The sequence below is a fragment of the Homo sapiens genome, chromosome 11 (genome assembly GCF_000001405.40).
Source record: "Homo sapiens chromosome 11, GRCh38.p14 Primary Assembly".
Classification (NCBI taxonomy): domain Eukaryota; kingdom Metazoa; phylum Chordata; class Mammalia; order Primates; family Hominidae; genus Homo; species Homo sapiens.
Window position 1 is genome coordinate 111,343,633 of NC_000011.10, and position 1,137,839 is coordinate 112,481,471.

General features: G+C 42.0%; 23 protein-coding genes, 11 long non-coding RNA genes, 3 other non-coding genes and 14 pseudogenes across 175 annotated transcripts, besides 80 other annotated features; 32 read left to right on the forward strand and 19 right to left on the reverse strand.

Moving 5' to 3' along the window:
- Positions 3,326 to 3,445: an enhancer, noted in NCBI's record as "active region_5505". NCBI's record gives its function as "activates an Ori minimal core promoter by ATAC-STARR-seq in GM12878 lymphoblastoid cells {active_cell/tissue: GM12878}" and the evidence as "EXISTENCE:reporter gene assay evidence [ECO:0000049][PMID:35858748]".
- MIR4491 (microRNA 4491) lies at positions 4,125 to 4,192 on the forward strand. Its single transcript, NR_039712.1, has one exon. It is a non-coding gene; the product is annotated as a microRNA 4491 (primary transcript).
- A 4,430-nt stretch (positions 4,193 to 8,622) lies between these two features.
- Positions 8,623 to 35,643, reverse strand: POU2AF1 (POU class 2 homeobox associating factor 1). Of its 6 annotated transcripts, none has more exons than XM_005271593.3 (7): positions 35,530 to 35,643; positions 20,201 to 20,357; positions 19,547 to 19,802; positions 15,156 to 15,286; positions 14,163 to 14,205; positions 13,813 to 14,078; positions 8,623 to 10,943 (listed from the first exon to the last, which is right to left on the reverse strand). In XM_005271593.3, the coding sequence occupies exons 3-7, from the start codon at positions 19,701 to 19,703 to the stop codon at positions 10,629 to 10,631; spliced, it is 912 nt and encodes a 303-aa protein (XP_005271650.1). In that variant the 5' UTR covers positions 19,704 to 19,802; positions 20,201 to 20,357; positions 35,530 to 35,643; the 3' UTR covers positions 8,623 to 10,628. The 6 variants fall into 6 exon arrangements, with proteins under 6 accessions (XP_005271650.1, XP_006718923.1, XP_006718922.1 ...); XM_006718860.5 differs by having other exon boundaries at positions 8,623 to 12,801; XM_006718859.2 differs by lacking the exons at positions 19,547 to 19,802; positions 20,201 to 20,357 and adding an exon at positions 34,142 to 34,220.
- Positions 9,568 to 9,617: an enhancer, noted in NCBI's record as "active region_5506". NCBI's record gives its function as "activates an Ori minimal core promoter by ATAC-STARR-seq in GM12878 lymphoblastoid cells {active_cell/tissue: GM12878}" and the evidence as "EXISTENCE:reporter gene assay evidence [ECO:0000049][PMID:35858748]".
- Positions 14,045 to 14,891: an enhancer, noted in NCBI's record as "H3K4me1 hESC enhancer chr11:111228402-111229248 (GRCh37/hg19 assembly coordinates)". NCBI's record gives its function as "activates a minimal SCP1, AML or CMV promoter by ChIP-STARR-seq in primed H9 embryonic stem cells {active_cell/tissue: H9 hESC(primed)}" and the evidence as "EXISTENCE:reporter gene assay evidence [ECO:0000049][PMID:30033119]".
- Positions 15,652 to 15,946: an enhancer, noted in NCBI's record as "tiled region #2637; HepG2 Activating DNase matched - State 5:Enh". NCBI's record gives its function as "activates a minimal TATA promoter and a strong SV40 promoter by Sharpr-MPRA in HepG2 cells {active_cell/tissue: HepG2}" and the evidence as "EXISTENCE:reporter gene assay evidence [ECO:0000049][PMID:27701403]".
- Positions 24,084 to 24,243: an enhancer, noted in NCBI's record as "active region_5507". NCBI's record gives its function as "activates an Ori minimal core promoter by ATAC-STARR-seq in GM12878 lymphoblastoid cells {active_cell/tissue: GM12878}" and the evidence as "EXISTENCE:reporter gene assay evidence [ECO:0000049][PMID:35858748]".
- Positions 35,570 to 35,619: an enhancer, noted in NCBI's record as "active region_5508". NCBI's record gives its function as "activates an Ori minimal core promoter by ATAC-STARR-seq in GM12878 lymphoblastoid cells {active_cell/tissue: GM12878}" and the evidence as "EXISTENCE:reporter gene assay evidence [ECO:0000049][PMID:35858748]".
- Positions 36,270 to 36,359: an enhancer, noted in NCBI's record as "active region_5509". NCBI's record gives its function as "activates an Ori minimal core promoter by ATAC-STARR-seq in GM12878 lymphoblastoid cells {active_cell/tissue: GM12878}" and the evidence as "EXISTENCE:reporter gene assay evidence [ECO:0000049][PMID:35858748]".
- Positions 36,580 to 36,799: an enhancer, noted in NCBI's record as "active region_5510". NCBI's record gives its function as "activates an Ori minimal core promoter by ATAC-STARR-seq in GM12878 lymphoblastoid cells {active_cell/tissue: GM12878}" and the evidence as "EXISTENCE:reporter gene assay evidence [ECO:0000049][PMID:35858748]".
- Positions 39,460 to 39,587, forward strand: RNU2-60P (RNA, U2 small nuclear 60, pseudogene; annotated as a pseudogene).
- BTG4 (BTG anti-proliferation factor 4) lies at positions 40,194 to 171,093 on the reverse strand. 21 transcript variants are annotated; one of them, XR_947835.3, is made up of 12 exons: positions 168,549 to 168,754; positions 154,972 to 155,170; positions 154,366 to 154,503; positions 153,579 to 153,777; positions 151,531 to 151,682; positions 60,989 to 61,090; positions 57,353 to 57,412; positions 55,466 to 55,610; positions 53,948 to 54,074; positions 53,219 to 53,411; positions 42,622 to 42,660; positions 42,482 to 42,498 (listed from the first exon to the last, which is right to left on the reverse strand). XR_947835.3 is itself a non-coding variant. In XM_024448588.2 (9 exons), exons 3-9 carry the CDS (start codon positions 155,142 to 155,144, stop codon positions 42,420 to 42,422), a joined length of 882 nt encoding a protein of 293 aa, XP_024304356.1. In that variant the 5' UTR covers positions 155,145 to 155,170; positions 164,203 to 164,286; positions 168,549 to 168,754; the 3' UTR covers positions 41,102 to 42,419. The 21 variants fall into 21 exon arrangements, 13 of the variants coding, with proteins under 13 accessions (XP_011541178.1, XP_024304356.1, XP_024304358.1 ...); XR_947834.3 differs by having other exon boundaries at positions 53,948 to 54,139; XR_947852.3 differs by lacking the exons at positions 55,466 to 55,610; positions 57,353 to 57,412 and having other exon boundaries at positions 42,483 to 42,498; positions 60,985 to 61,090.
- Positions 55,983 to 56,202: an enhancer, noted in NCBI's record as "active region_5511". NCBI's record gives its function as "activates an Ori minimal core promoter by ATAC-STARR-seq in GM12878 lymphoblastoid cells {active_cell/tissue: GM12878}" and the evidence as "EXISTENCE:reporter gene assay evidence [ECO:0000049][PMID:35858748]".
- Positions 66,285 to 66,344: an enhancer, noted in NCBI's record as "active region_5512". NCBI's record gives its function as "activates an Ori minimal core promoter by ATAC-STARR-seq in GM12878 lymphoblastoid cells {active_cell/tissue: GM12878}" and the evidence as "EXISTENCE:reporter gene assay evidence [ECO:0000049][PMID:35858748]".
- Positions 70,610 to 74,554, reverse strand: LOC100132078 (uncharacterized). The gene is made up of 4 exons (NR_046085.1): positions 72,733 to 74,554; positions 72,287 to 72,408; positions 71,206 to 71,349; positions 70,610 to 71,108 (listed from the first exon to the last, which is right to left on the reverse strand). It is a non-coding gene; the product is annotated as an uncharacterized LOC100132078 (long non-coding RNA).
- Positions 70,640 to 70,979: an enhancer, noted in NCBI's record as "active region_5513". NCBI's record gives its function as "activates an Ori minimal core promoter by ATAC-STARR-seq in GM12878 lymphoblastoid cells {active_cell/tissue: GM12878}" and the evidence as "EXISTENCE:reporter gene assay evidence [ECO:0000049][PMID:35858748]".
- Positions 72,910 to 72,959: a silencer, noted in NCBI's record as "silent region_3895". NCBI's record gives its function as "represses an Ori minimal core promoter by ATAC-STARR-seq in GM12878 lymphoblastoid cells {active_cell/tissue: GM12878}" and the evidence as "EXISTENCE:reporter gene assay evidence [ECO:0000049][PMID:35858748]".
- Positions 73,180 to 73,249: an enhancer, noted in NCBI's record as "active region_5514". NCBI's record gives its function as "activates an Ori minimal core promoter by ATAC-STARR-seq in GM12878 lymphoblastoid cells {active_cell/tissue: GM12878}" and the evidence as "EXISTENCE:reporter gene assay evidence [ECO:0000049][PMID:35858748]".
- Positions 74,300 to 74,409: an enhancer, noted in NCBI's record as "active region_5515". NCBI's record gives its function as "activates an Ori minimal core promoter by ATAC-STARR-seq in GM12878 lymphoblastoid cells {active_cell/tissue: GM12878}" and the evidence as "EXISTENCE:reporter gene assay evidence [ECO:0000049][PMID:35858748]".
- Positions 95,618 to 95,667: a silencer, noted in NCBI's record as "silent region_3896". NCBI's record gives its function as "represses an Ori minimal core promoter by ATAC-STARR-seq in GM12878 lymphoblastoid cells {active_cell/tissue: GM12878}" and the evidence as "EXISTENCE:reporter gene assay evidence [ECO:0000049][PMID:35858748]".
- Positions 95,666 to 96,252: an enhancer, noted in NCBI's record as "H3K4me1 hESC enhancer chr11:111310023-111310609 (GRCh37/hg19 assembly coordinates)". NCBI's record gives its function as "activates a minimal SCP1, AML or CMV promoter by ChIP-STARR-seq in primed H9 embryonic stem cells {active_cell/tissue: H9 hESC(primed)}" and the evidence as "EXISTENCE:reporter gene assay evidence [ECO:0000049][PMID:30033119]".
- Positions 95,688 to 95,757: a silencer, noted in NCBI's record as "silent region_3897". NCBI's record gives its function as "represses an Ori minimal core promoter by ATAC-STARR-seq in GM12878 lymphoblastoid cells {active_cell/tissue: GM12878}" and the evidence as "EXISTENCE:reporter gene assay evidence [ECO:0000049][PMID:35858748]".
- Positions 97,089 to 98,288: an enhancer, noted in NCBI's record as "BRD4-independent group 4 enhancer chr11:111311446-111312645 (GRCh37/hg19 assembly coordinates)". NCBI's record gives its function as "activates an origin of replication core promoter dependent on BRD2, P300/CBP, MED14 and CDK7 cofactors, and independent of BRD4, by STARR-seq in HCT116 cells {active_cell/tissue: HCT116}" and the evidence as "EXISTENCE:reporter gene assay evidence [ECO:0000049][PMID:35650434]".
- On the forward strand, positions 102,232 to 105,012 carry LOC107984386 (uncharacterized). The gene is made up of 3 exons (XR_001748382.2): positions 102,232 to 102,335; positions 104,502 to 104,595; positions 104,921 to 105,012. It is a non-coding gene; the product is annotated as an uncharacterized LOC107984386 (long non-coding RNA).
- Positions 103,020 to 103,199: an enhancer, noted in NCBI's record as "active region_5516". NCBI's record gives its function as "activates an Ori minimal core promoter by ATAC-STARR-seq in GM12878 lymphoblastoid cells {active_cell/tissue: GM12878}" and the evidence as "EXISTENCE:reporter gene assay evidence [ECO:0000049][PMID:35858748]".
- Positions 105,706 to 109,913, forward strand: LOC644277 (uncharacterized). Of its 2 annotated transcripts, XR_001748381.1 has the most exons (4): positions 105,706 to 105,861; positions 106,708 to 106,813; positions 107,615 to 107,777; positions 109,777 to 109,913. It is a non-coding gene; the product is annotated as an uncharacterized LOC644277 (long non-coding RNA). The 2 variants fall into 2 exon arrangements; XR_001748380.1 differs by lacking the exon at positions 109,777 to 109,913 and having other exon boundaries at positions 107,615 to 107,833.
- Positions 166,410 to 167,609: an enhancer, noted in NCBI's record as "MED14-independent group 3 enhancer chr11:111380767-111381966 (GRCh37/hg19 assembly coordinates)". NCBI's record gives its function as "activates an origin of replication core promoter dependent on BRD2, BRD4, P300/CBP and CDK7 cofactors, and independent of MED14, by STARR-seq in HCT116 cells {active_cell/tissue: HCT116}" and the evidence as "EXISTENCE:reporter gene assay evidence [ECO:0000049][PMID:35650434]".
- MIR34BHG (MIR34B and MIR34C host gene) lies at positions 166,970 to 170,256 on the forward strand. Its single transcript, NR_147706.1, has 2 exons — positions 166,970 to 167,240; positions 169,386 to 170,256. It is a non-coding gene; the product is annotated as an MIR34B and MIR34C host gene (long non-coding RNA).
- MIR34B (microRNA 34b) lies at positions 169,306 to 169,389 on the forward strand. The gene has a single exon (NR_029839.1). It is a non-coding gene; the product is annotated as a microRNA 34b (primary transcript).
- Positions 169,807 to 169,883, forward strand: MIR34C (microRNA 34c). Its single transcript, NR_029840.1, has one exon. It is a non-coding gene; the product is annotated as a microRNA 34c (primary transcript).
- A 52-nt stretch (positions 171,094 to 171,145) lies between the features above and the next one.
- Positions 171,146 to 193,411, forward strand: HOATZ (HOATZ cilia and flagella associated protein). 2 transcript variants are annotated; one of them, NM_207430.2, is made up of 7 exons: positions 171,153 to 171,378; positions 171,879 to 171,920; positions 172,408 to 172,478; positions 181,251 to 181,331; positions 190,114 to 190,173; positions 190,780 to 190,832; positions 193,138 to 193,399. In NM_207430.2, the coding sequence occupies exons 1-7, from the start codon at positions 171,153 to 171,155 to the stop codon at positions 193,193 to 193,195; spliced, it is 591 nt and encodes a 196-aa protein (NP_997313.2). In that variant the 3' UTR covers positions 193,196 to 193,399. The 2 variants fall into 2 exon arrangements, with proteins under 2 accessions (NP_001093858.1, NP_997313.2); NM_001100388.2 differs by lacking the exon at positions 181,251 to 181,331 and having other exon boundaries at positions 171,146 to 171,378; positions 193,138 to 193,411.
- Positions 196,191 to 196,870: an enhancer, noted in NCBI's record as "H3K4me1 hESC enhancer chr11:111410548-111411227 (GRCh37/hg19 assembly coordinates)". NCBI's record gives its function as "activates a minimal SCP1, AML or CMV promoter by ChIP-STARR-seq in naive H9 embryonic stem cells {active_cell/tissue: H9 hESC(naive)}" and the evidence as "EXISTENCE:reporter gene assay evidence [ECO:0000049][PMID:30033119]".
- Positions 196,648 to 218,113, forward strand: LAYN (layilin). Of its 5 annotated transcripts, NM_001258390.2 has the most exons (8): positions 197,088 to 197,296; positions 197,930 to 197,953; positions 200,291 to 200,588; positions 205,986 to 206,143; positions 210,929 to 210,961; positions 211,575 to 211,658; positions 213,909 to 214,011; positions 216,463 to 218,113. In NM_001258390.2, exons 1-8 carry the CDS (start codon positions 197,212 to 197,214, stop codon positions 216,824 to 216,826), a joined length of 1,149 nt encoding a protein of 382 aa, NP_001245319.1. In that variant the 5' UTR covers positions 197,088 to 197,211; the 3' UTR covers positions 216,827 to 218,113. The 5 variants fall into 5 exon arrangements, with proteins under 5 accessions (NP_001305728.1, NP_001245319.1, NP_849156.1 ...); NM_001318799.1 differs by lacking the exons at positions 197,088 to 197,296; positions 197,930 to 197,953 and adding an exon at positions 196,648 to 196,702; NM_178834.5 differs by lacking the exon at positions 197,930 to 197,953.
- Positions 210,581 to 211,780: an enhancer, noted in NCBI's record as "MED14-independent group 3 enhancer chr11:111424938-111426137 (GRCh37/hg19 assembly coordinates)". NCBI's record gives its function as "activates an origin of replication core promoter dependent on BRD2, BRD4, P300/CBP and CDK7 cofactors, and independent of MED14, by STARR-seq in HCT116 cells {active_cell/tissue: HCT116}" and the evidence as "EXISTENCE:reporter gene assay evidence [ECO:0000049][PMID:35650434]".
- Positions 218,372 to 218,666: a silencer, noted in NCBI's record as "tiled region #3081; K562 Repressive non-DNase unmatched - State 22:ReprW". NCBI's record gives its function as "represses a minimal TATA promoter and a strong SV40 promoter by Sharpr-MPRA in K562 cells {active_cell/tissue: K562}" and the evidence as "EXISTENCE:reporter gene assay evidence [ECO:0000049][PMID:27701403]".
- Positions 221,330 to 221,833: an enhancer, noted in NCBI's record as "H3K27ac hESC enhancer chr11:111435687-111436190 (GRCh37/hg19 assembly coordinates)". NCBI's record gives its function as "activates a minimal SCP1, AML or CMV promoter by ChIP-STARR-seq in primed H9 embryonic stem cells {active_cell/tissue: H9 hESC(primed)}" and the evidence as "EXISTENCE:reporter gene assay evidence [ECO:0000049][PMID:30033119]".
- Positions 258,203 to 258,342: an enhancer, noted in NCBI's record as "active region_5517". NCBI's record gives its function as "activates an Ori minimal core promoter by ATAC-STARR-seq in GM12878 lymphoblastoid cells {active_cell/tissue: GM12878}" and the evidence as "EXISTENCE:reporter gene assay evidence [ECO:0000049][PMID:35858748]".
- Positions 258,433 to 258,872: a silencer, noted in NCBI's record as "silent region_3898". NCBI's record gives its function as "represses an Ori minimal core promoter by ATAC-STARR-seq in GM12878 lymphoblastoid cells {active_cell/tissue: GM12878}" and the evidence as "EXISTENCE:reporter gene assay evidence [ECO:0000049][PMID:35858748]".
- SIK2 (salt inducible kinase 2) lies at positions 258,817 to 387,223 on the forward strand. Of its 2 annotated transcripts, none has more exons than NM_015191.3 (15): positions 258,817 to 259,066; positions 272,611 to 272,727; positions 276,707 to 276,770; positions 344,369 to 344,530; positions 357,254 to 357,378; positions 357,820 to 357,943; positions 359,571 to 359,791; positions 361,355 to 361,507; positions 368,579 to 368,743; positions 376,143 to 376,371; positions 376,846 to 377,130; positions 377,267 to 377,430; positions 378,198 to 378,308; positions 379,033 to 379,124; positions 379,864 to 387,223. In NM_015191.3, exons 1-15 carry the CDS (start codon positions 258,932 to 258,934, stop codon positions 380,495 to 380,497), a joined length of 2,781 nt encoding a protein of 926 aa, NP_056006.1. In that variant the 5' UTR covers positions 258,817 to 258,931; the 3' UTR covers positions 380,498 to 387,223. The 2 variants fall into 2 exon arrangements, with proteins under 2 accessions (NP_056006.1, XP_016872906.1); XM_017017417.2 differs by lacking the exon at positions 258,817 to 259,066 and adding an exon at positions 262,705 to 263,113.
- Positions 259,423 to 259,582: a silencer, noted in NCBI's record as "silent region_3899". NCBI's record gives its function as "represses an Ori minimal core promoter by ATAC-STARR-seq in GM12878 lymphoblastoid cells {active_cell/tissue: GM12878}" and the evidence as "EXISTENCE:reporter gene assay evidence [ECO:0000049][PMID:35858748]".
- Positions 339,479 to 339,792, forward strand: RN7SKP273 (RN7SK pseudogene 273; annotated as a pseudogene).
- Positions 344,368 to 422,757, reverse strand: PPP2R1B (protein phosphatase 2 scaffold subunit Abeta). Of its 15 annotated transcripts, XM_047427192.1 has the most exons (19): positions 422,616 to 422,757; positions 421,662 to 421,752; positions 421,173 to 421,273; positions 417,187 to 417,419; positions 416,172 to 416,319; positions 411,663 to 411,818; positions 411,348 to 411,462; positions 410,867 to 410,937; positions 409,811 to 409,945; positions 408,527 to 408,700; positions 404,322 to 404,382; positions 399,744 to 399,898; positions 398,891 to 399,033; positions 398,421 to 398,512; positions 393,816 to 393,937; positions 355,113 to 355,248; positions 353,270 to 353,335; positions 351,381 to 351,584; positions 344,368 to 350,347 (listed from the first exon to the last, which is right to left on the reverse strand). In XM_047427192.1, the coding sequence occupies exons 1-16, from the start codon at positions 422,727 to 422,729 to the stop codon at positions 355,174 to 355,176; spliced, it is 1,986 nt and encodes a 661-aa protein (XP_047283148.1). In that variant the 5' UTR covers positions 422,730 to 422,757; the 3' UTR covers positions 344,368 to 350,347; positions 351,381 to 351,584; positions 353,270 to 353,335; positions 355,113 to 355,173. The 15 variants fall into 15 exon arrangements, with proteins under 15 accessions (XP_047283148.1, XP_047283147.1, XP_047283146.1 ...); XM_047427191.1 differs by having other exon boundaries at positions 344,368 to 351,527; XM_047427190.1 differs by having other exon boundaries at positions 344,368 to 351,581.
- Positions 348,990 to 349,503: an enhancer, noted in NCBI's record as "H3K4me1 hESC enhancer chr11:111563346-111563859 (GRCh37/hg19 assembly coordinates)". NCBI's record gives its function as "activates a minimal SCP1, AML or CMV promoter by ChIP-STARR-seq in primed H9 embryonic stem cells {active_cell/tissue: H9 hESC(primed)}" and the evidence as "EXISTENCE:reporter gene assay evidence [ECO:0000049][PMID:30033119]".
- Positions 379,675 to 380,210: an enhancer, noted in NCBI's record as "H3K4me1 hESC enhancer chr11:111594031-111594566 (GRCh37/hg19 assembly coordinates)". NCBI's record gives its function as "activates a minimal SCP1, AML or CMV promoter by ChIP-STARR-seq in naive H9 embryonic stem cells {active_cell/tissue: H9 hESC(naive)}" and the evidence as "EXISTENCE:reporter gene assay evidence [ECO:0000049][PMID:30033119]".
- Positions 389,015 to 389,831: an enhancer, noted in NCBI's record as "H3K4me1 hESC enhancer chr11:111603371-111604187 (GRCh37/hg19 assembly coordinates)". NCBI's record gives its function as "activates a minimal SCP1, AML or CMV promoter by ChIP-STARR-seq in primed H9 embryonic stem cells {active_cell/tissue: H9 hESC(primed)}" and the evidence as "EXISTENCE:reporter gene assay evidence [ECO:0000049][PMID:30033119]".
- Positions 391,412 to 392,048: an enhancer, noted in NCBI's record as "H3K27ac-H3K4me1 hESC enhancer chr11:111605768-111606404 (GRCh37/hg19 assembly coordinates)". NCBI's record gives its function as "activates a minimal SCP1, AML or CMV promoter by ChIP-STARR-seq in primed H9 embryonic stem cells {active_cell/tissue: H9 hESC(primed)}" and the evidence as "EXISTENCE:reporter gene assay evidence [ECO:0000049][PMID:30033119]".
- Positions 421,783 to 422,686: an enhancer, noted in NCBI's record as "OCT4-NANOG-H3K27ac hESC enhancer chr11:111636139-111637042 (GRCh37/hg19 assembly coordinates)". NCBI's record gives its function as "activates a minimal SCP1, AML or CMV promoter by ChIP-STARR-seq in naive H9 embryonic stem cells {active_cell/tissue: H9 hESC(naive)}" and the evidence as "EXISTENCE:reporter gene assay evidence [ECO:0000049][PMID:30033119]".
- Positions 421,783 to 422,752: a biological region, named in NCBI's record as "OCT4-NANOG-H3K27ac hESC enhancer GRCh37_chr11:111636139-111637042".
- Positions 422,573 to 422,752: an enhancer, noted in NCBI's record as "active region_5518". NCBI's record gives its function as "activates an Ori minimal core promoter by ATAC-STARR-seq in GM12878 lymphoblastoid cells {active_cell/tissue: GM12878}" and the evidence as "EXISTENCE:reporter gene assay evidence [ECO:0000049][PMID:35858748]".
- Positions 422,773 to 422,822: an enhancer, noted in NCBI's record as "active region_5519". NCBI's record gives its function as "activates an Ori minimal core promoter by ATAC-STARR-seq in GM12878 lymphoblastoid cells {active_cell/tissue: GM12878}" and the evidence as "EXISTENCE:reporter gene assay evidence [ECO:0000049][PMID:35858748]".
- Positions 424,393 to 527,949, reverse strand: ALG9 (ALG9 alpha-1,2-mannosyltransferase). 31 transcript variants are annotated; one of them, XR_001747968.3, is made up of 21 exons: positions 527,720 to 527,949; positions 526,600 to 526,738; positions 524,970 to 525,104; positions 521,549 to 521,619; positions 516,915 to 517,003; positions 513,970 to 514,105; positions 510,017 to 510,104; positions 509,748 to 509,853; positions 500,969 to 501,091; positions 497,023 to 497,177; positions 494,617 to 494,746; positions 493,836 to 493,983; positions 492,533 to 492,662; positions 466,011 to 466,141; positions 442,770 to 442,888; positions 442,157 to 442,462; positions 434,993 to 435,078; positions 434,544 to 434,738; positions 432,464 to 432,528; positions 431,355 to 431,481; positions 424,393 to 425,507 (listed from the first exon to the last, which is right to left on the reverse strand). XR_001747968.3 is itself a non-coding variant. In NM_001352417.1 (16 exons), exons 1-16 carry the CDS (start codon positions 527,848 to 527,850, stop codon positions 442,425 to 442,427), a joined length of 1,869 nt encoding a protein of 622 aa, NP_001339346.1. In that variant the 5' UTR covers positions 527,851 to 527,949; the 3' UTR covers positions 438,563 to 442,424. The 31 variants fall into 31 exon arrangements, 24 of the variants coding, with proteins under 24 accessions (NP_001339346.1, NP_001428134.1, NP_001428132.1 ...); XR_001747967.3 differs by lacking the exons at positions 424,393 to 425,507; positions 431,355 to 431,481; positions 432,464 to 432,528 and adding an exon at positions 425,727 to 427,760 and having other exon boundaries at positions 494,617 to 494,767; XR_007062504.1 differs by lacking the exons at positions 424,393 to 425,507; positions 431,355 to 431,481; positions 432,464 to 432,528; positions 434,544 to 434,738; positions 527,720 to 527,949 and adding an exon at positions 527,309 to 527,669 and having other exon boundaries at positions 434,845 to 435,078; positions 494,617 to 494,767.
- Positions 433,754 to 433,913: a silencer, noted in NCBI's record as "silent region_3900". NCBI's record gives its function as "represses an Ori minimal core promoter by ATAC-STARR-seq in GM12878 lymphoblastoid cells {active_cell/tissue: GM12878}" and the evidence as "EXISTENCE:reporter gene assay evidence [ECO:0000049][PMID:35858748]".
- LOC124902756 (uncharacterized) lies at positions 450,676 to 459,053 on the forward strand. The gene is made up of 2 exons (XR_007062891.1): positions 450,676 to 452,442; positions 453,145 to 459,053. It is a non-coding gene; the product is annotated as an uncharacterized LOC124902756 (long non-coding RNA).
- Positions 453,577 to 453,656: a silencer, noted in NCBI's record as "silent region_3901". NCBI's record gives its function as "represses an Ori minimal core promoter by ATAC-STARR-seq in GM12878 lymphoblastoid cells {active_cell/tissue: GM12878}" and the evidence as "EXISTENCE:reporter gene assay evidence [ECO:0000049][PMID:35858748]".
- Positions 471,035 to 472,234: an enhancer, noted in NCBI's record as "CDK7 strongly-dependent group 2 enhancer chr11:111685391-111686590 (GRCh37/hg19 assembly coordinates)". NCBI's record gives its function as "activates an origin of replication core promoter dependent on BRD2, BRD4, P300/CBP, MED14 and CDK7 cofactors, with strong dependence on CDK7, by STARR-seq in HCT116 cells {active_cell/tissue: HCT116}" and the evidence as "EXISTENCE:reporter gene assay evidence [ECO:0000049][PMID:35650434]".
- Positions 485,632 to 485,751: an enhancer, noted in NCBI's record as "active region_5520". NCBI's record gives its function as "activates an Ori minimal core promoter by ATAC-STARR-seq in GM12878 lymphoblastoid cells {active_cell/tissue: GM12878}" and the evidence as "EXISTENCE:reporter gene assay evidence [ECO:0000049][PMID:35858748]".
- Positions 486,070 to 486,209: an enhancer, noted in NCBI's record as "active region_5521". NCBI's record gives its function as "activates an Ori minimal core promoter by ATAC-STARR-seq in GM12878 lymphoblastoid cells {active_cell/tissue: GM12878}" and the evidence as "EXISTENCE:reporter gene assay evidence [ECO:0000049][PMID:35858748]".
- Positions 495,370 to 495,871: an enhancer, noted in NCBI's record as "H3K4me1 hESC enhancer chr11:111709725-111710226 (GRCh37/hg19 assembly coordinates)". NCBI's record gives its function as "activates a minimal SCP1, AML or CMV promoter by ChIP-STARR-seq in naive H9 embryonic stem cells {active_cell/tissue: H9 hESC(naive)}" and the evidence as "EXISTENCE:reporter gene assay evidence [ECO:0000049][PMID:30033119]".
- On the forward strand, positions 520,561 to 521,066 carry GNG5P3 (G protein subunit gamma 5 pseudogene 3; annotated as a pseudogene).
- Positions 527,585 to 527,894: a silencer, noted in NCBI's record as "silent region_3902". NCBI's record gives its function as "represses an Ori minimal core promoter by ATAC-STARR-seq in GM12878 lymphoblastoid cells {active_cell/tissue: GM12878}" and the evidence as "EXISTENCE:reporter gene assay evidence [ECO:0000049][PMID:35858748]".
- On the reverse strand, positions 530,424 to 535,533 carry FDXACB1 (ferredoxin-fold anticodon binding domain containing 1). Of its 2 annotated transcripts, NM_138378.3 has the most exons (5): positions 535,329 to 535,533; positions 534,924 to 535,080; positions 533,176 to 533,379; positions 532,849 to 533,007; positions 530,424 to 532,472 (listed from the first exon to the last, which is right to left on the reverse strand). In NM_138378.3, exons 1-5 carry the CDS (start codon positions 535,498 to 535,500, stop codon positions 531,290 to 531,292), a joined length of 1,875 nt encoding a protein of 624 aa, NP_612387.1. In that variant the 5' UTR covers positions 535,501 to 535,533; the 3' UTR covers positions 530,424 to 531,289. The 2 variants fall into 2 exon arrangements, 1 of the variants encoding a protein (NP_612387.1); NR_038364.2 differs by lacking the exon at positions 534,924 to 535,080.
- Positions 535,201 to 535,820: an enhancer, noted in NCBI's record as "H3K27ac hESC enhancer chr11:111749557-111750176 (GRCh37/hg19 assembly coordinates)". NCBI's record gives its function as "activates a minimal SCP1, AML or CMV promoter by ChIP-STARR-seq in primed H9 embryonic stem cells {active_cell/tissue: H9 hESC(primed)}" and the evidence as "EXISTENCE:reporter gene assay evidence [ECO:0000049][PMID:30033119]".
- Positions 535,317 to 535,786: an enhancer, noted in NCBI's record as "active region_5522". NCBI's record gives its function as "activates an Ori minimal core promoter by ATAC-STARR-seq in GM12878 lymphoblastoid cells {active_cell/tissue: GM12878}" and the evidence as "EXISTENCE:reporter gene assay evidence [ECO:0000049][PMID:35858748]".
- CFAP68 (cilia and flagella associated protein 68) lies at positions 535,909 to 542,343 on the forward strand. 3 transcript variants are annotated; one of them, XM_011542957.4, is made up of 5 exons: positions 535,909 to 535,973; positions 537,853 to 537,983; positions 538,736 to 538,966; positions 539,504 to 539,570; positions 540,139 to 542,343. In XM_011542957.4, exons 2-5 carry the CDS (start codon positions 537,891 to 537,893, stop codon positions 540,246 to 540,248), a joined length of 501 nt encoding a protein of 166 aa, XP_011541259.1. In that variant the 5' UTR covers positions 535,909 to 535,973; positions 537,853 to 537,890; the 3' UTR covers positions 540,249 to 542,343. The 3 variants fall into 3 exon arrangements, with proteins under 3 accessions (XP_011541259.1, NP_073598.1, NP_001317300.1); NM_022761.3 differs by lacking the exon at positions 537,853 to 537,983; NM_001330371.2 differs by lacking the exons at positions 537,853 to 537,983; positions 539,504 to 539,570.
- On the reverse strand, positions 545,504 to 546,190 carry RPL37AP8 (ribosomal protein L37a pseudogene 8; annotated as a pseudogene).
- Positions 564,932 to 580,108, reverse strand: CRYAB (crystallin alpha B). 6 transcript variants are annotated; one of them, NM_001368245.1, is made up of 4 exons: positions 580,071 to 580,108; positions 567,892 to 568,290; positions 566,695 to 566,817; positions 564,932 to 565,335 (listed from the first exon to the last, which is right to left on the reverse strand). In NM_001368245.1, the coding sequence occupies exons 2-4, from the start codon at positions 568,090 to 568,092 to the stop codon at positions 565,132 to 565,134; spliced, it is 528 nt and encodes a 175-aa protein (NP_001355174.1). In that variant the 5' UTR covers positions 568,093 to 568,290; positions 580,071 to 580,108; the 3' UTR covers positions 564,932 to 565,131. The 6 variants fall into 6 exon arrangements, with proteins under 6 accessions (NP_001355174.1, NP_001876.1, NP_001276737.1 ...); NM_001885.3 differs by lacking the exon at positions 580,071 to 580,108 and adding an exon at positions 569,473 to 569,529; NM_001289807.1 differs by lacking the exon at positions 580,071 to 580,108 and adding an exon at positions 569,507 to 569,581 and having other exon boundaries at positions 564,988 to 565,335.
- Positions 569,102 to 570,461, forward strand: HSPB2 (heat shock protein family B (small) member 2). Its single transcript, NM_001541.4, has 2 exons — positions 569,102 to 569,291; positions 569,809 to 570,461. The coding sequence occupies exons 1-2, from the start codon at positions 569,198 to 569,200 to the stop codon at positions 570,261 to 570,263; spliced, it is 549 nt and encodes a 182-aa protein (NP_001532.1). The 5' UTR covers positions 569,102 to 569,197; the 3' UTR covers positions 570,264 to 570,461.
- HSPB2-C11orf52 (HSPB2-C11orf52 readthrough (NMD candidate)) lies at positions 569,104 to 583,239 on the forward strand. Its single transcript, NR_037651.1, has 5 exons — positions 569,104 to 569,291; positions 575,046 to 575,372; positions 580,694 to 580,731; positions 582,021 to 582,082; positions 582,328 to 583,239. It is a non-coding gene; the product is annotated as an HSPB2-C11orf52 readthrough (NMD candidate) (long non-coding RNA).
- Positions 569,853 to 570,506: an enhancer, noted in NCBI's record as "H3K4me1 hESC enhancer chr11:111784209-111784862 (GRCh37/hg19 assembly coordinates)". NCBI's record gives its function as "activates a minimal SCP1, AML or CMV promoter by ChIP-STARR-seq in primed H9 embryonic stem cells {active_cell/tissue: H9 hESC(primed)}" and the evidence as "EXISTENCE:reporter gene assay evidence [ECO:0000049][PMID:30033119]".
- Positions 575,113 to 575,407: an enhancer, noted in NCBI's record as "tiled region #8432; HepG2 Activating DNase unmatched - State 1:Tss, and K562 Activating non-DNase unmatched - State 2:TssF". NCBI's record gives its function as "activates a minimal TATA promoter and a strong SV40 promoter by Sharpr-MPRA in HepG2 and K562 cells {active_cell/tissue: HepG2 | K562}" and the evidence as "EXISTENCE:reporter gene assay evidence [ECO:0000049][PMID:27701403]".
- On the forward strand, positions 575,281 to 583,239 carry C11orf52 (chromosome 11 open reading frame 52). Its single transcript, NM_080659.3, has 4 exons — positions 575,281 to 575,372; positions 580,694 to 580,731; positions 582,021 to 582,082; positions 582,328 to 583,239. The coding sequence occupies exons 1-4, from the start codon at positions 575,341 to 575,343 to the stop codon at positions 582,565 to 582,567; spliced, it is 372 nt and encodes a 123-aa protein (NP_542390.2). The 5' UTR covers positions 575,281 to 575,340; the 3' UTR covers positions 582,568 to 583,239.
- Positions 583,466 to 583,705: a silencer, noted in NCBI's record as "silent region_3903". NCBI's record gives its function as "represses an Ori minimal core promoter by ATAC-STARR-seq in GM12878 lymphoblastoid cells {active_cell/tissue: GM12878}" and the evidence as "EXISTENCE:reporter gene assay evidence [ECO:0000049][PMID:35858748]".
- DIXDC1 (DIX domain containing 1) lies at positions 583,683 to 679,021 on the forward strand. Of its 8 annotated transcripts, none has more exons than XM_017018466.3 (21): positions 583,683 to 583,755; positions 586,186 to 586,278; positions 620,917 to 621,046; positions 624,881 to 625,006; positions 630,391 to 630,622; positions 631,244 to 631,351; positions 637,105 to 637,217; positions 638,707 to 638,855; positions 641,600 to 641,689; positions 643,239 to 643,292; positions 645,373 to 645,423; positions 648,783 to 648,887; positions 649,319 to 649,372; positions 649,864 to 649,956; positions 650,037 to 650,108; positions 651,387 to 651,476; positions 651,771 to 651,932; positions 652,448 to 652,514; positions 673,059 to 673,164; positions 674,145 to 674,253; positions 675,324 to 679,021. In XM_017018466.3, the coding sequence occupies exons 2-21, from the start codon at positions 586,222 to 586,224 to the stop codon at positions 675,402 to 675,404; spliced, it is 2,049 nt and encodes a 682-aa protein (XP_016873955.1). In that variant the 5' UTR covers positions 583,683 to 583,755; positions 586,186 to 586,221; the 3' UTR covers positions 675,405 to 679,021. The 8 variants fall into 8 exon arrangements, with proteins under 8 accessions (XP_016873955.1, XP_016873956.1, XP_024304511.1 ...); XM_017018467.2 differs by having other exon boundaries at positions 586,210 to 586,278; XM_024448743.2 differs by lacking the exon at positions 631,244 to 631,351.
- On the forward strand, positions 584,768 to 584,876 carry RNA5SP351 (RNA, 5S ribosomal pseudogene 351; annotated as a pseudogene).
- Positions 593,488 to 593,587: a silencer, noted in NCBI's record as "silent region_3904". NCBI's record gives its function as "represses an Ori minimal core promoter by ATAC-STARR-seq in GM12878 lymphoblastoid cells {active_cell/tissue: GM12878}" and the evidence as "EXISTENCE:reporter gene assay evidence [ECO:0000049][PMID:35858748]".
- Positions 628,914 to 628,973: an enhancer, noted in NCBI's record as "active region_5523". NCBI's record gives its function as "activates an Ori minimal core promoter by ATAC-STARR-seq in GM12878 lymphoblastoid cells {active_cell/tissue: GM12878}" and the evidence as "EXISTENCE:reporter gene assay evidence [ECO:0000049][PMID:35858748]".
- Positions 633,603 to 633,902: a silencer, noted in NCBI's record as "silent region_3905". NCBI's record gives its function as "represses an Ori minimal core promoter by ATAC-STARR-seq in GM12878 lymphoblastoid cells {active_cell/tissue: GM12878}" and the evidence as "EXISTENCE:reporter gene assay evidence [ECO:0000049][PMID:35858748]".
- Positions 633,863 to 634,493: an enhancer, noted in NCBI's record as "H3K4me1 hESC enhancer chr11:111848219-111848850 (GRCh37/hg19 assembly coordinates)". NCBI's record gives its function as "activates a minimal SCP1, AML or CMV promoter by ChIP-STARR-seq in primed H9 embryonic stem cells {active_cell/tissue: H9 hESC(primed)}" and the evidence as "EXISTENCE:reporter gene assay evidence [ECO:0000049][PMID:30033119]".
- Positions 672,576 to 672,765: an enhancer, noted in NCBI's record as "active region_5524". NCBI's record gives its function as "activates an Ori minimal core promoter by ATAC-STARR-seq in GM12878 lymphoblastoid cells {active_cell/tissue: GM12878}" and the evidence as "EXISTENCE:reporter gene assay evidence [ECO:0000049][PMID:35858748]".
- Positions 673,216 to 673,265: an enhancer, noted in NCBI's record as "active region_5525". NCBI's record gives its function as "activates an Ori minimal core promoter by ATAC-STARR-seq in GM12878 lymphoblastoid cells {active_cell/tissue: GM12878}" and the evidence as "EXISTENCE:reporter gene assay evidence [ECO:0000049][PMID:35858748]".
- Positions 673,286 to 673,335: an enhancer, noted in NCBI's record as "active region_5526". NCBI's record gives its function as "activates an Ori minimal core promoter by ATAC-STARR-seq in GM12878 lymphoblastoid cells {active_cell/tissue: GM12878}" and the evidence as "EXISTENCE:reporter gene assay evidence [ECO:0000049][PMID:35858748]".
- Positions 680,738 to 680,927: an enhancer, noted in NCBI's record as "active region_5527". NCBI's record gives its function as "activates an Ori minimal core promoter by ATAC-STARR-seq in GM12878 lymphoblastoid cells {active_cell/tissue: GM12878}" and the evidence as "EXISTENCE:reporter gene assay evidence [ECO:0000049][PMID:35858748]".
- Positions 681,578 to 681,777: an enhancer, noted in NCBI's record as "active region_5528". NCBI's record gives its function as "activates an Ori minimal core promoter by ATAC-STARR-seq in GM12878 lymphoblastoid cells {active_cell/tissue: GM12878}" and the evidence as "EXISTENCE:reporter gene assay evidence [ECO:0000049][PMID:35858748]".
- DLAT (dihydrolipoamide S-acetyltransferase) lies at positions 681,776 to 720,772 on the forward strand. Of its 14 annotated transcripts, none has more exons than NM_001372042.1 (14): positions 681,776 to 682,119; positions 682,566 to 682,667; positions 684,883 to 685,011; positions 685,160 to 685,313; positions 689,772 to 689,898; positions 693,641 to 693,828; positions 695,612 to 695,765; positions 699,834 to 699,901; positions 701,506 to 701,598; positions 702,231 to 702,338; positions 707,602 to 707,717; positions 716,271 to 716,433; positions 717,406 to 717,542; positions 718,774 to 720,772. In NM_001372042.1, the coding sequence occupies exons 3-14, from the start codon at positions 684,968 to 684,970 to the stop codon at positions 718,901 to 718,903; spliced, it is 1,482 nt and encodes a 493-aa protein (NP_001358971.1). In that variant the 5' UTR covers positions 681,776 to 682,119; positions 682,566 to 682,667; positions 684,883 to 684,967; the 3' UTR covers positions 718,904 to 720,772. The 14 variants fall into 14 exon arrangements, 13 of the variants coding, with proteins under 13 accessions (NP_001358971.1, NP_001358960.1, NP_001922.2 ...); NM_001372031.1 differs by having other exon boundaries at positions 684,883 to 685,007; positions 707,584 to 707,717; NM_001931.5 differs by having other exon boundaries at positions 684,883 to 685,007.
- Positions 686,030 to 686,759, reverse strand: PPIHP1 (peptidylprolyl isomerase H pseudogene 1; annotated as a pseudogene).
- On the reverse strand, positions 688,867 to 688,966 carry RNU6-893P (RNA, U6 small nuclear 893, pseudogene; annotated as a pseudogene).
- PIH1D2 (PIH1 domain containing 2) lies at positions 708,853 to 730,385 on the reverse strand. 13 transcript variants are annotated; one of them, XR_007062450.1, is made up of 7 exons: positions 730,348 to 730,385; positions 729,366 to 729,573; positions 728,003 to 728,126; positions 727,406 to 727,651; positions 726,804 to 727,069; positions 711,992 to 712,148; positions 708,853 to 709,055 (listed from the first exon to the last, which is right to left on the reverse strand). XR_007062450.1 is itself a non-coding variant. In NM_001439210.1 (6 exons), exons 2-6 carry the CDS (start codon positions 729,540 to 729,542, stop codon positions 709,023 to 709,025), a joined length of 846 nt encoding a protein of 281 aa, NP_001426139.1. In that variant the 5' UTR covers positions 729,543 to 729,573; positions 730,348 to 730,385; the 3' UTR covers positions 708,853 to 709,022. The 13 variants fall into 13 exon arrangements, 11 of the variants coding, with proteins under 11 accessions (NP_001426139.1, XP_047282324.1, XP_016872693.1 ...); XR_007062449.1 differs by lacking the exons at positions 708,853 to 709,055; positions 711,992 to 712,148 and adding exons at positions 720,391 to 720,589; positions 724,163 to 724,373; NM_001439210.1 differs by lacking the exon at positions 711,992 to 712,148.
- Positions 730,470 to 730,519: an enhancer, noted in NCBI's record as "active region_5529". NCBI's record gives its function as "activates an Ori minimal core promoter by ATAC-STARR-seq in GM12878 lymphoblastoid cells {active_cell/tissue: GM12878}" and the evidence as "EXISTENCE:reporter gene assay evidence [ECO:0000049][PMID:35858748]".
- NKAPD1 (NKAP domain containing 1) lies at positions 730,667 to 741,518 on the forward strand. Of its 9 annotated transcripts, none has more exons than XM_047427197.1 (7): positions 730,667 to 730,726; positions 731,255 to 731,284; positions 731,935 to 732,011; positions 734,583 to 734,683; positions 736,777 to 736,926; positions 738,350 to 738,403; positions 738,833 to 741,518. In XM_047427197.1, the coding sequence occupies exons 3-7, from the start codon at positions 731,943 to 731,945 to the stop codon at positions 739,338 to 739,340; spliced, it is 882 nt and encodes a 293-aa protein (XP_047283153.1). In that variant the 5' UTR covers positions 730,667 to 730,726; positions 731,255 to 731,284; positions 731,935 to 731,942; the 3' UTR covers positions 739,341 to 741,518. The 9 variants fall into 9 exon arrangements, 8 of the variants coding, with proteins under 8 accessions (XP_047283153.1, XP_047283154.1, NP_060665.3 ...); XM_047427198.1 differs by having other exon boundaries at positions 738,836 to 741,518; NR_103469.2 differs by having other exon boundaries at positions 730,667 to 731,284; positions 731,935 to 732,052.
- Positions 730,930 to 731,049: an enhancer, noted in NCBI's record as "active region_5530". NCBI's record gives its function as "activates an Ori minimal core promoter by ATAC-STARR-seq in GM12878 lymphoblastoid cells {active_cell/tissue: GM12878}" and the evidence as "EXISTENCE:reporter gene assay evidence [ECO:0000049][PMID:35858748]".
- Positions 731,110 to 731,159: an enhancer, noted in NCBI's record as "active region_5531". NCBI's record gives its function as "activates an Ori minimal core promoter by ATAC-STARR-seq in GM12878 lymphoblastoid cells {active_cell/tissue: GM12878}" and the evidence as "EXISTENCE:reporter gene assay evidence [ECO:0000049][PMID:35858748]".
- Positions 741,168 to 743,124, reverse strand: TIMM8B (translocase of inner mitochondrial membrane 8 homolog B). 3 transcript variants are annotated; one of them, NR_028383.2, is made up of 3 exons: positions 743,008 to 743,124; positions 742,346 to 742,678; positions 741,197 to 741,830 (listed from the first exon to the last, which is right to left on the reverse strand). NR_028383.2 is itself a non-coding variant. In NM_012459.4 (2 exons), the coding sequence occupies exons 1-2, from the start codon at positions 743,089 to 743,091 to the stop codon at positions 741,663 to 741,665; spliced, it is 252 nt and encodes an 83-aa protein (NP_036591.3). In that variant the 5' UTR covers positions 743,092 to 743,124; the 3' UTR covers positions 741,168 to 741,662. The 3 variants fall into 3 exon arrangements, 1 of the variants encoding a protein (NP_036591.3); NR_160400.1 differs by having other exon boundaries at positions 742,335 to 742,678; NM_012459.4 differs by lacking the exon at positions 742,346 to 742,678 and having other exon boundaries at positions 741,168 to 741,830.
- Positions 742,679 to 743,878: an enhancer, noted in NCBI's record as "BRD4-independent group 4 enhancer chr11:111957035-111958234 (GRCh37/hg19 assembly coordinates)". NCBI's record gives its function as "activates an origin of replication core promoter dependent on BRD2, P300/CBP, MED14 and CDK7 cofactors, and independent of BRD4, by STARR-seq in HCT116 cells {active_cell/tissue: HCT116}" and the evidence as "EXISTENCE:reporter gene assay evidence [ECO:0000049][PMID:35650434]".
- Positions 743,241 to 752,162, forward strand: SDHD (succinate dehydrogenase complex subunit D). 5 transcript variants are annotated; one of them, NR_077060.2, is made up of 5 exons: positions 743,241 to 743,327; positions 744,225 to 744,341; positions 745,235 to 745,379; positions 747,447 to 747,500; positions 751,173 to 752,162. NR_077060.2 is itself a non-coding variant. In NM_001276506.2 (5 exons), the coding sequence occupies exons 1-4, from the start codon at positions 743,276 to 743,278 to the stop codon at positions 749,563 to 749,565; spliced, it is 432 nt and encodes a 143-aa protein (NP_001263435.1). In that variant the 5' UTR covers positions 743,241 to 743,275; the 3' UTR covers positions 749,566 to 749,577; positions 751,173 to 752,162. The 5 variants fall into 5 exon arrangements, 4 of the variants coding, with proteins under 4 accessions (NP_001263435.1, NP_002993.1, NP_001263432.1 ...); NM_001276506.2 differs by lacking the exon at positions 747,447 to 747,500 and adding an exon at positions 749,448 to 749,577; NM_003002.4 differs by lacking the exon at positions 747,447 to 747,500.
- Positions 743,242 to 743,511: an enhancer, noted in NCBI's record as "active region_5532". NCBI's record gives its function as "activates an Ori minimal core promoter by ATAC-STARR-seq in GM12878 lymphoblastoid cells {active_cell/tissue: GM12878}" and the evidence as "EXISTENCE:reporter gene assay evidence [ECO:0000049][PMID:35858748]".
- Positions 744,205 to 744,738: an enhancer, noted in NCBI's record as "H3K4me1 hESC enhancer chr11:111958561-111959094 (GRCh37/hg19 assembly coordinates)". NCBI's record gives its function as "activates a minimal SCP1, AML or CMV promoter by ChIP-STARR-seq in primed H9 embryonic stem cells {active_cell/tissue: H9 hESC(primed)}" and the evidence as "EXISTENCE:reporter gene assay evidence [ECO:0000049][PMID:30033119]".
- Positions 756,139 to 756,347: a silencer, noted in NCBI's record as "fragment chr11:111970495-111970703 (GRCh37/hg19 assembly coordinates)". NCBI's record gives its function as "represses an EF-1alpha promoter that drives an FKBP-Casp9 reporter gene in an ReSE screen in HepG2 liver carcinoma cells {active_cell/tissue: HepG2}" and the evidence as "EXISTENCE:reporter gene assay evidence [ECO:0000049][PMID:32094911]".
- On the reverse strand, positions 799,628 to 820,462 carry IL18 (interleukin 18). Of its 5 annotated transcripts, none has more exons than NM_001562.4 (6): positions 820,274 to 820,462; positions 811,343 to 811,429; positions 809,960 to 809,971; positions 806,440 to 806,574; positions 804,971 to 805,104; positions 799,628 to 800,185 (listed from the first exon to the last, which is right to left on the reverse strand). In NM_001562.4, the coding sequence occupies exons 2-6, from the start codon at positions 811,419 to 811,421 to the stop codon at positions 799,964 to 799,966; spliced, it is 582 nt and encodes a 193-aa protein (NP_001553.1). In that variant the 5' UTR covers positions 811,422 to 811,429; positions 820,274 to 820,462; the 3' UTR covers positions 799,628 to 799,963. The 5 variants fall into 5 exon arrangements, with proteins under 5 accessions (NP_001553.1, NP_001373349.1, NP_001230140.1 ...); NM_001386420.1 differs by having other exon boundaries at positions 811,343 to 811,450; NM_001243211.2 differs by lacking the exon at positions 809,960 to 809,971.
- Positions 799,696 to 799,865: an enhancer, noted in NCBI's record as "experimental_18793 CRE fragment used in MPRA reporter constructs". NCBI's record gives its function as "activates a minimal promoter by MPRAs in K562 erythroleukemia cells, with activity observed for the non-introgressed 11:112014136 variant allele {active_cell/tissue: K562}" and the evidence as "EXISTENCE:reporter gene assay evidence [ECO:0000049][PMID:34662402]".
- Positions 802,431 to 802,600: an enhancer, noted in NCBI's record as "experimental_18795 CRE fragment used in MPRA reporter constructs". NCBI's record gives its function as "activates a minimal promoter by MPRAs in K562 erythroleukemia cells, with activity observed for both the introgressed and non-introgressed 11:112016871 variant alleles {active_cell/tissue: K562}" and the evidence as "EXISTENCE:reporter gene assay evidence [ECO:0000049][PMID:34662402]".
- Positions 807,327 to 807,496: an enhancer, noted in NCBI's record as "experimental_18799 CRE fragment used in MPRA reporter constructs". NCBI's record gives its function as "activates a minimal promoter by MPRAs in K562 erythroleukemia cells, with activity observed for both the introgressed and non-introgressed 11:112021767 or rs5744258 variant alleles {active_cell/tissue: K562}" and the evidence as "EXISTENCE:reporter gene assay evidence [ECO:0000049][PMID:34662402]".
- Position 807,412: a transcriptional cis regulatory region, noted in NCBI's record as "Neanderthal adaptively introgressed variant 11:112021767 (GRCh37/hg19 assembly coordinates) or rs5744258 in the experimental_18799 CRE". NCBI's record gives its function as "modulates activity of the experimental_18799 enhancer by MPRAs in K562 erythroleukemia cells {active_cell/tissue: K562}" and the evidence as "EXISTENCE:reporter gene assay evidence [ECO:0000049][PMID:34662402]".
- Positions 813,634 to 813,928: a silencer, noted in NCBI's record as "tiled region #14451; K562 Repressive non-DNase unmatched - State 23:Low". NCBI's record gives its function as "represses a minimal TATA promoter and a strong SV40 promoter by Sharpr-MPRA in K562 cells {active_cell/tissue: K562}" and the evidence as "EXISTENCE:reporter gene assay evidence [ECO:0000049][PMID:27701403]".
- On the reverse strand, positions 821,730 to 823,511 carry TEX12-AS1 (TEX12 antisense RNA 1). Its single transcript, XR_001748384.2, has 3 exons — positions 823,431 to 823,511; positions 822,444 to 822,544; positions 821,730 to 821,887 (listed from the first exon to the last, which is right to left on the reverse strand). It is a non-coding gene; the product is annotated as a TEX12 antisense RNA 1 (long non-coding RNA).
- Positions 823,740 to 828,924, forward strand: TEX12 (testis expressed 12). Its single transcript, NM_031275.4, has 5 exons — positions 823,740 to 823,855; positions 825,621 to 825,699; positions 826,787 to 826,898; positions 826,991 to 827,042; positions 828,140 to 828,924. Exons 2-5 carry the CDS (start codon positions 825,637 to 825,639, stop codon positions 828,282 to 828,284), a joined length of 372 nt encoding a protein of 123 aa, NP_112565.1. The 5' UTR covers positions 823,740 to 823,855; positions 825,621 to 825,636; the 3' UTR covers positions 828,285 to 828,924.
- Positions 828,925 to 831,879: 2,955 nt separating this feature from the next.
- On the forward strand, positions 831,880 to 875,314 carry BCO2 (beta-carotene oxygenase 2). 5 transcript variants are annotated; one of them, NM_031938.7, is made up of 12 exons: positions 831,880 to 832,057; positions 835,646 to 835,850; positions 849,842 to 850,065; positions 850,247 to 850,362; positions 851,021 to 851,123; positions 856,067 to 856,195; positions 856,981 to 857,141; positions 858,391 to 858,558; positions 870,092 to 870,229; positions 871,130 to 871,312; positions 872,588 to 872,698; positions 874,129 to 875,314. In NM_031938.7, the coding sequence occupies exons 1-12, from the start codon at positions 831,970 to 831,972 to the stop codon at positions 874,240 to 874,242; spliced, it is 1,740 nt and encodes a 579-aa protein (NP_114144.5). In that variant the 5' UTR covers positions 831,880 to 831,969; the 3' UTR covers positions 874,243 to 875,314. The 5 variants fall into 5 exon arrangements, with proteins under 5 accessions (NP_114144.5, NP_001243327.2, NP_001032367.3 ...); NM_001037290.4 differs by lacking the exon at positions 831,880 to 832,057 and adding an exon at positions 832,734 to 832,826; NM_001256397.3 differs by lacking the exon at positions 831,880 to 832,057 and adding an exon at positions 832,734 to 832,826 and having other exon boundaries at positions 871,130 to 871,294.
- Positions 834,241 to 834,407: a silencer, noted in NCBI's record as "fragment chr11:112048596-112048762 (GRCh37/hg19 assembly coordinates)". NCBI's record gives its function as "represses an EF-1alpha promoter that drives an FKBP-Casp9 reporter gene in an ReSE screen in K562 erythroleukemia cells {active_cell/tissue: K562}" and the evidence as "EXISTENCE:reporter gene assay evidence [ECO:0000049][PMID:32094911]".
- On the forward strand, positions 836,955 to 838,295 carry KCTD9P4 (potassium channel tetramerization domain containing 9 pseudogene 4; annotated as a pseudogene).
- MRPS36P4 (mitochondrial ribosomal protein S36 pseudogene 4) lies at positions 864,943 to 865,407 on the forward strand (annotated as a pseudogene).
- On the forward strand, positions 874,612 to 875,110 carry RPS12P21 (ribosomal protein S12 pseudogene 21; annotated as a pseudogene).
- Positions 876,421 to 876,628: a silencer, noted in NCBI's record as "fragment chr11:112090776-112090983 (GRCh37/hg19 assembly coordinates)". NCBI's record gives its function as "represses an EF-1alpha promoter that drives an FKBP-Casp9 reporter gene in an ReSE screen in HepG2 liver carcinoma cells {active_cell/tissue: HepG2}" and the evidence as "EXISTENCE:reporter gene assay evidence [ECO:0000049][PMID:32094911]".
- Positions 882,667 to 883,076: a silencer, noted in NCBI's record as "silent region_3906". NCBI's record gives its function as "represses an Ori minimal core promoter by ATAC-STARR-seq in GM12878 lymphoblastoid cells {active_cell/tissue: GM12878}" and the evidence as "EXISTENCE:reporter gene assay evidence [ECO:0000049][PMID:35858748]".
- PTS (6-pyruvoyltetrahydropterin synthase) lies at positions 882,796 to 890,341 on the forward strand. The gene is made up of 6 exons (NM_000317.3): positions 882,796 to 882,894; positions 884,962 to 885,041; positions 886,576 to 886,598; positions 886,994 to 887,050; positions 889,531 to 889,601; positions 889,800 to 890,341. The coding sequence occupies exons 1-6, from the start codon at positions 882,812 to 882,814 to the stop codon at positions 889,921 to 889,923; spliced, it is 438 nt and encodes a 145-aa protein (NP_000308.1). The 5' UTR covers positions 882,796 to 882,811; the 3' UTR covers positions 889,924 to 890,341.
- Positions 883,434 to 883,728: a silencer, noted in NCBI's record as "tiled region #3969; K562 Repressive DNase matched - State 1:Tss". NCBI's record gives its function as "represses a minimal TATA promoter and a strong SV40 promoter by Sharpr-MPRA in K562 cells {active_cell/tissue: K562}" and the evidence as "EXISTENCE:reporter gene assay evidence [ECO:0000049][PMID:27701403]".
- RPS6P16 (ribosomal protein S6 pseudogene 16) lies at positions 891,732 to 892,411 on the reverse strand (annotated as a pseudogene).
- PLET1 (placenta expressed transcript 1) lies at positions 904,521 to 917,228 on the reverse strand. The gene is made up of 4 exons (NM_001145024.1): positions 916,774 to 917,228; positions 911,756 to 911,957; positions 908,716 to 908,777; positions 904,521 to 905,342 (listed from the first exon to the last, which is right to left on the reverse strand). The coding sequence occupies exons 1-4, from the start codon at positions 916,955 to 916,957 to the stop codon at positions 905,167 to 905,169; spliced, it is 624 nt and encodes a 207-aa protein (NP_001138496.1). The 5' UTR covers positions 916,958 to 917,228; the 3' UTR covers positions 904,521 to 905,166.
- On the forward strand, positions 916,633 to 917,764 carry LOC100132686 (uncharacterized). The gene has a single exon (NR_133566.1). It is a non-coding gene; the product is annotated as an uncharacterized LOC100132686 (long non-coding RNA).
- Positions 917,765 to 923,471: 5,707 nt separating this feature from the next.
- ST13P10 (ST13, Hsp70 interacting protein pseudogene 10) lies at positions 923,472 to 924,825 on the reverse strand (annotated as a pseudogene).
- Positions 927,117 to 1,018,902, forward strand: LINC02762 (long intergenic non-protein coding RNA 2762). The gene is made up of 4 exons (NR_126004.1): positions 927,117 to 927,151; positions 950,095 to 950,297; positions 1,014,471 to 1,014,515; positions 1,016,437 to 1,018,902. It is a non-coding gene; the product is annotated as a long intergenic non-protein coding RNA 2762 (long non-coding RNA).
- Positions 936,710 to 936,799: an enhancer, noted in NCBI's record as "active region_5533". NCBI's record gives its function as "activates an Ori minimal core promoter by ATAC-STARR-seq in GM12878 lymphoblastoid cells {active_cell/tissue: GM12878}" and the evidence as "EXISTENCE:reporter gene assay evidence [ECO:0000049][PMID:35858748]".
- Positions 946,438 to 946,747: a silencer, noted in NCBI's record as "silent region_3907". NCBI's record gives its function as "represses an Ori minimal core promoter by ATAC-STARR-seq in GM12878 lymphoblastoid cells {active_cell/tissue: GM12878}" and the evidence as "EXISTENCE:reporter gene assay evidence [ECO:0000049][PMID:35858748]".
- Positions 946,438 to 947,292: a biological region, named in NCBI's record as "NANOG-H3K4me1 hESC enhancer GRCh37_chr11:112160899-112161647".
- Positions 946,544 to 947,292: an enhancer, noted in NCBI's record as "NANOG-H3K4me1 hESC enhancer chr11:112160899-112161647 (GRCh37/hg19 assembly coordinates)". NCBI's record gives its function as "activates a minimal SCP1, AML or CMV promoter by ChIP-STARR-seq in primed H9 embryonic stem cells {active_cell/tissue: H9 hESC(primed)}" and the evidence as "EXISTENCE:reporter gene assay evidence [ECO:0000049][PMID:30033119]".
- Positions 963,982 to 964,483: an enhancer, noted in NCBI's record as "NANOG hESC enhancer chr11:112178337-112178838 (GRCh37/hg19 assembly coordinates)". NCBI's record gives its function as "activates a minimal SCP1, AML or CMV promoter by ChIP-STARR-seq in naive H9 embryonic stem cells {active_cell/tissue: H9 hESC(naive)}" and the evidence as "EXISTENCE:reporter gene assay evidence [ECO:0000049][PMID:30033119]".
- Positions 993,652 to 999,902, forward strand: LOC107984388 (uncharacterized). The gene is made up of 2 exons (XR_001748386.1): positions 993,652 to 995,185; positions 999,669 to 999,902. It is a non-coding gene; the product is annotated as an uncharacterized LOC107984388 (long non-coding RNA).
- On the reverse strand, positions 1,008,925 to 1,009,030 carry RNU6-44P (RNA, U6 small nuclear 44, pseudogene; annotated as a pseudogene).
- Positions 1,021,861 to 1,023,060: an enhancer, noted in NCBI's record as "BRD4-independent group 4 enhancer chr11:112236216-112237415 (GRCh37/hg19 assembly coordinates)". NCBI's record gives its function as "activates an origin of replication core promoter dependent on BRD2, P300/CBP, MED14 and CDK7 cofactors, and independent of BRD4, by STARR-seq in HCT116 cells {active_cell/tissue: HCT116}" and the evidence as "EXISTENCE:reporter gene assay evidence [ECO:0000049][PMID:35650434]".
- Positions 1,068,720 to 1,069,272: an enhancer, noted in NCBI's record as "NANOG hESC enhancer chr11:112283075-112283627 (GRCh37/hg19 assembly coordinates)". NCBI's record gives its function as "activates a minimal SCP1, AML or CMV promoter by ChIP-STARR-seq in naive H9 embryonic stem cells {active_cell/tissue: H9 hESC(naive)}" and the evidence as "EXISTENCE:reporter gene assay evidence [ECO:0000049][PMID:30033119]".
- RPL23AP62 (ribosomal protein L23a pseudogene 62) lies at positions 1,117,851 to 1,118,288 on the reverse strand (annotated as a pseudogene).
- Positions 1,118,206 to 1,118,404: a silencer, noted in NCBI's record as "fragment chr11:112332561-112332759 (GRCh37/hg19 assembly coordinates)". NCBI's record gives its function as "represses an EF-1alpha promoter that drives an FKBP-Casp9 reporter gene in an ReSE screen in K562 erythroleukemia cells {active_cell/tissue: K562}" and the evidence as "EXISTENCE:reporter gene assay evidence [ECO:0000049][PMID:32094911]".
- Positions 1,121,320 to 1,130,875, forward strand: LOC107984389 (uncharacterized). Its single transcript, XR_001748387.1, has 3 exons — positions 1,121,320 to 1,122,655; positions 1,129,646 to 1,129,704; positions 1,130,602 to 1,130,875. It is a non-coding gene; the product is annotated as an uncharacterized LOC107984389 (long non-coding RNA).
- The last annotated feature ends 6,964 nt before the right edge of the window (positions 1,130,876 to 1,137,839 follow it).

The window sequence follows — 1,137,839 nt, forward strand, 5'->3', positions numbered from 1 at the left end:
GTTTCTATCATACCTGTGAGCTGTTTTTATTTATTTATTTATTTATTTATTTATTTATTTATTTATTTATTTTCAGACGGAGTCTCGCTCTGTTGTCCAGGCTGGAGTGCAGTGGTGCAATCTCGGCTCACTGCAACCGCCTCCTCACGGGTTCAAGAGATTCTCCTGCCTCAGCCTCCTGAATAGCTGGGACTATAGGTGCCTGCCACCACACCTGGATTGCCTGGCAAATTTTTTTTTTTTTTTGTATATTTAGTAGAGATGGGGTTTCATCATGTTGGCCAGGCTGGTCTTGAACTTGTGTCCTCAGGTGATCCACCCACCTCGGCCTCCCAAAGTGCTGAGATTACAGGCATGAGCCACTGTGCCTGGCCAACTGTTTTTAAATTTTAAAAGTTTAAGATTCAAGGCCTAATCTTCTGCTTATGATATGTCATCAGTGGACATTTCATGTATATAACCATGTAATAATGGAACACAGCAGTGAACGGATGCATAGCAGTCTGAACTCTTCCCTGTGTATTAGCGCTGAGTCACTGCTGGGATCTGGCAGGGCTCCTCAAAATCCCTGAGCCTCACTAGGATCTCCGGCCTGCCTCTTGGTCTTCAAGTACACAGACCAGAAAGTCACTGTTCCTGAGAGGTGAATAGGGCCAAATGATGCAACCCTGAAAAAGCTTTCCTCTAACTTACTTTCCCAAGGCAGAGAGAATTTCTCTAGAAATCAGGTCAGCCATGTTATTTAGGCATTTTTATTGCATCTTTTCCCCAAGGCCCTGGGACTCTGTGTTGGTATATACACAAAGGATTACACTATTTTTGTTTAGTAAGATGGCTTGCTGATTTCAGTTTACAAGGTGAGAACATGGATATGTAAGTCTGAGTCATTTGGAAAAACAAAAGACAATCACTTTTAGAATAAAGAGAAATACCTATTTAGAATTTTCTCTGTAAAAACATCACATTGATCACATCTTTCCATCTTCTGAAAGGCATTTTAAACCAAATCTACAGATTAGAAAATTTTGATAGATAACTTATCAGAACTATATTTTGTGTTGAAACTGACCAAAATGCTTAATACATTTACTTTTAGTCTTTTAAATATTCTGACTTGTGTTAAATATGTCAGGAAACAAAGAAGTAAGGCAACACTCTCTTGACTTGTGAAGTGTCCAAGCTCTGGGCTGGACGTAGTAGTTCCTCACTAAGCATTTGTTGAATCGGTGAATAATATATCCCCAAACAAGGCCTAAAAAAGGAGCATAATGAAAATAAAGCTGCCACAATTGGGCCCCTTGATTTCGTAAAGCACCCAGGCATCATCTTGCATCAAGTACTTTTGCAGACACAATCTCAAAATGTCTCATTCTAAGAAATGGGCAAATGATACTCTCTTTGATTGATGGAGAAAAAGAATCTGAGCCCAAGATGGCATAGCAAACTCAGAATTCTAATTGCAACTTGCAAGATCAGAACACCCAAAAAAAAGCCCCTGCACACAGCCATGCTGCTGCCTCTGCTGACCTATACATTGGTTATAAGTCAACTGAGGGACAAAGTTCAAAAGAGACCACAAAAGTACCAGAAGGTAAGAATTCTGGCTATAATCTGTCTGTATCCATTAAATATGTCTATTTATGTAGATTCATATTTATTCCTCTATCTACTGAGTGTGTATACTGTGGGTTCAAAACAAAATTACTTCATTTGGTAGCAAAAACCATGAGGTTTGGAAATTGATACATAGGCAATCAGCACAGTAAGATGAAAGTTTAGCATGCCATTAGGTTACTAGAGCCTATATATGATTTTGAAGAGAGGCACCACTAACCATCCAGATTCTAGATCACAGGGGCACAGAGCAACCAACACGCTGGCAGAAAATATTGCCCTTCTCTCTGCATATCCACTCTGAATTCAGAACTGGCTAGATGTCCCAAAGCACACACATGAAACTTTCACATCCACTTCTCTCTGTCTCCTCCTCTTGGAGTGAATTCTCCCATTATATAGACCGCTGAGTTACTATGATCTGAGGCACTCCAGCTGGGAACATTCCAACCATCCAGTCTTCTTCATCCATAGTGTCTGCCATGACAGAAAGACACTCAACAAACACTTGATGTATTGATGTGAGCTAAGGCTTGATAAAATAAAAATAGTAGTCATCCAAATGGCCACCAATAATGTCAGTAGCTATGTGGCTACAGGATTAAAAGAACGAACATTGAACATGCTGGATTTGAACACCAGCACTGCCATTTACTGACTATGTAAACTTGGACAAGTGACTTAACCTCTTTAAGTCTGTTTCTTCTTCCTATACTTGGGAATTAAAGTAGTGCATCCCTTATTTGCTTTCTGAGAGGCTTAAGTGAGATCGTGGTAACATCTCCTTAGCAAATGTGAGATGTAAAGCATCTGTGTTTATATCTACCACTCTACTTGTTTTACTATGTTATAACCTTCCATTTGCCCCAATAACTCTGAGTTTCTTGTGATCAAGGATGCACCTGACTTTTCTTTGAATTCCTTAGCAGGTAGCACAGTATGCAGCACATGAATGCTATAGCACATTGTAAAGGAAGCAAGAGTCTCCATTCTCATCTACCAGAAGTTGGTGACAATCTTCTTTAGGCTCCTGAGCCTCAAGTCCTCCAGCTCTTCCAGCTACTGCAGACACCAAAACCTTTCTCCACTGAAATAGGCAGAATCGAAAATAGGAAATAAGGACACTAGTTGTGGAACACTAGTTCTTATAATTAGGAAAAGCAGATTTATCAGTCCTATATGGCTCGTTCTTTAAATTTTGGTTTGGCTTGAATGTCATAAAGCCCTTTGCCCAGGGAGGCGATGAGTAGACTTCAAATAAAGTCTTAAATTTGGGGTTCTACCATAGTTGCTGTCTCCATTATCTTTTCACCTGACCCAGCTTGCCCCATATTTGAATATGTCAATCCACTACTGAGGTTTAAAAGTACACAGGTGAGACAAGGGGCAGATGCCTCCGACATCTTGCTATTTTCTTTATGTTTCATTCTTGTATTTGCTTATGGGTCTACACACATGAAAAGCAAGTCGTCAAGCTGTCAGATAAAAGACATTTACAATCACTTTAGCTGATACCTCCTTGCTGAGTCAGTCTACTCTAAAGACCTCCTATAGTGACTGCTAAGACCACTGGGCTTTCACTCTCTAATGAAGAGAGTAAGAATTACCATAACCCTGCCTGGTTTAGTAAGGGGGAAAAAAAACTTCTAATTGAATAGGACAGCATCCATGCTACATGCCACACACAAGTTGCCTCTGAGAACTCTTTCTTAGCATTCAGACTCAACCACAGTCCCACCCACCACTGGAGGGGAAAGGTAGATGTGTGGTGGTTCTCAGCTTTCACCGCACATTGGAGTCACCTGGAAGAGCTTTAAAAATTCCTGATGCCTGCATCCACTCCCAGCAAGTCCATTTTAATCAGCCAAAGGCACAGTCTGGACACAGGGATTTTTCAAATTCCCAAGTGATTCTAATGTGCAGCCAAGTTTGAGAACTGCTGTTACAGATTTCCACCTAATGGGCGTGGGCGGGGAAAGACAACATCTGGATCTTATGAAAAGTGTGTTTTCTTCCTCTTAAGGTTTTCCCAGATGAGTTAACACTATCATATTAATATGAGTGTCACCTTAGGATAGTTTGGATAAAGAAAACTTTTAATGAGAAGCGGATTTTAGTTGTAGGAGAGCATATAAAGATGGTGTATCTCATGCTACTGCCTGACAAACACCAGGATGGCCCCCTGGCAGAACCATTGATGCCCCTGGACCCAGTCCCATCTTAGAACAAATAATGTCAGGGTTCCTCAGGCCAGAGCCAACTTCTCTCCTGTGGTCTCCAGACGGGATTTGAGTGAGGAATCTATTAAGCAAGAATTGCTTTTATAAGCTCCAAAGAGACCAAAGTAGGACACATGTGTCTTAGGGACCACATGAGGCAATCCATTGGAATGCGAAAAGAAACTTCTAATTTATTTTAAAAAAGAAAAAGAAGTAAAAGAAAAAATAAGCAAAGAAAAAGGAAATTAAGATTTATTTGTATTTGAAAATACATATAAATAATAAACCTGGACATTTGGTCACACCAGTCCACATTAACGTGGACCAGACAATATTAATGTGGACTGGTGTGACCAAAAGTCCAGGCTTGCCCCAGACTGAAGGATATATTAGAACAGGACTTTCAATGTTAAAGCCAAGAAATTCCCAGGCAAACCAAGATGAGTTGGTCACCGTAGTGCTGGTGCTCCCCACGCTTTAGTTATGTGTGACTCATGGTTCTGAGAGTGTCCTGAGGGACAAGAGGAAGTTATGCATGGAAATGGGGGGTAACAGTGATGCCCTCAGTGAATTCACTTCCATCATATTGCAACATATTGAGATTTAAGGATGATATCAGTGTGGTTAATTTTATGGACCCAACATCTCTAAATGTACAGTCTTTATAATGATATGAGACCCTTTTGTGCCATAAAAAGAATCACTGATTATCTCTTGACTAAAGACACCCAACGAACTGTGAAACCTAAAAATGAATCACATATAGATAATTAAATCAATGAATTATAGATAATTAAATTAAGCATATATAATTAAAGCAATGACATATATAATTAAATTAATCGTATATAATTAAAGCAATGAATTATATATAATTAAATTAATCATATAATTAAATTAATGAGTTATATCATTAAATTAAATTAATTATAATTTAGATATTAAATATCTATTTACTTAATACAAATACAAGCACACTAAATTTGCTGATCTTTTTTGGTTGATAAGTTGGTTGTCCAAAATACGTTACCTGCAGATTTTTTTAAGTAGTAAACACAATTTGTACTTAATCCAGCCCATCAAGATCAAGATAACATTAATGCTTTTTGAAATTCATGCAATGAGGGGAACATTTAGCAAGTGAAAATTTAGTAGATGGTTAGGAATGTTTCCATCATGTGATATTGTTGCTAACAACAATATAGGTGTGTGTTACCCATAAAAACTTCCATATCTTCAGCCTTTTTAAAAAATATGTAGAAGCAGAATTTTTTAGGTTGCTGAAAATTTTTCCAAATAAAGAGTTTGAGTGGTTTTAACTCAATGGGTTAAAAAGGCAACTCCTTCAATAAGTGTGTAAGACCAGTTGACATCAGCTAAGGTGGAAATTTGCTGACCAAATTTTAAAATAACACCTTTGCATGACTGATGGAAGACATTTTAAAATAACTTTTGTAATTTATTTAGCATAATCAATGATATACTATTTTTATTTGGATCTAAACATCTTTGTATGGTATCTTTTTCAGCTATGACAAAACACCGAAATCAATTGAAGTTAAACCCAGATCTTCAAATCAGTATGTCACAAAGATGCTCCTTCTAGATGTTATTTACAGTTAATGAGGTCAAATGAATTTTTGTAGTCAATAAATAAAATAGTTAAAATATTTATTTTTATATTTACCTCATCTTTTTAAATTCCTATTATTGTGAATGTTTTATAATACATACAATTAGCTATATGTTTGTGGGATATACAATTTATAAATAACTAAATATACATATATAAGAATGGACACTCATACTGAAAAGAAATCACTGAGCTAGAAAACTATTTCAAAGCAGACATCTATAATAATCCAAGATGCCTGCCTAGCCCAGAGTTGGCACTCAATAAATATGTGTTGATGGCTAACACATTTATGAAAAACATGTTCAACATCACTAATCATTAGAGAAATGCAAATTAAAACCGCAATGAGATATCATTTCACACCTGTCAGAATGGCTATTATCAAAAAGACAAAAGATAGCAAGTGTTGGCAAGGATGTAGAGAAAAGGAAACCCTTGTACACTGTTGGTGGGAATGTAAATTAGTACAGCCATTATGGAAAACTGTACGGATGTTCCTTGAAAAGCTTAAACTAGAATTACCATATGATCCAGCAATCTCACTTCTGGGTACTTACCCAAAAGATTTTAAATCAGTGTGTCAAAAACACATCTGCACTCCAATGTTCATCACAGCACTATTCACAATAATCAAGTTATGAAATCAACCTAAGTGCCCCTCAAGCAATGAATGGATAGAGAAAATGTGGCATATATACATAATGGAATACTATTCAGCCTTTAAAACTAAGGGACTTCTATCACTGGCAACAACATGGATGAATGGTGAACATTATGCTGAGTGAAACAAGCCAGACACAGAAAGACAGATACTGCATGTTTTCCCTTATATGTGGAATCTAAAACAATCAAACACGTAGAAGCAGAGAGTAGAATGGTAGTTATAGAGGCTGGGGTATGGGGGAATGGAGAGATGTTCAAAAGGTACAAAGTCTTAGTTAGAAAGGAGGAATAAGTTTTTTTTTTGAGATCTATTGCACAGCATGTTGAATATAATTAATAATAATGTATTGTACATTTCAAAATTTCTAAGAGAGTAAACTGCAAATGTTCTCTCCACAAAAAATAAGTATTGGAGATAATGTATATGTTAGCTTGATTTAAGTATTTCATATTGTATTCATAAATTATAACATCAATCTGTAAATTGTATCCCATAATATATTGTATTATATTCATACCCCACAAACATATTTAAATTGTCAACTTTCAATAAAATAATTTTTTTTTAAATCTGTGTTGAATGAATGAATGAAACACCTTCCACAGCAGCCACAGCTGTAGAAGAACTGACAAACAGATTAACATCACCAGCTTATGAATATTTCTACTCAAGCTTTCAGAAAAAACATCTGCCAGGCATCATGTCTCTGTCCATCCAATAAAGGAGACTTCATTATAATCAACTTGCAATCATCTATATCAATATTTAGAAGCAGTGGACAGAGAATCCCCCCGGTTAATTCAATTCAACAAGAAATTATTGAGAGAGTCTCATATTTGACACTCAAATGAAGTAAATTAATGCAAAATAAGTTATCTATGGTTTCTGATTTCAAGAAATTTGTGTTTAGCTTTAGAACATGTCTTCAGATTTCCACTTAGAGATGAGTGCAACCTGATGTTCAGAGAATTTGAGCCACTTGGTCATGTGATTTTGTTCTTTTCCAGATGTCTATCTTCTTCATCTCAGCCACATACTTGTCTCCTTGCTAGCCTGTTTTATGCTGGAATTGGACAGCCTCATGGATCAGAATCTTGTAAAGCACTAATCTACATCACACTGGCCATGCTCTTCTTCAAGTTGCAGATCAAGTTTTTCATGCCTCTACCTCAAAAGAGAGTAAGGCAAATGCATTTTTAATAGATCTTCCCTTTCACTTGAGCCTCACTAAAGCTGAAGATAAAACCTCAAACCCTTTCCTTCCATGTCATTTTTCTAGGTTCTGGTTTTCAGGGAGAGTAAGCCAAAAAGACAATGGTGCTGGTAATCTAAAGAAGGCTAAATAACTGGATGTACTCTCTCCTCCAAAATCTGGAAATAAGGCTCATAGCAGAATAGTGTAGATAATTTTAAAACAATTACTCCAACGAAGATTAACAATGTAGGCAGTGAGCTCAGAGGCCTTTAGAAACTCAGAAAATCACCAGGAAAGGGAGACCCCTTCCAAACTGTAACTCACTCCATTGACTGATCTTGGAGGGGACTAATTGGCTTCTGGAATTTCCATTCCGTGGTGATGTCTGGCCCTATGAGATGGCTTCCTTAGGTCATGGTTCCTGCCTGATGTCACATGCTCCTGGATCCTGATTGATGGATTTTCAGAGCCTGCTATGGAAATGCCCGTGGTAGAACTTATCCCTGAACACTCAGCGTCATGAGAAGTTACTCATGATGGCGTGAATAACAGGAAGAGCAATCAAGTTAAAAGATTTCCCTCTCTCCTCAGCTCCCCACTCTCCTGGACAACAAGCCCCCTAGCCACGCGCATGTCCTGCTTGGGAGAACTGGACTGCAGGCACGGTGGGGACTGGTTTTATCTTCTTCTGCAACAGATCAATTTGCAAAGTCAACAAGACTAGTGTTAAGTTCCTTCCTCTAATCACACTGTCTAACATGGGACTGAAAGCTTAGGGGGATCAACTTGATAAGAAATGAAACACTTTGGCACAGAAAAGTCTCTACAAATCTTTATGAAAATGTTTCCATCTTAGCAGAGTAACTCGGGAAGAAACCCAGATGGACTACTACCAAGACATTTGACCTCAAGATAAGAGAAAAAATAGACCATTTATCTTAGCAAACACGTAAAGTACTATATTTCTTTGCTAGTTTTTGCCAACTTTAACTCCTTTACGGAGGTTGCTTCTGCACCCTCTCAAATGGTACGCTGAAAAATCTTGCATAGTGTCTTTTTTTATGGAAAACCAGGGCTTTTAATCAAATAGGACTGAGAGCCCTGCCCACCTACTTACCATCAGTACCGACAAAGATGTAAATGCATCTTCTCAAATGCTGTCTTGAACTTTTAAATCTAAAAAATATCTGAATAAAAACAATTCAAGATTTGTGTACTGGGATTTAAGGCAGGCACAGAGAAATCTGGGTCAAAATTAATCTTAAGCAGAAAAAGAAAATCCAAAACAGACAACTTTCTCCAGAGTTTTTATTTAAAGTGGGCAAAGAAAATATGTCAAAGAAACTGTCATTTCCCAGAAAAGTCATTTCCCAGAAAAGTCCATGACTTCTACATGGATTCTACCAACTGAAATGTCTGCTTAATAGTGACGATGGTGCTATTAGCAGGTGGGTGAGCCAGTTCCCAAGGTACACGTTCACTATCAAGAGCTAAGCACACCTGCTAACAACTCAGTCTCCTACAAACCTGATGTTTCTCCAGCAAAACAAATTAAAATTAAACCTAATGGTACTTCTGGCTGAGGCTCCAGAGGTCCCCAGGAGGGAGGGTGTTTGCGTGGAGGGGGCCTTGGTTCCACAGAATGGTGGCTTATGGACGCTTTTAAGACACTAAAGAAACCCACATGGTAAAAGGCTGGGTGCGGTGGCTCACGCCTGTGATCCCAGCACTCTGAGAGGCTGAGGCGGGCGGATCACAAGGTCAGGAGTTCGAGACCAGCCTGGCCAACATGGTGAAACCCCGTCTCTACTAAAAATACAAAAATTAGCCAGGCATGGTGGCATGCACCTGTAATCCCAGCTACTCGGGAGGCTCAGGCAGGAGAATCACTTGAACTTGGGAGACAGAGGTGCAGTGAGCCAAGATCGCACCATTGTACTCCAGCCTGGGCAATGGAGTGAGACTCCGTCCCAAAAAAAACCAAAAAAAAGAAAGAAAGAGAGAGGAAGGAAGGAAGGAAGGAAGGAAGGAAAGAAGGAAGGAAGGAAGGAAGGAAGGAAGGAAGGAAGGAAGGAAGGAAGGAAGGAAGGAAGGAAAGAAACAAAACCCACATGGTAGCACTAAGCCTAGGCGAGGACCCATCACCTTTAGGCTTAATGGGGTCTTGGCCTCCACAGCACCAGCAGAGGGCCTAGAGGTGAGACAGAAATGGCCGACCAAACACACCCTTCACCCTGTTTACAACAGCCCAACTTCCCTTGCACGTATCCTCAAGGAGAGCAGCAAAACCATCTCTTCAAGCAATGCTTTCCTTTAGTTTATTGTTCTTCTTAATAACCAAGTAATCTGGAGCCAAGTCATTCCTCAGCCTTCCTCCTCCCTGCATCAAACTCAAGCTTCCTCCCACACCCCTCTCTCCAACTAAGATGCACAGCCTGTTCCCATCCCTCCTCTGTCCCTCTCTTCGTCACTGGCCTGTCCCCACCCACCCTGATGTTCTTTTCTCCCTGCCACCCACTTCCCACCCCTTACTACTCTGAGCCCCAGGCCTTGAGATTTTGCTGCCTGGACTGTAAATCTGGCCGAGGCTGAGAAGAGCAAACAAAGGAGCAACTGTGGGAACTGACAGCTCAAGGACTCTGGCATCAGGGTAGGCCCTTGGCTGACTTTCTCAGGAGGTGCTGTCGGGGCTGGTCTTCCCGCCGGCCACCACATACATCTTAAAATTACAGAGGGTGTGAGTGACCCTAAGATGGTTCAGCAGGCACTGGAGGAAGGAGGCCTTTTCCAAGAAATGAAATGTGACAGAAATGAAAGCCCATGGACCACAGACTTGGCAACATTTGACATAAAATGTTATTGCTAAAATCCCTATAATTACCTCCCAAAATGGAACAGAATTGAAAAAAGAAGTAAGAAAGAGAGAAGAAGCGAGGGAGGGAGGGAGGTAAAGAAGGAAAGGGAGAAGGGAAGGAGGGAAGGAAGGGAGGGAGGAAAAGGAAGGAAGGGGTTGGAAAGGGAGAAGGGAAGGAGGGAAGGAAGGGAGGGAGGAAAAGGAAGGAAGGGGTTGGAAAGGAAGAAGGGAGGGAGGGGAAGAATGGAAGGATGGGGGAGAGGGAGGAAGTGAGGGAGGGAGGGGAAGGAAGAAGGGAAGGAAGGTTTACAGGTCTACAATTCTAGCTGTGCGTAGAAAGTGTAGTCATGAAATGACTACTCCAAACAAGCATGAACCTGGGGCTCAATTCCAGGCTCATTTTAAAATCCCAGTTTCAGGGAACAGGACTCAGGTGGGAGCCACGCCTAAAAGCCTTCCACAGAGAGAGTGTGGTTAAGCGCATAGGCGTCGCTATCCTCTTCCTCCAAAAGCAGCTTGTCGATGGTCAACGAGCTGGCGGCTCTTCTGGGGTCTTCCATGTCCTGAAGGACTGGCTCTGGGATAGAGATGGGGAGCTGGACAAACTGGGGCCCAGGTAGGGCTGGGGCCGGAGGCTGGTACTGCAGGGTGGAGGTGGGTAGTGTGGAAAGGGGCTGAGGCCACGGGAAATAGGTGAGGGGTGCCTGGTGCTCTGGGCCCTCCAGCGGGGGCCCCACTGCGGGCGTGGCGGAGCTTCTTGTCTGTGACAGGAAAACACGTGACAGAGGGTTAGCAGCCCCAGGAGACCCATCCACCCATCCTTGCCCTTAGAGGGGTCTCCATCTCCCCCTTCAATTCTGCCCTTTCCTGGTTTCTCACTTCATGGGGCTCCACCTCCTCCTGCTCAAAGTCTTCCCCAAGGGAGGAGCCAGGCTGACTTCAACCGCAGCCCCAATCCTGACCCTTCCTAGCTATATGTCTTTGCTCAGGCCACTTCCTGCTCAGAAGGCTCATTTTTCTCATCTACGAAATAGAATACAAACAGTAATGAACTCATTGGGTTAGGCCAATTAGAGAGGATTTTCCAGGTTTCGTTGAATACAAAATTCATTTCTATTTCAGAGATCTTAAAACATTAAAAATATATGCATCTTAAAATCTGTGAAAATATATGTTAAACCACAGCCTGGAAGCTGTATCTGGAAGGTGGCCACTGTCCTGCCCAGACACAAAGACAGTCCGGGCTCCACACAACAGCTTTGGAGGTCCCCTTGGGCCAACACAGCTCCATCACCTCCCACCCCTCTAGTGGTGGCCAGCATGGGGAGGCCTGGCCATCCCCAGATGGGGGAAGCACTGCTTTGTCAGCAAACTTGGCCTTCCTTCCTGCTGCTGCCTGGTGCCTTCCACATCCTCATCGTCCTCTGTCTCTGAGCTGATCTCCATGGCCATCCCACTTATGGGCACCCCCCATGACCCTCCAAGTGTTAGAGTCCTTCTCCTGAATGCTCTGCGAGTCATACCTCTCACCTGCACGGCGACTGCCCTCACAAACCTCAGATCAGGCCTGCAACAGGGGCGGGACCTGGATTCTTACTTTTCTTTCACACTTGAGGAAAGCAGATAGAAGAGGATGCTCTCTGCATGGATTCATGAGAGGGAGGCCAAAATCTCCCCCTACCATCCCTGTCTCCCCTGTCATATATCCCTCCTACTGTCACTGTGTCTTGACAGCAAACTGTTAGAATCATTTAGGGCAGGGCTTTTCTCAACCTCCTGGGGATCTTGTTAGAACGCAGCTTCTGGCACAGGAAGTCTAGAGTGGGGCCTGGGATTTTGCATGTCTAATCAGATCTCAGGGGGACTCCAATGTGGCCAGTCCAGGGACAAGAGTTTGAGTAGCAAGGCTTTAGGGTGTTTTTGCACAGAATGATAGAGCTGGAAATGGTCTCAGAGGCCTTCCAGCCTCCTGAAATCCGGGCTGAGGTGTACACCCCACCACAGCATAATCACTTCCTCTCCTTTGACTTAAGCCAGTGGTCCCCATCCCAGTGTCCTGAAACCAGACAGAATCCGGGAAAGCCTCATGATTCCCAGCTTTTCAAAAATCCAGATGGAAATTCTACATTTCCCAGTCATAAACCTGTAACTATAGGTTTCTTTGCTCGGGAATACAATTACTTCCACTCAGCACACAGCAGGTCTTATCTCTGCTGATCAGGAGTGTGGACTTACAGCTCTAGCCAGCTTTGATGACTTAATTTACAAAATGGCAAAACAAATAAATCAATTCTTAATGAATACTGTTTGTTTGATATACAGAACCTTTCAAAGCAGAAGGTGGGAATGATGAAAGGGGATAAATAATGAAAGGAATCCTTGGTAATGAAATGGGTGGGAGCCGTGAGTCCTCCACCCACCACCCTCACCCCAGGCCTCTGACATGGAAATGAGTTGCCTGGGAGAGGTGTTGGATTAACTCCTTCTTATCTATCATCATCCAGGCTCCAAAATTGGTTTGCTGGGTAGGCAGGTGGACCTGGGAGGGAAGGGCTTCTGCAGGCCTTTCATAGAAGGTGCTTGGAGGCAGGGGCAGGTGCATCAGGATGACACTGGACCCTGGAGGGAAATGGAAGAGACAAGGTGGACCAAAGCAAGCACCACCATCGAAGGTGGGCTCTGGGACTGCTCAAGGCCCAGCTCTACTTCCCACGGTTTCCCTGGACTGGAGCTGGATACAGCTGTAACCACAGGTCTTTTTGCCCTTGAATACTTGCAAAATTCCCAGTCCTTTAGTCGAACAGGAATCATTAACATAAATCTATTTCCCTTCCTTCCTTCATTCCCGGGGGAAGAGGCTCTTCCTTTCCCATCAAGCCCTTGGTTAATGTTAGCAGATTTTGATATGATGATAACTAACATATATTAGTGGTTTCTGTATGCCAGACACTGTGCTAAGCCCTCCACACTCATTATTTCATTTGATCCTGACAACGACCCTTTTCTTGGTATTCCCATTTTACAGATGAGGACACTGAGGCTCAGAGAGTTTTAAGTCACTAAACCCAGAGTCACATAGCTAGTAAGTGAAGGGACAGGGATTTGAACAAGGCAATCTGACAGTAGAGACAGAACTTTAAAAAATTACCCCACACGTGGGTCTGACACCATCAAAAATATCACCTGTTGTTCAGCCTAGAAATCTTCTGTTAAACCCCATTATTAAGTGAACAATCACTCCCTAAGTTATCTGAATAGAAATGAAAGGCTAGTTCCAACACAAGACCCCATGTAGATCTCGCCTGGTGCCACATTCACTAAAAACTTCAACTCAGAACCAAGACTCACTGCTTGCAGGGAAGCTGGGGAGATTTAGAACAGGGAATCAGAGAAGACCTCCCCAGTCCTGAGGAGCAGAAAGTATGACGAGAGAGGCTGCGAGACATCTTTGTGGAAGTTATCTCAGGAAATGAGAATCAGAGCAGGCCTCCATGGAGACCAAGGCGAGCTCTGATGACCTGATTATCTTGAGAATCAATAGCAAGGAAGATCAGGATCGAGAAGTCAGCTCTGGTTATAAAAGGGTGCACTCAGCATGGGCGGGTGCAGTCCTGCCTTTGTGTGACATACCGTGACATTGGTGATGAGTGGCGGAGAGGCATAGGTCAACACTGAGGAGGGCCCCACCACCGTGTAGCTGGGGCACACGGGCTGCACATACATGTCAGCTGAGTAGGGGCAGCTGACAGCTTCATGGGGCACATACTCGGTGTAAGGTGTCCATGGGGCCAGGGGCTGCAGGGTGGCCGGGGTGGGCTGGGAGAGCCAGCCGGCACACAGGGCAGCCTCCTCTGTCACTGCAGACACAGAACCTTCCATGTCCAGGCAGGAAGGACCTGTGGGAAGAAGGAAATTACAGAACTTCAGATGCCACCCAGATGAGAGGCCTGGGGGCCACCAGGGCTACGGGGCACTCTTACCCACTGTGGTGTAGGTCGCCAGGGGCTGATGGGGCAGCACCACCTAGAGGGGAGAGGAGAAGACCAGGGTCAATGTTTAGCCCTCGTCAACCGGCCCTGTGCAGAGAACTTGCCCAGAGGGCCTCAGGGCAGGAGAATAGAAGATAGGAATCTCTCTGGTTAGAACAAAACATCCCACCCCGTATCCCAACCATCACCACCTACACTTGAGAGATTTGCGTTTCTATTTAGCAGGAAGTCTGTGCGCTCAGGGAGCTGGTGTCTTCTTCTTCTCAGGGGGGGCCCCCAACTCACACCAGGGTATGCAAGTCATTCGCTCACTCAGGCCTTGACAGTAGCTGTGTTCGGTGGGCCAGCTGAGCCGGCCCTGATCCCTCATCCCAGTTGCTCCACCCTAGCTCTATCCCTGGCAGCCTCCACCAAGGGACCTGCGCTCCTTCCTGCCTGATCCTTTTGGTCACCTCCCAAGCCATCTGCCTGCGCGCACACACATTCTCACACAAACACACACACTCTCTCACACACGTACTCTCTCACACACTCTCACACTCTCACACTCACACTCTCACACACTCACACACTCTCTCACACACACTCCCTCACACACATACTCTCTCACACACACGCTCACACTCTCACACTCACTCTCACACACACACACTCTCTCACACACATACATTCTCACACACTGACACATACACATTCTCTCTCACACTATCACACACTCACACACGCCATCACACACAAACACATACACACTCACATGCATACACTCACACACTCACACTCCCTCACACACACATACACTCTCACACACTGACGCAGATACACATTCTCTCTCACACTATCACACTCTCACACACTCTATCACACACAAACACATACACACACGCATACACATACTCACACACACATACACTCTCACACTATCCCTGACACACACATTCTCTTTCACACACACACACTCACACTCTCACACACACAAACTCTCACCGCCGTAGGTGCAGGTGCTGCCCCACTGCTGGCGTGGCCTCGCTTCCTCCTCAGCAGTTCCTTCACTGGCTCCTTCACACGGACGCCCTGGTATGGCCGGGCCGGGGCTGGGGCTTGCTCCGGAGCTGTGGCTGTGAAAAGCAATGTCCCTGGAGCCCATGGTCCTTCTCAGACGAGCCCCCACCCCAAAGTGCTCATTTCCTCATGGATCTGCCTGCTCCCCTAAGTCGTGCTTGAACACGGAGAACCACGTGACACTTCCTAGAATGCCTCTCCAGTATTGTCACTCCTCCTACTCCCAAACCTTCTGTGGGTCCCCTGCACCCAGACAACGAAGGCCCAGCTCCTTGTCCTAGAATTGGACAGTCTTCAGAATGAGATCCGAACCCATTTTTCTCACCACTTTGCACACTCCCTACTACACAAACCCTGTCTCCAACCAGAAGGTCTGTCTGTGTTCTCTACGTGTTCCTGCGTGTCTCACCTCCTCATCTGTGGTTGAGGTTTTCCGTGGTCAGAATTCCCTCTCACTTCTTCCAACCTCTTGATTCTTGCTGACACAAGACAAATGCAACCCTCCTGCCTGACCCCTGCAGCCTGAGTAATTTCCACATTCTACAGCTTCTCAAACATTTCCAGATCTGATTAGTATTCATCATAGGTGGCAGTAGAGGACAGCCATAAGAGCAGGGACTCTGAGCCAGATAGCACAGGCCTCAAATCCTGCCCCTGCCACCACCTTCCTGTGTGATCCTGGGCAAGTTACTAAACCTCTCTGTGCCTCTTAATCTTCAGTTTCTTTATCAAAGGAATATTGAGAGAAGTCACTTGATGTGGGAAATTGGTAGAACAGTATATGCCTCAAATAAATTCAGGTACAGGGTAGGCATTCAAAAAAATTCAGTCTATTATGTAATAGTTATTCTTTTTGATGGAAGTGTCTTATACCCACAACTAGATTATAAACGTCTCAAGGTGAGTTATTGTACCTTATTTCTCTATGTCTTCCCAGTGGCATGCCCATGCGTTTTAAGCTCAGTTGATACTTATTGATTAATCGATTGGGTGATTCTTTAAGACATGCTGCCATTTGTCTTCCCTTCACCTCTCCTACACCTTTAGGATTGAGGCAAGTGGCTCCCAGGTTCTCAGTGACTTTCAGGGCATGGGACAATTACCCAAGGGTGATCCTTGTACCCTGGGGCCAGACAGTGTCCACCTGCTGCTGAGGGAAGGTTTCCTTCCCCTCTTGCCATCAAAGCCAGGAAACCAAAGCATTGACCCAAATAAGAGCCAGTGCATAGGGCCCTTCCTGGCCTGGGAGAGCAACTGAAAAGCAGCCGTGGCTGGGAAGCAACAAGCTGCCCACCTAGACAGCCTGTGGCCTAGGGATCCTGGGCTCTCAGAGAGCAGGCCTGGGTCAGCCAAGAAACACTAGACCTTAGGACTTCCACAGGGAGCCCATTATTATCCACCGATAAGGGCCCCAGGGACCTGGGCTCTGAATCAAAGTCCCGGAAGCCTAGGTATCTGTTAAACCCGGATCTGCAGCACTGCCCTGGTTGAACTTTGCTCAGTAAATACCCAGCTGATAAGGTCCCATGCCTGACTCGGCACCAGACCTCCCTCCAGGCTCCAGCCACGAGCAAGGCCTGGCCTTGAAGCCCAGAAGGCAGAGAGAAGCTTGGGCAGAGGCAACAGGAAGTGGGAAATGAGTCCCAGGGGCAGATGTTGGGGGTCAGGAATCCCAGTATCTCAGGTGGACTTTAGACCCATCCTCCAAGGTCCCTCAGCTGGCCAGGTAGCAAATCAACCAGGAAATGATGCAATATACAGGTACAGGTCCTGCTCCAGGAAAGTCTGATTCTAGGGGGCTGATATAGGCCTAGGAATCTGTATGTATAAAAATCTCTCTTGGGAGGCTGAGGTGAGTGGATCACAAGGTCAGGAGATTAAGACCATCCTGACCAACATGGTGAAAGCCCATATTTACTGAAATACAAAAAATTAGCCAGATGTGGTGGCAGGCACCTGTAATCCCAGTTACTTGGGAGGCTGACTCAGGGGAATGGCTTGAACCTGGGAGGTGGAGGTTGCAGTGAGCTGAGATCACACCATTGCACTCCAGCCTGGCAACAGAGAGAGACTCTGTCTCAAAAAAAAAAAAAAAAAATCTGTCCAGTATTTCTGAAAATATACTGGGATTACAACTGCTGATAATCCATTCCTAATTTAACATAAGAATCTCCCGATAACATCCCAATAGGAGATTCATTATCCTTATTTTAACTTCCCCTGTCTGAACAAGAGATCTCTACTGGTATTCATTCATTTTTTCAAATATTTCTAGTGCCTAGGAGTACAGCACTGCACAGGACCCATGGAGCCCCCGCCCACGTGGATCTTGCAGTCTAACGGGGAAGACAAGCAACAAAAGTTACCAGCAGATGAATGTGTCACAACTTGTGAAATTCAGGCTGCTATAGGAGTGTCTAGCAGGGGAACCAGCCTGGTTCTGTGCCCCGGGGCCACCTGTGCGCCTCCACCTTTGCTCTGAACACCAATGACAGTAGACTTGAGAACCACACATACCTGTATTCAAATCTGGGCTGTCACTTACTGGTGGAAAGTTCTTAGATTTATTTAATGTCTCTGGGCTTCAATTTCCTCATTTGTAAAACGGGAATAATAATTCTTCTCTCACACAGTGGTTGTGAGGATTAACCAAAATAATACATGGGGAGCTCCAAAGGCCATGTCTGGCATAGGGTAGATGCTCAATACATGTGGTTTTAATTATCTTCCTTCTGGCCATTTCCACCTTCCTTTCGGGGGGATATTATCATGTCAGACAGCTCTTCCTCCTACTGAGGCTAACTTATGGTAACACATGCCATATTTCCCTCCATTACCTTCTAATGAAACTCACATTTCTTAGTCCATTTACAGCTGTCTCATCTATAAAGTGAAGATCATAATGGTATGTATGTTGTAGGGTAATTTAAGATTTGCATGTGAAGTGCTTGGAATAGAGTTTGGCACAGAGCATTTAATACATGTGAGCTCCGATTATCATGAGTATTAGTAGTAATATTCCCTTCCGAAATCTGAGGACAGATACCAGGTGTCCCCCTAGGTCTGAAGGGACTTCTCATTCCTTCAGCTATTTCTAAATGACATGGTTTTAGTCTCCCCACCTTCCTTCTGGGTGAGTCACTCTTGCACAAGTTCCATTTGCCACTTTCCCTACTGCTGGGTGGTGCCCAGCGATGACCACAGGCCCCAGGTACAATCTGACGTGTCAGCGAACAGGGCACCTGCCCTGCCACACTCAACTCACTCTTTCTCAGGGTCACCCCATGGCCACGTCAGCATTTTTGGTTTTAATCTTTATGAGTACATAGTCAGTGTATATATTTATGGGGTACACAAGATATTTGGATACGGGCATGCAATGCACACTCATCACATCAGGGTAAATAAAGCACCCATCCCCTCAAGCATTTGTCACCTCTTTGTGTTATAAACAATCCAATTATACTTTTAGTTATTTTTAAGTGTACCATAAATTATTGTTGACTATAGTCACCCTGTTGTGCTGTCAAATACTGGATCATATTCATTCTATCTAACTATATTTTTGTACCCATAAGTCATCCCCACTCCCACTCCCCCTGCTGCCCTTCCCAGCTTCTGGTAGCCATCATTCTACTCTCTATCTCCATGAATTCAATTGTGTGAATTTGTAGTTCCCACATACAAGTGAGAACATGAGAATTGTGTCTTTCTGTGCCTGGCTTATTCCCTTCACATAACGTCCTCCAGTTCCATCCATGCTGTTGCACACGTCAGTTCTGTTCACAACCATATCCTGCAGTTCACACTTGTCTTCAGTTGGGTTCTCAGCTATTCCTTAGGCATAAAGTACAGTCTGAGGCATTGTGTACTCAAGAGAAATTTGGGAAATGGGGTTACTTGGGGGGGTCTGAGCACTGTGGTCACCCTCTTAATTCAGCTGAGGAACAAGAAGGGCTCAATCCCATATGCACATATCTCAGACCATCTCAGAGACAGGTGTATGGCTCAGCCCCCTCTTGTTTGCATGTACACTTCTGAGGAAGGGCTCAGAGGCCTCCTGGTCCCAGTCCCTCCCAGGAAGTGGACACACCACACACTTGGCTGGAAAGGGACCAGCTGGCCACTTCCAGGATCTTGTCAAGAGAGGGCTTCCCGCCTCCTACTGTTTCTAAGTCGATGAACAAAGAGCGCTTGGTGGAGGTGCTGTGGACAGAGAGTATCACCCTCTAATGTCTGGACTTCCTTGGAACTCAGTGTCAACAGGTGTGCCCTGGCACAACAGACCATATGTGGGGCAATCTCTAAGTCCCCACCTCTTCCTATTGACGTTGCAGGACTCCCACAGCTCCCACGGGTCTCCTGACTGCCCGGCACGTGTCCACAGCCAGCTGCCAAGGAATTCTGTAACTGACTCCAGCTGAGCAGGTAAGAAGGAGGGTGCTTCTCATAGTGACTTTGCAAAGTGCTCATGAAATATCAGAATCTGAAGCTTCAAGACGATTCCAAAGGAGCCCAACGGCCAAGTGTTTTTGCAAGTTGAAACTTGCAGTTGGTACCTTTCACACCAACCTATGTGCAGCAACAATAAACATTTTTAATTCCACAGTAAACACTGAGCTCCCTACTGCCACCAGCATGAGAACTGAGCCCACAAATACAAATTTGGGAGAGGAAAAAAGTTTGTCTAAAATCACGGTTGCCTCACCTTGGGGATCCCGGATCCCTGAATTAACTTCAAAACAACTAAACTGGAATACGTAAAAGAAATATTTTTAACTTTTTAAATAATTTCTTAAAATCATAATAAAAAATCCAAAGAAAATAAACCAGGAGATTGAAATAATAAGATATCAGCAGAGAAGATAGAAGCCCAATTTCCCACAGTAGAGTTCTCCAGAGATTTTAATAAGCTCCCGATTAACTTGTAACTCCAAGTAGTTCACCCTCAAAGCCTGAAGCTTTCTCACCATTAATCCTGTGGTCTGAGGGCCTTTTAAGTCTCCCGTAGGTATCCAAGAGTCCATCACGGAGGAAAATCTTTCCACCTTAGCATGAGCCTCTCGGCCCTGATTGGAGATCTCCTTTTTCGGGCTGAGAAGTTCACCATATTGCCTTTCTATACCACTGGAAGTCAAGCCAATGGAGTTTGAGGGGGAAAAAAAATCATTTACAGAAAAACCATTAATTTGGCCCCTATAAGGGCTTCCCTTTTCCAAAATGAGCAATGAAACAAAATCTGTAGGTACAAAAAGTCAGCAGAGACTATTTCAGTTCCCCCTGCCACACACCCAGACATGCTCCACATCACAAAAATAAGAGTCCTGCAGCTGCTGTTCCACTGGAGAGTGCAGAGTATGAAAACTCAAGCAAACTGGTCACCTCAGTCAGCACCCTGGCTGCATGTGGACATTTGTGCCTGCTTTGCACCAAGCTAGGAACATATGGAGTGTACTGATTTAAATAAATATGGTGCTCCAGTTCCTTGATGAAAGTATAATAAAATATCACCCAGGAAACATGCAAAATTGTCAGCACTTGTTTATTTAATGGCACCTTGCAAACCACGTTCACACCACAGTGCAGGAGCTGCTCATCTAAGGAGCTAAGACCCTCCTGATGGCTCTGAGCTAAGCAAACACCTAGGGCCTGGTCAATGGTAACTTCTCTTCTGGGGCAACTTTAAGAAAGCCCATGTCAGAAGCCATTCATTCCCTAAAACAGCCTCCAAGGCACCCTTGAGAGAAGGTCCTTCTCCCAGCCATTGTCCTCTTGTGACGTCCCATGAGCTGCCAGGGCCAGGCACCAGGGTGGATAACAGTTAAGAGAGTTGCTCTAATGGCGAGGTGGGCTGCAGGATAAGCATGCATTTCCGTCCCACCATCTCACCTACTGAGAGTACTCTCCATTCACAACTGACTGGTTGAACCTCAAATCAGCAAGGCAGCACCACAGTGAGGGATGGAGCAGAGGAGAGGAATGTACCTTTCCTTATTTGATCAAGGCTTGAATCTGGAATTGCCCATCTGATCTAGCATAGGAATAACATGGGAATGATCTGTAGTTAGGCAGCTGGAGGAGGCAAATGGATATCCAGTTGTTTGTTCCTTGATTTAAGCAATATCTAATTTTGGCTTTTCAAGACCAAAGACAGCCTTATGAAAAACAGAACTTTTCCTGAGACCATCATGTAAGGACCACTTTCTTGGAGGATGGACTCTTCAGACCCCAGCATTAGTTTTGTATTTGGGGTCAGACCCAACTGCCCAAGTTCCAAGGCTCATGGTGGCCTGGGGTGCAGCCTATGTGAGTGAGGGTAGCCCTAACAATGGATTCATGAGAGACATCACGGCCGGTCAAGAGGAGCTTTCTGGATAATGCTCAGCTTTGCTAACAAATGGCCCTCATGATGCAAGGGATTCCTTTATGAAGGACATTGGAGAAAGGGAGTGGTTGTTAGTATCAAGCCTGAGAAAGAAGTCACTTGGTCAATTTTTTAGGAACTTACCTAAACAACAGGTAAACCTTGTAGCCGTACAAGGCCATTTTGCAAGATAAAAGCCCCTAGCCCAGAAGGACATGTGACACACCGTTAATAGTGACACACTGTTGATCACTCTAAGTAATCAATGGAAATATCTTCTGCTGTTGAATCTTCAAGGAAAAAAAACCCCACTGAGAAGAAATACGATTTTCTCTTTATTTGTAGCAAAACTAATCAAACAATAGGAATTCAAGACTATGGCCAACAAACTTGCCCTGGCTTCTAACTGAAAATGAAGTCACAATAGTCGTTGTCACCTTTCACTTTCGTATAAAGAATTCTTTACATTTTCATAGAAGAATTAGCTGGGTGCGGTGGCAGGAGCCTGTAATCTCAGCTACTCAGGAGGCTGAGGCAGGAGAATCACCTGAACCCAGGAGGCAGAGGTTGCAGTGAGCCAAGATCGCACCATTGCACTCCAGCCTGGGCGACAGGAGCGAAACTCCATCTCAAAAAAAAAAAAAAAAGAATTGTTTACATTTTCATGCAAAGAATTTTGTTTGTACTTGTGGCCCAAGGACTTCTAGAGAACATTAACTCCAGTTGGCTAAAGGATTATTCACATCTTTAACTGGAACACTAATGTGGGTGCTTTTCTTACAGTTACGGTCTGAGTCAAAGTTTTCAAATTTGTTCTTTCCATTCATGGACAATGGCTGATTTTTTTTCCAAACAGGAAGAAAGAAGTTGGGTTTTGGCCAAAGGTTGGACTTGACACACTACAGAAAGGCTTTCCCGCTCATTTACACTATATTTTAGTTGACCTTTGTTGTTGGTGTTTAATGTAGGCCAACAAAGAAATCCCATATGCATGTAAACGCAGACTTTCCATTCACTAACATTTGAACTGAGAGGATCCTGCAGCCAGGAATTATAAACACATCACTCATATATCCTGCAATCTGGATGATACCCAGGACAGAGGAGAAAAAGACAGCAGGGGGAGAAAACTGACGTTAAAGGTGGTTGGAAGACATGAGAGAAAGGGGAACCATGATTGATGTACAATTTGATGTTGCCTGCAAGGCTGCTGGACAGCTGAAGAATAAGTTGTAATATCTTGCTTGGTAGGCTGGGATGTCTGTATCAGATCACAAAGATGGTGGCTGACCTCACGTTCTCTGGTCTGGGTGGAGAAGATAAAGGGACAGTGACATGTGCCCTCCCTGTGTCCTCATTCTAAAAGACTATTCCTTCCCATCAGCCCTGAAGATCTCACTCATCAACCATAGGCAGGTCCCCTGGGAAAGGCTGAACCAGGGTCCACGGTCACTGAGAATTTCCCCAGACCTAGGCAAGCCACCAGGACCTAGAAAGAAGAGCCCTGACAACGAGACCCAGGGGACACTCTTAAAGTATGTTGGAGGTGACAGCAGAGGGTTTTTCAGTCTTAGAGCCACAGAGCCCCAGACAAAAGTGGTCTAGGGGCCAAGTGATTCCTACTTAACAGAGGTCATAGCCAACAGGAAATGGACCCCCAGGGCAGTCACAGGGATCCCTCTAGGTTGTATTAGGCTGAAGTCAAGATCCCACTGACCCACAGAAGACCACCCTTCTCCACCAAGCTCAGACCTGAGCATTTACACCCTAAGGCCTCAGGATTACTTGGATTGTCCCTAAACTTCTGGGTGTCCCGCCCCACAACCGCAGGTAGGGGCAGCCAAAGGCCTTGAGTGCGAGAGGTTTCCACGTGGCAGTGGCCCTCTAACCCTTCCCTCACAGGCAAGACTCCCAGGGATCCTTTCCCCGGCACTCTCCGCACCTTCCACACCACACCTCCCTTCCTCTGAGCCTCCTGCAGATCAGGTCAAGCACAGAAGGCTGTTTGTACCCATTCTCTGCTCCCAGGGACTCAGGTCTGTTGAATGAATGGGTGGTAAAGGTCCATGTGTTTCCTGGTCACATTCTTAACTCTTGGGAGCTCTGAAATCACCACACTCCTATTTGCATGATGTTCCATAGAGATTTTGACACTAATGATTGCAGATAGAGGCTCAGTACAACGTATTCCTCTTCCGCTCCCTTCCTTTACCGAGAAGGAAATTGATGCTCAGAGATATTCAGTGACTTGCCAAACGACTATACTTGTAAGTAACAGTGTCCTCAACCAAGCCCAGGACCTGTGATTCCAAGTACACTCCACTTCTGCCTCACTGCCTGCCTTGTCTCTGCCCGAGCAAGTCCCATTTTTTTCTCTGAGCGACACTGCAGGTTAATCATCAAATGATTCCTGGCCCCATCCTAACCCTCCTTGCTCCAGTTAAAGTCTGGGCTTGGACTACCCTGATCCAGTCTCCCTCAATTGCCAATTTCCCCAAGAAATGGTGTTGCCCAGCCAAGAGAGGAGAGATCTGTCCACGAGAACCTTGTCAGCAGCCTTCTCACATGAGGAGTGACGAGAACTGAGAGACCCAAACAATTCCCCGCAAGGTTTTATTTTTGGTATTTTTCGACTGAAATGACAGCGGACAGGTCCACCTGAGAAAGCAGCTGCATCTGCCTGCCTTTTACAGAAACTGGGGTCACCGGAGCAGAAAGGGTTCGCAGATACACTGTGTCCCAGGGTAGGGGACAAGACCAAGAGACCCCTGGCAGAGCATTCACTGAACAAGTACTTGCTGAGCAGAACAGATGAGGTTCTTGCCCTCTTGGAGCTTACAGTCTAGTCTAGTGGGGTACACAGACTTTAATCAAATAATTGCACAAACAAATTTAGAATTACAAACTGTGACAGAGCTGCATCTGCCTCAGAACTGAAGTGGTTCTGGTTTGTTTGGTTGGTTTCCACCTACACCTGGTTTAGTAAGGCTTGAACAAGCAGCAAACTGGGGCCCCAAGTCTGTAGAGACTGTATAGAGGTGAGTGCAAGAGATATGACTGTTGGATCTCCAGTGCAGAGGGGCTGGTCTGGGGCCAGAGACTCAGGCCTCACCATGAGCAGACCCTTGTCCCAGACACTCTAAGTGGCAGGTCCTGAGTGAATCCTAAGGGTGTGTCACTAGCTGGTCCTATCCTATCTTGGCTGATTGGCCCACCAAGAGAAGAGGAGTCCAGGGAACTCAGATTCTAAGATGGAAATCAGTAGGTTTCAGAGCTTCCATACTGAGTCTCGAGCGTGACTTGCTAAGATCCAAATCTGCAGAGGCTTTTGTGCCAGGCTAGAGCTACCCTTGATGAAGTCATAACCTGCCTCCATCTAAGCGAGGGCCCTCTTCAACTGGGAGAGGAAGAAGGACCCAGTGCAACACTAAAATCCTTGTCATTGAGAAGCAGTGTGGTACAGTTTGGGACTAGACCTAGTTTAGAAAGCCTGTTATGTTGCTTATCACCTGTGTGACTCTTGGCAAATCACTTAACCATTGTGTGCCTCAGTTTCCCCATCTGCAAAATGAAAGTAATAATATCCATCTCAAAGGGTAATCATGAGAACTGTATGAGATTAACACAATGAAACACCTGGTGCATAATGAGCTCCCAACAAATAGCCCTTTCTCCTTGATCTCAGCCAACAATCCATGGCCCATCTGTCATCGGAGAAGTAGCCTTGGTACAGTGACCCTAACTTGCCTCCATTCAGCTACATCCTGATACTGAATGTCTCTGTCTTCAGCATACCCAGGGCCTTCTGTTGCCTGCCAGGCCTGTCTCTACCTGCCTTCATTATGCTCCTGGAATTAATCCCTCAGGTACCTGGAATCCCCAGGCAGCAAGATACCCCTACTTAGGAGACAGGGAAGCCAATGATGCTGCAGAGGGGCTGGTAAAAGACTTCGCTTTCGTACAGCAATCCTAGACAGGAGACGCCAAACCCTGGAAATGGCCTTTTATAAAGATACGATGAGCTGAGCAGAAGACTTCTTTCTTTAGAAGTCACCAGAGGATTAGGTTTGCAGCAGATGTGAGTTTTTAAAGTATGACTTCAGAAATGAAAAACCTTGGATATTTTTGAATGGCAGCGATTAGGTTGCAGACAGAGTATGATGGCATTCCCTTGTCCTGACCTCAGATGCAGCCCCTTAAGGAACCTATATGTATCTCCTAAAGGCCAGGGACACAGCCATGGCTGAGGCTATGTTGTAGATACTCCCTCAAGGGGGCTAGAAACCTAGGAGCACATATCGCATATGGAATAGAAATGTGGCAATGGGCAAGGGAGGGCTCTTCAGTGCCCATAGATGGGAGTTTTATCACCTTGTAGAGCAAAGCAGATTCCTGGATTACATATTTGGCATTGCCTCAAATTTGCTGAGAGTGGGGCATCAGGAAAGAGAAAGGGCCTAAACAGAGCTCCAGACCTACCGTCCCAGACCAGAAGGTGAATGAGGAGAGTCCACCTACCCCAGTGGCCACCCCAATTCTATAGCAAGGCAGTACCATAGTGAGGGATGGAGCAGAGGAAAGGGCTGTCTCTTTCCTTATTAGATCAAGGCTTGAATCTAGAATTGCCCATCTGAGCTAGGATGGGAATAACCTGTGGTTAGGCAGCTGGAGGAGGCAGATGGATATCCGATTTTTTGTTCCTTGATTCAAGCAATATCTAATTTTGGCTTTTCAAGACTAAAGAGCTTTATTGAAAAAACTTAACTTTTCCTGAGACCATCATGTAAGGACCACTTTCTTGGAGAATGGACTCTTCAGATCCCAGCATTAGTTTTGTATTTGGGGTCAGACCCAACTGCCCAAGTTCCAAGGCTCATGGTGGCCTGGGGTGTAGCCTTCGCAAGTGAGAGTAGCCCTAACAATGGATTCATGAGAAACATCACAGCTGGTCAAGAGGAGCTTTCTGGATAATGTTCAGCTTTGCTAACCAATGGCCCTCATGATGCAAGGGATTCCTTTATGAAAGACATTGGAGAAGGGGAGTGGTTGTTAGTATCAAGCCTGAGAAAGAAGTCACTTGGTCAGTTTTTTAGGAATTTACCTCCTCTTTATTCACAAGAGACCCACAAAGACCGAACACATAGTCTTCACAGCTTCAGAGCTTGATGAAGACCAATGCAATATGTTTCACAGCCACTCACTGCCACTCTCTGTGACCAGCTAGCAGGGATCTTGCTAAAAAGAGGGGTAGATTGGCCAGGTCAGGGGGATCCAGCTGTGACCTGAAGAACCCTGGAATATAGTTATGGTGCCTGCAGGTGCCAACAGAGTGAGAATGGCAGGGAAATGTGGGGGAACATGAGCAATCAGAGCTCCAGATAGCCCCCCAAAACCGCACGATTTTTATTCTTATACTGAAGTTCTACAGTAGATTTGGTTTGAATAAGGGAGTTTGTAGCAAAAATGTTATAGACATCAGCCTAAAATCCTTGGATTTTCTTCCCAGTGCTAATATTTTATGTCCTAAGATGCATCTGCACACCCCAGGATCTAAGCAAGAAGTCTGATTACCATCTATTCTTCAGGATCCAAACCCAATGCTATATGTTCCATGACACCTTCCCTGATTCCATCATCCCCACCTTCTGCTGAAGATAATTTATTTCATTGGTTGGTTTCTCTAGCTGGAAATAATTCCATTATTGGATGGATGCTTAGAGGGATGCATACCTGCATGGGATGATGAATAGATGGTTGATTTTCCTTCTATACCTTTCCTTCCTGAATTGGTGTACCTTTCATCCAACATTAAGACTTGCTTCTATTGTCAACTCTCTTGCCTCTCTTCTTTTCTTTCCTTTCTGTCACCTCAGCGTTTCCTAGTCCTGGAAAGTTTTAACAATGTCCTGTATGCTTGCTGTCTTCCAATGAAATGTATGGCTCTTTCTAGTGCATTAAAAAGTAATTCAGTTTAAGACTGGTCAAATCCTTTTTTGTCCCAGCACCTGGTCTGAGAATGATTCTGGTTTATAATCTTTTGGTGACCAGCTCTTCCCAGAAAGTGGTACTAATGAAACTGTTACTAAGAAAAGGAGGCCACACATTGTTGTTTCAGTTTTCGGTATCTATTTCTTGCATATTTCAAGTGTCATTCTGCTCACAACTAGATTACAAACACTCAGTCCAATCTTGTGAATTAAAAAAACAAACACGAGTTTGCCAGTCAGTACAAGTCTTGCCGCCACCCTACCTTACAAGGTCGGTAGGAAAATTGTGACGCGAGTTCCAAGTTTGATCACAGAATGGTCAGATTAATCATCAGAAGTAACCATGATCACTAACCCACCACAAGTTACAAGACTGGAGATGTGTGCCCTGCCATTTCACAAGAAATTCAGAACTCAGAGGACATACAAATTGTAATCTAAAATTAGCCGGCATAACCTTTGTCTTCAGAGGTAGATTGTGACAGAATGGGAAAATAATAATAGCAACTAATATTTATTGAGTGTTTACTTAATGCCAAGCACAGCAGAAAACCCCTACCACAATCCCATAAGGTAAGAGTCACACCTCTGGTGCATGCCTATAAAGAAATGGTGGCAGAAGGAGGAAAAAGGACTTACCAGTGTCACACAACCAGTAAGGCATAAACCTAGGACTCAAACTCAGATCTGCCTGCCCCAGAAGCTAAGCTTTAACTACTAAAGGCAAAGAAAGAACAGAAGTGTCACTCTCTAACTCAAAGTTAAACCCTACTCTCTACATCTTACTCTCCACACCCCACCTAAACACACACAAATACACACACACACACACACACACACACACACACACACACACAGAGAGAGAGAGAGAGAGAGATGAAGGAGCAGCCTGACTTTTCCAAAGTCTAGAAAGTTCAGAATCAAGGAAGTGCCACGGAGGCAGAAGCCTTGGCTCCCAGCAAAGGCTGCCTGCTACATCGGGCTCTCTACTAAAACTGCCCAGAAAAGAGTAGGGCTGGGTTATTTGGGGGCAAACTCTAGATCCTTCTCTGAGCCTTTTATTATAGCTAAAATATCTTCAAACTGTCCCGCAGAAGAGGCCCAGCAGCAAGCAGAGACCTTGTTTTCTTCAACAGGTAAGCTGAAGTAAATGTTAAACAAAATGGGTTCTCATGGTATGAACTACCATCTGCAGGGCTTTTTTTTGCCATTGGTCCCTTATCTGACATGGAAGGCCTGTGCTTTTACCAAGAATACTTCCTAAGCAATGTGAGAGAGACAGGCACTGTGGCAGGGAGACAGGACAGCTTAGCAGGCCAACACTTGAGGTCTGTTCACATGAATTTTGCTTTGTAGGAGAGTTACTAACTTAATCTTCATGATTCAGTTTCCTCATCTATAAAATGAACCTTACAACAGAATCTGCTTCATGGAGTTTTTATGAGGATTAAATGAGATAATGCACTCAAAGCATAGTGAAGACTGGCAGTTGTTACACTCAACATCCACCTTCCCTTCCTTTCTAACAGCCCCTGCATTATGGAGGGTGGCAATGTGCCCAGCTAAACAATTATGCTATTCTCCCTTGTAGATAGAAATGGCATCAGATGTCAGCAGAAGTTGTGTGTTGGGAGGGAGAAGGGGCAGCGATCAGGAGGCATGATCTTTTGCTATTCCTTTTTCTTCTTCTTGCTTGTCCGAAGATGTGATGCTCACAGATGTAATGGCTGGAGTTACAATGGCAACTATGAAAAAAATCTTGAGGACAAGAGCCACATGCCAAGGATGGCAGATTAGAAAGGAAAAAGGAGCCTGGGATGATGTTGGCACTGTGAGACTCCATAAGATCCTGAACACCCTACTGTGGACTTCTTTTATGTGAGAGAAAGGACACCACTGTCTTACTTAAATCTACGTTATTTCAGGTCTCTTCACCAGCAATCAAATGTAATCCAAACTGATCCAACAGAACATTTTGTATACTGCATAGCACCAAATAAGTTCTCCATTCCCCAGAGATGTTTGTTTATCACTGTTAAAAGGATTGAGCATTCTTCTGCTCTTAGCAATGCCCAAAGGTTTATTAGAAGCCATCCATTTCAACCTCCAGGTCAGCAGTTCTCAGCCTTCTCACCTGGGAGCCATTTGCAGCTCTCCTTCAATGCCCAAGACAATTTAATCAGAAGCTCTAGGTTGAGATCCAGGCATCTGTGTTTCTTAAATCTCCTCAGAGCATTCCAGTGTGTAGCCAAGGTATAAAAACACTGCCCTAAGCAGATAGAAGAATCCCATCTATTAAATTAAGGACTTCTGATTTTAAACTTTAATTTATTTTTTGTATAAACACTCAGGAAAACTCAGCAATTAGAGCTGGCAAAGAACCTCAATCAAGTTCAATCTCCAGGAAAATTAGCCAGGAAAAGGCAAGTTCCATTCCAGCACTAGAACATTTGAGACCCAAAGTGGTTAGGTGGCTTGCTTAAGGTCTCTCATCTAATTATCTGTAGAATGGAAAGTAAAACCCCTGGCTCCTGCCTACAAGTGCTTGTCCCCAGTATCACACAAGCGGGACAAGAGGGTTTCAGAGAAGGCCTCCCCATCCCAGGTAGGCTCACTTAGTTGTCAAGCAGTTCTACAAAAATGAGAAAACTAGAGTGTTATTAAGCATTTCATAAAGGTGAGAATTATGTTAATGTTCATAATCAATTAGCCAACTTTGGTTTGGTTGGCTCAGAATAAGAAATAGGTGGACATCTTCATTAAGTGGGAAGATAAACTACTTTAGAAAGATGTCAAAGGGGGAAAAAACACTTTGTAATGGGAAAGTTAAAAGCAAATATTTATAAGACTTCTTTATGAATTAAATGTCCACATATTTAATGAACAGCTGTAGGCAAACTTGATTTTTTTTTTTTTTTTTTTTGGTTCCTCATGAAAGAACAGAATCCCAAGTGTGAATTGGGAGAGAGCTTTCAAAACTTCTGAGTCAGTAACTTTGGGGACAAATCTGGCATTTTCTTTAGTAAATAAATATAAGGGGCAGGAAGTAAAATATCCATCAAGAACATCATCTGCTTTTTTACCAATTAAATCTGTGTATTTGGTTGATGTTTGTCCTTTATTTCACCTCCAGACAGTGCACGTGAATTTGTGTCTCTCTTTTGGATTCTACTTGCCCTTAACAGCAAGAACTGCTTAATTGGCCAGGCGTGGTGGTTCACACCTGTAATCCCAGCACTTTGGGAGGCCAAGGCAGGTGGATCACTCGAGGTCAGGAGTTCGAGACCAGCCTGGCCAACATAGTGAAACTCCATCTCCAATGAAAATGCAAAATTAGCTGGGCATTGTGGCATGTGCCTATAATCTCAGCTACACAGGAGGCTGAGGCAGGAGAATCACTTGAATTTGGAGGCAGAGGTTGCAGTGAGCTGATCTTGCACCACTACATTGCAGCCTGGGTGACAGAGCAAGACTCTATCTCAAAAAAAGAACTGCTGAATCAATGGAATCAACTTGGTAAGAAGTAAAGGTGCTCACTAGGCTTATTAAATAAGCAAAGGTTGTAACATAGAATAGAAATATTAGAGGTTGTCCAGAAACCTAAATTACCTCTCATTGTAAGTTGTGCTTAAATTTATGTAGGAGATAGGCTTCCAAAAATTATATGCATAGTACACATTTTACTTATCTTTAACTGCCTCCCAAACAATATTGGCTCTTTAGTGGAACCCTAGAGTACATCTGAAGAGCAGAGTTCTATGTTGATGAGAATTTTAAGTCCTTAATTTTTCTGTTTGCTAAATCTCTGCTCTGTTCAAGTTGTCTGAAAGCAAAGGCATATCCATGACATAATAATCTGATACGAATTATTTCCTGTTCCAAGGCCAAGTCCACAGGACACCAAGACAATCAGCCAGTCCAAAGAAAATCAGTCAAGCCTGCCTTTCATTAGCATGTAGATTGTTCCCTAATACAAACAACAACAATAAAAAGCAACTGTCCAATTTGTTCACTTTCTAACAAATGGAGTTCAGTTTATTATACACAGTTCTATCACTTTTAAGGAAGAAATTCAATCAAATCAGTTTGGGGCATTGTACAAATTATTTAATGAATTGGCTGCAAGTTTTATTTCCCATTGGTGTTGGCAATGTACAACCCCAGGATACTGAGTATCTTTTTTTTTTTTTTTTTTTTTTTTGAGGCGGAGTCTCGCTCTGTACCCCAGGCTGGAGTGCAGTGGCACGATCTCGGCTCACTGTAAGCTCCGCCTCCCGGGTTCATGCCATTCTCCTGCCTCAGCCTCCCGAGTAGCTGGGACTACAGGGGCCTGCCACCACAACCCCAGCTAATTTTTTTGTATTTTTAGTAGAGACGGGGTTTCACCATGTTAGCCAGGATGGTCTCGATCTCCTGACCTCGTGATCTGCCCGCCTTGGCCTCCCAAAGTGCTGGGATTACAGGCGCCCGCCACCGCACCCGGCCTGATACTGAGTATCTTAAGGAAATGAATGCCTGAAGAACCAAGCAAATCATCTCAGACCAGAGGTTGGCAATGTTTTTCTATTATAAGCCAGAGAGAAAATATTTTAGGCTTTGTATGCTGCACAGTCTCTGTCACAACTACTCAACTCTGCAAAAGCAGCCCTAGACAATATTCAAATGATAGACAGAGCTGTGTTCCAATAAAACTTTATTTACAAATGGAGTGGCAGGCCTGATTTGGCACAGAGGCCATAGTTTGCAGACCACTATTTTAGACCCTTGGAAAATTTTGCAATATCCTATCACCCAAGAATATTTAGACTGTGGCTTTTTAACTATTCTAATCAAAGTGTGGAAAAGAATATATGAATTTAACATAACACTGATCATTCAAGATGGGCCCACAGGTGGTTTCCAGGACGGAAGGTACTAACTCATCCCTACCACTACTTATCAGGAAACTTGCTATCATTTTACCTACATTCTCTACTTTAATTCTCACAAAAACCTTGGGAGGCAGACATTAGAATCCCCACTTCCCAGATAAGGAAATGAATGGAAATTTCCTTCTCACAAAGAAAGAACTAAGTTGCACAGGCAACTTTCAGACCTGTCTCCCTCCAAGGTTCCTGCTATTTCCACTACACTGTTACTAGCTGGGGAGGGATGGTAATTCTTCACATGTGCACCTGACCAGCAGGTCCAAGTCCAGAACCCAGGGAGAGAATCTACAGATGGAGTGACTTCTTCATCCAATTGGCCCATCAAGCAAATCTCAAATCCATTGGTTGGGGCTTGAAGATTTCTACTTCTCTGTGCCAGCAGTTCTGGGCTTTGTCACTTTATGCTCTAATCTTAACCAAAAGCCAGGGTTCACATTTAGTCCACAAACTAGGGTCATGGGCTAGGTAGGGAGGAGGTAACATTCACAAAGTGAATGTTTTCTTAACCCTTTCCAGAACCCCATAGTACAGTCATTTCAGCTCATGCCTCGAGGGTGTTTTCTGAAAAAAGAAAGTGCCCTTTCAGCACTCTTGGTGTCTGATTTCAAACCCTGCCCTTCCATCGGGTGACTCTAAGTGGGCTGACATGCTGCCCTGTTTTTACTGATTTTCCCACACGGTTTAGTCACCCAGGTGCCCTCTATACCACATACTTGGGTTCAGGCTAAGGGGGTGGGTCCAGAGCCCAGGGTCTCTCCTACTTTTCCTTTAAGGCTTAAAGGACAATTCAAGATAATTTTGATTTGTGTTCATCTGAACATGTGGAAACATTCACCCCAGTTATTCCATTGATGAGCTTACAATGTGGTCTCCCTTACAATGGAGTTTTGATCTATCTGACTGGTCTCCAGGGTGTGAGCAGGAAGCATGCCCTCCAGCATCCCCTTTAAAAAATTTGGGGGACAGGTGCAGTGACTCACACCTGTTTGGGAGGTCAAAGCGGGTGGATCACTTGAGTCCAGGAGTTCGAGACCAGGCTGAACAACATAGTAAAACACCATCTCTACTAAAAATACAAAAAAAAAAAAAACAGCTGGGTGTGGTGGCGGGCACCTGTAGTCCCAGCTACTAGGGAGGGTGAGGCGAGAGAATCACTTGAACCCAGGAGGCAGAGGTTGCAGTGAGCCGAGATCGCGCCACTGCACTCCAGCCTGGGCAACAGAGCAACACTCTGTCTCAAAAAACAAACAAACAAACAAAAAAAGTCTGTTCATCTCTTAGAAGGAATTAGAAATGAAAAAATGTACTACAGAACCAAGAGGGGAGAATATGGCAGATGGTGAATGCAGGGAAGCAACTCATATCTCAGAGGCTGATGCAGACAGAGCAATGAACATGACTTCGGTGGCACCTCACTTACTAAGGATAGATCCTCAGTGTGGATATGATTTTTACCCCCACTTAACATACAAAAAACCTAAGGATTGAGAAAAAGGAAAGTGGCTTGCTCATAGAAGGTAGGAGCTGAGGCAAAACTCCTTCCAGGGGCTCACACAAAAATCAAATGATTCAGCCCTGAGTGAAAGGGCACACAGATGCTTAGGGGCCCCCAGTAAAAAGATGAATGCCCACCTGCTCTCATCCACACAGCACTCACAACAGGGTCAGCTGCCATTGTCCCAGAAAGGATAGGCTGCCGCTGCTCCATCGCCTGTTGGGAAGAGTGGCGTGCCAACAATTCTTGAATATTCCTAGTTATCTTGGAAGGAGTCCATAACTCTCAAACCCAAATTAAAGCTCATTTCTCTTTATTTTTTTAAAAAATTGACCTTTTGATATCAAACAATGGTGGGTCTTCACAACCTGAGAAATTTTGAAATCACTCTTCTGTGTTACTGGTTAATCAGCTTAATTCCAGAGAAATTTACATAAGACATAAAGCAAACAATAAATTGGTGATGACAGTGTCACATTTTAATCAATGAAGTTATATTTTCCGAACTTTAGTGGATCCAATCAAGTATCTTTCCATAAAATAAAAACATTCCCTAATATATCTTCTTCTGTAAATCTAGATTCTCTTATATTAAGCTTGCTTGAGGCACAGCATACTAAAATTAATTAAAACGAATTTTAAGGAACCAAGAATCTTTAAGAGAAAGACAGAGCAATTTTTGGTCATTCTTCTTGCTTGAGGAAGTATAGAACTAGCCCCAATAAGGTTCAACTCTCAGAAGCTGATGAGTTGACGCTGTTTACCTCGTGAAAAGAATGTTGTAAATAATCTGTATTATTTCAGTTATTAGTAAGGTAAGTCGCTGTTTGGTCCACATAAAGGAAAATAAAGTTCACAATTGTTTCATCCAACTCCGGGGATAAAAATCAAGGCCAAAGATAAACCCACTGCATCCTTTGCAGTGGGATGGACAAGCCTTGTCACAGAAGGGGAAAAAGAATGACGAAAGGCAAGACAGTGGAGCAAGTGAGGACACGCTTCACCGAGCCAGATCTCCACTCCTCCCAGGGTATCCACAGGGACAAGTCACACCTGGCAGAAAGCTAAGTCACTCAGCTAGAAACAGGCCCAGGGAATTCAACAGAAGGCTGAAGAGCCACTGCTTATGGAAATAAAGCCCCTCCTGTAAAGAACTGCATGGCTTTTCCCTCCCAACCCCAAACCCATCCCACATCTGGCTTTTGTTGTGTGAATCATAAACTGCCCTTTCTTCACCACAGTGATTCATGCACAGAAGCGGAGGTACCCTGAGCCGTCCCACCTTGGAACACTAGTTCGTTCCCCTCCAGCCTGGAAAATCAGCATCACCTCTGACAGGCTGGTTTCTCCACCAGGCTCCATCCCGCCCACCTCCCCCCTCCCTGCTCCGGGGCTTGGAACCCAGACCCCCTCCCCCCGTGGCCCCATCACCTCCACCACCAGCTCCCCAATTCCAGACCAAGCTGTGATCGCCCTGCCCCGCTGGCACTCGCTTGGGTCTGACAGCCACAGCCAAACCACTTACGTTTTTGCCAGAGCATGGCCTGTGACAGGATGTTGCCTTTTCTCTTTGAAGCCGACAGTTTGGCTTCTTTAATGTGAGACCGGGGTGTGTTTTCCTCCAGTGGAGCCACCGCTTGAGCTGAGGCTGTTTCCTGGGCTTTTTAAAGGCCTGGGTTCCCGCTGCGTGGGCCGCGTCATCACATCCTCCCACCTCAGGCACCGGTGCAACGTTTCTGCAGCCAGGCCGCCTGTCACCCCACTGTGCGCGCCCCAGCGGCCCCGGCCCAGAGCGCTCCACACTCGGAGCTAGCCAGCTGGGACAGAGCAACAGCGCAGCGCGGGCAGCCACAGCCTGCACCGGCCCCGCGGGGACCTGCTGTGTGTGGGTGTGAAGGTGGTGTGGGGCAAGCTGTGGGAACCCCGTGTCAAGCCCTCCCCAGGCCAGTGATGAGCCCAAAAGCTCCTCTGGAAAACGTTGATCTTTGCACGGCGCCCATGCAGGCTTCCAGGCCACCAGGGCATGGGCAGGACTCAGCCCGCCATGGGCGCCTGCTCAGCGGGAAATGCGATTCCCAGGGGTCACTGGTTCTCAACTGGGAGGAAACACCTGTCATCTCTTCAAGCCTCAGTAAACAACCTCCTCATTCTTTCAATATTGCTTTTCTGTTTATTCCATTTTGAAACACAGTAGCCCCTCCCCTCGCCCCCAGCCACCCCCAAAATGGCAAGGCTTAATCATGCTGAAATATGGGGGCGCTGGCTCTGATGTCGGCTATGCCCACGGAAAAAGAGGCCAACCCTCAAGGAAGGAAGGAGAACATGCCCGTGCTCTTTGACTGGATCTGGGCTTGTAGGCACAAGATGAACAGAGCCTCTTTGCGAGTGCCCACCCACTGATAACAGGAAGCTTCTTTAAGTAAGTCATGGGCTCACCATCTGGAAGTGTAGATGGTGTTGGCTACCGGTTCCTTCACAGTTTGGAAGCCTTCTGCCACTGCATATCTGAGGTCCACATGCTCAGGCTCCAGGGACTCAGTCAGTTTGGGGTCAAGACCCCTTGGCACACCCCCTAGAGCAGGTGTGGGGCCTTGCTGCTCTGCCATCCATACTGCCTCAGAGCCATCTTGCACCACCTAGACCTGATCATGCTATCCCCTAGCCTACAAAGCATTCACCTTCTCCCTTCAGCCACAGAGCTGGAGGCCTAGAAGGCCTCCCACAATCGAGCCGTTGCCTTCCTTTCCAGCCTCACCACCAACTGCCCTCCTACCACTGGTCCCAGTGCCCTCTAAGCACCACCAAACACCCATGCAATTCCCTGCCTTTGACCTTGCCGTCCTCTCTTGCCGGAAGGACAAACCCCCAGCCCAGAGAATACTTGTTCGTCTTCTCAGATCTTAGAGCACTTTGTTCATTATGTGATGGTGAATTGTCACATGACTCTGACAGTTTCTCAAGGAGGTTTCATCTTTGCCTCTCCAGTGCCCCACACAAGACCTGGAGCATAGTGACCCCCAATAAAAATTCATCTGATAAAGTTATGAATTACTGTCTCTAATCGGTTGCTGATTTGAGGGCAGGTCTTGAGGAGAAATGCTGTCAACATTTTATAAATGATTCACTTAAAAGCCAGAGAAGGCTGTCTCCTGGCTGCCTATAAGCCCTCCCCGCAAAGCCTCTGAAGTTCAGGACAGTGGAGGCCCCCATGCTGTGGTGGCTGGCAGCCCACACCCTGGCCTGGCAGGGGGCAGCATCTCAAGGCCTTGGGCTGCGCCAAGGAGTTTCCATGAGAAACAGAGGCACATCCCTCAGGCCTGCCTCAGTCACAGGAGACGTGGGTTCCCATGAAGGCTCTGACACTCACTCACTGTGTCCCCTTCAACAAGTCACATAACTCTTCTAGCCTCAGTTTCCTCATCTATAAAATGAAGAACCAGTTCTGTGAGTGTCTCACAGGTTCGTAGGAGGATATGTGGCCTCGCTGGTCCTCTCTCCCACGGGTCTGTCTTTTGTCTCTTTTGGTCATGTCTTATTCTCTCCAAGTCCGTGAAATTCAGAACTTTTTCTTATTCATCTCAGTTTCTCCCCACAGGCCTAGCATGATGATTTCCACAAAGTAATAATATAACCACTTACTGTGCAAGAGGCTCCATGTTAAGCCTTAAATACATTACCTAATCTAGTCACCACAACAACGCTGCAAGGAAACGTCTACCTGTATTGTTCAGAGAAACAAACAAATGCTTAGGGAATTTCATCTGTCCAATGTCACCAAGCTATCAGGTTATAGGCTGGTGCCAGACCCAAGTTCATCTGACTAGAGCCAGAGCTCTAAATCATTAAAATAAAAGATATTTATTAAGTTGAAAGCAGTAAATGCCAAGTGTCAGCCATGTTTGTTAGTAGTAATATAGGATCATTATTATTAAAACCTGAAGCAGATCAACAGAAGCTATATCCCCCGGAATAAATTTCTGTCCTCTGGAAAGAGGGAAGGAAAAGGTGAGACCCAGAGCTACTCTGACAAATCAGATCTTGTACAGTGGCAGAAAAACAAAATGTCAGTGGGCAAGCCCACCATCATGGCCAGCGATAAACCCATCACCTCTTATGGCCTCACAGCTCATGAGGCAGATTCCAGCTCATTTCTTCCAGCAAATACCCTGCATATCAGTGACCACATACAGGCAGATGCTTTGGAATCAAGACTTGATCGAAACAGCAAATATTTTCCAGGAAAACATTTTCTGTGACTTAGAATCAAAAGTCAAACTGCATGGCATAGTTCAAAAGAGGCGACTATGTTTATGCAATGTCTCAAGAAGTGGAAGAAAAGAAGAAAAAATCTGTGAACATGGTCCAGATGACTCCAAATACAGGTGTGCTCACATTTTTAAAGAATCTGATATACAAACATCAAAACTTCTAAAATAATTTATTAAAGCGCACTGATTCATATTGTGAAATAAATTTTAGCTTTGCAAAAAGATTCACCATCGACTTCATTTCTTCCATCATTTAATAAATATTTACAGAGTGCTTATTACATGTCATTACCTCTGCCAAGTCTTAATCTTTTCTTTTCATTTAGCCTTTAATCATCTTCATTCTCATCATTTTTGATTTATGAAAAGCCCCTATCTTATTTTGCTCAGTAATTTATTTATTCATTCATCTACTTTCCCCCTCATTTTCCATGTCTATTCTTTTTCCTGTCCCCTCATACCCCCATCACCCACCCACCATTCCAATCAGGGCAACTCTTTTCAGTGGTTGATGCTGAAGCTTTTATTTGTAGACATTTGTGCCTGTTCTTATAAGATCTGTATTGTTTGGCATGTATAGATTTTTAATTTATGTAGGTGATGTTATATTACACATTTCACGCTGTTTCTTATTTTTTAATTCAGCACAGTGTTGTAAGATCTATCCACATTGATGTAGACATTCTGTGCACCACTTTTAACACCTGCAAAGTATTCTATGGTGTGTGAGCGCTGCATTTCACTTAAGCAGATTGTCTCCAACTTCCTCTTCCACAAACAAAGCATTGATGAACATTCTTATATGCATCTTTTTTCAGAGGCATGTGAAAATTTCATTGAGGTTATATGCCCAGAGGTGGAATTACTGGGCCAAAGAATAGGTGTATATTTAATCTGACTGAATACTAATCTGTCCAAGACTTCCACCAGCAGTTCATTTTTCCACCAGCTTCTCATATTTCCACTTTACCACCAAACCTGACATTATCCAAGGTCTAAATGTTGCCAGTGTGGTACATGTAGTGATAGCAACAGTGTAGTGTGTGTGTGTGTGTGTGTGTGTGTGTTTTAGTGTAATAGTGTAGTGATAGTGTAGTGGTTTATTTTACATTATAATACTAATAAATGGAAGCATGTCTTCATATGCATGTTAACCCTATGGAGTTTCTCTTCAAAATACCTCTTCAATCACCTCTTGGCCTTTTGGCTAAGATCAAGTGTAGTATTTGTTCTTGCCAGTTTAAAATGTCTGTTCATTCCTTTGCCAATTTCTGTACCAGGATTGCCCTTTTTCTTGTTGATCAGCAGAAATTCTTTGCACATCTGTGTTCTAGATGTACAATTCTAGATATTTTCAGTTTTACTCAACACAAATTTCTTCACTCTTGTCATCTGCTAACTTTATTCATAGTGTGCTTTTTTTGAATAGAAATACATACTTTAGGTACATGGACCTATTTTATTTTACTGGTCTCGTTGTTCTTGTACCTTAGTTTTTATTGTTATTTATTATAGTACAGCTTAAATTTTTCAGATAAGTCTATCAAGTTCCTCAAAAAATTCCAGCCAGCATGGTGGCTCATGCCTGTAATTCTAGCACTTTGGGAGGCCGAGGCAGATGGATCACCTGAGGTCAGGAGTTTGAGACCAGCCTGGCCAACATGGCGAAACCCTGTCTCCACTAAAAATACAAAAATCAGCTGGGCATGATGGTGGGCACCTGTAATCCCAGCTACATAGAAGGCTGAGGTGGGAGAATAGCTTGAACTCAGGAGATGGAGGTTGCAGTGAGCCGAGATCGCACCACTGCACTCCAGCCTGGGTGACAGAGAGAGACTCCCCAGCACCCCCCCCAAAAAAAACACTGAAATTTTTATTGGTTTTCATTGAATTTGTAGATTACTTCAAGCAAGAGTAATATCATTATAAAATTAATTTGGTCCAGCTGAGCATGGGACAGCTCTCCATCTCTTCAGATCATATTCCATGTTTTTTATTATTACAGTTTTTAAATTTTCTCCGCAGAAGTACAGTATATTCTTAAATAAGCTAATTCTCAATTATGTTATAGTTTCTGTTGATATTGTGAATGGCATCTTGTTTTTTATATAATTTTCTAGTTGGTTAGTGATGCTATAGAAAAATTCTAATATTTGAGAGTTTATCTTATTTCTAGAAACCTTGCTGAACTGTTTTATTTATTCTAATAGTTTGTTGGTTATCATAGTCTTTCTAGGTAGAAGACAATCTCTTCTGAAAGTAACGGCAGTTTTATTTTTTCCCTTCCGATTCTTCCATCTCTTGTTTTTTTCCTTTCCTATGGTGTTGGCCAGTACTATGACAAGTAATAATGCTAATAGTGGTTATTCTTGCCCTGTCCTTGTCTTACAGAAATGACAAATTCCTAAAATTAAAAAAAAAAGATGAAAAATCTTTGAAAGGCCTCATGGACAACAATAGAGATAAGGTAAAACAAACACTTGGATACGTTATAATGAAACTTTAAAACAACTAATACAAACAGGACATTCTAAAAGCTTACTAAGAAAAAGAATATATTTATAGCTAAGGAACAAGAATCAAAATGACAGTATACTTTTCCACAGCAAAACTAGATGCAAGCGGATAATGAAGAAATATTTTTAAAGTATTTAAGAAAATGAACACTGAACCTATAATTTTAAATCTAGCCAAATTGTCATTCAAATATTGTAGCTAATGAAGATGTCTTCAGACCTACAAGACTCCCATTAAAATTGCTCTTAGAGAAAGCATTCAAATGAAAAGAGTGACTCAGGAGGATGTTGCAAGAACTATGAGAGCAAAAGGTAATCAAATACTGGGTAAAGTTTATTATAGGAATTTTCTTAAAGCTGGGAAAAGGAGAAAATTCATCCATAACAACACAAAACAAAATATCTTTAAAATAACATGATTACACAAGTCCAGAGAACACCATTTATATTATATTTAATTTTCCAAAATGTGGCCCTTAAGGAGATCAAAGAGAAATCAAAATGCACTAATGCTTTCGTTTTCTAAGGAGAAAATATAGCTATCAATAAATTTAAGAAATCAATAGGGACAAATAAACATAAAAGTGGATCTGAAGGACAAATAAACATAAAAGTGGATCTGAAGTAGGAGGCAACTGCCACTTTTGTTCTTATTACAAAAAAAAATTTTTTTATAACAAAAAATAAAACAAAAGTTAAACTTTTAAACATTCTGTTTAACTTTTTCATAAATGATGTGTTAAACATTCTGTTTAACTTTTAATGTTTCAAAGTTTAGCTTTTAAATTTTAAACATTTAACTTTTGAGCATTCTGAGAGAAACTGAATCTTTCTGTGAAAAACAGGAAGGATGTATTTAAAAATTACAATGAATGGAAAACAGGAATAAGTTGGCAGGATAGGTTCAACTAGCTCAGTAATGATAATGAATTTAAGAAGATTAAACTCACCAATTAAAAGACAGATTTCTGCATTTAATTTAAATTACTTTAAAGAGCCAATCATGTAAACTTGATTCTAAAACTAAATAAGGTCAATATAAGAAAAGAAAATTATAGGCCATCTAATTTGTGAACATCGATTCAAAAATCCTGAACAAAATATTTGCTTGCTGAATTCAATAGTATATTAAGGACTAATACATCATGATATAATAATAATATATTATAATATGTAAGATTTATCCCAGGAATGCAAGGATGGTTTATTCTTAGAAAACCTATCAATATAATTCACCACATTGATAAACTTTAGGAGAAAAATTATTAAAGTATCTCAATCAAATATCTAAACATTTGATAAAGTCCAACATCTATTTGTAATTTAAGAAAAATAACTCTTAGAAACTTAGGACTAGAAGGAAACTTCCTTAACTTGATAAAGTTTATATGCCAAAAATCTAGAGTGATGTTATACATAATAGGGAAATTGTAAACAAATTCCCTTTAAGAACGAGTTGCTGGCCCAGTGTATTGGCTTACACCTGCAATCCCAGCACTTTGGGAGGCCAAGGTGGGAGGATCGCTTGAGCCCAAAAGTTCAAGACCAGCCTAGACAACATAGTGAGACCCCATTTCCACAAAAAAATTTAAAAATTAGCCAGGCATGGTGGCATGTGCCTGTAGTCCCAGCTACTTGAAGGTGGAGGTTGGAGGATTGCTGGAGCCCAGGAGGTCAAGGTGAGCTGTAATCGTGCCACTGCATTCCAGCCTGAGCAACAAAGAACAAGTTGTCCTATTGCATTTTCATAATTAATTTCCAAACATTTTTTACACACAATTTTACACATAATTTTTTGTATATAGGACACAAAAAATAAAACATATAACTTACATCATGTAATTGTGCCAAGTTCTATTCCAGGCTTTAGGGCTATAACAATGAAAAAAACAGAAATGTTTAGTATCATATAGCTAGACACCTGGTGTTAGATAGAAAGAAAATTCATACGACCTTTCAATAAATGATTTGTCATCAACTCAGACATGGACTAGTGCATAGAAAAATTGATGGCCTAGAGGCTCAACAACCTCTAAACTATGAAGATTTTCTATGGCCCAGAAATTCAGGGCAGTTTGTAAAGTCAGACTTATAGAGGATTTCTTGACCCTACAGATGGGAGCAGAAGAGAGGACCAGGGTGATTTTAAAGGAGGGCCATGAATCCTGTGTGTATATACATATTTTCCTTGGAAGACAGTTCATAGCGTTCATGAGAGTCTCAAGGTTAAGAACCACTGTTTATTATAGAGAAATACTATGATATCAAATTTTAAATATATAAAAGATAAGTTGCTTTAGGTCCAGTTAGGACAGTAATGGGCTCCGAGGTAAAAAGGGTAATCCACAGGTAAAATACCGAAGCCCATTGTTGCCTTCAGGCAATTTCCCACATATTCTTTACATAGTGAGCCAGCTAAGCCCATTTCTCATTTCTCTGGCACATGTATATCATTTCATTCTTATGCATAATTTCCCTCTGGGTTAGGCAGCAGGATATAGTGAAGAGATTATGTAATTTAGAGTCAGAGAGCCTGGTTTGGAATCTGGCTGCAGTGCTAGCAGTGTGGCCTTGGTCACATTGTTTAAACTCTCCTAGCTTTAATTTCCTCCTCTTCCAAGTTGAAATAATAATAGTAACTGTTGCATTGATAGGCTAGTATAGAGTTTTCTACATACGCTAATTTTATTGTACCATTCAGATCAAGAGAATATATCACTGAATTCTCTTTCATATCTTTGCTCTCAAAATTCATGCACACTAGTGAGCCCTTCAAACTTTACCAATTTCTAGTTTTCCAAGAAAAGATCATGCCCTGCTACCCTTATCTGAAGAAGCAGTAAGATTCAAACCACCTCTCATCTTCTCAAGTTCCCAGACATCATCTGCAAATATGGTTGACAGCTGGATGGCAGGTTCTTATCTAGGAAGAGGCCTAATCATTGGAATTTTAGTTTTATTGTGCCTTCAATAATTAGACATTGTGACTAGGCACAATGAAAAGGAAATCATATTCATGTGATCAAATAGAGATTGCATCAACCCAAGTGGCGCCTGGACGAGTGCCAGTGTTCAGAAGCCAGGGCTTTACTGTGTGTGACAGCCTGGCCTCCACAGCAGGCTGGAAGGTGCCCAACTCTCTTTATGACCATTTCTGAACTCCTTCTGGTACTAGACAGATGGCCTCTAGCCACTCTGACAAACTTGCATTAATACAGGCAGCTGGCAAGTGTCCATGCCCCATTTTGCAGATGAGAAAACCAAGGACCAGGTAGCTTTAATTATTATCTATGGCCTGAGACTGCCATAAATGATCTTGGAAGATAATCAAGAAAGCCTGATAGTTATTACTTTTGGTGCTATTATGTCATGGAGCTTGGGGGAAAAATAGTCTTTGCAAAAAGAATATGTTTCTGGGCTATTCTACTCACCATGTGGTCTGTCCAAGGCACAGAGACCTTTTTTTTTTCTTCTTTGCCATTACTGAGCACCACACACTGAACAATGGGCTTTATTTGACAGTTTTGCCTCCATATTACCAACATTATTTTTCCCCACTTCCCACACAGTCAGTGGCCACCTTTAAGAAATATTTTCCATGATACTTCTAAAAATACTTATTGAGCACAAACTTTGTGCTGGAAATAATGTTAGGGATAACAAGGTAAGAAAGTCCCTATGCTCAAGCAAGTTATTGCTGGTATGAAAAACCTGATATATTTTTCTTATAACTGAAAGTCCCACAAGAATTCCTAGAGAATTTCCATCTAAATTACATGGGATACTTACTATAAAGAGATATTCTTTGGGCCCCACTTGTAGAGAACCTGACTCAGTAGATCTGGAGTGGCCATGACTCAGTTGGTTGGTTGGTTGGTTGGTTGGTTGGTTGGTTGGTTGGTTTGGAGGTGTGTGTTTTTTTTTTTTTAATTTCATGTGACATTGCTTTGGGATTTTGGAAGCACAACCCTAGACAACCAAACACTAGTCCTTCCTTTTTTCTCATGATCTCCTTTTCTATCTATCCCCTTTCAAGTTTTCTTCATTGGAATGCCCCTAGAATGCCCTGATTACCAAGAAAAACAAAAGCCTCCAGCTTAAGTGTAGCATGGAACATCCTTTGTCTAGCTAAACACATAACCATCATTTCCCACAAACAGGAGGGATCTTGGCTTCACGCACGCCCCACACCCAGAAACAATCGCATTCCTGTGGTTCTCCCAAGGAATAGTGATCCAGTGACCCTATGACCTGGCACACACTCTGCCTGTCCAGGACTCAAAGCTCTCAGCCTCACTTCTTCTCTGTGCAGCATTTAAAAGCCCACAAGGGGCCAGAGCCCCCCAGAATTCATATATCGGGGATGCTGGTGGTTTGATCAATTACTGACCAATGCCCTGTTCCCCTTGAGCTAAAGGCTCAAAGGAGTAAAGTGAAAGGAGTTTGTCCAGTGATGGAGGTAATACTTGCCAATCATCCTTCTTTCTGAAGATGCCACACAGGAACCTCCTCCTCTTCCTCTTCCTGAAACTTTAAGCCCTCCAGTGACTCAGGAGTTTCACCAGGTGTATTTCATGATTTGTGCCAAAACACCATGAAAATAGGAATTACAATAAAGCCAAAGTCCATTTCCTTATGAATCAAAGGTGTAGTTTCCTATAAAAAGGAAAAGGATCCAACATGCGAAGGCAAGTCTATTTGCATGCATGCCATGCTCCTGGGCAACTTTCTGTCATGGGTGGAGCTATAGGGCTGGCAGCTGCACTGCTGTTTTTCAACTACCACTTCTGTAATTTGGTGGGAAAGTAACTTGAATAAATGAATGAATGAAGAGACAGAGAAAATGAAAACGAGATATAAATAGAAATGTCAGTGTAGGAAGAAAAAAGAGGAAAGAGTGAGAAAGAGATAACGACAACTCAAAATTTTAGACACCTTGAAGGTCCAAAAGAAAAAAAGAAATCTGCTTCCAAAGATAGAGCAGTCAATTCAATTAAGGATTAACTCTACCTGAGGCATTTGTTGGCCATAGTAACACTAGAGTGAGACTAATGAACAAAGTAAGCTAAGCCTGGCCTCAGTGAACCCAGAGACAAAGTCTGACATTCAGTCAATACCTGGGTATCCATGATCCGTGGTCCACCAAAGTGCACAATGCCCAGAATATAGAAAAGACTCTATAAATGGTAGCTAGTTCTGTTATTACTACTTTTTCATTAATAATGAATGTGACAGATTTTGACTTGAACCCAGTGTTGCTATCACTATCTGTGGGAGAAAATACTAATTTTCTTTTAGAAAAAGGTATAATAAATGTAACAGGTGCACAATAAATATAAACTGATCGGCATGAGTACGTTTTTCTTTTAAAAAAACTCTCTTAATTAATGTGTCCCACAACTAGACACAATCACACCATAAAAAAACAAAAGTGGAGGGAGGCAGAAGGAGATAAAACAACTCCAGGAGTTCCATGTGTGCCTTCCAGCTCACAAAGCCAACGAAAGCTAAGACTTCTGGAGCACTGATCATATAGCGAGGAACTGTTCTAAATACTTTACACATATTAGTTCATTTAATCTGCATAACAATGCTTTGAAGTATTAGCCTCATTTTACATATGAGGAAACACAGTGAGGTTAAGAAACTTGGCTAAAATGCACAGTTTATAAGTAGAAGAGCCAGGATTATAATCTGGGCAATCTGACTCCATAGCTTATAATCACCACATCACATTATTCCCCACAACATGCACACACACAAGAAAGTTAAGTCCCAAACAGCTGATCATTCATCCATCCATCCATTCATTCATTCATGCACTCATTCATTCAGCAAATATTTGCTGAATGTCATCCCACTGTCATCCAGTCTGTATTTGGCATTAAGGATGGAACAGTGAACAAGGAAAGTAAGTCTCCTGACTTCTTAGAGCTTACATTCCAGTGGAAGTGGGGAGAGGTAGAGGAGAGGCAGCCAGAACAAATATCTTCCCATCAGAACAAAGAAAGCAGTGGGTCATAAAGTATCTTTCAAAATCAACATCTTGGGCACATTCAGAAAAGCATTTCTAAAAACCCAGCTAAGGGATAAAGATAAAAACTATCAATGGCATCCAACCTAGATATTCTACATGCAACAAATTCAAGAAATATCAGTTGAACACCAGCCAATGCCCTCACAATAACAAAGTAAGAACTGAGCTCAGGGAGCCCTAAGCTCAGTCACACCACAGGAAGTGGGCACTAAGGCTCTGGTGGGCTTTCCACTCTGCGACAGAGACAGAAGGTTTTTTAAGAGTCCAACAGGACTCTGAGCATCTTGACTCTCCCTCTTTCTTCGAAGCCTTCCAGTCCCACTTGAACATCTCATGATGCAACTCAGACCATTTATCTTCCCAAAACAAGGCAACCATTTTGCACCAGTTGAGGCAGACTTCACAGGCAGATGCACAGACTCCAAAGCAAAGTTCCAGGCAGATTGCTAAGCTGACTCAGACCCACCTCCGATGGAGTTTGGATGGCCCAATTTATTAAATGATGCCAAGCCCTGGATTGCAGAAAATTTGGCAGACTTCTGGTGCAAGGAAGCACCTTAGGTTTCTTTCGTAACCAGCAAATTTGGCATAAAAACAGTAATAGAGTATGTGCTCGATAAAGTCTCATTGATTAATTGATAACAGTTCCTTTACTCTTTTTCAGGGGTAGACAACCATATAGACATCAGTGGCTGCATCTGAAGTTGGAGAGCAAGTTCTCCAGCCCAACTATGTTAACGGCAGTCATCAAGCCCCAGGGACCCTATTCAGGATGCTGGTTTTTGAAGACAATGGCCCCAGTTGCTGCGACAAACTCCAAACTCATACTGTTCAGAGTCTTGAGTCTTGAGCCAACACACCCATTTTCTGTCGCTCCAAATTTTTTGTAGGTTTTGAAATACAGGCAGGAATTTAGCCAGGTTTATCTAGGAGAAATGTCACGTGAGGCTCAAGGAAGTGTAGAGTTTTGCCAAATGTTACATGAGAATCCTAGTCTTTTCTTTTTTTAGCCACTGGACTCAGGTTACGCAGAACCTAGAACCTCTGCTGGCCGGGACTTCTTCCTCCTCGCCATCCTACAGGCCTGGGCGGCACAGGCGGAGTTATGCCTGAGGCCTCTCACATTTCCAAGGATCACAAGCAGCTTGGAATTGTGTTCCATCTCTCTGGTCCTTGGAACTGTGTTCCAAGCTGCTTGTGATCCTTGGAAATGTGTTTCCAATTGTGTTCCATTTGTGTTCCTTTGGGAAAGTATGGGCAATAGGGAGCCATGGAAGGTTTTTCACTGAGGAGTGACGGGGTCATAGTCACGCTTCTTTTAAAAGTGGCTTTGGCAACAGTGTGAAGATAAATTAGAGTTAGGAGAAAGGGTGGGAGGTTAGAGAGAGTCTTTCTAACAATTGTTTCAGCAAGAATTAACTACGGTTGAAACTGGAGTGGTAACCACAGATGATCCCAAGCCACCTGGCTCTCATTGCGTTCCATTCTGAAAGCTTCGTGTCTCTGCATTCTCGGAATCAGTCACACAGTAAGCACTCAATAAATGTTTGCTGGATTAATGAAAAGTGAATAAATCTAGAGTGAGCCCTTCATTTTTAAAATGAGGAAATAGGACCAGAGAGATGAAATTACCTGCCTATGGTTACCTAGCTAGGCAAGGGCAAAGATAGACCTAGAACCTAGCCTCCAGCTTCCCTTTTCCTGTGATTTTCTTTTTTTTTTTTTTTTTTTTTTTTTTGAGACGGAGTCTTGCTCTGTCACCCAGGCTAGAGTGCAGCGGCACGATCTCGGCTCACTGCAAGCTCTGCCTCCCGGGTTCATGCCATTCTCCTGCCTCAGCCTCCCAAGTAGCTGGGACTACAGGCACCCACCACCATGCCCAGCTAATTTTTTGCATTCTTAGTAGAGATGGGGTTTCACCGTATTAGCCAGGATGGTCTTGATCTCCTGACCTTGTGATCAGCCCGCCTCGGCCTCCCAAAATGCTAGGATTACAGGCATGAGCCACCGTGGCTGGCCTCTAGTGATTTTCAAACTTTGTCATGCATCCAAATCACCATTCCCAGGGTTTCTGATTTGGTAGGTCCAGGACAGGGCCAGAGGACTTGCATTTCTAACAAATTCCGAGGTGATGCTGAGGCTGCCGGTCCAGGGATCACATGTGAGAACCACAGCCTTATCTAGTTCTCTTCTATAACACCTAGCTATCTTGCTCAGAAAGCAGGGCCTCACCTGGCTCCTTCATCCCTCACTGCTTGGCTCTGAGTTTTTGGGAGAATAGACATTCCAGCCTGCACAGTGGTAACATAGTTTGCTAGCTAAGAGCCCAGACCTGCGAGTCAAGTGCCTGGGTTTGATCCTGCCGCCACCAACCTTGTCTCCTCTGGGTATGTACATTATAGAATTCTTGTGAGGGTTAGATTATTGGATGTGTGTAAAACAGTACAACAGTGCCTGGCAAATAGTAAGCACCCAAAAGGGATAGCCATTCTTGCAATCACGGATAGGCTTGAGCCTGGGCCCTGAGGGGAGTCTTATGGTACTGCCTGAACTACAGAGAGGAGTGAGAATATGCCACAGAGTGATGACAGATTATACCATATCGTCACCTAGATTCATGAACATACAATACACATCAACAATGAGTGCAAAGATTGCTAGGAGGGATAGCACTGTGGGCTGATGCTATCTGGATCTCCCCCAAGTTTCCTCCAAATCCACTGTTATCATGGATCTCTTATTACTCTGAGTCAAGGAACCGGATTACTAAATCACAGTTTGTAAATTACGATGAGTCACTTTATCTAATCTAGACGGTCATATGCACTCACCTCTCAGAGGCTGTGATGTCAGCTTGGACAGATTAGAGCATCCAAAGCAAAGGGCAGCATTGAAACACCTGTTCCTTGCAGCCCTCCACACCCTCAGGCAGCAGCAGCAGCACCTGACTATGGTGCACAGAACCCACGGGTGCCTGAGAAGGACACACTGAAGACCGGTGGTAGCTGAGTTCAGGTCTCCAGGATGCTGGTTGCCCAAAGAACTGTATACTTTGAAATCTACTACTCTAGTCCCAAATACAGGATGCACCATCATGATTTCCTCTTTAGCCACTCTCAGGGTTGGGAACAGCTGGGAAGAGGTTGCAGAGAAAAGCCAGGAGGAAAAACTCCCCAGTTACTAAAGCAAAACCAGAGTGTTGAAGGTCTAGCATGAGGAGGAGAGGGAGATGCTCTAGGAGGGAAGGATGACTGACCAAGTGACATGACCTGTCCCCAAGCTCCACTTTATGCTGATTGAACTCTGGGAGCTCCACTACCCTTTGAAAAGCTTCATGCAAATGTGAACTTGAACTCTGCTCTTAGAAATACTCAGCACAGTTAAGACAAACTGGTACTGTCTAAAAAACTCCATAGCAAACAGCAATGAAGAATTTTATCTCTGGAATCAAATAGATCTGGGTTCAAATCTCAGGTCTACCTCTTAAAACTGTTACCTTGAGCAAAAGCACTTAATGCTCTGTGTCTTGATTTCATCACCTGTACGATACAGATACAAGAGTTCCTCACCAGGCTGTTACAAGGATCAACTCAGATACTGCATGAAAAGGCACATCATGAAGCCTCACAATAGTAGAGGACCAAGAAATGGCCATTGTATTACTAAGCACTGAACAAGAGAGAGCACACTAGGAATGACCCAGGGAACATTAGGCATGGGGAAGAAGTCAAGTTGATGAGTCCAGCTTTCTGAACTTGCGGTAGCCAGCCCATTCCTGTGGCTTGAAGTTCCTGCCCTTTCCATACTGATATGGTTTGGCTGTGTCTCCACCCAAATCTCATCTTGAATTGTAGCTCCCATAATTCCCACATGTTGTGGGAGGGACCCCATGGGAGGTAATTGAGTCATAGGGGCAGTTCCCCCCATACTGTTCTTGTGGCCGTGAATAAGTCTCACAAGATCTGACGGTTTTATAAGGGGAAACCCCTTTTGCTTAGTTCTCATTCTCTCTTGTCTGCCGTCATGTAAGACATGCCTTTGCCTTCTGCCATGATTGTGAGACCCCCCCACCAGCCACATGGAACTGTGAGTCCATTAAACCTCTTTTTCTTTATAAGATACCCAGTCTTGGGTATAGCTTCATCAGCAGCATGAAAACAGACTAATACACATACCCAGTGTGAAAATTAATGTCTGGTCCACCTCCACAGCCTCCTCATTTCTACTGTTTATCTCTATATGGGCCCACCTTGGCCTCCTCTTTAGACACTTGTGCCCAGCCCTGTGCCTGGTTTGAGAGACAGACCTCGTCTTTAAGTAACTGACACCAGGAAATCATCATCTGGTGATAAAAACGACTGCCACTTACCAAGATATGGTCCTATCTTTGTTGGCTTAATAGTCTCAGTAGAGTGGAAAAGCCTGAGATGCTCATAAAATCATTCATTCCACATATATAGATGGAGAATCTATGAGGTGTCATATCCATGAGTCCTCTCCCCCTCAGAAGCCATTTTATTAGAACGTATTCCCTCCAGCTCAGGGAATCTGGCTCCTGGATAGTGAGTCCATGAGGTGACTAAGGAAGAAGGCCAAATGGCCTGAAAATAGTGGAGAATTTTTTCCTGGAGCAGAGAGGGCAGTCCTCATCCACAACCAGGAAGTAGGGAAGAAATTGGCCCAGGCCAGGTGGGCTTGGCCATCCAGCAACAGCTCCTCCATCCTGAAGGCACCCAGGGGCTCTGCTGCAGGTGCGGTCAGGAGCTGTGCCAGGAGAGACCGGCCTGAGGTCCCATGTGGCTTCCTGCCTGGACAAACACGCCTCCACAGCCCCGGTGGACTGTCACCTCCGCAGGCCCCCTCAGGCAGCACTCACACTAGCCCATTGTTCTTCCTCCTGCTGGCAGTTCACTGGCTCCTGCTCCCATCCCTGCTCCCGGCAACCCCAGCAGAGCCTTGCATCCCAGCACTCCAGCAGAGTATGTACACACTGAGCAGGTCCTGGGATCAGCACCGTCACCCCTGTGGGTGTCCGAGAGTCAGGGACCTCCCCTATTTTAGGGACATGCCTTCAAGCCTGGTAGCAGGGACCAAAAGAGTATGTTATGAAAAGGCTGTTCAAATGACAAAGATTTTCAACTGGTTTCTACCAGCAGCATCCTTTTCTTTTTCAAATAAATTATTAAGCAGTTCTCCAAAATATAAAGCTGATACAAAAGCCCCAAATTCAGTGAAGAGGGAGCAGGTGGGGCCCACAGGCTGTCTTTGGGGTCTTCCCACTCCTTTGGCTTCCCTAGCCCTCAGTCCAGGCAGCCCCACAAGCATCTCCAGAGAACACACAGAGTTGGAGATGCGCTGCCCTAGGCAATGCCCCCTTTGAACTTACCCTGCAGACAAATGTCTTCCAGCCAAACTTAGAGGCACGCCTCCTGCATCACCTTGATCACTTTGCACAGCCCCTCAACCTGGTCCACCAGCCGGTGCAGCTATCTCGCAGAAGCCGCCCCGGAGGCATGCCTGCCTTCTCCAAGCCCAGCCCAGACCTGACGCTGCTGTTGCAGGACAGTTTCAGTCCCTGTGCCCCTCAACCTTCTCCTCAGCCCCTGCCCAGGATGGTGGCAGGTGGCCATCAAGTAGCAAATGATACTTGAGACTTGAGAGCAATTCAGAGCCAATGTCCCCTTCAGAGCAGTTGAACTCCTACATAAGAACAGATTTTCTCCATGCTAAGGGGCAAATAGTTGGCGCTTTGGGGATACAGATTTTAGAATGGTCCCTCCTGTTATATGTAACTTGTAAACTGCCTTGGCACTAGGTAACGTTCTGAAAACAAGTCACCGTGATTTCCAGGGTGACCAGCCAGGGTTATGGAAGGCCCACAGCACTCCCTGTCCCCTCTGCCCTTTCCAGGCCTCTCCCAAGTCAGCCCCATTTCCCTTCCCAACCAAGTCTACCCACATGCCCCCATTCTGCTGCAGTTCCAGCAGGTGCAGCAGAAAAGTGACCACTAATTACGATGGGAACATTCACTACCCCCTTGTTTTTTGTCAAAAGCTAGTGTGCTTTTCTGTTATGTCTGAGGGTCAGTCGACCTTCCCTGAAAATCAAGATAAATGTAACCACGAATGTGGATGCAACTACAAGGCCTAAGCTCATGCTATTCCCGCCCTCAATGTGTTCTCAGGCATGTGGGCCTGCCCACCTCCCAGCATCCTTCAAAGACTTGCCCAATACGTATACTTCCCTGAAATCATTTCTAACCCTCCTTTTACAGTGTTTATGATTCAATTCCTCACTTTTTGATAATTAATCGCATGTTGCTTGAATCTTCAATGAACAGTTAAGAGTTAAGAGTTTCTGTTTATTTTCATTATTCGATTGTTAGTTTCTTACAGGCAAGGACCAAGCCTTTCTGGAATCCTCCATGGTGCCCAGGAGTGTTTCATACTGTGGTTTGCCCACAGCTAATTTTCAATTAGTATAGGTTGATTTATTCATTGCCACTGGCTAGGAACAGTGTCGAGAACATATAAACTCTGAAGAGAGCTCTCATAGAGCTGTTTCATTCAAAGAAATGAAACTAGGGCTGAAAAAGAACATAAGATGAAGCACACATTTTAATCTTCTAATTTCTTAGTTCGTTTCCTATTTTCCCTAAGCAAACATTTGTAAATTTAATCCGTATGACACCCATCTCCTGACTGTCTCCAAATACCCACAATTCCTCCCCCAATCCACTTTCCAAATGCAGCCAAGAGATTTATGTTTTATGCAAATCTCTCATCTTCTTCCATGGCTTTAAATCCTTCAATTGCCCTTCCAATTGCCCTTAGGCCCCAGTCTAAATCCTTCATCTAACTTCCTAGGCCCTCTGGGAGCTGGGATGGCTGCCTTTCTAACCTCATTTCCTAACATATTCCCCCACACTTTCTAGGATCCAGCATATTCAGCTTGCAGTTCTTAAAATTTCCACACCAGGGTTTCTCTCTACTCCAGGCCTTCACACCAGCGCTTCTCTCTGTCTAGAATGTTCTTCTCCCCACCTTTTCCTTTACTTTCCTTCATCCCTTTGCCTGACTGATTCCTGTTCAATTTTCAGTTTTCAGATTAAACATCACTTACCCAGAGAGGACTTATCTGAGCCCCAGGTGTCAGCCAACTGGTAGGTGTTCACAGGGCATCTGTGTCTCCTCTTTAAGCGGGGGTAAGGGGCAGTATCTTCTCGCTGATTTGTTTTCCTTCTTACATCCTGAGGTTATAGACAGTGTCTCTTGTTCATTGATGTATCCCAATACTAAGAATAGTGCTTATTGACTAGAATTGAAATATCACCACATTTCAGCAGAACGTTCAGGAAATCTTTCTTATTTACGGTGTTTTCAGGCCATAAAGACACTACACTTCAAGTGATGCTTTGGGATCACTGTTTTTAAGATAAATGTACAGTTAAAGAAATACTGTGTGCAAGAGTTCCATGATCTCTAATTCAGTGTAATTTCTCTTAAATAAAATCATTAACTTCCCCTACCACAACCTTATCCTCTGCTTCTGCCCTGTCTACCACTCTCACTTGTAGTCTGTGGCTTGTGGGGCATGAGTGGAAAGAAGAGGGTAGTCACGACCACCATCACCACTACTAATTAGCCACTGTGTTGCTGCCGCTTTAGGTCAATCATCACTGTCTTTCCTACCGAAAGAAAAGGCTCCAACACTGCTGATCATCTGCAAGTCTGAGATAGCTTCAGTAGATTGACAAGCAATCAGAGATAGCTCTATATGTTCACAGAGCGGCCAACCATTGACCAAGTGTAGTTTCAGAGGACACCCCTGCCTTCCAACCACATTACTCCAAATCTTAACTAAAATGCCCCAGTAAGACCTTGGTCCTTTAGCCTAAAGCAGTTGTTTTCAAACTTTGGCATGCATCAGATTGCTAGGCCTCACCTCCAGAGTTTCTGATTCAGGAGGTCTCGTTCAGGCTGAAAATTTGCATTTCTTTTTTTTGTTTTTTTTTGAGACAGAGTCTCGCTCTGTTGCTCAGGCTGGAGTGCAGTGGCTCAATCTCGGCTCACTGCATGCTCTGCCTCCTGGGTTCACGCCATTCTCCTGCCTCAGCCTCCCGAGTAGCTGGGACTACAGGCACCCACCACCATGCCCGGCTAATTTTTTTGTATTTTCAGTAGAGACGGGGTGAAAATTTGCATTTCTATGTTCCAGGTGATGGTGCTGCTGCTGGTCTGGGAATCACACAGTGACACCTTCCCACTTAAACTAGGAATGGCTGTCAGGCCTGGTGGTGAGTGAGATTCACCTGTGGAGTTTTGTTTTTGTTTTTTTTTTTAACATTATAGAGTTTGAATGGGGCCCAGTCTTCTACATTTCATAAACGTATCATAAGTGATATTGCTGCAAGGCCAAGGTTGAGAACCATGTTTATCCCTATTTAAAAGCAATGATTCCTGTAAAGGTCTAATATTTTGACGTGGAGCTGGTGATTTACATGCTAGCATAAAAGAGTTATTGAGCTTTCCTGAGAGAGCTTAATGGTGGGAAAAGGCATGAATACTGAAGATCCTAGACCAAGAGGGATATGTGGATGAGGCACAACCCCAGAGGGAAACTGAGGCACCCAAACCTCACCTTTACTCACGTCACCACGTGGGTTGCCCAATCTGTGGAAGCCCCATGCAGGAGGTGCCCTTGAAGCCACAATTGTAGCCACTTCCTTGGAGGCTTTCATTACCTTTGGCTCTGCTTCCTGTAGGATCCCCAGCTGCGGCCAAGACTGTCCAAATGGGCAATGTGAAAAATCCAGCCAGTCAGATATTTTGACTGAACCCCTGGATACCACTTAGCCTCTGGCATGAGAAAGCTCTTCCCCGACCTCCTGTAAACTTCATCATCCAGGGAGACACTGGAAAGCATCCCCATATGAATTTGATCTTTGGACTCCTTTTGAACATAGGAGCCCAATGAGACTTTAAGCTTCATTCATTTCATGGGGAGAAATGACATATCTCCTGAGCAGAGCAAATTCAGCCAGATATTTACCCCTTCACTTTCTAGCCCCAGGGGAAGTGGGTGGTAGGGGGAAGGGGGCAATGTTTTTCCTGTTTCACCTCCCAAATGCAACCTGTGAGTCATATTGCCTCTTGAGAAGGTAAGACCTACTTGCTTAGTCCCTCCACAGTTTTAAGCGGGCTTGGTCTTCTAAGGGAATTGATCTCCTTGTTCCCGGGACAGCAGTCTCTGAGAGTGAACTCCAAATTTACTAGAGAACTTCCACTTTTAAACCACAGCATCTCCATCCTATAGCAGAGCCTGGCTAGAAGAGGTGTGGGACTTGCAGACCACAGCTGAGGTTGGTGGGATGGGATGCAGGGAAGTGACTGAAGACTGAGAGGTCCTTCTGCCCTCAGGGTGGCGGGTGTGAGCTGAGTGGGACTGAGGTGTGAGGGTATTTGCGATCCTGCATCATCCTAAGTATGGCCTGGATAGAGGCCTTATTCCTGATCTACAGAGAGAAATGGGAGGCCCTGGAGAAAGCCGGGATGGGTGAGGGTGGGGTGAGGGTGGAGTGAGGGGAGACAGTGTAAATCCCCTCTGTTACTGGGGAGGTCAGACAGGAATTTACAGCAAAAGAACCCTGAGAAGCAGGAGGCCCAGCCTCCCACTGACTGGCTGGGCAACCTCGGAAAAGTCATGCCGCCTCTCTGTGCCTCAGTTTCCTCATCTGTAAAGGGAGGATACCAGAGCAAATGATTGTGCCAAGACCTAGTGTTCTATGATTCTACAGTTATGTGAATTGAACTACTATTGAGTCTCTTATCTTAAAATACAATAGGCAGTTGCTAAAACTGCTTTCAACTGAGGAAAGCGTATTGCATCTGTAGTACTGGAGTTAATTTACAAATAACAAGAACTTTAGAACCCGCCAATGAAAATCCATCTCTCTCCTTCCCTCCCTCTCTCTGTATTGTACAGGCTCATGTTAAATGATGAAGAATGTTCTAAACAAAGTGCAGTACAAACATATTAAATGTCTGAACTTTAATATAGCATAACTTTAACATCACTTCAAAGGAAAATAATCTTATGATTCTTAAGCCCTTATTCCCAAAAACAAGACACATAAGTGAGGAAAACTCAAGAAGAAAGAAGCCTTCCTCTAGGAGATAGAGGTTAATCTCTCCCACTCCCATGTGAGCTGGTTAATGACTAGCTTCTAACAAAGAATATGTGAAGGGGAAGAAATAACCTCACCATGGAGAGACCTAGCAGACACCACCTTAACCAAGTGACCAATGTTAATGTCATCTGTGACCAGTCATGTTCATATCACATAGCCTTGACAGGATGTAGTGAGAAGCCTGCTTCACCTCTGTAGTAGTCTTTCTAAAAACCCATAGCCCCAGAATAACCATAAGACAACACCAAACAAACCCAAACTGAGGGACATTCTATAAAATACCTTACCAGTACTCTTCAAAACTGTCAAGGTCATAAAAACAAGACTGAGAAACTCACAGAGCAGAGGACACTAAAGAGAGATAATGAATGATTTCATAGGCTGTTCCTGACTGGAACCTGGAGCATAAAAAAAAAAAAAAAAAAAAAAAAAAAACAGGAAAATTGGTGAATCCAAATAAAGTTTGTAAGTTAGTTCATGGTATTACATAAATGCCAATTTCTTAGTTTTGATAAATGTACCATAGTTGCATAAGTTGATAATATTAAAGAAAGCTGGGGCCAGGCGCAGTGGCTCACGCCTGTAATCCCAGCACTTTGGGAGGCCAAGGCGGGCGGATCACGAGGTCAGGAGATCGAGACCATCCTGTGAATGGTGAAAACCCGTCTCTACTAAAAATACAAAAAATTAGCCGGGCGTGGTGGAGGCGCCTGTAGTCCCAGCTACTCAGGGGGCTGAGGCAGGAGAATGGCGTGAACCCAGGAGACAGAGCTTGCAGTGAGCCGAGATTGAGACACTGCACTCCAGCCTGGGAGACAGAGCGAGACTCCGTCTCAAAAAAAAAAAAGAAAAGAAAAGAAAGCTGGGAGCAGGGAGCATAGGAATCTTCTGTGCTTTATTTTTGCATCCCTTCTGCAAAGCTAAACATATTTCAAAATAAAAAGATTTTTAAAAACCAGATTGTACATAGGGTGGGCAATGTCATTCATGCAAAAAAAATTTGTCAACTAGCAATGAATATAGCATGACTCTTTGGATGTAAGATTTAAGATTTGTGCATCATAAACTTAAATTAAACGTCAACAAATATCATGGCCTCACTGTCTTTGTTTTCATATTTACTAAATTAGACTATAATCTCTGTGAGGGGTTTTCTGCCCATCACTGTATCCCCATCACCTAACTCAGAGTAGGCTCTCAGAAAGTATGTGTTGAGTGAATGAATGAATGAATGAATGGTATTATTCTGGGCTTGTACAAAGATAATTGGATGAATTCAACCCCTGCCTTCTTGGAACACACAATCTAAGAATGTATAATTATATATTTTTATTCATATATTATTTATATGTGATAGCTTTGGCTCTGTGTCTCCACCCAACTCTCACCTTGAATTGTAATAATCCCCACATGTCATGGGAGGGACCTGATGGGAAGTAATGGAATCACAGAGGCAGGTTTTTCCCATGCTGTCCTCGTGATAGTGAATAAGTCTCATGAGATCTGATGGTTTTGTCAAGGGGAGTTCCCCTGCACGTGCCCTCTTGCCTGATGCCATGTAAGATGTGATTTTCTCCTCATTCACCTTCTGCCATGATTGTGAGGCCTCCCCAGCCATGTGGAACTGTGAGTCAATTAAACATCTTTCCTTTATAAATTACCCAGTCTCGGGTATGTCTTTATTAGCAGTGTGATTAATACAATATGTCAATATATTTAAATTTTATTACATGTTATTTTGTATCAATCTAAGATTTACATATAAAATCTAAGATACATCTACATAATGCACACACACATACAGTCAGAGAGAACAAAATACCAATATTCAACCAACCTGAGGAAAAGTGAATTCTATGTCAGGAGGGATTGTTGCCTATTTTGGCTCACTGCTGTATCCTTGGCACCTAGAATAGGTTTGGCACTAGCAGACGCTCAACAAATATTTGTTCGATGGATGAATGGAACAAGCCTCCTGTACCAGCCAAGGGGATGTGCCTTCCAGATCCTCTCAGGGTTAGTGTGTAGGAAGAGTGGGGGTGCTACAGAGAAAGCTTTAGCCTTCCCAGCCTCAAGGCAAGCTGGCATGTGCTGTATTTGTGCTGACTGTTCCCCTGAGATGTCTTAAAGATTCTCCCAACCGGCCTTCAATGGCCTTTCAGAATCCACATTCTGCACAAAGGTCTAACTGTGTTTTCAGCCAAGACCAAATTAATAATAATAATAATAATAATAATACATCAGAAATGTCTCCACACACTCATTTCCACATTGAAATTTGTGTTGACTTGGTGAAGAATTTCAATGGAACTGATCACCGCTTTGCAGAGTGGAACATTAAATGGGAGCCCCAAAGCAAAAATTTCAGAATAAGTCCCTTTAGCCTTCTGAATTACCAAATCAATCTCACTCCATAGAAAGACTTCTCTTATGTGGGCCCCAAGAGTCACAGGGCTGCTCCAGTGGTATTTATGCCCATCATCCTGTGAGCTCTTAACTCGAGCATGACTCTGGACAGAGCATGGGTGATTTCTCTACTTGAGAAACCCTCAAAGTAGAGCCTCAGGTTACAAAGATGAAACACAATTGTGTACATAGAAATCTGCCTGTGAAGCCAAAAGTAATTAACCTGTGCTTTTTATGCTTCAGAATCCCAACCTCAAACACTTCTGTTGTTTTCCTCCGGGCACTGCGTTAGGTAGGACTGAAATTAAAATGAAGTCCTCCCTTCACCATGACACTGTAATTAATGGAGAAAGGGGAAATGTTGTTCATGGGCTAAGGTCTCCTTTACCTGCATTGTGGGACAAGGGAGAAAACCCAGTGAAGCAGTTTATTTCTGGGCCAGAACTGACAGATGCAGAGGATGGGATCTGGGAAGCATCCAAAAGTCCATTCAACCAAAACTAACTTCCTTTCTCTTCCACTATGGGGCCTACAATTGTCAGCATTAATTTTCAGCAAGTCACTCCCTTGCCCCCTGCAAACTTGAATAAAGATATTCCTGAGTGGGTGACAAATTAAGCCACTCTCACTCAAACAGAGCTTGGCATTTATCAGATTAACCAACAAGTCATTTGAATAGGTCCTAAGGAAATGGCACATGGGATGTACTGGTTAGATGATGATGGTGATGACAGTATTGATGATATTGGTGATATTGATGGTAATGATGGTGGTGATGATAATGGTGGTAGCAATGTGAGGATATTAGCAGTAGAACTAATAACAAAAATATCATTTTAGAAAAATGTATTATGTACCAGTCAGGATGGTAAAGACTCTGTATTGATTATTTCAGCTTGTCCTCACATACACTTTCATATATCCATTGATATGGTTTGGCTGTGTCCCCACCCAAATCTCATCCTGAATTCCCATGTCTTGTGGGAGGGGACCCAGTGGGAGGTAATTGAATCATGGGAGCAGGTCTTTCCTATGCTGTTCTCATGAGAGTGAATAAGTCTCATGAAATCTGATGGTTTTATACAGGGGAGTTTCCCTACACAAGTTCTCTTTTCTTGCCTGCCACCATGTAAGACATGCCTTTCACCTTCTGCCATGATTGTGAGGCCTCCCCAGCCACATGGAACTGTGAGTCCATTAAACCTCTTTCTTTGTAAATTGCCCAGCCTCGGGTATGTCTTTATCAGCAGCATGAAAATGGACTAATACATCCATTTTATAGATGAAGAAAACTAAAATTCAAAAGAGAGTAAGCAACTTACCCAATGTCATCCAGCTAGAGGAGAAAGGGCTGCGGCCCATCAAAGAATTAAGATGATGCCTTACCTGAAGCAACCTAAGCATCTGTGGTTAGGAAGCATTTTCTAGGTCCCTAGAGAGGTGAAGCACACCATGAAACAGGGGGCAGGGAATCATCTGACATAACAACTTGACCCAAGTGCCCTCTGCTCTCCTCACTTTTTCAGTTATTACTCAAAGGGTAACAGACCCCACATTGACTTACCTACCATCTCTGATGAAGAAATACATAGGAAAATACAAAAACACATCTCAGTGAATATGGCAGGAGCTGCTGGGTGAAGAATGTCCTTTTTCTTGGAATTGTTTCCCTAGGAAGAAAGGACAGGTCATTCATGCTAGGAGACATGAAAACTTGGAGCTTTGATATAAAGACCAGGAACTGAATGGTATACAATTAGCAGCATGTTCCCTTTATCTCTCATGGTCTAATTGTCAATATTGAACAATTTCAAGCATCACATTTTCACTTCATGTTATCTTGTTATCTTATTCTGTGGTTTCATCTGTTGGATCTTCCCAACTGGACTGCTAACTCTTTGTAGATACAGACCATAATCCTGCTTCTTATACATCATCCCCCACATCCCAGCACTATGCTGGTCATAGTGTGGGTGCCTAATGCATGTTTGTAGTCTGATTTCTGGAGTCACCTCCATTGCAGTCAGATTCAGCTACTGAGGACTCTGCTGGACATTAAGATGTCAGAACCGGCCAGGCGCGGTGGCTCATGCCTGTAATCCCAGCACTTTGGGAGGCCGAGGCGGGTGGATCAGGAAGTCAGGAGTTCGAGGCCAGCCTGGCCAACATAGCGAAACCCCATCTGTACTAAAAATACAAAAATTAGCCAGGCCTGGTGGTGGGCACCTATAATCCCAACTACTTGGGAGGCTGAGGCAGGAGAATCACTTGAACCTGGGAGGCGGAGGGTGTGGTGACCCAAGATTACGCCATTGCACTCCAGCCTGGGCAACAAGAGCAAGACTCCGTCTCAAAAAAAAAAAAAAAAAAAAAAAAAAAAAAAGATGTCAGGACCATGAGAACCCAGAGAGTTTGCAGAGTTACCTGGCCTCGCACTGAGAACAAAACTGACCCTCTTTATCGTTTTCTGGGACACCAGGCAAGCTTTGGCAAGATTTGGTATCTGTAGCAGACTCCAGATACTTTTTCAGGGGTGGATTGATCTCAGTATGAACAATAACCCAATGTTGCCACTGCCAGAGTTCAGGGAGTGGGGAGGGAGGGCTACCTGAAATTATGCTTATAAAATGTACATGCTCACATTCTTCATAAAGAGGAAGTATAGCGTGGCAGTTAGCACAAACTCAAAGCCTGATTTCAAATGTCGACTATGCTACTTGCTAGCTGTGTGACTTTGGACAATCTACTGAACCTCTCTGTGCCTTAGTTTTTTCACTTGTAAAATAAATGATAGTACTTATCCTATAAGATTGTTGTGAGGATTAAATATGTGTAAAACACTTAGAAGAGTTTCTGGCATATAGCAAGTGCTGTATAGAGATTAGATATTATTATTACTAACATCCTTACTTAATAATAATTATTACAGCATTCTGCAGATATAACATATCTTTACTGCTCTTTGCAATGTATATGCTTTATTTTCTCCCAACAAATCTGTGTAACAGGTTTTATTACTGCCCTTACTTCAGAGAAGATGCAATTTAAGATTAGAAGACATAAGTGACTTGCTAAAAATCAACAATCATATGCCCATTTCAATACACACTAATGTTCTTTTGTTTTTATTTTAGAGACAGAGTCTCTAAACTGGGCTCAAGTGATCATTCTCCCATGTCAGCCTCTTGAGTAGCTGAGACTACAGGCACACGCCACTGTGCTGGCTACACACTAATGTGTTTTGATGATGATGACCTTCAGGTGACTGTCAGCTTCTGCATGCCTGGAGTCGGGGATGAGTGGATGGCTCAGCAGGGCCCTGCTGGCCCACTGGATAGGATACAGAGCACCATCTCTCTTTGCTGGCTGACCACCACATAGCTGAGTTCATGCTTGTGCCCAGTGTCTTGCCTCTGCTCACTTTTCAAGAAGAATCCCTTGGAAAATGAGACCCAATTTTTCTTACTTTAATCATCTTTGTCATCATTTTTTCCCATCACAGTATGACTTGTACACTATAGGCACTATTCCCTGGGGGAAAAAACATCTCCTGACTGCTGCCAGTTTCAGATATAGCCCATTTAGTTGGACCAGAAATGAGCAGGAGGCCAGGGTTTTGGGAAGTAGGCACTGGGAAGCTGGCATCCTCCCTCCTGGGGCTATTAGCCACTGAAGAGCTAGTACATTCTGCTGATGGCATCTCCTTTGTACAGGCATTCCACAAATATCTGCAGACCTGAAGCAAGGCGTTGGTGGGATTACAAGGATGAATCAGACCCAGGCAGTGCACCTCATAAAACTCACAGCCCAGGGGTGGGTAGCAAAGCCCATGTACAACAATCTGTAATGCTGGAGCCTGCCTACCTCATTTCACATCCTACTCTTGCTCTTACTACAGATCACTAGGCAAGTTACCTACTTTCTCTGTGCCTTAGTTGCTTATCTAGAAAATTTGGATAACAATCACACTTACCTTGAAAGGATTAAGTGAATTAATGCATATAAAGCTCATAAAACAGTGTCTGGCACATGGTAAGCATTTAATAAAAGTTATTCCTATTATTATCATATACTATATATTATTATATACTATCAATTATATAGTATATGCTATAATACTATGTAGTATATATACTATAGTTATACATATAAGTATATAGTATATATATATAATATATACCATGTATGTGTCATATAACATATCTAACATATATTATATATACTATTATGAAAATGATTAGATATTAATACAAAGTTCTGTAATAACACCATAGAAAGGGAATTATTTCTGACAAGGCAGGTTAGAGAAAGATGTAGTTATAAAAATAGCATAATGGGCCGGGTGCGGTGGTTCCCGCCTATAATCCCAGCACTTTGGGAGGCCAAGGCAGGTGGATCACCTGAGGTCAGGAGTTCAAGACCAGCCTGACCAACATGGTGAAACCCCGTCTCTACTAAAAGTACAAAAAATTAGCCAGACATGGTGGCGGGCACCTGTAATCCCACCTACTTGGGAGGCTGAGGCAGGAGAATTGCTAGAACCCGGGAGGTGAGGTTGCAGTGAGCTGAGATCGCACCATCGCACTCCAGCGTGGGGGACAGAGCGAGACTCCATCAAAAAAATAAAAGCATAATAGTCACTATTTGTCAAAAGCTCAAAAGCCAGCTCATAAGCATTATTTAATACAGTCCTCCCAAAACACTACGAGCAGATACTTGCCACCTTTTGACTGCAAAAGCTCATCCTCAGAGAGGGTAAGTAACTTGCAGGGCAGTTCCATGGTGGAGCCCATTTGCACCCAGGTGGGGCTGTCTCCAGAGTCCAAGTTCCTAACCACTGTACCTTATTCCTCAGGATATGTGACTTCCAATGAGAATCAGAAGGGCAGGAAAAGTGTGGAGTGTCAGGGTTAGGATGGAGAGGGCACAGAGGCCTCCATGGCCACAGCCCAGTGCCAGGGCAAAGGGGCTCCATCAGTGCAAGTGAAAGAACACTAAGACCCCTCCACTCTGCACAGGCTTACCTCAGCCAGGCCCTTGGAACATGTAGCCTTCCCTGTCCTAAGCCTCCAAGCCCATGTCATAGATGCAAGTCCCAGAGGACAGGTGGAGATGGTTGTGCTGAGTCACTGGAGCTGAGGCCACACTTGATGGGGCAGGAGAAGCAGGAAGCCATCCCCTCTCCTTCTCATTTATTTCCCTTACGTCCTCCCACTTCCTTTTGTCTCCTGTTTGGTGAGATCCCCATTACTACAACCTGCTTAGAGCCCCCTGGGCCTGGCTTACTGCTCCTGGGGAAGAGATGCAGGGGACCTCAAGAAAGGTTCCCAGAAGCAGGTGAGGCTGCTCGGGAATGAGTGGACGAGCAGACTCACTGCGGGGAAAACCAAGAGCTTATAGCTATATGGCTATTGGCCCAGGACCACCTGCCTCCTCCAGCAGCCATCCCTGACATCAGTGTCCTCACCTGCACCATTCAAGAGAGGGTTTCAGACAAACAGGGGACCAGGTGTACAGCTGGAGCAAAGTAGTCAAAACAGAGCACCTTTGCTTTCATTCATTTCTACCTGAAGGTGAGAGGTGCAAAGAGAGATCCTGGATGACCTGAAGACTCTTCTCTCACCAGGAAATTCAGACCCATGAGAGATGGCAACATAAGCTAATGAAGTCATCTTCAGGGCAACCCAAGTGAGCATCGTGCACCTATTCACCTATACAAAGACATTTGTCAAGAACATACTGTGTGCCAGGCACCAGGTAGGTGGGATGACAAATAGAATCCCTACCTTCTAATGAGGGAGGCTTTTGAGTAAGCAAATATTATAAGACAATGGGATTCGTGCTGTGATCAAGGAGACACAAGGTGCTGTGGGAGGAAACAAGATGGCAGCCAATCTGCTAATGGGAGGGTGGATGTGGGCAGGATGCAGTGGACTCTGAGTCGAGTTGAAAAGAAGAAGTGGGAATTGCAGTTAGCCAAGGGAAAAAGTGGGATAACGCCATTTCAGAAGGAGGAAGAGATGGGAATGGGTGTTTATGCAGATGTTTGTGGTTACAGAAAATCAAAGAAGCTCCCATCTGACTGCATATATTTCCTCTGAGAGGGATAGAAGAGGTGGTAGAGGAGAAAAATTTAAAAGTCACCCCTTTAGGAGATGATAGGAGCTGGAAAAGGAGCTGGCTAGGTGCTGTGGTTTAGATATAATTTGACTCCACTGAAACACATGTTGAAATTTCATCCCCACTGTGGTGGTGTTGAAGGCAGGGCCTAATAGGAGCTGGTGAGTCATAGGGGGATCGCTTGTGGTGGGATGGCTTGGTGCCATTCTCAAGGCAATGGGTGAGTTCTTGCTCTTGAGAAATGGATTGGTTCTTGGGAAAATGGATTAGTTCCCATGAGAGTGGGTTCTTATAAAGCCAGGATGTCCCTCAGGTTTGGTCTGTCTTCCCATGTGCCCACTTCCTCTTTGACCTTCTCTGCCTGTCTTGATGCAGCACTAAAGCCCTCACCAGAAGCCAAGCAGACGCCAGCACCATGCTTCTTTTACAGCCTGCAGAACCATGAGCCAAAGAAAATTCTTGTCTTTATAAACTACCTAATCTCAAGGTATTCCTTTATAGCAACACAAACAGACTAAGACACTAGGGATATAAGTCATGCGCACAGGACTCTCCCATGTCAGTATCCTCTTCCTAATGAAGGGTTCAATTGGGATTTCCTATCTTTTGGATGGTTTTGGCATATGAAATGCTGTGTGCTATAGTAGGAAAAAAAGCAATTTCCTGAAACATTTTATGTAAGTTATCTCATTTGATTAACTCTGCTTTACAAATGAATAAGCTAATGTATTGGAGTGATAAGTAACTTGCATAGTGTCACATACTTGGGGAAGTGAAAACCTAAAGAAGGTGAAGGACTCATTCTTCCTGCTTTAGGTGCACGGAAATGATGGAAGTTGAAGACAGATCTCCCTACTCCAAGTCCTAAGTTTTGCACTGTTAAGTCAGAAGACATAGTTCCAGTCTCAGGTCTGTTACTAACCTGCAATAGGCTCTTGAATTAGTCATTTAACTGCTCTAAGCCTCAACTTCCTCATTTGTAAAATGAGTCTATGGGCCTTTCTGAAACTCTTTTTTTTTTTATACAGGGTTTTGGCTCTGTCACCTCAGACTCCCAAGTAGCTTGGACTACAGGTGCACAGCATCACACCCAGCTAATTTTTTAATTTTTTGTAGAGACAGGGATCTTACAATGTTGCCCATGCTGGTCTCAAATTACTGGGCTCAAGCAATCCTCCTGATATAACTAGAGATTCAAGAATGGCCCCTAGAATCCAACCCATGAGCCCTCTAGCCTAGGAATGAGGCTTTGGCAGGAAATATCAAAGATGGGTTTTCTTTCATTTCCACAACCCTATAAGGTTTGGGAATTCCAAATAAACAAATTTACCTTAATAATTTGTTGACCTAATTTGTTGCTGTCTCTCCATGCACGGAGAGATAGCATGCAATGAGTACAAAAGACCAAAAGTAAGCACTATGACCAACTCATTGTGTGCCCTTGGTCAAGGCCACCTCACCTCACTCAGACTCAGTTTATTCAGCTGTGAGATGAAGTAGAAGATCCTTAAAGTCCATCCTACTTTAAATGTCTCCCACAAACCTTAACTCATATAAGCAAATGCATCCTCAACCTGTCTACTGATTTTCCAGTAAGCATTTCTAACTTAACATGTCTAAAACAAAATCCACAATTTTCCCCATCAAATCAGCTCCTCTTGCAAATGGCAATCATATCTAAGTTTCTCGGACAAAAAACTTGGGGTCGTCCTTGGCTTCCCTCCTTTTTTCATCCTCTGCACCCAGCCTGTCAGAAAATCCTATTAATTTTACCTTCAAAATATGTCTAATATACAACTACTTCTCAGCATCTCCGCCGACATTACCACACTAGCCTAAGCTATCATCATTTCTACCCTAGATTAACGTGATCCTTCTCTACCTGGTCTTGTTGCCTCTAATTTTGTTCTTCCACAGTAACAGCAGCCAGAGTGATCCTTTTAAGGCATAACTATGCCCCTGCTTTGTTTTAAACCCTCCAATGGTTTCCCATCCCACTTGGGCGGAGTCTCAAGTTCTCATTCTGACCCACACCCTAATGATCTGGCATCCTCCTGCTCCTTTCTCCTTCTACTCTCCTCCTGTTCATCCTGCTCCTGTCTCCTTCTACTCTCCTCCTGTTCACTCTGCTCCAGGCACACTGACCCCCTTGCCGCTCCTTGAACAGGCCAACCATGGTCCTGCTTAGAGGATTTTGCACTCACTGTCTCCTCTGCTGGGAAAAGATTTACCTGGCATGCTCCTCCTTTCTTCGGGTCACTGAGCAGATGTTGTCTTACCAAGGCAGCCTTCCCTGGCCATCCTATTGGAAATAGCACTCATGCACATTCCACCCCACCTCCACTTTCTAATCCCTTAACGTGCTTTCTTTTCCTTCATATCATGGACACACTATCTTGTACAAGCAGCATGTCTCAAATTGTAATGTGCACACAAATCAACCAAGGATCTTGTTACCTGCAGATTCTGACTGTATAGGGTTGGGTTCTGCACTTGTAACAAGCTTTCAGATGATACCGTTGCTGCTGGCCCATGGATCACACTTTAAGAATATAGAGTATACAGCATTTATTGATTTGTTTATGTCTGTCTCCTCCAACAAAAAAAGTAAGCTCCATGGTAGCCAAAATTTTGTCTGATTTTTGTTGGTCTTTTTTTATTTCTATATTCCTTAGCCTTTATATCAGTGTTTGGCACAGAATAGACATAAAATAAATTCATTGAGGGAATCATGAAGGTATGAGGCAGATACATGAGAACCCCAGAAGGTCATCCAGTAAAGTCCTAGGAGCTAGAGCAAAATCCAGTGGAATGGTGTCCTGAAGCAGACAGAAATATGATAAGTCAGAGAAGGCAACGGTGTCAAATCAGGTCAGCTGAATCCAGTGATTAGGTTTAAGAAATTAATTGGACCAGAAATGAGAGACAAGGCCCAAGAGTCCAGGGCTACAATAGACCAGAAAGCTAGAACAGGGTAGAAAAGAAGTGAGCAGGTTCAAAAGAATTGTTTCAATCAAGACTACAATGCTCAAAGCCCACTTTGTGATGTGGAGATGTTATGGCCTATCAGTAGGCTGCTGTGGTTCAAAGGCACAGAGGTGGGTAGGACAAATTCTATTTCATTTCAATCCATCTTGGAACTACTTGATTTTAGGATACAAGAAACGAGTTTCTTAAAGTTTACTATCTGTATTTGATTTAATTTGTCCTAAGTTTCTTTCTTTCTAGCTTAAAAGATGTCCCATAACTTATGTATTTCAGGGTAATACAATAATTTCATGGTGTATTGCATACCACTTTGATGCTGACACGGCTTTTCTGATGATGATGATACCATTTTCACTTTCAAAAGGGTTTGAGGCAGTTTATAGAATAATAACAACAACAGTGAATAACATTCATGTGGTGCTTACTATGTGTCAAAAACTGTTCTAAGGACTTTACAGATATTCACTCATCTAATCCTTCCAACAGTCTTACGAGGTTGGTACCTTCATTATCCCCACTTTATAGGAAAGAAAACAGAATCCCAAAGAGGTTAAGTGACTTGACCAAGATCACTCAGCTAGCAAATAGCAACACCTACAATAAGACAAAAAAATAAAATCTGTAAGAACCAAGTCATAACGGAAGAATGGCGAGTGGGAAGAAACTAATTTTATCATAAAACTTGGGGAGAGAATGTTATAACTCAACACAAAACTTCATTGTAAGCTTCCTGGAAGCCCAGGGGAGAAGGAAAATGGGTTGGGCTTTATCCAAAGGTTACCTCAGGCAAATTTTAAGAGAGTCTTGTGACACTAGACCAGAAGCATTAAAGACGGGTGGTCGGTGTGAGCAATGCCACTCTAGAAGGCAGAGTCGGAGAGAAGTGCAGAGTCAGAGGCCACTGGGGTAAGTAGATTGAGGTGCCAAAAAGGCCAGCAACAGAGGTGGAGTGAGATAGAGACTAGAAGGAGGTGGAAAAGGTTCCAAACACAGAGAAGGCAAGAGTCAGCGTAAACCATCAATGCAGGGGAGGGTCAGCACTCGAGTGAGTCATGGAAATGCAGAATTCCGATCACAAAGTCCTTTTATACCTTGCTACTTAAAGTGTGGTCCTTGAACCAGCTCAGGAACTTACTAGAAATATAGAATTTCAGGCCCCATCCAGTTCCACTGAATCAGAATCCACATGTTTCACAAGCTCCTCAGGTGATCGGAATGCACACGCCGGTTTGAGAAGCACTGCTTTGGCATGGGCCTTGGTGAATGCCCACATAGCAGTAGACTCTGAACACACACCCAGTGCTGTGATAGGTGCCCTCACATTCATTATCTCCTGGGATCCTCATAACAATCATACAATAAAGATATCCTTTTTGTACTCATTTTACAGATGAGGAAATTGAGGCTTACAGTCATACCTAGTGAGAAACAGAGCTGAGACTTGCCCAAACCAATTACCTTCCATTCCATTCAATTCATTTCTATTGGCATTTCAGTTAGAATTTATCCTGGCCAAGGCAATAGCAGACAAGCTGCTGCTGGCATCATTCTGAAGGGTAGAAGCAGGGGACCTATATCAGAGTGTGTTACAGCAAGCAATGGAGGAAGGCTCAGCAGTAGGTTCTGATCGAAGAGAAGGGGACAGATGAGAGCAGGTAGGATGGATGTCTTCCAAGAAGGTACAACCAGAGCCTTCCGGGAACATGGCAAATTTGGCCCTGAATCCATCCAGAAAACAAGTCCTTCATATTACAACTGGCGTAGCTCCAGCCAGGCCACGCTGCCCTATCTAAGACCCTCCCCTTCCCGCCCCCACCTCAGCTAGCTGCAGTGGTGTGTTACCCTTCTGACTGTTCCGTTCATTCAGCGAAATGTCAGTGTAGGAGCAAACTGAGAGTGAATGTGTCTTTCATTTGCCAATTAGTCATGTACCACCTAACTGCTCATGTGTGTGATTTGAGCACGTGTGTTACATGTTACTTAATTTTTCCTTTATTGGTGATTGGTTTAATGAAGTTGCACATGGGCCAGGATGGTCTTGTATCTAATTGGCTTCCACAGAGTACAAGGTGGACACAGAGTGCATGTTTAATAGATTTTTAATGATGGATCACCTCTTCTAGAGAACAAAACCAGAGCCCTCAGTCCCTCAATGCCCCACCAGGGAGAGCGGTCCAGGTGGAGGAGATGAGTCCTGAGAGCTGAGTGGGTCCACCTACATGGGTTGGCCTGATGGTCCCTTCCTCGCCCAGTTGAACCCTCCTATCAGGGCTCAGGGAATCCCTGACACGCCTCTCCCCTCCTCTTTCATCTTCATGGGAAACAGAAACCACCAAATGTGGGTGTGTTGTGTGAAGACACTAGATGGTGTTCTCGTCCGGGCAGCTGTTTTGCTGTGTTGTTTTCCTGCCCCTTCCTGAGAAGATAAGATCTGGACAGGCTTATGATTCTCTCCCACAGACCCTCAAAGGCAACAAGCAAGCCAAGTTCATTTCTCAGGCACCTTCTCAGAAGCACACCCCACATCAGTATGTTTAATGAGATCCGGGTCACTTGAAAGCAGCAGCGAAAGCAGCTTCCCTAAAACACAGGGCAAGATCAGTGCCTCCTCTGAGCTTCCCTTTCTTCTCCCAAGATCCCCAGGCAAAACTGATTTGCATGGGCAGCCAACTTGTACCTCCTAGAAGGAAACTTGAAGCCTGAAGTCGCTGGAGATACCAACACCTTCCCCAGCTGTAGGGGGGTCGGGGGAGATGAGCACTTAACAGAAAACAAAATTTGCAGGTCTTTGGGGAGGCTGGGGAGAGGGAAGAAGACTGCTCTGGAAAACACAGAAGGAGAATAAAAGACAGAAACAGTTAAAAAGAATAAATGACTATGAGCACAAACTCTGCTACCTGGCTTCAAAATGGGATTGCAGTTGCAAGATGGCCCCAAGATATGAACTAACTCCTCTGGGACCCAGATCGAAGCCCAGGTGGCAACTGCACCTGCCTCACCCAGTGCAGAACACAGAATTAGTCCTGCTCTGCAAAGCCCTGTTATTGGCTTACTGTTACCAGTGACCCCCGCCTCCCCTGCAACCCAAAAGGACGGAAACCTAATTTTGATCACTTTTCCCTCCTCCAAAGCTGCTTCTCCTTCATTCCTCTACAGACCCCCTTATATTGTAAACTGGCAGCTGATAATACCATTCACTTTCAAACCAATGTTTACTGAGAAGTCAGAGGAAGTGAATATAAAAGATAGGGCTTGCAAAGACAGAGGGCAAAAGAATTGGAGATTTCTTCTTCTATTTGAAAGCATCATGCCCTCCTGACCTAGGTCCCAGAGACCAGGCTAGAGAGAGAAAGAGAGACACTGAGGTTCCTGGTGTATCTCCTGATGTGCAAAATGGCAGGAGGAGGAGGCTGGTATTGCTTATGGCCCCACGTGACCTAAGGATGGCCTTTCCCAATGGTGAGCCCAACAGCCTCCCAGAGAATCAGGCCTCCAGAGCAGAGCTGGGAGGGGAAGACATGGCAGCCCTGGAGGCTGGGCCTACGGGGTGGGGGAAAATTAGAGGAGCCAGAGACCCACAGTTTAGAAATACAGTGGAGGTCAGGTGCAGTGGCTCATGCCTGTAATCTCAACACTTTGCAAGCCTGAGACAGGAGGATCCTTTGAGCTCAGGAGTCTGCCATCAGACTGGACAATATAGCAAGACTGTCTCTACTAAAAATCAAGAAAAAAAAATAGCTGGGTGCAGTGGCACACACCTATAGTCCCAGGTACTCGGGAGGCTGAGGCAGGAGGATCACTCGAGCCTAGGAGGTCGAGGCTGCAGGGAGCCAAGATCACACCACTGCACTCCAGCCTGGGCAACAGAGTGAGACCTTGTCTGAAAAAAGAAAAGAAAAGAAATACAGTGGAACATGGCAGCTCCTTTGTTGTTAAGTTCCAGGATATTTTTCATTCTGGGCAGCCTAAGGTGTCTTTAGCTGTTAAGGAGAAAGAGCTTGGAGGATGTGGGGAAGGGAAAGCTGGGGTACTACTGAGGGTTGAGCCTGATAGGGGGATGGAGTTGCCTGGACTGAATTTTCAGGGCCTTCATCAGTTCCTTTTCTGTCCCCTGGAAAACAAACTGGGCCTCTCTTCCTCTCTCTCCCTCTCTTTCTCTCTCTCTCCCTCTCTCGTTTTCTCACTCTGGCTCACACACACACACCTTTTCTTGATTAGATCGTTACATTCAATCCTAGGTAGGTGTGCCTCTAATTTCGGGTCCCCAAGCATACACACCCCAGACCTCAGGGGACTTTGGCTTCCTGAGGTCAGGTCGGAGCACAAACAGATCTGAAACGCCGTTAGTCACATCATGGAAGGGAGTGAGTTGGGTGCTTCAGGTAGATCCAGAGTACACCTTGGCTCTCACTCGTTATTATTTCTTAACAGTGTGAAACCCCCAGGACATCCCGACAGCGTCTGTCCTGGGTGGGCCAATGTGAGCAGAGAGCACGGGCTTTGAGGCTGGAGCCCCTGCATTTGTATTCTGGCTCCACCGCCTACCCTGTCACCGTGAGAAAGCGGTTTGACTTCTCTCAATCTCCTTTTCCCCTAGGTAGGAAAGGGACAGTAATGGTCCTTAGTAGGACTGAATGAGATACTGTGTAGGCCCAGCACGGTGCCTGAGCAGATGAAAAACTCAATAACTCATAGTCATTCTTACTTTTAACAGCACTTCCATTATCATTGTTATCCTCCAGGTCAGGAGCCACGCTGGGCCTGCGGTGAATTTTCTTAGAGTAGATTTTTAAGGGAGCCGGTCCCCAGCTCTTTCCAGAATCCCCAGAAGCTATTAAGGTTGTCTGTGTACATCCAGTTTGCCATGTTTAGTTAAACTTTGAGGGACTCACGCCCCAGTGCAGCCCACGGGGTTTTTGCAGAGCTGATGACTAATATTTTGTAGAGAGTCTGATGACTCCAATACACCTGCCTTATGTCCCTGGGTCTGAAACAGCTTTCTTAATAGACTGAGAGATTCACTACAAGGACTCTCCTTTGTCAACATTTTACCAGCCCTGATGAAGGATTAAAAATTATGTTAACCAGCAGTTCTGACTTGGCTTCTGTCAGTCACAGCTTCGCATGGCTGCACTTGCTTCTCTCTTCCTCTTCCTCTTCCTGTCCCCTCTTTGCTGATCTGGACTCAGCCTGGTATTCTTGTCACAAGGTCATCGCCTAGGTGAGCTCAGCTCAGCGTGAAACAAAACAGCTCATCTGAAGGCACCACACAGTCCGTACTGGGAGGAGGGGACCCTCCTCAATCCCCTGCCTTCTCACAAGTGGGCTCTTTTGGTTCCATCTTGCAAAAGCTGGGCAGAAAGAATTTTAATCTGAGCTCTCGGAGCCCTTGGACACAGGGACAGCATGAACTGCCCCTAATTCCTTGGGTGCTGGGTGGTCTGCAATCACTCCCTCATAGCACTGTCTGAGGGCTGACCACTCAGCTTGCAAAGATATCTAGGCACAATTTGTTTTCAAAAGGCTTGCATGTTTGTTATTTTTTGAACTTTGGCTTTAGATCAGTTTGGGTGTTCTCCAGAGAACAGCCACTCTGCTTCGGCATTGAAGCGTTCTCTCACTCACGCTCTCCTCCCTACTCCCAAGTGTCTTGAATCACTGCTGCATTGCAGGTTCATGCATCTGGACTGTTTTCATGTTCTTGGGGCATGGCGTCTATTTTATAAACACACGGTCAGTTTACACTGCCTGGGAACTTAGGGGATTTCCTCTCTGTGGGAAACAGCTGTGAGGAGCTTGACCAAACTTGGCTTTGTGGAGAGTAAGACGTCGCCTCTGATCATCCACGTGGGGCAGCTGCACTGGCTGTGTTCCTGTTGTTATGCCTGAGGATTCTCCTAGAAATCTAAGCTAAGAAGGGAAGCTCATTATGCTCTCCTCCCTGGTTTCCAGTTTAGTTGTTCATGAGTGATTTTGCATATCATAAAACCCCATGTCTGTTCACCTTCACGCCGTCTGCCAGCAGCACCTTAAGCCATCTGACTGCTGTGGGACCTCTGAGGCCACAGAATTATGGCATCATGAAGCTGGAAGGGACTTTAAGAGAGCCATTCGCCCAACACATTAGATGAGCACTTATTATGTGCAAAGTGCTGTGCTAGATGCCATGGGTGAAGGAAGGTGAGAAAGACCCAGCCTCTGTCCTCAAAGAACTGACAGACTTTAGGCTTGGCCATCATCATCACAAAGCATTCTGTGACCTTCTTCTTCAGGTGGGCTCAAGGTGTCCTCCTTAGTTCATGCCCCCTGCTGAGCACTATCACAGCACCTCCTATGCTGCAGTGAAGTGATCCTCATGTCTGTCTTCCGCATAGAATGTGAGCTTCCAGAGGGCGGGACCAACGATGCTGGGTGACATGGAGATTCTGCAGCGCCTATCATAAGGTTTTCATAAAGGGGAAATAAGATTAAGAGTAGAAACACTCTATTTACTAGCTACTTAGGCTAACCACCAAAACCAGAGGAGGTTGGTAGCTCCCTGAAGCAGAAAGAACTAGAGAAGCCAAAGGGATACCACCAACCTTGAGAGTCCATGAAGAAGCTGGGAAAACCGGAAGCATCTAAGCCACCGTTCTCTTGGCCCTTCTGCAAACCCTCTCTGCCACGTCTGCAGGAGTTTGTTTTAGTTCACTAGGGCTGCCAAAACAAAGTACTGACTGGATGGCTTAAAGAACAGAAATTTACTTCCTCACCATTGTGGAGACTGCAAGTCCAAGGTCAAGGTGTCAGCGGGGTTGTTTCTTCTGGGAGCTCCTCTCCTTGGCTTCCAGATGGCCGCCTTCTCTCTTTGTCTTCATATGGTCTTCCCTCTATACCTATCTGTGTCCTAATCTCTTCTCATAAGGACACCAGTCATATTGGATTAGGGCCTACTCATATGACCTCATTTTACCTAAATAACCTCCTTAAAGACCTTATCTCCAAATAGAGTCATATCCTGAGGTACTGGGGATTAGGAAGTCAACCTATAAACTTGGAGGAGAAGAAGGAGGCTGCACAATTCAGCCCATGACAGAAGTTAACACTGATGCTCAGAGAAGTGCCAGTGAGTCCCTGATAAAAGCTACAGCCAATCAGTTCAGGAACCAAGAATTAGGCCTGTAACTGCCTTCCTTCTTGGCTGACTGACAACCCTAGAGATACAAAGCTTCATCCAGCACTGGTAACCGAACTTAACTCTATTTTGCCACCACCACTTCCTGTACGTGCCCCTCGCCCCTTGGCCTCCCCACAGCACTGGTGCTACCTGAGGTGTCTGTATTTGAGCCAAAGGCAAGAGAAGGTGTCAATACGGAAGAGAGAAAGAAACATGTCTCCCTTGGGACTAGGGTGGGAAATGACAAGGATGGAGGCAACTTCCAAGGAGAACCACTGGCTCGCTTCCCAAGCTCATAAGCAGAACATAGAAAAAAGGTCCAAATGCCCTGGCTAGATGGAAGAGAGCCAAGCCACCAGCAAGTACCAGCAGCGGGTCTCTGACTGCCAGCCAAGGCCATGGCGCTGCCAGACAGGAACTGACATGGAGCAGAGAGAGAGGCCTGGCAGCGGGATGGCTTCACCCTCCACACAGCTTTTGCTGTTGGCTTCTGCAGGGTCATGAGTCCTCAGCAGCCTCAGTTCCCAGAGTCACTCTTCACTATTGGGTGCCAGTTGGCTAAGTGCCATATTGGAAAAAGAGTACGGGATGTGAGCTTCTAGATGAACCAACCCATTATAATCAGACTTGGCTTAGTTTGGCCACACATTGCCAAGACAGGAGGGAGGTGTTGCTGACTCAGCACCAGGCACCCAAGGACAGGCAGGTCCAGAAGTGGCTTGAGGTAAAGGAATCTACAATGGACAACTGTAGTGTCCTAGAGATGCCTAGGGTCCAGCCATTAAGCTGTAGTCCAGTTCTCTCGGCAAAGGAAAGTTCACAGTCTATCTTCTCAGCTGCCCCTGAATCCAAGTCTCAAGGTGCAAAGTCCTGGAGGACTTGCAGACACCAGCTGCTGGCTTGTCCAGGAGATATTAAAGTTTCCTTTAAAATCATCCCAGCAGTCCAGATGACCTGCTCTTCAACCTCATCCTGAAATTGCATCCACAGCAGGGTAGACCAATCTGAGCAGCCAGCTCTGGAAGTGAAACTGAGGAGATCATAGCCAACAATCCTCCTTGGACCAGGTGGCATTCTGGGCTTTGCCTGGAGAAAGCCACATTTTTTACACAAAGACCAAAAGACCAAGGATCAGGAGGAAGAAGGCAGTGGGCATGGTAGGGTGTGGACTCTGCCTTAGCAGAGACTCTGGGGGAGATAAAACAGGGGGAGATGAGACCATGATCATCTCACAAGAGTTAAGCCTCAAAAGTCACAGGAGCTGTATGTAGAGCTACTTTGCCCACCTGTGGTTCTCCCCTGTAATGGGTAAGAACAAGAAACAGCATTCAACAGTTTGAGACACAGTTTGTCTAGTAGAATGCCAGAGGGATTGCAGTAGCAACCTGGTGACCCCGTTCATTCATGCATTCATTCAACACATTTTTATTGAGCACCTAATTTGTGCCAAGCATTATGCTGAGTGGTTGACAGGATAAAAAAATAAACTAACAGGCCTTACCCTCATGAAGCTTACATTCTAGCAGAGAAAAATGAATCAATTATACAATTCAAAACACTAATAATTGTAATAAGTGCTACCAAGGACTTTGAGAGTACATGATGGAACACAATCTTGGAGGTCCCAGAAGGCTCCTTTGGGAAAGGGACACCTAGGCTAGTCCCTAAAAGGTGAGAGTAAATTACCTAGAAAAAAGGATGGGATAGGGATGGGAAAGAACATGCCAGGAAAAAGGAGTAACTTATGCAAAGGCCTTAAGGCTGGAGAGAGCGTGACAGAATCAAGGAACCAAGGTCCCAAGTGGCTGGAGTCCAGAGATTGGTGTGCAATGGATCTCAAGAGCCTAGCTCTCAGAGAGGGCACCTCATATAGGGCCTCGTAGACTATCTAAAGGGTTTTTATCTCTAAGAGCAGCCAGAGCCATAGAAGGGCTTGGGGGAGGATGAGATGGCATAATTAGCTATGCTGACCTGAGCATTCAGCCCTCCCCTTTACCTAATGTTGCCTCCATACAAAGGAGGAGACCTGGCTTTGTGTCTGAGTTCATCATGATCTGAAAAACTCCAAACTGGATAATTCATGAGAGCTACTTTGCTTCTAGCAAGCACAGCTAGTCAACCGATTTGCAAAGACAAAATTTAGGTTTGCACGTGTGTTTCCCGAAGGGCAGGATGTCCCTGTGGGCTCCCATCTGGCTACCAATTAACTGATGTCTGCACCTTAGAGGCATAGACCTGCCCAGCTTGCAGGAAAGAGAAAATGGGGCTAACTTCCCCAGCAACACTATAAACTAAGGCTTACAAAAAGTAGAAGGCGGCTGGGCGTGGTGGCTCACACCTGTAATCCCAGCACTTTGGGAGGCTGAGGCAGGTAGATCACAAGGTCAGGAGTTCAAGACCAGCCTGGTCAAGAGGGTGAAACCCCATCTCTACTAAAAATACAAAAATTAGCCAGGCATGGTGACAGGGGCCTGCAATCCCAGCTACTCAGGAGGCTGAGGCAAGAGAATCGCTTGAACCAGGGCAGCAGAGGTTGCAGTGAGCCAAGATCATGCCACTGCACTCCAGCCTGGGCAACAGAGTGAGACTCCATCAGACAAAAAAAAAGGCAGAAGGCATGGCAGGTCACAGCAATTTTTCGTGATACCATTGAGACCAAGCTCACGGGAATCAAAAGGGCCCAGAAGTTGCTGGAGAGCAAGTCAACCTCTCCCTATCTCTGAAACTCAGGAAAACAGTCCCTTCTCTATGCACCAAGAGAGAATCTCTAATCTATCATTCCAATAGGATTCTCCTAAACTGCTTCAAGCCAGTCTGTTTTTTTATCCCAAAACAAAAGGATGCAGGGGAGGGTCTTCTGGTCTCAGCGACCTTCACAAGGGAGCCCCAGCAAATCGTTCCTCCAGCTCTGAGCCAACCGTGCACCAAGCTCAATCTCAACCTAAATATTCAAGGCACAAAAATTGATCATAGAGGTCCCCAGTAAGGGCAGAGTGGTTCTGAAAAAGACCACACTGACACACTTCTGCTGGACTTCCTCTCATGCTCATGAGAAATGGCTGCTGTACGTGGCCTCTGAGACCACCCAGGTGCCCTCCTGCTGGACACTCAAGATGGACATTCACAGTGCTCACCCCACCCTGCCACCCCAAGAGTCCTGGAAATGCATGTGCACACAGGCCTTCATCGCCCTAATGCTCACATGGCCACCAAGCGCAGGCTGGAATAGAAGGATGTGTCCTTTGACCTTTTTGTCCTCTCTTCCCAGACCGAGCCTGGGCATCAAGTGCACAGGAAGACAGTTAACCTGAATCACCACGTGGAAACACTCCTATATAGAACCTTTGTGCCTCAGGTGCAGAGGATCAGCCAGGGACAGGACAGGGTGACTCCCGAGGCCAGAAACAGGACAAGGTCCCTCCCCTGCTCAATAAGAATGGACACGAGACACCCATAGGACACACTCAGGAACTCCAAGTTCTGTCTTGGCCTCCCCCATCCCCAGCTGGCAGCCAATCCCCAAAAGCAGCTGTGGGTGGAGAGGGAGGGCAGTTTTGGATTCTATAGACTATAAAGCAGGTGCTGTGGCAGCTTTGGTCTTAGTAAGGCTGCACACCTCTCTGTTTTCCCCCACCTTAGTGAGACTCCCTGTGTCAGGACATTGGTGCATTTTCTCCCCCATGCACTGGACACAGTGCATTTCCATTTCTTTTCCAGGTGGGGACCCTGTAGCCAGTGACTCCTGACCTGGCTGCTCCTCAGCAGACACCTCAGGTTCCTCCTGCAGAAGAGACCCCTGTTGGCCACTCCTAAGCCTTCCTCAGGTGCCTAGATAGCCCCTCCACCCCGAGTCAGCAAGAAGGGCCACCGCAGTGACAGAGCTCCCCCTACTGAGAGCTCGCTGTGGTGGCGGGCCCGGGAGACCGAATGAGGCACTCTCTCCCCTAGAAATTAGATTCTGGGAACATCTTCCAACTCTCCCCCAATCCACTGCTCCCAAATAAGGGCAGCATTATCTGGAAGATCCTAAGAATCAAATCCTTTTACATCAGTGCCATATCTCCATTGTCAAAACTTGAAATAACTCCCAGGACAGGCCCTTAGCCCAGCCTGGGCCAGACTAATGGCATGTGTTCCAAGGTCCCCACTGCACCGATCTCAAAGCATCATGTGCACCAAACCATTCAGTTAAGCATTCCTACTAACTACCTCCCAGAGAGCTGGCCTACCCCTCCCCAAAGGAATTCTTAGACACCTTGCCCACCCTTACACCACAGGCAGCTGAGCCCAAGCTGACAACTTCCAAAGGACCTGTCGATATCAATGACAATAAATAATAATATAACATGCTTGGTTCTCAAAGTATATGACATTCATTTAATACACAAAAACAATGCCACCACCCTCAAAAAATAGATATCACCATCAGATGAGGAAATTAAGGCATAGAAAGATGAGAGACATGCCAGGATGAAAACTCAGCTCCTTACACATAAAGACCACTTTCTGGAGGAGCTGTGAGCTGAGGACTGTTAAGACGAAAGGACATTGGAACCAGGAAATCTCCGAGGCCTGAGCTCCTTTCAGGGCCCTGCCAGAAGAGGAGGCCGAGAAAGCCAGACCTCTCCCTCCCCAGGTGCTAAGTCACCACAGAGACCCTCCCCAGGTCACCACAGCCTTAGAACCACCACCACCAGTGGTGACAGAAGCCTCATGGAGGAGCAAAATAGGTGAAGGGAAATGAGCACAGGCTCAGAGGCTTGACCAGCCTCTCCCATCCTGCCCATCGCAAGAAACATGTTCTTCAGAGAGCTCTTAGCTAGAGAAACACTAAAGGCCCTCACAGGTTCATCTTTAGGGCATCTCCCATCCACAGCCCAAGTCGATACAATCCAGTGCCCCAGGATACTGAGAGTGACACGGATAGATGATGCTCAATTTGGGAAGCAGCAAGGGCAAGGAAAGCAAGGAAACTAGCCTGGGCTCTAGAGCTGGATGACTTACAAAATGTTGGTGTCACTATCTAAAAACAAAGGAGTCAAGAGGAACACCATGGGGTGAGAAAGGAGATGATGAGTTAACGCGAAAATGCTGGGCGTCCTGCCCCACAACTTGGCATGGAATTCACCTCAATATAATTTTTGCTGTAAGATGACAGTGCTAATTTGTTCACATTTATTACAGTTGGTTAATCCACCCAAATAATTCATTTATTTGAGGCCAATAAACTGAATGCTAACTGGCCTCAAAGTCATTCATCATCATTAAGTGGTAAGGTTATGTGGTTATTAATAAACCAAGCCTGCAGATAAAAGATTTACGGTCACTTAAGCATTTGTTTATTAATTCAATAAAATTAGGCCAGATGTAGTGGCTGACGCCTGTAATCCCAACACTTTGAGAGCCCGAGGTGGGTAGATCACCTGAGGTCAAGAGTTCGAGACCAGCCTGACCAATATGGTGAAACCCCGTCTCTACTGAAAATACAAAAATTAGCCAGGCGTGGTGGCAGGTGCCTGTAATCCCAGCTTACTCAAGAGGCTGATGCAGGAGAATCACTGCAACCTGGGAGATAGAGATTGCAGTGAGCCAGGCTGTATTAGGTACTTTAAAAGATTAATAAAAACAAGCCCGGTCCCCAAGTAGCTCAAACCTTACTAGAGAAGAGATGTGATGTCAAGGGCCATGAGAGGGGACAAACTGCCATGGCAGTTTAGAAAGCGGATGAGCAGGTCCTTCTGTACAATCATAGAGGGCTACATGAAGGAAGGCGCCATTTGGGCTGGACCTGGGAAAATGGGTAGGTGTGGAACAAACTTTTATCATGGGGCATGCATTCCAGGCAGAACGTGTGCAAAGGAGGAGGTAGGAAAAATGAAGGGTATTTTTTAGAAGCAGTAAGGATTCCTGGAAGACAGTGGCAGCATTTCTGGGTAGGGGGTTCACAGGTGTTGTTGAGGCCCTGCTGCATGCCAGGCACTCTGTACCATAGGCAGGCTCCATGCTGATCATGGAGATAAACACATACACAAAAGACACAGGAGCCCTGGCCTCATGGAGCTCATAGTCCCTCCAAGGATACAGTCGAAAAAGAAGACTGGAGAGCCCCCAGTGCTGACCATTTAAGGAGCCTGGGGACTTGGGGGTTAGCAATGGAGAGTTAATGACAGTTTTTAATGCTGCAAGGTTATGATCAGCGCCTTTTAGAAGATTTATCTGGCCCGATAGTAGAAGAAAAACTTAAGAAGAAAGACGGGAAATATTGAAATTTCAGTTAAGAAACTACTGTAGTAACCCAGATGAGAGATAATTACCAAAATCAGAGCAGTAGGTAGGAAGAAAAATAGGGTATGAATGCAAGAGATACTAACCAAGCAGACTACACTCAATCTGGGAACTAGCAAGGGCAAGAAAAGCATCGAAATGGATCTGAGGGCGGGCACAGTGGCTGACGCCTATAATCGCAGCTCTTTGGGAGGCCAAGGTGGGAAGATCGCTTGAGCTCAACAGTTTGAGACTAGCCTGGGTAACATAGTGACACCCCATCTCTACAAAAAATTTAAAAATAGCTGGGCATGGTGGCACACACCTGCAGTCCCAGCTACTCGGGAGGCTGAGGTGGGAGGATCACGTGAGCCCTGGAAGTTGAGGATTCAGTGAGCCGAGATTGCGCCACTGCACTGCAGCCTGGATGACAGAGCCAGACCTCGTCTCAAAGAAAGAAAAAAAAGGAGAAACTGACCTGGGCTCTAGTGCCTAGGTGATTTACAGAATGTTGGCATCATTATCCAAAAACCAGGGTGTCAAGAGGAGCACAGCGGGACAAGGAGGAGGGTGATGAGTTCATGTGGGGTATGCTCAGTGTCTTCCCACAATGAGAAAGTGGGTGGTCCAGCCAGAGAGAGGTGAGAATTGCCAAGAAACCATGAAAGCAGTGACAGAGGAAGGGAAGGGAAATGAAAAAAAAATGGAAAGGAGGACTGGATTGAGAGTGGTTGTATCTACACATTGTATAGATCCTCCTGGCAGAAGACTCTAGCACCCATGGTTCTCTCTCCGTGTCTCCAAAGCTCTTTGGAAAGACACTTTCTTTGGCAAAAGAAAAGGAGAACACACAATAGAGAGAATGTACTGCAGAAATATGCATGGCAAATATGGCAGGGATAGGGAAAGGGGTTTGCATTGTAGCGGTGGTGGGTGGACAAGGTGTTTCAATCTGTAGTGTTCCCTTATAGTTCTAGCACACCTTGGGCTCTCCTCTCACAGTGACTCTCCCTCCATGCTCCAGAGATCCTGACTCCTCAGTTTTCCCATTGCTACCAGAGCCCAGGCCGGCCTGAATTCCAGATGATGACCACCACTAGATGAGAAAGACCAGATCAGAAGTCACCCTCTTCACCAGCACCCAAGGCTTCTTCACCTACACTCCCCTTACCACGCCCCTGTATCACACTGCATCAGAGGCAGGCAGGCCCGGGCAGGTTTGGCACAGCCAGCTCCCAGGCCGGTGTGGGAAAGTTAATATCACCCCGGAGTTTACTCAAAGTGTATGTGCCTTAGCAGAGCATGTTTTCTGGAGCTTCCCTGGGAGCTCACCAGCGCCATCAGAACATTTCTCAGTCTTTGCAAACACAATTGATTTACAATCCCACCACTGAAGTCACAAAGACAGAATGAAAATCAACTCCCCACAAGGATATTATTTCCTTGAAGAGACCTAGAATGATCTCAGTGACAGAGTTTCTTCATAAGTGGGTAAGAAAAAGTCCCTGCCTGCCTCCATTTTCTATTGGAACATCTCTTTTCTCTCATAATGCTGTTAAATATACCCCAGCAAAGTGGAGCTACTAAATTGAAATCATTAAGAAAGGATCAGTTCTCTACCCATCTCAGCTCTAGAGACTAGAGGAAAGGTGAGATCCATTCACAATAAGATGCTCTTCTTTCTGGAAAAAGGCAGCCACATCACAGACCTCTCTGAGCTGTGAAATTGAGCAGGACCCTTTGGTAGAGGCCTAGAGAGAGGGGCCCATGGCGGTCAAGAATAATCATGGCCGCTCACCCAGCACTGCCGAACACCCAGACATGGGACCTCTGCTCACAGCTCTCAAAGGACCGCTCTGATCTCACCCAGGCAATATGTGGCCAACTCCATATAAAACAACAGAAGAATAAAAAGAGATTTTTTTTCCTAATAAATATTCTTCTGCCGCTAATCCACCCTTTATAACTGTCAGGCTTCATGGGGCTGGCAGAAAGCCCATCAGATAACAAGGCAGCTGTGACCTGAGAAACGTGAGAAGAGGAGCAGATTAATAAAGATGAAAAACATGTTTGGTAACTGTGTCTGAGGGGAGGTCTCAGGGGAGTCTTTAGAGGGATACTCTGGCAGCTCGGGGACCCCAAAACCAATGCCACCCAGAAGCTGCAGCTACCCCAAGGGGAGGGGTCAGTCAAATGTGGTCCCTGAAAGCAAGCAGCTGACTTCCCTGACTTTCTGCACAGGCATTTGCTACCTGAGCCTTCCTGGGTTGACTTCATAGAATATGACAATAGAGTGACAGAGGCGTCACATCACAAGGCACAGGCTTTTGGTTCCCCCCACCCCGAACATTAGACTGAGGACACATACAGCTCTGTGGGGAGGCAGCCCAAGGCGGTGGCATTCTCCCTTCCTGCTTGCCGACAAGCCCCCGGCAAGCAGCTGTGACAAAGCAAGGATGAAGTTATAGGGAGGAGGATTTGACTAATGGCCGTATTTTCCTCGCCAAGAGCTAGGATAAATGGTCCAAAAAGTGCATAGGTAAGTATGGAGACGTCAGGACAGAAAATTTCTGAGTTAGGCCTGTCCTGAAATATCTGGGATTTGGTAGAGTATAGAATGGAAATACTGGTCTTCTAGACTGTGAGATGACAAGGATTATCACAAAGATGGAAGGGGAAGAGGAAGAAGATGAAGGAACTGAGTTCCCTTTTAAGACCCTACACCCTTCTCTATGATGACGTCACAAAGAAAAGTCCCCCAATTCAGTCCCTCCAGATTTCTTCAAACCCCACTGTATTGTTTCTGCTGCTTTTCCTTGCATCTCTGTCCTGCAATCCTCAGCAAGCCCTGCTGACCTACAGAGTTGTGCAGAGCCTCCAGTCAGGGACCTCTTCCTTTTGCCAATGCCTGGGGACTATGGCATTGGGCCACACAGTCATCTCCCCAGGGGAGCAGACTGACAGCGGACCTGGGGAGAAAAACAATCAGGTATCAACAGGTTCTTCCTGATCCAAATTAAATTCTAGCCCAGGGGACCTGAGCCCTAGGACACAAAGCTCAATGTTAGGTCCTATCTCTGAACTTCTCTACGCAGAGTTACTCAGCCCCTGACTATCTGCTGTTTGGAGCCATTCAGGGGAAGTGGGGGTGCAGGCATTCATTCCACTCCCACTCCTGGAACAGGCTACCAGGGTCTACCAGTGTGAGAGGCAGGAATTTCTGCAAGGCTCTTCAGCTTCATGGCTGCCTCAGGTTCGTGGTAACCAGGAATACAGTGTGAGGGTCTCATTAGCTCCAGGAAAAGGAAGGCCAGTGATAGACCGCTAGCTAAATAATTAAGCGAATGTGCAATCACCCGTAATATTTACAGACCACTCACTATGTATGTTCCAAACATCGTTCTGAGCTCTCCCCATTCACGAATTTGTCCCATCCTCACAACTTACTTTTCTTAAATTGAGGTAAAAATCTATATGACTTAAAATTTGCCATTTTAGCCATTTTAAAGTGTACAAGTGAGTGACTTCCAGGATAGTTCCAATGTTGTGCAACCATCACCACTATCTAATTCCGGGACATTTCAAAATACCCAGTACCCAAGAAACAGTTACTCACAAAAACCTACTTTTGAGGGAGGCGCCCCCTACTGACAAAGCTTAACATCACGCTCTCTCGGTAGAAAGGAGACATCTTGAGAGACCAGTCAGTATTGCAGGGCAGGTCCCAAAAGATGAACTCGGAACTGAGAGGCAATAAATGGGTAACTGGCACGTTACTCAAATTTTACACATGAGGAAATGGAACAAGGGAGGTTAAGCAGCCTGCTCAAGGTCACGTAGCAACTGATGAAATCAGGCTGATTCCAAAATGAGACAGACATTTGTACCTAGAAGGTAAAGGTAAAAGCCAAGAAGAAAGATGCTTTGTATCTTCTCAGGCATAAACAGGGGTTTATAATTGGTAAACAGATAAGGTATCCCTGGACTTGTTGAGCAGATCTAAAACTAATAGGAAAAGGGACATTTCTGGAGCTTTGAATCAGATAGTTTTAGGAAATTCAGTGAAGAATACAAAAAGGTAGTAAACTCCCAAAACTCATTAGCTATAAGAGAAACGGGGCCACACAATTAGGCCAAGAAGTTCTGTAGCAACTGCTAAGCATTTGTTGAGCAAAGCACACTCCTAGACAAAATGGAGAACGTAAAGGGGCAACTCCCCCACTTCAATTCTTCTGCTGCTGATCCCACCTGCTTTCTCATATCTTCCAAGGTTATACACTTTCTTCAAGTCCTGCTGTACATCCCACCATCCTTAACACTCCAGAGGCTTTCCTGAGTCTGTGTTATTGTTGTTGGTGTTTTTTGTTTTGTTTTTCCCTTGTCTTAGTGTACTTAAATCCTATCTCTTCTGATTAGTACAGGCCTCAGTGAGCTCTTTCTGCTGAACACAGCAAGCACATCATAATAGTAAACGCTTATGGTGCATTGTCATGTGTTGTTAACCCAAAATATCGGAGATAGGTCACAGTCAATTCAGAAAGTTTATTTTGCCAAGGTTAAGAAACAACCATGATACAGCCTCAGGAAGTCCTGACGACACGTGCCCAAGGTTGCCAGGGTACAGCTTGCTTTTATACATTTTAGAGAGACATGAGACATCAATTGATATATGTAAGCTGTACATTGGTTTGGTCCAGTAAGGTGGGACAACTCAAAAGTGGAGCCTACCAGGTTAGAAGTAGATAAAAGACAAAAGGTTGCATTCTTTTGAATCCTTGACTAGCCTTCCACTGAATACACAATTTAGTTTGGCTTAGTGAATCTGCATTTTTATGTAAACACTAGGGCAGAGGAAGTAATCAGATATGCATTTGTCTCAGGCAAGCCTCAGAGGGATGACTGAATTCTGTCTGTCCTTTGTCCACAAGCAATTTCCTTGTAGGCAAATTGTAAGGAGGGTAAGTATCTTCTTACCTTTTAGCTACCTTATTTAGGAATAAAATGGGAGGTAGGTTAGCCTGACCACACGGACACCATTACCATCTTGACTTTTCCCTTGGCTTAGGGATTTGGGGGGTCCCAAGATTTATTTTCCTGTGTCAAACAATTGTTAGCATATGACTTCATTTTGTCCTCACCAAAAGAACCCAGATGAGGAAACTGAGACCCAGAAAGGTTGAATAACTTCCTCAAAGTCACACAGCCACTAAATGGCAGAATCAACATTAGAATCTTGGTTGTTTTGATGCCAAAACCTCTTAACCCCAGATTAAAGTGCCTCTCAATTGAGTTTTCACATCACAATGCAACCCTTCACATACGGAGCTAATATTGCCTCTAATTCATTTATACATACCAGCCTTTTCTTTTTACCAGATTAAAAGAAGGCAGTCACCACGTATACAAAAGCAGCTCAGCATGGTCTCACATACAGTGACTAATTTTGTTCTCTTCTATGCCCCCATAGTGCCTCAGTCAGTGACGAAAGGGTTTGATATTCAAAAGCAGAAATTAAAGGACTTATCTGAAGGCAGAACATATTTGTGTACCTTAACCCAGGCAGTAAAGGAGGGCTATATTGTTCAGTATTGTATTGAGAGGTGAATTGAAGGATGGGGGTTCAGGTCAACACATTGCTTTGTGGCTGGTCTAGAACCCCAGGCTCAGTATTAATATTAGCCTAATAAACATAATGATAACTCCCTTTTTTGGAGCCCTTGATGTGTCAGGCACTGTTCTAAGCACTGAATTTACAGTATCTCATGAATCTTCATAGCAAGCCTATGATGTAGGCACTGCCATTATTACCGCTTCATAGATCAGGGAATTGAGACTCAGAGAAGTAACTTTCCTAAAGGGGCATAGCCAGTAAATGATAGAATTGGAATTTGAACACAGAGCATTTTGATTCCAACCAAGAGGCCCCTCCAAAACCTACTTAGGGAATAATACCTCCCACCTAAGTTCAATATTCAAGCTTTTCATATTCTCAAATATTCACTGTTTAATCAACAGAAGTTAACTGATTCACATAATATACGGCCCATCCTGTGCAGAGGCTTAGCATCTAGACAAGAGGAGGGATGGAGGACAACCCCCGGGGCTGGACCACAGTGAAATGGGCTGTCCTGTGTAGGAAATGACCAGAGTGGAGGACAAGCATGGGAAGTTTAGCTAAGGGATCTAATTAGATGACCTCTACGTTTTCTTCCAGCACCCAATCAGAGATGTAAGAACTGAACTCTAGCAACTTGCAGAGCTGGGGACACATACTTGACAGCCTCCAGAATGAAAGTAGTAGATGCTGTCACGATGCTTGGTTGGGATTCCCAGTGGAGGATACAGACATGGAATCAGGGTAGAAGCCAGAGAACTAAATATCAGGAAACAAAGCTAGAGCCAAAGAGACTGTCAGGAAGGTCAGAATTACAAAAAAATAGTTAGAGCACACCAGCACATCAGTGCAAATCAGTAAGCACTTATGAGTACCTACTATTGATTCCTTTGACATTTGATTCATTCAACAAACATTTACTGAGTCTTAATGTGTGTTCCTGGAGCTAGAGAGAAAGGAGAAAGCACAGCTAGAGCCCTGCCCTCAGGTAGCTGACACTCTCAGAGAATGCTGATAGGCAGGGTATTTCGCTGTGGAGCCACGTGAAGGAGTTGGATCCTGGTCCCTGCCTCCCGGATCACTTAAACATGGGCTATGGGTACCAAACAAACACACAGCAAGCAGAATTACAATCCAACAATTAAGTAATATTTAAAGAAAATAACAGGCCAAGCACAGTGTCTCATGCCTGTAATCCCAACACTTTGGGAAGTCGAGGTGGGTAGATCACCTGAGGTCAGGAGTTCGAGACCAGCCTGGCCAGCATGGTGAAACCCCATCTCTACTAAAAATACAAAAGTTAGCTGGGCATGGTGGTGGGTGCCTGTAATCCCAGCTACTTGGGAGGCTGAGGCAGGAGAATCTGTAGAACCCAGGAGGCAGAGGTTGCAGTGAGCTGAGACCACGCTGTTGCACTCCAGCCTGGGCAACAGAGCAAAGCTCCATCTCAAAAAAATAAAGAAAGAAAATAACAGACATGAGAGAAACTAGCAGGTCAAATAAAGTTTTGTTCTGCCAGATAGAAGGGAAACAAATATGTTTGGTGGCACAGAACAGAGCTAATGAAATATTTTGAATTGCTTTACACTGTGTGAAAAAATTAAACCTTCATCTTCCTCAGAAACCAGATCTTACTATTTCTACTTCTTAAGTAATATATCTTTTTTTTTTCTTTTTTGTAGAGACAAGGTCTCAGTATGTTGCCCAGGCTGGTCTCAAACTCCTGAGCTCAAGCAATCCTTCCACCTCCACCTCCCAAAGTGCTGGTATTACAGGCATAAGCCACCATGCCTGGCCTCAAGTAATATATCTGTCTCCCCTGGAAGTAGTTGTAGAAGCCCTTGTCATCTTAACTGGGCCAAGCCAGGCAGACTCTGACTTGGAGGTAAGACAAGAAGGAGATAGTGGCCAGAATTCATTAGTAAACCAGCATCTATTGTTTGCAATGGGCGCAATATAAAATACACTAAACAGTCATAAAATGTACAACAAAGATGGAAGAGACCTTAAAGATCATCCAATCTGATTTTCTGATCTTACAAATGAAGCAACTGTGGTGTGGGGGCATGAAATAGTTTGTCCAAACCTGACAAAAACAAGCAACAGGGAAAGGATTCCCTATTTAATAAATGGTGCTGGGAAAACTGGCTAGCCATATGTAGAAAGCTGAAACTGGATCCCTTCCTTACACCTTACAAAAAAATTAACTCAAGATGGATTAAAGACTTAAATGTAAGACTTAAAACCATAAAAACCCTAGAAGAAAACCTAGGCAACACCATTCAGGACATAGGCATAGGCAAAGACTTCATGACTAAAACACCAAAAGCAATGACAACAAAAGCCAAAATAGACAAATGGGATCTAATTAAACTAAAGAGCTTCTTCACAGCAAAAGAAACTATCATTAGAGTGAACAGGCAACCTACAGAATGGGAGAAAATTTTTGCAATCTATCCATCTGACAAAAGGACTAATATCCAGAATTTACAAAGAACTTAAACAAATTTACAAGAAAAAAACAACCCCATCAAAAAGTGGGCAAAGGATATGAACAGACATGTCTCAAAAGAAGACATTTATGTAGCCAACAGGCATATGAAAAAAATGCTCATCACTGGTCATCAGAGAAATGCAAATCAAAACCACAGGGAGATACCATCCCATGCCAGTTAGAATGGTGATCATTAAAAAGTCAGGAAACAACAGATGCTGGAGAGGATGTGGAAAAATAGGAATGCTTTCACACTGTTGGTGGGAGTGTAAATTAGTTCAACCATTGTGGAAGACAATGTAGCGATTCCTCAGGGATCTAGAACTAGAAATACCATTTGACCCAGCCATCCCATTACTGGGTATATACCCAAAGGATTATAAATCATGCTACTATAAAGACACATGCACACGTATGTTTATTGTGTCACTATTCACAATAGCAAAGACTTGGAACCAACCCAAATGTCCATCAATGATAGACTGGATAAAGAAAATGTGGCACATATACACCATTGAATACTATGCAGCCATAAAAAAAGGATGAACTCATGCCCTTTGCAGGGACATGGATGAAGCTGGAAATCATCATTCTCAGCAAACTGTCACAAGGACAGAAAACCAAACATCACATGTTCTCACTCATAAGTGGGAGTTGAACAATAAGAACACATGGACACAGGGAGGGGAACATCCCACACTGGGGCCTGTTGTGGGAGGGCTCGGGGAGGGATAGCGTTGGGAGAAATACTTAATGTAAATGATGAGTTGATGGGTGCAGCAAACCAACATGGCACATGTATACCTATGTAACAAACCTGCACGTTGTGCACATGTACCCTAGAACTTAAAGTATAATAATAATTTTAAAAATAATAATAAATTTTAAAAAAAATAAAAGCCACTATACTTTAAAAAAAAAGAGTTGGTGTGATAAATAAGTGAGATAATACATATCAAGTACTCCATGTAAATATACCCATCTATGGTAAACAATAAATAGTATAATAATTGTTTAAAAAAAAAAAAAAGTTTGTCCGTAGTGAATTAGTAGCATTGGCAGACTCAAATCCAAGTTTCCTGGCAATCCCTCTTCCTATAGATAGAAAGAGGACCACCCATCCAGGAAGAAATAAGGAGGGCAGGGAATCTCAGAGGTCCTTCCCAGCCCAAGCCCTGAACAATGCCTTCATTGACACCTCTCACCTTTCACTCATCCTGCCTGACCCTTATTCCATCAGCCATCCCAGCGCTGGCTGCAGAATAAGATCTCACCTGACAAGCCTCTAAAGTTCAGACCTCACCTGGCCCTGGGACTCTCCAGCAAGACACAACTCGGAAGGGCCGGCCCAGCACTGGTGCAGGCTTCCCCAGGGCTGCCCGGTTCTGGCCAGAACTCTGAAGTGTAGCAGTACGTGCCCTGGAGGATCTAAAATCCATCTCAAGTTCTCAAAGCAAACAGAAGATGTGTTTGGTGGTTCTGTTGGCCAGAGTACACTAGCACCAGCTGGAACTGAGACAGACACCCAGCAACCCTGTCCCGTTCTCCACTGGGCCAAGGGAAGCCACAAGCCCTGCCCCACTCTCAAGGGCTCAGACCTGGATATGGAAAGCACTCGGGGGTAGTGAGAGAGAATCCAAGGTCTCTTGAGGGTAAGTGGGGACACCACCGCCACCACCGCCACGGGTGGGAAGGAGAAAGAAGGGCTGCTGTTTCCCCAGGAGGCTGCACCCTGCCCTGGGGAGGAGGCAGCTCCCCAGAGATGACACTTGAGGACTTGGCTTGGCACCACGAAAGCATACCGCTCAGGGTTTTGTTTCCCCTTTATAAATGGAGGCAGGCGAGGAAAGGAATTCTTTGGCTGAGTAACATAATACTTCTGGGTCCAGCCCACCAGGCTTGGCCCTGGGAAGAGCAAACAAGCTGCCTACCCTGTCCCAACAGGTTTGTGGACACTCGTGCCCACTGCCACTCACTGTGGATTCTGGGGAAAGGGGGAAACGTAGATCCCCAAGGGGAGCAGAGATGTTGGGGAAGATCTATAGCCCAGCCCTCAACCCCCCAGGGTGAGGCCACAGCCAGATATTTAGTGTTACCATGCAATCAAACACAACTCCACCCCACCCGCCCTAAGCCATCTCAGCTCCCACTTTCCTCACTGACCTGGGCCTCAGAGCCCAGCTGTAAGTCCAAGGTTTATGCTCACAAGCCCCACAAGCTGCACGATTTCCCAAATGCTCTTCACCCAGGCTGAGGACCTCCCCCGCAGAAGAGTTCTGCATGTCACAAAGCCAGAAGCAAATACCCAGAGCCACAAAGAAAATGTTAATAACCACCAGATATATTTTTGCAAAGTACTTTTGAAAGATATTATTTCCATTCTCATAACAACTTCCCAGGTTAGCCATTATTATCACCCCATTTTAAACATAAGGAAGCAAGGGGCTCACAGAAGTGTCTACAGAAATGGCTAAGTCAGGTCTTGAGCCCAATCCGTCTTACTCTTCATTTCACCCTCGATCAGTAGCTGCAAATCCAGCACCCTGATTATCTGAATTTGGTGATCAATAGAACTGGTGACGACCACCTCCAGCTTTGTAACTCCTGGCTTTTTAGACCTGGCAACTGGATAAATGGGGGACTTTTGGACAGGCACAGTGGCTCACGCCTGTAATCCCAGCACTCCCAGCACTTTGGGAAGCTGAGATGGGTGGATCACCTGAGGTCAGGAGTTCAAGACTAGCCTGGCAAACATGGCAAAACCCCATCTCTACTAAAAATACAAAAATTAGCTGGGCGTGGTAGTGGGCGCCTGTAATTCCAGCTACTCAGGGGGCTGAGGCAGAGAGAATCGCTTGAATCTGGGAGACGGAGATGGCAGTGAGCCGAGATCTCACCATTGCACTCCAGCCTGGGCAACGAGAGCAAAACTCCGTCTCAAAAAAAGAAAAAAAAAAAACAAAAGAAGGGCTTTCACCTAACAGGCCTGAGGGGTCCAGGCAGACATGGGTGCAGACCGTACCTGACCTTGCTGGCCCAGGGGCAGGCGGCTAGCCCAGCCCCTCCCCCGGCAGGTGCCCCTTCACCTTCCCGCGCCTGCCCCTCCAGTCCACACACCCAGGCAAGGCGCCCTCGAGCGAGCGCCGTTTGTTTTGCTGAGAGTTTCCGTTGGCTCGCGTGTGGGTGTTTGTTGTATTTCTCCGGCAGATGGCAGACAGCATGCCCTCCCCACCATCACCCCGCCCCACCATCACCCTGCCCTGGGGCTGTGTGGCAAGCAGACGCTGCAGGGCAGAACAAAAGCCTAGCAGGTGAACAGCCCTGTCTGCGGAGACTTTTATCCAACCCAAGTCGCAGACAATATCTTTATAAAATTCCTTTCAACTCCCTCATCATCTGGAACTCTTCCTGCCTGGCTCCCAACCTGCTGCAGCCCCCAGCAGCCCCCACCCTCAGAAGAACATCTGCTCCTCTGACAGGGCACAGGACACGGTGTTCCAAAGAGCAATTTTTTCTTTGGCTTCCATCCACTACACCCCCTCAGAGCCCAGAGACCCCCTGCTCCCAGAAGCTTCCTGCAAAACGGGAGGAGTGTATTGATCTGTGGAATGGAGGAGATCATTCTCCTCCTCCAGTGCTCAGAACTCCTCAGCAAAAATGACCCTCAGTTTTTACCACCCCTGAAAAACCCCAGATGAGTCCAGGGACTCCTGCCAGGAACTGGGTTGGGGGATGAGGGGGATGCTGGAAAGGGATGGAGTTTCTCAATTTCTAAAGCTATTGTTTCTCATTCCCAAATCACCATGCTCCAATCTGGGCCCAAGAGCTGTGCTCAACTTGAGGACTGGTGTGGCTCCCTCTGCAAGAAGGTTAGGCCAATGCCAGTGAACCAGCCACTGAAGGCTGGAGGGGCCGGAGAGCCTCTGAGCATCCTCACCGCCTTGCCTGAGGCTAGAGCTACAACAGCGAGTGCCTAGACCCCCACCTGTATCCCCATTGCATCCCCACCACTACCCAGCAGCTCAGGAGCAGGCTCTTCCCTCCACTCCTAGGCGACACTCTGCAGTTTCCATCCTGGGGTCTCTTACTTGCTTCTGCTACTCTGCCCAGTTTCTCGTGTTGATAGCTTAGCTACTCAGCCTTCCTGGGTTTTCTTTTCAGCCCTGGTCATATCTTTAATGATCTCTATCCTCAACATGTCTAATAGCCCAAGGACCAAGCTCATTCCACTCTCATCCTCAACCCAGATCTGCAGGACCCCAGCCAGGCCCATAGCCCCCCAAGCAGAGGGGAACTGACAGCTATGACTCTGACTATACTAGACAACATTCTACACCCACCAGGAAGTAGAGCCTTGGAGATGTCCAAGCTGACCCTGTTATTAAGGGCTGAGAAGCAGTTGTAGATGCTGCTTAAAGGAAGAGGGGAAGGGGGCTGCCAGGGCAGCCACAGAGGCATCAACAGACGGGACACAGAGGTCTCTGGTGTCACCCTGATGGCAGTTCTGCAAGTGCTGACACGGGGTCCCAGAGTCCCTAGACCTAACTTTGTGGGTTAGACATCTGACTCCAATTTGTGTGGGCCAAATTCTAGCCTGGAACTTGGGCCCCAATATGCACAATCTGTCTTCCCCACAGCCCCTGAGACACCATGTGAGCCAGGGCACACAGCCAGCCTGCACCCTGCCCTTCTCAACAGGAATTCCTTGGCTCATGCAGCCTCCACCTCTGGCCTGACTCTGTTCTTTCTCTGTGAAACCTTCCTCGACCCCTTCAGTTAGCCTCTGTCCAAAGCCAGGCACTCTCATGGGCCATTTCCCCCAGCGCTTACCAAATGTTGCCAGGTATTTTAGTTATCTGGGTAAACATCTTCTCTGTAAACTCCTCAACAACAGAGACATTTTATTCATCTCCATTCTCACCCACCACCGCCAGCACCTAGCTCTGCACCTTGCCAAGAGTAAACATTAAACATTTTCTGGATCAATAAACTCAGGATAATCCTCCCAAGTCCTTATTCTGAATGGCCACAGGAAAACCAAAACATTTCCTCATCTCCTTGGTGACCCCATACATTACCCTAAGCTTCAAAAGAGAGGATGCTAAAGAAGGCGTGATGTGGTCAGGGGGTCCCTGGATATGTGAACCTCCCCCGTCCTAACTGGACACTGTCTTAGGTTTCCATTTATACCTTCCCGGTGGCACCTCTGTCCCTGCTGTCCTATCCATCCACCAGAAATCTCTGGCCAACACATTAAACATATTTTCAAATCCCCAATTCCCTGAACTTAAGGGAAAGCAGGCTGCCCCGGCCTGGGTACTGGGTGTTACCTGACTAGCACGTGGGCTGCCCCCTGTCCCGCACACCCACCCGCTGGGCAGCTAAGCCTCTGCGGTTGGGACCCCAGGGAGGCTTCCTGGTGATTTGCATATAATCACACAATGCCAGGCACAACAAAGCCACTCAAACAGCAGAGCCTTCTCAGCTGAGTTTAAAGTTTAATCTCCTTAATACAAAAGTTTCTGCTTTGCTTTTGATGGGTTCTGGAACTCTTGCTGATGATGCTAAACAAATAGTCACCCTTTCTCCCCCTCTGGAGGCTTTGCCCAGCGCATTGTGGCAGCACAGGCCCCAGTTGTTGTGGTTTACGGGCCAGACCTGCACCTGCACTGTTTGTGTGAGCTCATCTGGATGCCCAGAAGGGCTCTTTAAAGAGAGCCCAGCACAGCCGCAGATGGAGCAGGAGAAGACACCAGCCCAAGGACTGCTACAACCCTTGGCCAGACACCAGCTCAAGGCTGCCTGTACTCTCGGTGCCCCCCACCGCCCTCTACTTCCCTTACAGAAACATTCATCCCCAAGTCCTCCTCCCAGAACCCAGCTCCCTCCTATGTGTCTCTCAGGACCTTCCTCTTCCAGATGCCGTCCAGCCCCCTCGTACTTCCCCTCCCAGACTCACACCCCCTCTCAGTTTCTGCACACTTTGCCTCATCATCTGGAGGCCATTCCTAGGTCAGTTTTCCTATTTACTTCAGCACTTCACCTATAGGAGTCATAGAGCCATCCCAAGCAAAGAGCCTCTAGAAGACCCTTTCAAAGACATGCTCAGCACTTTACGTTTTGGCTCCAGCTCCTCCGCCCGGTCATTTTGAGAATGAGCCATGATCCTCCATCTCTCATATTGATGCGGGAATTGGAAGTTGGTCATTGAACTGGTGGCCTGAATAGGGGTGCCCCAGCCATCTTGGTTATCTGTTTTTGTGTAGCAAACAATCTCAAAACTTAGCAGCCTAAGACAACGGTTGTTTTATTTTATCTCACAGTGCTGTAGTTCAGAAACCTGTTCAGGGCTCAGCTGGGTAAGTCTGCTCTGTTGGCATTGGCTGGGGTTACTCTGTGATCTGGGATCTAAGATGGTTTCATTTTCATGGCTGGTGACTTAGTGAGTATGGCTAAAAGGCTTGGCTCAGCTGGGACTGTTGAGCAAAGGGCCTGCACATGGCCTCTCCAGCCTAGCAGATCAAGGCTCCCAGAGAGAGTGTCCCAAAAGAACTCTGCAGAAGCTTCAAGCCTTCACATGACCTAGGCTCTAAAATCCCAGAATCTCACTTCTGCTACATTCTATTAGTCAAGCAGATTCAAAAGAAAAGAAATTGCAACATCTTTAATCTGTCACACCAGCTAAAGAGGTCTTTTCAGAAGCCACCAGCCCCTGTAACTAGTTCAGAGACAGAGTTTCCTGGTCCCAATGTCTAAATAACCTATCCTTGCAAATAGAACATCACAGTTACCAGCCTGCATGTACTAGGAGCTGACATCCTTTCCATTCTTTCCCCAGAGACTCAAACCAACATCCTACCCCTGGGCGGTGTCCCCATTTGACCCCGTTTGGCCTGCCTCTTACCTACCTTGGCTGTTGGCAGGAACTTTGGTTTTTCTCAGTTGCTGCCAGACCTAGATCTGCCCTTTTCAGATTTTTGTTCACAGATAGCTTTAGATGGGAGATAAGGAAGCTTGAGTCAGGTCAGTGCTGAGGCGAAGATGCTGCCCCAAGACAGGGGGAATGCCCCAGACTTGTCCCATCCAGCCCTTGCAGAATGGCACCAGCAACAAGCACCTGCTGTAGAGAAGGGTTGTCACTATGTTGCAGCTCTGAGACTCTACAGAAGTCAGAGGTGGGTCATGGAGATGAGGGGACAAGGAGAGTGAGGAGGGGATAGGTGACTATCTGCCACACCACTTAGGTACTGAGTCACATCAACATGTATGCAATACCTGGTCAGACAGGCACCCGCAGACCCATCTGGCCCAGACCAGCTGCACTTTCCCAGGCTTAGGCTGGGAGTGGCAGTCATCTGGCAGAGTCTTGGTTCCTGGAGTGAGGGCACAAGGTCACACAGGCCAGGGCCAGAGACCGCTCTCTTTTCTTTTTTTTTTTTTTCACAAATACATTTCAAATGTTATTATGAAATATGCAAGCCATACAAAAAGGAATGAAGAATACAATAATAAACACCCATGTACCCACAACCTAACTTAAGAAATAAAATATTAGCAAAGAAAATCTCATAATGTAATATCTCAGGGCTCTGGGGAGTAGGGGAGAGAACAGGGTCTGCTCATGTTCCCACAGGAAGGAAGGAGTATTGAGAAGGAAGAGAGAAGCAAACTAGAGCATCAGCAGCGGCTCCTCCGAGAGAGAGATGGCTCCTTGAGCACCAGAGTCAAGGGAGATTTTATGGGCTTGGGAACAGACCACAGAGAATACACCACCCTTCTTCTTTCAACTCTCAGCTCAGAGACTTCCCAGATCCCACAGTCTGAATTAGTCATGAGTTCCTTAGAGATGCCTTACGGATTGACTTCTCTGTCCTTGTCTGCTCTTGGGCTGTTTATAATATATCCATGCCTCTCCCACGCCTGACTATAAACTCCGTGACTGTGCCTCGCTTTTGATCTCATGAAGTTCTTGTACAGGGTAAGAACTCCTTGTTATTGACTTGAATGTGTGACTAATCCTGGGAAACCCCCATGGTTGACGGGCAGGGGACAGAAGCATTAACAGAAAGGGAAAAGCAAAGCGAGTTGGGCCGGGCATGGTGGCTCACGCCTGTAATCCCAGCACCTTGAGAGGCTGAGGCAGGCAGATCACTTGAGGTAAGGAGTTCAAGACTAGTCTGGCCAACATGGTGAAACCCCATCTCTACTAAAAATACAAAAATTAGCCAGGCATGGTGGTGCATGCCTATAATCCCAGCTACTCAGGAGGCTGAAGCATGAGAATCACTTGAACCCGGGAGGAGGAGGTTGCAGTGAGCCGAGATCGCACCAGTGTACTCCAGCCTGGGTGACAGAGCAAGACTCCATCTCAAAAAACAAAAAAAGAAAGAAAAGTGAGTTGAACATAAGAGACCAGAGCATAGCTAACACCCAGACTTTGGTTTCTAATAACATTCTCCAATAAAAAGGAACCAGAACTCCTTGGGGATATGGCCAATTCTAGGACGGGGACAGGAAATATACGAGATGAGATCAGGTGCGGTGGCTCACGTCTGTAATCCCAGCAATTTGGGAGGTCGAGGCAGGTGGATCACTTGAGGTCAGGAGTTTGAGACCAGCCTGGCCAACATGGTGAAACCCCATTTCTATAAAAATACAAAAAATTAGCCAGGCATGGTGGTGCACAGCTGTAGTCCCAGCTACTCAGGAGGTCGAGGCAAGAGAATCACTTGAGCCAGGGAGGTGGAGGTTGCAGTGAGCCAAGATCGAGTCACTGCACTCCAGCCTGCATGACAGAGTAAGATTGTTTCAAAAAAAATGTATACACACACACACACACACACACACACACACACACCAGATGAGCCTGGGGCATCTTATAGTGCCAAAAATATAAGGAAGTACTCGAAAAACAACAACAACAACAACAACAACCCACAATCATGAGGTATGTCCAAAGGACCCCGTAGCCCACTGGCAGAGCTCACAACAACCAGCACTGGATCATTTTGAAAGACAGGGAAAAAAAAAAACTCTCTATCTAAATCTAAAGTATGAAATGAATACCTATAAGTCCATATTGATATAAATAAATGTTCACGTGAATAAATAAAAATGAAGAAGCAACAAATCTCACATGCAGAAGAATCTCAAATAACTTGCATTCGATTAACTTACGTTAATTTCAAATAACTTAATTCCACCCTCGGGGAGGGATAAGGCAACTGCCCACTCCTTAAGTGTGGGCTGTACATAGTGATTTTCTTCCAATGAGCATAGTGTGGAAAGGGAAAAAGAGTAACCTCTACAGTGGAGGAAACCTGGCCAACGCTACCTCAGCCAGGTGATCAAGGTCAACACCAACAGTGATACATCATGTTGATTGCATGTACCCTTCATACAACGTGATGAAAATGGCACCTTGCCTCTGTGGTCTTCCTCTCAAAAACCCACACCTCCAGTCCAAGCGTTAGAAAAACATCAGATAAATCCTAACTGAGGAACATTCTACAAAATATCTGACCAACATTCCTCAAAACTGTCAAGGTCATCAAAAACAAGGAAAATTTGAGAAATTCTCTCAACTGAGAGTAGGCAAAGCAGACATGATGACTGGATGTCATATGTGGTCCTGGAACAGAAAAAGACAATAGGTAAAACTAAGGAAATCAGAACAAAGTATGGGTTTCAGTTAATAATAATGTATTGGTTCATTAATTATAACAAATGTACCATATTAATGTAAGCAGTTAATAAGAGAAGAAGCTGGGTGTGAGGTATATGAGAACACTGTACTATCTTTTGAAATTTTTCTGTAAATCTAAAACTGTTCTTAAAAAATAAAGTTTTTCAAAAAAATATCAGCACATTCTAGGAAAAACTTACATAACTTAAAAACAGAGGGAAAAAAAAGAGAGACAAAAGGGACTTTGGGATCATGGAAATTAAGTCGTCCCCCACCTGTCAGACCAGTGGAAAGTCAGGTAAAATCAGAACTGAAAGTGACATCCCGGGGGCACTGCCAGGGTCCTGAGAGAAGGCAGTTTGGGGATACAGTGAAAGTCAGACAGCTGGGGGCAACAGGACGAGGACCTGGGTGCAACAAGTGTAGGGCAGCAATCAGAAAGCGTGGTCTTTAGGTATGGGCATAGATGAAGCAGGAAGCCTCACTTAGAAGCCTCCAGCTCGAGGACGCTTAGCAACACAGGTGAGTATTTAAAACAGTGCAGAGTGGGGAGTAAGAAACCAGGGTGAGACAGCACAACCACCTCTGCAAGCATTTAAAACGGACATGTGCCTAAACGATGCCTGCTTTGCAGGAACTCACAGACACACATTTGGTTTAACAGAATTATTTTTTATGGGGAGATGGAAATAAGAATAAATGGAGAAAAATAAATGAACAAAATAGGAGAAGTTTCCTGCCCAAACCACACCAGCAATGACAATGTTCCATGAACTGAGTGTAATTAATTCAAACCACTACCCTGAGGGGTGTGTGTGTGTGTGTGTGTGTGTGTGTAGAGACAGTGTGTGTATGTATGTGTGACTGAGAGACAGAGAGAGAGGAGAGGAGAGGGAGGGAAGAGGAGAGAAGGGGAGGGGAAGGCAGGGGAGGGGAGGGGAGAGAAGACATAGGAGAGAAAGGAAAAGAAACAGGAGAGTCCTAAGAGGCAATGTCTCACTTATTTGTGGAATCTAAAGATCAAAACAATTGAATTCATGGACATAGAGAGTAGAAGGATGGTTACCCGATGCTGGGAAGAGTAGTGGGGGGCTGGGAGGGAAGGTGGGGATGGTTAATGGGTACCAAAACAAATAGAAAGAATGAATAAGACCTACTATTTGATAGCACAACAGGGTGACTATAGTCGATAATAACTTCATTGCACATTTTAAACTAACTTAAAGATTGTTATTGAATTGTTGGTAACTCAAAGGATATGTTTTTTGACACATGAGATGTTTTAATACATAATACCCCATAAATATATACACCTACTATGTACCTACAAAAATTTAAAAAATAAAAATTAAAAAGTAGAAGAAGAGGTAAGGGAATCAAATGAGATTTTTTTCAGAACTGGATGAAAGGCAACAGAAAAAGGAATGGTGGAAAGAGGGTGGCTGAAGACGTTAGGAAAGAAAGGCAGGAGAGCGCAGCAGTAAAAGCTGGCGTGGGGGATTCCTCTGTGAGAGGCAGGGGAGTGGTCAGGCTCTCTCCAAGGCAACGGTCAACCAAGAAAGTTTGTTTTTGAAAACCATAACCTTCTCTGTCAAACGGGACAAATAGGACATAAGCCTTAGAGGACAAAGACAATAGATATTGGTGAGGGGATAGAAGAAGCAGTGGCGAAGAAGAGAGATGGGGAGCCCAACGGCTACCCTCATGGTACCGTGCTAAGGTTAAGGTTGCCCTCGTGGTACAGTACTGTGAGGAAATTACTGATGGGTATTGGGGACTTGCCCTCATTCTGCCATCAACCAGTTATGTGACCTTGTGAAAATCCCAAACCTCTCTGAGCCTCAGTTTCCTCATCTTTAAAATGAGATGTTGGAATGAACACGCTCCCTTCCCTAATCCAGCAGTTAATGCAGTCTGGGAGTTCATGCAGGAAGGAAGACTAGTGGCATTACCTCCTTGAGGCTGGATTCACAGCAAAGCCTCCAGCATCTATACCTCCACTCCTATTGTGTATCGTGCCAACAGGGTCCGGGGATCCTCTGAGCCTTTTCAGCCTGTGTGGGCTGTCACACAGCTCAGTTCCACATCTTTCATCGTGCCCTCCTTTGTTATATACGTGGCCCTATAAGGGCAGTCCTCTGTATTCCCACAGGACTGAGCCTAGGAAAGAGGTTCATTAAGTATTTTGCCACATTCTAGGCCCAACATATCCCCAATTGCTAAAGGCTCTGAGGCAGGACATTTCAAAGCAGAGAACAATTGTTCTCTAATTAGGATCTGATTTTTAATTTAAACTTCAACCTGAAAAGCAACCTGAACTCTATTTTAGTCTTTTCCGGTTTGCCATTCCTAGAAATCCTGTCCAGTGACCTGACCTTGTGGGAATTTTCCATCTTGTCTTGTGTTGACTCAGGACAAGACACTTCCTCCCTCTGGGTCTGAGTTTCTTCATCCACAAAATAAAAGAGCTGAAGGACACAGCCCCTAGGATCCCTTCCAGCTCTACTACTCTCGCCAGTTGGAGTAATCTGAACCTACTTAGGCCCCCAGGACCTTTCACCAGCCAAGTACAACCTCCTTGTCCCACTCACCAGGTAAGAAGTTACCTTTGAGATGGATTTCACAGAAGGGAGGAGAAGTGCAGAGAGCTAATGGCCATGATTATAATAGAAACAGGATAGAGAGACCACAAGGTTACAGAACATCCCTTAAGACCTCAGAGCAGTAGGAAGCTTTCCCACCTACCTACCCAGAGCAGAAGGAAGGTTGACAACGTGAACCTACTTTCTACTACCTGGGAAATGTATGTGATTGGTATGGAGCGAACAGGCTTCAGAGCAAGAATACCTGGGCTCTACCCTGGCCTCACCTCCTATTACTGGTATGATCTTAGGCAAGTGATTTCATCTTTTTGTTTCTCCATTTCTTAACACAATAAGTGGGGTTCATTACAATGTCAATCTCACAAGGTAGTTGTGAGTACCAAAAAGCGTGGTGCATATCAAAGTTCCTCGCAAAACTTTGATACTGAAAGCATGGTCCAATGAGGTCAGCCTTCACTGAGAGCTTCTTAGAAAGGCAGAATCTTGGGCCCCACCCCAGATCACCCATACTGTTGAATCAGAATCTCTGTCTTTAAAAGATCCTCAGGTGATTGGCAGGGACAGGAACGTTTTGGAATTGTTGCAAAACATTACACAGATGCTAATCTTACTTCCTATAAAAAATAATTAAGATCATGACACCAATAAACACACACACACACACACACACACACACACATCCTCCCCTGCAACAGCATTTCCTCTTCTCCTTCCACTGGACTCCTCCACGCCCTGCTCACCACTTCCTGCAAGCTCACAGTGCCACCATCTGGACAAACAAAGGCAAAGCAGATGACTGAGATGTGCAGGGAAGGACACTCAAGGGCCTGGAACACCCAGAAGAGAAGTGGCTTTGTGGGAGGAAGTCAGCCTGTGCTGAACATTATGGTAACCACCAGCCACCTATGGCTACTGAGCACTTGAAATGGGGCTACTACAAGCTGAGATATGCTGCATATCCAAATGCACTCTGGATTTGAAAGACTTACTACAAAAAAAGAATGTAGCTCCTGGAAGCTAAGTCTTAGTCCTAATTACTGCGTGGCTGTCCCCCCACAGGTAGTCTCTGTCACAACTCACCACCTGCTCCCTGTGCCCCGGGAACTTTCCTCTCTGGAGCAGGACCCTACAACGCCTCCTTCTGCCACCTCTGCCCTTTTGAAAAGTAATTAATGACAAGGCCAGGACCTGAGCCTTTCTCTCCACCACCTGCTGAATGCTTTATCCGATACATCATGTGGTTATCCAAGGATTCACTGGCAGTTTTACAGTTTCCAGTTTTTCTGGGTATGCATATTCTTTAAGAGCACTTGACTGGTTGCCTGAATTTTCAGTCTTTCTGGACCGCAGTCTTCTTTATAAACTGGGAGAAGAGAACTAAATAATCTCCAACATCCTTTCTAAAGCTAAAACCATATGGGTCTCTGAAACCTGGCTGTACACGCACCAAAGGCAGAAGCCTCGGGTTTTATTTCCTTTGCATCTCTCCTGCAGCATTTCACACACGGAGAGTACTTAAAGGAATCTGGCTGGCTTTGCCTTGCAGAAGAAGGGAACTGAGATGTCCCTTGCCCTCACTAAGCCCAGTTATGCACACGCATGCACACACACCCCACCAGCTTCTCTAGGAAGGAAAAGGAGATAGGAGATAGAGAAGAACCGTGGAGAGCAGAGGCGGCAGATGGAGGCATTCCTCCGGAGAGGAAGGTTCCCGGAAGACAGGGAGGTAGGAAAAAGAGAGTGGAGACACTTAAGTTGTCTGGGCCAAAGCTGCTCAGAGGATCCATATCTTAGATTTCATCCTCATGAAATATTCAGTGAGTGCATCCCGGAGCTCCCATGGGTGGCAGAGGCTGCCCTTCCTGGGCATTTCTCTCTGAGTTGGGATCCTGGGTCCACTTGTCCCTGTGCCTCTCCTGTACCGCCACCCTCATCTTGTTTTCTCATAGTGTTGCTGGCACTGGGCCTCTGTGCTTTGCTGCCTTCTAACTCTCCATCTGCCTCCCCAGCGGTCTTTCTCAGCATCTGTCCACCCTCTTACTTCTATGCCTACCTCTCTCTCTGCCACTGTCACCCCACCCAAGGGTGAGGATGCTCCCCTTTGAGGGCACCCCAGTGACATGGGCTTCCATAGCTGTCTTCTGCCATGCCCTCCAGAGTGCCACATGCCTGAGCACAGAGAACCCTCAGGACTGCGGGAATGAGACGCCTCGTGCAAAAGAAGAGCGAGACCCACCAGGATGCAGAGAGGGTAGGAGCTGGGGGTATAGTTGAGGAGTGGGGAACAGAAAAACAGCTCTGGGGGAAGATGCTGGCTTTATGAGACACCTGGGCTGGGCTAGGGCTCAGAAGCCCCCTAATGGGAGAAGAGCACTGTCAGGGGTCCACTTGTGCCCCTGTGGGATCGTGGGTGACCCACCGCTCCTGGAAGCTAAGTCTTAGTCCTAATTACTGCATGGCTGTCCCCCTACAGGTAGTCTCTGTCCTAACTCACCACCTGCTCCCTGTCCCCCGGGAACTTTCCTGTCCGGAGCAGGACCCCACAATGCCTCCTTCTGCCACCTCTGCCCTCCCAGGTTCTTCAACCCCTGGCCCGGCCAGGATGCCTGTTTCCCCTGTGGCTCAGAGGCCACCCAGCCAGAGAAGGGCAAGGACACGTGTGTCTGCCGGGGGCCTGGGCGAGTGTTCCAAGTATGTCCTCTGGCAGGGGGGCCCAAGGACAGGCTGCGTTTCCAGGACTGTTTTGGTCTCAAGTCAAACTCGGCTCAGGTGTAACTTGACCAGGGTTGGCTCAGGTTTCCAAGTGACTTGGGGATAGGGTTGCCAGATAAAATACAGGGTACCCAGTTAAACTTGAATTTCAGATAAATAACAAACTTTTTTTTAGTCTTGCATGGGACATAGTTATACCCAAAAAAAAAATTGTCTAAAATTCAAATTTAACTGGGTGACCTGTGTTTTCATTTGCTAAATCTGGCTCGCCTTCTCCAAGAAAATGACAGACTTTATGTTGCTTTTTGCCACGATCACTTCCAAAACACATCCTAGCCCAAGCCCTTCCAACTTGAACGTTCTCTGCAAGCCAACAAATGTGCATGTGAATTCTTCCTTTGCTGAATGTCTCAAGTCTCTTTTTTTATTGAAATGATAGCACCAGCCAGACCCTTACCAGAACAGGCTGGTCTCCCCCTGACTCCTCCCCTGCCCTGTTTATTGCTCATTTCCCCGCCCCTGCCCTTGTCTTCTGGCCCATTTCCAAAAGGGTCACAGCCAAAAACCTGGGCATGGTTCACCACAACGAAGTATTAACCAACCAACATGAACCAGCACTCCTCCCTCCCCCTCCCCGCCCCCAGCCCAGTGACAGTCGGTACCCCTGCCTCCCGGGCCACCGAGACTTTGGAGAGCCAATGGGCTGTGTCCAGTGGGAACACAGGAGCTGCAAGGACGGAGCCACTGGAATCAGGAGGGGCTATGTTTGACCAAGGCTCAGTGGAATGACCACTGTGCCCACGAGGTAGGAGAATGCCCATCTATTATGTCCTTGGCCTTCCTGCCCCTCCACCCTCCCATTCAAATGTCCACCATTCCAGCCACTGGGCTCATTCCATTGCCCCTCTCTGGAAATATAGAGGTCAGTACTTTGCACTCTCAGGCAGTTCCTAGAAGCAGCTGGAGAGAATGAGGAAGAGCTTCCCCAGGGAGGTGTCCCCAAGAAGTTTGAGTCTTTGTGCAGGTGTGTGCCACACCAGGAGATGCCCATGGACATGACCCAAGCCCTGGGGCTCTGCCTGTGCTGGGGACAACAGTCAAGCAGAATGTGCAGCCCTCTGTGCCCAGAGAGACAGAGACACATCTTGCAGCTCAGCTGCCCTGATGGCATCCCACAGATTTCTGTCACTGAAGGCATGGGGAGTCAGGTACAGTACTCTGAGGTCCTACCTCATGCAGAGCCAGGGCCTGTGACTTCTGCCTCCAAAGAGGGAGCATGCAGGACATGCCTATGTGCAGGGTCCAGAGGCTGCTGCTGCCTGGCCCACATCACTGGCACCTCACCAACATCAGAGGCTCAGAACCAGAGCAAGGCCCCTTTGTTGATTTTATTTCATCCTACAAAACTCCTTGAATAAGAGGTCATTGTGTTCATGAAAGAAGAGGGACACTGTCCAAGAGGTCATGACTCCAGGCTGCCCCTGCCCCATGGAGTTCTTGGAACTATTCCCACCCCCACCTCCCTTGTGTCCTTTCAGGACACTCAGACACAGCTCAGGGAAGGGGCTGTGTTCGCCCTCCCTTCCTACTGGGCAAGTGTGTGACTCCGTGTCTTGAGGGAAGATCTGACACTGCCTCTTTTCGTTTCCAGGATTTTTACCTTCTGGACCAGCCTTCCCCACCACGTGCTGTGGGCCATCCCTGCAACTTGGACTTAGGGCAGAAGTCTGTCCCCCTCTATGTGGTCAAGATGGATGGTAAGAGAGCTGGACAGATGGAGGCCACAGGGAGGCCTGTGGCTCGGGACCACACACATGCAAGCCTTGTCCTTACCAGGGCGTGTGCTCTGTCCCATGACCAGAAGCTGAGGTTTGACAGGGCAACCACTCCCCTAGGGAGGGCTCCCTGAGAACTGCATGCAAATTCTGACCCCCCTCAATGTTTCAGAAAGTTGAAGCTACCACGTGCAAACCAGGCTGAACAGCTGCTGATTATATACATGCTCTTGGGAAAACTCTTACCCCGGTCCCTGCAGGGTCAGAGGGAATCCCTGCTTGTTCTAGCGCTTGGCTTCCTGGGCCTGACCTGACCAGATGGTGAGCTACTACACTCCCTAGGCCTTCCCCTCGGGGATCCCAGGTGTCCAGACCAGGATCCAGGTGGGCATCGCAGCTCACCTGTTGCCCCTCCTATCCCTCCCCTACCCTTCCCAGGTCCCAGCACAAACCCATCTGAAGAGTGGCAGCTCTCCCTCATTCTCTGAATCTTACCTAGGAAAGTCTAGGGAAGGACATCTGGACTCTTCTTGGTCACTGAGCCTCAACTCCACACATCTTGGGGATCTGCTGCCCCCAGAGCCAGGCATCCGAAACCCCACAGTCTGCCTCCAAGTCAATGATACCCTGGCCTTCCTGGTGACTCATGAGCATTACCCAGAGTATGACCTGTGAGTGTCCAGAGACCACAGCCCCATCATCATGGAGGCCCTAGAGAGGAAATGCCCCTGCATCAGCCACCACTCCCAAAGGCAACGTATTCCCTCCTTTCTCTCTCCTCAGGGGCCACTTCTATAACACACTGGAGCAATATGACTGGCGGCGCTTCCGGGCCCTGGCTGAGGAGTCCCAGCTCTATGAGCAAAGCCTCAGCCTCTTTCTGCAGCAGTTCCAAAAGCCGGGCATTTATGTCTTTCGTCTGAGCAGCAACCGACATCGGAAGATGGTTTGTCTACGATAATTTGCCTCATTTAAGACATTATCCCATTATTTCCCCTCTCTTTAAAAAATACTGCTGCAGGCCAGGTGTGGTGGCTCACACCTGTAATCCCAGCACTTTGGGAGGCCAAGGAGGGCAGATCACCTGGGTCGGAAGTTCGAGACCAGCCTGACCAACATGGAGAAACCCTGTCTCTACTAAAAATACAAAATTAGCTGGGCATGGTGGTGCATGCCTGTAATTCCAGCTACTTGGGAGGCTGAGGCAGGAGAATCGCTTGAACCCGGGAGGTGGAGATTGCAGTGAGCCGAGATCGTGCCACTGCACTCCAGCCTGGGCAACAAGAGTGAAACTCTGTCTCAAAAAAAAAATAAATACTGCCTCATAACCAGCTCAGACAGATCTGCAGGGAAGGAGATGCCCTGATGTCCCTATCAGTTTCAGGGTCCCACAATGCTAACAGATGGTCCTGGGATGCCAAAGTTCATTTCACAGCAACCCAGCATGTGCTGTGCAAGGAGGGGAAGGTTGAGAGGATGGGAACACAAGTATGTATTCAGGGACATCAATGGCATTGAGCGGCTTAGGACCTCTGGCTATCTCTCCCAATCCTCCACTTTGTCTCCCCCCGACCCCCATCTGCCAAGCCCACCTATGCATGGTTTTATCTGTGTGACCTGCACATTGCACCACCACACTGATCCAGGTGTGCTGTTAGTGCCACACACAGCATTTAGTATCTCCCTGTCAGCACAACATCCAAGAGGTTTTACTGGCTTAGTCCCAGAACATGCACACAGCTCCCTCATACAGATAGTCATCTGATTTGAGTCATCTGATGTGAACAAGTTTCCCAGGAAAACTCTGATTCTGCCTCCCAGTCCCCAGGTTTACACAGTCATCCAACTATTTGGTCGGTGTTGGCCGGCGTGGGTCCCACTCTGTCTTGTGGCCAGTCTCTGGCAGACAGTGGGACAAAGACTGAACAGACTTCTTTCCATCCATTATGTCCGGGCCCTCCCGCCAGGGGGCCAGTGCTGTGGGGAAGGGCCCTTTGCCTCCACAACTCCCAGGTATCTCATCCAGACTGGCATCGCCAGGATCCCCCAGGCCCTGAAGAGGTCTGGCTGGCCAGGACTCCTGGGGGAGATTGTGCTGCTCCTGGGGCTTTGAGTAAAGCCAGACAAGCGACATCTTAACCACTCCACAAGACCACCTCTCCAATCCCCTATAAGTGGGTCTTCCATTCCTGTTTATGATAAGCATTCTAATAGTTGCTAAGATGCAAAGGTGACAAAGGTGCAGTTTCAAGCCTCCAGGGCTTGAAACAAATACATGTCAGCAAATATAATGGAGCTAGCTAAAGCATGTCCAGGGTGCACACCAAGGCAGGAGTTGACTGTTCTCCCTGGAGAGGGTGGAGGTCAGGACAGACTTTCCGGAAGAGTTGATGCCTGAATGAGGTTTGAAACAGGAGAATTATTAATATAATGTGGTCCCTGTACTACCAGAGGGTTGGTAAGTTGAGGAGGGGGTACGCAGTGGGGAGGAGGAACAGAGATGAGAAGGGGAGTATTGTGAGCACAGCAAGCACATAGGCATGAAACAACACACATCTCCTCTGGTGACCAAACGGGGTTTCCCATGACTGGAGCTGAGGTGTGAGGACAAGGATAAGGCTGGAACTGGGAGGGAGACTAAAATGGGATGGCCTCCAGGCCCTGCTAAGAAGTTTGGACTCTAACCCCTAGGCAAGGGATAAGAACTTTCAGCAAGTGAGAAAACCTGGTCCAACTTTTATTTGTACTCTAGCAGTAGGGTGGAGGACAGAGATGGATCAGAGGGGGAAAAACGACAGAGACCTAAACAATTAGTCCAAGCAAGAGAGGATGAGGTGCTCCCTAACCACGGTGAAGTGCGACCTGTTTCCTTTCAGAGTCTTCAGGAAGGATGCTGCTCCCTCAGCTCGCCCTTCCCTTCCCACTCCCCATTATGTACTCTGTAGATGCAGTGTCACAGCCTGAGCTGGGCTCGGAAGGCTGCTCCCCACCCCACCTTCAGGAGACATCAGCAAGAATGCAACCTCGATGCCTACACTTCCCCAAGAACTGGGATAATGTCAATAAGGAGAGGCCGATCTCACCAAGACTCTGACGCCCCCAGGGTTGAGGGGGGTCCTGGTGAGTGACAGGTGGGCTAGAATCCCAGAGGCACCCCCAAATCCAACTAGCCAGCTCCTGCTTCTTTTTTCCATCTTCCAAGATTGCTCAATTCTCAATTCCTCTTCATTCATCCACTGATTTGCTCAAAAAATCTTTTCTGAGTGGTACTGTATGTCATAACACTGCCGGGCACTAGGCATAGGCAATATAGAGCAGGAAAGAGACATCTAAACACACTTTCCAAAAGAAACATAGTATAACCGTGTACAAAGCAGCCAAGTTACACAGTGACCAGTACTATCTAGAGGAGCAAGTTGCAGAAGGTATTTATTGTATGTCACACTGAAGGGTTCCCCTTCTATCCTTGCTACTCACAGCATGGTCCTCAGACAGCCACACTGGGATTTGTTTGTGCTCCTAGAACTTTAATGTAGATATGAATTTCCTGGGGATCTTCTGCTTCAGTAGGTCTTGGATGAGGCCTGAGATTCTGCATTTCTAACAAATTCCTCAGTAGCACTGATGCTCCTTACCCAAGAACTACACTTTCAGTAGCAAGACTGTGCCTGGACTGTTGAGGCTCTATAGGAAGAAGATGCATGGAAGATCTGTAGGGAAGCTCATATTTGCATTTCAGGAGGATAATCCTTCTTCCCTCCGACCCCCACAGGTGGGAGCTGGGAGGCTGAGGAGCAGGTAGATCTGGAGTGGTTTGACACAGAGGCCTTCTTTGGAGACTGCCTCAGGCAGTCTCTGTCAGTGACAGCCAAACTCAGCCACACGAAGGAAGAGGTAACTGGCAGCTCCAGGCAACACTTCTACCCAAGACTGGAGGAACATGTGGGGCTAGAAAGAGTCTCCTCTTCAGGAGAGTTGGTTATAGGACATAGAGTCCAAAGAATATGGAACATAGAGTCCTAAAGGAATCAGAATAAAGGAGAGTATATGGGAAGGGGAGATAGAGGATTTCAGATTAAAATTAGAACTGATTTCATGAAACCTAGGGCTTCGGACCAGTAATAGGGATTCTACCAAGGCCACCATTGGAGTTCCTTCTCAGATCTCCATCCCTAGTCCTCGGTAGCCCAACTAGGTGAGCAAATTTATGCCAGTAGATGGCAGGCATTAGAAGCAAAAAGAATACATTAGAAGTCCAAGTACCAAAACTGGGCCAGGGCTTCCCCAGCAGAATGTGCATGCTGAGACTGGCTGGGACGAGCCAGTGTCTGTCCTCATTCACTCTTTCCAAGTGTCTGGGTTGGGGGTTGGGGGTTGGGGGGTGGGGTTCTGGAGTCTCTCCAGCTGTTGGCAGCAGGGGGCGCTGCAATCACAACAGTGAGAGGCTGGGTGGCTCCGGGAACAGAGTTCACACACACTCAATCCACCCTCTCTCACAGCTCAAACTCCTCTACCTTAAACTTCTGGGTGAAGCCCGTTCTCTCCAGCAGCTGTGGGGAACAAGGCGCTGCCTCCCAGCCTCCGCTAACCGGCTTCTGAGGAGCGTGCAGAGGGAGCAGCAGCAGGTGGGCTTGGTTCACGCCTTCCTCTCTGGTCTCTGTGCCCAAACACAACTCCCTCCCCTCACTGAGGTCCAGGCTCCCTCCCTTAGCACCTCCCCAACCTGTTCCATCTCCCTGGCCCTAAAGCTCTTACCTACAGTTCCCACCATCTCTGGGAATTTCTCATCCCCTTTGCCGCTGCTGCCATGCCTGTCCAGAATAACTCTGGAGTTCCCAAGGTGAGTGGGGTGTCCCCGAGCTTGCTGTCCCTGGTGGCTGTAGCGCCTGCAGGTGAGCAGGCAGGGTTGTCTCTGACCCAGGCTGCTGAGGCAGCTGCCTGGGCTGCAGAAGAGAAGGCCAGCCGGAGGAGGCACCTGGCAGGCGAGTACGCAGCCAGCCTTCGTCACCAACTCAAGCTCCTTCGCCAAAACCTCCTCGGGAGGCAGGAGCAGTGGGCCTCTTTCTGCTCGACGCTGAGGGAGGTTCAGCAGCAGTTGAAAGCACAGATGGGCTCCAGGTCAGAGAAATCCTCTCCGGCTGGGCAGAACCCAGAAAAGTGTGGATCTGGCCAACCTGGATCAGACTTAGGGAGACATGAAATGGGGAGGAGAGAATGTGGCTGCAGGGGGTCCCGGAACTGGCCAAAACAAAACGTCCTTTTCCCACCCCTGATTGCTCCTGTGCCCCTGCAGGGCAGTTCCCCAGCTGGACACGGTGCTGGGCCACCTGTCCCAGGTCGTGCTGCAGGAGGGCCACCGCCTGAAGGCCTGGGGCATTCTGGGCACCGGCACTGGGGCGGAGCTACTGAGGCCAGGTGAGCTTTGCTTGGGCCTCAGCCAGGGCCCCCCAGGAAACCTGGCCCTGAATCAGGGCAACTAGCCCTGTAGAAACTCCAGTTCCACCCCCAGACACCCAGCAGGGGAGGAGAGGTAGAAGAGGGCAAAACAGAGCGGACACCCCAAGGTCGGGAGGGGCTTCCCATGCAATGCCTGCCCAAAAGAAGAAGGAGCCTCGAAAGTGGGAAGAACCAAGGAAGAAACAAAGCCATGGCAAGTCATAGCTTTATAGATCCGGAGGCACTTCCTGAAAATAAAAGCCTGGCAGATGAAGGCAAACGGCCAAGTTTGGTAAATGATGAACCTGTCTTGGGGTCTCGCAGGCCTGCTGAGTCCTGGGAATCCCGTAGCCCCCCTGTAGGCTGTTGCCACCATTTCCCGAGGCTTTTCCAGTCTCTGCCGGCCTGCGCAATGATATCACAATGGCACGTGGAATACTGCTCTGGAGTTAGCAAAGATGAGACCCCTGCCCCCTCAGGAGCACAATGTCTGTGGAGGCTGGGGAGGAGTTCTCACCAGCTCCTTCCAGTCACCAGCCAAGGGAGTCCCCGCATGTTCCCTCTCCCACCGGCCCCCAGCCCAGGGCTGAGCAGGCAATGATTGCTTTCCTGCAGCCCCAGCAGGCCCTCCTGGTGCTGATGACATCAGTGTGAACCCCGTCACCAAGTTGATGGTCCCTGGCCCCAACTCCTTGATGCTTCCAGCCAGCGGCCACGCAGGCTCCATACCCCCTGGCTACTTCATCCACCCTGACACTGGGAGGGTGCTGCCCGAGGCTGGACACCTGGGATATGATCTGCTGAGAGCTACCCTGGTGCCCACTATGGACACCAATGCCGGTGAGCCCCTGGCCCACTGACTATCCCCAACTCAGCTCTGGGCTTCAGAGATGAGGCAGGGCTTGCTGGGACTCTCAGGAATGAGCTCCCAGGGAGCACAGCACAGGACGCAGGGCTCTCTCCTTGGACAGTGGGGCTTGGTGACCAGCAGAGTAGTAAATACTTCCTTCCCCTCCTCATCTTGACATTCTTGCTGGATCCAGAAGGTGCCATGAGCTGCATGGTAAAAGGAGGCAGGTCCCAAGGCCCCTCTGTCCTGCTCTGCAGGGCTGAAGGAGGCTGGTGCATTAAAGGGTACCAACAGCTCCCTGTATCCCTGTCCAGGTGGTGTCCGAACATCAGAAGCTGCCATCCTGCCCTATGTGCCCTACCCAACCAGTCCCACCACAGGTTCCCCTCCAGCCACGCACCTGCCCATCCTGCAGCCAAGAAGGACGTCCCCGCTGGGGGCTCTCATGACAGACCCCGTCACAGGCATCAAGGTGCCCGTGCTGGCTGTGAATCTGCACCCCCAAACAAGGCAGTGGCTCACTCTTGGGAGGACATACTGCAATCCTCTCACCAAGACCTTGGCCCCTCTGGAGATGGGGGGCCCATGGAGGATCCAGTCACAGGAGGCATCTCGCCCATCCTGGGAGTCGGGTTGGATGAAAACACAGGTCTCCCGGCAGCCCTCAGCATTGTCCTCCCTCGCCCTCCTCCATGCCTGGCCTGGCCTCCCAGTCCCCTTCCTCTCAGCCCCCTACACCCTCCATGTTCTGATCTGAGCCACAAACTCCACCCACGACCCTCTTTCCACCCTTCATCCTCTCAGCCTCTTACCCCCAACCTTCCCTCTCCCCTTCCCCATCTCTACTCCAGTGCCCCTGGGGAGGGGAAGAGAAGCAAGGTACTTCTATAAAGTTAATGGACACTTTTCAACCAAAAAGGACCATTTCTCCACCTGTCACCACCATGCTCTACCCCCTGCCCCCTCCCTCTCCCCCTCCTCCTTCCCTCCCACAGCTCACTTCCACCCTTGTGCCCTAGTTCCCCTTATGCCACACCTGCCTACATCCCTGCTGGTTCCCTCTCCCACCTTGCCCCCTTGGTTTCTTTCTTCCAGCTCAGCTACTTGTACTGGGAGGGCTGCGAGATGCTTCGGGGAACCTCTTGCTGCCTGGTGACAGCTTTGTGGAGCCACTGAGCAGGAAGACAGTCCGGCTCCAGGGGGCTTCCTGACGAGAGGGCCAGACATTGCCCCATATGGGAGGGCCACAGGCCCTGCTGGACACCAATGTGCTAGTGGCCCAGAGGCAAGTGATTGCAGTGCTTCAGCCGTGCCAGGAGAGTCCAGAGTCGGGTGTACAGGAAACTCTGGAGGCTGCCATTAAGGACATGAGACAGCCACTGGCCTTGACTCTGCACCATGTCCTGCAGCAGGCTCAGAGGCTGGAGAGGCAGCTGGTGACAGCAGATGACATTGAAGCCAGTGGTGGCAGGATAGGTATGGATGAATCTGGGCCAGAGGCTCTCAGGCCCCGATATCTCGGGCCCAGAATGACCTGGTGCTTTGATGCTCCTAGGCCCATAAGCTCAGGGACAGGGCTGCAGCCCTACTGGCCATGCACATGCGTGACCAAGGGAAGAGAGAAGGAACTCCATGACTTCATACCCCGACCCCATGAGTGCTTGACTGCCTCCCTGTCTTAATTTCTTGCCAATGCCATTGAGTTATGTTATGGAGCATACATTCTCTTGTTACTTCATGGCTCATGAAACACCACCAACAGGTGCTATGATACCCATTTTAGAGTGGGAAACCTGACATTCAGAGAGTTAAATGAGTTGCCCAGCTGGGGTCCTCTAGCTGCAAAGCCTGAATCTCCTGAGTCCTCAATCCCTTCTCACCTTCATTCTGCAGCAGTCTTCCACTTCCCACGAATAAACGCAAGAAAGGAGTTCATCCCAAAACTCCACCTCCCACCGACAGCCCTGATACAAGGAAAGGCAAGGAGAAGTAGGAGTGGCATCTTCCTGGAGTTAATCTCACTCATTCTAGAAATTACCCTCTTCCCACAAATAACAACAAAACAAAAAGAACCAGGTCAGAATTGACTTGAGTTTGAAGACCTGCCCCACAATTTATTAACTCTTTGACCTTGGGCAAGTTATTAAAACTAACCCCTCCCTGCCACTGTTTTACCATCTTTTAAAAGGAAGAGTAAAATCGTGCATACTGGCCGGGCACGGTGGCTCACGCCTGTAATCCCAGCACTTTGGGAGGTCGAGGCAGGTGGATTGCTTGAGGTCAGGAGTTCGAGACCAGCTTGATCAATATGGTGAAACCCCGTCTCTACTAAAAATACAAAAAATAGCCAGACATAGTGGTGGGAGCCTGTAATCTCAGCTACTTGGGAGGCTGAGGCGGGAGAATCGCTTGAATCCAGGAGGTGGAGGTTGCAATGAGCTGAGATCACATCATTGTACTCCAGTCTGGGTGACGGTGAGATTCCGTCTCAAAAAAAAAAAAATTGTGCATACTTTATAGCTTGGGTTGTAGGACTGAGTGAAATATAACTTCTACAGAGTCCTGAGTTCAGATTCTGAGGAATGGCAGGTGCTCAAGAACACAAGCCCCCTTCTTTTAGAAGTTGTTCTCAGCTTCTCAAAAGGTCTGATGCCACTCAATTCCCACTTGCTTCTTCCAAAACAGGCCATTAGGGCATTGTCCTTTCTTCCTTTCTGAATTCAGAATGCTAAGTTGAGCCTAAAGAAAACAAATGTAGTGTTTGCAGGGAAGCCTCTCTGGTCAGGGACGTAGTACTTTGAACCTGGAAAGACTTCAGGGTGATGCTTAACCCGCAACTCCTCCTCTTCACTCCCTCTCCCCCTGGTGTTGGGAATGATGCGCTATCCTGGGACAGAGCTGTGGGCCCCAGCCCTGTATGGAATGGAGATCCCAGATCCTGAGGGCTCGGGGCTCATGGTGCCTATCCTGGGCATGGAGCATGATGAGAATTCTGGCGATGCCACACCGCTGGCAGGCTCAATGGAAGACGCTGATGGCAAAGGTAGGAGAGAACTTTGGACCTCTGAGAGCTCAGGAATGTGACTTAGCTCTGGGAGAGAAAACCCCCTAAAGCTCAGGAGGGGTACCCATGTGCCAAGGGAAGGGGTCATTCTGGTCTTCTGCTAGGGCTGCTGAGACCCAAAATTAAAGGTGCCCAAAGATTCCAAAACCCCAGGACCATAAATCATGTATGTCTCCCCTAGATTATTGGGTCCTTTCAAAGACCAGCACTTCAGAAACTCACCACCCACCCCCACGCCAGGGCTGTGGCCACCAGGAGCCCTATAATCCAGCTTAGAGCCCTTTGAAGGGCAAAAGGAGGTCAGGGGCTCTTCTGGCTTCCTTTTTGCCAGAAAAAGGACCTGCCTTCCTTCCCCATCTCTGGTTTCTAAAGCCAGTGGTGGGCTTGGCATCCCACAGGTCTAATCCCAATCTCGATTGGGGCTCAAGCCATAGACCCCTGGACTAGAAAGCCTGGTCCTGTCATTGGAGCTCAAACGGATCTCTCTGCCAGAGTGGTGGTGCCCGTTGTCCAGGTGCTGGAGGCTTTACCTCGGGGAGTGAGAGACCCTGGTCTGGTATGTAGGGGGGTTTATTGTATTCATTTATTCATTCATTCATTCACTCAGCAACTACATATTGAGAGCTGTGTTCCAGGCAACATGTTAGGCATTGAGATACAAGGACAACTAGATAGGGCTCCCAAGGAACTGGCTGGCCATGGGTCCCAAACAGTGGGTGGTTCACAAGGGTGTTAAGAAAGCTCAGGGGAGGGCATCTCAACACACACAGGAGAGCTCAAGGCTTCCCAAATGAGGTAATGCACGCAGCAGAGAGACAGCAGAGAAAGTCACTCCAGCCTCGGGGAAAGCAAATGCAAAGGCAGCAAGTATGAGAAATGTATCTTCTATCATGAAAGCCACGGGGAGCTGCTGAAGGGTTCTCAGACATGGGATATAATCAAATATAAATGCAAGACTTTAAATTTTTGAAAATATGAAACAATACAAAACATAAGTTACTCATACAATTTTAAAGTATGTCAATGAAGAAGCAAAAGCTTTCCTGCCCATTCCTCTCCCTCCACCCACAGTCAACACCCCCATGGCATCCCCATCCAGGCACTCTTTACCTCTCCCCCTGTCTCTCCCACCAAACCCAGCCACTTCACAAGTTGGCACACCTCCTCCCATTTATTTTTATGTTTATGTATGTGTAGGTACAGTCAGCGTTCTAGAAAGCTCTCCCTGGCAGCTGTGCGGAGGATGGATGGGAGTGGGGCCAGACTAGCAGAGGAAGCCCCGTCAGGAGGTTATTGCGGTAATTCAGCCATTGGCAGATCTCCACCACAATGAAAATGATTTAGGGCCCCCATACATTCTCAGTCTGGTTACGTTTCAGAAACTGTGATAAAAGGTATGTGATAAATAAAAGGTTCTTGTTAGAAGCCAAGAAATTTCAATTCTAGCCCTGACACCACTGTTTCACAGGTCAGTATGTCTTCACGATATGAGGAGGGTGAGAACAATTTCCTGCCGCCACGTGCCTGTCTCCTCTGGACTTCCCAAGAGAGGAGTGGGGGCAGGAGGCATGGGGGACTCTGGAGCAGGTGTCACCAGGAGGGAGGGAGGAACCAGGGAGCTTGAAGAAAATGTATGGTTATTTTTCTAGCTAAAACCACGTTGTTGGAAGGCAGAGGTGGGAGGATCACCTGAGGTCAGGAGGTCAAGACCAGCCTGGCCAACACGGTGAAACCCCGTCTCTACAAAAATATTAGCCGGGTGTGGTGGCAGTCACCTTTAATCCCAGCTACTTGGGGGGCTGAGTCAGGAGAATTGCTTGAACCTGGGAGGCAGAGGTTGCAGTGAGCCGAGATTGCGCCATTGCCCTCCAGCCTCAGCAACAACATGAGACTCCGTCTCAAAAATAAATAAATTAATTAATTAAATAAAACCAAGTTGATGGCCTCACCAAGTTTAGTCATAGATACCCAAGGTCAGGGAGGGCCATTACCCTGTGAAACTTTGGGGATCTACGGCTGGACCACGTGGGGCCATGAGCAGAAAAAGCCAGTAAGCCCTAAACAGGCTGGATATTGTAGCTGGACATCCTGGAGCAGGAGTTGAGAGCCCAGGAGCAGTACTGGTGCCACCAGGAACAGGAGGAGGAGCAGCTACTGGAACAGCTGGGGCACCTGAGCCAGGAGCTCCACTCCACGGCAGAAAGTGGCGCTGAGCAGCAGGTGAGGCCCAGAGGCACCACCTCACAGTCCCCACCCATCTGCCAAGATTGCACAGTTTTCTCTTTGAAAGTTTGGAGTCCTTTTCTCCCTCAACCATGGGAATGAAATCCATCTCAGAAAAGACACAGTCCCAAGATTCCCCAGCCCCAGGCCCAAGATTTCAGTCACCCCTAAGTATCTAAGCAGGACAGAGGTAGGGGAGGAAAAGCAAACAGGAGCCCCACCCAGAGCTCCTGCCTTCCCCTCCGAGGCCCATTCCTTTGTCCCTTCTGTCCTACATAGCTGAAGGCTGAAGAGGAGGCCTGCCAGGCCCTTGAGTCCCGCTGCCTGCAGGAGATGGAGAGAAGAGCCAGGGCTCTGAGCACACACAGCAGCCCAGAGCGGGGCCTGCTCTCTCAAGGTGGGAAAGCATCTCCTAGGCTCAGATCCCCACAGCAGAAATCTCCAGGGAGTGCATCACCACAGATAGCTGCCCCGTGGGGAGCCCCTCCTGCCCTCTGAATGTGCTCAGCTCTCCCAGGCTCAGCCAGGCCCTGGCTCTTACCTGCAGGTTCCCCTGACTCCGATAATCTATTGTCTTTTCTTCTCCTCCCTACCCCTGGTGGTGGTCGCTGCCATGTGGCCTTTTCTCTGCCATTTGCAGCAGAGAGGAGTGGGAACAGGAGGCACAGGTGGTGCTAGGTATGCAGAAGGTCCTGCAGTTTAGGGCAGGCAGCAGAAAAGCTTAGGCAAGCAGCTGGCCGGCTGCAGGGCCAGGAGGAGGAGATGCGGCTGCAGCAAAGCAGGAATCAGAGCCCACAGGTCTGGAACCGCCCCAGGAAGGTGACGCTCTGAGGCTGACAAGGGTCCCCACATGTGATGAGCACATCCTCCCACATCATCAGATGTGGCTCTTCAGGGCAATGTAATATTCAGGGGTAGGTGGGCTCAAGGAACCTTGGATGTGCCAGAAGGGGAGTGAGAAGAAAGAAGGCTCATCTTAACTTGGCCATTACGTTCCCTGTGTTGTAGGTGGTTCAGCGTCCCTCTGATGAGTTTCAGTGGGTGGTGAGGGAGAGACAGAACTTCCTGGCTAAGGCCCTGGGTCAGCTGCAGTACCGACGGGAGTGGAGCTGCCTCCAGCTGTTGCACACCCAGGTGCTGATCCCTGGACTGGACTTGGCTGAGGAGATCTGTATTTCCATCTTTGATAGGGGGCCTCAGAAAGAGACTCCCAAGGCAACCACGTGGGACAGGTGGGGACCAAGCATGGAACTCTGTGCTATTTCATCCTAGATGATTGCCTCAAGAACCCCTGTGTGTTTGGAGAATTACCCTGGAGACATATTCTATGGAACAGTCACCACTTCTCTCAGGGACCGGGCTGCTACCTGCCCCCTGTTGATCCCATTCCTGAAGCAGCTCACTGCAGCGCTAGTAGGAGCTCCAGGGCTGGAGGATCAGAGGCCAGAAACAGGTCAGGCTGGTCCCTATTCCAGCGTTGTCTTCTGCAGCCAATCCTGGCCATTTCAATAGGTCCTAATGCTACACTTAGAATTCCCAGCACCATAGGCGTGTGTCCCCAGTAGGTTCTTTAGGAAGAACATTAGAGGAACCAAATGCATTAGTTATTGATTGCCATGTAAGAAATGACCCTAAAATCTGATGGCTTAAAATGACATTTATTTTCTCACAGTTTCTTTGGGCCAAGGATCTGGGTGCAGCTTAGCTGGGTACCTCTGGCCCAGGGTCTCCACAAGCTACACTCAAGGTGTGGGCCAGGACTGCAGTCATCTCAAGGCTTGACTGCTGGAGGATTCACTTCCAAGCTCACTCTTATGGCTATTGGCAGACCTCAAGTCCTTGCCTGCTGTTGGCCAGAGACAACAATTCCTGCCATGGACTTCATGGGCAGCTCACAACATGGCAGCTGGCTTCTCTCAGAGGAAGGAGGCCAGAGAGTGAGAGAGGGCGAGCAAAGTGGAAGCCAACGTCTTTTTTTGAGATGGAGTCTCTCTCTGTTGCCCAGGCTGTAGTGCAGTGGTGCAATCTCCACTCACTGCAACCTCTGCCTCCCAGGTTCAAGTGATTCTCCTGCCTCAGCCTCCCGAGTAGCTGGGATTACAGGTGTGCGCCACCATGCCCAGCTAATTTTTTTGTATTTTTAGTAGAGACAGGGTTTCCCCATGTTGGCCAAGCTGGTCTTGAACTCCTGACCTCAAGTGATCAGCCCGCCTCAGCCTCCCAAAATGCTGGCATTACAGGCATGAGCCACTGTTCCCAGCCCCACAGTCTTTTTGACTCAATCTCAGAAATGACAACCCATCACTTTTGCCATGTTCTATTCATTTGGATGAACGACTAGATCCAACCCACATGCAAGGGGAGGGAATCACACAAGGGCATGGATACACATTAGGGGGTCACTGGGGCCATCTTAGAGGCTGCCTGTCACATCCAATGCTACAGCTGGCTCCTTTTGGCTTTGGCCACAACCCTAGGCCCTCACCTCAATAACTATTTTATTCCCCTCTGTTCGGATACAGATAAAGCTGACATCATCTGGACTTCACCATTCTTCTCCATCCTGAAGAAAACAGACATCTGGTCCCAAGCCCACAAGGAAGAAGCTGAATTGCAAAAATAAGTGTATCACAAACCAGGTAACCTTTTCCCTTGTAGCTCCTGTTTGGGATTCTCATGGGGGGCACTGAAGGTATGTGATGGGGTAACCCCTGGGATCTAGGAATGTTAGAATCCTGCCTTGCCAAACATCTCTTTCTCTCTACCCCCACACTAAAGTTCCCCAAGTGATTTTCCCATATAAGGAATAACAAATAGGAATCAAAGTACCCTTATAACTATAACTGAGCAAATTTCCAAAAGGGAATTTCCAAAGGCCCCCTGCCTTCCCCATCAAACATGAATCTAAATCTTGGGACTTCACCCCATACCAGCCAGCCACATGTTAGAAGGAGCTAATGTAAAGGTGTGAGGCAGGAAAGGGAAAAAATGAAAAGGGAAAAAAACAGAAGAAATGAACGAAGAGAAGACCTTGCTCCCCAAAGGGACCCCAGATCACTTTACCAATACCACTCCTTGGAATTGGAAGTCAAGAGAGCACGTGGCTTTCCTAACCTGAAGAGCCAGGTCCGTTTCAACTCACACACATCCCAAGTGGAAGAGAAGTAACAGAAAATGCATGTGTGCCTTTCAGTAGACCACAGTGCAGGGCTCCAGGTAAGCACAGCACCATGAACACCCCTGAACTTGAGCAGGGAAGTGCAAACTATGGCCCACTCCATACCTCCAACTCCAACCTGCTACCTGTTTTTGCATGGCCCACAAGCTAAGAAAGATTTTACATTTTAAAATGATTAGAGAAAAAATGACAAAAGAAGAATAAAAATTTTATGGAGTGCTTTATAATATGCCACATACTATTCTAACTCTTTAGATGTATTAACTCATTTACTTTTTACAACAACCCAGTAAACTATGTACTATTACTCATCTTATAGATGAGGGAACTGAAGCTCCTGGATAGGTCAAGAAAGTATTCAAAGATCATATTGCTAGTGAGTAGTTCAGCTGGAATTCAATCCCCAAGAGTCTTTCCCCAGACCCTGTGCTCCTCACGTGCTTCCTCAAATGAAAAGTTGTTCAACACTATGAAGGCAGTGCCAAAAGAAGATGCAGGTAACACATTTTGGTGAGTTCCCAGGAGGGCAGATCACTTGCTTTTCTGGACCAGAGAAGCAAGAGAAGGCTTTGTAGGAGAATGAGGCCATGCTTCTACCGTGAGGAAAGGGAACACTAACTTTGAACCCTAATTTTGGCTTTTGGCTAACAAAGCCTAAAATACTTACTATCTGGCCCTTTCCAGAAAAAAAAAGTTTACTGACTCCAGAGAACTTGACCAATCTCATTATTAATTCCTCCTTTCTTTGGGTGAAACTAGGAAGGGAATGGCAGAGAAATGAGCTCTCCTTTAAGGGTTCCCAGCCCCACTTCAACCTTCGTCTTGCCATTATACTGGCCTTGTAATTTTGAGAGTAATTTTATATACATTATCTTGTTTATATCTTCTAGTTCTAGAAGATAGTAGAAGGTTATTAATTACTTTTTAATAGATGAGAACTGATGCTCAAAGAAGTTCAGTGACTTTCTTGGGGTCTTATAGAACCTGGGCCAGAACACAGGTCTTCTGACTGCTACTTCAGCAGTCTTCCCTAAACTTTGCTACCAATCCATTCTTTATTGTTCTCTCAAAAACAATTAAAAAAATAGAAATTTTAAATACTCAAGGCCATTACAGACATTCCGTACAGATATTGTAGGGAAGTAAGATTCTTAAATATATTTAACATTTGCTGAATGCTTTCTATGTACTAGACACTGTTCTGAGTATATTACATTTAATGCTCCAAGCAACTCAAGGAAATAGAAGAAGAAAATCTGTTGCCATCTTCTGTGGACCCTCATTCTGTCCTAGCCCCTCTGTTCCTATTGACTGAAAATCATTTTTTCCATAAAGGTGGACAGAAGACCATGTAGCATGATGCATATATAGCACAGGAGGATGGATGGGTGGGTGGATGGATGGATGGATGGATGATAGATGGTTGCAATAAACCTTTTCCTAAATTGAGTTGTGTTGTTAACATATCATTATTGTACAGAAAAGTTAGTGAAATTATTACTGGTTTCTCCTGATCTCTGTAGACCCAAAGAGCTCTCTGCAGGATCTTCTAAAACCTCAGACACTGCAGAAGGAAGAGTTGATAACTGTGCAACCCACTGACCTTTCTGCCAGGGAGTTTGTGGTTTACCAGTATGGCCTCTCCATCCTGCACCTCCTTATCCCCCAGCTTCATGTAAGTCTTGTTTCTGGCCTCTCTATGGAGCAGTTACTCATGGAGCCTAGAAGGTCAGGGTAGCCAGGAAGAAGCCTTTGAGATGGCAGATATTCCCTAGGATTAAGCACCTGGAACAGCAAACTTTCTAGTCTCTCCTTTAAGGGGATTTATGGGAGTTATTTTACCAATCCAAAGTCTAATCTCTCGAATGATATTAATCACAGGTAGAATGAATTAGTCACTTTCTACATGCCAGAAAATATTCTAATAACTTCCATTAATTAACTCATGTAATCCTCAAAAAACCCTATGAGACAGATACTATTATTTTTCCTATTTTAAAATTGAGCAGAACAGACACAGTGGTTACATAAACTTACCCAAGATCACACAGCCAAAAAGGCAGAGCCAAGGTTAAAATCTAGGCATCATGGCTCAAATCTCTCTAGTCTAGTCAAGTTCTATTTAGAAAAGTAGTAAATTGATTGTCATATTTAGCATAAATATTAAATATGCAGTTACTCTTTCCATTTTCCTGTATACTAAGCCTACTTACCCTGTTGCAATTTAAATTAATGCCCCAATGCATTTACTTCTCATCAATTTGGCTGATGCCACGTAGCTGAGATGCATGAGAATTTTTTAGCAAAAGGATAGGTTTGGTTTTGTTTTTTATTCTTTTCAGGCTCCAGAAATCACCCTGAAGATTTCTTCTCATCTTCCTGCCATGGAAGCCCAAGGCAGTGCCTTCCAAGGTGCCTTCTTCTACCAGGTGCTGCAAATTCATTCCCAGATGTGGGTTATAAAATTCTGGGGTCCAGTATAGATAAATGAAAGCAAAAAGAACAAATTTTATAATTTTTTCCTAAAATCCTGACATATTTTATTCCCTCCTGGAAATAAGTCATTTAGCTAAGGCATAATAAATGTCACAGTGTAAGAGCTTTCTCTAATCAGTAAAATGAATATGTTCTGGCTTGTGCCCAGAGAAGCATAATAGCTTGGTGCCCTTTAATAGATCTCTGTCATTATCAAAGCCAGAGGTTCCAGGCTGGTATTTCCTATAAGAGTCATGGTTCCAGCTTCAGAAAATCCTGGACAATCAGCATCTTTCTACAGAAAAGGATCTAAATTGTTCCTGTCCTGGCAGTTCTTCAGATATGTAGATTGGAAGTGCCTTGCTGGTAACTGCCTTAAACACTGATGACAGTCTATTGCTAAACAATTCTGAGAGGAGAAACTGCTCATCGATACTGGAGGGTTAGAAAAAGGTTTATACTTGACTAGTAGGTTGTTGGGGGGTTTAATAAAACCAGAAACTACTCACATATGGTACTCTCCACACATTTCACTTGATCCTCAAAGCAACTCGATGAAATAGACGAGAATTTAATCCCATTTTATGGATGGGTAAACGAACTCAGGTTGTGGTGCAAGTGCCGTGTGCCAGGAACTCAGCCAGGTGCCTTACAGGCATGGTCTCATTTACGACTCACAACACTATGGGGTACTTTTGTTATCTTTGTTTTAGAAATTAGGAAATTGAAGCCCAGAGAGGCTAAGTAACTTCCCCAAGATCACAGAGTTAGCAAGAGTTAAAACTCGAGCCCAGGTGTGTTTGACACCAAAAACTCATAACCATGAGTCTATGCAGCTGCCACTCACAGCTGAGTCAAAGGATAGATCTCAGATTGTCTGATTCCAAACTACCTGAAGTTTTTTCATGCCAACCTACTGTCTCTTAAGAGAATGAACAAGAGAGTTACTTCAAATCAACAGGCAAGAGAGGCGATTTGAAAACTTGATTACAATAAAGGCATGGAAGATGAAGAAAGCCTTGAGAGCCCTCTAAGGCAGTGATTCTCAAACTGTGATCCTTAGACCTCCTGAACCAACCACTTGGGGAACCTGGGAAAAATGGAAGCACATAGACCCCACAGATCCAGGAATTTGGGGATGGGTCTCGAGAACAGAATCACCCCCTTGTGATTCTTATTACACAAAAGTTTGAAAACCACTGCTTAAGGAAACAGTGATTGGAGGATATTGACAAAAGAGATACACAAGTAACTCTGAATTTCTAAGTTTGTTTTCTGTAAGATGGAGGCAGTAGGAAAACTTGGGAGACAGTGGAGCAAATGACTTATTCAGAGAGTTGAACTCAAACAATTTTTCCCCGGTCATCTGAATCTTCCCTTCAGCAAATTTCCATTAGGGCCAGAGAGTATTGTTTTAGACCATGTGCCATAAACCCTGAGAAAGAAACGGGCGGTGGGAATGTTCCCAGGGGCGGACATCTCTGTGTTTGGGTGTTTTCTCCTCTCACAGTGCTGAAAACACACTGTTCATTGGGAGAGAATGTTTGGCCTCTGTGGGAAGCTTTGTTCTGCTGCTGATCCGCTGCCTGGCCCACATCACTGCTGGGGAACCCCACCAGGACTCCAGCCCTGCCTTTCTGGGGTCATTTTACAAGGTATTTATAACATGTACAGGGCATTTTGCTTCTCTTTCTCTGTGACTCAGACCCCGTTCCCCAGGAGAATAAATGCTTTAGGCTTTGCAACATTTCAAATCTACTTGAGTCCCCTTGTGGCCTTTGGTTCCTCCTGCCTGGCCAGGAAGAGGATTTTCCTAATCAGATTTCCCGTGGCAGCATATGACAAAATGCACGTACCACTGCTTCACAGAAGTGGTTTTCCTATGAGCACAGCATCTCAGCTTTCTGTGGCTGTTTAACAGTTCACACATAAACTGCACCAGAACTGCTAAAGACAATGATAACCCATGGTGAGGGCAAGTAAAGATGAGAACTCTCAAGCCCCATTTTTCTTTCAACTATTATTTTAAAGCTTTAACAGCAATTGTATAGAAGCCCTACTGATCTGTCCCCCTTGCCTTCTCTTCCCTTGACCAAGGGCCTGGAGGCCTATTTCAGGGAAGCATTCCCTATCACACTGAGAATGGCAGCAGTTTCCAGGGACAGTAAACTTGACCAAAGCATAAGTGCTATCCTGCTGGAAGAGCAGCCCATCTCTGACAGAGAAAGGGATCTTCTGTCTAAACTCATTGAAATGAAGCATGTATCTCCCTTGGAGCCAGAATCACTAGAAGAGGTAACTAACTTTATCATGTGTATCACATGGTCTTGACTAAAATGGACTTCTTCACAGAGTAAATGCCTCAGTGTATTCAGATATTTCTGACCTCAAGCCACATATGACAATATTTTTTGTTTTGTTTTTGAGACAGGATCTCGCTCCGCTGCCCAGGCTGGAGTGCAGTGATGCCATTACAGCTGACTGCAGCCTTGACCTGCTGAGCTTAAGCGATCCTCCCATCTCACCCTTCCAAACAGGTGCACACCACCATCCCGGCAAATTTTCATAATTTTTTGTAGAGACAGGGTTTTGTCAGGTTGCCCAGGCTGGTCTTGAATGCTTGGGCTCAAGCATTCCACCTGCCTCAGTGTTCCCAAAGTTCTGGGATTACAGGCATGAACCATGGCACCTGGCCTCATGACAATAAAAATCCTATTCTACAGGGCAGACAGTAGTTACATGACTGAGTCATGAGGAGTACAAATGTGGGCTAACTTCATGTCTCACTAATGTATTATCAATAATTAAGCAGAATCCCATCTGTAAAACTGTGACTCATACTAACTTTAGATGCCCAAGTGGCAGCATGTTTACCCAAACTTATGGTGTGCTGTTTTCTGTGCAAGCTTGATAATGATATTCTTAATATCTTGTTAAAGCACTTTTGCCAGGTGCAGTAGTTTACACCTGTAATCTCTGCACTTTGGGAGGCCGAGGCAGAAAGATCACTTGAGCCCAGGAGTCTGAGACCAGCCTGGGCAACACAGTGAGACCCCATCTCTACAAAAATAAAATAAAAATAAATTAGCCGGGCATGGTGGCACATACCTGTAGTCCCAGCTATTCAGGAGGCTGAGGCAGAAGGATCCATTGAGCCCAGGAGTTTGAAGCTGAGGCTGCAGTGAGCTATGATCACACCACTGCACTCTAGCCTGGGCAACAGAGTGAGATCCTATCTCAAAAAATACAATAAAACACTTTTTTGAAAGTATCTCAGCATTTTAACTATTAAAAATAAAAATCATAAAATTTAAGTCTATGATAAGAAAAATATCATCCTGCACTAAAGGTTAATTCATTCTTATGAACAAGAACATATCATGTTTCAATATTTATATCAAACTATAATTTTCAAAGCCACTTTTATATATAGTGTCACTCGATCCACCCAACAAGCCTGCAAAGTAGGTAGTGTCTATACTTTTAGCCACATTATTGAAAAAGAAGATAAGGAATTTGCCCAAAGTTATAAAGCTATTTGTAGTGGTGGATCTGAGACTAGATTCTAGATTTCCTGAATCCTGCTAAGTAATTGTCCCGTACACATATCTCCATCATTGAATCTCTATTAGTTACTAAGGCAGATTTATTTTGTGGGTTTGATAATGATGTCGGTAATCCAGACCACAGAATTCTGTTGGACCCCAATTCCCACAAATCACAGAGAACAGTCCATTTTCTGTGCTCATCCATCAGCAGCATTTGACATATCTGACCATATTCTCCTCCTTGACATATTTTTTTCATTTGGCTCCCAAGACACTGGCCTCCTCTGGTTTTCCTCCTTCTCTGATTGTTCCTTCTCAGTCTTCTTTGCTGATCCCTGCTCTTTTCTCCGGCCTCTTAATGTTGGAGGGCCAGGACTCAGTCCCGTCCCCTTCTCCAGTCTATATTTTCTGCCCTTGAAGGTCTCTTCTAGTCTTCCAGCTTTAAATCTCATCTATATGTCAATGACCCTCAAATTTCTATCTTCAACCCCAATTCTCTAACCCATACCTCCAACTGTTTATTGGCCATCTCCACCTGACTGTTTCAAACTCAACATGTCCAAAACGCAATTTTTAATTTCTTTCCAAACCTGCTCCACTCAAAACCTTCCCCCATCTCAACTGATAGAAACTGTTCTTCAGGTTTTTCAGGCCAAAGCATCCCTTGAAACTCATCTGTTACACACACCCACAACCAATCCATCAGGAAATCCTGTTGTTCTACTTTCAAAGCATATCTAGAATCCAACCACTGCTCATCAACTACAATACCACCCTTGTGAAAAGGCCACCATTGCCTCTTGCCCGGATTACTATAATCCTTACTAATGGCTTCCTCAAGTCCACCCTTGTTTCTCTTCAGCCTACTTGCAACACAGCAAAGTGATCCTTTCAAAATGGAAATTGGATCTGCTCAAAATCTGCTGTGTCTCCCCAATTTACTCAGAGCAAAAGCCAAATAATATTGTCATGAGGCCTTATATCTCACTCTCTTACCTACTACCCTTCCCCTCATTCACTCAACTCCAACCACACTTTCCTCCTCACTGTTCTTCAAGCACTAGGGACACTTCTCTCGAGGGTTCCCTGTGCCTGGAATACTCTTTCCCCTAGGGCAGTGTTTCTCACCCAGGAGGAATTTTTGTCCCCCAGGGGATATTTGGCAATACCTGGAGATGTTTTTGATTGGCATGACTCAGGAGAAGGGGTTGCCACTGACAACTAGTGGGTAGAGGCCAGGGATGCTGCTAAACAGCCTACAGTGCATGGGACAGCTCCCAGAGCAAAGAGTTACTCATCCCAAAATAGTGCCAATCCTGGTCTACCCCTGACTCCCTTACCTCCTTCTTATCTTGGTTCAAATATCACCTTCTCAATGAGGCCTTCCCTGACTATCCAATCTTAATTTGCAACTCTTTTCCCCCTACTCAGCAGCTTTCTCTTAAGTTTTCCTATATCCTTTCCTAACACACTACATAATTTACTTACACTTGTTATTACTTTCCTTCCTCAGCTGGAATGTAAGCTCCATGAGGGCAGAGAGATTTGTTTCATTTCCTGATGTAGGCCATGTGCCAGGCTCACAGTAGGCTTGAGATGTATTTACTGTGTTAATGAACAAGTAGATTTATATGGGCCCTGATGCAATATACTGAAACCACAATCTACCTGAGCTAACTATAAGACAGATAATAGCAAACATTTATTACCTTGCCATGTGCTACATGCCATGTTATGATTGAGAGTTTTACATACATCATCTCACTTAATCTTCTCATGCTCTTATAAGGTGGAAGCCACTCTTATTCCTAACTTATGGATGAGGAAACCGAGGCCTAGAAGTGAAAAAAAAAAAAACACCAAACTTGCCTAAGACATAGCAATAGTTGTGGAGCTGGAATGTTAGTCCTCTGCTAACCACCCCCTATGAAGAGATATTGCTTTAATTTAAAAGCAAAATTGTACATAGTACTCTCAGGTCCACATTCTGGCTAACAAGATCCAAGGGCACTTAAAATAAATGGTAACAAGAGTATTAACTCTGTCTTCCACATTCTCTACAGTATATTCATAAAAACAAAGATCTTCTGCTCTTCACCAGTATGGAACATTTCCTAAAAAGCATCCTCGCTGCAGAACAACAAATCCTAAGAAAACCAAGAAATCAATTTGGGAGTGAAGATAAGGTGAGATACCCTTATGATCAATAGCATTAAGATAACAATTAGCTATATGCCAACTATTATTTATTATTGTGTTTGGACCATATTTATAATTGAACATGTCCACAGAATAAAAGGTTGGAAATGAGTGATGGTATGAATAAGTGGCATCACTTCCTTTAAGAGCTTCTCCTACAACAACAGAGGGTGGATCTTATATTTCAGAAAGGATCCAAGAGAGCATAGAGCATTGGTCATCAGGGAAATTTAAAACTACATTGAGATACCACACACCAGAAAAATGAAAATAGTAAAAAAGTTGTAGTTTAAAGCATAGTTTATCCCTTTCCCTTTAGGCAGGTAACATATTAATCCTAGAGAGAAGGAACTGAGGATTAGACTTGCCCCCATTCATCAAGCTGGAGGAGAACAAAAAGTAGCTAGAACATGGGTCCACTGTCTTCTCATTCAGGGTTTCTTCCACTACACCACAAAGATACCAACTGCTGTTTTACAAAAGTTTATTTTTAATCCTAAGCATTTAAAATGTTGTATCTTTAAAAATCACACGTTTTGGTTCCAAATCATCACTAATATTTTGTAAGGTCAATGGAAAATATTAGCAAAGAGAGAACCCCAAAGTCTTCATCTTCCCCATGCACAGTAGAGACCTATCATGTCAAGATCAAGATCAGAAACTAGCAACCTAGAGAAATAACCAGGCACTGACTCCTCCTGGGCCCCAATCCACTTTATTTAAAGTTATTGCCAGTGTCTGGGATGAAAACTTTTAAACCTTTATTAAAATAACAGCTTTAAAAGTGAACAGATAATAAATTTATACCTCAACGAGTTGTCCAATGTGAATACTCCCATATAACCAGCCCCAGATCAAGAAATAGAACATCACCAGTTCTTTAGAAGCAGCTTATGCCTCCTTCTAGTCACATGTTCCAAGATAGAGTAACCACCATCCTGACTTCAAACATCATCAATAGTTTTCGCTTATTCATGAACTTCATATAAATGGAACCATAAGATATGAGTTACTTTATTGCTTATTTTGCTCCACTTTCTGAGATTCATTCACATTGTGGGAGGTAGTTGTAGTTTGTTCATTCTCTTTGCTATAAACTATCCCACTGTGTAGATACATTACTACTTACTCATTCAACTGTTGATGCATATGTGGGTATTTTCCAGTTTGGGATTATTACAAAACAGCCTTGCACACCTTCTGGTGATGATACATAACTATATTTAGCCAGGTACATACTTAGGACTAGAAATCTTGGGTCTTAGGACATGGATATGTTCAGTGTTAGTAGATACTACCAACTAGAGTTCCAAACTATTTACTGCCAACAGTGAAGGTTCTGGTTGCTTTCCATTTCTATCAGCACTTAGTATTTTACATCTTTTTTACTGTTTTCATTTTTCTGGTGTGTGGTATCTCAATGTAGTTTTAAATTTCCCAGATGACCAATGAAACTGAGTGTTTTTCATGTTGATATACCATTTAGATACCTTCTCTTGTAAAGTGCCTAATCCAGTCTTTTGCCCATTTTCCATTAGATTGTGCCTATTTTTTTTCTTGCTGATTTGTAGGAATTATTTATTCTGCAACTATTTCCCCCATTTTGTGGACTGTCTTTATAAAACAACTATATAATGTTTATTTTTTCCATTTTATTTTTAGATCTAGAAAGAAAATGGTAATCTCATTTCAGTCTGCATTATTAAAAGGTCTTAAATACATCACTACAACATCTGATGAAGCTGATAAGAATTATTGGAAAATCTATAATATTCATGGTAAAACACATAAATGTGTATCATAGTTTTAAGTGTATATATAATAGGGGCTAATATTTGCCACAGAGGTTGAGGACCCCTGCTCACTGTGACTAAAATTTTCAGTGTGACTAAAAGATCATTAGATCACGTATCTTATTAAAATATGTATTAAAGATATTGACTAAAACTTTCTGGGAATGTAAAACTTGTATATGTCATTATTCAATCAGGCTAAGGTTGTCTATTACTGAATCACAAAGTAGATGGATATATATATATAATATTTGGTGATCTAGAATGTGTACTTAAAATATAGGCCATGTCACACAAAATTCACTTTGGAGGCCCTGGTTGAAACACCACAAAGAGATAAGCAGTCATCTGAAAGTGAAGTTTTGGAGTGCTGATCAGGAGATACAACACCATCACATGAATTTAGGTTAAAAAAAATCCAGATACAAACTTCAACTCAAAAGCTGCTCAGATTACAAAGCCAATGCTTGAAATTCAAACTGCTTCTCACATGGATAATTCTGTATCATGCCCTGTATTTATCTGTTCTCATGCTGCTAATAAAGACATGCTTCAGACTGGGTAATTTATAAAGGAAAGAGGTTTAATTGACTCACAGTCCCACATGGCTGGGGAGACCTCACAACCATGGCTGAAGGCAAATGAGGAGCAAAGTCACATCTTACATGGCAGCAGGCAAGAGAGCTTGTGCAGCGGAACTCCCATTTATAAAACCATCAGATCTTGTGAGACTTATTCACCACCACAAGAACAGTATGGGGGAAACCACCCCCCATGATTCAATCACCTCCACTCGACCCCAAGGAAGGATCTCTTAACACATAGGGATTACTACAATTCAAGGTGAGATTTGGGTGGGGACACAGCCAAACCATATCATGCACCAAGAGAAGTACCAGAATAGATACACACACACACACACACACACACAATAAAATATTTGTTAACAAGTCTCCTAAGCAATGCAAGGAAGATAGACGATAGACTACTAAAGAATTAAAGCTTTCTTTTTAAAAATATTATTTGGGTAGATAATGAAAGATGACTAATTTATGAATTCAGTGTCCATCTGGTATTCAACATTTTTAGCTCTGTAGGTCTTTTGTCATAATTAAGAGACATCCATACATGGCTGAGGATTTAGCTGTCAATCCAACTGATGAAAATACTAATGGTAGATTACTTTCAAGAAAATAAAATAAAAACAGTGAAATAACATGAAAAGAAGATTTACAATTAAGTTAAACAAGGATTTTTAAATCAAGCTATCAGGAACTTCTGCTCAGAATCAAGTCACTACATCTAACTCCTCTATTTTGAGTTTTTTGTTGTTAGAATTGGCTACTTAGTCATCTTAATTCAGCTCACATAGTTAGATTAGTCATCAGGTAAGTACCAAATTAGACAGCCTTAAAAATACCTCATTAGTTACCATTTTGATTGAAATCGTGCTTTCATGGCACAGATACTAATAAAATGGTAAAATAGTCATTGCCCATAAGACGGGCTATGAGGGAGCTGTCCTCCCATTTATTCCATTAACAGGGAATTCTTAAACAGAGCACGCCCTCAAACCAATGCATAACTTTATAAGATTAAAGACTCTCTAGTATTTTAAGAAGAAGGCAAGTCTTAGTTTGATTTAATATTGGGTATGTGTCTTCAAGAACTTTATTTAGCTACCCACATAAATTATGAAATGTATTTCCCAGAAAGCAGAGTGAAGATTAATTAAGCCAGACACACAAGACTATTTAGGATAGTTAAGCCACGAGTCCAGGGCCCCTGGGAGAGGTGGCAAAGAAAAAGTAGTACAGAACTTAAAGACCTTTTTTCTATATTCCTCATTCTTGGCTGATCAAGGCATCTACCAGGACATGATCCTATTAATTTCCTGGCTGACTTCTTGGGCTCTGTGTCTTATTTCCATTAATACACTAACAGCTGCAGGCTTTTAGTAAGCACATGCTTTTTAATGGAAATGCCACAGATTACAAGACAGGGATCATGTTCTCCTTACTGCTGCATTATGCGTTTTTATTGCTGAATCAAATCAATAGCAAGTTCTTTTTTAAAATCGACATTCTAGTTATCTGTAAGGAACAAGCTTGTGTACACACACACACAGCCCACTGACTAGAAAACAGATAAGAAAACCTCAATAAATGTAGAAGCCATATTTACCAACTATTATCAAAAAAGACCCTTTTCCAAAAATATATTCAATTGTCTTAAGATTTATTATTTCAAAAGTGATACATAGAATTCTATCTTTGAGGAAGATGGGATAGGTGTTTTTTCTGTACTCCTCCCACTAAGAACAACTAAAATCCCTGGGCAATACACATAAAAGAAAGAAGATAAGACTCTGAAAGGTGTAGAGAAGAAGGCAGACTGGCTAGGGAACCTCAGATTCCAAGGGAAGATATGGAGGTGAGTTCTAAAGATTTTCTTTCCCCATCGTATATTCCAGACTTGGAAATAAAGAAGCCAGCAACCCATAAATACCAATGGTAACCAACCAAAAGAGACCACAAAAGCCTGCTCTTTAGCGAAAGGACCAGGAAAGGGACAGCGCAGCAAAAAAGAAAACTTTAACAATAAATCCTATAAACTAACAAAACAACAAGAAAAAACTGGCCCTACCCACACCAGCATAAGTTGAATGGGGAGTCTAGAGCTCCATCTTTGCCAGTATGGATCAAGTCATCCCAGCCTCCTGCTAGGTTGGTATCAGAGACGACCGAGCAGAGAACTGGGAATTTTCATCCCCACAGGGTAGTTCAAACCCTCCTCCACCTCATGGTATCAGTAGAAACCACATAGAAAGTCTAGACATCCCCACACCTGGCAGTAATAACCTCTCCCCTCCCTGCAGCTGCCATCACCACCACCACCTCCCTGCTGTAGTGGAATCAGAGGAGGACAAGTAGAGAGTTAGGGCTTATGCCATTGTCCAGTGATAATGAGGCCACCCTGGCCTCAGTGTTAGTGGAAGCCACATAAGGAGCTAGAACTCCTATACCTGCCCAGCAGTAATGAGAGACCCTTTCTTGGGTATTAATGGAGGCCAAGAGGGAAACCCGGACTTTTACTTCCACTAGGAAGTAGCAAAGCAGCACTCCCTTCTCTCCCCCACTGGAATAGGGTCAAAGGAAACCAGTTGAAACAAAGTTTAAATAAAATCCCAAGTCTCATGGTATCAAAAGCATCCAGGTTTGGCAAAAATCATTCATCACACTAAAAACCAGAAAGATAAACAAAGAGTGAGGAGAAAACCTAATCAACAGATTACAACACCAAGATGACAAAGATGTTAGAATTATGACAAAGATTTTAAAGGAGCATCAGAAAAGTGCTTCAACAAGCGATTATGAACATGCTTGAAACAAATGAGATAAGTCTCAGCAACGAATGGTAAAGTCACAGCAAAAAAATCGAAGACAGAACTAAATGAACGTTTTAGAAATGAAAAATGTAAAAACTAAAATATAAAGCTTCGTGAATAGGCTCAACAGTAAAACGGAAGAGATAGAGGAAAAATCATCAATGTTTTTAGATAGAACAATCAAAAATTATTTAATCTGAATGAAAGAGAAAAAAAGACTGAGGAAATGAATGCATAGAGCACCAGGGGCATATGGTACTATAGCAAAAGATGGAGCATTCAAGTAATCAAAGACTCAGAAAGAGAAAAGAAAGGGGTAGGCTGAAAAAAAATACTCAGAGAATAGCTGAAAACTTTCCAAATTTGGAAAGAGATATAACCCCACAGATTTAAAAAGCTGAATGAATCCCAAACAGGAAAACCCAAAGAACTCCACACCACCACATCATAATTAAATTTCTGAAAACAAAAAGCAAAGAAAAAATCTTGAAAGCAGCCAGAGAAAAATGACACCCTACCACTAGAGGAAAAACAACTGGAATGACAGCAACCTTCTCATCAGAAACCAGGAAGCCAGGAAGAAGTGGCACAATATTTTTCTAATGCTGAATGAAAAGAGCTGTCAACCCAAAATTCTATACAAAGGGAAATATTCTTTAAGAATGAGAAGGAGAAACAATACATTCTCAGATGAATCAAAGCTAAGAATAAGCCGGGTGCAGTGACTCATGCCTGTAATCCCAACACTTCTGGAGGCCAAGGTGGGAGGATCATTTGAGCCTAGGAGTATAAGACGAGCCTGGACAACAGAGTGAGACCCTGTTCTCTATTTTTAAAAAAGAGCTAAGAATATATCAAGCATAACTCACCTAAAAGAATGGCTAAATGAAGTTCTCTAAATAGAAGGGAAACAAAAGAAAGAACTTGTAACATCAGGAAGGAAGAACACAGGAAGTGAAATTATGGATAAATATGATAGACTTTCCTTCTCTTGAGTTTCTAAATTATGTTTAACAGTTGAAGTGAAAACTATAACATGGTCTATTATAGCTCTAAATATATGTAGAGGAAATATTTAATGCAAGTATATTATAAATGGGGGAAGATAACAAGACAAAGGGAAGTAAGGTTTTTATATTTTACTTGAACTTATAAAATAACACTGGTAGACTGTGGCAAGTTACATACATATAATGCAATACCTAGAGCAACCACTAAAAAAGCTATACAAAGAAATATGCTCAAAAACACTAAAGATATGCCAAAATGAAATTCTAAAAAGTGTTCAAGTAACCCACAAGAAGGTAAGGAACAGAAAATTGAGAAATGAAAAAGAACAGAAAACAAAAACTAAGTGGTAAACTCGAGGCCTAACATATTTATAATTGCAATAAATGCAAATAGTCTAGAAACACCAGTTAAGAGACAGAAATTGGTAGAGTGAACTAAAAATAAGACACAATATGCCATCTACAAGAAACTCACCTCGAATATAATAAAATAAGCATATTGAAAATAAAAAGATCAAAAATAGATACTATGCAAACATTAATCAAAAGAAAGCAGGAATGGCTATATTAATATCAGATAAAGCCGACATCACAGCAAAGTAGATTACCAGAAACAGGAACATTACATAATGATGAAAGGGTCAATCTACCAAGAATACATAGCAGTCCTAAATGCTTATATACACAACAGAACTGCAACACATGTGAAACACAGAGAAACGGACAAATCACAATTATAGTTGGAGACTTCAATACCTCCTCTCAGCAATTTATAGAACTAGACAGAAAATCAGCAAGGATATAAAAGAACTCGACACCATCAATCAACATTATCTAATTAACATTTATGGGACATTCCCCCCAACAACAACAGGATGTACATTCTTTTCAAGTGCCCACAGGATATGCATCAAAAATCATATCCTGGGGCATAAACAAACCTCAACAAATTTTTTTAAATTGAAAACATGCAGAGTGTATTGTCCAACCAGAACAGAACCAAATTAGAAATAAATAACAAAAACCGGTAAATCTCCAAACACTTAGAAACTAAACAAAATACTTCTAAATAATCCAATGGTTAAAGAAGTCTTAGGGAAATAAAAGATACATTGAAATGAATATCAAAGAAAATACAACATATCAAAATTTACAACACACAGCTAAAGCAGTGCTGAGAGGCAAATTTATAATACTAAGTATATACATTAGAAAAGAGGGAAAGTGTCAATTCAATAATCTTAGCTTCTACCCCAAAAATCTAGAAAAAGAGTAAAATAAACCCAAAGCAAGCAGAAGAAAGGAAGTAATAGCAAAAATAAATGAAACTAAACACAAAACAATAGAAAAAAACACAGTAAAGCAAAGAGCTATTTCTTTGGAAAGGTCAATAAAATTGACAACCCTCTAGAATTAAACCCTCTGACAATTAAAAAGAAAGTGAAGACACAAATTACCAATATCAAGAATGAATGTAGGGATACCACTGCAGACCTGCAGACACCAAAAGGATAATAAGGAAACACTATAAACAACTCCACATGCATAAATTTCAGAGATAAAATAGGCTAATTTGTTAAGAAACACAAAGTATTACAACTCACCCAATATGACACATATTATTTAAATAATCCTAAAACTATTAAGGAAATTGAATTTATAATTTTTTGATTTCCAAGGAAGAAGTCTCCAGGCCCAGATAGCTTCATAATATAATTCTACCAAACATTTAAAAATAGGATTAACATCAACTCTATGCAATTTCTTCTATAAAATAGAAGAGCATTACATTCTGATCTACTTTATGAAGTGTTTACAGTATGTATATAATAAATTACATATTGTACTATATATTTATAGTATTACTCTGATAACAAAACCAAAGATAGTACAAAAAATTAGAACTGTAGACCAATATATTTCATGAATATAAATGTAAAAACCCTTGAAATATTAGCAAATAAATTTCAGCAATATATAAAATGAATTATATGCCATGATCAAGTTGGGTTTATTTCATGGATGCAAAGCTGGTTCAGTATATTTTTTAAAAAAATCATAGTAATCCACATGTCAATAGGCTAAAGAAGAAAAATTATATGATTATATAAATGGATGCAGAAAAAGCATTTCACAAAATCCAACATCCATTTATGATTAAAACCCTCAAAAAATGGGACTAGAAGGGAACTTCCTCAATTTGATTTTTTTAAAAGGTAGTATCTACAAAATTGATGAGTATCTACTTAATGGTGAAGGATTGCTTTCTCCCAAAAAAAGGAACAAGTCAAGGATATCTGTTCTTAGCACTCCTATTCAACATAGAGCCAAAAGTTACACCCATGAAAAGCACAAAAAAAAGAAATAAAATGCATCCATATTGGGAAAGAAATAAATAAAACTATCCCTATGCAGATGACATGATTGTCAATACAGAAAATCCCAAGCAATCTACACAGAGATAAAAAAAATTCCTGGAATAACTAAGTTCAGCAACATCTAGAAAGGACAAAAGGAAAACACACAAAAATCACCTGTATTTCTATATATTACCAATGAACATATGGATACTGAAACTAAAAATATAACACCATTTATAATTGATCAAAAAATGAAATTCTTAGATATAAATCTAAAAATCATGTACAAGAGTTGTATAACACACACACACGAAGAAATTGATCTAAATAAATGGAGAAACATATTGTGTTCATAAATTGAAATACTCAACATAGTAGAGACATCCTTTCTCTCCAGATTGATATATAGGGTGAATACAATTCCTTTCAAAATCTCAGCAAGATTTTTCATAGATATAGACAAGATCATTCCAAAATGTACATGGAAAGGGAAAGAAACTGGAATAGCTAAAGTAATTTTTAGAAAGAATAAAGTGGGAAGAATCTATCCAGTTTCAAGATTTACACAGCTACAGTAATCAAAACTGTGTGGTGTTGGCAGAAGAATAAACACACAGGCCAAGAACACAGAACACAGAAATACACCCACAGTGATATACTCAACTGAATTTTCACAAAGATGCAAGAACAATTTGATGGAGGAAAGATAGTCTTTTCATTTTAACAAATGGTGCTGGAGTAAGTGGATATTCATAGAGGAGAAAAAAGCACTTTAATCTAAGTCTGGTATCTCATACAAAAAATTAACTCAAAATAGATGGCAAACTAAATGTAAAACATAAAACTTTAGAAAAAAAAAAACTTCAGGATCTAGAGCTAGGCAAAAAGCTCTAAAACTTGACACCAAATCATGATCTATAAGAGAAAAATGAATGAATTCGACTTCATCAAAATTAAAAGATTTTGATCTGTGAAAGACGTCATTAAGAGGATAAAACACAACGTAGAAGTCTGAGCAAGATGGCCTAATAGAACCCTCTAGCAAGCATCCCCCTACAGGAACACCAAATTGAACAACTACCCATGCAAGAAAGCACCTTCGCAAGAACCAAAATAACCCAGCCCACCAAGGCAGTTCCTCAAGGAGCCAGCAGAAATTGCAGCATTCCTGTGCTTAGGGTACACCCCAGTGCTGATACACCTGCAGTGACCACAAGCTTAGATCACAACACTCAATCCCCTTTTAATATGTGGAAAGCCTTCTCAAGAAGGGCAGGTACAAATAAATCCAGATTACAAAGATTGGAATACTTAATTCTTCAATGCCCAAACATTGATGAGTGGCCACAAGCATCAACAACATCCAAGAAAACATGACTTCACTAAATAAACTAAATTAGACACCAGTGACCAATCCCACAGTGATGAAGATATCATCTTTCAAACAGGGAATCAGAATCACCACCTTGAGGAAGCTCAGCAACATAGATAAAAAGATAACAGAGAAGGAATTGAGAATTCTTTCAGAAAATTCAACAAAAAGATTGAAATAATTTGTTTTAAATCAAGCAAAAATTCTGGAGCTAAAAAATTCAACTGATAAACTGAAAAATGCATCAGAATCAACAGCAAATTGACCAAGCTGAAGAAAGAATCAGTGAGTTTGAGTCAGGCTACATGAAAACAGACAGTCAGAGAAGAGAAAAGAATAAAAAAGAAGCACACCTACAAGATCTAGAAAATAGCCTCAAAACAGCAAATCTAAGAGTTATTACCCTTAAAGAGGACAGACAAAGAGAGACAGAGAGAAATATCAGGGTAGAAAGTTCATTCAAAGAAATGACAGAAATTTCCAAGCCTGGAGACATGAATATCCAAGTACAAGAAGGTCATAGGACACCAAAAAGATTCAACCTAAATAAGACTATCTCAAGGTATACAATAATGAAACCCTTAAAGAACAAGGATAAAGAATCCTAAAAGTAGTAAGAGAAAATAAGCAAATAACATAGAAAGGATCTCTGGTATATCTGGCAGCAGACATCTTCATGGAAATCTCACAGGCCAAGAGAGTGGAATGACATTCAAAGTGCCAAAGAAAAAAGAAAGTCTAACCTAGAATATCATATCTAGCAGAATTATTCTTCAAACATGAAGGAGAAATACTTTCATAGAAAAACAAAAGCTGAGGGATTTCACCAACACCAGACCCACCTTACAAGAAATCTAAAGAAAGCTATTCAATCTGAAAAAAAGGGATGTTAATGAAAAAGAAGTAATTTGAAGATATAAAAATTACTCGTAAAAGTACACAGAAAAATAAATACACTAACACTGTAGTTGCTCTAACAGTATAGTTGCACTAACAGTGTCATATAAACCACTTGTATCTTTCATAGGAAGACTAAAAGACAAATCTATCAAAAATAATTACAACTACATTTTAATAGATACACAGTATAAAAAGATAAATAAAGAGATCAAAAAGTGAAAGCAGGGGGTAGGGAGGAGATGGAGTTCAAGTGTAGTGTTTTAATTTTATCTTTGCTTTGCTTTTCTTTGTAATCACAGTTGTCACCATTGTCACCATTTTTAAATTGGTTAATAAATGCTATTTGCAAGCTTCACGGTAATGGCAAAGCAAAAACCTGTAAGAGATACACACACAAAAAAAAAGGAAATTAAGACATACTGTCAGAGGGAATCACTTTTACACAAAGAAAGACAGGAAGGAAAGAGGACCAACAAAACAACCAGAAAACAAACAAAATGGCAGTAGTAAGTTCTTACCTATCAATAACAACACTGAAATTTAAATGGACTGAATTCTCCAATCAAAAGACATACAGTGGCTGAATGGAGTTTTTAAAACACCCAACTACATGCTGCCTGCAAGAAACTCATATCACCTATAAAGGCACACATAGACTGAAAAAGATATTCTATGCAAATGGAAACCAAAAAAGCAGGAGAAGCTACAGTTATCAGATAAAATAGATTTCAAGACAAAAACTGTAAAAGAGACAAAGGAGGTCATTATACAATGATAAGGGGGTCAATTCAACAAAAGCATATAACAATTATAAATATATATGTACCCAACACTGGAGCACCCGGATTTATAAAGAAAATATTACTGGAGCCAAAGAGAGATGGACCTCAATACAATATCTGGGAATTTCAACACGCCACTTTCAGTATTGGACAGATGACCCCAATAGAAAATCAAAGAAACACTGGACTTAATCTGTACTGCACACCAAAAGGACCTAACAGACATTTACAGAACATTTTATCCAACTGCTGCAGAATACCCATTCTTCTCCTCAGCATATGGAACATTCTCAAGGACAGACCATATGTTAGGCCACAAAACAAGTCTCAAAAATTTTTTAAAAAATGAAATCATATCAACTACTTTTTCCAACCACAGTGGAATAAAACTAGAAATCAATAACAAAGGAAACTTTGGAAACTGTACAAACACATGGAAATTTTAAAATATGCTCCTAACCGACCATGAGGTCAATGAAGAAATTAAGAGAATATAAAAATGTATTGAAACAAATGAAATACAACATTCCAAAACCAATGGAATACAGCAAAAGCAGTACTAGGAGTGCTAGTTTATAGCAATAAATGCCTCCGTCAAAAAATAAGAAAAACTTCAAATAAACAATCTAACAATGCATCCTTGAAGAACTAGAAAAGCAAGAGCAAACCAAACTCAAAAACCAGTAGAAGAAGTGAAAGATCAGAGCAGAAGTGAATGAAATTGAGACTTTAAAAAAATACAAAAGAACAAAATGAAAAGTTGGTTTTTTGAAAAGATAAACAAAATTGACAAACCTTTAGCCAGATTAAGAAAAAAGATCTTTCCTGTAGGAGTAGCTAAAAAGGAAAAAAGAGAGAAGAACCAAACAAATAAAACCAGAGATGAAAAGGGAGGCATTACAACTGATACCACAGGACAACTATGCATCAATAAATTGGAAAACCTAGAAGAAATGGATAAATTCTTAGACATACAACCTGTCAAGATTGAAACCTGAAGAGATCCAAAACCTGAATAGACCAATAACAAGTAATGAGATAGAAAGCTTTTTACTACTGCTTCTATCAAAGAAAAGCCCAGGACCTAAAGGCTTCACTGCTGAATTCTACCAAACATTTAAAGAACTATGATGCCTGTAATCCCAGCACTTTGGAAGGCCAAGGTGGGTAGATCACTTGAGCCCAGGAGTTCAAGAACCAGCCTGGGCAACATGGTGAAACCCCATCTCTACAAAAACTCAAAAATTAATCAGACACGGTGGTGTGCACCTGTAGTCATAGCACCCAGGAAGCTGAGGCAGGAGGATTGCTTGAGCCTGGGAGGCAGAGGTTGCAGATCACACCAAGATCACACCCCTGCACTCCAGCCTAGGTGATAGAGTAAGACCCTGCCTCCAAATAAATAAATAAATACACACATACATACTATTCATACTATTCTAAAAAATTGGGCTAAAAAATTGAGCAGAAGGTAATACTTCCAAACCCATACTATGAGGCCAGTATTACTTGGATATCAAACCCAGACAAAGATACAACAGAAAAAAGAAAACTACAGGCCAGTATCTCTGATGAATATAGATGCAAAAATCCTCAGTGAAATACCAGCAAACTGAATTCAATAGCACATTAAAAAAGTATTCATCATGATCATGATCATGTGGGATTCATCCCAGGGATGCAAGGATAGTTAAACATATGCAAAAAATAATGTGATATATCACATTAAGAGAATCAAAGACAAAACCACATGCTTTTAATTGATTTTTTTAAATATTTAATTTTATTTCAAGTTTGGTGATACATGTGCAGGACGTGCAGGTTTGTTATATAGGTAAACATGTGCCATGGTGGTTTGCTGCACCTATCAACCCATTACCTAGGTATTAAGCCCCCCATGCATTAGCATTTTATCCTGATGCTCTCCCTCCCCCCGCCTCCTCCCTGACAGGCCCCAGTGTATGTTGTTCCCCTCCCTGTGTCCACGTGTTCTCATTGTTCAGCTCCAACTTATGAGTGAGAACATGCAGTGCTTGACATTCTGTTTCTGTGTTAGTTTGCTAAGGATAATGGCTTCCAGCTCTATCCATGTCCCTGGAAAAAACATGATCTTTCCTTTTTATGGCTGTGTAGTATTCCATGGTGCATATGTACCACATTTTCTTTATCCAGACTATCATTGATGGGCATTTAGGTTGGCTCCATGTCTTTGCCATTGTGAATAGTGCTGCAATAAACATACACGTGAATGTATCTTTATAATAGAATGATTTATATTCCTTTGGGTATATACCCAGTAATGAAATTCCTGGGTCAAATGGTCATATGATAATTTTGATCGATGCTGAAAAAGCACTCAAAATTCAACATCCCTTCATTTTTAAAATACTCAACAAATTGGGTATAGAAGGAACATACCTCAAAATCATAAAGCCACATATGACAAACCCACAGCTAGGATCATACTGAATGGGAAAACTGAAAGCCTTTTCTCTAAGATCTGGAACAAGACAACGATGCCCACTTTCACCATTTTTATTCAACATGGTGCTGGAAGCCCTACCCAGAACAACTAGATGAGAGAAAGAAATAAAGGGTATCCAAATTGGAAAGAAAGAAGTCAAATTATCATTCCTTGCAGACGATATAGTCTTATATTTAGAAAAACCTAAAGACTCCACACCAAAAATCTATTGAAACTGAAAAATAAATTCAGTAAAGTTGCAGGATATAAAAATCAACATACAAAAATCAGTATCATTTCTATATGCTAACAGTAAACAATCTGAAAAAGAAACCAAGAAGCTACTCCCATTTACAATAGCTACAAATAAAATACCTAGGAATAAACTTAACCAAAAAAGTGAATGATGTCCACAATGAAAACTATAAAATATTAATGAAAGAAATTGAAGAGCACACAAAAAATGGAGACGTTCCATGTTCATGGACTGGAAGAATCAATAGTGTTAAAATGTCCATGGTACCCAAAGCAGTCTACAGATTCAATGCAATCCCTATCAAAATACCAATGACATTCTTCACAGAAATAAAAAAAAATTCTAAAATGTATATGGAATCACAAATGACCCAGAACAGCCAATGCCATCCTAAGCAAAAAAGAGCAAAACTGAAGGAATTATGTAACCTGACTTCAAATTATACTACAGAGCTATAGTAACCAAAACAGCATGGTACTGGCATAAGAACATACACATTGACCAACGGAACAGAATAGAAAACCCAGAAATAAGTCCATGCATTTATAGTCAACTCATTTTCAACAAAGGTGCAAAGAACATACACTAGGGACAGTCTCATCAATAAATAGTGTGGGGAAAACTGGATATCCATACACGAAAGAATGAAACTAGACCACTATCTCTTGCCATATGTAGAAATCCAGTAAAGATGGATTAAGAACTTAAATATAAGATCTGAAACTATGAAACTACTAGAAGAAAACATTGGGAACATGTTCTAGAACATTGGTCTGGGCAAAGGTTTCTTGGGAAGACCTCAAAATCAGGCAACCGAAACAAAAATGGACAAATGAGATCACATCTCGCTAAAAAGCTTTGCACAGCAAAGGAAATAATCAACAAAGTGAAGAGACAACTCACAGAATAGGAGAAGATATTTACAAACTACCCATCTGACAGGTATTAACTGCTAGAATAGATAAGAAGCTCAAACAACTCAATAGGGAAAAAAATTCAATTTTTTTGGACAAAAAATCCAAACAGGCATTTCTTTTGTTCTCTTTGTTTTTATTTGGCTCAGAAGGTACTGAATAGAGATTTCTTAAAAGAAAACAAACAAGGCCGGCCACGGTGGCTCAAGACTGTAATCCCAGCACTTTGGGAGGCTGAGGTGGGCAGATCACCTGAGGTTGGGAGTTCAAGACCAGCTTGACCAACACGGAAAAACCCCATCTCTACTAAAAATACAAAATTAGCCAGGCATGGTGGTGCATGCCTGTAATTCCAGCTACTCGGGAGGCTGAAGCAGGAAATCACTTGAACCCAGAAGCAGACGTTGTGGCGAACTGAGGTCATGCCATTGCACTCCAGCCTGGGCAACAAGAGTGAAACTCCATCTCAAAAAAAAAAAAGACAAATGGCCAACAGGTATGTGAAAAAAATATTCAGCATCACTAATCAGAGAAACACAAATTAAAACTACAATGAGATATCATCTCACCCCATCAAAATGGCTTGCATCAAAAAGACAAGTAATAACTGTTGCTGGTGAGGATGTGTAGAAAGGGGAACCCTCATACACCATTGGTGGGAATGCAAACTCCTACAGCCACTATGGAGAACAGTATGGAGGTTCCTCAAAAAACTACAAATAGAACTACCATATGATCCAGCAATCCCACCGCTAGATACATATCCAAAAGACAGGAAAACAGTATATCGAAGAGATATCTGCACTCCCATGTTTATTGCAACCCTATTGACAACAGCTAACATATGGAATCAACCTAAGTATCCATCAACAGATGAATGGATAAAGAAAATGTGGTACATATACACAATGGAACATTATTCAATCATGAAAAAGAATAAAATCTTTCATAAAAAAGAATAAAATCCTATCATTTACGAAGAATAAAATCCTTCATAAAAAATAATAAAATCCTGTCATTTGCAACAACATGGATGGAACTAGAGGACATTAAGTGAAATAAGCCAGGCACAGAAAGACAAATATTATATGTTCTCATTCACACTTGGGAGTGAAAAAAAAAAATTGAACCCATGGAAATAGAGTAGAATGGTTGGTTACTAGAAGCCGGGAAGGGTAGCAGGGAGGGGTTGGGTGAGTGGGGATTGTTAGTGGGTACAAAAATACAGTTAGAATAATTAAGATCTGGTACTTAGTAATACAATAGGATGACCATAGTCGATAAGTTACTGTACATTTTTAAATAACTGAAAGTGGCCGGGTGCAGTGGCTCATGCCTGTAATCCCAGCACTTTGGGAGGTCAAAGTGGGTGGATCACATGAGGCCAGGAGTTTGAGACCAGCCTGGCCAACATGGTGAAATCCTATCTCTACTAAAAATACAAAAAAAAAAAAAAATTAGCTGGGTGTGGTGGCGGGCACGTGCTACTCGGGAGGCTGAGGCAGGAGAATCGCTTGATACTGGAAGGTAGAGGTTGCAGGGAGCTGAGATCGTGCCATTGCACTCCAGCCTGGGCAACGAGAGCAAAACTCCATCTCAAAAATAAAAAAAATAAATAAAAAACTGAAAGTGAAATTGAGATGTTCCTAACACAAAGAAATGATCAACGCTTGAGGTGATGAATACCCCAATTACCATGATTTATAACACAACATGTGCCTCTATCAAAACATCACATGTACTCCACATATATAACTATTATGTACCCATAATAATTAAAAATAAAGAACTTTTTAAAATACAAGGTACAAACTGGAAGAAAATAGTTTCAGGCCACACATCTGACAAAGCACCAGTGTCTAGAATATATCAAATATTCTCAAAACTCAGTGGAAAAATAAACAACGCACTCAATTAGAAAATGGCCAGAAGACTTACACAGATATTTCATCAAACAAGATATTCAGATGCCAAATGAGCACAAGATGTTCAACATCACTAGCCATGAGGGTCATGTAAATTAAAACCATACTAAGATACCCTACACACCCATCAGAATGGCTGAAATAAAAAATTATGACAATACCAAAGACTGGTAAGTGTGTGGAAAAGCTGAATCACTCATACATTGCTGATGGGAACATAAAATGGCAGTTTCTTTAAAAACTAAGCATGCAACTACTATATGACCCATTAATTGCACTCATATGTTTTTATTTCTCTGGAATAAATGCCTATGTTCACACATTGTCTACACAAATGTTTGTAGCAGTTTTATTCCTAATAACCAGAAACAATCGGTTGTTCTTTGACAGGTAAATGGCTAAACTGTGATGTATCCATACCACGGAATACTGCTCAGCAACAATAAGGAATAAACTACCAATACATGCAGCAACCTGGATGAATCTCCAAAGAACTATGCTTAGTGAAAAGAGCCAATTCCAAAAGGTTACCTACAGTATGATTAATTTATAACATTTTTGAGATGACAAAATTAAAAGAACAGGGGGAAGATTAGTGGTTGCCAAGGGGTTAAGAAAGGGATGGGAGTCGGAGGAAGTGTGTGCAACTATAGAAGGGCAACAAGAGGAATTCTTGTGGTGATGGAAGTGTTCTGTATCTTGACTGTAGCAATGTCAATATCTGGTTGTGATACTGTACTAAAGTTTTGCAAAATGTTACCAAGGGGGAAAACTAGGTAAAAGAATGCATGCAATCTATGTTATTTCTTACAACTGCATGTGAATTTATAATTACCTCAAGATAAAAATTTTTTTAAAAAGAGAAGGCCAGGCATGGTGGCTCATGCCTGTAATCCCTGCACTTTGGGAAGCCGAAGCGGGAGGATCCCTTGAGCTCAGGAGTTCAAGGCCAGCCTGGGCAACATAGCGAGACCTCGTTCTCTACTAAAAATCAAAAATTAGCCAGGTGCCTGTAGTCCCAGCTACTCAGGAGGCTGAGGCAAGAGGATGACTCAAGCCAGGGAGTCAAGGCTGCAGTGAGCTATGATTGCACCACTGCTCTCCAACCTAGGTGACAGAGTGAGACCTGATCTCAAAAAAAAAAAAAAAAGAAAGAAAGAAAGAAAAGAAAAGAAAAATAAGTGGTACATACTCATCATAGAAAATTTTCAAAATGTAGATTAGGAAGATCTAATTTGGTTATTATACAAATAGACTAATAGATATGACATTAATATATTTAGGGGCTTTTCAAGTATATTGACTACTTTTTATCACAATAAAAATATATAGTTGATTATATTTTTTCCCCTACACATTTGCTCAGAGCCTCCTGAGAGGCTCTAAAGGATTACACAGGGATCATATGCTCATGGATGGCTGCCTCTGAGCCAAACCCTAGCACATTGTGGAATTGGTTTCTTCCTGAGTACCAATTTGGAACAATTAATTATAATGGTCATCTCAAGTACTGTGCTACAAGAATTATGAGGCAATCTCTGAACCCAAATCAGAACACTGTGATTGACTAGCAGTGTCCATCAGCAGCATGGGGTTCAGGGGTACAGTGTCACCTCTGCTGGCTGGAAGAAATGTTTTTAAACCAACCTTGCAAACTGCAAGGGACACTATTAATAAAACCCTCTGTGTAAAGGTTCTTGAAAAATCACTCAGTCTTCTGTCATATCCAAATATTATGTTGCATTTTTTATCTAGCAACTATTATATATGGTTGATTTTTCTTTTTTTAGTCCACTAAATTGTACATGTAAAGACCAAACAGCTTCAGATTTTTACAGCGATTAGTTCTCCATGCCCAGCCTAGAACACAATACTTCTTACTCTGCTGAGAGAATGATCAACCAACAAGCATTATTTAATGCCGTGTATCAGATTATATATTAGGCAAGCATTTAATCGCCAATAAAGTCATTCAGTCTATAAATCTGAACACTGCTATATGCCAACATTAAATGGGAATATGAGGTATCTGTACTCTGAAAACTCAGTCTATTGGGAGGATACTGATAACTATGAAACAATTATAATAGATAAGTGCTCTTCTAGGGGCAGACAGAATGCTGTAAGGAACCCCTAACATATGACTGTAAACTGGACTTGGGGATCAGGAAGTCTTCCTGGAAGAGGTAGCATCTCAAGTGATACCCAAAGATCAAGAGGGAAGGGAGAACAATGAGGCAAGGTGAGAAGTATCCCAATCAAGAAGTCTCAAATACCAGAGTCCCCGGTAATCCCAGCACTTTGGGAGGCCAAGGTGGGCAGATTACTTGAGGCCAGGAGTTTGAGACCAGCGTGGCCAACATGGTGAAATGCCGTCTGTACTAAAAATACAAAAATTACCCGGGCATGGGGGCGCACGCTTGTAGTCCCAGCTACTCTGGAGGCTGAGGCACGAGAATCACTTGAACCTGGGAGGCGGAGGTTGCAGTGAGCCAAGATCTCGCCACTGCACTCCAGCCTGGGCAACAAAGTGAGACTCTGTCTCAAAGGAAACAAACAAACAAACAAACAGAGTCCAAAAGAGTCGAGGTTAGGCTGAAAAGATATGCAAGAACTCAAGTCATTAAGACCAGAAGTCATATTCTAGAATTTGAATAATTTCCTGATTGAAACATTTTAAACTGGAGAGTAAAGATTACCTTAGGATAGGGAACAAGATGAGAAACAGTTACTGTTGTTAGTAGACTGTTGCAATAATCAGGTAACTAATGACAATTGCCTGCACAAGGGCAGAAGGTAGGGAGGCAGAGAAAATGAAATGTTACCAGAAATTCTAACTTGATGGTTAAGGATTAAACTAAAGTACATTCACATACATGCCAGCATCCTAAAGCCTAATACTTACACCCATTGCTGGTAGTCTTGTTTCTGCCCCATTATCTGGAGACCAGAATTCACCCACACACGTATGGAGGCTGGCAAACATCACAACCACCTCCAGGAGATGGTTTGCTGAGGGGCCAGTAAACTAGTGTTGTGGTTGCCTTGAGAGAAATCTAGGGAGGTTCACAACAACTCCCACACTATAGTAGAAAGCTCTTCAAGAGAGGACAAACTCACTTTTCAGCAGAGAAACTTGACCTCATATGCCATTAAGGGTAGGTGAGTTTGTCCCACAAAATAATGCTGCTATGTGCCCTAATGAACCATCGTTTCTAGAAAAAAAAGAAAAAATGATTACTAAGAGCTGCACCCAAAGTAATGAGGCTAGAATCAAGCTCCCTCCCCCTTCATCAGCACTAGCATGACTGCTGGCATGTCGTACCCAAGTTGGGACTCAAGGTCACAACTTTTTGTATCCACTCAGAGCCACTGGCCCAAAGCACAAGTCTACTCACAAGAGAACCAAGCTGTGACTGCTCCAATGCTACCAGCTTCCTGGATCCAGAATCACCTAACAGCAGAAACTCAGCAAGAAAACCAAGATGTAGGGAGAAGATACAAGCGGCTGGAGAAGAGCAAAGCCTTAAAATGGAGATGAGAGAGGAGAAGGGAGGGATAAAGTTTTGAAGTAGGAGAAAACAAAAAGAACAAGTCCCCTGCTGAGAGCACAGGAGGGTGGAGTAAAAAGAGATTGAGAAGACAGCTACTAAATGGCTTAAGTGGAGATTAACAGGATCTGCCAAACAACAGCAAGGACCTGGCTGAGAACAAACAGCATGAGTAGGAATGGGTCCAGTCAACAAGGTTGTGGGAATTTTCTAACAACTAGAGACACAGAATTTAGAAGAGTCAAACTATTTTTGGCTAATAAAGTGAAGCTGGATTGTAGAATCTCCCTTCCTAATTTTAAAATCTATAAAATCTAACAAAGATAAAATTCACCAGCAGCAGCCTAATGGGCATTTCCTCATACCATAAACATTGAAAAGTAGCAGCCAAAACAATTCTCACTGCTATCAAATTTGTAGAGACATGGACTGCAGAGTCATCAACTTTCCCTCTAGCAAGTGGTAGAGGGTGAGGGGAGAAAGAATGAATGGTGGCCGGGCACGGTGGCTCACGCCTGAATCCCAACACTTTGGGAGGCCGAGACAGGAGGATTGCTTGAGCTCAGGAGTTTGTGACCAGCCTTTACAAAGATAGGGAGACCCCTTCTTTACAAAAAATAAACTTTTAAAAGTTTGTTTCTTGCAACAAACTGAACTAAGAAGTATTAAAAACACTGTACGTTTATTTAAACCATTACTTTTCATAATTCATTGAGTCTTATTAGAGGTCAACATCTTCATTCTGTTACCTTACTGGGTACATTCACTGATGTTACATAAAACTTCATGTAAAATTAAATAAGAATTAAAAGTACAGCTAAGAACAGTGATGATCTGTATGAGAGGATTTACCATTGTGTACCCTAGTCCCTAATATGGTCATTTTTTGTTTCATGGGCCTCTCAACCTTAAATTCATTTTTATTTTAGAGAGAATAAAGGCACTCCTCTGAGCTCTTGCCCACCACGTGCCCAGTCGCTGCGTCATCGGTGTGTGTTGACCCAGTGGTACCTGTCCAGCCGGTGCATAGCAGGCCTGTAACACTTAGGATGCTTCTGCGAGCCATGGTAAGTGTTTCCCAGGAGGCCAACACGGCCGTCCACCACATTCTTTTTGCGGGGGATTTGTAACCAAGATTGAAAGGGCTGTTTCAAGTTTTCAACCTGGAAAAAAAAAGTATAAAGATCTCTAATAAGCTAGCTGTAAGGACTAAATATGAACCCATAATTCAAAAGTCAGGCACTTCAAAAGCATAGGGAGCACAAATGAATAGAATTGAAAGTGCATAACCATCTTTGAAAAAAATTTCTAGCACTTGGCGGGAACATAAATCACTTTATACTGTACCTTTTTAAAAAGTTAATTAATTCAACTAAAAACTTTTTAATATGCTTATTCAAGTTTATGTTTATTCTTGAATTGTCCCTCTTCCATCCCTACCTCACCACTGCCAACCCAATCCAAAACTGCATGTTCATGATCTCTGGGGCCACAGCCTAGAAATCTTCATTTTAAACACCTAAGATGATGGATACAGATGTTTTACAGATCACACTTTGAAAAGACATTGCTGTAAAAGAATATAGCTGATTACAGGTCTGATCCCCAAATGGAAGAAGACCTTTCTAAAAATAAAAATAGAATTAAGGGCAAATACTGTAAATCCTCACTCAACAACCTCGATAGGTTATTGGAAACTAATTTTAAGCTAAATGACATATAGCAGGTCTTTGAATAACATAGTTTGGTTATAAGACTGAGGAAAAAAATGGCTTTGTCATACATCATTTTACTTAAAGTCACTGTTTCCAAGAAACTATCAATGACACACATAGTTTAAAAAACTAGGGACAAAACATTTGCCAGAAATATGTCAAGGGGTTAAAATCGTTCTGGCATATAAAGAACCTACAATAATACATTAGAACTTCAAATAATGAATGGCTGAATAAGAGAAAATTTGTAGGGCAGTAGGTGCTAAAACATTTGGGCACATGGAAAGTTTTAATGTTTAATTTCACTAATACTGTATTATATATGCATATCATGTTAATCAAATTATCTGTTTTTTAAATGAGAATAGCCAATTCTAGAAAAAAATGGCAAAGTTGGCACTTTTACATACAGCTGGTGAGACTACAAATAAATACAACTTTCTACATGGTGTTTCGGCTGCATATTAAAAACCAGTAAAATGTTCATACTCTGCGACCCAGTAGTTCTGTGCTTGAGAATCAAATCTCAAGAAACAACCTAAAATTCAGGCATCACTATACGAGTTACCAGCTTTTAAAAAAATATTACAACCATGTGGAAACAGCCTAGAATATCTGCCAATAATAAGTTACAAAGGAGGCAAATGAATATTAAAATTTTAATTGCTTTAACATTTAATACATAGGTGATTAAGAGAACATACAAACAAATATATACATATAGTGTTAACAAATTCTCTCTAGATCAGTGTTTTTCAAATTGTGGGTCATGAAATCAATTTAGATACTTGAAATCAAATGAATTTAATTGGAAGTATTGGGAGCATTGGGAGCATTGCTCCTAGTAAAGATAAGCACTGTTTCATGAAACTTTTTAAATGTAAATATACATATTTTGAATGGGTTATGGTTTAAAAAGAAGAAAAAAATAGCTGAGAAAAACTGCTCTAGTGGCAGAATTTATAGGCCTTTGACCTTTCCTATATCCAAATTTTCTATAAATGCCGTGGTATTTTCAATTGACAGAAAAAAAAATCCCACTAATCTTAATCTTTGATTCTGTAGGAATTTAAGTGGAAGGAAACCTGTGTATCTTCAAATACTGTATGAAGAAATAGGACAATAAAAGATTATGTGGATCCTAAAAGCTCAGCCAAGTGTAGGGAATACATTGTGCAGTGAAGGAGACAGAAAAAGTTTTGCCAAAATATTAAGAGTCTGGCTTTTAAAAATCTACAGTTTTGTTCTTTCCATGTTTTTTTGCTTCTTTGTTTTCATAATGAGTGCATTCTTTTTAGAATTAGATAGAAAAAAAGTATAGAAAAGAACTGGAACACTCTTGACCTGATAAATACTCTTCGGATTGCTGACTTTAGGAATGACACGAGGTTCCTTGCTACAACTTTCTTCATCGCAGGAAGTGCCAGAGGAAACGTCTGATGAGGCTCTACTAACGGCATAACTGATTTGTTGATATAGTTCCCATTCCTCCCATCTGCCTTTAAAAGAAGCAACTGTAAATGGATGGTTTTTCTCACCATACCTAAGTAGGAAAAGAAATTTAAGTGCTAATTAGCGATTCAACTTTCTACAAGATCTCCAATCTTTCCTGGAGACAATATGCTAACTTATTTTAAAAGAAATTGCCTTAAAAAATTGAAGGACATTATGACCTTCACCTACTACACTGTTATAAATTAGGATATTCTATAAGAGCTATTTTGGTTAATTGTTCAGAAAAAAACAAAGACTAGTTTCTTTTGATTCAGTTAATGAACTGAATTGTCCCATGGTAGATAACTCTCCTTCCTTTCTGATGTTGCCTATAACACTTATCTGTTATCAACCTACAGTTTGTAATAGATACTGTTACCAATCTATAGTTTGTAATAAGGTGCAGTGATTAAAGCCACATTTCAAATATTTTGCAAAATCATTGTGCTTTCCACCTCACCCACTTTGAATAGAAGTCTGCATTGTCTAACAGAAGTTTGCATCTAAAATCTTAACCAAGAAGTATCCCTGCTGCCAACTCAAGGCTTTGGGGCATCATCTTTCATGAAGGTATGTAAAGTTGTCTAACTTAAGGTTTCCAGGTATCACACAGCACACAAACTATGAGATTACTCACCTACAGCATACTTCAAAGGGATCTACCCATATGGTCATCTCCTTCGGAAGTCCCAGGTGAGAAAAATCTACATTACTTTCCACACATGCCCTTTCTAGAATGGGATCTTTATTCTGATTGTTGTTTATCCTGATGCACCTTTTTAAAAAGCGAAGGGAAACGAAGACATGATGACAGACACTTTAGCAGGAGAATCACATTATGCACATACTGTTCCAATACACATAGCTCCCACCTCATCCCCTCAGCCTCCTTCCCCTCAGCCTCCTCCACCCTCCACTCTTACAAGTAAGACATCATCAACTTTTGATACAGTGGCTCAGAATGTATGTTGCATCACTAAGTCACAAAATTAGTTATCTTTCATGGCAAAGACAAGTTAGAAATTGTTTAATCTACCTCACATAAGGGGCTTTGCTCTGTTGTTTCCAGCCACAGTGTCATCTACTATGTCTCCTCCTTTCAATTCCACGTTCAAACAAATAAACTCGAGCCCATAAAACTTTTGTTACTTATATGCAGAAAACAAGATCACTCCATTTTCCTAGGAGCTGGCTGGTTGCTTGGTGATTGCTTCCCTTTGCCATCCCACATACTAGCTCTCACCTGAAGGCTTGCCCTTTAGAAGGGCAATCAGAGTGCCAGTGACTTCTGTATGTTTCAAACAAGATCGTCATCAGCTTTTCTGCAAAGTCTTCTATTTGCTGTTTACTTAGTTTATCATGTTTTTTCACCAATCTTGTGACAAAGAAAACTGTTGTTGCAATTTCATCTCTCATGATTCAAGAAAAATAGATAAGGAGGTCTGAATCATTAAAAGGAAGCAAGAAGAAATAGAAAGAAATGGTTTAACTTATTATCAATATTTAACTGCCATTTGGAAATTTTACATACCTTAAAGTTAAAACTGAGAAAATCTGCTAGAAAGAAGTCCTTAGTAAACTAGGTAAGTACATGAACACTATCAATCAACATAACAGCCAAGAACAGCAATTCCTCAAATAGCCCAGTTTTAAAGGTTTTCAAAGGAAAAAAAAAAGTCTTTTTAAAATTTTAAAGCACTTAAGTAATAAATGAAACATCACTACAACTTAAAAAAGATCCTGATATGGGACAGTAATTACCTCAAGCATCACTTTTTAAAGATATATTAACAAAGAGCAAAATATTTCAGGAGAGAGTAATTCCAAAATGTGGCTCCAAGTTGCATGCTTTAGGAATAATCAAACACATTATACTTGCCAACAAAAGCTCTTTAGCCCCTAAGAAAAGTGGGCGAGACTTAGAAGACCAACCGCACTATCCCTTATGTTTCCAACTCTCACCCACACCTGTTCGTGAGTTCGAGGCTGAAGTTTATATAAGCCTGGGCCCTAAAGGCTGATGGATGTTTCACCTTACACAGGTGCTGCCTATTGAAATGATCATACAGCTTTTTCATATGCCAATCTGGTCTCCATCCGATTGCTCCTTGGCATAAGTGGAGTGGGTTCTCTATTTGAAGTGTTTAAAATTTTCAAACTGGATCTATATTTTCTATTTTGCTATTATAATCTTATCTTTTATAACACAGAGTGAGAATCAAGTGTTCTCCTTCCATATCCTAATATCGTACATTCCAATGATGTCATCTCTAACTTAGCTGACAACATATTAAGGAATTTTGCCTTAGATTTCTTACAAAATTTGTTACGACAACTTTGAGCAGTCATTATGTTGACTACACATTTTTTACTAAAGTGTTTATTTGTAGGATAAGTGGAAGAGATCTGAGTTTATCTAACCTCACCAGTTCTCAAAGGGCGGGTCAGTGACCATGTGATCTGGACTCACTGTGTTTCTTGTTAAAAATTCAGATTCTTGGCCAGGCGCGGTGGCTCATGCCTATAATCCCAACACTTTGGAAGGCCGAGGCAGGTGGATCACCTGAGGTCAGGAGTTCGAGATCAGCCTGGCCAACATGGTGAAACCCCGTCTCTACTAAAAATACAAAAATTATCCAGGCATGGTGGCATGTACCTGTAGTCCCAGCTACTCAGGAGGCTGAGGCAGGACAATCACTTGAACCCAGGAGGTGGAGGATGCAGTGAGCCAAGATCACACCACTGCACTCCAGACTGGGTGACAGAGCAAGACTCCGTCTCAAAAAATAAAAATAAAAATAAATTTAAAAATTCAGATTCTTGGACCTTATTTCAGATCTGCTGAAGCAACTCTTCTCAAGGTAAGGCCTGGCAATCAGTAGTTATCAAGTTCCCCCAGGTGATTCTAATACCCATTAAGCGTTAAGAAGCCACACCTGACATACGTTAAGTCTTTAACGCTCAGGATTAGTGATCATTCAGTTTCTTCATTAGTGAAAAGGAATTCACTGTCTTACAAGGAAGTCCATTTCATTTCTAAAAAGCTCCAAATAACAGCCAGACCTTCCTTTCTGTGTGGAGCCAAATCTACCTCTGATTTTCCTATATGTGCAGCCTAGTTTTTCCTTCTGGAACTACACCAATCGTGTCTAATGTTCCACCACATGATGACATTTCAAATACTAGCTACTCAGCCTCCCTCAGCTTTCTCTTTGTGGAGCCTAAATAGTCTCAGCTTTTTAAGAGTTTTTCCTACAGACACAGCTCACCATGCTGGGTACTCACATCACAATGAGTGTCAGGTGTGTGAGTAATCCTCTTTTTTTTTTCCAGCTTGCACACAATGCTCCAGGTGTGCTCCACCCCTAAAGACTAGCATGGGACTGTTGCTTCCCTCCCTCTGAATACTGTATTCCAGAACACAACCTCAGGTGGCTTTTACCTTGTTGGCAGTGGCATCACACCACAGACTCACATTGAATTTGCAAGTACTCTTTTTCATTAATGCTATCATTTTGTCATATCTTTCCATTCCTGCACAATACAAAGTTTAAAAATATGGGCATTAAGATCGGATAGACCTGAGTGTGAATTGCAACTTTAAGACTCACCATCTGTGTAACCTTGGGCAACTTAATTTTCTGCCTGTGAAATGGGAGGTACAATAGTGAACTCATAAGGTTGTAATTAAGATTATACTAGATAACAGTAAAGCACTTGTTCTTGAGCTGGGCAGATGGCCTCATGCCTGAAATGCAAACACTTTGGTCCCAGGCGAAAGGATCACTTGAGGTCAGGAGTTTGAGGCCGGCCTGGGCAACTCAGTAAGACCCCTGTCTCTACAAAAATTTTAAAAGTCAGCTTGATGTGGCATGTACCTGTAGCCCTAGCTACTCGAAAGGCTGAGGTGGGAAGATCACTTGAGCCCAGAAGTTTGAGGCTGCAGTAAGCTATGAGCTATGATTGTGTCACTGCACTCCAGCCTGGGCAACAGAGCAAAGACCCTCTCTCAAAAAAATAAAAAAAACCTTTCACTAGTGAAGAACTGAGATGAAATACATATATTAGGTAGTGTGCTGGCTATTGTAATGTCTTTGATGCTTGAGAGGTATAAGAAATGTAAGTATAAGGATTATCAAAGTTGGTTAAGGATACAAAAATAGATAGAAGAAATTAGTTATAGTATTCCAGTACAGCAGAGAAAAGGATACAAAAATAGATAGAAGCAATTAGTTCTAGTTATTCTAGTACAGTAGACAAATTATAGGTAACAATTGTTGTATATTTCAAAATAGCTAGAAGATTTGTAATGTTCTCAACACAAAGAAAAGATAAATGTTTGAGGTAATGGATATCCCAATTACCTTATTTGGTCATTATATATTGTACACAAGTATTAAAATATTACATGTACCCCCAAAGTACATACAACTATTATATATCAATTTTTAAAAATTGTTTAAAAGGACTATGAAATGGGTGGCTGAGCATCTTGATATCTAAGAATATGATTTAAGATTTAATTAAGATTAATTTAATTCAATTTAGTAAATATTTAAACATCTACTATGTACCCAGAACATATTAAAATAAACAAACGTGAAAGTAGGACCTTAATAATCTTCCAAATCCATAGTATCTTGTTTGTTTCAGCTGTCCATGATGTAGTTGTCATTCCTCTTCCTCAGTGGCTGGGGTACCTAAACTGTTGCACTTTGGAATCACCTGAAGATCTTTTAAAAATACCAATGTCTGCCTCCTATCCCTTACCCCAGACATTTTTTTTTTTTCAACAGAGATGGAGTCTCCCTATGTTGCCCAGGTTGGTCTTGAACTCCTGGGCTCAAGGAACCTTCCTGCCTTGGCCTCTCAAAGTGCTAGGATTACAGGTGTGAACCACCACGCCCGGCCAAGACATTCTGACTTAATTGGTATAGAGTGCAACCTGCACATCAGGATTTTTAAAAGTTCCCCAAGCGATTCTAACGTGCAGCAAAAGTGGAAATCATTAAGATAGATACCGCCTTAGCTGTGAAGAAGATTTTAAGCTTATTTTACACTTTTGATTGCTTAATAATGCCTTAAGTTTAACAGATTATTAGGACAAATTTGCATCATTTATTCTCGTATTTTCTAGCCATTTGCTAGGGTAACTTTTGCAAAGATTATTTTTTAAAATTTATGTTACAAGGGACAAAGCTGAAAATTAGGGTAACTCCTTGTATACTGCTGAAATTTTGCTTCTGAACTAAAGGCAACAGATGCATTAACAAACACAAAATTTTTTTTCTTTTCAAATGGTCAGTTTGCATTTACAATAATAGAATGGTGCCAGGTGTTTTTATAATTCTTTCATTACTTCATCTTCCTGATGACAAACTGTTCCCTTGCACTTTGAGTTGGTGAAGTACATTAATGAGGTTTTGAACCCTCTCCTAGCATTATTTTCTGCAACAGGCCCAGGCAGGCCTTGAAAGTTATGAATAGAACAGTAGAATAACAATGTACTTAGATTTCAGGAAAGAACAATCAAATAAAAAGTAAACATCATGCAAGGTTTCCTTCCGTTACTTGTTTATGACTTGAAACACCTTATTTAAATCACCTCCTTTACATTAATGACAACTACACCTTCTGTTTTAATTAACACTCACTTAGTGACTATTTACTGACCACCTACTTCACAGACACTAAGTATTAGTGGGGCTGGGGGTAAAAACAAAATTCAACTTTCCTTTCAAGAGGCTTATCATCTAGAGAGGGAAACCAAATACATACACAAGTGACTACTTGGATGTAAAGTTTGGGAAATGAAATACTCAAAATTTACCCCAAGTTTCAAACACTTGTAACCAACAGATTAATGTTATCATTGAAAGAATGAAGTTCAGTGGAAGAGTCGGTATAAAACAAATGGTGATTCATTCAGATTGAGGTATACTGAGCTTTCAATGGCAATTAAATACCCAAGTAGTAATGTCCACTGACAAGATGTCAGAATTTAGCAGAAAGACCAACCTGGTCTGGCCTAAGCCAATCCCAGAGCTAAGTAGAAGAGAAAATTACTGCTGAAATTTGAACAACTCTCCCACTATCCTTGTGTCATGTCTAAAATTCTCATTATAAGACATTTGTTCCCTTGCTTAAAACCTTGTCTTTCAAGGATATCTTTTTGAAAATGTCCAGTGAACTATCCATAGTAGAGCAACAGGATGGTGTTCTGTTTGGGTGAGGGGATTATGTCTGGGCGAAGAACCACAGAAAACAAGAAATAAGAGGTTCTGGCCATTTGGAGTGAGGATGAAGAACAGAAAGGCAGTGAAGCAACATACACATATTTTATTTCCTATTATGCCTGTAACAGAGAATCAAATGGTATAAAACATGAATATGACTGACATGACCTTGTACAAGTAATAGTTTCTAGAATTGCATTCTTCATTTTAAAATTAGGAAATTCAACTTGATGGCTAAGGAATAGTCAAGCCCCAAAGTTCATCGATGAAGGTAAAACTCGAAAATCTGGTTCTACATTTGTCTTCTTGGTTTTTGCTAAACTTCACTTATAAAATGAAAATAGTTATGCTTATAAAAGTTTTAAAATAGACAAAGTAATTTTAAAATATCATCTGAATTGAATGTTAAATTTGCTGGACTTGTGATGTAATAACCAGTCTTATCATAACCCCATTTCATTTCTTTAGCTTCCCTCCCTAAACTACAAGTTATATCCGTAGTCTCACCCCTCCATTCACAAATACATGTTATTGCTAAAGAGGGGAAAGGTATAGATGTTTTAGCAAAAGTCCACTTCTGACAGAAAGTATTTTTTTAACAACAGCAAGCAAGTAGCACTATTTTATAAAATAATGAACTGATTCTGTAACCCACACATAAACTCAGTTCCATTATGGTCAAGCCACATAAAAGGAAGTTACATTAATTGCTGAAACAAAATTGCATTTCCCAAAACATTATCTAATAAAATTCTACAGCCATACAATGTTGATTTGAACTCAAAAGAAATTAATTTTAGTGCAGCCTAATCAAAATAAAATTCCTTTACCAATAATACTAAGCAAGTGTTTTATCCGCCACAAGCTTCTTCCTAATTTGTATTTTCTATCTGCATTACTGAGCATTCACAATGTAAGTGGCATTGTTTGAAAGACCACAAAAAATACATACATTTATATAACGTTTCAAGTTAGAAACCAAGATAACTCCTATTCAACATAGTACTGGAAGTCCTGGCCAGAGCTATCAGGCAAGAGAAAAAAATAAAAGGCATCTGAATTGGAAAAGTAGAAGTCAAATTATCTCTGTTCACTGACAATATGATTGTATACCTAGAAAACCCTAAAGACTCCTCTAGAAGACTCCTTGGCCTGATTAACAACTTCAGTAAAGTCTCAGGATACAAAATCAATGTACAAAAATCAGTAGCATTTCTATAAACAGTAACATTGAAGCTGAGAACCAAATTAAGAATCCAATCCCACTTAGGATAGCCACGAAAAAGACCAAAATACTTCAGAACACATTTAACCAAGGAGGTGAAAGATCTCTACAAGGAGAACTACAAAACACTGATGAAAGAAATTGTAGATGACACAAATAAATGGAAAAACATTCCATGCTATGAATTGGAAGAATTAATATGGTTAAAATAACCATATTACCCAAGCAATCTACAGATTCAATGCAATCCCTATCCAATTACCAGCCTTGTTTTTCACAGAATTAGGAAAAACAGTCCTAAAGTTCATAGGGAACCAAAAAAAGCCCAAATAGCCAAGGAACTCCCAAGCAAAAAGAACAGAGTCAGAGGCATTATATTGCCTGACTTCAAATTATACTACAAGGCTATAGTAACTAAAATCGCATGGTACTAGTACAAAAATAAACCCAGAGATTAATGGTACAGTATGGGGTTCTCTAACCTAGAAATAAAGCTACATATATACAACCAATTGATCTTCGATTAAAGTCAACAGAAATAAACAATGGGAAATAGACACCCTATTCAATAAATGATGCTGGAAAAACTGGCTAGCCATATGCAGAAGACTGAAACTAATTCCCCATCTCTTAACATATACAAAATTAACTATAGATGGATTAAAGACCTAAATGTAAAACTATCAAAACTGAAACTATAAAAATCCTAAAAGAAAACCTAGGAAAACTCCTTATGGACATCGGCTTAGGCAAATAATTTATGATGAAGATTCCAAACACAAACGCAATAAAAAACGAAGATAGAGAAATAGGACATAAACTAAAAGTTTCTGCACAGCAAAACAAATAATCAATAGGATAAAAAGACAACTCACAGAATGGGAGAAAATATTTACAAATTATACCTCCAACAAAGAATTAGTATTCAGAATCTACAAGAAATTCAAACAACTCAACAAACATAAAACAAACCAATTGAAAATGGGGCAAAGAACATGAACAGACATTTCTCAGAAGAAGAAATACAAACAGCTAACAAACATATGAAAAAATGCTCAACATCACTAATCATCAGAGAAATGCAAATTAAAACCACATTGAGATACCATCTCACTCCAGTCAGAATGGCTTTTATTAAAAAGTCAAAAAACAACAGATATTGGTGTGTATGCAGAGAAAAGGGAATACTCACACACTGTTGGTGGGAATGTAAATTAATTCAACCTCTATGGAAAACGGTATAGCGATATCTCAAATAACTAAAAATAGAACTATCATTCGACCCAGCAATCCCACTACTGGGTATCTACCCAAAGGAAAAGAAATCATTATATCAAAAAGATACTTGTACTTGTGTGTTTATTGCAGCACCATTTACAATTAGAGCAAAGTCATGGAATCCACCTACATGTCTGCCAACTGTTGACTGGATAAAGAAAATATGGTGTATATATACACAATGGAATACTACACAATCATAAAAGAAGAATGAAATCATGTCCTTTGCAGCAACATGGATGGAGCTGGAGGCCATTACCCAAAGTCAACTAACCCAGAAGCAGAAAATAAAATATTACGTATTCTCACTTGTAAGTGGGAGCTAAAGAAATGGTACATGTGGAAATGAAAATAGAGAAAATAGACTCTGGGGACTCCAAAGGTGGGTGGGGAGGGTTGAAAAATTACCTACTGGATACAATGCCTAATACTGGGGTGATAAGTACAGCAGAAGCCCAACACGCAACATTATGCATGTAATACCCATGTAACAAACAAGAATATGTACCCCTTAAAAAAAGAAACCAAGATAACTCACTAAAATTAATTCAGAGTGTAAGAAAATGTTCCTATGTGCAACACTCTATACTAATATAAATATGTGTATATGTATCAGCACTCTATACCATTATAATAAAATGCTGAATTCAAAATACAATTAGAATATAGAATAATACTCTCTTATTAATGGAACATACTAATTTTAGAGTGACTATATTAAGTGTCAAAGTGATTAGAGAAGAGAAAGGATCAGGAAGAACTAAAGGTACTAGGGAAGATTTTACCCAGGAAGTAGAATTTGAGCTTGAGATTTCAAGAAACTATAGAGGAGCTAAGAGCAGAAAGGACAATGTGAACTTTACTAAATGTAAGCATGATGAAATCCTTGAGATATATTCTATGAATATAGAGGAAATAAAGATAACAAATGAGGATTATGTAAATTTTTTAACTAAATATAAGTTTCCCACTTTAAAAAAAAAAAGCTTAAGTGCCAAATGAGGACTGTGGAAATAAAAACAAGAATAAGCAGACACAGAGTGATGTTTAAGAGGATGGCATAAAGTATTTTCATTCTTGTAAATCAATTAATTAGCAGGATAATCAGTCTGTTTTCTCCTTTTGGCTTAATAGAGTTACAGAATACACCCTAGAGCTCTTAAGAAGGGGAAAGTTTATTAACTTTCTTCAGCTGTGCAGACTACTAACTAGCTTATTGAAACCTTAAAATTACTTTTATAAACCTGAAAATCTGAGGGTTTTTGTTTTTTGTTTTTTTGTTTTTTATTGTTTTTCATTTTTTATTTTTTTAAGAGAGATGACAGAGGCCAATCAGTAGTAGGACAAGGCCAAGAAAGTTCATCTGTTTAGTTCTAGCCTACAGAAGATCATTGATCCTTCATTGACTCAATGAATAAAGCCCTGGACAAAAAAATCTGGTAGAGCCAGTCCAATCATCTGCTGCCTATGGCTAATTCTTTACTGACCAAACCTTGGTGATGTGGTGGTGCCAATGCAGCAGATTCTCTTGAATTCGTAAGCGTATGAATTTTAAAATAGCTTGGTTTTTGTGAGAGTCCTCTCTTCTGCTTCCTGTGGGCTAACCCTTCCCAAGATCTACTTCCTCCTGTCAGCCCCTAAAGAGGAGAGGGATCCTCTCAGATTTGATCCTGAGCCTTCTGTTTTCCTCATTCTATTTTCTATTCGAGATTAATACATTACCGTCATCACCTACTCTAGTGTCCTTGATAGCAGGGACTGGTAGGTCAATGAAGAATCAGCCAGCAGACCTTTCTTGGAGAACTCCTCGTGACTTCAACTATCAAGAGGATAAAAGAGCTTCAATCTCTTTTCAGTTCTGGCCTCCTACCAGAGTTCTAACTCCACATATCTAACTCCACCACAATATTCTTCCATGACCTAAAACTAAACATGCCTATACCTAAAATCACAATTATTCTCTGACTAGATTTTCCCCCTCAACACCTCTACTTTTCGTCGAAGTCTGGAAGTTAATCTTATTCCGTTTGTTCACTTGAACCAGTTATCAACCAAGTCATGCAAAGTTTCCTTCACAAAGTTTCTCTCTTCATCCCATATTTTCTACATCACCTCGTACTGAAATTTACTAATCTCCTAAATGGTCTTTCAGTCTCCTCTGTCTCTCCCTCTTCTAATCTATGCTACTTTATGAATCCTTATAAAACAACACATTGTATACATCTGGGGCTCCTTGAGCAGAATAATGAAATTGAAACTCCCTGGGCTTTTTTTTTTTTGGTGAACTTCACAGAAACGTATGAGCAGGCAGGTAAGTAGGATCATGGAGGACTTTAAATGTTAAAGTCCTCTTTAATCTTATTTCCCCAATGGGAACACACTCATTGCTCTTCCAATTGGCCTTATACATTACAATCTCCATAAATTTGCTTGTGTTTTTCCTTCACAAATTGCTCCTGCTACCAAAACATTCCCTCTTCATCTCTAGTATTTTTGCTTCTAGGCTCATCTTTTCCATATAGCCTTCTCTGTGTCCTAACCTTTGATAATTTTCCTTTTCCTTTTTCCTAAATGTTGGCAATAATGAAGTTTGTATTAGTCATCAGGATTCCTGAAGCACTTTTTCATATAACCATCTTGATATTAAATAATTATATATAATATAAATAGAATATATAACACAAACATGAATTCTTAATCTATTACTATAAGTTATATTAAGATATATTCATATTACATACTAATATAATTAACATATTAATTATCTATATATACACACATTGTCCATCTCACCAACTAGACCACATAAATCCTTAGAGATTGTTCTCTAAAGATGGAAAATATGCAACCTGTTTGCTCCTACTGAAGCCATACCTAAGAGCTCCGGCAACTTTAATTATAGAGACTATTTTGTTAGACTGCTTATGATTTACCTGAAAGATAAATTAACATTTTATACTGAAAGCAACAGTATTGATTAATCAATAAATATAAACAAGAAGCTAATTAAGAATCTGGTGCACTCTTACTAATGAGAGTACAATGAAATGAAACTAGAAATATGGAATTATAAAAACCGCTGGCAGTTCATTTTAGCTCAAAAGAAAATCTTCTCCCATAAATAGATTCAATTATTTTTAGTTCTTCAAAGGCACTGAATTGACTTCAATTTAGTCTTGCTTCAACATATAAACTAGTTTCTAGGTATACTATCAAGAAGTTTAATAATCTGACATTTATTGATCTATAAACCAAGATATGGTTTTATATTTCCTATGAGTAAATATGCATTTAAAAAAACAGGTTTAGGCCAGGTGCAGTGGCTCACTCCTGTAATGCTAGCACTGTGAGAGGCCAAGGGGGGTGCGGTGGATCGCCTGAGGTCAGGAGTTCGAGACCAGCCTGGCCAACATAGTGAAACCCCATCTCTACTAAAAATACAAAAAATTAGCCAGGCATGGTGGTGGGCGCCTGTAATCCCAGCTACTCAGGAGTATGAGGCAAAAGAATCGCTTGAACCTAGGAGACAGAGGTTGCAGTGAGCCAAGATCACGTCACTGCACTCCAGCTTGGGCAATAAGAGCAAAACTCCATCTCAAAAAAAAACAAAAACAAAAACAAAAACAAAAACAAAACAGGTTTATAAAGAAGCTGCTAAAATCCAGTAATTTCTAATTAGTCTAATTCTTCATTTCTTCCTCTTCCAACAACATCCTTCAAAAGCTGTGGGAGATGGTGAGTTTGTATGTATTGAAGGGAGGGATATGTTGTCTCCAATTGTCTCCATCTTTTTTTTTCTTTTTTCTTTTTTCTTTTTTTTTTTTTTTTTTGAGATGGAGTCTTGCTCTGTCACCCAGGCTGGAGTGCAGTGGCACGATCTCGGCTCACTGCAACCTCTGCCTCCCGGGTTCAAGCTATTCTCCCACCTCAGCCTTCCAAGTAGCTGGAACTACAGGCGCGCACCACCACGCCCAGCTGATTTTTGTATTTTTAGTAGAGACAGGGTTTCACCATGTTGGCCAGGATGGTCTCTATCTCTTGACCTCGTGATCCGCCCGCCTTGACCTCCCAAAGTGCTGGGATTACAGGTGTGAGCCACAACCCCCGGCCTGTCTCCACCTTTTCTAATTCCCAATTCCCATCAATCTAGTCTTGTATCTAGAAGTGGTAAATTAAGTCAATATAAATGTGCCAAAGCTAAAGCAGAAGGTATTTGTTTTCTACACTCTTCTTGGCTTCCTCCTAGTCATCAACCTTGTCTCTCCTGATAGCTCCTTTTCCATCTCCCTAATCACCAAAAGCCCAGAAATTAAAACAGTAAACAATTCCCCTGAAAGGTGCCTTCCTTGTACTGTCTAAAACAAATGCAATCCTCTGTGTGGGCATTTAAAACACCACAAGCATTCTTACTTAGATTAAATCATGGGTCTCCCTGGTCTCCAGGCATGCCTAGACATGAACCATAAAGGGAATGAGATCCTTGGAGTTTCTCTAGTAACTGCAGGCCAAATCAACAGCAACCCTAAGAACAAGCATTCTTTTTTTTTTTTCAACAGAACTAGGCCACACATATTTTTTGTCGTTATTTAAATTTTTAGTTGTACTACATAGAAAATAAACTCATTTTAAAAAGTTATTTCAGTAGGCAATGCATCTTCATGACTTTTACATATGAGTTTTATTTTTTATTACTTTTGAAGAAAAGTCTGTAGAAACCTACTTTTCAAGGCATCTGACCCAACCATTGCCTTGGATGGCAGCAATCCAGCTCAGGTAAGATATTTAAGATGCAACTAATAATCATAAAACATCAGTTGGGAAGAAGTGTTCGATATAGTATTGGGTAAAAGTGACTAACAATTTGGTAGAAGAGAATCATTTTTATAACTATCTCCTAACCAAGATTTCTCTAAGTCTGCATATTGTTAATGGAATGAAGACTATTTTGCTCCTAGTTTCATGTATGTATATTTAGGTGAATGTGAGTCATTTATGTAATGTGTGCTAAAACACCGTGCCCCTCACAAAGATAAGATGAATACAAAATACAGTTATTGTAGATGGCTTGTCTTTCACAATTTAATTCTACGAGTTAATTTTTACAATTAACATTTTCTGTGCTACATATTTTGTATTTTGGTTTCTTTCCCTTCACTATGGGGTGTACAGAACAAAGTATGCATTTGGAAAAAAAGTGCTGTCTTTCATATGCAAAGAAAATGCTATAACTTATTCAAACATCCTTGGGCAGTTCTTTAGTTGTTTTAATAGTGTGAGTTTGTAGTTTGTATTGAATGATCCAGATGACCTGCCCCTGTTCATGTTACTTGTGGCATCTATGAGACCATTTGCTGGTTTTAGGGAATCAATCTATAGGTGGGAAGTTTTCTTTTGCAGAAACTAATTTAGAACTAAGCCTTTGGTGTCAGCAATGGGTGCTCTATACTGGATGCATGAAGACCATATTTCTAGGGGAGGCTGCTTCCAGCTGAATTTCACAAGGTGAGGATAAAGAGAACATTCCTTATCCTCTCCTGATTAATTCATTAAAGGCAAAGGAGGGGAAGGAAAGTTATTAGCAGAGATCTCCCAGAAGTCCTCTGTAACTGTCCCTTTTGCCCAACTGTCACAAGATACTGTTTTTCTGGCATCCACAGCCCTAACCCTGAATATCCAAATGTACTCGTGCATCAAGGATCTACTCAAGTCTCACCTCCTCTGGGAACCTTCTTTGACCTATTACAGCTCTCATTGAGGACCTCCCTTCTATTTCTGATACAAATAGTTTCTACTATTCTAAATAGTCCCTAGTTTAGTAATTTATTATATATATACTGTCTTGAATGGTATGGCCTTGATCTCAAGAGGACCACGATTTGATGTAACTAACAAGCTGCCTGGCTCACTATTTGACTAGAAGGCCCAGGCTTCACATCACTGCATGGCCCTCTAAGAGTATAAGGCCAAGTCCCCAACAGAGCACAGAGGTGCAGATGAGACTCTCCAAGCCATCCTCCCATATGTCAGAGGCTACCCAAGCCCACCTCCATTTGGAAAATTCAAACCTATAATTTGAGGTACCTGGGAAGCCGCTTTCCCAGGGCGGAATGGTCACGGAAACTGGGTAGGCTGGGGGCCTTCTTGGGGAATGAGGGAGTGGAGGAGCTCTTTGTCCCTCCTGCTAGATCAGAAAGAGAAACGTCTCAAGAATCTGGGCCTCCATCTTCTAGGCGTCTCCCTTGGAGGCCCTTCAGGGACCGCCCACAGCGCTTTCTCTCAGCCTCCTCCCCCCCCCCATCCCCTCCCCCACCCGCCCCGTCTCGCGCCCGCCCCGCCCCTCGGCCCGCGGGGTTCCAAGGACGGTTGGTCGCCCCCGCCACAGTCACTCGGCCGCTCAGAGCGGCGGGGCGCACGGGGTCGAGAGAGCCAGCTCTAGGGTTTGGGGCTGGGAACTGAAGCCTGGCGTGAAGGAAGTGGGAGCCCGGGCCGAGGAGGCGAAGGGGAAAGGAAAAGCGAGGGGAACCTGAGCGGGAGGGCCCTGAGAGGAGCGGGAGGCTGCGGGAAGGGGAGGCCTGGCACTCCTGGGGGTCATGGGGGTCGGGGCGCGGCTCCCGGCCTGGGAGGGCGCGGGTCCTCCCCGGCAGCGCCGCCCGCTGGCCCAGCTACGCGTGTTGTGCGCTGCGAGGCCGGCGGGGGTCCCGCTGGGCCCGGGGGTGTCCTCGGGGGCCGCTTGCGCCCAGCCATGGTAGGGCGTCCCCCGGTGAAATGGGGTCCGAGGCGGGCCCCGACCCCGCGTCGGCGCTGCGGACCGTCCGGGAGCTGCAGCCGCGGGTGCCCGGTGCTCGGTTTGTAGGCAGTGTCATTAGCTGATTGTACTGTGGTGGTTACAATCACTAACTCCACTGCCATCAAAACAAGGCACAGCATCACCGCCGCCCGGCCGGGAAGAAGACGCCGGCTCGGGCAGCCCGCAGCCTTCGAGAGAAGATGCCTGAGAAGCGCGGCGTCGGCGTGGGTCCTGCGCAGCCTGCCCCGCGAGCGCCCGCTGCAAGTGCGAGGAAACCCGCGGTTTCTCCAGATACAGTTAAACTGTTAGCTCTCTCTAGGAGTCACAGAAGATGAAACAGTCTCATGCCAGGAAAGCAAAATCCCTGGAGGTGAAGCCCCTCCATCCATGTAACGGTTAATACTGTATGCTGTGATTCACTGTGTCTATTTGCCATCGTCTAGTAGAGTATTCACCAAGCTAGCAACTCAGTTGAGCTCCAACTCAACCAATGAATTGCCTGCCTGTCACAACGTGTTGGGGTACCAACTTGAGACTGCAATTTTTTCTATGAGTCTAGTTACTAGGCAGTGTAGTTAGCTGATTGCTAATAGTACCAATCACTAACCACACGGCCAGGTAAAAAGATTTGGGAATTCGTCCAAATGAGCTGCCTGTGCATCATCAATGTGCGTGGGGAAGAGGGGTGTTGGAAAATGCTGATTTCATCCATTGCCTATTAATTGCTCAGCCAAAAGAAAAAAATCAACATTTCAGCTACTAAGTTTACAATGTATGTAATGTGTATGTATGTGGGGTTTTGTTTTGTTTTTTTTTCAATATTCCTTCAGGCTCTTAACCAAAATTTTAGATATAAGGGGGAATATGATTTTTTTCTTAGCTGACTGATGTATGTTATTATATGAACATGTGATTATTAACTTCTTGAGACTATATTGTTAGTAATATTTTGAAAGTAATATTGTTAGTAATATTTCGAAAGAATAAAGTGCCATAAAGACATAAATTGTGGTTATTGCTATGTGTCCATTTCCTTTGCTAAATTGACTTTATGATGTCCATCTCAGTTCCTGCCACAGTAATCTTAACTTTTCTATCAATGAAGTGGTTAAGTTGTTCCTGCCATGACAAAAATCTCCCGGGAAAGCTACTCATACACACAGACTTGTTAATACTTTTATAAGAAATACATTAACAAAATTTTTCATACTTCTTTTTTCCATGAAGAGACTCTGTTCACTCATTAAGATGTATCCCTTCTTTTAAGTAATCATTTACAACTGTTGGAGTCTATGCAACTTTTAGTGGGAGTGATTAGTAAATGCACTTACACTTTAAATCCAGCTTGTTTCCTAAGATTTAAAGGATTCAGAATTTTAAAATCACAGAAACTGTACACATGGGCACGTATCCGCCCAGTTCAGGCCTCTAGCTCCCAAGGGCTAGGCTTTCAGGCGTGAATTCTCCAGCGCAACGTTCTCAGAACTTCCACCTAGCAGGTGCTGTCCCTGGCAATCTGGTTTGGAAGTGGGGATTGGGGCAATGGGGCTGAGGAATTTAAAGTTTATTTAGCTATCTTTCTGGGGGGAGGGGAGAGGATGTGGCAGCCCACTGAGGATATAAGAAGCTAAACTACTCCCCCACTGACTCCGACAGGACACAACCCAAAGTTGACGTTTTGACTCTCCCATATCCAAGATTTGGACTGGTCCTAAAACCTGATCACCGCAGGGGTGGGCTTCCGACGGCCCCCACGCGCGTGGCGGATCCCAACACCTACCTAGGAAACCGAGGGCAGCCGGCAGGGGCTGGTACCAACTTGGCGGTTCTCGGAGGGGCGGGGCAGGGGCGGGGCGGGGGGAGGGGAGAGGACGCTTGCAGAAGCGTCCTCAGTTGCCATGGAAACGGGACCCAGCGAAGAACCTAGCGGCCGAAAAGAGTCCCAGGAAATGTGCCCCCCGGGATTACTGGTATTTGCTGGCTCCTCGGAACAAGATGCCAACTTGGCTAAGCAGTTCTGGATCTCGGCGTCGATGTATCCCCCTAGCGAATCTCAGCTGGTGCTGCGCAGAGACAGCAGTCAGCGTCTGCCGGTGGCGCGGCCCAGGAGGAGCAGAGGGTCTGGTGAGTAGAATAGCGGCCTCCTGTCAGTCATATCTGCCTCACCGTAACTGGCCTGCAGGTACCAGAGCCCTTTCCAGGAGAAACTGCAATGGTATATACAAATAGTTATAAGTACATACAAATGCATGTATAAATATTTCCTGAACCCTTCCAGCAACCCTTCCACCCGAAAAGGATCAGTGGTATATATGTTACATCTAAAAACATATAAGTTTCCCTTAAATTATGGCATCTATTTGGTAAACAGTATAGAATAATCTGAGGAAATGCTATGTGTTGGCTGAAAGGATAGTTTACATAGTTTAATTCAAACATGAAAAGCCCTGGAGAAAGATGAAGGTGGAGTCAACATTACCAATGAACTTCCTGGACCTGTGAGCCCTTAGTGAGGCCTAGGATGTGGAAACTGTTATGCAATTGTTATAGTATAAAAAATTCAAACGCCTTTAATGTTGTTGACTTTTCCAATGATTTCTTTACTTCCCTTTTGTATTTTTTAGAAAACAGCCACTCCTCGCAGTCTTTTCACCTTGCGAGTAACAGTAAGTACCAAGTTTTATGCCTTTCAACATTCTGACTCCTAGGTTCATCAGAAAATAGACAATAAGTACAAGGGTACTACTTTACACTGTGGTATAACTTTCTGAATTGAACACCTAAGTCCCTGCTCAGGGACCACCCTGTTTATCCAGAGGACAATGCCTAAATTCCTTTAACAGTTTGAACAGGAATGTAGAAATTGGAATCTCTGATCCTGCAGATATGCTCTCTTTCGAGACTTTTTCTTGTCTCTGGACTCGAGCTTACTCATCATCTAAAGAGATTAGAGGTTCCCTGCAGCCATAGCTAATTAACTCAGTCTCCAGTTGTTTGCAAATCTGGTTTGTAAAGTTCCAATACACCACATGTATTTTTGTTTACCTTCCTACTCTATGTATTCCCTTTCAACCCATGTCCAATTTTATATCAATTTTAGTATAAAATCATAATAAAATTATTTCAGATTGAATTTGACTTTATTCCCTCTAGAAAATAGAGACATCTTTGCCGAAGCCCTAAAGATACAGGAATCTGAGGAGAAAGTAAAGTATCTCCAAAAGGTAGGCCAATATTTCAGAAGGTCATCTGATCATCATTAAATTTCTAAATAATCTTGATTTTTTAAACACATGTATATTTAAAAATCTGCTACTTCTAGTGCATCAGCTTGAGCAAATTAAGGAAACCTTTATTAGAATTTTAATTGAAAATTTAAAAATTCTATTCAACATTGGCTATTATCAATCTCAGCAAAAGTCCAAGAATGTATAGGAACAACAGAACCAGAGAGAAATAGAAAGAGGTAGAGTCACACACTTTCCATCCAGTAAGGTCCCCAACCATATACAGTGTTCTAAGAACAGAAATAGCATAAGAGGCCAGGTGCAGTAGTACACACCTACAATCCCAATGCTTTGGGAGACCTAGGCAGGAGGATCCCTTGAGGCCAGGAATTCAAGACCAGCCTGGGCTACATAGTAAGACCTCTAACTCTACAAAAAAAAAAAAAATTTTTAATTTGCCAGGCCTGCTGGTGCATACCTGTAGTCTGAGCTACTTGGGAGGCTGAGGCAGAAGGATCCTCTGAGTCCAGAAATTCAAGGCTGCAATGAGCTATGATCTCACCACTGCACTTCAGCCTGGGCAGCAGAGTGAGACACAGTCTTAAAAAAAAATCATAAGAACAGGAAAAATCAAATAGAATTAATTGTCTTAATAGGTCAAAATTAAATGATCAGAGGAATGAGTCTGTCATCTAGACCTGTTTTGACTAAAGGCTGGAATTAAACACATTGGTGTAGTCAAATCAGCTGAGCACAGTTCTCTTTCTGGCAACATCCTTTGTTTGCTTTTCATGATACAGGCATGGCCTTTAACTCAGCAATTAATACAGTGATTTATAGAAACATTTAGTTTGATTAATGTATAAATTATACTCCTGTAACTGTTCCTATACTGTAAAAGCAAAAATAGAGGATTCATTTTGGCTGAATATCTTTAATCATTGGACATATTGGCAAACTCTGACAGACTTATCGGGAATTCTACATAAATTACAAAACAATGCATTTGAGTTTGTTTATCACATTAATTCACTTTGTGGACTACTGGTGCTTCCCTCAAACAAATTAGGTAATTAGAAATAGCCAGCATTTTATTCTCTCTTTAGAATATTATGTACTGTATATTTATATCCAGACTTTTTAGGGAGGGGGAAAGCCTAATTTTCAGTGAATTAAAAATCATTAAAAGTCAACTTCAGTGCTTTCGGAATTTAATTTTCATTTTATTTCATTTTAGGAAAGGATTAGAAATAAAAGGTTAAAGACAAACTATTATAAATTTCTATCAGCTTTTGTCAAACAATAAGACAATATGATGTGAATTACCAGTGGAGGTTATGCTGATAGACTGTTAGGCTAATAATCTTAGAACTGGATTCCTTGTCTTGGCTCCTTCTATGAACTCATCTTAATTACTAAATTCCACAGATATTTATTGAGAACCTGCAAGTACTATACTAGCTGCTGGGGATCCAAAGATAAGATGTGATCCCTTATCTCAAGGAGTTTACAATCCAGTGGAGGAGACAGCCAATTAAAGTCAATAATTATTATATATTATAATATCATGATAGATATATGCACATAATACTATGAGAACACATTGAGGGACATCAAAATCAAGTGTAACAAATCAAGAAAGCTTCCCAAAGGTGCTGGGTTTTAAAGGATTTATAGTTTGTTAGACAAAGAATATGCAAAGCAATCCCTCACAATGTATTAGTTGTCTTCCTAAAATCCAAATATGATTATACTAGCCCTCCTGCTTTTTTTTTCCCCATGGCTGCCCATTTCCTTTACAAGATCAAGGCCAAACTCCTTAGCATGTTTGAATTCCTTTCCAATCCAGTCCTAACCTGTCTTCTCCTATCACTCTCCCCGCTTTCTCCTATGCTCTCTCCCCAACTCTGTATAGTTGGATCTCAACCATGCAGGCCAAGGAACACTATTTACACCTTCACATATATGCTTGCAAAGTGATGAACAGGAAAAGTATATTTTTGTTATACCTAAACATGCATAGTATCTGCCAAGTTGTTCATTAAGCCTAGTGGTCCTGCACTGCAATATAGAAGATGATTCCATTTGTTGACAGTAGAAGACAAGAGGCCTAACAAAACAGTAAGGCAGTGGGAAAGAAAGAGAAGTTACTGAAACTGTGCCTTCTTAGTATATGGGGAAACTTAGCACTATCTAGTACAATTCAATTTGAACAATGCCAAAATACAAAAGGGCAACCAAAAGAATCCTGAAATAACTGAATTGTCTTATAGATATAGTGAGATAACATAATTTAGTGTTCATAACAACCAATTATTGAATGTATATTAGGTACTGTACACTAAACTAAGCAATTGACATACATCAACTCATATACTCCTTAAAATAGCCCATTATGATTATCACCATTTGGCCAAACAAGGCCTAAAATGATTTTCCAAAGTCCCCACAACTGGTAAGTGGCAGAGCAGATTCAAAGCCTGCAATCCTAACTCCAAAGTCCATGAAATTAATCCCATAATAGATTTGTTGTATCATAATGATTGCTGACTATGGCATTGTTCAAGTATGCTGCCAAATATTCTAAAATTCAAAACTATGGTATGAATACAAATGTGAGAAGCACTATTTCCAGCTCTGGAACTATAAGCTGGTTCTCCATTCTGCAGTGCACTTTCATGTATCTGCCTGAAATGCTCTTCCCCATTTACCTTCAAGGCCTAACTCAAATGCCAGCTTCTGTGAAGCCTTCTCAGGGGTTACCCAGAGACTAGCAGAATGAATAGATCTCTTCTCTGTGCTCCCACGGCAAGCCACATATCCTTTCTCATAGTATTTGTACAGTCTCTGATGTGTATTGTAGGTAATTGTGTATGTTTCTCTCTTTCCTGCTAGATTACAGGCACCATAGTGTAGTAGATTTTGGAGACAACAAGATGGGTTTGGAAGCCTAACTCTGCCACTTACTATTTGTGTGACCTTGAGCAAGTGGTTTAACTCCTGGGATGCTCAGCTTCCTCATATATAAAAAGAGAAATGATTTTTTTTAATATCCTCCTCATAGAGTGATGTAAGGTATGTGAAGTGCCTGGCCACAGTTTACCCTCAACAAATTCACTCTATAAAGGCAGGGGTCATGTTTTATTTGCTTAACCTAGTGCCTTTTTGGTTATTAAACTCAGTAAATCTTTGTTTATTGAATAAATAAATGCATAATTAAATGAATTAAAGAGTAAATGAAGGCCCTATATATTGATATTTCAATTTTGTTTAGCTTTTCCACATAGACTCATCTGGCAAATTTTTCTAGGCTGATAATCTTTACTAGAATACTCCCAAAATCTAATCTGTTAGCACATCACCTCTCCCTAGTTCTGCTTTATCTCATGGGTTATGGATATAATGGGAGGAAACGTAACTCCCTGTAATTATTGAAACAGAATCTGGTTTTGGATACCACTTTTTTTCCTAAATCGATAATGTTGTCTCTGCATTGCTGCCACCACCATTCTAGAATTTTTAGCTTGATGTTAGAAAATAGATGAGGGGAGGGTATCTTTTTAACTAACGAAGCATTTACAATGATCTATTTAAGAGAATCTTCTACATGTTTTGAACATATACATTGATAAGTAAATTCCAGGTATAATTTTCATCTTAAATTGGAAAAAACATTACCCATAAATTCTCTTTAAGGTTTATTCTTCCACTTTCTCCTTAAAATTAATGAAAATCTAAAAATTAATTTCTCTCTGAAAGCACCTTTTTAACTCTCCTCAACGGATATTGATTTTTCAGTTGTTACAGTTTTTTGCACTTGAATATTATTCTCCATTTTGGAATATTTTCCAGGTATACATTATAACAAATGCTTTTGGTTAGTGATCAAAATGCTGTTAATCACAATTGCTATTTCTGTGATGGATATCCATGGCAGGAAATCAAAAACAATTGAGCCTGTCAAGATTAAATGGCTTGCTCTGTCCATAAAGGAAACCTCACAGCCCTACACTGGACCATCATTCCTCCTTTGAGAGTCCTAAAGTAGTCTGAAAATATTATAATAAGTGGATAGTCAGCTAATTCTTTGAAATCATAAAACTAATTTGCTTTTTAGTTTTGCCGCCTTTAAGAAAGCTCTTCAGCTGATTATCCCTTTATGAAAAGAATTATAAATAATTCATTTGCTGGGAGAAGGAAGAAGAGGTCAGAGCAGTATTTGAAGGCATATATGTAAATGACAGATTTGGAAATGATCTGTATTCAAAGTTTTAACATGAATGAATATAAATCAAAGGTTTTTACAGGGAAAATATGCAATCTGCAGAACAATATCCCAGGTATGCTCCTTATTTGGGTATGGGTTTTTAATCTGTTCTATTACACATTCTATGCAACCAGTAATGTCCATAGTATAAGTCTTCCTCAAAAGTTTGTTATATGGCACTTCCTTGAACCAGAAGCAAGTCATGCTACAATGAGAACATTACAGTAGTCCTCCTTCCATGATTTCACTTTCCTTGGTTTCAGCTACCTGCAGTCAACCATGATTCAAAAATATTAAATAAAAAATTCTTGAAATAAATAATTCACAAGTTTTAAATTGCTTGCCATTCCAAGAGTGTGATGAAATCTTGTGCCATCCCACTTGGGATATGAATCATCCCTCAGTCCAGTGGATCCATGCTGTAGACACTACATGCCTGTTAGTGACTTAGTAGCCGAGAGAGAGATCGCATTCACATAACTTTTATTACAGTATATTGTTATGTGCTCTATTTCATTATTAGTTATTGTTAATCTCTTACTGTCTCTAATTTACAAATTAAACTTTATCATAGGTAGTATATATAAGGGAAAACACAGTATATCTAGGATTCGGTAGCATCCGCAGTTGCAGGCAACCATTGAGGGTCTTGGAACCCCATCTACCAACATTGCCCTTTAAATGAAATTCATGCTGCAGCCATTTTGAACCACTTGTGGTTCCAAGAACCCAACAAGGTGTTTCATTTTTCTGTGACATTGAACCTACAGTTTCTTCTGCCTGGAAATGCCTTTCTCCCATTTCTTCCCATTTAGCTAATACCTACTTGTATTGAAATGCGGTCTGTATTCTCAGAAGAAAAAAAAACCTTAGAACTTCAAAAGGTTGTATTTTTAGACACTGAGTCATGAAAGTGGAAAACTTTTTAACATTATCAACTGTTGGATTATCACTTTCAAAGTAGTGAAAGGGATACTTTGAATCATTATAAGTCAACTTCAGAGAACCAAAGCAAAAATGTAGGGAATTTCCTCAGTGTCATTGCCAAGATGCTCAGATAAAAGAAAATCCTCTTTTGTGTCAAAATGATAGGGATTGGCTTCCGAGACAAACCTAAAATTTCCCAGTAAGTGTTACCTGGCTTTTAATTTTGCTTTCCCACCCTAATATGATATTTATGAAATTCCTTTCCTCCATAAAAGGAATACCAATAGGAAGTGGTGGATTTCCCCTTCACCAATAAAAGTTGTTTAGTCATTTAAATTCTTGTTCTTCTCTTCCTAATTTGTCAAAGCATTCAAGTGGAAGAGTCATAAAAACAGACTGTGCATTTATAGTAACAAGCAAATATTTTGATAGCAAATGATAATTAAAAGATTATATTAATATACATATGTTTTATGCTTTTATATCATCCATAAGTACCACTTTGTTTTCAAAAGTTATTCAATGTTGGGGAACATTTTCAGTTGACAGATGAGGTTCCCCTCTAAATCTTCTTTAGTAACATCTACAGTCTGTAAAATCATAATTGGGAGAGGAATGAGATTTGGGATCAAATAGCTGAATTTGGCTACTCTGGGCACACTGCCTACGGGGTAGCCCTGCTCTGCAAAGAGTAGGAAAAAAAAAATGCTGAATTCATTTGTCCCATATAGACCCAGCCTCAGAGTTCCATAGGGACATTCTCCAAATGCATCTCTTCCTCTTTTTTCCAGAGATCTGTGTATTATATCTTCTATACATTTCACCTTAAGAACAAAATGAAAACACTTTAAACGCTGAGATAATATTGGGCAAGGATCCACATTCATTATCTGCTTATAAAACATAATTAAATGAAACTATTAGATGCAAAATGAAGCAAAAAAGGATCATGTACATTTTTCCTTTTTAAAATTAATGCAGAACTATCAATTTGGTTCCAGTTACATGAATCCTTATTGTTCAAATTAGTAAACACTTTATAAGCAGCAGGGCAAATCAAATCGGGTTTATTGAAGAACTGGAATGATTCTGTGGATCAGGTAACTCAGAGAATAACCATGGCACATCTGAAATTAAAGCCATTATCCACCTTTGTACTTTGCCTCTATCTAACGCAAGATGAAAACGTTCTTAGGCAATTATATCAGAGCCAGATAATAAATGAGTGATGTATCTATATTTACTTCATTTTGTCATTTTCTGTGATAATGTATTCTAGTCACATAAAGTGTGGTCAAGAAAGCCTCAGAGCCTGACGATACAGTCATTTGTCTAGTTGACTCTTCCCAAGCCACTTGGGCAGTTCCCAAGCCACTGTATTGGCAATATAGTAGATCCTCATAATTCATGGATTCCTTATGTGCAAATTTGCCTACTAGCTATAGTTTATTTACAACCCCAAAATCAATATCCGTAGCACTTGCATGTTCATTTGCAGACATGCGGAAAGTGGTTAAAAAAAAAAAATTGAGGCTGGGCAGGCCAAGGCGGGCAGATCACCTAAGGTCGGGAATTCAAGACCAGGCTGACCAACATGGTGAAACCCCGTCTCTACTAAAAATACAAAATTAGCTGGGCGTGGTGGTGCATGCCTGTAATCCCAGCTACTCGGGAGGCTAAAATAGGAGAATCGCTTGAGCCTGGGAGGCGGAGGTTGCAGTGAGCCAACATCGCGCCATTTAGCCTGGGCAACAAGAGCGAGACTGTCTCAAAAAAAAATTGAGTTGTTCAACACACACGTTCACAGCTGAGATTGAACAAGATGATGTTTTGCCTCTGTGTTTCACTCTCATAACTCCAAACAAGAGTCTTTTTGTCATTTCATGCTAAGTGTTCACTTTTTTTTTTTTTTTTTTTTTTTGGTGACTTTGCTGTTTAAAACGGCCTTAAAGTGCTAATGTTCCTAAGTGCAAGAAGGTTGTGATGTGCCCTATGGATAAAATATATGTATTAGATAAGCTTTATTCAGGCATGAGTTAGAGTGCTATTACCATGAGTTTCATATTGATAAATCAGCAGTATATTTTAAGGTGTCTTTAAACAGAAACACACATAAAACAAGGTTATGTATTGTTCTATTGATGAAGCATTATGACCAGCGGCTGGCAGGAACCTAGGAGCAATGGTTTAGTATTCACTGATTCAGTGTTTGCGGTGACATTCTAGAACATAACTATGACAAACAATGAGAATCAACTGTACTCCTAAAACTGGTTGAATCACAGTTTAACATACCAAGACTTTCACTATCTGCCTTCTGCCATACCTCCCCAGCCTCATCTACCCACCATTACCCTTCAGTGCAATTCATATTACAGCCATTTTGAACCACTTGTAGTTCCAAGAACCCACCAAGGTGTTCTGTGACATTAAACCTACAGTTTCTTCTGCCTGAAAATGCCTTTCTCTCATTTCTTCCCATTTAGCTAATAACTACATTTAGCTGTTTACAGTCCAATAGTCATACTCAAGCCTTTTCTCACCCTCACATATCTCCTAGTCTGATATAAATGCCTCTTTCTTTAATTCTCTAGGACCCTGGGCATCCCCCTGTCATCATCCTTGAAATACAGTACTGTGGTGTCATTGCTCTGTTTCTCCTGTAGCTTCCAAGTTTCTTAAGGTGAAGGACCATGGCTTTTTTGACATTATAATCACAGAGCCTTACAAATAGGTGATCTCCTGACATACCAAATAAGTGTTATGAATGAATAAGTGGATTATCTAACTTGTCTGGACCAAATTCTGCATGATAGCCCAGTTCCTTGAGCTAGATGTCATATAAAGTATTCATTTAATAGGAAAACTTGCAAGAATAGCATTAAGACCCAGAGGCCTCAGACTCATAGGTGCTGAACAGACATGTAGTCAGTTGAGCAAGAGGATGTGGGAGCAACAGAAAAGAGTGGAAGTACATTTTGCTCTGTAGTCACAGAAGGAAGTCACAGTAGATGAGCAGAGCATTGCATGTTCTCCAAAGGAAGTGATTCCAGAAAAATTTGATAGACGTTCAAAAACATTATGCCAAGGTTTAACAGCATGTAAGAGAAACCCTGCCATGGGCATTGGAATGTAGGGTCAGGAGTGGAAAATAAAGCAGAACCCCTCTCCCAGAGAATCTGGAATGCTAGACAAGAAATTGAGACTAGGAATTGGACACAGGGGACAAGATAATATTCCGTATACTAGAACTTTGGTACCAAAGAGAGGCTTGGCCAAAAAAAGAAGGAAAGAAAGCAAAGTCCTAGAAGTATATACCCTTCCCCCAACTCCAATCACATTGCTAAATGCTTGTGTCATTCCTTACTGCCATATGTAGAAAACCCAGAAAGTTTAGAACCATCAATATAGGAGACAAATTGACCTAACTATGATTATTTTGACTTTCTTGGCCAGGTCAAAAAAATATTCAAAAATCAATTTACAAACAGTTGATTTTATTGTTGATATAAACTTTGATGAACAGCTTTTTAAAGAAAATGTGCATATTTTCTTTTTCTTTTCTTTTTTTTTAGACAAGGTCTCACTCTGTCACCCAGAATGAAGTGCAGTGGCATGATCATGGCTCACTGCAGCCTCAACTTTCTCGGATTCAGGTGATTCTCCCACCTCAGCCTCAGCCTCCAAAGTTTCTGGGACTACAGGTGCACACCATCACATCCAGCTACATTTTTTGTATTTTTTGTAGAGGCAGGGTTTTGCCATGTTGCCCAGGCTGGTCTTGAACTCTTGAGCTCAAGCGATTTGCCCACCTCGGCCTCCCAAAGTGCTGGGATTACAGGCATGAGCCACCACACAGGACAGGAAAATGTGCATATTTTCATTGTAACAGTAATTTAGCAATTTGTTTTTTTAAAAAAGAAAAACCCTATAAGTTATTTAGGATAGGGTATCTAAACTTTGAAACTTTCATTATAAAGGACACATTCTTTAGAGCACTGAATAACTAAAAATATAAAAGATTGTTCTTAACTGTGGTTATGTTTTATATACTATCTTTGCATTCTCTGGAGTTTCTGGTCATAAATGCTGCCAATAGATAAAATAGCTGGTAGTATAAGTATAGACATTAGTCTGTATGTGTGAGGTTGGATTGGACATTGTTTAGGTTTTACTCCAGACATGTGGGCGCCCTGCACTGAAATCATGGAGCCAAGCTGAACTCTACAGAATGTTGGCCAGAAGCAACTGAAAACTCTGTAGGCTTCAGAAGAAATCTAGGCAAGTTAGAGGTCAACACTGAAAAGGCAATGTCAAGTTCAGGCAAGAAGGGCCAAGCAAAGCCATAAACAGTAAGATGAATCATGGGCCCAAAAGATGGGAGAATTTTATTTGGAAGAATTGTGCAAGATTCATTCAACAAATATTTATTGAGCACTTCTATGTGCCTGGCATTGTGCTAGGAACTGGCATACAATGATGGACAATGACAACAAAACATGTTTTAACCTATTTCCCATTTAGAAAAAAGAAGTGCAGCTCACTGCCAGCACAGTGTTCTTGGGGCAAATGGGAAATGGGTCAAAGACACGAACTCTGCCCTTATATGAAATTTGGAGTCTAATCAGGGAGATAAATATTTCTGAAAGAATTACAGTGATGTTAGGATAACTTAATAGGGTGGTATTGATCCAATCAAGGGAATCAGGGAGGATTTCTACAAAGATTAACCAGACTGAGATTTGAAGGAAGAGCGGGCATTAACTAGGTCAGAAGGAGGTGGTGGAGGGAACATTGGAAGAGCATTCCAGGCAGCGAAAACAGCATGTGCAAAGACCCTCTTCTGGGAACAGGCACCGCACATGTCAAAAGCTCAATGGCCAATGTGGTAATATGGGAGGAAGGTTAGGCTCCAGTAAGAACAGTAAGAAGCTACTGAAGGGTTTAAATTGGGGAATGAGAATATCACATTTGCTTGAGAAAGATCAGCAGACTGTAATATGGAGAATGTATTGAAAGTGGCCAGAGCAGAAGTGGAAAAACCAGACTGGAGGCCATCACAAAACTTCAGTCAGGAGGTGATGCGATGTGAATTAGGATCATGCAGGTAGATGAGAAAGACCAGATAGATTGAAGGGATAGTTAGGAAGTAAAATAACTAGTATTTAGGGTTATATACTGGATATGGGAGGTGAGGTACAGCAAAGTATCAAAGATAACTCAGTTTTCTGGCCGCTTGCCTAACAGGATGGGTAGTGTCATTCTCTGAAACAGGAAACATTAGATGAAGATCAGGTTTGGGGGGTTTTGTGGGGGAGGGGCTACAAGTTTAGTTTAGACTTACCTAGTTTGAGATGCTTTTGAGAAAAGCAGGTGAACTGTCAGATAGGCCTGTGAATATATGGGCTAGAAACTCAAAGAAGAAGTATGAGCCAGAGATGAAGTTTGAGGTCATCTGTGTGGGGAATCCCTAACCTCTCCTTCTTAAGTCATTATGGGCAGAACAGGAAAGACATATCTGAAAGATGAGGTCAGTATCATTCACCCACTCATCATAGCTCATATAACCAGCAACAATGAAAATCTTCAAGACTCAGTAGTCTTTGCTAAGGAAAAGCTTTGATAATTATTGCAAACTGAATCATCAATAACATATAATTCAATCATATAGAGTTACCCTCAATATATGTATACTTTGTTGAATTTTAAAATGCAGTGCTCATTTTATGCTCATATTTTCTCAATATTAAAATACAAATCTCACTTATTACTTTTTTAAAATAAGTGCCTTTTAAAGCAATATTAAAGCAGTTTTTTAAATCACTTGTACTTCTGCTCTGCATGCATTTTGTGTGTGCATGCATGTACGTTCTTCAGGCAATTATTATTGGTAAAATATATGTAACAGATCTAAGAAAATATATGTAACAGAACCAAGAAAATACACATTTTTTTCTTCCTCACAACAGATAAATTCATACTTGATTGAAATCTGCATTTAAGAAAAATTGTATTGACTCCCTCTTATATAATGACTAATTTTTTTTCTCATTTTAGTAAGTTGTTATTTTTCAAATGAAAAGTGTATATGTCAGACCTAGGAGTTGAGCCAAGATCAAGCAATTTCCAGGAGGTATAGAAAGGTGCTTAGATCTGCATCTTTTTCCTGCAAGTCAGCATTCTTCCTTTCTCTGATTAATAATCCTGTAACATCTTCGATCCACTCCCATAGATTACTATAGTTAGGTCTATCTTTTAAAATCAGATTATACTGGGGAAAGCCTTCTCACTGATTATTCAGCCTGTCTTTTAAAGTGCATAGTAGATAATTTGAGGTCCAACAGTTCTGTATCTTATTATTAGAGTAGATATAAATTTCCTATATGGTAGTTGTAGAATCAACATAGCAGATTTCAGTTAATAGGCACAGGGAATGGTAGTAAATTCATAGAGTAAATTCATAGTTGAAGCATTCTGTTATCAAAATCAGCAAGCCAAGATGCATACTGCTTTTTGAAACCAGGCCCAAATATGAGATGTTTTAAAATGATAAATCAATAAAAACCTTAAGTCAATCATAATTCTCACCTTCCTAATGATTGCATTTGTAACATAAAAATGAAATGGAACCCACTGAGGAGTGAGATTCTTGCAGAATGTGAACTGAAATTCCCTAGTACACCTATAGACAGTTAACTCTCAATCACTGGGATAGAATTAAAAATTAAGGCTAGGTATGGTGGCTCATGCCTGCAATCCCAGCACTTCAGGAGGCTGACCAAAGTGGGAGACTGGCTTGAGCCCAGGAGTTCAAGACTAGCCTAGGCAACACAGGGAGACCTCATCTCTACCAAAAAAAAAAAAATCGTTTTTTAATTAACTAAGCGTGGTGGCATGTGCCTGTGGTCCCAACTACTTGGGAGGCTGAGGTGGGAGGATTGCTTGAGCCCAGGGGGCAGGAGGTGGAGGTGGCAGTGAGCCCTGATGGTGCCACTGCACTTCCACCTGAGTGGAGAGCAAGACCCTGTCTCAAAAAAAAGAAAATTAAATTCTGGAGGCTCAAGGAAATAAAAATCAGATAATGTTCTCAATTTCTGTTAAACCATAGAACCTTGGCTCTGCCTAGGTAATATTCTGAATTTGGAATGTAATTCCCATTTTACAATTAATTTATAATTTAAAATCCTTGCATAAATATTTCATTTACACTACGATCTTAGAAAGCTCCTCAGTTTATAAATACCACTATAATTCAACTATCTTTACCCTTTAGCCACATCTTGCAAAGAGCCACATGATACCTTCAAATAAGTAAATTAACTATGATCAAGGCTGAGCTCAAGCTGGATTAGCTCCACCTGCTGTATTCTGATAAGCATGCGTTTTCTACAAGAATAAGAATGTTTCTGTGAGAGCAGAGACTATATTTTTCTTCTTCAGCATGGTTGATGCTAACTCATTTTTAGAGTAAAGATTGAATGAAGAAACCATTCTGTCACTCTGTGTGTGTGTGTGTGCATGTGTCTGAAGTCTGTGTGTGTTTGAAGTCTGTGTGTTTGAAGTGTGGCAAAAGAAGCACAGGAAATGACATCCAACAGAACTGGAAATGAGTTTAAATCTTTGGCTCTGCCAGTTACTAGTTAGTTAAGTGACCCTGATAAAAGTTGTTCATTTTTACGTGGTTTAGTTTCTTCTACCTGTAAAGAGGTAATAATAATAATGCCCACTTCACTGTGCTATAAAGATAAAATGAGATAACCTATAAGGAACTCACACAAGGCCTGATATCTAGCAGTTACTCAGTGAAAGTTTGTTTTTATCTTCTCTGCTTCCCCCTCTTCCTTTTTTTTCCAAACCCATGATTGAAAAATAAAATTTTAGCAGGTTCAAAATAAGCATTAGCATTAAATGGAAATGCTTTGACTAAAAGGGTAACTCTCAAAGGATGATGACTAGATTACTAAAGGCATGATCACTCAAGTATCCACATCCTGATTAAAAGACAGAAGATTGGCTTGCTCATAGTGTTAAAATGAGACTCATATTATTTTCTCTTAATCTTTTTCTTTTTTTTTAAGACAGAGTCTCACTCTGTCGCCAGGCTGGAGTGCAGTGGTGCAATCTCGGCTCACTGCAACCTCCGCCTCCTGGGTTCAAGCGATTCTCCTGCCTCAGCCTCCCGAGTTGCTGGGACTGCAGGCGTGCACCACCACACCCAGCTAATTTTTGTATTTTTAGCAGAGACGGGGTTTCACCATATTGGCCAGGATGGTCTCGAACTCCTGACCTCATGATCCTCTTGCCTCAGCCTCCCAAATGCTGAGATTACAGGCATGAGCCACCGCACCCGGCCCCTCGTGTTATTTTTGATGAATGTTTCAGTCCAAAAATTTCAATCATAATCCACGAAAGAAATGCAGTTTGTATATGGGAACCAGGTCTTGAGAAGAAAGGACCTTTCTTCTAAAGTCTAGTGTTTATTAAGAGCTTTTTTTATAATTGAATATTAACTGAAAAGAAAGTTGATAACACACCAGAAAATTCGTGGTCAGAAGAATTTGCACTGCATATTTAATAACAAATCATATCTTTAACATCTCTCCTTGTTTCTCCTTTCCTCCCTCAAACTGTATTCACCAACTGACCCATAGGTCAGAGGTTGAATCGTAAGAATTCCTTCATGCCTGTAGACAAAAAGCAGACAATCTGTCCTCTTTTTTCTTACTCTTTTCAAGATTTTAAAAGCACTGAAAGAAAAATTTTCTAATAATAATAGTGTTATAATAACTACCATTTATTAAATGTTCACCATCTGTCATGCATTTCATTAAGTAATTTTTATCTCCAATTTTCACAACAACCTTCCTCACAGATTAGAAATCCACAACTGGGATTGTGGATTCTTTGGTTTACCTAAGATCACGAAGCTCTAACTTACATGTCAGTGATTACTGCATAGTTGTGGTGGGGAAAGGAGGAACCAGGCGGGAGAGTTAAGCTAGAACTTGCCATTCAACACACAGCGGAACTGGGATTCAAACCAAATGTATTTGACTCTACTAATACATATTGCCACTCAAGTCATTTGGCTCTGAAAAGCCAAAAAGAGAGAACCAGACAATTTAACTCTTGAGGTGACATTAAAATTCATTAACCATCTATAACACATTAAATGTATATGTTATATCACATCCTAATTTTCTGGAATCAGTTTTCTTTCACAATTTATTTTTTCAGGAATAGTATAAATATAAATCATAAATAAAAATATAAATATAAGTCACTAGTCAATGGTCAAAGATGTTATAAAGATAAATTCTGACCCCCTTGTATTAACAGTTAATTGAATAATTATAAAGTCTTATAAAATTCCATTAATAAGCCCAACCAAAACACTATAATTAGAAATGAAAATTTTTTGTTAATATGAAATTAAGAAGTAAGTTATGCTTCCTTACTAATAATATAAGTTATAAGGATCTTCTCTTACCAGTGAATTGTATTTAGCTTTCCTGGCAGAGATTTCCTAGAATATTCCACAATGTTTTTGTTTAGATGACACAATTGTTTACACTAGTTTTGTTATTTATTTCCAGGAAACATGTCCAGGAGGCAGAAATCAGATCATATTTGAAATATTTGTTTCTAGTGCATTATGTGATATGTGATATTTAAAGGCACCAAAGTCCTTTATAATAAAAAATAACTTGAAGTCAAGGAAAAAAATGAATGAATATATTTGTTATTCTACTATTATTTTTGAATCTTGTAACTAAATATTTGTCTTTTTATATGAGAAGCACAGGACAATATAACTGGTCCATGATTTCCCAATAGTTACACAGAAAAATTCATATAATTTTGTTCATAGGGGATTTTTAAAACTAAATTTACCCACTGTTTAATTTCATTTTCCAAAACTTTTTGTTTTTTGCTTAGGCCAATAACTGTGGATTACACAGTACAATGATTGCATTCATACATCATGACTCAATCAATTCAATTCAATTCAACAAAAATCCATTGAGTATCACATACAAAGCACTGCTAAGCTCTAAGGAAGGATAAAGAGATGAGTAAGGTTCTGAAAGAGACATGGTGGCAACTAAGAGACAAAGCAGGAACAGTAAGATCAATACCATAATAAAGGTATAAAGTGCTATGTAATCACAGTATGAGAGCAATTAATACTGATTGAATACATGTGTAATGGAAAAGTTGGAAAAGAAACTAACATTGAATACCTGCATTGAAAATATCCCAGGTCTTTAAGGACATTATTTTATTCAATCTATGCAAGTTGACAGATATTGTGAAACAGTTTTCAAATGTACTCTGAATTATTTTCTTTCAGTAACTGTGATATATGATGCCTAAAGCTCAAGTAAAACGTAGAAATCCTATCTCAAAATAAATAAAATTAAAACTTTGTAGGCTTATAAAAGGCAAGATTCATACCACTTAAACAGAACGATGCAAAGCCAAGGCACCCAGTTCACCAGCCAAGACACTGATTACAGCTGCCCAGCGTGGGCCCCTTCTCTGTGTGTCTTGATGAATCATGCCTGAGGTTTCTAGCTTCTTTAGCAGATGAGCCATCAGGACTGGGGAACCACCCTGAGAAGTACTTAGCCACCCAGCAGCTTCTGGGGCTTTGCACACGCTGTTTCCTCTGCCTTAAAAGCTTTCTTCCCCATCTTGTCTCCAACATTATCTGACAACTACCACTTTCAGGTCTAAAGCATGGACATCACCTCCCCTGGGACATCTTCTGAGTCCCCACCCCTACTCCACACACACACCTTTGTCTTAATTAAGGGTCCTTGATCTTCAGTTCGTTCATCGTACCCTATATTAACCCCACATAGCACACTTGAAACTATTGTCTTCTGCTACATAAGTCTGCAGTCACCTTACAGGCAGAAACTGTGTTATGTTCAGCCACTAACACATAATGTTACATCATAGGCGCTTATTATGGGTTGAAATACGCCCCCCCACATGCAAAAATTACATTGACGTTCTAACCAGCAGTACCTCAGAATGTGACCTTATTTGGAAACAGGGTCTTTGCAGATGAAATTAGTTAAGATGAGGCCATAGTGGAGTAGGTTGTGCACCTAATCCAGTCTGATTGGAGTCCTCCTAAGACAATTGCCACGTGAAGACAGACACACAGAGAGAATGCCATGTGACAACAAAGGCAAAGATTGGGGTTACGCAAACCAAGGAATGCCACAGCTTGTCAGCAAACCACCAGAAACTAGAAAGAAGCAAAGAAACCCTATAGGTTTCAGAGGGAGCAGGGCCCTACCAATACCTTGATTTCGGACTTCTAGTTTCCCGAACTGTGAGACAATAAATATTGTTTTAAGCCACGCAGTGTGTGGTACTTTGTTACAGCAGCCCTAGGAAGGTACTCAATAAATTTAGATAGATGACAGAATCTGCACCTGGCTATGACAAATCTGTGTCTATTCTCACTTCTTATTTCTTTCTTGCAGCTTGATCTAAAGAGAATTTATGTGATTTTATCTGGCCATTTGAAGTTACAAGTTTTATTTGTTAGATGCTAGATTATCAGGATTTCCTTTTTTTCTCAAATACACCAGATGTGATTTTCCGCCTGGCTATCTCCAAAACTTAATATAGATGAATTCTGTGAAAAAAATGGAACCTATATTTGCCTATTTTTATAGTTTATATATTGATAAATCTTCATGCCTGCACTAAGTTAGTTTTTTGCACTTAGGAAAACTTACCTGAGAATGTGCAGGTCTCAATATCTAAGCTAGAAATAGGAGAGACGAAAGAATAAGGCTTTGTTGCCCTGTGCAAGCGGCATGCTGTTTGAGCTTGCTAATCCTGCTTCTTGCCACCATTAGTGGCAATTTAGTGTGATGGTCAATAGCTTGAACTTTGTTGCTAAATGGAGCTAGGATCAAATCCGGTTCTGCCACTTAATAGCTTGGGTAAGTTATTTAACCTTACTAAGCTTCAGTTTCCTCACCTATACAGTGGAGTAATAGTAGTGTCAAACTTCTGAGTTATTATAAGAAAATAATGACATAATGTCTATAAAGCTGTTAGCATAGCTCATGTGGTAAGGTCTTAATAAATATTAGTTTTTTTTTTAAGTTAGTTTTTATTAGGTGCGGAAATAACCCCTGTATTTAGGATCAATTATGTAAAGCAGCATTTTATTATTTTACAATAAAATTTTACAGCATTTTAATATTTTACAAAAGCATTTTGTAAAGCAGCATTATCTTGAATAAAAACAGGATTTTGGCACAAACAAAAATGTATAAATATATCTTAGGAAAAAATATTTTAAAATTCTGCCAATACAAGATGAAAATGGAAGAATTCTACCTTTCGTAGGCGTAAGTCTTTATTATTGAATCGAGACACCCACTTTTTTCTTTCTTTAAACAGGCTAAAACAAGAGAAGAGATTCTCCAACTCTTAAGAAAACAAAGAGAAGAAAGGATCTCGGTGAGACCAATAGTGAGGCATTTGGATAATCTATCTGAGTGGATGAATTGTGGCAAATTTTGCAGAGGTTTTATAGATTGAACCCTTAAATCTAGCTAGCTATAGTCCAGAGCCATTGATATACCAGAGTGGGGCAAGGTATAGACATTAGATAATTTGGCAACCCTTGATCAATCAAAGCTATCTCCAGAGTTTGCAGCCCTCCTGGCATAAGAAATGAGGTATTATTGTCAGTGGAGTTTACTGTTCACATATTATAAAGCTGTAAGATATTAACATGGGCTATTTCAGTGCTAATATTTGTTTACAATGATTGAGCTTGCCTAGATCATACAAAAATAAATGTTAAATGAAGAGAAACAAACCTAATAAAAATAGTAATAGTATCATGTAAACTTGTGGATGCACAAAACAAACACTCCTGAATAAACCCCAAACTCTCTAATGTGCAACATTTCTGACCGACCCCACAGTTTCCAGATTTAAGAAGCTAGTCTTTATAAACTCTGTGATGATTTTACCTCAGCTTTTTTTCAAATGAGTAAATTCCAATCAGTGCAAGAAGTAAAATTTTACCTTTTTGATTTTTATTTTGTTTTGTTTCAGAAAGAACTGATTTCCCTTCCGTATAAACCAAAAGCCAAAGAACACAAAGCAAAGTAAGTTTACCTATGTCAAAAATATTCTCTCACCTTTCAACTTACTGTGTAGGGAAGCATTTCTTTTTTCTTACTTTGCCACTTACCCTTAAATCTTCTAGAAACCCACCCGTGTATTACAGATTTCTTGCCTTGAATAAACTTTCTTCTCCGCACAGCTATTAAAGCCTGTGTACGAACTTGTCTGTCTGTGGAATATGCAAGCATAAGTTAGTGCAAAATGGAAAGCAGCTCAGCCTTGAAGCTCTGTGCACATTCTCTGTCCCTCTCTTCTCACCCTGGGCTATATAATCACCCATCATCATGCCCTCCTGACTCCACTGTCCCCTATCCACACCTGGCCCACTTCTTTAGTGAATCAGCACGTGTTTGTGGCTCACCAGCTCTGAGTGGGCTAAGGTTGCTAAAACTAAGTTCATGTAGCAAACTCTCAATGATAAGGGAGTAGCCTTATCTCTGGAATAATGTTAGAGCAGGACTAGGAACAGTTTAACAGTCTAGAAGAGTTTAAAGGAAATAAGTAAGCAACAGTTAATCACTAACGCACCCCTAATAAGAAATCTGTCCGTTTTTGTATTATGACTAAAAACCAATGTGGCCAACTCAACATTAATATGACAAATATTTATTTTCATACCACATTCTGGGAGAAACAGAAAGTGATAGAATTTTGATTTTTCTCTCATTGGTATTGAGGCTAACTGCCTTTAATGCTGTCAAAGTAACACCCTTAAGGAAGAAAGAATATGTCTACTCTAATTTTGTAAACTTCTGGAAAAAAAAATAGAAAGATCATTTAATCACCTAGCTATATTATCTACACAATGCTCAGCAACCTAATTTCTCGCTTTTTAGCCAGACGATTTGACTTAGCTTCCACAGATGAAGCAAAACTAGCCCAATCAAGAGTGACTTAACGATACCAATAGTGGATGAAGACTGCTACTTAAATAGCATCAATAGATACGTCTGGGTGCCTTAGATTTCCGCATGTATTTTTACAGAACATTCCTGCTACTACCCATGCTGACTCACCTAATAATAAAACATTTCCCGGCTTGGACAGATAATTCTCTTAATAATTTAAATGCTTACTTAATTCCTTTTGTAAACTAACTTTGTCCTACATCCTGAAGCCTTGAATTTCATTCTATTCTGTTGTGATTATCTTCCTACTATTAACTTCTTCTAGCTACTCTTCTTTTTTTTTTTGAGACGGAGTCTCGCTCTGTCACCTAGGCTGGAGTGCAGTGGCGCGATCTCAGCTCACTGCAACCTCTGCCACCCAGGTTCAAGCAATTCTCCTGCCTCAGCCTTCCAAGTAGCTGGGATTACAGGCGCCCACCACCATGCCCAGCTAATTTTTGTAGTTTTAGTAGATACAGGGTTTCACCGTCTTGGCCAAGCTGGTCTTGAACTCCTGCTCGTGATCCACCCATCTCAGCTTCCCAAAGTGCTGGGATTACAGGCGTGAGCCACCATGCCTGGCCTCTAGTTACTCTTTGTACATTCTTTGGGCAACTAATCATGCATTACTCTGTGCCCATATTTTATAATTATTTAACTCTTATTATTGCTTTCATTATTTAACTTTTCTCATATTTTTTGTATTGTCTGTAACTATACTGTAAGCTCCATGAGGAATTGGGTCACCCAAAGTGCCAGCATACTGCTTACATGTTGGACTTCAGAAAATATTTATAACAAAAAGTTTAGTTGAAAAATATCATGTAATTCAGTGTTAGCCAATTTAGAAAGTGATGTTTGCATACTATACATTAATTTATAAACTTTAAAAACTATTCTATTAGACACAATTGTAAAATAACTCCCCTACATACACAGACTCCCCCTTACCATTCCTCCTTCAACAGGTCTTCTTAGTATAATCCAGGTCCCCTTCTGTTAGAAAGAAGGAACCGGAAAATGTGTTCATAGTAAGGTTTTAGTAGCAATATATTTATTATCCATCCCAGAATATTTGCATTTTAAAAGAAGTCTGAATAAATAAAATAATGGGTAAACCAAAGAAATCAATTACCAATGATGAAATCTCAGGAGTCTGACTCTAGAATAAACAAAACATATTTGGGGTAGGAGGGCTCCTGTACCTCCAAACCACACTTCACAATATCATAACCACTTCTCTCACATACAAGTTTATACTTGGTTGCAAAACCCAACACATAGAATCTACAACAGTGAATTTTTATTGGGAGAATTTTCAAAAGTTGTTTTCATGCTACATCATGTTCACAATGGCGGAGTTCTGTGTATTGGAACTGACTGATATTACTACCAACAGGAAAGTGGTATCAGAGTCAGATAAAGAGGACCAAGAAGAAGTCAAAACTTTGGACTAATTTGCTTGACACATGGCAGAGGATGGCTCACTTATACCTTCACTTTGGAAACAACCTTCTCTTAGATCAGGATCATTGAGATCACTGGCAACATTATAGTAGACAAAGAAATACAAGTTAAATACGCAGACTTCCAGGAATTTTACCAGTTAGTGAGTACTTGTGTTAAAATAAAGAAATAAAGGTTAAATATGCAGGCTTCTATGAATTCTACCAGCTATTGAATATTTGTGTCTATTTACTTACTGGGTACTACTGTTTGACACCACAACATACATCTCTTTCATCTTACCACATTCTCAAACTCCTATTTATCTTGTTTTCATTTGAAGGGTATTTCCAGAATTTCTATGCTAGATCTATATTATGAATATCAGGTAAGCAAGAAACAGGGGCTTTATGTGTCTTAACTTGTAGACCACCAGTAAAAACAATCAGGAAATAGGAATGAAAGGGCAGTTTTGAAAACTTCAAGTCTACTTGCTTTAATAAGAAAACCACTTAGCAAAATTTGGTTTGTTCCATTTCTGAAACATGTCTGAAGTCAGAAGTGAGTTGCTTCTACCTCTGTGAATAACTGGCTCCACGTGCCTATGTTTTACACACATACATAAACCCAGTGCCAACCCCCCTCACTTTCATTCCCTTTGCTATGTAATGGAAAAGAAAAGATTAAGGATTTGTCCCTTCTGCGCTGTCCAAATGGCAGTCCTACTCAGGGTTAGATGCTCTTCCCCATCCCTCCTTCGAGAGATCTTAGCATAATCCAGGCCCCCTTCTGTCAGAAAGAAAGAACTGGAAAGTGTGTTTATAGTAAAGCTTTAGTAGCAATATGTTTATTATCCACCCAGGAATATTTGCATTTTAAAAGAAGGCTGAATAAAGGGAACAATGGGTAATCCAAGGAAATCAGTTACCAATGATGAAATCTCAGGAGTCTGACTCTTGGGTAAGCAACATGTATTTAGGGTAAGAGGGTTACCCAGAGGTTGCAGCTCTATTTAGGACCACCATTTCCATCACTACTGGCCTCCACTTGGAACTCTTGGACATAGCTTTCATAAGACACAGCCCCCATCCACTGTGCCAACAGAAGACTGGGTGGCCCACTGGTCAGAGCGTAATCACAAGGACACATCAGGCTGCAAGGGAGGCTGGAAATTGTCTTTAGAAAATGGGGAGGGGGCTTCTGTCTAATTAAAATTCAGGGATTCTATAGCCAAAAGAAGTGGAGAATGGATATTAGGGGACAATGACAAGGTTCTGGCACAACGCTATTTGAAGAAAAATGTTCGGAACAAAAGGAAGGTAGTCAGGCCTAGGAAAGGAAAATTTTGAAAGTTATAAATTGGCAGCCCCATCCTAGCACCAGCAAGAATAAAAGGTATCCTGTCTGGTTGATGTATCTGTCTGCCTGGCAGGTAGGTCTTCGTTGTGAAGATGGACACAGCAGGCTATCAAAGCCTAAACTATTAAATCATATAACTAATTCCTTTCATTCTGATTCCATGCTGATAAATCTTTTTTGCCCAGAGGGAGAATATGTGTTCAACAGGCCAATGCAAGCATTAGTTTACCTGACAATTCTATTTCTCAATGTGTAAATATATTAGTCTCTTAGATTGGGTTTGAGCATGTTAAACTAGGAATTGGACCCTGGACCAGGGTAATTTTACCAAGAAAAATTCTACTTTGTGGACTTTCTTGGCAACCAGCCTTCCCCTAGTGATACCTCCCTACATTGCCAAGTGTAATGGTTAGCTATTGCTGCAACAATGCTGCATAACAAAGGGGTCTAAAACAACATTTATTACTGCTCACACATCTGCAGTTTTGTGTGATCTAGTTTGGCTGACCTAGGCTTAGCCAGAGAGCTCTGCTTCAAGCTACAGCACCTAGAGCAGCTCTGTCTCTTACTGCAAGTTTGTCAATTGCCTGAGGTAGCTCTGCTCCATTTGTCATCCTCTTAGGGATACACATAGACCAGTGGGATATCTAAGGTATGTTCCTCTCAGAGAGTGGCAGAGAAGAAAAAGAAATATGAGGCCTTTCTGGTCTAAGCTCAGAACTGACTCATTCTGTTAGCCAAACAAGTCAATCACATGGTCAAACACAAAGTCAAGGTGTGGGGAAATATACTCTGCCTCTTTAGAAAGAGAAACTACAAAGTCATATGGTAAAGGATATGGGTACAGGGAGGTGTGGAGAATTGGGGCCGTTATTGTAATCTACCAGGTTTGGTTGACTGTATACCCTAACAAAATCCATCTGAACCAAGGTCCAGGGTATCAAAGCGAGAAGTCGGGACACGATTTAATTATGTAACAGCTTTTTAAAGTTGTAGCAGATGTTATAATATTAGAAATAAATCCTTTTCAATTGACATTAAGTGCCTAGATATCTGAACATTTACATATATATTTGCCTTATCAAACACTCACTAAACTCTTAAGGCAACTGTTAATGTTACCAACAGTTAAGTGAAACTTAGGCAAACGGAATTGCCAAAGGCCACACAGACATTAAATGAAGAGCAGAATCTGAAACAGACCCTCAAATGCCAACTCCAGTGCTTCTTTTCACCATAACAGTTCTCTCAAGTTGTTTTGATAACCAAGAATTTCTAAGAAGAAAGTGTGTTAGATGTGACATTGACGTATTCTAACTGGGACAGAAGGAAGGTCTATAAATGATCTTGCCATAAAGGTCAGGCCTCATCCTGCCACAACCGCTGTTAGCTGTTACGTGCCGCAGCAGAGCTCCCCCATAGTCTCAGCTGATACTGAAATTCATCCCACTCCCCTCTCACCCCCAGCCTGTATTCAGGCTGTTTGTTTAGAATTGCAGTGGCTAGAGGCCTTAGAAGCATCACTGCTTTCTTGGCTGTTTTGAAAAGCAGAAAGAGTACGTAAGAAGCAGCAAGCTGGAACCAAAATCCAGAGGTCGTGGCCCAGATGGGGCTTCTGCTATGCTTCACAGCAGCATGGTGTGGCAGAAAAGGCAGAAAGTCAGATTCACCTTCTGCTACTTAGTGCCTTAATCTTTGGACAGATGGCTCACTCTATTGCTTGACTATATTTAAAAGCATTTTGTTTACGAAACCAAAGTGAAACACACCTACTTTGGGAGTTTACAAGAGGAAGCACACATTGAGGGCTAGGTTAGGAAAGCTTTTCCTGAGATAATAGTTTCATTCTTTCCTGCGGGGCGAGGGGCCAAAGCTGAACTCCCTAACTATGACCCCCACCTCCCAACCTGTTCCCTGCAAAAAACAGAATCATTTCCTTCCAGGGATCTGGGACATCTTTTGGCTTCTGGTAGAAGCCGCTTTCCTTTCAGTCGGGAGGGCTCCAACTCAGCCAAGTTCTTTGGATGCCATCCGCGCGGTGTCCCATAACTTTCCTGGCCGGTGGGCACACTGCCTGCGTGAGTGTTTGTTCTCTGCATCGACCATTCCCTGCTCAGGCGTCGCCCTTCGTGCTGGGACTGCGGCCTGCTGAGCCCCAGGTAGGAGTCCACGCATCGCCTCTCTCTCCAGGTGCACCCGCACAGCTGGCGAACTTGGCTAAGGTCAGCGGGAGAGGAGGGGTGAGATGTGGTGCTAGTTTTAGGCACACTGTGCTCGTTATCAGATTGCCTAGGGGCCCGACTGAAGTATTCCTCCGCCCAGCGCCTCGGGCAAACGCGGGATCTCCCAGGGAAGCTCGGAGGGGGACAGGGAGCTGGTTCCCCTCTGCGACTCGCCCCTCTCTGGCTGGCCGAGTGTCTGGCGCCAACCTCGCTGGAGGAGGCTGTCGGGGGCGGGCCAGCCAGCGGGGCTGCCCTCCTCGCAGTGACGTCCCAGGGGGCGGAGGGGCGACCGACTGACTCCGCGCCCTCCCCCCCGCCTCCCGTGCGGTCCGTCGGTGGCCTAGAGATGCTGCTGCCGCGGTTGCAGTTGTCGCGCACGCCTCTGCCCGCCAGCCCGCTCCACCGCCGTAGCGCCCGAGTGTCGGGGGGCGCACCCGAGTCGGGCCATGAGGCCGGGAACCGCGCTACAGGCCGTGCTGCTGGCCGTGCTGCTGGTGGGGCTGCGGGCCGCGACGGGTCGCCTGCTGAGTGGTGAGTGCGCGCGCTGGGGCGGGGGCTGGTGCCGGGGTGGGCTCACTGCACCCCAGCTGCTGCTGACCCTCTTCTGGGTCGCCACGTATGGGACTAGAAGGCCGTCCCATGCCCCACTCCCAGACGCAGCCCTTCGGAGTCTCTTGCGTTCTGGGGGCAGTCGCACGGCGTCTGAGACCCACGCCAGTTCCCGGAGCTGCGCAGTTCCCTGCGCGTCCTGGAACGCTCGAAGCCCGTTCCCAGTCCAGAGTTATGGGGGTGGGTTGGAGAATGTAGGAGAGGTGGGGCAGTGGGCAAACCTGCCCCAGTGGGTGCCCCTTCGGCCCGCTCCTTTACACGCATCGAATCAGTCCTTGGGACCACCCCCGCGGGGCAGGCTTGCCAGCTGGCCCCCGCCTACCGCCCGCTCCGGGAGGCGGCCGCAGAGACAGCGGGGTAGGGATGCTGGATCCCCGGTGCCGTGGGAACCCTGCCTGTTACTCCTCGTCTCTTCTGCGGGGTTGGATGGCTGGGTCGAGCGCCCGGTATGAGAGCGCTTAGAGATCGGGAAAGAACTCCAGTTAGTGTGGGACGAGCCCCACCTGACTCCGGGGAATGACTCTCTGCTTCCTTCCTCCTGTTGTGTCACTGCAGCCTCGGATTTGGACCTCAGAGGAGGTAAAGTGCTCTGGCTTCTGGCTTCTTTCAGTTGTTCTGCATGTCGGGGGGAGAACATCCGTGCCCTTTTCTCAGATCCTTTTTGCGGGTGCCAACAGCTTGACCAAACGGGACAGAGGAGACTGGGAACCTCCTCTACTCTGGCATCCTGGCTTGCGAAACTAATTTAAAGAATGTAAAGTTGGTTTCAGGATGGGGGCGGGGCGGCAAAAGAGGTGGGAAGCTGAATTGAGCTGCTTGGGTTAGGGCTGCGTGGGCTCTGTCCTTGGTCGCGGGGAACAGAAGGCCCTCCCACCCTTCGCCTTCCTGCAAATGAGAAGAGAAGGACACTTCCTGAAGGCAGGAGAACCAGATAGGCCCGCGGGCCTCCTTCCAGCTCTGACGGTCTCTGGCACTCACCCGCAGACTTCGGATGTGTGGCCAGGCTGGACCATACAGGAAACTCGCTTAAGGTGTTATGTTTCCCTTGACAATCCAACATGGAAAGTGGGGGTTGTCAGGAAATTCAACTCCAGCTTATGTTATGCCGGTGGCCAGGTTGGATAAGTTCCTGGGGGCTCATTTGCCCCTCCTCTGCTGCCCAATTTGGAGCCAGCTTTGAGGAATCGCAAAAGCGTGGCTGGCCCAGCCCCCTTCCCGGGGGTATCCCTGCCTCAGCCTCTCTGAATACCTTCTTGCAAGCAGGTCTGGCTTTTGAACCCTCCTAATGTGCTGCTGGACCAGTCTAATTAGAGTTTCTCTATTATCAGCAATAGCCAAATAATGACAGGAAAAGGGAGAAGATGTGGAACTCTTATAACTTGTTGCTCATTGAGAATTCCTTTATGAAAGTGATGAGAGAAGAAATAGAAAATGAAGACTCACTGGAGCTTTCTGGATAATCTGTATGTGCTCTTTCTCATTTAGCACTAATCATATAGTTCTATCTGTCTGTGGCCCCTTGCCCTATATGCTGGCCAGTGTTGGGAATTAATGAATGCTATCTGGCTCCCTGCGCAGCTGTAAAACAAGTTGGGAAAACAAGAACATTCCAGAAGTTCTGGGAGGAGGTTCCCAAACCAAAATATTTTACCCCCGGCACTGTGGCAGCAGTTCGCACCCACAGCCCACAATTTGGCTTTCTCTTTGCAGGGGGACTACTCCCCGTGTTGATACGTGGTTTTCACTTTGAACATTTGAATCCGGAAACATATGCTGTGTGCTCCTGTGGGTTAGGAAGTAGCTTTTGTTCCTGTATTCCCAGCACCTCGCACAGTGCCAGGCACAAAGTGTACACTCAATAAATGTTGATTGAATGAAAGGAGTGATGAGGCTAGTGTCTCCATTGCAGCAAGGCTTCAGTCACACAGACGCAAGCTAGAGCAGTGTGTACTGTGAGCGATTTGTTATTGGCTCCTCAGTAAAATCCCATCTGTTTGTCTGAGATGATCTTCAGCCCTTCAGGGGACAGACTGATAAGACACATTACATAGGCTCCCAGTAAAACATGAGCCTGGGGTGCAGCGGGGAGCTAGCAATTTAGTTCACTGGTACCAGCATGATTTTGTAATTAGATCTGGGCTCTAACTCCGGTGATGCTGATGATCACTGTGTGATCTTGGCCAAATTACTTAACTTCCCTGAGCTCCAGTTTTCTCATTTGTAAAATAAGCCATAAACAGTATCTGCATCAGGGGACTATTATGAGGGTTACATGAGATAAAGTATGTAAGTAAATGTTAAGCCCTTACCATAGTTTATGGCACATAGTAGGAGTTCAGTAAACCTTAACTGTTGTCTTTAGGTCAGAGGGCTGACTGTCAGTAGCAGAAAACCCCGTGGATCTGATGCTTTTAGCTTCTGCTTACACCAGAGACTGGGCAAATTCTCAGTCCTGCTGCACAGGCAGAGGGTTCCAGAATAGAGGAGCCCATGCCTGACTTCAGGAAGCCTCTCTTACCTTAAAGAACCACCAGAGACACCCCCTTTAAGCCACATTATCCCCTGAGACTCCCTAATGAAAGTGTTATTTGTGTGCCTTTCAGTGAAACCATAAATCTTCATCTACTTCTCTTCTAAAGGACAGTCAAAATAAAACATTTGCTTTTTAAGATTCTGTAATGGAACAAACAAAACATGATGTCCCTACACAATATAGGCATCAGAGTTTAAATCACTACATCTCCATGCTGGAAGGAGTATTAATTTGCTCTGAGAACCCCAACTGACATGATAACAGTCTACTGATGTGTAACCAAAATTCCTACCCAGGGATACCTTCCTTTGGATGCCTCCACGTATCCCTGCCCCGGTATACTTTTTGAGACACTGAAATAGATTGGCTTCTTTTTTCTCTAGGGCAGCCAGTCTGCCGGGGAGGGACACAGAGGCCTTGTTATAAAGTCATTTACTTCCATGATACTTCTCGAAGACTGAACTTTGAGGAAGCCAAAGAAGCCTGCAGGAGGGATGGAGGCCAGCTAGTCAGCATCGAGTCTGAAGATGAACAGAAACTGATAGAAAAGTTCATTGAAAACCTCTTGCCATCTGATGGTGACTTCTGGATTGGGCTCAGGAGGCGTGAGGAGAAACAAAGCAATAGCACAGCCTGCCAGGACCTTTATGCTTGGACTGATGGCAGCATATCACAATTTAGGTAAGTGTGTGGAACCCACAGCTGCTGACTCACTTGACATAACTCAAAAAAGAGGCAGGCTGGATCCACAGTGCCAGATCAGTGGGGAAGAGAAGACCAACCAGGCAGATCTCTGAAGGGAAAGTAGCACCAGAATAGCTGCTGACCTAAGCAGTGCAGGTGGTGAACTTAGCCTTGATTTGGGCCCAACTGATGTCCAAGGAACTCTGTTCAGGTGAGTGCAGCCCAGCAGCCTTGTTTCAACAGCATATAATGCTTGAAGCCAGTTGTTCTGGCTCTCTGGCCTTTTGGACCAGAACCTCATGGAGAGACTGAAGATCCAAAGGGCTATGACTCAGGGTAGGACTCCAGTCCACAGGGAATTGTAATAATGGGCAAGAAATCAGAGCCAAGATCTAACTCTGTGGATTGGCCAAAAGTGGGGACCTCAGGAAGCCTGCAGTGTATAGGGCCCTGCTAAACCCACAGCATCAAGACTCACTCATCCCCTACCCTGGAAACATGACATTGCCATCATCCCTCCCTAAGAAATGCAATGACATAGACAAACATTTAAAAAATATCAAAATTAAAAGACAGACATGAGACTAGGAGAATGCGTGTAACAGATCCAACAAAGAGTTAATATCTTTTTATGATAAAGAGTTTATATGTCAATAAAATACTAAGACCCCAAAATATAAAGAGACAAAAGACCTGAGCAGACCGTTTATAAAATAAAAAATCTAATGGTAAACAATCATATGGGGAAAGGTCTAAACTCATCAAAAGAATGAAGATTTTAAAATATATTCTTTAACATATACCTACTATGTACCCCCCCAAAATTTAACAAATATATATATATATATATATTTTTTACCTATTACATTTAAGGCAGCACATCAGCATCTATCTTAGTCCACCCATTACACTGATCAGGTGCACATCTTCATATAAGTTCTGGGAGTAGCTCCTCCAGGATTCTCATGAGCCTGTCTTCCTGGGAGAAACTTTAGAAAGGAGGGTTAGTAGGATGAACTACACTTCCTATCAGTGCAGCTGGTCCCAAGGCCACAGATGGTACTTATTGACTTCCCTACTCTATTAGCCAGTCCAGATTCCCTTACCGTCTGCTGGTCTCAACGGTTGACCTTGTGGCATGATCCACATCCTCATATCTGAAGAATCTGGGGTCCTAGTTGCCTTGCCCTTATCATGCTAGAGTTAGTGCACTTTTCTATTGACCATCAAAATTGGGCAAGCAAATTCCAAGAGGTACCCAAATAGATAACTCCTTGCCCATAATACATAACAGCAGGCCTATCTCCTCCCGATGGTTAGGGCCACTTTCCTCCTGCCAAAACAATGTCTTCTCTTTTTCTCTGCTGGTCCCTGGACACAAAGATTCCAGAGTGTCCAAATGACAGTGATAACTCATCGTTTAGTAAGATTCTTGTATCTTCTGACAGTCCCCTGTGGGAACCAGGACCTCTAAACTTCCAGATCCCAGTGTTGCAGAGACAAGAAGCACAAATTCCTACGTGGGTCACTGCCAGCGATTCTAAAATGAGGCTACTCCTGCTTCCACCCCTCAGCTCCCAAACCCATGTATTCTTATTCTTGGAAACACAGGACTGTATAAAGGGCACGTGAGTTATTGCCTTTTTCAGAAGTCCCATGTAATCAACTTGCCACCAAGTGCTATGTTGGTGTCCTCAAGTGTTGGTGCTGTGTCAAAGACTTAGCATTGGTTTCTGTTGCTGGAAGTTGAACATTCGGCAGTAGCAATAGCTAGATTAGCCCTAGTGAATGAGAGCCAATCTGTTGAGGCCATCCATAGCCTTCATCTCTGCCACTACCTATTAGTATCTATTGTACTAGCACTGGGGTGGCTAATAACAGGCTGGCTGGCATTACCTAGCTGAGTTATTTTGTCTCCCTGCTTGTTCAGTGCCTCTTCTAAGTAGATGTTTCCTGGTGGTCTTTAATATCTGATGAAAAGAGTTGCATATTTTATGTTCACTCTTCTATGTATAGTCACATCCCTCTATCCAAAACCTCCTAGTCCACAATCTTCCAGTCTATTTCCATTTAGACTCTTGATCAGCTGGGCATGCTATTTACCTTACCCCTAGTTCTTATATAATCTAATCTCCAATAATTTCCCTTTCCTTACAAAGTGGTTAACTAGATGTACCAACTAAAGCTCTGGCCATTGGGAAGATGTTCCCTTACTGGTCTCTTTCAAGGCCACCTCAGTGAAACTGCAGTGCAGCTGCTGTCCATTTCACTGTGTACTCCCATACTTAGCTGACCTACCCTTGAACCAGGCTCAGGCTGCCTGTATCAGCTAGTCACAAGGGATTCCTCCATGCAGTCACAGATGTGAGCTAAGGAAGAGGCTCTGGTCCAGCAGTGGCAGATGTCATGGAAGTCTGCTTTACCTGCTTATGCAGTGCTCTTTGGTCCTGGATGTACCTCTTCCATCTTACAACGGATCTATTCCAAGCTTGCCTAATCTCCGATTAGGTGTGTCTGACAGTTCCTTGCTCATGATGGGCAGGTTGTGCTTCATGGTCTCTGGTGCTCCTTGCCTAGTAGCCAGCCAGGAATTGTTTCTCAAAAGGTGACTAATTTTCAGCTACAGATGGTATGGCCTTGCTTCAAAATCCTATGGGTCTGCATGTGATTCTGTCATTGAGGCTTGTCACAAACTCTGTATGGCATAATTTTTCCCACCACTGACATCTCTAATAATAGGAGCTGCTGCATCATATGGCCCAAGTGGCAAATCTGCTTGCACACAGCCTAGATCCACTTCAGAGTTCTTTTCTGCTGTGACTCCTACTCAAAATGGCTGTATTCCATGTCACCTGGTTTATGGGCCAGAGCAATATTCCCAGGTGTGAAATATGCTGCCTCTAGAGCCCAAAGAGACCTACCATGTGCTATGCTTCATTCTTCAAATTACTGCAAGATGCAATAGTTTGTTCTTCAATTTGAAAGGGATGTTCTGGTATTCCCTAGATCACTAGACACCCACACATTTTATTGAAGTGGTAGGCTCCTGAATCTTCATAAGATTTATCTCCAACCCTCTGGAGTACATAAGTCTTACCAAGGCATCCAGTGTACTAACCACTTCTTGCTCATCTGTTCCAATTAGCATGATGTCAGCCATATAGTAGGTCAGTGTGATTTTCTGCAAGATGTCTAGGAAATCCAGATCTCTTTACACCATATTATGACAGAGGACGGTAAAAATTAATATAGCCTTGAGTCAAGACCATAAGTATATACTGTTGTCCATCCCAACAAACTGTTTCAGATTATCTTTCTGATACAGAAGGAAAAGAATGTGTTCACCGGATCTGCATACTAGGTACCCAAGGGCATGTTAACCTGCTTTAGCAAAGACACCACATATGGCACAGGCAGCCACAATCAGGCTTCCACTTGGTTGAGTTTGTGCTACTCTATTATCACCTTCAGGATCTGCCTGGTGTTTTCAGGAGTCAAGACTAGTGAATTAACTAGAGATGCAATGGGGAACACCACTCTTGGATTCTTTGGGTCTTTAAGGGTGACACTACTTCCTGCCATCTTTCCCTGGATAAGATATTGTTGTTGATTTATTATCATGGCAGGGGTGGGGAGGAGTGCAGTTTCAAAGGCTTCCCCACTTGACATTCTCCACCGTGATAGCTCTTGCCCCACAGGTAAGTAGACCAAGAGACGACGCAGCTCAACCTGCCCATCATAGGCCAAGGAACCAATGTGGAACTGTACCAACTAAAAATATGTCTGTTCAATTCATATATTTGGGGACTGGGGAATGATGACTGGCTGGGTGCCACTATGAGCTGATCCTGGGCCAGACCTCTACTTAATACCTGTCCCCAGTATGCTCCCATTCTAATGGGTAGCTTTGATGACACTTTAAGTCTGAGTATTAATGTCAACTTGCACCCTGTGTCCAACAGCCCTTGTAATATTTGGATATTCCCTCTTCCCCGCTGTATGGTTACTGGAGGAAATAGCCATGGATCCCTTTAGGGAAAAACGGGAAGTTATTACCATGTGCACCTGCCGTGGTGTTGCAAGGTCCTTCTTACTGGAAACCTGGCCTCTCTATCAGTGAGTTCTGGGTCTGAAAATTGGCTCAAGTACAGAAATTATACACCAGACATAATATTCAACCTATAAGACAAAATAATGTAAAGCCATAAGGCCAGTGGGGAGGGGAACAAGGCAAGTCAGGGTAGGAGGCCCAACAGGGCTGGAATCTGGACTGGAGATAACTAATGAGGTGCCCCCAGCTGTCCAGTCATAGTATCCAAGGAGTGTTTATTGTAAGCTAAGCTATTTTCCAGGAAATTCAATCCAGTGAGTGCAGCAAAGGATGTTCCTTTTAGTAGACAACAATACAGGACTTAAGCAGAGCCTTACTGTGGCGCTACAGGGAGAGCTGTCTCTTGCTGTCTCTTTCCTGAAGAGGGCTCTGACAAGAGCTAAGCAGAGCAGCATTGCCTGCTCTGAGCATCAGAGCAAGATCTGAGCCCTAGAAGGAAACAGCTCAGGCAACTAACCAGGGAGGTTACAAAGCCCAGCCCTGAGTCAGCACATGGGGTGGGTACTCACAGATGTAAACGCTCCATAAGATCCAAGGCTTTAACCTGGCACCCACATATCCAACTGGGTGGCAGCACCATTTAGTTTCAAGTGCCACTGGATAGTAGTGTAAGGTTGCTAATGCACCCCTCTAGGGGGCTAGGGAGACAAAGACAAGACATCTGGAGGTAGAGGCTGAGGGGCTCATCAGCCTTATCAAGTGGAAACAACTTAAAAACTGAAAAAGACCAAATGGTCCTCCTGCTTTTGTCCCCACCCTTTCACCTGTTTTGACAGCCTCTATGTTTGGAATGTCTTGCTCATGTGCTTGAATTTCTTATCTACTTCCCAGGGCTGAAAAGGCAGTTGGTGGCTGTTGAAAATCATGGAGAGATGAGAGCAGGGCAAGCTCTGGATGAGATAAGCCATGTCTCTTCTCAGTGCATCTGAGATCTAAAAAAAGACAAACAAACCCAATTAGCAAAAAGCAAGAAAGAAATAAGATCGTCCAGACTAGCCCTGCTGGCTGCTTTTTCTCATAATTACTTTACAGACATCATATGGTGGCATGTTCCTCCCTGCAAAGAGATTGTGGCAAATGTCAGATGATTGATTGTGATGTCCATATGAGAATGCGTGTGGTTCTGCTTACTGGCAGTACTTCAATTCCTACCTCTCTCTGTATCATGTTCTGAGGCAGAATCTTATGTTTATGGCTCAGTGAGACTTGACGGGAAAACAAAGGCTTTGAAGTCTCAGGGGATCCTTCTCCAGTTGCCTCTACTGCTGATCCCTTCCCTACAGGAACTGGTATGTGGATGAGCCATCCTGCGGCAGCGAGGTCTGCGTGGTCATGTACCATCAGCCATCGGCACCCGCTGGCATCGGAGGCCCCTACATGTTCCAGTGGAATGATGACCGGTGCAACATGAAGAACAATTTCATTTGCAAATATTCTGATGGTAATGAATCCTCTCCCAAGCTATGCGGCTGAATTCTCAACTTCTCTCATTTCATGAGCTGCTGCTAGTACCAAGAATTTGTCATGTGGTCTCTGAGAAAGCTTGTTGCAAATGCCAGCAACATAAAACCTTAAGAATTCTTGTAAAGGGCAATGTAATGACAATTCCTCACCGAGGAGTAATCCTAGCAAAGGAAAGGTTATCAGATGTTAAGAGAAGGGATGAGAAAAAGAAAAGGTCTAATTTATGTGTGATAAAGCAAGTCTTACAAGAACGTCAGGAAATAAGCCCTTTAAGTGGACAGCCACAAATTATTACTCTTTCCACATGTGAGGTTGGCTGTAGGGGCTTAGAATAAGCTGGCCATTGCTCCTACAAGTCTTCTAACAGCCCAGTGAGATTATTTTCTGGGGTTTTAAGGAAGCACGATACATATGTAAATGATAAAGTACACCAACTGCACTTTCACTGGGCAGAGATAGCAGGTAATTTGATGAGCAGATTTAAACTCTCAGACCACCCTGTATTTAATGCCTTGCAAATTCAACTTACGTTTGCTTCCAGATCTGTTAGGGTTTTGAACTGGCTACAAGCTTGTAGTTTTGCTATACTTGGGTTTCCCAGACTTCTCCATTATAACTGACAGATTTGAATTTGAACTGATTCTTAATCTGCCCTTGAAGTTTCTCACTTCCCTAAAGCCAACTGCTTAGCCCCAATTCTGCATTCTTTCTTGATAGGAGTAGAGTGACTTGTTAGTTATATCTAGTTTGGGACTAAGTAATCCTGTCATTTTAAAATTGTTTGAACTGGACTATGGTTTGGTGGCAATTTTTGCTGCTAAAAGATGTTTTTCTCTCTCTTTGTCCTCTCGGATGAATTCTTCTCTCCAGTGACCTGGCCCTCCCCACCATACAGCGTTGTCTCAGGCGGGGAGATTGCAAAGACCTAGACTGACTTAGCAAGTCACCTTTATGAAGCAGTGAAAGCAAGGCACTTGTTACATACTGGCTTTCCATCACTTTTGTTAATTATATTCTATTATTAATAGCTCCATGGTTTAAATTTTTGCACTTCCTTTAACAGTTTTTGAAATGTGAGGTTTTGAAATTTGCTTTAATATCCTTTTATTTTGGACTTGGCACCTTCTTAGAAAAAATCATATTCTTCATTACTTTTGTTATTGCCTATATTAGTCACACTAAGTCCTGGCAAGAAAAAGATGGCACACACAAAGGGTTTAATGAGGAAAGTGTAATAAAAGGGACATTTGCTGAGGTGTAGGCCAAGAGCAAGAGATGGTAAAATATCCAGGGACTAGCTACAATGGGGAACTGTTATGTCCAGGCCTGAAGGAATAAAAGGAGGGAATGGTTTTAGCAGAACCCGGGAAAAGCTTGGGGTCATGAAAGAGGACCCGCCCAACAGGAGCTATTACCACAAAATGCAGCTACTATCAAACCATGCTGACGTGGGATGGGGGCATGGGGAATAAATACTGAGACTTCTCTTTCCTTCTATCCTCTGACCTTCTGCCTTTGCCTCTCATTGGCTAAGTCCAATCAGAGACCAAAGAACAAGGGAACAAGGAAGCCCCATTGAAACAGTTTATAGACCTCAACCTCCCAAGGCACAGAGGACAGAGAATGGATCCAACAGAGGGAGGTGGGCACATGGAGAAAAACTAACACACTGCCTGTTTTTGGCCACCCATGCCCAGAATAGTTTACACACCTTAGCATGCCAGAAGAGGATCGGCACAACCAGACCCTTGCCGACCTGTCCAGCTCAATTCTCACCACTTTAACTCCTCTCCTCATCCTATTCCAACACCTTTGTACCAAATGGAATTTCCCAAGAGCTCTTAATTTCTGTTTCCTGTGCTTGAAACACCCCTTTCCCAGCCAACTCATTCTCACCCTTTGGCTTCAGATTAGACAACACCTTCTCTCCTAACAGCTAAGTGCAACCAGTGATCCTGGGTTGGATCCTGAACATGATGTGATGATTTCCTATAAATGGCATTATTAGGAAAATCGGTAGAATCTGAATAAGATCAGTAGATTAGAAAATAGTATTGCATCAATGTTAATTTCTTGCTTTTGATCATTGTACTGTGGTTATACATGAAAAGGCCCCTTTCCCTTTGTAAATATGGACAAAAATCTTTAGGAGTAAAGGGGCACCATGCTGGCAACTTGTTTGCAGGAAAAATGTTATGTATGTGTATGTGTGTGTGTATATATATATATATATATGCATGTATGCACACACACATAAACGTGTGTATGTGATACAAAGATAGAGGAGAGATAAGAAAGAGGGAGAATAATTAAGTAAATGAAATGTGATGAAATGATAAGGTGAAGGATATGGGATAATTCTTTGTACCATTCTTGCAAATTTTCATAAATCTGAAATATTTCAAAATAAGAAGTTAAAAAAATAACTTCCTTTGGAAAGCCTTCCAGAGCCCCTCAAAGCTAGGTTTGGTGTCTCTCCTATAAGGATCGTAGCACCTCACCCACACAGTACTTTAACTACCTATTTATAAGGCTGTCCCCTTCACTACATGATTGGCATGAAGTCTGGAAACTTACCTGTTTAACCACTTGATGGGCTGGGGAAGCTCACTCCTGTGGTTCCAGCAGGAGGGCGCATCATCCCATTATGTCAGAGTGGCAAGGAACTGGGTGAATGATAATATGTAAAACTAGATTTGAGAAAATAATCATGTAGAGTAGGCAGCATGCTAGCCATAGCTGAACACTTGCTTACTTCTGGGGTGTGCTAAAGGCACAGGCATATTCAGTGAATATCAGAAACAAATCATGAGGCAACACAGATGCACGTGCAGGGATTGATGGAAATGCTGCAATGATGTGCCGTTTTTAACTTTGCACCGTGGATTGAAGTATGGAGGGACAACAGTATGAATAGATCATGTGTTGAACAGATCATGTTATTACGTATTCCAGTGTAATATCACAAAATCAATGTTCATTAATATTTTCCTGTATTTCCAGATTTTATGGCTATCCTGTAGAATATAAGCTTCTTAGAGGGCTGAGATTCTTTCTTGTTTGCTGTTTTATCTCCGCTACCTAGCACAGTTATGTCTCCTTACTATTTTAATTTTCGTTAGAATGTGTTTGGTTGAAATTCCTTTACAGCTACTTATCAGCTGTGAGATTTGGGCAAGTTACTTAATCTCCCCGAATCTTGGTTTCCTCATGTACAAAACCAGAATAATAATAAGGCCACCTCCCATCCTGGCTAACACTGTGAAACCCCGTCTCTACTAAAAAATACAAAAAATTAACCGGGCATGGTGGTGGGCACCTGTAATCCCAGCTACTCAGGAGGCTGAGGCAGGAGAATGGCAGGAACCCAGGAGGCAGAGCTTGCAGTGAGCCGAGATCGCGCCACTGGACTCTAGCCTGGGCGACAGACTGAGACTCCATCTCAAAAATAAATAAATAAATAAATAAACAACAATAATAATAAGGCTGTTATCAGGATTAATTGAGTTTGATTTTATAAAACACTTAGAACAGCCCAGGCACAGTGGCTCACGCCTGTAATCCCAGCATTTTGGGAAGCTGAAGCTGGTGGATCACTTGAGGTCAGGAGTTTGAGACCAGCCTGACCAACGTGGTGAAACCCCATCTCTACTAAAAATAAAAGTACAAAATTAGCCAGGCATGGTGGCGCATGCCTATAATCCCAGCTACTTCGGAGGCTGAGGCAGGAGAATCGCTTGAACCCGGGAGGCGGAGGTTGCAGTGAGCCAAGATTGTGCCTCTGAACTCCAGCCTGGGTGACAGAGCAAGACTCTCTCACATAAAAAAAAAAAAAAACAACACTTAGAACAGTTTCTCTCATATAGTAGACATTGTATAACTGGGTTTTTTTAAATAAATGGATTTACATCACCTATACACACACACACACACACACACACACACACACACACACTTATGGGAAGATGACTAAAAGTTTTTGTCCTTTCTGAGTGAAACTTCAGAATGGGCTTGACATCCTGGCCTTAAGACTGTGATTTTTAAGGTCTTTCCCTTAAAGACCCTGTCCCTACGAACACCAGAGCATCTGATTGGCATAAGAGACTCATTGCCAATACAACAGGTGGACACACTCCCAGTCAAAAGCAAAAACATTTGATGTCAATTATCTGTACAACCTGATATTCTCAAGACACTTTGAAATATGTACAAAAGCTCAGAGCTCTAGATCACCAGCCTCTGCCTTGGTGCTGGCCAGTGGTCTACTGAGCCCCTAAACCACTTTCACTACTTGGAGATCAGTGTTTGTTGCCCTCTAAAACATCCCCATTATGAACTGAAAAAATGTCTTAGACTGCTTTAAAATAATCCAGGCCAGGAGTGCAGGGGAGAGGAGTAGGGATTATTGTTGAAACTAGATGAGCTGTACATTGATAGGAGTTGAAGCTGCATGACGATACACAGGGTACATTATACCAGTTTTTCTACTTTTTTGTATATTTGGAAATTATCATATTTAAACGTTTTTAAATACTTTTTTAAAAACAAAAAAGCACCAAAATAAAGCTGGGGAAGGTTAGTCTTTGTGCAAAAGCAATTATTTTGATTTACTAGCCCAGTTCCTGATATCTGATAACAACAAATAAAGTTTATCGGAGGAATGAATCAGCAAATAAATGGATGCCATGAGGCTGTGGTTGATTTCATTCAGATGCCATAAAAACTTACTACTTATTTTTGTTTTTGTTTCTTTCTACTACAGAGAAACCAGCAGTTCCTTCTAGAGAAGCTGAAGGTAAGCCTGTTACTTGAGATTTGGGTTAACTGGGGCTGTTTCATAGCCCCTCTTCACAGGTTTAAAGCCCTATGTCCTTTGGACTGGATTATTCAACAGAAAAACTAGTGGTATTAACTCAGGCATTTGGGACAGGTATACACCACACCCAGCCATGACAGCTAGTTTAGTCATCTCATTTTCTAGTGTTCTCACAGCTGAAAAGCAACAGTTACAAATTTTGTTTGGGGTGTTACTTGTCATCATTGACAATATCAAAGGAATAATTTAATCTAATGAGACCAAAAAAAATGAGCCAAACTGTTAATTTATGGTCCTAGAAGTGAGTCCTTGGCCCTTCCCCTTGACACCTTGGTATTTTATGTACCTTGATGTCAGCTGCTTCTTGATTGTTTTAGTACTGGATTCTTGACAGCAAGGGTCTCACCAAAAAGACAAAGATAATTTAAACCTCTAGTGCAGCAAATTCAACCCTTTACTTTTCTACGTTTATAGATGGTGCTGGCAAAATTTCTACAGCTTTTTTGCATCCCAATTTGAACATGGTAGGACCTCAAAGAATACCTGAATTATGCCTTTCTTCAAGTTCACAAGTCCATGTGTCTCTCTCCAGGTGAGGAAACAGAGCTGACAACACCTGTACTTCCAGAAGAAACACAGGAAGAAGATGCCAAAAAAACATTTAAAGAAAGTAGAGGTATCTACAAAACTCTCCTGGGAAAGATGAATAATCAGGCTCCCTTGATTACAAATTACCCATGGTTGAATTCCCTACTTTGTTCTTTCCCACAGCTACCTAAAAATAGAACTAGACAGGGCATGTGTGGCTTTGCAAAAGCTGTACTAAATGCTAGGTTTCATCAATGAAATATGCAGATGGAACTATCCTAAGATGACTGGGGAAATCAGACAGCAGGTGAAAAATTTGCATGAAGACAGAGCCTTGGGAGCCACTCAGAGGTCATGTGGGGTAAGGTGGAGTGAGGACTGAGAGAGAAAATGTAGAGAAATAAGAGCAGAAAGACCCAAGCTGTGATGCATAACATCTATGATTAATATTCATCTGCAAAACAAAGAGAAGAAATAGACAAAAACATTTAAAATGTTAAATCATAAAAGGTAAAAGAAAATAGGATGACACATTGGAGTGCTAATGGATTTCAAACTCACTCTTGCCCTGAAGTTCAATAAGGACATCTGAGTTTTTGTCACTGGGCAACTTTTAAAAACCACTTTACTTCTCTGTGCTTCAGTTTAATTGTTTGCATAATGGAAGTAATAATATTTTTCTTGCCTACCTGAGAGCACAACTGTGTCCATAAAATGAAATAGGATATTGCAATAGTGCAGTTCAGTTCTGACACTAAATTCCAGAGTTGGCACACACTCCAGCTCATGAGCACAACTCATACCAAGACTGCCCTCACTTCAGACATTGACTGCAAGTTTAGGGGTCCCCAGGCCACCTGCATTTCTGACCAATTGGCTACAAATCCAGGAGTGCCCATGATCCCCACCTCTTAGGTTTGATAATTCACTAGAACAACCTACAGAACTCAGGAAAATAGTATATTTATGACTAGATTGATTGTATGGGATACAAATCAGGATCAGCCAAATGAAAAGACACACAGCAGGACGTCTGGGAGGAGTTTCCTTGTCATCCCCCACCCCATGGAATCAGGATGCATTAGCATCCTGGCACATCAGTGTGTTCACCAACCAGGAAGCTCCACAGAGCTTTCGTGTCCAGAGGTTTTATTGGGGGTATCAATGCATAGCAGTCTCCAAAAGAGGTCAGGCTGCTATCACTAGGCTCAAAGCCCCAACCCTATCATCACATGGTTGGTCTTTCTGGCATGGCCAGCCCCCGTCTGAATCATCTCCTTATAAACCCTCTTATGGTCTGAGGGGCTCATGAATAACAAATTCACTCCTATTACTGGGGAGAGTCCAAGGATTTAGAGCCTCTCTCCCAGGAACCAGGGACAAAGGCCCATCAGATTCTTTATTATATAACATATATGTGAAAAAAGTACAAAGTGCTCTGCAAAGGTGGGTGGCATTTCTATTGCTCATTGTTATTATGGTGGTATTTAAAGTGGGTTTTGAGGGTTTAGGGGTTTTAGTGGTGGTCAGGTTTGCAATCTCACAGAAGAAAAGCCAACAGCCTCTGGATAGTCAGGAAGCTTGGGTCAGTGGGAGTAGGAAGAGGGTTAGCCTCCAATCCTTGATTCCTCCCAAAGCCACTTGAGGGGAACATCTTTGGTTCTAAGTCTTAAAGGACTAGAAAGTTCAGAAAAGTAAGCCTCTAAGTGCTCTTCACAGTCATGGCTCATGGACCCAACTGAATCTAATTGGTCTTAGAAATGTCAGAAAGGTTTTACACTGTAATTTACTTGCTTCCTGTGACCTCTTTCCTGGTAATGACACTGAAACTTCTGGCTTGCTTCTTTTTCCCTCTCTTTCCCCCATCCCATCGTGGGAACTCCGTGACTGTCCTTGGAGGCAAAAGCATCAACACTGCCCCAGCGGCCCCTGCTTTACTAAGGGAGGACAAGAAAAGAGAGACTCTCTTTTCTCTGAAAAAAAAAACAAAAAGCTTAATTAACAAAAGTGCCCTTCTGATATTTGGAAGACCTAAAAATTTAAACTGATTTTCATTATCACTTAGGGTAATAGGACAGGTAGAAAATGCTCATCCATCGAAACCAGAAGACTCTTTGCTAACTGGCTAGATGTGTCTTGATCACTCAGGAATGAGCTCTTTGGAATACTCTGTGTTGATTAGCCTTTTCCTTTGTTTTGTTTTTTAATTTTTTAATTTTAATAGATTTGGGGGTACAAGTGGTTTTTGACGATTATGCTTTTTTTAAGCCTGGTTTGAAGCACAGAAAAACAAAACAAAAAACAGCCAATGCTGATCATGTGCTTTCTTTCTTTTCAGAAGCTGCCTTGAATCTGGCCTACATCCTAATCCCCAGCATTCCCCTTCTCCTCCTCCTTGTGGTCACCACAGTTGTATGTTGGGTTTGGATCTGTAGAAAAAGGCAAGTAAAACCTTCATTGTGTAAACCTTTGCATCTTCTGCTCTCTTTGAGATTTGGATATTGCCTTGTTTACTTCATTAAAACCCACGGCAGCACCAAGAGTATCACCATTGCAGATTGGAGAGTGGGTTCTCTGACAGGTCAGGGCATTCAGAAGTACTAGGCATTTGTGCTTAGTTGTGATTAAGAGAGTGATCTTACTTGCTTTACTGTCTGTACGTGGAAGATTTTAAAACAACTTGAAGGGTGAAATTGCATTATTCACCTCCCGTGCACTCACACGTCACCCAGCAAAAATGCTCTCATGAATGTATGCCCTCACTCTGAAAATGTTTGTGGACTGAGTGAAGGAATGAATAGTGAGCCATATGAAAAATGACTGCTGCAAAGTATTCTGGTAAACATCTGAAACTAAACCACTTAATTCAAACTGAAAGAGCCAAATTCCTTTTAACTGACTTTTCTTTTAATTCAGTACACAAGTATAGAGTGCTATAAAATAGCTACACTAGGTGGCATCAACAATTTCTGTATATGGTCAGGATCGTGTGCCACTATTTTATTTTATTTTATTTTATTTTTAGTACTGAAAGCTCTTCTCAGTTACCTTTTTATTCTCCATCATCATGGTATATGGAGAAGATGTCTAGTATTCCCATTTACAACAGGAAAACTAAGGCCCAATTTAAGATTTGACTCCCTTTAAAGACCAATTTGAGATGAATTAGTAAGATTCCAATGTAAAATCTATTTCAGTTAATTGTAACTTCCTTGTAGGATTATTATAAGGATTAAGGCAGTTAATACTTGCAGAATAAGTATATACTAAGCACTTGAATGTTACCTATTATTGGGATTATTTTATTAGTTATTTCCTTTGAATCTTAAAGTAGAATTTAGTTCAAAAAATTACAGGCATATTTTCCAGCTGCCTACTCTGCCTACTCAGTTGGTTCTTGATTTCCTTTCCTGACTCTCTGTTTTGTACTTTAACAGGATTTGGGAATTGTGACTCTAAAGCTGGGGTGTCTGTCTATCCCAAGGGTTTTTAATCTTTTTTGTGCCCTGCAGCAGTCTGGTGAGGCCTATGGACTCCTTCCAGAACAATATTTTATTTTATTTATTATTTTATTTAAAAAAATATATATATATATATATATTTGAGACAGAGTCTTTCTCTGTCGCCCAGGCTGGAGTGCAATGGCGCAATCTCGGCTCACTGCAACCTCCGCCTCCCGGGTTCAAGTGATTCTCGTGCCTCAGCCTCCCAAGTAGCCGGGATTACAGGCACATACCACCATGCCTGGCTAATTTTGTATTTTTAGTAGAGATGGGTTTCACCATGTTGGCCAGGCTGGTCTCGAACTCCTGACCTCAGGTGATCCGCCCACCTCAGCTGCCCTAAGTGCTAGGATTACAGGCATGAGCCACCACACCCGGCCCAGTACAATATTTTAAATGCATAAAATAAAATACATTGGGTTGCAAAGGAAGCAATCATACTGTTATATAGTTTAGCAAAATATTTCCAAAAATGAATATGTGATTAGTAATACATGTACTCCTTTATTAATGCTTCTTTATTTAGTGCTGGGTATAATTATTATAATTTTGAAGTAGAGATGAGGTTAAAATATTTCAAGGCATCTATAACTGTGATATGAAAACATCTATAATTTCTAGTAGTGATCAAGTCAAAGATATTAATCCTGCTGTTTTATCTCTTACATTCATAATGGAAGGACATGCTAAATTTCACTTATGGATGAGTCGTGTTTTTTGTTGTTTTGGTTTTATTTTATTTTATTTTATTATTTTATTTTATTTTATTTTATTTTTGAGACAGGGTCTCACTCTGTCGCCCAAGCTGGAGTGCAGCGGTACCATCACAGCTCACTGCGGCCTTGACCTCCCAGGTTATCCTCCCACCTCAGCCTCCCAACTAGCTGGGACTGCAGGTGTGCACCACCATGCCTGGTTAATTTTTGTATCTTTTATAGGGACGGGGTTTTAACATGTTGCCCAGGCTGGTCTCAAACTCCTGGGCTCAAGTGATCCACCTGCCTCAGCCTCCCAAAGTGTTAGGATTACAGGCGTGGGCCACTGTGCACAGCTGAGGTGTTTTTTTGTTTTTTTGGGTTTTTTTTGTAATGTGGTATTTTTTCTCTATTCAGTTCTATCCCTGGACACTCCAGGGACTCTAGGGAACCCCAGGATAATAACCCTGCCCACACTTGGGCAGCAGTGAATGACAGATACACAATCACTTTGAACATAACATCTCCCTGTTTGGTTCCCTCCCACTCCGAAGCCCTGGCCTGTAAGTTACATAGACGAGACATGCAGCTGGGTGACTGCCCAGGGCTGCTTCCTCTCGTCTCAACAGGAAGCACAAGGGTATTCTCAATCACCTGGTCTAAAACACTCAGCCCTGGTTTTCTTTCTTCCTAGAAAACGGGAGCAGCCAGACCCTAGCACAAAGAAGCAACACACCATCTGGCCCTCTCCTCACCAGGGAAACAGCCCGGACCTAGAGGTCTACAATGTCATAAGAAAACAAAGCGAAGCTGACTTAGCTGAGACCCGGCCAGACCTGAAGAATATTTCATTCCGAGTGTGTTCGGGAGAAGCCACTCCCGATGACATGTCTTGTGACTATGACAACATGGCTGTGAACCCATCAGAAAGTGGGTTTGTGACTCTGGTGAGCGTGGAGAGTGGATTTGTGACCAATGACATTTATGAGTTCTCCCCAGACCAAATGGGGAGGAGTAAGGAGTCTGGATGGGTGGAAAATGAAATATATGGTTATTAGGACATATAAAAAACTGAAACTGACAACAATGGAAAAGAAATGATAAGCAAAATCCTCTTATTTTCTATAAGGAAAATACACAGAAGGTCTATGAACAAGCTTAGATCAGGTCCTGTGGATGAGCATGTGGTCCCCACGACCTCCTGTTGGACCCCCACGTTTTGGCTGTATCCTTTATCCCAGCCAGTCATCCAGCTCGACCTTATGAGAAGGTACCTTGCCCAGGTCTGGCACATAGTAGAGTCTCAATAAATGTCACTTGGTTGGTTGTATCTAACTTTTAAGGGACAGAGCTTTACCTGGCAGTGATAAAGATGGGCTGTGGAGCTTGGAAAACCACCTCTGTTTTCCTTGCTCTATACAGCAGCACATATTATCATACAGACAGAAAATCCAGAATCTTTTCAAAGCCCACATATGGTAGCACAGGCTGGCCTGTGCATCGGCAATTCTCATATCTGTTTTTTTCAAAGAATAATAAAATCAAATAAAGAGCAGGAAACAGAGTGTTAGTCTGTGTCTACAGCCCTTCCTCTGCATGTGGCCACAGGGGACCTTTTTTTGTTTCTCCTGACATCCAGACTTGGAAATATCTAACTACTTGCAAAACTAAAAATGAGGCCAGGCGCAGTGGCTGACGCCTGTAATCCCAGAACCTTGGGAGACCAAGATTGGAGGATAGCTTGAGTTCAGGAGTTCCAGACCTTCCTGGGCAAAATAGTGAGACTCTGACTCTACAAAAAATTTAAAAATTAGCAGGGCATGGTGGCATGCGCCTGCAGTCCCAGCTACTCAGGAGGCCGAGGTGGGGGAATTGCTTGAGCCCAGGAGGTTGAGGCTGCAGTGAGCTAGGATCACGCCACTGCTCTCCTGCGTGGGCAACAGAATGAGACCCTGTCTCTAAACAAAAATATTTTTTAAAGAAACTAAAAATGAAATTTGAGTCTCAGCTTCTAGGCTTATGTACTCCCATCCCTGATACTACACGTTGTTCTGTTTGCATGTTTGTTACTGCAGCATCAACATAACATGACTAATAATGATGACAGTTCTACCTTTTGTTGACAGACCTCATTGTTTCAATTGTGTTTGGCCTCAAATTCAGAGAAAAGTTTCTCAGCCCAGCATCAATCATATACACATTGGAGGTCTGAAAGCCATTATTTAAATCACCAGCAATTTCCCTCAATCAGCTTCATAATCTCATATTTTAACCTTTCCTCATATGTCTTATTTTTTAATAGCTCAGCAACTTTGCTTCACATATGGAGCCCCAACCTCTAGAGTTAACTAGTCTGGGTCAAAGCAGTATCGAATGTAGTGGATTGGAATCCCTGCCAAATTATCTGCCCTACTGCAGAACTGAATATACTAGGAAACAAAACTCCCTGTTTTGGGAAGTGTGTTTTGTGGTTACATTTCAAGCAAAAACTGAGCACATGGTCCTGAAGGACTGATTCACTGCTCTAAAATGCCCAAGGTTCCATTCTTGCTTCAGACAGCCTCGCTCTATCATCTGCCCTGTATCCTGCACTGTGCCCCACAACTCTGGCCCTTATTACACTGCAAGCTTCGCTAGTAGGAATCCTATCTGCCGGTCAGCATCATGGGTCCTGCAACCCATGGCAGCACCTTGCAGGGTAGGCAATCAATGTCTATTGAATGGATGAACAATGCATCTTTTCAGACTGATGTCAAATAGTTTGAATATTTCAGCTTAAAAGTTTGTTTTTCACAGTCCCCCTAGGTGGAGGAGGTAACTGAGTCATTGTAATTGGAATGCCTCCCAAGAAGGAAGCATAGTAACAAGTAAACAGATGCTGGTGAATTGTGCTAACAACTTACTTTATGTCACTCATGCTTGAACTGAGGACCCACTGTTAATCTATAAAGGGAGTAAGGTTGTAATCAGAACAGACCCTCAGCATCTTCCCTTCCCTTTTTTCATTAATGTGTTGTCTCTTCTGGGACCTAGAGATCTCTTCTGTGTTTGTACACAGCCAGTCTTACCCTGCATTTTAATTATTCACTTTCTTTTTCCTCCTCAGGTTTACTAGCCTGAGTTTACCCAACTCCATTTCTATCTCTAATAATTGCACTTCACTTATGTAACAAATATTTGCTAAATGTTAAGGGTTTGCTATGTTCCCGTTGAGCTTGAGCTTATTCATTAAGCTAGTATCATATGGAAATTTAGTAAGTTTGTTTCATAATTGCTATGATTTGAATGTTTGCCCCCTTCAAAACTCAGGTTGGCCAGGCATGTTGGCTCATGCCTGTAATCCCAGCACTTTGGGAGGCTGAGGCAGGAGGATTGCTTGAGCCCGGGAGTTCAAGACCAGGCTGGGCAACATAACGAGACCCCGTCTCTACAAAAAATAAGAAAATTAGCTGGGTGTGGTAGTGCATGCCTATAGTCCCAGCTATGCAGGAGCTGAGGTGAAAGGATTACTTGAGCCCAGAGGTCAAGGTTGCAGTGAGCTCTGATCATGCCACTGCACTCCAGCCGGAGTGACAAGTGACATCCTGTTTCAAAAACAAACCAACCAAGAAAAAAAGACAAAAAAAACCTCATGTAGAAACTTATTCCCCAATGTGGCAGTATTGACAGGTGGGGTCTTTAAGAGATGATTGGGTCATGAGGGCTTTGCCCTCATGGATTAATGGGTTTTCACAGGAGTAGGACTTGTGGCTTTATAAGAAGAGGAACAGAGACCTGAGCTAGCACCCTCAGGCCCCTCACCGTGTTACGCCCTGCGCTGCCTCAGGACTCTATAGAGAGTCTCCACCAGCAAAAAGACGCTCCCACATGCAGCCCCTCAACCTTGGACTTCTCGGCCTCCAGAACTATAAGAAATACATTTTGTTTCTTTATAAATTACCCAGTTTTAGGTATTCTGTTACAAGCAATAGGAAATGGACGAAGACAACCATTTAAAACCGTATTTCCCAACCTTTTTTTCCACTGTGACACACATGACAGATAAAATGTATGTATCAGACAACCACTTTGGTCTCTTTACTCGACAAGCATTCCTGTTTGTTTGTTTGTTTGTTTGTTTTTTGAGACGGAGTCTCGCTCTGTTCCCTAGGCTGGAGTGCAGGGTCATGCGATCTTGGCTCACTGCAGCCTCCACCTCCTGTATTTGCAACTTTTCTTAGTTTGAAATTCTTTAAGGAACAGCATCTGCAAACACAGGTACTGGAATGGTTGGTAACATATTACTTGCAGCACACCTTCCATCTAAGCTCAGCACACAGGGGTTTGCCATGATGTTGGAGTTGAGAGCATCTAAAAGCCTCTGATCCAAGATAAAAATAAATCATTAGTAAAGCTGTCAATCAGTACCCAAGCCCCAGGCTCAGGCCCAGGACCCCAAACCCCACCTTTGTCATTTCCTTGCAGGCTACAGGGAGCCATGTGAGCCACCCCACAGAAGTGAATCCGGAGATTCCTTTCCTCCACAGTTTCCCATCCCTCCCCTGTGAGAACGCAAATAGGTTGTGTGATCTAAGGTGACTTCCAGTTCTAAAATTATTCAATATGATTCTTTTTCTAATTTGTTAAGCATGTTATGCCCACATTACTTCTGAGCTTGTAGTAAGACACACCTAATGGTGGATAGCAAACTGAAGACAGAAGTGTCAAATAAGGTCTAGGAAACTGCAAGCCCAGAGATGGAGAAGCAACAAAGCCAATTATTCTGTACAGCCCCTTCCTTCTTTCTTCCAAAGAACAGTAAATGGTAACTAATGGCTAAAGAATCTTAAGTTATTCTTGAATCTTGAATTTGAACAGCAGAAAGAAATAGTGACTAGAATGAGTCTTTAGAGCCGGGGCACCAGGAGAAACTGGTTTTTAAAACAGAATAATACCATGTATAGGCTGGAGGCAGTGGCTGTAATCCCAGCACTTTGGGAGGCCAAGGCAGACAGATCACGAGGTCAGGAGATCGAGACCATCCTGGCCAACGTGGTGAAACTCCATCTCTACTAAAGATACAAAAATTAGCTGGGCATGGTGGCACGCACCTGTAGTCCCAGCTACTGGGGAGGCTGAGGCAGGAGAATCGCTTGAACCTGGGAGGCAGAGGTTGCAGTGAGCCGAGATCACACCACTGTACTCCAGCCTGGTGACAGAGCATGACTCCGTCTCAAAACACACACACACACACACACACACACACACACACACACACACACACACACACACACACAAAATAATACCATGTATGACAAGGGTCCCCAGCCACCAGGCCAATGACTGGGACCCATCCCTGGCCTGTTAGGAACCGGGCTGCATAGCAGGCAGTGAGCAAGCAATACTGCCTGAGCTCCGCCTCCTGTGAGATCAGTGGCAACATTAGATTCTCATAGGAGTGCGAACCCTATTGTGAACTGCGCATGCGAGGGATCTAGGTTGTGTGCTCCTTATGAGAATTGCTGGCTCACGCCTGTAATTCCAGCACTTTGGGATTCCAAGGTGGGCAGATCACCTGAGGTTAGGAGTTCGAGACCAGCCTGTCCAACATGGTGAAACCCCATCTCTACCAAAAATACAAAAATCAGCCGGGCATAGTGGCTCATGCCTGTAGTCTCAGCTACTTGGGAGGCTGAGGCAGGAGAATTGCTTGAACCAGGGAGCCGGAGGTTGCAGTGAGCCAAGATCGTGCCACTACACTCCAGCCTGGGGGACACAGCGAGACTCCATCTTAAAAAAAAATTGAAAAAAATAAATAAAATATATATATGTAGGATCAAGCAGAATTCACCATTGCTTGACAGCATTGGTGTATTAGGGAAAAGGCCTGTCAGCATTTTTGCCTGATGCAACTTTGCCAGGAAGTTCGAGGCTGCTTTGTTTTCACCACCAGGTGGCAGTATTAGGCTGGCATAGAAATTTTACCTAATTATAATGACCAATTTCTGGCAAGCAACTGCAAAGAGAAAGGGAGGTAAAGATATATGGAGAAATAAGAAAATACAATGCAGGTGAAAATCCTGGGTTCTGGAATCAGGTTGTTGAGTTTCTAAGTCCTATTACTGCTACTTACTGGCTGTGCAATCTTGAACAAACTACATTATTTAACCTCGGTTTCCTCATCTCTAAAATGAAGATAACATTACCTACCTGGAAATGCTGCTATAATAAAAATCACAAAATATGCATAAGGTGCTTGATGCATTTTGTGGGTTGAATTTCATCCATCACCACCACCCCCCTCAGAAAAAGTATTGAACTCCTAACCCCAAATCCCTCAAAAATGTGACCTTTTTTGGAAATAGGGTCATTTCGGATATACTTAGTTAAGATGAAGTCATTAGCATGGAACCCTGTTCCAATGACTGGTGTCCTCAAAAAAAAAAGGCAATTTGGACACAGAAATGCATACAGGGAGAGCGCCATGTGAAGACGAAGGCAAAGATCATGGTGATGCTTCTACAAGCCAAAGAATGCCAAAGATTGTTGGCAAACCACCAGAAACTAGGCAAGAGGTGCGAAACAGATTTCTCTTACCGTCCTCAGAAGGAACCAACCCTGCTGACATCTTGATCTTGGACTCGTACCCTCTAGAATGATGAGAAACCATTTCTGTTGTTTAAGCCACCCAGTTTGTGGTACTTTGTTATGGCAGCCCAAGCAAACTAATAGAACAGATAAGCCCTCATTAAATACTAGCTAGTATTAGTCCTGTACTCTTTTAATCTAATTGTACTGAGACAACAATACTGTTTTTACTGTAAATTATAGCTCACTTTCCAGCTATCATGGGTTTATATATCCTGCCCTCCCCCACAAAATCATGGCATTCTGTGGAGTGACAGAGGGCAAAACCAGGGCAGACATGAGAGTCACAGGGAGGGGGATTTCCATGACACGCAGGAGGATGCCTGCTTACAACAAACACTGTAAGACCTTCACCCCTCCAGGGGCTCACGGAGAGACCATGTGAGCCCTTGGGAGAAGGAAGGATTCCAAGCCCCCAGGTGCGAGTTTTCGCTGATCAATGTGCTACACGGAAGTGATATAGGTGCCGGCTCTTATTGCCAGAGGGCTCTTATTCCACCTGCTGGTGGAAAACAGGTTGGATGTCATAACCTTTAAAACCCCTTCATCTCATCTCAGTGCATACATTTCAGCCACTTTCTTTTGAACGTATAGAAGCTTGGAATAGAAAGTGGGCAGAGCAGGTTGGTGGTAGTTTGTTTCTTTTTCTTTGGTGGGATCTGGAATCCCTAACAGCTAGTTTTACTAAAGACTGAGATTGGCTAGGTAGGATTAAGGCTGAGGAACTGCCCCTAACCCCCTACCGCATGCCACACACCTCCTCACTATTTCATCACCACACCCCCAGCCTCCAAGGCAATGAATAAGAGTGTCGAATAAATTAGCTGGAATAGGCAGCTCTGAAAGTTACCACATTTGGCAGACAATTCATCCCAAATCTTCCCTTCCTCAGGCTCAAAAAGAGACTCAACCTTGCTGGGTAGGCTGGGTGCTGTCCACAGTTAGGGGGATTTGGAGCTGGTTCTATTGCACGTATGATAGAGAAAACAGGAGGGAATACAGTTGCCCTTCTCATTCTCAGGTTCTGCATCCAAGGATTCAACCAACCATGGATGGAAAATATTCAGAAAATACAAAGCAAAATGAATGCTAAGAAAAAGAAAAAAATTTTTAAAAAAGAGAGGAAATATTTGGAAAAAAAACCCAGAAAATGTTATGTTGTTACTGGAGTTCGGCCTAGATGGTTACATTTGTACTGAGCATATGTACAGTACAGGCTTTTTTTTTCTTGTCATTATTCCCTAAGCAATACAGTATAACAATTGTTTATGCAGCATTTACATCGTATTAGGTATTTTAAGTAATCTAGAGACGATTTAAAGTATACTGCATGTAGTGGCTCAGCCTGTAATCCTAGCACTTTGGGAGGCCAAAGCAGGAGGATTGCTTGGGCCCAGGAGTTCCAGACCAGCCTGGGCAACACAGAGAGACACCATCTCTACAAGAAAAAAAAAAAATAGCCAGGAGTTGTGGTGCACACCTGTGGTCCCAGCTACTAGAGAGGCTGAGGTGGGAGGATCAGTTGAGCCCGGGAGGTCGAGACTGCAGAGAGCTACGATTGCACCACCGCACTCCAGACTGGGTGACAGAGCAACACCTTATCTCGAAAAATAAATAAATAAAATAAAATATACAGCAAGATGTGGTTGTATGCAAATATTACACCATTTTATAACAAGGACGTGAGCATCTGTGGATTTTGGTATCCACTGGCCCTGGAACCAATATCCTGCAGATACTCACGGACAATTGTATTGCCTGCCAGGGTTGCCCCAAAAGTCCCACACCCAAGTTGATGCCACAAATTGCCTCTAGGGCAGACCCCCACTCTCAGGATGGATTGGAATTTTAACTAAAAGGAATTTTGGATATGATGGTCTTATTTGGATCCCGATTTGAACAAGCTAATCAGAAAAAGACATCTTGCGATAATTGGAAAAAATCTGAACATAAACTGAGTATTAGAGAAAATTAAAGATTTATTTTTGTTTTCATTAGGAGTGATAATGACATAGTGGTTTTATAAAAGATAAAAGGCCTTATCGGTTAAAGATGACAGTAAAATGACCCAATTTTGGCCAGGCGTGGTGGCTTATGCTTGTAATCCTAGCACTTTGGGAGGCCGAGGCAGGCAGATCATGAGGTCAGTAGTTCAAGACGAGCCTGGCCAACATGGTGAAACCTCGTCTGTACTAAAAATACAAAAATTAGCTGGGTGTGGTGGTGTGCACCTGTAATCCCAGCTACTCAGGAGGCTGAGGCAGGAGAATTGCTTGAACCTGGGAGGTGGAGGTTGCAGTTAGCAGAGATTGCGCCACTTCACTCCAGCCTGGGCAACAGGGCAAGACTCCATCTTGGGGGAAAAAAAATGACCCACTTTCTTGGGCCTGTTTTAAAATATGCTATTAGGTTGGTGCAAAAGTAATTGTGGTCTCTGCCATTACTTTCTCTTTTTTTGAAATGGAGTCTCACCCTGTTGCCCAGGCTGCAGTGCAGTGGTGCAATCTGGGCTCACTGCAACCTCCACCTCCCGGGTTCAAGCGATTCTCCTGCCTCAGCCTCCCAAGTAGCTGGGATTACAGGCGCATGGCACCATGCCTGGCTAATTTTTTTTGTATGTTTATTAGAGACAGAGTTTCACCATGTTGGCCAGGCTGGTCTTGAACTCCTAACCTCAGGTGATCTGCCCGCCTTGGCCTCCCAAAGTGCTGGGTTTTCAGGCATGGGCCACCGGGCCCAGCCTGCCATTACTTTCAATGGCAAAAAAGTGCAATTACTTATAGCAAGAAAAAAGGTAGAGAGAAATGAATGAAACAAGATCAGCAAACTGATCTTGTTTTTTAAATAAGTGAGAGGCACATGGTGGTTCATTATATTATTTTCTCTCAACATACATTTTTATGTATGTGTGAAAGTTTCCATTAGAAATTTTTTAAAATAAAAAGAATGGGAAGGGGGAAAGAATCGCAGATCTTTCTCCTGCTGAGGGAAGTTCTTCTGTTGGGGTGTGAAGGAGAAAGGCTTAGAAATTCCACTGAGTTTCGGGCTGGGCGTGGTGGCTCACGCCTGTAATCCCAGCACTTTGGGAGGCCAAGGCGGGCAGATCACGAGGTCAGGAGATCGAGACCATCCTGGCTAACATGGTGAAGCCCCGTCTCTACTAAAAATATAAAAATTAGCCCGGTGTGGTGGCACACACCTGTAGTCCCAGCTACTCAGGAGGCTGAGGCAGGGGAATCGCTTGAACCTGGGAAGTGGAGGTTGCAATGAGCCAAGATGACACCATTGCACTCCAGCCTGGGTGACAGAGCAAGACTCGGTCTCAAAAAAAAAAAAAGAAAGAAAGAAATTCCACTGAGTTTCTCCTCACAGAAAACAATAAAGTGGCTTGGAGAGAATACTACTGGAACTAGTTTATCATACATGTATCCAACTTCTACTGTCTCCCAGGGCCTGGGATATGATAAACAAGAAGAAATATTAGTTCACTGAACACCCACTCTGTGCCAAGTACTTTCAAACGTCATCTTTGTTAATCCTCATAACAATATTGCTCAGGTAGATGTGATTTGTATGAGTGAGATAGAAAGACCACCCAACCAGTAAGGGGCAGGGCAAAGAGACCTTTTGGTTTTGTTGCACATTCCACAAATCATTCCACAAATAGCCAAGCTGTGTATCCCACGGTGGAGGCAAACGGGGATGTAATTTTTTTTAATTTGTATTATTTTTTCTATTTATAAAAGCACATGTGGAAATTACTTGCGTTTTTTTCACATAAGCCCTCCCATTTTTTCACTGACATACATGTCTTAAGTACCTTCTGTGTTTCCAACACTGTGGACACAAAGATATATAAGGCCCTCCCCTCAAGCTATTTACAATTCAACTGGGGAAGCAGAGCTGGAAATAAATGTCACTGTGCGTTACTTGCTCTCACAAGGGGACATGACAGAGGCAACTAGCACGCACAAGGAGGAACCTGATGTCCTACCTCCTCCACTTTGCCCGGCCAAGAGCTTTTTGAAAGTCCCAGCAGCCCATGGAAGGTTCCCCAAGCCCCTGGACAAAACTTGCCCACTCTTGTTTTCTCCCACAGCCTGCAGCATACACTTTACCATGGGATCCTTCACAGTCGAACGCACCTTAGAATTCACTTCTTTCCTCTGGGCCACCCAAATGCAGGAACCACCTCCTATTCATTGTTGTGACCCCCAGCTCTTAGGGCAGTGGCTTGCACTTAACTGGCAATCAATAATTGCATTAAATTGAGACAAAAACCTTTCCTGGCAAGTGCCACCAGCATTAATTTTCCACCCTCCTAACTGCCTTTCGATTTCTTTTCCTTATTTTACTACTAGAAATACTCAGTCTAGAATCTCTTCACAGAAATCAGTGCTTCTTAAAAGTGTCTACAAAATAATCAGACATAAAGGAAAATGCAAAGATTGAGTCACTTTCTATCAAATATTGTTTATTTCATGAAGTCCCATACAGAGAGATCCAACATAAATATTTACATTCTATGAAGTTGCTCTGCTCTAGAAAACAACTAGCCAGCCCATGTTTTTGAAAGACTGTTCTGTTCTGTTTTGTTTTCCAGAAAGAAACTGGCCTCCCTTTTGGAAGAGATTACGTTTTCCCACCTCTTTATTTCTAGAAAGGAGCTTGCTCCAAATGGCTTTTTCAGGGTCAGTGAGCCATTGAACAACCAATAAGTTCTCAGCATCTTGGGATCAGCTCTTTTTTTCTACCAATCTGTCCTTTCTCTGTGTCCCGCCCCCGTCCCCCCGCACCCCCCAAGCCAAGCTAACTTCATAATTTCCTGCTTTTCTACTAAACGTAATGGTGAATGTTTCCTATGTTGATAGATGCCCACGAAAACAACAAATCCTTATCACCTCATAAATTTTAAGAATCTGCTCCTGGATACAAAGATGTGTCATCCATTATGTGCTGCCAAGGGAATGAGCAGAGAAACCAGGCGAAGGAGAGAGCATGAGACATGAAGCCAGCCCCATCTGCCCCTTGGATTTATAGGCAATCACTTTAGTAATAGGTACAAGGTGGCCATTTATAAGGTTATAATGCATCTCCTAAATGGACAGATGTCCCAGCATCTTCCTGCTGATCTAAAACCATCAGTGACTCCTTGCTGTCTACAGAATTCAGTTCAAACTCCTTAATCCAGCATCCAGTGGCCTCGATGATCTGGTCCAACTACCTAACCTTACTACCACTCCTGTAATGCCAGTCAAGACTCGCTCTCCCAGAAACTCAGCATGCATTTTCCCATTGCTGTCTCCGCTTGTCCTCTTTCTTCAGCCTGGAGTGTCCTTTCCTCACTTCTTTATGTGACACATCCTACCCATCTGTGAAGACTCAATTAAGTGCCACATCCTCCTTAAAGCCTCTTTCCTCTTCCAAAGTCCTTTAGATCTTGGCCTGTTCCTGCCTTTCTCGTGGTTCTCAGTATGTTTTGTTTATAGGAAGGGTATGAAACAACAGCAGAAAATACCCTAGGACCTAGAAATAAAGGGGCCATATGAGAATTTAACCATGGAAATCCATTTGTACATGGACAATGACTTGCAACTGAAAAAGTGTCTCCAAGACATCTGAGCATGACCCGCAGGTGAAGCCTGGCTTAGGTCTGTAGTTGCTGCAGAGTAAATGGTATTCATGTGTCTATTCAGTGAATCAACAAATACGTACTGAGCACCTGCTAAATGACAGTTACTGTGCTTGACAGTGGGTATGTGCAATGGTGAATAAGATACAGCTTCTACCCTCATGGCAGTTATATAGTAAAAACCCAGATTAACATCAATGACTTACATGATGATAGGGCTGTGATAGGGATATGGGCGAGCCCAGGATGCAGATACTTCCTGGAGGAGGGGATGCCCAAAGTGAGAATGTGGCACCTAAGCAGAATTTCAAACAGTTCAGCATGATTGAGCTGGGAGTGTTGGGTGGGTGAGTGGCAAAGGGTGAGGGGGAACAAGACGGAAGGGGCTACAAGGAGCTTGATAGTAAATGATTCATAAGCCTTGCTGAGGAATTTGGACTTCAGCCCAGGCTGATTATTCGTTATTTACCGTCTCTCACCAAATCCCTGCCCACATCCATTTTCTATCCTACTCTGACCTGCTCTGTGCCCTAGCAGGATGACCCCTGCAGACTGCACCACCCAGCTCCCTTGCCAGATGGTTTCCTGTACGATTTGGGCAAGAGAGGCTCCAGCAGGTCCGCTGTGGGCAGGAGGAGTGAAAGAAAGGTTATGGTATTGCTTCTGCTTTCCTTTCATATCAATAGCAGTAGTTGCACCCTCTGCAGTTCAGTCTCCACCAGTTGGCCCTTTCTCTAGCTCTCACTATAATCCAGTAACTCTACTTTTTCTTCTTGTCCCCTTCTAGGGTGGTAACAGCTTCCTACTGCTGCTAACAAACTCATCCATAGTTTGCTTCCTTAACCCTATCCATATATCTGCAAGTGGTACTTTCATTAAAGTCTCTTCTCTTCCTCTGAACCATCCGAAATGAATTCCGTTTTCTGACAAGACCCTAACTGATACAATCCTGAAAGTTATAAGGAGACATTCAAGTGTAGGGAGTCACAAAAAAACAAAAAATATGGCAATCAATGTGTACCTCCAACACTACTTAAGGGACAAGGCCCTCAAATTTTAGCCAATCTATTCCCAATGGTAGCGCCCTGTGTATTGCAGAGATGCATGCATCAGCAATCACAGACCAGGAACCTCTGAATCATGCAACTAGCCCCCAATTCTGATGCAAGATTGCAAAGGCAATGTTATAAACATAAATAAGCTTCTTGCATAGATCTAACAATACAAAAGGAAATAGGACATAGGTGCTTTGGTCTGCATGATACTTATTTCATTATAGACACCACTATGAGCCCAGGCGCAGTGACTCACGTCTGTAATCCCAGCACTTTTGGAGGCCAAGGCGGGTGGATCACCTGAGGTCAGGAGTTAGAGACCAGCCTGGCCAACATGGTGAAACCTGTCTCTACTAAAATACAAAAATTAGCTGGGCTTGGTGGTGGGTGCCTCCAATCCCAGCTACTTGGGAGGCTGAGGCAGAAGAATCACTTGAACCAGGGAGGCGGAGGTTGTAGTGAGCTGAGATTGCACTGCTACACTCCAGCCTGGGCCACAAGAGCAAAACTCCCATCTCAAAAACAAAACCAAACAAAAAAAAAACCCCACTATTATGAGTTTGGTTCCTATAACTCTATCTCCAAAGTCCAGTCCATTCTAAGACTCTGCAAAGAAACTGGATCTTCAAATAAACTGGATACAGGCTATTTTCCATCCCAGGACCCCTATGTGTATCTGCTGCTCCCTTTCTTACAGTATACCTTCTGCCCCATTCTGCTTTGTCTGAACTCTAATTTGTCTTTTACAGCTTGGCTTCAGGGTTATTTTCTCCATTAGCCCTTCTCTAACCCCTGTATTTATCTGTCTTAATTTCAAGGAGCAACATGAAGTCAGGAACTTTGTTCACCTCTGCACCCCCAGCACCTAATTCAATGCCTGGCCCACAATTTGTCTTCCTTATTGGGTTGAAAGTAAATTGAAATCACCATATTTGCCTGATTCATTTTTGTATCTTTCCAGAATGCCTAGAATAGTGCCTTGCACACAACAGGAGATCAATAAATATTTGTTAAATATATAAATGACAAAAATGTAACAAGTGTGTTCTTTCTTCCTATACTTCAAGGGAACATACAGTAAAGAATCATGATACCAGAGTTAAACAAATCCACGGGAACCTCCCAGGAAACCAAAACGTGCAAATGTGCCAGGAGGTTTTACAGATTAAGTCCATATGGGATTTTAAAAAAAAACAGAAGTGCTGTAGGACTTTATTGTGAATTGGATCTGCCAATATCAGTGCTGAAGAAGCCAACCCTGAAGCCAAATACCAGCATTTGTTTCCCAAACACTGATTAAAACAAATATTTTTCAGTTGCCATAGCTTTTGGATCTATTTTTGACATGCACGCTGAATGCAGCAAATAACATGGAAACTCTGGCTCCCTTCATTGCTGCTTAACATTGAGGACTCTAACCTCACTAGTGAGGTCAGAAAACACCAGCTACACAACCACACAAGATACCTTTCCTTGCTCCTAGGCTGCCAACTGCAGTACTATCTTTGGGATGGTTCGTCATGTCTACTAGCTGCACGTGCTTTAAAACTGAATACAGCCTCAATACAGCCTTTAAGTTTGGAAACTAGTTAAAATTAGACTAAGTCTTGTGTCTTTATAGGAAAGCACTGACAATATCTCTTTGATACATAGCATAGCCCTGATATACAATTTTAATTTTTTATTGTGGAAATTTAAGAACATATACAAAATTATAGAGAAGATTAAAAGGATCTGAAGTACCGTTCACCCAGCTTTGACAACTATCAATTGTGAAAGGAGAACTCAGACACAAAACTATTAAGAAAATAATTTTTACTTTCACTATTCTGTAAGGCAGATCATACTTCAGAACAACTGGGCTATCTAAACAAAGAACACAGCAGGCTTTTAGAGAAAAACACAAGAGGTTACCAAGTGTACAGTTAGTCTGTTCCTCACATGACTACACTATCTGCAAAGGTTATCACCTATATGTTGATATTAATATTGCAAAATCAGGAATTAATTTTTTTTTTATTTTTTTTTTGAGACAGAGTCGCTCTGTCGCCCAGGCTGGAGTGCAGTGGTGCAGTCTCGGCTCACTGCAACCTCTGCTTCCTGGGTTCACGCCATTCAATCAGGAATTAAATTGTTTGCATTAGGGTAGCAGATTACAAAAAGGGCATGGTCTTCATTTAGAGAAAAGTGTTAGGGTGTTTCTGCCTGTTTTAGTATTTTTAAGAAAGTCAAGTGTTTGGGGTTTTGCGGGGGCAGGGATGGGTTTTTTGTTTTGTGTGTGACTGCTATATAATGTGCTAAGTGAAGACAGCAGCAAGGCAAGATATCATTCATGCTTCCTTAGCCCCTCCTTCTGGCCAGGGGCTGCCAGAAGTGTAGATAATTTGACTACACGGGTTTGTTCAGAAATGTTCTGATCCATATTATTAACTTGATGGGTTTTTCTCTTTGACCAATTAAATTTATATAGTTGCTACAAAAGGTGTGGATTAACACTAGGAGATTTCTTTGCTGTATGGTTTTAAAAATTAAAGCCTTAAAATACGAAGGATTGGAGAATTAAATTCTGTCTAGAGGCTTCACAAAGCCCCTAGTCAGATTTTGATCACATCAGTTTCGCAGATGATTTTGAATTGCTGTTCTCAATCAGCTTGTCCTTTCTAGGTCTAGGAGAAAAAAGGCATCCAGTTTGCCCGGACCACGCTTTTCCTCAAGAACTACATAACTAGGACGTCCTTCCTTCTCTGAGGTCCCCAAGTCTGTCAATGTTCCTGCTATGTCAGCAAGTGGCATTCGTTACTAACTGTAAGGCTGAGATTTCACTAGCCAGAGAGCAGGTACAAGGTAAGTTTCCTGGGAGGATGTTGTGGGCATCATTTCCACATATCAAGTACAGTCCCTGTGTCTTATTTTTGGGGGGGGGGGGGGTGAGGGGGGATGGAGTTTTGCTCTTGAGGCTGGAGTGCAATGGTGCAATTTTGGCTCACTGCAACCTCTACCTCCTGGGTTCAAGCCATTCTCCTGCCTCAGCCTCTCAAAGTGCTGAGATTACATGCGTGAGCCACCGCGCCCGGCCCAGTCCCTGTTTCTTAAAGTCAGCTTGTCGTGCCTCATTAAGTCAGACTTGTTTTAAAATGTGACATTTCTTGCATGGTAACGTGACAAATTTTCTTTATCTAACCATATCCCAAGACAGAGGTGTACTGACCCTATGTAAATAATGACATGGTCATAAAAAATAAAGTGAAGCAACAAATGGCACTTCAATAATAACCACTGTTACATGCAGTTTTACAGACAAGCCAATCAATGTGTGTCACTCTTTCTCAGAATCAGTTTTCTTAGATTTTTCTCTTATTTATTCACTTATAATCTATACCCTAAGATATTTTATAGATTTTTTTTCTGAATTCTGAGACATCAGTTGTAATGAGATACCATTTAAAGAATGTTTTGTTCCACTTCGTACAGGGTTTGTTTATTAAATCGAGAATTAGTGATAGATCAAGAAGAAAGAAAAGGGGTGTTGTTCTCATTTGCCAAACAGAATATAGATTAGCCCCAAGTGAATTTTCATCTTAATTTCTTTCCATCCTGCATCATTAATTCTTGTTTTCTGAACTTGGTTTAAGTAACCCTACTATCACAAAGTCATCTGCTTTTAGACTAAATAAAAGGTCCTAGAAATGCTCAGTCACACAGTCCAACCATGGGCTTCAGGTGACAGTGTCAGCTTATACTGGAAAGCCTGTGTCCATGAATCTGTTCCATTTAGTGTCAATAGTTAAAAGAACCTATTTGAGGCCATTGCTGAGGTTATGATCCCCTTGATGTTTCTTCCAGAGACTCCATTATTAATTTATTGATTAATATCAAGGGTGTTTAGATAATTGCAAAGGAAAAGAAGAAACTACCTGTTGACGACAAGACTGAATGGCTTGGGTTAATTTACTATAATAATTAATAGTATCTACAATAAGAAAAATGAGACATAATGTACAAGTATTTTTAAAGGATTTAATCAACAATTGCTCCGAAAGTAGTAACATCCTATAGACAACAAAGGCATTGACAGATCTCCAGGACTTTTTAATTTATCCCAATGTGTATTTTTTGGTAACCAATTGACACAAGTATTTTAAAACAGAAACGTTGACTAAGTCTTGCCGACAGTTATTGTGCCAGTCTTCACACATTACCTTGAGTATGCTCTATCTGTCCTGAAAGACTACAATTGCTGAAACATGTTCATTTTAATATTAATAACATGCTTTGTATATAATTGACCAAATATTAATAACATGCTTTGTATATTTTTGTATATAATTGACCTAGGGAAGTTGGTTTGCCAACCGTTCCTATACTATGGGCTTGGCAAATGCCGTCACAAATACAGAGAATTCCAAGTATATTCAATGACTTCCGGCAACCCTCCTTTTACAAAATGAGAAAATAAACTTTGATGTTGTCTAAGAAAGAAACCTCAAAGACAGTTTGGTTGTAAAAGATATATTAACAGTTTTACTATTCAGAATATGAGAAAAGCCAGTCTAAAAAGTTGTCGGCCAGGCGCGGTGGCTCACGCCTGTAATCCCAACACTTTGGGAGGCTGAGGCGGGCAGATCACGAGGTCAGGAGTTTGAGACGAGCCTGGCCAACATGGCGAAACCCCGTCTCTACTAAAAATACAAAAATTAGCTGGGTGTGGTGGCAGGCGCCTGTAATCCCAGCTACTCAGGAGGCTGAGGCAGGAGAATCTCTTGAACCTGGGAGGCAGAGGTTGCAGTGAGCTGAGATCACGCCATTGCACTTCAGCCTGGGCAACAGAGTGAGACTCAATCTCGAGGAAAAAAAAAATTGTCAAAGGAGACAAGATGGGAGTATAAATCATAAGTGCCTAAACATGCGAAATGGTTACAATCTTTGTTATGGTGAAAATACACAGTAGTGTGTAACAATATTAGGAATTGTAGTCTTTTCAGAAGTAGAGTTTGTTTAAAAATTATTTCAGTGAATGATTTAAAAATCAGACAAAATGTTATCAGGCTTCAAATAAGTATATTTTAGTGATACCTGGAATCTCTGCTAGTTGCACACAGAAAAACTTTTTGTTATTTCTTGTGATATGGTTTGGCTCTATGTCCCCACCCAAATCTCATCTCAAATTGTAATCCTCTTGTGTTGAGGGAAGGACCTGCTGGGAGGTGATTGGATCACGGGGGTGGTTCCCCCATGCTGTTCTCGTGATAGTGAGAGAGTTCTCACCAGAGCTGATGGTTTTATAGGTGTTTGGAAGTTCCCCCTTTGCAGCACTTCTCTCCCTCCTACCACCTTGTAAAGAAGGTGCCTGCTTCCCCTTCTGCCCTGATTGTGAGTTTCCTGAGGCCTCCACGACCACATGGAACTGTTAGTCGATTAAACCTCCTTCCTTTATAAATTACCCAGTCTCAGGCATTTCCATTTCTTTTTCTTTCTTTTGTTTTTGTTTTTTGTTTTGTTTTGTTTTCCAAGACAGGGTCTCGCTCTGTCACCCAGGCTGGAGTACAGTGGCGCAATCTCAGCTCACCGCAATGTCCACCTCCCGGGTTCAAGTGATTCTCCTGGTCAGCCTCCTGAGTAGCTGGGACTACAGGCGCATGCTACCATGCCGGACTAATTTATGTATTTTTTGTAGAGATGGGGTTTCGCCATGTTGCCCAGGCTGGTCTTGAACTCCTGAGCTCAGGTGATCCACCTGCCTTGGCCTCCCAAAGTGCTGGGATTACAAGTGTGAGCCACCATGCCCAGCCTCACAGGCATTTCTTTATAACAGTGTGAAAATGGACTAATACACTTGTTAGTATTAACAAGTTGAGATCGTATACTCAAAGCTCAATGTTCTTCTGAAATACTTGGCTTTCTCCTCCTTATCACTTAAAGTTCCCTTTTCTCAATAAATTTAATATTCCACTATTTAGACATACAAAATGCAGTTAAACATACAAAAATAAATATACATCCTTAAATGGCAAACATGAGGCTTTAAATTTTAACTTCAAAATATATTGATCTTACCAGAATATTACAAGGTAATGTTTATCCACATTAAATTTACCATCTTAGTAGAAATATAATGCTGCTCTTGAAATATAAATGGGGCCAGGTGCAATGGCTCACACCAGTGATCTCAGCACTTTGGGTAGGCCAAGATGAGCAGATGGACTGAGTCCATGAGTTCGAGACCAGCCTGGGCAACATAGGCCCCATCTCTATAAAAAAAAATTTAAGAAAAATCAATAGACAAAACATATCCATTATCTTGTGTATGCATCTGTATCTCTTTGCAACAACTGTATGGCCTCAACCACCATGAATACTAGTTCCAGCTTTCAACCAAAATAATCAACATCTGCTCCCTCAAAGGCCCAGAGAAAATGGAGAGGTGAGCAACTAAGAACAGTCTATTGCACACAAGTACCTTAGCAGAAAAGCAAGGCTCAGTGAAGGCCTCCTGAGTCCCACAGGCTCTAGCACATATATATTTCACATTTTTCAAAATGGAAAGCATGAACATGTGAACTAACATACAACCCAATTTTTTTGTTTTCTTACAGCACATGGCCAGTCTCATTCCATCCAAAACCCCACCCACTACCAACTCATCCCCAGGTTATTTTGAAGCAAATCCCAAACATTATCTCATTTCATCTGTAAATATTTCAATAAGAATCTCTAAAAGATAAAGATTCTTTTTTGATCTTTAAACATGATCATAACAATTATCTAATGCAAAAATTAATTCCTTAACATCATAAAATATTCAACCAGAGTTCACATTACCCTAATTCTGAGCATTTTCAACTTCATTATTTAAATCAGGATCCAAATAAGGTTCAATACATTGCAACTGAGCAATATGTATTTTAATTCTACTTTAATTTATAGGTTTCTCTTCCATCCCCTTTTTCCTCTTGCAACTTTTTGTTGAAGATACCAGGTCAATTGGCCTGAATTTGCTATGGTGTAACTTAAAATGTTCTTTATCCCTGTTTCCTGTAAATTGTTAGTTGAATCTAAAGGCTTAATTAGATTCAGGCTCAATCTTTTTTGTTTGTTTGTTTTGCAGATGTGTAGAAAAGACTCTAATCTTGTCCAAAAAGGGGTCTGGCCTTTGCCCTGTATTTGGGGAGGTAATTTCTAAACCCTTGGAATTTCATGATAGGAGTGGTTTTGTTCGTGTGCAGGCCTTGGTTAAACTGGATAGTGTAATGGTGTGATACAGAGCGGGAGGTTTGGGTCACACATACTCGGCAATCAGCTCTGGAGGGGCTGGAGATGGAGAAGTCATGTGGGTAGCCAACCAGATAAATCTCTGGACAGGAAGGCTCAGGTGAATTTCCCTGCTTGGCAATAATTTGTGCATATTGTCATACATTGATAATGGGAAAGTAATGGTGTATACAACTCCACAGGGAGAAGATAACTGGAACATCCATATTTGGAACTTTTCTAGACTTTGCCTTATGTGATTCTTTTCCCGGACTACTTTTAATCTGTATCCTTTAGCTGTGATAAACCATACCCATTAGTATAACAACTTTTAGTGACTTCAAGTCCTTCTAGCAAATTATCAAAACTAAGTGTGGTTTTGAGAATCCCCAAACTTGCAGTTGATGCCAGAAGCAAGGGCAGCCTTGTGAACTGCTCCCAACACTCCCCACAAGACCACTGCACTGTGGTGGTGTCTAGCAGGAGGTCCATGATATCCAGTTGTTTCTTTTTCTGCTGTTCTTAGCCACTGATGATCATTGCTTCTTTGAAAGAGGTCATTACCTCTTTGAAGACTGCAAAATGGTGATATTCTACTTCTATCCTTTCTTTTTTATTAACTTGAGCCTTCCCCTTCATCAGTTGTTTGGTTATCTGATATAGGCAATATAGGAAAGACAGGAAAAAATGCTTATTTTATTTACCAGTTTTTAAAATTAAGAGGTAGTTCCTTGCATTCTTCAAAGTGACCAATGACTTTTTAAAAATCTTTATGTCATGAATTTAAGCATCAATCATTACAGATGTTCATCTTTGAACACCTGTGGCCAAGAAAAGAGTATGTAAATTAACTCCTGTCCTTTTGACATGATCCTAGTAATCTTTCATAGCTTGCTTCCTTGCTTTCTGGTATCACAAGATGTTCCAAGTTTATCTGGCATATCCTCTGCTTCAAACCTGGAATCAGCCATTTCTCTAAGAAGACCTGTCTCAAGTTGGGTTCTTCCAGGAAATTGACTCTGAGTTGAATATTTACATGCATTTAAGGGACTGCCCTTAGAATTAACACCTATGGGGGAGGGGCAAAAGTAGGACTGGGCAGAGAAAGCAGTGGAACCACAGTACAGTCACAGCCAATTCCACACAGAACACTGGAGATGGTCTAGCCCTGTAAGATGTCCTGCTTTGAGGCAAGAGAGCCTGACCTTTATAATCCACATTAACCAGTCATTAGATATGGGCTGCCTCTGGGGAGAATGGTATAACCCTGGGTGAGGTGACTCTCTTCATGTTAGGGCAGTGGTTCTCAATCAAGGCACTTTGTCCCCCAGAGACATTTGGCAATGCCTGGAGACATTTTTGGTTGTCACAGCCATGGGTAGGGTGCTACTGGTGTCTAGTGGGTAGAAGCCAGGGATTCTACTAAACATCTTCTAATGCACAGAACAGTCCCCAACAACAAAGAATTATCCAGTCCAAAATGTCAATAGTGCTGAGACTAAGAAACCTTGGTTTAAGACAATGCCCAGAGAGTGATTCAGGGACAGCCAACAGCCACCACTGTTCCCAGCATCCCAGGCCTCAGTTCTGAATGGAGAATCTGGGTGGCAAACCACAGCATCCGCTACATGTCTTGATTACTTTTAGAGAAAACTAGTAAATAGAGATCTCTGTCTGGGAGCTAGGAGTGCTTGTTGCCTGCAGTTTGATCTCTATTTCTAGGCCTATTCAGGGGAGAGAACTAGGAAATTATCTTTTTAATACACATCATTCATTATATCAATATTTCTAATTCAAAATCAGGACTCTGACATAATCCTTCTATTTAGAAGGTATAATCCTTCTATTTTGAGAAGCTTGGAACTTGTTGACCCTAAGAAGTTTCCTGAGAGCCACCTCAGTAAACCATTTTTGAATGTCATTAAGTTTGCATATTAGGGGGTTACAAAAGTAAAGGAAAACTTTGCAGGAAAATGTTCAAAATAATCCAGAATATTGGAATTAGAAGGAACCTAAGAGATCATCTAAACCAAAACTCTGATTTTACAAATGAGGAAAAGGAGGCCTAGAAAAGTTCAGCAGACTTAATCTAAGGTCCATAGCTACTTAGTGCCCTAACCAGGACCAGCATCAGGACACTAACCCCTCATATTTGTTTCTTTTTTCCTGCCTCAGCACTCTGACTCTTCTCTCTAGTATTAACTCTCCCATGCTGCAGAAGAAAATAGAGCAAAGAGGGACAGAAAAGGAGATGAAACTCACTCCTTTTTCACAGTATACCTTGGTGGAACTGAGAACTCAGATCTGTATGCAGAGAACTGAGCACAGATCTGTAGGAAGGAAGTGCTTCTTATCCACTGTTAGTGGAAACATCTGTTTGGTTGTTTTTCCAAAGCACTGTTAGATTGTGCTGTGCCTTCCACATTCTCTCCTGCACTCTTGCTAATGACCAAGCAGTTACACACCAGCAAGGCTGGCCAAGGTTGGGACATCTTAGCAAAGAAAAAGAGCTCAATTAACCAGTCCATGCAGGGATAGAATGATTGATTTGGTCTCATTAGTAGCATACACAAAAACAATCAATTAAGCTGGCAACATGGTGTAATGCCTTTTCAAATGAAGGTAACCCTCTTTTTTTTTTTTTTAGTCAGGGTCTTGCTCTGTTGCTCAGGCTGGAGTGCAGTGACTGGTGTGATCACACCTCACTGCAGCCTCAACCTCAACCTCCTGGGCTCAAAAGATCCTCCTCCCTCAGTCTCCCAAGTAGCTGGGACTACAGGCATGCATCACCACGTCCTGCTAATTTATGCATTTTTTTGTAGAGATGGGGTTTTGCCATGTTGCACAGGCTGGTTTCAAACTCTTGGGATCAAGCCCACCTCAACCTCCCAAAGTGCTGGGATTACAAATAGGTATGAGCCACTGCGCCTGGCCATTAGGAACTGTCTTCTTTCAATTCTTTCCTAGGCATACTAATCTGAACTCTTGTCCTAGTAAGTTGTTTATTATTTCTTCCAGTGCTTCCTAAACTTTTCCACTGAAGTACTGACAGAGAAGAATGAAAGCTACACAACACACACACACACACACACACATGCACACACACACGCACACACACACACACACACACCCCGGTGTGTACTCAAAGCCCTGGGAAAGTGACCCAAAGCAAAATTATTGGGAAATGCAAAATTTTTCCAAAGTCCTGTGTTTATCTTAAATATTCGTTCAAGTCCCACAACCTACTCTGTTTTTCTTAAAGAAACAGAAGTTTAAAAGGGCAATTGATATTCCAGAACATGCAGTATGTTTAACAAGGGCTTTGAGAAATCCCTTCCCCTCCCAAATCATGATATACCTCTTATAACCCCATTTAAGAAACCCAGATTGAGAAATCACTTATATAATAGATTTCTATTGCTCTGAGGTAGAATTCATACTCTTAAAAGTAGTTTGCCTTTTTAAAAGAAATCTGCATTCTATCTACTTATGAAGCATCTATTTTTTTTTTTGTTCTCATTTTAGCAAAATCACTAGTTGTTTCGGTTTTTTTTTTTAAGAGATAGTGTCTTACTTTGTCACCCATGCTGGAGTGCAGTGGTGCAATCACAGCTCACTGTAGCCTTGAACTCCTGGGCTCGAGCAATCCTCTCACCTCAGCCTCCTGAGTAGCTAGGACCACAGGTTTGTGCCACTACACCCAGCTATTTTTAAATTTTTTTGTAGAAATCGGGTCTTGCTATGTTACCCAGGCTGGTCTTGAATTCCTGGCCTCAAGCAATCCTCCCAACTCAGCCTCCCAAAGTGCTGGGATTACAGATGTGAGCCACCATGCCTGGCCCAGTTAAGTTGTAATAATCAAGATTTTCAAATAATTTGTGTTTTATCAACAGTAGTGATAAAAAAGATTAAAATTAAAATATACATCTATTCAAGCTGTATAAATTTTTATATTTTTATCAAAAGTATAATATAAATACAAAAAATTTTAATATGAAATTGTTTTTCATATATTGTTAAAAAGTTATCTTTTCTAAAATATTCAAAACCATCTATTAAAATTAAAAGGCAAAATATACATTAAAATTTGTAATTTTAAAATGGGGATACCACAGACTGCAAGCTTTTATTTTTATTTATTTATTATTATTTATTAATAATAAATGTTTATTAATATTTATTTATTTAAAAGGCTGGAGTGCAGTGGCACAATCTCGGCTCACTGCAGCCTCCGCCTCCTGGGTTCAAGCAATTCTCCTGCCTCAGCCTCCCGAGTGGCTAGGATTACAGGCACATGCTGCCATGCCCAGCTAATTTTTCCATTTTTAGTAGAGACAGGGTTTCACCATGTTGGCCAGGCTCGTCTTGAACTCCTGACCTCAGGTGATCTGACTGCCTCAGCCTCCCAAAGTGCTGGGATTGCAGGCATGAGCCACCGCACCAGGCCCAACATGCAAGTCTTTATGGCATTCAGATGCAGCCACCTGCTGTTTTGAGGACATAAGGCAAGAGATATGGAGAATGGTTTCCTGGGGCCTAACCAGTGTTAGTGGTAAGAGTGGACATTTAGGCTTATGGCCATGCTGTGTCAGTGCTGAATGCCAAACTGAGAGAGGGGTCATGTGCTCTTTAATAATGTGTGTGTGGGTGGGGGTGTTGTGGGTGGTTTGTGATATGCAGGGCCTTCTAAACCCGGGCAGTTTTCACTTGTCCCAGTCTGAGGACAGTCTGAAGTCTTCAGAATATGAATGCATCATGGAAAAGGGAAAGTGGTTTGACACCCCAGCCCCACCCCTTACCGCTCCAGAGAGCATACAGAGTTTACAAGATATTACCTGCCTACCCAGTGAAGTTAGTATATAAAGCAGATATGATTATTACTACTTTACAAATAAGGAAACTGTATTAGTCCATTTCATACTGCTATTAGAACTGCCCGAGACTAATTTACAGCAAGCGAAGGGGGAAGTGCCCTTTATAAAACCATCAGATCTCAGTCAGGTGCGGTGGCTCACACCTCTAATCCCTGCACTTTGGGAGGCTGAGGTGGGCAGATCACCTGAGGTCAGGAGTTCGAGACCAGCATGGCCAACATGGTGAAATGTAGTCCCAGCTACTCGGGAGGCTGAGGCAGGAGAATCACTTGAACCTGGGAGGTGGAGGTTGCAGTGAGCTGAGATTGCACCACTGTGCTTCAGCCCAGGGTGACAGAGCGAGACTCTATCTCATAAAACAAAACAAAACAAAACAACAACAACAACAACAACAACAAAAAACCCATCAGATCTCCTGAGAACTCACTCACTATCACAAGAACAGCATGGGGGATACCGCCCCCATCATCCAATTATCTCCACTTGGTCTCTCCCTTGACACATGGGGATGATGGAGATTATAATTTCCAAAGATAAGATTTGGGGGGGAACACAAAGCATGACCATATCAGAAACTGAGACACAAACTAAAATGAAGTGACTCTCCGCTGGTTAGCTAGCTACAACATGGTGGATCCAAGAGCAGAACTCAGGGCTCCTGGCTCCTTGCCCATAGAAGCTGGCTGCCTCGTGTCTCACTTCCTGATGCTCAAAGTTGCTACTATATTACTATAAGGATTTTGTGGTCAAGTAGTATGTGAGTTGAAAAGAATAAAAGAACCATATTGTTTAGCCCTCTTCAGTGTTTAGGGATCTGGAGGTTCAGAGGTGGAGGAAAAGGGAAGTCATTTTAATAGATGTTTTCTGAACCTGATCATTGAACTCCAACATCTGAGAATCAACATATCCTGAAATGTTTCTGGTCAAATAGTGATTATGGGCACAACAATAAAATTACTGTATTTAGTCTTCTGGTGCATGGTCAGCATCTTCTTTTATCCTTTTGATTTGGATTTCCTTGGGCTACTGAATGGGGATGTTTTCTGTTCTTACGTGGCAATTTGAGAGGGGTAGCTAAGTAGCATAATTGTTATTTACCATGTGGTATGCACTATTTGGGAGTTGGGGGCTGAACCTGACAGAAAATTAAATGTGATTTCTGCCCTCAAAAGTCCTCATTTTACTCTGATGAATAGATCTGACATGTAAACACAGGAAGGAGAGGAGAGCACTACTTTTAGGGGAAGTGGATAGAGAGATACACAATAAGACAGACCTCTGTGAGAGTACCTAATAAGTTTAATTGGATGATGAATTGAAGAAAATTAACAGATTATTTTTAATTTTTACTTTTGGGTATAAAGCAAAGGCTACAGATGCTGCCTCTAAAACTGATCTCCACACCTCCAATCTTATTCCTCCAAAGTTATGGTATAAGTTCAGTTATATGGCACCTGCCCACAAGCCAGATTTTTGGTGACATTTTATCTTCTTCACACAAAAAAAATATATATATACTCCTCTCTCTTTCCCACTGCCAACTCTCCTCTCCAGAAAGACTCAGGACACTAGAAATAAGTATCTTTGTTCACAGGGATGGATGGATGGATGGATGCCTATTTAGAAAAACATTTATGACAAAATGAGGCTGACCAGTAGAGGGGGCATGGGACTTACATTTGATGTTCTTTAAAGAACTAAGAAACAAAGGTGCTTTAGTGAGGTCACAAAGCAGAATTCATTAGGTGTGTAGCAAATTTACAACTGCTAGAAAAGTTTGTGAACGTTCTCTTTATATCTTTACATTCCTGTGTGGGCATATGGAAGAGGAACATTGTGCAGACTCCAGGAGTGAATCACTCTTGATCCAACAGTGCATGACATTTCTTACTTGAGCTCTCTTGCATTCAGATTCTTATTACTCAATGGTATATGTGTGACTTCATTTTAACACAGTTTTTTCCATTATGACACACATGTAAATTCCTCAAGTTGCTAAGGCACACTTTGTGTGGCAAAACATTCAAATGTTAGGTCAACTTTTACCTTCACATATCTAGAGATTGTTATCCTCAGCAATAATTGCTCTTAGTGGGTACCTTTGTGAGTAAAATGGTCTTAAGTGCCTGGGGGCCTAAACCTAATTGTTGAGACCCAGGACCTAGAGTCAAACAGATGAGACTTCAAATTCTTGATTCTGTCATATACTAGCTTCATGGACTTGAGCAAGTTACATTAACTCACTAAGCTTTGATCCATCTGTAAAAAGGGGATTATAGTAGTAATCAAAAATAGGATTGTTGTGTAGATTAATGATAACTAATAGTAAAAACAAAATATGGTTGGGATAGTTGATGTTTTTCTGCTCAAGTGCACAGATTATCTTTGATTCATGAAACACTGTTTTTCACTGGTACAAGCTTAGCACCCTTTTTGTTTGTTTGTTTGTTTGTTTTGAGATGTAGTCTCACTCTGTCGCCCAGGCTGGAGTGCAGTGGCGCAATCTTGGCTCACTGCAAGCTCCGCCTCCAACTTATAATTGTTGTTAGCTTATAAGCATTATAAGCTTATAAGCATGCCCGGCTAATTTTTTTGTATTTTTAGTAGAGACGGGGTTTCACCATGTTAGCCAGGATGGTCTCGATCTCCTGACCTCGTGATCCACCCGCCTCGGCCTCCCAAAGTGCTGGGATTACAGGCATGAGCCACCGTGCCTGGCCACTCTTTTGTTTTTATTTATATATACTTATGTACTTATTTATATATTTGCTTATTATGAATAAAAATATGAATACTTGTAAGCCAACCACCCAATATAAGAATTAGAATATTAACAATCATACAACCACCTATGAGCTTCCCCTCAATTCATTTCTCCACCTTCCCTTCCTTGAATCTCACATTTATGGATCTCATATTTGATTTTCAGAAGTTATTAATTTTAATATAATCAGATTCATTAATATTTTCTTTTATGGTTGGAGGCTTTTTTGTGTCCTTAATACTTCCCTAGCTCAAAGTCAGAAAGACATATATTTGCTAATAAAATTTATAAAATTTTACTTTTAACATTTAAGTATTTAATTTATGTGTTTATTTTTATATATGGTATGAGGTAGGGATCAATGTCATTTTTTCCATATAGATTTTTTTTTTGAGACTGGATCTTGCTTTGTTGCTCAGGCTGGAGAGCAGTGGTGCAATCGCAGCTCACTGCAGCCTTGACCTCCCAGGCTCAAGCAATCCTCCCACCTTAGCCTTCCAAGTAGCTGGGACCACAGGCACATGCCACCATCCCCAGCTAATTTTTTTGTAGAGATGGGGTTTCACTATGTTGCCCAGGCTAGTCTGGAATTCCTGGGCTCAAGTGATCCACCCATCTCATCCTCCCAAAGGGCTGGGATTGCAGGTGTGAGGCACTGCACCTGGCCTAGATAACCATTTTTTACAAGTCCATTTATTGAATAGTCCCTCCTTTCCCCATTGATCTGCCATACCACTTCTATCATATATCAAAATTCCATATATGGTCAGGCGCAGTGGCTCATGTCTATAATCCCAGCACTTTGGGAGGCCAAGGCTGGTAGATCACCTGAGCTCAGGAGTTTGAGACCAGCCTGGCCAACATGGCAAAACTCCATCTCTACTAAAAATACAAAAATTAGCTGGGCATGGTGGCACACACCTGTAGTCCTAGCTACTCAGGAAGCTGAGGCAGAAGAATCACTTGAACCTGGGAGGCGGAGGTTGCAGTAAGCCGAGATTGTGCAGCAGCACTCCAGCCTGGGTAATAGAGTGAGACTCCATCTCAAAAAAAAAAAAAAAAAAAAAAGAAAAAGAAAAAAAAACATATATACATGGGTCTGGTTTCTGAATTTAAAGTTTCATATATTTATTTCTGAACAAATCCCACACTATTTTTATATCCTATAGCACTATTTCCAAATATGATTTTCAAAGTAAATCCTGTTATTAGTAAAAAAAAACTAGATCAATAAACATTGTTTATTATGCTTGTTTTATATTTGTTAATTTTGTTAACCATCTGATCTAACATATTTGCTTCTGGTGGCATCTATAATCCAAGTTGTTGCTTTATTTTGAAGTAACTGTACTCCTGAGATGTCTCATTACTTTGGCCTGTGAGTATATATTTCTCTGATGGTATCAGCTATTCTGTTTGAGCATTCAAAATGGAAAAAAACAGTCTGTGTCAACATCCAGTGAGCTCAAGGAGAGAGGAAGAGACAAGCACTACGGTGGAGAGATCCAGGCACCAAGCACCAGACTATCATAATTAATTGCTTAGGCTGGGTATCACGCCACCAAGCAACTCTTCAGGTCAGGGCCCTATCTTTAGACTCACACTATCCTCTATCCCTCAAGGAGAAGCAGCCTGAAGAGACGGCATTTCTGGATTGTAATTCACCAGCCCTAGGGGATGGAGGGTGTGGTGCAGTGGGAGAATAAATGCTCAAGGTCATCCAATCCCCACCAGTTTTCTATTTCTAAACTCTGGCTTCTGTTCTGTCCTGATCATTATCCTTGTGGACACTTATATCAGCAGTCTGAGCCTCTGCTTTTAATTTCCACATAAGTCTCCTGCCCCAGGCAACAGATATACATCCAGATATACACACACATCCCCACATATACACAGTACACACATGGAAATACACAATACCAATTCAAAACAGTTCCTCCAAGATTGATCTTGGGGTATGCAGCTAATTCTTTATCTTGGCAAAAAAAAATTGGGGGTTTAGGGTTTACATACTGGACAAAATTGTGAAACGAGTATCCCCTGGGACCTTAGCTGTACTAAGACAACCCAAGATTTAAAATCTCCTTCACAATGCTTACCTATCTGAGCCTCCCATCCCTATCATGCCCCAAAGGTTACTGCTCTGTTCTTTGCTTTCTTCACGTTCCACTCATTGAAGCTTATCTCTCCCCTATGCAAATACCTAATTAACCCAATTGTTATGGTCTGAATGTATGTGTCCTCTCAAAATTCATGTGTTGAAACCTAACTCCCAAGGTGATGATATTAAGAGATGGGGCCTTTGGGAGGTGATGAGGTGGTAAGGGCGGAGCCCTCATGAATGAGGTTAGTGCCTTTATTAAAGAGGCTGTAGAGAGACCCCTCTCCTTCTTCCACCCCATGAGGATGCAGCAAGAGGCACGTCTAAGAGGCAGAGAGCAAGCCCTCACCAGACACTGAATCTGCCGACTCCTGGACCTTGGACTTAGCCTCCACAGCTGTGAGAAATAAATTTCTATTACTTATAAATTACTCAGTCTAAGGTACTGTGTTATGGCAGCCAGAACAAACTAAGACACCAACCATGAAGCTAATGGAAAAAAATCAGAATAGCAGAGACGAAGGAGAGGCTTTTTCTCCGGGTAAACTAAGTACAATTTAGTAGTGGCTTCTGGAAGACTGCCACATTTGCTTTGTTTAATCCAAAGGAATAAGGCTATGTAGAAGGGAAGTAGCAGTGTGCTGGAGGAGATATTTTAGCAAATATAATCTTTCAGCTTTCAAATCTCACTGTGTAGAATCACATCTCCATAATATTAATTCCTAGTAATGCTTATAAGCTAACAACAATTATGTCAATTTTTCCCATTTCAAGTCTCATGGGTCACAACATGCATCATGAATGAGCACATACTGGACCTCACATAATATGGTCCCCCTCCCCTTCAGCCCCATCCCTCTCCTCCCCCATCACTACCCAGCTGGAACACTTGCAGCTTTTTCTGACCTCAAGATACTCAGAAATTTTGTCCCTGGTAAGGCTCCCTCCATATCTCATCTCCTCACTGTCTCCTGCTGATTCTTCCCATCTCCCCTTAAATTTTGTTTCCTGAGGAAAACTTATTGACCCCCAACCCCAGACTAGATCAGGACTCCGAAGAAGTTCTTTTCTTTTAGAGCATTTACTACAATTATGAATATGTAAAAGAGTGAAATTGGAGTAATACACTGGAAAGTAGAAAATAATGAATTTTTGTTTTTGAACAAATACATATTGAGGACTTACTATGTACCAGGTATTGTATTAGATACTAGGAATATTGTGGAGAAAGAGGCAGACCCCTTCATCTCACTTTAATCACCCTTTCTTGAGGATATCTCCTGAGTCTTATCACCATCTAGAACAATATCTAATACAAATATGCCAGCATAGAACATCCCTTCTCAAGATCTTTCATGCCCCCTCACTCTCATCTAATTTAAGCTCCAGACTCTTTTTTTTTTTTCTTTTAGAGACAGGGTCTCACTCTGTTACCCAGGCTGTAGTATAGTGGCATAATCCTAGCTTACTATAGCCTCGAACTCCTGGGCTCAAGTGATCCTCCTGCCTCAGCTTCTTGAGCAGCTAGGACTACAGGCATGCACCAACATGCTTGGCTCACTCCAGACCTTTGAGCCTACCATCCCTCCACCCTCATCGAAAGCCTCCTATTCCTCCATCCTCACACTCCCTGCAGATATCTGCTTCCTACCTCACAGAGGAAATAGATGCCAAGGTTAAACTTCCGGCACTGTGCACTACCCACTTAACCAGCAAGCAAAGCTACCCTTGCTTCCTTCTCCCACCCATATCAGAGTAAAGGAGGGGTCTACCCCTGACTAAAGAGTCTCTTCTGTTGTAGATTCCCTTGTCCTCTGTAGGTTATCTCTAATCACCTTTATTTCAAACTTTCTGTCTTCTGGCTCTTTCCAGAAATGCTTAACTCTACCAGTTAAAACACACACACACACACACACACACACACTCACACATACACACTCACCACCAAACTTCTCTTGACTCTACATCCTCTTCTATCTTCATTCCTTCACAGACACATTTTTTGAAAGAACGATCTACACTCATTTTTCTTCATCACTTCCCACTCTAGCTTGGCTTCCGCCCCCAGTACTCTGAAACCCTCTGCAAAGATCATCAATTATCTCTTTGTCAGTAAATCCAGTGAATTCCTTTCAATCTTCATCTTGCTTGACATCTTTTCAGAGACTGAAAGTACTCCTTCCACCTTGAAATTCTCATTTAAGGTCTCTTTTCCCTAGATTTTAAGGTATTTTTCCCTCTTTATCCATTCTCCTTGTTTATCTGGTCTCTACTCTTTGGTGGGGAGGGAATGCTTCTCTTTATTTGCCCACTCCTGTGGTGCTGAATAAATACTGTAGGATTTTGCCTTCTCCTTTTTTTTAAATTTTCTTTAAGAGATGAGGTCTCGCTACGTCACCCAGACTGGAGTGCAGTAGCATGATCATAGACCATTGCTGCCTTGAACTCCTCGTCTCAAGTGACCCTCCCACCTCAGCCTCCCGAGTAGCTGGAACTACAGATATGCGCCACCAAGCCCAGACTCCTTCACTCTTTATACTCCCATTGAATGACACCACTCACATCCTTGACTTCAACTATCAGTACTACCAATCTCTCTATTTTCACCCTAGATTTCTCCTCTGAGCCCCAGAATTATGTATCCAGAGCCCATAAATGGCAATGCAAACATTTGACTCCTACCACAATTCATTTGGCTCCAGCATACAGACATAATATGTATTGATTTCTGCAAGTTATTTAACAGTCTTTTATTACATCCTTATATATATTAGGCTGTAATAATTAGAGGAATAAGGGCTAAATATCTAAATGAAATGGATTATATGCTCCCTGAGGGCTGGGACCATATTTTATCTACCTTTGTATGTTCAGTGCCCAGCACAGTGAATGGCATGTGGTAAACTCTCAGTAACTGATTGCATCTGTTCACTCCAGTCAACAACCTGGGAGCAATCTTCAACATCTCCCTCCCTTCCATTCCTCACATCTTATCACTGGCACAGTTGGAATTTATCACTTCAGCAGTTTCCTACCCAGCTGCAACTTCAGAATTTCTCTACAGAGGGGTTTAGGAGCAGCCATCTGGCTGAAGGGACAGAGAAGGCCTCCCATGACCTGGTCTCAGGTGTCTTCCTGTTTTATCTATGGACACTGTCATTACTGAGTTTAGATGTTCACAACTGATGATAGTTACCTGACATACCATGTCTCTTCCTACTTTTGGGACCATTGCTCGTTCTGTTTCTTTCTCCTCAAATGCTCATCCAATTTTTTTTCATCTGGCTCTTACTAGACCTTTATAATTCTTTTCAGCTTTCATCTTTTGGAAGCCTCCCCTGAAGACCCTTAAACTGAGCTGAGTGTGTCTCCTTTGAGCTCTCTGTCCAAATCTCTCATCTTAGCTCTCACCACATTACATTAAAATTGTTTGTGTGTCTACCTTCTTCACAACAATCCTCTGAGGTAGGCACTATTATTTAGCACTATTTAACAGCAATTCAAGCAAACAGAGGTTAAGTAATTTCCCCAAGGTCACCAGCTAGTAAGTAGCAGAGCCAAAGTTCACACTTAAGCAGTTGGATTTTACAACTCCCTCTCTAAACCAAAAAATTCTCAAGGGCAAGGACTGTGTCTGACTTATGTTTGTATGTGTCTACCACGATGGCTAGCACATGAATGCAATAAATGTCAAACTAAACAGCACTTGCTGAATTCTGCTAAAAAGTTTTGGAATTTCAAAAATTACTAAGATATGATCCTTACCCTAAAAGAAATTCATGATCTAATAGAGGTGGGAAGATTAGTAAAATACTCCAATAATAGGAATGAACTAAGGGGAAAGTAAGTGAGAGTTAAGTAGCTTACACATTGAATTATTGGTATTAGAAGGTCAAGATGCCTCTTTAAAATCTTTTTTTTTTTTTTTTTGAGACAGGGTCTTGCTAGGTCGCCCAGACTGGATTGCAGTGGTGCGATTTCAGCTTACTCCAACCTCTGCCTCCCAGGCTCAGGTGATCCTCCTGCCTCAGCCTCCAGAGTAGCTGGGGCGACAGGTGCACACCACCACACCTGGCTAATTTTTGTATTTTTAGTAGAGACACCATGTTGGCCAGGCTGCTCTCAAACTCCTGACCTCAAGTGAACCACCTGCCTCAGCCTCCCAAGGTGCTGGGATTACAGGCGTGAGCCACCACACCTGACCCCTCTTTAAAATCTTTTTCCAGAAGCATGAATATAGAATCTTCCTGTAACTCAGAGTTATATGAAAAACCAAATCAGACACAGTGGCTCATGCCTGTAGTCCCAACTACTCAGGAGGCTGAGCCAGGTGAACTACTTGAGCCTAAGAGTTTGAGACCAGCCTGGACAACATAGCAAGACCTCGTCTCAAAAAATAAAAGTAAAAACAACAACAACAACAAAAAAAAAAATCAAATGAAGGTGGACCAATAAATTATGGAAGTTAAACTGGAAGATGTTTAGTGGCCAGGTCTAGGACTGCGGCCCAGACTTTGCCCTATTTACCAGTTTACCAATCCACAGTCATGAACCTACTATGAGCCATACATTTGTACTAGGAGTGACTCCAAGTACAATGACTCCAATAAAAATATAGAAAACATGTTGGTGGAATCTGTGGACAGCTTAGAAAACTAACAATTAGGTAATATGATAGGTGGCGAGCAAAGAATCAAAATGATTATTTTATCTGGAACAAGGAGCAAAATCAACAAGATGACATTTTAACTATCAGAATTTCCATTTATATTTTTAAAAAATCAATTGCCTAAGAAAACTATAAGGGTGACTTAATACAATAATAATTGTTATTTTTAAAGACCCAAGGGTTTTAGTTCGCCTTGGTCTTAACTGTGGGATGTGGCTACTAAAACGACAACTAGCCCAATTTTTGGTTGAATTAATATGAACATGGAGTCCAGATCAAAGGAGCGACTGGTCAGTGGCCAGTATTCTGTACTGCTTAGACTACACCTGGGCTACTATGTTCAGTTTTTTGAACAGTATTTTAAGAGAGACATTGACAAACTAGTGTCTAGAGAAGCACAAAAATAAGGGTAAAAATAGTCAGCTAGACAGTGAAGTTGGGAATCTTTTGCCTGGAAAACTGAAGAAAGAATATGAGAGAATGTGTGTGAGTGTGTGTGTGTGTGTGTGTGTGTGTGTGTGTGTGTATGTAATGTCTTGCTCTAGAGAAAAGAACTAAAATCTATAGGCAGAAGTTAGAAGCAGATATGAAACCAATAATAAGGAAGTGCTTTCCATTGATGCCAACTGTCTCACAATAGATTGGGTTCCTGCATGAAGCAGTAAAGCAAGGCTTAATGTCACCCATCAAATATTTAGAAATTTATGTTTCAGATAGGAAGATGGACTCATATGATACTCTCTAAGATCCCTTTCAAACTTAAGGTCCTAAGAAAAGTTGTCATCTGGGAGAAGATACAAAAATTTTGAAATTATTTTTAAAAAATTAGAGAGTCACACATTTTTCATTTAGAGAAGATCCATCACAGATAAAACCAAACTAGGGCATGGTTAGCTAAAGACCTCCCTCTTAGTACTGGTTTTGCTGCATCCCATAAGTTCCGGCATGTTGTATTTTCATTTTCATTTGTCTCAGGATATTTTTTATTCCCCTCCCCACCTGCCTTTTTTGAGATGAGGTCTCACTATGTTGCCCAGACTGACCTTGAATTCCTGAGCTCAAGCAATCCTTCCACCTTGGCCTCCCAAGTAGCAAGGATTACAGGCACATACCACACCTGGCTCTGGTTTCCCTTTTGATTTCTTCTTTGACCCATTGATTGTTCAGAAGTGTGTTATTTAATTTCCGTGTATTTGTGAATTTTTAAATTTTCCTTCTGCTGATTTCTAGTTTCATTCCTTTGTGGTCAGAAAAAATACTTGGCATGATTTCAGTCATCCTAAAATTTTTAAGACTCGTTTTGTTACCTAACATGTGATCTATCCTAGAGAATCCTCCATGTGTGCTTGAAAAAAAATGCATATTTATATGTAACCATAAAAGACTCTGAATAGCCAAACCAATCTTGAGCAAGAAGAAAAAAGCTGGGAGCCTCACACTTCCTAATTTCAAAATATATTACAAAGCTACAGTAATTAAAACAGTATAGTACTGGCATAAAGACAGAAATACGGACCAATGAAAAGAAATAGAAAGCCCAGAAATAAACTTCCACATATATGGTCAACTGATCTTCAACAAGAGTGCCAACCATACAAAATGAAGAAGGGATAGTCTCTTGAACAAATAGTGCTGTGAAAACTGGATATTCACATGCAAAAGAATGAAACTAGACCCTTACACTATATAGAAAATCAATTCAAAATGGATTAAAGACTTAAATGGATGAAAGGCTTTAAATTATAAAACACCTAGAAAAAAATGTAGGGGAAAATCTTCTTGATATTGGTCTTGGCAATGATTTCTTGGATATGGAATCAAAAGTACAGGCAATGAAAGCCAAAATAGACAAGTGGGACCACATTAAACTAAAAAGCTTCTGCACAGCAAACAATCAACAGAGTGAAAAAGCAACTATGGAATTAGAGAAAAAGAAGTGCAAGCCATATATGTGATAAGAGCCTAATATCCAAAATATATAAAGAACTCCTACAACTCAATTGAAAAAAAAACAACAAATAACCTGATTTTAAAATGAGCAAAGGACTTGAATAGATATTTCTTCAAAGAAGATACACAATTGGCCACTAGGTATATGAAAAAGTGCTCAACATCACTAATCACCAGGGAAATGCAAATCAAAACCCAAATGAGATAGCATCTCACACCTGTTAGTGCGGCTATTATAAAAAAAAAAAGATAATGAGTGTTGGCAAGGATATAGAGAAATCAGAACTCTTGTATACTGTTAGTAGGAATGTAAATCAGTACAGCATTATGGAAATCAGTATGGAGGTTCCTCAAAAAATTAAAAATAGAACTACCATATGATCCATCAATCCCACTTCTGGGTATTTATCCAAAGGAGTTGAAATCAGGATCTTGGAGAGATATCTGCACTCCTATGTTCATTACAGCATTATTCACAATAACCAAGATATAGAAACAACCTAAATGTCTATCAATAGATGAATGGAAAGAAATATACATACACACACACACACACACACACACACACACACACACACACCAGAATATTATTCAGCCTTAAAAAAGAAGGGAATCCTGCCATATGAAACAACGTGGATGGACCTGAAAGACATTATGCTAAATAAAATAAGCCAGTCACAGAAGGACAAATACTGCATGATCCCACTCACATGAGCTACCTAAAATAGTCAAACTAATAGAAACAGAATAGAATGATGTTGCCTGGGGCTGGGGGGAAGGGAGAAATAGCAAGTTGTTTAATGGGTATAAAGCTTCAGTAATTCAAGATGAATAAGTTCTAGAGATCTGAACAACAAAGTGCCTATAGTTAATAATATTGTATCGTACACTAAAAAATTTAAGAGAGTAGATCTCAAGTGTTCTTACCAACCCCCACCCAGCCCCCCGCTCCTGGCACACAAACATGGGAGCAGTGGGGAGCTTTTGGAGGTAACGGATATATTTATTACTTTGATTGTAGTGATGGTTTGACAGGTGTATGCATATGTTCAAACTCATCAAATGGTATATATTAAATGTGTGCATCTCATTATATATTAAGTACACCTCAATAAAGCTATTTTAAAAATAAAAGTACTAAAGAAAGTTTTCTTTAAATAACTTCAATCCTCTAGTTTATTTCCATAATGGTACCTTACATGTAGTGGCATCCACATGTTGATTAACCTGACTGATTGATGTTTGTTTCATGAATAGCTGTACTTTATACTAATAAGAAGCCCTTGGAATGAGCACAGGTCAGTGATTTGGATTTTCTTGTGTACTTCTGTCTTTGTTAATATAAGAGGCAAAGTATTCATTCTAGCTTTGTAATCTACTTTTTCTAAGCAAAGTTGTCTAATAAAGATTTCATCAGTTTTTTATTTGAACTAAATCTAAATCCAGGCCTAAGCCTAGTTTTTTGTTTTGTTTTGTTTTGTTTTGTTTCGTTTTTGAGATAGAGTCTCACTCTGTAGCCCAGGCTGGAGTGCAGTGGCGCGATCTCGGCTCACTGCAAGCTCCGCCCCCTGGGTTCACACCATTCTCCCACCTCAGCCTCCCCAGTAGCTGGGAGACAAATGGTACATATCTTTTTTTCAGGTTCACAGGCTGTCTGCTTCAGCAAAATAATATACAGAATTGTGAGCCATGAAGTCTTCTTTCCTCACATTTCAGATCACTTTTTCATTACCTCTTTGCTAACTCGTCTCCTCATTCCACATATTTATTTATAATCCACTTTATTCTAAGTAGGTTATAGAATTAATTCTTAAGTCTCTCACTATCTTACTTAATTCTTTCTCTGTGTACACCTTTTTACCTTTTAAAGTGTTCTGTTAACATTTTTTAACCAACTCAATGCTAAATATCATAGACCCACAGCATCAGCTGGGAATGCTGCATCTGAAAGCTCAAGCAAAAAGGAATTTGGTGACTAGAGTGCTTTCCCTCACTGATACTAAAACCAGAGACGGAAAAGAAAGATGGGGATTGTATGAAGCTCTCTTTCTTCTCCTTTTCCCTCTTATCTTTATTCTTTTTTCCTGAGGATGGTGTGTGTGTGTGTGTGTGTGTGTGTAGGGAAAGAGAAAGAAGAGGAGAAAGAGGGAGAGAGGAAGAGAAAAGGAAAGCAGGAGTTGGATAATATTAATAATTGCTAAAATGTATACAGCTATCATTTAATTGGAAACAAAAATACATAAGAGACAGGCAGGGTTGAAATAGGACAGGGATGAGTAGGTCTTTTGGATTAAGGAAAGAGTTGAATCACAGAATCCAAGATTGCAGTATTCTAAATTAGTCCACATATATGTATTTCTTCAGGGTTTCATTTACAGCCTACCAGTAACGCTGAGTAGCACGCCCACTGCATTTCCACATGAGTAAGGCTGATTTTTGGCACAGCCCCTTCTGTCTCTTCCCTCTTTCTGGCCTCCTGTTCTCTAACTTGTAGACACCCAGCATGCTCACACTAACTCCAGCTTTCCAAAACCTTTTGGTACTCTCTGTCCTCCCTTTTTCTTCTTTCCAGCCCCAAATCAATTCTTATTCCCAGACTGTGCAAGTAGGTGTTTGGCCTGGTTATCTAATTTAAATACTCAAATGAATCCATTTCCATTCAACAGGTATACTTTAAAGGATGAGGTTGTTCACTGTAGTGGGTCTCCCTGCGTATTTTCTGGTTCTTGGTTAAGTGGCTTTTCATCAGATTCCCAAAGGAACCCACCCCCAGAACAATTAAAATACAATCATCTGGCTGGGCGCGGTGGCTCACGCCTGTAATCTCACCACTTTGGGAGGCCAAGGCGGGCAGATCACAAGGTCAGGAGATCGAAACCATCTTGGCCAACATGGTGAAACCCCGTCTGTAGTAAAATACAAAAAATTAGCCAGGCATGGTGCTACGTGCCTGTAATCCCAGCTACTTGGGAGGCTGAGGCAGGGGAATCGCTTGAACCCAGGAGGCAGAGGTTGCAGTGAGCTGAGATCATGCCACTGCACTCCAGCCTGGCGACAGAGCAAGACTCCACCTCAAAAAAAAAAAAAAATACAATCATCTAAGTGGCAAAATGCACATGGGAACTATTTTTGAACTGGTATACATATGTAGGTTCCTAGCCTAATTAGAATACCTCTCACTAGTTAGAGGACCACTCATACACCACTCCCATCAATTCAGAAATCTGATCAGCCTTACAGCTTTCCCCCATTTCTCCCCTCACTTTTGCAAACAACATACCTCATGGTAGAATAAGGTATTGCTTGGGGAGAGTGAAAAGCAGAAGCACAGGGAGCAGTGGAGGGCCCAAAAGCCATCTTGCACTAAAAAATATATATATATAAATTTTAAAATAAAATAATACACAATATATTAATTTTCATTAAAAAATTAAAACTACAGAAAAGTTGCAAGAACAGTACAACGATCTACCACATACCCTTTTACCTACCTTTTACCTATTTTATCAATTTAAAACTTTGCCACATTTGCCTTATCTATCTGTGCTAAACTACTTGACAGTAAGTTGCATATATCAAAAGGTTTTTTTTTGTTGTTTTTTGTTAGAGTCTCACTCTGTCACCCAGGCTAGAGTGCAGTGGTATGATCTTGGCTCACTGCAACCTCCGCCTCCCAGGTTCAAGCGATTCTCCCACCTCAGCCTCCAGAGTAGCTAGGATTACAGGCGCACCACCACCCAGGCTGGTCTTGAACTCCTGACCTCAAGTGATATGCCCACCTCGGCCTGCCAAAGTGTTGGGATTACAGGTGTGAGCCACCACGCCCGGCCAAAAATTTTATACCTAATTGTTTAGTGTGTATCTCCTAATAACGGATACTCTCTCTTATAATCACAGTACAATTATAAAATTCAAGAAGTTTAACACTGAAACAGTATCTTATCTAATATGTAATCCATATTCAAATTTCAGTAGTTGTTCTGAAATATTCCTTTATAGCATGTTTTTTCAAGACCACATGTTGCCTTTAGTGCCATGCCTTTTTAAATCCCTTAAATCTAGAATGGTTCCTCAGCCTTTCTTTGACTTTCATGACACTGATGTTTTTTAAGGATACAGGTCAGTTGTTGAGTAGAATGTTTCTTAGTTTGCATCTTTCTGATGTTTCTAGATCATAATATGCATTTTTGACAGGAATACTACTTAAGAGATATTGTAACCTCAGTGCCTCACATCTGGAGGCACATCATGTCATTTTATCACATAATTGGTGACATTAACTTTGATCATTTGGTTAGGGTAGTGTCGGTCAGATTTCTCCACTGTAGAGGTACCCTTGTTAACCCTTTATCATGAATAAGAAATCCAAAGACTGTGCAAATATCTTGTTCCCCAGCCAAATTTTATTCAATGATTTTAACATCTATTGATAATTGTCTGAATCCATTATTACTGTAATGGCTGCCAAATGATTTGCTAATTGTCATTTCTTCTAACATATATTAGTTGGCATTCCACCGTCATTTCACTTCTCCCCTCTTTATTTTTCTGTTTAAAAGTAAGTATGCTCTACGATTCTTTTAAAAAATTCAATGTGTTAGAATCAATTTCTATATTTATTTATTTATTTATTTATTTACTGAGACAGAGTCTCGCTCTGTCGCCCAGGCTGGAGTGCAGTGGCACGATCTCGGCTCACTGCAACCTCTGCTTCCCTGGTTCAAGCAATTCTCCCTGCCTCAGCCTCCCGAGTAGCTGGGATTATAGGCGCCCACTACCACGCCCGGCTAATTTTTGCATTTTTAGTAGAGATGGGGTTTCACACAGGCTAGTCTTGAACTCCTGACCTCAGGTGATCCACCCGCCTCAGCCTCCCAAAGTGCTGGGATTACAGGCGTAAGCCACTAAGCCCGGCCCATTATTTATTCCTGATACTCAAACTGTCTCAGATTTGGTAAGGGGGGAGCACCTTCGAGCCATCTGCTTTCTTTTGACATATCTTCCTTGACATAGCCAAGAAATCTCCTTGCTTTAAGGAGCAGGATCTTTCAAGGGCATTTTATACTTTCCCTGTCTCTGCCCTCGAATGAGCCATCTCGCCACGGAGTCTGGCTCCTTTAGGTGGAGAATGGTATTTAGAAACCAAGATATAAAGGCATATGATACATCTCAAAATAGTGAGGTGTCACTGTCCCTGTTTCCTTGAGTCACATTTGGAAGCGTGGTGTGATTTATAATCCTACCTCGACTATTGCCTGTGTGACCTAGGCAATTCCCTTTATTCCTTGAGGTCTTCTTCGTCCTTTGGGGAAAAAAATTGGATTAGAGAAATATTTCTAAACTTTTTCAGAGTCACCAACGCGTTTGGGAATCTGACAGAAGCTACGGGTCCATCTCCCCAGAGACATGCTCACATAAGCAAAAACTGGCCTGTGTTTTAGGGGGTTCCAAACTCTGAAGCTCACATGAGGCTCCAAATCTCTGGATTAAGTGATCTCCAAGATCTCTTCAGCGCTGACATTGACATTCTGTGAGTCTATAAGCGACTGCACTGCTGTCAGAATGACTCCTCGGAGACATCAAAACGTGGAGGGTTTTATTATATATAGCAACGAGAAGAGAAAAGGACACAAAGAAAGGAGCCTGTGAGCAACGCATTGCTCAGCCACAGTTCTTTGCCGGTGCCAAATTTAGGACGCGCTGTACTTGTAGGTGAGAGGTTTTGGCGGGAAGGACCCCGGGTGGGCGGAGAACGCCGGGGCGGGGAAGGAGATCGCAGGCCGCATCCAGGTCTCTGCACCCCTCCGCACGGTCCGCCAGGGCTCGCTCTTGCCCTTCGCCTGGAAGGCCGAGGAACGGAGCGGGCCGAGCAGCGACCCCGCCCCTGGCAGCGGTGAGGCGGAGGGGCGAGGGGAGGGCGTCTGAGCCCGGAAGGAGCGCGCCGGCCAGGCTCGCGCCCCTCCCCGTGCGCCGTCCCCCACTCTCCAGCAGCCGACGTCGGCGGTGCTTCGGTCGCCATGGTGACCAATCCAGGCTCGGGCCCGCCCCCGCCCCCCTGCCCCGGCCCCCTGACGTCGGCGCACGTCAGCGGCGGCGCGCGCCTGGCTGGGCCCTGGGGAGCGGGAGGGAAGGAGCGAAGGAGCGAAGGAGCAAGCGGAGCGGCCGTCGCCCAAGCCAAGCCGCGCTGCCAACCCTCCCGCCCGCCCGCGCTCCTGTCCGCCGTGTCTAGCAGCGGGGCCCAGCATGGTCATGGCGGATGGCCCGAGGCACTTGCAGCGCGGGCCGGTCCGGGTGGGGTTCTACGACATCGAGGGCACGCTGGGCAAGGGCAACTTCGCTGTGGTGAAGCTGGGGCGGCACCGGATCACCAAGACGGAGGTGCGGCCCGGGGCTCGGCGGGAGCGTCCGAGGCGAGGGTTCGGGAGAGGAGCTGCTTACCGAGAGGGGCGGCCGCAGTGGTGGGACCGGGGAGACCCGAGAGGCCGCCTCACTGGCGGAGGCGAGCGGGCCTGGGACTGTGAGGACCCAGGAGGTGCAGGGGGTCGGTGAGCAGCGAAGGGATCGGGCCCGGGCACCCGGACCCGAGTGTCGTCCGACTGGAAACGCAACCAGCCGGGGCTTTGCTTTCCCCTACGCCACCCCCGGTGGCCACCCGGAATTTCGCCCAGAGCCCCCCACCCGGGCCGTGACCTGGTCTGTGGCCTCCGCTCCGGAGCCCAAGTTCCGCGTCTTCCCTGCTTTCGGCTGGGGGTGGGGTGGGAGGGGAAGTCTCGGTGTTCCCAGGCTGCGCCGTGAGAGACGTCGCCGGCCCGAGGAGGGGACCGCCTGCGCTTGGGCTCCGCGGATGGGGGATCGTGCGGCCCCCGTGACCCCGGCGCCCCTCCCCTGCCCGACGAGGAAGGGCCCCATGGCTGGGAATACCCCCACGGCCACTGTCCATCTCCTCTCCTTCCTTTTGGCCCAGGGTGTCTCTGATTTGGTGTCTGGCTAGCTTGATCTCTTGCCTGGGGCATTTCCATTTAATGCCCCAGACAATAGAACTGGTTAAAATGGTCATCTCTGCATTTGCACGGTGGGTGGATTGGTCTTCTACTTGTCTAGGGTTGTCACTGTACCAGGTGTGCATTCTGGCTGTAATACGCATTCTTTAAACCATATCAGATTCTGCCTCTACTCATAAAGCCCTCAACTGCTTCCTGACGGTGAATCCTGCACCCTCTTCATTGCACATTCTAATGCACCGCACATACTCTCTCACAAGTCTCTGTTCTTACCTAACCCGCCCCCCTTCCTTCCACTGCCTCAAGCTGCTCTCCTCAGGGTCTCTATTTTAAGACGTGCAAATTAAATACCTTAGAAGAACGGTAGAAACAAAACCATTCTTTAGAATAAAACCTAGTGGTTTTGACGTACTCTACTCTGCCTTATTGTAGTTCCTCCTGGAGTTTCATCCTTTTCCTGTTTGTTTGCCCTCCAGTTTTGGTCCTATTCTGCTTTTTCCCTTGTTAGTACGAATGTACTGGAGTTTGAGTGTAGAATAAAGTAGGACTTCTTTTCAGAATGACTTATGTAAGGCGAAGGGCACTTGCAAACGTGAGTGATTTTTGGAGTTGCAGTTGTACTTAGAAGTTTTGCTTAATCCCGTTTCCAAAAGGAAGGGGTATATGTCATTCTGTCTTCTTTACTTTTTGCCTTCCCCTGCTGGTCCTGAACCAGTCCAAATCTGACTTATCTTTTAGAATCAGGACCAAGGTCAGATATTTTCTTCTCACAGATTTACCAGTTAGCAATTTAGATTGTTTGTAATGATAATGATAACTTGACTATAGTGATATTGTTAAATCTTAATCTGATCCCAGCATTTTTTAAAATGAAGAAATTGGTTCCATTCCTCTGAAGAGCCATGGCCTATGCCATGCCATTTCCCTTTAAGTTACATAAAAGAAGGCATTTTAAATGCATGTTTTATGAGTCCTTGCTTAATGACTTTCTAAAAACAAACAAATTGTGAGTTATAGAGAGGTTCTACAAAACTTTTGAACTGTAGTATATCGTGTGGTTGAATTCCAAATCCATCAGTTCTTAATATTTTTTTCTCATCAGCTCTTACTGGGATTAATAGCAAGATTTAATTAAGTCATCTATTATTTATCAGGTCAAATTTAGTTAATACAGTAAGAGCTGCTTAAGTGGAGTGATTGACACTTTGAGGTTGACAATTCAAATGGTGTCCGTTTTAAACTAATATATCTTAAAGAGCTAGGGGGCACTATGGAGTAATACCGTGGTTTGGCTATCAGAGTGAGATCAATGCATTCATTTGTAATTGGAACAAGCACCGGTCAGATCGTGAAAGAGGACTTAGATCCTAAATCGTGTGTGTAGTATATATGTGTAAAATGATTTACGTTAAAAGCTAAATGTTTAGTCCGCAGAACCCATTTCCCTGTGCTTTTCTAAAGAAGCTGTTATTAACATATAAAAAGAAATAGTGTGAATTTGAGATGGGTGAGGGTATCTGTGGTAATTTGGTGGGTGTGATTGGAGATATTAAGGTAGAGAGGGATAAGTGAAATGTCAAAGCAATCTTTGAACAGAAAAGTTCTCTGGATCTCTAGGTTGTAAAGTTGCTCTGAATTTTTTTTTTTTTTTTTTGAGACGGAGCCTCGCTCTTGTTGCCCAGGCTGGCTGGAGTGCAGTGGTGCGATCTCGGCTCACTGCAACCTCTGCCTCCTGGGTTCGAGCGATTCTCCTGCCTCACCCTCCCAAGTAGCTGGGATTACAGGCGCTCACCACCATGCCCGGCTAATTTGTGTGTTTTTAGTAGAGACGGGGTTTCACAGTGTTGGCCAGGCTGGTTTCGAACTCCTGACCTCAAGTGATCCACACGCCTTGGCCCCACAAAGTGCTGGGATTACAGGCGTGAGCCACCGCGCCTGGCCCAATTGTTTCTTAAAGTATTCCATGGGAGTAACAATTCCATTGTTAATGATGTTTTTTACAGCAGTTATTTATCCTTATTCGTTCATTCACTGGATAAATGTTTGTGTGTTTTTGATAAATACAACTACCTTAAAAACTATAAGATGTTTAATTAAAACTTTTGTTTTAAATTCAGTTTTCATGGCAGAACATACTACAGTAGTTATAGTGGAACAATGAATATGGTATAAAAATAATATCAGCAAAATATCACAATTATACTTATTGACGATAAAAGTTTCTTTATATACTATGCTTTAACATCGATACAAGTTTGTGTGTTTTAAAACTTAGAGGTCTTTTTTCCCAAGTTTGACTCTGAGGCAAATTTTAGGGCTTAATCATCTATGTAATGAGCAATTAGGACCCTTTTATTTTTAACTGGTTCTTCTCTGTCTCTTGTTCTATATCACTCACAAATGATGTATTTCTACAGAACTTGGGAGATTCAAGTCTGTTTCCCTTTTAGGAAAAAAATAGTGGACAAAAGAGATCTTCGTTTTGGTCGAATCTATCAAACAGTTTAACATTGTTTATGAAATATAATTACATCATCATCTGAAGTGGTATTGTGTTAGATCTCGATGTGAATTTTGCATCCAAAGGGGAAGACAGGTGGTGGTAGAATCCAGCTTCCTAATACGCTTTGCAAAGGCTTTGTAGTATTAGTTTGTGGTTTATGAATTAGAGATGCTAATTTTATAAAATTAGCATAATGGGAAAAGAATAATAGCATGTCAGCTGTTAAACTTTGAGGCAATAGTGGTTGCTTGTTTGCTATTCAGTGAGTGTCCTTGAGTAGTTTATTTTATCAATACTATACAGTATTAGGAAATAACTTTTTCCTTCTAGTTAGTGGTATAGCTAGTTTTTTGTCTCTTAAGTAAAATTCTAGAAAAGCCAATTGTATCCTTAAATGTTTTTGTATTCTATTTAAGAAACAGTTTCTTTCTTGTTGCTTTCAGGACAAAAGAAAGAAAAATAAATAAAGAAGTAGTCTCTTATTATAATATAAAAAATAAGAGTATAGTGAACAAAAAAGTATACATATAATTCCTCCACTAATGGGAATAACCCATTCTTAACATTATGGCACTAGTCTTTTTATTTAAATGCATTTTTTCCATAGATGAAAGCACATGGTACATATATATAAATTATGTTCTTTTTTCTACTTAATATTATAACCTAGGCGTTTTGTTTATTATATATAACTTTATAAAAACATTTTTGTTAGCTGCATGGTGTTCTACCTTGTGGATGAATATCGTTTTACCTAACAATTCCCTTATTAATGAATATTATGCAATTTTCAGTTTTTGTTTATAGTAAATAATACGCAGTGAATATTTTTGTGCCTATAACTGAGTGTGCATTTTACATTTTTTTTAGGGAGGAGAAATTGCTGGTAAAGTCCTAAAAGGAAATTTCCTAAGTAACAAGGTATTATTTTTACATTAAAGAGTAGTGTATTTTTATTACCAAATCTGTCGTGTTTATTATTGAGAAATTTAAAAGTATAAATAGGAGGCCAGGCTAGATGGCTGACACCTGTAATCCCAGCACAGTGGGAGGCCAATGCAGATGGGTTGCTTGAGGCCAGGAGTTGGAGACCAGCCTGGTCAATATAGCAAGACCCAGTCTCATTAAAAAGAAAAAAAAAAAAACTTATAAATAAATGAAAAGAATTCCCCATAAAATCACAACCCCAAAGATAACCATAACTAGTTATTTTCAGACCTTTTCTATAATAGATAACTTGAGTTTTCCTCAACACCATATACCTCTCATATTGCTTAGCTAAAGAGCATGTAAATGTATAGTCTGTGGAATCATAAAGATATTTCATAGAGGTTCTAAAAATGACCTTATTAAAATGGCATGTGGGTGTCAGGCTGCTTACTTACCCTTAAGAGAACTTGGAATGCAAAACTGATAACAAGGACATTTTGAAAACTGTATTTGTTTGCTAAAAAGCTTTCCATGTGCATTTTGGGGATTTTATAGTTAGGCCTAATTCTTTACCACCTTAAAATGTAAGATTTTTAAAAGGTTTTCAGAATTGTTAAGGTATTAAAATTGCATTTTTATAGCAAAGTCAGAAACAAGAGAAAGGCATATTACACCCTGATTATGATGTTTCTTGAAGAGAACTCATTTTAAAAATACATTTGAATTTTCTATTTTGCTTTAAAATTTTAAGACTCCTTTCAGTAGTCTTGGTATTAATCTTGTACTGTGAAATATTCCAGATTTCAAGAAGCAACTGTACTATGTGCAACAGAAGGACTTGTTACCAAATAACTCAATCGCTAATATTTGTATCTAGTCTTATGTATGATCTTTAATTTTGTATTGAAATAAAATTGTATTTGTCATGGAATATATATACTTTCATAGAATTTTTCTGTAGTTTTTGGCACCCCAGACAAATAGTATTTGTCAAAGTATTCTGCTAACTATTGTTCAAAATGATCTGCTCTTTTTTGGGAGTGGGAACAAACATGCAAAATAAGAGTTGTGTAAATGTTTATATTCTGTAGAAATTTTAACTTTAACAGAGTTTAATGTGTTCTGATTTTAAACCCTCTGGGAAATACTATCTCAGTACCAGTCAATTAAGAAAACAATTATTTGGAAATAACTGAAACTGGCCTATCTTCTTGGATTCACATGATGACATTTGATTTATGACCCACTGCTGATGGCAGATTCATTTCCTTGGAGGCAAATGGGTTCCAGAATTCATTAGGATATCGTTCTTTCCGCTTTAATGTACCTAGTACCTCTTCTACCTTCCACCTCCATCTTTTCGAAATAAATTATATAAAACTTTCTTTATTCAGAACATTGGTGTAGAATACTTTCCCATCCTTCACAGAGAAATAGCCTATATATCCATTTTGAGATATTAGAAGATCGAAAGATAAACTTGGAAATTCCATCAGAAACTTCATTTTAAAAAAATTTTTAAATACTTTAAACAGATTAAGAGATGAATATTGGATGAATTAAACTGAGAAACAATACTAAAATTTATTTTAAGTTCTTCTTGAAAGTAAACATAGTATTGATATGGTTTCCCCCAGTTATAGAAGTCAATGCATCTTCATTGTAAACATTGTTGAAAAGCCCAAAGAAGAAGATTAACATCCTTACTTCCACTCTCCAGACCCAGAGATAATGCCTGTTAATATTTGGTTCATCTTCTTCTAGTTATTCACATATATTTTATATGTATGTAATAAAATTGATGTCATGTATGCATATAATCTGTGTTTTTTACTTAACATGTTGTTAACATTTCCGTAAGTTTGAAAACTATGTAAAGCATAGTTAAATAGTATTTGTGCATTTGACTATCCATATTTTATTTAATCAATTTCCTATTACTGAACATTTAGTCTATTTCCATCTTCCTGTCTCTCTTTCTAAAATAATGTTTCAGAGGGCATCCCTCTACATACATCTTTGTGCATGTATCTAATTATTTCCTCAGTGTAATTGCCTAGCAATGGAATTCTTGGGTCAAGGAGTATGTACATTACCTATCTTACGGTGTAGGATGCCAAATTACCCTCCAGAAAAGGAGTACCCGTTAATTTTCACCAGGAAGAACTCATATTTTGCAGGAATATTATTTTCTAAATCTCTGCCAACTTGATAGCAGAAAATAATATTCTTCATTACTTTTAAATTTTTTTCTATTTTTATTTTTAATTAACAAATACATGTTTACATTTTGTTACTTCAATTTGCATTTCTTTAATTACTTTGTACAGTTTTATATGATGATGATTTGCATTCCTTTTATAAATTTTTTTGTCCTTTGACCCATTTAATTGCATTGTCTTTTTTGTTGATTTGTTTAAATACTTTTTAAGATAGGGGATTATTTTTAATCACTTCTTTAATCATCTTAAAAATTCTCAGTTTAATTTTTGTGAGTATATAACTATCGGACCATTTACCTTTTCCCCCAATCTGTTTTTCCTACCCACTATTATAAAAGTCAAATCAATTTTTTTTTTGGGGGGGGGACAGGGTCTCACTCTGTCACCCAGGCTGGAGTACAGTTGCGAGATTACACCTCACTGCAGCCTCCACCTCCCAGGCTCAAGTGATCTTCCCACTTCAGCCTTCCAAGTAGCTGGAACTACAGGTGCACACCACCATGCCTGGCTAATTTTTAAATTTTTTGTAAAGACAAGGTTTTGCCATGTTGCCCAAGCTGTTCTTGAACTCCTTGGCTCAAACAGCCCTCCCACCTTGGCCTCCCAAAGTGCTGGGATTACAGGCATAAGCCACCATACCCAGCCTTCAAATTAAATCCTAATGAGAATTTATTATTTGAATAATTTTAAAAGCCAAATTTACATTGGAAAAAAGTCTCCTTTTTATTTATTCTGAGAGGGTAACTAGAGAATTCTCTATTTTACTACTGACTTTTACTGCTTTCAGAAAGTCTTTCATTATAGACCACTCAATCACACTTGCTTTTCAATCAAATGATAGGCTAGTAGGTTGTAATTCCACCAATGATTTGTTGTATAAGCTGAAAGTTGTATTTATTTTTTAATTTCAAAGGTCTAATGTATGGTATGATAGAGCTAATGTTACTTGGTACTTCAGAAGGACAGTGTAGAATTAGTATATTAGTAATAGGACTGGAGTAAATATTATCTAAGACAAGAAACACATGTTAATCCCTTGTAATTTGTTATTAGAAGAATAGCTCTTATTTGTAACTTCTTTATAAAATCTCCAAAAGCTACTTTTTTTGGCTTTAATCTGTGGATTTATAGAACCCAAAAGCAACTTTTGTATATGTGGTTTCTTTAAATGAGATTAGTATTTCTTTTATGAGAAGTTAATTTGTTTTTCTAAAATCAAAGAGACAGGATAGGCCAGGCATGGTAGCTCACGCCTGTAATCCCAGCACTTTGGGGGGCCGAGGCGGGTGGATTGCTTGAGGTGACGAGTTTGAGACCAGCCTGGCCAACATGGTGAAACCCCATCTCTACTAAAAATACAGAAATTAGCCTGGCGTGGTGGTGCATGCCTGTAATCCCAGCTACTTGGGAGGCTGAGGCAGGAGAATCACTTTGAACCCTGGAGGCAGAGGTTGCACTGAGCTGAGATCGCACCACTGCACTCCAGCAGTGACAGAGCAAGACTCTGTCTAAAAAAAAAAAAAAAAAGATAACAAACAGTTTGAAAAATGAAAAAATTCCATTTATTCATCAGTTTAACACTTTTTACATTTCTGCTCTTACATTTAATTCTTTGTCCTCCTGTATAAAATTTGTATTTTACATAGTTGTTACTTTCATAGTGTTTTTTAAAATTTCACATTGTTAGAAACATTTCTGTATATATGGTCTTCTTAATATTTAAATCATAAAATAATATAGCCATTTTCTAAAGAATTTTGAAAATGAGAAAATGAAAACTAATATATCTCAGAGAATTAGTATATGATAAATAACTGTCATTGTTCTGGGTTTTTTCTTATTAGAAAAATAATACATGTTCACTGAAGAAAAATTGCACAGAAAAGTACAAAGCAGTTTTTTGTCATCTTTTTCTACTCATACCTTATGCTGAGACTGCACTGATATCTCAGTTTTCTAATACTCTATTGATTATATGTACACATAAGGCTGGGTGAGGTGGCTCACACCAGTAATCCCATACTTTTTGGAGGCCAAGGCAAGAGGATTACTTGAGCCTAGGAGTTTGAGACCAGCCTGGGCAACATGGTGAAACCCACTCTCGACCAAATGTGTGTGTGTGTGTGTGTGTGTGTGTGTGTGCACACCTGTAGTCCCAGCTTCTTGGGAGGCTGAGGTGGGAGGATCATTTGAGCCTGGGAGGCAGAGGTTGCAGTGAGCTGAGATCGCGCCAGTGCACTCCAGCCCAGGCAACAGAGTGAGACCCTGTCTCAAAAAAAAAAAAAACTACACATAAATCTTTGTCCTCATTTCAGATTATTTCCTTCAAATAACTTCTCAGAAGAGTCCTTAAGCTACATGGAATGGATGATTTTTAAGGTTCATAATAAAGACTACTAAATTGCTTCCCAGAAAAATTATAATCTATTTTATATTCCTACTAACTATCTGAAACAAACATCTCACTGAACTTTAGCTGACCAGGTTATTTATTTTTTAATCTTTATAAATATAATAAGTGAAAATGGTATTTTGTTTTTAATTCATATTTCCCTGAGTATTTTGAAGTTGAATATTCAATGTTGCTACTTTATGTGGGATTTAGTTTGATAGTAATCATTCTAGTTTGTCCTAATGTTCTTCAGTTTATACAGGAAACCTTTATTCAGTCCTTTAGTAGAAGGAGTATTCATTTTTCTGTCATATAAATTTATTGAAAGTTTTTTTAAGATAATGTATATATAATGATTAGAGAGTTGAATAGATGAACACCACCAAAAAAGGGGATCTTTCCATTCGTGGAGTTCCTTTCTTGACCTACTTTCTTGTTACCATGCAGATTTTGTCTCTTATACTATGTTGAGAACTAAATAAGAGAAGGGATATAGAGAGGAAGTTCCCAGAAATCTAAGTTCATTCTAATCCTTAAAAGGAACTATTGGAACACAACCCTTTTGCAAATTAAGGACTTTCAGTGCACCTTTGGGGAAATCCCCAAATACTTTTTTTTTTGTTGGTAAAATGTGTTCATCTTCTTCTTACATACCTATTAAATTGTTGAGGGTAGGAATCAAATCTCATTCATTTTTATATCCCAGGCATAATTCCTGGCACACAACAGATGCTGTGTAATGTATTACTACAAGACCCTTTGAAATAGTGAAAAGATTAAAGTTGGAGTTAGAAGGCCTAGGGTTTTTCTTCCTTAATTCATTAGAGCTTTAAGACCTTTGTTGATTATGTGACATTATTTGAACCTCAGTTTCAACTCATGAGTGTACTGCTTGTTTCATTTACTTCACAGAATTGGGAAATAAATGAGATAAAATATGCTGAAGTATCTTTAAAAATGCTGTGCAGTTGTGAAAGTCATCACCATTGTTAGTATTATACATATTTCTGGGAAGTACTTGATAGAGAGCTCCATTGTTAAGAAATTACTTGGATGAGTTTGGCAGACTGCTAGCTGATCATTGAAAACTCTGCTGTTTCCTCTTCTTTCTGGGCCTACAGCTGGACTGTTTCTATGCCACCCTTGCATTTAGGTGTGGTCATATGCGGAGTTCTAACTAATGGAATGAACAGAAGTAATAGGCACCACTTCCAGCCCTGGCCCATAAAATCACCCATGAAGATCCCTCAGAGTTCTTTTTTCCTTCTGTCTAGCTGGAATGGAGACCGCCTTCAGGTTAACCTTGGAAGCCACACATTAAAGATATTAAAGCCTCTTTGAATTTCAAAAGTCTGCATTCATCTAGTTCTGCTACGTGAGCAAGAAATAAACTTCTGTTGAGTTTGAATCATAAGTTTTGGGGTGTATTTGGTAAAGCAGTTAGAGTTCCCATGTTACAAGGAACATGTTAACTCATGCTCTGCTTTTTCTTTAGAGAAGCATAATCCTCTCCTGTAATAGCCTTAGAAACAAGGGATAGCAATGGGATATATATATATATATATATATATATATATATTTATGATCATAGGATCATAGATGGATAAAGTCTGTGACCCAAGATAAAATTGAAGGGAGAATTATATCATTTGAGTTATTTTGTTAAGAAATGTTAAATGAGATTTATAATTTTTATTAAAATTTAATTAGATAACATTTTAAACTTTTTAATATATGTCATATATTTTTCACTTTTTCATTGTTGAGGCCAACATTCCAAAAGGGTATAAAAAAGGAGCTTTCTCTGGGTAATACCTTGCTTTAATTGATATTTAATATCTAAACTCTTTCATCCCATTAAATATGACACTCAAGATATTTACATTATAAAATTGTCTCATGATAGGAATCATGCTGGGTTTTTAAAAACCATAATCCCTTCTTTCCATCTTCTTCTATTAGATGGTTGTGACCCATCTCATTATAAAAGCTTTTTCCTGGGGGCAGGGGGTGCTGATATATAGACTCACTCCTGAAATTGTAGGGTAAGACATTTTCTTCAAAATATGCATGTCCGTGAAACTTGATGTGATCTTCCTAAGGAATATTGAGGATATTCAATTATACACTTATCCTTTTATCTGGCAGCTGTTACCCAAAGTTACCCAAAATAATGGATAATAATGGATTGTATCATACTCTTCATTGAGGGGGGTTTCTTTAAATGTATTTAGGTTTGAGGTGGTCCAATAATATTTCTAATAGCGAGTATATAATATTAATCGTTCTACTTGCCTAGCAGTCAAAGTTTTACTTTCTAGAATATTTTCATTACGGTAATAATTAAAACACCACCAAACATAATGAAAAGAGCTATCACAGAACCTATGTACTTTACTCCCTAGAAAAGAAGCTTTTATTCTTAGGCGATAAATTTAATTTTATACATTATGTTTAGTAATCGGATTTCCCCTGGGAAGCTTGCAGAGTTCTACAATTAATTCAAATCAGGAAACAACCTGTGGACAGCAAGTTAGAAATAGAGAAAGGTGAGAAGTAAAACTTACAGTAGAGCTTTAGGACATAACAGCAAAGGATAGAGCAGCCATAAAGAAAGAAGAAAAACATTACATTTGACCCTTGAACAAGGCAGAGGTTAGGGGAACTGACCCCCCTCGGGGGTCAGTTGAAAGTATAACTTTTTGACTCTCCCCCCATTTTTTTTTTTTTTTTGACAGAGTCTCGCTCTGTCGCCCAGACTGGAGCGCAGTGGCACGATCTTGGCTCATTGCAACCTCTGCCTCCCAGGTTCAAGCGATTCTCCTGCCTCAGTCTCCCAGGTCAACCTGGGATTACAGGCACCCACCACCATGCCTAGCTAATTTTTATGTTTTTAGTAGAGACAGCGTTTCACCATGTTGGCCAGGCTGGTCTGAAACTCCTGACCTCAAATGATCAGCCTGCCTCGGCCTTCCAAAGTGTTGGGATTACAGGCATGAGCCACAGCGCCCAGCCTGACTCCCCCAAAATTTAACTAATAGCCTACTGTTCACTGGAAGCCTTACCAATAACAGAAACAGTCCATTAACACATATTTTGTATGTTACATGCATTATATACTTTATTCTTATAATAAAGTAAACTAGGGAAAAGAAAATGTTAAGAAAATAACAAGGAAAATACATTTATTACTCATTAAGTGAAGTGGATCATAAAGGTCTCCATCCTCATTATCTTCACATTGAGTGGGCTGAGGAGGAGGAGAAAGAAGAGAAGTTGGTCTTGCTGTCTTAGTGGTGGAAGAAAATTTGTGTATCAGTGAACCCACACAGTTAAATCCCATGTTGTTCAGGGTTAACTGTAATTGTATGAACAGGAGACTGTGGGAATTATGTGAAATGGCAAGCTGAGTCCTATTTTATTGGATAGCTTTTGGAAGCATTGAGCTGTCATAGCATGTGCAATTGCTGATATTAAAAGTTATCCTCGGCTGGGCACAGTGGCTCACGCCTGAAATCCCAGCACTTTGGGAGGTCGAGGTGGGCGGATCACCTGAAGTGAGGAGTTCAAGACCAGCCTGGCCAACGTGGTGAAACCCCATCTCTACCAAAAATACAAAAATTAGCCAGACGTGGTGGCACACACCTGTAATCCCAGCTACTTGGGAAGCTGAGGCAGGAGAATCACTTGAACCCAGGAGGCGGAGGTTGCAGTGAGCCAAGATCGTGCCACTGCACTGTAGCCTAGGCCACAGAGGGAGACTCTGTATCAAATAAATAAATAAATAAAAGTTTTCCTGAGGCCAGGCATGGTGGCTCACACCTGTAATCCCAGCACTTTGGGAGGCTGAAAAGGGAGGATTGCTTGAGGCCAGGAATTCAAGGCCAGCCTGGTCAACATAATGAGACCCCATCTGCATTAAAAAAAAAAAAAAAAGAAGAAAAGTTACCCTGAAACAATAACATAAGGCTAAATTATGTTTAGAATACCCTTTGATATAACTTGAAGTACATTTTAGAGTTTTTTCAAAACTGATAATTAAATTGGGGTGATTCCCAATTATCTGAAAAATTTATTTAAATCAGAATGCTTTATTTTCCAACCAAATATCTACTAATTTTAATAAATTAGTTCTTTTTAATTGCATGAAAAAAATGTGTGTAATCATTGATTTCTGCCTACCTAGTCATTCACCTTCATATGTAATCCCTTCAAATTATTAACCTTGGAATTGTTTGGGCTCCTCTCTAGTTATAACAGAATGAAGTCACAGTTTCTGAAATAAAATTCCTTTTACAAAGTTAAATTTTAGTGCAGTTACTAACATTTTAGTTTTTGCACTTCAATTTTTAAAAGAAAGTCCAATTGTATTTTCTCATGTAATGAGTTTTAATATTTTATATTCAGCTTTTTGTCTGTATTCTTTGAAACTTATCACTTGCTTTTCTAGGAAAATAGTATTTCAGTGCAACAGAAGCTATCTTCCGAACTGTCTTCTACTTTGCTGATCATTTGTTTATAGGTACTTCACAGCAGGATAACTAGTTGATATAGCTACTAATTTAATCAAATAAAGATTTTATTTTTTCAGTTTGTACAGGAGAAAAAAGACATTACCATTGTACTGAAAGAGAAACATGTTTTCAAATTATTCTTCATAGCACACTAAAGACACTGCCAAACAACATCTACTGCCTTACACATGGTATTAGTTTAAGAAATATTTGTTGAATGAATGAACATTGAATTTAAACTGCTATCATCAGTGTCAGGAACCTACAGGTGAAGTCTCATGTCATTTATTGACAGGATTCTTAACTAGAAAATGTTAACTATTGTATACTAATTGTATTTATTTGTGTTCTGGGATGCAGGTGGCAATAAAAATAATCGATAAGTCTCAGCTGGATGCAGTGAACCTTGAGAAAATCTACCGAGAAGTACAAATAATGAAAATGTTAGACCACCCTCACATAATCAAACTTTATCAGGTATGACTCAGCCTAACACTATCTCCATTCATTCCACAAGATAGTTCTCTATTTCGTATCATGATTTTTCTTCTTATATTTGTTTTTCTAATCAATGAAAGAAAATAAATGTATGCTATTTGTTACTAAGTACACCATTTTTCTATATTGTCTTTAAACTTAAAAATCAGAAATCTTAAGTCATCTCTCAGACTGCAAGTTGTTTTAAAAGTTTGCAGTGTGGGCTCACACTTGTAATCCCAACAGTTTGGGAGGCTGAGCAGGGAAGATTACTTGAGTCCAGCCTGGGCAACATGGTGAAACCCCATCTCTACCAAAAAATATATATATACAAATATTAGCCTGGTGTGGTGGTGCACATCTGTAGTCCCAGCTACTTGGGAGGTTGAGGCAGGAGGATTGCTTGAGGTTGCAGTGAGCTATATCATACCACTACACTTTAGCCTGGGTGACAAAGTGAGACACTGTCTCTTAAAAAAAAAAAGAAGTTTACAATGTATGATACGCTGCTTTTTAACTGCAGAGTTTTGGTGCTACTGCCTAATAAGGATGTGGCAGTTTTGCTCATTTAAAAAGGATACTGTATGTTTTATGAAAATACAACCACTAAACTAGTATATTATTCAGTGACATACTTTGTCATACATAGGACTGTATTTATTTAATTATTTGGCTTATTTTAGTAGATAAAATAAATTTGCTTTTTTTAAAAAATCAACTTTGTTATAATAATTTTTGTAAAATAAATTGAACTCATTTTAAGTGTAAGCCATGGGGTTTTTTGTCATTGTTTTTCATTGTTTTTTATAGCTTTAGGGGGTACAGGTGCAATTTTGTTACCTGGCTATATTGCATAGTGGTGAAGTCTGGGCTTTTAGTGCACCCACCAACCAGCCATGGTTTTTAAAAGGAGTGTTTTTCTCAAATTTTTAACGAGTAATTCATGTTTAAGAAGGATAATATAGTACAAAATATTGAAAACAATTATTTCTTAACATGTAGAATTTTTCTGTTGAAAAGCTCTTTTTAAACTGAAATGTTCCATTATCCTGGCCCATGACTTTGATCTCCAGAGTGTGATGTGTATGCCCATGGTATGCTGGACTCCGCCTGTACCGGCTCGTTGAGAGCTGGTTGTTAAACTTTCAGAAGCTTTGCAAGCCAATTAACATGATGTTAGTAGCTCAAAATCTGCATTGGTAGGAAGATTTACATCACAGAAACTGGCTTACAAATCAGGACCTTTTTATTTTTTGTCAGAAAGCTGGTTTACTGGCACACCAGTATGTGCATTCAAATAGATTAGCACAAATGTGCTTGGGAGTATAAGAAGAAAATATCAGAACCTCTAGTTATGTTTATTTTTTATATTTGTTTTGTTGTGTATATTTTATAATGTACATAATATTTATACAATGGCACATGTATGCAATGTGTGTTTATATATACGTCACCATATGTGCCATGTGTGTTTGTGTATGTGTGTGTGTGTATATATATATACACACACACACACACACATATATTTGGCAACTTTATTTTTAATGGATTCCCATAGGAATCATGTTTATTGTATTTTATTTTTTTTAGAGAGAGGGTCTCACTGTTGTTGCCCAGACTGGCCTTGAACTCCTGGGCTCAAAGGATCCTCCCGCTTCAGCTAGGACTACAAGTGCATGACAGTGTGTTTGGCTCTAAACCAGTGGTGCCCAACTTTTTTGGCACCAGGGACCAGTTTCGTGGAAGGCAATTATTCTACCTCAGCATTAGATTCTCATAAGGAGTGTGAATCCTAGATCCCTCACATGTACAGTTCACAATAGGGTTCCTACTCCTATGAGAATTTAATGCCACTGCTGATCTGATGGGAGGTGGAGCTCAGGTGGTAATGGGAGCAATGGGGAGCCGCTGTAAATACAGATGAAGCTTCACTGTGTGGCCCGTTTCCTAACAGGCCACGGACTGCACCAGTCTGTGACCCGGCGGTTAGGAACCCCTGCTTTAAACAACTTTTATTGATAGAGATTTTCAATGTAAAAAATGTGAAGACCATTGGCTTATGATATGCCTCCTGAGAATGAGAGACTATGATGTGTCACTCAAAGCATTTCCTAAAAATACTAAAACTACAGAGGCCTCTTAGATCAAATTTATATCAGATTAGCCCAGTGCAGTGACATGTAGTCCCAGCTACTGGGGAGGCTGAAGCAGGAGGGTCTCTTGAGCCAAGGAGTTCCAGGCTGTAGTACACCTTAATTGCACCTGTGAATAGCCACTGTACTTTAGCCTGGATAACACAGAGATCCCATCTCTAAAAATAAATAATTAATTAATTAATTCAGATTACTTCTCCCTTTAAACTTAAAAAAAATTATTAATTTTTTTTTAAAAGAAAACGTCTTGCTCTGTCACCCAGCGTGGGGTGCAGTGGCACAATCATAGCTCACTGCAGCTTCAAACTCATGGACTCAAGTGATCTTCCTGCCTCAACCCCTCCCCAAGTAGCTGGGACTACAAGCACATGCCACTATACCTGGCTCATTTTTTAATATTTTTTGCAGAGACAGGATCTCACTATGTTGCCCAGGCTGTTCTCAAACTTCTGGGCTCAAGTGAGCCTCCCACGTTGGCCTCTCAAAGTGCTGGGATTACAGGAATGAGCCACCCATGCCTAGCCATTGTTTTTTTAATTCCTGAAGAAGATACTTCTAAGAAACTAATTATATTCTTCAAAGTCTCTGATTAACCATAAACTAGACCGAGGATAAAACTAACATAATTTGCATATTAATTCTATCTATTTGAGGTAAATAATTGGTTACAGTTGATTTACTGATTTGTTTAGGCCCAAACTGTAGGTAGCTTTTAGTTTTCTGACCTCGTGGAGAATAGTCTTAAACCTACATCTTAGAACAAAATTAATTTTCTTCCTTTCAGTAGATAGCAGTTAAGAGTATTACAGATAAACACTCTAAAAATTGTTCATCTTGAATCTAAACACTCATTTTCTTTTTATTCTATTTGTATTTATTTTTATATATTTATTTTTTTTGAGACATAGTTTTCATCTGTCGCCCAGATACAAGCAGCTCTCCCACCTCAGCCTCCCAAGTAGCTGGGATCACAGGTGCACACCACCACACCTGGCTAATTTTTGTATTTTTTGGTAGAGACGGGGTTTTGCCATGTTGGCCAGGCTGGTGTCGAACTCCTGACCTCAAGTGATCTGCCCACCTTGACCTCCCAAAGAGCTGGGATTACAGGTGTGAGCCACCACACCCAGCCTCATTTTCTTTTTAAATAGACTTCTATTTAGTGTAGTTTGAAAAATCAGATGTATGACGATGACACACTTCATTCCGAATCTAGAAAAATGCATTTAAATAAAAGTATTTTACAGTAGAGCTATGAATATGAAACTTTTAAACAATTAGAGTACTTTGTAACAATATTAAAGTATAGTACAAGGAATATCACATTGTGCCAGATTAGCTAGGCTACCAACCAGGTAAACTAAAGTACTCTATTTTTTTATTCTTTTAATCGGAATCTACCATGATAACATAGGACTAGAAACGTCAGTGAGGAGATGTTGAAAAGTAGATCTTCAAAACTTATATTATCTATACTAGTACTTCTCAAACTTTAATGTACATAAAAATCACTTGGCAGTTTTGTTAAAATGTAAATTCCAATTCAGTATGTCTGGGATGGGGCCTGGAATTCTGCATTTCTTACAGGTGGTTGAATAGTGCTACTACTGCTGGTCCAAGGACCACACTTAGAAGAGCAAGGATCTCAATTTTTCACAAACACATTAATCAGAAGGATATTGTCAGGCTTATGAACTTAGCCATCTTCGGAATTGTTCATAACTGTGATTCTTTTATTAGTAGTTTCAATTTAGGTAACTCGATAGAATATTGTGGAAAATTCCAGTACATTTCTGTCAGACTAATATGGAATTATTTATCAATAGGTAATGGAGACCAAAAGTATGTTGTACCTTGTGACAGAATATGCCAAAAATGGAGAAATTTTTGGTAAGCTTTTTCCTTTAAATTTTCTATTAATTTGAAAAATTCACTAATCTGCATGAATGGGGTATTTTCTGTTAATTTTCTGCTTATTTAAGTGTTGGTAATATAAGTGAAAAAAAATTAAGTGTTAGAAAATATTCAGTAACCTAAAATATGAAATATAACTTATTTCCTTGTATTTATTATATTAAAGGTACTACTTCTGTCATCTCTATTAGAGACTGGAGAATCAAACATATGGAGGAACTTTTAGTCATATTGCAAAGGATATTTTCTTTCTTTTTATCTTCCTTTTTACCTTTCTTTTCTATGGAAAGATTAGTCAGCAAATATTTATTAAGCTTCTACTATGTCCCAGGCATTGTACTAGGTAATGGGGATACTCTAGTGACCTAAATAGCACAATCTCTGTTATTGTGGATCTTACAGTTTAGTAAAGTATTCACTATAGGGGTAAGACCTCAGGCAAATCACTAAACCTCTCTGGGACTTGATTCCTTTATCTCTAGTAAGAAAGTATTTGATTGGTGTTTATGATTCATTCGAACTTTAAAAAAAATTTAAATATTTTATTCTAGCTTTCACCTAAAATATCTGTTTATTTTTACTGTGTGGAACCAGAGCACTGTAGGTATCTAAATCTTTTTTGTTCTTAAAGTCCAAAATTGTTTTTTAAGCAGCTTTATTGAAGAATAATTCATATGTAGTAAATTACACGTATTTAATGCGTACAATTTAATGTTTTGATACACGTTTGTGAAACAGTCACCACAGTCAAAATATCCATCACTTCCAGAAGTTTCTTTGTGCCCTCTTTGTAACTCTTTTGCCCCATCTGACACCCAAAAAACCACTGACCTGTTTTTTGTCATTATGGATCAGTTTGTATCTTTTGGAGTTTTATATAAATGGAATTATACAGGATATACTCAAATGTAATCATACAGGATATATTCTTTTTTTGGTCTAGCTTCTTTCCTTTACTATAATTATTTTGGGATTCATCCCATTTTATTGTATATATCAACATATAATTTCTTTTTATTGCAAGTAGTATTATATTATATGAATATACCCCAGTTTGCTTATTCATTCATCTATCTATTGATAGACATTTGGGTTGGTTTCAGTTTTTGGCTATTATACATAAGTTACTATGTACATTCGTATACAAGTCTACACAGTCTACCTTCAGGTAATACTTACCACTTCGCATATAATATAAGAACCTTGGCTGGGCACAGTGGCTCACACCTGTAATCCCAGCACTTTTAGGAGGTCAAGGTGGGTGGATCACCTGAGGTCAGGAGTTCAAGACCAGCCTGGCCAACATGGTGAAACCCCTCCCTACTAAAAATACAAAAATTAGCTAGGTGTGGTAGTGCATGCCTGTAATCCCAGCTACTAGGCAGGCTGAGGCAGGAGAGTCACTTGAACTCGGAGGCGGAGGCTGCAGTGAGCCACGACCGCACCACTGTACTTTAGCCTGGGCAACAGAGTGAGATTTCATCTCAATTAAAAAAAAAAAACCTTACATCAGTGTACTTCTCTTTTGCCCCTCCTGGCCTTTATGTTCTTGTTGTCATATTTTACTTAAACGTATTTTATAAAACATAATACAGTGCTATTTTTCTTTAAACAATTATCTTTTAAAGAGATTTCCACATTTTTTGAAAATTATCTATCAGTGTAGCTACCTTTTTCTTTAAACAATTATCTTTTCAAGAGATTTCCATATTTTTTGAAAATTGCATCTATTTATCAATGCAGCTACCATTTCTGCATTCATATGTATGTATATATTTTTATCTAATGTCATTTTTCTTTTGTCTGAAGGATTTTCTTTTCTTTTTTTTTTTTTTTTTTTTTTTTTTGAGGCAGAGTCTTGCTCTGTCGCCCAGGCTGGAGTGCAGTGGCACGATCTCAGCTCACTGCAAGCTCCGCCTCCCAGGTTCACGCCATTCTCCTGCCTCAGCCTCCCAAATAACTGGTCCTACAGGCACCCACCACCACACCCGGCTAATTTTTTGTATTTTAGTAGAGACGGGGTTTCACCGTGTTAGCCAGGATGGTCTCGATCACCTGACATCGTGATCCGCCCGCCTCAGCCTCCCAAAGTGCTGGGATTACAGGCGTGAGCCACCGCACCCGGCGTCTGAAGGATTTTCTTTAGTGTTTCTTGTAGCACAGATCTGCTGGTGATGAAATATTTCAGCTTTTATATGTCTAAAGTAGTCTTTATTTTTGTCTTTGTTTTTGAAAGATATTTGTACTAGGTATAGAATTCTAAATGGACTTTTTTTCTTTCAGTACTTTAAATATGTTGCTTCACTGTCTTCCCATTTGCACTGTTTCTGACAAAAAAACCACTGTTATCTTTTTCTTTATTCCTGTGTATATAATGTGCCTTTTTTCTCTGGCTGCTTTTAAGGCTTTCTATTTACCACTGGTTTCAACAATTTCATTATGATGAGCCTTTGTGTGGTTTTCTTCATGATTCTTATGTTTGGTGTTCATTGAGCTTTTTGGATCTGTGACTATACTCTTTTCATCAAATTTGGATATTTTTCAGCCATTATTTTCTAACTAATTTTTCTCTTCCACCCCCTCTCTTCTCCTTCAGATATTCCAGTCAAATGTATATTAAACTGTTTGAAATTGCCCCACAGCTCACTGATGCTCTTTTCCATTTTTAAAAAATTCCTTTTTTTCTATTTCATGTTGAGTAGTTGCTATTTCTGTCTTTAAATTCACGAATCTTTTCTTCTGCCATTAATCCCATCCAGTGTATTTGTCATCTCAGACATTGTAGTATTCTTTTCTATAAACTTGACTAGGACTGTTTTTTAATGCCTTCCATGTCTTTACTGATCTTTCTGAACATCTAGAATCCAGTTATGATAATTTTTAATGTCCATGTCTGCTGATTTCCAGCATCTCTGTCAGTTCTAGGTTGGTTTTGATTGGTTGATGTTTCTCCTCAGTTTTGGTTACATTTTCCTATTTCATTACATGTCTGGTAGTCTTTGATTGGATGCTAGACATTGCCAATTTTACCTTGAGCACCACATATTTTTGTGTTACTTTAGGTTTTCTTGAACTTTGTTCTGGGATGCAGTTAAGCCTACTTGGAAACAGTTTGATCCATTTGGGTCTTGCCTTCATAATTGAAACAGTGCTCAGTCTGGGTCTAGTTACTTCCCACTTCTGAGTACTCTACTCAATGCCCCATGAATGCTGAGGTTTTTTGGCCTGACAAGTAGGAACAGGCACCATTCCTGGCTTTGTGTAAGCACCAGGCAGTGTTCTCTCTCAGCCTCTCAGATGGTTTTTTCTCTGGCCTCTGGTGGTTTTCCCTCACACGTGAGCCAATCAGCACTCTCCTGAGTGCTCAAGGGACGGATCCCTCTGCAGACCTTTGGACTTCTTTCTGTGTGTAGCTCACTCTTATCTGGGACTCTCAGCATTGTCTACTCAACTCAAAGACATTGCTGGGCCACACCTGGGTTTCCCCTCCCTGTGCTGTGGCGTAGAGATTCTCTCAAGGCATTAGTTGGAACATTCATGGTCTCGCCTCATTTGTCACCTGTTGCTCAGGGTTCACTTTCCTTTGCCTGATGTCCAGTGTCTTATAAACCATTCTCTCATGTATTTTGTATTTTTGTTGTTGAAGATGGGAAGGTTGTTTCAGGCTGGAGGACAAATCTATCTTAGCCAAAAGCAGAATTATTTAGTCCTTTCAAATGTGTTATTAATTTAAGGTATTTTAAAGAGAAAGAACCATATGCACTTCTATAGTTTTGAAAAATACACTATTTGCAGTAGGATTCTAAATAAATAGTTCTGACTAAACTCATTGTATTTCAGAAAAGTTGTCTGTTTCCCTCTTTTGCTTAATTTTTTCTTTTATATGCTACTACTTAATAAGCTTATTTTAATTCTTAAAATATTTGTTTTAGCTAGCAGCATCTTGACTGATGCTATAATAGGCTGTTATGGGCTTTGAAGCTAAGCAAATCTGATTTACAATGCCGGCTATACCATATTAATTGTTAACATTACTTTGGGCAGGTTTCTTTCCTTTTCTTCCCTTTTTCCTCTTTATTCATTTTATTTTTCTTGCCTTTCTTTCCTATTTCTTACATTCACTTATTCATTCATTTATTCAGTCTTTCAAGAAATCCTTATTGAAAACCAATTACTTGTCACACACTGTTATGTGGTAAGAAAACTGCAATGAAGAAAATAGACAAAAATCTCTACTCTTTTACATTCTAGTTTGGGAGAGAGAAACAAAATAGCTGAATTATGTAGTAGATTAGATAGTGATGAGTGCTATGTAAATAATAAAGCAAGGCTGGTTGGTTGGGAGGCATGGGAGTTGATTGCAAAATTAAATAGAGTGGTCAGAGGCTGGTTGGTTGGGAGGCATGGGAGTTGATTGCAACATTAAATAGAGTGGTCAGAGAAGGCCTCGCTGGCATTTGAGCACAGACTTTAAAGCACAGTCATGTCGATATGGTAGAACAGAGATTACCCAGGGAGAGGGAAGAATAAATGCAAATCCCTGAGGCAGCAGTGTGCTTGGTGTGTCCAAGGGGTAACAGGGAGGCCAGTATGGCTCAAGAGGAGCAAGCAAGAGAGAAGAGCAAGGAGGAAGAACAGTAGAAGAGGAGGTCAGAGGGTAAATGAGAGGCAGGAGTAGGGCAGATTTGGGGGCATTGTGTAGGCCATTAGAAGGATTTTGACTCTTACATGAATAAAATTAGGGAACCATTTTCGGCTGGATTTCAGCACAGAAGTGACTGCATCTAATGTATCATTTTAAAAGCATCACTCTGGCTGCTGTGTTGAGAATGGGAAAGGGTGGAGACAGGGAAACCAGGTAGGAAGCTGTTGGAGTAGTTCCAGTGAGGGGTGTTGACAGCCCAGACCGGGGAGTAGCAGTACAGGTAGTCCTAAGTGGTCAAACTCAGAATATATTTTGAAGTACAATCAGTAGGACTTCTCGACAGGTGGAGACTACCTAAGTAATAGGTATAATTATGGAAGAGGCCAAGATCTGATCCCTGAGGCATTTAAACATTAAAAGATTTAGAAAAGAGGAGAAACTAGCAGAAGAGACAGAGGAGGAAGAAAACCAAGAGAATGTGGTATCCTAGAAACCAAGTGACCAAAGTATTCTCAGAAGGATCAAGTGAACATCTGTGACAAATGATGCCGATAGATCAAAAATGATGAGGAATGACAGTTGACCATTGTATACTGCAGTTTGGTAAGAGCAGTTTTGGTGGAGTGACTGGGCCAAAAGCTAGATTGAAGGGGCTTACAGAGCAAATGAGAGAAGAAAAATGGAGAGAGCAAAATAGACAACCCTTTCAAGGAGTTCTGCTGCAAAAAGGGAAAAAAGAAATGAGGTAGTAGGTAGAGGCAATGAGTCAAGAGAAGGATTTTTAAGCCTTTGCCCATTGGAACATTTTTAAAGCTTTGGACTGTAGTTTTACAAGTAAAGTAGAAATAGCTGTTACATGTTAGGCATCATTTCTATGAAAATAGGATAGTCTAAATTGTTCTTTCTTGCTAAGATCTTTGAAACAAATTTGGATTACATTGTTTTATACACATTGAGACATAATTTGGGGATTTTTAAATGTATAAGGTTTATATTTAAAGTAAAATCTCTAGGGTAAATGGTCAATTGGAGTTCTGGAAAGAAGAATCTGATGTCCACAGAAAAGTTGGACAGTGAATGCTATTATCTTATTTTCCACTCTTGGGTACAGTTAATTTCTTGACCATTGAAGATAATGAGTAATAGAATTAATTTAAAAAGATCATGAAATCTTTGGATAGTCTTCACTAGTTTGGAAGGGAAGAAGCTGAATTTAAAGGAGATGTGGAGATCATTTAGTTCAATTTGTTTTTATTTGCCTTGACTTTGTCATACAGCTTGAAGCCCAGCAGAACTCATGATCTTTTTTTTTTTTTTACAAAACTATTTCTCTCTTTTCCCTTACTTGGCTTAAACTGGAAACCTTGATGTCAGTATTGATTCCTTTTCCTTCCTACCTGAATGAGGTTTTGAATCCTGCCTATTCTACTTCCTAAGTATTTCTCTAGGAGGTCCCCATCTCTATAACCACTGTTAATGCCTCAGGTTAGGGTCCTCACTCTTCCTTCTCTGTATGTTGTGTCATTATCTCCTAACTGATCTATTTTTCATTTTCTTCAGAATTGTCTTTCTGAATCACAAACGTAATCATGTTGCTTTTATTTATTTTCTGAGTTTTCTAGTAATGACCATTAACTACAAAAAAAAAAAAGTAATTTTGAAAACAAGGTAATGGCCTGCAAACAGTTTTCAGTAGGATTAATGCTCAGTGTACTGTACTCTGTTATCATGTACTTTATTACCATGGGCCCTTAAACATGCCTTGCTCTTAATTACTCTTTATAAGGAAGATTCCTTATACTGCTCCATGCTTCAGAGCTGTTTTAATGTTACACAGCAACCCTGTTTTAATTTTTCCATGTGGTCAGTTAAAAGAGTTGGGCATTATGCCAAGAGTTGAAGGTAGAAGAAAAAGAGATTGGTGCCCAAGAAGGGTAAGGATAAGGAATCCAACTAAGAAGGCGGGAGGCACAGGGAGCCTAGGAGAAACTAAGATGTAAATGGGCAAAAAATTGTTGCCTATATATGAAATATATAGGGAAGAAAAAGCATAGTAAACTGTAGATTCAGGTAGGCACAAGCACGGAATGGTCTGGTAGCCAGCCCGTTTCTGACATGGAGCCCATGAAGATATTAAAATAGAAATGAGAAGATTCCATCCAAATAACATTAATCAAGTAGTGAAAAATATGTACATTAGTCCCCCCTATCAGAGGGGACTTTCAGCGGTTTCACTTACCTGAGGTCAACTATGGCCTGAAAATATTAAGATATTTTGTGAGAGACCACATTCATATACCTTTTATTACAGTATATTGTTATAATTGTTCTATTTTAGTATTGTTGTTGTTAACCTCTTACTGTGCCTAATTTACAAATTAGCTTTATCATAGGTATGTTTATCCAGGAGAAAACATAGTACATATAAGGTTTGGTACTGTCTGCAGTTTCAGGCATCCACTGGAGGTCTTAGAACACAGCCCCTGCAGATAAGCGGGGACTACTGTATAAGATTTTAAGTGAATTAAGCCCAAAATGTTTTAAACCAATTGGAGACTTAGATGGAAAAAAAACCATAGATAAACAGTAGTTAACTTTGTACTTTGAACTGTATATTAAGATTTCAGGTTTATAACTTCAGAGTCAGTCTTTATTTAACTTTACAAGTATTCCTTTATTGCTTACTCTGTGCTGGGAGGGTGTTATGTTCCCAATGTTTTTTTCATTGTTAGTTTTGTATTTAGTTGGCCAGCAGATCATACTCTGTTCTTGCAAAATGACTTGAAATTAAATCCTTCTGTTTCCCCAGTCATCACCCTGCCCTAAGCTTTCAACACTTCATGTCTTAATTAGCGAATCCTTCATGTTTTACCATTCTCTCTTTCTTCTCTAGTCAAGTACATTTTATATAATTCCTGTTTAATCTTCCTAAAGTATTATTTTTATTATATTACAACTGTGTTCAGTAACTTTCACTCACCTTCCTATTGCTCATTGGATAAAATCCAAACTCCTCAGTTTGCAAATAGGGTAGCTGCCCTAAGTGAATGGATGTGTCCAACTATTCCTCGCATAGGTCTATTTATTTAATATTATCCGTAGGTATGGACAACCAAATTGCCGAGTATAGTGTCTGCTTCATTATAAACCAACCTTCCTTTCTTTCTGTTTGTGTCTCTTGGGCTTATCTATCTTCCAAGTTTTTATTTTTGCAAAAGTTAAACATTTACTAGTATTAGTTTAAGGAGTCAAATAATTGTGCAAAGTTTGTTACGGATGATACAGTCCCCATGCTCCTGCCACTCCTCCCCCATTTTCTCCTCTTTAGAGGCAACCGCTTTCATATCTTTCTTTCTTTCTTTCTTTCTTTCTTTCTTTCTTTTTTGAGACAGGATCTCACTCTGTCACCCATTCTGGAGTGCAGTGGCGCAATCACAGTTCACTGCAGCCTCGACCTCCTGGGCTCAAGCAATCCTCCTAAGTAGCTGGGACTACAAGTGTGTGCCACCATGCCAGGCTAATTTTTAAATTTTTTTGTAGAGATGGGATCTTGCCATGATGCCCAGGCTGGTCTCCAGCTCCTGGGTTCAAGTGATCCACATGCCTCAGCCTCCCAAAGCACTGGATTACAGGTGTGAGCCACTGCAACTGGCCTACTTTCATTTATTTTAGCTGACTAATTTAAACCTACCTTCATTTCCCTAAATAATGTGCTTGTACTGGTATTTCTGGATTTTTTTTTCTATTTTAGACACAATCTTTTGAATCTCTTGGATTCTTCCCCTATCCCTATATGTAAGAGGCATATTTTAGAGAGTCGTATAAAGACCAGTTGTGGGAAACCTTAAGTATTAGGAGTAGGAGAAGGGGTTAGGATCTTTATTAGAATGGCCATCTGAGAGCCAGGAAGTGATGATGCCTATAAGGGAGTTTTTTAGGAAGATAAATCCAGCAGTGGTGTGTCAGCTGAATTAGAGGAGGAGAAAAGAAGCCATTTAGGAGTACTTTAATTGTTTAGATGTGAGAGGCTGAATGTTTGGGTTAAGATGTTAGTTGTCAGAATCATGAGAAAAGGTTTTAAGCAAGAGGCATTTCTAATTCTAAAAATAACAACTACTGTTATTTATTGAGCACTATCTTTTTGTTGGGTACTGTCTAAAGTACTTGATTTATTTTTTAAAACCTTACAAAAAACTTACAAGGTAGGTACTGAAAGATTCAGTAATTTGTTCAAAGTCACACAGCAAATAAGCAACAGACTCTGGATTTGAACCAGGCAATCCTAGAGCCTGTACTGTTAGTAATTATACTTTAGCACCTGTCAAGAATTCCTGTTGAGTGTCAAGAAGCAAACACCAAGTTAGGATTTAAAGCAAACATGATTGAAGAATACTGTGGTGTGGTTGACAGTAGTGCCTAAGTCTGTTTTCAGAGTGAAAAATGACAAATTAGATTTTAAGTATGGTTTGGAGATAATATCAGGACAGTTAGTTTGCTACGGACAATTGATAGTTGAAAATATGGGAGCAAATGAAATTCAACAGATAATTAAATTCAACCATAAAAAGACAACCCAATTTAACAATGGACAAAAGACTGGAACCAGACAAAAGATATACAAATGGCCAAAAAGCACATGAAAAATTACTCAACGTTTTTAGTCATCAGAGAAATGCAAATTAAAAACCACAGGGAGATATCATTTCACATCAGTTAGACTGATTAAAATTGAAAAAACTGACAACAATAAATTTTAGGCTGTGAAGCAACTAGAACTCTCATACATTGCTGGTAGGAATGTAAAATGGTACAACCAGTTGGGAGAACTGTTTGGCAGTTTCTTATGAAGTTAAACATGCATATACCCCATCACGCAACAATTCAATTCCTAGGTATTTGCCCAAGAAAAATGAAAACAAGTGTCCATAAAACGATTTTGAGAAGAATGCAAATTTTTATAGCAGCCTTTTTTCACAGTCACGCAAAGTCGGATCAACCCAAATGTCCATCAGTGGGAAAATGTATCCAGAACAAATCGTAGTATAGTAATACAAAGGCAGATGATTCAAAAAGGAAATGAACTATTTATGCATGCAACAACATGCATACATCTTACAGACATGTGCTAAGTAAAAGAAGCTGGACACAAAAGAGTACAGATTATATATGGTTCTATTTACGTGAAATTCTATAACAGTCAACACTAATGGATAGTAATGAAAGCTGGAAAGTTGCCTCCAGGGAGAGGGGAGAACTGACTGGAGAGGGACAAGAGAGAACTATCTTGGGTGATGGAAATGGAAATGTTTTATTTTTGTTTTGAATGGTGGTTATACAGAATATACAATTACCTCATATAGTTAACCATCTAAGAGTTTGCATCTTATTGTATATAAATCATACTTCAGTAAATCCTTGTCTCTCTCAAAAAAAAAAGGAGAGTTTAGTAATAGAAGTATAGATTTGAGGATTACCTGAATAGAAGTGATCAATGAAGCTGTAATAATGAGATTTCAGAATTAAGAAGGCTAAGAAGTGAGTTGGTTATGCCTTTTATTAGAAGCAGGTGGAAGAAAGGAATTGATGGAGTAGAAGAGTGGCTTGGGAAATATGGACAGTTTCTTTCCTGATTAGCCAAAGGAGCTTGGAATGAAGTGGGGGTATTTGGTCATTAAGAGATCACCAGTCACTTCAAAGAAAGTACTTTTCAGTAAACTGGAAGCTACAACCAGATTTCAAGAGGTTAAGGATGCATGGGTGATAAAGGGAGAAAGATATTATAAAACTACCTTTTGAAGTTCTCAAGGTGGAAAGAAGGGAAGGAAAGAATTGAGGGGTAATAGGGTCTACATAGGATTCAGTATTATGTAATGGTTTTGGTTGTGGTCTTGGTGTTTGAAACAGCTAGAAAAGAAAAGAATGTAGGCAGGAAGAAAGAGATGGTGAAATAAGGTCCCAGAGTAGACAAGAGACAATGGGATTAAGGGCACAGAGGGAATGATTAGTTTAGAAGAGAGGAATTCCTCCTTCTCTGAAAAGGTGTGCATTGGTGCAGTTACAATGATAATTAGAGATTGTGCCAAGGATCTGGCCTACAAAGGCTCTTTGTGGTAGAATAGAAGGAAGATGAGTTTGTTGATTCAAGATAGAGGTATTTCATTCTGTAGTGTAGCTGATGAGACATCAGAGAAAGGCAGTACATTAGACACTGTAGTGAGAGAAAGGTTTAGAACAGCTAGCAGTGCTCATATGATTGTCAGGGGATGAATAGAAGGATCAATAATTAGCAGTGAGGGAGTTTATGGTAGACTCACATCAGCAGTGCTTTTCAATCCAAGAGGAGAAAAAGTAGACAATATGAATGAATGGCCCAGGTTGAGGATTAGAATGGTGGAAGATGAAATGCATGTAAGAGTTGCTGTGGTCAGAGAGGTCATTGTTGAAAAGGCTGATTGTGAGATCCAAGTTCAGGAGAGAGATAAGTGAAGCAACAAAAGGGCCTTATGAGCTGGAATAATAGAAGAGTGGAGAGACTGAAGAGGTTCAAGTACTTTAAGGGAACAACATTTATATATTAAAAATATTTAAAACTCTAGCCTTGAGTCTGTGCATAACTCCCAGCAGCTTGCCACTTTCAATTTCTCTTCTACTCTTAGCACAGTTGCCTTAACCGTGCCCTGCTAATTCCAGGAAGGCCTTAGGTCTTTGCACTTTTCTCTTCTACTTCTTGAATAGAGAGGCTTCCTGTGCCATCTGGTTTTCTTGCTCCATCTGACTAGGCTTACGCCAAAAGAGCAATTATGGTGGCATGCTGGGAATGCATCTACGGTGTGTGATTCATGCATTATGAGGCTCTGATGGTTATCCTTTATTTTTGTTCAGTTAATTATATTGTACCTCATTCCACAAAGAGTTGAAGTAGTTTCAAAGGAGAATAATACCCCCAAAATTCTAGAATATAAATAAGAAGAAAGAGTTGAATCAGAAAATAGATATAAAAGTAGAAAACAATTGTCAGGAGGAAAAAGGAACAGAAATATGCAGGACATAAGGGCCTAAGAACTTCACATTTGGCTTCAAGCTTTGTGGCTGTCAAAGTGAATAGAAGATGCAGGCATTTACCGAATTTTATCTAAGAGAAGGAACGGTACCTCTTCCTCGAAGAAAGCAAAACTTTTCTTAGTAGTAAATTCTAGAATAAAATTTTCCTTTGGCATTTCTAATAAGAGGTACTAAGTAAGTCATCTTGTTAAAATAAAAATTTGATCCTGTTAAAAATTTTCAGGGACTTCCCTTGCTTTTGGGGTAAAGTCCAGGATCCTTAACAAGGTCATCAAGGATCATTGCACTCTATATACCCTACCCTTAAAAATAATAGCAAGAAAGATTATCATTTCTTGAACTCTTACCATATATCAGGCATTGTGTTCAGTCCTGTACATAAACTATGTCATTTCATCCTCTCAGAAACCTTATAAGATGGATTTTACAGTTGAAGAAACTGAGGGACAGAGACCTTACACAATTTGCCCAGGGTCACAGAGCAAGTAAGCAAGTAGGTGGCATAACCAAGACTTGAAGCCATATTCTGACTTCATGTACTAACTGATTATATGCCGCCTTAGAGTTCTTTGAACTTCACAAGCTTCCGTCTGCTGATTTTGCACATTTCTGTTTCTTCTGCCCCGCCCCTCATCTCCTTAAGCATGTCATTTAATTGAATTGAATCTTGATGGATATCATTAATTTAATATATTAACAGTAAAGAATAGAAACAGGGAAAGCATTTAATGGTTTTGTCAACTACAGTGAATATAACTGTTCCTCTTAATTTAATATGTGGCTTTGGTCCTGTATTCCCTCCTTATCTATAATGGAAGTAGGAAGCGTTTGGGCTCCTGTCTTCTGTACTTTTGGAAACTGGCCAATGAACTGCTTACCAGATCTAATGACCAAATCTAATTAACTCCCACAAAACCCATAGCTAAGCTAATCTCCATATTCTCAAAATAGAACATGTAAATCTCTGATTCAAACTCTGTGCTCATGTTGATCTGGAGCCCTAAAGCCCTTTGCTCTCTGCCTATTGAAATACTGCCTATTTAAAAGTTCTAACTGAAGTTCCAGCTCTTCAGTCAAGTTTTTCTCAATTAATTCTATCCACATTGATTTCTTATTAGGAGAACACTGTAGTTCTCTTTCCTGCACAACTCATTTTAGAATTTATCTACACACTGCCTTTCACTGTTATTTAAAGTCTGCATGTGTATCTTTTATCTCTTAATAGATTGTAAGCTTCTGTTGAGGACTTTAGCACAATACAAAGTGTTTTACAAATACCTGTTGAATGAATGGTGTAATAGTCTGTTTTGGCCTTGTAGACCTTATTTACCGAGTGAAGCCAACAGGAGAACACTGCCAGGTTAAGTAGTCTGAGGTACTTCTTTGTTCAGTTTTTGAAAGGAGTTTTCTGTTGGTTTACTCTTCACGAGATAAACATGAACGAGGAAATACTAACTGAATCAAGGGAGAAAATTGGCTTCCTCCAGTATACTGAGCAGTTTTTGAGTGCTTACTGGTAGTTACCACCATACAATTACTTTTTCTTCTAACTCCCACACCTCCCTTCACATAACCTTTTCAGAATATAATGGTAAATAAGAACATATGCATTTAACCTGGGTAACTTGTTCTCCAGGACTTTTATGGCATTTGGTGCTCATCTCTGAAGGATAATATTTTCTTGGTCTGGCAGCATGGAATATGGAATGGCAAATGAATTTGCTTAAGAGTCCTTGGGTTATTTATGAGTACAATAAGGCCTTAACTACATTTTTTCCTCTGGAATCACAGGTGTGATTAATGAAAGTTATTCACTATTCCTACATTCTTTAGAACTATTTCTTATATTCATCCATGTGGTCATGTGCAGTAAATGGCACAAAGATCTTAGGGTGATCACCTCGTCAGACAATTTGGGCGCTGTTCAAACAATTAAACCGGCAGTTAGCAGATTCTGGCCTGGTAATTAAATTACCCAGGGTCTTTATTTACAGATTTCTGCTCCTTGATATGCTGTGTCTTTCTAGGCTGAGCATATGCCTGGGGTTTATTGATTCATTTCCTGTCTTTCTCTTTCAGTGGTAACATACTAGGATGCCAGCTGTGGTAATTGAAAAAGGGCTTTGTTTTAGCCAAAATACCTTTGGACACTGGTTACTTAGAGAACCTGAGGGACAGTTTTTGTGGTCTTTGGTTAATATCTTCACAGCCTGAAGGTAGTACTAGGAAAGTAGTTCGTTTGTTTTCTACTACAAGTTTAAATAAATTTTGAAGGTTTTTCGCACTTTATTTTGCCAGTATGAACCTAAGTTTTAATTCTTTTTTTTTTCCACTTATTATTAACCAGCGTCCCAGGTCAGTATTGCTTAAATCTGTCCTTACTTCTCCAACATCTTCTATCATGGCTTTAATTCAGATTGCCATCATTTCTCACTTGAATCACTTCAACACCTAAGTCCTTTTTGCCTCCAGACTTGTCCCTCTTCTAATCCATCCTCCATATTACTATCAAATTGATCTTTCTGTAATACAGATCTGATTCTTGTCATTTTTCTGCTTAAAATATTTCTGTGTCTTCCCATTGCCCTCATTATAAAATCAAGTTAGTGTGGAATTGGTATAATGATCTGCCCCGTCTTCCTTTCCAATCACATTCCGGGCACATGTTGTATGGGTTTTATTGACTGAACATGATCTGCTATGCAGATTTACAGACAAACTTTGCTTCACATGTGTGAGGATGGTAGATGTTAACATAGAAAGATATTAAATTGGTGTGTACTTCAGAAGGGTTATGCAAATGTTGAATGCATGCAGATGAAATTAGACTATCCTTGGCTGTAAGATGTAGGATCTTTCCTTTTGAATTTTTATTAGATATGTATAATAGTTATCTTTGAAGAGGTCAGATCTAATTGGATTATTTATAAATCTTTCTAGTTAACTTGTAGAGAGACTAGTAACCACATGAAAGAGCCAGCATGATTCATGATTCAGAAAATTGTTATTGTTCTCCCTCCCATCTTTGTTTAAATTGGGTCGGACATTAAAAGAAAAGTCAGGAGTAAGCTGTGTGTGGTAGTCCTAGTTCCGCCATTGACTTCTACTATAAACATCCTTGATTAAGCCACATAATGTTTCTGAACCTCAGTGTGTTCTAAAAATGAAAGGGGTATATGAGTTTAGTAAGTGATTTATGTGCTGGGGAAAAAAGAAAGAAAGAGAAAGAGAAAAGAGAAGAGAAGGGAAGGGAGGGAAGAAAGGGAGAAAGGAAGGAAGGAGGGAGGGAGGGGGGAGGAAGGAAGGAAGGGAGGGAGGGAGGGAGGGAAATGAGTAAGGAGGGAGAGAGGGCGGAGGGAGGGAGGGAGGGAAATGAGTAACTTGACCACTGCTCTAGTGGAGTTCACAGTCAACTTTCTACGCCTAAATAGTTGTCTGTAAATCGAAGGAAATAAAGTTAAGTTTTTCAACATGGATTTGAAGAATGGAATGGATCTGTCAGAGATGATTAAATAAATTGTTTTTAAACTTCATATGTTTGGAAATACAAGCATAAGAAGCCTTAATAAAATAGACAAGTTTCTGAAATGCAGTCCATTTTTCCTGGTAACCTCCATTTTAGATTTCAGCTATCTCCTGCTGATTATTGGCAGCCTGCCGTTAGTTATGGTTCAAAGCTGACATTCTGTACTGTGAGCAGTGAGCTGCTCCCATGTCTGGCAGCTGCAGTTGTAGCTAGGCTACAGTGAAGGGAGAGAGAGAAGCATCAGCTATTCTGATCTTGGCCATAACCATACCCAACTGAATTCTATTAATGTGAGGATTTTGGCAGTCTGTGTTTCATTTGTTCCCTAGTTTTCTGTTTCTTTCAGGATGAATTTCTATTAAGTGAATCATTGTATTAAGGAATTTCAGTAAGATTAAATTAATTCAGAAAAAGCTAATTCTTTGTTTGTGAAAGGGGATAACCAGAGGTAGATTTTATCTGCTAATTACGGTGATAAAAGAGGTAGATTTCCTACTTAAAATAAAATGGGAAAAACCATAGTCCACATAGGGAGGATCTTTTCTTCTCGCTTTGGTGAATGTCTTTCTGCTTTCAGAAAGAGGTCTCCAAGTGAGATAGCTGAAGACCTTTTATTTCTGTTGTATTTATTTTCTTGTATTTCTGAAAATGCCTTTGTTTTACTCTCATATGTGAATAGTCTAATTATTGCTACTGCTCCATTACCCACTTTTGTAAAAGTATTCTTTTATTTCTATCAGAGCAATACATTATTTATTGAGGGCCTGTTATGTGTCACACATGGTACTAGGTGCTAAGAAATCATAAGTTAACAAAGTCTCTGCCTTCTTTGAGTTTATACTTTAGTGAGAGTGTTTTAAGTTGTGGGATTAAAAGAAAATATGTGATGTCAGTGTTTCAAAGACAAATAAGGAAGGTAAGATGGATAGGAAGGCCAGGGGAGGGTAAAGATGTGTTCTTTTATCAAAGATGATCAGGGAAAGCCTCTCTTATACATACTTCAGCAAAAACCTGAAGAAAGGATACATAAATATTGTGAGATCTTACACGTCTTAAGATGCTGTTTCTCTACCATAATACAGAGTAGTTTGTCTGGGAATAGAATTTTAACTTGGAAATAATTTTCTTTCAGAATAATGAGGATATTGTTCCATTGTCTTGGAATTTCCAGGGTTGCTTTTGAAAAACTTAAAGCGATTCAATTCCTGATCCTTTGTTGTGAGTTACTGTTTTCTGTCTGTAAGCTTATAAGATCTTCTTTTTGTCCTCAGTGTTCTGTAATTTTCCAATGATGTGCTTTGGTGTGGGTCTATTTCAATTTGTGGTGCTAGGCTATCTGGGAAATTGCCTTGAATTATTTAGTAGATGATTTATTTCCCTACTTTTCTCTGTATTCTCTTTCAAAATGCCTTTTATTCAGATATTAGGCTTTCTGAACTGGCTTTCTAATTTTCTTTTTTTTCTTTTTTATTTTTTTGTTCTCCTATTTACCATGTCTTTGTCTTGTTGTTCTGCTTCCTGAGGGATTTCATAAACTTTATCTTTTAACCTTTGTTTTGCTACCACATTTTAATATCTATGAGTTTATTTTGTTCCCTAGTTATTTCTTTTAAAATAACACTCTTTTTTCAACTTCTTAAGCATTTTACTTTTTTTATTTTTATTTTTTTAGTCTAAAATTTATTGCCTAAAGGCTTTAAATTCTTGGATACATATGCAGGATGTGCAGATTTGTTACATAGGTAAACGTGTGCCATGGAATAACACCCTTATCTTATCTGATCATTTTGTAATATCTTTTTTTTTTTTTTTTTTTTTGAGAAGGAGTCTCCCTCGGTCACCCAGGCTGGAGTGCGGTGGCACAATCTTGGCTCATTGCAACCTCTGCCTCCCAGGTTCAAGTGATTCTCCTGCCTCAGCCTCCCCAGTAGCTGGGTTTACAGGTGCCCACCACCACGCCTGGCTGATTTTTTTGTACTTTCAGTAAAGACAGGGCTTCACCATGTTGACCAGGCTGGTCTCAAACTCCTGGTCTCAAGCAATCCACTCACCTCAGCCTCCCAAAGTGCTGGGATTACAGGCATGAGCCACTGCACCCAGCCTATAATATCTTTATTAAATCTCTCTCAGAACAACAATAATTTTGTTAAATTTTCATTTCTTTGTATACTCTTTATCTTTCATTTGTATTTCATTTCTTCGTGTAGTCTTTCTTCTCTGTGATTTGTTTTTTCCTGTTGGTGTGTTTGTTTTAGTGTATATATTACGTGTTAGAGTTTATTTAGGTGATTACTACGTATATTTGTTTGTCAATTCCTATTTAAGAGCAGGGAACCAAGAAGCTAATTGGAAACTGAGCCAGTAGAAGGGATTTTTTCACTGCTAGGGTGATCTGACTGTGTTCTTATATTGGGGATTTCCAATGTTTGTATCTTTACACTTGAGTTGATGGATTACCAAGAGAAGATTCTTTGTCTTCTACCCATAAGGTAAAGCCTGGTTGCCATAGTTTTGGCCTTATGGATGAGGAATGCTAACGCATGTCAGTATCCGGTATGCATGTTTACTTAAGCTTTCTGTTTTCAACTGCACCTAGGGTTCTTAGGTCTGGAGACCCTTCATTTTAGTCTCTCCTTGAGAGGATAAGCCTCTAGATTTCTACTGGGGTAGAAATCAGGGCACTCACCCAGTCCATAAAATGAAGGGAGGAGATTTGGGGATTGAATTATTTTTTAAACCATCTTCACCTGATCATCCTTATTTTAGCTTCATTTTACACCAACTTCCAGTTTCTTGTGCCATCAGTTCCTGAGTCTTTGGGGCATTCTACTATGTAAATTATATTGATTCAAGGCATTTTCCATTGCTGAGGCTTCAAGTTTCTCAAGTCAGTTGAGCTGGTATTTCAACAGTGAGATTTTTTTTGTTTCCAAGTTCTTTAGTTTGTTCTTTTTCCTGTTTCCTGTTCTATTCTGTAAAATATATGTGATATAGTCTCTTATCTCTGGGAAGATAGTAAACATATATATTTATCTCTAGATGTTCCTTTTTTCTTATGTTTTTCTTTAAATACTTGAACATAGTTGTAATAACTATTTTAACATCATCTTATAATTCCATAATCTATAAATTCTAGGTCTATTTCTGTTGTCCTTCTCCTGCTTATAGGTAATATTTTCCTGCTTCTTGGTATGTTTAATTTTTTGTTGTTGTTGTTTTTTTGTTTTGTTTTGTTTTGGATGCTAGTCATTGTGAGCTTTACATTGCCAAGTTTCTGGATTTTGTTATCTTCCTGAAACAGTGTTGAGCTTTAGTGGGCAGCAGTTAAGTTACTTATAGTTTGGCTTGATCTTTTCAAGTTTTGTTAGTGTTGGGGTTGCAGTAGCCCTATGCTAGTTGTGGTCCTTCTAAGGTTTCTACTGAATGCCTTGAATGATCAGTAAACAGTCTCCAGTTTGGCTGAAAGAAGTTTAAATGGTCCTCAGACCTATATGAGCTCTGGGAACCATTCAGCTCACAACACCTTGTCATTCTTTGCCAAACCTTATAGAACTTCATCCTAGGCACATATTTCTTAGTATCTAGCAAAGACTTAATAGCAGATTTCTGAGCCTTTATTATTATTTTTTTTCTGCATAGTCCCTCTTCTCCAGAAATTTGCTCCACATCTTCTGGAAACCTTAGACTTCTGGAATTCTAATTTCTGTCTCCTTTACTCAGGAAAACAGCCATGGCATGCTTGGGATGCCTGTGCCTGCTCAGAAATCCAGAATTTGCCTTCAGGCAGAAAGCCAGGAGATCATAAGCCTCACCTGATTTTATTTTTGCCAGTTTTCTGGTTGTTTTAAAAGAAGGTTAAATCCGATTCATGTTACAACATCATGGCCAGAAGCATAAGTCAAACATGCTTATTTTAAAATCCTATTCCATTTATTTGTTAACCCTTTTTCTTTAGATGTGTACCTCATTTGCTGAAGTTGTTTTCTGCCTTAAATGAGATTCACATTCCTCAAGAGTCTGCCCATCCTTTGATTGTATATGCATCTTTCTCATTGAAATTCATTGTTATACTCTCTCCTGCTTCTGTTTAGGCAGTCTGCTTGGGAAGGGGACTAAGACTTGCCATGGGAGTTTTGACTCAGGATTTTCAGTGAAAGTAGAGGAGTGTGTAGAAAGTATTTCTGGGCTGGATATCCTGGAGACTGCTCTACTAGGAATGAATGCTTCCTTTTTTTCCCCAGCCACCTTGGACACTGCCCTGTCTCTAAGATTTAAGATTAAATCTCTAATATTTAATACTCTCTTCAGGAGTTGTATACTCTCTGTTACTGCGCAGGGTGTGTGGCACAGGATGTGAACATGGATTGATCTGACTTGACTGCATCCCTTGTGGTATTCCAACTAATAAGACTGTTGACTGTCCCTCAGCCCTTTCCTGTTCCAATACTTCACCATTGGGCATGAAACACTTTGGGCATAGAACTCTCTTGCTGTTTTTTGTGTCTGTATATCTTAGCTTGTGATTTTCCTCTTTAGTTTGATCTAGTCTGTTGTAAATCACAAAATATTCCCAGTTGCTAGTCCATCAGTTCCTTTTGTTCTTGTGTGACTGTTAATTAATTTTCTTTCATTTCCAGGAATTGATGTAGGAGAGAAAACTAGCTGGTTCCCAGTCTGCTATCTTGAAACAGGCAGAATAATCTCTTTTGCCCTGCCTATGCACAATCATTTTAAGATAGATTTGCTTTTCATTAAATATTGGGGGTTCTTAAAATGTAAATATCCAGCTTTGTTCTTAAAATGTAAACATAAAATAACATTTAATGTTTAAATGTTAAACATTAAATAGTATAACATTTTCTCTTTGTTTCTTTATCCCATTATGAACCATTTATTTGGCCCTTCATTCAAGAAATAATGACTGGGTTTCCTGTCTTGGTATTTGAGGAGGAGGGTACTATCTAAGGGAGAATTAAAAACACTTAGAACTATGCTATACTATGCTATAAGTGCTACGGGAAACTATGAGAAAAGTTCTTTAGAAAGTCAGAAGAAACAGGCAATTTTTTTTTTTTTTTTTTTTTTTTTTTTTTGAGATGGAGTCTCACTTTGTAGCCCAGGCTTGAGTGCAGTGGCGCGATCTCAGCTCACTGCAAGCTCCGCCTCCCGGGTTCACGCCATTCTTCTGCCTCAGCCTTCCGAGTAGCTGGGACTACAGGCCCCCGCTACCACCCTCGGCTAATTTTTTGTATTTTTAGTAGAGACGGGGTTTCACCATGTTAGACAGGATGGTCTGCAAATATAGTATTTGTAGGCATAAAGTTACAAACTCGGTGCCAGTATAGCATCTGGTAAAGGCCTCAGTGAACTAATGGCGAAATTTACCTCCTTTTTAGTCCTCACCCTCTTTAACTTCACTGCAGCAACTTGACTCTTAGCATGCATTCTCTTTTTTTCTTGGAAATTGCCTTTTGTGACTGTTTTCTTTTCCTACTTTTAAGACCATTGTCTATCTCATTTTCCTGTCCTGTAAGAGAAGGAGTTCTATGCATTCCCTCACTGAGCTCTGTATTCCCAAGGCTTCAGGCCTCTAGGCAGATGAACCTCAAATCCATAACCTGAGCCTTTACGTTTCCCTAAATTCCAGGTCCCTACTTACTGACTTGTTGAAAAGAAAATTACAAACTGGGCACATTACCTTCTTCTCCTCCTAAATAAGCTCTTCCCATATTCAAAATTCTGTTAGCAGTTTGACCATTCATTCTTCTTCTGACCCTGAATTACCTTGGACTCATTCTTTTTTATATCTAATTAGTTGCTTAGTCTTACAGATTTTTCTTTGAAATATCTTATTTTCTGCTTTTGTTTACTTTATATTTTCTGCTTTTGTTTACTTTATATTTTCATTGCCTTAACCCTAATTTAGTCCCTCATTAATTCATTTTCAGCTCATGATTAGGATCCCAAGTGGTTTCTTGCCTCTTTATTTCCCTTATCAGTCTTTCCTGTGCACAGATTTTCACTTTATTTCTTAAAAATCTTCTGCAGTTCCTCCTTGCCTACCAACTTCTTTGGCACTTAAGACCTTTTATAGTGTAGACCTAGCTCTTTTTTCCAATTTCATTTCCTGTTATTCCCTATGTGTACCGTATGAGAGACAATGGGCTTTGGAATCACAGACTGGGATTCTTGTCCCAGCTCAGCCATTATTTAACTGTGTGCATAAGTAACTTTGGAAGAGTCGCTTACCTTTTCTGAGTCTCAGGTTCTCATTTGTAAAATAGTTGATGTATGAATAAGGTAAACTAAAATTTCTGGTACTACAGTACCAGACTTAGTAAATGTTAATCTCTTCTTTCACTTTCCTCAGGTCAGTTTGGTTGCCCTGTTCTTGGAATGCTCCATGTTTTCCTACACTTTTGCCATCACCCTTCTGAACGGTTTTTCACTCCCAGCACTTCTGACACCAAATGCGGAGGGTGGAGGGGCTCCCTCCACACCAACCAATTTTCCAGTACCAACTGAGTGTCCTAGAATTCATTTCAATTCTGATACTAACTACGCAGAGCTAGCCTCAGATGTGATAGGTTTAAGGGCTCATTCCCACAAGACTGCCCTCACATCAGAGGCCAGTTGCAAGTAGCAGGTTTCCAGGTTACCCACACCTTCCGTCCCACTTGACTACAAAGTTGGGAATTCCCATGACTCTCTACTCAGGTTCTATAATTTGCTAGCACGTCTCACAGAACCTAGGAAAACAGTTTACTTACATGCACTGGTTTATTATAAAGAATACAACTCAGAAACAGCCAAACGGAAGAAATACATAGAGCAAGGTATAGGGGGAGGGCAGAGCTTCCATGCCTCTGGGATGCCACCCTCCCAGCACCTCAGTGTGTTCAACAACTTGGAACCTCTCCAAAACCTGTCTGTGGGGTATTTATGGAGGTCTCATTACATAGGCATGATTGAGTACATCATTGGCCTTTGATGATTAACTCAATCTCCAACCCCCATCCCCTCTCTAGATTCCCAGAGGTGGAACTGAAGGTACCAACCCGCTAGTCACATGGTTGGTTCCTCTAGCAACCAGTGTCCATCCTGAAGTGTCTGGGGACTCACCACTAGTCACCTCATTAGCATAAACTCTAGTGTGGTTGAAAGGGGCTTGTTACAAGTAACAAAAGATATTCCTGTCACTTAGGAATACCATAGGTTTTAGAAGCTCTCTGTTTGGAAGTGGAGACAAAGACCAAATATATATTCTTATTGTTGCAACTCTATAATTCCCTCACCCTTATTTTCACCAGGCAAAATTTCTTCGTTTTTTTTATAGCTCAGTTCAGATTTCACTTTATTTGTGAAACCTTCTCATCTGTCCGCTAGTTAAAAGAGGCCTTTCTTTCATTCTCATGGTTTTGTCTATTGTAAAGTACTATTATTATTGGTTTATGTATCTTTCTTCAACCCACTGTGATTTTCTTGAGGGCAGGATCTATTTCTTATTCATTTACTATATCCTCAACCCCTAGTAAAGTGCTTTTGCACATCCTAGGCATTAAGTAACTAAATGATGAGTAGGATTTGTTTTGCTTTAAAAATTTATTATATTTTAGGGAAGGGAACAACACACACCAGGGCCTGTTGGAAGGTTGGGGGCGAGGGGAGGGAGAGTATCAGGACAAATAGCTAATGCATGCAGGGCTTAAAACCTAGATGATGGGTTGATAAATGCAGCAAACCACCATGGCACACGTATACCTATGTAACAAACCTGTACGTTCTGCCATTGTATCCCAGAACTTAAAAAAAAAAAAGTTAATTATATTTGAAAATGTAGAGTAGACAGGCAATCATTGCAAATGTATAGGCTGGGCACGGTGGCTCACGCCTGTAATCCCAACATTTTGGGAGGCCGAGACTGGCAGATCACCTGAGGTTAAGAGTTCAAGACCAGCCTGGCCAACATGGTGAAACCCCGTCTCTACTAAAAATACAAAAATTAGCTGGGCATGGTGGTGCGCGCCTGTACTCCCAGCTACTCAGGAGGCTGAGAGGCAGGAAAATCCCTTGGACCTGGGAGGCAGAGGTTGCAGTGAGCCAAGATCACACCATTGCACTCAAGCCTGGGTGACAAAAAAAAAAAAAAGAACTGTTCATTGGGCGTTTTAGAATTAGCTAGGCATGGTGCTGTGCAGCTGTAGCCCCAGCTACTCATGAGGCTTAGGTGGGAGGATCACTTGAGCCCAGGAGGTCGAGGCTACAGTGAGCTGTGATTGTGCCACTGCACTCCAGTTGGGGTGACAGAGTGGGACCCTATCTCAAAAAAAAGAAAGAAAGAAAAGAGGCCAGGCGTGGTGGCTAACACCTGTAATCCCAGCATTTTGGAAGGCTGAGGCGAGCGGATCACGAGGTCAGGAGTCCGAGAACAGCCTGGCCAACATAGTGAAACCCCATCTCTACTAAAAATACAAAAAAAATTAGCCGGGCATGGTGACTTGTGCCAGTAGTCCCAGCTACTTGGGAGGCTGAGGCAGGAGAATCACTTGAACCCAGGAGGCGGAGGTTGTGGTGAGCCGAGATCACGCCACTGCACTCCAGCCTGGCGACAGAGCGAGACTCCATCTCAAAAAAAAAAAAAAAAAGAAAGAAAGAAAAAAGAAAAGAAAGAGAAATCCGAAATCCTTATTTTCCTGAAAGGAGTAAAGCCAAAGGAAACTTTTTTTACATTTAAAAAAAAAGGTTTTTTTCAAATGTAAAATTTGAAAAAATTGTGGCCGTAAAATACAGCCACAGGCACGTATCTCGTTTTCTGAGTGACTGCATCCCACCTTTCAACTGCTTAAGCTTTATTATCATTACTAGTTTTGGAAAATTTAAATTTGCTTGTAATGTAACTGCTACAGTTACCTGTTAGTTTATTTCTCATCTTATATTCTAAACATACAGTATGTCTCATACTGCAAAACAAAGGAATCTGAAGAAGAGGAAAACTAAAAAGCTCAGAAACTGTTATGAAGTTTTGCTGCCACGTTGTATGAGGAATTTGATTTGCAAGTTTTTAAACTAACACACTTAAAAGCTCTTTATTCTTCACATATATATACATAGGTTTCCATAGTTGGAATCTCATATATAAGTTATTATGTATCCATTTTTTATATATAACATAAGCATTTTTTGAGTCACTGAGTAACGCAGTTGTCCTTCTGCTAAACTCCTGGCTGAAGTTACTAATGGGCTGGGATTTTCATTTATTCTTCTAGTAATTCAACAAATACTTGTTCAGAGCCTGTCGAGTGTCAAGCATTGTTTCAGTCACTGTTCATGTGCAAAGAGTAGAGCAGGGGACAAGTCAGGCCAACTCCCAGCTCTCATGGAGGTATAATAGAGACTGAGGGAAGATGTTAAACAAGTAAACATAAGCAAGAAAATTTCAGGTAGCAACAAGTGCTGTGGAGATAACACATGGATATGGATCAACAGGTACTCTTACATACTACTGGTGACATATAAATTATTAAGTAAAATGAAAAGCAAATATATCCTATGACCCTGAAGTTTTACCCTATTTCATGTACATATAAGCCAGATGCACCTAAAAGAACATTCATAGCAGTGTTATTTTCAATAGTTCAAAACTGGAAACAACAAAATGTCCATCAACAGTAGAATGGCTCAATACTTTGTAGTATAGTCATACAATACAGCAACAAAAGCCAGTGTACTACACTCAATGTGAATGACTCGTAAAAACATATTGTTGAGGGAAGGAAAGCAGACACAGAAGAATACCTTCTATGTATGTAAAATCCAAAACTAAGGTATGTAGTTTAGGACTATGTGCGTAGTAAAATTACTTTTAAAAAACAAAAAACAGGCCAGGCACAGTGGCTTATGCCTGTAATCCCAGCACTTTGGGAGGCCAAGGTGGGTGGATCACCTGAGGTTGGGAGTTCGAGACCAGCCTGACCAACGTGGAGAAACCAAATCTCTACTAAAAACATTAGCCAGGCATGGTGGCGCATGCCTGTAATCCCAGCTACTTGAGAGGCTAAGGGAGGAGAATCACTTGAACCCAGGAGGCGGAGGTTGCAATGAGCCGAGATGATGCCATTGCGCCCTAGCCTGGGCAACAAGAGCAAGAAAAAAAAAAAAGACAAAGAAGCAACTACCATAAAATCAGAATAGGACTCCCTGTGGGGGCGAGAGGGAGGAAGTTGTGATTAGAAAGGGAAGTATGGGGGAGGTGCTTCTGGAGTTCTGGTAATTTTTTATTTCTTGACCTTCATGGTGGTTATGTAGGTATTTATAATAATTCACTAAACTGCACATTTATGTTTTAGACACTTTCATTTGTGTTTTATATTTCAAACAAAAGCAGTGTGATGATAGCATTAAGTATAGTTTTAGTGCATGTGCGCGCACATGAGTGTATGTGTATATTTTACAGCTTTATTGAGGTATGATTGACATACAATAAACTATGCATTTAAAGTACTCAGCTTGGCCGGGCATGGTGGCTCATGCCTGTAATCCCAGCATTTTGGGAGGCCAAGGTGGGTGGATCTCCTCAGGTCAGGAGTTTGAGACCAGCCTGACCAATATAGTGAAACCGCATCTCTACTAAAAATACAAAATTAGCTAGGTGTGGTGGCGCATGCCTGTAATCCCAGCTACTTGGGAGGCTGAAGCAGGAGAATCGCTTGAACCCAGGAGGCAGAGGTTGCAGTGAGCTGAGATTGCACCATTGCACTCCAGCCTGGGCAACAAGAGTGAAACTCCTTTCTAAATAAATAAATAAATAAAATAAAGTATTCAACTTGAACACTTATGGCATATGTATTAACCCATGAAGCCATCACCACAATCAAGACAGTGAATGTGTCCACCACCCCTAAGTTTCCTCAATGTCCCTTTTTCATCTTTCCCTCCTGCCTGCTCCTTCTTATCCCCTCACCCCCGGGCAACCACTGATCTGTTTTCTGTCACTACAGCTGTACATAGATTAGCTTGTATATTCTAGAATTTAATAGAAATAGAATCACATAATGTATATTCTTAATTTTGTCTGGTTTCTTTCACTCAGCATAACTTTTCGAGATTCATCCATGGTGATGCTTGTATCTGTGATTCATTCCTTTTTATTGCTGAGTTGTTGTCTCTTGTGTGCATTTGCCACAATTTGTTTATCCATTCACCTGTTGATGAATATTTTGGTAGTTTTCAGTTTCTGGCTATTACAAATAAAGTTGCTGTAAATATTCACATACAAATCCATTTATAAACATATGATTTCTTTTCTCTTGGTTGAATACTTGGGAATAAAATGGCTGGATCATATGATAGATACATGTTTAACTACTTTAAAAATATAAGTATAGTTTTGTAACCCTGTATCTTCAGTTAATATGAAAATATTTTCAAGTCAATAAATACATTCCTATAAAATTATTTTTTAACTGTTATAGTAGTCCATCAATTAAACATGCCATAATGTATTTAACCAATTCTTTGTTGATGGGCATTTAGATTACTTCCAGTTTTTTCACTATTATAAACAGCATTACCATGAATATCCTTGAAACTAAATCTTTGAACATGTTCTTAATTATTTCTTTAAGATAAATTACTAGAAATGAGATTGCCTGGCCAAAGTTTTATTACAGATTTCCCTCCAGACATATGACAGATTAAATCATCAATCAGATTTTTTTATTTGAGTACTAGATTTAGATACAGTTAGCCAAAATACCCCTTTTTTCCAGACTGGGCAACATGGCGAAATCCCACATCTACAAAAAATACAAAAAATACGCCAGGCATGTTGGCATTGAGACTGCAGTGGCCATAGTCACATCACTGCACTCTAGCCTGGGTGGCAGAGGGAGACCCCCATCTCGAAAAAAAAAAAAAAAAAAAAGGCTGAACACGGTGGCTCACAGCCTGTAATCCCAGCACTTTGGGAGGCTGAGGCAGGTAGATCACGAGGTCAGGAGATCGAGACCATCCTGGCTAACACGGTGAAACCCCATCTCTACTAAAAATACAAAACATTATTAGCCGGGCGTGGTGGCAGGCACCTGTAGTCCCAGCTACTTGGGAGGCTGAGGCAGGAGAATGGCATGAACCTGGGAGGCGGAGCTTGCAGTGAGCTGAGATTGTGCCACTGCACTCCAGCCTGGGTGACAGTGCGAGACTCTGTCTCAAAAAAAAAGAAAAAGAAAAACCTCCTTTTTTGTCATGAAGATGGTTTTTTTACTTTTTTTCTATTTATAGATGAAAATAAGTCTGCAGTCTCAAAAATGGAGTATTCCATTTTTATCATATAGTAAATGAAATTTCTCTTTCTAAATCAAATGCAGCTGGAAAAAGAATTACCCTTGGAATTAGGGAATCTGTAATGTTAAAAAATAAGTTGTTTAAGGATGAGCTTGCAGTCAAAAAAAGAAAAAATAAAGAAAAAATAAAAATAAGTAATTAAGAGATTTTAAAACATAGTTGTAGAATACTATGCATGGTATGATTTCATTTGGGTTTTTAAATATATTATTACTATTTACTATTTAAAGCAGTTTATTTTAATGCCTTAGTTCTCTTGAGCTGCTATAACAAAATACCTTAAACTGGGTAACATAAGCAACAGAAATTTATTTCTCGCAGTTCTGGAGGCTTGGAAATCCTAGATCAAGGTGCCAATGGTGTCTGGTAAGGACCCACTTTCTCAGATGGCACCTTCTCACTGCATCCTCACACGGTGAGGGGACAAGTTAGCTCTCTTGGGTCTCTTTTAATGGGCACTAATCCTGAACAGTGCCCTCATGACCTAATCATCTCCCAAAGGCCACACCTCCTAATATATCACATCAGGGATTAGATTTCAACGTATTAATTTTGGGGAAACACAAACAAGACCATAGCATATAATATGGGCTCCTATTGATATATACTGTAAATATATTTATACATGAAATATATATATTTCATGTATATATATATATTTTCACAGACTGGTGAAAAAGTTTAGAAAATATGAATCAAGCTGTACAGTGGTTGTATCTATGGAGTTGGGATTATGGGGAACTTTCATTTGTACATTGTATGTTTGTTCTTGTGTTTTAAATTTTTTCACAATGAGTATACACTGCTTTTCCTACTGGAAAAAATAGGTACTGTATTTTCATCTGGAACAAAAATGAGACAGCTCTACAGTTCAACTTAGAGACATGTTAGCATGTAGATCTTTTGGAGAAGCTCCAACGAGAGAGGAAGCTAAGGCAAGTGTGTCTTATTGCTGCAGTATATGTCTCCCTACCAATTATGGTCTCCTGCTCAATGTGTTCTTGAATTGTTAGTCAGCAAAATGAATACTTTTTACTCTTTCCTAAATTCTGTCAGGCTACACATATTTTATAATTGATATGTAGCTTGTCATTCCAGTGTTCTAGTGCCCCTTATATTTCAGCATACTGTAGCTGGTTAAGATAGTGTCACATAGTTTCATTCTTTTTTCTGTGCATTTGTCTCTCCATCTGTGAGTACAGCGTTGTGTTGATCCTTGCACATATTCCATGTATCTCTCTATACTCTGACTTTGAATCTGCTAATCAAACACTGTACACTTTAGTTGGTGACCACTGTGTCCTAAAATAATATATTGTTACTGTAAATACATGATAAATTATTTTCTCTGAATCAGGTAACATCTCACTATAAATGAAGGTAACCACATGAAGGTATTTGAATATATTACTTACAGTACTTGAATATAGTATAAAGTTTTTACTTTATACTATAAAGTATAAAAGTAATACTTTTATACTTTTTTCCCTAATAAGGGAAAAGTCACTTATTAGGTACCAGGAGACTTGTGTAATTATCCAGCTCTATTATGTACTTGGGTAGTTACATTATCTACTTGGGGCTAATAATGCTTGCTGTGGTAACCTAACAAGGAATGAACATTCATTCATTTGTTCATTCATGAGGATTAAGCAAGATAATGTATGTGAGAGTATTCTATAAATGGTAACATACAATGCAGATGTAAGTCTGTACTTCTGTTATTGTGCTAATACAGAGTCTCTGTGATGGCATAGGTGGCAGTGATGTCATGATGGTGGTGGGAGTCCAGAAGGAAGATACTGCAAATACTTTTTTCAACATCACTTTCTCATAACTAACAAGATCTTTTCTCCAGAATAGCTCTATTTTTTTAAAAAAATTAATTGTGCTAGGAGCTCTCATAAGTATTTGCATATCCAGAAGTTGACCTAGGGAATAAAAAGAGGCAGAAAAATAGTTTAGTGGCTTACTAATTAACACAAATTTGAGTTATATGCAAACTCAGTAGTGTCTTCTCAGCATTAACTATAGACAGTTCATTTGTCCTGAAAGCTTTATTGTTTGATTGTGATTGTGTAGATCTTTCTCCCATAAAACATTGGATTAGTAGGTGTACATATATGCTAAACAACTAAAATACAGCTTAATATCCTTAATTTAGATACATTTTAAATCTTAACTTTAGCAATTATCTTTTCCTTTGGCTTCTCTGGGCAACTAGATTTCAACTCATGACTTGATTAAGCCATCTCCATTTTGAACTTTCTGAAAAAACGGAAGAAAATCTCTGATTTTTCATAGTAAAACATAAATTTAATTACTGGTAGGTATATATTCTACTTGCTTTTTTTGAAAGCTTTAGGGAGAATTTCAACCTCTGCATTAAAAGTCAGTAAGAAAAAGCTCTTACGACAATAACTTTCCCCTAAAAAGCACAAATGCTTCTTTGCCTGTCATTTAAAAAATATTTATTGTGCACTCAATGCAGAAATTGTAATGATATGATGCTCTAGTAGAGTTATAAAATCTTTGACGTAATTATTAGTTTGGAGAAAGTAAAGGCCTAGGTATCAATATCTAAAAATATATAAACATTTTTTTGATCTTAAACAGTCATTCTCAACCTCTTCCATTTTTTCTATTCATACCTCTTATAATTCAAACAGCAAAATATAAATCCTTTGAATTGATTATGTTGCTTGTTTTTTCCAAGTTACTCTATGTTGAAAATAGGAAAAATATATAACTTTCATAAAGTTATATAAGGTAGATGAAAGTAATAGACTTGTGAAGCAAAGTTGTATTCAATAGAGCTAAAACCAAAGTGAGCTCTACTTTAATGTTTAATCAAAGTCCTAAAAATACGGTTGGTCTTAGTAGGCATGAGTTTTCTAGAAAGAGTACTATTTTGTTGAATTTTGGCATAGAGGAAAAGTAATGTTTTATATCTTTTGATTTTATACATGAAAATAAAAATGATTTTTACCACTTTTAATGGACCTCTGTCTTTTAGGAGCACATCTGACTTCACGTTAGAGTTATATATTAAGTTTTCTCAAGCTACATATTCTTTACTGAGATGCTTAATATTTCACATATCATATAAAAGGAAGATTGTTCTTTAATTTACTAAGGTAAAATTAACCAAAAGTAATTTAAATTTCAGTTATTAGTGTAGCAATCTGTAGGAATTAGGTAGACTCTGAGTTTGAATTGGAAACTTGCTTGTATTTAGTTGTGTTTTTTTAAGGTAAAATAATGTGCTTACAAAGACATGGAATCAACCTAAATACCCATCTATGATAGACTGGATAAAGAAAATATGGTACATGGAATACTTTGCAGCCATAACAAGAATGAGATCATGTCCTTTGCAGGGACATGGGTGAAGCTGGAAGCCATTATCCTCAGCAAACTAATGCCGGAACAAAAAGCCAAACACCACATGTTCTCACTTATAAGTGGGAGCTGAACAATGAGAACACAAAGACACAGGGCGGGGAACCACACACCCTGGTGCCTGTCAGGGGAGGTGATGGGAGGGAGAACATCAGGATAAATAGCTAATGCATGCAGGGCTTAATACCTAGGTGATGAGTCGGTAGGTGTGGCAAACCACCATGGCACACGTTTACCTGTGTAACAAACCTGCACATCCTGCACGTGTATCCCAGAACTTAATAATATGCTTACACTTGATGTGTATATAGGTAGCCATTGTTTGTACATTCATTCATTCATTTAACAGATATGCATTGAACACCTACACTATGGCAAGAACTCCATTTTAATTATTTTGCTACAGCGTAAGTTGCTATTTGGCTTTGTCAGTGGCAAATACATTATTCCAGCCAGGAGGACTTTGCAAGCTCTATAGCTTTTTTCTTGGTGAGCTGATAATTTTAATGGAAGTCATTTGCTACTCCAAAAGCTTTGCATGAATGCTGCATAGGAATAATTAGAAGCTGTAACAAGGAGTCAATTCTTTGTACAAATATTTATCTCACATAACTTTATATGATTGAAGATAATACATCGGTGCTTCTAAGATCCCACCTAAACACAATTTCTTTACAAACCTGTCAAAATTATTGAGTATCCGCTGTGTAAAAATACAGAAATAAAAAAGATAAATATTACATATATACATACATATATATACACATACATATGTGAAACAATGTAATCAATCTTGAGATAACAAAAAACACATAGAACTTCAAGTCTTGTCATTAGATACACTAAATCTGTGGGAAATTGGCAATGAAAAAGTTATGACCAAAATGAATTGCTTCTGAGTTTTTAGCCATTTTTTTCAGTCAGTTGGGACATTCATATGTGAGGATTATGGAATGTAAGGAATGACAGAAATTGGTAGAGCAGCGAAATCTAGTCTCCCAGTTTGCAGTTTTGCCAAGAATTGCGGTGAGAGATTGTATGTCATTAATTTCATCTTGGGGCTTCCTTTTGATATACCACTCCAATTTTGAGCAAGTTATCATGAAAAACATGGATCACTTAGATGTGAATGAGAGTAACTTGAATAATGTAACTGGGCATCTAATTAATATAAGTTCTTGAAGAAACAAAACCAACTAGATTCAGAAGGCCTTGATTAGAAAAGGTGCTTTTGAAACTATTGTTAATAATGCTAAATACAATAACTTGACTAAAACTTTTATTAATAATTACCATGTGGCAAGTACTCTACCAATCATCTTGTATGTCTTTTCTCATTTAACCCTCACATAGGTGGATGTGTTATCATTATCTTCATATAGATGAGGAAAGGGAGACTCAAATTGATAAAATAAATTTGCTCATAGTGACACAGTTAATAATTAGAAGAAGTAGTCTTGATTAAATCAGAGGCAGGTGAGTCTTGGTTTTAAAAACCCATGTTCTTAACCATTATAATGGTGTTTCTCAAAGTATGTTTTGTAGACCACAAACATTGAAATTATATTAGGTAACTATATTAAAAGGTTCCTAGGTCCCATACCAGACCTTCTGAATCAGATTCCTTGGGTATGGGATCCAGGGCTCTGAATTTTTAACAAGCTTTTCAAGGTGATTCTTACGGACGCTAAAGTGTGAGAACCACTGCACTACCAGGGCTGAGGGTCAAGTTAGGCCAACTACCCTTCCCCTCAACCAGAAGGGCCACCCTGAGAGTAGGTCTGAGAGGAAGCCATCCAACAGTAAAGGTAATGGGAAAAGACGTTATTACTTTGATTATGAAAAGACAGTTTAGTTGGAGATTCTTTAGTCATAGTATACATTATAGAAATAACTTCAGACTCGAATTTGATTGCTGTCATTTATGGAACTGTTCTCGGAACCATAGATTGAGAAAAACAACGTTGTATCCTTTCTCCTAAGCTCAGAAATGCTCAGTAACTTGACCTTCAGCTTTGGCACCAACTTCCCTTTCCTTGCACCAGAAGAATTCTTCCAACAGAAGGCAAGAAAAGAGAAGATCCAAGAAGATGGACAGTGAGAAAGGGAATTGGCATTTTCGTAGGAAAGAGGACTACTTCAGAGAGAGGTTCCTAAAATTGAGGTGTAATGAAGGCTTGTCTTCCTCACAGGGTGGAGATCAGATTGGATACAGATATGAACGTGCATATTGCCTTGCAAAGAAGCTTTCTAAGGACATTAAACAGTGAGAAATGGTCAGTTGTGGCACCAGGACGGAGATTTATGCCAAAGAATCTTATCGGAAGTAGATTCCATCCATTTTCAGTGCCAGCACCAAAATGTTCCACCCATAATTTTAGGATTGCCCTGGGGCAAGCTGGGAGGTGTCTGTGGTGTAAATTAGCTTTTTCCCTTCTCAGATCTGTCTTCCTTTCCCTTCCATGTTATCTACATTTCATAAGTTATCTATACAGTTTAAACACCTCTTTTGTTTTACTTTGCTTTGTTCTATTTTATTGACCATTCTTTGACACTTGCCATGTGTGTTTTGAATTCCAAAGTCAATTTCAAGATGGTTTCCATTGTTAAGAATTTGAAGCAAAAGACTGTGAGGAAAGCAAATATAGAAATTTCTTAGGGAAAACATGATTGTAATAAAGTATATGTTAGTAAATATTTTTCTGCTCTATAGCAGTGGTCTTACTATTCCTTCCTAAGGGAATTTCTTTATTGTTTTTTCAATTTTTAATACAAAATAAGTGCATCTGAAGGGGAGGAAGAACTCTTAAAAGCTCCAATGATTGGGTGAATCCTTATGGAAAAATCATAAAAAGAAAAAACCCGGCTGTCAGAGTTAGAGTATCTAATTTCCTTTTCTCTGCCAGATATTTTATTTGCCTGTTGAAATCTCTGATTGTTATATTATCTCCTATGCTGTAGATTTTTAATCTTTGGAATGTAGACTACTTCAAGATCTGAGTTATTATTATTCAGTAATGACAAGAGTATTTGGCCATTGTCAGATCATTTGGCCAAAAGAGATCCTGTTTGCCTAATTCTTTTTCTTATTTCTTGACTCAGTTGTGTAATATTGTCACTTGTACCCTGTTTATAGTTCTATCTGTGTAAAAACCAAATTATGAGTTACTTAAAGGTAAGTTCTTTAATATTATGCTTTGTTTAATCAGTATAAAACAACTTTTCAAAGTGTTGTTCTACAGTTCTGAGATAAGCATCTCAAGTAGCTTTTAAATTAGTTCCCCACACCTAAATACAAGTGAGAATTGTACATTTTTCTGCTTGTCATCAACTGCCTCTTCTCCTCAGTCTTAACCATGTTTCACTAACCATGCCCATCTGTTGTGTCTTATTAAGAATCTGTACACCATCAGCTTCACACTTTTGGAGTATTGTACAAAAGCTTCATGGAGAATGTGACTATGTTTTAAATGAGGTGAAATTTTCCTCCCCAGGTAGGGACTAGTTTTGTTTCTCACTTGAAATTGAGACATTTCAGAAGATTATTATGAGTATGAAATCTGATTTCAGAATACATTACAATCATTCTCTTGACAGAAAATTTAATCAGAATATTTAAAGCATTGTTCTACAATGAAGCAATTTGTCAGTTTTATCAGTAGATTCTTCAAATAAATATATAAATTTTAAAATTTTTCAAAAAAATGTTTTTCTCTGGCTGGGCACAGTGGCTCATGCCTGTGATCCCAGCACTTTGGGAGGCCAAGGCACGCAGATCACTTGAGGTCAGGAGTTCAAGACCAGCCTGGCCAACATGGTGAAACCTCTTCTCTACTAAAAATACAAAAATTAGCCGGGCATGGTGCTGCATGCCTGTAATCCCAGCTACTCAAGAGGCTGAGAGGCGAGAGAATTGCTTGAAACCAGGAGGCGGAGGTTGCAGTGAGCCAAGATTGCGCCACTGCACTCCAGCCTGAGCAACAGAGCGAGACTCTGTCTCAAAAAAGAAAAGAAAAAATATGTTTCTCTTCCTTTGTTTGCCTTATTTACCAATAAAATCTGAAATCCCAAACTGCTTCTATAGGTCAGGCAATATCAGTAATTTTTATTTTAGTGTTTTATATTAACTGCTGCTTAAAATCTGTGGGGATAATCTGCTGTATTTTGGGGTGTTTATACAGAGGCTTTGACAATGGTAATGATGGCGGTGATAGATTTTCTTGGAAGACAGTGGCCTGAGAAGACTCTCTTGGCTTTATAGCTACCTAGGTGGAGGTCTCTTGTTATGGTCCTTCCTAGAATGGCCTGTGCATATCTCCCAGTGCTTTCTTGCTATTTTACAATTCTATAAACTATAGGTCTGTGTCATGTACTAGACTGAACTCTGTGGGGGCAAAGAATGTTTCTTATTTATATTTGTATCTCTAGTACATGGCAGAATGCATACCCCACAGCATATTGTAAATACTCTATCAATGTTTATTAAGAGATTGAGAAGACCAGGTGCAGTGGCTCACACCTGTAATCCCAGCACTTTGGGAGGCCAAGGCAGGAGGATTGCTTAAGCTTAGGAGTTCGAGACCAGCCTGGGCAACACAACCCTGTCTATACTAAAAATGCAAAAAAAAAAAAAAAAAATAGCCTGGTTTGGTGCTGCGTACCTGTGGTCCCAGCTACTCAGGAGGCTGAGGTGAGACGATCACTTGAGCCTTGGGGGCAGAGGTTGCAATGAGCCAAGATTGCGCCACTGCACTCCAGCCTGGGTGACTGAGCGATACTGTATCCAACAAAAAGAGAGAGAGATTGAGAGAATTAACACTCTGACATTGACAATTACTGTTTTGAATTATCAAAACAGTGGACCAAGATAGAGTTGGCCAAGAACATATTTATATTACTTTTAACTATTTCTCTGTTAATAATGGCTCTAGTTGTTCATTTACTAAGGAATGTGTTGTTTTTCAATTTACCAAGAAGGTTCAACATTCTAAATGTATTTATATGCACATAATTTTGTTCAGGAATATTTATGTTTTGGTTATTATATGAATTCAAGCTACTTTTTTTACCTACTCTCCCTCTGTACAACTCACCAGTTTTAACATTCCATGAGGATAACTAACATAGTAGTTGTCGCCATTTTTTAAATGTTTTTAGAGAAACTCATTAAGGTTAATGGAAAGAAACAGGGACAAGTCATTCAAAATGCAAAATTCAGTTTGTTTCTGAACTGCATTTCTTAATGTTTCTGAAATGTCTGTTCTGAAATTTTGTTTCACATTGTGCCTTATTTATTACTGGTGATTTTGGCATTTCAAATAAAATTTTAAAATTATGCTATGGAATTCTTACCTGAGTTACTCGTAAGCTAGTTGCCCAATTCTCATTTAATTTTCTGACTTAATCTTTTCTCAGACCCATTTTATGTTCTTATACTCTAGATGTTTAGCTAACTTAAATTTCCCTTGAGAGATAAATAGAAACTTTAAAAAAGGACTTTTGTATTATTTTAATCTGAAGATAGAAATGGAAAGAAACCTCAGTATGCTCTTTGTTTTCCAATAGCCTAAGAATAAATTTATGCAAATACTTATTGAGCATCTGTTACTTATAAGTCCTTATTCTTAGTGCCATGGACTACAACTTGTATAAGATGTGTTTTTTTACTTTCAATTATTTTGAATAAATGAGACATATTTACATAACAAAGCTTAAAGAGCAAGGCAGGATTTTTAAAAATGAGATGGCATTTGAATTGGAACTTGAAGGACTATTGAAAATATGTAGTCTGCCTGACTGGTATTTTTGGATAGATCTTGAATTATCACTGCCTTTGCTGATAAACTCTCATTTTGGGTGCATGTTTTTTCCGTTTTGGTAAATATTGCTGGTTTTGTAGTCTTTGAGGTGATTTTGCATATGTTTACTCTGATTCATTCATATGCAGATTTTATTAATTAGAATATACTGGGGGTCTTTTTGGGTTTTGTTTTGTTTTGTTTTTGAGACAGGGTCTCACTCTGTTGCCCAGGCTGAAGTGCAGTGGTGCAGCCATGGCTCACTGCAGCCTCAACCTCCCAGCCTCAAGCGATCCTCCCACCCCAGCCTCCAGAGTAGCTGGGACTACAGACACATGCCACCATGCCTGGCTAATTTTTTTATTTTTTGTAGAGCTGGGTCTCATTATGTTGCCCAGGCTGGCCTCGAGGTCCTGGCCTCAAGCGATCCGCCTGCCCTGGCCTCCCAAAGTGCTGGGATTACAGGCATGAGCCACCATGCCTGGCCAGAGTAGAAGTAATAGATTTTTATTTCTACAAGGATGGAAGAGAATTGGTGGGGGGAGGTGGGGAGTAAGTGTCAGATGAAAGTAACAGCATGAGCTCCAGAGTACAGAAAGTTATGAGGTTTATATGAGAACAAAGCAGTTCAGGTTGGCTAGAGCAAATGGAAGAGGAAAGGTAGATAGGAGGAGGAGATGTAATAAGAACAGAGAGTAAGGGAATAAAATGGGCTGCAACTATACGTCATGCAGGTTCAGTATTCTGACTAGGCTAAGGAGTAACATGGGCTTAATTAATTCCATAGGCGTGGAAGAGCTATTAAGAATATTTAAATAAAAAATGACCTTCTTGAAGTTCTGCTTTAGAAAGATGATTTTAATTTACTTATTTATTTTTTCATTTTTATTTTATTTATTTATTTATTTATTTATTTATTTATTTATTTATTTATTTATTTTTGAGACAGAGTCTTGCTCTGTCACCCAGGCTGGAGTGCAGTGGCGTGAGCTCGGCTCACTGCAACCTCCGCCTCCTGGGTTCAAGTGATTCTTCTGCCTCAGCCTCCCTAGTACTAGGACTACAGGTACGCACCACCACGCCCGGTTAATTTTTGTATTTTTAGTAGAGACAGGGTTTCACCATATTGGCCAGGCTGGTCTCAAACTCCTGACCTCGTGATCCACCCGTCTTGGCCTCCCACCAAAGTGCTGGGATTACAGGCATGAGCCACTGCACTGGGCCTGGAAAGATTAATTTGTATTAGAATCGAGAGATACGGCCGAGTGCAGTGGTTCACACCTATAATCCCAGCACTTTGGGAGGCCGAGGCAGGCAAATCACTTGAGCCTAGGAGTTCGAGACCAGCCTGGGCAACATGGCAAAACTCCATCTCTACAAAAAACACAAAAATTAGCCAGGCACAGTGGCATATGCCTGTAGTCCTAGCTACTCAGAGGCTGAGGTAGGAGAATCACCTGAGCCCGGTGATCAAGGATGCAGTGAGCCATGACCACACCACTGCACTCCAGCTTGGGTGACAGAGTGAGGCCTTGTCACAAAAAAAAAAGAAGAAGAAGAAGAATTAGGAGATACTAGAGCCATAGTGATTATTTTAAGAAGTACTACAGTAACCAAATGAAATGGGTCAGTACTAATATGAGGTAATAGCAACAGAACTCATTTGGGGAAGAGGTGGTAGGGGAATGAGCCAGATGGGAGAGAGATTCCAGAAAGAAAATGCAGAGCCCGGCATTCTTTTCCAAAAACATAAGAATAAATGAAAGGTTAACATGTGTCAGAGAAGGATTTGAAAATCAAATGCTTGATCCAGATACCTTTGTATTAATACTATCTATAGAACATCTTTGCCAGTTACATGATTTGCTGTCTTTTAATGGCCAGTTTGTGTGATACTGATTACATGATCATTTTTTCATTTTTATTTACTTTCATAATCTTCTTTATTAAGTTTTACTATCATTGGAGCTATTCTTTAGTCTCTTATCTGTTATTGTCGGTGCCTTTTAATTTTGCAATTTTACTGTTATTGGAGACATTTTTTGTCTCTCATCTGTTATTGTTGGCCCCTTTTAATTTGCAATATTAGTCTGATTTGACTTTTGCCTTTTCATCTACCTCCCATGTTCTAGACATGGCTTGTTAAGTAGGAGAACACACACGCAACCCAACTCTTGTGAAGGGAAATACAGTGTAAGGTTACAAAGATGTCTCATGGTAATTCAAGGATAGGAAGTGCAGCTTAGGCAGGCATCGTGGGAACCAGAAAGCTAAAAGATACCTTTTTTCTTAAAAGAGTAGTGTTGTTCTTTTTATTGGCCTCTCTGCTTCTTGAGACACATCTGTCTATGCCTCCTCACTGTCCCAGCTGGCTTCCTCCGTCGCTTATTCCTTTTACAATGGCTCAAACGCATTCTCCATTTTTTAAAGCTCTTTCAGCTCAGTTCCACACAGCTCACTGGCAGCTTCCGTCTTTGTCTCTCATTTTCCCAAGAAAGGGAATCTGATTCACCCACCTCACTTTTCAATCCAAGTCACAGAATCCTTCCTGAGCCATTAGCCTTTCAGCTAAAAGTAATAAAAACCTGATTCAAATTGGCTAAGAAATGAGGAAATGTATTATCTCCTGTAACAGGAAATCCAAAGGAGGGGCAACTTTTAGAGTTGATTGGAGACGCAACCGTGTCAAGGAGACACAGGTTCTTTGCATCTCCTCACTCTGCCAGCCTCAGCTTTATCTTTAGTAAAATGGCTACAGCAATTTCAGGTGTCACATCCAGATATTCAGAAAACCGAATGGCCATTTCTTCCTGTGGCTTTTTCTTAGGCGTGAGAAAACATTTTCCTAAAATCTGCCCTGAAAATGAACCTCATGTTTCATTGGCTGGATTTGCAGTTAGAGACCTGTTTGGATTAATAAGCTCTGTTGGTGAGAAAGAGAAACCACCAAAATATACCATTTCTATACCCATCACTGGCCAGGGGGAAGGATTGCCCTGAGACGAAATCAGGCCCATTTGTGAAGTTGGGATTGAGGTCATTTTCCTCGGTGGTTAATGAAGCCTTGTATCTGGAGGGTGGAAGGGAATGGCAGTCTACTGATGGGGTCCCAGAAAAGCCCTTAGGTCCATATGCACCGTGTATAAGCTCTTCTTCTAAAATGAAAATTACTGTGAGAATTTTACCTGAAGAAAATTGAGTTTACTGCAACTATCTTTGGGTCAGGTGTGTACCTGTGTAGTATATATTACATACTTAGTGTTTATACTATGCATGGTGTAAAACCAGGCCACTTTGTGCTATGAGTGAGGACTCCCCAAAAGGGCATGGCAGACAGGTACCCTGAAATATATCTGGTATATACCTCTTTGAGATCAGTCTTCTGAAATCTTATAGATACAGTCCTTCCTCAGATTTTCCATAATGAATTATATTGATTTCAGTTAAACACTGCTTCAATTTTGTCATAAAAAATATTTAGCAGTCAGTCACATGAAATTTTTACAAAGTTTGGAATATCTTTTAGGGAAAAGTTGCTTGGCCACAATGACTGTACCATGTGAGATTATAGTACCAGTAAAGACATACTTTCCAAAACTTGAACCTAATGGATTTAATATCCAAGCTGTGAAGTTGGCTTTTTTTTTTTTTTTTTTTTTTTTTAGTTCTTGTTTTGTTTAAGAGATGAGGTCACACTGTAGTTTCCCAGGCTGGATTTGAACTCCTGGCCTCAAGTGATTCTCCTGCCTCAACCTCTTGAGTAGCTGGGATTAAGGCACACACCACCGTACCCAGCTGAGCTGTGTTATCTAATATGACTTTCAGGATTCCTAGTAAGGAGTGTCACACTTTGCATGGTATCTTGCTGAGTTTGTGCATACCAGTCGAGATGAATCTAAAAATACTGAGTATATACTCTTTCTCTTTGCTTGGTACAGCATGCAAGCAGAAGATTCAAAATACATCATTGAAGAATAAGACTATTTATGCATCACAAGGAATATACTGCACTAGGTTAGAAGCCCAGAAAGTTCTTCTTTTTAAAGATGTATGTCAATACCCATACCAGCAGTTTGAGATTGATTGACTGATTGATTTTTTATAAGCCTTATTGCTAACAGAGAGAAGCCACAGAATGGGGAAGAGGGAAAAGAAAAGGAAGCAGGAAGAGCACTAAAGACAGCTGTCTTCTTTTCAGTTTTACCAAGAGCCCTGATGCCTACTTTTGAAAATGGTTTTAGATACTTCTATAAGCCAATATTTCCTACATGTTCTACAGAAGCCAGTCCCTGACCAGCTCCTTTAAAAAGGATTCTGTAGTCACAAATACCATAGTGGAAAATATTAAATTCTTCTTCTGGGTATTTACACTGCATGTTAGTAAATTAAAAGACTGAGACTGTGTATTAGTTGATTCTCATACTGCTATTAGGAAATACCTGAGACTGGGTAATTTATAAAGAAAAAGAGGTTTAATGGACTCACAGTTCCACATGGCCAGGGAGGCCTTACAATCATGGCAGAAGGCGAAGGAGGAGCAAAGGCACATCTTACATGGCAGCAGGCAAGAGTGCATGTGCAGAGGAACTGCCCTTTATAAAACCATCGGATCTCGTGAAACTTACTATCATGAGAACATCATGGGAAAACCCTGCCCACATGATTCAGTTTACCTCCCACCAGGTCCCTCCCATGACATGTTGGGATTATGGGAGCCACAATTCAAGATGAGATTTGGGTGGGGACACAGCCAAACCATATCAGTCTGTAATAAATAACTCAAATTTCTTTAATCCTATATTTTCCAAACTTTCTTAGTCACCAAATGTCTCTTTTCACATACATCTTTTAACATCTTGCAGGGCACACTGGGAACTGCTAAGGTCAGAGAGGAGTGTTCTTGAGCAGAGGAATGACATTATGAAAGCAGTGTTTTAGTCAAAGTAATGTATATAGGATGATTGGAGACAGAAGAGATTGGAAACGTAAGATCCTGTTTGGAAGCTATTGGAATATTTTGGGATAAAGAAGATGTCACAGATGGATAATAATAGCAAATATTCATTCGTCAATTCAGCAAATATTTATTAAGCACTAACTATATGACAAGCATTGTTCCAGATCCAGGGGATACAGAGAGAAAACAGTTCAAAATCCTTGTCCACATTCACATCCTAAGCGAGGGAAAAAAACAGTAAAACAGACACATATATAAAATGGCAAGTGGTGAAGAGTACCAAAAAGAGAAACAGAGCAGGGTAAAGGGGCCAGGTGCGGTGGCTCACACCTATAGTCCCAGCACGTTGGAAGGCTGAGGTGGGTGGATCGCTTGAGCCGAAGAGTTTGAGACCAGCCTGGGCAATGTGGCAAAATGTCATCTCTACAAAAAATTAGGCCCAGCACAGTGGCTCACGCCTGTAATCCCAGCACTTTGGGAGGCCGAAGCAGGCAGATCTCTTGAGCTCGGTAGTTTGAGACCAGCCTGGGCAACATGGCGATACCCTGTCTCTACAAAAGATACAAAATAGTAGCTGGGCATGGTGGTGTGTGCATGTAGTCCCAGTTACTTGGGGGGCTGAGGCAGGCAGATTGCTTGAGCCCAGGAGATCAAGGCTGCAGTGAGCCGTGATCATGCCATTGCACTCCAGCCTGGGAGATGGGCGAGACCTTGTCTCAAAAATACAATAAAACAAAATATTTTTAAAATAGCAAGTGGTGAAGAGTACTAAAAAGAGAAATAAGGTAAAGGGGCCAGGCACAGTGGCTCATACCTGTAATCTCAACACTTTGGGAGGCTGAGGCACGTGGATTTCTTGAGCCCAGGAGTTCAAGACCAGCCTGGGCAACATGGCAAAACCCCATCTCTACAAAAAATACAAAAAATTAGCCAGGTGTGGTGGTATGCGTCTATAGTCTCAGCTACCCAGGAGGCTGAGGTGGGAGGATCACCTGAGTCCGGTAGTCTAGGCTGCAGTGAGTCGTGATCACACCACTGCACTCCAGCCTGGGCAACAGAGTGAGACCCTATTTCAAAAAAAAAAAAAAATAGTAGGGTAAAGGTAGAGTCTCTGAGGTGGTGGTTAGAGGGAGACCTTTCTGATGAGTGGTCATTTAAGCAGAAAAGTTAGGAATTAAGTTAGGAAGAAAGCAATGTGGATATCTAAACACAGAGAACAGCCAGACGAAGGCCTTGAGGTCAGAACCCAAGACTAGAGGGTGGTAGAGGGTGGTGGGAGATGCAGGGAGGCGTGGTGAGGCATGGGAAGGGACAGGATATGGTTGAGATCACATGGGGTCTAATAGACCATGGTAGAGACTTGGAATTTTGTACTGAGTGAGACTGGAAGCCAGTGGAGCATTTTGAGCAGAGCCGTGTCATGGAAAGACTCATTTTTTCAGTGGTTACTTTGACTTCTGTGTGGAGAACAGACTGGAGTGGAGCTGGAGTAGAGAGAGGAGACTGGTTAGGAGCATTGCCACAGTCCAGGCATGAGACGATGGTGTCTTGGCCTTAGGTGGTCATGGTGCAGGTGGTAGGAAGCAAGAGCTTCGGGGTACGTTTTCAAGGTAGGAGTTGACAGAAATGGATGACACCATGCTCCAGATTTTAAGTGTTTAAGCCTAATTATTTGATCCTTATAAAAACCTTTGGGAATGGATAGAGTTATTATCACTGTTTTGCATTTGAGGAGACTAAAGCACAGAAAAGTAGCTTGCCTGAGATCATACAGCCAATAAGTGGTGGCACTGGATTTGAAGCTTCAGATCCTGTGCTCTAATCATTATGCTACACCCTCCCCCACTCCCCACTCTCCAGGGAGGAAGTAGAAGGAAACCCTGGGCCAGGGCCAAATAGCACATAATGCCTCTGCCTTCCACCTTCCAGCCAGTAAGTGCAAAATTCCTAAGAAATGAAATCAAAATTTCTCCTCTTTAATCAGCTTTTAAAGTGTTGACCTAGTTCTGCATAACCTTGTCCTTTTCTGTATTTTTCTATGGAACAATTTTTGGAAGACTTTCAGAGTTTTGGGGGGCAAATCGTGTCTTCTATTTTTCACCAAAGGGAAAGATTGGGGCAGGGTAAACTGGTAGTGGGCAGACTGGAGTGTGGGAGAGCATGAAATAAGAACCAGGTATTCGGCCAGGCACGGTGGCTCACACCTGTAATCTTTGGGAGGCCGAGGCGGGCGGACCACTTGAGGTCAGGAGTTGGTGACCAGCCTGGCCTACATAGTGAAAGCCTGTCTCTACTCAAAATACAAAAATTAGCTGGGCATGGTGGCACACGCCTGTAGTCCCAGCTACTAGGGAGGCTGAGGCAAGAGAATAGCTTGAACCTGGGAGGCGAAGGTTGCAGTGAGCCAAGATCGCGCCACTGCACTGCAGCGTGGGCGACAGAGCGAGACTCCATCTCAAAGAAAAAGAAACCAGGTATTCTTTCAGGGTTAATTCTGACAGTTTTTTGAAACATTCTATTCCCCCCATCACCACCCCCCCCACACACACACCTCTACACCCCTCCCATTAGAGAAATGGGATAGCAATCAAGGCATTGTACACTGTCTTTTGTTTCTCTGCCTAAGATGGCCTAACTACTTTGATTCTGATGGGTTTAGTTGGAACAGCGGAACTCTTAGTACTGCTGATCGTATCACCCTTTCTTTTCCTTTTCCCCTATTAGCTTGGGAGCTTGGGGACTTTAGAGCACTTTCAGGAAGGGAGAAGACAATTCTAAGAATTTACACATTTGAAGTATTTTTTTCCATTTACAGTGGCTCTAAGCTAACCAAGTAAATCAAGGTTAAATTAAATATCTCCCACAATCCTACAGTCCACTGAACTCTGCTTCTAAAATAGTGGACTTGGAGAATGGTTGAAGTAAGAAAGGAATGGATCCAGATGCTGTAGGAATTTGGTAGGATTTGGTGATGTACCAGGGATACTATGGGGCAAGTGTAGACCAGGGATGGGATGGAATGATCACAGTAAGGCCAGAGTGGGTAGGAGATATTAGAATCAACATTTAGAAATGTCAGAAGTTCAAGACCAGCCTGGGCAACATGGCGAAACCCCATGTTTACAAAAAAAAAAAATACACACACACTAGCCGGGTGTGGTGGTGTGTGCCTGCTGCAGTCCCAGCTACTGGGGTAGGAGGTGTGTGGTGGGGGTGCTTCTGAGGTTGGAGGAAAGTAGAGACAGCGAAACCCTGTCTCTACTAAACCTTGAGCTCAGGAGATCAAGGCTGCAGTGACCGTGATTGCGTCACTGCACTCCAGCCAGGGTGACAGAGCAAGACCCTGTCTCAAAAAAAGAAAAAAAAAGGAAAAGAAATATCGGGGCTGGGCGTGGTGGCTCACGCCTGTAATCCCATCACTTTGGGATGCCAAGGCGGGCAGATTGCCTGAGGTGGGGAGTTTGAGACCAGCCTGACCAACATGGAGAAACCCCATCTATACTAAAAATACAAAAAAATTAGCGGGATGTGGTGGCACATGCCTATAATCCCAGCTACTCACGAGGCTGAGGCAGGAGAATCACTTGAACCCGGGAGGCAGAGGTTGTGGTGAGGTGAGATTGTGCCATTGCACTCCAGCCTGGGCAACAAAAGCAAAACTCCATCTCAAAAAAAGAAAAAAAGAAAGAAAGAAAAAGAAAAAAAAAAAGAAAAGAAATATTGGAAAAGCACTAAACCTATGGTTCTGTTTTCCATGGACTTTGGTTCTCCATGCATTGCTCTCTAAGTTACTAGACCACCGTTAAGGGTCAGAACCTTGGAGAGTTCCAGGCAGTAGACGCTTTACAATGTGTGTGACTACTGCACTAGCATGAAATGGACAGGATGAAGCTAGTATAAATGATGCTGAAGCAGACCTCTCATGTGCTTTCTGTTGAAATCTCCAAGTTTAAAAGGCTGCCACCTCTACCTCCCCGCAACCTCAAGGAGATGTTGGTGCAGTGAAATATTTCAGTCCATCTTGTGAAAGAGGCATGAAATCAGCATAGTTACCGTAGGGTTTCTGTTAAATTTTGATGTTGTAGAGGGGTGTTGGAGTTCCTTTCAGGTTCTGTGCTTTCTCCTGAGGTCTTTTCTAAGGGTATGGTATTGCTTCTCTGTTATTTCCTGACCTGTTATAAAATTAATTGGAATCTTTGTAGGGTTGGAAGAGTGAGTTTGCCTAAATCTACCCTTGTCGTTTTCTGGTAAGTGCTTATATTTGTAACAGAAAGATTAAAAAAAGATACTGTATGTTATACAGATAGTTTGTAAAAGCTGAAGGTAAGTTTAGGCTGTTGCTAGCCATAACAGACTTTTGCAGTATAATTAAGTTAAGGCTATCTCTGCTTTTTACCACCTCTAATTTCAGTAATCTTGTTTTGTTTTGTGGCACTAAAATAAATCTAGACACTTAAATTTTCATTGTTACAATCTCTTTTTCTTCAGTTTTAGGAAAAATGATGGTTTTCACATCAGATTACTAAATTTCTGATGCTTTGATTAAAATTTCATCATACTGTTTTTAAAAATGTTTAACCATCTGCATTTATGATGTCATATCAGGCTAAAAATAGGAACTTGAGTGTAAATATTAGGAAACACCTAACTAGCAAATCCTGGGCATAATAATAGCAGAGAGCAGAAAATTATATGAAAATAGAATTTTTTGCAGATAAATAGTCATGACATATTTACACTCTGTATTACAGTTCCAAGATGTAGTCATTATCTTTTTTATTTTATTTTATTTATTTATTTATTTATTTATTTATTTATTTATTTATTGAGACAGAGTCTTTTTCTGTTGCCCAGGCTGGAGTGCAGTGACACGATCTTGGCTCATCGCAACCTCCGCCTCCCAGGTTCAAGCAATCCTCATGCCTCAGCCTCCCGAGTAGCTGGGATTACTGGCTAATTTTTGTATTTTTAGTAGAGATGGGGTTTCGACATGTTGGCCAGGCTGGTCTCAAACTGCTGTCCTCTGGTGATCCACCCATCCCGGCCTCCCAAAGTGCTGGAAGACCATGCCCGGCCGTAGTCATTATCTTTTTATACTATTTGAGAGAACAGGAGCATTACAGTAAAATTCCTAAGTAGCCAACTGATTTGCAGTGCCAGAAATGAATACCGATCCTAAAAGGTGTGTGATGAAAAGGCAGTCTCCAGCATTACATTAGCATTTCAATTAGATTTTGGAGATGATTTAGCTATGGATAACAATAATAGGGATCAGTGAGAAATATGTAAGATTTTTAAATGATACTGATCAATAGTTATTGTTGGTTATCTTTTTTTTTTTTTTTTTTTTTGAGTCAGGGTCTCACTCTGTCGCCCAGGCTGGAGTGCGGTGGCACAATCTCAGCTCACTGCAACCTCCACCTCCTGGGCTCAAGCAATTCTCCTGCCTCACCCTCCCATGTAGTTGGGATTACAGGCATGTGCCCACCACGTCCGGCTTGTTTTTGTATTTTTAGTAGAGATGAGGTTTCACCATGTTGGCCAGGCTGGTGTTGAACTCCTGACCTCAAGTGATCTGCCCATCTTGGCCTCCCAAAGTGCTGGGATTATAGATGTGAGCCACCACACCAGGCCACTGCAACACATTTCTATGTAATGTTTAAGATCACTGGGGTAAGGCCATAGTTGTATGTCAGTGGTAGATCTTGTGGCATATAAATAAATTATATTGAATTTGAGAGAAAGAGAATAGATAACAATTAATTCGAGAATGACATTTCAAGCTAATTTTTAGAATATAGAAAATGTAGATTTTTTTTCTTTATTCTATTCAGCAAACATTAAGTGCAAGTCCTACCCAGACAGGAGTCAGGAAAGGCTTTCTTAGTGAGATGATACTCTGAAATTAGTCTTGAAGGATGAGCAGGAATTCTTACAGTGAGGAGGGTGGAGATATTCAGAGGGAATGGTAAGGGCTCTATGTAGGAAGCTCTTCTCAGTATGGAATAACTAAAGTAAGGAGTGTGTGTGTGTGTGTGTGTGTGTGTTTGTGCACACGCATGCATGTCCATCCACATGCACAAGGGAAAGAGAGACACTTCCGTGTAAATGCTTAAGGATTCATCACATTTTTGCAGCTTCATAGTATTCCATATAGTATGATTATATGCCATAATTTATTTAACCATTCCTCTTTTGATAGATATTTGTTTTCTGGTTTGGGCTATTTCAAATAATGTTGCACTGAACAAACTTGCACATGTGTTCTTGCAAACTTGTGACTGTAATTCTGTGTCAAGGGTTAAGGTTTGGTTTTGGTAGTCACCATTGATAAATTTGAGTACACACCTTAGGTCTGAGCTATGACCAGTCACACTTCATTATATTTTATAATTTTTGAGTCCTCATCTATTTTGATCAAATTAAAGATGTCTTCAGTTTCCGATCATATGGGAGCTTATTGTGCCATGGTAACAACTTTGGCTTGTAGTCCGAGTGACGTGGGAAGCCATTGGAGGATTATTGGCAGAGGACTGATAGAACTGTTTCTAAAGATTGCTCTGGCTACTCTGTCAAGAATGGAAGACAGAGATGCAAAGATAAAAGGAAAACCAGTTAAGAAACTATTCTAATAGTTCAGGCAAGGGATAATCGTGACTTGCACTAGAGGAGGATTGATGCAGTTCAAGAAAAATGGTGGGATTCTGGACATGTCATAGTTAAGAGTTGAAAGGATTTGTTGATGGATTGGATGTGGAGAGAGGGCAGGGTGTGGAGATTAGCTCTAAGATTAGAGTGGCATCATAGATATCCATGTGGAGTTGGTGAATAGACAACTGATAGTTGAGGCTACACATCAGGGTGCCCAATACTTTATTAATGAATGAATAGCTGATAGATAATTCAAGAAGGAAATGTATAAAATGAAAGTTTTAAAGAGAACAAGAATTACAGTTAACTCCTTTACTATGACTCACATGGTCCTTTTCTCTATGCTTCCAAGCAGATCTCATTTTGACTAGAATACAACTAAACTGGTTAAGAGTTTGGACAGGGTGAGAGAGAGAGTGTGTGTGAGCATGCTAGAGGAAATACATTTGTATGTGTATATTTATTTCTCTCAGAATCTAAGTGTCTGTCTCTCAGAATCTAAGACTTGACGTCAGAAAAATTGTTGCTACTAATCTATGTAGAGATATTACAACTTTATGGAATTGTGTTTAATTAAAATTATTATTTTTAAAACTTCTTCATTTTAACTTCCATATAAAATTAGAAATGTTTTCCCAAAATCAGGCATGGTGGTGCATGCCTGTAGTCCCAGCTACTCTGGAGGCTAAGGCAGGAGAATCGCTTGAGCCCAGGAGTTCTAATCCAGCCTGGGCAACATAATGAGACACCCCCCCTCCCGCCCCGCCTCCATCTCTTTTAAAAAAGAAAAAAAAAGAAAGAAAGAAAGAAAAGTTTTCCCACACCAAAAAAATACTAATAGACTGAGTTGGAAAACTTGGTAAACAAGCAATTAGGTTGTTACTCCTTAGCTGTCTTCTGGCTGTGGCAATTTACCCAGTATTTAGACTTTTTGGCCTTTAGACCCTGACTTGGTTTGCCTTTCGAATGCATCATTTCCTTAACCCCCTCCCATCCTCTCTGATCTTGGCTCCCTTTCTCACTGGCCATAGTCTATCTTTCCAAACCCTGCTCCATATTTTCAGCTCCTAAAGTATCTTTTCTACCTTTTTTAATACTTTTTTAATTGATACATGATAGATGTACATACTTTCAGGGTACATGTAATAATATATTCATATAAATTGTAAAGATCACATTTGTGTAATTGGGATATCTGTCACCTTAAATATTTGTCTTTTCTTTATGCTGAAAACATCCTATTATAATTATTCTCCTCCGACTATTTTGAACTGTACATTGGATTATTGTAAATTATAGTCACCCCACTGATCTATCCAACACTAGGTCTCATTTCATCTCTCAAACGGTGGGTTTGTGCTCATTAATCAGCCTCTCTTCATCCCTCCTCCCTGCTGCCACTTTTGCGCCTTTAATCTATGTGTTATGGGGATGTCCATATTTGATAAAACTCTGTCCCATTCATGGCACAAGCTGCAACCTAACTATAGTAGTTTAAAATACTGTGAATGAAATATTTGTCATACATCTGCATGATTAAATTTTCTTCGTGAAACGTAAAGCCAGAAACTCAGTGCATGTGAGTTATAAATCCGTGGTGGTACTGATAGCTTAATCCTGCATATTTCAAAGAATCAAATCCAAAGGGATTGACAGATCACTGGGTTTTTCCAGCTTGTCTGGTTAATAGACACCCTTATTTATATAAAAGTTTAATGGTCCGCAAAATATTTGAATAGCACATGAGGTAAACTGTTGGGAATATTAGTGCGTGATGAACTTTAAATTTAAAGTAGAGAAAGTTCAGAATTTCTGCAAGGCTTGAGCTCCTCTTGGATTTATGCAGTTCTAACAGGACTAAGTATACAATCAAAATTATAAAAGAATCATAATTTTTTCCTTTTTGATGGTTGGCAGAGCTAGCTGGGGCTTTATTTTGGAAAAAAATAATTGAACTGGTTTTTAGTTGGGGGCATGGGCAAGAGTGGGTACCCCAGGCAATAAACTCCTCCAAGGGGCTGAAGGCTAGGGCTGAGCCTCAGGTGGGTTTCCTTTTCCTTATGCTCCCCTGCACAGCTGCCTCCCTGACAGGCTCTGGGACAGCCACAGAAGGGGGTAGGCAGGGAGGGGCTGCCATGGCTGTTCACTTGGACGGGACATCAGAGGACTTAGACATCAGCTTCCCATCATGGATCTTGATCTTCTTCACAATCAGGTCCCTGGAGGAGCTGGGGCAGCTGAAGGAGCCGGAACCCCCACCAGAACCAAAGCTAGAGCCCAGGCCATAGTTGAGACCAGAGCTTGTGAGACCCCTATAGGCCCAGCTCAGCCCACCTGAGTAGCCACTGGTGGTCTTCCTATGGATACTCATATTCTGCATCCCAGACTCCAGCCAGCTTTCCTTGCCCTGCAGCAGCTTGCAGTAGGTAGTGATCTCGATGTCCAGGGCTAAATTGATGTTCATGAGCTCCTGGTACTCATGCAGCTCCCACACCATGTCCTGATTGGCCCATTGCAGGGCGGCCTCCAGCTCCACCAGCTTGGCATTGGTGTGCTTAATGGCCAGCTCCCCACATACTGCTCAGCATCTGATGGCAGCCTCCAGGGAAGCCCTCGGTCTCTGAGGCCCTTTGCTGATGTTCTGGGTCATCTCTGAGATCTCTGTCTTTGTGCAATGCAAGTCATCTCAGTGCTTTCCAGATAGCTCCTGCAACTCCTCATACTTGATCTGGTACATGCTCTCAGCCTTGGCCTGGCTGTGATTGGAGATGTCCTCATACTGGGCACAGACCTTGGTGATGATGCTGTCCATGTCCAGGGAGCAGCTGTTGTCCATGGACAGAACCACAGATGTGTCCAAGATCTGGGACAGCAGCTCCTGGATCTCCTTCATACAGCTGCTTGAGGAAGTTGATCTCATCAGTCAACCCTTCCAGGTGAGACTCCAGCTCTGCTTTGTTCATGTAAGCTTCATCCACATCCTTCTTGATGAAGACAAATTCGTTTTCCTTCTCTGTATGCTTGTTGATCTCATCCTCCTACTTTTTCTTGAAGTCCTCAAGCTGCCCCTGCGTATCACCAAGCTCCACCTCCAGCTTCAGCTTCTCTGACCCAGAGTGTCCAGCTGCCACCAAAGGGTGTTGATGTGGCTCTCGAACATCTCATCCATGTTGCTCCCAGCCATCTTCTGCTGCTGCAGGAGGCTCCACTTGGTCTCAAGTGCCTTGTTCTGCTGCTCCAGGAACCACAACTTGTTGATGAAGGAGGCAAACTTCTTGTCAAGGGTCTTGATCTGCTCCTTCTCCTGGTTACACACGGCCTGGATGTTGGGGTCCACTTCCAGCTTAAAAGAGCTTAGCAGGCTCTGGTTTACCATAATGGCTGTGATGCCCCCCCATACCACTGGCCTCAGCATAGCCTCCACTCAGACCTATGCTGGCACTTAGGCCACCCAGGAAGCTGCTGCTGTTGCCCACCAGGAGAAGCTCAAGGAGCTGATGCAGGCACCAGGCCTGCTCGTGGAGGAGCAGCTGCTGAAGGCCAAGGGGCCAGAGGTGGACACCTTGTAGGACTTCTGGGTCACCCTGATGGACACAGTGGAGGCAGGAGTGGCCAAACCAGACAGAGATTTGAGGAGGATCAGAGAAGCTACTTCTAGATTATAATTTACTTTTGATTAACACGTCATAATAATTGGATAGTTCAATAGCAATTAGATTAAACATGTCTTAATTCCTAGAAAGCAAAATGAATTTACCATTAAATTATTTTTTTTTTCCTTCCACTAGAAGAGGAAGGAAGATGGTGGAAAAGATTGATTAGAAAGGTAGGTCAGAGACTGTCAAGAAGCTGCTGACTAAACACCTACAAGGTAGTCAGAAAACTCTTACTCTGAAATCTGTAGAAACAACACCTTCAAGAGGATACAAGGACTTTTAATGTCTTTCAAGTCCTAGAATGATGTTTTAACTTTGGTAGGTCCAGACCTTTGAGCAAAGGACGCAGAGTAAGACACTTTCTAAACTCTCTTGATTGGACCACTATTCGTTTAAAATCTGGCTTTAACAAAACTTAAGGGTTAGTGAGAAAGATACCAAACTGTATTTTTGAGTACTATATTTTAAACTTGCCTTTATTTTAAACTTTGTGCATCAGCATTACATGGAGTGTTTGGTTTCCCTACGAATAATGATTGGAAACCCATGCTAATCTCTTAACTGGTTAACTACACTTGTGGTTCAAGACTAACCACTTAAACCACCTGGAGACATCATTAAATGTAAATATTGAATCTGCAAACCCAACTCTATGAAGTCATGTCTTTTTGCTGAATATGAATCTTTTAAAGGCCACAGAAGAAAACCTTGCTCAAGACTACCTGTTCCTCTGTTAGTCAGAGTCATTATCACTAAGTTCTTAGAACCAGCAAGTTTTAGAACCATTGTCAGTTTCTTTTGCTGTTGTTGAAAGCAACATTTATTAAATAGCTACATGGTCACAAGGTTTGATATCCATTCTGTCATTTGATTGTATTTCTGCAACTCTGAGTACTCCTGTTTTGGCACATTACTGCTAGCTTTGTGAAATGTCAGGTCTTGTTTTCTGAAACTACCATAGGTGGAGATCCAGGCTCTCCTGCCTTGTTAGATCCCTGAATACTGCCCAAACTGGAGCTGTTTACCTTTGACTTTCCTGTGGGCCTCTTGGATTTGTTCTGTTCTGGCGTCTAGCAATCAGATATTTTCTACTTAGGATGTTGTCCTTTCAGCCTCACTGCTGAATGAGAAGCAATTTCAGAGCTGCCATTCCATACATCTAACTTCTCTCCAGTCCTAAAACAAGTGCCCTCAGAATTTTTGTACTAGAAATTATAGGGTAAGAGATTAGATAAAAATAAGCCAAAAGAATATTTGAAGTCACATTTTTATATAAAACTGATAACCTTTGAAATATTAATGTTGAATTAAAAAGCATCCTCAGAGAGGCTGGGCGTGGTGGTTCACACCTGTAATCCTAGCATTTGGGAGGCCAAGGCAGGTGGATCACCTGAGGTCAGGAGTTCGAGACAAGCCTGGCCAACATTGTGGAACCCCATCTCTACTAAAAATACAAAAATTAGCCAGGCGTGGTGGCACGCACCTGTAATCCCAGCTACTCGGGAGGCTGAGGCAGGAGAATCACTTGAACCCGCGAGACGGAGGTTGCAGTGAGCTGAGATCGCACCGCTGCACTCCAAACTGGGCGACAGAGCAAGACTCCATTAAAAAAAAAAAAGAAAAAAAGAAAAAAAAAAGCTTAGAGGTTATGTAGTTATATTTAGAAACAGGCCTACAAAGACTAAGGTGATGGCCCAGGAGCTGAGAACAGAGCCCAGTGTTTTTAACGTTAGTCCATGTTGTTGTGGAGCTATCGTCTTTCTTTTATTGCTCCCTTGATTTAGGAGTTAGCCACAACTAACCCCTCTGTCTCTTTTATCTCCCTATGTTTCTGGTATTGGATCATATGATTCTTCAGAACCATGCCTACACAGTTGTCCCCCTTTCCCAGTATTGAACTTGGAGATAGGAGGCAGTGGGTAAGTCTGGTGGGTGAACTGGCTTGGAAAAAGTGCTCAAGTGACTTCTTTCTGAGAGGAAACTTGAGACTAGTCTTTTCTACATCATCTTACTTAATGGGGCTAATAATTAATGTAGTCCGCATGAATAGTTCCCAACCAAATGTTTTTCAAAGCCAATCAGGTTGGTCTTAATATCTAAAGATGTCATCCAGATGTGTAAAAATAATGCATGTATAATAGTTAAGGAACATAAAATACCACAATCGTAAATTGTGTAGTGAAAATGTTCAAAAGATGTCTTTGTACAATTGTGAGTTTTATAGCTGAGTAAACTTGTTTCCAATATTGGAAATTGTATACCAGTCATATTTCTACTGTGATAATTTTTTTTTTTTTTTGAGACGGAGTCTCGTTCTGTCACCCAGGCTGGAATGCAGTGGTGCAGTCTCGGCTCACTGCAACCTCCACCTCCCAGGTTCAAGCGATTCTCCTGCCTCAGCCTCCCAAGTAGCTGGGATCACAGGCGCATGCCACTTCACCCAGCTAATGTTTGTATTTTTAGCTGAGATGGGTTTTCACCATGTTAGCCAGGCTGATCTTGAACTCCTGACCTCAGGTCATCATCCACCCACCTCAGCCTCCCAAAGTGCTGGGACTACAGGTGTGAGCCACCACACCCAGCCTCTACTGTGATAATGTTACATAACAAACAGCCTCTAAAATTTAGTGGCTTACATCAACAGATATTCTTTGTCTATGAGTCATTTAGGGTGACTCCATTTCAGGCTATATAATTGGGTTCAGATCTACTCCTCATGTCCCTCATTCTACATATGCTTTTCTCATGGTAGATGATAGAAACATAGGAGATGAAATCAAAGCACACACATTCTCCATGACCAAAACCAGAAGCAAGGCAGGGATATGCACCACCTATTCTACTGGGAGGCATTACAAAGTCACGTGACAAAGGGTATGGATAAATCTCTTACAGGCAGGGAGTGAAGAAATGGGAAAAGTAATGTACTACAGCAGTATTTCAACCCTGTCAATTCATCACTGAATTCACCATCCTCTGTGATTTCTAGGTGAGCAGATAGTTTTGGTTTTTGCAGCTGGCCCTTCCCTTTCACTGTTTTCTTTCTTTTCTCTGACAAGTGACTTCACGATGTCATTATTACTTACTGTGTAGGACCTCAGTAAACACATCATAGTCAAGCCACTAGCTAATAAACTAGGGCTTGACTTTTCATGAACTTGTTTTCCCAAGAACTTTGATTTACTAGTTAGCTAACTGTATTGAAAAAGCTTCATTGAAAAATTGTTCCTGCTTAGCACAGCTTAATCTGTATTCTTGGGTTCCCAGTGCCAATTTTTTTCTTTCTTCCAATTTTTATGTTAGGTTCAAGCGAGTACATGTTCAGGTTTGTTACATGGGTAAATTGTATGTTCCTGGGGTTTGGATATACAAATTATTTTGTCAGTCAGCTAGTAAGCATGTACCTGTTAGGCCATCTTTCAACCCTCACCCTCGTCCCACCCTCCACCCTCAAGTAGACCCCATTGTCTTTCTTGCCTTCTTTGTGTCCCTGTGTACTCAATGTTACTCAGTGTTTAGCTCCTACTTAGAAGTGAGAACATGCAGTTTTTGGTTTTCTGTTTCTGCTTTAATTCACTTAGGATAATGGCTTCCAGCTGCATCCATGTTGCTGCAAAGGATAGTATTTCCTCCTTTTTATGGCTGTGTAGTACTCCATCATGTGTATGTATTATGTTGTCTTTATTCAGACCACCATTTATGGGCGTCTAGGTTGATTCCACACTTCTGCTATTGTGATTAGTGTGTAATGAATATACACATGCATATGTCTTTCTGGTAGAATGATTTACATTCCTTTGGGCATATACCCAGTCATGGGATTGCTGGGCTGAACAGCAATTCTGTTTTATCTTCTTTGAGAAATCTCCAAACTGCTTCCCACCGCAGCTGAACTAGTTTTTATTCCCACCAGCAGTATATAAGCATTCCCATTTCTCCACAGCCTTGCCAGCATCTCTTCTTTATGGACTTTCTAATAACAACCACTCTGACTGTTGTGAGATGGTCTCTCATTGTGGTTTTGATTTGCATTTCTCTAAGGATTAGTGATGTTGAGCACATTTCTGAATGAACCATCCAGCTTGGCTTCATTGTTTTTTTATTGTTTCACCTGAAGAACTTAAAGAAAGAAGTAAAAGAGATATATTTGCCCTTTGATTTATGAATGAATGATGATGTCTTAGATCTCAAATATTTGCTAAAAATGTAGATACCTTTAGAGTACTTCTATACAGAAACCAAAATATTAAAATTAACAAATCTGCTTCCTTCATTAGTATCTCATTCTCCAAGTTTGACATTTGAATCCTAATTCCTAAAAATTGAATGTTTTGGTAAATCATAGTCTGTTCTTTAGACTACATTTCTTTCCTTCTTAAGAAATAATTGCATATCAATATAGCTATCTGGATGTATTTATCTGTGTAAAGAATGTGTTAGAAGTGTAACCAGATTGCATTTATAAATATTATTATAACACTACCATAAATAGAGTAAATAGCACACAATATCAGTAGTTCAGCTTAGAGTGACTCATTTGTCAGTCCAGTCATAGTCATCACTTAGAAATAATTCACAACAGACTTTGAGGTCCTGGAGCGATGATAAAAATAGGTGGGATGAAAGTACCTATTTGGGGAATTGTCTGGAATGTTTAATACCATCCAGATGACATCATCATAACCTGGTAGTATTAAATGTGACTCTGGCACTTTCCCAGGCTATTCAGTTTTTGTTTTTGTTTTTAATTATTGCCTAAAAAAACAGCTCTGGGACAGTTAATGAAATGTTACTACATATATTGAAATCAGTAAGAAAACCCAGCTATTGTTCTGGAATTATATTAAGAGAGTTCTGATGTTTCAGACAGTATCTCATCTTGTCTGTAAGCCAGTATTGCCTCATGACATCTCTTCTATTATTGTCTTGAAGTACTGATTAAAGTTGTTTTTTGTTTTTTGTTTTTTTTGGAGATGGAGTCTTACTCTGCCACCCAGGCTGGAGTGCAGTGGCATGGTCTCAGCTCACTGCAACCTCCGCCTCCCAGGTTCATGCGATTCTCCTACTTCTGCCTCCTGAGTAGCTGAGATTACAGGCGTGTGCCACAATGCCCAGCTAAAATTTTTTTTTTTTTTTTTTTTTTGGTATTTTTGGTAGAGACAGGGTTTCGCCAGGCTAGTCTCGAACCCCTGACCTCCAGTGTTCTGCCCACCTCAGCCTCCCAAAGTGCTGGGATTACAGGCTTGAGCCACCACGCCCAGCCTAAAGTTTTTATTATTTAATCTTCTTATATGTACTTGTTTGCATTGGGGACTGAATTTTATTTCCTTGTGGTTCCCACATTAGCATTTAGGACCATTGTCATAGAGGTGCTTAAATTTTTTGTTTTAATTTCTGCTTAATGGGACTGTACAGATTATTAACCTGAGTTTACAGTTTCACATTATTTTTCAGTGCTTTTTACAAATGTAAATTAGATCAAGTCTCTCATCTACTTAAAGTCCTTAAGTGGCTATCAATATTTTAAGATACAGACCCCCTTGTTAGGCCTAGAAATCCTCGCTTAGTTTGACTTTGACTTCTTCAGTTTCATCGTACGCCTTCCTCCTTCCCTGTTCTTTATGTGTTAGCCTCATTGGTCTCCTTTCAGTTTTGTGAACGTGCTGCACCTTTTTTTAGAATGCTTTTCTCCCAGTTGAAATAGTATCTTCAAAAAGAAGCCTTTCATGATCACCCTGTCTACAGTGGCCTCACCCAGATACTTTCCAGTTGATCATCCCTGTACCTCTAACATTTATTGCCCCCTGAAATTGTAATGTTTGTCTCCTTATTCATTGTCTTTTTCTCCACTCAAATAGAAGTTTCATGAGGCCAAAGTGCCAAGCATCGTGAGAGACACAAATAAGTCACTCAAATATTTGTCAAATGGAGTTTATTCTTCAAACTCAAGTAGTGTAACTTTCTTTCTTAATTTGATTCCATGAGGGAGAAAGCACTGTGCTTTGAGATTGACCTGAAAAAAAGTCAGGACAGTTGAGGGCCGTGAGTTCTGTGCTACTGTGCTCATCACTCTTATGTAACTGATTTTATTCTCATTGACTGAGATATTTAGGGTGCTTTTTAAGATCTTTACATATGTATGAAAACTGGCAAAAAAAATTATGATTTTCTGTACATGTTTATCAGCCTTGATTTGCCCTATTAAATATTTCACAGTTAGAATTATAAATTTCTTGCTAATGTACATTTTATGTTGTAAGTACTAGGCTCTTATTTGATGCTGCAGACAGCATGATATTCTTACGTGACAGGAAAAAAAAATTGCTATGTGTGGGCAGAAGCCAGTAGGATAGATGTGGAATAAAACCCCCTTTAAGGGTTCTTTGCCATGAAGTGCCAGTTCATGTGCAGAGCAATTTAAGGTATGACTCTCCCAGCAAAAACAAAATTTGGGGTTTTTTACTGACAAATCAGAGTAACCCAAGGCCTGAATAACTTGCCCAACATGACACAGCAGTGAAGAATAGAGCCTCAGTTCAAAATCAGGCTTGTCTGACTCTAGAATTTATTTCCTACTACATTTTGAAATCTTCCTAAGTAGAAAGAAATCTAGAAATGTATTTTACTTACATGTTTTATTAAAGATGTGGAAAATGTTTGAAGTCATCTGTTTGATATCTGTTACTGTCATCATATATTACAATCTAGTAGCTTCTGTGTGGGAATTATAAATAATTTTAGGAAAGTTTGACTATATTTGCCTTTAATTAAACCAGAAACTTGAACATATAGTCATGAAAGTCAATTGTAAATAACCTTGAAAACTTTCAACTATGTAACTAAAAATTCTCAGAAGACCATGGTTTGCTTCAGTAGTTGCACATAGCTTGAAGAACTGATTCAGAATCTAACAGATGCGAACAGCCTAATGTAGGGAAATTGCTGAAAGCACAATTAAATTGCCAGAGTATACACAAGCAACAATTTCCTTAATTTTTGTCGAACACACAATTTGAAATGATTATGTGCTTACAAAAACAAACAGAGAAAAGCAAAGTGTTTTACAATCTGTAGTTTTATATTCATAAATATATCTCAAGGTTAAAAGTTTAATATTATAAATAGTATTATAACCTAATATTTAAAATTAGGGTAACCCACGTTATCCTAATTAATACAGAATCAGACACCTAATCCATTTTCTGCTAGTGTTCACATGTCGGGTGGTACATATATCAGTGTGCTAAAAACAGTTCAAATTATTTCATCTAATGGGACTTCCTTTCTCAGTAATATTCCAAGATTGATTGGCAAGAACCAGCACAAGCTGAGCTGTCAAGATTGAAGTCTTGATCTACAATAAAAAGGGTTTTTTTTGGCTGGGCACGGTGGCTCACGCCTATAATCCCAGCACTTTGGGAGGCCGAGGTGGGCGGATCACAAGGTCAGGAGTTCAAGACCAGCCTGGCCAACATGGTGAAACCCCATCTCTACTAAAAATAAAAAATTAGCTGGGCATGGTAGCAGGCACCTGTAATCCCAGCTACTTGGGAGGCTGAGGTAGGAGAATCATTTGAACCCGGGAGGCGGAGGTTGCAGTGAGCCGAGATCACACCATTGCACTCCAGCCTGGGTGACAGGGCGAGACTCCATCTCAAAAAAAAAAAGCAGTGGGGGGCGTTTCATAGTAACATTTTTGTACTGATCAGAAGAAAAAACTGTTAGAGGAAAAGATGAGTATAGATTTAGATGTGAGGATTGAAAATAATAGCTCTTCAAAATATTTTAAAGAGAGCAAATTAGCCAGTTTTGATTACCTTATTGGAGCTTCATCATTCATGGTGGTCATATTCCTGAAAACACTGTTTCTCTTCAAATTTATAACTAGAATTGTGAAGTCTGCAGATTTGTGGGTTAGGACCTCTTGCCAGGATTTAATTGAGTTTTTTTTTAAAAAAGATTCTTTAAGCATAAAATATTAAATTGGCATCAACCTTTTTACTTTACTCCAAAATTACAAACCGATGAAATTACAAATTAAATCCTTTTAACATAATATTAAATATTTAATTCCATAAATTATTAATCTTTTGTGCTGTTATTCAGCTCCATCTTTGAGGAATGCTAGTAATTTCTGACTGAAGAACATGAGGCTTAAAGATAGTCATGCAAAGATTCTCACACCCCTGAGACATGAGGGAACTCAGCTGTCTGGGTTTCCTCCACTTCTTTGATAAGATGCTGGGAAGGCTGCCTCTTATCCCTGGGGGAAGAGAAGGGATACCACTAAGCAGTGACGACGATGATGATAGCAACTAACATTTATTGAGCATTTATTATGTATCAGGCACTATGCTATGAAATGTACTTATCTATAAGTGCAGACTGAAAGCATTGATTAATTATACTATATACATAACTTTAATCTGTATAATTTGAAATCTGCTTGTTGGGGCATCAGCCTTCAGGGTTGATAGAAGATGACTCTTGAATTTTTGAGGTTGACTGACTGTAAGATGATAGTTATAGTGACTTAGAAGGTGGTAATGAAGTTTATAAAAAGAAAGATGAGCTCTGTCTTGATAACATTGCAGTGGCAGAAAGAAAATCTGTATAAGTATATAATTAGGTAGCTGTTGAAATGTCAAATATCATTGGCAAATTTGGAGATTATTCTTACAAAAATTCTAAGGAATGAATGAAATCTCCCAGGGCAGAGTTTCTTAACCTGGTATTAAACCTAAGATTTTATAGACCTCCTTGAAATTATATACTAAATTGTATATGTGCATGTGTATCTATGTATCATTTTTATTAGACTTTCAGTAGGGTCTGTGAGCAGAAGGCCCAAGGCCAGACTGTTAAGGTATCTCTTGACTGGGGTAATGAAAGGCACCCTGAGACAGGCACTAAATGAGAAGATTATGAAAAAGAACCAACATCATTCAGCTAAGAATAAAGCAGATCAAAGGTTAGCCACATGAAGGTGATAGTTTATTTTTTTTAGAAATGATATTTCAATATGTTGCCTATGCTGGTCTCAGACTCCTTTGTAGTCATTTATTATGGTGCTTGAATCATGAAAGAAAGAAAAAAGAAAGCTGGGAAATAAACACACAATCTTAATGGTCATCATTGGAAGTGGCTAGCATGCCAACTCCTTACTTTGAAAATTGGTACTTAAAGAGGAAGAATTAAGCATTCATTCTTCCAACCTATTGAAGTTTTTTTCAGAATAATAACTCTAGTTGACAAGAAAAAATACTTCTCTACAGAAGAATTTCACCTAATAAATGTGGCAGGAATCAATTAAAAAATCACAATTTTGCAACCCCTAATGAAATCATTGATTCATGTAACAGCCACTAATGAATACTAAAACTGTTAGTGCTGTGGTTCTCAAAGTCAGGCCCCTGTTCCAGCATCTTAAATATCACTTGGATACTTCTTTAAGAAATATGAAAACTCAGGCTCTTTCCAAAACCAACTATGTCAGAAACTCTAAGGGTAAGTCCCAGTAAGCCGTGTGTTAACAAGCCCTCTGAGGGTTCTGACAATCACTGGAGTTTGAGAACCATGATATTAGGAGAAAGATTGCTAAGAATCTTTAATTGAAGGATCAGGCTGTCACTCCCAGTACTTACTGACCAATCTTAGCACTCCTAAAAGAAGAATCAGATGTTATATTCCTCCTAGTAGAGGCACCTGTGATGTATTATTGCCACTCCCAAAAGATATTAAGCCTGAATCTATTCAGTCCTTTATAGAAACTATAGGAGATGGAAGAATAAGTTAAACAGTAATGTGAGGAAGCAAAGGACAAATCCAGAATATAGGATGACCGACCCAGTTTCTTCATGACAGTGGCATAGGAAAAAGGGGGAGGGTGAGAGTAAGGGTACTGTTCCAGCGTAAAAGGGCTCCAGAAACAAAATAAACAAATATAAAATGTTCATCTTGGTTTGTATCCTGATTCAAACAAGCCAACTATGGAGATTTGAATTCAGATTGGGTATTAGATGATAATAAGGAATTGTTAATTATGTTAGGTTTGATAATGATATTGCACTTATGTAAGAAAATGTCATTTTTTAAGAGATACATAGAAAAGTATTTAGAGTGAAACAAATTGATGTCAAAAATTGCTTTATGTTACATGAGGAAAAAAAGGATAAATGAAACAAGTATGACAAAATGTTGATAACTCGAATTTAGGTGATTCATTATACTATTTAATATGATTTTATGTATGTACAAAACTTTCATAATAGAAAATTTTTAAAGATACCTGTGAAACAATGTATTTATTAGGACATTTCTACCTATGCTAACCTTCATCACAGTGTATTGTAATTGCCTGTTTACCTTGCCTGTGCTAGTATTTCTCAGACTATCAAACTGTCAATATTGAGTTTAAATTAGCCAGTCTGTTGCAGACCATGATTTTTGTAAAATGGCAGTAAAAAATAATGACCAGAAAAGCAAAACTGGAGGGGGTGTTGACATACAAAATATAACCTTAAAAGTTTTCATTATTAAAGTTAACAAACATAAAATTATATTTCACTTAACAATTAGAACCAAAATAAACATAGGAAACAAGAATTTTCTAAAAACTGTATTTATTCATCAAAAATACATAAGCAGATATGAGAGCTATCTGGCTGTGACATCTGTCACCCCACTGATCGCCAGGGTTGATTTGGCTGATCTGGCTGGCTAGATGGCTGTCCCCTTCCTCCCTCACCCCTCCATGTGTGTCCCTCCCAAAACTGCATGCTCGTTCGAAGAGGACAACCATCCCCAATAGAGGAGGACCAGTCTTTGGTCGAGGGTATATGAGTAGCTGCACTCCTCTGCCAGAATCTCCAAACAAGCTCTCAAGAATACACACATAAGCAGTTAGTATAGACAGTTGCTATTACATTCATAAGTTTGTTCTGTAAATAAGGTTTTTATTTTTTATTTTTATTATTTATTTAATTTATTTATTTATTTATTTTTGAGACAGAGTCTTGCTCCGTCTCCCAGGCTGGCATGCAGTGGCGTGATCTCGGCTCACTGCAACCTCCACCTCCCAGGTTCAAGCGATTCTCCTGCCTCAGCCTCCTGAGTAGCTGGGATAACAGGTGGCCGCCACCATGCCTGACTAATTTTTGTATAGTTAGTTGAGATGGGGTTTCGCCAGGTTGGCCAGGCTGGTTTCGAACTCCTGACCTCAGGTGATCCGCCCGCCTCAGCCTCCCAAAGTGCTGGGATTACAAGTGTGAGCTGCCACACCAGCCCATCAATAAGGTTTTTAATGTGAAACATAAATGTGCTTTTTGTATGTTAACTTCAAGACCATGTGCGTTAACTTGAGCTTGGATTGTGTTCCTTGAAGGGGTTGATGTATGCCTAAACAAATTTTATTTGCAGCCACATGTTTCTGGCTCACTTACTTCTATTACTGATTTCTCAGCAGATGTTACAGTTTTCAAGGATGCCTACACTGCAGAAATCATAAAGCATGGGGAAGATAATAGATACACTGGAATGCCTGCCGAGATTTTCACCTGAAGAGTGAAAGTGCCACTTCTCTAAATAGTTTGTCTCTGGAATTTAGACCATTTTTCTCACACTGTGTGTGAGATTACATTTACTGATAGGTGATGATTCTGTCTTTACATGGTAACTTTAGATTCAGATATACAATGCCTTTGTTTTTCAGACAGTGCCTTCCTGCTGCCACGTTTCAAACTTTTTCTTTCCCCTTGCCTGTGGTACTCCCAATTTGGACTGATAGCTTCAAAAAACAATAACTATAGATTCCATTGTGCTTCCTAGGACTCATTTTGTAGTCAGTAGTTTGGGGTCTCTTTCTATATATGTAAACTTCCACTCATTCACATTAAATCTGTTAGATTTCTCTGTGTTGCCAAAAATCTCAAAAATCTTTCCCACTAACCTCCATTGACTCAGCACTTTCTTCAGGGAAAAAAAAAAGTTGTCTATTTGGACAAGTCAGTCATTTGTCCATGAAAAAATGGTCTCATTTAGCGGTACAGCTTAAATAGCATTTTGTGTGGAATCTTAGGAGAGATATTATTAACTACTCAAAAGATATTCTCTTATAGAAAGCATATTGGCATTCCCCTCAGTAGGTTATATTTGCCCAAAGGTCCGTATTTATAGTGGACTTCCCAGCTCATCCAGTGTAGAAGTGAGCCTCTGGTTCGCTCTTATGCAGAGAAGGCACATTGTCTACTTGCCAGTTCTTAAACATAATCTGTCTCTGTTGGCAGTTTGGACATTTTGACTAAAAATTATGCATACTTGTTCTTAAGTGATCTGTTCTCCCTTAGAATTATGGATAGCTACTATGCAGGTTCTGCAAAGGCAAGAGGAAGATGTAATGAGCTGACCATCTCAGTTTCTGATGCCAACCCATAAAAAAGAATAAAATGCCCACTTACATTTAAAGCCTGTAATATTTAGAATATGGCTAATAGCTAAGTACTAAGAATTATACATGGGATGCTTTGTGCTTATGCTTAGTGCTAAGCATTGCAGAGTACAAAAGAGAATAATATGGTTCCTGTCTTCAGGAAGCTTAAATGAAGTTGTCTTTAATACTTCAAAACACTATGTGTTAGAGCCGCAGTCCCCAACCTTTTAAATGGCACCAGTGACCAAATAAGTGGAGGACAATTTTTCCCAGGTTGGGGAGGATGATTTGGGGATGAAACTGTTCCACCTCAGATCATCAGGCATTAGTTAGATTCTCAAAAGGAGCATTCAACTTAGATCCCTCACATGTGCAGTTCACAATAGGGTTCACATTCCTATGGCAGGGGGCCGGGTTCCTAACAGGCCATGGACCAGTGCTGGTCCGTGACCCAGGGGTTGAGGACCCCTCTTTTAAAGTAAGGGCTATGTGTATACACATGTGTGTGTACCTTGGGATATTTGTGATACACATGCAGATTATTACATACAGTGTGAGGCAGTGTATGATAAGTGACAAGGTGTTGAGAGAACAGGTTATTTCTGTTTGAAGTGAAGAGGGACTTAAGGTCAAGGTGGCATTTAATTAGAGTTTCGAAAGGATGGTTAGGGTCTGGTGTGATGGCTCACACCTGTAATCCCAGCACTTTGGGAGGCCAAGGCAGGAGGATTGCTTGAGTCCAGGAGTTTGAGCCCAGCCTGAACAACAGAGTGAGACCTCATCTCTACAAAAAATAAAATATTAATAATTAGCCAGATGTGGTGACATGCATCTGTAGTCCCAGCTGCTCAGGAGGCTGAGGTGGAAGGATTGATTGAATCCAGGAGGTTGAGGTTGAGGTGAGCTATAATTGCACACTGTACTGCACCCTGGGCAACAAAAGAGTGAGGCCCTGACTAAAAAATAAATAAACAAATAAAATAAAAGGATGGTTAGGATTTCAACAGGAGTCTAGTAAAGATGCTTAATATAATAAAAAAATTATGTCAAATATTACAGCCCCAGATTGACTGTTCAGTCACCAGTTGTACAAATTCAGCCAGATTACTTAATCCCTCTGATTGTCAGCTTTCTCATCTATAAAATGGGAATTGAGTAATAGTTATCATAGAAGGTTTTAGGAAGATGAAATGAGACACTGTGATATGAACATGCTTTGTAAAGTATAAAGTATTGTATAAATGTTAGTAAATTTTATAGTAAGTAGGCCAGGCATGGTGGCTCACACCTGTAATCCCAGCACTTTGGGAGGCCAAGGCGGGCAGATCACCTGAGGTCAGGAGTTTGACACCAGCCCGGGCAACATGGTGAAACCTCGTCTCTACTACAAATACAAAATTTAGCCAGGCGTGGTGGTGTGCACCTGTAGTCCCAGTTATTCGGGAGGCTGAGGCATGAGAATTGCTTGAACCTGGGGAGCAGAGGTTGCAGTGAGCCAAGATTACACCACTGCACTCCAGCCTAGGCGACAGACAAGACTCTGTCTCGAAAAACTAAAGAAAAAAATACATAGTAAATATTGAGAAGGACATGAGCCAAAGGCAGGGAATTTAAAAACCAGTAAGCTAGTAAACACTAGAGCAGAAAATGTGTGCAGGTGACTGGGAATATTGAGTCACTCATACAGTTCCCTAGTTAGGACAATTATGTTAAATTTAAAAGTCTTTCAAGATTTGTGTTGATCAAAAGATAATTTCAGAGGACTTTCAGGTCTTTGGGTGAAATGTTAATGAGTGGTAATGTTTAGTTTTATTGAATTGATGTACATAGTCACATAGAATTAATTTTTAGGTAAGCTTCTTTATTAAAGATTATAACATTGCATAAAGATAGTATATCTTGCAAAATATATTTGTCTTACAGTTGAGAGAATATGGTTGTCATGACAATGTTTGGTTTAGAGCACAAGTCTGCATGTTCTTGGGTAGACGAGAATTCTTTCGAACAGCACAGGGTGTGAATTATTTAAGCTACTTCCAGTTATCACCATATCTCATGTTACAGGTGGTTTGTATAATAATTGCATGAAAACAGTGTTTCAGAAAAGATGTCTTTCTGTGTGACAAGATGTCAGAGAATTCATTTATTTCCTCTGTTTTACATAAATTTTATTTTTTTAAAGTGTGAAATAATAAGCTTTTCAACAAATAGAGAGAGTACCTAGACATTAAAAAAATCATGTTGAGTTGTACTGTGAATATTATGCTGCTTGCTGCTGACTGGTCTTGGGCTGTCACCATTTATTTGGACTCCAGTGAAATATGATTAGAAATATTTCTTCAGGCTGGGCACGGTGGCTCACACCTGTAATCCCAGTACTTTGGGAGGCTGAGGCAGGAGGATCACGAGGTCAGGAGTTCGAGACCAGCCTGGCCAACGTGATGAAACCCCATCTATACTAAAAATACAAAAATTAGCTGGGCATGGTGGCAGGTACCTGCAATCCCAGCTACTCGGGAGGCTGAGGCAGAAGAATCATTTGAACCTGGGAGGTGGAGGTTACAGTGAGCTGAGATCACGCCACTACACTCCAGCCTGGGCAACAGAGCAAGACTCCATCTCAAAAAAAAAAAAAGAAAAAGAAATACTTCTTCAAAGTCAAGAAACTTGGAAAACACCATATTACTTTATCACTAATTATTGTTTTTTTTAAAAAAAAAAACTTTTTTTTTTGAGATAGAGTCTCACTCTCGTCCAGGCTGGAGGGCAGTGGTGCGATCTCGGCTCACTGCAAGCTCCACCTCCTGGGTTCACACCATTCTCCTGCCTCAGCCTCTCCAGTAGCTAGGACTACAGGCACCCGCCACCATGCCTGGCTAATTTTTTGTATTTTTAGTAGAGACGGGGTTTCACCGTGTTAGCCAGGATGGTCTCGATCTCCTGACCTCGTGATCTGCCCACCTCAGCCTCCCAAAGTGCTGGGACTACAGGCATGAGCCACTGCTCCTGGCCAGAAAAAAAACTTTTTGAGGAAAAAAATTTCCTGACTACTAATAGTGGAGTTATTTTATTTTGGTGACTAATTCTTAATCCTCTCTTCATTTACAGACTATCTTGCTAATCATGGCCGGTTAAATGAGTCTGAAGCCAGGCGAAAATTCTGGCAAATCCTGTCTGCTGTTGATTATTGTCATGGTCGGAAGATTGTGCACCGTGACCTCAAAGCTGAAAATCTCCTGCTGGATAACAACATGAATATCAAAATAGCAGGTAACTGGGACACAACTGGCTCTAATAAGATCCGAAGTGAGCCACTGCACTCAGTGTGTGGAAACAGACCTGCAGGCGCAGATTCAGCAGCATTTCTACCTGATGACATCAGGCTATCTCAAAGTCCATTTTATTCATTTCCTTAGTTCTGTGTGTAATTAAAAGTAAGGGAATGAGTTCATTATTAATATACACAGGTCAGAGCTACATCTGGGGTCTGATGTGTCCAGATTCCATTGGCAGGGTTTCGGGGTGCTCTGCTGGAAGAGGTACATTTATCTGAGTGTCAGAGTGACTGGAGAAAAGACAGGGCTGGAGGAGTAATGCTGGTTGCTGGTACTCTGGCCTGCTCTCCTAATTATGACTGATGGCTACAGCCAGAAGCAGAGAAAAGGCAAAAGAAGTGATGGAGGTAGAATGAGAAATAGTTGAGACAGAAAAGCACCTTTCCTTGATCTGATACGATAGGGTTTTGATTTATAACATGAAAATTAAGTTGGGTAGAGATTAGTTTGCCTGTTTTTCTCCTTGCCTTTTCACAGTTGTAAAATGTTTTATTTTATATTCTCAGTCTCTTTATTTACATAGTCAAAACTCTCATTCACTCAATAAATATGTATCAGGTACTGTGCTATGTTAAGTACAATATGATATGTGGAAATCATTTCACAACATATCCATATATAAAAATAGCATGTACACCTTGAATATACACAATTTTTGTCAATTACATTTTAATAAAACTGAAAAAATACAGTATGATAGTTGCAATTTTAAAAGTATATACAAACTGCATGGGAGTATAGGTGAGGGAACAAGCAGTCTACCTGAAGAGTCAGGGAAGCTTCACAAAGAAGGAATTATTTGAACTTAGACTTGAGAGAGAAGTTAGAGAAGCTTGTCAGGAAGATAAACAGAAGCAGAATGTTGCAGGCAGGTAGACAGAGATTGGAATGTTGGGGAACTGTAAATTCAAAACTGGTTACATGTAAAATCTGTAGGCATGCAGGATTGATACAGGGGGAGCAGATAAGTAAAGACCAGAATATGAAACATCTTGAATGCCATGTCAAAGATTTTATAGTTTATTCTGTAGGTAATGGGGAGTCTAGCCTACTGAAAATTATAGGGCATGGGTAGGGGTAAAGTGGAATTGGGATAACATGATTAGATTTGCATGTCAGAAATATGTCTCTGGCAGCAGAGTTAAGATAGGTGGGAGATGTGGGTGAGGTGGAAGACAGGAAGACTAATAAGGAATCTAGTGCAATAGTCCATTTAAGAAAACATGAGTCTGAACTAGAGCAGCAGCAGTAGAGGTTGAAGGTATGTAAGGGAGATTTTGTTTGACTTGGGTTTTGAAGAGAAAGAGTGTGGGTTAAAAGCTTAGCAAAGTTACACATGGTGGTGTTTTGTTCTAAGATTGTTAAAGAAGAGCAGGGAGACATCCAGATGACAGGGACTGACCAAGAAATTATTAATTGACCTGTTAGGTTGGATACTCATTGAACTTAGTAAGTTTAGGGACAAAGTAGCTTCCTCGGTTTGCTGTATATGGTGTAAAATATAAGGTAAAACCCTCATGTTTGTACATTGAACTGATTTGTTTCTGTGCCATTTCCCATTAGTTTTTGTCTTAGGCAATTAGGGGAAGGCAAATTATTTTTACTCATTTTAAATGTCAATATTACATATGTTACAGGATATGTAATGGATTTTCCATTCTATAGTCTGTGATTTTTTTTTTCTAATGGGATTGCCTGAATAAGACAAAATGTTTTTAAGTTAATTTGTTATATTCATTTGTGTGTGTGTGTATGTGTATATATATATATATATCACACATATACACGTATATATAAAGATTTATATCAATTTGTCATTTTTGTTGTGAAAATGTGATGCACAAAATTAGAATACTTTCATAGTTTATGTCTGTTCACTTCCATTTGTTTTTTTCCCTTCCTCTGCTTTTGGCCCTTCCATTTGGTGTCATTTATTTCACTCTTTTTTGCCAACCTTCTGTGAGGAACTTCACTGGGATATTTTGTTTAATGCTCCTTGAAAGCATCGGCTGCCCTAAAATTGTCTTTTTCAGAGAAGGTCTTTCTTTTTTTTTTTTTTTTTAAGTCCTTAGCTCTGTAGAAAGAAGGGGGAAAACTCCTGCTACACCTTTACATTCCCTTATTACCAAAACGAAATATTTACCAAAACAATAGCACAAAGGAGTTCTAGGAGTTGTTTTTTTTTCCAAGAGAACTATTTTATTTATTTTTTATTTTTTATTATTATTTTTTTACTTTAAGTTCTGGGATACATGTGCTGAATGTGCAGCTTTGTTACGTAGGTATACATGTGCCATGGTGGTTTGTTGCACCTATCAACTCGTCATCTAGGTTTTAAGCCCTGCATGGATTAGGTATTTGTCCTAAGGCTCTCCCTCCCCGCCTCCCCTCACCCCCAAAGAGGCCCCCATGTGTGATGTTCCCCTCCCTGTGTCCATGTATTCTCATTGTTCAACTCCCACTTATGAGTGAGAACATGTGGTGTTTGGTTTTCTATTCCTTTAGTTTGCTGAGGATGATGGTTTCCAGCTTCATCCATGTCCCTGCAAAGGACATGAACTCATTCTTTTTTTATGTCTGCGTAGTATTCCATTGTGTATATGTGCCACGTTTGCTGTATCCAGTCTATCATTGACAGGCATTTGGGTTGGTTCCAAGTCTTTGCTATTGTAAATAGTGCTACAAGAAACATACATGCACATGTGTTCTAGGAGTTTTTTTAGGCAGAGAAAGGTTATAGGTGTGTAAATCATATGCTGTAGGAATTACAAAGTGCTGTCACTAACATCTCAAAAGAAAATGTCAAAGTAAGACACCAAAGAAACTTGCAAACAAAAAACAGAATATTGCTTTGACGTTATAACCAAGTTTTGCCTGGCTATAGTATGTCTATTATAATTCTGGCATAAAATATACGTGGGTCAAATCAGTGTTTCTGATGTCATTGTGTGATATCTTAGGTTTTTGTTTTGTCTTTTTGGTTTTTATTTTTGCTTTTTAGTATCTAATCTTCAAGCCCTTCTAATTATATAGAAGTCAGATAAAAATTCAGATTGGTGAAGTTCTCTCTGGTGAAGACAGTGTGATGACTCACATTTAATTGGGCCCTCACTGTTTTCAGGTATTCTGCTAGATACTTACTTCATCTTCACAGCAATCTTGGGAGCCGCTTAGCTATTGCCAGTTACTAGATGAGAAAGCTGAGATGCAAAGAGATTAAAAAATTGGCCGAGCTGACACAGATAATAAGTAGCAGACCTGGAATTCAAACCTAGGTCTCTCTGACCACAGTATCTGTCCTTCTCCCACTACACCATTTTGTCATTTCCAAGCATTCTGTGTCACTTCTTCCTAAAGGGGTACTCACTAATTGAATTTTGGGGTCCATCATTCTATGGTTGTACATTTAGTGTCCCTGCTTCCATTCATTACAAGCAGACACACACACACATGTGTGCACAGAGTATATCTAAGCACTCAAATTTTCTTGCCCACACTTAATTCTCTATCATCTCCACTATCCTCAAAAATTTTAGTAAATGTTTATTAAGCTTCTACTCTGCTCTTGGACTAAGTCCTGGATATTCATACATTTCAAGACAAAAACAGCAGCAGTGACAAAAAGCTTAACTCTGCTCTTACCTCAAGGAGTTAATCAAATAAGAACCAGACCTTTAAGTTAATATAACACAAAAAGATCATTGTTTTCAGGGACATGAGGCTAGGAGAAAGACTAACTCTGTCTGGAAGAATCAGGGAAATTATTAGCTAACACTTGATTAACAAGAAGGTATTTGTGGCAGGATTGGGGATCGGGGAGACAGAGAAAGAAAGAGGGAGAGGCCAGGCTCGGTGGCTTATGCCTGTAATCCTAGCACTTTGGGAGGCCAAGACGGGCAGATTGCCTGAGCTCAGGAGTTCGAGACCAGCCTGGGCAACATGGTGAAACCTCGTCTCTACTAAAATACAGAAAATTAGCCAGGAATGGCAGCATGCGCCTGTAGTCCCAGCTACTCCGGAGGCTGAGGCAGGAGAATTGCTTGAACCCAGGAGGTGGAGGTTGCAGTGAGCTGAGATCCTGCCACTGCACTCCAGCCTAGGCAACAGAGCGAGACTCAGTCTCAAAAAAAAAAAAAAAAAAAAAAAAAAAAAAAAAAAAAACACAAAAAGGAGAGAGGGAGAGAGAGAGATAGAGATCGAGGCTGGGGTATCTGCCTCAAGCAGATGGATCCACACATGCAAAGGCTGAGAGGCCAGAGCGAATTGGAGTGGTAAGGAAACTGCAGGTATTAGCCAGTGAGAATGATAGGAAAAAAGCCAGGAGAGGCGGGCATGGGCCAGATCATTCACGTGCTATAAAGTGTTTAGATGGATTCCAATGTCTTTAAAGAATTTCTCTAGGATATTTATTTTTATCTGTAAATTTTATAACTTCTTGATGGCCCTGATTTTCTTTAAGGATCATCTTCTTATCTCTGAGAACTCTTAAATCTTAATGGAATCTAACACATGGGAAAAATAGGGCTCTGTGGGAAGAAATTACAAGAACCCTTACAAAGTTATTCCCTCAAATTATACTTTTTTCTGGGTTTTTTTTTTGGCTTATGAAAATCTCTTTAATTGCAAAATAAGCTGAATAAATGAACTGCTTTAGCCATCTTGTATATTGAAATTGAAGAGAAGCACAAAATTAAAATATTTTTGTGTTTATAAAACAAAATGGAATAGAAGTATCAAACATGGTTCATTTTAATAAATAACAGAAACATGGCTTTGAGATCAGTTTCCAGGTTTTGTTTTCCCCGTGGGTAAAAACTTGAGACAGGCCGGGCGCAGTGGCTCACGCCTGTAATCCCAGCACTTTGAGGGGCCAAGGTGGGCGGATCACGAGGGCAGGATTTCGAGACCATCCTGGCCAACATGGTGAAACCCCGTCTCTACTAAAAATACAAAAATTAGCTGGGCATGGTGGTGCATGCCTGTAATCCCAGCTACTCAGGAGGCTGAGGCAGGAGAGAATCGCTTGAACCAGGGAGTCAGAGGTTGCAGTGAGCCGAGATTGTGCCACTGCCCTCCAGCCTGGTGACAGAGGAGACTCCGTCTCAAAAAAAAAAAAAAAACTTGAGACACTAATGAGCCATGGATTCACCCACACCAGTGTGTACTCATTGCCTCAACCATGAGACCTGCAACCTTTGTAAAAAGTGAGTGTGAGGACATTCACAGTAGGAGGCTGAATGCAAATACTGGCTTTCAGTAGTTTTAGTAATTGCAGTACTATTTCCACCTGTTTTGGCCCTGGCTGTTCAGGCATTAAGTTGAGAATAAAATAGATGAGGAATATTTAGTTTTATTCTCCAACTTTCCCAATCTAAAATGTTTATAATAAATACTTAAATAAGGATAAAAATCTATGAATTAATCACACGTCAAACAGGGCTTCATGTAGAGTACTGAGTTGAGTAGCAGTGCTGGTGCAAATTCTGTCTGTGCCACTTAGTAGCTATAACCTTGGGCCGATTATTTACACTTTCTAGGCCTGAGTTTCCATATCTATTAAATACAAATCTGTTTTTCAGGAACAGATTATAGGGATTGGTGATAATATTGGAGACAGGGAGTCGATGTAGGGTAATAGGTCAGAGTATGGGCTGTGTAGTCAGGATACCTGAGTTTGAATCCTATCTCTGCCACTTACTAGCTTTGTGACCTTGACCACGTTTCCTGACTTCTCTCTTCTCAGTTTCCTTATCTGTAAAGGGAGAGTGATAAAAGTTCATATCTCATAGTGATTATTACTTGAGTTGATATTTGTAGGGTACTTAGAACAGTGCCCGGCACACAGTGCTAGTTAACTGTTTGTTAAATAAATTGTTAGATAAAGCTCCTGGCACCATGTAAACACTCAATACAAGGTAGCTATTATTTGTATTCAATGTATAATTGATTCCCTGTGAAAACAAAGCCTTAAAATTTTAATAGCCATATAACCCTCTCGGCATGTTTTTTTAATTAACTAAGGCTTTAAAGCCTTATTAATACAAACCTTTTAGGACCAAGGAAAGTTTTTCACATATTCTCAATTGTCTCTGGTTGATGCAACTTAATTTTTTGCTGAGAGAGACCTTAAATGTAATTAGTATTGTATAATTAGCCTGATTAATCTGACCTGTACATCACGAGTCACTTGTCTTTAGCCCAAGAGGAATGCTTCCTTTCTGATTTGAGGCAGTGGCCCATCATTGCTTCTAGCAACCTTCCTACTTACTAGATGACCTTGAGTCAAGGTTTCTGTATATATGATTTCAGATTTGTCCCCTAGAACTGAAAAAGGGTAGGAGAGGCAAAGATAGGAAAAATATTTTTTAAAAATTTTTAAGTATTTTATTTTTATTGGGAAAATATTTATTGTAAGTCTTCCATTTGTTATCCTTCTGCCACTAGCATTACGTAAAAAGTAAAAAGAGCTTTACATCAAAAAGCACAATGAAACTTTGTATCCTTAAGTCCTACTTAGCATTCCACAGTAAGCTGGGAATATGGAAGATGGCTCAAAGGGTTTGGTTTGATTTGATTTTTTTTTCCCTCTTCATTTCTCTTCCCCTTCATTTAAGCTAAGGAAGATTATTTATTTGCTTCTTAGCTCATTGAACTCTCTGACTGGACAAATAGATGTCTTACATTGGTCAGCAGGATCACATTTCATCTCAACTGTGATGATTGTTCCCTTCCCTCCTGTCAGATGGGAGAGTGACTGATGTTTGGAAATGAACTGTGCAACTGACCTTTTCGTGCTGGTGGGCAACAAAGTATGCATTGACGTCAGTGTTGGCCGATCCACATTCAGTTTGTGCAATGGGTCAGCTTCATCTCTATCACTCTCCACCTCTCATTTGTCAGCTTTCATTTCCTCATAATTGTCTTCTTCACTCCTATTATAATTACAAAGGATGTGTAACTCTTCATCGAGGCTGGGTAGCTGAATTCTGCTGGTAATTTTAGAAACAAGGATAAATTTAACCCTAAAGCCATCTGCTGCTCTGTAGGAGGATTTTTTAAATTATAAATTAGACATTATAACACACTGCTGGAGATTAAAAATTGCCTCAGTGGTGTTGATTCCTAGAAATCATTTACTTTTCCTTAGCTTGAAGATTGGTTTTCAATGTTTTGTGTGCTTTTTTCCTGTTTTAAAAAAAAGGACTTAGTTTAACCTAACGATTTTCTTATTTAATCTCCTATTTAAATAAAAAACCTAAAAGTATTTAGCAAGTGTAATCTTTTGCAACAGTAAACATTGACAAACTGTTTAAATCTTATGTATATTTTTCACCGCCTCTGTTTTATTCTGTTTTCTGGCTAGTCAAAAAGTGGTCTGGAGACCAGCAGCATGAGCATCACATCAGAGCTTGTTACAAATGCAGAATCTGAGGCCCATCCCTAAATGTACTGAGTCAGAATCTGCACTTTAGCAGTTTCCCCAGGTGATTTATATACATGTTAGTATTTGATTTATTTCATTATTTCATTCCAACAAACAGAATTCTCCATTTTGTATTTGGTTCCCATTAGACAACAATCATCAGAGTTAGCTTATTTACTCTATGCAAGACCCTCTTATTCCTAAAACATTGTGCCTTTGCTAATGATGTTTGGGCACTGATAATTTATATAATTTAGTGATGACAGTGATAATGGTTTTTGTTAGGACCATATAGGTCAGTCAGTCAACTTTCAAAATACAGAGCAGAAAACAATAGCAGCTCTAGGGCTGTGTTCAGATATATCCTTGGTCTGCTGCGGCTGGTTAATTAAGTAAGAGACAGAGGACTCAGCTTTTGAGGCCTAGTTGATTTTCATGAGAGTCGATAACTGATCTGTAATTAAAGACTCTACCCCTAATCCTCTTCTATAAATATTTCAGGCCATATAGAACCCAGGTGAGAGAATATGAATACAAATTGGAGAAGACTAAGGAATCATGAGGCTAAATGCAATGTGGAATCCCTGAACTGAAAAGGAACATGTGACAAAACTCATGAAATGTTAAGTCTGTAGTTTAATTAATAGTAGTGAATCAGTGTTTTGATAATTGAAGCTTAGTTTTGATAATTATACTGTAGGTATGTAAAATGTTAACATTAGAGGAAGCTGGGTGAAGGGTATGGGGAATTCTGAATTTACTGTTGCAACTCTTCTATAAATCTAAAAGTATTTCAAAATTAAAAGTTTAAAAAAGTCAAAATGAAGCCACGTGGCATGGCATAAATGTTTTGTTTATAATAGCAAGCAGAATGTCTGAGGAACATAGCCATAGTTTTAGGTATTAACCTGCATATCACAATTAGAGAAGACATTAAACTAGAAAGATGTTTGCTTTCTAGCAGGGCTAGGCTGGATCTGAGTCTGGTAGAGAGAGAGACGAATGCCCAAGTGATTGTTTTCATAATGTTTTCCAAAAGTCAGATGATGATGTGGAGTCTTATTATTTTGTGTTGTTGCAAGACTTCTGTGTTTGTACAGTGGTTGACATGTGTATGGAATGCTGATGTTTAATGAAGGAATGAATGAATGTGGTTAGTATGATGAAGCATGAGTATAGTCCATTTCATTTGAATAAATGGCAGTAAGAAATAAATCCTGCATTTTCACATTTCATTCCCCCCCTACTCACCTCCCACTTCACTATATGCATTTAGGCAGAAAGCTGCAGACTGGGTGAAGCAAGTTATCCAGATTCCTGTGAAGAAATTAAAAGGCTCTTATTTTTAAGTGTCTTTTGCTGCCACTTTTTAACCCTGACAATTATTAACTTCTTCAAAAATAACTATTTTTGACATGCCAGTGAGAGACATAAAGGTGGTGGTTAACAATGAAGGCTCGAAGTAGTTAAACTTGGTTTCTATTCCACTGCTGCAACTTAGTAGCTAGCTGTATAACCTCTGGCAAAATACTTAACTTTATACCCTCACTTTCTCCTAAAATAAGGATACTTCATAGAACTAAGAAGAAATTATCTTCAGAGAGTTTAAATCAGCTCCTGTCACATAGTAAAGCACTTTTAAGAGGTGGGAACAACATATTCATCTAGCAGATCTTTATCGAGCAGCTGTTGTCTGCAGATGATATGCTGAGAGCTGGGAGTACAGAATGTTGTCCCCCATTCCCTGCTCCCGAGGAACTTAGTCTGATGGGATAGACAGATAAGTAAAATAATAAATAATAATAGCAATGATAGCTTCTGTTTATTGACTACCTACTATGTTTCAATCGCAATATAATATCTATTTCTATTAATTCAACTACTTCATGAAATGTAAGTGTTGTCCCTATTTTTCAAATGAGGAAACCAAGGCTCTAAGAAGTTAAGTAATTTGTCCAAGATTGCATAGCTAATAGAAAACCCAGGATTTGATCCCCAATCTGCCTAACACCAAAGTCTTCCTTAACCCATTCTTCAGATGATTACAAATACAGTGTTTGGCAGAGGGCAGTGGCTCACACCTGTAATCCCAGCACTTTGGGTGCTGAGGCAGGAGGGTCACTTGAGCCGAGGAGTTTAAGACCAGCCTACACAACATAGTGAGACCTTGTCTCTACCCAAAAAAAGGAAAAGAAAAAAGGAAAAAAAAATTAGCCAGGCATGGTGGCGTGAGTCTATGGTCCCAGCTGCTTGGAAGGCTGAGGCAAAAAGATCACTTGAGCCTGGGAGATGAAGGCTACAATGAGCTGTGATTCACACCACTGCCCTCCAGCCTGGGCAACAGAGCAAGACCAGTCTCAAAAGAATATATAAATATAACATTTGAAGTGCTTTGACAAGGTTATAGAAGACCTCAGCACATGTAATATTGTAACAGCTTAGTGAGCCTGTCTTTCAGTGTTTCTTTTAATATCCCTATAGACCCAAGTTTCTATATTCATATTACCTACAGAAAATAGAAATAACTGCTTAGTACCACTCCTCCTGTAAGCAAACAGGAAGCTTTCTTTGTGCTAGATTTGTAAAGCAGAGGTTGAAACTGGGCTACCACGGGTCCAGAGAAGTGTTCCCAGCTCTTGTTCTCTTGCCTGTGAAGTGTACTATGAGAGCCTAAGGCAATAAAGAGGCCAGGCCACCTTCTTGACAGGCCTCTGTCCCATTCACTCCTTTGAGTTTATTTCACCAGCTGTGGGGAAGTTCAGAATGAAGTGGCTCTATAAGGGCTCCTGGAGACATTAAAACTTACCAATGGGCCAGGTGGTGGCTCACACCTGTAATCCCAGCACTTTGGGAGGCCACAGCGGGTGGATTGCGTCAGCCCAGGAGTTGGAGACCAGCCTGGGAAACATGGCAAATCCCTGTCTCTACTAAAAATACAAAAATTAGCCTGGTGTGGTGGAGCACACCTGTGCTACTCAGGAGGTTGAGGTGCGAGGACTGCAGTGAGCTGAGATCGTGCCATTGCACTCTAGCCTGGGCAACAGAGCAAGACCCTATCTCAAAAAAGAAAAGAAAGAAAGAAAAACAACCTTACCAGTGCTATTTGGAGAGTATCCTCAATTTACAGGCACTAAAACTCATCCTGTGATTATGGTTTAAAGTGCAGCAATTATTGTATGTATTTCAGGATCTCTGAACACACATCCGAGAGCTTCTTGTGCTGCTTTATCCTGTGAGTGAAATTAACATTTGAACATAGTCCTTGACTCATTTAACATCTAGTCCTTGACTCATGAGAACATCTAGTTTTCGACTCATGGGAACATCTAGTCCTTGACTCATTTGAGAGTATAGTTTTTCTAGAAAATTAGAAATATATATATCTGTATGTGTCCATATGAGATATGATGTTCTAGGAGTGGTTAGTCATAGAGGTGGTACTGTGAAGATAAGGCCTTTCTGACAGTCATTTTGGAAAGTGGACTGTGGAGCTGAGCTGAGGTTACATTGTAAAGAGAGAACTTCTCCCTGGCACCACCTTTGCCTCACACTCCTGGATACCAAAGGCAGACCACAGTGTTGTTCACCAGGTTTAGACTGTATCTGAAGCTCTTTCCCCAGATGTACCCTCTTTTCTCTCCTAAACCTTGAAGCTCCCTCTAAACTTTTTCTACCCCTCCTATCTACTTTTTTGGGACCTTTTTCTCTGAAAGGCAACAGTTGGTGGTAATGGTTTCACAGGAGGAGGAGAGCTGACCTTTCACGTCTAGTATGCTCTGGCATTTTACATTCTTATTCTCATTTAATCCTCACAGCATCCTATCTGGGTAGGTGGATTATCACTACATTTATAGATATGGAAAAAATAACTTTCCTAGAGGACTTGAAGCTTGAAAGTGATAAAACTGGTAATTAGCTGTAGTTCTCATAACTTCATAGGTTGTACTCTTCCATGAAGCTGTAATAATGGGGATTGTTACTGTTATTACTGTTACTACTGCTTGCCTCTAGTTTTTATGTTAGCAAGCTAAGAGAATGCTTTGCCTAAGGTGCACATGTATGTATGGTCTCAAGGTATGAATGGAGTGAGCTTATTTTAACACATTGGGCCTTTACAGCAACCTGCTGACTAAGTGTATTTATCATTTTCACTTTACAGATGGGGAAACTAAGGCTCACAAAGACTGATCCAAAGTCACAAATCCAGTCAATCTGTCTGGCAGTAGAGACTTGATCCAGTCTTTCTTGAGCCATCTCTTAAAGCTCACTGTGCATGCAATGCTGTGCTCCAGCTGGGTGGAGAGCCAGTTCCTGTCACTGAGACAGGCTCTTCAGTCAGGAGTATGTAGCAACATAAGACAGCATGAGTATAACTTAACAAGATAATAGGTATTTGTTTCTTCGGTAAGAATATGAGACTATAAAGGCTTAGCAAAAGGGTATGAACTTGCATTTGTAACAATACTTACTAAATTTTTTAATGCATGTTGAAGGCATCTAAGTAGTGTTTCCAGAGTGCATTCTCTGTATCAAAACTGTAGAGTCAGTATGGCTAAGATCATAAGGAGAAGGCCATTAACTGTTTTGAACTATAATGCCACTGCGATCCATAAATTAGTAAATAAGTGATGGTGATAGGTGGCTTGTGGCTGGGCTATGTGGCCATCATATGTTAATGAGCTATTCAGATGGTTATCTGCCTAAAACAGGATATGTGGACCAACACTTAGAGGGTTGTTACTTAGGAAACACTGCACTCAGTTGCCTTCAAGGGTTATATATCTGGGGTAATGGCAGCCAGTCACTCAGTTGTGTTTAGGTGAATGTCTTAGAGCTTTACTCATTTGTTTCTTTCCTTATAGACCATTTAAGATAAAGAGCTCTTTAGCAGTCATCAGGTAATTGAAATTCTAAGATTATCAAATACTAGTTGGGTTGTCCACTTTAAGGCTGATTTTCTTTCACATGATATAAAGTATTTTTCCAGTCTCTCACTTACTCGCTTTGGGAAGAAAACTTGATTCATTTACACATTCATTCAGCAACATTCCTTGAGTACTATTTGCTAGTCATTGTGCTAATGCCAGGGAAACATCACAAGATAAGATGCCATCCCAGTCCTCACAGTAAATAGTAGTGATATTGTTAATATAGCATATTAGAAAATTTATTACAGAGAAATGCAGTATAGTTTGAGAGCATAGATGAAAATAACATTTATTTCCATCCTAATAGATTTCGGTTTTGGAAATTTCTTTAAAAGTGGTGAACTGCTGGCAACATGGTGTGGCAGCCCCCCTTATGCAGCCCCAGAAGTCTTTGAAGGGCAGCAGTATGAAGGACCACAGCTGGACATCTGGGTACTGCTTTGCTTTGCTGTGTTGTTAAATGCATCTATACTGATAATACTTGGTGTTCTGGCCCATCTTAGAAGCTCCTGGTACTTAACACATAAGCAGTATTTCATATTTTCCCCATCCACTGGACTATAATTACTCAGAGCATCTTGAAATGGATCCCTAGGAAAGAATTTCTAAGGATAGGTGTTGTCATCCTAATATCAGCAGTAATTTAAAGTTAAGTAGTAATCAAAATTATCAGATTCAAATTCTTTGGTATTTATTATAAGATACTTATTGTAGTAGTCAGGGTTTTGGATTTTTTTCAAATTCTGAGAAAATAATAAATCCAGACAGGAATTTTTCAGTCCATATGATTTCAAGAGCCCTGGGGATGTTCAGGAAAACAAAGAGTGTTTGACGTTCTTGGTAGAAAAGTCTCTGCATTGTTTTCTTCCCTAGAGTATGGGAGTTGTTCTTTATGTCCTTGTCTGTGGAGCTCTGCCCTTTGATGGACCGACTCTTCCAATTTTGAGGCAGAGGGTTCTGGAAGGAAGATTCCGGATTCCGTATTTCATGTCAGAAGGTAATCAACTTTTCATCTTATTAATGGTGTTTTACAGTGTTAGTGCTCCAAGTGAAATGCCTAGGTAAAAGCTTCTTTTTTTCTAAGAGTTTGGGTGCCAAATAAAGTGACTGAGCTGTAGGTTAAAAGCTATAGAAAGAAGCAACCTCCTTTATGTAGGCGAGACAGGTTCCAGCCTTCTACTTGTAACTAAACACACAGCATTTCCCAGATTAAGAGCAGCATGTCTTCTCATTCATTCTGGGTCTATAAATGTCCCAGGTTTATTTTAGATTTAACGAAGCCCTTTGTAGATACAGATTCACAACCATTTTACTCCAATATGAAATGAACTTTATAAAATTAAAATTTTTTTAATTAAATAAAAAGCCAAACTGGCAAAACTCTGCTAAATTCAGATGATATGCCATAATCCCTGCCTGTCGTGTATTGAGCTGTTACCTAGATAGCAGTTAAGTTTACCCCTTAGTTTCATTTTGGTTATCATTCTTAACTCTGTTCTTTCTACTAAGAGTAGAAATAATAACTCTTCATAGTTAAGAGCATGGACTGTGAAGGCAGACTACCAGACTGCCTGGTTTTAATCCTGAGTCCACTGGTTACTGGCCATATGACTTTCACAAGTTTTGTCTCCTCTCTATCTGCTTCAATTTCCCCATCTATAAAATGGAAATAACAATAGCACCTACCGCACGGGTGTTGTAAGGTTTAATTAAATTAATCTGTCAGTCAGGTGCAGTGGTTTATACCTGTAAGTCCAGTGGTCTGGGAGGCTGAGGCGGGAGGATCTCTTAAGGCCAGGAGTTGGAGACCAGCCTGCACAATATTGCAAGACCCTGTCTCTACAAAAAAGTTTTTTTTCAATTAGCCGGGTGTGGTGGCATGCACCTGTAGTCCTAGCTACTCAGGAAGCTGAGGCAGAAGGATTGCTTACAGTGAGCTGTGATTGCATTACTGCACTCCATCCTGGGCAAGAGACTGAGACCCTGTCTCCAATAATAATATAATAAATAGGCATAATCTGTGTAAAGCACTTAGCACAGCGCCTGCCATATAGTGACAGGAGGTTACCTTATGTGTGAGTGAAGAGCATCATGTCAGCTCAGAGAATATGCTAGTGCTCAAAGTTGCAGCAGTGCGGTTTTCTTGGTGTAGTCAGAAGTAAGTAATATTTTATGTACACTTTTCTCAGCTACAGTGATGTGGAGGAGAGCAGCAGCCCGTTGGAGAGCTCTTTGCCTCGCTTACGTAGCCTTAGTATATCAGCATTAGATATGACTGAGGATCGATTTATTATTTGCTTGTTCTAGGAATGAGGCTTATTTCTTTCCTTTAGTGGAAACCAAAGTCTGTTTCTAGATATTTTCAGTTGTGAAATTCAGTAGAAAGTTTCCTTTAGCCCAGAATCTGATAGACCTACACCCTCCTGTTTTTCTTAGGTATTTGTTCACCATGTGAACTTGAGAAATATAAGTAGCCTGCATGTGTTCATTTATTCATTTGACCTTCTGCTTTCCAGTAGAGGATACAAAGATTAACACCCTTGTACAAAGTCACATGAGTCAAGCAAATAACCCTGAAGTGCAAGGTGATTCTTGTGACTTTTGTAACATTGTGTTTTCTATAGATTGCGAGCACCTTATCCGAAGGATGTTGGTCCTAGACCCATCCAAACGGCTAACCATAGCCCAAATCAAGGAGCATAAATGGATGCTCATAGAAGTTCCTGTCCAGAGACCTGTTCTCTATCCACAAGAGCAAGAAAATGAGCCATCCATCGGGGAGTTTAATGAGCAGGTTCTGCGACTGATGCACAGCCTTGGAATAGATCAGCAGAAAACCATTGAGGTAAAGTGATCAGAGATTTCGGGGTTCTACTGCACTTAGCTACTTGAAATTTCATGCTCACACCTGTCATCCTGGTCTTTTAGCACATGTATCTCCAGCGCCTAGGCGTACTGTTCAGTGTTCCCTATAGATGACATCAGACTCTATTTATATTTGCTTTTATTCAGCATCTTAAATTCCTTTCTTTGCCCCCATCTGCCAAAACATTCAAGAGGAGGCATTTATAAAAGACTCAGAAAAGGCAAAGATGGAAGCTTAACAAATACAAGGTAGAAAGTTTCTTCCAAGATGAAGCATGAAGTTTTACATAGGTATTTAACTAGTTTGTATGGAATGTAAATGTGCAGATAGGCAAAGGGCCAAGCAGGAAACAAGAAGGGTAGGTATCAGGTTTAAGAAAGCCAGGGGATTTAGATTGTGAACTGGAGAAACTAAGAAGGCAAAAACAGGTGGGCTCCTGATTTGGAAGTATTAGGGGTCATAGAACTGTGAAGGGTCATGAACCTGGAAAATTCCTCTTGGCTTTTATTTCTGTCCTCGAATAGTTAGCATACTTATAGGATATACGTATTTCTAATACCTTTACGATAGTAAAAAAGCAAACAGTGCTCTTCAGGAAGAAACATAACAAGAAAGAATATCAAATGCCGCCTTGTTTGCTGTGAAAGACCAAGGCTCCGGGCTGTGCTGCCTTTCCCCCGCCACGTAGCCATAAGTGAAACCAAACTGATTCTCCTGCTTTGCTCACTTTGCGCCCAGTGATGTTTTTCTGTACTTGTCCATGAAGTGCATCCTGAGCAGTAGCTGGGCGTGTGATTCCACTGACCTGTGATTTTTGCTGAGAGTGCTCTGCATCCTGGTGCCCTGCACAGCACCCATGCCGACTGTCAGGTGGAATTAGAACCCAAAGGAGCAGTTGTTTCTCTGTTCCCTCAATATCTGGGAAAGCTGGCAGGCTAGAGATGTGAACATTTGGGAAGCAACTTTATTTTCAAGGTTTTAAGAGGGTGGGACTGCAAAAACAAGAGGAAAAAATTACCTAAGAACGGAGACATAGTGTCTCTCAATTTAGCATCCAGATGCCATTCTCCAGCCCAAAATAATCAACAGAAAGTTCTCCACATACTTTAACCATTCACTTCAGAGTTTTCAGTGGTTCAGATTTGTGTTGAAGCCATGGAATTAGAGCCTCGGGCTCAGGTTGCTAACTGACCTTACACCACCGTTACAGCTATGAGATGGGGCCATATGGCAGCATTGGGGAATGTCTACATGAGACAATGATGGCATTTTCTCTGACTGGAGAAAAATAAATGGATCTTGTTAATGTTAAAGGGCTGGTAAACCCATTTAAAGGGATCATCCTTTATATAATTAATACTAGAGACTTGAAGTTTTCTGCCTTCCAGTCACATTTTTGGAGCAGCTTTCATCTTGAGACACTTTGTTTTTCACCCTATTTTTAAGAGCACACAATTTCTTTCCTCTTTTTTTTTAGGCATGTGTAGATCATTGCATTGGTCTTTACAGTTCTTTGCCTTTACCACTTGTTTTTTATTTCAGTCTTTGCAGAACAAGAGCTATAACCACTTTGCTGCCATTTATTTCTTGTTGGTGGAGCGCCTGAAATCACATCGGAGCAGTTTCCCAGTGGAGCAGAGACTTGATGGCCGCCAGCGTCGGCCTAGCACCATTGCTGAGCAAACAGTTGCCAAGGTAATGCCCCCTTAGCTGAGAGTCTTATCTGTGCATGTGCCTGTTCACATGTTTGATACATTTTTCATCTTATACACAGGGTTAGGATTTCATCCTCTACACTCCGTTTTTCTGTAAAATTTCTGCCTGCCATTCACTAGATTCTCAAATGTTTTAGCACTTCCTCATTTTTAAGGGTTAACTTTATTTCAAACAGTTTTTTAAAATTGTTTTCATCATTCACAATGTTGAGAATTACTATCACTAGCCTTTACATTCAATTCCATTTAACAAATTTTTATTACAGATTTACCACGTGCGAGCTTCTATTCTTAGGCACTGTTGGGGGTAAGATATATAAACTACAGTCACTGCCCTCAGAGACATCGCGCTATAAAAATGAAATAAGACAAGATCATAAACAACCATCATTCAAAATAGGGAAAGATGAGAGCTGTAGCAGAGCAGGGACAGGGGAGAGAGGGGCACATCTGAACAGGGGGAATGGCATGTAAGACACATCTTCACAGATGGGGAGGACTTGGTCAGTGGTGAGTTGAAGCATTATTGTGAAGAGTTTTGAATGCCAAGGTAAAGAGTTTACTTACAATTCAAGAAGCAACAAGGACCTACTGAAGGCTGCTAAGCTGAAAAATGATAAAATTCTATCGATGCTTTAAGCTAATTAATCTGGTAGCATTATGAAGGATGGGTCAGATAGAGAAAAGAAGAAATTTGGAGAGAGCAGTTAGGAGAGTGTTACAGTAGAGATGAGAAATACCGAAGGCTTAAACTCATATGGCACTGTTGGAAGTAGAAAAGAAGGGGCAAGTATAAGAACCATCTTAGAGGTAGACTCTGTATGAAGTTAGCAATGGTTCGGAGAGGCAGCTCAGTGTGGTGGTTAGAAGCAGGGACTCTGGAGCAAATCCCAATTCTGCCACTTCCTGCTATGTGACATTTTAAGTTTCTTAAGGTCTTTTTGTGCCTTGGTTTCCCAAGTGTGTAATGGGGATAATAATAGAATGCTATGACAATTAAATTAGTTAATATCTGTGAAATAGTTAATATTTGTGAAATACTATATGCCTGGCACATAGTAAGTGCTATGTAAGTACTTGTTATATAAAGTAATAAATAATTGCTGGGGAGGAAGGGACAATATGACTTAGAGATGACTCTGTTCTTGAGCCAGAGCCTGAGAAGATAGGGGTGGCATTAACTCAGTTGCTCAGGAGGAAGATGTGGATCTTGATCCAAGGAGAGAGGCTGAGGCTAGAAATTTGGGAATCATCCAGAGGTTGAGATGAATGGTTGGTTAGTATGCTCCATTGACTTTCCTGTCTACTTCTGTAACTGACTTTGTTCAAAACAAAAATAAGGGCAGGAGAGTTTTGACTTTGTATTTCTTTGGCAGTTTTACAAAATTTACAGGATTATAATAAAATTTTGCATTGGCATCTACAGAGTATGTTTTAAAAAAGGGAATTAAATCTTCTTGATTTTAGTAGATAAATGGTATATTTTGTTATACGTACTTTATATATAAAATAAGAGTATTGGCTGGGCGTGGTGGCTCACACCTGTAATCCCAGCACTTTGGGAGGCTGAGGTGGGTGGATCACAAGGTCAGTAGATCAAGATCATCCTGGCCAACATGGTGAAACCCCGTCTCTACTAAAAATACAAAAATTAGCCGAGTGTGGCAGTGAGCACTTGTAGTCCCAGCTACTTGGGAGGCTGAGGCAGGAGAATCGCTTGAACCTGGGAGGCAGAGGTTGAAGTGAGCCGAGATCCCGCCACTGCACTCCAGCCTGGGTGACAGAGCAGGACTCCGTCTCAAAAAAAAAAAAAAAAAAAAAGTATTGATACAGATGTAAGTAAAATAATGTGTCCATATAGTTCCAGACACTTGAGTTAGGGTATCTTTGAGCACTTGGAAATCTTCGAAGTTGAATGGTATTGCTTTCAAGACCGAGAAAGAAGGAGATAAAATGAAAAACATGTAAGACGTAGTGGAACTCTTTCCTTCTTGCAAATGCCACTAGACAAAAGGATAGGAAGCTGGAAAGCCCCCAGGGCCAGCAGGCTTTCCCTGCCAAGTCTCTTTATTCTTCTTAAACATTACGCAAGTGAGGGAGTGGTGAGGGGTTATATAAACAGTTGTTCCTGAGCACGTGCATGTGTTATTGTACACGATATCCTTTCATGTCTAGACTATGAGCAAATTCCCCGGCATATCTCAAATTATATTTAATTTGGCTTAGGGTTCAGATACATAAACGTGACTTCTTATGTTCGATAATTTTTTAAATTACCAAGCACTCTGTGTCCTTTTTACTTTATGCATTGACCCAAGTCTCAATGGAACCTGCTTAGTGTAACTGAAAATGCTTCTACTTCAAATGGAGTCTTCAATGCTCATTCACATGCTTGCCTGAGAGCCTTCTGGATGCTGAGCAACAGGCCCCCTCCTCTCAGAGATTTCACATTTTGAGTTTTAGTGTTGAATTTGTTAAAAAATAGACTTCTGTTTTTATGGATATAAATGTGCCTAAAGTTTTAGTAAAGGCTTCTCACTTTAATTCCTTGATGTTCTAATTTTTTTAAAAGAAGTGGCAAATCACTTGTTTCTTGATATAGTAGCAAAAAAATTGAGGAAACAACATGATCCAGTCAATACAAAGATAACGTGAGCTGTGGAATCATGCAGACCTTGGGTTCCACACACCAAGCTGAGTGACTTCGGGCAAGTCAGCGTCTCTGAGTTCCTGTGCCCTTAAATACAGAGTGGGAACAGCAATACGTACTTCATTAGATTGCTACCAAGATACAGTTAGTTAACCTGTACCGGGAGTTTAGTTAAACAAATAGAGCACTGACATGCCAGGCACAGTCCTAGCCACTGTGGCTTCAGAAGTACCCTGGAAACAGTTGCTCCCCTTAAGAAGTTCATAGCCTAGTTACAAAATACCCATTATGACAGGGCACAGTTGCTCATGCCTGTAATCCCGGCGCTTTGGGAGGCCAAGGCAGGTGGTTTGCTTGAACCCAGGAGTTTGAGACCAGCCTGGGCAACATGGTGAAATGCCATCTCTACTAAAAACAAAAAAATTAGCCGGTTATGGTAGTGCGTGCTTATAATCCCAGCTATGCGGGAGGCTGAGGCAGGAAAATCGCTTGAACCCAGGAGACAGAGGTTGCAGTGAGCCGAGATGACACCACTGCATTCCAGTCTGGGCGACACAGTGAGGTTCTGTCCCAAAAAGTAAAACATAAAAAAAAATAAATAAAGTACTCATTATTATTATTTAGACAACAGTGGGATTCCCCTCTTAGATTTGGAGTGCTTATGTTTGCTGTATAACATGCAGGAAGTATTAGATCTAATTGAGTTGAGACTATTTAGAAAAAATACGTCATATTTTTTTCTCATACATTCTAACCACTAATTTTGGTGGGGTTTTGGGGGAGGTTTTGTTTTTGAGATGGGGTCTCGCTGTGTCACCAAGGCCAGAGGACAGTGGCAATCACAGCTCACTTTAGCCTCAACCTCCTGGGCTCAGGCGATTCTCCCATCTCAGCTTCCCAAGTAGCTGGGACCACAAGTGCATGCCACCACGCCCAGCTAATTATTTTTTTATTTTTTTGTGGAGATAGGGTCTTGCAATGTTGCCTAGGCTGGTCTCAAACTCCTGGGCTCAAGTAATCCTCCTACCGTGACCTCCCAAAGTGTCGGGATTGCAGGACCTGATGAAGGTCACACAATTAGTGAGCCACCACACCTGGCCTAACCACTTGTTTTTAACAGTCCTTCCACTGCAAGTTTCCATCAGCTGGAAACAAACAAGAATGAAACAATCACCTCCAATTCTTTAATTACTGTTTAGAGGTTGCCCTTCACAACAGGTTGTGCCTGTTTGCTAGGGCTGCCGTAACGAAATACCACAGACCTAGTGGCTTAAACAACGGAAATTATTTTCTCACAGTTCGGGAGGCCGGAAATCAGGATGAGGGTGCCATGAGGGTTGCTACCTGGTGAGGCCTATCTTCTTGGCTTGTAGCTGGCTGTCTTTTCACTGGCTTTTTTCTCTGCGCAAGTGTGGAGAGAAAGATCTCTGGTGTCTCTCCCTCCTCTTATAAGGATACCCGCTGTGTGGGATCAGGGCCCCAACCTCAGGACCTCATTTAACCTTAATTACCTTCTTCAAGGCCCTGTCTCCAGATATAGCCACATTAGTGGTGAGGGGCTCAACTTGTGAATTTTGGCAGGACACAATTCAGGTCATAACAAGTATTTGCCTATTGGAATAGCAACGATTTTCCCATAGGAAAGAACGTTATTTTCATTTTAATGGTTCTGGAGAGCACAAAGTCCAAAGAAGAGATTCAAAGCACTAAACATGTGGTCTAAAGAGTGATCACAATTTGTTGGACATAATCATTGCGTATTGACACTCTTAAAGAATATCTTGATAATATCTGCTTCCTTGGGATATTGACCATCTATTTATTTAATATTTGCTAATCAACTGTGTAATGCTGAGCATGCTGTCTGTATATTTATACCCTCTCTTGTTCCAAAAAGACTCCTTTGGTCCCCTCAGTGATCACAAGACTCCTAAAACCCACCATATTTCCTAGGAAGTGATTGTCACAACAAAAAGCGTTATTCCTTGATCCTGTCTGTTATTCCTCTAACCGAGTTCACAGTCAGTTGTAGTAGTCCAGGTCGGATGTGAACACTGTCAAGGACTATGTGCTACGCTTGGTCTGGCACAGCACCGTCTGGCCATTTAAAGCGTCCGAGCTAGTGAGAGTCAGGGACGGAGCAGTGTGTCGTAGTTAGGGCATGGGCATCTCATTTCCATATAGCACCCCCAGTCATGCGTTGCCCTAATAATTCAGACTACCTTCATAGAGAAGGAGCAGTCTAATAAAGTTGGGAAGTAGAAATCAATTCTTCAGTTTTATCCTTTGATTGAAAAGCTATTGATGGGGGTAAGAAGAATGTAGCAAATATACTTTAGTGGGAAGTGTAAATTTTACATATTGACTAGATAAAAATTTTACATAGTAGCTAGATAATTTAAAAGCCTGATATTTGAAAAGAAAAAGTTGTTTAACATCAGAAGTGGCACAGAATATAAGCTTGAGGAATGACAACACAAGGAAAGCTATTTCTTTATCACACTCTGAATGGTATGCAGTTGTTTACTTGTTTGTTTATTTGTTTTGGGGCATCCATACCATTCTGACACTTTGCTAATGCTACTTTATCTTATACAGTATAGCCAGTGATATTAATATTGGAATATACCAAATATAAAGTATGTTGAAAATATATTCAGAGTATATTCAAATATAAAATATATTTCTAACATATCCCCCCATCCTTGAAAATCATCAATCCAAGATTCTAACTAGGAACCGTTAGTATTTGAGAACGAGACTGCATTCATTTTGCAAACTAATTCTTACATTCTTGTGATCATTTGAAGGCTTTAGGAAGAAGGGGAAAGGAGGAATTAATGTTACTGAGTTAAGGACATTGCATGTTACCTTTTACAGTCCTGACTTCACTGTGAAGTTGGCATTGTGCTCTCACAGTTGAAGAAGATAAGTTTCAGAGAGGTTAGGAAACCTGATTAAGGTCACACAATTTGTACGTGATGGAGCCAGGAATCAAACTCAGGTCTTGGTAGAGGAGAAGCTAGAATCTCATACCATTTTGTCCCTTTGATTTGTTTGAGTTTAAAATTCACCATCCTGTATCCCTTGAAATAACTATAGCCGGAAAAATACAGGCTGTCCTTCTGCCTTTCATAGTCTAGTATGATGATTGTTTTCTCAGATGTGGTGCAGTGCCTGTTGTATTCAAAACACATCTAATAAATTATTCTGGTAGTTTTGAAGGGATGGTGATGAAAGGATCATTCAGCAGCTTCATCTTTAAAATCAATTTTTGCCAATTGTCATAAGGAAAAATTCTCTTTTAAATGATTTTTTTTTTTTTTTGAGACGGAGTCTTGCTCTGTTGCCCAGGCTGGAGTGCAGTGGCGGGATCTTGGCTCACTGCAAGCTCCGCCTCCCGGGTTCACACCATTCTCCTGCCTCAGCCTCCCAAGTAGCTGGGACTACAGGCACCCGCCACCACACCCAGCTAATTTTTTTTTGTATTTTTAGTAGAGACGGGGTTTCACCATGTTAGCCAGGATGGTCTCGATCTCCTGATCTCATGATCCGCCTGCCTCGGCCTCCCAAAGTGCTGGGATTACAGGCATGAGCCACCGCGCCTGGCCTTAAATGATTTTTTAAAAGAAGCATTTGTAATGCTTGTTTCCCTAGAGTAGTTAACAAACGAGACGTGAGAACAGACTTCAAACCATCAGGAGCTTTCTATAGTGGGTTGACTTCAAAAACATAGCTTGCAGTAAGCGTAGCTTGCAGTAAGCTTCTCTCCTTCCACTGGGCCAGCAGGCTGAGTCCAGGCTGTGCATCTCCTTGAAGGAAGGAAGATGTTCCTGTCACCCCATGTGACTGCTGCTTCTCTTTCTTCCTCTTCGCATACACCCTTACCAATAAATATTTACCATCTCACCTACACCAAAAAGGCGGGTAGGGCAGGCAGAGACACAGCACTGACTCCAGCGTCCCTTGTGTTGTAGTTACTTGTGGGTGTGTATATATCTGTCCCTGGTTTAATTTTGAGCTCCTAAGATTTTTCTATTCTTTATCTGTCTGGGTATTATATTTAAAGAAAGAGACAAATATGTTTGTTGAATTGAACGAGGAACATTCTTGATTCCTCACAAAAGCTAGCTTTCTCGTCACCTGCGTGAAAGTCAAGCATCCCCTCATGAGGCAGAAATGAAATTCTGTACGACCTCTTTCAGAGTAACCGATTGCTGAGTCTGCTTCAGATCACTGTCTGCACCATGTATATATTTCACTAAATCTTTCTGGAGTTTCCAATAAATAAATATTCATTCTTTAATTGCCACAGGAAGAATTATTTTATTCTTAGAACTTTGTGTATTTATAGAGAAGGTATTCATGTTCCCAAACTGTCTGTTCTTGCCATATTTACAGGCACAGACTGTGGGGCTCCCAGTGACCATGCATTCACCGAACATGAGGCTGCTGCGATCTGCCCTCCTCCCCCAGGCATCCAACGTGGAGGCCTTTTCATTTCCAGCATCTGGCTGTCAGGCGGAAGCTGCATTCATGGAAGAAGAGTGTGTGGACACTCCAAAGGTACGGCTATGTTTGAGAGTCTCAGAACTGGCAGTTTGGCGAGAGATTTCAGTTTGGTCCACAAGTGTTGTACTTTGGCTTTATTGAACTTTATCATTTCGTTAAGTCACTCAGGAGTGATGCTTTTGTGGAGAAAAACCTTAGAACAGTGTCCAGGCTCAACTCTTGTCAGTGTTTATCATTATGACCAGTATGACCATTACGTAATTTGTCAGACCTCGTGGACTTCTGAAAAGTCCTCCCTGTCTTTCTCGCTCACTAATTCCTTCTCTCTTCAAGTTTCCAGATCTCTCACAAGTGTTTGGTTTGTTTGTTTGTTTGTTTTTTCCCTAACAAATTAATGCTGAAAACAAAAAAATTAACTTTCATGCCAAATTGGGCTTTATTTGATTACTATTGCTGCTCTTCTGCATAGGTACCTCAGGTACAAAATGATGGGCCGTCTTTTGTGATCAGTTATACATGTGTTTTTGTCCAATTTGGAAATGTTTAAAAGTTAATGTGCTGGGCCAGGCACAGTGGCTCAAGCCTGTAATCCCAGCACTTTGGGAGGCCGAGGCGGGCAGATTGCCTGAGCTCAGGAGTTCCAGACCACCTTGGGCAACATGGTGAAACTCCATCTCTACTAAAATACAAAAAATTAGCCAGGCGTGGTGGTACACACCTGTAATCTGAGCTACTCAGGAGGCTGAGGCACGAGAATGTCTTGAGCCCAGGGGGCCGAGGTGGCAGTGAGCCGAGATCACAGCACCACACTCCAGCCTGGGTGACAGAGTGAGACTCCATCTCAAAAAATTAATAAATTAATAAAAATAAAAGTTAGTATGTGGAATGAAGTTGGCATTTAGGATACAGAAGATGACAGCTTCTCTCATTCATAGATGTCTCTTTAACTTCCAATGTGTATTATATATACTTAGCATAAGCGATGTATAGAAGATCATAATAATGGGTAGTAGAGTGTCATAGAAAACACAGGTCTTGGAGCGTGTTCAAAATAGACCTCCTCTTAGTGTGAACTTGGGCCACGTAACAAAACTCTTTGAACCTCAGTTTTCTCTTATATAAAAGGAGAACACCAACTTTATGAGACTATTATGAGGATTAATTGAGATAATGTGTGTGAGGTTTGGGACAGATTATAGATAATAAATAATGGTTTCCTGTCTTTTTAGCCTCTTTAGATAATAAAAAGATGAGTGAGACATGAACTCTGCCTCTCCAGAGTCCACTATAGCCTAGCAGAAGAAACATTATACATACTGAAAGACAGCGCCAGGTGCTGAATAAATTGATAAAAGATAAAATATGGGCCGGGCATGGTGGCTTACGCCTGTAATCGCAGCACTTTGGGAGGCCAAGGCGGACAGATCATGACGTCAGGAGTTCAAGACCAGCGTGGCCAACATGGCGAAACTCCGTCTCTACTAAAAATACAAAAATTAGCTTGGGGAGGTTGCGGGCGCCTGTAATCCCAGCTACTCGGGAGGCTGAGGCAAGAGAATTGCTTGAACCCAGGAAGTGGAGGTTGCAGTGAGCCGAGATCGTGCCATTGCATGCCAGCCCAGGCGACAGTGCAAGACTGCATCTCAAAAAAAAAATAAATAAAATATGATCAGTCCTTTAAGGAAGTATAAATCAGAACGAGGCAGGGGAAGTTGCTTTTAGCTGTTTGATCAGGAAAGTCCGGTTTAACTGTCAGAACTGAGGATTGAAAGACGGGTAGACCCAGGACAGGTGGCTGGAAACCGGGGGTGAGGAGTGATGTCTACAGTGGAGACAAGACTGAAAAAGCAAGTACTAGGGAAGCCTAAGTCCATCTCCATAGAGAAGGGTTCAGATGGTCTGAGGAAAAGGGCACATGCAGGGAAGCTGTGTGAAATAAAGATGGAGGAGGTTAGCATTAAATGGCAAGCCAAGAAATTTAGATGTTTTCCCTAAGCGAGTGCTTTCAATATGGGGATAGGGTTTGGTATCAGTTGAAACAACTGAAGGAACAGTTGTTAGGGGAGTAGGAAACTGCTGAAGATATTTGAGCAAGGAAGCTCTGGGATCCATGTTGCACATCAGAAAGTTAGCCTGCATATCACTGTGTGTGCCCCGGTGCAGGGGAGAAACTGGTGACCAGGAAGACAGGTTAGAGCACGTGTCCAGGAGGGAGGTGATGAGGCCTGAACTAGAATAGTGGCAGATAGAGATGGTGCAGATAAAATTGATAGACTATTAAGGTCTAGGGAGAAGTCCAAACCAGTAACAAGATTTTGAGCCTAGATGGAGGGTGAGAGCCATTTTCAGAAATGGAGAACTAAAGGCAGGGCAGATTCAAGAAGGCCGACCATGAGTTCAGCCAAGCGTAGCCCACAACAGGCAGCTCAGTGCGAGGCTGCCACAAGCCAGTGTTGACCGAAAGGATTTAGTGTCTGGGCCCCTAAGGATGAGTCCACTGCCTAGGGACAGTCTTTCTTCTCTGTCTGTGGTTGCTACTACAGTCCCACTCAGAAAGTTAGACATAAATTAAGGCAGCATCATTCATTTATTTTAAAGATGTAATTCCCTCAAAAGAATTAAAATGCAGTTGACTAAAGGCTTGTCTGTGAGGGCATCAGGCCTAAAACACAGATTGGGCACTGACTGCTGTATTATATAGGGCAAGCTATTTTTAAAGCTTGTGATTGTTACTGTAACCAGAAAACAGGCAGGAAATGAATGATTTTGCAAAAGATATAGACAGGAGCTAGATGGTATATTTGCATTTGTAGGAAGAGCAGTGCCACGCTGGAGCTGGTCACCCACACTGGCAATGCCATGCTGGCACTCAGTCAGGCCATAGACATCCTCCGGGCTTCTTTGTGGACCGTTTTATTTATGTCAGCAAAAACGCTTGTCCCTCTTCCCTCCCTAAGACCTCTTTCTTGGGGCCCATAAATAAGTGCACACACACACACAGAAAAACTTATCAGAGACACAGTTCCCTTTTTATTGAGACTGCCTCATGTGCATTTACTGTAACACCCATTTGTTGTTTTCTGATTGATGCTTCATTGCTGCATGTATTGATACTTGCATTTCTCCTCTCAACTGGGGACAGGTATTGTGCATCTCAAAGAGACTTCAGCTCTCCTTCCCTCCCAGAAATCTTCAGTGCTTAAAATTGTCAGTAAAATCCCTTGGGGAGTCTGAATGGAAACTTTGGTTTGCAGTTTCAAAAAAATATTGCCTTTCTGAGATAGTTGCCCAACTCTAGATAAGAATGGTTGGATCAGGTGTTCCAAACAGGAACTGAGATCCACAGATGACATGGGGGCCATATGGGAGGGCAGATGCATAAACCTTGTAGAATAAATCTACTTCAAGTATCTCTTTTTAATAAGGAATTTTATATACATACATATACACGCACACTTGAGTCATTTTTAGCTTTTTTTTTTTTTTTTTTTTTTTTTGAGATGGAGTATCACTCTTGTCACCCAGGCTGGAGTGCAGTGACACGATCTCAGCTCATTGCAACCTCCGCCCCCCGGGTTCAAGCGATTCTCCTGCCTCAGACTCCTGAGTAGCTGGGAGTACAGGCGCCTGCCACCACACCCAGCTAAGTTCTGTACTTTTAGTAGAGATGGGGTTTTGCCATGTTGGCCAGGCTGGTCTCGAACTCCTGTCCTCAGGTGATCTGCCCGCCTTGGCCTCCCAAAGTACTGGGATTACAGGCATGAGCCACCATGCCCAGCCCATTTTTAGCATTTTTATTTGAAATGTAATAAAAGGATTTTCCGAATTACCCCCTTCATAGCTGGATAGCAGAAGGGAACTGTGAGGGTAGACCCTGAAAATGCAGACACAGTGGAGGTGTTTCGTGTCTACTTACATTTTTAATAACTTTTTTTATGACAAAGGTAGTACACACAAGGTCTGAAAAGGATATACATCTGGCCAGGTGCGGTGGCTTACACCTGTAATCCAGCACTTTGGGAGGCTGGGTGGATCACCTGAGGTCAGGAGTTCAAGAACAGCCTGGCCAACATGGCAAAACCCCAACTCTACTAAAAATACAAAAATTAGCCAGGCATGGTGGTGCGTGCCTGTAATCCCAGCTACTGAGGAGGCTGAGGCAGGAGAATTGCTTGAACCTGGGAGATGGAGGTTGCAGTGAGCCCAGATTGCACCACTGCGCTCCAGCCTGGGCGACAGAGTGAGACTCTGTCTCACCAAAAAAAGAAAAAAGAAGAAGAAAAATCAGATCAATGAAAAATCAAGTCATTGTTTTCTAGCTGTCCCAGGATAAAATCGAACTCAGCAAATATTTTGTAATAAAAGACATAATTCCTCTTGTAGTCTAGATGAGAAAATAAATGTATAAACTGACAATTTAAGTAAAACCGTAAATTCAGGGGTACTGCCGGGTATTTTGTGTGACTCAGTAAAAATATTAAGGATAAAAAAAGAACCTGCATGAAAAGAAACACTGAACAGACAACCCACAGAATGAGAGAACATTTTTGCAATCTATCCATCTGACAAAGGTCTAATATCCAGCCCATAAGGAACTTAAACAAATTTACAAGAAAAATCCCCATTAAAAAGTGGGCAAAGGACAAGAACAGACACTTCTGAAAAGAAGACCTCATACAGCCAACAAACATATGAAAAAAAGCTCAACAGCGGCCGGGTGTGGTGGCTCACGCCCGTAATCCCAGCACTTTGGGAGGCTGAGGCAGGCGGATCACGAGGTCAGGAGATCGAGACCATCCTGGCTAACATGGTGAAACCCCATCTCTACTAAAAATGCAAGAAAAATTAGCCGGGCGTGGTGATGGGCGCCTGTAGTCCCAGCTACTCGGGAGGCTGAGGCAGGAGAATGGCGTGAACCTGGGAGGCAGAGCTTGCAGTGAGCTGAGATCTCACCACTGCACTCCAGAGCCTGGGCGACAGAGCGAGACTCCGTCTCAAAAAAAAAAAAAAAAAAAAAAAAAAGCTCAACATGACTGATCATTAGAGAAATGCAAATCAAAACCACAATGAGATACTATCTCATGCCAGTCAGAATGGCAATTATTAAAAAGTCAACAACAACAGATACTGGCCTGGTTGCAGAGAGAAAGGAACACTTTTACACTGTTAGTGGGAGTGTAAATTAGTTCAACCATTGTGGAAGACAGTGTGGCAATTCCTCAAGGATCTAGAGGCAGAAATACCATTTGACCCAGCAATCCCATTACTGGGTATATACCCAAAGGAATGTAAATCATTCTATTATAAAGATACATGCATGAGTCTGCTCGTTGCAGCTCTATTCACAACAGCAAAGACATGGAATCAACCCAAATGCCCATCAGTGATAGACTGGATAAAGAAAATGTGGTACATATACACCATGGAATACCATGCATACATAGAAAGGAATGAGATCATGTCCTTTGCAGGGACATGAATGGAGCTGGAAGCCATTATCCTCAGCTGAACAGAAAACCAAACACCACATGTTCTCACGTATAAGTAGGAGTTGAATGGACACATGGAGGGGAACAACACACACTGGGGCCTGTTAGGGGGGCAATGGGAGGGAGAGCATCAGGAAGAATAGCTGATGCATGCAGGGCTTAATACCTAGGTGATAGGTTGACAGGTGCAGCAAACCACCATGACACACGTTTACCTATGTAACAAACCTGCACATCCTGCACACGTACCCTGGAACTTAAAAATTGAAGAAAAAAAAAGAACTTGCTTATATGGCTTATCCTATAAGAAATGTCTGGTAAAATTTTGACGGAGGCCGTAAGTGTAAGGATGCTCAATAGATAATTAATTAATGATCTTCTTTTCTCTGTTGGCTTATTCATTTCTAAACCATTCTTGGCTAGTTTTAGAAAATTGTATTAGTAGAGAGTTAAGGAGCTTAGAGGTATGAATGTAAGTTCTCAAACAGCCATTCTTTCTTGCAAGGAAACTATTAAGTTTAGTCAAAAAGGAAAGTTTATCTGGGGAAGGACCAAGGAGAGAGCAAGAGTTGCTGGCCAGGTTTCAGAGTTTTGCTTTCTGCTGCCATGGGGAAGATTGGCCAGTGTGGAAAGGAAGCATTTACCACTCTTCCTCTTAAATGACCGCTCATCGCTTTAAAACCCTGTAATGCATTAGCCACCTTACCCGAGTGAGGGCTATAGCCCAGAATGGATTTTATGGAATAACCTTCCCCTCCCTGCAGCAAACAAAGATCTGAGTCACCCTAGTCTCCTTCTCCAAATAAAGGGCCTCGCAGCGCCTTCAGATTGGCTGCCATAAGAGGAAAGTTTCCTGTGTGTCTGGTAAAGGGAAACCCCACACCACCTCTCACATACATGAGCTTCTCCTGCTTCCAAAGGAAACAGTAGCTCTACCCAGTGTTTTCCAGGTGAAAGTACTGCTTAGAACTCAGCGTCTTATGACTGGCTGTTCCTGAGCAGCTATTCATAGGAGAAAATGGATTGATTTCCACGGGGGAATAGTTAAGGTAATGAGGTAAATAATTACCTCCTCACAGGGGCCTTTACCAGCCAGAACTTGCAACCACAACCCCCATGCCAGTATGCTGTTCTGCCTGCCATTAGGCAGTGTGCGTGGCAACTGCATGGGAAGGGCCAATGCTTGCGGGGAGCTGTGCTGCGCTCACCCCTGTGGGATAGGAACCATCGATAACGTATATGTTGCTGGAGGAGACAAAATTCAGTGCACTGGGGCTTATTAGCCTCTGCTGGAATTTTGGGCCAGTGAGCCCTTTGTTATTCTACAATGGGAGGCTTTGGCTGTCTGCCATTTGAATTTTTTTCAATCCTTTTTGTGGTATCAGTCTGTCTATATAGAATTCTTACTTTCCATTCCCCAGGCATATAGAACCAATTAAAGACTAAATCAAATGGGCAGGTACTTAAATTTTGAACATAAAAGTCTTTCTAAAACCTTCCATTATGTTTATGGTTGAAAAAATAGAAGAATCTTGGTGACTACCCCTTTTTTTTTTTTTTTTTTTAGCAATGAGCCAAGTAGTTAAAAAAAAAAAAACAACTCATCTTCCCCCTCTTCATTTCCCTTATTTAAAAAAAAATAATAACTGGTAGTCCTCAAACTAATATACCCCTGTTCTTCTGGAAACCACTAAAAAAGTTGTTTATTGTAATAATGATGACTCAGAGAAACCTGGGCAGCAGTGCCAGTTTGGGTCATCATGGGCTTCTGTCTCAGAGTTCTGAGTCCTGCAGTTGACTTGCCTTCACTTCTAATCTATGTGTTGTCATGCATAATAAATATGTGCATGTTTAAATATTTTACTTAATTTCTAGTTCGCCACAAGTCTTGACATGTTTTCCTTTGTGGATTTTTCTGTCTCAGCAGTGCAGAAACTGAGTTTCCTCTCTCCCCTGGCGTTTAGGTCAATGGCTGTCTGCTTGACCCTGTGCCTCCTGTCCTGGTGCGGAAGGGATGCCAGTCACTGCCCAGCAACATGATGGAGACCTCCATTGACGAAGGGCTGGAGACAGAAGGAGAGGCCGAGGAAGACCCCGCTCATGCCTTTGAGGCATTTCAGTCCACACGCAGCGGGCAGAGACGGCACACTCTGTCAGAAGTGACCAATCAACTGGTCGTGATGCCTGGGGCAGGTACGGTAGAGGAGCGACACTAGCTTGAGTCTTCATGGCATCATGTCATACTCCAATTGCCAACAAGTGGTCACGATGCCAGCCAACACCTAAAATTGAGTCGATAGCTTATTCCTTTATGGATTAGATTCAGCAGGTATAGCAGACACAGCCTGGCAGCAGCTATCAAAGGTGAATTGAAATGTCTCTGAGTTGGCTCCCATAGTCCCCAGGATTCATCTGGGTGCCACGTGATTGATCAGGGACTCTGGCTCTTTTGGACTGGCTGAGATCTTACAGATGCCACTTCTGGAGTGTTTTCCCCACTAAACTTGAAGATGACTAAATTGGCCAGTAAAAGGGCTCTGAAAAGATGTTTTGATTGGAAATTAAGGACATGGTAGCTGTCAAAACTCAAGCTGGTTATGCTTTGTACCCTATGTTCCAAGGAGATGCTATTGCTGTTGGTTTTATCTGTTCTGTTTTCTCTTAAAGGGAAAATTTTCTCCATGAATGACAGCCCCTCCCTTGACAGTGTGGACTCTGAGTATGATATGGGGTCTGTTCAGAGGGACCTGAACTTTCTGGAAGACAACCCTTCCCTTAAGGACATCATGTTAGCCAATCAGCCTTCACCCCGCATGACATCTCCCTTCATAAGCCTGAGACCTACCAACCCAGCCATGCAGGCTCTGAGCTCCCAGAAACGAGAGGTCCACAACAGGTCTCCAGTGAGCTTCAGAGAGGGCCGCAGAGCATCAGATACCTCCCTCACCCAGGGTGAGCACTTCCTCCTCTGCTTTTTGAAACTCGCGTCGTAGGAGAGCAGTTTCTTGCCATGTTGGTGTGGTCACCTGTGGTCACTGAAAGGCCTTGTATTTTAGTTAAACTGTTTGGTCTTGGTGCTTTCTTTCAGGAATTGTAGCATTTAGACAACATCTTCAGAATCTGGCTAGAACCAAAGGAATTCTAGAGTTGAACAAAGTGCAGTTGTTGTATGAACAAATAGGACCGGAGGCAGACCCTAACCTGGCGCCGGCGGCTCCTCAGCTCCAGGACCTTGCTAGCAGCTGCCCTCAGGTGGGTACCTTGGGCCCTTCCCTCAATGGCTCTGTGAGGATGAGGTGTGAGTTTGTCCTGAAGATGGTCATTTTCACTTAGAGGATTTCCTCCAGTCCTGGAGCAAACAGGCTGTTTGGGAAAACCCACAGCTTCTTTGCCTTGTTGCTGCCACCTGCCACTGACGGGTTCAACCCATCCACGCTGCTTCCAAGTGATCAATACCAGATGGAGGCCTGGACACTCTCAAGCTGTTTTTGGCTCACAGGGCAGAGTACAGATGAGTGACCTCTTACAGTCGCCCTTGAACTCCCCTTCTCCTGCCACACACACACCCAAATGAAAAATACACAAATGAACTACACCCAAATGAGAAGCTTCTCACCACTACTTTTGATGTGGTATCACTTTAGTAAATACTACAAGTGGATTATTCATACTAAAAATACAATAAATACTGCTACTTACCTGATTTTATTTTGAGCCTATTTTCAGTGCATCCAAGAGGATTATAGTTCGAGGCCCACATGAAGGCCATAGCCTCCTGGTGACACCAAGAGTCTTTGCTCTAGTACTGACTAGGTAATTGTTAACTAGAGATAATACATGCATAAATGTTCTGCAGAGTAATGAGCCCTCAGCCTACTGGCTCTGTAAAAGCTTTGAGTATTAATAAGTCTCAGTGGAGTTGGTATTCCTATTGGACATTGCAAAGGTGCTTCAGCTAAGAACTGAGACGTTTTTCCCCATGGGGAATTGAAAATTGTTTCCACCCCCTTGCTCCTCAGGAAGAAGTTTCTCAGCAGCAGGAAAGCGTCTCCACTCTCCCTGCCAGCGTGCATCCCCAGCTGTCCCCACGGCAGAGCCTGGAGACCCAGTACCTGCAGCACAGACTCCAGGTGGGTCCTTCTCCTTGCGAGTCCACCTCACTCTGCTCATCCAGAATCTGTTCTTCTGCAAAGCAGAAACGTGTTTTGCCTGGCATTTATTTAGGGTAGCTGCTTGATTCCTTATAGGCAAGTAGCTTTGACTCTGTACTTGGAGTTTCTAGAAACGTGTTCAGATCTAGCTTTGTGCTGTGTGTTGGTGGTGGGAAAGGCTTTGTCCTCAAGCCCCACGAAAGGATATGCCACTGAGGGGTGGGAACGGGAGACCTGGCTTCTTTCTTTCTAATTGTATTCCTCTTAATGAGTAACAAATAAAATGAAAACCTTAAGTCTGCAGAATTTCTACATGGGCTTTCTATGTTGGTGCATAAAAATCTTAAAAAGCGATAAAGCATAGATCCCGTAAAGGATGAATCATTCATTCAGCGGGTGCTGGGGCCTTTGCTCTCAAGATCTAACTCCACCTTTCTCATTGCTTTTTAATGTCCATGAGCCTCACAGTCCTAGTGGACTTTTGGAAATGGAGTGGAAAAAGGAAGTAGGTGAGGTCAGAGATGGCCCAGGCCTGCGGGCCCGATGCTCTTTCAGGGTCTCAGGGAGTAAATGTCAGTCCCTTCACCCCGTGTGGATTCTGTAGAATGCAGTTAGATTCATCCTGCAGGCAGAAGCACATCTGATGACTGCATCCTAGGTGACAGCACATTGTCACGCTCATGTTGTTTTTCTGCTCTTCCAGAAGCCCAGCCTTCTGTCAAAGGCCCAGAACACCTGTCAGCTTTATTGCAAAGAACCACCGCGGAGCCTTGAGCAGCAGCTGCAGGAACATAGGTGAGAAGGGGACTTTGGCCAAAGAAGTTGCTTCCTTTTCTGGAAGCCTTGAGAACACTGAATGTGTTGTCCTTTTCCTCTCACATTCGCCACTACTAGGAAAATAGGTTTTCTGCGTGTGTCACAGGCCCTCTGAGCACGATTACTAAGAGGATATCTCAGTATCCATGGAGGATGGTCCTGTCAGGCACTGGCAGCCCCACAGTGTACTTTGTTTTCCTTTTCTTCTAGCGTTTCCTCTTTGGGGTATGACTAGCTCCAAGCTTTCACAGTCAGTGGCCCAAAGTATGGAGGTGGGGTAGGCGGCACAGGAGCCTTCCGTCCTCCCTTACTATCATGTGTGCCCACAGCCTCGCTAGTAGAAGCAGCTTGGCCAAGGTAGACCTACCCTAATCAATCCATCAACTGCAGACACCTGCAGAGGCCAAGGTGTGATTATCTCCCCTTCTAGCCTCTCCAGAAGGGAAATCATCCTCTCATTGTATAAAGGAAAAAACTCGGAGTCAGAGAAAATGCATTCCTGCTCACGTTAGTACTGAAGGATCATCAGAACTGGGGGGCAAAACATGAGATTAGGTTTAAGAGACCCAACACAATTGGTTCCCATTCCCACTTGTTTTTGCTGACATGAGAGAGACTTAAGTAGAAGACTGAAGCTAGTGACTGGTATTGCATTTACATTAAAATTGCCATCACTTGAGAAGATTTAAAATTCTTTCCTTTGATATTACCAATTTAGGCTCCAGCAGAAGCGACTCTTTCTTCAGAAGCAGTCTCAACTGCAGGCCTATTTTAATCAGATGCAGATAGCAGAGAGCTCCTACCCACAGCCAAGTCAGCAGCTGCCCCTTCCCCGCCAGGAGACTCCACCGCCTTCTCAGCAGGCCCCACCGTTCAGCCTGACCCAGCCCCTGAGCCCCGTCCTGGAGCCTTCCTCCGAGCAGATGCAATACAGCCCTTTCCTCAGCCAGTACCAAGAGATGCAGCTTCAGCCCCTGCCCTCCACTTCCGGTCCCCGGGCTGCTCCTCCTCTGCCCACGCAGCTACAGCAGCAGCAGCCGCCACCGCCACCACCCCCTCCACCACCACGACAGCCAGGAGCTGCCCCAGCCCCCTTACAGTTCTCCTATCAGACTTGTGAGCTGCCAAGCGCTGCTTCCCCTGCGCCAGACTATCCCACTCCCTGTCAGTATCCTGTGGATGGAGCCCAGCAGAGCGACCTAACGGGGCCAGACTGTCCCAGAAGCCCAGGACTGCAAGAGGCCCCCTCCAGCTACGACCCACTAGCCCTCTCTGAGCTACCTGGACTCTTTGATTGTGAAATGCTAGACGCTGTGGATCCACAACACAACGGGTATGTCCTGGTGAATTAGTCTCAGCACAGGAATTGAGGTGGGTCAGGTGAAGGAAGAGTGTATGTTCCTATTTTTATTCCAGCCTTTTAAATTTAAAGCTTATTTTCTTGCCCTCTCCCTAACGGGGAGAAATCGAGCCACCCAACTGGAATCAGAGGGTCTGGCTGGGGTGGATGTTGCTTCCTCCTGGTTCTGCCCCACCACAAAGTTTTCTGTGGCAAGTGCTGGAACATAGTTGTAGGCTGAGGCTCCTGCCCTTCGGTCGAGTGGAGCAAGCTCTCGAGGGCAGCACTGACAAATGTGTTCCTAAGAAGACATTCAGACCCAGGTGTTATGCAGGATTACATCCGTTTATTATCAAGGGCAACCTTGGTGAAAGCAGAAAGGGTGTGTGCTATTGCATATATATGGGGGAAAAGGCAATATATTTTTCACTGAAGCTGAGCAACCACATATTGCTACAAGGCAAATCAAGAAGACATCAGGAAATCAGATGCACAGGAAATAAAGGAAAGCTGTGCTTTGTCATTGAATCCTAAGTTCTTAGCTGCTGATGCAAGTTGTCCCCCAAGGCCATCACAAAGCAGTGGGGCATGAGCTGTGTTTCAGGGGCCACTAAATAACAGCTGGTACTGACCCCAGAAACCGCCTTCATCTCCATTCGGAAGCAGGTGACACACCCCTTCAGAAGGTGCCCTGGGTTGCCGAGTGTCAGAATATACTCAGGACTCCAGAGGTGTCACACGTGGAACTGACAGGAGACCCGCCACCGTGGAGGCAGGGGGCAAGAAACTCAAGAACGCATCAAGAGCACCAGCCCTGGGCCAGGGAAGACAGGCTCTTCCTGCAGTTTCTCGTGGACACTGCTGGCTTGCGGGCAGTCGGTCTCCAGGGTACCTGTTGTCTCTTTTCCGATGTAATAACTACTTTGACCTTACACTATATGTTGCTAGTAGTTTATTGAGCTTTGTATATTTGGACAGTTTCATATAGGGCTTAGAGATTTTAAGGACATGATAAATGAACTTTTCTGTCCCATGTGAAGTGGTAGTGCGGTGCCTTTCCCCCAGATCATGCTTTAATTCTTTCTTTTCTGTAGAAACCAACAGTTTCCATTTATGTCAATGCTAAATCCAAAGTCACTTCAGAGTTTGTTTTCCACCATGTGGGAATCAGCATTCTTAATTTCGTTAAAGTTTTGACTTGTAATGAAATGTTCAAGTATTACAGCAATATTCAAAGAAAGAACCACAGATGTGTTAACCATTTAAGCAGATCATCTGCCAAACATTATATTACTAATAAAACTTAACCAACACTTACAATTCAGTCATCAAAGTAAGTAAAAATTAGATGCTACAGCTAGCTAACTGTATCCCTAGAAATGATGAATAATTTGCCATTTGGACAGTTAACATCCAGGTGTTACAAAGTCAGTGTTAATTCTAAAGATGATCATTTCTGCCCTTTAGAATGGCTTGTCCCATCAGCAGATGAATGTGTTAAGCACAAAGCATCTTCCTTAAAGCACAAAGAGAGGGACTAACTGATGCTGCATCTAGAAAACACCTTTAAGTTGCCTTTCCTCTTTGTAGTTAGCGTTCAGGCAGGTGACGTGTGGAAAGTCTAGGGGGTTCCATTCTGGCCATGCGAGCCCAGCTCCTACCAACGTCGGTAACTTGAGCAGTCCCTGTTGCTGGCCAGAGACTGCCTGGTCGCCAGCGCTCACCATGGGTGCCAGGATGCTTCGCAGAGGCACTGTGCTCACGGTTGGACTTGGTGTCAGTGGGAAAGGGCAGTGTGGGGACTGTCATTTTTGTGATTTAATAACACACAGTGAAAATCCAGGAAGAATGAATTAAGCTTCTTCTGGGAGTTGTTTATTCCTGCTCGTGCTTAAGATTGATGATTTCGTGAAATAAAGAACATCATTTCATTTAAGAGATCATTTCATTAAGATCTCTAATCTGTTTTGAGTCTTTACAAAATAGCCAGTTATAAAATGGGGCTTGATTTGTTTAGACTGAAGGAAGACGTTTTCCCAAAATATACTACAGAAGTGCTACAATATTTGCGATATTAAAATGCCTGCAGATTGAAAATGGGGGCCACTCATTTCAGAACTGCAGGAATGGTGTAGTTACAGATCGACATAAACTCCTGCCCCCCAACAATGCCATGAGCTGCTTAGCCCAGGAGACCTGGGAGCTATGGCAGGACGGTTAGGCCAGCCGATGAGGGACTGCAGAGAGGCTACTGGAAGGTTAAGGACCCAGAGAGAAATCGAGAGGTGCCCTACAGCAGCCAGGCCTATCAGGATCCGTCACACACGGCAGCGGCGTGGACACCGGCCTGATGCAGAGCGTGACCCCTCCTGCTGGGACCTGTGTTGTAAGCTCCTATTTGCTTATCTTGTTTATTTCAAGCAGAAATCAATAAATTCCATAACCCTCTGTATTGACTGCAATGTAAGCTGCTGAGGAGACTGGTTCTGTTGGTCAGTCAGGTGTTTGCTCAGCCCTGTCTGATCACCTGTGCTGCTCTGTCCCTAACTAGTGACCCATGGAAGCTTCCAAGCAGTTTTCTCTTCATCACTACTAACAAACAAAACACTAAGAAGGCTTAGTATCGCTCTTTTTCTGCGGGGCTACTCTGAAGTACTGACTTGCTTTCCAGTCTGATTCACGTTAGCAGTGTGTACACTACTGTATCATCATCAGCTTCATCACCCTGTAAACCAGGCTCCTCTGAAGAGACTTTGGTGAGATGAACGTGAGGTAAAAATTTCGTTCGGCAAAAAGTGCAATATGTGTGGTACTTTATTTTTTATGTTCTTTTTTTAAATCTGGGGTATTAGTCTGTGCTTTGGGAGAAATGCACTAGCTCTGCAATTCCCAGCTGGGCAAGTGTGTCTCTAGTATCTCCACGCAACTGATACACTGGTCCCTGTAAGGCAAACAGCATGTTAGCCCGACAGGAAGAGGGGGCCCACTTTCACATTCCCGGTGACACTGACCGTCCCCAGCTGCCCCCTCGCCACCTCTGCCTGCACTGCCTTCTGTCACCGTGGGAAAAGGAGGCTGATGGTTCTCTACACCATCCACCTTGAGAATCCCTGCGTGGGAGAGCATCAGGGCCCACCAGGGGAGTGGGGATGGGGCTCAGGGGCTGTTCATGCCCATCTGAGCAAACCCCTTCTCTCTTCCATCCACTTTTGCCTCCTAGGAAAGAAAAAGTCAGTGGCCCTTTCTTCCTCAGATATCAAGAACTCCCAAGTGTTTAAACCGTATGCTGGAGTCAGTGGTTGGGACAGACAGGAGCCCAAGACTGAAGCCAGCCCTTGCCTCTTGTGTCCCTTCCCAACTCTGGTGCTGGAGTAATGGGGTGCTCTGCATTTTGATGGGGAGCAAGGGGGGACCCCCCCTGTAGGAGTATCGGCCTCTCCCCTGCCCCCTACCCTCTCTCGTGGACCAAAGTCTCCAGCAGAAGAGACTCATCATAAGACTGACGACTCCCCCACCTCCACCCACACACCGAGTGTCATCAGTCCTAAAGGCAGGGAAACGCTCACAGAATTCTGCCCACGGGTTAGATGTGGGGAGAAGGATATTCTCAGCTCCAGAGTGATTAGGTGATCAGCCAGAAACTAAGGCAAGGTGACAAGCAGCAGCCTGGAGTCACAGTTGGTCCCAGGCGTGTGGGCACTAAGCAGCCTCTGGAGACATGCGGGCAGTTGAGGATGCAAGGACACAGTGAGTGAGTGGCGCTCCTTTTTGGGGTCCTCCAGCCTCTAGTCAAGCCCCAGGTTCGTAAATATGTTTGTATTACATTTTAAAACCTGTATCAACAGTCACATTTAAGCTCCCTATTGGTTTAAAGAAAATTCATACTCCAGGTAACTTTTTCCCATTCGACCTCCTATAGAGACAATATGCAGTGTGTCATTTCACAGTCTCAGTCCCTGTGAACAGTGGCTGACACCGGTGCCAGGGCTGACCTGCTACACTCAAACTCCTAAACTGGGCTGCCTCTAACTGCCTCCTGGGAAGCCACCCGAGCCACTCGGTCTCTTTGTGCCTAAACATGAAAGGTGAAAATTGGAGAACAGGGAAGCTCGTAAGTTGGAGTCATTGTACAGGCAGGGATCTTTGATCATTTTGTTGCTTCTGGAATTTATTTAATTTTTTTTTTTTTTGAGACAGAGTCTCGCTCTGTCACCCAGGCTGGAATGCAGTGGCGTGATTTCAGCTCACTGCAACCTCCACCTCCTGGGTTCAAGCCATTCTCCTGCCTCAGCCTCCCAAGTAGCTGGGACTACAGGTGTGTGCTACCGCATCCAGCTAGTTTGTATATTTTTAGTAGAGATGGGGTTTCACCATGTTGTCCAGGCTGATCTTGAACTCCTGACCTCAGGTGACCCACCCACCTTGGCCTCCCAAAGTACTGGGATTACAGGTGTGAGCCACCACACCCGACCTGGAATTTTTTTATAGAACTTATCTTCAGAGCAATGTATGAAAGACAAGAGCAGTATCAGCCGGGCGCGGTGGCTCACGCCTGTAATCCCAACACTTTGGGAGGCCAAGGCAGGCGGATCACGAGGTCAGGAGATTGAGACCATCCTAACACAGTGAAACGCCGTCTCTACTAAAAATACAAAAAATTAGCCGGGCGTGGTGGTGGGCGCCTGTAGTTCCAGCTACTCGGGAGGCTGAGGCAGGAGAATGGCGTGAACCCGGGAGGTGGAGCTTGCAGTGAGCCAAGATCGTGCCACTGCACTCCAGCCTGGGCGACAGAGCAAGACTCCACCTCAAAAAAAAAAAAAAAGACAAGAGCAGTATCATCTGCCTCTGTTTCTAAACTGGACAAAGAGATTTTCTTAAAGTTTCTATCATCTCCCTTCTGACAGGTTCTACAGTGTGGTCTGAAGCACCTGTAATGTCAGAGCCCTTGTCTGGCCCTTGGTGGCAGGTGAACGAAAGCAGTGGAGCCTCTCACCTTCCAGTAGCCTCTCACATTCTTATTTTACCATTTTTGTCCTAATTAAGGTAGCCTAGCTGATTCTAGAAGACAGCCATCCTACGTGCACCCCCACCTTGTGTCCACATCTTCTCCAGGCAGGTTTCAACCTATCAGCAGACTCAGGCACACACTGGGGCACAGATAGAGAACCAGGCGGCAGCAGTGCTCGCAGACCCACCCAGGGAGAGCTGTGATGGGTTCTGCCCAGATACTCTGCTCGCCCACCCACAAGGGAGCAATAGCTTATATTTGTACATTAGTTTTACCAAGCACTTTCTCTTCTAACCCTCACAACAATTCTATGAAATTAGCTGGGGAGATACTGTCCTTATTTTTCACAGCTGAAGAAACCAAAGCTTTGGGAAGTTTGTGACTTCTCTGAGATCACAGCTGGTGATAGAAGGAGCTGGGACACGCGCTTGGGTTGACTGGCTTCTGGTTTTGGTTCTCTGGCTTCTAGTGCTGGAAGAAGCCCTCTCTTTCCCTTCTCTTTCCTCAGTAGCATCTGACTCTTTTCATAAGCAAACAGCTGTATAAACAAAGCCCCCATTTTGGTCAAGCACAGGGTGAATGTGATATTGTTCCCACAACCTTATTCTCCACTCAACAGCCGCCTGGCTTTGGGGAAGAGGCCGCCTTCAGGTGACAGTGCAGCTGTCCAGGTGGCCGTGCACTGAACCAGGCTGAGGGAGACAAAAACCCCGCAGACCCGCCTGCCTTTCAGCGTCCAGTTAACTGCAGAAGTTTAGGCTCACCTCAAAGATGTCTAGTTTTTCCAAGTTACAATACAGCAGTTTCCTACAGAACACCCCCTTCCTCAATTGCCAAGGGGCCGCATCGCACGGCATCAGGCCACCACTGCAGGCCAGCAGATTCCACCCCAGGAACGGTCATGAACTCAGCCTTTGTCTCAACGAGGGGCGTAACATTTCCTTACAGTCAAGCCCCATCAACTAGAAGTGCTTATTACTTTTAGGATTAAAAAAGTAATAACAGACTTTGACTTAATACTCTGTCTTTTCAGAGGCAAAGTGGGTGGGTAGAGGGGAGCTTTAAAAATAGAAGTACAAAACAACATCCTGGAAACATATGACCCCAGATGGAATAATGTCACATTCCCCAGTGCAGATAATGGGCTGCTGCTGGCTCTGTGGTGTCTGTCTGCAGAAGATTTGCTCAGTCAAGGAAATTCAAGTGGTGAGACCTTTCCACCATGGGTGGTAAGAGAAACCTGCCTTCACCAAAATCTCTGAAGGGGAAAGAAGTGGAGAGAAAGGTTTGCTTCACTTCGGGGACTGCAGTTTGAGAAATAAAAGGGATACAGAGATATCTGCACTTTGTAGAAAGGGCAAGATTATTTGCTTATATCTGAAGGGAGGTGGGTGGTTTTGCTGGATGTTTGGTCTGAAAGAGTTACTTTTGATAAAGTTAATCTAACTGTAGTTATATTTTCTGTGTGCTTTTTTTTAATTACTAAGAAAAAAATTGGTGAGTTCAGTAGCTTTGGTATTATGAGTGCAAATCATAATAGCTCCAATGTGAAAAAAAAAATCAAAAGTATAACTTGTCACTTAATGTTAGAAAATTGCCTAAAATGCAGTGTAATAAATAATCTCTGTACCAAATAGTAATTTAAATGGGGTAATTTTCTGCAAGGAAAATGTACTGTTTTTATGTTTCCAACCCTCTTGAATTAAAATAAAAACAACTTCTTTTCTAAGAGCCCGGGTGATGTGAATGTCAGGTTAATGCGATAGGGTTTTTGCCTCATCGGGCCTTGGGTGGAATTTTTAGAGTATGGAAGGTGGCTGTGTTCTCTGAGTTCTGGTGCTCATTTCAGGCTGCAGAAAAGGACAGTGGATAATATGTTCTCATTGACGTCAGCAGGGTAAATAATACCTTGCTCTGAATCGCCCGAGTACACGTTAGCCGCTGCAGATCGCTGACGGAAGCACTGCTAACCGCAGCCTGCACAAGGACAGGGCCCTGCTGGGCACTGCTTAATTACTGCTCCTTGATTCTCAGAGTCCCAGGGCAAAGCGCATCAGCCCAGGTAGCCTGGGCAAGGGCCTCATGCCGCGGTAGGAGGAGGGGAGGCAGATGCAGGGGTCCCCGAGGACAGGCAGCTACAGGGCAGGGGCTGGAAATGGGAGGGGAGGTGCTGCGAGCTGCCAGGCAAAAGACACTGCTACTTAGTCACGATGTCACATCTTCTCTGGGGTCTGCCAAAGGCCTCGACACTGCACGTGCGCTCACACAGTGCATTCCCTCACATGGGCGGGGCACCCTTTTGAGGCCCAGCTCCACGCCCTCAGGGTGCTGGAGGCACCATGTGCCAAGCTGCTCTCCTGCATCCTGGACCTGTTTCAGTGCCAGGCCCTGAGTGAAAGGCCACTGTTATATCCAGCTTGCTGGCAGCAGGATCTCGACTGAAATTTGGTTTCACTCAAACCATTCCAATTAAGCCCATGCTATAGAACATTGACAGTTCCCTCCCTGCGGGGTGAGCCGCTGGTCTCTGGGTAGCGGTGGGAAGGTGCAGTCGGCAGGGCCCACACTGGCAGAGGCTGGAAGGAGCGGAGCCCTCTCCACCAACGTCCACTGCTGCCTGACTCTGCTGACAATAGCTCAGTTCTGCCTTAAACTGGTGGTTACCCCTTGGCTACCCAAAATTTCAGTATTGCTGAGTTTCATTTCTTTTTTAAGGAAAGCACTAAATTTCAGTAACAATGTTTTCCCTTTCCCACCAGATTTCTCCATCATTCTTATTCTGTGTTGCCAAAAACAACTCCAATGCCCCAGGACGCAGGCAAAATAACAGACCAGTGGCCAGCTAGGCCCCAACCCCGCACTCCCCAGGACACTCTTCAGTTCTGCAGCCTTTGTGAGTCGAAGGCTCCAGCAGGGTGGGGAAGGAGAGCAGCAGGGAGGCCTGCACCCCAAACCCAGGGCCTCTGCCCAGTGGATGGAACCAGACAGCAGTGCCTGCACTTCCCAAGTTCTCCATCAAGACGCAGGACAGGTGGGAACAGGGCCCAAGGTTCTGTTCCTGGCGAGCAGCTGCTTTCTGCCCCACTAGATCTTAAATCGAGGACTCAGAGATCCCCTTGACATGCAAGCTATGGACTATTCCCAAAGAGCATGTACACAGACCCAGAACTTCGGACACAGAATTTCAGGACAGGAGTTGGTTCCTGGGCCCCCGAGGCCCCCCTCCCCACCAGGGACCAAAGTTAGGAACCCCTGACTCAGCCTCTGCTCTCTCAAAAGTTCTTGGCCAGGTGCTGTGGCTGACACCTGTAATCCCAACACCTTGGGAGGCAGAGGCAGGTGGATCATCTGAGGTCAGGAGTTCAAGACCAGCCTGGCCAACATGGTGAAACCCCATCTCCACTAAAAATACAAAAATTAGCCAGGTGTGGTGGCGGGCGCCTGTAATCCTAGCTACTCTGGAGACTGAGGCAGGAGAATCACTTGAACCTGGTAGGCAGAGGTTGCAGTGAGCTGAGATCGCACCACTGCACTCCAGCCTGAGCGACACAGCAAGACTTCATCTCAAAAAACAAATAAACAAACAAACAAAGCTCAGAGGGACCCTCCCTGCTGATGGGTTCTCATCCCTCCCTGGGTGGATCCAGGTGACAGGGAGCCTCCTGCTTGCCAGCAGCCCGTGGGCACCATGGGAGGAAGTTCTGGGCTTTGTGCACTAAATCCTGGGTGCTATGTGGCTACAAAGGAAATGTCACCTGCACAGAACATGGCTGCTCTGCCCTTCTCATTTCAGCCCCACCAGTGACTTCAAAAGCTGAGCAGCCCTTGAGCGATGGATTATCGCACAGGAATCATCCTGGACAACGTCCCTTAGGAGGCAGATGTGGGTCCTGACTGAGGCGAAGGGGCTGGGCCCTCCCTCAGACACAGGGGCCACTGGCACACCTGCCTCCCCCCAGGTATGAAGCTGTGCCCACAAATCACTCAGGCCAAACCCAAGGTCAGGCAGGGCAGAGAGCTTGCCAGGCGCCTCGGCCACTGTTCTTTCCAGCAAGCCTTCCTGCTGCTGCCTCCCTTTGTCCGTGTTTCTGGGGGGATTTCCTAGGGCAGACTGACTCAGAGCTGCTCTGAAATTGGCAAAGAGAGATTCCAAGCCCAGGGAAAGCATGAGCTGGGCTGAGCCCCCGAGCCAGCACAGTGTCTGGGAGGGTGGAGACAGGAGGGAGCCACAGCATGGGAAGCGGACTTCCCCTGGAGCCGAGCCCCCAAAAGCTGGATAAGCAGAAAAGCTCAGAAAATGTGGGCCCAGAGGAAAATGAGGCATTAGGGATTGAGCTTCTCAAAGGGAGAACTGAGTCACTCTCTCCTCAGGTCGGCTGGGACAGTTCTGGCTCCAGCTCCTCACTCCCCAAAAGTGAAATGCCCCGAGTGGGGCTGACTGACAAATCAGACCCTGAGGAGACTGTTCATTGTCACCCCAGGGCCACCCACATAGTTGGGGGTGGGACACAATGGAATGGAGGAAAAGCCCACCAAGCCCTTTCCTCCAAGCACGCCACACATAGCTCCCGGAGCGCACAGCCTTGCCTGTCTCTTCTGTCTGGGATCCGCCAGAACTGCCTTCCAGTCGCTACAGAGCCCAAATGCTTAGCAGTGCCCCTGTGCCAGCAAAGTGAGGGCTGAAGGGCAGGCAGGCAGTGGAAGGGAACCAGGGATGAGAGGGCCAGGCAAGGAGGGCTAGGCACAGAGCAAGCCTGGGAGAGCAAGGCCCGGCTCCCACCCAGCCCGGGAGCCACCACCTGGCCACCCTCCAGGCAGGGACATTCTGGGAGGCAGCAAAGAACCTCTGACAGAGGCCTCGGCCCCTGGCGCCCTCTCAGCCCTGCCACTAACCCAGGCAAATCATTGTAAAGGCTGGTGTCTCCAGTGGTAACTTGGAGCACAGGCTGGCTGGTTTCACCCCAGGGTTTACTGCGAGGGGCAAATGCAGCCTGGCCTGGCACTCCTGGAAGACCCCCACTCCCCTGGAGGGCTGTCACAGAGTCCCACTCTGCCTATCTTACTTTAACTCTTGCCTGCCCCAACACTAGGTACAGAAAATGGCTGCTTCTTGCCTGTGAGCTCTGTCTTCACTGACTTAAGGGTGGTTGTGCTGTTCTGAGCATCTGCTTCAGGCTAAGAACTGGGAACTCTGCCCCAGGATTTCTGAATTTTCGGAAATGAGTTCTAGGCATCAGACATGGGTACCACAAACATAAGAACATCCCTGAGAATCTATGTCACAGGTAGGAGGACTTTTTTATCTCCAACTGTTAGGTCAAGCTCCAGTGTGGAAAAGACTTGGAAGGCCTGGGGGAGTCTTTTTGTGCGGACAGCTCGGCCCCTAGGCCCCACAGTGGAGAGGGCACTGACAGGAGGTCAGCCTAAGGACCTGCTCCCGTGTGCCCTGTCACCAGCCTACGTCTGACTTCCCCATGGACTTCAAGGTCCAATTGCCTTAGCTGGAAGCCACTGGGGATGGGACTGAACATCCCTGGGCTTTGGTCTTTGTCATCAGTCCTCAGTTTGACTGGACTCACATCTCCTGTAGTCTTTCTGGGTTCAAGAGAACAAAATCCGCTGGCCAAGAGGTTGGCCCTTAAGGAGCTCCTCCCCTTCACACACTCCCAGCAGAGCTCCTCAGAGCTGCCCTTGAGACCCCCCAGGGCAGCGCGAAGGCCCTGCCAGCCTAACTCTGTGGGAGGAACAGGACATGCAGCTAGATGCTAGAGGCTGGCTCTAGGACAAGTGAGGTTCCTGAGCTGCAGAATGGCTCCAGCCTCAGGCCCAGAACAGCCTGGTTCACCAGCAGGTGCTGATTAAATCCAGAGAAGAGACCCGCATCGAAAGGCACAAGTCAGAGACCCTCAGGGCCCAAGGGACTCTCTGAGTTTGGGGAAAATAAGGCAGGCAGGAAAAAACCAGAAACAAGAGTAGAAGGGGCATGGAAGGCAGAAGATGGTCTTAGCTGGGACGTGGCGCAGGGGCTGGTCTCGGGTCAGTGTGTGTACAGGACAGACTGTGTGCAGAGAAAAGGAAGAGGAGGAGGGTGGGCGCAGTCAGGCAGTGTCTGTAGCCATTATTTATGGATGCTTCACTTGATTTTAGTCTCCAAACCTGGGCTCGGCATGGAGACTGAATGTCCCTCACAGCTGCTCCTTCCTGCAATAACAAGACTGACATCACTGTTGTCAGGGAAATGGTGTTTTGATTAAAATCATGTGACAGCTACTTGGTGATTCAATAAACAAATCCCCTGTTAACCCCTGCCTGACAAGGCCCGTCAGCAGCTTCAGCGGGGGCACCCTGTGTCCCGTCCAGGAGTGAGCCGCTGCCGGACCCGCGGCAGCAAGGTGTGGGAGGTGACCCTCGCTGCTCCCTGGCAGATCCTGCCTGGGTGGACACATGTGACATCCAACACAGAGGCACCTCCACAGACTTCAAGGGTGCCAAGGAGGCGCTCTTCACCAAGGGAGACTGGCTCTCGCCCTTTCCCTTTTCTCTTCAAGTGGCGGGCCCAGCCCCAGGGATGTCCAATGGCTCCCTGAGGGCCCTGAGGCTGGCTGAGAACTGACAGTTCCCAGGGCTCTCAACAGCAGCGCGCTCACGCTCACCCCATTCGGACAGATTGGCAAGTCCACTACGCACCCTAGACAGTGAGGGGTTAAGAACAATTTCTGGTTGCAATTGGATGACTTCCTGGATCACTCACTTGGCTGCTGGCCCCTGACACACAGGGCTCTGCCTGGCAACAGCCAATTCCCTTTCCATCTCACCCTCGGGTCATTTTCCTTAAGTGAAACAAATGCATGGAAGGCTCCCTGAGTCATGGGGCGGGGGATTTTTCTGAGTTAAATGAACTGAAGCCTCAGAGGCCTAGCACCACTGGGCCTCCTTTCCTGGAAAAAAGATTCCCAAATAGACATGCCAGGGGTTGGAGGAGATTCATGAGGGACCAAAAAACAATGATAGCACCTACCACCTAGGGTGGGTGAGGATGACATGAGATTTGAAGTGCCTGACAAGGTGCTGCAGTGACCAAGGCTCGAGTAACGGCAACTTATTCTCAGTAACTCCTCGGCTAGCAGAGGCAGCCCGGGCCCTGTCAGAGCTGAGCAGGTCAGCCATGGGAGGGCCGCCTCAATGATCCACACTCAGATCGGGTCATACCACGCATTCATGGCATGAGCAGCTGGCTCTGAATTTGTAGGAAGACGTAACCCCTTTCTTCCCAAAGAAGTCTGTGGTTTAGGCCTAAAAAATGTGTAACTGTCACTCCCACTCCTTCAGCCAAGCTCTCCTCCCTGAGGCCCAGTTCTGTGAAGACGACATGGACTCCAAGGGCTGGCCACCCCTGGAATCCAACTGGACAGTGGTCACCCAGCCCTTCCTCTCACTGTGCGGCCACTGCAGGAACGGCTGGAGCTGCCCACGGACAAGTGTGCAGCCCCTCAGGAAGGCAAGAATGTTCTAAGATGAGTGACTGCGATTCTGGACCTCAACAAAAGGCAAAAAACGTTTTCATGGTTTCGGTTCACATAAAATGAAAAGCCATGTGACTTAAAAGGCAGCCTTTTTGATGTTACTTCATTGAATTTTCACTAAGCGAACCTACTAGAATGGGTGTGAGAATGTCAGATTTTTCCCCATGAACTAAACGCAGTCTGGCATCCGCACGAGGCAGCCAAGCCCTGCTGCTCTCCTTTTCTGAATGTATCTGTAAGCCACAAATCGCCCTCCTAATGAATGGCCCTGGGGCAGTGGCTGGCACCCACTGACTGCTGAACTGGGGCTTTTCACACCATTTCCACACAGAGTGGCATCCAATGGGGCTTGTAGAACATCTGAGCTGTTACAGAGAAACTTGCAACTATTTTTATCTTGAATGGAAATAACTGAGAGGAATTATGGCAAGTCACTTCTATATTATGTGAGGAAAGTGGGAACAGCCCCTTTTTACAAGCAATTCTTCACCAAACCCCACTGGTGTCCTCTGTATGGGCCTCGCTGTTGGACTGGGAGGTGATAGGAGATGGGCCTCAAGCTACAAGAGTGACAGCTCTGGCCGGCGACCCACCTCTCAGAAAGCATTCCCAGAATGAAGTAAGCCAGCAACAGGCTTTAACCATCTACTCCCGGCCCTTAAAATTGGACTCTTCCCCTGGGGACAAAGTGAGAGGTGCTGCTTCTCCGCCTACCCTGTGGCAGCTCCCTGCACACCATGCCACCCTGGCTGCCCGCAGCCCTGAGGGCAGGACTTGACCCCAGGCTTCCGGGCACTTACCTTCCCCATGTCCTCTCCAGGCACTGTGGGTCTTGGGAAGTGGTTCTTGTCAGCCCGAGGGACACTGGGTTCTCCACTGTCCTTCACAGGAAATTCTAGCTTCCTCAGCCTTTGTGCCACCACTAGAGACACAGACAGTGGCGCTGTAACTGTCCCTGACCAGGGCACATCCCTCCCAAGCCCACCTGTGCTTCCCAGCCAGGATGCCCTCAGTTGTGCCAGCAGAGTTGGGTGTCCAGCAGCAGCCTACAAGTATATGGGGCACTGGGCAGAGAAAGCTGGGGCAGCCCAGGGTCGTGCTGAGGTGCCTTTCCCTCGGGGCCCTGGAAAGCGCCACCCCATCGGGCCTTTTGGTGTCCACCTGGCTGTTCCCCACATCCTGGTCACTGATGGTCTCCAGAGCCCCAACCACAGGAAAGACCTGGCTCCTTTCAGAACTCATATCAGTTTAAGAGAACAACTCTGGAGACAGAAATGGCTTGGCTTTCCGACGCAATGAGTAATTAAACTCTATTCGTCCTCCGGAAGATTTCCATCCCAACTGAACGTTATGTAATTTCCTGGAAACAGCAGGCTCGTGGAGGCAAACGGGGGACAGTGAGACTATTCTAGGTACAGAGGACTGGAGGGAGACATGCGAGGGAAGAGGAAAGAGGAGAGTAAGGAACTGGATGGAAACAGGAATACTGGAGAATCAAAGGGAAACAGTTACATCACATCAGACTGCAGTCACCTCAGCTGCTAAACCAGGAGAACACTGGGCAACAGGGCCTCTCCCTCTACAGTTTCATATCCAAGCAGTGGAGAAAAATAAGAAGCTTTACGATAAGAGTGTCACCATTTTTAAAAGTCAGAGGAATTTAAGTAAAAGGCAAGAGGACAGAACAAGCACCTGACCTGTTTGGCCACCCTGCCCTGCCATCGCCACAGGGACAGAGCCAATGTGACGTCTAAGGGCAAGCCCCAGCCTTTCAGTTTAGTGACAACACAACAGTTAACAAAGGAACAAAAGTGCACCAGGTTAACCGCCGGGTCAGGAAGGACAGGCTTGCTTCCCTGGAAGTCTACGCAAGCAACCTGAATGCCTGGACAAGCCAGCTCAAAGGTCAGGCTGCCGTCTCTGTTGAGTCAGGACAAGTTGTCTGGCAAAGACCCCTGGGGCTCTGCATCACAGTGGCTGAGCTGTGGTATTTCTGTGAGCTGAGGGCAGCCCGTTATTTCAACAAGACCTCGTTAGAAACCACATATTCACCTGCCTTCCTTCTTATGAAACAAGATGCATCCTCAGGTTCACATCTTCTTGGTAGCACAGAGAGAGAAACAAGACCTGGTCTCTTAAACCTGTGAGGGGTAAACCCCACACAAATTACAGAGAGAAACACCAAGGTGAATTCCACTGTTGCTGAGACATTTTTATTGGCATAGGTTATATGTTTGTGTGTGTGTGTGTGTGTGTGTGTGTGTGTGTGTGTGTGTGTCTGCTTCATTTTTCTAATCAAACAAACAACTGATGTAAGCTGCCAAGGATGAAAAACAACATTACATGTCTGAAGCAATCAGACAAATCCACACAGAACTGTAGTCTAAGCCAGGGGACCAGAAAAGGGCCACATAAAGCTTGTTTCCTGAAAGCAGGAAAATCTTTCTGTCAGTGGGAGAATAAGACACAGTCTGGTTCTTTTGATTATTTGTTCCATGCACACATTGGAGGATATTTTAGAAATTCATCCATTGAACACATTTTTATTGAGCACCTATTATGTGCACCAGACACTGTTCCAGGCACTGGCGATACAGTAGAAGATAAAACAGACAAAAATACCAGCCTTACAGAGCTCCTAAAGCCTATATTCCAGTGAAATCAAGATAGGAGAACTTTTCCCTTAAGTTTAAGGTAGTTAAAAAAAAAAATAGGAGAACTAATTCATGGAGAACATGGCCAAGTTATGAGCCAAAGCACAATTCCTCTGAAGAGTACCAAAACAAATTCTCTCTCTATTGCTTAAGTCAGAAGGAAACAATGAAACCCCTGAGGGGTCACCACAAAAGACAGAGGCCCCGCTGAACCCCCGACCCATGCTTGAGAAAGCCAGGGCCCACTCTCCCTCTCTCAAACAGTTTTAGGGTAGAGAAGTCAATGCTTAGGGCTCCTCACTGGGAGACACAAGGGCATTTTAAAAGTCTGTCCCCAAAACAATGGCATTTCCAACCAGAGTAAAGCAATGGTTCCAGTGCAAATCTGCTTCATGAAGACAAATGTCTCTCAAATATGAAATTCAATGAAGAAGAACATAACTTGCAGGTAACAAAAAATAAAGACTCATGAAACTAAAATTAAAATGTTTACAGAATAATAGCATAAGATATTAAAATGAGAATATAGAAAAAGATTTGTGCTTAGGAAAATACTTAATTCTTGGCCCAAAGTCATAAAATAGAAACTTACTATAAGGTAATTTGGCAGTTTAAAATGCAGACAGATAACCTCTGATTTACAATTTCTATTTTTCGAATGTAGGACAAATTTTAAAGTATTTAGTAAAACTTGGTTTTATGTAACAAATATACAAAGTCTTAGAGGAGTCTTTGGGCCTTCACTAAACAGAACAGGACTTGTTAGATTTAAAAGAGGTTGTGAACAAAATCAACAATTCAAAAACCAAAAGGGTAACAAGCAAACCTCATAGCAAGATGCACTGAGAGAAAAATAAACTATGGGAAAACCCCCTTAACCAAAAGTCATGAGACAAGGTGAGTTTGATTATGTGAAAAATAGTTGTTTTTTTTTGAGATGGACTCTCGCTCTATGGCCCAGGCTAGAGTGCAGTGGCGCGATCTCGGCTCAGTGCAACCTCTACCTCCCAGGTTCAAGCAATTCTCCTGCCTCAGCCTCCTGAGTAGCTGGGACTACAGGTGTGTGCCACCACGCCCAGCTAACTTTTTTGTATTTTTAGTAGAGATGGGGTTTCACCATGTTGGTCAGGCTGATCTCGAATTCTTGACCTCAAATGATCCCAAATAGGTGCTTTTTAAAAAGGGCTTTAATACTGTTTAAGTAGTTCAAATAGGCTTCCTCACTATTAATTTGCTTCAGTAAACTCTTCAGCTTAACTCATTATCTTAAATTTCAGAATTAATGAGGTTTTACTGTAAAAGTAGAAAAGCAAACACTTCAAATGATAAGACTCCAGTATCACCCATACTAAAAACTTAGCAATAAAACTGCAGTTTGAAAAGCTACTGTACAATGCAGCAAGGACTAGGTGTCAATACTGCTGGAAGCAGAGCCAGGTAAAGAACAGGAAATCTGCACAGTATTATCCCTGTGGTTCTTAGACTCATTCGAAATACAGAACTGCAATCTCACAATGAAACAAACATACTGCTTATTAGGAGGCACTACAGTTAAAGCTTTTTAGAAAAGAGAGAGAAGTATTTTTAAATGTAGGCACAGTGGTGAGCTGTTCAAATTCAGTTAGGCGTCAACATCACACATTAGCAGCAAGATGCAGCCACACTTCAGGTTTCTGAATGACATGAGTACAGACAAAATTGAGCAAATAAAAACCAAAACAACCACTACATTAACCCTGAGCTTCCACATTCCCCTTTCACATGAGACTAATGCAGACCATCATAATTCAGGAAAATGTGGCTTTCATTACGGTCAAATCTCAACATGTCTCCCGAAGAGTTTATAAAATAAGTTATTCTAAACATGTACATTTAGCTTTGGAATGATGGAGAGACACAGAGATATATGTAAACGTCAAGAGAATCACTCCACTCCACGTCTGGGTCCACACCCTTCCAGGCTTTGTCTGGAACATTATGTGGCTGGTGCCTGATTCCACAGTGAGGATGCAGGAGCCCAGGTGGTGATGGATAAAGCATTAGGAGACAATCAAGTGTCAGGAATTGGTCAATAAGAACGGCTTAAATAATGATTTAACAAGGAAGACGAGTAAAAAACAATCCCATTTCATCTTTAGAAAGAATTAAGTCACTAAATGATTTCTTCTAAGTTGTTGCCATTTGCTTGGATGAGATCTTGAAGGTTTTCCATTCTTTCTCCACCCAGTTAAGAACACATTGACTAGAAATTTGTGACAAGAATCTAGTAAAGGCCTTTTCCCTCCTGCTCCTCATTATGCCAATGCAAGAACTGGAAAATTCCAAACAAAATCAGGTTAGTGGTACAGAAAGTTCACGAACGATCTATGTGAATATTAAGCACAATAACAATGATCCAAACGTATCAAACTAACAACTTCTCACTGTGGTTACTGTCTTTACTCAGCCAGGCTAATCAGAAGTGAAACTTTAAAAACTGGTTAAATTCCAAACGAAAAACTATTCTTACCAGTGAGAATCGTATTTCCTACCCAGTCCTACATGTAACTAAGAAAAATAGCCTGCTCACTTATGAGAAAATGGTGGGCCAAGAGGGTTCTAATCAGAGAGACACCAGCATTCCAGGAACTTACTACCCTCCCTGTTTCCCATAATACTTATCATCCTACCCACTTAACACCTCTCACATAATAGAGATAAATCCCAGTTAACCAAGGCATAAGCTGCAAGGCAAAAGAAGGAAATACATACCACTTATAGCTTCCTGTGCAAAGTATTTGACATCCATGTCTTCATCTTGACCTAACTTCTGTAGTACTGGCTTCACTTCTCCCTGTAAAGCACTGACATTCAAAAGTATTATCTGTGAAAGACAGTCTAATGGGCCATAGAAATCCTTTTTGGTGTATATGGTTAATGGTAATTGTTAAAATTTAAAGTAAAAAAATAAAGACATTTATAAACTTGACAAATACACAAAATAATGTCTAAAGAAATTCTCAGCAAAATCAGCTTCAGACAAGGATCTACACATTTACAGAGCTTAAATATAAAAGTCATAGTGGACATCCTCAAAAATAGTTGCTAAATTATTTTCTTTAAGCAAACCCAGATCTTAAGTAAAGTGAAAATCCCTGAACTTAATTTTAGCTAATTACTCCCCACTATAAGGTAAAATTTAAAGTACACTTTTAAAACAAGACTAAACACTAAAATCTTACTTGGTATCTAGAATTGGTCCAATCTTTTGTAGAGATTTGGCCACATTGAAGCGAACATTTGCTACTTGGTCTCCTGCCATTTTTAATACGATGGGCAGCATTTGCTTAGTAGTTATTTCCTGACCACAGGCCTCAGACAGTGCCTAGAAAAATAAGTAAGATGGCACATTTAAAATACTTTAAAAAATTCCAAAATCTAATGAAACAAATTAATATTTAATAAGAAAATAATTGACCAATAGGAAAATATTTCTAGTTTGAGCAGCTGAGTGGGGGACACAAGAATCATTCAAATGATCAGAGAATTAGACCAGAATTCACAAATAAGTTGAACTTTTAAAATACTGTAGTTTTGTTCTTTGTTTTTTTTTTTTTCAGGCGGAGTTTTGCCTTGTCGCCCAAGCTGGAGTGTAGTGGCGCGATCTCAGCTCACTGCAACCTCTGCACCCTCTGCCCCCTGCCCAAGGTTCAAGGGAGTCTCCTGCCTCAGCCTCCCAAGTAGCTGGGACTACAGGCATGCACCACCATGCCCGGCTAATTTTTGTATTTTTAGTAGAGACAAGGTCTTGCCATGTTGACCAGGCTAGTCTCAAACTCCTGACCTCAGGTGATCTGCCCGCCTCAGCCTCCCAAAGTGCTGGGATTACAGGCATGAGCCACTGTGCCCAGCCAATACTGTAGATTTTAACATGAATTTTAAAATTGACATTTTCTCTCATCTCCTGTCTATTCCAATTAATCAATACAAGACATATATTCCAAATAGAAGACAGTATACTGATAATTCAGAAATAGTCATGAATAATTTTGCTTTAATGATTAAGCTTAGCAATAACAGTTATGTTATACTTACATTAATGCAGAATAAAGTGGTCATTCTATGCAAGTAATTAGGATCATTTGCCATTACTAACACTTTGGGAACAATAGTATTTTGGGCCCACTCTGTACCAAACTTCTGAACTAGTTTCATGAGGTTGTTGGTGGCAGCTTCTCGGATGGCGTATACTGCAGAAGAGGTCAAAAACATGTTCTCATATCGCTTATTGTTTTTTAAGCATAACCTAGTTTACTTACATGAAAATCAAATGTGGACCAAAAGCAAAACCCCTCTGCAATCAGACTCCACATGTAATCATGCTGCAATGACAAGCATGCTCAGCTCCAACTCAGTTTCCAAGTGTGCATATCCACAGAAAAGGGATGCAAGGAGCTCACCATATGCATCATCAATTATTTAACAAATACAAGTGCCTACTATGTGCTACAAAAAGAACACAGAAGATACTTTCCCTCACAAGAAATATGCTCTTATCAGAGAAATGAAAGCTAACACACTCCATGAAGTCACATGGTGTAAGAGCAATTAGAATGAAGTGTGGCATTGTGTAGTAAAGGCTGTGAGGGTTGTAGCAGTGCAGAGAAGAGTGAACAGGGAAGGTCTAGGAAGGCTTCGGCACAGAAAGAAGCCTTGACTGGGCAGTGAAGATTTGGGAGGATCTGTGTAAGTGGAGAGAAGCGGGGAGGAATTCCTAGAAAGGGTAAAGACATGTATCCAGGACACAAACAGAAAAAACTGAAACCTGTGAGACTTCTAAGTTAGACAATTAGGGTGGACCCAGACTGCAGAGCATTATGAAAGACTTAGATTTGATTAGGAAAAACAGTGATGGGTTTTTAAAGCAAACTTGTGACCTGATGACCAATGTGGAATTTTAGCAAGATTATTCCAGCAACATCACGGAGAAGCGACGTTGACTGAGAAAGACAACAAGGAAATGGTGTAGAGGCCACTGTGGTCATCTATACAACAGCAAATACAAACATCAGACTGACTTGCTTCCTCTCCATGAAAATGCTTAGGTTGAAACAAGATGTCAAATGTCTTTGAATCAATGTGCCTGCCTTAACATCTAATAATTCCCTATATCCTTTGATCATTTATCAAAGACATAAAGCTAGATAATAAAGGTCTCAGCTACAATCCTCTCACAATTAGTTGCTATATACAGCACTGAACAAAAACAAGCCTGGTGTCACTTCACTTTACAGATCCAGTAAGACTCAAAATTTGGGCTCAGATTAACAAATCGAGGGTGGTAGGTACTAATTCCTTATTCTACTTCTCTCCCCAGGTGGGCCCAACCTTCCTGGGATGATAGGAAGGGCAGGAATAGCTATCCAAGCCACAGTCCCAGTCCTAGGCAATTTATACAAGCCTCCAACCAAGAAATAGGCAACTTCTTCTATTCATAGATCCTTCTGGGCAATGATGTTGAGAACAAGCAAGACAGCATAGACAAGTGACCCATACAACTGATTATCAACACTTAAACTGACAGTCTACAGGAGAAGCAACCTTTCGGTAAGACTCAGATGCACTAAGGAGCAAACTCAAGTCAACTGTTTTACTGTAATACAGATTCCTTCCCTTCATATCCATAGTCTTTGTCTTTGGCCCAAACCCTTCCCTGTCCTCCCCACTAAAGAGGAGCTAGCTAGAGTATTTGTGTCTTCTCCTCTAATTTTTTTTTTTTTTTTTTTTTTGAGACAGAGCCTCACTCTGTCTCTCAGGCTGGAGTGCAGTGGCGAGATCTCGGCTCACTGCAACCTCCGCCTCCTGGGTTCAAGCAACTCTCCTGCCTCAGCCTCCTGAGTAGCTGGGATTACAGGCGCCCGCCAACACATCCAGCTAATTTTTGTGTTTTTAGTAGAGACAGGGTTTCACCATGTTGGCCAGGCTGGTCTCGAACTCCTAACTTCAAGTCATCCACCCGCCTCAGCCTCCCAAAGTGCTGGGATTACAGGCATGAGCCACCATGCTCAGCAAATTACTATTTTTTTTAACACGCTTTAGATTTTTATCATAATGCCATTACCATAGGAAGGGATCTCTACTGCCAGAAAAACCAGAGACTGGGGAACACACATGCATAGCCTTGACCAAGACCTTAACTGCACTGAACTCTACTTGGCCAGATGCCTACTATGTTCTTGGTTCCTCTGACTGTTTTCAGAAGAATGCAAACCATTCCAGAGTTCTGCCTGTTTTCTTTTGTCTATTTCTGTCTCTTTCTCTCTCCCCATCTCCTCTCAAGGCCTGGCTGACCTGCAAGGTTTCTTTGAATGTCTATCTATGCTCAATAACTGATACCTTCTCCTTTCTCCTATAATAAATAAATAAATTTCCCTTCTACATTCCTCCCTCTGATCAAAACTGTCTACTCAACCACAGGAATATAGGTGAGTGATACTTTCTTCCTTATACTTCTCTGGAATTTTCACAATGTTCTTTTAGTAGTTACCTAACTAGGGGAAAAGTTTCAAAAACTCTAACTGATCCAGTGATCATTATATAACACTTATCTGAAATGCAAAAGCAAAAAAGCTCCTGTGATTAAGTACAAAACAATTTCAGAGCTGTTATTTCATTGGTTCATGGAACTCTTGCAGTCCCCACTTCAGCATGCTGCTGCAGTGAAATAAACAAGGGTTTCTCCTGCTCCCAAACTGAAAGAGAAAATCCGAAAAGAGGAAGGAGTAATCAAGTTGCATAGAGAAGACAATCTTACAGAGAAAGGGTGCCAGGAATTTAATTCTTTGTGGAATATTAGAACTTTAAAAATTCCTCAAAATAAAACACCATCTTAATCTAAAATGCCAACTTTTAAAGAAAGCATAGAATGACTTGAGGCCAACCCAAATGCCCATCAATGACAGACTGGATAAAGAAAATGTGGCACATATACACCACGGAATACTATGCGGCCATAAAAAAGGAATGAGTTCATGTCCTTTGCAGGGACATGGATGAAGCTAGAAGCCATCATTCTCAGCAAATTAACGCGGGAACAGAAAACCAAACAGTACATGTTCTCACTAATAAGTGGGAGTTGAACAATCAGAACACATGAATACAGGGAAGGGAACATCACACACTGAGGCCTATCAGGGGGTGAGGGGCGAGGGGAGGGAGAGCATTAGAACAAATACCTAATGCATGTGGGGCTTAAAACCTAGACGACAGGTTGATAGATGCGGCAAACCACCATGGCACATGTATATCTATGTAACATAACAAACTTGCATGTTCTATGCATGTATCCTAGAACTTAAAGTAAAATAAAATTTAAAAAAGCACAGAATGATTTGCTAGGATGCACCATTCCCAGTAACGTCAAATATTTATCAGATATAACATAAACATTTTTTTTAAAAGTGGTATTTCTTTCCTATGATTTGCCAAATTTTAATTTTATTTAAAAAGAAATAAATAGGCCACAATAAGATAACTTTAGAGAAGAAAAAGAGAAAGAAGTCTACAATCCAGTTTGAAAACACTGGAAATACCCACATATATAAGCCCTTATACATTTTCACATATTTTTTCACATCCTTCCTCTTCACACTCTTAACCATATGATCCTCCATATGATGCAAACATGCCTTTAACAAAACCACCCACACGTATAAGCAGACACAAATATCCTCATTCCTCCCAAATTTCCAGGCATAAGCACCCATAGATGAACAAAGAGATACACTAAATACATATATCAAGTATATAAAAGATACTGTGGAACTGACTCAGGTTATCTATTATATCCACCAAAACATGGAAACAAAGCTCAAGGACAATGTCACATGACCCCATAGGGGCACTCACACTCATCGAAACAGGTCTAAGACAACACTGAAGCTGTCAAGTCTGGACCTGGGATCTGGCAGAGACGGTACATCTGTCACCCACTGCTGCCTGGCACACAAGGGGATACACACATATACCTCTACCTGAAGCCTCACCAGGAAGTCACTTGCTCATTCCTGCTGTCCTATCTGACCTGCCCTGAGCTCACCCTCTCCTAGCACTGTAGCAGCAGCAGTGAGAGTACAAGCAGTAAGCCTTCCTTTCACCCAAACCAGAAATCCAGGCCCTCTCTCTCCCTATGGCAAAGCTAGTGTTTCCCACACCTAAGAATCCTCTACTGTCTCACTGTAGATCTCCTCTTCTATGTCACCTCAAAAAGCCAAGTAGCCATTTCTCCCACCCAGGCCTTTCATCTGATTCCAATCTCCATACAACCTAGTGTATAGCTGCTGAAGACACCAATTACAGGATGGTCAAAAAGAGGATCTTCAGATAAGGGAGGAGTAAGTAGATATATAAAAGAGATGGTCTGAAGATAATGTAATAGATTGAGTAAGAAAATAATGCAAATAAATTGTTTAATGGAGAAAATAAAATCGAAGATACAAAAAATTGGTAGAAACGTCAAATTTATATTCAGAAGATTAAACTTTAATTAGAGCCTTTCTTCATTCCTACAATATTAAGGCAAAATATCTGGTCAGACTGAGATTCCTTTCTAAAAGGAAATGTATGAAAATCATGGATATATGGGCTTTCAATAATCTGTTTTTATCTACTCACCATGGTCCACGAGCCAAGCCATACATAAAGAATTCAGCTTTTCATCAAAGAATTCCACACCCTACAGATACAGAAGATTCCATTAACATACATTGCCAAAATTCAGAAATAAAGATGGTCTATTTACATTACACCAAGGTTACCTGAAGGCTAAAAAAACTTGTTTCCAAATAAACAAATAAGAGATAGAAACACCACAGGAATTACAAACAAACCATAAATCTATTTATTGGACGGAAATCATAAACAAAAAAAAAGCATACGTGAGCTGGCATAGGCCCTGCTAGGTAAAAGAGAACAGGGTGGCCAGAAGTCAGCCACAACACTGCAAAAGAGCAGGAAGAATGCACTGTGTATGGTCTGCCAAGCAAATCTGGATTACCTGTAAAAATGAATTACCCAGGAAAACACCTGTCAGTAATATTACTAATTCTCAATCGTCTTCCCTTTTTGGTTACTATTATGACAAATCCTTAAGGATAAAGCAACTGACCTCAAGACATAGAGATATCCCCAGTTAAAGAGAGTATTTTCGAGACAACAGGAGAAAGCCCTGGAGGGAGAATAAAGCAGGCCCAGGACTACAGGGCATATGGCCCAGGCATGGCTTGCTCTCCCAGCCCTGTTCCTCCCGACTGTCAACAGGTGGCCACTTCAGTGCAGGCTGGGGATGGGCTCCGGGAGCAGATTTACACAGTCCTCTAACCCCGGGGCTTCCACACCACATGGAGAATGCTGTGACACACTTTCCTAGTGCCTCCCTTCTGGGGTCTACACATTTACAGTCTTGCTTCTTTGAACTCTAAGAAGTTCCTGACTGGTGATTCTATATTTTAAAAAAAGAGAGGTAATATAATGTGTCAGTGCTTTGAAAATAGTGATTGAATAAGACAAAATAGCTTTTTTTTTTTGAGATGGAGTCTCACTCTATTGCCCAGGCTGGAGTACAGTGGCACAATCTCAGCTCACTGCAACCTCCACCTCCCGGGTTCAAGTGATTCTCCTGCCTCAGCCTCTCAAGTAGCTGGGATTACAGATATGCAGCACATGCCCAGCTAATTTTGTATTTTTAGTAGAGACAGGGTTTCACCATGTTGGCCAGGCTGGTCTCTTAACTCCTGACTCAGATGATCCGTCCGCCTCAGCCTCCCAAAGTGCTGGGATTACAGGCATGAGCCACCGCACCTGGCCCAAAATTGCTTTGTACTAAAAGATCATAATGAACAAATTTTGGCATACACTTAGATTACGTCAGCCAAGATTTCTTTTTCATTTCAGGTTGAGAATTTTCCTTCAGTTTTAATTAACTTTTATTTTCCAGTTTGTTGTTGTTGTTGTTGTTGTTGTCGAGACGGAATCTCTCTCTGTCGCCCAGGCTGGAGTACAGTGGTGCAATGTCAGCTCACTACAACCTCCGCCTCCTGGGTTCAAGCAATTCTCCTGCCTCAGCCTCCCAAGAAGCCTCCCAAGTAACAGGCACCCACCACCACACCCGGCTAAATTTTTTGTATAGTAGAGATGGGGTTTCACCATGTTGGTCAGGCTGGGCTCAAACTCCTGACCTCAGGTGATCCACCCACCTAGGCCTCCCAAAGTGCTGGGATTACAAGCGTGAGCCACTACGCCTGGCCTATTTTCCGGTTTTTGTAGTTTAACTTTACACTTACTTAACATCGTCCACAAGCCAGGTCATACATAAAGTCTTGAGAGAATTTTATAAAATGACTATCTGATATAAAAATATTTAGATATGAAGAGAAATTAAGGAGAATATATATACTAACAAGAAGTTAAAATTGTAAAGCAAAATGTTCATGACTGAGGCATGTCACCCCTGCCAGACAGGTGTAAGTCAGCCAAAGACACCATCTGCCTTGCTTTCACACTGCTCTCTATAGAGCTAGCAACCCTGGGAAACTTTCCAGGTCTAGAAGGAGCAGAGGTTAAAAGAAATGGTACTAAAATGCACCCTCCCTTCCAGATAGTTTTGGTCTTCAGCAAATCAGTTAATCACTGCTCCTCTCCACTCTGAAAAGTAGATCCATGACAATCACCAGTGAAGAGAAGATGACCCATAGCACTTGGGAGTGACAGACAAAAAGGATGACAAAATAACTTCACCTGATCCCATTTGCCATGCACTAATACCTCTGGTATACTTTTCAAAGAATCGGACACTTTCAATTTTATAAAACATATAATGCCACAGACATCCACAAATTGCATGTTCATAAACTAAATGTACTAAAATTAAAAATACAAATTCAGGGGTTCAAGACAAGAAAAAATAAATTCCATATGTTGTGACCTGAAAGGAATGGAAGTGGGAGTGAGGAAGGGGAAACAAACTGTAGCGATGTCAATAGTAAACTGACACATCTTTCTCAAAAAATACTCAACAATCAACAAATGTTGGCTATACACAGTGGCTCATGCCTATTATCAGCTACTCAGGAGGCCGAGGCAGGAGGATCATTTGAGGCCATGAGTTCAAGACCAGCCTGGGCAACAGCAAGACCCTGCCCCCAAAATAAAAAATGTTAAGTGCCTAATTAATGACGGGCACTATGGTAGGGACTGGAAATAAAATACAGTCCCTGCCCTAAAAGAGATCACCCATCTCTCCAACTAGACTGTAACAGACAATTACAATACTCTGTAATAAGTGCTACCAACAGAGATGAAGGTACATCAAACTTAGAACTGTCTAGGCCACCTACTCAAAAAAAGGAAAGGATGTGGCTATAAAACCCAGCTTTGAAATTTTAACTAACATGGTATTAGTTAGGGTAACACTGATCACGAAACTCAAACAGTAACAGATAATGTGATAATGTGGACTTTGACCAAAATACTAACATTACAAGCTTCAGTTTTTGTTTTTGTTTTGTTTTTTTTTTTTTGACACAAAGTTTTACTCTGTTGCCCAGGCTGCAGTGCAGTAGTGCAATCTTGGCTCACTGCAGCCTTCGCCTCCTGGGTTCAAGCGATTCTCCTGCCTCAGCCTCCCGAGTAGCTGGTATTACAGGTGTGCACCTCCGTGCCCAGCTAATTTTTGTATTTTTAGTAGAGATGGGGTTTCACCATGTTGGCCAGGCTGGTCTGGAACTCCTAGCCTCAAGTGATTCGCCTGCCTCTGGCTCCCAAAGTGCTGGGTTTACAGGTGTCAGCCACTGTGCCCGGCCTTTCAATACTTCTTTTCTATATGGTGATTCCTCAACTCCCTTTAATCAGAATGTAGGGCAAGTGGTACCTAGGGACATTTTGCTTAGAATACAAGGCAAACAGGGAAGTTTCCTTGAGCAAAAATCACAGCAGACTTACCCTAAAACCATAATCCCTTTTCTTCTCAGTTAAACATTTCTTAAGTCACAAAGGCATTAAATATTATAAAATTTACATTATATATACCAAGAAACTGATTATTCTATGGCTTTGTTTTTCGGTGGTGATGAGGTGAAATATGTTTCTGTAATACAGATTAAGCATCCCAAATCCAAAAATCCAAAATGTGAAATGCTCCAAAATCCAAAACTTTTTGAGCACTGATATGATGCTCAAAGGAAATGCTCATTGGAGCATTCTGGACTTTGCATTTTTGAATTTGGGCTGCTCAACCAGTAAATATTTATAATGCAAATATTCCAAAATCCACTTCTGGTCCCAAACATGCTGGTCCCAAGCGTATTTAGATGAGGGATACTCAACCTATACCTTTTTGTTAGAAATGTATGCACTAATAGGCCAGATGCAGTGGCTCACGCCTGGAATCCCAGCACTTTGGGAGGCTGAGGCGGGTGAATCACCTGAGGTCAGGAATTCAAGACCAGCCTGACCAACATGGTAAAACCCCATCTCTATTAAAAATACAAAATTAGCTGGGTGTGGTGGCATATTCCTGTAATCCCAGCTACTTGGGAGGCTGAGACAGGAGAATCGCTTAAACCCAGGAGGTGGAGGTTGCAGTGAGCCAAGATTGCATCATTGCACTCCAGCCTGGGCAACAACAGTGAAACTCCATCTTAAAAGAAAAGAAACGTATGCACTAACAAACATAAAAACCATCCTATAGGTAACAAGAACAAGGCCATACTTTCATGCATCTAAACAAACATAAGCATACAGGCTACTAGGCCTCCTACTTGCCATGGTAAATTGTCACTATCTGACACTACCCTGCAGTTCATGGAGCAACACATACTCACCAGCTGGCCTGCCAGCAGCGGCATATACTCAATGATGGCCAGGCGGACCCTCCATTTGGCATCTTCTGCCAGCTCCACTATGGCAGGAAGGAGAGACTGAGAGAGCTGACGGATTCCAATCACTTCATTTACACAATCCAAATTGGAGATGATATTCAAACGAACGTCAGGACACTGCAAGTACACAAGCCCCAAAAGACCACATTTAAAAATCAAGTACTCTGCCCAACAGTCTCCTGTCAGGGTAAGATAAAAGGTGAGGTAAGACTCAGGTGAAAAAAAAATGGATAATCTTGAAGAAATAATAGTGAATACATAAATAACTCAAGGAACATAAATGATCTTAATCAGAAATTTCAATTAAAAGTCCGTAATACTAAAGACTACAAGAAAAGTCCGTAAGATGGTAAAGAGCATAATCTCTGGAACTAAATCAGATGCACTCAAATTTCAGATCTGTCATTGTTGAAAGACCTTGCTCAAGTTACTTTAACCCTCTATGCCTCAGCTTTCTCATCTGTAAAATGGGATAATTGGCCGGGTGCGGTGGCTCACACCTGTAATCCCAGCACTTTGGGAGGCCGAGACGGGCAGATCACGAGGTCAGGAGATCGAGACCACAGTGAAACCCCGTCTCTACTAAAAATACAAAAAATTAGCTGGGTGCTGTGGCAGGCGCCTGTAGTCCCAGCTACTCAGGAGGCTGAGGCAAGAGAATGGCATCAACTCAGGAGGCGGAGCTTGCAGTGAGCAGAGATTGCGCCACTGCACTCCAGCCTGGGCGACAGAGCAAGACTCCGTCTCAAAAAACAAAACAAACAAACAAACAAACAAAAAGGGATAATAATAAGACCTACCTCACAGGATTGTTGTGAGAATTGCATGTAAAAATACATGCAAAGCACTAAGGCTCATGCTTGCCATGTAGTAATTACTCAGTAAATATTAGGTATCATTATAATTTTTGATACTATATTTAAACTTAAATAAATGAAACTTTTTAAACAAAGACACATTAGCTTTAAAGAAACCAGGGAGTATAAAGCAAAAATCAGGTAAAGATGATAAACAGATATTTCTAGGTTTACTCTAATGGGTACTTTTGCCCACTTTCTGAGGAACCTATAACCCCATACCCAAAATCACAGGTGTCATTGGTTTAAAATAAGTTATGATTTTTTTATCCATTTTCTTTTTGGGGGTTCTATTTTAATGAAACCCTAAACCAAAATCAAATAAAATCAAATTACTATCAAAGGCAACAGAACATAAAGCAAGACCCACCTCATCCTTTAACTGAGCTAAGAAAAGAGGTAGAAGATGTTCAATGGTATTTTCTTTGCCCAAAATAGTAGACAATCCCATAATTACAGAAGCTAGAGCCGATTTGACATGTTGATTGGTATCGGATACTAATTCCTAAAATAAAATCGAAATTAAAAGCCTTTATTACAAGACAACAGAAACTTCCATACCATTATTCTGGGAAACAGAGTCTTGCTCTGTTGCCCAGGCTGGAGTGCAGTGGCATGACCTTGGCTCACTGCAGCCTCACCCTCCCAGGCTCAAGCACTTCAGCCTCCAGAGTAGCTGGGTCTACAGACATGCACCACCAGGCCTGGCTAATTTTTTTCATTTTTTGCAGAGACAGGTTCTTACTACATTGCCAGGGCTGGTCTTGAACTCCTGGGTTCATGCAATCCTCTTACCTTGGCCTCTCAAAGCGCTGGGATTACAGGTGTGAGCCACCACGCCTGGCCTAATTTTTTTTTTTTTGAGACAGTGTCTCACCCTGTCACCTAGGCTGGAGTACAGTGGCATGATCATAGCTCACTGCCATCTCAACCTCCTGGGCTCAAGCAATCCTCCCACCTCAGACTCCCAAGTAGCTGGTACTACAGGTGCATGCCACCAGGCTCAACTAATTTTTGTATTTTTTGTAGCAATGGGGTCTCACTATGTTGCCCAGGCTGGTCTCAAACTCCTGGGCTCAAGAAATCCTCCCACCTCAGCGTCCCAAAGTGCTTGGATTACAGGCATGTACCACCATGCCTGACCCCAAGGAATTTAAAGACAGCACTATTTCAATACTGATTAGTTGATAATGTTTCCTCAGACTACTTGTTAGGTAACATAAACCTATGCACCAAAGAGCAGTTTACAATTACAATGGGCTAATAAGTGATGAATAACAATGTTGCACATTAACACATCTTCCCCATTCATTCCCTGTCAACCTTTAAACTCAAAGAGCTTTAAGGTAAACAAACAAACAAAAATAATGAGATTAAGGTTTACCTTCATATAAAAGAGAGTGAAACAAAATAAAGTCAGGTTTACCTTTATATAAGGCAGAATTTGATTCATAATTATGGTCTCTCTATCTTCAATGGGCAAGTTCTCACCAAGTTCTAAAAGATAAATAGAAAAAAAGAATGCTTTCACAGGGCCATTTACAAAGAGCCAAATGAGGACATTTAACCAGGTTTATCAATAATTTCAATTAAATTATATGTTTAAGCAAATAAGGAAAACAGCTCTTGTTCTAAATAAACTTTTTCGTGAACTCTCTATGCCATTGCATATCACACCAATCCAACCTGAAAGGCATTTTTTTTTTTACAAAAACAAGACAAAATGATTTCTTGGTTTTAAATATAAAGAGACTATCTTTAAGTGACAATGTAACATTTCCACACACTAAAAACATCCCTATGTATTTTAAAAACATATTCTAGAACAAAAAACATGCAAAATTGACTAACAAAAAAATGCACCAAAATGAATGACACATGTTCCAACATAAATTGAACTCCTTAACCTTTTACTTTGTGGGCAGCAGCTGCCCGGACTTCAGCTTCACAGTCTTTAAGTAGGTTCTGAAAGGCGGGGATGAGGTCATTTAGGGTGATTTTAGGACCCATGGCTTTCTGGAGCTATAAAAGAATTTGAACGGGTTTTAATGTATACTAACAAAAGAATTAACAAGAACAAAACAAAATTGTGCAATCTGTAAATACATATTTTTGCCACAGCACTTCCCATTGAAAAGAATTAATTCAGAAACTTTGGGTACAACAGCAAATCTATGTGTTTTCAGGTTTATTTCCTTAGTACTTAAAAATGATCACTTTACCTCTGAAAATCTGTCAGCCACCATATAGCGAACGCGCCAAGATTTATCTTCTGCTGCTTGTCGAAGTGTAGGCATCACCAAAGTCTCAAGGTCATCCTGAGACAATAACTGGGCAATACTGACACAAGCTTCCACAGCAAGGAGGCGCACTGAATCCTAAAGGAACAAAATTTCTGTAATTCAGACATTTACTGAGACCCATGGGGAACTGCTGTGGGGTGGTGCAGGTGTTTAAAAAAATTAACACCACCAAGACTGCCACACCTTATATAGTTTCACGTCTTGACATCTTTTTCTTTTTTTTTTTTTTTTTGAGGCAGGGTCTCACTCTGTCACCCAGATTGGAGTGCAGTGGCACAATCTCCGCTCATTCCAACATCCGCCTCCCAGGCTCAAGTGATTCTCCTGCCTCAGCCTCCCGAGTAGCTGGGATTACAGGCAGGAGCCACCACGCCCAGCTAATTTTTGTATTTTTAGTAGAGACAGAGTTTCACCACGTTGGCCAGCCTGGTTTCAAACTCCTGACCTCAAATGATCCACCTGCCTCGGCCTCCCAAAGTGCTGGGTGCTGGGATTACAAGCGCGAGCCACTGCGCCTGGCCGTGTATTTATATCTTGAAAGAGCTGCTCCCGGCCGGGCCCAGTGGCTCACGTCTGTAATACCAGCACTCTGGGAGGCTGAGGCAGGCGGATCACGAGGTCAGGAGAGGGAAACCATCCTAGCTAACACGGTGAAACCCCATCTCTACTAAAAATACAAAAAAAATTAGCCAGGCGTGGTGGCGGGTGCCTGTAGTCCCAGCTACTCGGGAGGCTGAGGCAGGCGAATGGCGTGAACCCAGCAGGCGGAGCTTGCAGTGAGCCGAGACTGCACCACTGCACTCCAGTCTGGGCGACAGAGTGACACTCTGTCTCAAAAAACAAAAAGGAAAAAAAAAAAAAGAAAGAGCTGCTCCCTTTGCCTGGAATGGCATGTCAAAGTCATAAAGATAGAAATGACTTTGTACTATGAGTAAACAGCAAAGTAATTACCTTGGCTAGAATGCAGAGTTTCTATAAAGGAAATGAAAATTTTAAAATTAAGTAAAAAAGAAAAAAAAAACATTTTAATGATGCCTTCAAAGCCTTACTATAACAGAAAGTTGAGGGATAAAAATGAAAACAATATTTGTACAAGTTATTTATAACAGATTAGGACAAAGGTAAGAGTAAGAGTAAAGGAAATCACTTAGAAAGCTTAGTTTTCAAAAAACTCAGATCAGGGTCGCAGTAACAGGAGTGTAGGCAGCATAAGATAATGACTTGGAAAGAAATACACAGAACAATTAAAAGTTAGAAATCAAAAACAAAAATCAGTTGGATTTAAATGTCGAAGATCAAGGACAGAATAACTTTGAGGAAGCTGTGGCTAGAAAAACACAGAAATTAGAAAAGTATGGGATTAATGAACTCAACTTTCCAAATGTAAACAGCCAATGTCAACGTGACACCTACGTCCTTTGAACAAGTGGAAAATATACAAGACAAATCAGTGAGGGGCCAGGCACAGTGGCTCATGCCTGTAATCCCAGCACTTTGGGAGGCCGAGGCAGGCGGATCACCTGAGGTCAAGAGTTCAACACCAGCCTGGCCAACATGGTGAAACCCCATCTCTACTAACAATACAAAAATTAGCCAGGCATGGTGGCACGTGCCTGTAATCCCAGCTACTCAGGTGGCTGAGGCAGCAGAATTGCTTGAACCCAGGAGGCAGAGGCTGCAGTGAGCCGAGATCGCGCCACTGCACTCCAGCCTGGGTGACAGAGCAAAACTCCAACTCAAAAAAAAAAAAACACCGAAAAAAAAGAAACATCAATGAGAAATTAGAAATTGAGACTGTAGATTTGTGTATTATACATATATAAGGTAGAATCTTAATACATGTAAACATTAGCACCCAGGAGAAATAGGTAAAAAATTTTAAGTGTGTACAATAACAGTTATGTATATACGTATACACATACTTGAGAGACATAACAGTGACTCCAACTTCCAAAATATTACAAATCTTAGAAACTGTGTATCAACAATAACTGACTATATGCCAAAGACACACACATTCCTCTGTATGCAGGTGCACAGGCTAAAAAAGACAGGACTAAGTTCTTGGTAGTGACTACACAGATATTTTTGAATTTCGAAAATGATGCTAAATCATGGGACTGCTAATCAACTACTGAAATATAAGCTAATACATATTTGTTAAAAAATTACTTCTCTGGTCTGGTGCAGTGGCTCACACCTGTAATCCCAGCACTTTGGGAGGCCAAGGCGGACAGATCACAAGGTCAGGAGTTCGAGACCAGCCTACCCAACACAGTGAAACCCCATCTGTACTGAAAATACAAAAAATTAGCCAGTCATGGTGGCAGGCGCCTGTAATTCCAGCTACTCAGGAAGCTGAGGCAGGAGAATCACTTGAACCCGGGAGGCAGGGGTTGCAGTGAGCTGGGATCATGCCATTGTACTCCAGCCTGGGCGACAGGAGTGAAACTCCATCTCAAAAAAAAAAAAAAAAAAATTACTTCTCTTCCAGAACTTCGTTTTCTCTCCTACACCTGTTCCTCTTCCCAGAATTTTCTCTATCTTAACGATGACACCATCATCCACCCAGTTGCTCAAGCAAAAAATCTAGGAGATCTTGATTCCTCTCCCACTGATCCAATCCAATAATACTAACCTATTGATCCCACTTCCAAACTGACATCCAAATCCTTTCCATCTTCACTACCACCCTATTAACAACATCATCTCATGCTGAGACTTGAAATGTGGCTGGTACACGTTATTTACACTCAAATAATAAGATTTTGGAAAATTTTGGTCGAATACAAATATTGTTAATTTCACCTATTTCTTTTTTCTTATAAAAACATGGCCAGTAGAAAACTTAAAATCAACAGGTAGCTTACATTATATTTCTGTTGTAAAGCACTGTTTTAAACTATAACATTTAGGTAATAAAAGTGCAAAGAAGGCCGGGCACGGTGGCTCACGCCTGTAATCCCAGCACTTTGGGAGGCCAAGGTGGGCGGATCACAAGGTCAAGAGATGGAGACCATCCTGGTCAACATGGTGAAACCCCGTCTCTACTAAAAATACAAAAGTTAGCTTGGCGTGGTGGCATGCGCCTGTAGTCCTAGCTTCTTGGGAGGCTGAGGCAGGAGAATTGCTTGAACCCGGGAGGCAGAGGTTGCAGAAAGCCGAGATTGCACCACTGCACTCCAGCCTGGTGACAGAGTGAGACTCCTTTTAAAAAAAGAAAAGAAAAGAAAAGAAAAAGTGCAAAGAAAACAAAGGCTGCGCTTACCATAAAAGTCAGGATAATGTTACTCTTAAGGAAATGGAGTGGCAAGTGGAGGAGGAAAGAGAGATTGTGTTTGAAAGGGAATCCATGGAGGGATTCTGGGATAGTGGCTGTCAAAGTGATGTCTCCTATCATAGGTGATCGTTAACAAGTTGGTATTACCTTCTAATAGTTCATTAAGTTATACATTCATTTTGTACATTTATTATTAGAATAAAAATTCTAATAATTTTTAAAATTATTTTCAAAGTAGGATTTAGATCTTTAGATTTAGGATCTGAAAATGAGACTCATTAATATGTGTCCTGGGGCTTGTGGTCCTGTACACATGAAGCGATCTTAGGGCAGGCAACATGCAAATTAAAAGCCCAAAAGGACTATTCTAGAGTCCAGGAACTCTGGGAGCTGATCCTATTAAGCACCATTACAGAGAAGCGGGACAGCCTAGCTGTGAAGGGCACAAATTCTGGAGCCAAACCACCTAGATTCAAATTCTGACTCCACTACTGCTAACTATGCAAACTTCAGCAAGTTACTTAAACTTTCTGTGCCTTTGTTTTCTAATGTGTAAAATGGGCTATCTCATGGGGCTGTTGTAAGGACTGAATTACTTAATACACATAACTACTTAAAGGCAGAGAAAAATTAAGTACTTCATTTGGATGTTTGCTAGTTTTATTGTTATTTCTACACCAAAGAGATCTAGATCTTCAGAATTGAATACGATTATGTGAAGTAATCCCATACACTACTATAGAAGAAGCAGAGAGTCAAATAGCTTTCCTAACACATTCTAAGCTTATTTATCTGAAAAGTCAAAAATTCCAGGAAACATTACTCCCTCATATTACAATACAGCCAGCAATTCCCAAAGGTATGTTACCCTCCATGCAGCTTTGGTCTTCCTTTCTAATTATGGCTCCCATTTCCTCTCTGACTCCCCACTCTTTTAACAGCTGCTAATGTAAGAGAGAAATCATGGTCTGGTTAAGAAAGAAACATAAGAACATTGAGATAAGCATGTTACACTTTAACCAGGCCAGAATCAGCACTAATTCTGTAAAAAGAATCCTAACAAGAAAACTAAAACTCCCCAAAGAAATTCTGAAAATTTAGAGGAAAGGAGCATATCTGTGTCCCTTAAATACTAAGAGTTAGTTTACCTGTTCATCTGAAGCTAGACTAGTGAACAGTGGAACAATTTCACTTTTCACACTGTCTAATTCCAAAACTTTTGCAAATTCACCCAATTTGGAAGCAGCAGCACGTCGTACCATTGGTGTGTCATCTGAGCACAAGGAACGGAATTGCCTGCAACATAAAACAATGAAGGTATTTCCCATCAAATAACACTGAATAAACCTGCCCCCCATACACACAGACAGACTTTTAGAGGTTTTATCTTACAATAATCAGTGACTAAGCTTCTACTTATAGAAGTAACAAAAATAAAACATATTCAACTGGATAATAAAAAATGACATCATAGGCCAGGCATGGTGCCTCACACCTGTAATCAAAGCACTTTGGGAGGCCCAGGTAGGAGGACTGCTTGAGGCCAGGAATTGAAAGCAGACTGGGCAACATAGCAAGACCCTATCTATATGCCAAAAATATTTTTGTTGTTGTTTGTCGGGGGCTCAAGTGAACTCCCACCTCAGCCTTCTGAGTAGCTAGAAATACAGGCGGGTCCCACCATGCCCAGCTAATTTTTTTCTTTTTAGTAGAGACAAGGTCTCACTATGTTGCTCAAGCTGGTCTTGAACTCCTGAGTTCAAGCAATCCTCCCACCTCAGCCTCTCAAAGTGCTGGGATTACAAGCATGAGCCACTGCATCCAGCCAGAAATTTTTTTTAAAAATTAGCCAGGCGCAGTAGTGTATGTCGGTAGTCCTAGCTACTTGGAGGCTGAGGCTGGAGGATCACTTAAGCACAAGAGTTCAAGGTTGCAGTGAGCTATGATTGTGCCACCGCACTCCAGCCTAGACAACAGAGCAAGACCTTATCTCTTAAAAAAAAAAAAGAAAGATGTCATAAATCCTACTATCCTAGTATCAGCCACTCATTGGTAACAAGGTACTATGTAAATTGTCAGCTACAAGTCCCCAGTAATCCCAAATAACTCATAGCTTACTACCTGATTTCTGCTTTAACAAGGCAAAAAAATACCATGGCTTACTGTCTGATTTCTGCTTTAACAGCATTTGATGCCCTGGGATAGCAAACGCTGAACAAACCACATGCAGATGTGCGAGAGGTGAACCAATCCCCACTTGCTAAGCGTTTCACCAGAGGTACAAAATAAGCTTCCAGAGCAACAGGAGTATGCTCCTGGGAGATCTGTCTCAGGGACTCCACAGCCTTGTCACGAACAACAGTCTCTTCCACAGTTGCCAGATTTTCCAAAGGAGGCTGAATGGATTAAAAAGGAAAACCAGAGAAGAAAACTTATTGAATCAGGTTAGAAACAGATAATCACCTTTTAAAGTGACTGAAGGGAGGTGGTACACGTAACCAGAATGTTAGCTGCATCATACCAAATGGTTACTTTCAGCTCACACAGTGATAACATATGGTGCGGCCAACCCAAAGACACGACTTCTGTAGAAAAGCCAAGATCTCGTGTCCCAGATGGCAATTCCCAGATGGTGTCTACAAATGACACAGTGTAAAAGACTTGACACAATATTAATATTACTGTGAGTTGAATCACTAGGTTTAAAAGATACATAGCCAAATTCAGACAGGATCATGTATATTTCCTCAAGAGTAAGTACAAAACTATGACCAATGTTAGGCACCACAAATACAGGATAACAGCTTGTCAGGTCACTGAGTCCACAGCCTTTTCAGTATCTTTCCACCATTCCCAGAGGTGCAAGCAACCCTTATCCACCATCTCCATCCCATCCTTTTATCCAACCTATAAAATGCTGAATGCAAAATTGCTTTTTTCAGAACACATTCAGCAACTTTCCATTAGCCATAGGGCAGAAAGGAGTTTCTGACAGAACAATCAAGTGAAAACTACAGAGACTGGCCAGGCACGGTGGCTCACACCTGTAATCCCAGCCGTCGGGAGGCCGAGGTGGGCAGATCACTTGAGGTCAGGAGCTCGAGACCAGCCTGGCCAACATGGTGGAACCCTGTCTCTACAAAAAATACAAAAATTAGCCAGACATGGTGGCACACGCCTGTAAACCCAGCTTACTCAGGAGGCTGAGGCATGAGAATCACTTGAACCCGGGAGGCAGAGGTTGCAGTGAGCCGAGATTGTGCCACTGTACTTGAGCCTGGGTGACAGAGTGAGGCTCTTGTCTCAAAAAAAAAAGGTAAAGTACAGAGATGGTAGGACACCTTGCTTACAGCTTTAGAAATAAAAGAAGCCAAATGGGGTGGATGGTCTGGATTAAGAGCAGTAACTGAATATGGCATGGCCTAGTAAAAAGTGTAAACAGGCTGGCTCTCTGAACCTCTGCCTTACTGAGTTTGCATGTAGTCCAGGTAGATTCTACACATGCCATGAGCTACAGATTTTAAAGCATAAAACCCACATATAGAACTAACCAAGAGTGAAACAGAAGCATAATGAGTTAAAGAAAAGAAGTGTGTCTAATAATATATTTTAAAAATTGTTTGATACACACAGGTAGACAGTATTCAGCTTTCCTAGAAGGTATTTCAGAAACTCATTGAAAAGATACTGTTTCTCACTTGCCAATGCATTTCATGATCTGTCCCCTGCCTACTGTAACCCCCTCTCGTGCAGTACCACTGGATAATAGCTATCATTACTACAGGATGAGGCCATGCTCCTGAGAATTGCTTATGAGTGGTCTCTTGATTTGAACTCTGCCTGGCCCTTGATGACCACTCTGCCTACCCAGCCTCAACACTTCACACTCCAGCAGTTCTTTTTTTTTTTTTTTTTTAAGAGACAGGGTCTTGCTCTGTTGCCCAGGCTGAAGTGCAGTGGCACAATCATGGCTCAGTGCGGCCTCAGACTCCTCGTCCTTCTGCCTCAGCGTCCCGAATAGCTAGGACTCAGACACATGACATCATGCCCAGCTATTTTTTTTTAAGTGTTGGGGTCTCACTATGTTGCCCAGGCTGATCTTGAACTCCTGGCCTCAAGCAATCCTCCTGCTGCTTTGGCCTCCCAAGGCAAGGATTACAGGTGTGAGCCACCACACCCAGCCACACTCCGGCAGTTTTGAACCCAGCCTGTTTCATGCTTCCAAGCCTCTGAAACTCATTTTTTCAATACATTATTATTGGTATATTCTAGCATTGAGGACACAGAAGAAACAAGGCAGACAAGGTTCCTCACTCTAGTGGCATTTACATTCTAATGGAGTAAGACAACAATCAATCAAGAAAATAAGTAGATGGTGATGAGTACTCTATAGAAAAAAGGAGTAGGATGATGTAGTAAGGGATGACTGTGAGGCTATTTTAAGTTGAGTGGTTGGGGAAAACCTCCCTGAGGAGATGCATTGAAGTTGATCCCTGAATGACAAGGAGCCAGCCACAGAAAGCTTGAAAGAGCTTTTCATTAGAGGGAAGACCTAGGGCAAAGGTCCTAAGGGAATAATGAGCTTGGTTAGTTCAAAAAACAGAAAGATGACCAATGTGAATGGAAGAGGTTATCAAGGCCTTTTGCAGTCTGTTCCCTGCCTACTGTCACCTCTTCTCATGCAGTACCACTGGGCATATGATAATCCTACAGAGGCGGGTCATAAAAAGCCTTGTAAGCTAAGGTACAGAATTTGGATTTTCTAAGAGCTATAGCAGAGAGTGAGCCATCTGCTGGGTGATGTGAACTGTAAGAGTCGGGTGAGAGGCAAGAGTGGAAAGCATTGCTAGGAAGCTACTACAGCAATCTAGAGGAAAGATGACAGTCTGGACTAGGCTGGTAATAGGAGGGATGGAAGAAAGTGGACTTATTTGAAATATACGTAGACTCTATAGGAATTACTAATGGATTAGATGTGTGGAACAAGGCACAGAGGATTCAAGAATACATTCTAGGTTTTGGCTTGTGCAAGTGGGAAGATAGTGATACCATTTACTGAAGTGGAACAACTAAATGAGAGGTGTATTTGGGGGATAAAGCTAAGTTTTGTTTTGGGTATGTTAAGTTTGAAATACCTGTTTGACATACAAGTAGAAAAAAGCATAGGCCTATATACATAGACAGAAAAAAAACTCTCTCTCTCTCTCTCTCTCTATATATATATATTCATACTTATCTATTAATCAATCTACCTCAGGAGTTCCATGGAAAAGTCAGAACTAGAGACAGAAATCACAAGAATCAGTATTACATACCCAGTATTCAAAGCTCTGACACATACACCCCTACCTTGTCCAACTGTTGAATTCCTGGTCATCCTTTAAAACCTAGTTCAGACATCATCTCCCAAGGTCTTCCCTGATCACCCGGAGTGAATCCCTTTCTCCCTTCTATTACGTGGGTATTTTGTGGGTACTTATATCTTTCCATTTACGACTGCACGGTAATTATTTGCTGACACATAAAGGCAGTGACCTCATTAGATTCATTTTGGTGGTCTTTTTTTTTTTTTAAGAGATGGGGGTCTCACTATGTTGCCCAGGCTGGATTCAAACTCCTGGGCTCAAGTGATCCTCCAGTCTCAGCCTCCTGAGTAGCTGGTACTACAGGCTTGTGCCACCAAGCCCCCTCACATTGGTCTTCTTCAACATTAACATTGTAAACTATGATGTGTCTGATAAAGTAGACTCTCAATAAATGTCAATTAAATTGAACTAAATTCATCAAACTCACAAAGTCAGAAGCAAAAGTTAAACTGACAAAGACAAAATGCTGCTAGGTGAGAATTAAAACTTCCACCATCGCGCGGGGGAACCATAAAAACAATCAAACCCTTTTTCTCCCTACATCTAAACTAATAAGTCTACAGACGCAGAAAAGGAGGACGAAGTTCTCTTATTTACAGAAAAAAAAAAAAGGAGTTGAGTGCAAAGTGCCTACAGTACTTATTCTCTCAATGACTAACATTATGACTATCTGCCCATAAAAAGATCTGCATAAAAAATGCTGCAGTGTGTCTATCACCAAACAATGTATCATTTATACTGCAAAAGTTGTAGAAGGAGGGTAGGCAGCTTATAAATACTCACCAGCAGACAGTGGGCAAAGTCAGGACCTCCCACTAGGCCAGTGAAATTTCCCAGCTGCTCAGCAAGAGCTAATAGTACCTCATCTTCATCATAAATTGTATCTGGAAGTGACAACAACAGGACTCATCAACATGGATAGCTCTCCCACAGCTGGACACTGACACAAAACTAGGAACAGATTCACTATGCGACCAGGAAGGTGACCCAGTCAAAATCCTAACAGCATTTTCTTTCTTCTCAACCGTCTTCCTGTATCTGCTTTGCACAACGAATTAGAAATTCATACTCCCGTATCAATTACTTTCAATAGCTAAATGGTTGATGTTTGAATATATCTAGCCACAACTAACAATATACTCTGTTCTGTTTCTTTTGCACAAAAAACACCTGGCTCATTTTAATGTGGGTAATAAACTCTAAAAAAGTCAGTGTTGAAAGCTACTGGAAAATGGAATGTCCCTACCTTTCTTTAAACAAAGATTCACATACCTGTAAGAAATGGCAACAATTCACTTCGGGTCCTTTCTACTCCAAGTGCTAGGGCAATTGTTGATAACTTCTTAATACTGTTGAGTCGGAGCTTCAGAAAAGAAAGTAGAAAGAAGAACAATGTAAAGAAACGGCTGAATTTAGATCAAAAGACAAAAGGTGCTAACAGGTGAAATTATGACACAGGGGTAAGAATGAAGATAACCTTTCATTTAGATTTTACTGTTAAGGAAGCTCATAAGGACTTCCAAAAAGAAGTGTAACTCGGCCTCACTAGCCGGCGGAGGATTTCCCAGGAGAAACACTCAGAAGGGACCGGAAGAGAAATGAAGGAAAGACAATACAACACCTAGGAAGTAAGATAATTTTAAAAAGAGAGCACTTTGGCAGTGGTGAAGCAGGTGAAACGGTTGAATACAACACCTGTGGTTTCAAAGAAAAGTTCCCACAGAGCGGATACACTACTCGTCCAGATTAATCGGCCATCCCACCCCCGCTTTCTACCCAACAAGCCGAGCCAGTTCCAAGCCGAGATGAAGGGATCCAGGGGCACTTCAAAGGGCTTCTGGGCATCCTGCGCCCCTCAGCCGCTCCAGCCCCGTCTCGGCCTGGCACCGCGCTTCTCCTGCTCCCTCGCCCAAGAGACGCGGCCACCTCACGGCCCGGATGGGGCGCCCAGGCGGGAAGCGGGTTCCCCGACAACCGCCCGGGAAGGGCAAGGCTCCGGGCGGACGCCTCAGGGGGTCCGAAGCAAGGTTACTAGAGAGGTACCCGGGAGGGTCGGGGCGTGTCACCACAGCCCCTCGCGGAGCATTCCCCGCCTCCCCTTCAAGTTTCTGCTACGAGTCCGACTCATTCAGTACCTCGGCCACCCCCACCGCGACGCAGGCCTTCCCCCTTCTCTACCACGCGACCAGCCGGTCTCGCCTCGGGTCCCCGGCCTCAGTCCAGTACCTGCACGTCTTCATTGCGGAGCTCGTCGATTAAAACCGCGATCGGGTATAGCGAATCATCTCCATCTCCACCCGCTGCTCCTGGGCCGGTCCCGAGCTCTGATGCGCCCGCCATGTTCTTTCTCCTCCTGCTGCTGGTCACCGCCTCCCGCCCCGCGCCCAGGCCCCGCCCCGCGCCCAGGCAGTAGGGACGAAGGCCGCCACGCTGGTTTAGCCGAAGTTGGGGAGCCGCGTTTCTGTCCCGATGATTAAGGCTCCCTTCTGACCCCCACTGCAGGAGTTGTAGGTCTGAACTCAAGAAGACGGGTGGGCTAAGAAAGCGAATGGAACCCCTGCGTCCTTTCCCCAGCCGAAAGAAACAGGGACAGGGATTCATCCAGCTCGTTGTAGTCTGAAGGAGCCAGGAACCTACCTGAATGATCTGCGCTGTGCCCTCTTAAGACTCAGGCGGACCAAAGAGAGTGCCCGAGGCCAGGAGGAAAAAGGCTTTAGCACCTCCCCTGACTTCTTCCTGGCCCTGAGCCACTGGATCTCCAGCCCTAATTTCTCCGCTCAGACTCAAACTTCCACAGAACCCCTCCACCTCTTCCCGCGGCTCTTTCTCCAGAATGGTATCTGGCTCCTGCTCCGTAAGACAAATAACGCGGGCGGTGAGAGAAAATGAACAGTGCTGTCCAAACTCCCCAGTCAATATTTTTTCCACGCAAGCTGTTAAAAACATGCTGCTCTCTTGTTTTTGTGTTTCTTTTCAGTTTGGTACTGGAATGGTGCCTTCTGTTGTATTTTCTTCCTCCCATTTTTTAGCTCTTTAGCATGCTAGAAGTACAACAATGAAGCAAAACTAGGACAAGCTTTAATCCTTCCAAATTGGGTGGGGTGGCTACTTTCTTGAGCAAGAAAACCCAAACTGGCCTCCCTAGACCTCCAAGAGTCCTCAGAGGCAGCAAGGGGAAGAGGTGGAGGTCTGGGAGCTCGTTCTTACAAACCTGAATGGAAAGTTTTCACTTACCCCTGTCAGGGTAGCACAGAATAATTAGAATGTTTTGTTTGTTTTAGACTGGAATTTAAGCAGCTTGGAGTGATAACTACATATGGTGATCACAAGCTCCGAAATGGTAATTCTATGTGCCTGATTAATAAAACTATAAATGCAGTGTAGGAGACAAACTTTTTTAAAACATGGGATTCTGAGGCCGAGGCGGGCGGATCACTTGAGGCCAGGAGTTCGAGACCAGCCTGGCCAACTTGGTGAAACCCTGTCTCCACTAAAAAATACAAAAATTAGCTGGGCTGGTGACGGGAGCCTGTAGTCCCAGCTACTCGGGAGGCTGACATGAGAATCGCTTGAGCCCGGGAGGCAGAGGTTGCAGTGAGCCAGGATCGCACCACTGTACTCCAATCTGGGCGGCAGAGTGAGACCCCGTCTCTAAAATAAATAAATAAATAAATAGCGTTCTTGGAAGTAAGCACAATAGAGCCTTTGAATGAATGAATGAAATAATGAATAAATAAATAAATAAATAAATAAATAAATAAATAAATAAATGGGGTTCTTGGAAGTAAGCACAATAGCTAGAGCCTTTGATAGTAATGAAAGTTTGGGAACCAGCAGACCTGAACAGTTTTTCTCAAATTATGTCTGCGAATGTATTCTCTAGGGTTTTAATTTTATTTTCATTTTCATATTTTTTAGATTTGTATAAGCATATTCTGAATTATTTGGGTGACCACCTTACAACCAAGTATTGCCACACAATTTCAGCACCCACATTTACATGTGTGTTTTAGTGCTGCTTTTATTGTTCTGGGATAATGAGAAAAGAACAGAGGTGGTTTTAAAATGACAATGATACTTTCATGCACAAAATGAAAGCCAAATGCATCATGAGATTGCACTATTTGGTAGTTGTAACAGAAAAATGGTGAGAAAATTAAGATATCAGGAGTCACTTGGTGGCATAGGCATGTTGAACACAAAAGAAGCTGAGCTATAGCAGGCAACACCATAGTAACAATACGACGGATGACAGTTTTAGCAAAATACATCATTTGTCACGTTAAATTACTATAATATTTTTAATTGAATAGTATTCATTTTGTGGTTTCATTTGTATTTAATTTGTAAATTTGTTGTGGTTTTTTTTTAGCTGTGTAAGAACTAGAAATAAAAGCACATTTTTCCTACTTTATATTCGTAAATTTAAATAACCACAGCATAATAAAAACAATTTAGCTAAACATGGTAACGCGTGCCTGTCTTCCCAGTTACTTGGGAGGCTGAGGTGGGAGGATCACTTGAGCCTAGGGGTTCATGACCATCCTAGACAACACAGCAAGACCCCCATCTCTAAAATAATAATAATAATGACTTAACTGAGAGTTTTCAGGATTTTAAAAAATTATTGTGTTGTGTGTGTGTGTGTGTGTGTTTAACAAACAGGGTCTTGCTGCGTTTCCCAGGCTGGAGTGCAGTGGCACAATCATAGCTCACTGTAACCTTAAACTCCTGGACTCAAGCAATCCTCCAGCCTCAGCCTCCTGAGTAGCTAGGACTATAGGCATGTGCCACCACATCCAGCTTCGTGTGTGTGTGTGCGTGTGTGTGTGTGTGTGTGTGTGTGTATGGAGACAGAGTCTCACCATGCTGCCCAGGCTAAAAATGGATTCATATATTTAATACTACCCAACTTGGAGAGACAGAGGGCTAAGAGGTTTTTTTAACTTAGTACTTTACCAGTTAGAAGATCAGAGGGGATTCCTGTAGGCATTGAGAGGAGGAATCTGTTTTCTTATACTTTATGTAAAAAGTCACCTGGGGCAGTGGTGCACATGATGGATCACTTGAGCTCACGGGTTCAAGACCAGCCATGGGCAGCATAGCAAAACCCCATCTCTAAAAAAAAAAAAAAAAAAACTTAGCAGGACGTGGTGGTGTGCACCTATAGTCCCAGCTACTCAGGAGGCTGAGGTGGGAGGATCACTTGAGCACATGAGGTTGAGGCTGCAGTGAGCTGAGGTCACACCACTGCGCTCCACCCTGGGTGAGAAAGCAAGACCCTGTCTCAAAAAAAAAAAAAAAAAAAGAGTCTTGGACAGGTGCAGTGGCTCACACCTGTAATCCCAGCACTTTGGGAGGCCGAGATAGGAGGATTGCTTAAGTCCAGGAGTTCAAGACCAGTCCTAGCAACATAGTGAGATCCCCATTCCTACAAATAAAACACAAAAATTAGCTGGGCCTGTAGTGCACGCCTAGTTTCAGCTACTCAGGAGGCTGAGGTGGGAGGATCACTTGAGCCTGGGAGGTTGAGGCTGCAGTGAGCTGTGACTGCCACTGCACTCCAGCCTAGGTGACAGAGTGAGACCCTGTCTCAAAAAAAAAAAAAATTAAAGTCTTCAGAAATAATAAAGGAAGCATGCACAGAGAGAAGCAGATTAAGTCAGTTCCACAGTACTGTTTTCGATATTAACTCAAGCTTAAGAGAGCCTTAATATGCTAACAAAAACTGGCACCTTGATGCTAAACTACTTTGTTTAAAATACAAATATGCTTTGCTTACCCAAGTACAATGAACTGGCGATTCAAGGAATAACTATGATTAAATATAAAATCACAAGCTGAGAAAATAGGCCCCAGAAAATTGCCTGGTTTGAGAGTCATCAATTTTGGACTTCAGTTCCCATCTCTGTCTCTGACTCATCATGACCTACCTCTCCCAGTGCCTCAATCCCACCTTCCACCCCCTAACACCCCATAAAATGGAGCTAACCACCTCTTGTTCCTGCTTGAGTTGCTGTGATGCTATGAGAATGAAACAGGTAATAAACATGGAGATGCTAATAAATCCTTCAATGAAGGTGATTAAAACAGACTGCAGCAGAAAAAAAGGCTAGTTCAAAACCTGAGCCAAATTCTGAGGCTGACCGTCTGAATCACTTAAGATGCCTGTTAAAAATGCAGATTTCTGGCCTCCAACCCAGACCTACTGAATTAGAGTCCTTAAGAATGGGGCCAGATGGTTTACAGTGTCCACTGGGTGATTCTAGTGTGCATTGATACTTGAAAACCATTGATTTTAAAAGTTCATCTGGAAAAGTAATTTCCATGTCAATAAACAAGCATCTGCTCAGGTAGAGTCTGAAAGTCTTTGGAGGCCACCCGTGTCCAGAAGAAATCAAATGACTTATCAATAAGCAATTCTGAATCTATAGGCTGTGGGTTTTGCCAGATTCAAAAGATGGTCCCACAGCCTGAGCAACAAAGCAAGACCCTGTCTCTACCAGAAAAAAAAAAGAAAAAGAAAGAAAATAGCAGAGTCCGCTGGCACACCTGTAGGCCCAGCTGCTTAGGAGGCTGAGGTGAGATGATCACTTGAGCCCAGGTGTTCGAGGCTACAGTGAGCTATGATCACATCACTACATTCCAGCCTGGGAATAGAGCCAGACCCTGTCTCTAAAAAATAAATAAATAAAATAAAAAGGATTGTCCCTCTTTTGCTGGACTTCTGGAATTTAGCCAAGCACTACCAATACAGTACTGTGGCACTGAGGTATTTCCATATCCTGTCTCTATTCCTCCCTCAGGTCTCCTCTCCACTTCCCACACACACCCCACAAGAAACTAATAACCAGGGAATGCCAGAGGCAACAGCTGAGATTAGGTTGAGGATTTAAGGCAGCCCTCAGGTAACAAGGTGACAGCCTCAGTACAAAAGCACTGAGTTCTGACACCCACATGCAGTTCACTCATCCAGTGTGGATCAAAGGAAGACTGAGTTAGATTTGCCCGGTTCCTATAAGACAAAGCATCAAGAATATAGGAAGTACAGGCAGATGGGATCGACGGCCATCAACTCTTGCTCACATTAACAGCTCTCAAAGTCACATCAGAAAACCATCAGTCATTGGCCGGGCGTGGTGGCTCATGCCTGTAATCCCAGCACTGTGGGAGGCCGAGGAGGGTGGATCACCTGAGGTCAGGAGTTTGAGGCCAGCCTGGCCAACATAGTGAAACCCTGTCTCTACTAAAAATGCAAAAATTAGCCAGGTGTGGTGGTGCATGCCTGTAATCCCAGATACTCAGGAGGCTGAGGCAGGAGAATCGCTTGAACCCAGGAGGCAGATGTTGTGGTGAGCCGAGATAGCGCCACTGGGAAAAAGAAAAGCATCAGTCATGAGGATCGAAGTGACATCACTGTCATCTTCTCTGGCCCCTTGCCTCAAGTTTACTAAACTTGCGTCTCCCTTACAGCCAAAGAGCTTTACAAATAGGTTCTCATTCAAATGCTGATCTGCTCCACAGTCACCCCACTGTGTGAGAAGGCCAAGTGTAGGAGACCTGTAAGTGTCTCAGGGCAGATTCAGACTGTTGTCCCCCTGAAAGGGACATCAAGGGAGTGGTGGATGACAGGGGCGGGAAACCTGAGGCACACGGAAGCATTTTCCAACTGTCTTCATTTGGCAAGATGACCCTGGTAAACTGATTCCGAGGGCTGTACTTAATTCATCGCAAAGTAGTGATTATCACCATAGCATTAATGATATTTTAAATTTGTATTTATGCAAAGTATGTCACCATTCTGTGGAACTCAAATATTTTCCCTTCAATTTCAGCTCAATATTTTAGCCTTCTTTTTCTTCTGTGTTTTCTTCATGGCAAATTTTTAATCTCATTTTTATGGGTGGGAATACCCCAACAAAGAGAAAGGGACTTTACCTGATGTCCCAATAAATCAGAAGCAGGTGCAGAACTCATAATCAGGGATTATTGCTACTCCCTCCTCCATCTCCTACCTCTGTTCTACAGCTCATCACCACATATAACAAAGGTATTGGATTTCCAAGGCAAACTTTGCTTGAATTCTTGGGAAGAGCAAATCAAAGAAATAGGACAGCCGGGCAAGGTGGTGAGGTGGCTCATGCCTGTAATCCCAGCACTTTGGGAAGTCCAGGTGGGCAGATCTCTGGAGCTCAGGAGTTTGAGACCAGCCTAGGCAACATGGTAAAACCTCATCTCTACAAAAAATACAAAAATTAGCCGGGCACAGAGGTGCCTGACTGTAGTACCAGTTATTTGGGAGGGTGAGGTGGGAGAATCGCTTGAGCCTGGGAGGCAGAGGCTGCAGTTAGCCATGATTGCACCACTGCACTCCAGCCTGGGCAATATAGCAAGAAAAAAGAAAAAGAAAGAGGACACTCAGTTACCTTTCACAATAGTACATACAATGGTTAGGAGAGTATACTCTGGAGTCAGGAAGATGTAGATTGAAATCCCACCTCTACCAATTACTAGCTGTGTGACTTTGGGCAAATAACCTATCCTCTCTGAATCTTGGTTTCTACATTTATACGGTGGGGCTGTTGAGCTTACCTCATGTGGTTGTTAAAAAGATTAAATAATTCATATAAAGTGCATAGGTAGTGCCTGGCAAGAGAAAGCACTCAAATACTATCCATTAACAGTTTTTATCTACTGAGGAAGTGGGAGCAAATAGGAAAATATTGCAATCAATTGAACTTTGGCAACAGAAAGGACCCACATGAAAGAATGAAAGAGGTACATGACTTACAGAGTCAGAATACCTGTTCCAGAAGATTTTTTTCATCGGTAAAATAGAGCTTTTACCTCTCAGACTTGTGAGGAGTGAGAGTCATGATGAAAGGTGCTTTGTTAGTGGAAAGCACCATGCAGATGTTAGAAGTTGTGTTATTTAGGCCGGGTGCGGTGGCTCACGCCTGTAATCTCAGCACTCTGGGAGGCCGAGGCAGGCGGATCACGAGGTCAGGAGATCGAGACCATCCTGGCTAACATAGTGAAACTCCCTCTCTACTTAAAAAAAAAAAAATACAGAAGTTGTATTATTTATTACAAAGGGCTCACTGAATCTGATGCCCATGCCAAACACAAGAGAGTACATCTGGAGACTATGTTCAAGGTGTACAGGCCCCAGTTCTCTAAGAACAGCAGTCAGGATTAGTATCTCCTTTAGCCACAATGGTAGATTTTTTTTTTGTTTCCTGAGACTGAGTCTTGCTTTGTTGCCCAGGCTGTAGTACAATGGGGCAATCTCAGCTCACTGCAACTTCCACCTCCCGGGTCCAAGTGATTCTTCTGCCTCAGCCTCCCAAGTAGCTGGGACTACAGGCATGTGCCACCATGCCTGGCTAATTTTTGTATTTTTAGTAGAGACGGGGTTTCACCATGTTCGCCAGGCTGCTCTCAAACTCCTGAACTCAGGTGATTCGCCTGCCTTCGCCTCCCAAAGTGCTGGGATTATGGGCGTCACAAGGGTAGATTTAAGCTACGGAAAACCTGAAGATAAACAGGCACAGTGACCTTTCTCAAAAGCCTTAGGCCTTTGAGTCCTATTAAAGGGCTCCAGTGTTCTCAGGCCAGAACCCCCATTATCTTGCCAGGGGCCTATATACCACTCGGAAAAAAATGTTTTGTTATGGTGTTAAGTGAAAAAGCATAGCTCCTAAATGGCTAATACGAAAATCATCTTTTGTTTTTGCTTTTTTTTTTTTTTGAGACAGGGTCTCATTCTGTTACCCAGTCTGGAGTGCAGTAGCATGATCACGGCTCGCTGCAGCCTCGATCTCCTGGGCTCAGGTGATCCTCCCACCTTAGCCTCCCAAGTAGTTGGGATGACAAGTGTATGTCACCATGCCTGGCTAATTTTTGTATTTTTTTTGTAGAGACAGGGTTTGGCCACATTGCCCAGGCTGGTCTTAAACTCCTGGGCTTGTCAAGCAATCAGCCCATCTCGGCCTCCCAAAGTGCTGGGATTACAGGCATGAGCCACCATACCAAGCCATATCTTATTAAAAAAAAAAAAAAAAAAAAAAAAGCAGCACGGAGGCCGGGCGCCATGGCTCATTCCAGCACTCTAGGAGGCCGAGGCAGGCAGATCACCTAAGGTCGGGAGTTTGAGACCAGCCTGACCAACATGAAGAAACCCCATCTCTACTAAAAATATGAAATTAGCCAGGCGTGGTGGCGCATGCCTGTAATCCCAGCTACTTGGGAGGCTGAGGCAGGAGAATTGCTTGAACCCAGGAGGCACAGATTGCGGTGAGCCGAGATTGCACCATTGCACTCCAGCCTGGGCAACAAGAGTGAAACTCCGTCTCCAAAAAACAAAACAAAACAAACAAAAAGGCAAGGGCCAGAATAGTGTACATAGTATCTTACCATTTGTGTAAAATAGAATGCACACACGTGCTTGTATATGTACCAAAAAACTCTAGAAGGACACATGTGATGAATAACGTTTGGTTGTTTATGGCAAGGTAACAGGGTGCCTGGGGAACAGAGATGGAAGGGAATTTTTTCAGTGTGCAGCATATCCATTTGTACTTTGTCTAAACTCCAGATTTTACTTAAATTTCACCCATTTTTCCACTAATATCCTTTTTCTATTGCAGGACTCACTCCAGAATACCACAATGCATTTAGGCTTTTTGAATTTTGAACCATGAAGATTATTACCTATTGAAACAAGCAAACCTTTTAGTTCTTGGTTTACCATACTACAGACTGTGCTCTCTGCCTGGCCCTGGCTGTCTTTCCTGTGGCATCCATAGATGTGTATGATAAGTAACTCCTGCCCAGCTATTCCCTGTGTATCTCTGCTATATCCACAGGGTAGAGTCCAGATTTCTTTATTGTCTCTCATTTTTGTAGGCCTCTTATCACCATGTCGTTTTTTAAAAGAAAAAAAATAAAGAGACAGGGTCTCACCATGTTGCCCAGGTTGGTCTTGAACTCCTGGGCTCAGGCAGTCCTCTCCACTCAGCCTCTCAAAGTGCTGGGATTACAGGCATGAGCCACCACGCCCGGCCACTTATCATCATGTCTTGTACTAGACCTGGCCAACATAAATAGTAGATTTCAGCAGCTAGGCACACTGCCCCCAGGATCCAACTAGACAGAGGTTTGATTTAGCAACAGCAGGGCCAACTTAAAATATTCCTGTTCCCCTGAAAGCTTTTGCCCTTGGTCTCCCCTGAAGATGGTATTCTTCCCCACTTCCTTTTCTGATCTACTCAGCAGAACTGGTAGGAGAAAAGTCACAGGAGTAAGAAGGGACCAGTGCCAAGATCCCCTGGACACGAAAGTCACATTTCGGCAGAAATCCAGCTGGGACTGTAATCAGAAACTGGAATTTCCACTAACTTCTAGGATTTCAGGAAATCAACTCCCTCTCTGATTTAGCTATGTGGTTAAAATTAGCTGGAGGCCCCCAGTGTTCTAGAAAAGCCCCTACAAACACTTCATGTACCAGCTGCATACTGTTCTACTAGGACACTCTCCAGGCTGTGGTTACTGGAAGTGGACTAAGAAGGTGATAAAAAACTGAAACAAGTGCCTGTAGTCCCAGCTACTCAGGAGGCTGAGGCGGGAGGATCACTTAAGCCCGGGAGTTTGAGGCCAGCCTGGGCAACATAGTGAGACCCCATCTCTAAATAAATAAATAACTTATTTTTCATAAAGTGAAACAACTTTGACTACATCCTGTTCTCATCTCTGCCTACTGACTCCGTCTAGGTTCCCCCAACATATCATCCAAAAAAGACTGTAGACTTCAAAGAGGTTATGAAATAGGGACTATAAGTCACGGTTAAAAGAGCGGCTCAGGCGTCAGACTGCTTGGGTTTGAATTGCAGGTCTACCATTTTCTACCTAGGTGATCTTGGGCAAGACACTTAATAATATCTCCAAGCATCAGTTTCCCCATCTATAAAAGGAGGTTAATAATAGTTATTGACTTCATAAGGTTGTTGTGACGACTATGTGAGAAAAAAGCAACTTAAAGCATTCCTGACGTAAGTGGGGCGTGGTGCAGACACCTGCATTTCCCAGCCATCCAGGAGCCTAGGTGGGAGGATCACTTGGCCCAGAAGTTTGAGGCTCACTGCAAAATAAATAAATAAATAACAAAAAATAAATAAAAATAAAAATCTTGACATATAGTAAAGTTTAATATGTTAGCTATTATTCATGATTCCTCCACAGAGCAAATCTGACAATCTAGAGGGTGTATTAAAAAAACAAAAACCAAGGCTGGACATAGTGGTTCACGCCTATAATCCCAGCACTTTGGGAGGCTGAGGCGGGCAGATCACCAGAGGTCAGGAGTTTGAGACCAGCCTGGCCAACATGGTGAAACACCATCTCCACTAAAAATACAAAAGTTAGCCAGGCGTGGTGGCGTACCTGTAATCCCAGCTACTCAGGAGGCTGAGGCAGGAGAATCGCTTGAACCCAGGAGGTGGAGCTTGCAGTGAGACCAGATCATGCTACCGCACTCCAACCTGGGCAACAGAGCGAGACTCTATCTCAAAAAACAAAAACAAAACAAAACAAAAACCAAACCAACAAACAAAATACCCTCCTAAACCTAAAACCAGTACAGTCCCACATATTTCTAAGATTGAGCTCAAAGGAGGGTATCAGGAGTTAACAATCATGAAGAATAGAATCCCCTTCTATATCTGGCAGAGCTGACCTTGTTCGTTCCTCAAGGCCCAAATCTGGTCTAGGTGGTTACCCTACACTTTCAAAATGCAAATTCTACTTCCTTCTGTAAATGTGTGCTTTTCAACCCATGGCCTAGGCATGGGGAGTAAAGGTATTCTAAGGCCTTTCACTTTACTGGGCTCAGGCCCTGCTAAATGCTTCTACTTTCCCTTGAGTTACTGTGCCATGGATAATGAATTAGCATCTGAAGGACAGAACCTTGGACTTTGAAAAATCTTTTGAGTTGCTTTTGGCACTATCAATAAATTACCAGAGGTAAAGTTAGGACTTTGTATGTGATGTGGTTTGCTCATATTTGGAACCCTGAAAATGGGCAGATGGCTGGTAATTGCCACTAAGAGTAGCTGCTTCCTCCTCCCAACTAAACACATTTTATGTTACCTATGAACACCATCATAGTCATGCCAAACAGAACTGAAATTAGCTGAGAATTGACTTAAGAATCCTCGACCAGTAGGGAGTCACTGCTGTGATGGACAATTCACCCCTTGGTTAGTTACGGACATAATTTTCTCCAGGAAATTTTTGCAATTATAGCAATACAAGAGTGCAATGCAGAAATACAGATTCTAAAGAAATGCAATGAAGATATTTCAACTTACACTGGAATTACATCAAAAACTGACATGAACTAAATTGCTGGAGGGAAAGGAGGGCTGAGATTTTAGTGAGAATAGGATGCCCTCTGCTGGACATTAGGGAAGACTTATGACAGCATGGCAGACAAGGTTGCCTTAAGCTGTCAGAGACAGTGATACTTGGGAGTAAAACAAAAACAAAACAAGAAAACTTTGGCAATAAATTTACACTTTGGTGCTGTTTTCTAGAATATTCCCAGTAATCACAGACTATGAGAACACAAATATAAAAAAAAAATGCAAGGAAAGGGGTGAGTTTTAAAGAATCCATAACATTCTTTCATACATGTAGCACTGAAAAAACAGCCTTCTTTTCTACATACCTCCACAAATATTTCACTGGCAAGGAAAAAATGGGAGCACATTATAGGAAATACCAGGGAGGCTTAGAGACACAGTAACAGGGAGACAAGAAAGAGGTGAGACCAACTCCTGAATGGTACATGGTATCTTGTTGTTGGTTGAGTGAACACATTTCACGTCATTTCTCCCCAAATGAGATTAACCTTTGCTCTCGTGTCTGAGGGCAGTGGCAGCAGCTCAAGAGAAGCTCTCTCTGCAAAGACCAGAAGCAGACTAACAAAGGTAAAATAGGGTCTTTACTGTGCTTCTGTCAAATAAACAGAGCTACTTATATTTTAAAGCCAAACAAAGCAGGCTTCCCCAGTGCGTTGAGTAGAAGGGCTTAATATTCACACCTTCTTTTTTTTTTACACCCATTGTTCTACTCAAGGCAGCCATAGGTCCTTACCTGAGCAGGCCAAGTAGTGTCAAGCAATAAGGTTGAATCTGAAGGCCAGGCAGTATTCCTGAAGGGCAAGTCGGCCTGCTCAAGCCTCTTCTACCACCTGATCAATCATTCAATCAAATGACACTGAATAGGTCTGCAATTGCCAAAATTATAGTCATTCATTCTTTTTTTCCAGATGAGTTGTCATTCAGTGTACTGAGATGAGAGGATCAATGGGAAGAGAACTACAGTTAATTATTAACATCCATTAGCGTACTTCAGTATCATATTAGTTAATTGTTTCCCAGAAAGCAGGGCCCAGAGGGAATGGGAGAGAGGGCAGGTAAGGTTTGATGGGCTGGAGTAGACAGAGAAATAGGTCTGTGGTGGGGAAGAGGCCTAGATGAAGGCCTGGGTAACCAGGAGTCACAATTAGAAAAGGACACCAAATATGTTGCCTGTTTAATTACCTTTGATTTTTTGGTGTGATTGTTAGTCTCTCAGTCTTTATCCAGAGCAGTGGTGTTCAACTCTAGCTACCTGTTAGCTAGATCACCTGGAGAGTTTAAAAAAAAACATAATGGATGCCTGGGCCCACCCTCGACCACAAACTCAGAATTCCTGGGTGGTCAACCAGATAGTGGCAATTTTCTTTTCTTTTCTTTTTTTTTTTTTTTGAGACAGAGTTTCGCTCTTGTTGCCCAGGCTGGAGTGCAAGGATGCTACCTTGGTTCGCCGCAACCTCCGCCTCCCAGATTCAAGCGATTCTCCTGCCTCAGCCTACTGAGTAGCTGGGATTACAGGCATGCGCCACCACGCCCGACTAATTTTGTATTTTTAGTAGAGACAGGGTTTCTCCATGTTGGTCAGGCTGGTCTCGAACTCCCGACCTCAGGTGATCCGCCCACCACAGCCTCCCAAAGTGTTGGGATTACAGGTGTGAGCCACCGCGGCCGGCCAATAGTGGCAAATTTTTTAATGATCCCCAGATTCTGTCTCGTGTAGCTCCATTGGAGAACTGCTGCTTTACAGGTCACAGCTTCTTCAGCAGTGGGTACCAGGCTGTTGAAGCAGCTAACCAATCAACCAAAAACGCACGCCCTTCTCATTTGGCAACTTGCAATTCCCGAGTTAAGATGATCAGTCAAAGGCCAAGGGCACCACTTGTCAAATACAGTTTGTGCGAGAGTGAAGGTCAAGAGAGCTCTTGTAAGGCGAGTATGCCTGAAATCCATGGCTGAAGGTCTGCAAAAAACCCTTGTCAGAGGAAGTTTGTCACAAATCACCCAATCTTTTGGCTGTTGGGACCACCAAGAAGTTGCCTCATTTATATACTTTTCTTTCTTTTAATTATATATGTATATTTTTACATATAGAGGCGGGGTGGGGTCAAGCTTTATTGCCCAGGCTGATTTCAAACTCCTGGACTCAAACGATCCTCCCACCTCAGCCTCCCAAAGTGTTGGGATTACAGGTGTGAGCCCCCTCATCCAGCCAACTTACATACTTTCATCTCTAGGCATGTAATGACAGAACAAGCCCAGAAACCAGAGGCAAAACCAAAAACAAACAAAAAGCCCTACCACCTAAAGTATTTTATGAGAATTCACTGAAAAAAAGGGAAAAAAAAGCTCATACTCAGGTAAAATGTTATTTAAACCCAATTGTTAATTTTAACAGACTATTTATTCTACCAACCTACAACTGGAAATTCCCAGTCTTTCCTTGTCACTACAATTCCATAATCTCACATCCCTAATCTAAATTTCCTACATTATATTTCTCACGTGTTGGTTATCATTTGTTTAAATGTCAGGTCTATGCTGAATCCACAGCTGAAGAGAGCCAAAACAGCTTTCAGTTTTAAAATATCCCTTGCTACTTAATATTATTCAATCTGATGTATGGCTACGGTCATCTTGCAGCCAGACTTCCTTTTCCTAGCAGGACATGTAGCTGGTAGGGCCCGATCACCTCCTCACACCTGGAGGAGAGGCTTTCTGACCCAAACTTGTTCAGAAGGCCTCCTGGGCTAGGTCCGACCCTCTAAAAGCAAGTCACAATAGGAATATTCAATAAAGGTACCCTTTCTCTCTTTTTAGAAGCTACCCTTCTAAAATGCTTTTGTAAAGAAGCACTTGTATTTCAGGAGAATTGGCGAAATATAAACATTCATATCTTCCAAATTGCCCTTTTTGAGTACTACAGGCAGGATTTATAATTTGCCGTTTTTTTTTTTGTTTTGTTTTTTGTTTTTTTTGAGACAGAGTCTTGCTCCGTCACCCAGGTTAGAGTGCAGTGGCGTGATCTTGGCTCACTGCAACCTCCACCTCCTGGGTTCAAGCGATTCTCATGTCTCAGCCTCCCAAGTAGCTGGGATTACAGGCACCCACCATCATGCCCAGCTAATTTTTGTATTTTTGTAGAGATGGGGGTTTCACCGTGTAGGCCAGGCTGGTCTCGAACTCTTGACCTCAAGTGATCTGCCCGCCTCAGCCTCCCAAAGTGTTGGAATTACAAGCATGAGCCACCATGTCCGGCCAACTTGCCATATTTTCTATGGTCTAATCCATGCCAAGTTGAGAGCAACAGTTTGTACATTAGTCCCAGGTCTCTTTTTGCTTTTCTTTCTTCATTGTCAATAAAAATATACAGTACCAAAATGTTCAGGGAACCACGCTGAGCACCGGGAATACATAGCAGTGTGATGTGGTCTTTGCCCCTCATATGCCAACAATGGCCTTGCGAGACAGGGTCGCATGGTTTATATGTTACGGTTCTATGCCATTATTAAGGACACTGGGTAATCAAGAAGGCTCAGAAAAGAATGTAATCAAAGAGTCTGAAGTCTAGAAAGCCTTCTTAGAAAAAGGAGACTCAGCCCTAAAAGTAACAGTAACAAATAGGGAGAAAGATGACATTCTAGACAAGGGAAAATAAATTAAAGTTGTGGACTTCTCCTTCCTGGAATTACACTAATAAAAGCATCCTTTCTTCAAACAATTTGGGAGAAATAAATCAAACCAAGTTAAGGGCATCTGGGGTCCTATAGGAAGAATAATAATAACCAACGGCACAACACCAGATGGCTGCTAGAAGTTATAGGGTATAAAGTCCATGGCATAACAAGGACATTAGGAATTCATTTACAAAAAAAAATTTATTCCAGCTGGGTGCAGTGGTGCATGCCTGTAGTCCTAGCTACTTAAGAGGTTGAGGCAGGAGGACTGTTTGTTGTTTAAGGCCAGCCTGAACAATGTAACACATGCCATTTCTAAAATATAAAAATTAAAAAAAATTTATTCCTTCTGACAACCCCAACAAAGGGGGAAATTACCTAAGTGTTAGATATAACTGGATTAGGATTTCTAAGAAAATTAGACTCTCACAGTCCAGTGATTCTCATTCCAAAAACTTAAGATGGATCCAGGACTTCATCTCTTTTAGGTACAATGTTCATGTATTGAGTAATTCCTTTTAATTTTTATTCATTTTTTATTATTTTTTTTTTAGATGGAGTCTCACTCTTGTTGCCCAGGCTGGAGTGGAATGGTGCAATCTTGGCTCACTGCAACCTCCACCTCCCAGGTTCAAGTGATTCTCCTGCCTCAGCCTCCCAAGTAGCTGGGATTACAGGCATGCGCCACTACGCCCAGCTATTTTGTATTTTTAGTAGAGACGTGGTTTCACCATGTTGGTCAGGCTGGTCTCGAACTCCTGACCTCAAATGATCCACCCGTCTCGGCATCCCACAGTGCTGTGATAACAGGCGTGAGCCACTACGCCTGGCCCATATATTAATTCCTACTGTGCGTGGTTTTAACATAGTTAAAATAAAACTAATCCTCACTGGGTTTCCCAAAGTCTTCTTCTAAAGTTTTCAGAATAAACATTCTGGGATATTTGGCCTGTAGAAGGCAGGTCTCCACACTGAGGAATAGGGCTGGAGTCAGGGAGAAAGGACTTGAGCTCCTTCAGTTTCCAATTTCCAAGAAAGATTTAAAAGCAAAAGAGAAAATGTCACATTAAGAAAAAGAAAATCAAACTGCTACAATTTATTTAACTCTTTCTTTCACAGGAAATATAAGTATGTAATGTAAACACCGACACGTGAAATAAAGTACAAGGATCAGGAAGACAAGTGAATTGGACAATACTCTTGCTTTAACACTTTACTGCTTCCTGATTTCATTTGCAGCATGAATCACCTGGTTATACAGACTGGCAGAAGGCAACATTCAGATTTACAGATACACCAGAAAGCCTCTGAAATCCAACGATGCCATACGGAAGTCTGATCTTTCTGTTGCAAAAAAAATTAAAGCTGGGCACATGTCCATTTATCCATTTACCCAAGGCATTTAATGTAGGAGCATAAGAATGCACTGATTAACACGTGAGCTTTAATATGCTTGTGGAGGCCAAGATTAAATTGTACCTCTTCTCCCTCTTCAGAGAAAATAAAATTAACCAAATTAAAAGCAGAGCTGCCTGATACTAGCCAGAAGACTACATAATCACAGTGAATTCTTATTTCAATAAATCCCAGGAAATGCAAAACACAATAAATGATTGCCACTGGAGCTTTGCCCAAATGGTCACCGTAGACCTCATGCTGCAGAATCATATCAGGTTTTCAAGGTTCTTTCCTAGAACTCCAAAGTTGGAAAAATGACCCAGATAAATGATTGGGATAAAGACCCATCATGATTTAAAACAAAGGGTCTATTTCCAAACTTGAATTCGGTAATAAAGAGTATGGGCTGCAATTTTCTGTGATTATCTCAAAAAATTAAAATAACCTGTCTTCTTTCTTATCAGATGACACCTACCAGGTAGGAGGTAAATTTTGGTAGCAGATGCCTACCGTGCAGACTGGTTCAGTAATGGTACTCAGCATCACAAGATTTGGGGATTCAGATAAGGCTGCTTTAGAGCTAGAAATCAGAGAACCATGCATTTGCCAAGTATACCTACTCCCTCACTCACCCCATGATCAAAGGCTATTAAAAATTATCTGGGCCGGGTGCGGTGGCTCATGCCTGTAATCCTAGCACTTTAGGAGGCCGAGGCGGGATGATTACAAGGTCAGGAGTTTAAGACCAGCCTGGCCAACATGGTAAAACCCCACCTCTACTAAAAATACAAAAATTAGCTGAGTGCGGTGGTGGTGTGTGCCTGTAATCCCAGCTACTCAGGAGGCTGAAGCAGGAGAATTGCTTGAACCCGGGAGACAGAGGTTGCAGTGAGCTGAGGTCGTGCCATTGTGTTCCAACCTGGGCGACAGAGCAAGACTCTGTCTCGGGGAAAAAAAATAATAATCTGTAGTCCCACATCCCTCTATACTCCACAATCTATGGAGAAATAAGTATCTTGCATGCTTCCTCCTTTTGGCAAGCAGAACAGTCAGTGCAGGCTGAACACTGCTTTTTTGAGGGAGAACTGCTACTCTGAGCAGGTGTGTTGAAACTGTTTTTCCCAGGCAAAGCTATCCTTCCTATACTAAAAAGTGATGGAGATTTTTTAAAATGTGTTTATAAAATATCACATGAAAACACCTTCACAACAAAAAACATTCATTTCTATATTCCTTACCTATAACATTTGGCACAGCGTTCTGCCATGTATTGTGCTCTCACTAAAGACATACATAGAACAGAGAGATCCAAAATCAGGTTTTAAAAGTGATAGGAACTGATATTTCCAAGGAATCCCTGCATCAGTCCTGGCCTTTCTTTGCGCTATATTATAATTAAGGTTTTGTTTTTTTAAAAAAAAAAAAAAACAAGATGACAAAACAGATAAAACAGCATTATACTACTTTGATTAGAAAAAAGCCATTCATCACAGATGGACCTCCATTCCTGGATTCTTATTTACCTCTGGGAAACATAGAGGGCCTTAGCTACTGTGAAGAACAGCACATTATTACTGCAAGTAAGGCAAATGTTTCACTTAAAATTCTCTGTCCTGTAGTCAGATCATATGTGCTAGTTTTACACTGGAAAATAGTAATCAAGAATTGAGAATTAAATGCCAGAGATCTTTCAAGCAAGGGGGAGCCCAGTCTATCCTCACACACTCCCCAGTTATTGTTCTGTACTGTCTAGACCTATTACCTCTCCAGCGCTTCAACTCCGTCTCTGATATTCCTGCAGAGGAGATCTCAAAGAGGAGCTTTTTAATATTGTAACTAGCCATTTCTTCTGTTATCACTTCTTTTCTTCTCTCTTGGCACCAGTTCCTATTAGAATGCCCTTCTCTTTGAAAATGAAAGATGGGGCTGGGTGCGGTGGCTCACGCCTGTAATACCAGCACTTTGGGAGGCTGAGGCGGGTGGATGACCTGAGGTCAGGAGTCCAAGACCAGCCTGGCCAACATGGTGAAACTCCAACTCTACTAAAAATACATAAATTAGCTGGGCATGATGGCGCATGCCTGTAATCCCAGCTACTCGGGTGGCTGAGGCATGAGAATTGCTTCAACCTGGGAGGCAGAGGTTGCAGCGAGCCGAGATCGCGCCACTGCACTCCAGCATGGGCGACAGAATGAGACTCTGTCTCAAAAAAAAAAAGAAAAATGAAAGATGGAACTTCTGAAAAATAGATTCATCCTATTTGCAGATATTCAGATCAGTTACCCTTAGGGAAATAAGGCACCTATAATGTGACCCCAGATTGACTACAGGAATAGTACTGATATTTGGATCCTGTGTGGCTGCAAAAGAACATGACTTCCAAACAGAAGCACTACTTTCCTGCCACAGGTCAGGCTGCATCACACAGCACTGCTGTGCTGGTCTAACACACAGGCAGACTGGAGGCTCCAAAGAACTCAAATACAGACACAATTCTTCCTTAAAATAGAAAGTTACAATATCAGTTAGGTCTCTGGTTAACCTCATCAGTCCTTTCAAGTAATGTTTTCATGGTTGAGTGAGGAATATGGAGGAGCAATAGATGAGAGTAAGGAAACCTGGGTTCCAGTCCCAGCTCTATTACTTACTGGCTGTGTGACCTTAGGCAACTAACTATCTTTACCTCCCCTCACTCCCCACCCGCAGCCTGTTTCCTTATCTGTAAAATGGGGATAAAAATCACCTGCCTTGTCTACCACATGTTGTGACTGTGAGGATCAAACGAGATGCTGTGAAAGTGCCTTGTAAACTGAAGTACTGACTGTAAAGGCTTTTAAAGTAATAGTATACACTTATCACATTTTAATTAGGTCCTTATCATTGCCTATTTGACTAGAAGTGCCCCATGCAGGATGTGCCTCACAACAGACAGAACTAAAAAATAGGTGCTATAAATATACACTGATCCTTTTCACTGGGGGTGGTTAAAAAAAAAGGAAAATTCTTAATTTCCTCAGCAATGGCCTCAGATTACATTACTTAAAAATGTGATGTCATCCAAATGTATCAATTGATAGAATTTTCTCCAAATATGTCCTATACAGTTGTAGTTTTGTCTGTTGATATCTTCACATGGAGGAGTCTAGAATTCAAAAAATAGCATGCTAAAACTGAACAAAAAAGCAATACAACCTTATAGTTACAGTTGGTTGTAAAGGAAATGAAAATTAGAGGCATCATTATAATAAAATTAGGTCACAGTTCCTCAAATGGTCACCTTTTTCCTGAGATAGCTCCAGGACAGGGTCCTAGTCCTGTGAAGTGCTTTAAAGAAGCTTAGTCTTGCTGGAGGTGAAAAGGACATGTGGGTTGGCAACTAGGCTGTGTTCATTTTCAGCATGAGGATTTCAATAAGAAGGTCTGCTAGGAGCTGCCAAACAGCTTTGGTGGAGAAGCCCATATGGCCTAAGAGAGGCTTGCTAGTTCTCAGATGCCAGGCCAGAGTGTGGAGAACAGCTTATCACAGCCATCCAGTACCAGGATTTTCAATTCTTCCTGTAAGTTGGTTCTGCTCTTCTCCGGTCTAGTAAATAATTGAACAGAGGAAAAACAATGAGATGTGGAGCAATATATCTATCTGTGCTTTAGGGCCTTTCTCTGCCTAGCTGCAAAAAGTTTACATGCAGAACAGAGACACACACAGGGAGCAAATGTGACTTTGATTAGACTTTGAAATAGACTTTGACTAGCCCAGAGCACCCAGATTCCAGTATTCATGTCAGAAGACCTTTATTACAAATGTTACAGGCGATGACTTGCAGGGAGTCAGGTCACTGGAATCAATAGTTAACAAGATGGTTGTCCTTTGGGGCCACAGGTGTGTTGCTAACCTCCACTTTTCTTCCTGATTTGCTTTGCTTTCCGGGGTTTGAGGATGGTGTAGTTTACGTACACTGTATACTGATCTGACAGGAAGGGGACATAGAATGCCCGCAGCAGCTTTGAAGATCTGAAAAACAAGGGATAAAAAAAAGAATTTTATCACTTGGGAGAATTTACTAATGGTACTAAATGTGATTAAAATAAATAAACTAATCTGTAGTAAGGATTATATTTTATTCAAGTGGCACAGAAAAGCCTATTATTTCGGTACTAGATCACGATAAAAGACTTAATCAAGGCCGAGTACCTTGTCACCTAAACGAAAATTTATTATTGTCCCTAATAAGCCACAGTATATCCTTCAGAATAGCTCTAGGTCTTCATTTTGCATTAGAATGTGCCATAGAAAAATTCCAGGTCAATCAAAGGACTTCTATTGCTGAAATGAATTCTTAACACCAAAATGGTTTCTGCATCTAAGAAACTGTAGAGATGCCAAGTACTCAAATGACCTGGACTCCAGCTCTAAGTTTTCCTGGAAAGGGCAAGAAAACTACATCCTGGGTACCTGTGCATAGTGTTCCAGTATTGTCTAAGTCAAGGAAAGAGTCTACACACAAGTTCATGTTGTGACAACATGTCCCTAGTAAATTATAATATATCTACTTATTACTGAAATATAAGAACTGAAAACCTAAATTTCTCATGAATTTCTGAAGAATGTGAAAAGTGCTTATACTTTTAAATATATTATCGGCCGGGTGCACTGGCTCACGCCTGTAATTCCAGCACTTTTGGAGGCCGAGGCAGGCAGATCATTTGAGGTCAGGAGTTCGAGACCAGCCAGACCAACATGGTGAAACTCTGTCTCTATTAAAAATACAAAAAAATTAGCCAGGCATGGTGGTGCATGCCTGTAATCCCAGCTACTTGGGAGGCTGAGACAGGAGAATTGCTTGAACCCGGGAGGTGGAAGTTGCAGTGAACCAAGATCATGCCTCTGCACTCCAGCATGGGTGACAGAGCGAGACCCTATCTCAATAAAAATAAATTTTTTAAAAATTATTTTATTTCTTTTTTTGAGACGGAGTCTTGCTCTGTCACCCAGGCTGGAGTGCCGTGGTGCGATCTCAGCTCACTGCAAGCTCTGCCTCCCGGGTTCACGCCATTCTCCTGCCTCAGCCTCCTGAGTAGCTGGGATTACAGGCACCCACCACCACGACCGGCTAATTTTTTTGTATTTTTTAGTAGAGACGGGGTTTCACCGTGTTAGCCAGGGTGGTCTTGATCTCCTGACCTCGTGATCCGCCTGCCTCAGCCTCCCAAAGTGTTGGGATTACAGGCGTGAGCCACCGCACCTGGCAAAAAATAAATTAAAAAAATAAAAAATAAAAATAAATATATGATTTAATCCATTTGATAATCCTGTGAGGAAGTGGCATTATTATCCCTATTTTATAAAAGGGAAATTAAGGCTTCAACTTGCTCAGGGTTACACAGTAAGTGACAGAGGCCTCATTCAAATCCAGGTTTGATTCCAGAGTCTGTACTCTTAACCATTATGGTTTATCATGCATCCCAGGAATAGACTAACAGGATTTATCATTTCCTAGAAAAAGTTGTAGTGATAGTTTTAAATTCTGTATGGAGTATTACTTCCTGACTCTGATTTCTGAGTCTGAAAATCAAAAGTTGGCCTAGTTACTGCCATCCTGAATGAGGTAGCTGAAGGTGCTCCACTGGCAGTCCTTTTCCAAATTCTAAACTTGTAAATGTCATGTCAACGTGGCATTTGTACTGGCAGCCTAACCTTGGGTTTGGCAGACTCCTACAATGCCTGCACACAATGACACTGTGCTTGGCATGCACACCTCTTAGAGATTCTTCCCAACTAGGACGCTGGCAGTGCCCTGTGCTCTGTAAGATTCACTTCACTTCAACAGTGAACTCTATCAAGGGCTTTGATAGAGAAAGGAGGTTTGGAGAAGAGACATGAGACAAAGCAGGGCTCCTATAAATAAAATGAACAGGAAGAGGAAGCACCTACCCCAGTCAAGGAGAAGTTAATGGCCAGGCACGGTGGCTCAGGCCTGTAATCCCAATATTTTGAGAGGCTGAGGTGGGAGGATTGCTTGAGCCCAGGAGTTTGAGCCCAGCCTGGGCAACAAATTGAGACCTGTGTTTACAAAAAATGTTTAAAAATTAGCCTGGCAGGGTGGCACACACCCGCAGTCCCAGCTATTCTGAAGTCTGAGCTGGTAGTATGGCATGAGACCATAAGCCCAGGAGGTTGAGGCTGCAGTGAGCTGTGATCATGCCACTACACTCCAGCCTGGGTGACAGAGTGAGACATTGTCCCAAAAAAAAAAAAGTTACTCTTTTCATCTACACTGCACAAATAAGGTGAAGGGTAAAGGGTAGAACAGAAAGATGCAAAATAGAGCAAACTCCTATAAGCTTTAGTAAAGAAAGTATAAAACTAACAAGTGTAATTTCCATTCTAGTTGACTCTACAATAAAAGCTTCATTAATATAGTCATTGTATATTTCTGGTCAACTCAGTCCTTAGTATAACCTCAGGGTCCAGTGGACCCAATTTTAGTTTTCAACTTTCTTTTTTTTTTTTCCCCCAAGAGACAGGGTCTCACTATTTTGCCCAGGCTGGCCTTGAACTCCTGGGCTCAAGCAATCCTCCTGCCTCGGTCTCCCAAACTGTTGGGATTACAGGCGCAAGCGACCTCGCCTGTCCCAGGTTTTTACTTTCTTTTTGTAGCAATTCCTTACTATTTGGGAGGATTGGTAGTTCATAATTTTATTCTTTTTAGAGTCTTCCAAAGAACAAAGATAAATTATACTTATTTTTATTTATTTATTTTGAGACAGGGTCTCGCTCTGTTGCCCATGCTAGAGTGCAGTGGCATGATCATAGTTCACTGCAGCCTTCACCTCCTGAGCTCAAGCAATCCTCCCACCTCAGCTTCCTGAGTAGCTGGGCTACAGGTGTGCCTGGCTAATTTTTTATCTTTTGTAGAGATGGGGTTTCATTATGTTGTCCAGGCTGGCCTTGAACTCCTGGGCTCGAGCAATCCACCTGCCTCAGCCTCCCAAAGTGTCAGGATTACAGGCATGAGCCACCGTACCCAGCCTATAAAATAACTTAAAAATAGGTTGGACGCGGTGGCTCATGCCTGTAATCCCAGCACTTTGGGAGGCTGAGGCCACCGAGGTCAGGAGTTCAAGACCAGCCTGGCCAAGATGGTGAAACCCCGTCTCTACTAAAAGTACAAAAATAACAGCGCGCCTGTAATCCCAGCTACTCGGGACGCTGAGGTAGGAGAATTGCTTGAACCTGGGGGGTAGAAGTTGCAGTGAGCTGAGACTGTGCCACTGCACTCCAGCCTAGGTGACAGAGGGAGACTCTGTCTCAAAAAAAAAAAAACTTAAAAATATAGAAAACAGAGGGTCAATTGGACTGAGATAGTAAGTGGTGATGACTATTTTCCTGGTAGGCTGATAGATCATGTTCAAAAAAATTTTCTGGTAATTTCAGAAAATGATCTTATTCTGATTCCACTCAGGAGTTGGAAAAAAAAATTTCCTGATCACTAGGTGTGAATAAAAGAGAAAAAAAAAGAATAATAATAAAAAAACTATCTTGGTCTGCACTGGGGATATATTATCATCAAAAACACTAACTAGCAGCCGGGCGCGGTGGCTCACTTGAGGTCAGGAGCTCAAGACCAGCCTGGCCAACATGGTGAAACCCTGTCTCTACTAAAAATACAAAAATTAGCTGGGCATGGTGGCGGGTGCCTTTAATCTCAGCTACTCAGGTGGCTGAGGCAGGAGAATTGAACTTGGAGATGGAGCTTGTAGTAAACCAAGATTGCGCCACTGCACTCCAGCCTGGGTGATGAGGCAAGACTCTGTCTCAAAAACAAAGCAAAACAAAATAAAACACAGACTAGGCAGGTGTTGTGGTATGTTCCTGTAATCCTGGGTACATGAAAGAATTGCTTGGGCCCAGGAGTTCAAGGGCAACCTGGGCAAACACAGCAAAACCGCATTTCTGAAAAATAAAAAAATTTAAAAAATAAGTGGCTGGACTGAAATAGAAGAAGGACTACTATGCATTATTGTTGAGTTCAAAAGGCAAGCTAAAACAAAGGTAAAAAATAAAAGAGATTGGGAGAAAATGCAATATATGTACCAGAAGATTTGCATCTAGACTATATAAACTGTTCCTGCGATCAGTAAGACAATTCCACAGGAAAAAATGACAAAAGATATGATTACAGAAGAGAAATGCAAATGGTTGATAAACATGAAATAATGATCAATCTTACCAGGAATCAGGGAAATGCAAGACTAGACACAATTTTCAATAATCAGGTTTGGAAAAGTTAAAAAGCCTGACAGTCTCAAACACTGATGAGGAATCAGGAAACAGATATTGCCAGTGAAAGTGTAAGCCTGCACAGCCACCTAGAAAGGCAGTTTTAGCAGTACCAATTAAAACAAAAATTATGCAGTCTCTATGATAGAGCAGAGGACTTTTACTTTGTACTATACACCATGTTATTCATTTATTTGCTTGTTTCACAAACAATCTACTTGGTTTTCCATTTGCTATGATTAAAAATTTCAAATATATATGAGTAGATAAATTTATTACTTACAATAATGTTTTAAAACCAGTAGACAAATTTTTAAATAAAGGAAACCTTTGATTTTCAAAAACAAAAAGCAATCAAACAAAAAAATCAATGTGCCTACTATATGTAAGCATTTGTGTGCTGGCTCTGAAGATATATAAGTCTCTCTTCTCAAAGGGCTAATAAGCTAATTGGGTAGAAACAGATTATGAATGATACATCATCATAACTTAGCATATGGTAAATTCTAAACAGCTGACACAGAAGTTCAAAGTGATAATGCAAACATTCAGGCGGGAGGTCAAATGCTGAGGGCTGGGTAGGTAAGTGTATAAGCAGCATTTAATAAACATGTAGCACATCATTTCATTTTATTCATCCAATATTCCAAGGTACGCTAAGCAGGAAAAGCAACTTGTCTAACCATAACCAAATCTACAGGCATCTCAGGTTAAATACTCTGTGCATTCAGCAGCAACTAGAGGTGGGCTGAATAAATCCCAAACTCTCTCATTGCCTACAAAGCCCTAGGAGATCTAGCCCTTGCCTGATTGTTCCACCTCACCTTGTGCAATCTTCCTCCCGGACCTCTACACTCCGGCCACACCAGGTCCTTTTCAGTTCTTCAAAAATACAAGTTCCTCCTACCTTAGAGCCTTTGCATATGCTGTTGCCTCAGCCAGGAACACTCTTCCACCCTGTTTTTCTCATGACTGAGTCCATCTCATTTTTAAAGTCTCAGCTTAAAAGTTACCTCCTTTGGCCAGACACAGTGGCTTACGCCTGTAATCCCAGCACTTTGGGAGGCCAAGGCGGGTGAATCACTTGAGGTCAGGAGTTCGAGACCAGTCTGGCCAACATGGTGAAACCCCTAAAAATACAAAATTAGTTGGCTGTGGTGGCGTGCGCCTGTAATCCCAATTATTTGGGAGGCTGAGGCAGGAGAATCGGTTGAACCCGGGAGGTGGAGGTCGCAGTGAGCCAAGATTGTGCCACTGCACTCCAGCCTGGGTGACAGGGCGAGACTCCGTCTCAGGAAGAAAAAAAAACCTCCTTTGAGAGGTCTTCCAACAATCCTAGGAAGCCCTAGGTTTCCACCTCTCACTTCTTTTCTCTCAGTGCACCTGTGTGTTTCTTCATTCTACAATTCACAATTTGTATTATTTATTTGTTGGTTAACTAGTTTATTATCTGCCCTCCCCCACAAAACACACCCACATTCTAGGGGCCATGTCTGTTTTATCTGCCAACATGTGCCTGGCATATAGTAAATGCTGAAAAACAAATGTTGGATGGATGGAAGGAAGGATGAATGGATGGACTGCTGAAGACAGCGAGAGAGGGATATCACACATATGAGATATGAGTTTAATTCAATTTAGTTTAACTACAAGTGAATGAGCTCCATGTCAAGCAATGAGTTAAATGCCAGGAACACAATGGTGGTTCCTCCTACTCTCAATGAGGAATTCAAAGTCCAAGTGAATTTGTGGTTTGGAATAACCATCTTGCTAAGGACAAACATGGGTCTGACTTAGCTACATCATGAGATCCAAGAAACATCCTGATTTGCCAAGCTCCCTCAGTGCATAATCAATCACAAGAAATTCAGCATCAAATTCTAAATAATGTATTCAGGAAATAAGGAGGCATTTCTAGTTAAGACAGAACACAAAACTACAAAAAAGGTGAGAATTACATAGAAGGAAAAGCTAAGAAGGATCTATTTAACATCAGAGTGTGGCACTGGAAAAAAATCCTTTAGAAGACAAACCTCCTTTTCTCCTGCAGATTCTGGCTGTGATCTTTAGTAGCATTATCTATCTATATCACACAAAGCCACTAACTAATTTCTTCCAGAAGATGGAATCAGAAAGCAGCCAATATATGCTTAGGCCCATTCTCACCTCTAAGCTGGGATGGGAATATATTGTAATTTCTTTTTTTTCTTTTGAGACAGGATCTCACTCTTTCACCTGGGCTGGAGTGTAGTAGTGTGATCCCAGCTCACTGCAGCCTTGACCTCAAGGGTTCAAGTGATCCTCCCACCTTAGCCTCCTGAGTAGTTGGGACTAAGGTGTGTGCCACCATTCCCAGCTAATTTTTTACTTTTTGCAGCGACGGGGTCATACTATGTTGCCCAGACTAGTCTCAAACTCCCGGGCTCAAGCAATCCTCCCACCTTGGCCTCCCAAAGTGCTAGGATTACAGGTATGAGTCACTGCACACGGCCTGTGATTTTCTTTTTAACCAAAAGAACAAGCTGGCTTGAATTCTTCATTTCTAACATTCCAGCTGCTGTTCTAGATTATTTTATCATCAAAAGCTTTAATATACTAAGCATAACTGGGGCATTTTGAATTGTTATATTGTATTGTTATTGAAAAAAGGAAATCAAATTGGTAATTTGCCTTTATAAAAGGAAAGAGCGGGCCAGGCATGGTGGCTCACGCCTGTAATCCCAGCACTTTGGGAGGCCGAGGCGGGCGGATCACAAGGTCAGGAGAGCAAGACCATCCTGGCTAACATGGTGAAACCCCTTCTCTACTAAAAATACAAAAAATTAGCCAGGCATGGTGGCGGGTGCCTGTAGTCCCAGCTACCTGGGAGGCTGAGGCAGGAGAATGGCGTGAACCCGGGAGGCGGAGCTTGCAGTGAGCCGAGATCGCGCCACTGCACTCCAGCCTGGGTGACAGAGTGAGAGTCCAGCTCAAAAAAAAAAAAAAAAAAGGAAAGAGCAGTTGTGCACTGGAATGACATGTGCCTGCACACATTTATACACATGGAAACAAAGATCAGACTGATTCACAGACAACACTAATGCCTATCAAAACTCATACAATAATGTCTGTAATAAAGTGAAATGCCAAAGTACTGCCCTAGGGCAGCACAGGCAGCGTGATTCAGGGAGACATAAATATGTGCCTCTATCATGGAAACTGAAATACTTCCCCTCCCAGTGAGAAAGTCACTCAAGTGATTCAAGGATGAAACAGATCTGGGCAAAGCAATTGCCTGCACAGCATAATTAGCTCACGGCTCAGAATGTTTTCTAATTCAATTACTGGCCCTATCTATCAGGGCTGAGGAGCATTCGGCGGTGGAGATTTAAATCTGCTCTTGCTGACGTCAATGAATGACTGGCTGCCAGTCCCTGATGTCACCAGTTCAGCAGGCACAAATGGAAATGCTGGGTCAATTTTTTATTTTAAAAAGAAAACATCCTAGTATCCAGGTTTTCTTTCTCTTTTAAAAGACAGGATCTTGCTCTGTTGCCCAGGCTGGAGTGCAGTGGCATGATCACAAGTCACTGCAGCCTCGACCTCCTGGGTTCAAGTGATCCTCCCTGATCTGTCTCCAGAGTAATGGGACTACAGGTATGTGCCACCACACCCAGCTAATTTATTATCATTATTATTATTTATAGAGACAGAGTCTCACTATGTTGCCCAGGATGGTCTTAAAGCTTCAAGCAATCCTGTGGCCTCAGCCTCCCAAATAGTGGGACTGCAGGCATGAGCCACCATGCCTGGCCCACATCTTGTCCTGTCTTCCTTCTCCTCTCTTCTCTTCTCCTCTCCTCTCTTTCTGTTTTTCTCTTCTCTCTCTACCTATCTATCTATCCATCCATCCATCCACCCATCCATCCAAGCATTAATATCCCCTGTAAGCCTGTAATCTAAGCCCACTGCCAGTTATCTTTCCAGCCGCAGCTTTTTCAAGCTAGTTTCTTTCTCTCTTGCATTGTAGCTCACCTTTCAGTGAGAGATTTTCTACAACCTTTAGTGCAGAACTTGGCTTTTGCAGCTATCTTCAGTTCTGAAGAGAATCTCAGAATTCCTTCAAGACTTAGTGATAGTCAACCTATAGTTCCATATCAAGCAATTTAAGCACATCTCAAAAAGCTGGTATGGAGCAAAAATGTGACTGTTATTTAATAGTTTTTAACAGGAAATGCGGTGAGAGACATTATTCTAATGGTAACTAATGCAAAGGTGACTTACAACCCTGTTATCCAAAAGAGGAGTTCCATGCTGTATGTTATACTCCACCAGTCCCTTGAGGATGGAATTTTATCTAACTGCTCTATCTCTAGTTTTTAGGAAAGTGCCACAGAAAGTCCTCAATAAATAGTCTGTGAATGAATGAGCGCCTATGCTCTGACTCTTAAACCAGAGCATCTGGTTTACCTCCCACCCTTCTTACAATATTCATCTTCCACAAGGAAAAGGAAATATCAAAAATAATCTAAAGTTTTTTTTCTGTTCTCTTCCTAAGCAATTCAATCCTAAAGCCATTACGTGGGGCAGAGCAAAGCAGAAGTCTAGAGTGGGGAGCTGGGGGGCTGTGGTGGCCCATGGGATGTCAGAGTGCAAGGGGGCATGGAAGGCGTGTTGCTAAAGAAAATATACTGCAAAAGGTCCCATAATTGTATAATGGCAATATACCCCGCAGGTGGCCGTTTACACAGAATTTGCTGAATCAGCATTATCCATGTGACCAGTATGATATTTTACTTTCAGCAGGCATGTTCAATAGACCCTTGATGTTCAATAAATATTCATGATTTTGACTATATGGAGCAACCTCCAAAAATACATTATGTGTAATGACTAGGAAGTTTACTGAGGCACAAACTGGAATCGTGGCATCGTGAGACTGGTATACAGAGTGGATCATTCCACTGATTTGTGGCCTTGGCCAACATCTGGCATAACATCATAACCTTTTGATCAGTCATCTTTAGCAAATATTCAGAGTGAGGAACTGGGGAAAAATGCTATTAGGCAACTGGCCATTTTCTGACCTCAGTCCCATCAAGGTTGCTGGAGAAATGCTCTTCACCAGTCTTTTTTCCCATCTCACAGCTACTTAGATATAAAGGTACTCTATGTCCCATTCATCAGTCCTGTGGAGAGGATGCCAATGTTCGAGAGAGTTTTCGTCCCTGCTCTTCGGACCCTCATTTGGGCTTCTTTTATGTGACAAATAGAAGGATTAGGGGTCACATCAGCAAATGATTCTGGTAAGCTTTACAGAGATGAAATAAACAATGAGTATGTCTTAAAATAATTCAATAATCTTTATTTTACCAAATAAGGGCATCAGAAGCTTCTGAAGAAAACCTTATACCATCTTTTTTCTATTTAGTATAAATCCAGTTTTAAGAATGTGAAATACACAATCAATACATATTTTCTAAGACTCTATAATGTGCTAGGAGTTGTAGAGAATCAACATGTAATGTGGTTCTAACTCTCAAGGAACTTGGAACAAAGACCTCTGATGATGCTGCCTGCTTAGGCTAAGCCAGCTAAAAGCAGTGGTGGTCCTAAAACATGTTACATGCTCTTCAAACCTGAGAGCTTCTATGGCATGGACTTAGAGAACAGATGGTCTGTAAATGGTTTCTTTCTAGAGAACTCATTTCACAACAATGGAAAGCAGACTCTCTAAGCTTCAGAAAAATGAAAAAAGGTTTATTCTTCTTAAAATGTCAGCAGATCTTAATGATTAAGCAGCTGAATAATGGCAAAACACCATGTGTTTTGAAGCCAAATCTGGCCTGGGGTAGCTCTGCCAGACGAAGGGTCTCAAGAAAGTATTCTGGGAGAATATGAGGAGGAAAAGCCAAAAACTGATAGACAGTGAAACAGAAAGTATAAGAGAATAAAAGTTGATAAATACCAAAGTATAGAAACTCTGATCTCTTCTTCCTGTTTCTCAGTATTCTTGGCATCGCTGAGGAAGCTAAGGGCACCACCATGATTGACATACAGGGAAAAAACAAAAAACTCCAATTACTGCTTAGGAGGGAGAACTAATTCTACCCAAAGGAGGGAAGCACCATCTGAAGCATGTCAAACTTGGCCTGCAACCAAATTCTGCCATCGGGTGGAGTCTCTCCTTCCATCTGGGTAATAAGAAGTTGCAGATGGAAAAAGCCTGCTGGACTACTGCATGTACTATATGCCTCTTCTGTAAGAAATCACCTTTAAAAAGAAAAGTTTCAAAGTTTATCCAATTTGGATGGAGAACGGCATTGCAAGATAAGTAGTGGCTTTAAAGCATGTCCATACTTCTTTGACACTCCTCCCATCAACAGGGGAAGTCTACTTCTTTTCCCCTTGAGCATGAGCTATTCAACTGGCTTGCTGCCAACAAACAGAATGAGGAGGAAGTGATACTGTGTGACTTCCAAGGCTAGGTCATAAAAAATTATGCAGGTCTTGAGATGCTTACTCTTGGAAGTCAGCCACCATGCTATAAGGAAGCCCAAGCCACATAAAGAAGACACATAGGTGTTCTGGCTGACAGCCCCAGCTGAGATCTAGCCAAGAGCCAGCATCCAGACATATGAGTGAGAAAGCCACTCAGCTGCCTCCAGCCCCAGCCACTATCTGATGGCTAATGCATTACAGATCCTGAGTAAGAACTGGCCAGTTGAGCCCATCAACTCCCAGAACCACGAGAAGAAACAATAATCAACTATTGTTGTTTTACGCCACTAAGTATGGATGACTGTTACACAGCAATAGCTGGAACAAATGCTTCTGGCTAATTTGCCCTTTACAGTAATCACTCCAGTCGTCTTATCTTCCATAGAGAAATAGTTCTGCTTATGCTGGAGCTAAGGGCTGGCTCCCTTCAACCAGATTACTCTCTACAACATAGGACAAAAATGAATATAAGTGCAATGGACTCTGTAGGCCTCAGAGCTGCTGGGTTCACCTCTTAGAGGGTAAAAGGAGAGCCATGGTCTTAGTAAAGTCCCCAGAACAGCTAAAGTTCAGTGGCCACTGAGAATCCTACGTAGGCACTGAAAGAACATAATAAGCGTATATGATATCAGCACAGTCCCCAACTTGCCCTTTGACTAGAAAAGGCCCCTCTCCTGCCATACCAGCTAAAGGTTCAACATCTAACTCCTTATTTGTATTTACTCTTCATCTATAATTGCCTGGCCAACATGGTGAAACCCTGTCTCTACAAAAAACACAAAAATCAGTTAGGTGTGGTAGTCCGTGCCTGCAGTCCCACCTACTTGGGAGACTGAGATGGGAGGATGGCTTGAGTCCAGGAGGTGGAGGTTGCAGTGAACAGAGATTGTGTCACTGCACTCTAGCCTGGGCAACAGAGCGAGACCCTGTCTTAAAAAGAAAAAAATAGAGAAAAATAAAATCTCACAATCCCCAAACTAAAGGTGAAAGCAGAGCAAGCAAGACAAAAGGGACATATAATGAAGGAGGACAGTGGGTGGAAAGTGGCTGTGCAAAGCACTGACAGGGCCTCCCAACTTGTTTCCGAAGCTACAAACAGGCCCTGTTGCTCATGAAGCCAACTCCAATATCCTGGAGAGGCATTTCCCACCAGACTCCCACAACCAAACATCTCTCAGCACACTTAGATAGGCACCCACCACTGAGCTGGTGATTTATTGCAACACTCTCCCTTCACTCCTCTCTGGGGACTCTCAGAGTAGGCATTACATCTGCCCACTTGTCAGCTATTTCATTCATGTAACAATTATATCATGCTTCAAAGAAAAAAAAATCTTTTATTTTAGAAAGTATGTAATATGAGATGGCCACAGAGTAACAAATGTGTCTGGTCTAAAAAGTGATATTGTCAAATAGTTTAGACTCCGCATCCTAAGAGTTTGATAAACCTTTATAAAATTAGCCAGAGAGACATGGCAAACTCAGGGAATGGAAGTTGCAGTTCTGGTACTAGTTGTGTGAGCAGGGACTAGAACGTGTTGATTAAGATCTTATGCCTGGATCTTCTCTCAAACTAATGGGGTCTGGGGTTTGTAGGCCTCTAATAAGGCAAAGAAGCAGCCAATTAGGAAAAGAAGTGAACGAACATCTGGGCTGTCATTCTCCCAAATGGTCTAACACCACTTAGCCTTATTTAGTAAGTACTTCTCCATCACTCCAACAATAAGGATGTTGCTTATCTTGCAACAATTTCAACAGGCTTCTTCATACATTCACAGACATGTGGAATTCCTAAATTTGCCCCAATCACAAAATTGTCCCAATCATCTTTAGGTTGCAACTCCCTGAAGTGGAAACTCCAATTACATATAACTCACAGTATAATTTTTTTTTGTATTGAGACAGTCTCGCTCTGTCACCAGGCTGGAATGCAGTGGTGCGATCTCGGCTCACTGCAACCTCCACCTCCCGGGTTCAAGTGATTCTCCTGCTTCAGCCTCCCGAGTAGCTGGGACTACAGGCATGCACCACCACGCCCAGCTAATTTTTGTATTTTTAGTAGAGATGGGGTTTCACTATGGCCAGGATGGTCTCAATCTCTTCACCTATGATCCGCTCGCCTTGGCCTCCCAAAGTCCTGGGATTACAGGCATGAGCCACCGTGCCCGGCTGATTCCTTTTTTTTTTTTTTTTTAAACAAACAAACAAACATGCTGGTACTGCCTTCAAACTACCCTGATTGCTTCTCTTTCAGACAGCTGAGGCCCAATCTAGGCCACAATAATAAGAATTGTCAGCAAGTTAAATCAAATAAGTAAACCATGGGCAAATCCACATAGTAAATGGACTATGGAACAAAGAAAATATATCTATGTATCTTCTTTCTCCCATCCTGCTTTTTGGAACAAGTCTCTTTGCTCGGGTCACATTAAAGCAAGATGACCATATATTTCAATTTATCCAGGACAGGACCCCTTTTACTTTCAAAAGACTTCTGATGTGGATGATACATTATAGATTACCTTACATAAAAGCAAATTCAAACCAGCCAAAGAGGTAAATAGAACTTTTTGATGCTGACTAATGGGCCCCTCATCCAACAGGCATTTTATATCTTTCCACTTTTACTCATGATTGCTTCTTGAATTAAATAAGTGGTTCTTCCCTCCTTACCACCAGTACTTATTTAATCCTACTTTTCTTCAGCTCAAGCACCCCCTCCTTCTGGAAGCCTTCTAAGTGTACTCTAATCTCCACAGGTCCCTCCTTTCTTTAAAGTTCTAGCACATGATTTGGTGCCTCTATGGTCTTAACACTATTTTCAAGTTGTTTTCATATGTGTAGGTCTTCCTGCAAAAGTTGTAAGTTATTCAAGGGAAAAGCCTGTGTCTAATCACTTCCTTTATGTGCCTTAAAGAATCTAACTCTAGGCCGGGTGTGGTGGCTCACACCTGTAATCCCAGCACTTTGGGAGGCTGAGGCAGGCGGATCATGAGGTCAGGAGATTGAGACCATCCTGGCTAACATGGTAAAACCCTGTCTCTACTAAAAAATACAAAAAATCAGCCAGGCATGGTGGCACGCGCCTGTAGTCCCAGCTACTCGGGAGGCTGAGGCAGGAGAATCACTTGAACCCAGGAGGCAGAGGTTGCAGTGAGCCAAGGTCATGCCACTGCACTCCAGCCTGGGTGACAGAGCGAGACTCCGTCTCAAAAAATAAAAAATAAAATAAAATAAAAAAGAATCTAACTCTATAACAAGGGCATACCAGATATTCAGTAAATACTTTCTGATCTCCAAACCTGCCTAACCAGCTGACTTAAGAACATACCAGGAAAACTCCAGGTGTCTCCCCACTGCTCACTCCTCTTGCAACACCCTGTACTTTCCTCTTACAACACATAACACATTTTGTAATTACCTATTGATTTGTGTGGCTATTTGTTTAAGGTCAGCCTCACCATTGTATCGTAAGGTCCAAGAGGACAGCGACCTGGTATGTACTGTTATTTATCCCTGTCTACCTATGATTTATCATAGTGCCTGGCAATGTTCAATAAATATTTGCTAACTGGAGATGAGTGATGGGTGGACAGACAGACAATGGAAGAAAGAACAAATGATCTGAGAAAAACCATAAAAAAAGCAGGGTTAGATTTTAGGAACTTAAACATTTGAGAAATTAACCTACTTACATTTCTAAACAAATCATGTGGCTATGTGTCATAGGCCTATTAAAACCTTTTTCTTTTCTCAGAAAGAGCTAGAGAATAGTGAGGTGTGCAGCCCCATCTTATCTAGGGTCTAAGACGTAAATGACCATTATATATGAATGGACCATTATTTCTCATTAATATATAAATTGCTAAAGTACAAAAACCATTGTTTCAAGATGACAGAGGAACTTTAATTGCTCCAGTAAATAAGTGTGAAGGCATTTCAAGATTATGCTCACAAAAGCATTTCATGCATCACCTCAGCTCTGAGGCACACAGGCTCTGACAGTACAGTCTACCTTAATTGGCCCAAAGTCAGCAACATCATATGTCATGGTGCTGACAGACAGAAACTGCTGTGGCAAAATTGGCTGTGGCATCCTGCTGTTTTTGCAGTTAGACCAATATATACTAGAAAATGCTGAGGAAGATAAATGTAAAGAAAATCAGCATAATTCTGGAACCCTAGACAGCCTGCTGATTAATTAAAAGGCTTAACGTTTCTATAATGTTTTAGAATGTAAACGGACTTTCATATATTCAATCTCATTTAATTCTTATAACAATCCCAGAAAATACATAAAATAGTTACTGTTTTACTGATATAGAAATTTTGGAATCAGAATGGTATGAACAGCAAGTGGCCAGGATTAAATTCACAGGTCTGCAAACCTCATGCTGTCTTCACTATACTTTACACATGAACTGTACCTCTTCAGCTCTTTACCCAAATGATTCTTTCCTTCTCAACAGGTGGTTGTGAAAATCATGCCCTGAACACAATTTATGGGAAATGAAAATTCTCTGAAGGCATTCCCCTGTTACCAGGAAGGTTGTTTGAGATCTGCTGTCCCCTCAGAGCTGGGGAACTTTCCAGGCCCAGGTCTCATGTTGTCACAGTTTTCTCAAATAAAAAATGAAGGCACAATAGAGCCCTACCCCCAAATACTATAACAAACAACAAGCCAGGTACCAAAGAACACGTGTGATTCTGAGAACTTCCTACCATCACTGTTGCTTCTATCTCTCCAGCTGTCTCCTATTACTACTGCAGTTCTGGCAATGTCTTGAACACCCATCCATGATCCTACCACCTTTCACTGTCTCCCACTCTCCCAGTGCTTTCCCCCAACTTCCCTCCTTACCAACTTAAGGTCACGGTTACTCATTAGATCACTTCCCTGCAGAAACCTTCGGTTCCCTTGTTCCTTCAGGCTGTGTTGAACTTTCTTAACTAAAGCCCAAGCCCCTACACAAAGATGTGTGGAGAAGGTTCATAGCAGCATTATTCCTAATAGCCAAAAAGTATAAATGATTGAAATGTCCATCAGTTAGTGAAGGATTAAACAATGGAACAGTATTCAGCAATAAAAACAGACAACTACTGATAAATGCTATAACATGAATGAACCTCAAAAACAGGCTGAGTGAAAGAAGCCAGACACTAAACTCCACATATGATTGCACTTATATGAAATGTCCAGAAAAGGCAATCTATAGAAGCAGAGAATAGATTAGCGGGATGCCCGGAGACGGCAGTGGGAATGAGGTATCTTACTGCAGTGATAAAAATGTTTTAAAATTGAACTGTGGCAATGGTTATACAACTTGGTAACATTAGTAATAATCATTTAATTGTATACTTTAAATGGATGAACTGGATATGTAAACTATACTGCAATAAAGTTTAAAAAAAAACACCCCGGTTAAATTTACCTGTTTTGTGCCTCACAGTGAAGCTGTAACTATACAAAAGTGAAGAAGAGAAAAAGCAACTACATGGCCCCGTTTAAGGCTCCAACGGATTCTGGATCCTGTCTTCCAATCACACTATATTTCTGTAGCTTCTGTGTCTCTCGCTCTCCTCAATTATTTCACACCTTCTTTCTCCTCAAATCTCTTATCACCTCATCCCTTAAGCTCCTTTCTCAGCTGATAATCCCACTTCCTACTTCACTGAGAAAGGCAAGGCCATCAGAAGAAAATGTCCAGATTCCTACCATCACACTCCCCAAAATGCAATACTTCAGTATAAATTTAGCAACATTCATGGATAGGAATGACTCAATATTGTCAAGATGTCAATTCCTCCCAATTTGATCTATAGATTAAATAAAATCTCAATCAAAATCCCAGCAAGTTATTTTGTGGATGTTGACAAACTGATTCTAAAGTTTATATGGAGAGGCAAAAGACCCAGAATCCACAAAATAATATTGAAGAAGAACAAGGTGTGCCAGGTGCAGTAGCTCATGCCTGTAATCCCAATACTTTGGGAGGCTGAGGTGGGAGGATCACTTGAGTTCAGGAGTTCGAGACCAGCCTGGCCAACATTGTGAAACTCCATCTCCACTAAAAATACAACAATAGCCAGGCATGGTGGCACGTGCCTGTAATCCCAGTTACTCGGGTGGCTGAGGCAGGAGAATCGCTTGAACCCGGGAGGCAGAGGTTGCAACAAGCCAAGATCACGGCACTGCACTCCAACCTGGGTGACAGAGTAAGACTCCATCTCAGGAAAAAAAAAAAAAAAAGAACAAAGTTGGGGGATTGACACTACCAAACTGCAAGACTTACTATAAAGCTACAATAATCAAGACAGTGTGGTACTGGAGAAAGAAAAGACAAATAGGTCAGTGAAACAGAATAGAGAGCCCAGAAATAGATCCACATAAATACAGTTAACTATAAATCTCTCACAAAGGAACAAAGGCAACACAATAAAAAACAGTCTTTTCAACAAACGGTGCTGGAACAACCATGCATCCTCATGCAAAAAAAATTAATTTAGACACAGATCTTACACACTCCACAAAAATTAACTCAAAACAGGCCACAGACCTAAATGTAAAAAGTAAAAGTATAGTCTGGGCATGGTGGCTCAAGCCTGTAATCTCAGCACTTTGGGAGAGCGAGTCGGGTGGATCACTTGCGGTCAGGAGTTCCAGACCAGCATGGCCAACATGGTGAAACCCCGTCTCTACTAAAAATACCAAAATGAGCTGGGCATGGTGGTGGGTGCCTGTAATCCCAGCTACTCGGGAGGCTGAGGCAGCAGAATCGCTTGAACCTGGGAGGTGGAGGTTGCAGTGAGTCAAGAGTGTGCCACTGCACTCCAGCGTGTGTGACAGAGTAAGACTCCATCTCAAAAAAAAAAAAAAAAAAAGAAACAACAACAACAAAACTGAAAGTATAAAACTCCTAGAAGATAATACAGGAGAAAATCTAAATGAACTCGGGTTTGGCAATGACTTTTTAGATACAACACCAAAGGCATGATTTATGAAAAAAGAATTGAGAAGATGGACTTCATTAAAATAAAATATTTCTGCTCTGTGAAAGACACTGTCAACAGTGAGAAGACAAGCCACAGACTGGGAGAAAATACTTGCAAAAGACATATCAAATAAAGGACTGTTATCCAAAATATACAGGGAACTCTTAAAACTCAACAATAAGACTGGGTGTGGTGGCTCATGCCTGTAATCCGAGCGCTTTCGGGGGCTGAGGCGAGAGAACTACTTGAGCCCAGGAGTTAGAGGTTACAGTAAGCTATGACTACACCACTGTACTCCAGCTTGGGTGACAGAGCGAGACCCTGTCTCAAAAACAAACAAAAAACCCAACACTAAGAAAATGAACAACCGGATTAAAAAATGCCCAAAGACTTAACAAACACCTCACTGAAGAAGATACTCAGATGGCAAATGAGCATATGAAAAGATGCTCTGCATCATATTAGCGAAATGTAAATTAAAACAACGATGAAATACCACTACACACCCATTAGAATGGCCAAAATTCAAAACACTGATAATCCCAAATGGCTGCAAGGATGTGGAGCAACAGGAACTCATTCATTCATTGCTGGTACGAACGCAAAATGATACAGCCACTTTGGAAGACAATCTGGCAGCTTTTTGCAAAACTAAACAGACTCTTACCATACAATCCAGCAATCATACGCCTTGGTATTACCCAAAGGAGTTGAAAATGTATGTCCACACAAAAACCTGCACAGGGATGTTTATAGCAGCTTTATTAATAATTGCTGTTATGGGCTGTTTGTGTCCCCTCAAAATTCATATGTTGAAGTCTAAACACTCACCTATGTGATGGTATTTGGAGGTGGGCCTTTGGAAGGGAATTAGGTCAAAAGAGTGGAGCACTCAACAATGGGATTAATGTCCTTATAAGAAGAGGCTAGAGAGCTAGCTTGTCTTCTTGCAGCCATGTGAGGATACAAGTCAGCTGTCTGCAGCCAGAAAGATGGCCTTTACCAGAACTTGACTATACTGGCATCGTGATCTTGGTCTTCCAGCCTTCAAAACTGTGAGAAGTAAACGTTTGTTGTTTAAGCCACCCAGTTTATGGTCATTTGTTATAGCAGTCTGAACTAAGACCAATGTCAAAACTTGGAAGCAACCAAAGATGTCCTTCAGTAGGTGAATAAACTGTGGCACATCCAGACAATGGAATATTATTCAGAGTTCAAAAGAAATAAGCTATTAAGCCATGAAAAGACTCAGAAGAAACTTAAATGCAGCTTGCTAAGTGAAGAACTCAATATGAAAAGCCTATATGCTGTATGATTCAAGCTATATGACATTCTGGAAAAGGCAAAACTATGAAGACAGTAAAAAGATTAGTGGTTGTCCGGGAATGTAGTGGGGGAGAATAGAGCATGGAAGTAGAACAGAGTTTTGGAGCAGTGAAATTATTTCACATGAAACGGTAATGGGAGACACATGACATTATATGCCATAGAACTGTATAACACCAAGGGTGAACCCTAATGTAAACTGTGGGCTTTGGATGATAATGATGTGTCAATATAGGTTCATCCATTGCTTTTTTGTTGTTGTTGTTGTTGCTGCTGTTTTGAGGCAAGGTCTCGCTCTGTCACCCAGGTTGGAGTTGGAGTGCAGTGGTGTGATCTTGGCTCACTGCGACTTCCGCCTCCCAGGTTCAAGCAATTCTCATGTCTCAGCCTCCTGTGTAGCTGGGACTATAGGTGCTCACCACCATAGCCAGCTAATTTTTTTTGTATTTTTAGTAGAGACAGGGTTTCGCTATGTTAGCCAGGCTGGTTTCGAACTCCTGGCCCCAAGTGATCCACCTGCCTCAGCCTCCCAAAGTGCTGGGATTACAGGTGTGAGCCACCGTGCCTGGCCACACTAAAAATTTTTTTAAAAAAGATAAAAAATCTCTAGTTATCACTTTTCCTGACACCCACCACCAGATATAGCCCTATTTCCCTGCTTCCTTGTATAGCAAAACTCTTTCAAAAGACTTGTCCATATTTGCTACACCAATTCTTCTACTATTCTCACTTCAACCTTTCTAATCAATCTCCAGTCCCTACACCCCCACCCACTTCACCCAAATTGCCTTTACCAGTTGCCAATTCTAATGGACAGTTGTTATTCTTCATTTTACTTGATTTATCAACAGCTTCTGACACAGGTGACCACTCCTTCCTCCTGAAAACATTTTCTTGCCTTAGCTTCGAGGGTACTCTCCTCTCCTGGGTTTCCTACTACTTTACTGATGATTGCCCTCAGTCACCTTTGCTGGTTCCTCCTCTTCTCCCTAATCTCTACACACTGGAGTTTCCCTGGCCTCATCTCGTCCCTAACTTCATTCTCTCCTTTGGTGATCTCATCCAGTCTCATGTTTTTAAAAAATATCATCTAAATGCCAATAGTTCTAAATGAGTCTGAGTCTCTAGCTCAGACTTCCCCCTTGAACTCTAGACTGTATATCTAGCTGCCTGTTCAATAATTCTATTTGCCTGGCAACTGAACAGTTAAGTTTGACTGATATCAAACTTAACAAAGCTTATCTCTCACTCTACCCCTAAAACTGTAAAACCTGTTCTACTTGCAGTCTCTCCCATCTCAGTTAATAGCAAGTTCATTTTTCCAGTTCCTTGGATCAAAATCCCTAGGATCATCTTTGACTCCTTTCTTTCACACCTCAAATACAGTGCATTTCTCTATATCCTCAGCATAACCACCGCTCACTATCTCCATTGCCCTCTCCCTGATCTGAAGAACCCTCATCTCTTGCCTGGCCTATTGCAATAGTGGCTTAACTGGTATCCCTGCTTCTATTCTTACTTACTACCATTTATTCTCAGCACAGAACTGAAAATGATCCTTTTAAAATAAAAGTTATATCAAGTCTCTGCTCAAAACCCTACAGTGGCTCCCCATTTAATTGAGAGTAAAGGCCTTTCAATAGCCTACAAAGCTCTTTATAACCTGCACTCTCACCCCTACTGCACTCTGACCACACCACCTGCTATTCTTCACTCTTGCTCAGCTCCAGCCTCACTGGCCTCCTGTTTCTTCCTTATGCCACAGCCTTTCACTAGCTGTTCCCTCAGATGTCCACATGGTTAATGCCCTTACATCTCTCAAGTCTTTGTTTGAATATCATCTTTTCATTGAGGCCGACTCTGACCACCCTAGCTCAAAGTGTAACCCCCAGCTCTAGTGGAACTCTCAATGCTCCTCTTAACCCAATACATTTTTTCCTTGCATTTATCATCCTCTAATATACTATATAACTTATTTTCTTGTATATTATGTCTTCCCTACCCACCTCCAAACAGTAAGCTTCACTAGGAGAAAGATCTTTGTTTTATTCACTATATGTCCAAATCACCTAGAACATTGCAGGCTCTCAAAAAAATTTGTTAAGGGCCAGGTGTGGTGGCTTACGCCTGTAATCCTAGCACTTTGGGGCCGAGGTCGTGCTACTGCACTCCAGACTGGGAGAAAGAGCGAGACCCCGTCTCAAAAAAAAAATTTTTTGTTAAGGCTGGGCACCATGGGTCATCCCAGCACTTTGGGAGGCTGAGGTGGGCGGATAGCTTGAGCTTACGAGTTTAAAACCAGCTTGGGCAATATGGCAAAACCACGTCTCTACAAAAAATACAAAAATTAGCTGGGAGTGGTGGCAGGTGCCTTGGGAAGCTGAGGTGGGAGGACTGCTTGAGCCCAGGAGGTAGAGGTTACAGTGAGCTGAGATTGTGCCTCTGCATTCCAGCGTCGTGACAGAGTGAGACTATCTCAAAAAAAATTTTTGTTGCTGTTGTTAAGAAGAAGCACTATTTCCCATTATGTAGAAATGGCACTCCTAGAAATTATGTATCAGATACTTGAGGGAATGGCTTCAGGCTACAAAAAGACTTACAAGATGAGAGTGTGGCTCAAGAGCCTACATTTGAGAATCACTCAAGAACTCAGGTGCCTCTTTACTGCCCTCCTCTCCCCAACCGTCCCTTCCTTGCCAGTTATAATTACCTATAAAGTCACTGGAGAGACTCAGTCTAAAAGCACAATGACCTGCCTGGGCACCTGCAGCTCACCAAACTCAGTTTTGGCCTCACTTCTATGACCAAGCTAGTGACCTGGTATGCAGGTCAGCATCTCAGCCTTCCTGCTAGTCCAGCTCTAATTGAACTCACTCAGAACAACTGGATTCTTGCTTACTCGTGAAGAACCAGCCTTATACCTCAGTTTCAGTAATTAGGGACCCATGCCTTTCTCTCCATATTTCATTTCCTGTCTTGGTATCCTGATCAATATTCTGTTTCCTCAGGCTTACACCTAGTACCTGTGCTTACTTCGTCTTTCTGGAGTCCTGTCCTGGGCCTGGGCCCAGTCCGTTTCTGAGCCCCAGACCTGACTCTCAGGACCAGGTCCTCTGTCTTTTGCTTCCTTCCAGACCTCCTGGCTCCTGGGCTCTGCTCACCAGGCCTCCCTGGATCTCCTTAACTCCAACTGTCTGTTTACCTGGACCTCTGCCCTCAGACACCTTGACCCCTCCAACTCCTCTTCCCCATTACTCCCTTATCTGAATGCCTGATCCCCTCTTATCATTAATTCTGAGACCTTTCTGAAGAGCGAGTCAAGCCCTGGTCCATTTGGTCTCTCTATTTAAGACTGAATAAGGCCTATCTCAGCCCTGGCTGAGCCTTGAGCCTGAAAATAATGAACATGAACTTCTAGTTCCTCAAAGGGCATAGTCAATCTTCCTAACAGTGTCAAAATGCTCTCAGTTAAGATAGCTGAAGTTGGTTGCCAAAAATAATCAGTGTCAAACACTTGTGCTTTCTTCAGCAGACCTATCTGCTTTACTTGGATGCTTTCACTTGGGCGAAACCAGAATATACTTTGCATTCTGGTGCCTCAAAAAAGAAATCTTTAAGATTTCTCAGGAAACTGGGCCCAAATAAAAAGAAAATGATGGGCCGGGCATGGTGACTCATGCCTGTAATCCCAGCACTTTGGGAGACCATGGCAGGTGGATCACCTGAGGTCAGGAGTTGGGAGACCAGCCTGGCCAACATGGTAAAACCCTGTCTCTACCAAAAATACAAAAATTAGCCGGGCATGGTGGTGTGCGCCTGTAATCCCAGCTACTTGGGAGGCTGAGGCAGAAGAATCACTTGAACCCAGGAGTCAGAGGTTGTGGGGAGTTGAGATCACACCAGCCTGGGCAACAGAGTGAGACTCCATTACACACACACACACACACACACGATGGCTACTAGAGTCAACCCAGGACTGGAAGTTATATAATCCTAGAATCCAATTTTTACCCATACTAGTCCTGGAATATCCCATAGGATTAAAGCCACATACCTAGAAGCATCAAGGAATGGTCTATAGGCCAAGCTGATCCATTCTTCTTTATTGGATGAATATTTTGGCTCCCGGGGTGTTTCTCTCATGGTGTCCAAATCCACTAAATAATGGCATTTACTGATATCAATCTGAAATGGAGAAAGGCCAACTCTTCATTAGTAATTTTGAAGGTCCCTTCAGGGTAGAGAACAGCAATTGCAATCCTAAAAATTTACAGAGCTTTGGAGGAACAAACATCCAAGTCTTCAGACAATGTTGCCTATGCTCTCTCCACTCAGATAAGAGTATTCAGGCTCTTGTGGGGGAGAGGCACACTCATTCAGCCATAGGTAAGCTTTGGCTGGTCTGATTCTAGGTTGAGTTCTTAAGTCCTTCTAGTCCCATAAACACTTCCAAAGCCACCATGAGCCCACAATCTCCCTCTGGAAAACCTATCTTCTTCTGCTCACTACTGCTCTCTTCCAGTCCATCACCTCTTATTCCACAGACTCAAAGGGCATGACTAAACACAGATGCTAATGTGTGAGAAGGCCTGCCTCTCCTCACAGCCATGGGAGGTTACGCTACACCTCACAGGGGTACAGAAATATCATGCATATCATCTCCTTCAAATATTCAATAGAATTTACAGAGACATTGGAACGGCTCCTGCAGCGAAAGTTTAGTAAAAGTGAGATATCAGAACTCTGCTTTTGTTAATACTATGTATTACATTAATATTGTATATTAACAAAAACAGAGTCAGCCAGTTGCTGATAACATGGATACATCAGAATATTGTAGATGCTCAAAGGAAAATATTAAAATATTTCATTTAAAACTATGCTGAGCCAGGTCCGGTGACTCTCGCCTGTAGTCCCAGCACTTTGGGAGGCCAAGGTGTACAGATCGTTTGAACCCAGGAGTTCAAGACTAGCCTGAGCAATATGGCGAAACCCCATCTCTTTAAAAAATACAAAAATTAGCTAGGTGTGGTGGCACATATCTGTAGTTCCAACTACTCAGGAGGCTGAGGTGGGAGGATCACTTGAGCCTCAGAGGTCAAGGCTGCAGTGAGCCAAGATCATGCCACTGCATTCCAGCCTGGGCAAAAGAGAGACCTGCTTCAAAAAAATATTTTTAAAACAATTAAAACCAAAAAAGAGTCCTCTTAGGTTGTTAGATGTCAGCTAAAATAAAGACTATTTGAAACATGTACAGATATGCAGCAAATATCACACTTGATGTTGTAGGACTAAAAGCTTTTCCTTTGGGATCCAGAATAAGTCAAGGCTGCTTGCTGTCACTACTCTGTTCAGCACTGTATTAGAGGATCTAGTCAGTAGGGTAAGACTAGAAAAAGAAACACAGGGCAGAAGAAACAGAAAGGAAGAAACAAAACTCATTCATCACAATGATATAATGGTCCAAAAGACTCTACAAATACATTTTGGAATTATTAAGACAGTTTAGCAAAATTTAGACTTACAGGATGTCAATCAATGTCATATGTTCCATAGCAATAAACAAAATGAAATTTTATAAAAATATAATTTACAAGCATTTGAAAATGTTTACCTTAGAATAAATATAATAAAAGATGAAAGTGCTCCATAAAAAAGTATAGAATCTTATTGGCTGGGCACGGTGGCTCACGCCTGTAATCCCAGCACTTTGGGAGGCCCAGGTGGACAGATCACCTGAGGTCAGGAGTTCAAGATCAGCCTGGCCAACATGGGGAAACCCCATCTCTACTAAAAATACAGAAATTAGCTGGGTGTGGTGGTACAGGCCTGTAATCCCAGCTACTTGGGAGGCTGAGGCAGGAGAATTGTTTGAACCTGGGAGGTGGAGGTTGCAGTGAGCCAAGATTACACCACTGCACTCCAGCCTGGGCAACAGAGTAAGACTCTGTCTCAAAAAAAAAAAAAAAAAAAGGATAGAATTTTATTGACAAATGCCCATCAACAGATAGATTCATGTGGTATATCCATACCATTAAAATGTGGTATATCCATACAATAGAACAGTACTCAGCCATAACAAGGAATGAAGGTCTGATACAGCCTATGCCACAGATAAACCTTAAAAATATTGCTGTGACTGAAAAAGGCCAGGCACCAAAGGCCACATATATACGATTCCATTTATATGAAATGTTCGTAATAGGCAAATCCTCCAAGACAGAAAACAGAGGTTACTATGAACTGGGGAGTGGCTGCTTAATGGATATTTAATGGGTATGGGTTTTTTTGGGGGGGAGGCATAATAAAAATCTTCTAAACTTGGATACTGGTGAGAGTTGTACATTATAAATGTACTAAAAGCCATTGAATTGTATGCTTTAAAATGATTAAAATTGTAAATTTTGTGTTGTGCATATTTTATAATTAAAAAACATTAAAATGGTGAATTTTATTTCAAATAATTTTTTTGATACACAATAAAGTAGACCTTATTAATGTAGTGATATATTTTATTCCTAGACAAAAACCTTACTATTATAAATATGTCAATTCTAAACAAATTGATTGATAAATTAAATATAATGTCAATCAAAATCCTAACAGACTTTTTTGAAACTCAACAAGCGGATTCTAAAATGTGTATGGAAAGGCAGAAAGACAAGAATAGCCAAGGCATTCTTAAAAAAGAAGAACAGGCTGGGCATGGTGGCTCACACCTGTAATCCTAGTACCTTGGGAGGCCAAAGTGGGAAGATAGCTTGAGGCCAAGAATTTGAGATAAGCCTAGGCAAGACAGTGAGACTCTGTTTCCACAAAAATTTAAAAATTAGCCGGGCATGGTGGTATGTACCAATAGTCCTAGCTACTCAGGAGATTGAGGCAGGAAAATTGCTTGAGCCCAGGAGGTCAAGACAGCAGTAAGCTATGATCATGCCACTGCATTCCAGCCTGGGTGACACAGCAAGACCTCATCACTAAAAAGAAAAACAACAACAACAAGGTGGGGGCTTAGTTACTGTAAAGCTATAGAAATTAATACAGTAGGCCATGTACAGTGGCTTACGCCTGTAATCCTAGCACTTTGGGAGGCCGAGGCAGGTGGATCGCCTGAGGTCAGGAGTTTGAGACCAGCCTGGCCAACATGGTGAAACCCCGTATCTACTAAAAATATAAAAATTAGCCAGGCATGGTGGTGGGCATCTGTAGTCCCAGCTACTCAGGAGGCTGAGGCAGGAAAATTCTTTGAACCCCGGAGGCAGTGGCTGCAGTGAGCCAAGATTGCACCACTGCACTCCAGCCTGGTGACAGAGCAAGACTCTGTCTCAAAAAAAAAAAAAAAAAAGAAATTAATACAGTGAGGAATAGATCAACAGACCAATGAAATAGAACAAAGAGCCTAGATCAGATGCAGGTACATGCAGACCCTTATTTACGACAGAAGCGACACCTCAAAGAAGCGACTGTCTTTTCACCAGCTGGTGTAGACAACTGGATATCCCTTAGGGGAAAAATGAAATTGAACTTTAACCTCACTCCACATGCAAAAATCAACTTTAGATGAATAGGCCTAAAAATGAAAAGATAAAGCTCTCGGAATATAATATAAAAGAATATCTTCAAGATCTTGGGTAAAAGAGTTTGTGGATAAAGCATTAATTATAAAAAAGAATGACGATACATTTGACTATATTAAAGTTTAGAATACCTTTTCACCAAAAGACACATTAAGGCCAGGAGCAGTGGCTCACGCCTGTAATCCCAGCACTTTTGGAGGCTGAGGTGGGAGGATCACTTGAGGCCAGGAGTTCAAGATCAGCCTGAGCAAAATAGTGAGATCCCATCTCTACAAAAAATAAAAAAATTAGCTGGGCATGGTGGTGCACACCTGTGGTCCTAACTACTTGGGAGGCTGGGGCAGGAAGACTGCTTGAGCCCAGGAGGTAGAGGTTGCAGTGAGTCAAAAAACATTAAGAATTAAAAAAACACAGAATGAGAGAAGATATATGTAATACATTTAACCATCAAGGATTCATATCTAGAATATATATAACTTCTGCTAATCAACAAGACAAAGACAAACCACCCAAAAGAAAAACGGGCAAGTGACTTAGGTACTTTATAAGAATAAACTGAAATGGCCACAACAAGTGAAAATGCGTTCAACCTCATTAGTAACCAGCAAATGCAAATGAAAACCACAATAAAAAAAATTACAGTATCAAGTGTTGGCCAGAATGTGGAACAACAATTATATATTACTAACAGGAAATTAAGTTGGTAAGAGTTCTTTAGAAAACTATTTGGCAAAATCTACTAAAATTGAACATATGTATTTCCTATGATCTAACAATTCTACCCCTAATTATTAGATTGAACCACATGAAATTATTATTTGATGTTTGAGCCACAAAAATGGTAATTCATATGGTTCAACCTAATGTATATCCAACAGAAATGCCTGCACCAAAAGAAAAGTTCAAGAATGTTCAAAGTGGTGTTATCTGTAGTAACCCAGATTGGAAACAAAAACACCCGTCAACAGTAAAATAATCAATAAATTGTGGTAAAGTCATACAATGAAATATTAATAAGAGAGAACAAACCACAGGCAATAACATGTGTGATTATTATAAACAAAATGTTGAGTGAAAAGATCAAGACACAAAAGGATAAATGCAGTGTGATTCAGGCAAAATGAACCTAAGTCATTTAGGGACACATGTAAAAGTCATAAATCTAAAGAGAAAAGCAAGAAAATCATTACCACAGGAGTCAGGAGACTCCCTCAGAACAGGGGTGTGGGTAGGTGATCAAAAGGAATTCTGGGGGAGCTCCTGGGTGCTGGCAATGTTCTATTATTTGACCTGGGTTACACAGACACTTGCTCTATTATTATTACTACTAATTTACTGTACAAATACTTTACACACATTTAGGCTTATAGATTATACATTACTAGAAGGTTTTTTAGAAGTGCATACAAAAACAAGTTGGTCATCTCTGGCTTACCGTGAACTCTGTTCTTCCCCAACCTCCACCTTACAGAAATGTTCTCATTCTCTCCCAGCATTATTTATATGTAAAAAAGACTTCAGTCTCACATCTGTCTCTACATATGGCCTATTCCTCCAGGGGAGAGAAAGCACACTGAGAATTGACGTCAGACCCAATTCCATTCCACATAACTCTCTAAAAATGATCCTTTGCATAAACACTTCAGGAAGTAGCCTTTTTGGTCTGAACACCCACTCTGTATCTCCCAAGGATTATAAGAACATGAAACAAGTTTTTAAAAGCTTTACAAGTGCCATGCCTCTGTAAGCAAACAGAACCAACAAGAGACAGAGACACTGAGGGTCTTATGCTTAGATTTCTTTTGGTTAGGGAGCCCTCAGTATGACATTTTAATACTTGACCTCAACGTGGCTTTTTCTGGCCAGGCACACTACAGGTCTGGTTATCTAGATTTGGTGTCGGGTACAAGGCCTACCAGGGATGTGGGTGGTAACTAATTAATATGCAACTGTATCAGTCAGATTAGGCTTCATTTATCATATCATCCCTAAGCAAATTCCATTTAAAGTAAAGGTCTTAGAAAGATATCAAGGCCCAATCTGAGCAACATAGTGACAGCTCGTCTCTACAAAAAAATTTTTTTTAAAAATTGGCTCAGTGTGGTGGCTCGCACTTGTAGTCCTAGCTACTTGGGAGTCTGAGGCGGGAGGATCGCTTGAGCCCAAGAGTTCGAGGCTACAGTGAGCTGATTGTGCCGCTGCACTCCAGCCCAGGAAACAGAGCAAGACCCTGTCTCTAAAACTAAAAAAAAGAAAGACACCGAAGCAAAATCATATTAATCAAGAGGATAATCCATTAGAAAAACTTTTAACCTCTTTTTCACCATCTCTGGGAAGCAGCTGATGAACAACTCAAACACACAAGGACAAAGGCCTCCAGCAGAAAATGATTAGGTATGATCAAGGGCAGGTTCTTCATTCAAGAACAACTAAGGTTATTAGAAAAGGAGTTCAAAGTCAGCCGGCCTAGATTCAGGCCTGGGTTCTACCACAGACTGGCTGAGTGACTCACAATCTTTTTTCTTATACCTCATTTTCTTCTTCTGATAATAAAGATAACATCACTTACCTCAAAGAGTTATAATGAGGATTAAATGAGATGATTCATTTAAATAAAACTGGTAAACTGTAAAGGACTATAAAAATAGCTGGAATATCAGAAGGAATCCTTGACCAGCTCTATGAAATGTGAGTATTTAGCTGGTAGAAACAATCCCTGGAATATTAGAGCCCATTAAAATAAATTATCCTTGTTTCAACCTAGGTTAGTGTCTATTATCAATTCAAGTTAAACCCAACATACAGGACAGAAGGATTACAATGTTAACCATTCACAGTCCCCAGTAAGCAATGAACTAGCAGTATCCACCAAATGATATCAAAATAAATCTTCTTGGTTTTAGGTTACATCTTCTTGCCTCTTCACAATTTAGTAGTTTTGATTAGTTGTTGGGCACTATGATTTTACACTTTTGAGTATTGAATTTGTTGAATGTATTTGAAGGGTGATACAATTTGTCCTGACAGGCAATAAAATTGCAGATCAAAAAGCAAAAAAGGAATCTTCTAGGCATCCTCAAAGCATTTATTAAGTATCTATTTGGTGAATCCTAGAGTATATAAAATTACATATAAGTCATAACATGTCCTTGTTCTTTTCTTTTGCTCACTGCAGCCTCAACCTCCTGGGTTCAAGTGATCTTCCCAAGTAGTTGGCACTACGGGCATGCGCCACCAGGCCTAGTTAATTTATTTTTATTTTTTGTAGAGACGGGGGTCTTGCTATGCTGCCTAGGCTGGTCTTGAACTTACGGCCTCAAGCAATCTTCCTACCTCAGCTTCCCAAAGTGCTAGGATAACAGGCATGAGCCACCATGTCCAGCTGGCCATTCTTTCTTTCTTTCTTTTGGAGACAGGGTCTCAATCTGTTGCCCAAGCTGGAGTGCAATGATGTGATCATAACTCACTGCAGCCTCAACCTCTCAAGCTCAAGTGATCTTCCCAGCTCAGCTTCCCAAGTAGCTGGGACCACAGGCATGTGCCACCATGCCTGGCTAATTTTTAAATTTTTTAAAATAGAGACAAGGTTTCACTAACTTTTCGAGGTCAGTCTTGAATTCCTGGTCTCCAGTGATTCCTCCCGCCTTGGCCTCCAAAAGTTCTGGGTTACAGGCATGAGCAACCACACCCAGCCCCAAGTCATTCTTAAACTTATAATTTAGGTAAGGAAATGACATTAGCATATATGAAATGCAGAAAGTGTTATTAAAAATTCAGAGTTCAGAGAGGATGAGATCACTGGAGGCTACAGTAGTTGAAAAGACTTCCTAAAGTTGGTAATAAAAGTTAAAGAGAAAACAGAGGGAAAAAGACATAAAGGAGCATGGTTGACAGGGGGAAGAGGAAGAATATCTACCTGTCCCAAAAGGTGTTTGTTGAGAAACAAAACGAGAGTGAGACAGTCTGAGGACTGATAATGGAGGATCCAAAGGAAGAGAATCTGGATTTTATGCATCAGGAATCTATTCTAGGTTTTTCAGCCAAGGAGTAAGATGATAAAAAACAGGGTCTTAGAAAGAGAGGCCTATACTAGCTATGCTGCGGAGGATGAGGCAAGAAAGTGTTGGAGGAAAAAGCTGAAGTAAGCACTCTAGTTACTACTGTAATATTCAGTTGTGAAGTGATAATGCCTTCTGATATTTCTTTCTTTCTAGACAGGGACTCACTCAGTCACCCGGGCTGGAGTGTAGTAGTGCAAATCACAACTCACTGCAGTCTGTGAGCCAAGATCACGCCACTGCACTCCAGGCTGGGAGACAGAGCGAGACTCTGACTCAAAAAAAAATAAAAAACAAAACTCACTGCAGTCTCGACCTCCCCAGGCTCAAGTGATCCTACTACCTCAGCCTCCTAAGTAGCTGGGACAACAGGTGCACACCACCACGCCTGGCTAATTTTTTTTGTATTTTGTAGAGTCAGGGTTTCACCATGTTGCCCAGGCTGGTCTCGAACTCCTGGGCTTAAGTGATCCACCTGCCTCTACATCACCTTCTGATATTTCTATGGCAGTGGGAATGAAGAAAGAAGAAAGGACAAATCTCACTTGTATTTCTTTTTTTTTTTTTTTTTTGAGACAGATTTTGCTCTGTCGCCCAGGCTGGAGTGCAGTGGTGCGGTCTCGGCTCACTGCAACCTCCACCTCGCAGGTTCAAGCGATTCTCCCCTGCCTCAGCCTCCTGAGTAGCTGGGATTACAGGGGCCCGCCACCACGGCTGGCTAATTTTTATATTTTTAATAGAGACGGGATTTCACCATGTTGATCAGGCTGGTCTCAAACTCCTGACCTCAGGTGATCCGCCCACTTCGGCCTCCCAAAGTGCTGGGATTTCAGGCGTGAGCCACCACACCTGGCCCTCACTTCTATTTCAAATGAAACCAGTGACACCAAGATTTCTAATTCAGTGAACTAAGGCTGCAGTAAAGAATAGGTTTGGGTGACATTGAGGAAAGATGATAACTTGTGTCTTACACCTAATGAGGTGGGAAGAAGCATGGGGTACTCAAGTACAGTCATGCGTCACTTAACGAGGGAGACAGGTTTTGAGAAATGTGTCTTAGATGATTTCATCATTATGTGAACATCATAGAGTGTATTTACACAGAGCTAGACAGTATAGCCTATGACACACCTAGGCTGTATGGTGTAGCCATAATAATCTTGTGGGACCACCATCAAACATGCAGTCTGCCCTAGATCAAAGTGTCACTGAGCAGCACACAACTGTAACTGAAAGAAGACCAATATGACTAAAATACTGAGTTAGAGAACTGTTTTCTGTTCCTACTCGTGGAACATTCCCTGTTGTCCCCTCATAAATTCCTACTCATCCTTCAGATTTCAGCTAAAAATGATTTCCTTAAGAAAGACTTCACTGACCTCTTAAACTAGGACAGGGCCTAAATTACATGCTCTTATAGCAACCAGTACTTCTCAAAACATTTTACAATTATATTCTATTAATTAATTGGGAAATTCATTGTAAGCTCCATAAAATCTGGGGCTGTGTCTATCTCATTCATTCTTCTATGCCAAAAACCTAGCACAGTACAAAACATACAGTAGGTCCTAAGTAAATGTCTACTTAACAAATACATGAAGAATGCATGAAAAAAAGGGAGAGGAAGTGAAGGAGGGAAGAAAAGGTAAAAGAGCAGAAGAGAGACAAAAAACAAACAGAGAGGGCCAAAGACCACAGATAAAGCTGAGAAGATGCCCGTAGCACTGGGCAGAAGAAAGAAGTGGAAGCAGCCAAGGATGAAGGGAACCAGAAGACAGGACATAGAAGAATCAAAGAAGTACACAGTTTTGAAAATCTGGGTGAAGAGTAGATTTCAAATGCTACAGAAACACTATGGGGATCTGAAGACTGAGAAAAGGCAACAGGAGGAATGGGTTCAATGGTTGTATCAAATAATTTTATCACAGTTTAGAATGCCATGTGGGGACAAGGAAAGAACTAATAGTCCAACCTCCTATTCTCAGTGACCTTCTCTGCTGTCTATCCAGCTGCCTGAGCCAAAGCCCCACAAGTCCTAAGACAGGAAGGATGTGAAGTTGCATTCAATCATCTATCAGCTGGAAATGACAATGACGCAAGTAGCTGTAAAAATAGAGATCTCTGGCAAGGGCCAACATGAGGTTCAGGGAACATCACAGAGAAACCATCTCCACACAGAAGACAGATCTTATTTCTCATATGTCACTGAAAATCCTCTGGTAAACAACTGTCATCATGAATCCTCTAAGAGTCCAAGGGGATAATGTGAAAGATCAATCTAAATCAACTGCCCTGTAAACTCCTAGGCAAGTGGGAGGATTAAAGCTGAAAAAACTGTTTAGACAGTTTGCCCACAGCTAAGTAAAATTTGGTCATAACTGAGACTATCCAGCAGCCACAATGGCTGACATATGTTATTAATTTAATACTTAGCTTTTAAGCAGCATTCAGAATGTCTTCCTTCCAAACACATAATAAATTCTGATTCATCACATCTCCTCAAATCCCTCTGTGAGCAACTGCAGCAAGGCCCAAGCCTTCTTATAGCTGAACCTTGTAAGCTCTGTGAAGGCAAGAACTGAATCTGTCTTTATAAGCACAATACACCTGGTGCCTGGTACAGTACCTGGCATATCTCAGGCAGTCAAAAAGTATTTGCGGAAGGAAAGAATGGTGACCAGCCACACCAGGATGCTGGACAACTTCCAACACCACGCTGTTCAAAACTATGACCAGCTTATTTGTAAGTGCCAAGAATTTCTTCCCTTAGCTTCTAGCCCCTGGAGGACAATCTATTTCCTCCATAATACCATACAATAAAGATCACATCATATCGTAATAAATCTACTAAACAAAATCAAGGTGCTGGTGTCTGGTAAGGGCCTTCTCACTGTGCCATCAAAATATATGACTCTATTCAGATCCATGACTGCATTCCTGCTATTGGGAAAGGGATTACAGAATCCAAAGGAAATAAACAGAAGAATCACACTTAAGAGCAACTGTCTTAGTCCAATCTGTGTTGCTATAACAGAATATCTGAGACAGGATAATTTATAAAGAAAAGAAATTTACTTCCTTACAGTTCTGGAGGCTGATGAGTACAAAATCAAGGTGCCGGCGCCTGGTAAGGGCCTTCTTACTGTGCCATCTCATGGCAGAAGGCAGCACATGGCAGAAGGGCAAAGACAGGGCAAGAGACAGCAAGAAGGGGATGAACTCATTGTTTTACAAGGCACTGACTCTCGAGATAAACCACTCCGGCAATAATGGCATTAATCTATTCATGAGGGCAGATGTCCCATGACCCAAACACCTTCCATTAGGTGCCACCTCCTAACACTGACAAATTGGGGATCAAGTTCCCAATACATGAACTTTGGGGGACACAAACCATAGCATTAACTCAAATTCCCAATTGGTATTTCTTGCCTTTCTCAATTCACAGACAAGATGTTAGAGATAATCAAGTCCAGTTCTGCAACCTTCCAGAACTTTCTGCATGTAAAGAAGTTCTAAGATGTTTTTTGACTCCATTTTAGCCACAACTTTTTTACTATAAAAAATACAAATGTAGGGCCAGGTATTGTGGCTCACACCTGTAATCCTTTGGGAAGCTAAGGTAGGAGGATCACTTAAGGCCAGGGTTCAAGACCAGCCTGGGAACATAGTGAGACCCTGTCTCCAAACACGCGCGCACACACACACACACACACACACACACAAGCCAGGTATGGTGGTGTGCACCTGTAATCCTCATTACTCGGGAGGCTGAGGTGGTAGGATTGCTTGATATCAGGAATTTGAAACTGCAGTGAGCTATGATTGCACAATTGCACTCCAGCCTGGGCAAGAGTGCGAGACCTTGTCTCTAAAAATAAAATTTTTTAAAAAGTAAAAAGAAATCCTATTGCATATGCTCTACATATTTGAAAATGGATTATCAGTATTTTTTTCCTATAAGGTCCTACTTTCATGCTCTGTATTTGTACAAGATCAAGTGGGCTTTTCCCCTTCTGCTCCACGGGAGGCTTCTGTCCTCCTTGAGCTCACCTTAACACACCTGCATTACTGTTTGACAGGTGTACTGCCCCAGTCAAACATCCTACTTGGCACTGTCCCCAGAGCAGCACCAAAAGCCAGAGCCCCTTGGAGATCATCCCCAACCCCTGGGGCCTCCTGCTTATTCTACATTTCTCATGTCTCTCTACCATGCCAGACTAGAGTCAAGCTCGACAGGGTCTTCTTTTCCCAATGACTCCGCCAAGCCCATTCCCTTGGCTGTAGTTTTGCTGAATCATAGGTAGGAACAGTGGGAATCTGTTCTTACAGAAATGGTCCACTCATGTGTGTCACTAATGAGATGACGAGGCATTTGGCTAAGAGTCATAGTGACTTCCGCTGTTTCCCCAGGCTTCTTTTTTTTTTTTGAGATAGAGTCTCGCTCTGTTGCCCAGGCTGGAGTACAGTGGCACGATCTCGGCTCACTGCAAGCTCCACCTCCCGGGTTCACGCCATTCTCCTGCCTCAGCCTCCTGAGTAGCTGGGACTACAGGCGCCTGTCACCACGCCCAGCTAATTTTTGTATTTTCAGTAGAGACGAGGTTTCACCGTGTTAGCCAGGATGGTCTCAATCTCCTGACCTTGTGATCCGCCTGCCTCGGCCTCCGAAAGTGCTGGGATTACAGGTGTGAGCCACCACGCCCGGCTACCCAGGCTTCTCTGAATTTCTTCACTTTGACATTCAGAGCACTGGGCAGAAATCACACTGCATTAATACCCACTTGAGGGACTTCGAGATAGATACAGGTTATATCAACAAGCACCCATAAAACAAACATTAGAAGTGGCTAATGCTCCAAAATGACAGCAATAGAAAAACAGACTATAATAATGCTCTGTGCTGGGCCCAGTGGCTCAAACCTGTAAACCTAGCACTTTGGGAGGCCAAGGTGGGCAGATTGCTTGAGCCCATGAGTTTGAGTCCAGCAATGGGCAGCAGGGTGAAACCCCTGTCTCTACAAAAAATACAAAAATTAGCCAGGCACGGTGGCACGTGCCTGTAGTTCCAGCTACTCGAGAGGCTGAGGCAGGAGGATCGCTTAAGCCTGGGAGGTCAAGGTTGCAGTGAGCTGTGTTCGCACCACTGCACTCTAGTCTGGGTGACAAAGCACAACTCAGTCTCAAAAAAAAAAAAAAAAAAAAAGGCCAGGTGCTGTGGCTCACACCTGTAATTGTAACACTTTGGGAGGCCAAGGTGGGCAGACTGCTTGAGCCTAGGAGTTTAAGACCAACCTGGGCAAAATAGTGAGACCTCGTCTCTACAAAAAATACAAAAATTTAGCTGGGTGTGGTGGTGTGCACCTGTAGTCCCAGCTACTCAGGAGGGCGAGGTGGGAGAATCACCTGAGTCCAGGAAGTTGAGACTGTAGTGAGCCATGATCATGCCACTGCACTCCAGCCTGGGTGACAATGCAACACCGTCTCAAAAAACAAAATAAACAAACAAAAAAAACAGGCCAGACACAGTGGCTCACGCCTGCAATCCCAGCACTTTGGGAGGCTGAGGTGGGCAGATCACCTGAGGTTGGGAGTTCAAGACCAGCCTGACCAACATGGAGAAACCTCGTCTCTACTAAAAATACAACAAATTAGCTGGGCACGGTGGCACATTCCTGTAATCCCAGCTACTCAGGAGGCTGAGGCGGGAGAATCGCTTGAACCCGGGAGGCGGAGATTGCAGTGAGCCGAGATCACACCATTGCCCTCCAGCCTGGGCAACAAAACTGAAACTCTGTCTCAAAAACAAAAATAAAAAAGAAGCTCTGTATTTTCTGCCTCCGACTAAGTGCTCTTTTTATTTAAATCTAGCTAATATTTTCATTTGCATCAGGAAATGGGACCGCTGAATATTCTGCCTCTAGCTCTGTGATTTAGGGAAGTAGCTTAACCTAGGCTCAGAGATTTTACCACCTTTCCAAAAGGTTTGGAGTGCAAACCACTAAGATCCCTCTCAACTCTAGAGAAAGCAATTCCTCAACTCTAGAGAAAGCAACTGTAGAGAAAGCAATTTCCTCACAATTGCAAATATACTCCCCTTTGCTGATTCTACTCTTCTCTAAACTACTGCTGCTCATCATTACATACATTTCCATATTAAAAGCCCTGTGCTGGAGGTAACAAATATACAGGATTTGCTTTTACACTGCCAAGTCTTGAGCAATTAGAAAGTCTATGTCTTGCTTTTAGTACTGAACACAGTTACATTTGTGACTGAACGTGTCACAAATGGCAAAGGCAAAATAAGATCATTCAATTCTCTCAATTTGTTGATGTCAAGGAGCTATTTAAAGCCAATGTTAAATATGGAAAGGTTACAGAAATTTTGTGGGCTTACATGCCTGAAAAATTCTGAATTTTTACAGTGCTTCTTCATCTCTAAGAGCTTTAGCAATATAAAAAGTCTGACTTGGGAAAAGGTCACATGTCTTATCTACAGAGCCTAGATCACCACACAGATCTATCCTGAAGTTAGGTGATGGTAAATAAAGAAAGCTCCAATGGTTGTTTCCCTTCCCACTGTTCACATTCCACATCACCAATCAATTGTGGCACTCTTCCACTGAGCTTGGATTCAATGTCATCATGCTCTTTCATCCCAGGCTCCAGTAAGCCACTACCAATTGATGAGAGGTGTTATGTGAATTGCAACTATTTGTCCCCCTTGTGAAATCAGTACATAAGGGTGAACACCCAGGATGGTGGTACTGCAACTCAGTGAAGCCCAACTGGATGATATCTCTTAGTTCTCAACAACATATCTCAAAATAAACAAACTACTTTATACAAAAATGCAGATTTAGAAATCTGAGAAATCATGGGAGATCGCTTGATTTCTTCTGTTTTACAATAACAAATTCTGGGTTTCTTTCATAAATCGGACTTTTAAAATATCAGTGTATATAAAATATTTTAAGAATGCATCTATGATACAGAATGAAATTCACTAGTATTTATGACTAAAGTCACTATCACTGCCACCATTAAGAAAGTCCTGTTAAGTACTAAATTAGGAAACAAAAGAAAAATCACACAAATTTTAGAGAATTTCTACTTTGGAGTTAAGTCGACATATATACAAATAGTCACCATTTTTGTCAAAATCTCCATTTTTTTCTTTACGGGTTGTATATTGTTATTACAGTTTAAAAGGGGACCAGAGGAAGACAAATACATGGATAGATATCTTCCCTTTAGGAGCTTCCAACTTATGATGGACAATATCAGATGTATAAACTTTGAGTGGCATTCAGCCAATAGAATAAAGCCATTATACCAAAGCGTAAGTAAAAAGTAATGGGAAGTTAATTTTCAATTATCCAGAGTTGGCAAAACATGCTTATAAAATCTTTTCCTACCGTAATTTCTGTGCTTAATCAGTTAGTTTGCATTATTATCAGTTCCTGCTATATACTTTACAATCTAAGAAGAGGGAATGTCTTTTTAAACGCAAACCTTTTCACAGTTATTTTCATCACCCATTCAGAAGAATATAAATTCAATAGATAAAGTTCTACCCAGGTTAATATTTGCATCAACCTATGAAATTTTATTAAGTTGCATGAGGAAGGCATGGCTCCCAGGCTTTGAATTAGTTTCCATAAATGACCCTGAACAGAGAATTCGGAAACATCTGTGTGAAATAGACCTATCATAGCTAAAAGAAAAGTATTCCATCTTCCTGCAACATATCAAACTTGACAGGAAACCAGTGAGGACACAAATCTGCCAAATACCAACCTCTGTCAATTTACATTAGAAACAAACGACAGGAGAAAGCTAGACATGATCCCTGTTCTCCAGGTGCTTGTAACCTGGTACTCTTACTGGACTACAAACAACCTTGAAAAATGGTAGTGCTTGAGTCCTAATTGGTCCAAATTTCTACTATTAACAAGGTTTGGGGAGGCCTCTCTTTAGCTCAAAAAGACTAAATGAAGGGCTATTTGAGTATTTCACTTAAATTTTTAAAAATCACCTGCTGTGTATAATCCCTATGCCAGGCATTGTGAAGGTTTGAAAGATTAATGACAAACATGAACCCTTGTCTTTAAACAAATGTAAAATTTGCCAGAGAACACCGTCACATACATAAATATGTGAGAACAATGAAACAGAGAAGAAATGAGAAATGCTCCTGCTCAATTAACTAAAATCTAGAAACCTCAAGCCATTTAATTTCCCCTAAATATTCAATGTTATTTCATACTTCAGGCCTTTGCAAAAGCTGTTCCTTCTGACTGGAATGTCAATTTCCCCTTCCTCAGCCAGAAAATTCTTAATCAGCCTCTAAGACTCAACTCCTATGCTACCTCTTATGTGAGGCTGAAGTACGAAGAGTTTTCTCACCTTCTCTATGCACATTATGGCACTCAGTACACTGTTTAATAACATTTTAAGTTTGTTTCTTCTACTAGACTCTGAGGGCAAGATTTATGTCCTTTTCTAAATTCACCTTTAGGTTTATCAAAATAATATATACAGCCGGGCGCGGTGGCTCACACCTGTAATCCCAGCACTTTGGGAGGCCAAGGTGGGCGGATCACCAGGAAACACCTGACCTGAGGTCAGGAGTTTGAGACCAGCCTAACCAACATGGAGAAACGCCATCTCTACTAAAAATACACAACTAGCCAGGCATGGCGGCGCATGCCTTCATGAAATCCCAGCTACTCAGGAAGCTGAGACAGGAGAATCACTTGAACCCAGGAGGCAGAGGTTGCGGTGAGCCGAGATCGCACCACTGCACTCCAGCCTGGGCAACAAGAGCAAAACTCCGTCTCAATAATAATAATAATAATAATAATAATAATAATATGCGGCCAGGTGCAGTGGCACATGCCTGTAATCCCAACACTTTGGGAGGTCAAGGTGGGAGGATCACTTCAGTCTAGGAGTTTGAGACCAGCCTGGGCAACATTGCCAGACCCTGTCTCTACAAAAAAATAAAAAATTAGCTGGGTATGGTGGTGCAGGTCCATAGTCCCAGCTACTTGAGAGGCTGAGGTGGGAGGATTGTTTGAGTCAGGGAGGTCGAGGCTGCAGTGAGCTGTGACTGTACCACTGCACTCAGCCTGGATGACAAAATAAACAATATATCCAGAGTTTAAAAAAAAAAAACAAAAAAAAACTTAGTACAAGAAGCTTATTATGAAAAACAGCAGTACCCTCCTGATTCCCCAGTCCAACTTCCCAGAGACAACCACTCAACTCTTCCAGCTTTTTCTCCTGGTAGGTTTTTTTATTTTTTTCAGACAGAGTCTCACTCTGTCTCCCAGAATGGAGTGCAGTGGCACTATCTTGGGTTCAAACAATCCTCACCTCTCCTGGTAGCTTTTGATTTTTCAATTATCAAATAGTAACATACACTAACTTCTTTTGGTACTTGATATATCTTGGTATGGATCTTTCCTCATTCATCATTTCAGGGACGCTCTGCAGGCTCTTGCAATCTGAAAACTGATATCCTTCAGTTCTGGGGATAGTCTCACATGATTCCTTTGGCAATCTCCTCTCCTCCGTCTCATCTGTTTTCTCTTTCTGGATCTCCTATTAGCTAAATTCTGGATTCTGATTTTATTGTTCTTTTTCTATTTTCTATCTCTTTGTTTTTGATTTGTTTTGTATTATTATAGTCTGGAAGATTTCTTCAAACTTATCCTCTAATCATTCTACTGACTTTAAAAATCTCCTTTATTTTTAATTTCTAGCAGCTCTTATTTCCTGATTGTTCTCTTTTAAAAGCACAAATAATATGAAGAGCATATGTTTTTGTTTTATGAACCCCAAATTTTTAATCTATCAGGAAATATTTCTGCTTCCTACATTGTTTCTGTTTCTTTCAATTCCTTCTTTTCCCCATAATTCTGCCTTTTTTTCTTATAAGGGACTTTTCTTAAATGACAGGAGATTGGTGGGCACAGTGGCTCACACCTGTAATCCCAGCACTCTGGAAGGCTGAGGTGGGCGGAGCAACTGAGGTCGGGAGTTTGAGACCAGCATGACCAACATGGAGAAATCCTGTCTCTACTAAAAATACAAAATTAGCCAGGCGGGGTGGCGCATGCCTGTAATCCCAGCTCCTTGGAAGGCTGAGGCAGGAGAATCACTTGAACCCGGTAGTGGGAGGTTGCAGTGGGTCGAGATGGGCAATAAGAGTGAAAGTCTCAAAAGAAGGAGATTATGCTTTCTGTCACCTATTTTCAGCACATAGAGACAATAAAAAGTTGGATGAATGGCTGAATCAACCAACGAATGAAAAGAGTAAGAAACACTTAACAGTGATTAAGAACAAAAAAGATGCCCAGGCACAGTGGCTCACGCCTATAATCCCAGCACTTTGGGAGGCCAAGGCAGGTGGATCACATGAGGTCAGGAGTTCGAGACCAGGCTGGCCAACATGGTGAAACCCTGTCTCTACTAAAAATACAAAAAATTAGCCAGGCATGGTGGCACACACCTGTAATCCCAGCTACTCGGTAGCTGAGGCACAAAAATCCCTTGAACCAGGGAGGTGGAGGTTGCAGTGAGCTGAGATTATGCCACTGCACTCTGGCCTGGGTGACAGAGAGAGACTCTGTCTCCAAAAAAAAAAAAAAAAGGTGCCTAAAGATAAGAGATGAGTCCGGACGTGGTGGCTCACGTTTGTAATCCCAGCACTTTGGGAGGCCAAGGCTGGCAGATTGCCTGACGTCAGGCGTTTGAGACCAGTCTGGCTAACATGGTGAAACCCTGTCTCTACTAAAAATACAAAAAAATTGGCCAGGCATGGTGGTGTGCACCTGTAACCCCAGCTAGCCACTCAGGAGGCTGAGGAAGGGGAATTGCTTGAACCAGACAGATGGAGGTTGCAGTGAGCCAAGATTGCGCCACTGCACTCCAGCCTGGGTGACAGAGCAAGACTCCATCAAAAAAAAAGGAGATGAACATGGTTGTGCTGATAATATTTATACATCATTGTCTTCTTGAGCCAGTGATTCAAAACTGTTGGAATTACACCGCCAATGGATAGTCTTGAGCATGATTACGGGACAGACAAGGCTTTCTGTCCAAACCCCAACAACCAGAAAATTAACTTTATTTAAATTTGTATTTAATTCCTTAACTCACTTCTGCCTGGAAGAGTTTAATAACGTACTTGCCTTGTGCACTGCGGCATCCTCTTTAGTCCTAGGTTTCTAACAAAAAGCGTTCCTTGGAGCTTGTAAATTGGTAAACCACATCTATTTTTTTGAAGTAATCAAGATATAATTTGTGGAAAGAGTAGCAAAGATAGTATTAAATATGACTAAAATGACTTAAGAAGAGGCCTGAAGGCAAAGAGGGAAAAATTACTTGATAGAACACTTATCTTCCAATTTTGAGTTGAAAGTCCTTATGTTCAAGGAAGAGAAACTCGAGGTCAACTGAAAACACACTGAATGTTGCTCAAGTCCACCACAGATCTTCTTGGTAGGGGTATCAAAGATTTCACAGTGACAGCCCCCATTACAGTTATTTTTTTTCCATGATGAAATTAAAACATTATTTATTACAAAAAACATCTTACAAAATCACTTACAGTCCTCCGACCCAAAGAAAATCACCATCAGCCTATTAGTGTATATCCCAGAACTTCTCTGCAGATATTGATTTTTCTTTACAAGATCTGGATCATGTTATATATATTGTTTTACTGTGACTATTTTTAGCTTGAGAGTCCTCAGTTTATATCCCTGAAAACACCAACTGTCTACTGCCCCATAGGTCTAAAAGCTAAAGTAACATGACTTGAATTACAACCAGAGAGAATAAATTTATTCTCTCAATTTTATAAATATCTCACACTGCAAAATCTGAGATCATAACCACATCATCTACAATTCAAAAATCAAAAGACTGGATTTAAATCTGCCTTAAAGTATAACCAAAGAGCCCATTTTTTTTGTTTCTTCAGATTTAATCATTCTTTCTTGCATCAAAAATAACAAAATTGTAGGGTGACATTAACACATGATCATGAAACAAAAATGTGTTTCATTTCATTAGTCACAGGCTACATATCAACCAGCTGTCGAAGCTAAAAATATGCCTTAATTTAAAATTTTGTAAAACACAAGCATTTAAGACTCATTTTGAAAGAAATGTGACTTCTTTCTGTTTCAACCCACTAGAAGCTTTAGAGAAGAACAAATAAGCACCTCTAAACCAAAAGAGAAAAAGGTAATAGCGGGGGAATTCAAGCCAATTTATCCATCATCAATATCACATTGTTTACATCTTATAAACAAGCATATGTTAAGGATAACAATTTAATACCACTCCAGATGTAAACAAAACTACACATTCTCAAAGGAAATAGAAGGCCTGAAACAGAGGTTGAGATCCCAATAATAAAAGATGTGTATTTTGTCGGGGGAAGAGTGAGCTAAGGAGAGCTGGGTAGTAATAAATATTGTCACAGCTTTTCCTCATCAGCTGTAACAGAAACTTTGTCAGGGTTGCAGTCTTCAGTGACATCATCTCAACTCTCAAACACCAGCATCACACTCTTGGAGCGGGACACAGCACAGAGTAAGCCTCTAACAGTACTCATCTCTTCCAGGACAGAAGCAGCATGTAGACTTCCATCTCTGGTCATGAGGGCCCCGGCTCAGGACACATGTCTCAAGATAAACTGTGCTGCCATAAAATATTTGACAGGAAAATAGGTAATGGGATAAGCTAAAATATAAACACTCCAGTTGGATTTCAGGTGTAGTTTCAGCAAATTGGAAAGGGAAGCAAAGAAATGTCAATGGTCTTAGAAATTCCCAGTCATTTAAAAGGAAAATACATTTCACTTGATTCCAGAAAAGAATCAGACTCTCCTAACTTCCAGTCAATGCTCTTGCCACTATCAAATAGCCAATCATCAATATCCTCCCATGATATTTCCTTTATTGAAATAAGAACATGGAGGCCTGGGAGGAAACATCTGAAAGGGAAAAATTTCAAGTATTTTTCTGTCTTTTCATTTCCTCTTTTAGATATGCTCCAGTTAAATTTTAAAAAGTAGTTGTCCTCCAGAGCCACAGACTGTCTTAGTTTTTTGTCTCTCATATAGCCTTGCTAAATACATATTTGTTGATTGAATCTTTAAACTCACAAGAAAAAATTCATTGCACTGTAAAAATCTAAACTCACAGGTAAAAATTTTTGTTCATTCAATCATTATAGATCATGGAAACATCAATTAATTTCTAAATGCCAACATAATGAATACTAAAAAAATTAACTTTAGAGAAGTATTTTGAACATTCTCCAATTAAATTCTTAGTAGACTCTAATCTAATTGCACTGTATATATTACAGCAATTTGAATCTGCTTGCCTTGATACCCGAGACTGATAACAATTAGTGAGGAAACAAATAGGGCAAGTTATTTTTTCCTCCAATAAGGACTTCCAAAAAGGGCAGGAGAAGGGATAAAATGAGAGAGAAAGGAAGAAAAAGAGAAGAAAGGAAAGCATGTCGGGGGAAATCCTGATCATTTTTATTTATTGTTAAACATAATATTTACTACTTAAAGTAAGTACCTGTCATATATAAACTAGAAATGGAAAGTAATTTTTTAAAAAAGTAATGAGTTGGGCACAGTGGCTCACACCTGTAATCCCGCCACTTTGGGAGGTCAAGGCAGAAGGATCACTTGAAGCCTGGAGTTCGAGACCAGCCTGGGCAAGACAGTGAGGCCCTCTCTCCACAAAAAATTTAAAAATTAGCTAGGGGTAGTGGCTAATTTAAATTTTTTTTTTTAAACAGAGTCTCGCTCCGTCACCGAGGCTGGAGTGCAGTGGCGCCATCTCGGCTGACTGCAACCTCCGCCTCCTGGGTTCAAGTGATTCTCCTGCCTCAGCCTCCTAAGTAGCTGGTATTACAGGTGCACATCATCATGCCTGGCTAATTTTTGTATTTTTAGTAGAGACGGGGTTTCACCATGTTGGCCAAGCTGATCTTGAACTCCTGACCTCAGGTGATCCTCCCACCTCGGCCTCCCAAAGTGCTGAGATTGCAGGTGTGAGCCACCATGCCAGCCTAATTCTCCATAGAGACAGGGTCTTTACAGCACCTGTAGTCTCAGCTACTCAGGAGGCTGAGGTGGGAAGATCGATTGAGCCCAGGAGTTCGAGGCTATAGTGAGCTATGATGATGACACTGCACTCCAGCCTGGGTGACAGAGTGAGACCCTGCCTCTGAAAAACAAAACAAAACAAACAAACAGAAAGCAATGCTCAGCTACTTAATGTCTATTTGGCCTTGTAACATCAAAGAATGATTAGCTATCACACAAAAACAAGAAAGAGGTGGTATGAAAATAATATTGAAGAATCCTGAAACCAAGCCTTTTATCCTAGGGCTAATCTTTATCAAGTTATAATCTCTCTAGATCTCAGTTCTTTCATCCATAAAATAAAAAGATCACAGACTACATTTTAAGTTCCCTTCTAAATCTATGATTCTTTTTACTGGTTAAACTGGAAAAGCAGGGATAAAGAAGAATGAAATAAAGAATATTTTGAACTGATATACAGTCAATTCTGTTCTAATACTAGTTTCAAAAATGCAAATTTTTTCCAACAAAGGGATATATTAGGGAACACTTTGAGCGTAATTTAATTTTTGCATTTGATTATGTCATTTAATTCACAGGAAACACTAGGTGAATGCAGAAAAGTACACTCAGTGGAACCAATCAGCATAGGAATACACATAGTGTATACATACACAAATATATCTACTGGCCTTCTCAGTTCACTGTGTTATAAGCCACATCCACCCATTCACCTTTGCTATTATAACTTTTGTAAGATTTCAGATAATCCTTTTACTACTACAAGCTGCAATCCTTCCAATACCAGGCCACAAGCAAACTTCAAGTCTTCTGCAAAGTAAACAGCCACATTTATTGTAGTATTTATGCACTTTTAACCATTTAACATATGTAAAATCATGCTACCATTTTTAATCTTTTTTTAATTTTTATTTTTTCAGAGAGAGGGTCCTGCTATGTTGTCCAGGCTGGAGTGTAGTGGCATGACTGTAGCTCACTGTAGCCTCAAACTCCTGGGCTCAAGCAGTCCTCTCACCTCAGCCTTTGAGTAGTTAGGACTACAGGCATGAGCCACCATACCTGGCTAATTTATTTTTTTTTTATTGTAGAGACTGAATCTCGCTATGTTGTCTCAAACTCCTAGCCTCAAGCTATCCTCCTGCCTCAGCCTCCCAAAGTGCTAGAATTATAGGCATGAGCCATCATGCATGGCTAATTTTTAATCTCTTTTTTAACTGACAAAGTTTTTTAAGTATTGTGTCCCTAACTCCGTTTTCCCAATAAGCTTTGTGGTTTTTACCACATATTAATTTTTCATAACTTTATATCTTATTGTAGCAGAACTGACTATATTACTGCTTAGGAAAAAAATCAATGACCAATCTATGTTTTCAAAGATAACAGATGGAGGACAGGCATGGTGGCTCATGTCTATAATCCCAGAGCTTTGAGAGGGCAAGATGGGAGGATTGCTTGAGACCACCCTGGGCAACACAGCAAGACTCTGTTTCTAGAAAAAATAAAACTATTAACTGTGCATGGTGATGCATGCCTGTAGTCCTAGCTACTCAGGAGCTTGAAGTGGAAGGATCACTTGAACCCAGGAATTTGAGGTTACAGTGAGCTATGATGGCACCACTGCACTCCAGCCTGGGTGACAGAGCAAGATCCAGTCTCTTAAAAAAGAAAGAAAACAGGAAAACTTCCAGCAAGTCTGCTTAAGCATTAAATTAAAGTCAGAAAAAAGTCTTTTTCTGTAAGCTCTCTCCTGAAGAGCTGTTTTTTCCTCCAAGGTTTCATCCATTGACTAGGTAGCTCCTAAATCATATACTAGATTTGGAGCTGGAAGTGTATCATTCACCTTGAAATAGTGAACAAAAATGTGAATTTTTCAAGAACTAAAGAGGTGACACTGAATGTATCTTCCAAATTTAGATCTTGATTCTGGCAGAAAATCTTGGCAATCTTGGCATGTACCCCTGTAAATGCTTCCTGTTCAATAATGAGATATTCAATAGCTACTCAATACCTACCATGAAAAAATATGCAGCAAAAACATTATTTTTGCAATATAGTTATAATGGTACAGTACAAACCACAGAACCTTTACACTTATTCACTCCTAATTCTTGATTAGCCCAGAGGTAAAGAAAATAGTGAAATAAAAAAAGTCATACAACTTTCCTCGTTTCCATGCACAATAGAAACGGGACAGGCTGGAGCACTTAGCATTGAAGCCAAAGGCTGGCTAAAACCTGCCACCCAGAGCTAAAGGTCCATGCCTAATTTTCATGATTCTGCCACCACAGATAAGCAAAAAAATCCTCGCATTCAAAGGGCTGGACACAGCTGCTACCCAGCAGACATAAATCACTTGTTTTTCCCTGCTTTTATCAGCCAGCATTTTGGTGACTCCTACTGGCATCCTGAAAAATCATCACCTTTCGGGTAAAGCTCATATAGAGTCATTTAATCAAATTTAACACTGTCTGACAGCAGAGAATATGGAAATATGATCTAACTAAGACAACCAGTGATAAAAGCCTAAGAAATGTGCAAAAGGCCACTGTAGATTTTCTAGCCAGCTTTCTCTCAACATCATTACCACAATGACGATGAATATTCATTATCCACTGAGAAAGCATGTAAAAGTGAACTACTGGGTACATGACACCGTCCTAGACACTATGGTGAACACAAAAGAAACAAAGTGCAGTCATTCTCTTCATGGCATTCACATATTTGATGTGGAAAGATATGATATCAGAAATATTTAACTAAGACCAAGAAAATTAAATGGCTAAATGAACTGCACAGATAAATACTGAAGACACTTAAAGGAAGGTCTGCTCAATATGGACTTAAATAGTTCACTTCAAAGAGGAAGATAATTTTGATAGTGTGAGAAGAGACACAAGGGTAGTTCAGGCATAGTCACCAATATAAGCGAAGTCACTGGGGTGGAAAACGCAATGATGAGTCTGGAGACACTGGAATAAAATTACAAGGATGGGAAACAATAAAAAGAAGGAAGGGGAGAGATTGGGTTTCTTTACCTGGAATCTGTCTAATATACCATTATCAGATTAAGAACACTTGTGCAAGCATAAGAACATTGCATTTTTGCTACAGAGAGATATAATATCAAATATCATAATTCCAAAGTAGGTGCCATTTTACAGACAGAAACTGAAATTAAACAGAGAAGCTAACTAATTTGCCCAAGGTTATCAAGTTTAGCAACAGAGCTGAGGTTTGAATGCAGGCCTACTCAACTCCAAAGTCCACGCTCTTTTTTTTACTACTCCATTTTTACTACCTCTTCCTAAAGCAAAGCTCCGATAACATCACTCTGAATTCATACTGTCCCCCTATGACAGTGTATTTTCCCACCCTTTGACTGTCCAGCTTCTCTAGAATGATGCCCTGCACTCAGGAGACTCATATCTGCAGATAAAATTAAAATGACCTGTAACAGTCTACCCTGCCCAAGGGTATTTCCATTGTAACAGGAATCAGAGCCTTAAATTAAAAGAATAAAGCTCTAATACAATCCATGTGGCAGAAACGCCTGTCTTACAAGGGAACAGCTCAAGGCTGTGTCTTTAAGTGTCCATTTTCATAGCTTATAGTTACAGCTCATACAATAAGAATCTCACTCATAAACCCTGAGGGTCTCCATGGAACTCTAACCAGCCCCAATCTGGGAGACAAAAGACCAGATGTGGCTGCAGGTTTGCTTCAGAAGAGAATTGGAAGTCTTGCTATTTTACATTTTAAGCATATGACATAAGAAAATGTAAATTAAATATAGCTGACATTTAAACTGTTACATATTTCTTTAACGGACAGGTTATCAGGTTATCAAAAAATGTGCTTTCTAATAATTCTAGACAACGATCTTACACTGTCTTTGTGACCCAAAAGGAGCATTATCTTTATTACTTCTTACCTTTTTCATTATCAAAGATTTCACAGGTATCAAATGTCAAAAGTGTCATCTTTCAAAGGAACTGAAGTAAAATTCGCATGGGATCTCAGAATGTGTAAAGACAAGTAGGGAGAAGATCATGGCCCTGACAGAGGCTGCTCCCTGGCATTCAGTATGGAAACAGTCTTTACTGTTCATTTGTTAAAACCGGAATATACTAATAGCTAGGTCAAAGGTCCACCTGATAACTTGAAAGTTCCTCATTAAGGATTTTAATAGGCCAAGGAATGATATGAGTTTCAGAATAATGGTTCAAACTTCTACCGTAAGAAAACTTTCAGCCTACCCAAAACCTTCAAAATTAAATTATACATTTTACATAGAAAATAAAGAGGTTAATTTGAAAATAAAAGTGATACTGTTTACTGTTTTTCAACAAAAGCTGTTATACCCCTCATCCTAAAAAATATCCGGTTTTTTTCTGAGACAGGGTCTCACTCTGTTGCCCAGGCTGGAGTGCAGTAGCGGAATCATGGCCTACTGCAGCCTTGAACTCCGAGGCTCAAGTGATCCTCCTGCCTCAGCCTTCTGAAAGGCTGGGATTACAGGCATAAGCCACCACACCTGGCTTATTTTTTAATTTTTTGTAGAAATGTGATCTTGCTATGTTGCCCAGGCTGGTCTCGAACTTCTGAATTCAAGCAATTATCCCGCCCGTCTCCCAAAGTGCTGGGATTACAGGTGTGAGCCACAGCACCCGGCCTTAAAAAAATTGCTTTCTAAGAAATTCTCATTTTATCAATGCTCTAATATACACACCAACAGACTTTTAGGCATAGAATTCTTTTCAGAGAAGCAAGAAGAGAATGTAGCCCTTACATATCTGGATGGCTCTTCTAGATTCTGGTCATTCATGTCAGTAGGAACAATCCGGGTGGCCAGAGGTCCTTCTGCAAAAGGTTTTGGTAACTGACCTCTGAACTCTGATGGAATGAACTGAAGCTGCCAACTGTCAGAAACACAAGGAGAATAAGAAAAACACAGGGGGATAATATTGCTAAATGTACTTGAAACAAACAAGCCAGGAAAATCATGTGAAAAACATTTCTCTTGAAGAAAAAATATTTCTGCTAAAACCTCAACCAGGGAGCACAGAGGCAGAGGTCACAAGTCAGTCCAAAATCATTGAGAAATTTATAATTAGATGTCTCTTGACCCATTTCACCAACTGTTAGCAGTGAAATTCACAACCAAATGGTCATATCATCAAAAAACCAGAGAAGTGCCAATGCTTATTGTCAATTACTATGTGGGCAGAGAGACTTATCAAATAAAGCAAATTATCAGGTGTAGAGAAAAAGAATGAAATGTAATATATGGCACTGAGAACACACTATGGGAGAAATACTTTGTTCCGGAGTAACCCTCAAACATATCTTTATCTATAAAACTATTTCAAACGTAAAAGGCAAAGGCTAAAGTCAACACTTAAAAAACAAGTTTTAATTTAATCATTAATGACTGACACAGGGTCTTTATGAAGCATAAGAAACTACTACCCAGTAAAGCCAAGCTACTGAAGCCATTTCTCAAATGGAGCAACATGACTCATCTTAACCAGATTTCCCTTTAACCTACACAGGACTCTTCTCTGGCCAAATGAAGCAAACTACAAAGAACTTTAGGGCCTATGCTCTCAGAACCACAGAAAGCATAAAGGAAACTGGTATAGACATTTTAACCACAGCCTTCCCCAGTGTCCACATAATGGTGGAGAACTTTCACTACTGTTGGGTCAAGAATGTCTTCTCTCTTCTAGCTGGAGTTTCTAGACCACTTTTAGAAGAGGATTAACATCAGATCATTATAGAAATGTAAATATGAATCCCCACGAAGAGCCACTGGCAAAAGCCTAGGACCCAGGGCATTTTCAGAAGTCCCCAGACACCTGCAGTTATGGGCAGTGCAGAATGTCTACCTAGACCCAGCCCTCAGCCTAATAAGCCTAATGAACACAGGAGGCAGGTACACAGTACACAGGCCCCACAGCTCTCCGACGTGGTAGATAATTCAATAACTCTCTGTGAAAACTCCAAAAGAAAACAAAAATTAGAAGACACTGATATAGAACTGCTCTATTTACTCCTTCATTTAAAACCCTAGGAATTAAAGGACAACTTACTTGTCAGGAAGAAGGAAGCTGCTGGGAAATCGATACCACTCTTTTCCCACACAGACATTCACAGGTCTGCCTTCTGGGACAGTGTGGATGGTTGGGTCTGTAGCAATTCGGTAAAATTCTGGATACAAATCAAGGGGCCCGTGATATCCTGGAAGGGAGAACAGTTAGTGAGAGCCAGAGATGAGTAAGATGAGATTCTCACTTTAATTATACTGCTCATTAATGTCGCACTGTAAGCCACAGGAAATTTAAAAGGCAGGAAGGGCCATAGCCATTCCAGCATGAAGCCTGCTCTGCAGGTATAAAATGTCTCTCTAGCTGGGAACACGGTTACAGCAGAGGCCCTATTCTGCAAAAAATAATTGGCTTTCTTGCCCCTCTCTATGCTCCTTCTTCTTTTTACCTTCATTTTCCTTGAGCATATTTTTAATATTATGGATCCAAACAATGATTATAAGAAAGAATATAATCATGAAATGTTAGCCCAAATTTGCATTTTAAGTTTAAGGCTTCCTTAATTTATCAGCATCCATTAAAAGAAAAAAACAACAAAAATAGACAAAAAATGTACAGTTAATCACACTAAAAGGAATTCTCAATCTTCTCTTCAATCCTAAGATACAGAAGTCATATGCCACTCATTAATATTAAGTCTACAGGTTCTCTTTTTAGAAATGGCTTCTTAGTATAAGCCAAATATGTATTATATAATCATGAATCAAGTAAAACCTAAGAGCAAGTGACTCGTCAGTGTAGGTTAAGATATTCTTAGAAGATCTACCTCTGAACAGTGCCACAGAGCGAGAAAATGACAAGAGCCCAAACAGGAAGACAGTTCCTAATGCCAGCCAATTCGATGTCACAGTATAGTGCTCCAGGCGATATCGTTGAAACACAAAGTGGTAACATTTCTGGAAGTACAGAAAACTGTGCTGATAAAAGAAAATATAATTTGTAGAATATACATAATTACAAGACATCACAGTAACATCAAGAGCGAAGCCAAAAAAGAGGTTCTATTAGGGATCTGAGCATTTGCCAACAGTGAGGTACCTACTCCAAACTCTAAGATAAAAGCCAACTCCTCTAAGACTACCTGTAGTCTTGGCCAGGCAGAGGGCTTGCCAACAATAAAATCTCACTAGCTTCATAGGAAAATTATTTGAATATTTTGCTAGCATTTATAGTCCTAATAAGTTATTTTTTTTAAATATTTAAGCAATGCTTTTTTGGTAGTTTTGATATATAAAGTATTCCAATTTGTTTTTGATATAATGAGTACTAATCTTTACTATCAAAGTTTTTATCAAAGCTATTAGTATCAAAAAAAGGTCTCATGACCAAATAAGAAAAAAGAATTCCCCTTATAGAACACTAGGAACATGCTCTTAATTATATGCTGAATGACTTTACAAACTAGATGAATATAATATAAACACACATGCATGAATTCTGCTGTCTTTGAGTACCTTCTACTCAGACTTCTTCCCTTCCTTCCTTCCCTTCTAGACAGAAACTACTTACAGAAAGCAATTTTCCAATATATAACAAATGGCATAAATCTGTTTGAACCTTTTTCATATTTTTTGGAATCTATCCTGAGGAATCAATCTAAATATCTAAATGAAGATATTTATCCTAGCATAATACTGAATAAATGAGCAACCTAAATTCTACCATGAATTATATCCAATAATTACATTATATAAAGTCAAGTCAATATATTACATATTACATAATAATGCTATATATTATATCCAACTCAGAACATTCTACAGCTACTAAAATGATAAGCACAGAGAATGTTACAATATTAAATTAAAAGGGATATAAAGTGGCTGGGTGCGGTGGCTCACGCCTGTAATCCCAGCACTTTGGGAGGCCGAGACGGGAGGATCACAAGGTCATGAGATCGAGACCATCCTGGCTAACACAGTGAAAACCCCGTCTCTACTAAAAATACAAAAATTAGCCGGGCGTGGTGGCGGGCGCCTGTAGTCCCAGCTACCCGGGGGACTGAGGCAGGAGAATGGTGTGAACCCGAGAGGCAGAGCTTGCAGTGAGCCGAGATTGCGCCACTGCACTCCATCCAGCCTGGGCGACAGAGCAAGATTCCGTCTCAAAAAAAAAAAAAGGGGGGGGGGGATATAAAGTTACATGTATACTTATTATTACAACTATAACAAACCTTGGTATATGATATACAAAAATGCTGGGAGGAGTTTTTGTTAGGTTAATGTGACTAATTTTTCTTTTACTACTTCCTAAATTATCTGCAATAAAGTTCAATTACTTTTATAATTAAAATTATTTTTTAAAACTATCACCTAATATTGATGAACCTTGAAAACATTATGTTAAGAAAAGCCAGTCACAAAAGACCACATATCATATGTTTCCATGTATAGGAAATGTTCAGAATAGGCAAATCTATAAGAACAGAAAGTAGATTAATGGTTACTTAGGGCTGGTGAGAGATGAGAAAGGGAATGGGGGAACAATAGCTAAAGGGTACAGGGTTTTTGATCTAAAACTGACTGTGGTGACAACTGCACACATCTGTGAATAGACTAAAAACCACTGAATCATACCCTTTAAATAGGTAAACTGTATGGTTTGTGAATTATATCTCAAAAAACCTGTTAAGAAAAAAACCTATCATCCTAATTATTTTTTTTCTGCCAACTGCAAATGGTAGCAGAGGGCAATACAGGGTTCTGAGGCTACTGAAGCCGTAAGTACAGAGATATTCAAACAGAGTTAAGATGAGCTCTGCCAGAGAATTGACCTGGGCAGGTTTTCAACCAGGATTACAAAGTGCCCCATACTGTGAACTGCCTGCTGTGATCCCAAACTCTTGAGCAAGTTTTGTTATGATCTAGCAGTTCAAAGAGCAGACATTCCATTACTTCTGCCACAGAATGGAATTCTGCAATTGGATTCCTGTTGGTAACAGAGGCAAAGTAACACACAAATTAACACTGCAAACATGTAATCAGCAAATACAAGTATGGTAAACAGCTAAGCAATCAATATAAGAAGGTTTAATAATATGATCTATATCAGGTTTAATGTTATGGATAAAATATCTTAGGTGGAAGCATTCTGTAATTTGCACTTAAGTTTGTGAGCAATTATTTAATAAGTAAAAAAGAATGAGGCAGATACACTTCTCCCTGAAACTCACCTGAAGTGCAGAGAGAGCCACAGCGCCACAGAGACATATAAGTGGATACACAGGGAAAAGAAATCTCTCCTCTTTGTGAGGCTGGATGAAGAAAATTATAAACCAAATATACATTGGAGCCAAGGTAAGCCAATACGGGTGGCCTAAATTCTGAACTGCAAGACACAGAAAAATACCCATCTTTCATTATATTAGAACAAAACAACATATTTAGTTTTAGTGTTATCTTGATCTCAAATTTAGGAGTATGCCCTAGGACACTCCATAGAATGTTTCTACTCTTGTATTCACACTTTCTCCAATGCCATAAAGGCATCAAAAGGAGAGAAGAATATACTCCTTAGCTCTCCCAAGAGATCTAAACTCTAACAACAAGCACAATACTAGATTTGGTTAGGACACATATAAATGTCAAGTTAATGGCTAATAGAACTTAATAAATTCTACGTTAGATGAAGGAAAAATAAGCCGTCTCCTTTAATGAGTCCTGCCACTAAGACGAAAAGTTCCTGAGTTTAACCAAAAGCATAACATAAATTCATTTCTGGGGTTTTAATTCCAATGTTCTGTTTAATTGGTGTCTCTTATCTATACACCAATCAGTCTGTTCAAATAGCCATGGATCAAAGGAAAACAAAATTGTTGGATTCTCAAATTCATTACTGGTTTTCATCAAGCCACAAATGACGGAGTTTGTTTCAAGGCAAACATAAAAATGCTCTTAAAGGAAGTTCAGTGATTGTTTTCTCTCCATTTTGCAATACTCATCCACTCCGGATCCCCAAATTGGAACAAAAATGTACTTAAAGCATGTGAAAGAATTAAAGGAATGTAATGAACACTAAAACCCAAGAACCTGCTGGAAAGTTCCCGTGGTTAGGTACATGAGAAATGAGAGATAAGCCTGCAACCCACAGTGAAGGCATCTCCTACTGCGTTTACAGGAGTGATAATGAGCAACGCAAATGCGGGCAAATGGTAGATAGACAGCGCCCCCTGGTGTCCACCATGTTAACAGTAAGCCAGTTTACAAGATCAGGATTATCGTCAAGATCCACTTTAGCTATGCCTAATTTAGCATTCCTAGGCTATCACTTTCACTGTAGAAATTCTTTAAGGATAAAAATTCTTGAACTACAATAACAAGATTTTGTTTCAACTTTTGCTCTAAGACATTATGGGATTTTAGATAATAATTTAGAATATATACCTTTCTAGGTAGTATATTTTAAGGGGGAGGTTTTTTGTTTTTTGTTTTCTGAGACGGAGTCTCTCTCTGTCACCCAAGCTGAAGTGCAGTGGCACAATCTCGGCTCACTGCAACCTCTACCTCCCAGGTTCGAATGATTCTCCTGCCTCAGCCTCCTTAGTAGCTGGGATTACAGGCATGCATCAACACACCAGGCTAACTGTTGTATTTTTAGTGGAGATGGGGTTTCACAGTGTTGGTCATGCTGGTCTTGAACTTCTGACCTCAGGTGATCCACCCGCCTCGGCCTCTCAAAGTGCTGGGATTACAGGCGTGAGCCACTGTGCCTGGCCTAAGGTGGGGTTTTTTAATTAGAAGAAAATAAATCCACTTATTGTCCACAAGTAAACAGTCCTTTTCTCTTCTGTACCTTAAAGGCTAACGAGTAATCTTTTTTTAATAAGGCAAAAAATTTTGAAATGTCCTCCATAAAATATACAAAATCACAACCACAGCTAGATATGATGAAATCAAGAGTAATTTCTTTCCTGCTTCTTAATAATTTTCTATGGTTTGGGGGACTTTTTTTTTCTCTTGAGACAGGGTCTCGCTCTGTCACCCAGGCTGGAGCATAGTGGCACAACCATGGCTCACTGTAGCCTTGACCTCCTAGGCTTAAGCAATCCTCCCACCTCAGCCTCCCAAGTAGCTGGGACTACAGGTGTGCATCGCCATGCCCGGTTAATTTTTTAATTTTTTTCGTAGTGACAGGGTCTTGCTATCTCACCCAGGCTGGTCTTGAACTCCTGGGTTCAAGCAATCCTCCCACCTCGTGCTCCCAAAATACTGGGATTATAGGCATGAGCCACTGTGCCTGGTCTTTTTTCTCTTAAAAAAGTATTGGTTCTATTCTAAAATCACATAAAAATATAAAGAAAAAAACAGAAAATGTTTTCTTACTAGGTAGATATGTGCATACATTATGCATTTTAAACCAATATTTTATACTTAAAATTTTATCATACTGTAGAGAACAGCTTAATATCCTGTTTTTTTACTGACGTTACAAGCATTTCCAAATTTTCCACAAGCATAAATAATTATTATTGTTGTTTTTAAAAACAGAGACACAGGTCTCACTATGTTGCCCAGAGTGGTCTCGAACTCCTGGGCTCAAGCAATCCTCCCACCGTAGCCTCCCGGGCAGCTGGAACTATATGCACGTGCCACTGCTCCCAGCTATCATAAATTATTTTTATAGTCAGAAAAATAGCTATTTTCAAAAAAAGAAAAAGTGATCCTTAAGAAATAGAAGGGATAGAGGAATAAGTTAACACCTCAAGGGAGCAAACAGCTGAGTCTAAAATGTGGGACATTATGCAAGATGATGGCCTGGTTTCTTTAAAGAAATCTTCGAAAGAAAAAAAGTAAGATGGGGGTCTTCTTAAAAAGCTTAAGAAATATAACACTAAATTCAGTACGTGACCCTTGTTGAGATTCTGCTTTAAACTAACTATAAAAGGCTATTTTTCAGACAATCTAGGAAATCAATGGGTATTAGATGATATTAAGAAATTACTGATAATTTTATTAGGATAATGGCATTATGGCTACGTTGAAACAAAAGTCCTAACACCAAAGAAAAGTGACTCTGAAGGCTGCTCTAATATTCTTATAATACAACGAACTCATTATAAACCATTAATAGTAGAAAAGCAGAATGGAGGTGGGATGGGGGAACTGATCATATGGCATCCAAATCAGACTGCAAAGTCTGAAATTAAATCTTTTTCCAAACCTCATATGAATTTCTGTTCAAATCTGTCTTCCATAAAAGAAATGAGAGGCACTAGATATCCAGAGCCACGACAACTTGAGAAAACACCAGCTGTGCACTACAGAATCAGAGCAAGCAAAGCAAACGACAAACCAAACTTTCTCCAATAAGGCAGACACAGAAACAAAAAGGAACAAAGAAAAGCATCATGCTTCTGAGGAAGTCCAAAGCTTCCCTTACTTCACTATCAAATTTGGGGAAATCCCTGTATGGTTCAGATTTTATACTTTCGTTTGAAGTACTATCTCGTGGATTACCTTAAGCAACCTATCAGGTTAATATACACTTCTTTAAAAGATAGAAAACTCAAATAGGCTTGTTCTCTTCTGAGATTTTTTTTGAGATGGAGTTTTGCTCTTGTCGCTCAGCTGGAGTGCAGCGGCGCAGGGTCTTGGCTCACTACAACCTCTGCCTCCTGGGTTCAAACGATTCTCCTGCCTCAGCCTCCCTAGTAAGTGGGATTACAGGCATCCACCACCATGTCTGGCTAATTTTTGTATTTTTAGTAGAGATGGGGTTTCACCACGTTGGCCAGGCTGGTTTTAATTCCTGACCTCAGGTGATCCACCCGCCTCGGCCTCCCAAAGTGCTGGGATTACAGATGTCAGCCACCGCGCCCGGCCTCCTTCTGAGATTTTATAAATATTTTTACTTCCCTGGGTGATTGTGTAAATTATATTGACTTCCTCACTTAAAGCAATAATAAAGCTCTTCCTCCTGTCAATTTAATTTGCCACAATTCACCAAATCTTCACAAGGGTTCAATGGATCAACAAACACAGACTGAAAATTCAGTAAGCCAACCATTTCCATAGGAAGAATGTGGAAAATAAAGTAAGTAGGATTTTCCTTCAGTTCTTGGTATACACCATTACTTGCTCTTTCCTCCCAAAACACCTACCATCTCTTATGCCACTCACCATGAAATCTCTGCAGCAGGTATTCCATAAGAGAAGTCAGTGGTAGGACTAGGAGAGCCAAAGCAAAGGCTACATTGAAATTCAGAAATCCATTAATTAAATAGAAATACCAGGGTTCTGTACCTGAGGGAGACATAAAGGTAAGAAATCATTAGTGGATGCCTTTAACACCTATTACGGTGCTTGACATATAATGTTCTTTGTTGGAATAACACTGATGATCCTATGCCTCATGGGAATGAGAGTGCACAGCCCACTCTTCCCATGCTAAGCTACACAAAAGAAGCACAAGAGCGAGATGGAAGAGAATGGGATTGGTCATGAGGATTTAGGGAGAAATCAAGTTTCAAATAGTTAGCTGTATTTTCTATACTGACCACTATATCTAGCCCAAATTGCTATGCCCCAATGGAACTAATACTTTTGAGAAGCACCAAATAATTTAAATCGCTTTAGAGCCACATAGGGCTAAAATAATAAAACTGCCATTTCAATTTAACTATTCTCTCAAGATCGCGCAGACCAAAGGAAAGAGTGATAAAAAAACTTAGTTGGTGGCTGGGTGTGGTGGCTCATGCCTGTAATCCCAGCTACTAGGAAGGCTGAGATGGGAGGATTGCTTGAGCCCAGGAGGTTAAGGCTGCAGTGGGCTGTGGTCGTGCCGCTGCACTCCAGCCTGGGCGACACAGTGAGACCCTGTCTCAAATAAAAATAAAAATAAGGAACTTAGTTTGAGCTATTCAGGCATCTCCCATTTTGTTTTCATCTGCTTGTCCCATTTACATTCTAGCATCTTTCCCCTTGATATGCTCAACCACTTATAGTCGCGTACATTGGGCAACATGTGTTTGGTATAAAGCAACAACCCGTTTTTCTTAGATCATGTTCAGAGGCCCAGGCCTTGCTGAGAAGCTTTAAGGATTCAGAATGAAGCAAAATCACTAAAAACACAAGTCTTACTCACACTATTTTTTATTCTTTAACTCAAAATCCTTACACCCAAATGATGAGAAACAGACCCCCTCTGCACATTTAGCAGGTTTTTCATCTGCTTTTCCCCTCTGTATGATTACTTCAATCAAGAAGTGAATGACACATGCGGGTTTTAATCACTGTGTGTTGTGACACCCGCCTTGCACCATAGCAATTTCCTGCAATCAGCATTGCTTAAAAGGGTAATCAGAAGGCAGAGGAATAGTCAGAAAAACCTGACATTCTTGCAGCTTGCACAGCAAAATAAGATTAGAAACCAAACCCATAATGCTAGAAACATTTAGGGGAGAAGTAAGAGGGAGGGAGGTTACACTAAGGAAAAGTTCAAGTTCAACTGTGCGTCACCTTTGGGGGAAGCTCACTCCTTCCTGTCTCAATACAATGATAGAGAATATTCATGAACAGAGGTCCTATTCCAGGCCCAGTTCATTAGGGACATTTTAATCTTGTATTCTTTACAAATATGCATTTGGGTTATAGAAAACTAACGGATGGTTTTATTTTCAAATCAAAAATGTCTTTTCTGAATCTTAATTAGAATTTAACAACATTATTTTTTAAACTGAGTCCTTTAGGATCCAATTTCCAGAGAGGTAAGCTTTTGCACAATCCTCTCCTGACCACCAGTGCGGAAGCAGGGCTAGCAACCTCTGACTCACCTTTTTCTTAACAGGATTCTGGAAATCTGAGCTTGTGAAGAAAAACCATAGAGTGACCAGACAGAAAAGGGGTTATCCTTTCTATTATCTATTACAGATGTCAAGCACCAATAGGAAAAAGCCACTTGTCTCTTTCATATTTGCAAATACAGACTGTTTTTTTCAGGAAAGCACTTTAGCTTCCAGAAAATATTTGTCTCTAACACAATTTACTATACCCTCCTGTTACAGCTATCTTTTTATCTAGGTATACTGTACTCTGAGATGAGGAAACAAAAGTATTAAGCTGGTAAATGCAATCATTTTTATGTATTCAGAGCTCATAAATCAAGTTTCCAACTAGGCTGTGAACATTTCATAACAGACTGTTATTTCCCTGAAAGATGGGGCAAAAATTGGGGGATAAGCCAAAAGTGAAGAAGGTTCAAGTGTCAACAGTCTTAAAAACAAGGGCAAAAGGGAACAAAAAGAGTGACTTCTATCAGCCAGAGTCCTCCCCTGCTTGATGACACATCTGCCTTAGGAAAGCAAAGGGTATAAACTTTTATCTCTTTTCAGGGAGATATTCAATGCTGCTGCTCAGAAAACATCAGAGCTGAACTATGCAAAAAACCATGTCAGAATGACAAGCTAAACGCTGAACTGGTGCAAGATGTTTAGGTGAAGGAAAGCTGGCAGCAGGGTCTCTGCAGGGAGTGACTCACCCATCCTCCTCTTTATGGAAAGTGCCTCAAGTCCTTTCAATCAAATGAGCTAAGGGAAGCTTTCAAAGAAGCTAAAAGAAGGGATAATGTTTACTGCTCCATAGATTGAATGAAGGAGAACTACTTCCCAAAGTTATAATTTTATAGACCTGTAGGAACTAAATCATAGTAAGACATCCTTATAAATGTCAAATTTGTACCACCGAGAGGGAAAAGCCACTAAGTTCAAGAGAAATGATTAACAAAAGAGCAAAGGCTCTAGAACAGTTCTGGCTGGCAGTGAATTCTAAGCAGGACTGATAAGACCCCACTGGGGCTTCTTCCTCTGCCACTGCAATTATGGAAACCTGTGGGCCTCCCAACAGAGGGCATTTGCGGGTATCGTCTGAAACTTTCCATCCAGTGATCAGACAGATGTTGATAAAACACATAAACAGGCAATGGGATCCTGTCCTAAGCTGCAAAGTGGCAACCTGAGCAGATTCACTGTTCTTTCTGAGGCAAGAGTATTTCCTGTAAGTGTATTCCCATGCCTTCTCCAGGCCTGTGCACTCCTCAGCAGAGAGCACCACTCTTCACTCACCAGACAAAAATACTTGCCAGCATCAACATCTGAGAACTTGAAATGTTATGAGGGGCAAAATCAGTGACAAGACCAATCACTTTCTTTTCTGCAACACTAAATTTCGCCTCTTGATCTCTGACCCCACAGAGACATTTTGCCTAAGACTTCACAATTCTAGTCTATCCTATTCTAAATTTTCTAAGTGCCAAATGTTCTTTACCTTATCCAAACACTCCTTCTTTCTTCAACAAAAGGGTCTGGTACAGCGCTCCCATGTAAAAGGAGAACTTGCCAGTGTGCACGTCACTCTGCCACTCAAGCTCGCTAGGGGCTCCTGATCACTTTCCAAACCAAAATGCACAAACCTTCAAAGGTATAATTTTCCACCTATTCTATAGATTGGATCCTATCTTCTCCCACCCTCAACTCATGCTCTCTGCTTTAGTAAGCTTATTCTCTGGTAAAGTCTCAGTAGCCAAACTCCAGGGTTTTGCTAAGGGTCTTGTTTTCAGTGCAAAGAACACGGGCTTTGAAGTCAGACAACACTAGACTCTTATCCCACTTTTGCTACTTTTTTAACTATGTGGCATATTCCCCACCATCTCAACCTCAGTTTCTTCATCCAGGAATACAAATAAATAAGGCCTGTCTCAGAGTGTTTTGAGTGAAAAAAGATGGTATGTGAATAACTTCTGACACACAGTAGGCATTCAATAATCAGAAGATATTGTAATTAATATCTTTCAAAATGTACTCCCTTTATTTTCCCCAGCTTCAAATGAAAGGTGTCAGCTCAAGTCTAGAATGTCTCACTAATACATGCTACCTAGCCAGGAAAGTGTAGAAAGGTCCCTTTGAAAACCAGGAACAGTTCGTGACCAGCTTGACCAACATGGAGAAACCCCATCTCTACTAAAAATTAGCTGGGTGTGGTGGTGCATGCCTGTAATCCCAGCTACTCAGGAGGCTGAGGCAAGAGAATTGCTTGAATCCAGGAGGCAGAGGTTGCGGGGAGTCGAGGTCACCCCACTGCACTCCAGCCTGGGCAACAAGAGCAAAACTCCATCTCAAAAAAAAAAAAAAAAAAGAAAACCAGGAACAATAGAAAGGGTAAACATTTATATGATTATAACCACAATGGAGTGATTGAAATCATCTTGCTCATGTCTGAATAGTTTCTACCTAAAATCCAACCAATGCTGTAAAAATAAGTTTTTATAAAGAACTCAATATTCAATCTTTTTGCTTCAGCAGTCCCTATATTTGACATTCCATTTGTCAGAAATGTACCCCTCTTGCATTTACTAAGGACACTCCTACTCTTCCTTCCAGGCTCAGCTCAAGAGCCGCACCTTTCTTGACACCACCAGAAGGACATGCTCCTATGATTCCCTATCTTTCCCCTGTAGCACATAAAACACTGTCCTGTAATTATCTATTTGTGTGTCTGCAGCCTAATTAGACAGTAAGTACTATGATGAAACAAGATTAATGCTCAAAAGCAATTTATTCAATGTTTCTTTCTTTCTTTCTTTCTTTTTTTTTTTGAGACAGGGTCTCCCTCTGTCGCCCAGGCTGGAGTGCAGTCGTGCAGTTTCGGCTCACTGCAAGCTCTGCCTCCCGAGTTCAAGCAATTCTCGTGCCTCAGCCTCCTGAGTAGCTAGGATTAAAGGCATGCACCACCACGCCCAGCTAATTTTTGTATTTTTAGTAGAGATGGGGTTTCACCATGTCGGCCAGGCTGGTCTCGAACTCCTGGCCTCAAGTGATCCACTCACCTCGGCCTCCCAAAGTGCTGGGATTACAGGCGTGAGCCACCACACCTGACCTTCAATGTTTCTTTAACTGAAGCCCATTTGTCCATCCAGTCAAGAAATATTAATAGGCTTAGTATGTTCTTACACATGAGAAATAGCACTAAGAGATGTATGCAAAAACTATCTTTTTTCCTGTTTTTAAATTGTTTTAAGTTCTGGGGTACATGTGCAGGATGTGCAGGTTTGTTACATAGGTAAACTTGAGCCATGGTGGTTTGCTGCACAGATCAACCCATCACCTAGATATTAAGCCCAGCATGCATTAGCTATTATCCTGATGCTCTCTCCCTCCCTCCGCCCCCTCCACAGGCCCCAGTGTATGTTGCTCCCCTCCCTGTGTCCATGTGTTCTCATCGTTCAGCTCCCATTTATAAGTGAGAAGATGTGGTGTTTGGTTTTCTGCTCCTGTGTTAGTTTGCTGAGGATAATGGCTTTCAGTTCCATCCATGTCCCTGCAAAGGACATTATCTTGTTCCTTTTTATGGCTGCATAGTATTCTATGGTGTATACAGCACAATGCATTTTTAATTTTCAGATAAGAAACTGTGTGCTTAACATAGCTAATGAGGCACCTGGAGCAGGAGACTCTTGTAAAACAGCCAAAACAATGCCAAATAGTGCCCAACATGTAATAAAGTGAAAGAGCTAGCATTTCCAATACAAAAGACATGCTATCTCGCTGTCTGACAATTTTACTGCCTCAAAACATCTAGTAAAATACAAGTCTTTTATGTATACTGAATGGCCTCACCAATTATAATAAAATTAGCTGACAATCATGAAGTACTTTTTGATTTAAAAGGTATTTTATTTCTATCTATTATAGTATTATTATTTGGTATCACGAAAATCTCAAGCTAGCACCACAACAGGTCTAACTAAAGTGATTCTATGATACAACTGTAAATGACACACTAATGTAACCCAATGGATACCCCAGAATTTATCCATTCATTGATTCTTGACAGATCTTTCCTGTAAGTCTGGAATATACAAGGAATTCCTACTCCTAAGATGGAAGAAGTATTCTCTCTGCAGGCCTCCTAAACCAAAAAGGAGTTAACACTCTCAAAGAATGGAAATCAGGCCAGGCATGGTGGCTCATGCCTGTAATCCCAGCACTTTGGGAAGCTGAGGCAGGCAGATCATTTGAGGTCAGGAGTTCAAGAGCAGCCTGGCCAACATGGTGAAATCCCTGTCTCTACTAAAAATACAAAAATTAGCCAGGCATGGTGATGGGTGCCTGTAATCCCAGCTACTAGGGAGGCTGAGGCAGGCGAATAGCTTGAATCCGGGAGGCAGAGGTTGCAGTGAGCAGAGATCGCACCACTGCACTCCAGCCCGGGTGACAGAGCGAGATACTGTCTCAAAAAAAAAAAAAAAAAATCAGACAAAAATTTTTTTCTTTTACCAAATTCAAAGATGAGGTAAAGGCACACAAATCCTGCCATCAAGGAACAACTGCCTAAAGTCTGGCTGACTGCAGCACTGTATCAGTCCTGTTCATGGTTGGTATGCCAATTCTCTCTGTTTCAACAAAGTTTTTGCTACCCCCAGGAAAGTGATCAGTTTCTGTACATCCAAAATAGCAAAATCTGAACTGAAGCTATCTCAGGTTCATTAAAGTAGGCAGAAAGAAGTCCCAAGGACTCTTTCCCTGTTAAACGCTGACTGAAATGAACAGCAAATGCCAATATCCCAGGAAAGACTGGCTACTGCTCTACTGGATCTCAAAACCTACCACAGGGGTTCCTGACTGACCCACTGTTAAATTAGCACCGTAAACTTAAATCAGAATTTATTCCTTCTTTCCTACTTTCCCTACCACCCTGATTATTCCTATATTTAAGAGCTTCATCCCTGGGCGTGGTGGCTCATGCTTGTAATCCCAGCACTTTGGGAGGCCAAGACTGGTGGATTACCTGAGGTCAGGAGTTGGCAACTAGCCTGGCCAACATGTCGAAACCCCGTCTCTACTAAAAATATAAAAATTAGAAGGGTGTGGTGGCGGGCGCCTATAATTCCCGATACTCAGGAGGCTGAGGCAGGAGAATTGCTTGAACCCAGGAGGGGAGGTTGCAGTGAGCAGAGATCATGCCACTGCATCCAGTCTGGGTGACAAGAGCGAAACTCCATCTCAAAAAAAAAAAAAAAAAAGAGAGAGAGAGATTCATCAATCCAGAGGGATACAAAAAAATCTGTCACTTTCATAAGTCTCTCACAAAAGGTTTTATAAAGAGTTAGAGTATCAGTAACCCATTATAAAGGTGGAGAAGTCAATTTTTCAAAATTAACACAAATTAACTCAATTTATTCACCCACAGAGAGTAGATATTGTGTTTCTAACAGGCTCTCTGTGAAACAATTTCTACTGTGCAGTCTAGATCTAAGATCTTTTATTGCCTTGTGAAATAGAATAAAATTTTACAAGTAAACTAAAACAAGAGGCAATCACAAACAAGCAAACTCTCCCTAGCTAAAGGGAGACATCTAGAGGCAAAAGCTTAATACTGGGGCCTTTTCTCACACCCCTGGGGATCTTAGAGCCATAAAGGAGCTTTTTTAAAGTTCTTTCACTTAGTAATTATTCTCTAACTGTGCAATTTGTGAATTCAATCCACTGAACAAAGCACTGCTTATCTTAAACTATTACTTGCCACCTAGAATGATAATATTCCCAAAATTCCAGAAGACTCAAGTAAATCTCATTCATATTCTTACTTTAAATCTCCTTATTCAATCTGTTGGTTCTATTGGCAAAATGGCACAGGCAAATGATGGACATGGCTAGTGACAAGACTTAAATTGACAGGAGTACAGATAGATATAATCTTAACCTGCTTCATAGCAGAACCCCAAAGCAAGCCCTTATACAGAATGTTCCAAGACCCTCAAAAGATTAAGGCTGAAGAAACTATAATTATTTTAATGAAAAAACTGCCTCTCTCGTGAAATGTTTGCTGAGTTGGCTGATTTGATCCAAAAGATCTCTAGCTCATCCCCCCATTACTGTAACTAACGCAAATTCCTTCAGGGGCCAAATGAAACTGGCTGGTGGAGTGAAAGGCATCAGGGAAGGAGTGGAGATGGGGTAAACTGAAGACTGCATCCCCAGATTAAAGGCATTCCATTTTCTCTCTTAACCCTAAGCTGGTCAACTTCCCCACCCTCCCATGCTGACCCCAGCCCAGCCCCAATCGCTGTAACTTTGTCTACAGATTTTCCAAACTTTCTCCCCAAATGCTGGAATTGAAGTAAAGCAAATCTGGAAGAGAAAAAGTAACATCAAATGTGTGTATATATAGAAAATGTCTGGGCCGGGCACGGTGGCTCATGCCTGTAATCCCAGCACTTTGGGAGGCCAAGGCGGGTGGATCACCTGAGGTCAGGAGTTCAAGACCAGCCTGGCCAACATGGAGAAACCCCGTCTCTACTAAAAATACAAAAAAATTAGCCAGACATGGTGGCGGGCTAATAGCTGTAATCCCAGCTATTCGGGAGGCTGAGGCAGGAGAATCACTTGAACCCAGGAGGTGGAGGTTGCAGGGAGCCAAGATCGCGCCACTGCACTCCAGCCTGGGCAACAAGAGTCTAACTCCACCTCAAAAAAAAAAAAAAAAATGTCTGGGGTATACTCCCAGGTGTTAGTAATAGTTATATGGAGATGATAGTATTATGCTTTCATTTCCTTCTCCTATCATACTGATTTTTTAATAAGAAGAGAAAAAAGTAACTTTTAATTAAAAAAAAAAAAAGCATCAAAAGCCATAGCATACCCAGAGTCCTCAAAACTCTGAAAGTGAAAATAACAAACAGGAAAAATAGAGAGCCAGTATTGGAATATCACATTAATCAAGGAGAAATATTTGAGTGGCTACGTGTCATCATTGTGCTATACTCAGATGTCATTTTTAAATAGGAAAAGATAATATCAGCCAAGAAATGCTACATCTAATAATACGAGGCAACTGAATTAAAATGCTGAAGTTCAGGCAAATTAAGCTATCTCCTAACACTTGCCCAAATTTCACAAAGCCTTACCATAAAGATCAGGTCCATGAGGAGTAAAGACATTATACAAAACAATGTTGAGTGGTGCAATCACCAACTTCCCATAATAGTAGCTGTCAATGACCACCACAGGCACCTAAAACAGAGCAGAAAATAGTTTTGATCTAGAAACATTCTCAAAATGCTAATAGGATAAACCTGAGAATGAAAAACAGAATAAACTCCTGATGTTCCTTTTTTCACATCAAAGTTGCTTTCATTACAACTTTAGGACAAAGCAAGTAAAAAAGAAAACTCACCAGAAATAGTATGAGGGCCATCAGCGACCAATGAAAGAAACTCTTCCACCTGTGTTTCATGACCAGCAAATCAAAGGCAATGGGTAAACTATTTAACAGAGAAACAGAGCGGGGAGTTAAATAAATACTGACAGAGACAAATCAGATTCACACATACCTCATGCTGAACTGAGAATAAAATGCCTCTGCCAGTTATAGTGAGGGAAGAAACCTGGTATGTGAGAGGATGTCGTCACAGGACCTGTCAGAGTGCTCTGTATCCCACTGATGCACAAGAAATAGAATTACTGAGCTGCTGGAATGAATTCCATTTTATACACATTTATGGGTAACAGAAATTTAAAATATATGTGCCCTACTGTCTTACACCCACCCTGCCAAATAAATAAGTACTAACCTCACCCTTCCATGATTTACTAGGATTTTAGTAATAACCTTATTACAGACTTTTTTTTTTTTTTTTTTTTGAGACAGGGTCTCACTCTATTGCCCAGGCTGGAGTGCAGTGGCGCAATCTCGGCTCACTACCGCCTCCATCTCCTAGGTTCCAGCATTCTCCTGCCTCAGGCTCCCGAGTAGCTGGGACTACAGGCACAGGCCATCAGCCCTGGCTAATTTTTTTTTTTTTTTTTTTTTTTTGAGACAGAGTCTCACTCTGTCGCCCAGGCTGGGTGCAGTGGTGTGATCTCAGCTCACTGCAACTGCCGCCTCCTGGGTTCAAGCAATTCTCCTGCCTAAGCCTCCCAAGTAACTGGGACTACAGGTGTGCACCACCACACCCCGCTAATTGTTTTGTATTTTTAGTAGAGACAGGGTTTCACCATGTTGGCCAGGCTGGTCTCAAACTCCTGACCTCAGGAGATCTGCCTGCATCGCCCTCCCAAAGTGCTGGAATTACAGGCATGAGCCACCACGCCTGGCCCCATCTTTGAATTTATATGGCATCATCATCTCTATCATTGATTTAGCAATGTCATGTGCTGTCACAGTACCTCTTCTGTGATTTGAACCTCCATGTTGTTATGTAAATTCCGTATAACATTTTGCGTTTTTATTTTTTGTCACCCCAACTACTTCCATTTCCATAGCACCTGTATTTCTCCTTTGATAAGTCATACTTTTAATTACTTGTCCAATATCTGTCTTTCCTACTAAAATGTTAAGTTCCAAAAGGGCAGGAACCATGACTGTCTAATTTCTAAAATATCAGCAGTATCTAGCACAAAGCATTCAATGAATGACAGTATACTGATTGCTAACTGACTAATTGTGATCCTGAAATCACTTATCTTGGTAAAGGCAGACTCATCGAAATGTGGCACCCAAGAGGTATTTGAGGAACTCAGTGAAATTCAATGTAGATGAAATAGTGAATGAAAGGAATGGAAGAACTGACAAAAAGAAGCTGGAAAAGTAAAAGGAAGACCATGCAGGGCTTTCTGTGTTATCTTTGAGTTTGGATACCACAGGGCAGGGGTTGGCAAACTTTTTATTTAAAGGATCTGACGGTATATATTTTAGGGTCTGCAGGCCACATATGTTCTCTGTTGCATAGTCTTCTCCCTCTGTGTATGTTTGTTGTTTTTTAAAAACCCTTTAAAAACGTAAAAACTATTTAGTTGTTGGGCTATACAAAAACAGGTCAGTCGGCCAACCTCCATGACATAAAGCAATGGAGAAGCTGCCATAGAGTTTAAAACAGGGAAGTGATACAACCACATCTGCATTTGAGGAATATAACTCTAGTGGAGTTTGGAGAGCTGATTTACAGGGGTCAAGACTAGAGAGGAGGAGATCATTTAGGAGGCCGTGTAGTGATCCAGGAACAAGGGGGAGTGAAGACAAGTAATCAGATTCAAAAGATATTCAGGAGATACAACCAATTAACACTGATGGGAAAGAGAGAAGAGTCACAGACAATTTTCAGGTTTCTGGGTCAGTATTGAGGAGACAGCAGTACTATTTACTGGAATAGAAACACAAGTAAAGGAACAGCTATGGAGAGAAGATAATGAATTCAGCAGCTATCTACTAAGCAGCTGGGAATATATGAATGAAGCTCAAGAGAGATAACTGGACTAGACATTAAGCTATGGGAATCACCAAGATGGCTGAGAGATAGCAGAAAGTACAGAAGAGGACCTAAGATACAATCCTGAGGAACATGAAAATCTGAGAATGTGCAAAATAGAATAGAAGAAAGGAATGGAGATGAGGAAACCAGCCTTTAAAAGGCACTTAAGAAATTTTAAAATGGACTATTCTCTTAGTAACTCCCCTCATAAAAATTTACCCCATAGGTAAATTCCCACAAGTGCACAAAGATATCTGTATAATAATGTTCACTGGGCCGGACACGATGGCTCACACCTGTAAACCCAACACTTTGGGAGGCCGAGACAGGTGGATCACGAGGTCAGGAGTTCGAGACCAGCCTGGCCAATATGGTAAAACCTCGTCTCTATTAAAAATACAAAAATTAGCTGGGCGTGGTGGCATGTGCCTGTAAACCCAGCTACTTGGGAGGCTGAGGCAGGAGAATTGCTTGAACCCGGGAGACAGAGGTTGCAGTGAGCCAAGATCGTGCCACTGCACTCCAGCCTGGGTGACAGAGCAAGACTCCATCTCAAAAAAAAAAAAAAAAAAAAGAAAAAAAAATTGTTCACTGAAGCATTGGTTATAACAGTAAAAAAATGAAAACCAAATGTCTACCAATAAGGCAATAAGTAAATCATGGAATGTTATGCAACCAATATAAACAATTATATAAATTTAATATGTAGAATACCTATATATATACAGAATAATTCCATTTGTTTTAAGAATGTAGATAGGTATGTATACAAATATTTATACACACAGCATAATTTTTCTGGAAAGACATATACCAAACTATTAGCAGTGACTATCTTTGAGGATTGAGCTAGCGGAGAAGAAAATTAGGAATTGTTTTTACCTTATACAATCTGGTACTTACTTTTTTTTTTTTTTTTTACAATAAAGATATAATCCTTCTAAAATAACCTTAGCATCAGATTAAAATATTTTCCTAAATTACCTGTGGTACAGGTAAGAAATTAAGGTACCACACACTAGAACAGAAGTAGTGGGAACAAAGAGTATACAAGGAGCTTGGTGGAAAAAAAGATGCTGGGGGCAAGAAAGAAGGAAGACTGGGCCAGGCGCAGTGGCTCATGCCTGTAATCCCAGCACTTTGTGAGGCCAAGGTGAGCGGATCACCTGAGGTCGGGAGTTCAAGACCAGCCTGACCAACATGGAGAAACCCTGTCTCTACTAAAAAATACAAAATTAGCCAGGTGTGGTGGCGCACGCCTGTAGCCCCAGCTACTTGGGGGGCTGAGGCAGGAGAATCACTTGAACCCAGGAGGCGGAGGTTGTGATAAGCCAACATCGTGCCATTGCACTCCAGCCTGGGCAACAAGAGTGAAACTCCGTCTCAAAATAAATAAATAAATAAAAATAAAGAAAGAAGGAAGACGGGAGGAAACTCAGATTTCAAATCCGAGTGAGTGAAAAAATTCACAGAACAGGGTGGTGCCGCGTGGAGAAAACATCAGCTATAGAGTCAAAAAGGCCTGGATTCAAAAGCAAACATAATCTTAAAGGTAAATTATTCAAACTCTCAGAGTCTACTTTCTCATTTATAAAGTACTAATAATTGTATTTCTCCTGCAGAGTTGTTGTAAGGTTTCAAGATAAGGTTTACGAAGGGTTTCACTGTGCCTAACACATAGCAGATGCTCAATGGTCATTATTCTTATTAGAATTAATCATAATAGTAAGTGCTAAGAGAAATATTCTTCCATTTCCCAGAATCTTTGAAAGCCCAATTGATTAACTTCAGATTCTATGCAGACAATATGGAGCTAATCCAACATTAAGATTTACTATATGCCCAGCGATATATGGGAGGAGAACTGTTAGTTTCTTACCCAAGAGCTGCACTGAATGGCCAGCCTAAGATAGCCCCAGCTGCTACTCCCAGCACAGCAATGGAAGTCTTGTCCATATACCATCCAGTCATGGCTATCAACGTAGTGTACATACAGAAGCTACTAGGAAGGAATGCTGCAAGAGTAAAGAAGTGAAAAAAGGCAGGAGGACAAGAGCTCGAGGTTAATTAGGTATCAATTAAAAACTGATTAAAAATTTACCTACATTATAAAATGTCAATAAACAGGTACATAATTGGGGAAATGCTATATTAGAAAGGACAGCAAAGTGATATTCTTTTTTAAAAAAATGAAGTTCAATGACTCTTATTTTTCTCACTCCTGGTTTTTTTTTTTAGACGGAGTCTTGCTCTATCACCAGGCTGGAGTGCAGTGGTGGGATCTCAGCTCACTGCAACCTGATTCCCTGGTTCAAGCGATTCTCTTGACTGAGCCTACCGAGTAGCTGGGATTACAGGCACGTGCCACCACACCCAGCTAATTTTTGTATTTTTAGTAGAGACGGGGTTTCACCATGTTGGCCAGGCTGGTCTCGAGCTCTTGACCTCGTGATCTGCCTGTCTCGACCTCCCAAAGTACCGGGATTACAGGCGTGAACCACCGCACCTGGCCTCTCCTTCCTGTTTTTTTAGGTACCAACCCAATTATACAATTCTAACCATGTAATTCCTCTCCCAGCCTACACCTCAAATCAAAAACTCATAGAATTCCACGCTCCCCAGGAACACCCCATGATTATATTTCCAGGAAGGGAATATGCTTTAAAAGACTTAGAGCCATTGCTGACAATTTACTTCTGAAGAAGCTTATCTTCCATTGGTCCTCTGAGACTGTCCTGGTCCTAACCTCTAGCCCCGGAAATTCTAGAAAGCCTCCTCAAGGGCCAGATATTGTATGGCAGCAATGCTTTGCACTCTCCACCTGCTGACACAGATAATCTGGCCTTTAAATAGCCCCCTAATTAGTTCCATCTACCTCAACCTTGTTTTATACAGCAGAGGACAGAGTACAGGGTCTCTGGAACAGAAACAATTGATTAAAGTGTTTCTAGTAACTCTGAACAAAAATGCAGATCTGCCTCTTCTGCTGCAGAAAGTCTGAATCAGTAGGGAAGAAAAATCAGTATCAACTACAAAACAACCACAATTAATAGGCAGTGAGGTTTTTTTAAACTCAGCAAAGGGTTCAGAGGCTCTGTATGAAAAGATGCCTTCAACTTATCTGTGTCTCAAATGAGATTACAAAACTAAAGATATTCTAAGGAATTTTCTACATATAAAGATCAATTGTAGGAGTAGCAGGCCAGGCACAGTGGCTCATGTCTTTAATCTCAGTACTCTGGGAGGCCAAGGTGTGGGGGGCTGCTTGAGGCTAAGAGTTTGAGACCAGCCTGGGCAACACAGTGAAACTCCATCTCTACAAAAAACTTTAAAACTAGCCAGGCATGGTGATGCATGCCTATAGTCCTAGCTACTTGGGAGGCTGTAGTGGAAAGACTGCTAGAGCCCAGGAATTCAAGGCTGCAGTGAGCTACGATTGTGCCACTGCACTCTAACCTGCCTAGGTGAAGAGCAAGACCTTGCACTTGAAAAGAAAAGAGGCCACGTGCGGTGGCTCACACCTGTAATCCCAGCACTTTGGGAGACTGAGGCGGGTGGATCACGTGGTCAGGAGTTTGAGAACAGCCTGACCAACATGGTGAAACCCCATCTCTATTAAAAATAAAAAAATTAGCTGGGCGTGGTGGTGCACGCCTGTAATCCCAGCTACTCAGGAGCCTGAGGCAAGAGAATCGCTTGAACCTTGGGAGGAGGGGGTTGCAATGAGCCGAGATGGCATCACTGCACTCCAGCCTGGGCAAACAGAGCGAGACTCTTGTCTCAAAAAAAAAGAAAAGAAAAGAAAAGAAAAAAAGTAGTAGGAAAGCAACTTAAAAAACATCTGAGGTACACCCTTTACCAATAAATGTCAAATAATAATGATGCCATCCAAAGCTGTCAGTTCCAGCTGCAGTGTAGAGGACAAAGGGGGCAGAGGAATCTGAGGGTAGAGCACAGATGCATTTAGGACAGGCTCTCAAAGTCACTCTGGAGTACAGCCCTGACATCTCTGCAGAACAACATCAATTTTGATATATTCAATAAGGGAAAAGTAAGCATATAATTTTGTGCCAGATACTATGTTTTTGTGTATACTCTGTATATACTAGATCCTGGTACACACAAGCAGAAACTAAAATTGAGACAATTATATCCAGTAACTTAATTTTTCTGGAGAACTGGGAATAGACTACCATTTGGCAGTGGACCAACTTGATTCAGCTTATACAACACAAATGTTCAATGGCAGAACAGTCTGAAAGCCAATGCTCTAGAGTGAGGTTTTTATTCTAAATTTCCAGAAGCTTATTATTAAAAGAAAGCCCAGCAGAAGATGCACATAGAATACATATCAAATAATGTATCATCAGTAGAAAACAGAATCATCAACAACAGGTCTTTATGTACAAATAACTTCTTTAAACAAAATAAAAGAATTACTTTCTTTCCACTAATGGCCAAGAAAGGAGGTGGGTGGTTGATGCAAGAATGGAATAGAAAACATCCTGGTGAGACTACCAGCTCTACCATTTATGAATTTTGACTTTTAGTAAATCATTTCATCTACGTTTCAATGTCCTTACCTGCAAAAGTGAGAAAATGTTTTTCTTACTTACATGGTAGGATTGTTACAAAGGTCAATCAAGATAATGTAGATAACAGTGCTCTGCAAATTATTGACATGTTCTACAAATATAACCTACATTTGGACAAATGCTTCCTTTAAATGCAACTGTGAACTATTGGTGAACCTGCAATTCCCTCATCTGCCCTTTTACTTACCTGGTGATGACCTGCAATTCCCTCATCTGCCCTTTTACTTACCTGATGATGAGCAAAACATGCCAGTGCTGAGAACCAAGAAGGCTAGCATCATTCGACTCACGTGCAACCCAAACTTCTTGCACACAGCCCTAGGAAAAAGGCAAAGACTATCAGCATTGAGAATATTAGGAATAGACATTTCAAATCAAAGGAGAAAAACACGTACCACAGATAACACTGAAGATCTAAAGTCAAACACAAAACTACCTTGTCAGGTTTGTTAGCAATTCACTGTGCATAAGAAACCCAAACATTCTTATTTCTGACACAGAAGAGAAGCTCCCTACCTAAAAGAAAATGTATTCTTTACATGCTAAGATTATATCTATCAAGTGGAAAATAGAATGATGTGGTGAAAAATAATAGACCTCAGATACAGGTGGGCACACATTCAAATTCTGGCTCTGCCACTTACTAGCAGTGGAACCCTACTCTGGTTGAATAATGTCTCTGTCTGATTCCTCAAGCATAAAATAATGATAATAATACAAACTTTGTAAGGTTTCTGTGAGGACAATGCAAGGAAAAGTGCTTAGGAGAGTGCCTGGCACATAGTTGCTCAATAAATGGTAGTTGTCAGAAAAAAAGGCTAGGAGATAGATGAAAATGTGAATAAGTGGTTAAATCAGTGTTTCTCAAACTTAAGCAATTACGTATCTTCTTCTAATTCTTTCTTGTAGGTGTGAACCCCACAAATTAAATGTATTTAGGCATTATTACTGCTTCACTCAGTCAATGTTTGTTCGGACATACCCACGTGTTCATCATTTCCTAGCTCAGATTCCTTACTGCATTTCAGAGCTTCTTTCTGAAATAATTTTGCTTTTTCCTAAGTACCTCTTTTAGAAGTTATTTCAATAAGAATCTGTTAATGATAAATTCCGTTTTTTTGGTTGGTTGGTTTCCTTTCGTTTCCTTTCTTCCCCTCCTCCTCCCACTCCGAGATAGAGTCATACTCTCTGTCGCTCAGGCTGGAGTGCAGTGGCATGGTCATAGCTCACTGTATCCTTGAACTCCAGTGTTCAATGGAACCTCCTGCCTCAGCCTCCTGAATGGCTAGGAGTAACTGTGACTACAGGCATGTGCCATCACATCCAGCTAATTTTTTGTAGAGATGAGGTCTTGCTATGTTGCCCAGGCTGATCTCAAATTCCTGAGCTCAAGCAATCCTCAATGATCCTCCTGCCTAAGTCTCCCAAAGCACTGGGATTACAGGCTTCTTCCTTTTTTTTTCCCTTTCTCTTTTTTTTTTAAACTGAAAAGTCTGTATTTAGCTCTTGGTCTTAAAAGATGGCTTAACCTAATATACAATTTTAGGATGAAAGTTATTTTCTCTCAGGACTTTGAAGATATTCTTTTTTGGTCTTCTGGCTGTTAAAAAGTCTTCTGTCAGTGTAATTGCCTAACACTCCTTTGCAGGTATTCTATTAGTTCTCTGACAATTTTTAAAATCTTTCTCTTTGTCTCTATTGTCTTACACAGTTTCACTACACTAATTTTTTATGTATCTAGCTTGGGATATGTTAGGTTTACTAAATCCATGGATTAGCATCTTTTTTTCCCATCATTTCTAGAAAATTCTCAGCTATTAATACCCCGAATATTGCCTCTCCGCATTCTATCATCTCCTTCTACAATCTGATTAGATGTATGTCAGTTCTTTCAACTCTGGCTTACATGTTTCTTTTTTTTCTTTTTTTTTTTTTTTTTAGAGAGAGTCTCACTTGCCCAGGCTGGAGTGCAATGGGGTGATCTTGGCTCACTGCAATTTCCGTCTCTTGAGTTCAAGTGATTCTCGTGCCTCTACCACCCAAGTAGCTGGGGCTATAGGCATGTGCCACCACACCTGGCTAATTTTTGTATTTTTAGTAGAGATGAGGTTTCGCCATGTTGGCCAGGCTGGTTTCGAACTCCTGACCTCAAGTGATCCACCTGCCTCGGCCTCCCTAAGTGCTGGGATTACAGGCATAAAACACCGTGCCCAGCCGTGGCTTACACATTTCTTAACCTTTTCTATATTACCTTTTTTTTTTGGTCTGTCTGTACTGCATTTTGAGTAATTTATTTAAATCAATCTTCCAATTTACTAGTTTACTCATCAGAATGTCTAATCTGCTGTTTATCTACTGAGTCTTAAATATAAATATTATATACATATTATTCATATTATATAATATTACATATTATATGATTCTTATAAGTTCTGAATTTTTTAAATTTATTTGGTCATCTCTTGTTTCTTGTTCATGTTTTTGGTTCTTTTACTTGTTTGAAAATGTTAAATATACTTACATTATATTCCTATTTCCCAATAAATGAAGTTTTTCAGGTGAACGTTCTGTTGACTGTTATTTCTGCTGATTCTCACCCATAATGTTTTGCTCCCTCTGTGCTCTGATTTATTTTTATTATAATTTCTTGTTCACTAGAACTTTATCTCTGGTAATTTTCAGACACTTGGGTTAAGGGTCCATTTCTCTAGAGAAATTTTTTGCCAGATGCCACGGGCACTACCAACCCAGAACAATTTAAAATAAATTCTCGGCTGGGCCTGGTGGCTCACACCTGTAATCCCAGCACTTTGGGAGGCCGAGGCGGGCAGATCACGAAGTCAGGAGACCAAGACACGGTGAAACCCCATCTCTACTAAAGGTACAAAAAATTAGCCAGGCGTGGTGGTTTGCACCTGTAATCCCAGCTACTCAGGAGACTGAGATGGCAGAATTGCTTGAACCCGGGAGGCTGAGGTTGCAGTGAGCCGAAATCATGCCACTGCACTCCAGCCTGGGTGACAGTCTCAAAAATAAAATAAAATAAATAAAATATATTAAAGTAAATTCTCAGCTTAGGGCTTGAAGGACCACATAGGTGATCTGAATTCAGGCCCAAACCCATATAAAGACCAATTTACGGAATTTACGGTTACAATCCTCAAAGGCAGCACTAGCTTTACTTTTTTTCCCTCCACTCCACTCACAGTCAAGGCCAAACATTTTTTAAAATCTGACATTTTTAGCTGTGGGAAGATTTTAAATAATGATCACTAAGTCCAAATACCTTTAAATATATTACTAAAGCATTATTAAAACAAGACGTTTGTTAGTTATCATGTAAAAAAGGTGGCTATATTTATTACCGGGACACTTAAATGCTTAATAGTCCCAACTAATATTCAATCAACTAATAGGTACTTTGTGAAAGACAATATATTGGGTGCAAACAAGAGCAGTGATATCCCACACCGGGAGTAGTTTATTATCAACTAAGCTGTAGGGCAGAGGCAAATCATGATCCTGTATCTTAGGACCGAAAATAGGGTTCTACTAAATCCTATCAAGTAAAGACCAGTTAGATAGTTTTTAACAGAATTAAAATGAATGATATAAGGATATGGTATTTATGACCTCAGGAAAGAAAACGATAATTAGAAGTACAGTGTTCCCTTCAACTGTTGGTTTCAAACGAGAAGTCACACTTCAGATTTAATATCAGGAGCTACAGGTGATGGGTGCATCAAAATCTCAGAAATCACCACTAAAGAACTTATCCATGTAACCAAAACCCACCTGTACCCCAAAAACTATTGAAAAATAAAAATTAAAAAAAGAAAAAGAAGAGAACAATAAATAAAAGCAAGAAGTTTTCAGTCAGGCCCCGCTGACCCACGACCCACCAACCCACGAACTGGCCCGGCCCTCACGTGCACCATGTCTGGCTCCTCCAGCGTTGCCGCTATGAAGAAAGTGGTTCAACAGCCCCGGCTGGAGGCCAGGCTCAACTGCATAAAAGTTTCCCAGGCAGCTGCAGACTTCAAACAATTCTGTCTGCAGAATGTTCAACATGACCCTCTGCTGACTAGAGTATCTTCAAGTACAAATCCCTTCAGACCCCAGAAAATCTGTTCTTTTTTGTAGTAAAATGAATTTCAAAAGTTTCCCAAACCACTTCTTATGATCCAGTGGATATTCAAAAGAGAGCTAAATTTGAAGCCTGTACAAAAGCTTATCCCTGTAGCACATGTGCTGTAATATACGAACTTCTAGTTTCATCAGTCTTTAACATCTACCTCTCTGAATTTCATGAATTTCTATTTCACAAGGGTAACTGTTTTATCCACACTGGCAGCAGCATACAATAAAACTCAGTATGAAAAAAAAAGTTTTCTTTCCCAGAAAAAAAAATATGTATATGATATATATATCAGGAGCTAGGAGGAAAGTGTTTTCTACTTCTTTCTCTTTTTTTTTTGAGATGGAGTTTTGCTCTTATCGCCCAGGCTGGAGTGCAATGGCACAATCTCAGCTCACCACAACCTCCACCTCCCAAGTTCAAGTGACTCTCCTGCCTCAGCCTCCCGAGTAGCTGGGATTACAGGCATGCACCACCACAACCGGCTAATTTTGTATTTTTAGTAGAGATGGGGTTTCTCCATGTTGGTCAGGCTGGTCTCAAACTCTCTACCTCAGGTGATCTGCCCGCCTTGGCCTCCCAAAGTGCTGGGATTACAGGTGTGAGCCACCGCACCCGGTCAAGAGTTTTCTATTTCTAATCACTGCCTAGACTATCACAACAGATAATCTATGCAATAATGGGTTTCCTCACAGCACTTTTAGAAGCAAAGTTTTTATACTCACTTGTAAAAGTAAAGTTCACAAATACAGCTCACAAAAGCCAGAAGACATCGCAAAAAGTAAAACACAAGAATCTAAAAGAAACCCAGAAAAAGAAAACAGAAGTCACAGATATGAGCTAGAAAAACTCATAAACATGAACCACTCTCATTTATTGTCAATAACACTGTAAATTGGTATAATTCTTTTGAAAAGCAACATGGATCAAGAATTTTCATATCCCTTGACTCAATATCAGTATACCTACTTCTATCACTCCAGCTGGTGGGGGTTGGGAGGTAGAGCTCCATTCATGAAAATGTTAATTGCAGTTTTAGTAAAAACTGTTTCAAAAACTACAAAATATCCAATTATAGGGAAATGATTAAATAAACTAGGCTACATCTAGCTCATGGACAATTATACAGCTATTAAAATTTATGTTTACAAAGATAGTGAAAACATTCTTGCAATATAATGCTCATTCAACAAGCAATTCTTCAACAACCATAATATATCAGGTAGTGATTATGACAAAATATTAAGAGAAAATGTACAATATTATTTATACATCAGTTACAGCTATGGACACTATATGCATGTGGAAAGACTGGAAAGAAATGTAATAAAATGGTAAAAGTAGCTATAGCAACCTGGTAGATTTAGATGAGTATTTTTCCTCCTATCTTCCAAAGTTCTGTTATGTGGCTTTATTAATTTTATAATTGACATCAATTTAAAAAATAAAAATAATAAAATAGGGGTTATATTAAGTAGCTTTATACTACAGAATACCATATGGTTAAGAGCACTGAATTTCTCAGAACTTAAACACTACTTAATATATAGTATAACTGGCCGGGCATGGTGGCTCACACTTGTAATTCCAACACTTTGGGAGGCCGAGGCAGGCGGATCACTTGAGGTCAGGAGTTCGAGACCAGCCTGGCCAACATGGTGAAACCCCATCTCTACTAAAAATACAAAAAAATTAGCCAGGCATGGTGGCGGGCAACTGTAACCCCAGCTACTCGGGAGGCTGAGGCAAGGGAATTACTTGAACCTGGGAGTCGGAGGTTGCAGTGAGCCGAGATCGTGCCACTGCACTCCAGCCTGGCGACAGAGTGAGACTCCATCTCAAAAACAAACAAAAAAAATGGGCCTACTTGTGGGATCTCACTCCTGAGTGTACACTTCAGAGAAATTCACGAACAGGTCCATGAAGAGATAATACAAAGGTGCTTTCATTTGGGGTAGCAAGAGATTGAGAAGGTAGCTATCACTAGATGTGCCAATTGTTACCACCCTGTCTCTCAGAAACAACCATCCTTCTCTACTCAACGTTATGATGCTGGGGCTAAGACTCTCTAAGCTACAATTCCCCTTTGCTGAATGGCTAGGAAAAAGGAGATCAGAAGTAAGAACAAGAGAAGAAGAGAAATCTTGCTTTCCATTTCACTTGCTGTGCACATCAGTGATGTAACAGGATTAGAGAAGAGGAAGAATTCTGTGTTGAACATGTAAAATTTGAAGTGATACTAGATAGCCAAATGGAAATAAAAACCCTCTGCATAGCACATTGTTAGTTTTCTGCTGAGCCCTTCACCCTTTATTATCTTTCCTTTGACAAGTTCAAAAAAAAAAACCAGAAATGAGGCCAGGTGCAGTGGCTCACGCCCGTAATCCCAGCACTTTGGAGGCCAAGGCAGGTGGATCACTTGAGGTCAGGAGTTTGAGACCAGACTGGCCAACATGGTGAAACCCTGTCTCTACTAAAAATACAAAAAAATTAGCCACACGTGGGGGCTCAAGCTTGTAATCCCAGCCACTCAGGAGGCTGAGGCAGGAGAATCACTTGAATCCGGGAAACGGAGGTTGCTGTGAGCCGAGATCACATCACTGCACTCCAGCCTGGGCGACAGAGTGAGACTTCGTCTCAAAAACAAACCAAACAAACAAACAAACAAAAAAATGGAAATGAGATACCGGATAGGGAAGGGAGGGACAGTATTTTGTCACTTTCTGCAGGTGCCACCTTTCTGATCATTCTAAAATGTAAATGCAATCATACCTCTCTTTTGTCTGAAAACCTTGCAGTGGCTTTACATAACAGACTTGGGGGGAAAAGAACAACAGTCTAATACCTTAATAGATCCTACCAGGTCTTGTAGAAATCTCAAACTGAATGAAAACAGTCCATCGATAGATTCCAACACCAAGATGACAGAGGTGTCAGAATTATCTAACAAAATTTAAAGCGGGCTTTGTAAAAATATTTCAGTGAATAACTAAGAATATGCTTGAAGCAAATGAAAAAGGAGAAGGTCTCAGTAAAAAAAATTAGAAGATATAAAGAAAAACTGAATGGAAATTTTAAAACTGAAAAAGTACATAGAACAAACTAAAAATGCAATGGACGGGGTCAGCATTGGAAGAGGGGACATAGGAAAGAATCAGTGAAGTGGAAGACAGAAGAAAAGAAATTACTCAATGTGAACAACAGTTCATTCAGTTTGAGATCTTCCTGATTCTCGGTATGACAGGTCATTTTCAGTTGAAAGCTGGACATTTTAGGTATTGCATTATGAGATTCTGGATTATTCATGGGCTCAGCATGCTTTCTTTGCACTGTTGTGCTCCTACGATCTTATTTAAGCTTTCTGTTTTAGCTGGCTTCTTTTGATACTACTTCCCACTAACCCAGCAGGGAAAGAGCGTTAGTGGGAAGTCTCTACCTTGTTACCGCCAAGTGGAGGTAGAACTCGAGGTTCCCTACCAGGCCTCCACTGACCATTGAGAGAAAATAAATTGAAAACAGAGTCTCAAAGACCTGGGGGACTAATAACAAAAGATCTGACATTCACATCATCAAAGTTCCAGAAGAAGAGGAAACCGGACAGGGCTGAAAAAGTATTCAAAAAAATAAAAACTAAAACCTTTCCAAATTTGGCAAAAGGAATAAGCCCAAAGATTCAAGAAGCTGAATAAACTCCAAACAGGACAAACCCAAAGAAATCCACACCAAGACGCATCATAGTCAAATTTCTGAAAACTAATCAGGTTAGGTCCCAGTTAACATCTAATTATTTCTCAGCACTCTACTTAAATTAGACCCTCCTAATATGCTATTCCACCGTACATTGTACTTTTCCTCCATAAGACCCACCATATTTAGAATGATTTGTTCAATGTTCATCTTCTCCACTAAACCACAAGTTTCATTAAGTCAGGGGCTTGGTTACTGTTATAGCCACAGCACTTAATACAGTGTCTACCAAATAAAAGTTGTTTCATTAATGCTTGTTGAATGGTGAATTGGATAAATGATTCTTCTTCAAAAAAAGTTCCCTTTTAACTTCCAATTCATTTTGTCCTTTTCTCAAAACTATACCAGAGACTCACCTCTTGATCAATTGTGATTGCTTCCAGGTTGGTCTGCCCTTACCTTATTAGTTTGTAGAATTCTTGCATGAAATGCAGCTGGCCAGGCATGAAGCAACAGGTAAGCATAGGAGCGAATGGCATATGCTGGGGAATATTCCCAAGTCTGAAACCCTTCCCCATAGATGAGGTAGTGTGTCTAAAAATACAAAACAGATAGATTCAGGGTTATACTGGCCAAAAATCTCTGTTAAGCAGATGCAAGTGAAGTTTCTGAGCAGAAATATTAAAAACAAAGGCAAGCCAGGCACGATGCCTCACACCTATAATCCCAGCACTTTGGGAGGGCAAGGCAAGCAGGCTGCTTGAGCCCAGTAGTTAAAGACAAGCCTGGGCAACATAGCAAAACCCCATCTCTACCAAAAAAAAAAAAAAGTAGCATGGTATGGTGGTGCATGCCTGCAGTCCCAGCTACTTGGAAGGCTAAGCCAGGAGAATCACTTGAGCCTGGGAATTAGAGGTTGCAGTGAACCTAGATCATGCCACTGCACTCCAGCCTGGGCGATCTGCAATTGATGGATAAAAAAGGAATCAAAATGATACAATATTTAAAATATTAAGACATTATAAATTTTACAAGATTGCTGTTTGGTCAACACTGAAAGCTTAAATTTTACCTTCTACTTATTTTTTCTCAATACTTGTTAGCCAAAACAGAAAACCTCTAAATTTTATATTCTCCTTAAACAACCTACACTTAACAGTCTTCCTTCATTTTTTTAATTCAAAATGTGATCAGAAAATTTTACCTTTGAATTTTCTATAATAAAAGTCAACAGGTAATGTGTAAATCAATAAATAGCAATAAAAGTATACTATTTAGTAACACTATTTTGGTAACCGTCAGAAGAAATAACTTAAAAAGTGAAAAAAAGTGGTTGCTTCTGGAAAGTAGGATTTGGACACGAGAAGTGGAATAGAAAGCTACTGTTTTTCCTTTAGGTATTTTAGTAGTTGTTAACTTTAAAAACTATCTCCAGGTATTATTTTCATTTAAAAAAAAAAAGAAAATTACAAATTACACCTTTGTGTAAACCAGCTAAATTCCCTACAGCCTTCAATAGCAGGTAAATCATCCGCTTAGAATACAAAAGTGAAAACATGTTACTGGCCAGGCCCAGTGGCTCACGCCTGTAATCCCAACACTTTGGAAGGCGAGGTGAGAGGATCGCTTGAGCCTAGGAGTTAAATACCAGCCTCGGTGACATAATGAGCCCCCATCTCTGTTTTTTGAGACAGAGTCTCGCTCTGTTGCCCAGGCTGGAGTGCAATGGTGTGATCTCGGCTCACTGTAAACTCTGCCTCCCATGATCAAGCATTTCTCCTGCCTCAGCCTCCCGAGTAGCTGGGACTACAGGCGCCCACCACCATGCCCGGCTAATTTTTGTATTTTTAGTAGAGTCGGGGTTTCACCATGTTGGTCAGGCTGGTCTCGAATTTCTGACCTCAGGCAATTCACCGGCCTCAGCCTCCCAAAGTGCTGGGATTATAGGCCTGTTTTTTTGTTTTTTTTTTTAAGAAAATACAGTTATTTTACTAGGAGTCACACTTGTATATTATTTGTCTCTCGATTGGTAATAACACCTATGCTGCAAAATCAAGAACAAAAAGAGAAAACTAAAGAAATCACCTACTGGCTCCCAGTAGTTGAATGTTTCATCACAGTCAGAGATGTTGCTCAGGAGAGCAGCACATAACCTTGCTGAAAGCAGACACTTGAAAGCAGTAGATCCTTCAGGTGCCCAGACTTGTCCTGCTTTGTTCCCAGATAACCTGTTCAAAAGCAAAAAAAAAAAAAAAAAAAAAAGCATGTCAGGAAGGACCTGCTAATCAGAAGACCTAAATCTAGATAGAAAGGACAAAAAGGGCAAGGGACATCAAAGCACTTAAGTTATTCACCTAAAAAGGTGAATAGCTAGTTGTTTTTTCTCAGTAAAATTAATAAAAATTCAGATTTTTAAGAAAAAATTTTTATGAGATAGGGTCTTGCTATGTTGCCCAGGCTGGACTTAAACTCCTAGGCTCAAGTAATCCTCCTGCCTCAGCCTTCTGAAGAATTGACTTTAATCACTCAATCACTCCTTCCACTTCCTGCTTTTAAGGCATAAATTAACTCATACACTTTAGCTCAATGCATTTATGTCACTCCATTTATCCCAAGCCAACTAATCACTCACTTGAAGGCCACAAAGCTGTCATTCTCCTTTTCTTTCTTTTCTTAACAAGGTCATTGCTTTTGATGGCTTTATTCATTCCCCCTTATGTTCAGATAGAAGCCTAGGTGCAAGGTACATAGCCTACTCCAATTCCATATGTTGACAGCTCCCTTAATGCAGTTCTAACCTGCAGCCTCCAGGGTTTGGGAAGAGGTGATGGCGGGTTGGATGGGCCCAGTAAAGGGTCGGGACTTGAGGGAGAATAAAAGGAGCTGTGAGGAACAGCCGTAAAAGGTATACTCTTTGATCCTGTCTACATCTCCCACAGAGGCTGTGCCCACTCTAGGCCTGGCCCAGGAGCATCACAGATCCGCACTCCAAGGCAGTTTTACAGCGCAGTGGAGGGATCTAAGGTGGGCGAAGACTGAATGCTGACCCGCCCAGGAAGACCAATAGGACCTAGCTGAAGAGGGAGCTCGGGCCTCCCGCGGTGAGGCCAGGCCGGACTGAGCCCCGCGCGCCACAGCTAAGACCCTCCCGGGGGCAGCCCCGAACCGCCCCGCCGGCCGGCCACGCCCCTGCCGCGCCGCACACGTACTCGGTCCGGTGCTCCGCGCCGCCCGCCTCTCGGCTGCCCAGCAGCTCCCGCAGCTTGTCCGCAGCCGGGGCCGTATCCCCACTGCTGGCCCCGCTGCCCTTCAGGCGCTGCCGAGCCCCTCGACTAGCCATGGCAAGCCTGGGGAAAAAAGAATTCGGCACCCTATGAAGTCGGTGAGCGCGCAGACATAGCTTTGGCTGGCAAACGGTGTCCGCCGAGGGACAAAAGACCTTGACATGCGCAGAAAATACTAAATTATAGCGTTACTGGGCCAATTGGGGCAGATCCCCGAGTAGCGAAGAAATAGAACCTGAGGAGTTTCTTCATCAGGGCTGTCCCATCCACCTGCTTCTAACTCTAGCCATTCCTACCTCCCTCCAACCCTCTTTTCCGTCACTTTTCAGCATTCTCCATTCTCAAAAAAAAAAAAAACCACCTCTCAGCTCCCCTATTTAAATGAAAAAACAAATAGAAAGTGATTAAAGAAATCTACATAGTGAGATGTGAAGTATTCAGTTAAATATCACAGCACAGCTATCTACTAAAAGGTCCTTAAAATGTCATTTTTAACACCTTGCCTTCTCTGTATTTTGGTAAGAGTGACAGAGGCAGCCTGTAGCTAAAAACTGCTTCAGAGAGACAAACCGGTAATGGCAGAGTGTAGACTGATGAAATTCTGTGCGGCAAATTGAACCAGATGTCCATCACTGTCATCGCTACTACGGCATTGTGGTAGGCATTTTACATATTTTATCCTTTTTAAACTTAATACAACAACCTTGTTTTATTTACCAGGAAACTAAATAAACTTGGAGCTAGTAAATGGTGGAGCTATGTTCCAGCCCAGGACTATCTTACCGGAAAGCCCATGCTCTCTCTTCCCACCAGATCTGGTGAAAGGTCTTCATTTCCTACAATCATTTTTATACTGGCACATTGATGATATCATACCTGTGACCCCCATATCTTGGGGGTCATTCATCTAATCCTGACACTCTATCCACTCCTCTAATCACAGAGCTATATCCTACCCTGTCGAGCTCCATGCCAGTAACTGGGACAAGTTTATAGAGGGAATGCTAATCTCTTGACAAGGTCTCAGAAGGTTGTGATTTCCTACTAAAAATTCCCAAGTATTGAAAATGGAGATTGATCATATTGCTCAATTCTCACATGCAGTCATTAGTTACCAAGTTCAAATATCCAGCTTAACTCTTTTTTTCTTTTCTTTTTCTTCTTTTTTTTTTTTTTTTTTTGAGACAAGAGTCTTCCTTGCTCACCCAGGCTAGAGTGCAGTGGCACAATCTCAGCTTACTGCAACCTCTGCCCCCTAGGTTCAAGAGATTGTCTTGCCTCAGCCTCCCTAGTAGCAGGGACTATTGCCACCACACTGGCTAATTTTTGTATTTTTAGTAGAGATTAGGTTTCGTCATGTTGGCCAGGCTGGTCTGGAACTCCTGGCCTCAAGTGATCCACTTACCTCAGCCTCCCAGAATGCTGGGATTATAGGCGTGAGCCACTACACCCAGCCTAACTGTATCTCATATACCCATCTCCTCCTTTTCATTTAAGTCTAATGCAGGTCCCTCCCTGTCTACGTAGGACTAACACAATAGCATCTCCACAGGGATCACTCATCTCAAATTCATCCTGTGCAACATTAACCAGTTAATTTTCCAAAGCACTACTCTGGGGCACTTCCTTAATAAAAAACCACCGGATGTTTTCCTATTGCCTACCAAATAAAGTACAAACTCCTTATTCTAGCATTTGGTATTCATGAACTCCAGCCCCAACTTACCGTTCCAATCTTATCTCCCACTACTTTCCTATGCACACTTTACATCCCAGCTAACTAGCCTAGAAAGTGCCCCCAAATGCTCCCTTATCTATATCTCTGTTTATGGATGTCCTCTGCCCAAAATGCACACCCTACTTGCCTAACAATTCTCCCTTCACATTCCTGCCCTTGTTTTAAGATCCAGCTTTCAAACGCTACCTTATACATGTACCAAGCACTACTGAGGATAGAAGAAAGGGATAAATCACATTACCTGCCATCAGTTAGCAAAATAGTCAATGTGGAGAGCTCAGCAATAGATGTGTCTGTAAGAGATCCCTTGATTCTTTATCCCACTCCCCAAACTTACTCGTATGGCAGTGTTTCCATCCAAGTTAATGACACTTCCAATCTTCTAGGTATTCAGGTCAAAAACCTAGTAGTCTTGCTTAATTCCTTTATTTCTCTAACCCCACACCTCTCTCACCCACACACAAATGTTTAATTCATCAGCAAGTCCTTCCAAATATTATCCAACCCAACATTTTACCACCTTGGTCCAGGTCATTATCTCATTTGCATTACTGCAATAACCTCCTAATTTGTCTCTGTACTTCCATTCTTGCCTTCCCAAGTGCTTTTCTCTAAGAATAAATAAGACAGTCATGTCTCTCACAGAATATAATCCCAAATGTGGAGCCTAACTATTAACAGGAGCATACATTACTTCACATTAGAGTACCGCATTCTGCAGAATCCTAAGCTAATTTTCCAGTGTCCCTTAGAGATACTTACAACAGAAGGCCCCAAAATCCAGAGAGGCAAAGTTTAATCACAGTTGAACGATTACTGTTAAAGACTAGGGAAGAAGTAACAGAAAGTAGCAGAAAGAACATGGGCTTTAGAGTCAAACAGACCCAAATGTTAACCCTAAATCTGACACTTTATTCGTTCCATGACTTTCAACCACAGAATTAAAATGGTGATGATTATAATAATAATACCAAAATTAATGTGGAATATTTGCAATTTCCCAAGCTAATAAATGTTAGTCTGATGCCAAAAACTACTCTCATAAGGTGATTTAATGAAATGATACAACAAAGTTAAGGGAAGAGTAATTGACAGTGTGGAAAACATATTTATATTTGATGAGACACTTAAGTTCTACTGCCTGTTCAACAATAGAGCATCTAAAGTACAAGATGCTGTTTTGTTTATTGTTTTAGTCACTTCTCGGGACCAAAATATTACACAACTCCAAATGTCACCAATCACATTATAATCTATAAGTTTCAGTAATAGAGTCAAGGTATCTTTAAGATCAACTAACAGTAGGCCGGGCGCGGTGGCTCACATCTATAATCCCAGCACTTTGGGAGGCCGACGCAGGCAGATCACGAGGCCGGGAGATTGAGACCATCCTGGCTAACACGGTGAAACCTCGTCTCTACTAAAAATACAAAAAAAAAAATTAGCCAGGCGTGGTGGCAGGTGCCTGTAGTCCCAGCTACTCGGGAGGCTGAGGCAGGAGAATGGCATGAACCTGGGAGGTGGAGCTTATAGTGAGCTGATATCATGCCACTGCCACTGCACTCCCGCCTGGGCGGCAGAGCAAGACTCCGTCTCAAAAAAAAAAAAAAAAAAAGATCAACGAACAGTAGCTATGGTCACAAAGTAAAAGATTTTACAAAAACAAAAATCCAGAAAGGACTACTGGTTGCAAGTTGGTAATTTTCCTCCACATCCCCCGCAATGAAGGATCACACTGCAGAAAAGGATTTACCAAACTACCGAGGTATAACATATAGGTGTTGTTGAATCTCCTTCCTAAACTGGGACTGCATTGATGCTACTTGCTGCTGGGTGAGGGCCTTGTCACAGGTCTGGTAGGTCAATCTATAGCAGAGACTGACCTGTTGAGTCTTTGGATGCTGGAAACGGCTAAGAAACTGTATGGATATAATAGTGTCCTGAGACACTGCTCGGGCCACAGTGTGAAACTCTAGTTCATCAAATCCTTTCTTCTGATCTATCCAAAAACTAACATCATGCACATAACATGGAGGATACAGAGAATGACTTTTAAAGGGTTCTATTTTGCCAGGGACAAAATTTTTCAGGAAACGGTTATCAAACGTCCACAACATTCTCCAGTCAGAGATACACCAGACAAGCATGGCTAATAAGTCCAAGTTCATAGACACAAACACAAAACACTGGTCTTTATGTATAACACTAGTGGCAGATGTGATAACAGACCCAATAATTAGATCCTCAGTACAATCTGGGCTAAAATTATGAGTCTTCACACGAATCATATAATCCTTTCCATTTGACTGAAGGACAAATTTGACTAAACTGCTCAGCTTAGAGCTCTCCGGCAATGTCTGGGTCAGCAGGCTATCTAGAATGCCCTTCAGATGATCCAGCAGTGATTGAAGACAGCCATCCTTCAGATTTTGATTAACCCCAAGGATAAATAAAGTTTCATGAAATGCTGGCATTGTGAAAGGCAAAATGTGGCACTTCTGAAAGACAGGTCCACTGAGGATGTGCAGAGAACCTGAGAGGAAGTCTGGTACTTCGATGACATCCTGAACATGCACTAGGAGAGAAGGTCTAAGGCAGATCTTGGCCTGGCCACAGGTTCCTTCACAAGCTTCTTCTTTACCATCTCTTCCAGGATTCTTGAGAAGGCTAAGTTCTGAAAATGACACTAGAAAGTCTTCCACATCTTGTGATGTCCCACCAGTCAGGGACTCAGAATTTGAGTTATCTTCATGGAGACTAATCCAAAAAGCAGCTGACAGAAAGTCACAATTCCAGAAAGGAAGAACACTGGTACCTTCCTGTGGCAGCAAAGGGTAGGAACACTTCAGCCTTTTTAGCGGGAAAACTTTGCCTAATTCAGCAATGAGTTTCTCATTTATGGTTTTGATAGGATGACATGAAGGTGCTTCCAGGAAACCCCTGTTTAAACACACACAAAAATAACTTTTCTAACTTAAGATAGTAAATAATTATAATGTAGCTAGAATTAAAAATACAAATAGCTGGACAGAAAAGAATTATCTTTAAATTGATCTTGAAAGGAAACAAAGAAATCATCTACCATAAGGAGAAACAGACGTGTATTTCAGAACTCTGACAGCCACCATCCCTACAATATATCAGAAAATGTGACCATTTATAATTCTAGAGATGCTTAAGGAGGCCAGGCTGACAAATAAACATAGCACCAACATCACTAACAATTTATGCACCATCCATTCAATATATGGTTGCCATCAAGACAATCAGGATACAACTGGAGATGGAAGTGATTTCCAGCAAAATAACTGGTTACCTGTTCAACTTTCCTACAAGTGCTTCTGGTTCTGGAAAGGAAAACCACTGGTTACCCAGTTTGATCCTGAAGATTCTGGGTTGAGAACCTTCAAAAGGTAAGCTCCTGGTGAAGATATGGTTCAAAGCACCTTCTACATGAAAGGACTTATCTTGACTCCTGGCAAAATAGACACCAATATGAAGTCTGTCATTATTAAAATAAGCAAGTATTTTTAGAGACCGAATCAATTAATTGGCAGGGCCTATTGAGTCTGTCTATGAGATTTTGTTATCATTAGTGAGAGAGATGAAAACGCAGAAGGCTTAAACCTATGCTATTACCTACCTATATCCAGTGCACTTGTACCCTGCCACAGCCTTACAGCTGAATGGATACACGTCGCTTAAAATGAGCCCCCCCAGGGCTGCCATGGCAACCACTTGCCAACTGTTGTGCCATTCTCTCTGGGGCTTATCCGCAGGAGTTCCACCTTGTCCTCTACATAATGCCACGTGGACTTCTCCTTCCTCTGCAAGAACGTCTGCACAGCTAATAGGGAGAAAAGAAACACTAACTAATTATCATAAACAAGCAGAAATTACCACAGGAGTTGGCAACATACACATGGTTTGCCTGTGAAATAATTAAAATCCAATCATACCTATGTGCAAAAATCTATTAGACCTCAAAAAATGCAAAGAAAGTAGCTGGAAGTAAATAGAAGCATAAATTAAATGTTCAACCCACTCACTGATAAGATTGGCTGACCAGGGTCTGCTTTGCATTTGTGTCATTCATGCATATGTCACAGAAAGATCAATATCTGCACAGTTCCTATATATGATTCATTGCTTAGGCTGTTTCTTCCCATTTAGAAAGTTCTTTTCACTGCCCTCCTGAAATTCAAATACTAGTTTAAAATACCACCTCTGTCAAAACTTTATTGACAGCTATGCCCCATCGGACACCTCCAATAGTATCATGTCTTGTGGTATAATCATGTAAAGCACTGTTTTCAGTTCACAATAATTTTATGAGGCTGTTAGTTACTTTTTTTTTTTTTTTTTTTTTTGAGATGGAGTCTTGCTCTGTCGCCCAGGCTGGAGTGCAGTGGCACGATCTCAGCTCACTGCAACCTCCACCTCCCAAGTTCAAGCGATTCTCCTGCCTCAGCCTCCCAAGTACCTGGGACTACAGGCACGTGCCAGCACGGCCAGCTAATTTTTATATTTTTAGTAGAGGCGGGGTTTTGCCACTTTGGCCAGGCTGGTCTCAAACTCCTGACCTCAGGTGATCTGCTCACCTCGGCCTCCCAAACTGCTGGGATTACAGGCATGAGCCACCACGCCTGGCCCAGTTAGTTACTATTAATATCCCTAGTTTACAGTTGAGGAAACGGAAGCATGTAAAGATTAAGTAAGCTTGCTTAAAATAACAACTGTTGGCCGGGCGTGGTGGCTCATGCCTGTAATCCCAGCACTTTAGGAGGCCAAGGCAGGCGGATCACAAGGTCAGGAGATCGACACCATCCTGGCTAACACGGTGAAACCCCATCTCTACTAAAAATACAAAAAATTAGCTGGGCGTGGTGGCGGGCGCCTGTACTCCCAGCTACTTGGGAGGCTGAGGCAGGAGAATGGCGTGAACCCAGTAGGCGGAGCTTGCAGTGAGCCGAGATTGCACCACACCACTGCACTCCAGCCTGGGCGACAGGGCGAGACTCTGTCTCAAAAAATAAAAATAAATAAAAATAAAAAAATAACAACTGTTAAGTGGTGGGCTGGGATTTGAATCCAGGCAGTCTGGCTTCTAAGTGCACGTTCTTAGCCATTAGACTATATGGCTCTCATTATTTTGCACTGTCAAAAATAAATGATCCTCTTTTACACACCCAAGAGTACATTATTTGTACTTTCATTTAGCATTTAGGGTTTATATATCTGTCTTTCCAACTAAACTTGGGGTTCCTTTGGGGCTTTATAGTCTCTTCTAAACATATCATAGTAGCTTGCACGTGTGCCTTATGTTTGGGTACAGTAACTATGTTATGGACATCTTAAACATTTTCCTTGTGAGGGCGCTCCTTTCCTCACCTTTGGAAAAATTTGGCAAGCAGTTCCCTGTTCTTAGCTACGCCAGCTTTGCGTCCACAATGCGGGAAGATGAAATAAATTTGATCAAATTCTCTCTCGTGCAGTTCAAAGACATCTGCCAGCTGGGTGCAGTCCACACCGAAACGTACATCGATACCTGGCAAAGATAGTTTGGGGGCGCAAAATATAGACAGGAGGATGCCTCAAGACATGGAACAGAAAAACTCTTCCTAACTTAAACCGTGCAGACCAGCCCAAGTCTGGGCACAAAGCCGGCTTTATGTGAATATCCGTGGGACGATCAAGAACAATCTCCACGTGGGTTACATCCCCACGCCCCCACCCTTTCCACTTTGGGACGCGCCGGCCGCTGGGCGGGGTTTCGCAGAGGGGCGGGCTCGCTACCTCGCTCGCGCAGGCACTGCAGATTCTCCCAGGCCAGTGGATCCCGAGCCAACTCGGCCGGGCGCTGGAGGCAGGTGGCGGTAAGTTGAGTGCTCTGATCCAGGGTTTCGCTCAGAGCGGCGGCGAAGGAGAAATTCCCCTCCCCAACCAACAGGAGGCGCCGAGGGGCCATGGCCTCCACGGACTCCCGGCTCGCGTTCTCTGTGGCGCTCGTTTTACGTCACTTCCTTCACGGATCTCTCTCCGCCCCGTCTTCTCCCGTCACTAGTTGATGACGCACCCATGGCGCCTGGTTGTCTAGACGAGCCGGTGTACCGACTCCCCGGTGGATGATAACTATGAGTGCAAAAGCAAGACGCGCACTTTCCTGTCACCTCGCCCTTTCACCCCCTCGGGAAGATCAAAGTGTCTTTAGCCCAAGCATGGCCTTGAGCGACTTCATCACACCTGCATGAGGTCACAAGCAGTCACTAGCGCAGGGGGGTGAGGCGAGTTCTGGGTGAAAGAAACGGGGCGGGGCTGAGGCCAAGGAAGAGGTTGGACTGTGTCTCGCATGCTCCTGACGCAGAAGGTTTTGAACCTTTTTTCACCTCGTCTGAAATGGCTGCCTCCCAGTGTCTCTGCTGCTCAAAATTTCTCTTCCAGGTGCTTAAATCTCCTATCTTCTATTCGTTCAAGAAAGAGTATTGAGTGTCTATTGCGTGCCAGGCCACTGTGAGGGTGGTTACGATATGTGGATGAACAAAATGTGGCCTATGATTTCAATGAGCCTGCAGTCTGGTGGGGAATGCACAGAGCAAAACAGGCAACTCTGATATGGCAGGGTGTGTGCTCTGGGAGCACACAGAAGAACGTTACCAAGTTTGGGGGCGAAGAGGGTCAGAGAGTCCTTGGATGAAGTAAACCCGAGTTGAAAGCTAACAGGGTAAAAGTGCATCTTAACTGAGTCAAGAGGCGTGAAGAGGCAGAAGGAACAATATATGCAAAAGCTTGATGGAGAAACAGAATAGTTGAGTTTGGCTGAAACACAATTGGAGGGAGAGTAACAGATGAGACTGAAGAGTTAGGCAGGGGCCAGGTCATAGGGAGCGTTGTAAGCCTTTAAAAAAAATCAACTTTTATTTTACAAATGGGGGTACAGGTACAGGTTTGTTACGTGGATATATTGCACCCAGGTAGGTTGCAGGTTTGCTACATGGGTATATTGCACCTAATAGTTTTTCAACCCACACCACCCGCCCTCCCCACTCTAGTTAGTAGCCTGGAGTGTGTGTTGTTTCCATGTTTAGGTCCATGTTTGCTCAATGTTTAGCTCCCACTTATAAGTGAGAATGTCAGAGGTATTTATACCAGAGCAACTCCGTCTTGAATAGGGGCTAGGTAAATAAGGCTAAGACCTGGGCTGCATTCCCAGTAAGTTAAGGCATTCTTAGTCACAGGATGAGATAGCTCAGCACAAGATACAGGTCATAAAGACCTTGCTGATAAAACGGGTTGCAGTAAAGAAGCCAGCTAAAATCCACCAAAACCGAGATGGTGATGAGAGTGATCTCTGGTCATCCTCATTGCTACACTCCCACCAGCGCCATGACAGTTTACAAATGCCATGGCAAAGTCAGGAAGTTACCGTATATGGTCTAAAAAGTGGAGGTATGAATTAATCCACCCCTTGTTTAGTATATAATCAACAACCATAAAAATGGGCAACCAGCTGCCCTCAGGGTTGCTCTGCATATGGAGTAGCCATTCTTTATTCCTTTACTTTCTTAATAAACTTCCTTATGCTTTATAGACTCACCTTGAATTATTTCTTGTGTCTCTTGGGGTCTGGATCAGGACCCCTTCCGGTAACAAGAACATGCTGTATTTGGTTCTCTGTTCTGTTGTAAGCCATTTTAACAGACTGAATCTTACTCTGAAAACGGTGGAAAGCCACTGAAAGATTTTAAATAAGAAGATGATACAATTATACTTTCACTTTGAAAAATTCTCCTTTCCTGTGGAGAAAGGTTTGGAGAGGAACAAGGCTGATGGCATGGCAGGATAAAACAAGAGGCAACTGCAATAATGGAGACAAAGCTGACAGTGATTTGAATTGAAATTTGGCAATGGGAATGGAGGGTGGCAGTCTGATTCAAAAATCAACAAGACTTAGTGACTGGATGAAAATTAAAGACAAGTCAGAGTCAAAGATAAGCCCCAGGCTTCTGGCTTGGACAACTGAGTGGATGGTGATGTCTGTCATTCCAGCCCTAGAGACAGTTACACCTAGATCTCCAGTATGAGTACCAGGCCCATTGGACTTTGTGGCACCAGCTACTCTGGTCATCATGTTGTTTGGTAACATCAGTGCATGCATCTGTCTTCACAAAGGCAGATGGTATGAGGGTAGTTACCTGGGATGTCATCCTTCAATGCTGCATTATTGGCTTTGTTTCTGCCTGTGGAAAGGCAAGTGGGTGGTGACTCCCAAATCATGGCCACTTGCCCATGGTAATCTGGGTGATTCTTTCTTTGCTTGGAGAACTGGGAAAGCCAGGTTTGTTGACATCTTTAAAGAACATGGAACAGCCAAGTAAGGATTTCTGTGACTCTCATAAGAAATCTTCAAAGAGCTCAACCTACTCAGCATCAAGTTACTCTTCTTCAGGAAAGGTATCATCTTCCTAAGTCAGGGGGCCAGACTCACATTTTGGGGAAAAAGAAAGATTGAGCTTTTATCTTACCAAAAAAAATGAAATCAGACATTGATCATCTGGTATATGCAATCCAGATTGATTGGGAGAACAGGCAGAAGGACAGGGTACAATAATGAATAAAACAGATCCTGTCCTTAAGGGGCATACAGCTCTGTATAGGAGATATAATGCAGACTTAAAGAACTCTAATGTATGGTAAAAAGTTATAAATACAGGGAAAGATAAAGTTTTATGTGAGTTGAAAGAGAAGCTAACTTCAGGGAAGGCATCATTTGAGCTAGAAGGAAGGAAATGATCATTTATTACTCATTTATTGTGTTATCTAGTTACTCAACTCTCACTTCTTTTTGTTCTCTTTGACTGTAGCAGTGCTTTTAGTCCCTCAATGCCTACATCTCAAAATTACCTTAAAAATTTAGCTAATTCTCCATATTGTATTGGGAATACTGAAGTTTTTCCTGTCTCTTCACGGGGCCTGGGGAGCGGGGGTGTGGATTTAATCCATGTAGTCACCCACTGTTGCTGATTGAAAGAATGGATCAAAGGGTCCCAGGACTTAGAGAAGAAGAAACAGAACCATAACATAGCCTGGATCATTAGTACGGTGTGCTTGTGTTATACCTGGCTATGTAAAACAAGGGCAGGAAAAGATGCTTTTTCTCTTCTCTGGTTTATGCAATAAGCTTTTCTATTCTTGTCTTTTCCCAGAGACAGAACCTCGCCTGTTTCCTCACAAACCCACACTGTGGCAGCCTTGTTAATGCAGATGGCCATGGTGAAGTGTGGACAGATTGGAATAATATGTCCAAGTTTTTCCAGTATGGATGGCGATGCACCACTAATGAGAATACCTATTCAAACCGTACCCTGATGGGCAACTGGAACCAGGAAAGATATGACCTGAGGAATATCGTGCAGCCCAAACCCTTGCCTTCCCAGGTAATCTAACTTTGTCTTTTTTGTTTGTTTGTTTCCTTCTGTTGGCAAAAGAAATGTAGTGGCCATTTGAAATGCAGGGATGTAATAACTTCTGGTGCAGTGATCTCTCAGTTTTCAGTGAAGTGGTTGGGGCAGAGGAACAGTCCGCAGCTGAACCACCTATGCTACTTTACTGTCAAGTTGAATATTTTATTATCTGTAAGGTTTCAAAAGGAAGGGCAGTCCTCTTTTTCTCTTACTTCTGTTTGGACTTTATCTCTTAGTCTACAGAAATTTATAATGTCTTCTGACTTAGACTAGCTTTTCCCCTGGTCCTTGCCTATCTAGACTTGTCATTTATCTGAGTCTTGCACTTAAATCGCTCCTAAACAAACAAACGTACAAAACATGTGAAAGTTAGAAGGATATAGACTAACACCATAGAACTCAGTCCATCTAAAATATGACAGTCCGTGAGAATTCATGTCATATTGATCTTTATTTCCTGATGTTAGCTGTAGACTTCCAGATTCTTAATCTGTTAATTTTTCTTTCCAGTTTGGACACTACTTTGAAACAACATATGATACAAGCTACAACAACAAAATGCCACTTTCAACACATAGTACGTGGACTGTTTTTTCAAATTCTTACATTTTCAGAACCTAACTCAGTGACCGGCACATAGAAGGAACTCAAATAAAAGTAAACTGAATAGGTGAATAAGTGAGGCTGGGCGCAGTGGCTCACACCTGTAACCCCAGCACTTTGTGAGGCTGAGGCAGGCAGATCACTTGAGGTCAGGAGTTTGAGACCAGCCTGGCCAGCGTGGTGAAACCCCATCTCTACTAAAAAAAATACAAAAATTAGCTGGGCTTGGTGGCGCATGCCTGTAGTCCCAGCTACTCAGGAGGCTGAGGCAGGAGAATCACCTGAACCCGAGAGGTGGAGGTTTCAGTGAGCAGAAATCAAGCCACTGCACTCCTGCCTGGGTGACAGAGTGAGACTCTATCTCAAAAAAAAAAAAGAAAAAAAAGGTGAATAACTACATGAATGAGTAAACAGGATTTTTTCTTCAATTTTAACAGGACTTACTGTCTATTCCCTAGAAATAAGAGCAAGATCAGTTACTAAAACTCCTTAGTGTTGACTGTTTTCATTTGTCTTTCCTTCCTTTTTTTTTCTTCCCTCAGGATTTAAGCGAGAGCCTCACTGGTTCCCAGGACATCAACCTGAACTGGATCCTCCCCGATACAAATGCACAGAAAAGTCAACTTACATGAATAGCTATTCAAAGCCTTAAATTGGGCATCACTCAGGATGTGTATAAGATCTTAATATTGACTAGTTTCACATCCAGGTTTCTAAGAAATGATAAGATACTTCACTTTTCCAGAGTGAAATGTAGGAGGGAGCACATTCTAAGTACAGCTAAAAATTTAGCTCACTGTAACACAGTTTCACTCTCTGAATAAATAAAGCAAAAAACACAGTAAATATTCTTTATCCCTTTTTTTGTTGTTGTTTTAACCAAGATTTAAATGTCAAATTTAATACAGCAACTCAGTTCTACATTTGGGGTGTTGTAGAAGGGCCTTAAAAAGAATTATTTTAGGCCAGGCACGGTGGCTCATGCCTGTAATCCCAGCACTTTGGGAGGCCGAGGCAGGTGGATCACGTGAGGTCAGGAGTTCGAGACCAGCCTGACCAACATGGTGAAACACTGTCTCTACTAAAAACACAAAAATTAGCTGAGCATGGTGGCTCACGCCTGTAATCCCAGCTACTCAGGAGGCTGAGGCAGGGGAATCGCTTGAACCTGAGAAGTGGAGGTTGTGGTGAGCTGAGATCATGCCACTGCACTTTAGCCTGGGTGACAGAGCGAGACTCTGTCTCAAAAAAAAAAAAAAAAAAAGAATTATTTCTCTGAAGTCTACAACCACTGTGGTCTTCCCTTCCTTCTGTCGTAGCAAGACCTCAGAATCTAGCATAACTTAGGCTAGGTTTGGCTAGATGCTTTCTGGGTATAAGCCAGAGTCGTATAGTGCAACTTTGCTGTGACCTTAGTGAACATCCCCTCTTGAGGACTACAAAAACAAACGTAACTTTTTAAAATTATTATGGAGAATTTTACGTAAAACAAAAGTAGACAGGCTAGTCTAATGAACTCCCATGTATCATTACCCAGCATCAACTATTTATGACTAATCTTACCTACTTCTACTTTGTCTTATTGAATTAATTTTGGAGCAGATCTTAGAAATAGAATTTAATCTATAAAAATCTTGGTGGGCTGGGTGCGGTGGCTCATGCCTGTAATCCCAGCACTTTGGGAGGCTGAGGTGGGTGGATCACCTGAGGTCAGGAGTCCAAGACCAGCCTGGCCAATGTGGTGAAACTCCATCTCTTCTAAAAATACAAAAATTAGCTGGTCTTGGTGGCGGGCGCCTGTAATCCCAGCTACTTGGGAGGCTGAGGCAGGAGAATTGCTTGAACCCAGGAAGCAGAGGTTGCAGTGAGCTGAGACGGTGCCATTGCTCTCCAGCCTGGGCGACAAGAGCGAAACTCCGTCTCAAAAAAAAAAAAGAAAAGAAAAAGAAAAAAAAAATCTTGGTATACTGGCTGGGCACAGTGGCTCACACCTAATCCCAGCACTTTGGGAGGCTGAGGCAGGAGGATAGCTTGAGGCTGGGAGTTCAAAACCAGCCTGGGCAACATAGCAAGACCCCATCTCTACCAAAAAAAATTTTTTTAAAGATTTCAGTATATTTCTCAAAAAGATAAGGACTGTCAATTGTCTACTCCCCCCCAACAAAGGTCACTAAGGAAACCTGTTGACTAAACAAAGCTCATTAAACCTATTGTAGTGTAGCAAAGGAGACCATCAACTTGACACAGAGTCTTGGTAATGATTCAAAGGGAGGATGTTAGAGTAAGGTATTTATAAGGATTTGAGATAAGGGTCCAACTGGTTTAAAATGAGTCAAAATAGGGAACTAGTAGAGACTGAGAAAGGGTTGTGAATAGCTTAGGTTTGGTAAACTTAGGAAATCAACAGTCTTAATTTTAATATGGTTAAACTGATTAGTATTTCCTATTTTTTTATCTACTGTGTAAGAAGACACTATAATATATGGGCATTACTGAGAGATACTGCCCATATGTTGTCCTCGTAAGCAAGGAGATATTTTTTATCTCCCATATATTACCTCTCAAACCTTTGTTACTTTAGTTTCGAGATATAGATCCAGAATTTATGTTGTTACTCAGTAGTGAGGAAGTTTCTTTTTTTTTTCTAAATGGCTATCAAGTTGTCCCACCATTAGTTATTGAAAAGACCATAATTTTTTCACTCCTATTCAATGCCATTTTTATTGTAAATAAACTATGTACATGTAGGTCTGTTTCTGGGCTACTATGTTCTATTAGTTTAATTGTCATTCCTTGTATTATCTTAGTTATGATGCCTTAATTGCACCATCTTAATTATGATAATTTTATTACATTATTATTATTTTATATCTTAATACCTAATAGATCAAATGCTTTCGTCTTGTTTTCTTCAAGAATATTAGCTATGTTTGAACTTTTGCATTTCCATATAAAATTTAGAATCAGCTTGCTCCATAAAATGACACTGTTAGGATATTGATTGAAACGGTATTGCATCATTAGGTCAGTTTTAGAATTTGAGTTCTCATTAATTCTAATAATTTATTTGTATGTTCTTACAATACAAATATTGTTTTATAGACACATATTTTAAGTTTACATATCGTATGTCTTATTCTATTTCCTATGTATCTAGCACATTTTTAAAATTGAGGTAAAATATACATAACATGGCTGGGCGCAGTGGCTCATGCCTGTACTCCCAACACTTTGGGAGGCCGAGGCTGGCGGATCACTTGAGGTCACGAGTTTGAGAGCAGTCTGGCCAATGTGGTGAAACTTTGTCTCTACTAAAAATACAAAAATTAGCTGGGCGTGGTGGCAGGCACCTGTAATCCCAGCTACTCCAGAGGCTGAGGCAGGAGAATCTCTTGAACCCAGGAGGCAGAGGTTGTAGTGAGTCAGTATCATGCTATTGCACTCCAGCCTGGGCGACAGAGCGAGACTGTCTCAAAAAAAAAAACCTATACATATATATATATATATATATATATATATATATATATATATATATATATGTATGTATATATATACACACACATAACATAAAATTTACCATTTTAGCTTTTTTGTTGTTGTTGTTCATAGAGACAGGGTTTCACCATATTGCCCAGGCTGGACTCAAACTCCTGACTTCAAGCAGTCCACCTGCCTCAGCCTCCCAAAGTGCTGGGATTACAAGCATAAGCCACCATGTGTGGCCCATTATAGCTATTTTTAAGTGTGTAATTTAGTGGCATTAAGTATTTTCACAATGTTGTGCAATGTTCACAATGTTGTGCAACCATCACCACTATCAATTTCCAGAACTTTCTCATCATCCCGAACTAAAACTCTGTACCTATAAAACAATAATGTCTCATTCCCCGACCCCCACTCCCTCAGCTCTTGGTAACCTGTATTCTACTTTCTGTCTCTATGAATTTACCTATTCTAGGTACCTCATTTAAGTGGAATTGTGTAATATTTGTCCTTCTGTGTCTGGCTTATTTTACTTAGCGTAATATTTTCAAGGCTCATGTATGTTATACCATGTATCTTCCTTTTTGTTTTGAGACAGCCTCTGTCACCCAGGTTGGAATGCAGTGGTGTGATCATAGCTCACTGCAACCTCAAACTTCTACACTCCAGGGATCCTCCCACCTCAGCCTCCCAAGTATCTGGGACTACAGGTGCATTCCACCACGCTCAGCTAATTTTTTAAAACAAATTTGGATACAGGGTCTCGTTTTGTTTCCCACGATGGTGTCAAATTCCTGGGTTCAAGCGATCCTCCCACCTCAGCCTCCTCTTCTTTAAGATTGAATAGGCTGGGCACAGCGGCTCACACCTGTAATCCCAAAACTCTGGGAGGCCAAGGCGGGCGGATCGTGAGGTCAAGAGATTGAGACCATCCTGGCCAACATGATGAAACCCTGTCTCTTAAAAAAATACAAAAATTAGCTGGGCATGGTGGTGTGCACCTGTAATCCCAGGTACTCAGGAGGCTGAGGCAGGAGAATCGCTTGAACCTGGGAGGAGGTGGTTGCAGTGAGCCGAGATTGCGCCACTGCACTCCAGCCTGGTGACAGAGCGATACTCTGTCTCAAAAAAAAAAAAAAAGATTGAATAATATTCCATGCATATATATACCACAGTTTGCTTCTCCATTATCTGTTAATGGACACTTGGGTTGTTTTCACCTTTTAGCTATTGTGAAATATGCTGTAATGAACATTGGTATACAAGTATCTGTTTGTGCCCTGCTTTCAATTCTTTGAGGTATACATTCAGAAATGGAATTACTGGATCATACCATAATTTCTATATGTTTTTGTTTTTTTTTTGTTTTTTTTTTTTTGAGACAGAGTCTTACTCTGTCACCCAGGCTGGAGTGCAGTGGCGTGATCTTGGCTTACTGCAACCTCTGTTTCATGGGTTCAAGCGGTTCTTCTGCCTCAGCCACCCAAGTAGCTGGGACTACAGGCACACACCACCAAGCCTCACCAAATTTTGTACTTTTAGTAGAGACAAAGTTTCGCCATGTTGGCCAACTGATCTCAAACTCGTGACTTTAAGTGATCGGCCTGCCTCGGCCTCCCGTAGTGCTGGGATTCCAAGCGTGAGCCACCACGCCTAGCCAATAATTCTAATTTAACAGTTTGAAAATGCCAAACTTTTCCATAATGGCTGTACCATTTTATATTCCTACCAGCAATACACAAGGGTTTCAGTTTCTCCATATTCTCATCAACGCTTATTTTGTTTTTGTTTATGTCTTATAATAGCCATATTAGTGGATATAAAGTGGTATTCCATGGTGGTTTTGATTCATATTTTCCCTAATGGCTAATGATTAAACACCTCTTTTTCCTTTTTTTTTTTTTTTTTTTTTTGAGCTGGAATCTCGCTCTATTGCCCTCTGTCGCCCAGGCTGGAGTACAGTGGCACCATCTCGGCTCGCTGCAACCTCTTGCCTCCTGGGTTCGAGCGATTCTCCTGCCTCAGCTTCCCAAGTAGCTGGGACTACAGGCGCGTGCCACTGTGCCCTGCTAATTTTCGTATTTTTAGTACAGACAGGGTTTCACCATGTTAGCTAGGCTGGTCTTGAACTCCTGACCTCAGGTGATCCAACCGCCTAGGCCTCCCAAAGTGCTGGGATTACAGACTTGACCTTGAGCATCTTTCTGTGTTCTTTTTGGCTATTTGTGTATCTTCTTTGGAGAAATGTTTTTTCAAGTTCCTTGCCCATTTGTGAATTGGTTTGTTGATTTATTTGTTGTTGAGTTGTAGGAGTTCTTTATACATCCTTACATGTTCCAGATACTAATTTCTAATCAGATATAAGATTTGCAAATATTTTCTCTGATTGTGTAGATTGTTGTTTCACTCTCTCTCTCTTTTTTTTTTTTTAACATAAATTAACCCATTTGTTATAGGCCAGAGATGTCTCAAAGAGTAGAGGAGCATCTACTGGTCTTTCAATTCCTTCAGTCTTCTGATGGCAGACTTCACCATGACAGCCGAAGTGGTGTTGTAGGTCCAGGCACTGCCAGCCACTGTCTTCATGCAGGAATTACAGTGCCTGATTTTCACAGCTCGTCTCTTCATCTTGGTTTTGCCACAGAAAGAGCAAGTGTACTTGGTGTGCTGGCTGATTTCAATTTCCTTCACCATTTTCCAGAGGGAGGCCCCATGGTGGGTCCTGTATTTACTGACTATTCCGACTTTCTTTTTTTTTTTTTTTTCTGAGATTGAGTCTTACTCTGTCGCCCAGGCTGGAGTTCAGTGGCACGATCTCGGCTCACTGCAACCTCTGCATCCCAGGTTCAAGCTATTCTCCTGCCTCTGCCTCCCCAGTAGCTGGGACTACAGGCGTGTGCCATCATGCCTGGCTAATTTTTGTATTTTGATTAGAGATGGGGTTTCGCCATGTTGGCCAGGCTGGTCTCGAGCTCCTGATCTCAAGTGATCCAGCCACCTTGGCCTCCCAAAGTGCTGGGATTACAGACGTGAGCCACCGTGTCCAGCCTCATTCCAACTTTCTTGGTGCATTTGGCCATGTCACCACAAACTAGGTCCAAGCCCAGAGAGGAAGATGTTGTTTCACTCTCTAGATACTGTCCCTTGATGCACAAAAGTTTTTAATGTTGATAAGTCCAATTTATCTATTTTTTGTTGGTGGTGCCTGTGCTTCTGGTGTTATATCCAAGAAACCATTGCTAAATACAGTGTTAAAAAGCTTTCCCCCTATTTTCTTCTAAGAGTTTTATAGTTTTAGTTCTGACAAAAGAGGTCTTTGGCTGGGCGCAGTGACTCATGCCTGTAATCCCAGCACTTTGGGAGGTCGAGGCAGGTGGATCACCTGAGGTCAGGATTTCAAGACCAGCCTGGCCAACACGGTGAAACCCATCTCTACTAAAAATTCAAAATTAGCCGGGTGTGGTGGTGCATGCCTGTAATCCCAGCTACTTGGGAGGCTGAAGCAGGAGAATTGCTTGAACCTCGGAGGTGGAGGTTGCAGTGAGCTGAGATCACACCATGCACTCCAGCCTTGGCAACAAGAGCAAAACCCTGTCTCAAAAAATAATAATAATAATAAATTAATTAAAAATAAATAAAATAGGTCTTTGATACTTTTGGAATTAATTTGTATCTATAGTATAAGGTATATATAAGGCATGGGTCCAACTTCATTCTTTTGCAAGTGAATATTCAGTTTTCCCAGCACCATTTGTTGAAAAGATTGTCCTTTCCCCATTAAATGGTCATGTCACCCTTGTTGGAAATCATTTGCCCATATGCACTAAGGTTTATTTCTGGACTCTATATTCTATTACATTGATCTACATTCTGCCTTTTTGCCAATATCACACCATTTTGATTACTGTAGTTTTGTAATAAGTTTTGAAATCAGAAAGTCTAAGTCTTCCCACTTTGTTCTTTTTCAAGATTGTTTCAGCTCTTCAGGGTCCCTTGAGATTCCATATGAATTTTAGGATAGATTTTTTTTTTCTGCAAAGTCATTGGAATTTTGATAGGGATTGCATTGAATCTGTAATCAGTATGGCTAATATTGATATCTTAATATTAAGTCTTCCAATTCATGAGCACAGATGTCTTTCCATTTATTTATGTCTTCTTAATTTCTTTCAGCAATACATTATAGTTTTCAGTGTATAAGTCTTACCTTCTTGGTTTATTCCTAAGTATTTTAGTCTTTTTGATGTTATTGTAAATAGTATTGTTGTCTTAATCTTTATTTCAGGTTACTAATTGTTAATGTATAGAAATGGAATTGATTTTTGTTTGTTGGTTTTGTGTCCTGCCACTTTGCTGAATTTGTATATTAGTTCTAATGGTGTGTGTGTGTGTGTGTGTGTGTGTGTGTGTGTGTGTAATCTTTAGGGTTTTCCACATGTAAGATCATGTCATCTGCAAACAGATAATTTTACTTCTTCCTTTCCAATGTGGATACTTTTATTTCTTTTTCTTACCTAATTGCTCTGAGCAGAACATCTAATAATATACTGAGTAGAAGTGGCAAAAGTGGGTATCCTTGTCTTGATCCTGATCTTAAAGGAAGACCTTTTATTTTTTTTCCAAGGACTGGCAATAGGCTAAAACTTTTAGTTTTGGTGGAATTTTTGTTTTTTGTTTTGTTTTTTATTTGTTGAGAGAGGGTCAAGTGCTAGAGTGTAGTGGCACGATCTTGGCTCACTGCAACCTCTGCTTCCCAGACTCAAGCTATACTCTCACCTCAGCCTCCCGAGTAGCTAGGACTACAGGTGCATGCCACCAGGCCATGCTAATTTTTGTAGTTTTTGTAGAGATGAGGTTTCGCCATACTGCCCAGGCTGGTCTCGAACTCCTGGGCCCAAGTGATCCTCCAGCCTCGGCCTCCCAAAGTGCTGAGATTACAGGTGTGAGCCCCCACACCTGGCCGAAACTTTTAATTTTTATCATTGAGTTTGGTGTTTGCTGTGGGTTTTTCATATATGGTCTTTATTATGTTGAGGTAGTTTCCTTCTACTCCTAGTTTGTTGAATGTTTTTATTGTATAAGGGTTTTGAATTCTGTCAAATGCTTTTTCTGCATTAACTGAGATGATCCTGTGGGATTTTTTCCCTCTATTTTGTAAATGCGGTGTATTGTATTGATTGATTTTAATATGTTGACTCAAACTTGCATTTCAGGAATATATTTATAATCCTTTTAATATCCTGCGAATTTGGTTTGCTAGTATTTTGTTGAAGATTTATGTGGTGTATTGGTCTGTAGTTTTCTTTTCTTGTAATGTCTTTGTCTAGCTTCGGTATCAGGGTAATGCTGGTCTCCCAGAATAAGTTAGGAAGTATTCCTCCTCTTTGTTTTTCTTTTAAAAAGTTTGAGGAGGACTGATGTTAATTCTTATATAAATATTTGGTAGAACTCATCAGTGAAGCCATCTGGTCCAGGGCTTTTCATTGTTGGGGTATTTTGATTACTAATTCAATTTCCTTACTCCAAATTATGGACCTACTCAGAGTTTCTATTTCTTCATGAGTCAGTTTTGGTAAAATATGTGTTTGTAGGAATTTATCTGTTTGACCTATGTTTCCAATTTGCTAGCAGATAATTGTTCATAGTATTCTCATATAATCTTTTTTATTTCTGTTTGCATCTGCAAAAATGTCCCCACTTTTTTCTGATTTTAGTAATTTGATTTTTCTCTCTTTTTTTCTTAGTCAATCTAGGTAAGGGTTGTCAATTTTGTTGATTTTTTCAAAGGAATAACTTTTGGTTTCATTGACTTCCTTTATTTTTCTGTTCTGTCTTTTATTTATCTCTGCTCTAACCTTTATTATTTTCTTTCTTCTTCTAGCTTTGGTTTGGATTTGCTTTTCTTTTTCTAGTTCCTTATGATGTAAAATCAGTTTTTTGATTTGCAATTTTTCTTTTTTTTCAATGTACAGCAGGTCTTCAAATAATGTTGTTTTATTTAGCATTGTATCATTATTAGGTTGATGAGAAAAACAAATTACTTCCCTGCTGGGACAGTGTCTGTGTGGAGTTTGCATGTTCTTCCCAAGTCTGCGTAGGTTTTCTTTGGGTACTCCAGGTTCCTCCTACATCCCAAAGATGCGCACATTAGGTGAACTGGCATTTCTAAATGGTCCCACAGTCTGAATGAGTGGGGGTGTGCATGTGAGTACACCCCATGATGGGATGGCATCCCATCCAGGGTCAGTTCCCTCTTTGTGCCCTAAGCTTCCAGGATAGGCTCCAACAACCTATGACCCTGAACTGGAATAAGTCAGTTGGAAAATGAATGAATGAATGAATGAATACAAAGTTTATAAAATAAAAATTCATAAAGTCTACAATAATCATACAGACGCACAACATAAGCAATGCTATAATAGAAAGCATTCAGCGAAGCCTCCAGATTTGTGACTGTTTGCCTTTGAACTGCATGGTGGTAGGAGACACTCCTTATAATTTTCACTTTGCAAACATTTATTCCTTGATTTAACTCACCACTGCTACAAATGCTGTCACTCACTGATTTACCAAAAATTGGGTAAATAATTACCTTACTTGTTTTTAGTAATCTTTTTTTTTTTTCTTCGAGATGGAGTTTCACTTTTCTTGCCCAGTGTGGAGTGCAGTGATGCAATCTCAGCTCGCTGCAACCTCCGCCTTCCGGTTTCAAGGGATTCTCCTGCCTCAGCCTCCCGAGTAGCTGGGATTACAGGCGCCTGCCACCACACCTGGCTAATTTTTGTATTTTTAGTAGAGATAGGGTTTCACCATGTTGGCCAGACTGGTCTCAAACTCCTGACCTTGTGATCTGCCCGCCTTGGCCTCCCAAAGTGCTGGGATTACAGGTGTGAGCCACCGTGCCTAGCCAGTAATCTTTCTTAAATGTATGTATACTTCATATTTATCTTGATGTTTAGTGTTAGAAGTATGGAGGAATCATATTACCTGACTTCAAATTGTACTAAAGAGCTATAGTAACCAAAGCAACATGATACTGGCATAGAAACAGACACATACACCAATGGAACAGAGTAAGGAACCCGGAAACAAATCCACACACCTACAGTGAACTCATTTTTGACAAAGGTGCCAAGAACATAAACTGGGGAAAAGACAGTCTCTTTAATAAATGGTGCTGGGAAATCAGGTTATCCATATGCATAAGAATGAAACTAGATTCCTATCTCTTGCCATATACAAAAATTAAATGAAAATCGATTAAAGACTTAAAGCTAAGACCTCAAACTATGAAACTACTACAAGAAAACATTGGGGAAACTCTTAGACATTGGCCTGGGTAAGTTTCTTGAGTCGTACCCTACAAACACAGGCAACCAAAGCAAAAATGGACAAATGGGATCACAAGTTAAAAATCTTCTGCACAGGCTGGGCGTGGTGGCTCACATCTGTAATCCCAGCACTTTGGGAGGCCGAGGCGGGCGGATCACCTGAGGTCAGGAGTTTGAGACCAGCCTGACCAACATGGAGTAACCCCGTCTCTACTGAAAAAATACAAAATAAGCTGGGTGTGGTGGCACATGCCTGTAATCCCAGCTACTCAGGAGGCTGAGGCAGGAGAATCGCTTGAACCCGGGAGGTGGAGATTGCGGTGACCAAGATCGTGCCATTGCACTCCAGCAGCCTGGGCAACAAGAGTGAAACTCTGTCTCAAGGAAAAAAAAAAAAAAGGCTTTGCACAGCAAAGGAAACAAAGTGAAGAGACAATCCACAGAATGGGAGAAAATATTTACAAACTACTCATCTGACAAGAGATTAATAACCAGAATACATAAGGAACTCAAACAACTCTATAAGAAAAATCTCATAATCTAATTTAAAATGGGCAAAAACTGAATAGACATTTCTCAAAAGACACAAATGGAAAACAAGCACATGAAAAGGTGCTCAACATCATTGATCATCAGAGAAGTGCAGATCAAAACTGCAATGAGGTATCTCACCCCAGTTAAAATGGCTTTTGTCCAAAACACAGGCAGTAACAAATGCTGGCAGGATGTGGATAAAAGGGAACCCTTGTACACTGTTGGTGGGAATATAAATTAGTACAACACTATAGATAACAGTTTTGAGGTTCCTCAAAAAACTAAAAATAGAGCTACCATAGGATCCAGCAATCCCACTGCTGGGTGTATATCCCAAAGAAAGGAAATCAGTATATGAAAGAGATATCTGCACTCCCAAGTTTGTGGTAGCTCTGTTCACAATAGCCAAGATTTGGAAGCAACCTAAATGTCTGTCAACAGATGAATGGATAAAGACAACATGTTACTTACACACAATGGAGTACTAGTCAGCCATAAGAAAGATTGAGATACTGTCATTTGCAACAACATGGATGGAACTCTGAAAGTCATTATGTTAAGTGAAATAAACCAGGCACAGAAAGAGAAACATCACATGTTCCTGCTTATTTGTGGCATCTGAAAATTGGAACAATTGAACTCATAGCAATAGAGTAGAAGGATTGTTACCAGAGGCTGAGAAGGGTAGTGTGGGTTGGGGGAAGGTGGGGATGGTTAAGGCGCTCAAAAAAAAAAAAACCAGAAAGAATGAATAAAACGATATGATAGCACAACAGGGTGACTATAGTCAATAATAATTTAACTGTACTTTTGTGTGTGTGCATGTGTGACAGGGTCTCACTCTGTCACCCAAGCTGGAGTGCAGTGGCCCAATCTCGGCTCACTGCAGCCTCTGCCTCCCGGGTTCAAGTGATTCTTCTGCCTCAGTCTCCCGAGTAGCTGGGACTACAGCCGCGCACCACCACGCCTGGCTAATTCTTGTCTTTTTAGTAGAGATGGGGTTTCGCCATGTTGGCCAGGCTGGTCACAAACTCCTGACCTCAAGTGATCTGCCAGCCTTGGCCTCCCAAAGTGCTGGGATTACAGGCATGAGCCACCACCCTGGCCCAACTGTACATTTTAAAATGACAAAAAGAGAATAATTGGATTGTTTGTAATACAAAGGATAAATGTTTGAGGAGATGGATACCCCATTGTCCATTATGTGATTATTATGCATTGTATGCCTGAATCAAAACAATTCATGTACCCCATAAATATATATATATATATATATATATATATATATGCCTACTATGTACCCACAAAAATTAAAAAAAAAAAATTAGAAGTGTTTTTGGTTTCTATTGAGAAGTTTGATGATATTTTCATGACCAGAAGTATGTTTTTGTTTAGCTATGTTTTCATGACCAGAAATATAGTTTTGTTTACATCAGCCTATGGTAAAATTGTTATTAAAGTCACAGTTTCCAAGAACCTATCAACAGTGTTAAGTAAGGACTTATTGTATGTGTTTACAGATATAAATTTCTGTTTAGTATTGCTTTTACTGCACCCCATAAGTTTTGGTATGTTGTATCCTCTTTTTCCTTTCTTTTTTATTTATTTATTTATTTTTGAGACAGTCTCACTCTGTTGCCCAGGCCAGAGTGCAGTGGTGCGATCTTGGCTCACTACAACCTCTGTCTCCAGGATTCAGGTCATTCTCCCGTCTCAGTCTCCTGAGTAGTTGGGATTACAGGTGCCCGCCACCGTGCCCAGCTAATTTTTGTATTTTTAGTGGAGATAGGGTTTCACCATGTGGACCAGGCTGGTCTGGGACTCCTGACCTCAAGTAATCCACCCGCCTCGGCCTCCCAAAGTTCTGGGGTTACAGGTGTAAGTCATCGCACCCAGCCTCTCTTTCTTTTCTTTTTTTGAGACAGGGTCTCTGTCTCTCTCTCTCTTTTTTTTTTTTTTTTTTTTTTTTGAGACAGGTGCAAACATGGCTCACTACTGTCTTGGCCTCCTGGATGCAAGGGGTCCTTTCACCTTAGCTCTCTAAATAGCTGGGACTTCAGGTACGCACCACCATGCATGGCTATTTTTTTGTATTTTTTGTTGAGACGGGGTTTCACCATTTTGCCTAGGCTGGTCTAGGACTCCTGAGCTAAAGTGATCCACCTGTCTTGGCCTCCCAAAGTATTGGGATTACAGGTGTGAGCCACGGCACCCAGCCGTGTTCTCTTTTTCATTTGTCTCAAGGTATTTTCCAATTTCCCTTGTGATTTCTTCTTCTTCTTCTCCTTTTTTTTTTTTTTTTTTTTTTTTTTTTTGAGACGGATCTTGCTCTGTCGCCCAGGCTGGTATGCAGTGGTGCAATCTCGGCTCACTGCAGGCTCCGCCTCCCGGGTTCACGCCATTCTCCTGCCTCAGCCTCCTGAGTAGCTGGGACTACAGGCACCTGCCACCATGCCTGGCTAATTTTTTTGTATTTTTAGTAGAGATGGGGTTTCACCAAGTTAGCCAGGGTGGTCTCGATCTCCTGACCTCGTGATCCACCCACCTTGGCTTCCCAAAGTGTTGGGATTACAGGTGTGAGCCACCATACCCGGCAGTGATTTCTTCTTTAATCCAGTAGTTGTTTAAGAGTGTATTGTTTAATTTGTGAATTTTCCATTTTTCCTTCTGTTATTGATTTCTAATTTTATTTCCTTGTGATCAGAAAAGATACTTTGTATGATTTCAGTCTTTTAAAATGTGTTAAAACTTGTTTTGTGGCCTAACTTGTGGTCTGTCCTGTAGAAGGTTTCATGTGCACTGAGAAAAATATATCTGCTATTATTGGACAGGATATTCTGCCACAACATTTTAATTTGCCTCTAACTCCCCAATACCAGACAAAGCTGCAGAGAATATCCTCATATATGTTCCTTTATGGACCTGTGTAAATTACCCATATGCTGAATTGGTGAGTCCCGAGGTATATCTTTATTTAATTTGACTATTGCTCTCAAGAATGGCTGTGCCACTCACATACCCATCAACAAGGCCTGAGGCTTCCTATGTTGCCATATCTCTGCTAACACTTAACATTAATGTGGTGCCTCACGCCTGTAATCCCAATACTTCGGGAAGCCAAGGCGGGTGGATCACCTGAGGTCAGGAGTTAGAGACCAGCCTGGCTAACATGGTGAAACCCCATCTGTACTAAAAATACAAAAATTAGCTGGGTGTGGTGGCACACGCCTGAAGTCCCAGCTGCTTGGAAGGCTGAGGCAGGAGAATCGCTTGAACCTGGGAAGCTGTGGTTGCAGTGAGCCAAGATCGTGCCATTGCACTCCAGCCTGGGGGACAGAGCAAGACTCCATCTCAAGAAAAAAACAAAACAAAACAAAACATTAACCAGCTCTCTATTTTTTGCCATGCTGATAGGTGTAAAGCAATGGTTCTCAACCTGGGACAATTTTATCCCCCAGGAGATAATTGGCAATTTCTAGAGACATTTTTTATTTTTACAAGGGGGATGTCTATTGGCAGCTAGTGGGTACAGGCCAGGGATGCTGCCAAACATCCTACAAGGCACAGACAAGCCCCCACAACAAAGACTTGTCTGGCCCAAAATATTGGTAATGCCAATATTGAGAAACACTGTTGTAAAGAGATAGCTTATTGTTACTTTGGTTTGCATTTCATTGACTACTAGTTATTTTCAGCATTCCTTTGTATGCATGTTGGCTTCTTGATTTCCACTTGTATAAATGTCCTATAGTCTTTGTCCTTTTTAAAGAAAATTGGAGTAGCTGTCCTTTTCTTGCTGATTCTTAGGAATTCCTTGTATATTATTGCTATTAACGCTATTATTCCTTGTGAATTTTAGAGATTTCATATACCTTCTCCCTCCCTGTAAGCTGCTGTGGAGGATTAAGTTTGGCTGGAAACTCTTTTACTCTCCCTCCACCAAGAGGTAGGGGGTCTGTGCCCTTCCCTTGGAATGTAGAAAGGCTTTGCAACTGCTTTGGTAAAAAAATTATGGCAAAAGAAACGCTGTGTAAATTTCCAGCCCAAGCCTTAAACTTGCAGCTCCCACTTTCTGTCTTTTGGAACACTCCTTGGATACCTGAACCACTGTATAAGAAATCTGACTATCTGCTGGAGAGATCTTGTAGAGAGATCCTGACACTATGTGGACAGGGAGAGAGGCCCAGCTGAGCCCACCTTTCCAACCATCCGTGCCAAGGCATCAGGAATGAGAGTTAAGTCACCTTAAAACCTATAGATGAGACCATCTACCAGCTGAATACCACCTGGTAAGGTTTAATAAAATGATCGTTGTTTTAAGCCACTAAATTTTCAGGTCGTTTGATATGCAGAAGTAGATAACCAGCACAGTATTCCATAATCTGACATTGTGTGCTGCAAGTTTGCTGAATTATCTTGTTAGTTCTAACAGTTTGTTGATTCTGATTTTTTGGGGGGTGGGGGAGGACAGGGTCTCACCCCCGCTTCCCCAGGCTGGAGTGCGGTGATGTGATCTTGGCTCGCTGCAGCCTTGAATCTCCAACTCCTGGGCTCAGGTGATTCTCCCACCTCAGCCTCCCAAGTACCTGGAACTACAGGTGTGCACCAATACGCCTGACTAATTTTTTTCTTTTTTTTTTTCAGTAGAGATGGAGTTTCACCATGTTGTCCAGCTGGTCTCAAACTCCTGGGCTAAAGTGATTCTCCCACCTCAGCATCCCAAAGTCCTGGGATTGCAGGCATGAACCACCGTGCCTGGCCTGTCTGTTGATTCTTTTGGGGTTGTTTTAGCAGATTATTATATCATTTATAACTAATAACAGTTTCATCTCTACCTTTCCAATTCTTACACCTCTTCTTTGTTTTTCTTCAGTTATGGCATTGGTCAGAACCTTTACTGCTATGTAAAATATTAGGAGTGACAATGGGCATCCTTGTCTTGCTCAGGATATTCAAAGGAATAGAATGAATTTAAATTTTCATTGGTAAGTATGTTTGCGCTAAGTTTTTGTTATATAATATTTACCAATTTGAGGAAATTTCTTTTATTTCTGATTTTCTAACAGAAGTTTCCCTCCATGTAAATAGAGAAGCTGAACCACACATTAGTTGGAATAATCATAAGATTTTATTTTCTTTTAGTCTATTAACATAGTGAATTTATATTGAGAGATTTTCCAATATTGAACCATAAAATATGCATTCCTGGCGTATTTTACTTTGAGTGATAACTTACCTAAAACTATGAGTTAACAGCTATTTCTACCCCACCAGTACTTTGAAGCCATTACTCTACTGTCTTTTGATTTTTACTGATGCTGAGAAGTCTGCTGTCAATCTAATCGTAACTCATTTGTAATTAACACATCTTTTTGTCCTCATATCTTTTAAGATTTTTCTCATCCTTATTGTTCTGGATTTTCACAGTCATATATTTAGGTGTATATTTAGTATTATTTATCCTGCCCAATATCTGAAGACCCACATCTTCAATTCTGAAAAATCTCTTCAAGTAATGCTTTATCATTTTCTCTATTAATTCTTAGAAGCACCTGTTTGGATACATATTGGTTTCTCATTTTCTCCTCCGTATATCCTAACTGTTCTTATTTTTTAAAATCTTTTCCCCCAATTTGCTGTATTCTGAGTGAATTCCTCAGCTTTCTTTCAATTTCTAAATGTGTAACTTTGTTCCTTATAGCATTCATAACATCAACTAGTTTCTAATACATCTAAATGGGTCTTTTTCATGTCCATCCACTTTTAAAATTCTGCTTGTTTTAATGTAATATTTCTTGCCCTTTCTAAATACAATTATTATGCCCCCCTCAACTTTTTTTTTTTTTTTTTGAGACAGAGTGTCACTCTGTTGCCCAGGCTGGAGTGCCCTGGCGCAATCTTAACTCGCTGCAATGTCTGCCTCCCAGGTTCAAGTGATTCTTTTGCCTCAGCCTCCCGAGTAGCTGGGACTACAGACGTGCGCCACCACGCTGGGCTAATATTTGTATTTTTAGTAGGGATAGTATGTCACCATGTTGGCAAGGCTGGTCTTGAATTCCTCACCTCAGGTGATCTGCCCATGCTAGCCTCCCAAAGTGCTGGGATTACAAGTGTGAGCCACTGCGCCCAGTCCCTCATTTTTATTTTTTAATTTTTATTTAATTTTTTTAATTTGGAAAAAGTGCTTCTTACAAAAAGGCAGCTGCAAAATATAGGAATGGAAAATACCTCTGCAACAATTACTTGTCTTTTTCTTAAAGTAAAAGAATGGGTGGGTTCTAAGGTTCTTCATTTTTCTTATTGTTGATTTTATTGTTGCCTATCTTTCTTACTACGAGATTTCTTCATGTGTTTGGAATTTTGATTTTCAATAGATTCTCAGTTTGCTTTTCCTTCTTTATTTCTCTGCTTCTATGCCCACCACTCCTTACTCTCTAGTGGTTTTGCAGTTGCCTTCATCGCACTTCTTACATCTCCTTCCCAGTTCTAAATAGGATTTTATAATGATGAGTGGGGCTACCATCCTGCTGTCATATTGGGTGCTATCACTGAACTGCAAGATATCATATATAGGCCGGACACAGTGGCTCACGCCTATAATCCCAGCACTTTGGGAGGCTGAGGTGGGTGAATCATTTGAGGTCAGGGGTTCAAGACCAGCCTGGCCAACATGATGAAACACCATTTCTACTAAGAATTTTAAAAAATTAGCCGGGTATGGTGAAGGGTTCCTGTAATCCCAGCTACTAGGAGGCTGAGGCAGAAGAATTGCTTGAACCCGGGAGGTGGACGTTGCAGTGAGCCGAGATCACACCACTGCACTCCAGCCTGGGCTACTGAGCAAGACTCTGTCTCAAAAAAAAAAAAAAAAAAGATATCATATATAAATTCTGAATCATGAGGCTATGTCTTGGTCTTTCCACCTCACTAAGCCCAGCTTCTATTCAACTATAATCCAGAAGGCAGATGGACAGGATTTTTCTGCCTTTCTTTCACGAGTGGGAAAATCCCACCACAGCCACTGGCATTAAATAATGAGCCAATTGCTTCATATGTCTTATTCTTCTGTCTTAGATTGAGAATTATTAGTCTCATTACCCTGTAGGAGTCGAACTCATCAGCTTCCACTGTCTTCTTCTAACTAGAGTCTAAAACGCCCAACCTCCTAAATTTTATTTATTTAAATATTTTGTAATTTAATTTGTCCATATTGTCATTTATCTTTTCTACTTTAAAAATTCTACCATTGCTATGTGTTTACAGTAGAGGGACTGCATCAAATATGAGCATACTGCTCTATCTTGTCAAGAAGTCTGTCCCCCATTTCCTCTTTGACCCACCACTTTCCTACAAGTGTTTCTATGACAGTGAAAATTTTACCAGATCTAATGGATACTTCAGCTCACATGTTATTTAACTTTTATATTCTGCATTTGGTAATCCACTTGACAACCCACTTTTTCCTTCTTGAAATCTTATTCCCTTGGTTTCTATGACATTGTGCTAAACATGTTTTTCCCTCACTTCTCTGATCATTACTAGGTCTCTTTTATGAGCTCATTTTTCTCTGCCAATACCTTAAGTTTGCCTTTTCAGTGATTCTGTGGCTGGCCCTTTTGCTCCTTTTTTTGCTAACCCTAGGTAGTACTATCCACTCCTATACCTTTAACTCCTATCTATATGCTTCCAAATTTTAAATCTACACTTCTATCCCAGATATGTGTTCAGAACAGTGGATATAAATATCCAACTATTTATTGAATATCTCCATTTGAATTCCCGAAGACCTCACGAACTCAACATATCTAAACTGCATTCATAATCTTTCATTTCAAAAAAATTTTCCCCCTGGTATATTCTGTATCTTGATGAATTTCATAGCTCTTTTTAACCATTCTTATTTTTAAAACTATATATTGTATAATAAGTTCACACAATTGTCAAAACCAGAAACCAGAGAATTATTTTGGTGTCCCCTTTCTCATCCTCCTTATCCAAATAGACACAAGCCCTATAAATTCTGTTTCCCTATTATCTCTTGATACGTCCTCCTTTTCCACATCTTTATTGCCTTTGTCATATTCCAGTGTTCCATTATTTCTCACCTAGTCTGCTGCAACACTTTTTTGGTTGATGTCTCCGTTCCCCATTTTGCTTCCTACTTATCAATTGCTATGTTTCTCCTAGAGTGAGTTTAAAATGCAAAGTTGATCGTGCCACTCTCTTGGCTAAATTCCTTTATTGGCTTCTATGATCTTCAAAATGCATTCCAAACTCCTTAGCGGAGCCACTTTCCAACCCTCTTGCCTCATTTCTCACACTCTTTCTGATACATCCAGTGCTCCAACTAAACCTAAATACCCAGGCACTTCATGCTGTTCTCTCTTCCTAGGTCTATTTTCCTTCTTTCTGTATCTTGCTAAGTACTATATACCATTACAAATTCAGTCAGACACCCACAAGGATGGCTAAAATAAAAAAGATAATAACAAGTGTTGGTGAGAATATGGAAAACTGGAATATTCATACACTGCTACTGGGAATGTAAAATGGTGCAGCCACTGTGGAAAATAGTTGGCATTCCTCAAAAAGTTAAACATAGAATTATTATGTGACCCAGCAATTATACCCCTAGGCATATAACCAAGAGAACTGGAAACAGGTATTTAAAAATAAAAACCGGGGCTGGGTGCAGTGGCTCATGCCTGTAATCCCAACACTTTGGAAGGGCAAGGCGGGTGGATCATCTGAGGTCAGGAGTTCGAGACCACCCTGACCAACATGGTGAAACCCAGTCTCTACTAAAAATACAAAAATTAGCTGGGCATGGTGGTGTGCACCTGTAATCCCAGCTACTCAGGAGGCTGAGGCAGGAGAATTGCTTGAACCTGGGAGGCAGAGGTTGCAGTGAGCTGAGATCGCGCCACTGCACTTGAGCCAGGGTGACAGAGCGGGACTCTATCTCAAAAAATAAATAAATAAATAAAATAAAAACCTGTGCATACATGTTCATAGCAGCAATATTCATAATAGCCAAAATGTGGAAACTCAAATATCCATCAACTGATGAATGAATAAATAAAATGTGGTATGCTTCTGCAATGAAATATTATTTGGCAACAAAAAGAATGAAGTACTGATACATGCAATGACATGGATGACTCTTGATTCTGCTAAGCAAAAGAAGCTAGTCACAAAGGGCCAGATATTGTATGATTCTATTTATAGGAAATGTCCAAAATGGGCAAATCAATAAAGAAGGAAAATAGATAAGTGGTTGCCTAGGGCAGAGGGGCAAGCATGGGAGGGTAATGGCAAAGGAGTGTAAGGAATCTTCTTGGGCTAACGAAATGTTCCAAAATTGATTGTGATGGATGTACAACTTTGTAATATTCTAAAGCCATCAAATTGTAGTTTGGGTGAATTATATATTACATGAATGATGTCTCAAAGAAGCTGTTTTAAAAATTCGGTCAGCAGGCCAAGTGTGGTGGCTCATACCTATAATCTCAGCACTTTGAAGGGCCAAGGCAGGGATATTGCTTGAGCTCAGGAATTCAAGACCAGTCTGGGCAACATGGTGAAACCCCATCTGTACAAAAAATATAAAAATTAGCTGGGTGTGGTGGTATGCATCTGCAGTCTCAGCTACTCAGAAGGCTGAGGTGGGAGAAGCACTTAAGCCTGGAAGGTCAAGGCTGCAGTGAGTTGTGATCATGTCACTGCATTTCAGCCTGGACGACAAAGTCAGACTTTGTCTAAAAAAAAAAAATATTTAATTAACAAAAATTCAGTCAGGAGGTCAGATGTGGTGGCTCATGCCTATAAATCCAGCACTTTGGGAGGCCAACGCAGGAGGCTTCCTTGAGCCCAGGAGTTCAAGAACAGCCTGGGCAACATAGTGAGACCTTGTCTCTAAAAAAAAAAAAAGCCCAGCATGGTGGCTCAGGCCTGTAGTCCCAGCTACTTGGGAAGCTGAGGCAGGAAGGTGGCTTGAGCCCAGGAGGTTGAAGCTGCCATGAGCTGTAATCATGTAATATTGTTTGGCTGTGTCCCCACCCAAATCTCATCTTGAATTGTAGCTCCCATAATTCCCATGTGTTGTGGGAGGGACCTGGTGGGAGATAATTGAATCATGGGGGAAGTTTCCCCCATACGGTTCTTTGGTAGTGAATAAGTCTCACAAGATTTGATGGTTTTATAAGGGGAGACCCTTTTCACTTGGTTCTCATTTCTCTCTTGTCTGCCACCATGTAAGATGTGCCTTTCACCCTCTGCCATGACTGTGAGGCCTCCCCAAACACGTGGAATTGTGAGTCCATTAAACCTCTTTTTGTTTATAAATTACCCAGCCTCAGGTATGTCTTTATCCGTAGCATAAAAACGGACTAATACATCATGCCACTGCAAACAACAACAACAACACAAAAACCAACCAACCAACCAAAATTCATCCAGGGTAACTGTCTCCAGGACTCCTTCTGTGTCCAGAATAGGTATTTCCCTTCAGGGTCCCCATAGCAGACATTTTGAATGGACATCTTAGGATCTTAAAAAGGTATCTCGGAATTATCTTTTTACTTGCCTGCTCTTCCACTCAATTCTTAATTCCTTAAGAAAACATGTCTTATTTTTGTAGCTAGCACATAGAAGGCACTCAAATAATCATTGAATGAACAGCAATTATAAATCTTCAGAACAACAATCGGACCCAGTGCAATCTTCAAAATAAAAATGTGAAGTAAAAAGTAGCATAGAATTTTTCGAAGCATAAAAATATGTATCATTCCAAAAGCATTAGGCAAAGATAACCATCTCATTTTCTAAGTATTACATCTTACTGAAATAACATATATATATTATACACACATTCCCCAGAATTCTTCTTTAAAAAATGATTGCTTTAAAAAGGTTAAAGCACTTAGCACAGTGCCTACCACACAGTAAGTGCTTGATATGGCTTGGCTCTGTGTCCCCACCTAAGTCTCATGCCAAATTGTAATCCTCAATGTTGGCAGAGGGGCCTGGTGGGAGGTGACTGGATCATGGGAGTGGACTTCATAGCTTTTCTCATGATAGTGAGTCGAGTTCTCATGAGACCTGGTTGTTTAAAAGTGTGTAGCACTTCCCCCTTCGGTCTCTCTTCTTCCTGCTCCAGCCATGTAAGATGTGCCTGCTTCCCCTTTGCCTTCCCACCATGATTGTAAGTTTCCTGAGGCCCCCCCAGCCATGCTTCCTGTGGAACTGTGAAATGATTAAACCTCTTTTTTTATAAATTACCCAGTCTCAGCCAGTTCTTTATAGCAATGTGAGAATGGACTAATACAGTGCTCAATAAATGTTAGCTAACATTAAAAGACAAAACAAATACTAATTAGAATTGTCTCAGTAAACTTCTGGTATAATTCAGATATAGGGAATGAAGTAGAATTGTGGATGAGTTAGCTATAAAGCTAAAAAAAAAAACCTCTCAAATATACTGTACTAGAATAGTCCTATACTAATATCGTAGCAGTGAATAGCCACAGCAAAGGGTGTGATCTAGGAAAGAATAACAATAAAGAACCAGTCTAACTTAGGCACTTATGGTGACAATAAACAAAAAAAGTGGCCCTGCACATTTTTGAAACAAATATCATTATATAATAGTCGAAGTTGTGATTTATTTAAAACCAAGTCCATAATTGCTTGGGAAATATACTAGTAATTAACTAAAATGATTAAAATTGACACATGGCTTCCAGGCATTCAGTTATTTTACACTATCTAATTCAGCCTTGATAATGTTAGATATTTTTGCCTACTAGTAACAGAAAACCCACGTCAAAACAGATTATTAACAAAAACAAGACATAATCAGACAGCCTGAAGTAGGGAAACTCTAGAGTTGGCTAATTCAGCAGTTCATTGACCCATTAAGGACCTGAGATTATTGTCTTTGTGCTCAGCATATCATGGATGCCCGCTTCACGTTTTCAAAATGGCTACAGTAATCCAGGCATCACATTCTCGTGCTCCAACATCCAGAGCAAGGAAAAAAAAAATCTCTCTCTCTCTCTCTCTGAATCTTTCTGAAATCTTTTCTTAGTTTAGAAACTTTTTCTAGAAGCATCTCCAACAGACTTCCCTCCTGTCTCATTTGCCATAATTGAGTCATAGCCCTTTCAAGAATAATCTTGAAAATCAAGAAGAGAATTTCCCTGCTTGATTTGGACTAATCAAGATAGACCTCCTATGGCTGGAGCTTGAGTTCACTTCTCTGAAGCACATGGCTAGGAAGAACATGGTGTATACCTAAACCAATCTGGGATACTGTTGGCAAGGCTGAAGGTGGTAAATAGCTGTTGGTTAGGCAACCAACAGTGTCTGCTACACAGCCACAAAAATTGGCTGTAAACTTCTGGCTAGATCACAGTATTTCAGACTATTAGGAAGTTGTTTTTTAAGAGAAAGCATTTTTGAACCGGTATAGATTTGCAATTTATATTGTCCTAGCTCCACACCCCTGCATCATGAATTTTTTTATTAAGTTTTAAATTTATTTATTTATATTTTTTGTTTTAGTTGGTATAGTCAATTTTTCATTTTAGTCATTCTAATAGGGGCTCAGTGATTCTCATTGTGATCTTTTTTTTCCTTTATTTTCTTACATAGGTAAATGCATGTCATAGGGGTTTGTTATACAGACTATTTCATAACTCAGGTATTAAGCCTAGTAACCATTAGGTATTTTTCCTGATTCTCACCCTTCTCTCACCTTCCATCCTCCGATAGGCTCCAGTGTGTGTTGTTTCCCTCTATGTCATAAAAAAATTTAGGCAATTGTTTCACGTAGAATATTTCAAAACGCTGGTCAGTCCCCAAACTGACTGACTTCTGATTTTGCATGAAATCAGAAATTAGCTAGAAGTTGCTAAAGAAAAAATAAGAGTTGTCAATAAACATTTATACCAGATCACCTACAGCAGTGCTGTTTATCAAGTGAATCAGAAGTTTTGTCCAGACCCACAGAAATGAAATGGAGGGTTGTTTTTTGTTTTGGGGAGGATTTTTCTGTACAGTGGTATGTCTTTAAGCTAAATAATAGAACCACTTATTGATTGGCTATTAGTTGTAATTCTAAAACTTAACTATTACGTGGTAGGACATTGAATTGGATATTCCCTGGCCTTAGGTTAGTAGGTGTTTGCTAGATAATTTAGACCAGGGGTCCCCAACCCCCAGGCCATGGACTGGTACTGGCCCGTGGCCTATTAGGAACCAGGCTGCACAGTAGGAGGTGAGTGAAGCTGAACTCCACCTCCTGTCACATCAGTGGTGGCATTAGATTTTCATATGAGCATGAATCCTATTGTGAACTGCACATGTGAGAGATCTAGGTTATGTACTCCTTATGAGAATCTAATGCTTGAATCATCCTGAAACCATCTCCTGCTCCCCCGGGGCCATGGAAAAATTGTCTTCCACAAAACCAGTCCCTGGTGCCAAAAAGGTTGGGGGCCACTGATTTAGCCTATACCTCAGAGCTTGTTAGGTGATAATCACCCAAGTCCTGTTTATTGCCCTTGTAAATCAGCTTAAGGCAATGCTTATCAATAGGAAAATGTCAAACAGTATTAGGGTCACCATGTCTTCCCTGGTGATGTAATTAATTTTAGAGATGCAGTAAGGCCTTTTATGTAGCGTTATCCAGAGTTCATTCAGATGTGTTCCAGTCCTTTAAACTGAGAGCTAAAATCAAAGAGGGCAGAGAGAGAGTAACTAATATTCCTTGAACTCTGCCAGCGGCTTTTCCTGCTTCTTCTCCTTAATTTACTTCCTATAATTCCTCTGTACAACTCAGTAACCCATGTTATAAATGGAAAACCTGAAGACCAGAAAGGTTAAGCAACTTGCCTACATTTATACCAGTAGTAAATGGTGAAGTCAGTCATTCTGACTCTAAAATCCTTGGAGCCCTCTAAATCATAATGCAATCATAAATAGATCTGTGGTATCTGTATATTTATTTAAAAGTGTGTGGAATATTCAAACACAAGACAGTTATCTGTTGCTGAATGATATTTTATTAGCTTGATAATTTGGGCCTGCCCTTAGCATTAATAAGCTTCAGCACTAGTCACAAGACTTTCATTCACTGGTGGGGAAACTTTCTTGTTTTAAAAAATGCAATTCAAGAAAGGGCATCTATTTCTTGGGGGCTGCGGTGACAGCAGGCTTCTCTTCACGGGTGATGGGAATGGTGCGCTCAGGGCCAGAGACCTGTTTCCTTGGTCCATTCACAGTGAGGACCCCATCAGATGACAGGGATGAAGTAATGGTGAGAGGGTCTACATCAGCTGGGATCCGGTATTTCCTGTGGAACTCCCTGGAGATGAAACCATGTTCATCCTAACCCAAAAGAATGAGGAAAGAGGCAGAGAGATAAGAACAGGAACTATTATCACCTGCCCAGAACTCAGGCATCCTGATTTCCCCTTAGGTGAGACCAAATGCCATGACAACATAGGAAAAATAAATAGAGCTTCGTTTCAGGGTTGCAGCTAAGATGAAATTGCCTAGGTAGTCACTCCTACCAGTGAGAATCTGAGAAGTCTGAAACAGTCCAACACTTCATTGTTTTTCAAACCCTGAGGCATAGATATGTTTAGGGGTATTTCCCAAAGGTTTAGATCAATGTTGGCTGGGCCTACAGAATTTGGAATCTCATTTAGAATCTGAGTCCCTGAGGAAGCCCTGAAATTGTCCTGACTCTTCAGGAATGTCCCAGAAGGTTCCAGAACAATAGGACTGCTGCTGAAATTAAAAAAAAAAAAAAATGACTCCATCCAAGGAGACTATGACCCAAACCTAAATCATATAAGCAAAATTGAAACAGCCTGAGGACATTACTGAGGACAAACTGTACTGGTTGACGCACAGGTTCTGAGCTATCGTTAAATGGTGAGAAGCAATTTTAAAGCCCTCTTATAAAGTCATAACAAGCTGTTCCATTTGTCAGAACTCCCCCAAAGAGTAGATGACCTTAACCCGTATGCCTGCTGACTCTCAAGCATGTAGCCAAACAGGCTCTCGTTAACTGATTACCACATGGGCTGTAGGGGATTAAAGACTGAGCACAGCTCTGAAATTTAGACAAACCAAGTAGTTCAGCATTAAGATGGGCTAAAGAAGAGACACGGATTCTTGCACAGCTAAAAGAGAAGTCACAACTCAAGTGCTTTTAGGGTACCTGTAGTTAATGTAATTATGCAAAGCAACTAGGTGTCTGACAGCCCTATACCTAATCAGTGGTTCTCAACCTTGACTGTAGATTAGAATTACCTTAAAAATTGCTGATGCCTGGGTCCCACCCTTAAAAATGCTGATTTAATTGGTCTGGAGTAGTGCTCGCTTCGGCAGCACATATGCTAATTGGTCTGGAGTATGCCCGAGCATTAGGTTTTTTGAAAGTTCCCCTGGTGATTCTAATGTGGCCCAGATTCAGAACCACTGGCTTAAATGGGGCATCAGCATCCCATCATCCCATCTAAGGCGATCAAATCAAAGGCCACATCTCTGGCCATAATAGTAACAACAGCAATATGTCTATCCTAACTTAGTCTTCTAGACATTGATTTGTAACCCCTGATCCCGACTGTTATGGCTTGGGACTGGAATGTAGCCAGCCTCCAAAGCTGATAGCACTACCTGGACTATTACAGTATGCACTGAATGAATGAGCAGAAAACAAAAAAACAAGCTACATACCTGGCGCTCTTCATGTTTTCCATGCACCTCAATCACATCTCCCAACACCTTAACTTTGAGTTCCTCTGGGGAGAAGTGCTTCACATCCAGGTTGACAGAGAACCTGTCCTTCTCCAGGCGCATCTAGAAATAGCAAGGTAAGGGAATGGGATGGGAGAAAGAGGGCAAAAATACTGATTACACAGGTGCTGTCTTATTCTGCAGAGCTGCTTTCTGTCCGGGTAATTCATCCTTCTCTTCTCTGCTTAAAAAATCTCCTTTTTAAATAAACATAGCTGTCTGCTTCAGGGAGCCACCACAGTGATACCTAAGGCTCATGGTGATCAGACCCAAACTTTATTTACAGGGACAGAGAAGAAGACAGATCACCCAGGGGACCAGTCGCAAGGATGGGTGCAAGCCTGGCATCTGCTGCCTCTCTGACTCCAATGCCTGGCTTTGTGGTTTGTCTGTGAGACAAAGGCCTCTTCTTCTGGCTCAGGTCTCTTTGCCAGTTTTCCACCCACCCAATCTGGAATGTTCTGCTGGTCCTGCTTGTCCTTCCAAAGCCCTTGCCCACTCAGCTCCTGTTTACTCACACTTGAATATTTTTAAACCAGAGTGTTATCTGTGACAGCTCTGTCAACCTTATTTGTTCACCCTGTTCTTCCACCCTCTTAGGACAAATGGGCGTCCCTATATTGTTTCCTCGTAGGGCTTGATTGGACCCAGGCCAGCGCCCTGTCGTAGCCCTGAGAAACCCAGAAAATCATAGAAGAGGGAATAGAAAGGCAGAAAATACCCATGGGGATGAACAGCTCAGGATGAGGCAGGGCTCTCTCCTGGCTCTGAAACCTGAGATGGTAAAATCGGTCAAGAGTCCAAGGTGTTGGAAGAGATAAGCAAAGGAGTTTGAAGGCAGCTCTTTCCCTGCAGATTGTCATGAACCAAACCAGAAAGGGGTATCCTGTAGAGAAGTTAGGGGACGGAGGATAAACTTGACAGTGCATGAAAAAATGTAATAAATGGGATACAGAGGACTATCAAATAGAAACAGGTGATGGGGGAGGAAGGCACTAGCAACCTCCTCATTTTTCTTCACATTTGGACACACATGTGCCTAAAATGGTTTAGGCAGGGTAGGAAAGGAAAATGGATGGAGAAGTTTCCAGGAGGTTCCAGTAAGGACTCTCCCGTCCTAGCTGTGGGGAGACTCACCTCTGAGAGTCCAGTGTCAAACCAGCTGGGTGCCCGCAGGAAGGAGGGTGGCCGAAGGTAGAAGGGACTCAGGGAAGTAGACGTCGGGAAAAGATCAGACTCCAACAGGTGCTCTCCGAAGAACTGGTCAAAGAGGCGGCTGGGGGAGTGGAAAGGAAAGAAGGGGCGGCGGATCCAGGGGTGGTGGATGGCGATGTCCATGGTGGCTAGGTGAGTGTGAGGGGTCAGCTGGCTGGTCAGCTCCTTCAGCTGCAGCTACAGCCAGCCCCTTATATATGCAGTCTTGTGAAGCTTCTGGAATGGTGATGTCAGGGGTTTTATTATCCTAGCTCACCAGCAGTTCATGGAGACTTGTGATCCGGGATTTGGCAATGTGACACATACCCAGTACTCACTGAGCTAAGAAAAGAGAGACACAAACACGTCTGAGCCGGCCAGTGACTTGTCATGGTCTTGTTTCACTAGCTTTCTGTCCACACCCAATGGCACCCACCCCCACCCCTGTTCTCTGAAGCTGGTACAGAGTCAGGAATCCCAAGCAGGCACGCGGGGTGGGGGGAGGATGGGAGCCGGCGTAGTGTGCCCCTCCTCCTCCTTTCCAGTCCTGAATGCCAGGGGAATCAGGCCAGCAACTATCTTGGGCCTGGGCAGGGACTGGAATCTTCCTAGGCTGAGCCCCAGGGACATTAACTCTTTGTGAGTCCTTGGAAGAGAGCAGTGATGGTCAACATGTCAGCACCAGCCATCTGCCTCGTGCCCTGGGTTGACCTGGGTTTAGGAGAGGATCCCACATCTGGGCAGAAAGACCCCACCCCCTGAAAAAAGAGCAAACAGATTTCTTGCATCTTTCGTTCTATGTGGCTCTCAGAACATTAAATCCAGGAGTGCTTTAGGAATTGGGTGCACAGTGCCTGCCACCGAAGAGGAGAAAATGAGGTGTGGAAACGTGCAAACCGTTTGTGAGGGTCTCAGCGAGGCCTCTTCATGCCCCAGGCACCACCAGCTCCCCCTCCCCAGCTCGTTCCCAGCCAGGACCCTCAGCTGTCCTCTCAGGCCCCCTGCGACAGCTGAAGAGTGTGCGGGGGAGGGGACTAGGGGTCCGGGCGGCGCTGGTCACACCCTCGTTGCTCTCACTCAGGGCCCCCACTCCCAGCCCCTCCCCCCCCAAGAGGCTCGGCACTATTTTGGGTGGTGTCGACCCCGCCCCCACCTCCTATCGAGCCCTGGCTCTCCGGGCAGCTGGAGGGGTCGCGCTGCGCCTGTTGGGGCTGCACCTCGGACCAGGGCTTCTGCTGCATCTGCAGCCATGTCGGGCCGCTCAGTGCCACATGCCCACCCGGCCACCGCCGAGTACGAATTTGCCAACCCGAGCCGCCTGGGTGAGCAGCGCTTCGGAGAAGGTATGGCACAGACACCACCCCCTTGCCCCCCACCCCCACCCCCTGAAATTCTGGGCTGACCTCCCAACGTTGCTGGCCTCCACCCCACTCTGGGCTTAACTGATCTCCTGGGACCAGCCACCCCCCACCCCAGACTACCCCTCATCCCCTCCAAGCAGAGATCTTTCCCATTCCTGCTGACCTCAAGACACACTTGGTGCTTGCAGTGCTGATACCTGCTCTTTGCCGGCCTGGGTGTGCCTCCTTGTCCCCCTTCTATCCACCCAGGCCGTTTGGTGCCTCCTCCTCCTCCCCCTCCTCCTCCTTCTCCTCCTCCTCCTCCCTTTCCTTTCCGTTCTCTTTCCCCTCTTCCGAGCTGCCTTCTCCTCCTAGCTACAGTGTGGCCTCCCTCCCGTTCCCTACTCCTCCTGACTCCCCTCTTGCTCTTCCCAATCCCTCCTCTCCAGATTTCCCATTTCGCCCCTGTGCCAGCCTCATCCTCCCTCATCCTGCCTCTTGCCTTCTCTCTGCCCTTTAGGCCTCCTGCCAGAAGAGATCCTGACCCCCACACTCTACCATGGCTACTATGTCCGGCCTCGGGCCGCCCCAGCTGGGGAGGGCAGCAGGGCAGGGGCCTCCGAGCTTAGGCTCAGTGAGGGCAAGTTCCAGGCATTTCTGGATGTGAGCCACTTTACCCCAGACGAGGTGACTGTGAGGACTGTGGATAACCTGCTGGAGGTGTCTGCCCGGCACCCCCAGCGCCTGGACCGCCACGGCTTCGTGTCCCGAGAGTTCTGCCGCACCTATGTCCTGCCTGCTGATGTCGACCCCTGGCGAGTCCGAGCTGCTCTCTCCCATGATGGCATCTTAAACCTGGAAGCACCTCGGGGTGGCCGACATTTGGACACAGAGGTCAATGAGGTCTACATCTCCCTGCTCCCTGCGCCTCCTGATCCAGAGGAAGAGGAGGAGGCAGCCATAGTTGAGCCCTGATTGCCACAGACCCAGCACCCAGCAAATCCCTCTCTACCTCCCAAGGTGATATGGGCAGCTGCCCACCACTCCAGAGGTAGCAGCATCCTTGGGGGAAGGGAAAGGTGCATGGTCCACAATGTATGGTTTGGTCCCATGGGACATGTCATAGCCTTGGTTTAGTTTTGGGTGGAGCTGAATAAACCCAAATCTCAGGGCCTTGTTTGTACTGCTCCCTATTCTGTGGCCGGGAAGCTGGGATGGGGAGGGAGGGAGGAGGTCACAGCCAGCTAGACAAAAAGCTCCTCAGTTTGATGTGCCCAACGTCATAGGACCCTGAGCTCGCACTTGGATGCTGAGATCACACCCGGAAGCTGACTCTGGCTCCAGATCAAATTCCTAGCCATAATTTTCTCACAATGCAACAAAAGAGAGAGTGATCCTGGGAGGGAAAAGGGATATGCCATCCAAACAGCCCAGAGGGCACTGTCTGAGCTGGTGATTAGAGACACAAAAACAAGGGTCTCCAGACTGTCTGGCCCTTTTTGGGTAGGGGCTGGGAAAATGGTTTTTGGCTGGTGAGAGTTGCCTAAAGTCCTGGAGTGAATACTTTGTTTTCATGTACTAAGGTCTGTCCACTTAAATGGTCACTGATTTTGAGAGCCTGAGTATGCATACACAGGGCACAGACACAAAGCCTCTCCAATTATCACGGAACCCCATTACCTTCCCATCCTCTGGGGGTACGGTGTATTCAGGAAAGCCTGAGGTCTGTCCCCTCAGTTATTCTCTGCAATCAAGAGAACATCCAGCTACATGATTTGGGGGAAGTGTCCAAAAGACCTTCCTGCCTCCAAATACATATTTCATTAGGCTGTGGTAGATACCTACAATTCTTCCATTAAAGCAGTTGTTTCTTGGCTGGGTGCAGCAGCTCACACCTGTAATCCCAGTACTTTGGGAGGCCGAGGCAGGAGGATCACTTGAGCCCAAGAGTAAGAGACCAGCCTGGGCAATAGAGTGCAACCTTGTCTCTACAAAAAAATAAAAATTAGCCAGGCATGGTGGTGCATGCCTGTAGTCCCAGCTACTTGGGAGGCTGAGGTGGGAGGATGAGCTAGGGAGGTTGAAGCTGCAGTGAGCTGAGATTGCGCCACTGCACTCCAGCCTGGGTGACAGAGTGAGACCCTGCCTCAAAAAAATTAAATTGAATTGAATTAAATTAAGTGGTTGTTTCTTAACTTTTGGGAGTTATAGACCCTTCTGAAAATCTGACAAAAGCTATAGCTGCTCTTACCAGAAAAATACATATGCTCCCAAATTTGGCAATACAATTTGAATAGGTTCCCACAACTCTTAAGACCCATTCACATACCCCCCTTAGGGATCTGTGGACCTCCAGGATAACAGAACTCACTTGAGGAATTCGACTTTTGGTTAAAAGATTGCTGTCTATTAAAAATGAAAGCATGCCCCAGAGAAATAACATTTGACATATTTAACTGTTCATTCATTCATTCAGTAAATATTTATCAAACCTCATGTAATACACCTTGGGGGATATACATTGTAAATATAAATTATAAAAACTATTAGCTTTTATTGTCAACTTTCCAGAATCTAGTTGAGAAGAAAAATAATAAGAAAAGGATTCTACTTAGACTTCAACCAAAATAGCTTCACATTGATATGTTTTGTAACTGAGCTTTATTTAAAGGAAAGGGTTTCCTAGCTATAAGAAATTTGAAAACTTCTGATTTAGTCCAAATCCCCTCTCCATTCAAATGCTTTTAAAGTTATTAATCAACTTATTCGGGGACATTCTGAATAACAGACAACTTAGAACTTCTCACGGTAGTCGTTTCCATGTTCTTTCTTTTCTTTTTTAGACAGGGTCTTGTTCTGTTGCTCAGGATGGAGTGCAGTGGCATGATCATGGCTCACTGCAGCCTCAACCTCCCTTGCTCAAGCAATCCTCCTGCCTCAGCCTCCTGAGTAGCTGGGACTACAGGTGTGTGCCACCACGCCTGGCTAATTTTTTACTTTTTCTGGAGATGAGGTCTCGCCTTGTTGTCCAGGCTGGTCTTGAACTCCTGGACTCAAGCAATCCTCTATCCTTGGTCTGCCACAGTACTGGGATTACAGGTGTGAGCCTCTGTACCTGGCCTTCCATTTTCTTTTTGGTCTTAACTGACTTAACCGTTATAAATTCCTCCTTTTGTTGAATCAAAATCTGCATTTCAGTAACTTCTCTGGAAAACAAACACAATGGTTTTTTCACTGAAAATCCTTCTGATATTTAAAGATAACCATCCTGTCTTCCTGAGGCTTCCCTTTCCCAGCTAAACATGCCTAGTTCTTTTTTTTTTTTTTAAGACAAAGTCTCTCTCTGTCACCGAGGCTGGGTGTACAGTGGTGTCATCTCCCCTCACTGCAACCTCCTCCTCCTGGGCTCAAGCAATCCTCCCACCTCAACCTCCTGAGTAACTGAGGCTACAGGCATGCGCCACAACACCTGGCTAATTTTTTGTAGAGACTGGGTTTCGCCATGTTGTCCAGGCTAGTCTTGAACTTCTGGCCTCAAGCAATCTGCCCACCTCGGCCTCCCAACACATTGGGGTTACAGGCGTGAGCCACCACACCCAGCCATGCCTTGTTCTTTCAACCATATCATACAGCACTTTCCACATCACATATTACCCAGATAACTTTATTTTGAACATACTGCCTTTTGACAACGTAACTTGAAATTCAACATCTAGACCTAAAATTATTATTCCAGTCATGGATTGACTGGTACAGACTTCAGTGGAATAATCAATATCCTTGTTTATCACTTCAGGCTTCTATTAATGCTGCTTTAGGCATATGAGGTTTTCTGGCTACCACAATGGTCTATTCCTCTATTGATTTCTTTGGAGTTTCTGGTCATCTAAAAATCCCTTAGGTGATTTCCTTTCCTTTTCTTTTCTTTTCCTTTTTTTCTTTTCTTTTTTTTTTTAGAGACAGAGTCTCACTCTGTCACCCAGGCTGGAGTAAAGTGGTGTGATCACAGCTCACTGCACCCTCAAACTTTCTTGCTCAACCCTCCTACCTCAGCCTTCTGAGTAGCTGGGACTACAGGCACACATCACCACACCTGGCTAATTTTTCAGTTTTTATACTTTGTAGAGATGATGGGTTGTTGCTATATTGCCCAGGTTGATCTTGAACTCCTGGGCTCAAGCGATCCTCTTGCCTCAGTCTCCCAAAGCAGTGGGATTACAGGCATGAGCCAAGCCACTGTGTAAACCCAGCTGCTTAGGTGCTTTTTAAAACATTACAGAAGGGGTGACTAAAAAGGAACCAGATTATGGAGGGCTTGGAGTGCCAGGCTAAGCAGTTTGAACTGTATCCTGTAGGTGATAGGAAATCATTAATGGCTTTTGAACTGGGAGGAGAAGGAGTGGGTAACAAGATGAAAAGGATACAGTTAATGGTAGAGTAGAGTACAGAATGGATTGCATGGAAGAAGCATGGCCATGAAATAGTGCAATGATTGGGGCACAAGAAAAGAAAGTAAGATGTGGGAACCAGGCGTGGTGGGAGGGTCACTTCAGGCCAGAAGTTCAAGTCCAGCAGGGGCAACATAGCAAGACCCTATCTTGGCCAGGTGTGGTGCCTCACACCTGTAACCCCAGCACTTTGGGAGGCTGAGATGGGAGGATTGCTTGAGGCCAGGAGTTCGAGACCAGCCTGGTCCACATAACAAGACCCCCATCTCACATTAATTTAAAAAAAAAAAAAAAGACCTTGTCTCTAAAAAGATTTTTTTTTTTTTAATTAGCTAGGCACAGTGGTGTGAGCCTGTAGTCCCAGCTACTCGAGAGGCTGAGGGGGGAGAATCTTTTGAGCGTAGGAGTTTGAGGTTGCAGTGAGCTAGCCACTCAACTCCAGCCTGGGTGACAGATTGAGACCCTGTCTTTAAAAATAAAAGAAAGAAAGAAAATAAGATGCTTTGTAATAATAACAACAATGCCTAACTCTTACTGAGTGTGTCCCATGTGCCAGGCCCTGCACTAGAGCTTTATTTTTCACCACAATCCTGTAAGATTGTCACTCTTACCCATGTTTCATAAGAGGAGGAGTTCAAAGTCCAGGGTATTCTCTGTGGAGTGCAGAGCTGAGTGGTGGGCCCTGAACATCCACTTAAAGGACAATAACCAGGCATCCGAGGAAAACACTAAAAATGGGGTGAGAGAACTGAACACAAGAATGATGGGTTTCACAGATTCTCGTAGAGCCCATATTTTCTACTGGTGAGTGCGGGTGAGTCTAACTTTGGGTTACTGGAAGGAGACGCAGAGTTGAGGGGTAAGTGGAGAATCAGTAGTTCTGAACTGTGGATAAGGAAATGAGTGGTTAAGAAGTGCTGAGGCCATCCTGATCATAGAATCATCTGATTTTATACCAGAAAGGGGATTAGATTCAGTTTTTTTCATTTCACAGCCCTAGAAACTTAGGCCCTATAAAGGTTAAGTGATTTGCCCACATCGATTTCAAATAGCAAGGGAGAATATATGAGGAACCCATTTCCCCAAACTTAAGTTTCCAAGAGACTCCAGTATCCCAACCCAGATTCTGTACAAAAATAATAAGAAACTGGTACCAATTGCCTCGAAAGTGAAACTCAGTTAAACCTGAGTGGTGCTGAGCAAACTACTACATTAGGCACTCATCTATTATAGAGGATATATTTCAAAGACAGAGTGATGTAATGGAGAAGCATTTCGTAAGGAAACCAAGAGCCCTTTTCTATCTCAGGTTTCTTTTTATTGAAGCTTGAAGCTCAAGTTCATGGCTTCATCAAAAGACGCTTCAAATCCTGAAGTTGAGATAGCTCTCACCTGGAGCCCGTGTGTTGTTCTACCCTTTGGCTGGGAACACAGTCACCTGGGAATCATTCCAGCAGGTGGCTTCAAAAGTCCAACCTGCTAGGTTGAAATCTGACACTGACACAGACTCCGGGAGCTGCCGCGGAAAGCTCAACCAGGAACCCGGAAATGCACAAGCCTCTTGATGCATAAAAACAGCTGGGCTCCCTTGGAGACAGAGCGCCATGGGAAACCGGGTCTGCTGCGGAGGAAGCTGGTGAGTAGGCTGGAAGGGCAAAGGGGAACATCTATCTCTGTTGGTGGATGTAGAGGCCCCGAAAATCAGAGGACCTGGAGATAGTTGTCTGCCAGCCTCCCACTGCCACCTTCCTCTGCCTGGTACCTCCTTGTTCCAACACCAGAGCAGCACCTCCTTTCAGGAGGCCTTAGAAGACAGAGCCAAGTGGCTGGGCGCGGTGGCTCACGCCTCTACTCCCAGCACTTTGGGAGGCCGAGGCCGGCGGATCACGAGGTCAGTAGATCGAGACCATCCTAGCCAACATGGTGAAACCCCGTCTCTACTGAAAATACAAAAATTAGCTGGGCATGGTGGCGCGCACCTGTAGTCCCAGCTACTCGGGAGGCTGAGGCAGGAGAATCGCTTGAATCCGGAAGGCGGAGGTTGCAGTGAGCCGAGATCGCGCCACTGCACTCCAGCCTGGCAACAGAGCGAGACTGTCTCAACAACAACAACAACAAAAAAAAACAGAGCCAAGCTAGCTGTCTGCGGAATGGCCAGAGCAGGGCAGGAATATTGAACCGGCATTGTTTTTCTGTGCCCTCTTCCTCCCTTTCCCCTTCTTTCCCTTTCTTCCTGGATGAGAGTAATAATTGTAGCACTTGAGAGCTTTCTATGTGCCAGACATTTTACAGTCTCATTTAATTTTTCCAATACTTTATGAGGTAAATGGTTTTGCCCCTCCTCCTATTTTACAGTCAGCTGAGAAACTGAGGCTCAGAGAAATTAACTAACTTGCCTAAGGTCACATGGCTGGTAAGCAAGTAAACCAAGATTCCAACTGAGGCCCACCTGACTTCAGAGGCCACCTTTTGAACCACTGCATAATATTGCCTCTTAGATCAAGCAAGTCAACTTTGAAGCAATGTTTATTTAAAAGGGCAGAAGTGCCAGGCGTGGTGGCTCACGCCTGTAATCCCAGAACTTTGGGAGGCCGAGGCGGGTGGATCACGAGGTCAGGAGATCGAGACCATCCTGGCTAACACGGTGAAACCCCATCTCTACTGAAAATACAAAAAATTAGCCGGGCGTGGTGGTGGGTGCCTGTAGTCCCAGCTACTCGGGAGGCTGAGTCAGGAGAATCCCTTGAACCCAGGAGACGGAGCTTGCAGTGAGCCGAGATTGCACCACTGCACTCCACCCTGGGTGACAGAGCAAGACTCCGTCTCAAAAATAAAATAAAATAAAATAGAATAAAATAAAATAAAATAAATTAAAGGGCAGAAGTGGTCGGATGCAGTGACTCACACCTGTAATCCTAGCACTTTGGGAGGCTGAGGCAGGCAGATGACTTGAGGCCAGGAGTTCAAGACCAGCCTGGCCAACATGGCAAAACACCATCTCTACTAAAAATACAAAAAAATTAGCCAGGCATGGTGGCACACGCCTGTAATCTGAGCTACTTGAGAAGCTAAGGCACGAGAATCCCTTAAGCTTGGGAGACAGAGGTTGCAGTGAGCTGAGATTGCGCCACTGCAGTCCAGACTGGGCAACAGAGCGAGACTATGTCTTGAAAAAAAAAAAGAAAAGGAGTTTGAGACCAGCCTGGGCAACATAGGGTGGCCCCATCTCTACAAAAAAATTAAAAATTAGCTAGGCGTGGTGGTGCGTGCTTGTAATCCCAGGTACTTGGGAGGCTGAGGCAGGAGGATCACCTGAGCCCTGGGGGTAGAGGCTGCAGTGAACCATGATCACACCACTGCACTCCAGTGTGGGTGACAGAATGAGACCCTGTCTCAAAAATGAAAATAAAAATAAAAGGGCAGAAGTAGGAAAAAGAAGAATATCCATGGAATATCTGAATATGACTTTCACACTTATTTACTATGTGACCATAGGTAATAAGTCCCTTAATTTCTCTGTATCCATCCTCACATGTAAAATGTAGATAATACATCCTACATTGTGTAGATCACAGGCTTATTTTGAAGAGCAAAGGATATAGCGTATGTGAAAACCTCATAATAAATTATCTGTGGGGTTGTTACTATTCTTTCCCAGAATTTTCATCACTGCCATGCCGTAAATTCCTGGTCCTGGTTTTATTCTGTCTACTGCCTTCCATGCCTGGGGCAGATCTGGAAGATGTCATGTTATAAATAAAGCATCATTATATTTAGATAGACAAGTGAAGTGCATTGGAAAACACACAGGTTTTGGAGTAGTACATTGGATTCAAGTCCTGCCCTACTACTCATTCATTTATCCATTCATTTATTAAACAGTGTTTATTGAACATGTACTACAGGCACAGTGATAGACACAGAAGACATAGTAATAAAAGGACATTTGGTCCCTGCCTTGTTGAGTAAGAAATACCCTGAAGGTCCAACATTTGGTAACTGTCTAAATACATGGCATATCCAATTAATGGGAAATACGTAGCCACTTCATAAAGAATGTTGGAAGAACACCTAACATCATGGAAAATTTTACTCTTTATTAAGTTAGTAAAAAAGGCCCTTCATTAACCCGTCTGTAAAATGGGAACAAAAATATGTGTTTCCTGGAATGTCAGGATTGAAAAAATAAAGCACCCTTTAAACTCTGAGGTGCCCTATAGACATAGGACATCTAGAAGCACAGAAAAGCTTCTAGAGAAGGAGATGTAACAGCTTCTTTTATTCTCTTTCTTCCCAAGTGTTGGTATTCTTTTTTCATTACTGATTAGTTCTCTGATGGTGATAGTCATTAGTGGTCAACTTTTACTCATGCTTATTATATGCTAGGAACCATGCTAAGTATTTTACATTTCCTGTTTTATTTAATCCTTACAATAATCCCATGAGGTCTGAATTATATTATCATACTCATTTTTTTTTTTTGAAACAGAGTTTTGCTTTATCTCCCAGTATGGAGTGCAGTGGCACAATCTTGGCTCGCTGCAACCTTAGCCTCCCAGGTGTAAGCGATTCTCATGCCTCAGTCTCCCTAGTAGCTGGCATTACAGGTGCGTGCCACCACGCCCAGCTAATTTTTGTATTTTTAGCAGAGACGGGGTTTCACCTGTTGGCCAGGCTGGTCTTGAACTCCTGACCTCAAATGATCCACTCACCTTGGCTTCCCAAAGTGTTGGCATTACAGGCGTGAGCCACCGCACCTGGCCTATCATACCTCATTTTATTAATAAGAAAACAGAAGCCCAGAGAAGTTAAAAATTTGCTGAAGTTCTCACAGCTATTCTGACCTCATCAGTCTGACTCTAGAGCCCATTCTAGAGACACTATACCAAATAGTCTAACCAAAATCTTTTTTTCCTCTTCAAATACTAGTAGGATTGAATAAAACTTTGTTCTCTATTTTTTGTTATCTCAATAAACCTCCAGAGGCTTAAAGATATTATGGCAATTGAAGATATTTTTATTTTAAAATATTCTTTATTGTTATTGTTTCTGATTACAAAGGTAATAATCATTCATTGCAGAAAATTTAACTTCTGCAACGAGCAGAAAATAAAAAGCACCATAAATAAAGCACCCAGAGATGATGGGAACATTTTAGTGTATTTCCATATATTTTTTAAATGTGCACAGTTTTTATTCCAAAACATACCTTTTTACTAACTTAATAAAAAGTAAAATTTTCCATGATGTTCGGTGTTCTTCCAACATTCTTTATGAAGTGGCTACATATTTTCCATTAATTGCATATGCCATTTCTTTAGTCAGTTACCAAATCATGGACCTTCAGAGTATTTCCTATTTTTTGCAATTTAAATAATGTTATAATGAATATCCATATTTGTACATGTATAATTATTTCTTAGGATATGGAATTGCTACATCAGAGGGTATACACATTTATGTTTAAGGATTTTTATACTTATTGCCAATTGCATTCTAGGAGGATTGCACAGATTTTTATTTCTATTACCACTGTAGAAGAATGCCCACTTAGTTTCCTTAAATCTAAAAATAAAATCCCATCGCCTGTGTATCTAAATGAATACTCACTCCATTTGGGTTGTGTCCAGGCATTGCACAATATCTAACTTGAGAACAGGCTCTGTTCACTAACACTGGATAGCCCTAGTCTATGTATTTTAGGACTAATATTTTCTGTATCCATTTAAATAAAAATAAGTAGGTAAAGAGTAGTAACAAGTGGCAAAGAATTAGAAGATTATCTCGTTCTTAGGATAAGGCTGACTGAGCAGCAGTAACATAAAGCAAGAGCTGAAGTGGCAGAAGAAGTAGAAAAACACAGGAGTAGTTTTTCTTCTGAACCACCTGTAGAGTTTGGCTGGAGACTCAACTGCTGTCAACTGAGCAAGCTGTAGCAAAACCAAAAATCACATCAAAACAGAAACCTCTGTCAAATATGTGTGGAAAAATCCTGACTTTTTCCCCACAGTAGTCCTCATGATTTAGAAGTCAGTCTTCTCTCTCTCGCCCTCTCAAATTAGCAAAGAAGGAAACCTCCCAGGAGATGAGAGATCAGGCAGACAAACAGGGTTGGTTCTGGCAAGAGTTGGAAATGTACTAGCAAGAAAGCAAGAAAAAGAATCCGGAGTAAGCCCCAAACTATTTAGCCTATTTCCTCAGTCAGTGTTGTCTCTCTGGCATCAAACAGTTAACAATCACGTAGACACACGGGCGCCATTGGGGACCCCAGGGGCTCAGAAATAAATATAAGAGGTCTGCCCTACAGTGAGGGCAGGATAGCTGAGTCACTCACCAAATTCAGTGCTCCCTGTTCTGTAGACAAAGTTCTCTAAAGGATGTTAAAGGTTAAACATCTCTCACTTTCTCTGTTAATTAAAAACAAGGACAAGGAAGCAGGGAGGGAGGTCACTTGTTAAGAAAGGGCCTTGAGGGGCTGTAATTAGTTAGCCCTGGTTGTGGCAACTTCCATGACTCCCAGAATAAAAGTCCCAGATTGGTAAAGACCCCAGGAAAAAAAAAAGCACTGAAGAAGAGGCAAGAGGGTCTCTGGATCCAAGAATATTCCATCATTTGACAGATTTCCCTCACCCTCTGCTGGGATTAGCCTGTTAGACAATCCCAGAATAGCTCTCAAGCCAGATACATCCCTGGCATGTAGTGCCTGGTTGCCTGAGGCTGTATTTTGGGTCTGGTTATGTCAGTTGTACTACTCCACCTTCCAGAACCATCCATGTGGGAGAGGTGTGGTACCCTTGACTAATGTTTTGGGACTGAACCTGGCTCAGGGTGAATCTTTGTTAGAGGGAGGTAGGGGAAGCTCATCAGAATGTTAAGGAGACCACAGAGCAAATGATGATGGAGGGAAGGCAGAGGCCAGGGCTCTTGCACATGGGTGATCTGTTTTTCCTATTACAGGAGCTGCCCATCAACTTTCCAGAAGAAAAAGAAAACAGGTAACTTTGGGGCTGGGGGAGGGAATCTGGGGGAGGCAAATTAGAGAAGACAATAGAACTCCAATCTTTGGAAAGGGCAGAAGGGTAGAAAAGGAATGAAAGGATAAAGGGAGACAGCACACCAAAGAGAATCCAGGTTGCTGCATTCAAGACTAGTTCTGAACCTCTGGATCTTATCCTTTCCATTATTTCAGAGTGGCAGGGTTGGTTGTTCATTCTTTCATTCATCTAGCAAATATTTACTCAGCACTTACATTCTACGTCAGGACCTGTGTGGGTCCCAAGGAGGCAGAGAGGCACAAGAGGAAAGACACATGATCTCAGCCCTGGAAGAGCTGAAAATCAAATTTAAGAGATAAATTCATATAAACAAACAGTTGTAATATCATCACTGGTGCTGTAATAGATGTGTACTCATGCTGTGGGAGAATTGAGAGAAGACACTGATGTCGAAATGTCAAAGAAATAATAGCAAAGGGCCAGGCGTAGTGCCTCACGTCTGTAATCCCAGCACTTTGGGAGGCCAAGGTGGGGCGGATCACTTGAGATCAGGAGTTTGGGACCAGCCTGGTCAACATGGTGAAACCCCATCTCTACTAAAAAGAGAAAAACTAGCTGGGCATAGTGGTATGCGCCTGTAGTACCAGCTACTTGGGAGGCCAAGGCACGAGAATTGCTTGAACCCAGGAGATGGAGGTTGCAGTGAGTCGAGATCGCGCCACTGCACTCCAGCCTAGGCAAGAGTGAGACTCTGTCTCTAAATAAATAAATAAAAGCAAAGTTCACAAGTCAGCAGAGGAGGGAGAAGGTGTTTTAGGCAGATAAATCAGCTCATGAAAAAAAAAAAAAGAGACTGACCTGATTCAAAGTGGCTGATTGGTATAGCTGAGCACTTCCCACCTTGCATTGTAAGTGTGTTTACTTATTTTTATTTATTTGTCTCCCCTAGCAGGCTGTAAGCCCCCTGAGGTAGAGGAAACAGCTTACTCATCCTTCTACCCCCAGAACATGGCACAGAGCCTGGCACACAATGGGTTCTCTTGTTGAACTTGTTAGGGGCTAGTGAAAAATGAGGATGGAAGATATTATGGCCAGATTGTGAAAGGGCCAGATTGTAAACCCTGCTAAGGAGTTTGGATTTAGCACTAGTAGACATGAAAGAAGTGAGAATGGAGGCAGGGGGATTAGACAGAAGCCTGCCGTTAATAGTTTAATAGTGATTTGAAGAAGGCAATCTCAGTAGAGACAGGGAAGAGAGAATAAACTTAAGTTGGATTTCTTCCCCTCAGGAAGCCAAACAAGACGGACACTGAAGCCGCAGCCACAACAGCTGCAGCAGAATCTCCCAAAGGTAATGACAGGTCTCTGTCCCCTCTCTGGGGCTGCTCGGACATGGGATCCCAGTAGTCAGCTCTTTTGCACTGCAACAGACACATTTCAGTCACCTGTAGAATTTGCTGGCTCTGTCTGTCCTCCTCTGTCTGTCCTTTGCTCAAAGGAGCAAAGCGAAGGGACATCAGTTGACCTGCCCCTGCATTGGAGGTGAGGGGCAAAACCAAGCCATGAATCTCCCTTAATGCTATCCATTCCTCGCAGGGCCATGAAACAACAGGACATACGTATGAACGGGTGTTACAGCAGCAAGGGTCTCAAGAGAGGAGTCCAGGCCTCATGTCGGAAGACAGCAACTTACATTATGCTGACATTCAAGTGTGCAGCCGTCCCCATGCCCGGGAAGTGAAACACGTGCATTTAGAAAACGCTACAGAGTATGCGACCCTTCGCTTCCCCCAGGCCACACCTCGCTATGACAGCAAGAACGGGACCCTGGTGTGAGCGCTTGGGAGGAAGGCCCAGTCCATCGTTAACCACTACACCTGTGGGGGAGAACCTACTGCTTTGGGGAATTGGGTGGCAACCCAGGGATGTTGTCCACGTTTTAAGCTTAAAGAACTCCAAAGCCCCTGGAATTGTGGGCGTCCCATTTTCTCCCCTGGCCTCTTACTTGCCACTGTTAGGTTGGAGTTAATAGTTGGTTTAGCTATGGGTGGATAGCTAAACTTAGCTATCCACATGAGGTTAGGTGGAGTGTGCAGGGAGGTAGGTCTTCGACCCCACCATTGTTGCTCCTGCTCTTGCAAAGTGCAGAAAGAGCAGGTAAAAAGTTAGCCCATAAGCACGTGGGCTGATCTTGTTGGACTTTAATTAATGGTATCCTTTTTCACACACCTTAAACTCCAAAGCTGAAGGGGAGGTGCTCCGGAAAAGCATTCTGAGCTTTTACATTCAGACACTAGGGCTGGCTTGGGCCATTTCCTCAGTGGCTGAGTCAGGTTCCAGACCTTAACAGACAAATGGGGGAAGGGGGCTGAGGCGTGGAGGAAACGCTTTCAGGACCTCAAGTCAGTGATAACCGACAGCACAGTGAGGCCTGGAAACTTCCCTCGGAGGGACTGTTGGCTCTCGCAGGTGCGGGGCCGCTAGGATCAATAAACGGCCTGAGAAACATGCCTGGCGCGTTTTCTGGGGCGGGGCCCCGAAGCTCCTTGCGAGGACAGCGGATCCCGCCCAGTTTTAAGGGCGGTTCGAAAGTCCAGCCAGTAGACAGGCCTTCCGGCCCCACCCCCAGGCCGCGGCTGGAGGCGGAGCTGGAGGGGGGTGGGGTTTAGGAGAAAGGGGGCGGGCTACCATTGGCAGAGGGCGCAGTTCCTGGGGCGGTGTGTCCATGCCGTGATTGGTTGTTTGTCGGATGCTCCTGGTGAGGCGGATCCGGAACGGCAGTTGGGGGGGATCTGGGTCCAGGGGGCGCGGTCTGGGCCTGCAGGAGGCGGGATCCGGCGGGCCAGAGGCGGGACCAAGGCCGGCAGGGGCTGGCTCTGGCTGGCTGGAGTCGGGCGGGGCTTGTGGCCGGCCCCCGCATCACCATGGCAGCGGGAAACCGCGGCAAAGCCAGAGCACTGGCAGGCCGAGCTCAGGAGGGCTGGGGACAGAGATGCTGAACCAGACGGACCCATCATTTAAGAGGTAGGTGCTGAAAGGTGGCGAGTAACAAAAATATTACCCAAGTTGATCATCCACATCGAAACTGGGGACACGCGGAGGTGGCGAGGATGAAGTGGGTTAGAGGAGGCTAAAATTTCAAAGACCAAACCGCCCTCAGCCTTGTACATTCTTAGTGTGCAGTTTTCTGCTTCAGACTTTCAGAGCTTAGAGAGGAGGGGTAACGCACTCCCCTTTCTCGATCTGTTCTCCGTTCTCCCCAGATACCGCTGCCTCTCTGCTGGTCCCTAAGAGGGATGATTAAAGACTGGTAGAGTACTGAAAATGAAATTGTAGCACACGCACACACAAAAGTTGGCAATAATAGTATTGGCCGGGCGCGGTGGCTCACGCCTGTAATCCCAGCACTTTGGGAGGCTGAGGCGGGCGGATCACTGAGGTCTGGAGTTCGAGACCAGCCTGGCGAACATGGTGAAACCCCGTCTCTACTAAAAATACAAAAATTAGCCAGGCATGGTGGCACGGGCCTGTAATCCCAGCTACTCAGGAGACTGAGGCAGGAGAATCGATTGAACCCGGGAGGCGGAGGTTGCAGTGAGCCGAGATCTCGCCAAAGCACTCCAGCCTGGGGGACACAGCAAGACTCCATCTCAAAAAAAAAAAAAAAAAAAAAAATAGTATTAGCCCCATAAAGTGTGAGAATTTAAAGCACTTGCGACAAGTACATATTTTGTAGTCAAATGTTGGCTGCTATTATATCATTACCATTATCACTTTTTCCCGGCCCGTTGTCTGGCAAAGACTCAATGCAGGCAGATTCAGAAAAGGTGGGTTGGAGGACTGACCCCCACCACTAATTGGTGGAGAAACTCTGTAGCCTATTTTCTATATATTAAATGAAGGTGGCCGGGCGTGGTGGCTCACGCCTGTAATCCCAGCACTTTGGGAGGCTGAGTCGGGCAGATCACCTGAGGTCAGGAGTTCGAGACCACCCTGGCCAACAATGCGAAACCCTGTCTCTACTAAAAATACAAAAATTAATGGCCATACCACCCTGAACACGCCCGATCTCGTTTGATCTTGGAAGCTAAGCAGGGTCAGGCCGGGATAATACTGGCGAGGCGCGGTGGCTCATGCCTATAATCACAGCACTTTGGGAGGCCGAGGTGGGTGGATCACCTGAGGTCAGGAGCTCGAGACCAGCATGCCCAACATGGCGAAACCCCGTCTCTACTAAAAATAAAAAAAAATTAGCCGGGCGTGGTGGCCGGGGCCTGTAATCCCAGCTACTCTGGAGGCTGAGGCAGGAGAATCGCTTGAACCCGAGAGGCGAGGCTGCGGTGAGCTGAGATTGCGCCACTGCACTCCAGCCTGGGCAGCAAAGCGAGACTGCGTCTCAAAAAAGTGGGAAAAAAAAAAGGTAGAATCATTAACTCTGTTTTCAAAGATTATTTACTGCAAAGGTCAAATAAGATGATGTAGATGATAGTACTTCGTAAGCTTAAAGTGCTATATACAAATTTCTGTCTTTGGATTATACATGCCGGGCCATGCGCGGTGGCTCACGCCTGTAATCCTAGCACTTAGGAGGCCACCCGAGGTCAGGAGTTGAGACCAGCCTGGCCAACATGGTGAAACCCCATCTCTACTAAAAAAGTACCAAAAATTAGCTGGGCATGGTGGCACGTGCCTGTAGTTCCAGCTACTCGGGAGGCTGAGGCAGGAGAATCGCTTGAACCTGGGAGGCAGAGGTTGCTGTGAGCCGAGCTCGTGCCACCGCACTCCAGCCTGGGCGACAGAGCAAGATTCTGTCCCCCCAACAAAAAAAAGAATTACACATGTTGCCTCTCTGGGTTAAAACTCAGTTTCTGAGGATAGAAGGAAGTAAATGCCAGTAGCAGAGCTTCCAGTATTTCTCCTGATTATCTTCAGAATACTTCCTGTGGTCCTTGACTAATAAATATAGGAAGAAAGGAAAATGCATTGTTGCTTGACTAACGATAGGGGAGTATTACTCTTCACTTTATTAGTATTAATACCTAAGCAACTAGGTTTAAAAATGCCACTGGGTTAGCTGGGTGTGGTGGTGCACACCTGTGGTCCTGGATACTTGAGAGGCTGAGGTGGGAGGATCACTTGAACCCAGGAGTTAAAGGCTGCAGTGAGTTATGACAGTGCCAGTGCACTCCAGCCTGAGTGCCGGAGTGAGACCTTATCTCTAAAAAAAAAAAAAAAAAAAAAAGTAAATTTTAAAATGCCACTGGGATAGCCCTGTTGTGCTTGTAATATCTTCAGCTGGACTTCCTGCTAACTAGGGTCCTATTTCTGATACTTCAAGATGACTTAAGTTGGTAGGTTTTGGGGAGGGGTCTGGCCCCAACTCGGTTAGTTGAGCTTTAAATTTTTTTTTTCCTGGCTTGTTATTTTGTACATTTCTTATTCTTCCTGTTTTAGATGGCCCTGATTCGTCTCTTCTAGGGACTCTTGAAGATGGGGACCCAAGTGGTTATGAGATTCAATAACTCCTTGCTGCCAACAGAGCCTTCTGTAAGTTTTTGGTGTACTATTGTGAAAAGCGTGATGATGTTACTGGAATTTCAATACAGTTCTACTTCTGGGGATTTCTCCATCAGGACTCAGATCCTGGAACAGAATTTTAATATATTTGTCTTTTTTTTTGCTTTTCCTTCTTGTGGAAATTCTATTAATAGCTCTCTTGGACCTCGAGTCATCTTTTTCTGGAATTAATAAAATAAGGCAGAGGTTGAGAAATTCTAGCAATTAATCAGAATGTATGCGTTTTTAAAAGATTTAAAGTTTGTTATAGCAATAATGTATGTTAATTACAGAGCATTGGAAAAATATTGCAAACTATGATTTTAAAAAATGCAAACCGTAATTCTCCCACCCAGAAGCACACTGTTAATATTCTGGAAAATATTCTTGCAGTCACTATATATACATATATATATAGTGAGCAATCTCAGCTCACTGCAACCTCTGCCTCCCGGGTTCAAGCAATTCTCCTGCCCCAGCCTTCTGAGTAGCTGGGACTACAGGCACGTGCCATCACACCCAGCTAATTTTTTGTATTTTTAGTAGAGATGGGGTTTCACTGTGTTAGTAAATTTTTAACATGCGATCATATGCTGCACAAACTTTTTAACTTGCTTTGTTTCACTTAACGTTAACATAAAATTGTTAAAATGTTTGTTTTAATGTGGGCACGTTTGGTAAACATTATAATGGCTGTAATTTTCTTAACCACTTCTCTGTTGTTGGACTTTTAGGTTCGCTCACCCCTGCCCCCCACATTGTAAATAATTAATTTCCTTATTTAGGACTATGTCAGGCCAGGTGAGGTAGTGGCTTATGCCTGTAATCCCAGGACTTTGGGAGGCTGATGCCAGGATTGCTTGAGGCCAGGAGTTCAAGACCAGCCTGAGCAACATAGTGAGACCCTCCTTTCTTTCTTTCTTTCTTTCCTTTTTTTTTTTTTTTTTTTTTGAGATGGAGTTTCATTCTTATTGCCCAGGCTGGAGTTCAGTGGCACCATCTTGGCTCACTGCAACCTCCGCCTCCTGGGTTCAAGCGATTCTCCTGCCTCAGCCTCCCGAGCAGCTGGGATTACCGGTGCCCACCACCATGCCCAGCTAATTCCTGTATTTTTAGTAGAGATGGGGTTTTACCATGTTGATCAGGCTGGTCTCGAACTCCTGACCTCAAATGATCTACCTGCCTCGGCCTCCCAAAGTGCTGGGATTACAGGTGTGAGCCATCGTGACTGGCCGAGACCCCCCCTTTCTACAAAAAATTTAAAAATTTGCTGGGTGTGGTGGCATGTACCTGTAGTCCCAACTACTCAGGAGGCTGAATGAGGTGGGAGGATTGCTTGAGCCTGGGAGGTCGAGGCTGCAGTGAGCTGTGATTGTGCCTCTGCACTCTAGCCTGGGCAATAGAGTGAGACACTGTCTCAAAAAAAATTTTTTTAAAGACTGATGTCAGGCCAGGTGCGGTGGCTCACGCCTGTAATCCCAGCACTTTGGGAGGCTGAGGGGGGTGGATCACCTGAGGTCTGAGACCAGCCTGGCCAACATAGTGAAACCCCATCTTTACTAAAAAAACAAAAATTAGCTGGACGTGGTGGCGGACGCCTGTAATCCCAGCTGCTCGAGAGGCTGAGGCAGGAGAATCACTTGAACCCGGGAGGCAGAGGTTGCAGTCAGCTGAGATCGTGCCAATGCACTCCAGCCTGGGTGACAGATTGAGACTCCATCCCAAAATAAATAAATAAATAAATAATTAAAAAAAGACTACATCAAAGACTGTCAACATTTAAAATAATAAATTACCTCGTACAACAATTGTAGCGTCAGATTTTGTATACATCTTTCAGAAGGCAGCTGGACATCAGTTAGGAGTTAGGTCCTTGATAGAAATCAGGCTACCTGTTGCAATGAGACCTTGAATCTTGCAGAAAGATGATTTGATGTTAGTGTAATTACTGATGTGGAGCTCTGACACCTGATCAACTGATAGCCCAGAGGCATAGGGGTGCATTTTCAGTGCAGTCGTAGAGAAACTCAAGTGTCACTTCCAAAATATCCACCAGATGTCGCTAGTCTTAATATAATACTCACCCACAGGCTAGCTGGCAGATAACCTTTTTTTTTTTTTTTTTTTTTTGAGACAGAGTCTCACTCTGTTCCCAGGCTGGAGTGCAGTGGCACGATCTCAGCTCACTGCAACCTCTGCCTCCCGGGTTTGAGTGATTTTCCCACCTCAGCCTCCAGAGCAGCTGGGACTACAGGCGTAGGACACCACGCCTGGCTAATTTTTTTATTTTTTATTTTGGTAGAGATGGGGTTTCACCATGTTGGCCAGACTGGTCTCTCAACTCCTGACTTCAAGTGATCCTCCTGCCTCGGCCTCCCAAAGTGTTGGGATTACAGGCGTGAGCCACCACGCCTGGCCACTGGCAGATAACTTTTGAAATGTGAATTTTAAAACTTCATGTGAAAAAAGAAAAAAAATCCATAACCCAGGAATAGGTTAAAAAAATCATGTAGAAAATTAGCCGGGCGTGGTGGCGGACGCCTGTAGTCCCAGCTACTTGGGAGGCTGAGGCAGGAGAATGGCGTGAACCTGGGAGGTGGAGCTTGCAGTGAGCCGAGATCGCTCCACTGCACTCCAGCTTGGGCGACAGAAGCGAGACTCCGTCTCAAAAAAAAAAAAAAAAGAAAAAATCATGTAGAATATTTTCACATATCTGCTTTGGTGTGGTTTATATTAAGCACTAGCATCTGGTGATTACTTTGGCGACATCCTACTCTAGTCTTTCACCATTCTGTCTTTCTCCCTTCTTCTGCCCACTCAGTCTGTCACATTCATCATGTATACTCTTTCCTCACATACTAGTCATCGGATTCTCAGTTTTACTAGTCTTCCTTTTACTATTCTTCCCTCCAGTCTTGTTTCTTGCCCCATGTGTTATGTGTATATTTATGTGTAACTGTCAGTTATTCAAGTTTTTGCTAAAAGAATAAGACCTGGCATATAATGACTCATAAGAGGTGCTCAGTATCTATTTAATGGATGTTTAATGAAACAATGTATGAATGAATGAGAGGAAAATACAGGATACTAAAAATTATTTATATTTGGCTTGAGAATACAGTAAAAGAGATAAAGATTCACATTCCTAAATTACGTATAATTAAGTACTAAATGACACAGTATAGAACAAGCTAGACCATTTAGAGTTTTCTTTTGGTTTTTTTTTGAGACGGAGTTACGCTCTTGTTGCCCAGGCTGGTGTGCGATGGTGTGATCTCGGCTCACCTCAACCTCCACCTCCCAGGTTCAAGCGATTCTTCTGCCTCAGCCTCCAGATTAGCTGGGATTACAGGCATGCGCCACCATGCTCGGCTAATTCTGTATTTTTAGTAGGGAGGGGGTTTCTCCATGTTGGTCAGGCTGGTCTCGGACTCCTGACCTCAGGTGATCTGCCCGCCTTCCGCCTTGGCCTTCCAATATACTGGGATTACAGGCGTGAGCCACCGCTCCCGGACCTTTTCTCTTTTTTTGAGGCAGTGTCTCACTCTTGCCCAGGCTGAAGTGGAGTGGTGCAGTCACGGCTCACTGTAGCCTCAACCTCCCGGGCTCAAGCGATCCTCCCACCTCAGCCTCCTGAGTAGCTGGGACTATGGGCACATACCACCATGAGTGGCTAATTTTTGTATTTTTTTGTATTAATTTTGTAATTTTTTTGTGCCACTGCATTCTAGCTTGGGCAGCAGAGTGAGATGATCTTGTCTCTCTCTCTCTCAAAAAAAAAAAAAAAAAAAAGACATTATTCCAAGGGTCATTTAAAATATTTTTATTGACAATTGTAATTATTTGTTTATTCAAACTGCCTTTCTGTTTCTTTATAGTCATGAATTATTGGCCATAATAGTTGTGTTACATTTTATATAGATTTGAATTTCACACTTCTTATTTTTATGCAGAGAGAAGTCACAGGCAATATTTTCACCAAATGATGGTTTTATTTTAAGGCTCAAAGTCTTACTTAGGCTAACATCTTACTCTATTTATTAACAGACGTGATTAATGTTTCTCCCACTGGCTCATTCATTCCTTCAAGTAAAAATAGATTTACATTTTTGTAATGTAATCTTGCATTCTTATGTAATGTAATGTTGCATTCTTCATATGACAGTATTGCATAATGGTTAAGAACCTGGACTTTGGCTTCACCATTTAGTAGCTATTGGGTCTGTGACAAATTACTTCTCCAAACCTCTCTTTCTTTATATGTAAAAATCCTACTGTTTATGGTAATTGTGACAGTCAAATGAGCTAATACTAAGTGCTGAGTACAGGGTTTGGCACACAGTAAAAGCTCAATTTTGCTATTATTACTGTTATATATAGATATTTGGGTAGCTTTTAGTTTGTGGGGGAAATGTCTGCCATTATTGTCAAAATAATGCAGGACTGAGGAAGCCAGGTATAAGTTCAGAAATCAGGCAGCATGGCAGGGATATGCAGAAAGCAGTTTGCTGGGTTTCTTTGCCTCTGCTTCCAGGCAGAGTGAATGACAGCCCTGCAGCAGCAGAAGTGGTTCCAGCTACCCAGATGGCTTGCAGTTTTCCCACATACAAACACTATGGGATGCCTGATCATTGTCCCAGTTATTCCTAGTTCTTGTAGCTAGCCCTCATACTCTCCCAGCTCTTATGTTGATATTACAACATGGTGGGATCGGGAGGATGGAAGGAATACTAAATGTTAGTGTTGTTTGGAGCTAAAGCTCAGTTCTTCATCTGAGCCACTTTGTAAGGCCAACTAAGATAACTGTGGTGAACATCTCTTCTGAGCAAAAAAAAAAATGGACATTATATGGTCTGACAGGAATTTTGTGCTTTTTCCAAATGTGAGAGGCAGACTATGTAAAATAGTATAATTTTTGGAACACATCTTAATAGTCATATGGGAACAATAGAATGAATATTTTGAAATTGTACTATTTAAATCAAAATTAGATGCCATTAAAATTTTGGTTCCACAGTTGCATTAGCTGTAGTTCAAGTGCTCAGTAGCCACGTATGGCCACTATATTGTACAGCATAGATATAGAACATTTCCATCTTCACAGACAGTCCTAGTGAACACCATTGCTCTAGAATATGTGGTTTGTATAGTTATAGACTTTTAGGGAATAGTGCAATATTGGACCATATGCCTTATAATACATTTTAAAAAATCAATTCACTACAATTCTCTCTTAATTCCTCCAGCATGCTGTGATGGGCAGTGCAAAGAGCACAGGATCAGACCTCAGAGCCCTCTGGTTCAGATCTTAGTTTCCATACTGACTTGCTGAGTGACTGTGAGCACCTCTCCTAGCCTTGGTTGCTTTTTCTATGATATAAGGGACTTGGGCCAAGTAAGGAAGTTGGGCCAAAATGTTTTGGAGCTTTAAAATTCAGTGATTTCATAAGTCTTTTTCCAGAAACACTGAGCTCACAGATCCTACTTTGATCAAAGACTTGTTTGAGAAACGCTGACCTCTGGCATAGATAACTGTCAGCAGGATCTCCCTCTGATGTCTCAATATTTTCTGCTCTGTGTACAAAGCATGAGGGGCTCTCAACCAATCAGGATCCTCTACCCAGGGATCCACCAAGTAGGTACTTTGGTTTTGCATCATTATGCACGTAGATGTATTGCATGCAAGTCTGTGCTGTTGGAAATTTCATGCTTCTCTTTATAAAGGAACTTGTTGAATTGACATGGGTTAGTGACTCTCCGGGGGTGTTACACCACGAAGTGTGGTAGTGTCAAAGGGAGTTCTTGGCAGTTAAATTCCTCAGCTAGATTATGAAGGACAGTGGTCTTTGGACTTGTGGGCTGCTCAGGTTTAGAATGATTTGGTGTCTTAGCTTTTCCCCAGCATTAGCCAGAATTGAACCCACTACATTCAACCAGCAGCTGCCACTCAACACCTGTGCTGGCCCTCTGCCCCCTGCCTGTTGTGGTCAGGGAGATGTGTTCTTTTTCAGAAACATCTTTGTGTTTAGCAGCTTTAGACATTCAGACAAGATATTGCTAGCCTGGCTGCTCTTGGTGGATTTTCTTTTTCTCTAAGGACCTGAAGAGGTCATTAGGTTGAATAAGAGCCATTACTGACTTTTCTGGCTAAGGTACTAATCAGGATTTGAGGAGGAATCTGGGTCTTCCAGAAAATCATAAGTGTAGACTCCTAGATCCTTGAGCTGCCTGTCACTGATTGGCTGCGTCCTTGGACAAGGCCCTGACCTTCTCTGAGCCCTAATGCTCTGTAAACCCTTCCTCTCCATCTGGGATCACGAGGTGGAATGTAAAATGAATGTTTTTTCAGCTTCGAGTTTTCCTATAGAAACAAGAGTTTGCACTGAGTTGCAAATGACTAGTATTCCTAAAAATAAATAATCAAGGCTATGACTTGAATAGCTAGAAACAGCCTAGAATAGCTTTCTGTTTCACTTGAGGAAGCTTTTTACCTCTTTCAAATGCACCAGGACATTTTTGCAGTCTTTATTTTAATTAAAGCCCATTTATTTTAAAACACATTAAAATATGGGTTGTATATTTTAGCAGTTATTTTATAAAGAATGAAATAGGAAAATTTTGGAAAAGGCTTGGTCATCCTTGATGTTTCTGTTGCGATCCTGCGTGATGTTTAGCACTGTTCTATTGAATGTGTTCTGATACCATCAATAACTAAAGTTCTTTTTATCCTCTTTTCCCCCTTTCTTCCTCTGCTCTTTCTCTTTCTTATTTCTTTCCCTTCTGCTTCCTCTTCTTTAGCTTGACCTCACTGTCCAGGGCCCATGTGGAAAAAGGTTGCTGTTTTCGGTTAGTCTGGGGGAAAATCCTATGATTCACTCCCTTTCCCACCCACCTTCTGGTGGGCCGTTTGTGGCCTTAAGTTAGCAGTGTGTGTGTGTGTGTGTGTGTGTGTGTGTGTGTGTTGCGCACCCTCCCCACGGGCACACCCGCCTGCAAGCCTGGTGTGTGTGTGCGCGCGCGCGGCTGCAAGCGCATGCATACGCCAGCCGGGCCGCCTGTTTGTCAACGTGTGTGTGTGTATGTGTGTATGTGTGTATGTGTGTGTGTGTGTGTATGCACACAGCGCGCACATACAGCAGCACGTTTGCCTAAAAGCCGTGTGAGTGTGTGTGTGTGTAGCGCACGCACACACGCCCGTGCTGCGGCCCGGGCGGGGGGGGGGTGTGCGCGTGCGTGCGGGCGTGCAGCGCGCGCCCTCGCCAGCCCGCCTGGCCGTGCGGCTTTCCCGCAGGAAAGCGGGGCTGGGGGCAGCCCGGCAGCGCCGCTCAACCTAGTGCGCGCCCAGTTGTTTCCATAGGAACCGCGACCGCGCCGGGCCCCTCCAGCGGAGGCCCCCGTGCGAGCATGCCCAGTGCAAGCCGCTAGTTTGGCTCCAGTCTAGGTTTCCAGTAAGTGGCATGCGGGACTCCGGAGGGATCCCAATGAGCTGAGCCGAGAGCCTTTGTGTGCAGAGGGAGGAGGAGGAGGCGGCGGCGGCCGCCGGGCTGGAGACCCCGCCCGGGGAGCCCCCAGCAGGAACAATGCTAGCCTGCCTGACCCGAGGGAACTTACTGGACGTCCTGCAGGAGGGCTTCAATGAGGTAACTGTCCTGCTCCTCCCACTCCTCAGCTCCCCTCCCCCAGCGTCTCCCGCCCAGTCTCCGGAAGGGGTCCTCCTCCTCCTCCATCCTTTGGGGACCCCAGAGCAAATCGCCCCCAGAACCCCAAAGGGGCTAAGGTGGTACTTACGGTGCAGATGGGTGAACCAGGAGAAATCAGAAGGGCTGCCTGCCCACAGCTAAGCTGGGCCATGACCTTCCCTGGTAGCTTACCTGAGCCCAAGAGGACAGGACCACAAATTCAGAAATCACCTCCTTCCAGAAGAGGGGGTCTCCATCCTCCCTAGAGCTTCTCTCTCCAAGGAAATCCTCAGGGAATCCCTGGATATTTGGCAAAAGTGCTCATCTATATCAGGAGCTAACCAGCGGAGCCAAGGGAGGGTGGAGTGGTACTGCATTGGTAGAAAGTTTGAGAGGGCAGGGGACTGTAGATGGTCCATGTGAAGTGCCCTCTTCATGTCTGAATCTCTTTCTGAGTGCGGGGCAGTAGATTTCTCTGCAATCAAGGACATGGTTGTCTGAGAGGAGCTACTGAGCGAGAGGGGACCTGGGTCCTGGGTCCAGGGAGCCAGCGCGTGCACCGGTCCATGTGAGAGCAGAGGAACTGGGGCCTCACTCTGACAGGCAAGATGGGCTAGGGCCGACAAGGGGTCATTTCCTCCCCACTTGTTTCTCTTACAATTCTGTTTATTGCATTTGCTTTTCTTGTGACCCAGGAAATTCTGGTTTGGGATGCTTCCCCCTCAAGATTTGCTCCATACGTCTTCGACTGCAGCTAAGCCCTACTCTTGCGGGTTGTCTTAGCCCAGCATCCAGGGAAACCTAGGCTGTTAGTTGTGTCTTTCTTCATTTCTCTCTCGCTCCTTTTCCTTCCATCTCTCTCTTTCTTCTCTCTGTGACTCTCTGAAATTTAAGATTTTTAAAATCAGTTTTTACTCAACATATGAATACATTGTCTTCTTAAATATGAGCATTTGATAGGCAAGACTGAAGTGCCTTTGGCTCCCCCCACCCATTCCAGCCTTTTCTCCAGAAATAACCATTCTCATGAATTCGTGTATAAGATTTTATTTCTCCAGCTGCACTACAGACTCCTTCCTTAATTCCTGTTTCTAATTAAGAAGCTCTGCAGCCTGACCTGCCACAGAACCCTCCCCTGGTCTGGCCCCCGTGCCCTAGCGTTGTTCCTAACACAGAGGAAAACTGCAGAAATGCTGTCCCAACCTAACCGAGTTGGAATTTTCCTTTGGCCAAGGGGTGTCACAACCTTCACTGAAGGGCGGAGCTTGCATCCTGTCTGCACTGCAGGGCACCTCATCTTTGCATCCTTCCTGTCTGAACACACGTAAGGGGATTGTTAACAAAGAGCTGTAGTCTAAGAGTTGAAACACAGAAGAGCCGGGAAGCCTACCTCTGAGTGATTCCAATATTCTGGTTCCTCTTTTCTCACTCTCTGCCTTTGGGCTGCCCCTGGTCTTTAGCTGCGTAAGTCTGACTCATTCACCAACTGTGGCAGAAGCTCTTTTAGTTGTCTTATACCTCCTGCCCCAACTTAACAACAACAACAAAACTCAGCTCTTGATGGTCCCACTGTCTGTTTAAGAGGAGGAAACCAGCACAGAGCTGGTCCTAATCTTAGTTTTCTGCTCATTTTCACTTCGAAACCTTTCGACTGAAGAGCCACCTAAACTAAGAGGCTTGGCCGTGTGTTTCATGCTTTGGTGCTTCCATAAATATCCCCTGACCTCCAATTCTTGAAAAACATAAGGGCATAAGGGAAAAGGGGAATGGGAGAGTGGTCTTTTTGTGGTGGTAATGGAATCTTCATAAAAACAACAGATGCATAACTTTTTAATTAATTGATCCCTAGAATAATGCAGTAGTGCCTCTTTTCCTTCTCTGATATTTGATTTTTCTACCCATTCTGTAAACTTCCCTCCATCCCCTCCACAAGCTAGTGTACGTCTGTTCCTCTCTGTTAGATTTGAACTCTGACAGCCAATGAGTACTTTTGATTTCTCTGAAAAATTGACATCATCTAAATAACAATGACAGTAATATGTTAAATTTGAATGGTTCCTTACAGTTTAAATAATTCTTTCACATTCTATATTAAATAATTCATTTTACATACAATATTACATTTAGTGCTACTGAATAATAGTGTAATTGGTTATTTTAGAGTCCATGGGGCCCTATTTGACCTATTCCAGCCTCCAGGGTTGCTTAATCGATCCAGTAATATCAATTTATTTTTTTAGAGTCCTTGAGATAAGGATGTAAACAGTGATTTAAAAGCTAGTGTCAGAATACGCTTTAATTCTTCTGAGAATTCCTACTGAGTCTACAAATACCACACATGTATCCAGTCACCTCCTGGGAATGATCCAAGTACATCTAAAGCTATTCTTCATCACCCAGATGCCTTATAGGTCTGTGTAGTTAGGGCTGTGACCTCATTCTCTATGGCAGAGAAAACTGCCACAGGGAATGGAGCTTTGGCCTTAATTGGTTAATTATAAGGGAACCCTGCAGCAGAGAGAAACCCTGCCCTCTGAATCCTGGCTTCCCTCTACCCACTGTTGGCTTCTGTTCTCAATCCTTTGCCACTATGTATAGCCATGCATGACAGAGTTTTCTCTTACCGCATTTCCTACACAGAGCCCTGGCCTCAACATGTCTGGCAAATAACTCACGGAATTGATCCTTGTCAGTGCTTTCAATGCAATGCCTTTGAATGGCATGGTTAATTTGGATGGCAAATTATCCACAGGTTTTGGCTACTGCCACCCTGGCTGTCATCCCCCATTTCCTATGGCTTGGCCAGGCTTCCTATAGATCACAATCTCCCCAATCTGCATCTGCCTCAAAGCTATTTGTTTTCTCTGCTGCTTGATATTGGTGTTGTCCTATGAATGTTGTAAATGTGCCAATATGGATTTCTGCAAGTGTTTTTTGGGGGGCTGAACTTTCTTTAAAAACAACTTTGGTGCTTGTGTTGGGAGGTTTTGAGCGACTTGAGATTATAATACGGTTTGGGTAATATGCATTCATTTATTCAGTTATTCATTAGTTATTCATAAATCAGTAGTTTATTGAAAGGGGATGGATAAAAGAATTGAAAAACATTCAGTTCCTGCTTCCAAGGAGTTTATAGGGAGAGATAGGGTGTACTGATATGAAAAGGACTGAACATTTACCAATCCATCTGCTCATTGAGGCCAGATTTTTTCCCTGCTCGTCTGGTACATGCATGCAAGCAGTCATTCACTGGACATTCTCTGAATTACTGTGTTTGCCAGTCACTGTGCCAGGCTCTGGAAATACATAGAAGTCCAATAACATAGAGTCTGTGCCCTACTGGAGCTCACAGACCAGTGAAGAGGAAGTAGCCAGGCACGGTGGTGCATGCCTGTCGTTTCAGCTCCCTGAGAAGCTGAGGCAAGAGGACCACTGGAGCCTAGGAGTTAGAGGCTGCAGTGTGCTGTGACCGCACGTGACTGGTGACCGCACTCCGGCTTAGATGACAGAGACCCATCTCTTAAAAAAAGAGACAGGCTGGGTGCTGTGGTTCACGCCTGTAATCCCAGCTACTCGGGAGGCTGAGGCAGGAGAATCGCTTGAACCTGGGAGGTTGAGATTGCAGTGAGCTAAGATCGTGCCACAGTAGATGTTCAGAGTGTCAAACTTGGGAAAATTGAGGTGATACAGAAATCTTACTTGTGGGGAAGAGTGAACGTAGGCCCAGCTGTGGTGTGCATGGCCTGGGGGCTGAAAGTTGGGGGAATGGTTTATGAAAATGATGGTTGACAGGAAATCACTTGTCCGAACCTTAAGCTTTTGAACATAAGTTCTGGCAGACTTTCCCTACCAGTTTTCCTCCAAGTAGAAAAGTAGAAATTGAAATTTCACATTAAGATTCATCCGCTTGGCAGTCCCTTAGAAATATAGGAATAGGCCAGGCACAGTGGCTCATACCTATAATCCCAGCACTTTGAGAGGCCGAGGCAGGAGGATGGCTTGAGCCCGGGAGTTCAAGACCAGCCTGGGCAACGTGGTGAGACCCTGTCTCTACAGTTAAAAAAAAAATGAGCTGGGCATGGTGGCATGCATACCTGGGATCCCAGCTACTTGGGAGGCTGAAGTGGGTAGATCACTTGAGCCCAGGAGGTTGAGGCTGCAATGAGCCATGTTCCTGCTACTGTTCTCCAGCCTGGGCAACAGGGTGAGATTCTGTCTCAAAACAAAACGAAACAAAATACACACACACACACACACACACACACACACACACACCCACGAAGAGTTTTAGTCTGGTCTCATCTCCATAAGGGGGACATAGAGTGAGTGAGGAAGAAGATTGGAAAGTGAAACATTGCTCCTAAAGGCCTTGTGCCCTCCATAGAGTAGCGGTGGCGTCAACACTGGGCCAATTAGAGGCTTCCAGACATTTTCACAATGAACTCCTCTGTGCTTTGCTGTAGAAATTAAAGGCTTGTTAAGTCTACAGAGCAACTCAGCACCAGATTCCCCAACCTTCTTTTTTCTATCCTGCCTGATTTCTCCTCTCCCCACCCAGGCTCATTGGCTTCATTCCCACAGGAGGCAATGCCAGCTAAACAGATGCACCCTGGCAGCAGGCTATCAGGCAGCTTTATGTTCCTCGTGGTGAGTGATGAGTTGGCCAGGCATGTGGAGCAGTGATAGGGCACTGTTAGCCAGGTGCCACTCCCCGAGGCGGTTCAGAGGATCTAGGGAACACTAGAAAGGCTTCATCTGCCATGATTGGCCTTGTTGTCTAGGCTGTAAGGACCAAAGGCTAAAACTGACACTTTCCTGAATGCATTTTCTTGTTTGTTATTCCCCCAAACCAAGCTCCATTAAAGTGGTCATGGATATTAGCTAGATGTGGTAAGGCAATAGAGAACCAATTCCACAGGCCCTGAGGGTGGGCTCTTATCTCCTGTTTCTAGGATGAGGGACACCCCTAGACCATAGAGTGATACTTCATTCATCCATTCATTCACATGCATTTATTGAGCACTTACCTTGTAACATGTACTTGTGAAGGAGCAGAGAGTGTTTGGGGACTCATAACTGATGGAAATTTAAAAATAAGTTTAGGAGATGATATCTTTCAGAAAATCTTTAGCTCTTTACTTTCTGATATATTATCTTTTGACCACTGGGCTGAATACTAATATATTAATCTTCCCTTATCCAAGGGACATCCATCTCAAGACCCCCAGTGGATGCCTGAAACCGTGGATGGTACTGAACCTGACTGCCATCAGTCGGAGCCTGTTTCTCTTCATGTTTTCTACCCACAAATTTAATTTACTTTGAGGCCATTATAGAGTAAAACAAGGGCAACTTGAACACAAGCACTGCGATACCTTGGCAGTCGTTCCAATAAGAAGATGACGGGTAGCACAGACAGCTTGAATATGCTGGACAAAGGGATGAGTCACGTCTTGGGTGAAACAGAGTGGGATGGCACAAGATTTCATCACACTACTCAGAGTGTTGGACAATTTATTTATTTTTTAAATTTTGATTTCAATTTATTTATTTTTTGAGACAGTGTCTCACTCTGTCACCCAGGCTGGAGTGCAGTGATGTGATCTCAGCTCACTGCAACCTCCACCTCGCACCTCTTGGGCTCAAGCGATTCTCCTGCCTCAGTCTCCCCAGTAGCTGGGACTATAGGCATGTGCTACCACACCCGGCTAATTTTTGTAGTTTTAGTAGAGACAGGGTTTCACCATGTTGGCCAGGCTGGTCTCGAGCTCCTGACCTCAGGTGATCCACCTGCCTCAGCCTCCCAAAATGCTGGGATTACAGGCATGAACCACCGCGCCCGGCTACGATTTAAAGCTTAGGAATTATTTTTGGAATTTTCTTTCTCTCTTTTTTTTTTTTTTTTTTTTTTTGTTTTTTGAGACGGAGGCTTGCTCTGTCCCCTAGGCTGGAGTGCAGTGGCGCAATCTTGGCTCACTGCAACCTCCGCCTCCCGGGTTCAAGCAATTCTCCTGCCTCAGCCTCCCGAGTAGCTGGGACTATAGATGCGTGCCACCACGCCTGGCTAAATTTTTTGTATTTTCAGTAGAGATGGGATTTCACCGTGTTATCCAGGATGGTCTCGATCTCCTGACTTCGTGATCCGCCCACCTCAGCCTCCCAAAGTGCTGGGATTACAGGCATGAGCCACTGCGCCTGGCCCATTTCTGGAATTTTCTATTTAATATATTCAGACGGTGGTTGACCATGGGTGGTTGAAACTGTGGAAAGAAAAACTATGGGTAAGGGAGACTTCTGTACAAAGAACCTGTCCATGAAAGGAAGAAGAAATTCAAGGATATTTTTACTTGTGAACTTTATTTGTACCCAATTAGCCATCAAATTCAATGAACAAATAGCTTTTGCAGGTTCAGTAAAGGGCTGAAAGAGTTAATAGAAAAGAAATACAATAGGGTGTTTACTGGCAGAATTTAGGCCAATAATAACATAAGGTTTTTAAATCTCTAGCCTTGCTCTTAGTTTCTCAGCAACTTCCCCACCCTCATCTCCTCATCTTCTGCTGCTGGAGGGTCTCAGAGTTCTAAACAGGTATCTGGTTTCACTGTAAAACTAATTTCCTTCCTGAGCCATTCATGTCTCCTCCTGAACTGTCTCTCTAGCATACCACAAAAGCTCTCTGCTTTTCTTGTTTGCTTTTCTTGTTGCCAGCAGGAAAACATAGAGTCGCCTCCTTGGCTGTTTCTGCTCTAAGAACAGTAGATACCACATACTTCCCTGGTGAAGCCCCATTGGTGCTTTCGCAACTCTAGCAAATAAGTCCCCTGCAGGAATTCTGTGAGCTTGAGTCTTGGAGGAGATAGAGAACTGAGGCTCGGCTTACAAACCTGTTTGGAAGGAAGGGCAGGTCCCAAAGAAAAACAGGAAGAAGGTTACATTTGGTGGCAAGAAAGCTTTCAAGGTCAAGATTTCCTGCACAAATGAAGATTTTGGATGGAATTGTGTATACTAGAAGACTTTTACCTAAAATCATAGGGTTATTTGGAGTGTCTTGGAGGAAGCTGATGGAGATTATGGGATTGCTAAAGCCTCCTTCCACCGGCCACCTCGTGGTACTATCACTGCTCTCACAACTTTAGAGGGGTCCAGTCTCATCAAGCCAAAATCCTTCTCAGACAGTTTTAACTCTTGTTATGTCTACTGACTGACTTCTTCTGAGGCCTGACTCAGAGGGTGGTTACCATGAAAACCTTCAGTTGTTCTAGACATTTATTACACTGGCATCCTTTTAGCTTCCTTAGAACAAATTAGTCATGAAACTCCAGACTGAGATTAGTTCAACACTGTTACACACGTAGTATGTACCAACTGTCTTGGTCTTTTTTAAAAAATTAGTTCGGTTACAAGTGCCAAAAACCCAACTTGAACTAGCAGGGATAGGAAGTGGACGTTATTGACTCATGGAATCCAAGGAAAGGCAGAAAAACTAAACCATGGAAAGGGCAGGGATGCAGCAGAAACAATGAAATCAAGAACTCTGACACTGGCAGGATCTCTTCCTCTGTTCTCTGCCTCTTGTCTGCTTCTTTCTATGCTGGCTTTATTCCCATTTACTAGAGCTGGTTTTTCCTTCTCAGGTGGGCAGCATGGCCTATGGCAACGTCTAAGTTTTATATCTTACAACTTTGAGAGAGATGAGGGAGGAGGAGGAAGACTGATTCTATTCCTAAATGCCAGTTCAGAAAGTTCCAGGGATTGGCTGGCTTTCACCAATCAACTTTGGCAGACCAATCAAGTGTGACCAGTGGAGGGGGTGATACAATACCAACCTGGTCATAGGACCCACCACTGTGTGCACAGAGGAGGGTTCTTAAAGAAGAGGGAATCATTGTGGGCTGGGCAGCTACCCCAGGAGCTGTTAGCTACACTATCACTGTAAGCCTAGCTGGAATCTGATCATTCCTACTTTGCCTCTCTTGACCAAGATCCAGGGTCATAATCAAAATATAATTCTTTTTTTTTTTAATTGTTATGCGAAAGAGCTTCATTTATTTGTTTAGTTTTCTGACTTTGTGCTGGTGTGTTCAATACTTTTTCTTTTCCTGAATAAGGAAGGCACGCTTGGTTCTGTCACAGACACATTTAGTACACATAGAACAACCACAGGCCTTGCTGACATGGATTTTTTTTTGAGACAGAGTCTTGCTCTGTTGCCCAGGCTGGAGTGCAGTGGCACGATCTCAGCTCCCTGCAACCTCTGCATCCTGGGGTCAAAGGATTCTTGTGCCTCAGCCTCCCAAGTAGCTGGAATTACAGGCATACACCACCAGCCCGGTTAATTTTTTTTTTTTTTTTTTTTGAGATGGAGTCTCGTTCTGTCGCTCAGGCTGAAGTGCAGTGGCACGATCTTGGGTCACTGCAAACTCCGCCTCCTGGGTTCAAGTGATTCTCCTGCCTTAGCCTCCCAAGTAGCTGGGATTATAGGCGCCTGCCACCACGCCCGGCTAATTTTTGTATTTTTTTTTTTTTTTGAGATGGAGTCTTGCTCTTTCGCCTAGGCCGGACTGCAGTGGTGCGATCTCGGCTCACTGCAAGCTCCGCCTCCTGGGTTCCCGCCATTCTCCTGCCTCAGCCTCCCTAGTAGCTGGGACCACAGGCGCCTACCACTGTGCCCGGCTAATTTTTTGTATTTTTAGTAGAGACGGGGTTTCACCGTGTTAGCCAGGATGGTCTCGATCTCCTGACCTCATGATCCGCCCGCCTTGGCCTCCCAAAGTGCTGGGATTACAGGCTAATTTTTGTATTTTTATTAGAAATGGGGCTTTGCCATGTTGGCCAGGCTGGTCTCGAACTCCTGACCTCAAGCTATCTGCCCACCTTGGCCTCCCAAAGTGCTGGGATTACAGGTGTGAGCCACTGCACCTGGTCAGTTTTTTTGTATTTTTAGTAGAGACGGAGTTTTGCCATGCTGGCCAAGCTAGTCTGTAATTGCTGGCCTCAAGTGATCTGCCTACCTCAGCCTCCCAAAGTGCTAGAATTACAGGCATGAGCCACTGCACCCAGCCAACATGTTTTTTTTCCTTTGTTTATTTTGGAGAACCTCTTAAGAACTTTAGGTGTCACAGCAGGAACTCATTGAAGTCGGCCTGGGCACACGCCACATGCAGATTTTGGTGTTTTCCCAACCTTCTTGGTATGAAGGTAAACAGTTCTGTGAACAGGGATTTGGGACAGCCTAATTTTGTTAGAGGCTGTATTGCAGAAAAGCCTACAATGGTATGCCAAATGCTGGACCATTCTGAGTGCCTATGGACACTGTCCCCAGAATAAGCAAGATCTATTTCTCAATATTCCAGATATTTCCATTTTGCTGAGCCTGTTGTATCTTTTTGTCACTGAATAATAGACTTGTAAAATGATAGTGTTAGAAGGAAACAAAATGCAGTTTTTTTTTTCTTTTGGTGTTTATATTTGTTTTGGTTCTTGTTTTCAGCTGCTGTGTGAAGCCCTTAAATTACTTTAGATGGCTGGAGAGTAGGGGTGGGGGCTTGAGGGTGGAGAAACACAGGAAGAGTGAGCTGGGTTTTGGACTCCTGACCCTGGCCTAATCAGAGAAGCACTGCTTTTCCCTATTTTACATATCTGCTTCTTACACAAGTTATAATTTTAAAAAATAATGAGGCCAAAAAAAATGAAGAAATGAAACTACTAGTCCACCTTTCAGAGAGTAACAGCCTCCTGTAAAAGGCATATGGTATTTCATCTGCTACAGAAAGAGAAGCCCTAATATATTGTTCAAATCAAGCAGCAGAGCCACTCAGGGCCCAGGCTTGCCCCACAGGCCTCTTTGAAGACAAAACTGCTTTGTGGGAGAAGTGGATGGCATGGCTGGCCTTCACAAGTGTCTACTTTGTCCTTAAGTCAGTTTCTTCAGAGCTGGCAGTGGGCATTTATAGGAAGAACAGGGTCTTGCCTGCCCCTTGGATGAGAAGTACAGATATCTTCAGGTCAAAGAGAGACAGACAGTTTAGTGCTTGTCTCCCTAAATTAGACATAAAGGGAGAGGCAGCAGCCTAAAGAAGGATAGTATAACCCTTCACCTGTGGATAAGACTAGCCCTATTCACTTGTGAAGCTCTGATCGCTGTTAGATGCCATTGAACAGATTCACGTCAGCATGCAAACATAGTGATGACATGCCAAAGGCTTATCTTCAACTAAATTTTTTTCATCAATGATTTAATTGAAGACAAACTAGTTTTTAAAGTTACATGAAGGCCAGGTATGGTGGCTCACACCTATAATTTCAGTATTTTGGGAGGCCAAGGCAGGAGGATGGCTTGAGGCCAGGAGTTCGAGACTAGCCTGGGCAACATAGCAAGGACTCCATCTCTACAAAAATCAAAAATTTAAAAAAAGAGAAAAGAATGAAGTAACTTGGATCTGGACAGAATGCCAAATAGCCTCAGCACCTTAGTCTCTAACACTCTCTAGACAGGACTTCAGGATCCACAGTCTAGCCTCCCAGTTCCTGGACTGTCCCCACTGTAATGATTGTCCCCCTCCATGCCACTTCTACAAGGCCACATACCGAGGCCACACTTGAAACTTACTCTACAGAATTTTCCCATCCCTGAAATCTTGAACTCTGAAACTCTACTCTGCTCAAAACCCCAGTTTTCACGGTCCTACATTCCCATTAAAATTATTTTTTTCATTCCATCAAGTTCTCCTTTCCTTCCTGTCCTCTACCTTCTTAAGGCTTATCCACTGTCTCTTAATTTCTTCTCCCTGGCCCAGACTTTACCGTCAGTCACTTCAAGCACTTTCAACACCACGCTTACTTCCTTTGCCCTGGTGGTCACTGCCTCTCCTCTGATGATTTTCAGTCCTAGATTAGCCCATCCTTGGTTTCCCCTGCTCATGGCCCAGTCCTGCTGAGCAGGTCTAGAGCAAATCATACAACCTTGCTGATTGATTCAATTACAAAATGATGATTTCCAGTCCTAGCTGAGTGCTTGGTGCTGCCAGGAATCTTTAGCAGTCAGTGTTCTTTCCATCTTCTCACAGGGTCTGCCGCAAGTCTCTGACCCTTTCCTGAAGCCTCCTTCATTCTCCCCGTCCCTTTCACCCTCAGCAGATAAACTGGCCTACTTCATAGGAAGGAATGACTTGAGGGACAGCTGCATTTGAACTCCTTCAGCTTCCCTCTTCCCACCTCCGCACTTCCCCACACTCCTGATCAGAGGACGCAGCTCTTTTCCTCTTCTCTGAAACTTTGATGCATCATGATACCTCCCATTTCCTCATCTGCCAAATAACTCTTAGAGCTCACCTTACCTTTTGGGATGCTGTAGAGCCCAGGATTTAGCGTCATCACTGAATTCAAACCCTTGTTCTGTCACTGAGCAGCCCTGCAACTGTGGGCATATTCCTCTGAACCTTGGTTTCCACATCTGTAAAATGGGAAAAATATTTCCTCGCAGGGTCAATGTGAAGGGAAAAATATATGTATAAGGGATGTAGCAAAGTGCTTAGCACAATACCTGGCATGTAGTAAGTGCTTGGTAGATGGCACTTATCTCACTGGCAAACTTATCTAGATACTCTCAAACATGGATCTCCCACCCCGCCCCCAGCTCTTGGGCTCTAGACCTGTGTTTTGCCAACTGGCTGTGGAACATCTATACTCTGGTGTTCTACAAATAGCTCAGACTCTCTCAAAACCGAGCCATTGACTTTTCCCAGTGCTTGTTCTTCATGTCTTCTCCATCCCAGTTAAAGCATCACCAGCCAGCCAGTCATTCGGGTCCAACATTTTGGACCCTCTTTTTGTCGCTCCCTACATCCTATCAGTCATCTCTGGCTTGTTTCTGGAGTTTGTCCTTTGCTCACTGGTGCTGCTTCAGTTTAGGTGCTTATCTTCTCTTGCTTGAATTATTGCCTGGGCTCCTCGTTGGCTTCTTCAATCTGTATGCTGTTCTTTCTATTCCAAGATGCCAGTCACACAGTTTCACTCTCCTGTTTCACAACTTCACACTTCCTGTTGAAGGTCATTAAGCCTTAGTCTAAGTGCTGGTGGTCGTGGGCAGACCTGTTTCTCCAACATTATCACCTGCTCCGCCCACACGCTACCCCCTCAACTGGCTGTTCCTCTAAGATAGTATGTGTCTTCTGACCCTTCCTCCTTCCATCACCTCTGCCCTTGTCCTCTCTGCAATTGGCAGACATCCGTAAAGAACCAGCCAGATGTCTCCTTCCCTGTTGACCTTTTCCTGATTCCTCCAGCCTTCCATCCTGTTGCTCCTTCTCTGCATAAATAGCTTTTTTTTTTAAACGTTTCTCTCTTGTAGCAGCAATCACTTTGTGTCCGTTATTTATGTGCCTGTAAGCACTGACCTTGGCACAATGCCTGGCAGATAGTAGGGACTCAAGAATATGTTGACTTGAATAAATGAATGCATGGAATGACAGGATCTCTTGAGACACAATCTAGCAAGGTGAAATTTATTAAAGGCAAATGTGGATCAAGAAAACCAATTTTACAAGCTCAAAGATGGAAGGGATATGGTTTAACAGCAAAATGTGTTAAAAATTATTTAGGGGTTTTGGTTGACAGTTTAGTATGAGTCACCAATGTGACCCAAAAAAAGAAAAAGAAAAGAATATGAAATATCTTGAATGAAGAAGCTGAGTATCTGGTTTTATACCTAGAGTGTTGTGCTTGGTTCTAGGTATTACAGTTTTAGAGAGACTTAGATTGAATAGCAATATTTCTTATTTTATTTTTTTTTATTTTTGTGGGTACAAAGTAGGTATATATATATATATATATATATATATATTTTTTTTTTTTTTTTTTTTTTTTTTTTTTTTTTGAGACAGAGTTTCACTCTTGTCGCCCAGGCTGGAGTGCAATGGCATGATCTTGGCTCACTGCAACCTCTGCCTCTCAGGTTCAAGCGATTCTCCTGCCTCAGCCTCCCGAGTAGCTGGGATTACAGGCGTGTGCCACCATGCCCAGCTAATTTTTGTATTTTTAGTAGAGACAGGGTTTCACCATGTTGGCCAGACTGGTCTTGAACTCCTGACCTCAGCTTATCCACCTGCCTCAGCCTCCCAAAGTGCTGGGATCATAGGCGTGAGCCACTGTGCCCAACCAGTAGGTGTATATATTTATGGGGTACATGAGGTATTGTGATATAGGCTTATGATGTATAATAATCATATCAGTGTAAATGGGGTATCCATCACCACAAACATTTATCCTTTCTTTGTGTTACAAATAACCTAATTATACTTTTAGTTACTTTAAAATGTACAATATTATTGCTGCCTATAGTCACCCTTCTGTGGAATAGCAGTAATTCTTCAAACCAGTTTGCTTTTAAGGTTTTTTAAAATAAATTACCAAAATAGACAAACTACTAGCTAGCATAAATAAGAAAAAAAAGGGAGAAATACAAATACACAAAATAAGAAATGACAATAGAAAAATAGCCACTGAAACAGAAAAAGTAATTACAACAGACTTTGCAGTCCTCTGTGCAAATACATTCAAAAACTTTGATGAAATGGATAATTTCTTAGGTAAATACTGATTACCAAAATTGATAGAAAATGGAAGTTTAAACAAACCAATTTCTATAGAAGAATTAGAGAACCCTATTAAGGAATTATTCCTCAAAAAAGTACAGGCCCAGATTATCTCATGGGTAATTCTACTAAACCTTCAAATATCAGATGGACACAATGTTGTGTAAATTATTTCAGAGCATTGACAATGAAGGAAAACCCATAAATATGTACACCTACTGTATACCTATAAAAATCAAAAATTAAAAAAAGAAAATGAAGACTTTCCTAAAAGTTTTTATGAAATGTAATATTTATATCTAAACATTATAGAGATGGTGCAAAAAAAAACTACAGACTAATATTATTTATGAATATCCATGAGATTTGGGAGTGGCCAGGGGCCCCAAAATCATATAGTTTGGCTATGTCCCCACCCAAATCTCTTCTTGAATTCCCACGTGTTGTGGGACCCAATGGGAGGTAATTGAATCATGGGGGCAGGTCTTTCCTATGCTGTTCTCATGATAGTGAATAAACCTCACGATATCTGATGGCTTATGAGGCAGAGTTTCCCTGCACAAACTCTGTCTCTCTTTTTGTCTGCTGCCATCCATGTAAAATGTGACTTGCTCCTCCTTGCCTTCTGCCATGATTGTGAGGCTTCCTTAGTGATGTGGAACTATAAGTCCATTAAAACTTTTTTTTTTTTTTGTGATGGAGTCTCACTCTGTCACCCAGGTTGGAGTATAGTAGCATGATCTTGGCTTGCTGCGATTTCCACCTCCTAGGTTCAAGCGGTTCTCCTACCTCAGCCTCCTGAGAAGATGGGATTACAAGTGTGTGCCACCACACCTGGCTAATTTTTGTATTTTTAGTACAGATGGGGTTTCACCATGTTGGGCAGGCTGGTCTTGAACTCCTGACCTCAAGTGATCTGCCCGCCTCAGCCTCCCAAAGTGCTGGGATTATAGGCATGAGCCACCATGCCCGTCTTAAAATCTCTTTTTCTTCCCAGTCTCGGGTATGTCTTTATCAGCAGCGTGAACACAGACTAATACAATGTTCTTGAGTAGGATGATTCAACATCATAAATATGTCAATTTTCTCTAAATTAATTTATAAGTTTAATACAATCCCAGTAAAAATTCCAAGAAGCTTTTTTAGGAAGTTAGACAAATTGACACTAAAGTTCATATGGTGAAATAAATACACAAGAACAGTCAAGAAAACACTAAGGCAATGGTTTACAGGCAGTAGTTTACCTGTAATCCCAGACTTTGGGAGGCCAAGGTGGGAGGAAGGTGAGGCCAGAAGTTCTAGCCTGAGCAACAAAGTGAGACCCTGTCTCTACAAAAAAATCCAAAAATTGGCCAGGCCTGGTGGCTCACACCTGTAATCCCAGCACTTTGGGAGACCAAGTCAGGCAGATCATGAGGTGAGGAGTTCGAGACCAGCCTGACCAACATGGTGAAACCCCATTTGTACTAAAAATACAAAGTTAGCCGGCTGTGGTGGTGCGTGCCTGTAATCCCAGCTACTTAGGAGGCCGAGGCAGGAGAATTGCTTGAACCCAGGAGGCGGTGGTTGCAATGAGCCGAGATCACACCACTACACTCCAGCCTGGGTGACAGCGTGAGACTTTGTCTCAAAAAAAAAAAAAAAAATCCAAAAATTAGCTGTGGTGGCGTGTGACTATGGCCTTAGCTACTCTGGAGGATGGGACTAGAGGATGGATTGAACTTGGGAGGTTGAGGCTGCAGTGAGCTGTGATCATGCCACTGAACTCCAGCCTGGGCAACAGAGCAAGACCCTGTCTCCAAAAACCAAACAAAGAAAAAACAAATGGGGCAGATTTCTATAAACCACTTTGGAGTGATTTTCAGAATTAAATCAAGTGAATCAAATGAAGTGAAGTTAGAAAGAAAAGTACAAATTAGTATCAATACTATCAGGTTTTTCACAAAAGAAAGAAAGAGAAATAAAGGAACATACATGTATCTGTTATTTTCCATATAAACTGGAAACTAATGAGCTTGGTTATGTGGGATAGGGTGCGGAGAGGTACATGGGAATGCGGTGGAAAGAATGATGTGGGAGTGACACTTTTTATGTTTTTGAATAGCTCTTTCAGGACCTTATTAATTTTTCATCTATCCAAAAAATAAATAATTAAAATCAACCAGGCCGGGCACAGTGGCTCACTCCTGTAATCCCAGCACTTTGGGAGGCCGAGGTGGGCGGATCACCTGAGGTCAGGAGTTTGAGACCAGCCTGGCCAACATGGTGAAACCCCGTCTCTACTAAAAATATAAAAAATTAGCCAGGCATGGTGGCACGTGCCTGTAATCCCAGCTACTCAGGAGGCTGAGGCAGGAGAATTGCTTGAACCCGGGAGGTGGAGGTTGTAGTGAGCCAAGATCACACCATTGCACTCCAGCTTGGAGACAGAGCGATACTCCATATCAATCAATCAATAAATAAAATCAACCAGAATTTGGGGCTAACCAAAAATGAACTACAAAGAGTAACAGATGAACCTAACTGTATTATAAATGAATAATATAACCACAGTGGAAGGAGTGGAAAAGGAAAGAACTAACCCAAGTAACTTTGGAAGCAGTATTTTGGCTGTGTACTGTAAGGCTAAAGACAAAAAGTATTGTACAGTAAGCTGTCTCTATCCATGCGTTCTGTATCCATGGCTTCAGCATCTGTGGATTCAACAAACTGCAGATCAGAAATATTTGACAAAAGAAACGCGTCTGTACTGAGTAGCTACAGACTTTTTTTTTTTGTCATTATTCCCTAAACCAGAGGTCCCCAACCTTTCTGGCACCAGGGACCGGTTTCATGGAAGACAGTTTTTCCATGGACCAGGTGGGGGATGGTTTTGAGGTGATTCACACACATTACATTTATTGTGCACTTTATTTTTGTATTATTACATTGTAATATATAATGAAATAATTATACAACTTACCATAATGTAGAATCAGTGGGAGCCCTGAGCTTGTTTTCCTGCAACCAGATGGTCCTATCTCGGGGTAATGGGAGACAGTGACAGATCATCAGTCATTAGATTCTCATAAGGAGGGTGCAACCTAGATTCCTCACATGCACAGTTCACAATAGGGTTCCCATTCCCATGAGAATCTAATCCCACCGCTGATCTGAAGTGAGGCGGAGGTCAGGTGGTAATGTGAGCAATGGGGAGCAGCTGTAAATACAGATGAAGCTTCACTCTGTGGCCCGGTTGCTAACAGGCCATGGACCAGATGCCTGTCCTAAACTATTACAGCTTAATAACTATTTACATAACATTACATTGTATTAGCTATTACAAGTAATCTAGAGATGATTTAAAAGGGTGCTTAGGTTATATGCAAATACTATGCCATTTTATATCAGACAGTTGAGCATATATGGATTTGGTATCCAAAGGAGTTCCTGGAACCAGTCCTCTATGGATAATGAGGGACAACCTTATACAAATACTCTATTGTAGTTAATAAATTTATTTTTCACCAGGTATGAGTTAGCAGTTCTGAAATGATTTTATGTGTATTCAGGGACTGAGCAAATAAATATGTATTATGGATAGTGAGAGTCAGTTTTCTCAGGAGAAAGGAGTTACACAAATAAGGAAAAGTGAAAGGAAAGGATGAACTCTGTGGTGTTGGGTTGGAAGAGATATCAATATAATTTATGGTATAAATTATGTATGTAAATATATATATACACACACAACACACCCCCATATGTATATATATACATTCCATACATTCATATATATGTCAAGATAAGTACATATAGGTATGTATGTATGCATATATAAATTTCCTACTTTATCTACTGAGAGGACCTAGAATATTACCTCGGTAGCAGTGAGCACACCTATCACCCAAATCTTGCTTTCTAAAAACTATTCTCCAATAAAAGGAACCAGAGTTCTTTTAAGAAATAGCTCAGCCTGGGCAACATGGCAAAACCCCATCTCTACAAAAAATACAAAAATTATCCAGGCATGGTGGTGTGCACCTGTAGTTTCAGCTACTCGGGAGGCTGAGTTGGGAGGATTGCTTGAGCCCAGGAGGTTGAGGCTGAGGCTGTAGTGAGCTGTGATTGTGCCACTGCACTCCAGCCTGGGCAACAGAGTGAGACCCTGTCAAAAAAAAAAAAAAAAAAAGGAAGGAAAGGAGGGATGGAGGGAGGAAGAGAATGAGGAATAGCTGATCCAGAGCTGGAGCAGGGAGAGTACTAGATGAGGAGTCTGGAGAATCTTACAGTGTCAGAAAGTAAGTACTCAAAAGAGGAACAGGCCATATGGTTCAGCAGTTCCACTTCTGGGTATATATTGAAAATAATTGAAATCAAGATCTTGGCCCGGTGCGGTGGCTCATGCCTGTAATCTCAGCACTTTGGGAAGCCAAGGCGGGTGGATCACTTAAGGTCATGAGTTTGAGGTCAGCCTGGCCAACATGGTGAAACCCCATCTCTACTAAAAATACAAAAATTAGCCAGGCATAGTGGCGCATGCCTGTAACCCCAGCTACTCGGGAGGCTGAGGCAGGAGAATTGCTCGAACCTGGAGGTAGAGGTTGCAGTGAGCCAAGATCACACCACTGCATTCCAGCCTAGGTGACAGAGTGAGACTCTAGCTCAAAAAAAAAAAAAAAAAAAAAAAAAAAAGATCTTGAAGTGATATTTATATACTTGTATAGCTGCATTATTCACAATATCCAGGAGGTGGAAGCAACTCAAGAGCCCATCAACTAATGAATGGATAAAGAAAATGTGGTGCATATATATATGTGTACACACACACACACACACACACACACACACACACACGGTGGACTATTATTCAGCCTTGAAAAGGAAAGAAATCTTGTCACATGCTACAACATGGATGAACCTTGAGGACATTATGCTAACTGAAATAAGCCAATCACCATAAGACAAATACTGTATGATTCCACTTATATGAAGTATCTAAAGTAGTCAGTTCATAAAGACCAAAAGTAGAATGGTGGTTGCCAAGGGCTAAGTGGAGGGGGAATTTCAGAGTTGCTTACTTGGTACAGTTTCAATTTTGCAGTATGAAAAAGGTCTATAGATTTGTTTCACAACAATGTGAATATACTTAACACTACTGAATTTACACCTAGAACTGGTTAATATGGTAAATTTTTTGTTTCTTTAATCACAATTTTAAAAAAATGACCTAGGCATGTGATAATAATACAGGAATCAATATGAATGAAGGTATCCTAATGGCCAAATCTAGAACAATTTGAGCAGCAAAATAAATAGTAATAATAATAATTTTTTTTTAAGATGGAGTTTCACTCTTGTTGTCCAGGCTGGAGTGCAATGGCACAGTTTTGGCTCACTACAACCTCCGCCTCCCAGGTTCAAGCGATTCTCCTGCCTCAGCCTCCAAAGTAGTTGGGATTACAGGTGCCCACCACCATGCCCAGCTAATTTTTGTATTTTTAGTAGAGACGAGGTTTCACCACGTTGGCCAGGCTGATCTCGAACTCCTGACCTCAAGTGATCCTCCTGCCTTGGCCTTCCAAAGTGCTGGGGTTACAGGCTTGAGCCACCATGCCCGGCCTAAAATAAATAATTACAGTAGCGGATTAATAGCAGAAATAAAAAATAAAGTAAATATCCATGATATACTGATATAAATAAATAAATGGGGGAGAGGGCCAGGCATGGGAGTTCATGCGTGTAATCCCAGCACTTTGGGAGGCTGAGGTGGGAGGATCACTTGAGCCTGGAAGCTTGAGAGCAGCCTGAGCAACATAGTGAGACTCTGTCTCTATAAAAAAAATAATAATAATAATTAGCTGAGCATGGTGGTGCATGCCTGTAGTCCCAGCTACTAAGGAGGCTGAGGCAAGAGGATTGCTTGAGCCCAGGAAGTTAAAGCACAGTGAGCTGTGTTTGTGCCACTGCACTCCAGCCTGGGCAACAGAGTGAGACCCTGTCTCAAAAAATAATAGGTAAATAAATAAATGGGGGAGGAGAGAGCTCTTCCTCACAGTTGGAATTACAATTAATAAATGTAGGAGGAATGGCAGAATTAGAAAATCATCATTTGGGAACCACCATAATAATAATTGTAGCAGGAAAGAAAAATCAATAAATGTTAAATTTGAAATGGATGGGAAAAGTGATGATGAGAAAGAGGATATTTTCATAGTCTCAAAGCATCTTCCCACAAATACTAATTCATTACAAAGGGAAAAAGAGCAACTTTACAGTAGAGAAATGTGGCAGATACTACCTTAACCAAGTGACTGAAGTTAACTTCAATAACGAGATGTATTGGCATCATGTGCCTTTTGGTATGGTTCGCTGAGAAGAGCACAATGTGACTTCTGTGGTTTTCTTGCCAAAATTCCATAACCTGAATTTGATTATGAGAAAACTTCAGATAAACCCAAATTGTGGGACATTGTACAACATAACTGGCCAGCACTCTTCAAAATTGTCAAGGTCATGAAAGACAAAGACTGAGCAGCTGTTCCAGATTGGAGGAGATGGAAGAGACGTGGCAGCCTAGTGCACTGTGAGATCTTGGAAGGGATCCTGGACCAGATAAAGGACATTAGTGGGACAGTTGGTGAAATTTGAACCAAGTCTAGATTAGGTAATGGTATTTTGTCACTGTTAGTGATGGCAGCGGCAGTCCATCTGGAGCAGCTGTTGCCATGATGCCGGCTGCAGTGGGGCAGGTGTGGCCGGGGCGGCACGCTCCACAGAGCTGGTGGGAGCCAGGGACAGGCAGAAGCCTGCCCCCTCTGAGTTGGCAGGGTGGGAGCTTTATGCTCTCTGGGTGCAGCTGCAGCTGTCCAGCTGTAGCTGCAGACCTGGGCATCCCTGTGCTCTTGGGGGCCAGGAGCAGGCAGGAGCCCCACCCTCCTGGGCGCAGCTGCAGTCACCAGAGCCCTAGCTGTGGACCCAGGCATCCCTGTGCTCTTGTGGGCCAGAAGCAGGTAGGAGTCCCGGCCTCCCGGGCACAGCTGCAGCCACCCAAACCATGGCTGTGGACCAGGCATCCCTGTGCTCTTGGGGGCCAGGAGCAGGCAGGAGCCCCAACCCCTCAGGTATAGCTGCAGCTGCAGCTGCCCAAGCCACAGCTGTGGACCCAGGCATCGCTGCACTCTCAGGGGCTAGGCTTGGAAATGCTTGCTCCTGCTGCCTGGCCTCTCCCGACTCCCTGCACCTGCTCCGATCTTGGAGCAAAGTTGAGGCCAAGCCCGGGCACTGCCACAACCTGGCTGGGTGTGCACAGGGTTGGGGCAGCACTGATATGCCAGCCCCCTGCTGCCTTAGCTCCCTCTGGACTTTGGGTGCCGAAAAGCACCAGAGGGAGGCTGAGGGGATGGTGTGGGCAGCTCAGCGCTGGTCTACACGTGCCCCTTGGCACGTGGCAGGAGGCAGACAGGCTCCTGTGTGGAAAGGGGCGGGTTCCCGGTGAAGCCCCACCTTCAAACCAGGGAGGCCTGAAGCCTGGGGGGTCAGGCTGCCAGCCCCGCAGACCGGAGTGGGAATTTATGGTGTTTTTTCCAGGCCTACCCATGGCCACCCATGAACCAATCAGTACACACTTCCTCCCCTTTGAAGCCCATCAAAACCCCAGACTCAACCAGACTTGGAAAATGATGGGACGACCTGCCTGCGGAGAGGAGCTACCCACTCCAGGGTCTCCTCCCTGCTGAATGGTGAGCAGATGATGGGAAAACCAGCCAAGGAGAAGAGCTACCCACTCCAGGGTCTTCACTCTGCTGAGAGCTGAACACTCATCGGGACACCCTGGCTGTGGAGATGAGCTACCCACTGCACGTCTCCTCTGAGCTGTTCTATCGCTCAATAAAGCTCCTCTTCACCTTACCCTCCACTTACCCACATACCTCATTCTTCCTGGATGCAGGGCAGGAACTTGGGACCTGCCAAATGGTGGGGCTGAAAGAGCTGTAACACCAACAGGTCTGAAACATGCCCCTTGCTCACCATGTTGCAGGCAACAAGAAGGAGAGAACAGAGGAGAGAAGAGCTGCAGAGAGAAGAGCTCCCTTTGGGGAGCCCAGACCTAGGAGCTCCCCAAGCCAGGGCTGTGACACCCTCTTTTGGGCTCTGTGGTTCTTGGAGTCTCCAAGCTTCCAGGCGCCACCACATTCCCTGGTGCCAGCTGTGGAAGCTGCTTGCAGTATGCCTGGTCCAGCTGCAGCATCGCAGGGAGCCAGCACCTGTGCCAGTCCCTGGAGCTGCCCACCCCACCACAGTCAGTGTTTCTGGCTGTGCACAGTGGCTGGACCCCATGTTCACTTGATCACACACCCCTTGCCACTCCACTTGCCCTTAGCAGGCACGGGATCCAAGCCGGCAGTGCGAGCTTGCCAGACTGAGTGGGCCCAGTGGGCCCAAGCAAAACTCAGGCAAAGGCACCACTGGCCAGGTTTCCAGCTAGCAAAGTGACACTCAAGGATCCCATAACATTAGCTTCCTGTTTTGATCATTGTACTGTGCTTATGTAAGATGTAAAAATTTGGGCTACCTGGGTAATGGTGAACTCTACCATTTTTGCTGCCTTTTTGCTAAGTCTAAGATTGTTTCAGAATGAAAAATAATACTTAGTGGTTTTGAATGACCTCTTAGTGCAAGTCAGCAGTGTGATCTATTGGCCAAAGAAGGAAGGAAAGAGGAGAAAGAGAAATACAGCATTTTGTTTTTGTTTGTTTTTGAGATGGAGTCTCATTCTGTCGCCCAGGCTGGAGTGCACTGGCGCAATCTCGACTCACTGCAACCTCCACCTCCCAGGCTCAAGTGATTCTCCTGCCTCAGCCTCCCAAGTATCTGGGATTACAAGTGTACACCACCACACCCGGCTAATTTTTGTATTTTTAGTAGAGACAGGGTTTCACCATGTTGGCCAGGCTGGTATTGAACTCCTGACCTCAAGTGATCCGCCCACCTTGGCCTCCCAAAGTACTGGGATTACAGGCATGAGCCACTGTGCCCGGCGAAATACAGCATTTTGAATAAAGAAGCTGTATGTCTTCATTACGTCTAGGGAGCATCAGGTTCTAGGTGTCATGGATTCAGATTTAGAAAAGCAGTAACAATTTTGGCCGGGCGCAGTGGCTCACGCCTGTAATCCCAGCACTTTGGGAGGCCGAGGTGGGTGGTTCACAAAGTCAGGAGTTCGAGACCAGCCTGGCTAACATGGTGAAACCCCATCTCTACTAAAAATACAGAAATTAGGTGGGCATGGTGGCTGGCGCCTGTAATCCCAGCTTCTCGGGAGGCTGAGGCAGGAGAATTGCTTGAACCCGGGAGGCGGAGGTTGCAGTGAGCCGAGATCATGCCACTGCACTCCAGCCTGGGAGACAAGAGTGAAACTCTGTCTTAAAAAAAAAAAAAAAGAAAAGAAAAAGAAAAACAGTAATACTTTTAACTATTTTATGTAAGGAATAGTTAACCTTGGCTCACATCTCTGCATGTTACTAGGAGCACTTGAGGAATACTGATATACCTTGGTCCCACTCTCAGAAATTCTGACTGCTCTATGGTGGGCCTAGACATTAGTATTTTTTGAAAAGCTTTCCAGGTGATTCTGGTTGTTAACCAAGGGGGCTGGGAACCCCTTGGTTAAGGGAACTGGACTGTTTCGCTGGGAAAAGACTCAAATCAGCTTTACAAGAATCATATGGGAAAGCTTGGGAAGATAAATCTTTCTGAGTTCCTACCCTCTGGAGACAACTGGTAGATTTAGGATGACGTCTGCTTATGAAAAACTTCCCTTGTGACCTTGACGTGCAGCCAGGTATGGCAACAGCGGGCTGGGTCAGTGCTTCTCATGCTTTCATGTGCATATGAATCACCAGGAGAGCTTGTTAAGATATAGGCTCTGATTCAGTAGGCTGGGGAGGAGCCCAGGAGTTTGCAGGAGGCTCCCAGGTGTTGCCGATGCTACTGATCTGGGAAGCACACTTTAGTAGACAGCCGCTTAGTATAGTTTATTACACAAGAGATTCATGGATTGGATGTGGTGGAGGGAGTGGTTTGACTCAGGTACATCCTGAAAGTTTTAGGGAAGTCATTTAAGCCTCAGCAGTGCATTTATTTAGGCAGCAGTGTGGTAGAGTGGAAAGAGCATTGGCTTGGGAGTCATATCTGGATTCCATATTCATGATTTACTGTTTGGGTAACCATGAACAAGTTATTTCACCGTTTTGTGTCTCTGTTTTCAATGAGGAAAATAAATACAAAAACATCTCCCTGCCAGATTAGCATTAGATAAAATGTGTTTAAAGAACCTAGCATAGCTCTTGATACAAAGTAGGTGTTCTGAAAAGTGACTATTACTGTTTATGCTGTGGAATCCTCTTTTGTTGGAAGACCAGACTGTGAGTAATGTGCATGAAAAGTACTCAACAGTACTAATCAGTTTTGCATCAGAGACAACTTCTACGGGCAAGAAAAAGCTAAGGTTACTTAAGTAGAAATTATCTTGACCTCAAGAAAAATACTTGTTCTTGTTTGTCCCCCCGCAATTAACTTTTGCAGTCATCTTAGTTATTGGCCTGATAAAATGTGACAAATGATTAACTGATTCAAACAAATATTTGTTGAGCACCTGCTACTCTAAGAGTCAAATAATTCTGAACTATTGTGACTCTCCACATAAAGCATATTTCAGGCCTTAGCTCCTTTGAGCTCACTGTCCTCTTTGCTTCTTTTCCTCCTTCAGGAGACCCTCTGAAGCTTGGGGTTCAGGTTGGGCTAATACTCTGTTAGCACCCTATGTACCCCGTCATAGCTTTGTTTCTACCAGCCTGCAAGCTGGGGCTTGTTGTAGCCTCATAACTGGGTACAGTGCCTCAAATTATTGTTGAACTGATTGTGTGACATAGGAAGCCCTCAGGGAGATCAGAGTCTGTGGTATCTGAGAGGTCAGGGAAAGCTTTCTGAAAAAAGTGATACTTGAGCTGAGACTTAAGAAGAGGCAGGTTGGCCGGGTGCGGTGGCTCATATCTGTAATCCCAGCACTTTGGGAGGCCTAGGTGGGTGGATCACCTGAGGTCAGGAGTTCAAGACCAGCCTGACCAATATGGTGAAACCCCATCTCTATTACAAATACAAAAATTAGCCCGGCGTGGTGGCAGGCACCCGTAGTCCCAGCTACTTGGGAGGCTGAGACGAGAGAATTGCTTGAACCTGGAAGGCGGAGGTTGCAATGAGCTGAGATCATGCCACTGCACTCCAGCCTGGGCGACAGAGCAAGACTCCATCTCCAAGAAAAAAAAAGAGGCAGGAGTTAGAAGGAGGTGGAGCGGCTGGAAAGCATGGTGCATTTGGGGAACTGTACATAATTCAGATGAGCTGAAGCATGGTGGGTATTTGGGGAATGGGGGTGAAGCTGGAGAACAGGTGAAGGCTAGCACGTGACGAGCTTAAATGGCAATTGGATTTTATCTTTGAGGATAATTGGAGACAAGTAACAGATTTTAAGCAGGAATGTGTGGAGGGTGGGTTGAGGATGATAATAGATACAGGGAAATTGGTTAGGAGTTTTATATAAAAGCCAGGTAATCAGATCCCACCAGTCACCTTAGTGTTCTTTCTGGGCTTAACTGCTTTCCCTCAGACCAGAGTGGTTCACTCTAGAGGTGCCCTTTGCCTGGTCTGCTTCTGACTGCACAATGGGAGCAGACCTTGGAGCATCACAGATCTCATCTGGTCCCTGGTGATGGGTGTCTGGCCCACGTGAGGCAGAAGGTGCAGCCATTTCTGTTCTGTGGAGTAAGTTGGATAGCAAGAGACCCTTGGTAAATGCATGGACAACATTACTGGGTTTTAATACCATGTCTGCTATGTCCTAGCTATGGGGACATTAGAGAAGTTACATAACCTCTCTGAACCTCATCCATAAAATGGAGATAATGCTAACTCTAGTGTTTTTCTGAGAATTGAATTGGATGACGATGACAAAAATAATGTCATTTAGTACATTTAGTAAGCGTCAATTTTATGTCAGGCCCTGGCCCAGGTACCTTCACTAATTAAAACATGGGTCAAACACCAAAAATTGGTTTAGTTCATGATAGGTGCTCAATAAATATTAGATTCCTCCTCCCACCTCCTCCTGATCGTTGCACTTCCTACAGTTTGTCAGTGGCTGATGGATTGTTGTCTTAGCACTGTCTTCCAAACGATGTTATTTATTCTCACAAATTGACAAAGAGAGAAAATAATGACGATTTAATTTATGTTCAGGAAGCAGCCAGTGAGTAATTTCCAACATTGTTTCATTAAGGAAGTACTTGGGGCTTAGGAATCAACTGTATTTTAACCAAATTATAAATTAATACAATTAGCCCTTGAACTTAAATTTTAGGCTCAGGGTCCTGGGCTGCAAAGAAACCAGTCAGAGCTGCTACTTGGAGAGTGACATTGTTTGTGTGATATTTTGATATTAGTGCCCATCTTTTGACCAAATAATCAGCATAAACATCTGAATACCAGTTCTGTTTAATGGACAAAATGTAATATGTAAGGTTTCCAAGGGTTGGAATGAGTTGTATGTCCCTACGTAGATGCCTGACCAGTTTCTGATAATACTGGGCCCTAGCTTTGTCTAAAAGTAAATGAAAATGCCTCTTAGTCTTCAGTAACATTGCTCACTATAGCCTTTCTTTTTCCTTCTTTGTGTAGATTTTCGGTAACCAGATCCTCTTTGACAATATAAAGCATGGATTAAAACTAACTCTGTAGCAATCCTAGGATTATTGGCTCAGGAGAATAAATCTTGGGTTGACTGTGAGATGATTTCACTTAAGTCTCATTTTGAAGAAAGCAGCTATGGGAGAGGCAGCTCTGAGCATGGTTTATTGTTTATTCCTGGTTGCCCAAGAGCAATTCGTATGAGTATCAGAGTCTGTTATGCATATGGCACGAGTAATTGTTTCTGAGAAGTGCGGTGGGTTGCTGGCAGTCGTGAATAGACCTGAAAACTGGCTGTGGTTCTGGGCCAAGCCCTCATCCCTGGTCAACAGAGAAAAACTTGAGGAAAGCAAGAGTCATAGTCATTGAAAGACTCATCTGCTTATGTGTGTCTACAGTGCCACCCAAGTCCGAGGTTAGCTTATCACTGGAGATTAGCATAAAACTAGAGAATTTGTGAACATGCTGTGTGTCTGACCATGATATAATCTTTCTTCTCTCTTTCCTCAAAAATTTCTCCTGCTTCTGGATATGGGTTGTTTATTATACCCCAGTCACAAACGCTTCCTCAGAGGGTATGAGGTAAGGGTTGAGATTAATATGCTCTCTTTCCCTTACTTATATCTTTTATTTTCCAGCAACAGCTGCAGGCCTATGTGGCCTGGGTGAATGCACAGCTGAAGAAGAGGCCAGCAGTGAAGCCTGTGCAGGACCTGCGACAAGATCTCCGGGATGGGGTGATCCTGGCATATCTCATCGAGATTGTTGGTCAGTTGGCCCTGGACTCTGATACTAGAGTACATAGATCAGAATCTGGCCTTCTTTATCCTTCTTATGCCCTTTAGAGCAGGTTATTTTTTCTTTAGAATATATGGCAGTAGAGGTAGAGAAGACTTAAAATACTTGCCCAAGGTTAATTCATTTATTTATTCGTCAATAAACATTGTGTCCCGGGCACTGTATTATGCTTTGGGAATATGAGGATGAGAATAGTCCATGCTCTCAAGAGTCTACCAAACTAGTTGGAAAGGCTGGAAAGTGAAGTCAATTCCATTAATGTACTTAGTACTCCAGTGGGGTAAGCACAGATGGGAGCACATAGGAGGGACACCCAGCCCAGTCTTAGGGGCTCAGGGATTGGCTTACCAGAACTGATATCTCAACTGAGGCCTACCAGAAGAATTGGTATCTAAACCAAGGCCAGAGAAGGAAGTAGTAGTCAGGCAAAAAGAGGGATGTTACTGGCAAAAGGACCCTTCTACCATAATACTTCATAAAATTTTTTTCCTCTTGAACCCTGGGGTTGTTGACAGTCATTCTTACTAGATGGTACCATAACCTTATTTCCATAGCATTTGTCCATATTTCTATTATTATTTCTCTCATCGAATGATAATTATGTGGTAATCATTTGATTACCTATCCTGTGTGATCTGAGCTGTTTAAGAGCAGGCATAGTATAATGTTTTTCTGTTTATGCAAGCTCTAGCCAAATGCACATAATAGGTTCTCAAACATTTATTGTTACATTAGTTAGCTGATTTTGCTTTGAGTTCTTGAGGGATATAGGACCTGCAAGTGGTACGGAAGAAGCCAGGTTTGCAACAAGCAGCCCATCCGTGAATACCTCATAGGGACAGTTTATGAATTCATCAGAGTATTCATCTGTAATGATGGTAATAATGGCAACGGTAATAGCAACTGCTAGGATTGAACACTTTCTATCTTGTTTAATTTCATTTAATCATCATATCTTTGGGAAACATAATATTATCCCCACTTTTAGGAAACAAGCTTAAAAGAGAAGATTTATAAAAATAAATAGTACTTAGTATGAGTCAAACAAAATAGCTAAGCATGCTATTTTGATTTATTTATGATAGGTGTATAATATGACTAGTACTATTGTATTCATTTTATGAGGCTTAGAGAGGCTAAGCAACTTTACAAAGTCACATAACTATAAGTGCCAAAACAGAGGTACAAACCTAGATCTGCTTTAATTCCAAAGCCTGTTTTAAACATTTAATGTTTCATTTATTTGAATAGGTTATACATGGACTAGTAGGAAATCCAGATGTACAAAAGGATGTAAGATCAAACCTCCTTTTTCCACTTATGTTCCCCCACCAGCTACCCATTTTTCCTTCTAGAGGCAGCTAGTGTTAGCAGTTTCTTGCATTTCTTCCCAGAGAAACTTCCCATTCTATGTCTATACAAGTAATATGAATATGTATTCTTATTTTTCCAAAACCTAGGCCCTTTTTTTCCCATTCCCTCCCCTGCAAAACCCGGGGTTTTTTTTTTTTTTTTTTTCCTTTTTTTTTTTTTGAAACGGAGTTTTGCTCTGTTGCCAGGCTGGAGTGCAATGGCATAATCTCGGCTCACTGCAGCCTCCACCTTCTGGGTTCAAGCAATTCTCCTGCTTCAGCCTCCCAAGTAACTGGGACTACATGCGTGCACCACCACGCCAAGCTAATTTTTGTATTTTTTTTTTTTTTTTTTTTTTTTGAGACGGAGTCTCGCTCTGTGGCCCAGGCGGGAGTGCAGTGGCGCAATCTCGGCTCACTGCAAGCTCCGCCTCCCGGGTTCACGCCATTCTCCTGCCTCAGCCTCCTGAGTAGCTGGGACTACAGGCGCCCGCCACCGCGCCCGGCTAATTTTTTGTATTTTTAGTAGAGACGGGGTTTCACCTTGTTGGCCAGGATGGTCTCGATCTCTTGACCTCGTGATCTGCCTGCCTCGGCCTCCCACAGTGCTGGGATTACAGGCGTGAGCCACCGCGTCCAGCCAAAACCCAGGTTCTTAAACACAACTTTCTATTGTGACTTTGCTAGATAGAAAAGCTCCTCACAAGATTTTGCCTATATTCACTGGATCCACTTCCTTATTTCCTATGCTTTCTTTAATCTGCCCTTATCAGGCTTCTGATCCCACTCCACTGAAACCGCCTTCCTCAAGGTCATATCAAATCCAGTGGCCAAGCCTCCACCTTATCAAATCCAGTGGCCAGGCCTCAGACCTCATTTTATTCAACATAGCAGTACTTGACATAGTTGATAACGCCCTTCTCTTCAAACACTTTCTTTACTTGGCTTCCAGAATCCTATTAACTTCTAGTTTTCTTCCTTCCTCTCAGGCTCCTTTCATTTTTTTGTTGGCTTTTCATTTCCTTCCTGACCTCTAATCCCGGAGTGCTGCAGGTTCAGCCCTCTTATATATTCTCTACTCCTAAGTGATTTCTTCCCAAATTTGTATCTTTAGGCTTGAATTTTTCCTTGAGTTCTAGACATGAATATCCAACATCTCTACTTGGATGTCTAATATGCAACTCAAATTTCACACATCCTAATCAGAAATTTGGATGTCCTTCCCCCTACCAATCCCTTTATTCTCCAAGTTTCTTCATCAGAGTAACACACTGCATTATCATTTGCCTAGGTGTTAAAGCAGAACAGTTAGAAGGTGTCCTTAATTGTCCTTTTTGTCATATATTATATCGAATCCTTCATATGTGCCATCTGCTTTGTATTTACAATATACCTGATATCTAACTTCTCATCAGTCAGCCTCTTCCACTCTAGCCCAAACCATCATGTCCTGCCTTGACTATTTTCATCATGCTTCAGACTGATCTCCCTGTTTCCTCTCTCCATAGTCTATTTCCACGCAGAGTCCATTTTATTTATTTTATTATTTTTGTAGAGACGGGGTTTTCACCATCTTGCCCAGGCTAGTCTTGAACTCCTGGGCTCAGACAATTCCCCTGCCTTGGCTTCCCAAAGTGCTAGGATTACGGGCGCGGGCGTAAGCCATGGCACCCTGCCAGTCAACTTTTAAAAACATAAACCAGATTATGTCACTCCCTTGTCTCAGACTCTCCATTGGCTGCTCATTACACTTAGGATAAAATTCAGGCCCTTTGCTGTGGTCCAGAAAGCCCCGCCTGCCCTGGCATTGCTTGCCTGTCTAGCCTTTCCTAGGACTTGACTCCTTGCTCACTCCCCCAGCCACACTGCTCTTGCTGTTCTTCAGGTAAGCGGAGCTTGGGGTTTGTCCCTGTGGTTCCTCAGTCTGGAATGCTTCCTCCTCAAATCTTAACATGCTTTACTTTATTCAAGGTGCTGCCAAATGTTATTATCAGAGAGACCATGATCACTGTACTTTATTTTTCCTCAAGCACTTATCGCTACTATGAAATTATATTAAACACTTACTTGTTAACTTGATTGTTGTCTGCCACTCCTGCAGATATAAATTCTATGAAGGGAGGGACTTTATTGTTCTTTTTCTCTCCTTTTTCTCTGGTGCCCAGAATAGTGAGTACTTGCCACTCAATAGATGCTGAGTGAATATTTGCTGACTGAATAAATGTACACACAGTAACTTCACAGACCCCTAAGTATAAATTTGAAAGCCTTCCAAAAGGCTTTCATATTCCTATTTCCCATCTAAATGACAAACACCAGGACTTAACTCATTTATATATTTATGTATAATGTTGGTGTTCACATCAAATCTTCCCTTCCTCTGTGTCTAGCTGCTATGAAACTTTGATAATATTCCTCCCTATAACTTCCTATATTTTCTCTCTCCTAACAGCAGGAGAAAAGCTGAGTGGGGTACAGCTGAGTCCCGGTAACCAACAGGAGATGAAGAATAATGTGGAGAAAGTGCTACAGTTTGTGGCCTCTAAAAAGATTCGTATGCACCAGACTTCGGCTAAAGGTCAGTGCCTCATCACATCCTTGGTGCATGAGTATACTTTAACCAGTGAGTGCTAGCCTCAGGAAAATCCTTGGCTGTAACCTGGGGGAAGATAGAAAGTCTCCATTCATTTTATTTTATTTTTTATTTTTTATTTCATGATTATTATTTTTTGCGACGGAGTTTCACTCTTCTTGCCCAGGCTGGAGTGCAATGGCACAATCTTGGTTCACTGCAACCTTTGCCTCCCTGGTTCAAGTGATTCTCCTGCCTCAGCCTCCCAAGTAGCTGGGATTACAGGCATGTGCCACCATGCCTGGCTAATTTTGTATTTTTAGTAGATATGGGGTCTCACTGTGTTGGTCAAGCTGGTCTCGAAATCCTGACCTCAAGTGATCTACCCGCCTCGCCTTGGCCTCCCAAAGTGCTGGGATTACAGGCGTGAGCCATTGTGCCCGGGCATTCATTTTAATTGAATACAGATTTGCTTGAGTGTATGTAGGAAAATTAGTGGTTAGAGAAGAAATTATGGTTGGGCATGGTGGCTCATACCTGTAATCCCAGCACTGGGAGGCCAAGGCGGGAGGATCACTTGAGCCCAGGAGTTTGAGACTATCCTGGGCAACATAGTTAGGCTCTGTCTCCATTTTTTAAAAAAGAGAGAAGAAATTACAATATTGGGATATTAATTTTAGAATTTCTCATTTAAGTTATCAAAAATGAAGAGTTTATGTTTTTTAAGTTCCTTGGGTTTCATGACAAAATATTATTTAAGATACTCATAACCTACATTTTTTCCATCTAGTTTTTTAGAAGGGAAATATTTTATAGCCCTTTTTTGGATATCATAGAACATTCTAGGCAGGATGAAAGCAGCTCTGTGACCTCTGCATCTGCCCTCTTCTGTAGTGGCTTGGCCCAGATGGGTTTGCTGGGCTATTTTGAGCCCAGGCTTCAAGGGAGGAACAGTGTAGGTGTTCTTAGAGAGCATAGGCTCCCTAGTTCTCTTGCTGTTTCTCGAGAACTGACTATAGACCTGGTTTTGTTTCAGCGTCAGTTCCTGGGTCTGATTGCCTTTGGGTCTCATGACAATAGGGGCAGAACGGCTCATGTTGGATTATTATATTAGTGTTCTCTGTGTTTAGATCATTTAGATGAGGCCAATACTGATCATTGAGAGCACCTTGTGGAAGGTATCAAAGAATCCTTCACCACTCCTTCTCAACATAGTACTGGCAGTCCTAGCCAGAGCAATCAGGCAAGAGAAAGAAATAAAAGGCATCCAAATAGGAGAAGAAAAAGTTAAACTATCTCTCTTCACTGATGATATGATTCTATACCTAGAAAACCCCAAAAGCCTCTGTCAAAAGGCTCCTAGAACTAATAAATGACTTGAGTAAAGTTTCAGGATATAAAATCAGTGTGCAAAAATCAGTAGCATTTGTTTTACTTTTTTGAGATAGAGTTTTGCTTTGTCACCCAGACTGGAGTTCAGTGTCGTGATCTCACCTCACTGCAACGTCCGCCTCCTAGGTTCAGCTGATTCTCCTGCCTCAGCCTCCTGAGTAGCTGGAACTACAGGCATGCGCCACCATGCCTGGCTTATTTTTGTATTTTTGTAGAGACGGGATTTCATCATGTTGGCCAGCGTGGTCTCGAACTCCTGACCTCAAGTGATCCACCTGCCTCAGCCTCCCAAAGTGCTGGGATTATAGGCATGAGCCACTGCACCTGGCCAAATCAGTTGCATTTCTATACACCAATAACATTCTAGCTGAGAGACACATTATGAACACAATCCCACAAACAATCCCACTTACAATGACCACACACAAAAAAGAAATATCTAGGAATACATCTAACCAAAGAGGTAAAAGAAATTCAAAATACAAAAATTAGCTGGGTGTGGTGGTGCATGCCTGTAGTCCCAGCTACTCAGGAGGCTGAGACAGGAGAATAGCTTGAAAGCAGGAGGCCGAGGTTCCAGTGAGCCAAGATTGCGCCACTACACTCCAGCCTGGGCAACAGAGCGAAACTCTATCTCAAAAAAAAAAAAAAAAGAACAAAGCTACAAAGCTGGGGTGTCACATTACCTGACTTCAAACTATACTACAAGACTACAGTAACCAAAACAACATGGTACTGGTATAAAAACAGACACATAGACCAATGGAACAGACTAGAGAACCCAGAAATAAAGTTCCACACCTACAACCATGTGATCTTTGACAAACTCAACAAAAATAAGCAATGAGGAAAAGAATCCCTATTCAATAAATGGTGCTGGGATAACTGGCCAGCCATATGCAGAAGAATGAAACTAGATCCCTGTCTATCACCTTTTGCAAAAATTAACTCAAGATGGAATAAAGACTTAAATATAAGACCTTGAACTATAAAAATCCTAGAAGAAAACCTAGGAAATAACCCTACTTGATATTGGCATTGGCAAAGAATTTATTACTAAATCCTCAAAGCAATTGCAACATAAACAAAAATTGATAATTGGAATCTAATTAAACTAAAGAGCCTCTGCATAGCAAGAGAAACTATCAGGGGAGTAAGCAGATAGCCTATAGAATGGGAGGAAATATTCACAAACTATGAATCTGACAAAGGTCTAATATCTAGAATCTATAGGGAACTTAAATAACAAGCAAAAACAAATAACCCTATTGAAAAGTGGGCAAAGGACATGTACAGATACTTCTCAAAAGTGGCCAACAAACATATGAAGAAAAGCTCATCAACACTAATCAGATAAATGCAAATCAAAACCACAATGAGATACTATCTCACACCAGTCAGGATGGCTTTTGTTAAAAAGTCAAAAAATAACAGATGTTGGCAAGGCTGTGGAGAAAAGGGGACACATATATTGTTGGTGGGAATGTAACTTTGTCCAGCCACTGTGGAAAGTAGTTTGGAGATTTCTCTAAGAACTACAGCAATCCCATTACTGGGTATATACCCAAAGGAAAATAAATCATTCTACCAAAAGGACACATGCACCCGTAGGTTCATTGCAGCGCCATTCACAATAGCAAAAACATGGAATCAACCTAGGTGCCCATCAACAGTGCAGTGAATAAATAAAATGTGGTGTGTATATCTATATCTATATCTATATCTATATCTATATCTATATACACCATAGGATACTATGCAGCTATAAAAAAAAAATTCATGTCCTTTGCTGCAACATGGATGCAGCTGGAGACCATTATCCTAAGCAAACTAATGCAGAACCAGCAAATCAAACACCATTATGTTCTTACTTATAATTGGGAACTAAACACTGGGTGCACATTGGGACATAAAGATGGGAACAATAGAAACTGGGGACTACTAGAGGAGGGAGGGAAGGAGGGAGGAAGGGCTGCAAACTACCTGTTGGGTACTGTGCTCACTATCCGGATGATGAGTTCAATCGTACCCTAGACCTCAGCATCACACAATATACCTTTGTAACAAACCTGCATGTGTACCACCTGCTTCTAAAACAAAAGGTGAAAAAGAAAAAAAACAAACACAAATAATCCTTTTCCAAGACTTGTATATTTAAAGGCTACAAAGCTAAAAAATAAAATAAAAATTTACCCATTTCGTTACATTGACTTTCACCAGACTTACCACACTGTTTTCTGCCTACATTCCTCTTTTATTTCTAGGGCAAAATTTAGAGTTCCACGATACCTCTGATCTGGTTCCCATGTGGAGTGGGCTTGGGGATCTGGCCCATTAAAGTCAGCTATTTTGAGGGAACACTGCCATTTAGGACATCATTGTCATTTACCTGGAGAAGTGTAACAGTCTGAGTTAGTCCTGCGGCATTGATTTTTGTCCCCTTCTCATCTGCTCTCCACACTGCAGTCAGAATGATCTTTCTAAGAGTACATATACTCATGCCACTCCTCCGTATCTGAGGACCCTTAGGATAAAATCCAGAGTCCTTCCTGTGGCCTCCCATGCCCTGTGTGATCCACCCTCTGATGCACCCCTCTGCTGCCTCACCTTTCCCTGTCTCCCCCTGCATTCTGGGCTCTGCCTATGCTGAACTTCTTTCACTTCCTCCACCACAGTGCTGTGTCACAGAAATAGAATGCAACTCACATAGGTAACTTAACCACATAGGTTTCTAATAGCAGGCCGGGTGCAGTGGCTCACACCTGTAATCCCAGCACTTTGGGAGGCTAGGCCTCCCTGATCACACTCCTGGTCACTTGAGGTCAGGAGTTCAAGACCAGCGTGGCCAACATGGTGAAACCCCATCTCTACTAAAAATACAAACATTAGCTGGGCGTGGTGGTGGGCACCTGTAATCCCAGCTACTCAGGAGGCTGAGGCAGGAGAATCGCTTGAACCCAGGAGGCAGAGGTTGCAGTGAGCCAAGATCGTGCCATTGCATTCCAGCCTGGGGGAAAAAAAAAAAGAGTTTCTAATAGCCACATCATAAAAAAAGAAACAGGTGAGCCGGGCGCAGTGGCTCACGCCTGTAATCCCAGCACTTTGGGAGGCTGAGGCAGGTGGATCACCTGAGGTCATGAGTTCAAGACCAGCCTGGCCAACATGGTGAAACCCCATCTCTACTAAAAATACAAAAAATTAGCTGGGCATGGTGGCGGGCACCTGTAATCTCAGCTACTCAGGAGGCTGAGGTAGGAGAATTGCTTGAACCTGGGAGGTAGAGGTTGCAGTGAGCCAAGATCACGCCATTACACTCCAGCCTAGACAACAAGAGTGAAACTCCATCTCAAAAAAAAAAAAAGGTGAGATTAATTTTAATAATATTTCATTTAACTCAATATATCCAAAATACCATTTCATGCAATCAATATAAAAAGTTATCGAGATATTTTGCATTTTGGGGGCATGTGTGTATGCTAAGTACATACTACACTTAGAGCACATTTCATTTCAGACTAGTGACTTTTTAAGTGCTTGATAGCTACAGGTGGCTAATGGTTCCCATATTAGATGGCATAGCTCTAATATATCATGCTCTCTCCCACTTCAAGACCTTCACACCTGCTGTTCCCTCTTCCTGGAATACTCTTTGTCTTTCTCTTGTCTAACTAATGTGCTACTCTTTTGTCAATCAAGTCTCAGTTTAGAACCCACTTCCTCTAGGAATCCTTCTCTGAGCCATCTAGATAAGATGTCTCTACTCTGACCTCCCAAAGAATCCTGTACTTCTCTTATCAAAACACATGATCTTACTTTATTGTCATTGCTGTTATATATTCGGTCTCCCTTGTTGCCCAGAGCTTTGTGAGGACTGAGACCCTGACTGCCTTGCTTACCTGTATCACTAGCAATATGTAATAAATGCAGAAGTCCTCAGCTTTTGCCTCCCTCTTAGGACCTCTTGGTCTGTTTTATTCTTGGTCCGTTTTATCCTTCAGATATTGTGGATGGAAACCTGAAGTCTATCATGAGGCTGGTCCTTGCCTTGGCAGCTCATTTCAAACCTGGCTCCAGCAGGACGGTGAACCAAGGACGGGACTCCAGAGCCCCTCTGCAAAGTCACCGACCACACTGTGCCACTGCTGTTGCCCAGGGAGCAGCTGCTGCTCTGGCCGATGTGTGTCATGACATGTCCCGATCAGGACGGGATGTCTTTCGATATAGACAGAGGTAAGGGTAGAAATCTGGGGGTGGGAACTGATCCCTCTCTCTGATACTTCTTCTGTTAGATGATACAGTGCAGTAGATAGAAACGTCACCCAAACAGCCCCAGATTGCAGAAAAGAACATGGAGTGGGGAGGTAGGGGAGGGCACTCTCAAAAGAGAAAAGCCTTTTCTTCTGAGATGTTTATTTTTATTTTGCATTTAGCAAAAGTAAAGGAATCTTATGTGTAAGTTTTTGCTCTGGTGCCCAAAATTTAAATATACACTTTTGGCACAGTGTGTTTTCTTCACTGGGAGGTCCGTGGGAGCAGTGTTCCAGTTCATCTAGAGGAAGCTCCACTCTGGAATGTACCCAAAGGTCAGGTTGTCTTGGGAGTCATGGCAGGAAATGCTTTGTGGGTTGTGTATCTGCTAAGAGAGAGCAGGACCCTGAGGTGTTGCACAGGTTGGTGAATTACTTGTTTTTTGTCTGCCTTCCCTGCTAGGTACCAAGTGTCTTTGAGGCAGGGGTTTTGTCTTACTCATGTGTGTATACTGCTCGCAGAGTGGCAGTCTCTCTGTACTTGTTGAGTTGATCTGATCTGAAGGACTGACACCTTCCCTTTGCTGGGGTCCTTTGACTTTAGGAACAGCAGCATGGATGAGGAAATTGAGAATCCATACTGGAGTGTGCGGGCCCTAGTGCAGCAGTACGAAGGGCAACAAAGGTCCCCGTCTGAATCCAGCTGCTCCAGGTAACTGTGGCCTCTGAAACCTGAATTCTGGAGGATTCTCGGAGTTCTCGGCTTCAAGTAACAATACAACAAGCAAAAAGGCACCTAAGCCCTTTTTCTCCCCTCAGTTTATGTTTGGCTTTAAAGGGATACCCCTTAGCAGTGCTTTGTGGGTTTGTGCTAGTAGGAGGGTAGGAAGGTAGGGTGGGGTGCTGGTTTATTTCCCACAAATGGAATCTGTGCAGTCCCAGTGCCAGTGCTTAACTGTGACCACATGGGGGCATGGCTGGAACCTGTCAGGGCCCAGTCCAGTGGTTCTGACATTTGCATATGAGGTGCCAGTGTTTATGATAGCCAGTTCCATTGTGCTGTCCTTGAGCCTAAGTGTAACTCTTAAGGCCGGAAAAGTCTGTGTAAAGCTCATAGAAGAGAAGAAATTGAGCAGAGTTGTCTTAGAGCATTAGAATGTTTCCAACTTTCCTCTACAGGAACTGTGGCTGATTAGTATGTGTTTGAGCAAACTAATGATGTTTGCGACTCTAGCTAAAAGTTGTGTGTATCCTTTAGAGCCAAGTACAGAGACCAAAACAGGATACAGTGCCCTAATAAAAACCTTATCAGTGGCAGAAAAAAGATTACTTTACTGGCTCATGTAAATTGTGCTTCTATAAACACTCCCCAGATCATGTTTTTACTAACTTCATTTTGTTGCTGAATCATAATTTATGCTCTAATGACCTTTTCTTTCCTATCCCAACCCTGTGTAATCTGCTCTATTTAGGGCTAATTGTTCCTTGTCTTGTATGTATGTTATGTGTCCTTGTTTTCTTCCTCCTATTTTTTTCTCATAAAACTCCATCCTATTTTAATGCACATTTCCTAATTTATTGAGGTCATATGGAACTCTTTCTAGTATTTTAATATACTGGTAAACTTGCTAACTTTTTACCTTTTTTACATTTAATAGCTGTGCTCTTTCTTACTTATAAAATTCACATAACATAAAATTAACCATTAAACATTATAAAGTGTACAATTCAGTGGCATTTAGTATCTTCATAATGTGGTGCGACCATCACCTCTATCCACTCAGAAGACATCTTCATCACCCCAAAAGGAAGCCCTGCGCCCATTAAGCAGCAGGTGTGCTTTTAATGAGAATCTAAATCATTTCTTCCTTGCTTGCTGCTTAGGTTATCACCTGGAGCGGAATTACAGGATGTTTTGTTGTATTGCTTCCTGCACTTCTGCAGGCCTTTCACTCTTCTGAGCCTGATAGTGCCTGCTAGAGTTGGTGGTAGGAGGAAGAGTGGATTTCTTCCTGAGGGCACCTGCTTTCTCCTCCAAGGCAGGAGGACTGAGGGGAGGGCTGTGAGACTGTGAATGTGTGAATGAGGGGCCCACCGGCTATCAGGCTGCAGTGAGCTAATGGTGACAGTTTTCTAGGAGAGGGGCCAGAGGAGAATTGTTTGCTTTACCCTGTTTTTCACTACTGGATTTTGACATTTTCTTCTAATGCTGACCCCTCATCCAGCTCTTTGGCATGCTGGGTTAGTAGCTGCCTTTTCCTCAGTGAGTCCCTGGGGAAGGAGAGGGCTTCTTGTGGCTATCTGGAACCCAGCAGGTTCCCGCACATTCTGAGCCCTCGCCCCCAGGGAGCCCACTTAGTGGCTCTGTGACCCATGAAGAGCCCAGGAGCCCCCAGATGTGGCTTGCTCAGGACGGGAGTGGCTCAGAAGGAAGGATAGCCCCTGGGTGTCTCATTCCCTGCCACTGCTCCTCCGGAGACGCCCTGGGGAAGCCCTGCCAGCCTGTTGCTCCGAAAACCGCATACCAGCCTCACATTGTAGCCAAGCAAAATGATCCTTAGTTGGTTAAAAAGAACACACGAAACGCCAGAGGGGAAGGTGGGAGGGGATAGGTGCTCGGCGAATTTTCCTGGGGAGCGTCAGAGTCTCCACCCCGAGGAGCGGCCAGAGCCCCATGCGGGCCTGACCTGTCCGACCGACCCCTCGTCCACCAAGGGAGGGCTCAGAGTGGAGAAGGCAAGGTTTTTGGTGCGGGGCTCCCCAGCACTCAGACCACTAGAGCCCTCCTCGTGATTCTGCCGATACGCGGCTCTTCCCCTGCCTATCCTGAGGCTCCCAATCTCCTCTCCTCGCATCCCCCAACCCCTCGTCGACGTCCCCACCCCCACCTCCACCCCGCCCAGCCCCGCCCCTGGCCCGCACCCTCAACCTCCGTCCAGAGCGGTCGGTTGGCCAGCGGAGCTGGCTTGGGTCGGAGCCCGGCTGCCTCGCCGCGTGTGACAGCCCAGGGAGGGAGCAGAGGGTGGGGCGGGGAGGGATCCGGAAGGTGGCACGGAGTGGGATCGCCGCTGGGGACTCGAGGCGCAGCCTGCGCCGCCGGGAGCCTCCCTCCCAGTGGGAGATGGGTTGAGATGCCCCCGCCAGGGGGGATGCCCGGCACCGTGCGTCCGCGGAGGCCAAGATGCAGCGGCCAGGGGCCGGCAGCCTGCGAGGGGAGGCAGCTTCCGCCGGGGCCGGGCTGCTGCACAGTCTGAGCGGCCGGGACTGCGCGCTTCAGAGCCTGGAGCATCCCAGTCGCTGGGGCCGAGACGCCGCCGCCGCCGCCGTTCCCGCTTTCTCCCGCGAGCCGGGCCAGTAGCTTTGCTAGCTGGCCTTCCCGTGGAGGCGTTTTCCAGCCCCAGCGCGGGGAGACATGCCTGAATTTGGGAGCGATGTGACTCTCAGCCTCCCACTTCACCCGGGGACGCAGGCTTGCTGAAGCCCGAGACAGGAGGGGGACCATGGGAGGGACGCAAGTCAAATGGTGAGCTGAAGCCACTCTGGCTTTGGAAGTGGGGGGCCTGGGTGGGAACAGGGGCAGGGCTGGAGGATGCTGTTGGCCGGAGACAGGCGGGGTGGTGGGAGCATTATGTTGGGAGGACCGGCTGCTGACCAGGGGTTATCACTATAAAATACGGTGGGCGTAGGAAGTGGAGCCAGCATGGGGGGAGGATGAGTAGCCCTTGCGCCTGCCAGGGTCTTTGGTGGGGGAGGGCACTTCATGAGGATATAGAACTCTTCCTTATTGCCTATTACCCGTTTAAAAAAATTAATTTGAGTGGGATTTGGAAGTATCTTTGCTGCAGGATTGCTTGTCTGATAAATTAAGATAGAAGAGCTATTAGACCTGTGGGAATTAAGAAATGTATCAGCCAGACCTGATCAGTCATTCTCTGACCTCAGAGAGGATTATGATGCTAAGTAGGGGATTGTTTATAAAATAGGACTTTTAAGCTAATCAGGGAGGAGCCTGTCATATACATAATTAATTAGCATTAAAATATTTTTTTCTGACCTGGGGCAGAGGATATAATGCATATTCCTTGTCCATGAGGTACTTCTTTAGGGAGGCAGCAGGGTGCCTGCTCTGACATGTGCCTCGGGAGTTTCCTGCCTGAGGTCCTTTATCTCTCCACTTGGCCATCGAGTTTCATGGTCTCACCTCTCGGTGGCCTCACATTGGCAGCCTCAATTCAAGAAAGAGAAATGTTGTTTTCCTTTGGCTGCTCTGCCACTCCCCCAGCGGGGATGGATATCCAGACATCCGCCTCCTTCTGCCCTTATATGGGAGATAACTCTTAGGAAGGAGAAGGAGCTGAGCATGCGTCTGTGCTTTTAGGAAAGCAGTTTTCTAGCATCCTAGGTTCACACTGCACCCTCCTCCCCGATTTTGTCTCACACTTACCAACTGTGGTCCAGCAAAGTCAGAGGATGGAACATGTCATCCATAGCACCTTGTCAGATGAGAAAGTGTTTTCTTGTTTCTCAAAGATGAGCAGCTCTTGCAGGCCGCTTTCTACACTTGGATTCCCATTTCTGTAAGAAGGTAAATGCTGAGGCCTGAGCAGGCACAAATCTATTCTCCTTGTGAATGACATAGTACACTTGGATGAGAGCTTTTCAAGCAGCTAATTCATGTTGGCCTGGAAGTCAAGATTGCCTAAGCGGTGAAAGATGAATAAGAAAGTTCTAGAAAGCAATTGCTATTTCGGAATATCACTTCTTGCCACTCCCTACCCCTCCTGCCTGTTTGGTTATAGATCTATAGATATGGTTAAGCAACTTTCTTTAATTTGATATTTCAATTTAAAAGCTTTAAAATGTTTTCTGTGGTTCTAAGAAGGAAGAGAATGTATTTCTAGTTGAGGTCATTCCCAGCAAAGCCCCTAAAATACGGACAGTGAGGAGGATGAGACACTAGTCCTCAGGCTGCCTCACTGCTTTTGACGTGCCTGGCTACCTCCACCATGCCTGGCTCTTGTTTTTTACTGGATTCTAGGAGGACAAAATGTTAACTCCTGATCGTGGTTGTGAGGATTCGCCTGGGAGACTTCAGGGGCACATTAAGTGGGTCAGTGAATCCTAGCCACTTTCACTGTTGTCTGGGTGATAGATTTGGAAAGAATTCCTGAGAGGGGGCTGGGCCCGGAGACCCCTCAGCCCCTGAGATTCTTTCAGTGCTGATGTTCTCAAGGTGCAGTGCAAAGAGAGATGGCTCGAGACTCCTTTTCCCTGTCACATGGAAGCACCAGCCTCACATTCCCATCTTGTCTTGTAGATTTGCTGTTTTTTTGGAGATTTAAAATTCCACTTCCCTGAAAAATCTGCATAGTTCCTTCCAAGGCTAGTAGTTATATCAGAACTTAAGGGCCAGGTACGGTGGCCCACGCCTGTAATCCCAGTACAGAGGCTGAGGAGAGAGGATCACTTGAGCCCAGGAGTTTGAGACCAGCCTGGGTAACACGGGGAGAACTTGTTCTACAAAATGATTTAAAAATTAGCTTGGCATCATATGCACCTGTAGTCCTAGCTGCTCAGGAGGCTGAGGCAGGAGATTTGCTCAAGCCCATGAGCTTGAGGCTGCCATGAGTTATGATGGAGCCACTGCACTCCAACCTGGGCAACAGAGTGAGACCCTGTCTCAAAAAAATAAAACAAAACAAAATCTTAAGAATTGTTGAGAAGATTCTGAGGACAATTTGAAAGTATTGTGTCAGAAATATAAATAACTTTTTGATAGGAATAAATCAAGTAAACCCTTACTCCACTATTCCTAGCAGGTCTTTCCCCTTTTGACATATTATCTTCCCCTTGTCATGCTCTAGCTCAATTACTGATATATAACCGCTCCTCTGCCCAGCCTGGCAATGTACGCCCTCCAGCAACTTTTCCCCTTGAACCACCCCCACCCTGTACTCTCCTTTGTGATCAGCTCAGAGCTGATCTGCCATGATAACTTGGCTGGTATTGCCTGTATCTGTGAGAGATCAGTGTTTTGGAAATAAAATTTCCTTCTAGCTCCAAAAGCTACTAGACACAGACTGGCATCAGTCTTTGAACGTGGGCCCAGGGATGGTGATGGAGGAGGTGGTGGGAGGTAAAACAAAGCAAAACTTGGAGTTCTTTGAATGCTAGATTACCCATCATTTTGGTAAATCTCTTCTCAATGAATTAGGCTTAAAGGCATCCTTGTTGTGGGAGAGACTTTGTAGGACTGGGTCATTCCTTTATTCAATATTAATTTCATTCATTCAAAAAGTTAATCATTAAATAAATATTTTATTTTCTGTGGGCCAAGTACTGTGTTACCCATGGAGGAGTAAGATGAATAAGAACATGTCCCTGTTCTCAGGAATAAATTATGAAAGCTGCTTTCTGAACAACTCTTCATAATAATCGTTTTTCTTCCTTTTTCTTCAATCACAGCCTGACTTCACCCAGTCCAATCCACAGTGCAAAGAGCGAGTCCATTATAACCCAGTCAGAAGAGAAGGCAGATTTTGTGATTATTCCCGCTGAAGGAATAGAGAACAGAACAGGTACTATCTCTACGCCTGCCTGGGCTGGTTCAAGGAACAGTCAGCTTGAAGAATTTAGAGGTCCCCATCACCAATAAGCTCCCTGGCCTTCCCCATCTCCATGGTCTGTGCGTGCAGGGTCAGCACTAGAGGGCTCTAATGACTTTGAGCCAATTAATGTGGTTATCCTCTTGCAGAATGCCATTTCTGATATCCTAGCTGTCAAAAATCTTGCAGCAGCATAGATAGGCCCTTTCTCAGCTGGCTGCCTATGAATTAGGAAATGACTTTGGGGCAGTCAAAAGCCTTACTCAAGTAAACACTTTTATTATTCCTATCTTATACAAATAATTGCAGGACTTACATAACTTAAATTGGGACCAGAAATGCATTGTATGAGCTGAGGTGTCTGTGAGGGCACAGAGAATAGAGAGCAGGTCTATATCAGGCTTGGTATGAAGCTACAGAAAGGACCACAAAGAGTTCCCTTTGTTTAGACTTCCATACTCTGTCTCAGTTGCTCTTTATTTTTTCTTACATAGAGAGAAAAACATGCAAGAAGCAAAGTGCAAGACTTAGAATTGTATTTACCCACAAGAGTTGTAATGAAACACAGGCCCTCAGAAGAAAAACTGGAATTGAATTCTTCTGTATTCTGCTCCCCATCTAACCCTGGCATTAGTACCAAAGAGTCAGTCATGTTACTGAGTCAAAACTCCTGAGGCCTTAGAGAGAGAGGGAGAGCATTTACTGAGTGCCGCTCTGGGCCAGGCACCAGCAGGCCCTGCACATAAGTTACCTCATTTAATCTTTGCAGCAACCCAGAGGGGTTATTATATTCGTCTCTTGAATGAAGAAACTCACTGAAAGAGTTTATGCCTTTCTGAATTCTAGAATGCATTTTAAATGGCTGTACATACAATTAGATAGTATAAAATAGACAAGGAAACCAGAGCAAAGAGACCTTAAAGCTAGGAAAATAAAAGTGATATTAAACAGTTTGTGCAGGTATGTTTTTATTGGTTTGTTTGCTGTGTGACTCACACAGTATTCTACATGAAAGTGGTCCACTTATGAGTGAGTGCTGAAAGGAATATTGAATTGAAGTCTCCCCTCTAAAGCTTCAGAGTAACCAGTAAGATTTTGTTTTCATTGCATCTGACAGCTCCTCTTTTTGTACCTGGCAAAGTCAGGCTCTTGGAATGCCAGTTCTAAGAATTAAGGGTGAAGTCTGTGTGGCGCATACCAAGGCTCCCGTGGAGGGAATCTTAATACTTCCTAAGAGTTTTAAAAGAGGATAGATTGTTCTAGCACCAAGTGAGCCTGAGGCCTGAGCTCACAGCCAATTCTTTAGGCCTCACAACCCCACCTGGTGGAGAGTCCAGTCTGTGCTATGAGAACAGGTTCAGAACGCAGGTGACCTGAACCTGTGAACGCTACCCTGTGAACGCTGTCTGCTGGAAATCAGTTTTCTTCAACATGAACTGTACTCCCTCTTTTCATTTTTTAGAAGGGACAGATTCTCCATTATCTCGAGACTGGCGGCCAGGGAGCCCTGGAACCTATCTGGAGACCTCATGGGAAGAACAGCTGTTGGAACAACAAGAATATTTAGAAAAAGAAATGGAGGAAGCAAAGAAAATGATATCAGGACTACAGGTAGCTCTCTCCCTTGTAGTTTGCCCTTGTTATACCAATTGATTATTAAGTCAGTATTATCAATGGAAAATAAACTGATTTTAGTTTTCTAGGAGGTCAGAACTGAATGAGGAGTTTAGATATAGGGAATAGCACAGAAAGAGCAGAAAATTCCTTATATTTGAATACTTTAAATGGACTTTGTGGGCTACCGTTCATAGCACAGCGCTTAAGATTTCAGCAAGCCCAGGAGCCATTACTGACCCTTATCAAGTCCTTATTGTTGACTCTGTGCTACATAGGTGGGCTTCTACCCTGTATGTGGCTGCAGACCTGCAATTGCAGCTTTCACCAAAGAATGGCACTGTGAATAGTCTGGGATTTTCTTCTAGGAATTCTCTAGCAGGAAGAGTGTAAGAGCCAGTAATGCTGCCAGGTTTCCATTTGAATTTAGCTAAGGGATTTAGCTCACTCCTAATACATGTGCAAATGGATGCCAAGGCATAATGGTCAGGTAGAAGAGGTTTACTTTGAGCAACAAAGCCCTTCAGTTTTTCCTATACCTGTAGTGCCAGCTCGGCAAATCTACCCGAGACTGACCCACTTGACATAGTTCCCACCCTGAGTGACCCCCTCATTCTTGTCTTTGTGTGTCTGTCTCTGTTTGGGGGAGCGCTTATAGTGTGCTGATGACCCTGAAATTGCCTAGGAATATTCCTTTCTGTTTGTGCTGGGAACTGCAGTGCTTCTGAATTGTCAAATATTTATGGACACGTAAACAAAGCCCACATTATGTGTGTGGCTCTGGCAGCCGGCAGGCGGTGGAGGGCGTGCTCCCAGCTAGCCTGCAACAGGGTGGGGACACAAAAGATTCCTAAAGAAGAAAGGAGATTGGTGCTGTGGCAAAGCAATTTGCATAACGTATGCCCCAGGAACTGAGAAGTGTGGGAGGAATGTTGCCTGCGTAAACATTCCCAAAGAAAGTTGTTGGTTTTCCTTCATTTGCTCTGTATTTTTAAAATGGCTGGCTTATGAGGCCTTTTAGATCTCTTTTCTGCCACTCCATTAACAAATACCTTAATGGAATGTTTTTGTGTGTGTTTTACTTGCATAGGAAGTATGTCATGGAGAACTTTGAGATTATACCCAACCAGGTTGTTCCCAGGATAATTTGCATTATATGAACATAGATATTCATCAGTTTGGCTCAAAGTTTGTTTGCATTTTCTTAGTCTGGGAGAAATTCGATGGCAGATTAGACAGAAAAAGAAGAGAAATGACAGGCAGAAAGTCAGCATCTTAATATTTCCTGCAAACAGAAGAGTTTTAATTCACAGCCACATGATCACAATGAGAATTTGGTTCCATTGTAGAATACAAAAGGGCTCACAGCATCCACTGGGCTTCTTAACTCTTTTCAGTGATTAACAAGTTGCTTGCTAAGCCACATCCAAGATTTCTGACTTATTAGTATTCCTTAGTTAGAACCCTTTGAACAGTTTGCTGTTATAGTTGATATTTCCATAATGTTGAATGCCCTTAGCTCCCCGCGGCCCTGGCTTCTTATATATGTCTGTACCTGTTGCCATGACTGGTGAGATAGCAAAATTCATTTGACTTACTCAAATTTTATTATAAAATGGGGTCACATTTTTCAGTCTTTCACTGACCTGATAGATACTCACCTGCAGGGACAGATCCAAGTTTTGTGAGTCCTCACATATATAATTTGTGTGTGTGCAGGGGGGCTTCTTAAAGAATAAGATTACAAAATTATGAATATAATAATTAGGTATAGGCAACGCATGGTGGGCCACACCTGTAACCCCAGCACTTTGGGAGGCTGAGGCGGGTGGATTGCTTGAACTCACAGGTTTGAGACCAGCCTGGGCAATATGGCAAAACCCTTGTCTTTACTAAAAATACAAAAATTAGCCGGGTGTGGTGGCGCATGCCTCTAATCCCAGCTACTAGGAGGCTGAGACATGAGACTTGCTTGAACCCTGGATTGCAGTGAGCCAAAATCGGGCCACCGCACTCCAACCTGGGTGACAAAGTGAGACTCTGTCTCCAAATATTATAATAATAACAATAATAATTAGGTATAGGACCTTGGGAGAGGCAATGCATGCGGGGGGCCTACAGCTGGAGCTTTCTTAGCTTCATGGTAAATCTGCCTCCCTATTCCACCTACGTATATTCTAATGAAAACCACCTGGGTCAGGAGCTGAAATGAATGAGGACATCTCTCTGCAAATGTGTTTTCCTTCTTGTTCAATAGAGGTTGCTTTAGGGAGTAAAAATGCAGAATCAGTAAAACAAAGAAAAATCAAACAAACCCAAGTGAGTGCTCCAAATGTATTCCAAATAATTCATTATAATACTCATTTCTAAGCCGTGATGATTCTACACTGCTTTTAGATCATTTTCTCCCTGGTAAAATTGAGTTTGAGCAGCTCCAGTTTGAAATGTGTTGTGTCTCTTTTGAAAAAAAGGTTTGTTTTTAGATTTTCTTCTGGGGCCAAGGCACCTTGAAGCAGAGCAGTCAGGTGTCCAGAGAGCTGAAAGAGCCAGAGCATGGACCTAACGAAAGGAACTAGTCCCAGGGTGAGCAATGGGAAGTATCTAAGGAGCAAAAATTACCAACGAAATGTCTTGAGGAGGCTGAGTTGTGATTTTAACTTGGGGTGAGCTTACCAAGTTCAACTCTGGACTAAGTCATCTGAAGGAGAGTTAAGTTTCTTTCTGCCTTTGTGGTTATTCAGGCCTTACTGCTCAATGGATCCTTACCTGAAGATGAACAGGAGAGGCCCTTGGCCCTCTGTGAACCAGGTGTCAATCCCGAGGAACAACTGGTGAGCTCCATCTTTTGTGATTGGACACTAAATCTGTATGTATTTTACTTGTATTTAGCATTTGACACTGCTGTTCATGCCTTCTTGAAATGCTGTCTTCCTTGACCAGTTCTGGTTTTCCTCCTACATTTTTGACCATTGTTTCCTTCTTCATTCATTTAATAAACAAATATTTATTGAGTGCTGACTATATGCCAGACCCTATTTCAACATGCTGGAGATATGGTAGTAACAAAACAGATCTAAGACCCGACCCTTATGGAGTTTACATTCAAGGTCTCTTTGAAGCTTCTCGTTTTCTGCTTGTGCCTTTAATGTTGGTGTTCCTCAGCATTCCAGTCTAGGCCCTCATGTGTCTTAAACATTAACCTGGGCGGTAGTATCTGCCTCCAGTTCTTCACTCACTTCCCTCTTGCTTCTCATGTATTTATTTCCAGCTCAGCTCTTGCTATGGATTTCTAGATTTATGTATGCAATATGCAACTGCCTACTTATTATCTCCACTTGTAAGTCCCATAAGCATCTCAATTTCAGTGAGTCCTAAATTAAAGTGTTTCTGTCCTCTGCCCAACCACCAAAGCTACTTGTCCTTTTGGATATCTGTTTTGGATACCAAAATGCGCCAAACAGAAATCTGAATGTTGTCCTTGAATCCTTTCCCTCTACATACTTCCCTGTACATCCAGTCAGTCACCAAGTTTTACCAGTTTACATTTCTAATTTCTTTATCCAGTTTTCTCCATTCTCACAGCCACTTGAAAATCAAGCCTCCATCCAGTATTCTAACAGCCTTCTCACTGGTTTTCCTGATTCCTCTCCTGTCTTCCCCTAATTAAGTTTTTGTAAAACAGCAAGAATAATTTGCCTTAAAGACAAACTTCATTTTGTAACCCTTCTGCATACAACTTTTCATTGATTCCCCATTGCCCTCACTGGCCTTTCTTGATCTCGCCCTGATATTTCTCTCCAAATTCATCTCTTGCCATTTCTTCTTCCCTTTACCCCACCCCCTCCCCTGCACCCAACCCCCACCCCATACTTATTCTTTTTTTTTTTTTTTGAGACAGAGTCTTGCTCTGTTGCCCCAGGCTGGAGTGCAGTGGCACGATCTTGGCTCACTGCAACCTCTGCCTCCCGGGTTCAAGTGATTCTCCTGCCTCAGCCTCCCAAGCAGCTGGGATTACAGGTGTGCACCACCACACCTGGCTAATTTTTGTGTTTTTAGTAGAGATGGGTTTCACCATGTTGGCCAGGCTGGTCTCTAACACCTGACCTCAAGTGATCTGCCTGCCTCGGCCTCCCAAAGTGCTGGGATTACAGATGTGAGCCACCACGCCTGGCCCACCCATACTTATTCTAAGCTTTATCCATATAGATCTACTTGCTACTTGATGCATATACTTACATCAGAGAGCAGGAACTGTTTCCTGTTCTTTGTATCCACAGTACAGAGCTGGCATCTAGTAGTGCTCAATAAATATTTGTTGAATGAGTGGCTCTGTACTTCACAGCATAGGTGCTTAGCCATCTCTGTTTGTCTTATATTCAGATTATAATCCAAAGTCGTCTGGATCAGAGTATGGAGGAGAATCAGGACTTAAAGGTATGTCAAGACATGTACATTTTACCCCTTAAAAACATTATGGGGGCCAGGCACGGTGGCTCGCGCCTGTAATCCCAGCACTTTGAGAGGCCGAGGCGGGCAGATCACAAGGTCAGGAGATCGAGACCATCCTGGCTAACATGGTGAAACCCCGTCTCTACCAAAAATACGAAAAATTAGCTGGATGTGCTGGCACACGTCTGTAGTCCCAGCTACTCGGGAGGCTGAGGCAGGAGAATTGCTTGAACCTGGGAGGAGGAGGTTGCAGTGAGCAGAGATCGTGCCACTACACCCCAGCCTGGGCAACAAAGTGAGACTCCATCTCAAAAAAAAAAAACACCATTATGGGACTATTACACAACTTCAAGAGGGAAAGGGATTTCAGAATTGGAATCTTTCCTGTATCTGTATTATGTCTTTACTTGAAAGAGAGAGATACATCCCAAATATGTCAGGAAGGTAATAACTTTTTAATCCTGGTGGTAGGTAATAGAATTTCGGTGTCATTATTGGTTGTACCATTCTATATGTTTGAAATATTTCATGGTTTTTATTCTTTAATTAAAAGAAAAAATGTATCTAATACCAGTACAGTCTTTTTTTATAAATACTTCTCAGAATTCTTTTAGGTCAGTGATTCCTAGCTTTTCTTTTGGTCATAAGTCTATGAGTAAAGACATTAACCCTCTCCCTAGAAGTATGCATGTATGTTTGCACTCATACTCATAGACATGAATTTTTTTTTTTTTTTTTGAGACAGAGTTTGGCTCTGTCACCCAGGCCGGAGTGCAATGGTGCAGCCTCAGCTCACTGCAACCTCTGCCTCCTGGGTTCAAGCGATTCTCCTGCCTCAGCCTCCCAAGTAGCTGGGACTACAGGCGCCCGCCACCATACCTGGCTAATTTTTGTATTTTTAGTAGAGATGGGGTTTCACTATGTTGGCCAGGCTTGTCTTGAACGGCTGACTTCGTGGTCCGCCTGCCTTGGCCTCCCAAAGTGCTGGGATTACAGCGTGAGCCACTGTGCCTGGCCGACATGAATTTTTAATAGAGCAACTTTTATTTATTTGTTTTGTTTTGTTTGTTTGTTTTTTGAGACAGAGTCTCACTCTGTCACCCAGGCTGAGTGCCATGGCACGATCATGGCTAACTGCAGCTTCGACCCCCCAGTCTCAAGCGATCCTCCCACCTCAGCCTCCCTAGTAGCTGGGGCTTCAGGAACACACCACCATACCTGGCTAATTTTTGTGTTTTTTGTATAGATTGCTCTCGCCTTGTTGCCTAGGCTGGTCTTGAACTCCTGGACCCAAGTGATTCTCCCATCTTGGCCTCCCAAAGTGCTGGGATTATAGGCATGAACCACTGTGCCCAGCCTAATAGAGCAACTTTTGAGCCCATCTGTGGAGTCCAAGTTACAGATCCCCATTTTAGATATGTTAATTGCAAAATCTTGATGTGATACAATAGGAAGAGAAGAGATTGGGGTCTGTGTTATGGTTGTTCCCCTTCTAAAATCTATTTCCTAGTGACAATCGTATACATATATTTTATCTATTGTAAGGGAATGTTAATTACTCAGTATTTCATTATTAGGCTAAATGTGTTTTTGTTTGGCCCACAAAGAACAATACCCTCTTGGATCAGAAACACTCCAACCCTTTGCTAAACATTAAAAATAGGGATAATTATTTAATGACATTGGGGGTAGGCATATTTAGATATGATCATATATTCAGTGAGAAGGATTTAGATTATTATAATTAGGTTTTCCTGTTGGTGAAGATTGCTAAATATAGAAATGAGAGCCTATGGGAATTATGGGGTATCTTCTTTCTTGGCAACTCTTCTCTACCTGAGCAGTTAAGCCTGGGTGCCAACAGGGAAGAACGGAATGGTTCTCTTCTTGTTTCTGTGGATCAGCCTGTACTGCTCACTGAACCAGAGCTGTTTTCTGCCTTAGTAGAGGGTTAATTTTTCACGGAATGATCAACTGGGTTTTGTCCTCTTGCCGACAGAATGAGGTAATGCATTCTGAAGCAACCCAGATGTCACCATCTGATCTAACTATATTTGGTTTGCAGAAGGAACTGCTGAAATGTAAACAAGAAGCCAGAAACTTACAGGGGATAAAGGTAAAAAAGAAGACATTTAATTCTTTAAATAAAGTCTCTGCAATGTAAAGTAGTCTGTTGGTGAGTGGTGAGAGTTGGAATTTTCTGTGGACCTTTAATAGCTCTGTGCTATTGGTAAAGAAAGGGCTTTGTGGGAGGGAAGTGAGACATGTCGAGGAATATACCTTTGTTTTGCTGAGGCTTATTTCTAGTAGTTATGATTCATGTTGCTACCATTTCCATCTGTTCCACCCTGATTGTCTCTATATGTAAAAGAATCCTCTTCAGTGTGAAAGAATGTCCTCTAGGGCCGGGCGCGGTGGCTCACGCCTGTAATCCCAGCACTTTGGGAGGCCGAGGCAGGCGGATCACGAGGTCAGGAGTTCGAGACCAGCCTGGCCAACATGGTGAAACCCCATCTCTACTAAAAATACAAAAAATTAGTCGGGCGTGGTGGCAGGCACCTGTAATCCCAGCTACTTGGGAGGCTGAGGCAGGAGAATCGCTTGAACCCAGGAGGCAGAGGTTGCAGTGAGCTGAGATCATGCCATTGCACTCCAGCCTAGGTGACAGGGTGAGACTCCGTCTCGGAAAAAAAAAAAAAAAAGGAATGTCCTTTAAAAAAATTGTTATTTACTTTGTTTTTGAATAGTTAACTAACATTCAAATCATTTTAAAGGTATAAAAAGATAAACCATGAAGTGTCTGCCTGCCAGCCCTGTCCCATCAGTCATCTAGTTCTCTTTCCTAGAGGCATCTTTTTTTTTTTTTTGAAACGGAGTCTCGCTCTGTTGCCCAGGCTGGAGTGCAGTGGCGCAATCTTGGCTCACTGCAAGCTCTGCCTCCTGGGTTCATGCCATTCTCCTGCCTCAGCCTCCCAAGTAGCTGGGTCTACAGGTGCCCGCCACCACGCCCGGCTAATTTTTTGTATTTTTTTAGTAGAGACGGGGTTTCACCGTGTTAGCCAGGATGGTCTCCATCTCCTGACCTTGTGATCTGCCCGCCTTGGCCTCCCAAAGTGCTGGGATTACAGGTGTGAGCCACCGCGCCCGGCCTTTTTTTTTTTTTAATGTTGACATGGAGTCTCACTCTGTCGCCCAAGCTGGAGTGCAGTGGCGTGATCTTGGCTTACTGCAATCTCCGCCTCCTGGGTTCAAGCGATTCTCCTGCCTCAGCCTCCCGAGTAGCTGGGATTACAGGTGCGCACCATCACACCCAGCTAATTTTTGTATTTTGAGTAGAGACTGGGTTTTAGCATGTTGGCCAGGCTGGTCTTGAACTCCTGACCTCAGGTGATCCACCTGCCTCGGCCTCTCTAAGTGCTGGGATTACAGGTGTGAGCCACCACGCCCGACCTCCTAGAGGCATCTTAACAGTTATCAGCACATTTGTGTCTACATCGCTTTCCCCCACGGTTTTACCCAAATGGTAATATACTAGAAATAAAACTTGACACCTTGCTTTTTTTCACTTAGTAGTATATCTTCGAGCTCATTCTATGTCAGTAGTACATAAAGACTTTCCTAGGTCTTTTTTATGGCTGCATAGTATTCCATTGTATTCCACTGTATACATACATATATATGCTAAATGATTTATTATACATGATAATTTCTAGTCTTTTGCTAATATAAACAATGATCTAACAGCCTTGAATATATGGTTTTTTTGTGTTGTTTTGTTTTTTCTGAGATGGAGTCTTGCTCTGTCGCCCAGAGCTGGAGTGCAATGGTATGATCTCAGCTCACTGCAACCTCCACCTCCCGAGTTCAAGCAATTCTCCTGACTCAGCCTCCCGAGTAGCTAGGATTACAGGCGTGTGCCACCATGCCCAGCTAATTTTTGTGTTTTTGGTAGAGACGGGGTTTCACCATGTTGGCCAGGCTGGTCTCGAACTCCTGACCTCGTGATCCGCCTGCCTTGGCCTCCAAAAGTGCTGGGATTACAGGTGTGAGCCACCATGCCGAGCCTGAATATATGTTATTTCACCCAAATGGGAGTATATCTGTGCAATAATACCTAGAAGTAGAAGAGGATGTTTTTAAGTGGCTGCTTTTCCCCTCTTCCTTGCACATCCGTTCATGGGCTAGACTATTCACTCAGCAACATTTTCCAAGGTATATTCCGTAGGCTTAGTACTTTTGAAACACTTTAAAAAACAAATGTGTTCCACGGTCAGATAAGTTTGAGAAATGCTCTGCTGTCCTGAAGACTCACTGTGAATAATAACATGTAAAGGATCTGAAAAGGTCTGTCATAAAGAGGTTGGCCTAAAAATGATTTAGAATTAATAACCACAGAAGTGTCTTTTCTCCCATGTAACATCATGTGGCACATTAATGTCCCATGGAGCACATTTTGGGAAATATTCCTTTGAACTACTGATGCCAAGGGCATCTTAGACTTCCTTTACCATGTACTGTCATGGCAGAGTGTATAATTAAGAATGGGCTCCCACATTCTTCAGAGTCTGTACCCTTTCTTTGCAGTCTGTAAAGAGAGAAAAGTCAGGACAAATATATTAGAATGCAGCCCTAGTCCATTAGTTCCATTTGAAGTCACCATGGTTGATGGAATATGTCATAACTGTCCTTATAAGCAAGGATATCCAGCTCACCTTTTGTTAGGCTTGATAGGAACCAAGAGGGTTCAAGCTGAGGGAAAGAAAGCCTAATGCTATTAAGATCATAGGAAATTGGGAAGAGGGATCATGAATCAAAGAACAGTTATGCTCAGTGGAAATATAATTCTAATCCTGGTCCAGACTAGGCATTGGAAGCCATTGGAAGCAGGATAGCAGCAAGGCTCTGGAAGCCAGCATGGGAGTGATTTCAGGGATTCTTTAACAACAGAGTGGCGGGCATGAATAGGGCCCATCTCTCCAGGAAATGGGGACTGGGCAGAGAGGTAGAAGGAAAAACAGCTAATCTAGATTGAGTATTTATATGCCCAAGATATAAATGAGAAAGCCCAGGTGGGAGAAAGTAGAGTGCATTGTCCAAGGCTGACATCACAAAAGTAGTAAGTGGTAGGTTTATAATTTGAATCTACGTCTATCTGATCCCAAAGTCCAGTCTTTCTCTCTCGAATACACCATGCTGTCAGGATTGAGGGTGGGGACAAATAGTAAGCAGAGAAAAAAAATCAGGCTTCAGTAAGTTTCATAGAACAGTGGATAGGATTTTGCTCTGGATGCTAGTTTCCTAGAGGGGGACAGAAAAACCCCTCCTCAGCAACTCGTGGCAAGACCCTTTACCCCATTTGTCTTCCAGTCTGCCATAACGAATGCTGGAAACACATTAAAGGCTTTAGTAATTTGTAATAATAACTGGCTGATTGATGAACTGAGACAACAATAATTAGTATGCTTTTTCCCCTAGGATGCCTTGCAGCAGAGATTGACTCAGCAGGACACATCTGTTCTTCAGCTCAAACAAGAGCTACTGAGGGCAAATATGGACAAAGATGAGCTGCACAACCAGAATGTGAGTTAAATGAATGAGCCTTGACCTCAGTGAGCCCCATTAGCAGAACAGGCTACTGCACGAAGAACTATTAGACTGGCCATCCTAATCTCTTATCTTGCTTCTGGGATGCCTGCCTTAAGTGTCTGCAGTTATTTTTATTCCCCATTAGACTCATCTCTGTTCCTAGGTGAAAGCCCACATCATACTGGGCAGGAAGGTCCTTGATCTCCTCTTCAACTTTGAGGACACTGAGATACAGAGGCAAAATTGTGGTTCTACAGTCTAATTACTTCACTAAAAATGTGGAGAGCAGCTGTGTATTTTTACCATCATACCCTCTCTGTGCTGCATACTGTAACTGCCAACATTAACTGGTTACTAAGTAGCTGGTTTCCTTGAGGGTTAGCAGGCAGTACCTGCGTGCCATGAATTCTTTCTTATTCTTGCAGGTGGATCTGCAGAGGAAGCTAGATGAGAGGAACCGGCTCTTGGGAGAATATAAAGTAAGAATGAATATCAGTTTGGAAATGACTTCCACTGACTTTTCATGAACAGCCCGTTATTGTTGCTCAAAAAGCACTTAAGTATTCTATTTTCATCCTTTTTGATTTTTTTTTATCCTTGCTTTTTAGAAGGAAGCATTTTTCTGTGTCCCCTGATGCACTAGCTCTGAAGAATAGATGGCACAGCTAGGAGAAGGAGTACAGGACTAGGGGTCTAGAAACTTCAGTTCTAGTCTTACCTTTATCTCTGACTAGTATGAATGGCTCATAGTGGTCCTCCTACAAATGCCAGTTCCCTTCTTCATTACTCTTGAAGAATCCTTTGCACTATGTAAGATTATTATGGTGTGTAAAGTCTTCCTGGTATATTTGAGGAAAGGACTTTTTTTCCTGAGGCTCTACTTTACTTGAGTGGAAGTTACACTGCAGAGGGTGAACTTTTCAGTGTCCCTGGTTTTGCCGCTCATCTTAAAGCTCTATCTTTATTGCAGAAAGAGCTGGGGCAGAAGGATCGCCTTCTTCAGCAGCACCAGGCCAAGTTAGAAGAAGCACTCCGGAAACTCTCTGATGTCAGTTACCACCAGGTCAGAACATATTCAGCCACTGACTTCCCTGCCTCTTTGGCCCAAAGAAATCATTTTCTGATTTAGTGTCTATTTTGCAGGTGGATCTAGAGCGAGAGCTAGAACACAAAGATGTCCTCTTGGCTCACTGTATGAAAAGAGAGGCAGATGAGGTAACCTAGACCCCGTGTTCTCCCTCCCACATTTATGAAGCAAACGGGGAGATTGTGTTTCTGACTCAGAGCTGAACCAAGGCCACAGGCTTGTTTGTTAGGAGGCTCTATGATGAGCTAGTTAAAAGTGCAGGTTCCAGAATAAGAAAATCTGGTTTCACGTTCCACCTTTATCACTCCTACATTCTGTGGCCTTCAGTTGCTTATCTTCTGAGCCTTAGAAATAGGGCTTATTTGGAAAATGGAAATAATAGTGATTCAGTCTGTCATTATGAAGAGTATATGAGATAATCCACATAAATAACTAAACACAGTTCTGTTGGAGCCACTTGGCATAGAGTCAGGCTCAAAAAATATTCACCATGGCCTGGCACAGTGGCTCACATCTGTAATCCTAGCACTTTGGGAGGCCAAGGCAGGTGGCTAACTTGAGGTCAGGAGTTTGAGACCAGCCTGGCCAATGTGGTGAAACCTCGTCTCTACTAAAAATTACAAAAATTAGCCAGGCGTGGTGGTGGATGCCTGTAGTCCCAGCTACTCAGGAGGCTGAGGCAGGAGAATAGCTTGAACCCGGTGGGTAGAGGTTGCCATGAGCTGAGATCATGCCACTGCACTCCAGCCTGGGTGACAGATCAAAAAACAAAACAAAACAAAACATACATATATATATATATTCATACATACATATATATACACTCACACATATATATACATACACACATATACACATATATACATATATATACACACACATATATACATACATATATAACCATACATATATATGTATATGTGTGTATATGTATATGTATGTATATATGTATATGTATGTATGTATGTGTATATTATGTATGTATATGTATGTATGTATATGTATGTGTATATATATGTATGAATATATATATATGTGTGTGTGTATATATATATATTCACCATTATTTTTAAATTACTGAAGCAAAGCCAGGCAGTGCTGGAGCAGCATTCTGAGGCTCTCCAGTGCTGTGGCAGAGGCTAGGTTGGGGCCTCCAGGTGGAGGTTAGCATTTCCTTTATTCACATCCAACAATGCGTACTAAGTGTCAAGTGCTGGGCATACAGCAGTGACCAAAAGGGGAAAAAAAATCTATACTTAAGAAAGATACATTCTAATAAAGAGAGCCATTAAACAGACAATTATATACTTCATCAGGAAGTGATAAATGTAAAGAAGAAAAATAAGATAGCACATCTGGTTTACAATTCTCCCTTTAACAAGCAACATTTCTTCATGCTGCTGTAGGCGACCAACTACAACAGTCACAACTCTCAAAGCAATGGTTTTCTCCTTCCAACGGCAGGAAAAGGAGCTACTTCAGTCAGCAACAGAGGGGTACGTACCTGGAGTTTTGATGGAGTCCTGCCACTTCTCACTGAAACCAGAAGAGTGCCAAAGCCATGGCCAGTGGATGAGGCCTTTTATATTCCAGTTCCCTAATTCCTGGATCTGTGGAGTGTGTAAAGATGTGAGGCACTTGCTATCCAAAATTAAGAATTAGTGGGCAAACCATAGGCCTGCTTCTGTGGGGGAAAAATCTTCTGGAAACTTCTCTCCTATATCCTTTTAAGCCCAGTGGTTGGGAAGTGGCACCGTGCCATGCCAGCAACACCTTATTTTTGCCCACAGACCAGCGACCTGCAGCTTGTTCGAGATGCTCTCCGCAGCCTGCGCAACAGCTTCAGTGGCCACGATCCTCAGCACCACACTATTGACAGCTTGGAGCAGGGCATTTCTAGCCTCATGGAGCGCCTGCATGTTATGGAGACGCAGAAGAAACAAGAAAGAAAGGTAACCCTCTTGCTGTGGTATCTCTCTTAGGCAAGCTCCTGAGAAAGCTGGGTTTTAAGAATTTTAATTGAGATGAAGGCAGTGTGAAGAGATACAAGACCCTGTTAAAGGTTAGAGTTGTTTTTCTCTATTGTTTTTTCTCTCAGTGGAACTGACTATTCATCATGGTATGACAATCCAGAGAAGAAGTTCATGGTCATACTTGCTCCCAGCAACTGTAGCTGTGTAAAGATTGTGGCTCTTGACCCCACAGGGTCTCCCTTTACGCTTCTTCCCCTCCCACCTACCCCTGATTGAGCTTGGCCTTGGATGAGAAAATATACGGAAAATGCACTGGAAACCAGAAAGCCTTTCATATATATTATTATTGTTAGGATAAATATATTAGATTTTATATGTTGTGGAAGAGATGGTAGAAAAGTATGTAGTATTTTAAGCACACTTTTATGATTTAAATTTCTTGGTTAAGTTCTCTCATTGATCATAACTCTTGTGATTTTTGTGTGGCTCCCCAGGTTCGGGTCAAGTCACCCAGAACTCAAGTAGGTAGTGAATACCGGGAGTCCTGGCCCCCTAACTCAAGTAAGTACCCATTTTTGCTCAGTAGGGACTCCTAGCATATTAGACCAGAAATTTAGTATTTTTCACACTACATTTTGGGGATGTAATTTTTCTTGTAGTACTTCACTTTTATACTATTTTGTTTCTGTAGCAATACTGCAATTGAGTTAGTTCTAAGACTATGAAGACATATGCCATCACCACCCCCAGTGCCATTTAGCCACGTGCAGGCAGGATGCTGTTGACTCAGAGAGGCTAAAATATCTTTGAAGAACACAGAAGCTCAAAAGATTTATGCTGAAAAAGCAAAATATAAAACAACAAAAACACATACATACGTAAATTTTTCTACACTCCCAAACAGCACAAAAAAAATTTCCACTTCTTCCTTGAAGCAAGGCGTTTAATTTCTTTGGAGATATTCTTAAAACTTTGAGTGCTCAGGCCGGGCGCGGTGGCTCACGCCTGTAATCCCAGCACTTTGGGAGGCTGAGGTGGGTGGATCACCTGAGGTCAGGAGTTCAAGACCAGCCTGGCCAACATGGTGAACCCCATCTCTATTAAAAATACAAAAATTAGCCAGGTGTGGTGGCACACGCCTGTAATCCCAGCTACTCATGAGGCTGAGGCAAGAGAATCACTTGAACCCAGGAGGTGGAGGTTGTGGTGAACCCAGATTGCGCCATTGCACTCCAGCGTGGGTGACAGAGTAAGACTCCATCTCAAAATAAAATAAAAACTTTGAGTGCTTAAGGCGTTTAGTTTAAGTCCTGCAAAATGTTTGCACCATCTAATGGCCATGGCTAGGAAGTGTATTTTAACCTGCTCCGTGCCCACTCTATATTTTTTCCCATTTGTTCAAACTTGTTGGAAAGCTACCCTGCCTGGTAATTTCTATTTTAGTTTGTATTTTGCCTTTTGTGGCTTAGTAATGTTCATGTTTTCTTATCTTTTAATCAGGCCTAATCAAAAGGTATCTAATAATTTATAAAAACCAAATAGTAAAAAGCTGACTAGAAACAGTTTTGTATGTTACATATAAATTTTTAAAAGCACATTAAGAAACCTAAAGTAAAAATCTGAAAATACTTGCAAAAATATGAAATGTAAAATTTTTTTGTGGAGTAAATAAAATAGCATTTCAAACCTCTGATCCCAGATATCTTTTCCTCTTGGATGAGGTTATCTATGCTGGGAATGAAACAAATTTTTTTTTTTTAGCGGCGGGGGATGGAGTTTCACTCTTGTTGCCCAGGCTGGAGTGCAGTGGCGCAATCTCTGTTCACTGCAACCTCTGTCTCCCGGGTTCAAGCAATTCTTCTGCCTCAGGCTCCCCAGTAGCTGGGATTACAGACGTGCACTACCACGCCTGGCTAATTTTTGTATTTTTAGTAGAGATGGGGTTTCGCCATGTTGGCAATGAATTATTTTATTACCAGAATTAGTTTCAGTTTCCTTTTCTAGCAGTGTTTCAAAATAGTCATTTCTATTGTTTGTAGAGGATTATTATTATTATTTTATTCATTGATTTCTTCAGATTAGTGTAAACTGCCAATATAAATAGGTGTAAATACTTAGAAATTTCTTTTTTAAGTACAATAAATTCCCCCCCAAAAAATTACTTTGTGCATATATAGTATTTATTTAAAGTACTACAAATAAATCTATAGCTGCTTGAAAACTAAGATGTTAATCTAATGCTTCCAGTGATAACTGTATTCACAAATAAGCTGAAATATCTCTTATCTGAAAATACAAAAATCTGTGTAACTTCTGCCAGCTCTCTAGCTACTGACTTATTTCTCTTACTCCTGTACATCAAAATTCTTAAAAGAAGAGTCTATATTTGCTCTCTTTTCTTCCTCACTTCCTGTTCACTACTCAGCCCACTACAGTCTTTTATCTGTTACTTTGCTTAGTGTTCTTCTTGTTGGGTCTCTGTTGACTTTCTTGTCGCCTAATCAAGTGGTTACTTTTTAAACCTTATCTTTCATTGTCTTTTCAAAAGCATTTACTATTCTCTAAAAGTCTCCTGGAAACTTTCTTCTTCTTCAGTTTCAGTGTCATTCAGATATTCATTTAACATATTTACTAAGCATCCATTATTCACCATCAATGTTAGATGCTGGAGATATAGAGATGAAGAGGTTAGACTTGGCACTTGCAGGTAGTGAAGTAAATACCTGAGTTTTCCTTCTAGTCCCTCTTGAATCTCCTTTTATTCTGCTCTAATTCTTGAATGTTGATGTGTCCTGGGATTCCATCCAATTGAAGCCTAAACCTAAGCCTTTTCATATTGTCTTTGGCGTCAGGTGACCTCTTCCACTCCCCTGGCTTTAACTACACTTGTGTGCCGATAATTTTTATGTTTTATCTCAAATCTCAGTTATTTTCTGAGCTTCAGTACTATTTTTTATTTTTATTTTTATTTACTTTGAGACAGAGTCTCGCTCTGTTGCCCAGGCTGGAGTGCAATGGCGTGATCTCGACTCACTGCAAGCTCTGCCTCCAGGGTTCAAGTGATTCTCCTGCCTCAGCCTCCTGATTACAGGCGCCCGCCACCACGCCCGGCTAATTTTTTGTATTTTAGTAGAGACAGGGTTTCACTGTGTTGCCCAGGCTGGTCTTGAACTCTTGAGCTCAGGCAATCCACCCACCCCGGCCTCCCAAAGTGCTGGGATTACAGGCGTGAGCCACCGCGCCTGGCCTAGTACTATATTTTTAAATGTAAACTAGATATCTCTCTCTGTAGGTCCCAAGGCACTGTAAAGTCATGTCCAAAACTGGACACAAAACAATAGAGAGGGAAAAATACAGAATATACAATCAAACAGATCTAGGGTACAATTTGGGCTGCACCATTCAGCACAGTGTGTGACCATGGGCAAGAATGTTAATGTCACTGAATCTTAGTTTCCTTTTTTATGGAACCAAAGTAATATTGAAGAATTTGAGCATTAAATGAAATACATAGAAATCATCTAGTGTACTGTGGAGCATATGAGAGATGCAAGGCAAATGTTTCTCATTCCCCTCTGGCTGTGCCCTTTCTCTTTCAATATAATTAAATTTCCTGAAAGAGTATTGTACTTTCTGAACCCACTTCCTTTCTTGCCATTTACTCTTAAGGGAAAACAATAATTATTTCAGATTTAAAATAAAACAGTAGATTAGTGAAATCAAATTGAGAGTTCAGATAAAAACCCATATAACCAGAGAATGTTCTTTTCAACCAATGGTGCTTGGGACAACTGGATATTTCCATGAAATGGGACCCCCTACTTCACACCATATACAAAAGTTAACTCAGACTATAGATCAGTGACTTAAATGTAAGAGCTTAAAGCTATAAAGTTCTTAGAAGAAAACATAGAGAAAAATATTCATGACCTTGGATTTGGCAGTGGATTCTTAGGACATCAAAAGCATGAGCAACAAAAGAAAAAAGATAAAATTGGGCTGGGCGCAGTGCCTTATGCCTGTAATCCCAGCACTTTGGGAGGCTGATGTGGGTGTATCACCTGAGGTTGGGAGTTTGAGACCAGCCTGGCCAACATGGTGAAACCCTGTCTCTGCTAAAAATACAAAAATTAGGTGGGCGTGATAGTGGGCACCTGTAATCCCAGCTACTTGGGAGGCTGAGGCAGGAGAATCACTTGAAACCGGGAGGCAGAAGTTGCGGTGAGCTGCTCCAGCCTGGGTGATAGAGTGAAACTCCATCTCAAAAAAATAAATAGGCCAGGTTCACGCCTGTAATCCCAGCACTTTGGGAGGCTGAAGCAGGCGGATCACCTGAGGTCAGGAGTTCGAAACCAGCCTGGCCAACCTGGCGAAACCCTGTCTCTACTAAAAATACAAAAATTAGCTGGGGGTGGTGGCAGGAGTCTGTAATCCCAGCTACTCGGGGGCTGAGGCACAAGAATCACTTGAACCTGGGAGGTGGAGGTTGCAGCTAGCTGAGATTGCGCCACTGCACTCCAGCCTAGGCTACAGAGGGAGACTTCGTCTCAAAAATAATAATAATAAAATAAAATAAATAAATAGATAAAAGATAAAATTGGACTTCATCAAAATTAAAAACTTTTGTGTATAAAAGAACACTATCGAGAAAGTAAGTAGACAACCTACAGAATAGGAGAAAATATTTGCAAATCATATTGTCTGATAAGGGTCTAGGATCCAGAATATATAAAGAACTCTTACAACTCAACAGCAAAAGGACAAACAACCCAAGAGAAAATAGGCAAAATACTTGAATAGACATTTCTCCAAAGAAGATAAAGAAATGGCCAGCCAGGTGCGGTGGCTCACACTTGTAATCTTAGTACTTTGGGAGGCTGAGGTGGGCAGATCATGAGGTCAGGAGATCGAGACCACCCTGGCCAATGTGGTGAAACCCCGTCTCTACTAGAAATACAAAAATTAGCTGGGCGTGGTGGTACGCACCTGTAGTCCCAGCTACTCGGGGGGCTGAGGCAGAAGAATCACTTGAATCTGGGAGGCGGAGGTTGCAGTGAGCTGAGATTGTGCCATTGCACTCCAGCCTGGCACCAGGGCAAGATTCTGTCTAAAAAAAAAAAAAAGGGCCAATAAACCCAAGAAAAGATGCCCAAAATCATTAGTCATTAGGGGAATGCAAATCAAAACCACAGTGAGATACCACTTTACACCTACTAAATGGTGTCAAAAATGGAGAATAATAAGTATTGGTGAGAATGTGGAGAAGTTGGAACTGTCATACATTGCTCTGGGGATGTGAATGGTGCAGCTGCTGTGGAAGACAGTTTGGCACTTCCTCAAAAAGTTAAACATGGAGTTACCATATGACCCAAAAGAATTGAAAACAGGAGTTCAAAAAAACTTGTACATCTATGTTCCTAGCAGCCATATTCACAATATTCGAAAGGTAGAAACACCCCAGATGTCCATCAACTGATGAATGGATAGACAAATTCTGGTATATGCATACAGTGGAATATTATTCACCTATAAAGAGGAATGAAGCACTGATCCATGCTACAACGTGGATGAACTTGGAAAACATTATGCTAAGTGGAAGATGCCAGACACAAAAGGGCACATATTGTGTAAGTCCATTTATATAAAATGTCCAGAATAGGCAAATCCATAGAGACCAAAAGTAGAGTGGGTTAGCCAGATGCCAGGGTCAGGAGCGAGGGAGGAATAGGGAATAACCACTCAGTGCATACAGGTTTTCTTTTGGGATGATGACAGTGTTCTGGAACTGGATAATGGTGGTTGTTTGCACATCATTTTAAATGTACTAAATGCCATTGAATTGCACACCTTAAAATGGTTAAAATGGTGAATTTTACTACAATTTTTAAAAAGTGAGATTTTGTAAAAAATAGCAGTTCTGCCTTCTGCCTAGGATGTAGAAAGCCAGAAAGAGCCTTGCTTCTACCCAAAAAACAAGAAAAAGTTGGATAATCTAAAAAATCGTAACTTTCTTGAACCCATCAGAGAGATGAAATCATAGTGCAGTCAACTAGCCTGAAAAAGAAACAGGCACCTACAAGGAGAGATAGGATACAAGTACTGGCTCACTTGTGGTAGACCCTGGGAGGAAGATGGGGCCACTATACAACAGATAAGAATTCAGCTGAGATTTTTTTTTTTTTTTTTTTGAGACGGAGTCTTGGTTTTGTTGCCCAGGCTGGAGTGCAATGACACGATCTCAGCTCACTGCAGCCTCTGCCTCCCAGGTTCAAGCAATTCTCCTGCCTCAGCCTCCCAAGTAGCTGGGATTATACATGCCCACCACCACACCTGGCTAATTTTTGTATTTTTGGTAGAGACGGGTTTTCACCATGTTGGCCAGACTGGTCTCGAACTCCTGACCTTAGGTGATCTGCCCGCCTCGGCCTCCCAAAGTGTTGGGATTACAGGGGTGAGCCACTGCGCCTGGCTTGAGATTTTTAATTATTTGCTAAAGGCTGAGAAGACAGTATAGGAACCTTGGGAGCCACAGACACGAGGAATTTGCACCCACTTGCAGACACTTTTTCATGACTACCAGGTGCTTATGAAAATGTTGGTTGTGACAGTGAGATATCATCTTACCCCAGTTAAAATGCCTTTTATCAGAAAGACATTTGACACAGCAGGCATGTGAAAAAAAAAAAAAGGATGCTAGCAAGGATGCAGAGAAAGGGGAATGCTTATTATGCACCATTGGTGGGCATGTAAATGAGTATAGTTAAATAGAAAACAATGTGGACATTCCTCAAAAAAATACAAATAGAGCTACCATGTGATCCAGCAATTCCACTGCTGGGTATGTATCCAAAAGAAAGGAAATCAGTATATCAAAGAGGTATCTGCATTCTCATGTTTATTGCAGTACTATTTCCAATAGCCAAGGCTGGTCACAGTGGCTCGTGCCTGTAATCCCAGCACTTTGGGAGGCTGAGGCAGGAAGATCGCTTGAGCTCAGGAGTTCGAGATCAGCCTGGGCAACAGAGCAAGACCTTGTCTCTACTAAAAATAAAATTAGGTGGACATGGTGGCACACACTTGTAGTCCCAGCTATTCAGGGGGCTGCGGTGGAAGGACAGCTTTAGCCTGGGAGATAAAGGCTGTGGTGAGCTGTGATTGTGCCACTGCATTCCAGAGTGAGATCCTGTCTCAAAAACAAAACAAAACACCAAATAAACAAAAACACAATAGCCAAGATATGGAATTCATCGAAGTGTCCATCAACAGATGAGTGGGTATAGAAAAAAATATATATATGCAAAGGAATATTATTATTCAGCTATAACGAAGCATAAAATCCTTTCTTTTGCAGCAACATGGATGGAGCTGGATATTATTATGTGAAGTGAAATAAGCCAGGCACAGAAAGACAAGTACCACATGTTCTCTACCAGTATGTGGGAGCTAAAAAAAATGTTATCTCATGGAGATAGAGAGTTGATTGGTGGTAACCAGAGGCTGGGAAGGCTTGGGGAGGGTGACAGAGAGGTTGGTTAATGGATACAAAAATACAGTTAGATAGAAGGAGTAAGATCTAGTGTTTGATAAGAAGTAGGGTGACTATAGTAGAATTTATTGTATAGTTTGAAATAGCTAGGCTGGGCGTGGTGGCTCATGCCTGTAATCCCAGCACTTTGGGAGGCTGAGGTGGGCAAAACCTTGTCTCTACTAAAAATACAAAAATTAGCGGGCGGGTGGCAAGTACCTGTAATCCCAGCCACTTGAGGCACAAGAATAGCTTGAACCCAGGAGGCAGAGGTTGCAGTGAGCTGAGATCGCACCACTGCACTCCAGCCTGGGAGACAGAGTGAGACTGTCTCAAAAAGGAAAAACAAAAAAATAAAATAGCTAGAAGAATTGGGATGTTTTAACGTAAAGAAAAGATAAATGTAGGACAGGCGCAGTGGCTCACGTCTGAAATCCCAGCATGTTGGGAGGCCAAGGCAGGTGGATCACCTGAGGTTAGGGGTTCAAGACCAGCCTGACCAACATGGAGAAACCCTGTCTCTACTAAAAGTACAAAAATTAGCCAGGCGTGGTGGTGCATGCCTGTAATCCAGCTACTCGGGAGGCTGAGGCAGGAGAATCGCTTGAACCCGGGAGGTGGAGGTTGCGGTGAGCCGAGATCATGCCATTGCACTCCAGCCTGGGAAACAAGAGTGAAGCTCTGTCTCAAAAAAAAAGGAGAAAAGATAAATGTTTGAGGTGATGGATATCCCAGTTACTCTGACTTGATCATTACACATTGTATGCACGTATCAAAATAACACGAGCCAGGCATGGTGGGCTTATGCCTGTAATCTCAACTACTTGGGAGGCTGATGTGGGAGTATTACTTGTGTCCAGGGATTTGAGACCAGCCTGGGCAACATAAAAAAACCCCATCTTAAAAAAAAAAAAATTATATATATATATATATATATATGTATGTATATATATGTGTATATATATGTGTGTGTATATGTGTATATATATGTGTGTGTATATGTGTATATATATATGTGTGTGTATATATATATATCACATGTAACCTAAAAATACGTAGAACTGATATGTATCAATTTAAAAATTAATAAAATATGCTTTTGGTTAAAAAAAGGTTGGCTGTGGGGATAGAGTCTAAAGAAACCCTCCCTCCCTCCTTCATGGAGCAAGGGAGCAGCTGCCACTGCAGGAAAGGCATGAAGCCACATCCAGACCATTCTCGCTTACGGAGCAAAGCCTTAAGCCACTGTGGAAGCGAAGTAAATCCTGTTGACCCCTCCGTCCCTGCTCTAGGCAAAGGTGAAGACCCATTACAGCTAGTGGGGATGGAAAGGAAAAGGAACACTACCTTGGCAGAGGGGCAGGAAACTATCTTGGACTCAGATTGTAAGAGGTCGCCTACCACTGGGGGAGGGACAGGATCACTGAGAAAACCCCACTTAAAAACTGGGGCTGCGTCAGGACAACAGAGAAGCACTGCTCATCCCCCACCACCAGGGGAGCAAGCACTGTTCAATTAGGAGCAGTGGACTGCTTCTGAGGCAGGAAACAGCATACAGAGACTGACTGAGGCACAGGCATATGAGGAAAGCCTACAGCTGAGGGAGGGGAAGGAACATTGAGGAACGACCCTCCAACAAGCAGCTGTCCCTAAACCTAACTCTAGAAGACTTGGAAAATGGTGGTGCACTGAAGGTAACCTTAACAAAAATCTCAATCCCAGCTCAGCTTCTGACCAAATTAACTCAACTGTCCCTACCGATGGCCTGGAAGAACAAACAGTGTGCCCATTTCTAAACAGATACTTTTACCTCTGTCTCTCCTGTCTTAACATATGTCTGGCATTCAATAAGAAATTATGAGGCATCCACAAGAGCAAGAGAAAAACGAAGCCACTGTGAAGAGCGAAAGCAGTCAACAGAATCAAACTCATATATGACAAGGATGTCGAAACCATCAGACAAGGAATTTAAAGTAACTGATTCATATGTTAAAGGCTGTAGTGAAAATGTTGATAACATGCACATACAGGTGAGGAAGACTCAACTACTGTTTATAGGAAACCCACTATAAATATAATGATATAAATGGATTTAAAAGTAAAAAGATGGATAAAGATATACCATGGAAACACTAATCAAAAGGAAGTGTGGTTATATTAGTATCTGATAAAGTATACTTGAGAACAAGGAATCATTCCAGGTATAAAGATGATACATAATAATAAAAAGGTCAATTCACCGAGAAGACATAATAATCCTAAATGTGTGTATACCCAATAACAGCTTTGAAATACCTGAAGCAGCCCAGGCACTGTGGCTCATGCCTGTAATCCCAGCATTTTGGGAGGCTGAGACAGGAGGATCACTTGTGCCCAGAAGTTTGAGACAAGCCTGGGCAACATGGTGAGACCCTGACTCAACAAAAAAATAAAAAAAATTAGCCAGGTGTGGTGGCATATGCCTGAAGTCCTAGCTACTTGGGAGGCTGAGGCAGGAGGATCACTTGAGTCTGGGAGTTGGAGGCTGCAGTGAGCTGTGATCACACCACTGCACTCCAGTCTGGGCAGCTGGGTGACAGACAGAGTGAGACACTGTCCTCTCCCGTCCCCCCCTCAAAAAATACATGAAACAAAAACTGAAAGGAGAAATAGATAAATCTAGTTACAATTGGAGGCTTTAATATTTCTTCTTTGCAGTAATCAGTAGAAGTAGTGTACAGAACATCAATAAGAATATAGAAAACCTGGGCCGGGTGTGGTGGCTTATGACTATAATCCCAGCACTTTGGGAGGCCAAGGCGGGCAGATTACTTGAGGTCAGGAGGACAGTGGGTGTAGCCCACGGAGGGTGAACCAAAGCAGGGCAGGGCGTCGCCTCACCCAGGAAGCGCAAGGCGTTGGGAGATTTCCCTTTCCTAGACAAAGGAAGCCCTGACAGACTGTACCTGGAAAAAACGGAACACTCCTCCCCCAAATACTGCGCGTTTTCAACAGTCTTAGCAAATGCAGACCAGGAGCTACTATCCAGTGCCTGGCTCGGTGGTTCCCACACCCACAGAGCCTTGCTCACAGCTAGTGCAGCAGTCAGAGATTGAACTGCGAGGCAACAGCCTGGCAGGGGGAGGGGCACCTGCCATTGCTGAGGCTTGAGTAGGTAAACAAAGCTGCCTGGAAGCTCAAACTGGGCGGAGCCCACCACAGCTCAGCTAGGCCTGCTGATTCTGTAGCCCCCACCTCTGGGAGCAGGGCATAGCTGAACAAAAGGCAGCAGAAACTTCTGCATACTTAAACGTCCCTGTCTGACAGCTCTGAAGAGAGCAGTGGTTCTACCAGCATGGCGTTTGAGCTCTGAGAACGGACAGACTGCCTCCTCAAGTGGGTCCCTGACCCCTGTGTAGCCTAACTGGGAGACACCTCCCAGTAGGGGATGACTTACATCTCATACAGGCAAGTGCCCCTCTGGGACAAAGCTTACAGAGGAAGGATCAGGCAATATTTGCTGTTCTGCAATATTTGCTGTTCTGCAGCCTCCACTGGTGATACCCAGGCAAACAGGGTCTGGAGTGGACCTCCAGCAAACTCCAACAGACCTGCAGCTGAGGGACCTGACTGTTAGAAGGAAAACTAACGAACAGAAAGGAATAGCATCAGCATCCACAAAAAGGACATCCACACCAAAACCTCATCTCTAGGTCACCAACATCAAAGACCAAAGGTAGATAAAACCACAAAGATGGGGAGAAACCAGAGCAGAAAAGCTGAAGATTCTAAAAACGAGAGTACCTCTTCTCCTCCAAAGGATCGCAGCTCCTCACCAGCAAGGGAACAAAGTTGGACGGAGAATGACTTTGATGAGTTGACAGAAGTCGGCTTCAGAAGGTCGGTAATAAACTTCTCCGAGCTAGAGGAGGATGTTTGAACCCATTGCAAGGAAGCTAGAAACCTTGAAAAAAGATTAGATGAATGGCTAACTAGAATAAACAGTGTAGAGAAGACCTTAAATGACCTGATGGAGCTGAAAACCATGGCATGAGAACTTTGTGATGCACGCACAAGCTTCAATAGCCAATGCGATCAAGTGGAAGAAAGGGTATCAGTGATTGAAGATCAAATTAATGAAATAAAGTGAGAAGAGAAGTTTAGAGAGAAAAGAGTAAAAAGCAACGAACAAAGCCTCCAAGAAACATGGGACTATGTGAAAAGACCAAATCTACGTTTGATTGGTGTACCTGAAAGTGACAGGGAGAATGGAACCAAGTTGGAAAACACTGTTCAGGATATTATCCAGGAATACTTACCCAATCTAGCAAGGCAGGCCAACATCCAAATCTAGGAAATACAGAGAACACCACAAAGATACTCCTCAAGAAGAGCAACCCCAAGACACATAATTATCAGATTCACCAAGGTGGAAATGAAGGAAAAAATGTTAAGGGCAGCCAGAGAGAAAGGTCAGGTTACCCACAAAGGGAAACCCATCAGACTAACAGCGGATCTCTCGACAGAAACTCTACAAGCCAGAAGAGAGTGGGGGCCAATATTCAACATTCTTAAAGAAAAGAGTTTTCAACGCAAAATTTCATATCCAGCCAAACTAAGCTTCATAAGTGAAGGAGAAATAAAATCCTTAACAGACAAGCAAATGCTAAGAGATTCTGTCACCACCAGGACTGCCTTACAAGAGCTCCTGAAGGAAGCACTAAACATGGAAAGGAACAACCGGTACCAGCCACTGCAAAAACATGCCAAATTGTCAAGACCATCGATGCTATGATGAAACTTGCATCAATTAATGGGCAAAATAAGCAGCTAACATCATAATGACAGGATCAAATTCACACATAACAATATTAACCTTAAATGTAAATGGGCTAAATGCCCCAATGAAAAGTGACAGACTGGCAAATTGGATAGAGTCAAACCCATCGGTGTGCTGTACTCAGGAGACCCATATCACGTGCAGAGACACACATAGGCTCAAATAAAGGGATGGAGCAAGATCTACCAAGCAAATGCAAAGCAAAAAAAAAAAAAAAAGAAAAGCAGGGATTGAAATCCTACTCTCTGATAAAACAGACTTTAAACCAACAAAGATCAAAAGAGACAAGGCCATTACATAATGGTAAAGGGATCAATTCAACAAGAAGAGCTAACTATCCTAAATTTATATGCACCCAATACAGGAGCACCAAGATTCATAAACCAAGTCCTTAGAGACCTACAAAGAGACTTAGACTCCCACACAATAATAATGGGAGACTTTTACACCCCACTGTCAATATTAGATCAACGAGACAGATTAACAAGGATATCCATGACTTGAACTCAGCTCTGCACCAAGCAGACCTAATAGACATCTACAGAACTCTCCACCCCAAATCAACAGAATATACATTCTTCTTAGCACCACATCACACTTATTCTAAAATTGATCATACAGTTGGAAGTAAAGCACTCTTCAGCAAATGTAAAAAACAGAAATCACAACAAACTGTCTCTCAGACCACAGCACAATCAAATTAGAACTCAGGATTAAGAAACTCACTCAAAACTGCACAACTACATGGAAACTGAACAACCTGCTCCTGAATGACTACTGGCTAAATAACGAAATGAAGGGAGAAATAAAGATGTTCTTTGAAACCAATGAGAACAAAGACACAACGTACCAGAATACCTGAGACACATTTAAAGCAGTGTGTAGAGGGAAATTTTTAGCACTAAATGCCCACAGGAGAAAGCAGGAAAGATCTAAAATCGACACCTTAACATCACAATTAAAAGAAATCGAGAATCAAGAGCAAAGAAATTCAAACGCTAGCAAAAGGCAAGAAATAACTAAGATTGGAGCAGAACTGAAGGAGATAGAGACACAAGAAACCTTTAAAAAAATCAATGAATCCAGGAGCTGGTTTTTTGAAGGGATCAACAAAACTGATAGACCGCTAGCAAGACTAATAAAGAAGAAAAGAGAGAGGCATCAAATTGACACAATAAAAAATGATAAAGGGGATATTACCACCGATCCCACAGAAATACAAACTACCATCAGAGAATACTATAAACACCTCTACGCAAATAAACTAGAAAATCTAGAAGAAATGGATAAATTCCTGGACACATACACCCTCCCAAGACTAAACCAGGAAGAAGTTGAATCTCTGAATAGACCAATAACAGGTTCTGAAATTGAGGCAATAATTAATAGCCTACCAACCAAAAAAAGTCCAGGACCAGATGGATTTACAGCCAAATTCTACCACAGGTAGAAAAGAGGAGCTAGTACCATTCCTTCTGAAACTATTCCAATCAACAGAAAAGGAGGGACTCCTCCCTAACTCATTTTATGAGGCCAACATCATCCTGATACCAAAACCTGGCAGAGACATAACAAAAAAAAGAGAATTTTAGACCAATATCCCTGATGAACATCAATGCGAAAATCTTCAATAAAATACTGGCAAACCGAATCCAGCAGCACATCAAAAAGCTTATCCACCACAATCAAGTCAGCTTCATCCCTGGGATGCAAGGCTGGTTCAACATACTCAAATCAATAAATGTAATCCATCACATAAACAGAACCAAAGAGAAAAACCACATGATTATCTCAATAGATGCAGAAAAGGCCTTCAACAAAATTCAACAGCCCTTCATGCTAAAATCTCTCAATAAACTGGGTATTGATGGAACGTATCTCAAAATAATAAGAGCTATTTACAACAAACCCACAGCCAATATCATATTGAATGGGCAAAAACTGGAAGCATTTCTTTTGAAAACTGGCACAAGACAGGGATGCCCTCTCTCACCACTCCTATTCAACATAGTGTTGGAAGTTCTGGCCAGGGCAATCAGGCAAGAGAAAGAAATAAAGGGTATTCAATTTGGAAAAGAGGAAGTAAAATTGTCTATGTTTGCAGATGACATGACTATATATTTAGAAAACCCCATCATCTCAGCCCAAAATCTCAAGCTGATAAGCAACTTCAGCAAAGTCTCAGGATACAAAGTCAATGTGCAAAAATCACAAGCATTCCTGTACACCAATAACAGACAAACAGCCAAATCATGAGTGAACTCCCAATCACAATTGCTACGAAGAGAATAAAATACCTAGGAATCCAACTTACAAGGGATGTGAAGGACCTCTTCATGGAGAACTACAAACCACTGCCCAGGGAAATAAAAGAGGACACAAACAAATGGAAGAACATTCCATGCTCATGGATAGGAAGAATAAATATCATGAAAATGGCCACACTGCCCAAGGTAATTTATAGATTCAATGCCATTCCCATCAAGCTACCAATGTCTTCTTCACAGAATTGGAAAAAACTACTTTAAAGTTCATATGGAACCAAAAAAGAGCCCACATTGCCAAGGCAATCCTAAGCAAAGGAACAAAACTGGAGGCATCATGCTACCTGACTTCAAACTATCCTACAAGGCTACAGTAACCAAAACAGCATGGTACTGGTACTAAAACAGATATATAGACCAATGAATCAGAACAGAGGCCTCAGAAATAACACCACACATTTACAACCATCTGATCTTTGACAAACCTGACAAAAACAAGAAATGGGGAAAGGATTCCCTGTTTAATAAATGGTGCTGGGAAAACTGGCTAGCCATATGTAGAAAGTTGAAACTGGATCCCTTCCTTACACCTTATACAAAAATTAATTCAAGATGGATTAAAGACTTAAACGTTAGACCTAAAACCATAAAAACCCTAGAAGAAAACCGAGGCAATACCATTCAGGACATAGGCATGGACAAGGACTTCATGACTAAAACACCAAAAGCAATGACAACAAAAGCCAAAATAGACAAGTGGGATCTAATTAAACTAAAGAGCTTCTGCACAGCAAAAGAAACTATCATCAGAGTGAACAGGCAACCTACAGAATGGGAGAAAATTTTTGCAATCTGCCCATCTGACAAAGGGCTAATATCTAGAGTCTACAAAGAACTTAAACAAATTTACAAGAAAAAAATCAAACAACCCCATCAAAAAGTGGGCAAAGGATATGAATAGACACTTCTCAAAAGAAGACATTTCTGCAGCCAACAGACACATGAAAAAATGCTCATCATCACTGGTCATCAGAGAAATGCAAATCAGAACCACAATGAGATACCATCTCACACCAGTTAGAGTGGCGATCATTAAAAAGTCAGGAAACCACAGATGCTGGAGAGGATGTGGAGAAATAGGAATGCTTTTACACTGTTGATGGAAGTGTAAATTAGTTCAACCATTGTGGAAGACAGTGTGGCGATTCCTCAAGGATCTAGACTAGAAATACCATTTGACCCAGAGATCCTATTACTGGATATATACCCAAAGGATTATAAATCATGCTACTATAAAGACACATGCACACGCATGTTTATTGCAGCACTATTCACAATTGCAAAGACTTGGAACCAACCCAAATGTCCATCAATGATAGACTGGATTAAGAAAATGTGGCACATATACACCATGGAATACTATGCAGCCATAAAAAAGGATGAGTTCATGTCCTTTGCAGGGACATGGATGAAACTGGAGTTCATCATTCTCAGCAAACTATCACAAGGACCAAAAACCAAACACCGCATGTCCTCACTCATAGGTGGGAATTGAACAATGAGAACACATGGACACAGGGCGGGGAACATCACACACTGGAGCCTGTCGTGGAGGGGGGGACGGGGGGAGGGATAGCATTAGGAGAAATACCTAATGTAAATGACAAGTTGATGGGTGCAGCAAACCCACATGGCACATGTATACCTATGTAACAAACCTGCACGTTGTGCACATGCACCCTAGAACTTAAAGTATAGTAAAAAAGGAAAAAGGAAAAGAAAAACCCTCATGAAAATCTTAGGTATAAACTTCATAAAATATGTGCAATGACTATACTGACAAGTATAAAATAAGGATGAAATAAAGATTTAAATAAACGGAGAGATATACTGTTTATGGATTGGAGTACTCAACATTGTTAAGATGGCCTATTCTTCCACAAATGATCTATAGCTTCAATGCAGTTCCAGTGAAAATCCTACCAGGCTTTTGTAGATATAAACAAGCCAATTCTAAAATTTATAGGAAAGAATAAGGGGACTAGAATTAACTGCCCTCCCAACCCAAATGGTGAAAAAGATGAACAGTGCAGTTGGTGGACCATACTGTCTGATATCAAAATTAACTGTAAAGTTAGGGTAATCAAGACAGTGTAGTATTGGTGAATTGGTAGATACATAGATGAGTGGAACAGCATAGAGTTAAAAATAGACACATTTTACCAGTTGATTTTCTACAATAGTGCAAAGACAATTGAATGATAAAGGGATAGGCTTTTCAAAAACGGTGCTAGAAAAGTTAAAGATCTATTTTTTTAAGTGAGTTTGACCTATACTTCATACCATATGCAAAAATCAACTCCAAATGGATAAGCCTAAACTTATAAGCTATAACTATTAATCACCTGTTTTGTGGTACTTTTCAAAATCATGTATTAAATTTGTAGATATACACAAGGATATGTTTCTGAGCCACTTATCCTGCATGAGTTTTTTTGTACGTGTTTTTTATAGTAATGCCATAATACTGTAATAACTATCATTTTGTCATACGGCTTTATGTTGGGTGAGACAAGTTCTCCCTCATTACTCTTATTTTGCTTTTTTACTTGAAAAGTCTATGCAATCCAACTCATTCTTCATTAGTCATCTGAATCGACTTTTCACTAGTATCATCAATGATATTTTTACCAAAGCAGTCTTTGCCTATTAGACCCCTGTGTAGCATTTGACATCATGATTACTCTCTCTTTGACATTCTCCCCAAATGTGTACATAACATTTGTATTAGTCAGCTTGGGCTGCCATTGCAAAATACCTTCAACTCTCTTAAACGACGTAAATTAATTTTCTCACAGTTCTGGAGGCTAGAAGTACAAGATCAGGTTGCCAGCATGGCCAGGTTTTGGTGAGGGCTCCTTGCCTGGCTTGTAGAAGGCACGTTGTCTCTGTGTCCTCACATGGGGGAGAGAAAGCTCTGGTATCTCTTATAAGGACTAGTTCTGTTGGATCAGGGCTCCACCCGTATGACCTCATTTAATCTTAATTACCTCCTTAAAGGCCCTATCTCCAAAACAGTCAAATAGCAGATAAGGGCTTCAACATATGAAGTTGACGGGTCGGGGGGTGGGGGTGGGGTGGGGGGGGGGAACAAATTCAGTCCATAGCAATATTATTTTCATATTTATTTTATTGTATGGTAACTGTTTTGCTATTTCACTCCACTAGACTTTTGAGCTCCTTAAGGGTGGGGATTATATCTAATTTATTTGTGTATCTCTAATACTTGATACATAATAAGGCACCCTATAAACATTTAAAATGAATAATGAGATGACGTAATTCATCTTGTGTTCCCCTGTCTTAGGTAATGGTATTACCATGTATCTGTCTTCCCAGGTTGTAAATCTCAGTCATTGTTTACTTTTCCCTTTTATATACCCTATGTTCAACTATATCCCTAGTACTAAGACTTTGACTTTCTAAAGGTCTTTCAAATTCATCCCTTCTCTGGCTCCAGGGCTACATCTTTCCTATCATCATGTGTCAGATTGTTTTTATTGCCTCTTAACAGGATGTCTTAGTCAGTTGAGTGTTGCCATAAAGGAATACCTGAGGCTAGGTAACTTAGGAGGAAAAGAGGTTTGTTTGGCTCACAATTCGGCTGGCTGGAAAGTTGGGCATCTGGTGAAAGCCTCAATCGGCTTTCACTCACGGCAGAAGGCAAATGGGAGTTGGCATGTGCTGAGATTACATGGAGAGAGGAAGCAAGAGAGTGGAGGGAGGTGCCAGGCTCTTTTTAACAAGCAGTTTTGTGGGAACTAATGGGTGAGTACTCACTCCTCCTCCCCAAGGAGGGCATTAATCTAGTCTTGAGGAATCTGCCTCCATGACCCAAACACTTCCCATTAGGCCCCACCTCCAACATTGGGGATCAACTTTCAACATGAGGTGTTGGGGGACAAACACCCAAACTACTGCACAGGATTTCTGGCTTCCAGTTTGTCCCATCCAATCCATACTTTGCTGCGAGATCAACTTTTCTAAAATGCCAGTCTAATCATATCACTACCTTTTAGTAACTTTCCATAGCTTAAGACTAACATCTTGAACTCTTACCCTGTCAGAGTCTTTTGTGATCTGGCTGCTGCCTACTTAATTACCTCACAACTTCCCAATGTATTCATTATGCTCCAGCCTTACTAATTCACCTACAGTTTTGTAAATATATGATCCCATTTCATGCTTCTGCACCTGTCCTTCCCTCTTCTTGGAATACTCTTTTCAACTTTAGTATCTCGTGATTTTTAAAAGGTGCTTTTAAAAAGGACTCTCCAACCATGGGCCCTTCCTGACCTGTTCCAGGTGGAATTAACCTCGCCATCTTCAGTCTTCCAATACAGCTTGTAGAAATCTGATTTTAGTGTATTGTAATTATTTGTAATTGTATCCATCATCCATACTAAATGATAAACTCTTGGGAGGTTGGAGACCACATATAGTTTATTTTTATATTCTCAAATCGAACACACAGTAGGTAATAAATGTTTGTTGAATGAATGAATAAATTAAATATATAGCTTTAATGTTAAAAGTGAGTATTTTATTTATTCAACAACCACTGTGTGCTGGGCACTGTGCTAGATGCTGGGGCAAAGGAGAATTATGGCATGTAGGTTACAATAATTGGCATTCTTTTTTTTTTTTTGGAGACAGAGTTTCACTTTGTCACCAAGGCTGGAGTGCAGTGGCTCGATCTCGGCTCACTGCAACCTCTGCCTCCCAGGTTCAAGCGATTCTCCTGCCTCAGCCTCCCAGGTAGCTGGGACTACAGGCACATGCCACCACGCCTGGCTAATTTTCTGTATTTTAGTAGAGACGGGGTTTCACCATGTTGCCCAGGCTGGTCTCAAACTCCTGAGCTCAGGCAATCCGCCCACCTCGGCCTCCCAAAGTGCTAGGATTACAGGCATGAGCCACCGCGCCTGGCCAATTAGCATTCTTTGAAGAAAAACTCTGAAAACAGACTGAATGCCATTTGTGTTCAAAGAGGGGACGTTCCTTTGTCTTTTTCCCCTCTATTAATTCATCCTTCATATTCCTTATTTTAAACCCCCTCCCAGAACTACTGTTCTGTGGCTGCCAATATGAATGCCTAGAATAAGTTAAGAGGAAGATCAGTACAGGTGGAATAGCAGGAGATATTTTAGTAACAGTTTAATTATTAATTTTTGATAAAAGGTTCTGATTGGTCATTTCTCCTACGAAAGTCATAATTACAAGGACTTATACTTTTCCAAAAGTACCTTTTTAAAAGGTAGAGACAGTCCAGGTGCAGTGGCCCATGCCTGTAATCCCAACAGTTTGAGAGGCCAAGGTGGGTGGATTACTTGAGGCAGGGAGTTCAAGACCAGCCTGGCCAACATGGCAAAACCTTGTCTCTACTAAAAATACAAAAATTAGCTGGGCGTGGTGGCACACACCTGTTATCCCAGCTACTCGGGAGGCTGAGGCACGAGAATGACTTAAACCTGGGAGGTGGAGGTTGCAGTGAGCTGAGATTGCACCACTGCACTCCAGCCTGGGCGACAGAGCGAGACCCTGTCTTTTTTTTTTTTTTTTTTTTTTTGCGGCAGGGACAGAGTCTCACTCTGTCACCCAGGCTGGAGTGCAGTGTCACGATCTCGGCTCACTGCAACCTCCACCTCCCGGGTTCAAGCAGTTCTTTGCCTCAGCCTCCCCAAGTAACTGGGATTACAGGCATGTGCCACCACGCCCAGCTAATTTTTGTATTTTTAGTAGAGATGGGGTTTCACCATGTTGGCCAGGCTGTTCTTGAACTCCTGACCTCGTGATCCACCCCCCTCGGCCTCCCAAAGTGTTGGGAAATACAGGCGTGAGCCACCGCGCCCGGCGAGACCCTGTCTTAAAAAAAAAAAAAAGTTTATCAACAAACCTGTGTTAAAGACCATGGCATCAACACTATAGATCTTAAGTTGCTAAGGTTCTGTACCTTTTAGACTGGGAGCATAAGCCCCTTGGGATCTGAGTTTCTAAGGTTGCTTTGCTTCTGTGGTTCTTGTTCCTATCGGTTTTTCTTTCTATGAGTCACATGAGTATTCTCTACTACGGACCTCCAAAACCTAAATATTGGCAGAGTCTACAGCTTCTGCTGTGTGTCTACCCTGCCTGGCTGAAATCTTCCCATGCTTCTCTGTCCTTTTTTGATCTTTAACAATGATACCTGTCATATCAGTTGCTGTTCCCCTACTATGAGTGAGGAGTGATGAGTCCTCGCGATCGTGTCCATGTCTGAAGCAAGTCTTGTCCTCGTGGTCCTAGGCAACCATAGCATATGGACATTGTGTTTGGCAAGGGTGTGAGAGCTGTGGGCTGTGACCTCAGGCAGCTTTGTTCTCCCGGGACACTTTGAATAACTGCAGATGGCTGGTTTAGAGCAAATGAATGTTCTAACCACAGTCTCTTTCTGATTGTAGAGTTGCCTCACTCACAGAGCTCTCCAACTGTCAGCAGCACCTGTACTAAAGTGCTCTATTTCACTGACCGGTCACTTACGCCCTTCATGGTCAATATACCAAAGAGGTGAGATTCTGGGATCATTGTATTTCACTGTAAAGAAGGAAAGGAAGGCAGAACCTCATTAGTTACTGCCCACATGAGCAGCTGAAAGGTGTTTGAGAAGCAGTATAGTGAGATCTCACTATAGTGAGATAAGCCAGAGAGACAGATTCTAGTTTCAGCTTTGCCACTATTCAGTGGTATTATAAAGGACAAGTCATGATCTACTACTAGATACAGGTACAATAATAGTACTTCCAATCCTGATAACTATGCAAATATGGCTCTGCATTTGGGAAAATCTTTTTTTTTTTTTTTAAGTGTTCAAAATAGCTCCTGCTGATACAATGGATTGCAGCCTGGCACTCACTCCAGGACTATGACTAATTGATCTTTGTTACTATTCAATGACTGCAGCTAATCCCTATTGAGAAATTATGTCAAAAACCTTCCAGAAAGTTAATGTGCTTCCTTTTAAGGGAAATGGTTTTGAAATAGAAATATTTAAACTCTGCAACCAACTATTGAGAGAGGTTATAGGATTTTTCTTACTTAGTCTGCTTATTTAGTCTGGGTTAGAAGCCAGCTTCCTAAAGATAGAGGGATAAAGATCATGATACTTGATTTGATTCTACCATCCTAGAGAATTGGGATATTGTAGCAAAGAAGAAAATCAAGAGAACTTTGATATATTTATGGTTATTCAACAAATTTTATTTCAGGGACTTTATATCTTATTTCCAGAGAAAAGTGATTTGGCTTCTGAAGCAATAAGTCAATTTTAAATTCTCACATCACCCCATATTTAATACTGTTTTCATTCCCTAGTGATGACTGGTTCTCCAGCCTCTGCTGTTTTAGTCATCTGGGTTATCGGGGCAGTGACCTAACAAGGGGCTATTTCTGCTTATTGACTTTGGCAGGGGGCTGTGTTTAAAGTTAACATCTTATCTTTCCAGCTATTGATCAACAGTCTATTTTAGTGCTCTCTCCTTGTGTTGCAGGTTGGAGGAGGTGACGTTAAAGGATTTTAAAGCAGCTATTGATCGGGAAGGAAATCACCGGTATCACTTCAAAGCACTGGATCCTGAGTTTGGCACTGTCAAAGAGGAGGTAAAGAATCTGTGGGGAGTCTGTATGGTATTATTGGTCCTTTCTGAACCCTGAAGCCTCCTGTTCAAGCACTAGTGTCCAGAAGTACATGAGTTCCCTGACTAGGTCAGAAGAATTTGCCAGAGCCTCAGACCATGGTCTGATTACTCTAGACAAGTGGTCATAGAATAGTCCAAGATGCTGATAGGTTCTTTAGTTGTAGGACTTCATCATTTGACTGAGAACTTGGATATAATTTTTATTTTAAATTATTTTGTTAGGGAAAATAAAGAACCTAAGACAATAAATAATTTTCCATCTGCAGCCAAATCTTAGAAAACTTCTTGCTTCCTATGTAGAGCAAAATAAACACGCATGGATATATGGAACTGTGTATTTCTCATAATGAAATCAAGGAACTTCTAGGGAGTTATGTATGCTTATGCCCAACTCCTTGAGTAAGTATTTTCTTAGCCTACGCGTCTCTTTATAATCCATTTGTCAAAGATAGACTTTTGGGGGAATACAGTTCTGGGTTATATAGTATTACAAGTGGATTCACTGCAGTTACAGAATGAAAAAAGTTATTATAGAGAAAGTAAAATTTTATTTTGTAAACATTTCCTCAGTGAAATGTTTTAGTAACCCTGTTTTATTAGTGGCTTAGGAAATGAGTTGAATGAATTAATGAAAATAACTGCATCTGAGAAATGTGTTAAAATGAGTCTTTTTTCCCCACCCTTTCTTTACATTGCCTGGTAACTAAATTTTCCACTTTCTCATTTTTAAAATACTTAACACTACATCTTTCCTCTAAGAAGCCCAAAGTACTTTGTGATTGGTAATTTATTAATTCTTACAAATCTCTATGAGCAAAGTAGTATCAGGCATTTTTTAAAACCATTTCATAGATGTGGATCTAAGAAAAAAATAAAATATCAGTTGCAGTTCTAGGGACAAGACCAAAAGGACATAGACTCTTAACTCAAGGCTTTCTTCTACATGGTTGAGGTCTTATTTTTATTAGCAGCAATTGTTTAGTGAATCAGATTCCCTGTTTTTTCACTGTGGCTTTTTGTTTTTTTCTCTAGATTTTCCATGATGATGATGCCATCCCTGGATGGGAAGGGAAAATTGTAGCTTGGGTGGAAGAAGACCATGGAGAGAATTAATGCCAAGTATCAGATTGAGGGCTTATGGAACCTGGTCACTCCCTGGCTGCTTCACTCAGGAAAGGGAACTAAAACCAGAATACACTAAGAAGTTTCTAGTTTGTGTGCCAAAACAGAAGCTTCTCCAAGCATGATGGCCACAGGTCAGTCCTCTTTCTGTGCCTGGCATATCTGGTACTTAAAATTCTGTCCAAATGTAGACCATGGGTTCATCTGGAGTTCCTTGTCCGTGGGAACACAGTGTTCTATTCTACTCTGAGGACAACAAACCGAAGGCCTTAAACGATGGGGATGGATGATCCCGCCTCTGTAGGGGCATGGCTGCTATTATCTGGAAATTAGGAATTGGATGCATCATTCCTGTGTGTTACAGTATTATTTTAATTGGCCTCAATGGTTGCAGCAATCAGAGTCCCAGCGTTTGTACTCACAGACAAGGCAAAGGTACCAGCTTTTCTGTTTCTTTGAACCTACTGCAAACCAAGAATAACTCATGAGGTGGTACCAAAGATGAAAGCCCAGACTTCAGTAATCTTTTGAACCAGACGTGGATGGTGCTGAATTGTTGCTTGGATGGAAAAAGGGCTGCCCATGTTGTGCTACACTATGCTAAAACTGTAATTTAGTAAGACCTTGGGCTGCCTCTTCTGTCTTAACTGGTTCTGCAGCTTGTCCTTTTGCCCACATAGGGCCTATTTCATGTACTGTTAGTTTTCTCTGGGGACTCTTTAACTTTAGAGCCATTTCTTTTTCTTCAAACTGATGAACTTTTGTTTGAAAGGCATAAGGAGTGAAAAGCTCCTTGAAAATCCAGGCGGGTATGGAAAGGTGCTGCTACCCATATCTTTTTGACTTTCTTTGTTTCATGACTTTAACTCATGGCATCTCCTTTGTAGTAAAAGGAGACAGACCATTAATTTCAGCATTTCTTTGTGATTTATAAGTACTGAGCATGAAGTACTTGTCTGCCCCTCATTTCAAGGCCAGAGTTATTTTCTATTTATGTATTAGTCTAGGCTGATCTTTTAGGGCACAATAGAAACCATGGGGCGTGGAGCATGAGTTGTGAATGGCAGGGATCATTCTGGGTAAAAAAAACCTAGAATCATTTCTGATGTGCAACATTGTCAAGTGAAGAAGCTAACAGTTCAACTACCGAGATTATTTGATAACCTGGGTTTTCTCATTCATCCATCAAGCACCATCAACCAGTCAGCCATTATTATTTATATATGTATTACCAAAAGCAGTCTATCTGCCTGTGACCTCCAATGTACACTGCCAAACACAAGAGTAGGACACATCTGTTCTGGGTTCTTGACCTATCTGTCTCCAATTCATCTCCCCTTTTCAGCCATTTCAACAAACTACTCTTTGGAGCTCTGAGATGACATCTTGTTGTTTTATATAGATGTATCTTTTAAAAATAGTTCACGTTTGGAGAATTCTTTTGTACTCATTTGCTTTTTGTCTGAGAACCATGTCTATTTTTATAACTGGAGTGTGAGTTCTGTATCTTCTCACATTCTGTATACTGTATCCATTTTCTAGAGAACCCAGTAGCTTTTATACAGTCTCTTCTTACCACCCCTTGTGGTTTCAGAACAAGCTTTATTTTATTACGAGTATATTAATGACAACTAATTCCTGTTCCAATTCTACCTGTTTTAGTTGTGAAGGTAGTTTTGTGTAATCCAGTTGATTGCTCCTCTGGCAGAGAGAAGGAGCTCAAAAGATACTTGATGTCTTTCATGTAAGTTTACCTGGTCTTTTCCTATTGAAGAATTTTTCATCAGAAACGACTGGGAAAGTTTGGGAAAGTCAGCAAAAGAAAGAATGCATTTCGAAAGCAAACAGAAGAAAAAAGTATATTCTCACAGTTTTTCCCCAGGAAGTCTGGAGAAAAAGTCCTCATGTCACCAATTTCTCTGTTGCATGAATTTTAGTGTTTTGCTATAAGACAGCATGAGGGCTATCAGGCCAAAATTCATTATTGTATTTCCAATACAGTTTGTCTTGAATGTCTGTCTCTTAAACCAGTTTTTACTTGTCAGTTTTCTCTCAGCAAACAGTCTTACTATTATGTGGAATTTAACTTTTCAGAGAAAATTTCCAAAGTCCTCTACCTTATTTGGCTTTTATCTGTGTCTTTTGGAAAAGGAGCTGCATGGCCTCAGTGCCTCCATAAAAAGCTTAAGTTGAGTTCATGGGAGAACATTAAGATCGTTTTTTTTCCCTTTTAGCTCGGTAATCTCATGTACCACAGGTAATGACCAAGCATCTCTGCTAGAGGATGTAACTCTCATAACTCCTGTGTAAAATGAGGATCCTGTTGGTGATCCTCATTCCAGTTTCCAAAGCGAGAGGAGCCTTCTGAGCAGAAGTATGCAAGACTGATTCTGTTTGGAACAGTTTCCTATTTGGCTGCATTCTAGGAGGCCTCCTGACTTATTCATAGTATTGTCGCCTGGTGGCATTGGTGTGGGGTAGCTTGTCCTGCTACTTGCTAAAGTTCTCTTTCTTTGAGAAAACTGAGGAACCAGAATGCTTAGAGTTCATAAAATAATCTCTAAACCATGTTAGGTTAAAACAAAATGACCATCTCACAAAAACGAGTTTAGTTGAATGCTCAATTCCTTACAAAATCTTCATTTAAGGCTGAGTGTGGTGGCTCATGCCTGTAATTCCAGCACTTTGGGAGGCCGAGGCAGGAAGACTGCTTGAGCCCAGGAGTTCAAGACCAGCCTGGGCAACGTAGGAAGACTCCGTCTCTACATAGAAATTTTATTATAAAAGTAGCTGGGGATGGTGGCACACACCTGTAGTCCCAGCTACTCAGGAGGTTGAGGTGGGAAGATTGCTTGAGCCCAGGAGTTTGAGGTTGCAGTGAGCTGATCATGCCACTGCACTCTAGCCTAGGCTACAGAGCAGGACCCCATCTCCAAAAAAAAAAAAAAAAAAGTCATTTAAAAACTGAAGAATGTTCTCTTCTTGCTCAGTTCCCTAAATTAGCTGGGGGGATTGGGATACTTTACAATTTTTACATTTTTAAATTTGAAGAATTTGTTTTAAACTTACTTGGTAATGGCACTTCTACTTACTGACCAACTTTTCAGCTCTTTTTGACCAGGATGGTTGCAAATTAGGGAAAATATCTTTATACTATACATCCAATTCAAGAGGACTTTAATTACTTAAAAGCATTTAGGTCATAATTAAAATTATTTTCACTGTTTCCATAAAATAAGCATTATGATTGCACACTCCTTCTACTGTCTGAATTTATGTAAGAGGTATAGCTTGCTTAAAATACATATATATGTAAAGTTATATTTTCTTAGAAACATGGATGTTTACAGCCATTGCTTTCAAAGAGATTATTACTGTGTATTCTCCCTGTTTTACAATATGTTTTCATGAAGACTATGTTACACCAGAGGCTTCTGATTATCAAAGTGATAACCAGTTTTAACTGCCGGTATGTACCAGATTTGTGAACTAATTTAAAAAACCACAAACTATGAATAAAATGGGGTTTGCAAACTAAATATCATTAATGATTTTCACTTGCGTTTACTGATGAGATTAATCAATAAAGCCATTTACATTTAGTGAAAGCAAATTTCCTCAAGTGATCTCCCTGGTAGCATGTTTACTCACTATGTGGAGTGGAGATAAGAATTACTTTATTGCTACAGATATTTTACAATTAGTATTTCTATGTAAGCACATAGGCTATTATCAAGGACAATTTATTTAGCACTTATTTTGAAATTATATGTAAACATGCAAACAAATAAGAACCCAAGAGTATAAACTCTATGACAAAAGTCAGTATGCAAGCATTAAGAACTCTTTCAGAAATGTGTATTTAAAATGACCAGAATTCCCAGATCATTTGAAAGCTGCCTCTTAAATGCCTCTTATCAATTCATCTTAAATGTTTGCTATATTAAATTCTTTATCCCTGAGTGCCTTCATTTGACTTCCAATTACGTATTTTCAACTATTAATTGGCTATCCCATTATGTTAAAATTAAATATGTACATAACTCAAAATCTTTCACTACCAACTAATTTCTGTTTCTCTCAATATCAGTGATATCACCATTCTCTTAAGTATCTCTATTTCAAACCTTTGAGTCTTGAGTCTCCTTTTCCATAATTTCCTTTATCCAGTCTGTTTAGTGGAATTCAAGCTTGTTCTCTCAGGACTGATTTGAGAAACCTAAGCATTCCTAGCCCACCTCTGGGGTAAGCTCGCCATCTCTGGACTGTTTGAGCTATGCATTCCTATAATTTAACTACACTTAAGTCAAAAGTATATTCAAGACACAAACTCGCTATTCTTTGAAAAATGCAAAACAGGGTTTAAGCAAGCATACCTAAGTGCACAACAGATCCGGAAGATCACCTCATACTTTATACCAAAGTCTAATTTAGATCCAGTTATTAAGTTCAAATGCAGCAAAAGCAGCAAGATATTTTAGCCAACTCAAAAACATTTTTATAATAATTTATAAGTCCTGGGCGGGCATGGTGGCTCGCGCCTGTAATCTCAGCACTTTGGGAGGCCGAGGCAGGTGGATCACCTGAAGTCAGGAGTTTGAGACCAGCATGACTAACATGGTGAAACCCCGTATCTACTAAAAACACAAAATTAGCTGGGCATGGTGGCACGTGCCTGTAATCCCAGCACTCGGGAGGCTGAGGCAGGAGAATCGCTTGAACCTGGGAGGTGGAGGTTGCAGTGAGCCGGGATCATGCCACTGCACTCCAGCCTGGGCGACAGAGTGAGACTCCATCCCCAAATAATAGTAATAAGTCCTTTCAGTAATTACAATTATTCTTTCATTGCTTCTTCCAATTGTTAATTCATAAGTTGTACATAATTGTAACAATATAATTGCTCTCTTCATATTATTTAAAATATGCCTTTTCATTCAATCTAGAAATTTTATATTTCTCAATTATATTGCTTACATATTATTCTGATAGACAGCTGTACCTGCTTAAACATTCCAATTTAAGTAGGCATGAAATAGTACATCCAATCTGTTTTAGTTTTCCAAATTAATTGTTAGCAAGATTAGCCCCCATTTTTTTTTTTTTTTAACAGATGGGAGTCTCATTATGTTGCCCAGGCTGGTCTCAAACTCTTGGGCTCAAGTGATTCCCCCACCTCAGCCTCTCAAGCATTGCTGGGACTACAGGCATGCACCACCGCTCCTGGCTAAAATCTTGTTTTAAGTTTCTTCCCTCCAACTTCCTCTTGCGTTCTTGGTGTTCTCTAACCATCTCTACAGGGGGGAGGTGGTGATACACAGCACATGCTTCCTCCTTATCTAATGTCACCTTCAGTTCAGAAACGATATGTTTTCTAATTAAAAGACAACTTTACAAGAGAAGCGTGCCTAACAAAATGTGTAGATGACTTTTTATTCATTGATTCAAAAGACATACATTCAGCCCCCGCTATTTACTGGATATTAAGCTCTGGGGCTACATGGAAGGACCACGCAGACACTCTTCATGCCTTCAACGGCTTACAGTTAAGTTTTTCAAACATTTGAAACATAACGAAGCTTTTGGTTACTTAAAAGAATTCTATGGTATTAGGGAGCAACACCTGTTTTGTAAACCTATATCTTCATACAGGGAATATGCTTAATCTTGCTACAGTATACATGAATGCGGGAATGTATCTTCCTCTGGGCTGCCTTTCGTTACCACTTGGCTGGGTGGAACACCTGTTCACTCCACTTTCCACTTGGGCTACAAACCTGAAACGAAATCTTTGCAACCAGTACAGCCTGCGCGGGGCGCGGCCCAGTCCATCCCCCTTCGGATGCGCAGAAGCAGAGGTCACCACGCCGGACCCCTCGATTCCCTCGCGGGCGATTCCTGGCTCCTTCACCACCCCAGCACTCCAAGACCCCCGCCCTTTGGCCTGAGGCTCCCACTGCCCTAGCCAGTTCCCGGGCTCACTTCCAGCTTTTCCAGAAAGCTTGGCCACGCCCCTCGGCCCAGACTCTCAGGCCACTCGGCCGCAATTAACCCGCGTCTCTGCGCCTTTTTAGGCCCCTCCCCCTCGGTCGTGCCCTTGTCATCTCTTAGGCCCCGTCTCACCCTTTCGGATGCCTCCCCTAGAACCCTACCACTTTCCACCCCTTTCCGTCTGTTATTTCTCCCAAACTTGCGCCCGCACAGGCCCCTCTGGAACACTCCTGCCCCGTAGTGCCCCTCGTCCCCGCTCCGTAGAGAAAGAGCGTGCGTGCCGCGCATTTCTGGCCTGGGGAGCGGGTGGAGTAAACCTGCGGGAACCATTTTACGACAACGTGCGGCTGTGCGGTGTGGCTGACGGCAACGCCGCTGCTCTTGGAGAGGTCACTCCGGAGACGGCGTTGGTTTTGGGGTGTGGGGGGTTGGTGGCACTATGTGGCGCGTCTGTGCGCGACGGGCTCAGAATGTAGCCCCATGGGCGGGACTCGAGGCTCGGTGGACGGCCTTGCAGGAGGTACCCGGAACTCCACGAGTGACCTCGCGATCTGGCCCGGCTCCCGCTCGTCGCAACAGCGTGACTACAGGGTATGGCGGGGTCCGGGCACTGTGCGGCTGGACCCCCAGTTCTGGGGCCACGCCGCGGAACCGCTTACTGCTGCAGCTTTTGGGGTCGCCCGGCCGCCGCTATTACAGTCTTCCCCCGCATCAGAAGGTGAGCCCTAGACCCCCCTTCTCGGGACCCCGTTGTCCTTCAGAGCTGACTGGATGCCTGCAAGATCCTCCTTGAGAGGCCTCACTGATCCTCCACCCATTCCCAGTATCTGCTTTGGCCCTTTGTCCAATAGTTGGCTTTGCTGTAGCTCCTTAGTGTCCCTCTCATGATCTATTTCATTGAAAGGAGAGCTTCAAGACTGGGGCTGTATGCAGAATATCTGCCGAGGTTCATGCTTTGTCAGACCCACAGGACTGTGGAGGAGAAAGCCTGTCACTGGAAATTACTAACTTCTCATGGACAGGAACTCCCTTGGCATCCCTAGTTCCCAATGTGCAATGGAACTGTATACACTTTGCATGAAATTGAATTGAATGAAATCTTAAGCCAGACTGAGAGTTAGGTAGTCCTTAAAAATTTTAATGTTTCTTCTTTTCCTTTTCCAGGTTCCATTGCCTTCTCTTTCCCCCACAATGCAGGCAGGCACCATAGCCCGTTGGGAAAAAAAAGAGGGGGACAAAATCAATGAAGGTGACCTAATTGCAGAGGTAAGTTTTTTTTTTTTTTTTTAATTAATTTATTTATTTTTTTTATTGATCATTCTTGGGTGTTTCTCGCAGAGGGGGATTTGGCAGGGTCATAGGACAATAGTGGAGGGAAGGTCAGCAGATAAACAAGTGAACAAAGGTCTCTGGTTTTCCTAGGCAGAGGATCCTGCGGCCTTCCGCAGTGTTTGTGTCCCTGGGTACTTGAGATTAGGGAGTGGTGATGACTCTTAAGGAGCATGCTGCCTTCAAGCATCTGTTTAACAAAGCACATCTTGCACTGCCCTTAATCCATTTAACCCTGAGTGGACACAGCACATGTTTCAGAGAGCACAGGGTTGGGGGTAAGGTCACAGATCAACAGGATAAGAATTTTTCTTAGTACCGAGCAAAATGAAAAGTCTCCCATGTCTACCTCTTTCTACACAGACACGGCAACCATCCGATTTCTCAATCTTTTCCCCACCTTTCCCCCCTTTCTATTCCACAAAACCGCCATTGTCATCATGGCCCGTTCTCAATGAGCTGTTGGGTACACCTCCCAGACAGGGTGGTGGCCGGGCAGAGGGGCTCCTCACTTCCCAGTAGGGGCGGCTGGGCAGAGGCGCCCCTCACCTCCCGGGCGGGGCAGCTGGCCAGGCGGGGGCTGACCCCCCCACTTCCCTCCCGGACGGGGCGGCTGGCTGGGCGGGGGGCTGGCCCCACCACCTCCCTCCCAGACGGGGCGGCTGGCCTGGCGGGGGCTGACCCCCACCTCCCTCCCGGACGGGGTGGCTGCCGGGCGGAGACGCTCCTCACTTCCCAGACGGGGTGGCTGCCGGGCGGAGGGGCTCCTCACTTCTCAGACGGGGTGGCTGCCGGGCGGAGGGGCTCCTCACTTCTCAGACGGGGCGGTTGCCAGGCGGAGGGTCTCTTCACTTCTCAGACGGGGCGGCCGGGAAGAGACGCTCCTCACCTCCCGGACGGGGTCGCGGCCGGGTAGAGGCGCTCCTCACATCCCAGACGGGGCGGCGGGGCAGAGGCGCTCCCCACATCTCAGACGATGGGCGGCCGGGCAGAGGCGCTCCTCACTTCCTAGATGGGATGGCAGCCGGGCAGAGACGCTCCTCACTTTCCAGACTGGGCAGCCAGGCAGTGGGGCTCCTCACGTCCCAGACGATGGGCGGCCAGGCAGAGACGCTCCTCACTTCCCAGACGGGGTGGCAGCCGGGCAGAGGCTGCAATCTCGGCACTTTGGGAGGCCAAGGCAGGCGGCTGGGAGGTGGAGGTTGTAGCGAGCCGAGATCACGCCACTGCACTCCAGCCTGGGCACCATTGAGCACTGAGTGAACCAGACTCCGTCTGCAATCCCGGCACCTCGGGAGGCCAAGGCTGGCGGATCACTCGCGGTTAGGAGCTGGAGACCAGCCCGGCCAACACAGCGAAACCCCGTCTCCACCAAAAAAATACGAAAACCAGTCAGGCGTGGCGGCGCGTGCCTGCAATCGCAGGCACTCAGCAGGCTGAGGCAGGAGAATCAGGCAGGGAGGTTGCAGTGAGCCGAGAAGGCAGCAGTACAGTCCAGCTTCGGCTCAGCATCAGAGGGAGACCGTGGAAAGAGAGGGAGAGGGAGACCGTGGGGAGAGGGAGAGGGAGACGGAGAGGGAGAGGGAGAGGGTAAGTTGTTTTAAAGTAACGGAGATGAGTTCGAAGAGACTGGCTTTGCCTAATTGACTGAACATTGACTTTCTGGATGTGTAGCTACCCCTTTGTTTAAGAAACTGAAGTGTTTTTCACAACTTGATGTTAGACAAGATTGGTTGGATAAGTTGTCAGCAGCTGGCCAAACTGATTTTAACCAAGGCGTTTCTAAAGTAATTTCTTCTTTGAAATCTGTCGTAGTGGCCTTATCTTCACATGAACTGTATAATTCTAGACACAAAGGCCAGGCTGGCCAACATGGTGAAACCCCGTCTCTGCTAAAAATACAAAAATCAGCCGGGCATGGCAGCCTGTTCCTGTAATCCCAGCTACTCGGGAGGCTGAGGCAGGATAATCGCTTGAACCTGGGAGGGGGAGGTTGCAATGAGCCGAGATTGCACCACTGCACTCCAGCCTTGGTGACAGAATGAGACTCTGTGTCTCAAAAAAAAAAAAAAAAAAAAAAAAATTCTAGACACAAGCTAATAAATTACATACCAACAGTACAAACCTGAGCTACTGCTTTTTGTGTTAAAAGGTTGAAACTGATAAAGCCACTGTTGGATTTGAGAGCCTGGAGGAGTGTTATATGGCAAAGATACTTGTTGCTGAAGGTACCAGGGATGTTCCCATCGGAGCGATCATCTGTATCACAGTTGGCAAGTGAGTAGTGCGCTCATAATTTGTGGAACTTCATTGCTTGGTGGAGTATTTTACCCAGAATTGAGAATTAGGAGTTAAAGACTATTTTTTAAGACTACTTTTGTGAAAGCTGAATCTGCCCATTATATTTATGCATTCTTTCTCTTCCTTAGGCCTGAGGATATTGAGGCCTTTAAAAATTATACACTGGATTCCTCAGCAGCACCTACCCCACAAGCGGCCCCAGCACCAACCCCTGCTGCCACTGCTTCGCCACCTACACCTTCTGCTCAGGCTCCTGGTAGCTCATATCCCCCTCACATGCAGGTGAGGCTCAGCCTCTGAGTTTTTGCTCTAGGTGATTACTTACTTACTCACTTTTTTTCATAGATGGCTACTACATCTTGGAAACTGACATTAAATGTGGTTAGGTCTTGTCATTTGGGAGTATATAGGTTTAAACATGAAGATTGACAACTATTCTTCCTGGTTGTTATTTCCAGTTATAAGAACTTGAACAGTTCCTGTAACCTTTCTCAGCCTCAGTGTAGTACACAGGGTAATGCGTGGCACTTTTCATTCAAGAACATTACATTACAGATTTTGAGGATGATTTTTACTAACATCTATTCCCTGTATAATTAGAGTTTATAGCAGGCTGTGTTAGTCTGTTTTACTTTGGCATGAAGAAATACCTAGGGCTGGGTAATTTATAAAGAAAAAAGGTTCATTTGGCTCAAGGTTCTGCAGGCTGTACAAGAAGCAGGGCGCCAGCATCTGTTTCTCTTGTGGCCACAGGAAGCTTACAATCATGGTGGAAGTTGGAAGGGAAAGGGGAAGGGTGGTGTGTCCCATGAGAGAGGGAACAAGAGACAGAGGGGAGTGGGTAACCAGGCTCTTTATAGCAATCAGATTTCCCCTTAACTCATTACCATGGGGCATGCAGCAAGCCATTCACGAGGGATCCTCCTCCAATACCCAGACACCTGCCACCAGACCCCATCTCTAACATTGGGGATCATATTTCTTTTTTTTTTTTTCCACATACAAAAAAACTTTATTTACACAGTCTTGGATTCTGAATCTCCAGTACTTCCAGGGTCTCTTGATCAAATGGGGCAGCAGCAGGCAGGGAAGCAAACACAGGGGCCAGTCCAGATTATCTTACTCAAGAACACCACCAAGAAGGGAAGGCCTAATTCAGTCTTGGTCTGGACTACATCTCCCCGCACTTTGAGATCACCACAGTAGTTTGGGCTTATTGTTGGGGCCTGTGGGAACATTCTGAATCTTTCTCATCACTAGAAGTCCATCAGTGATTTTTCCAAACATTACATGCTTCCCATCCAGCCAATCACACTTAGAGCAGGTGATAAAGAACTGACAGCCATTTGTACTGGGACCGCTGTTTGCCGTGGAAAGCAGGCCTGGAGCTGAGTGTCTAAGTTTAAAATTTTCGTCTGCGAATGTCTCCTGGTAAATACTGGCGACTCCAGTACCATCTCCATTAACAAAATCTCCACCCTAAATCATGAAATCCTTTATGACCCTGTGGAAAGTGCTTCCTTTGTATCCTATTGGAACCCCATCTTTTCTGAATTCTCTAGTGCAGAACTACCCAAAGTTCTCGGTCGTCTTAGGCACAACGTCTGCAGAGAGCTCGATCTTTGTGCGGCCAACTTCCTGACTGCCATTGCTGACATCAAAGAACACCATGGGGTTAGCAGGGCTTGAAGTTGCCACCACCATGGCTCTGACCCGGAAACGGAAGTCGGGGGATCATATTTCAGCATGAGATTTGGAGGGGACAGACATCCAAGCTGTATCATAGGTGTCAAGTGCTGTCTGTTGAATGAAAGTCCCCAGTTGGTGTTCTTTTGACATGTGGTGATCTATTTTCCAAGAGTGGGTGAAGTAGTCCAATAGTATTAATAAATGAGAAAACTGACAAAAGTTAAGTGTAAGATACACATATGTAATAGTGTTGCATCAAAGTTGAAGGCAGTGAATGTAATCACTGTTGATTGTGCTAACTAAATCAGTTTCTAAGAAACTAAGTCAGTTTATTAGGTATTAGGGTTATCGTCTGTATATTTGTGTGCTTTAGATGTTAAAAGTGGATAAAAATCCAGCCGTCCTTTTCTAAATAATTCTGACTGGCATTTCTCCTTAATCTAGTTTATTTGTAGAAATTTTTGTATAGGAATCTTTTTCTCCTTTGGAAATAATGTTCTACTCCATGGTCTGTTAGTAACAATCATTTAGGATTTTTTGCCAGGTGTTCAGTTCACACATGTATTACATGCTGTTCGGCAAATTCTATCTCATGATGTAAGACTGACTTAATTTTCCTCTACTTTGTGTCTGTAGCTTTGTGTGCATGTGTTAGGGTTTTACCTTAATTATTCTTTAAGATACTGAATTGGATTCTGAATCTCTGATAGTATTCTTTAAGATACTGTATAGAGATTATTGGCTTCACTGTTTCTTAAGAAGCAGATGAAGATGGCAAATTCTGCACAAAAAAAGCACTTACAATTTTTTTTCTAAGGCTTGTCTTACTTTCCCCTCTCTGGAAACATCTTCAATTGAAGTTATTTTCCTCTCCGCATAATCCTGTTGCTAATCAGATACAGAAGACAAAGAGGATAGCAAATGAAACCAAATTCAGTGGATACACAAGCCATATAAATAGTAAAGCAATTTTACATTTAGATAGGCATTCTGATGTTTGGATATTATTGGGGTGGAAATGGCTATTATAAAAACAGGGCTTTTTTTACCCCTGGTTTTTTATTTTTATTTATTTATTTTTTGAAACAGGGTCTCACTCCATCACCTAGGCTGGAGTGCAGTGGCATGATTTCGGCTCACTGCAACCTCTGCCTCCTGGGTTCAAGCGATTCTCCTGCCTCAGCCTCCCGACTAGCTGGGAATACATGCACATACCACCACACCTAGCTATTTTATTTTTTGAGATAGGGTCTCACTCTTCACCTAGGCTGGAGTGCAGTGGTGCAATCTTAGCTCACTGTAGCCTTGACCTCCTGGCTCAAGCCATCCTCCCACCTCAGCCTCCCAAGACGCTGTGACTACAGGCACGTGCCACCATGCCCAGCTAATTTTTTTTTTTTTTTTTTTTTAAGAGATGAGGTTACATCATGTTGCTCAGGCTGGTCGTGAACTCCTGGGCTCAAGTGATCCTCCTGCATCAGCCTACCAAAATGCTGAGATTATAGGCATGAGCCACCATGCTGGTCTTTCCTGTTTTTTTTTTTTTTTTTTTTTTTTTTTTTTGAGACAGTCTTGCTCTGTCACCATGGCTGGAGTGTAGTGGCACGATCTTGGCTCACGGCAACCTCTGCGATTCTCATGCCTCAGCCTCCTGAGTAGCTGGGACTACAGGTGGGTGTCACCATGCCCAGCTAATTTTGGTATTTTTAGCAGAGGAGGGGGTTTCGACATGATGGCCCGGCTGGTCTTGAACTCCTGGCCTCAAGTGATCCGCCCCTCCCAAGTGATCCTTGGCCTCCCAAAGTGCTGGGATTACAGATGTGAACAGCTGTGCCTGGCCTCCTGTTTTATTTTTTTGAATGATCATCATGCCACTGCACTCCAGGCTGGGCAACAGAGTAAGACTCCATCTCAAAAAAAAAAAAAATTATCAAATAAAATTCTGTGTAAGAATTCTGTGTACATATATTATATACAACAAGTTGTTTTGAAATATGTATATATTGTGGAATGGCTAGATTGAGCTAATTTATATATGCATTACTTTATAGACTTATCTTTTAGGCCACTTAAAAATCTACTGTCAGGAATTTACAAGAATACAATACATTGTTATTAACTATTGTCACCAAATAATGTTTTTTTTTTTAATATGGAATGCTTCACGAATTTGTTGTCCTTGCGCAGGGGCCATGCTAATCTCTATATCGTTCCAATTTTAGTATATGTGTTGCTGAAGCGAGCACAGAACAGTTCTTAATATTACGTTTTTATCTTGGAAAGATATCTGGTAAGGTTGGGACAAATGCAGTTTCCTGTGGGTAAAAAATAGGTAGATGCTAAGTACAGAGCGCAGTAAAATTTTAACAGAATGGTTTGGACCAAGGTCATTTTGTGAAAATGAAAAACTTCTTGGTTAAAAAAAAATGAAGTCTGGGCGCGGTGGCTCACGCCTGTAATCCCAGCACTTTGGGAGGCCAGGGCGGGCGGATTACTTGTGGATGGGCGTTCAGAGACCAGCCTGGCCAACATGGTAAAACCCCATCTCTACAAAAATACAAAAATTAGTGGGCATGATGGCACCCGCCTGTAATCCAGCTACTCGGGAGGCTGAGGCAGGAGAATCACTTGAAACCAGGAGGTGGAGGTTGCAGTGAGCCGAGATTGCGCCATTGCTCTCCAGCCTGGGGGACAGAGCAAGACTCTGTCTCAAAATAAAAATAAAAATAAAAATAGATGAAAAGATGCTCCATACTTAGATGTTGAGAAATTAATTTTGACTGTCTGAAAGAAATCTTTCCCATGTGCTTGTTGCATTTAACTTGGAGTGTGTGTTAGAGTGTGGGCGAGAGTATAAGAGTATGGGTCAGAGTATGAGATTTGAAGGATGATTTACCTGGTGGGAAGCTATTGAGGTGTGAAGCTTTTGCTGTGGTGAGTATTTGGATTATCATAGTCACCATCATTCTATGAAACCACATAAGTCTGCCAGACTTTTATTATGTAGAAGTCTTCCTGGTATTAAGCAATAATATGTGTTTGTTTCTGCAGGTACTTCTTCCTGCCCTCTCTCCCACCATGACCATGGGCACAGTTCAGAGATGGGAAAAAAAAGTGGGTGAGAAGCTAAGTGAAGGAGACTTACTGGCAGAGATAGAAACTGACAAAGCCACTATAGGTGAGATTTCTTCAGCTCTTAATGGTTGAGGCACTGAGTTTCCCAATGAGGAAGAGGATTGCCATTCTTTCCTATAATGAGTGAGTGATAATATGAAAACTTTATAATTCTTAGGATTCATTTTCTGGGACAGAATATTTTATTTTTATTTAGTTATATGTATTCTTTAGTTTTTATTTATTTATTTGTTTATTTGCTTATTTTTCAGACAGGGTCTTAATCTGTTGCCCAGGCTGGAGTGCGGTGGCAAGATCATAGCTCATTGTAGCCTTGAACTCCTGGGCTTATGCCCAAATGATCCTCCTGCTTTAGCCTCACAAGTAGGTAGGACTACAGGCCTGAACCACCACACCTAGCTGATTTTTTAAATTTTTTGTAGAGATGGGGTCTCACTTTATTGCCCAGGCTGGTTTTGAACTCCTGGCTCAAGCGATCCTCCTGCCTTGGCCTCTCAAAGTGCTGGGACTCCAAGCGTGAGCCCCTGTTCCTGGCCCAGCATAATTTATAACAAAAATAATGCGTAGTCAGATTTGTCAGTTCCATCCTGTGCTCACTGAATCAAAGGCAATCAATCTGTCAATTCACAGATTATTTTTAGGCCCAAGTTTGCTTCTTGGCCTTATTATGTTACTGAGAAGCTATATCAGAATTGCTGCTGTCTAAACTAGGCAAAGGAAGTCAAGAAGAAACAGGAGAAAATCACTTCCATGGCAGGATAATAGCAAAGAATTTAAGATGACTTTGAGGGAAAACTGAAACCAGGGTTGAGATTGTTTTCATAGTTTGAGAATGACTGATAGAATGTATGTGTGTAATATATATATGTTCAGATATGTCATATGTCCACATATCTCCTTCTTAATTCATTTTTAGGCTAAAAAAACCCATATAGACAATAATATATTTATTATTATTATTTTTTTTTTTTTTGAGACGGAGTCTCGCTGTGTTGCCCAGGCTGGAGTGCAGTGGCGCAGTCTCAGCTCACTGCAAGCTCCACCTCCTGGGTTCACGCCATTCTCCTGCCTCAGCCTCCCGAGTAGCTGGGACTACAGGTGCCCGCTGCCACGCCTGGCTAATTTTTTGTATTTTTAGTAGAGATGGGGTTTCACTGTGTTAGCCAGGATGGCCTTGATCTCCTGACCTCGTGATCCACCTGTCTTGGCCTCCCAAAGCGCTGGGATTACAGGCGTGAGCCATGGCGATTTGTAGTATTATGAATTTCTTCTCTCTGCACCCCCGCTTTTTCTTTTTTTTTTTTGAGACAGAGTTTTGCTCTGTCACCCAGGCTTGAGTACAGTGGTGCGATCTTGGCTTACTGCAGCCTCCGCCTCCTGGGTTCAAGCAATTCTCCTGCCTCAGCCTCCCGAGTAGCTGGGACTACAGGCATGCACCACCATGCCTGGCTAATTTTTTGCATTTTTAGTAGAGATGGAGTTTCACCATGTTGGCCAGGCTGGTCTCGAGCTCTTTAACCTCAGGTGATCTGCCTGCCTCGGCCTCCCAAAGTGCTGGGATTACAGGCATAAGCCACCGCACCCAGCCTCTCTGCTTCATAATCACCACCAAAGGGAAGCCTTTCCCAAAGATGTAATGGGAGGTACTGGGCATCCTCTGCCTTGGTTGTTTTCAGATTGTGTTCTTCAAATCCCATCATTCCTTTAAGGCACCTTGAGGCAAAGGGGGAATTAAAGAGCAGGACCTTACAGCCCTGCCTCCCTGCCTTACTTCCAGCAGAGCAGTTCTTTTCTATCTTTTTGTATTTTGTGCTTCCCCATAAATTTTATTTGAAGAAAGGATTCTGTTTCTTAAAAACACAGAAACTTTGGAAACAGTAGTTCTGCTTCACCATTTAACTTGAATACCAGTGTCACTATAGAGACTAGTCACTAGAGAAGTGTTACCTTGGTTGAACTTTGAAGTCTATTGTGGCCCAGGAGCCTTTTCATTTTAAACACTTCTTTTTTTTTTTTTTGGAAACAGAGTCTGGCTCTGTTGTCCAGGCTGGAGTGCGGTGGCGTGATCTCGGCCCACCACAACCTCTGCCTCCTGGGTTCAAGCGATTCTCCTGCCTGAGCCTCCTGAGTAGCTGGGACTACAGGTGCATGCCACTACGCCCGGCTAATTTTTGTATTTTTAGTAGAAATGTGGTTTCACTATGTGGGCCAGGCTGGTCTTGAACTCCTGACCTCGTGATCTGACTGCCTTGTGCCTCCCAAAGTGCTGGGATTACAGGCGTGAGCCACCACCGCACCCAGCCTTTTTTTTTTTTTTTTTTGAGATAGAGTCTTGCTTTGTCGCCCAGGCTGGAGTGCAATGGCATGATCTTGGCTCACTGCAATTTCCACCTCCCGGGTTCAAGCAATTCTCCTGCCTCAGCTGCCCAAGTAGCTGGGATTACAGGCGCCTGCCACCATGCCTGGCTAATTTTTGTATTTTTAGTGGAGATGGGGTTTCACCATGTTGGCCAGGCTGGTCTTGAACTCCTGACCTCAGGTAATCCACCTACCTTGGCCTCCCAAAGTGCTGGGATAACAGGCGTGAGCCACCGTGCCCAGCCTTAAACATATATATATATATCTCCAGACTTAAACATATATATATGTGTGTGTATATATATATATGTGTGTGTATATATGTGTGTGTGTGTGTGTGTGTGTGTGTGTGTGTGTTTTTTTTTTTTTTTTTTTTTTTTTTTTTGAGACGGAGTTTCGCTCTTGTTGCCCAGGCTGGAGTGCAATGGCACGATCTCGGCTCACCACAACCTCCACCTCCTGGGTTCAAGTGATTTTCTTGCCTCAGCCTCCCGAGTAGCTGGGATTACAGGCATGCGCCACCATGCCTGGCTAATTTTGTATTTTTAGTAGAGACGGGGTTTCTCCACGTTGGTCAGGCTGGTCTCGAACTCCCGACCTCAGGTGATCCACCCGCCTCGGTCTCCCAAAGTGCTGGGATTACAGGCATGAGCCGCCGCGCCCAGCCTAAACATATTTTTTATTGGGTATTCTCAGCTGGGAAATGGAAGGATTCATCAAAGATGTGTTCATCAAGGAGAGGCACAACAGTACAGAAAGCCAATGGCTTCTTTTAGTTTTACTTTTGCAATCCTAAATGTTTAAGTTCTTTGCAAGGAAGGCAGTAGTTGAATAAAATATAAGTTGTCAACACCATAGAAATCCCAGTAAAGCTGTAATTCTTTACATTGAAATACTTGGTATAATATCAAGTATAACCTCTTTGAAAAGTTCCAAAGATGCTTTTAGGGCTGAAATCCAACATTAGTATCTAGGTTGGTAGCTCCCTTAATTAGGCATGTATGTGGTTCTTATCTTTAGCAGCATAGCTGACACCATCTTAGAGTCCTGTGAGTCTGCATGGGGACTGTCCTTGGAGATTTTTTAATAACTTTGAGAACTAACCACTGTCTGTAATCTTTCATAGTTTTATTGAACAGATTTTTATTTGGCATTTACTTTGTACCAGGTTGTATTATTTCTAAGAACTTGAAAAATATTAATCTGTTTAAATGTATAACATCCCAGTACCAATCCAGTGAGATTGGTACTATTATTATCCCCGTATTGTAGGTAAAGAAACCAAGACACAGAAGGTTAAATAGGTTGCAAAAAAGGCTATATAGCTAGCTTGAATGAGAAAAATCACTTTACTTAAAACTGTGCTGTGAGTTTGGAGGGATAGTGGAATCTCTTAAGTCCCATAATGTTTTTTCTTTCTATTTAAGGTTTTGAAGTACAGGAAGAAGGTTATCTGGCAAAAATCCTGGTCCCTGAAGGCACAAGAGATGTCCCTCTAGGAACCCCACTCTGTATCATTGTAGAAAAAGAGGCAGATATATCAGCATTTGCTGACTATAGGCCAACCGAAGTAACAGATTTAAAACCACAAGTGCCACCACCTACCCCACCCCCGGTAGGTATGCTTCTAGAATTCAGGAAACACTTACCTTGTTCATCTCTAAATTAAGGAGTTTTGATTAGATGATATCCTAGGTTCCTTCCACCTCCAAGATTCTATGACTGAGGAGGGAGATAGTTTATTAACATTTGTGGAGACCTATAGTGTTTGTTGTACTGCACTGTTCACCTAATGGTTGATAGTTTGGGCCTTGTAGCTTTTTTCTTCCTGCTATCTAGAGTCCTGCTGAGAACAAAGCTGAGTGACATGTTCTCTTTCTGCTTTAGATACAGATACCATGCTTGTGGAAAGTAAGGCTTCATTGCCCCACCCTTTTTTTTTTTTTTTAAGAGACAAGGTCTCACCCTGTTGCTGAGGCTGGAGTGCAGTGGTGCAATCATAGCTCACTTCATTGCCCATTTATTATTAAATATACTGAATAATCTCTGTCACTTGAAATCCTCTTGTTATTGACTTAGTAGGTCAAGCATATATTTGTGATACAGTGGAACCTTGACATGACTTGTTTTGCCTAGAATTTATTATATCACCAAATACTTGATACACTATATAACTATAACCTGAACTTGTATAACTCCAACCAGAGATAACACTGACAGTGAAGCTTCAGTGATTCTCACAGATGCTAGAATCATGTGAGTTTAAACTAGGTAAACATTTCTATAAGAGAAAAGTTGATTTCTGACTACTGTACATTTGTGGGAAGCTGGCAAGTAGCATTGTTGTTGGATTTCTTTTGTTGTTGTTGTTGAGACGGAGTCTTGCTCCGTCACCCAGGCTGGCGTGCAGTGGCGTGATCTTGGCTCACTGCAGCCTATGCCTCCCGGGTTCAAGCAATTCTCCTGCCTCGACCTCCCGAGTAGCTGGGATTACAGGTGTTAGCCACCATGCCCGGCTAATTTTTTTATTTTTAGTAGAGAAGGGGTTTCACCGTGTTGGCCAGGCTGGTCACGAACTCCTGACCTCAGGTGATCCACCCACCTCGGCCTCCCAAAGTGCTGGGATTACAGGTGTGAGCCACCACACCTGGCCGTATTTCTTAAGATACTTTTCAACATGGGGCCTTACAGCATAATTTTATATTTTGAAATTAGCTGGCTGGGTGTGGTGGCTCATGCCAGTAATCCCAGCACTTTGGGAGGCTGAGGCAGGTGGATCGCTTGAGGTCAGGAGTTCAAGACCAGCCTGGCCAACATGGTGAAACCCCATCTCTACTGAAAATACAAAAAATTAGCTGGGCGTGGTGGTGCGTGCCTTTAATCCCAGCTACTTGGGAGGCTGAGGCAGGAGAATTGCTTGAACCCAGGAGGCGGAGGTTGCAGTGAGCCAAGTTTGCGCCACTGCACTCCAGCCTGGGTGACAGAGCAAGACTCTGTCTCAAATAAAAAGAAAAAAAAAAAAGAAGTTAGGATAATTAAAAATAAAAATCATGTTGGTGATGTAAAAGAATGCGAATAAAGAAGTGGTAAGAGATTAAAGTGAAGAAAGGCTGTAGAATACTATACACTGATTGGCAATATTCAATTCTGTGCTTCATGTTGTTATGGAATAAGGTAACTGTTCTGTCTTTGATATAGAAGTATATTGTTCTCGCTGTTCGTATTACTACATTATGTTGGTTAAGCTGGCGAAAAGTACATTATGATCTTTGGAAAAATGAAAGTTATTAATATTTAATTAAAATAGTTTTAATTTATTAATAAGATGTAAACTTTTAATCTTTCAGACCAGTCTTTGAAGTGGTGAATTAAAACAATTTGTAATTTTTTTTCAAAAGGTGGCCGCTGTTCCTCCAACTCCCCAGCCTTTAGCTCCTACACCTTCAGCACCCTGCCCAGCTACTCCTGCTGGACCAAAGGGAAGGGTGTTTGTTAGCCCTCTTGCAAAGAAGTTGGCAGTAGAGAAAGGGATTGATCTTACACAAGTAAAAGGTAAATCTGTTTCTATAGAATGGACTTTATAAAGTTAAAATTTAGTTGAATTTCCTCCTTAAGACTTGCAAGTACAACTATGTATAGCCGTACTTATAATTGGGATAGTAGGGACAATCATTAATAATTCCTTCAGAAGGGAGAAATAGTTCTTTTGTTGCCACCACAGAGTAGGGAAACTTTTACTGAGCTTTATTTACTCTGCCTAGAATCTACCCATACACTTTAGATACCTTTTTTTTTCCTCTTCTATTCATGGAAACTGCTTGTTTGGTGAAAGTATATGTAAAATTTGGTTATGGGACTTGATTATGTAATAAGAAACCTCTGTTAGTGCTTGGTTGACTGTAGCAATAAGCAAAGCAAAATAAAATTTGAAGTTGGGGTGATTTGGAATGACTTAATAAAATTCATATAAAACAGAACTAGAGCTCCCTGAAGGCAAGGGAAAACGCCTTACTTGTCTGTCTGCCGCCAAAGAAAAAATATAGCTTTGTGATAAGAGCATGGGGCCTGGAATCAGACCACCTAGCATTTAATCCTGGCTTTATAATTTTCTATGTAATATGTTTTCCAGTGAATTACTTAGATTGTATGTCCTTATGTCAATTACTTTTCTATCTGTAAAACTGAGGTACTGTACATCGTATAGATTGTGAGAGTTAAATGAGCTATAACAGGTGAAGTGCTTAGAACTGTATCTAGCATATAAGTACTCAATACATGTTAGTTGTCATTCATATTGATATTACTGCCTGGTGCTTAAATAAGTTTTTTTGAATTAAACTTAAGCTAAAATTTAGTGTAGGATAACTAAGGTACTTATTTGGAATGGGGGGAAGTTATTATGCTTGGAACTTGGTTTGATGGCTTGTACTATGTGTCAGTCATTTAACTTACCATACTTAATGTACACAACACTTCTTGAAGTAAGAATTATCATTCCTTATTTTCTGGATAAGAAAACAGACTCTCAGACTCTTCAGGGTTCTTCCTTCCTGTTAAATAGTAAAGTTGCAGTGTAACTCTAGATTTGTTTAACTCTAAAGCCTGTTTCTTCACACTACCCTATCCTGCCTTCTGTTTTGATGCTCTGCCATCCATAATTACTAAAGAAAAATATGCTTATTTCCCCAATTTTCTAGTTATGGGTACTCAATGGTGGTTATCCCGTATCTGCAATTTGCTATCTTGTAGTTAGAAGTCAAGCCAATCCCAAGACACAAGAGTAGAATGTTGTAAATTTTTTGGACCTCAGAGATTCTTGTAATATTGGAAGATTCTTTTTTTTCCATCTTAATGCCATTTCAGTAGTATATTGCTATCATATATGTATATATGATTAGAATCAGGGACAGCAGTGTAAGTTGGAGTAACTTTTAAAGGGAGAAAGGACTGGGTTAATAATTATATCTAAAGAATTTAGACAAGCAAAGAAGGACCATTTATTAGATATTCAGCAATACTCGTTACCTTACTAAAGATATAAGTGGAAAATCCCTTAGGTATGAGCTGAGAGGAGTGTTAAAAAAAAAAAAGAAAGAAAGAAAATCCCACTGTTCTTACTATGCAGGCAGAGTTAGGTGATAAATATCATCGACTGCTATCTACACATCAGACACTTGTTCATCAGATGGATAAGATTTCAGTTTCAGTTGCTTATATGACCAACAATAAAGAATTAAATGAACAGAAAGGGAGTATAGCATAGTAGTTAAGAGTGTGAGCTCTGTAGCTGGAATGCTTGGGTATGAACCTCAGCTCTTTATACTAGCTGTGTGACCTTTTGTGTCACAATTTCTTTGTATATAAAAACATTAGGTTTAATGGTTGTGAGGTTTAAATAAGTTAACCAGTGCCTGTACAGAGAAAGCATATCTAGGTATTAGCTATAATGATAATAATATTTTTGTTATTAAATAAGATGATTTGAGTGCTAAGAAAGAAAGAAACTCAGTGATATACTAGTGAGTGAAAGGGTGAATGGATATATGTGCAGTCATGACTACTTTTAGACAGGTTGGTTGGGAGATCTTTTTGATGAGGTGACATTTGATTTGTTTTGAAAGATAAGAAGGAGGCAGCTTGAGCCAACCATGTGAAGAACTGGGGAAAGATCATTTTGGATAGAGAGACTAGCTGTACACAGTCTGAAATGGGAAAGAGTTTAGCATGTCTGAGGAACATAAAAGAGGCCAGTGTTGGCCAGGCGCAATGGCTCACGCCTGTAATCCCAGCACTTTGGGAGGCCGAGGCAGGTGGATCACAGGTCAGGAGATGGAGACCATCCTGGCTAACACGGTGAAACCTCGTCTCTACTAAAAATACAAAAAAATTAGCTGGGCATGGTGGCAGGCGCCTGTGGTCCCAGCTACTCGGGAGGCTGAGGCAGGAGAATGGCGTGAACCTGGGAGGCCAAACTTGCAGTGAGCCGAGATAGTGCCACTGCACTCCAGCCTGGGCGACAGAGCAAGACTCCGTCTCAAAGAAAAAAAAAAAAGGCCAGTGTTAATGAAGCATAATGAGCAAAGGGTCTAGTAGGAGATGAGATTGGAAAAAAACAGGGATGAGAACATAAATGACCTTATAGATTATGGTAAAGAGTTTGAATTTTATTTAAAGTACTTGAGGAAGCCATTGAGAAATTTAAGCAAAGAAGTGAAATAAAATGATTATGTTTTGAAAAGATCATTTTGGTTGCTCCATGGAAATGGATGAAACGTTTATATAGTTTATGTTTGACAAGATCCCTACTTTTTGTTACCCATAGTCCAGTGTTGTTCCCTTTATACCATATTGCTTTATGATGGCCTGTTGTGCCGCCCAAGAGAGATAGGGAAAAGGGTTTACAAGGTTTCAACTAACTCCTAAGTCAGGAAATTCTTGTGGGTGGCTGAAGCTTAGCATAAGGCAGGTGGTACTATGGATTTCCTCCTCTTGAGGGACTGTGGTGTCTAGATCAGCCTTGGTTGTAAGGGGAGGTTATGGTTTCTGTCTTTTACAAAGGAGAGAAATCTAATAGGGGTACTACCACCTCTGTTCTAGAGCTCCTAGTGAGGATAAATACAATCCTAGCCAACTCAGTTTTCGTAATGAAGGAAAGGAATTGGGAAGAACTACACACAACAAGAGTCCTTTTTAAAGTCTGCCTTGGGGGAAGATGAATCAGTTTGACCAAATTTTTCCTAGAAGTGGGCCAGTGTAAAAGGTATTCTATAATAATAACTAAATTCTGAATCTCCGTAGAATTAAAGGTCAAGATTATCTACTTGGGTCCAAAATTAAACCTAAGAGGCTGTAGGTGGGAGGAGGGAGGAAATTGAATATAAGTAAAATTAAACCTACTGAGAGAACTTTGAAGATCCTTCCTCATGTGTGACATTGCACCTTTTTCCTTCATTTCCTTTAACACGGGCCAGTTTAGAGCCTTGGCTACTGTGAAAAAGCTATGAGTCATAGAGACCACATAAGGAATGAATGATTCTAAAGATAAGATAATTGCAGTAAAGAGTTATTCGTGCTATTTTGGGGTGAAAAAATCGACTTGATTTGTCAAAACAATTATTGTTATACCTGTAAATTCTGTATAAAAGGAATTCTTTATGGTCACATAAATCCAGAACCCAAATGAAATCTATTTCACGGCTTAGGAATGGTTTTTTGGAGCTAACCAGGAGGAGGCAGCTAGTTTCCCTTTTGGAGATATAAACTGTGCTCGGCATTATCCTTATGCCACATTTCCCAATTTAAAAGTAAGGAAGATGAAAAAAATTAAGTACAACTTGGATAAAACTCTAAAAGAGAAATACATAAAGGAATATTTGCAGTAGTTAAAAAGAAAAGACCCACTCCAGATCACACACTGGTACTCTGTGTGGATTAAAATTAATAGTTGACAAAAGCTGGTATTTGTAGGTAGCACCTTAAGGGGTAGGGTTAAGGCTGTGAACCTTTCAGAATGTTTTTGGTAGTAAACCCTTAGGAGCTTGCAGTTTAGGATCACAGCGTTGATCTCCTTGGGGAACCAATGGTATGTCATCATGTATGTGATATTTATGTCTCTTACAGGGACAGGACCAGATGGTAGAATCACCAAGAAGGATATCGACTCTTTTGTGCCTAGTAAAGTTGCTCCTGTGAGTTATGTGTAGCTCTTACTTTTTTTGCAGTTTGTCTCTACAGCCTGTTAGACCATTTCATACATTATTTATGAACGAAATAGCTCAACCAAGATTGTTTTCTTCTAATTTCAGTGGTTTAATAATACAGTCATCCCTCGGTACCCATGAGAGGTTGGTTCCAGGAGCCCCCTTGTATACCAAAATTCGCAAATGCTTAAGTCTCTTATATAAAATAGTGTAGTATTTGTATATAACTTACCCACATCCTCTCAAATACTTTAAATCATCTCTAGATTACTTATAATATTAAATACAAGGTAAATACTATGTAAATAGTTGTTATATTTTATTGCTTAGGAAATAATAATAAGGACAAAAAGTCTGTACTTGTGCAGTTCAGATGCAACCATCTGTTTTTTTCTGGAATATTTTTGATTTGCCTTTGGTTGAATCCAGTGATGCAGAACTTATGGATATGGAGGGCCAAGTGTATTTAGATATTTGTGTGCTATCATTTATATACAAGATCAAAGATGATATACTACATTGACATGTATTCCACATTATGTTTTGAGCTAGTTAATCGGTTTTTGCTTTGAAATAAAAGATTTGTTCTTTTTTTCTTTTTCAAAATATTTTAAAGTACAGTTGAATGAGTTGTTTTTGGTGTTTGGTTTTTTTTGTTTGTTTGTTTTTGAGACAGTCTCACTCTGTCGCCCAGGCTGGAGTGCAGTGGCGCGATCTTGGCTCATTGCAACCTCTGCCTCCTGGATTCAGGCGATTCTCATGCCCCAGCCTCCCAGGTGGCTGGGACTACAGGTGCATGCCATCACACCTGGCTAATTTTCGTATGTTTAGTAGAGACAGGGTTTCGCCATGTTGGCCAGCCTGGTCACGAACTCCTGGCCTCAAGTGAGTCATTGTGAGGCTCAAGTGAGCCTCCCAACCCCCTTTTCTTAACATTGTTTAGGATAATGGATTAGCTTGTTTATACTTATTTATTATTCCTTGCAACTTAAGAATGCTTCCATTGCTTTTCTTGAACATAATTTTGCAAAAACAAAATTATTTTGACACAAACTGGTCATTGAACATACTCTGATACAAAGAAAAATGACACTTAAAACATGACTTCAGAATTCTAAGTAAAAAAATTAAAACTCTTAAAACAAGCAGAAGTCTCTTTTGCTCACTGGGGACAGAAATAGGTATTCTATAAAGCTTAGTTTTTAGACTGGACATGGTGGCTCATGCTTGTAACCCCAGCACTTTGGGAAGCCAAGGTGGGTGGATCACTTGAGCCCAGGCATTTGAGACCAGCCAGGGCAACGTGGCTAATTTCCGTCTCTACTAGAAATCCAAAAAAATTAGCTGGGCATGTTGGCGTGCACCTGTAGTCCCAGCTACTCTAGGGGCTGAGATGGGAGGATTGCTTGAGCCCAGGAGGTTGAGGCTGCAGTGAACCATGATTGAGCCACTGCATTCTAGCCTGGGTGACAGAGCAAGACTCTGTCTCAAAAGACAAAAAAAAAAAACTGCATAGTCACTGGCAGTCTTTCCCAGGTACTTACGCTAAGATTGAATCACAGTTACTAAGAGCTTTTTCTTTCCTCCCATAGGCTCCGGCAGCTGTTGTGCCTCCCACAGGTCCTGGAATGGCACCAGTTCCTACAGGTGTCTTCACAGATATCCCAATCAGCAACATTCGTCGGGTAAGAGAATTACCATCATCTGGAATCAGCTGTTAGGGGCATCTTTAGGTTGTTTAGTTGCTTCCATAGTTTTTAACACATTAACAGAGGCTTTTTAAGTTGGGAATATTGGATGATTACTTTAAGGGAAGTTTTGGCCAACTGAATACTTGAATCACTTTGTTCCTATTAGAAGGGCCAGGCGCAGTAGCTCATGCCTGTAATCCCAGCACTTTGGGAGGCCAAAGCGGGCAGATCACAAGGTCCAGACTTCGAGACCAGCCTGGCCAACATAGTGAAACACCCCGTCTCTACTAAAGATACAAAAATTAGCCGGGCATGGTGGCACATGCCTGTAGTCCCAAGTACTCGGGACGCTGAGGCAGGAGAATTGCTTGAACTTGGGAAATGGAGGTTGTGGTGAGCCGAGATCGCACCACCGCACTCCAGCCTGGGCAACATAGCGAGACTCCATCTCAAAAAAAAAAAAAAATCTAGGAGGTGTTATATTATGGCGGAGTCCTCCATCTTTCAATTATAATAATGCTTGAGGTAAGTATTAGCAGAGAGTAAGGTGAAGAGACAAACAGAGCCCTAAATTAGTTAAGGTCTTAACTCAAGATAATTGATTTTTTAAATCTCTTTGGTTTCAGGTTATTGCACAGCGATTAATGCAATCAAAGCAAACCATACCTCATTATTACCTTTCTATCGATGTAAATATGGGAGAAGTTTTGTTGGTACGGAAAGAACTTAATAAGGTAAAAGTTCTGAAAATTCCAACTTTCTAAGTTATAAAAATTTTGTCTTTCCCCACCAAACATTTATATTTTTGTCCATATATTTTGTTACAATATATCAGTTGGTGGTTACTTTCTTGATCTTGTCCTTTGAAGCACAAGATTTTAAATATTGGTTATGTCCACTTTTATCAATTTTTTTCTTCTGTGCTTTTGGTATTATATCTAAGAAACTATTACCTAGTCTAAGGTCATGAAGATTTATACTTTTGTTTCCTTGTAACAGTTTTATACTTTTAGTTCTTATATTCAGGTCTTTGCTCTATTTTGAGTTAATTTTTTATAGGTGGTGTGAGATAGGAATCCAACCATTGTTTTGCATGTGGACATTTATTCTTTCATCCCAGCACCATCTTTCCCCATCGAATTGTCTTGGTATCCTTGTCAAAATTAATCATATATGTGAGAATTTTATTTCCAGATTTTTTTTTTTTTGTAGATCTTGTTATTTTTTGTTTTGTTTTGTTTTATTATACTTTAAGTTCTGGGATACATGTGCAGAACGTGCAGGTTTGTTACATAGGTATACACGTGCCATGGTGGTTTGCTGCACCCACCAACCCATCATCTACATTAGGTATTTCTCCTAATGCTATCCCTCCCCTTAGCCCCCCACCCCCCTACAGGTCCTGGTGTGTGATGTTTCCCTCCCTGTGTCCATGTGTTCTCATTGTTCAACTCCCACTTACAAGTGAGAACATGCGGTGTTTGGTTTTCTGTTCCTGTGTTAGTTTGCTGAGAATGATGGTTTCCAGCTTCATCCATGTCCCTGCAAAGGACACAAACTCATCCTTTTTTTTATGGCTGCATAGTATTCCATGGTGTGTATGTGCCACATTTTCTTTATCCAGTCTATCATTGATGGGCATTTGGCTTGGTTCCAAGTCTTTGCTATTGGGAACAGTGCTGCAGTAAACATATGTGTGCATGTGTCTTTATAGTAGAATGGTTTATAATCCTTTGGGTCTATACCCAGTAATGGGATTTCTGGGTCAAATGGTATTTCTGGTTCTAGATCCTTGAGGAACCGCCACACTGTCTTCCACAATGGGTTGAACTAATTTACACTCCTACCAACAGTGTAAAAGCGTTCCTATTTCTCCACATTCCAGCATCTGTTGTTTCCTGACTTTTTAGTGATCGCCATTGTAACTGGCGTGAGATGGTAACTCACTGTGGTTTTGATTTGCATTTCTTTAATGACCAGTGATGATGAGCTTTTTTTCATGTTTGTTGGCCACATAAATGTCTTCTTTTGAGAAGTGTCTGTTCATATCCTTTGCCCACTTTTTGATGGGGTCATTTGTTTTTTTCTTGTAAATTTGTTTAAGTTCCTTATAGATTCTGGATATTAGCCCTTTGTTAGATGGATAGATTTCAAAAATTTTCTCCCATTCTGTAGGTTGCCTGTTCACTCTGATGATAGTTTCTTTTGCTGTGCAGAAGCTCTTTAGTTTAATTCGACCCCATTTGTCTATTTTGGCTTTTGTTGCCATTGCTTTTGTTGTTTTAGTCATGAAGTCTTTGCCCATGCCTGTGTCCTGAATGGTATTGCCTAGGTTTTCTTCTAGGGTTTTTATGGTTTTAGGTCTTACGTTTAAGTCTTTAATCCATCTTCAGTTATTTTTTGTATAAGGTGTAAGGAAGGAGTCCAGTTTCAGTTTTCTACATATGGCTAGCCAGTTTTCCCAACATCATTGATTAAATAGGGAATCCTTTCCCCATTGCTTGTTGTTGTCAGGTTTGTCAAAAATCAGATGGTTGTAAATGTGTGGCATTATGTCTGAGGCTTCTGTTCTGTTCCATTGGTCTATATATCTGTTTTGGTACCAGTACCATGCTGTTTTGGTTACTGTAGCCTTATAGTATAGTTTGAAGTCAGGTAGCATGATGCCTCCAGCTTTGTTCTTTTTGCTTAGGATTGTCTTGGCTATACGGGCCCTTTTTTGGTTCCATATGAAATTTAAAGTAGTTTTTTTCTAATTCTGTGAAGAAAGTCAATGGTTGCTTGATGAAGATAGCATTGAATTTATAAATTACTTTGGGCAGTATGTCCATTTTCACGATATTGATTCTTCCTATGCATGAGCATGGAATGCTTTTCCATTTGTTTTTGTGTCCTCTCTTATTTCCTTGAGCAGTGGTTTGTAGTTCTCCTTGAAGAGGTCCTTCACATCCCTTGTAAGTTGTATTCCTAGGTATTCTATTCTTTTTATAGCAATTGTGAATAGGAATTCACTCACAATTTGGCTCTCTGTTTGTCTGTTATTGGCGTGTAGGAATGCTTGTGATTTTTGCACATTGATTTTGTATCCTGAGACTTCACTGAAGTTGCTTATCAGCTTAAGGAGATTTTGGACTGAGATGATGGGGTTTTCTAACTATACAATCATGTCATCTACAAACAGACAATTTGACTTCCTCTTTTTCTATTTGAATACTCTTTATTTCTTTCTCTTGCCTGATTGCCCTGGCCAGAACTTCCAATACTATGCTGAATAGGAGTGGTGAGAGAGAGCATCCTTGTCATGTGCCAATTTTTGAGACTGAGTCTCACTCTGTTGCCCAGACTGGGGTGCAGTGGCGTGATCTTGGCTTACTGCAACCTCCACCTTCCAGGTTCAAGCAATTCTCGTCCCTCAGCCTCCCGAGTAGCTGGGATTACAGGTATGAGCCACCAGGCATGGCTAATTTTTGTATTTTTAGTAGGGACAGGATTTCACCATGTTGGCCAGGCTGGTCTCGAACTCTTGACCTCAAATGATCCACCCACCTTGGCCTCCCAAAGTGCTGGAATTACAGCCATGAGCCCCCATGCCTGGCCTATTTCCAGGTTCTTAATTCCATTCCATTAATCTCTGTATACCCTTAATGTCAGTACCACAGTCTTGATTACTTTAGCTTTGTAATAAGTTGTAAAATCAGGAAACGTGAGTCATCTTTGTTCTTTTTTCTCAAGATTTTTTTTTTTTTTTTTTTTTTTTTTTAAAGACAGAGTCTTGCTCTGTCACCCAGGCTAGAGTGCAGTGGCGTGATCTTGGCTCACTGCCAGCTCTGCCTCCCGGGTTCATGCCATTCTCCTGCCTCAGCCTCCCAAGTAGCTGGGACTACAGACGCCCACCACCATGCCCGGCTAATTTTTTGTATTTTTAGTAGAGACGGGGTTTCACCGTGTTAGCCAGAATCAAGATTGTTTTGTCTGAGTCCCTTGCAATTCTAAGTGAATTTTAGGATTAGCTTGTAAATTTCTGCATTGAAGCCAGTTGACATTTTGATAAGGATTGATTGGATGTATCTGCTGATCAGTTTGGCAAGTGTTGCCATCCGAAGAATATAGTCTTTTCATCCATGAACATGTAGATGCCCCTGTATTAGTTAGGTGTTCTTCAGTCTCTTTCAACAGTTTTTTTATAGTTTTTCAGAGTGTAAGTTTTGCACTCTAAATTTGCATTTGTTAAACTTATTTCTAGGTATTTTATTCTTTTTGATACTACTCTAAGTGGAATTGTTTTCTAGATTTCATTTTCAGATTGTTCATTGCTACTATATAAAGGTATGATTGATTTTTTTTTTTTTTTAAGACTAGTCAGGTATACTAGTGAGAAGGGCGGAAGAGTAGAAAAGAAGTTAGATTTATAATGGACTCTGAGCAATCAATTGAGATAACAATTCATTTTTCTATATTGATCTTTTTTTTCATATACCTGCTGAAATGGGATCTATATTGACCTTGTATCCTGCAAACTTGCTGAAGTCATTTATTAGTTCTTACAGTTTTTTAGTGTATTTCTTAGGTTTTTCTGTAAACAAGATAATGTTATCTGCAAATAGAGATAATTTTACTTTTTTCATTTTGACCTGTATGCCTTTTATTTCCTTTCTTGCCTAATTGCTCTGGCTGGCGCCTCTAGGCAATGTTGAATAGGTGTAGCAGAAGTGAACATCTTGTCTTGTTCTCGATCTTTGGGAGAATAAGTCTTTGGTCATTAAATAGTTGTGAGGTTTCCATAGATCAGGTTGAGCAAGTTCCCTCCTGTTCCCAGTTAGTAAGAGTGTTTTGATCATGAAAAGGGGTATTGAATTTTATCAAATGCTCTTTCTGTGTCTGTTGAGATGATTATGTGTTTTTTGTCCTGTATTCTGTTAGGACATTATTACATTAATGGATTTTCAGATGTTAATGGAAATTTGCATTCTTGGGATAAATCAGATTTGATCATGGTGAATGATCCTTTTTATATATTGCTGGATTTTATTTGCTAGCGTTTTGTTGAAGATTTTTACATCTATATTCATAAGATATTAGTGTGTACTTTTTTTTTTTTTTCTTCTAATGTCGTCTTTGGTTTTGGTATCAGGCTAATCCCGGCCTTACAGAATGTGTGGGGAAGTGTTTCTTGCTCTTCTTTGATTTTTCTTTGAAAGAATTTGTGAGGAATTGATATTAATTCTTCTTTAATATTTGGTAGAATACTGACGAAGCCATTTGGGTCTAAGCTTTTCTACATGGGTAGTTTTTAAATTACCAGTTCAATCTCTTTGTTAGTTATAGGTCTATTCAGAGTTTTTGTTTCTCCTTGGTTCAGTTTTGGTAGCTTGTGTCTGTATGGTTGTTCATAGTATTCCCTATAATTCTTTTTACTTCTGTAAGGTAGATAGTAATGTCCCCTATTTCACTCCTAATTTTAGAAATTCTAGTCTTCTCTCCTCTTCTTGGTCAGTCTAACTAAACATTTATCATTGTGGTTGTCATTTGATTGATCTTTTCAAAGAACCAAATTTTGTTATTGTTGAGATGAATGAAAATGATGACATAACATACTGTAACTTATGGGATTATGCTAAAGCAGTGCTTAGCAGGAAACAGCTGTAAGAGTCCGCATTTAAAAAGATGAAAGAACCAATGTTTGGTTTCATTTCTTTCTTTCCACCTCAGGATATTTGTATATTCTCTTTCTCTTCCTCCTTTTCTCACGATTATACAGTTTTACTCTTTGGTGAGAGAATTTAGAAACTACAGTTGTCCGGGGAGGGAAAGCATTAGGAAAAATAGCTGATGCATGTGAGGCCTAATACCTGGGTGATGGGTTGACAGGTGCAGCAAACCACCATGGCACATGTTTACCTATATAATAAACCTGGACATTCTGCACATGCACCCTGAAACTTAAAATTAAAATTAAAATTAAAAAAGAAGAAACTACAGTTCTTCTTGTCTTTCCAGATATTAGAAGGGAGAAGCAAAATTTCTGTCAATGACTTCATCATAAAAGCTTCAGCTTTGGCATGTTTAAAAGTTCCCGAAGCAAATTCTTCTTGGATGGACACAGTTATAAGACAGTAAGTATAACTGGGGAAGATATATATCCATCGGTAGTTTTCTTGTATTATTTAATGTGTGAGTGGAGTTGAGGGGATAAGGAGAAATGGAATACAGAGAGGCAGATGACTTACATAGGTCAAACAACTTGAAAACAACACAAAAATGTTTATGAGTTACTGCTTTTTACTTTTTTTTCTTACTGGCCCCAATTTTCAACCTTGTTTTTGTTTTTGTTTTTGTTGTTGTTGTTGATTTATTTTTTAAAGAGATAGGGTCTTGCTCTGTTGTCCAGGCTGGTCTTGAACTCTTGGGCTCAAGCAATTCTACAGCCTCGGCCTCCCAAAGTTCTGGGATTTCAGGTGTGAGCCACAGTGTCCAGCCTGCGATATTGCTGGATTTAGCTAGTAAAGGCTATAGATTCTTTGTATGAGTTCAGCAAAGGGAGATTAGTGAACAAATATGTGTAATTAAGTTGATAATGACTGTCACAAAGCAGGGTTAAACAGATGATTTTCATTCTCCTGAACTTTACGGGCAAAATTAGAACAGTAATTGTTAATAATACAATGGTATAGAGTAGTATGGTACTCAGTGTGTCTCTTTTATCTCATTCAATTCTCATGACTATCTTATGATTTAAGTGCTTTCACTTCCATTTCTAGATAAAGAAACAGACTCCGTGAGTTAAGTAACTTGCCCTGAGTTAATAAATTAGTGTTAGGACTGTGATTAGAACCAAGATTCTGACTCCTAAGCCTATTCGTTTCTTGCTGTGTAGATGCTTCTATGTTATTCTTATTCTGAAAGGAAAAAAACAAACTTTTTTCCTTTGTACTTTGCTGTCACACAGTCACAGCACCGCTTCTGTGACCAGATGAGTAGAGGCAGGGGTGGGGAGGGTTTCCCCACACACCAACCAAACAATTAATTCTGCAGTGATTTCCTCTAATTCAATTCAATTCAATTCTGGTGCTGTCTACCTGTAGATAGTGTCAGATCCCAAAGATTGAGGGCTCAGTCCTACAAGACTGCCCTCACTTCAGATGCCAGTCAAAAGTGTAGGCCACTCATACTTGTAACTGACTGGCTACAAACTTGTTGCTGTGACCTCTTCCTTGGGTTTGATTAACTTGCTAGGACAATTCACAGAACTTGGGGAAACACTTTATGTTTATTATAAAGGATATTACAAAGGATATGGATGAACACCAGATGAAGAGATGGCTAGGGCGAGGTTTGAGGTGGGGTGGTGCAGAGCTTCCATGTCCTTTCTGGGCATACCACCCTTCCAGCACTTCCACAGTTCAGCAACTGGAAGCTCATTAAATCTTGTTGAAGGGTCTTAATAGAGGGGGCTGGGGAGAAAAAGGAAAGGAAGAAAAAAGTCTTTGTAGAGTTTGATCTCCAGGATCTCCAGCCTACATCTCCCTCCCCTTTCCCTTAGGTCAGTGGGTAGAGCTAAAAGTTCCAACTCTCTAATCCTCTAGTCATTTTGACCCTTCCAGTGACTGGCGCCATCCCGAGGTTACTTAGGGATCCCACCCTAAGTATCCGTCATGGAGCTTATTATATAAGGGCTCATTATAAATAACAAAACATACTCCTATCACTCAGGAAATTCCGGTTCTAGGGGCTCTATGACAGGAACTGGCAACATGGGGACAAAGACCAAGTATATATTATACCACACTTACTAATATTTATTAATATTTTAGGGCCGGGCTCACACCTGTAATCTCAGCACTTTGAGAGGCCGAGGCAGGTGGATCACTTGAGGTCAGGAGTTCGAGACCAGCCTGGCCAACATGGTGAAACCCCATCTCTACTAAAAATACAAAAATTAGCTGAGCGTGGTGGTGCATGCCTGTAATCTCAGCTACTTGGGAAGCTGAGGCAGGAGAATTGCTTGAACCCAGGAGGTGGAGGTTGCAGTGAACTGAGATTGTGCCATTGCAGTCCAGCCTGGGTGATAAGAGCAAAACTCTGTCTCAAAAAAATATTTTCCTAATAAATATTAAATTTAGGTTAGAATACTGCTCCATGGCTTAGAGTGACTTGTTCTAACCCTTAATCTGAGGTCAGTTCCCAGGAGGCAAACACAACTGTTTGTTTTTTTTTGTTTTTTGTGTTTTGTTTTTGTGACAGAGTCTCTTTCTGTCGCCTAGGCTAGAGTGCAGTGGCGTGATCTTGGCTCACTGCAACCTCCGCCTCCCGAGTTCAAGCAATTTTCCTACCTCAGCCTCCTGAGTAGCTGGGATTACAGGCATGCGCCACCACTCCCAGGTAATTTTTTTGTAGTTTTAGTAGATATGGGGTTTCACCATATTGGCCAGACTGGTCTTGAACTCTTGACCTTGTGAGCCGCCCACCTTGGCCTCCCAAAGTGCTGGGATCACAGGTGTGAGCTACCACGCCCAGCCCTTAAACACAGCTTTTAAACTATTGTTTCTTCTGGTATTTATTTACCTGCAGATTTCCAAATAACATTTTTCTGTTGCCTTTTATGAGTTTTTCATTTATTTTACTTTATTGACTGACTCCCCGTTAAAGAACATTAATATTTAGCTTTAGCTCCAGTCTTGGGACTAGAGAGAAAAAAAAAGGTAGGTTTGTTATGCCCTTCCTACATACACACACATAACACCATCTTCCCAAATTGATTGTAGCACAAATTTGGATTAAATCTATATTTGGGGCCAGGTATGGTGGCTCACACCTGTAATCCCAGCACTTTGGGAGGCCAAGGCAGGTGGATCGCCTGAGGTCAAGCGTTCGAGATCAGCCTGGCCAACATGGTGAAACCCTGTCTCTGCTAAAAATACAAAAAAAAAAAAATAGCTAGGTATGGTGGTGCGCGCCTGTAGTCCCAGCTAATCAGGAGGCTGAGGCAGGAGAATTGCTTGAACCTGGGAGGCGGAGGTTGCAGTGAGCTGGGATTGCACGCGCCACTGCACTCCAGCCTGAGCAACAGAGCAAGACTGCATTTCAAATAATAATAATAATAAATAAATATAAATCTATATTTGGTTAATTTTTTTAGAGTATGTGTGTGTGTCCAGTGTTAATATTTGAATGCCTGTGACAGTGATTGTGTATGACTAAGACATGTATGATACCATGAATGCTAACCTAATTGATTTTAATAATTGCTTTAGGGAAGGCTAGTTTTCTACGTATATGTGAATTCTTTCTGAAACTCCACAAGCGAGGAGAGGAGATTCAGAAACCATTAAACCATTTCTCAATCTGATCAAACCTATTGGGTAAACTCTTTGTTCTAACTTTTCCTTGGTCATTCTTCATTTGGAGAACATCTGGACATCTAATATTCTTTATAAACTGTATAGTTTTCCAGGGCTGCCATTATTAATGACCACAAAGTTGATGGATTAAAACAAATTTATTCTCTCACAGTTCGGGAAACAAGTCTGAAATCAGGGTTTCAGCAGGGGCAATGCGTTCCCTCCAAAGACTATAGAGAAGAATCCTTCCTTGCCTTTTCCAGTTCTGGTGGCTTTAGGCATTTAGTGGTTTGTGATTGCATAACTCCAGTCTCTTCTTCCATCTTTACATGGCCTTCTCCTCTGTGTCTGTATTTTCTCTTCTCTTAAGAGGACAGTTGGTATTGGATTTAGGGCCACTCAGATAATATAGGATGATCTTATCTCAGGATCCTAATTATACCTTCAGAGACCTTTTTCCAAATAAGGTCACATTGATAGGTTCCAGGGATTAGGACAAAGACTTATCTTTTGGAGGGCCACCATTCATCCCACTAAACAGACTTTAGTCTTCCTGTTTTCAGCATTATTCATACTACTGACTCGTGGAGAGTTTTCTGGAGCCTGGCAGAAATGGCTTGCTTAAGGCATTGACAGTCTTCCGTAATTCAGTCAAGGCCTATTTTTTTTTTTTTTTTTTTTTTTTTTGAGATGGAGTCCTGCTCTGTCGCCCAGGCTGGAGTGCAGTGGCGCAATCTCGGCTCACTGCAACCTCCGCCTCGTGGGTTCATGCCGTTCTCCTGCCTCAGCCTCCCGAGTAGCTGGGACTACAGGTGTGCACCACCACGCCCGGCTAATTTTTTTGTATTTTTAGTAGAGATGGGGTTTCACCATGTTAGCCAGGATGGTCTCGATCTCCTGACATTGTGATCTGCCTGCCTTGGCCTCCCAAAGTGCTGGGATTACAGGCGTGAGCCACCGCGCCCGGCCAAGGCCTATATTCAACTATTGCTCCTCTCTAAACCCCTCTTCTTGTGCCATTCTGAGTTAGCCACTGTTACTGAACATACCTTTCAGTTCTCTCCTTCTAGGATGCTGTTTGGGCTTTCCTGTTCCTTGCTTTTAGATGCATTCCTTTTCCGTGCTATGGCCACCGTGATGATCGTCACAGCAGCAAACATTCAAGGAATTTATATTCCTTAAATATAAATACAGGATACTTAAAATCTAGATAAGAGGCAGGAATTTTTTTTTTAATATTCCTTTAATTCTCCTCTGTGCCAGCATATAGACACTTTTTTTTTTTTTTTTTTTTTTTTTTTTTTTTTTTTTTGAGGTGGAGTCTCGCTCTTTTGCCAGGCTGGAGTGCAATGGTGCTATCTCCGCTCATTGCAACCTCCGCCTCCCGGGTTCAAGCGATTCTCCTGCCTCAGCCTCCCGAGTAGCTGGGACTACAGGCACATGCCACCACACCCAGCTAATTTTTGTATTTTTAGTAGAGATGGGATTTCACCATGTTGGCCAGAATGGTCTCAATCTCTTGACTTTGTGATCTGCCTGCCTCGGCCTCCCAAAGTGCTGGGATTACAGCATGAGCCACCGTGCCTGGCCGCATGTAGACACTTTTTAACATTTAATTTGCCATTTTACGTATCATAAAATGTACCTGCTCTAAGTGTACAATTTCTTGATTTTTGTTAAAGGTGCAGAATTACGCAGTCTTTACCACAATCTAATTTTAGAAATTTTCATCACCCCCAAAAGATCACTCATGCTCATTTATAGTAAATTCTTATTTTCACCTTCAGCCCCTGGGCAATTTGTTATAGTGCTTGAGTCTATAGATTTGTATTTTCTAGACCTTTTATAGAAATGGAGTCATAAAATATGTGGTCTTTTGCATCTACTTTCTTTCACTTAACGAAATGTTTTTGAGACTCATCCATGTTGTAGCATGTATCTGTAGTTTATTCTTTTTTATTGCTGTATAGTGTTTAATCGTATCAATATACCTCTTTATCATTCACCAGTTAACATGTTTTCCAGTTTTTTGCTATTATGAATGATGCTACTATGAGTATTTACATACAGTTATTTGTGTGGACATATATTTTTATTTCTCTTCAGTAGATTCCTAGGAGTGGAATACCTGAGTCATAGGGTAAAATTATGTTTAATTTTTAGAGAAACTTCTACATTATTTTTCAAAGTGGTTGCACCATTTTACCTTCCCACCAATAGTGGATAAGTGTTCCAGTTTCTCTATGTCCTCATCAATATTTGTTACCGTGTGGGTGTGAAGTGAGAACCATCTACTTGTGAGAGTATCTCGCTTTATTGCACTTTGATTTATTGTGCTTTTTTATAAATTGAAGGCTTGTGGCAACCCTCTGTCAAGCAAGTTGATGGCACCATTTTTCCAACAGCATGTGCTCACTTCCTGTCTCTGTGTCACATTTTGGCAATTCCTAGAGTATTTCAAACTTTATTATTGTATCTGTTATGGTGACCTGTGATCAAGGATCTTTGATGTTACCATTGTAATTGTTTCAATGCCCCATGAACCATGCCCATATAAGATGGCAAACTTCATTGATAAATTTTGCATGTGTTCTGACTGGTTGATAGAATTGATAGAATTATCAACCAGCTGTTCCTCTGTCTCTCTCCCTCTCCTTGGGCCTCCCTATTCCATGAGACACAATAAAACTGAAATCAGGCCAATTAGTAACTCTACAATGGCCTCTGAGTGTTTCAGTGAAAGGAAGACTTTCACGTCTCTTACTTTAAATCAAAAGCTAGAAATGATTAAGCTCAATGAGTAAGGCATGTCAAAAGCCAAGATCGGTTGAAAGCTAGGCCTCTTGTGCCAAACAGCCAACTTGTGAATACAAAGAAAAAGCTCTTGAAAGAAATGAAAAGTACTATCCTGGTGAACACACGAATGATAAGAAAGTGAAACAGCCTTGTTGCTGATACGGAGAAAGTTTTGAGTGGTCTAGATAAAAGATTAAACCAGGTACAGCATTCCCTTAAGCCAAAGCTTAATTCAGAGCAAGGCCCTAACTCTCTTCAATTCTTTGAAGGCTGATAGAGGTGAGGAAGCCGCGTAACAGAAGTTTGAGGCTAGCAGAGGTTGGCTCATGAGGTTGAAGGAAAGGAGGCCATAATAACATAAAAGTACAGGGTGAAGCAGCAAATTATTCAGAAGATACAGCTAAGATAATTGATATCCCTCATCAGTCGGCAGCCATCAACATCAAGGCAAGATCTACCAGCAAAAAATTACAATTCACTAAAAGTTCAGGTGATTTTTAGCATATTTTAGCAATAAAGTATTTTTAAATTAAGGTGTATACATTGGTTTTTTGTTAGTCACGATGCTATTGCACTCTTAGTAGACAACAGTGTAGTGTTAAGCATAACTTTTGTATGTACTAGGAGATCAGAAAATTCATGTGACTCGCTTTATTGCAATATTATTTTGGTGGTCTGGAACTGAACCTGGAATATCAAGATATTTCTATACTTAGATGAAGAAATTGAGGTTGTCTGTTAATTCTAACCAAACACCATTCATTTACTTGTTCATACACCCATTCAACATTTATTTAACATGTACTGTTTACTGGATTCAGTGGTGAACAATATAGGGAATACTGTCCTTACTGTCTCAAAGGGAAGATGATTGAACAAGCAATATTGTAATAATTTATTCAAGAAAGCAGTATTTGCTGTGTGATACCTTGGCTACAGTTCTGTGGTAATTAATGAGTCATACACGGTATTTTTATTAGAGCAGGTTCCTGTGTTTGTTTGCAAGTGACAAAATCCTGCTCTAGCCAACTTAGGCAAATTGGGGGATTTGGTACCCACTGATCTTTTTGGAGCTTGTGCCTAGAAAGAGCTGGAGTTCTTTGGAGGCAGAGCTGTGCCTTTGTTTGAAGTCTTAACTTTTTCTCGATTGCAGAACACTAGCAGGGGCCCTTAGGCAGACCCCAAGGAGACCACGGATAAAATCCATGAATCCATGAGCTTGTGAACTTCAGTTGGGGTGGGGGAAGGGGGGGGTGGGGGGGGGGAATCACCTTTTTTTTTTTCTACTAACATTTAGCATTTCTTCCTTTTATAAATGTAGAGAACAGATCAAATGTTAACAGTACTTGTGTCTGGTGACCAATAAAAATCAGTTATTTTCATATCACATTGTAGTTGTATATATCTCAAAATGTTATTTTGTTCATCCCTGCTTCAAAATGATAGCCATTATTAGACCTGCAACAAGATCTTATTATTGAGTGAATACAGAAGCACATTTGTCATAATTTTGCTTTTGAACCGTTTGATAACTGAATTTCAGTATAGTTTCTCTCTTTTTTCTAGTAATTTGAGTATTTTCAGTGTTAAAAAGGTATTCTGAGATAAGATCCAGATGCATAGGGACACATTCTGTAGAAAAGATTGGGACTCCTTGATAACAGAAGATCTGATATTGTGTAAAAAAAAAAAAAAGATTGGGACCCCTTACTTTTACGTTCTTCTGAGGTACCACCACCCATGTATCCTGAGCACTCCTATTTCTTGCTACAATGCAGTTCTTTCCCTTCACTCTTCCTTTCATCTGCTCAAACTACTTGCAGAGACTCAACTGCAGCCAATGTACGTCCACTCAAAATCCAAGGAGTTCTGATTGGTGGGGTTTTCTTTCAGCTGCATTCACGTGTCGGTCAAGGCAGACGGCAGGGGATGTTAGACGATATGTGCGAAACCAACCTACTGCTGCTGACACATTTCTCATTCTTTTTTTTTTTTTTTTTTCTTGGCAGGCGGTGGGGTCAGGGGCAGGGGCAGCGTTGGGGGATGGAGTCTCGCTCTGCTGCCCAGGCTGGAGTGCAGTGGTGTGATCTCAGCTCACTGCAACCTCCACCTCCCAGGTTCAAGTGGTTCTCCTGCCTCAGCCTCCTGAGTAGCTGGCACTACAGCTGTGCACCACCATGCCCAGCTAACTTTTGTATTTTTGGTAGAGACAGAGTTTCGCCATGTTGGCCAGGCTGGTCTCAAACTACTGACTTCAAGTGATCCGCCCACCTCAGCCTCCCAAAGTGTTGGGATTACAGGCATGAGCCACCGTTCCCGGACCTCTCTTTGATTTTTAATAACTACAAGTCAAGGAGAGGGCACAGCAAAATGTAAAAATTAGGATAGACATCTTAATTTTTGTCTTTGGCTGAACAATAACACACATTGGTTCAAAAAATTTTTGAAGTAAATATAAATATTCTTGCTTAACCTGGCACACAGGCTCTTAATAAACAGTTTTTTATTATATTTATTTTTCTTTTTAAACAGAAATCATGTTGTTGATGTCAGTGTTGCGGTCAGTACTCCTGCAGGACTCATCACACCTATTGTGTTTAATGCACATATAAAAGGAGTGGAAACCATTGCTAATGATGTTGTTTCTTTAGCAACCAAAGCAAGAGAGGGTAAACTACAGCCACATGAATTCCAGGTAGGGTATTAATTATTGCTTTCTAATTATGTTATTTTTAAGGTTTGCATAATGCATTTATTGCATTTTTCACCTTTTGATTCTGTCACGTAATTTTTTTTTTTTTTTTTTTTTTTGAGACGGAGTCTCTCTGTCACCCAGGCTGGAGTGCAGTGGCATGATCTCGGCTCACTGCAAGCTCCGCCTCCTGGGTTACGCCATTCTCCTGCCTCAGCCTCCCAAGTAGCTGGGACTACAGGCACCTGCCACCACGCCCGGCTAGTTTTTTGTATTTTTAGTAGAGACTGGTTTTCACCATGTTGGCCAGGATGGTCTTGATCTCCTGACCTTGTGATCCGCCTGCCTCAGCCTCCCAAAGTGCTGGGATTACAGGCATGAGCCACCACGCCCAGCGTAATTCTTTTTTGAAACAGAGTCTCACTCTTGTCACCCAGGTTGGAGTACAATGGTGCAATCTTGGCTCACTGCAACCTCCGCCTCCCAGGTTCAAGCAATTCTCCTACCTCTGCCTCCTGAGTAGCTGGTATTACAGGCATGCACCACTGCACCTGACTAATTTTGTGTGTGTGTGTATGTTTTTAGTAGTGTCGGGGTTTCACCATGTTGGCCAGGCTGGTTTCAAACTCCTGACCTCAAATGATCCACCCGCCTCACCCTCTCGAAGTGCTGGGATTACAGGTGTGAGCCACTGTGCCTGGCCTGCCACGTAACTCTTATTGACACACCGTTCTGAAAATAAAGTAAAATTCAATCATATATCCAAAAGAAGATATTGTTTGAAAATAAGACATTTTCCGGCTGACATTTTTGTTCATATTGTAATGGTTGTATATCTTCAGTAATGTGTATTCCATTCAGGCCTTTCTTAAGACCTTGCACCTTTTTAGCTTAAGGTCTTTTCACAGAACATTTGTCAAGTTTTCTGATTTATGTTGACAAACTATAATTTATTTTTAATTTTTTTTCCTCTAGGGTGGCACTTTTACGATCTCCAATTTAGGAATGTTTGGAATTAAGAATTTCTCTGCTATTATTAACCCACCTCAAGCATGTATTTTGGCAATTGGTGCTTCAGAGGATAAACTGGTCCCTGCAGATAATGAAAAAGGGTAAGTGCCAAAATGGAGGGGAAGTCGTAAGCTAATTTTTATTACACTGTACACTTGTCCTGTGGTATCCTCAGGGGATTGGCTCCAGGAACCCCCTCAAATATCGTGATCCACAATGCTCAAGTCCCTGATATGATATGATGTAATATTTGCATATAACCTACACACATTATTCTGTATACTTTATTCTTGACTTATAATAATACAATACCTAAACAGCACTTCATTCACATGGATCCAGTGTAGTGCCCGGTGTGCAGCAAATTCAAGTTGTGCTTACTGGAAATTTGTGGAATTGTTTACTTTCTGGATATTTTGATCCATGGTTGGTTGAATCTATGGATTCGGAACCCATGGATATATGGAGGGTCAACCATACCTGTTTTTGAGTATCAGTGTTTTTTTTGTTTGTTTGTTTGAGATGGAGTCTCACTCACCCTGTCACCCAGGCAGAAGTGCAGTGGTGCCATCTCGGCTCACTGCAATCCCCGCCTCCCAGGTTCAAATAATTCTCCTGCCTCAGCCTCCCAAGTAGCTATAGCTGGGATTACAGGCATGTACTACCACACTTGGCTAATTTTTGTATTTTTAGTAGACATGTTGTTTCACCATGTAGGCCAGGCTGGTCTTGATCCTGACCTCAAATGATCTGCTCACCTCAGCCTTCCAAAGTGCTGGGATTACAGGAATGAGCCAGTGTGCCTGGCCAGAGTCTCAGTTTTATATATAGTTATTGGCATGCTATATTGTATCTTCAAATAAAATTATATATATATAAAAAATACGAAATTCTTCAAGGCAGCAACTTTACTAAATGCAGTTAGTCCTATTTGAGGTGGAAAGCCTTATTTATTCTAGGTGAGGAGTCAGCATGCTTTTTTTTAGTTGTATAGTAAGTATTTTAGGCTTTCTGGGACATATGGCTGCTGTTGCAAATAATCTGCCATTGTAGTATGAAGGGAGGCATAAACAAGACAAATGAATTGCAGTAAATCTTTACCTAATAAAAACAGGCAGAGGACAGGATTTGGCCCATTGCCCACCCATACTCCAGGTATCTGGTCTGTTTCTTCAAGCTATAAATTTGAGCTAAAGGTATAGGAGACTGGAAGAGTAGATAGGAAGTATTACCTGGTTGGGATTATAGGGTAGGAGTGAGCATTTGGGTGGTTACTGGCTGAAATGCAGTATTTTCTTTCAGAATATCTAAAATGTCTTTATCTTTTTCTAGGTTTGATGTGGCTAGCATGATGTCTGTTACACTCAGTTGTGATCACCGGGTGGTGGATGGAGCAGTTGGAGCCCAGTGGCTTGCTGAGTTTAGAAAGTACCTTGAAAAACCTATCACTATGTTGTTGTAACTAACTCAAGAATTTCTAAACTCTCCCAGGTCACACTGATTCATTCTTAACAAGATATTTATATGTTATTAAACAGGTGGTTCTTTTTATTTTAACCAGTTATTTTTATTATTGAGTCTGTCCAGATAAGTTATTTATAATGGGCATTACTGAATTTTTAAAATGCCGATTACACCCAAATATTGTGCACATTTAATAATCAGACACCAGATTTTTAGCTCTGTACTCCTAATTAAGGGACATGTATGTGGCCTTGCCTAGCCCTTTGGTGATAAGTACTTCCTCTAGGAAATGTACGATAGGTAGAATTGTGGTTCCCTAAAGACAAGTACATAAAGGTGACCCTGATGAAACCTTGAAGTTCTGAAATTTAACTGCCTAAAATGTTCTCCTTAGATGTGAGAGAAAGAGAAATCAGAAAAATTAATTCTCTTGGGGGAAGGGCTTGAATTGAAGCTTTACTTTAGAATTTAGCCCTGGTTTGAAATTTTCCATTACATGATCTTGGTTTATCATCGATGGGAAGGGTAGAAAACTTCAAGGAAAATAAGTGAAATTTTAAAAGTCAGCATTTTCTTAGACCTCTTCAGCTGATTGTTTATTTTTCTATGAATTCCTACACATGGTTATTCCCCCCTACTTGAGATAATCTAAATATAAACCAGCTACTTGATGTAACTGAGAATTTGTGTGGATATTTATTTAAACAAATGTGTAATTTTGAGTACAGAATTCAACAGTTACCTCCAAAAAAGAAACATTGTTAATATAATTTAACAGAAGTTGTGAAACTAAAATTTTCTAAGATTAACTGGTAGTTCATTGTAAATGAACATAATGAACAGAATTTATGACTCCACTGTGGAAAATGCTATCAAATAACTAAGGAATATATATGGAATAAGTGTACATATGTAAAATATTGTTACTAGAGTTAGATATGTGCCAAAGTCCATTTATCCCAAATCCTGTCTGAAAAGGAGGGGTACATTGGTAAACATTTTGGAGTGCTTAAAAATGCCAAAAACAAAATGGTAATTTCTACTTTGATAAAGTAAAAAAGTTAAATGTGTGTAAAAAAGTGTTCTGTGTCCTTCTACTCCAGCATCGTCTCATGTAAAATAAGAAAGCCCTAAAATACTATTGGAGAGAAAAAATTAACTAGGTTGCTACTTTATTTGCCTAAATACTTTTTTCTATTTTGTTAGATTTTGCCTTTCTTTTGGAAGGAAGGAGGCGATATTCTGGATTATAAAAATGAATTGGGAACATTATCACAATTCCAGACTTTCTATTAATATTTATGTGTTTTAATAAACGTTTGAAATTATTTATGACTACTTAAAATGAATCTGACCAGTGCTTCCTGGTATATGTAATATGTGGAGTTAGCCCCTGAAATTTGCTTTAAGTGTTTCAGTGTTGAATCTGTTTCTAAATATTCATTATTACATGGTACACAAGTGACACTCCATATATTCCACACAGACTTTTACCTTGCTGTATTATTATGAAAACAATACATTAATTTGATTTTTCAGTAATTAGTAATTTTAGGTTGAAGATTATCCAAAAGAAACAAGCTTATCACAAGGGACCATCATCAATATGATCCAAATCTGGTTCAAACATTCAAAACTTCAAAGATAATTCATCTTTCGCTAATGCTTGTGGTTCTGTTGTTCCCTTGAAAAAAAATAAAAACAGTTGCCTTCTAATAAACATTGTTGAGTTAAAAATTAATCTGAGCTATAATCTAAATCGATTCAGTCTCTTACCAGAACTGAAAGAAAAAAGTTAGAAATAGTGTTTTTGGTTCATATGATTATTTAAAAATTAAAGTATAAATCTTCAATATGTCTGGTTTAATTTTTGGTCTGTTGGTAATTATTTTCACATTTAAATTATTTAGATCTAGGGACAGCCATGTATGTATAAGCTCTCAATACAGATAAATTTTGAGTTTATATAATTGGCAAAATATGGACTACATTTAGGAGAATATAATCTAACACTTTTAAGCTCAAAGAGTTCCTGAAGCACCCCATGTTGGGGTGTGGCACTTATTATCAAGATGGAAAGTGTGGTCTGGTTCTGTTAGGTGATTTATTCCCAATTCTGAAGCTTGTGATTGTGAAGTTAGGGTATCCCAAGGCATGGTCTAGAAAGGAGTAAACCAGCACATTAGAGAGATAGGAGGAATGTTCATCATGTGTAATGCACAAGTCCTGGAATACATGGGGAAATCATCATCACTACTGGTAAGTGATCTAAAAATGAAGTCTGTAGAAAAATCTGGTCTCCAAATTTTTTTTTTTTTTTTTTTTGAGATGGAGTCTGTGTCGCCCAGGCTGGAGTCCAGTGGCACAATATCAGCTCACTGCAACCTCTGCCTTCTGGGTACAAGTGATTCTCCTGCCTCAGTCTCCTGAGTAGCTGAGATTACAGGTGCCTGCCACCACGCCCAGCTAATTTTTTGTATTTTTATTAGAGACAGGGTTTCACCGTGTTAGCCAGGATGGTCTCTATCTCCTGACCTTGTGATCTGCCCACCTCAGCCTCCCAAAGGGCTGGGATTACAGCTGAGCCACCACGCCCAGCCTCCAAATTTCTAATTTTGAGAAAAAGAAATCTCAGTAAGATTCCAATTTAAACCAGTCCATAGTTCATTATTAGTTAATGCCCTTACTGGGCCCCATTTTGTTTTTTGTAGGGAGGGGAAGATAGAGCTGTTTTTATTAATACAAAATGAGTGAGAATATTTTGGAAAATAACTAGAATGTAAATTTTACCACTTTAAGTATATTAGGTCTTGATGTGCATTTTAATGAGTATACAAACACAGATACTGATGAAAATAGCATCTAAGTGCTGAGTGCAAGGGTAGAGATTCAATTCTATGTGGTTAGGAGTTTTTAGGAAATACATTTTGGTAGTGATTTTGTAGGAGTAAAGATAAGGTGAAGGCACTCAGTTTTTTTGAGGGGTGAGAATAGGTTTGTTAATTTTAGGACATGATACAGTTCCAGAAATTTTTCAGGAGATAAATTATCCTGTTGCTAGTAGAATTTAAATCCAGGCCAGGCCTTCAAAAAGGAGATTTGAGGCAAGGAAAAAAAAACAAAAATCCAGACCAGGCTTAAGAAAATTATATTTGCTTTTAGGCTAGGCCCAGTGGCTCACGCCTGTAATCCCAACACGTTGGGAGGCCGAGGCGGGCAGATCACTTGAGGTCAGGAGTTTAAGACCAGCCTGGCCAACATGATGAGACCCAGTCTCTACTGAAAATGCAAAATTTAGCTGGGTGTGGTGGCAGTCGCCTGTAATCCCAGCTACTGGGGAGGCTGAGGCAGGAGAATCACTTGAACCTCGGGATGGGGCAGGGGTAGGGGGCAGAGGTTGCAGTGAGCCAAGATCGCGCCACTGCACTCCAGCCTGGGTGACCGAGCGAGACTCTGTCAAAAAAAAAAAAATTATATTTGCTTTTAAATGTCATGTATCAGTTATTTCTGTTATACAACATTAGTTTCTATAGTTAAAAAGTTTTAAAAGTAGTAAGAACTTTGGCCTGCATGTTGAACTAGAAACTTTATTACAAGGATAATTAAAGGAAACTTGTATCTAGAAAAGATAATTAAGGGATGTTTAAAGTCTGCATATAGCTTACTTGATGTATAAATTGGATAGTTGGTACCTTTGTATTTCAGAGCTTAGAAGAGATGAATGTACATCACTTTTGTACTTCTGATCATTTCTTTAGGGGAAAAGCACTTGTCCCAATGTCAACTACTTTTTTTGTTCAAATATGAGATATATTTTTGCAGGCCGGGCGTGGTGGCTTACGTCTGTAATGTCAGCACTTTGGGAGGCCAAGGCAGGCGGATCACCTGAGGTCAGTTCGAAACCAGCCTGGCCAACATGGAGAAACCCTGTCTTTACTAAGTATACAAAAATTAGCTAGGGGCGGTTGCGGGCGCCTGTAATCCCAGCTACTCGGGAGGCTGAGGCAGGAGAAACGCTTGAACCCAGGAGGTGGAGGTTTCAGTGAGCTGAGATTGCGCCACTGCATTCCAGCTTGGGCAACAAAGCAAGATTCCGTCTCAAAAAAAAAAAAAGATATATTTTGTTTGCTGTTACTATGTCATTGTATCCAATCTATCGACAAGTCTATATATGATACTAAAATGTCTGGCTGGGTAGCTGGGTCTCCTGGCAGAGTTGTTTAACTGAAGTACAGAGGTTAGGGGCTGAGTGCCATGGCTCACGTCTGTAATCCCAGCACTTTGCGAGGCTGAGGCAGATGGATCACTTGAGGTCAGGAGTTCAAGACCAGCCTGGCCAACATGGTGAAACCCTTTCTCTACTAAAAATGCAAAAACTAGCCAGGCGTGGTGGCACATGCCTGTGATCCCAGCTACTAAGGAGGATGAGACGGGAGGATCGCTTGAACCTGGGAGGCGAAGGTTGCAGTGAGCCGAGATTGTGCCACTGCACTCCAGCCTGGGCAACACAGCGAGACTCAGTCTCAGTGAAGTACAGAGGTTAAATAGGCTTGAATATTATATTTGACCCTGTATTTTTATTGTTGGAGGAGACTCACTGATATGGCCCATCCTGATAATAAAAAACTTCTTGCACAGTCTGGAATTTCTTCCTGATAGAAAAATTTACTAGAGACTTTTTCAAGCAGTAAACCAAGAGTTCTCACTTGTTACTTGGAAACAATTAGAATTTTCCCAAATTATAAGTTACTTAAGATATTTTTAAAACAAGTGTGTCATAGCAATAGTTTTTAATTCTGGTTGATGTTTATTTGAGAAGAAGTGAGTTAAAAAATATAAGACATGGCCAGGCATGGTGTCTCATGCCTGTAATCCCAGCACTTTGGGAGGCCGAGGCAGGTGGATCACCTGAGGTCAGGAGTCCAAGACCAGCCTAGTCAACATGGTGAAACCCCGTCTCTACTAAAAATACAAAAAAATAGCTGGGCGTGGTGGTGCATGCCTGTAATCCCAGCTACTCGGGAGGCTGAGGCAGAATCGCTTGAGCCCATGAGGCGGAGGTTGCAGTGAGCTGAGATCGTGCCACTGCACTCCAGCCTGGGCAACAAGAGCGAAACTCCGTCTCAAAAAAAAAAAAAAAAAAAAAAAATATATATATATATATATATATATATATTTGACATAACAGGTGAAGAGAAAATCTCAGTCAAAATGAACTTAGAAAATAATGGAATTGGTGTTTAAGATAAACTACTACCTCTTTAGCCAAAATGAAGGTCCTTTAATTCACATGACTTTAGCACTGAAAACCCAAAACATATGATGCTCTTCTTTCACACCAAAGGCATTGTGATGATTAGCGTGGATTTTTCTTTGATAAATTTTGCTGTGGTCATTTCAGTATCAATAAGTTTTGGAAGATTCAGATGTAATCTGTACTTCTCAGATACTTCAATCAATAAATCATCCTAAGAATAATAAACCAAGAGATTTATTTCCTGCTTAAAATTTGGGATACTAACTTATTGTTCCCAGTTATTCACTCCTTTGCCATAAAAAGATCCCATTTGTTGCCATGTGACTTGGAATGAGCAAAAAATTACTGTTGTAAATCCCTTAGATTTTAAGGTGGTTACTGCTGCTCACTACATCACACGTTAACTGATACAGTACCACAGTAGAGTGTTGCCATCCTAAATTATGTGGCTGACCAGCAAACAGCAAGGAAACTTATTGGAGCCTGGAAAGGTAGTGATCCATGTTTCATAATGATGAAGCCTTTAGTGAAACTATCACAGTAATTTGGATGATAAATACTCTGTGCCTAGTTGATTTGTGGCTTTAGGTGAAGAAGTGGGAAAATAGATGGTAATGTGTTGGTTCTGTTCACTACATTTAACAGGATATTACAAGAAAGATGAGCTTAGAATGGACCATTTTGCAAGTCAAATTAAAAGGGAATTGGCTGAGTGCGGTGGCTCACACCTGTAATCCCAGCACTTTGGGAGGCTGAGGGCAGGTGGATCACTTGAGGCCAGGAGTTCGAGACCAACATGGGCAACATGGCAAAACCCCGTCTCTACTAAAAATACAAAAATTAGCCAGGCTTGGTGGCACATGCCTGTAATCCCAGCTACTCAGGAGGCTGAGGCAGGAGAATCGCTTTAACCTGGGAGGCAGAGGTTGCAGTAAGCTGAGATGGTGCCACTGCACTCCAGCCTGGGCAATAGAGTGAGACTGTCTCAAAATAAATAAATAAATAAAAAGGACTTTATAGAGCCCCAAGATTCCAAGACTCAATGACTGAAAAGTGGAACTAATTTTTATTTTCAGCAAGTAAGGGATAAAATTGAGAAATTACTTTTATCAACCAAGCTGATTAAGGCAATATAGAGGCAAAGATTAAATCTTTATGCTCTTTGTTAAAACCTCTGAATTTTTTTTGTTTTTTTTTTTTTTTGTTTTTTTTTTTTTGAGGGGAGACAGAGTCTCGCTCTGTTGCCCAGGCTGGAGTGCAGTGGCTCGATCTTGGCTCACTGCAACTTCCGCCTCCCGGGTTCAAGCAGTTCTCCTGCCTCAGCCTCCTGAATAGCTGGGACTACAGGTGCCCACCACCACGCCCGGCTGATGTTTTTTTTGTATTTTAGTAGAGATAGGGTTTCACCATGTTGCCCAGGCTGGTCTCGAACCCCTGAGCTCAGGCAATCCACCCCCCTTCGGCCTCCCAAAATCCTAGGATTACAGGCATGAGTCACCGTACCCAGCCAAAACCTCTGACTGTACTAAGGTGGACTTCAGTAAATCCTTACATTTGGCTAAAATGACAGCAATTAAGTCTAAAGAGACAGGTAAGTCTTGAAATATGGGCAATGTCTAAAAAGGAATTATGGGTATCACTGACTGGAATCAAAATGCTACCAGCCTGGACTAAAAGAAACTGCCTTCAAAATTTAAAACAATCCTTTGAGCCCCAAGATTCCATGAGCAGGAACCAGGCTGAAGAGGCTACTTAGCATATAAGAATGGCACATTCTCCGATACTCTTCAGATGTGGCCAAGGTGGATAGTGGGAAAGGGAAAAAAAAAGAAAACATCTTCCTGAAGACTGAAGCTAAAGGTCGTGGAAAAAAATGGAACTGGGGAGCTAGGTAATTACAGAACTTTCTCAAGGAACCTAAGTAAGAACATCCTCTACCTCCAGAAAAGGAGCCCTCACAATGTCTGCCTACTAGGATTTCAGAATTGCTGTGCACCAGTAACTGCAGTGTGCCTCTTATTTTTCCCATTTCTGAATTGAGATGGTTAATTACGGTTATCTTCTCCCCATTCCACATTGCATGACAGATGGGACTGAGGGAGTACATAACTTTTTTTACATGTCTTAGTCCATGGTTCAAGAGGAAGAGAAAGCAAAATTCTGTCCTTTGGAGTCTGATACTGGGATTGGAGGTGTTTTCCTTCCAGAAAGAAGCAAATATTTGCAACCAAGAGTGTAGACTGGTAGACTGTAGGACTGACTCTAACTATTTGCTCTTCTGTAAGAGGATAGTACGTTTACCCTGCCATATGACTTCCTGTGACTGTGAGAATACACTTCTCAGTCCTACTGATGTAGAACTGGCCTTGTGACTTACTTTGGCCAGTGGAGCGTGAGTAGAAGTGATATCATGAAGTGTCATGTCTGAGTAGAAGTATTACGATCCACTGCATGGTTTGATCATTCTATTTTCCCTTTGCTGAGATGTGAATGGCACATCTCAGAAGGGAATTGCTCCTTCACCGGGTAACCTGAGCAAATCATTGTAAGCCCCTGAAATTATGTAGTTTGTTACTGTGGCATAATATATGTTAGTGAATGCTGGCCAATACAAATTTACAGTGTTATCTATTCAACTTACCTCAGAAACACTAAGGTCACAGAGAGAGACAGAATTAATACCAGGTAATTCAACTTTCAACTCAATTTTCAGAGGTTTCTCACTGTGATCATGCACAATTTTTAGTTCATAGGCTGGCATCTTCATCTCCACCTGGATTTCAGTACTGGAAATCTCTTCTATCAGACACACTGCTTTGCCTGAAACTTGGTCTTTTGGCAGTAACAGTTGAGGAAAGTGATCTGGATTGCTCATAGTACTGCTTCGTATCTGTCCAAGAGTTAGTTCTTTATGAAAAAAAGGGTGGAGGGGAGATAAAAAATAAATCTACAACATAAAATACTATGAGCTATAATATATGTGGTGTTAGTAGAGATGGTAGATAAAGCTGCAGTTAAATTAGTTTGGGAATCAAGCCAAAAGAATCTTAAACCAAAGAATTTGATTGAAAATTTTTCAGGATTTAAAAATCAAGGATATGATATTTCTAATATTTAATATTTGCATTTTTCTATCTTAAGTTTTTCACCTTTTAAAATAGAGATTTCTAGTTTGCAAAATGTATACAGGATCCAAAAACATCTTAAAGCAGTTTAATTTTCCATTTACAATCATCAACTTACCCCTTCTCATTTTTTCTCTTAAATCTATGGAATCAGTTTGGATTCCCATCAGATTTTGTTTCATTCTTTGAATGCTTCCTTTTATTCTAAATTTGGTAATATGGTAAGAGTGTGAGAGGGTGAACTGGAATTTCTCCTCAATGCATTTCATGGCCATCTGAATTAACTGATTTTTTTTCACTTGGTCCTTTTCTGCTGCATGAAGAACATCAGGATTGTAGGCAACATCAATGACTGTGTAAGCATCTGTGTGTGTAATTGAAAGGGTATGAAATGAAGAAAAATTGTTGCACTAATGATACTGTCAGGCAATATATTAAACCATATTCCTGATAAAGCTAGAGAATATTCCTGTATTTTTCAGAGGTAATCACAGTAGTGCTACAGCAATTATGACATTTCTTGGCACTTTTGCATGGATTAAAACAGCTCACCTTATTACAAAAGTTAAACAGTATTAAATTTGCATAAAGATACACTAATTGTAATTATATTATCAACAAATAAAGAGTTTTACTTGAAATGCTCTCAACCAAGTAAGATCTTGTCCATTCCTAATAAAATTTTTACAATGTGCTTTCTCTCAATTATTTGTACCTGATATCTCAGTTGTATCTTCTGGTTTGCCAACAGTTAGAGGTACTGGATGAGTGGTTGATTGGGGAGCTGGGATCCTTGTCCACTGACACAGGTTGATAAAAAGTATTTTTTCTTTTGGTTTCTGGAAAGCAAATAATTTTGCACATCTCAAAACCTAGTTTAAAACCATTTAAGGCCAGGCATGGTGGCTCCCGCCTGTAATCCGAGCACTTTGGGGGTCCAAGGCGGCCGGATCACCTGAGGTCAGGAATTTGAGACCAGCCTGGCCAACATGGTGAAACTCCGTTTCTACTAAAAATACAAAAATTAGCCAGGTGTGGTGGTGGATACCTGTAATCCCAGCTACTCGGGAGGCTGAGGCAGGAGAATCGCTTGAACCCAGGAGGCGGAGGTTGCAGTGAGCCAAGATTGTGCCATTGCACTCCTGCCCGGGTGACGAGAGTGAAACTCCATCTCAAAAAAAACAAAAACAAAAACATTTAAAAAATAATATCCTAAAAGCCACTCACCACAGGAATGAAAGAATTTTAGGCTCCAAGTAAGTCATTTCATGTATTAAAACTGCGTTTGATTATACTGTTGTTATTTGATTTCCCCAAGGCTGCTGGCTTTTAATTAGGAATCCAGACTGGGGTGGTGGCTCACGTATGTTACCCTAGTACTTTGAGAGGCTGAGGTAGGAGGGTTGCTTGAGGCCTAGGAGTTCGAGATTAGCCTGTGAAACATAGGGAGACCCTGTCTCTACAAAAATCATTTAAAAATTAGCCGGGTGTGGTGATGCCCACCTGTGATCCCAGCTACTTGGGAGGCTGAGGTGGGAGGATCGCTTGGGCTGCAATGAGCTGTGATTGTGAGCTGTGATTGTGCCACTGCACTCCAGCTTGAGCGACAGAGCCAGCAAGACCCTATCTCAAAAAAAAAAAAAAAAAAAAAAAAAAAAAGTCTGCCAGGCGCAGTGGCTCATGCCTGTAATCCCAGCACTTTGGGAGGCTGAGTCAGGTGGATCACCTGAAGTCAGGAGTTCAAGACCAGCCTGGCCAACATGGTGAAACCCCGCCTCTACTAATAATACAAAAATTAGCCGGGCATGGTAGTACACACCTGTAATCCCAGCTACTTGGGAGGCTGAGGCAGGAGAATCGCTTAAACCCGGGAGGCAGAGGTTGCAGCGAGCCAAGACCACACCATTGCACTCCAGCCTGGTGACAAAGTAAGACTCTGTCTCAAAAAACAAAACAAAACAAAACAAAACAAAAAAAAAACAAAAAAAATTAGCAATACCTAAGTGTAAAGTATTCTCTGGTTATTCTGGGATCATTTCATTCAAGACCTCCCCATCCCTGGCACCAACTCGACATACCAGAATCCTGGTCTGTAGACAAAGCTGTGGTTCTGGGGCAGCACAGAGCTGTTTCCCTTCTTTCAGCTGCTGCTGAATAAACTTCTCATAGCCCTCAGGGTCACTCTGAGCTAGATCATCTAGGAGGTTCCAAAACTGAGTAACTTGGGTAAGCAGACCTTTTGAGGATGTCTCCATGACTTATGAGTGGTGAATAATTTTCTTAAGCCTGTGGAAAAACACGACTTCAGGAAGAAAACTGTCTGTGTAATTATTGATTCATTTCTGCTTTGGGGAGGTGGAATGGGTCAGGAATTGTTTTGGTGAAGTTAGGACAGCATTTGTGTCTAAAAGGTTGTGGATCAGCACCACTTTATGTTTTCCTTATTCTTTAATTATCTAGTACCTCTTCCTAAATTCTCACATTGTCCTCTCAGATAAGGCCTTACTTCTATTTGGACCCTGACAAGTCAGAGTAATCATTTTAAGTCTGGGTTTCCTGATCTTCTTGTTCCAACACCTGACTGGTGGCTCCCCAGTTCTGAAATTGCCAGAGGTGTGGTGTGGGGTGAGGGCCACATAAGACTTCCTTAATCCTCAGTATAGTTTAGTATTTCAAAGCATGGACTTGTGAGCCAGAATGCCTAGATTCCGGTCTTAGTTCTATCTCTCACTAGCTCTGTGACCTTGAGCAATTAATGTTCTGTTCAAAATGAAGACGATAATACCTCTACCATAGGATTATTGCGAGATTAAGTAAGCTAATAGAGAGGCTGGGACACTTCTCTACGTCTTCAGATAAATCTCCTTAGCCTCTTCTCCCATTGGAGAGGTGTCCCACAGCATCTTTAGAATGAGGAAAAGAGGTTTAGATTCTTCAATTACTGTGTAAGGGTTATGCTAAACGGGAAACTTAACTAACGGATAATCATTCCATAGGTCTGCAAACCCACCTCTTCTCTCAGTTCTAACGGGTAATCATTCTATAGGTTGGCAAACCCACCTCTTCTCTCAGTTCCTTGACAAACCGCGACGCCTGTTACCAGGGTAACCAGCCTGGGTACAACATCTAATTGGGTCCGGGGAACTTCAGGGAGAAAAGTCTCTTCATATCTAGTTCCGGAATGTCCCCCTTCTGGTGCCAGGCTTGCTTTTCAGTTGGGCCTGACCCACTTCTCTTCCAGGAAAGCGCCCGCCTTCCTTCTGCACCCGTCAACCTCTGGAGTGTCCTGAAAACCCTCCCTTGTGGGAGTCTCTGGGCTGCCTGTTGGTGGGACGATTTCTCAGGAGCACGACTTCCGGCCTGAAAAGGAAGTCTCCTCCTTTTTCTCCCAAACCACTTCTTCCCCCCTACCCCCCGCCACGCGAGGCTGCGGCGCACGGTATGGGTGTGTTTGTGTGTATTTGTGTGGGGAGGGCGTTTGGAGGGAAGGTTACCGGGAGCTCCGAGGCCGCTGGGGAACAGGGATCCCGGTGACAAAGATGGGGATATTTCCTCTGTCTTCCACTTGGAAACCTCAACCCCCGCTTCAGGCTCCCTAGATACTTTCTGGGGCCCAACCGAAGGCCGTAGCCATCCAAAGCGTTCCCAGCCTTTCTGGGGAGTGAAACTTACCCCCGGGGTTCGTCCTAGAGGAGCGTGAGCGGGGAATGCCCAGGTCAACCGGGCTGTCCGAATTCCGCCCCGGCTCAGCCTCCGGCCTCAGTCCGGGAGAGAGATCTGCCTGTCGGTCTGGGCTGGGGGAAACGCGGCAGTGGCCTGGGCCACAGGTGAGGGCAGAGTAACCAGTGGGAAGGCTGCGTTTTCACGAAGGACTCGGGTGAAGCTGCAGAGCTGCCTTTGAGCCCTGACTCCTTGGCTTCCTGGGTCGGAGGAGATCTTGTAATGGAGTGGTTCTTCGTCTCACTAGCAAGATGCCTGATTTCCTCAGGATCAAGGGGTGAGTGAGCGTTGGGGTGGTTGCACAAAGCTCCTGCTAGCTACACACGAAAATATTCTTGTCATCTAGTTTTTGGAAGCTTCCGTAGCAAGTAGGAAATAAAATGCCCCCAAATGGAGAAATTTAGGACATCTTTGCATTTGATGTTTTGAGTAATCAGTTTCTGTTACTGTTGACACCCGTGGTTCCTGACACTCTCAAATCTACGTATTTGCTTCAGTGCAAACTATATTGGGATTGGAGGTTTGATTTTTAATTTAGACAGTGACATACATCATTTGCCTGGGACTATGTGGCTTGGGACGTTACAGCTTTAAGGGAACTTCATCTACAAAATAGGGATGGAGATACTTGCCTCATATAAAAAGTAGTTATGAGGATTAAATAAAATGGTGCTCATGAAAGCACTTAATTTTATGTAGTCTTGTGCATTTTCAAAGAACTTTAATGTACATTATCTCCTTTCATCTCACATTAGTGTGTTTAGGCATTTCCCTCTTTTAATGGTAAAGGGAAAACTATTCTTTAGAATCTCTGACTTCTAGTTCAGTGATCTTTCCTGTACCTCATATGCTTCTTTATAAAACTTCAAGAAAAGATAAAGTAATAACAGAAATTATTACTAAACGTTATTTGTTGATTCATTTCAGATTGAAGAATGTCCCGGATTCCACTGGGGAAGGTCCTCCTGAGGAATGTCATCCGGCACACAGATGCTCACAATAAGGTGGGAGGTACAACCTAGTTACTCCTCAACGCTTACTGAAGGCAAGCAGTGTGCCAAGCATTATTTTGGAACAACTGGGAGATACAAAGAATATTCTTGTCATCTAGTTTTTGGAAGCTTCCGTACACAGTAGGAAATAAAATGATGAATAAAATAGATAATTATAATACAGTTTGATAAGTACTGTATAACAGAGATATTTGCAAAGTGCTTTGGAGCACTAAGGAGGAAATAATAAAATCTACACTGGGGAATTAGAAAAGATTTTACAGAATTAGTGGTATTTCAGCTGCTGATCTTTGAACTGGTTCTTGAATAGGTATACGTTTACCAGGTATGAAATATCATTCTGGATAGACAGCATCATGCATTAATATGGCAACGAGAAAGAGCATTAATCACTTGGGGCATGGCAAGAAATTTATCCAGAAAGCAGGGAAGGTAGGGGATAGTGGCAGAAGATAAGGCCTCAGTGGTAATTAGAGTTGGATTGTGATGTTTGGAGCTGAGACTTCTTCCTCTAGGCAATAAAGAAGCCATCAAATGTTTTTAAACAGGGTGTGGCATGATCATAGTTATATTTTAGAAAGATGGTTTGTCAGCTGGGTAGGGAATGAATCAGATGGGGAGATACAGAAGGGAGAGTAATTAGGAGGCAATTGCAGTATTACAGGTGAGAGATGATGAGGGTTCGCATGAAATTAGTGACAGCAGGGATGAAGAAGAGGAATTTAGGAGATAGAATCCAAAGAAGTTGGTGGCTAATTAGATTATAATGATAAGAATGGAATCTAATTCAGTTGACCCTTGAACAATGCAGGGGCTAGGGGCATCAACCCCCTGCATAGTCGAAAATCCATGTATAACTTTTTACTCCCTCAAAATGTAAGTGCCAATAGCCTACTACTGACTGAAAGCCATAGCGATACCATAAACAGTGGATTAACACATATTTTTTATGTTACATGTATTATATACTGTATTCTTATAGTAAAGTAGCTAGAGAAAACAACATTTCATTAAGAAAATCACATTGAGTAGGCTGAGGAGGAAGAAGAGGGACTTGTTTTGCTATCTTACAGGTGGCAGAGGTGGAAGAAAATCTGAGGATAAGTGGACCTGCACAGTTGAGATTCCTGTTGTTCAAGGTCAACTGTGTAACCACCTATGTGACTGGGTAGATGATGACAATTCTGTTAATTGAGATAAAGAACAAAAAATGGGACAATTATGATAGGAAAGGTAATTAGTTTGGTTTTCAACATGTTGATGGTGAGGTGCTTATAGGATGTCCAAGCAGTTGAAAATTCAGACTTGGAGTAGAGGAGAAAAGTTGGGGCTGGACATAAAGGTTTCGGGATTATTGATGTATAGGTTGATGATAAGAGGTCATGAGAGTAGATGAGGTCACCTAGGAGAGCACATATAATGAAAAGAGGGCCAAGGCCCCTGGTTTAGTTTTCTTCAGTAAACTGTACTACTTTTGGTTTGATCATATTATTATTATCATATCACCTGATTTTTAAAATTATGGGCGAGGGTAAAACTGTTACCCGAGCTGCCTATGCAATTATGTTAACCTGCCCCTAGTTATATAGTAAGCTTAGATTTAAAATGGTAGCTAGAAAAAGATAAATCTAGCACAGATCTAATGAAATTATGCAGGAAGACTTAGAAATAAAATGTGTTCTTTGGGTAATCACATTCTGCTTTTCAAGAAATTCCCTAGCAGCCATACTGATTATTTTATTTTATTTTATTTTTGACAAAAATTATAATATTACCAGAAGAGATTTAGCTTAGGGAGTTTAAAGACCTGTCCTTACTAGTTTTTTGACTTTGTTAAAATCTCTGAGCTTTTGTTTCTTTACAGTAAAATGTAATAATGGTAGCTGCTATATTTTCCTCATGAGATTGCTTAAGGTTCAATTGAGATGATATAATTAAAATCATATTGCATTTTGGAAATGTGGCATTATCATTTGCTAATCGCAGCATAATTGCAAGATTGATAAGGTGATGTTTGTCTGTGCAGCGGTTTAAAAATTCTATTGGGGAAGATTTCCACATATTTGAGATTTACTGGATTGGACTGTTCAGCCACTTTCTAGAGAAACCAATTTGTTTTCCAGGTTCCTGATCATAGCCCAGTCTGTAGCCCAATAATTAGTCAGATTGTATTTTCAGTTAGTTGCTTTTTTTTTTTTTTCTTTTTTTGTTGATACAGAGTCTCACTCCATCGCCCAGGCTGGAGTGCAGTGGTGCAATCTCGGCTCACTGCAACCTCTGCCTCCAGGGTTCAAGCGATTCTCCTGCCTCAGCCTCCTGAGTAGCTGGGATTACAGGTGCATGCTACCACGCCCGGCTAATTTTTGTATTTTTATTAGAGACGGGGTTTCACCATGTTGGTCAGGCTGGTGTCAAACTCTTGACCTCATGATCTGCCTGCTTTGGCCTCCCAAAGTGCTGGGATTACAGGTGTGAGCCACTGTGCCCGGCCAGTTAGTTACTTTTCTGTAATGTAAAGTTATTTTTAGTAACTTATTTTTATTTCCTTTTTAAAAATTCTAGATTCAGGAGGAATCAGATATGTGGAAAATAAGAGAACTGGAAAAACAGATGGAAGATGCTTACCGGGGGACCAAAAGGAAAATGCTACCCAGCAGTTCAAGGTGAAGTTGCAGCTCTGAGAACTAAAATAATTCTCATCTTTTTCAGAATCATCAACTTTTGTTTAAAAATACTTTGGTATATTAAGGATAAATTCAGTTCTGTGAGTCCTTAAGCCTTCCTTCTTTCGTAAATCTAGACCCAGGCATAAAGATAATGGCTGTGACGCATATGGCCCTGCTCTTTGTACTTATTTACAATGGAGAGTTAAAAAATTCTACCTGAACAATTATGAATGTGTAGGGTTCTGTGGATTCTAACCTTACCTGATAGCTTTTAACTGAAGATTTTATACTGGAATCTTGTGGTCACTAAGCTGATCAGTCATTCTATTCTCTATTAATCTTTCATTCTTTCAGGCTTTTCTTTTTGTAGCTGGAACTGCAGGTGCATGCCACTATGCCTAGCTACTTTTTTTTTGTAGAGGTGGTGTCTTGCTGTGTTCCCCAGGCTGGTATAGAATCCTGGGCTCACGCAGTCCTCCCACCTCAACCTCCCAGTGTTGGGATTATAAGCATGAGCCACTTGCCTGGCCTCAGACTTTTCTTCACCCTGTCTATTCACCCTCTTCACCAGATCAACAGCCTTTTCACATTACCTTAATAGCTTGAGTGTAAATATGAAGGATTATGCAGGCTTAGTTATCTTCCTTGTGGAGAGGCCTAGGAATGCTTGAATAATTGGGAAGATCCTTACACGCTTGTAAGTGTAAGAGCTACATATATAAGAAATACTTAAACTCTTTAGGAGCAGGGCTTGTGATTTTCTCATTTGCTGCTATATTCCTGCCAGCTAGACCAGTACCTGGTACATAGGAGGCCCTTACAATTTTTTTTTTTTTTTTTTTTTGAGATGGAGTTTCGCTTTTGTTACCCAGGCTGGAGTGCAATGGTGTGGTCTTGGCTCACTGCAACCTCCGCCTCCTGGATTCAGCCAATTCTTCTGCCTCAGCCTCCCAATCAGCTGGGATTACAGGCACCTGCCACCACGCCTGGCTAATTTTTGTATTTTTAGTAGAGACAGGGTTTCACCATGTTGGCCAGGCTGGTCTTGAACTCCTGAGCTCAAAGTGATCCACCCACCTCGGCCTCCCAAAGTGCTGGGATTACAGGCGTGAGCCACTGGACCTGGCCCCTTAAAAATTTTTGATAACCGATTAGCAGCTTACTGGCTAGTTAGTAGAAATGGTAAACAGAAGCTGGATCAGTGGTTCTCAACTTTTTTCCTACTCCAGTATTCCCATGGGTTAGACCTTGTTCCCACTGTTATTGGGACCTCTCTATAGTAAGTTGCTGGTTTGCACAGAGGGAAGTGTATTTCAGAATCTCTAGGGTAGTTTGAAGTGTCCCTTGCTATGATTATGTTCTGCTTCCCTCTTTGCATGCCCTCCTAGTTGAGAATCAGCGAGTGAACTATCACATGACATAGTCCAGAGTTGATTTCATCTCTCTATGCTTTGCAATAGGATGGGTACTAATGGTCAGATTTTTTTCTTTTTTTCTTTTTTTTTTTTCCTGAGACGGAGTCTCACTCTGTTGCCCAGGCTGGAGTACAATGGCATGATCTGGGCTCACTGCAACCTCTGCCTCCCCGGGTTCAGGCAATTTTCCTGCCTCAGCCTTCCAAGTAGCTGGGACTATAGGCGTGTGCCACCACACCTAACTACTTTTTTTGTATTTTTAGCAGAGACAGGGTTTCACCATGTCCCCCAGGCTGGTCTTGAACTCCTGACCCCAAGTGATCCACTCGCCCCGGCCTCCCAAAGTGCTGGGATTACAGGCATGAGCCACTGCACCTGGCCTGGTCAGATTTTTTTCCACTGGACTTTACAAATGTACAGAGGAACAGATAATCAAAGTGCTGGGATTACAGGCATGAGCTACTGCACTAGGCCTGGTCAGATTTCTTCCACTGGACTTCACAAATGTATAGAGAGGAGCAGATAATGTCTTTGCCTTTTTTTTTTTTTTTTTTAAACAGTATCATGTTGTTTCCTTCCCCCTCAGCTTGTTCCATGAGTTTTGTGCATGATGTTCCATAAAGTAAACTCACAGATTGCTTTTACATCTAAAAGTTCTTCTGCTTTCTCTTTTAGCCGGATGCGCAGTGATGGTTTTGATGAAGAAAGTCAAAGATACTATTGGAGGCCAAAGAATGAAATTTCTGGGACACTGGAAGATGATTTTCTTAAGGCTAAATCCTGGAATAAAAAGTTCTATGATTATGAAGCAAACATGCCAGACAGGTTTGTGATTAATTCCTGTGAGCATTAATATTTGGCCTGAGAACGTGTACTTATCAAAATTAATTGTCCCCACAAAAAACTTGTGTACAAAAGTTCATACCAGCATTATTAATAATGGCCCCAAAAAATAATGGCCAAGTAATCCAAATGTCTGTCAACTGATGAATGGGTAAACAAAATGCGATATATCCATACAATGGAATATTATTTGGCAGTAAAAGAAATGAAGTACAGATACATGTTACAACGTGGCCTTGAAAACATCATGCTAAGTGAGAAGGAAGAAGCCAAGTCACGAAAGACCGCATATTGTATGATTCTATTTATGTACTATGTCCATACATAACTGTATGATTCCATTTATGTGGTAGGCAATTCCATAGAGACAGAAGGCAGATTAGTGATTGCCCTGGGCTGGAGGCACTACACTTTGAATGCCATGATATGTGAATTATACTTCAATAAAGTTGTTATTTAAAAAAAATAGGCCAGGTGCTGTGGCTCATGCCTGTAATCCCAGTACTTTGGGAGGCCGAGGCGGGCGGATCACGAGGTCAAGAGATTGAGACCATCCTAGCCAACATGGTGAAACCCCAGCTCTACTAAAAATACAAAAATTAGCCGGGCGTGGTGGCATGCGCCTGTAGTCCCAGCTACTCGGGAGGCTGAGGCAGGAGAATCACTTGAACCCAGGAGGTGGAGGTTGCAGTTGAGCCGAGATTGCACCACTGCACTCCAGCCTGGCAACTGAGTGAGACTCTGTCTCAAGAAAAAAAGAAAAAAATAATAATAAGGCTGGGCGCGGTGGCTCATGCTTGTAATCCCAGCACTTTGGGAGGCCAAAGCGGGCAGATCCATGAGGTCAGGAGTTTGAGACCAGCCTGGCCAACATAATGAAACCCCATCTCTACTAAAAATACAAAAATTAGCCAGGCATGGTAGCATGTGCCTGTAGTCCCAGCTACTCGGGAGGCTAAGGCAGGAGAATCACTTGAAATCGGGAGGCGGAGGTTGCAGTGAGCTGAGATCACGCCACTGCACTCCAGCCTGGGCAAGAGTGAGACTCCATCTCAAAAAAAAAAAAAAAAATTGTCCCCATGTAGACAGCATGATATTATGAAGTGTTTTTGGAAAAGTGCTTCATAGCTAAAGAGCAGAGTGTAAGAGTTCGTTAGTGTTTCTTAAGGAAAGCAATGGCAAGTTCTCTTACAAATGGACAAAATAATCTTGTATGTCTGAAGTGATAGTGTACAGTACAGGAAATGTAGCTGTTACTGAGCTATAATGGGGGCTTGGTTCTACCATATCTCTACTTTGTGTTTATGTTTGTGTATGCATGTACTCCAAAGTCTTTCTAATGTTGCTTTAATTTCCAAAAATGTATGCATTGCTTTAACAATACATGTGATGTGTCATATTACAGATGGGGTCACAGTGGTTATAAAGAGTTATACCCTGAAGAATTTGAAACAGACAGGTAAGGAAAATAGGCTTACTGAAAGAAACTAAGATGGTACAAAATCTGTATTATAAATTGATTTCTTAACTTTTACGAAGAATATACTTGCCATCAAAAATGTAGCTAGAGAAACAATAGGTGATTTAGTTAGGAGGTGATCCCTGTTTTCCCATTCTCTGGTTGATGTTTGGCATGTCTGTAAGCATTTTGGTTTTTATATATAGTATTCCATACAGTAACTCAGTATGGCAGCTTAGAATTTTTACCTTCATTTTAAAGATGAGGAAACAAAAACTCAATGAGAATATTAAAGTGTTAAAGTATACATTAAAGTGCTTATTTAAAATTCAGATGTTAACCTCAATTTTTTAATCTAGAATGCAAAATATTAAAATAATACGCTTTTTTTTTACATAAAAGCTTCTATTTTTTAACTTTTCTTATTAGTAGTGATCAGCAAGATATTACCAACGGGAAGAAAACATCTCCCCAGGTAAAGTCATCTACCCATGAATCCCGCAAACACAAGAAGTCAAAGAAATCCCACAAAAAAAAGCAGAAAAAAAGGTCACACAAAAAACAGAAGAAAAGCAAAAAGGAAGCCACAGATATAACAGCAGATTCCTCGAGTGAGTTCTCAGAAGAAACTGGGGCTTCTGGTACAAGGAAAGGGAAACAACCACATAAACGCAAGAAAAAATCCAGGAAAAAGTCTCTCAAAAAACCTGCTTTATTCTTAGAGGCAGAAAGTAACACTTCACATTCAGATGATTCAGCATCCAGCAGTTCTGAGGAAAGTGAGGAAAGAGACACTAAGAAAACCAAAAGGAAAAAGAGAGAGAAAAAAGCCCATACCTCTGTAGCCAACAATGAAATACAGGAGAGGACAAACAAACGCACAAATTGGAAAGTAGCTACAGATGAAAGGTCTGCTGAGAGCTCAGAGGATGACTAAATGGGAAACACTTTTGTTTTCCACATGACTGTGGATATTTACAGTTCTTACTCCTTGTGGTTTTGCCAGTGACTCTTGTTCAGCACGGGGCCTGAGGTCAGAGCTGTCTTGTGCCATCTGTATGTTCTGACAGACGTCTTGTCTTCTATTTTGGCGTTAAGCTTGATCCCCTTTTCTTGTTAAAAGGGAATCTGGTATTTTGTTATGAAGGTTTCTTGAAGAGATTATTTTTTTTTGCAATTAATTACGTTTAGTGTAGAGTGCATATACAGCAAATTAAAGGACCCAGAAAGCTGGATCCAATAGTGACCTGGGTACACCAATCGGAATATTGAATTTGGGGAAGTCAAGGGCTGGGATCAAGAGGTGGATTGGAACTAATGCCATGTAGGATGGTATGACAAGGCAACACTGTATTGCTCTCTGTTTATATAGCAGGTGTCACAACTAACTTGTCTTTAGCCTTGGTGCTTTGATCCTTCTATATTTTGACCCCACAGGTGTGGTCCGGTTTACTTAATCAGGACATGGGCCTAAGAACAAACCTTTTCCCTTCATGATAACATCCATAGACAACTTATTAGAAGGGACTAGAGTTTTTGCAAATTTCCCTGCTGGATGGGGCCTATAGCTATACTTAGTATATGCCTAAACATGGTAATTGGATAGTAAATGGTTTTCTAGTTCCATTGCTGTATATTTGCCTAAATGGACTTGTGTTCAAATTATTTCTTCAATTGTCATAGATAATCCTGTACCAAATGGGGAAGAATTAGGAAATAATCATGTTGTCTAATGGTACTCTGGATTCAGGGCAGCAACTGCCATTTAAATGTTGTCTTGTTCATTTCTAAATCTGTTCATGAAGTTTAGGTTTTCCCTGAAACTAAGTTGAATTATTTCCAAAATGAAACAGGCTTCTCAGGGACATATCCACTTCTTCCCAGTCTGCCTTTGGATTAAAGCACCAAGCAGAGACCACATTAATTCCCTTTGCTATACTGTGATCCTTAGTATGTTAATTCTTAAGAAACCAACATATCACTGAAAGAAGGCTGGCAGAACGCAAGTGCATTTTTTCACTGTGGGAAGAAAGATCAAGTGACGTATTATTTTTTCCTGGTTGTCACTTAATGGGCTGAGTAAAAAGCTTGAAAACTCAGACTTTCGGTCTTGGTTCTGCCACTCATTGGTTATGAGGAGGCCCAGAGCAGGTAAGTTCACCTTCCTGGCCTTACTTTCCTGATGTGTAATACGGAATTACTTCACAGTAGCATGACAGTATAAGACACCAGCAGTAGATACAACTATGATGACATTCCATGAGTTGGTATTTTTAGTTCTAACTGCTAAATTTGTTCTCTTTACGGGACAGATTTCTAATAAAGTGCTTGGTCTTAAAATACATGGTTGGACAGAGGTGCCCTATCCCTTAACTATGAGCAGGTGCTACCTTTTGGGATATTTATTTTAAATTTTAATACTTTGGTACTCAATTGTCAGTGTTCCATGGTGTGTATTTTTATTTTTGGGATTAGTGGGGGTCTAAAGGGAGAAGAATAGTCTCTAATTACTACCTCTTAACCTAAAGCAATTATTTTGTTCCTGGAGCAAGTTAAATCTTTGTTGGAAGGAGCTTTGGCCATATATTTTTTAGCATGCATTGTTTCTGTGCCCTGAAAGTACCTGAAAGGTTTTAAGCACAGACTCAGGAAAATGTGCCAGTAGAACAGGCCATCTCCAGGAAATTGGCTCTATTTGGGTCCTGACCTTCCCTTCCTCCCAAGTTAGCAGGCTTGTTCTTTCGCAAGGAATACACATCTTGCCTTTTTTTTTTTTTTTTTGCCATGTTTTCCTTTTCTTGGTCATGTATAAGCAATAAAGCTGTTTTTTGTTCTTCATCTTTCTTAACCCCAAATTTTCTTCTATGCCTTAGGCTTCGATGGTTCTTCCAACCCCCTTAATATGGCTTAGGGTGGTTTTTCAAAACCTACAATCCCCCATTTGCACTACTGGCCATGGAACATTTATTTCTAGTGTTCCTGCCAATCAGAGATCTCTATATTAAATTCTAAAATGGGATTAAAAGAAGAGTTGGAGAATTCACACTTATTGAGTAACTGATGTCATACAACCTGGAATTTCTGAATTCCAAATAAATAAATTTCACTCTTTGAACATTTCATCTTTTACTTTTTAGCACCAACAGACTTGATAACAGCCTGATGCTGATCTGACAATGGGTTGATAGCCTTCCCCCACTGACCCTTAAATCTGCTTAGTAACAAGTCCTTTGCTTCTGTCATTCTCCTGGGGGATGGCCTACTGCCCTCCTTTCTGTACAATCTGGGCAAACCGACTGGTGATGGCAAGAGTGGTGTCAATGAAGCGGTCTACACAGCTGGAGAGACAATTTTCAGTGCGAGAGTCTAGGCGATTCCCTGGCTTCTCCACACATTTATCCCAACATAACTCCATGAAGTGATGCACCTAAAAGGAAAGAAAAATAGTAACCATTGGGGTCTGCAGATAGGCCTAACTCTTGTTTATTAACTTCTCACTTTTTGACACCTGACAAAACCATTCTTTAAATCAACCACGGAGTCACTTTGGGCTCTTCTCTTTCTTCATTTCCTAATTAGTCACCAATATTGATCCAGATCCTCGTCCCTACAGATTGTACATTCTCAGGTAGGACTAATAACCTTTTATATTCCCCAAAGTAGCTAGCACCATTGTGAACCAACTAGGGAACCAATTAATTTTCCCAAACTATTGCACTCATTTTATTCCAAACCTATCCCCTAGACAAGGTAATTCTTCCATTAACCTTTTGGGGGTTATGGATCCACTCCCCAGAAAAATGCACATACAGGCACAGAAATTATGTGCACTGTCATTAGAATGTTCAGGGCCCAAAGATTTCTAGCCAGGGTTCTTGCTGGTCATCCGAGCACCCTCTTCCTCCCACCCAAAAGGAAAAAACCATTTTACCAAGAGCTTACTATTTGTGAGGCTGGGTACTAAGAAATCAGTTCTCTCTAAGGTCCTCAAGGATAGCTGTCATCACCTCCCATTTAAGAGGCGTGATTATGTAGTCCAAGGTCATGTAGCCAGCAAGAAGTCAGGCCGCGTTAGAACCATGTCCGAAGGGCTCCAAACCCTTGTTCTACATCCATAGTCTACAGCGACTACTTCAGAGTCCACCTTCCTCCGATAATGTTCTAGTCGTTTTCAAATACATTGTCGCATATGATCCTCACAATCCAGTGAGGCAGTGGGGTGACGGCGACACCAAAACCCACAGTGGATGAGTATCTTTTCTACGGGCACGTGGCCTGCAAGGAGCAGAGGGAGGATGAGAACCCAGATCTTTCGAATGCCAGCCCAGTCATGTCGCCGGCTAACTAGTCTCCCGTACCCTTGCGTCGCCCAAATCTTCCCTGTTTTACACCTTTTCTTTTCTCCACGCTACGCTTATATACCTGGCACCTGAGCACTACCGGTCACCAGGGACAGGAGAGCCATAACTTTGTCTTTCGTGAGGGGAATGGGATGCAGCCGGGATCGAGCACCAGTGAGCCGCCAGTGTACAGACCTCCGAGCGTGCCCAGGACCACCAAGGAAGGTGAAACTTCCTTTCCCTTCACCCTCCCCGTCCCCGCACCTGTGCAGTAAACTGCGCCTTCTGCTGCTCGGCGGCCACCAGGCGCTGCAACTCCGCTTCATCGGCTTCGCCCAGCTCCGCCATTGTTCGCCTCAGGCTCGCCACCTTCCGACAGCTGTGTTTGCGCATGCGCGACGGGTGTGCACCGCCTCTCGACTTCCGGTTCACCCAGCATTTCCTCTTCCCTGTTTTCTTTCGTCGTCGTGGGTGGGAATTGTCGCCTAAGTGGTTCCGGGTTGGTGGATGACCTTGAGCCCTCAGGAACGAGATGGCGGTTCTCTGGAGGCTGAGTGCCGTTTGCGGTGCCCTAGGAGGCCGAGGTGAGGGGTCTTCCCACCCTGAGGTGCTTAGCGTAGCCTCCAGCCAGGGAAGGGGATGGAAGTGAGGACTCATCTGCCGGGTGGGAGATCTCTTGAGGAGAAGAAAATACCGAAATCACAGCAATGACCACTGTAGTCTAGGGGTCCAGATGTTTACCCGAAGGTATATTTCACTTGCTGTGAGCTGACGAGTTGAGGGAATAATCAGAAAGAGAGCTCCCTCTGGAAGTCGCAGTCCTGATGAGGCTAATCCACATAGCAGTTCTGTTTTCTCCCCGTTCACTGTCCCTAGAATGCTCCCCACTCGCTCCCACCCTGAGTCGGGAAAGAGGGTTAGGAGCTTGCCCATTTCTTCTGGAGTTGGTGTGTTTGGATGTGGGAGTGGAGGGGGGATCAGTTCGAAAATCATTTAACCTGGGCATTTGTGTTACCTCAGGTACTGTAGTAATGCTAGGATACAAATGTGAAGAAAACGTAGTTCCCGCCCTCAACGAGCTTTCATTCTGATGAGGAAAACACTGTCATAGTAGTCCGGGCAAGATGAGGTCCTGAACTAGGAAAGTAGCACAAAGAAAAGAAGATTGTCTCAAGAACTGTTAAAGAGATACGCCAATAGGATTTGGCGATTGAATTTAGGGGAAAAGTCTCTCATGATTTCCAGATTACTGAGTTAGGTTAAAGAATGCCTGAGGTGTCATTAAATAAAGTAGGGAACATGCAGATGTTCCCTGGTCTTAACTTCACAGTAACCCCAGTGAAATAGATGCTATCTTCATTTTACAAATAAGATGTTATCCCCTATTTATTGTTAAGTAGCTTACCTATGGTCATTTAGAAAGTTTGTCAGTCCTGTTAAAGGAGAGGTTCTTATGATCATCCTAATGACTCTTTCCTCAGCTCTGTTGCTTCGAACTCCAGTGGTCAGACCTGCTCATATCTCAGCATTTCTTCAGGACCGACCTATCCCAGAATGGTGTGGAGTGCAGCACATACACTTGTCACCGAGCCACCATTGTATGTTCTCTCCATCGCTGCTGCTTTCTGGGCTCTAGCCATCTTTACCTTCACTAATGGTCATGCCTTTAGCAGGACTTCCTACCTGTAGGGGGGACTCTTGTGTCCAACTTTGTCAAATGAAGACCTAGTTTACACCTTTGGGCAGACAGTGCCATTATGGTTGAATGATGCCATTTATAATCATAGAAGACCTTCTAGCCTAAGTCTTTACAAATTTTTTTCTTTTGTTTTCTTTTTTTTTGAGACAGAGTCTCGCTCTGTTATGCAGGCTGGAGTGCAGTGGTGCGATCTCGGCTCACTGCAACCTCCACCTTCTGAGTTCAAGCAATTCTCCTGCCCCTGCCTCCCGACTAGCTGGGATTACAGGCGCCCACCACCATGCCCAGCTAAGTTTTGTACTTTTAGTAGAGACGGGTTTCACCGTGTTGGCCGGGCTGGTCTCAAACTCCTGACCTCCTCAAACTCCTGACCTCAGGTGATCTGCCCACCTCAGCCTCCCAAAGTGCTGGGATTGCAGGCGTGAGCCACCACGCCTGGACCACTAACTTACATTCATAAGGTGTCTGTTCACTTCACTGAACCAAGACTGGCTTAATTCTGTAGCAATACAGCAATTCTGTTTTTTATCCATCTTCTTGGATCTGTCTTCTAATCAATATGTAGGCATTGAGATACCCTTGTGCTAAAAGACTTCAAAAAACAGAGATAAAGCCTTCAAAAAACAGAGATAGCTTCTCTCAACTACTATTTTGATATTTTACTTCCTTTGTACTCAGAGTTATATCCTATATGTACACTGCCTGTCAGTTTGGGTTACTGTGTGGCATATGTTGAACATGAAAGATGTGTGTTTCTCACATCAACTTTTATGAATCTGGTCCTTTTTGTAGCTGGCTCCAAGGCTGCATCTCTCCACTGGACTAGCGAGAGGGTTGTCAGTGTTTTGCTCCTGGGTCTGCTTCCGGCTGCTTATTTGAATCCTTGCTCTGCGATGGACTATTCCCTGGCTGCAGCCCTCACTCTTCATGGTCACTGGCAAGTATAGCAATTCCAAATATAGTTGTCTGCTCAGTTTGTTTGCTGTGAGCTTGTCTTATGTATTATATATGAGGGAGAAGTTGATTGAAATGCCCTAAATTTGTTGAAAACTTTAAAATATATATAAAATATGTATATGCCTAGATTTATATATCTGCCTGCCTATTCAATGTCTTTCAATTCGATTTCCGTATCTAATAGCATTTTGAATGTAGCCTGTCAAACTGAATTTCTGATCTCCCCTAATCTGTTCCTCCTGCACTCTTGCCCCATCTGAATTAATGGCATTTCCAGTTTTCTCTTTGTTCAAGTCTAAACCTGGTAAGCTCCAAACTTGGTCATTATCCTTGACTCTAGTAGTAGTCTCCTAACTGGTTCCCATTTGTGTTCATTCCCAACACAGCATACCCAGTGATCCTGTTAAAATGTTAATTAGAATAAGACATTCCCCTTCTCAAAACCCTATTTTGTCTCTTCATGTTACTCAAAGTCAGAATTCTTAGGGTTGTCTGTAGACTCTACATGATTGAACCACCCTGTTTCTTCCCTCATTTTTAGCTGCTCTCTCTCTCATTCACACTGCCTTCCTTGAGATTCCTTGAACATGCCAGGGACATTCCAGGTCTCAGGGCTTCTCTTACTGCTTCTGCCTGAAACTCTTTTTCTAGCTATACACTTGGCTTGTTCCTTCATCTCCTTCAGGTCTTGAATGCCATTCTCTCAACAAAGCCTTCCCTAACCACTTATTCAAAATTGCAGTTTCTGTCCTGCCATTCCTTATCTCTCTTGCTTGTTTTATTTTTCTCAATAGTACTTACTGCCTTCTAATATACTACATCATCTGTTCATTATTTTATATAGTAATTGCTTCCTTGCATTTTATCACCCAAATGTATATCCCTAAATAGTATAGTTTATTCTTGCCTCTTAAAAAAAAAAAAGAGATGTATGTGGGTGGATTATTTTGTTATTTTTACTGTATTTGTTTGCTGTTGTGCCTCTAGAGCCTAGAACTACTCTCTGGTACGTGACATATAGCACTCAGTAAATACTTGCTGAATGAATGAGCATCCAGCGCCTGTTTGTTTGTTTGTTTGTTTGTTTATTTTTTGAGACAGAGTCTCGCTCTGTTGCCCAGGCTGGAGTGCAATGGTGTGATCTCAGCTCACCACAACCTCCGCCTCCCAGGTACAAGCGATTCTCCCTGCCTCAGCCTCCCAAGTAGCTGGGATTACAGGCGTGCACCACCACATCCGGCTAATTTTTTTGTATTTTTAGTAGAGACGGGGTTTCGCCATTTTGGCCAGGCTGGTCTGGAACTCCTGACCTCAGGTGATCTGCCCGCTTCAGCCTCCTAAAGTGCTGGGATTACAGGCGTGAGCCACCATGTCCGGCCCAGCTTTTGTTTATTTTATCTGGTATAGTTTGTATGACTTTCTACGTAATGAACCTTCTAAAATGAGGGTAAATGACAGGTTGGGTTCCTTGAGTTGTTCTTTTTAAGTTTTGCAAGGGACAATATGTTGTCATTGTGGGGGGTAGGGAGCCACTTTCGGATTGTTGAAACTGGAAGTACTTTGGAGAGTATCTTAACCAACTCTTTTATTTTACAGATTTGGAAACTAAGACCCAGGGAGGTTAAGTGACTTGTCAGAATCATTTTCTAGCTAGTGTTAAAGATTTTTTTTTTCTTTTTTTTTTGGGACGGAGTCTCACTCTCACCCAGGCTGGAGTGCAGTGGTGTGATCTTGGTTCACTGCAACCTCTGCCTCCTGGGTTCAAGCAATTCTCATGCCTCAGCCTCCCAAGCAGCTGGGATTACAGGCATGCGCCAGCACACCTGGCTCAGTTTTGTATTTTAAATCGAGACGGGGTTTCACCATGTTGTCCAGGCTGGTCTTGGACTCCTGACCTCAAGTGATCCTCCCACCTTGGCCTCCCAAAGTGCTGGGATTATAGGTGTGAACCACCGTGCCCAGCCTAAAGGGGTTTTAATTATCTGGTTTTGTAGGACTGGTTAGGAGAATGAGTTGTTGTTGTTGATGTTGTTTTTTAACCACACAGACCTTTCCAAATAAAAGATTCCAGTTGCATATGAAATATTAGATCACAAGTACAGTAAGTAATATTTCTCTAACATGTCATCCCTCTTGAAGGAGCTGTCTATAATGTGCTCCACTTCCTCAACACTGAGTCTCTTTTAGCCTGTATTAATTGGGGTCTTATCCCAACTATATAACTTAGGTTATTCTTACCAAGGGCACTGAAGGCCTTCATCTTTCCAAATCCGGTTGTCTATTTTCTGCCCTCCACTTGCTTGAAGTCTCAGCCGCCTTCAACTCAATTAACAATTCTCCCCATAAGTCACTTTTCTTTGGCTTTCCAGATGCATAGAAGTCTCCTCTGCCAGATCCTTCTCCTCTTGTCTGACCTCGAGATGACAAAATCTCCAGGGCTGAGTCATGGCCTTCTTAATTTCTCCATCTGTACCCTTTTTTAGGTGAGCTCAGATCTGACCTGTTTTTCTGAGCTGCAGACTTGTTTATCTAATTGTCTAATTGACATCCACTTGGATGTCTGATAGTTATCCCAGATCTAACATTGGCCAAATCGCTCTTTTTTCCCCCCAAATCTCCCTTGATTTCTCCTTTAAAACCCCCTTCTCAAAGCTATGCTCAAACTAAAATTCTTAGGAGTCATTCTAGATATTTCTTTTTGTTCTTACCCCACTTATTCCATCAGTTCTGTTCTTTCTTTAAAAAATAGTCTGAATCGGCCAGGCGTGGTCTCACGCCTGTAATCCTAGCACTTTGGGAGGCCGAGGCGGGCGGATCATGAGGTCAGGAGTTTGAGACCAGCCTGGCCAATATGGTGAAACCTTGTCTCTACTAATAATACAAAAATTAAGCTGGGCGTGGTGGCACACGCCTTTAGTCCCAGCTACTTGGGAGACTGAGGCAGAAGAACCGCTGGAACCCAGGAGGTGGAGGTTGTAGTGAGCCAAGATCGTGCCACTGCACTCCAGCCTGGGTGACAGAGTGAGACTCTGTCTCAAAAAAACAAAACTCTGAATCGGTCGAGGGGAAGGGGAGGGAGAGCACTAGGATAAATACCTAATGCACGCGGAGCTTAAACCCTAGATGACGGGTTGATAGGTGCAGCAAACCACCATGGCACATGTATACCTGTGTAACAAACCTGCACGTTCAGCACATGTATCCCAGAACTTAAAGTAAAAGAAGAAAAAAAAAAAGGAAAATGGACATTATTAGAAAAAAAAATAGTCTGAATTGTCACTTTGCACCCTGTCACCAGCCTAGGTTAAGACAACAGTCTCACGTAGGCTACTTCGGTTGCCTTCTAACTAGTTTCCTCTTCAGTTGTTGCTCTGTCCCCCACCCACTCTGTTCATTCATCACACTACAGCCATAGTGACCTTTTTAAAACGTAAAATTATATTCCTCCAAAGTAGATATACAAATGGCCAATAAGCACATCAGAAATTGCTCAGCATCATTTGTCATTAGAGAAATGCAAATCAACACCACAATGAGATGCCACCTCACACCCCATTAGGATGGCTGTAATAAAAGATGGGCAGTTTTAAGTGTTGCTGAGGACTTGGAGAAATTGGAACCCTCGTGGTTCTGCTGGGAATATAAAACGTTTCAATCACTTTGGAAAACATTCTGGCAGTTACAACAAAAAGTTAACCTTAGAGTTACCATCTGACTCGGCGATCTACTTTTAGGTGTATACCCAAGAGAACTGAAAACGTGTCCACGCAAAAAACTTGTACAGGAATGATCATAGCAGCATTATTTATAATAGCCAAAGAGTGGAAACAATCCAAATGGCTGTCAGTGGATGAATAGCTAAACAAAATATGGTGTATTCATACAATAGAATATTATTCAGCCATACAAAGGAATGATGTATTGATAAATGCTATGACATGGATGAACATTGAAAACATTATGCTAAGTTGACACAAAGGCCATATATTGTATGGCTTTTTTTTTTTTTTTTTTTTTTTTGAGACAGAGTTTTGCTCTTGTCGCTCAGGCTGGAGTGCAATGGTGCGATCTTGGCTCGGCACGATCTCGGCTCAGCACGATCTCAGCTTACTGCAACCTCCGCCTTTCGGGTTCAAGCGATTCTCCTGCCTCAGCCTCCCAAGTAGCTGGCATTACAGGCATGTGCCACCACGCCTGGCTAATTTTGTATTTTTTGTAGAGATGGGGTTTCTCCTTGTTGGTCAGGCTGGTCTTGAACTCCCAACATCAGGTGATCCGCCCACTTCACCCACCCAAAGTGCTGGGATTACAGGTGTGAGCCACCACGCCCAGTGGTGTATGGGTTCTTTTATATGAAATGTCTAGAACAGGCAAAGCCATAGAGACAGAAAGTAAATTTGTAGTTGGGTAGTGGGCTAAGAGGTAGAGGGTTTCTTTTTGGGGTAATGAGAATGTTCTGGAATTAAATGATGATTGCACAACTCAATATACTAAAAACCAGTGGATTATATACTAAAAAGCGTGAATTTTTTCTGGCGTTTGACTTACATTGCAATAAAACTGTTATAAAAATAGTAAAATTAGGTCACTCCTAATCTCAGGCACTCCCTGCTTAAAATGTATCAGTGGTTTCCTATTATATTTCATATAAAATTCAGATTCCTTATCATGACCTTCAAGACCCTATGCAACCGACCCCTGCCTTCCTCTGATCTCTGCTTCACCCATGTGCTCCAGCCACACAAATCTTACTATTCATTAGAGATGCCACTTTGGTTTGGATGTTCTCATTCATGTCTTCCTTTCTAAAGTGTTTCTTCTCAGTACATATATATTTACTTTTTCCTTCTCATTCACTAGTATATTCCATAAGGGTAGGGATGCTGTCTCACTTACTATACTCCCAACATTTATGACAGATTCTGGCACATGATATCTACTTAATAAATTCTTTTTGAATTAATTAAAAATACTGTAGAGTTTTAGTTATTTTTAGTTATTGGGGTGAAAGGATCACTTGCAGCCAAGAGTTCAAGACCAGCCTGGGCATCATGGTGAGACCGCATCTTTAAAGAAATAAAAAACAGGCCAGGCGCAGTAGCTCACGCCTGTAGTCCCAACACTTTGGGAGGCTGAGGTGGGCGGATCACAAGGTCAGGAGTTCGAGACCAGCCTGGCCAATATGGTGAAACCCTGTCTCTACTAAAAATACAAAAATTAGCTGGGTGTGGTGGTGGGCGCCTGTAGTCCCAGCTACTTGGGAGGCTGGGGCAGGAGAATCACTTGAACCCGGGAGGCGGAGGTTGTAGTGAGCCGAGATCGTGCCACTGCACTCCAGCCTGGGCAAAAGAGCGAGACTCTGTCTCAATAAATAAATAAATAAATAAATAAATAGAAGGAAATAAAAAACAATTAGCCGGGCATGGAGGCATGCTCCTATAGTCCCAGCTACTTGGGAGGCTGAGGCAGGAGGATCACTTGAGCTCAGGAGTTCGAGGCTGTAGTGAGCTATGATCAGGCCACTGCACTCCAGCGTGGGCAACAGAGTAAGACTTTGTCTCTAAAGAAAAGTCACTAGAAATAGACTTACTGACATACACACGCAAAAGGCTATACAGAATCCCCTAAAGAAGCAAACAGTGACAGTGGAGTGGCAAATGGAGACATTGCATTTGAACTTGACAGATTGTTTTTTTGCAGCCAAGTTATCTGTATAGTCTTCTAATTTCACTGTGGTTTTTTATTGATGTTATGATTTTTTCTTTTTCTTTAGGGGCCTTGGACAAGTTGTTACTGACTATGTTCATGGGGATGCCTTGCAGAAAGCTGCCAAGGCAGGGCTTTTGGCACTTTCAGCTTTAACCTTTGCTGGGCTTTGCTATTTCAACTATCACGATGTGGGCATCTGCAAAGCTGTTGCCATGCTGTGGAAGCTCTGACCTTTTTGACTTCATACTTTGAAGAATTGATGTATGCCTCTTTGCCTCTGCTTTGTCATGCCATTAAGCTCACAATAAGGAAGAAATAACAGATAAGTCCATTGGTGGACAGCCTTCTTCTCTTAATCACAAGATTATTTTCAGAATTTAATCTTTGAGGAAAAGGTTTGAGAGGAATTATATCTAAGTTGTGAGACTGAGTTCTATATTCTGGTGAGTTAATGGGGTTGCCTCCCAGCTTCTTATAAGACTCACAGTATAACTAAACATGATATATCAGCTTTTGCCTTTCAATTTATCAATCTCTTAAAGAGAATCCAACTTTATTACGATTAGTATATGATCAAACTTCCATATTTGCCTTGGGAATAATGGACAAAGGGAAATACTCTTAATTCATGAATAAAAACTTTGCAGAAAATTAGACAGTGTTTAATTTTCGAAAACTTCCCTCTCTAGACAGTAGATACCACCTACTGATGGTTACATATACTAGGGAAATTTTAAAATTAGGAAATGCTGATAGCTCATATTATAAATTTCTAAATCCTAGGAAGAAACGCTTGGAGTGCTTCTGAATATACAGAAGTTCCATTTAAGGGCAAGTTTCCCTGTAGATGTATCAAAATACTACCAACTGTAAATTGAGATTTAATTCCCAAATGTATTCTACTTGTTCTAAAACAATCTGTCCACAAATATAAAACTATAAGTAATAAATTGTTATTTTCGCACAATGGGAATCTCTAATGTGAAAATGTATTCTATGAAAATAATTTTTTTAAATAAAATGTTATATAATAAAAGTGTCTTCTATGCTTTTATATATTAGCTATCAGTAGTTTTATTCATTAGAATTAGGTGTCCATTGCATCCACAGCATGAAAACAAAATTGGGTTTTTTTTTTTTTTTGAGACGGAGTCGCACTCTGTCACCCAGGTTGGAGTGCAGTGGCGTGATCTCGGAGCACTGCAAGCTCCGCCTCCCAGGTTCATGTCATTCTCCTGCCTCAGCCCCCCGAGTAACTGGGATTACAGGCACCCACCACCACGCCCAGCTAATATTTTGTATTTTCAGTGGACATGGGGTTTCACCGTGTTAGCAAGGATGGTCTCGAACTGCTGACCTCGTGATCCACCCATCTTGGCCTCCCAGAGTGCTGGGATTACAGGCATGAGCCACCCCGCCCAGCCAAAATTGAGTGTTTAAATTTTCTTCTGGGGCTTAGCAGTTAGGTAAATCAGACACAAAGTACTGGAAAACAAAAAGGACTTGTAATAGGCAGAAAAATACCAAGTGTATAAGTAATTTGGTATAAACAGAGTATAAGGTTTAGTATTTAGGAATAAGAACTATGTCCAGATTATGGTGTTCTGTGAATACCAGCCTTTGGAATTCATATTATGTTCTATGTGTATTTAGTCTGGTCTAAGAGTTGAGTGTAAGGCATGATGCTGTCTTCTATCAATATAGAGTAACTGGGACTAAGCACATTTTACTCACCAAGGACCTTACTGGGAAGCTGAGGCAAAGGAAGAGTATGTGTTTATGAATGTGTACTAGGGGTTAAAGACATGCTCTCCTTGATGTGCCTGTGGTCTTGTAGAGACTCAAGTGTGCATTAGGGTTTAGGAAGAGGTGATTAATTCTGTTTTGGGGTGGGTAAAAGGTTTCAAAAGAGGGTGATGCCTGAATAGCAGTGGCACACCAACAGATAGTGGTGGTGGGACCAGTCCACCCTGGTGGGAGAGAATATATAAACAATATTCTGACATTGTTTAGAATTGCTGATGCTTGATGATGATAAAAAACAAATGGACTAAAAGTCAATTTTATTGTTTTAAAATTCTCTATAGACGATCCCCTCCCCACCTTGTAGTGTCATTCCTTCCCTTCCCTAGCTCTCAGTATACTGCTGCTGTAGAGTGGAGTGATGAAATGGAGTCTTCCATAAAGTCAAAATGGGGATGGCAGTGACTCTGGATAATATGGGAATCCATAGCTATCTCTAGTACCATCAGATCCTAGATATACAAGGCTGTCTAGTGCTAATAAGCTTCATTAGATGGTGAACGAAGTTGGAGTGGAGGCTGGTTGGGCACTGCCTGCCCCATGTCCCTGCTGGTTTGGTCATTAGGATGGAGCTGAGCTGTCTTTGGGAAGTCAGTAGGTTGCTGTGAGCTGCTGGAAAATGAGGCAAGATTCCGGAAGGGTGCTGTGGCTCATGCCTGTAATCCCAGCACTTTGGGAGGCTGAGGCAGTAGGATTGCTTGAGGCCAGGAGTTTAAAACCAGCGTGGGCAACATAGCAAGACCCTGTCTCTACAAAAATACAATAAAACAAAAAAAAGATTAGCCGGGCATCACTGGCAGTGGCATGTGCCTGTAGTTCTAGCTACTTGGGAGGCCGAGGTGGGAGAATTGTTTGAGCCCAGGAGTTTGAGGTTACAATGAGCTATGATCATACCACCGCACTCCAGCTTAGGTGACAGAGTGAAATCTTGTCTCTTTAAAAAAAAAAAAAATCCAAGGGCTAACAGCAATAGTAGTTTCTGACGGTAAGCAGGACATGATCAGAACTGTGCTTTAGAAATAATTTGGGTACCATTAGGTGGGTTAATAAGCTAGAGGTAGAAGGACATGTGAGGGGATAGAGACAGAATAAAGGGCCTGAACTTTGAGAGTAGCAGTGGAAGTAGGAGTCAATCTCAAAAGGTATTGTAGAAGTCAAAAACATTAATTCATTCATTTGATAGATACTAAGTACCTCATGTAATCAGCACTGTGCCAGGTACTGTGGATAACGATAAAATTTTACCTGCCTTTGAAGGGAATTCATAGTCTAATTGGGGCAACAGAAGAATGACTGCAATACGGTGTAGTAAGTGCAGTGATGGTGAAGCACGTCATGCGCTGTGATGTAACAAAGGGTGCAGTAAGGATTTGCCTGCAAGTTTCCTGGAAGAGAAGATTTGTAACCTGGGTTTTGAAAGATAAGGAGCTGACAGTGGCTGGGGAAGCTGGGATGAGGTGTAGGGTTGACTGGAGGATGGCAGATCAAGCAAAAGATGATATGTAGTTTGGTATGACCCAGCACAGGGAGGGACTGATTGTAGAGGACCTTATATGCCACGATAAGTAATTGAAACTTTATCTTTTTTTTTTTTTTTTTGAGACAGAGTCTGACTCTGTGGCCCAGGCTGGAATGTAGTGGCGCGATCTTGGCTCACTGCAACCTCTGCCTCCCATACTCAAGACATCCTCCCACCTCAGCCTCTTGAGTAGCTGGGACTACAGGCACATGCCACCATCCCTGGCTAATTTTTGTATTTTTTGTAGAGATGGGGTCTTGCTCTGTTGCCCAGGCTGGTCTCAAACTCCTGGCCTCAAGTGATTCACCCACCTCCGCCTCCCAAAGGGCTGGGATTTCAGGCGTGAGCCACTGTGCCTGGCCTGCGACTTTATCTTGACAGCAATATGGAGTTACTGAAGACTTAATTATGCAAACGGCATGATCCAATTTTTATTTTAAATAGGTTTTGCTGACAGCTATGTAAAGAATGGATTTGTGGGAGGTAAGCATGGAAACAGATTATTTTAGTGACCCAGAAAAGAAATAATGAATTGTGAAGGCAATTGTAGCTAGAATGAAGGAGAGAACAAATTTAAGAAATATTTAGAACTTAGAATCAATGAGAGTTATACTAAGATGTGAACGCTTGAGGGAGGAAGGAGCTTTGCTCAATTTTTTGTTGTAAATAGGTGGATGGGAGGTAGTGTCATTAAAGAAAAATGTTGAAGGAAAATTAGATATGGTACTGGAATCAGTAACTACTGAAGTTTTGGATTTGTGAGACGGCTAGGAAGAGATAGAATTTGTAGACTTCTATTTTTTGGCAATATGGCAGACTCAATTTTAGAAAGTATTTACTTTGATATGAAGCCTGTTAGAATGTTAAACAAGAACACCTTTAAAAATATTTCATTTATTTATTTGGGACGGAGTTTCACTCTTGTTGCCCAGGCTGGAGTGCAATGGCATGATCTCGGCTCACTGCAACCTCCGCTTCCTGGGTTCAAGCGGTTCTCCTGCCTCAACCTCCTGAGTAGCTGGGATTACAGGTGCCCACAACCACACCTGGCTAATTTTTGTATTTTTAGTAGAGATGGGGTTTCAGCTATGTTGGCCAGGCTGGTCTCAAAACTCCTGACCTCAGGTGATCCACCCACCTCGGCCTCCCAAAGTGCTGGGATTACAGACCACTGCACCCGGCCAAAACATATTATTTAGTTTGCAAAAAGAAATCTTCTGGAGCCAGACCAAAGTAAGTCTGCAGCTAGGGAGGTAAGCAAGTGCTTAGGGTATCAGTTGCCCCTAAGAGTATCTACTAAGCCCAGGTGGCCCAGAGTTCTAGTCTTCTTCTTCTTATTATTATTATTATATATATATTTTTGAGACAGAGTCTCGCTCTGTCACCCAGGCTGGAGTGCAGTGGTGCGATCTTGGCTCACTGCAAGCTCCGCCTGCCAGGTTCACACCATTCTCCCACCTCAGCCTCTGGAGTAGCTGGGACTACAGGCGCCTGCCACCATGCCCGGCTAATTTTGTTTTCATATTTTTAGTAGAGACGGGGTTTCACCGTGTCAGCCAGGATGGTCTTGATCTCCTGACCTCATGATCCGCCTGCCTCGGCCTCCCAAAGTGCTAGGATTACAGGCATGAGCCACCACGCCTAGCCATTATTATATTTTTTTGAGTCAGAATCACGCTCTGTTGTCCAGGTTGGAGTGCAGTGGCGTGATCAAACTCACTGCAGCCTTGATCTCCTGTGCTCAAGTGATCCTCCCACCTCAGCCTTCTGAAAGTAGCTGGGATTACAGACTTGTGCCACCATGCCTAGCTAATTTTTTTGATTTTTAGTAGAGATGAGGTCTCACTGTGTTGCCCAGGCTGGTCTCAAACTCCTGAGCTCAAGTAATCCACCTGCCTTTGCCTCCCAAAGTGCTTGCATTATATGCTTGCGCCACCATGTCTGGCCGGATTCTAGTTTTAAGAAGGTGGCACATAGGCCAGGAGAAAAGCTTAGGGCTCAAACCAGGGAGTTAGAATGAAGATTCCCCTAAACCAAGAACCATAAAGAGTTTTGCCCTCAGAGAAAGGGTGAATTAGAAAAAATGATATTTGCTCACACCTGTAATCCCAGCACTCTGGGAGGCCGAGGCGGGTGGATCATCTGAGGTTGGGAGTTCGAGACCATCCTGACCAACAGAGAGAAACCCTGTCTCTACTAAAAATACAAAAAAAAAAAAAAAAAAAAGGGCCGGGCGTGGTGGTGGGTGCCTGTAATCCCAGCTACTCGGGAGGCTGAGGCAGGAGAATTGCTTGAACCCGGGAGGCAGAGGTTGCGGTGAGCTGAGATCACACCATTACACTCCACCCTGGGCAACAAGAGTGAAACTCCATCCCCCCCAAAAGAAAAACTGATATTTATCTGAAAAAGCAGAGAGCAGAGCAATGTGTGTATCTTGCCTTGGCTCAGGTTGGAGGAAAGAGTCTCTTCTGAGAATGTGTGGCTAAGAGCCAGTCCTCATGCCAGTTTGGAGTCCGAGTTCAAGTTACCTGCATATCTAAAAAGGTTACATGGGGCAAATTTAACTTTGACCTAGGTTTGTAGGGCATGGTAGTCAGCACAAATCCTCACCAGAGAGAGAAGGGTTACCCCAACACAAGCTTCAAAAATCCCCATAAAGTTCCAGTGAACGTGAACTGTCAGCAAAAATCACAGTACTGGAATGTCCTGAGCAAGAGTCAGCACAAATAAACAGAACCATACCCACAAAGAATTCAGACCCTGGAATTTTCAGATACACATTATAAACATAAGATGAGATATAAGTCTAAATATAAGTCAGCTTTCTGCTCAGGGATCAGAAAGCTTTTGGAGAGAGTGGTATATACTTGATGTTATCGTCTCAATTCATAGAATCTTAAAAAGTAGATGTCTACTTAGGAGAGTTTTCTCCTCTGGACACCTGATAATGAGTGTCAGGGTCAATTCCCAGTGGGGCTGAATGTTCAGTTTCTGAGACCTAAGCACCACTGTGAAGCATGTATCCATGACTATGGGCCTGGAGCTTCAGAACGGTGTCTATGAGATTAAAATACCCAAATGGTCATTTCCAATGTGGTTCTAACTCTAACTTTCATCAGTGACTGTTTCTAAACTAGTCTTCCAGGCCAGGTGCAGTGGCTCATGCCTGTAATCCCAGCACTTTGGGAGGCCGAGGCAGGCGGATCGCCTGAGGTCAGGAATTCGAGACCAGCCTGGCCAACATGGTGAAACCCTGTCTCTACCAAAATATACAAAAATTAGCCGGGTGTGGTGGCATGCGCCTGTATAGTCCTAGCTACTTGGGAGATTGACGCGGGAGAATTGCTTGAACCCAGGAAGTGGAGGTTGCAGTGAGCTGAGATTGCGCCACTGCACTCCAGCTTGGGTGACAGAGTGAGACCCTGTCTCAAACATATAAATATAGGGCCTGGCACAGTGACTCACGCCTGTAATCCCAGCACTTTGGGAGGCTGAGGCAGGTGGATCACCTGAGGTCAGGAGTTTGAGACCAGCCTGGCCAACATGGTGAAACCCCGTCTCTACTAAAAATACAAATATTAGCCTGCCATGGTGGCTTATGCCTGTAGTCCCAGCTACTCAAGAGGCTGAAGCAGGAGAATTGCTTGAACCCGGGAGGCGGAGGCTGCAGTACGCCAAAATCATGTCACTGCACTCCAGCCTGGGCAACAGAGTGAGACTCAGTCTCAATAAATAATAATATAATATAATATAAATATAAATAAAAAACTAGTCTTTCAGTTGTAGATTATGCTGGTGATGATGGGAGACACAATGTATCTATTGGTATTCTTTTGAGAAACAGAGTTTGTAAATTGGGCATAAGACTATGTATATGAGATTCATTTTTGAAAAAATACAAGATTACTACATACCAAGGATGAAATCTGTTACGGGATGTGTCAAGCCCAGCCTCATAGAGTGTTTCTATAATAGTTTAATATGAAAGCTTATGAAGATTTTAAGAAGTAAATTGCAATATCATCAGGCCTATGTATAAAACTTAAAAACGTAAAACTAAGGGAGGCTGGGCGCGGTGGCTCATACCTGTAATCCCATCACTTTGGGAGGCTGAGGCGGGCGTATTATGAGGTCAGGAGTTCGAGACCAGCCTGGCCAATATGGTGAAATCCTGTCTCTACTAAAAATACAAAAATTAGCCGGGTATGGTGGCATGAGCCTATAGTCCCAGCTACTCGAGAGACTGAGGCAGGAGAATTGCTTGAACATGGGAGGTGGAGGTTGCAGTAAGCCGAGATGTGCCACTGCACTCCAGCCTGGGCTACAGAGCAAGACTCTGTCTCAAAAAACAACAACAACAACAAAAAAACCAAAAAAAAAATAATAAGGGAAAGCTGTAGTCTACCAGAAATGTTATAAACTATTATTAAAAAGTTTTTTTTTTTTTTTTTGAGATGGAGTCTTGCTCTTTCACCCAGGCTGGAGTGCAGTGGTGCAATCTCAGCTCACTGGAACCTCTGCCTCTGGGTTCAAGAGATTCTCCTGCCTCAGCCTCCCGAGTAGCTGGGATTACAGGCACCCGCCACCACGCCTGGCTAATTTTTGTATTTTTATTAGAGACAGGGTTTCACCATGTAGGCCAGGCTGGTCTTGAACTCCTTGCCTCAAGTGATCCGCCTGCCTTGGCCTCCCAAAGGATTACAGGCGTGAGCCACTGCACCCAGCCTCAAATGGTCTTTAATGTTGGTGTTTCTTTGTATATTTGTTCTGGATTATTATAATTAAAATGAACAATACATTGATATGATTAATAAATTAATGCATTGATATGATAAATAAAATGAGTAAGCCTCTTAGGTAAGACTTTTTTGACTAGTACTTTATAAAGTTTGAGCCAGTTTGTCCCTGTCAATTGAGCTATTATTATATTATTATTTTTGCAGCATGAAAATTATTGAGCTGGAGGTAGTTTGGGAGAAACCAAGCAGTATGAAACAGTCTTGACAAAACCAATGTCCTTCCTCTTATCCACCCTTCTACCCCCAATGAGGGCAGAGTGTTGTATTTTAATCCCTCTTATATACAGAAATCAGATTGAACAACTATTGTTATAATACCAACGCTGGTAAAGCTAGAAAGGGCTGTTTGTATAAGGTGGCGGCCTTTTTTTTTTTTTTTTTGAGACGGAGTCTTGCTTTGTCACCAGGCTGGAGTGCAGTGGCACGATCTTGGCTCACTGCAATCTCTGCCTCCTGGGTTCAAGCAATTCCCCTGCCTCAGCCTCTTGAGTAGCTGGGATTACAGGCACCCACTACCATGCCCTGCTAATTTTTTGTGTTTTAGTAGAGACGGGGTTTCACTATGTTGGCCAGGATGGTCTCGATCTCCTGACCTCGTGATCCACCCGCCTCAGCTTCCTAAAGTGCTGGGATTATAGGTGTGAGCCACCGTGCCCGGCCAAGGTAGCAGGCTTTAAAGCATGACCTTTAGCATGCACTTTATTCTTAATGACTGAAATTTGCTTTGGGTGTTGGAGTATCTTTAGTAAGTCATTAGTTTCTTTTCCATTTTTGATTCAGTTGTCTGAGGAAGTTAGGAAACCCCTTTGTTTGCACAATGTGCTGAAATCACAAGCAATCCTGAAAGTTCATCTGTAGACAATATGGATGTTAACTCTTAATCCTTTAGCGTGATGGCGTGTTCTTAATAGAGCTATCAGTTTAGCTGTCTAAGCTGTTGCTTATAAAGTATTCCAAAATGGAATATTTCAAAGTTATAGCATATTTGGTGCAAAGTATACCTTGATTCATTTTTAATTATGAGTCATAATCAAAAGGCAATATATCAGGGTTGTACAGGAGAACATCAGTCAAATCAAGACTGGGCATGCTTAGATTTTAAATATTGGACAATATTGAGATTCCTCTTCATCAGGAAGGGGAAATAGGGCAGCTAGATTTAGATTGGAGCAGTATTTAACAGCTAAAAAGGAAGCAGACAAATAATATAGAAGGTAATGAGCTTGTAATGAGTCCCTAGTTTTGAGTAAACATCACTAAAACAACCAGTCTGTCTTTTTTTTTTTTTTTTTGAGATGGAGTTTTGCTCTTGTCTACGCTGGAGTGCAATAGCACTATTTTGGCTCACTGCAACCCCCACCTTTCGGGTTTAAGCAATTCTCCTGCCTTGGCCTCCTGAGTAGCTGGGATTACAGGTGTGCGCCACCACACCTGGCTAATTTTTGTATTTTTAGTAGAGACGGGGTTTCACCATGTTGGTCAGGCTGGTCTCAAACTCCTGACCTCAGGTGATTCACCCACCTTGGCCTCCCAAAGTGCTAGGATTACAGGCATGAGCCACCGCACCCAGCTGACAACCAGTCTTTCATGTACAAACAATGAGAAGGCTTTAGCATAGTTAGGAAATGCCCAAGTTCGAGATGATTTTGAGAGGTTATTATTTAAGAAAGAAAATGCCTGTTGAACATTTGTATCCTATGGGCAGAGCTGTGAGTTATTAAGTGAACTCATACAGTGTTTTAGTTAATCTAAATAAGTAAACTACCAAACATGTCTAATTATATTTAGTATCTCTCCTTTCATGAGATAATAAAACATTATGGCCATCCGGGTCACTCCAAAGAAAGTTTAGATGTAAAAGGCCTCTTAATAATTCAATCATTCTTCATTTAGGTCTTAAGTTAGGAAATTAAGAAAATTGTCAAAGAAAATTGGCTTAAATATATGCATAAGTCAGGGTGGGCGCGGTGGCTCACCCCTGTAATCCCAGCACTTTGGAAGGCCAAAGTGGGCAGATCACGAGGTCAGGTGTTCAAGACCAGCCTGGCCAATATGATGAAACCCCGTCTCTGTTAAAAATACAAAAATTAGCCGGGCATGGTGGTGCGTGCCTGTAGTCTCAGCTACTTGGGAGGCTGAGACAGACGAATCTCTTGAACCAGGGAGGTGGAGGTTGCAGCGAGCTGAGATCATGCCACTACACTCCAGCCTGAGTGACATAGCGAGATTCTGTCTCAAAAAATATATATATATATATATAGAGAGAGAGAGAGAGAGAGAGAGAGAGAGAGATGCATAAGTCATAAATACCAAAATACAAGAAAACATCTTGCTTTAAAGTGACAATATGCACAATAGGAGGGTTTTTTTTAAGAACTGAGGAGCTTTTGGTTAGATTGATTCAAGAGTGTGATGACAAAGGTACAAAAACTTTATTTAAAGATTGAACTTATTCTGTATTACGAATTTTCTCTTTAAAAATGGTTTATGAGCTTTTTTTGGCTACTAATCTTAATATTTCATTATATGTGTATGGTTATATATATACAAATAGATGGTATTTTAAAGCTTTTGACTAGTTTTTTTTTTTGGAGACAGAGTCTCCCTTTGTCGCCCAGGCTGGAGTGCAGTGGCACAGTCTCTGCTCACCGAAGTCTCCACCTCTTGGGTTCAGGCAATTCTCCTAACTCAGCCTCCCAAGTAGCTGGGACTACAGGTGAGAGCCACCATGCCTGGCTAATTTTTGTATTTTTAGTAGAGACGGAGTTTCACCATGTTGGCCAGGCTGGTCTTGAACTCCTGTCCTCAAGTGATCTGCCTGCCTCGGCCTCCCAAAGTGCTGTGATTACAGGCATGAGCCACTGCATCCGGTCTTGACTAGCTTTAAAATACGGTTAACCTTGTTAGCATAGTATGTAAGCAAGCACATGTATCTTATTGAATTTTTTGCCTTAGTAAACTAAAAATTCTCTTGATAAATAGACAAAACATATCCATTTTCAAGTATATATATGTATATATATAGCAACAACTATATCTAGTGTAGTCTTTTTTTTTTTTTTTTGAGATGGAGTTTTGCTCTTGTTGCCCAGGCTGGAGTGCAATGGCACAATCTTGGCTCACCGCAACCTCCACCTCCTGGGTTCAAGCAATTCTCCTGCCTCAGGCTCCCGAGTAGCTGGGATTACAGGCATGCGCCACCACATCTGGTGGCTAATTTTGTATGTTTAGTAGAGACGGGGTTTCTTTATGTTGATCAGGCTGGTCTCGGAACTCCCGACCTCAGGTGATCCGCCCGCCTCGGCCTCTCAGAGTGCTGGGATTACAGGCGTGAGCCACTGCGCCCAGGCTATCTAGTGTAGTCTTAATCATAGACATTAGTTACAATCATTAACTACAGCAATAAATTTGTTTCCTCACAGACAAGAGAAAACCATCAGGCAGGTGACTAAGAGCTGACACACAGAGTACCTTCATAAACACTAATATCACCCAAAGGCATAGGGACATTCTCTTAAGCATGCTAATTGATGCTCAATATATATAAAAATACAGTTAAAGGCATAATAAAACTAGATTGGTGACCTATGCTTTGTATTTTCTAGCTTACCTAGAAATTGTCCAGGTGTCTAAGGATGATTTACTAATTAACTTAAATAATAGGAGGGGAAAGAGAAGAAATACAGGGTAAATGGCCCCAAATAAGATGGTAAAAAAGAAAACCAGATATGGCACTAATCTCTGACAGAATAAATGGGTTAAATCTACTGGTCAAATTATAGATATCAGGTGAGATAAAACAAAATACAGCTATATACTATATAAGAGATATGATTAAAATATAAGGACGTAAAAAGGGCAAAAGGGATAAAAATGGATATTCTTTCAATACAAACCAAAAGAAAGCTGGTATATATGTATTTATATCATTCAAAGTAGACTTTAGGGCAAAAAGCATTATTAAATATAGAGTCAGGCTGGGCATGGTGAGTCATGCCTGTAGTGGCAATTTGGGAGGCCAAAATTGTTGGATCTCTTGAGGCCAGAAGTTCAAGACCAGCCTGGGCAACAAAGCGAGACTCCGGTTCTATAAAAAAATGAAAATAATAAAAAATTTGCCTGGTTCAGTGGCACATGCCTGTAGTCTCAGCTACTTGGGAGGCTGAGGCAGGAGGATTGCAGGAGCCCAGGAGTTTGAAGTTGCAGTGAGTTATGATCAGCTATTACACTCCAGTCTGGATGACAGACTGAGACCCTGTCTCAAAAAAATAAAAGTCATTACATTACAATAAAAATTCACCAATATGTTATAACAGTCTTGACCTTTATGTACCTGATAATAGCCTCAAAATTTCTAAAACAAAATGACAGAATTCCAGAAGAAAGCATGGAAAATTTCAGGTGTATTTCAGAGGTGGACAGATTAGTTAAAAAAATTAACGACATATTTAAACAATAAAATATTTAACAATAAAAGTAACAAGTTTGATTTAGCGGACATATGTAGAACTTTGTACCTACCCGTAAGAGAATATATGTTCTTTTGAAAAACATACCTGACCATGTATATAGACTACAATAAAAAAAAAAAAAGCCTCAACAAATACTGATGAGTATCACACAGAACGACTTGAGGAGGGGCTCAGGATGCAAGATGTATCTAGTACTTTCTTCTTCTACCAGGAAGATCAAAAATAATGAGTAATGTGTCATCTAAGAGAGAACACTGGAATCCAACAGAGAACTTACAGAAAACACCAGTAGCAAGGAAGGAGAAGGAAGCGAGGAAGTCTGCTCAGCTGGGGTCATCTGGGAACCTATAGAGGCTCCCTTAATGCGGAGAAAGGGTAAGTGAAAGACCCCCAAATGTCCACATTCCCACCATGGTTCCCTGCAATCCTAGCTATAGGAGAGTCCCTTGACCTTTGTGGTCCCTGAGACTAATATAGGGAGCTGCCCGGAGACCACATAACAGCATTGCTCCACAGAGGGAGCTCATGCTGAGTCCTACAAACTCCAAAGTCCTTAAGCAGTGGCAGTTGCCAACCCCCAGCAGACTGAATCCTGCCTTAGGGTCCAACAGCCTCCGCATCTCCACATCCCTGGAGCCCCATTGACATTCCCTATCCACAGCTGCTACCCATGGAAATGCAAGCAGCCTTCTCAGTGCTTTTGTGGCAATCTCAGGATATTCTGCCTTGACTTTAATACAGACTATATGAAGATTTGAAGTTTTCTCAAACATACTTTTAAGGCTACCGTCATTTGCAATCTCAAGCAGTTGATCCTCTTCTAGCATAGACAAAGTCGATTCACTTGGCTTATCCACAAATGGGTCATGGACCCATTCCTTGCCAGTTTGGGGGGTCTTTAGCGGTTGGGAAGTAGCTCTCAAACTCTCTTGAAAGCTGAGATAGGTGATCAGGCACCAGTTGGGGGAAAGAAGGCCCTGGCTTGGTCTCTCAAAATCTCTGCTAATGTTTGAAACATGTATAAAATCCCAATGTTCACTTATCAGCCCCATAATTTTAGTTTGGCTTTGAATGCAACCGCTTTATCTGCCAACTTGAACACAGTTGTTGTTCTCCAATGAAGTGATAGATTGAGTTCGTTGAGCAGGTTGAATATGTCACACAAGTAAGCAAGTTTTGTGACCCATTCTGTGTCACTGAAATGTGCTGCCAGATTTCCTTTCCTGAAAGAAATCTCTGGAGCGGCTCTCATAACTCAAAAACTCTGGCTAGTGATCTACCTTTAGAAAGCCATCTCACTTCTGGCCGGACAGGGTGGCTCACGCCTGCAATCCCAGCACTTTGGGGGCCGAGGTGGGTGGATCACAAGGTCAAGAGATCGAGACCATCCTGGCCAACATGGTGAAATCCCGTCTCTACTAAAAATACAAAAATTAGCTGGGCGTGTTGGTGTGCACCTGTAGTCCCAGCTACTTGGGAGGCTGAGGCGGAAGAATTGCTTGAACCTGGGAGGCGGAGGTTGCAGTGAGTCGAGATTGTGCCACTGCACTCCAGCCTGGCGAGAGAGCAAGAATGCGTCTCAAAAAAAAAAAAAAAAGAAAGAAAGAAAGAAAGAAAGCCATCTCACTTCTGTGTATAAGAGAAGAGGTGTGTGTTCTGCTTCCATCTCCTCACAAAGCTGTGCGAACAGATGTGAGTTAAGGGCATGTGCTTTGATGTTGATAATTTTAATCACATCCTGCAAAATGTTATTATGTTCAGGTGACATTTTTGGCCAGCCAGAATTTCTCTATGGATGACACGGAGCGTAGACTCACATTTAGAAGCTACCTCTTTGACCCAAGAAGTGAAATCAGAAAGCCGTCCAGTCATGGCAGCCGCCCCCTCTGTGTATATACCGACACAAAATGACCAATTCAGATTTCCTGATACGTAGTCATTCAAATACTTGGATAGTTCTGCAGCTGGGGTGTTGGTTGGCAAGAAAAGCACACAAAACATCCTCGTGCACATCCTCTTGAAAAATATATTGCACGAAAACAAGCATTGTTGCCTTGTTGTCAGCAATGGTAGACTTGTCAATCTGGATTGTGTACCACAGTGACTCATTAATCCTCTCTAAAAATTGTGCCTCGATATCCTCTGCTATTTCATCAATTGGTCTAGTTATGGTACTGACTGGAAGAGGAACATGTGGCACCTTTTGAACTGCAGCCTCTCCTAAAAGTTCATAACAAATGTCCTTAGCAGCAGGCAGGATCAACTCTTCCCCAATAGTAAAGGGCTTCTTAGCTTTAACAATGCAGTTAGCCACTAAGAATGATGCTCTCACTGCAGACACATTTGACAAAGTGGTGGCCTTCAATAATGGCCTTCAGTAGTGGTGGCTTCTGTTCTTTGTGTTCACGTTTTGTTTTCTTTTGAAAAACTCCAAAGCTTGTCTTTTAATGCAGGGTGATTTGTTTCCATGTGGCAAAGCAGTTTTGAAAGTTTCATGGCTCTTTTGGATAGTTGGTCACCACATATTATACAAAGCAGGCTTGGAGAATATGAATCACCTGTTGCAATGAACCCATAATTTAAGTAGGACTCTTGGTATTTTCTTTTAAATGCATTTTTCTTTTTTTGTTAGTGTTAGAGTCTTCTGCTGTCTCCTCATTGGGTCTTTCCCCTTTTCAAAGAAGCTCTCCATTGACATTTGGTTTTCACTCATTTTAGCTAGAGCTAGCCTGTGGGTTTACCAAAACTGTGACTGATACAAGTTGCGCAGTGCTCCTCCCTCAGCCTCCCAAGTAGCTGGGATTACAGGCACTTGTCACCACACCTGGCTAATTTTTGTATTTTGAGTAGAGACAGGGTTTCACCATGTTGGCCTGGTCTTGAACTCTTGACCTCAAGTGATCCACCAACCTTGGCCTCCCAAAGTGCTGGAATTACAGGTGTGAGCTACCGCGCCCGGCCTTGATTTGCATTTTTTCTGATGCTCAGTATTGTTGAGCACCTTTTCTTATGCCTGTTTTCTATTTATATGTCTTCTTTTGAGAAATGTGTATTCAAATTTTTTGCCCGTTTTAAAATCGATTATTAGATTTTTTTCCTTTAGAGTTGTTTGAACTCCTTTATATATTCTGGTTATAAACTTCTTGTCATACGGGTAGCTTGCAAATATTTTCTTTCATTCTATAGGTTGTCTTTTCACTTTGTTGATTGTTTCTTTTGCTATGCAGAAGCTTTTTAGTTTGTAATAATCCCATTTGTTTATTTTTGCTTTTGTTGCCTACGCTTTTGAGGTCTTATTCTTAATATCTTTTCCAAGACCAATGTTCTAAAGTATTTCCCCTATGTTTTCTTCTAGTAGTTTTGTTGTTTTGCGTCCAACATTTAGGTCTTTGATCAATTTTGAGTTGACTTTTGTATAGGGTGAGAGGCGGGGGGAGTGTCTAGTCTCATTTTTCTGCATATGGATGTCCAGTTTTCCCAGCACCATTTATTGAAGTGACTGTGCTTTCCCCAATGAGTATTCTTGGTGACTTTGTAAAAAATCAGTTGGTTGTAGAGATGTGGATTAATTTCTGGATTTTCTATTCTGTTCTATTGGTCTATGTGTCAGTTTTTATACTGCTACCATACTGTTTTGGTTACTACAGCTTTGTACTGTATTTTGAAGTCTGGTAGTGTGATGCCTTTAGCTTTGTTCCTTTTGCTTAGAATTGCTTTAGCTATTTGTGCTCTTTTGTGGTTCCATACAAATTTTAAGATTTTTTTTTTATTGCTGTGAAGAATAGCATTGGTATTTTGATGGGGATTTCATTGAATCTGTAGACTACTTTGGGATGTATGGTCATCTTAAAAATATTAATTCTTCTGATCCATGAACATGGGAGGTCTTTCCATTTGTTTGTATCCTTTTTATTCATCAATGTTTTGTAGTTTTCCTTGTAGAAGTTTTTCACCTCTTTGGTTAAATTTATTCCTAGGTATTTTATTTTATTTTTTTTTTGGTAGCTATTGTAGATGGGATTGCCTTCTTGATTTCTTTTTCAGCTAGTTCATTGCTTATGTACAGAAATGCTACTGATTTTTGTGGGTTGATTATATATCCTACAAATTAACTGAATTTATCAGTTCTATGAGTTTTTTGGTGGAGTCTTTAGGTTTTTCTATATATAAGATCATGTCATCTGCAAACAGACAATTTGGCTTCCTCCTTTCCAATTTGAACTTCTTTTATTACTTTCTCTTGCCTAATTGCTCTGGCTAAATCTGTATATAATTTTGGAAAGTATTGCCATCTTTACTACATTTAGTTTTGTTTTTTTTTTTTTCAGACGGAGTTTTGCTCTGTCGCCCAGGCTGGAGCGCAGTGGCATGATCTCGGCTCACTGCAACCTCCGCCTCCCAGTTTCAAGCAATTTTCCTGCCTCAGCCTCCCAAGTAGCTGGGATTACAGGCGCGTGCCATCATGCCTGGCTAATTTTTGTATCTTTAGTAGAGACGGGGTTTCACCACGTTGACCAGGCTGGTCTCGAACTCCTGACCTCAGGTGATCCACCCGCCTCAGCCTCCCAAAGTGCTGGGATTACAGGCGTGAGCCACCGTGCCCGACCTACCTTTAGTCTTCTTGATCAAGAGTATTTCTCCATCTGTTTTAGGGTTCTTTTTTTTTTCTAAATAGTTTTATCATTTTTCTGAGTGACTCTTTTATTACTAAATTAGGTTATTCCCAATATGACCTTTCTATTAGAAATGGGATTTAAAAGATTATGCTTTCTAACTTATATCACTTATATATTGAAGTAAAATTATTTTTTATGGATGTATGTAATGTTTTGCAATTTTGCAGAATTTACTTATTTGCTGATAAATCTTTAGTTTCAAAAATTTTTATTATATACAAGCCAGGTATGGTAGCTCATGCTTGTAATCCTAGCACTTTAAGAGGCTGAAACACAAGGATTACTTGAGCCTAGGAGTTTGAGACCAGCCTGGACAAGATAGTGAGACACCATCTCTACAAATTTTTTTTTTTTTAAATTAGCTGGGCATGTGGTCCTAGCTACTCAATAGGCTAAGGCAGGAGGATTACTTGAGGCTGGAGTTTGAGGTTATAGTGAGCTATAATCACACCACTGCACTTCAGCCTGGGCAACAGAGTAAGAACTTGTCAAACAAAACAAAACTTTTGTTATATACAAATGGCCAATAAGCACATGAAACGATATTCAAAATCACTAATCATTAGGTAAATACAAATCAAGACTACAAACAAGATAGCACTTCACACCCATTAGGATGGATATATTTAAAAAATTAAAAAACAGAAAATAACGTGTTGGTAAGGATGTGAAGCAACTGGAACCCTTGTGCAATGTTGGTGGGAATGTGAAATACTGTGAGCTCTGTGGAAAACAGTATGATGATTCCTCAAAAAGTTAACAATAAAATCACCATATGATGCAGTAATTTAACTTATGGGTATATGCCCCAAATAACAGATAACAGAATCTCAAAGAGATATTTGTACACCCATGTTCATAGCAGCATTATTTACAATAGCTAAAACATAGAAGCTACCCAAGCATCCATTGATAGATAAACGGATAAGCAAAATGTGGTCTATACGTACAATGGGATATTATTCTGCCTTAAAAAGGATGGTTGTAATCCCAGCACTTTGGGAGGCCGAGGCAGGCGGATCACGAGGTCAAGAGATCAAGGCCATCCTGGCCAACATGGCGAAACCCCGTCTCTACTAAAAATACAAAAATTAGCTGGGCATGGTGGCAGGTGCCTGTAAACCAGCTGCTTGGGAATCTGAGGCAGGAGAATCGCTTGAACCTGGAAGGCGGAGGTTGCAGTAAGCCGAGATCGCGCCATTGCACTCCAGCCTGGGCAAGACTCTGTCTAAAAAAATATAAATAAATAAATAAATAAATAAATAAATAAATAAATAAATATTTAAAATAAATAATTAAATATATGATATATATGTTTGCATATATAATGTAAATTATATATTAGTGGTGTGATCATAGCTCGCTATAACCTCAAACTCCATACTCTCTCTCTCTCTATATATATATATGTATATATGTAATATTTTGCAATTTTGCAGAATTTACTTATTTGCTGATAAATCTTTAGTTTTAAAATATATATATATATATATATATATATATATAGAGAGAGAGAGAGAGAGAGAGAGAGAGAGAGAGAGAGAGACCTAGACCACAAGAGCAGATTTTGATAAACTAGTCCTGAAGTATCTCTTTCTTTCCACTAGGGGGAGCAGATTTCCTGCTTCTCATCCAGTCTCTCCTTCACCGGAGGTTGCACCCTTTTCCCCCAACTCCAAAAAAAGAAAAATCACGCTTCTATAGCTGAGATTTTTTTCTTTTCCTTTTTTCTTTCTTTCAATCACATGAATTTCAAAAAACTATTGGAAGAACTGTCTAATTCTCACTTGTGTGTAAAAAAAAAAAAAGAAAAAGGAAAAAAAAATTTTACAAATCAAAAAACTGTTGGGCAGAAAGTTTGGGGAAACTAACCAGAATTCAAGTGTAACCCTGGTGTGATTTAGAGTTAGGGGAGAGAACAAGGAAAATCTTACTAGGGCTCCATTTTTAAAAAATCACAATTCCTCATGTAGTAGATTAGCTGAGACTAACAGAAAACCAGGAAATAGAAGCAAAAGGGAGATGCAGCTTCAGCAGAGCCGAAGTACACCAAGTGAAAAATGGCTAGAAACTGGGAATGAGGCTGGGACACATGCACATGACCTGCCCTCCAGATAGAGACTTTATTTGTTTTGACTGATTGATTGACACAGGTTCTTGCTCTGTCACCTGGGCTGGAGTGCAGTGGCACAATCATGGCTCACTGTAACCTTGAACTCCTGGGCGCCCGTGATCCTCTTGGCTCAGCCTCCCAAGTAGCTAGGGCTACAGGTGCACACCACCACGCTGGGCTAATTTCTGTATTTTTTGTAGAGGTAGATCTTGCTATGTTGCCAAGGCTGCAGGTACAGATTTTAAAGGAGGATTCAACCATCCAGCTATCAGACAGAAAGCAGAACCAAAGGAAATCCTCACTCACTCTGCTTGGTAACAAACACTGAATCTGAATAGCTATCACCCTGTTCAAAATTGAGCACGGAGAAAAAAAAATCAGCATGGGACCTATTAAAAAAACAAAACAAAACTATAAAACAAGTGAAAGAAAAAAGTATAATAGAGGTTCAGAAGTTTTGCATAGGTCCAAATGATTTTTTGCGGAAGCCAGGAAAAAGTTCTAGGAAATTGTTGGGTATCTTAAGTGGAAGTGAGTGAGTCATGAGCTCTGTAACAGAAGAAGATGAAGGTAGGCTAAGATGGAAGATAAACTAGGTGTGATGAAAGAGGAAAAAGAAAAGGAAGGGTTGAAAGGAAATGAAAAACACAGGATAAGGAGTAAAAAAGCAAAATTAATTCTGTCAAATTAAAATTAGCAAAGGAAGACAAATGTAAATAAATTTCTCAGGCCAGGCACGGTGGCTCATGCCTGTAATTCCCGCATTTTGGAAGGCCGAGGCAGGCGGATCACCCGAGGTCAGGAGTTCAAGACCAGCCTGGCCAACATGGTGAAACCCCCGTCTCTAATAAAAATACAAAAAATTAGCTGGGTGTGGTAGTGGGCACATGTAATCCCAGCTACTTGGGAGGCTGGGTCAGGAGAATCGCTTGAATCCAGGAGGTGGAGTTTGCAGTGAGTGGAGATCGCACCATTGCACTCCACCCTGGGCAACAGAGTGAAACTCCGTCTCAAAATAAATAAATAAATAAAAATAATAAATAAATAAATTTCTCAGATGCAGAGGATAAAGACAAAGACCAAAAAAAATGCTCACGAAAAGACAAAGATGCATATTCAAAAACATTCATCAACATTGTTACTTCTGATAGAAAAGAAAATCGAATCAAGCTAAATGTGTAACTAGAGGACCAATTAAATAAATTGTAGGATATTCATACATATAAGGTAGGTTTCCTTTTGGCTGCAAGCAGAAGAATACACACCCACTATCTCCCATTAAAAGAGTACTACCACAGAATCGCTCATAGAAAAAGATGTCTGGGTAGGCAGGTCCAGTTTTGATGCAGCGGTTAAGGATGTCATCTCAGACTAAAGTTCTTTCTGCCTCTCTGTTCTCATCCTCAGCATGTTGGCCTGTCACTTTTAGGCTCGTCAATTTGTGGTCACAGTACAGCTGGAATGGCTTCAAGTACCACATTCTCCTTTGATTGATTCAAAGGCAGGAAGCAGGGTTGCAGGTAGGGCAGTAAAAGCCTTGGTCGTCAGAACATCTTTTTCATCATTCCCTGCAGACTTCTTTTTAGAGTTCATTGATCAGAGCTGGCACATTTGGCCACCTCTTGCTGTAAAGGCTTAGGGAAACGAGTGTCTGCTGTTCTCAGTCTCTGCATTAACAAGGGAGAAAGGGGCTGGGGATGGCCTCTGGGTGGTCAAAAATATAACATGAGTACTCCATTGCTATTCAAAATGATATACATCAATCTTTGACTGCATCTCTGATTATTTCCTTAAGATAGAGTCTTGAATAGGAATTTCTAGGTAAATCATCATGAGCCTTTAAAAAGTCCTGGTTATGTCATGCAGTTGATTTCCAGAAAGCCAACAGAAATAGATATGTGTCAACATGTATATCTCCTGATGCCCGCACCAGTACTGAGTGAAAAACTTTGCTGAATGTTCCTGTTTGTCTGAACTTAAAAGGAGCACATGCATAGAACAAAGAGCCAGCATTTGTTAAATAGCAAAGATAAGCTCATCGAAACTAAGATAAAATAGGCCAGGCACGGTGGCTCACACCTGTAATCCCAGCACTTTGGGAGGCCGAGGTGGGTGGATCACTTGAGGCCAGGAGTTCGAGACCAGCCTGGCCAACACGGTGAAACCCTGTCTCTACTAAAAATACAAAAACTATCAAGGCGTGATGGTGCACATCTGCAGTCCTAGCTACTCATAAGGCTGAGGCAGGAGAAACACTTGAACCCAGGAGGTGGAGGTTGCAGTGAGCCGAGATTTGTGCCACTGCAATCCAGCCTAACCAATAGAGTGAGACTCTGTCTCAAAACAAAAAAAGGAAAAAAAGCCTAAGATAAAGCAAGAATGTTTCCTGTCCTCCCTCATTTCTGTTTAACAGAGATACTAACCATAGAATCATTGGATTCTTAAAAAAATGAGGAACAAATATAGGGAAAAAATAACAATACAGCAGGATTTTTGGATGACATGATCATAATTAGACCATGCAAGTAAAAAAAAAACACCTAAAAATCTATAAGGGAAATAAGGGGGGAGTGGAGAAATAGAAGAAATGAGATAAGCAAAATGTCGATAATTGTTGAAGCTGGATGATGAGTATTTGTGCAAGTTTTAAACTTTTTATAATAAAAGTTGTTTTTCCAATCTTATTGTGTTAAAATATAAATAACATAAAATTTACCATCTTAGCCATTTTCAAGTGTACAATGCAATGGTATTAAATACATTCATAATGCCATATGACCATTACCACCATCCAGCTCCAGGACTCTTTTCACCTTGCAAAACTGAAATGCTGTACCCATTAAACTCCCCATTTCCTCCTCCTTCTGGTCTCTGGCAACCACCATTCTACTTTATGTTTTTATCCATTTGACTATTCCAAGCCTTATATAAGTGGGATCATACAGTATTTGTCTTTTTTAGACTGGCTTCTTTCACTTAGCATAATATCCCAAGGTTCATCACATTGTAGTGTATGTCAGAACTGCCATCTGTATTAGTCCATTTTCACACTGCTGATAAAGACATACCCGAGACTGGACAATTTACAAAAGAAAGAGGCTTATTGGACTTATAGCTCCACATAGCTGGGGAGGCCTCATAATCACAGTGGAAGGCAAGGAGGGGCAAGTCACATCTCACATGGATGGCAGCAGGCAAAAAGAGCTTGTGCAGGGCAACTCTCATTTTTTAAAGCGTCAGATCTCATGAGACCCATTCACTATCATGAGAACAGCAGGGGAAAGACCTGCCCCCATAATTCAATCGTCTGCCGCTGGGCCCTTCCCACAACGCACAGGAATTGTGGGAGCTACAAGATGAGATTTGGGTGGGGACACAGAGCCAAACCATCTCACTATCTGTTTTTTTTGTTTTTGTTTTTGTTTTTTTGAGACGGAGTCTTTCTGTTGCCAGGCTGGAGTGCAGTGGCGCAATCTTGGTTCACTGCAACCTCTGCCTCCTGGGTTCAAGTGATTCTCCTGCCTCAGCCTCCTGAGTAGCTGGGATTACAGGCACAAGCCACCACACCCAGCTAATTTTTGTATTTTTAGTAGAGACGGGGTTTCACCATGTTGGCCAGGATGGTCTCAATCTGTTGACCTCAGGTGATCCACCCACCTCGGCCTCCCAAAGTGCTGGGATTACAGGCGTGAGCCACCACACCCGACCTTTATATATATATACATTTTTTTTTTAATCAACACAAATATTTTAAAATACCATACACTTAAAAGGAAGTTCAATTCATATCTTAGACGTCAGGAATAAAGGAGTGGCACTTTCTGTTGTCCACCAGTTTTCCTGTTTCTAATCTGAATATTCTTTCCTAAAAAGATGGATGTGGGCCAGGTGTGGTGGCTCATGCCTGTAATCCTAGCACTTTGGGATGCCAAGATGGGCAGATCACTTGAGGTCAGGAGTTTGAAGCCAGCCTGGCCACCATGGTGAAACCTTATTTCTACTAAAAGTACAAAAAAAATTAGCCAGGTGTGGTGGTGGGCACCTGTAATCCCAGTTACTTGGGAAGCTGAAGTAGGAGAACTGCTTGAACCTGGGAGGCGGAGGTTGCAGTGAGCTGAGATCACACCAGTGCACTCCAGCCTGGGCAACAGAGAGAGACTCCATCTCAAAAAAAAAAAAAAAAAGAAAGATGGATGTGACAGATGGTTGACATAGTATTAAAGGTGCCTCCTGAGCCATGACTCAGCTATGTTGGTGGCCCTGCTAAATTTGTGGCCAGGGCACCTCCTCCCTTTCCCCCAAACTGGTTTCATCTCCCTCGAAGCTGGTTTCTCTCCCTCAAAGCTACTACTGCAGAATTAGGGGCTTATTTGGTATGGGTTTATTACTTCCTGTGACTTAGAATCTTGGAGAATTCAATACTTTTTAATTTAGCTTCTTTGTTTTATCTAATAAGTTTAGTAGATTAAAATATTCTTCTGGCCAGGTCAGGGTCTAACCACTATAGGGTATCTTCAACTCAATGTACATTTTAACCGAAACACACTCAGCATCTCACCTAAACACGATCAATATGGGCCTCTATTGTATCTTTTTCCAAGGTAATATGATCCTGACAATATTCTCTGGAAAAATTTCACTCATAGACTAACCCATATTTTTGTTTTTCCTCATTCCCACCCTCAAAGGTAATATGAATGCAAATAAAATTTAAAAGAACCTCCCATGGAGAGGAGACATTGCCATTTTCCATGAGGTACAGAAGCCCACGTTTCTGAGTTGGTGGACACAGTGGCACAAGTAGGAAGTTTTAGTTTTGAGGGTTCCTTTCTTCTCCCTCTTCACGTCAATGTACTTTGGTTGTCTAAAATGCGTTGAAAGCCTTATTTTCTGTACTTTATGTCTCTCACAATGTCATCTAAAAACATTAATTGGCATTACAACATTAATCTTGCTTTTACATAATTTTAAAAAAATTAATTATTTTTTTTTCTTTTGAGACAGGGTCTTGCTCTGTTGCCCAGGCTGGAATGCAGTGGCACAATCACAGCTCACTGCAGCCTCGACCTCCGGGGCTCAAGCCATCCTCCCACCTCAGCTTCCCAAGTAACGAGACTACAGGTGTACACCACCATGCCCGTCTAATTTTTTTTTTTTTTTTTTTTGTAGAGATGGGCTTTCACCATGCTGTGTCGGCCATTACCCAACTCCTGGGCTTAAGTGATCCACCTGCCTCAGCCTCCCAAAGTGCTGGGATTACAAGCCTGAGCCACCGCGCCCAGCTGTTAATCGTGACTTAATACATGTGCATCTTCCCCTGTTTCCTGTGTTTGCTTTCATAAGTCCACTGCTCCTGCTGTGAAGATGGGTACATTCATCTGTCATAGCTTAATGACACCACCTTAAAATTTGCAGATGGGTTCATATACATCTTATTATTCACTCACTCATATATTAAAAAATATTTAAGTATCTACTATGTACCAGGCACTGTGCTGGGTCCTGGGGATACAGAGATGAAAAAGATACCAGGAGGCTGGGCGTGGTGGCTCACGCCTGTAATCCCAGTACTTTGGGAGGCCAAGGTGAGTGGATCACTTGAGGTCAGGAGTTCGCGACCAGCCTGGCCAACAGGCTGATGGTGAAACTCCATCTCTACTAAAAATACAAAAACTAGCCGGGCGTAGTGGTGCATGCCTGTAGTCCCAGCTACTTGGGAGGCTGAGGCAGGAGAATCGCTTGAACCTGGGGGAGTGGAGGTTGCAGTGAGCCAAGATCGTGCTTGGGCGACAGAGCAAGACTCTGTCTCAAAAAAAAAAAAAAAAAAAAAGACACCAGAAGCTCACAGACTTGATGGACAGGCACATAAGCCAATAAAATGTGTTCAAAGCAAACTTCTGATAATGGCTTGGTTTCTAAAGAGACTTTTTTTAAAAAACTGGGAAGTCAGGATATTGACTAATGGACACTGGAATTTTGTTCATTTGACAGTTTTATTGTGTGTGTGTGTGTGTGTGTGTGTGTGCATAAAAAATGAATACATTTATATTTTGGCTTATGTCCTATGTCTTAAGAGCATGGCTAGCACTTAATCTTTAATACGGGTAACTGGACAAATGTAAGGTTGTGACCCTTAAACTTGAACCCCATATGCATTCCCCCCTGGCGATCACACCAAGGCTCAGACAAGCAGGGCAGTCTGGTCTGGTCCGTCGACTGTCCTCTTTCTCCTTCTCAACATATAGAACATCCCATTGGTCACAAATGCTGGATAAATGAAGGATTGCAAAAGCTCAAACTTTTTTCTTTTTTGCTTGCATTGATGTTGTAATTAACACATAGGAGCTGAGCTTTTTCCTGTGCTGACTTGTAATTTTGGCATCGTTCAAACTGGAAACGGGTTCTAATGGTATCAGTGTTATTTCCTGGGCAATAAATATCTAAAATAGAGAAGTGAGTCATAGGCCCAATGAAACTTATGAACCAAGATTAGTCACGCGGATAGTGGAGCTGCTTAACATCAATATAACTTTCTCTTCAGGTCGTTTCCCACAAAATTGGGTGGAAAAACCCACTCCTATTGCTCAGTTGGGCAGTTGCAACGATGAGCTAAATCAATTGTACTCTGGCAGTACTGTAGTAATAGCTGTAGTTTAAAAAATCACGGTAGTTAATCCACTTTGTTTCAAACTCTTCTATATGCTTTAAAAGGTATGAATTGGCAGGGCGCGGTGGCTCACGCTTGTAATCCCAGCACTTTGGGAGGCCGAGGTGGGCGGATCATGAGGTCAGGAGATTGAGACCACGGTGAAACCCCGTCTCTAATAAAAATACAAAAAAAAAAAAAATTAGCCGGGCGTGATGGCATGCGCCTGTAGTCCCAGCTACTAGGGAGGCTGAGGCAGGAGAATGGCATGAACACAGGAGGCGGAGCTTGCAGTGAGCCGAGATCTCGCCACTGCCCTCCAGCCTGGGCGACAGAGCGAGACTCCGTCTCAAAAACCAAAAACCAAACCAAACCAACCCCCCCCCCAAAAAAAACCAGAAAACAAAAAGGTATGAATTATTAGGGATATAATATCCAATTAAGAAGAAAGATGTTAAAAAATGACTCAGAACTATGGCAAAAACTATTCTATTTTGGAGGTGTTTTGAAATTAATTTTAATTTATGGGTGTTTTGGAATGAAGCAGTCCTGTCCTCTCAAAAAGCAAACAAACAAACAAAAGGGCATTGTGATTTTGATTGCTTTAGAATGTCAGTAGGACTAGTTAGTCAAAGTCTATTTCTAAAACATACCTCCTTTTCGTCATTGCAAAGGAGAAGTACACTTTACTTTCAAGGCTGACTTTGGGCATTGAGAACACAGAAAGATGATTTCCTACATTCTTAGCTAATTAATTTTAAGTGTAGCTGGAAGCCTGGTGAGGCAGAACTTAAAGAAGATGCTACTTCTTGACTTTTAAGCAGAGGCAGCAAATCACTTACAGTAAAAATTACTCAAGGAAATCACTCAATTGGCTTTTTTTGCTATGGAATTGTGACTTTTTTCCTATAATGCCCTAGGGAAAGAATATAACTGTACCTCCCTTCCTTCCAATTTCTTCAATGTCCATAGCTTTAAAGAAGAGGTCAAAATTTTGTATAAAGGACTCAAGAACCTCTCGAAAGGACAAGCTCTAAGAGTCCAATCTCTTACCACTCTCAGCGTCAAGGTTAGGGCACCTTCATTGGAAGGAAACTGCACGGTCCAGTTCTAGACTTGGGGGCAGATAAGGCCAGGAGTTCCAGTTTCCTGCCATAAAATTACCACAATGGCTGGAGATGAAACCAGCTTGACGGCCCCTGCACTGGCGAAGGCAGCAGGAGAAGGGCACAGCTTTTGGCATGTGAAATGGCTGGTGCTGGAAGCTGGCCTTACCCAGCTGTCTTGGGGCAGACTTACCTCCTGAGAAAGTAACTATGTCCACAGAGCTGTTGTCTTGAGAACCCCTGACTGAACTAACGGTGAGACATGAGCTTGTTTTTTTTTCAAGGAACTCTTTAGTCTAGACTGTTGCAGCAAGTGGAAAGCCCCTTAGACCTTCTTGGGACATCTGTGACCCTAGCTCCTACAGTGACCCTTCCAGGAACAACCAGTCTGGTGGTGATGGGGTCATCTTTTGGCCTCAAATGCCAAACAAGCTTGAGCCTCTCTTTCCCCGTCTTCTGACACTTAGACTCACAAAGGAGCCTGCAAGCCTAAGGGGGATGAAACTGCATGCCTTTGGAGATGAAACTGGACTTGTGTGTGGGCGCTGAGCATTAAAGGTTGGGAGGTGAGGGTGTGTGCAGTTGGATATTATAATAACCTCAGTAATGATTCACACATGTAAGGCAAAAATAAGAAGCTCAATTCTTCCTGTTAAAAATAAAGGATGCCAGGCATGGTGGCTCACGCCTGTAATCCCAGCACTTTGGGAAGCCGAGGGGGATGGATCACAAAGTCAAGGAGTTCAAGACCAGCCTGGCCAAGATGGTGAAACCCTGTCTCTACTAAAAATACAAAAAAAAAAAAAAAAATTAGCTGGATGTGGTGGCAGGCGCCTGTACTTCCAGCTACTCGGGAGGCTGAGGCAGAGAATTGCTTAAACCTGGGCGGAAGAGGTTGTAGTGAGCCCAGATGGCGCCACTGCACTCCAACCTGGGCGACAAAATGAGACCCCATCTCAAAAAAAATAAAAATAAAAAATAAATAAATAGATAAATAAAATAAAATAAAATAAAATAAGGGATGAGACCTGCCCTGGTCCCTTTTCTTAGAGTATTTACTTTAGAAAACGTGTAAGTTCTCTTCAGAATACATAAAATCCTTGTAAAATTTAAATACGAATTTTGCTAGCTTTACAACCCAGGAATGTCTTTCTCAAGGACCCAGGAGCCATCTCTTCTGAATGTAAACTTCCAGGGAAAATCATTTCCCTGTGTCGCAGTTTTTGTGAGAGTGTAGGAGCCTAGCTTCGGCAGGTGCCTGGCACCCAGTGGCAAAACTCCCTGCTGCCAAGAAGATAGCAGAAGTTTCTTTTTCCTTTGTATTAAACCAAGTGACTAACACAGGTGGTCACCCCTGTTACCAGGTGAATTTAGGATGAACGATGTGTTATGAATGGCGCTGTCAAGTCCTCTTCCTTGGACTGATGATTGTTTATCTTGAGAACACGTGTGTAATGGATTGCGTCTGTCTGGCTGTATGAAAGGGTGAGATTTATTTCTGCCTTTGCAATCTTTTAGTGAATTGCTTGGGATGTGCATCACTTTCTGGTTTAATGCTTATTCAATAATAAGTGTGTTTTCTTTCTCTTCCTTTGTGGAGAGATTTACTGGGTTGAGAGAAAAGTTTATTTTTAAGTATATTTCCCCAATTACACTAATGCCACAACTCAACAATATGTGAAAAAAGGAAAATTTATATTGACTTGAATCCTTCAGAAGACCTGACTTTTAACAAATTTATTTTGTCAGACTTTACAAGAAAATGGCCTTTTTTTCCTTTTGTCTCTTCCTCTCCCCCTCATTTTATCCAATTTTCCTATATTGCCTGTCTCTCTTTTATCCTATTAAAAGACCACTCTTAAAATAAGATAAAGTCACGATTCTCAAACAGATGTAAAAATGAACACGTTAAAGATTTTATTCTATTCACTTAATCTATGAGAGAATCAGGAAGCTGTTGCAACCAGTTCAGAAGATAATCTGAAGAACAGACACATTTATAGAGAAGAAATATTGAAATAAATGGGATGGAGGCAAAACTGGTTTTCAGAAGGAAGGAGGGAAGTCAATGGCTCTTCCACTACACAGGAGAGAACTGCATGTCTATAGACAAGAATTATTTTGGATTGTTATCAGTTCTATACAACTTAAAGAATAGTAAAATAGCTTCAGCAGAATTGGAGTCAGATAATTAGAGGGGCCTCCTCAAGACCATGCATAATATAATTTTCCACTAAAGCATAAAAGTTCTCCTACAATCTTCTTTCTTTCTTTTTAGAGACAGAGTCTTACTCTGTTGCCCGGGCTGGAGTGTGGGGGCACGATCATAGCTCATTGCAGCCTCGAACTCCTGGGCTCAGGTGATCCTCCTGCCTTAGTCTCTTGAGAAGCTGGGATGACAGGTGTACACCACCGTGCCCAGCTAAGTATTCTTCTTACTGTAAAAAAAGATTAATAACATATGTGGGCTGGGCATGGTGGCTCAAGCCTGTAATCATAGCACTTTGGGAGGCTGAGGCGGGTGGATCACGAGGTCAAGAGATCCAGACCAGCCTGGCCAATATGGTGAAAAACCCTGTCTCTACTAAAAATACAAAAATTAGCTGGGTGTGGTGGCGGGCGCCTGTAGTCCCAGCTACTCAGGAGGCTGAGGCAGGAGAATCGCTTAAACCCGGGAGGCGTGTAAAGACACTTTGAGAAGTCGACAATAGGTAGTAATTATTTTCTTTTTCTCTACCTAAACAAGTTTCTTACCTTAAGTGTGACTTAAAATTATCTATTCTAGGAAGAATTCACTGATTAACTCAAGCTGGCTTAGCTCCTCTGTTTACTATCATTATTAATAAACATTTTTTGTCTTTAGTGTGCTGTTGCTGTGTCTGACAGGTAATGTTTGCATAAATAATTATGTCTGTAAAGCCATGAGTAATTGCAATAATTATTAGGATTACTGGTATAGGTAAAAATAATTAAGAAATTTCTTTTCTTTTTAAAATTATTTTCTTTTTAAAATTTTTTATTTCCTCTATCTGAAGTCTACCCTGCAAGCAACTGCTTTTCTTCAACTGCAGGATGTCAGAAAACCAGTGTGACAAGTTAAAAAAAAACAAAACAACCAATTAAAAAACTAATTGACAAATAATTATATATTTTCAAGGTATACAATGTGATAATTTGATATACATTGTTTGATGATTACTACAATCAAATTAATTAACACATCCGTCACCACACCATAGTTACCATTTGTGTGTGTGTCAGGGTAGAGGGCGGTAAGGACACTTAAAATCTGTTCTCTCATCAAATTTCAAGTAAACAGGACAATATTATTAACTGTAGTTACTTTGTTTACATTAGATCCCCTGAACTTATATAGAAACCCCTAAAGATTCCACCAAAAAACAGAACTGAGAAATGAGTTCAGTAAAGTTGCAAGATATAACAGGTTCATTTAGTAACTTGATGGATGATTTTGGCATATTATAGACCTGGTCTATAGTATCTTTTTTGTTTGTTTTTAACATTTAAAAAATACATATATTTTTCTCTGTCTTATAGATACTCAAGTTCCTTAAAAGCAGGTATTACGTCTGGGTCATTTTTGTATGCCCAGCACCTGGCACAATGCCAATGCCTGGCACACAGTAGGTGCTTAATAATACCAACCAAATGACCAACTCTCTGACTTTAAATTTCTATTTTTCTTTTGAGACAGGGTTTCACTCTGTTTCCCAGCCTGGAGTGCAGTGGCGCGATCATAGCTGACTGCAGCCTTGATCTCCCAGGTTCAAGTAATCCTCCCGCCTCAGCCTCCTGAGTAGCTAAAGGCAGGCGCCACCATGCCCAGCTAATTTTTTTAATTTAAATTTTTAGTGGAGATGAGATCTTGCTATGTTGCCCAGGTGATCTCCAACTCCTAAACTCAAGGGATCCTCCCTTGGCCTTCCAAAGTGCTGGGATTACAGGCGTGAGTCACTGCACCTGGCCTCTGATTCTAAAAGTCTTGAGGGCAGGGATCCTGCTTGCTGTCTCCTTGGCATGCCAATGGATACTGGCTTTATGCTTCTGCTAAGGTCTCAATTAGTCTCCTTATTTTGAAATTATCTTTCTTGTCTCCTTGGGGCCCACAGATACCCAATAGTATAGTGGTTTATTGGAAAATTATATGTCGTGGTGGAAAGACTAAGGGGCTGGGAGCTCTGGCACTACCAGAGACTAGCTGGGTGATCTTCGGGCAAAGCATTTCACTTCCTGAACCTCTGTTTATTTTTTCCTCTGCACCTCAGTATACCCTTCTGTATAACAAGGATAATAGCCTCTTTTTTTTTTAATTGGAGCATTGTGATTATAAACAAGACCTATTCTGTATGTTGAATTCTATAGAAGCCATGAAAGGACTTAGAAAACTATGAGCTGCAATTTAATTTTTGATCTCAACTAATTTTTAAAGCAGCAAGCATGTGTGTGGGTTGTGTATGTTATGAATATGCATCCAATAGATTTATCTTTTAGTTGCTTTAGAGACTGAAGGTGCATTTCCTTCGTACTCATTGTTTTAAATGTGAGATTTGATACTACCAGGCCTGTCTGGACACTTTTTTTTTTTTTTTCGAGACAGTTTTATTCTGCCTCCCAGGCTGGAGTGCAGTGGTGTGATCTCAGCTCACTGTAACCTCCACCTCCCAGGTTCAAGTGATTCTCGTGCCTCAACCTCCCGAGTAGCTGGGACTACAGGCATGCGCCACCAAGCCCAGCTAATTTTTGTATTTTTAGTAGAGATGGGGTTTCACCATGTTGGCCAGGCTGGTCTCGAACTCCTGACCTCGAATTCTGCCTGCCTCGGCCTCCCAAAGTGCTGGGATTAGAGGTGTGAGCTGCCGTGCCCAACGGAGACCTTCTTAAAGATGTCTGTCCCTATGTGATTCTGAATATGGAAAACTCCATTGCCAATGAGGGTCATGGTTTTGTAGAGAAAGCAGATGGTAAATGGACTCTACTCTTCAGGAATTCAGCTTGCTTGGCAAGTAAGGTTGGATAGGCCAGGTGATGTCAGACCTAAACCAGGAGTCATCCTGCATTCCTCCCTACCCTTACCCTCACATCCAATCTATTGGCGATTCCTGCTGACTCTCCAAAAAGTATCGGAATCAGAGAGCTCTCTCCTCGTGCACTGCTACATCTGGTCCGGTGTTGTTATCCCTCATCTAGGCTAGCACACTGCCTCCTAACTGGTCTCTCTGCTTCCACCTTTGCCCAACTCAAATCCATTCTCTTCCCAGTGGCCAGAATAATCTTTCAGAAACATAAATCAGATTGCATAATTCCCCCAACTTAAAGCCCTGTGTTGGCATTTAGATAAAATCCATACCCCATTCTTGAGTCCACAAAGACTCTGACCAAACCACAACTGCCTCTCCCACCTCATTTATGGCCACTCTCCCTTCTGCCAAATCTCCCCTGGCCACAGGAGCCATTTTCTCTGCTTCCTACACTCCAAGCTTGCTCCAGCCTCAGGACCTTTGCACCAGCTATTCTCTGTGCCGAGAATGCTCATCCTCATAATCTTGGCATGGGAGATCTTGTCTTGGCTTTCACATCTTAGTTTAACCATCACCTCTTCATAGAGGTTCTTTTTTGTTTTTGTTTTGTTTTGTTTTTGTTTTTGAGATGGAGTCTCACTCTGTCACCCAGGTTGGAGTGCAGTGGTGCGAACTCGGCTCACTGCAATGTCTGCTTCCTGGGTTCAAGCAATTCTTCTGCCTCAGCCTCCTGAGTAGTTGGGATTACAGGTGCCTGCCACTACGCCTGGCTAATTTTTGTATTTTTAGTAGAGACAGGTTTCACTGTGTTGGCCAGGCGGGTCTCGAACTCCTGACCACGTGATCCACCCGCCTCGGCCTCCCAAAGTGCTGGGATTACAGGCATAAGCCACCACGCGCAGCCTTCACTGAGGTTCTTAATTTTTCAGATAGCATTTTGTGTTATCTGATTTTTGGATCTTTAAAACATTCTGTCTACATGTCATTTTCCCCCTACTAGAATGTAAGTTCCTTGGGAACAGGGATCTTTCTCTGTTATTTTCTGAATACTTAGTGCCTTGAAAAGAGCTTGGCTTATAGTAGGTGCTCAATAAATATTTGTCAGATGCATGAAAGGCATTTTAATACTTCTTGTTAAATTGGGGTCGGGTGTGATGGCTCATGCCTATAATCCCAGTGCTTTGGGAGGCCAAGGTGGGTGGATCACTTTGAGCTCAGGAGTTTGAGACCAGCCTGGCAAACATGGCAAAACCCCATCTCTACTAAAAATACAAAAAATTAGAGGGGTTTGGTGGCATGTGCCTGTAGTCCCAGCTACCCCAGAGGCTGAGGCAGGAGAATCGCTTGAACCCCAGAGGTGGAGGTTGCAGTGAGCCCAGACTGTACCACTGCACTCTAACCTGGGCCACACCACGAGACACTCGGTCTAAAAAAAAAAAAAGAAAAAAAAATTAGTTTGTCTTCTTCTACCTAAGGGTGAAAATAACATGTGAGCTTCAAGATTCAATGCATGGCTTCCAACCCTGATGGGCTAGCTGGAGAGTGGTGGAGTGAGAAGACAAGGTGGCAGACCCAAGGTGGATTGTCAGATGGCAGAGATGGGAAGACACCAGGAAACCAGGCTCATATTTTCATGGAACCACTGGCTGCTGAAGCCTGTGACTTTGGCAGGCAGCCCAGGGTGAATCACTACTTAGATGAATGAGGAGATTCTGCTTTGTCCCTGACACTTCAAATTGTTATTCCTTCCTTAAGCAATTTATGGGCACTCCCATAGACTCTCTAGCCTTTGGAGCCTTTGCATTAGGAGCTTGATTTATGGATATCTGTATAGTTACAGGAAATAATGTCGTATAAAAGGCATTTAATATGGAGGGGCTTTATGACCCCTTGCTTGGGTGTAACCATCCCTGTCAGGGTGCCAGGAGAGAAGGGTGGAGCCTTTTTGGATGCTGGGAAGTGAGGGTGTGAGGTGTTATCCAGGTGGGAAAGGCATGCTGAGAGGGAGGGCCCCTGTGTGGTTCTGAACACTGTGCTCCATCCACACAGCCCTCCTCGGGGGCTGGGTGCAGCAGCTGTTGGAGTTCTTTCTTCACAGTAAATATTTAACCACGTAAGATGCCCAGGCTACCAGCCACTGCTAAGTGACAGGCAAAATCCTAAGCCACAGATGTTGCCCTCTGGCTCTCAGCTCAGAGAGCTGAGGCTGTTGACTGGAGTCCTCAGAACTTCAGAGAGCTTGGAAGTTTGTGCATTTCATCAACTGACTTGCTTTGTCTGCCAGAAAGCATTAAGCCTCAGAATTTATACCTTCCCTTCTTCATTCATTTGTGTATATTCATACATTGAGCACCTGCTCTGGTCCGGGTTCTGCGCTTAGGTGATTGGGATACATCAGTGAATAAAACAGACAAAGGTCTCTGCCTCTGGGACCCAACGTTCTACCAAGGAAGAGGGACAATAAACAATGAGCATACTATATATATTAATTATATGTAAACATTATATATTATAAGGTGATGGGCCTATAGATGAAAAATAATGTGGTGTAAAGGGAACTAGAATGTGTGGAGGTGGGACGGGGCAGGTTATGGTATTAAATAGCCAGGGTAAGCTTCACTGAACAAGTGAGATTTCATCAGCATCCTGAAGGAGATGAGGAATTTGTCAAATGGACCTCTGAGGGGAGAGAATTACAGGCAGAGAAAATAACTAGGCCCCAAGCTGGAAGTACGCTTAGAGTGTCAGAGCAACAGCAAGACCGGTGTGGCTGAAGCAGGCTGAATGAAGACTAGAGAAGTAGGAGACAAAATTGGAGTGGGAACTGGGAACTGGGGACCAGGCAGTCAATGGGGACCAGAGGTTGCTGGGCCTTGTAAGCCGTTATGAGGATGTTGGCACTTACTCCAATGGAAAGAGGAACTTTTGCAGAACTTTGAGCGGAGATGTCTCATGATTTGACTTCTGTTTTTAAAAGGACCACTGCAGCTGCTCTATTAAGAACAGATTGTAGGGAAGCCAAGGCAGGGCCCAAGGACTTGGGAGGAGGGTATAGGGGTGAGGTTGCTGCAGTAACTGATCACATGGCTCAGATGAGGCTGATAGTGGCAAGGACGCTGAGACGCAATTGAACAATCAGTATATTTTAAAGGTAGAGCTAACCTGATTTCCTGATGGATTAGATGTGGGGTTGAGAGAAAAAGAGGACTCAAAAATTACTTAAGAAGTTTTTGGCTTGAACAACTAGAAGGATAGAGTCTCCATCAACTGAGATGGGAATAGCTATGAGCGGAGCAGGGTTTGTGGGGGGAACTCAACAATAAGAAGGACTAAACTATAAATACATACAACGATTTGAATGAATCACAAAAGCATTTTGTTGAATGGAAAAAGGCAGTCCAAAAATGTTTCATAGTGTTTGATTCCATTTGTAAAACATTCTGGAATAGGGAAAACTATATGGATGATAAACAAACCAGCTTTTGCCAGGGGTTAGCATTGAGGGGTGGGTTTGGCTACAAAGGGGCAGGATGAGGGGATTTGGGTGATTAACTGGCCTGTATCTTAATTATGTTAGTAGGAACATGAATCTATATCTGTTAAAATTCATGTACTGTACACAAAAGCAAAGTTTATAGTATGTCAATTTAAAAATTAACAAATATTTAAAAATTGAGGCTGGGTGTGATGGCTCATGCCTGTAATTCTAGCACTTTGGGAGGCCGAGGCTGGTGGATTGCTTGAGCTCAGGAGTTTGAGACTAGCCAGGACAACATGGTGGAACCCTGTCTCTACAAAAAACACAAAAATTAGCCAGGTATGGTGGCGCACACCTGTGGTCCCAGCTACTTGGGAGGCTGAGGTGGGAAGATCACTTGAGCCTGGGAGGTTGAGGCTGCAGTGAGCCGAGACTGTGCCACTGCATTGCAGCCTGGGTGACAAAGGGTCTCACTCTGTCACAGACAAGACAAGAAAAATTAAAAATATTATGTTGCTGTTTCAGGAAAGTCATATTTTTCTGTGCACGATAATATTTGTAGTATTTGTCAGCTTTTAAAAATTATAATTTGATTTATTTTGTTATTCTACATACACTTTTTTTTTTTTTGTAAGACAGAGTCTTGCTCTTGTTGCCTAGGCTGGAGTGCAATGGCGCGATTTTGGCACACTGCAACCTCTGCCTCCTGGGCTCAAGTAATTCTCCTGCCTCAGCCTCCCAAGTAGCTGGGATTACAGGCACCTACCACCACGCCCAGCTAATTTTTGTATTTTTAGTACAGATGGGGTTTCACCATGTTGGCCAGGCAGGTCTTGAACTCCTGACCTCAGGTGATCCACCCGCCTCTGCCTCCCAAAGTACTGGGATTACAGGCGTAAGCCACTGTGCCCGGCCATTCTACATACACATTTTTACACCTGATTTTTTGTTCATATTACTGTACTGTTTTTCTTAAAATACAACAGCTGATAGCCACCTCTCTGCTGGATAGGCCTGCAGTCCCACAAACCCCAGATCTTCCCCTGGAACAGACATCAGATGGGGGACCCTGTGCAGTCAGAGGTTTTTCCTGGGCCCTCATTTCTGTTTGCTGGGAAAGCCTGGCCAACGTGGTGAAAACCCATCTCTACTAAAAATACAAAAAATTAGCTGGGCATGGTGGCACGTGCCTGTAATCCCAGCTACGCAGGAGGCTGAGGCAGGAGAATTGCTTGAACCTGGGAGGCAGTGGTTGCAGGAAGCCAAGGTCATGCCACTGCGTTCCAGCCTGGGTGACAGAGCAAGACTTTTTTTTTTTTTTTTAATCTAATTCAAATGGAATAAACAGATTTTATTGGCTCGGTAATAAAAGCTCAGAGGTGGGAGTGCTGTGATTAGACTCAGTTCATTGTTGTTCTCACATGGGTGTTGGCTTTAACCTCAGGCTGGCTTCCCTCCTAACAGCAAGGTGGCTGAGTCAGCTCCAGCCTCACACCTGCCTGTTCAGAAAGAGAATGTGTCTTCTCCCAACCACGCAGAAATACTTTTCAGTTTGGACCAACCTCAGTCACATGCTCAGCCCTAAAAGAACCACTGTAATGAGGACATGCTATCAAGGCAAGAAGGAGGGGTTAAGCCTGAGTCAAGCAGGAGCCACCAGTGGAACTGGTAGTGATGCAGGTGAACCCCAAATTGGGGCTCAGCCTGGGAAGGTTCTTGTGTGCAGGAAAGAATTCAAGAGCCAGCCAACAGATTAAAATGAAAGCAAAGCAAATTTCTTAGAGCAACAGAGTACAGGAAAATGGCAGCTCCATAGACAGAGCAGGGCTATTCCACAGGCAGAGTAGCACTTGTGGATTGCTGGCTAGCTATATTTGTGTGTGTGTGTGTGTGTGTGTGTGTGTGTGTGTGTGTGTATGTTTTGAGGTAGAGTCTTGCTCTGTCACCCAGGCTGGAGTGCAGTGGCACAATCTTGGCTCACTGCAGCCTCCACCGCCCAGGTTCAAGTGATCCTCCTGCCTCAGCCTCCCAAGTACTAAGATTACAGGCACCCACCACCACACCTGGCTAATTTTTGTATTTTTTGTGGAGATGTGGTTTCACCATATTGGCCAGACTGGTCTCGAACTCCTGATCTCAGGTGATCCACCTGCCTCGGCCTCCCAAAGTGCTGGGATTACAGGTGTGAGCCACCGCACCTGGCCTGCTAGCTAGCTATATTATTTATAGCTACTCCTTAATTATATGCTAAATAAGAGGTGGGTTATTCACATATTTTTTAGAAAAGGTGTGAGGATTCCTGGGATAGAGGGTTTCTCCCCTTCTAAAGCATATAAGGTAACTTCTGGGCATTGCCATAGTGTTTGTAAACTGTCATGGCATTGGTGGGAGTGTCTTTTCATATGCTAATACATTATAATTAGCATATAATGAGCAGTGAGGGTAATTAGAGGTCACTTTTGTCACCATCTTGGTTTTAGCTGGGTTCTTTACCACATCCTGTTCTGACCAGACTGTTTTGTTCAGCGGGGTCATGACTGGTGCCTGGGAAGCAAGTCCTGCTGATCTCCTGCCTCAGAAGGGAGGGGTGGTGGTGGATGCCAATCCCACCCCAATCACCTGCCTGTCATTATCACGGAGGTGGTGAAATGGATCCTGGGTCAGCAGCTGTGGAAATGGAGACAGCTATGCTCCTAAAAGGGCTTTGTGGACAATAGTGAGGCTCTGCTCAGTAGCCAGACATCTCAGCAGATTCAGAGATTGTCAGTATTGACCAAGGATCAGATCCCTACTCACCCTGTCCCTGGCACCTTGGTACTATTTACCCTGTGGAACTTACATACAACTATGTAGAAAGAGGGGCACCCAGCGATTACTCAGATTGAGTTTCCACTACCCTCAGCATAATGAGAACTTGGAGAAGAAATTAAAATATAGAAAATAAAGTTGCATTTCTTACACATCAGTTTGTGGACTTTGACTCATACCTGCTATATCAATTAGGGCTCTGACCTACAGAGAGAACTTCCACAAATCCAAGTTCCCGTGCTCGAAGGAAACAGTCCTTCCTCACATGTGTCTTCAGAAATTCTTCTTGTCCTTCATGGGTTAGCTTAAGTGACACTTTTTCTGTGAAGTCTTTCCCAACCAGCCACCCAGAAGTCCTCCTCTCCCTTTGTGCTTGCTCTTATCCCTCCTGTTGCAGGGTCCCGGTGGAAGGCCCAAGGCTCTGCCCCAATGTGTGCCTCCAGTCTTGAAAGGCATTGTGTTAGGAGAAATATGATATTTGAGAGCTTTCTGGACATATCTCCAACCATCTTTTTTTTTTTTTTTTTAATTAAAGGCTTTAAAAAAGTGAGTTAATGATTCTGAAAATGTCTTGTAGTTCATACTGCAGTCTAAGAACCAAAAAGAGAAAGTGCTTTCTTTGTGTATCAGTTGAGGGATTCTGTGGGGGAAGGTGGAATGTCACAGCATCTTGACACAAATTTGCCTATGCCTTTGATTTTTGTTGTTGTTGTTGTTTTTTATTTTTTGAGACCAGAGTCTTGCTCTGTCACCCAGGCTGGAGTGCAGTGGCACGATCTTAGCTCACTGCAAATTCTGCCTCCCAGGTTCAAGCGATTCATGTGCCTCAGCCTCTCGAGTAGCTGGGATTACAGGCACGCACCACCACACCTGACTAATTTTTGTATTTTAGGAGAGATGGGGTTTCACCATGCTGGCCAGGCTGGTCTTGAACTCCTGACCTCAGGTGATCCATCCACCTCAGCCTCCCAAAGGGCTGGGATTACACCTTTGATTGTTTTTTACTTCCTAGTTCCCTGAACTGAGCTCTGTGAGATACATTGAATTTAAGTCCTAGACAAAAGACACGGTCCACTCCTAAGGACCCATCCATGAACGTTTGCTATCACCATCAGAAGAAAAAATCAAGGCTAAATTTTGAGCAGGACTGCAGATGTGAGTAAAAAATTTGTTCAGTTATATGGGTTTTGTGAATCTGGAAACGATCATAGATTTAGCAAAATTCCAAGCTGTGAAGTGCTATTTTCTATGGATTAGGTAAAATTGGATTTGTGTGTGTGTGTGTGTGTGTGTGTGTGCAACAAAATCAAAAGTGTAAAATTTGGAAAACAAACATGCAAAACAAAGCAGGCTTTTATGTCCTGACATTTTCTTTCAGTTATAAAGCCCATGTGTTGAAAGATAGGGCAAAAGCAACATACGGCTACGAGCCAGAAAGACAGGAGGCAATGATGCTTTTATTCCTTTAGGGTGGGAAATGAGTTTACACAGTGCAGGAAGAGAAATGACATAAAACAGGGTGGGATTAGTTCTTGTAGGGAGGAAAGGCCTCTTTTCTCTCCTGCACGTGATGTGTAGTGTGTGAGGTCTGGTGGGGGTGAGTGGTGGGTGTATGGAGAAGTGTAGGAAGGGAAATAATACTTCTTTTTTTTTTTTTTTTTTTTTTTGAGACGGAGTCTCGCTCTGTCGCCCAGGCCGGACTGCGGACCGCAGTGGCGCAATCTCGGCTCACTGCAAGCTCCGCTTCCCGGGTTCACGCCATTCTCCTGCCTCAGCCTCCCGAGTAGCTGGGACTACAGGCGCCCGCCACCGCGCCCGGCTAATTTTTTGTATTTTTAGTAGAGACGGGGTTTCACCTTGTTAGCCAGGATGGTCTCGATCTCCTGACCTCATGATCCACCCGCCTCGGCCTCCCAAAGTGCTGGGATTACAGGCGTGAGCCACCGCGCCCGGCCGGGAAATAATACTTCTTAGCTATGGTGTTCCAGTACCAGATACCACTGGGAGCTTTATCTCATTTAATCCGTACAACCATCTTATGAGGTAGGTATTTCTTATCATTCCCATTTACATGTAAGAAAACCAAGCCTCAGAGAGATTGTGTCCAAAGTACACTTTGTACTTGGTTTTGGGACAAGCCTTGGGTTATGGAACAAGATATAAAACAAGGTTGTGTGTCTGCAAAACCCATTCTCCTCATTTCATCATTTCACACTGCATCTTTAAATGTCCACATCATATTATAAGAAGTCAACATATAAAGAAGCGAGACCAAAGAAGCTGAGAAAATGAATGGGGTTGGGTGCAGTGGCTCACACCTATAATCCCAGCACTTTGGGAGGCCGAGGTGGGAGGATTACTTGAGCCCAGGAGTTTAAAACCAGCCTGGGCAACATAGTGGAACATTGTCTCTACAAAAAATAAAAAAGTCAGCAGGGCATTACCTTGCACACCTGTAGTCCCAGCTACTCGAGAGACTGAGGTGGGAGAATCCCTTAAGTCCACAGGTTTGAGGCTACAGTGAACCATGATCATGCCACCGCAGTCCAGTCTGAGTGACAAGAGTGAGACCCTGTCTCAAAAATAGAAAAGAAAAGAAAGAAAGAGAGAGAGAGAGAGAGAAAGAAAGAGTGAGAAAAAGAAAGAAAGAAAGAAAGAAAGAAAGAAAAAGAAAGAAAAGGGCATGACTCAATCCTTTAGTTTCCTTCTTTAAAAAATTTTTTAATGTAATTTTTTTTATTTTAGAGACAGGGTCTTGCTATGTCACCCAGGGTACAGCACAGTGGCACAAGCATGGCTCACTGCAGTTCGACCTCCTGGGCTCAAGTGATCCTCCCACCCCAGCCTCCTGAGTAGCTGGGACTATATGACGTGTGCCACCATATTCAGCTTCAGATTTAATTTTCTAAGACCCAAATTGGCAAAGACTGATGTCAGATTCTAGCCAATAAAAAAAAAGTGATCAAACTAAGTAATTAAGAGGGAAAGGACATAAAACAGTCTGTTTATCTGATGCTTGTTCTGTATTTTTTTTTACAGAAGTACTCTCCCTGTCTATTAGGATCTTAAGATTGGCTCTAACCCCCATCTGAGTAAAGTTCAGTGTTGTTCTCAAAGTTTCTTCAGATTCTCGAGACTCTGGGAAAACTTTGGTTCTATGGCTTGCTGCCTCCAACAAGGATCATCTTGATATTCAAAGCATGCTCCTCTTTAATTCACACTAATTCAGACTTGAAATTCATCTATTCTCCCTAATTTCCACAAAAAATCAGCCACACATAGTGTTACATATTTAGCAGACTTTATTAAAGGTTTATGGAGATGGGGGTCATCACATTAGAGTAATGCAAATAGTTCTAAATTGTGTACTGATTTTCATCAATTCCAAGACAGTGACTTTTCACATCTTATTATCTCTGAAATAAGAATATGCCTTGGCCGGGCGCGGTGGCTCACGCCTGTAATCCCAGCACTTTGGGAGGCCGAGGCGGGTGGATCATGAGGTCAGGAAATCGAGACCATCCTGGCTAACAAGGTGAAACCCCGTCTCTACTAAAAATACAAAAAAAATTAGCCGGGCGCGGTGGCGGGCGCCTGTAGTCCCAGCTACTCGGGAGGCTGAGGCAGGAGAATGGCGTGAACCCGGGAAGCGGAGCTTGCAGTGAGCCGAGATTGCGCCACTGCAGTCCGCAGTCCCGCCTGGGCGACAGAGCGAGACTCCGTCTCAAAAAAAAAAAAAAAAAAAAAAAAGAATATGCCTTACAGTTGAAGGCATGTCGTAGTTTAGTTGGCAGTGTCTTTTCTTTTTTCATGGTACATAAAATAATGGTGCATCTTACAATCAATGGCATCTTAGATTTGATGAAAAAGGGTACTTGGAAGTAAGTGTAGTGGATGGTTCCATGCCAGCTCATACTAATAATATTGCCTCAAATGTGCAGTGAGTTTGTTCATTTTCTTTCTTTCCTTCTTTCTTTCTTTCTTTCTTTCTTTCTTTCTTTCTTTCTTTCTTTCTTTCTTTCTTTCTCTTTCTTTCTTTCTTTTTTCTTTCTTTCTTTTCTTTCTTTCCTCTTTCTTTCTTTTTTCTTTCTTTCCTTCCTTTCTTTCTTTCTCTCTTTCTCTTCCTTTCTCTTTCTTTCTTTTCTTTCTTTCCTTTCTTTCTTTCTTTCTCTCTTTCTTTCTTTCTTTCTTTCTTTCTTTCTTTCTTTCTTTCTCTCTCTTTCTCTCTCTCTCTCTTTCTTTCTTTCTTCTTCTTTTTTTTTTTATTGACAGTGTCTTGTTTCGTTGCCCAGGCTGGAGTGCAGTGGCATGACCTCGGCTCACTGCAGCCTCCACATCCCAAACTCAAACAATTCTCCTGCCTCAGCCTCTCGGGTAGCTGGGCTTACAGGCATGCACCACATTTTGTGCCAGCTAATTTTTGTATTTTTAGTAGAGACAGTGTTTCACCATGTTGGCCAGGCTGATCTCAAACTCCTGACCTTGTTCGTGATCCACCTGCCTTGGCCTCCCAAAGTGCTAAGATTGCAGGCGTGGGCCACCATGCCTGGCCTGAGTCTGTTCACTTTCCACTGAAGGTAAATCTGCCTGGGTGAGCACAGCTTGGAAGTGTGGGGGTTAACACACCCACAGGCAACCTTTAATGACTGGGTGTCAGGAACTAGTAGGTAAATACCATGCCGTATCTCTCTTCCTGAATTTAGGTGGGCCATTGGGAAGCATTCTGCAGGCTCCTCAGGAGGGGCTGGACAAATCAGGTGCACAGGGACAACCTTGATGCCCCACCTTCTACTGATGTTTGCACCGTCGCTCTCTTACTCTCCACCTTTTCTCACTCCTGCTCGCTGGGATCGCCTCTCAAATAAATTACGTACACACCTGCACACAAGTCCTTGTTTCAGGCTCTGGTTTTTTAAATTTTTTTTTTATTTTTAATATTTAAGTTAGGACTTTCTTTGTGGCCTCCCTCTCAGAGCACCCCCTTCTTGCTTAGGCAGAACCGTTCAGCTCTTTCCGTCCTTGACACCCAGTCTGAGCTCAGCTTTCCCCTTTGCCCGTCCAAAATTGCCTCCATTTGCCTGTTCATATTTCAACTGAAGCTTTGCAGGGATGGTTGTAAAGGTATACTAGATTCTGTCTGGGGGAAGGGATAGAGAGTGTTTTTATTTTTCAACCTACATTCCTATGGAAAGAAAAATTATAAAGTTATATGCCAAAATGTCAAAAATGCTTATCTGAAGATGGAAGGGTGGATGGTTTACATTTTCTTCTTTCTGTTTCTTTGTATTTCCTAAAATTTCTTAACAGATATGTTTTATTTTTATGGAAAGAAAAAACAATAAAAGCTAATATAAATATTTAATTGGCTTTTTTGTCTCTTTTAAAACATACTTTTATTGAAGTATAATTTGTATACCACAAATTCACCCATCTTATGTAGACAATAATTTTTAGTAAATTCACCAAGTTGTACAACCATCACCATATGTAGTGGGTGTTTTTTTTTTTTTTTTTTTGACAGGGTCTTACTCTGTTGCCCAGGTTGGAGTACAGTGGTACTATCTTGGCTCACTGCAGCCTTGACATCCTGGGCTCAAGTGATCCCACTTCAGCCTCCTGAGTAGCTGGGACTACAAGGTGTGCACCACCATGCTCAGCTAATTTTTTACTTTTTTGTAGAGACAGGGTTTTGCTATATTATCCAGGGTGGTCTCGAACCCCTGGACTCAAGCGATCCTCCTGCCTCAGCCTCCCAAAGTGCTGGGATTACAGACGTGAGCCACCATGCCCAGCCCACCATATCTAGGTTGAAAATGTTTTTTTCATCATTCCAATAAGATCATATCTTTTTATGAAGCTTCTTCATATCCGTTAACCCTAGGCAAACATGAATCTATTTTCCTGTCTCCATAGATTTGCCTTTTCTGGACATTTCATATATGTAGAATCATATAATATATAACCTTTCACGCGTGGCTTTTTTCACTTAGCATAATGTTTTGAAGTTATGCTATATCATTCGTGATATAGCTCATATAAGTATTTTACTGCTTTCTGTTAGGATTTGTCTTCCATTAAGGATCTCCTACATTTTGTTTATCCCTTCACCAGTTTTTAGACATTTAGCCTGTTTCCACTTTTTGGCTATTATGAATAATGCTGCTATAACATTAATGTACAAGTGTTTGTGTGCACATATGTTTTATTTCTCTTGAGTAGATACGTAGGAATGGAATTGCTGAGTTGTATAAAAAAATTATACTTAACCTTTTGAGCAACTGAAAAATGGTTTTCCGGCCAGACCCGGTGGCTCACACTTGTAATAGTAGCACTTTGGGAGGCCTAGGCGGGTGGATCACCTGAGGTCAGGAGTTTGAGATCAGCCTGGCCAACATGGCGAAACCCCATCTCTACTAAAAATACAAAAAAAATTAGCTGAGCGTGCTGGTGGCTGCCTATAATTCCAGCTGCTCAGGAGGCTGAGGCAGGAGAATCGCTTGAACCTGGGGGGTGGAGGTTGCAGTGAGCTGATATCAAGCCAGTTCACTACAGCCTAGGCGAGAGGGCGAAACTCTGTCTCAAAAATAAATAAATAAATAAAAAATAAAAAATGGTTTTCCAAAATGGCTATATGCTAACTCACATTCCCGCAGGTAAGGAACGAGAATTCTTGTTTCACTACTTCCTTGCTAGCACTTGCTACTGTTTGTCTTTTTGATTATAGCCTTCCTGGTGGATGTGAAATGGTATCTCATTATGTTTTAAATTTGCATTTCCTTAATGACTGACGATGTGAAGCATCTTTTCATTTGCCATTTGTATATCTTCTTTGAAAAATGTCTATTGAAATCTTTTGCGCATTTTAAAATTGAGTCTTTTTTTATTTGGTTTGTTTTTAAGAGTTCTTTGTATATTCTGGGTACAAGTTTTTTTGCAATGTATGTGATTTCCAAATACTTTCTCCCTGTCTGTGGCTTTTCTCTTCCTTCCTTCCTTCTTTCTCTTTCTTTCTTTCTCTCTTCTTTCTTTCTCTCTCTCCTTCCTTCCTCCCTCTCTCTCTTTCTCTTTTTCTTTCTTTCTTTTCTTTCCTTCTTTTTTTTTTTTTTTTTTTGACAGAGTCTCACTCTGTTGCCCAGGCTGGAGTGCACTGGCACAATCTTGGCTCACTGCAACTTCTACCTCCCAGGTTCGAGTGATTCTCCCGCCTCAGCCTCCTGAGTAGCTGGGATTACAGGCGCCCACCACCATGCCTGGCTAGTTTTTGTATTTTTGGTAGAGACAGGGTTTTGTCATGTTGGCCAGACTCATCTCCAACTCCTGAGCTCAAATGATCCGCCCTCCTTGGCCTCCCAAAGTGCTGGGATTACAGGCATGAGCCACCTTGCCTGGCCGCTTTTCATTACCTTAATGGTGTCTTTTGAGGGCAAAAGTTATTTCTTTCTTAAAATACTTTTTATTTTCCACTCTGTGCAACATAGCAAGACTCCCTTCTCTACAATTAAAAAAAAATTAGCCAGGTATGGTGGCATGTGCCTTTAGTCCCAGCTACTTGGGAGGCTGAGGCAGGAGGATCACTTGAATTATAGCTGCAGTGAGCTATAATCACACCACTGCACTCCAGCTTGTGTGACAGAGTGAGGCACTCTCTCTAAAGAAAGAAAAGAATAGCTTTTTATTTGGAAATAATTAAGGGTTCACAGGAAGTTGCAAGAGTGGTAGAGAGATGTCCCATGTATCCTTCACCCAGTTCCCCCTCAACCCCAAAATAATGCATTTTGGTTAAGTCAAATTTGTTAATTATTTTTCTTTTATGGATCATGCTTCTCGGGTCACGTCTAAAAAACCTTTGCTGAACCCAAGATTTTACCATTTTCTTGTATGCTTTATTCTAAAAGTTTTATAGCTTCCACTCTTACATTAATGTCTCTGGTTCATTTTGAATGAAGTTTTGTATAAGGTATAAGGTAAGGGTCTAAGTTAATCTTTTTTTTGCATGTGGATATCCAATTGTCCCATTATCATTTGTTGAAAAGATACTATTTTCTCTATCTATGACACAGAGTTTTGCTCTGTTGCCCAGGCTGGAGAGCAGTGGCACACTCTTGGCTCACTGCAAACTCCACCTCCCAGGTTTAAGAGATTCTCCTGCCCCAGCCTCCTGAGTAGCTGGGATTATAGGCACATGCCACTACACCTGGCTAATGTTTGTATTTTTAGTAGAGACAGGGTTTCACCATGTTGGCCTGGCTGGTCTTGAACTCCTGACCTCAAGTGATCCACCCACCTCAGCCTCCCAAAGTGCTGGGATTACAGGCATGAGCCACTGTGCCTGGCCTTATTTTCTCTATCAAACTGACTTGGCACCTTTGTCAAAAATCAATTAACCATAAATATTAGAGTTTATTTCTGGACTCTGAAATCTGTTCCTTTGATCTATATATCTTGTATTAGTACTAAATGGTCTTGATAACTTTAGGTTTATAGTAAGTTTTAAAATTAGGAAGTAAAAGTTTTCCAACTTTGTTTTTAAAAAATTATTTGCTCTTCTGGGTCTTTTCATTTCCATATACATTTTGGGTACAGCTTGTCAATTTCTGCAAAAACCCTGCTGGAATTTTGATGAAGACTAAATTGAATGCATGCATCAATTTGGGGACAATTGTTATCTTAACAATATTGAATGAGTTTTCCAATCAGTGATCATAGAATGTCTCTCCAATTATTTAGATCATCTTTAATTTCCCTCAGAATGCTTTGAAATTTTCGATGTACAAGTTTTATAATTATTTTGCTAAATTTATTTGTATTTTATTTTTTTAATACCATCGTGAATGGAATTTTCTTGTTTTCAGATCATTCATTGTTCATATACAGAAATACCAATATACCATTTTTTTTTTGGAGACGGGGTCTCACTTTGTTGCCTAGGCTCGAGTGCAGTGGCTATTCACAGGCAAGATCACATTGCACTATAGCCTCAAACTCCTCACCTCAAGTGATCCTCCTACCTCAGCCTCCCAAGTAGCTGGGACGAAAGGTACATGCCATCTCCACTGAGCCCAGCCTTCAATGTATTTTTGCATATTGATATTGCAACCTGCAACCTTGCTGAACTTATTAGTTCTAACATGTGTGTGTATTCCTGACGGTTTTCTGCATAAAGAACCATGTTGTCTGCAAATAAAGACTTCCTTTCTAATCTGGGTGCCTTTTATTTTTATTTATTGTATGGTTGCTCTGGCTAGAACCTCCAGTACAATGTTGAATAGAAGTTGCAAGAGCTGACATGCTTGCATTATTCTTGATCTTAGGGTAAAATAATTCAGTTTTTCATCGTTAAGTATGATATTAGCTGTAGGTTTTTCATAGATGCCTTTATGATGTTCTCTTTCAAGTTTGAGAATTTTTATTATGAATTGGATTTTGTCAAATGCTTTTTCTGCATCTATTGAGATGATAGTGTAACCAAGGAATTGTGAAAAAAGAAAAAAAGATGAGAATACTGTTTTGATACTTTATTAATATAGTATGTTATGTTAATTGATTTTAGGATATTAAACCATCTTTGCATTCCTAGGATGAATGTCAGTTGGCCAGAGTATATAATCCCTTTTATATATTGCTGGATTCAGGATCAAACTGAATTTTAAAAATATACTGACTTTGGAGGAAATTCAGAAATTTGTCAAGTGAAGTGGCCTCCTTATAAAAATATTGATGGTTTAACGATATTCTTAAAAATTAGAAAGTTCAAATATCAATATCTTTTGTCATTAGGACTAATAACCCAAAAGATTTAAAAATAATTATATTAAGTATAATTAATATGCCAATTAACAATGTAGAATGTTTTCAAACTATGAATTTTTTAAACATTATTTTATTTTATTTTATTTTATTCACTTAAATAAGGGAAAGTCTGTTTGTTTGCTTTTGTGAAAGTTCATTCATTTCTTAATGATGTTTTTCAAGACTAGTATTTATTTTATTTCACCATTACAATTATAGACTAATAATCTCATAATCTTTCTAAACATAAAAATTCAGACAGTTCACATTATGAATTTTTTATTTGTTTATTTATTTATTTTATTTTTTGAGATGGAGTTTTGCTGTTGTTGCCCAGGCTAGAGCGCAATGGTGCAATCTCGGCTCACCACAACCTCTACCTCCGGAGTGCAAGTGATTCTCCTGCCTCAGCCTCTTGAGTAGCTGGGATTGAGGGCATGCGTCACTACACTCAGCTAATTTTTTGTATTTTTAGTAGAGATGAGGTTTCACCATGTTGGTCAGGCTGGTCTTGAACACCTGACCTCTGGTGATCTGCCCGCCTCAGCCTCCCAAAGGGCTGGGATTACAGGCGTGAGCCACTGCGCCCGGCATGAAATTTTAATAGCTAGTCTTCGTTTTGAACAGTGAACATTATAGATCTATCCCCCAATTCATCCTCTTTTTTCAAAATGAGTTTAAAAAGGTCTCTCTCTTTTTCACAAGCTAGAAAGTATCCTTCGTATGATGAAGATTCAAATTGCATCTTATTATCATGTCCTGGGACACTTCTCTGAAAGAATATGATGTCACTTTTTGTATCCTTGATGTTATCAGGAGGATTCATTTCCTATAGAGAAAAAAACATTACCTAATTATTTCAGGACATGAACAATTTGAATATATGAAGTTTGTTTTGAAGTATATTACCAAACAGAACAAAAGTAGTTTTGCTTCTCAAGAGTTACATAAAAAAAATCTCTGAACAGCAGTACTGACCTCCTCTCCTTCTTAACTCCGAATCTCCTATTCTCCCTGTCATGGGATGCATATTCAGTTCCAGGCCTCTAGTTTTCCCCTATACATCAAACAGCTTACTTCTCTCCTCTCCCATTGAGTGGTGTCCACATTTGCTCAAGATTAAGTAGAGTTCCAGCAAAGACCACAAGCTTTTTGGGCTAATGTCAATTTCTGTCCTCTATAATAACCATTCACGGCTAAAGACGATGATGACCTCCTCCCACAAACTTAGGCTAGTTCTAGTTTCTTTTTCTTTTTGCTTTGAGACAGGGTCTCGCTCTGTTGCCCAGCCAGAAGTGCAGTGGTGAAATCATAGCTCACTGCAGCCTTGAATTCCTGGGCTCAAGCAATCCCCCTGCCTCAGCCTCCTGAGTAGCTGGGACTGTAAGTATACACCACCACATTTGGCTAATTTTTAAAATTTATTTTTGTAGAGAAGGGGTCAGGGGGTATCTCACTTTGTTGCCTAGGCTGGTCCTGAACTCCTGGCCTCAAGTGACCCTCCCACTTCGGCCTCCCAAAGTGCTGGGATTCCAGGTGTAAGCCACCATGCCTGGCCTGGCCAGTTCTCATTTCTGAGCCAACTGTGAGAGAGACAGAAAGTGCCAGGAATCTTAGCTTACTCTTTCAGTGGAGCCTGAAATTAAAACTTACAGTGAATAGACCCAATAATTGTTGTAGGGCTAGGCCCTGGGTTCCTGTGTAAGCCTGCTGTATTGGCTCAGTTGGCAGTCCTTGACTCTGTCTTCCTGCCAAGCACTCCAGTTCCATAGTAGTCTTGAATTTCTGTCCTGAATATGGTCTCCTTGGCTGGGCCCTGCCTTAGAAGGCCAAATGCAGATTCTTGTATGTTTCAGTCACAGAATAGGGTCTTGTGAGAAATGGTTAGATTACTTGAAACTATAATCTTGCAGGTTATCCAACTGGTAGTGCTGCCTGCACTTTTCCTGTTAGTGCAGCATGTCTATTTTGCAGGATGGATCAGAACATGTGGGCACCACCTAAGGTTCTTCCATGTTAATCCTGGAACCAGTAGATGTTTTGGACTTAATTTTGGCCTCATGGCAGCACAGATTCCCATGATCCTAAGCACTGATAGAGAAACCTCCAAAATTAAAATAGCATTTCTTCATCCTTCAAAGAGCCTGAAAGACTCTGGATGGCAGAGGTCACGGGGTTACCTCCAACTTCTCAATCAGTTGTGGAATCAGTAGTCATAACTCTTGACCTTTGTTCTTTATCAACAAGTGTGGGTCCTAAGTTGATGAAAGTATAAACTAGTTCCCCTATTGGCACCCACTTCTGCAGCTGTCTACAATATACAATTTAGGAAGAGACCCTAAGCTGTGGGCATCAATTTGGAACTAATCTGAAATCTAATGTATAAATGAGAAATAATCCATAGCCAAAACTTCAAAAGCTCTAGTAACATTACAGGGGAAGATGAACCAGTATAGAAAGTTACAGTTGAGCCGGGTGCGATGGCTCACGCCTGTAATCCCAGCACTTTGGGAGGCTGAGGCGGGCGGATCACAAGTTCAGGAGATCGAGACCATCCTGGCTAACACGGTGAAACCCCGTCTCTACTAAAAATACAAAAAATTAGCTGGGCATGGTGGCAGGCGCCTGTAGTCCCAGCTGCTTGGGAGGGTGAGGCAGGAGAATGGCGTGAACCCGGGAGGCAGAGCTTGCAGTGAGCTGAGATCGTGCCACTGCACTCTAGCCTGGGCGACAGAGCGAGACTCCGTTTCAAAAAAAAAGAAAAAAAGAAAAAAAGAAAAAAAGAAAGTTACAGTTGAAAGCGAGAGTGTGGATAGGTAGAACAGGCAATCTCTTTAATCACACTTATTGCACATTTCAGAATAGAGGTAAGGACATCCTTGGGCAGTAGCTTTCCTAGTTTTGATGTTGACCACTCCCAGCCATCATAGGGAAGGTACATAGCAAATGGATGTGAAAGCAATCCCAATGACCTTGGAGAACCCCCAACTTGGAAAGCCCTACCTGGTGAAACTTGAGTGCTCCAAGGGGAAAGGGATTTCTTTCTTTTTTTTTTTTTTTTTTTTACATCAGAAGGGGTTGAATCTGAATCCAGGGAAAGTTGATATTGACCTAACATCTCCCAAGTGCACTGGAAAGTCTGAGGGAACCCTGGCCAAGCCTGGATATAGATACATATATACATGTATATGTATATATATGAAACAGACACTGACAGTAACCTCTCAAAGCAAATCCCTCTTAGTGTTGTCAAGGTTCTTGACCAAAGAACTTTATAGGACTTTATAGCTAGTAATCAACAGTGAAAGGTGAGCACATAAGGGTAGCCTGTTGTATCTTTTTCTTTTTTTGAGACAAAGTCTCATTCTGTCGCCCAGGCTGGAGTGCAGTGGTGCGATCTCAGCTCACTGCAGCCTACACCTCCTGGTTTCAAGCGATTCTTCTGCCTCAGGCTCACGAGTAGCTGGGATTACAGGTGCATGCCACCATGCCTGGCTAATTTTTGTATTTTTTTTAGTAGAGACAGAGTATCGCCATGCTGGCCAGGCTGGTCTTGAACTCCTGATCTCAAGTGAGACACTCGCCTTGCCCTCCCAAAGTGCTGGGATTATAGGCATGAGCCACTGTGCCTGGCCTGTTGTATCTTATTATCTAGAACCTAGGCCACTTTTATAACCACTGCTAAGATCCTTATTAGTGGCAGGAAAAGGGATTAAAGACAAGGGCTAAAACTGGTCCTAGTCCACCCCTCACTCTCTCCCCCCCTCCAACTAATATTTATTGAGTTCCTTCCAGAAGCAGATTTGCTATGATGCTGATGAAGCTTAAATGTCAGATTCCCTCATTTGCACAGATCTCTTCCAGCCACCCCCCGCCCTTTTTAAAATTTGAATTAAAATTTGAATTAAATTATTAAGCTTATGCCTTTGGTAATTTTACTTTTTTTTTTTTTTTTTTTTGAGACCGAGTTTTGCTCTTGTTGCCCAGGCTGGAGTGCAATGGCACGATCTAGGCTCATCGCAACCTCTGCCTCCCGGGTTCAAAAGATTCTCCTGCCTCAGCCTCCCGAGTAGCTGGGATTACAGGCATATGCCACCACGCCCAGCTAATTTTGTATTTTTAGTAGAGATGGGGTTTCTCCATGTTGGTCAGGCTGGTCTTGAACTCCTGACTTCAGGTGATCCGCCCCCCTCGGCCTCCCAAAGTGCTGGGATTACAGGTGTGAGCCACCACGCCCAGCCACATTCTTTTTCTTTAAAAGGGCCATCAAAATTGAATAAACTTCAGGCTCCCCCAAATATGGATTTGCCCAGTTCCTACTAAGTGCCAAGCATTATTTCCATCTTCTTAACATTTTCACCAGTCTCCCTCAACAAGAATCCACCTGTAGGTTCGGACTTATCCCAGTTTCTGAATCTGCCTCTGCAGCTGAGTTTTCCTCTATCCCACATAGCTTGAGCTTGGCCATCTCCTTCCCTTCTAATTATGTTGTTCAGTAACAGCATGCTTAACCCTTTCCACCCTACCCTTCCATCCCAGGCCTCTTATGCTATTTTGATAACTAAGCTGCCTGTCAGGTCTAGAATGGGGACTCCAAATTGTCACCTGAAGGGGTGGCACTCTGGTTGGAGGGAGATAGCTGAGGGATTTGTCTGGGGGCTGTATCTGTTGCATATGCACTGTTCTTACTTGGATTATATTTTAGAGTGGCTTTTTTCTCCCTACCAAGTTGCCCCTTGGTACCTTCACTAAGGTCATATCCTAACTGTCTTTCAGTGGGGACTGGGTGGGCATGAAAGCGGTTATTTATTGGCAAATCTCCACTCAAAAAGAGTCTTCATGACATGGAATTCTCCTCTGAAGCATTGCCAATTTGTAAGCATCCCTGGCTACTCTTACTGGCTCAGTCTGTAGCTATAGTTAATTGTGGTTTATCTAACAATAATGGAGGAAATAGAGAAAAATAATAGAGAATAATAATGGAGAATAATAGAGAAAAAGTAGAGGCCAGAAATACTTTATACCTGGCTTGAAGATAATTATAGCATTACTTTTACAGCTGATCTCATAACTTTTATTCAATTAGATTAACATTAAAAATAACATACATCAACTGGAAGCTGAAGCTTGTGTCTAAGACTTAGGCTAAGGATCAGCAACAAAACAACTAGGGATTAAAATATTATCATAATTTACAAAGGTGTAGAAATATAGAAGGATAATTAGCTTCATTCTTCATAGCAGAACTCATTCTGGAAAGTCACATGTTATTCTTAAATGTATAACTCACATATGTATTCTACATTATTATTTGTATAAAGACTGATTGTTCAGGAGATGCAGGTCATAAAACAAGTGTTGTATCTCCTCTTCCCTGTGACAGGCTCAGAAAAACCATCATTATCACAATAGGTAAAGAGTTTGATAATTTTTAGTAAGTATTCATTTTAATGGTTCTCTGCTTCTTGTTATTTCTGTTCTAGACAAAAGGTTGGTCTGAGGATATTTGAGTTTTCTAATTACATTACTTATATTAACATTAGAAATAATGTTATATTTCTAATTATATTAATTATATTAACATGATTGAAAACAAAGTAAGGCTCAGTCTTACCTTAAAGGAAATAATTTTGTTCTCACAGGAGAGAGTTGAAATTTTCTCACACTTCACAGAGATAGTTACAGCCATACCTCTAGGCTGGCTATCTTTATACATACTTATAATAAATATGGTCCGGGGTGCATTATCTGAAATAAATATAATAAATGAGAACTCTAGTTAGAAGAATTCTTGCACAGGAACATTTGCGGAAATTTAACCAAAGGATAGTCCTTAATACACCTGTTCCCACTTTGAGACTTGGCCAGTCTGCAGGAGACTATGTACAGCTGGTCAGACATTTTTAAAAACACAGTTCAGGCCTGGCACAGTGGCTCATGCCTGTAATCCCAGCATTTAAAAGTTAAAAACAACCTTTTATAATCTATATCATTATACTCATAAAAGTTGCAGCATGTGTGTTGTAACACATATTAAACTGTGGGGTTGTTTGTTTGTTTGGGAGGCTGAGGCAGGCAGATCACTTGAGGTTAGGGGTTTGAGACCAGCCTGGCCAACATGGTGAAACCCCAGCTCTACTAAAAATACAAAAATTAGCCGGGTGTAAGTGGTGCATGCCTGTAATCCCACCTACTCGGGAGACTGAGGCATGAGAATCGCTTGAACGTGGGAGGTGGAGGTTGTAGTGAGCCGAGATCACACCACTGCACTGCACTGCACTTCAGCCTGGGTGACAGAGTGAAACTGCATCTCAAACAAACAAACAACCCCACAGTTTAATGTGTATTACAACACACACGCTGCAACTTTTTTGAGTATTTTAAAGATATGAATTCTAAAAGATTGTTTTTAACTTTTAAATGCTAAATAAAATATTTAAAATATATGTTAAGGTAAGTATTCAGTATTTTTAAAGAATGCACATTCACTGCTTCAACTCAGCCTAACTTTGATATTTGGAATTCATATTTTGGAAGGCACAGTAGACTTGATCATTTTCTTTTCTTAAGTTTTTTTTTTTTTTTTTTTTTTTTTAATTTTAGAGACAAGGTCTGTATATCACCCAGGCTGGAGTGCAGTGGCTATTCACAGGTACGATCACAGTGTACTACAGCCTCAAAGTCCTGGCCTCAAGCAATCCTCCTGCTTGAGCCTCCCAAGTAGCTAGGATTACAGATAGATGCCACCACACCTGGTAAACTATCAGCATTTTCAGCTGTAACAAGCAGGGATTAAGCATCCAACTATAGAGGTTTTAAACAGTTAATGCAATCACAATAAAGGGATTGGTGATTCAAAGGCAGGCTCAGAGAGGCATGACCCCTAGCAATGTCTTATTGTATCCAATTTTTTACCCCAACTAAAAAACGTGGATGCCTTATAAAGTTTCCTGTAAGTGAAATTATTGTCACTCCTGTGACTTTTCATCTGAGGATTGGGACTAGCACGGAACAATGTAAGCAGTAAAACAGAATGGGAAGAAGTAGCTAGTCATTTCTATGTTTGCGAATTAAAAAAAATACCTCTACAGTCAGAATCAGTCATATCTTCAAATAGAGGCCGATTTCCTTGGTCAATGAAGAGAACTTGGTCATTCAAATTTCTTATGACTGATAATTTAGATTCAAGCTTGCCAAAGTAATCTGATTCCAGGTTTTCTACAATAAACATTAAATCTCATTTAAAAATACATAGTTTCTTTGTTAATTGACAAATAAGTATGCTATATATTTTAGTTTTCTAAAACTATTAATGACAATCTTCTGTTCCAGAAGTAGCTACAATAAAGTTGCCTATTGTTTTTTAACCTACTCTCAAAGGCACACTCAATTTCTTGTTACCATTCAGAACTACTCTGCCTCTGAAGTGTTAACTTCAAATAGCCTACTTTCTGACCGGTCTCTTACCCTTCTAGTTTTCTTACACTTTTACTCCAACTCTATGTGTTCTTAAATTTCACAACATCTTCCAGTCTCCTGACTCTTGTATTTCCTATCTAACCTCTTCCCGTCTTCCCTTCCTTCCCTGTGCAGCTGGATCTCAGAGTTCATTTTGTCTACCATTTTGCCAGGATATTAAATCCCTAACTTATTTGTCTTTCTGCTACAAAACTCCAAACTTGGCTGCTGAGTGCTGCTGGTGAACAATGGCACAAGCGTTCAAATCGGTGCCATTACAAGCATACCAATTGTCAATACTTCTTTTGTTTTCCAGTTCAGCACTCTCTTCCATAGCTGATAGCCGCAATTTCAAATTTTCTTTGCTCTCTTCAGGACCTCTACACCATCATCTCTGTTTTCATTTTCAGCAAATGATTTCCTGCTACTCCACGTACAAATTTAACTCTGGCAGCACCAGTTATTGCCTCTCTCCCTTTTGTCCCAAGGGGAAATGAGAAAGTGCCATTTCTGGTATCTAGGGCTGATCCCATTTGTGCTCGGCATGTACCCTCTACTGAAGCTTTAATTTGCCAATCATCCTTTCTCTTCTATCAACCCAGCAATTCTACCTCCTGGGTTTTATCCTGAAGAAAAAATCAGACAAATGTGTGAACATTTTTGTACAGGAATGCTTATGGGAACATTGTTAATAACAACAACAAACTGGAAACAAACATTCACCAATTAAGAATTGATTAAATAAAAAGGGCAAAGATATGCCCTTATTGTGAAATATCATGAACTTAATATAACTGCAATTACTCGTTGCCATGGAGAGATGTCCATATATATCACTAACTAGAAAAAGCAGCTTAGGTATAGTACAATCCCTTTTAATAAAAATATAAGCATTTCTGTGTCTGTATATATACATAGAAAGGAGTGTAGAAATATTGTATCAAAATGGTAGCTATCATTATTTCTGGGTGGTTTTTATATTTTTATCTTTCATATTATTATCTTTTTTCATTGCCTCAATTAGTTACAATTAACACATTATTTTCATAATCAAAAAAGCACAAAGCTCTTTATTTTGAGATTTAAAACTGCTCCATCAACCCAATCTCACTTTGCAGCTAGTCTTGTTTCTCTCCTCCTTTTAACAGCCAAGCTTTTAGCAAGAATTATCTGTATCATTTCTTCACTTTCCATTCACTGTTTCACTCATTGCAATCTGCCTCTGCCTCCATTTCACCATCAAGCTGCTTTCACTGAGATCACCAAACTCCTTGTTGCTAAATCTAAAAGCTGTGTTCTGGCCCTTGATTCTCAAGGCTGCAAAATTCAACACAACACCTATCCCCTCAATCTTGAAATGCTCTCCTGGGAGTCGGTGGAATTCTCTTGGTTTTTCTTCTTCCCTTTTGGTTAGTCTGCTCTCTGTTGTTTATTAGCTTCTTTCTACTGCATCCTTTAAATGTAGGTATTCCCCCCAGTTCAGTACTTGGCTTTTCCTCTCTCACTTTACACATTTCCTCTGATTTGTCTTTTTATCTCTATAGATTCAAATGCCATTTCTATGCATAAGCCTTCAATATCTCTATCTCCAGCCCAAATCTTTGTCCTGAACTCAGAACCACATGTAGAAGAGTTTTTGGACATCTCCACTAGGACGTTCCACAGACATCTCAGATCCAAAACGAAATGCGTCATCCATCCTCCTCTTTGTATACACCAAAACCTGCTCTTCCTCCTGTGTTTCCTATTTCACTGAATGGTACAAATTGCCTAAGTGAAAAATGTAGGCATCATCTTTTCTACTTTCTTCTCCTTTCCAAATCCAACCCTAAATCATGTCCTATTGATTCTCTCAAGTGTTTCTAAAATCCATTCACAGCTCCTCATCAGCACTCCCCTATGTCTACCTTAATTCATGACACCATCATTTCTTGTAATAACTAAAATAATAGCCTCTCAACCCTTAATTTTGTCCTCCTCACCCCACACCATCAATTCTTTATACCAAAGCCAGAATGATATTTTAAAAATATATTATTTCTGAATTTTAAAGAGTCATATGGCTACCTGGAATAAAGATTATATTTTCCAGATTTCCTTGCACTTGGTGTGGCCATGTGATTAAATTCTAGTCAATGGAATATGAGGGGGATTGATGTGTTTAACTTCCAATTAGAGTCTTTGAAAGGAATGAGCCTGACTTCTCTTGACCCTTTCTTGATAACTGGGATATGAACCCAGGAAGTATGATGATTTTCAACTATGTGAGTGAGATCAACAACTAGGGGATGATGGGTACAAGACTGAAGAAAGTTGGGGGTCCCAATATCATCAGGTTGCTTCCAGCCATACTACTTCTGAGCTGCCTACTTAGACTTTCTTTGAGAGAAAAATTCTCTATCTTATTCAGCTACTGTATCTTTGGATGTCTTTGTTACAACAAACTAATCTTTACCCTAGCTAATACATATTGTGCTTAATTAACCCTATTATCTCCAAGATAAAGTCCAAATTTCACATCTTGGGGTGAGAGAACGTCTTGCTCTACACCCTGTTTATCACTCTAGCTTCTCTCACCAGTCTCCTACTCCTACTCTACTTCCATTCTGAATTACCCTGAATTCATCATAAATGCCATGGTTTCTTTCAGCTTTTGGCCTCTGAATGTGGTCTTCTTGCCCCACCCATTCCTATCTCCTCTACTTCCAGAATTTTCTGCCCCACCCCACCACCAACCCGGGAACCTTCCAGGCTTCTTCCCAAAGCATTTCTGAGAGGAGGTGTTACTGATTTTGGACAATTCTAATGCTTCAATCCCTTTTTCCTATGCAACGCTCCCCCTACAACAGAATCCATGACTTCATGCTAATCTTAGGACCTATGAAACAGGCAAAGTCTATTTTGTAGATTCTAAGAGCTGGAGAATTTTTTAAGGCATAGAGAAGCATCTTTTGCTAGAGGTTCTTCTTTGTATCTCTTATGATCATCTTCATTCCAAAGCTGTGCTACTGAGTCCACATTTCTTTGAAGGCAGATTGGTAGCATGAGAACCATTTTTTTTTTTCCTCAGCTGACAATGGTGAGATAGATGTGTCTCAAGCAGATACTTAGTTTGCAAAGAAAAATAAATTCATTTCTACTTTACCATCATCTTCAGCTAAGAGGGGGAAAAAGAGAGAAACAGAATATGTAAAATTTTGTATTTCGACTCAGAATTCAATCTCATTCTAGCTTTTACTTTTGCTACTCCTCTTTCTCGAACTCCTATTTTTATGGTTTAAGGGTCTGTCTTGGCTTTCATCAGAATATTATATAATCATCCAAAAGGCCCATAAAATGAAGCTTATCAGACTTAGTGTGTTCTCAGGTAATTTAGACATAAAACTTAAACCTAGGGTTTAAAAATTTCAATATGTAACTAAAAATAAATTTTATAAAATTAGAGATTTTACTTTTAAATTTATTGCTTAAACGGAAAGTCACCTAAGAAAAGTCAACTAATAATTTTTTATGAAGGTTTTTTTTTGTGTGTGTGTGTCAGGGTCTACTGTCATGCAGGCTGGAGTGTAGGGGTGGGATCATAGCTCACTGCAGGCTCAAATTCCTAGGCTCAAGTGATCCTCCTGCTTCAGCCTCCAAAGAAGGTAGGAGGTGTCCACAGGATATTTTGCAGTTTTTTGTAGAGATGGGGTCTCACTTTGTTGCTCAGGCTTTTAAATGAAGGTTTCAAATGAAGGCAAACTTTCAAATGAAGCCAAATTGTTCACAGAAGATTAATCATAAGAATCAATTTTTAGGCCATGTGTGGTGGTTCATGCCTGTAATCCCAGCACTTTGGGAGGCCGAGGCAGGAGGATCATCTGAGATCAGGAGTTCAAGACCAGCCTGGACAACATGGCAAAACCCTGTCTCTAGTAAAAATACAAAAAATTAGCCAGGCATGGTGGGATGCACCTGTAGTCCCAGCTACTCAGAAGGCTGAGGCAGGAGAATTGCTTGAACCCAGGAGGTGGAGGTTGCAGTGAGCAGAGATTGTGCCACTGCACTCCAGCCTGGGCAACAGAAAAAAAAAAAAAAGAATCAATTTTTACTTGTCAAACATATTTACATAAAATGGTGTAATTCACAGAACTCTAAATTTAGAGAATCTCTTACATAATTTGCCAATTTGCTTTGGGAAATTGTATTTCCTGAATGCACCCAGTTTTGTACTGGGATTTTTCCCATGGAAATCCAATGAAAACTGGGATTTTCCCATGAAAACTGGGATTTTCATGATGTGCACTTACTGCCAACTGGAGAGTGAGCTACTGCTGATTAAAGTGCCAGGACACGTGGTGTGACAAGGTGCTGAGACCTTGGACATGTTGTGGTTAATTTCTAGAGGTCCACTATTTTTTTAAGAGCCATTAATATTACAGTGAAATTTGGTGACAAAAAGAGTCACTTAATAGTTCACCTCACAACATCTTTTCTAATTGAATAGATTTATCTGAACCTGGTATTTGTTCTATGGCATTAGCCTTACCTATAAAGTAAAGCGTATTGTCAATAAATTTCATTGCCACAAAGTTGATGCAATTGTCTTCTACTGGTTCAGCAGCCATCTTTATTCCTAATGAAAGCAAAGAGCCATCTGTTAAGAGACAATGATTGTACCTTTTACTACTACTTTATACTACCTTCAAGTTCAGTGGTCAGTTAATCACCTAGTATACTGATGAACAATCTTGACATTCAATAAATGCCAGAAGTTTCAGCTTATGAATACCCATGTTTAAGTGTTCTCTTACAAATCATCAGATATTTGGAAGATAGAAAGCATTTTCTCATTAAACAATATTATAAAGGGTAGATAAATGGCCTAGTACTGAACTGAATCATTATTCTAGTATTCCTTGAGAAATATAAATATATTGTCAATATAAATATAGTTTCACCTGAGGATGCCATAAACACATCTAATCGTGCCCTTTAGGAAGGACTGGCTTCATCCTTCTCTTACAACCAGTGGGTTCCTATGGGTGAGAGGCTGAAGGTTTGTGACTTCATTGTCAAAATGCTAAAGGTGAAACAATGATAAAAAAGTGCTTCCATCTGAGGGTACAGGCAGGGTGGGAGAAGGCTGAAGGGCTCTGGCATTTGGTGGCCCTCTTTCTCCCTGAGCTGCGGTGATTTTTGATCTGGAGTCTCGATTATACTATATTTTTAACACAAGTAATACATAAATACAATCTTGCTGTAAAATCAAGGGATACAGGATTTGAAAAAAATTTAAATCCTTCCATTTGCTTTTCCTTTCTGCCCCTCTTCCAATACGGTGTGCAGGCTTCCAGAATTTTGTTATGGAATAGGAGTTCTCAGTGTGAGAAATCTGTGAACTTGGATGGGGAAAAAAATACACATGTATTTTCACCAACCTCTGAAATTTAGCATTCCTCCCATGATTAGTTGCAGGAAACAAACCACAGTATTATTAGTAGTACTTGTGACTCTGTCATTAATAGAAATACCTATTTTCTGTTGTGCTACAATTATTGCAGAGATCTTGAGACATGGTTTAAACTCATTACTACTTTGAAATTACAGAAGTTTAGTCCTCACAGTAGATCTTATTATTTAATGTGTTGGTAAAAAGGCACATATATACTGCATTAAAATTTGTTTAAAAATTAAATGGTATGCAGGAGAGTATTCATAAATCTGTGCTCAAAATTTTTCTAGCATAATATGAGGCCTAGCATGTATGGTAGAGTAAGCAGGAATTTAAAACTCAGTTTAAAAAAAATTAATCTGAATTAAGCTAACCCCAAAATAGTTGTTAGTTGGTGTTATACAACTAACTTTGTATAATTTTGGCCTCCCAAAGTGCTTGAGATTACAGGCATGAGTCACTGTACCCAGGCCTTATTTGATAGTTTTATCTAGGTTTAGTTCCTTATGCTCATCTAAGTGCGAACAGTTATTAAATTTATCTTATTTAGATAACATTTTTTTTTTTTGAGATGGAGTCTCACTCTGTCACCCAGGTTGGAGTGCAGTGGCACGATCTCAGCTCACTGCAACATCCACCCCACCCCTCTCACCTGGGTTCAAGCGATTCTCCCATCTTAGCCTGGGACTCCCATCTGGGACCACAGATGCGTGCCACCACACCCAGATAAGTTTTCATATGTTTGGTAGAGACAGGGTTTCACCACGTTGCCCAGGGTGGTCTCAAACTCCTGAGCTCAAATGGTTTGCCTGACTTGGCCTCTCAAAGTTCTGGGATTATAGGTGTCAGCCACCATGCCTGGCCAACACATTTAAATAAAATAAAAACTGATGTACAAATGAATTTAAATAAACATTTAAATATTATAAAATTTAAATATTTATCAAACATTTAAATATTATAAATATTAAATTTTATAAGCTATTTATAATATTTAAATTTACAATTTAGAATTATCACCTAGTTTTTTAAAGGAGGGGATAAGGAAGACTCTTAGAGAAAAATAATATAGCAAAGGATGAAAAGATCACTAAGATAAGTCTAAACATTTTTCACCAAAACCCAAACCAACATTAATATTAAAAATCAGAACAATAATGACTAGGCTGTGAGCTCCACGAGGGCATGTTCTTTATTCACCTTTATGGCTTCATTGCTGAACAAGGCCCTATTATCAGCATCAGAAGGTGTTTGTTAATGACTGCATTAACTGAGAAGGCAGACATTTGTTAACCTGAGAGGCACTCTATGTTTTGATTAGTTATCAGTTGGTGAAATAATGATTAGCATGATCTTCTGTACATACTTTAATATTATGTAATACACACATATTTATCAAACTAATTCACCTGAAATGTACCAAGCAGTATGGGCAGGAATTGGATTAAATTACTGGTGTTTACTATTTTGAGTACATAGTTAGTCAATGAGTGAATGGATTTAGAGAAGGACAATATTTGAGCTGATTCACCAGTTAAGGTTTGAGCATTAACTATGCATCAGGAATGTGGCCAGTAGCTGACCAAACCACACATGAATGAGAGTTGGCTCCTACTCTCCAGTGACTCAGAGTCTAGTGGGAGAGAAGAATCTATAAAGAGTTACAAAATAATGTAATGAATGACGTAAGAGCTGAATTTACAAGAGATTCATTCTTTCTGTTTGATGGTGCTGGAGAAGGTTACCACAGAAAGTGATGACTGTGCTACCTTGAAAGAGAAGCAGGCATTTTCAAGGCCAGAGGAAGAGCTTCCACCAAGAAGAAGCAATGTGAACAAAGGCTAGGCAGCGGGGAGACCGAGAAAATATGGGTTGTTTGAGGCCTCAACATTTTTACCATAAATAAGGCAAATGTAGTCACATTTTACAGAAAGAATGCATTTCTAAAGATCTCACATAGTTCAAGGTTACCTTTTCTTTTCTTTTGTTTTTTGGATACAGAGTTTCGCTCTTGTTGCCCAGGCTGGAGTGCAATGGCACGATCTCGGCTCACTGCAACCTCCACTGCCTGGGTTCAAGTGATTCTCTGCCTTAGCCTCCTGAGTAGCTGGGATTACAGTCATGCACCACCACGCCCGGCTAATTTTGTATTTTTAGTAGAGACGGGTTTCTCCATGGCTGGTCTCGAACTCCTGACCTCAGGTGATCTTCCTGCTTCGGCCTCCCAAAGTGCTGGGATAACAGGGGTAAGCCACTGTGCCCGGCCTAATTTTGTATTCTTTTAGTAGTGAGGGGGGCGGGTTTCTCCATGTTGGTCAGGCTGGTCTCAAACTCCTGACCTCAGGTGATCTGCCCGCCTTGGCCTCCCAAAGGCTGGGACTACAGGCAAGAGCCACTGCGCCCAGCCAAAGTTAACTTTTCTTTGGAAAAAACGTAAAAGTTTGAGAGGAGATATTCTTGGAGTACATAAACCTACAACAACCAAAGCATATTGTTGCTTTCTTTCTTTTTTCAACTTTCTCAGCATTATTACTAGTGTTTTGTAGCCTGCTGTCTCCACACAGCCTATTATGGTGGTACTTTGGCCTTTTTAATATTGTTTTCTTGCATATAAACTTGGTTTCAACATATTTATTTGGAGTTTTTTTTTTTTTGCACAGCAGTAACAATACATCCCTTAGCACTTGGATAACATTATCATATATAAAATTATTTAAAATTATGTTTAAAAAGCACAATAATAACCTGTATGTCTGAAGAACTTCTGAGTTATTTAAAGTCTAATTTACATAATAATGACATGGAAGCAGATAATTCTACCAAGTATAAGAGACACTTGCATGTGGCAATAGTGTTAACAGTTTATAACTCATTTGACCTGACAGCTTTGAAATTATGTCATTCTAGATAAACTATTTGGAAGAGTTAACATTATTTCCATTTTGCCCATATAAACTATAATTTTTATACCGTTGCCTAATTCAATTCACATAAAATGCAACTTGCAGTATACTTTGATGAAAGCTTGGAAAGAAGAGTCAGACTACAAAGGCCTTGTGTAAGCAGACTAAAGAGTTTGAACTGTTTTTTCCTGAAAAAAAAAATACTGACTTAAATAGGAGAAAGATATGGTCAAATTTGTGTTTTAAAAACTCAACTCACTCTAGAAGCAACATAAACAATGGATCTGGTCCGTGTGCAGTGGCTCATGCCTGTAATCCCAGCACTTTGGGAGGCTGAGGTGGGTGGATTGCTTGAGGTCAGGAGTTTGAGACCAGCCTGACCAACATGGTGAAACCCTGTCTCTACTGAAAACACAAAATTAGCTGGGTGTGGTGGCACATACCTGTAGTCCCAGCTACTCGGGAGGGTGAACTGCTTAAACCCAGGAGGCTGTGGTTGCAGTGAAGTGCTCCACTGCACTTCAGCCTGGGCAGCAAAAGCGAAACTCTGTCAACACCACCACCACCACCAAGAACAAAAGAATGGACCTGATTGAACAAGATTGGACAGAGGTCAGACAACAACTACTGAAGTAATTTTAACAATTAAGAGTTGATGAGGCTATAAATTAAGGTAATGAATTCAAGAGATACTAAACAGCGGGATTTCTCAGCTGATCTGTTGTGGGTCAAACAGAAGAAGGAGGAACTGAGGATGACTTCGTAGTTTTTGGCTTGGGCAATTTGTTGAGTGGTTACCTCATTCATTAAGAAAAAAGAACGAAAATACAGCTCAAGTGTAAAATAATTAGTTCAGTTTTGTAAATCTGAGATGTGTCACAGAAGTCAAAAGAGAAAGGGTTTCAGGAGGGGCTGCTCGAAATCAAACTGTAGAGCTCCTAATTTACATATAAGCTTAAACTTGTTCATTGAATTTGGCAATTAGGAAGTTTTGGGCAACCGTAGAACAGTTTGGGTAAAGTGGAGGCAGCAGATGGTAGGTGGACAAATATCTAGGACAGAATGGGAGGGGAAAAGTAAAGACAGTGACTACAAACTATTCTTTTAGGAAGTCTGGCTACAAAGTAGAGAGTTAGGGAAGTAGTTACTGGTGGTGGGGGGAGAGTTATATACATGTACAAATTTTAATTTGGCTCCACATACATAGTTCCAATGGTAAGAGATCTAATACATTACTTTTCAAAACATGTCCTAGTTACCTGCCCCAAACTGAAACCTGGGAGTCATTCTTAACTCCTTTGTCTAATCTTTCCCTTGTCTGATAAATACTGTAGATTCTAACTCAGAAATGTCTCCAGAATTTGGTATCTCCTCTCCATCTCCAACAGCACTGTTTTAAATCAAGCCCTCATTACCCCTGGCATCTTCTATTTTAATACTCTTCTACTTGGTTTTCTTGCTTCCAGACTCTCCTCCATTGTTGCCACAGTTATTCTCTCTGCCAGGCCAGAACTTCCCCTTCCCCTGCCTTTTTTTTTTTTTTGCCTGCAAACCCTGCCTCATCTTTCATCCCGTAACTCCCAGCTTTAATAGTTCCTCTAGGAAAACTTCTCTGCTCTTTCATTCCTAGCTAATTATTCTCTCCTCAGAGTCCTACCTCCTTCACACCTGTTCATGCTTCTTAAATAGCTCTTACTACCCTAAATTGAGATTACTTTGATTAAAAATAGGTCTGTTCAGCTTTCATCTGAGTTTTAAGACAATGAGTTGTCTTTTTTCCCCTGAATTTTCAACACCTGGAAAGAGCTTACCACACAGTAAGAACTCAATAAATGTTGTATGAATAAAAGTTTGCTATGATAAACCTTGTTGCCATGACAACAGCGTAGAAAGGGATGTGTAGAATATATATATTTTTTCTATCTTAAACTTTCCCTCCACCTGAAAGCCAATGAGAAGGAGGAAGAACAGGAGGGAAGCCTGAAAACAGAATTTTAAAAATAGAATAATTTTTCTAATGTCTTCTCCATTTTTCCCTAGTAGTTTCTTTTTTATTTCATGTGTTGATTTTGAATTCTTCATTCTTATTTTCTTACAATTCTTCTTGTTAGTTCTCAATACATCTATGACTGATTACAAGTAGTGTGTTCTCATCCCCATTCCTCCTCTCCTCAATTTTCCTCTTCCTTTCTCATCCGTGTTTCTTTGCTTTAACTCTAATCTATGAAAATTATAGTATCCATTGGATAAAAATGCTTTGACTATTTCATCTAAAATTCTCAGACTACTGACTTTTTTTTTTTTTAAGAGTTATAAACCACCTCAGAAAGATCCTCCCAGGAGTAAGCAGTGACAATTTGTTCTTTAAAACAGACATAAAAATTTAGTTATGCAATACTTTGACAACTAGCCAGAGGCTAGTGAATGGTAGAATTTCATGATGGAAATTAGGACACATGAGTTCCAGTTTTGTCTGGGGCAAGTCACTTAATTTTAAGGGTCTCAGTTCCCTCATTTGGACAAGGAAGTTGGCTAGTCAGTCTTTAAGGTCTGTTCCAGCTCTACCAACCTGCAATTCTAGACTCTAGTTAAAGCTGTAAGGAGAGAACCATTGATATGTGGCAAACGGCCTAGTAACCACTTCTTCATAATTCTAAGACAGTAAATATTTATGGCATATTTATTATACAACCAGCATTGTTAAGCCACTAAGAGTTTAAAAACATACTATTAGGCTGGGCACGGTGGCTTATGCCTGTAATACCAGCACTTTGGGAGGCCGAGGCGGCTGGATCACTTGAGGTCAGGAGTTCGAGACCAGCCTGGCCAACATGGTGAAACCCTGTTTCTACTAAAAATACAAAAATTAGCCAGGCATGGTGGCATGTGCCTTGTAGTCCCAGCTACTTGGGACACTGAGGCAGAATAACTGATTGAACCCATGAGGCAGAGGTTGCAGTGAGCCGAGTTCGTGCCACTGCACTCCAGCCTGGGTGACACAGCAGGGCTCCATCTCAAACAACAACAACAACAACAAACATACTACTAGATTAAAAGTTAAAATGCCTTGAACTTGAAAAGCAACTATGATTATGTTTATCCTTGCTGTGGAATTCCAATCCTGTTGAATAGGTATGGGATGAAATGAGGGAGCATGCTACATAATTAATTACCTGAGATCAGGTAGGTAGTCATCTTGACAGCAACAAGATCAAAACCTAACTTTTCAGTTCTATAAATCATTTTATCCTTGAACATTCTGCCATCTTATTATGAATGCGTGTATGTGAGTGTTGAAGAGGTGAGAGTAGCAGAAAACTTAAAAAATAAGTTTTTAAGTTTTTGTTTTTGAGTCTGTAGACTCAAAGCAAAAAAATCAAAATGGAACTGATGTAGTTTAAATGGCCTAGTTTGAAAAGGAGAATTGAGTTGAATCTCAAAGAATGCTTAAAGATTTGAATAGATAGAGAAGGCAATGGACCAGCATTTATGTGATAATCAAAACAATGTTGTGGTGGGGGTGAACTGAATAGAGCGATGTTTTTTTCTTTTCTTTTCTTTTTTTTTTTTTTTTTGAGACATGGTCTTGCTCTATCACCCAGGCTGGAGTGCAGTGACACAGCAAACATGGCTCACTGTAGCCTTGACCTCCTGGGCTCAAGTGATCCTCTTGCCTTAGCCTTTTGAGTAGTTGGGACTACAGGCACATACTACCACATCTGGCTAATTTTTGTATGTTTTGGAGAGACAGGGTTTTTGCCATGTTGCCCAGGCTGGTCTTGAACTCCTGAGCTGAAGCAATCCACCTGCCTTGGCCTTCCAAAGTGTTGGGATTACAGGAGTGAGCCACTGCACCCAACCTGTGATTTTTGGATTGTAGTGGAACAGTCCTGCTATTTTGCAGTGAACACAAGGTAAAGTCGGATTAGATTATGGAGGGCTTTGGAAATCAGGTAAAAGAGTAAATTTAATCTCACAGGCAATAGGAAAACATTGCAGATAAAAAGTTATTTTGAAGGAAGTTTGTTTGTTTTTTTGTTTGTTTTTTTGAGAAAGTCTCGCTCTGTTTAGTGGCTGAACTCACCACAGATTTGGCTATCCTGGGCTCAAGCAGTCCTCAGCATCCTGAGTAGTTCTACAGGCATGCACCAACACACCCAGGTAATTTTTTATTTTTTTGTAGAGACTGTGTTGCCCTGGCTGGTCTCAAATTCCTGGGCTCAGGCCTGCCTGAGATTCTAGGCATGAGCTAGTGCACCTGGCCTGAAAGAAGATTTAATAGAACGTAAAGTAGCTGAATATAGGCAAAAAGACGAATTTCAGGAGTCCTAAAATTTAGGGGGTCCTAATTTTTGTTATTCAACTTCAAACAGAGATATTTATTCAGCCCTTTCCTTAATTGTGAAAGAAAATTATCTCGGGGAATGCTATATTATCCAATTGTAGCCCAGTCCAAAGGTGTGGCAGATTTCACAAGATGACTAACCATGGGCAAATTTTTTGTTTGCTTTTAATGTAACTGATTCTGTCTTGAGATTCCGTTTAAAGAGAAGCTTATTTATTTTACCACTCTAAAGCAGCAATTCTCAGGGAGTTCCTAAAGTGAAAGCTATTTCTAATAATTCTAAGACGTAATTTGTCTTTTTCACTCATTCTCTCATGAGTGTACAACAGAGTTTACCAGAGGCTACATTCTGTGCAATATTGCAATAGTCTGAATGCAAAGCAGATGAGAATCCAGCAGATCTATATGGCTTCTATTAAACCAGTTAAAACACTTGTAAAAATAAAAAAGTGTCACTCTTTATGCTTTTTTTTTGTTGTTAAAAAAGTACATAGTTATTTTTAATTAAAAATGTTACTTATGCTAACATGTGATGTGCTTAGTGTAAAGGGAACATGAGAGCAAAAAGTTTGAGAACCTCTCCTCTAAAGTGATACTCTCCCATATCTGATAAAAGAAAAAAATTCTACTCTGACTTTGCTTATATTTCTTATGTTGATACTGACTGCTCATCGTAGTGATGCTAGATGGTTTATATTCCTCTCAATTGCTTTCTAGCTTATTTACCTCTAATTGCCATGGCTGACTTTCCAAATAAAGAGGAATGATATTTCTTACCTGCGACAAATAGTTTGTTGCGAGAGGAAGCGATCTGGAAGGTCTGAGGTTCCTTTCCTCTTCCCGAAGCTGTGTAGACTGCAGCAGGTGGCAGCCGCTTTAGCAGCCAGAGTTGGCAGCCAGGAGGGCAAAATGCACTGGGAGACAATTCCTTGCTGACTGTCCAGGCAGTCGCCAGGGGAGCAAAGGGCTCAGCAAGCTGGGGAGAGAATGAGGAAGAAGGTGGAGGGAGGAGACTGCTGTCGGCACTCCTTGGGCCCGCCTTCAAACAGGCTCTTTCCTAGGGCAATGGAAGTCGAAATAAAGTGGCAGAGGATACGAGTACTTCTTTTAATGTAATATCACTATTTTCATGAAATCTTTTCTTCCGTAAAAGTTGGGGCTCTGTGCCTTCCAAAACCTGTACCTCTTTCTGAGTATCTCTTTCTGACTTTAAGAAAGCACCTCCTTAGTCCATTAGAAGCATCTTCTTTTGTCATCTGTCTCTCTTCATTTTCAGACTTCCTGGTCACACTTCAGCACAAAACTTTTTCTTATTTTACAATGCGGAATAATCAGTCCTATTGGGGTAATTCCTACAATGTTACAACACTTAAAATATTTCTAAAATGTAACATTTTAAAAAAAGGAACATTTTGCAAATATTTTCTTTTACTTTATAACCTCATTCAGGACTTCCCCTTCCTCCCAAGCTCAATATGGTGTCAAAGGATAGTTGATACAGGCCATTAAGATTTACTTTTCAGTGGAACAGGAGTCCATTTTCATAAAACTTCTTTATCTGCTGTATCAGATGCAAGCCACACGGATACCATCATTAGAATTTTATTTAATAATTTTTACACTTTCTGCAACAGAAAGTAAGCTTGGGGAGAGGGATACCAAAATTCAGGTAAGAGGGCAAATATTTACTTGCAGTTTCCAGTGTTAAAACTTTCTATTCCTGGAATGATAGCAAAGACTGACCTAAAATATTTGAAATACAATTTAAGGATACATATATTTAGGGCTTATGTTCAACATGTTAAAAAATAGTCTTATAAAATGTAACGTTTGAAGAGCAGAGTGTAAATATCACAGTCTTGAAAATAATTAGTGGAAACAAAATTTCTTAGCCATTTTTTTCTTGAACATGTGCTAAACTGTATTACTTTGCTAGGAAGGGAATTAGCAAGGTGGCATTTTGTTTTTGTGTTTTGCCAGTACAGAGTTGATATAAAAACAGAGGGGTTCCTAGAGTCAGGGAACAAAATGCTTACATAAACACTACTTTTTGTTGGTTTGTTTGTTTTAAAAACAAGATAGGGTTTTCATTTCGGGAAGTCATAAAAACATCATGTCCTTCAACAGTGATTACAAAGGAAGTCTGTGGCAGGGTGGCTGGAAGTGCTTGGTGTGGTGACTATCAGAAGAAAAAAAATAGTACCTTTAAGAAGTATATGATAAGAATACATACGTGACTCAAGTTGAAATAGTAAGTTTTCACCTTCCAACTGTAGAGTCCAATTGGGCCAATTAACATGAAAGCACGAAGTGGGATCAAGTAGTGATCAGAAGCAGCACACTAAGCAAGCTCTAATTTTAAATATTCCATTGCCAGTGAATTTTCTCCAGCTGTAAAGATGCAGAATGTGTAATTTACACATTTTGAAGTTTTGGGACAAACACTTTTTTCTTTGATATAGAGCAACAAATGTCTCAGTGTCCTTTGTACTTCATAGAGTTGTTTTCAAAGATTAAATGAGATAATGATGACAGCCCTTTGAATATTTTAAAGCTCTAGATAACAATATCATCTCACTTATTCCTACCCATTTAGCTTATGCAATGGAAGTTAATATTTAAAAAATAAAAGAAAATAAAATGTCCATGGTGTTCTCTTAATCTGATGAAAGCATTTATGCATTAGGTGGAATCATTTTTCTTGGAAATATTTTAAGAATCAGATGGACAACCACCTGTTTAAATATCATACAGTGTGAAGGCTGTGAGATGAATTCCATGAGTATTTCCCAGACCCTTGGGTTTAATGAACCATTAAAAATAATAACAGCAACCATGATAATAAGGAGGAGGAGATAAACACAGTGGACAACTCTACATTTTACCAAGGAAGGACACTAAAAATGTAAGAATTTTTAATCTTTTTATTTCATAAAACTTATCTCACCTGTGCCCCCCAAATTAGGAAGGACATGGTATCAGAATAAAGCACAGTCACTTTAAAGTGAATATATTTGACTTGATGAAAACTTTATACTGCTGAAGAGTCTGAAACAATAAAGATAAAAATTAAGGCAAACTAAAACTTCATTCCTTTTCCCTTCATTTTACCACAGAGGGTAAAAATTCAACACAGATTGCTATTGTTCTGGGACAGTGTTTGAGACTCCTTACTTCGCCATAGTTATCTAGGCTAGTATTATGTGGCCTATATTTCACAATATTAGCAACTCAGATTAAACACATTGAGCGCTTATTTTCTAGGAACTTATTTAAAACAACCGGCTTCTTCACAAACAGCAAATAAATATACACACACAGAATACTTCCAAGACTTAATGATAACTAACATTTAATCAAGCAAAAGGAAAAAAAAAACCTTAGTAATGTATGTAAATGTTAAATATAGTTCTCTAAGATGTAAGATTTTGTACCTGGAGCTTATGGATGTGTGTTATTGACCTTTGTGTTATGAGGTAATTTGCTTTTTTTTTTCTTCCACATCCACTAACTGGGCGTAAGCTTGGAATGTATATCTTTGAAATTGCAGGTCAAAGCCTCCGCATTAAAGCACCCGATGAGGCAAAGCTACAATTATGTGAGCCATGTGTGTTATGCAACACTTTTTGATAGCTGTTGCCAATTAGACTTAACTTATTGACACACCCGGGGAAGAATTTTCTAAGAAGGCGTGATTCTGAACGTTTGGTTGCACCAAAGAGGAAGAGGGGGCAGTAACTGAGGCTCTGGATCTAAAAGCCTTGCTTGTGGGCCAGGGGAACACGTGATTAAAGCCTTCCTGCAAACAGAGCATCTGCAAACGCAGTTTTAAACCCTTCCTGCAAACAAACCAAGTAAATTTTACTCGAAAAGAGGCCGTGGATGTGCTATTTTGTGTTCCTTTGCTGAGATTCTAAGCTGCTGGGACACACACCGGCCTTGCTTTGGCAAGTCTTCCTTGTTCTTTCTTGACCAGTTTCAGATTTTTTCCTGGTTCAAACACACACAGGGTGGCAGGGAGAGATTTTTGTTTCACGAGTATTCCAAGTGGAGGGGAAAGAGCGGGAGAAAACCGGGAAAAAGCTGCCTTTCCGTGGGGCCTGGCTCTGGGAGGCTACGGTGGGGAAGTTGGGGGGGGTGGTGGTGGGAGAGCTGTCACGTGACTCGTGCAGGGGCTGCTGGGAGTGCGGCGCGCTTCCCACCTCCACCCCCGAAGTCCGAGCACCCCGCGCCCGGGGTCTTCACTCCCTCGCGTTCGCTGACGAGGAAGGTCCCCATACCGCGAAGTACATTGGCCTTGGGGTGGGGCTGGAGGGATGGGCGCCTGTGAGAATGTGACGGACTGTGACACAAGGAAGGGTGCGAGGATGGAAACTTCCTCTGAGGGGCTCTAGTGGGGCGGAAACAACAGTAGGGAGGAAGTGCGGAGGGGCGGCGGGAAGTGAGGGAAAATGGAGGTGAAATGGCCTGAGGGGCTAGGATCGCGTTGAGAAGAGGGAGAAGACTAGAAGGAGACAGCTGCATGGGGCAGAGGGGACAGTGCTTAGTAACAGCCAGGTCACTAAGCCTAAGATGGCAGAGCCAGGGCAGTGGTCAGTGTTTGGCACACGACGAAGACCAGCCCGTCCACCAGGCCTGGATCTGCTGAGGCCTTGAGCCATGACAGGAAAACGAACTTATTTTTGCAGAAACAGTTACTTGATTATAAGTTTTCGTTTGACATAGGTGCACAGTGTTACTTGGGGAGAGAAGAGAAGGGGGTGAAGGGGAAAGGGAAAATTAGAAGGGGAAGGGAAGAGAGAAAAATCTGCCTGTTGGCTTCTCTGAAGTATTTTCCAACTCCCAAGGCAAAGTTAGCACTGCTGTGCATGTGTAGTATTTTCTAGATACTATTAATACTATTACAGCACGTAAACTTACATACTATAAAGGTACTGGCAGGAATGGAGACGTACGATACAGAATTTACTTAACAAGCATCATTCAAATTTGTTGTTGCTCTTTCTGTCTTCTATATATGCATATTTTATAGGACTAATCAAACAGATGTGTTAAAGTTACCCAAATCAGCATCGTTTCTCAAAAACAACAAAGTCAATTGATAACTTGAATATGGACAGGGCTCCCCTCATCTCAAAGACACAGAGACTATACCCTTCCAGGTTTCAACATTTGGACTCCTAGGGAAAATCCCTTCCGAATTTATGGAAAAGTAAAAGTAAAATTTGAAGCTACTTTAAAGTAAGGTTGGACAGTGGGAATAACCTCAGACTCGAGTGAGATCTCGGTTCTAATTTAGCTCAGTCTTACTGGTGTCACTTGATCCACCGTCACTGTCCCTGTTTTCTCACTTGTAAAAAATGAGATTGAATTAGATGAACTGTAAGACCTGTTTAAACATTAAGATTTTGTGAAGATAGAAGAATCCTTTTTTTTTTTTTGAGGTGGAGTCTCGCTCTGTTGCCCAGGCTGGAGTGCAATGGCACAATCTCGGCTCACTGCAACCTCCCTCTCCTGGGTTCAAGCGATTCTCTCACCTCAGCTTCCCAAGTAGCTGGGATTACAGGCGCCTGCCACCACGCCTGGCTAATGTTTGGATTTTTAGTAGACACAGGGTTTCACCATGCTGGCCAGGCTGGTCTCGAACTCCCGACCTCAGGTGATCTTCCTGCCTCAGCTTCCCAAAGTGCTGGGATTACAGCCGTGAGCCAGCGCGCCCGGCCGAAGATAAAAGAATCTTAACTGAGCCAGTCCTGAAACAAGGCAGAATTGCCAGAGAGACTCATTTGGCTAAGTACATAGAGAGGAGTAGTTGAAAATGATGGGACTAGTAGGCTTGCACCAGATAATACAGGACCTTGAAGGCCATATCATGGAATTTCAACTTATTCTGGAACAATGAAAGTTTTTGAGTTAAAGGAATGCAGTAATCAAAGTTTTGAAAGATTACCCAAATAGCAGTTGATAGAATGATTTAGAGGAGGGAGAAATTGAGTTTAGGAAAGTGACAGATAATGACAGTCTAAATTAACATCAGCAGTAGGAGTGGGAAACAGGGAAGGATTCCAGAGAGCTTGTAGCATGGAGTTTGTACCTAAATCTGGCATTGTTCTAAGCTTTGTAGCTGGTGCCTTCGGAATATGATGGCAAATCACCTTGTAAAGCCTGATAATAGAAATTGCAAGAGGCCAAGAGAATTGGAGGTAAGCTGTATGCCTATGGAGCCTTAATCTTTTATTCTGTTTTACATACTACTCAAATTTCTTCCCTTTAAGAAAGCTCTATAGATAAGTGGGATTTAATGTATTCGTATGCCCAGAGCTAGGATTGTCCTACAACATAGGAGGAACTATGTTGATTCCAGCTGCTTTTTCACTAAGTATAGGCCTCCAAGAAACTATTGGGAGATTTCTTTTTGGTAGCTTGAGATCTAGAGACAGAAGTGAGTCTGTGCCTTTATGATCCATAGGATTTTATGTAATTATTTTGCTGTGATAAGTAAGATAACTAGGTACTATAGTTACTGATCTTTTTAAAGAGCACAGTATCCTGTCTTTTACTACTGCCCCCACCAGTTGATCTTTTGCATTTGGGACATGATTTGCTCCCTTGAAGATTATATTATTTAGCAAAATTTCACAAGCATTTGGCTACTGTCTAAATTACAGTTTAGCTTCATTGCTATGAAAACATCTACTGGTTCAAGATACCAGACGCTTTTTCAACAGGAGTTTAAAACCACATTTAAAGTCTAATTTAAGGCTGGGCGCATTGGCTCATGTCTGTAATCCTAGTGCTTTGGGAGGCTGAGGCAGGAGTATCGTTTGAGGCTAAGAGTTTCAGATCAGCCTGGGCAACACTGCAATACATTGTCTCTGAAAACAAAACAAAACAAAACAAAATTAGCTGGGCATGGTGGAATGTTCCTGTAGTCCTAGCTACTCAGGAGTCTGAGACAGGAGGATCACTTGAATCTAGGAGGCTACAGTGAGCTAAGATTGTGTCACTACACTTTGGCCTAGGTGACAGAGCGAGAACTTGTCACAAAAACAAACAAATGAAAAGCAAAGTCTAGTTGAAAACCAAAATAAAATTTAATATATTGAGCAAGGTGTTTCTTGGGCCTGTAAATTTCCTTAATAATAAAAACTCAAATGACTAAGTCATATGCTTTCTAGCATGTTTGCCTTTTTCTGAAAAATGTTTTATTTGCTTTTTCTTAATAAACAAAATGTATATGTCCTGAAGATCTTATTGACTGTACCTGTTTTCTTTATTTTGTCCTGTTAGTCTCCAGTGCCAGATAGTCCACAGCTGTCCTCTCTTGGAAAATCAGATTCATCTTTCTCTGAAATTTCCGGACTATTTTATAAAGATGAAGCCTTGGAGAAAGATTTAAATGGTGATGTATAAAATGTTTATATTTCTAAACATCAGTCTTATAATGCAGAAGGTTTGTTATATTTTATAACTTAAATGATTTTTCTTGAACAGATGTGAGCAAGGAAATTAATCTAATGTTGTCTACCTATGCAAAGCTTTTAAGGCAAGTACTTATAGTATATTCTCTGGGGTCTTTATGTTAGTTTTCTTCTGGAAACTCTGTATTGGGAAGTTTAATTCTGTGGCTGCCAAACCTCTCCAGTAATTAAAACTTTGGAATTTTTTATTCTACCTCAGTCCCTTATAATAGATTAGTTGGTTATTTTCAGGGAATAGCGTCAACTTTTCCACTAAAAATCCTTTCTTTTTTACTCTTGCCAAGCTAATACTAGACTGTATATATCTTGGTCTGTAATTAGATGACATTACATTTTAAATTTTATGTAAATACCTCTTTGAGAAAAATGTTTGATGAAATTAATGATAACAGACTGATATTAAAGATAAATATTTATGTCATAGAGAGTCAGCCTTTCATATCCATGAATTCTGAATCTGTGGATTCAATCAACCACACATTGAAAATATTTGGAAAAAAAGGGTGGTTGTGTCTGTACTGAACATGTACAGACATTTTTTTCTTGTCATTATTTTTCAAACAATACAGTATAACAACTGTTTACATAGCATTTACATGGTATTGGTCTTATAAGTAATCAAGAGATAATTTAAATTATATGGCAGAATGTTCTTAGGTTATATGCAAATACTATGGCATTTTATATAAGGGACTTGAATATCTATGAGGGATGTTCCTTTGGTATCTGTGGGGGATTCTGGAACCAATACCCCATGGATACTGAGGGATGACTGTATTTATATTTTACCTATATCTATTTTAAGACCAAATTTAAATACTTTATTAGCCTAATATGTTTTATGAAGTGTTTTTTTTACACTGCCGGACAGTCATTATACTTGGATAGTGGTTTGTGTGGCTGTAAAAATAATGTATGTAATTGAATATTAGTGTTATAATGTATAAGATACACTTCCTGTTGTGTCAGGAGACCTTTTTGAGTAGTCAAAAATATTTGTGGGACTAATTTTTTTTTCTGAAGAGTATTAGTAAATTAATGAAGTTCTGTGGCACATAAAGCCATTTAAATGAAATAGTTAACAAATATTGTGTAATGAAGAACAACATAATGATGTTGTTTATATCTACTTAGTTTAATATACAACTTTTTTTCCTATTAGTGAGAGAGCAGCAGTAGATGCATCTTACATTGATGAGATAGATGAACTCTTCAAAGAAGCCAATGCTATTGAAAACTTTCTAATACAAAAAAGAGAGTTCCTGCGACAGAGGTTTACAGTGATTGCAAACACATTACACAGATAAAATATATACTTGAAATAAGCTGAGAATTTAAACCTATTATTGTTATAATGAAAGAATGACATTTATGCTTTGAAAGCTCTCGAGTTGTTAAAGAAAATGTATATCTCGAATAGAGAAGGGGAAACTCCTTGAATTTCTAGGTTTAAAAAGGAACTTTTAAATTCCTTAATGTTAATATTAATGTTCATGTTAATGTCCTAAGCTGGCCATTAACATGAACTACGTCACTTTTCTTTTGAGGGTCAAATATTTAGTGCATTTTATAGAAGTGTAAATTATTTAAATCTTATGTGGATTCTTTTATTTTTTCCTTAAACTTCTTAGTGTTTCTGAAACTTCTAAAAAAGGATTCAGTTAATTTATAATGTTTAATAATATTATACTTTTAGAATATTTTGTTTAAATATCAGATAGTTTTGGAGATAATTTTGAAATTTTTTTTATGGTCAGGATTATAAAAGAAGATTAAAACCTTAGAGGTGATTTTTCCAGTTTCTTAGAATATAATGACATAACTGTGTGCTATTTCCATTTGATTATTTTCACTATTAGTTATTATGTATGACTAATAAAAGCTCTCGGCTTAAAATTATTTTCTTGTGGTAAAAGTAGTAAAATAAAAACCAGAAATTACTCACCAGAACCTTGTATGAGTTGGCTTTTTTACACATCAACCACATCAACATGTGCAGTTAATGAATTATATTTAGAAACATTAGCAGCAGTGTGGTATGGGATAAAGATTAGTGATCCAGAAGTAAATAGATTGGCTTAAACAACAAGATGACTTTGGGAGGTCACTTCAATCGTATTATAATTGAGAAATTGAATTTGGACTGGAGGATCTATACTACTCATCTAGCTAAAAAAATTATCCCTTTAATGTGAAGTACTGCTATGATTTTACTGAAAACTTTCTATGTTATATATTACTATATGGGATAGCTATATTAACCAGATTTTTAAACAAAATAGCACCCATTTTTCAATCATATAGGCAGTTCAGTTTATTACATGTATATTTTTCCAATATAAGCAGTCAGAAAATTGCAAATAGTACTACAGGGAATTGTTATTCCTAAGGGAGACTGCACATTTGCCTTGCTGCCTTCTAAACTCTAAAATAAAATCTCATTTTATCACATTACTATTTTAAGGCATAAACACCACATGATGTAAATACTCATATAAGAAAAGATGACAAAAGTGAAATAAAATAATACTTGCTAAAGAAAATTGGTTAAGTGGAAAAAATTATTGGGTTGATAGAGGTGGTGGCACAGAATAGGTTGGAGGTCAACAAAGTAATTATTAGAAATGAATTTTTTTCTTTTTTGCCACTTGCAGTGGCTCCCATTTCTAATCCTAGCTACTTGAGAGACTGAAGTGGGAGGATGGCTTGAGCCCAGGAATCCGAAGCTGCCGTGAGCTATGATTGCATCACTGCACTCTAGCCTGGGTGACAGAGTGACACTCTCTCTAAAAAAAGAAGGAAAGGAAATTTTTTCAATTTTTTCTTTCTTTCCTTTGCTTTTTTTTTTTGAGACAGAATCTTGCTCTGTTACCTAGGCTGAAGTGCAGTGGTGCGATCTTGGCTCACTACAACCTTTGCCTCTTGGGTTCAAGTGATTCTCCTGCCTCGGCCTCCTGAGTAGCTGGGATTACAGGCGCCTGCCACCACACCCGGCTAATTTTTGTATTTTTAGTAGAGACGGGGTTTTGCCATGTTGGCCAGGCTGGTCTCGAACTCCTGACCTCAGGTGACCCACCCACCTCAGCCTCCCAAAATGCTGAGATTACAGGCATGAGCCACTCGCCCGGCCAAAAGGAAATTTTTTAAAACTAAATACAACAAGAAGATTTGTGAGTTAATACGACATGTCATCTGGATTTCGACCTACCATCATTAAGAAATGTTCTTTTTCTAAGCATTTATTACTAATATGAAAAATAAGGCCAACAGATTGTTTGAGACTAGATTTCATAATATACTTGTTATATCCTGATGGTATCACCATTGTTTAACATCTAGTTCTTCCCTTTGCAGGTTCAGTAAATTGATTTGATCATTTCATTTGATATGATTAAGACTGGAGAACTGATTTTAAGTCACAATGTGTTTACTGTTCAGCACTGTTCAGAATTGTTATACCTTGTAGTATAAAGGTGCCTGAAAGCCTAATCATGAAGGCTTATTTATTTATTTTTTTATTGATCATTCTTGGGTGTCGAAGGCTTATTTTTTAAATCAAATTTGGATGGCTTTGGTACCATCCACGTAGACAAGAGTAATTATCTTGGCCAGGCATGGTGGCTCACACCTGTAATCCCAGCAGTTTGAAAGGCTGAGGCAGGCAGATCACTTGAGGTCAAGAGTTCGAGACCAGCCTGGCCAACGTGGCAAAACCCTGTCTCTAATAAAAATTAAAAAAAGTAGCTGGGTATGGTGGCGTACACCTGTAGTCCCAGCTACTCAGGAGGCTGAGATAGGAGAATCACTTGAACCCGGGACACAGAGGTTGCAGTGAACCGAGATTGTGCCACTCTACTCCAGCCTGGGTGACAGAGTGAGACTCTGTCTCAGAAAATAATAATAATTATTATTATCTCACAACTGGAGAAATGCTATTGCAGGAATACTATTGCCCTTTAATTTACACTTCTAATGTTACTCTTTACTATTTCAATAAAATATCACAAATTTATAAGTTATTTTTCATTGATTACTAATCAAAATATATACCGAACTATCTTCGTACTCTGCTATATGTATTAAGACACTCCCTTCTGACAATTTTAACCACTTCTTTCTTGAAATACAATTTTGCTAGGAAAACATGATATGTTAATGTTAAAAGCAACTCTGTGGCAGTGCTGTGGGAGTTACTAGAAGACCTTTTGGTAAGGGAGTCAGAGAGGTAGATTTTAAATTGGATTTTTGAAAAGGAAAGGGGATATTTCAGGCAGGGGAAAAGTTTCTTCAGTGGCACAGAAGAACAAACGTATCATGGTATGTTAGTCACTTTGCTGGGATGATAATTCATGAAGGGGAATAGTGTATGGTCTAAACTGGAGAGCAGGGACAATCTTGTTTCTTGGTATTCTTACTTTGTAGCACAGTATTTGCTACATTGGTGCTAAAAATGTTAATAAAGTCATATACATTTTAAGGGCATACTTTCACTCATGCTAGATTGTCAGAAAATGTTCTGTAAAATTAATGAATAGAAAAGAAAAGGAAGGATGAAGTGATTTAAAGGCAGAGAAAAAGGATGAAAGGTAAATTGTTGCCAGATTGTAGCGTCCTCTAGTGGCAGTCTAAATTCGGACTTTATTCTGTGTCGGAATCTTCCAGAAGAGGAGTGGCATAAAAAAATTGATGCTGTGCATCAGGATAAACGGACTTAACTGTAGTGTGAGAACAGGTTTGAAAAAGAAAAGTTTAGGGCGGGGGAGACCACTATTGGTGGTCTAATTTTAATATTTCAAACAGCTGCGTATTATAGCTAGGGTGTTTGGACGGTTGTCATGGAAATAAGCCCCGCCCCTTAAGCTGCGTCCTCTCTTTGACCTGTCAGTGAGGGAGGGACAGTCCAGGCAGTTCTGTGCGTGTTCACTGTTTAGTAGTACTCAAAACTGCCAGTGTGAGAGGATTTGGAAATCACTGGATCTGCTCAATACAAAAATGTTTTTTCGAGTCTTTCTCCATTTTATCAGGAGTCATTCTGCCACTGCAGTGGATTTCCTTCCTGTGATGGTGCACCGGCTCCCAGGTAGAGGGTTTGCCCCTTTCTCTTCCTCATCCTCCTCTTCTTGCCAGTCTGCGCTTAGAATTCTGTGCCTCTTTCCTGAAGGTTGCTGGGAGCTTCTGAAGCTTTGTGTCCTGTGTGGCTCAGATGAGATAGCAATTCCGCAGAGTCCTGGAAGTTAAAGAAGGCTGAGTTAGGATTGTTTCCTCATGGTCAGGGAAACAGCCTTCACATTTGTATATTTTATGCAATATTTAAGGCAGGATTCAGGGACTTGGTATTCTTTGGGATTTGCAATAAGAAGAATATTCAATATTTAGGCTTTTCTAAATTGAAAAATCACTGCCACACGTTCTAATGTAATTGTTTGGTTTCTCTATTTGCATTTTGCGGGGACTGCCTTAAAACTCATTTATGTTTTATAGCCTTCTATTATAGTTACCATTGTTACATGATTTTATGTATAGAAATTGGCTGATCTAGAGCTTTCAGAAATCATACTAATATGCACTATAAATTTTAAAATTACTTAATGTAGTAATTTAATGTTTGCAGTATGCAAGGGAATGTATTACGTACTGGAAGGAGAGAGGAGACAAACACCAGACCCTGTACTCAAGGAGTACTGGTAGTATCATTTATCATACAAGACAGATAAGATAAGGTCCATATGAGAGCTATAAACAGATGCTGTGAGTTCAGACTAAGGAGAATCAGTTCTTGCTGTAGGTAAGGGGAATGCTGTGTTTATAAAGCAAATGACATGGCAACTGGATCTTGAAGGATGAGTTAGGTGAGTAAATTTCATCTGAAGGAGTTGGGAAATATCCTAGATGAAGAAAATTGATTGGCGGGGGGGGGGGAATTAAACATTCTATTTTGACATGTTGAAAGTCACCTGCAAGAAGTAATTGATGAAATTAAGAGACTAGATGAGATTGCCAAGGGAGAGTGCTGAGATTAAAGATCCAAGGTAGGACCTTAGGAACATTCATGAAGTGGTAAGGGGGATAAGGAGCCCATAAAGGGAATTAACATTTGGAAAGCATCCACTATCTTTATATTTGATTATGACAACAGACATAAACAGGAAGTATTAACCTCCTTTTATTTCCATTTTATCATGGAAAAACCTGAGGCTCAGAGACATTAAGTAACTTGCCCAAGGTTGTCAGCTAATAAGTAATAAAACTAGCAGAATGCAGAGAGTAGTTATAGGGCAGCAGGAAAGTTAGAATAGGACAATGTCTCAGAAGCTACGAATAGAAAGGAGTTTAAGAAAGTGTTAATGTCAAATTCTATGGAAACTTTGAAGAGCATGTAGCAGATTACCAGTAGCATGCAATAGAGTATACAACATATAGACATGTAAATATTTTCTACAATGTAAAATGCTTTAAATTTGTGTATCTCTACTTAGACAAATGCCCAATCAGGCCATTCAATTTACTTAAAAAAGTAAGATGAGTAAAATTACATACCTGACCTTAGGGAATTTATTTTAATCTGAGAATAAGATAAATGGTGCATAATGTTAATAAAAGTAGAGTAACATAAATACCTGAGAGTTTCCTTCTCTATCTTTTCAAAGCATCCTCTTTGTACTTCTGATACTGTAGTTCCCAGATTTTAGTATGCTTAAGAATACCTGCTTGTCCTTCCCCAGAGATTCTGATTTATTAGGACCAGAATGGAGTCCAGGAAACTGCATTTTAGCAGTAACACCAGGTATTTCTGTTGCAAGTAGTCCTCATACCAGACTCTGAGAAACAATGCTGAAATAAAACACAGTGTCAGTGATCTGTTTACTAGGCAGTCAGTTCTTTTATTTCAGGATTCTAATGCTTTTTATTCTCAGCAGTACCAAGTACTTCGTCAACTGAATAAAATAAAGGAGATATTACACCTTATTGGACTGATCATTAAAAGCTATGTAAATATAATAATAGCATTTTTTGAGTATTCTGTTCTAAAAGCTTTACATAAACTAACTCATTTATTACTTATAGCCTTAGAAGTAATATGAATTATCATCATCACCATCTTAGAAAAGAGGAAACAGACCACAGAGAGGTGATAAGTGCCTTTCTCAAGCCTTCTTATTTAGGAGAGGGCATATTTGAAACCAACCAGTCTGGAGCCAGGTAGAGCCCCAGCTCACACCCTTAAATATTACACTGTGCTGCCTCTTAAGGGAAGTACTGTAACACTGGAGATAGACCTTGACCAATTAATGGAATTTGCTTTTTTTTTTTTTTTTGAGACGAAGTTTCGCTCTTGTTGCCCAGGCTGGAGTGCAGTGCTGCGATCTCGGCTCACTGCAACCTTTGTCTCCTGGGTTCAATGCGATTCTCCTGCCTCAGCTCCTGAGTAGCTGGGATTACAGGGGTCGGCCAACACACCCGGCTATTTTTTTTTTTTGTATTTTTAGTAAAGATGGGCTTTCATTATGTTGGCCAGACAGGTCTCGAACTCCTGACCTCAGGTGATCCACCTGCCTTGGCCTCCCAAAGTGCTGGGATTACAGACTTGAACCACCGTGCCCCGCTGGAATTTTCTTAGAACTAGAGAAAAGGACATTGGGAAAGACATTCAGGGTGAAAGAGAATTTTATTTGAAAAATCAGTAAAGAATTAGGTTTGACTCATTTGTTACATGTCATATAGGGGAGTAGAATGTCTCGTGTGCTTCAAGCTGAATTTTTGAAAGATTTGAAAGAAATGGGATAGTAACAACTTGCTAAAAGAATGCAAATCTCACTTCTTCAGAGTAATAGTGTCCCTATATGTTAGCTCATTTTTCTAGCCTAGATTTCTGAATCACTCTTAAACTTTTATGAGATAAAGAATTCTATTTTATAGCACTTAATTATTTATTTGACCACCCCTCTATGTTAGGCAGTACTGCCTTGTGAACACTCAGTAATGTTAAAATAATAGGGAGAAGTTTCAGTTCCTTATTATACAACTATGATTTTTACTTCTTGTGCCTTTTGCACTTTAGGTAATTTCAGACTGGATATCACTGCATAATTTAATTTTTGACACCCTTCTACTGGAAAATGCCTTGTATTTTCATGTATATGCCATTAAAATAAAAGGAATTAAATTTAAGATCTTATTAAATTCACAGGAATCGCTATGAAGTCTTTGGAATCACATTCTGGTATATCTAAATTACTGGGGTCAATATAATTGGATAATATTGAATGGTGGTCATTTTTATAACAACGAGGTTGCTCTTAGCACATCTGGGGTTGGCATGTAGATTTATTCTTGTAAAAAGACAGGTATTGTTCAACTATGAGAAATGATAAAAATAGTAATTGAAGTCCTAAGTTAGTTCTTAGGCAGATTAGTAGTCCTAAGTTAGTTCTTAGGCAGATTAGTACTACAAAAAATAGAAGAATTGTTGTGGGTTGAAAATGGAGAACCAAAGCGTTGATAGTCTGGGAATGAGGAAGGAGAGAGAAGAAATTTGGAGCCTGTATTTGGTGTTAGGTTTATGTTTCCCTCAAGCTGCCAGTTGATAAGATTATTGTCTGTGGGAAACAGGCAAGTTTATAGAAGATTTGGTAAAATATTTTTTGTGCTTTTGGTTTCCTCTGCACAGTTTTCAAAAGGTACATGGGAAATACTCCTCAGAAAAAAGCCGTCTTTGGGCAGTGTCGGGGTCTGCCATGTGTTGCACCGCTGCTGACCACAGTGGAAGAGGCTCCACGGGGCATCTCTGCTCGAGTCTGGGGACATTTTCCTAAGTGGCTCAATGGCTCTCTACTTCGAATTGGACCTGGGAAATTCGAGTTTGGGAAGGATAAGTAAGCCTTGATTTTGGAGAACAACTTGGATTTCTTGGCATGGGCTGGTTCTGTGGAATATGCATTAATATCTGCTTCCTCTGTGAGGTTAATATTTCCATTCCATCCCTTTGATTACAGATAAAGAAACTGTAGCCTAGAGGAGAAGAAAGGAGACTTTTTAAACAAAATGTCCTGCTTTTTCTGCTCTGTAGACTATTGTAAATTTGAAGCCCTCTGTGGTTTGTACCAAAAGAAGAGAGGTGTCAGAAGCTGTCAGTGTGGTGACTGAGCTGTTTCCCCACAAGTTCCTGAAGGAAGGGCAATGTCTCCTCATACCACTCTCTCCCTCACCCAGCACTTGCCAGACACATGGTCTTTTTCAGTTCCTCAAACTGGGCACAGTTGTATCTTCTCAGCATCTTAGCATTAGTTCTCTCACCTATGTTCCCTAATCTTCCCAAGACTGGTCTTTTCATTCAGATGTCAACTCAAATCTCATGTCCTTTGAGCCTTTCCTGATCTCCCAACATAAAAATGCCAGCACAGTCATCCCTCAGCATTCACAGGGCATTGGTTAGAGGACCCCCTAAACACCAGAATCCAAGTATGCTGAAGTCCCTTATATAAAATGCTTTTATTTGCTTTTAACCTACATATATCCTCCCATTATCTTTTAAATCATCTCTAAATTACTCTATAATACTTAATACAATGCTTACACATACTTCATTCCCATGGATTTGTCTTAGTACTCAGCAAATTCAAGTTTTGCTTTGCAGAACTTTGTGGCATTTTTTTCCCACAATATTTTTGACTCAAGAGATTGGTTGAATCCACAGATGTGGAATATATGGATATGGAGGGCTGACTGTATTAATTATAATTACCTATTTTAATTCTCTACACAGTGTTATCAGTGTCTGGTATTTTTTATTTGTTATTTGAGTGTTAAGCTCTGTTCCCCCACTAGAATGTAATTTGATGAGGGTAGAGACTTTTTCTAGTTCATCCTGTATCCCCACTACCTGTAACAGTGGTCTGCACCTGAATAGCATTCAATAAATCGATGCCAATAAATGAAAAACCCAGGCAGGCTGAGGAGCCTAGAAGCAGGGTGGGAAGGAGGACTGGCTGAGCCCTGGGTGTGGGACAGAGTGCATGTGTGTGGTGTGTCCCCAAGGGCAGAAAGGTGGCGAAGGGAGGCGAATCCAAGTGGGTGGAGGGGGGGAAGGGCGGGAGGAGAAAAAGGTGGGAGGAGGACCAGGTGGGAGGGTGGTGGCCCACTCAGGACCCAGTGGGGGCAGCGTGATGAGGCGGATGACCCTGTTCCTGAACGGCAGCCCCAAGAACGGAAAGGTAGTTGTTGTATATGGAACTTTATCTGATTTGCTTTCTGTGGCCAGCAGTAAACTCGGCATAAAAGCCACCAGTGTGTATAATGGGAAAGGTGGACTGATTGATGATATTGCTTTGAACAGGGATGATGATGTTTTGTTTGTTTGTGAAGGAGAGCCATTTATTGATCCTCAGACAGATTCTAAGCCTCCTGAAGGATTGTTAGGATTCCACACAGAGTGGCTGACATTAAATGTTGGAGGGCGGTACTTTACAACTACACGGAGCACTTTAGTGAATAAAGAACCTGACAGTATGCTGGCCCACATGTTTAAGGACAAAGGTGTCTGGGGAAGTAAGCAAGATGATAGAGGAGCTTTCTTTTTTTTTTTTTTTTTTTGAGACGGAGTCTCGCTCTGTCGCCCAGGCTGGAGTGCAGTGGCGGGATCTCGGCTCACTGCAAGCTCCGCCTCCCGGGTTCACGCCATTCTCCTGCCTCAGCCTCCCAAGTAGCTGGGACTACAGGCGCCCGCCACTACGCCCGGCTAATTTTTTGTATTTTTAGTAGAGACGGGGTTTCACCGTTTTAGCTGGGATGGTCTCGATCTCCTGACCTCGTGATCCGCCCGCCTCGGCCTCCCAAAGTGCTGGGATTACAGGCGTGAGCCACCGCGCCCGGCCGAGCTTTCTTAATTGACCGAAGTCCTGAGTACTTTGAACCCATTTTGAACTACTTGCATCGTGGACAGCTCATTGTAAATGATAGCATTAATTTATTAGGTGTGTTAGAAGAAGCAAGATTTTTTGGTATTGACTCATTGAACACCTAAAAGTGGCAATAAAGAATTCTCAACCACTGGAGGATCATTCACCAATATCCCAAAAGGAATTTGTCCGATTTTTACTAGCAACTCCAACCAAGTCAGAACTGTGATGCCAGGGTTTGAACTTCAGTGGTGCCGATCTTTCTTGTTTGGACCTTCGATACATTCACTTCAAAATGGCCAGTTTAAGCTGCTGTAATCTTGCACATGCAAATCTTTGCTGTTCAAATCTTGAACGAGCTCATCTCTCTGGATCAGTGCTTGACTGTGCAAATATCCAGGGAGTCAAGATGCTCTGTTAATGGGAGAAAATTTTTGCAATCTACCCATCTGACAAAGGGCTAATATCCAGAATCTACAAAGAACTTAAACAAATTTACAAGAAAAAAATCAAACAACCCCATCAAAAAGTGGGCAAAGGATACGAACAGATACTTCTCAAAAGAAGACATTTATGTAGCCAGACACATGAAAAAATGCTCATCATCACTGGCCATCAGAGAAATGCAAATCAAAACCACAATGAGATACCATCTCACACCAGTTAGAATGGCGATCATTAAAAAGTCAGGAAACAACAGGTGCTGGAGAGGATGTGGAGAAATAGGAACACTTTTACACTGTTGGTGGGACTGTAAACTAGTTCAACCATTGTGGAAGACAGTGTGGCGATTCCTCAAGGATCTAGAACTAGAAATACCATTTGACCCAGCCATCCCATTACTGGGCATATACCCAAAGGACTATAAATCATGCTGCTATAAAGACACATGCACACCTATGTTTATTGTGGCACTATTCACAATAGCAAAGTCTTGGAACCAACCCAAATGTCCATCAATGATAGACTGGACTAAGAAAATGTGGCACATATACACCATGGAATACTATGCAGCCATAAAAAAGGATGAGTTCATGTCCTTTGCAGGGACATGGATGAAGCTGGAAACTATCATTCTCAGCAAACTATTGCAAGGACAGAAAACCAAATACCGCATGTTCTCACTCATAGGTGGGAATTGAACAATGAGAACACTTGGACACAGGATGGGGAACATCACACACTGGGGGGCCTGTCATGGGGTGGGGGGAGCACGGAGGGATAGAATTAGGAGATATACCTAATGTAAATGATGAGTTAATGGGTGCAGCACACCAACATGGCACATGTGTACATATGTAACAAACCGGCACGTGGTGCACATGTACCCTAGAACTTATATATATATAAAAAGATGCTCTGTTCTAATGTGGAAGGAGCATCCCTGAAACTGTGTAATTTTGAGGATCCTTCTGGTCTTAAAGCCAATTTAGAAGGTGTTAATCTGAAAGGTGTAGATATGGAAGGAAGTCAGATGACAGGAATTAACCTGAGGGTGGCTACATTAAAAAATGCAAAGTTGAAGAACTGTAACCTCAGAGGAGCGACTCTGGCAGGAACTGATTTAGATAACTGTGATCTGTGTGGGTGTGATCTTCAAGAAGCCAACCTGAGAGGGTCCAACATGAAGGGAGCTATATTTGAAGAGATGCTAACACCACTATACATGTCACAAAGTGTCAGATGAGAAATTTTAGGGACTGGAGGAAGATCTACAAGATGAAAATATTTTCCTTATCACTTTTCTTTCTCCATCCACTCAGTTGTCTAGAAGAAATAACACTATAAGGAAATTTTAAAAAAACATTTAGAGGATTATGCTTGTTCTCAGCGGTGCATAATGGAAAAAACTGACTTTTTTCCATCTTCTGATTTTTAACAGAAAAGCACTCATTTAATAGATGTAGGGAAACTAGATATTGCTGCTTTTTGAACGGGGTAGGAGGGTTTACCTAGTTTTATGACCAGGAATAGTATCTATTATATTTGCTTTTAAATAGGCATGATGTGGAAATACCATCTTGGTTTGAGATGCATTTGAGGATTTTAATTTATGGAAAGCACAACATATGCAATTATATTTATTGAATACCTAGATGCAGTATGGATATTTAAATTGTTAAAACTTTATGAAAACTTGGTAAAGGTTGTTTAGGTTTATAAATTGCTTTAGTGATTCCTCCCCTCTTTAAATACCTGTCACACTGTATGAATATGGTGAGATCAGACTCCTTAAGACTCTTTTCAGGTTCGTTTTTACAATGTTTACTTTTTAGGAAAAAACAGTAGCTAAATTAAAGTAATATCCAGTTCTTACTGATTGAAACAGAGTGGAAAGAAAGACATTGTTGTACATCACTGTCATTCCAAAGGTACAGTAGAACTCTGGATGGAGGAAGAACTTACCTATCACTACAACACTTACAAATGAGAATTTCTCAGAATTTCATTCTAGGCAAGTTCCACTGAACACCAGACCAAGCAATTCTGTCTGTTTACACTATTAGCCTAGTTTTCTCATACAATCATCACAAGCATAGGAAGATACTTCAAAACCAAAAAACCAAGGTGCATCATTAATATTCATTTAATTCAAATACCAAATAGTTTACATAGGGCCAGCTTAGAAATAGATACTAAATCCAGAGCTACTGCAATCAAAGCTTATATTAATGAATATGGTTGAGTTGTCTGCTAAAGGCCAATGTAATATAATTGCAGCTAGAACCCTACAGTGGGGAATGAGGAATTTTTTTTTTTTTTTTTGAGACAGAGTCTCGCTGTGTCGCCCAGGCTGGAGTGCAGTGGTGCAACCTCGGCTCACTGCAAGCTCCGCCTCCCAGGTTCACATCATTCTCCTGCCTCAGCCTCCCGAGTAGCTGGGACTACAGGTGCCCGCCACCACGCCTGGCTAATTTTTTTGTATTTTTAGTAGAGACGGGGTTTCACCGTGTTAGCCAGGATGGTCTCGATCTCCTGACCTCGTGATCAGCCTGTCTTGGCCTCCCAAAGTGCTGAGATTACAGGCATGAGCCACTGTGCCTGGCCTGGGAATGAGGAATTTTAAACACACATTTGATTACGGCCACCAAAAAATATATATAAAGTAAAAATAAAGGCATTTGGCTCGTCCAAGATGTAATACCAATCAGTCAGCACCTGTGATTCTTTTACTTATATTTTTTGTTTTTTTTTTAAACAAATTTTAGCCCAATTTTCTTGAGTCATTATCTTTCTGCAGCAGCAGAGGAAGGGCCTGTACCTCCCTACCAATGACCTGGTGTCCTTATTTCTACCCCAAGTGCAGGGATATTAGCTGTGTCCAAATGGGTTCTGAATTCTACAGACTCATCAACATGAGGCAAGGAATCATTGAAAGCCACCTGTGTCTCCTTTGGGGGAATGACATATCTTTAGTATTTATGTAGCTTATTCTTCCATATGTACATATGCAAAGCTTTCCTTAACAGTAAAGGGTACATATGCATAGTGGGAGGAGATCAGACCTTTACAAGTAAAGGAAAGCAACTTCAGAAATGAATTATTTTCTTTGCTTTATTATTTTTACCAAGACAGAGAAGTATTGTATTGAGAAATAATCTATTTTCATAATCAATATGTGCCTAAATTATATTTAAATCATTTCACTCTGTACTATATTTTCAGGAATTATAGAAGGTATTATTCATTCACTTAAAGGTACCTCTGTAGAAATAACCTAAAACTGCAGAACAATCTGAAAGATCTAAACATGGTGTGCTTAGAAACTGCAGATTTTAGATCTAATGTATACTGCATTAATAAACGATATAAAGTGTTGAAAAAAATGAAAAACCAATAACTCTTCAGTATAAATTTCTCTCAGTGTCTACTAGGGACGTGAAGCTATGTGACAAAACCTCTATGGCCAGGAAGGAATCTGCTTTGTTTTAAACATTTTTAAATATTAGAAACAATTTATTATGAAAGTTTTACCCATATAAACTTTTTAAAATATAGAAAAGGGAGGCTAGGGGAAGCATGTACCACCTGACACATCCTTTATTAGCACTTTGATGTATTTCCTGCCAGTTTTCCTCGCTATTTCTACGGATTTGTTTTAAACAATTACAGTTATATGTAGTATTTTTTGCTCCACTTTAATAAAACTTCACACTATCATAAGCCTTTTTATCCATGTTGCTACCAAGTCTGAACGATCATTATTTTTAATGGCTAGATGAATTCCAGGAATTATTGTTTTTTAAAAAAATATTGTGGTAAAATATAGATAACATACAATTTACCATCTTAACCACTTTTATATATAGAATTTAATGGCATTAAGTAGATTCATACGATTGTGCTACCATCCATCCACAGAATTCATTTTACCTTGCAAAACTGAAACCTTGTATCCACTGAACACTAATTTCCCATTCTTCCCTTCCTCTAACCCCTGGCAATCACCATTCTAGCTTCTGTCTGGTAAATCATCATGCCCTTTCCTCTGGGCCTGGTTGGAATTTGATCATGGTCCTTCTGTGCCTCTCATGGTCTGTTGTTGGAAACAGACCAAGAATTAGGGATGTTTAAAAAAAGATTATGAGGCAAAGAGAAGTAGAAGAGAAGGAGGGCAAAGGGGAGGAGGAGGAGAAACTTCTAATCCAGCTCCCAGAGAATAAACAGCCTCTTACAGAGGGTATATGGTATTTCACCTGCTGCAGAAGGAGAGGCTGTAATGTATTGTTCAAACCAAGTAGCAGAACCACTCAGGGCCCAGGCTTGCCCCACAGGCCTCTTTGAAGATAAGCATCTTTGTGGGAGAAGTGGATGGCATGGCTGGCCCTCACAAGTGTCTACTTTGTCCTCAAATCAGTTTCTTCAGAGCCAGTGGTGGGCATTTATAGCAGGAACAAGGTCTTGCCTTCCCCTTGGACAGATATCTTTAGGTCAAAAGGAGATAGACACTCAGTTTAGTGGTTGACTCCCCAGATAGGACCTACAGGGAGAGGCAGTGACCTAGGGAAGGGCAGTGTAACCCTTCACCTATGGATAAGAATAGCCCTGCTCACTTGTGAATCTCTTATCACTCTGTTAGATGCCATTTAACAGATCCATGTCAGCATGCAGACACAGTGATGACATGCCAAAGGTCTATCTTCAATTAAATTTTTTTCATCAATGATTTAATTGAAGACATACTAGTTTTTAAAGTTATGTGAAGGCTGGGTGTGGTTGATCACACCTATAATCACAGTGCTTTGGGAGGCCAAGGCAGGAGGATGGCTTGAGGCCAGGAGTTCAAGGCTAGCCTGGGCAACATAGCAAGACTCCATCTCTACAAAAAACAAAAATTAAACAAAAGTAAAAAGAATAAAGTTACATGAATCTGGGCAGAATACTAAATAGCGTCAGCACCTTTAGTCTCTACCATTCTCTAGACAGGATTTCAGGATCCATAGTCTAGGCTCCCAGTTCCTGGACTATCGCCACTGTAATGATTGTCCCCCTCCATGCCACTTCGACAAGGCCACATACTAAGGCCACACTTGGAACTTACTATACAGAATTTCTCCACCCCTGAAATCTTGAACTCTGAAACTTTACTCTGCTCAAAACCCCAGTTTTCACGGTCCTACATTCCCATTAAACTTATTTTTTTCATTCCATCAAGTTCTCCTTTCCTTCCTGTCCACTACCTTCTTAAGGCTTATCTACTGTCTCTTAATTTCTTCTCCCTGGCCCAGACTTTACCGTCAGTCACTTCAAGCACTTTCAACACCACGCTCACTTCCTTTGCCCTGGTGGTCACTGCCTCTCCTCTGATGATTTTCAGTCCTAGATTAGCCCATCCTTGGTTTCCCCTGCTCATGGCCCAGTCCTGCTGAGCAGGTCTAGAGCAAATCATACAACCTTGCTGATTGATTCAATTACAAAATGATGATTTCCAGTCCTAGCTGAGTGCTTGGTGCTGCCAGGAATCTTTAGCAGTCAGTGTTCTTTCCATCTTCTCACAGGGTCTGCCGCAAGTCTCTGACCCTTTCCTGAAGCCTCCTTCATTCTCCCCGTCCCTTTCACCCTCAGCAGATAAACTGGCCTACTTCATAGGAAGGAATGACTTGAGGGACAGCTGCATTTGAACTCCTTCAGCTTCCCTCTTCCCACCTCCGCACTTCCCCACACTTCTGATCAGAGGACGCAGCTCTTTTCCTCTTCTCTGAAACTTTGATGCATCACGATCCCTCCCATTTCCTCATCTGCCAAATAACTCTTAGAGCTCACCTTACCTTTTGGGATGCTGTAGAGCCCAGGATTTAGCGTCATCACTGAATTCAAACCCTTGTTCTGTCACTGAGCAGCCCTGCAACTGTGGGCATATTCCTCTGAACCTTGGTTTCCACATCTGTAAAATGGGAAAAATATTTCCTCGCAGGGTCAATGTGAAGGGAAAATATATGTATAAGGGATGTAGCAAAGTGCTTAGCACAATACCTGGCATGTAGTAAGTGCTTGGTAGATGGCACTTATCTCACTGGCAAACTTATCTAGATACTCTCAAACATGGATCTCCCACCCCGCCCCCAGCTCTTGGGCTCTAGACCTGTGTTTTGCCAACTGGCTGTGGAACATCTATACTCTGGTGTTCTACAAATAGTTCAGACTCTCTCAAAACCGAGCCATTGACTTTTCCCAGTGCTTGTTCTTCATGTCTTCTCCATCCCAGTTAAAGCATCACCAGCCAGCCAGTCATTCAGGTCCAACATTTTGGACCCTCTCTTTGTCGCTGTCTACATCCTATCAGTCATCTCTGACTTGTTTCTGGAGTTTGTCCTTTGCTCACTGGTGCTGCTTCAGTTTAGGTGCTTATCTTCTCTTGCTTGAATTATTGCCTGGGCTCCTCGTTGGCTTCTTCAATCTGTATGCTGTTCTTTGTATTCCAGGATGCCGGTCACACAGTTTCACTCTCCTGTTTCACAACTTCACACTTTCCTGTTGAAGGTCATTAAGCCTTAGTCTAAGTGCTGGTGGTCGTGGGCAGACCTGTTTCTCCAACATTATCACCTGCTCCGCCCACATGCTACCCCCTCAACTGGCTGTTCCTCTAAGATACTATATGTCTTCTGACCCTTCCTCCTTCCATCATCTCTGCCCTTGTCCTCTCTGCAATTGGCAGACATCCGTAAAGAACCAGCCAAATGTCTCCTTCCCTCTTGACCTTTCCCTGATTCCCCCAGCTTTCCATCCTATTGCTCCTTCTCTGCATAAATAGCTTTTTTTTTTTTTAAAGTTTCTCCCTTGTAGCAGCAATCACTTTGTATCCATTATTTATGTGCCTGTAAGTGCTGACCTTGGCACAATGCCTGGCAGATAGTAGGGACTCAAGAAGATGTTGACTTGAATAAATGAATGCATGGAATGACAGGATCTCTTGAGACACAATCTAACAAGGTGAAATATATTAAGTAGCAAAAATTCTTGAAATTATTGTAAGTTTTTTTGAAAAATACTACCAAAGTAGACAAACCATTAGTTAACATGGTCAAGAAGAAAAAAGGAAAAGGCACAAACATACAAAGTATGAAATGACAATGGAGAAGAAATAATTGAAGCAGAAAAAAATTAATTACAAGAGACTTTGAAGGCCTTTATGCAAATACATTTGAAAGCCTTGATAAAATGGATAATTCTATAGGGAAAGCAGATTACCAAAATTGATGGAGGCCAGGTGTGGTGGCTCATGCCTGTAATCCCAGCACTTTGGGAGCTCAAGGCAGGATAACCTCAGCACTTTGGGAGGGTGAGGCAGGAGGATTGCTTGAGGAAAGGAGTTCGAGACCAGTCTGGGCAGCCTAGCCAGACCTTGTCTCTACAAAAATAAAAATAAAAAAGAATTAAACAAAATTGATAGAAAAGGAAATTTTTTTTTTTTTTTTTTTGAGACAGAGTCTCACTCTGTCGCCCAGGTTGGAGTGCAGTGGCACGATCTCGGCTCACTGCAAGCTCCACCTCCCGGGTTCATGCCATTCTCCTGTGTCAGCCTCCCAAGTAGCTGGGACTACAGGCACCTGCCACCACGCCTGGTTAAATTTTTTTGTATTTTTAGTAGGGGTTTCACCGTGTTAACCAGGATGGTCTTGATCTCCTGACCTTGTGATCCGCCTGCCTCGGCCTCCCAAAGTGCTGGGATTACAGGCGTAAGCCACAGCACCTGGCCTCAGAGAGGGAAGTTTTAAGTAGACCAGTTTCTTTAGAAGAAATAGGAACCTTATTAAGGAAATGTTTCTCAAAAAAATTACCAGGCCCAGATTATTTCACAGATGAATTCTACCAAACCTTCAAATGTGAGATAGTCCCAATACTTTATAAATTATTTCAGAGCATCAAAAATGAAGGAAACTTCCCTATTGTTTTTATAAAGGAAGCATCATATTAATATCTAAATATGACAAAGATCATGGAAAAAAGTAAACTGCAGACTAATATTATTTACGAATATCCACGATAAAGTACAAAATAGGCCAAATATCGTGGCTGACACCTGTAATCCCAGCACTTTGGGATGCTGAGGCAGGAGGATTTCTTGAGGCCAGGAGCTTGAGATTAGCCTGGGCAACATAGTGAGACTCCATCTTTACAAAAAAATTAAAAAGTAGCCAAGTGTGGGGGCGTGTCCCTGTAGTCCCAGCTACTTGGGAGGCTGAGGCAGGAGGATCACTTCAGCCCAGAATTGAGGATGCAGTGAGCTATGACAGTGCCACTGCACTCCATCCTGGACCACAGAACAAGACCCTGTCTCTTAAAAAAGAAGTACAAAATATATAATACTAATATAACACTAATAAATATTTTGTTAAGAAACAGAATTCAATACCACATTAAAAAATAAAATTAACTTTGATCAGGTGGGATTAATTTCAAGAATACAAGTTAGGCTTATTATTAGTAAATTCATTAATACAATACAAATACGCCATATTAGTAAGTTCCAGGAAAAATAATCACAGAATTATCTCCATAGATGTTGAAAAAGCTTTTGTGAAAATTTAACATCCATTCTTCCTAAAAATTGCTTAAGAAAATAGGGTTTGGCTGGGCGCAGTGGCTCACGCCTGTAATCCCAGTACTTTGGGAGGCCGAGGTGGGTGGATCACAAGGTCAGGAGATCGAGACCATCCTGGCTAACATGGTGAAACCCCGTATCTACTAAAAATACAAAAAATTAGCTGGGTGTGGTGGCACGTGCCTGTGATCCCAGCTACTCAGGAGGCTGAGGCAGGAGAATTGCTTGAACCCGGGAGGCAGAGGTTGCAGTGAGCTGAGATCGTGCCACTGCACTCCAGCCTGGGGCGACAGAGTGAGACTCTGTCTCAAAAAAAAAAAAAAAAAAAGAAAAGAAAATAGGATTTGTAGGATTTGTTGGATAGTTGCTAAATATGATTTTATATGCATGTATTTCTTAATATATATCTCTTGGTATATGTATATAATATATATTATAAATATCTTATGTATCTCTATCTATTATATCTTGGTGCTACAAGCAGTAATACTACATTGGAAAATATACCAGTATTTTCTTCAAGTCCAGAAACAGGAAGGGATGGTCAGTATCTTCACTACTGTTCAACATTGTACCAGATGTAAGCAATGCAATTAGATGAAAGACATTGACCAGAGACACAAGGACTAGTAAAGTAAAATTATCTCTTTATGCAAATGATATAATATTACTATTATATCATATTACTATAATGTATTAATCCTGGAAAACCATAGAGGATCAATGATAAAACTAAATTTAACAATAAAAGGTAAGGTCATAGGATGTAAAATTAACACACTGAAATAATATCCTTCATATATGCAAACAATAATCAGAGAACATAATGGTAGGGAAACTTCATTTACAATTGCAACAAAGAAGATTAAATACTTAGCAATGAATTTAGAAATATGCAAACTTTAAAACACCCTTGGAAGACAAATTCAAACAAATGTAAAGACCATCCCCTGTTCTTGAATAGAGTGATTCAACATCATAGAGATGTCCCAGTTCTCCTGAATCAATTTATAAATCTAATACAATCTTAATAAAAATTCCAACAAGCTGTTTAAGAAAGTTGGACCAATTGATACTAAAGTTCATATAGCACAATAAATATGTAAGAATTGACAAGAAAACAATAAATTTTTTTTCAGAGGGAGCAACTAGCCCTACCAGATATTAAAATACACCATAACACCTTTACAATTAAAACATTGTGATATTGGTGCAAGAATAGACCAATAGATGAATGACATAGAATAGAAAGACCAGAAGTAAACCCAGGAACTTAGGGAAATTTAGGTATCTGATAATAGTGGCATCTCAAATCATTGGGTTAAAGAAGGACTTTTTCTTTTTTCTTTCCTGCAATTTAAAAAATTCTGGTAAAATACATATAACATAAAATTTACCATCCTAACCATTTTTAAGACAACAGTTAAGTAGTGTTAAGTATATTCATCTCGTCATGAAACAGATCTTTAGAACTTTTTCATTTTGTGAAATTGAATCTCTATACTCATTAAGCAACAACTCTTTATTTCTCCTTCCTGCTTCCTCCTGTTAACCACCATTCTACTTTCTGTTTTTATGAACTTGACTACTTTAAATACCTTATATAAGTGGATTAACAAGTGGAATCATACAGCATTTGTCTTTTTACGACTGGCATATTTCATATCGCATAATGTCCTCAATGGTTCATTCATGTTGTAACATGTGACAGGATTTCCTTTGTTTTAAAGGATAAGTAATATTCCAGTATATGTTTGGGGAGGCAAAATTTCCCCTCTTACCTCTTAGGGTCTTCAGCTGAACCCAATAATTAAACTGATTAACATGTGTTAATCAGTTAATCAATGTGTTAAGCATATGAAAGAAGAGACCATATAATAAACCATTTAAAAAGCGAAGCCACAAACTTTTCCTTACAGTTTTCAATGTTTAACTATTTAAGTAGATCATTTCTAGTGTAATCATATGGACAAAAATGATTATCTAGGAAGGACAGTTATCTTATTTGTCTACTTTAGCATAATCTTGATAAAGCTGAAAAATTGTAAAGTAAATGGAAACTTTAATACATATAAGATATGAAGATAACTATTTCTAAAAGCTTAGGAACTTGTTCTTTTTCTTTCTTTCTTTTTTTTTTTTTTTTTAATGAGACGGGGTTTTGCCATGTTGCCCAGGCTGGTCTCAAGCAATCCACCTGCCTCAGCCTCCTAAATTGCTGGGATTACAGGTGTGAGCCACTGTGCCCGGCCTGGAGCTCATTCTGATTTGTTAAACATCAGCCATCCCATATCCTCTCATGCTATTATCTTAGCTGTGGAGTAAAGATTAGAATTTTCTTAGGATTCACCACAATAGGGGTTTTCTAAAATGTGAGGTTTTTTTTTTTTTTTTTTGACAGGGGTAAGGGTCAGGAGAATGTAAATTATTCTTTTTTTTTTTTTTTTTGAGATAGAGTCTCCCTCTGTCGCCCAGGCTGAAGTGCAGTGGCGCGATCTCGGCTCACTGCAATCTCCGCCTCCCAGGTTCACGCCATTCTCCTGCCTTAGCCTCCCAAGTAGCTGGGACTACAGGCGCATGCCACCATGCCCAGTTAATTTTTTGTATTTTTTAGTAGAGATGGGATTTCACCACGTTAGCCAGGACGGTCTTGATCTCCTGACCTCGTGATCCACCCACCTCGGCCTCCCAAAGTGCTGGGATTACAGGCGTGAGCCACCGCGCCCAGCCTATTCTTTCCTTTTATACCTAGGATATACCCAAAATGCTCTCCTCCCACAATTTCAAGTTCTCTGACTAATCAGGTTGTGCTGGGAACCTGTCCCATTTCCTTATCTTTATATTTGAAATGAAGATCTATCACTCTGTCCCTCATTTTTATCTCATGTTTTCTTACTGATATTTATTTATTTTCTCCTGTTTGAAGGTACAATCATTGGTTTGATGGGATGGCGCTGCTTCACCAGTTCAGAATGGCAAAGGGCACAGTGACATACAGGAGCAAGTTTCTACAGAGTGATACATATAAGGCCAACAGTGCTAAAAACCGAATTGTGATCTCAGAATTTGGCACACTGGCTCTCCCGGATCCATGCAAGAATGTTTTTGAACGTTTCATGTCCAGGTTTGAGCTGCCTGGTAAAGCTGCAGGTGATAGTGATGATTATTTAAACTATTACGATATATAACCATCTATACAAACATAAATCTTGAAAATAGATTTTTTTGTGTATGTGAGAGGATGTTGAAACTGCTTTCTCCCTTTGAGTGTGTGCTTAGCGTCGTCTACAGTAAGCTGTGGTACTTAAATAACTCTAGGGTTTGGTTTCAGCCATGACTGACAATACTAATGTCAACTATGTGCGGTACAAGGGTGATTACTACCTCTGCACTGAGACCAACTTTATGAATAAAGTGGACATTGAAACTCTGGAAAAAACAGAAAAGGTAAAGTACAGGTAAAAAAAAATGAATAAAATAGATCCTAACATTTCTTTCCATTTGAAATACTTTTTAGAGTAGTATATATCAAGAAGAAATTGAAGCCTTAACTACACAAAAAGAAAGTTATTCATGATGCAGGTCACCTTTACTCTCTGGCCTGATGGCCTCTGGGTTGGTTTTCCTTAAATATAATTCTAAACTCCTTCCTTAGTCCTAATATCTGAAGGCTAGGGTAAAGGAGAAATAGAAGAGTACTGATCTACTTTGGCTAGTTGGGGTGTTCTTCCTAGCTATGGTTAGTATTGGACTGGAGGTTGTCTATACCTGTATTTCCTTCACATAACATGTTAATTAAAAAGAAAATTTTAGACTAGATTTTTAATTTTAATTCTTATGCTTCTTTTGAATTTTCCTGTGATATTAGGCAAATTTATTCAGGGTGGTTTTGTTGTTAGTAGTGGTGATGTGTTTTTGTTTGTTGTTTTAATCTTGATTTCTTTTTTTTAGTGGGAAAAATAATTTTTATTTCTCAGAGGCAAGAAATTAGGGCTTACATTGCAGTTTTCTTATCATATTTTTAAAAACATTAGATATTTCTACTATTTATGCATGTGAATAGAGATCTGCCCATTAAAAATCTCCAGTGGTCTCAAATTTGCAGGTAGATTGGAGCAAATTTATTGCTGTGAATGGAGCAACTGCACATCCTCATTATGACCTGGATGGAACAGCATACAATATGGGGAACTCCTTTGGGCCATATGGTAAAGTTGCAATAAAGGTCTTTTTAGAAATAATTGAGACCAGGCACGGTGTGTATATAAAGATGAATACTACAGGTTTGTTTTTTACTGGCACAAGTAGAGAGAGGGTGCTCTGGACACCTCTACACCCAGCTCTCTCTCCTCTTTATTACTTGATCTCAGATAAGGAGGATTCTTCAATGCTGTTATAGGAAACAGCAAACATCCTTCTAAGTAAAATATTTCAGCAAAATGGATCCATGAACCCAGCAGTTTTTGGTCTATCTATCTTATCTTGATCATTAAAAAAATCAATTTTATAATAAATTAACTCTGTTAACCAAGTAGATAACTTTGTAACTCATTCATAATATGACAAATACTATTTCACCATTCTAAACTACATTTTTTTTTTTTTTTGAGATGGAGTCTTGCTCTGTTGCCAGGCAGGAGTGCAGTGGCGCAATCTCGCTCATTGCAACCTCTGCCTCCCAGGTTCAAGCGATTCTCCTGCCTCAGCCACTGGAGTAGCTGGGACTGCAGGTGTCCTCTGCCATGCCTGGCTAATTTTTGTGTTTTTAGTAGAGACGAGGTTTCACCATGTTGGCCGGGATGGTCTTGGTCTCCTGACCTCGTGATCTGCCCGCCTGGGCCTCCCAAAGTGCTGGGATTACAGGCGTGAGTCACTGTGCCTGGCCAATTACACTTTTTTTTATTTTTTATTTTTTTTTACAAAGGCTCGCTCTTGCCCAGGCTGGAATGCCGTGGCACGATCTCAGCTCACTGCAACCTCCACCTCCCAGATTCAAGTGATTCTCCTGCCTCAGTCTCCTGAGTAGCTGGGATTACAGGTGCTTGCCACCATGCCCGGCTAATTTTTGTATTTTTAGTAGAGACGGGTTTTCAGCCACGTTGGTCAGGCTGGTCTTGAACTCCTGACCTCAAGTGATCCGTCTGCCTCGGTCTCCCAAAGTGCTGGGATTTCAGGCGCGAGCCACTGCGCCTGGTCTGAATTACATATTCTAAAATTAAAGTAACTAGATCTGTGATTTTCAACCTTTAATTGCCTAACAATAATCTGGAATGTAGATAGAATCATCTGGATTTCATTCATCTTCAGGGATTCCGGTTTAGTAGAACTGAAAAGGGGCCAAGAATTTGCATTTTAACATGGTCTCTGGGTGATCTTGGTGCAAGTGGTCCCTGGATCTCACCGATTAACCCAGCCACCCATCATGAGAGCCTGTGCTTGTTACTTTGCCTCAGTTTGCTCCTTATACAAACTCCTGGAGAGTCTTGCAAAGTTCAGCTGACAGTATTGGGCAGGTCCAATCTTTCTGGACATTCCTCTGCTGGGTGTTTCCTGGGTGTCTGTTTGTCTTACCTAATGTCTTCAAGACTTGCAGTTAGAACAGCTCATTAACTAATGTGTTTAAATTCCGTGAATTGAGTAATCCAGTTGCTGAGACAGGAAATTCATCTCTTTATCTTCTCCTAATCCCAACGAACACTGAATCTACTTTTTTTTTTTTCTTCACTTGATTATTTGGTTCAGTGAGAAGTTTATGAACTGGAACTTAATGTGCAGGCAACTGCAGGGAGCTTGACTACTTGATAGACATTTGGGGGAAACTTAGTGATTCTCATTGTAATACAGTAAAATGCTTGCTAGTAATTGCTACCTTTAGGAAGTAAAAAGCTTTGGTTTTAGCTTTTCTAGATATTTTTAAAAGGCTTTTTAAAATTTGTAAAAATCCTGTAAACATTAATCAATCCAGTTGGTTTTTAATACTTATTTAAAATATGTTCTTCAGACTAATATTAGAGACAATAATAGAGTACTCTTGGACTATAGAGCTTGTCTAATATTTCTTTCATCACTGTACAAAGCATGATGTTTTGTATGTAGTGGGTTCTCAAAACATATCTATATCCCCAACCTAGACCTCCCAAGTATTTTATATCCAATTGCTTACTCAGCATTCTTCCTAGGATGTCTAATAGGCATTACAAAATTAACTTGTCAAAAACCAGACTCCTGATATTTTCCTCTAAACTACCACCACCACCTCCTCCTTTCCTCCTCCTCCTCCTCCTTCTCTCTCTTCCTTGTTCTCCTTCCTTTCCTCCTCCTCCTCCTTCTCTCTCTTCCTTGTTCTCCTTCCTTTCCTTCCTTTCCTTCCTTCCCTTCCCTTCCCTTCCCTTCCCTTCCCTTCCCTTCCCTTCCCTTCTTTCCCTCCCTCCCTCATTGCTCTTTCTTCTTCCTTCTTCTTCTTTTGCTTTCTTCGATTAGAGATGGGGTCTTGCTATGTCGCTCAGGCTGGACTTGAACTCCTGGGCTCAAGACATCCTCCCAGGCAGCTGGACTATAGGCATGCACCATTGTGCCTGGCTTATTTCTTTCTCTCCTTAAGATGAGTCTTCCCCATCTCAGGAGATACTAACTCCATCTTTCCAGTTGCTAAGGACAATAACTGTGGAATCATCCTTTACATTTATCTCTTACATCAGTTGATCAAAAAGTAATTTCAGGGTCAGGTGCAGTGGCTTATGCTTATAATTCCAGCACTTTGGGAGGCCAAGGCGGGTGTATTGCTTGAGCTCACGAGTTGAGACCAGCCTGGACAATATAGCAAGACCTCATCTCTACAAAAAATACAAAAATTAGCCAGACATAGTGGCATGTGCCTGTGGTCCCAGCTACTCAGGAGGATGAGGTGGGAGGATCACTTGAGACCAGAAGGTTGAGGCTGCAGTGAGTCGTGACTGCACCACTGCACTCCAGCCTGAGTGACAGAGTAAGACCCTGTCTCAAAAAAAAAAAAAAAGAAGTAATTTCAGCAATGCCTTCAAAATATATCAAAAATCCAACCACTTCACACCACCTCCATGGCCACCACTCTACTTTGAGTCACTATCCCTTCTCACTTGAATGACTGCAATAGCCCCTCAACTAGTTGCCCTGATTCTGCCCTTGCCCCACTTCAGTTTCTTTTCAGCTCTGTAACACCAGAGTTACCAGAGTTATCCTTTTAACCCACACCCACTTCTCTGAGCTTACCTCCTAGACTCTCCTTCTCGCTTGTCATGATAGGGCCACACTGGCCTCCTAGCTGATACTTAAACACTCCAATCGTGCTCCTGGCTGAGAACTTTTGCATTTGCTCTTCCCTCCACCTGGAATGCATTTCTCCCAGATATCCTCAAGGCTTTCTTCCTCACCTCCTTTAGGTCTTTACTCAGACATGACCCACTTAGTGAAGCTTTTCCAGACCAGCATATTTAAAGTTGCAAACAGTAGCCCCTACTCCTCATATGATCACTCCTGATCCTTATTCCTTGGCTTATTTTCCATTATAGTTCTCATTGTCATCTGATACATTGTATTTTTACTTATTATATGATTTAAAAGAAAAACAACAAGGCAAAATAAGAGATTTTGTCTGAGCACAGTGGCTCACACCTGTAATCACAGCACTTTGGGAAGATGAGGTGGGAGGATTGCTTGAGACCAGGAGTTCGAGGCTGCAATGAGCTATGATCACACCACTGTACTCCAGACTGGGTGATAGTGCAAGGCCCTGTCTCTAAAAAAAATGAAGAAGAAGCCAGTGGAGGAAGGGGGGAGATTTTTGTCTATTTTGCATATTTCTGTATACAAGTGCCTAGAATATAGTACTAAGAACACTCAGAATGGTGTCTGGAATATAGTAGGTGCTCAAAAAGTAGTAGTTGCAGAATAAATAAATAAAGAACTGTACTGGAAAGCAGATAAACAAGCAGAAAATTGTATACAATGAGATATGTGCTATGACTATGAGGATGTAATGAGGACATACAATAGGGGCACCAAGTGCCTTTGGGGTGGGGAGGAGTCAGGGAAGACTACTTGAGGAGTGGATATCTGCGTTGATTCTTGAAGAGCCAGTAAGCAATAGCCAGATGAATGATTGCATGAAAGAATGTTGATGAGAAAGGATGAAATGGAACCCAGAGTGACCCTAGCTAGGGGTCCAGAGGGCTGGAGGGAAGGAGTTGGACATGAGTGCAAATGGAGACTGTAGTTGTTGGAATAGGGGAAGGGAGTAAAGGAACAGAATTTGAGGATATTCCTGGCTGCTATCTTTTTTTTTTTTTTGAGTTTAAGAACTTCAACTCTATGACCTGTCTATTCACCATACATATGAGACAGGTCCATTATAATCCTTACCTCATTATATAATAGCTCTTTTTTATTATTATACTTAAAGTTCTGGGGTACATGTGCAGAACGTGCAGGTTTGTTACATAGGTATACACATGCCATGGTGGTTTGCTGCATCCATCAACCTGTCATCTACATTAGGTATTTCTCTTAATGCTATCCCTCCCCTAGCTCCCCACCCCCTGAAAGGCCCTGGTGTGTGACGTTCTCCTCCCAGTGTCCATGTGTTCTCATTGTTCAACTCCCACTTATGAGTGAGAACATGCGGTGTTTGGTTTTCTGTCCTTGTGTTAGTTTGCTGAGAATGATGGTTTCCAGCGTCATCCATGTCCCTGCAAAGGACATGAACTCATCCTTTTTTATGGCTGCATAGTATTCCATAGTGTATATGTGGCAGATTTTCTTTGTCCAGTCTATCATTGATGGGCATTTGAGTTGGTTGCAAGTCTTTGCTATTGTGAACAGTGCTTGGCTGCTATCTTAATGTTTCCTACGAATTAGAGATGAAGTTAGCATTATAGTACAATGAATCATTGGTTGATCACTTTGGATGTCTGTTTCAAAACGTTAGCTAATTATTTTCATAGAGCTAACATTTTTAAGATCCAGATCTTTGTTTGAAATAACCCTTCAGGAAATAAGAGTGTCACACATATTGCATAAATCTCTTAATTGCTTTTGGCAAGTCCACAAGTGCAAGGGTTGTCTTTTAATCTAGAATATATGTAAAACAGGTAAGATAGGACTTTTCATTTTTCAGGTTTCTCCTATAAGGTTATTCGGGTTCCTCCAGAGAAGGTGGACCTTGGGGAGACAATCCATGGAGTCCAGGTGATATGTTCTATTGCTTCTACAGAGAAAGGGAAACCTTCTTACTACCATAGCTTTGGTGAGTCCAGAGATAAGGCAAATTTCAGTGGGCTCTGCCTTGATGTTGCTGTAGCAGAAGGACTAGTCTGGCAAATGTTATGTTAATAGTTTATCACGCTATGGTGATAATGAGACCAAGGTTGCATTTTGATGCCAGGTAAGGTTATTCTGTTTAGTCACATACTCCTGACCCTAGCCAGCTGACTGCTTGAAAAGATATACTGTAGTTGCTTTAGTATAAGCAATTACTAAAAAATTAATTGATATAATTTAAAATTTTAGGCAACCTTAAAGCCCACAAATAGTAATCATACATGAAAATGTTGTCTTGACTATATTTTTTGGGGAAATTCATATTCTATATAGGTTGATTCAGCTTTTACTCAGAATATTTATTTTCTGTACTTTAAATCATTATAGCCAAACTGCTTCTAGATTCTTACCCCCAGTATAAGCAGGAAAAGGATTAAAGGATACATGTAAAGATCATAAAGGACACTTTAATACTATACTTTTTTACTTTGTTCCTAAACCAAATAATTTAAAAAGAAAAGAAAAGGAAAAAAAGATAAAAAGCAAGCTGAGAACATGCAACCCAAGCTATTCTAAGCAGTTCCCTTTTTTATAAAGGAACAGGAAATACGTATAGTAAAGCTGGGAGACAGTAAACATGTATTTCTGGCTGGCATTTGTTTAGGGCATCAGTAACGTGTCCAGGCATTCAGACAAGTCCCCATAACTGGCACATTTCAGACAACTCTAGTTTGCCAAATAACATTTTTATTGTTTGCTGGAACCTTTTAGGAATGACAAGGAACTATATAATTTTCATTGAACAACCTCTAAAGATGAACCTGTGGAAAATTGCCACTTCTAAAATTCGGGGAAAGGCCTTTTCAGATGGGATAAGCTGGGAACCCCAGTGTAATACGCGGTTTCATGTGGTGGAAAAACGCACTGGACAGGTGGAGTATTTTGAGTATATTTATCATGAAAATTGTTGGAAACAAAGGCAAATTTCCATATAGTTGATTTTTTAAAAATCTTCCCTGGTTAAAAGTGCATAAGACACTTTTAATCAAGGATATTACCTTCTTCTATAGGTTGAGCTAGCTACTTATTAATTAGTACGATGGATTTTGCATATTAGAGAATTATAGGAAATGATTTTATCTTTTTAATGATCTGATTCAATTAAAATGGCATCCAGGAAACTCTCTTAGCATGGACTTTTTCCATATCATAATAGTTGCTAAAGAGGGTGTTGTTCGTGCAGAAATCTTCTGTAATTTTTGCAGTAATACTTTAATTAGTTGATTCTCTGGCTTCTTTTTCCTTTTTTTTTGAGATTTTTTTTTTAGATGGAGTCTTGCTCTATCACTAGGCTGGAGTGCAGTGGGGAGATCTCAGCTCACTGCAACCTCCACCTCCCGGGTTCAAGTGAGTCTCCTGCCTCAGCCTCCCGAGTAGCTGGGACTACAGGTGTGTGCCACCACACCCAGCTAATTTTTTTCTATTTTTAGTAGAGACAGGGTTTCACCATATTGGCCAGGATGGTCTCGATCTCTTGACCTCGTGATCCACCTGCCTCAGCCTCCCAAAGTGCTGGGATTACAGGCGTGAGCCACTGCGTCTGGCCCAATTCTCTGGCTTCTTAATATGTGACTATGACAATCCTACTAAAGTCTAAGCATGTTGATTGAATATCTTTTTATACTCCTGATTCATAATGCTATTATATTTGCCTACTTTTTACCTCTCTAAAGAGATAGTATCTTAAATTTACTCTATCTGGATCTCATTACAAAAAAAAATTTAGTAATGACTGCACCTTAAAAAAAATTAGTCTTTGAATTTATCATCAGTATACTGAGTAGCAATATTTTCTATTTAACCATGCAGTTAGAGTCCAAGATTTACATATCACTCAAAACATTGGGCTATATTTCATGAGGGATTTTAAGTTCGTTATAACAATTGATTGGTCTATATCAAATAGACCCAGTTCATTGCTTAAGCAAGCAATGTTTAAATCAAAGCATATTTGCTTCTACATTCTGTATTCTACTTTTATATATACTGGACCTGCCACTTCAGAGGGGAAAATCTTTCTAATTTTCTTATTTTGAACTTTTTGGACCTGTTTCCTAAAGGAAAGGGAAAAAGAAGAAAACTAAAAAAAATTTTTTTCATTGTTTGTGTTTTCCCCTGCAGCTCCTTCCAGGGAGATACTACAGCAAACCTTTTGTTACATTTCATCAAATCAATGCCTTTGAGGACCAGGGCTGTGTTATAATTGATTTGTGCTGTCAAGATAATGGAAGAACCCTAGAAGTTTACCAGTTACAGAATCTCAGGAAGGCTGGGGAAGGGCTTGATCAGGTAAACATTAGAATTTGTCAAGAGTCATCAAAATAATTTTGAACTCCAAGATCTGGCTTTGGCTTTGGAATTACATGTTTCTCTCTCTCTCTCTCTCTCTTTTTTCTTTTGAGACTGAGTCTTGCTGTGTCACCCAGGCTGGAGTGCAATGGTGCGATCTCGGCTCACTGCAACCTCTACCTCCCAGGTTCAAGAGATTCTTGTGCCTCAGCCTCCCGGGTAGCTGGGATTATAGGCACGCACCACCATGCCCTGCTAATTTTTAATTTTTTTGTAGAGATGGGTTTCACCATGTTGGCCAGACTTGTCTCGAACTCCTGACCTCGAGTAATCTGACTGCTTCAGCCTCCCAAAGTCTTGGGATTACAGGCATGAGACACCATGCCTGACCTAGGAATTACGTGTTTCTCTTGTCTCCTTGTGGCAAATAATGAGAGAGAGTAGTTTTAAAGCATTGAAGACACAGCTTCATCATTTATTTAATATTAAAAATAATTTGAAATAGCTTATTTAATACCTAATAAGTAAGAAACATGGCAAAGAGAGCCAAGATATGTGTTTAAAAGCATATGTGGCTGGGCACGGTGGCTCACGCTTGTAATCCCAGCAGTTTGGGAGGCTGAGGCAGGCAGATCACTTGAGCTCAGGAATTTGAGACCAGCCTGGACAACCAAAATGGTGAAACCTCGTCTCTAGTAAAAATGCAAAAATTAGCCAGATGTGGTGGTGGGTGCCTGTAATCCCAGCTACTTGGGAGCCTCAGGCAGGAGTATCACTTGAACCCAGGAGGTGGAGGTTGCAGTGAACCAAGATCGCACCACTGCACCCCAGCCTGTGCAACACAGTAAGACTCCATCTCCAAAAAAAAAAAAAAAAAGCATATGTGATAGTTCCTTATTTCCTTATTACACTTAAGCACCAAAGTTTGCTAGAAGGAATAGCAAAGTAGACCGTCAATCAGTCCACCTAGTTGAAGGGATTCACTTTTTCCTGATGCTGAATCCAAGGTAAAGTTTTTCCTTGAATTATGTAATATACATTGTTTCTAGCTGTAGCTTTATTTTTTAGCTATAATTGTCTTTTTAAATGTTTGTAAAATAGTACTTATTAAGTTTACTTATGCCTTACTAAGCTTACTTATAGCTTTATGGTGGGTCTTGACATCTGTGGTTGTTTATCTCTTTTCTGTTTTAAGATTGCCTGGGTTTTTCATGGCCTTTTGCATGTCTATAAATTTTAGAATCCATTTATCAGGTTTTGTTTTTGTTCTTGTTTTAAAAATAAAATTCATTGTATATATTTGAGGTTTACAACATGATGTTATGGGATACATGTAAATATTAAAATGGTTAGTATAGTGAGGCAGATTAACATATCTATCATCTCACATGTTACTTTTTTGTGTGACAAGAGCAGTTAAAATCTACTTGTTTAACAAAAATCTCTGATAGAATACAATCTTATTAACTTTATTTCTTACGTTTGTACGTTAGACCTCTAGACTTGTTCATACTACATATCTACTGTTTGGTATCCTTTGAGCTACATCTTGTCTTTGCCTTCCCCTCCCCTCTGGTGGTAACCACTGTTTCATTGTCTTTCTCTGTGTATTTGAGATTTTCTTTAAAAAATTCCACATAAAAATGAGATCATGCAATTTTTTTTTCTTTTCTTTTTTTTTTGAGACGGAGTCTCACTCTGCCACTCAGGCTGGAGTGCAGTGGCGCGATCTCGGCTTACTGCAACCTCTGCTCCCGGGTTCAAGTGATTCTCCTACCTCAGCCTCCCGAGTAGCTGGGACTACAGGCACATACCAACATGTCTGGCTAATTTTTGTATTTTTAGTAGAGACCAGGTTTCACCATGTTGGCCAGGCTGGTCTCTAACTCTTGACTTCAGGTGATCTGCCTGCGTTGGCCTCCCAAAGTGCTGGGATTACAGGCGTGAGCCACAGCGCCCTGCCTCATAGAATATTTTTCTTTCTGTGTCTGGATGTTTCACTTAACATAATGTCTTCCAGGTCCATCCATGTTGTAGCAGACGTCAGGATCTCCTTTTCTAAGATTGAGTAATACTCCATTGTGTGTATATATCACATTTTCTTTATCCATTCATCTGTCAATGGGTATTTAGGTTGTTTCTGTTTCTTGACTGTTATGAATAATGCTACAATGAACGTAAGAATGCAGCTATTTTCATGAGGTGGTGATTTCATCTCATTTGAGTATATACCCAGGAGAGGGATTGCTGGGTCATATGTTGTACAGTTGACCCTGAACAACATGGATTCGAACTGCATGGGTCCTTATATGCAAATTTTCTTCTACCTCTCCACCCCTGAGATAGCAAGACCAACCCCTCTTCTTCCTCCCCCTCAGACTACTCAATGTGAAGACAATGAGAATGAAGACCTTTATGATGATCTACTACCACTTAATGAATAGTAAATATATTTGCTCTTCCTTATGACTTTTAGTAGCATTTTATTTTATTTTTTTTGAGACAGAGTTTTGCTCTTGTTGCCCAGACTGGAGTGCAATGGCGTGATCTCGTCTCACTGCAACCTCCGCCTCCTCAGTTCAAGCAATTCTCCAGCCTCAGCCTCCCGAGTAGCTGGGATTACAGGCATCTGCCACCATGCCCGTTGTATTTTTAGTAGAGATGGGGTTTTGTCATATTGGCCAGGCTGCTCTCGAACTCCTGACCTCAGATGATCTGCCCACCTTGGCCTCCCAAAGTTCTGGGATTACAGGCTTGAGCCACCACACCCAGCCTTTAATAACATTTTCTTATTTTCTTTTATCTGGTTTGCTTTATTGTAATAATACAGTATATAATACATATGAAATACAAAATATGTGTTAATTAACTGTATGTTATTGGTAAGGCTTCCAGTCAACAATAGTTTATTAGTAGTTAAATTTTTGAGTAGTCAAAAGTTATGTGTGGATTTTCGACTATGTAGGGGGTTGGCACCTCTACCCCACTCCGTGTTGTTCAAGGGTCATCTGTATTTTTTATTTCTTTAGGAACTCCTATACTGTTTTTCATAATGGCTGTACCAATTTATATTCCCACCAACAATGTACTAGAGTTCCCTTTCTTCTACACCCTTGCCAACATTTGTTATCTCTTGTCTTTTTGATAATAGCCATCCTTATGAGTGTGAGGTTTTATATAGTGGTTTTAATTTGTATTTCCCTTATGGTTAGTGATGTTGAGCACCTTTTTATATGCCTATTGGACTTTCAAATTTTATTTTATTTTTTATTTTATTCTTTTAGGGACAGGATCTCACTCTGTTGCCCAGGCTGGGTGCAGTGGCATGATCATAGCTCACTGAAGCCTCAAACTCCTGGGAACACGTGATCCTCCTGCCTCAGCCTCCCAAGTAGCTGGGTCTACAGGTGCGTGGCACCACACTCAGCTAATATTTTAAAAACTTTTTTGTAGAGACAGGGTCTTATTATGTTGCCAAGGCTGCTGTCAAACTCCTGGGCATGCATGATCCTCCTGCCTCAGCCTCACAAGTAGCTGGGATTACAGGTGCATGGCACCACACTCAGCTAATATTTTTAAAACTTTTTTGTAGAGACAGGGGCCTTGTTATGTTGCCAAGGCTTTTCTCAAACTTCTGGGCTCAAGTGATCCTCCTGCCTCAGCCTCCCAAAGTGCTGGGATTACAAGTGTGAGCTACCACACCTGGCCTCTATTTTTGGAGAAATGACTGTTCAGGTCCATTGCCCATTTTTTATTTATTTTTAATTAATTAATTAATTAATTTATTTTTAACTTTTAATTAAAAAGTAAACTTTAATATTGAAAATGCAAACTTGGGGAAGACAGAAAAGATCACACACAAGGCTGTCACTTCACACTTGGAAGGTTGCGCAGCGGCCAGGCAGAGGCGCTCCTCACATCCTAGACGGGCGGCAGCTGGGCAGAGGTCCTCCTCACTTCCCAGACAGGGCGGGGGCCGGGCAGAGGCGCTCCTCACATCCCAGACAATGTGGGGGCCAGGCAGAGGCGCTCCTCACTTCCCAGACAGGGCAGCGGCCGGGCAGAGGCGCTCCTCACTTGCCAGAGGGTGGGCGGCTGGGCAGAGGCACTCCTGGGGCGGCAGGGGCGGCAGCTGGGCAGAGGTGTTCCTCAGTTCCCAGACGGTGGGCGGCCGGGCAGAGGCGCTCCTCACTTCCCAGACGGGGCGGCGGCCGGCTTTTCCCATTTTTTAATTGGGTTATTTGTTTTTCTGGTATTGAGTTGTAAGAGTTCTTTATAAATTTTGAGGCCAGGTGTGGTGGCTCACGCCTGTAATCCCAGCACTTTGGGAGGCCAAGGTGGGAGGATTGCTTGAGCCCAGCAGTTCAAGATCAGCCTGGGCAAGATGGCAAGACCTCATCTCTACAAAAAAATTTAAAAATATACAAATTTTGAGTATAATTCCTTATTGGATATGTGGTTGCAATTTTTTTCCCCAGCCCATAGGTCGCCTTTTCGTTTTGTTGATTGTTTCCTTTGCTGTGCAGAAACTTTTAAATTTGATGTCAACTTGTCAGTTTTTGCAAGGAAAAAACCTGATACAATATTGCAACTGTAGATCAATTTGGAGACAATTGACATCTTTACAATATTGAGTCTTCCAATCCATGAACATGGAATATCCCTCCATTTATTTGGGTCTTTTAAAATTTCTCTCAGTAAAGTTATAGTTTTCAGTATAAAGATACTACATTTCTTTTTGTGTGTTTTGAAATTATTGTAAATGGTATCTTTTAAGCTTTCATTTTCTGTTTGTTGCTCTTTATAGAAATGCAATTGATTTTGTATATTATCTTCATATCCAGAGATCTTGCTAAATTCACTTATTAGTTCAAATAGTTGATCCACAGATTATTTTGGATTTTCTATGTGCACAGTCATGTTACCTGAAAATAATGACAGCTTTCTTTCTAATACTTAGGGCTTTATTTCTTTTTCTCGCCTTACTGTACCAGCTAGGACTTCGAGTTGAATAGAAGTGCAAGATAGTGAATAGAAGTTGAATAGGTAGTGTTGAAAAATGTTTAATAATTCATTATTAAATATAAAATTGCTATAGGTATTTTTCTAGCTATCTTTATCAGATTATCCTAATAGTGCCTTTTAATGAATAAACATTCTTAACTTAATATGGCCCAGTATACAGTCTCTTCCTTTATGACTTATACGTTGTACATCTTGTTTTAGACATCTTCTCATGGCAAGGTAATGAAAATATTATCCTATGTTATCTTCTAGAGAAGTCAAGTATCTGTATATGCATTATTCTGTTTCTGGACTGTATATTCTGTTCCATTGTTTCTACTTATGGTTACTTGTGCACTGCATTAAAAAAGTCTTAAGGTTTAGTGTCAAGTTATCCTAATATTTTTCTTTTGAAAAGAGTGTCATGGCCATCCCTGGCCCTTCACGTTTTTGTAGAAATTTTAGAATCAGCTGTCAGTTCCCCACACAAAAATATGGTCACATTTTAATTCTATTTGCACTGAACCAATGTATCAATTTGAGAGAGGACTAACCTCTTTACACAATGTTGAGTCTTCCAGTACGTGAACACAATATATCTTTCCATTTATTTGAGACTTCTTTAATTTCTTTCAATGTTTATAGTTTTCTGGTTACATATTTTCTGCATCTTTTGTTAGATTTATTCCTAGGTTTTTTTTTTACATTATTTTAAATGTTGTTTATTTTTTGCTTTCATTTTATGTTAGTGTTGCTATATAGCAATTTTTTTTTTTTGAGACAGTGTGACGGTCTCACTCTGTCACCAAGGCTGGAGTGCAGTGGTGTGATCTCAGCTCACTGCAACCTCTGCCTCCTGAGTTCGAGCAATACTCCCACCTCAGCTTCCTGAGTAGCTGGGACTACAGGCATGTGCCACCATTCCTGGCTAATTTTCATATTTTTTTGGTAGAGATGGGGTTTCACCATGTTGGCCAGGCTGGTCTTGAACTCCTGACCTCAAGTGATCCACCCACCTTGGCCTCCCAAAGTGCTGGGATTACAGGAATGAGTCACCGCACCTGGCCGGCAATTGATTTTTGTTTGTTGATTTTATATTCACTAATATAGTAATTACACTTACAAATTCTAATAATTATAGATTCTTTTAGATTTTTACATCTATAATATCATATGCAAGTAATGATAGTTCCTTTTCTAACTCTACATGTAAGCTGTATATTGGCTTTTTTTTTTTTGTCTTATTTCACTGGATCTTCAGTACAGTGTTGAATATAAGTGATGATAATGGCATCCTTAACTTGTTCCCAATCTGAGAGGCAAAGCTTGCAGCATTTTACCATGAAGCATGCTGTGGCTGTAGATTAAAAAAATATAATAGAAACTGTCCCTTCTCGGGGGTCATGATGGGCAGCAAGATGCATCTGCTAGCAGTGTCGTTCAGGTAGTCAAGCCACATGCTCCATTAATAAGCTTCCCTGCTGGAAGAGACAATCCTAAACCCAATGTACCAGAAGCTCTGAGATCAGCAGGGCAACCATCTCACGATTCTGCAATTTCCCAGCATTCTAAGGGAAGTAAATTACTGGATTTGTGGATGTACCAGACACTGCAGAAGTAATGAAAACATTACCTCAGAAATATAGAAGTAAACTTGTGTCTCAAGAAGAAATTGAATTTGTCCATTGTGGAGATCCAGAATAATCACTGTGGCTGCTGTTTGTCATCAGACAAAAGAATTACCTTTACAATAAAGGACTTCCAAAAAAAAATAGACTGTTTTTTAGAGCAATTTTACTTTTAAAGAAAAATCAAGCAGAAAGTATGGAGAGTTTCCATATTTCCCTCTCCTGCTAATGGTACATTTGTTACAACTGATGAATCAATGTAGGAGTGTTACATTATTACTAACTAAAGTCCATACTTTACATGATGGTTAGGTCTGTGTTGTACAGTTCTACCGGTTTTGAAAAATGCATAATGTCATGTATCTACCAATATCATACAGAATAGTTCACTGCCCTGAAAATCTCCCTGTGCTCCCCCATTCGTCCCTTCCCCTTTCCTCCTCTCAGCCCCTGGAAACCACTGATCTTTTCACTATTTCTGTAGTTTTGACTTTTCCAGAATGTCACATAGTTGGAATCATACAGTATGTAGACTTTTCAGACTGACTTTTTTCACTTAGCAATATGCATTTAAGGTTCCTCTGTGTCTTTTGTGGCTTGAGAACTCATTTCTTTTTATCGCTGAAATGTGTATTCATTCATTTATTGAAGGACATCTTGGTTGGTTCCAATTCTTGGCAATTATGAATAAAGCTGTTATAAATATTTGTTAGCACGTTTTGTGTGGACAACTTTTTAAAAAGATACATTTTATTAGATTAGGAGAGTTCCCTTTTACTCCTAGTTTACTGAGATTTTTTGTCATGAATGGATGTTGGACTTTATCAACTGTTTTTTTTCTGCACTATTGAGATAATCATATAACGTTTATCCTTTATTCTGTGAACATGGTGAAGTACATTGACTGATTCTTTAAAAAATGTTCATAACAGCCATTGATTGATTTTTGAATGTTAAGCTACCCTTCCATTCCTGAAGTAAATCCCAATTGGTCGCATTTTATTTGCTTTTAAATATATTGCAGGATTTGCTTTGTTACTATTTTGTTTAGAATTCTTTGTATCTATGTTCATGAATAAAATTGCCCTTTAATTTTTTTCTTTTCTATAATGTTCTTACTAGGTTTTGGTTTTGTGGTTTTTCTAGTCTCATACAATGAGTTGGGAATTGTTCTCTGTTTTCCTTCTTTCTGGATGATATTGTATAGGATTGATATTATTTCTTAAATATTTGGAATAATTCAACAGTAAAGCCTTCCAGACTTGAAAATTTCCTTATAGGCAGATCTACAGTTCTAGAATATTGATTTGGTTCTCTTTTCCAATTTATAGTTCTCTACCACAATTCTCAGTTTAAAATAATTTCCTTAAACATATTTAGAATAGTTAAAGTCTGATAACTAGTATCTGGATCTTCTGTGATTCTGTTTCTGTTATCTGTTGTTTATTTTGGTTTTTAATCATGTTGCCTTGTCTTTTCATGTGCTGGTTATTTCCTTTCATTTGCAGAATATTGTGTTTTAAAAATTGTGGAAATATTTTGAGACACAAGATGATGTTATTTTCCTCTAGAGAAGAATTTCACTTGCTTATATAATTTGAAGCAGGATTCAGTCCATGCAAGAGCTGGACTATTTCTTGTTTATTCTTATTCATAGGGTACAGACCTATGAGGTCCCAACCCAAAGGACTAGAGGTTTACTAGGCCTTCCTCTTCTTGGAAAATCGTAAATTCAAACTTTTGTCACTCTAGCCCTCAAAACTATTGAAAAGCCCTTCTCTTTAAGGTTAAGGGGTAAGTGAGTTGCTATGGCTATACCCTTATCAAAAAGTAGCGTGAAGGATCCTTGTGGTGATGGATCTGTTCTGTATCTTGAGTGGCGTGGTGGGTACATGAATTTACACATGATAAAATAGCATAGAACTAAATACACGCACACACACACACACACACACACACACGAATGCATGTTAAACTAGAATAAGGTTGGTGGATTGTATCAATGTAAATTTCCCAGTTGTGATATTATATTATAATTATGCAAGACATTCCTACTGGCAAAAAAGGATGACGAATATATGGGAAATCTCTGTATTATTTCTTTTTTTATGGTGTAGAAAGTATATATATATAACATTAAATTTACCATTTTAACCATTTTAGGTGTTCAATTCAGTGGCATTAAGTAAATTCACAATGTTGTGCAACATCACCACTATCCATTTCCAGAACATTTTCATCATCTCAAACAGAAACTCTGTACCCATTAAACAATAATTCCCTGTTCCCCCCACCTCCAGTCCCTGGTAACCTCTATTCTACTTTCTGTTTCTATGAATTTGCCTATTTTAGGTACTTCATGTAAGTGGGGTCATACAATACTTGTCCTTTTGTGTCTGGCTTATTTCACTTAGCATAATGTTTTCAAAGTTCATCTATGTTGTAGCATGTATCAGAATTGCATTCCCTTTTAAGGTTAAATAATATTCGATTGTATACACACACACACACACACACACACACACACACAATATTTGTTTATTCATCTGTTGATGGATACTTGGGTTGTTTCCATCTTTGGAGTATTATGAATAATGCTGCTATGAACATTGGCATACAAATATCCAAATTCCTTTTTTTAGTTCTTTTAGGTATATATCTAGAAGTGGAATTGCTAGATCATGTAATTCTGTGTTTAACTTTTTGAGGAACAACCAAACTATTTTTCTACGGTGGCCACAGCATTTTTCTACCATCAGCAATGCACAAGAGTTCCAGTTCTTCACGTTTTTACCAACATTTGTTATTTTCTGGGTTTTAAAAAAATAATAACCATCCTAATGGGTGTGAAGTGATATCTCATTGTGGTTTTGATTTGCATTTTCCTAATGACTAATGATGTTGAGCATATGTTTAAGTAGTTAGGGAAAAACTTGCCCCAGTATCCAGTTGGTTTCTGTGGGTTTCCTTTTCATCCCAAACCTGGCCCCTTTGTTCTTCACTGTCTTTTTAGCTCACCAGTGCCTTCAGGCAGCTGTTTTAAACATTTTGTCCATAATTTCTAGTTGTTTTCAATGGGGTAGTTGATCCATATAATGTAATCTACCATTATTTGAAGCGTCTTTTGGGTTAGCTATGGTTTTGCAAGAGAAAACAATTGTAAATATAATTAAAAGTCATTTTTAAAAAGTTGGTAACTTCTGAAGCCATGGTGACCTTTTATAAAAAAAAAAGCTAATAACTTTATGAATCTTAAGAATAGCACTAAATCTTTACTCACTAAAAATATTTCTGCATGCTACAGAGATCATATAGACTAGGTATATGGGAGGAAATGGTGCAGTTTGTTCTCCATCCTACAGTATTTCAGAGAGGAAAATGGGCTTAAAGCACTTACTGTCAGGAAAAACACACTTACTTTATTTGGGTCTCCTGCTTAAACATCATCTCTATGGAGAAGCTGTGTTGGGAGTTCCCAGGATCACCCCTAGGTTTGATAATTCATTAGGAGGATTCATAAGACTCAAAATAGGTCAGGCGAGGTAGCTCACGCCTGTAATTCCAGCACTTTGGGAGCCCAAGGCAGGAGGACTGCTTGAGCCCAGGAGTTCGAGACAAGCCTGGGCAACATAGTGAGATACCATCTTTATTAAAAATTTTTAAAAAGACTCTATATAGTCATACTCATGACTCATGATTACAGTAAAAGGATACAAAGCAAAATAAGCAAAAGGAAAAGGCACATGAGATGAAGTCTAGAGGAAACCAGGTACATGCTTCCAAGAGTCCTTTCCCAGTAGAGTCACAATGGACATGCTTAATTCCTCCAGGAACTAGTGACAACATGTGTAAAATGTTGTCTGCCAAAGAAACCCACCCAAGCCTGCTTGTCCAGGGTTTTTATTGGGGATGAATCATATAAGCATAAAACCCCTACATGATGACCCTCAGTTACTGATGTTCCAGATCCTCAAGGGAATGGAGGTGTTCATTATAAATCACATTGTTAGCATAAACTATCTGGACAAACTACTGCAGAGTCACTTAAGGACTGGCACATGCAAGAACACTCTTATCAGACAGAACATCCCAAGAGCTCAGTTCCCAGCAACCAGCCCAAGGTCAGTCATGAAAACAAGTCTTTCTTGAAATAGTGCAGGGTTTGAGCAACCCAGGCTTACTAAGTTGATCCTTTTCCACACAGAGGTCTACCTGATCAAATCTGAAGAAGGAAAGCACCCTTTGTTACTCTCTAGTTTCTTACTCTTTGTTATATAATCATTTGTTTATTTGATGCTAATTAAATAACTTTTTTTTTTTTTTTTTTTTTTTTTTTTTGTGACGGAGTTTCACTCTTGTTGCCCAGGCTGGAGTGCAATGGCATGATCTCGGCTCACCGCAACTTCCACCTTCCAGGTTCAAGTGATTCTCCTGCCCCAGCCTCCCGAGTAGCTGGGATTAGAGGCATGAGCCACCATGCCCGGCTAATTTTGTATTTTTAGTAAAGACAGGGTTTCTCCATGTTGGTCAGGCTGGTCTTGAACTCTAGACCTCAGGTGATCCGCCTGCCTTGGCCTCCCAAAGTGCTGGGATTACAGGAATGAGCCACCGCACCTGGCCACAAATATTTTATAATTTTTAAATTTCTTTATTATCATTCCTCCACTAGAATATAAATTATATGAGGCCAAAGACTTTGCTTTATTCATGACTGTATCTCCAGTGTCTAAAACTGCTTGGGCTATAGTAGGTACTCAACAAATATTAAGTAGATGAATGAATGGAAATTATCATTTATTTAAATATTTAGGAATGCCAATGATGTTGACTGGATCTAAATTATTGGGACATACTGTTACCATATGAATGACAATTTTCATCTCTTTCTTCTTCCCAAACAGGTCCATAATTCAGCAGCCAAATCTTTCCCTCGAAGGTTTGTTTTGCCTTTAAATGTCAGTTTGAATGCCCCTGAGGGAGACAACCTGAGTCCATTGTCCTATACTTCAGCCAGTGCTGTGAAACAGGCTGATGGAACGGTATGCTATGAACAGACATTAGACTAAGACTTTGAACTTTAATGGTGTTACTTTATTCTTTAGCTGTTTTCCAAAATGTCTGGTACCCAATAACTTTTATAACATTCATCCGAGCAGGTTAAGGTTATGTAACATCGCTTGCACAAGAATTGCAGAAACAGTGGGAATGAACACAGTGTTTATCTATCCTTCCTGTGCTTTGAAACAGAGATATGGAACTGTCTAATGGTTGTGGAATGTCTATCCATTTGAGCTTGGCATTAGCAATCCCCACCTTTTATTTTTTATTTATTTTTATTTTTTGAGATGGAGTCTTGCTCTGGCGCCCAGACTGGAGTGCAGTGGTGCTATCTCGGCTCACTGCAGCCTCTGCCTCCTGGGTTCAAGCAATTCTCCTGCCTCAGCCTCTCGAGTAGCTGGGACTACAGGCACCTGTCACCACGCCCGGCTAATGTATTTGTATTTTTAGTTGAGATGGGGTTTTGCCATGTTGGCCAGGCTAGTCTCGAACTCCTGACCTCAGGTAATCCGCCCGCCTCAGCCTCCCAAAGTGCTGGGATTACAGGCTTGAGCCACCGCGTCCAGCTGCAATCCCCACCTTTTAGATAATATGTGCTTAGCACAGACCTATCATTGTGTAGCTGTCAATGCCTTAGCTTTAGAAGAATAAAACGCATATCTCCACCTCCTATGTCATTTGACAGCTTATTAATAAAACTTGATAATCATTATGCATCCACACATATGATGGAAAGAGGAACAATATTAAAACATGACATAGAACCTCAGTTCCCAAGCCCTGTCACAAACCTTTATAGGGTATGAGGCTCCTCACTGACCTACATAAGAGGAAAATAAGAATTAAGCAACCACTACAAATCCTTTTGAAATCTCTTTTAGATCTGGTGCTCTCATGAAAATCTACATCAGGAGGACCTAGAAAAGGAAGGAGGCATTGAATTTCCTCAGATCTACTATGATCGATTCAGTGGCAAAAAGTATCATTTCTTTTATGGCTGTGGCTTTCGGCATTTAGTGGGGGATTCTCTGATCAAGGTTGATGTGGTGAATAAGACACTGAAGGTGATGAAAAACTCTTTCCTTTTTGAACTTTTCAGAGACCTGTTCTTCCCTTTGAATTAGTTTGTTTTATTTAAAGTAGCTCTTAAGATTCTTCAGTATTTAAGCAGCTGAGCCATTTTCTTTTATTTGAGAACTATGAAATCATCTAAGTTAGGGGTATGTTCCTTCTAGGGAATCCAAATTGACCCCAGGCCCAGCAAAATAATTCTATGTTTGATTTTGATGTTATTTTGGGAGCAATTGTGGGGTTAGGGTTGTTAGGACACCTATATTTAAAGTTGATGGCAAATTATAGTTACACAAATTGTGTTTGATGGTGATGGAATCTGGGACTGCAAAGACTCCCTCTCTTTCTCCCATATTCAACTCAGTAGGCCTGATTCTTTTACTTTTGGAATATTCTATTGACAGCCTGTGTTAGTCTGTTCTGTGTTGTTATAAAGAAATCCCCGAGGCTGGATAATTTATAAAGAAAAGAGGTTTAGGCTGGGTGTGGTGGCTCACGCCTGTCATCTCAGCACTTTGGGAGGCCGAGGGGGATGGATCACAAGGTCAGGAAATCAAGACCATCCTGGCCAACACGGTGAAACCCTGTCTCTACTAAAAATACAAAAATTAGCTGGGCGTGGTGGCACATGCCTGTAATCCCAGCTAATTGGGAGGCTGAGCCAGGAGAATCACTTGAACCCAGGAGGTAGAGGTTGCAGTGAGCTGAAATTGCGCCACTGCACTCCAGCCTGGCGACAGTGCGAGATTCCGTCTCAAAAATCAAAACAAAACAAAACAAAAAAACAAAAAAAAACAAAAAAAAAAGGAAAAAGAAAAGAGGCTTATTTGGCTCATAGTTCTGTGGGATGTACCAGCATGGTACCAGCATCTGCTCAGCTTCTGATGAGGCCTCAGAAAGCTTAGAATCATGGCAGAAGGCAAAGAGGGAGCCTCATGCCACATGGTGAGAGAGTAGGAGCAAGACAGAGAGGAGGAGGTGCCATGCTCCTTTAAAACAACTACCTCTCAGACGAACTAATAGAGCGAGAGCTCACTTGTCACCAAGGGGATGGTGCTAAGCTATTCATGAGGGACTGGCCCCCATCACCCAGCACTTCCCACTAGGCCCCACCTTCAGCACTGGGCTCAGCACTCCAGCATGAGCTTTGGAGGGGACACACATCCAAACTACATCACAGCCAAATTCATGCTTGGAGTGACAAAAGCCATAGAAAGCTCCCTACTTACTACTTGCCTTTTATCAAATGCTTTTTTTGGGACTTGCAGGTTTGGAGAGAAGATGGCTTTTATCCCTCAGAACCTGTTTTTGTTCCAGCACCAGGAACCAATGAAGAAGATGGTGGGGTTATTCTTTCTGTGGTGATCACTCCCAACCAGGTAAATATATTTCCCTATCACCAGTCAGAAAGAAAAGTAGCACTGAGTCATCTGATAAATCAAGGATGCACACTCATCTGTCGATAGTTTACTTTGATTCCTTTTCCCTTCTCTTCCCCTCCTTACTATTTACATACCCTTTTATCTCAATCCATATTTTATTGTTTTAAAGTTCTGTTTGGAAGGCCATAATAACAATTTGTATTTGCAAAGGAATTTGTTATTTACGAACTACTTACACATATTTAGTTATCAAAACAACTTTGTGGGATACCATTTTATACATGTGGAATTTGTAAAGTAAACAAGTTGAAGTAGACTTGCATCAGATCTCCTGGTGGTAAAGCCAGTATTTAAATCCAAGTCTTTTGACTTCCAGTCTAATGTTTATATCATCATGTGTGCTGCCAATTTCAATGAACTGACCTCCAAGTCCAATGTCATCAGTCCTGGTCCAGTGTCCCAATAACACTATGCACTATCTGACTTCTTGTCTAGGGCAATCTTATGGCAAATAGGTTCACTTTGAGTATCAACTTTGATTAATTATTAGTGGCTGCCTGGGGTGCAGGGCTCTGAGGCCTTTTAAGGGTTCAGTAAGAAAGGCTGTGATCAATTAGCGATATCTGCCATGGGCTTTAGGAGGACTTTGTCCTCATGCCATGCACTTGCCATTCCTGGAATTAGATTTGGCAGATCTCAATCTGCCTTGCAATGCTGGCCTTTAAACAGCTCCAAAGTAACACAAAATGGAGGCATTTCTAACTTGGAAGAAAGAGTTTCTGTCTTTTAGAAGATTGGAAAGGCACAAGCAAAAATATTAAACTCAAAGAAATTCTGTGAAGGTGATTGATAGAAACAACTTAATTTCTTTGCTGTAGGTATGAACTTCTTTAGCCATGATATCCTTTCCAGTCCAGTTCAGCAACTGAGGAAACAATTTGTGAGTGTATAGGTGAGGCACTGTGCTAGGTTCTGGGGAGAGGTATGAAGATGTGTAAGACATGGTCTTGCTCTTTCTTTCTCTCTCTCTCTTTTCTTTTCTTTTTAAAGACAGGGTCTCGCTCTGTCACCCAGGTTGGAGTGCAGTGGCACAGTCTCAGCCCACTGCAACCTCTGCCTCCCAGGCTCAAGCGATCCTCCTGCCTCAGCCTCTGAGTAGCTGGTACTACAGGTGTGCACCACCACGCCTGGTTAATTTTTGTATTTTTTATAGAGATGGGGTTTTGCCATGTTGCCGAGGCTGGTCTTCAACCATGATCTCAAGCAATCCACCCACCTCGGCCTCCCAAAGTGCTAGGATTACAGGTGTGAGCCACTGTGCCTGACCAACATGGTCTCTCCATTAGGAATTTTACAGCTTAGTGGAGGAGACAGGCAAATTTTTGATGAAAAAAAGATAATTTTCAATATTGTCTTTTCTTTTCTAGAATGAAAGCAATTTTATCCTAGTTTTGGATGCCAAGAACTTTGAAGAGCTGGGCCGAGCAGAGGTACCTGTGCAGATGCCTTATGGGTTCCATGGTACCTTCATACCCATCTGATGGGACAACCACAAGGTCTGGAAACTAGGTTTAAAATAAGTGTGCACTTGGACATAAAGACTGGAGAAATAAACACTGAGGACTCCAAAAGGGGGGCAAGGAGGAAGAGGGGCAGGGGTTAAAAAGCTACCTATTGAATACTATGTTCCCTATTTGGGTGATGGGTTCGTTAGAAGTCCAAACCTCAGCAGCACACAATATACTCATGTAACAAGCCTGCACATGTACCCCAGAATCTAAAATAAAAATAAAAAGAAAAACAAAGAATGTACTCTATACAAAAGACAGAGCATAAAGGGCACCGTACCTCCCAAACCAATGTCCCAAATAGACATTTAGTTTAAAAATTTCTGTTAAAAACAGAATTCACTATTTCCTTGCCACTGCCAAGTCACGCCATGGCAGAGGCTCGAGTGCATACAAGCTTCGGTTTTACCCTTAATACACCATCATGACCAATGGAGGCATTGCTGCTGGAGGTGTCATGGCCATTAACACTACTTTATAAGAGGTGCGGAAGACTGCCCTCACTCATCATGGCCTAGCATGTGCAATTTGTGAAGCTGCCAAAGCGTTAGACAAGCACCAAGCCCACTTTTGTCTGCCTGCACCCAACTGCAATGAGCCTATGTATGTCAAGTTGGTGGAGTCCCATGGTGCTGAACACCAACTCACCCTAATTAAGGTTGATGACAACAAGAAACCAGAGGAATGGGTAGGCCTCTGTAAAACTGAGAGGGAAACCCCCGAAAAGTGGTTGGCTGCAGTTGTGCAGTAGTTAAGGACTAGGTCAAAGAATCTTAAGTCAAGGATGTCATCGAAGAGTATTTCAAATGTAAGAAATGAACAAATAAAACTTTGGCACTCATGTTTCTTAAGAAAAAACACCACAAAGCAGAATTCATAATATAACTATGGTTATAGATATTTATTTTTTAGGGCTCTTACTTGAAATAATTAAGAAAGTATTGATACAACCTTTTGAAGAGGGTTTTAAATTTCATTTATTGGATATATCTTCCTCTAGGTAATAATAAGAATACACGAAATAAAAATTCATGTATTTTGGTCATTACTGCAAGAATTAAAGAAAGAGGAAAGAAACATGAAAGGTGGCTTGCCAGTTAAGACAGGTTTATTTTAGAAAAAACAAACCCGAGAGGAGCCTTTTGGCTGAGTTAGATTAGAGGCACACTTTTTTACAGACTAAGAGTTTTTAAGGATTCAGGGTGGGAGAGTTTATTAGAGGCTTGGACTGCTTCTGTGTTTCTTTGTTGTGTTTATTTGGGAGGGAGAGTTGTGTGTTTGTTCCCATACATATTTTTTTGCAGCTGCAGGCATACCCCCCAAAGTCTGCTTTTAGCTTCCCTATCTTAGTGCACCTGAAGGGAGAGGAATGTCCTTATTAAGGCCCACTGTTTCACTGGGGCCCATTATATGAGGGTGAAATTTGGCAGTTACCCAAGAGACTTTCCCCCTACTTCCCTCTGTGCCCGTGCTGTTTTATTTGTGTTTTACTGTCTGCTTTTTCTGTTTGCTTGTAGTTAGAAGAGAAGTGATTTCCTTGAAATGCATGAGGCTAGAAAGGGAGCTGGAACTTAAAGTGGCGGTTTGTCCAAAATAAAGATGCTCCTGCTCTGTCAATTACCATCATCGGATAGGTGGATGACAGAGGTCCTAGGAGAAGAAATACAAATGATCATAGATAGTAGACTTTGAATACAAATCTGAAAAGCACCTTGTTCTTTCCATCACAGTCTGCCTGTTACCATTGGTCCTAAGGTACTCAGAAGACAGGAAGCTGGCTATATCCTGCATGGAGGCTTCTTCTAAACTGTTTTTTTCTCTGCTGTCCACAGCAGATGCTACTGCAATTGCACAACCCTCCTATGGACCACCCACTACCCCCACCCCACCCTCAGCTCGGCTTTGGGAGCTTATTTTGAGGAACATCACTAAAATCAGGCATTTATTCTAATCTCTACGTGTATAGTTCTCAGGGATGGATGACAAGCCAGTAGTGCTTCATTTAATTGGACAGCAGGTGGCACTAGAGACCATATAATCTTCACATTTCTAAACCCTGCCTGATCTTACCAACAGCCGTAGGCAGGCAAGGTCTGTCACTTAAACGACACTCTTGCCAACACCCCCAAAATCCCTTGTTCCCTTTTCCTTCAGTTACACTCCCTTCCCTCTGCTGAACACCATTCCAGGACCAGTTAAACTGTTTATGCTCCTTCCACATGGTGAATGCTCTGGAGAAGACCCCCAGACATACAATATGTGGCACCTGTGAACTCATGGTTAGGCTCTCTGCACCGTCCTGGACTAACATAGTTTCCTGTCTAATTTTCCTTAAGAGTCACTTCAAACTTCACAGACCCCATCTTCTTTAGTGATGTGTTCCATACATGCAAATGCCATGCGTGGAGCTTTGCACTGTGGCAATAAAGTAAAAGGGCTGAGTTCCATGTCTGGGTTTGTGAGATGCAGAACACAGCAGCAGGTTTAGAATGGCAAGAAGATGCCTAAACAGAACTAATGCAGCAGATGCAGGAGCAAAGAGCCTCAGGTAACCATGAGAGTGTAAGTCCCCCAGTGTTTCCTTTCACAGAAGTCCCTGAAAAGGCATTCATTGTACTTCCTCAGACAAAACATGGAGATTTGATTGATCTTCCTAGATCTGAAGGGTGAAGGAGACTCTGGATGACCTCTGGCAAGTCCATAGATCTGTCACATCTTTCCTCTGTTTATAAATCTCTATCTTAATACACAGGGAATGAAGTTCAGACATATGAAGGATAGCAGTATAATCATAAGATTTTGACCTAAGGATACCTGAATTCTGCCTTGGCTCTGCTCTGCTCTCTGTTTCTTGAAGGAGAACACAAAAAAGGATCAGTGGCATGTTATAATCTAGGCATATATGCCTGGTAATCCAAGGGAGAAAGTTCTGGTAAAATTGAGTGAGCATATGACCAAGGCCCAAAGCATAGGCTGGGCCTCTTCCTCTGCCTAAGCCCAACTCTTACCACTAGCCAGTGTCTGAGGATTCAAGGAAAGGGAGTAAGTGGTGCACAATTGAGGGGAAAAGGAAGAGGCAAATGGGCAGGTTGGGTCCTCCACAGGAGGCAAGCAGTAGGAAAACGTATGAACCAGCCAGCTAGGCCTCCTTGGGGCAGGGTGGGAGTAGGGGAGAGCTTTGGCTTGATTTTTTTTTTTTTCCTCTGAGCATAGCTCTGGAGAGTAAGCAACACCATGTGTGGTACTTCTAACACATTGTAGGCCTGCCTGTGAGTCAACAAGGCCCAACCAGTGCCTGGAAATGTGATTTAAGCAGATGAAAATTCCCTTTTTGTGGGGAGCTACAAGGGAGATAAGGGGGTGAAACCTCCTTTCGTTTATACTTAAATGACATTCAAGGCCTTTCAATAATTTGGTCCCCAATCAATGTTTCCAGTCTTACCTCTCACCTATCTCCCCATTGTAGCCAAGAACTCTTCAATATGCAGTAAACAAGCTGTACTTTTCCACATTTCCTTTGCTTACATTCTCTTCCTGGAATTCCCTTATCTACCTGGTGAATCTTAAAATCCAGCTCAAAAGTCATCTCTTCTTTGAAGCCTTCTTTTACTTCCTGAGGGAGAATTAGTGTTTTTTTTCTTTTTTAGTTTGTCATGATTTATTTCTGTGTTTAGCTCCCTCACTAGCTTGAACTGTATGAGGACAGGAAACGTGTTTATTATTCATACTGCGCCCCTGGCACTTAGCAGTGCACTTGGCATTCATTAGATGTTAAATAAACACTTTTTTTTTAACTTAATAAGTGAATGAGGACCAGAAGGTGATAGATATGGGGCCTACCTTGCCAATATATGTCCATTGGAGTACCTTATGGGATCTTTTTTTTGGTGGGGGGGCTTGGGGGTATTTATTAAGTGATGCTTTAGTCTCAGTCTCTGCCAGCAACTGGGGTGTGGGTTGACTCCACTCGCCCCAGGATTTCCCAGACTTGCTGTTTTAGTGGAGAGAGGCAGGAAGCCAACTATCCTCTAAGCCCCAGCTTGGGAAGCTAGGCTAGTACTGGGGTGGGGGCAGCAGAGCTGAGACCCTCCACCCCCACCCCCAGCCCCCAGCCTCCCAGCCTGAGGGGGAGGAGCTGAGGCAATTTTGGCCGCAGCCTCCCACACACAGCCCTGCCCTTGGTGCGCCATTCACTGCCCTGAGTTATTCATGATCTCTGCTCCCACATATTCACCTTGACACTCCAAAAGCCAGCCCCACACCCAGCCCCTTCAGGTCTTTAGTCCTGGGGAGAGCAAAAGGAGGGACAGGGGCCCTTTGACTGAGCAGCTTCAAGGGGCCTCTCCTTTCTGTTACCCACTGAATGCCAGCCCCTTGTCTTCAGCCCTCCCTTAGATAGGAAGGAGGGTGGTGGCCTCAGACTGCACCCCCTTTCTTCTTCTTCTCTTCCTGGCATCCCATTCTGTCCCAGCACAGCAGCCAAGAGCACAAAGCACAGCACCTGTGAGGCTGGTGGGCACAGGAGCCCGTGCTGGCACAGGCCAAACTGCCTGCAGCCCTAGGTGGGGCCTGCTCCTGCCCTAGAAGCTAGACAGAGGGAGACAGAAAGCAGAAGTGGGGCAATGGGATGTGCGGCCCCTGTGGCAGGAGGAGGAGCACACGAACCCTGACCCTGCTTCTTGGTGCAGGCCACTCCAGGCCTTGCTTCTGTAAGAGACTCTGTGGCTGGCTCCAGAGCTGCCCGGCCCCCATAAAGGGGGCTGAAAGGAGGATGGGTGGTCCTTGAGGAGGGGAAGGGTCTGCAGAGAATCGCTCAGACACCAGGTATTACCCAGCTATTCCCCCAAGACCTGGAGGGTCCAAACTCCTGGCCCCAACCACCTGCATCTTGGGTGAGGAAGAAGGGCCTCTTCTGCTGTTCCTTCCCCTCAGAGATCCAAGAACCCACTCCAGTGAAATGCAGGTACCCATGCCTGCCACCTGCCCCTGGAGACAGCAGGGGAGTTGAGGCAGGAAGGCTGGCCAGGGGCCCTTATGGGATCTTTTAGTAGAAGCTAGCCTTCTGAGACAACGCAGCCAAGCACAAGCCAGTAAATGTTGCAAGAGTGAAGGGAGAACTATACCTAAATGGCTGTTGATCTCAAGGCACTGAAAGCTAAGTTAAGAGGAATGTTATTTGCTTATTGGTTAGTGTGTTAGTCTGCTAGGGCTGCCATAACAAAGTACCACAGAGGTCTTAACAGAAATGAATTGTCTCACAATTCTGGAAGCTAGAAGTCTGAAATCAAAGTTGGTTTTTTCCTTCTGAGGGCTTTGAAGAAAGATCTGTTCCAGTTCTCTCTCCTGGGCTTGGAGATGGTGTTGTCTGTGTCTTCACATGATCTTCCCTCTGTATGTGTCAGTTTTTGAGTCCAAGTTTCCCCTTTCTACAAGAACATTAGTCATGTTGGATTAGGTCCCATCCTAAACACCTCATCTCAATACGTGTGCAACAATCCTATTTCCAAACAGGTTAAACTTCAACTCTGCAAATGCAGTGAAATATTTTACTAAAACAAACAAGTATTATTAATAAAAATAATTTTGCAGAAATTTCTCTTACTCTTTCACTTTATTTTGATTCTTTAAGCTGGTTTTGGAATGAGCAACTATTTGTGTAACCACTGACTGTTAGAGAGTATTTATCACTGAGGCAGTCCATACCTGGGAAATAATGTTTCTGTTCTGAGTGATCTCGCAATAGTAATTCACTTATCTGTGGCTGTATTTTCTTATCTGTAAAGTGAAAGTATTGAACTAAACAGTCTCTATCTCGAAAATCTCTAAATGTTATTTGAAGTTTTTTCTTTACAGTACAATGGGGTAGATGAGACAAACATCTGAAAATGTATGGAGAGTGTTTGCTAAATAACCTGTTAGTAGTTTAATGCAGAACAAACAGAATATATAGCTGTAAATAGGAGATATTTGAGGGAAATCACCATTTGAGCTTATTTCTATCGCCCCCATGATTTTATCTTTCTTTTTACAGGAAACTTTTCCAAGCCTGTTATTAATCAGTGACTTGTCCTGCTTTTCATCATATACAGTGATGATTTTTCTCATATAGAGTGGAGCTGTCCTCTCCAGTACCTGGAACAATGCCAGCCACATAGTAGATGCCCAATAAATATTTAGTGAAAGAGTGAATGGAAGCAAGAGGTGACATGATTCTGGGAACTGTGTGTAGTTTGGTTACTCTTGTGAGTAGATGTGAGGAAACAAGATCCTTTCACTCTCAATGTGTCTACACTGGCAGAAGAATTGCTAATATGTGTTTAGGGGTGTCTGTATTCACACTATGCCAACCCAGAGTAATAAATGGGTCCATACATGCTTGTGGATAAGAATGGCTTTAGAATTTCCCTTAGTAAGGATCATTACACAACAGTCCAAAGGACTGTTGTCACGTGGTCCTATTTGTGCTCTCAAATTCTTGCTCTTTAAAAATTTTTTTTTAAAGAAACGGTATTAATCCTAAGCAAAAAGAACAAAGCTGGAGGCATCACGCTACCTGACTTCGAACTATACTACAAGCCTACAGTAACAAAAACAGCATGGTATGGGTACCAAAACAGATATATACACCAATGGAACACAACAGAGGCCTCAGAAATAACACCACACATCTACAACCATCTGATCTTAGACAAACCTGATAAAAACAAGAAATGGGGAAAGGATTCCCTATTAAATAAATGGTGCTGGGAAAACTGGCTAGCCATATGTAGAAAGCTGAAACTGGATCCCTTCCTTACACCTTACACAAAAATTAACTCAAGATGGATTAAAGACTTAAATATCAGACCGAAAACCATAAAAACCCTAGAAGAAAGCCTAGGCAATGCCATTCAGGACATAGGCATGGGCAAGGACTTCATGACTACAACACCAAAAGCAATGGCAACAAAAGCCAAAATAGACAAAAGGGATCTAATTAAACTAAAGAGCTTCTGTACGGCAAAAGAATCTACCATCAGAGTGAACAGGCAACCTACAGAATGGGAGAAAATTTTTGCAATCTACCCATCTGACAAAGGGCTAATATCCAGAATCTACAAAGAACTTAAACAAATTTATAAGAAAAAAAATCAAACAACCCCATCAAAAAGTGGGCAAAGCATATGAACAGACACTTCTCAAAAGAAGACATTTCTGCAGCCAACAGACACATGAAAAAATGCTCATCATCACTGGCCATCAGAGAAATGCCAATCAAAACCACAATGAGATACCATTTCACACCAGTTAGAATGGCGATCATTAAAAAGTTGGGAAACAACAGATGTTGGAGAGGATGTGGAGAAATAGGAATGCTTTTACACTGTTGGTGGGAGTGTAAATGAGTTCAACCATTGTGGAAGACAGTGTGACGATTCCTCAAGGATCTAGAACTAGAAATATCATTTGACCCAGCCATCCCATTACTGGGTATATACCCAAAGGATTATAAATCATGCTACTTTAAAGACACATGCACCTGTATGTTTATTGTGGCACTATTCACAATTGCAAAGACTTGGAACCAACCCAAATGTCCATTAATGATAGACTGGATTAAGAAAATGTGGCACATGTACACCATGGAATATTATGCAGCCATAAAAACGATGAATTCATGTCCTTTGCAGGGACATGGATGAAGCTGGAAACCATCATTCTCAGCAAACTATCACAAGGACAGAAAACCAAACACTGCATGTTCTCACCCATAGGTGGGAATCAAACAATGAGAACACATGGACACAGGGTGGGGAACATCACACACCGGTGCCTGTCAGGGAGTAGGGGGCTGGGGGAGGGATAGCATTAGGAGAAATACCTAATGTAAATGACGAGTTGATGGGTGCAGCAAACCAACATAACACATGAATACCTATGTAACAAACCTGCACGTTGTGCACATGTACCCTAGAACTTAAAGTATAATAATAATTAAAAAGAAAAAAGAAAAAGAGAAACGAGGGTCTTGCTCTATTGCCCAGGTTGGACTCCTGGGCTGAAGTGATCCCTCTCCTTCTCAATAGCTGGGGCTACAGGAGTGCGTCACCACGCCCGCCTGGCTCAATTCCTGCTCCTTTTGGTCTATAAAGCGGACTGTGGCCCTGGGGTTCATCCGATTGAGTCACCAGTCACTGGAGCTTTACAGGAGAGAGTGGGAGAGGAGGCTCAGAGAGGTCACTCAGGACCCAAAGTGTGCCCAGACGGGCCCTAACTACGTGGCGTGACCTCAGGCGGGGCAAACAGATCAAGGACACAGGGTCCCCACCCACCCTGACCACTCCAGGGTATGCTTAGGTATCCCAAATCTTGCTCTCCGAAGAGATTCAGATAGCGAGAGACACCCTTAACTGTCTCCCGAGGCCGGGATTGGCCAGAGCGGAAGCGGAGACGCACTTCCTAGGGGCGCGTCTGGCACGCACTGCGCAGCCGCGGTGGGAGGAGGCACCGGCCGCGCGGCGGGAGGAGGTGCCGGCCGAGCACCGCAGACAGCGCCGGGAAGATGAGCACGGAAGGTGGTGGCCGTCGCTGCCAGGCACAAGTGTCCCGCCGCATCTCCTTCAGCGCGAGCCACCGATTGTACAGGTAGGGTGTGCACACAGGTACAGCGGCGGGCGGTGGGCGCCGGGCCCCGGAACGTCACCGGGGCGGGGCCGGCGGGCGTGCTGACGTCGGGCCCGGGAGGGGCGCGGGGGCTGCTGGGGCGACGCGCGCTGGTCGGCTTCGTGGGGCTTCGGACGGCCTCCAGCATCCTGATGGGGGCTGGAGTGTCCCCAGCCCTGGAGGGGTGGGGGAGCTTGATGGTTAACGGAGCCGACTGCGGAGGGCGATGGCCCACGTCTGGGTGCGGGGCCCACACCCGGTTCTGCGACTCGAAGAAACGTCTCTGCCCCTAGGAGTCCCTTGGTGTAGACCACAGGGTTGCTGTGAAACTCAGCAGTGTTAAACTCGCCTATGTTACACAGTACCTGGCGCGGCGTAGACACTCAGTAAATGTTAGCTAATCTTGTATGCCAGGAGCATTGGCCACCATATCTAATGTAATTACAAGGCAAATTTTAGCCCCTTTTTTACCAAAGACTGGATGAACCCAGTCCCTGGTGGTCTAGTGGCTAGGAGAAAAAAAAAAAAAAATGAGCCCAGACGTTCAGTTTCCGAAGCAGCATAGTTGGGATTTGAATCCCGATCATACATACTGCTTGCATGCACTGACGAGTTGATTTTGAGGAATTTTACCACGCACTAACCAGCTCCACCCTCTGGCCCTCCGTATCGTCGTCTGTGAAATGAGGATGACCATCGCTATCTAACAGGATTCATCCCTCCATTCGCTAAACCAGGTTTTGTTTCGTGCTTGTCAGGGCTTGTGCTAGGTAACGGATGCATCAGGGATCTTGTATGGGGTTTCCAATCTGGCCTATTTTGTGGAGGGTACACTGAGAAAATTTTGTGCAAAAGACTTTAGCACTCTAAATACAAGAAGTGGCTGAGCAGGAGAAAGTGGGGGTGTGTTATTCCATTTTGCATTGCCACAAAGGAATACTGAGACTGGTATTTTATAAAGAAAAGAGGTTTATTTGGTTCTGCAGGCTGTACAAGAAGCATGGCACCAGCATCTGCTTCTGTTGAGGCCTCAGGGACCTTCCACTCATGGTGGAAGGCGAAGGGCGAGCAAGCAGGCAACTCACAGGGCAAGTGAGGGAGCAAGAGAGAGGAGAGGAGGTGCCAGGCTTTTTTTAACAACCAGCTCGCCCATTGACTAATAGAGCGAGAACTCACTCATTGCTTCAGGGAGGGCACCAAGCCATTCATAAGGGATCCACTTCCATGAGCCAAACATCTCCCACTAGGCCCCATCTCCAACACTGGGGATCACATTTCAACATGACAATTGGAGGGGACAAACATCCAAACTACATTGGGGGGAATAATAAAGAGGATCTCAAAAAAAAGGGGTTGTATAATAAGCTTAAACACCTGAGGGTGGTAAGGTCTCATAGACGATGCGAAATTGAATGGATGGGTATAAGTATAAACATTAAGCAATTTGTTTTCTGTCTGAGACGACAGCCAAAGATTGTAATTTTAAAAATTCACCTGCTTGGAATATTCCTCAACAGATTGGTAAAGTTCTCATGAGGCAGTAGTTGAGACATAGTATAAAGCAAGATTGCTAAATAGGAGACTTACCAGGTCATGTAATTTTTTTAAATTATTTTTTCTGGATGAGTAGTTTAGCTTCTGAGAGAAATGAGATAGTAAGCCACTTTGCGGATCACCATCTATGTTTATCATTATATGCTGTTATTTCATTCAGCACTTGCCTGTTACATTGTAGGCACTCAGTAATGTTGAATTGAAAAGTGGAAGGCCCATGAGCAGATCAGTTGCTGTGGAACAAGGGGGTTGAAGTTAAGGTTTGTTTGTGCTAATTTGTATGGTACAATCTTCTAATTAGGGAATATGCCATGGTTTGTGACGTATACGTAAGTAATAAAATCAACATGATTTCTGACTCTCCCTTTGGTGAGCTAAAGTAATAAATTGGGAAACTTTTCAAAGATCAGTACAAATAATAAATATAAGGAACAGAGAAGGGGGTTTGAATGTGATACTTGTGTCATGCTGACTTTTTTTTTTTTTTTTGGTCAGTAAATTTCTAAGTGATGAAGAAAACTTGAAACTGTTTGGGAAATGCAACAATCCAAATGGCCATGGGCACAATTATAAAGGTGAGAGAAAAACTGATGACATTTCAGCCCTTCAATAAGGATGAAAGAGTATTCAGCAAATGTAGACATAAAGAATGGGAAAACTTACGGACACAGTGTGAATGCTTTGAGCCTTGAATGAGAAATTAAATGGGAGTTCAGAATGAAAGGATCTGTTGTCTTGGTTGGGTGTGTGTTAAGTTTTACCTTGCAATGTCAACTCTTACAAACAGTCCAAAACAATGAATGGTTTAAAGCATTTTTCTTTGTCCTAGAGTACACAACAAGTTTCTTTCTGATTAGGTATGGCCAAGGCTAATGTTAAAATTAGATTTTATTCTTTGAGTAAATAATGACTGACAAAAGGGGAATGTTGCCTAGGAATGTAATGTATGGCAGAAAAATAGGTTTGGTCTAAAGCTTTGCCAGCAGTGTTCGAAGAAAGTAGGTAATTTGTTCAAGGATAAGAGACTTGATTCTTTGAGGTACAGCCTGCCTTAAAAAACAGGTACATAAGTCGTAGAGTATAAAACAGTATGTGGTGTGGTGGCATAAAAAAAAACAGACAAGGTGTCAGGAGATTAGGATTACTGGTTTAGCTACAGCCTCTTCCTTAATCTATGGTATCTCAGTCTCAGTGTACTCACTTACATGTAATATCTAATGGTATTTGTACAGAACTAAAATACATAAATTCATAAAAGTTATTAATGTGTAAAGCACTGATAAAGTTTTTTTTTGTTGTTGTTGTTTTTTTTTTTGAGATGGAGTTCCACTCTTTTTGCCCAGGCTGGAATGGTGTGATCTCCCGTCACTACAACCTCCACCTCCCAGGTTCGAGCGATTCTCCAGCCTCAGCCTCCCGAGTAGCTGAGATTACAGGCGCCCGCCACTATGCCTGGCTAATTTTTGTATTTTTAGTAGAGATGGGGTTTCACCATGTTGGCCAGGCTGCTCTCAAACTCCAGACCTCAGGTGATCTGCCCGCCTCGGCCTCCCGAAGTGCTGGGATTACAGGCTTGAGCCACCACGCCTGGCCAAGATTTTTCAAATGCTTCTCACAAGCACTTTTTAATTTACAAAGCATTACTTTAGACTTTGTATACATTCATGTGAGTAAGGGGACAAGAATTTAAGGCCCAGTAGTATTGCTTGTTCAGAAAGGTACTGCTCAGTATTGGACCAGCTTGCTGTGTAGCTGGACACCTGAAAGACATTTTCTACTTCTACAGGCAGAGACTGAGCAGCATCTTGATGCTCCCTAGTGCATTAACATAAGCAGAATTTACACCCTTTTCAGCCTTGGCCGAGTGCCTCTGCTTAGCCAACATTCCTACTAAGCTCCTTTGTCTCGATTGTGTCTTGCTTTGGTTGCTAAAAAAAAAATCTTAACTAAAATAACAGATGTTTTGGGGTAAATATTTAAGTATAGCTTTTGGGGACAGATCTAATAATTTATGTTGCCAACTTGTGCTTGTATGTTGCTAACTTGTGCTTGGATGTTGATCTGTTGAAAGTCATGCTGTTTTTTTTGTATTTTGTTTTCTTTCCATAGTTGTGGTGACAGTACATGGAGAGGTATGTGCAGAAAATATTTGTGTGGTTTTTGCAGATTGCTGGGCTCTCTTTCAGCCAGTGTGGTGGATTCTGTGTTGAAAACTGTTCCAGTCAGTATTGCTTCATTGTTGGCCCTTGTATATGTGTGTGTGGTGAGCTGCCGCCATTCCAGGCCTCTCCTCTACCAAAGTGTTGTCTTTAATATGCTGTATGTGGACAGGTAGAAGGGCTATACAATGAAAAGGATGCTTGAAGTACATGGTGCTTCCATGCTGAGGTCAATGATTATCTCTGGGATGAAGGCAAATGTGCAAATGTGGGCACAGTCTCTGCACATTGTACTGCCTTTAATAATTTGCCAGCCGTTTAATATGGAGAGCCTATCACAGTAATATTCACCTTTGTTTATTCTTTAGATTGACCCTGCTACGGGAATGGTTATGAATCTGGCTGATCTCAAAAAATATATGGAGGTAATGGCATGTTGGGTGCTTATTATGTGCTATTCCCTAACTGTAATATTTGGTGGCCCCCTATCTACCTCCCCAACCAGTTATCTCCTAAGGTTCCATGACTTTGTGAATAGAACTGGATGTGGGTGTTGGGGAATAGTTGGAAGAACTGCTCGCATGGCCTCTAAAGGTGTTTTGGTGACTTAACGGAAATTAGTCACAGTTGTGTTACAGCGATGGGAGGAAATATAACATGCTCACCTTGTATTCCTTGTTGGAATATCCTGATTTCCTTCAGTTAACAAATTCTCCATTTCTTTTAAGACATAGCTTTCTCCTTGAGACTTACTGTCTTTCTTTTTTTTTTTTTTTTTAAATAGGCACAGAACCAATGCAAACTTTTCTTTTTGGTAGAGGTAGGGGTCTCACTATGTTGTTCAGGCTGGTCTCAGACACCTCCTGCCTTGACCTCCCAAAGTGCTGGAATTACAGGCATGAGCTACTGCTCCTGGCCTTCTCCTTGGAGCTTTCTCTTCCCTCTCTGAATATTCCTTGTACCTTTGATCATAGATTTAGACACCACACTGTGTTGTTCATTCTAGCTTTATTATAAACTCACCAGAGCAGTACCTCATAGAGATAACACACAAGGTGTTCAATGAAGAACTTAACTGATTGTGTCATTATAGAATTCTTGCACTGTAAGAGACTTTGGAGATTATTCAGACCAACTTCTTCAACCCATAGATTAAGATTGAGAGATGCTGAACAGTTAACTGACTTGCCCCAGGTCATATGGCTAGTCATTTGCAAAGCTGGGAGTAGATTTCTTTCCTTCCAGCTGTTTTATTATGCTGTCATTTCACTTGCAGCTTAGGTTTGTTCTGAGATTTGACATTTGCTTGATTAAAATGATGTTATTAGTAATGATTACTTCTTTCACATTACTTATTCATATATTCAACAAATTTCTCTACTTCGCATCAGTTTTTGAGCTAAGTGTACAAAGATGAATGAGATGTAGCCCACAGAGTGTATACATTACTTTTTCTAGGAGGTGAAGAATATTATTAAATAACTGTTGATTTAATAAATGAGTAGAAGAATGAGTGAATGAAGAAACAGCACTATGCTCAAAATACTTTAGGAAAGTTATACAGATAGGGCCAGCATGCATTTATGGGGCAGGGGTTGGGGGGCAGGCGGAGAGAGAGAGAGAGGGAGACAGAGACAGGAGAAGAGGAGGGGGAGGGGAGGACAGGGGAGGAGAGGGGAGGGGAAAGAAAGAAAAAGAAAAAGAGAAAAGAAAAGAAAAGAAAGAAAAGAGACAAGACAGCAACATAAAAGGCCTCAACATATGACTAAATACTGGAGGAGGGCTTCTCTATGCTGTTTTCTGCTTTTGTATGCCTGAAGGACACCACACACTTTCATCAGTAAAAGTGGCTTATCATGGCATGTAGAGTAAAGTTAGAGCTCTACCGTGGGGGGAGGATTGCTTGAGTCCAGGAGTTCAAGGCTGCAGTGAGCTATGATTATGCCACTTGCACTCCAGCCTGGATGACAGAGACCCTGTCTCTAAAAACAAAACAAAAGAAAACAAAAAGCCCTGCATAAGAGGCTTTAATGGAGAAATTGGGACTGGAACTGGGATTGAAGATGAAGCAAGGATGCCCGTTTTCTTGTTATTCATGTGGAACATCCCTTCATTGGATATATTTCAATAACTGTTTGATCTAGGACTTACTCTTTTTGTATGATTCTAGTTTTTCTCAAGAAATGATTGCTGTTACTGTTATTAATGTACCCTTCTTCAAACTACGTCCTATGGAAAATTACATTTTTTTTTCACAGATGCTTAGATTTTTTGCAATAGCTAAAAGCAAAAACCTAGAAAGAATGAGGCAATTTAATCCTTGCTGATGATGAGGAAAAACATTATGTTAATATACACGAGCATTAGGGAGTAATAGTCTTTACATATATATATTTTTCCTTCTATGAGCCCAAGATCATTCTTAAATTATTCCTCATAGCAAAAATTTAGAACTACTTACATAATTTCAGTCTAGGTCTGCTTTATAAAATGTAGTAGTCACTGGATCTTTGTCCTTATGATATTGTGGCATTGTTCCGTAGGTGTGACAGTGTTATGGAAAAATATTTGTGCTAACTGTTTGGACAGGATTCACAAAGTGTTAAACTGAATTCTGAATTACAATGGCTTGTGTTGCGAGAAAGCTCCAGGAATTCTCTGCTTTTTGGTTTCTCACCTCTTTTTATTCAGTAACAAGGATTCCTAATCATTACCGACAGCTGGGCCTGACTTTATTTTACAACTTGAAATTTTGTAAAGTTGCCTTGTAAGACTCAAATCTAGTACTTACAAATATTTAGTTAGTGGCTAAGTGATAAGGTGAGGTTTAGAGGCATAAGTGGAACAATTTGGAATTTGAGTCGTAAATGGAGTCAATGATATTTTCCCTTGGTTTTGTCTCTAGGAGGCGATTATGCAGCCCCTTGATCATAAGAATCTGGATATGGATGTGCCATACTTTGCAGATGTGGTGAGGTGGGTGGCACTGTATCTTGCCTTATGTGGATTGTAAAACAAGAATTGATTTGAATACTTTGATTGTTGTGTGATTTCTGAAGTTTTAATTTAATGAAATCTTTCGAAACTAGAATTTCTATTTTCTGTAAATATTAAACATGAAATTTTATTGTTTGCATTTTGAATTTTTTTTGTTTTTGTTTTTTTTTCTTATAGCACGACTGAAAATGTAGCTGTTTATATCTGGGACAACCTCCAGAAAGTTCTTCCTGTAGGAGTTCTTTATAAAGTAAAAGTATACGAAACTGACAATAATATTGTGGTTTATAAAGGAGAATAGCTATTGGGGTTAGCATTGCACAAAGCCCAGTTTCTTTCTGTGTTTGAAAAAGATTTTGATCCCCTTGGAATATTAAGAGGTCAACACGTGATTGTTGTACGTACACATTGTGCTCTGGAGTGCCTATTTATTGAAATCATTGTAAGACCTGTTATAAATTTAAGTCTATTTAAAACTAAACTTGTAATATACATCCTGAAAATCATTTAGAGAGTCTTTTATTTATAAATTAAAAATCACTTCATTTTCACAAAATGTTTTGGTGTGGGATTATTTGAAAGCAAAAGAAATCTAATTTTGTTTTCTCCATTACCTCATTTTAGTATTAATTTTTACTTGGTATAATATACATGGTTAAAATGCTTATGTGACTTCGAGTAGGTGAATCTTAAAGAAATAAAATTCAAGTGACCACAAAGTCTGGAGACAATATATATATGTATATTTAATAGATTGAACTCTCTTGATTACTACTTGTTGGGTGTGCTGAAGGCATAAGTGGATTCAGTGAAAATTAGACACACAAATCATGTGAGGCATCTGTTGTGGATACACGTACAAATATTGATGGAAATGCTGCTTTAGAGCACATCATTCATTACAATTTTGCACAGCGTATTGAACTATGAATTGCTAGTGAGGAACAACACATTAAACATATCATGGAATATCAGTAAATTATTCAGTATACTCCTCTGAATTTCTGAACCTGATGGGCACTTGAATAATTTCAACTCAGAAGACTGCAGAATAATCATATTTTAAACTCTAAAAAATAGTCAGCATAAAAAGGATCAACTACCATATAAAATATTTCCTGTATATAGTTTTTCCTAATTGATCCCATTTTGTTCTGATTATTAAACTTACTATATGCTTGGCATTCTTCTCTGGGATCTTTTCCTCGTGACTAAATCCACAAGAAAGTATTTGCTTACTTTGCACGGAAGACTGTTCTGTGTTCTTGTTTGTTTTCTAAATGTCTTAAACGCAGGGTTCTGATTTTCTCTCCACATAGCAACTAGTATACAATGAATTCCCAGAATGTTGTTGCCTGAAAATAGTAAAAGGACTTTTGCAGTGATTACTATTCTAGAAAAACTTGCAAAGAATAGTCTTTTCTAGTGATTGCAGAAATATAAAGTTTGACAGTAATGCAAATGGCCACTGAATTATATTTGAATGTATTTTAGTTATCAAACAATTTGTTCTCTATGTAGAATGTTTTGTATTGATTACTTGAAAGGCAGATAGCTGTTATTTATTAAGACACTTTATGTTTTAATTCACACAAATACCCTGCAAGGTAGGTATTCTCATTCTTTAGGTAAGATAATTAAAGTTGAGAGAGTTTAAACTATTTGCTTTAGATCATTCAGCAAATAAATTGCAAACTGGATGTTTAACATTCAGGGTCTTTCTGACTCCAAAACACAGACTCTGAAAAGGGACAATTTGAATATTTCCAGATTTTTTGAGAGTCTGATCTTACTTATTTGTTATTCAATTTAATTTTTTTTTTTTTTTTTGAGACCGAGTCTTGCTCTGTCACCAGGCTGGAGTGCAGTGGCACGATCTCGGCTCACTGCAACCTCCGCCTCCCAGGTTCAAGCAATTCCCCTGCCTCAGCCTCCTGAGTAGCTGAGGCAACAGGCATGCGCCACCATGCCCGGCTGATTTTTTGTATTATAGTAGAGATGGGGTTTCACTATGTTGGCCAGGATGGTCTCGATCTCCTGACCTCGTGATCCACCTGTCTCGGCCTCCCAAAGTGCTGGGATTACAGGTGTGAGCCACTGTGCCCGGCCAAAAATCTTATTTTTGACTGGATTCAGACTGAGAAGTACAGGCTTGCAGTGAGGACGGTCTGTGTCTCTTGGCAACTGTTCCTGGTGCTTTTCTTTAGCCTCCTTCATTCTCTTGGCCAAAAGTTTAGCATATTCTGGAGCCTCTTCCTTATTTTTCTTAATATACTGTTTCTTCAGAGTAATATGCTGGCATTTGTGCTGCAGGACACGTGGAGGAACAAGATGCTGAATCTTGGGTGCTTTGGTCCTAGGTTTCTTACCTTCTTTGTTTAAGTGCTTGCTTACGACATAGTGGCAGACATCATCTTCTTGAGAGAGATTGAAAAGTTTGCTCATTCTTCTAGATCTTGGACCCCAGGAGATGAGACACCATAGGATCAGCTCAGGAATATCCTTCTCTCCTTTTTTAACAATAACCAATTTGAGAACACTCAGATTGGCATTCACAATGCACGCCTGAACAGATTATTGTTTTCTTTCTCCAGTTCTCCCTGGTCTATAACAGGAATGCCCCTTACCCAGCAGCAGGCAGATATGGCCATGGGTCAAGACATCCTGCTTCATGAGGAAACCTTGTTCCCACCACTGATTCAGACTGCGTAACCCTTCCAGTGTTTACCCAGAGCATCAGCAGCAACTTCTGTGGCCATACACTTCTCATAAACAGCAAGGTTTGCTTTTTATCTTGAAATTTTACCCATTCAGTATTCGTTCCCTCTTTTCTCCTGAGTTCCAAACCACCTTTCTCCCTACCCCATCACTGAAGCATCTTGAAGCAGCCGATCGTCTCTGAGGTGCCATGAAAAAGAGGCCTGACTTCTGCTTTCATTTTTCATTTCTATTTTCATTTATTTATTTTTTGAGACAGCGTCTCACTCTGTTGCCCAGGCTAGAGTGCAGTGGTGCAATTTCACCTGACTGCAACCTCTGCTTCCTGGATTCAAGTGATTCTCGTGCCTCAGCCTCCTGAGTAGCTGGGACTAGAGGAGCACGCCACCACCCCTGGCTAATTTTTGTATTTTTTGGTAGAGACGGGATTTCACCATGTTGGCCAGGCTGGTCTTGAACTCCTGACCTCAAGTGATCCACCTACCTCGGCCTCCCAAAGTGCTGGGATTACAGGCGTGAGCCACTGTGCCCTGCCACATTTTTTTTAATGCAGAATTTTGCAGATCTGATACCATATTAGAAAACATTTTTCAGAGTAACATTAACACTCCAGGTACTTGTTCATGAGTTGCTTCAAGAGAACTTTTGTTCCTGTATGCCAAATGAGTAAATATTCTTAATGTAGGGAAGGAAAAAAATCATTATGGGGTGATGAGGTTTGGAAAAGCTTAGTGGAGGAATGGTACTTTCAGTGATGGGGTAGGGAGAGTGGTGGTTTGGAACTTAGGAGGAAAGAGGGAATGAATACTGAATGGGTAGAATTTCATTAGCACAGTTACTGGGGTGGGAATATACAAAATATATTTAGGTTATAGTGAATATATTGATCTTAGTAGAGTGGTAGTGAGGTGTGAGAGTGTAATGAGAAATGAACTTGGAAATACAGGTTGGGGACAGCCTGGAGGGCCTTGAATGTCAATCATTCTTTATCTTTTGAGGAATAGCAAGCTATTTGTTTTTTAAAGAAGATAACCAGGTGGACAAAGGAAAGTGAGGAAGCTATTTGCAAAGCTGTTGCAGGAATCTAGACGTGAAGTGATGGGTGCCTGGACCATGGGGGTGGCAGTGGAAATAGATGGAAGAAGGAGAATCGAGCTAATTGTGCAGTGCCCATTGTGGTGTCAGGCATTTTGCTAAATACTTCTTATATGACCTCATTTCATCCCCATAACCACCCTGCTGGGTAAATGTATTAGTTATCTACTGCTGCATAACAAATTACTCCCAAACATAGTGGCTTAAAACAGCACACATTTATTATCTCAGTTCTGTGCACCAGAAGGCCACCTCTGGCTCAGAGTCACTCATAAGACTGCAGTCACCTCAGGGCTTGACCAGGAAGGATTCGCCTCCCAGCTCATTCCCATACTTGGTGGTTGGACTGAGGCCTCAGTTCCTCCCTCTGTTTCTTGCTGTGTAGGCCTCTTCACAGAGCATCTCCCAACATGACGGCCTGCTTCAGCAGAGTGAGCAGGTAAGAGGGCAAGGGAGAGTGCCACCAAGATCGAAGGCACAGTCATTTGTAAGTGAAACACTTTTTCTGTATTTTGCTCCTTCGAAGCAAGTCACTCCATCCAGTCCATACTCACGGAGAGGGGATTATACATATATTGCTGATGTGCACATTTTGATGTGGAGATATCAGGTGATAAGACTGGAGAGGTAGGCAAGGAGTGTATATAATGCCCTTTTTGATGCCAGGGAAGTAAAGCACATTTCATTTCACAGGAGTGAAATATCAGAGCAGCAGCTGTTGTTTACAGTGGGAATTGTGGAGTTTGTGGGTGGTAGAGGAATATAGAAATCTTGGAAACACAACTCTTGAAATTAAAACCAATTCTAAGGTGAGAAGTTAAAAAATATCACCATATCTCTGTGAACATAATGACCAGAGCCGAACGATCATTTGTATTACCTCAATTGAGGTAGGAACTACCAGCGAGTTATAAAAATAGCCAGGGTGCTTTGATCAATTGCGTACACGTGGCCACTAATACATTAGACCTATGATAAAAGATCTTTTTGGCTTTTTAAACTCCAAACTTTTAAATTCCCTCTGGAATTGAAACTATCTTAAAGATGGGAAGCAGATTGTGCTCATTTTGCTTTTGTTATGTCTGGGATATTTCTAATCTCCCTTGCACGTATAAAAATCATTGTTAGTTTCACACAATTTAACTTTATAGCAAGGTTCTGCTGCAAGACACTTCTGGAAAGTGTCCCAGATAAACACCATTAAAATCTCCACATAGCTGCATAGAGAACTGCTGTCGCCACAAAAGTAAGGGAAGGTGGTTCTTGCACTGGAGGGTTTTCAAAGCAGCATTTCCGCTTTCAAGTAGCTCATCAGTTGGTTTGTTCTCTTCAAAAATGGACTCACCCATTTCCACCAGTGTTCTGCAACCATTGAGACAGAAAAATTTATATATATATATATATATTACATATATTTTGAGACGGAGTTTTGCTCTTGTCATGCAGGCTGGAGTGCAGTGGCGTGATCTTGGCTCACTGCAACCTCCGCTTCCCGGGTTCAAGCGAAGATTCTCCTGCCTCAGTCTCCCGAGTAGCTGGGATTACAGGCGCCCGCCACCACACCCAGCTAACTTTTGCATTTTTAGTAGAGATGGGGTTTCACCATGTTGGCCAGGCTGGTCTTGAACTCCTGACCTCAGGTGATCCACCCGCCTCGGCCTCCCGAAGTGCTGGGATTACAGGCATGAGCCACTGTGCCCGGCCAAGAATTAATAATTTTAAAAAAGAAATAGAACAGTGTTCTTCCTACCCACCTTTCTTTGTAGTTCTTGGCTAAAGAAGCACCTCCCAGGCTTGTAAGCCTTGTATTCTTGAAGAAGCCCAGCAGGACGCAGTGGCTCATGCCTGTAACCCTGTATATTTGGGAGGCCTAGGTGGGTGGATCACTTGAGCCCAGGAGTTTGAGACCAGCCTGGGCAACATGGCAAAACCCCGTCTCTATGAAAAACAAAAACAAAAACCCCAAAATTAGCCAGGCATGGTGGCATGCATCTGTAGTTCCAGCTATTCAGGAGGCTGAGGTGGGGGTATTGATTGAGCCTGGGAGATCAAGGCTGCAGTGAGCCATAATTGTTCCACTGCACTCCATCCGGGGCAACAGGGCAAGACTCTGTCTCAAAAAAAAAAAAAAAAAAAAAAGGCCAAGAAACAAGTACTGAGTACTTAAGCCCATATTTGCCCTTATCAAGCCAGTTTATTATTCAGTGAAAATTCTCAAGTTAGTATGATAATAATCTGAACCAAGTTTTCAAACCCTTTTCACTTTTCACAAGTATCTTCATAGATGCAAGCACTGTGGCTACAAACAACATGAAGAAATAAAGGGATTAGTGTGTCTTTTACCTATTGAAAATTTTACTTGACCACAGATAGAGCCACTGATGGGCGTCCTGTGGGCACCTCAAACTTAACATTTCCAAACATGAATTTCTGATTTCTCCTTCAAAACCTGTCCGTCTGCCAGTCTTCCTTAATAATGCCACAACCATCCATTCTTTTTTTTGAAGACAGATTCTCACTCTGTTGCCCAGACTGGAGTGCAGTGGCGTGATCTTGGCGCACTGAAGCCTCTGCCTCCCGGGTTCAAGTGATTCTCATGCCTCAGCCTCCTGAGTAGCTGGGATTACAGGCACCCGCCACCATACCCAGCTAGTTTTTGTAATTTTAGTAGAGACGGGGTTTCACCATGTTGGCCAGGTTGGTCTTGAACTCCTGGCCTCAAATGATCTGCCCGCCTCAGCCTCCCAAAGTGCTGGGATTATGGGCATGAGCCACTGCACCCGGCCCCATTCATTTTTTCAAATGAGAAACCTGGGAGTTCTTTTTGACCTACTCCTTCCCCTTCCCACCTCTTAAATCTAATCTATCAGAAGGTTCTGGTTCTACCTCCAACATGTATAATGGTTTTTGTCTGTCTCTCGTTTTTTAGTTTTCTTTTTTTTTTGGGCGGGGGGGAACTGAGTATTGCTCTGTCACCCAGGCTGGAGTGCAGTGGCGCGATCTTGACTCAGTGCAGCTTCCGCCTCCCAAATTCAAGTGATTCTCCTGCCTCACCCTTCCGAGTAGCTGGGATTACAGTTGTGTGCCACCATGCCTGGCTAATTTTTATATTTTTAGTAGAGACGGGGTTTCACCATGTTGGCTAGGCTGGTCTTGAACTCCTTACCTCAGGTGATCTGCCCGCCTTGGCCTCCCAATGTGCTGGGATTACAGGCGTGAGCCACCGCGTCTGGCCCTGTCTCTCATTTCTGATGTCACCACATGAGTCCAAACCGCCACTGTTTCTTGCTTGGATTACTGACATGGCCTCTTAACTGGTCTCTGCCTTCCCCTTTAGTTCTGTTCCACAATCCTATGGATCTTTCTAAAAGAGTAAATTAGATCTTGTCACTTCCCTCCCCCGTATCACCACTTGAAAGCTTCCTCCTGCTTTAGGAATATAATCCAAACTCCCCACACTATCTACCAAGCCTGATAGGATCCAGTCCCTGCCTGCTTCCCAGCCTCAAGCCCTTCACTGTTTTGGTTACATTAGCCTGCTCTGAAGTCCTCAGACGCACCAATTCCATTCCTGTCTCTAGAGCTCTGCATTTACTGCCCTTCTCCCTGAACTGCCGCTCCCCTAAATCCCCTGCAGAAAAACCTAAGCATTCTTCAGATCTCAGCTTACATGTCACCCTCTTGGAGAAGCCTTCCTCAGGCCAGCCGTATAGATAGAACCTTGTTGTATTCTAGGACAATACCATATACTCCTCTTTCTTGCAGTTTTAAAGTTTTGTATATTTGCTTCCTTTTGTCTTTTTCACTAGTTTACTGTCCATCCCAACCACGAGGGTGTCAGCTTCACAAGGGCTGAAGCCCTGTCTGTCTGGTTCATTCTTGTCTCCCCAGGACCTAGTGTAATGCCTGCCATACAACAGGTGCTGAATAATTATTTACAGGATGAATGAATGTGCCTGCCATCTCTAAAGAAGTGGTGAATCTAGTAATCTGGTTTGGTAAATTTTTTGAGATTTAATAGCTAGACTACAAGTGTATACCACCATGTCTGGTTAATTTATATTAGATAGATAGACAGATAGATAGATAGATAGATAGACAGATAGATAGATTTTTAGTAGAGACAAAGATGTTGCTATGTTGCCCAGGATAGTCTTGAACTCCTGGGCTCAAGTGATCCTCCTGCCTTGGCCTCCCAAAGTGCTGGGATTATAGGCATGAGCCACTGCATCTGGTCTAATGCCAAACTTCTTGAGCATCATTCAGATAGGTGTTATTCTTTATGCAGCTCAGCTTAGAGAACAACCACTACAATATAAAATAAAATTTCGTAAGTATTCCTTCAAAGCTGTTTATCTGCCTAACTTAATCTTCCTGGGAATTTTCCATTGCTATTTGTGGATACAATTTGTTTTAGTCTTCAACTACTGATTTAGGTAAAGATAAGCCAGAACTCTAAATCCCAGCCCTTTTGGTAAATGGCCATCCTCATGACCACACAAGGGGCCTCCCTTTTAGCAGGGTAAACAATAAAGGTTGCATGTATTTGTCTCTCTCCCAGCTGTTGGAGAATAGATTTGTCTTAGGCAGGGAGAGCCTCAGCTGATTTTGCAAAGAATGCTCTTTATCATTCTATCTGTTTGGCCGCGAGAGCAGGATTCCTTCTGGAATGTGGAACTGACCTCATTTGTGGTAACACTGAGGCAATATTTATTTTCTGGCAAATGTGAGCCTCCTAATTTGTTGCTGTAATAACCCTCAGTAATTCCCAGATTACTAGGCGGAGAGTCAAGGCTCCATTCTTGAAGGGGAAAATGGTGTTTGCAAAAGAAAAAAAATGCAACTTAACCAGATTGTGGGGTATAGCATATTCCACCCACATGTGAGAGCAGGTTGATGTCTGTGTGTTTCTGTAAAGGGGTCTCAGACCAGACCCAAAGACCGGGTTCTTGGACCTCACACAGGAAAGAATTCAGGGTGAATCACAGAGTCTGGTGAAGTTAAGATGGTTTATTAGAAACTACTCTTATTAAAGAGTAAGATGTCCTCAGAAAGCAAGAGGAGGAACACCCCTACCTCAAACATGATGCTTGCTTATATAGGATATTAGTGTAACTGAGTACTCCCGTTTGTCTAAGAAAAAGAGTTATTTTTTAAATTATTATTATTTGTTCTTTTTTCTTTCTGCTTTCCCCCTGCTCCCAACTTCCTACTTAGCTCTTCAGAAATGCAATTATAACCTTTTACCTCCCTTCACCAGCTACTCCCTACAGGGCAAGTTCATCTAACATGCCAAGTCCCCCTTTAAAAGCACCTGCTTTCTGCTCCAAAAGGGAAGTGGTACCCTGAAAGGCAGGAGCCTTTACGTCTTCCTCTAAGCTAGCTTTGGAATAAAAAGTCACTTTCTTTTTTCTTTTTCTTTTTCTTTTCTTTCTTTTTTTTTTGAAATGGAGTCTCGCTCTGTCGCCCAGGCTGGAGTGCAGTGGCGTGATCTCGGCTCACTGCAAGCTCCGCCTCCCGGGTTCACGCCATTCTCCTGCCTCAGCCTCCTGAGTAGCTGGGACTACAGGCACCCGCCACCACGTCCTGCTAATTTTTTGTATTTTTAGTAGAGATGGGGTTTCACCGTGTTAGCCAGGATGGTCTCGATCTCCTGACCTCATGATCCGCCCACCTCGGCCTCCAAAGTGCTGGGATTACAGGCATGAGCCACCGTGCCCAGCCAAAAGTCACTTTCTTTATACCAGATCTTGCTCTTGTTAACTGGACTCTGTAAGTGGCATGTGACTGAACCTGATTTTTGATTACATAAGGGCTAAGAATAATGTGCTTTATCGTATGTTTATTGCAGCACTATTTACAATAGCAAAGACTTGGAACCAACTCAAATGCCCATCAATGATAGACTGGATAAAAAAAATGTGGCACATATACACCATGGAATACTATGTGGCCATAAAAAAGAATGAGTTCATGTCCTTTGCGGGGACGTGGATGAAGCTGGAAACCATCATTCTCAGCAAACTAACACAGGAACAGAAAACCAAACACCACATGTTCTCACTCATAAGTGGGAGTTGAACAATGAGAACACATGGACAAAGGGAGGGGAACATCACACACTGGGGCCTGTCAGGGGGCAGGAGGAGGGACAGCATTAGGAGAAATACCTAATATAGATGCTGGGTTGATGGGTGCAGCAAACCACCATGACACATGTATACCTACGTAACAAACCACATTCTGTATGTGTATCCCAGAACTTAAAGTATAATTAAAAAAAAGTGTGCTTTATTAAAAAGACTTGGGGTCAATTTACGACAGGCTATTAGTATTGTTATTCTCTTGTGTAATTATTGATTTCAGCAAGAATTTATGAGTGTACTATGATTTTTAAAGCAAAACCTATTCTTAAACTAAGAATGCTTTTTGTCCCCTCCCCCATCCTGCCCTTTTTCTTTTGAGACAGAGTCTCACTATCTCCCAGGCTGGAATGCAGTGACACAATCACAGCTCACTTCAGCCTTGATCTCCTTGGGTTCAGGTGATCCTCCTGCCTCAGTCTCCCAGGTAGCTGGGACTCAAGTTCACACCACCACACCTAGCTAAATTTTTGCATTTTTTTTGGAAGAGATAGGGTAAAGTATCTTCTCTGAACATAATGTAATAAAACTAGAAATCAATAACAAGAGGAACCTTGGAAAATATGCATACACATGGAATTAAACAACATGCTCCTTGACCAAGGGGTCAATGAAGAAATTAAGAAGGAAATTTAAAAATTTCTTGAAGCAAATGAAAATGGAAATACAACATACCAAAATCTATAGGGTATGGCAAAAGCAGTACTAAGAGGGAAGTTTATAGCAAAAACACTTATAACAAAAAAGTAGAAATATTCCAAAGAAACAACCCAATAATGCACCTCAAGGAACTAGAAAAGCAAGAACAAACCAAACCCAAAATAGGTGGAAGGAAAGAAATAATAAAGATCAGAGAAGAAATAAGCGAAATTGAGCCAAAAAATACAGAAGATCAACAAAATGAGAAGTTGGTTTTTTGAAAAGATAAACAAAACTGATAAACCTTTAGCTAGACTAAGAAGAAACGTGAGAAGACCCAAATGAATAAAATCAGAAATGAAAAAAGGAGACATAACGACTGAGACTTCAGAAATACGAAGAATCATTAGAGACTATTATGAACAAGCATAAACTAATAAATTGGAAAACCTGGAAGAAATGAATAAATGAAGAAATGAAATTATACTTTTCATCTTCTATTCTATGTACAACATACCAAGAGTGAATTGTGAAGAAATAGAAAACCTCAACAAACCAATAGCTAGTAATGAGATCAAAGGTATAATAAAATGTCTTCCATCAAGGAAAAGCCTAGGACCTGATGGATTCACAGGAGAATTCAAACTAACATTTAAAGAAGAGCTAATATCAATCCTACTCAAACTCTTCAAAAAAAAAAAAAAAAACTGAAGAAGAGGGAATACTTCCAGACCCATAAGGTCAGCGTTACCCTGATACCAAAACTAGACAAGGACACACAACAAAAGAAAACTACAGACGAATATCACTGATGAACATACATGCAAAAATCCTCAACAAAACACTAGCAAAGTGAATCCTATAATACATCAAAGGATCATTGACTATGATCAAGTGGGACTCATCCCAGGGATGCTTCAAAAATGATTAAATTTACAGAAATAAACATGATGTACCATATTAGCAGAATCAATAACAAAAACCATATAATTTTTTCAATAGATGTCAAAAAGTATTTGATAAAATTCATCCCTTTATCATAAAAACCCTCATCAAAATGGATATAGAAGGAACATACCTCAAATTATTAAAGGCCATCTATGTCAAACTCATGGCTAACATCAGACCGAAAGGGGAAAATTTGAAGGCCTTTTCTCTAAAGACTGGTACAAGATAAGAATTGCCCACTTTTACCACTTTTATTCAACATGATACTGGAAGTCCTGGTCAGAGCAACTAGGCAAAGAAAGAATAAAAGGGCATCCAAATTGTAAAGGAAGAAGTCAAGTTAACCTTGTTTGAAGAGGACATGATCTTATTACTTAGAAAGACCTAAAAACTCCACCAAAAAACTGATAGAACATAAAACAAATTCAGTAAAGTTGCAGGTTACAAAATCAACATACAAAAATCAGTAGCATTTATATGTGCCAACAGTGAACAATCTGAAAAATCAAGAAAGTAATCCCATTTACAATAGCTGCAAAAAATATAAAATACCTAGGAATCAATCTAACCAAAGAAATAAAAGTTCTGTACAAGGAAATAAAATTCTGATGAAAGAAACAGAAGAGGACACCAAAAAGTGGAAATATATTCCATGCTCATGGATTGGAAGAATAATATTGTTAAAATGACAATACTACTACAAACTACTTACAGATTCAATGCAATCCCTATCAAAATACCGATGACATTCTTCACAAAAAGAGAAAAAAAAAAAACAAACCTAACATTTATATAGAACCACAAAAGACCCTGAATAGGCAAAGCAATCCTGAGCATAAAGAACAAAGCTGGGTTGGGCATAGTGGCTTATACCTGTAATCTCAGCACTTTGGGAGGCCAAAATGGGAGAACTGCATGAGGCCAGGAGTTCGAGCCTGCAGTGAGCTATGAGTGCACCACTGCACTCCAGCCTGGGCAACAGAGTGAGACCCTTCACACACACACACACACACACACACACACACACACACAAAACAGAGTGAGACCCTTCACACACACACACACACCACACACACAAACATACCCTGAAACACAAAAACCCCCAAACCAAAAAACAAAGCTGGAGGGATCACAATACCGGACTTCAAAACTTATTACAAAAGCATAGTAACCAAAACAGCGTGGTACTGGCATAAAAGCAGACACATAGACCAGTGGAACAGAATAGAGAACCCAGTTATAAATTCATGCATTTATAACCAACTCATCTTTGACAAAAGCACCAAAAACTTAGAATGGGAAAAGTCCAGTCTTTTCAAAAAAAATGGTGCTGAGAAAACAGCATAACTATGCAGAAGAATGAAACTAGACCCCCATCTCTCACTATACAAAAATATCAAATCAAAATGGATTAAAGAGTTGAACCTAACACCTGAAACTGTGAAACTCCTAGGAGAAAGCATTGGGCAAATACTTTGAGATGTTGGTCTGGGCAAAGATTTCTTGTATAAGACCTCAGAAGCACAGGCAACCAAAGCAAAAATAGACAATTGGGATTACATCAAGCTAAAAAGTTTCTGTACAGCAAAGGAAACAGTCAACAAAGTGAATAGACAATCCACAGAATGGGAGAATGGGAGAAAATATTTGCAAACTATTCACCTGATAAGGGATCAATAATAAGAATACATAAGGAGCTTAAACAACTCAATAGTAAAAAAAAAATCCAATTTAGTAATGGGCAAAAAATTTGAACAGACATTTCTCAAAAGGAGACATACGAATTGCCAACAGGTGTAAGAAAAAATGTTCAGTATCACTAATCATCAGAGACATGCAAATCAATATCATAATGTGATATCATCTCACCCCAGTTAAAATGGCTTGAATCAAAAAGACAGGCACTAACAGATGCTGGAAAGGATGTGGAGAAAGGGGAATCCTCATACACTGTTGGTGGGAATGTGAATTAGTATAGCCACTACGGAGAACAGTATGGAGGTTTGTCAAAAAACTGAAAATAGAACTACCATGTGCTCCAGCAATTCTACCACTAGGTACATATCCAAAAGAAAGGCAGCATGGTGCTCAATAAGTATTTATTGATAAATTAGCCTGAAGCAATGTGGGATAGCCATTACCTAGATCAGAAAGGTGTGGTTTTTATGGATTACACTGTGGTAAAATTCCTTTTATATATATTTTTGAGGAGAGAGGGTGGAAATGTTAACAAAAGCGGGAACTTTTGGAATACAAAAATTAGGATCTTATAGTACTTTCATAGCAACATTAATGAAGCATAAGGTAAATGCTTAGTAAATGATCATTCGTAGGCTTTTTCTCATCCTATAAAATTGCTCAGCCTTTTTGGGGAGCCACCTGTTGTTCTTGAATCAGAGCTGGTGTGGAGTCAACCTAGGAGTCAGCATCTTAGAAGAGATTAGGAGCATGCTACTTCTCTGAGCCCCCAAATTAGTAGATGGATAATCTTAGGAAAATTGGTTGTTTAGTTCCTTCTGGTGAGTATTTTTGGATGCTTGAAAAGAATCGTAGCCAACCCATCTCTTTGGCAGTTAAACAAGCATATATGACTAAGCAGATTGTGTATTTACATAGGACACGTATTACATTTCAGTTACAAACACCAGGGAGTGATAAATATCATCAAGGTGTCCTAAGTGGGGAGGGAAGAATAGAGTCGGAATTCTTACGAGGTGCACAATTTTAGGGATCAGCAAAGAATGTTGGCATCCTGGAATTTAGCATCATTATTAAAAGAAAACTTTGTTGCTTATTACAAGCTTATTACTGGACATACCATGTTTCCTTCTGGTTGTACATTGCGTTATATATATTATAAATAGGGTGTTGAGTCCAATCTCTCTCCTTCACTGCAAGACCCTGTTGCAGTGGTCCCTATACACAAATATATGTGTATATAGGTGTTGTTATCCCACATCCTTCAGCCAGTTAAGGGCAGGGCTGACTCTGAGGCATTGTGGGAATAACAACACTGCCTATATACACAAATACGTGTGTATATATGTGTGTGTATATATAGGTGTGTGTGTATATATATATGTATATATACACACACACACACACACACACACACACACACACACACACACATATATTTTGCCCATTTCTTAACAGAAATTACTATTAGGGGAAAAATGACCAGTTTTCACTTGAGGGAAATGAAAATTGAGATAGTTTTGCCCCAAAGTCTGGTCTTGAAAACACACATACACTCACCATTTGATTCGTTCTTTAATACCCACACACAAATAATACAATTAGACAACATTCTCTGTGTTTTAACTTACTCATTAGAGACTTATATTTGAATGGAACACATTCATTATTCTTGTTTAAAGTATAATTTATTTGTTGTGACAAAAATGTTTTTATAACATAGTTTTTTTCTATATTGGCTTCTCAGACATGGTTCGTTCCTGTTCTCTTGCCCTTCAAAATCTACTGGTGTGGACAAATGGGAAGCTGCCAGCAGCCTCAGAGCTATTTCTCCTTTCTCCTTTCTTTCTTGAGTCACATGAGTCACAGAAGTTCCTTGTAACCTGAATGGGTTTGGTTAGAAATCTGAGATCATCTTGAAAGTAAGGAAGGATTCTTCCCACAGAAACTCAGAGGTTGCAGGGGAATCATTTGGCAGTGAACAAAAGTTGAGATTGGCTGTGGAATTGGCTGCCAACCTGTTCAACCAATAGGGAGAACCTAGGTGACTAAGTTCCGGCCAGTTCTAAATATTTTCAAAAAGTGTAATATGTGTCCTGAAAGATCCAGATGAACATCTATGTGACCCAAGCCTGCCAATGAGTGCCTCCAGATCTTTGTTTTGGTCTGAAGCCGTGGCAGCAAAGTTGCACATTTGAGAATGTAAAGCCTTCATTTACACACATTCGGTTCCCAGCACTAGCTTGGAACTGAATGTAGGAGGATGCAGTGGAGGCAGAAACAATTGTTTCCCTGGCTTCCCTTTAGAAGAGAAGTGTGCTGGTGAGAAAAGCAAGCAGGATATAAATGGCCTCTGTGATGGGGCTGCTGAAGACTTGGTTGGCCAAGCCTTCGAGTCTGATACTCTTGGGTGTAATCATGAAGAAAGGCTTGAAGGCTGAGCTCTGGGGAATCTTGGCAGCTAAGGCTAAGGTTGACACTGGAAAGGTGGTTGAGGGTGCGGTTGGCACTGGAAAATGGCATCGGAACCTCCGTTGGGTGGTGGGTGGGCACTCGAGAAAGGAGGGTAATCTGATGGAATGCTAGAGCCAGATTCATGAGCAAAATTCAATCAACCCTTCTCCAGTGCCAAGTGTTTTCAGAGGAGGGGAAAAGCTGGGGGTTAAACACACAGGGTTAAGTAACAAAAATAAGGAAGAAACACTTTCTACCCTTAAGGTCTGCATAGTTCTATGAGATGAGGTGGAGACCTATTGAATTTATACAACTGCTGCATTTGTTGTTGGGGTGGGTAGTCTCCTCCTGAATGTAATCTTGTCTTTAATAGATTAGGTTAATCAGTGCAAATATGATCCAGAATGACACAATGTTATTTTCTTCTTGTGAATTTCAAGGGCTTGTAAGAACCAGATCCAATCCAGACCTGAGGACGGCCATCCCTGCTTTAAAGTTAATGGAAAGGTGCCCAGTCCAAAGCCCCGACTCTGTTTCTGTGATTTCTGAGGCACTGGTCAGTTTTATATGAAGGGACCTGATCACACATTGGTTCTCTGAGGTTAACTTGCAGAGAAGCACAGAAAGCTAGGCCCATAGTCCTGAGGGGTTGTCTGATCCTGGACAAACTGGAGGTTGGCGGGAATACCTCCAAGACTCTGAGTGGACTGTAGGGAGGTCTGTAAGGAAGAGGAAGAGACCAGATGTCTGTAATCCCAGCACTTTGGGAGGCTGAGGTGAGTGGATCACTTGAGGTCAGGGGTTCGAGACCAGCCTGGCCAACATGGTGAAACCCTGTCTCTACTAAAAATACAAAAATTAGCCCGGTGTGGTGGCAGGGGCCTGTAATCCCAGCTACTCAGGGGGCTGAGGCAGGAGAATCACTTGAACCCGGGAGGTGGAGGTTGCAGTGAACGGAGGTTGCGCTACTGCATTCCAGTCTGGGTGAGAAAGTGAGACTCTGTCTCAAAAATTAAAAAAAAAAAAAAAAAAAAAGGAAAAGGAAGAAGGGGAATGTCCAGGAGTCGACTCAGGCCTGTGGAGTCTTCTTCCCGCCTGGAGGGTGCCTTCCAGTAAGGTAGCATTGTCTAATCTTTAGCACTTCCCCAGGCCAAATGTTTCTCTGGCATCCCACTAACCCAGACAGTTGGAATGCAACTACTTTCTTTTTCTTTTTTTTTTAACTGGATTTTGTTAGCCTGGAGCTAACGAGTCCTGACTAGAAACAAACCTTTTTTTTTTTTTTTTTTTTTTTTTCCTTTTTGGCATTTATGTCAGGGAAGCAGGAGCCTAGGAGAGTCAGAGTGACACCATTTAAAAGTCAACTACATCTTGCAACTAGCAAGCACATTCCTTGCCAGTCACAGCCCATGGTCCTAAGATGTTTACAGTTGAGGAAACAGACTGAAGATACCAACAAGGACACACTCCTGTAACAGCGGAAAGTCCAGATGTCCCAATACCCTTGACAATATATGCTTTCAAGATAATTATAGTTACGCTTTGATGGACTTACACACTAAAATGTCAGGGATAGTTTTCTTTACATCAATAAAGTAATAAATTTTGTCATGCTGTCAGCCCACCCACACACAGGCACAGCTTAGTTTAGTCTTTACATAGACAAGGCCCCTATACAAGAAAAACTTAAAGACAGTGTGTTCCTCCACCTGCTTTCTGAGGACACCCTACTCTGTAATAGAGTAGCTTTCAGTAAACTATCTCTTTTCACTACAGGCTGCCACTCACCTTGAATTCCTTCCTGTGTGAGATCCAAAAACGCTCTATCGGGATCTGATATCAAGACCCCCCTTTTCCAGTAACATTTACACAAGGGTTCATCTTGGCAATGGCCTTGAGGAAAAAACTACTCTCTGTTTTCTTGCAGAGGGAAATCCACCAAGGAAATAGTTAAGACATTCATATAATAGTTTCATTAGGCATAATCACTTTACAATTTGTTGTTGAATATAATTCTCCCTTTGAACACATTTTGCAATGCGTAACTGGCGGGAAAATAGGCAGCATGCTAGGTGTCTTTCAGTGTCTGGGGGCTCGTGAGGACCACCTGTTGTTGGACAGTGAGAAAGGCTAATGTTTCTTGTTCTTGGTTGAATCTTGTATTTAAAAAAGTCATTCAAAAACAATGTATTTTTATAGTTTTGATGTAAGTCTAAGAAAAGTGGAAAAATATGATATGGAATAGGAGTCTTCTTTTGGCCATTTACTTTCTGTGTGGCCTTAGACAAGTTACCTATTTTTCTGAATCTCCTTTCTTGAACCTTTTTGTAAATTAAAAAAAAAAAAAAATTAGGCTGGGCGTGGTGGCTCACGCATGTAATCCCAGTGCTTTGGGAGGCTGAGGTGGGTGGATCGCTTGAGGTCAGGAGTTCAAGACCAGCCTGGCCAACATGGTGAAACCCCATTTCCACTAAAAATATAAAAATTAGCCAGGCATGGTGGCTCATTCCTGCAATCCCAGCTACTTGGGAGGCTGAGGCAGGAGAACCCGGGAGGCAGAAGTTGCAGTGAGCTGAGATCGCACTACTGCACTCCAGCCTGGGCAACAGAGCGAGACTCCATCTCAATTAAAAGAAAAATTAAATAGAGACAAAGTCTCACTGTGTTGCCCAGGTTGGTCTTGAGCTCCTGGGTTCAAGGGATCCTTCCGCCTTGGCCTCCCAAAGTGTTGGGATTACAGGTGTGAGCCACTGCACCCAGCCTTAAATTTGTTATATATAGCTCCTTAGAGGGAGGTAAGAGAAAAGAAAGGGAATGGGGAAGAAGATGGGCGAGGAACCTCAGGGAGGTGCGAAGCTGGGGGCGACAGCCTGTGAAAAGCTGTGGAAATTCCTAGTAGAGTGGTGGTGGCCACAGGCCACTGTAAGAACTAAAGACATTGCTATTTCTATGATATCAATCCTTCTTTGTGCAACTCCCCAGCCTCCACCCCCAATCCCTTTAAAACCCTTTGGTTAAAGTCTACTGTATCCATTAAGGCTTTGTGTGAGTGGGAATTATTTGTGGAAATTGAGGAAGATGTTTTCACATTGTGTCTATGTGGTATTGAACAGAAACAGCTCCTATGGAAGCGGCATTTGGAGCCACAGATGACCCTGAGAATATAAAGACCCTGGGAATTTGCAGAAATCTTGGGGGAGGGCTTTTGTTTTCTAAAGGACATGGGACAACGGGTTGGGCAAATATTCTATAGGTCTCAAGGTGCAGGGAGACTCAACTGATAGATAGCTGAGTGATGCGTGGTAAGAAGACCCTCTTTTCTAGGGAACCCACAAGGTAATTTTCCAGGCTGACTGAGTTCATTGCAAGACTTGCAAATGGGCTGCAAAGGAACTCACGTTTTTCTCTTAGCTTCAGAGTAGAAAGTATAGGCAGCGCTCTGATCTGGACAGTGAAAGCTCTGTGGAGGGCAAATCAATGAGAGATAATGCTGAGGACCTCATGCGGAATTCACAAGTTCAGCTCACATTTCGGACTTCCCCGCCGCTTAATTCCTTTTGTGCTTACTTTCTGTATGGCACAATGAGCAGATCATTAAATACTGGTCTGCTTTTGATTGATAAGATCCTCCACGATCTTGGTCAACTTCCACACAGCCTCTCCCATTCCAACGCCCCTACCAACATCACCACCCTGACTGCCCACAGGCTGGTACACATACCTCTGGTCTTTGTTCAAGCCAGTCCCTCTGCCTATAATACCTGTCCTGGTCACATCTGCTCATAGACTCAATGGTAACCTCTATGAAGTTGTTTCTCCCTATTGTCACTAAGCTAGGCATGATGCTCTGTTGCACTGACTTGCTAGGAGCCTCTGTCCCCATGGGAGGACCGACTTTATAAGGCAGGTTCTGTTGTCAACAGTGCCTGACATATCATAGGTGCTTTATGTTTGCACTGGTACCGCTTGGTCTGTTATCCTATCAATAAACCCATTATATGAGTCCCTTGTTCATACATGTGTTAGATCATTAATGAAAGGACACCTCATTTCAGTCACTGTGCCTGGTGCTGAGGGGGCAGTGGTTGAGCAAGACAGGCCTGGTTTTCATCCTCAGGGCACTTACAGTCTCTTCAGAGGGATAGATTTTAAACAGATTATCAATTACCTAGGTAAAGAATTGATCTGTGATGTACGCTGTGATGAAGGGGAAGAAATTCTGAGAGTGTACAACTGGGAGCTCATATTTGATTTGGGAGTTCAGGGAATGGTTTATTGAGGAATTAACCTCAGTCATTATTTCTACATAGGCCTTGCCTCCCTAACCTCGCCTCCCTAACCTCATTGTAACATTCCATGAGTAGGGACCTCTTCCCATCCCTTTTGTGCCCAGCCCACCATTGTGGAGTCCCCTGCTTTCTGCATTCCTCATAATATGTGGCTCCACTCCCCTTGACTCAGCCTCGCTGATCAAGGCCATGTAACATGGTATAAACAAGCAGGGAGGCCAGCGTGTTATCGCGGGTGTGCAAGTTGGGAGAGGTCTGGAGACCATGCTGTCAGTGGGATTGGGCCGTTTGTCTTGCGGATGGTCACTGTTTGGTCTTTCATCTCTTGTTGCATGGAATGTGGAGGCTTTAATGATGTGAGATGAAAAGAAAGCCCTTGCCCTAATTGGCCTTGGCTAGCTTCTAAGCAACTGCTGTCATTGGGAAGCTGGATTGTAGTAGCTCCCATTGGGTTCTACTCTTGCAGTCACTCTGTGGGCACAATAGTCCCTCCTCCAAAGCCAATTAGGTCCAACCAGGCCCAGTGCATGGAGGGAGAGGGCAGGGTGGTTTGACAGCATAGTCATCATTACCAGCTTCCATAGAGACATGGCTGTTCAAGCTGACACAGCCTGAGGGTCAGACCGGCCCTTTCAGTACAGAATGGAATCTGAAAGCCTTAAGTACTTCCCAACATGTGGTTCCTGAAGTAAACCTAATGACAGATCCTAGCTGGGAGGAAGATTTGTTGTTAAAGTCTAATGCGATTCCAGGTGACCTTACCTCAGAATCTGAGTGTGTCCATTTTGTGTGACACTAGCAAGCCAGTTTTATTACACAATCATCACACTTTCTGTTAGCGAGCCATTTCCAAAGTGAATCCATGTTTTAAAAAATGATTCTCCAGTTTGAACATAGGGAATATGAAACAAAGAGGGTGCTCAGTTCTTTCTGAGGATGTTGAGCATAAGTGGTGTGTGTGTGTGTGTGTGTGTGTGTGTGAAAAGGGGGTATGTGTGGGAATGTGGTCTGGTATGTGCGTGTGGTGTCTGTAAGGTGTGTAGTGTGTGTATGTGTGTGGTGTGTAGTGTGAGTAGCATGTGGTGTGTGGGGGTGGTGTGTGGTGTGTGTGTGGTATTTGTATGGTGTGTGTGGTGTATGTGTGGGGTGTGTGTGTGGTACCTCTATCGTGTGTGTATGGTATGTACGTGTGTGTGGTATGTACGTGTGTGTGGTGTGTGTGGTGTGAGTGGTGCATGTGGTATGTATGTGTGTGTGGCATGAGTGTGTGTGGTGTGTGTGGTATGTATGTGTGTGGTATGTGTGTGTGTGTGGTGTATATGTGATGTGCGTGTGGTATGTATGTGTGGCATGAGTGCGTATGGCATGTGTGTATGGTGTGTGTGGTATGAGTGTGTGTGGTGTGTGGTGTGTGCTGTGTGTGTGATGTGTATGTGGTATGTATGTGTGTGTGGTGTGTGTGGTATGTATGTGTGTGTTGTGAGTGTGTGTGTGGTGTGTGTGTGCTGTGTGTGTGGTGTGTGTGCTGCGTGTGGTACGCATCGTGTGTGTGTGGTGTGTGGTGCATGTGTGGTGTGTGTGGCATGTGGGGTGTATGTGTTGTGTGTGGTGTGTGTGTGGTATGTGTGTGTGGTGCATGTGGTATGTATGTGTGTGGTGTATGTGGTGTGTGTGGGGTATGTATGTGTGTGTGCTGTGAGCGTGTGTGTGGTGTGTGTGATATGTATGTGAGTGTGGTGTGTGTGTGATATGTGGTGTGTGGTATGTATGTGTGTGTGGTGTGTGAGCGTATGTGGTGTGTGTGGGGTGCGTGTGGTATGTGTGTGTGTGTGGTGTGTGTGGTATGTGTGGTGTGTGTGGTATGTATGTGTGGTGTATGTGTGTGAGGTGTGTGGGGTGCATGTGTGTGTGTGGTGTGTATGTGGTGTGAGTGTGTGTGTGGTATGTGGTGTGTGTGTGAATGTGTGTGTCTGCAAGCGCCTATAGATGGAAGGGATGGTAGAGCACTGTGAGACGGTAATGAAGTGCGACTGCTGAGTTCTCCATATCACGTCTGGATTGTATTTTAAGTCCTCCTAGCTTAGTGTAAAACTGCATAAACCCAATATGAAAATTTTAAAGCCCAAAGCAAAGCAAGCTAGGTTCTTACTGTATCTCCACTTCAGTTATGTTCTCAGGTTCAGGAGCTTGCCACTGTGCCTCTAAGACCGTCATGTATTGATCTTTCACGTAATACGTGGAGTTGCTGTAGCAATTTTTATCCGCTCTTTGCCAGAGGCCCGCTGAGTCACTGTTCTCGTCCAAGGTTTTCATGACCACAGCATAGACGCTGTCATTCACGGGAACAAATACTGGGAGGAAATGATGAAGAAGCAATCAGCCATCTGTTCCCTCTGAGCCAAGCTCGAGGGATGAGGGCAGTGAAATCAAAACAAAGCGTGAAACAAGAAAGTTACAAAGAATATGCACATCGAGTATATGGTCTCACTGTTGTAAAAGAAGTTGAAAGTCTGGAAGGAAATACATCAAGATATTAATTGTGGTGATTTCTTGGTAGTGGGATTACAGATGATTTTTATTTTCTTTCTAGTGCTTTTTGGTTGTTTTCCAAATTTTCTACAGTAAAAGGCAGACAAAAGAAGACCCATACTCAGCTCTGGTTTTGCTACACACGAGGGGTGAGATTCTGGGAGTGAATCTCTTTACCTCTCTGAGCCGGGGCCCATTTCTCAGATGAGAAGACAAGCCTGCTTGGTCCTCTTCTCAGGGGGAGTGTGGGGACGGAAGAGGCTGATGCACGTGGAAAGGTCAGGTGGGCCAAGTAAAAGCAAAACCCTTTTTGTGGTCCCAGAAATGCTGATTCTCTTGGTCTCTGTTGTTAGGGTGTGGGAAGGAGTGCCTTTGAGCCACAGGGGCCCTAACTCCTTAGAGAGTTACCCTCAGTAACTTGTTAATTCCACTTGTTAATTTCAGCCTTCGGATGTGTAATGGAGAGGGCATTTAAAGAAAATATCTGTCTCTCCATTTCTTCCCTTAGGAGTTCTCTTCTGAGTGAATTCCTCAATGCTAGAGTATTGTTCTTTCCTGGGCCCTTTCAGCCACGCAAAATTTCTTTAAGGCTTCTCCTTAACCAAGTGAAGCAAATTGATCATGCAACACAAAAGGATCAGACAGTCCTGGATCTGAATTCTGACTATAGCACTTAGGAGCAAGTCATTTCACCTCTGAGCCTCGGTTTCCTTATTGTTCATCATTCACTCCATAAATATTTCTTGCATGCCCGCTTTGCACCTGGCCTGGTTCTAGGTCTGGGGATAATGATGTTATCCTTCATTATCTGAGATCATGATACCTATCTTGAAAGGTCCCGGAGAATAAAGAGAAGAATGTGAAGATTTTAATACATGGGGAGTACTGGATAAATTGCAATTGTTATTATGTGACTATATGCACACAACAGTTCTGTGTTCTGGTTGTTAGTTTTGCCATTCACGGTTGTGTGATGCAGATCCCGCAGACCTCGACTTGCCCAGTGAGCACCTGACATCTGTTCTAGATCTGTGCGTCAGGTGCAGTAGAAGGTGAGCAGAGACAGTGTCATGCAGATAGTCGTCAGTGTCAGCTCTGCACGGGTGTGCCCTGTCCTGCTTTTCCCTTCCATTCTGGTTTAAATCCTCTTTCTTCCTTCCTAGGCACCTATATTTTCTGGATTTCTGGCCTTAGGTTCTTCTCCTTCAGGTGGCCTTGCAACGTGCTGCGGCCACACCAGTCTTCCTTATGCAACAGGTCCATCAGAACACACTCCTGTCCAAACCTTCAAAGGGTCCTTCTTTCTAGAGCATGTCAACATTTCTGCTTTTATATTTTTGCCTCTGGTCTGTTGATTACAGTATCCAACACATGTTTTTGGACTGTAAGAACCTAGCCTCAGCCTGCTGTTTGTATTCCCACTCTAAGGGCAGCCAGCCTTTCCCTTTTTCTGCAAATGCACCTGCCCCTGATCCTTGCTCACCTCTGGCTGCCTGCCTGAAAGCCTTCCTTCCCTCTCATCATACATCACATACCCTCTTCCACTCCAACAGCTTGCTTATGTCCCACCTCTGGACCAATTTATCCCTTTTTAACTCTCGTTCCTTTTTTTTTTTTTAAACTGTTGCATTCTTAATCATATTGTACTTTGTGCTTTGTGCTATGTGCTGTGGTTTCATCTGTGTTGGTATCTGGACAGCCCAGTGTTGGGCCTCTGGGGGGTCCTAAGTAACTACTCATTGGTTGATTTTAAAAGTCATGCATCCAATGTTGTATAGTGCCCTTAAGGCTTAAAGTTCAGCAAGAAAAGCAAGCAAATCACATCCCTCTTGCCCATAGAAGTTTTTTTTTTTAAAAAGGCAGATCCTTGCTCAGCACAGTCTTAATGTAAATGTCACTGTATTAAGGGTTTCTTTCACTGATATCAAAACAGACCCAGGAAACCTGTTCTAATATGTTGCTTGAGCTGCAGTTGTTTCTTGGGACCTGCCAAGCCACTTATACACAGTTTACCAATGTTGACATCACCCCAAAGTTTAAAAGAATTTCAAAACCAAAATAAGGAAAAGCGATTGGCCTGGGTGGCCATTTACTCAGAGTCCCCAGAAGTCCTGAGTTCTGGCAGTAACACCTGCAAGGCAATCGTGGAGCCTGCTGTGTAACCACGGGTGTGGGATCTGGCAATTTACATCTCCGTCGGCGAAGATTTTGACCCTTGACTTAAATCATTTGTATCATGAGTCAATTTGCCACAGAGCTTTTGCAGCACATTTCTGTTTTAAAATGGAATTGGATAAAGTTTGGGGGTACATGGCATAAGTAGGCATTCAAGGAGCCTTAGGTCTTCTCTTTTGCCGTTCCCTTTCCCTGCTCCACCTAACGTCTCTGTGACTGCTGTGATCCCCTTCACCCCAGTGGATCATGTTGACTCATCTTTCTCCTGTCTTTCTGCTTTCAGAAGGCTCCCATGTTTCCCCCTCCATAGCATCTTCATATGATAGATTTCTTTCTTTCTTTTTTTTTTTTTTTTTTTTGAGATAGAGTCTTGCTCTGTCACCTAGGCTGGAGTGCAGTGACGTGGTCTCGGCTCACTGCAACTTCCACCTCCTGGGCTCAAGCCATCCTCCCACCTCAGCCTCCTGAGTAGCTGGGATCACAGGCGCACATCATCACGTCTGGCTAATTTTTGTGTTTTTAGTAAAGACTACGTTTTGCCATGTTGCTCAGTCTGGTCTCGAACTCTTGAGCTCAAGCAATTTGCCTGCCTTGACCTCCCAAATTGCTGAGATTACAGGTGTGAGCCACCATGCTCAGTGATAGATTTCTCTTTCCTCCATTGCATTAGCAAAATCTTTCACCTGGAGAGGTATTATCTTAAATGCCAGAGGCTCGTGATCTCTTTTGCAGTGGTGCCTCTGACACCTGAGGCTCTCCTCCAGGTTGCACATATGTCCACCTGTGCTCATCTTGAATTACAAGATTATCCTCCCTGCCCTGTCAGGACAATATCCACTGCCTGAGGGAGTGGGACATAGCTGGCCCCATCACAACTGAAGCACTTAGTGTCAGTCCTCATTTAAAAGTAAGACAAAAGATAAGCAAGGTGAGCGCGTGAAGGCATGCCATGATTGTTCACCTGCTGAAGTCTGAGACCTAGACTATGAGTGTGGAGATCACCCTGGTGGTCTTTGCAAAAGTTAGACTTTTAAGAAAGGCAGAATAACACAGTAGATAAGAAGAAAGGTTCTGAAGCTGGACAGCTGGCTGGATAAAAAGCTGTACGAGTTTTGGTTGTGCTATTTAGATTCAAATCTTAGCTAAGTTACTTATTAGTGTAAATTTTTAACTTCTCTGTGCCTCAGTTCTTGTCTGTAAAATGATAACAACATCTACTTCTAAAACATGCCCAGCACATCGTAAGAAGGGTTAGCTCTCACTACTATAAGGAAGAGTATATAGTGGTTAAAGGCAGGGTCTCTGAAGCTGGAATGCTGGTTCATATCTTACCTTCACCATTTAAGTAGCTCCGGGACCTGAGCAAGAGTCACTTAGCATCTCTGTCTCTGTTTCTCATCTACAAAATGGGAATGATAATGATATCTCCCTAATAGGTCACTATTACATGTTAAACACCATAGGAAGTGTTATTATTATGAAATGAATTAGAAAGCATATTCCTTGACTTTTAGGTTTGGCTGATTCAAAAAGGGCTATATAAAAAATATCTACTGGACACCTCTAAGAAAAGCATTGGATTAAGAATGAACAGACTAAGATTCAAGAGCCAGTTCTATGACTTACTAGAAGGGAGACTCTGGGCAGGTCATTTAATTTCCCTTGGTCTCAGGCTTTTCATACATAAAGTGGGTTAGTAATACTTCCCCTGTGTTGTTTATTAGATTTTTTTCACCCACGGACTAAATGCAGTACACAATTATCCCCAGAGGCATCATATTGTCAAATAGATATGAAAAGATTACACACTGGAGGCTGGGTACAGTGGCTCACACCTGTAATTCCAGCACTTTGGGTGACTGAGGTGGGTGGATCACTTGAAGCCAGGAGTTCGAGACCAGCCTGGTCAACATGGAGAAGCCCCATCTCTACTAAAATACAAAAAATTAGCCAGGCGTGGTGGTGTGCACCTGTAATCCCAGCTACTTGGGAGGCTGAGGTACAAGAATTGCTTGAACCCAGGAGGCGGAGGTTGCAGTGAGCTGAAATTGTACCATTACACTCCAGCCTGGGTGACAAAGTGAGACTCTGTCTCCAGAAAAACAAAAACAAAAAGAGAAAAGATTATACACTGGAATGCAATGATTATCCCTTAAAATGATAAAACTGCCCATTTTATTTAAGTCAGAGAATCTACCCCAAGTGTGCTCTTGCTGGGACTCAGTGAATCTGGGGTTGGGGCTTTCTCGCTCCTGTGGCTTGAGTTCACAAGGAATTTGCAGAAATAGCCCCCCAGCCCACTCCCTTAATTCTCATTCTTTGTCTTCCTTCCCTTGCTTCCCATTTGGTTCAGAAGACACATGTTTTGTATAATTGAGAGTAGCGATAGAGGGGTGTGTTCTGAAATTCTGGTTAATTTCCCTCAGGGAACAAAGGACAGCAGAGAGCATGGCTTCTACTCACCAGAATAGACTGCATTGCTTTCGTAGATATGTGAACTGGCCTTGATGTCTAGGGTTATGGTGTAGTATTCATCAAAGGTGAAGCAGGTGCTACTGTACCTTATAAAGGTGGCAGAAGAAAGCTGCAGACTGAGGCACAGAAACATCCCCAGTGGCTGCAGCAGCATGTCATGGAAGACTGCCATGGTCTCAGTCTGTTTGGAAAGTGCTAGGCCTGGAATTGGGTGAAACTGACAACTCACCTCTTGTTTATATGCCAGGGCTTCTGGGTGAAGTCATACATGCAGATCTTCTCCCTGCCCCTTCTGAATATACATTGGATTCTGGAATTTGGCCCAAGACATCACCAGGAATGAATCACCAGTCACCATTACCTGTCACCGATGATTTTGCAAATTGCAGTTTTGCTCAAGAAAGGGAATGTCCTGAATATGGTTTTCTTTTACGCCTGTCATTTCAGCATCTGCTGTTTGAAGAAAGCCATTGAGAAGATGTGAATACCAGCAAGTGAAATTCAGAGTTGTGTAAAATGTAAAATAAACCCCTGAGGAATGAGATGTCTATAGGGGGTTTGAAAAGCTTGGACGAATCCCTGGGAATCTAAAAAGCCATGTGCATGTGCAGGGCTACACACATTCCCAGGAAAGACCTGAGGAGGCCCTAATTACTCACCTCTGGCCGACCTTGAGGCTCTGCACAAGTAAGAAGTAAAGGCTAAGGTAGAGCTGTAAACTGCCTATCTGATCACTGAAGGCATTCCCCAAAACACACATGCAGAAGTGCTTAGCAAAGACTGGGAGACTTGTTGGTTCCAGAGTTATTAGTTAAAGAAATTTTTTAAAAATCTATTTATTAGCTGGTCAATAAGCAAACAGAACAGAGACTTTGGTGGTTACACATGATAAAGAATACAGACTTCACATAATTAATTTAGGAAAGTCATAAAACAAACAGCAGCAACAACAACAATAAAAAAGAATAACAAACAGCAACAAAAACAAACTCAGGGAGGAGAAGGGAGTCTGGTGTCCAAAGTTGTCACATTTGTGTGTGTGTGTGTGTGTGTGTGTGTGTGTGTATGTATGTATTTATTTATTTTTTTGAGACACAGTCTCACTATTGCCCAGGCTGGAGTGAAGTGGTGCAATCATAGCTCACTGCAGCCTCAAATTCTTGGGCTTAAGTGATCCTCCTGCTGCAGCTTCCCAAGTAGCTGGGGCTATAGGCACGTGTCATCACACCTGGTTAATTTTTATAGTTTTTGTAGAGTCTTGCTATGTTGTCCAGACTGTTATTGAACTCCTGGGCATAAGCAATCCTCCTGCCTCAGCCTCCCAAAGTGCTGGGATTATGGGCATAAGTCACTTTGCTTGGCTTCATGTTTTTTAAATGTTCAGTTTTCAAGAAAAATTATAAGATATACAAATAAACAAGAAAGTATGGCTTATACAGAAGAAAAAAACATCCCAGGTAAACAGAAACTGTCCCTGAGGAAGCCCACACGCTGAACTTGACATAGACGTTAACTCAGCTTTATAAATACGTTCAAAGAACTAGAAAAAATCATGTCTAAAGAATTAAAGGAAAGTATGAGATTGATTTTGGTGATTGTCTCACCAAGTAAAGAATAGTAATAAAGAGATTAAAATGATAAAAAGAGCCAAATAGAAATTCTGCAATGGAAAAGTACAATAACTACGATTTTAAAAAGTCACCAGAAGAACTCAACAGCATATTTGAACTGGTAGAAGAAAGTATTGGTGAACTTGAAGATGGGTCAATTGAATACATTTAACAAAACAAGTGCAAGACTTGTATACGGAAAACTATAACAATACACTCAGGATAGTCAAAATGATCTTGAAAACAAACAAACAAAACTCACAAAGTTTGAGGACTCACACTTCCCAATTTTAAAATTTACTGTGTAGCTACAGTAATCAAGACAGTGTGGTACTGACATAAGGATAGACATATACATCAATGAAATAGAATTGAGATTTCAGAAACATACCCACACATTTATTATTAACTGGGTTTTGACAAGGGTAACAAGACAACTCAATGGGGAAATAAATGGTGCTGGGTCAACTGAATATGCACATGCAAAAGAATAAAGTTGGAGCCCTACTCGTACCATATACAAAATTAACTCAAGGTGAACCAAGGGCCTACATGTAAAACTATAAAACTCTTAGGAAAAAACATAGGTATAAATCTTCATAACCTTGGTTTAAGCAACAGTTATTAGACATGATGCCTGAGGCAAAAATAAGTAAAGGAAAAATAGATAAATTGGACTTCAAAACTAAAAGCTTTTGTTCTTTGAAGGCCACTATCAAGAAAGTGAAAAGGGCTGGGCACGGTGACTTACGCCTGTAATCCCAGCACTTTGGGAGGCCAAGGAGGGTGGATCACCTGAGGTCAGGAGTTCGAGACCAGCCTGGCCAACATGATGAAACCTCGTCTCTACTAAAAATACAAAAATTAGCCAGGCGTGGTGGTGTGTGCCTGTAATCCCAGCTACTCAGGAGGCTGAGGCAGGAGAATTGCTTGAACCCGGGAGGCAGAGGTTACGGTGAACCAAGATTGCACCACTTTACTCCAGCCTGGGCAACAGAGTGAGACTCCATCTAAAAAAAAAAAAAAAGTGAAAAGATAATCTACATCATATATCTGAAAAGGGCCTAGTTTCTAGAATATATAAAGATTACAACTCAATAACAAAAAGACAAATATCCCAATTTAAAAATGAGCAAAGATTTGAATACTTTCTCCAAAGAAATGTACAAATGGCCAATAGACATGTGAAAAGATGCTCGACATTATTAGTTATTAGGAAAATGCAAATCAAAACTTGAATGAGATACCTCTTTACAGCTAGAATTACTACTGTCAAAATGACAGGTAATAATAAGAGTTGGCATGGATATGGAGAAGTTGAACCCTCATTCATTTCTGGTGGAAATATAAAATGAGGTAGCCACTTTGGAAAACGGTTTGGCATTTCCTCAGAAAGCTAAACATAGAGTTACTACTATATGGTCCAGGAACTCCACTCATAGGTATATACCCAGGAGAATTAAAAATGTATGTCCACACAAAAACTTGTACATGAATGTTTATAGGAGCATTATTCATAATAGCTAAAAAGTGGGAACAATCCAAGTGTCCATCAACTTATGAATGGATAAACAAAATGTGGTATGTTCTTACAATGGACTATTGTTTAGCTATAAAAATAAATCAAGTACCGATACATGCGACAACATGGATGAACCTTGAAATGACTGTGCTCAGTGAAAAAAGCCAGACACAAAAGACCACATATTGTATGCTTTCATTTCTATGAAATGAAATGAAATATCCAGAAGAAGCAAATCCACAGAGACAGAAATATGAAAATCCACAGAGACAGAAATGTGAAATATTGAAAAAATGAAATATCCAGAAGAAGCGAATCCACAGAGACAGAAAGTGATTGCCAGGGACTAGGGATGGTGCGGGGAATGGGAAATGACTATGACTGCTCATTGATTTGGGGTTTCTTTTGGAGATGATGGAAATGTTCTGGAAGTAGATAGTGGTGATGGTTTCACAACCTTGTGAATATACTAAAAACTACCAAATTGAATTTGATGGTATGTGAATTATATCTCAATAAAATTTTTATTTACATAATATGCTGTGTAGGCAAGTTGGGGTAGCAGAAAGAATGTGACAGAACTTTAGTATTGGGTCCTGTTCAGAGTCCTTGCTTTGGGAGAGTTTTTAAACTATCTGAGCTTTAGTCTCCACTTCTAAAATTAAGGCAGTAATATCAGTCTTACATACTTTTATGTATATTAAATGAAAAGTGTATGTAAGCTGTTTTGAACTGGGTCTGGTGGTGTGCCCCTATAGTCTCAGCTACTTGAGAGGCTGGGATAGGAGAATTACTTGAGCTTAGGAGTTTGAGTCTAGCCTGAGCAACATATTGAGACCCCCATCTCAAAAAAGAAAACAAAACAAACCCCAAAACCATTTTAGGGAACAGGGTGGGCCTGACATATAGTATAAATTTTTAACAAATGTTAATTAGTTTCCTACCTTCCTTCCTTTCTTCTTCCCTTTCCTAAATTTATACAGATTAGGATGGTAGAAAAGAAAATACAGGAGTTCTGCTATTGATATGGGGATGATGGTCTAATCTCCTTATGAACTGGGGGACATGGGATTGGGGGGATGGGAAACGACTCAGAAGGGAACACTCTGATTTATGTGGAATTGTTCCATGCATTTTCTGCAAGATAGAGCTCAGCCCAAGAGAGGGCCTGTGTGAGGACCCTGGCATGTCCTCTAGGGAGGGGGGCGTGTCTACTGGCCTATAGCCCTACTGGCTATGGGGACAGCTGTTCATAAAACAAAATTGTTCTTTGAATCAAGCTGGAAAGGACTTGATTTTTCTTGGGGACAGGAGACCAAAAGAAAACAAGTTTTAAAATAAAATACACATGTTTGGGGCCTCCTTGTATTTCTCCACCCCCTTTTCTACAATTCTGGACTGCAGTTCCTGGAAATTCACCCTTTCAAAAAGCCCCATCAGTGATTCTTGGATGGAGCTTTTAGAACATGCATGTGTGTTCAAGTCACTGGAAGCATCTTGCTAGTACAGTTTCCGATTCAGTGCATCTGATATGGGGTCTGAGATTCCTCATTTCTAACAGGCTCTTGGGTGATACAAGGAAGTTGCTGATCCATGGACCACACCTTGAATAGCAAGCGTTTAGCAGCTGGTTTGAGTAAACCAGGTTAGAGTTGAATGCCGGACTAATCGTTAAAGTTGGAAAAGCTAGGTTCCGTGACTGCCCTGTGCACCCCAAGCCTGCCCGTCTGCCTACAGCTTATATGCAGAGGCTCCTCATGCTGTAGAAAGTCTGGTGGGTGCTTCAATGCCTTGTTGGTCTCCCTGGGAAGGAGAGCTGTCAGAGAGTAGAAAGCAGTTGGCCTTCCAAGGTCAAAGTGTAATGGGAGATTCTCTGAGATTCACCAGACACGACCACTGATGGATGCAGGGATCACTAGTCTGAGGAGCCCTGGGGTTTTTGATGTGTCTCCTGGGCATGTCAGAGGTGTGACAGATGCAATATGGAGAACGTGAGAAAGGGCACAGATGTTAGAGTCCAAGAGGCCTCCATTGGAATCTTCCTCCTCACAGTGTAACCTTGGACTGTACTTAACCTACCTGAGCCTCAGTTTTCTTATCCATATTATGGAGAGACTCCGACCAACCTTGCAGGATTGTGTTAAGGTTTAAAAGAGGTAATGCATGTAACATGCATGCCACAGAGTCAACCCTCTAAGAGGAAGTTTTTACCACCGATGGCAAGTGTCTGTGTTAACTCGAGGGACAAGGGCGTCCAGGGAGCTGGGGGTAGCTGGAGAAGTTACTCTCATTTGTTGACCCACAATGGATGTTCAAGTCCACACATGTTGATTTATGAGCTAATTGGGTTGTGCCTCTGGCTCTTTGGTTCAGCATTGTGGGTGTTATGCTTTTGAATAGCCCAAAGTGAGAGTCCCCATGCTTTAGGGATAGCCCGTGGTCAGCTTTTGAGAAGATGCATACCATTCTTCTCATTCCCCGAGGACTTACAAATTCTCAGAGAGGGGGAACACGCTGCTATGTATTACATTAAGAATTTTCAAGCAGGACTGGCCCTAAGAGATAATTTTAATCTAACTCCCTTATTATGTCTGAGAAAACTGAGCACAGAAAAATTAAACAACTTGCCCCAGGCTTAAGAACTACTTAGTGACAAAGTCAGGGCCAGATCCCGGCCTCCTTCCCACCAGCTGGGGATTCTCTCCACTGGACAGCTTACTATCTAGGGAATACATGTGTGCTCTGCTTAGCATTTCAGATTCAGACATATTCCAGATACAGCACATGTTAATTTTAATATGCCGTGTGTATATTTTGTTGTACGTGTGGGACACGTGCCTCATCTACTTACATTTGATAGAACTTGGAGAGAAGTTTATCACAGCAATAGTTAGTTGCTCTATCTTTGCTCAAGACTTTTTGTTGATCATATTTGTGTCTTCGTTTAATCCAAAATTGCATGTTGAGAGCACAGCTGGATCTGCACTGTGCTTTACTTGTGTTGCCTCGTTGGCCTACCGTGGTCAGTGGACTGGGGTTGGCTGGTTGAGCTGCTCCAGGTCACATGGCCTTCTGGGAAAATAACCCCTGCTTTATAGCAATTATTGCCAAACTCCAGGCTGGCAATGATCTTGATCAACTGTTTACCTGTTTTCATGGAATGACAGAGATGAGGGCAAAATTATGACAGTTTTTATAAAGAAAGAAATGTTGATTTGGTTTAAAGCCTGCCTTTTATTTTGATGTTATAGCTTTCTGATGTTTTGTTGTTCTTTCTTTTATGAAACTATAGTCATTGTAGATTATAGATGGTAGATTTTCCCCTCCTTCACCTATTTATTTACTTATTTTTTTATGTTTGCCTCGCACTAATAAACTTCTATTTTGCTCAAATTAGAGCAGTAATCTTCCATACATAAGTATCTTCCCTGCCCAATAATTTAAAGAAAAAATCCAAAATGATTAGTAAAGAAAAATATAAGAATTAACCGTCCCTTTAAATTTGTTTTAAATATTTTTAAGGTTTAAAAAGGGTTTAAAGTTTGTAATTCCTAGTAGGAAAATATTATCTGAATGAATACCCTAATGGCAAACCATGGTAAATGCTTCAGCTGCATTTGGGGGAGAGGGATATGGATTATCTTCAAAGCACCCCTGAGGTACGCTGGTTTGTATTATTGCAACATCCATAAGGTGATCTAGGTTGCTTTTCCTTCAGCACGGTCTTTATCAGAAGGACATTACTCTTGACCTCCAAATTTGGCTGACAATTTACTGATAAGATTCATAACCTTTGGGTTGCCCTGGTATTGTGACATATTTGCTGGGTTTTGAGCCACATCCTGGAAGAGGCCACCATAACTTTGGGATCCTGCACGGCTGCAAGAACCTCTGGATCACTAAGAATTTCATTGAGTCCAGTTATTCCGGCCATCCCAGGCATGCCCCCTCTCATTCCAAGCATTCCCCCAGGAAGTCCATCTGGAAAAGAGCCATACTGAGCTACTGACTGTCGTCTGGCTTCTTCCTCCCTCTGGGCTCTCTCTTGCTCTTCTCGAGCCTTCTTAACTCTTTCTATTCTTTCTTTGATCTCTCGCTCTTCACGTTTTTGCTCATACTTTCTCTGATGTTCCGCAATGTCTGTGCCCTAGGCTGAACTTCTTTCAGCATTGCACTAGCATCTTCATCATAATCCAATTTACAGGCAAGGGCAAGATCATGGGCTGCTCCTTCCCAGTGGCCTAGAAGTCTGTGTGCTTTACCTCGCCACTTGTAAGGCTGAGCTGAAATAAATTTCAACGGCTCTGTCACAGTCTCGGATGGCAGCATTTGGCTTCTGTAATTTGATGAAGACACTGGCCCTCTTGGCATACAAAATGGCCAACTGAGGATTCAGCTTGATGGCATCTGTGAATAAGTCAATGGCTTTCTGCAGTTCACCATCATTTAGGGCTTCAATAGCAGCCACTTTCTTATGATTTGCCTGATCCATCATCTCCTCTGTTATCTCTGCATTTTCATCTCCCATTTCTTGAGGGGCATCAGGGTCTGGTTCAATCACATCTTCATTATCAATTAATAGATTACTTTCCTCACTTGATGGTTCGTCTGCCTTTAAGTCTTCCTCCACCTTCTTACTATCAGGTTTTTCTTCCTTGGTATTTTCTTCTGATTTAACTTTCTGAGTAGCAGGTGATAGTTTACCCCCCATGCTCTCCACCCACTCCCTCAGGAAGTGCATTTCCTTGGTGTGCAGAACGCTCAGATCCTGCTTACACATTTTCACAAAAGCCCGAAGTGCATTCACTTTGTGGGGGTCCATGGTCGGGAGGCGGTGGACGAAGCTGAGGGGCCGTGGCCCGGTTCCAGGCCTAGGCACTGGCTCAGTGTGACTGCGCAGAAGGGGGCACCTATTTATTTTTTAAATGTCCTTATTTAACAAAATGAAAACGTAGCACCTATCTAGGTGCCTAAAATCCAAAGTTTTGAAACCAGAGATCTAAAAAGATTTAGTTTGCATCGTAACTTCCAGAAATGCCTTGCATTACTGTGGCAAAAAGCAGGAATTGCTAGCATTTAAGTAGGAGTAGGGAGGTTACGTCTCAAGAAGGGTGTTCAAGGACCCCTTTCTCACTGAGTAGGAGGTCAGATCTTTTAAGCTTCTCTTCCCAACATTAGAATCAGTCATCCCCCCAAAATTGGACATTTATTTCAGTCACTTTTAGGGAGAGATCAGTGTTGAGGGCACTTAGTGGTAGAGTGAGAGCAGGGGTTGGTGGGTGAGAAAGTGAAACTGGACAAGAGAAGTTGGGACTCAGAGCTTCCCAGTCCCCAAACAGAAGAGGAACTGGGAAGGTATTTCCAGCTGCGGAAGAGGAAGGTTTGGACACTCTCTTTACATGGCTAGTGTGGCTTCTTCCTTTGAGAGGAAAGAATTCTCTGCTTGAGAGGAAACCCACTGCAGGAACCTGAAGAGAACTAAGCCCACCTAGGTCAGTAACTGGAAACAAGTGGCTCTTCCTCTGTCCTGCATAGCTACACTTAGAAATTTCATGGAAAGGTGTGACATTTTATCAAGACATTTGGCTGCATTGCTCCTGCTGTTTAACCAGAGGATTCAGCAGCAAACAAAATAAGACAAAACAAAACAAAAAAACCAGGACGGTTTAATGAGTGGGACATGAATTGGAACAGGCAGGATGAACTGTGGGTTCCTGTGGTGGTCTGACAAGGATGTGACGAGGACACCTTTCCAGGGGCAAAGTCAAGGCCATGTGCTCTCACAGGAAATTCCCTTCGGTTAAGTTCCTGAAGAGTGTATTGATTTTCTGATACCCTGCCTTATTCAGGTAGGACTTAAAGCAGCTTACAGGAAAACAAGATTTAAAATGTAAGAAGTTAAGGATATAGGGAAAAGAAAGGTAGAGCAGAATGATAAGAGAAAGGTGGGGTTTGTGATCGTGGGAATTTCCGTGCTGGCATCTCCGTGTTGGTTCTGTTGTTGCAGGTACTGGGAGGAGGAGATGAACCCTGCTCCTGTGGAGGCTATGAGGTATTGATGTCGTGTACACATCCAAGGGGTGGTCTAATTATTTACAACTAGGCTCCTGAAAATCAGCCCTGAATCCAGCTTTCTACCTTCTCTTTTCAATATCATTTAATTAATTGAGTCACAGAAACAGCCTTTAATTCATTTAATTCCCTTACATTCTTCTAACTTCTGCCATATATCTCGTGATCTGTGATTTTTCCTTTTGCACTGATTTGATACTATGTAGTAGCAACTAAATATCGTTACTTATACCATAGCAGCTAATCTTTCTTATCAACAAAAACAAATAATGTCCACATTCCTGAAAACAATTAGGCTCTATTTCTAGCCTTGTGAACAAATGCAATTTTGTCACTTACATAATTTGTTATTGATAGAGTAACTTCAGAATTATTTGTAGTACTGCTTCCTGAGACATATAAAATCATATTAATGATTTTTAATAGCAATCAATAATAACATTTATTAAATACCCACGGTGCTTCGAATCTTTCAGTTGGTCAGTCAGCATTTATGTTCTTAATATCACTCCCAAAGCGTCATATAAACAACTTCTTTTTTTTTTTTTTGAGAGGGAGTCTCACTCTGTCACCCAGGCTGCAGTGCAATGGCACAATCTCAGCTCACTGCAACCTCCGCCTCCTGGGTTCAAGCGATTCTCCTGCCTCAGCCTCCCGAGTAGGTGGGATTATAGGCACCTGCCACCACACCGGGCTAATTTTTGTATTTTTAGTAGAGACGGGTTTTCACCATGTTGGCCAGGCTCATCTCAAACTCCTGACCTCAGGTGATCCGCCCGCCTCAGCCTCCCAAAGTGCTGGGATTACAGGCGTGAGCCACTGCACCCAGCCCATAAAAACAACTTCTAACCTCAGGAAGCCTACACTCCAATGGGAAACCAAGGGTGACCCCAGACCAATTTATGCGACTGCTTTATTTCCTTATCCACAAAGTGGGGAGAATGACAGTGCCCATCTCATAAGGCTGTTGGGAACTTTTAACGACATAATACTTGTGGAGCGTGATGGCTGGCATAGAGAAAGCACTGGATAACTGCTTGTTTTCCTTCTTCTTGTTATGATTGGAGAGATTCCGCGGAGGTGGTGCCTGGGAGCTGGCCACACCTCCCCCAGAGGGAATTTCCGAGTTTCACAGGTTTCTCTCCCTTCTGAGCAACGGCAGGTGAGTCAGGGTCGCTTGTGCTCCCCTCCAGCTCTGGGATGTATGCTGTCCAGCTGGTTACGAGTCTCCATGGCATCCGAGGAAAAGTGGAGCTGGCTGAAGGGAGGTGGAAAAGAAGGGCAACAAATTCCAGTTTCTTGTGAAACTTTGTAAACGTAAGGCTCTTATCTCAGTCTGCAGAGCAGAAACAGGGTGAGGGCCATGGATCTGAATGTCTCCACCTGTGCATAAAACATATGATTAGAGCTGAAGACCTAGAAGTCCCTTCCCCAGGCAGGGCATGAACTCTTCTGTTTCTAGAACCATTTAGGGAGGTGACAACTTGGCTTCGTCCCAGAGATTCAGGTGAGGACAGAACAGAGGGCAGGGTGTTCTTGCCCTGAGTTCCCCGCTAATGAGCTAATCCTGGCCCTTCACCTTTGTTTGGCATGAAGTTTACCAGAAAAGGGCATCCTGCCTTTATCCTTGGTTCTCTATACCCTCGCTACTTTTCCTGTGTTTTGTAAACACGGGATGGTGTATTTAGCTTTCTTTTGCTGGAATTATTTTCACCCCATGTCCTGTGTCTTCCTTGTCCAGAAGAAATCATCTTCTAGCCTAAGAGCTCCAGAGAAGGGTGTGCAGGGGACGGCCATGTTCTGATGCATGCATTCAGCTGTGTCGAACAGTCTTCCTGTTTTGCTACTGTCTGAGAATATTCTTTTCATTCTGTGGGCTCCTGGGCCTGGGCTTTCCTTGGCTTATCTCAGGAATCTGCCTCTTGGTCCCTTTCATTGGCTGCCTTCTATGTTTAGGTTTGTAGGGGAAGGCCCCTGGAAGGTGGGTGGGAGAAGAGGCACCTCTCAGGAGAGGCTGAGGCGCAAAGATGCTCTTGTCCACTCAAGTCCATATTTATTTATCTTCTAATATACTTTGTTTGTTAGTTTGTATGCTTGTTTGTTTTGAGGGTCTCCTTCTGTTACCCAGCCTAGAGTGCAGTGGTGCCATCATGGCTCACTGCAACCTCAATCTCCGAGCTCAATTGATCCGCTTGCCTCAGCCTCCTGAGTAGCCAGGACTACAGGTGAATGCCACCATGCCTGGCTAATTTTTTTTTTTTTTTTTTGTAGAGGGTTTTTTCCTGTTGCCCAGGCTGGTCTCAAACTCCTGGTCCCAAGTGATCCGCCTGCCTTAGCCTCCCAAAATGCTGGGATCACAGATGTGAGCCACCCTGCCTGGCCTTCTAATATAATTTGGATATTCCATGGATATTCCCACCTTGATCTACATTAGGAACTTCCTGGAGGCTTGTGCTCAAGAGAGGTAGTATCTGCTTGCTCAGCAAGCAGAGGCTGAGTAAGTGCAGGACTCTGAATATGGTTGTGCAGCAGAGTTGTGGGTATTTGTGGGGACGTTGACCTCAGGCCCAGCATTTAGATTTAGCTAGCAGACATGCCTGGGCAGCTAAACTGGCAATGTCAGACCAAACTGCCTGGCCTGATATTGCCAGGCAGTTTAGCGTATCAGGGCTCTGCTTAGAAGCCACAATGCCAAGGCCTCATGACCATATTCTTCCACCCTTGAGAATCTTGTCCACCTTCATATCCCTCCATTCCTCACGCATCATGTCCTGGGTGGGTGCCCTGACACCTCATTCTCACCTCCATCTCCTTGCTCACTCATGTTTTCCAGGTTGTACTTGAGAGAGCCTAGGCCTTAGCGGTAGAGTTGGTTTCAAGTTGCTGCCCTCCCATCCCCTGGAATGTAACTGGCTTTCTGGGACTTAGTTTTTTTCATTTGTAATGCCTGCCTTGTAGTCCCATTGTGAAAATTAATCAATAATTTGTTTTGAGGGTCCAATATGTGGCAGGCATTGTGGTAAGCTTTAGGGCAGGGGCATAAAGACCAGTTAAGATTTCTCCTTTTTAAAACTTTTATTTTTTTGTAGAGATGGAGTCTTGCTATGTTGCCCAGGCTGATCTTGAACTCTTGGCCTCAAGTAATCCTCCTACCTGGGCCTCCCAAAGGAATTACAGAATGAGCCACCATGCCTGGCTTATCCCTCTTTTTGAATAGCTTTTGGTTAGTGTTAAGAGGCAGGTTCATAAACATAATTTCAAAATAATGCGTAAATGCTAAGATAGAGGTAAGCCTTAGGAGTACAAAAGAAGGGAAAGAATGCTTTTTGGGTAAATGGTGGATGAGCTGGTTTTCTTTCTCTTTCTTTCTTTCTTTCTTTCTTTCTTTCTTTCTTTCTTTCTTTCTTTCTTTCTTTCCTTCTTCCTTCCTTCCTTCCTTCCTTCCTTCCTTCCTTCCTTCCTTCCTTTCTTTCCTTCCTTCCTTCCTTCCCCCCTCTCTCTCTCTCTTTCTTTCTTTCTTCTCTCTCTCTCTCTCTGGAGTTCAGTGGCGTGAATCATAGTTCACTGCAGTCTTAAACTTCTGGCCTCAAGCAATCCTCCTGCCTCAGCCTCCCAAAGCACTGAGATTACAGGTGTGAGTCACTGCAGCCATCCTGGATGAACTGTTTTGAAGGATAGGGGTAGGTTGGGGTGAATGTTCCTGGAAGAGAGAAGTGTGGAATTACAAAACAGTGTGATGTGAGCAGGGAACAATGAAAAGGTAATGTTCAAGAAAAAGAGTGACAGATGCTGTTGCTGGCAAGTAAATAGGGGCCAAGTCATGCTAGGTCTTATAGGTCATGCTAAGCATTTTGAATTCTATCTGTAGGCAACAGAGTTTTATTTTTATTTGTTTATTATTTTTATTTTTTTCACCCGGAGGTGAAACAATTTTATTTCACAGTTGCCTTTAAAACCTCAAAGATACTATTTTCTTCATATAAAAATATTAGTACTGGGGGGAGAGGCCAAGATGGCCAACTAGAAACATCTGTGGTCAGAGGCTCCCACTGGGAGGAACCAAAATGGCAAGTGAATCCTGCACCAGCAACCAGGGTATCCAGGTTCTCTCACTGGGACTGACTAAGCAGTTGATGTGACCCATGAAGAGTGAAGAAAAGCCGGGTGGTGCGACGGCCCACCTGGGAGCCACACGGGGAAAGGGCAGCTCCCACCCCAAGCCAAGGGAGGTGGTTAGTGATCATGCTACCCTGCTAGAAAACCGTACTTTTTCCACGGATCTGCGCAACCCACAGATCAGGAGATCCCACTTTTGAGCTACACTACCAGGGCCTTGGGTCCCAAGCACAGAGCTGTGCAGATTCTCAGCAGCCACTTGACTGGAGACTGCCTAAGACCCCAGTCAAGTGGCTGCTGAGAATCTGCACAGCTCTGTTAAGTTAACTCTGCACAGCTTTGTTAACAGCTCTGTTCTGTTAACTCTGCTAAGAGTTTCCAGGGGGGTGGGGGCAGCCATTATCACTGCAGCTGCCTGCTGCCTAAGATGACTGAGCTCCCCTGAGTTGGGGTGGTGGCCATCATTGCAGCTCATGTCTGCCATTTTTCCCCTGGTGGTTTCATCTAAGCTCATAAGGGAAAGGAATGAGTGGAAGATGTAGGGGAGCTCACTCAGCAGTGGAAGTTTTAAGTGGCAGAGAGGGAAGGTTTGCGATGGAGAGAATAGTGAGAACGGGAGGAGGAGGTTGGAGGAATGTTCTGTGGAGGACAAATGGTGAGACGGGCTTTCTCTGAGGACAATGGTTGTGGTGTGACTAGACTGGCTGGTCCCAAGGGTCCAAAGGGAAGCCACTAGCCTATTAGGGCTGGGCTGGAGCGTACAGGTTCTGGATCTGTAGGTCAGAGGTGGGGGGGTCCAGGAACATGCATTTTTTTTTTTTTGAGATAAGGTTACACTCTATGGCTCAGGATGGAGTGCGGTGATGCAATCACAGCTCACTGCATCCTCGACCTCCCCGGATTCAGGTGATCCTCCTGCCTCAACCTCCCTATAGCTGGGACTATAGGCATGCACCACCACACCTGGCCAGTTTTTGTATTTTTTGTAGAGATGGGATTTCATCATGTTGCCCAGGCTGGTCTTGAACTCCTGGGCTTAACTGACCCACCTGCCTTGGCCTCCCAAAGTTCTGGGATTACAGGCATGAGCCACCACACCCAGCCAGGAACATGCATTTTTAATAAGCAACCTGTGACAGTGATGCAGATGCTGAAGGCCCCACAAGATGCTTATTTAAAATGCATTTTCCTGGACCCCACTCCAGATTTAGGAGCCATAACTTTTTGTGTCATTTTAACCAGCTCCAAGGTGATTCTTATGTGCCCTCGAGTTTGAGCTCCCTGGCTGGAAGTCTTCGTGGTCTTGGGCACATAGTGTTAGGTGGCATTCACTGAGGTAATGTAGGTACAACACCTAGTACAGGGTCTGTCTGGTCAATGACAGTTATAATGCACACTGGGACCCTTGGTGACATTGGTGGCTTACAGGAGGGTATGCAGGTCCAGTTCATTCCGGTAAGAGACTGATTATTAGCCGATGCACACAGCATCCAGAGGATGGGGGAAATATTTCTTCACTTTCTTGGAATATTTCTACTCCTTCTTGGTCACACCTCTGGGGGGCTGTCTTGCTCTGGTCTCCCTTCCTCTTACGCAGTCCTCTTCATCTTTCATATCTGCTGGCCTTTCTAGGTCCTACTGCAGTTCTGAAGGGGAGGATCATCCTGGGAGGTCCATGTGTGCCCAGGGAGCTCAGGCCCTTCAGTATCTTTGGTGTAGACCGTGAACAAGACACACAGCAATGACTACCTCTCCTGGCACCTTCAACACTATTTTGTGAACAGTTTATCTCTTTTCTCTGTCTTTTTCTCTGTCTTACTGATGGCTCCTCAGAAGTGAGTAGAGGGGAAAAGGAAGGAAAGGGGTGATGGGATGAAGTCCTTTCTGCTCCCATTATCATTCAGATTGAGATTGAATCAGTCATGTAAATGAATGGGCAGATGGACATCCTGCATACCGACCTTATGTATTATTATTATTATTATTTATTTTTTTTTGTAAAGATGGGGTCTCCATATGTTGCCCAGGAGCAAAGACCATGACTTATTTGGGCTAATGTCAGTTCCTTTCTTCTCTAACTATTCACAGTTAAAGACATTGATGACCTCCTCCCATAAACCTAGGCTAGCTCTAATTTTTTTTTTTCTTTGAGACAGGGTCTTGCTCTGTAGCACTGTCTCAAAGCCTGAAGTGCAGTAGTGAAATCACAGGTCACTGCAGCCTTGAATTTCTGGGCCCAAGGGATGCACCTGCCTCGGCTTCTTAAAGCACTGGGATTGTACTTAGATTTTAAGTCGGGTTTAAATCCTACCTTTGGTAGCCAGTCCTTCCCATTTCCTCCAGGGCACATGAATCTGAAGCTCTTGAAATTCTAATCAGTGGCACAGTAGTCAGAGTTTGAATTAAGCAAATGTTTATTGAGCTGTGCTGGTTCTAGATGCTTTGGGCAGTCCACATAAAAGACCTCAGTGACTAGTAAATGGAAAACTCAGGAAATGTCAGTGGTGTTGAGACATCCCTTAGAGAAAGGAGAAAGGAGACCTAGGAGGGGCTGGTGTAAAACCTCTCTGAGCAAGGCGAGAGGGAGAGAGCCAGAGAGAGGGCTGGAAAAATCACAGCAAGTAAAAAAGAAAAATGAGAAGACAACTGCAAGTGAAATGAACTTGGTGAGCTTATGTGTGAATGGCCAGGTTTCTAAGCCAGGGGAATCAGATCAGGTGGCGGGTGATGATCTTATGACCTGTGGATCCTGGAAGGGCAGGGAGGAGAGGTGAACATCAGTAAGTGAGGAGAAAGAGTAAGCAAGCAAACAAACAAACAAGAAAACAAACAAAACCAAAACCCTTGAATCAGTCATGTAAATGAACAGTCAGATAAACATCCTGTGTACTGACATAACCAAGGGTCGCAGTGCATGCCCTAACTATCAGACTCTGACAGTTTCAGGGAGTGTGGCTGGTTATTGAATCCAACCAATAAATGAATGCTGTTAATGTTAACTTAATGTATATGCCTATGACCTTGTATCTGAGTACTGGCCCTGTGTTTCTGATCCCTGCAGGGGGTGGGCAGTAGGGAGTGGCTAGGGGATGTGGCAACCTGTCGCTAATTTACAACCCTCAATCATGAGGTAAGAATTGGAAAATCATTCCATCATTCCAGGATGTCCGTCCATCATTCCAGGGTGTCCATTTGACCACTGAGTAAGAGCCCATCTCTGCCCTCTGGAGCTCCCACGTGATCCAGGAAGAGAAGTATATGAACAAGCCACAATGGTTTGAGGTTTACTGAGCAGACCATAAAAGGAGGTGGAAGCTCCGTTCCATGAAAGAACAGATAAAGAGGAATTAGGCTCAAAACACCTTCTTGTGTTGGTTTTTTCCCTTTCTCAACTAGATTTTGGGTTCTTGGAGGATAAATGTTGTACCTTCTTTTGTCTCTCCTATGACACTTAGCATGTCTGGTATCTTGGAGCATACAGCAGGTGCTCAATAGTTGCTTGTGCTTACTCATTTGAATGCCTACAGGGCCTGTAACATGCCTTGCAGATGTTAGGTATTTGGTTTTTGTTAAATAAATGAAATTGATATTCTCTCCTTTTGATCCCATTTCTTCATTTTCCTCCTGTCTTCCAAGGATTTGTATATAGGTGCTTATTAAAATGAATCATAAAGTGGTTGATGACTTCAGAACAAAATTTAACTACATTAACAATCAAGACATTTCACCTGTAACATCAGCTAAGATGAATAAAAATGAGATCACTTCCAACATTAATGAGGTTGCAGGCAAATTGAACTTTCCTAAATTGTTAAAGGGAGAATAATTGTTTGAGTGTTTTGGAGGGCAATTTGACACTATTTGTCAATAGCCTTAAGAAAGTGCATACCCATCCTGGCTAACATGGTGAAACCTCGTTTCTACTAAAAATTCAAAAAATTAGCCGGGCACGGTGGTGGGCGTCTGTAGTCCCAGCTACTTGGGTGGCTGAGGCAGGAGAATGGTATGAACCCGGGAGGCGGAGGTTGCAGTGAGCCGAGACCGCGCTACTGCACTCCAGCCTGGGCAACAGAGCGAGACTCCGTCTCAAAATAAAAAAACAAAAAAAGAAAGTGCATACCCTTTGATCAGGATGTTCAACGTTTTTATCTTAAGGATGATTACTGCTGAGTGGAAAGAATTATGTGGAAGGAAGATAATCACAGCATTGTCTATGATAGTGAAAATTGAAAACATCTTAAATGCTAGCCAGTAAGGGATTATGTGATTAATACCTTGAACCACTTATAATAATGTGTTAGAAAAGTAACTGAAAAATGAGAACATGTTAAAAATAAGTAAAAAAAAAAAAAAGTCACAAGACAATGTAGACCATTCAGGAAGCTGGTATGGTAGGAATTCTGCTCTGTTCCTCACAGTTATGTGGCCTCAGGCAGGTTGCTTGACTTTTTGTTGCACAGAAATTTTCTTTTCAGTAAATTGGAGACATTGTGTCTCCCCTGCAGGTTGCTATAAAGATTGGTGAGATGTTTGTATAGCACTTGGTCCTGTGTCTGACAGGTAGTAGATGTTCAGTTAGCAGTGAATATTATTACCTGATTTCTGTAAAAAAAAAAAAGCACCCTCATATTTATATTAGCACAGTAAAAGAAAGGTCACTGGAAATTACAGCAAATGTTAGCAGTGTTGTCTCTAACTGGTGACATTGCAGTCATTTTTATTTCCTTCTTTGAGTTTTTCCCTTTTACTAATGAACATAGATTAATATTACAACCAGAAATTAAATACTGTACTTAGAAAAGAAAAGGTGCTAGGCTTGTATTAAAAATGAAAGAATTAAAGAGATGAGTTACTGATTCCTTTCTTTTAGAATGATAACCTTACCTGGGTTATCAAAGATAACCTTATCTTAGGGATGATCTGTTTAACATCATTTTACTGTTGGGGAAACAGAAGCTCTGAGAAGGAAAGTGACTTGTCTAAAGTAATAAATCAATTAATAGCAGGTTTCACATTCCTTGAACCAGTACTTTTTCAATCTACTAGTCTCTCTTTGAGGACACGGGGCTCAAGAGAGGGGCTGCTTTAGTCCCGGATAGGCCCCAAACCACTAGTGTCATCAGTAGAATGTCCCTTCCTGACTCTCCCAGGAAGCAACTTTTGCTTCTTTTCCCCTCCCAGGCAGTACAGTGCTAACCTAGGAGAAAAGGGTCATGGGGACCTGCACACGTGTTCCTGGTCCTCTCTGTGAGTGGACCCCAAGGGGTGCTCCTCAGCAGGCCAGCGGCATGTGCTATTTGGACATTCACCCTGTGTGGATGACAGCATTATGCTTCCTTTTTCTCTTATCAGCTTCAATGTATGCATGTATGTCATGCTGCTTCTGAATACTAATTTTGTCTGGATTGATTCATGTTCAGAGTGTTGGTGCTGCTGGCTGCTAGGCTTAGCATGAGGTTCTTCCTGTGTTTTGTAATTTTGGATTTGCAGGCTCATGTGGAATGGGAGGCTTTTGGATTTTTTCTTCTTTCTCTTCTGATTGTTCAACTGCACCTGTCTAGAGGTTTTGCAGTTGCTTCCTCCTGTCCCTCTGAACCCCAGGTCTAGAAACGCCTCATGAAGGTGGCTGGTGACAACAGATACTGGAGACAGCACAGTGGGTGGCTTGTCTCAGTTCCTGGAAGGGAGGCTTTGTCCTTCCCCTCCCCGGGCCCATGGCTCCCCAGGAATTTGTAACCCCAGGTAGCACTGGGCAGCCGTCCTGGAGCTTCAGCCTTGCTCACTGCTTTGGGTTTATCTTCCTTTTCTGATCCAAAGAGATATTCATACATATTTTTTTCAGCTCAACTATATCTTTTTTTTTTTTTTTAGAGACAAGTTCTCATTCTGTCCCAAGGCTGGAGTGCATTGGCACAATCATAGCTTACTGTAACCTTGAACTCTTGGGCTCAAGCGATCCTCCCTCCTCAGCTTCCCAAATAGCTAGGACTGCAGGTGCTTGCCACCACACCTGGCTATTTTTTTTTTTTTTTTTTTTTTTTTGTAGAGACGGGGCTTTGCTATGTTGCCTAGGCTGATCTCAAACTCCTGGCCTCAAGCAATCCTCCCACCTTGGCTTCCCAAAGCACTGGGATTACAGGTGTGAGCCACGGCAGTGGGCAGGAACTATATCTTTTGGTTTTCTCTTTTTATACTTTATGTACTATTGCAATGTGTTTGGAATAGCGGAGGTGCAACCAATCCAGATTCATTGTGCTATCTCGACCTAACAGGTGGTCTTTTGGTTGAGGGTGGGCACTTGGCTCTCAGGGATTGGCTCTGAAACCTCAGTGGTAAGGCGTCTTCCAGAGCAGCGGCGCCCCCTGGTGGCACGCGGTAGGATGGGCGGCAAAGAAGCACTCGGCGTGGGCGGGGCGGGTGGGGGTCGCAAGGCCACTTCTCTCCTTCCTGCAGGTTCTCAGAGATGGAAGGTGTCTTAGAGGCGGTGAGACCAACTGCCCACACAGTGTGGTCGCCCATCTATGCCACACCCAAAAATGGTCAGTGTCAGCTGGATCCACTCCACAATTTGGTCAGCTGTGTTTCCAAGGAGCCCTTCTTGTACTGAGTGGTTTCTCCTTGTAGCTCTCAGCCATGGGTCCTAGTTCCGCCATTTGAAGCCGCGCATAGCAAATGTGGCCCTTCTCCGTATTCTCTCAGATGTTTGAGGGCAGCATTAGACATTTCTTCTTCCGGCTCTCTTTCAGCCGGCCCCTCCAGACGATGGCCATTCCTGTTGCCTTGGTCCGCAGGAACGATGGGTTATGCATGAACTTTGTAGAACATGGCCTTGTCTTCACCAACGCGGAGGAGAGCCCGTTCGGTTCCAGAGAGGATGCTGCCTCATCTCGTCTCTAAAAGAGGAGGAAGGGGAGCAGGTCCCTTCACGTTCTCTGGTCTCAGCTGAGAACTCTCCCTGGAAGTAGCGGGCCGTGAAATGTTTCACAAGGTAGCATCTCCCTCTAGTGGCCACCATGGTCTATTTCAAGATGCTTTCCTCCCTTCCCCTGGCCCTCGCTTCTCAAGGTTTTTTTTTTTTTTTTTTTTCCCCCACCTCAAAAAGATCCACTGAGATGTGACAGGGTGAGCTGTAGATTGCAAAGTCCCCTATCTGGCCTTCTGACTAAAATGAACTGATTCTGCAATGGTGACTGGTGAGACAGAACTCAGATTCAATTTCTATGTTTCTCATGATTATCCTAAGCCAAAATTTGCAAATGGTTATACACATGTTAATTAGTATTATTCCCAGAAACTGTAAAATAATTGTTCTTCTTTTAGGTGGTTTCCTTATTGATTGGCTTTTTTTGTGTGTGTGACTTTCTCTGTCCATCTCTACTTGCTAATGGTTGAACTGAGGTGGTTTTTTTTTTTTTTTTTTTTTGAGACAGGGTCTCACTTTGTCATCCAGGCTGGAGTGCAGTGGTATGATCTTGGCTCATTGCAGCCTTGACCTCCTGGGATCCAGCGATCATCCCACCTCAGCCCCCAAAATAGCTGGGACTACAGGCATGTGCCACCACACCTGGGTAATTGTTTTGCATTTTTTGTAGAGATAGGGTTTCGCCATGTTGCCCAGGCTGGTCTGGAACTCCTGAACTCAAGCGATCTGCCCGCCTCGCCCTCCCAAAGTGCTGGGATTACAGGTGTGAGCCACCGTGCCCGGCCGGGTTCTTTAAGCGGCAATAACCAGATGCCTTCACACACCAGTACAAGTGAAGTTGGGGAGGTAGCTGGAAGGAGAAGGGAGCAACAAGGGAGCAAGAATGTCCACAGAGCCTGCATTTGGATCTGAGGTTACACTCCAGCAGGAGTCCTGGATCTTTGCTCTGGCTCTCCCCCAGTAAGGCGACCTGGCTTCTGTGAGCAGGTCCTCCATTCTCCGCTCGCCACTGGCAGCTCCCTTGCCTTGTTTTCTGCACCTGCCTCTTCCCTGCGCCACAGCTTCTGCTGATTCATAACTTTGGTTTACCCCTCACTCACTGTGGTCCCTTCAGCCTCTCTCCACTTGCTGCACTCCAGGACATTTCAGCCTTGGCTCCCGCCACCAACGGACTGATTTTCTTGACATTTTCCAGTTTTGCTTTCTGAGATAGAAATCTAATTGACACACCCTTCCCCTTTTTCAGGTGCTGGGCCACTTCAAAAGTCTCTAGCCAGCCAATGAATGAGCTGTTTGGGAGTCTGCTTCCTGTTGCAATTAGCTGGGCAGGGGAGAGTGTGCCATAAAACAGAACTGCCCTGCTGGGAAGTACCTGTGGCAGGGGATGAGGGCAGGCGGTTTCCTTTAAATGGGGATGTAGGTGCGGCACATTATAGAGCTATCCCATCTGGGAGCTCACATGTAGCAGCTGTGAGTTGGAACCCTTGTCTGGGAGCTGGGTGATTTGGTCTGCATTGAAGGGGGCTAGGAGCTCCCAACAGCATGGAAGTTTCAGGACATCTTGTGGTGGGATTCATCTTCTCCATTTGTCCTGCTGTGTTTCTCATTTTCATTGTATGATCAGTTTCAAGGAGAGGCACAAAGAATGGCTTGTGTGCCCCTGAGAGGGGCGTCATCAGGACTTACTTTGTGGACAGGTTGGTTGGGTGATGAGGTCCAATGTCATATTAAGGCAGAGGAACTAGGGAGTGGGGATGGCAGCCTACAGCTGGTTAACAGGGCAAATTTGGTTGAATTTGGAAAATGGTACCATTTCTTTCACACACCCCACTGACATCTTCTAGAAAACTGCTGTAGGAACTAGAAAAACCTGTGATGACCATGATGTGAAAGGAGCCCAACAGTGTTGTGCAATGCAAAACTTGCACCGCTGTTAGTAGCTGCCTTACCAGGATCAAGCTGCACACCACATCCATCTCAGCCTGCCTTGCATCTGCGAGTGTCCTGCAGAGATCTCAGGTGGCCACTCAATAGGAGTCCCTCACATGCCTTCCATTCAGAGGACACAGATGCATAGGTTTGGGGATATAGAAAACTTTGGGGGTAAAAGTGGGAGAAAATTAGCATTTCTTGAGTATTTATATATGCTAGGGGCTATGCTAACTATTTTACTTACATTGTTCATATTTTTGCATGAAAGCTGTGTTGTAACTATTACTACTTTCATTTTACAGCTAAGAAAACTAGGCACTGAGGTTCAGCTGCAGCTGCTGCTTTGGGCTGCACAAATTGCATATTTGTAATCAGGAAATGCTATTCACCTGTAATTCAAGTGACCATGTTGGTTACAAGGGGAGCCAGTATATCACTTGCCCAAGTCACATGGTGAAGGAGGAGCAGAGCTGGAATTCACACCCAGTCTGAATGACTCCAAAGCCCATGTTCTGTCTGCTACACAAGTCTTTTGAAGACCCCACAGGAGTAAAAAGTGACCAAACTTAGTTTTTTTTGTTTTTCTTTCTTAGAGAAAAGTTCCATTCCTGTATTCTCAAATCAAATGCAGAAAACATGGAATTTTATCCACAATGACAGCAACCTCTTAGAAGGAAAAGTGAGCATCTACTATGTGTGATACCTGTGACTGTCCCAGGTGTTGGGCTATAAATAAGACAAAGTCCAGCGAAGGCTACATGAGCTGGATTGTGACCAGAACAGCACCATTTGATGAAATTAATCTGGGAACTGGATTTAGTTTCCGAGTTAAAGGTTCTCCACCCCACAGAAATTTGGTTTTAGTTGGTCTGATGAGGGACTCAGCATTTCAATATTTCAAAGGTCCCTTGGTAATTCTAATGCACAGCTGGGATTGAAAGCCACAGATCTAGTCCAGCCCTTGATTGAGAAGCAGGTGTCAAGGTCACTCAGCTGGTTAGTGTAGCTGTTGAGTGTGGGCTGGTCCCTCATTGGATTTGCTGTTGTGCCTTGAAGGGCAGGGGAGGGGGATGCAAAAAGTGGGAAGAAAGAAGTGATTAAGCTGTTGGAACAAAGAGAAAGGCCCCATTTGTCTCTACTAGGTGATGTGGAGGGAGGCCCTGAGGACACTTTCTTATTCACTGGGAGTGCCCAGTACCTGCTCGGAACAACCAACTCATATTAAGTTGATTCTTAGAGGGTATTATCATCATAGTCATCCCTCAGTGTCCACAGGGGATTGATTCCAGGACATACTCCCTGCCTGCAGATACCAAAATCCACAGATGCTCAAGTCCCTGATATGAAATGGTGTGGTATTTGCATATAACCTACAATTCTCTCATATACTTTAAATCACCTCCAGACCACTTATAAAACCTGATGCAATGTAAAATGCTATGTAAATAGCTTTTTTAGTGGGTTTTTAATTTGTATTTTCTTTTTCTTTTTCGAGATAGAGTTTCACTCTTGTTGCCCAGGCTGGAGTGCAGTGGTGCGATCTTGGCTCACCGCAACCTCCGCCTCCCAGGTTCAAGCGATTCTCCTGCCTCAGCCTCCCTAGTAGCTGGGATTACAGACGTGCGCCACCACACCCAGCTAATTTTTGCATTTTTAGTAGAGACAGGGTTTCTCTATATTGGTCAGGCTGGTCTCAAACTCCCGACCCCAAGGTGATCCACCTGCCTTGGCCTCCCGAAGTGCTGGGATTACAGGCATGAGCCACCGTGCCTGGCCTGTGTTTTCTTATTGTTATATATATTTTTTGGTTTGTTTTGGAATATTTTCTATCTGCAGTTGGCTAAATCTTCAGATATGGAACCCCAGGATTGGAGGGCTGGCTGTCTTGTGAGCTGAAATCAGATGTGACTCCTGCCAGGAAATCGCCTGCTCTTGTTATTTGTTAGGGTGCGAGGCAAAGCTGTTGTAAGAAAAACATCCAAGAATACAGTGGTTTAAAAAATGTTGTGGATTACTTCTCTCCCTCATTTAGCAGTGTCTGGGGAGTAGGTGAGCTCATTGATTCCACAGGGTCACTCAGGAACCCAGCATCATCCCCCAAGACCCAGGGCCGTAGGCTAAGGGGCAGCCACATCTCCCTCGGATTCAGGCTCCAGGGCGTGAAGGTGTCAGCTATTTCTATGGTGGGAGATGACTGACCCCTGGCCCTGTGAAGCTGGTGGGCATGAGGTACGAGGCAGGTGGGTCAGGGGCTTTAGGCTGCTCTAGGCCCCACGCAGGTTCCTTCTGCCGCCTCCAATTCTCAAGGAAATTCAAGGGAGAAGTGTGGCACCGGGGAAGGATGGATCCCATAGTAAGGACTGAGAAGTGGGGGTCAGGGCAGGTCTTCCTTAGGCGCCAGAGCGGCAGTGGTGGTGAAAGCCGTGCCTTGCAGATGGTGAGCTTGTGGGTGCCATAGTGGCAGCCTGAGGTGGGGGCTGCAGCAGAGGGAATTCCGCTTCAGGGCTGGCTCCTGAGTCCCTGAGGCCATGCTGCCTCTCAGAGAAGGCTGCGGGACCTGCTGCCACAGCTGGTGAGAGCTTAGATGATCACAATTTGGGAACTGAATGTAAACGTGGTCTGACTTTGTGGTCTCCAGGGGTGAGATCTAGAACATTCTGGTAATGATTTCATAATCCTCCCCCACTCTCAGGGAGGCCCCTCACTCACTAATGGTGAAAACTCCTTCTGTTTAAAAATTCTTTTAAAGTTGTCAACTTTTGTCTCTGCTTTTGTGTTTGTGTCTGTTTGTCTATCCCTCTCTCCTTGTTCTCTCTTTTTTTTTGAGACAGAGTCTTGCTCTATCGCCAGGCTGGGGTGCAGTGGCGCGATCTCAGTTCACTGCAAGCTCTGCTTCCCGGGTTCAAGGGATTCTCCTGGCTCAGCCTCCCAAGTAGCTGGGATTAAAGGCATGTGCCACCACGCCTAGCTAATTTTTGTATATTTAGTAGAGACGGGGTTTCACTGTGTTGGCCAGGATGGTCTCAATCTCTTGACCTCGTGATCTGCCCACCTCCCAAAGTGCTGGGATTACAGGCGTGAGCCACCATGCTCAGCCTGTTCTCTGTCTCTTGTATCTCCCCATGACCTTCAGTGTTCAGACACTGGGTCACCTCTCATTTCCTAAATGTCTGTTCTCTTTCTTGCCTCTCCAAGTTCAGCTGCAGAGCAGCTGCATTCCTCAGTAGGCAGTGGGAGAGACTCTGTCTTTCTCCTGCGCTGCAGCCCGTCTCATCACAGGCTTCAGGTGGTCCCTTTGGGCTCCCACAGCAGTCAAGCTTCCTGCGCATGATTAAAGGGATGCTGGTGCTTCTGAAATAAAGCACCAGGGGCAGAGGCTGATGGCTCAAGCCCAATCCCCAGGTCTCCCAGAGCTGGCTTCCCTGGTAGGCAATCACAGACTTTGCAGGGAGGAGCCATCTCCTTTGTTCTTATGTGTTGCTTCTTTCTTGCTACCCAGGCTCATGTTAATTGCTTTTCTGACATTTTTTCTGGCAAGTGATTTTTGCTGCTGCTTGTGGAGGTGACATGGCAAGCCCACAAGGGAGCGATAACAATGACCTAATGCAGAGCCGAGGAGGCTGGGGCTCCTATACGGGGTAGAAGATAATGAAGTTGAGTCATGAACAATTTGTTCTAAATGGTCAGTGAGATAGGCTCAGAGCCTTCAGAAATGAGAGTAGCCTGTGGCCAAGGCTTTCCTGAGAAGTTGTTCCCTCGGCCTTTGTAGTTCTGGCAGACCACCCTTCCTGGTGCAGGGACCTCAGGATGTGGGAACCTGTGCACAGGGCTAGATGATTCCTAAGGTCTTCCAAGAGCTTGTGAATGTCGGCAGCACAGAGACTAGAACTATGATGATCCTATCTTCCCAGCTACCTGTCAGAACACGTAGTCTGGTAATCCAGCAACTCCATTAGCCCAGATATTTATTCCACTTACTCTGTGCCAGGCATGGTGTTAGCTGGAGACATGACAGTAAATGGGTCACAGTTCCTACCTCAGTTCAGCTCACAGCCCGGATGGGAGACAGACCCACACTTAGATAATTATAATGCAGCAGGGCGAGTACCAGGATCCAGTGATGTATGGGGGTTATTCTGAGCACAGAGGAGAGGTCTCAGGGGCCAGGACAGGCTTCCTGGAGGCAGCACCAACACTACTGAGTCTTGAATAAGCAGAAGTTATAGCTGGGCCAGGCCAAGGGGAGTATAGGGGTGAGGAGGGAAGAGCTGATTTCTTCTCCTGCCTGAACCACCTGTTTAAAAGCAACATGGGGAAACAAAGCCATATGAAGAGGGGAAGTTGACAAGCACAAGTCCCTTGACTCTACAGAACAAATTTTAATCTCCCTTTCTTTGTACGAGGGTCTCCAACTCAGTGTCCAGCCACCCAAGCTCTAGCCTGTGGGGACCCTTCATAACTCCTCCCAGGGGGTCAAGGCAACCCAGCATTTCCTGGGGGATGCAGATGAGTGTGGCCTAATAATTCTTGCTCCAATCAGCGACTGTCTAAAATGTGGGCAACCTGAGCACCCAGTGCCATCCAGAGCTCAGGGTAGGTGCTCATCATGTCCTTGATTGCAGCTGCATGTGTGTTTGCCTCTTACCTGTCATGATGATCAACAGGAGCTCGGCAGTTGTAATCAGCAACGAGAGTTACACATGTCATTAGGTTTACAGAGTAACATGGGCCAGGCCAGAAGATATGTCTGCAAGAGGTCTCCTTGGTATGGCCAGCTATGGCCAGAGGAATAATAAAGGCAAGGCCTTCCCAGGTGGGCACCTCTGCTATTTTCTACTGGAGGCAGGGGCTGAGTCCTCGAGTGGGGAAATGCCGATGTGGCCAGTTTCTCTAAGGACTCTGGGGCTCTGTTGGCCCCTTGGCTACATTTCTTGACTTTGCCATTGTTATTATTAGCTTTTCTAGGTGGATAATGGGATAATGGGAGGCAATGTGGTTAACATTTTTTTTAAAAAAAATAAATGTTGGCCGGGTGCGGTAGCTCATGCCTGTAATCCCAGCACTTTGGGAGGCCAAGGCCAGTGGATTACCTGAGGTCAGGAGTTTGAGACTAGCCTGGCCAGCATGATGAAACCCTGTATCTACTAAAAATACAAAAATTAGCCAATGTAGTGGCTCATGCCTGTAGTCCCAGCCACTTGGGAGGCTGAGGCAGGAGAATCGCTTGAACCCAGGAGGTGGAGGTTGCAGTGAGCCGAGGTTGTGCCACTGCACTTCAGCCTGGGTGACAAGGGTGAAACTCCGTCTTAAAAAAAAATGTATTGTGTGTATCGAAGGTATCCAACATGATGTTAATGTGATTTTATGAAAAGCAGCCTTTGCAGTCAAGTAGACATGAACTTGAATCTTAGCTCTGCCACTTCAGCTGTGCAGCTTTGAACACTTAACTTCTTTCAATGTGAGTTTCTCATCTATTAAATGGGGTTAATCATGTCTATTTGTATCTATTTCCAAAGAGTGTTGTGAAGATCCAAGGGGATAGCACGTGTAAAGCACATTCTTCTTACCTTTTATCTCCCTGAGCTGAGTGTAGAGGCTGCAGTCATTCATTGAACAATTGTTTATTGTCTACTTATTGCTAACCATTGTTGCGGGTTCTGCGGAAACAGTAATGAACAAAAGTCTCTGTTCTCATCAAGTTCACATTCTGGTGGGGAAGCTTGAAAATAAGTAAGTAAACTAAGCAGGATAACTTCAGATAGTGATAAAAGCTATACAGAAAAGGAAACAGGCCCATAGGATAGAAGTGATTTGGTGGGAGGCCTGAAGAGGCTTTAGGGAGCACAGTGGTCTTTGAACCAAGACCTGGAGGCCAAGAAGGAGCTGGGCCTGCGGAGACCTGAGGAAGAGCATTCCAGGCAGAGAGAAGAGCAAGGGCACAAAGTGCTGAGGTGGGAAAGCATTTGGCAAGAAAGAAGATGCTTGCAGGAGGAGCACTGTGAACCCTGGGGAGTGTGGGATGAGGAGAGGAGCAGGAGTGAGTTCCATGCATGTTCCCAAACTCTGTGCTGAGGTGTTCTTGGAGCTGCTGTGGATTCAGAGGGGCTCTTTGAGATATTTTAAAGGCCAAAGGCAACACTCAACTTTTGTTGGGCTCCATGCAAACTACTAAGTAGTGCAGGATAGCTTGAAGACTCAATATTAGATTGCCCTACAGTTTTTTTTTTTTTTCCTTGAGATGGTGTCTCACTCTGTTGCCCAGGCTGGAGTGCAGTGGTGTGATCTTGGCTCACTGCAACCTCCGCCTCCCAGGTTTAAGAGATTCTCCTGCCTCAGCCTCCTGAGTAGCTGAGAATACAGGCACATGCCACCACGCCCAGCTAATTTTTGTATTTTTAGTAGAGATGGGGTTTCTCTACTACTACCATGTTGGTTGAGCTGGTCTCGAACTCCTGACCTCAAGTGATTCACCTGCCTTGGCCTTTCAAAGTGCTGGGATTACAGGTGTGAGCCACCACGCCTAGCCTGCCCTACATGTTTTTTGATAAAACCATATTTTTCTGAAGCTACATTTTCAGTTTTTGTCATTTGCTGTGACATAAAACACGTACCATGGGAAAATCAATATAGAATAGGAAATGAGGGCGGCAGCGTCTAATCCAATTCCAAGGTCTGAGAAGTTGCGCAGTGCTCAACAAGCACACACATCCCGTTAGTGAGAAGTTGTGGCTAAGAATGAGATAAGTTTTTTTTTCTAGTTTATATGCAATATTTTTTCTAGTGGCTACTAGTTGTTAGGACAGAAATACTTCTTACTTGGGTCTAGCTACTTAATACACAGAACAGTCAGGTATTTCTTTAGGCCTAGGGTTACTGTGAAAAAAAGCATTGAGACATTAAGGGCATGATAAACAGACAAGGTTAGAAACTCCCGGGCTAGGTGATGAGCTGTCATGAAATCTTTCTCATTTCAAGCGCACAACTTCATATTGTTGCCTTTTCATAGACCCAGGGGTGTGTGTTTCTGTGCATTTGTGGATAACCTGAAAACGTCGTCTAGATTTTGTAACTGGGAGGGTCCCCAACCTGCCTGACCATTAGGATCACCTGGGGGAACTTTGCAAAAATAGTTCCCTGGCCTCTGCCCAGGGGATTCTAATTCAGTGGGTCTGACATTTGAATCTGAGTTCAAAGATCTCTGCTCCAACTCGCATTCTTTCAGGCAGCCAGGATGGCCCAAGTGGAGCCGGCCTGCCCAGATTTGGGGGTCCTAGTTGTTATACGTTGTGCCTGGGGCCAGGCTGTGTGGCTTTTTCGGATCCCCAAGACTGGGAAGGGGCGTGGAGCACGTGTCCGTTGGAACCCTGGGGGAGGTCGGTGCTGGAAGCGCTCATCTCCACCTCCAGTCTGGGTGCGCTGCGTGAGTGACCCGAAAGGAAGATGATTCTTGCCGTAGGAAGCCCCTGCCAGGACAGTCACCACCTCCCAGGCCCAGTGGACTCGGACCCGAGCGTCCTCCGGGAGGGTTTCTGGGGCGTGGCGGCTGAGCGCGGTTCGGGGAGACGCGGCCGGGAGGTGGCAGCAGCGGCCCTCTGGCAGACACGGTGCGTGCCGGGGGGCGGGGACGCGGGCGGCTCCGGGCGGGCGTGGTCCCTCTTGCGGGCGCCTGGGCTGGTCGGGCGGATCCCGGAGAGGGGGAGCCGCGGGGACGCAGCGACAGACTCGGGGTGCTGGCAGCGGCAGCCCACGCCTCCCAGGGATTGCAGGCCTGGGCGCCGGGGTTGGACCAGTCTCCCGGGCATGGCACGCCCTGGTTATTCTGTACCCGTGATTTGTGGCGGGGCAAGACGTTAAGTTGGGTGACACCGAGGTGAGCCACGGTCCTCGGCACCAGATGAGGAACCACTGTCTCAATAAGGTGTGACATGGAAAATGTGTGTGTCTTATGTGTGACTGAAAAATACCTCCTTTGCTGACGTCTAAAATTTCACTATTAGAGATGCATTCTTTTGTCCTAAAGATTATTCTCTATTCAAGGCCCTGGGAGGGAGCAGTGCATTAGAACTTGAACTCTTTAGGGTGAGAATGATTTAATCTTATCTTTGTCGGCGAGGGAAGGGTTAGCCCTCAGTGCTCAAGACACAAAGAGGACTGAAGGCGCATTAATTGGTACTTGCTAATCAAGCCTTAGAGACCAGAGCACTCCAGGGGAATTTTACTTTGGAGAGAAATCTCATTGGCCCTGGAGCAGCCCTGTATCCACTTTGTGAATGTTTTAGAGAGGGTTAATGGGGTACTAGCACAGTGTGATTAGTTCAGTTCATTGGATTATCATTTTGTAAAAGAGGCAGCATCTTTACTAGTACTCTAATAAATTATAAAATTATTATATCCATTTCTGTTCCTTGTACCTTCTTTCTTTGAATTAAGAAAATGGTGTGGTAAGGTACAGTGAACTTTTGAGCCAGAAATTCCTGGCTTGGAGACCCCTCTCTGCCATCTGTTGACTGGCTCTGTAATTCTGGAAAACACCCTTTCTAAACTTCAGTTTTCTCATCTGTAAAATGGGAAAAATGCTGCCTACTTGGATGGTGATTGTGAGCATTAAATTAAATTCTGGAGGGAAAATATCTGGTATTTGTGTACTGATTTCAGGTCTCAGTGCTGTGTGTGTAATGGTTACCGTGAGAGCTTCCCTGCAATCCGAATTTGTGTGTCTCATTCTCAGTGACACCAGTGATGCTGTTAAACAAGGACAATCCGGTTCATGGATTGTGACAACGCACGCTGACATCAAGCAGACCCTGCCGTCAGGTACAGAGGGCACCACAGTGACCAGGAACTGCTGTCCTTTCATACCAGGTTTTAGGAGGCTTTACCAGAAGGAATGGAAAATGCTGGTGGGCAGTAAGATTGAAACAGCATCTGAGGACTGGTTCTGCACAAAACCTTAAATTCTTCAAGGACTTTGACATTTGTTTATTCTTGTAACAAATTAAAACCTATCCTGTGTGTTGGTTAGAGATCTTCAAACTGTAAATACCTTGAGGCAGGAGTGAGGTTTTTATCTTTTAAAGGACAGGCCCCTACTCTCCTACGTAATGAGTTTCTAAAAATGGATGTGAGCACCAATCAATATTTCTCTGGTTGTTAAAGTCAAGAATAAAATGGTATTTTTAAGCTCGCAACTGTGTAGGATGAATTCTGTACACTTTTATTTCCCTCTGTTCTCCTTTCCTATTTGAAAGTTTATTAGTTTGTGGACTTGGGATCGGATTATTCATGCATTATTTTTTGATGTTGTATGTCTCTTGGTTCTTGGGTATTTTTGACACATATTCTGTCTTGTAACCATAGTTAAACAATTGTTTTAGACCAACTCTCTGTGTGTAATTGGCTTCAACACTCACTGCTAGTCCTTTGACGCTCTGTTTTTTTCCATTCTTGAGTAATTTTAAGTCATCACTTGGGCAGTTGAAATATATTTTAAAGTGATTTAAAGAATATGTGAGTGGCAGACATTCTGAACTCTTTTGGTTGTCTGTCCTCAAAAACTAAAACTTATTTGTGAGTAAAATTTTCATCTAAGTGTTTTCCATATAAAAACTCTGTCAGCTACTGCTCCATTGTAGTAGACACAAAAAAGTCAGCACAATTTTCATCCCTCCCTCCCTCCCTTCTCTTCCCCTTCCCCTTCTTGCCCTCCTTCCTTCCTTCCTTCTTTCCTTCCTTCCTTCCTTCCTTCCTTCCTTCCTTCCTTCCTTCCTTTTTCTTTTGTTTCTGAATGTACAAAGAAAACACTTAAAAATTTGCTTGTAATTTAAAAACTTGTCAGGATATTTCTGGATTTGAGTGTTTCTTGGTTACTTTTACCTGGAACCTGGTGAACTGAGTCCATTCCTCTGTTTGCCCTTTCTGTACTTTTTTGGAAAGTTTTCTTTAATTATATCTTCAATTATTGTTTCTCTTTTGATTGTTCTAGATTCTTCTTCAGAAACATAACTCTTAGGCTCAATCTCTATTCCTGGTCTTCCATAGCTATCGTCTTCTTTTTAAAGTACTGTATTTTATTGAATCTAAGCTAGTATTTGTTGTAAGAAGCACTATTATTATATGTACAACTAAGGAAGAAAAAATGCTGCCAATTAAACTGTGACATAATGCCATGATTACAGTCCTGTGAAATTGGTAAGTTGCTCACACCATTCTCTCTCTTATTTTGATAGACTTCATCTATTTTGAGGGACTTGGCAGTTGCTCCTGCCTTTGGTTGCATTGTTTGGCATGTGACAGGCAATTCTTTTTGCATGAGTCTCAGTTACAAAACATAACACAGTTTCTACTTAAGGATACCTTCTTTTCTTGGGTCCTGTCAAGCACTTAGTTTAAAAAAAAAAAAAGAATTGCAGTGGTTGGTCCAATAATAGACATTTGCTTCAGTAATATCAAATTACATCCTGCTGCTTGAATTCCATGCCTTTCTGCATACATAATAACTTCTCATTTCAATGCCAAACCATAGTGTAATCTTTTAAAAGACATTTTAAATGGCAATTAAACTCACATGTAATTGCAACAATGTATACAACTCAATTAAAGTGCTAACAACATGAACAACTGAGACCAAGTTCACCCATGCCCAGGTCTTGATGACCTCACCATGGCAGCTCCCTGGCCCAGGGTGATTATAAGATGCCAGTGATTGCAAGACTTGGCCTGATTTCAGAAGTGATGATGTGGCAACACAGACATCTTAGAATTAAGGAAATAGTTTTAATTCTTGGTGCTCTTTCTTGGCATTCTGAAAGTGTTCCTCCAGTTTGCCATCTAAGATATTCCTTAGTTTTCTGCCATGTCCATTTCACTCATTTACTCCTTCCTATATGACTTTTAATTATTGTTTAATAATTTAATTTTCTTGGGAATATCTTTCTCTTGTTACAACCAGTTTCCTTTATATCTTTTCTTGGACTCCATTGGCCAAATTCTCTTTCATAAGCCTGAAGCCCCTAATATTTACCCTGAGACTGTATTCTAGTTAGTAGAATGTGAATGGAGGTGATGTGTGTGACATATAGGACTTCCCCATAAGAGCCTTTAATGAGTTGTCCTCTGTTCTCTTTCCCCTCTTCCAGCTGAGTGCCATGAGAGGACAGTGACAACCTTGGGGCCTCATGGTGAAGGTGGCAGAAACTTTGTTAGCCTGGGTGCTCAGGGTGGACAGCTGCTCTTGCCAACCGGGAACATTTGCCTTGAGCTCTTTTGTAAGTGACAGATAAGCTTTTATTGTACTTCAGCCAAGATACAAACATTGGACGTATTTGTACAGCAGCTAAAGGTACTATAATAATACATATTCTGAAATCACTATGTACCCTAAAATATTTTAACAAAATTCTTGCAATATTTGTATGAGAACTGCTGGATTTTGCTTTCTTACCAAATTTGCTGTTGCTACTGAAAAAAGAGAATAACTTGGACAATGAAATGATCTCAAATGAGGTAATAAAATCATTACTGAATTTTAACAGTCCCATCATTTCTGCCAAAAAAAAGAAGCAGCTTTAGAATGCCATTCTTCTCCAGTGGGTGTGTGCTGGTCTGATTTGCTCGGACGTTTGCAGAGGGAAGAACACTTACAAGTAGTAAGGGGCTGAAGTCTGAGTGGATCATATCTGAATATTGTTTAATATTGTTTTAGATGACATATTTTTTAAAACTCCACTCTTCTAGCTAACTGCTTTCTCTTGATATCCTAAAAGTTTTGCTTCACTGTTTATTTTAAAAGAATCACAATTAGGTCTAACATAAACAAGGGAGCCGGCCCCCCATCACACTTTTGTAAGAACCTAAAATGTCATCTCACATGCCAGTCTTTGAAGCTTATCCTGATATCAGTTTAACTCAGCTTGTTTTCTGTATCTATATATCTATATGTATTTGTGTGTGTGTATATATATATGTATGTGTATATATATGTTTTTCAGTTTCAATTTCATAGGGCCATATTATGTTTTTATATTATAAATGCCAGTTTTAAAACATTTTCTTCTGGTTTCTATAGTAAGTTATCTTCAGAAGTGTGCTCTTTTTCTTAGTCTTCTGGGTGAGGCTCTGTTTCCCTTATTCTCTTATGGTGAATGCTGTTTTTCCATAGGCCTCCTGAGGGTTCCCTCCCCTATATCCCCAATTCCAGCCTGGCACATTGTTTACCTTTAAGCAAGTAGAGCTCCATGGAGCCTTGGTGCTTGCTTGCTAAAAGAGGAAGTGTAGACTGTGCAGATTGTCCTTGGCTTTGCTCACTGCCTTATTCCTAGGTCTGTAGCTGAAGGTCAGTTGTGGTGCACAGCTCCCCAGAATTGAAGGGCATTCATCTTGTGCGGCCCTGCTGAACTGGCATGGGATCTCTCCCTTCCTCTTCTGCCTATTCTCTAACAAACAGAACTGATGGGGGATGTGAAAATCTTACTCTCCAGCACAAACTACCTTTGTGCTTCCTATAAGGCATGCTGTGTGGAAAAAATGCCTTCCAAAACATGACGTGCCATTGCTAATCCTCTTCCCCTTCCTACTCTGTGGTTTCCCAGTAATTGCATTCTATGAATGGATGTAGATAGAGGGAGAGGGAATAGTTCTCCGGCTCCTCCAAAGAGTAGCAGTCATAATAGAGAGCCAGGTTTTCATTTGGCTTGGTCCTGGGTCTCTGAACTGGGGGTAGACAGTAGGAGAGAAAGAAAATGTCTATCATCTTTCGAGACAATGTGCTGTTCTGTTTTCTAAGGCGAAGCATGGACTGTTTGTCTCAATGCAGCTCAGCTTTAGCAGCTTTATTTAGTTAGTAGAGATTCCTTCTAGATTCTGGTAACAGGTTGTTAGTCTTCATTTTCATTATTGTTGTGAGTTTTTGTCATTTTTCTGTGTAATAAATAATTTAGGGAGAAGTTTGGAGACACTTTGTCAGGAACTTCTAGCCAAATGCCATTTTAAACTCTAAGTGGACCTGATTTTATTTTACTTAAAAAAATTAGGTCTGGGAATGAGTTCAGTTTATTTATTCGTCATGTTCTGCTTGCCTTAAACCACTTATGAAGTGTCCGCGGCCTCCAAGGTTGCCTTCCAATGCTTTTCTACATCTCATTGCTGCCTGCACCTTTGGAGGAGGCAGGGTGAGTGAGACCTTTTTTGGTAGCTTGTAGCCATGCCAAGCAGTCATCAGATGGTGGGTAATTTCTTTTACCTAGGGTCTCATTCACGGTTCTTTGGTTGTTAATAATAGAAACCAACTACAGCCAGTTGTGGGGTAGCGGGGTGCGGGAAGGGGAAAGAGTACATTGTGATACTGGGATATCTTACAAGATCCCAGGACAATTGGGCCTTTTAAGAGGTGGGACTGGGAGCTCTGAAGCTGTTAGGAGCCCATAGTCCTTGTTCATTCTCTTCCTCTGCATCCCTGTAAAAGAAACATTAATTGCAAACAAAGTCCTGTTCAGGGTGTACATGTGACTTTGCTCCTCACGTGCATGGCATAAAATGGATGCCCCATAGCTCCTGAGTTTTCCTCTTGTTTATCCAAGTAACCAGCTCAGATTGACTGGATGCCTCTAAGTCCTAATTTCAGACTCCCAGGGAGAGAGAGAACTGGATGGGCTTGGGTCACGTGACCACCCTAGTCCAGTCGATATGGATGTGTGTCTGTGTATGAGATGGTACAAGCATGACTACTGGCAGTTGTCAGAGAAAGGGGCTTATTTTGAACTCGGCAAGTCCCTGCCACCCTTGGCTTTTGGAATCAAACCCCCTAGACCCAATCCTAAGGGGAGCAGGAGTTCCTGGCCATGTGTTCCTTGGGCAGAGTGGAGCACTCGTCTTCCCACTGTGCTGTGGGGTCTTGGGGGGCTCTCGTGAAGAACTGTTGAGTAATTTATAAGACCGCACACCTGCATCTCCGGCTGACTCCCATTACATTTTCCTTGGCCTTGTTCCCACTCCCCTCTAATCAGAAAGACTCTTTAATGAGAGATCCACATTTTGCAAACTTCCTTTCTAGCAGAGACATTATTTGGAAACCAAAGTCTTCCTTCAGTTCCAAAGTGGGACCAGTCAAAGTGGATGTGGCCCTTCTGCCACCGTTACTTTTTTCTATGCAGGTAGAAATGGAAATAGGTTTTTCATAGATACATGCAATGGCATTCCGCTGAAGTTAGCAATGTAGGGAGAGCACTGGCCTAGGGGTCAGAAGTTCAGATTTTGTTCTTGACACTGCCTTTCATGTAAAACTTCAAGACTTTGAGCAATTTTACAAATCAACCCAAATCTCAGTTTTTAAATTAATAAAATGGGGATAATATTTTCTTTGTTTATCATCTTATCAAGTGCTTTAAATATGATCAAATTTCTATAAATAGAAGACATTCTTTATTACATGCCTTTGCATGGACTATTCATCACTTTCTAACAAAATTCCAATGGTTAATAGAGATTTGAGGTTTGACAGCAGCAGGAGAGGTGGGAACATAGAAAGAGTGATTAAATAATCCATCTAATCATATAAGGTAAGTTAGAGGCAGAGCTGGGGTTAAGCCTTAAACACAGGTCTTCTCCAGGTCCTGTTTTTTCCCAGCAGACCCTCCTGTCTCAGTTTGCAGTTGGCCCATCCTGATCTGACATAAAAGAAGAGACTCCATGTTGAGATCCAACCAGAGCGCTAGGCCCTGCCCACATGATAAATGTCTGTGTGTATCCTGAACAAGACTTTTAGTTAAAAGTGCTGACTGCTTTGTAAATCTCTACGCCTGGGAGATCAGACCTGTTGGCATTTTCTCCTCTTCCTCCAGTGTCTCACGTACCTTGGTGGGTGGAGGAGGAGGTGAGAAGAACTGCAGTAGGCAGGGACTCAGCAGAAGTAAGGCAGGTCTAGGGGGTGATTTTCTCATCTGTGCCTTCTGCGGACTTTGTGGGATGAAATAGGGTTAAACTAAATGACAAAACCTGAAGAAATGAGGCCTCACTTCCTTTGGTTTTGAAGCAGCAGAGGAAATGTGACAGGAAAAGCAAAAGGAGTAGGTACCACTGTTAGAGCACTTTATAGTTTACAAGGGCGTTCATGGGTGCTGGGCCACTGATCTTCACAAGCAACCCCGTGGGCCGGATTTTGTTATTGTTGCTGTAATCTGGACAAGGATCTGGATAACCAGTCCAGCCAAGATTAAGAACCACTGCTCTCTGCTTTCCCCAAATTCATGGCAGGGGATCAGTAACCTTCTGACTTATTGCTTCTCCAACTTTAATGTGCATAAGAAATACCCGTGGCTGTTGTTAAACATCAGATTCTGAACCAGGAGGTCTGGGAGGGCCTGAGATTCTGCATTTCTAATCAGCGACCAGGTGGTGCTGCTGGTCCTGGAACCACCTTTGAACAGTAAGGTAATCTGACCAATACACCTCCCTGATATTGACCACCTGCAGGGCTGGGTGTCACCTGACCCAGGATCCCCAGCTGTGCTCAGGTGGACTCTCCCCTTTCCACATGGCCCCCCTGCCTTTCTCCCCACCCTCTTTGTATTAGATTCTCCAAGGGTCCCATGACAGGCCTTCTGCAAGATGGGGAATGAGAACAGTTGGTAACTTGGCTCAGTCCAAATCTGAAATCTCAAAACCAGGAATGAGCAGGCAGGTGAGCCCACAGCGCAGCCCCAAGTCTAAGGCTGAAGACCTGAGAGCCCCCGGCAGGCTGATGGTGCAAGTCCCAGAGTCAGAGGCCAAAGGACTGGTGTCTGATGGCCAAGGGCAGGAGGAGAGAAAGCAAAGTATCCCATGTGGGAAAGGAGAGAGAGAGGGGATGGGGCGGCGGAGAGGAAACTCAGTAAGCTGAATATGCCCCCTCCTCTGCCTGCTTTGCTCTGGCCGTGCTGGCAGCCGACTGGATGGTGTCCTCCCCGTTGAGGGTGGGTCTTCCTCTCCCAGTCCACTAACTCCCAAGTTCACATCGTCTGAAAACACCCCCACAGACGCACCCAGAAACAATGCTTCACCAGCCACCTCGGCCTCTCTCAGTCCAGTCAAGTGGACAGCTGATATTCACACTCACACTCCCCAGCCATGCTGGTGTGGGACTCCGCCCGTTTGTGTGGTTGTACCCTGAGCCGCGGTGCCCCTTCCCTCCCACCACTGGATTTGCTCCTGTGGCTCCCAGACTGGGCTTCCTTCCAGCACTGCTTCTGGTGCCAGGGCCGGTGCCTTCCAGTTGCCCCATTTGTCGATGTCAGCCCAGTTCTAAGGTCTGCCAAGGCAGGAGGGAGGCTGTGCTGTGAAGACCAGAATGTCTGGTGTTTGGGATCAGAAGATTTGAGTCCTGCTGTGCTACTTCCTGGCTGTACGACCTTGAGCAAAAGTTACCTGACCTCCCTAAGCCTTAGTCTCCTCACATGTAAAGGGATGAAGATTGCTGCCTTATAGGTTTACTGTGAGATTAAATTAGATGATGTAGGTAAGGTACCCACATCAGAGACTGGTATGCTCAATAAGCAATCATTCTATTATCGAGGAGGTTGGAACTAAGCGTTTATTGAATATCCAGCATGTGCTGTACGTGGCACTAAGTGATTTGTAGACATCATCTCATTTGAGCCACAGAACAACCCTGCAAGGTACACATGATTTTCTCTATGGTACCGGTTAGGTAATTGAAATCAGAAAGGGTAATGACTCACCCAAGAATGCACAGCAAGCAGGCTCTAGGACCAGAACTTGCATTCCTATTTGTTGAACTTTGAAACCTTTTGCAGGTTTCTTTTCTTTTCTTTTTTTTTTTTTTTTTGAGATGGAGTCTCACTCTGACGGCTGGAGTGCAGTGGTGCCATCTCGGCTCACTGCAACCTCCACCTCCCAGGTTCAAGCGATTCTCCTGCCTCAGCCTCCAAAATAGCTGGGACTATAAGTGCATGCCACCACGCCTGGATAATTTTTGTATTTTTAGTAGAGATGGGGTTTTACTATGTTGGCCAGGCTGGTCTCGAACTCCTGACCTCAAGTGATCCACCTGCCTTGGCCTTCCAAAGTGCTGGGATTACAGGCATGTGGGCCCCTTTTGCAGGTTTCTTTGAGAGAGTTATTGCTGGTTTGACAGAGAAGAGGGGCTCAATGAACACCTGTCTTCTTAGATGTTTAGGGGAGGGAAAGCAGCACCCAGAGGGCTGAAAGGCAGCCTCGCTGCTCTCCATTTGCCGTTGGAGGACAGACTGGCAAACAGGAACAGGCAGGTTAGAGATGAACAGCCAGGTCAGAAAGTGACTTTGATGGGAGACACTAACAAATGCTGCCTGTCTAGCCCCTGCCCTGTGAGCGAGGGAATGTGGGGCCTGCAGGAACTATAGGCTTTTGCATCTTCCTCAAGAGCAAAAAGCAATTTTTTTTTTGTGCCCTAGTGGATCAAGAAGGAGCTGGTGGCAGCAGGGTGAGTAGAGTGGTTGGGGAATGAATGAGATTTCCCTGTGGTTGAGGCGTGGGATGGAACGGACACACCAGCAGGCTCCCACCGACTCTCCATGCAAAAGAGTCCTGAGGGGCCCAAGCTCACCCATCTCATCATCTGCCAGACCCAGGCACTGCCCATCATGAGTCTCTGCCTTTGCTGCCTGTGGCACTAGGTTGTTGATGTGTAATGTAAATCGTGCCTCCAGTAAAGCAGCCTGACAGCGGGGAGTATGCTGATGAGAACGTGAAAGTGGACTGGGGAGGCTGCAGGGAGCTGGCAGCTTGAAGTCCCAAATAATGGGCCGTGGAGCTTGTCTGGTCCCTTGCGGTGGACTCTTGCCCATCCCACGCCTTGCTCAGTGGGATGAGGAAACCACAGGGTGAGGGATGGAGACTGAGGCTAGAGACCTTAGATACGGCTGTCCCAGAGACTGGTTACTTAGCTCACTGTCCCCTCCAACCAGGCAAGCTGTGGCACAGTGCCCGACATGCTCCTTAGAACGGTGGCAGCATTGCCATGCGCTGCTGTGCAGTAGGAGGACAGTGACGCTTTTTGCACTGCCCTTTCACATCTCTTAGTGCAGGCATTAAGATGAATCCATTTCACGGAGGAAGAGACGGAGCTAAGAGAAACTCAGCCAAAGTCTCCTGGCTTCCCAGTGACGGTGTTGGCCCTGTCTTACCGGATGGGAAACAGCACTCCACCTTACTTTATACCAGCTCTTGTAGCTCTAAAGCTTGTAGTTGTCTATCTTGAAAAATTTGCAGATTTTACACAATTACAGGGGAAAAAAAGAATGGTGACGTATGCTGCTTTATTTATATAGCTAGATTCATACATTTGTGATAGTTCTATTATGTCTCACAGTTACCAAAATTCTTTTTATCTGAGAATGGGGAGTAAGGGCTTTGCAGAAGAAGAGTCCTCTCCCCTCATCCTTATAACTGCTAAATTGAGATCCTCTAATTCACTTAAAGCTTTATTTATTTTTAACTTTTCATTTTGAATTAATTTCAGTTTTTTAAAAAAAGTTGCAAAAATAGTACAAAGAATTTCCATACACTCTTTAACCCAGATTCCCCCAAATGTTACCATCTTATATAACTTAGAGTATGATGATCAAAATCAGGAAATTAACATTGATAAGATACTATGATATAATCTGTAGCCCTAATTCGAGTTTTGCCAGTTTTCCCAATACTGTCCTTTTCTCGTCCAGGATCCAGCCCAGGGCCACACATTGCCTTTGGCTCTCACGTCCCCTTAGTCTCCTATAATCTGCGATAGTTCTTTAATTTTTCCTTGTCTCTCATTACCTTGACATTTTTGAAAAATACTGCCCAGTTATCATCTAGAACGTCCTTAATTTGGGTTTATGTCATGTTTCTTTGAGATCTAAATCCAGGTCATACATTTTTGGCAAGAATATCACAGAAGTGATGTTGTGTCTTTCCCAGAGCATCATATTAAGGAGCACATCATCGATTTGTTTTATTATTGGTGATGACTTTGACTTCCTGTTTAAGGTGGGGACTGCCAGATTTCTCTACCATAAAGTTACTATTTTTACTTTAGTAAAGCATTTTGTGGAGAGATGCTTTCTAGATATCCTGTTTCTCATCATATTCTGCCCTCTGATTTTAGGATTCTTTAATAATTCAGCCTGAAATAATAATTTATTTTTATTTATTTATTTTTTTTGAGACAGGGTCTCACTTTGTCAAACAGGCTGGAGTGCAGCGGTGCAATCAGCTCACTGTAGCCTCGACCACCTGTGCTCAAGCAATCCTCTTACCTCAGCCCCCCAAGTAGCTGGGACAGCCAGGCCCACGCTTGGCTAATTTTTTTTTTTTTTTGTATTTTTTTTAGAGACAGAGTTTCATCATGTTGCCCAGGCTGGTCTCAAACTCCTGAGCTCAAGTGATCCACCCACCTTGGCCTCCTAGAGTGCTAGGATTATAGGCATGAGCCACCGTGCCTGGCCTGAAATAATTATTACTGTGGAATTTAATTCATATATAAATATAAAGACAAATATAGGTATAAAACAAAATTAACAGAACTTTGTAGGCATATTGGCAGGATTGTATCACTTCTTACATCTGGAACACTATTTGCTTGGTTCTCTTCATATTTTGGTCTCATTTAGTACAGTTTAGTCAGTTGTTAAGTACATAAAATGTTGAACACCACATCTTTGCCACTGTGTTTACTTTCAAGAGTGACAATATTTCAGCTGCTGCCTGATCGTTCCATCTGATTCATTCTTGTCTTTCAGAGCAAACAGCCCCACTGGAGCTCAGCACTGCCTTCTAAATTTGATCTGAACTTAAGCTCTGTCTCCTCTATTTAGGCTGAAGATATGTGGTATTGCTCTGTGTGCCCCAGCAATTCTAATTTCCACTCAGGACCAGGCTTTTCTTGGTGAATGACTCAGCATTTTACAATCTGACATTTTAAGAGAAGCACTTTGCTATTAAACTGAAGCCATATATTAAAGTTAAACCCCGAAGCAAGCATGGGTTCAACAAAGGTTAGACAAAGATAAGACAATTTGTCACACCTACCAGCCTGCAGTGCACAGCAGGAATGAAATGAGATTCCTAAACCCGAGCAGACTGGGCCCTTTCACTTCTAATTCTAATGTGAAGAAACTCTCCTCTGAGGTGACTGTCACTCTGGAATCCAACAGACCCTCTCTTGGCTGCATTGATAGACTTTGCAGAGGGGTTCTGTGCTCTAGATCTGAGGCCCTGGTTAGGACAGAGTATTTTAAGTGTGTTTAAAAGTTGAGCCAGGCGCGGTGGCTCATGCCTGTAATCCTAGCACTTTGGGAGGCTGAGGCGGGTGGATCACCTGAGGTCAGGAGTTTGAGACCAGCCTGGCCAACATGGTGAAACCCTGTCTCTACTAAAAAAACAAAAATTAGATGGGCGTGGTGGTGTGTGCCCATAATCCCAGCTACTCAGGAGGCTGAGACAGGAGAATTGCTTGAACCCGGGGGGCAGAGGTTGCAGTGAGCCGAGATCATGCCACTGCACTTCAACATGTGACAGAGTGAGACTCTGTCTCAAAAAACAAAAAAATGTTGAGCTTTGAAATTGGGAAAGTTATAAATTACAAGTGAGTTGTTAATGATTTTTGTTTTGTACTGAAGAAGAATTGATGAAATAGAAAAGAAAGTCTAAAGAAAGCCTTCCTATATGAGCATCGAGAGGGCAGGCTGTCCATCGAGTGATGGTTCTTCCCGCATCACGTATTTCAGGTGTACAGAATTGTTGATGTCTTCCCTGCCTGCAGAAATCCTGGCCAGGAGGGATGGCCATTTGAGTATATCCCTTTTTTGTCTGTGTTCTACCTATACAATAGTAGTGATCCAAGGCACTTTTCTTTGTTAGGCTTGCTATGTCTTGCTCTTCCTGAGTATGGGAGGAGAGGAAGAGGTAATCAGAAGGAGAAAAGGAGAGGAGAGGGACATGAATGCCAAACGGGGAGAAAGTAAGGGAAATGCAGCTATTTTCTGTCTCTGTCCCTTTCCAATATCCTACCATCTAATTCCTGATACTTTAGGTCCTCTAAATCCTCCAGTGAGGCCCTAGTGCCCCTGGAGATTCACGCCCACCTCTCCTAGCCCACTGCAAACTTGTTTGTCCCTTACCAAGCAGTCTTAAAGCCAACCCACAGCCCTCAGGTCCTCTCTTCCACAGGCTTGCCAGAGCTCTCTGCTCTTACCTAGAATCTGCATCATTTACTGATTCATCCAGCAATCATTTACTGATGCCTATTCTAAGCCAGTCTAGGGGTTGTGCTAAGTTCTGGATATATTAAAAAAAAAAAAACCTAGACATGATTCTTACCCTTGGGGCACTCCTGGTTTAGTGGGGGGATGAGTTTTTAAGTAGATAATCATAATGCAATAATAAGATAACATTCCCTAAGTACCATGTATCCTTTCAAAATCGCTCTACTCATTTGACGCTCATGATCACCCTAAGAAGCAGGTGCTGTTTTATATAGTTTGCTGCAGATGAGGCACAGAGAGGTTAAATAATTTACCTAAGGTCATACAGCTGATAAGTGGCAGAGCTGAGATTTGAACCCAGATGAGCTGGCTCCAGACGTCAGGCTTATGACTGGCGTGCTTTACTGCCTTGAAGTGGGTCAAGCATGGTAGTGGGTACCCCAAGTGTTACAGGCATATGGGGCAGGGCCTGGTGGAGGTGTTGGGGTGGTTGAGGGAGTTCTGGGTCTGGTGATGTGTAGGAGGTAGCTTGGTGGGGGCCTGGGCAGCTGAAGTTTCCTTCCCTCCCTTCTTTGTTTTTCCTGCCTTCAATATTTCCTGAGCATGTGTTATGTGCTGGGCAGGCTGCTAGGTACTGGGGACCAAGGATGGGCTTAATGTAGCCTGGGAGAGCCTTGTACATACCCTACTTGCCAGAGCCACGTGGTCGGTGTTCTACTAGCAGCATGGACATGAGTGGCTGCGGGAGCAGTGTGGAGGACTTCCTGGAAGAGGTGAGGAGCCCATCCTGTGGGAAGAAGGGGAAAGTTGTACTTGGTATGGCTGCTCCAAGATGCTTAAGTATAGATTTTTTATTTTTATTTTTTTGAGATGGAGTCTTGCTCTGTCACCCAGGTTGGAGTGCAGTGGCGTGATCTCGGCTCACTGCAACCTCCGCCTCCTGGTTTAAGCAATTCTCCCTGCCTCAGCCTCCCAAGTAGTTGGGATTACAGCTGCCTGCCACCACGCCCAGTTAATTTTTTGTATTTTTAGTAGAGATGGGGTTTTGCCACATTGGCCAGGCTGGTCTCAAACTCCTGACCTCAGGTGATCTGCCCATCTCAGCCTCCCAAACTGCTGGAATTACAGGCATGAGCCACCGTGCCCAGTCAAGTATAGATATTTAATCAAGTCAGTTGAGCTCTGAGTTCTTGTTAGTCAAGGTTGGTGAGAAGTCTAAAAACCAGTCATTACTTGGGGCACCCCCCTGACAAGGTTTTCCAGGAACCCCATAACAGATGTGGGTCTCAGTCTGTGGGTTCCACTCTGCAGGGATCTGAGACTGCTCTTGAAAGCTGCTCTTCCACCATCTGTCTAGCACTGTGGCACCTCCTGAACCCATCTTGCCTCACAGCCATGTCCAGACCAGCCTGGTCTCTTGGACAGCTTTGGGGGTGGCACCAGTCTCACCACACCTCTCTGTAGCTCCCAAGGCTTGGTGACTTCATTTCACTCAGCCCCATGCAGCCAGCAGCCTGTATAATCTGAGCCCTCACCGACAGGCTGCCCTGGAGCCCACCCTCCTTTCTCCTCATTTGAACTGAAATATAGAACCGTATTGACCACCCTCTGGTGACTGGGGAGCCTAGACCTTAGGAACAGTTCTTAATTCTTATGAGCGGGAAACATTCCTTTCCAGGGACTCTGGAGAAACAAGATATGAAGTAATTTCCCAGTAACTGTAACAAGAGCATTCCAGACAGAGCAGGCAGCGTGTGCGTCCCTGTGCTGGGTCTGTTGGGAGTCCTTGCGCAGGGGTATAGGCTGTCACTGGGGGATCAAGGGGAGAGGGTGGTTGGGGAAGCTGGTGGAGGCCTTGAAGGCCCAGCTGGTGGGAAAAAACCCAGCATTTACCCGAAGCAGGGCACTGATGTGACCAGATCTGGAGCTTAGGCAGATTGGGGTAACTCTGAGTGCATGTGTGTGTGTGTGTGCACGTGCGTGTGTGCACGCTCACGTATGTGCACGGCCATGTAACAAAACTCAACTGAGAATGACCTAACCTACTGTATGATTTCCTCCAGGGTGGGCCCTGGGATTGGTGTTGTCCTGGTCCCTTCTGGAGTGATGTGCTGTGTGGGACTACACAGCCCGCGGGCCTGCAGCAAGGTGCTTGTCCCGCTTCACCTTGGCTTTTATTCCAGGCAAAGCCGAGAGCAGGGTGGAGAGATGATAGCCCATGTCCCAAGGGATAGGTGAGCAGCAAAGACCAGTCAGAGCAGTGACAACGTTAATTTTGTATTTTCATCCTTGGGAAACCAAAAAGGATGGACCTTAGAAGACTCTTCTGTCCCGGCTCCTTAGCAGAAGTGAGGGAGAGATGAGACCAGAGATTTTTCATTTCCCCACCATCTCAGCCAGATCCAGTTGCTGAGCTGGATCTGGAGCTTCCTCTCTGCACCAAGAAGATGCCCAACTCCCCCTAGTCCTCAAATGACTGCAAAGTCAGGGGGACTGCAAGTGACTCCAGAGCTGGGTAATGAGATCAGAGGAAAAAGTGCCCAGCTGTGACATTAAGTGGGATTTATTTTCATCATCTCAGGTTCCCTATTGTATGGCATACTCCTTCACCACCTGCACATACAGCCATATTTTAGGATACAACTGCGAGGGTTTCAGGGCTCTCTGAGAAATAATGGCTCTGTGCTGTCACTGCATAGCTGTGCCCTTTCAAATATACAAAACAGGAAGGTGACCTGCTGATTCAGTGGAAGGCAATAAGCCACACATTCAATTAGAATGACATACATTTAATCACAATTGTCTAATGGTATTTGAGATTTCTTATTTAATCAGTAATGAGGCTATCCAGCAATTAATGTTGCTGGAATCGTGGCTGCCCTTACCAGCGCAGTGTTGATTTTAAACTAATCTTTCTATTTTATATTCTCTTTCTATTTCTGGAGTTAATAAAGGTGCTGTAATGAGTTGTATTAAAACATCAATTTCTTCTTTTGTTGCACCCACAAGTTTATCATGGTTTTTAATCAAAATACTGAGGTACTGTAGGAAAGGGTTTTCCACGTCAGGTTTTGCCTGGATGGAGAAGCCAAGGTGGGAGATGGTGCGTCTCACTTGTTTCTGACTCTCCCAGCTGTTTGGGCCCCCTCTGGAGAAGTTTGAGGACAGGGACAGCTTCATAGGTGACCTGTGAGGTTGATCAAGGCCCTGTGCTTAGAAGGGCCCTCAGCTTGGTTTGATGTTCTGCTATTGCTGTTTTGAAAGTCTGAATACCTTTTGAACAAGGGGCCCCTACATTTTCATTTTGCACTAAGCCCTCCAAATTGTGTGGCCAATGCTGTTTGAGGATCTGTGAGAATGGGTGTGTGTTGATGGTCAGAGGGCAGTGCACGAGAGGCTGCCCCCAGTGCCTCACCTTGAGTTGGTGCTATGGGACCCCAGGCTGCACAGGGCAACGTGTGGCGGGCAGAAGAGGCTGATAGGGACAGGTGAGATGAGATCTGTTTCTGGGTTTCCCACATGGCTTTTTCTGTCCCAAAAACTCTCTTTTTCTTGCAGTCCTACAGCTTAGGGTGTAGAAATATCAAACAAAAATAGATGTGAATGAAAGGGCATTTATAAAAATTCTTTTTTTGGTAGGGGAATTATGTTTTTCTCTGACATCTGTTTTTAAATAGTTATAACAATGGGTAACATTTATTGAGTACCTACCATGGCCTAGGCACTGTTCTAAGTGATTTACATATTTTATCTCATTTAATACTCACAACCATCCCATGAGATAGGCACAATGATTAATGCTAACTAAATTAAGGAAACTGAGTCAAGAGAGGTTAAGTATATTGCCCAAGGCCATACAGCCAAAGAATGACAGAACCAGGCTTACATCTAAACTTAGGTTCTGGCATGGTAGAGATGGGCTTTTGGAGAGAGGCAGATCTGAGTTTGTTGTTGCTTCTGCCATTGGTTATCTCTGTGACCTTGGGCAAGTCACTTAACCTCTTTGTGCTCCAGTTCCTCATTTGTAAAGTGGAGATAATAGAACTTATCACATAGGGCTAATTTGAAAATTAAACAAAATAGTACATGCATCTCATCTAGTCTGGTGCCTGACACAGTGACCAGCTACATGCATGTTGTTTCTCTGCCTCTTTACAAATGTATATTTCCAGCTCTCTTCCTGCAGAAGCCTTTCTCATCTGCCCTCATCTCACACTCCTCACTCATTTGCTCTACTATTTCCTTGAGAATCATATTCACACCATTATATTGATACATGCTTGTTTATATTAATTTATCAATAATTTGTTGAGCACAAGGAATAATATGAATTTAGCAGTGATTGTGCTCCAGCCATGAGCAAGGCTCTAGGTATTATACGATGTTTAAGGCACTGCCATGATTTTGAAGTGTCCTGGCCAATTGAAGGATGCAATTCATGCCTCCAGGGACTCAGAATCTACTTGGGAAGTGCAATCCATAACAAACATGTGAGATATGAAAATAACGAACAAAACATTTTATGGTTGTGTCAAAATGAGTGTATAGAGGAGAATAAGAATGTGTAAATTCATTCATTCATTTAAATATTTAGGTGTTTGTGTTAGGTACTGTGGCAGATGCTGGGAATATAATGATGAGTAAAACCCACAGGATCCCAGTCCTCATGGAGTTTATATTCTAGTAGAGATGACAGACACTGAATAAATGGAATGGATCCACATATAATTAGTTACAGTTGTAATAAGTGATAGGAAAGAAAAAGTGGGGGGTGGGTGCTTAGTACTCAGAAGATGGGGCAGATTGCTACAGCCCAGGGTAATTAGAGAGTAATTTGTGGGAGAGGTCCAATTGAAGAATGGTTGATGAGAATAACTGGAGAGGAAAGATGGGGTCCAAAGGTCAGGACATAGAAACAGTGTTCAGATGTTAATAATAATAGTTTATATCTGGATTACGCTTTCAAATTTCATGGTGATTTCACATACATGCTGCATTAGTCAGGATAGATTATGTCATGCTGCAGTAACAAACAATCCCAATAGACACAGGTTTGTATCTCGTTCATCTACTTGTGTGTGAGTCTGCCCTGCTCATCATAGTCACTCAGGGATGAGGTCCATCTCAACCTGTGCTTTTAGGATCACCTGGCAGGAGAAAGGGAATGGTGCAGTGGCTCTATCTTAGTTGTCTACCACTGTATAACACAGTACCATAAAACTTAGTGGCTTAAAACAATGTGTACTTATAATGTCACCATTTCTGTGGGTTAGGAATCCAGAGGTGCTTTAGCTGAGTGGTCTGGCTCAGGGTCTCTGATAAGACTGCAATCAAGGTGTCTGCTGAGGCATAGTCATCTCAAGGCTCAACAAGGCCAGGTCAGCTTCCAAGTTCATTCACATGGTTATTAGCAGGTGACCTTCTCCATTAGGGAAGCCATGTGGAAAGAGCCAGAGAGAGAGAGAGAGAATGTCAGCAAGATGGAAGTCACAGTCTTTTATTACCTAATCTTGGAGGTGACATTCCATCCTTTTTGCCATATTCTAGTCACCAGAAGCAATTGGCTGGGCCTCACTTACACTCTAGAGGAAGGGACCACACAAGTGTACACTTGCCAGGAAGTGAGTGTCACTGGGAACTGCTTTGGAAGGTGCCTAGCACAGGCTCTGTATGCTTCAACCTCCATCTAGCCCATTAAGGTGTGATACATGGCCACCCCTAACTTCAGGGGGGCAGGGAAGTGCAACCCTACCATGTGCATGGAGGCGGAACTGGTGTATTTGTGGGCAGCTCTGATGACAACATAGGGTCTGTGCAGGGTATTGTCAGGGAAAAGTTAGAAAGTCAAATTGGGGTTTATGAGATTAATTGGCTTGAAGGAAATAGGCAGTCGATGAGTATTTTTGAGCATGAGAGTAATTTTAACCATAATTCTTAAAATAATTATTAATTGGCTTTTTAAATGGAAAGGTAGACATATATGTGCAAGGTAAAAATTCATAGGGATATGTACTAAAAAGCAAGGTTCCTTTCCATCCCTAGCGCCTAACTCTTTCCCAGAATGGAACATTTTTTTCCTTCTCTTGTATATCTTGGAAACATTTAGGGATATCTAAATTATATATGTACATATTCCTACTCTCCTTTAAAATCAATTAGACATGTCTATTGTTTTGTATCTTACTTTTACACCTCACTGTATATCTTGGAGGTAATTTCACAGCACCTATAGGTCTATCTAATTGAAGCTTTTAGACAGATTTAAACTGGTGGCCGTGTGGAATAGAGCAAAAAGAATGGAGGAAGCTAGACCAATTGAGAGGCTCTTTCAACAATTCTGATTATTTTCATTCATTCATTCATTCATCAAACATTCATTTAGGTCTCTGCTGGGCTATGTGATATCAAGTCACATAAGAAATGATCCTTGTTTTCAAAGAGCTCAAGGGAGCTCAGACAAGTAAACAAATAAATCATTATACAGTGTGCTCAAGTATTGTAACTGGAATGAAGTGACAAGTATCTAGACTGGGATGTCTCCATGAGATAAAAAACATGAGTGTCTGGAATACTCTTTCTTTGGAAAAAAAATGGCAACGAGTAAGGTTTGATAAAGGGTTGCTCTGGGCCCTCCTGAGGGAGAGAATTGACATATCTTTTATTTGTTTTATATCTCTGCATCCTCTTTCCTCTTTCTCTTGCACACACTGACACGACATCTGATGCAGGCCAGTGTTGCCCAACAGGCTGAGGGAAAGACTAGGGAGAGCCTCACAATGGAACCAATGGTTTCTCTGTCGTTTCTCAACCTTTGTGGATAGAATCTCCACCCCTGCCTGGCTGTAGTACAAACAGTGAGCAAATTCTTGATTATGCAGGAAGGTGAGCCTCTGATTCATTTTTGATGTTCAATGTTATGAGGCAAGCTTCCTGGCCATCTGTTCAAAGGAGGAACATGGTATATATTTTGATTATTTTATTTTTATCTTAATCAAGTGGCAACTTTCCATCTTGACGTATCTTAACCTGAGCAGTTGTGGCTGGGAGGCAATGGGCTTGAACAGACTGAGGAGGGAGGGGGAAAGCTATGCCACTTGGCATAACGCTGATGTTAGATGCAGGAGCAAAGGCCTCTCAGCACAGCCCTTTCACCTGCCTAATTAGTGAAGAAATTGCAAGCCCTCCAATGGGCACTGAAATGCTCAGAGCGCCAGCCTCCTGGGGCTCATTACACAAATGAGGGCGGAAGACAGGAATGGTCAGGATCTGCTGGTTACAGCCTGGGGGCCGAGGGGAGCCTGGGCTGGGGACAAGAGGCACCTGGAACTGGAAAGTGGCGGCTTCTTGAAATGGTATAGGGACGCAGCCCACGTCTTAGTCCATTTACCGACATTAAGGGATTGAAGTTTTTCCAGCCAATGGCATTTGATGGAAATGTGCAATTATGTTCCAGGAGCTGGCTCTAGGACCTCACGGAGTGAGTGAGATGGAGTAGAGAGCTATAATCTAGCCATTTGTCTTAGTTTGGGTTTCCCTGAAAACTAAGCCTGAAACAAGGATTCAGGAGCAGTGAGTTTATTTGTGGAGTGATCCAAGGCAAGGGAGTGAGGGAGCAGAATGAGCCAGGCGGGGAAGGAGGAAAAGTCAGTCTTGAGTTGGCTGCCATGGCGGGCAACTGGGCCCAGTCCTGGTGAGGATCTGTCAGGAGTGTCTCCTTGGACACTTCACTCTGGAGGGGAGGTGGGTGCATTTATTCTCTGATTTCTAACCCATTCATTGAGGTTGCCTTCTGGGGTTGCCGTCAGACTGCCCTGCATGCTAAGATCCTGGAATTTCGGATAAAAAGCCCTGAGGGAAACAAATAGACCAGCAGGATGCTGGAGGTGGCCCCTGCACCATTCATGGGGACTGACTCTTGCAGCTGCAGCAGAAATCCTGGTGGCCTAAGGGGAAGTGGTGTGGGGGCACAAAACACATCCCAGTCACTCCTGGAGCCAGGAAGTGGGGAGGAGAGGGTTACTGCATGGTTATCAAGAGTGACGGTGCATGAGTTTGGTTGGGATAGGGGGCACCAATCTCAGTCCCCAAACTCAGATGGGTAAGAAATCTCCAATTCTGTCCTTGCCCATAAGTAAACCTAATTTTCACTCCATATTCCCATCATACTGTGCTAGTCGGAAATTTAATCTCATATGAGACTCTCCTCCCTGTGTGCCAATTTTCTTCCCAGCTCCATAGTTGGTTCTAGGTTTCTGTGAGCCACTGGAAGACTCTGGGCAGATATCTATAGAGAACAGACTATTATGCTTACATTGTGCATGACTTTTTTGTGTGTGTGAGGTGGTAATTCTTCTGGTTAACTAGTCAGGTCGAACAAACTGAGTATTTTCTTTTTCTCTTTTGCCGGTGTCTTTATTTTGCACACTTTGGGGGTCTTCTGTGAATTACTGTGCACAGAGAATGTCCCTTTGTAAGAAGATGGAATGGTTTTTGTGGCTGGTTACTGTCCCACTGTCCTTCCACCAGTGGCTTGGTCCCCTGTCATCTGGGAGCTCATCCTTGTAGCCATCTCTAAGTGACACAGTGGCCTCAGTGTGTGAATACTGATATCTAGATGCTGGCAGTGCCTGGAAGAAGTTGCTGTACGTTCCTTGTTAGTTTCATATAAACAGAACTATGGGTCTGTTTATTTTTTGACTACTCAGAAAGACCTTTTAAAATTTAATTAAAATTATTCTGTAAACTTGAATTTGTTTGATGTCTAGTTCTATAAGTTTTAACACATATATACCTTTGTGGAACCACACCAACACAATCAGGATACAGAGCTGTTTCATGACTCCCAAAAAAACTCCCTTATGCTCCTGCCCCACCTGTAACCCCTGGAAACCACTAATCTGTTCTCCATCACCATAATTTTGCCTTTTCAAGAATAAAATCTAAATCTTTGTATTTCAAATGTTGGCATAAAATCCAATAGTTAAAGTAGTTCTAGTCTTGTATTCACACACACACACACACACACACACACACACACGTTCTTATCTTCTGGTTTGTTGCAGCAAGGATTAGACAGCACTTGCATAGTAATGTGGGTTAAGGTGGCCCATGAAGACGCCATCGGAAGGACACCCTTGGAGAAGGCGACCCATTTTGCCAATCTCCGTTAACCTTATTGTATTTCAGAGCAAATAACCTCACCTTCTTTCTCTTACACTTATTCTTCTTTGGAGTGTTATAAGATGACTTCTTAGCACCATGATGTCTCAACAGCAAAAGAGGCCTTTTTTTGAATTTTATATTCAGACATTTGTGCATCCATCTTCCAGTTGCTTGCCAGCAAAATCAATCCCTGTTGATTGGAGGAATCTTAGCTTTCACATTTTTTATTGTATCCATGGGTTCAACCTTGAGAATAATAGTCTTTCTTGTTAGGGCTTTCATGAAAATGTGCATCTTGGCAGTGTGGGTCTACTGGAGATAGTGGATCTGAAAGGAAGATTCGGTTCTGATGAAATTTACTCAAATTTATCTGAAGCTGAATTGAAGCTGGGTTATTGCAGGAAAAAGGAATGAGAGGTCTAGTATCACAACTGGGGTTCTTACCTAAAGACTCAGAGGGAACAGTCATCACTGTAATGAGACCACCCTGACTTAGTCACCTGGACTGTTAGAGGAATCAGTTGAAGCTGTTCTGAATGAAGCAAGAGACTCTAAGAGAACCTCCTTCTCACCCAGTGCCCACAAATTCTGTGCTCAACCATTTCGATCTGTCTTTCTGCTCAGGGGCAGGCTTGGTGAACCTTCAGTTCTAGTGACTAGCTAGCGGTCAACACTTCCTCTCTATGCAGGGGGTGATCTTGTCCCTTCAGGTCCACCAGGGCAACTGGACTTTTGCTCCATACTAAATATCTTGGAGATCTTTTCATCTCAGCCCCTATAGATCAAATTCATCTCTTTGATGGTTGCATAGATATTGCATTGTGTGTATAACTTCAGTTTGTTTAACCAGACTCCTATTGCTGAATGCTTTAAGGCTCCCATAGTAGAATTACATTTTTATTGATTGACTTTTGAATGGGGGAACAGCCAGTGTTTAGAGGGGGACATAATGGAAACAGCAGGTCTTGGGCAACTTCTCCCATGTCACAATATTTTGAAGGGTGGCTTCATCTAAGAATCTTGAATGAAAATAATTCAGTAAATTATGAGCGAGAAATGAATTCTTCTAAATCTACTGGAGGCTAGAAACAGATTCATTGGTGTCCTTGAGATCAGAGAAGAGTATAGAGTCAATAACTTGAAAACTGGGTTCATTGAAACAACAGGGGCTGGTCCACAAACTTTCAAAGTTCATGTCTCAAATCAAAACCTTGGCCTCTAACACTCAAGCTGCTTGATGTGAAAAGCAGAGGTGGACAACAGCAAAAATTAACACTTCAGAAACCAACAATGCCGAGAGCAAATGGCCATTTAGTTTCTCCACCAAACTTCCCTAATCCAGTTTGATTGTTCTTGAATAGCACTGGCTTAACAGTTTGTAAAGTAAATACCCTTCCAGATTTTTGGGAACCGTTGCCTCCCAGTTATGTTTGACTTTGTTTTCCTCCCAACTGGTGGCCTCCTCCTGCCTCACTGAGAATTCAGCTATTCTGTTCTTTTACTATCAAAATTTGCTCTCAAAAAAGATGCAAAAACTCATTCACATTACAATTCAAGTTGATATCTAAGTGATATCAGGTAAGAAGAGAAACTGGCATATACACACATATACTATATGTGTGTGTGTGTGTATGTATATATATGTATATATGTTTTTAGCAGCATTTCTCTCTGTCACCCAGGCTGGAGTACAGTGTTGCAATCTTGGCTTACTGTAACTTCTGCCTCCTGGGCTCAAGCCATCCTCCCCCTTCAGCCTCCTGAGTCGCTGGGACTGCAGGTATGCACCACCATGCCTGGCTAATTTTTAAATTTTGTTTTGTTTTTGTTTTTTGGTAGAGATGGGGTTTTGCCATGTTACCCAGGCTGGTCTTGAACTTCTAGGCTCAAGTGATCCTCCTGCTTGGGCCTCCTAAAGTGCTGGGATTACAGGCATGAGCCACCATGCCTGGCCTGTATATATACTTTAATTTAGATTTTTATTATAGGACTTTTAAATATACACAAAAGTAGAGAGAAAAGTATAATGAACCCATACATACCCACCGGCTTCAACATTTATCAAGAGTCTATCATTTTTGCTTCCATTCTTCACTTATCTCCCCCTATACTTTTTTTTCTGGATTATTTTAAATGATTTCCCACAAATACAGGAAGGAATATTTAACGGGAATAAATGGGAAGCTTAGTAGGGCAGTGGCTGTAAGGGGGTGCAAAGCTGCAGGAAAGATTCCCAGATTGTGAAGCGATGCCTGCCATGAACATAGAGGAGGAGGCAGGGGCAAGCGCCACGCACCTCCCACGTGCCACCTGCTTTCAGCCGAAGGAATAAACTCTTACTCTAATATTTTAGGCATTTACAGCTGGCAGGTGAGAATATTTTGGAGGAAACAGGGCTTTTCATGCTCCGATCACTCCTGGTAGGCAATTGCTTCTTCCTCTACCATCCGCTTTGTATCACTTTTCCAACTACTTGATGTGGTTTGAACAGAGTGGCTGTGAGTGGCAGTGGCACACAAGGCTTGCTGTGGTGAGTCTCTGTGGAAGGGAACAAAGCCAGGCAAGGCTCCAGGTGACAGCCTGCCTGTCACTGTGTAAGAGGAGGGAACAGCAGAACCTGCCATTTGGAGGGCTCATGGGCTTCCAGCCTCCTGCAGGAGGGTCAGCAGCTGTCAGTGGTATCCAAACTGCACTTTCTGCACAAAATGAAGATGTCACAGGGACAGAAGGAAATGCCAGTCAATTGACCTTTGATTTGCTAGTTTATCCCAGCAGCAGTGTCAGGTTTGTCCTCAAAACTCTCTTCTGGCAAAGCCCACAGGTCCCAAGAACAGCTTTTATTCTGCGTGTGCTAGAAGCCAGGAGGAAGCTTTCTGTGTGTGTGTGTAGGGGGTGTGATGTGGGTGGGGAGAGGTGCTGGGGGGAGGTTTGAGGGCTTATGGGGCTGGGCACAGTGGCATCTTTGGAAACTGCTGCCATACATCTCTCACGTGTTAAGCTGTGTGTTCTAGAAGTGTCTGCAGGATTAGTTGGCTATTTGAGGAACAGGTGTTCTTGGGGTGGATTTGCCGGCATCGTTTAGATGGCAGGATGGTTCCGATTCACTGTTGAACCTGACATGATGGCAGGAGCCCAGAGGGGCCTCAGGAGGGTTCCCAGCCTGTGCAGATAGGTTCATCGCGTCCTGGCGGCACTCATATGCCACCCACACAATGTGAAGGGCCTTTAGGAGAGAGAAACTGTTTGTTCACAGTGAGGTCTGCTGTTGGCCACATGGGCCTTGCTCGAGTCTGGTTTGCTTTTTTTAGTGCTAGGGAACTCGTGAAGACTATTTTTTCTGGCTTGAGCTAAAGAGAGGCTACAAGCCCTCCATCTCAGCATTTTCTAAAGTGTACTCTGCTAAGTACTAATTCAGTGGAATTAGGGTGGGTAGGAGATGTTTGTGTGGGACAGCACTCCACCCATTCTGTGGATGGACAGTGGGTGGAAGAGTTCCATGATGAAGTCAGTTGGGAAATTGTGGACTGAACAGGCCTGTTTGCGGCAGGAATTCTCAGGACCTTTATCATACCAATGTGCATTGTGACTTTCTAAGAGAGGGCTATCATAGGCTGTGCTCCTACTGTTTGTTTAGCTATAGAGCCCTTGCTACAAGTGTTTCACCAAACCTACTTTGGGAAATAGAGTCTAACTTGAATGAAGATTCATCCTGCTGATTTTCCTAAGTCATCAACACCAAACGACTCACAATCTATACTTCTCTCAACTAACCCAGAAATAGTTTGATATTTATATTATTATAAGCTCTTACCCAAAGAGTGTTGAAACTTGATTTTATATTTCCTTTCTAGTTTATTAAAAATTCCAATTTGTGTCTGTGTAACTCAAAATGGGAGCCTGGAACCATGTTTACTCTTCTGATGACCCGGAAAGGCAGTCATCTGCAATTTACAGATGGGGACACAAAAGCTCCGAGAGGTTTAGTCATTGGCTCAGGGTCTTGCAGCTGGTAACAGAGATGTGGACGTGGGTTTTTCTAGCTTTTCTCTCAGCAGGTGAAGGAAGGGCAGGTTTTCCTTGCTTGGTGTCTGTCTTGCCCACAAGAATATAAACACTTTCCATGAGGGCAGGGACTTTGTTTTGTTCACTTCGGTGTCTCCAGTGCCCAGTGTTCCAGTGCACATGGTATGTGCTCTGAATATGTTTATTCAAGGAAGGAATTACTATCTTCTCATCTATGCAATAAAAATGCATTAAATGTCTCTTCTACGTCCCCAAGAATGCAGGTCTGAGAAAGTGCAGCTGAAAACACAAACTTGGTGAGGCCAAGTCAAACGATAAAGCCAAGCTGTTTTGGGGCACAGAGAAAAATGAGTTCACTTTGTGGGAGTGCTGGAGTGCTGTCTCTGAATCCTGACTTCTTTTAAAGTTAAAAGAAAGAAAAGAATATTAAGTACATGCGCCTGGGGAAAAATCATTAAAATAGTACAGAAAGGTATGAAATAAAACATAAGTCTTCCTCTTCACCTCCATTGCTAGTCCTGTTCTTCACTCAACTTTCTTGAGGGGAGAAAGCATTGGTGGTGGTTTTGTTCATAACTCAAATAATATGCTTATATTTGCATTTCTTGATTCATCAATATGAAGTAGTAGCTATTGACTCCTCTCTATGATAGATGAGGCATGTATCTCCCCAACTTCTGCCTGCCAATTTTTGTTATATTTTTATTCTTCTATGTATTTCCTCTATAATTTAAAACAAGGTGCCTAAACCATCATTCTTTGATTCATTAACTTAGTATGTCTTGTTTCTCTATCATGTAATGTAAGGAAATTAACTCCATGTTGCCTCCTTTCTCTTCCCCCCAATATTGGTCAGCGCTAACTTTACTTTTATGTTGTCAAAGTGTAGAACATTTACATTTCATATTGTACCCAAAACTAGACCCTTTCTTGCTTTGTTTATATGTAAGTTGATGCTGAAAATTGAAAATCAATACATGGCTTTAACAATAGTGTGATTTTGTAAAGATTATTTGCTGCAGAACCAGAAGAGTGTTTGTCTTTATGGAGGAGATGTAATCCTATGTCCAGATGTAATCTTTGCTCTTCAAAAGAGGTTGTTCCAAGCATCAAGGTAAACAGAATCTTGCTGTATGCTAACAATTCTTCAATATAATAACTCATTTTCAATCTGGAACACGAGTCTTATTCTGGAATTTATAATTGCGTGTGTCTGTTTTCTGGTTGACATGCCTTCACCATGTTACTAAGAATTTCCAACTTCTTAATCATTCTATTTGGAAAGTGGCCAATTTGGAACAGACTTTCTAGCTGTGTCATCCTGAACTTTTCTGATGCACTCCTTAGTTCTACCATTTGCTAGGTCCCATATCTTTCTTTCTTAGGTTTGAGGGACTGAATAAATAAATGGATAATAGCCAAACCATATTAAAAAACAAAACACTGACTCACAGGCTGCAGCAACCATCCCAGGAAACCAAAACATTATCTACAGTAACCAGCCCAAGAAGCCTGCTTATTATCTATAAGTCAGATGGATAGTAAGTCAGACCACTGTCTCCAGCACCCAGCCCAAGAGGCCTAACAATAACCTCAGAAACAATGGGCCTCCAACAGCCAGGACTTGATTAATATCTGACAGCATCCCTAATTTTTGTCTCTGCTTCCAATTTGGGACCAACCAGAGAGAGCTGTATATGCACCTGTAATCAATCCTATGGGATGCCGAGCTTCTAGTTAGTCCACCTGCAACCTCCCCATGCCAACAGCCTCCAGTCAGGGCATACCTGAAACCTTTCCTTTTTTCCACTATACAGCTTTCCCATTTTTCTGCTTGTTTTTGAGTCTCTGCCAAAATGCAATGGATGGTGGCTGACTCTCTTGCTAGAGCAAGCTCTGAATAAATAGCCTTTGCTTGTTCTCATTTGATTGGTGCTTGTTTATTTCCAAAGCTTCCTTTTTGTTTGTTTTCTTTTCTGGAGCATATCCTGAGGCAACTTTTTTTTTCAGGTAAAATTTCTGGGTCTTGGCAGGTCTGAAAATATCTTTATTTTTGTCCTCTTCCTTGGGTGGCTTCTGGGTTCAAAATAAGTTAACTCAAAATTTTGTAGGAATTACTTCACTGTCTCCTAGCATCCAGAATTGTCGTTGAGAAGATTATCAATCTTTTGTAGGTAAATTGCTTCCTGCAGTGGTTTTAGAAACTTTCCCTTTTCCATGTACTGAAACCGCATGAGGATATTTATGTCTAAGTATGAGTCTTTTGAGAATCATCCTGCTTAGTACTTGGTGGGCCTTTTGGCATAGAGACTTGAAATATTTATTTTATTCTTTTCTCCCTTCCTTTCTCTTGGTTCTTTCTCTCTGTCTCGACTTCTATGAGATAGATATAGGCTCTAATTAATCTTCTGTGTCTCTAATTTTTTCCCTCATATAATTTTTGTCTTTTTACTTTCCATGTTAGAATACTTTCTTGTATTTCTTCTTCAATAGTTATATATAACTATTCCAGTTCAAGACCAGCCTGTCCAACATAGTAAAACCCCGTCTCTAATAAAAATACAAAAATTAGCCAGGTGTGGTGGCGTGTGCTTGTACGCCTAGCTACTTGGGAAGCTGAGACAGGAGAATTGCTTGAACCTAGGATGTGGAGGTTACAGTGAGCTGAGATTGCACCACTGCACTCTGGCCTGGGTGAGAGAGTGAGACTGTGTCTCAAAAAAATTAAAAAAAAAATTATCATTTTGGTGGATTTTGGGGGTGATCTGCTTTGTCTACTCACCTTTCAATGAACTCAAGTGCATTTTTTGGTCAGACTCAGAGTGGAAATAGAACAAAGACTCTCGGATTGAAGGCAAATCAATTCATCGTATATTTTATTGCCATTACCCCAAAGCACCCTGCAAGCCACAAATAGAGAACATGGGGCAAAGAGGCAATGACAAGCGGGGCTGGAGGTCCTTTTGTCCTTTACTGTGTCTAAGTGATTTGGGTAGATGGCAGATCCTGAGGGAGTACACTTGTGGCCGGGGGAGATTTGCAGGGCTCTGCCACATTCTCACTGTTCTGAGGATGCTCAAATAATATTGCACAGAAACAGTGGAATTTGTTTGAAAGGGCACTCGGAGTTTATTTTGCTCTCTCCTAATTTCTTCCTCCAAGCAGAAGTCAGAGTTATAGTAACCTAGCTTTGGAATAACAAGTTATATGTTTCTCAGACAATTAAAAAATATGTTCATAAACAACTTTGCAGAGAAGGGGAAAAAACTGCAGAAAAGCTGGCTCAACCATTTTGTGAACTGATTAGAAAAAAGAAGACTCTGGCATTATTCCTTGTATATTGTGCATAGATTTCGAGGAGAGAGAGAAGTCATTGCCTGGCATCCAGTCTGGAGTGGCTGGGGTATTCTTCAGATCTACAATGACAAAAGCTAAGGGACAATGATGCTAAGATGTCAGACAGTGTCTGCACCTTGTTCCAGCAGGAGCCAGTGGTCCTCACACTGTGACAGGGCATTGGTTCTGCATGGATACCACATCTTTTCCTGTAGTGAGCCCAAGTACACGCCAGGGTCACACAGCCAGCAAGAGGCAGAGCTAGGATTCGTACCTAGGACTCTTTGATCTCACAGTGTGTGTCCTTTCTTCCACAGCATTGCCTTGCATCATTTATTTAAAGAATTAAGCATCCAAAAGGCAAGAATAATGTGCACATCAGCCATGAACATGGGTGGGAATAAACTGTAATGTGCCACTGTGGTTCAGGGAAAGGAGTGCTCGGTAGGGCTGAATGGAGTATGTCCTGTCCACATTCCACCCAAGCCGCAGGGACGCACAGGCCTGGCCTAGTGCCAATACTCAGTCAGCATGTGCTGTTGAATGAACAAGCTGGGGCAGCCAGAAGAAGTTTTGTGGAAAAGGCAGGACTTGAGCTGGGCTTTGAAGATACGTAGGTCTGGGAGGGCAGAGAGGGCAGAAAGAGCATCCCAGGTCCCGAGAAACAGGATAGAGCAGATTATGAAGGTGGGGGCAAAGAATGGGGTTGCAAACCCATGGCAGATCAACTGGAAGCAGCAGCAAAGGCCGAGTGACAGCAAGCCCTAAACATCAGTAACAGAGCCTGGAGAGGAAAGGATGAAGGCATTGATTCGTGGGAAAGTTGTGCTGTCTTTAAGTATGTAGCCACGAGGAAGATCCCTTGATTTCTGAAAATGAATGAAGTTAGCTAATCCAATGAAATAATAATAAGAGCTATTTTACTGTGTCCTTGCCATGACCACAGACTTTGCTCAGTGCTTTACGTACATTACCTGAGCTAATCCTAACCTCTCTTTGTGAGGTAGATTCATTATCCCTGTTTCAAAAGATGGAGAAATGGAGGCTTCGAGAAACTCAGAGAGGTGAAGAAACTTGCCCAAGTCACACAGCCAGCAAGGACAGAGCAAGAAGTTAAAGCCAGTTGTGTCTGTCTCTGAAGTTCTCTCTTAATGGCTAGGTTTGAGTGCTTCCCACAACAGGTACATTTGGCTGATACTGCAAAAATGACGGTCCCTGGGTTAACGGGAGGCATGTCTGGCTGCTAGGTCATCCGAGAGGCAGATTGGGGCAGGTTTCTAGGAAGTATAGGCTCGCCTTGCGGAGGACCAGGTTGGCACAGTTTGACTGCTGTGCACTAAGGCAGGGCACAGAGCTGATGCCCTCAAGGTCAATTCCAGCCACATTTCTCTGTGATTCTATGACTCAAAAGCTTGGAAACAACCTCAAAGGATTAAATAAATGAGGGAACAAAGTATTTGCTCTCCTCTATTAAGCCTTGGCTGGGAGTCTTTCTTCCACACTCCTCACATGCAAAATGCTGTTTGTGGGAGCAGATTAACATTTCAAACCACTTCCTGCAATTAGACGGGAACACCTGGTTTTGCAATAACTCTCATTTTCTGTGTGTGCTGAGAGGTTTTTGAAATTCCCATGCTCAGTGGATTACCCTAATGGCTGGTCACCAGCTGTTACGTTGGCATGTTGCACAACAATTTATTGCAGCTCCCCACAGGCATTTGGCAGAGGCCCCAGCAAAATCAGGTAGCAGGTTAATGCTGACGCCTTCACTTCCTCCTGTCACATGGGGCCCAGGATCCTCTTCAGTGATAAGTGGCTCAGGCTTAGGGGGAGAGTGTCAGGAGCTGGAGACCATGTAGGGCAGCAAGAAGAACCCTTCTTGCCTCAGCATCTGGGTTGATTAATCAAAGCCGAAGGTGTGGGCAGGGGGCAATTTGAGGATGGGAGTTTGAGAGATGTATCGTCTGTGAAACCGTACACTGCTCTGTGAAGCCTTAGCCACACATCATTATTTGTGGACTTTATACCAACATTATTGATGGAGACAGCAAGTTTTGGAGTCTTTTTAAACAGCAACAATCATCCCCTCGCCCCTGCAAACAAACAAACAAAAATCTAGGATCTAGGTAGAAAGATAGCAGACATTTATTGGTTTTCCTTGGATGTCCTAACATCAAGCTGTCTTCCCCATTGCGTGTAATATTGCTGGGAGGCAGGGCCCTGCCTCTGTCCTCAGAAACCAACTTGGGGGAGGTTCTCTGTGTCCTGGCTCCTGACCTCAGGACACAAGCATGGGACTTGAGCCAGTCCAATTACGCACTCCCACCCAGGACTTTGAATCTGACGCCAGGACTTCAAAGATGCAAACAGAAAGGTGAAAGAAAGGATAATTAGCATTCATCCATGGGTGTCATCACAGCATCTGGCGGTGGCAGTGCCCTGACAAATGTCTTTACTAAAGTGTGGCCGTATTACCTGCCCTCAGATGCTTGGCTCATGGCACTTTCCAGGACTGGAGATCAGTTTTAGAAGACAGTTGTTGAGTCTAAGAGCTCCTTAGAGTCATCCATGGCCATTGTCAAATAAACAAATCCGGACTTAGAATGGATTTTATGGGAAGGATTATTTCAAGGGGTGGGATAGGAAGGGACTATTGCAATAGAGAGAATGCTCTGACCATAATAGAGTCATTCCCCCTTCTCCAAGAGGGACGTGTTCCAAGACCCCCAGTGGAGTGTGAAACCGTGGATAGTAGCAAACCCTATATATTTAATGTTTTTTTTCCCTATACATACATATCTATGATAAATTTTAGCTTATAAATTAGGCAAGTAAGAGACTAACAATAGTAACTAACAATAAATAAATAAATAATAAAAATAAAAAATTATATCAATATACTGTAATAAAAGTTACGTGAATGTGATCTTTCTCTCAAAGTATCTTAGCGAATTGTACTCACTTTTTAAAAATTATACTTTAAGTTCTAGGGTACATGTGCACAACGTGCAGGTTTGTTACATAGGTATACATGTGCCATATTGGTTTGCTGCACCCATCAACTCGTCATTTACATTAGGTATTTCTCCTAATGCTATCCCTCCCCCAGGCCCCAGCCCCCCTGACAGGCCCCAGTGTGTGATGTTCCCTGCCCTGTGTCCATGTGTTTTCCTTGTTCAACTCCCACCTATGAATGAGAACATGTGGTGTTTGGTTTTCTGTCCTTGTGATAGTTTGCTTAGAAAGATGGTTTCCAGCTTTATCCATGTCCCTGCAAAGGACATGAACTCATCCGTTTTCATGGCTGCATAGTATTCCATGGTGTATATGTGCCACATTTTCTTAATCCAGTCTATCATTGATGGACATTTGGGTTGGTTCCAAGTCTTTGCTATTGTGAATAGTGCCACAATAAACATACATGTGCATGTGTCTTTATAGTAGCATGACTTATAATCCTTTGGGTATATACTCAGTAATGGGATGGCTGGGTCAAATGGTATTTCTAGTTCTAGATCCTTGAGGAATCACCACACTGTCTCTCACAATGGTTGAACTAATTTACACTCCCACCAACAGTGTAAAAGCATTCCTGTTTCTCCACATCCTCTCCAGCATCTGTTGTTTCCTGACTTTTTAATGATTGCTATTCTAACTGGCGTGAGATGGTACCTCATTGTGGTTTTGATTTGCATTTCTCTGATGATCAGTGATGATGAGCATTTTTTCGTATGTCTGTTGGCTGCATAGATGGCTTCTTTGAGAAGTGTCTGGTCATATCCTTTGCCCACTTTTTGATGGAGTTGTTTGCTTTTTTCTTGTAAATTTGTTTAAGTTCTTTGTAGATTCTGGATATTAGCCCTTTGTAAGACGGGTAGACTGCAAAAATTTTCTCCCATTCTGTAGGCTGCCTGTTCACTCTGATGATAGTTTCTTTTTTTTTTTTTTAATTTTTTTTATTATACTTTAAGTTTTAGGGTACATGTGCACATTGTGCAGGTTAGTTACATATGTATACATGTGCCATGCTGGTGCGCTGCACCCACTAACTCGTCATCTAGCATTAGGTATATCTCCCGATGCTATCCCTCCCCCCTCCCCCTACCCCACAGCAGTCCCCAGAGTGTGATATTCCCCTTCCTGTGTCCATGTGATCTCATTGTTCAGTTCCCACCTATGAGTGAGAATATGCGGTGTTTGGTTTTTTGTTCTTGCGATAGTTTACTGAGAATGATGATTTCCAATTTCATCCATGTCCCTACAAAGGACATGAACTCATCATTTTTTATGGCTGCATAGTATTCCATGGGTGTATATGTGCCACATTTTCTTAATCCAGTCTATCATTGTTGGACATTTGGGTTGGTTCCAAGTCTTTGCTATTGTGAATAATGCCGCAATAAACATATGTGTGCCTGTGTCTTTATAGCAGCATGATTTATAGTCCTTTGGGTATATACCCAGTAATGGGATGGCTGGGTCAAATGGTATTTCCAGTTCTAGATCCCTGAGGAATCGCCACACTGACTTCCACAATGGTTGAACTAGTTTACAGTCCCACCAACAGTGTAAAAGTGTTCCTATTTCTCCACATCCTCTCCAGCACCTGTTGTTTCCTGACTTTTTAATGATTGCCATTCTAACTGGTGTGAGATGGTATCTCATTGTGGTTTTGATTTGCATTTCTCTGATGGGCAGTGATGATGAGCATTTTTTCATGTGTTTTTTGGCTGCATAAATGTCTTCTTTTGAGAAGTGTCTGTTCATATCCTTCGCCCACTTTTTGATGGGGTTGTTTTTTTTTTCTTGTAAATTTGTTTGAGTTCATTGTAGATTCTGGATATTAGCCCTTTGTCAGATGAGTAGGTTGTGAAAATTTTCTCCCATTTTGTAGGTTGCCTGTTCACTCTGATGGTAGTTTCTTTTGCTGTGCAGAAGCTCTTTAGTTTAATTAGATCCCATTTGTCAATTTTGTCTTTTGATGCCATTGCTTTTGGTGTTTTAGACATGAAGTCCTTGCCCATGCCTATGTCCTGAATGGTAATGCCTAGGTTTTCTTCTAGGGTTTTTATGGTTTTAGGTCTAACGTTTAAGTCTTTAATCCATCTTGAATTGATTTTTGTATAAGGTGTAAGGAAGGGATCCAGTTTCAGTTTTCTACATATGGCTAGCCAGTTTTCCCAGCACCATTTATTAAATAGGGAATCCTTTCCCCATTGCTTGTTTTTGTCAGGTTTGTCAAAGATCAGATAGTTGTAGATATGCGGCATTATTTCTGAGGGCTCTGTTCTGTTCCATTGATCTATATCTCTGTTTTGGTACCAGTACCATGCTGTTTTGGTTACTGTAGCCTTGTAGTATAGTTTGAAGTCAGGTAGTGTGATGCCTCCAGCTTTGTTCTTTTGGCTTAGGATTGACTTGGCGATGCGGGCTCTTTTTTGGTTCCATATGAACTTTAAAGTAGTTTTTTCCAATTCTGTGAAGAAAGTCATTGGTAGCTTGATGGGGATGGCATTGAATCTGTAAATTACCTTGGGCAGTATGGCCATTTTCATGATATTGATTCTTCCTACCCATGAGCATGGAATGTTCTTCCATTTGTTTGTATCCTCTTTTATTTCCTTGAGCAGTGGTTTGTAGTTCTCCTTGAAGAGGTCCTTCACATCCCTTGTAAGTTGGATTCTTAGGTATTTTATTCTCTTTGAAGCAATTGTGAATGGGAGTTCACTCATGATTTGGCTCTCTGTTTGTCTGTTGTTGGTGTATAAGAATGCTTGTGATTTTTGTACATTGATTTTATATCCTGAAACTTTGCTGATGTTGCTTATCAGCTTAAGGAGATTTTGGGCTGAGACAATGGGGTTTTCTACATATACAGTCATGTCGTCTGCAAACAGGGACAGTTTGACTTCCTCTTTTCCTAATTGAATACCCTTTATTTCCTTCTCCTGCCTAATTGCCCTGGCCAGAACTTCCAACACTATGTTGAATAGGAGTGGTGAGAGAGGGCATCCCTGTCTTGTGCCAGTTTTCAAAGGGAATGCTTCCAGTTTTTGCCCATTCAGTATGATATTGGCTGTGGGTTTGTCATAGATAGCTCTTATTATTTTGAAATACGTCCCATCAATACCTAATTTATTGAGAGTTTTTAGCATGAAGCGTTGTTGAATTTTGTCAAAGGCTTTTTCTGCATCTATTGAGATAATCATGTGGTTTTTGTCTTTGTGATGACAGTTTCTTTTGCTGCGCAGAAGCTCTTTAGTTTAATTAGATCCCATTTGTCTATTTTGGCTTTTGTTGCCATTGTTTTTTGTGTTTCAGTCATGAAGTCTTTGTCCATGCCTATGTCCTGAATGGTATTGCCTAGGTTTTCTTCTAGGGTTTTTATGGTTTTAGGTTTTACATTTAAGTCTTTAATCCATCTTGAGTTAATGTTTTATACAGTGTAAGGAAGGGATCTAGTTTCAGCTTTCTACATAGGCCATACTTTCTACATAGCCATACTATGGCTAGCCAGTTTTCCCAACCCCATTTAGTAAATAGAGAATCCTTTCCCTGTTGCTTATTTTGTCAGGTTTGTCAAAGATAAGATGATTGTAGATGTGTGGTGTTATTTCTGAGGCCTCTATTCTGTTCCATTGGTCTATATATCTGTTTTGGTACCAGTATCATGCTGTTTTGTTTTCTGTAGTCTTGTAGTATAGTTTGAAGTCAGATAGTGTGATGCCTCTAGCTTTGTTCTTTTTGCTTATAATTGTTTTGGCTATGTGGGCTTTTTTGGTTCCATATGAACTTTAAAGTAGTTTTTTCTAATTCTATGAAGAAAGTCCATGGTAGCTTGATGGGGATAGCATTGAATCTATAAATTACCTTGGGCAGAATGGCCATTTTCATGATATTGATTCTTCCTATTCATGAGCATGGAATGTTCTTCCATTCGTTTGTGTCCTCTCTTATTTCCTTGAGCAGTGGTTTGTAGTTCTCCTTGAAGAGGTGCTTCACATCCCTTGTAAGCTGGATTTCTAGGTATTTTATTCTCTTTGTAGTAATTGTGAATGGGAGTTCACTCATGATTTGGCTCTCTGTTTGTCTATTATTGGTGTATAGAAATGCTTGTGATTTTTGCTCATTGATTTTGTATCCTGAGACTTTGCTGAAGTTGCTTATCAGCTTAAGAAGATTTTGGGCTGAGATGATAGGGTTTTCTAAATATAAAATCATGTCATCTGCAAACACAGACAATTTGACTTCCCCTTTCTCTAATTGAATACTATTTATTTCTTTCTCTTGCCTGATTGCCCTAGCTAGAACTTTCAACACTATGTTGAATAGGAGTGGTGAGAGAGGGCATCCTTGTCTTGTGCTGGTTTTCAAAGGGAATGCTTCTAGTTTTTGCCCATATAGTATGATATTGGGTGTGGGTTTGTCATAAATAGCTCTTATTTGTTTGAGATATGTTCCATCAATACCAGTTTATTGAGAGTTTTTAGCATGAAAGGTTGTTGAATTTTGTCGAAGGCCTTTTCTGCATCTATTGAGATAATCGTGTGGTTTTTGTTGTTGGTTCTGTTTATGTGATGGATTACATTTACTGATTTGTGTATGTTGAACCAGCCTTGCATCCCAGTGATGAAGCTGACTTGATCGTGGTGGATGAGATTTTTGATGTGCTGCTGAATTCGGTTTGCCAGTATTTTATTGGGGATTTTCGCATCAATGTTCATCAGGGATATTGGCCTAAAATTCTCTTTTTTTGTTGTGTCTCTGCCAGGCTTTGGTATCAGGATGATGCTGGCCTCATAAAATGAGTTAGGGAGGATTCCCTCTTGTTCTATTGATTGGAATAGTTTCAGAAGGAATGGTATCAGCTCCTCTTTGTATCTCTGGTAGAATTCAGCCATGAATCGGTCTGGTCCTGGACTTTTTTTGGTTGGTAGGCTATTAATTATTGCCTCACTTTCAGAACCTGTTATTGGTCTATTCAGAGATTCCACTTCTTCCTGTTTTATTCTTGGGGGGTGTATGTGTTCAGGAATTTATCCATTTCTCTAGATTTTCTAGTTTATTTGCATAGAAGTGTTTATAGGATTCTCTAATGGTAGTTTGTATTTCTGTGGGATCGGTGGTGATATCCCCTTTATCATTTTTTATTGCATTGATTTGATTCTTCTCTCTTTTCTTCTTTATTAGTCTTGCTAGTGGTCTATCTATTTTGTTGATGTTTTCAAAAAACCAGCTCCTGGATCCATTGATTTTTTTGAAGGTTTTTTTGTGTCTCTATCTCCTTCAGTTTTGCTCTGATCTTAGTTATTTTTTGCCTTCTGCTAGCTTTTGATTTTGCTTGCTCTTGCTTCTCTAGTTCTTTTAATTGTGATGTTAGGGTGTCAATTTTAGATCTTTCCTGCTTTCTCTTGGGGGCATTTAGTGCTATAAATTTCCCACTGCTTTAAATGTGTCCCAGAGATTCTGGCATGTTGTGTCTTTATTCTTATTGGTTTCAAAGAACATCTTTATTTCTGCCTTCATTTTGTTATTTATCCAGTAGTCATTCAGGAGCATGTTGTTCAGTTTCCATGTAGTTGTGCTGTTTTGAGTGAGTTTCTTAATCCTGAGTTCTAATTTGATTGCACTGCGGTCTGAGAGACAGTTTGTTATGATTTCTGTTCTTTTACATTTGCTGAAGAGTGGTTTACTTCCAATTATGTGGTCAATTTTAGAGTAAGTGCGATGTAGTGCTGACAAAAACGTATATTCTGTTGCTTTGAGGTGTAGAGTTCTGTAGATGTCTATTAGGTCCGCTTGTTCCAGAGCTGAATTGAAGTCCTGGATATCCTTGTTAACCTTCCGTCTCGTTGATCTGTTTAATATTGACAGTGGGATGTTAAAGTCTCCCATTATTATTGTGTGGGAGTCTAAGTTTCTTTGTAGGTCTCTAAGGACTTGCTTTATGAATTTGGGTGCTCCCATATTGGGTGCATATATATTTAGGATAGTTAGCTCTTCCTGTTGAATTGATCCCTTTACTATTATGTAGTGGCCTTCTTTGTCTCTTTTCATCTTTGTTGGTTTAAAGTCTGTTTTATCAGAGACTAAGATTGCAACTCCTGCTTTTTTTTGCTTTCCATTTGCTTGGTAGATCTTGCTCCATCCCTTTATTTGGAGCCTATGTGCATCTTTGCATGTGAGATGGGTCTCCTGAATACAGCACACTGATGGGTCTTGACTCCTTATCCAATTTGCCAGTCTGTGTCTTTTAATTGGGGCTAGCCCATTTACATTTAAGGTTAATATTATTAAGTTTGAATTTGATCCTGTCATTATGATGTTAGCTGTTTATTTTGCCCATTAATTGATGCAGTTTCTTCATAATGTCGATGGTCTTGACAATTTGGCATGTTTTTGCAGTGGCTGTTACCGGTTGTTCCTTTCCATGTTTAGTGCTTCCTTCAGGAGCTCTTGTAAGGCAGACCTGGTGATAACAAAATCTCTTAGCATTTGTTTGTCTGTAAAGGATTTTATTTCTCCTTCACTTATGAAGCTTAGTTTGCCTGGATATGAGATTCTGGGTTGAAAATTATTTTCTTTAAGAATGTTGAATTTGGCCCCCACTGTCTTCTGGCTTGTAGGGTTTCCACTGAGACATCTGCTGTTAGTTTGATGGGCTTCCCTTTGTGGGTAACCCAGCCTTTCTCTCTGGCTGCCATTAACATTTTTTCCTTCATTTCAACCTTGGTGAATTTGACAATTATGTGTCTTGGGGTTGCTCTTCTCGAGGAGTATCTTTGTGGTGTTCCCTGTATTTCCTGAATTTGAATGTTGGCCTGCCTTGCTAGGTTAGGGAAGTTCTCCTGGATAATATCCTGAAGAGTGTTTTCTAACTTGGTTCCATTCTCCCCATCACTTTCCAGTACATCAGTCAAATGTATATTTGGTCTTTTCACATAGTCCCATGTTTCTTGGAGGCTTTGTTCATTTCTTTTCACTCTTTTTTCTCTAATCTTGTCTTCTTGCTTTATTTCATTAATTTCATCTTCAATCATTGGTATCCTTTCCTCCACTTGATTGAATTGGCTATTGAAACTTGTACATGCATCACGAAGTTCTCATGCTGGGTTTTCAGTTCCATCAGCTCTCCTCTACACTGTTTATTCTAGTTAGCCATTCATCTAACCTTTTTTCAAGGTTTTTAGCTTCCTTGTGATGGGTTAGAACATGCTCCTTTAGCTCAGAGAAGTTTGTTATTACCGACCTTCTGAAGCCTACTTCTGTCAAGTCGTCAAACTCATTCTCCATCCAGTTTTGTTCCCTTGCTGGCGAGGAGCTGCGATCCTTTGGAGGAGAAGAGGTGGTCTGGTTTTTGGAATTTTCTGCTTTTCTGCTCTGGTTTCTCCCCATCTTTGTGGTTTTATCTACCTTTGGTCTTTGATGATGGTGACCTACAGATGGGGTTTTTGTGTGGACCTCCTTTTTGTTGATGTTGATGCTATTCCTTTGTGTTTGTTAGTTTTCCTTCCAACAATCAAGCCCCTCAGCTGCAGGTCTGTTGGAGTTTGCCTGAGGTCCATCCAGATCTTGTTTGCCTGGGTATCACCAGTGGAGGCTGCAGAACAGCAAATGTTGCTGCCTGATCCTTCCTCTGGAAGCTTCATCCCAGAGGGGCGCCCGCCTGTTTGAGGTGTCTGTCGGCCCCTAGTGGGAGGTGTCTCCTAGTCAGGCTACACAGGGGTCAGGGACCCACTTGAGGAGGCAGTCTGTCCATTCTTGGAGTTCAAACGCCGTGCTGAGAGAACCACTGCTTTCTTCAGAGCAGTCAGATGGGGATGTTTTTAATGTACTCACCTATTTTTTGACCACAGTTGACTTTGGGTAACTGAAGCTCCAGAAAGTGAAACTGTGGATAAGGCCGGGGGACTAATGTATGTGCAGGTCTCTCAAAGGTTAGGCAAAAAGGGTTTTTCTTTTATAGGGAGGAGTAAACAAGGCTAGAAAGAACCACTGTGAAGAAGTGGGATGAGAGGATCAGGACAGCAGCTCAGAGAATGTTATAATCGTGAGACCTGCCTGCTCTCAGGATGGGCTGTCTGCTGGCTTAGGGTGAGGGTGAGCCAAAGTTCAGGGACACGGGGAAGGGGAGAAACTTAGCTAATGTTTGGTTTTCAGGCATTTTGTTCAGATTGTTCCTATTGAATGGTTGGGGATGAAATGGTTCTGGTGATCATTTATAAGGCAAAACATGGGAGTTTGGAGAGTCTGTGTCTAGCTTTGTCACAGGTGATCAAGGGAGACATCCATGGTTCTTATGTGAGTCAAATGGGGAAGGGGAGTTCTTTGCAGGATGGCATTCACTAGAACACAAAAGGGTGGGAGACCTTTTATTTTGAGGCAGAGTCTCACTCTTGTTGCCCAGGCTGGAGTGCAATGGCGCGATCTCCAATCGCTGCAACCTCTGCCTCCTGGGTTCAAGTGATTCTCCTGCTTCAGCCTCCTGGATAGCTGGGATTACAGGTATGCACCACCACACCTAGCTAATTTTTTTGTATTTTTAGTAGAGACAGTGTTTCACCATGTTGGCCCAGGCTGGTCTCGAACTCCTGGCCTCAAGTAATCTGCCCACCTGGGCCTTCCAAAGTGCTGGGATTACAGGTGTGAGCCACTGTGGTGGGCCCAGTGGGGGACTTTTGAACCTTCCATGCTTCCCAGGAGCACAGGGCTCAGGTGGAATTCAACACTATCACAACAAACCTGTCTGCTAAGAAGAAAACACATTTGGGAATCCTCTACTACTGCTGGGTAATCTTCTAATGTGATCTTGGTGATCAGCCATGGAGGTGGGTTATTATTATCACTCCCACCTTATGGATAGGTGCAGGATGGGGCAGAGGCTGAGGAGCTTCTGAGGCGCCACACCAGGTAGCGGCTGAGCTGAGACCTGAACCCTGGTTTCTCAGATTCCAGCCCTGCTTACACCCTTGGCACAGTACTGCCTTTTCACATGGTCTCAGTCAGTGACTTACTGAATACCATAAATCTGGTTTATTTTTAAGAAAGACACTAGCACAATTATCTAACATTGTAAATCATCCATAGGTATTTGTGGAATTTTTCATGATGATTATGTTACATCAGTATCCAACAGAATATGAAAGTGGAGATCAGTTACAATTTCAATTTCCTAGAATAAAATTTTGCTGTATAATTTCTATGCAGTCATTAGCATTCACCCTGCTTAACAGGCTTGGCTTCTAAAGAAAAAGGATCGCATTAGCACAACTGCGAAGCCCCCAGCATTGCAATCAATGCTGCTGCAAGCCTTCTTTACCAAAATAACAATTCTTCCTAAGGAATGAAAAAGAGATGTAAGTCTTACTATACCTTTCTCTTTATATGTTTTCAGATTCCCTGCCAAATAACCCCCACAACAAAAACCATGGTGATGAAGTATTTCATATGGCATCAGAGTGGGATAGCAAATGGAGGCTTTATTTTGGTTTTGAGAAAGCCATAGTCCTGAGAAGGCTCTGGTCACACGTGATTGTGACTGTGTGAGAGGAATCTTCTTGGAACATGGGGTAAAAATAGGATGCTGCAGAGAGGCAGCAAAGGGACTCAGGGTTCTGTGCTTCAGGCAGCACTGGTCCTTTGGATGCCTCAAGGCTAAGGGTTAGTGCCTGTGCTGCTTCCTTCCTCCTACTGCTCCCCCAGGCTGCCCAGGGCTGATACTTGACCGCCCCTATTCATACAGGCCTTCTCTTCTAGCTTCTGGGGGTGGGGTGGCAGTGGAGGCTGCCATCCTGCTTCTCCATTGGTACACCCACATCTCAATGTCTGGAGTGTATTGAGACCTCAGAGCCAGCAACGAGTACCCCTCAGTGTGATGACCAGCACAGCCCTTGCTATGGTCATGGCTATGGGCTTGGGTAGCACAGCCCTTGCTGTGGTCATGGCTATGGGCTTGGGTTCTAGAGGTAAACGGTTTCAGGTTCTATTCTGGTTCTTCCATTGACTTGCCGTGCAGCTTGGATAAAGTTGATGTAGCACTCTGAGCCTTAGCCTCCTCATTTGTTAAAGGTGGGGAGGATAACACCCATATCCCTGCCCTGGGTTGTTGTAAGGGTTAAATGAGATAATACAAGTCAAGTATGTAGTATACAAGCACTTCATAAGTGTTAGTTGATGATGATGATGATGAAGATGATGGTAAAATCAAATATATTAATCTCTGATAGTGGGAAAGGAGAACAAAATCTGCTGAATTTTTCTCCTCTTTCTTGCAGGAAACAGATGATCACCTTCAAAGCTAATTTCTGGAGCTTTGTTATCCGACCTATGGCTCTTAATTAATGCTCTTTTTGCCCTGGTGGGCCATAGCACTCTGGGTGGGACACAGGGTCTCACTATGATCTGACTCTCTCTCATGCTCAGTTTCACCTTTAATGTGACACATTCACCCCTGCTGATCTTCCTGACCTGCTGCTGGCCAGGAAGGATTCCTTGTGCAGTTTGGCCAAGCTTTCCTTAGCATGGGGTCTTGCTGCCTTATCTCAGGAGGCAACAAGGTGTACAGGAAAATATTTAACTTCTGCACAAAAAATATGTGGATTCAAATCCCAGATGTACCACCTCCTATCTGAATGGCTTTCTGCATACTAATACTTTTAGGCAAAAGACTTAATCACTCTGAGCCTCAGTTTTCCCTTCTGTAAAATAGAAATAATTAACGGTAATTTACCTAATAGAGCTATAATGCCTGGCATATAGTAGCAGCTGTTATCCATGTTAGTTTTTTTTTTTTTTTCTAAAAAGAAGACACTTTGGTTTTTCTTGTTCCCCTATCTGCAAGAAGTAGTTAAGAGTGATGAGTGGGATGTAAGGTCTGAAGTAAAGAAAAGCACGGATGCTCACAGTGGGCTTTGGAAGAGGAAGGCTATGGGGAAAGTTTTGGAGTTGGGTTGGAGGTCCCCAGTCTCATGTGCACACCCAGGGCTGATCCTAGGGCTGTTCCTTGTCCTAGTTTAGGGCCTTGGTTGTGCACATTCACATGCACTCCCTGACAGGCCTTGCTTTCCAAGATCCTGCCCTGCAGCCTTTAGCTCTGCTTTGCACCTGATCCCTGCTCAGGTGTTTCCAAAGGGCTGAGTCATTCATGCAGCACCACATGGAAGTAAGTGGAGGGCCCTGGAGCTCCTGATGCCTGCCATTTTCAGGGAGGAAGTTAGAGGCCTGCCGGGAACAAGTTTGGACGCTGGCTTATTACCTTTCCTGTTCTAACCAGTCAGGCAGTTAAATTAATTGAGTGTCTATCATGTGGAAAGTATGCACCGGATGCTGTTGGGAGGGGATGCCTGTCTTCCTTGTTGAAAAGCTCATAGACCATCAGGAAGTTAGGACACACACCAGAAAAGTCAGAACATAGAATTGACGTTTCATTACTGAGTGTATTTTTATGGACACTTCCTTCCTCCTCTCTACAGGGAGGGGAAGCTGAGCTGGGGCTGAGGCTGGAGGTGCTGATGGGAGTTGGATGACCCTCAGCAGGAAAGCTTTTCCAAGGAACATTAACTCAGGTAGGGTTTGGAGCCACACAGGGACACAGAATGTTGAAAAGGAGGGGACCAGGGTGTTGCAGAAGGGACAGAGGCATTTGCGAAGATGTAGAAGCAGGACCTATACAACAGATTATGAGCCCATTGATGTAGCTGGAGCAGGTCATCTTTGAGGCAATAACAATGATGAGTCTGTGAATTTGTCTTGGGGAGAAGTGGCAGGCAGGGGCAAGGAGCTGAGAGCAGGTTGAATGGAAAAGCATTCGCCTACATCTGGCTGGAGAACGTTTTTACAGGGGCTTGAGATAAACTACCCTCTACCCTGAGTAGGTTCATGGTGTGTGTGTGTGTGTATGTGTGCGTGTGTGTGTGTGTGTGTGCGTGCATATGTTTGGTTTGGTTGGGATGGGTGGTGAATTACTTAAAACTCTTTGATTGTAAGCAACAGAAACCAAATTGAGATAGCTTAAAGCAAAAACTTCTAAGGCTAGAAGACTTTTGAAGTTGTTCTCATGGCAAAACCAGTTTTTGCTCAAATTATGTGTTTATCTGGGGATGGATTGGGGACATAGATGGAGCTAATGGGTCAGATAGAGTCACCAGTCCTTCTGCTACCTCAAAGCCACTCTCTAGGCTTCTTTCTCCCACTCCTGTCTGCTTCTCTCTATGTGTCTGCATCACTCTGAAGCCCACCTTCCTTTGCACCTTAGAGCAGAGGGTGGGTGAATGGCAGGCCACCTTCAAGAGATGAATTTAGGCTGAATTAGAATTTTCTTATCTCTAATTCCAAATATTGGGAGAAAAAATCTGATTGTCTTGAATAGTCAGATGACCATCCTTCATTCAGTAACTTCTAACCAGGAAGGGAAACCACATGGTGCAGTATTACCGCAGGGTTCCACCCTCCTGGGTGAGATGGCCGGACACCCCAAAAAATGTCTTGGTAAGTGATTATAAGGAAAAGTGAAAGGAGTTAGGCTGCCACTGTGAAGTTTACCTGTGGTGGAGGTGAAAGGTGAGGGACAGAGCTGGGAAGCCTGGGTGTAAGCCCTGACTCTAAACAGCTATGTGACCTTGGCACATTTCCTCTGAGACTTTGCTAAGATTGGATTAACTCCTAGCTTTGGATTCCTCCTGGCTTTAAAAGCATATTTCTCTTGACCATGTATGAGACGATGAGGGCTCCTTTGGGGTGAGGGCAGTGGGGGTGGAGTGGATGTGAGAGAAACATCATAGAAATAATTGGCAGGCGTCAATGAAGGATTGTATGGGGTGTTAAAACAACTGGAGCATTCAAAAGGCCTCAGGAGCTTGAGGATGGAGATATTCCACATGGTGATAATGAGTCCTAGGAAGGAAGTCCATTTGCAGGGAGAAAGATGGTGAGTTCAGTTTTAGGTAGTGGGGCATCCAATTAGAGCAATGTAATGATAACCAGAGAGGTTGCTTATCATGAAGGCATCGGCTCAGAGTCAGAAATGTGGATCTGAGAGTCATCTTCATGGGCATGGCATTTGAAACCAAGGGGGATGCTGATGTTGAGAGAAGGAAAAGGAGAAAACAAGTCAAAGAGCCCTGGGAAGTAAAGAGTGAACAAGAGCCACAGGAGAGTTTTGTAGGTGCAGGGAGAAGGAGGCTTCAGCAGGGTGGCGACCCAGTCGTGTGGAACGCAGTGGGGATGCTGGAATGTGTGAGAACAGAAGCATACAGGAGGAGGGTGCTGGCAACTTCTCAGAGAGCAGTGTGCACAGAGGCAAAGGGGTTCAGGAGTGAGTAGCAGCTGAGCAGAAAAGGCAACAGGTGGGGCTTGTTTAAAAAATGATAATTGGCTGGGCACGATGGCTCACACCTGTAATCCCAGCACTTTGGGAGGCTGAGGTGGGTGGATAGCCTGAGGTCAGGAGTTCGAGATCAGCCTGGCCAACATGGTGAACCCTTGCCTCTACTAAAAATACAAAAAATTAGCTGGGCATGGTGGCAGGCACCTGTATTCCCAGCTGCTTGGGAGGCTGAGGCAGAATTGCTTGAACCTGGGAGGCAGAGGTTGCAGTGAGTGGAGATCATGCCACTGCACTCCAGTCTGGGCAACGGAGTGAGACTCCATCTCAAAAAGAAAAAAAAAAAGAAAGAAAGAAAAATGGTAATTGGGGCCAGGTGCAGTGGCTCACACCTGTACTCTCTGCATTTTGGGAGGCCGAGGTGGGAGGATCGCTTGAGCCCAGGAGTTCGACCAGCCAGGACAATATAGGGACACCTTGCTTCTGGAAAAAAAAAAAAAAAAAGCCAGGCATGGTGGTAGTACATGCCTGTGGTCCCAGCTATGTCGGAGGCTGAAGCAGGAGGATTGCTTTGGCTCAAGGGAGTTGAGGCTGCAGTGAGCTATGTTTGTGCCACTGCACTCAAGCCTGGGCAACAGAGCTCAAACAAACAACAAATAAACAAACAACAATAATTAGGCAATAAAGGCAAGAGAAAAAACCTAGGGTAGTAACTTGAGAGACAAGTAGAGTCAGTAGATTCACAAGATGTCTTTCCCCTTCCTCCCTCCTTTCCCTCTTTCCTTCTTTTTCTCTCTCTCCTTCTGTCTCCTCTTTTCAGAATGGGAAAAATCTCAGTTGTGACTGTAAATGAGATCTTGGAAGCACAGGGTGTGCTGGTCCCCTCTGCCACTACCTCCCTGGTGATCTCGATACTTGCTATGGTTTATGCCCCATGAGGTTCCACCCTCATGAATGAGATTAGTGCCCAGTGAGCTCCTCAACCTTTCTGCCATGTGAGGTCACAAGGAGAAGGCGCCATGTAGGAAGTGGGGCAGACTCCAAATCTGCCATGCCTTCATTTTGGACTTCCCAGCCTCCAGAACTGTGAGAAATAAATGTTTGCTGTTTATACTCTGCCCAGGCTAGGGAATTTGGTTATAGCAACCTAAATGGGCTAAGACAATGATCCAGTGGGGAAATTAGGTGAATGATGGTCTGTTCAGGTGACAGTTTTTTTTTTTTTTTCTATAGCTGTTGGCCTCAGATCACTAAGACAGAGATTGAACGATGTCTGGGAGATTCAAAGGATGTCCCAGCTATCAGGGCTTCATTCTCTTATTTCTTAGGCATCAACACCAAAGGGTCTCAATGAAGACGATGGGCACAGCCACCTGTGAGTGTTTGGGCAACAGTGACCCACAGGAGCAGAGGGCAAAAGGAGCCTGGCCCAATCCATGGGACAGGCAGTTTTGTGGTCCTCACAGGCCCTCTGGGGCCATGTCCCCAGCTGCCTCCCCTCTCAGGAGCAAAGAGCTACCTTGACCCCCTGGACCTGCAGTATTTCAGAGTGTGCAAGCCAAGGAATTAGGGAAGTCAAGTGTTGGGGGGATCAGCGTCTTTAAACTCATGTTCTTAAAGTGACTAAAAAGCATAGGACACACATGGGCTGCCACATCATGACTCTTTCAGCTTTCCTTGTTGCCAAACTTCCCACAGGGTTCTGGGGAGCCTCACTGAGCCTGTAGAGTTTCCCAGAGAGCTTGTTATTAATAGGCCATTTGTTCATCTTGCATCTTGTTTAACTCAATCTCAATGATCTGTCTCAAGCAACGGTTTTAAAAATACAGGACCTCCTCGCCTGAGATTCCCATATCCTAAAATGTCTCTGCCTTCAGTCGTCAGCCTCCTGCCTCCCACCCTGACTGGCAGAGCTGCCCCAGGCTGCTGTTAATGATGTGCTTCTCTTTGCCAGGTGGAGATCCCAAGGCTCTCCTGTCCCAGAATGGACCTGGAGAGGAATTGAGGGGTTTAAGCTGCCCTAATCGGACCTGCCCCTTGGACCGATCTGTCCTTTATGTCCCCTCAAGAATGGGTTCCTGATGGAGGCTGGAATGTATTCTGCATGGGAGGCTGGGGGAAGCACAGCTGGCAGGCAGCAGCATCAGGCAGACATCTGCCCACGGCAAGGTGAACACTCCTGCCAGCCAAAGATGTTTGGACTTCTTTCTTGGCCTGTGTTCAAGCCAAGACTGGGCTTCTAGTTGGCGGGAGCCCTGTGGATTTCCTTACTCAGAATGCCCCAAGCCTTATCTTTTATCCTCAGTTCTGCCATGGAAATGGTAAGAGGCTGGCTGCCTTTGAGGTGACCTGAGTCCCTGCGGCTGTGTGGACTCCCGCTAGAAGAGCCCGGGAACTTGGAGGTGGAAGCAGGTCTTCTTGGAGACTGCAAGCCTGAACCCAGCTTCCTGGGAGCACCCACAACTGAGCAGGGGGAGGGTGGGGTTGGGAGAAGTGAGTGCCCTCCAGCACAGAGCACCTTCACATGCGGTCACAGATGCAGGGACTTTTCAAAAACAACAGTGCACCTGCCAGTCCTCATGTTTATCCACTCACAGGATTGATTTTCTAATGAAGTCCTCCTGCTGCATGATTTAGGTTCATTTATATAAATTATACAGTGATTTATTTAATGACCTACTTGGAGCACTATAAATTCTATAGCATCCATGCAATTTATTATTTAAACCCCATATAAATCATGCAAGATGAGGAGACAGAATTGTGTGTAAGGATCATGGGGCCTGGTTCAAATTGTCTTATGGAAGCTCACAGTGGGCTTTGTTTGGAGTGTGGAAAACAAACAGGTACATGAACACATCAGCAATTTTTTTTTGGTAGAGAGGACTAGAAACCTTTGTTTCTATGCTCAAACAAGGCTATCCCACATGGGATTCATGGTTGCTCGGCCCTTAGACTGCAGGATGAGCATGTACAGGCTGCCCTGCTGTTGGAAGGAACCCTTGGGCTCTGTATGACCAGGGACTGTACAATCAGCTCTCTGACATTTCAGAGCTTTGAGATGTGAACTATGCTTCATGCAGAAGTGACAGAATAGGCCCTCAGGCTCTTGTCTAAACCCCAGCGCCTTTGCTTAAAAAATATCCTCTCTTATGTGAAACCACCAGCCCCTTCATCTTCCTTAGTTGGTAAATTCCATCTCCATATTTCCCTCCAGGCAGTAGCAGGGAATGGAAACCTGTGGTTATTTATAAGGAAGTCCTCCCCAAATCTAGGAACAGCATGCTATGACCTAGAAGCACAACAGGCAGGATAACTGTTGATGTGGTGGGTACATCACTCATATACTCACTCATGCACCCATTCACTTATGCATTACTGATTTCAGGTACTCTGTGTGTATCAGAGGAAGAATGAGCTGCTATGTACAATGATTAAGGCAAACTTGAAGTCAGCCAGAAATGGAGTCAAACAGTTTTGGGATCAGACAGCGTCTGCAGCACATAGCTAGGTGGCCTTAGGGAAGTTTTTTTTAATGCCCTGCTAGTAAAATGAGGATAGTAACAGTCCCTACCATCAGAGGTGATTATAGAGAAATAAATGAGATAATGCACATAAAGAATTGATAACAGGGCTTGGCATATGATAGATTCTCAAAAATTTTAGTTATTATTTGACATGAATTCTGCCCTCACAAACTGTAAAATATAGATGAGGATGCAAAAGTAGTGTATAAATGATGATGGCATAAGGTAGAAAAGATAACTACTATTGAAATAGGGCCAGGCCAGGCTTGGTGGCTTATGTCTGTAATTCCAGCACTTCGGGAGACCAAAGCAGGAGGATCGCTTGAGCTCAAGGAGTTTGAGACCAGCCTGAGCAACATAGGGAGAACTCATCTCTAATAAAAAAAAAATTAGCTGGGTTTGATGGTATGTGCCTGTTATTCTAGCTACTCAGGAGGCTCAGGTGGGAGGACTGCTTGGGCCCAGGGAGGTGAGCTATGATCATACCACTGCATTCCTCTAAAAAAATAAAAAAAGAAGAAAGAAAAAAAGAGAAAAAACAAGGAACAGAAGGAACAGATAGTGTGTTGAGCTAAGGGTTTTATTTTTTATTACTTGAGTATTTTGGAATAAGTAAAACATACACATGGTACAAATTAAGAAGGCACAAAAGAGATACAGCAAAAGAGTAAGTCTCCAGCTCACAGCTCTCCCCAGCCAGCCAGATCCCCTCCTTGAATGTAGCCTCTGTTAAGTCTCTTGTGTGTCCTTCCAGAGAGCTTTTGCACAATGAATATATGTGTATGTATATGTGGGTTCTTTCTTTTCACACAAATCTCAGCACACCACCACTGTCCTGACTGGGCACTTTTCTTTCAACACTAAGCAATGTATATTGAAGACCATTCCATGTATGGGCTCATATAGATCTGCCTCATGCCATTCTATTGGACGGAGGACATTGCTGAGTTAACCAGTTCCACCCTGGCAGACTTTTAGTTTGCTTCCGGTATTTTGCCATCACGAGACATACTGCAATTAATATTCTTTCTTGTTGAAGAGTTTCTCAAGCTTCCACAAGTAGATGTGGAATTGCTGGGTCAAGGAGTGTATGCATTTGTAAGTTTTCTAGCAGTTTCCAACATGTGCTTCCAAGAGCTCACACTGCCTTCACTCCCACCAGCAGTGGGATGAGAATGTCTGCTGCTTACTCCCTTGTCAACAAAATGTGCTACCAAACTTTTGACCTTTTTATTTTTAGGGGCCATTCATGTTCTTTTTTTTTTTTTTGATACAAAGTCTCGACCTGTACCCCAGGCTGGAGTGCAGTGGTGTGATCTCGGTTCACCACAACCTCCACCTCCCAGTTTCAAGTGATTCTCCTGTCTCAGCCTCCAGAGTAGTTGGGATTACAGGTGCGCACCACTGCACCTGGCTAATTTTTTGTATTTTTAGTAGAGACGGGGTTTCACCATGTTGGCCAGGCTGGTCTTGAACTCCCGACCTCAGGTAATCCGCCTGCCTCAGCCTCCCAAAGTGCTAGGATTACAGGCGTTAGCCACGGCGCCCGGCTGCCATTCATATTCTTTTAAATGAAGGCTCTTCACTTTCTGTGGAGGAGTCTCTATCACTTTCCCTTGCTGATTGGAAGGAGTTCTTTATATATTGGGGAAAGTAGCCCATTGCCAATGGCATATCATTTACACCACCTCTAGAGCTGCCTATAGTTCCAGTCAAGAGGGGTCCTTGTCTTGGCCCCACTCTGGTCTCCCGTGGACTTACAGTTCTCTATAGGGTGTGGAACCAGTGGAAGTGCTCCCTCTTCTCAGTCACTCTAAGGATACACAGGACCCTGGGATTTCCAGCTCAAACAGCCCCAAGTCCATTATCAGGCTTCTTTCCCAGGTCCATCCTCTGGAGGATGGCTTATGCTGCTAGTGCACACACTCCTGGAACTGTTATTGGTTGTGTATGTGTGCATGTGATTGTATGCATGTACAGAGCATGGACATGCACGCCGCATTGCTCGCAAGCAGGTGTGCAAGGCCCCTTGAGATGGAGATAGGAGTGGGAGAAAAGGGGAAAGGCTGGGGGAGGCTCTTCCAACTACAATACCGTGGTGTGGAACCCTAAGAAGTCAAGAATTCTAAAGTCCATCCTGGCCTTCCAGGTCATTTTGAAGGCCTACTTTGTCAAGGAAGAAGAACAAAAACATCTTTTATTTAATGGTTTATTAGCTTGATTTCTAACTTCTAAATGTGACCTGTAACACATGGGTCTCCATTTGTAATCTTTCCCTGGGCCCTGCCAATGTTAGGGCAGGCCTGACCACTTCTCCTAGAGTCAGCAGAAACTAAAGAGCATCCTGGCATTTGTTTATTTATTTATTTACTTAGATGGAGTCTCACTCTGTTGCCCAGGCTGGAGTGCAGTGGTGTGATCTCGACTCATTGCAACCTCCGCTTCCCAGGTTCAAGCAATTCTCCTGCCTCAGCCTCTCAAGTAGCTGGGATTACAGGTGTGCTCCACCACACCTAGCTAATTTTTTTTTTTTTTTGAGATGGAGTCTCATTCTGTCACCCAGGCTGGAGTGCAGTGGCATGATCTCGGCTCCCTGCAACCTCTGCTTCCCAGGTTCAAGTAATTCTCCTGCCTCAGCCTCCCAAGTAGCTGGGACTACAGGCACAAGATGCCATGCCTGGCTAATTTTTTTGTATTTTAGTAGAGACGGGGTTTCACCATGTTGCCCTATTTTTAGTAGAGACAGAGTTTCACTATGTTGGCCAGGCTGGTCTCGAACTCCTGACCTGAAGTGATCCCCCTACCTTGGCCTCCAGTGCTGGGATTATAAGTGTGAGCCACGCCACCTGGTTAATCCTGACATTTATTTGCAAGTTACTTTGGCATGAAATCACAAGCCTTCAATGCATCATGTATTTCAGAGCTTGAAGGAAGTACAAGAAAGTCATACTCACTTTGGTCAGTTGATATCTTATCCCGATTTTATAGATGGGACAACCTTGGCCCAAGGAAGTATATTGACTTACCCAAAGGTCAGCCTGATTCTTCCCTTTTTCAGTTCCTATGATGCGTTTGCTAAGGGTTCCTGTGAAAACTGCTTAAATATCCAGCATTTTGTTTCACAGTCAAATCAGGTAGTGATCAAGTCTCAAGGAAGAGAGAATACATATGGCTTCAAATGCAGGATCACACTGGATTTTACAGCTGACTGGAACTGTCTGTCTTCAGACGCAGCCTCCGTATGACTACATTTCATAACAGAAGATCCTTCTTTTTGATTTTCTCTTGTGTGATCATCTGGAAGCACATGCACCAGAGAGTTGGAACAGCGCCATTAAAAATATTTATGTTGGTGTGGAGTTGTTTGCATCTTAGCCTGTGTGCTACACTAATAGCACAGTGGCAAACATGACATTTTCCCCAAGTAATTATAGAAATCAGCAGACATTTACAGGGAGTTGGCTGTTCATTGACATGGGAAGCACAGCCTCACAGAATGGGAGTTCTGGAATCATGGTAGCATGGCTTTTTAACCCAATTTGTGCTTCTTCCTGGCAATGACCAGAGTTCCTGCAGAGAGCCAGGCACAGACTTCAGGCCTGGGAAGCAGCCCCAGGTGAAAGGTACTCATAATCTCAGCAGGTGAACTGAGAACACTGTGCTTCTCCTGCCACTCTCCCCTCCCTCCTCCTCGCCTGTGCTAAATGGAGTCTCCAGACCTGTGTGTGTGTTGCGGGTAGGGCAGGGGACCTTCACAGATATGACCCTCCACTTCAGGGAGATTTATCACCCGTCACAGCCCTAGACCAGGCCTGCTGCAGCCTCTGAAGGTCCCCACTGCCCAGAGAGGCTGAGGGGGCAATGTCCATGGGGATGCTGGAGGCACAGTGGGGGTGGGGGCAGACAGGTTTAGGCCCAGGGATCCAGACATCTTGGTCCCTCCGTGCCAGTCACTGTTTATGTTCTCCACTGTCATTTAGGGTGGAAACAGTATCTGCTAAGGTACTTCCCAGGGGGATGCTAAAGTTAGATTTCCCTCAGATGCACTTCTAGTCTTTCTTGTTCCTAAAGGAGAAACTGGGTCACACTGGAATCTAGTTAATATTCAGCATGGTGTGGCAGAAACATTCAGAGTCCAGAGCCAAACACCAAACAGGCTCAGGACTGAGCCTGGCTCTCCCTCACCAGCCAATCAATTTCTCTGAGCCTCAGTTTCTTCCTCTGTTAACAGGGAATGATAATGTTTATCATTTAAAAGGAGGTGATACAGGATGTGCTGACCGCAGTTTGCATTGCTCAGTAGCTGCTGTTTTTAGAACTCTACAATGCTAAAATATTTTTAACTTTACAAAGAACCATCCCTTGGCTTCTTATGAAGCCTCAGAGCTATACTGGAAGGGAAGAAGGGTGGGTATGATCCCCCTGTGGCAGAGGAGGAGGGTAAGGCTCAGAGAGGTCTTTACAATTTAATGTGGCAAATATTCTTGATCATCTGCTGGGTTCAGAGCACCAGACCTTCCACACGCAATTCCTGTCCTTGAGAAGTTTGTAAGCTAATGAGCAAGGGTGACACTTGCGGTCAAATACATGCTCACCGAGGGGAGGAACTTTGGCCTTGCTCACTGCTGGATCCTGAGTGGTCCATAAATGTTTGTTGGCTGAATGTATGGCATGATTCTAATGCGAGACACAAGGAAGGGTCATAGCAAATTTACACACTCAGAAGAGGGAAGAGGAATTCCAACTAGGAAACATGGGAGTGCTTCCAGGAAGCAGTCACATTTGGTCTGGGCTTTGAAGTGCTGGCTGGATCTTGACAGGCTGAGATGGGAAGGAAGGATATTTCTAGAAGCAGGAAAACAGGGGTGAAAGCACTGACCTGCCAATGTAGGCTCCATTAAGGAAGCATGAGCGATGTGTCTTGGTTGGAGTTTGGGGTGTGTGATGCCCAAGTTGGGGCCAGTAGTTGGGAGACCTTATGCCCAGGTTGCCCAGAAAAAGTCCCACTTTATGACTCTCGTGGCTCAGTGAACAGCTGTTAATGATTCCTGTTGTCTCTTTTTACTTTCAAAATTGTTCCAGTTTGAAAGATACATCATGTGCTCCCTCTGTCTATAGCGAGAGATGAGGTTATGAGGAAGACTTAGGAAGGGATTAAGGGAAGGAGCCCAAAGAGTCTGGACTTAAACACTTGGCTGGGGTCCCACACTCCAATGTTTACAGTGGCCCTGATGTGGGTGAACAGCTGAAGCTGGTGGGGTGAGCAGCTGCTGCAACCCAGCTCCAGCTGATGGCTCCAGGTAGATATACGGACCCTTGCCAGCTCTCCTGGTACTTGAGAAAAGCCAGAAACCTGAATTTTTATATGCATTTCCTGATATTAAAATTATCATTCAAAAATTTTACAAACACTACGTAGGTCAAACAAAACTTATCTACACACTGCGTCTGGCCTGAGCCCATGGCTCTGTCCCTCTGCTGGGTGGTGGGGAGCTGGGGGAGATTTCTGAGGAGGGGAGTGGCCTGGCGAGAGCTAAATGTCCCCCTCACCCAGGTGTCAAGGTGGCGTCAGGAGGCATGAGGTTAGAGGGAGGAGTGCCATTAGGCGCTCTTTGACACAGTCCAGCTGGGTCACAAGGCAGATCTGAACAAGGGTGGGGCAGTGAGGATGCAGACGGACAACAGATGCCAGGCACAAAAGAGGCCTGTAGGGGGAGAAGCTGGCCCCTGCCTGGGCCTGGAAGGTGTTGGGGGGAAGGGTGCAGTGAAAATGAGGTGGGAGGCCTCCAGTAGGTTTGTGGCTTTCATGCTGTGAAAGTCACAGTCTCCACAGCAGGCCAGAGGGTCCTCGGGCCCCAGGCCTGTGAGGCTTTGCTTCCTCTTAGGGAGGTCCTGCCTGGAATTCAACAGCAACTTTGGTGAGAGAGGAGATCCTGGGAGCTCTGGTGGTGCTAATACCGGAGGCTAGCTCCTCTGGGCAGGGAAGCCAGCTGCCTCTGAGTTGAGCCGGTCACTGAGCTGGCTCAAAGGGTGGAACGACGTGGTTTCAGTCCCGGGGGGTGCGCTGCCTTCACAGGTGGCCTCTGGTGATGTGTGAGGAGCCCATTATAAGCTTGGTTAACTTATCTGGGGGACATATGCCATCTCTGAGCCCTCACCAGCAGCATTTATGGTTCAGAAGATATATATTTTTTCTTTTTTAGAGAGCAGGTATTTCAGATAGCTGCAAACACAGCCATCTCCTCACTGGGCCGCTTCCTGCCACCACAGCATAACTTGCTGATTCTGAGTCAAGCGATAATCCAGGCCATTGAAGTCAGAGGTGGACTTCTTATCCTGGGGCATTGAGCAAGGGATGGGTCAGCAAAGCCAAAGCCAAGTCTGGAAGGAAGCGGTCACAGAGGATCCTTTCTCTACTCCCTGGCCCTGTGTTCACTGTCTCATTGCACCCACCTCATGCCTCGCTCTTGTCCGTCAACTCATCTGCCTGCCTCCCTCACCAGGCCATGAGCTCCTTATGGGGAAGGAGCGCATCCATTGTTTGTCTCAAAACCAGCACAGTGACTACATCAGGGAAGGAGCACAACAAATGCGTGAATTAGCAGCAGCAGCTGCAGCAGCAAACACTGATTTTTATCAAATGCTGGTTACCTGTCCAAGCCCTTTACAAATACTTTACTAAGTCTCATTTTACAACTATTCTGTAATGTAGGTACTATGTTGTGTCCACAAGAGGCTTAGCAAGGTTAGGTATCTTGCCCGTGGGACACAGCTAAAAAATATTGAAGTTGGTCTTTGACCCCCAAATCTGCTGATCCTAGAATTAATGCTCTTACCACCATATAATCATGTGCCATTGATCTGATGTTTATTATTGCTAATTCTCACCATGGCCTTGTGAGGCGGATCTTATATTATCCTCCTATTATAGGTGAGGAAACTGAGACTCCAAGGGGAGAGGAGAGATAGGGCAGCAAACTGGAGAAAACAGACCAAATCAAGTATCAATCAAACTGTGACCTATTACAGGCAAGAAACACATACCTGCTAGACAGTGCTGACTGTGACTCTATGTAGGACACTGAGTCTTCACTCAGTAAAATACTGTTCTGATGGAGAAGAAATAATTTTGTGCCATTGCCATTCTTCTTCTTCCCTCTAACATTGTGTAAGTGCAATGTAGGGATGAGCGCCAGACCGTTTGGGTTTAAATCCTAGCCCCACCATTTAATAGCAGTATGATATGGAACAAACTCCTCAACCTCCCTGTACCTCAATTTCCCTATCTGTAAAATGGGGGTAAGGATGACTCCTATCTTACAAGGTTTTTGTGAGGCTTAAAAATGAAGAAATACCTATGTAACAGGATGTGTAAAAAGTTTCTGCCATGGCACCAAGATACAATAGAGGCTGAAATGCAAAGATGGAGTTATACCCAGACTACAGTAGATGAACAGCAACTAGTTCACTACTTCTTGAACTCCATAATCATAGGAGCATACTAAAGGGCTGAGAGAGATTGAGAAGTATTTTTCTGAGAGAGTTGTGGGTGAGCTGGGGGTCCTTCCCCATCCTCCCCAATTCCCAGGGGGAGTGGTGGAGAGGTGACCACTCGGAGAGCCTGAAGAACCTCCTACCACTGGGAACACGGAGGCCTGGGCATGGCTCATGACTGAGGCAGCAGAGTGGAAGATGGCATCTGGAAGCAGTCACATTCCTCTCCCATAGCAGGTCACACCTGCACCCTCGGCCAGGTATGAGATTTGTAGGCTGAAGGAGGCCAGAAAATGTATCCGGCCAAGAGAGGGCTCCCAACACTAGCATTAAGGCACTGTGGGGTGTCCCTGTTGGGGGCAGTAGCTGGATGTGATGGTTAATTTTATGTGTCACATAATTTTCTGGCCACAGAGTGCCCAGACAGTTGGTTCAACATCATCCTGGGTGTGGCTGTGTGTTTCTGGATGAGATGAACATTTAAATTGCTAAACTGAGTAAAGCAGGTTGCCTTCCCTAATGTGGTCTCATCCAATCAATTGAAGACCTGAATAGAACAGAAAAGCTGAGAAAAGAGGGAATTCCTTTGTCCTGACTGCTTTGAGCTGGGACACTTGTCTTTTTCTGCTTTGGAGCTGCACCGAAACATCAGCTCCCTTTGGTCTTTAGCCTGCTGGCTTTTGGGTTAGAACTACACCATCAGCTCTCCCAGGTCTCCAGCTTGCCAACTGTAGATCTTGGGACTTCTCAGCCTCCATATTTGGGCAATCCAATCCTCTATCTGTCTGTCTGTCTGTCTGTCTGTCTATCTATCTATCTATCTATCTATCTATCTATCTATCTATCTATCTATCTCTATCATCTATCTATCTACCCTCTCTCTTTCTCTCTATCTCTATCATCTATCTATCCATCCATTCATCCATCCACATCCTATTGGTTCTGTTGCTCTAGAGAACCCTGACTAATACACTGAAATTGAGGGGGAGGACAGGAAATGCTAGCAGAAGAGGCGCTGCCCTTATTGAGGAACCCATGAAAGTGCCACATAAGAAACGTGGTTGGTGTTAAAGCCCTGCCAGGTCCTGGGAGTGAGAGCCATCTTAAGTCAGGGCCAGTCTGGGTGTGAGACGGGAGGCGAAGGAGCAGTAAGTGAGATGGGAGGAACAGAGGGAGAAAAGGAGAAGCTGATGACACCTGCTTCCCACGCGGCCACTGGCCCCTTTGGCTGGTGAGGAGTAGAAACTGCCAGGCAGGAAAAAAAAGGTCACATATCAATTCAGGCTCCTGAGAGGCAGAGATTTGTTAGGGGAAATACCTATGAAGGATAAAGGGAAAGGAAGCAAGTTTAGGCATAAAGGCTTTGGTCCATGGTTCAGGAGTGGGAAAGAAGGAGGACTGGGTAGGAAAAGTCTCAGATGCAGTGCAGTGGGGAGTGGGTCTGGGCAAGGCTGGCTAGTCCCCTCTCTGGCCCTGGCCAAGGTTGCCCAACAGAAGAGTTCCTGGCAGGCAGCAATGGCCTGGTTCTAGCACCTTTGCAGCACTCAGCTTTTAGATGGGGGCGTCCCTGGGAACTATAGCCTTGGTGCAAATGTGGGGCAGATCCCAAGTGTGGCTCCTGGGCTGTCAGTCAACTCTGCTCCTCTTGGTGGGTTTTCCTGAAAGAGGTTTGAGTGGCTACCCCCATGGCCACCACAGACCACACCCCCATACCACTTTGTTTGTTCCCCACGGTCACACATGCTTCAAAAAGCCCCCACGCTGCAGAGCTCAGCTGGACACGGGAAGAACATTTCACCTTTTAGTCAAGTCTTTACTTTTGGTTATTGCGTGGAGTTGAACCATTGTAATTGTGGACTTAAGGCTGTTTGTACTTTAAAGTGACTCCAGAAGTTTTATTAAGGGGCCAAAAGAACCATGTGGACTGAGGTTTTATCCAAGAAAGCCCACCCCCACTGAGGAGGCATAAATAAATTGTGAGACTCAGAGTAAAAATACCTTTGTGTCATCACTTCCTGAGTCCTTCTTGTTCAATGCAATGGTTACAGCTATAAAGTGCTTAGAATAGTGCCTGGCCTACAGTAGCCACTCAGTAGCAGAGGTTAGCTTTAGGCAACCTGGAGGTCCTGGAAAGAGGAGAGAGGAGAGACTGGGGACAGGAAAGGAAGGGGGAAAGCAGAAGGAGACGGAGGCAAATGTGTCAGTGTGGATATCCAGCCCTATTTCTAGAAGCTGGGCTCTGGGATGCCCCACTCAAGCATGAGGCCTGGTCTGCTTCCAGCTCTGGGAGGGACCTGGGGCTGAGAGGGAATGGCAGAGGTTCCATCTCTGGAATCAATTGGTTCATGAAGCCACTGTGTTTGGAGGAGGCAGAGCCCAATGTGTCCAGCTGGCTGAAGCCAACTCTCTGAGGAGTGTGTGTACTTCCCTGGAGGAGTGGGTATGTGTTTTAGGTTTCAGAGAATGACCCCCACGCTGGCCCTACACCAGCATCAGCCATCTCCATCGAGCCCTGCCAGTGGCTATGAAAAGATCTGTATAAGTGAAAAGTCCATTCCTGTCTCAAGGTGCCAAAAATATAGGTAGGAGGAAAAGATGTGAATAGAAATTTGATAATAAGGACTTAAAAGCTCAAACTAAAATCTCCAGGTGACAATGAAGAGGACATCAGGATGTTGTAAACTTCACTGCCCTGTGAGTGCTTCAGGCCAGGGTTGCTGTAGGAGTTCAGCGTGGAGGGACCGTTGGACCTGGAGTCGGACAGGTGGAGTTAGGATCGCATTTCTAGCCTCACTTTCTGGTGACCTTGGACAAAATTCCTTAACCACTCTGAGCTTCAGTTTCCTAACCTGTAAAGGGGACATAGAATACAGGATGGGGCTTGAGCTGCATCTTTCACTATGAGGAGAGTTTGGTGTGTTTCTTATCACAAGGTAGATTATAGGGTGTGGGCCATCACAGTAGAGAAAAAGCTTGGAGGAGGGAATGTTTGTGGTATTTTGGTCAAAAGTGCCTGTAAACCTCTGATTCGGATGGGGGTAAGATACATAAAGTTGAATGGAAAGCTGATTTGGATGTTGACATTGTGGGGGTCCTTGAATTCCAGGATCCTAGTAATAGCTATGATCACTTAGCTAGTAGCATGGGCTGAATTGTGACCCCTCAGCCACCCTTGGCCAAATTGATATTTGAAGCCGTAGCCCCCAGTACCTCAGAATGTTACTATATTCGGAGACAGGATCTTTATACAGGTAAGTAAGGTAAACTGAAGTCATTAGGGTGAGCCCTGATCCAGTATGACTTGCATCCCTTCAAAAAGAGATTAGGGCACAGCATGTACAGAGGGAAAACCATGTGAAGACGTGGGAAGAAAATGGCCATTCACAAGCTGAGGAGAGAGGTCTGGAACAGATCTTTCCTTTATGGCCCTCAAAAGAAACCAACTGATTGACACCTTGATCTTGGACTTTCCAGACTCCAGAACTGTGAGACATTTCCGTTTGAGCCACCCAATCTGCAATATCTTGTTATGGCAGCCCTAGCAAACTAACATAGCTAGTGTAAGCACTTTACATGTGTAATTTTATCAATTGCAGTGGGAGCATTCTTTTCTTTTCTTTTTTTTTTATTATACTTTAAGTTCTGGGATACATGTGCAGAATGTGCTGATTTGTTATGTAGGTGTACACGTGCCATGGTGGTTTGCTGCACCCATCAACCCATCATCTACATTAGGTATTTCTCCTAATGCTATCCCTCCTGACAGGCCCTGGTGTGTGATGTTCCCCTCTCTGTGTCCATGTGTCTCATTGTTGAACTCCCACTTATGAGTGAGAACATGCAGTATTTGGTTGTCCGTTCCTATGTTAGTTTGCTTAGAATGATGGTTTCCAGCTTCATCCATGTCCCTGCAAAGGACATGAGCTCATCCTTTTTTATGGCTGCATAGTATTCCATGGTGCATATGTGCGACATTTTCTTTATCCAGTCTATCATTGATGTGCATTTGGGTTGGTTTCAAGTCTTTGCTATTGTGAGCACTGCTGTAATAAACATACGTGTGCATGTGTCTTTATAGCAGAATGATTTGTAATCCTTTGGGTATATACCCAGTAATGGGATTGCTGAATCAAATGGTATTTCTAGTTGTAGATCCTTGAGGAATTGCCACACTGTCTTCCACAACGGTTGAACTAATTTACACTCCCACCAACAGTGTAAAAGCATTCCTATTTCTCCACATCCTCTGTAGAATCTGTTGTTTCCTGACTTTTTAATGATTGTCATTCTAACTGGCGTGAGATGGTATCTCATTGTGGTTTTGATTTGCGTTTCTCTAATGACCAGTGATGATGAGCGTTTTTTTCATATGCTTGTTGGCCGCATAAATGTCTTCTTTTGAGAAGTGTCTGTTCATATCCTTGATGGGGTTGTTTGTTTTTTTCTTATAAATTTGTTTAAGTTCCTTGTGAATTGTGGATATTAAACCTTTGTCAGATGGGTAGATTGCAAAAATTTTTCCCCATTCTGTAGGTTGCCAGTTCACTCTGATGATAGTTTCTTTTGCTGTGCAGAAGCTCTTTAGTTTAATTAGATCCCATTTGTCAATTTTGGCTTTTGTTGCCGTTGCTTTTGGTGTTTTAGTCATGAAGACTTTGCCCATGCTTATGTCCTGAATGGTATTGCCTAGGTTTTCTTCTAGGATTTTTATGATTCTAGGGCTTACATTTAAGTCTTTAATCCATCTTGAGTTAATTTTTGTATAAGGCGTAAAGGAAGGAGTCCAGTTTCAGTTTTCTGCATATGGCTAGCCAGTTTTCCCAGCCCCATTTATTTAATAGTTAATTCTTTCCCCATTGCTTGTTTTTTTCAGGTTTGTCAAAGATAAAAATATAGAATGCTTCACGAATTTGCATGTCATCCTTGCACAGGGGCCATGCTAATCTTCTCTTTATCGTTCCAATTTTAGTATATGTGCTGCCGAAGCGAGCACGGGAGCGTTATTTTCACTATAGAGTGGTTACAGTCTTGAGCTGACTTCTTGGTTTTGTTCCTGACTTCACCATGTATAGCTTGGACATCAAATGCAGATGATGATGGCAATGGAGGTGGGGTTGGGAAGTGGCGTGTGAGTGGTGGGGAGATTTACTTAGAACTGAAGCAGGATGAAGCCATACACTGTCTAAAGTACATGCCCTGGACTTGGTCTCTAGATGACATCTATGAGCCCCGTCATCCCTGGAAAACTTCTTTACTGCTTTTACCTGGATCCTGACCCAGATCTCTCTATAATTTGCCACTGAAGTGTTTTTGTGTCTCAGTAGCACCTGCCTGTGATAGCTGTGCATTGATAAGTCCTCCATGTAGCCTGCATGCTCTGCTCTGCTGTCCTCAGCCCTCAGTCCCCTTCCCCAGCTGCCATGACCAACTTCCCTGTGCATAACAAGGTGTTAGTCATCAACTGGGTGCGGGGGTGAGGGAGGAAGAGTCAAATGGGATTGAATAGTGTTGAGTCGACTTGAGCAAAAGAGACACCATTAATGGAGGAAAAATGATATGTAAGATGGTATTACACATGGCTTTTTAAAGCATAGGGGACTGGTGGTCAGTAAAGAACTGAATGCAGTCAGAATAAGAAGATTGACTAACTTCATTGACTTTTAAAAAATATGTATATTTTTAATAGTTTTCTTCATTTAAAAGAAACATTTATTATAAGCAATTTAGAAAATTTCTCTCAGAGAAGTGAAAAGAGAGAGAAAAAATTTACCCATATTCTGATCACAGAATAACTGGCACACTGAGCAAGTGGAAATCCCCAAAGTGTAAACAAACAACTTTCAAACTGTTTTTCAAACTGTTGTTCAAGCTGGTTCAAACCTGCTCTCTGCCTGGTACTGTTTTGTTCCTTTGGTAAATCTAGGGCAGATGTCTTGACTCCTTTTTCCCCTGTCAAATAAGGGAAGTTCTCTTATAACTTTTAATCACAAAAACTCTGTCAGTGATTTAATTAATTAATTAATTTGTTATTGAGATGGAGTCTCACTCGCTCTGTCACCCAGGCTGGAGTTCAGTGGTGAGATCATGGCTGACTTCAACCTCCACCTCCTTGTTCAAGTGATTCTCCTGCCTCAGCCTCCCAAGTAGCTGGGACTACAGGTGCCTGCCACCACACCTGGCTAATTTTTGTATTGTTAGTAGAGATGGGTTTTCACCACGTAGGCCACATTGGACTTGAACTCCTGATCTCAAGTGATCCGCCTGCCTTGGCCTCCCAAAGTGCGGGATTACAGGTGTGAGCCACCGCTCCTGGCCTCTGTCAGTGATTAAAATGTCCATTCTGTGTAGAAGCAAAATTCAATATTTAAAATTTCTCTGTAACAAAGACTGACAACTGTCCACCAAAATCCATTTTCCCTTATAATAAAAGTTCTAATCTCATGGCTGGCCAGCAGACTCAATTTCCCAGTCTTCCTTGCAGTTAGAAGTGGCCGTGTGACTGAGGTCTAGCCAATGGAATGTGAACAGAGGGATAGGTTTCATTTCCAGGCCTGTCCCAGAAACACTTCCCATGTGTGCTTCTTCATACTATCTCCTCTTTCTGGTTGGCTGACATGGGAGTGATCCAGATCTCTCTATAATTTGCCACTGAAGTGTTTTTGTTTCTCAGTAGCACCTGCCTGTGATGGCTGTGCATTGATAAGTCCTCACGTAGCCTGCATGTGGGAGCTGTCTGTTAAAGATCATCAGTGTGGGACTCTAACTGCGTGGATGAAGCAAAGCCCACTGCTTTCCCTACTACCCTAACCTGGCACTTTCCTGTACTGTTATATGAGCAAGAAACAGACTTGTACTGTGTTGAGTCACTGCATGTTTGGGACTTTTTGTTACTGCAGCCTCTCACACTCTAACTGATACGCTCTCCAGCTGTGGTCTGTCAGGCTAAAAGCCTGCACTGGGAAAAGGAGGCACAATGAGCTCTCTACTATCCTGCTTGGTACCTCCTCACCCCATCCTCAATCTACTGACTTACTAACTGCAGTTTCTGAACACTGTAGGGTTGGCTGGAGCATAGAGGAAGTGGGAGAGGCAGGAAAGAGCTTACTTGGCTGGGACTGTCATGATCTTGCTGTTTTGGTGCCCCCATTGTTTTGGTAGACATTCAAAGTTGACCCTTTTTCTTGTGGGTTGCTTTTGTGGGGTGTGCTAGATATCTTTATTTGTCTCTCCATAGCCAACCTCTCATCCTCCTTCACCCTGCTTTGTTTCCTGGGCTGGTGCATGTAGAATGTATCAAAGGGCTCCCTTACCTTTCAGTGTCTGCTTGAGTTTGGTGAGTGGGGATCCCTGGCAGGAGTCTGGAGAGAGTCAGGGGAGAGAGGCTGGGGTAGTTATTCCCCTGGTTCCCTCTCTGTGGGGTCGACATCGTCTGGCTGCATCCCTCCATTGAAGGTTGCAGCTCCCAGCAGGTTCTCTGTAGACACTCCTCCCTGTACCTGGGCTCCCAGTTCTGCCCTATTAGGATGCTAAGGCTGTTATTAGCTTCAGAACACTGCACTATTCCCCCAAGGTCTTCTGCCCCACTCACAGCTTCATACATAATCTTTTTATTAATCTCTCCTCAAATGATCTAATTTGAGTGCCACCTATTCTGCTATGCCCCTAATACAGTGGGTTTTTTGAGATGCCCTCACCTGAAGCATCCAATAGTGTGCACTTCTGCTGATGTGGGTGATGCATCTGCTATGCTGCTGCTTATAATTTGTCCCTCGGCTCCTGAGCATTCTGTTATCTGTCCTTTCCAAGTGCTTCAGAGAAATGGGGGCTCAGAGATTTTCTGTGACTTGCCCAGGGCCCCAGGGTTAGTGGGTGGTTGAGCTGGTGCTCTTCTCCCTGCCATGTGCCACTTACATTACCAATCACTTTCCCAAAAACAGTTCTGCCAGGCTGTACACCAGCTAAAAAGTGAAATAATCCTATTTTTCAGCCTGAATCGAGTGCTACATGGATAAAAGAGTGAGTTGATGGAGCTGGCCTTGGGCAAGCTCATTCTTCGGCATGTGGACAAATGCCTGACAAGATGATTATGTCAGGAAGTTGCAGGAAGGAGACAGAACAAGCAATTTAGGCCTGGATTCTGCTGTGCTCTTGCCAAATGAGATAGCCAGGGACTCAGTGAGAGGAGGTGCCAGCAGGGGGCCCTCTGGGCAGGTAGGTGTGGCCAACTGGCCATGTTTGCAAACACTTCAGCTTGAGTGGAGGCTGAATCTGCCACCACCACCTCCTCCCTAGCCCTAAAAACATCGTATACTACTTGGGCATCTCTTGGCAAAGGCAGCGTTGACTCACAGCCCCTCAGCCTTAAATCCTAGAGGCAGTGTGGGATGCGGCCATTGCTCTGTTGCCTGACGCTCCCTAGAGAGCAGAGCTCTTGCCAGCCCCTCAGCCTGGGTTTTCCCCAAAGCAGATCCAAGTGGATCCAACTGAGGCAATTGCAGACATCAGGAGTTGCTCCCTCGGGGTGCCTTCTTTGACCCCACCCATGGGCTGGGTACTGCTCCTAGATGCTTTCATGAGGCCCTGTTCTTATAACCTCTCTTATTTCTTTTATTTATTTACTTATTTTTTTTTGAGATAGGATCTTACTATGTTGCCCAGGCTGGAGTGCAGTGGTAATATCACAGCTCACTGCAGCCTCAACCTCCCAGGGTTCAGGTGATCCTCCCACCACAGCCTCCTGAGTAGCTGGGACTACAGACATGCACCACCTTGCCCAGCTAATTTTTTTGTATTTTTTGTAGAGTTGGGGTTTCGCCATGTTGGCCAGGCTGGTCTCAAACTCCTGGGCTCAAGTGATCCACTCACTTTGGCCTCCCAAAGTGTTGGGACTACTGGTGTGAGCCACTGCGTCCGGCCATCCTTTATTATTTCAACAAATATTTATGAACACTGACTACTGTTGACCTTTCATATCTGTGGATTCTGCATTTGCAGATTCAACCAACCTTGGATTTAAAATATTTGGAAAAAATACAAATAAAAAATACAGTATAATAACTATTTACATAGCATTTACATGGTATTAGGTATTATAAGTAATCTAAAGATGATTTAAAGTGTAAGGGAGGATGTGCATAGGTTATATGCAAATATTACATCATTTTATGTGAGGGACTTGTGCATCCTTGGATTTTGGCATCTGTGGGGGATCCTGGAACCCATCCCCCTGGATACTGGACGGTGACTATGTGCCTAGGCCTATGCTAGAGCCTCGTTCTAAAATTTAGACTCTCTTGTAAGTAACACTTGTTATCATTGTTTTGTAATTATTTCTTTACCCCAGAAGACACCAGGTAAATCACTGGCTTAAAAAATTTAAATATTCTTATTTTTAGCTTGGCTAGAATGCTGCATGAATTTTGGGAGGCTGTGTCTTTTTGTTATTTTAAAAATATTTTATTAAAAAATCTTTGTAGCCTAGTGCCTTGTGCATTACCTACAAACAGAAGATACTCCATCCATGTTTACTAAATTAATGAATGGATGTGGCATTTGGTGTCGGCTATTGAATAAGCTGGGGCTTGGGGATTCCTTGGCAGTTGTTTTTTTTCTTTCTGTCAGGGGAGGAAAGCAAGTCTGTCAAGTGCTGTTCAATGAGATATCCAAGGCCATGGGCAGAGCTGAGCTCAGAGCTCAGAGTTCCTGGAGTGTCCACACCTCTCTCCTTTGTGCTTCTTGCAGCTCCTGTACCCCTTACCCTGGGGCAGCCAGTATGAATGCATGAGGCACATGTGGGGACTCTGCTTCTGAGTTCGGATACTGCATGCCATCACCATTATCCCTGAATGTTCCAGATGAGAACACTGAGATCCAGAGCTGCCGCCCCTCAAGGCCTCTAGGCAGAGAGGTGGAGTGGAGGCTAAGTCTGTTACCCTTCAGCCACCCAGCACTGCTATGCCAATGGGTTTACCATTTCAGTGCCTCCTCACTGGTCTAAGTGACAGACACTGACATTCACACATTCTCAGCCAGGGTGGGTGGCATCATGCCATGGATGGCACCAAATTGGGTGTTGGGGAAGTACTGCTGTGTCCCTTCCCTCCAGCTCTCCCAGCTCATTGGCCCCAGCTGTGCATGTAGCAGGGGCTCAGGAAATAGGTATGGGAATGAACGGAGTAATCTGCCTCAGGAATCTTAGAACAACACAAAAACAACCTTACCAACAGTACTTGGTCTAACACTTCATAGTCCTCTAAGTGGTTTCACTGTGTTATCTTGTTTCATGTACCTGCTCTCATTTGAAATTGTTGCAGGGTATAAGCATATAATTAAAATACCAATTAAGCCACATTCTGAAATACATCAGGCTGTGTGTGAGCATGAATTAGGAAAAAGTCAAATGACAATTCATCAATCTAGGACTCATTCCCCAGGTGCAATCCACAACCTACCTCCTCTGCATCCCAGTTTTGCTCCAGGTATGTTACAGTCCTCACTGCACTGTGCCTTATTAATTGTTCGTCATGTTGCTCTCTTGTCTCCTCTTTCGGGAATTCTTCCTCCCTTTTCTGTATGTGAAAGAAAATCTTCCTTAATCTTCAAAGCTCTGGTCCTGGAGTTCCAATTTTGTTTGTGCTTTCGTAACACCTTTCTCCCCGCTCCATTCTTGCAGACTTTGCTATTGCTCTGGATGCTGCCGCAGGCCTGCACTGTATCACTTCTTACATTGTATTGTAATGATTAACTTTTTCCTTTCCTTTCCTTTCTTTTTCTTTTGCTTTTTTGAGACAGAGTCTCACTCTGTCACCCAGGCTGGAGTGCAGTGGTGCAATCTCAGCTCACTGGCAACCTCCACCTCCTGGGTTCCAGCGATTCTCCTTCCGCAGCCTGCCAAGTAGCTGGGATTACAGGCGTCCACCACCAAGCCTGGCTAATTTTTTATTTTTTAGTGGAGATGGGGTTTTGCCCTGTTGACCAGGTTGATCTTAAACTCCTGACCTCAAGTGATCTGCCCAACTTGGCCTCCCAAAGTGCTGGGATTACAGGCGTGAGCAACTGTGCTCTGCCTGTAATGACTAATTTTGTTCCATCGCATCAGACTGAGCACCTTGAGGGTAGGGCTATTTTATTACCTCTAGTGCCTGGGACCCTATAGGCATTGAATGCATATCTGTTAGATGAAAAAATGGATGTTCCTGGGGCACTTGGTGGCCTGGTCAAGTCCTTGGCTGATTGGCATTTGTTAACCTTGCTGTTCCCCTCATCCCTCAGCCCAGTGCCCAACAGAGCAGGCTTCCTGGTGGTTAGGCCAGCACTGGGAGTATAGCCCTGTTTCGGCACAAAGCTGCTTGCCAGGTAAAGAATAAATCTCAAATGTTATAAGCTGCGTGCTTTATTTTTTAATCATTTAAAAAAACCCCAAAACTGTAAAACAAAAAACCCCACAAACACCACAAAAATCCATTCTCTTGGCAAACAATATCCCCAGGAAGGATTATGGGAGATTTGGCTTCTCTGAATGCACCTGGCAGTGTATTCTATGTTGCATTCTCCAAAAAACAATTGCCTCTGCAGACAGTAGATAAGACACGTGAGTGTGTGTGTTTGTGTGTGTGAGTGTGTGTGTGTGCATGTGTAAGTGTGCACACACACACTGAGGACATGGTGTGGTTGAAAGGGTATGGATTTCAAAAGGCAGGCAGACCGAGGTTTGAGTCCAGCTGGACTGTCACCAACAGTATGACCTAGGACATCTGTAAAATTGGACTAACAGAACCTATATTGGGAGGTTGTGTGAGGATCCAAAGGAAGCCACAGCACCACCAGAGTTCCGGAGACTCAAATGCTCTCCCCAAAGGGCAGAGTGGAGGCTGAGGATGCCCTTCAGTTCCTGGAAAGTTCTCTCTCTCCCCTGGAGGCTTATATGCATGATCCTTGTCCCATTTTTGTGGCATTTGACAGTACTGCCTGTTGTTCTTTATTTTTTTTTCTCCTTTCTCTCTTTCTTTCTCTTTTTTTTTTTTTTTTTTTTTGAGATGAGGTCTCACTCTTTTGGCCAGGCTGGAATGCAGTGGTGTGATCTCAGCTCACTGCAACCTCCACCTCCCAGGTTCAAGCGATTCTTGTGCCTTAGCCTCCCGAGTAGCTGGGATTATAGGAGCGCACCACCAGGCCTGGCTAATTTTTGTATTTTTAGTAGAGATGGGGTTTCATCATGTTGGCCAGGCTGGTCTCAAACTCCTGACCTCAAGTGATCCACCCACCTTGGCTTCCCAAAGTTCTGGGATTACAGGCATGAGCCATCGCGCCCGGCCATTGTTCTTTGTTGTTATTCTTCCTAATGAGACTGGAAGCACCTCAAGGGTGGGGCCACATCCAGTACTTCTTTCTGTCTTGCAGAGAAGTTCACGAGGTGGATTGGCCTGATGGGTCCTGGCTCCACTGGGAAGACCCCTGGGAGAATCTGAATCTTCTTGGAGGATGGGTCTCTGCTCTGCTTCTAGTTCTCCACCTCCAGGTTGGGAGAGGGTCCTGACACCAAAAGTTCATTTCAGAATCTGCCTTTCAGCCCTTCCTTCTGGTCAAAGGTGTGAGTATGGCTGGCATGATGGGATGGAGAGAACATGGGCTTCTCAATCCCCAATCTACCACTAGTAAGCTATGGGAGCTGCAATCCTCTCAGACCTCCGTTTCCTATTCATAAAAATGGGAACAATAACACTACCCTCATGGGACTGCTTCTAGGTGCAGTGACAGGGCAGCGGCACCATCTAACACATTAAAATGTCAGTTTTTCTTGCTAATACCATAAGGAGATTTAAAATATAAATGTATCTATAAATTCCCGGACCCCAGTGTTGCCCCGTTGAATAGAAACTACTGGAGGTTGGGTTCTGAGAATGTGAATTTTTGAGGCACTCCCAGTGAGACTCTGAGAAGCCGCGATGTTTGGGAATGACAGCTTTTCCATTCTTCAATTCCAGATGCTATTCATAATGAGATGTGCTACCGATAACAACTTCTCAGGAAAAAATGTGTGAATTACCAATTACATTTATACATTTCAACCTCAGACTCATTAAAAATTGCACCCCTGGACTGTGCATTGTCTCAGCTGTGGTCACAGGACTGAAGGAGAAGTCTATGTGGTGTGAGGCAATAACCATGACTGTGATTAGACGGCAGCCTCGATGATCACCTGGTATATGCCATGCTGGGAGGCCACTGAGAATGCTCTGCATCATCCCCCAGGCCTGGGATGCAGAGTGTCGGGGAATCAGTCCTGTGTCTCTCTTCTCCAGCATCTCTCAGCTGGATGCACCGGGCTGTCTTTGTGGTTCAGACCTTCAGGAGCCAAGCCAAATTGAGTCAGAGCATGCTCCTCAGTGTCTGCCCCACCACTGAGAGGGGTCAGCCTTCACCTGGCATCTGGCACACCAGTCTGCACTGGTGGGGCTTCTTCGTTGCTGTTGGAGCGTCTTTGCTCCTCACAGAGTTGGGAAGGGTGGGAGGGCCTCTTTCAGAGCTCTCTGCCCCTTTCCCTGTGTTGGCTGAGTCCCTAGGACTGTACTTGTGCGTTGATTTCCCTCTTCGGTTCATTGTATTTGTCAGGATTCAGGCAGGAAAACACAAACCAGGCTTGGTGTATCTGATAGAGGAATTTAACACTGGCTATAGAATGTGTAGATGTTGGAAGGCTGGGATGGCAAGAGGGAGACTGTGAGGTGGCCCAGGGCTTATGACCTATAGAAAGCTGCTGCCCCAGCTAAGGCTGGGGGAACAAAAAGAAGGAGGGTTATCATTAGGATTTGGGATGCAGAGGAGGAGCCGTAGCCTCGGGAGCATTGCTGTGGAGGAGGGACTGCTGCAGCTAGAGCTGAGATGATGGAAATAGCACAGCTGCTTGAGAGACATCACCTGGAGAAGAAGGAACGAGAGAAAGAGTGAGAGGAATAGAAGATCAACACTACTCTCCCAGCATCTCTTATTGAGAGAGCTTGTGAAGAAGTCAGCTGGCAAAGGAGCCAAGTGTGACTGAGCAGTGTGCAGAGAGTGTGGTGGGCCTGGGAGACAATAGGCAAACAATGAGTACATTCAGGCAGTCAGCACAAATTTACTAAGTACCTTTTTTTTTGAGACTGAGTCTCACCCTGTTGCCAGGCTGGAATGCAGTGGCGCGATCTTGGCTCGCTGCAACCTCCACCCCCCAGGTTCAAGTGATTCTCCTGCCTCAGCCTCCTGAGCAGCTGGGACTACAGACACACCCCACCACACCCAGCTAATTTTTGTATTTTTACAGGAGACGGGGTTTCACCATGTTGGTCAGGATGGTCTTGATTGCTTGACATCGTGATCCGCCTGCCTTGGCCTTCCAAAGTGTTGGGATTATGGGCGTGAGTCACTGTACCTGGCCTACTAAGTGCCTTTTAAATGCCAGACACTGTTGTGATGCTGGGGGGTGAGCAGGGAACAAAACAGAAAATCTCCTGCCATCTAGGAGCCAGCATCTTAGTTGGGGAGACAGTCAGCAAACATAAAAAAAGTAAAATATGTAATCTCTTAAATGGCAGTAAGAGCTATAGAGAAAAATGAAGACAGGAAAGGGGCAGAGAGTGGTGGGAATGAGGGGGTGGGCAGGAAAGGTCTCACTAAGAACAGTTTAAGCAAAGACCTGGAAGAAGCCAGGCAGCGAGCCCCGAGGCTCTTCGGGGAAGAGCATGGCAGGCAGAGATACAGCAAGGGCAAAGGCCTTGAGGCCTGCCTTGGTCAAGGAAAAATAAAGAGGCCTGAGCAGAGTGTGCGAGGGGAGAAGAAGTAGGAAATGAGGGCAGGGGGATACAGCTGAGCAGTTTGGGCTCCAGAAATAAAAAAAAAAGGGGACCTCTTAGGATAAGCGGGCCACCTAAAAATTCTTTATGCAGGTTTTTGTTAGGCCCTGGGCTCCCTCTGACTGATGACCTGGGTGACTTGCACTGACATCCCTTTACCCCTCTTGTAGGATCACAGAGAGGTCAGAGGGTGGGGCTGGAGGACAGACCCTGCAGGGTCATCATAATAGCTTTGGCTTTGATGCTAAGTGAAATGGAAAGCCTTCTACCCTTCTCAGTGCCCACTATCTCCTCCCCACACCCCAACTCAGGAGTGGAGCTCTCTGCCTTGACCCCCAGCTCAATTACTGGGATTCTCCTTCCCCTGATCCCGGCAGACACACCTTCTCAACTAGGCTGCAGGCTTCCCCAAAACAAAACCCCTGCCTATTTTACATATCACTGCACATCTACCTGGGGCTTGGCTCCCAGTAGGGGCTTAATAAATACCCGGTGAACGAATGAGCAGTTAAGCAGATCCTCAGATCTCACATTGGTCACCAGCTTTGTGACTCAGCTGCTCAATCAAAGTCAATGTCAATTGGGTGCACAAAATCAGTCCATTAGTTAACTGGAATCAGCCAAATAATAGGGCAGTTGCTTGACTGAATTTCTAAACTGGCCACATGAAACCTGTGTGGTTACAGTCTCAGTCTCCATGAAAACTTTGGGGCTGCAGTGTTACTGCACAGAAGGTGTGTCCACCCCACTGCTTTCTGGTAATGATGGAAGTTTTTTCCCCCCATTTATTAGTGATGAAGGGTTTGTTGGAGATAATTGTATTTTTAGCAGCACAGTTAATGAACTAGCTAAGCATCAATAGATGAAATCATAAAACCATTAAACACCAAGAGCAATAATGGGAAACTGCGTCTGGTGGTAATGAAATTAAGTGTCTTTATGAGGTCACTTTATTACTTTTCTCCTCGGCTCTCTTGCCCTCCCAAGTACATGGTGACTGCTGCTCCTAATTGCTGTTTCACTAAAATGCACAATGCTCTCCATTTTGTGTTTTAAATTCCATGTATTTCTAGGGCCTTCAGGATCACTAAACCCTCCACCAAGAGAATGCAATAGAAGTGGCGGTTATGAAAGTTTCTGGAAGTGGCCCAGTAGTACAGAAGAATGAGGATAGCAGAAAGGGTTGAGAAGGAATTAAGAAAGACCTGCTGGACTTTACTGAGCCCACACTGATGAGTCATGTGGTCAAGGTTGAGCCCATGCAACTTTGGCACAGCCTCCAAAGCCAGGGCAAAGTCACTCACAGAGGGACTGGATGGCTATGGTTAGACCTGTGCTTGAACCATGCTTTTCAGCTTGGGAGCAAACTCATATGCATAATTTCCTTTGACCCTGTGACAATCCCATATGATACGTTTTTACTCTCACTTTTCAGATGAGGAAACTGAGGCTCATAGAATCACCCGGGTCCTGCTGCTGCGTAGAGGGCAAAGCTGGTGTGCTTTCCCCATGCCAGAGGCCTTAGGGGTCTGGAGCCCACTCACTTGCTAGTGATTTAAACCTTGTGCAACCAAACTCATGGCACCATACTTAATGCAATAATTCAAGAAACATTCTTTGAGTATCTACTGTAGGCTAGGGATACAATGAGCAAAACAGAATCCTTCTCTATCCTCAGGGAACTTAGATGTACCTGGGGAGAGTTCCACAAGCAACAACGTGTGGTGAGTTAGGTGAATCAGAGAGAAAGCACCATGTTACGGAAGCTGCTGGCAGGAGGCTCCGATCTCATCTACAGGACAGAGAAGCCTTCCTGGAGGAAGCAAGGTTTGAGATGAAACCTGAAGGGTAGAAGATAAATAGATGAAGGAGGGGGAAGAGCACGCAGGCCAGGAGGAAGCCTGCACAAAGGCGTGTCTAACATGTAAGAGAAATTGGTGGCTGAGGAACTGGATTGATTTAGGAGGCATCATCAATTGATAAGGCTAAGGAACTGATTCAATTGTGGGGCTCATGGAGAGACAGGAATTAGGAACCCGCTCCCCCCACAACCCCAGTTCCTGACGTGGCCACCTGTGGGATGGCAGTGCATTTACTGAGACAGGGAGTGCTGTGGAGGAGCCTAATAGTGGAAGTGAGGTTGGGAGAAGATAATGAACGGTTATCTTATCTATGGTGATGAAAATGAGCCCTAAAAGGCAGTTCAGCTGACCCAGCTTTGTTATGATCTCAGGGCCAAGAACTGAATTAAAGCCCCGATGTAGACATGGTGTTAATTATTTCATTGAGGCCACCCATTAAGGCTGTAAACACTGAGTTTGTTTCCACCCTACTGAGAAATCGAAAGGACAGAGTGAAGCTTCAACATGATCGTCACCAGCTGGAACAATCAGGCTTAACACGATGAAATTTAACAGGGACAAATTTAAATTACACTCCTTAGGTTCGCAAAATCTGTTGTTTCTGTAAAGGATGAAAAACCTGACTTAACAGCAGCTCATGTCAACAGAACCTAATAGAGTCAGTTGGCTATGAATTCCACACAAGCTGACATGGTGATGTGGCTGGCCTTTTGTAAGGAACATGGCTATACTGCAGCCAAGCAAGGATAGGCCGAGGTAAACATCCTGCGTGACTCAGCCAGTTTATAGCGCAGGAGCATAGCTCCACTTGTTGTATAATCACAGCCATGTAGCCATAACATGGGAAGGCTCATCACTTGGCTTGGAGCCACTATCATCTGTAAAAGGTATAATTTCCCTGCTGACACTGTACAGGCATGCTTGTGTCCAGAGAAAGAGAGAGAGAAAGCCAGAGCTGTCTGTTTTGTAAACGGACATGGGGGAGCCAGGACACAGCTTGGCTTGCTTGTGCCCGTAGGGCAAGAGTTAAGCTGCTAACCCTGAAGAGAGAGCTGGTTGTGCAGCTGTATGTGGGAGCCACCGGAGCAAGCAGCCAAGACGGAGACAGTGTAAGAGAGATGCTGAATAAAACCACATTTCACCTACTTACGGCCCCCTAAGAGTTCTTCCTATCCATCCGCCATTCATCCACCCACTCCCTTAGGACCTCAGCATGGGCTGGAACCTGACCTTAAACTTAACACCCTTCTTCCACTTCTAATGTCCCCTTGATGTATGAGATATTGGAGAGGAACCCATGAAGCTTCCTCTGATCAGGATAGAGAAGAACCTGTAAGAAAAGTGCAGCAGCCAAGGAGAGAGGCCAGCTCAGAGATATGTCTGTAGGGAAGTCAGGGCTGGCTTGTAGGCTCGAATGTTGGGGAGCTGCATGCCATGTGATTGGAGGGTGTCTCTAACAAAACACCTGAAAAAAAAAGAGGCAAGGGACATAATTCTTAGCTAACAAGGGGGCCTCAGAGAGAGGGATTTGTTAGGGCTAGGAGAAGAAGGAAGGATGCACCAAGGAAATGATAAAGGATGAAGCATTGCAGAAAAGCCAATTGCTGTATTAATTCATTTCAGTCATGTGTTTGAGCTCTGATTTTGTGTATAGCCCTATGCTGTGGGAAATGCTATGAAACAACAGCCACAGAGTCAACAGCGCTGATTGGTATGGCTCAGATGACCAGTGCTGTTCAGAGGATGGTGAGGGGTCACCAGGGAAGAAGCCATGGAGGAGCTGAAGCTTGAGCAGGCCCTTGATGGAAGGGGTTGGGGAAGATGTCACTGCAGAGCGTGAGCTGGGGAAGATGAAGAAATCAGCTGACTGGAGTCTTCAGAAATGGGGTGGAATAGGTAAGGGAAAGCCCAGATCTGGGCATGCTTGGTGGGCCAGGGAGGAGCTGAGATGGGTGGAAGGTGTGGAGGTGAGCTCTTACCTGGGGAATACAGAGTTCGTGGAAGGGTCTCCTGGCTCCTGGCTGGTGAAGCTGAATTGAATAATGACGCTGAACCTATAACTTTCCTCTTGATTGTTTTCTCTCATCGTAGCGTGTGCCCTGTGTTGTTGACTACCCTTGTGTTGTGCTGATATTCCATCACAGAGGTGAGTGCCCAGAGAACGGTAAGGAGGGAAGCCCAGAGGAAAGGCTTTGCGGGGAGAATCCCCACTGCTTTCTTATGGGAAATCAAATGAATGAGATAGGGGTGAGCAGGTAATATCTAAATTGTACAGAGTCCCCCTTCTTCCTTCTTTTCTTCCTTTCTTTCTTCCCTGGTATGGTTTGAATGCATCCCCCCAAAGTCATGTGTTAGATAGTCCCCAAGGCAAGTGTTGTGAAGTGGGACCTAATGGGAGGTGTTTAGGTCATGAGGGCTCTCCCCTCATGAATGGATTAATGCTGCCATATAAAGGGTTTCTGGGAGTGGGCTCTCTCTCATCCTGCCTTCCATCATGTGAGGACACAACGTGCAAGGCACCATCGTGGAAGAACAGAATGTCTTCATCTGACATCGAACCTGCTGATGCCTTGACCTCAGACTTCTCAGCCTTCAGAACTGTGAGACAATAAATTTCTGTTTACAAATTACTCAGCCTGTGGTATTCTGTTATAGCAACACAAAAAGAAGCCACCCCCCATTCCTCACTCCCTCCAACCTTTACTGAGCAATAGCTGCCTAACTGTTTTGTGCTAAGGGATGGAGATACAAAGATGACTGGAACACAGTTTCTGCTCCCTAGGAGTTCTCAGTCAAGACACACAAGTAAGTAACACAGCTCTTTGATCTTAGAATGTACTCTCAATATACTAACAGATTTTCAGAAGAAAAAAAGTTAGAAACACTACCACACTCAGTGTCCACATTAGCAAAACATTCTGGTTTCAGAAACACTCAAGTGTGAAAAAAAAGTGTTTTAAAATTGAGCAGTATGAACAGAGTAATCATTTTCACAATAGGAGTGGTCCCATTGACCTATCAAAACATGAAAATGTGGGGGAAAATGTGTCTTGGAATTGGTAGTTACAGCGGTGTGATCATTGTCACAATGGGTGGGAACAAAACGCCATTGGAACCCACTGGAGGAACCCCTTAATGCTGTGTGGGAACACCAGACAAGGCTCCTGGCAGGAGATAGTGTTGGAATGCTGCCTTCTAGGCTAACAGTGGTGGACAAGAGGATGGTAAAGAGTCCAGAGGAAGCGGGGTTCCAGGCAGAGGGAGCAGCTTCTGAGAGAGGTGGGTGTGATGCATATTGAGAGCAGCTCTTTATTGTCTTTGTTTGTGATCGTTATCAGCAGTGGAGCAGAGAGGGGCTTCAGTCTGAAGGGGCCTGGACCAGTCTTATCACAAAGACAACAGGGAAGGAGACAGGAGCACTGCAGAGCAATTGAATGAAACATCTTTCCTGAAATTTCTCATCTCTTGAAAAGTTTTTATGTTTTCTATTTACATAAGTCATAAACCAATTGCCTAATGCAAAAATGTCGTGTTCTTGAATAGTAAGAAAAGGCAAACAGATTTCAATCAATAGACTCAGAATTTTTCATTAAATCTGCTTGCTTATTTCCTTAAACCTTTTCTCCAGGGCAAATGCGCCCTTTAGAAGTGATTGATTGTGTTGCTCCCATTGGTATCCACACTCCTTAGGCTCTTTCTCTCTCTCTCTTTTCCTTTCTCTGCATCTCTCTCTCATCTTCCCTGTTGTCAAGCTGTTGTCAAGCAGCTGCCCTCAGCTGAAGCATCAGGCAGGCATCAAGGAGTATATTTTTTGTTCAGATGCGTGCACATGTAAAGCTATTTCTGAATTGCATCTTTGCAAAATAACCTTTGGGTATCGGCATGATGAGGATGCCATTAGCAGGAAATTCATCTGCGTGGATCTCGGGAAGGGGAGAAAGCTACCATAGTGTGGAAAGAAAGCCTAACTAATAAACAGTCTGGAATGACCTTCCCAGGAAGGCCTGTTGAAAGAGATGAACAGTACTGGATTAATTAATTCTCCTGGGTGGTGCCCCTTTATGTTTCTGGGGGAATACATGTTCTCTTAGGGCCAAGAAGCACCCCTCTGGTCTGGTCTTCTCTGCATTTATTCAATAAATATCTCAACTCACCATGTGTCCAGGGGAGAGAATCACCTGACTGCTCCTTCTGCAGACTCTCTCTGAGTCCTGGGAGGGCCCTGAGTCATCAGAGCACAGAGAATCAGGGTGGGTCCAGGTTCTGATGGAAACTGCACCAGGTAGGAGTCACCAGCCAGCCTCCTCCTGCTGCTTCTGCCGCTGGAGCCCCTTTGGAGCATGTTTCCTCTTCTGTGAAATCAGCTTGTTTACTATGGTTGACCCTTGAATGATGTGGGTTTGAGCTGCATAGGTCCACTTTTACACAGATTTTGTTCAACGAACATATTGGGATTATTTTTGCGGGGGAAATGTACAACAATTTGAAAAGGCTCACAGATGAGCCGCATGGCCTAGAAATGCCAAAAAAATTAAGAAAAAGGTATGTCATGAATGCATAAAATATGTGTAGATACTAGTCTCTTTTATCATTTACTTCCATAAAATACCCCTGAGACAGCAAGACCTCCTTTTCCTCCTCCTCTTCAGCCTACTCAGCATGAAGACTTGAGGATGGAGACCTTTTTGATGATCCACTTCCACTTAATGAATATTTAATGTGTTTTCTTCTCCTTATGATTTTCTTAACATTTTCTTTTCTCTAGCTTACTTTATTGTAAGAATACAGTATATGATACATATGCCATACAAAATATGTGTTGTTTATGTTACTAGTAAGGCTTCCAACCAATTGTAGTCTATCAGTTAAGTTTTAAGGGTGTTAAGTTTTGAGGGAGTCAAAAGTTATATGTGGATTTTCAACTGTGTGGGGGCAGGGGTCAGCACTCCTGGCCCTTGTGTTGGCCAAGGGTCAACTGTAGATGATCTCTAAGACTCTGTTTCAGTTCTATGGCAGTAATTCAAGTAAGAGTGAAGACACCCATTGCTGAATGTTTAGACCATGTGCCAGGCACTTTGCTAAGAGCTTTACATATATGATCTCATTTAATCTTCATGGCAACTGTGTGAGGTTCATGCTTTTATTATCCCAGATGAGGAACTGAGGCTTAGAGGTGTTATGAACTTAGCCCTGGGAAACACAACTGGGAAGTGGCAGAACTGGAATGAGTCCATGTGTCTGATTCTGTCGCCCACACCTTTAGTGCATTATCTTTGTGTGCTTGGTCTGCTATAATAAAATACCACAGGCTGGGTTGCTTAAACAACAGACATTTCTCACAGTTCTGGAGGTTGGGAGGTCCAAGATCAAGATCCCAGCAGAATCTGATGAGGGCTGTCCTGGTTTGTAGATGGGTGCCTTCTTGCTCTATCTTTCCATAATGGGGAGTGAGGGTAGGGGAGCAGGTGGGAGAGAGAGAGAGAGAGTCTTTTACTCTTCTCATAAGGACACTAATCTCATGATGGGAGCTCCACCCTCAGGACTTCAGCTGAACCTATTGTTTTCTACAGGCTGCACCTCTTAATGCCAACACAAAAGGGGGTTAGGACTTCAACATAAGAATTTTGGGAGGACACTAACATTTAATTCATAATATGCATTATGCAATATTGCTTCCTTCCACGATACAGAAAAAGTGTGGGTGGGAAATACTGGGCCACCGTTAGAAGCACGGTAGGAGGCACACACCTCCCTCCCTCGAGAGGGAGTAGTCAAGGGCAAGCTGCTGTGTCTGTGAGCAGAACACAGGGAGCTGTGAAGAGGGCTTCTGTGCACTGCTTATGAAGCCAGATACACCTTGGGGACAAGCTACTACCTAGGTGTATCTGGGATTGTTTGTGAAGATCCATCTGTTCCTTTCACAAATACTTTTTGAACACCTACGTTGTATTAGGGTCTGGGAATTCAATGGTGAAACAATAAGATCGCATTGAATCCTTGGAAGGGCTTGATGGAGGGCTGTGAGAGTATTACTGGGGGTCCAGCCTGAGGCTGGCAGAGAATGTGGTCATTAAAGTTTTCTTTAAGGAAATGATTTCTGAGCTGACCTCTGTGGGATCTGAATGCTTTAACCAGACACAGGAAGGAAAGTGATGGGGAGGGCCAGTGCGGCTGGAGCTGGAGGAGGGTATGGAGGGCCAGGTTCTCTAGGGCTTTGTAGGTAATTAAGTAGTTTGCTACTTAAGTTAAGAAAACTTAAAAAGTTTTCTGTTGCACTTAAAATAAAGGTTTTAATCAGGATTTTAATCAGGAAAGCAATGTGAGTGGATCTGCACTAAAACAAAGTCCCTCTGGCTGCTGTTTGGAAGAGGCTCTGGTGGGAGTTGGTGGGCTGATGCCTTAGACCAAACAAGAGCTGGCAGTAGCTGGGCTAGAGTTGGCAAAGGAGATGGAAAGAATAGGAAGGATCAGTGGGATATTTAGGAGGTAAAATCAGCAAGACATGGGGGGATGGATTGAATTAGGGGTTGTAGGAGGCATAATCTACATAAACTGGGATGGGCAAGCACATTTGATACCCTGGTTTAGGAACCTGTGCTTTAGAGGTAATGTCCCTTCTTAATGCTTCCCAAGGTGTCTAGGTATATCAGTGATGATGACTTCACTTGCGTGGTAAGAAATCCCCCAACTCAATGGTTGTAAATAATTAGAAATCATCTCACATGGCAGGAAGTCCACGGGTGATAGCACTTGCCCTGGTGGTAGAATCAGCTCTGTGATGTCACCAAGAACCCAGGCTCCCTCCCTCTCTTCACTCTGCTGACTCCCACTGGGGCCAGCTTGCCTGGTGGTAGCAAGGTGACCTTGGCATTTCCAGGCACCAGACACCCAGTCACAACCACATCCTTCTCAGGCTCACCTGGCTAGACAGTCAAGTTATGTGCTCTGCCAGGAAAATGGGATGACTGTGAAGGTGTAGACTGCTAAGAATTTCACCATGGACTGCAAATGGGGCCATCTTCTCTGAAAAGTGGACAAATGAACTAACCCAGGGTCCTGTTAGGGGAACTAGACATGGGGGCTCATTGGGTTTGTCACACTGTCCTGGACGAACACATCTCAGATTTTGAATTTCTTAGATCAATAAACACAATACAAAGAGTGGGTGGGGGAACTGACATAGGATTGCTGACTTTTCATTTTCACCTAGTAAATATTTAAAAAATTATCATCTGTTGTCTCTATCATTTCATTAGAAGCACATCTTTTGTTTTTTTGAGAGAAAAGTAATTTTATTTTTTAAATTTATTTTTATTTTTATTTATATATATATATTTTTATTATACTTTAAGTTCTAGGGTACATGTGCACAACGTGCAGGTTTGTTACATATGTATACATGTGCCACGTTGGTGTGTATTTTACATTAGGTATATCTCCTAATGCTCTCCCTCCCCCATCCCTCCACCCCACAACAGGCCCCGGGGTGTGATGTTCCCCTTCCTGTGTCCAAGTGTTCTCATTGTTCAATTCCCACCCATGAGTGAGAACATGCGGTGTTTGTTTTTTTTGTCCTCATGATAGTTTGCTGAGAGTGATGGTTTCCAGCTTCATCCATGTCCCTACAAAGGACATGAACTCATCATTTTTTACGGCTGCATAGTATTCCATGGTGTATATGTGCCACATTTTCTTAATCCAGTCTATCATTGTTGGACATTTGGGTTGGTTCCAAGTCTATGCTATTGTGAATAGTGCCGCAGTAAACACACGTGTGCGTGTGTCTTTATAGCAGCATGATTTATAATTCTTTGGGTATATACCCTGAAATGGGATGGCTGGGTCAAATGGTATTTCTAGTTCTAGATCCCTGAGGAATTGCCACACTGACTTCCACAATGGTTGAACTAGTTTACAGTCCCACCAACAGTGTAAAAGTGTTCCTATTTCTCCACATCCTCTCCAGCACCTGTTGTTTCCTGACTTTTTAATGATCGCCATTGTAAATGGTGTGAGATAGTATCTCATTTTGGTTTTGATTTGCATTTCTCTGATGACCAGTGATGATGAGCATTTTTTCATGTGTCTTTTGGCTGCATAAATGTCTTCTTTTGAGAAGTGTCTGTTCATATCCTTTGCCCACTTTTTGATGGGGTTGTTTGTTTTTTTCTTGTAAATTTATTTGAGTTCTTTGTAGATTCTGGATATTAGCCCTTTGTCAGATGAGTAGGTTGCAAAAATGTTCTCCCATTCTGTAGGTTTCCTGTTCACTCTGATGGTAGTTTCTTTTGCTGTGCAGAAGCTCTTTAGTTTAATTAGATCCCATTTATCAATTTTGGCTTTTGTTGCCATTGCTTTTGGTGTTTTAGACATGAAGTCCTTGCCCATGCCTATGTCTTGAATGGCATTGCCTCGGTTTTCTTCTAGGGTTTTTATGGTTTTAGGTCTAACATTTAAGTCTTTAATCCATTTTAAATTAATTTTTGTATAAGGTGTAAGGAAGGGATCCAGTTTCAGCTTTCTATATATGGTTAGTCAGTTTTCACAGCACCATTTATTAAATAGGGAATCCTTTCCCCATTTCTTGTTTTTGTCAGGTTTGTCAAAGATCCGATAGTTTTAGATACGCGACATTATTTCTGAGGGCTCTGTTCTGTTCCATTGGTCTATATCTCTTTTTTGGTACCAGTACCATGCTGTTTTGGTTACTGTAGCCTTGTAATACAGTTTGAAGTCAGGTAGCGTGATGCTTCCAGCTTTGTTCTTTTGGCTTAGGATTGACTTGGCAATGTGGGCTCTTTTTTGGTTCCATATGAACCTTAAAGTAGTTTTTTCCAATTCTGTGAAGAAAGTCATTGGTAACTTGATGAGGATGGCATTGAATCTATAATTTACCTTGGGCAGTATGGCCATTTTCACATATTGATTCTTCCTATCCATGAGCACGGAATCTTCTTCCATTTGTTTGTGTCCTCTTTTATTTTGTTGAGCAGTGGTTTGTAGTTCTCCCTGAAGAGGTCCTTCACATCTCTTGTAAGTTGGATTCCTAGGTATTTTATCCTCTTTGAAGCAATTGTGAATGGGAGTTCACTCATGATTTGGCTCTCTGTTTGTCAGTTATTGGTGTATAAGAATGCTTGTGATTTTTGCACATTAGTTGTGTATCCTGAGACTTTGCTGAAGTTGCTTATCAGCTTAAGGAGATTTTGGGCTGAGACGATGGGGTTTTCTAGATATACAATCATGTCATCTACAAACAGGGACAATTTGACTTCCTCTTTTCCTAATTGAATACCCTTTATTTCTTTCTCCTGCCTGATTGCTCGGGCTGGAACTTCCAATTCTATGTTGAATAGGAGTAGTGAGAGAGGGCATCCCTGTCTTCTGCCAGTTTTCAAAGGGAATGCTTCCAGTTTTTGCCCATTCAGTATGATATTGGCTGTGGGTTTGTCATAAATAGCTCTTGTTATTTTTAGATACGTCCCATCAATACCTAATTTATTGAGAGTTTTTAGCATGAAGGGCTGTTGAATTTTGTCGAAGGCCTTTTCTGCATCTATTGAGATAATCATGTGGTTTTTGTCTTTGGTTCCGTTTATATGCTGGACTACATTTATTGATTTGCGTATGTTGAACCAGCTTTGCATCCCAGGGATGAAGCCCACTTGATCATGGTGGATAAGCTTTTTGATGTGCTGCTGGATTCGGTTTAACAGTATTTTATTAAGGATTTTTGCATTGATGTTCATCAGGGATATTGGTCTAAAATTCTCTTTTTTTGTTGTGTCTCTGCCAGGCTTTGGTATCAGGAAGAACACCTTAAAAGCAAAGAAGAAAGAAACCTTGTGTTTCATAAGTTTAGCATTATAAACATTTACTGTTTTGCATTTCTCTTACCTGAAATTTGGGAACCACTCTCTTGGGACCACACTGAGCTATATAAGGTAGAAGTTCTTAACTTGAGTCTGTAGATTGCCACTCCACTGCTGAGGGGTCTGTGGAACAGGAGCCAGAGGCTCCATGAACTTGGGTAGAGAAAAATTATAGCTATATTTTTTTTTACTATCTTCTATGTGAAATGTAGCATTTCCTTCAATTACAAATGTGGCAACAAACCGGTCATATTAGCTCTAACTGTGATTTTGTCATTAATAGAATTCGCAAATGTTTTCACATCACATTACAGTTGTTGTAGATATCTGGAAATGTCATTAACACCCACCACTATTTTGAAATCACAGTAGCTATCAGACTGGCTGCTAGACAGCATGTGAGCTCAGAATTCCTCACAGACTCTCCTGCTCTACATCTGGCCACTTGTGGCAACTTGGTGCCTCAGCAGGGCAGCCATCAAAGCAGCGGATCTGAGTGTTTTCCTCTAGGTGACCCAGACCTTCCAGCATCTCTTAACTGAATTGTTTGTGGATGAATTTGCGAGGTAGTTGAGTCCTTTTTATGGTTTGCTGAAGTTTTGCAATCTGAACTGTTCCGACTTGAATTTTTAACTCTCCGTAGGCAGTGCCACCTTGGGTGGCACAGCTGAGTTGGAATATTTCTGATTGCTGAGTGAACTGTCGGAGTGTGTTATTTAAAGCAACTTCTTGTGATTGCTGACAGATTGCATGGTGATGCAGGTCGTGCACGGTGCGATAAGCTCTGGGAGAAGCAGAAGTCCTCTTTATTTTTTTTCTGGATTTACTGTGTATTTGTGCAATGTCTGTGATATGAAATGCAGTCTTACATGCACACTATGTTACTCACATGTTCTTGCACTATTATTGTGTGAAAATACCACATATCTAAAAAAATACCTTTGTGAGAAACAATGACAATATCAGAAATGAGAATCATTATTTCTAAAAAGTCGTAGGAAGTCACACGCAGCACTAGCTAAATTTCAGGGAGGATAGGACCCGTGATCAACTGCAGTAATCCCACATCTGTGCAAAGGTTAAAAGATACTAACGGTACTTAAACCTTGGCTAATCATAAAACCTGTCTTATTTTACTCACTGGTCATAAAATTTAACAAATATTTGACACTTAATTAATATACAAATGATTGCCTCCTATGTAGGTCTATCAAACAAATTACTTAGGAGTCATAAACAAAATATGATGCTTCAAAGAATGTTAGTGGCATAAAACATTTTATTTTAGCTTTATTTATTATTTATTTTTTACAGACCCAATTTATCTTCAGGCTGGAAAAAGAAAAGGAAGGCCTGATGAAAACCGTGTATTTGGCTTTGTTTACATTAATGAAGTGATTGGACAGAAAAAGTCACAATGACTTTTTTCTTTTGTGAAAAAAATTATTGGGAATGGAATTTTGAAGTCAGGGAGACTGAAAGAGGACTCACCTATGTCTATCTGGAAGATGTATCCAAAACACCCAGGAGTTTTGTGCGCATGTGTATGAAGGAAGTTCAGCTAGGAAAAGCTTGCAGCCTGGGCAATACAGCAAGACCCCAATTCTAAAAAATTTTTTTTTTAATTAGCTGGGTGTGATGGTGTGGCACCTGTGGTCCTAGCTACTCAGGAGGCTGAGGTAGGAGGATCACTTGAGACTGGGAGGTCAAGGCCGCAGGGAGAAATAATAGCATCACTGTACTCTACCTCGACCCTGCCTCGAAAAAAAAATAAGAAAAGAAAAAGGAAAAGGAAAAGAAAAAAGTTCAGATACTTCAAAATGTGGATTTGCCATAAAAACCTTTTCTTGAAGCATTCTTGAAATTTCTTACCAGATGTCAAACAGAAAAAGCCTCACATTACTGGAGAAACTTTATCTAAAGCCACATACACTGGGAATATGGAGATTTGTGAATAGAAAGAGGTAAAAGCTGGAAGTGATTCCTTAGTCAGATGAGGTGCTTCCATGAAGAAGAGTAGGCATGTCTTGAAGCAAGTTATGGAGGAATTGGCCACCTCGCCATTCCTCCCACGTCACTCTGTGAAACTCCAGGTATCCTTCCAGGTAGTCACCTGCCTGTTTTGTTCATGATGTGCCTGCTGACTTCAACAAAGAAAGATTTTTTTTTGTGAGTGCCTTTGGAAACTACAAAGCTGCTGATGTTTTGCAGATGGTATAAAGGTTTTTTGTTTTGTTTTGCTTGTGTCAAACAAAAGTGACTCGACAGAAAAGGTTCATTTCCTTGCACAGACAGTGCTGTTGCAATGCGTGGCTATGCATCTGACTTTGCTACTTGAGTAAAAGGGAGCACCTATGTTGTTCTCACTCACCGCATTTCACACAAACGTATTCTGGCTCTTCAAAAACCCCAAGAGAAGTTTTGTCAACAGCCATAAAAGTCATCAACTTTTATCTAGTCTCTGAATCACAGCATTTTTGCAGGTTTTGTCAAGAAATGATGGCAGAAAATGAAGTGCTTCTCTACCACAGAGAAGCTTACTGTCTTTCAAGGGGAAAGATTCACTGTTTTCTAAAAGAAAAAGAAAATCCTCTCCTGGAACATGTAGCAAGAAAAAATGTTGTCTGAGGGTTGGCTGACCCAGCGGATATTTTTAACCATCTGAACGAGATGAACCTTCCAGTTCGAGGCCCTGATACCACCATTATGAATGATCCTGAAAACTTTACCAGCTTTTTTGGCTCAGCTGCCAATATGAAAGGAGAGTTCAGGCTGACATCTTTGCCAACTTTTGCGATGCTGGAGGAAGTGCTTTATCTCAATGAAGTTGACATACAAAATACTGTCAGTTTATCTGAAAAGAGAAATCTACAAACACCTGGAAACACTGTAGAACTCCTTTAAAAATTATTTCTATCTTGATGGTATCAAAGTTGGACCATAGAATTGCATTCTTTTTCTTGTTGATATAAACTGTCTCAAAGGTGTTTGCCTAGCCAAAGATGGCGAACATTGATCTTGGGATGGAAAACAGCTACAACTAGAGTTTAGCTAAAAAGTCTTGGAGAGTTTTGGTGCTCCTTGACAGAAACATCTGTCTACTTTGCAAAGGAGCCGTAAAAGCTTTAATTCCATTTTCAACAATATATCTTTGAGGATTGGAGTTTTAATGTTGTTACTAGAAAAAATCAAAATCAATTGGATGTCCAGCATGACAAGTGTATTATCTCATCAAAGACATCCCGCTGTCTCATATTCTTATTCAAACTAGGCAAAGCAGCCTTTATATGGGTATGTCTTTTAAAAAACAAAATTTAACTTCAATTTGCCTGTATTTCAAGTGCAATGTCTTATTTTTTTAAATGTGGTTCAAAGAAGCAAATCTGTTACTATGTAATATATATTTTAAACATACTATTTTGGTAATTGTACTTCAGTATACACGCTTGGTTTTCCTTGTAATCCTACGCCTTTATTTTATGCATCAAAAAACATTATTTTAAGAAAGGTCTGTAGGCTTCACCAGATTGCCCAAGGAATCCACTATGTAAAAACAGTAAAGAACTGATGGCCCCGCACAGTTGCTCAGGCCCGTAATCCCAGCACTTTGGGAGGCCAAGGCGGGTGGATCACTTGAGGTCAGGAGTTTCAGACTAGCCTGGCCAACATGGTGAAACCCCATCTCTACTAAAAATACAAAAATTAGCCAGGCATGGTGGCATGTGCCTGTAGTCCCAGCTACTTGGGAGGCTGAGGCATGAAAATTGCTGAACCCAGGAGGTGGAGGTTGCAGTGAACCGAAATTGTGCCACTGCACTCCAGCATGGGCAACAGAGCGAGACTCTGTCTCACACACACAAAAAAAGATCTCCTGATATAAGAGGACATGATCATCTGCCATGCTCTCAAGTTGCTTAACGTTCAAAAAGGCAGGTGTGTTGTGTATGATATGGTGCTTGAAGAAAGAGAAGCTCCCTTGACAAAAGGCCAGGCCAGCCGTTTGGCTCCTGTGCTGTCAGAAAACCCAGTGGAGGTGGCAGTCTTTAATGTTCAACCTCATCATTCCCAAGACAATGGAAGAAGAGGGCAGATACCAACCCAACATAGGAAGGCACCTCTTCTCTTTTCTTTCTATAGTAACTGATTCCAGAAAACTGGCCATTTCAATCAAGCCCCCGTTGCTGAAGTGAAATCTGTTACTGAGTTCTTCCTGTATTCAGGGAGTGATATAGGGTTACAGAGAAGGGAAACACAAAGTCTCTTCCCTTGAGGAGTAAACAATTTAGTGTTGGAGACAAAATTAATACATAAAACAATTAAGGGGAATTAAATGCAAGGCTAGAGGGTGTTTTAAGAAAATTCTGCCTGTTGACTTTTTCAACACAGTATCCTCAGGGTCTAGAATATTGCTTGGCACACAGTATATGCCAGAAAAAAAATCTTTGTTGAATAAATAAGTTGATGATGGAAATGTTAAAATAACATCTATTGTTATGAGAATAAGACAGTTGTCCCTCAGTAACCATGGGGAATTGATTCCAGGACCTCCCTTGGGTACCAAAGTCCAAGGATGCTCAAGTACCTAATATAAAATGGTGTAGTATTTATTTGCATATAACCTAAGCACATTTTCCCATATACTTTATTTATTTATTTATTTATTTGAGATGGAGTCTCGCTCTGTCGCACAGGCTGGATTGCAGTGGCGTGATCTCGGCTCACTGCCACCTCCGCCTCCTGGATTCAAGCGATTCTCCTGCCTCAGCCTCCCATGTAGCTGGGATTACAGGCTTGTGCCACCACATCCAGCTAATTTTGTTTTTTAGTAGAGATGGGGGTTCACCATGTTGGCCAGGCTGGTCTTGAACTCCTGATCGTAAGTGATCCTCCAGCCTCGGCCTCCCAAAGTGCTGGGATTACAGGCATGAGCCACTGCCCCTGGCCTTCCCATATACTTTAAATCATCTCTGGATGCTTACAATACCTAATACACTGTAAATGTTATGTAAATGTTTATAATTTATATTATTTTTTATTTTTTTCCAAATATTTTGATCCTCTGTTGAATTCACAGATGCAGAACCTGCAGATATGAAGGGTCAGCTATACATGTTATTAGAGAAAATGTAAAAATACAGAAGACTATAAAGAAGAAGTAAAAAAGAAAGGCTAACCAGCCAACATTTTTGCTATATTGCTATATTTCTTCTTAGTTCTTTTTTCTAAATACATGCATAACACACACACACACACACACACACACACACACACTCACTCATACTTTCTTTTAAGAACAGAATTGAGACTTGAGTTTTATAGCCCGATTTTTTTCTCTTAAAATTATATTGTGAACATTTTGCTGTGCCATTAAGTATTCTTCAGAACATTATTTTTAATGGCTGTATCATATAGTATTCTACAAATAAATCATGGTGTATGTAGCCTAATTTATTAACCACTTCCCTATTGTTGAACATTACTGTTGGGAACACCAACAACAGCTTTTATTTGTTGCTTTGCTCTGTTCCAAGTATTGTGCTGAGCTTTTTCCCTTGATGCATAATCTCATTTAATTTTGTTCTCATAGCAATCTAATGAGGTAGAATTCATTAGACCCATTTTACAGGGGAGAAACATGAAGGTCAGAGGAGTAATGTGTCAAAGGCTGCAATTCCAGAAAGAGGCAAATCTGGGATTCAAGTCCTGGTCCCATTTGATGTTAATGTCCAGGCACTCAAACATGACCCTGGCCTGCCTCACCAGCGTGTATGAGGAAGGTTCATGCTTTATCAGGCCATGAAAGAGATTGAGAAACACATATCAGAAAGGCAGGAGGAGACACGGAAGAGAGGAGTATGGAGGCAACAAAGGAGAGATCTTAAGTAGGAGGAAGTGCTTTTCTGTATTCAAAGCTGCGAAGATAGAAGGACAAGACCAATGCAAAAACTGATTAATCTTTTTCAAGACAGGCATTTCAGAAGCATAATGGGGGGTGAAATGCGTGTTCCTAGCTCAGTGCTCCTGACTTGGTGGTAGTGGAGTGACAAAACCATTCATTTATTTATTCCCAATACTGGGAGTCATGGAACAGCCTTCATAAGGTGGCATCCAAGCAGCACAATGTCCCTCCTGTTCCTGAGCATTTCCGCATCCCTGCATCAGTGAGCAGTATCACTAGCAGGAGCTCAGAGGCTTGTAATGGAAGGCAGGGACATCACCCTATAGGGACAGCAGAACTGCAGGGTGACCATAGGGGCTGGCCGGGGACCAGGCATAGGTGACCAGCTTTCCGGGTGTGCCTTGGACTGAGGGGTTTTCCTGGAGGCAGAACTTCCAGTGTTAAAAACAGGAAAGTCCCAGGTAAACTGGGATGGTTGGTCACCCTAGGCTGAGGCCCAGCTCAGAGTCTGGGCTTATCCAGGGGCAGGTCCGTGCAGGCTTCCTGAAAGAGTAGCGAGGGATCCGGCGCTGTTTGCGCATGCTCACCTCCCACTTTCGGCCCTTGCAGGCTGCCTTTCCCTTGGCCTCCTCACTGAAACTTCCTCCACAAGGGTCACCGATGAACCTTACATACTGCCAGATTCCACAGCCACTTTTGGTCCAAGTCACTGTCATCCCTCACCTGGGCTACTGCAGTAGTCTCCTAATGGTCCCCTGCTTCTATCCTTTGCCCTACAATCTATTTCCAACCCGACAGCCAAAGTGACCTTTTCCTTAAAAATTGAACTTTTTTTCATTAAGAAATAATGTATACATAGTAAAACTCAAGTGTATTAATACGCAATTCTGCATGCTTTGGCAAACACATGCAGTGGTTTAACCTCCACCGTAGTCAAGATGTAAAAATGTTTTTTTTTTTTCACTCCAACTAATTCCTCTGTACCAACCTATTTCCTTACCCCCAGTCCCTGTTAACCACTGATTTCTGTTTCTAAACTTTTTGCCTTTTTGGAATGGCATGTAAATAAATCATATTGTATGTAGCCTTTGAGTCTGGCTTCTTTCACTTAGCATAATGCATTTGAGATTAATTCATGTGGTGTGTGTTAGTAGCTCATTATTTTTAATACTGAATAGGACTCCTTTATTATGAATATTCTGCAGTTTGTCATCCATATGCAACAGATAAATGATGTGTGATACTTTCCAATTTTTGGCAGTTATAAAGTTGCTCTCTAAGCATTTGCATACAGGTTTTTCTGGAAGTTTAAATTTCTGGTTCATTTGGGTAAATGCCTGGCAGTGGGATTGCTGGGTTGTATGGTGAAAGTATGTTTCATTTTATAAGACTTCCAGGCTGCTTTGCAAAGTGTACCATTTTGCATTTCCACCAGCAATGTATGAGAGTTCCAGTTGCTCTGCAGTCTCACCAGCCCCTGATATTATCAGCTAAAAAATTATTTTAAAAATAAAAAATTATTTTAATGTGCCACCATGCCTGGCTGATTTTTTGTATAGACGGTGTTTCACCATGTTGCCCAGGCTGGTCTAGAACTCCTGAGCTCGAGCGATCTGCTGACCTCAGCTAGAATTACAGGCATGAGCCACCGTGGCCTGGCTGCTGGTAAATGTTTAAGAACTGACTCTGGGGCGGGTGGTGGGGAGGGAAGTCTTGATTTGTAGTTGTTTGCTGAGTTCTGCTTTTAATGTATTCTTACAGTGCATAATTTCAAGCAATCAGTGTGACAACAACTAGCCTGTAAAACTTCTGAAAATCTGACATTGGCTCTGATGAGCTGGTATGAGTTGGCTGCAGCACACCACTATGTCTATCCTTTTTTCCAGTATCACACTGTCTTGATCACTGTGGCTTTATAATAAGTCTTGATATCAGGCAGTGTGATTTCTCAAACTTTGTTCTTTTTCAAAAAAATTTTTTTTTGAGACGGAGTCTCGCTCTGTCGCCCAGGCTGGAGTGCAGTGGCGCTATTTCCGCTCACTGCAAGCTCTACCTCCTGGGTTCATGCCATTCTCTTGCCTCAGCCTCCCGAGTAGCTGGGACTACAGGCATCCGCCACTACGCCCGGCTAATTTTTTGTATTTTTAGTGGAGACAGGGTTTCTCCGCATTAGCCAGGATGGTCTCGATCTCCTGACCTCCTGATCTGCCCGCCTCGGCCTCCCAAAGTGCTGGGATTACAGGCGTGAGCCACTGTGCCCGGCCTCAAAATTGTTTTGTCTATTCTAGTTCCTTTATCTTTTCATATAATCCTTTATTGAAAATAAATTGCGTATATGATGCAACGGATGGATAGAGGTTCTTTTTTTTCGCATATGGATGTGCAATTTGTTCCAGCACCATTTGTGTGGAAGACTATCTTTCATCCATTGAATTGCCTTCATACTTCCTTGCAGGAGGGGCAGCAGCCAGCACGGGGGCTCACAACTGCCTAACATGCTAAGCTCCCTGGGTTGGGGGAGGGCGGCATTCATCTCTAGCTCCAGGCTGTGCTTTTCCCCTGCTGGAGCCAGGGAGGCTGGATGGTTTGGTCCCAAGACTTGTCTCTCACAGCCCAACACGTGGGCTGTGGCATACTGTGGCCAGAGTGCCTCTTCAGGCCTAACCCAGACTCATCTTTCCTCACTGGGCGGGGCTTCCCTGCAGGAACTCCAATAACCCCAGCCACAGGCTCAGAGACAGAACCCTGATCTCCCTGGGCCTGAGCCCCTAGGGGGAGGGTTGGCCACAGTCTCTGTTAGCCTTTCCTCGTGGTAGTTCTGAGGAATCTGGGCAGCCCAGAGGAGTGGGTTTCCCCCCAGCGAAGCACACCTCCTCCACCAAGGGACAAAGTGCTTTGCTAAATGGGTCCTGTTCCCTCTACCACTCAACTGGGTGAGACCCTCTAGCGGGGGTTGTCAGACACCCTATGCAGGAGTGATCCTACTGGCATTAGGTTGGTGCCCCTCGAGGTCACAGATCCCAGAAGATGGAGCAGGAACCCATCTTTACTGTTCTCCAGCCTCCTTGAGTGACATCTCCAGACACGGGAGCAAACCAGATGAATAGGGCCTGTAGTGAACCTCCAGCAAACTGCAGCAGCCCTACAGAAGACTGACCTGACCATTGAAAGAAAAACAAACAGAAAGCAACAACAACAGCATAAACAACAACAAAAAACCCCCACAAAAACCCCATCCAAGGGTCAGCAGCCTCAAAGATCGAAACTAGACAAACTCACGAAGATGAGAAAGAATCAATGAAAAAAACGCTGAAAACCCAAAAAGCCACAGTGTCTCTTCTCCTCCAAATGATCGCAGCATCTCTCCAGCAAGGGTGCAAAACTGGATGGAGGATGAGATGAATGAATTGACAGAAGTAGGCTTCAGAAGATGGGTAATAAAAACTACGCTGAGCTAAAGGAGCATGTTCTAACCCAATGCAAAAAAGCTAAGAACCTTGATAAAAGGTTAGAGGAGCTGCTAACTAGAAAAACCAGTTTAGAGAGAAATGTAGACCTGAAGGAGCTGAAAAACATAGCACGAGAACTTCATGAAGCATACACAAGTATCAATAGCTGAATTGACCAAATGGAGGAAAGGGTAGCAGAGTTTAAAGACCATCTTGTGAAATAAGGCATGCAGACAAAACTGGAGAAAACAGAATGAAAGGAATGAACAAAACCTCCAAGCAATATGGGACTTCATAAAAAGACCAAACCTTTGATTGATTGGAGTAACTGAAGGAGATGGGGAGAATGGAAACAAGCTGGAAAACACACTTCAGGATATTATCCAGGAGAACTTCCTCTACCTAGTAAGTCTGTTAATAGCTGGAAGTTTTTTTGCAGTTGCTGCCTTTCAAGTTGAGAAAAATTGCTTCTATTGCTGAGAGATTTTATTATGATTAAATATCGAATTTTTCAAATGCTTTGTTTGCACTTGTAGAAATAATTATGTCGTATTTGTTGTTGATTGAATTATGTACCCCCAAAATATTTGTTGAAGGCTGTCTTAGTTCATTTGTGGTGCTATAACAAAATACCAGATTGGGTAATTGATAAACAATAGAAATTTATTCTTGCAGTTCTGGAAGCTGGAAAGTCCAAGATCAAGGCACCAACAGGTTTGGTGTCTGTTGTAAACCTGTTCCTCAGAGATGGTACCATCTAGATGACCTTGCATGGCTGAACGGACAGAAAGCAAAAAGGGAATGAACACTGTCCTCACATGGCAGAATGGAAGAGCAAAAACAGCCTAAGCTAATTTCCTCCAGCTCTTTTATATGATGCTAATCCATTCACAAGCACCCCACCTTTATGCCTTAATCACTTCCCAAAAATGACCCCATGTCTTAATACCACCATAATGGGGATTACGTTTCAACATGAATTTTGGACAGGAGACCATCATTCAAATAATAGAAAAGTCCTAATCTCCAGTTCCTGTAAATGTGTCCTTATTGGAAATAAGGTCACTGCAAGTGTAATCAGTTTAAGATGAGGTGACATTGAATAGGGTGGACCCTAAATCTAATGACTGGGTGTCCTTAAAGGAGACAGAGACTTGAAGACACAGTAAAGAATTCTTCCCTACAGCCCTCAGAGGGAGCATGGCTCTACTGACACCTTGATTTCAGACTTCTAGCTTCCAGAACCTGGAGAGAATACATTTCTGTTGGTTTAAGCCACTCATTTTGTAGTAATTTGTTATGGCATCTCTGGGAAACTAATAGAGTATTTCTTCCAGTTTGTTGACATAGTGAATTTCATCCATTGATTTTTTTTCTTTTTAATGTTAAGCATCCCTTGCATTCCTGGGATAAGTCACACTTGATTATGTGTTATCCTTTTTAATTATTGCTGGGTTTAATTTGCTAGTATTGCTTTTTCTTGAGGACTGTTGCTTTTGTATTTATGAAGAATATTGGTATACAGTTTTTTTTGTTATATATTTGTCTTATTTGGTATCAGGATAAAACTGGTCCCATAAAATGAATTGGGAAGTATTCATTTTTCTTTTATATTCTGAAAGATTTTGTAGAGCATTGTTATTTCTTCTTTAAATGTATGATAAAATTATCTAGTGAAGCCATCTGTGCCTAAAGTTTTTTTTTTTGGTGGGGGGCTTTAAAATGCAAATTTTACTTATTTATAGAACTATTTAGGCTATTTATTTATTCTTAAATGAGTTTTAGAAGTTTGTGTTTTTCAAGGAATTTGTCCGTTTCATCAGATTGTTAAGTTTATAAACATAGAATTGTTTGTGATATTTATTTATTATTTTCTTAATGTCTGTGGTAATGATGGTAATCATGATGGCCCCTCTTTCATTCCCGAGGGTTAGATTTCATTTCTTTTCTCCTTTTTTCTTAGTCAATCTAGATAGAGGTTTATTGATTTTATAGATCTTTTCAAAGAACCAGTTTTTTTATTTCATTAATTTTCTCTATTGTTTTATTGATTTTGCTCTTTCTTTCCTTTGGTATGTTTTGGGTTTAATTTTTCTTTTTCGAGCTTCTTAATGAAAAATTTAATCAATATAAGACTTTTCTTCTTTTGCAATAAAAATATTTAAGGCTATAAATTTCCCTCTAAGCATTTTCTTTAGTGCATTCTGCATATTTTGATATGTTGTGTTTTCATTTTTATTTTGATTCAAAACATTAAAAAATTTCCCTTGTGTCTTTGTCTTTGTCCATGGTTATTTCAAAGTACGTTGCTTAATTTCCAGATATTTTTCTTCTATTGATTTCTACCTAAATTTCATTATGGTCTGAGAATGTACTTTTTATGACTTTAAGTCTTTCAAAGTTTTTAGATTTGTTTTGTGGCTCAGAATATGTTATATATTGTCAAATGTTTCATGTGCACTTGCAAAGAGTGTGTATTCTCCTGTCGTTGGGTGGAGTATTCTGAAAATTTCAGTTAGGTCAAGTTGGTTGGTGGTGGTGTTCAAGTCTTTTCTATCCTTATTGATTTTCTGTTTAATTGTTCTATTAAATACTTAGAGAGTGTGTTGAAGCCTCCCATAAGTGTAGATTTCTTTATTACTCCTTTCAGTTCTATTATTTTTTGTTTCATGCATTTTGAAGCTCTTTTATTAGTTGTATATACATTGAGGATTTTTATGGCTTCTTGGTGAGTTAATCCTTTAATGTTATTTTAAGTCACTATTGCTTGAAATATTCATTGTTCTGACTTCTACTTTGTCTAATATTAATATAATAGCCTTATTTGTTTTTTTATATCAGTTTTCTTTTCCATGGTATATCTTTTTCCATTCTTTTGCTCTTAGTTTATCTCCCTGTGTTTAGAGAGCCTAAATTTGAGTTTTACTTTTATATCCAATCTGACAATCTTTGTCTTTTAACTGATGTGTTTAGATTGTTTATGTTTAATGTAATTATTATATTATTAAAATCTAATACCTTGCCATGTTAATTTCTGGTTTTCTATCTATTCTATGTGCTATTGTTCTGTTTCTTTTTTTCAGTCTTTTTTTTTTTTTCCTTTGAGACGGAGTCTTGCTCTGTCGCCCAGGCTGTAGTGCAGTGGCGCGATCTCAGCTCACTGCAAGCTCCACCTCCTGGGTTCATGCCATTCTCCTGCCTCAGCCTCCTGAGTAGCTGGGACTATAGGCGCCCGCCACCATGCCGGGCTAATTTTTTTGTATTTTTAGTAGAGATGGGGTTTCACCGTGTTTGCCAGGATGGTCTCCATCTCCTGACCTTGTGATCTGCCCACCTCAGCCTCCCAAAGTGCTGGGATTACAGGCGTGAGCCACCGCGCCTGGCCCCTCTGTCTTCTTTTGGATTAATCCTTTTTTAAGATTTCATTTTATCCACTATAGGCTTATTATTTATCTCTCAGTATTTTTTAGAGCAATTGCATCAGAGTTTATTTTATATATATATATATATATTTACTGGATTATAGTCTACTTCAAATACTATTTCTCTGATAGCATATGAAACTTACAACACTATATTGTCTTTTTCCCTCCCATCCTTTGTGTTATGGTTATCTGTTTTACATTCACATATATTGTATATATCAATACATTTTTTTTATCTTTAGATGGCCAGTTATCTTTCAGAGTAATTAAAAATAGAAAAGAAATCTTTATGCCATTTAAAATGCTTTGTATTTCTTTGTGTAGATTCAAATTTCTGTCTGGTATTATGTTACTTCTTGAGGAACTTTATCATTTCTTCTAGTGCAGGTCTGAATCTTCCTGGCTTTTCATTATCTCAAAAAATCTATTTCTCCTCTATTTTTCAAAGATTTTTTAGTGACTACAGAATTCTAGGTACATTTTTTTGTTTTTTGTTTTTTTTTTTTGCTTTTTTTTCCCCCAGTGTTTTAAAGAAATCATTTCATTGTCTTTTGACTTGCATAGTTTCTGATATTGGCTGTAATTTTTATTTTTATTTCCCCGTATGTAATGTGTCTTTTTTCCCATTGACTACTTTTATAATTTTTTCTTTATCCTTGGTTTTCAGCAGTTTGAATGTAACAAGTGCAGGTTTTAAAAATTGTTTTTGTTTTGTTTTGGTATTTTGTCTGCTTGGTGTTCTCTGAGGTTTTTGGATTTGTGGTTTTGTGTTTCTCATTAATTTTGAAAATTCTTAGCCATTATTTAAAAAGTATTTTTCTTTTTTTCTTTTTTTTTGAGACGGAGTCTCACTCTGTCACCAGGCTGGAGTGCAGTGGTGCGATCTTGGCTCACTGCAACCTCTGCCTCCTGGGTTCAAGCGATTCTCCTACCTCAGGTGTGTGCCACCACGCCCAGCTAATTTTTGTATTTTTAGTAGAGACGGGGTTTCACTGTGTTGGCCAGGATGGTCTCGATCTCTTGACCTCATGATCTGCCCGTCTTGGCCTCCCAAAGTGCTGGGATTACAGGCGTGAGCCACCGCACCTGGTCTTAAAAAGTATTTCTTTTGTCCCCCTCTCTTCGTCTCTCTTCCCGTTTCAATAACAGGTATGTTAGACTGCTATTTTCTCACAGGTTTTAGATGCTTCCTTTTCCTCTTCTTTCTTTTTTCACTGTTTTTCTATTTGTGTTTCAGTTTGGGTAAACTGATTCCTCAGCTTGTGTCTATTCTATTGATGAGGCTATTGAAGACATTCTTTATCTCTGTTACTGTGTTTTTAATTTTTAGCAATTTCATTTAATTTTTTCTTACAGTTTTCATCTCTGTGATAAAATTACACATCTGTTCAGGCATGCTGTGTACCCTTTCCGCTGAAGTCCTGAATATATTAATTAATATTATTTTAGCTTTTCTAGATGATAGTTCCAACATCTTGGTCGTATCTGAGTCTTGTCTTATTGATTATTTTGTCTCTTATCTGTGATTTTATTTTTAATTTTTTTGTGTCTCATGTGAGTTTTTGGTTGAAACTTGTTGCCCTGTGTAAGACAGTGAGAGAGGAGAAAGGGAAAAATCCCAGTCAGGTAGGCAGTTAGGGTGTGTCTTTGTTTGAATCCCTTCAAACAAAAGAACAACCTGCAGGCACAGATAAGGGAACTTGCACAGGGGGGTTTGCCTAAGACATGCCCACAGCCACACAGATAAAAAAGGCTATACAAGTGACTTGCCCAGACATACCTGCAATGGAAAATTCCATCCCCTGACACATGAGCAGTAAGGGGAACAAAGCAATATAGAGTAACTCAAGCTAAGGGCCCACATGCACATTAGGATGGGGTGGACCTACCAGAAATTCACACCTTATGCCAATGAGACACCCATCCCTCATTGGTTTTTTTATAAAAGCCTTTGCATTCAACTGTAAAAATGGCAACCCTTTTCCAGGCTGCTTCTTCTTTTGCTTATTAAACTTTTGCTCCAACTCCACCCTTTGTGTTCACACTCCTTAATTCTCCTGGTCATGAGACAAAGAACTCTGGGTGATACCTTACAAGAGACTGCTTGTGGTGCATTGTTGAGACTGTAACAACAGTAGTGACTGAGATAAACAATATTTATTCTTGAAAAGAGTTGATCTTTTCCTTTGCTAGATTGTTAGTTTTGGGGGTTGAGTCAATCTAGTTAAGGGTGGAGCTGGGCTTGGGTTTTGTTGTTTTTATGGTTATCCTTGGAGCACTTTATCATTTAAATTCTTCTGGTTGTTACCCCATGCTTCTTGAGGTGACTATTTTGCCAGAGGTTAGGTCTCCATTTGTACCTACATCTTAGAGAGTATGTTTCCGTGCTCTTGCTCCTCTTCCAATACTAGATTTACATTAATTCTTGCTTGATAGTCTCATGATGGGGGATGTAGGGGGCATTCTTTGTTGTTCTTGTTTAGCCTAAATCTTAGGTGTTGTAACATTAAATCTTGGTGAGAGGACATCCTCAGTAATTATATCCCTTCCCCAGGGGTAGAGAATCTCTAATGATTAGGGTCCAGGACATTTCCCTGGTTACCTTTCAAGGTGAAAAGTGTTTTGGGGGAAGTTCCCTTCTGTTGGGGGCTAAATTGTGCTCCCTCCCCTAACTTCATATGTTGAAGTCCTAACTCCCAGTACCTCAGATTGTGACTATATTTGGAGATAGAGCCTTTAAAGAGGTAATTAAGTTAAAATGAGGCTGTTAGGGAGGGCCTTATTCTAACCTGACTTGTATCCTTATAAGAAGAGAAAATTTGGACACAAAAAGAAACACAAGGGGAGCTCACACAAGAGGAGAGACCACATGAGGACACAACAAGAAGATGGTTATCTGCAAGCCTAGGAGAGAGGCCTCAGAAGAAACCAAATCTCCTGACTCCTTCCTCTTGGACTCTAAGCCTCCCAAACTGTGAGAAAATGCATTTTTGTTGTTTAAGCCACCTACCCTGTGGTGTTTTGTTATGGCAGCACCAGCAGACTCATACACATTCCCCAAGCTGTAATGAATCCTCAGCTGTGGCCTGAGAGTGATAGGGAAGGTTTTACTGCTCTCCTCTCACTGGCTGAAGACTTCTTGTCCTTGGAGGAGAGAGGGAAGAAGAATCCAGGTAAGGCTTTATGTATCCTTTCTTTAGATTTCAGGTTAGTTGGTTGCCCAGAGACCTCAGCTTTCAAGAAGTTGTTAATTTGCAGATTATGTGGCTTCTCTGTTGTTACAATGGTGGAAGGGATGCTCTTTCCAGCTTTCCACGGCCTGAGTAGAAGCCAGAAGCCAAAGTCATCCTTTTAAGACGTAAATCAAATCACGTCACTCCTTTGCCCAAAACTCTCTCATCTCTTTCCCATCCTTTCAGAGAAAAAGAAAGTCCTTTAAAAATCTACCAGGCTCTAGAGCAGTGATTGTCAATTCTGGCTGCACATTGGAATCACCTAGGGAGCTATTAAATTATCTGTGCCTGGGTCTCACCTCCCAGAGATTCCGATTTAATTGGTCTGGGGCAAGACTCTATTATCTTCCCGCCACCCCAAAGGTCCTCAGATGCCTCTGATAAGCACTCTGGGTTGAAATACATTGTCCTTTACCTTCGTGCTCAAGACACAGCCATTAGCAGTCGTGGCATAGTATAGGAGCTTGTTATAAAGGGAGAATCTTATACCTGCATTTTAATACATTACTCGGATGATTCATGTGCACATTGCAGTTGGAGAAGCGCAGCACACAGAACCTTACTCCCTACCCCATGTTCTCTCTCTGAACTCATCGCCTGCTACTCTGCCTCTTGACAACCCCACCCAGTTGGACCAGCCTCCTTGGCTTTTCTTGAACCTTTCAGGCAGATTCCTGCCTTGGGGATTTTGCACTGTTCACTTTATTGTTTCTCCCAAACAGCTGCATGGCTAGTTCCCTCATCTCAGTGAAGCCTTCTCTGCCCAACGACCCACCTTCCACTTCCCTCTCTCTCTCTCCCTGTCTCTCTCTCCATAGCACTTGTCACCTTCTAACACATTGCATTAATTTCCTAGGGCTATCATAACAAATTTTCACAAACTATGTGGCTTAAAGCAACAAAAATGTGTCTCGGTCTTGGAGGCCAGAAGTCTGGAACTCAGGTGTGGGCAGGGCTGGTTCTTTCTGGAAGCTGTGGGAGAATCTGTCCCAGGCCTCTTTCCTAGTTTCCAGTGGCTGCTGAAAATCCTTGGCATTTCCTGCTTTGTGGAGGTATTGCTCCCATCTCTGCCTTCATCTTCTCATGGTTTTCACCTCTGTGTGTCTGTATGTGTCAAATTCCCCTCTTTATCTTATAAGGAAACCAGTTATGGGAGTTAGACTTCTTAGCATTTCTTGTTTTGTGGAGACATTGCTCTCATCTCTGCCTCCATCTCACATGGTTTTCGCCTCTCTGTGTCTGTATGTCTGAAATTCCCCTCTTCTTTATCTTATAAGAAAACCAGTTACGGGATTTAGACTCACTCTAATTCCAGTATGATCTCATCTTGAGATCCTTAATTTAATGACATTTCCAAAGACGTTACTTCCAAGTAAGTTCCCATTCACAGGTACCAGAGGTTAAGACTTGGTCATATCTTCTAGGGCCACTATTCAACCCACTACATATACCTAATAAATTTACCTATTTATCTGCTTGGAATCTGTATTTCCACATTAGAAGGAAATCTCCATGAGGGTAGGGCATCTTGCCTGTTGCATTCACTTGACTGCTTTACTTGGCACCTAGAATAGTAGCAGGTACGTAGTAGTGCTGGATAAATCTTGGACTGATGACTGAGTGCATCTCATTTCTTCCTGCTGCAGCATCAGGCATGGCTGTGCACCTCTTTTACTTCCAAACTCCTCTTCTTTGGTTTCTGAGACTTCCTCGCTCTCCTTGTTTCTCTTTTGCCTTCTCTGGTTGTTCCTTCCCAGTCTCCATGGTTGGAGCATCTTCTTTTACTCAATCCTTCACTGATGTGTCCCTGCTCCTCTTTTCTACTCACTGGATTTCCTTGTCACAGCAACTCACCTACTTCCATGGTCAGTCACTTCCTGGATGCAGATTACCCACATTTCCTGGTTTCCATCCTGTCTTGCTTCTAAGCCCCATTTCCAGTTTCCCTTTTTATCTGAACACCACACAGGCACCTTATGATGAAGGTACCTAACACTTGAACACATTGTTTTTTTCCTCCCTAACACTTGAACACATTGTTTTTTTCCTCCAAACCTGTCTTCCCTCCTTCCAGGGTTCAGTACTACCAGCCTCCCAGTCACCAAAGCCAGGAGCCTGGGATGCTCTTGACTCTCCTGAGTCCCATCTCTCATCAGGCCCTGTCCATTTTTTCTCTTAAAGACCCCTTGGATCTGTCCACTGCTTTCTTTCCCCACGCCTCAGTTCTGCCATTGCCAGTCTCTCCTTGTCTCCCTGCTTATTTAAAAATAAAATGGCCCTGTTCCTTCTAAGAACATAACCCTCCCCTGACCCAAGAGGCTCTGCATTGCTTCCAGGCAAGACTGATCCTTAACCTCCCTGGGCCTTAACCTCTCCAGACCCCTCTACTGAGCCCTGCTCCTTGCCTCATGGGATCCAGCCACACTGACCTTGCAGTTCTCCACATTCACCAATTTCACAGGCTGGAACAGAGCGGGTGGGGAATCAGACCACCCCATTAGAGCACTTCCTCGTGTTTCCGTCTCCACCTGCCTGTCTGCTTTGTGGTCCCCTCAACCCTGGAAAACTGCACTAAAAGCTGTTTGGATTGAGAACATTAAAAAAAGAGAAAAAAGTCTTCACATTTGGAGGAGGGAGAATCATCTCCAAGAGAGACTTTGGGCTCCATTTTACTCTCAGGTTGTGGCAGTTTCCTGGAGAACTTCCATTCTGTCTCTGCTCTTTGGGGTTAATTGTTGGGATCGATGCCGCAGCAATTATGTAATGTTTACTGCAGCCACCACAGAGCCCAGGCTTAAGTGTTGCTAAATGTCACTTTCACGCTCCCCAGTGTATGGTGTGTAATTATAACTGGTTCACTAACTTCTTTGTGAAGAAGGCAGATGCTTTTAGCCTGAAAAGGAGAATAGAAATGCATTTTCTCTAAACATACAAGAGCACTCATTTCCAGAGAGATCCTGGACTGGAGGGACAGGAGCGTGACCCAGGCTGTTCATCATGAATGGTAGGGCCCGCTGGGAGCATGCTCCTCTCCTAAAATGGACTCACAACTCTTCCTCTCTGTCAGGCTGGCTGGGGCTTCCAGGGAGCTCAAGATCAAATCCGGGGGCAAAGAGACAGAAGAACTAAAACTCAGAGTGACCACCAATGCAGCTATGAAACAGGTGGCAACAGGTATGAAAAGAAGCTTGATGCAGGAAAGAGAAATGGCTGGAAGCCTTACAGTTTGGGGATTGTACTTAGCCACGTGCTTGGGATAATCACACTGACTCTGATTTCATTTTTGTCATCTGTCAAGTGGGAATAATAAATCCTGCCTGACTTACTTCAGTTAAATTCTGTTCTACAGCTATTTAGTGAGTGCCCTGCTATATTTTAAGCATGGGAGGATGCAGCAGTGCACACCTTAGACGTGGCTCCTGCCTTCAGGAGCTTATAGTCTAGAGCAGAAGCTGGCAAACGATGACCTACAAGCCAAATCTGGCCCAGGGCTTGGTTTTGTACAACCTGTCAGCTAAGATTGGAGTTTACATTTTTAAAGAGTTGGAAAAAAAAAAAAAGAATATGCAATAACAGAGCACGTGCATGGCCTGTAAACCTAAGATATTTATCTGATCCTTTACAGAAAAATTTGCTGATACCTTCTCTAGAGCTGTTCAGTACAGAAGCCACTGTCACTGTTAAGCACTTGAAATGTGGCTCATAAATCAAGATATGCTGTAAGTGTAAAATGCAAATTGGATTTCAAAGACTGTAGGAAAAGAGAATGAAAAATATCCCAGTTTAAATTTTTCATATTGATGACATGCTAAAATGATATTATTTTGGATATAGTGAATAAAATAAAATATAGTATTTACATGAATTATATTTGTTTCTTTTTACTTTTTAAAAATGTGGTGTTAGAAAATTGAAAATCATATTTGTGGCTCACATAATATTTCTATTGGATAGCACTGATCTAGTTGGGTGTTATGTTGCATATTAGTGTGTTATCTGGGCAAATGATTGAACTCAACCTCAATTTTTCATTTCTAAAATGGAGGGCAGTCATAACTGCTAATCGATAGGGTTGTTTTGAGGCTCAAACGAAAAAATCTGTGGAAAGCACTCTGTGAGATGCAAATTGTTATACACGTGTAACTGGTTATGCAGCTCTGTTTCTTAGCTACGTGCTTTGGGTAAGTCACATTGACTCTCTGATTTCATTTTTGTCATCTGTCAAGTGGGAATAATAAATCCTGCTTGACCTACTTCAGTTAAATTCCATTTCACAACTATTTAGTGAGTGCCCTGCTATATTTTAGGCTCTGAAGGATGCAGTGGTGCACACATTACATGTGGATCTTGCCTTCCATGAGCTTATAGTCTAGAGCAGATGTTGGCAAACAATGACCACAGGCACATCTGGCCCCAGGCTTGTTTTTGTACAACCTGTCAGCTAAGAATGGATTTTACATTTTTAAAGGGTTGTAAAATAAAAGAAGAAAAAAGAATTTGCAACAGGATATATATATGGGGTGTAAATCTAAGAGATTTATCTGATATTTTCTGGGAATGCAGAAGGCTATTTAGGGACCCGTTCCCTGTTATGGAATCTCCGTGTACTTGCGGCAGGGCTGATGCTGTTTCTGCCATTCATCACTCCTCTCTCCTAGTTCTCACCTGCTCGTCTGTGCCCTCTTTCCTGCAGCTTGGCTCTCAAGCAAGCATTTAGAGTTGCTCTTTCCTCCTGGAGTACTTGCATTTGACCTTGGAGACACAAAACTTCAAAATCCTCATGAACACACGTTTGGAGAAAGACCTTGTATTAGGAACCAGGAAATCTGGGTTAATGGCCATAAAAACCCAAACAGTAACTAGCATTAAGGTCTTGCCACGTGTTTTACATGTATTATTTCATCCAATAAAATAGCAATAGTAGGAGGACCTTATGTCTTCATTTCACAAGTGAGGAAATTGAAGCTCCGAGAGGTAAAGGGACTTTCTCAGGAGCTCTCAGCTGATAGGTGGCTGGGCCTGGGCCTGAACCCACATCTCTGGCTCCAAGTATAATGCTCTCCCCATGGCTTCAGAGGTCATTCAGGGTACTCTGCCTGACCTGGAGTGAGGATTGAGGCAGGTGAGCAATGCAGTGCTGTCCGGAGGAGTCAACATGGGGCAGTGGATGCAGCACCGGCCCAGGAGTCTAGTCCCAGGGCCGCCACGTATTAACTGGGTCAAGTCCCTTCCATTTCAGGGCCTTGACATTGTCATCTGTAGGTAGGTGGCACTGTCATCTCTCAGGTGCTCTTAGTCCTTACATTCCAAGAATTATGACGTGAGGCCAACTGCAGGGCCTCCCCATGCCAGCCCAGGGACCAGCTGCCTCAAGATCACGTGAGAAGTGGTCTTAAAATGCAGGTTCCTGGGCCCCACTCTGAAATGCCTTCTTCAGTGAATGTGGAATAAGCTTCTAGAATCTGTGTTTGTAAAAGCTTCTGTTGAGTTTCCAGGTTTATAAACGACTGAGTCAGAGGTTGTGGCTCTTAGTAGGACTTTGAAATTAGCACAACGGAAGCAATGGTCTCTAAGTGTCTTTGTCTCATATCTCCCAGCTAATTTAGATGCTAGTGACAAATTTTGAAGTATAACTGGGATCTGATCACTTCTCACCATCTCTATTGGCTGCCATCACTGTCCAAACTGCTATGATCTCCTGCCCAGACTACTGCAGAGAGGCGGCATAGCATTGCAGGGCAAAGGCAGACGACCTGGGTTCAAAACCTGCCTCTATCTCTTTCTTAATCTCTCTGTGCCTCTGCACCTCAACTGTGAAGTGGAGATACTAAAAGGTGTCTTTTGTTGTTGTAAGCATTATTTGAGTTAATATATGATAATACATGACATAGTAAGCCCTCAATAAATAATGTAGATAATTATAGAGTGGTATCCTAGCTGATGTCTATTTCTAGCCTTTTGAGTCATTTCCCACCCAGCTACTAGAGACATTTAAAAATGTAAATCAGATGATGTCACTGTCTAAATCGCCAACTGTTTCAAATCCCCCATCAGGCTCAGGATGAAATCCAAAGACCTCTCTATAGTCTATGAGCCCTTACTCACCTATCGCCCACTCTTTCCCTTAAAGACTTTGTTCTAGCCAGATTGGCTTTCTTGCTATTTCACAAACACACCAAGAGCCTCCTGGTCCCTGGATCTGTGCATTAGCTCTACCTGTTTATGGCCTGACATTATATTATATATTTGTTTAAACTGTCTGTCTCCCCAACTAGATTGGAAATCCCATGAGGGCAGAGAATATACATCTCTTGTTCACTTTCCTATCCCCAATGCCTAGAACAGTGCCTGGAACATAGCAGGCACCTGGTAGATATTTGCTGGGTGAAGGAATGAATGAGCTCATACCCTGTTCCTCCCACCTGCCCTTGCCTTCCAGCTTGTGAGCTCTCACTTGCTTCTTTTTTGCTTCGACCTCTCCCAGCTCAGACTGCTCTGTGGTGGGTGGTCTGAGCTCTGTAGTTTATCAAGGCATAGGGGATTATTTTCCTGGAAATTATAACTGGAAATATACATTGGTGTTGTGCTATGTTGTATACGCTAATAAATGACATGGAGGAGTAAATATTTCTGGAGATTCAAGTTGTCCAGCCAGGTCTTTTCTCTTCCCTGTCAAGAGGGAGGGGGTCATTTAATTACCCCCTTACTTCTCTCATAGCATCAGGGGCAGAAGGCTGCTGGAGATGTTACAAAGCTTCTATCGCACATCTGATTTTTAATTTGATCAATAAATCTCTCTCTCGAACCTGGCCATCTGTATTTAATGTATCCTGGGAGTGGGCTAATTAAGCACTGAATTAGATGGCCTCTTCATAGACAGCTTATGGTCTAGATTTTTCCCTGCGACCCATGGAATTTCTTCCCATAGGAAATAAATTTGAGCTCAGTTCCTTGAGCCGTGAGAGAGCAGATACCAGTCATTCATTTTCCTGTTTTCCTCCTTTGCTTGTGCCAACTTCTTAGCCTTCCTCTCCTGTCATTACTTCTCTTAGGCTGTTGCTTAACCCCCTAAAGCTTGCATTAGCAGAATCAAAATCATACTATTAATCCATCTCATGGTTGTGGTCAAGATTCAAGGTGCCACTCTGGTAAGTTTTTATCATACAGAGTGCATAGGGTGATATACAAAAGTATTTACTCACTAATGTGTCCAGTTGGTCAATCTGAGCACTGCTGGCAGGGGGCTAGGGCAGGTTGGTCAGCCTGCAGTTATTGGAGTCTGGGGAGGCCTGAGGGGGCCTAGAGGTAGGGTGGGTGGTCAAGTGATAGGAGACTTTGTTGGGCTCTGTGAGCTGATGTTTATAACTAGCATGATGTATTTCAATATCATAACAATGGGCATGGCTCTACTGCAGAGTTCTGGCTAATAGTCAGCTGGCCCTGGTGCCTAGCTCCTTCGAGCCACCCACCTGCCCCCCGGGACATGCATGTCAGACACCAAAGAATGAAGAGGCTCCAGCACATGTGCTGCCATTGTGGTTTTGGCTCTCTTGACTTCCGTTTCTTGTTTCTGGTTTTGTCCTACATCTGCCTTACCTGCTATCAACCTTCTGATTTACTCTCCCACCTGGGTTGGATTTGACACTCAGCATCACTCTATGGCCATAGGCCTGTCTTCTCTGGACAAGTGGGTCTGGTTCTCCATCCAGGCTCTAGGACTTCAGGCCACTTCATCCAGATACCCCTTTTGTTTGTCCTGGTCCTGGGGCCCTCCACCCACCAGCTCTAAATTTCCAGGCTTATCTGGTCTCATGAACAAGAAAGATCTCTGCTTGTTCAAGCCTCGCTAGTTGTCCAAGTCAAAGTCCACCTTGAAACCTGCCTCTTCTGAAGAGTTTTCTCTGCCATCCCCAATTGTGTAAATGGAAAAAAACAAAACAAACAAACAGAAAACCCAGCTACCACCCCCTGCAAATGCTATGTAGTCCAAGGCAGGACGTGATTTGTGGTAGACATAAATGCTCCAGGAGTTCAGGAGAGGGGAGCAGATGCGGAGCCTGGGATTTTAAAGAGTTAGGCAGATTTTAAAGAGTGACTCTTGGTTCTGCTGCTTATTGGTAGTGTCATTTTGGGCAAGCTGAACTTGGTGAGCTCTGTCGTTTCCTTCTCTATGAAACGGAGGCTCCTTGTGAGGGTTAAATCAAACAACATTTGTAAAATGTGTAGCACAGGTGTTAAAAAAATGGTGCCTGGCTGCCTGTTGTCCCATGTCCCATTCTGGTTTCTTCCATGAGAGGCAGTGTGGTATGGTGGCAAGAGGATAGGCTTTGGAATCCCGACAGATCAGAGTTCACCTGCTTATTCCTTGATCAAAGAGCTGTGAGACTCTGAGTAAGTTACACGTCCTTCTGAGTCCCATGTTGGTAGGACAGGGCCACTCCCACTTTCCCCAGGGAGCTTGTGGGATTACTTAATGAGATAAAGGGTGCCAAGTGCCCAGGACAATGGCTGGTATACAGTAGGCATCCCACGGTGCTGGTTCCCTCTCTTTCCTCTCTTCTCATTGATGAGCAATTTGTGGTCACAGTGATGGACAAAGGAACATGGATCCATTTATTTGATAAGGAGTAATTTTCTGTCCTTGTTTTGTTTTTCATTCTGGCATTAAGTTACTAGAGGAAACAGAATTATTGGAGAACTGTCTTATTTTCAGAAACATTAGATAAATTAGCTTACATATTCTGTTGTTTCTGAATATTGTGCAATAATTTATTTCCCTTCTTTGAAGACAGCGAGGGTGCCTGTTCCTATCCCCCAAAGGAAGGCTTTACGTTGTTCATGCTTGACGTGGTCTGCTCACCCTATTTACGCCTTGTTCAAATGAACTTGTTTTAATACAATTTTAATTGTTTTTAATGCTTTAAATTAATTATAGCCATTTCAGTGGCTCCTCTGTGTCTTTGCTATTTCTCTGTTTCATCTCCATGGCAACCTTTCTTACAAAAATGAGGGTGTCTGTGTGTGCACATATGCCTTTTCTGTTCTGAATGTTGACTTCAGTTTGCTTTTAAACTCTGTAATAACTCCAGGGAGAAGGATTCAGGGATACTAGCAAGTGAAAGTTGTTTATTGTTTTACACTTGGGAACAATGTCTGGCTTAGAACGTCAATGGTGACCTCTGCTCCGCTCGTTCCCCCCGGCAACCCATCTCTCCATCTTCTCGGCCTGTGAGCAGCTTAGAAGGATGGTGTGGGGTTAATGCGGGGACTACTTAGTGCACTGTTCAGAATTAATAAATTAATATTCATTGAACTCTTTTTTGTGCCAGACACGGCTCCTTACCAATGTTAGTTGATTTGATCCTTGCAGCCACCTTGGGAGTCTGGAGTTATTATTCTCACTTTACAGATGAAGAAAAGGCACACAGAGGTTAAATAGCTCAGCCAAAATTGCTCAGCTGGTGAGTGGTATGACCAGAGTTTGATCTCAAGTTTTTCTGATGCGAAATGACAGATTCTTTTCACTCTATCACAATGCTCTGTCCCTTCGCGAAGATGGGCTCTTGGACTTGTTTTGTCCTTTAGAGCCTGTCCAAAATCCCCTGTCTTCTTGAAGGCTTCCTGATAAACCAACAAGCCCCATCGATCCCTCCTATGATCCCTGGTGGCTTTGTTCTTGGTTCTCTTTGGCCCCTTCCCCGCATGGGTATCATTTGCATTCACCCCTAGGCTTTTCCTAGAAGCAAATTAAGGGCAGACTGGTGAGTCTTGTCATCCTTTTATGAGATTTGTGCTCAGCACAAGGCTTTGCACCAGGTGGGTACTTAGTACATATTGAACCAATTTGGGGAAAACTGCAGAAGAAAAAGCAGATGGATATCCTCTATTGAAAAAATGATAGTGGTTATTCTCTCAACCCCTGTTTTGCTGGCCTGTGTAGATGCTGGGTTCTATATTCAGGCATGCCTGGGAAAGCAGGGTAGAATTCAATCAGGCACATTGTAAAATTAGCTCATTTCCTGCATGCAGGGGCTTTGGGGCTCTTGCCTTTGAAGCACCTGAGACTGTCACCTGCCATTTCATTAGCTCTGGCAAGACTTGGGGCAGAAGCCATCTAACTCAGGAAATGGCAGGAGGGCCAGGTTTCTCAGGTTTGGGCTGTTCAGGCAGGAAAGGGAATGGAAGACTAATAGAAAAAGCTATCAGAGGCAGAAGTGGGAGGCTTGGAGCCAGGTGTATCCTTCCTTCCTTTCCTCTGGAACCCTATGGACTCCCTGAATAGGCACCATCAAGATCCCAAAAGGAAAGTAGGAGGATTTTAAAGACAAGCAGAGCTATATGAGGAGATGAGGCTGTAACGTGGTAATTTGAACCATTATTCTGGCACATACATCCCAGTTGGCATGTCCCCAATCCCTTCTCCTCCCAGCCTGAGGCCATGCACCTATTCTCTGGTGGCTGCCTTGCTCAGCACGGAAGTTAGAGCTTCTCCGTGGGAACAGCCTTCAGTACCCAGCTGGTTTATGAACTGGGAAGCAGGCAGTCCCATTGCCCTGGTGCTACACCTCATAAAGTGTCCCTGCTCCCCTCAGCATGTGGTCACTGGGCCCCCAGCCTCCACGCCTCTGTGAACCTCTTGCCTGCTCACCGCGGTCAGCCTGAACACATGCACACAACTGGAGCTCCCCCAGTGTTTGCTGCTGGTGGGCCTGGTGAATTGTTTGGGTCCCTAGTGATGACGTGGAATTCATCAGCAGTTTTCTCCACTAGTGTCCCTGGAGCCAAGTTCTGCACTTGGATTCATGGCCCGGGGTGGCTTCTGCTCCGGGAGGGCTGTGCTTTGTCTTCTCTGCTCCTCTACATGGAATGTTACACTTCTTGACTCAGAGAGACTACCCTTTGGGCTGGATCTTGTGGAAATGGGCTGGCAGGGCTTTGTGGGGCTGACATTTGCTGGCTGGTACTATCCTGTTACTACCCTGGCCTGGGCAGCTTCTCTGTCTTTCCTGTCAAGAGTGAGTCATGTTAATTAGCGGTTCAATTTCCTTGAAGGGAAGGCTGATCAGTGACTCTGCCCTCATCACCTCATGTTTTGTACTTGAGTAGTGTCCAACGAACCTGGCATCCTGGGGCATCTGGATGGGTACTCAAGGTCAAATTCAGCGGCTTTGCCCAGAAAGAATATTTGGGAGAATTTTTTTTTTTCTGCAGGTCAGGGCATGGCATGGAATAGACTTCTTGAATTCTGTGATCTATCAACACCCTTTCCAGTATCTACTCCATCCAATGCCAGCGGGACAATTTCCTCATCAGCCAGTTGTGCCTAGATGTTGCTTGTGAAGCTATCTGGGTCATCTCAGCCTCAGGGCCCTTTGCACAATTAACTACTCAGCAGATGGCAGAAAGTATGGTTTTAGGAAGATTCTCTCCGAGGCTATGGTAGGGAAGGAAGAGGGATGTCCTGTTGGTGTTTCTGCTTCTCTCTGTCTCTGCAAATGCTTGAGGAAAAAGAAAATTCTGGTCCCATGAGGCTGTGTGAAGGCACACTGTGCCATTTCTGCACAGAAACAAGCAAGCATATATTCACAGAGAGAAGCGGACACAAAAGCACACCCTAGCACATATACAAGGTCACATACACAAGCACATACACTACAACACAAGCATACGCACACACACCAGCACACACACATGAGCATACACACAAACATATACAGGTACACATACCAGCACACACTGGCATATATACACAGGCAAACATGCACACAAGCATACATGCTAACACACAAACATAAGTATACGCACAAACATACACACAAACACACATTCATCAGCACACATATGCAAACACACAAATACATACACAAGCACACACACATACACAAGCACACACAGAAGCACCCACACATGCCAGCACATGCACAAGCATATACGCACACATCCCAGAATACATACACAGCACATACACAACATACAGACACAGCAGTACACATACACAAGCGCACACAGAAGCACACACACACAGGCACACATATATAAGTCCACAAGCACTCACATAAGCACACATGCAAGCACATATGCAAATGTACACAGAAGCACACACACACACAACCCCACAAGCATGCACACACACAAGCACACACGGAAGCATATACATCCACACTGGCACACATACACAAGCACACACACACACCAGCAGACATGTAAGCATATACATCCACACTGGCACACATACACAAGCACACACACACAAGCACACATGCTCAGTGCCTCAGCACTAACCCTCCCTTAAGGATGACCTCTGGTTGCTCAGGCCACCAGTGGGTGAAGGGCGAAGAGCCAATGGCCTATGGCCTCTTTAGTCCCATGAAGACCTAAACCTGCTTAGGCCCAAGGTGATCAGCAGACAGAAACTCAAAGGGAGGAGCTGCCCCCACCCCTGAATACAGGGGACAGGACCAGATCAGGGCAAACCTGGGATGAGAGGGGGCTACACTTGGGGTTTCCTCGCACCTTCCCTTTCAGAACCTTCCTCCCCACAAAACTTCATTCATTTAGTGCTGGGCTCCATGGGGTCACAAAAGGGCACATACAAAGCAGAAACTTGTGCCCAGGTCATTTTGTCACCCCCAGTTTTATGTGATAATGGCCTTTACAATTGCCAGGAAACATGAAGATCTATGCTTGGCCCTCATCCCTTCTCTGAGGCCTTGTCCCTCCCTTGACCTGCACTTCATCCTACGTGCAAACGCCATCCTTGCCGCTTGCCCTTGGGGTGAGTCTCAGGACAGGGTGAGGGATGAAGAGAGGGCCAGGGATGGGCTGAAAGCTCAGGAGTGGCCACACATCCAATTTGCTTGGGACAGTCACAATTTACTCCTTGTTTTGGCTTAATGGCTAATAGCACTCTCTTTCATTCTCAAAAGTGTCCTAATTTGGATAAGTTATATGATCACCCAATTTAAAGCCCTCTTTACTTGCCATTGATTTGCAGAACTTGCTTTTATGCTATCTTGGGATGTTCCCATATGAAAAAGGCTGCTGTGGAATACTTCATAACCAGGGGCAGGGCCCAGCTAAGGTAGGGAAGATGGAGGCATGGGTACAATTGACCTCAGGACAGTCCTGGCGACCCTCTCTAGCTCTAGGAGTTCCCTGTCTTGGAAGCAATTTTATTTTCATAGGAAATTCTTGAAGAATCTTCCCCACTATCCTCTAGGTGCTAGAGAACCTAGGCTGGCTGTTGGGTACTTTGGGCTCAGCCTCCTGACCCCATTGCCTTCACCAGGCAGCCAGCTATCCAAGGGCCCTAGGAGATTACATTTGCAGGCAACCCGCGAGCTGGGGTCTTGACCTCTGTGTGGGATGTCAGGTCCAGCTGGGGCTGCTGTGGGTGGAGTTCTGGGTCTGCGCAGAGAAACAAGACAGGTAGTTTTTCTCCCATAATTCACAGCTTTGCCGCAGCAGAGCTGTCTGCTCTACCATGTTAATAGGAAATAAACACATTGTTTTGTTGTGTTTGATACCGTGTTAGGCTGGAGTCTTTGAGGGCTGTTTAAAATTTAATAAGTTAGAATAAAATAAGGAGGAAAAAATATTCCTCTGGGGCATCTGGCTGCACCAGATTTGCTAATTCTGCTCTGCATCTCAGCAGTAGATAGTAGACTCAGCAGTAGATAGTAGACTTGTTCTTTGACTATAGAAATAGACCCACCATTGGGAATGCCAGCTGATTGTGGCTCAGGTGGGAGCCAATGCAGCTCAGAGAAGGAGGGTTTCTAGGAAGCCCTGAATAATTTTGGTTCCCTGGAGGGCCCTGATATCCACCTATGGTCTTACCAATTTTTTAAGCAGACTTTTATGGAGCACCTACTGTATGCCAGGCAGTGCTAGGTGCTGGGACTAGAGATGAGAAAAGTGTGGGTCTATGCTTAAGGAGATCACAGACTGGAATCACACAATTACAATGCAGTATGAGTGAGCACCAGGTGTGCAGGAGTAAACAATAGAGGTTCCCATGGAGTACTCCGTGATACACTGCAGAGAGCCCTCTTGGGAACAAAGGACATAGTCCCCAGCTGCTGGAAGTGCTTCAGGCAGAGGCAGAGGGAGTGCCTTCAGCTGTCAGAACTCTGTAGAGATTTCCTTTTTTGAAGATCATCCCCAAGCTGGTGCTCCCTTCTGGGGCAGCTTGTATCCAATTACTGATGGGTGTGGGTGTGTAAGGCCCAACCTCCTTGCACCAACTTGGACAACTCTGGAGAGTCATTCAAGCCTCAGAAACCCCATAAGTCAGCTGAGGCCTGTTGGGAGCTGCCTCATAGCTCAACTTCTTCCTCTGCCCAATCCCCCTTCCTTCCCTTCCACAGGTGTTGATTGCAAGAGCACTCTATAAGAAATATTCTGCACATTAATCTCTGTCTCAGACTCTGCTTCCTGGGGGACCCAATCTGCAGCAGCACCTAACATGGTCAATGTTGTTTAGGGAAAGCCTCCTAGAGGAAATGCCTTCTAGGCTGAAATCTGAAGGATGAGTGAGAGTCAGCCTGGTGACAGCTGTAGATCTGAGGGGAAGAGTATTTTTTGCAAATAGAGAAAGGGAGTGTATATAGTCTGATAGGCAAAAGGGAGCAGGGCATACTATGGTGGAGAATGGCACAGTAGGAGGCTTGGGGTTCTTTTGAGTTGTGATAGGGGCTTGGGTTTTATTTTAAAGGCATTGCAATATCACTGAAGGGTTTTAAGTAGGAGGGGTGATGCAGTTGATTTATTTCTTTATAAAAAGAGAATCTCAATAGGAGGCGCATGAAGACAGAAGCAAGAAGACCAGCTAAGAAAGCTGTTATAGTAACTTAGAAGAGAGATGATAGTGGCCTAACTCGAGTAGATGGAGGGAGGTGGATGGATATAAGATATTTACTAAGGAAAAGGATCAGTTGTCAGGAACCGATGACAGATGGAATATGGAGGGAGAAGGAGGCAAGGATGATGTTTGAGTTTCTGGCTTTAGTAACTGTGAGGATGCTGCTGCCATTTAGTGAGGTGAGGAGAAAGTGGAGGAACAAATTTGGGAAGAGCATGATGGAGGGGAAAATGTGTTTGCTTCAGAAGTGCTGAAGTTACTTATCTTTGGGTGGGATATTCAAGTACAGAGCTGAGACATTTAGCTATCTGAATATAAAGCTTAAGAGAAAGAGCTGAATTATTTATTTAGTTACCTATTGCTTATAATAAATTACCCTCAAGGCTTAGCAATTTAAAATAATAATAAATATTTATTATTTCACATTTCTGTGAATGAGGAAGAGGGCCTTAGCTTGGGGATCTCTCATGAGGTGGCAGTCAAAATGCTGGCCAGGGCTGCAGTCACCTGAAGGTTTGACTGGGCTGGGAAAAAGTGCTGTGCTTTTAAGATGGCTCACTAACATGTCTATCAAGTCGGTGCTGTCAGAAAAAGGCCTTAAATTCTCACCTCGTGGACCTCTCCATAGGGGTCTTTCGAGTGACTTCATGACATGGCAGCTGGCTTCTTCCAGAGCAAGTGATCCAAGAAAGTAGGGAAGAAATGGCAATGTCTTTTACTGACCACACCTCAGAAGTCACACACCATCACTTCCACCATATTCTATTGGTCACATGAACTGACCTTGATACAATGATGGACGGACTTTGCAAGGGTGTGAATACCAGGCTTCAAGGATGATTGAAGCCATCTTTAAGACTGGCTACTGCAGTTGGAGATATAGATTTGAAAATCATTAGCATTTAGATGATATTTGAAGTCTTGGTAATGGGAGAGATCACCTAACAGAAGTGGGTGCGATGAAAAGAGGAGGCATTAAGGACAGAGACCAGGGAGATACTGGCCTTGAAGGATAAGCAGAGGAAGAGAAGCCAGCAAAGAAGACTGAAGACAAGTGTGATCATGTGTCCAGGTGTGCCTGCAGTTTGTTCTGCTTTATGCCTGTTGGGCCCATGTGATAACTCTTCTGCTCCTTTGCACTCTCATAGTGCCCTGGGTTAGATGAAAACTGTATGGTCACCTCATGATAAAAAGCAGACAGAGCAGCAGTGGAAACCTGAGAGCAGCCAATATAATGATGGACATTTGATACCATGATGAGGCGGTCATTGAAGATTTCAACAGCAGATGTTTGAGTTAGGGGCATAGAAACCAGGTTTCAGTGGATTGAGGTGGGTGAGAAATGAAAAAAGTATAGAGTTTTATTTTTAGAATGTTAACCAAGAAGTGAAGGGAGAAAATGGGGCCTTAAGAGTTTGTCGAGCCGTGGGAGAATTTTTCTTCTGAGATGCCAGATACTAGAATGTATATAATTGATGAAGAACGAGACTCCAGTAGAGAGAGGAAGGATTTTTTTTTTAACCATCCAGGTTCCCCAAAGCAGGAAAATAATCTGGAAGATAACTTTGGGGGCCTTGACGTCAAAATCAAGGTGCAGAAGCTGGTTAGAAAGGACTGGCAGCTATCTAAGACCCCTAAAGTTCCCAGGTTCACATCAGAGCCTGCCTGGTGATCAGTGGGGGCTTTCTACTCTGAAAGTCAATGTGACATTGCATCACAAGTTCTCCTGAGGTCAGGAGAGCCCCCTTTACTGCTCACCTTCACACACCCTTTGGGCTGCTTTTCTGGGCCCCTTTTTGGAGATGCTCTTGCATTAGTGGCTGGCAGTGGAACAGCAGGACTGATGAAAGGTGAATTGGATGCCTGGTCTTGTGGGTTGGGATAGGGATGTTGGAGGTACCTTAGTTTGCATGTGCAGCAGAATGGAGCAAAGTAGTCCCTACCGCATTTCCAGTCATGGTAATGAGAGAAAATTAGAAGCACTGCTCCATTGTCCTAGACAGAACAGACAGAGGTATTTAAGGGCCCTTTGTAATGGATTGGTCCAGGAAGGAGAGAAATGATTCTTTATCATAAAAAGGTCAAGATTATTGTCTCAAGGAATAGAGTAAAAGTCATATAACTAAAATGAATATATGGTTTTCAATAGAAAATGAATTCTTGTGGCAGTGAGGTACATCTGCACTTCAGAAAATGACAAGGAAGCTGATGTAGCTAGTTCTGGGGAGAAGAGACCTATGTGCCTTTGAAGTACTCACATCTCTCCCTATGCCCAGGAGACGATAGTGGCTCCCCAAATCCCCAGGAGTGAGCAGGAGCCCAGATAGGGAATAGCTTCACTGAGACCCAGCTGAGAACTCCCATAAGAAAAGTTTCCACAAGAAAGGATTCAGGACTGGGGCTCTCCTTACATTTGGAAGGGGTGAGGGTTCCCAAGAGAGGAAAGGAGGGACCCTGAATGGTAAGGGCTTACAGAAAAGAGGATGGGGGAATGAGGATCAGCTAATAAAACTTCCGTGGGTGAGTCCTTGCCCTCACCTCCGCCATGTGGCATGATGGGCAAGTTAGGCAGCTAAAGTCTCCCCAGCTGCCTTCTGAATATACCAGGATACTTTCTGGGACCTTTTATTAAAGGAGAGCTGAACCCTTTATTGGAATAGAGGCTGTGTTCAGTTCTATGAAGATGGCCATGAGGTCCTGCAGGTGATGGGGCCATCCCTGTCTATTTCACCTGACACAGACGATGCCCTTGCTGCAGGGATGAGAAGCAAGGGTAGATTACACACAGAAGGTGATGCTCCCATCCTGAGAGGCCAGGAGGCCAGCTTCTTGGATAGCCTCTCCCCATAGATTTCTTCTTGGGCTCTGAACACACACAACACAACAAAGAGAAGTGCATCCCCTGTGGCACTGCAAGGACATTTAGGTCAGTGTCCAGATCCATAGAGGACACATCTAGCAAATTGTGCATATGCTGAAATGAGTTCATGCTAGGCATTTGCAGCTCAGTACCTCTGGAGCGGGGCGGGACTGGGTTTGAGCTTGCCCACCTCCTTTGCTCCTTGACTTTGGCTACACACGCAGGCACATAAATCCTCTGCCCTCTGGGTCTGGACAGATTGGTGGTCTCACCACATCTCCTAGAGGCTGCCCCAGAGCCCCAGTAGCATATTTCCTGCAAGGAGTTGACTCTTCCCAGCAGCCTTATAATTTAAAAACAAATTGATATGCTCTAATTGCAAATGTCTGGATTGTTTGTCTCCGACAGCAATCGTCTGAAAGCAAACAGCTGATTGGTCCAGCTGGGGGAGGTTGTTTCCTGACAAACACGCTCTGCTAATACAAGGATGCCTTTGCATCCTAAGTCCTTCCCCATTTTATGGCAGGATGTAAATTCTGCATAGAATGTTTTTGGTTTTTATTTATTTATTTATTTTTTATGATTCCCTTTCTTGACGCTTGATTTCTGAATTTCATTTCTCCCCAGAGAGGTGCTGGAATCATCCAGCCATCCTCCTTGTCAAAGTTATGGGCAATTTGACCTGCCATTTAGCCATTTCCTGGAGCTGGTTGAGTGGTTCTTTGGGCTGTTTCTGCCTTGAAGACAACACACGGTGTGTTATTGCCTATGCAGATGAGGACGGCGCTGGGACCTCTGGCTTGAGACTTGTTGCCCTTGCAAATGTTAATTCTTCCTCCACAGGACTGCTGAAGGTTTTGCTAAGTCCATAGACCTTACGCCGGGGCACGGGCTCTCCCTAAGTGACTGGTTTAGTTTTGAAGAGTGAGGGGTTGAATAGACAAATCAAGGACAGAACAAACCACAAGGAATATCATGTTACAGAGAAATTTCCAGAAGCCTGGAAAGGTTACGTGGATCTCTTCCAAGCCATATTGATAGGGAAAAAGTGAGCTGGCCCCATGTGTAGTATGTTCCCACTGCATTCATGTCAAACACTTATTGAGAACTTATGGCAAGGTAGGCACTGGAGATGGAGACCCAGCTTTTCTGTGTAGTGGTGCAACAGGCTGTCATATGATCATTTCAACACAGTGTTGTCCGTGCTCGGACATAGGGAAACCTCAACATTTTGTCGGGAGGTGGAATGGGAGTGGCAGTTTCATCATAGCAGCTGAAGTTTGTTGAATTCCTACCATGTGATAGATATTACACTAAATGCATTACCTGATCAGTCACATCTAATGCAACAACTCAGTGTAGCAGTTATTTTTCTTCCCATTTTATAGATAACAAAGCTAGAGCTTAGCAAGGCTAAGAAACCAGCCAAGCCACCTAGGTAGTAAGAGGCAGAGCTGGAATTCAATACCAGGTCTATTGACGATGCCGCATTTCCCACCTCCCTTGCCTGAGAGGGGTTAGAAGAGGCTTCAGGACCCTTAAGCCATATCCTAGTGTTGGCCAGAATGGGGTCTTCTGAGGCATGTCTTTTCAGGAGGTACATAGGTTAAAACTTGACCTTGGCTCTCAGAGCTGCCATCTTCCTTCCAGCTACTCTTCCAGATGAGATGGGCCAGAAGCCTCAACAGGAGACTGAAAATTGGTAGCAATTTAATTGAGGAGTTTTGCTGCAATTGGAACCAGCTGGAGAGAAGGAGAAGGGTAAGAGATGGTCTTTGGGCTGAATCTAAATATAGCATTGCGGAAGTGCTTAATGTTTTTTCTTTTTCCTCATCACTTTGTTGTTGATTTTGAAGGAGTTTGGCTCCTTGGAAGAAATGTTTCTGGCTGGAGAAATAGAGTTTTTTCTTCAGTTTGCCGCCTGTGTAAATAAGAAGAACATGAAGCACAAATGTTTCACTGGTTCTTATTGATTAAAGTCCTAATACGTTAAATAGTTTTACAGTTGGCTAACTTAGTCTTCTCACGGCTGCCATGCAGCTAATTGTCTGGAGGCCATGATTGATGTTAAGAAACTTCTGTCTTGGGTCCTAGCTCCTCATAACTCTTCTGCTTCTTTGTCTCTCTCTCTGTATTGTTACCTTCTTCTAGTTCTCTTTGTAATCTTATCTCCCATCTCTTTCTCTTCATCTATGTCTCTCCTTTTTTTTAAAAAAAATAATTTCCTTGAGTCTTTCCATCTTGCTGTTTTTTACTTGGGATACTGCAATAAATAGAGCAGACACAGACCCTGTGCTCAAGGAATTTATAATTTGGTGAACTCTCTCAGGTCTTTCTATATTGTTCAGTCTCTTGTCAGTGGCTGGGTGCAGCTGGTGACTGTCAGGCCTGCCTTTGTCGCTGTCACCCCATACATTTGAAAAGGAAAGGGAGCAGTGCATTTTATGACTGAAGCCCTCGGGGACACATGTCCCACTTAGCTGTTTGTGAATCTTGGTTATTACCTCGAGCTTCTCAACTTGAGGTCTGTGCATGAGCTCTAAGGAGATGAGGGAGCCTCTGAAACAGGAAGCAAATTTCTGAATAAGTGTGTCGTTGTGCATTTTTGGCGGGGAGGAAGTTGCAAGGTTTCATGGTATTCTCAATATTGACTGTGTGAGTCGAATAATATCAAGAACAACTACTCTGCTAGTGAGGCACTAGTCATTTAAAATGGGTCAGAATTCAGCTTTGGATATGTGTTCTAAGTGGTTCTCTCTCTCATTCAGGAGCCTTCTTTATCTTTACATGGTGTCAGTGAAGAAAGAAACCAGTAGCCACATTTGACCTTTAAATCTGTCTTAAACAAATAATTTTATTTGCATTTGGGTCTTATTCAGGGGTTAATTCCCAAGTATAATACTGAATTATTGGACTTTATAATGTACTTGAAGTAATAGAATATTTCCATTCTAGGGGAAGGATGGTTACTGTTATTTTATTCTTTGTTATGTCCTAAAATTGCAGAGGTGTAACAGAACTAAAAGATCATGTAGTTCACCCCACAACCCCAACTCCTGTTGCCTCATCCAGAATCTTCTCTATGACATTCCCATCAAGTGACCATGTAGCCACTTCCAGGAAAAGAGAATGCCCTGCCTATTCATTCATTTGTTCATTCAACTGTATCCTCTCAAGTGCCATGGACTCTGGTGAGTTTTAGGAATTTGATGGTGAACAAGACAAATGAATGATGCTTTTCTCCTCAGGGAGCTTCTAGCCCAGCAATCTATAAAGACAGACATTGAACAAGTATGAAGAGTGTTAGGTTAGGGAGAACTCTGAGGTTAGTGAAGACTACTGTGGCTTGGGTGGTAGTGGTCATGGAAAAGTTCCTAGAGGATGTAACTTCCAAGCTGAGCGGAAGGAGGAGTGGGAACCAGCAAGATAAAGGAAGATTTGGTGGCAGGAGGGTTGCATGTAGAGGAAATGGCACATTGAAGGATCCAAGCATGAAAAAGAAAGAGTGAGGCTTAGTGGAGAAAGTGAGAGAAGATTAGCATGACCGGAAGAGGAAAAAATATGAGACAGGAATAATACAGGGTTGTCACAGGAGATTAGAAAATTCTAAGCAGTAGTTTTACATGACTAGCAAAAGGAAATCTGAAATAGCTGCAGAAGCTATGGGCTGATAAAGTCCTGAAAAGTCAAGGTGTGGACAAAGCTGGCTAAGATCTACTGGACCCAACATGACACTGTGTTTGATGTAGGTTTCACCTAGGACTTCATTATTAATGTATGCTCATTAACATACTAAATCACACACCTGCCAGTGTCATGGCAGTTTTGAGACCACCCATATTTAGTGTAAAAATGGATGGCACCACAGTTCTAAGAAATCTCCACTTTTTCCAGGAATTTTCATAATATTCCACCCCATGGTTAAGAAAACCCCATAAAGATAGAAACTCCAAACCCTTACGTGTGAGTCTCTTGAGTATACCTGCACTCCCTTTTCTTGAGTGTGTACTTTTCCCTTTGCAATAAATCTCCATACTTTCACTATTTTCTTACTGGTCCTTAAATTCATTCTTGTGATGGTGTCAAGAGCCTGGACACTGGCTGGGGTCAAGGTCCCACCAGCATTTAGGGACCAGTTTGCCAGTATCAAATGGAACGGTGGCTACTATGGCAGCCCACTTCAATTTTGATAGCTTTGAGCCAGAAATTTCTCCCTGACATGTCTTCCTTTTCCCTCCATCTATAGCCTTTAACTTTCCCACCTATAGTCTATACTCTCAGGCAGACAAAATCTTAATGGGATTTATTGAAACATGCACACACACTAGCCATGAGATTCTTCTTCCATTTCCTTATATTTGGGCAACACTTTTAGACAAGAAACAAACAAGATTTGGTAGGTTCTTGTTGTGGGTCCTCTGTATCCTTGACATGCCCACTACATGTTCCCAACCTTGTCTACTCAACGAACTTTTGATCATCTTTTCGGTCCCAGCTCAAGGGTTTTATAAGTATGGTTTCACTTGTTTACCCTCAACCCCCATCAGACTGTGTACTCCAGAAGGGCAGAGACTATGACTCATTCTCTCGTAGTAGGGAGTGTGGGGGTGTGGGGCTACTGCAGAACTTAGTACACAGCAGGTGCTCAATCAGTGCTTTGTGGTTGACAAATGAATAGATGAATGGCTTAGATGCTAATCAGTAAGGAATCAGTGAGGAATCTTATAAACAAATCTCGGGACAAAGTAGAGAGAGACAAACAGGAAAGCTGGAAGAGCTACAGCAGGAACTGTCAGTGTTGTGCCAGGAAATTGAGGTTCCTTCTAATGCCACAGATTTCATGGATGTTGTGATTACTTTCTTTGGTATATATTTCTTTCTTCCAAATTACGGTAGTTCCCCTGGTTACACAATACTTGACTTACACAAATTAAATAACATAAAAACATTTGCATAAGAACCGTAATTTAAAAAAAGAACCATAATTTTAAAGGTCTACAAAGTCTGCATTACCAACTAACAAAGCAGTCGAATGTGATGCTGAATACTGCAAGACAGAATGCAAGACTGGCAATAACTAACCTGAAGAGAAGGCCTTTTCTCTCCATTCTGTGTTTCTGTTATTTTGACTTCTCATTGCTCTGGTGTATGTTGTCTTACTTTTATTTGATATGATATAATATTATTGTGGAAATAGCCTCCAAGAAAACACAACGACCCCTGACTCCTGATACTCATGGTCTTGTGTAATGCCCTCTCTTTGAGTGAGGACTGGATTTTGTGTCTCATGACTAGCCAATAGAATATGGGAAAAGTGATGGCATAGCAATTATGAAGTGAAGTTATAAATAAAGACCCAAGGTTCAATTTTGGGTCTCCCTCTTTCACTCTCTCATTCACTTGCTCTGAGAGATGTCAACTGCCATGTTGTGAGTTGCTCTATGGAGAAGTCCGCATGGCAGGGAATCAAAGGATGCCAGCAACTAGCAGCAAGTAAAAAACTAAGGCCTTTAATCCAACAGCCCATGAAATCTAAATTCTGCCTACAATTATGTGAGAGAGCTTAGAAATAGATTCTCCCCTAGTCAAGCTTTCAGTTGACACCATAGCCCCAGCTGGCCCCTTGACTGCAGCCTTGTGAGAGATCTTGAAGCTGAGGCACCTAACTAAGCCACATCTGGATTCTGGGCCCATATGAATAGTGAAACAATAAGTGTTTAATGTTTTAAGTTGCTAGGTTTGGGATACTTTTAAAATACAGCAATAGATACCAAATATAGGTTTTGGTACCATCAGTGGAGTGATGCTATTAAAAAAATACCAAAAAGTGTGAAGTGGCTTTCTGACTGACCAGTAAATGAAGGCTGGGAAGACTTTTTGATGTATATATTAGAGGAAACCTAAGTTAAGCTGAACAGACTGTTACATTATTATTGTTTGCAGTAATGTGGAAAGTAGGAAATGTACCCAATCACCCATTTGGGTGATTTAGCTTAGGAGATTTCCAAGCAAAGCATTGAAGGTGCTGTCTGATTTCTTCTTGCTGCTTGGGGTAAAATGCAAGAGGACAGAGATAAATTGAAGAAAGTACTGATAAACAGCAGCCAGGAATTGATGAATTTGAAAATTCCCAGTCTGGCTAGATGGCAAACACTGCTGTATTTCAGAAATGCCTTCTCAGCAAAGATAAAATCCAGGGCATTTCCAAGATCTTCCCCCAGTTGGGCCTTCAGATAAGACTGCAGCCCCAGCTGACATCTTGTTGCAGCCTTCAGAGAAACCTTTAGGTGGAAGCATGAAGCTAAGTCCTGTCCAGATTCCCAACCCAGAGACTATGAGACAATATTTAAGTTACTTAGTTTGGAAGTAATTTTTAGTGCAACAATAAATAATGAATTATATTGTAGTAATTATTATTTACGCAGCAAGAAGAATGTCCACCTTCCATTATGGCAAAGTAAAACAGACAGTCTCTGTATCAAGAATATAAGGCAGTTGAAGATGGTATAACTATACTGAAATAGGGAGATTGGGTAAAAGTTAATACACTGAATATTGTACCTCTAAGATTTTTTTCTGAGAAACTTGACCAATTCAAGGGAAAGATCTAAGGAAACTAATATCAGGGGTTCCTTAAGGATAGGATACCCAGATCTACTGTTTATCTATTGTAAAGACCAAGGTTGACAGGCCCCAGCCATCAACACGGAGCTTCCAATCCATGCTTTAGCATGCCACTTTTAAATATGAATAGATGCCCAAATATTTGAGGAAAGCACATAAAATGGAAGACATAAACCAAGACAAATAAAGTCATTGTGGGAGAAGTGAAAACAGTATAAGAAGAAAACTTCAAAGAAATCTATCGAAATGCCCAGAGACATAAGAGAAGATAGGGCAGCCCCAAACCAGAATAGTCTGCTATGAAGAAGGAATACATAAGGATGACAAACATCTCTTGGAAATTTAATATTTGGTAGCAAAAACAAAATGCTCAATAATAGGGTCCAAAGGCTGTATGATCAATTATGACAGGGTTTTTTTTTGTTTGTTTGTTTTTGTTTTTTTATAGTGGTATTTCCAGCACCTTGAACATTGCCTGGTACATAGTAGGTACTCAAAAACTTGTTAAATAAATGAATTAGAGAATGATAATAAAGTTGGGCAAATCTCTGAAGTAGAGAAGAAGATAGAGAAAATAGGAAATGAGGAAATTAAACAGAAAATGGAAAATAGGAAAGAAAAATGGCAAAGCAAAAGGTCTCCAGGAAACCCAACATCCAAATAATTGGAGCTCCAGAAGGAAGGAATAGATAATCAGATGGGAAAAAATAATCAGTAAAAACTTCTCAAAATGAATGACATGAATTTTTAGAATCAGCACAGTAGAGGAAAAGAAAGCTACACCAAGGCACATCATGGCAAAATTTCAGGACATAAGGGACAGCCATGCTGGAAGCTAAAGACAATGGAACAATGCTTTCTAAATCTGAGGGGAAAATAATTTCCAACCAGGAATTCTATACCCAAACAATCAATTAATGTGAAGGTAGGATAAAGACACTTTAAGGCATTCAAGTCCTGAAAAAATTTGTTTCCTGTGCATACCTTTTCCAATGAAGCTACAAAAGAGTGCAATGTACCAAGACGACAAAATAAACCGAGAAAAAGAAAGACATGAGATCCAAAAAATGGGCTCCAACACAAGACAGAGGTGGGAGAAACACCCAGCATGTTGGTGAAAAGAGGTCCCCAAATGGCAGCTGTGCAGCAGACCTGGAGAGCAACCAGTCCGGATTGGAGCAGGCCAGAGGCTTCAGAGAGATTTCTTCAAGAACATGAAATTGAATAGAACGCTTAATGTGTTTGAATGCATTGAGAGGAGATTTACACAACTAGGGAAGTGTTGGAAGTAAATTAATGAAAATTACATAGAAAACCTACAAGACCATTATTAAGTACAGGAGAAACAAAATGTTGTGCAGGCATGAAAAACTAATCATGGTGTACAAGTGACTAGGCTGTGATGAATATTTATATGATAACAGTAAGGTAGAAACTAAATATTGACTTAGCCAAATTTACTGTCTGGCTCTTTGAGGAGAATGGGGTCAGAGAGATGGGAAAGTGTGCATTTATGCAGTGGGACCAGGAAGGGGAAGAAGAGGAGTTAAATCTTCCTCTTCCAGGTGAGTCAACAGAGTTTAAATATTTTTTTCTTTTAGTAGCAATACAAGCATGTTATTTAGAAACATAGAAGTAAATTCAAAAGAAAATCAGTTTAGTAATTTGAATATAGTTACCTCTAGGGAGTGGGAAATGGAATGGAGACTGTGGTAGTGGTAGTGGGGCATGTTGTTTTTAAATAATAAGCCTTATATAACTATTTACTTTATGTGCATGTAAATCTTTGATTAAAAAAGGCAAACTGAATTAATAAAAAATTTAAAAAAGAAGAAAAGTAAACCAGGTGGTACCAAAAGAACAGGACCAATTTAGAAAAAACAGAACACTGATTTAGAATAAGAAAATGAAAATACTAAAAAGCTTTGAAGGTAACCAACAGCCTGCCTTTCATTCCACATGAAATAGATTTTTACTGCCTGAACTGAGAAAAATTATTTTGGATGATAGTGGGTTTACAAAAGAGCTTATGAAAGTAAAATGCCTGTCATGTTAAAGAAGCAGCATTTTTGACTTAGGCAAAATATGGACAATCCTTTAGAATAAAAGACAGTGTAGGTCGAGAAGTGTCTATCTCTTGGCAGAATGCTTTTAAGGAGGACTTTAAACTTCCTTTGCAAGGAAACAACCCTTCAAAATGACCATTCTCATGACTTGAAACCAATTTAAGATGTTTATTTATTAAGCATCTAATGTATGCCAAGCCCTTGCTAACAGCATTAACATAGACCATGTTATGTATTTTCACATCAACTTTGAGAGAAGGATATCACATCCTTAATATATATAGATGGAGAATTTGAGGCTCAGATAGTTTAACTCACTTGTACTACTTCACTTGATGAGTAGGTGGTACTGATTGGGTTTAAGCCTGGGTCTATCTGAGTTCAATGCCAGGGCTGGGGAAAAGAGGCAGAAATCCCTTCCTGTGATGTCTGGGTGTACACACCTGGTCCAAGTCATGGGGATTTAATGAACTCCAGGGTAATGACCTCCTGCCTCCAACATCATGAGAGGCCATGAGTACAGAAAAAGAAGCAATGAAGCAAGAGGTAGGGTTTTAGGGTCTGGACTCGACTCTGCCCCTAAGTTACTGGGTGACCTGGGACAAGTTACTTCATTTCTCTGTGCCTCTAGTTCTTCATCTTCAAAATGAGGAGGTAGAACCAAGTGATCTCTTAGTTTCCTCCCGTTCTGAACATTAGGTGTTTCTAGAATTCATCTCTGATGCACAAAAAATATGATAGTGACATAAAGATCAAGGGTAGTGGGCACTGGTGTCAGCCCCTTCTTCAAAGTTGCTTGGGGCTTGAAGCTCTTGGCGGTACTCGCAGAGGTAGGTGAGAATTAGGGGCAGAACGGCAGTGACTTTCTGCTTTGTTTCTTTCTTCTCAGTCTCCTCCAGCTTCCTGTTTGCTGGTTTGACTGTTGTCATTGTGTGTGCTTGATTGTAGTGTGAAAAGACCATGGGTTTTACATCAGAAGACCTGGTTTAGAGTACTGGCTTTGCCAGTTTATTTATTCATTCTTGCTTTTATTTATTCTATAAATATTGATAAGGCATTTACTATGTGTTGGGCACTGCCAGGGAACACAGAGATGAATTAGATGTAATCCTTGCCCTCTGGAAACTCTTAGTATAGTAGGAAGAGAGATACATAAACAAATGACTGTAATGAAATATTTAGTGTGTCTATGAAAGAAATCTGTATAGGGCATAGTTATGACAGAAGGAGGTGGTCAGAAAAGGCCATCCAGAGAAGAGTCATGAATTACTCTTGGCAGATGAGTTAGCACTTCAGGAAGATAGGGTTTGGGGATGAGGATGGAATAGGTGGCAGGAAAGCATTGCAGGTAGAGAGAACAGCATGAGCAAAGGCAAGGGAGTATGAAACAATGGGTCATGTTCAGAAAACTGTGCAGAGAGTGAAAAAAGTGGGCATCTGCTTTTTAGCTCTGGAGGGTGGGGTGGGCATCATTCTGAGAGAGAGAGACATTAAGGCTCAGAGATAGAGGGAAGGTTTTAAGAAAGGGTGGAGAATGTAGTTGCAGATATTTTCACAGTGGAATAAAGGCTCACAGTACTGGATTTGCAAGAAGGCCACAGTGGCAGGATGACAAGGAGAAGCACAGAGCTACGTGGGAATCAGGATGGATGAGCAGGGGCTGCATTTTGGTCAGACCTGAAGACGGTAGGGATAGAGGTTGGTAGATGACACTCAGTGGTGCTGGCTTTCCAGGCAGGCAGAAGCTGTCACCTAGGGTGGAGTTAAAGGCTACTGGAGCTGCCAATTTGTGGCCCTATTGCTAGGGCACCTTTCACTTAGGGTCCTAGCTAGCAAAGGTGAGAAATACTTCTGAGAAGTACCCTGCCCACATGACTTAGAGGGCTCTGGCTGGCACAAGGGATGTCCTCCTCTAGTGGAAATTCTTTTGATCTCTCTGAATCTGTTTCTTCCACTATAAAGCAGAGATGACAGTAATAACAGTATCTAGTTCTTGGGGTTGTATCAAGGAGGACTAAAATGAGCTGGTGTGAGTGAGACAGTTGTGTGAGCTGTAAAGAATGGTGCAGACTGGAGTTATCTTAAACTTTCATAAACTCTAGTCCTCTGCTCCTTGCCCCCATCACCTCTTTGAAGAAGACGGTGTATTTGGCCTCACTTTGGAATTAAATTTGAGTTAACCTTGCACCTTCCAATTGCCAAATCTACTTTCAGGGATCTGTAATCTTTGTGTTGAGTTGCTCAGCAGTACTGAGATGGATGAAACATATTTATTCTCTTGAACACTTTAAATTTAGGTGCTTTATATTTAGCAGGACATTGCTTAGAATGATTGAAACATTTGATATTTGATAATTCAGCTTTTTGAACTCATATATGTTCAAAATAATTTGTGCCATATGTGTGCATGTGTGTGTGTGCACACTTTATGCAGGTATTGACCCTTTCTTCTTTAGGAGGTTGAAAGAACAAAAAGTAGGATCCTAGGCTATTATTTGGGGCTAGACTTGATTACAATAACTTCACCTTCCTCCATTCTGTATCACTCCTCCCCTCCAATATGTATTAATAGATTTCTGCCCTCAAAAGCAGTATGGCTACAGCCTCCTGAGGGTGGTATTTTAATGTCAGAGGAGAGGTGATGTGCTTAGTGCCTTCAAAGCCTGGACCCCACTGCTGGACCCTGGTTTTGCTGCAACAAATATCTACTCCAGTTACAATGATTAGCTCCTAGTGGAGATGTCTGAGAACGAATGTTTTGGGGTTTAGCCCTTTCTTCCAATGCCAAGTTAATTTGCGAAGCCTAGCATTGTTGTGGGGCTCCCATGAACTGGAACCAGTTAACATATGTTCAAGGATGCTATGCAGGAAATATGGCCTTGTATGGCACACAGGTGATATTCATTGTGATGAAGAGTTTGAATATCACTCACTGTCCTTTGGATCCCCTTTTCACTCCTTCCCTTCTCTATTGCCAGGTCAGTTTCCCCTGCACCTGGTAAGAGTATTTGCTAGAAAGAAACCCACTCCAGTTTTCTCAAGGAAAGAGGGGGCTGGTGCTGGAGGCTCATGCCTGAAATCCCAGCAACTGGGGAGGCCAGGGATGGAGGATCACTTGAGGCCAGGAGTTTGAGATCAGTCTGCGTAATATAGTGAGACCCTGTTTCTAAAAAAAATAAAAATAAACTAGCTGGGCTTGGTGGCAAAAGCCCACCCTAGCTACTCAAGAGGCTGAGGCAGAAGGGTTGCTTGAGCCAGGAGACGGAGGCTATAATGAGCTATGATCACGCCATTGCACTCCAGCCTGGGTGACAGAGAGAGACCCTGCTTAAAAAAAAATAAAGAGGATTTTATTCTAAGTATACAAATTGGAATTGAACCTGGAGATTTTTCTGGAATGAAGGCTGCTCAAGTGATTGATGCCAATTCCCAGCTCTATCACAGGTTTCTGTCTCTTTCTCTTCTTGCTACCCACTGACTTCTTTCTTTCTCACTCCATCTTTTCTCTATCTTAAAGCTTTTGCTTACTTATAACTTTGATTTGCCAAGACCCTTAATGGCTCTGTATTACCTTATGGTGCTCAATCACCTTCAGCTCCCACAGCTAACTGGCCTGTTCTATCAATATTTTCTAGTTAAATCTTGAAAGATGGAATGTCATCAGCTCAGCTCATCATTTTATACCAGGAAAATTGGTCATGTCCATCTCTGGTCCAATAATCTCTGGTCATGAGGAGATGGGGCTCTGTATAACCAAACATCACCATCTACGTAACAATAAACTGTGACAGACAGGCCCTGTGATTGCCATCAAGGTCTTTCCTTGAGACAGAGGAATGTACAGGAAGAATTGCAGAGTACCTTTCCTGCCAGAGTACTGTGATTAAACATCTTAATAAATTAAATCTGGACCCTCTGATAGGACTTTAGTAATGGCTTTTGTATTTATTTTGCATTAAAGCTTTATAGCTCCTAGATTATATTGCAGATACTAATAGTCTCCCAAGTAGTTAGGCAGGAACAAAATATCTCTAAAAATCAAGTCAGCGACTGCCCTCTGCAAATATATTTCTGGGTTCACAGTTACTTCCCTGCTACAGGGTGACTGGCCCAACTCAGATCCCAAGTGCAGACTTGGAAGACTTGCTCATGAGATGGAAATTTCTGCTAATAGCAGGAATCCATCAGTCAAATACCCCAAGGTACAGAGGTAATTTCTAGCAAAGGTTTTTGTGGCATTAATTTGTTTTACTCTGACAACTTGATTAATCAGTTTTATTGTGACAACTTGTTTTTCTGCAATGCTGCCTAATCAGAGAGCTGTCACCAAAATATTTTATGGCTTCCCTATTTTCCATCACAAATCAAAAACTCCAGCAACAGCTCACCAACATAAGAAGCAGCGATAATTAAAATGCATTCCGACAGAATTAGGAGGCATTCAGTTGGGTGATGTTATTAGGAGAGATTACACTTTTCAGAGAAAGGAACAATCAGATGGTACTCTTTCTAAGTAATTATGCAGCTTCCCTGGTGAATCTCAAATGCCACACCTGCATAAAAGTTTAGGGTGTGAGATGAGAGTTTTGCATGTACCTCTGCTGGATGCCCATGGTTTTCACTGTTGGATCTTGGAAAAGCAGCGTCTCTGCTCTTAGTTGACCCTCAGGAGCACACCCGTGAGGATCCACCCAATAGTCAGCAGGAAATAAAAGAAACTTGTCAGGAATAGACAGTGCCAGAAGAAGAGCTCAGGAACCCCACCTCCACCCTCTTTTTAGGAGCTGTGCAGCGAGTGAGGGGAGAGTATGTGAGAATGGTGAGGAGCTGAGAAAATGTAGAGAAGGGTATGAGGGTGTACATCTTTCAGAGGGGAATAGTAAGCGATTGTTTTCAAGAATTCATAAGGTTTACATTTCTGCTTTTTTGCTTACACACAGCAGAGATGGTGAAGTGATGCACTGAAAACATAGTCCTGCAACAATTCAACTCCACTAGATTGTTAATATCTGTAAAAAAAAACCCATAACAATAATGGCTACTATTTCTTAAGTGTTTACAATGTGTTAGGTACTGAGTAAGTAGCTTTATATACATGTCATTATTTAATCATCACAACAACCCTATAAAGTAGGCATTATCAGCTCCATTTTTCCAGGGAGGGAAACTGAGGCTGGCAGAGGTTAAGTAACTTGCTCAAGGTCTCACAACAAGTAAGTAAGTGACAGCGCTAAGATTCAAATGCAGGTCAGTCTCAAGTTATTCCACTGGGCTTCACCAGGGTTCCCCTTGTTATCTCCCTGCCTGGGGCAATCCTGTTGGGGGCCTGATTTCCTTCTTGCAGGGAATGGCACCGGCTGCATCGGATGATCTGCCATCTGTTCAGATGCAGATGGAGAGGCTTCCTGACTCATGGTCAGGTTGGGTGCATGCAGCAGATCCAGCCATGTGTGCAGAAGTGTGGAGGGCAGGAGAGACCAGTTCCCATTTCATCAGGCAGCCTGTCTCCTTGCCATCCTGAGTTATGAATGGGCCACGTATGCTCTCCAGGGAGGGGTCCTGATTTGCAAGAGCTATGAAGATGAGTATTATGATAAGCAAGACATTTATGGCCCCAGATGCCACAGGGCACAAAAGTCAATATGTTACATGCTCATTTAGCACGTTTGACTCTAATGAAACAGGTTGGAAATAATTGGCTTTTAAAGAAATGCTGCATTTCATTTCATTTCAGTCAGAAGGCACGTACCCACTGCATGGTTGTAACTCCAGCCTTCACAAATTTACCTCATTCTGAGATTGGCAAGTGGGTGATGGTGGGGGAAATAAATGCATATGTATAGGGGACAAAATGGCAAAGAAGGCATCCCTGTAAGGACTGTACGAAGCTAGATATTTTTCATAATTGTGTAAAGTTCCCAAAATACCAGGAGTTCCTTGGCAGTTGGGCTTTTTCAATCTGGTGGTATTTCCTTAGACATGTGCTCATTATTTCCCTACCAGCTGATCAAGGTCTAGCATCCCTGGCCTGGGATGGTTGGAAATAATTTCTCCTTTCCTCTTTCATTGATCTCCAGTTGAACTTTATGAAATAGTGAATGGTATGATGCTTGATAGTGGTAAGTTTTAGAATCAGCAAAAAGATGTACTTTTATGGCAACCAGGGTCTTGTTGGTAAAGTAAAAATTATACTAGTTATTTCTACAGGGAGAATTGGCTATAGGGAATTGATTCAACAGGTGTTAGAGAACTGAAAAAGCAACAAGGTAATACTGAGGTAACACAGAGACAGTAACTGCATGAAGCAGCTACCATCCTAGGGCTGGGGGAACACAGGGGAGAGACTGAGGTTATCAGAACCTAGGAGCTCTGAGGAGAATCCAGCATGGTTGGGACTCAGACCTTTGGAGGAGGGGGCTCTAGCTAGTTGGTGTTAATACCCCAGGAGCTCACAGGAGGATTCTCAGCCTCGTCGATCTGAGGCTCAGACTTTTGAGGGAGGGGCTACACCTGGATGGTTCTAGTATCTCTGAGGGCTACAATAAGGCTGATTCCAGGAGTGTGAAAAGAAACTGGAAAATGGAACTAACTTCTACTGGAACCAGCTGCAGCTGCATGTGTGAGGTACTGTTATGGGGGTGACACTGAAAGGAAATGGAAGTGGACAGGAAGGAGCGTGCCTTCTTCTTCTAACCTCCCAGAGTCTCCCTAGCTTCCCTCTATTGGCAGAGCCTAATAGGAGGCTGGCTGGCAAAGCAGAGATGTGGTTTGCAGGGTACCATCCCCATTGAAAAGTAGAGGATAAAAAGGCAGATATGAAACTGAGAGACAATAGCTTAATAACAGGCACAAACTGTAGAATACATCATCATAGCTGGGAGCATGCAAGAAAGGAGCTTCTCAGATCTGACAAGACCCCATGCCTTGTGTGCTTTTTGTCACTGCCCATTAAAGGATGTGGAGGGCAAAGACAACCAGGTTCAGATTTGCTGCATTTTCTCTGACCCTGTGTGGCTACTTCTGATAATATTCTCTATCCTTAGTTAAATATATTAATGCCTTAATCTGACCTTTGTGTGTGAGTGTATTTTCTTCGTGCCAATCTACAATCATCAAAAAGCTGAAGTTAGTGCAAGAAGTACAATTGTCATCAAATCCCCACCCATGGGGTTAATTTTGGAAGGAGTGTCAGGAAAGGAGTGGAGAAAAATGGGGTCTTGAGAGTGTTTTAGTCAAGGCTATTGCATGAGAACTGTAGGAATAGGCTTAAGATAGGGAGACTGACTTCAAAGGGAAATTTGAAGATCTAGTGTTACATTATTACTTTCACATCTGTGAGTTAATCTTTGTTTTTACGGAAAAGTCTTTTGAGAGCTACGACCTTGGCTTTCACTGTTTTGTTCAAGCCAAATGAGTTTTTAAAACTGTCTTTCAGAGGTTAGAGTCCCAGAAATAATTTTATACAAGAAAGGTGAGTTTTAAGAAGAATATTACAAATACCAAATTGAAATAGTCTCAAGATAGTTCAACTCAAGTGTCAAGTAACTAAATTTGGCCATAATTTGGTTTAGTAATTAGGATGACTGTTCTGAAATGTAGTTGACAAAGAAAAACAGGAGGACCTGGCCACAGGCTTGGACAATTAGGATTGAAAACTTTATCTCCAGGATTAGAGGTCTTGGGAAGGTCACACCCTCTTTCCCTTTATTTGGGTCACTTTAGAGTCTTGGTCTGAGGCCATGGCTTCTGCAACTTTGCACTTACTAAGGCTGACTGAGCTCTCTCTGGAATTTTCTGTCAGGCCTAGCACATTCATCCCATGCCTTAGCTGGGCCTCGCTGAACTGAAAGTGGCCAAGGACAGATGATGGAGGAATCAGATGGGGCATGGTGAGGAAACCACATTCTTCTGAAAGAGAAGTGGGAAAAAGGACATTGTTGGTTTAGATGAAGGGCTGTTCAGGAGGTTGAGCCCCACAAAGGAGGCTGACTGAGTCTTTCCAAAGGTATCTGAAATCAGTTTAGGTCATCTGGCCTCCTCTCTGAGGCGCTGGTGGCTCCTTGTGAAAGTGATGCTTACTAGTGTCTCCTTTGCTTCAATGCATAAAACAGATAACCAAGAAAATCTCTTTACCTAGATCTAACTTGGTTGTGCAAAATGGGAAACTCTATTGTTAGCCTTTAGGCAGACAGTTTATCCTAAATAACTAAGTTTCTAGGGATCACATGCGTAGAAATTTTCTTAAAAAATAAATAGTGGGCCTGTAATCCCAGCACTTTGGGAAGCTGAGGTGGGCGGATTACTTCAGGTCAGGAGTTTGACACCAGCCTGGCCAACGTGGTGAAACCCCGTCTCTACAAAAAATACAAAAAAATTAGCCAAGTGTGGTGGTGGGAACCTGTAATCCCAGCTACTCAGGAGGCTGAGGCAGAAAAATTGCTTGAACCCAGGAAGCAGAGCTTGTAATGAGCTGAGATTGTGCCACTGCACTCCCGCCTGGGTGACAAAGTGAAACTCCATCTCAAAAGAAAAACAAAAAGTGGACTCAGTCTCATCCAAGTCTAAGCAGGTAATTTAGTACATGATCAACTTGTTTGAACTTGATGAAACAATATCGGACTTTGTGGGTCCTACCCATGAAGTTGCCGTGAAGAAAGTGACTAAATTTCCTTTCTCTTGCGGTTGGACAGTCATGACAAAATGTAAACTACACTCATGGTACTTTTTCGTTGTTGTAAGGAATCAGGTTTCTTGCTGTAAAGGCAAATGACTAAACCTTATTTTGATTGTTACTGGAATTGACATTGAGTGTTAAGAATATGTAATGTGAATATAATGCTGAAACTGAAATGTGTTCTACCTTAAATGTCTTTTATGGTTTGAGGTTGTTCTTGAGAAGCCAAGTCAATATTGCATACATTTTAAGAGCCTTACAGACTTTGTTCCACTTGAACCTTTGGAAAGAGACAAAGTCACTTAGAATTCTTGATTTTGTTTTAATTGGATTTTCTGATACTCTTTTGTTATTAATATATCATAATTGTACATATTTTTTGGGTTCATGTGATTTTATATTTATTTTTTAATTATTAGGAATATTTCTGATATTGATCTTTTAAAAGAAACAATAGAAGATGGCCGAATAGGAACAGCTCCTGGCTGTAGCTCCCAGTGAGACCAATGCAGAAGGTGGGTGATTTCTGCATTTCCAACTGAGTACCTAGTTCATCTCATTGGGACTGGGTAGACAGTGGGTGCAGCCCACAGAGGGCAAGCAGAAGCAGGGTGGGAAGTCACCTCACCTGGGAAGTGCAAGGGGCCGGGACCTCCCTCCCCTAGCCAAGGGAAGCCGTGAGGGACTATGCTATACAGCCCAGATACTATGCTTTTCCCACGGTTTTTGCAACCTGCAGACCAGGAGATTCCTTCATGTGCCTACACCACCAGGGCCCTGGGTTTCAAGCACAAAACTGAGTGGCTGTTTGGGCAGACACAGGGCTAGCTGCAGGAGTTTATTTTTCATACCCCCGTGGCACCTGGAACCCCAGTGAGACAGAACCATTCACTCCCCTGGAAAGGGGACTGAAGCCAGGGGGCCAAGTGGTCTTACTCAGCAGGTCCCACTCCCACAAAGACCAGCAAGCTAAGAACTACTGGCTTAAAATTCTCGCTGCCAGCACAGCAGTCTGAAGTCGACCTGGGACGCTTGAGCTTGGTAGGGAGAGGGGCATCCACCATTACTGAGGCTCAAGTAGGCAGCTTTCCCCTCACAGTGTAAACAAAGTTACTGGGAAGTTCGGACTGGGTGGAGCTCACTGCAGAACAGCAAAGTCGCTGTGGCGAGACTGCCTCTCTAGATTCCTCCTCACTGGGTAGGGCATCTCTGAAAGGAAGGCAGTAGCCCCAGTCAGGGGCTTATAGATAAAACTCCCATCTCCCTGGGACAGAGTGCCTGGGGGAAGGGCAGGCTGTGGGCACAGCTGCAGCAGACTTAAATTGTCCTGCCTGCTGGCTCTGAAGAGAGCAGCAGATCTCCCAGCACAGTGCTCAAGCTCTGCTAAGGAAAAGACTGCCTCCTCAAGTGGGTCCCTGACCCCCGTGCCTCCTGGCTGGGAGAAAACTCCCAGCAGGGGTCAACAGACACCTCATACAGAAGAGCTCTGGCTTGCATCAGGCAGGTGCCCCTCCGAGATGAAGGGTATTCAAATAGAAAGAGAGGAAGTCAAATTGTCTCTGTTTGCAGATTATTGTATATTTCGAAAACCCCATCATCTCAGCCCAAAAACTCTTTAAGCTGATAAGCAACTTCAGCAAAATCTCAGGATACAAAATCAATGAGCAAAAATCACAAGCATTCCTATACACCAATAATAGAGAGACAAATCATGAGTGAACTTCCATTCACAATTGCTACAAAGGGAATAAAATACCTAGGAATATAACTTACAAGGGACATGAACAACCTCTTCAAGGAGAACTATAAACCACTCCTCAAGGAAATAAGAGAGGACACAAACAAATGGAAAAACATTCCATGTTCATGGATAGGAAGAAGCAATGTCGTGAATATGGCCATACTGCCCAAACTAATCTATAGATCCAATGCTATTCCCATCAAGCTACTATTGACTTTCTTCACAGAATTAGAAAAAACTGCTTTAAATTTCATATGGAGCCAAAATAGGGCCTGTTTAGCCAAGACAATCCTAAGCAAAAGAACAAAGCTGGTGGCATCATGCTACCCAACGTCAAACTGTACTACAAGCCTACAGTAACCAAAACAGCATGATACTGGTACCAAAACAGATATATAGCCCAATGGAACAGAACAGAGGCCTCAGAAATAAGACCACACATCTACAACCATTTGATCTTCGACAGACCTGACAAAAACAAGCAATGGGGAAAGGATTCCTTATTTAATAAGTGGTACTGGGAAAACTGGCTAACCATATGCAGAAAATGAAAACTGGACCCCTTCCTTACACCTTATACAAAAATTAACTCGAGATGGGTTAAAGAATTAAATGTAAAACCCAAAACCATAAAAACCCTAGAAGGAAACCTAGGCAATACCATTCAGGACATAGGCATGGACAAAGACTTCATGACTAAAATGCCAAAAGCAATGGCAACAAAAGCCAAAGTTGACTAATGGGATCTGATTAAACTAAAGAGCTTCTGCACAGCAAAAGAAACTATCATCAGAGTGAACAGGCAACCTACAGAATGGGGGAAAATTTTTGCAATCTATCCGTCTGACAAAGGGCTAATATCCAGAATTTAAAAGGAACTTACAAATTTACAAGAAAAAAACAACCAACCCTATCAAATAGTGGGCAAAGGATATGAACAGATACTTCTCAAAAGAAGACATTTATGCAGCCAACAAACGTACCAAAAAAAGCTCATCATCACTGGCCATTAGAGAAATGCAAATCAAAACCACAATGAGATACTATCTCACGCCAGTTAGAATGGCGATCATTAAAAAGTCAGGAAACAACAGATGCTGGACAGGATGTGGAGAAATAGGAACACTTTTACACTGTTGGTGGGAGTGTAAATTAGTTCAACCATTGTGGAAGACAGTGTGATGATTCCTCAAGCGTCTAGAACCAGAAATACCATTTGATCCATCAATCCCAGTACTGGGTATATACCCAAAGGATTATAAATCATTCCATTATAAAGACTCATGCACATGTGTGTTTATTGCAGCAGTATTTACAAGAGCAAAGACTTGGAACCAACCCAAATGTCCATCAATGATAGACTGGATAAAGAAAATGTGGCACATATACACCATGGAATACTATGTAGCCATAAAAATGGATGAATTCATGTTCTTTTCAGGGACATGGATGAAGCCGGAAACCATCATTCTCAGCTAACGAACACAGGAACAGAAAACCAAACACCACATGTTTTCACTCATAAGTGGGAGTTGAACAATGAGAACACATGGACACAGGAAGGGGAACATCACACACAGGGACCTGTTGGGGGTTGGGGGACAAGGAGAGGGAGAGCATTAGGACAAATATCTAATACATGTGGGGCTTAAAACCTAGATGACGGGTTGATGGGTGCAGCAAACCACCATGGCACACGTATACCTATGTAACAAACCTGCACATTCTGCACATGTATTCAACAACTTAAAGTGTAATAAAAAAGATAAAATTTTATTTTTTTATTTTTTAATTTAATTTTATTTTAAGTTCTGGGATACATGTGCAGGAAGTACAGCTTTGTTACATTAGTAAATGCGTGCCACAGTGCTTTGCTGCACCTATCAACCCATCACCTAGGTATTAAGCCCCACAGGAATTAGCTATTTATCCTGATGCTCTCTCTCCCACTGCACACCACCACCACCCTCACAGGCCCCAGTGTGTGTTGTTCCTTTCTTTGTGTCCATGTGTTCTCATTGTTCTGCTCCCACTTATAAGTAATAACACGCATTGTTTAGTTTTCTGTTCATGCATTAGTTTGCTGAGGATAATGGCTTCTAGCTTCATCCTTGTCTCTGAAAAGGACACAATCTCATTCCTTTTTATGGCTGCATAGTATTCCATGGTGTATGTGCACTACATTTTCTTCATCCAGTCTATCATTGATGGGCATTTGGGTTGATTCCATGCCTTTGTTATTGTGAATAGTGCTGCAATGACATATGCTTACATGTATCTTTATAGTAGAATGGTTTATATTCCTTTGGGTATATACCCAGTAATGGGATTGCTGGGTCAAATGGTATTTCTGGTTCTAAGTCTTTGAGGAATCACCACACTGTCTTCCATAATAGTTGAACTAATTTACATTCCCACCAACAGCGTAAAAGTGTTCCTCTTTCTCCACAGCCTCACCAGCATCTGTTGTTTCTTGACTTTAATAGTTGCCATTCTGACTGGTGTGAGATGGTATCTCATTGTGGTTTTGATTTGCATGTCTGTAATGATCAGTGATGTTGAGCTTTTTTTCATGTTTGTTGGCTGAATAAATGTCTTCTTTTGAGAAGTGTCTGTTCATGTCTTTTGCCCACTCTTTAATGGGGTTGTTTTTTTCTTGTAAGTTTGTTTACGTTTCTTGTGGATTCTGAGTATTAGCCCTTTGTCAGATGGATATATTGCAAAAATTTTCTCCCATTCTGTAGGCTGCCTGTTCACTCTGATGATAGTTTCTTTTGCTGTGCAGAAGCTCTTTAGTTTAATTAGATCCAATTTATCAATTTTTGCTTTTTTTGCAATTGCTTTTGATGTTTTTGTTATGAAATATTTGCCTGTGACTATGTCCTGAATGGTATTGCCTAGATTTTCTTCTGGGGTTTTTATAGTTTGGGGTTTTGTATTTAAGTCTTGGATCCATCTTGAGTTAATTTTTGTATAAGGTGTAAGGAAGGGGTCCAGTTTCAATTTTCTGCATATGGCTAGATATTTCTTCCAACCACCATTTATTAAATAGGGAACCCTTTCCTATAGCTTATTGCTATCAGGTTTGTTGAAGAGCAGATAGTGTAGATGTGTGGTCTTACTTCTGAGATTTCTATTCTGTTCCATCGGTCTATGTGTCTGTTTTTATACCAGTATCATAATGCTTTTGTTACTATAGCCTTACAGTATAGTTTGAAGTCAGGTAGTGTGATGCCTCCAGCTTTGTTCTTTTTGCTTAGGATTGTCTTGGCTATACAGGCTCTTTTTTGGTTTCACATGAATTTTAAAGTAGTTTTTTCTAATTCTGTGAAGAATGACAATGGTAGTTTAATGGGAATAGCATTGTATCTGTAAGTTACTTTGGGCAGTATGGCCATTTTCACAATATTGATTCTTCCTATCCATGGAATGTTTTTCCCTTTGTTTGTGTTCTCTCTTATTTCCTTGAGCAGTGGTTTGTAGTTCTCCTTGAAGAGGTCCTTCACATTCCTTGTTAACTGTCTTCCTAGGTATTTTATTTTCTTTGTAGCAATTGTGAATGGGTGTTCATTCATGATTTGGTTCTCTGCTTGTTTATTGTTGATGTATAGGAATGCTTGTGATTTTTGCACATTGGTTTTGTATCCTGAGACTTTGCTGAAGTTGCTTATCAGCTTAAGAAGCTTTTGGGCTGAGATAATGGAGTTTTCTAGATATAAGATCATGTCATCTGCAAGCAGAGATAGTTTGACTTCCTCTCTTCCTATTTGAATATGCTTTATTTCTTTCTCTTTCCTGATTGCTCTGGTCAGAACTTCCAATACTATGTCAAATAGGAACGGTGAGAGAGGGCATCCTTGTCTTGTGCCGGTTTACAAGAAGAATGCTTCCAGGTTTTGCCCGCTCGGTATATTGGCTGTAGGTTTGTTATAAATGACTCTTAGAATTATTTTGAGGTATCTTCCAACAATACCTAGTTTATTGAGAGTTTTTAACATGAAGGGATGTTGAATTTTATCAAAGGCCTTTTCTGTGTCTATTGAAATAATCATGTGGTTTTTGTCTTTAGTTCGGTGTATGTGATGAATTACATTTATTGATTTGCATATGTTGAACAAGCCTTGCATCCTGGGGATAAAGCCAACTTGATCATGGTGGATAGGCTTTATGGTGTGCTGCTGGATACAGTTTGCTAGTATTTTATTGAGGATTTTTGCATCAATGTTCATTAGGGATGTTGGCCTGAAGTTTTCTTTTTTTGTTGTACCTCTGCCAGGTTTTGGTATCAGGATGATTCTGGCCTCATAAAATTAGTTACGGAGAAGTCCCTCCTTTTCAATTGTTTGAAATAGTTTCAGAAGAAATGGTACAAGCTCCTCTTTGTACCTCTGGTAGAATTCAGATGTAAATCCATCTGATCCTGGGCTTTTTTTTTGGTTGGTAGGCTATTTATTACTGCATCAATTTCAGAACTTGTTATTGGTCTATTCAGTGTTTCAACTTCTTCCTGGTTTAGTCTTGGGAAGGTGTATGTGTCCAGGAATTCATCCATTTCTTCTAGATTTTCTAGTTTATATGCATAGAGGTGTTTATAGTATTCTCTGATGGTTGTATTTTTGTGGGGACAGTGGTGATATCCCCCTTATCATTTTTTATTGTGTCTATTTGATTCTTCTCTCTTTTCTCCTTTGTTAGGCTAGCTAGTGGCCTATCTAGTTTATCAGTTTTTTCAGAAAACCAGCTCCTGGATTTGTTGATTTTTTTTTTTTTTTTTTTGAGAGGGAGTCTCGCTCTATCACCCAGGCTGGAGTGCAGTGGCACGATCTTGGCTCACTGCAACTTCTGCCTCCCAGCTTCAAGTGATTCTCCTGCCTCAGCCTCCCGAGTAGCTGAGACTACAGGTGTGCACCACCACACCCAGCTAATTTTTGTATTTTTAGTAGAGATAGGATTTCACCATATTGGCCAGGATGGTCTCAAACTCCTGACTTCGTGATCCGCCCGCCTCAGCCTCCCAAAGTGCTAGGATTACAGGCTTAAGCCACTGCACATGGCTGATTTGTTGATTTTTTGAAGGGGTTTTCCTGTCTCTATCTCCTTCATTTCTGCCCTGATCTTAGTTATTTCTTGTCTTCTGCTAGCTTTGGGGTTTGTTTGCTCTTGGTTCTCTAGCTCTCTTAGCTGTGATGTTAGGGTGTTGATTTGAGATCTTTCTAACTTTTTGATGGGGGCATTTAGTGCTGTAAATTTCCCTGTTAACACTGCTTTAGTTGTGTCCCAGAGATTCTGGTACATTGTCTCTTTGTTCTCATTGGTTTTAAAGAACTTCTTGATTTTTGCTTTAATTTCATTATTCACACAGGAGTCATTCAGGAGCAGGTTGTTCAATTTCCATGTAGTTGTGTGGTTTTGGGTGAGTTTCTTAATCCTGAGTTCTGGCTTGATTGCTCTGTGGTCTGAGAGACTGTTATGGTTTCAGTTCTTTTGCATTTGCTAAGGAGTGTTTTACTTCCAATTATGTGATCGATTTTAGAGTAAGTGCCGTGTGGCACTGAGAAGAATGTATATTCTGTTGTTTTGAAGTGGCACGTTTTGTAGATATCTGTTGGATTCACTTGATCCAGAGCTGAGTACAAGTCCTGAATATCCTTGTTAATTTTCTGTCTTGATGATCCACTTAATATTGACAGTGGGGTGTTAAAGTCTCCCACTGTTATTGTGTGGTATTCAAAGTCTCTTTGAAGGTCTCTAAGGACTCATTTTATGAATCAGGGTGCTTCTGTATTGGGTGTATATATATTTAGGATAGTTAGCTCTTCTTGTTGAATTGAACCCTTTACCATTATATAATGTCCTTCTTTGTCTTTCTTGATTTGTGTTGGTTTAAAGTCTATTTTGTCAGAAACTAGGATTGCAACTGCTACTTTTTTTCTGCTTTCCATTTGTTTGGTAAATTTTCCTCCATCCCTTTATTTTGAGCCTATGTGTGTCTTTGCACGAGAGGTGGGTCTTTTGAATACATCATGCTGATGAGTCTTGACTCTTTATCCAGCTTGCCATTCTGTGTCTCTTACTTGGGGCATTTAGCCCATTTACATTTAAGGTTAATATTGTTATGTGTGAATTCGATCCTGTCATGATGATGCTAGCTGGTTATTTTATAGACTTGATATAGTTGCTTCATAGTCTTTGTACTTTGTACTTTCTTTATTGGTCTTTGTACTTTACTGTGTTTTTGTAGTGGCTGGTAATGTTTTTTCCTTTTCACATTTAGTGCTTCCTTCAGGAGCTCTTGAAAGGCAGGCCTGGGAGTGACAAATTCCCTTAGCATTTGCTTGTCTGAAAGGATTTTATTTCTTCTTTGCTTATGAAATTTAGTTTCTTCAAATTCTGAGCTGGAAATTCTTTTCTTTAAGAATGTTAAATATTGGCCCCCAATCTCTTTTGGCTTGTAGGGTTTCTGCTGAGAGATCCACTGTTAGTCTGATGGGCTTCCCTTTGTAGGTGACCCGGCCTTTCTCTCTGGCTGACCTTAACATTTTTTTCATTCTGATGTTGAAGAACCTGATGACTATATGTCTTGGGGTTGATCTTCTCATGGAGTGTCTTACTGGGGTTCTCTGTACTTCCTGAATTTGAATGTTGGCTTGTCTTTCTAGGTTGGGGAAGTCCTCCTGGATGATATCCTGAAGTATGTTTTTCAACTAGTTTCCATTCTTCCTGTCTCTTTCAGGTACCCCAATCAGTAGCAGGTTTGGTCTTTTTACATAATCCCATCATTCTTGGAGGTTTTGTTTATTCCTTTTCATTCTTTTTTTTCCTAATCTTGTCTGGCTGTTTTATTTCAGCAGGGTAGTCTTCAAGCTCTGAAATTCTTTCCTCTACTTGGTCTATTCAGTTGTTGATACTTATGGTTGCATTGTGAAGTTCTCGTGTTGTGTTTTTCAGCTCCATCAAGTCATTTATATTCCTCTCTAAACTGGTGAACAGCTCCTGTAACGTTTTATCATGGTCCTTAGCTTCTTTGCATTGGGTTAGAACATGTTCCTTTAGCTCATCGAAGTTTGTTATTATCTACCTTCTGAAGTCTGCTTCTGTCAATTCATCCATCTCAGTCTCTTCCCAGTTCTGTGCCCTTGCTGGAGAGGTGTTGCAATCATTTGGAGGAGAAGAGGCACTCTGGCTTTTTGAGTTTTCAGGGTTTTTTGTTAATTCTTTCTCATCTTCATGAGTTTATGTAGTTTCAATCTTTGAGGCTGCTGTCCTTTGGATGGGGTTTTGGTGGGAACTTTTGGAGCTGTTGTGGTTGTTGCTTTCTGCTTGTTTGTTTTTCTTTCAACAGTCAGGCCCCTCTTCTGTAGGGCTGCTACAATTTGCTGGGGGTCCACTCTGACCCTATTTGCCTGGGTCCTTCTCGCACCTGGAAGTGTTACCAGTGGAGGCTGCAGAACAGTAAAGATGGCTGCCTGCTCCTTCCTCTGGGATCTCCATCCCAGAGGGGCACTGACCTGATGCCAGCAGTGGGAATGTGAAGTGTATAAGCATTCCCTTTTCTCTGAATCCTTGCCAACATCTGTTGTTTTTAGACTTTTTAGTAATAGCTGTTCTTCCTGGTATAAGATGGTGTTGCTTATGGTTTTAATTTGCATTTCTGTGATAATTAGTGATGTTGAGCACTTTTTCATGTGTTTCTTGGCTACTTGTATGTTTTCTTTTGAAAACAGGCAAAGATTTCTTGGATAAGACCTCAAAAACACAGGCAACTAAAGCAAAATATACAAATGGGATTACAAAATAAAATAGAACTACCATAAGATTCAGCAATCCCACTGCTGGGTATATAGGTATATATCTAACAGATAGGAAATCAGTATATCAAAGTATATCTGCACTCCCATGTTTATTGCAGTACTATTCATTCATAATAACCAAGATGTAACATCAACCTAAGTCTTCATCAACCTAAGTGTTACATTCCCACTGTTGGTGGGAATATAAATTAGTACAACCTTTATGGAAAACAGTATGGAGATTTCCCAAAGAACTCAAAATAGAACTACCATATGATCCAGCAATCTCCCTGCTGGGTATATACCCAAAGGGAAGGAAATCACTATATCAAGAATATACCTGCACTCATATGTTTACTCACAATAGCAAGGATATGGAATCAACCTAAGTGTCCTTAAGTGGAGGACTGGATAAAGACAATGTGGTATATACATATACTCCATGGAATACTACTCAGCCACAAGAAAGAATAAAATCATGTCTTTTGCACCAACATAGATAGAACCGGGTGACATTATCCTAAATGAAATAATTCAAAAACAGAAAGTCAAATACTGCATGTTCTCACTTATAAATGGGAGCTAAACATTGGTACATATGAACATACAGAGTGGAATAATAGACATTGGAGACTCCAAAGGTGAGAAGTGGGAAGCGGGAGTGAAGGTTGAAAGGGTTGAAAAATTACCTACTGGGTACAATGATCAGTATTTGGGTGATAGGTAAACTAAAAGCTTGGATTTTACTACTGTGCAATATATGCATGTTAAGAAACAGGTACTTGTACCCCTCAAATATACAAAAATTTAAAAAAGGGAAAATATTCTTAGGACTAAGTGTAAGTACTTAAAAACTTAAAGTACTGTGAAGAAAGTATAAGAGTAAATGTTTGTGATCTTGCATTCGAAATTACTTTTAGATATGACACCAATCACAAGCAACAAACGATAAAATTATTTTTAGATATGACACCAAAATTTCAAGCAACAGAAGAAAAAAACTTCATAAATTGGACTTCATCAAAATAAAAATCTTCTGTGTTTCATCTACAAACTCGGTTCAGTGTATACTGTTCAGGTGATGGGTACACCAAAAACAAACAAACAAAAAAACTCACAAATCACCACTAAAGAACTTTCTCATATAACCAAATGTCACCTGTTCCCCAAAAACCTATGGAAATAAAACATTTAAAAAAGTAAAAAGGCAAATCAAATGCAAACAAAAATCACAATGAGATACCACTTCAAGCCCACTATGAAGGCTACAACTAAAATAATAAAAGTTTTGGTGAGGATTAGAAGAAATTGGGACCTTTCTCCATTACTGGAATGTAAGAAGGAGCAGCAATTTTTGAAACCAGTTTAATAGTTGTAAAAATGTTGAATAGAATTACTCTGTGACTCCGGAATTGCACATACATGTATACACACACACACACACATATATATAGCACATGTGCATATATATTTTGTATATGTATGAAATAAAAAATACGTTCACAAAAATATTCATAGAAGCATTATTTATTCACAAGAGCCAAAATATGTAAACAATCCAATTTCCGGGAGCTGATGAATGAATTCAAAATGTGGCAGATTATCAGAAGACTGACGCTACAAAACTTCAACACTTACCATAAAGCTGCAGTCATCAAGACAGTGTGGCGTTGGTGAAAGAATGGACAAATACATTAACAGAACAGAATAGACATCACAGAAATAGACTCACAAATATAGCTAATTGATATTTGACAAAGGAGCAATGGCAATTTAATGGGAAAGGATATACTTTTCAACAAGGGGTGCTGGAACAGTTGGACATCCACATTAAAAAAAAAAAAAGAAATGCATGCACAGACTTTACACCTTTTAGAAAAATTAACTGATAGCTCTAAGACTCCTAGAAGATAATATAGAAGAAACTCTAGGTGACTTTTAGTTTGGTGATGACTTTTTAGATACAACACTAAAAGCATGATCCATGGAAAAAAGTAATATATTGGACTTCATTAAAAATAATAACATCTGCTCTGCAAAAAGTATTGTTAAAGGAATGAAAAGATAAACCACAGAGTAGCAGAAAATATTTGTAAAATGCCTATCTGATAAAGGACTGATATCCAAAGTACACAAAGAACTCTTAAAACTTATTAATAACAATAAGAAAGCAAACAATAAAATTGAAAAATGGGCAAAAGATCTGAACTCACCTCACAGAAGAAGATAGATAGAAGTCAAATAAGCATATGAAAAGAGGCTTAACATTATGTATCATTAGAGAATTGATTGCAAATTAAAAGGAGATACTACTACACATCTATTAGATTGTTAAAAGCCAAGGCACTGAAATCACCAAATGCTGGTGAGAATGTGGAACAACAGGAACTCTCATTCATTGTTGGTGGGAATGCGTAATGGTGCAGCCATTTTGAAAGCTGGTTTGGCAGGTTCCTACAAAATAAACGTACTCAAACCATATGATTCAGCAATCTTCTTCTCCAAATGTTTTGAAAATGTCTGTGGATATAAAAATTTGCATATGAATGTGTATGTCAGCTTTACTGATAATTATTCAAAATGTGGAAGCAATCAAGATGTCCTTTAGTAGGTGAATGTATAAACAAACTTTAGTGCATCCATACAATCGAATACTATTCAGTAATAAAAAGAAATGAGCTATCAAGCCACAAAAAAGTATAGAGTAACCATAAATGTATATTGATAAGATACAAAGGCCAATCTGAAAAGGCACATTCTTTATTAGCCCAACTGTACATCCTTCTGTAAAACGCACAACTACAGAGATAGTAAAAAGCTGAGTGAATGCCAGGGAGTTGGGTGGAGGGAGGAGGAATAAATAGAGCATAAGGGACTTTTAAGATAGTGCTCTATGATACTGCAACACTAGATACATTTGTCAAAACACAGATTATACAACACAAAGAGAGAACCTTAATGTAAACTATGGATTTTAGTTAATAATAATGTCAATATTGGCTCATCAAATGCAAGAAATATACCATATTAATGCAAGATGTTAATAATAGGAGAAACTGGCAGGGATTGGGTGCATATGGGAACTCTCTGAACTTTATGTTCAATTTTTCTGTTAATCTAAAACTGCTGAAAAAATAAAGTCTATTAATTGTTTTTTAAAAAGAAAAAAAAGCCTTGCCCAGTGTCCTGTTGCATTTTGCGATTTTTTTTTCTAGTAGTTTCATAGTTTCAGGTCTTACAGTTAAGGCTTTAATCCCTTATAAGGTAGAGACTGTCCTTCCCCCAATGTAAGTTCTTGGTGCCTTTGTCAAAAATGAGTTGGCTGTAAGTATGTATATTTATTTCTGGACTCTCTATTCTATTCCATTGCTCTATAGTTTTGTTTTTATGCCAGTAGTATAAAACATACTACTGGCATAAAAACAGTAGTTTTTATGGAATTTGGATTACCATACCCTTGTAGTAAAATTTGAAATCAGAGCGGTGATTCCAGCTTTGTGCTTTTTGCTCAAGATTGCTTTAGTTATTACAAATCTTCTGTGGTTCCATACAAATTTTTAAATTGTGTTTTCTATTTCTGTGAAGAATGTCATTAGTATTTTGATAGGGAGTACATTGAATCTGTAGATTGCTTTGGGTAATATGGACATTTTATGTATTATTTCTTCCAATCCATAAGCATGGGATATCCTTCCTTTTTTTGGTGACCTCTTTAATTTGTTTCATCAGTGTTTTATAGTTTTCTTTGTAGAGATCTTCCACTTTTTTGGTTAAATTTATTCCTAGGCATTTTATTTCATTTTTGGTAGCTATTGCAAATGGGATTCCTTTATTGACTTCTATTTTAGATTGATTGCTGTTAGTGTACAGAAACACTACTGATTTTGTATGTTGATTTGTATACTGTGACTTTAATGAATTTGTTTATCCATTCTAATAATTTTCTAGTGGAGTCTTAAGGTTTTACTTAGTCTATTTTATCAGATATAAGTACAGCTACTCTGCTCTTTTTTGGTTTCCATTTGCATGGAATATTTTTTCTATCCTTTCACTTTCAGCCTGTGTGTATCTTTATAGGTGAAGTGAGTTTCTTGTAGGCAGCATATGGTTGGATCTTATTTTTAATCCACTCAGCCACCTCTGTCTTTTAAATAGAGAATTTAGTTCGTTTATATTCGAGTTATTATTGACAGGTAAGAACTTACTACTCCCATTTGTTGCTTATTTTCTAGTTGTTTTGTAATTTCTTCCTTTTTTTCTTTCTTCCTTTCTTTTGTTCTGGCTAGGCGTTTTTCTCTAGTAGTACATTTTAATTTACTGCTTTTTATTGTTAGTGTATCTGTTATAGGTTTTTGCTTAGTGATTACCATGAGCTTACAAAAACATTCTATAGTTATAACAAATACTTAAAACTAATACCAACTTAACTATAATTGCAAAAAAGGAAAACAAACAAACCAAGAAAAAACTCTGCACACATTAGCGCTTTTCTGCCCCTAGATTTTAAAATTTTGGTATCACAATTTGCATTTTTTATATTGCCTAACCCTTAACAAATTGTTGTAATTATCATTCTTAATAGTTTCATCTTTTAGTCTTCTTACTAAAGATATAAGTGGTTTAAACAGCAAAGTACAATATCTGTATAACAATCACATTGGCATCCTTTTCTTTTGGTTTGAAGAAACTCTAACTCTTAACAAATTGTTGTAATTAAAATTTTATTAGTTTCATCTTTTAGTCTTCTTACTAACGATATAAGTGGTTTAAACACCACAAGTACAATAACAATCACATTGATATCCTTTTCTTTTGGTTTGAAGAACTCCATTTATCATTACTTGTAGGACAGATCTGGTAGTGATAAATTCCCTCAACTTTTGTTTATGTGGGAAATTCTTTATCTTTCCTTCATTTTCGCAGGATAATCTTGCTGAATGCAGTATTCTTGGTTGGCATTTTTTTTCCTTCAGTACTCTGAATATATCATCTCACTTCCTCCTGGACTGTAGGATTTCTGCTGAGAAGTTTGCTGCCAGTCATATTAGATCTCCATTACATGTTATTTGCTTCTTTTCTCTTGTTGCTTTCAGGATCCTTTTTTCGTCTGTGGCTTTTGTGAATTTGTTATTCTTCTTTGGGTTGAATCTGATCAGTGACTTTTGGCTTTCATGTATCTTGATATTTATATCTTTCTCCATTCGGAACATTTTATTATATGTTTGAATCAGATTTCTACACCTTTTTTTTTTCTCAGTTCTCTCTTGAATTCCAATAACATGAATATTTACTCTTTAGATGTTGTCCCATAGATCTTGTAAGCTTTGCTCATTCTTTTTCAGTTTTTCCTGTTTTTGTCTTCTGTGTATTTTCAAATAGTCTGTCTTTGAGCTCACTGATTCTTTCTTCTACTTGATCAATTCTGCTTTTGATGATCTCTAGTGCATTTTCCGTTCTATTCGTTGTATTTTTCAGCTGCAGGATTGCTGCTTGACTTTCAAAAATTATTTCAATCTCTCTGTTAAATTGCTTTGATAAGTTTTTGCATTGATTTTCTGTGATTTTTGAAGTTTGTTGAGCTTCCTTAAAACAGTTATTTTGATTCTTTGAGAGATCACACATCTCCATTACTTTACGGTTAGGCACCTTATTTTGTCTGCTTGTTGAGATCATATTTCTCTCAATGTTCTTGATGCTTGTGGAAGTATGACAATGTCTGTGCATTGAGAGATGAGGTATGTACTTCAGTCTTCTCAGTCTGTTTTACCTGTCCTACTTCAGAGAGACTTTCAGAGATTCTAAGCAGACTAATTGTTGTGTTCCTTGAGTCTGTGACCACTGCAGCCATCTCACCAGTAGGGGACCCTCTAAGCCTAGGCTTGCCTTAAGTCTCTCAAGAGCTCCAAGATTGCCACAGATTTCCACCCCAGATGGATCTGGGGAAGATCCAAGGAGGATATGGGGGCTGTGTGGGGATTCTGGCCAAGAACCTCCAGAAGACAGTCTAGAAGACTGTCCCAGTGTCCCAGCTGATCATGCCTCCCAGCAGACCGTTCCATGACTCCCAGCAGCAGTAACTGGGGTTGGAGTGGAGACTTGGTGTCTTTGGGATCTGCTGTGGAGAGAAGGCTGGTGGGCCCATCTTCTTGGCTCATATGGGCATGTGTCACCCAGCAGGTCACTCACAAGTGGGGTAAATTCTTGACTGCAATAGGAGAAGCTGAAGATAGGACTGGGTATCTTGGGATCTGCTCTGGGATGGAGGCTGGTGTGCCTGTCACACTCGCTCAGACAGACCATTTTCTGATATTCTTCATTGGATATTTTAAAGTTGGAATTCATTTGGATAAATGAATACCTATTTATCCAAAGGAAATAATAGTTCAAAACTAAAACTACCTATGATACAAATTAAATAATGACTCTGGTGATCGTGAAAATACAGAGTTAGAGGAGATTTTTATATAAAACCTGTGAAGCTTGTATTTTCTGTATTGTATTTGTTGCTACAATAGTTACTTATTGCCTGAGATTTCTTCTGAGATGCCAGTTATCTTAAGCCTGTGTATCTTTCTGGTGGTTCTCTGGAGAGAGGTTGAGATTGCTTTTTCCTTTTAAATAGTCAGTACTTGAGTGGTATGGAGGAGCTGCACACAGACATGTACACTTTGGAGCCAATTCAAATATTAGAGCCAAAAGTCAAAAGAGAAAAGGTAAACAAACTTTAAAATGTGAGGGCAAGAGTGTAAATCAGACAAATGATTTGGTATGAAGAATATATAGCATGGTGCATCAAATTTAGAGAAGATAAACATAATTAGTAGAACTAGAGGTAAACTGGAAGTGTTGACATGAACTCTCACTGTCTGAAAAAAAGAGATAATTTCTTTACTGCTGTCACTAAACTACCTCATATGATCATGTGAAATAATGAAATATACATCTTTAGTAAACATATTCAGGCCTCTGCTACCATTTTCCAAAAAATGTTCTTTGCAGAAAAGCTGTTATAAGAACTCAAGATGAGCTAAGCTATAACAAGAACTCAAGATGAGCTAAGCTATAACAAGATGAGCTTAAAAAAGTAAATAATGACTGTGATCAATTACAAGTTATGAAAGACCATATGTCCATGGTAATGCTCAAATGAGACAAATAATATGAATTGTTCTGATATGAGTCAATTGATTGATATAAGCTTATAGAAATTATAAATATCCAAGCCATGGTGGTGGAAGTGTGTTCACATCCGGGGTGGGAGTGTGGGCTATGAAGGCATAAATTGGTCTTGATGGTTCTCAGTTCATACCATCGAAATTACCCAGATAAAGGGATACTAAATCAGTGCCAGGAGTTCTCTGGGAGAAATTGCTTTTTTGGATGTTGAAAAGCAGTAGGCAGAGATAATGTTAAGGAACACATGGACAATGCCTCAGATTTTTCCTCCATATGGAACTGTGTCCTCGCTGACAATGAGTTTGGTTTGAGAGGAAGGAAGGTCCTGTACATCTTAAATGTTTCCTTTAGGAGTGTAGATTATAAGTTCTTCCTGAATAGTATACTTAGAAGTTTTCCTTCTGTATTCTATATCTTTTCTATATTTCCAATCTCTTCCTTTCCACTGGTTATTTCTCCTTAGCCTGTAAGCATATTAAAACCTCTACTCTCCTATAAACAAAAAGCAAGCAAACAAAACCAAAACAAACAACAAAAATACCACATGCCAACCAGAAGCAATGTCCACAGATCAAAACTCCTAATCCCCCTCAACTGCACATGTTCATATTTCCTCTCATCTGAACGTTTTGCCTCATAAAATTTGGGTGGTGCCACTTTATCAAAAATTTAATTCTAACTTTGGGGAATGTCATTTTATGAAAATTTTAATTCTAACTTAGAAAAACCTCATAAACTTGTAACAATGTTTTATAAAGACAGTATACTTATTCACGTATTTATCTTTTTTTGCCTTCTTGGTCTCAGACCATCTTTCTAGGGTTATTTTTCTTTTTCTTTTTCTTACTTATAATTGTGGTAAAATACATATAACATAAAATTTACTACCTTAACCATTTTTAAGTATGCAGTCGGCTAAAATTTGTTGTAATGTCCCTTCTTTAACTTCTAGTTTTGAGTCCACTCTCTTTTTTTGGTCGATGTAGCTAAAGTTTTTCCAATTTAAAAAAATCTTTCCAAAGAACCAGCTCTTGATTTCATTGATTTTTTCTATTTTTTTTCTATTTTCTATTTTGTCTATCTGCCCTAATCTTTATTATTTCCTTCCTTCTGCTAACTTTGGATTTAGTTTGCTCTTTTTCTCTTTCCTTAATGTGTAAAGTTAAGTTGTTGATTTGAAGTCTTTTTTCTTTTTTAATATTCACTTTTACAGCTATAATTTTCCCCCTTAGCATTGATTTTGCTGCATCCTACATATTTTCATATGTTGTGTTTTCAGTGTCATTTGCCTCAAGATATTTTCTAATTTTCCTTGTGATTTCTTTTTTGACCCACTGTTGTTTAAGAGTGTGCTATTTAATTTCCACAAGTTTGTGCATTTCCAGTATTCTTTCTGCTACTGATTTTATTCAATTGTGATCAGAAAAGATACTTTGTATGACCTCAATATTTTAAAATTTATTAAAGTTTGTTTTGTGGCCTAACATATGGTCTATCCTGGGAAATAATCCATGTGCTCTTGAGAAAAGTGTGTATTCTGCTATTGGTGGGTGGAGTGTTCTGTATATGTTTGTTAGGCCCACCTGGTCTATGGTGTTGTTCAAGTCCTCTATTTCCTTATTGATCTTCTGTCTTATTGTTCCCTTTCCACTGTTTTAAGAGTGCAATTCACTGGCATTTAGTACATTTCCAATGCCATGCAACTAGCACCACTATCTAGTTCCAGAATGCTTTTTTTCATCCCAAACAGAAACTCTGTGTCTATAAAGCCATCTTTATCATTCTCCCTAGACCTTGGTGACTACTATTCTACCTCTGTCTTTATAAATTTGCCTATTCTATGTATATAATATAAGTGAAATCATACTTCATCTGTCCTTTTGGGTCTGGCTTATTTCACTTAGTATAATATTTTAAAGGTTTACATACACTGTAGCATATATTAGAATTTCACTTTTTTTAAGGTTACAGTATTATTCCATTGTATGAATATACTGCTTTTGTTTATCCATTCATCTCTTGATAGACATTTGGGTTGTTCACATCTTTTGATTATTGTGAATAATGCTGCTATGAACATTGGTGTGCAAGTATCTGTTTGAGTCCTGATTTTAATTCTTTAGGGCATATGCCTGGGAGTGAAATTGCTGGATCATATAATGATTCTATGTCTAACTTTATGAGGAACTACCACACCGTTTTCTATAGTGTCTGCACCATAGTGCTTGCATTCCCACTAATAGTGCATAAATGTTCCAATTTCTTCATATGCTTGCTTGCCGACTCCTGTTATTTTCTGTTTTTGGTTTGTTTGTTTGTTTCTAACAACTATCCTAATGTGTTGAAGTGGTATCTCATTGTGGTTTTGATTTGCATTTCTTTAAAAGGGAGTGATGTTGAGTGTCTTTTCATGTTTAGTCCCCTTTTAAATTGTTGTCATTTGTTTTTCTTTTACATATGTTATGAACATCATAATACATTGTTAATGTTTTTCTTTAAGCAGTCAGTTATCCTTTAAGGGGATTAGGAAATAAAAAGAAAAAAGTTAGATTTACTGTATCTGGCATTCTTTGTTCCTTTGTGTAGATAAAATTTCCGTCTGATGTCATTGTCCTCCTGTCTGAAGATGTACCTCTAACATTTCTTGTGGTGAAAGTCTCTCAGCTTTTTGTTTCTCTGAAAAAGTCTTTATTTGCCTTCATTTTTGATATTGTTGCTGGGTATAAAAATGTAGATTGGCAGTTTTTTTTCTTTTTATGTTTAAATACTATTATTCACTTTTCTTAGGGCTTGGGTGGTTTTAATGAGGAATCTATTTTTTCCATTTTTCCTTCTCTGTATGTAACATCTCCTCCTGCCTCCCTGGCCACTTTTAAGCTTTTCTCCTTATCCTTGGCTCTCAGATGTTTAACTATGCTGTTCATTGGTGTGGTTCTTGGCATATTTATTCTTCTTAGGCTTTTAAAAACTTCTTGAGTGTGTAGATTTATTATTCTCATCAATTGTAGAAATATTTTGGCTATTATTTTCTCAAGTAGTTTTTTTGTGGGGGAGTTCTTTCCCTCTTCTTTCTTTCTCAGACTTAAATTACACAAATTTTAGTCTGCTTGGTATTTTTCCATTGGCTACTTGCTCTGTTATTTTTCCCTTTTGCCTTCCATGCTTCATTTTGGCTGTTTTTCCTATATTATCTAATCTGCTGTTAATCTGATTCAGTGCGTTTTTTATTTCAGCTACTGATTTTTTAAATCACTAGAGGTTAAATTCAGGTCTTCTTTTATGTTTTAGAAAGTGTTGGACTCTTTTTTTTCTGTCATATAGTTAGGTTACTTGGGGGTTCAATTATTTTGAAGCTTAGTTTTAAGTTTTATTAGTTTGAGTTCAGAGTAGTCTTTAGTCTAGAATTAGCTTCACAACAAAGGCTACCTTTGAATTCCCTGTTGTACACTTTTTCTGATGCTCCATGTATTATGAGGCATCATGTTTTTCTCCACTCTGACAGGTGAGAACATGAACTAGTTAAAATTCACTGTGAGCTCCAGAAATTGTTTGGCCAACTGCTTTACACATAGAGTTTCAGACCATGCATGTGCATATCCCTATTCAGCTAAATATTTGAGGACTCCCATGTGTGGATCCCTGGTGCTCTCTTTCTGTGCAGTCGTCCTCTTTCTAGTGTTCTTTCACATATGTTCTAGCTACTTCACCTCCCTGAACTCCAGTCTTACTCTCCTCAATTCAGAGAGAATGTTGGGCTTTGTTTAGGTCTCCTTCTCTGCTCTGTGGCCTGGAAACTTCCACAAAGCAATGATCTGAGATAATTATAGGACTCATTTCATTTGTTTTTATTTTCTCAAGGATCACTGCCCTGTGCTGCATATTGTCAAATGTCTGCAAACCATTGTTTCATGTACTTTGTCCAATTTTCTAGTTGTTTAAGGATGAATCTAGACTCAGCTATTACATCTTAAATGGAAGTGGAAGTTCTCATCTAAACTTTTAGAACAATATTTTATTGCTATTTTGGGGGTAAAATATTTATATTTTCTTTTTTAAACTAAATTTTCCTCAGCTCTTAAAAAAATAAACTTTATTATTTAGAGAAGTTTAAGGTTCCCAGCAAACATGAGAGGAAGGTAGAGAGATTTCTCATATGCCCCCTACCCGTACAACACATGCATAGCCTCCCCCTATTATCAGCATCCCCACTAGCCCTCACCAGAGTGGTACATTTGTTACAGTTTATGAACGTACATTGACACATCATTATCACCCAAAGTCCATAGTTTATATTAGGGCTCACTCTTGGTGTTGTACATGCTATGGGTTTTGGCAAATGTACAATGACATGTATTATTATAGTATTGTATGAAGTATTTCCTCTGTCTTAAAAATACTTGCTCTGCCTATTCATTTCTCTTTCCCCATAACCCTTGGCAATTACTGATCTTTTTATTGTCTCCATAGTTTTGCCTTTTCCAGAATGTGATATAGTTGGAATCATACAATATGCAGCCTTTTCAGATTGGCTTCCTTCATTTAGTAATATGCATTTAAGTTTCTTCCATGTGTTTTCATGGAAAAAATAGATAAGGAATGGATAATTCATTTCTTTTTAGCACTGAATAATATTCCATTATTTGGATGTGCCACAGTTTACCCATTTATCTACTGAAGGACATCTTGGTTGACTCCAAATTTTGGCAATTATGAATAAAGCTGCTATTAACATCCATGTATAGGTTTTTGTATGGATATAAGTTTTCAACTTCTCTGGGTAAATACCCAGGATTATTATTGCTGGATTGTATGGTAAGAGTATGCTTAGTTTTCTAAGAAACTGTCAAACTGTCTCCCAAAGTGGCTATACCATTTTGGATACCTACCAGCAATGAATGAGAATTCCTGTTGCTCCACATCCTCACTGGCATTTGATATTGTCAATGTTCTCAATTTTGGCTATTCAAGTAGGTATATAGTGGTATCTCAGTGTTGTTTTCAAGTCTTAAACAATTTTTTTTAGTAAATATTAAAAACCCAGAAATATAGAAACCAATGTTACAAATCCCTATATATACTATAATTGAGTATTGTTAATTTGTTTCACATCTTTTTTAAAATAATAATGATATTAAATATATAATAAATAGATTTTCTATGTATCAGGCATTATTCTAGATGTTTTACATATATGGGCTTACTTAATCTTCCCAAAAATGTATCATTTCAGTGTAAGGAATGATACTGTTGTACAAATGAGGCAAATGAATAATACAGTAGTTAAGTAGTATGCCCAAGTGTACAGGATCTCTGGGGTGTCAGTTTTCTGGTGGGAAACCTCTACGTGGCCCTTTGTCCGAGTTCTTTTCCTGCATCCAAGAAGAATGAGGTATGCAGACAAATGAAGGGTGAACAAGATGAAGATGAGCTTTACTGAGTGTTAGAACAGCTCAGAGGAGACCCGCAGTGGGTAGCTCCTCTGTAGGCAGGTCATCCATTGAGTGTTAGTTATAAGCAGAGAGTAAGCCCTGGAGAGGGTAGCTCCACTCTGCTACTGCTCTTCCTGATGTCAGCTCCCTGTGGAAAGGAGGCCCTGGAGAGGGTGGCTCCTCTCTGCCACAAGTCTGCAGCTCTCAGCAGAGACAGTAGCTCCTCTCTGCAGTTGGTTGTCCCATCATCTCCAGCTATCAGCAGAGAGGTTACTCTCAGCAGAGAGGGTACTCCTCTCTGCAGCTGGTCATTAGGTGGTCTCTCTGTCCTCTCCATCCTCTGGTCATCGTCTGCCTTGCTCTGGCTGAGCCCAGGCCTTTTATGGATGTCAGAGGGGAGGAAGTGCCTGCTGATTGGTCCATGGGCAGCCATGGCAGGTCTGGAAAAGGCAACACAAGTCCCCATTCCAGTCGGAGGGACTGGCAGCCTGGCCTCCAGCCTTCAAGCCCTCCTTGGTCTGAAGGTGGGGGCCTTACTGGGGACCCACCCCCTTCCACCCCAGACTGTGTCTAGCAGAGAGAGGCCAGGCAGTGGGAGCAGACACCCCTGAGCCTGCAGGGACAGGCAGGGGGCCTTCCCCACCCCCAAGGGTGCAGGCTGCAGAGACGCCTGGGTCCTGCACCTGGGAAGGCAGCTGCAGCTGCACCCAGGAAGCTTCTGCCCCACCAACTAGGAAGGAATGGGGTTCCTGCTTGTCCCCAGCTCCTGCCCACTCCCTCATGGAGTGGAAGGCCCAGGTCTGCAGCAGCAGGTCAGGCAGTTGCAACTGCACCCAGGCAGACAGATCCTGCCTGCTCCTGGCCCCCTTCAAGAGCACAGGGAGACCTGGATCCACAGCTGCAGCTTGGGTGGCCGTAGCCCCGCGCAGGAGGGCAGGGCTCCCACCAGCTCCATGGAGTGTGCAGCCCCAGCCGCCCCTCCCTGCTGCAGCTAGCATAATGGCAGCAGCCACTGCCATCACAATGTAATGCAACTAGTAAATGGAGGAGGGATATGAATCCAGGGAGTCTGGCTGCAGAATTGAGCTAATAACCACTACACTATACTGTTTCTCATAATTATTGAGACAGATCAAGTAGGAATTCTCTGTTCTTGATCCCAGTCCTTTTTTCCTTATTCCTAGGCACATAAAATGATGAAACTTTTTTATCCTTTTAGTTCATTTTAACACTTTTATCTTCATTTACAACATATTAATAAATAATGGGTAGGATTTTTGTGTTTTAAAACTTACATAAAAGGTATCACATCCTACATATAATTCTATGGCTGGCTTTTAAACCATATTTTATTTTTGAAGATATAATTCATGTTGAGACATATATAATTGTATTTTTGTTTGCTTAGTTGTCTGTTACATATTGCTAATTCTAGCTAAACACTCTAAAAAATTGCAAAATCCATTTCCGGTAGTCAAGCACATCAGGGAATCTCCCCCTGTTTGTTCCCCCTTTCCCAGGGCTGTGCCTTCTCCTGCTCCCTTTTGTACTAGTTGCTCTCCAGCTAGTCTTTCCCTTTGACTCCCTCCTGTGCAGGATTCTCTGTTTCTTTGATCTTGTGGATTTCCTTTTTTTTGGTTTGCTTTCTCTTTTTGATGGATATTTTCTCTGGTTACTTCCTAAGAAAGGGTGCATGGAAAGTAAATTTTTTGAAACTGAGCTTTCTGTAATTATCTTTATTCTACTCTTTATTTCACACTTGCTTGATAATTTGTCTGAGTATAGGTTCTAGACTGAGATCATTTTCTCCCTGACTTGTGAAGACATTGTTCTGATGTGTTCTAGCTGACAGTGGAGCTGATTGTAGATAGGTTATATGTGAGCTATTTTTGTTTTCCCTCCATGTAGGCTTTTGACGGTTTTTCTTTAGCCTTGGTGTTCTAAAATTTCAAAATGAATGTGCGTTGATATAGGTTTTTTTTTTTTTAATTTTTAACCTTGCTAGACACAGGTTGCAACATTTAATTCTGGAAACTCCTTTCCTTCATTTTTCGAAATTTAAAAATGTTATTTTTAAAAAATCATTTTCTCCCCTCTGCCTTTCTGTTCTTTCTTTCTGATTATTTCATTGTTGAACTTCCTAGACTGATCTTACCTCTTTTCTCCTATTTTTTATTTCTCTATCTTTTTGTTCAGTTTTCTGTGACATGCCCTCAACTTTATCTTTCACCCTTTCTATTGACTTTCTCTTATTTCAGTTACTACAGTTTTTAAAAATTTCAAGACCTTTTAATTATTCTCTGAATGTTCCTTTTTATAACAACCTATTTTTGTCTGTTCTTCTGTCATGAATATAATCTTCTCTTATTTCTCAGAGAATATTACAGTTAAAAAAATTTTCTCCTCCTCTTTCGATTGTCTCTATTTTCATTTTCTGGTTGGTTTGGTCTCCTTTTTTATTCTGCGGATTTTCTTAAAAGGTTTTGGTGTCCTTGGTTGACCTTTCCTATTTAAGAGCAAGGCACTTGGATCTCCATTATGGGTGGTGCTTCACTGTGAGGTGGTCGAGCAGGGAACTTGCTGGTTTATTTAGAAACCCACAAATATCCATGTCTGTAGGTCTGTTCTCTTGGGACATTCAGCTTCCCCGGAGAATAATCTACCAATTTGGAATCTATTCACATAGGATTATAACTTGGAGCTAAGAAATGAAAGGAGGCTGCGAGTCTCACTTTCCTCAAATCCTGATTTTCATTAGGCATCTGTCTGTCACTCTTTTGTTGGCCTGGTCTCCTTCAATATGGAGCCTTTTTGGTTAGTGTAACCACAGAATGAACCACCTATCTCCTGCTGGATTGAGAAAGGGTTGTTGCTCAGCTTTGCAAGAGGTACTCCGGGATCTACTTTTTCACTTTTAGTTCATCTTTTCCATCCCCCAGGTCCACCCCTGCCCTCTGTAGCTCATGGTGCTATAGAGCATGGAGACATCCAGTGTCCTGTCCCATGGTTTGGCACTGGCACACACTTGCTACTCAGCGTTCTCAGGTCTGTGAATACCACCCCTTCTCCTTATCATCCATCAGCTAGTGTTATCACTCACCTTCCATTCTCTTTGTCCATGTGGGTTTATAGCACTTGTAATTCTTTATTCTCATTTCAGTGGTGTACTGGGAGCGAGAAGAGATCTATTTACACGTTTAAACAGCTGTGTTTAACTGATAGTTGGCATGACTGTTTCTATCCTTTTAGTTTTTAAACTTTTTTCCCCTCATTACCTACTTTATATGAAAAATGTAACTCATTTCAACCACAATACAAGCGTCCACCATTAGATGAGGAACTCAGTCCTAGTTCTTAGCTTTATGCAGGAAGGCAGTCAGCCTCTAGTTCTCTGCTGCCTTTTAGGTGTGTTTGGTTTCTATTCTTCCATAGGATTAAAATCTCAGCAGCCACATTTATGGTCCTGTTGCCCTGTTGACCTCATGACTCTAGTCCACTGCAGTTCAACTCCATTTTCACAGAAAAATGTAATCTTGTTTTTTGAAACATACACACATTTCCCCCTCTAGTTTAGAGTTTATAAAGGAGGAGGTCTCTTAAGATACTGGTTCTGCTACTTTGATCATTAGCCCTTCCTGTGACATTTTGGAAGCCCTGAACTTGCTGCAATTTATTTCAATCTTCCATCCTTACCTCTTAATTGAAAGTACTTTTTCTATAGTTTCTTGATTTCCAAACACAGGGGACTCTCTTTAGTTTTTGCCTCATGAACTTCCCTATTGCATTTGATACTTTGTATTGTGTCCTCCTGGAAACTATCGATTCTTTTGGCCTCTGTATGCTGTGTTTTCCCAGTGCCCCCTGTATACCTCTATATCTCCAAACAATCCTTCTGTGACTCATTTGGGACTCCCCTTTTCCATCTGCCACTGAAATATTGGTGTTCCCCTAGGGTTTCAACCTGAGACCTCTGCATTTCTCACTGTACACACTTGTGGTTGACCTCATCCGCAATCACCATTTTAGTTACTAACCAAATGCTGATGTGAATGAAATCTCCATCCTCCATCCATTGCCTTTGGGCAATCTCCAGACCTCTTGCCCAAATTTCAACTCTAAAGCAAACTCTGCTTGCCGTCGCTAACTGAAAGGCCTACAGTCATCTCAAATTCAAGATGCCCAAGGATAAACATGTCATCCGTCTTTCTAATCTTGGTGCTGCTCTTGGATTTTCTGTTGCAATTGATGAATTGTATTTGCCTGTTCATCCAAGCTAGAAACCTGGGAGTCATCCATTATTGAATCCTCTTTCTTCTCACCCTCCATAATCTAGTTATATTTTTAGATTGCCCAGGAACAGAGGCATGGTCAATTTAGCCCAAGTAACAGGAGCCTATTTGGGCAGAAAGGAAGACAGAGGTCTAATGGCAGTGAATCAGGCCTCATAAAAAGTACAAGTAGACCCAAGACAGCTCAAGAAACCTCAGGACTTGCAGTTTGTGGAGCTTCCTGGCCATTGATGTGACTCCAACATCTCTGCCATATTCACCCCTGACATTATTTTTCTTATTATTTTCCCACATCCTGTATCTTTCCCTACATCATAGATTATCTTCATAACTTTGGCTTGGTATGGCCTCTCATGATTCCAACCCTACTTCCTCCTTCACATAGCCTCAACTTGATCTCATTTGGGCCTCTTCTCCTCCTCTTCATAGACTGTTTTCTGTATGTTCAATCTTTTGGGTCTCTGGGATCTAGGTCACATTGCAGGGTACTTGTCAGCTTCCCTTACATCAGGTTCCCATTCCACTCCAAGCACCTGTAACAGGAGGAGAGGTTAACGTGAGATGAAATATGACCACTCCAGTTTGCCCCTGAATGGTCTAGACTGGACATTTATCTGTCACAGGGGAAGCTAGCATAGCAGGTACTATGATTGACAGGTTAGTATATTCCTTACTCAATATATCATCAAGTCCTATCAAATTTATCTTCTGAACAGTTTTCAAGCCTACATCCTTCTCTCCATTCTTAATCTCAATGTTTTGGTTCAAATTCTCATCTTCTTTTATCTGCCCGTGGTGCTAGCGTGGTGCTATCCCTACCTCTGGTCTTGTTCCTTCAAATATATCTTCTGCATAAGCAACAGACTGATGGAACCAAAACACAGCCCATGTCATTTCTCTGCTTAAAAACTTTTAATACCTTACTCCCTTATTACTCCTAGGAACAATTCCAATTTCTATGATTTGACTTTTCCTCTTTGTGATCTTCTTTTAGCAGCTTACTTCCTTTTTATCTGTTTCCTATCCTCTGTCTTATTCCTCCTCCGCTTCCTGCTCCTTCTTCCTGAATTGATCATATTTTCAGTTTTAAGTATACTTAAAATATCTCTGTATTTATTGAATACAATTTGTTACTTGTTTTTAACTAAAATATCTGATGAATTTAATTTCCATTTGTCCCTTAAAAGGAATCCAGAAAAGCTAATCACATTAAGTTGTTTTTCATTTCCACATGATTAATTTTTCTTCCCTGAGGGTCAGTGCTTCATCAACTGTTTTGGCTGATTGCAAAAGCATCATAATCATCTTCTGGAATTCAGTCTCACCCCAATCCAATCCATCTTCTCCATTTATTTTTCAGGAACATCTATCTGATCATGCGTCTCTCCTGTGTAAATACACAAGGCTTCTCTCAGGCCTACTCTCTGCAGCTTCCTCTCTCTCACATCAAATGCCCTCCATGTACTTTCTTCTATAGTCTCCCTGTGAAGGGGCCTCTTCATACCCCCAGCCCCAACCAGGCAGTGGGCTTTAGTCTGCAGGATGATATTATAGTTTCATTTAATCTTTTTTTTTTTTTTTGACATAGAATCTCTGTCACCCAGGCTAGAGTGCAATCATGGCTCACCGCAGCCTCATCCTCCCAGGCTCAAGTGATCCTCCCATCTCGGCCTCCAGAGTAGCTGGGACTATAGGCATGTGGCTAATTTTTTTTTATTTTTAGTAGAGATGAGGTTTCCCTATATTGCTCAGGCTGGTCTTGAACTCCTGGGCTTAAGCAATCCTCCTGCCTTGGCCTCCCAATGTGTTGGGATTATGGGCGTGAGCCACTGCACCCAGCCTACTATTCTATTTATTCTCCTAGAGAATATCACACTAATTTAGGTTTTGGGGCCAATTTCTGTGTGTCCATTTGATACAATCTAACTATTTGAAAAGTGAAAAATTCAGTTCTTTAATGTGCCGTTTTTCTTACTGCCACCAAGATACTGATTTAGCTGTTGGAATGCTGAGCCCAAACTCCTAGCCATTATGATACATGACCTCTGGGGGCAGAGTTGTGCTATTATCACTTTTACTTAGTCTCCTTCCCCTTGGCCCCTCTACTCCAGCAAACCTAGCCCTGTGCTCTCCCTGTAGGTGGTTAATAAATGCTGTGGGTGCAAGAGATTATTTTCTCCAAAGTACTTGGTTACCAGCTACCTATGTCAAGGAGTTAAAAGAGAAAGCCAAAATCAGGCCAGGTGCAGCGGCTCATGCCTATAATCCCAGTGCTTTGAGAGGCCTACATGGGCAGATCACTTGAACCCAGGAGTTCAAGAGTAGCCTGGGCAACATAGCAAGACCCTGTCTCTACCAAAGAAACATAAAAACTAACCTGGCATGGTGGCACCTGCCTGTAGTCCCAGCTACTCTGGAGGCTGGGGCAGGAGGATAGCTTGAGCCCAGGAGGTCAAGGCTACAGTGAACCATGATTGTTCCACTGCGCTCCAGCCTGGGCACACAGCAAGATCCTATCTCAAAATATATATATAGTGTAAATTTATTTTTAAGTCTATGTTTGTTTTAAATCTTTGTCTAAATAGCTAATTCAAGGGTCACTTGAGGCCAACCATGGTGGAGCTTAAAGCACACAACTGGGATTGGTGCCACCTGGAGGGAGATGGGGGTGGTGCATGAGGTGATGCATGGTGGATGACTTCAGTCCAGTGGCTTCTCATTAAGATCAGGCCAACGCCTCCCTGGCAGGCCATTTAGATCTTTAAAAATTGATATATAATAAACTGCACATATTTAAAATATGTGGAATTTGATATGTTTTGACATAGATATATACCTGGGAAACTGTCACCACCATCAAGATAATGAACTCACCTGTCACCCACCAAAGTTTCACTGTTCCCCTTTGTTATCTCTCCCCCCGCTGCTCCGTACTGCCCCACTCTCTCCCCAGGCAACAAATGATCTGCTTTTTGTCACTACTGGTTAAGTTTGCATTTTCTCGAGTTTCATATAAACTATAATATATAGTTGTTTGTGGGGAGGAATCTGGCTTCTTTTAGTCAGCATAATTATTTTGAGATTCATCCATGCTGTTACATGTTCATTCGTTCTTATTGCTGAGTTGTATCGAGTCCATTGTATGGCTCTGTCTCTATTCGATTAATCATTCACCTGTTGTTGGATATTTGGGTTGTTTGCAGTTTTGGACCACTACAAGTAAAGCTGCCATGAACATTCATGTACAACTTTTTGTGCTTTCATTTTCATTTCTCTTGTGTAAATACCTGGGCGTGACATGGATAGGTCATATAGTAGCTGTATGTTTAACTTTTACATTCCTGTCAGCAATGTGTGCTGGTTCCAGTTGCTCTACATCCCCACAACACTTGGTATGGTCAGTCTTACTGATTTTAGCCATTCTAATAGGTATGTAGTGGGCCATTTAGATTTTGAACTTAAAGAAAAATTCAGGTCCCATTCCAGGCCTACTGATTCATAACTTAGGGGGAGAGAGCTTGGGGTGTTGTATTTTTAGAAACAGAGATGGCTGATGGTCAGTCAGTTTGGGATGCCCCAACACTACATCACACTGGTTCCAACTTCTCTGAAGGGGCTCAGATAGGACCCTGACAGAAGTTGGGTGGGAAGGCAGGGAATGGAGACAGAAACCTTTTTCTTCAGGATGAAATGTGTCTAATTAGCTGAGCTTGTGTTGGATCAGCTATCATCGACCAGAGTCAAACCTGTCAGCTTAAAAAAGTCCCTAATTAGAGGAGAAAAACCTTGATTCACCTCCTCTGGAAGATCTGCTCCTATGTCATCGGAGGGAGTGATATTGTGCTGGGTCAGGCAGCACGGCTCAGTGGGGCCAACATCAGAGTCTGCAGAAGAGTCAAAATGGCACCGCAAATCCATTGCAGGAGTCTAGCCACAGTCAAACTCCTTTCCATTCTAAGGTGATAGATACAAGTAGAAAAGAGACAATGTAGAAGAAGTAGCCATGCTCAAAAACAAAGTACAACTTCTGTGGCTAGAAATGGTACAGAAACACACACAAAACAGTCACATGGCTGCTGCTGGAGGTCCACTGGGCTCCAGGACTAGTAGCAGGTTTAGGCAGCCAAGAGTTCATTTCTTGGCGGGTAAAGGGAGACACAGTGCTCCCACAAAAGAGAGTAGACTAGAGTTTGGTTTGCTGCTTATAGGAAGGGGCTAGGGTAGGGTTTTCCTGTCTGGGAAAGGGGCCAAAAGGAGTTGTTGCCAGGGCCAGCTTGTTGGAATTTGATCTAATACATATTGAGCATTTGCTATGTGTCATGCAGTATTCTAAGCTTCTTGTTTGGATTAATGTTCTTAATTCTCACAGTGCTATGAGGTAGATTCAATTACTATCATCATTTTAGAGATAAGACAAAGAAAGATTGTTATGTTTATTGCCTTAAACCAGACAGCGAGTAAGTACAGAGCAAGGGTTAACACCAAGGTGTATGGCTCCCCAGTCTGTGGGCTGGACCACCACCCCAGGGCCTCACAGTGAGTTGCAAGACAAGTGAAGTTGAAGGAAGCAGATACAGTCTTGCAGCTAGACTCTGAAAGAAGCCACATACTAGGGCAGTGCCAGGACCTGTGATCCCAGTAACATGGCAGGTCAAGAATGATCGATAGATGATGGATTCTGTTCTAGGGGCCCTACAGTCTGGCTGGAGGGCACCTGAAATATTTCAAGAGTGGGAGGAAGTTATAGAGCAAGAATAAGAGTGAGCAAGTGAGTACAAGGGAAAGAAAGAAAAAGCTTCCTCTGAAAATGAGCCTGCAAACAAAAATTCTAAAACACACAAGGGAGAGCGATATGGAGACACAGCCAACAACAAAAACACATGGTCAGTGAGATCACTTTAGATAAAATGAGACTATTAGAGCAATGTGAAAATGATTTTAAAATAAGTCTACTTATGATCTTTAAAGAAATAAAGAATGATATACTAACCACTAAAAGTACAAGGATATTTAAAACAGAAAGGCAGAAATGAAATACAAACCACTATAAAAAAGAATTAAATAGAAAGCCCATGAATAAAAAATATTTTGAATAAGTTGAAGAGAGAATTAGTGAATCAAAAGATTATACTGAGGGATTCACCTAGAATGCAGAACAGTAAGCTAATGAGATAAAAAATATGAAGGAGCAGATAATAGTGATAGCCAGCTATTTTTAAATTTGCCAGTGGACAAAATGCTTTACATTGCTATTTCATGTAAACTTTATGACTAACCTTTGAAATGAGTGTCTTCATTTCCCCCCACCAATGTTATGCACAAGTAATAACATCGGCAGATTCACCCTTTTCTTGGTCCAGTCTCTTTTATTTCTTTTGTTTTATCACAATCATACCCCCTACATATAAAATACATCCTATATAAAATAATTACACAATCATTTTATATAATTATAAAAGTTATACATATTTATAATAGAAAATGGAGCAAGTATACAAGCAGAAATCATCTGTAATTCTCAAACCCAGGGATCCCCAGTCCTCGGGCCATGGCGGCACAGCAGGAGATGAATGGCTGTCCAGTGAGCATTACCACCTGAGCTCCACCTGTCAGATCAACGGTGGCATTAGATTCTCATAGGAGCAAGAACCCTATTATGAACTGCACGTATGAGGGATCTAGGTTGTGTGCTCCTTATGAGAGTCAAACTAATGCCTGATGATCTGAGGTGGAACAGTTCCACCCTGAAACCATCCCCCGCACCCTTGGTCTGTGGAAAAATTGTCTTCATGTAACCGGTCCCTGGTGCCAAAAAGGTTGGGGATGGCTGCTCTAACCCACCAATATCTACTGGATCAGGATCTTACTGTGTTTCCTTCTAGGCTCTATTCTGTGTCACACATATATGTACATATATTTGATGTTATCTATAATAATTATTATGGTATTTTAAATATATTATTTTTAAACCATTAAATATTTAACATTAAAATTAAATATTTAACCAATTAATATTATTTAATATTATAGCATGAGTTTTTCTCATATTAAAATTCTTAGAAAAACTTCCTATCAACTGCCTAATAGACGCACTATAATATTTTTTGACCATATCTCTGCTGTCAAGTTTTAAGCAAGTTCAAATTTTCCACTGATACAAATAACACTTTATACATAAATCTGTGTATCTCTATTTACTTTGGATTTTTTCTCTTTGGGATATTTAATTTAGGAAGTGTTTAAATTTCCATATTTTCCACCTAAAAACTTTTGTTATGAATTACTAGTTTTGTTATGTTGTCAGGGAATGTTGCTTATACAATGTATGCATTTAGGAACTTATGAAGCTTTCTTTGTAGCTCAGTATCAACTTTTGTAAATGTTTCATGAGCACATGAAAAGAAGGTGTATTTAGTGATTGTAGGGTACATTGTTTGATGTATTTTTATTAATTCAATTCCATTAATTTTATTCTTCAAATCCTCTATATCTTTACTTATTTTTCTTTTCTTAATCTATCAAGAAAGAGTGGGTGGCTTAGTGTTCCATGACAATTATATATATCAATTTTCCCATGTGTTTCCAACAATTTTTGCTTTTATTTGCTGAGTTATTTGACATATAAAAATTTGTGAATAGTATATTTTCATTGTGGATTATAACTTTTATAAATGTAAAGTGACATTTTATGTTTCGTTGAATGCATTTTGCTTGAATAAAACCTTTCCAGAATTTAACATTGCCACTCTGTGCTGTACTATTTCGCATTTGCCTGAAAAATCGTTATTCATTCTTTTATTTCACACCATTTTTTGCTATTTTGCTTTATGTCTATTTCTCACAGTCAAGCTATTGTAAGATTTGAGTTTGTTGCACAATTGGAGAATAGTTTTATTAGGGTAGTTAAACTCTTTATATTTATTTAGTGATTGATTTATTTTTTTATTTGCCACCTATTTTATGCTTCTCATTTTTATGCTTCTTTGCTTTTTCTTTGTTTTCTATCTAAAGCTATATGGAATGTGTTTTATGTCTTTTGATATTATTCAGTGACTTGGAAGACATATTCTATTTTAAATTATGTTACCAATTACTTTTAAGTATTAGAAACATTGAAACGTGTACTTTAAAAAGTTTTCATTGTGATATAAAACATGTAAAAATGTATTGTATACCAGAAAATTACTAAGAGAGTAGATTTTTAAATGTTTTCATCACAAAAGTGAGATTATATATGTGTTAATTAGTCTGATGTAGACATTCCAAAATGTATATACACATCAAAACATCATGTTGTACACCATAAATACAATTTTCATTTGTCAATTAAAAAAACACAAATAATTAAAAATGCATAAAATACATATGTTCAGTTTATTGAATAATTATTAAGCAAATACCTATATAAATACGAACTTTTACTTTCACTTTCTGTATCCTTATGGTTTTGACGTGCTTCCTATTGGAATGATATGACATGGTTTTTATTTAATCCAGCATGACGATCTTTGTTTTTTTATTTGAGTGTTCAGTTCATTTAGATTTAAGGCAGTTGCCCATATGTTTTCATTTTAAATCTACCACCTTATTTTGTGGTTTCCATTTGTTCAACCTTTTCTGTTTCTTTTACATTACTTTATTGCGTTTATTTGGACTTAAGGAGTATTTTAGATAATCATTTCAATTTTTTTTGGCCAGTTTGGAAATATTTATTCTGTTTCTATTCATTTGGTGGTTACCTGAAAAATTACTATGTGTGTACTTAACTTATCAAAGTCTGAAGGAAATTGATTTTTTAAGTCTCCCTCTGGTAAATACAAGCACCTTAGATTATTTTAAGTTTTCCTGGCTTATACATTACTGTTGTCATACATTTTAGTTCTTTGCTTCTTATGCCTTGAAGCATTTAATAAAACTGTTTTATATAGCCAATATTTAGATTTATCCAAATATTCACTATGTTCTTAGTTCCTTATTTCTTCTTTTATCTCAGACTTATATAGGATTACTTTCTACCTGAAGTACATCCTTTAGAATTCCCATTGGCTAGGGTCTGCTGATAGTGAATTGTCAGATATTGTTGGTCTGAAAATGTCTTTATTTCACTCTCATTTTTGAAAAAATTATATATATATAATTTTAGTATATATTAATTATATATAACAGGACTTATATGATTAATATGTAACATGTTATTAATATATGGTATATAAAATTATATTTTATATAATTATATATAAATTACATATTATATATATAAAATATCCCCTATATATATCTATAGATAGATATAGATATAGATATAGATATAGATATAGATATAGATATAGATATAGATATAGAGGCCAGGAATAGAATTTCTGATTGGCAGTTGTTTCCTTTCAGTACATTGGAACGTTGGAGATACTGTTTTGGCTCCTGGCTGTTGTCGTTGCTGCTAAGAAGTTGGCTATTAGTGCAACTACTGCTATGTTGAAGTAATCTATCTTTTAGAATTAAAACAATTTTTTTCTCTGTGTTCTTCAATTTATATATGTTGGGGTTGGGTGTACATTATTTTTATTCACTCTTTTTGGGATTCGTTTGGCTTCTTGAATCTGTGCATTGATGCCTTTCATTAATTCTGGAAAATTGTCCACCATGATCATTTCATATATTATCACTCCCTTATTTTCTCTTCCTCCTCCTTCTGGAACTCTGTTTTATACTGTATTTTGAATAATTTCTTCTGCTCCATTTTGTTCACTAATTCTGCATTTGCCGTGTTCGTTGGCTGTTACACTCATCCATTTTTTATTCCAAGGAGTAACAGAGAAGATATTCTAATTATTAAAAAAAGCATACTATAACTTTTTATAGCTTCTGTCCAGAGATTTATTGCTGATATTTTAAAATGGTGTTTTATTGCATTAAACAAAGTAAGGGTAGTTGAAGTTTAATCTAGCCTGATAATACTAATAGTTGAAGTCTTTGTGGCTATTGTTTCTGTTGGTTCTCGTTCCTTTTGCTTTATCTGTTTTATTATTGTTGACTATATGAATGTCATTGCCCTCATAAATATTATTTTTGAGATCGTTCGAGGCATATATGAAGGTGCATTCTTCAGAGAGGATTTGTGTTTACTTTTCTGCATCCCTAGGGGAACTACAAATCTAGAACCACATTACATTAAATTCATGCCAAAGGATTTTATTCCCCACCCCCAACCAAGAGATGTAAATTTCAGCTATGATCTGCTCCAGGGCTGCTTATGTTTGCAACTTCTCAGGTAAGGTTTTGTTTTCACCCTTTTCCTATTTTTCTGGTTAGTGCGAAAGCAGCTTTCCTATTAGTATCCTGGGGTGGTGGTGAGAGATGGGGGTGAGGATGAAGGCTTCCTTCTAGTTCACTCTTATCTTGAAGATGCAGTCTTTTGTGGCCCCAGATTCAAGTGGGGAGCATATTCAGATAAATGTTGAAGTTATATCTGCCCCTTCTGCCCAGTTCAGGCACTAGAATTCAATGTCAAAAGGGAAGCTCAAGTTTGCAGAGATAGACAGATACACCCTCAGGACAAAGACTACTTTACTGCTCTGTTTCCCTGGCTGAGTTTACAATCCCACCTACACTTTGGCCCTGGTATGCTGTCAGGTCTTCTCTGATTTTATGTTTTTTTTTTTTACTTTTTAAAATATGGTGAAAAGATACATATTTAGAACTTAGCCAGCTGGACTTGGTTTAGATGGTCTCAATTTTTGTTGGCAACATCCAAAGCATCACAGTTAGGAGCGCCAGTGGAACATATGCCCTCTTTTCTCCATCAGGCCTAATCAGGGTGTTGACCTGGACTACACCAACGTCGTAGAGTTTCTTCAAGCCTGTTTGATCTGCTGCTTGTTGGGTTTAACAACGACAGCAAACACAAGCGTGTTGTTGTCCTCTACCTTCTTTGTGGCCGACTCAGTGGTCAGGGGGAATGTGCTGATGGCACAGTGGTCAAGGTTGTTTCCCCTGGGGGCGCTCTTCTGAGCATATTTGGGCTGCCTTTGGAGCCGTGGTGTCTCGAGCCCGGAAGGTGGGTGATGGGCAGATTTATTTTTATTTTTTATTTTTATTTTTTATAGCTGTTGATGGCTTTCAGCACTGCCTTCTTGGTCTTCAAAGCCTTTGCTTTGGCTTCAGCTTTGGGAGGGTGATGTAGTTTGGCTGTGTCCCCACCCAAATCTCATCTCAAACAGTAGCTCCCATAATTCTCACGTGTTGTGGGAGGGACCCAGTGGGAGATACTTGAATCATGGGGGCAGTTTCCCCCATAGTGTTCTCATGGTAGTGAGGAAATCTCACGAGATCTGGTGGTTTTATAAGGGGAAATCCCTTTTGCTTGGTTCCCTCTTTCTCTCTTGTCTGCCTCGTGTAAGAGTTGACTTTTGCCTTCCGCCATGATTGTGAGGCTTCCCGAGCAATGTGGAACTGAGTCCATTAAACCTCTTTTTCTTTGTAAATTACTCAGTCTCGGGTATGTCTTTAACAGCAACGTGAAAACAGGAGCTTCCTTCTTCGCTTTTAGTGCTATCTTCCTTCCCTGCTTTTAAAAAGATTTAATAGACATCTTTCTGGAATTTTTAGTTGTTTGCAGCAAGTGCGTTGGTCTGAATTACTAGCCTACCATAATCTCACAAATAGAAGTCAATACAGTCTTCCATGGTTGGTTCCAGGATCCCTCACAGATACCAAAATCCTCAGAAGCTCAAACCCCTTATATAAAATGGCATAGTATTTGCATATTAACCTCTACACTTTTAAATAATCTCTAGATTACTTGTAATACCTAATACAGTATAAATGCTATATAAATAGTTGTTTAGGGAATAATGACAAGAAAAAATGTCTGTACATGTTCAGTACAGACACAGCCATCCATATTTAAAAATTTTTTCCCTGTAGTTAGTTGAGTCTGTGGTGGTAGAGCCTGCAGATATGGAGGGCTAACTCTATATATACTTTGAGGACAAAAACAGCAAGTAAGATAATACTTTTGACACTGAGCATATAAGAAACTTGACGTGCACTTTACTTTCTTCCATCATCACCATTTACTTCTCCCCTTCTCTCTACACTTTTCCATCTAGTTTAATATAAACCGCAGTTGTATTAGTCCAGAATATTAATTTTATAATATTGTAATATTATGTGGCTTCTTTTTCGCATTTTTTTCTGGCATTTGCACTTAATTTTCAATCATATTTATAGCAATTATTTAGATTTATACTTAGTAGACCTCAGTAGTTAGCAAATAACTCTTCCCATTTTTAACTCAATTATCTATCCTTAAGTACTTTAAAACACCTTTTTTTTTTTTTTTTTTTTTTTTTAGGAAAGGGAAATTAGGGAGTATATTTTCTGAATTCCTTTATATTCCATATCATCCTTGTTTCTTTTACATATCAAAGAAGATTTGGCTGGGTATAGAATTATATAGAATCTTTCCTTTTTAAAGCCCTATTTTTGGCCAGCAATGGTGGCATGTACCTATAGCCCCGGTTATGCTAGGGAGGTGGGAGGATTACTTGAGTCCAGGAGTTTGAGTGAGCTATGGTTGCGCCACTGCACCCTAGCCTGGTCAACAGAGTGAGAACCTTCCTCTAAAAATAAAATACAATATTCATTAAAAAAACACCCGTATTTTCTTTATTATTTTTAAGTTTTCTCTTTTTAAATTGACAAATAATAATTGTACATACTCATGAGGTACATAGCAATGCTTTGATACATATAATGTGTAGTGATCAGGTTAGGGTAATTAGCATATCCATCATCTCCAACAAACATTTGTCATTTCTTTGTGTTGAGAAAGTTTAATATCCTACTTCTAGCTATTTGAAACTACTAATATATTACTAATTGTAGTCATCCTACAGTAGTGCAGAATACTAGAACTTATTCCTCCTATCTCCCTGTAATTTTGTATCCTTTAACAAATCTCTCCCTATATCTTCCTTCCTTCTACCTTCCCAGACTCCAGTGTTCTCTGTTATATTATACTTTTTACTTCTACGAGATCAACTTTTTTAGCTCCCACATAAGAGTGAGAACATGTGGTGTTTAACTTTCCGTTCTTGGCTGATTTCACTTATAACCTCCTCCAGTCTCGTCCATATTGCTGTGAATGGCAGGATTTCATTCTTTTTGTGGCTCAGTAGTATTCCATTATGTATATATACCACATTTTCTTTATCCATTCATCTGTTGTTGGACATCTGGGTTGAGTCCATATCTTGGCTATTGTGAGTAGTGCTGCAGTAAACTTGGAGGTGCAGAAGTCTCTTTGATATATTGATTTCCCTTTCTTTTAAAACCCTCATTTCTCCTGCCGGTTCGTGTTAGAATGAAGTCTGAAGTCAGCTTGGTTGTTTCTATTGCTTTGTTGGCAGCCTTTTTGTTTTTTTACTATAAAATTACTATAAAATCTGATTTTTAAAATTCATTCTTTTTTTTTTTTTTTTTGAGACAGAGCCTCGCTGTCCTGACCAGGCTGGAGTGCAGTGGTACGATCTCGGCTCACTGCAAACTCTGTCTCCTGGGCTCAAGCAATTCTCCTGCCTCAGTCTCCTGAATAGCTGGGATTACAGACGTGTGTCACCACATGGCTAATTTTTGTATTTTTAGTAGAGATGGGGTTTCACCATGTTGGCCAGGCTGGTCTCGAACTCCTGACCTCAGGTAATCCACCTGCCTCAGCCTCCCAAAGTGCTGGGATTACAGGCGTGAGCCACCACGCCCGGCCAAAAAATTCATTCTTAAGTAATCAGTATGTCCTAGGCTTTACCCATTACTCACTGGGGAGTTTTGATATCTTGTATTCACAAGAGTATCCCAAATTTTCAATGTACAATGCCCCAACATACTTAGTGGTAGGAATCTCGGATTTTCTCAAGAGTCCTCCTGTGACAGCTACTGTATTCCTGGGAATCTCCAGGGACCCTTTCATGTCCAGCCTCAGTATCCCCCAGCCCCCACCAGTTTCTGAGTCCAAAGGCAGAAACTCTATGGCTCCCAGATGTTGGTTTCATGTTTAACCAGAGCCAGTTCACATGGTTCCAATTGCCCCTTTGTCCCATTCACTGTGGGTGTGCCTCCCGGTGCTGCAGACGGCCTCAAGCTGCTTTTGCCCATGCTGCCCATGGGTGCAGCATCACTGACCTCCTCTGGATTGTCAACTTCCATGGCTCCTTGTCTCTCTGGCCAGTGTGCAGTCACCTTCCTCTGTTTTTGCCCAACTCTGCCAGCTGGAGTTTCCAAAGCAGAACTATCTGACCCTTAATGCCTTTGTCTCTCCCACAGGACTCCTGAGCTCTAAGAAAGTCAAAGGATATACCTAGGCACCTGTTTCCAGTGTACTTGAACATTTTGCAACAGTTTAGAAGCTCTTAGAGTATACTGTGACCAGCAGTTAGGAGGCTGATTTGCTTGGAAGTGAGGAAATAAAGCAAACACAATAAGTACTCATGCTCTCACTTGCATTTTCAGGCAAAAAAGAAGGGAATGACAGGCAAGTGTGTACCCCCTTCTTATGTGAAGCTGTGGCCTGGGCTGTGGCCTGACCTGCGGCCCCTGGAAATCAGACCTTCAGCTCAGAAGTGAGACCCAAGAGGAGCCAACGTCTGTGTTTTGCACAAGATACAGAATGGTTGTTTGTCCACATTTTGGGGAATGAGTGGGCGGGAGCATCAAGGAACAGTTCAGTGCATTGAATCCTTGGGAGCAGCAGAATGCAAGAAAGGGATTTGAAGCAAATATCAGCAGCTGAGAACAGGGAGGTGGAAATCGGAAACCTGAGAGAATCCTTGAGACAAGAGTATGCATGAAGAGCAGGCTTCACAGGGAGACTTCAGAAGGGCTGTGCGCTAGAGGGGACCTCAGTGTGCCAAGCTGACTTGGAGTGGAATGACAGCAAGACAAGCCCTTGAAAAAATGTAGGGGTGGGAAGACAGTACCAGTATGAGGAAGCACAGGGGAAAAAAATGTGCATGATGATTTAAACTGCATTTGCACGGTGGCAGCGTCTGCCTGAGGGCAGAGGGGGCTGTAATTGAAGTTCCAGAAGCATGGAGACATTTAGTGGATGATTAACTCAGGAGATCCTTGTGTTTGTAGATGGAGCAAGGCAACTGACCTGGAGTGGGGGACAGCGAGGGATGCTTCTGGCTTCCCACTGCTCACTGGGAACCAGGTGGCAGCTCTTTGCTTTCTCCTTGTAGGGAGATGCTGGGCTTTGTGTTTACCCCAAAGACAAACACATTCCTCACAGTACTACCAATGCCTTGACTCAAGGGTCACACGGAATATGTCCAGTTGGGGGATGGATGTGTCCCACTCCTCTTGGAAGTCCTCGGTTGTGTCCTGGAGCAGGGCTGCCTGCAGTTTCTTCTAGCTAAGGAGTAGTGGATAACTGCATGAACAGATGAATGAATGGGTGAGAGTGTATGGAGGCCACAGAAGTCACTGTGAGCCTTGGAGGACACTGTCATTGTGACCAACCCCTGGCCTGCTTCTCAAAGGGTAAGTGTATTTGGGTCTCTGTCAGGGTCTGTAGGCTGTCTTGGGCAGTAATCCTCTTTGCCCTGACATCTGCTTTCTCTGGAGCAGTGGGGTTAGCCTCTCTCCATTTTGGGATGTGTGGGCAGGCAGTTAGTGCCTGGAAAAACGGAAGGGTAGGTTTTGTCTCATTCACACACCAAGGAAAGCTGAGAGAAGTGGGGGTGCAGGGGAGCTATTGTTTGTGTCTACCGTCTTTGCCTCAGGCTTTGGGATCCTTACGACAAACGTTGACATCACCAAGGTTAATTCCCTGATTGTATTAGTCCATTTTCACGCTGTTGATAAAGACATATCTGAGTCTGGGTAACTTACAAAGAAAAAGCAGTTTAATGGACTCACAGTTCCATGGGGCTGGGGAGGCCTCACATCATGGCGGAAGGTGAAACACACATCTTACATCACAGCGGCAAAGAGAGAATGAGAGCCAAGCAAAAGGGGTTTCCCCTTATAAAACGATCAGCTCTCGTGAGAGTTATTCACTGCCATGAGAACAGTATGGGGGAAACAACCCCCACGATTCAACTATCTCCCACCGAGTTCCTCCCACAACACATGGGAATTATGGGAGCTTCAATTCAAGATGAGATTTGGGTGGGGACATAGCCAAACCATATCACTGATGCACAGGCTCACATAACCCCAGAAAACACTGGCGAGGTGGGGGTTATGTGGTACAGAATTGCTTTCTATAGCCAGGTCCTCAGGGAGCCTGGGTCTCCCTTCTGCTTCTCCCAGAAGTAGAGGCAGCTGGAGCAGACCTCACCTGATACCTTCCTGCCTGCCACCCAGACCTACACAGAAGGCCCTGGAGCAGCCTCGGCAGCAGGCTGCTGTTTCCACTGGCTAAAGAATAGTCCCAGTCAGAGGACTCCTGGGCTGATGATGGGTGGATGCCTCCTCTTCTGTCTTTTTCTGTCCTCCAGGAACTCATATTTCCTGGTGCAGAAGGGGAAATTAAGCAAACCACTATCATAGATTTACTTTGATTGCACAGAAGTATCTCATCTGCATATATTAGAGTCATATAGGCAATAGCCAAGTACATTAAAAGCATGTTTTCTCAAAATAGAAATCTTCTGGTTTCAGAGAAAAGTTTGACATTGGTGTCTCTTGGCCCATAGATACCTGATAATCACAATGAGCAGATGGAACCTTTCTCATCTGACCTCAGAGGGGCCCAGAGAGGTGCTACTACTGTTTCCCGTAGTCTCCATAACTGCCTGCCACAAGGCTTGACATTCCCACGATATCCATTCATTTAGATTTAAGGAACTGAAGCTCCTTTTAAAAATGTAAATGTTGTCTGGGAAGGGTAACATATTAAACCATAATTTGCATTAGCTTGAATTAATTTATCAGGTTAGCATTAGTCTCCAATGAGTGCTCAGAAGAAGTGGAAATTGGTTTTGATTGGGGCTGAGGAGGGGAGCTGAGGGACACAGCAGGGAAGGCAGGGCAGGTAAAGCCCTCACAGGGAAGGGAGGCCTGAGCCCACACACCAGCTGTCTGGCTGGGGATGCAGAGCTATGAGCCAGGGCACTGGAGCCAACCTTGTATGCAGTTGCTTTTTCTAGGGACCAGCCTATCAATCATACACATGCCACCAATGCTTTACTTGGTAGTGTCATGATTGCCACATCTGTTTCATCTCCTCTGCCAAAGCCAAGCCTTAGCTTCCTTTGCACCAGTTCTTCTGACTGTTCTCTGCACATGCACGGCGATATCCTTAAGCCAAGGACTAAGTCATCTGATGAAATTGCAGAGCGGCTGGTTTGTTTTGTTGAATACTATTAAAATGAAGAGTGCAACCCAAGTATCCATGGCTTCTATCAGATAGGGGAACAAATGGGGCATCTTTTTTTTACTAGCTCATACTTCTACCTGCTAATGCAGGGCCTCTAGACCATTTCAAAGTCTCGGCCAGTGCGGGCGGGACTGAGACAGAATACGTGGAGCTGCTCTTGTTTATTCAGGGGCAATTCCTCATGAGGGGCCCCCTTTTGCCTGGGGGCTTGGGGATAACTCAGTCCTTGTGACCTTTACCTATTCTCTGTGGTGGGCAGAGCTGGTTCCTGGGGAAGAGGTGAGTGCACAAAGGGCTGAGGAGCTTCTTGGGAAAAGAGACCTAGACCAACCCCTTCTCTTTTGAAGTTCAATGGTATTAGAACTTCTCTGACAGGTTGCAATGGCCTTGAATTGAGGTTCCCGGACATGAGAGAAAGGAGGTCCTGAGGGGACTCACCATAAGGGCAGAAGAAGTGAGGGCCTGTGCTCAACCCTGAGGCCTAGGCACATCCTTAATTCCATTAACCTCACCCTACCTTTACACATGTGGCAAAAAGTCAATGCTGGTTAAGCCCAAGTCTGCTCCTTCACCCCTGCCCTTGAGTGGTGCACAGTGGCTGGGGAAAAACCCAAAATAAGATCCAGATCCTACTGTGGCTCATGTGATGTGATGTGATTTGTATTCTGCCTATGTCTCTGGCCTCATTTCATAATGTGTCCCTGGACTCACTTTGCTCCGGCCACCCTGGCCCTAAACCATGCACACATGGTTCCCACCTCAGGGTCTTTGCACATTTGCACATTCCCACCTCAGCGTCTTTGCTCTTTCCATGTGAAATGTTTCCTCCTCAGATTTTGCATACCTCATTCCTCACTCCATTCAAGTTTCTGTGCCTTCCTTTCTCAGAGAGCCTCCCCTAGCCTCTCTGTAACCCTGATCCCCACCCCATCACTCTCTATCCCTTGCCCTTCATTGACATTTCTGTACCTATGTTTATCTGTTTATTTTCTGTTACTCCTATATCTATGAATGTAAACTCCAAGTGCCTAAAAGAATGCCTAGCATGTTAGTAGATGCTCAACAAATACTGTTTGAATGAATAATAAATGCAAGAAAGTGAAAAATTCCAAAATTCTGACTATAATCACAAAATGGCAGTATAAAGTGTTCTGAGATAAAGTGGATAGCGGGATGCCATTTCATGACATTGACCACAAGGTAAAAAAAATAGATGGTAGGAAGCCCAATAGGTAACAATGATTACAGAGGCGCCACCATAGGAATGAGAAGGAAAGGGAATGGAAGTTGAGCTAAGGAGCAGTGTCAGATACTGTAGATGTCTCTCCCTTAAACTGGACTTCTGCAACAGCTCTTATCAATTCCCCTGCTATTCTTTCCCAGGCGACTTCTAATACCCTCATGGAGAAGTGCTCTTGCAGGTTGCCACTCAGAGTTACCAGGCATTCCCAGATAAACTGAAGCCAGAAGCAGGCTCAGCATTGGCTCAAGCTCGAAGCTCCCACTGTGGAACAATCTTAGGACCCTGTAGGAAAAAGCCGTTCCATCCTGTGGTGGTCATGGAAGAATATAAGGGGAAGGGGCCTTTAAAAGTTACAGCAAGGGTATTCTGACCTCTTGAAGGACATTGGCACTTTTGTTTTCATTTTAAGTGAGTGCATTTGGCTTTTTCCCTCTACGTCCTTTTAGAGTCCCAGGCTAAGCAGAGAACAGAAAGGCAACTCATAACCCCGGGACAGAGCACTGGATACGTTGTGGAAAAAGCTCCTCTATACAGTGACAAACAATAGGATGTTGCACGATGCTTTCTTCCAACTAATAGGTTCTGAGCAGATCAGGCCCAGGGTGGGAGATAATCTGAGGCAACTACAGATTCTTGGGGAAAGACCTGGGTGAAATGTGAATTCTTCTTGGCTTCAATAGCCTATAATAAAAATAATGACAACAATCATAGAACCAGAGGTCATAAGCTTTGTCAAAACAGGCTTGTTGGTCTTTTTCAAAAATTTTTTTTTACCATTATAACAAGCAGTAGTGCTCAATAAATATTTGTTGAATAGACAAATGAAAAAAATTTATAATACTGACTTGACAGATATAGAGTAGGTGTGTAAGGAAAATGTGAGACATTCTTACTTTCTGCGCAGATGAAACTGACCTTGGTAAAAAATCTGCCCCTCTGGGATCTCTAGAATACATTGATGGGTGGTAGGAGAAGCATTCCTGGAGTGTTTTATACCTGTTGTCACCTGGGATTCGGGATTGGGGCAGAAGTAGGGAGATATAAGTAAGTACTTAGAAAAGAGATTCTTAAACCCTTTCTGTACAACAAAACTCCCTTGAGGTTCTGGGCAAAGTATGATCCCTATGCCCTGGAATATTAACATGCACACAGAGGAAGCGTGGGGTGAGTAGTAAAAGAATGTCACCTATGACCTATATTAATCACTGATTCCCTTTTTCTCTTTCTCTTTCCCTTTCTCTACAACAAGGTTTCTCTACCCTGCCACTATTGACATTTTCGGCCAGGTAATTCTTTGTTATGATAGGGAAGATGCTTGCCCGTGTACTGTAGGATTTTTCACATCATCCCTGGCCTCTATCTACTGGGTACCTGTAGCACTTCCCTAGTCATGAGACTCAAAAACGTCTTTACACGTTGGGGGCAGACTCACCCAAGTTGAGAACCACTGCTCTACTGTTTTATGTGAGAACTGTTGGTCCTCATATGACTTACCAGCCAGGTAAGGCTGGGACCCTGGACCTAAAGGGTTACAGTGACCTTTGTTTGTGTCTCTGGCAACAGCCTCTTCTCATCTGTGGCTCCAGCTCCTGCTGGGCAGGACCACTGTGATTCTAGCTTTTTTGTTTTTTTTTTTTTTTTTGAGACGGAGTTTTGGTCTGTTGCACAGGCTGGAGTGCAGTGGCACAATCTTGGCTCACTGCAAGCTCCGTCTCCTGGGTTCAAGCAATTCTCCTTCCTCAGCCTCCCGAGTAGCTGGGATTACAGGTGTCTGCCACCATGCCAAGCTAGTTTTTGCAATTTTAGTGGAGACGGGATTTCACCACATTGGCCAGGCTGGTCTCAAACTCCTGACCTCAGGCGATCTGCCCGCCTCGGCCTCCCAAAGCTCTAGGATTACAGGTGTGAGCTACCACGCCCTGCCGATTCCAGCTTTTTAAATGTGCTTCTTCCTTTAAGTGTCGAATGCTGTCATACACATTTGACTTTATTGCTTCAGAGGATTGGATAGCACCCAGTTCATGATGGGCAACTCAGGTCCCGTGGGCACTTGGTATCTCATGGTTAGGCATTTAGTCTCTGCCATGGCCCTGTAGCAAGCCAGGAACAGCTTCTCAGAAGAAGAATAAATGTTAACAAAGAGGGCTGCTGGAGGGCTGCACTGTGATTCTCCTCCTGGGGCTTCCAGAGGTCCCATACTGCCTCCTTGACCACAGACACTTAGGGCAAGGTTGGCTGGCTTTACTGAGTCAAAGTCCCCAATGGCAGGGCTGCTTGCTCCTTGCCACTTATTTTCTGGGTCCCATTCCCAGCTCACTGCCTTACAGTTCCTTGGTAAATGGGTCAGAGCAGCATGCCTGTTGTGATGTGAGCTGCCTGCAAAACCCAGAGAGGCTCAGGGCTATCCCATGAGGAGAATTAGAGCAACTGAGAAATACATCCTCAACTGCTTCCTGCTCCACAGGTCCAGGGTATGCATCTACCTTGAGCTACAACGATTTCCGCTAAAGTTTCTTTTGGGAGCTGTGGAACGCTAATCACTGCCTCAGAGGGAGAACTGGCTGGCAGCCCTCTGCCGGGTTATTTTCCTGATGCCTTGTTCTCCTGCATCAATCAATTATTCACATTTGTTTTCTCCAGCTTGTTAATTAAACACAGATACTGTGTCTGTGTGTTTCAGTGCCTGAGTTGTCACAGCACCTAATTTGCAAGAAAACATAGTTAGGCTGGATTCCCTTTTCCCGGCTCTCTGTGTGTGGCGGGTGACTCTGAAACTTCTCACTGGGTTGCACCTCTCCAAGCACCGGCAGTAACTGAATGTGTAGACGAGGACCCTGCAGTCAACCTTCCTGGGGTTCCGGGAATCCTCGCCTATGGTGTTCCAAAAGATCCTGGAGGAGACACAGAAAATCCAGTTTGTGGGGAAAGAATGCGTTCCATTGTCGAGGAACTTCAGTTGCTAGAAAGCTGCTTCTCAGATTGAACTTTGCAGAGTCAGGCTTGCCAGTCAGCACTCAAGTGCCAGTCTATTCCCTCTTGGGTATTTTGATTTCAATTAGGAGACCTTGTTTATTGTGTTAAGGTCTCAAGTGTTTAGCTTCCCAAAGACATGTTTAGTCGTAAGGAAAAAATCTTTCTTTAAAATATCGAGCTCTCTATTAAAAACAAATGAAAAACACAGAAAGAAAAAAACGGAACAAAAAATATCAAATAAAACCCAACCATTATTCCTTGAATAAAATGGATCTTTCCCCCTAAATTTTCAATATTAAGTTTAAATCTTTTTGGATTATGGGCATAGCTTTGGGGATTCAGTCATCTTTTTCATTTACAGGTGAGAAACTTTCGGTCCAGGAAGTTACTTACTGTGTACTTACATAATAATAAGTACACTTACTGTGTACTTATCTAAGTGTACACAGTAAGTATTAGGGCTAGGATTTGAATTCTGTTCTGCTCTGAGACAGAGCCCATGTATTTTCTACCATTCCACACACAGCGTGGAGCCTCTGACAGGTAGAAATTCAATATATGGGCCGGACGTGATGGCTCATGTAACCCCAGCACTTTGGGAGGCCAAGGCGGGCGGATCACGAGGTCAGGAGTTCGAGACCAGCCTGGCCAACATTGTGAAACCCCGTCTCTACTAAAAATACAAAAAATTAGCTGGGCGTGGTGGCAGGTGCCTGTAATCCCAGCTACTGGGGAAGCTGAGGCAGGATAATGGCTTGAACCTGGGAGGTGGAGGTTGCAGTGAGCCGAGATCGCACCATTGCACTCCAGCCTGGGCAACAGAGCGAGACTCTGTCTGGTAAAAAAAAAATTCAATATATGACTGCTTTCTGAAAACCAAAGAGGCAGCCTTAGTTTGTTGAGCAGTTTTTCTTCTCTACTCCTGAAACAGAACTACACGGGTCACCTGCCTTTGCCAGAATGAAGAAACCCTCACTTCCGACTGGTACAGTAAGTTTTCTCTCTACTTGACTTTCTCTTTCTCACGACTGTCTTTTTTAATTTTTGGTAAAAACTTACTCTAAGCTTAATCTTTTCCAAAGTTACTTATTTGAGTTTGTCCACTAGAGTCCTCATAAGAACCAGCCCTACAGGTTGGTAATAAAGCCTCAGTTTACTCTGGACACCACTGTTTTCTCAAAGGGCTAGGACTCCTTGCAGAACGGCATGTGGACAGCACATTCAGACAAGACCTAATAAGGGCATTGAACGTCACTCAATAGTAAGCACTGGCCGTGTACGTACCAAACACTGAGTTAGCAGGTGGATTTCATATCCATACAGAGTTGCGTTGAATAGTTTTTTGAACGTATGTGGAGGCATATGTAATATATTGCAAGTAAATGAAAAACAAGAAGAGATATTTAAGAAGTAGTTTTGCCAGTGGGTCAAGGATCTCAGGCCGCAGAACTGTCCATTAGTCCTGAAGCTTTCATCAGTCTCTGAAGACAACACAGCCACTATCTGGGAACATCATTAGCCTCAAAGAGGTCTCCTCCTGCCTTTTGGAGTTTTATGAATGTCCATCCTCCTGCAAGGTGACTTTGAGAGCTTGGCCAGGGACCTGTGCTCTTTTGTCAGTGTGCATGAACTTGATATGTCCTTAAAAATATGTATATGTAATGTTGCCTGTTGAGTACCTCCTCACAGCCAGGAACTTGTGATCAATTACATCTCATTTTCCTAACCCCCTGTGAGCAATAGTATGCCTCTTTTTCAGATGAAGAAAGTGAGGCAGTGCAGAGGTTAAGTAACTTGCTAAGGTCATATAATAAGTGGCAGAACTGGATTCAACCCTGGGTTGGCTTAACTCTCTTTGTTCTTCTCCTTCCTTCTTTTGTGCTCCAGAATGATCAACTTAAAGAACCCTAGGGTTGTCTGTTGTAGAAATCAACTCTTTAATCATCAGCAGCTGCATTTCTCCTGGGATGCTCTGGTGGAAATGGCTGCACAGCACACTCTCTTCTGGTCCACTGGTCTACATGGGAGAGATGGAGGTCAGGGCATTGCCTCCTATGGATAGAGATCCCCAGGGCTGACACGGGGGCAGTTCTACTGGGGTTGGATATGTGCTTCATGATGACTGCCGTGACATAGCTACAAGATATCTACAGCCACCCTAAGGCCAACAACGTCAGTTAAGTGCCTGGCCTAACTGCTTTCCAGAGGGTCAGGGTTTGGGGGGTTGGGGAGGGGTGGCTGGTGGGAGTAGGAGAGGATCACGTTATTTTCTGCAGATCCCACTGCTCTCTCTTGCTTCCTATTGTCTCCGCTGAGTGACATTTGCACCAGCTGCTTCCAAAGGGAGTAGCTTTGGTGAAATGTCACCGGCTTCAGCGGGGATGGCCCTTCTCCATCCTTCATTTCTTCCCCTAATCCTCCCTTCCACCCCTCAAGTGCCTTTTTTATTTTGAAAGGACACTGCCTGGAAATTCAATTGCAGGAAAAAGTAATTACATTTTCTCTTCAGGTGTGCCTCTCAAAAAGCCTTCAAATCATCTCCGGCCAAAGCACTGGGATTATTCCAAAGGGAAACAGGTATTAGTGGCAGCTTTGACGGCTTCCCTCTCTGGGTCTCACTGCTGCTTTTCTCCATGCTTAGGGCCACAATGACAGAGTGGTCGATTGCTTTGCCTCCCTCCCTTCTGCCACCCTCTCCCAGCAGAGGTCAAGGTCTCATTCAATGTCACACAAATAGTAAGTGGTGGGGCTCACCTGGCTTTGCAGCTGGGTCTGTTCAACTCCACAGCTATGCTTTTAATAACTTTGCTATGCAATTGCAGTGACTATATTTGCAGAACCAAAAATTGAGAGGCATGATCTGACAAATATTTTCAATTCCTGATTTATTGCTTTTTTTTTCCAAATTTTTAACATGAAAAGCCACACAAAGGTACAAAAATGAAATCACGTTTTGTTACGCACACATCTAAGTAACATGATCATTATTGGAAAGAAGAAATTACATAAGATTGAAATTGTCCCAATCGTATATTGGGAAATCCAGCTCATAGAGTTGCTATTTGGTGAGAATTGCACTTGACCAGGAGCTAAGAGTCTTAGGTTCTGGTCCAGGTTTGACTTTTAACCAGTTGTGTTTTCTTGATTAATTTACTTCACCCCTCTGGGCCTTATTTTCTCAGTTGGTGAAGTGAGAGAGAATTGGCTCAGATGATGTCTCAGGGCCTTCCCAGGGCCTTCCTAGCACTGATGTTCAATGGCCTTGTAATTCTAGGTATAGACTTCATCGGGGCTGTCAGCGACACACAGATGAGATCCTTCCTTTGGAAATGAGTTTTGTTCCTCTCCTGCTTTAGATTAATCCTGGCAACATCTGAATCCAGCCCTTTGTTGTCTGGAACCCTCTCATGTTCCCTGGGAGCCTACTATTTTTTATAGGCTGAACCCTGGGAACATATTTTTCTGATTTTTCCAGGAAAATGATCTCTGTTTGGACTCAGCTCATTGCTTGCTTCTTTCCCTTTCTTCAACCTAGACCCCCACCTTCTTCTGTCTACCCTCCCCTGCACATCTCAGCCCCTCCCTTCCTGCTGCTTCTAATCGATGCCTCCCCAGTATCTCCTGCTCTCTTTTGCATTTCAGTCATTCTCTGCACATAAATCGAGGTTCAGCATTCCCTGTATGGAAAGGGACAAGAAAACAAGGCCAGCCATGCTTGGCTCGACTGTCGCTGCACAGCCATCTCTCTTCCCCTCCCATCTTTTCCTTTCCTCCCCATTGCATTTAAGTTTTTCTGCACTTTCCACACATCTGAGACTGTGCTATTGAAGATAACCAGAGAGTCTATTCTTGAAGCCCAATAGCAGTTTCTCCTGGCTTTCCTTGACCTTTCTGCAGCTTCTGGCACTGGCACCTTTACCCTTTGAAACACTCATAACTGGCTTCAATTCTCACTACACTGTCCGACTCTGTCTCCTTCATTTTGTACTCATCCTTTATAAGTGGACATGTCAGAGGTCCTGACTCTGACTCATTTTCTACGCTTTCTCTGAGATTTCACCTATCCTTGTTGCTTCTACTAAATCTCTTTGAGGTTTGACATCAAGTTTCTATCAGCCCCATGCACATCTTCATTTGGGTGTTCCATTATCACCTTACTCAACATGTTTGCAAGAAACTTACCATCCTCAATCAAAACCCGCTTCTCCTCTAGATTTCCCACTGCTGTCGATTTTCTGTCAGTTAAGTGGGTTTGAAATCTAGTCAATGTCCCTCAATCCACTTTCTTCCTCACCCACTCCTCCAACCAGTCACTGCAACTGATCTATTTGTTATCCATACGTCTCTTACATACGTCTGCATACGTCCCTCCTATTTCCACTGCTACCTTCCCGATTCTGATTCACACAAAGAATCTCTTTACTAGTCTTTAATTTCTTGATTCTCCAACCCATCCTATTTTCCTCTATGCCAATACCCTTCCGAAAATATCACTTTGCACATTTCTCTGTATCCTTCTGCTTCCTGTGTTCTCAATCACTAAACAAACTTTCAGAAGTTCCCAGAATAACACCCCAAACTCTCAGGCTGACATTGAAAGGCATCCAAAAAGTGGCCCTAATCTATTCTATTCTCACTTCTCATTAGTTCCCACATAAATACAATTTCCTGTAGATAAAAACATATACTTTGTCTGCCCTTTTGTTTATCTAGAGCTTGCTCCTCCTCAGTCCCATGTGCTTGGGCAAGAAAATGGGCCTCCATGAGTGTGATTCTGCACCTATAAAATGGTCATGATCCCTTCTCTGATTTCCTTTGGGGGGTTGTGAGGATGAAATTTACTTATTCAAGAAGCATTTACTGGAGAGGTCCTGGGGACTGGCAAAGATAAATAAGTTACCATCTCTCCCCACTAGGTTGCCCAGGTAATTTGAGGAAGCATACACTTAAAAAACCCACATTGTCAGTAGGATGGGGTGAGCAAGAGTTCGCTGGCACGCACACTGTGCCCCAGCTTGGCCCCACTCCACCAGCCTGAGTCCTGCTCAGCTCCTTTCTAAGCCACCCTCCATCAAGGACTACCTGTCCTCCTCCCTTTCCTCAGGGCCCAGCTCTCCCTAATGTGAAAATGAGTGATAATGGATGCTAATTTAATGTGTTACTTCTTCCAGGTGACATATTTACATTTTAATAGCAGAAAATTCAAAGGAGGATATTTTAAGCACTGTGGCAGTGGGTGGGGACATATTTTGAGTTAGGGAGGATTTGGGGGACCTTAAATCACACTGGATAGGCACCCACTGATTCTACCTCCTAGGATTGGCTGCCCTCGGGAGTCCAGAGATGAGGATCGCCTCCCTGGGCTGTGCCCCCTCCGTATCTGATGGGAGTACTACAGAGTGTCGGACTCCCGGGGCAATGATGGATGAGACATCTGCTCCATGATGGGCTATTACCAACAATTCATTACTGCAAAATGGATTTACCCTAATTAGCCCAGGAGCTCTGAGTTTAATGTGGCATTCTGCAATCTCACAGATTCTGCTGCACACATTGAAGGGGTGCATCACATTTTACAGAGCCAAGAAACCTGAACTACAGAAAACAATGGAGATTTAGCATGCCTCTTGAATTAGTTGACATATTTACTCTTCATGAATAAGCCTGTTTTGTAGACAAACACTGTAGCTCACAGTCTCATTATTAGAAATTAATTCGCTCCACTGCTCTGCCCAAGGGCACAGTTCTCCTTGGGGAACAGTTTTGCCCTTATCATGCTAGTGCTTGCAGTAGGTGACTGGGTTTCTGAAGTTCTGGCCTGGGAATGTTTCTCTAGGGGCAGTTCTGGGAAATGGGCTGAGTCTGTAGGTCTCTGCAGGCCCTTCATCATGAGTCACCTGTGTGAAATTTGCACCTTCTGCATGGGAGCATTTGGGAAGATTTCTTTTTCCCTTTGTAATATGTCCCAGCAAAACCATCATCATATATCCACAGTTTGGGGAAGAGTGAATTATCCAGAACAGTATTCACTTCAAATAATGTGTGACAGACACAGTGTCAATTTCCTAAACTTCTGATATTATAGGTACTGCTGTTGATGCATGAACTCCCTGCCCGGGTTTAGCTTATCCTTGGGAAATTACCCAGCCATTTGTCACATCCTCACAAATGACAGTTCTTCTGGGCTTCTTTTTCTCCAATAGCTCCGGGATCTCTGAGGTCTCTTCTAGATAGAAGATTCTATGTTGCCATCTCCCAAATCAGCAACTGGGGGATTTTTTTTAAAACCCAGGCCCCAAATTGCAGATGTCCCACCTCAATGCTGGTGGTAATGGTGGATGAGGGAGATAACATTTTGGGGGCCAAAGCGCAGTCATTACTTTCTTTTTTCCCTTAGGAGTTAAACTTGCTAATTCATTTCTCTCACTCTGTTAGGTCTCACAAATACAGGCAGTAACCTGTCTTCAGGCTTAAAAGTGCTTATTCATTTAGCCATTTATTCCTTTCACAAATATTTATTGAATGCTCATTAAGTGCAAAGCACTCTGTTAGGTGCTGGGGTTGTACTGGACATGGGGTTTCCCCTAAACAGCAAGAGACTGTTTAGCTCCAGCACAGACACAATCCAATTAGATTTTTTTATCAAGTACTTGTTATGTATTTGTAGTGGATCAGGCCCTGGGGTACAGGAAACCCAGACACTCCCTGAAAGGTACTCACGCCAGGCACACATGCTGTTCTCTGAGGTCAGATTAAGACGAAAGCTTTTGTGCGTAGTATTTTTTCTTCTCTCACACAGCCGGCTTCTTTCCTGCTTAGTGAAGGGGACTCCCAGCCCACCTTTCCAGACCACATTTCCATTAGGATGCTCATTCTAGATTTTGGTGATTTCCCATCTGGATTACATGGAACTATTGGGAAAATGTCCTTACTTTTCAGCAGAAATTTTTATCAGCTGTCTCACCAGCTTAAGCGTTCTTTCTCACCACCAACTTTCTATTCATTTTTATATTCCCATCCTTATCCTGATAGAAAAATCAAGGATCCTGTATAATTTCCACTTAGAACAGGCTGTGTGACTTGGGGCAAGTTTTTATCGTTCTCCTCCCTTTCCTCAGAGAAAGGGAGGATCCTGTATAATTTCCAAGGATCCTCCTGTATAATTTTCATGGACATTTGGGTTGTTTCTACTTTTTGTCTATTATGAATAAGGCTGCTATGAACAGTCATATAGAAATTTAGGTTTTCACTTCTCTCGGGAGGAGTAGAATTGCTGGGTCACAGGGTGATTCTATGTTTACCATTTGGTGGAAATGCCAGACTGCGTCATTTCACATTTCTACCAGCAATTGGTCATTAATTCTCCATCAAGGCAGTGACCAGCCACTCTCTCTGAAGAGTATAAGGAAAAGAAGCTACAGTTCCCACTCCTGTTGCTGGTTTTAGGCCGTAACGAATATTCATTGCTCAACCACCTCCATGACTGATTCTAGATTTCTCTCACCTCTAGCTAGGTTGCTTTTCCAGTGGGTTGCTGAGTATGCTTTTCAACTTTAAAGTGCATTGAATCACCTGAGAATTGTGTTAAAATGCAGAATCTGATTCAGTGGTCTGGGGAGGGACCTGGGCTTCTGCATTTCTAGAAGCTCTCAGGTGGTGTTGATGCTGCTTGTCCGTGGGCATGTTTGGGTAGCAAAGAACTAGGCTATGTTTACCCTTGCTTGCCATTCCCTTGCTAAACCATGGTTGCTGCAATTGCCCCTTTATAGTTTTTGCTGGGTTTCAAGCACCTAGAAAAGCCCCACTGAAACCCCTGGGTTCTAGAAAGAATCTTTCCTCCTCCTGTTGTGCAGCCACAACTCTAGCTTCTTCTGGTAATCAGGGTTATTAATCCCACCAGTATGATAACTCCTGTGTTGTCCATTAGCATGAGGTGTGCCAAGTGACTAAGTGGTAGTCAGCTTTAAGTTCAGTGGAACCTCACTGGCAGAAGAGTTTCTTCCCTGACAACCAGACCTCTTATCCAGCAGGGTCCAGGCTATAGACTGCACAAATTCTGAGTGAGTGGGAAGGATGATGAGAGAGACAAGTCCTACATCCACTCCTTGGTTCCCAGACTGTGTATCCCTGCTGTTTGGGACACAGCACCATATACAATGCCAACATCATTCATTGCTCAGTGCACATACCACATCACCAGTGATTGTGTCCTAACCCTTTGGTGTGTTGTTACAGGGCAGGTGCCTTTGCTCATTCTGCCATTCCTTCAGGATGCTGCTTCTGGATGATGGGGGCCTTAGTAAGACTGGTGAATTCCATGATCACACATGCATTGTGTGGTAAAGTGGCCCTAGGAGCCAGCATTGGTGACTGGGTGGCTGTTGGGTGAAGCTGGTTACCATAGAACTGCTGTCTGGTCACAGCAGTGCAGAGCTGGTCACTGGTGACAATAGAGGTGGAACAGTGGTAAAGGGCCCAAGACAGATGAGGCTGAGGGGATCTGAGAAGATGCATAAGAAGAGTCTCATACAGAGGGCTTGTGGCTTAGAAAGCAAAATACAAACACAAGGCAGAAGAGACACTGACCTCCATGGGAGTTTCAACCTAGTTAGGGTGGAGGGGTGAGCATGGCGTGGAGTAGGTGAGGGGCTTTCAAGCACAGGTACGACAGAACCTGGTCTTGCAGGTCATGCGGACACGAGACTGGTGGAAACGGGAAAGTATTCCAGATGGTCATGGGCAGTGTCAAGAAGAACCCAGATGTGGGAGTGCATGAGTTTATTTAGGGGCTTGAACACAGACAAGTTTGGAGCTGGTTTGTGGGAAGGAATAATAAAATAATTTTAGTAGTGATAGGTAACTTTTATTGAGCCTGTATTGTATGCCTGACACCATTCTGAACTCTTACATGGATTACCTTATTTAAACCTCACAACTACTCCTTAAGGAGACAAGGTCAGTATTTGGGGGTATTTTGAAGAACCATCCAAAGAGTTGGGTCTTTACCATTGCCAAACTAGCACTGGAATAGCTGTGGGCCCCATGAAGACAGGGCCAATTTCTTGCTAACTTTTATATGCTTCGTTCTTTATATAGAGCCTGGCAAATGGGAAAGTATCCATGAT

What these genes read in the sequence shown, in the direction of transcription:
- POU2AF1 (XM_005271593.3), bottom strand. Translation starts at nt 19,703, where the DNA reads ATGAGCACTTTGCAAAGTCACTATGAGAAGCACCCTCCTTCTTACCTG. An exon ending in TGCAACGTCAATAGGAAGAG is followed by an intron (nt 15,287 to 19,546) that starts GTGGGGACTTAG and finishes TGCTTTTCACAG; the next exon opens with CCACAGCTCCGGAGCAAGCC. An exon ending in GGCGACCTACACCACAGTGG is followed by an intron (nt 14,079 to 14,162) that starts GTAAGAGTGCCC and finishes TTCTTCCCACAG; the next exon opens with GTCCTTCCTGCCTGGACATG.
- BTG4 (XM_024448589.2), bottom strand. Translation starts at nt 155,144, where the DNA reads ATGAGAGATGAAATTGCAACAACAGTTTTCTTTGTCACAAGATTGGTG. An exon ending in GTATTTCTTCATCAGAGATG is followed by an intron (nt 42,661 to 60,988) that starts GTAGGTAAGTCA and finishes TCATTGTTATAG; the next exon opens with CCCTAAAGCCTGGAATAGAA. An exon ending in ACTTGGCACAATTACATGAT is followed by an intron (nt 42,499 to 42,621) that starts GTAAGTTATATG and finishes TTTGTTGCTCAG; the next exon opens with GCTGGAATGCAGTGGCACGA.
- HOATZ (NM_207430.2), top strand. Translation starts at nt 171,153, where the DNA reads ATGGAAACGGGACCCAGCGAAGAACCTAGCGGCCGAAAAGAGTCCCAG. An exon ending in CAGGAGGAGCAGAGGGTCTG is followed by an intron (nt 171,379 to 171,878) that starts GTGAGTAGAATA and finishes TGTATTTTTTAG; the next exon opens with AAAACAGCCACTCCTCGCAG. An exon ending in CTCAACTTTCTCGGATTCAG is followed by an intron (nt 181,332 to 190,113) that starts GTGATTCTCCCA and finishes TTCTTTAAACAG; the next exon opens with GCTAAAACAAGAGAAGAGAT.
- LAYN (NM_001258390.2), top strand. Translation starts at nt 197,212, where the DNA reads ATGAGGCCGGGAACCGCGCTACAGGCCGTGCTGCTGGCCGTGCTGCTG. An exon ending in GACGGGTCGCCTGCTGAGTG is followed by an intron (nt 197,297 to 197,929) that starts GTGAGTGCGCGC and finishes GTGTCACTGCAG; the next exon opens with CCTCGGATTTGGACCTCAGA. An exon ending in AACATTTAAAGAAAGTAGAG is followed by an intron (nt 211,659 to 213,908) that starts GTATCTACAAAA and finishes CTTTCTTTTCAG; the next exon opens with AAGCTGCCTTGAATCTGGCC.
- SIK2 (NM_015191.3), top strand. Translation starts at nt 258,932, where the DNA reads ATGGTCATGGCGGATGGCCCGAGGCACTTGCAGCGCGGGCCGGTCCGG. An exon ending in ACCGGATCACCAAGACGGAG is followed by an intron (nt 259,067 to 272,610) that starts GTGCGGCCCGGG and finishes TCTGGGATGCAG; the next exon opens with GTGGCAATAAAAATAATCGA. An exon ending in AGATACCTCCCTCACCCAGG is followed by an intron (nt 377,131 to 377,266) that starts GTGAGCACTTCC and finishes GCTTTCTTTCAG; the next exon opens with GAATTGTAGCATTTAGACAA.
- PPP2R1B (XM_047427196.1), bottom strand. Translation starts at nt 422,729, where the DNA reads ATGGCGGGCGCATCAGAGCTCGGGACCGGCCCAGGAGCAGCGGGTGGA. An exon ending in CGCTGCTGGCAGGCCAGCTG is followed by an intron (nt 404,383 to 408,526) that starts GTGAGTATGTGT and finishes CTGTATCTGTAG; the next exon opens with GGTGTGGAATTCTTTGATGA. An exon ending in GGACCAATTCTAGATACCAA is followed by an intron (nt 398,513 to 398,890) that starts GTAAGATTTTAG and finishes TTTGAATGTCAG; the next exon opens with TGCTTTACAGGGAGAAGTGA.
- ALG9 (NM_001441203.1), bottom strand. Translation starts at nt 527,850, where the DNA reads ATGGCTAGTCGAGGGGCTCGGCAGCGCCTGAAGGGCAGCGGGGCCAGC. An exon ending in GGCGCGGAGCACCGGACCGA is followed by an intron (nt 526,739 to 527,719) that starts GTACGTGTGCGG and finishes GCTTTTGAACAG; the next exon opens with GTTATCTGGGAACAAAGCAG. An exon ending in TCATGGACCTGATCTTTATG is followed by an intron (nt 501,092 to 509,747) that starts GTAAGGCTTTGT and finishes TGTCTCCCTCAG; the next exon opens with GTACAGAACCCTGGTATTTC.
- FDXACB1 (NM_138378.3), bottom strand. Translation starts at nt 535,500, where the DNA reads ATGGCCCCTCGGCGCCTCCTGTTGGTTGGGGAGGGGAATTTCTCCTTC. An exon ending in CTTGCCAAATTTTTCCAAAG is followed by an intron (nt 533,380 to 534,923) that starts GTGAGGAAAGGA and finishes TCTCCCTATTAG; the next exon opens with CTGTGCAGACGTTCTTGCAG. An exon ending in CTTGTAGGAAAGTTGAACAG is followed by an intron (nt 532,473 to 532,848) that starts GTAACCAGTTAT and finishes GTGTTTAAACAG; the next exon opens with GGGTTTCCTGGAAGCACCTT.
- CFAP68 (XM_011542957.4), top strand. Translation starts at nt 537,891, where the DNA reads ATGGAACAGCCAAGTAAGGATTTCTGTGACTCTCATAAGAAATCTTCA. An exon ending in GTTACTCTTCTTCAGGAAAG is followed by an intron (nt 537,984 to 538,735) that starts GTATCATCTTCC and finishes GTCTTTTCCCAG; the next exon opens with AGACAGAACCTCGCCTGTTT. An exon ending in AATGCCACTTTCAACACATA is followed by an intron (nt 539,571 to 540,138) that starts GTACGTGGACTG and finishes TTCTTCCCTCAG; the next exon opens with GATTTAAGCGAGAGCCTCAC.
- CRYAB (NM_001368245.1), bottom strand. Translation starts at nt 568,092, where the DNA reads ATGGACATCGCCATCCACCACCCCTGGATCCGCCGCCCCTTCTTTCCT. An exon ending in TTGACACTGGACTCTCAGAG is followed by an intron (nt 566,818 to 567,891) that starts GTGAGTCTCCCC and finishes TGCTATTTCTAG; the next exon opens with ATGCGCCTGGAGAAGGACAG. An exon ending in GAAAACATGAAGAGCGCCAG is followed by an intron (nt 565,336 to 566,694) that starts GTATGTAGCTTG and finishes CTTTTGGGTTAG; the next exon opens with GATGAACATGGTTTCATCTC.
- HSPB2 (NM_001541.4), top strand. Translation starts at nt 569,198, where the DNA reads ATGTCGGGCCGCTCAGTGCCACATGCCCACCCGGCCACCGCCGAGTAC. An exon ending in TGAGCAGCGCTTCGGAGAAG is followed by an intron (nt 569,292 to 569,808) that starts GTATGGCACAGA and finishes TCTGCCCTTTAG; the next exon opens with GCCTCCTGCCAGAAGAGATC.
- C11orf52 (NM_080659.3), top strand. Translation starts at nt 575,341, where the DNA reads ATGGGAAACCGGGTCTGCTGCGGAGGAAGCTG. An exon ending in CCAGAAGAAAAAGAAAACAG is followed by an intron (nt 580,732 to 582,020) that starts GTAACTTTGGGG and finishes TCTTCCCCTCAG; the next exon opens with GAAGCCAAACAAGACGGACA. An exon ending in TGCAGCAGAATCTCCCAAAG is followed by an intron (nt 582,083 to 582,327) that starts GTAATGACAGGT and finishes CATTCCTCGCAG; the next exon opens with GGCCATGAAACAACAGGACA.
- DIXDC1 (NM_001037954.4), top strand. Translation starts at nt 593,868, where the DNA reads ATGCTAGCCTGCCTGACCCGAGGGAACTTACTGGACGTCCTGCAGGAG. An exon ending in ATATCTCATCGAGATTGTTG is followed by an intron (nt 621,047 to 624,880) that starts GTCAGTTGGCCC and finishes CTCTCCTAACAG; the next exon opens with CAGGAGAAAAGCTGAGTGGG. An exon ending in TGAAAAGAGAGGCAGATGAG is followed by an intron (nt 650,109 to 651,386) that starts GTAACCTAGACC and finishes ATGCTGCTGTAG; the next exon opens with GCGACCAACTACAACAGTCA.
- DLAT (NM_001372031.1), top strand. Translation starts at nt 681,841, where the DNA reads ATGTGGCGCGTCTGTGCGCGACGGGCTCAGAATGTAGCCCCATGGGCG. An exon ending in AAGGTGACCTAATTGCAGAG is followed by an intron (nt 682,668 to 684,882) that starts GTAAGTTTTTTT and finishes TTGTGTTAAAAG; the next exon opens with GTTGAAACTGATAAAGCCAC. An exon ending in AACTGACAAAGCCACTATAG is followed by an intron (nt 689,899 to 693,640) that starts GTGAGATTTCTT and finishes TTTCTATTTAAG; the next exon opens with GTTTTGAAGTACAGGAAGAA.
- PIH1D2 (XM_017017201.3), bottom strand. Translation starts at nt 729,542, where the DNA reads ATGGAGACATCCTCAAAAGGTCTGCTTACCCAAGTTACTCAGTTTTGG. An exon ending in GTCTACAGACCAGGATTCTG is followed by an intron (nt 728,127 to 729,365) that starts GTATGTCGAGTT and finishes TTTGCTTTCCAG; the next exon opens with AAACCAAAAGAAAAAATACT. An exon ending in AGATACAACTGAGATATCAG is followed by an intron (nt 727,652 to 728,002) that starts GTACAAATAATT and finishes TTACACACACAG; the next exon opens with ATGCTTACACAGTCATTGAT.
- NKAPD1 (NM_018195.4), top strand. Translation starts at nt 731,943, where the DNA reads ATGTCCCGGATTCCACTGGGGAAGGTCCTCCTGAGGAATGTCATCCGG. An exon ending in GAAGCAAACATGCCAGACAG is followed by an intron (nt 736,927 to 738,349) that starts GTTTGTGATTAA and finishes GTCATATTACAG; the next exon opens with ATGGGGTCACAGTGGTTATA. An exon ending in GAAGAATTTGAAACAGACAG is followed by an intron (nt 738,404 to 738,832) that starts GTAAGGAAAATA and finishes TTTTCTTATTAG; the next exon opens with TAGTGATCAGCAAGATATTA.
- TIMM8B (NM_012459.4), bottom strand. Translation starts at nt 743,091, where the DNA reads ATGGCGGAGCTGGGCGAAGCCGATGAAGCGGAGTTGCAGCGCCTGGTG. An exon ending in AGGCGCAGTTTACTGCACAG is followed by an intron (nt 741,831 to 743,007) that starts GTGCGGGGACGG and finishes CTTTCCTTTTAG; the next exon opens with GTGCATCACTTCATGGAGTT.
- SDHD (NM_003002.4), top strand. Translation starts at nt 743,276, where the DNA reads ATGGCGGTTCTCTGGAGGCTGAGTGCCGTTTGCGGTGCCCTAGGAGGC. An exon ending in CGGTGCCCTAGGAGGCCGAG is followed by an intron (nt 743,328 to 744,224) that starts GTGAGGGGTCTT and finishes CTCTTTCCTCAG; the next exon opens with CTCTGTTGCTTCGAACTCCA. An exon ending in CTCACTCTTCATGGTCACTG is followed by an intron (nt 745,380 to 751,172) that starts GCAAGTATAGCA and finishes CTTTTTCTTTAG; the next exon opens with GGGCCTTGGACAAGTTGTTA.
- IL18 (NM_001562.4), bottom strand. Translation starts at nt 811,421, where the DNA reads ATGGCTGCTGAACCAGTAGAAGACAATTGCATCAACTTTGTGGCAATG. An exon ending in GACTGATTCTGACTGTAGAG is followed by an intron (nt 805,105 to 806,439) that starts GTATTTTTTTTA and finishes TATTTATTTCAG; the next exon opens with ATAATGCACCCCGGACCATA. An exon ending in ACAAAATTATTTCCTTTAAG is followed by an intron (nt 800,186 to 804,970) that starts GTAAGACTGAGC and finishes TTTTCTCTATAG; the next exon opens with GAAATGAATCCTCCTGATAA.
- TEX12 (NM_031275.4), top strand. Translation starts at nt 825,637, where the DNA reads ATGATGGCAAATCACCTTGTAAAGCCTGATAATAGAAATTGCAAGAGG. An exon ending in AGAGGCCAAGAGAATTGGAG is followed by an intron (nt 825,700 to 826,786) that starts GTAAGCTGTATG and finishes TTGTCCTGTTAG; the next exon opens with TCTCCAGTGCCAGATAGTCC. An exon ending in ACCTATGCAAAGCTTTTAAG is followed by an intron (nt 827,043 to 828,139) that starts GCAAGTACTTAT and finishes TTTTCCTATTAG; the next exon opens with TGAGAGAGCAGCAGTAGATG.
- BCO2 (NM_031938.7), top strand. Translation starts at nt 831,970, where the DNA reads ATGTTTTTTCGAGTCTTTCTCCATTTTATCAGGAGTCATTCTGCCACT. An exon ending in GCTGCCTGGTAAAGCTGCAG is followed by an intron (nt 850,066 to 850,246) that starts GTGATAGTGATG and finishes GTTTGGTTTCAG; the next exon opens with CCATGACTGACAATACTAAT. An exon ending in GAACTCCTTTGGGCCATATG is followed by an intron (nt 851,124 to 856,066) that starts GTAAAGTTGCAA and finishes TTCATTTTTCAG; the next exon opens with GTTTCTCCTATAAGGTTATT.
- PTS (NM_000317.3), top strand. Translation starts at nt 882,812, where the DNA reads ATGAGCACGGAAGGTGGTGGCCGTCGCTGCCAGGCACAAGTGTCCCGC. An exon ending in GCGAGCCACCGATTGTACAG is followed by an intron (nt 882,895 to 884,961) that starts GTAGGGTGTGCA and finishes TTTTTTGGTCAG; the next exon opens with TAAATTTCTAAGTGATGAAG. An exon ending in ATCTCAAAAAATATATGGAG is followed by an intron (nt 887,051 to 889,530) that starts GTAATGGCATGT and finishes TTTTGTCTCTAG; the next exon opens with GAGGCGATTATGCAGCCCCT.
- PLET1 (NM_001145024.1), bottom strand. Translation starts at nt 916,957, where the DNA reads ATGGCAGTCTTCCATGACATGCTGCTGCAGCCACTGGGGATGTTTCTG. An exon ending in AAGCAATGCAGTCTATTCTG is followed by an intron (nt 911,958 to 916,773) that starts GTGAGTAGAAGC and finishes ATTTCCTCCCAG; the next exon opens with TATTTGTTCCCGTGAATGAC. An exon ending in TCTGAAGCTAAGAGAAAAAC is followed by an intron (nt 905,343 to 908,715) that starts GTGAGTTCCTTT and finishes CCACCTTTCCAG; the next exon opens with TGTCAACCTTAGCCTTAGCT.